This window comes from Colias philodice, chromosome 25, assembly GCF_061535455.1.
Source record: "Colias philodice isolate Cphi_HAF_F1 chromosome 25, ilColPhil1 Martin Lab GWU primary, whole genome shotgun sequence".
Taxonomy (NCBI): domain Eukaryota; kingdom Metazoa; phylum Arthropoda; class Insecta; order Lepidoptera; family Pieridae; genus Colias; species Colias philodice.
The window spans coordinates 6,718,647-7,833,017 of record NC_143110.1 but is presented as its reverse complement, the minus strand read 5'-3'; the positions used below and the strand labels follow the sequence as shown (position 1 = coordinate 7,833,017).

Genomic DNA, 1,114,371 nt, shown 5'->3' with positions numbered 1-1,114,371 from the left:
GAAAATGACAGTGAGATGGAAGACAACGTGGAGGTACAAGAAGAGACATACGAAACCGAGCAAGACGATGACAATGAAGAGATATCTGAGGAAAAACACAGTGAAGTTCCAGTGATTTTTACTTGGGAAAAGATGGACAGACAAGGCTCAAAACTAAGCCAAACATAGATAAATATTATGTGCTTTGATATGTTTATTATTATTTAGAAGTTTATTTTGTTTTGAAAAAGAAGTTCTGTTTTTAATTTAGTTTTCCCTAGTACTTAAGAAAAACATCTCAAATTCGAGGACTGATTTGTGATAGACTATAAGTCAATAAAATAATTAATAAACTAAGTATGATCAATACTATTTTGTTTCAGTACATCCTAAACAATCTAGCTCAGTATAAAGTAATCAGCAGCTCGTGTAGTCGTTTATCTCGTCAAATATGACCCTATTTTCAAAAAAACGTAAACATTACGACATAGTTGAATCCGATGAAGATGAAAGTGAAGAAGAAGCGGATATGGATATTTTATGTGTTATTTTGTCGTTAAAAGAGTCCAGTCACGGTAGCTTGTTACCTCACACCATACGTGAAAAAAAAAAAGGAAAATTTTAATGAATTTAATGCGGCGATGGAGGGGCACGCAGCGTGCTCCAAACCTAGCATAGCTGGACACAGCGCAGCATGGCAGAGCTCCATAAAAACATAGCACAGTTCGGCACAGCGCGGCTCAGCACGGCGGGTAGCGCGCCTCGCTCGAGACTGCTGCGTTTTTAAACAGAGCGTAGCCTCACACAGCGCAGCACAGCATGGTTTGTTTGTATCCTCATTAAAATATTAGACGAGCGAGTTGACCAAACACAGCACAGCGCAGTACAGCGCAGCATAGCTCAATGTTGATTTGTCACCCTACAACTAAGTTCCCATTAAAATCATTTATTCTGTTGATGATCTAAAAACCAATCAAAATTTGAAAAAAAAAATTACTTAACTAAAAGTTTAAAGAACACCTACATGAAAAAGAAAAAAGGTAATAAAAACAACATATTCGATTCCTTATTCGTTTATTCACAATAATATCAGCACAATAAATAAGTTAGTTTAACAAGAAAAAAATGTATCTTGCTATTTCTTAATAATATAGGATATGAATTAATTTGATATGCATGATAAATCGACTCAAGGAAAGGGATTTTCCATTATTTTTACAAAGCTTAATTGTAATATTACGAAAAAGAAAACGCAAACGAATAAATAAATAAACACAGATAATTAATTTAACATTCAAAAAATGGCGCGTAATTCGACTGACATAATTATTATTTTATTTTTTCCGCGCGGTGTTACCAGTATTTGCGTACTTATTACAAATTTAAAAATAATAACATTTCATTTTATGATAATTAACTATTAAGTACGGATTTTAAACAATTTCTCCTATATCTATAGTAATAATAATATCATGGATATTGACTAAGAAAATTAAGTGGATCGGTACATATGATGTTAGATAGTTCATATTTTAAATAAAAATTAAATAATAGATACAAATTAAACAATAAAGATTGATTTGTGAACATTGTTCTTGAGCCGATTAGATAACAGATAAAAATTTCCAAAATTTTGAGCAAACTATTAGATATAACAATTTAATTACTAATTTACCTAATAATTAGGTTACAATATAACTACGTAATATAATTTATTGGACTATTTTAATACTTAAATAATTAGAGAGTTATCCTACTTCTTTGGCGATCATATTTACATTTTATGTAAATTATATAAATAATTGGTACCAAAGGAAATAGTTATTTATTGGATCGTACTAATGTAGCTTATTTAAATAAATTATACTATGTATTAATTTTTATAATATAAAAAAAAACCCTCTGCGTTCTATTTTAATAATTATAATCGATAAGTTTCAAAGTCTTATATTATCAAATCCTTACAAATATAACAAAAATAAAATTTCTACTTCATTTAATAAATACTGTATATACTTATAAATATTTATTCATAGTTAAGTAAATAAATAAATTTTTAAATAAAAACGCCTGCAAGACTTTAAAAGCAAGAACATTTAAACAATGGTTGCTCAAACTATTTATATTTATTTATTACTTAGGAAACTTCGATGCTGTATTACAGCTATAAAGAAAATTCATCACTATGACACTTCGTATTTTATGGACACGACAATTTTCTATCAATAGAATTTAAATATCAAATCCAAAATATGTGTGAACGATAATTATCTTCCAGTTTCTCGCCTCAATATCCTGTTGACTCGGAAAATTCTATTTTTTATTGTTTCTAAAGGTGACCTGCGTAAAAATCGTGTAGCTGCAACACGGGTCATGGCCGCGTTGATGCTTTCTTTTGTCAAAATGGCGGGTGTTTCGAATTTGGATCGAGCTGTGGAGAAGATGGCGCCGCGGCCGTCAGACAACATGGCGTCGATGTCGCCGTTCAACATTGCGATGGAATCGGACGATGTGTAGTTTGAAGTTGGAGTGCAGAGCGGTATTGCGTTTGACCATTTTCTGTTCCTAAAACAAGAATAATTGTAAGAGGTAAGTTATTTTCATAGTCATAGTTTAAAGAATTGTGTAGATAGTTTAATCCAGATTAATTATTGTTGTATTTTTATAATGGTAGTCGTATTATGCGATCCTTTATTTTTTATGAAACGATCCGATTTGGTGTAATTTAATGGTAATTTTATTTTACGAATGTTTGCATGCTTAATTTCGCCTGGAAACTATATTTATTGACATCTCTCTTGTACCATATTTAAGCAAATAAATGATGAATAAATGTATCTTTTTTATTTTAGTTCATTTATTCCACAAAGTATACTCACTTCAAACACCTCAGCATTGGCGCTCCTTTGATCCTATATCCAGGCTCGCAAGTGAAGGATACGGTTTCACCAATCTTGTAGTAGAACTTCACAGATGACATCCGACCCGATATGGTCGTACCCGGGTAGGTACATGCTTGAGCACCTGTTCAAATAGTTCAGTCTTAGTATTTTTTATATTCGAAAATGAGGAAAAATGTAAAAATGTATCGTGAAAATTGTAAAGTTGATGGTATGGAGTGTACGTTTAACAATGAAAATGAAACAGTAGATTAAGGTTTTAAGTAGAGCGGGTGTTTTATAACTTAATATTTTAAAGCTTTTAAATGCGATTTATAATACTATTTTATATAAAAGTTAGTTATAAGAATAATAAGGAAGATATATAGAGAAAAAGTGTTAAGTGTAGAAATGAAACGAGGTGTACCTACATTTGTACATTTTCATCTTGACAAAATAAAAATGTTTAAGAAACAGACATACACAATACAGTGACAATACACATAGAACTGAATAGACATGCGTTTTTGTTAGTCGTCATCTTTATAAATATGTTATTAAAGGATATTTCAAAGTACATTAAGCGTCAAAAGCAGAGTTTGCAGTTTTTCTTATTGCATGGAGTCCGATACCACAAATATGAAAATTGTTTTCGAAATATAATATACAGGTAAACGTTGCAGGTAAAGAAGGATAGAATAAAGACCAGTACATAAGGAAGATGAAATTGTAAATAAAGAAAAGCTTTAGGTATAATATATTTTTATAAAGCGTTAATAGAAAGCTCGTCTGTTAATTACGTGATAAAAATGATCGTTTCGTACCATCTCATAAATATCTGGTTAAAATTATAATAATTTCCCGGCAGCATATTTTATTGTCCGTTTGCGATAAACTAAAAGATTACTGAACAGTTTTCAACAAAAAAAAGAAGTGAAGTGTTTTCATTTAAGAAATCTTATGTTCAAAACTACGAAGTAGCTACGTTATCGATCAATTTCCACCACGTGACCAACACACACACGTACCTTCAGCGAAGCGGTACTTACTGTTATTATACTTACAAGTGGGGGGCTTGTCACTCCACCTGCCGCTATCCTGGCAGACGAGGATCGGCCGGCCGTGCAGCGTGTGCTCCGGGTTGCAGTGGAACTGGAGCACGTCGCCCGCGCGGTACGGCGCTCGGCCGAGCACGTAGCCCGATGCGGGGGGAGGCAGTGCAGGGCACGATACTTCTATAAAAGAGATTATACCTTTTTTGTAGCTTATCTATTGATAGGTCCACACAGAGTGGGCAGATTCGTGAAGCAATAGCTACGCGAACGAAGCATTGGTGGCTGGCCAATGCTTCGCGGGACGACTTACTCTATGTCTATAGGGTCTTATTTGAATTATTATCTTGCATGACCATGGCGTACATGAACTGCAAAGCGCTTGTAAGTCTTCAAAGTGATAAACTTTAATAATTAGTGTATACCTATAGTGACTATAGAGTGAAATGGAAATACAGTGTTATGGCGGCTCCACATTGGTGCTCCGAAACTCTGTGAACGGAAATGTGGACTTTCGCGCGTGTTTCCAGGTGTCGATATTTTATCCCGAGACAAAGGATTTCCGCCTCCTTCCATCGCCTCTTCTATCCATCCAACTACACATGACACCATTGAAATCTGCAGCTATCCTCGTAAATAGCGTACTCTATGTACCTCTGCACACGGGGAACGGCTTGGCCCAGTCAGCGGCCGGCAAGCACACGGTCTCCGCGGGCCCGCTGAGCGCCCAGCCCGCAGGGCAGGAGAACGCCGCGCGCCCGCCCACGCCGCGCGACACTACAGACACGCGCGGACGTTTCTCACCATCGTTTAGTGGTGTGTCGTGTGTCACTTCGCCGCATTCTACACCTGTAAGTGCATATTTATTTTTTAATAAACTTATCTATCATGGCAGGCATCCTAAGACAACCACTGAAAATCAGTGTATTACACTGAGTGGCAGGCCTATTGTGGCATACATAATATACCTAAGTTAGATTTAAGTTTCTTGTTTCATTTTATTTCTATCTTTTTATGTATCCATAATAAACGTATTTCATTTCATTTTTCATTTTCATTTAAATTTTAGTGTACTTATTTAAAAAGTGTTTTTATAGCAAAGTTTCACCAAGCGAAACTTGTCATGACTATTCTGATTGTGTAAGGAAAATGCATTTATAAAATCAAGTTAAAATGTACGCTGATTTGGCAATAGTGATAAAGATTGTATACAATATCATATTAACAGCTTTAACAATACAAAAATTCTACGTACCTATCTAAAAATGTCGTAAAGTATAGGGCGCAGTTCTATTTATGCCAGTAAATAATAAATCCTTTCCACTTACTCTCACAAACAGGTAACGGCGCACTCCAATTGCCCGAAGCTCTGCAGTACAAAGTGGACGCTCCGAGGAGAGCATTCCCATTGGCGCAGGAGAACGTGATCTCGCTGCCCAGCTGCGTGTCCAGGCTGCTGGGGACGAGCCCGCGACGGATGGGAAGCGGTGGACAATGTACATCTGGAATAGGAAACAGGTGACTTGTTAGTTTAAAAGGGTTGTGTAACTAGAAAGGCAGCAGAATCATTAGCTGTAGTGTACACTGTATTTGTAACAACTTTAGCATTTCTTATTTCATTTAATTTACTGTAGGTTTGCTACGGACTTTAAATTCTAGGTTAATTAATCAACTTAGTAATTTTTCTGTTTAAATCCAGTTGATAGAAAATTGCAATCACAGATATTGCACTAATACTAAGGGTTAAGCTTACTTATCATTTTTGCAATTAAAGAAAATCAGATATATTTTGCCTCTTCCTCTGTACCAAGACATACCATAAATTATCTCAACTTTACGTACTACCCTATATGCATTATGTTACCTACCTTCAACAATAATTTCCACTTGATGGCTCTGCCTTGCTGGTGTTTCACATCTGTAAATCCCTGAGTCTTCCTTCTCCGCGTTCATGATGCTCAACCTGTACTCTAGCTGACTGTCTCGTCCTGGGTCTGTTGTCCAGCCTTCTGGGTATTTTCTTTCGGGACTATAGCAGAAGAAAATATTTTCGATTAAGTTAAGACCGATTCAATAAGAAACTGTTATCATATTAATCTGTACTACACTGTTAAAGGCAAACGGATTCTATTATTAAATTAAATTAAAAGTTATACATGTGATTTATACATGTCTCTTTTATCAAATCTTTGTTTTTTTTAATCGCATATTTGTAACATTATAACAGACTAGCTTTCCGCCTGCGGCTTCGCCCGCGTTTTCAAAGAAAAACCCGCATAGTTCCCGTTCCCGTGGGATTTCCTGGATAAAACCTAGCCTTTATTACTCGTGGATAATGTAGCTTTCGAATGGTGAAAGAATTTTTAAAATCGGTCCAGTAGTTTATGAGCCTATTCATTACAATCAAACAAACAAACAAACAAACAAAGTTTTCCTCTTTATAATATTAGTGTAGATAACAAATCGGTACCACAAAATCTACTACATCGATTAAGGATCATTACCATCATGCATTTAAAATAGTAGAATACAACTAGATGCCACTCACTCCGGATTATAATGTGTAACGTTCCATTTCGGGTTGCCAAACCTCCTCATCCACAAACACTCCATGTGCAGAACAGCCCCAGGATACACTAACAGCTTTCCATCATTGGTCTGTGCTATCGGCCCTTGCGAGTGTCTGAAGAGAATTGTTGGTGGTTTCTCCACTGAAATAAATGATAATGTTGATTTAAAAGAGCAACTATGGAGTTTCTTGCCGATTCTTCTCTCATAGATACTGCTTTCCGAATCGGTGGTAAATGTTAAAAATATGTATTGACGTTTCAAAAGTGCTTCTCGAAGAAGTCTAATTGAATAAATAAATGTTTGAGTTTGAGTTTGAAAGTAATAAACTATCCTTTGTAAACATTATACTCAGTGATATATTCGAAGAATTCGCTCAAAAAATAATTTATTTGCATCACTTTATGATAAAGAGTCCGTAATTACAAATTAGCTTTAAAATACACTAGATCATCTAATCTTCACAAGGTCTGTATTTTATATAATTTTTAAAATTGCCAGCGTACCCAATGCCATTCCAAGAAATACAAGCGTGATTGATTAAATCCAGACGTATTTAAATTTATAATAACTAACAGAACGATTTGTTTTCATAATACTAACTGGCGTAATCATTTTCCTGGTTCAGCCCAAAGCAGGTCGGTTTCACTCCATCCCACGTGCCACCTATACATCGCCTAGTCTGTGATCCTGTCATCGCATACTTTCCAATATCACTGCATCTGTTGATGAAAGTATAAATTGCAACAATGAATTTTCAAAGTATAAATCGTATCTACTCATTTGGCCAGATTCTACTGTAAAAGCTGTACCTTGTAGTTAGGGAATAGATGCCCAAACAAATATGTTCCTCATAAGAGGTAGGATTCACCACCTATGTTTTGTAAAAGCCTAATTAAGATTCTAAGAATAAATTCGGGTCTTTAGTCAAAAATAAAACGCTTTTTACGGCCTTTACCTAGACACAATCGTAGATCCGGATGGAAATTCAACAGTTTCAGTAATCTCCAAATCGTTAAAGAACGACACAACATGCGGTTCTTCGTTACGGAAGGTGCACGTATTGTTATTTTTCAATTCTTCACTTTGAGCATCCAGTTCCTCTGTAATAAGATTGTCAAATTATTTATATGTTTCAAATTAGGTTTTTATTGCGCACTCCTCTGGATAAGTAAATTTTCTTCTTTTTTATTATATTGGTATTGTTAAGCGACTAATTTATTTTAACTTTTATAAAATTAATTAATTATAAAAACAAAGCAAAAATCGCCATGTAAACCACAAATCGAAAATGTATAAATATCTTTCGAATGACATGCAATAAGTTATTGCGATATAGGTTACCCTGTCCAATCACCTATTTTATTTGTACGAGTATCATACTTACCACAATTAAAGCTTTTTCCAACCCAGTTCCCATTCTCGCATATGATCTTCCACGTAGTCTTCTCACCCATAATGGACGCAATGCAACTGAAGGTAATTTTAATACCATGAGGATATGTATCGGATATATCATAGGTTTCGTTCACCTCAGTCCCGTCCCTATAGATCAATGTCCCCTGAACCCTACAATGATTAACAAGTTTTATAGCTTGAGTATTTACCTCCAAATTATAAAAAAACCTTTAGGTGAAAGAACGTTTCTCGTAAAATTATTTACAGCATGCACTACCACACTCGCAAAAAATTGCAACATAAAGTAAGCTCGGCCAAGACAGAAAGGAAAAAGCCAAAACTGTCCCGTTACAATATTTGATCTAAGCCCTGCCTTCTGAGGATTTTGAAATCGTTTCAAGTGAAACTAAATAGAAAGATTAATCGAAGAAAATCAGAGAATAATCACCGGATCCGGCGATGTTGATGAAGATGACTGCATTGACGTAGAACTACTTTTATCGAAGGTTTCTACCAAATTCTTATGGAATTATCTATGCTACAACTTCTTCTTTTCTATTTTATTTATTCGATGAAATAAGTTCCCATTTAATAAGATGTCAGGTAACTGTGGTTCTACGTCGATGACGTGATGGCATAGGTAACCTACGCCCCATCCAATCTTTGATGATCTAGGATTTTTAATGATTAGAAAGATGATAAACTTTATAAAAGCAAAAGTCCGAACCTAGAAGGCTCTCACCAGGGCTTGGCATCCCTGAACGCCTGTGTTCCCTTCAGTCTTTCCAGCCAGCAAATAAGAAACGCAGACTTTGCAAAAACATTATTTTTTGTTGCTTCCCATGTTCCTGGGGCATATTTACAAGCAAAGTGCACCCACATCGAGAATCAGAATGAGCGCAATTTGCTTTTGCTTAGCGTTAAGTCCGCAAAATAAAACATGAACAAAATTGGGTGAACTCAAAACCAGGGTATTCCAATCGTCAATAACCACACATTTTAATATAATTTTGATTCATTTGTTTGGATATAATAAACAAAATGAACACCAAAGCTACAATGAAAGCGAGTTTACAATATTGACATAGCTAAAGAATCTTTTCAGAAGATTTATAATTCACAATGTTACAAAGAATTTTCTAAAGTTTGAGTTGAAAAGATTCCTTGACTGTTGCATATTTTAATTTCATCCAACACACCCCTTATAATTTTTTTGGAAATTTTATACCTCTCGGGTGGTGCACAAGGAATAGCTCCTTCTTGTAAATCTGGTTCCAATTCAGAAATATCTTCTCTAACTATATCTGAACCACTCTGGAAATTTGATCGTATCCATGGCCGTGTTACATTTACTGTAAAAAAACATTTAAATGAATATTCCTTTGCCTGATTACATGAAATCAATAACTAAGTGAAACCTATTCTCTCTAAACAAAATAACATAATATACAGAACAAACAGGCAAGAATAAACATTATAGAGACGAAATGGTTACGAAACATGATAGGCATACAATAAACACTATTGTATACAACATTTTTCCATTATACACACTGTTACAGAATACATAAACCCCTTGAATTATAGACATACAAGTATATCAACTACATAATAGAATACAATTTACCTAAAGGTCTACAAAACTCATGTACAGTCGGTTGTAACCTTCCCAGATGACAGTTTAAAGTGGCTGGTGGAGACCGACCAGCCTCGCAGGCAATATCCACTGATGATGCGTGTGCGACCGTGAGACCAGCGCGGTAACCAGCTTCGTAGGTGGCTCCAGTGAGTTGGGGCAGTTCGCAGGGTGCTGAAATAGATGGTGAGGATATTTGGAACATATTTCAATTATCAGATAATATAGAACACGTTTCATCTCTTGTTTCAGATTTAGTAAATGTTAATATATTTAGTAGAATCTAGTCAGATTTTAAAAATTAATTCACATCGTTTTATGATGCATATATTTACAAGATACAAAGGTTAATTATTCAAAATATACAGAGTTAAGTCATTTTAAAGATAAGGTCTATAACGTAGAAATTGTATCACCTGCTACACATTCAGGCATACTTGTGACTGCCCACTCGCCAAGCCAACATCGTAAATTTGTGGGTCCTTGCACATTATATCTAAAACAATAAAACCATATTAATCATTAACCAATTAATTTAGGATAAGAAAAACGTCAAAATTTATTTTTTTAATTGTCAATTATTAATATCGATGAAAAACTTACCCATATTCACAAGAAAAATGAACAATTTGTCCATTAGGCACCGGATCTGTTTCATTCAATTCTCTTTCATCATCTCTATTAGGTCCTGCGATAAGACTTCCCAAGTTTCCATTTGGTGACATCGTGTAAATCCCGTATTCCGTTGAAGGCACGTGACAAGGTACTGTAAAAAAAGCTCATATTTTTCTCCAATATTCGAACAATTTTAATAATTGGAAAAGATCCAGTGGAAGAATAGTGTTATGTGTTTGAATTCATTGCGTCTTCTATAAAATGCTCAAGTGCTGGACTGGCTTACTGGATCTGTTTGAATGCAAGGGTCATGCAAGTTCTTTTCATTCGTTGTATTTAAATTACTCACGGACTTCGCAAACTGGTTTCTCCGGCTTCCACCTTCCTCGAACACATTTGGCTGTAGCGTTTGCTTCTAGGTTCAATCCGTAGCCCTTGCCACAAGCTACTCTGACTATTGTGCCTGAAATCATGTTTTAACTTGCCATGTTAACGCAATTAGGAATAAATTTTATTCTTTTCCAAAATTAAACAAAAAGCTGGGTTTCAAAAGTAGCTGGAATAATTATATTGTCGTTAAGGCAGTTAGAATTTTAACACATATTATTTTAAATATTTGTTTTAACTTACCAGAACTAAAAGTGTTATTTGGGTCACGGCCATATTTAACAATTTCAATGTTAATATATGGTTCACTCTCTATTGGTTCGCAAGGACTTTTCGGTCGTCCTTTCTTACCACCTTTTTCATTTGATGTTTTATTACCTTCAACACTATCTGAACTTTCTATACTAGCACCTTTCTCGTCGCTTTTGCTATCAACTTGTTGACGATTTTTACCACCTTTACCTTCTCGACCCCTATTATAAGATGCATTTATTTTAGCACTATTTGTAAAGAAAATATTTATAATCATTTAATTGGTATCAAAGAAATGTTACTCACGTTTTTGGAATAGTGGCTGTAGTTTGATTTAGTCTGTCTGTTTTTCGACTAGTTCTTTTTTCTCTCTTATCTAATATATTTACAAATTCAGTTGAATTTGTACCAGTATGCTGTAAAGGAATTACCACTTTTTCCTTTTCGTGACTTTCATTAGATTTAATATTTCGTGAACTAGTTTCTAACGGAATAACTTTAAGCAAATATTCATCTATTTCACTTGATGGTATTACTCCCTGAGTTGGTGTTATAGATACACTATGAGTTTCATATTCTTCATAGTTAATATTTCGTTTTTTTCTTGACTTAGCCTCTGGTGTTTCTGTTATTATTTCTAAATTACTCCCACCTGTTTCAATTTCCGTATCATTTTTATCAGTCTTTATACTTAAAAACCTCTTTCGCCGTTTATCCACGTATCTTTCGAAATACTGGTGTTTTAATTTATTTATATTATCTGCGACTTCGTTACTTGGATCTAGATCATGATCGGGGAAAAGACCTCCTTTTAAAATTGTTAGATTGGAATCATCAAATTCTGCTGATTCACCGTAGTCAGAAGCATCTTCGTGGTGTACTATTTCGTCATCTTCTGGTTCATAAACAGGTTGATAGGAATAAAACTTATGTGCTATAGGTTCACCATGAACATTGTATACTGTATAAACTGCAGTCGGTAAATTCCCATCATCTGGACCTTCAGGTTCTAGCATGTCTTCATCGAAATCAAGATCAAACTTTTTCATTAGTTTGAAATTTGCATGCCGTAAAGTAGGTTTTTCTGTGTTATGATTGTATTTCTCGTACAGTTGATCCATGCTTTCTTGAGATCCATCTGCGAATGCTTGTTTGCGTAGGTTACTGTAATATTGTCGAAGGTATGCAGAACGTCTGTGGCGAACTTCTGTATCTGAGATGGAGCGTCTTCTACGGCTCCAACGTATTCGTGGATGTCTAAATAGGGTACATCTGGAAATGTATAGAATTTGTTGGTTACTTTATCGATGTCAGAATATAAAAAAATGTCGTGTAGCATGATTAGAACCGTTGAGTTTCAATACATAACTGATTGGGGTATAGAAGTTCAACGCAAAAAATATAATAAAATAATTTTTTATCATTCAGTTCTTACTCACTTAGGTAATTCTCTGGGACTCCAATGCCCTCCTACACAGGTCGCACCAGGTGGTCCTTCAGAGAGCACATACCCTTTATCACATTCGTACATGATTTGCTTGTTGTTTACTACCTAAAATTATTTAACTGTTGCATCAATGACGAACAATGTAGGAATTTCTTAATACTTAATTAATATGCACTTTTGTAGTTAGTAATTGTAATATTGAATGAAAATTGAGTTGAGACAATATTATAAAGTGCTTGAATATTCAAACTAACCTTTTTGACATAAGGGCGATAGTCGTACAAGCCCATGTTGCCGACAAGAAGAACTTTGCCGTTTTCAACGTAACCAGGAAACGGACAGAATACTGAAAAAAAAAATTGGAAGAATTATGGTGACGATTACTGTCTCCTAAAAAAAGGTCAATAACGCCTCAATAAGTTATTAAATTAGATCGCTAGTGTATATGTAATTTTTCTTTAGAGTATAGCCTTTTATTAAGTATCTTATTACTTGAAACAACTATTAGTGAAAGAATGGGTTTCAATTACACTATCCTCTGTATCGTGTTTTTAGCTTGGGAAAATATCGCTTCGGTTTAATTTTAATCCTGATAATATCAATAACATTATGATTATTTTACTCACATTCTTCACATTTCGGTGTCTCCCCACTCCAAGTTCCAAACGAACACACAACTATAGGGTTTCCTTTTAGTTCAAATCCGTCTTTACATCTAAATCGAGCCTTCATCCCATGTTCTGTTTTTGGCGCTATCACCATTCCGTGTCTGGGAAATTTGGGCATTTTCTTGCATCTGAAAAAATTCACAGTTTAAAATTTGCTCCGTAAGATGCTTGTTCCATTACTATAAATAGATTAATATAAAGTTTAGCAATGTGTACATCCACCTATAGATAGGAATCAATTTTTTTACATCTTCTAAGGTAAGTATAGATGATTTTTATTTTTATTATATTATATTCTTTCCATTCATTTCTATAGTAAACTACATTTTACTAATGAAGAAGGTAAGTAAGCATGCATTTTGAACTAAAATTTTTAAGGATATTTTAATTTTACCTAGCTGGTTGACATCGCGGAATTTGTGTCCAAGTACCATTGTTACAAGTAATCGCTGCATTCATTGATGGAAATTCATAGTCCTTTTCGCATTCCACTACTATCATTTCACCTGAAAACGAAGAAAATATTATTTTATTATTAACATAAACTTTTGCACGCCTCATAAGCGAAGCGTTGAGGTGGGTACTACTGTCACTTCGCGCAAAACATCTGATTTTTCAAACTTAAAATGTCTTTATGTATCATACATTGCACTTGTAAGATAATACATACACACACATATTAAGAAAAAACACTATTTTTAACGTTCATGATATTTTTGATGTCATTTTTGTTATTTAAACTAGTTAAAAAACAGTTTAAAAAAGTTCTGTCTTGGACGTCCGTGTGTCTGTATGTGCGGATCCTTTTTCTTGTTAACACGATAGCGACCGAAATACTTTACTAATCGAGTCTTTTTTTTTCTCTTACGCTTGAGTATGCTCAGGAATAGAACCCTTTCATTTTTCAGGGTCTGATTCGATGTGGTTTAATTGTTATTAAATAAACAAAAATAATAATTAATAAATATTTATTAAAAAAAAAAATATGAGGCGTGCACTTTTGGATTTTCCAAATTATTTATTATAGTCTTCAAGTAAGAAAAAACAATATCATCCATATAGGTAACTTTCGTTTTCTTTCTTTTGTTTTTTCGTACATCAACAATTTAAACTAAGCACTTCTTGCATAAGAATACCGAATAATAACTGTCTGACTGACTATTAATGACAAATTAGAATAATTTTAGTATATTTACTATGTGATACTAACCATGTTGTACCATAGTGGAACTTCCAACTATTTGCGTATGATCTTGTGTATCATTCTCACTGGTTTTATTTTCCATTAATACTACTCTGCCTTGAGATACGTGTGGAACCACGCAGGGTGCTGAAAGTGAAACAGATTTCCATGAATAAGTTGTAATAACTTATGACTAGTGATTTTAGGTAGGTATATTATGCCAGTTATTTCCTATTAAATATTATGATTTTGACTTGTTTTACGAAAATTTAATTTCAAAAGGAAAATTAGTTTTGCGAAGTTTCACCACTGTTGTAATAAATTATACGAAATTAATTTAACAGGTTTACAGTTCAATCTTCGAATACGTTTCCAAAGTTCCAGTGGGAGTTAAAATGACGTAGTTTTATCTGAATCATAATATTAAAACGATTTTTTTCATTTCTATAACTTACAACAGGAAAAGAAATGTTTAAAAATGTATACCTAAACACATCGGTAACGGGTGACTCCAAGTTCCATCGCTCTGGCATATAGCAGAGCCGTTTCCTTCCATTCTCATGCCATCCTGGCATCGGAAGATGATAGACGCTCCTAACCCAGTACCAGAGGATATGTTCTCCAGCCAACCGTTCCATAGCTGTCCCGGGTGACCGCAGTTTATTTCTGGAAAGTTTTGCAGTTATAGTATAATTGGGTGCTTCCAATTATAGTTTAATACTTACTGTAGATATGAATTGAAGTCTGGAGTAACAATAATTGCGTATTCAGTGATCTAAATATTTGCTCTGTTTGTAATTGATTTATTTAATTCCAAAAAAGTAAAAATAATTAGCCATCTGTGTCCTGCTCGACCAAGAATTTCCAATTTTTAAACATGTTAACTACACTTCTTTAGTAGTCTAGCAATAGGAAGATACTACAGTAAACATACCAATACATACATATTTAATATCCATAAATATTTAATTAAATATCTGGTTTACCTTTACAAAGCGGTTGCGTCCCAGACCACTTCTTATCAGCACCACAGCGTCTCGTAGAGTCCCCCACCAGCCGGTACCCATACTTGCATTCGTAAGATACCACAGAGTTATACGCGCAAGACGTGTACACAGCCTTCCCGTGGCGCGGCGCCTCGGGCGGAGGGCACTGCACCTGCGTCACCACTAGATGGCGACACGCGTCGCGTTAGCTCACACTACTTCTCAATAGATGGCGCTTTAGCAAAAAGCTGTTACACTTCAAAAGTTCAAAAAGCCGTTATAAAGGAATAACTTTGAAATTAACAGGATTCAAATTGTAATATAAATTTTGTCATGCATGATTAAAATAACATGCGTAATAAATAAAAAACAGATTGTTTGTATCACCTTTATTTCACTACAACAGTAAACACTTCGGATATGAGAGATAAAATTACTTAAATTCTTGCATCGACAACTCCAAAACTACGAATTTAATCTACATAATTCTATTTTTTAGGCGAGAGGCAGTTAAAAATCGTTAAATTTTACCATGGCCATAATTCATTTTGAATGACACTAGTATTAGAATTTTTAATTTTTAACAAATCTATAGACTCAACAACTACATTATGTAATGATTGATTCAAACTGTCCCCTTCTCTCCTTCTGTTCAGCAGCAGGAAAGGAGAAAAAAGAAGGTTTAAAAAATTATTATTAAACACAATATTCTTTTGGATATCCCACTTTTGATTGGAATACCTTTATCATACGAATAAAAAAATAAGAAAAATAAGACATCATTGACAAAAATATAGAAGATATTTATCAAACAGACGATAACGTAACATTTAAAATATACACAGTATTAATCTTCATGTTAAATTCAACTATATTGCAGACGTTATAAATAGTAATCAAGTACCATAAAACAAAGTCAAGGTATTCAAATCAGTGGGAAGTCCCGATCAATTGCGTCATGACAATGATATTGCTGATGATAGCCATGATAAGAAAGGAAGCGCCATGCCAACTAGTCACCGAAAACATGTAGATTTAATTTGAAAACCATGCAACATTCCAAATGATACACATTGAAATCGGCAACTACATTGTCACGAAGCAATGCCAAATAATCAATTCCGATTTAATGATGAGCCAGCAAATGAATTTGCGCTATTCCCAATTGTTGTTTCTTAAACAATAGCAATAAGACCAGCTTTCATGCATGTTATTATTTCTGATGGTTATTATTCAATATTCGTTCAGTCTTTTGATCATAGCTAAATTTTTATGTATTCCAAATTCAAACTAACCATTTTATCGATTCAGAATAATTCCAGTATTTTTTTTTCTTTGTATTTTACGAAAGCATTTTCTGTACTGTTAGTATCTCTAATTGTTTAATCATTTAAAGTTAAATTGCTAGATTATTATTTGATCCAAGAATAACTTCCAAAGGACAATCAAGTCTACCCCATCATTCCGCCAAAGCAGCTACGCTGGACTCATCACTAAATCTGTCATCATCAGGGATACTCACGGACACAGGTGGGCAGTTCCTTCGGCGCCCAGGCCCCGTCCGCTTGGCAGTAGCGCTCCGCTTTGCCGACGAGCTCGAAGCCCTGGCCGCATTGGACTACGGCTCGACAGCCGAAAGTGTGGCAGTCAGCTGTCACCCACCCATGGGGAACGTCGCCTGGCTCGCCGCAGGAGCGCGCTGTGGAAGTTAATAAATGGAAAATATTATTTCAAAGATGTTTTATATGGTATAGCATTCAAGTTTTGGTCGAAATTAGGTTCAGATTGAATTTCTTCGTATGTAATAAATTTTATAATGCGGAGGAGCTGGCTGAAGGCTGAAGCTTTAATTATATTCATCATTGATTCAATGGAAAATTACATTATTCATTAATATTGTATTAAATGATAGAGTCGTAATGTGATATATCTTATGCATCGACATTTTAATGTTTTATATGTTTTATTTATCTTATCCTGTAATTATTGCAAACTACAAAATACTCACGCTCGCAAGTAATATCAGGCCCGTACCACGACGCCTGGCCATCAATGGCCAAGCACTTGGCCCTCGGGAAGCCATTGGTGACATAACCAGTGTGACAGTTGTACTGCACTGTGGCGTCCAGGTCGAAGGTCGCCTGTTCTGGGAGAGCGGAGTGGCGCGCGTGCTCTATTGTTGGTGGTTGGAGGCAGTAGACTAGAAGAGATGGTACAATAAGTAAGGGTAGGTTTAAAAGATGACACAGTGTGGGTTGGAGGCAGTAGACTAAAGGGACAATATAGTATAATAAGTCAGGGAAGGTTTGTTTAAAAAGTTGGTAGTGTGGGAATTCGTGGCAGTCAAGTGGCAGTAGACACTAAGGAAAATAATAAATATATAGTAAATAAGTCAAGGTTTTTTTAAAAACAGATAGAAGGGAAGTCGGTGGCAGCGGACTATATAAAAAACTATAAGTATGCTAATATACTGGGATCACTCAAAAAAAGGCATTGCAGATAAACTTAATAACATTGCAAGTATCGTGAAATATTCGACAATTCTATCATTGCTCTACGTAGAGCAAGACAATTTATAAAAAACTCATATATTTAGTATATTCAATTATATTAGTATGTATATTCAAATATATATTAAACTAATAATAATCATATAATTTTACTGAAAGTTGATGTTCGCTCCATATGAGGAAGATTTCAACTTTCCAGGGTAACCATAAAACAAAAGCACCTGATTATTCTAACTCATTTTCTAACTGTAATTACGCTTAACCTAATTATGAGTGCGTCATTTCCGTGATCTGTCGTTAGATTGACATTTGACATTATACATACACCTACTCGTGTGTATATTGGAACATTACACAATAGAGATATGAATTTATATCTACGAGAATGATAGTTATTTTTAGGTCTTTTAAAGTAAAACTATGAATCGATTTTGATTAACTATGACACGGGTAACAAAGTTAGTGATAAAATGGATTAATTTTCTAAATTTTAGAGAAAGCATAGTAGTTCGCTATATATTTAGTTAATTAGTAGTAGTGGTAGTTTATTTAAGAAGAGCGAATTATTGCCAAAATCTTTAACGTATAAGAAATGAAGTTGGTATATTGAAGTTTTTTAGCTAGCACAATATATTTAAAATGTACTAATAAAAACACCAAACTTACTATTCTCTTTGCAAGCCGGTGGCTGTCCAGCCCACTTGCCATCCGCCTGGCAGTTCCTGCTCTGCAGACCGACCACGTGGTAGCCGTGCGGACAGGAATATACTGCCCTGTGAATTATAAGTGATATAAGTTAAGGTCTATAAAATTATCAATAATAAGTGATAAGTGATATAAGTAAAGGTCTATAAAATATGGAAGCGCTTTGGTAGATGAGAAAAAATATATTGTGTTTTGTAGAATTTATTAATATCATAGTCCGGAATGAAATTGCAATTTTACTATTTTATTGCTTCAAAATATTGGGAATGAAACAATAGAAGAATTCCTATAATAGTTGTTATTTTAGCGTCAAACGTCAGCAGCATCATGTTCATTATTATGTAACTGTGCATTTACATCAAACGAGCGAATGCTCATTCTAACACCACTATGTCAAATTCTTTTAGTATAAACAGGCGTAGTTCTTTCGTTGTTCTAATACTGAACAACACTGAATACAAGTTTTCCTTAACATTAAAAAATCACGAAATAATGCTCTTGCTCTAGCTCTATCTAAGGATAAACTAAATTCACTTCACAACTATATGTTTTCAAGAAAACTAAATACTTAGAAACTCACTTGTCTCCAAACAAACGGCCGGTGAGCGACACTTTTCCGATCTCCGGCTGCTCCAGCTCAGGACATTCGCGATCTGTAGCAAGTAGAAACTTATTGAGATAGAAAATAAGTTTTAAAGACGAAGTTTTGAAACTGCTTTGATATATTATCACATAGCGCCTTGAGTTCGAGCAGAAGTTTCAAGTTGTAACCATCTACTTCTGTTCTCTTAAAAGTTGATTTAGTCATTTTGATAATATTATATAGGTAGGTATTTTAAATTCTTTATATTTTGCCGTTATTTTGGCGTTGCCTCTTCTTCTTCTCTCTGGCTCTATCCAATAAGGGAAAGCCGCCAATTTCTATGTAAAATATTTTGACCATATTTTTTATCCGACATCTTTAATATCAATTTTTCGAACAAATCAATATATTATTAAACAAATCTCCCCAAGGCCTATCAAGTTACATACAAGCGCTATAAAACCACATGTTTAACAAATTTTCAAAGGTTAAACCAAAACATAATCATACTAAATACCACACCATCAAATATAACAGACGCACACAAAAGGTGTGATATTTGTCCAACCTCAAAAAGTTAAATTAAAACGCGTAGAGGCAAACCGAATTGGAATTAATTTTCCAGTTATTAATAAATGCTATTGTTCCCACTTCACGGCCTGAAAATTTCATGCTTAAATTGTTGGCAGAAAAAGGCTGTCTTTTATAAAATTGGTACGAATTATATTCGTAATTAATAAATTTGAATAAGTAGTGTGTTTTAGAGAAGGTAGCTATTAAATATGTTCTGTTTCATCATCATCATCACCAACAAGTGAAGCAGATGGCAGATCAAATTATAATGAGGGAATGTCGTATTATGATCTATTTTGACGGATGACGTGAAGACTCGGTCGTCCGATTAGTCCCTTATTATAATAATTACTGGAATAATTATAATATGTACCATAATTAATCCATCATAATCTAAGCATCATATCATAATAATTGAATAGGAATTGTTTTCAATCATAAATTAATGATAACAGCGTGTATAAACAAAAGAAATATATAATATTATAAGCTGTCGTATGTATGTCAGTTTGTAGTTTTGCACAACAAGCGCAAAAGACAAACTCAAGAACGTTCTAGAATACCTTATTAGGAGTAACGTATCTAAGTAAATGTTAAGAGCCTCTTGAAACATTTCACAAGGGCTACGGAGCAATATAATTGAATATTTAAACAATCTCATTTACCTACGTAATAAAATAAAAGGGTTAGCAACCCTAGATCACTTGAACAACTTCGGATCTTCCGAGTTGTCCAAAAGTTTTCAGGAAATTGCAGCTAAATAATATTTTCTACGTGAAACATAAAATGATCCAACTTTACTTATTCAGAGTGAATCAGAACTGTGTGAAATTGAATTATTTTATTCATATTAAATTTTGTTCTTTCGTTAAATGGAAACTTTCCAATTAATATAAGGAAACTAGAAGTTTATTTAATTAAGATACTTATTGGATTAATAATCTATGCTTATACTTACATTAATATTTAATACTAGCTTTCCGCCCGCGGCTCCGCCCGCGTTTTCAAAGAAAAACCCGTTCCCGTAGGATTTCCGGGATAAAACCTATCCTATGTCCTTTCTCGGGTATCAAAATATCTCCATACCAAATTTCGTGAAAATTGGTTCAGTAGTTTAGGCGTGATTGAGTAACAGACAGACAGAGTTACTTTCGCATTTATAATATTAGTATGGATTATAAAGCTGTGAAGAGTTTGTTTGTTTGAACGCTAATGTCATGAACTACTGGTCCGATTTGAAAAATTATTTCGATGTTAGATAGCCCATTTATCGAGGAAGGCTATAGGCTATATATCACCACGTTAAGACTAACAGGAGCGAAGCCACGCGAGTGAAACCGCGGAGCGCAGCTAGTCAATACATAATACGTTGGAACTTTTCAACCCTCTAGAGAAAACTTTCTGACAATGACACGGATAAATTGCTCAAAGCGTTGAAAGTATAAATTTAATATGAAACTTAAATAACCATTATCATCAGTCTCGTTTGTAATGTCTGATCTAATACGGGTATAATTGAAAACTCTAGATGTACTAACTATTAAGTAATGTGTATAGTACTTTAGGGTATTTGCGAATGTAGGTCAATTTGGAAAATTTGTGAATTCCATAAATTGTTTGACATAATAAAGATACAACATACATGTAGTATACACAATACACATGTGTATACAGGAGGCATGAGGCTTACCACAGGCGAAGCCGGGAGGCACAACTAGTGTTATATATGAGATACTCATATTATAACACTAGTTGTGTGGTAAGCAGTCGAAGATTGGTCGTACCAACTCAGAAACTTTCGTGAGCTCATGCACAATACAGCTGAAGATCATCACATGGCCAAATGCATAGTTTACGATTCCATAAATAATACCTATAATACCTACAGACAAATATTCATTTCTATAGGTATATTGGAATTACGAGCCATTCGCAATTATTCTAAACCATTTCACTACAATTTTTTTTATAATTTGTATAAATCTTATTAACTCGTCCAAGTTAAAACAGAATATTACAAAGCGGATTCTAACTAATTAAAATTAATTAGAAAACTCATTTGAGAGTGAAGTATACTGTATATTTTATTCTCTTAAAAAGTCCTTTGAAAAGTATGTAATTAACAATATACACTGTATACTTGTGTTGAAGATGAATGTTAATTAAAGTTTTTAATCAAAATTAATATCAGCTCGGTAAAGTATATAATAAGTATGGACTTAATTGTATAGGAAAGTACATAATAAGAATACTTTTAAATATGAAAGTGACTCTGTCTTTCTGTTTGTTGCGTTCGTGCAAGAACTTTGGAATAGATTTTCATTTAAAAACATAGATATAAACGGTACAAATTAGAAAGATACAACTTAAAGCGTTGTTGTGTTAATGACCGACTTTGAAATAGAGACGAAAAACTTTAAACTAATTTTTATTACTTTTTTCGATGTAAACACAAACACCAATGAGAACTTTAAAGATAAAAATAAACCTGTAAAAACTGAATTTAAATCCAGTAAAATTTAAAAGTTGTATACTTCTAATAAAAAAAATCTAACCATTAAAATCTAACCATTAATAGGGGATGAAAGCTTTTTCCCTCGATTTTATTCTCAGGAAAGCACGGAGCACAATTATTCAAATAATCTTGAAAAATATGTTTTCGTTTACATTTTTACATTTTCGTTTATATGTGAAGAATCATCCAATACGACAAATGAAAAGCGAAGTAGGGGCGTGCCAAGGGCGTGCCATACACTTCACAATAGCATGTTTATAACAACGTTGCCGAGTAAAAAGCTCACTCTCGAAGAGAGAAGCGTGAACAATGAGTAATATAATATCTAGGGTAAGCCTGTCTAGGTAATTAGGTCGTCTATAGTAACGAGATAGTCGGTAATTAGATGTCGCCCGCATGTGCTTCATTAGTACTAACAATGTTTCATTTCAATTAATTTTTATACATATTAGGTAAAGGCGTATTGTATACAATTTATAACTGAACTAGCTTCCGCCCACGACTTTGTACGTGCATCCCCGTTTTTCCCCGTTCCCGCAAGAATTTCGGGAAATCCTTTCTTAGCGGATGCCTACGTCCTAACATCTACCTGCATGCCAAATTTCAGCCCGATACGGCCAGTGGTTTGGGCTGTGCATTGATAGATCACTATATCAGTCACCTTTGAGTTTTATATATATAGATTTTAAGACATTTCTCACAGACTTGTTTTTGTATGCTAGATTGGGTACCATAGCTGATGATTCGCCTCATAGAATGCGATCACAACCACCACTCACCGCATTTCTTCTCAAAAAAGGTTTTGCATAATAAACGTTCTTGGTGTTTGATGTTTTATTTTAAGGCATTATAACAAAGATACTTACTTTCGTCTTGTATGTTATATTCGACAGACAATAATATTATGATATTATTTCTTCGCTATTATTACACAATTTAATTATATCTAATATTATGTGTGATAATAATATAAGCTACTAAGATAACTTCACACCAAGTTGTGGGTTCGATTCCCACCCGGGGCAAATATTTGTGTGATGAACATAGATGTGCTCTGTGTCTGTGTCTGTGTCTGGGTGTTATTTATCTATATAAGTATTTATTTAAAATTATATGTATATGCATGTTTGTTTCTAACACAGATGGGATCAGATCGTGCCGTGACACGTGTGTGAAAACTGCCCTGAAATATTTATTATTATTATTACTCTTACGTAACGTAACGTAAAATTAAAAGCTATTGAAATTATTTCTAAAATTGTTTCATCAGTAGGAAACTAGAATCCTGATTGGCATGTGCTATTTATGTGTTTGAAGTCGGATAGAGCCGGGGTAAATAGCTAGGAATTATTACAAGATTAAAAATAATCTTAAGTTTAAATAAATATTTAAATAAATTATTAAAAATGCAATAATAATAATAATAGCTTTAAATCTGACATTTTAAGTTATACTTAGAACAATAGAACTATTCCTCGCAGTAAATTAACTGCCATTGTCCGAAACTTTGGAAGTCGTTTTATCGCGGCGTAAATTTCAGAAATCCTTCCTTTTCTTTGTGAGAGTTATTTATTGTTTCTATATTATCGCTTGCTTTATGACTTGTTCTGTTTTGCACAATTGCTGTTTTGTAAAATATTGCATAACTTACATTAATTTATGGGTGTGAAATTATTTTTGAAACAAAGGTTTGGTGTTTTTCTCGTTTTCGATTTACCAAAATTTATTTATTTATTACAGTTTATTGTACAGACTAAGTAGAACAAAACAATAATGAACACAAAAATGAATGAACAATAATTATAAAAAGGCATCGTTTGTACAAGGGGATGCCTTATTGCTAGCTATTATCTCTACCAGGGAACCTAGTAGAATTTAGGAAAGGTAATGTATGAAGGTAAAGCTAAAAATAATAATTTTGGAGATAATGCTTCGAAAATGTAGCGTGCATTGCTACCAGATATTAAATAGTTAATTAATTTCGACATCCTTTGATCCAGATATGAGATAGGTCAACAAATTTTAGGAAATATAATGAAACTGTTCTGAGAAATATTTTGTCGTCGAAAAACAGCTCAAAAGGTTGAAATTGGGAGATGGAATTTTGTTCGACATTATAATTTTACAATATATCTACTTAAACGAAATTGAAGTGTCTGTCTGTGATTTCAAATAGTTTTTTTCTAAGCTAGTCTCATGCTGCTGTAACGATTTTTATGAGACTTTTCCACGAAGATAGATAATTTTATTTAAATTATTACCTTAATTTTATGAAATATTTCGCCGGATTTTTCGAGATAATAATTGTTGTTTTTGCAAGGGTTATTAATCTAATGGCTTAACAGATTTTAATGGGATTTTTACCAAAGATAAAGAATGTTATGTCATTTTAGTTAATAGATTATTTTTCTTTAATTACACACGGATAAAGATTAATGCGAAATAAGTCCGTCTTAGCAACTTTATGTCACCTAATTCCCAACCTATAAAAAATAAAGATATCCAAAAACATTTCACTTGTATTACCGTTTTGTAAGAACCGGGTAATCATTGAAAAACGATAGAACATCAGGCCCATAATATATTTCAGATGAAGTGGACCCTTGAAGGGTTCAATCAGAGTTACAAATGGAAGATGTCGGACCCAAGTTATTGATAGCTCTATTTGTATGAAAAAACTAATAAACTAGTATATTTATTTTAGCCTGACCTTATTTGGATCGCTTATTTAATTTTATATTTGGCAAACGTATTTATTTGGTGAACTAAACGTGATCTAAATAGTAACTACGTAAAATAATAATTTCAATTGAATTCTAGCCGTGCCGTTTTTTATGTAGATATTTGTATAGCTTATAAATCTAATACTTAAGCTACATCACTGCTAAGTATCATCAAGATTCCTTCAGTGGTTTTCCTGCGAAAGATTAACTAACATACATACATTATAACTTTCGCTTTTGTAATACATATTAGTAGGATAGGATTCTAATTATTGTCAAAATTAAACAGAAGAAAATATATAAAATTTATTGCTATCAATAAGTTTATATTAGCCTAAGCCTACATCTGCAGTAAAAACATTAGTTAAATAAAAACTAGGAGAAGTATAAATAACGATTTTAATTCTTTTTCAAATTCTAAAATACTCGGGTAAAGTAAAACGCGAGAAAACAAAGGTCGTGTTCAGTCTGGCGAGAGCTGGAAATTTTGCTCCACTGGTCTTAATTTTTGTTTTATTAGCTTCAATAATAGATGATTTACAAGGTCTAAAAATTGGAAAAATATAATGGCAGAGACGACTTAGATATCGATAGAGATCTACAGTATAAAATAGGTAGGAAATAGTCTATTTGACTGAATTTATATATAACAATTAAAAAATCTGAATGAACATTTTCTATCTGTTTCTGTTTATTTTAGCGTAAATAGAGCTTATGAGTAATGGTTCCTCCAAGTACAAATTGTAGAATCTTCTAAATTCATGATTCTTGGCTATTTAACTTTTGTTTGGAGCATAATATTTGTGCTAAATAATTCGTACATCTTTGTAATAAAAGGTAGCAGAAGTTTCTTACACAGTCGCTTCTTTGTGTTCGGACGTTTTCCTTCCTCCTACCTACATCGGTATATTTTATACATACTTATAACGCAAATATTCTAATATATTTAGAATGGTTTCCAACACCATTGAAACCTCAAATACCCATGAATATTAAAATTAGAGCGTATCAAACGCGGGCCGCTTACAAGACGGGCCGGTATGAATAATTCAAGTTGATATCATTTAAAATTATGATCCAGTATTATAAATGGTTCACGAAACTTCAGTGTTGATAACGTTGTGTTTAGTTTGCTTTGATAGTATAGATATAGAACTTTTAGGGTGCTTTTCCACCAATTATGTGCGAGGATGTGTAGCGAGGAATGTGTTTGTGAATAACCAATAGTATCGCTTGAAACGCTTAACGCTTCCAACTTCAAACTAAATGAAACGATATGATTGGTTTCTATGATGATGATGGTATAATTTTACTTCAAGATTTACAATTTTAGGAACAAAAATGCGTAGGCCCTAACGAGGTGTGTAATTTATAAATTAATCACTAAGTTTTGGGTAAAGGCCCACGCGATTCTTCTTATGCTCGATCTTTGTATGCTTGTGAAGCAAAATGTATGCTTTAGTAACATGATAACAAACATAAAATATATAATTTAATACCACGGATAATACATACTATGTAATACCAGTCTGTTAAGCCTATTGTTAGCCAGAAAGCATACTTTCATATCATTTTACAAATAGACAGTTGAATACCTAAAATATGTACTTACATTATAAACACCGTTGTTTCATATGAAATTTTCAGTACGTATAGTGTTACAATATTTCAGCCCCTGTTTCACTAGTCTATTATTAAGATGTTTTAAGTGCTTAAAATTTATCCTATGAAACCTAAACTTATATTGTGTATCTAGTAAATTACATTTGTCATTATTTTAATGCAATAAAAGTTAGTGTTTGAATTTGATAATTTATTGGCTATTTGTCTTACATCCCTAAGGATCCACTTGATTCCCTGAAAATCTCTAACTAATAAGAATACCTACTTACTAGTAAGAGATAATTACTATACGTAGGTATGAAACCTAAACTTAAATTGTGTATCTAGTAAATTACATTTGTATTCTTTTAATGTAATAAAAGGTCATCTCTAAGGATCCACTTGATTCTCTTAAAATCTCTTAGTAATAAGAATATACGTATATTCTTCCTCTTCCACTATAACGAGAAATTGTTAAAGTTTCAAACTTTTACCACTTAGTGAAATCTTCAAACAGAACTTGTAACAAACCACAGGTTTTAAAAGGGGGATTTTTTTGAATTATGCGAAAGCGCGATCTCATACAAAATTTATAAGATGGCGGCATGAACGGCTGCAGAATGATCATTACTATGCTGTGGGTCATCATTTTATTCCAAGTGTATGAAAACCTTGACATTATAGCGGTTTCAGGATGTAGGTTAGGGTATGGAGATTTTAAGATGAAAATACTTTTAGAAATTAAAGATTTTTAACCGTCTGTGGTCTCCCCGTGACCACGCTTGCTACAAAGTGTGCGAAGCATAGGGAACAAAAACACTAGAAAATACTTATTTGATTAAAGCTTTACTCGCGTACAATTTCATATATATTTTTTTTATCCTTTATCATATAAGAATTTTATTTTATTATATTTTATTATATAGGAATTCGTTAGCTACAATAAATTTTAGAGCCTACTTATGATGTACATTAATTCAATATATTGTACCCATTATCCAACTAGTCACGTCAATTCGAATTTTGTTAGGTCTATTTAATTTCAACAAAAAAAAAATATGGAAAAATCTAACATACGGAAGGACACATTTATTAAAATTCTGATGTATACTATAACATTTCATCTATATAATATCCACTGAAAACAGCATAATCGACATAAAAACTTGCATGAAATGACCTTTATTTTACTTTCCCCCTAAATGTCAAATCTCTAAACCACGGATTTATAACCGTTTCAAATGTTAATTTATTCCGAGTGTCAGTCGTCCTACAAATAGACGAAAAGCAGCAATCTAATTTATTTTAGATGACGTACCTAATAACGTTACGTTTTTTATTGAAAAGGCAAATCGAAGTCCGAGTTGTATCCAACCTAAGCTTACTAACATAGATATAAATTCGAAGAAGTTTAGATTCATAGATTCTCGATTCTCCTATTTTATAAGCATATGCAATATGCATACTAAATTAATTTCCACCACGCATTTTAAAATCATATTCATATTCATGCATCGATAGAGTATTAAGAACAGCGCATTTTTCAAAATCGTGTTTAGTATCGCAGTTTGTTACAAAATTAATGTGTGATAATTTAGACTACTTATGTAATTAGAAGTTAAAAGATAGATTATCTTTATGCATTATATCCACTACTAGCTGCGCCCCGCAGTTTCACCCGCGTGTCTCCACTCCTGTTGGTCTTAGCGTGATGTTATGTAGCCTTAGCCTTCCTCGATAAATGAGCTATCTAACACCGAAATAATTTTTCAAATCGGACCAGTAGTTCCTGAGATTACCGCGTTCAAACAAACAAATTTTTCAGCTTTATAATACTAGTATATATTTCAAAATTCTCTTTCTGTGTTTTAATTAACATTTACGGTTTTCAATCAACCTGAATATCATCAAAGTTGTTTCATACGAAATTAGAACTATATTGTAATCTATGAATTTTTTACAGAAACACACACAAAATAGCAGTCTTTTCATGTTTCAATGGGCTGCTGTCAATGGGCTAGCTAAGTAAACAAGTAAGGTCGAGAGGGTCAGTGTGGGCCATGGCTGCGGTCGTGAAGGTTGAGCGTCGCTCGCTCGGGTCTCCATTTGGATGGGTGAAGGGATGCTGTGTTAAAATATGTGTTATGTATTTAGGATTATCATCTTGTAAATACTGATAATATAAATAAAGATTGTTTGTTTATGTACATGTTGTTTTATTAAAAAAATCTTTTGTATTCATTTAAGGCAAGTTTTAAACACAATTCACAAAGCAAAATAATCCTTATCATAAAATTAGGATCGATAGGTATCCTATTAAATATATACTATAAAATATATATAACAGGGTGATGATAATTTCCTACATTGTAGACGTAGACAATATCATTCGTAGATAAGTATTTAGTTTCCGAACTTCAATAAACACAACTTATTAAAGCGCTTTACTATTCTCGTTTTCCATTTTCGCTGAATACGTCGGACGATTCATTAAAATTCCAGAGCTCTTCGGAACTTGATGAAAATTGGCACAAAGGCAAAAAACTCTTCAAAGTAGACACATTTTATTGATCAATTAGAGCTCCCATCCATTACAAGTTATGAGATCTTTTATTAGAAGCTCCGAGTGGCTTTATGATTCTATAAAACTGGAGATATTGCCAAACAGCCTTGTGGGGTCCGTGTTAATGTGGGGCCCTTATTTTATTACTTTGTGTATTCATAAAACAAATATATAAGATTAATCTGAAATCACGCATGAAGGATGTGTAAATGTTAGAATGCAGGTTTTAGAATATGAAAATATGACAATGCGTTGCGATTCTGTAGCGTCGTGTTCCTTTAGGCATATCAGAAAATCTGATATGAATAGTTTTACAGCGGTAAATGAATTTACTCTACGCGAACCAAGCTCATGCTTACTCTGCTTATTTATTTAGTTTTATGCTATGTATAGCTCTTGAACTGGACTATCACTTAACGTTATGTCCACAGATTTTTATATGATGTGACCCCTAGAGTGAAAAAATTCATAAAATCATACCTGTTTTACTTATCAATTGTCTTTATGTAGAAATTATTATTAACACAAAAAAAATTATAGATTTTAGTCAGACAAGAATATTATTTGTTACTCAACCTTATTCCCACACAAAATAAATCATGTCCTACGAAATTCCTTTACAAATGTCTCGTTTGAAGAATACATCCCTGGGGCCCCATAATCCTAAATACGCGCCTGTCTACAGACAGACGTGCGAATCGTTATCTATTAGTTTTCCACAACACGTGAATCGGGTCAAATGTAATGACACACGCTCACGTAACTTAGAGATTTCTGTTTTCTTGTGATATTGACTGGTGCCTCTTCACTTGTATGTTTATATGTACTTGGAAAATGGTATAGTCACATATATAACTAGCTGTGCTCCGCGGTTTTACCCGCATTGCTCCGTTCATAATGGTGTTAGCGTGATGATACATAGCCTTATAGCCTTCCTCGATAAATGGGCTATCTAACACTGAAAGAATTTTTCAAATCAGACCTCTAGTTTCTGAGATTACCTCTAGTTTCAACCAAACAAACAAACTCTTCAGCTTTATAATATTAGTATAGATACTAGGTTTAGATTGAAAGACGAAGCTCTAGTATGGTTGATAATCACTACAAAGTCGCTTTCTCTGTCCCTATTTCCCTATGTCCCTTTGTATGCTTAAATCTTTAAAACTACGCAACGGATTTTGATGCGGTTTTTTTTAATAGATAGAATGATTCAAGAGGAAGGTTTTAGTATATAATTTATTAGGTTTTAGATAAAGTGGGCGAAGCCGCGGGCGGTAAGCTAGTACGTTAATAAGACTTCTGTACGTAAGAGTTTATAGCCAGCAGTATGGCTACAATGTATTAGGTTTTATACCTGAATTTTATAAGTATTACATTCATAATTTTTTCACATCATATGCGCACATACATTGCGTTCATCTTGACGTTATTTTGGGTTTGATTTTTAGTTGTTTTAAACACTATTTAATGAGATTATGATAGTTACAATTGGTGAAAAATCGGATGTAAAACTGTATAATAGAAATGTGGATTTTATATTTTACTAGCTGTTGCCCGCGACTTCGTCCGCGATTCGGTCGTTTTTCGTCATTCGTCGTTAAAAAAAAAACCTGACACTTTATTTTTGAATGTTCTTAATTGTCTCTTATAAAATTTAACAACATTAAAATTGAATACTCTGATAAGAAAATCTTAAAATCATCGAAAATCATAGACATCGAATATCTGAGGAAAACATGAATGAATGTGATTTAAATTCTACATTTCTTAGTAATTAAAATAATAATCTAAATTAAATGTAGATTAACAGTTTGAGCGCACCATTATAGAATATGTACCTAAGTAATAAATTACGTTAGTTTACATAGTAACTTTACTAAAAACACGATGACTTTCTTTCGCGCTCGGTACCACAAACTAAACATGTTTGTGGTACGTGGCCCGCGTCACTTTACCCCCCACGAGTTCCCCTCCGTTGCTATGCGAAAATACATTCGTCGCCCTACTGTAGGAAAAATTGTAATACTGCGGCCTGGGCGTTATAACACGCTCAGGGAATTCCTGAGTGCTGATAGACTTCCGTCTATCGGCATTTATACCAATTTTATATTAATATCACCATCTTGAGGAAAAGCTTCTAATATCGATTTAAAACGCATATATACAGATTAACCTGATGAATTAACATGTTCTAAAATTGTCAAATGAGTTCAGTTTTAAATTCGAGAAATATTGATTTCTTGTATTCGATTATTCGTCGTAGTCGAATACAAAATATATTTAAAGAAACTTAGGTTGGCCTTCAGGCAAAAGGGATCCTATCAAATGATAAACTTGACCTTGTATCTTAAAAGTAAGAATGAAAGGAGCATCTGATAATTGTTGAGCACCAAAGGATCATTTAAAACGCAATACTATAAGAGCTAATATTGTCTAAGAACTGTTTAGATTGCACATGTTCCTCTAAAACTTAAAAGTAGTGATTTCAAAGGTTCCGGCGTATCTTCAAACGAAAGCCGACTCCTTACTCCACTTTAAAGCATTACAAAAAGAACATACTACGTTAATATCGCCTATACAGAAGATGATCTGTAATCGATTGTGAGGTTATAAGCAAACCCACTTTTATATTATTTTGTCGGACCACACCAACGAATTTGTAGATTGATCTTCTATGTTTACCTCTAAGTCATTAAGACTATGTCGAAATCTGTCTGCAATAAGACGGGCCTCTCGCTATTCGTCCGTTTAAAGAGACCAATAGTTTCAATTCTTAATCTTTCATTAAACAAACTTATTAATCGTTCTTGTCTCAAATAATGGTAATATTCGCGTCCCTACTCTAGTCATTGCTTATGCTCATGTTCATCTTCGAGAGATCGAATAATATTATGGTGCACCCTATTATTTGTCAAACGGTCTTCATATTGAGTAAAAGTTTCAGAATTCTCGAGATAAAATATGACGATCGTGATCAGCTGTGAGACGTAATTCCCTCTCAGTGAGGGTTTCGGTCTCACGGGATAGTACAATATGCCATTTGCGATCAGCTGTGAGACGTTATATATACCCTCAGTGAAGGTTTCGGTCTCACAGGATAGTACATGCCGTTCGCGGTCAGCTGTGAGCCGCAATTCTCGTTGTGAAGCGGTTTCAGGTTCGGCATAACACATGTTGTTTTCGGTCAATAGTAAGCCTCTTATCTCTAACGATCCTTGAGAACTCTTATTTCTCATTTTCTTAACTTTGCTTGAATTTCGATATATAAAGATTTTTTAGGTGGCACTGATGCGGGTGAATAAAAATTAAAACGGACTAAGAGTGTTATAATCTCAATCATCATCATCAATACATATAATAAAATTGTGGAAAAGTGATGTCTGTACAATTAAAATATGTAGAAAAAAATTAGCAGGTGTTATTATTATCGAGAAATCGAGAGAAACCATTTTTTTCTCTTAAAAGCTCCCCCCCCTCCCACTTCCCGAACTCCGATTGACCGTAATTTATTTTTCCTTACATTTTTATCATATCCTTTTCTAATGGGTTTCATCCTACTGCGATTTTTTTTTGTTTCAAAAATTATCTACCCTGGTGTATAGGTAAATTTTCCACATAAAATGTCCTTTAAATTATGTCGTATTATATTTTTAACCCCCGACGCAAAAAGACTGGTGTTATGTGTTTGACCGCTATGTATTTCTGTGTGTGTGTGTCTGTCTATGGCACCGTAGCTGGCTAACAGGTAAACCGAATTAGATGCGGTTTTTTTTTGTTAGGCAGAATATTTTCCGACGCTGGTTCTTAGATAAAGTGTATCAAAATTGGTTCATCCACTTATTATACCTACATAGGGGTAAAAGTGGGAATGAAAAAAATGAAAGTTATAATTTATTTTTAAAGATCGTCGGGAAGTTTATGAAATTATTTATTCCTTTTTCTATACACTTTTCTTCGTCTAAACGGTTTAGTTACGTGCTCTCTCTCTCTTCAGCCTTTAGTTACGTGCGTGAGACAGGAAAGATCTAATTTGGATTTGTTTCTGGATTTGATAAAAACTGAGTACTATCGATTAAGCTGATCAGTGGCTACTGGCTACACCATAGATTATTAAAAACATCCGTTTAAGAAAGGAAGGAAATAGAATTTGCTCCTCTCCCCCCCCCCTGGTTCCTAAAAAATAATATGACATAATTTAAAAGAAATTTTACGTAGAATTAGTTAGGCATTTCTTTTTTGATTTTCGATATTATATACTAATCATAATTTTTAATTACAATATGTAGTAACTATTTGGTTATAGGTTAGGCATTTCATTTCTTGATTTTCTTTAATAATTTGGTACGTAAGTTTTTTAGCTCAGTTTAGTAAGAAATTTTAATAACAATTCTTTTAATTATTTATGGTAGTACAACAGTACAGTATGGTTGTACGTATTTACTCAATAATTGTATGTTAAGTAGTAATTCAGCATGGGCGTAGCCACGGTGGGGCTGGGTGGGGCGCTTACCCTGGCTTTGATCTGGTAGGTACTAATTGTGAAGGGGAGTGGGCGTGGGCGTGGGATTGGGACTGAACGTGGCATATGGCGTGGGAGTGCGAGTGGGCGCGGGAGTGGGAGCATGAAAATAAAAATGATTTTTTATTGTTGCCCCACCCTGAGCCCATGGTCATAGGTCCCATAGTCACTATTCCACGCGAACGAAGTCGCGGGGACAGCTAGTAGACAAATATAATCAGAAAGCTTTGAACTCCTAAGCTCAACCATAAAAGATAGACATTTATGATGTCGGGAGATATTTTTTATATAATATGGAGAACATTTCTTTCATACTTGATTTCTGTGTAGCTTTAACCATTAAGATACACGCATTAAGAACGCACACGCGACGAAAGCTTAAAAATGGAGTTGCTGCTCTGCTCACGAATATGAAAAATAATTGTACCAAGTTTCGTTTAAATCCGTCGAGTAGTTTTTGTTTCTATAACGGTTATACAGACAGACAGACGGACAAACATTTTTGACGTCGATGTCGATCTCTAATCACCTCGTGATAGTTATTTAGGAAATATATTTCATGTGCAGAATTGACCTCTACAGATTTAATATAAATAGGTATACATATATTTAGATTCCAATTTCCATGTAACGTTAAATTCGACTATATAATAATTAACAGACAACGCAGGTTACTCTCGTTTCCGTAAGTTGAGGCGGCTACATATTCGGTCCTAATAACATGACTTTTTGTGAACGAAACGACAGCGCGGTTTAATGCGATGGCAACACCATCAGAAAAAAGGAAATATTTTTAACTTTGAAAAAATATTATGATTTACACTATTAATACTATTTTAACATTAACACAAAATATAAGACTGTGAGTATGTAAAAATAAATCCAGCTAGTTTCACATCACACTTATGTTTATAATTAGGTATACGACATGAAAATATATTAATTACCAAGCAATAATCATACAGATAAATACTGAACAAAAGTATTAACAGTCAAAGTATATTTTTACTAACAACATGTAAATGATGAAGGAATAATAATTATCAACGAACTAACCTTTTTGTATTAGAGTCCCGCCTCGTGATCGAATTATTAAAACACGAAGATTTTTAAAAATGTAACCAATGAACACAATCAATATTAGATTAACTGTAATGGTGTCTAGTTTGACTTAAAATAATATACATCTACCCTCACTTTTAAAAATGTAGTATATTCACACGAATTATATAAGCGCACCTTATAGGGAAGGGAAGATTTATTATGGGTTAAAGAGTTAAATAAATAAATAACATAATTATATTTAAATTATTAATTTTTAACATTGTGTTCAGTAGTGTTAACATGTAAATTGATTTGATTTTTACGAAATCTCATAGATGGCGCTGAATCAAATTTGTCTTTATAGTACAAAGATTCATTAAACAGTTTCTCTGCCCAAATTACGTAAATGACGTAGTTTTTATAGTGTAAAGCTAGATAATAGCATGGCTTACTCAAAAACAACATTTAAACATGAGTCTTTAGATTGTTCGCTGTCGTAGTACACGGAATACGTAAGAAAAGTAAAGGTTCACAGCTCCTCCCCCGGAGGTGATAGCATGATAATATGTTTAAAAAAACCTCACACGACCTGTTAGTAATATTCATGCAAAATTTGAAGTCAATCTATGCAGTACTTTTCGAGATTAGCTCGGACAAACATACAGACAAACAGACAAACAGACAAACAGACAAACAGACAAAAATTCTAAAAACTATATTTTTGGCTTCTATATCGATTATAGATCATGGATTATGTATTCTTTTAAAAAAATATTCAATGTACAGTTTTGACTTTCCTACGATTTTATTATATGTATAGATACGTTGCATTTATCAAAAACGCTTTTATTATTTCATAATTTATCTCATCAAGCTTTGCTTTGGTTATTATTTGATTTGCTTTAAGCGCAACGCTCTATATTAAAATATGCTCAATTAATTTAGCTTCGCATAGCACATTAATATTCTTTATATGATAAACTAAATATGTATAAATGTTTATTTGCACAAGATAGGTTCATTCATGTGAGGTCATTATTTTAGGAACCAGATAAATCTGGCAGCGTGTTAAAGAAAATTCATGGAAGGCGACTTTTAGACCGCGGTAAAGTATATCTAGACAAAATAATCATACTTATCATAAAATCATTCCGTCGCAACGTGAAAGAAAGACAAACATACAAAGATATTTTATCTATACTAATACCACAGACTAATAATAATATACTTGTGCTAATACTAATACTAATATTATATAAAGCTGAAGAGTTTGTTTGTTTGAACGCGCAAATTTGAAAAATTATTTCGGTGTAAATAGCCCATATATCGAGGAATGCTATAGGCTATATATCATCACGCAAGACCAACAGAAGCGGAACCATGCGGATGAAACCGCAGGGCGCAGCTAGTATCTAATATAATTATAGTAAGAGTGAAGATTTTCCATGTAGAATATCATAAAAGGATTAGTATTCTCTCGATAATTCGGCCAAGCGATAAGCTCCATGCTTCAAGACGATGTAAGTCTGCTACAAAGATGACTTGAATACTTGAATAGATAGTTGCATGGACTGGAATAGTCTTGGGAATATCCTGCTTCAACTATTACCATAGATAATATAATATCTACTAACTATTACTAGGCTAGATGCAATAAGGGAAACTTTGATAGGATGGATGGATGTGTAATAAGCCAGGATATGGATGAAATTTACTATAGATATGTATATTTGTATTTTACTTTACTTTACGTATGTAGATAAGAAGATATTTTGATTATATTTTCTGGTATGTGTCACATATTATTAACTTTTTTGCGATGAAGTACCAGGGCCCGTAGACAAAGTCTAAGGCCCCAGCTTTATTTAATGATTTAAAGGTACATATAACAAAGGCTCTTCAGGCTCCAATAAAATAAGTTCGAAGTCAGATTTGTTTGTAGGACAGCAATAGGTATTAGGTACACAATAGGTACATAATATGTTATTTGCCTTTTATCTAATAGGTATGTCCTATTTTCTTTGTTGTCTCAGGTAAAAGATTTACATTGAGATTCATCCAATCGTAGTTATGTACCTAAGCTGAAATAGAATGTACTAATAGTAAATTTTTGGATAAAGGTGACCCTGGCTTTGATTATTTTTCGGTATTGTGTAATTCTTCTTTGTGACACAAAGAAGAGACGGCGATGAACTCCGTAGTTGCTCTTTTGAGATCATGTCTATTTTACATTTTAATTTTACATCATATAAAGTACATATTATAATAATGATGCCAAAGAACTGTCCTATGGTTCTTATGCGACAACATTTCTTGGATTTTCATACTTGGAGAAAATATAGAGAGGTCTCATTATGGATAACTTTTTCAATTGTTCTTTGTCTAAAAAATATTAATTCTAATAAAATTAAGGTTTTGTTGAATAAATAAGATACTAACCTGGCTTGATGCATGACATGCCACATGCTCCATCGCACAAGCATTTCTTCTTCTTACTTTTACAATCTTCGTCTGATGAACACTTCCGAAGACATTTCTGGCCCTAAAGAATATTCAATTTATATATTCACTGTTGAAAATATATTTATTTTCAATTAATTAGGTATATAGAATATAATAAAGAATGAAATTGGATTTTTCGAGTTAAAATAACTTAAGATTTTTATGGCCATTATTACTTCAATTATTTATTACCAGCTTTATTTTACCAGTGCCTATAACTATTAAGTACTAATAATTACTTATTTAACGTAAGAAAATAGATGTATATTCTTACTAGATATTATGTCTATATATGTACTTACTAATAAAGTAGCCTGTTCTTCATCTCTAGGACACTGTGCAGAGGGAGAATTCCGCGGGTTCTTATAGATCCGACCGTCGTCGTCAGCGTCCGCACGACTCGGTGTCGTGTCGTCCTCGTCGTCGTCGTCGTCTGTCGTGGGGGAGGGGAGGGCGGATACTGGAAAGAGAGACTTTAGTTTAGAATTTGATGCGATTGTTATTAAAACGTGTATTATTAAGGATGAATATTTTACGTAATAACATTTAATATTACTCTACACCTCTCCATTAGTTTAACCTCCATCTCTATTTAATACTACTTATAATATATATATTTAAAAGTAACTTTGTATGTGACTTTTACGCCTAAACTATAGAAAAGGACGTAGTCACTAGTTTTTTTTTCTGACATTACTATTAATTATTCTCTGTCAAAAACAATAATTTTAAACAAGTGAATAACGAAATGAAAATGATATAGAGCTGTCGCGCTATAGCTAGATATGTACGCGAGCGAAGCGTGGCCGATAAATTGTACCTATATCCTTACGTTTGTGTGTAATAGAGGGAGCCAGAAATCGTGCCCTTAAATTTTTCTTTCCTTTTGAAAGTAATTCAGTTAAATGATTTAACTTGCAATAAAATGAATAGGCCTAAATCAATAAATCCAAGAAAGAAGAAAACAGAGTGATTAATTTTTAAGATGTTTTTTGATTTTGTTATAAACTATATATTCGGTTGGTCTAATAATAGGTCGTAAACTATTTTATACCCCGTGATAAGGGTGTAAAATTTGCCACGTCAGCGGTCAGCAAGTAAATCTATTATAGTTAATAACTTGCTACGGCCTACGAGCCGGGTTGATCATAAATACAATAATTTATCGTTTGGCAGAACAGAAAACCACTCTAAAACACATAAAGTTTACATGTGAATTAATAAGAACAACAAAGAATTAAAATAAAATTGTGTTCAATTATACATAATATGTAGACAACTAGGTTAAAAGCTATTCAATTAATAGCCTAGCCACTTATTTAATCGCGTCAATCAAGTAAAAATTGAGTAAATAAAGTAAGACCACATACATGTAAATATGTTATAATACTTCCCCTTTTCTAATTTTATTACTATCTACCTTTAACAATATTATGGAACCAATTTATCGTCAAACTCAAACATTTATTTATTCATTGGACTTCTTCTAAAAGCACTTTCGTATCGTCATTACATATTTTTAACATTAACCACTGATTCGGAAAGCAGTATCTATGGAGAAGAACGGGCAAGACACTCTATAGTTGCTCTTTCTTCAAGATCATCTTACAAGCAAGCATAAAATACATTATTCCTTTATTCCGATACTAGCTTTCCGCCCGCGGCTTCGCCCGCTTTGTCTAAAACATAATAAATTATATACTAAAACCTTCCTCTTGAATCACTCTATCTATTAAAAAAACCTCATCAAAATCCGTTGCGTAGTTTTAAAGATTTAAGCATACATAGGGACATAGGGACAGAGAAAGCGACTTCGTTATTTATTATTTGTTTGTATACTATGTAGTGATATGGTTCCTTTGCACTATTAAGGCTTAATACATAATTAATAGACGCTCTTAGCTCTTTTGTTATTTAAGTCTAGACGAGGTTGTGTACGGCTTCTGTCTTCAGTAATATTTCAGAGTTGCTTGATTGAATTATGTCGTAGAAATTTGGTTAATTTTATCAAAATTTGGTTGTGATAATACCTAAATATAAAACATCTGGCTATCATGTTTTATTACCTATAAAACATCTGGCTATCATGTTTTATTACTACAATAATTATTAAACTTATTATTGTAATGAGATATCGATATATTATATTCATTAAGTACCTATATTCATAAGAGCAGAAATCCGGATATACATGAAAATTATGTTTTAGAACTTCGTAAAAAAATCCTTTTATGATTGCATTTGTTCACAAGGGGAGGAAGATAATTAATATGTACAATAACAGATAATGTAAGTATGAGATCTGAAATGTAAGCAACACGACGAGTAACAGCTAGTATAATGGAATTAATTAGGGCACAAATGTTGTCATATTAGAATTGATCAATAAAAAGATGTGCTGCGTCGACATGCATTTGATAAGGTTGCGATATTTGTGACATAATAAGCGATATAATATGTTTATAAATTTTGATACCTACTAATTTGTAAAGTTTACAGGTTTCATAGGCTTTGAAAAATATACATGTTAGTGATGAAGAGTTCATATAACTCTTATACAAGTTTGGTTTTCATATTTCGTCCTTACATAATAATATGATTATGATTAATTTGTCACAGAATAAGTGTAAATAGGCTTCATTTCCCTTGGCGAAATTATCTGTAGAAAGTATCTTACTTCGGCTATAGCACCATATTCAGATAAACTGGCTTTTTAATTGAAGGCGGAAGTCTAAACTTCTATAGAAAATCTGTATCCATGCAGTAGAAATAAATAAAGCGAGATGCCCATACACTGAACAAATATTGCCTCAAGCTTATAACGTGTCTTATTATTTAGATTTCTATGCTTATGACATATTTTATATACAAATAATACTAAATCGCGTCGCTCATCACACAATCATAAGTGGAGTGTGCGAACCACTTTTACCCGGAAGGCGATATCGTCACGCTATTCAGACTAGATAGGAAAACCATGTATATTTATAGCTTTATCGTATACTTATTATGGTATAATAATAATTTGTAAATTGGAACTTTTTGTAATGTAAGGAAAATATGTTTAAACGAAAATGAAAAGAAAAACTTATGATATCGATCAGATTTTGATGGTTTTTATATTAATAATAACTCTCTTATTTACTAAAAAATAAATAAGTCCCTTATTTACATAGCTTAAATACTAAATTTTTAAAATCACAAAAAAACAAACACATTCACTTTTAATTAGGTAATGTTTTAATGCCTCACAATCGGGATTCGGATTCGAACCAAAAGAGACTTAATTAAAAAATAAATTTCAATAAGAATACTTAATAATACCGGATAATAATTTTTACTTATTCTTCAGTAATAATTTCGCCAACACAGCTCCACAGAGCCAATTTAAGCTATTTTTAAACATCAGCAATAACGAACACAAAAATATATATATATATATATATATAAATAATAAAATTGCTAGCAAGATTGATTTTCTAGAAGTTTCTCGAATATTATATTTTTTCATACGACTTTTCACACATTACTTTTATAACGTTTATCAACTAGCTTTCCACCCGCAGCTTCGCCCGCGTCTTAAAACCTAAAACCTTTAAATATTGATTACTGGAACACATTTACATACACGCAGAATATCTTGAATTAAATAATCCTATTTTTAATACTATATAACATCTTAATACTATTATAAAGGCGAAAGTTTGTATGGATGTATGGATGTATGGATGTTTGTTACTCTTTCACGTAAAAACTACTGAACCGATTACAATGAAATTTAGCACACATATAGAGGGTAACTTGGATTAACACATAGGATAGGTTTTATCCCGGAAATCCCACGGGAACGGGAACTATGCGGGTTTTCCTTTGAAAACGCGGGCGAAGCCGCGGGCGGAAATCTAGTTGTAATATATTGTAATAACTTTTATAATATTATGTACAAACGTCGCAGACGACATCTAGTTATGAATACCTAGTTATTAAATCTCTTATTCATCCGAGATTTTCATCTGAGAAACAAAGCGAAATACGATTTATTATATTTGCTCCGTACCTTAAATATTTGTGTAAGAAACTTTTAATATTGTACAGATTCACAAACTTTATTCATTCATAAGACTTCTTTCTCATAGTTCTAAAATCATAGCGAATTTGTAATATAAAAATGAATCGCAAAATTAAGCGCATAACTCGAGAACGGCTGAACCTATTTCGTTAATTCTTTTTTTTTATAATTTTCCTTGAAGTAAGTTCTTGGAGAGAAAATGATAAACATGTACCACGGGCGAAGCCGGGGCGGACCGCTAGTGAGGTATAAAAATTGATAGAGTTAGAATTGTTGCCAACTTATTAAATTTAAGTGAGTTACTCTTTAACCCATTTAAATTTACTGTATATTGTAATTAAAAACAAAGAAAATTATATTTTACTGATAATATTTATTGAAGTAACAAGATTACGCATAGATTATAAAAATAACAAGATTACACATTTATTCAGCATCTTTTTTCATACTTTCAGGCCGCATTTTAAAAGCAAGAAAATACCTTTCAAAGCTCGAACGCGAAATGTTAAAATACAAAATTTTCACAGAGAGTAACACTCCCTCTAATAAAGCCGTGAATGAGCCTCTGTGAGGACTGGCCTTGAAGTCAAGAACTAGTTAAGAAAAAGGTTCTACATTTTTATTAAAACCTGGCGTTTAGTAGATCTTTTAACCTTTACCTAGTGTTTCAGGTTATTCTTTTAATTATTAGAATACTAGCTTACCGCCCGCGGCTTCGCCCGCTTTGTCTAAACCTAATAAATTATACACTTAAAACCTTCCTCTTGAATCACTCTCTCTATTAAAAAAAACCGCATCAAAATCCGTTGCGTAGTTTTAAAGATTTTAGCGTACAAAGGGACATAGGGAAATAGGGACAGAGAAAGCGACTTTGTTTTATTATACTATGTAGTGATTAATAGATTACCAATTTAATATCTATATCACTACATAGTATAAAACAAAGTCGCTTTCTCTGTCCTTATGTATGGTTAAATCTTTAACACTATGTAACGGATTTTGATGCGGTTTTTTTAATAGATAGAGTGACTATTCAAGAGGAAGGTTTTAGTAAATACTAAATAATTTATTAGGTTTGACACAATGCGGGCGAAGCTGCGGGTGGAAAGCTAGTTTGTTAAAAATCACATTTGTATAAAAAGATTATTACTATCAAAAGAAGTTAAGTTTTACGACGGTAAATATCTGTAATTGAAGAACAAATTGGAAAAGTTATAGTCTTATTATACTCGTAATACAAATATCGTAAAAACTCATAATTTTCTTTCGATAGCAGCTATTATATACTTTGAAGGTTTTCTTTTGTAACTAATATCATTTTTAACCGACTTCAAAAAAAAAGGAGGAGGTTATCAATTCGGCCGGTATGTTTTTTTTTTTTTTTATGTATGTACACCGATTACTCCGTGGTTTCTGAACCGATTTACGTGATTCTTTTTTTGTTCGATGCGGGATGGTGTCGAATTGGTCCCATAAAAATTTTATTCGGATAGGCCCAGTAGTTTTTATTTTATGAGCATTTTTGTCTGTATTTGTAAATGTTGCAAGTGCAAGTTTGAAGTCGGTTGTTTTTAACGCAGTTATTGACTTGTATTAACTACAGTTATTTAATAACTCAATAGTTTAATAAACAACATTACGTAGAGCTATCTATAGACATTTTCCAATTTAAACAGTATAAATTCATCTATATACTTTCAGTATTCAGTCTTATTTTATTATATTACTAGATTTCCGCCCGCGGCCTCGCCCGCGTTTTCAAAGGAAAACCCACATAGTTCCCGTTCCCGTGGGATTTCCGGGATAAAACCTACCCTATGTGTTAATCCAAGTTACCTTCTATATGTGTGCTAAATTTCATTGTAAACGGTTCAGTAGTATTTGCGTGAAAGAGTAACAAACATCCATACATCCATACTTACAAACTTTCGCATTTATAATATTAGTAGGATTAAAAAAAGAAATCACGTAAATTTCCTAATGGCAACCCCGACGATAGGAATGCTGCCAACGCGGTTCAAATTTAAAAAGATTTAAATACTGGCAATATTCGGAGATCGTTCTAGAACATTTTAAATTCAAATCAGGTAACGGAAAAACGGAATCAATTCAAGTTTTATGCGTTTTATCGAAGATTCTCACTGCATCTTGCAGCTGACGATTTGAAACGTGTGCAATGGAATATCCATTTATTGTAAAAATATTTTAGTTGAACCAATTCCGTTGGAAAGATATAGTATATATAACTTTTAAGTGTTTTTCTAAATTTCGTATATTGCTCTTTGTTTCTTTTCTAATTTTGTTTTCTTGCAAATGATATTTGGGATAAGTCTTAGCTAAAATTGATGGAAAAAACATATTATGGGTATTGAGAGATTTTAAAACTATAATGCCTGAATCACAGTAAAACTGTAGTTTAAATATCAATTACGTAAATTAAAATTAATAACTTCAACTTCTTTAATACTAAACTATACAATTCTATTGTATATATAAACATACACTCAAAAAATCTGCATTGTAACTAAAACAATGGTAGGTATATCTAGATTTATATCAACATACACAGAGGGAGCACTCTAAAACTACGCGCATACATAACAAACCAATATAACCACAGAATAGTTAATAGTACAGAATATATAACTCAGTAATGTAGCTTTATAGTTTATACTGATGAAAAAATTGTTAAAATCGATTGAGTATTTTTTAAATTTATTTATTACAAATATTACAATGCCTTTATCCTTCCTATCCTACTAATATTATAAATGAGAAATTTGTGAGGATGGATGTATGTGTATGTATGTATTTATGTTTATTACTCTTTCACGCAAATACTACTGAACCGGTTACAATGAAATTTTGCACACATATCGGGGTCCTCTTTGAAAACCACCGAAGCCGCGGGCGGAGAGCTAGTGATATTATATAAAGCCTTGTATTTACTTGCAGACGAAAGCACATACAAAAGCTTTAGGTTCTCTACCTTTAGAGATTTATCACTAGAGGTGAAAAAAGGAGGTTGGTCTTCAGCTATTTTCATCGGCTATCTTTGTACGTAACCGAGTGCTTTAGACTCGATTTTGACCCACTAAAAGGCAGATTTAATTCAAACTTTGTATGTCAAGGATCAGTGACAATACAATAATTTCATGAGTTTAAGTGTTTTTTAGTTTGGTTAAACGATATTTATTATTATAGTAATAATATCCTGAATATTACTATAATTTTACACAATGCTTACACGTTATCAATACTAATCACGGTTGTTGACCTCATTACGTGACATCCAGGGCTAAATAAAGAATTTAATAACACGGAGTATGGATGGCGCGGGAGTGCTGTGTGCTTCGTTGAGCGTGAACATCGGGGAACGTGACCTCCCGACTGGGATAGACCAGGAGCTGGCGGAGATTTTCCTTGATAACTTTATTATAGATTGTAATATACGTAACAAATATATAATAGGGCATGACCTGTAATGGCAAGTGACGATTTTTAAATAAATAAATAAATGAATTCTAGCTGTGCATCATGGCTTCATTCATTGATTTATACCATCTATTTAGCGTAACTTTAACCGTTTAAGTAATATTAATATAAAAATATGTCTCCTTTGAATCAGTCTTACATGTTTTTGTATTCTGCTCCGCCCAATATATGATTATATGCAACACAAACATAACTTTTCAATTTGAAAAAATATGTTAACAAACCAACAAACATTTCATCTTCGTATGAGTTGACATTATGAAAACGTGTTGGGTTTGTCTAGAAATGGAATGTAGTGAATAAATATGATTTTAAAATGTTACATCTAATCTATAAGCAAGCTCTCTGACTATCTATCGAGCGCTGGAGTGACTGAAACCGCTGAATTTCGTGCTCCAAATGATGAATTACGTAATTTGATTATCGATATCGACTCTATACTAACGGGATAAAGAGCATTTTCGTTTGAACGTGTCACAAATCCAGGTTTTATGTTTATCGCAAAAGCTGAATGATTGTTAAGTTCGTTTTTTGAAGAGTCTTTGTTGAGTTTATCGCTTAAATTTTGTTATAAAAGGTTCAGTTATTGATTAACAAACCGTGTTCAAGTATATAGTTATTTTTATGTTAGGATTGTTATTTTTAAGGGTATCTACATGTATCATCATTGTTTGTTAGGAAGAGCAAAAATTATTTCGATTGTAATGAATTTATGTTAGGATTTGTTTTATTTTGTTTGTACACGGTAGTTCGTAAAACGTTTTTCTCTTCAACATTAAAACGTTTAAATAGGTTTTTTATTAACCTGTAGATGATTAAATAAGATAAAATGTTTTTAAAAATCAAAAATAACATAAATAAAGATAAGGCTTGCTTACAGCTACAAAAAATATGTGCTATTTTTGCAGTAGATACATAAATATTTATTTTAATTCGTGGTGACAAATAAAATTTAGTATACTTCAAAAACTTTTAAATTAAGTATATTGTAAAGATTGTCGTAATGATACTAATTAATTTGAGTTATATATAGCACTAGCTGCACCCCGCGGTTCCACCCGCGTGGCTGCGTTCCTGTTAGTCTTAGCGTGATGATATACAGCCTATAGCCTTCTTCGATAAATGGGCTATCTAACACTGAAAGAATTTTTCATATCGGACCAGTAGTTCCTGAGATTAGCGCGTTCAAACAAACAAACTCTTCAGCATTATAATATTTGTATAGATAAGTATAGATTGGAAATCATATTACAAACGTGGAAACAATAGATAGTAGAGCAATGAGCAATCATTAAACTTTCGCTAATAAGTTATCGGAAATGTAGAAACTATCATTTCCTACATTTAGAACAATACACATTCCGAATGAAATGGAATGTCTATAAATGTAAATTTATATGTTTGTATGTTTGTTAGATATCGTAATAAAGTAGACCAAAATTTGTACATTTTCAAACTCAAATCCAAACATTTATTTATTCAATTAGGCATCTTCTAGGAGCACTTTTGTATCGTTATAACATATTTTTTACATTAACCATTATAACAAATTATTATTTTTTACTTTATTTAAGTATTTACAAGGGTCACTCAATACATGATATTGATTCAGCAATTCATCTCTTTAATTCGGTTCAGATGCATGATTTTCAGCACTTTAAGATATCTAGATAACATTAGCCTTTAAATAGGTAAACAATATTCAACATAATCCATTCGTTAAAAAGTTAAGAAGCTTTAGACAGATTCCTTTGTTTTCATAACTATCATTAATTATTATACCAGTGAAGATCTATTCTTAGACCTTTTTTTTTTTAAAGTGGGGAAATCTTGCATAGATACCCACGGCCTCCGGGGAAGGGGCCGTGGGTTATGTCGGATTCCTACCGACCAAAACCCCACTGTGTTCCGTCAAGCCGCATCAACGACGGGGCCACGGGTATGGTAGAATTCTTCCGTGACCCCGTCAGCGGCTGCCCGTCGCCGGGCCAAAACAAATTGTGAGCCAACCAGCTCTAACCTCATGGGAATCTATTCTTAGACCTACTAAATACACACAAATATATATAACAATCAGTTTAACGTTTTCAGAAGAGTTTTCAGGTTACAAACACAATTTTATATACGTAGAGCCGTTTTTTATTCAATAGTATTATAATATTATTCAACGCATAATTTATCCAATCAGCTATCCAAATAGCATAGCCTTAATATAATTACTAATGCAATGTAAACAGAAATCAATTTCTGTCCTCTGGGACCAAATTGTGCAGGACAATGAGGCTCTAACGACCAACCATTGTTGTAGGTATTTCCGATAAAACGGGCTGAAATTAACATTTCGGATATCCGTACTATATAAATTACTAGCATTCCGCCTATGGCTTCGCCCGCTTTGTCTAAAACCTAATCAATTAAACATATAACTAAACCTGCTCCTTGAATCACTGTATCTATAAAAAAACCGCTTCAAAATCCGTTGCGTAGCTTAAAAAAATATACATACTTAGTATATAAAAAATAAGTGGTACCTACACTATTTTTTTGGAAATTTGTAAAATTTGGTACAAATATATTGAAATTGAAATCTGAGAAAGGAAACCGGATGGGTTTTATCGCGGAAAACCCACGGGAACGTGAACTATGCGAGCTTTTATTTGAGGAAGAAGCCGCGGGCGGAAAGTAGTTTTTTGTTTGTTTGTCCTTTTATATTGTGATTCTACACGCATGTAAATTTTTACTATAAACACATCTAATAACATCTTTAAATTAATATGTATTTTGTTAACATTTAGTATAACTAAAGCGCTGTCCCATAAGCACTTTTGAATACTTATAATAAGTTTTTTTGTTAAAGACTATAACAGTAGGTCATAAGTAAAGCCAAAAACATGAAATAATTATAGGTCATTTTACATTTTTTATATCTAATCAAATTCATAGGTTGGTATCATCATAATTATCAATCCATATAATATTCTCACTGCTGCACGGGCCTCCTATGCGGGTACAGACCATAAAATGAGTTATCAAGTGCAAAATGATTTAAATCCAAATATATCAGGTTAATGAGTTAAAAATACAAATAAAAGAACTAAATACAACAAAAACAGCGCCAAAAGAGCCCGTTTCGTTTCGTAACCAAGTCGGAAGTTGAAAAAGATATACAATACCAAGCGATAATGTGTTACGTCGTGGGAATGTAATTCATTGATTTGATCTTACTGGAATACAAACGAATGTACTGGTTTCTATTGGCTTGAACACGCTATAGACCTCGTTAGCATAGTGTTTATTTTATAGTGTACTAGCTGTGCTCCGCGCTTTTACCCGCATTGCTCCGCTCCTGTAGGTCTTAGCGTGATGATATTATAGCCTATAGCCTTCCTCGATAAATGGGCTATCATACACCGAAATAATTTTTCAAATCGGACCAGTAGTTCCCGAGATTAGCGCGTTCAAACAAACAAACTCTTCAGCTTTATAATATTAAGTACAGATAGAGCTGAATAAAAGATAAAATTTGACGTTTCTTATTATGTAGCAATTTGGAGTAGTCTTTAAATAACCCTTTGCGGCAGAAAGCCGGCAAAGCTGCATATTCTGCCCTATCGCGATAGGTATACTAGTGATGGTTTTAAACTTACGAATCATTTTTCACCAATACATTATATTATCGAAATTAAAGTACATATAACGTAAATCAAAAATGTGGCTTATTCCAAATTAACTTTAAAACGTAGGTGATTTTTTATAACATTTCTTCGTCATTAACTCAACCAAGGGCAAACTAAAACATTCTGCTTCTTAAATGTTTGCGTTTTAAAAAGTGTCATTATGAAAAACAGACCAAACGTACGGTTGGTACCTTACTGTGAGGTTGGGAAATAAAACAAAATTATATGATAAGTTGGCAAATGATTATTCGGCGAAATAAAATTCTGCAAATTGGTTGGCAAGTGAAAATCTGGCAAACAATTTTCGTCGAAAAGGCAGAGAACCAGCCTACATACTACCTTAAAGTATAACATACTAATAACTATCCCAAAGTATAAAAAGTCTAGTCTTCAAATAGAATCACGTAGAAGATAAAACTCGAAAAGAAACTTCCAGAATTTTCTGGCAAACGGCACGTGCGTCGCTTAATTTCACTTGGCACCGAATAGTGTTAATCTATCATCATTTATCTAGTTATTCATTAGCTATATTTATTAAAGGAAGTAAAAGAATGTGTTGACTATATCATGTATTATAGCTTTCCGCCCGCGGCTTCGCCCGCGATTTCAAAGAATAACCCGCATAGTTCCCGTTCCCGTGGGAATTCCGGGATAAAACCTATCCTATGTGTTAATCCAAGTTACCCTCTATATGTGTGCTAAATTTCATTGTAATCGGTTCAGTAGTATTTGCGTGAAAGAGTAGCAAACACACACACATCCTCACAAACTTTCGCATTTATATAGTAGGACTTTACCAGGCAATATTAGAGCTTTTAGTTTGGTATTATGTTTCAGTATCTTTAACGTTACCTATTTCTTTTTCAATGTGATTTTGCCAATAATTCATATCTATTTAAAATTGATCGTGTTTGGTTTTACGGAATATATTTAAGTCACAGACCTTTTAACGGTCAAAAAACACGTTTTATTTTGAAGTTTTGAACATTATAACGAGAGGGGTTTAAAGCCGTTAAAATATTTCATTTCGTAATTAATTTAGACCTCTTTACCATTCTCAGGAAACCGAATTTTCCCTTGATTGATTGTTATTTAATCGGCCCTTACAAAATCCATTATGCCATTAATTATTTTATGAGGCTTGTATTTTGTCAGAAATAAATCATTATTTATAACACAGATTAAAAATATAGAAAATTCTATGGTGCGATTTTAAAACTTCTTTGCTACTTAGTATTATAGAATCTACCTACTTGTCCCTAAAGAAAATCGATCAGTGAAACAGATGTATGAATAATGCATCTGCCCCTTACCCCACTACGGGGACACGGGACTTCACAAAAACAAACAAAACAAATTATAGAATCTGGTCCTAGCTTCGACTCCCTATGAAAGCTCATGGCGTTTTTTAGGAGTGAAAAAATCGATCTGCTATCAGATATGAATTGCATGTTGTAGCCAATTGAGTTACTATACATAAGGCGCATATACATATAATCTATACTAAAAGTATAAAGCTGAAGAGTTAGTTTGCTTGAACGCGCTTATCTCAGGAACTACTGGTCGGAGTAGAAAAAATATTTCGGAGTTAGATAGCCCATGTATCGAGGAAGGCTATAGGCTATATTATATCATCACGCTAGGACCAACAGCAGCGGAGCAATGTGGATAAAACCACAGGGCACAGCTTGTCATGAATATATGAATTAGCAACCAATTTGTCATGTATTCTAGAGAGCCCAGGGCTTAATGTAACGGGTAAATTAATTTTGTATAAACCCAAGCATTAACAATATAATTATACCAATACTTCGTTAAAACTTTAATCAACACAAACTGATTTAAGACTTCACGATTATCGAAGTTGTAAACATCTGTAGCGAACATGTGTATTAAACGATCAAATAATACGACTTTGTAAGCTTTATAACTTTCCGGTCTCAGTACAGCTCCTTGTAGCACTCCTATACACCTACAGTGTTATATATTGCTATAAATACAAAGTATAGTCTAATTGAATAATTCTTTGGATTTAGTGTTTCTTATTATTCCTATCCTACTTATATTATAAATGCGAAAGTTTGTGAGGATGGATGTATGTGTGTGTGTTACTCTTTCATGCAAATAATACTGAACCGATTATAATGAAATTTAGCACACATATAGAGGGAAACTTGGATTAACACAAAGGATAGGTTTTATCCCGGAAATCCCACGAGAACGGGAACTATGCGGGTTTTTTTGAAAACGCGGGCGAAGCCGCGGGCGGAAACCTAGTCTCACATATTTTCACATTAATTTAGATGGATGAAGTATTTGACGAGTAATAGAAAGATAGACTGAAATGGAAAGTTAATTAAAATATATGAATATGTTATACGTAATCAAATCAATAGCCACGGTCAGTCATTGAAGTTAAGCCAACCTTAAAATTAATGACCGTAGAGTCTAAATTTAGAATATAATTTAGACTTCAGCGAAACTTAATCTTAATATTTAGAATTTAGGTTAAGTAATTTAAAACAGGAACGGAAGCGCAAACAAGGTTAAAAATATATTTTTTATTTTGTTTAAAAATTTCTCGCCCATCAATATATGCACGTCAGAATGTTAAAAACACGAACCGTTTCATTTCACTCATAAAACGAGAACAAAACCAAAACAATCATTTCAAAATAATGAAATACGCTTTGGAAAAAATGCACAGCATTTCGTAAATGATTACGCAAACAATGAAAGAGCCGTAACGTTAAATCCGTAAATAAATGGAAATTGCGACAAAAGAAAAAAGCCAAATGTAATAAAGCGGGTGAAATTCACTGCGTTTAAGTTCTGTTTTTTTTAGATGTCGGTCAAGATGAAATGTGGCGCGAATTTTAAAATTGTTTTCTTTTTTCTTTTCATGCCAGTGCGTGATACTTCCTTTGAGGTTTTTTTTACGTTTCCGTAGCAACGACGAAGGTTTTTTTTTTATGATAGAATACTTTTAGTTTTCTAGTTTTAACTGAGTTATAAGCAATATTTATTTTAGTAGAAATATTTTCTGGAAATAAACACAAAGGGCTAATAAATTTCCCGTTGATAATGTTCCGCTGAAAACAAAAATAAATTACTAAACAAGCCCCCAAGCCACAGTAAAAATCAAATCTTTCTTCTATTAGTACATTATATTACATAGTCATACTGTATATTCTTTCTCAAACATTTCATAGAACTTAGTCAAACCAGAACCAGATGCTAAATATCTAACAAAAAGAAAGCCTTTCATTCCATCTTTCTACATAAAATTCCGTTTATAAACATCGAGATAGAATGTACTACGTACTAGAGAGGCGATCGCTACTAAACTCTCTTTAACACGAGCTAGAGGTAAGAATCACAAGTCTCTTTAGTCTGTGTCGGACTGTGCCCCCCGCTTGCCGCGTCAACACGTGTTATTGCTCTGTTCAAAATGCCTTCGTGTTTGCTTAGATATTGTTTTAACAGTTCCCATAATACAAACAAAGCCCGAGGAGTGACTTTTCACCAGTAAGTTTCCTTATTATGAGTAAGTCATGCATTTTACTAATATTGTTATCATTTTGCGAAAAATCACCACGCGTTCTGCGTTTCGCGCCATTTTTCATAGACTAACAGCACAGACGTGACACTATCGATGAGTCTGTTAAAAAAATGTAACTGGATTTTTTTAACTATGTATATACAATATCTACTAGGAAAGATTACCGTGGTGTAGTACCTAAATATTTATACTTTTACCCGACTACGCAAAGTAAAACGGTAGGTTATATTAAGTAATATTTATTTATTTACCTATTTTTATTTATTAAAAAAAGCCTAATCAATAGTTGTTCCAATAGGATTTATAAATTATTATGCACAACAATTACAAATAAACACAACATTCACAGAAACTAATACAGTAAAAGTTCCTTAATCGCGCTTCCTTTATTCGTGTTTTCACTAGGGCATGCACCCGGGTTTACCCGGTTCCGAAAAACCCGGGTAAACCCGGGTTTTTTGATGATCATGAGAACCGGGTCTGAATAGTATGAAACCCGGTTCTCCCGGTTCCGACCAAAATATTAAAATATAAAGTTTTATTTATATGTTGCTGCATTATTTTAACAAATTTATTCTATCTGGCAACGTCAGACTCACGTGCATCGCGAATTTTCGTGCCACGCCTCAAGCGTGGCTCTGATTGGTTGTCTAACCTTAGATGCTATAAGTTTCCTATTACCAAAAAAAAAATAGGCTTCGAAAATGACAAAAAATAGGCTACTGAAATATTTTTATTAGATTTGCCGTGAATTTGAAAAGCTGTTGATTTTACTGTTTCATAATATAATGATCCAGTCATGTTTTTGTTTTGGTATCAAGCTGAAATTTATATCGAATACTCAAGTCTTCGGTCCCTTGATGCTGTGAAAAAGTTAAACTCACAAGCCAACGCATCAAAAGATACAACCGTAAATGCTGAAAATTTTCACAAATTTCGACATTCGCATGGGACTCAAAACCTACAGGGTACTTCTCATGAACACAGAGTCTTGAAATTTGGTAAAAGTAACGTCAACACAGATAAAGGAAAAATTGCTAGAAACATAAATTTTAAAGTTACAACATTATAAAAAATAGGTTTGTTCGGAGCCCTCGGAGCACGAGTCCAACTCGCACTTGGCCGGTTTTTTACTTTACAGCTTGCAGTTAATGAATAAGGTATAAGTTTATATTATGTGATATTAATTATGATAACAAGGTACTTTTATAGACTGATAAATAAAAAGAAGTATTGAAATTTTGTTTCTTTAAAATAAGACACAAGCCGCGTAAAATAAAAGGTCCATCAGGTACTTTTACAGTTACTTTTTTTTATTTCGTATTTTTTTCCGAGGTATTATAAAAGAACCGGGTAACCCGGTTCTACCCGGTTCTGAGCTCGATTTGGAACCGGGTTTCAGAAACTTGGAACCGGACTCGGTTCTGCATGCCCTAGTTTTCACTATTCGCGGATTAAAAAAATGCGACCCAATTTCTATATTCACGACTAAAAATTTTTTTTATTCGCGGATTTAATAAGTACATACATAATAATAAAATTATTCCAATAGGTATCTTACCCAATATCCTTGTCAAATGGACTAATAAGAAAGTAAAATAGATCTTATAACAAGTTTGCCTAAAGTACATAATATTATGTTCTTAAATGATATCGCCGAGGCCTTTGACACAAGCCGCCTTTGTCGCAAGCCACCTCTGCAGCGATTGATGTTTTTGAGAATGTAAATAAACAGAATGGAAGCAACCTTATAACTCAATAAATAAAGTATATTTTTAAATGTAGTTCCGTTTATAGTAAAGTTACAAAAATTGTGATCGAGTAAGGGGGCGTCCATAAATTACGTGAGGTGTTTTTTAAAATTTTCTGCACCTCCCTCCCCCCCTGGTGAGATGTCGTGAGAATTTATTCAACCCCTCCCCCATCCTCGAATCTCGCGTGAGATTTTTCAAAATGTGAGTTTCTTATACGTAAACGCCATCAACATTGAATCATCGTATCCATTTAAATTACATCATGAAGCAAAAACTGATAAAACTATTGATTACTACACAAAACGACAAAAGCTTAATAAATTGATATTATTTAAAGGAAATTAAAATACATAGTTTAATATAAAATCCTCGTTTTATTAATTCCCTAGTATCAGTACCACCAGATAGTACCGAGTAAACAGATTGCACAATGTGTCGCATCTGCACGCATTGCTTAATCTTTGAACTTGAAGCCACGCCTCGCTCGTTCCACACGTACCCCACCACATCGGCCGCGCGCAATGTTTTTGTTTGGAATAACCCCTCTAGTAATATATCTCGATGTTTATAAAACGCCCAATTCCATCAGTTTGTTGTTCAATTATGAAACACCCCAAAAGACAGATTGTACCCGGGAATATAATCACTTCCTTTGCCCATTCTGCTGATAAATATTTATTTTGGACTGAATTAATTTCAGTTATTCATTTCGCTCTTATTAAACAAAGTTTTATGCTAAATGTTGATGCATGAATTTCAAACTGCAATCATAACTTTGAACACGGTTTATCTAGAGGCATCTCTAGGGTTGTGTGTACTTTTTAATTGAATATTTACATTGTTTAAAAGAGCTTTAATTAGAGATATTAACTTGATTAATATGGCAGTGAATTTTGTGATATTTATTTAAAATAATTTTTGTGTTTATTTTATTGTTTAGTAGCTTGCCACGCGCGGCTTCGCCTGCTTTGTAAGCTTAACAAATGAAAAACCTTCCTCAATTAACTCTCTATGTATTAAAAAACCTGATCAAAATATGTAATATGTTAAGTAGTTTTAAAGATTTAAGCTTACATGATGATGAAAAGACAGCGAACGGACTTTATTTTATGTAGAGACAGACATTAGCTGCTACTTATGTGAAGGTTGGGTGTTAATTTCTAAATTTAAAGTACTGTGAATCAACAAGTGTAATTTTACACACAATATAACTATTCCAATATATTTTCATACGCAAAAACCTAAAATTTTTGTACAATAATTATGATTACCACAGATTACATAAAAGTTAGTTACTTATTACGTAAGTTACCTAAATTCACTAGAACCAAAAACAATTCTGCTTACGTACGAAATTCTAATTTAAAATTCTTACAGTTTCACGTTATTTGGATTCCTTGCAACGGTATGCACTAATTTACTCTCTATTTACCTCTAAAGCACAGAGACTAAATCTGCTTCACGAGAATTCATTTAACTGCAGCTTGCATTTCTTATTACTTCAATTTTTTAACATTTCTTTTCTATAAGTCTTGTTAAAACGATTTTATTAGCTTCACCAGGTGTTTGTATGTAACGGACTTCTTTGCACTCGATTTTGATTCACTTTAAACAGACTTTAATCCAAAGTTTGTAAACTTATCCAGGATCGGTGACAATATAATAAATTCATGGGTTTAGTGTACAATAAATTTTAGGTGCTTTTTAGCTTTTAATGTTTTAGTTAAAGCATACATATTTTATGATATTTTCATGAACTTAAAAATTACATTATAAACTAAATCTGCTGTATAATCACTTCATTCATTATTTAGTTTTACAATTTGCTCAGCAAATCTGCAGTCTTGCTAATTTTATTTCAATCAAAACCTAACAAAAAACTGCCTATAGAAATTCGACAGATAACATAATTCTTTCATCCATACATTAAAACTTATAAGTCATTAAAACAACAACAAATACTTTTTTCATAACGTAGTTAATTCAAGTAAAAACTACCTAACTTTTGTAGTAGTTATTATATATACATAGTTACATGCCTACAGAAACGTGAATATTACGTTCAAATGTTGGCAACGGAATGAAATTTAAATATTATGCAAACAAAACTTTTGTGCGAGTGCATTAAGAATTCCGTTTTTCGTACTTACAAGTTTTAATAATGTTTCGTAATGTTGGTAGTATGCAAACTAGGCCTTTCTCAGAGTTAGTATAAAGGAGAGAGAAGTAGAGGCTTTTTCATAATGCTATTTAAATATGTAATGAACTTAAAAAGCAATAAGTATCACTACATAGTATACAGGTAAAACAAAGTCGCTTTCTCTGTCCCTATGTATGCTTAAATCTTTAAAACTACGCAACGGATTTTGATGCGGTATTTTTTAATAGATAGAGTGATTCAAGAGGAAGGTTTTAGTATATAATTTATTATGTTTTAGACACAGTGGGCGAAGCCGCGGGCGGAAAGCTAGTATTATATAAAACTTAAAGAACACCTTTTGCATTTATCTATGGTAAGCACTATCGCTTAATATTTTTAATTAAATGACCTATTTATTTGTGCATTTTTTTACCATACCGAAGTTCTGACCCCTTTAAAGTTCTAATGAAAATACAACGACACATACATACATACACACGCACAATCGATTACGCAGTTAGAAATACACCAACATGACACTATAATAGCTTTAATAAAAATAATAATAGATTAACAGAAATATTATAAACATTATATAATTAACAGGAAATCTATATACTAAAATGTGTAGGAAACGTTATAATAAATTGTTCAACGTTTCCTGAACTATTATTTACTGATATAATATAATAAATACTGCTCAATTAAATTCTATAGTATTTTTATAGAGACGTTACTCTACGCTTTACTATCCGGGATTAATTATCATTTAATTAATTACCTATACATACTTAATGGATGATAATTTCGTAACGCAGATGACGTACGTTTACAAACTTATTGTTATTATAGTCTAAGATCCCACCGCAGGATTAGTCCGATCACAGTTTTTTTGCTAAAACAAAATGCGGCCAAATTTTGACTGGCAACCTAGTCGATATACAGGGTGTCCCACTGTTGGTATACTAAGCTCAAAGGAGGTTATAGTTTTGGCTACGCTGAGTACGTAAAAAATACTTAAAAAATTCCAGACTCATTTTTTTTTTCAAATAGATGAATTCTTAAAACTCTATGTGTACACCCATAACAAGCAACCCGCCCATTTTTGCCACTAGCACGTGAGCTATCATTTAAGATTATGTTTTCATAGACAAAATGCTCACATTAGAGAAGCAGTTTAAGACGGCTGCGCGAAGCTAGAGAAGAAAACATGGATTTTCAGGAAAAAATTATCAAAAAAATTTTGACGTAATTTTGTTGTTTATGTATTTTTTACGTGATCAGTGTATGCAAAACTACAAGTTCCTTCGCGCTTAGTATACCAATAGTGGGACACCCTGTATATTCTCCTAATTATAAATGTACATAAAATTTTGGTTTTAGCATAAAAAACTATGATCGCACTAATCCTGCAGTGGGATCTTATACTATTAATATCATAATAAGGGTATAATAATTATAGTACTTTTTAACAAATGATCAGTTCTCTGGCAAATCGAAGCAGGAAAGGAAATATTTGTCAATCCCCTGGGAGATCTGGCTCCAGGTAGTAAGACAATTTTGATTCAATGAAGTCACTGGCTCTTATTTTATCAATATATTTTTATTACGAATGTACATCAGTTGAACCTTTTTTTTTCCATGAAAATGGAACATACATATTACACATGCATTACGATATTTTGATTATGATGTAAAGATTTTATCGTTTGCAGAATACCTTTGCACAAATATATCTAATCTTTATTATTAGGATTGATTTTTATAACACGAACTACATAAAACTAAAGTTTATTTCCCGGTTCAAGCGACGAATGAAACAAAAATGCAACACTTAAGATAACACTAGTTTCCAAAAATGGAGATTTTTAAAATGGCCACCAGACACATCGCAAGCGTCCCAATTCCCCGAATGTTCTGAAACTGAAATTTCGGATAAAGCTTTTCTGTGAAATGGATTGCAGTGTTTTACATTTTTGCTACGTGTCTAGAGAAGACTGGCTGAATAACTATTTAAATAACGTTTTTCTAATGGGCATTCTTTGTTCTGGCTATTCGTTTTTATTTCAAAGTTTACAAGGAAAAATAGACCATGTAATATAAAGAGTTTTGTGCCTATTAAAGAAAGTTTTAGAGATGTTAGAGAGAATGGCAAGATAGACCATTTTTCATCGATGTTGCTTTTTATATTGCTCTAAGTATATAAACAGCGAATTTAATAAAGACATGTTATTTTTACTTATAATTGTCATGTAAACATTATATTATAGTCTTATTCAAATTGGTTTACAGAAATGTATACAAAAATGTATTTTCCAATAATATACGACGAGGCGTATTCAATAACAAAAGCAAAATCAATTACAGTCCCCATTAAATTGCATAACCGGATAAAAATCCGATCTAATCAAATTTTATAACCGGATACACGATACAGCTACCTATTCTATAGATACAAACAAACATACAAACTTCAATGGAGTCGTATCCGTTACAGTCTGTATCTGCAAAAGATTTTACGAATGACGTCGGCTTTTCTTTATCATATTAACTTTCAGTTCGTTATTCAGACTTCGCCAAATTTAATTTCGAGAGGCTTAAGAGAATGGACCGCCTCCTTGGTACAGTGGTTGACGCGTGAGCGTAGCACCGAGGGGTCCTGGGTTCGATTCCCGGTGGAGACAAAGAAAAAAAAATGTCTCGGTCTGGTAGGACACAGAAGGCTGATCACCTACTTGTCCCTAAAGAAAATCGATCAGTGAAACAGATATATAATGCATCTGCCCCACTAGGGGACATGGGACTTCACTTTTAAGAGAATGGATATTCATTTATGAGGTGGAATACCAGAATTTCTTTTATTTAATGATGTTTCAAATTAAATTATTTTTTCGTTATTTTGTTAATTTTTATATACTTAAAAGACTTCCTCGTAGCTTTGAAGTACCTAAGCTTTAAAATGTGTGTTTTGTAACATTTTTAAATCCGCTTTTCAAAGTGAATTCAAACCGCTAAGCTACTCACGTACTCACCTCCGTAATTGAATTTGTTCTACTCCTTCTATTTAAAAGAGAGACACTCTCATATATATTTATCATTTAAAGAAAAATGTTTAAAAATCTTGTCGCAATGCAAGTTCGATTTAGTGGGTCGCAGCGTGTTAAACCAGCGGTTTCATTAATAGACTAGGCTATTTATTAAACGGCGCCGTTAAATCATAACTAGGCTATTAATAAAATGGAAGATTTAGCCTGTTTGCTACGACATATCCCCTTTTTTACTTCCAACTTTTTGATAAGGTTAAGTAAGAATCCAATATATAGCCAAAACAGATTACTTAACACGTCGATAGAAAGGGCATAGAGTATAGACCATAACTCAGCGGGGTCTCACCAAGAAATTGTATCCATAAAGCTAGCAATATATCCAACTACACAAACCCATAAATTCGCACACACTTGGCGTGACATACGACCCGGATAACCGGGTGAGAATGTACCGGGCATCCATCACGGCGCACCGGTTGTATAGGGTTGCCTGGCAAATAACAGATTTTTCCACTATTGTGTGAAGACTAGAAGTTATAATAACCCGATATTTTATTGTTATTGTCTGGGTAAGAATGTTCCGATATTTAAGTCAATTGTATGTTTAAGTGTATGTTACCGTAGAATTGTAAAAATCGTTGGATTGCAATCTTTCTCGCAAAATAGCAAACTGTTGAATCCGTAACATCTGCTAACAATTTAATTCATTATGTTTCGACTGATTATTATCTATCGAAGTGATACCATGTACACAATATAAAATATCATCATGTATTACCATTTTATTTTCGATTCCTCTCATGTAAAAAATGTTTCTATTTATTTAGCATTTAGCTCTATATATTTATTTAGCTTAATAAAATTCTTTACCTAAGAAAAAAGAACATGCCAAAATCTCCCACAAATCATGTTATCCAACCATTTACGAATCTGGCAACCCTGTCTCCGGATTAGATTTATCCGTACCTAGCTTGGCTAACGTCCAAGGCGTGCAACGGACCGTGCTCGTCTGCACCGGGCTAACCCGGTCAGAGCCCGGATAAAATTTTTATTGCGAATTACCGAAGTTTCAAATTTGAAACGGATTTTCACGTGATTTAAAAGACCGTTTCACGCTCCGTTGAGATAATGTTTTATTGTAATTATTTTTATTTTTATAAAGTATGCGAGGATTTTAATTTGGAGATTGCAACACTGTTACAGCTTTTAACGTACAGCTAGTTTAATTAAGTAGTCTCTACAAAATTTATTTGTTTTATGTTGATAGGAATAGTTAAATAAAACGAAAAGTTACTTTTTAATTTTAACTTAATTCTTATAACATTTTTATAGATTGTATTGATACTATAAACACTTTTAAAATATTGTTAAAATTACAGCTACAACGCGTAGTAAAATACGGATTTGTTTTATGCAGAACTGTGTGAAATATCCATCATTTATACAGTCTGCACTGTCAGTGTGACAATTTGCCATTTCTCTCCGCCATTTTTATTATTGCGAAAAATATTACAACTGTCTTTTGTAACATTTACAATATAATGGAATGTACTTATAAATGAATATTTTCTCTTTGATAAGAGATATTATGTCGAAAAATGACTAATCAATTAGGGAAAATGCGTGGTAAATGTTGAAAAGTATGCCCTCTTGATGTTGTTATAGCTTCCTATTTAGGTAGAAAATAATCTTATATATAAAAATGAATCGCAAAATGTGTTGGTAAGCGCATAACTCGAGAACGGCTGAACCGATTTCGATAATTCTTTTTTTATTATATTCCTTGAAGTACGAGAATGGTTTTTATGTAGAGAAAACGTAAATATGTACCACGGGCGAAGCCGGGGCGGACCGCTAGTTAATAATAATTATGACCTATATAACATCTGAAGAAGATGTAAATGTAAAAACATTTGATAAATTGTAGTAAATGTTATAAGTCCATAAAAAATAATAATTAGTTACTTAAGACTCTATTTATTTTACAAGAACATTTTTTCTGTATTATAATCGAATTAAAATTTCCTCAGATTTTAGTTCTCAATCTCGTAGCTGAGAAATATAAAACCTACAAAAAACGTTATACATATAAATAAAAAATTGACATCCCAAGGAGAGTTGAGACCCAGCTCTACTCCTTTACATTGTATAAACAAAGGCTCTATACAATTCAGAACGTCCTTTGTTCTCTTAATTAAACAAAAATAACACTTTTATAGTTGAATAAAACGTTTTGTGAAAGAACCTCAAAGTGTTTAATAATGACTGTTACAATCGATAAAAATATTCTAAAATACTTTGTGCTTCGCTCTATATATAGATTTATTATAGGACGAATATTATGATTAGACTGTCAATAATATGAATTATTTATAACTAGCGGTCCGCCCCGGCTTCGCCCGTGGTACATGTTTACGTTTTCTCTACATAAGAACCATCCTCGTACTTCAAGGAGTATAATAAAAAAAGAATTATCGAAATCGGTTCAGCCGTTCTCGAGTTATGCGCTTACCAACACATTTTGCGATTCATTTTTATATATAAGATTTGAATGAATTTTAATATGTTATATTAAATAGTTTAATCGCTGTTTATTATCAATTTCATCTAAGCTATTATTTTTAAATCATATGCTTCATTTAATCACCCATGACTTTGTTTTTATATATTTTAATTTATCACTAAATACCAATATACTGTATTCAGAATACTAAAACAGTCGTACAACACATATTTTGTGTATAGAAGTGATTTATGCGAACAATATAGACATAATAGGACCCCTGGGTACACTGCAATGTACATCCCCTGCAATGGAACAGGAGACAGCATTAATTTCTGACGTACTGTGGTGGACTTTTGCTATAGGTAAACTAAAATATTTATTATACTTTACGAAGCACTTTTCCATCCAAGAACTAATTTACTGTTATAAAAATTAGAACGTCTGCGTCGTAGCGTAGAGTTATATCATTTTTTTTCTGTATGAATATAAAGAAAATTCTGTTTTTCTTGTACTAAAAATTATTAACAAGTAATGAATGAATTTTGGCAAAGACAATTATTATATTCTGCCTACAAAATATATATATTATTATTTGTTTTTATTTAAAAATATCTCATTGCTTTTGTTCTAATAACTAGACTGCAGATCCAATGAATCTTAGACAAATTACCCCGTAAATTTTAACCTGACCCTTATCTAAAGTCGAATGGTTAACTAACATTTTGGCGGCAATCTCTCGGGTGCTCAAATATTAACGTTAGCGTCCACAGACTATATTAATGCTGTACAATTTATAACGGGATGATCCCGTAGCTCATTAGTTACTTATAGAATTTTAGTGTAGTGTGGCAATTTGGACATGTATTACAGAATTTTGGTGCAATAAACCGCTATAGAGTAAGAGAAAGTATAATTATGAGTTTTTTTGTAGTAGGAATAATTCTTTTTTTGACTTCCTTTTTCTTGTACCTACTTGCTTTTACAATGAAGTTTTAGAATAAGTTTTTAAAAATTATTTTAAGGACGTATTATCTTTGAAATCGTGTTGAAAAATATATTTTTAGAGTAACACAGTTCTATTGTTTTTCTGTTCACCATCAAATATACTTGAAAGACCATTTTAATTAAGTATTAATCAAATATATGAAATTTCATTCGATTCAGCTTCAGCAAGTTGAAAAATGCTTTTAAAATATATTCGTAAATTGGGTCATGGAAAAAACGAAGCGGCTTAATTAAAATTTATTTGTTTGTTGTAATAAATATTTACGACGATTTTTAAATAATTTTTTATTGAAATTAATATTCGTGTGTACATTTTTATTGAAACCAATGTGTCGAACAAACGATGTATAAAAGTTACTTCGTGATTTGTCATTTTTTTGTCGACATCAAGCAATTTTTCATAATAGATGTTAAAACATCTTTTCGATTTGTCGGTACACAAAATAATAAATAATATCTACAGTATGAATATGTATCCTTATTGTAGGTAGTACCTAGTGAGTATTGTTAATATCTATAGTAGTACATAATTCGTCTTAATGTGTAGACGAACTTTTTAATTAAAAATTAATTTCATAAGATAGGTCCTGGATCGCACCCCGGTGTAAATTAACAAAATCTTAGCTATCAAAATCAAACAGATACGAAGTACACTAATTCCCCCACACAATAAAATCATTATGCAAAGTTTTTTACTCTTTGCATTTTTATTAGTTACCTACTTTACAATGTTATTACAACAAATATTTAGGGCCGATTTTTCTATACTTAGATAAAACTTATCCGTTCAATAAAATATTACACGATAATATTAAAATGTCACGTAAACTGTCAAATACGGGCAATTAGAATACGTTTTTAAAATGGTAGTTTTATATATTACTAGGTTTCCGCCCGCGGCTTCGTCCGCGCAGTCAAAGAAAAACCCGCATAGTTCCCGTTCCCGTGGGATTTCCGGGATTGCGTCGTTTTCCCGGGATAAAAAGTAGCCTATGTCCTTTCTCGGGTATCAAAATATCCCCATACCAAATTTCATAAAAATTGGTTCAGTAGTTTAGGCGTGATTGAGTAACAGACAGACAGACAGAGTTACTTTCGCATTTATAATATTAGTATGGATTCGACAAATAAGTTTTAACCAAGGATTGAAAAATCAGCCCTAAAAAAACTATTAAGGCACCTCCTTCAAAACAAATTACATTCGCTACAGCATTAAAACGTCATACAATTTTAAAACCCTCTACAAAATACGTCCAAATTCAATTACACTAAATGTTTATTGTTGTACGTTGGCTAAGCTCCAAACACATCTATCTCCCGGTTAGACACCGTCCGGGTATCCGGGTAAACCCGGGTATACCCGGTTATAAATATGCTGGACAGTGACATTGATTGATTGAATTATAACAGTTTTATGCCATGCTTAACACATGAATTAGAACCGCATGTACTCTTGAGACTACTAAATACATAGTTACTGCATATTAAGTTTTATTCAAAACATTTTTTGTAATTTTGTTGTTAGAGCCTAAGCTGGGATTATCTTTAAGACATCGTCTTACAATAAAAGTATATTAACAAAGTACAGTGTAGTAAATATAATAATTCGCCGGAAATTTTATGTAATTATCAATACATCTAGATTCTAGATAGTAAGCAGTGGGTCACCTTCAGTTTTTTTCTGACAGAGAGAGCAAAGGAGCAGGGCACCTCATGAAAGATGTTATCACCGCTCATTATCACTAGCAACACTGGTAGTTTTTTAATAAATATTTCATACAATATGTATCGTGGAACACGTGTGAGTCGTCAATCGTCATGTAAATAAATGATTAAATCAAATCAAATCAAATCTGTTTATTAGCTCGTATATGGTCATATTATAAAGGTGTTAATATACAATACTAGATTTCCGCCCGCGGCTTCGCCCGCGTTTTCAAAGGAAAACCCGCATAGTTCCCGTTCCCGTGGGATTTCCGGGATAAAACCTATCCTATGTGTTAATCCAAGTTACCCTCTATATGTGTGCTGAATTTCATTGTAATCGGTTCAGTAGTTTTTACGTGAAAGAGTAACAAACATCCATACATCCATACATCCATACAAACTTTCGCCTTTATAATAGTATTAAGATAGTATTAAGATAAAGGTGTTAATATACAATATTTAGATCACATATACATTATTATTACCAATCCCCAACGTTGCATTTACATTAAACGAACAGAGAGCTAGAGCTAGAGCAAGCGTATTCTTTCGTGATGTTTTAGTGTAAACGAAAACTCTTATTCAGTATTGATCAGTCGGTAGAACATTGCATAGAATATTTTCGAACGCACGAATATTTTACGCTCCTACCTTTTAATAAAACACACTACTACATAATGCCCAAACATTTCATTTATTACTGCAAACACTAATTGAATACAGGCTCATTGTTACCTCATGCTTCGCAAATTCTGGCCAGTTTCCAAATGCACACCGCATTGCCCGGTTATATCCGGGTTTGGTCTATCCGGGTTATCCGGGTTATTAATTAAAATGATGTATCGTTAACGCTCTAAATTAAACAATCAAGAATGGTCGATCTATTTTCTATGTAGAGCTGTAAAGTCACATAAACAACGTGTAATAAAAATGTAATAAAATCCCCGCCATTCCGGGGCTGATGCCTGATCAACTCGACAACTCGTGACCCGCCAGAGCGATATCTAAAAATTATTCTTATTCTATAAATTATATATTCTTTTTCTAACATAAATCTTTTAAATAAGCTTCTTAACCAGATCGCTGCAGGTAATGTAAATCTAGAGTGGCTCTACTCATGTTTAAAAACCTCGTGAGGTTTGCAACATTGTATTAAAGTATGTTTTTACAAAACATTGATTCTATTGCAATGAAATTTTTAGATATAAATTAATTAATATAAATTATAAAGGTATTAAAGTTTTAAAATAATTACAATTATAATTAGTAACGTTGTAAGTCACGATTCATTATCTGTCTATTTAGACTTTAATTATTATTAATTTGTATTTTACGTTGACTATACGGTAACCACATCACCGTCTACGTCTAAAGGAAAGATAATAAAAGAGGGTGTGTGCTGAGCACTCGTGTCAGAAGTGAAACTTAAAAGATTTAAAGATACCAAAATTGTCGCCTTACTTCAAGACGTGACGGTAGTGCCATGATGCGACCATGAAATTTTACTCTCAATTTTCACTTAAAAAATATAGATTTTCCGTTGAAAGATGAAAAAATAAACACGAAATATTCTGATAAAATAGAAAAACTCATTCGGAAAAACCAAACCACATACATTGATTCGTTAAAACACATAAAACCATTTGCGTTTTTATTCTGTATCATATTTTTATACTGAATTTTGTATTCTGCGGTCAAAATTACATTTGCTTCGGTTTCATGTTTTCATTTTATTTTTCGACTTTTTTGCTATTTGTCAGTGTTGAAAAGCTATGAGATGAAATATATTATTTTGCTTTGTTAGAGAGGAGTTAATAAAATTTTAAATGGAAGTACGAGACAAATTAGTTTTAATAAACACAACACATATAAATACCACCAGCTACTTACATACCAAATTTAATAGTAATCGGCTCAGTATTCACGTAAATGCGTGTAAGAGTAACAAACATCTATTCATTATAAATTATAATACCTAGCTTTCCGCCCGAGGCATCGCCCGCGTTTTCAAAGAAAAACCCGCATAGTTCCCGTTCCCGTGGGATTTCCGTGATAAAACATATCCTATATGTTAATCCAAGTTACCCTCTATATGTGTGCTAAATTTCATTGTAATTGGTTCAGTAGTAATTGCGTGTTAGAGTAACAAACATACACACATACATCCATCCTCACAAACTTTCGCATTTATAATATTAGTAGGAAGGATAGAAAGCAGGATTATTACGATAAAATGTATATGAAAACCCAACTAACATAAGTTTTTCTGAATAACAATATTAAAATAGTGATTTAAGTAGTCCAAAAACGTGGCTATTCAACTAAAAAGCCATTTATCAGAGAATAATGTCGAAAATCCATACTGTGAAGTATGAAACGCGAAAATTACTTTGTCTGTAAATTACATTTTCACACGTGAATGGATTTGGATATACGACAGGTATATTGACGGATTACTTAATGGGAAATTTCGTAGGCTTTTGTTTTGGAAATATGGCCGTTACCTACGGACATATTTCCAAAACTAAATAGGAGGTGAAAATTGGAGACGTATAATATGAAGTGACGTAAAAATTAAAGCTATCTACACTAATAACAAGTTGGAGAGTTTGTTCTTACGTGCTAATCTTAGGAACTACTGAACCGATTTCAACTATTTCACCGTTCGTTATGTATTAATGTATGTGATCGCTGAGTGATAAAGGCATATAATTATGTACCACGGGCGAAGCTGGGTGAAAAGATATAATACAATAACACAGCAATAATCAGTGATATTATAAGTAAATAATTGTAGATATGTTCAACACAACATTCTATCTCCAAAAACACCACACTAAAACACACGATTAGACGTCAATGAAGTGTGAATTCAACAATACGCGAAAAGAGACTGAAGTAAAATGTGGCCAATTAGCCACATTTCGACGTGCCATTAGCCACCTTTTTACCTATAATAACGTTGGCTATAATGAGAATGATACCATTTAATTAAGCTCTTATAACTCAATTTGGATTCCAATTTCAGGGTATTAATGTGATGGATTGCCGTGGTTGTAACTTATTATCGATAGAGTACATCACCAATTTTACGGTTCATTGTATTTTGGGAAATATAATATTATTTTTATAATAAACCTATAATTTATAATTGTTACGGTCCAAAAGATGATTGTTGTTAAAGCTTTTTATGAGATTTATGTTTAAATATCATAACATTTCTTTTATTCCTTGAAATAATAAAAACTACAAAATAATATTAATTATATTAAATTCAGTTGAACGAAAAAAAAATTGTATTTTTATTTAATTTTATAATTTACATGAAACTATTACAACATTAGAAACATGAATTATACCCTTTTCATATGTTACCTCTTACACCATATTCTAACCTCACTATAACATAACATAATCTGTGACACATGAACATTCCCGCCAAAAATGCACAGATAGAACAAAGACCACCATTTGCATTTCATTACACGATGACATACTTTACATGTCTTGACCTAAATTAAAGAACTGGGCTTAATTAGACATCAAAAATTTAACAAACACACGGTATAATGAGGGTGCTTCAAATGAAAATGGTTGGGAAAGGTGCACTTGATTTTAAAATGGATGCCGTAAATAGATTTAAGGGTATGATTGGAGTATCTGTTATGTTGGCAAAATATTTTATTTAAAATTATGTTATTATTTGTGAGAAAAAATAGAGTAGAAAATATTTACTGTATGTAATCGAGTAATTTGGTTAATTTGGCTAAAAGTTAGAGCTTGCGTAGCCAACTGTTATTGACTGAATATTTTTTAAAACAATAACTCATTTGTACAAGAAAATATTATTATTACTGAAAGTTCGCAATTATCGAATATATCAAAAAGCTCTCTACCTTTCAAAAAGAAACGTATCACCATTATAATTTAAGGAAAACTGGAAAGGTTTCTTAGTCATAAAAAAGAAGTCATAAGGGTCAAAAATACGCTCCGTTTGATGTCACAAAGCGAACAAACCTTAGCCCTTTGGGTTTATTTTCATTATAAATTTGTAGGACACGCTTCAATTTTAATTATTAAACGGGTTTATAAATGGACTGAATACGGGAGTAACTAATAACATCTTGTAAGTTGTAATGTAGTTTGCTGGAACAAGCCCTGAGGGACCCTACTAACTTGGGAGAGTAATGTCGTAAGTTTTCTTTCTAAAGAATTGCTTATTCCGTTTCCACTTTATCAAATTAATGTAAAAGCACTGATAAGAATGCAATTTTTTAGCTTATTTCGTATGAAAATTTGGCAAAAATTTTAAAATTAGGGACTAGTTGTCAAGTTTTCTTATTACTGTTGAAAATTTGGTCGATAAGGCAAAATTAGTGGCTTGTTTTGAAAATAATACTTAATCATTAAACTAGGTATTTACCTTCTTGTTGTGTGGATTCAAATCATCAGATTTATAACAGCAGTTACATTTCAAAATTATCACAATAGCCAATAGGTATCATAGAATATAACGGAATAGAAGAGAAGAAATCGGTGTTCATACATAAAAAAATATATATACCGACCGAATTGATAACCTCCTCCTTTTTTTTGAAGTCGGTTAAAAAATAAGCCTAGATGCATTATGCAAGTAAATTTTGTGGAAATCAATGAACAGTGTGTATCACTAATGGTTGAAGCATAGGTAAAGGTAGATAGATACCTACTTATTTTATCCATCTTTGGAAACAGTTTTACAAGTTCCATACGCTAGGGACCGAATTACTAAGAAATATTAATACGTTTTCTTTGGCCAGTACAGGACTACCTATAGGACAAAGATGTAGCTATAGCTATAACACAGCCTTTGGGTCACTAATTTAATTTCGTCTAGCGTGTAACTGCCTAACATTTATTTTCCAATATTCTTTATACAAGTCTTCCAAGTCATTAAAGTCAAATTATTCCATAAATACATAGATATAAGATATAAGATACAGTGAAACCTGGTTAAGTGAGACATCAAGGGACCTGCAATTTCATTTCACTTATAGAGGTTCCAGTTACCCGTCTCAGATATACAGGTATAAATATCTGTCTCATTTACGGAGGGTTTTCATTTTGTTCCATCAATAGAGGTGAGAATACAGGTTATTTCAGTTATACAGGTGCGATCATTAAATTAAATAATTTGTGGGTAGAATAAGAATGAGTAAACAAACAATGTTATCTCAGTTACATAGGTTTATGCATATAAAATTTACTCGCTGTCTCAGTTATAGAGGTAACTATGATGATAAATCGAAAGAACAAATCCCAGATATAGAGGTTTACCTCGTCCCACTAACAGAGGTTATTCCCGTCCCACTAACAGTGCCAAAGTGTTGGGACCTCAGCATGAGTTCCAGTTATGGAGGTTTCTCACTTATCCAGGTCCCACTTAATCAAGTTTCACTGTATAAGCTATATTTTTCGCTTTTTCGGTAACAACCCGCGCGCGTGAATAAGTTTGTCCTTTTAATCCTAATGTTCCTGTGGGAATATCGTTATTAAAAATAGTCTAAGATACTCCTTATAACAACATCTGTCAGTGAAAGTCCCATCAAAATCGGTCCAGACGTTCCTGAGATTAGCCGGAACAACCAGACAGACAGAAAAACAAAAATATTGAAAATTAACAGTAGGTACAGTGCATATGCATTTAGCAGAAATCGGTTGTATCAATATTATAAACAGACATTCCAATTTTATTATAATAGGTATAGAAAATAGATTATAAATCATAATATTATTTTACTAGCGTGTTACCACCTAATGATACGTGACAGAAACCACGTGTAAGCAATAGCTAGGACCCTTCAAAGATTAACGGATCAAAGTATGACGATAGGGTCGGGGTTTGGGCTCAAACTGATAATGTGATGATACGTTATCATGCTTATCAAGTGACCTCCGAGGGTTTTTATGTAAAGGAGTGTGGTAAGGGAAATTATTGGTGCAGGAAGGGTGTATGAAATTGCGCTTGTGGCAGAAATGGAGTAAGTATAAAAAATTTATGGAATTTAGTGTGTTTAATAATTTCTATCGTCGGATATATACTCAAAATTTTAGGACCTTTATCCATAAGAGTTTTAAGTTAGTAGGTACACGAATGCTGTTTTTGTAAATTTTGTATCTAGTAGCTTTATTTATGTATCTAGTAGCTTAAATTTTATAGCTTCAGCTAGTAGCTAAAGCAAATGGTATCCCTTTGGTACTGACCTACATACAGTCACTTATAGCTGGTAGCCCAAATCTGATTACCCTAGTTACATGTAATGTCTCTAACCTCATGGTAGTTTAAACAAAGTGGATATTTGTCCTTTTATTAAGTCGGGGTCGAATGGTAGTCCCTTGATAACGCAGATTTCAGCGAAGGAAATACAGAGAAAATGGTAAGGGGTGAGAAGTTTATTTTGGTCTAGTTGTTCTTTTTAAGGCGCGGAGTGTTTTTTTTTCGCTTATGTATGTTTTTTGCCTATGTTTGTACAGTTTTTAGCAGGCTATCTTACTTACAGTCGTAAATATAGATTACTAGAAATAATGAAGACTAAATTTATTAAATTGAAGCGCTAAAGAATATATGTTTTTTTATTTTTTCATTTATTTCAGATAAATTTAATATCCATATAGTTGTCAGTAAGATGAGATTAAAAACTATGTTAGTATTATAATTATATCTACTATTAAAAACAATCTTATTTTAATTCACAACCTGCTTGCGAATGTATGTTAATAGTTTTTTGTTGTTTCGTTGTTTCACACATAGTTTTATTAACACTTGCTTTTATAAAAATATTAAATATATATTAGTCTCCTACTATACTTTATAAGTCATATACTATATAAGTCCTAAAGTTTACGATTGCAATGAACTGTTAAATGTACATATAGTATATTAATTAAAGTAGATATACAAACTATACAGAATCCTCTCTAATTAGTTTTACCTTGTTTAATTTCGAAACAACACTTGTATCACAGATAAAACAAACACACAAACACAAGTTTCACACAAAACTTAGACTAACTTAAACATGAGACAAGTTGCACAGATGTTTATAACACAAACCAATGAAACTAGAAGTTTCTAGTTTACAATAGAACAAGAACATTAATTAATAGAAATACTAGTTATACAACCCGTGACTCCGTTCGCGTTAGTTAATTTTTATCGATTTAGATTCAAAACTGACGCACATTCGCCCATAGGTTTTGTTAAATATCTAAGTACTTACTTATTTACAAAAATCTTGCAATATAGTTTCACGCTAGAGATTTAGGAAATTTGCAGTCAATAAGTCAGTTTTCCTTTTAATAGAGAGGTAGATATATGTAAAGAACATCTATAATTAATGTTATAAAGCTAAAGTTTGTTTGTTTTTTGGTTTAACGCGCTTATGTCAGGAACTATGGGTCCAATAATTATAAATATTGTTTCAGTGTTAGATACCCCATTAATCGACGAAGGCATATAGGCTATAATATCTATACTATCATGCTAAGACCAATAGGAGATAGAGCAATGCGGTTAAAACTATCTGTGTATTCTAATACAGACTTTAATAGTATAATCTTAGATTAAGGATTGGTCTCCGCGCGCGCGCTACGACTAGATACCGCCCCACCTAAAAACAATAGCTCTGTGAGTGCGGCAACTCATTTCTGTAGTGTGTGTTAGGCAATTTGTAAAGACGCTAGTGTGTGTGATGAATTGGGCTGCCAGCTACATAAATTTTACCTAATAAATGGGAAATCTGGCATCTTGGAAAGAAGTTTGAAAAATATTTTTTTCATCCTTACCTGGCCGGGAATCGAATCCATGAACATGCCACTCAAATCCACTTGCGACGCTACTATACTATAGTAACAAAGGTTGTTTAAAAGTAAAAAAGCGGAAATAAAAAAAAATATTATATGAGTCAGTTAAACATGGTTAAACAGAAATAAATTATTGTTATTAGATATACTTTTTTATACATGTGTTAGTAATAGTATTGAAAAAAAAAGTTCAAATTATTGCTAAAAGATTTCCTCAACCACGTGTATTTTTTTGGATATGCAGTACGGCAACACTGAATGGCGTCGTATTTTCGTAGAAAATATTTTCGAAGTAAAGGAGAAATTTCGATTAATACGATACTTAGTGATGGTACGTGATCCCAGTGTCTTTCTTATTTTTTGTTGTATTATTTTTAAATAGTTTTATGACACAAATAGGCATTTTACTTCAGATTTTGTTCAAAATCTTTATAAACTATCAGTTTGCCCTCTCCACACAATGCTTGTGACACGACTGGCTTGGGTACGCCGAATTCGGCGTACTATTAGGCCGGGTCCACATTTGTAGCATCTTGACGTATCACGATCAGTCGTATCGTATCGAGTATTTGTATCATAAATATGGACGCTCATTTGTCCATGTCGTATTATAAAGGCGTATCTTGAAAAAAAACGCGTCCATACTTATCAAATGCTGTATCATCTCAGTGTATCGGCGACAATGGACGCTCCAGTTTTCTTCCTATCCTCATATCTTTTCCTGATACGCGTTTCTTTCATATCTTTTATAGGCGTCGATTAGTTTTATAACACTTTCGTTATCCCAGCTCATCTTCAATGTTTACCACAAACTACGAAATGGCGGGAACACAGGCAATGATCGCGTATCAATTGCATTCACGTCCAAACTTGAGCGATACGATGTGTATCCTCTTTGATGATCGCGGAAAAACCGACACACGATGGTTCGCGGTGTATCACGTATATCGTATCGTAATACAGTATCAAAATACGTCCATACCACCGATCGTGATACGCGTATCAGATACGAGGTGTATCATGATACACGGTTAGTGCGGATCGGGCCGTATCAGATACGGTGTGTATCATCAACGGGTATCATCTTGCGTCCAAACTAGCGATCATGATACGCGCCGAGGCCACGCAACGGAGATACGATACACCGAAATGCTACAAATGTGGACCCGCCTTTAGTTGCCGCATTTTTCAAGTACGCCGGCGGTATCTAGACGTAGCGCGCGCGCGGAGACCAATCCATAATCTAAGAGTATAATCTATGTCTTTTCCAAACTAACATATAAATCAGATCAGGAATTTCTGCATCATAAAAACATTGCACGGATGATATGAAAACATAAACATAGAATCTCCTTTTTTGAAATCGGTTACAAGCTGAAAGAGTACAAAATATTTGATTAACAAAAAGGCAATCTAATTTAAAAAGCTAATAAAAGCTTAAAAAGTTTTTTTTTATTTGAACGTATTTCAATTACTTAGTACATTGTTTGTTCACCTCACGCAAACTATGAATATAAAATATTGATGTTTTGCATTAAAACAAAACATGTATTATGTGTCGAATAAAACACACAGCGTTGGTGAAGAAAGCTGTCTATGAATCCTATATATCTCTATGAAAAAGGGTCACCTTACCGAATATCGATGGATTTTTCACCTCACTAGCAAGAGCGCGTCCCTAGTATGTCATCTGTCATACCAATTTGACATCACCTTTGAAGCGCTGTCATCTGCCTCTGCCGGCATAGCATCTTCATCAGCAAGCAGTAAACTGCAACGCTGTGTGTTTTATTCGACACATAATACATGTTTTGTTTTAATGCAAAACATCAATATTATGTGTCTTTCTAAAACACACAGCGTTGGTGAAGATGTGTTTGATATCTGCTGGTGAAGAAAGACATACAAACGCTATGTTGAAAATAAATTATCTTGTTAATATTGTAATACTTACCTAAGAGTATTAACAACTTAAATTTCATTCCTTTCAGAATGTTAAATGAACCTCTTGTATTGTAAAATAAAGTTATATTTTAAATTCTTAAAACAATACAAGGGGGTTATGTAGCAACAACAAAAATTGTTTTTCTTTCATGTAAGAACTAACCATATATCCTCTAAATTTTAAATTATTCTCCTCAGATAATCATAAGCCAATACTAATGAACTAAGTCTTAGAACCTAAGAACTGATTAATTATTTCTCTGTATCTTGAAACAAATCAAAGTTCAAATAATAAGATAAAAATAACATTTTAAAAATTATAACTCAAAGGAAGATCAATGTCCTCAAGAATAAACAATGGAGCCTCTAAGGCTAAATACTACAGTAAATAACATCTGTATATAAAATAACTATAATACCAATGTTAACACAACTGTACCTTAAGCATTAAGCATGTTTGTTACACATTGATCATTACTTGGATCTTAAATTAATTACAATTAATTAAATAATTAATTAAACAGTTTAAGGTTACCTTAAAGTAAACCAGACTCACTGGCACTGGCTAAATTGACTGATTGACAGTAAAACTTTATAAAGGACTGTATGGTCCTTCCATTGCCTCAACAGGTTGGTGCCCTTACCACCTTCTTGAAGCCACTGCTGGACAGGGTTGCTACTGTCTTTAAGATCTTGAAGGACCTTATCTAGCCAGACATAAAGGTTTGTGTTGCAAGCTTAAAGGGTCCGCCCCTCTATAGATAAGAATCAATTATCTACTTTTAAGACTGAAAATCAGTTCTTTGTTACTTGAACCAACCTTTCCACATGGGTCACTAGGCATATTTATGTGTCTGGTTGTCCTCACAACCGACCCCTGATGGATAATATGTTGTTGTATCCATTTTATATCCAAATTCAGGTCAGGTTATAATCTTATTTTGCTGTGATAAAAAACTCTATTTTGAGATCTTCAGAAGTCATGTTCATGTCATGAGCTTCTCGGCTTGACCCCAGTAATAGCATAAGAGCTCCTGAGAGAATAGGGTCAGCTTGCTTATGATAGACCTAGGCTAATTAAAATTAATTAATTTAATTTAATTAGCTCTTTAATTTAATTAGAATCTCTGTGTACTAGATTACATGCATTCTTTTTTCTTTTCTTTTTTTTGCATTATGAAAGTCACCTCCTGCTTGGAGGATCATATGTTGGCACTGTGGAGGGGCACCACTACCTAACTGCTCTTTCTCCTTTGCTCTACAATGGGCTTTTTTCTCCCCCCCCCCCCCTTTTCTGACCAAGCAGTTTGGGGGTAAGGCCATTCACCAATGGTCTGAGTGCTCTGACTCACCTGACTTCCGGGTCAATAACCATATATAACCATAATAGTCAATAACCATAAGCCATCTTTAGGCGCTTGACATCGAGTTGCGGAGAAATGCCCGTATATTATTATTATTTATTATATTAACCATAAGCCACCCTTGGGTGCTATGTATCTGCCCGGGTCCCGGGGTGCGAGGTGCGCTAGTACACTTGGAGGATTATCCTTGGAAGGGAATATTCAGCCTAGGCGTCAGCTCCATCAACAACTGCAGATGTCGCAAAATTCGGAGCAGGCTTTGGCAAATTTGCCCTGGCACTAAAGCACCTCTTTGGATAGCGGAATGGACCATATCAGGAGCCTCCGAAATATATTTCCTGTTGTACAAGGTAGGAGAAGCCACTCCGGTACAGGTAGATTTCTTGAGAGGCAATCTAAATCAAAAGCCATTTAGGCGTCCTGGAAGCGTGCCAAGAGTTATTCTCAACTTCTCAGCTAGGTACAGTTACTCAGTTGTGAGGGCTAAGAGAGTTAGCAACCTTTGTATGTGGGCGACCAAAGTCTGATTGGTTGCTTGGGCTACAGGATGTGCGCCCCTTTCAATCTACTCAGAAGCATTTTTATTGCATACCTATGGTACACTACATATAAGTCAGAAATTCTAAGGCCAAGTCCCCTGCTTCCCTCTCCATTTCTCTGACAGGTAAGTACTGTTCAGATGTCCCACTCAGCCCGCATCCGCGGTATCTGTAGTTAGGAAGTGACAAACTTGTTCTTTTACAAAGACATTTCTGTGTATGTTGTATTTTCCACAGCTCGTAAGTCTTGTATAGCATGTAGAGGGAAAGCCTTTCTCTCTTGGTCTGCTGTGCGCGAAACTCTAGAGAAATACCTGGAGGCGACAACTGTACAGTCCTCTCAGTGTTAGATGTCTAGAACTGTCTGCAACTCTTATTTAGTGCAAGACATGGTCCTCTTAATGACTACCACAGTATGCTCTATCTTTGAAGCTTTTGGGACTAGCAATAACACAGACATTTCTATACTATCACACATGAGGCACAAGTATCCAGGTTTACAATGTACATTTTGTAATTGATGTGCCAAACCTGCTTTCCCAAAATCTCTATGGTCTCCGGGACCTGTAAAGTTAATTGGAACAATCCTTGTAGACAAAAAGATAATTGTCTAACTAGAAGGCTGTGGCTCATTCTGTGGCTTTACTAAAATCTCCATGGTCTCCGAGACCTGTGAAGTTAAATTATTAGAATAATCCTGATAGTCTAACTAAATCAGAGGGCTGTGGCCCTTTTTGTGATTGGAGTGCCAATCAAGCTTTACCAATATCTCCATGGTCTTCGCGACCTGTGAAGTTGAATTGGAATAGTCCTGCCCATCAGGCTTTACCAAAACCTCCATGGTCTCCGCGACCTGTGAAGTTAAATTGGATTAGTCATGGTAGACCCAAAAGATAATTGTCCAACTAAACCAGAAGGCAATGGACTTTATGTGGCTGTAGTGCCAATCAAGCTTTTCCAAAATCCTCACAGTCTACAAGACCTGTGAAGTTAATTTTGTAACGGTCTCAATAGACCAAACTTAATAGCTTAAATAAAACAGAAAGAGGGCACCTCTAGCTTGTAGGGTCTCCGCGACCATTTGAAATGGCTGCAATATGCAGGCAGAAAATAGGCCAATGATGCCTGATTGTACAAGCCAATCCTGGCCTTGGAAGAATCTCATTACTGTTACCAATGATGTCTAATTTTACAAGCCAATCCTGGCTTTGTAAAAAATTTAATTACTGTTATAACCTGTGATATGTATCAAAATTACCTGGTTAATACCTAGGTGTTTAGGTGTCTCAGGTTGAATATCAACCTGGCGGAGCCATCAGCTCTTATTGCCCGAAGCATATCTGAATGTAAGTATGGCATATATTTTTCCGTGTCTTTCTGGACACTCAGTTCTTTCAGCATAACCATACTAAGCTAATCATGGCTAAGGACGCCTTGTACATATTTTCAGTACATATTTTTGTAGAAGATACAAATAAAAAATACAAAGATTTTGGTTACTTTACTCTTGATATTATAAAAATTTTATCACGCCTGAGTGTTAATTTTAAGGCAAGCTCTTTCACTTAAGTAAGAAAGGAACTAGATAAACATCATTATCATCGGTAACATTATAAGCAAGAATGATATCATTCAACTGTTCGGGGATACGGTAAATATGGGTCCTTGATTATGATAATGTATATCATATGTACTTCTCATAATATGCAATGTCTATTTCTTATGATTTTCCACTACTATTCAAATAAGTACCCATAGAACCAAAGCTTATTCTGGTATCAATTGACTATGAAAATAAGCTCTTTATGTTAAGAATTATTTACCGTAAGATAAATTAGGTAATCTCAACTTGCAATAATAAGTAGCTCCTACTGAATATTGTGTGAGACTGTTGCTCATATTATACACTCTATATCATATCCTAAGTAATGTAAAATCTATATGTGACATGTATCAATATTGAAATAATATTATAATAGTTAATTAACAATTTCTTCTCTTTAGAATATTGTAATAGATTGGTTTTGTACCTGTCTAAAATCTAAGTAGTAGGTACTCACTTTTGTTTAGGTAGTTACATTTGAATGGTAAAAGTGATTGAGATACCTCACTACCTGCTGCTGGGGCTCGTTAGCCATAGCGGATCACGGTTGATTCCTTATACCTAAGTACCTTCAACCTAGGTAGCCTAACGCTATCTCACAAGTCTGCTTAAAAGCAATACTTGACACAGTAACCAATGTGTCTGTGTATGATAAAGAAACCCGATGATAATATAGCGATCTCACTATAGGCATGCATTGTGTTTTATTATTAATTACCTACATCTAAATATTGATGTATTTGTGTCAAATAGGTACTGAAATGTATGCCACGTGTTGCATGGAATTCTATGCACGAGTCCGGACATGTCATGACAAGTCTGATTGTACTTACGGAATTTCTCGTCTCCCGGTCTCTTGGGCAGTGACGAACCATTGCTTCTCTCGTCCTCCGAGGACGAAAAAGAGTTCCCGCCACTATTATACATACCAAAGCACCGGTTTTCGAATTTTCTTCCGACAACGTGGTCTTTTGTGTTTCATATTGGAACTAATTACGTTCCTAACAACTATAATAACACCAATTACTACTAATATTTAACGCTTAATGTGTTTTAACACTTTTTTATCACTTTTAGTAGAGATAAATACTAATTATATTCTGCGCGATGTTATTGCGCACGAATTCATAAACGCTATGCCGGCAGAGGCAGATGACAGCGCTTCAAAGGTGATGTCAAATTGGTATGACAGATGACATACTAGGGACGCGCTCTTGCTAGTGAGGTGAAAAATCCATCGATATTCGGTAAGGTGACCCTTTTTCATAGAGATATATAGGATTCATAGACAGCTTTCTTCACCAACGCTGTGTGTTTTAGAAAGACACATAATATACTGTTATTTAAAAGTAGAATTTATTCAACATTTTATGTTTGCGCTTTATAAATAAAAAAGCATTTCTGTATTTTATTTATTGAACTCAATCATGAACCAAACTAAGCAAACTTCATGCATAAAGTAAATATTACTTTAAAGAAACTTTTTTATATCCTACTAATATTATAAATGCGAATGTTTATGATGTATGTATGTTTGTTACTCTTTCACGCAAATATACTACTGAACCGATTACATTGAAACATGGCACACACCTAGAGGGAAACTTGGATTAACAAATAGGATAGAATTTGTCCTGGAAATCCTACGACAAAGGGAACTATGCAGGCTTTTCTTTGAAAACGCGGGTGAAGCCACGGGCGGAAAGCTAGTTCACATATATATGTTATAGGCAAACTCCGAAGCTCCGGCGCTCCTAGGTTGGACTGGTCAATCCTCAGGTCAGACTGAATGACTTAGTCAAAGCCCAAACAAATGTAAATTTTCGGCCTTTGACTAAACAATTTTCGTCAAACCTGGGAGAGACTAATTTGGTCAGGCAAACGTCAAAACACAATTTTATTAAATCGGGGTTTGACGAGTCAAACTCCGATATAGGTATGAAGTGTCTTATCTTCGTATATTTGGAAGCATTTTATCATTTAAGCAGCTTTCAAGTCTTAAGAACCGCTTAACTCTGCCAGTTCTGACACCTGATTGGTCAGCTTACGTGATTTTCACTTTTATATTTGAGATGCTTTGAGAGAATGCCGTGTGGCATTAGGCCCGCCTTTTGTACGATGTGCAATAAAGTATAAAATAAATAAATAAATGCTTTGGAATATACGGAGGTTAGTTTGTATAAGATTAAGTATAAAAAAATAACATTTTTAAAATTTTGATGTTTATTGTTTTAATAATTTCTTAAGTAATTAAAATGAAAAATTAATCATTTTTCTGACATGGTGAGGCATTAACTTTAATGTTAATTGTTTTAATAATTTCTTAGGTAATTAAAGTGACAAATTAATCATTTTTCTGACATGGTGAGGCATTAATGAAAAATGCGTCGACGACCCATTCCTAGTCGGAACACCGCGGTCCGCGAGAGACATTATGAACCTGTTTAAACATGTTCAGATCAACGTTTGACCGAGAATTGCAGTCGCTTCTAGGATTGACTAGGCCAAAACCGAAACAGAATAATTTACTTTCGACGTTTGACTGAAAAGTTAGGAGCTCCTGGGTTTGACTAAAAATACTTCAGGCAAAAGGCGAAATTGAAATGTATTTCGGGGATTGCCTGATGGCTTTGGCCAAACCTAGGATAAACCAGTCCTTCCGCGAAGAGACTGTGTATCGGACTTTGACTATAACATATATATACTTATAAAAACACAATAATTATTATTAGTTTTACCCTACTATTCTTTAGTATTATAATCTCTAACCACTGCGCCAATGGCAACATTAAATCAAGTTATATCAATACATTAGTAAATACTCAACATAACTGTCGATTATTCTACTATGCTAAAAATCCATATAAAAATATATTATAACATATATTTCGATAAAAATTACATTCCGATAACCAAGGCGGAAACAAACAAACATACAAATATTTGCATTGCGTGATGTAAGAATCATTCGTTGGATAAAATGCAAAAGATTCAATTTATGGTGAAGCCATTGTGTATAAATAATTAAGTTATAATATGATCGCATTTACAACAGACGATAAATTATTTTAAATGTTTTTTACTTCCTTAATACTTAACATTTTTTACTTTCTTCCTTACTAAAATACAAAATTGTTTTAAAAGTATACATTTTAAATACGTATTATCCTACTAGATAAATAAATCACTAGGTATTTTAAAGTGCTATTAGAGAAATGTAGACTAATTTATTCACTAACATAGTAATGTAAAATGCTTTTTCGCATCTGCAAGAATGCAAGCTGGTCGTATGACTTTCTCACGCTCGTAATTCAATCTCTGAGATAGTATTAAACTGACAGATTTATCTTCTATTATATAAAAATGAAACGCTCAATTTGTTGCTAAGTGCAAATCTCGAGAGCAGCTGAACCGATTTCGTTAATTCTTTTTTATAATACTCCTGGAAGTATAAGTTCTTATGGAGAGAAAACGTAAAAACGTACCACGGACGAAACCAGGGCGGACTGCGATTTATCTATAATAAGATTGACGCAATCCAATTAATTAATAACATTTTAATAATAAAGTATTGAAATTTTATCAATGCGTTCACTAATCACATAAATGGTTCATCTCAACACGATATCGTGTCGCATCAAGATATCGTATGCTGTAAAACTACCAATCGCGTGCGCGTGCGTTCCTGAATAGTTGACTGGCCGACACCGGAAGAAATGTACATGGTATTGTCTTAACTCGGAAACGATGTAGTGTCGTACCGTGTAAAGTTACATGATTCCGTAATTATATATAGTAATAAATTTTATAATAATTGGTTTTAAAATAATTAATTTAATTGCAAATGTCGAGTATGTTTGTCGTAATTTCTTTTTATTTTACTAATTATATATTAATTGATATATACTGTATATTACCTGCTCTCAAATTATTATTTTCGATGACGTCATTAAAGATGCAATGGCATTTAGGATTTAAATAAATAAATAGCTATAACATACATATGTGTATCTTTTAAATATATAATATGAGCGATTAGTGGAGGATAGTCTTAAATAAAAACACTATAAGACGACCCGCTGCGTAATCATATAAAATTTTATAAGACTTTATACAGAAGAGCTTTCGTTATAAATTATATTATATTATCTTCTCAGTATGAGCTGTCTTCATGTAACGAAATTGCAAGTTTATTAAACTACTAGAGATATGAAATTCATTGAAATTTCCATTAGTTATTTCATACAAAGATTGCATGTCAATTGAAAATTGAAATATATTACGTATCAGTATATTTGCTTGATACGTAATATATATTTATTATATTTTGTATAAAGAACAATTTCAGTAGTTCAATTTATTTTTATTTCATTTTAAAAATAATACCTACAATAGTTGATATTTTATGACGAACGTGGTTGAAATAACTTCATCAATAGCGTTATTTTTATAAAATGATGAGTTTAGAAATTAAAGATTTTAACGGATTTAAAACGTGGTCACAGGGAGACAGACAGACGGGTCAGTCTCCCCGTAACCACGCTCGTTGCAAATTGTGCGAACGTTGGGATAATAATATAATGAATAAATCGCGTTTAAAATCCGTTAATATCTTTAATTTATAAATTTATAATACTCGACAATCAAACACAAGAAAATAAAAGGATGAGTGTTGGTAGAGCCCTCTACTACTAGTGCCTTCTTCTCCATAGATACTGCTCTGCGAATCGGTGGTAAATGTTTAAAAATGTTATGACGATTCAAAAGTGCTTTTATAAGAAGTCCACAGAAGAAGTCTAATCGAATAAATAAATATTTGAGTTTTAGTTTACTCTGACTTCAATATTCAAATTAAAAATTTCAAATTCACGCAATGAAATTTGTCATAATAATTTTTGTAATAATAATTAACACATAGGATAGTTTATATCCCGGAAATCCCACAGGAACGGGAACTATGCGCGTTCTTTGAAAATAAGGGCGAAACCGCGGGTGGAGCTTATATCCCGGATATAAGTAGGAACAAATAGGATGATAAAAATGTACCCGACATAATATAATATGTTACCCTTTTATAAACACAAGCTGACTCAGCAAACGGCACCCTTATCACTTAGGGGCATAAAATAGTTTACGACCGATTCTTAGAAACAGCGAATATACATAAAATATTCTTCAGAACAGTTTGGTTACAAATAACCGAATTTTATATGTCACCGTAATATTGTAAACACCGTTGGATTATAATATATCCCGCGAGATTTTAATTTGTCGAGAAATTTTGAAATCATACCTATTACATACTTACAATTTAACGCATTTGAAAGTCGATCGATTTGATATCGTTAAATTGTAAAACATAATGTTGTTAACGAAAAATAATACGTTATATTGCAAGCTAATCAAAATTTTTTCGACAGTTCGAAATCTTTCAAGTAATTAAAGTCTGTCCGTCTCTTGTTCACACCTAAACCACTGTACCAATTTTGATGAAATTTGGTACAAAGATAGTTTGAAATATTTTTCTTAGGAAATTCCACAGGAACGGGCACTATGTGTACGTACGCGTACGAAGCCGCGGACGGAAAGCTAGTTTAAATAAAAACAGAAGTAACAATAAATAAACATAATATGTCGTATCGTATAATATAAAGTTAAGTCAAGTATAAAATTTAAACGTCACAAGTATGGCAAAGCACTATTTTACCCGAGTTAAGTGCTTTCCTCTTTTAAAAAATTCTTTATTATACAAGCCTGTCATGTTTTTTTTTATTTTATAGCGTATAGAAATTGGTTTAAGTTGTATTTTTATATACGATACATTTTAGGATATATCTTTTAGAAATTGTGAATATGTATTAAAATATTACTTACCTATTTGAAGAAAGAAAGAAGAAATTAATCTAAGTATAGATACTTCTCATATATAAAATTCTCGTGTCACAATGTTAGTCTGCATACTCCTCCGAAACAGGTGGACCGATTCTCATGAAATTTTCTGTGCATATCGGGTAAGTCTGAGAATCGGCCAACATCTATTTTTCATATGTACCACGGGCGAAGCCGGGGCGGACCGCTAGTATATTATAAAGCTGAAGAGTTTGTTTGTTTATTTGAACGCGCTAATCTCGAGAACTACTGGTCCGATTTGAAAAAATCTTTCATTGTTAGATTGCCATTCATCGAAGAAGTCTATATCGAAGAAGGCTATATTCTATTATCATCACGACTCACGCTAAGACCAACAGGAGCGGAGCACTGCGGGTAAAACCGCGGAGCACAGCTAGTCACATATAAATATGTAACTGGATTTGTACTGTTTCGTTCGATTCGTATTCTGTATTGCGTAAGCTGTAGCATATATGAAATACTATTTTTCAATCTATCTCTACGCTGAATTTTATCCACATCTGTGCGGCCGTTCTAACATGATTGTGTAACGATTAAAATTGACGAAAACAGGGCAATTTGTTTTGTGTAGCATGCATTATTTACATTCCAAATACTTTATCTTTAACTACATAATTTACCCCTATTGTGAAAATTCTCAGTATCGATGAAAAAAAACTAAAAGAAAAAGCCGCCTTTTTCAAGCAACAAGCCCCTTTCAGAGCGTCTTGTATGTATAAATATAATAGACAATAACCCTTATTCCAACTTTTAAGAATTTGATATATAGACCATTTTTAATAATATAAAGATATTAAACACAAAAAACGTATAGAAAATTTAGCACTTATTCTAGCACATTCAGTTATCACTCTTAATAACACTGTTTTTACACAAAATAGAGAGTTTTCATTTCAGCTGAATTTTGCAAACTGTCAAAAAATTCACAAGCCTCGTTTAGCAATGTAGCGACTTTTAAAAGGAGTATTTTTACCTACGCAGCGGTTATCCACTTTGTTTGTTGGAAAAACACGTGTATTTTAAATACAAAAGAAAATTTGTTGGGAGAATAGTAATTAATTTAATTAGAAAAAATGAGTGTGTATGCTGGCACACGTGTCAGAAGTGAAACTTCCTTGGCAGGAGTAATGTAAAACATTACTCTTAAAATGACTGAAATGCGTAAATCTTATATATAAAAATGAATCGCAAAATGTATTGGTAAGCGCATAACTCGAGAACGGCTGAACCGATTTCGATAATTCTTTTTTTATTATATTCCTTGAAGTACGAGGATGGTTCTTATGTAGAGAAAACGTAAACATGTACCACGGGTGAAGCCGGGGCGGACCGCTAGTTTATAATATTTTTAAACTATTAGATAAACGTATATTGTAATGATTTAATACGTCATATTAACAAAAAACTCAAAACAATTTTTACAAAAAAAATTGAAATCGATCAAATGTTCAAAAATGTGAAAAAAGTAGAGCTTTTGTTTTTAATTTACGCGTATAATAATGAATAATCCACGTAATTTAATGAAATAAATAGTAAAAAGCAGAATTGTCAATACTCATACATTTTCAATACACAGCACCTAATAGTTAATTTACTTCTAATCTTGGAACAAATATATGCCCTGATCCCTAGTGATCAATCTATCCAAAAGGTAGACTAAATGTATCCCTGTACTGTATTGAAAATTCATTGCCTACAGCTGTACCTAACTAGAATTATATTGAGACATTGAGACTTATAAAAATATAAAGATTGTAGGTAATTTACATTTTTTTAGATATTACGTTTGTTTAAATTAAATGACAAATAGCGTAAATTACATAAAAATCAGTTTATAAAATATTTTATAGAGATAATTTCTTATTATGATACGATAAACAAAAATTGTTGCGTAAATTCGTACATAATGTTTAATGAAAATACAATTAATAATTTCACTAATAAACTCCAGTAAATCCAATTGAATTCAATCAATACATGGCAAATAAACAAATGAAATTAATTTATTAAATCGACAGCCAAACCACATCCAATCAGTTTCGAGCTACGAATTTATAATATACGCTCTGATTGATTTTGAAATATTTTGACAGACGCTGTTGACCTTCGCGCGGGAAAACGTCACCGAATTAAAAAAAAAACACTTACCAGCAACCAGGGCCACAGAGAAGAAAAGAACTATCATTAACTTATATTTTGACATGTTTTTCGTTCACAAATACACTGGGTCTATAGCATTGCGCGCGTCTAGCCGCGTCGGTACGTGCGAGCTGTATGAACACCCCCTACCCCTGAGTCCCTGGTACAAGTATATTATATAACCTCTGTATATGCCCTCTCTAAATCCACTAAGACAAACTCGCGTTTGATACTGTGCAAATGTATTTGATTAATGGCAAAGTTGTGGCTGCATTGTGTTAAATGGAAAGCTGAAATTGATTAAGTATATATTTTTGGGGGGTGTGTTTGATGCCTGTAAGAAAATTGTATTGTAGAGAGTAATATCTGAATTTTAACTAAACCATATTTTGAATGTTAATAAACGTTATTTTGATCTGAATATGTTAGTAAATAATACGAAAAAAAAAATACTCAACACATTAAACAATAACAATTAAATATGGCTATAGAAAAATATTTGAAACGATTTTTATATTTAACTAAACATAGTTAAAAATTAAGCATTAAACTGTATTATTAAGTTGTTATAAATATATAGAGTTGATAAGTAGTTTGTTAAAAATTACTCTCTTCAATTATTACTTCACAAATTAAATATATATCATGCTCAAACTAAGTTTGTTATCTTATTGTGGAATATTCACATAAAAATAACTTAAACTCTACATATGACTTAGGTACTTTCACATCAAGAAAACTTCGTGGTTCGTGAAAATGACAAGAGATGGCGTTGTTAACACAAAATAAGATTTTCCTTTTTACTAAGTACTGAAACTTGCCTTTTAATAAAGTTATTAAGTTAATTTATTTAAATGAATACAATATTATGTATTCATTATATTCAATATTGATTACTTACTAAAGTTTGTTGTTGGTTTTGGTCCATTCGTCGGTATAAAATATCAATAGTTCTAAGAAATGTCGCTAGATGGCTCTTTATTCAAAATAACTTAGCACTCTACAACAAACGATGTACAATATTTAAAAAAATCAAGAATTACGTGATGATTTTGAAACTTCTTGAAACGTACTTTAATTACTAGATACCCTTTTTTCATATTTACAGGAAGATTAAAATTGTAAAAATAATAAGTTTTTAGTTAAGCGAACATAACTTTACTTAATACAATATAAATTAAAAAATGCTCTAACTTGCCCCAAAATGTATATACAAGCGTATATAAAATAAGTCTAAATGCGTAATAATCAAACTAAAATTGTTATATGTATTCATCTCACCTCTTATAAACTGCAGATGTTTGTGTTGAGACAACTTGTAGTTGCGCTTTTGAATATTCATATTTCTTTGCGACTTCCATTTAATCTTATTTGGAAGATGTAATTTGAAGTAAAGCTGAATGTTGTCGGGAAAATATAAAACTAGATTATGTTGTACTTTGAGTTTTTAATATTAGTGTACAAAATTTAAGCTTCTGTCGTGCTTTTACAATATTAAAGAGAAAGTTTCATTTCTACGAGTGTATTTAAACTGTTTTGTTGGATGAAATAAAATCGACCATATTTTTGCTGTAGGAATAGCTGCTATAATAGTATAAGCCTTGTATTAGCTTAAATAAAATTCATGTTTTGTTTCAGGACATTGACATTCTCTTCAAAATACTTTGGTGCAAGAGGACGTAAACAAAAGATGCACGAAAGCATTATACTTAACTAGCTATGTTCCGCGGTTTTACTTGCAGTGCTCCGCTCCTGTTGGTCTTAGCGATATGATAGCCTTCCTCGATGAATGGGCTATCTAACACCGTAAGAATTTTTCAAATCGGACCAGTAGCTCGGGAGCTACTGGTCCGATTCGGGAGATTAGCGCGTTCAAACAAACAAACTCTTCAGCTTTATAACATTAAGTATAGATAATACCTATATCACGAATATATTTTTACCATACCAATTTTACATGAAATAAACTGATTATGAAACCTCCATTATTATTTTTCTTCTTCCTATTACCCTCCTTCTACCAAAATATTTAGCTTTAATGTTACGTTCGATTAATCTTTAAAGTAGTCTTAAATATATTCGATTACATTTCATAAGCAAATTTTCCAATTAACATTTTAATTCGTATCTATATTCTTGCTCGAACATACAGGGGTCAATGTACCGGAAACAAACGGATCTATACCAATCACGTGGCGGGAAAAGGTATGCCATAAACATATACCCTTGCACGTGATGGTGACCTACTTTGTTAATAGGTATGTATTTTTGTTATATTTTTACAATTTTTGCAATAAGCCTGTATATTTTATATTATATGGATAGATTTATGTATCTTTGGCACATATTGTATAATATAAATTATAAAATAAGTAATATTAGATATTAGAGCAAGAAAAAACAAAAGACTACTTATTTTCAGACTAGCTGCGCCCCGCGATTTCACCCGCGTTGCTCAGCACCTGTGGATCTTATTGTGATGATATACCTACAGCCAAATAATTTTTAAAATCTGATCAGTAGTTCTTGAGATTAGTGCGTTCAAACAAACAAACTGTTCAGCTTTATAATATTAAGTATAGATAAGTTAATAAATTTGGAAAAAATACAACAACAGTGACTCATTCTATAGCCGATACTTACTCTTATGGAAATCATAACATAGAAAACACATTAGACTACTAATAATTATTGTCACCTAAATAAAAATTATAATTTAATTCAACCGACAAATTGTTAATGAACCGATAAAAGAATGAGTCAAGTATGAATCATTCAATTAGTTTAGTTGTTATTTATCCGTGTACACGACAATTCTATTCATCTTTATAGGTATGTGTTATTTGTGTATTTCATTATTTAAACATTTAAATATATTCAATGTATTACCATAGATAATATAATATGTACTATAATAGTAACACAATAAGCAGATACAACCAGTAGGGAAACTTCAAACAACACGTCCGAAATGGCACACGCACACAAGGAAGCGTGTTTAATGATAATCGTAATTCGTAAGGGTATTATCACAATTGACAGTTAAGAATATCCTTATTTTCGAACGTGTTGTATGAAGTTTCCCTACTGGTTGTATCTGTAATCTGTATATTGTGCTGTAATTACTATCAAAATTCGTGTATATGTCATGTATTGTCGCTTGCTGTGCAAAATAATAGCGTATTTCAAAGTGTTAAGACCTAATTTGGTTTTACGTGTTTAGTTTTATTAAGTGTCCGCTAGAGGCGCTTTTGTTGAATGCATGACACGGCTCTATTGAAGCCATTTTGAATTTTATTTGTAAGAGATTCATTAAAATAGATCCCATCGCAGGATTATGTACTTCATTCGTAGTTTTTTTGATGAAACCAATATTTTATGTATATTTATAATTAGGAGAATATATATCGACTAGGTTGCCAGTCAAAATTTGGCCGCAAGCATTTTTAATTAATATTCATAATCTTTGACAGCCAGCAATGTGCTATGCAGGATGATAATTTATTATAATTATGCAAATCATCCTAAGTGTGTTAACGTAATAAAACAAAGTTAAATGCTCCAAGGAAAAAATAAAAAAAAATATATAAAAAAATGTTGTGTGGTTTTATGAAACCACGGTAAAAGTGAAACTGTTCGAACGGTTCCGAACACTGCTTGTGTAGCGCATGTCGCGTGTCGGTCGGCTGCCGAGTAGGTATACCTACTCGGCAGCCGCGATACACGCGACATGCGCTACACAGACCAAAAAGTTTGAGACGATGTAATAAAAGTTTCACTTTAAAAAGGATTTATTTTCTACACACGTGCAAATTCGGGCCAAACGACAAGCAATATGAATCGCTATATACTGTTTATTATTAGAATATTATTTATTATAATAGGTAATTCACCCATGAAAACTTACAACATAATTTCACATACCATTAAAATCTTGACCCTTGGAACAAAATATTGATTTTATTCGATTTGCACGAATTTAAAAAACTATTGACTGTAGGTATGCTATTTAAATAAATAGAAAAAATTCAAGACATTCATTTCGAAACCACTGCTTTCTAGCCTACAACCGTGCTTTTAAAATGGGTAAGTAAAATATATAAAACTGAACAGTTTATTTGTTTGTATGAACGCGCTAAACTCAGAAACTACTGAACCGATTTCAAAATTTTCTTCACTGTTGGATATGTACATATTCCTGAGTATATGCTAATCTTATTAATTACACAGAGATGTTATGGATCAATAAATATACAATCCAATAAGAAATCATCCGGGATTGATAACAGGGAAAGTTATACATCCAATAATTCAGAATAGACTCGATGTTTAGCTCTTTTTTTCATATATAGGTACAAAAATTTCCTCCAAATATCTACATTCTATCATAATTACGTTATCCATACTAATATTATAAATGCGAAAGTAACTCTGTCTGTCTGTCTGTTACTCAATCACGCCTTAACTACTGAACCAATTTGCATGAAATTTGTATAGAGATATTTTGATACCCGAGAAAGGACATAGGCTACTTTTTATTGCGAAATATGTACCACGGGAGAAGCCGGGGCGGACCACTAGTATGCTATATGTTCATTATTTCCAACCTATGAAGATTTTTTATATGACTACATAAAAGGTAACGAGGAATTTTGACGCAATTTAAAATGTATTTCACTTTGGTTTTCAGTGTGGGAAATGATAGAGCGTTATTGATATGGTCAGACGCGTGGCAAGCAGCCTGGCAATCAGCCTGGCAAGCAGCCTGGCAAGCAGCCCGTGCGTTTACGGTACAAACTAAACACACATGCACAAACAACATGTTTATATGCTTGTGCCCGTGCTTGTGCTCCTTGAATGTCACTTTGGACGCAAGCGTCTGAACCCACCATATAATTCGCGTAGCGTCATCAATTTTTCACACTGAAAATAATGTGCTTAAGTTAACCCACTTGATTCAGATATACCATAAATATCCACAAGATAAACATTCTGATCTCCAGGTTACAAAATGTTCGCGCTGGTCTGCCTCCTCCTCATAGCGACGACTGTAGAATCCCGAATCTTCCGCGAACCACGCCGGCTTGCTGACCCGACCCCACCACCCCCTCCCTTCCAGGAAGTCACCAGCGAGAAATGCGATGTTTTCACGAATAACTACTGTGGTACACTTGACTATTCTAACCCACAAGAACAGTTTTTTAATGGGAAGTAAATAAATGACATCGTGTAAAATACAGTTTTTTATTTCTCCAGATAGTTTTCTTAATGCGAAGTGAGCCAATAACAATTTTGATTGAATTTATAATTTTTAAGAAGGCAATTTATAATTTCAATATCTTTCACTTAAATAAATAAAAAAAGAACGTGCGTTCTGAGCACACGTGTCAGAAGTCAAACTTCTTTGGCAAGATTCAAAGATACAAAAATCGTCGCCTTACTCCATGACGTGACGGTATTGCCATGACGCGACCTTGAAATTCTACTCTCAATGCGCCTAAAGAAGTTTCACTTCAAAAGTATAATACATAGGATTGAATAATATTTTATAATTTATTAAGCTCTACTATTGCTACCCACATTTATTTTATTTGACAAACAATTATTATTTACATAAACAAAATACATTATATAAAATCCTTATTTATTAATCTCATATTTTTTAAACTGCACGTATTTACGTTAGGACATCTTGTAGTTTCGCTTATGAATATCATATTTCTTAGCGACTTCAATATTTGGGACACTCCATACAAAATTACCGTTTTGACAGTCACACTGTAGAGACTGCAAATGTGTGTGTTAACGCTGGTTGGCACATTTGTGACTAGCGTAAAAAAAATTCGCGTTTTTCTGATGAAATACATCCGTAAACAGCACAATACCTAACCATTTTCTACGAAAAACGATAATCACAAATCCAAAATAATAAAATTACTTTAAGTCAATTTGATTAATGTTGTCAATCTTCGTTGCGTATCGTCCTTGCAGAAAAATGTGGACCATTTTTAGCTTGATCGTGCGGGGTGAGGTAAGTGTTTAATTTTGGCGGGAGGCGGAGAGTGTCCGTTCTGTAGCGTTTAGCTACTACATATTATTATGTATTCTGTGGTACAGCGTGAGCATAAAGCAAAATTACCAATCTTCTATTAGATGATAGGTGTAATATTCAAGCCTAAATCTTAAAAATAAAATACAATAAAACTAGATGATATTTTTGAGGATTCTGTTTAATCGAAAACATAAAATATTAAAATTTACTAAATAAAAAAACATCACGAAGTTACCCCTTATTTTCACACTTTTACGATTTAACATATTTTACATTGAAGATTTTTTGGAAAATGAAAATGATAATGAAAATCGGGGATGAGGATGAGCATGAAGATGAAAAAGAAAATCGAATCCGATCCAATTTCACTTTTGTTTTAGGATACATAATCGTAAACGTGTACCGTGTGAACGTGTAACAACTCAATAAGTACTACGGGCACTAGAAAAAAAAGTTTCAAACGAAATTTGTATGTAGAGAATATAGTGATCTTCAAAAATGAAAAGACGCATTTTATAAATTAATCCAATAATTTAATAGTTAAGTATGAGCACAGAATACATAATAGTAGCTAAACGCTACAGAACGGACACTCTCCGCCTCCCGCCAAAATTAAACTTACCTCACCCCCGCGCGATCAGACATAAAATGGGCCATATTTTTCTGCAAGGACGATACGCAACGAAGATTGACAACATTAATCAAATTGACTTAAAGTAATTTTATTATTTTGGATTTGTGATTATCGTTTTTCGTAGAAAATGGTTAGATATTGTGCTGTTTACGGATGTATTTCATCAGAAAAACGCGAATTTTTTTTTACGCTAGTCACAAATGTGCCAACCATAAAGCGTTAACACACACATTTGCAGTCTCTACAGTGTGACTGTCAAAACGATCCTTTTGCATGGAGTGTCCGGGGTGTGGTATGAGCCAATAATGATAATCTGGTTCATTAAATAGGCCATAAATAGTAAACGTTTAGTTTTACAAAAAAGTTCAAGGTATAAAACATAGAGATAAAAGATGCGAAATTCTACTTTTTATAAATAAGTCGCAGTAACTTCTGCCCTAAAGTGGATAGTTTCCGAGATATCGGTGACAAGCGAAGCATCACCTAGAATCTAGATCTATCAGTATTTTGTGTTTTTATGGTAATATGAACCTAAAATAATAATATAATAATATAAAATGTTATAATATAGTATCTCCAATGTGTACGTATTTATTATATATTACACCCGTGACACTTACAACATAATTTCACATACCATTAAAATATTGACCCTTAACAAAAAATTGATTTCAATCGATTTGAAACAATTTAAAAAACTATTAACTGTATATTATTTAAATAAATGTAAATAATTCAAGACATTTAGTCCGAAACCACTGCATAGTCAACAACCGTGATTTAAAATGGGTAAGTAAATCAATATTATAAAACCAATATTATAAAGCTGAAGAGTTTGATTGTTTGAACGCGTTGAACTCAGGAACTATCACACCGATTTACCTTAGAATATTTTTTAATACATGCTGAATAGTTAATACTGTTTTTTAAATATTATTATAATTTTTCCCCATCTCCAATATTAATGTCAGCACCCACGGCTTTACTCAGTCATTTTTAAAGGCATGTAATATAAATATTTACTTTACTATTTTATAGGCCTTAAACGGTGTTAAAACTGTGACACATACACAAACAAACGCCCGTATCATTTTCTTACCTTTCCATTATTACTCTCATGAATCCTATCTTTATCATATACCTTTGAAAGTTGACAATCCATTTAGGAGGCACAATATTGTCTAAGGGTGCTTTTCCATCAATAATGTGCGAGGATGTTTAGCGAGGAATGTGCTTGTTAATATCCAATATTATCGCTTCAAACGCTTAACACTTCAAACTAAATGAAGAGATATGATTGGTTCTTTACAAACACATTCCCCACTATATATTTTCGCACATGATCGCACACATCATCAATGCAAAAGCACCCTTACATCTATTCAAATACGCATGGGCAGTGGTAGGTACTGCGCTTACCATATTAACTTACCGGCCCATTTGCCAGTTAAGTTATAAATACACCTAATAATTGAACACAAACACACACACCACACATTCATTGGGTTGGCTATCCCCCCTTTTATTTTCATTTTTGCCTTTGTATAAATTTTCTTTTCATTTTTACCTTTAACAAGACCACGATGTATTAAGGGAAGGGACTGGCTCTCTTAGTCTTAACACAGGCTATGCCTAGCAAGAGAGCCAGAGCCTCATATTCAATATTGTACAATCAAAAGGTGAAATAAAGATTTATTTTATTTATTATTTATTTATTGCAGCATATACTGAGCTGTCTCCTTTTTTTCAGGGTCTTATGAAACACCTCTATAAATATACTGCTTTCATTTTATATTTTGTACGGGATAATCATGTTATTAAAATAAGTGTTTTTCTCTGTTATTGTTACTATTTCTTGTTGTGATGTTTTCTTATTTAACTTTTACGGTTCTTTATGCTGGCTATGTGTGTGTGTTATGATGTCCTTGATAAACAAATGTTTCTTTCCTTCTTTCTAATATCTGATCTTCAGATTCCCGAATGTTCGCGCTCTTCTGCCTTCTGCTAATGGTACTCATGGCACAGAAGTGGAAACCCGAATCTTCCAACGGCGTGTTTCACCGACCATACCACATCCGCCCTTCCTAGATCTGACCAGCGAGTAATGCGTGTTTTTACGAATAATGACTGTATTCTTGACTTCTAAGCCACCAGTTTTATAACAATGGAAAGTGAATAAATGACATCGTGTAATAGAACGTCTTTTATTTCTCCTGATAATCCATACTAATATTATAAATGCGAAAGTAACTCTGTCTGTCTGTCTGTTACTCAATCACGCCTAAACTACTGAACCAATTTGCATGAAATTTGGTATGGAGATATTTTAATACCCGAGAAAGGACATAGGCTACCTTTTATTGCGAAATATGTACCACGGGCGAAGCCGGGGCGGACCTCTAGTTTTTTATGTGCTAATAAGAGTGCTTTTCCACAGATAATTTGCGAGGATGTGTATGGAGGGATGTGTTTGTAAATAACCCTTTATAAACACACTAGGTTTCCGCCCGTGGCTTCGCCCGCGCAGTCAAAGAAAAACCCGCATAGTTCCCGTTCCCGTGGGATTTCCGGGATTGCGTCATTTTCCCGGGATAAAAAGTAGCCTATGTCCTTTCTCGGGTATCAAAATATCTCCATACCAAATTCCATGAAAATTGGTTCAGTAGTTTAGGCGTGATTGAGTAACAGACAGACAGACAGAGTTACTTTCGCATTTATAATATTAAGTATGGATTCCTCGCTACACATCCTCGCACTTTATTGGTGCCTGGTGGAAAAGCACCCTAACAATTGTTCTTGGTGGAATTTGAATTCAGTATTACATAGAAAGGCACGTATAACTTAGAGACATACCCTAAACTAAAACAATAGCGTTAAATAAAAAGTTTTATGGGATTATTTAATATGTATTTGATTATTTATAAAACTTTTAATTTTCAAAACAATTATTTGCATACACATAATACATCTATAATATTGAAATATTACGTTTTATTATTATTTTTATAAAAAGATCTAATATGTTGTTCTGTTTAAAAAATATCTCCTGAAATAAACGTACACATGTTTTGTTTTAAAATACATAATAGATATAATAAATCTGTAGAAGGGTCAATTCTGTACCTACATTGAAAATATTGAAAAAATAAATAGCAGGGGGTGTTACTGGATCGATACCAAACCCAAATATGTGATTAAAAAATTTTTTGTCTGTCTGTCTGTCTGTCTGTCTGTCTGTCTGTCTGTCTGTCTGTCTGTCTGTCTGTCTGTATGTTCAGGCATCACGTAAAAACTAACGGTTCGATTTCGATGAAACTTAGTATAATTATACCTTATTATCCTGGGCGTAAAATAGGATACTTTTTATCCTGGAAAAATACGTAAAAAAAAATTAATCTTAATTTTTCAGTTTTATCCATAGACGTTGTTCTGTAGAACCGCGAACACACGTTGCGTATTATTATAGGCCTAGCCGTATTTGGGTCCAATAGATATTTATAAGATGTCATTGTCAGAGTTACTCAAAATGGAGAAATAAACCATCCACTCGAAGACCGACATCCGCGCGGACGGAGTCGCGGGCGGAAGCTAGTACATAATAGAAATTTAAATTTAGTTTTGATAAAGTTTACGAAACAGATTTAATTAAAGAGATAACATTATCGAATTTTAACAAAGTTTAAATTAACGAAAGCTAATTAATTTTATCAATCATTACTATATAGGGATTCATTCACAACACTCTAGTTTAAATTTTAATATACATATTACGATGTTACTAATACCTTATTACAAATTGAAACATTTTATTCAAAATCATAATGTATGAATTGATAACAATAATCGGACTCGTCGAAAAATAATAATTAGTTATGTTAAATTAGTCATGACTAAAACAAAAAATAAAATTAACATGACTACCAAATCTCACATTTCAATAAAAAAAAACACTGACTGTAAACCACTTCGTGGAAATTGAAATCTTTTATAGAAACTAAGTAATACTTTTTAAGTTATAAATTATCTCTACAGATATGTACCTATTTTAAAATAATTAGATTTTCCATCATTTATTATCTGGAATGCCAGAACATCAAATAAATAATCATTAGAAATATTTAAAACAGATCCAAATTACAAAAATTTCATATATGTTGGATTTTGGTAATTTTTCATAAAAACCCTACCATTATAAACAAGGCTTAATATGATTAGGATCGCGTATTTAAATGAGATCCCAAATCGTCAAATTTCACAAGAGGAGCGACCATGGCCTCCCTGTATACATTAATCCTAGCAGCTATAGTTTTTGACACCGGATTCTCTCATGTTTTGGGTAAGTTTTATTTTAAATTCGTATTTTTGTTTCATGTGAAAATGTGCATCTCTATTCAAGAAAATTTTGCTATGTGTTATTGTACAACCTGCTACTATTATTGTAAACGCGAAAGTTTATAAATAGTTTCGTGTGAAAATGTTTGTATGTCTGTTAATATTTCACGCTAAAACTACTGCACCGATTTTTATTATACTTACCAAAACTGTATCTCAAACTCAAACTCAAACATTTATTTATTCAATTAAGACTTCTTCCAGAAGCACTTTTGAATCGTCATTACATTCTTTAAATTTACCACCGATTCGGAAAGCAGTATCTATGGAGAAGAACCGGCAAGAAACTCCATAGTTGCTCTTTTAAAGTCATGTCCAATATATTGTCCTGTATATTTCTATATATCCTACTATTATTATAAAGGCGAAAGTTTACATGAATGTATGTATGTTTGTTCATCTTTAACGTGAAAACCACGGATTTTGAATAAACTTGATAGTGATGTAGCTTATTGTTCCAGAGTAACTTATACTTAAAAAATACTGGCTTTACTCTGGATACTATACACATTACATTCTATAATATAAAAATGAATCGCAAAATGTGTTGGTAAGCGCATAACTCGAGAACGGGTGGACCGATTTCGATAATTCTTTTTTTATTATATTCCTTGATGTACGAGGATGGTTCTTATGTAGAGAAAACATAAATATGTTCCACGGGCGAAGCCGGGGCGGACCGCTAGTATACTATACATATTACACTGGATAAAATAGAGGACAGTATCAAAATCTCTTATTTATTACCAACAAGTTGACAAGACATCCATAAAAATCAATTTAATTTTTGTTTCTTTTAGAATTCGGAGATAATATGGAGTTAATGTGGCCGCCTGAGTACCACTTCAAAGGCGAAAGGACCGGTCTTACAACAGGACTTATAGAACCTTTTGAAATATGGTAAAATAAACTAAAATCCATACTAATATTATAAATGCGAAAGTAACTCTGTCTGTCTGTCTGTTATTCAATCGCGCCTTAACTACTGAACCAATTTGCATGAAATTTGGTATAGAGATATTTTGATATCCGAGAAAGGACATAGGCTACTTTTTATCCCGGGAAATAGGATAGGTTTTATCCCGGAAATCCCACGGTAACGGGAACTATGCGGGTTATTCTTTAACTGCGCGGGCGAAGCTGCGGGTGGAAAGCTAGTAATAAATAATTTTCTTAATTAATTAGGTTTGTCTTGGAATAAACTCTACCCATAATACATTGCTGTTAATTTAAGGTGTATAAGATTAAGTTTTCAATTGCGTCTAATAATATTACACTGGGGTAGAAGCCTTTGAAAATAATGAAAAGATAAAAAAAATCGCAGTCGGATGAAACCCATTAGAGAAGGAGGGGAATATGATAAAAATGTAAGGAAAAATAAATTACGGTCAATCCGAGTTCGGGAAGCGGGAGGGGGGAGCTTTTAAGAGAAAAAAATGGTTTCTCTCAATTTCCGACAAAACTACAAGTCCTATAGAAAAAAGTTCAATGACAAAGTTGTAGGTAATTAAAAGTTCTACAACTTTTGTATTCACAATTTTTTCATATAACCTAAAAATTTAGGTGAAAAATTCAAAAAACCACGTTTTTGGTCTTTTATTTCTATCTACTTCAAAATTTATTTTTTTTCTACGAAATTTGGTGAAAACTTACTTTATTATGTCCCAAATACACTGTAATTTATTTGATTGAAAATATTTATTTTTTCGCCTTATTTTGAATTAATACCAAAAAAACAACCTAATTTTCAATCGAAAAGTCACCCGTCAAAATATCAGCTTTTTTCAAAAACTTGGGGTGCCTTTTATTCATTGAAATCTCTACTTTCATATGGTGTAAAAAAAATAAACACCACCATAGTAAATGTTCTCAGGAAATGCATACAAACAGTCTGAAAATTAGCTTTTACTAAATCAGGCACAATTCTTGAACTCTATATCTTCTCTTGTATCGGCTTTTCGGTAATATTTCAAAAGAAAAATAATTATCTGTTCTAAGTTTAATATTTTACAGCATATTCAAAAGCAAAATGATGTCGATAAAAACATTTCAGGTAGTTCGAAAAGTGTGCCTGATTTAGTAAAAGCTAATTTTCAGACTGTTTGTATGCATTTCCTGAGAACATTTACTATGGTGGTGTTTATTTTTTTTACACCATATGAAAGTAGAGATTTCAATGAATAAAAGGCACCCCAAGTTTTTGAAAAAAGCTGATATTTTGACGGGTGACTTTTCGATTGAAAATTAGGTTGTTTTTTTGGTATTAATTCAAAATAAGGCGAAAAAATAAATATTTTCAATCAAATAAATTACAGTGTATTTGGGACATAATAAAGTAAGTTTTCACCAAATTTCGTAGAAAAAAAATAAATTTTGAAGTAGATAGAAATAAAAGACCAAAAACGTGGTTTTTTGAATTTTTCACCTAAATTTTTAGGTTATATGAAAAAATTGTGAATACAAAAGTTGTAGAACTTTTAATTACCTACAACTTTGCCATTGAACTTTTTTCTATAGGACTTGTAGTTTTGTCGGAAATCGAGAGAAACCATTTTTTTCTCTTAAAAGCTCCCCCCTCCCGCTTCCCGAACTCGGATTGACCGTAATTTATTTTTCCTTACATTTTTATCATATTCCCCTCCTTTTCTAATGGGTTTCATCCGACTGCGATTTTTTTTTTGTTTCAAAAATTATCTACTCTAGTCTATATGATGTAGTAATAAAGAAAATTTTCATTTAATTTTCATTAATTATTCTCATACATTATAATATAATACAATATATATCTTCTAATTCTGTCGATAACTGTTCAATGAACTAAAAAATAAAAATTTCCTCGAGCAAAGTCAAACCTATGAAAAAGAAATTGAAATGTTTCTAAAATAGAAAAAAATTACAGGTACAGTTCAGAACACAATAGGTCCCGAATCGATTACTACGATGGAACTGTAACGCAATACTACATCGGGAATGCCGAAGATGAATATGGATATGAATATAAGGTATGTATATCCAATTAATAAATCTACACTTTCTGCTAATATTATAAACGCGAAAGTTTGTGAGGATGGATGTATTACTCTTTCACGCAAATACTACTGAGCCGGTTACAATGAAATTTAGCACACATATAAAGGGTAACTTGGACTAACACATAGGATAGGTTTTATCCCGGAAATCCCACGGGAACGGGAACTATGCGGGTTCTTGAAAACGCGGGCGAAGCCGCGGGCGGAAAGATTATATTATAAAGCTGAAAAGTTTATTTGTTTGCTTGTAGTATACAACATATAGAACATAGTGCATTAAGTGCGCTCATCTCAAGAACCACTAGACCGATTTGCAATTAAAATTTTTGCGAATAAATAAATGCGAATTATTCGCAAAAGATGTGAGTCAGAAAGATACAATAAAATAAAGTTCATTACAACATGCAAGTTATTTACGACCATATGATTGATTTTTTTTTATTATTAAACCAATGCAGTCGTTTCCGGTATGGACGGAAGAAGAGAAAAACAACAGACTCTGCTACCGAGGCCTTTTAGAGGAGGAAGTTACTAATTTCCTACCATCTGATAACTTCACGTATGAAGGTTAGTATTATAAATCCAAAAAAGTATGTGCCGAGCACACGTGTCAGAAGTGAAACTTCTAAATAATAAATACAGATGTTATTACGAATTTTTTCACGCCACATTTTATATCTTACGCAAAGACGATTCGCAAATCACAAATTGCTTTTTAAATCCGTTAAAAACATAAAATTCTTATTTTATTATAGTTAATTAATCTTATCATTAACAGGTGATACCACATTTGACGGGAAAGACGTGGAAATCTGGAAAAATTCAGAAATAGACGAATATGGTCGACGAATCGACGATGTTCTTTATGTATATCGTGATGGCAATTATCATCTGCCTTTGAGGTATCGTATCTTAAAGCTTTTAAAAGTTTTTTAAGGGCTATTTTCTGAAACTGACAGTCATTAATAGCCTTTTTAACTATTTTTGAGTTAAATTTTCATTTGTAATTTTAACTGACAGATAAGATAAACCAAACATATGGGTTGTGCAACACGCTTTGCCGAGAGGTTTCTATTTTACTTATTAACTTATTATTAACTTTGGCTGGTTTCGAATTATACTTTTTGTTAGATTCCTACTTAATAAGCTTGTATTTTTAATGTATAATAAATAAATTACACGTATTTTTAATTTAGGTTCGAAAGAAAGAAGCGTATTATCGCAACTGGCGCTTTGGCCAAACATTTTGTGTCCATATTCCATGACTACAGCGCTCCAGATGTGTCTAAATTGGACGTGGAAAAAGGTATTTTATACTAATATTATAAAACTGAAGAGTTTGTTTGTTTGAACGCCCTAATCTCGGGAACTACTGGTCCGATTTGAAAAATATTTCGGTGTTTTTGGAATGCAATTAAAATTAGGAATAGAGTAAAAGTAGAGCTTGTGATATAATTGCTATATATTAAAAAAGAAACAAAGATTCGAATTGTTTTGGTTTTGAATTCAGTAATTTATCCCTGTTAAAAACTTTCAACTGACAAAAAATAAATTTATAACCAGTCAAGTACCTATCGTATATTTTTCCAGAAGTCAGATAATTAATAAAATTTCTATATACAAATATTGACTCGTACAAATATTCTTATAGACAAAGACTGCGAAGACGCGAAGGAAGCAGTAATTGACTTCCATAAAAAGCTGGAATTATTCCATCCTGACATTTCATCTCATGTGGATGAAGCTTTTGACAGGTAAATCAAATTAAAAAAAAAACCTTCGAAAAATAACCAAATATAAAAATACATAATGTTAAGTACCTAAGTATATTATATGCTTATCTAAGGACTCAGATTAAAGATCAAACATGAATATTCTGTGATCAAAAAGGTATTTTTTTATTTCAGTTATAAGAAACATCACAACAAAAACTACAAAGTCAGCGAACATGAATTGAGAAAAATGATTTTTAGAGAAAATTGGAAGTAAGTTAAACATGTATTTTATAAATAATTTTGAAATAAAAATTTGTTCTTCAGTTTAATAAATTCGCAGTAATTAATTTTTGCACTATAAAGGTAGAGCCAGATAACATATATGTATACTAAAACTTAAATAAGTAGCAAGCAGTCATTCAGAACAAAAAAAATAATTTTAGTTGACTTTAAAATGATAATGCTTTTTGTTTTCTACTAAATATTTCATGTATATGTATATGAACATCACATTTAGGCATATTTTAAGCCTTAGGTACTTACCATTCTACTACTTACGGTTAATTATTTTATACCCGTTTTATTATTCTAGAAAAGTCCGAGAACACAATAAAAAGAACTTGAGCTACAGAATGGGCATCAACGAATTCTCTGACAAAACTGCTGGAGAACTTGGCTATCTAACAGCCACTAGGTTTAACGATCACATCCAGGGTACAGAGACCTTCCAGTACACTGAAGCGGAACTTGAAGATATGGTCAAGGATCTGCCAGAAAACTTTGATCTCAGAATCGAGGGATATATTAGTAAAATTAAAAGTAAGTCCTTTTCACTTTAATAATAGGAGCAAATTGAACAATGATACTTTGGTGTTGTATTGGATGTCCAAATATGGAAAAATAAAATAAGATAAATTATAATGCTTTGAGCTTATTAGAAATCTCAACAAAACAAATAATAACGGCGTATTTTGAGCCAAATCTGCTGTGAATATTAGGTGTTCTAGGTACCTACATAATAAAAGTTTACATAAATGTAATGGTCTACCACTTACCAGCCAGGTGCAAATTTCATCTTTAATTTCTTCTGAGCTGAAAATTGGTACAATGATTATATTAAGATGAGAATAACATTGTAACTGCAGATCCGTTGGTGGATTGAGCACAAACATTGTATATACTCTACAACTCTACACAACATATAAAAGCAATAAGAAAACATCTAAAGTGTTTCCTTAAGTTTTCATACAAATACCTTTACACCTTCTACAGATCAAGACTCATGCGGATCCTGCTGGGCATTTTGCACAACTGCAGCCGTGGAAGGTGCTCTAACTCGGAACAATGGAGGCAGACGATTGGACCTCAGTGAGCAGTCGCTGGTGGACTGTGCTTGGGAGTAAGTTGATTATTTATACGAGGAAATTGTTATTAAATACGATACTATTTTATTTGTATAAAAGAACATAAGGTCATGCATGCTTTAAATATAAAAAGTTATATAATTAAAAAGGATAACAAAACATGTTCTATTAGTAAAAATAATATATAAAATAACAAGCTTTTTTTTTACAATTAAATAAGAGAACTTCATAGTCACACGTATATCATTTATTTTTCCTTTTTTTATCCCTTACCTTGGGTAGCCTGGAAGAGATCGCTGATAAGTGATAAGGCCGCTTATGTACTGTATTAATCCGGCTTTTGTATACTTGTAATATTTTCAACGTGATGCGGTGCATTAAATTGTTAGATAAATAAACTTTGTAAAAGATATGATAGTAGGTCAAACTTGGTCAATAGTAGCTCGAACTATTGCAGGAACGTAACTAGGCTATTTAAGTTTGCAAACTAGGTTACAGCTCACTAGCAATTTATGCAGGAAATTTGATGAAATTCCATCCATCCATCAATATGAAACATATTACGATGCATTTAGGCCTTTTAATTGTAATTTTAATTGATTGGAAATTGTAATTTGTAATAACTATTTAGCTATAATAACTTAGGTACTACTAACTTACATTTTATTGTTATGTTGATTGTAACAACTTATAATAATAGTGTTGCATTGTTTCGATTTAATATTGATTTTTTGCTGATTTAATATATGTTGCTCAATTTATTTTATAATTACTAACTTATTTAATTTTAGATGAATTTATTTATGTGATGATATAATTTTCGAAATTTGTTTTGGACGTGCTTTATTTGTAATTAGATACCTAGACACATTTTGTTTTTTGCTTTGCTGTATGTACTTATTTGTTATTGATTTTTTTTAATAGTTTTAATTGCATGTAAATTTTTAATTTATTTTTTATTTTATTTAATTTGTCTCTGATTTTTTTCGTGTCATGTAACTGTAAATGGAAGACACAGGCTCCTGAAAAACAGTTCTTACTATCTTAGGAGCCTGGGTCGCTCTTATTTGTAAAATGTTTTAAGTAGAATAAATGATTTATTTATTTATTTACACCAAACGAACATAGAGCTAGAGCTAGAGCAAGAGCATTATTTCGTGATCTTTTAGTGTAAATGAAAACTCGTATTCAGTGTTGTTCAGTATTAGAACATTATTTATAATCTTTTCGAACGCATTAAGAACAACGAAAGAATGCCTACGCCTGTTTACACAAATAATTTAACATAATGGGGTTATAATGAGCATTCGCTCGTTTGATGTAAATGCACAGCTGTTATATTCAGCTACTCATGTATGTATATAATTTGATAAGGTTCTCGTCAAAGCGTACTTTCATCTTAGGAAATGATATGATTTAATTTAAGTTAGTCTATTTTATTAAACGACTTCAAAAAAAAGGAGGAGGTTATCAATTCGGCCGGTATGTTTTTTTATGTATGTACACCGATTACTCCGAGGTTTCTGAACCGATTTACGTGATTCTTTTTTTGTTCGATGCGGGATGGTGTCGAATTGGTACCATAAAATTTTTATTCGGATAGGCCCAGTAGTTTTTATTTTATGAGCATTTTTGTCTGTATTTGTAAATGTTGCAAGTGCAAGTTTGAAGTCGGTTGTTTTTAAGGCAGTTATGTCTTGTTATTTCAAAATTCATTTTTTTCCTTTGTGAACCTTTTTCCTCTTTTTCCAGATATAGCAGTATGGGCTGTGACGGCGGAGATTTGGAGGGTGCTTTCAAATACGTTTTGAAGCATGGCATTCCGACTGAACAAGAATATGGTCTTTACATGGCTGAGGTATGTAGTTAATTTATAAGTATCTTACTAATGAACCAAAATAAATATGCTAAAATTCGGCATTCTACATTAATAACGTCACACCTGAAAGATTTCCACTGCACGTATCACCACAGATAACTAAATAGTCACGTATCACAATTAAACATATATACGATAAAGCTTAGTAATACGAAAATAAAATGAAAATAGCAATATGTATTAATACATCATCCCAGACTAGCCAGCTATCATAAGTAAGGCCCAGTTTTACAATTAACTGAAAGCCTATTTAATACTTTTTGCTCTATACCTACCTCTTTTCCTACATTATTTAACACTAGCTGCGCTTCGCGGTGTCACCCGCGTGGTTCCGCTCCTGTTAATCTTAGCGTAATGATATAATTATAGCCTATAGCCTTCCTCGATAAATGGGCTATCTAACACCGAAAGAATTTTTCAAATCGGACTAGTAGTTCCTGAGATTAGCGCTTTCAAACAAATAAACAAACTCTTCAGCTTAATAATATTAAAGTATAGATTTTAACTAACACATCTAAACAGAACATAGCTTATTAACTTATATTTCCACCAGGACGGCTACTGCCACATAGAGAACGTGACAGACACATATACAATACGCGGCTTCGGTCTAGTTCCCCCGAACAGCGTGAACGCCATGAAGTACGCGCTGTACAAGTACGGGCCACTCAGCGTGGGCGTGCACGCTGGGAAAAACATGATGATGTACTCTAATGGGATCTTTTATGAACCTGATTGGTGAGTAAATCTCCTATATAAAATGTTGAGAATGTTTGGGCACCATTTTTAACAATAATTGCTGAACAAATAAAAAACAAATGCTTAGTTTTTTGGATATTTCTTCTATTGAATTGGGAACCGTTTTATTTCAATTTTCATTCAGTATTTATAAGATATTAAATAATTCTTGTCTTATGGTTCATCATAGAACTTATTTTGAATGCATAAAAAAGTCAATGCAAAATCTGAAACGTTGTCTTGCAGAGATCGCTCTTAAAAGATAAGGTCGCCTATTTGACAATTAAAATTTTATTTTCTTTTGGATCCACCATGTGGACATTTAGTGTACTGTTTTGTATTGCAGTGTATTGCATTGCATTGCATTATATTGCATTGCATTGTATTGCATTACATTGTTTTGGATTGCATTTTATTGTATAACATTTTTCCAGCAACGACCGACCACAGAACCACGGCGTGGTTGCCGTGGGCTACGGAGTCAGGGATGGCGACCTTTACTGGATTATCAAGAACTCCTGGGGGGAGCAGTGGGGGGAAGACGGGTACATGCTCATATCAGCTACGAATAACAACTGCCATGTGATGGCAAATGCTATATATCCTGTTGTTTAGATGTAGTTTTAAGTTTTAGCGTAAATAAACACGTGCAATCGATGTTTGACTTTTTATTGGCATAGCCAACAACTAATAGTGGAAAGGAGAGGAGTAGAAAGTTTAGATTTAAATATTAATAGAACATTTCTTTTGATTTCCTTCTATTATTACATACTAATAAATTACCATATTATGGTACCTCAGACGCCTGGCAAGCAGCCCGGCAAGCACCCCGGCAAGTAGCCCGGCAAGCAGTCTGTGCGCTTAGGGTACAAACAAACAAACACGGACGCATGCACAAACAACATGTTTAGGTACATGCTTGTGCCCGTGCTTGTGCTCGTTGAATGTCACTTTGAACGCAAGCGTCTGAACCAAGTCTGAACCCACTTTATACTTCACAATTTAGTAAACCATCATTTCCTTCTGAATTATAACATCGATTCTGTAGGTATCTGGCTGTATCTGGTTTTAAATTAAACGGGATTTTTTTATTATTGTTGTGACAGCTGATAACAGTACAATCCCAGTAATCGACAACATAAACAATACGATATAATTTGACTCATACTTCCGTTAACACATTGTGTTTATACTTAGCTTATGTGGTAAAATCCCCGCTTATTAACTATAATTAATTCAAATTAATGCCACATTTAGTTACTAAAAATATCAATAACACATTTCTTTCATAAACAATCAATAAATTTCCCGCGTTTTTTTTGACATTGTTCGTAAATCGTATTATAAACAAAGAAGTCCTTTATTAGAATAACTGTTGAATATAACCGGTAAAATATTATTCGGGTCACTTACGGTACCGATTCGTATATAAGTCTGTGAGATTTGTTAATAATCTGTGATTATCGGAAGCTATCATTCAATACGCAATTATTATTTTAATGACAAGATGAAAATAACTGTAAGTATTTATTATATTACTTTGTATATGTGTAGTAACCATACTATTTATTATAAATACGAAATGTGTGTATGTATGTATGTTACGCTGTCAATTTCAACTATTTTCATAGATGAAAATGGTTGAAATTCATTAACTATTTTCATTTTTAATTGTATAAAATTAAATTGTGAGTTTGTAATTCATTGTATTTGTAACAAAAAGCTGTTGTATACGCAAACAACATCGTATGTATTTGTTTTCCTCGATTATTATGTGTATTTAATATTATTCGTTTTCATTATCACTAGTTTTTACGACGTGTGAAATCTACAAATATGAAATGGTATTTAATTATTATGATAATAATACATTTATACGTGTAAATAATGCTACTTTACATTATATATCTTACAAATTATGTATACTGTAATATATATATAGGTATACTAGCGGCCCGCCCCGGCTTCGCCCGTGGTACATAATATGAAAAATAGATGTTGGCCGATTCTCAGACTTACCCGATATGCACAGAAAATTTCATGAGAATCGGTCCACCCGTTTCGGAGGAGTATGCAGACTAACATTGTGACACGAGAATTTTATATATAAGATGTATACTATAATTATGTTTACAATAATAGATCTATCTACTCGACAAAAATTATTCGCCCGCTCGCCCCGACTAAAACAACTATAATAGTTTTACAATGAATAAACATTAAAAAATAGGTACATTATAAAAGTACATATAATAAATTTTTCAGGTACTAATCGTGCTGGCTCTCCTACAATCATCTCTATCAGCTCCAAAAGGAAAGATAACTGACTTAGAAACGGCATATATAGACAAGCTGAATAAACCCTGGTTCGTTCCGCACCCACCGTCCCAATATCCCAGAAAAGGTGAAGCTCTGTGTAAGGGTAGACCATGTAAACCGAGCGGGATCGCGTGTGAAGATTGTCAAGTGAATGTACCTATTGATGTCAATTGGAGATGATGTTTAATAAATTATTGAATGTTTGTGCTGTTCTAATCCAAGAGCCCACGACGGCCAGACTTTCCTTTCTTTCGGAAAGTTGAAAGTTTCTCTGTATATGTCTCCTATACAGATAAGAACGACCAGCGACTATCAAGTTTGGGTTGTGGTTACTTTGGCAGGAAACAGGTAGTAAAGGTTTATAAAATAGTACCTCACTTTCATTATAGTTTAAAAGCTAAATTTTATATATGTTACTTGGGGACCTATAAAAAGATGGTACCTAAGGAGCCGGACAGTTATCATGGTTCTTACATCTTGCCAGACACATTTAAAAATAACTATCATATCATCAAATTCACATAACTACCTAAAAGTGTAACAAATATGAAATAACCCACTAAAAACATTAGTTAACTATAATTATTAAAAAAATAATAGTATAATATATAAGTAATAAAGTTATTACTTATCTTTTACGGGGACTTATGTTGATGGAATTCCACGTATCTCGATGACTTTTTAGTTATTGTGTCATCGAGATACGTGAAATTCCATCAACATAAGTCTCCGTAAAATATTACTTAACTTTATTACTTATATTATACTATTATTTTTTAATAATCTATTATAGTAAACTAATGTTTTTAGTGGGCTATTTCATATTTGGTACACTTTTAGGTAGTTATGTGAATTTGATGATATGATAGTTATTTTTAAATGTGTCTGGCAAGATGTAAGAACCATGATAACTGTCCGGCTCCTTAGGTACCATCTTTTTATAGGTCCCCAAGTAACATATATAAAATTTAGCTTTTAAACTATAATGAAAGTGAGGTACTATTTTATACACCTTTACTACCTGTTTCCTGCCAAAGTAACCACAATCCAAACTTGATAGTCGCTGGTCGTTCTTATCTGTATAGGAGACATATACAGAGAAACTTTCAACTTTCCGAAAGAAAGGAAAGTCTGGCCGTCGTGGGCTCTTGATCTATTCTTCATTTATGATTCCGTGTCGTCTTTTACCTCTTGGTAGAGCGTAAATTTTTTTATATTAATATAACTAGTATGTTTATTGAAAATCTTAATTGTTCATGAAAGTATTTGAATATGTTATTCCGAAAAACGTAGTTATCAAATTAAAAAAATACTCTAGATGTTCTTTAATAACAAACACATCCACCTTGTCTAAATTTATTCACTTCTTTAATTAAATATCATTAAGCGTTTTTCAAGAAACAATATTTAATGCCTACTTAACTAAGCTAGACATATTTTAAATTAAATTTCTATAAAACATCGATACTTTGTATCTTAGTATAGGTACTTACATATAATTATTTTATTGACCATTTCCCTTCTATTGTCTACTTACCGAGTACTGAATATTGTATAATTTAGAAAAAATAATAATTTCTTGAAACTATATTTTCCAACATTGTCACAAACATTGTACATACTGCAATTTCAACAATAACAAGAATTTTAACGCAACACATAACGCCTACGTAAATTACACTTTACTATTATAAAAGTAACAATTTTCTTACGTTACTAGCACGCGATCCTTATTAAGATACTCTTTATCTATAATAATCTGTGTATGTAGCAACACTATGGCTTTGTGAAGAAATAATCGTTGTTAGTTCCAAATTTAAATTTGTTTTTTTTTTTCACACAGAGGTTATGCAGGTTTCTCTATGCTACCTAGCATTATAAAAATGTCTTCTTACTTATTAACAGAAAATATTTTAAAATATTAGTAGATACTTTCGTGATATAGAACCCATAAGCTTATATAGGGATATAGAATACCTATACCTATCACTTTAAAGATATAAAATGTGAAATTTGAAAGGCGAAAGTTGCAACCCTTTTTTGAGAAAATTATAATACTTAAAACAAAATATTATGTCTACCACCGTACAAACATCTGTGACAAAATCCTACCAAAGTAAACATGAACGAAGTCGTGATCACCAACTAGTCTTCAATACAACATTTTTACAGATTTATGAAAGAAGAAGTTTAATAAGCGAGATTTTACAAGAAAATCTTACATCGAACGTGGTCAAGGGTAGTCTGAGAACTTGATCTTTAACCTTGTCGTAATGTGATCAAAACTAAGAAAAACAACAATAAATCTTATTTTATAGTGTTTCATCACACTTTGCTTACTGAATACTAATGTTGGCAAATTTTTACCGAGACCTACCAACAGCACATGAATTATAGAGTAGGAAAATACGAAAGTATGTGCAAAATATAGCGATGTTTTTATTTTGTTACATATTTTATAAAAAGTAACCAGATAGCAGTTCGTAGCAAAAATAAAAGATTCATAATTCATTTCATTTATTCAGCAAAATAACACATAAAGTTACACATAAAGTTAATATCATAAACTTATTTGAAAAATTATACAATAAAAATAGGAGGAACTCCGGTATCTGTGTTAGTTAAAACTGTGCTACAGACACCTGCGCCCACCCCTCAAATTAACTAGAAATTACTATGTTATTTCTAAAATTAAAGATTAAAATTAAAATTACAGTATATTAGAGTTTCATTACATTGGAGATAAAATTACATTACATTGCAATAAACATGAATGTGTAAGATAAATTATATAGGTACATAAAATATTACCCATATACTTATTCATAAAGAGCCTGTAAAGAGGCATTTAATTAGCGAAGCAATATTGTGATATTGCAATATTGCAATATTTCGATCAAAAAGGAAATTTCAATAATATGTCTTCAATTAAAATGTGTAGGTATAGATAAAAGTTCTATCAACCTTTGTAGATTGTAGCATTACAAATTCTCTACATTTTTGGTACATTCTCGTATTTCGTAAAAATAATTCGTCTCTTTTAAGATTTAATATCATTAAGTACGTACTTTTCTGACCCACTTACTACAATTTGATATGACCATAGAGAACGTATATTCATTAACACGTTCACTGCGGCATGTCCAGTATCGGGCCATCAGCGACTACACCACAGTGCGGCGCCCAAAATCGCAGTTTTCACCGTGGTGCGGCGAGGTTTTTTATATGTTAATCAATGACTAGAAAAGAGACAAATATATTTTTGTGATCACAGTTTGAAGTAGGACTCAATTTCGTTTAAAAATCGTATGGCAAAATATTGGACCAACGCATAGAAAAGAAACCGTTTCTTTTGTGTGCGGCATGTCAAATATTTTGCCATGGACAAGCACCTCATGCCGCACTGTACTGCGAGCGCGCCGCGTGTCAGTCTCGCATAGTGATGCACCAGGACCGAAGCACTTTTCTTTTGAGTTTTTTTAAATGACAATGATACCTTAAAGGCTTTAGTTTTTTTACTTTCTTTTATTTCGTAGCATAAATGCAAAAATGTGATGACAGTTGTGAAAATAATATAAAACATTAAAACAAAAGTTACTGAACAAATTAAAACAAAAGTTACTGAACAATTTCCTGATAGTACTCTATCAAGTACCTTGTTTTATATGTGTTTTTTTTTGTATCGACGATCTCGTTATCTGTTAACAAACAGACTGAAATATACAAAATTGATTTATATCGATATCGATGTTTTATTTTACAGTGTTTCCCATCGCTATTACTGTAAACATGCCGTATCAACGCAGTGCGGGATGGCAAATAATTTTTCACAAAATCAGGGGTTTACATTTTCCCTCATATCTTTTAAACTATTCGGTCAAACTAAAAGCTATTCATGCGGTATATACAAGACTATATATACTATTATCTGAAAAAAAATTTTTTGAAATATCTTGAAATTTCATGAAATTATTAACCTTCAAAGTCAGAAGGTGCGATGTGATAAAAATGGCTCATGACGCACAGTGGTGAACTTGCCGATGTGAAGTATGGAAGACATGCCGCAACAACGGTAAGTTTGGCATTTTAGGTGCCGCAGTGAACGTGCTAGACACATTCGAAGCCTGGCTGTACGCAGCCGTAGCCACTTAAAAAAAACATTGCGCGTTTTTATCTAAATTTCGCGCCATTGTATCATGACAAAGGACACGAGTTAGTCGGCGTTAATTTGAAAAATGTTCACGGATTATTTTGTCATTGTTCGCTAAATAGGGAAATACTATATGATGCCAATGGCAAGGAACGTTTGATTCTTGAATGATGGCAGTCGTTTAACTTTTTCCGAAGATGATTTTTTGAAAATGTGTCATGTGCGTGTTTTGTTTTTGTGTTTTATTCTTAATTTGTGTGTGAAATGTGACGATCCGAGAGCGGAAATAGGATATCCGAAAGGCTTGATGTCAGTATGTATGTATGTTCAAATAATTAGAATTGTATAAATTACTTTTTTTGTATAAACAACATTTTACTAATAACTCTCAATTTCAAATTTCTGTTAAGTCTTCATTCATAAATGTCTATATAAGTGTTTATAAATTCTTTTTAGATCTCAATTATTATTATTTATTATTCATAAAGAACATTTCATTGTTTATGGTTTAGACGTGCTCTTTTATGCAAATAAAAGTATCTTTAAAATCATAAAATAAAGTTCATACTAGTTGAGTTAAATGAAAAATCCTTGACATAGAGCTTGCGTTGGCTTGCATAGAGCACGAAGAAGAGATTTTATCAAAATTCCAATTACATTTCTTCCCTTTTAAATAATGCGTAACTTCGTTTTTTACTATTCTAAAAATAAAAAAAATGATTAAGATACAGCTGAAAATAAACATCCAAGAAAATAATAACTTTGAAGTACATTAGTCAGATAAAATAGAAGTGCGACATACCTAGTAGACTGGAGCCGACCGGTTATTTCATAAGCTGCAACAAGATCTAAATAGCTGTTGGACTTTAAGTTGTTCAATTTACTTTACCTTCAAGTTATTTTAAAACCCTAAAATCTACGAGTCTTACACAAGTAATCTTTGAAAAAATCGTTTTTGAAAATATAAAAAAAACCACACAGCATTCTTACGATAAATAATAATCAACATATTTTCGTCGTTGTACTTTTTAAGTTGCGCTTTTTACTTTGACATTGAAAAAATATACCAGCCGAATTGGTAATCTACTCCTTTTTTTAAGTCGGTTAAAGAAGGATTCAGTGATATACATTATACATAGGTATATCGCAGGAAAATTGTGAATTCCGAGCGTTGGCGCGAGAGCCTGACGACATTATAATTTTTATATCACGCTATATGATCCACGAAACTTCGGTCGCTTAAAAATTCCGAATAATCCTTAATACTGAAAGATATTTAAGAATATTATAATATTTAAGATAATTCCAGGTCCCGGATCAACAAAACCGGCATCCATACCTCGCAGTCAGTTGAGGTACTTACATTTTGTGGTCCAAGGGCAAGGAAATCGGCAGAAATATACCTACTGGACGGCGAAGAACATTGCCAAGGATCCTCGTGTGGATTTTCAAAGGTAAAACTGGTAAAACTACCTATAAATTCATTTTACAGGTTGTTTTGCAGCCTAGTTAAGAAAATAAATATAGCTAATAACGATTAAACATTCACATTTTCTCTTAGGAAAATTACAACCAGCTAAAAGGCCACAATCACGATTCCTAATTTAGCTTCCATTTTGTAGACTGCAGTGCTATCATCTTCCTCAATTTTCCAAGTACACCAAAAATTCTTACCCTCTCCTATTCTTGTAGATAGTTAGATACCTACAGTAAATGAAATAAACACATATTTTTAATTTAGGGTACTAAATAGGTACAATTTATGTCCGGAAATAACTGTTTTTTTAGTATTCATTGATATCGCTCATTAACATTTAATTCATACATATTTCAGAAAAACTATAGTGGTAGCGATCGGATATTTGGACAGTACGAATTTCCCAATATCTTCTCTGCTGACCAATGAATATATTGCAAGGGGATACAATGTGATCCTAATTGATAACCAAAGATTCGCCACCGTACATTATTATCTGTAAGTATAATCGTTTTATTATTATAATATAGCTTATGTTTGTTCTACAGGACAGTCAGAAATTAGGGCATAATGCGCCACTTTGATCAAGTGCAGGTCAAACGTCGTTCGAACTTATTAGTTCGTGAACAAGTCCACAAAATATTTTCTTTCACGGATTAGAACAGCGGTGGCGTGGATAACGTGCTGATAAATTTGAAATCAATTTAATTTCTTGAAAGTTGAACTACCGACTATTGTTAAGTAGAGTTTGAACTTCGATTCCGTCTTTTTTTTCGTAGTCGATAATCTTATATATAAAAATGAATCGCAAAATGTGTTGGTAAGCGCATAACTCGAGAACGGCTGAACCGATTTCGATAATTCTTTTGCACGCCTCATAAGCGAAGCGTTGAGGTGGGTACTACTGTCACTTCGCGCAAAACATCTGATTTTTCAAACTTAAAATGTCTTTATGTATCATACATTGCACTTGTAAGATAATACATACACACACATATTAAGAAAAAACACTATTTTTAACGTTCATGATATTTTTGATGTCATTTTTGTTATTTAAACTAGTTAAAAAACAGTTTAAAAAAGTTCTGTCTTGGACGTCCGTGTGTCTGTATGTGCGGATCCTTTTTCTTGTTAACACGATAGCGACCGAAATACTTTACTAATCGAGTCTTTTTTTTTTCTCTTACGCTTGAGTATGCTCAGGAATAGAACCCTTTCATTTTTCAGGGTCTGATTCGATGTGGTTTAATTGTTATTAAATAAACAAAAATAATAATTAATAAATATTTATTAAAAAAAAATTATGAGGCGTGCACTTTTGGATTTTCCAAATTTTTTTTATTATATTCCTTGAAGTACGAGGATGGTTCTTATGTAGAGAAAACGTAAATATTATGTACCACGGGCGAAGCCGGGGCGGACCGCTAGTTTTTAATAAAAATGTTAATTAACCTGTTAAAATAACTCTTAAGCTTATGGAAATAATAAACAGAATCCAAATCAACCCATAAACTTCGGAGATGTGTCAAAAAATAGAAAGCAAGTCTACAAACTCTACGTATAAAATAAAAATTGAATAACATGAAAAATATTATAGATAGACGGTAGACCCCCCTTTTGAAGTTTATTTTCGATATTTTTTCATGAATGTTCAGAATATTAAATGTGACCGACATGCGAATGAGCGACATTGTATATAATTATTATATAAATTACAACAAACAGCTTATGAAAGCCTGAAATATCTGCATAATTTATTCAAACGAATACATACCTACCTAAAGTCGAATGAGAGCTTATTTATACATAACTAAAATAAACCTTACAATAATTCAAACTGCTCAATTGTAACATTAGTCGTGCCAAGAGAGATCTCCCAATCATAATGAACCTAAGTTCGAATGGGCTCTTCATTAAAATTACCAATCCTTTATGAATAACGACAATAAATTTATATCAAAACTCAAAAGCAATATTTCCCAGAAAACCGCAGCGTAATTTCGAGGACAATGCGGATGTTAATGCTTCCAAAGTTAAATGATAAGTAGCAGAAATATACGAACGTAAATACAATAAAGTGGCAATATGCCAAACCATAGGGATTCATTTATTTTCAAGCACTTCGGTTCTTATATTGCAGCCTTTATAGAAGATTATATTATTATTTCAAAGAAATAATATTCTGTCGCAATTGATATTTTGTATTTTGTATTTCTGGAATCACTCTGGAATACAAAACATAGAGAATATTGACGTTTTTAATTCCCTCATTTTTAATTATTGTCTCCGTCATCCGTGTATAGAGTATATTGCATTTTCTGAAATTAATTATTTTCTGTCATTAAAAAACTACATATTTACAAAATAATTTGGAAAATCCAAAAGTGCACGCCTCATAATTTTTTTTTAATAAATATTTATTAATTATTATTTTTGTTTATTTAATAACAATTAAACCACATCGAATCAGACCCTAAAAAATGAAAGGTTTCTATTCCTGAGCATACTCAAGCGTAAGAGAAAAAAAAAGACTCGATTAGTAAAGTATTTCGGTCGCTATCGTGTTAACAAGAAAAAGGATCCGCACATACAGACACACGGACGTCCAAGACAGAACTTTTTTAAACTGTTTTTTAACTAGTTTAAATAACAAAAATGACATCAAAAATATCATGAACGTTAAAAATAGTGTTTTTTCTTAATATGTGTGTGTATGTATTATCTTACAAGTGCAATGTATGATACATAAAGACATTTTAAGTTTGAAAAATCAGATGTTTTGCGCGAAGTGACAGTAGTACCCACCTCAACGCTTCGCTTATGAGGCGTGCAATAATCGTGAACATTTGTAGGACATATTAATAATCAATTTAATTATGCTAAATATCATATTTCTTTTTCAGAGCAACGCGCCTGATGCGGCCAGTGGGCAAACACGTCGCAGAGATTCTAGTGGAACTAACGAATTATGGATTAGATCCTTCCAAATTAGAACTCCTAGGCTTCAGTCTGGGCGGTCAAACAGTCAGCTACATAGCCCGAAACTATCAATTATTCACGGGAAGAAATATATCCCGAATTACCGCTTTAGAACCTGCAGGACCATGCTTTAGGTCCCTAAAATCTACAGACAGACTGGACGCATCCAACGCTGATTTTGTCCAAGTTATCCATACAAATATAGATGGTTATGGCATGGCGAATAGAATGGGACACGTAGATTTCTATGTTAATGGTGGGGAATTCCAACCGGCTGATATAAACTTCTTTCCGTGCACCGCAACTTGCAGCCATTTCAGGGTTTTGGCTCTCTGGGCTATGGCTATGAAGAATCCGACTAAATTCGTAGCTGTAAAGTGCAAAAATATCCAAGAAGCTAGGGACGAAATGTGCTATGATAAATTTCCTTTAGTGACTAATGTTATGGGCCCAGATATAGATGTCGATAAGCAGGGTATATTTTACTTAGCCACGAGTAAAAGCTATCCATTTTATCTTGGCGAGGATGGGGTTAAGCCAGAATTCGCTGCGTGGAAAAGCATCAGCAATATTAATGAGGGGAATGAAACGGAAATATATACGTAGTCTGCTAATGTTTTCTCTTTTAATTTTCCTTTTAGTTTCAGTTCCTTATATCTTCTTCCTGAATTCCTTACATGATGATATAAACATTGCACACAATGTATGTGTGGGTAATAACTGAATTCTGGGTCCAAAGTTCTTATGAATGACTTACGTGCAAAGCATAAAATCATTCATCTGAATCATTAACGCCACATTATAATTCATCCCAAATGTCTGAAATGAATGCTAATAAGATAATAAAAAGACTCTACATTATTGTTATTCTACACAAGAATTTAAAATGTCAGGAGGGTATTTTAAAAATGATTTTGTGATCGGATAGAAAATTTTGTGAACTAATATTAGCTTCATAGTTACCTATTGTGATAAAATAGATAAGCTTCACTCACAAAATATATAGTTATAATATATGTATAGTTTACATAATATTACAAACTTAACTACCATAACTATTGTTTGTAGAGATTACGTGAAAAATAATAAGGAATACCATGTTGTGCAGGGCAGGCAGAAAAAAGTAAAGTAACTAATATACAATTATTCGTGAATAATGCTATTATTTACATGTTACTTATTAATTAATTTTATACTAAATTCGTTCTGATAACGTATTGAGTTAAATAAAAAATACCTTTTTTCGATTTCATCTTACCACTGTCCACTGTCAGGGAGGTTTCACTCCGAAGTTTAGGTATGTTTCGCGCCGTTGCTGACTGAGTAGTGAGTTGGCAGTCGAGCTCGGGTTGCCTGCATGTTGCCTGCCACTCGCCGCCTAGCCTGCGCGCTTACCACAGAGGCGCTCACTGCGTTGGTCGCGTGGCGACCGGCCGCGGCCGCGGCGGCGAGTACCAACCCTGATCTATTAAGCTATACAGCTAGCTATTATTTATGCCTAAAGTTGACTTTGTTAAGGAGTGAACCTTCTACGACGTAGAATCTACGTAGTACTATTATAATCAAATTAAAATAATATGTTCTGTGCCACTGTTACCTAAACCATAGACAGTATAAGTCATAGAGTCATATTATGTTTTTTTGAAGCTGGTATCACATCATATACGTTTTAAAAAAGTTAAATGTCGCATTGACGCAAATAATGTCAAATGCTGAAAACCTTGACAATCTTTCAATCTTTCCTAGTCCTTCAAAATGGTGCTTTATTCTCGCGGTTTTCTTTCGAAATTAAATCAATTTACTAATAAAATGATATCCTAACTACGCGTCTGTACATTGTGGTATCGTGTTAATTTGTTAAAATTCGCAGTGTGATTTATAAATATACTAAATTTTGTGTTTAGAAAAATCGTCGCATCACCTCAAATCAATTCCGTCTATAATATTTAAGATTGATTTGTTATTTAGAGCGTCTTACGTAAGTATTACACATTTTTTTGTTATTAAACATGTCAGTTTTCTGGTGCAGGAGCCAAAAATGTGTCGTGTCGTAGTTTATATAGTAAATATAACTAAACATAAATCGTTACATCGAACACCTAACATTTCAAGGCGCGACATTGGTTTTAATATTTTATGTTTAGGAATGGTTACAATTGCGACTGAATGATGCAAAACTGGTTTCTTGAAGGCTTATGTTGCCTAATTACAACGTACGATTATTTACAAATCTGATATATTTATTTGTTTTACACTTTTACTGCATTTCGGTCATATGTTTAAATATTGAAATTTATTCTATATTGTTCGTAATTCGAATGCACACAAGATTCGAATAATTGAATGGGTTATTAAATATTCATAAGACATTTGTCCGAAAATTAAAATCAATTAATTCAAACAGGTCACTGAGGATAATTTACATTAATTTCAAATCGATCAAAAACTGAAAATGTATAAGAATAAAAACGGATAGATTTGTAATTTGTATACTTAAATCATAAACTATAATTTTAAACTCATAAATTATTTGCCAGTTGTACCTGTTTATTTCTCTTCAAACACACCTAAGAACTAATGAAACAAAATCTAAAATTGTAATCACAATATGTAAGACATAAAGTAAACTAATAAATTTTGATCTTATCTGTTTATTCATAGCAATGAGTCATTATCTGTCATTTATCTTTATACAATCAAAATAATTATATCTATAAAGTTTTTTATAATTCTATGATAATAATTTATTTCAATAATAATTTTAGGGTTAATAATCTTTTTCCTATCTTTTGACCCAAATTAAATATGAATGAAGTCTTATATTAAACTAGCTGTGCTCCCCGGTTTCACCCGCAATGCTCAACTCCTGTTTATCTCAACAAGATTATAAATAGCCTTATCGCGATAAATGGGCTATCTAACTCCAAAAGAATTTTTCAAATCGGACCAGTATACTCGGATTTTTAATTAGATAAAGTAAACTGACAGCAGCTAATGTCACTTTGTAAAATAATGTTGCCACATTTTTCCGTAAATTGTAACTAATTACGTTTTGTTTGTTATCATTGTTGTGTTTATTTGATGTTATATTGTTACACACTAAATATTCACTAGACGATCGATTCAATTTCATTCATTCCCGATTTTCAATAATTCACTTTGTGACAACGCTATTTTTATTTCATCAAAAAGTGACAACACAGTAAACGTCAGTTTACTTTATCTAATTAAAAATCCGAGTATAGTTCCCGAGATTAGCGTGTTCAAACAAAAAAACTCTTCAGCTTTATAATATTAGTATAGACTAGCTGTCCCAGCGCTAAGACCAAAAGAAGTGGAGCCACGCGGGTGAAACCGCGGGGCGCAGCTAGTATCATCCATCCACAACATTTTAAGCTTAAAGAAATTAGGATATCAAGTTTCATTTTTTTTTTTAAGAAATAGAAAAAAAATGTAGGTATACAGCAACATATAGCCTTGTATTGTCACTTCAATGTGTTTAATTGTAAACAGATTATCACAAGTATTAACCCACTTAGTTACTTAATGGGTCCAATGAACCAATAAAAATACAGATAATGTATCCTGCACACAATGTAAATTTGAGTTTGGATTATCAGCCTTGTTTAACTGTGTATGTAGTAAGCCTGGAAGAAATAGCTGATAAGCGATAAGGTCACCTATCGTACTTTACGTCCAATGTGTATAAGAATATATTTATTTTTTTAATGTTAAATGGTCTGGTACAATAAAAAGTTAAATCAATACTTATCTATACTAATATTATAAAGCTGAAGAGTTTATTTGAACGCGCTACTCTCAGGGACTACTCGTCCAATCGAGGAAGGCTATAGGCATATATCATTAGGCTAAGACCAACAGGAGCGAAAGGGCACAGCTAGTAAAAAATATTTTAAGAAGATTATAGTTAGGTATTGTTCTTCCATGTACAGAATAACTTGCTTTATACATGTTTTGTTCTAAAAAGTGTTTCCATATCATACCAAATGTATTCAGCAGTGGCTTGAATGAAAAACATATGAATGACACAAAAAGTGTGCATAATAAAAGCATTTGTTATGTTTTTTCCAAAAAGGTTCAAGTTTTAAATTCTTATTCGGGTCATTGTCATTGCCAAGGTTACTTTAAAAATATTACTAATTCTCAAATAAAAATACATATACTTATATTCTAATTAAAAAGAGCGTGTGTGCCGAGCACACTTGTCAGAAGTAAAACTTCTTTGGTAAGATTCAAAGATACCAAAATCGTTGCCTCACTCGATGACGTGACGGTATTGCCTTGACGCGATCTTGAAATTTTACTCTCATCGCGGCCAAAGAAGTTTCATTTTAAAAGGTGTAATGAAGATTTTATAAGAAAACTAGCTTACCGCCCGCGGCTTCGCCCGCTTTGTCTAAAACCTAATAAATTATATACTAAGAGCTATTACGCACTGTCGACTGAGTCGCCAGCGACTGGTCGACAGTGCGTAATAGCTCTAAAACCTTCCTCTTGAATCACTCTATCTATAAAAAAAATCGCATCAAAATCTATTGGGTAGTTTTAAAGATTTAAGCATACAATGGGACATAGAGACAGAGAAAGCGACTTTGTTTTATACTATGTGATAACTGATAATGTGATCATTATTTCCAAGAAAATTATCAATAACAGTTGAATGAAAAGCCATGTTTCTTGTGTATTGAATAGATAAGTATAAATGTTATAATTAAACCTATCATATCTCTACAAAAAAAAATAGAAAATCAGCATTAAAATAGAAGATTGCGATTGTATCATATATGGCAGGTATTGCAATTAATTGTTTTCAAGCAACAAGGTCAGAGTAACCTACATGATAAGGAAAATAGAACAATATATGACCTCTTAAGTATGTACAGTTGCATGTTGAGGTTTTCCAATTACTTTTACAGCACTGATTCAAGTTACAAAGTAATGGAGTTAAGTGATGATGTTTTCCTTAGAGATCCACTTCCTAGAGCAGTAACAAATCTATTTGTGGCTAATATTGAATTTCGCTCAATTTTTAAGTCACGTAAAGTGAATTAAGTAAATTGTCGAGCTGTGCAGAAAACGTTTATGATATATATACGATATGCAAAATATTATAAATAAATTTTTTTATCAAACAACGGAATTCATAAAATTACAATTTAAGCCCTAAAATCTTTTTAATAGACTAACATCAAGGAAATGTCGAAAATTACCTACCTACTTCTTTTAAACTGAAAAAATAGTTGGAAAATGTTACTTTTTCGTGTTGAAACTAAACTCTGATCTTCTATTCTCAGCCAAATACGTTTCATATGTACTTGGGAACTCCTCATCGTCCAAAATTAAGTCTAATCGGAAAGGCTATTAGAATTCTTCGATATGAACGCCTGCTGCGTATAAACGAGCCATTCATTAAGTTTAACTTACCACGTTGCGTTGAGACGAATAAATATGTGGAGTAGGTACCTAAGTGCCCTATATTTCGATCCAATCGACCTTCAACTTAAGTCAGGTGTATCCCAAACTATTTCAACTAAACCGAACAACCTTCCCATGCAGGAAGTGTTAGTTAACGAAATATATTCCCAACGTATACAATTTACGACCTCTAGTCTATGCGTATGACATCATGGTCGTTAGGTCATAATATACCTAGTGAATCACACGATACTCAAAATAAATAAACAGTCTATTTCCGACTTCAAAGTGATTCTGTTGATTATTGGACGATAATATTGAGAAAGTATATAAATTTTATTATGCGATCGTGTTAATGACCCTATTTCGATGTGTGTGTGTCTATTAAGGGATGTGACGTAAGTGATGTAGCCACGTGATTTTGGGTGCGTTTTTATGAATTTCTAACGGACTGCGATGTTATTAAAATATGACTGTTTGGCAGAATCTGTCCTCGCTGGGATCGGGAGTTGCCATTTGAAAAAAAGAAGAAGAAGAAGACTGTTTGGTTTATGTCATACGATAGAAAATCGTTGTATTCATTAAAAATATACTTTAATCGGATAGCATTAATGCATATCCAGATGGTATGGTTAATTGACGTGAAATAATGAAAAAGTTTTTCTAATTAATAAATAATCTGTCATAATTCTTCAATGATAATTATGTATATCAATTTCAAAGTAGGTAATAACCTACTTTCAAATTTAACGACCAGCTAATAGGTACAGGGTACATCCCCCTAACTCTTCACGGAATAAATTAGGTACAACGTAGGTAATTAGGTTATAAGGGTACTAGATAATTATAGGTAGGGCAAAATCGGTGACATTTTCGATCATAAATCTTCGTTGGCTAAGACTAATTAGCATAAGACTGAAAATTCATAAAAATTACTTACGCTGTTTAAATATTTCTATTTTCCTAGGCTCTTAGTATTTTTGCTGCATATTTTGAATGTGTTTCCCAAATCCCAGTGGCGCCTAAATGGCTGAAGTTATTTAACAAAATATTAAGATAGAAACTAAGATTACCTTTTCTATTTAACTCATAAATCAGTGACGAATAAATGGCCAATTACAAAACAGCCATAATATTAACTCTAAATGCAATGATGTTTAATGCGCTTGCGTGACAACTATAAATAATTGTCCACTCAATAAAGTAATATTTTCCGCTCTACCACTTCGATCAGTGGCAGTAGATTCTGTTCTATGTGTGTAACAAATGAATTATCTCGTTGAATTTTAGTTAGAATCCCAAGATCCATGGATCTTGCCTGGATCAGGCAAAATGGGATTATTCCTTACCCAAAGCCTTATTGTTGAGCTGACCGACGTAGCTTCATCTACTTTGAAAATGAGCTATTTATCCGACTCAAACTGAAACATTTATTCAATTAGACTTCTTCTAGAAGAACTTTTGAATCGTCATAACATAGTTTTAGCATTTACGACAGTTCCAAGATCCAACATAAAAATATTTCAATTCCATTTTATTATATTGAAACAAACGCTTCAGATTTATAACATGTAACAGTAGATATGTAGTTTTCACATGAGATTATCGCCATTTTCCTTGCTTTCCCTGCCACACAAAACTCTTTAAAACAAGTCGAAGTAAGAAAAGCAGGAAACAACAGATTACGTAATTAATTGGGACTTTGCCTTACTCTTTGGGTTTCAGCAAACTTTATGTATTTTATACATCCAGTATATTTTTATTTTACGATATTTCCATCCGGAATCGAATCACTAGACGATCACGGTGTATTTAAATCGTTGCCAAGATTCTCACGGGTCATTTAGTTGGCAAGGGTCTTATACCGATATTGAGTAGGCAAAACTTTTAGCGTAAAAGGGTCTTTACACTCAACGCCGTAGAACTAAGCGTTTTGGTGTTTAACTGGCGCTTTTACACTCGGATTTGTACCTTTTAAACAAGAGTGGGTTTTAAATTTTAATTAAACCTTTACACACGGGGACCTTTGAAATGTAATTCTGCATCTTGTTTTTTCCTTCGACGGTAAAAAGTGTTGGCAGTTGGCACACACCTTGTTAGATACAGCAACTCTACGTCTGAATAATGAATCGAGTTCACGTTCAGAAAACTACAAAAGATAGAATTTTTTTTTTAATGTAATAACGTAATGTTTCTTATTTATTTGGAAACATGCAAAGCGCATCTGTATCTGTACATCAAGGACTTATGTACTGCGTATATTGGTAATAGAAATCATTAATAATAGAAAATTGAATAATTGCTAGTAATATAAATAATATATATTTACGAGATACTTATCCAAACAGTACCACAAACACACTTAAAACACTTTAACGACACTATCACTTATGTATTAATACTAACTTATGTAAAATACACAAAATTTTCAATTTTCCCTTGAAGCACCTTTGATAAGGATCACGTGGAAATTTATCAAATCTCGATATGAAATTGATTAGCACACGTTGATGCAACCAGTATGTTGTGATTAATGTGAGCGGACTGTTGTTTGTTGTTTATTTAATGTTGTTTAATACTAAAAGTGTTGTATACAATACTAGGAGTGTGTAACGATAGTATGGGAAGTGAAATTAAGGACTGGTATCGTGTTTAGAAAAAGTGTTGTTCTTTTGCAAAGTTTTGTTATAGTTCGTGATACAAATTCTTTGCTATTATCAACTAATTATAAATTTAAATATACGTATGTAGTATATATTATCTGTGAAGAAAAAGGATTGGCTATATTTGTATCTGATGAGAATAAAGACGAGCGAAAATTGATTTATTTCCTCGGTCGGCGAGTTTTTACAATAAGATTTTTACACGATTAGCCAGACATTTTTATAAATTTGGTTTTAAACAAGTTTAACAAACGTGTGAGTTGATAAAACAAGATACAATACATATACGTGTCATTGAGAAACTGTGTCCATATAATAATATAATAAATATATTGTGTGATGTGAGAATTGAAAGTGTTTTGTACTGAAATGGAGCATGTTTCAAAGGGGATGTTTTAGAAGCGCCTGAAGGGAAGTTACAGCAACGATGAAGATTAAAAATCCGCTGACGGTTCTAGCGCTCGGTATGGATATGTTAACCTAAATTTTATTTCTAGAATAGTATTTCTACATTATACAAGATATCAATGAAATAGGGTATTTGAAGTCTATACCAACTTTAAAATAGAGAAAAACGTAACGCGCAATTAAATACATATATACAGTATATAAAAAGCACACAACTAGTTCGATGAAAATATAAATAAAAAAATTCTGCAAGGTCATTAAACACAAGCACTTTTGATTGTCGGTAGTTTAGAATTTTTACAAATTCTAAAACATACACAATACCATTGCAATATAACAAGAGCTATATAGTTTAAAATTACACTTCAAAATCTACAAACTTTTAAGTTTTAACCACATTATCATGAATCCACTATTTTTCAGCAAAAATAGTACAGATCATACAGCAAAAATCACTAGATACACGCAACTATTTTTATATAAATAAAACTGCAATCTATTATCAAAAATAACTTCAGTCAGCGTCGACACACTTTTGGCTCAGTACGAATCAGCTGTTTCCTTCTATTATTGACTAATTATATTTTTTCTACGACGCTTTTATTACATGCGGTTTAATGAATATGTTTATTAAATAAACATAGATTAGATTAATGAACACTTTATAATCAAATCGCTTTTCTTATCGTATGATTCAGTGTTGATAATTATTTCTACAGCGGTCAAAATTCAACAGCACGAAAGAAAACTGAATTACTTTTTACAAGTTTAAGAGCTATTACGCACTGTCGACCAGTCGCCGGCGACTTAGTCTCTCGGCGACCAAAACAGAGAAACTAGGGGCAGGAAACCAAGCCGAGCGACAGTATTCTAAGTACATTCGTGCTGAACCCGGTCCCTACAAAAGTCGCTACGACAGTTGCTTGCAGTGCGAACGCTCCCATTTGAAGCCGTGCTTCTATTGGTCGCCGGCGACCGCCAGTCGCCTGTGCGTCGCCACAACACGGCGAGTCGCCGAGTCGCCTGGACGACTGACGACCAAGTGCGCAAGCCCCTATTTAAACTATAGTAAGTCACAGTCGCCGGCGACTGAGTCGCCAGCGACTGGTCGACAGTGCGTAATAGCTCTAAAAGTTTGTTAATAACTTGTCTTAATATCCAATAGTTTCAGTACCTAAATGAGTAGCCTCAAGCCTGTAGTCTCGGATAAAGTCGGGCACAATTTGGGACACATTCATGATCCTAAAAGACAATACCGTAAAAGGCCTTCGTGGAAACCCGTATTTACATACTAAATAGTAAGAACGAATACGAATGAAAGCCACTGAATTATTTACAAACTTTGGTCTACTGAATTCGTTTTAAAATAACAAACAGTTAAAATTTATTGCCTCAAACGAGTTTTGCATTGAACATTTTAGTAGGTATCAGTAATTAATGAATTCATATATTTTCATCAAAACATGCGATATACCTAATATGTAAATTTATTCACTTTTAAAAATGCACATATAATTTTGTAAAATTATTTTGTGTACAGTAAGACTTGTTTGAAAATACGCTAAGTGTATTCAATGTTCAAAAAGTCTTATGCGACATGTCTCCGGGTATCTTTACATGTCAAATATTAAGTATGAATAGTCTGTCAATCAAAACTTCATCACAAAAGGTACATTTGTTACGATGGTACGCGTTTATATTATGTGTCAGTTACTATGCTATCTATTAATTATTAGCAAAAAATACATCTATTCTCGTAAAGTTTATTATGAGAATAGATGTATTTCGATTTTTATATTACTACGTGTTTATGTAATATTTTAATTACTTTGCATGTAAATTTATTCCACAATAAATAATACAGTATTCAATATTCATACGTGTTATTGGGCCAAAGTCACTTCAATCAGTGAAACCGGTACCTTTTCATGAAAAAAACACAAAAAGAATGCTAGTTACAATTGTAATTGACGTCATACTTAAAGAAGCAAGAATTTTCTTTCTTCGATGCAAGTACTTCGCGAATTTTCTATTTCCAACGTAAAAATGGAACAAATAAGTTGTTGGTAATCTCGGATGGTCTCGTCGCCGGCATTACAATTTACAGCTGGCTCACGGTGACCCAAATATCCGGAATGCGGATATTACAGTGATCCGGATATCCGGATAGAAAGATTATTGCGTTATCCGTGCGAGTATCCTGGTCGATTGGATGTCAAATTATTACACTTGCTCTTATAATTTTGTAATGATATCAAAGCAATGTAAATTCATAATCTAATCTAATTCATTCGTCTTCGCCTGGGTAGGGTAGAATTTGTAATAATTTATGTATTAATTTTTAACCGACTTCAAAAAAAAGGAGGTTATCAATTCGGCCGGTATGTTTTTTTTTTTTTTTATGTATGTACACCGATTACTCCGTGGTTTCTGAACCGATTTACGTGATTCTTTTTTTGTTCGATGCGGGATGGTGTCGAATTGGTCCCATAAAAATTTTATTCGGATAGGCCCAGTAGTTTTTATTTTATGAGCATTTTTGTCTGTATTTGTAAATGTTGCAAGTGCAAGTTTGAAGTCGGTTGTTTTTAACGCAGTTATTGACTTGTTTATCCTAATCTAAGTGATACATTCATCCTTCAGTTAAAAGTGGTACTAACACGACTTTCTTTGATTTATTCGTTAGAACTACTGGTAGTTTCAACTTTCAACACATAGTAAAGGAAAGAATATGAATTTTTGATTCATGTAGTGCTAGTTTCACTCTATGCGGAAGGCGGAACCCTTATAACATAATTCACACACTACTTTATTTTTATGTACAGATAATAATTTCATACGTTTAAGCGTGTTTTTTTTTTAACTTTTAACGATATTATTATGTAATTATACCAAGCTTTACTTCAGTTATGTTTGTTCAATCTTTATACAATAAAAATGAATCGCAAAATGTGTTGGTAAGCGCATAACTCGAGAACGGCTGAACCGATTTCGATAATTCTTTTTTTATTATATTCCTTGAAGTACGAGGATGGTTCTTATGTAGAGAAAACGTAAATATTATGTACCACGGGCGAAGCCGGGGCGGACCGCTAGTTAATGATAAAAGTGAAATAATTTAATCAATATAAACTAGCTTTTCAAATTTCCCCTGCCTGGATGATCGCTGATGAAATTTATTAATTAAATCTTTGCTATTGTGTCGCGATAATTGAATTAAATATTACTTGCTAGATTATATCGGCAATTATGTATAAACATTTATGGAATATGCGTGTAATTGATAATTAACCTTACATGTTTTTATGTCTGTGTGCAAGTGTTTATTGTCAAAGAATATGCAATAAAAGAATCTATAATACATATAATAAATCTGTAGAAGGGTCAATTCTGTACATTGAAAATATTGAAAAAATAAATAGCAGGGGGTGTTACTGGATCGATACCAAACCCAAATATGTGATTAAATTTTGTCTGTCTGTCTGTCTGTCTGTATGTGAAGACATCACGTGAAAACTAACGGTTCGATTTCAATGAAACTTGGTATAATTATACCTTATTATCCTGGGCGTAAAATAGGATACTTTTTATCCTGGAAAAATACGTAGAAAAAAAATAATCTTAATTTTTCAGTTTTATCCATAGACGTTGTTCTGTAGAACCGCGAACACACGTTGGGTACTATTATTATAGGCCTAGCCGTATTTGGGTCCAATAGATATTTATAAGATGTTATTGTCAGAGTTACTCAAAATGGAGAAATAAACCATCCACGCGAAGACCGACATCCGCGCGGACGGAGTCGCGGGCGGAAGCTAGTATGCAATAAATTTCATGTTCCTTAAAATTATCATCAGTACCTATAGAGCGAATCCAGAACTTCCGAATGCATCATGCTTCTTTGTAAATATTACGTTTTTTCAAACAAATAAGTATTAAAGTAAAAGAAGCAATTAAGTTTATTTAAATCCTTATTCATTATCTAAGATAATTTTTACTTATCGGAAACATTTCCCAACCATAACGTTTTTAGTGTCTCAAGGCCTTATTTATTTACGTATCTTTCATAATGGCCCGTTCAGTTACAAAAGCAATAAATGAGTAATAATTACAAGTAATCACTGACACAGATACACACACACAGATACATTTAGTGTAAATATTTTGTTCAATTGCACACACACATACATAATGTTAGTATTTAAATGATGATTAGATAGTGAAGCTGATTGTTTCCGTGTGATAGTTAAATATTACGTATTGCAATATATTTGTACAAGCTGAGACTCGCGAATTTGTTCGTGTTTTGTGCTTAAGGGTGCTTTTCCACCAATAATGTGCGAGGATGAGTAGCGAGGAGTGTGTTTGTAAATAACCAATAGTATCGCTTCAAACTAAATGAAGCGATATGATTGGCTATTTTCAAACACATTCCTACATATCCTCGCACATTATTGGTGGAAAAGCACCCTTAATCTAGTAAAAGGTTGATTCACACTAAATAATGATATATTTCTTAAAATTTTATGACTTATATTTTGGATTAAACTGCGTAATATTATAATAGTCGCTTTCCGCTGTTTGTCTATGTAGGTATGCTTTACGCAACGGATATTGATTATTTTTTTTAAAAAGATAGAGAGATTCAAGAAGACATTTATATACATCGCTAGTTTTGTAATTTTTCGGTAAATTAAAGTATGTTACTTCTATTTCAATATATCAATGATTAGATTACAGAAGTGGTTACTATAAAAATAATCGTTATCCATTTACGTAAACCATGCTTCATAGAAAGAAATAGATTAGATTAAGTCCTGTTAAAAGAGAAATAAAAGAAAATATTGTGCTCGTAGATATAATATATACGTCCGTGATGATAGTTCAGGAAGATTAAAATTAATCCAATTTAAACCTTAATACAAATACAATAAGTATTATTTGCCTTTGCGAAATTCCATATTTGTATTCACTGGTGACTGGTCTAAATCTGCGCGGTTGTAACTTCAAAATTACACACATTATAATAACAAATAGGCCAAGCATGCCTTGCAGTATATTTAAATAAAATAAAAATATAAAAAAATAAAATAAAATAACATTTATTTGCCAAAAACATGGTACAGAGAGATGTGAAGAGATAATTGTTCAGCATGTTTCGCTTTGTGTAAAGCATGCAAATATATGCGTAAAACAGATAGGTACTAGATCTAATACACTACACATGCATATTATACAATCGATTTAGCAATTATCATTTAAGGTCAAAAAATTCTTTTAGGCTATAAAAACAATTAATAATCAGCCATTTCTTTAACTTATTTTTAAACACATTCAATGTATGGTTTCTTATGCATTTAGGAACATGGTTAAATATTTTTATAAGCATAATAGGTCCACTTTTAGAGAAAAGCGCAGTTTTACAACGAGGCATAATTAGTTTGTCAGGATCTCGAGAGGGAACAATACTCACGTCAGCCGCTTTTGTGAAATATTGGGGGTGTTTTTTAACAAAGACACAACACTCCAGTATGTACATAGAGGTCAGTGTCAGAATATTTAATTTTCGGAATAGTGGGCGACAGCTTTCTAGCGGCCCAACCCCGCAAATAGCTCTTATACATTTTTTTTGTGCCAAGAATGCTCTATTCATACTTGTTGAATTGCCCCATAATATAAGTCCGTATCTTAGTATAGATGACACATAGCCATGGTATGCGTATTTTCTACACATATTACAGTATTTCTACAGTAGATTTTTTAAGTTTAATATGTGAAGTTTCTTCGAACGAGGTACCATGCATTTTGTCAATAAACAACTTTTCTTGACAAAAAATATACAATTGTTAACGCATCCTACAAGCAATTTAAATAATACATGAGTTAATTGCATTGTTAATCCATTGAAGTATGTAACAACTAAATGTAAATACAGAAATATAAGAAAATAGTAATCTTTCTTTATCTCTTGTACGCTTGACATGTTCGTATAAGTAAGTACCATAGTGCTCTTAAAAAAAGTGTGTGCGTGTACTAGTGTACACACGTAAGAAGTGAAACTTCTTTATGACCTTATTTTTCAAAAAATAATTTACTATATTCAACTTTACAGAAATACGTCGAATCACGCGTGGTAGGGATAAGAAAAAGATGGCGCGTAACGGAAAAATGTCACGCGTAACGAAAAAATGTTACACTAAATTTTTTTCCAACCCACTTTCACTTCAATAAAATAAAGTCTACTAGTATATGAAATTAAATTATTTACAGAATGACTAATTAATAATTACCGTGTATTGTTTCAGAATTAAGATGGTTAGCAAGGAACATTAGTGGCAAGGAGATGTCAAATCAAACGGGACTGAAGCATGTCGCCACCGCGCCGACTCGACTCGAGAGCAAACGTAAGTTTATGTGTACTAGCTTGAGCATGTGGCTTCACTTGTATTATAATAGCGTAGATTACATATACAATTATCACTACAAAGTATAAAACAAAGTCGCTTTCCGCTGTCTATCTGTATATGCTTAGATCTTAAAAATTACACAACAGGTTTTGATTTTTTTTGAGTTTTTGTTCTTTCTATTAAAAAGAACCTCAGTTTCAGAACTTCAGTCCTTTTTAATTTCGTGCCATAAAAATTAGATAAGACTTTACCATTCCATACCATGTTTGATGATGATGATGTCATTTCTTCTTTCGTCACAATCTATTCTCTCAATATCTCTAAGTATGCAACTGCAACAATTCATGTTATTTTCAACCCCAAACCCAAAAATTTGGCCAAATCACGACCAAGTGTGCACGTTTGATTATGCAAACCACGTATACCTGTTCGGAGCTCTACCGTCCGTCCGTTTGTCGAGGTTGCAACCTTCAAGTGTAACGATTCGCGGATGCCTGGCATTGTCTCGGGGATTAGTTGTGCGCGTCATGACGTTATGCGATTTTTGCGTGCAGATTATATAGCTACTGCAATATATGTAAGGAATAGACAGTTTTAACAACAAACTAAAACCGCCTTATTGTCAGAACTAGACCAAAAATGACCAAAATCGGTTCACCCAGTTGAAGTTCTTGGTCTCCATCATTTTTTGAAGTCGTTTGAAAGTGATATTAATGACAAAGTAATATAATTTTGGGAGAAGGGAGTCAGGGATATAATGTGATACGTCACAGATGGTGAAATATGTCGCCTATAAGCATTCAATAACTGAATGATATTCTGCCAAAATTCAATATAGTGGGAATCTGATAAGGGTCAGCTTGCTGCAAAAAGTCCCTTTATTCCTTGAGTCATTATCTGTTATCCACTTTGACGTTTTTATATGATAATGAATCGATAACTTTGTAAGGACCAAGTTAAAAAATACACTGTGAATCTTGCCCATTCAGCTTTGCATTATGTATTAAGTGAAACTTTTGTAAATGTATATTTTGGATGCCTGAATTTCATGTAATAATTACCATAAAAAGACCCCACCGTATGGACGATCCGACTGTTTAAAGGTCTTATGGTCGTACAAGAACACTTCTCGTTTTGCTTGACTATAAATACTATATTATAAAAGACCTACAAGTTATGTAAAATTGTATAATGTTTACGTAGTACATTCTGTACTTCCAACGAGAGCTGTCATAAGCCCATTTAGTTTAGTCTGTCTTTGTAATCTGTGGTATCGTAAACGCCATGCGAATTATCGGAATTGATTTGTGTTGTTTCGATATAAATTATATTCATTACAGACGATACAAACTTTACAACCCGTTTTTCTTTTCCACAGAAATTTAATTTTCAAAAATCCTGAAGGAACTTTTTTTTTCATTTCAGTTCTGTACTAATACCTCCCTTTAATATGAGGCAAATTTCTAAATTTCAAATTTCAAACCCTCGTTGCTTGGGCTGTGCGTTGTTATGTCACCCAGTCAGTTTGTGTCAGTTTTTCTCTATCTTATATTTACATGTATTTATTTCTTCATTGTAGAATGTTTGAGAACATAATTAAATAATCACCCCGCTCCTGAACTAGTTTAAACTGTATCTCAGTGGATATTTATCGCTGCGTTGTAGTTTTATCCAATGATGTTATAAGTAAAAAGGTGTAGGTAGGATTCTTGGCGACTATTTAGTTCAGTTGTCTCTTTCTCGCTCACTATAGATGAATCATGCCATCGTGTGTGCGTTAGTGTGCTGTTTTTGAAGTTCGAACGTTGTGTTGGTAACCTGGTAACCTATCTACACCTTTTTACTGTGTTTTTACTTATGACATCATCACAATCAACAGTCCAGGCCATCCAACTGCTGGAACATAGGACTTCTATGAGCCATAATCCACAACATTTTGATTCTTCGACATGCCGGTTTTCTCACGATATTTTCCTTCACCATTTCGATCAGTGGTGATGTTATCAACATGCGCAGATAAATTGTATTACCTATTTATTTCCTGCACGCTTGCCTGGTCTCGAACAGGACGTCGAAGACGGGGGTCTTATCGATCGAAATCCTCACCAGCATTGGTCCACCATGTTTTTAGGGTTCCGTAGCCAAAATGGCAAAAACGGAACCCTTATAGTTTCGTCATGTCCGTCTGTCCGTCTGTCCGTCTGTCCGTCTGTCACAGCCGATTTACTCGGAAACTATAAGTACTACAGTGATGAAATTTGATGGGAATATGTGTTGTATGAACCGCTACAAAAATATGACACTAAATAGTAAAAAAAAGAATTGGGGGTGGGGCCCCCCATACATGTAACTGAGGGATGAAATTTTTTTTTTCGATGTACATACCCGTGTGGGGTATCAATGGAAAGGTCTTTTAAAATGATATAAAGTTTTCTAAAAAACATTTTTCTTAAAGTGAACGGTTTTTGAGATATCAGCTCTCAAAGTCGTAAAAAGTATGTCCCCCCCCCTCTATTTTTATAACTACGGGGTATAAAATTCTAAAAAAAATAGAGGTGATGCATGCTAATTAACTCTTTCAACGATTTTTGGTTTGATCAAAGTATCTCTTATAGTTTTTGAGATAGGTTGATTTAACTGTAATTTATTATATTTGCTGCTACGGAACCCTTTGTGCGCGAGCCCGACTCGCACTTGGCCGGTTTTATTTTTTTCTTTCTTTTCATTGCTTTTTATAGCATTGTTACGTTATTTCCAGGGGAGAGACGCCGCGGTGCTGCAGGGCGGGCTGCAGCATTGCGAAGGGCGCCGTCCGACTCGGACTGCTCCGGCGAAACGGCATCACTGTCCGCTGACAGTGGGGAGCGGTCTGTGAGGCCGTTACCCCCTCCACCGAGAGCTGGGAAGACTAGAGGGTGAGTAGGGTTAAATGTGATGGTTATACGAAGTTGCAGCAAGGGAAAATGTCGTAAGGTATATTGTCGAATAATGAGTATAGTTCGATTCAAACTTAATGGCAGTTCGGAAGTTAGGTGCAGGTGCGAGGGCGGGTGCGCACAGATCCCTTAACGTCCCGCTAATACCAAAAATTGTTTTCTGCGCATCGGATCGTACGATGTTCCGAGCTGCCATTAAGTTTGCATCGTACTATATATAGCTTTAGTATACTGAAATTAGACTTCAGCAGAGTAGACTAAATTCGGAAAGCAATATTGGCGAGTCAAGCTCAGTACGTAATCTTTTCGTATTTGTCGTATCAATATTTATAATAGGAAGATATTGATTATTTGTGAATGATTCAGTTTGTGATAATTGTTATATTCATAAATGGATTGGTATCTTTTAATAGATATATTAAAAGACAGAGATATAAAGAATGACTCAGTGTAACAATTATAAAAAAAATCATAACTGTTAGGGCCGGCGCCCACTGCCGGCATGGCACGGCATGGCACGGCAGAGCATCCCGCGGCGTGCAATGGCATCCCGCGGCGTGCAGTGGCATCCCGCGGCGTGCTGCGTGATCCCGCGGCATTCAGTGGCATGCCGTGGCATCCTGCTAAAAGCCCCACTAATGCTGCATAAGTTTCAACCTTATTTCAACTAGCTAGCAATCATAATTCCTCGACCCCAAAGTGACACATACGCCTCGCGGGATGCAATGGCGCGCCGCGGCATTCCTTGGAATGAAACAGCAAGACATGTCATGCCGCCGCATTCTGTGGCGTGCCGCGTCATGCTGCAGCATCCTGCGATACGTCGCGGCATCGTGGCATCGAAATAAAGTAACTTGAATTCTAAACTGATTGAAATAAGATTCAAAATAACTTCATTAGTAATAAAATCCTCTGCCCTGCCATGCCACGCCGTGCCGGCAGTGGGTGCCGGCCACTGTAATGACAATTGTTCTGTTTAAAATTACATCCGAATTAGAAAAAATATTGGTTTAGATATTCACCTATTAAGTTGAATAATGGTCAAACAACAACGTTCTCTTTGTATTTTACATAGTATGTATAACCTAAAAAAATTGGTTTCCAACTATTTTCCCACTACAGAAGTCGTCGCCGCGGTAGTAAGTGAAAATGAAATGTGGAAAAATGATCACACATACAAAGTTCATTAATCTATATGTATATAAAAGAAAGTCGTGTTAGTTACTCCACTTATAACTCAAGAACGGCTGAACCGATTTAGCTGAAAATTGGCAGGGAGGTAGTTTAGAGCCAGGAGAAGGACATAGGATACTAAATATGTACCACGGGCGAAGCCGGGGCGGACCACTAGTCTTTTAATAAATTCGTATTATCGTGTAATCTGTAAAACATTGGTTTCTAAATATCCCATTACAGGAGTCGTCGCCGAGGCAGCGAGTGGGAGGTTCTAGAGGGGTTAAAAGATGGTCAGCGCTTCGAAAAGCGGCCTGAAGTGTTCAACGGGTACTTGCATAAGAAGAGAAAGTGGCCTCTTAAAGGATGGCACAAGGTAAGTAAAGATTTAGGGTGTGATTTGTATGGAAATGGTGTTTTGGACTGATTGGATGAATAGCGAGGGATTAGCAAAATACTACATTTTTCAGAAAAATTTTGTTAAAAACATCTAGTCTGTCTATAAAATGTTACTGTGTCGCGGTCGGATCTGGCCTCTCGGTGGTTGAGGGGATAAGAGTGCATTTTTTAACATTATTTTTGCCATTTTATTTAGCGTTTCTTCGTGGTCGACGCCGGTATACTACATAGTATACGCGCGGTCCCCAACTGACGAGGCCCCGGGACGCTTATTATTCCGTAGACGTGGGTCTCTCAGTCATCTATCTAATGACTCTAATTAGCGTATTTCGTTGAAATAAGATCACTATACAGAGTTCGTGCAATAATGACACTCTATAGACTATAGTAGACCGGACTCTCAGTGGAGTTTCGTTTGCAAAAATAGCGGACTTAAATCTGACTTCTGGTATATATTGTATAGATCCCAGACATCCTATAGACAGATGTTGCCAACCAGTTTTGTGGTCCCCCTCTCCCCACCCCGGTAATTAAATATGGCATACAAAGATAAAAATAAAAATTTCCAAAACATGCCGTGTGGGGTATCAAATGAAAGAACTTATTGAGTAGATCACGAATATATAGGATACTATAACATTTCTTAGACTTTCTCTAAGATTTTTTAGAAAATTTAAGAAAATGCTCCATTTTTGAGTTAACTTTAAACCACTATAGATTGAAAACTCATGAATATATTTTTTAAATTATTATTTTAAATAATTAACAATAGTCCATTGTTTACGATTCAATAGTTCGTACAGTGAAATAGTTGCATGGGGGAGTGGGGGGAGCATTCAAATATGTCGAGTATATTTTCAAGTTTATGCCAGAAATAAAGGCCTAATACAAAAATATCGGTGTCAGGGCTTAGAATAATTATCCCTGCACTGTCGTTGTGTTTGACGGAATGAAAAATATGGCAGAACATTCTTGAATCAGCTTGAATTCAGTGAAAGTTGCGCCTTGCAATTCAAAACATTTTGTGGGGTCATCAAATCCACCACATACATATAGCTCACTTATATTATATTACGAATCGTAAACAATGGACTATTGTTAATTATTTAAAATAATAATTTAAAAAATATATTCATGAGTTTTCAATCTATAGTGGTTTAAAATTAACTCAAAAATGGAGCATTTTCCTAAATTTTCTAAAATATCTTAGAGAAAGTGTAAGAAATGTTATAGTATGCTATATATTCGTGATCTACTCAATAAGCTCTTTCATTTGATACCCCACACGGCATGTTTTGGAAATTTTTATTTTTATCTTTGTATGCCATATTTAATTACCGGGGTGCGGGGAGGGGGACCACAAAACTGGTTGGCAACATCTGTCTATAGGATGTCTGGGATCTATACAATATAAATCAGAAGTCAGATTTAGGTCCGCTATTTTTGCAAACGAACATCTCCTTGGAGCCTGCTCTATAGTGTGTTACTGAGATAACGACACTCTGAAGAGTGCATTTTTTTACATAATTTTTGTCATTTTATTGAAGTGAAAACTTCTTTAGCGGCGTTGGGTATAAAATCTTACTCGCGTCAGGACACGTGACGATCGAAAAAGCGTAAGACGGATGGATATCAAACATGCTCAACGTTAATAATCAAGTTTTCACTTCTGCTGGCACTCCCGGAGTGCAACCCGTCTTTTTGAAGTGAAACTTCTTTATCGGGGTTGGACAAAAATTTAATGTAACATTTTTGCGTTACGTTACGCCGTACGCGTGACATTTTTGCGTTACGCCGTACGCGTGACATTTTTGCGTTACGCCATACTCGTGACATTTTTAAGGACATAAAGAAGTTTCACTTCTTACGTGTGTACTCTAGTACACGCATACATTTTTTTTAGCGTTTCTTCGTGGTCGACGCCGGTATACTAGTATACGCGCGGTCCCCAACCGACGTGGCCCGAGGCCGACTCCACGGTTCCGTAGACGTGGGTCTCTCAGTAATATCGGCAAAAGCACGTCGTCGCCGCATAGATATAGACGCGGACGAGTTTATATACCACTTGAGGGCCAAGACGCCCGACGTGTTCCGCACTTGGCTGGCCGTGCTCACGGCGCACAGGTGAGTGACGTCACACACACACACACATACATATAAATACATACTCACACATTAAACCCAAATGATGTATAACTAGAGTGGTTTCAGTTTGTTTTGTGATTTAAAACAATTTGTTTCTATCAACTTAATAACAACAATTGAATTTAAATTTTCTGGTCCCTGTAGATAAACAGATGACTCAATATTTTCTTAACGGGAATACACTCTTGACCGTCACTTATCGTTTTACATAAAAAAGAAACTATTTCAGTAAATTGACGATATTTGAATACACAACAAAAAAAAATTCAGCTTAGCTATCCAACGATCCAGAACTGAGAACGATAACCATACAATTATAAATTAATAACCATTCATCCTTACATTTTTAGGTTGTACAGGCAGCATTTGTTAACATTCGGTGCGCGAGAGTCTGTGCCCAAAATACACGCGCCGTTAGAAGATCTGCCGCCAACAGATACTTCGTCACGTAAGTTAAGACTAATCTATTATAATTATGTTGAAAAGTTATGAATATAGAACTATGTACTGACTTAAATTAGACGAATTTTCTTGATGATAATTATTAGAAAAAGTATAGACATTTCCCCCCTAATTTCGTTCCTTAACATTCCAATAAACTTTCCAAATTTTTTTATCTAGAGACAGTATTTTGTTATGAAATAGAGTTAAATTTATCAATATTCTAAGTTAACTTATCCAATTTCCTTATTCCTTTCCAAATTCCCAAAGGTACCTCAAGTTATGAATTACTCTCGCCAATAGAAGAAACTAATAAGAGTGCACCGTTTATAAAAACTATTATTTGTCCTATTTCCATATCGGCCCGGACCAATCCTATTCCAGATGCTAATATACTAATTCCGCTCAATATAAAAACTATTACACCAAAACCTTGCGATATACACATCGGAGATTATATGAAACATCAAAGTTTATGCTCCATGAATTGTATGGCAAGAAATAAAAATAATGATTCTAAAGACGATACGTCACCAATCTTGTCACTTTACACTACAGACACAGAAAAACAAATGAACAGTTCTGAATTAGACGCTAAGTCTATGAGATTACAGTCTTCTTTGCTATGCAAGTACTCGCTCAACTCTCAAGTTAAAACTATACCGTTCAACAGTCCGTGTAAAATTGAAATTAACAAGAGTCCCACAAAATCTACTAAAACACCTAAAAATGATACGAGCACAATGCCCGCTTTCTTCTTTTTCAATAAGAAACAGAATAAAGCGCCCGAATCGCTCATGCGTAAAAGCAATAAATGCACAAATCTTGTCAAATACAGAAATCAATTTATCGAACCGAAACTCAAAAGACCATTGAGTAGATGCATGTTATTGGGCAAATATCCAACGGTGAAAAGTATCAAAAATATACTAGAAGGCGCCCATATACATGGGCCTGTGAAAAAGAACTTTCAAGCACAAATAAACAACGAAAACAAAGAAAACAAATCTTTACAAGATGCCATGACTTTATACGAGTATGATTACATTACAGAAAAATTAATAACGTCTGTTTTAGAGACGATACCTTCATCGAATCCTATTATCAATGGTGACGATAGCATAAAGAATTATATTCATCAAATAGTCAAAGAACTATACGATATTAAATTGGTCCCAACCGACGTACATCCTATCAAAATTCTCTTCAGATGTTTATTGGAATATTGGTTGAAAAATACTTCTATTGACGAATTTAGACAAGAAATAATGCCGACCAAATCAATAGATAGGCAATCGAACAAACACTTTACGAAGGATGAGAATTTATCCAGCTACAATATTCAAAGTGTCACAAAAGAAACTCAGTATCGAGGAATCAAACCTAAAGAAAGAGCATCCAAAATACCCGTTTATAATTCAAATAAAAATTTCAACAAGTCGGTAAAGCAAATATCAAAATTTAACGAAAGCAATGATAAAGACCGTCAAATACAAGAATTGGAACGTATGCTTAAAAGCACTGTATATATCTGCGAAACAGTTCGTAGCAGCAAAAATAAAGAGAGAGACATTAAAATTACAAAACGACTTATTGATAACATAGAAAAACTGTCTCGACAAAAAGATTTGAATAAACCGGCTGAAAACGATCCCTGTGATTCGAACTCTTCAAATGAATTGGCAAAAATACAAGATACAATTCACCATTTAATAAGTGACACATCTATGCCTGCAACTGTGGCTAAAGAATTTCTAAATGCTTATCTAGATTTACTGCACAGTAGCCACAGTATGACAGAGACGAGTATATCTCCAGAAGATTCCAAAAATAATATACAACCCTTATGCGATGTTCAAGCTGAGAGTGTCCAAAAAAAAGTTTCTAGATGTATTACAACTAAAGAATTTATTGAAGAAAACGTGAATACAGGCAAAGGCGTTGATCCTGGCCAATTGTACTTAAAGGACGTACTCGATAAAATAACAACAATTTTCTCTAAAGATAAAAAGAGAAAGAATGATGTTAGTGACAATATTGAAAAGAGTGACAAAATCAAGGTAAATAGTGAAATTACTAAAAATGAGTTTGGTCAAAATTTAAAAGAAACTTTTAATATCATTAACATGTCAGAACCCATTATTATAGATAAAACAAATTGTATAGATAAAACAAATTACACTTGTATTCGCAAACAGCAAAAAGAAACAAATCTAGAACCATTCTTTAGACCGAACACTGAGAATATTATAAATAATTCTTGGTTCCCAAAGTATGTTGAAACCAACTCAGATTCTAGTAAATTATTTAAAGCTAAATTACAATCAGAACTAGTACATCCCATAGCCGATACACTAAATATTCCTCCTCAAGATCATATAGAACTTAAGCCCTATTTAAGTAGCACTGAAGATAACATAGATTATACAGAAAGACTTACATTCAAACCACATCTAAGCAGTAGTGGTGCAACATCTAAGGCATACAGAAAAGATCATGAAAGTAAAAGTTCTATAATAGTTGAAGAACATAAGCAAATTGAGAGAAATAGTCCTGAATCTTTAAACGCCGTAGAATTTGACGACTCGCAGTCTTGTTATCTTTTATCTTTAAAAGGTTTAGTAGGAAATTTCCAAACGAGGAAAAAGTCGTCACAAACAAATCCAAATGATGCTTCGCCATGTCCCTCGCCCAGCAACTATCCCGAAGAAATGGCTATCTTTGAAAGGCAACCTCGAGCTATTGACGAGAAATTCATACTACTTCTATTAGAAAATTTATCACTACTGTCCAAAAACTTACCGTCCATACACAAAGATATTAACACATTTTATATTAAACTGAGAAAGAAGCATGAAAAAACTGTATTGAACTCTGGTAAAATACAAGGTTTGAGTCTGTTAGGAAAAATTTATAACGAGAGTAGCAACAGTAAAAACGTTGAAGACATCGAAACTCAATGCGACGAAACTCTCTGCAGAGACATCAAAGATTTAAAAGAAACAACAACAAATACGAGTAACGTTATAAGACAAATTATAACAAACAACGACAAAGCGACGAGCGCTTCCCGTATCACAATTAAAAATGTTGAATTGCAAACTGAAAATGTTGCAGAAAGTACAAATGAAGCTAATGTCAAAAAAGAAATTGCAAAGAAAGATAAGATAGAATCTATCTTTTATACGAGCAGTGCTCAAACAACATCTTACGCAAGTCAGTCGAGTGACGAAGACATAATAAGATCTGACAAGGCCGTGTCCAACCAAAATTGGTACCGACAGATTTGTACAAGGGACTGTGCTATGAACACCATCGTGAAATTCATGTTAGCCAAAAGTGACAGTTCACAGAACTTTAGAATTCTGAAGCCGGATAATTATGAAGGCTCACAGAACATGGCATCGAAAAAGGTTAAACATGATAGAATGAAATCGACCAAAGTACGAAACGATTTGATCAAAGAAATATCTTTACTATCGCCATCGTTTAAGGTATCTAAACAGTCGCAAACTGAGAAAATTTATAAGAGGATTAGGACGAAAAATGGGCAGGATTTTAAGGTGTACCAGTTATTCGTAAGTCAGAAGTTTAAGCCAAGTAAATGTGCGTCTATATGCGATATCAATCAGGGTCGTAAGAAAAGCGAAGATCTTACTACGATCTACAGATGTTCCAGTGATCCTTCCTATTCCTCTGGTTAGTCTTCTTATAAGATTCAGTTAGTTCTTTTGTAGAAATTATAAGAATTAATCCTAGCATTAGTTTAAGTGCCTAGTATTTTCTTTTTCTAATATAAAAGTAGTAATAGATATATTCTCCGTTTAAATAGAATTTGATTGGGTATAAGTAATCCTTATTATTTATTGTATTTTCTTATTATGTTAATAATTATGACATTTAAAATAAACAGATACGTGAACATAATGATCCAAGGGTCAAACAATTTTGTTTATCTCATTTACACTCAGAATCGTACAATGTTATACAATTTAACACAATATGATACATAAACCATAATGTTTAATATGGTACTGAGATTTACATATAGAAAACATTTTACAAAAATATTCAACATTTTCTGTAGTCACTTTAAAAGTATGACTTCTAGTTCGAATACCTCTCTGCTTTATATTGTCCCTACATTAATAAAGTTATACATATTAGAAACCTATAGATTAAACCTATTTAAGCATAATTTGAAATATTTGTAGCATGTATGTACCCTGCGTAAATCTAGTTTGAAAATAAATAATTTAAGAATCGATTCGATATTGACAAAACTATGGCTATCTCACTTACACGACTGCGATTATGTATCGATATCTCTTTCGCACAGCAAAGTTTTGGCACCTCTATATGAATCTATTCTTAAAAAGTTTTGTAGTGTTAGTAATGTGATTGTTGAATCATTAAAAGCATGATTACTATTTTAGTAAGCTATAAGCAGTTTGCTTTTATGGACTTAGATTATTCGTCATATCATAATACATTTTAATAATTGAATACCTATAAAAATTTAATTACATGAAAAAGTATGTCAATTGGTTCAACAATTAATCTTCACGATAATTATCTCTCAATTTTGAATACCTTTATAAATTTGAATGATTACCCCTTAACCCTTTATGAAAAATTATGCACGATTTTATCCTAACCATACCGCATTTCGTTAAAATATGACTACCAATTTCCCTGTTAAAATTGGAGTATAAAACAGAAATACATATAAAGTTAAGTTTTAAAACAAAATGCGTTGTGAAGATATTTACCGGACATTGAAAACTGAGTCATAGATTAAAGCATTAAGATTAGGTCTTTCTCCAAATTTATCATTGGCTATCAGTGATTATGATGATGTAAAGAGATAACATCAATATTTATGACATGTCTAAGGACGGCAAATTTGCAACATTTTATATTTTGTCGCTCAGAAATAGTCATTTCCCAAATTATTATCATTATATCATATAAAGAACACATATAAAGAATTTTTGGATAGCCCTACTTCAAAATTTAACCTAGAAATGTAACGTAAATCTGATCAAATTAAGAAAATAAGTATTACTTTTGTGATCCTGTACAAAAAATTACGTTAAAAAATGTAGAACATTCGATCAGTTTTCAATGTCCCCCGCTCCTTCACCCCAATATTCTGTCCCAGGGCTGGTAAGTCCCACATCAGGGCCGCTGCGGGGACCGCAGGCCAGCTTCGTCTCAGGCACGCCTGGGGGCAGATTGGCTAGCTGGATTATAGGTAAAATTCCAAAAATTATCGCTAAATGTTGCCCAGGCAATTATTATTTGAAATGTCCAAAATGCTTACTAATTTAACAGACGCACTTTAAATTCTAAATTTATAGCTAAATGTTGCCAGGCAATTATTATTTGAAATGCCCAAAATGCTTGCTAATTTTACAGACGCACTTTATAGGTGAAATTCTAAATTTATAGCTGAAGACTATCCGCTAACAATTTTTCCAATTGCGCAACTTGCTTACAACTGGTACCTTATATAAATTTAATATACGCACAATTACGAAAAATATAAGTTTTGTTATGGGTCTAACAATTTTCGACTGATCAAAAGGATGCGGTAATCAATTCAGAGATGAATTTCGCTTGCTTGCTTGAAAAAGTTACTTTGTGGTTTAATGATTTGAAAATATGGAAAAAATATATTGTACTTCTCTAAAAAGTTACTGCTTAATATTTAAACATATGATTGTTTAAAATAAAGTTTATAATACATTGCCTGCTTTTCCACCTGACATCCAAATAAACTATAACTCGTGTTGAGAAGCATGATCTTTTTACTTGAATAAGAATAACTGCATGCACATCCCCGCTATGACTTCATATTTTTTGTATTTACTCAAACAGACTATACTTCTTTGATACTACATTTATAGCAATAAATAATAGTAACACATAAGAATTATATAAACTATGATCACCACAGAAAACACACAACACTTAAAAACATTACATACCTAAATACGAAATTACAATTTATCCATACAAAATAGCAAAAAATTCTATACTACCCTCATTGAGATAATATTAATATGGAGACGACACCGCCTACATCACTTATGTTCCGCTCAACATACGCGTATGTTGAGCGGTTTTTTTTAATGGTTTTAAAGTGAAACGCATCAAATATGCCTTCGTGTGTGTTACAATATTGCACAAATAATACAAATAATACGGAAAAGTGCAAAGGAATAACTTTCATCGGTAAGTACCTACCTAACTAGATAATAATTTTTAAAACTTAGTTAGAGCAAAAAAATGGCGCACAGATTTTGTTCGTGGTGTCTCCTCCATACGTAGTAATATTATCTCAATGACTACCCTTCATTTTTCCAAATTCCTAACGTACTAACTACCACACGACTTTCAAAAACCCGCCTTGCAATTATTATTATACAATAGCCACTGAAAATTGAACTCTATACCAACGCAATAAGGTCCATTCCAGAATCAGGTGGGCCCCTCGACAATGTGTCCCGGGAGCTCGGACAAGCGCAACTGTCTGTGCAGCAGTTGCAGCGGTTGTTGGATACGCTCGAGCTGCAGCAGCAGACGCACCATGATACTGATGTGAGTTAAACCTTCTAAAAAAAAGACGTGTGTCACTCGGGGACTGCCGCGGTAAAGCTATTGCATGCTATGCCTTCAAGCCACACCTCCGCGCCCGTCCCCGTGGGGAGCGTGAGGTTTTTTCGTTACGGAATTTCTGGATTCGGTCCCCGCGCTCAAGGCCCGCGATAGAAGCTATGCAATAGCTTAATAAATAAATTATTTACACCACTATATGTTACAAACATTTAATGACCCGGGCTCCTAATCTATACTAATATTATAAAGCTGAAGAGTTTGTTTGTCTCGCTAATCTCGGGAAATACTGGTCCGATTCGAAAAAAATATTTCTGTGTTAGATAGCCTATTCATCCAGGAAGGCTATAGGCTATATATATCATCACGCTAAAACCAATAGGAGCGGAGCCACGCGGGTGAAACCGCGGAGCGCAGCTAGTTTAGTTATAAACTGTTTTTCAGGAGCCTGTGTTCACGCTAATATATCACAAACTGTTCTGGAAGTATATCTTGTGTGTGTGTGTGCAGGCTAAGCGTTTATATTAACGTCAAAAAATAATTATAATATGTCTTTTGAACCATAGATTATTTTAAAATTTATTAGTTTTACTGTACAAAAGTAAATGTATTTTTCAGATGAACAAAATTGCTCCAGTGGAAGTCGATGTATTGTGATTGTTGAAAAGATGTTCTAAATTTAAAAGTTAATATATTCTTTTCATCTTTAAATATGTATTCCAAACTTATTTATTATTATTGACTTGACAAAAGTATAAATATAAACAATAAGATATATTTGAGTAAGGGCCGATTTTTCAATGCTTGGATAAAACTTATCCGTCCAATAAAGTATTACACGATAATATTAAAATGTCACGTAAACTGTCAAATACGGGCAATTAGAGGTAGAATACGTTTTTAAAATGGTAGTTTTATACTTTATTCGACGAATAAGTTTTATCCAAGCATTGAAAAATCGGCCCTAGTGTAGTATTAATTTCTCATTGTAAAGTATACACTATACTGTAAAGAATAGGGACTATTTTCGCAAAACAAATATTATTTTCACTATCGTTGTGATTAGAAGTGGATTTTGTATAAGACATTCTTATTTAAACCTTATTGTTGTAATAATCTATATATATATATTTTACAGTATATTAAAGAAAGTAAAATACATTGTTTATTATTTTATTTCATAAAGGTATCAATAGAGGGCGCTTCGCCGAACGTCAAAAAGGATAGGCGCAAATTCGGCTTGCGGAAAAAGAAATCGAACAGCAAATGCACTTCCGTTGAGATGGGACATCATCATATAGACCCTTCTAGTTCTCATATGGTGAGTTTTTAGCTAAGTAAAAAAAAAAGACGGGTTGCACTCCGGGAGTGCCGGCAGAAGTGAAAACTTGATTATTAACGTTCAGCATGTTTGATATTTTGGAATGGTATCCGTCTTACGCTTTTTCGATCAGGTCACGTGTCCTGACGCGAGTTTAAGATTTTATACCCATTACAGAAAAAGTGCTCAACGCCGCTAAAGAAGTTTTCACTTCAATAATTAAAACCATAAGTAATTTATTAAACCCGGCTACTCACGTACCTGCCGCAGGGGCAATCTTCCAATTGGACCCTAAATTGGCTCCTTAATTATGATCTGTATAGGCAAGCAGAGGCAATTTAGAGAACATCTGAATTGCTCCGACCGCCGAGCAAACGAGATTGTTCCAATATTGCCCCTGCGGCAGGTATGTGAGTAGCCGGCTTTAAATTAATCAAATCGACATAGTTGATCATAGAGGCCTTACTACAGTTTTTCAACTTGATTTTATCATTATAATATGTATTCTCTAAATGTTGCAGCTTCGTCTTTTTATATTATTATTATTCATGGAGGTGTATAAAAGCTAAAAAGGTAATTTCGAAAAGATGTGAATTGCATTTTAATGGCTCATTCCATTAAAAGAAACATATATTATAATGATATGGGGCCGTATTGTCACCTCTTATTTCCAGACAGTTTCCGCCGTGAATTGAACTGACTGGCTAATTTATATAATATGTACCATAATTAACCATGGCTGTGATCATGATATGAATTTGCCAGTCGGTTCAATTCAAGGCGTAAACTGTCTGAAAATAAAAGGTCATAATACGGCACCTGTAAAATTTTATGTATAGCATAAGAAATTCTGAATGTCATATTTGTGTTATTCTCTAATCGATAGCAGGAATTGTCCCAAAGATCTAGAAAAAAATGTATATTTATTATTATTTTCATATTCCAGGCCTTATCAACACTAACAGCCCCCCCTTCCCCTGGAGGAGGTGCGTCTTCTGTTCCCAATTCCGCCGCGTCTCTGCCTATAGGTAAATATTTATATAAAATACATTGTCTGTGTGTTTGTCCGTTTTGTATATAATGTGTAGACGCTTTTGTGTGTTTAATCGGTGTGGAGAATGGATATAATTAACTATATATGTAAAATAATTCTTATTAAAAGCTATGATCTAAGCTTGTTTCGGAAGTAAATGAAAGATATACGAAACAGACCGGTATAGGCCAGATACTTATTTTCTTCAGTTATGAATAGTTAAATGTCTAAATGCGTCTGTTATTTGGATATTTAAAAATAAATTACGCTTCTATACTTATTTTCCTTTTAATATAATAGCTTCAAATTGTGCTCAAAGTGATGTAGTTAATATGGTTCTTAGTCCATTCTCTATTTCCGTGGGTTATAAAAGTAATAATAGATTCAATTTCTTACAAAATATTTTTTTTTTTTGTATACCCACAATTCCATAAAATAAACTTTTATAACCCATTACATAAGTGTGACTGCGTGTTTGTTTTCTAGTTTAAACGTTGGATGTTCAAAGCACAACAAAATCAACTTGTCAAGATGTGTTCAAGTCCTAGTGTTAGATCATGTTATTACCTATTTATTTTTATTTATTTGTAAAATTTATTTATTTGTTTTTCAAATTAAACTCTACCTAGACGTGTTTGTGTTTTAATGTAGACTTTAATGTTGGGAATTGTGCCGTCAAGGATTGTACGAAATGGGTAAGTCCGCCATCTTGTTGTTGACACAAAATGGCGTCTCTCATGCACGTGGTAGCATGGTTGCTATGTAACAATGATGCTTACTGACATTAGTATATGAAATAAATAAATTATTAGATGTGCATGTTATTTTAGTGACGATAAACGAAAAAAACTAATGAATTATTTTCTATTTTCAATTACAGCGTTTCTATCTACTTTTCTGGCGTCCACTTTAGTTCGTAAGGTTTTATTTTATTTACATTTTTTTTCGGTTTTTCACGCCTCATACACAGCGATGTGGTTTCGCGCATGCTTTAGTTTTCAAGGACATCACATACATACATAAGAAATATGTCGTTGAAATGTGAATATCAAATCTCTTAAATAGATTTTTTTGGATTATTAGATATTAATATATAGTAATATAATATTTTAACACATTATTGAATTCTTATTAAGTGCGTTTAAGGTAATTAATTCAGCCAAAAAATATCGCAATACCACTCAAATACTAGAGTTTAATAAGCAAACTATGGGCTTACGCAATATGTACAACTCTTTATAACTCTGTTTAAAAATCTTCACATCTTTTTTTCACAATTATATTACAAGCGCAACGCTATAAAATATTTTTACTAAATGCACTATTTTCCAATATCAATCACTTAAAACGGACCTTTAAACGGGTTATTCACCTTTTACTTAGCTTACTATACGATTTGTAACACATATTTTGAATTTTAATGACGTTCAAAGTAAATCTACAGTTTCCAGCGTTATCAAAGATAAGATGAATCTGTTGATTATCTCAATATAGCCTCTTATAAAAGCTATTCAAATATCATTCTTATTAACTACAAAATAGAGTTTATTTTGGTTTGGATTAAGGCAAATAATGAATCAATACGACTTTGTTCTTGAAGGAATTAGTTATAGTTTTATATCGAAGGAATTCAGTTTTTATAAAAATAGTTTAAATAAATTTAAATTTAATGTTTTTATGAATATATTTTGAATAAATTTTGCCAAAATAATGTCTAGTGATAGTGATGGAGTTATAGTGCCTTTTGGAAGGACTGTCTTCTTGTATATAATGAAGTTTCTAAGAGAATATCAAGATTGTGAGAGTGAGTAAAGTTTATTCGACGTTGGTCGATATTTGGTTTAGTTAAAGTAAATAATTGCGAAGTATTTATAGTAGGTTATATCAGTAGTAGAAAAGTATATTTTACACCATTATGTTTTCAAATTGCAGGATTATATTATAAGAATATAGATAGTATTGAATATTAAAAGTGTATCCAATTTTACTCGTAAAACAAACAGTTTATAATAGTAATGAATCGATGTAATATTTTAGTTAATGTTTATATATTTTAGTCGGTAAATGTTACAAATGGTAAATATGTATATTCTTAATAGATACATGATTCCAATTGCATTCACATCAAAGCTTCATTCCAATGTTTTTTTTATCCATTGTATATAAAACATTAGTAAAGGTTTTTAAGATCTCACGTACTTTATTTATCAAATAGAAACATAAGATGCATGAGCATGGTACAATTATGTTCATTGATTTTATTATTAGGAAAATTTCTTAATCGATGTGAAGAATATATGTATATTATTTACTTTCATAATAATGAATTTACTTTAAAAGAGGTAGGATTATCTCAGTAAGGTACTTTATGAACATATTAAATTATATTTAACTGTGTCATTTAGGTATTATATAAATGTTAATTCGTACCACATCCCTTTTTAGGTATTAAATTTTACATAGGAAATTCCCAATTCCCCAAACTTAAAATTATAGGTATTAAACAACAAAAGCTACAAGGAATCGACGAGTATATTTTATTAAAAATAGGTCCAATTAGTTAGTAATATTTTATTTAACTAATATATACTTCTCGAGCATACCAGAGCAAGATCTATTTCTGGTCAAAAGTATCTTTAATAATGTATTCATTACTAAATAGGTTTAGAGACATTTAATGCCTACTAAACAACTATCAAACCGTCAAAAAACCAATTTTTATACCCCCATAATAAATTTCCAGCATGTGCAGCAACCAGACCGCAATCGCTACCAGGTGCAGAAGTCCTAAACGCAGCTCCGGCCAGTCTGACCAGTTTAACTCCAGACCACCAGCTGCGGGAGGACTTCACCATGCTGGCCAAGGATCTGGTCACCAGCTTGAAGAGTATTGTTGCTACATTGGTGAGCTATGTTAAATAATTCATTTTACAGAGTTAAAATGCTTTATAAATGGCAATAAGGCAGAACAACGCAAGCAAGCGCTTCTAAAGCAAGAACTTTTATAACGAAGGTTTCGTTTTCGTTTCGTTTCGTCGTACATTTCTCTCAAATTTATACACAGAACGTCTCGGCAAATTCTATAGCATTCTAGACCCTTTATATTGGGTTAATTTTAAATAAAAACCTATATATTCAACACAGGTATGTGAACGAGGCCGTCTGCGAGCGGCAATGGAAGCAGCAGACACTACAACCGCGCCCAGTGGAGTTGTAGCGGCGTTACGTACGAACCTCTCTACTGCGTTGCAACAGAATTCTGGTGAGAGATACAACAACCACTATTTGCTTTTAATGCTATTTTTAATGGCTGGGAATTTGTTTATTGATTATTATTTAAAATATTATAAATGTTTCGGGACAATTTTCACACAAGGTACGATCTGATCCCATACTAAGCTTTCGCTTGTGTTATGGAAACCAGATGGATGATAAACATACATATATATAATTTTAAATAAATGCTTATATAGATAATTAACAGCCAGATACAGAGCAAACATCTATGTTCATCACACAAATATTTGCCTCGGGTGGAAATCGAACCCACGACCATTGGCTTGGAAGGCAGGGTCACTACCAACCAAGCCAACCGGCCAGTCAATTTGTTTATTATATTTGACTATATCGATTTAAATTATTATATGACTAGGAATCTTGCTTCTGAGTTTTTTAAATACCTTGTAATATTAAAAACTGGATTAACATGTTAGATTGTGAGAGGCTAGGCGTTGCCCCGGCATAGCAAAAAGACTCGGGTTCGAATCCCGCCTCGTGATCGAAATTTTTTATTTCTTTAAAAAATTAATATTTATAAGTAGGTAAATTAATTTTAAGTGACTTGTATTTAAGTAGTTAAGCTCTTTAGCAAACTCAGGATGGACCAACAAGGCAAAAAAGTGATAAATTATGTGTTTACACGCAATTAATCACTTAAAATTTAGTTAACTACTTATCAACGTGTGTAAACCAGCCATAATATTAAGTGCAAGTGCATAAGTAATGACGTGCGAAGTGTCCCGCGCAGAGCTGCGGTCGCGGCTGTCGCGTATACACGATGCGTCTGACCTTGCTGAGATATCTTCTATGGGGGCTAACTCGGATCATGTGAGTTGCTTTTTTTCATAGGTAATAGTAGAATTAAGATGTATTTGTTGTTAGTTGTTCGTATTTTTAAAGGTCATTAACCTAGTTCTTGCAGAGTATAATTCAAATTCAAATTATTAGTATAACACAAATCATTAAAATCGGTGCAGCCTCTCTTGAGTAAAAAGTAGTGTGAACAAATAAAAAAGGTACTTTCAATTTGAAATTAAAACTAATTAAAAAAAAAACAAATGTAATGCTAGATTGTGAAGTGAAAATGTTACTACAATAGTAATATTTATCTAAAAATAGATGGAAAATATAATTACACCCTCTTCAAAAGTTTCACAAAATATTTGATAGGTTGGGTATCAATGGTTTAGGGCTGATTTTTCAATCCGCGGTTAAAACTTATTCGTCGAATAATGTATAAAACTACCATTTTAAAAACGTATTCTAATTGCCCGTATTTGACAGTTTACGTGACATTTTAATAATATCGTGTAATACTTTATTGGATGGATAAGTTTTATCCAAGCATTGAAAAATCGGCCCTTAGTGAAATAAATAGAAAATCCATAAATTTAATACATTTTACAATAATTATTATCTTACAATCCACAGAACCACCAATTCAAGCACTCGCTGAGCTACAGTTCGTCGTGCGTGTCCGCGTCTGAGTTCTTTGACGCGGAGGAACATGACAACGGCGAAATTAAACAGAACGAGATTATTAATGCTGATGAGGTTAGTGTAGGTTTTTTTTTATTAAAATATATTAAATGAAATTCGCTTGTACTACGTTCACGATAAGGTCATAAGTTAGTTTTCGGGTTGGTAATATTGTATCTAGTGTAGAATTTAAAAATAAGCAATCTTCTCAATATTTTACAGTGAAACCTGGTTAAGTGAGACATCAAGGGACCGGCAATGTCGTTTCACTTATAGAGGTATTCCACTTACCCAGTGTCTCAGATATACAGGTATAAATAAATATCTGTCTCATTTACAGAGGGTTCCAATATTAATTTGACATTTTCCAAATAAACATCTGTATGACAGTAAAGCGAAACTAAAACTGAAGGTAATTGAAGCTCAAAATTAGTACTTACGTACTTGGAATTACGTGTGGAATTTGTGGGTAGAATAAGAATGAGTAAACAAACAATGTTATCTCAGTTACAGAGGTTTATGCATATAAAATTTACTCGCTGTCTCAGTTATAGAGGTAACTATGATGATAAATCGAAAGAACAAATCCCAGATATAGAGGTTTACCTCGTCCCACTAACAGAGGTAATTCAGTGCCAAAGTGTTGGGACCTCAGCATGAGTTCCAGTTATGGAGGTTTCTCACTTATCCAGGTCCCACTTAACCAAGTTTCACTGTATTATTTAGGGTATAAGAATATCTATGAATGTTAACTTTCGCCGTGTAATATTCACACTTAACTACAATTATTTGAATTTTATCGGCTCATTTTTATTTAACTTCTAATTTCATAAAAATACCAACCAGAAACATTTTTCTAAACATAATAATATAACAACATAAATTCAAAATTAATCTCTTAATGTTAGATATATAGTATAGATATTTGTATATTTAGTCTCGGTATGTTTTCCAGACAGGTGTGATAGAGTTAGATGGTGATTCGTCATCGGAAGCGGGATCGCTCAGCAGTGAGGAGGGATCCGCTAGTTCTGATAACAGCGATGCTGCCAGTAAGTTTGAAATATTTTGTTGATCTACACTAATATTATAAAGAGGAAAACTTTGTTTGTTTGTTTGTAATAGGCTCATAAACTACTGGACCGATTTTAAAATCTCTTTCACCATTCGAATTTCGAAAGCTACATTATCCACGAGTTATATAGGTTTTATCCCGAAAATTCCACGGAAACGGGAACTATGCGAGTTTTTCTTTGAAACCGCGGGCGGAGCCGCCGGCGGAAAGCCAGTCAATAATAATCATATGGGAAAGAGGTCTGTGTCAGTCATTAGTAATGAGTTGGGATTACCATTGGGTAAAGTATTTTAAAGAGGTGAAACGTTTTTCAGTATTTCTTTTAAGAGAAATCTTACAAATCTTGCTGCATTGAAACATCAGAGAGGATAATATTTAATTTCATTGCTAGAAATAGAATCAGTCGACTGTTAAACAGAAGCACTATGAAATGTGGCAAATTAGCCAGAATGACTTGTCTCTTCTTTCTAACTTGATTTGTCTCTTTTTCGATAGTTGTCATGCCATTTTAATTTAAGGTCTTATTGAATTTTAAGATTGAATGTTGTGTTGGCAACTTATCTACACACAATTCTACTATAAATGCGAAAGTTTGTGAGGATGGATGTATGTATGTATGTTTGCTACTCTTTCACGCAAATACTTCTGAACCGATTACAATGAAATTTAGAACACATATAGAGGGTAACGTGGACTATAACATAGAAATAAGTTTTATCCCGGAAATCCCACGTGTAGTGTATGTCAGTGAAAGAGAGGGAAGTATTATGTCATCTCTTGCGCACGTGCAACGGTAACACCGCTCACACAGCTCAGTTGGCTGCAGGCGGTCGGAGTGAGAGGGCACGCGCGTCTAAGAGCCGATAATAGGGAAGGATATACACTACACCACGGGAACGGGAACTATGCGGGTTTTTCTTTGAAAACGCGGGCGGAAAGCTAGTAGCAAATAATTGAATGGTATCCTCCCCCTCCCGAGCAGTGGTATCAGCGGAGCAGACGGTCCCGTGCGGGACGGGCCAGTGGTCCCGGCGCCGCGTGCTGCCCGCCCCCCGCCCCACCCCCGGGGGACCCAGCTTGTGGAACCTGCTGTATAAGAATATCGGCAAGGATCTCAGCCAGATATCCATGCCCGTGACGATCAATGAGCCGCTTAATATGCTGCAGGTAAGCAGTAATTAGTTCTATATTTTTATTATATTATTTTCCACTATTGAATAATATATCTACTTCTCTGTAATATAATAATGATGCTCCTTCTCTTTTATAGTGTCACTAACTCTACTTATTTAGTTCTAATGTTATATATAGATGACTAAATTATTTCGTTTATATATTGTAATCGGTGATTCAAACTTCTTATTCAGTTATTTGTTAGTACAGATGTCTGACAGAAAATTAAATAAGTCCTTTTCTTAATTAAAAAAAAATAGATTTTTAATGCAGACGACTGTCTCGTCGTCGAAACGCACACGAACTGACCGATTCAACTTATTAAAATTTAAATCGGGTTGTAACTTATATCTACAACTTTTGACTTATATTTTATGTCAAACAAAAAAATTTTTTTTATTCAGGGTTTGGCAAGCATTTGACCAACGCTTCGCCTCTGAAAAGCGATAAGCGTGGCCTAGGATGGAGCATGCTGACCTAGATGCTATTCACTTTTCTTTTGAAAAGAATAATGATATTTTATCGCATTACAGCGTCTCTGCGAAGAGCTCGAATACTCCGAACTGCTCGACGCAGCAGCTGCGTGCGACAACGCAGTAGAGCGTATGTCGCTGGTGGCCGCGTTCGCGGTGAGCGCGTACGCTGCGTCCGCGCACCGCGCTGCGTCCAAACCGTTCAACCCGCTGCTGGCGGAGACTTACGAGTGTGTGCGGGAGGATAAGGGGTTTAGATTCCTGGCTGAACAGGTGAGGCTCTAGGTAGAGCAGATAGTCGCCTTTTTTCCAAAGGACGTCCGGGCGTACGGCGGGATACCACCCTTATCTGGTGGAAATGCCGACTGCACGCACAGCACGCATTGCGTCTTCCTTCTTAATGCGAGCTGCCAAAGAGTGGAATTCTCTGCCGGCGTCCATCTTTCCACAGAAGTATAACATGGGAATTTTCAAGAGACGAATTAACAGGCACTTTCTAGGCGGGCGTGACTTACCACCTTAAATCTCGTCACCACTTTCCATCAGGTGGGACTGGGGTCAAACGTCCACCTATCTATGTATAAAAAAAGAGAGCATGTAGAGCTGTCAACGTAATGATTAGGATGATTTAGCAAGTGTGTAGAGCAGGGGGAGACCCCTGCTCTACACACTTGCTAAATCATCCTAATCATAAATCATCCTAGAGCCTCTGGGTGGAGCAAGTTTGTAGAGCGGACAGGGTTGGTGGCTTTCGCCATAGAGCTACTTATAGCTCGCTAGTAACGCGATAGAGTGCATATGTTTGGTTTTGGGTAGGTATTTCTTGTTTCTGTGACGAAGCCGTACGCGTGTTATCAGTTGCAGCATTCACAATATGCTGATAAACATGTTTCACTTTCCTGACTTTACGTATACGCTATCGTATTAGTGAAATAAGTGGCTGTGTTGGTTGGCTAAGTGTAAACCTAAGTTTTATAAGTCTACATAATTTTACTATGTTACACGTTTTACGTGTATAGTAGAGCCATTTTAATAGGCAACATTTGACAGTTCAACAAAATTCAACAACGTAACCTAGTAACGACAACATAGAATAACATGATATTTCGTTTTGTTAGAACTGCACATTTGCTTAACTTTTTTCAATTACGACCACATATTTATAATAATAATGACCGATACAAGTAATTTTAAGATTTCATTTTACTGATAAACCATTCTAAACATAATAAACAATTTCTGAATTGAAGAACTGACGTCGCTACAATTTTGTGTCAATAAACCTTTTTTCTTTTTAAATACCAGAGACGTTACTCTAAAAATCGAAAACTGACATCTAGAATCGAATGCATTGATTACTTGTGAATAAAAATCACCATAAATTAATAAATTCGATTGACAAATGTTTCAAATCCGTATCGATTAATTCACTTTAATCGATGTTTTTAAGCAGGTTACCTCTCTTCGAAGATAAAATTGATAGACGTCAAATGTTGCCTATTAAATTGGCTCGACTATAATAACAAGTATGATTCAGGAACTTGACAAGCGCGACATTATTAATATATTGAGATAACTCACCGTGTAATAATATATTTTATGTATGCCAATTATATTTTTTATTTTCTACTAGTGGTCCGCCCCGGCTTCGCCCGTGGTACCTACATGTTTAAACTATCCTATCTCTCAAGTTGGATCGAACTGCACATGGTGTGCGAATTTTATTATAATCGGTTAAGTGGTTTAGGAGTCTATTGAGGACAAACATTGTGACACGAGATTTATATATATTAAGATAATCGTTTATTTGTATTTGCAGGTGTCTCACCACCCGCCAATATCAGCATGCCACGCGGAATCCAACCGTTGGGTGTTCTGGCAAGAAGCGAGGATCAAAACTAAGTTCTGGGGAAAATCTATGGAGTTTCAACCCGCGGGGAGAGTTCATCTTACTTTGTTGACTACGGGCGACCATTATGTGTGGAATAAGGTGGAATATTGCATTGTTTATAAATATTACTGTCTTTTCAGAAATAGAAGTATAAAAATGAAAAATACGAAACGGTACGGTCAACATAAATTGAATTAACTGTGATAAAAAGAAGAATAGAATAAATCTTACTACTGGTGAAAACAAATACAAATTCTGTTATGATAACCATGTTATACATTATTTACCAAGTTTAAAACTAAGTGGCATTGTAAAGCATCGACGTCATCTTTAATGAAAAATATTACGAGTTTGTACTTGAGTATTAAACACTCTGTTAAATTATACACTCTATAAATAATTAAACACTCTATAAAAATATAGTTATTGCATAAAGTTAATGTATAAGAGTTTTCTAAAATGTTTATTTATATATTTAAACAGGTAACGACATGCGTACACAATCTATTCGGCGGCCAGCGGTGGGTGGACCAGTACGGCGATATGCACATCACTTGCCAGGGATCCGATATTAGCTGTAAACTGAACTTTGTTAAGGTAAATTATGCTTTTGTTTAAGTGTTGTTTTTGTTTTATTGTTCTGTAACATAATTATTGAACTGAAATTCCGTCTACCTTAGTGGGCAAGGGGCAGATGCATTATTCATACATCTGTTTCACTGATCGGCCTTTTGTGCCTTCTGTGTCAGCTGTTCAGTGGCACCATGGACCCAATATACTCTAGAGTATATTGGGTCAATGGTGGCACTGACAGTTTGCCGGTTGTCATGGATGTTTGTTTTTTCGGTTGCTAGTTTGTGTGTAATTATGGAAAAAGTGGTATTTTATAATACTCGTTTATTGCATAAAATAAAAATCCATTATAATTCAATCATCAAAAGAATTATACAATAGGTGTGAATTTTGCAATGTTCTCAAGAAGCTTCGTCTCCGGACATTCCACACTGGACGTATATTAGACCACTCATGTCGTATTAAACTTGTCAAATTATTTACTTTTATTATTTTTAAATTTACAATTTAGCAACTCAACGAAAACAATAGCATCGCAGCGCCCTCTCGATGTTAACCTTTTGAAGCGAAACTGAGTGATATGGGGACAAAAAATAGCAGTTGGGTTTTTAAGCTATTGCATAGCTTCTATCGCGGGCCTTGAGCGCGGAGACCGAATCCAGAAATTTAGTAACGAAAAACCTCACGCTCCCCACTCCGACGGGCGCGGAGGTGTGGCTTGAAGGCATAGCATGCAATAGCTTTATCGCGGCAGTCCCCGAGTGCCACACGTCTTTTTTTATTGAATAATTGTTGTTAACAGGCGAGCTCATGGTCGTCCACCCGGCACGAGGTCCGCGGTGCAGTACTGTCGGGCCGCAGCACAGCGCTGCGGCTGCACGGGCGCTGGTCCGAGGCGCTGCACGCGGGGGAGCCGCCCGCCGCGCGCTGCCTGTGGCGGCCCGGTGAGTGGGGGGGGAGTAGCTTAGTGCATGGTCGTCCACCCGGCACGAGGTCCGCGGTGCAGTACTGTCGGGCCGCAGCACAGCGCTGCGGCTGCACGGGCGCTGGTCCGAGGCGCTGCACGCGGGGGAGCCGCCCGCCGCGCGCTGCCTGTGGCGGCCCGGTGAGTGGGGGGGGAGTAGCTTAGTGCATGGTCGTCCACCCGGCACGAGGTCCGCGGTGCAGTACTGTCGGGCCGCAGCACAGCGCTGCGGCTGCACGGGCGCTGGTCCGAGGCGCTGCACGCGGGGGAGCCGCCCGCCGCGCGCTGCCTGTGGCGGCCCGGTGAGTGGGGGGGGAGTAGCTTAGTGCATGGTCGTCCACCCGGCACGAGGTCCGCGGTGCAGTACTGTCGGGCCGCAGCACAGCGCTGCGGCTGCACGGGCGCTGGTCCGAGGCGCTGCACGCGGGGGAGCCGCCCGCCGCGCGCTGCCTGTGGCGGCCCGGTGAGTGGGGGGGGAGTAGCTTAGTGCATGGTCGTCCACCCGGCACGAGGTCCGCGGTGCAGTACTGTCGGGCCGCAGCACAGCGCTGCGGCTGCACGGGCGCTGGTCCGAGGCGCTGCACGCGGGGGAGCCGCCCGCCGCGCGCTGCCTGTGGCGGCCCGGTGAGTGGGGGGGGAGTAGCTTAGTGCATGGTCGTCCACCCGGCACGAGGTCCGCGGTGCAGTACTGTCGGGCCGCAGCACAGCGCTGCGGCTGCACGGGCGCTGGTCCGAGGCGCTGCACGCGGGGGAGCCGCCCGCCGCGCGCTGCCTGTGGCGGCCCGGTGAGTGGGGGGGGAGTAGCTTAGTGCATGGTCGTCCACCCGGCACGAGGTCCGCGGTGCAGTACTGTCGGGCCGCAGCACAGCGCTGCGGCTGCACGGGCGCTGGTCCGAGGCGCTGCACGCGGGGGAGCCGCCCGCCGCGCGCTGCCTGTGGCGGCCCGGTGAGTGGGGGGGGAGTAGCTTAGTGCATGGTCGTCCACCCGGCACGAGGTCCGCGGTGCAGTACTGTCGGGCCGCAGCACAGCGCTGCGGCTGCACGGGCGCTGGTCCGAGGCGCTGCACGCGGGGGAGCCGCCCGCCGCGCGCTGCCTGTGGCGGCCCGGTGAGTGGGGGGGGAGTAGCTTAGTGCATGGTCGTCCACCCGGCACGAGGTCCGCGGTGCAGTACTGTCGGGCCGCAGCACAGCGCTGCGGCTGCACGGGCGCTGGTCCGAGGCGCTGCACGCGGGGGAGCCGCCCGCCGCGCGCTGCCTGTGGCGGCCCGGTGAGTGGGGGGGGAGTAGCTTAGTGCATGGTCGTCCACCCGGCACGAGGTCCGCGGTGCAGTACTGTCGGGCCGCAGCACAGCGCTGCGGCTGCACGGGCGCTGGTCCGAGGCGCTGCACGCGGGGGAGCCGCCCGCCGCGCGCTGCCTGTGGCGGCCCGGTGAGTGGGGGGGGAGTAGCTTAGTGCATGGTCGTCCACCCGGCACGAGGTCCGCGGTGCAGTACTGTCGGGCCGCAGCACAGCGCTGCGGCTGCACGGGCGCTGGTCCGAGGCGCTGCACGCGGGGGAGCCGCCCGCCGCGCGCTGCCTGTGGCGGCCCGGTGAGTGGTGGGGGAGTAGCTTAGTGCATGGTCGTCCACCCGGCACGAGGTCCGCGGTGCAGTACTGTCGGGCCGCAGCACAGCGCTGCGGCTGCACGGGCGCTGGTCCGAGGCGCTGCACGCGGGGGAGCCGCCCGCCGCGCGCTGCCTGTGGCGGCCCGGTGAGTGGGGGGGGAGTAGCTTAGTGCATGGTCGTCCACCCGGCACGAGGTCCGCGGTGCAGTACTGTCGGGCCGCAGCACAGCGCTGCGGCTGCACGGGCGCTGGTCCGAGGCGCTGCACGCGGGGGAGCCGCCCGCCGCGCGCTGCCTGTGGCGGCCCGGTGAGTGGGGGGGGAGTAGCTTAGTGCATGGTCGTCCACCCGGCACGAGGTCCGCGGTGCAGTACTGTCGGGCCGCAGCACAGCGCTGCGGCTGCACGGGCGCTGGTCCGAGGCGCTGCACGCGGGGGAGCCGCCCGCCGCGCGCTGCCTGTGGCGGCCCGGTGAGTGGGGGGGGAGTAGCTTAGTGCATGGTCGTCCACCCGGCACGAGGTCCGCGGTGCAGTACTGTCGGGCCGCAGCACAGCGCTGCGGCTGCACGGGCGCTGGTCCGAGGCGCTGCACGCGGGGGAGCCGCCCGCCGCGCGCTGCCTGTGGCGGCCCGGTGAGTGGGGGGGGAGTAGCTTAGTGCATGGTCGTCCACCCGGCACGAGGTCCGCGGTGCAGTACTGTCGGGCCGCAGCACAGCGCTGCGGCTGCACGGGCGCTGGTCCGAGGCGCTGCACGCGGGGGAGCCGCCCGCCGCGCGCTGCCTGTGGCGGCCCGGTGAGTGGGGGGGGAGTAGCTTAGTGCATGGTCGTCCACCCGGCACGAGGTCCGCGGTGCAGTACTGTCGGGCCGCAGCACAGCGCTGCGGCTGCACGGGCGCTGGTCCGAGGCGCTGCACGCGGGGGAGCCGCCCGCCGCGCGCTGCCTGTGGCGGCCCGGTGAGTGGGGGGGGAGTAGCTTAGTGCATGGTCGTCCACCCGGCACGAGGTCCGCGGTGCAGTACTGTCGGGCCGCAGCACAGCGCTGCGGCTGCACGGGCGCTGGTCCGAGGCGCTGCACGCGGGGGAGCCGCCCGCCGCGCGCTGCCTGTGGCGGCCCGGTGAGTGGGGGTACATGGGGGGAAGTAATTATGGGGGGATAACATGAAGTGCGGTACTATCGGGCCGCTCGAATACACATACACGACTATGCTTGTAACGCCCTTTAAATGGGGAGGGAAAGTTAAGTCGATTCTGACACTCCACAACCAAATCTCGCTCGCTTCGCTCGCTCGACTCTGTCGTTTGTTTAAAATTGACGTAAACTTGCTCGTCGCTTCGGTCCTCGCAAACTTATTCCTACTTTACCTTTGAAAACTAATTATACCTAAATCTAAATCAATAACGAACTTTATCTAAGTTTTATAAACAATAATTTCAAATTGTTTCGAGTAACGGTACATTTACATTAAACAAACAAAAAGCAAAAGCATTGTATGGGCTGCTGAGTTGATATGATATCCCATACACTCCTTTAGTTGATAAATTGATAGTTTGATAGATGATGTAAAACACGTTATTGCTTTTGATCACTATTCTGTTGATTGATACTTTAAACTAATGATAATAATATGATATGATGATATTTGATAGTTGATGATATTAATTGATAGTTGATAATGATATTAATTGATATAGCACGTACACCCCGAGCGCTTTACACGAGCCGCGAGCGCAGACTAACTGGGTGAAGATGTTCTTGTCATCATAATGAAATAAGATCGTGTAAAGCGCTGAGTCAGGATGTACGGCTAGCCCGTACAAGCATTACATATATCGTAATATTTTAATGTAAATAAGAACTCGAATTCAGTATTAAAACATTAAATAATATCTTTTCGAACACATTATTAGAACAACGAAAGAATGTCTACACTATAAGAATTTAACATAGGATAAGAATGAGCATTCATTCATTTGATCTAAATACACCATAATAAAAATCTTTCCGTTTTTTTTCATTGCCGCAACGCGACACAATCGCTGCAATAACGTCTTTATTGATTTCTAACCAAAAAGATGTTAACAAAAATTTATTGAAGTGAAACTTCTTTATCGGGGTTGGAAAAAAATTTTAATGTAACATTTTTTCGTTACGCGTGACATTTTTCCGTTACGCGCCATCTTTTTCTTATCCCTACCACGCGTGAACGACGTATTTCTGTAAAGTTGCATATAGTAAATTACTTTTTTGAAAAATAAGGTCATAAAGAAGTTTCACTTCTTACGTGTGTACACTAGTTCACGCACACATTTTTTTCTTTTTCAAAAATTTGTAATTATACTTTCTAGCATATAAATATTTGTCCACAGGCACTATGCCGCCAGACTATGAGCTATACTACGGGTTCACTCGTTTCGCGATGGAACTCAACGAAATGGAGCCCGGTATGAAAGAGACCTTACCGCACACTGACACTAGGTTCAGGTACGTCAAAATTATTTGCGCTACTATTGACAAAATAGATTATTTCTTTAAAATCTTCGATTATTAAGAACAGTTAAAAATCACACAGTCCTATACAAAGACGAATTTAAAACTACCCTTAAATGTCATTGTCAAAGTTCTAATTAAAAGAAACAAATGTCAAAGCAAAATCGAGCTTATTCGTATTGCATTAAGCTGTATTCGCTAAATGTAAAAAAAAATATTTATAAAAAATGTACTTGTAAAAAATATACAGGATTATGATAAGGAAAATAATAATGGTTCCGACAAATAAATAAATCTCCAGCTATCTCTGTCCGACTTTTATTCTAATTTACCAGCGTTATAATAATATACCGACAAAAAAATTCAAAGCATACCGAATAAAATACCTAAATTTTGCTGACACCTATGAACACAATCAAATTACATTTCTACTTAAAAATATATTAAACTTCGAATAACAAAACTAAACTTCTGAATAAAATACTGAACCTCCGACGAGATTACTGGGTTACTGACAACAGAGGTCATGTCAAAATAATCATTCTTTTACGAATTTTATGAGTTATTTAATTTTCTAGTGTTGGTTACCAAATATATTTTTTAACTCTCAACATTGATGAAAATACCGAAACTGGTCGGACCGCGCGATCGGCTCCGTCGACGCGCAAAAAAAAATCAAGTTTAGGTTAGGTTAGCCGTTAGGTTAGGTTAGGTTAGGTTTCTTAAAAAAAAAAACTACACAGAAATAGGAGCCCCGCGAAGCGGGGCTCCGTCGACGCGCAGAAAAAAATCAAGTTTAGGTTAGGTTAGCCGTTAGGTTAGGTTAGGTTAGGTTTCTTAAAAAAAAACTACACAGAAATAGGAGCCCCGCGAAGCGGGGCTCCGTCGACGCGCAAAAAAAAAATCAAGTTTAGGTTAGGTTAGGTTAGGTTAGGTTTCTTAAAAGAAAAATATGCAACAGAAAGTTCAGAAACCGTTTTATTCTTTGCTCCCTGTACCTGTAGTAACTTTTAGTAAGTACATTTTTGTATTTTTAATAACTTTCTGGACAAGCGCCAACAATAGAAATTTAAGTATAACATTGTAGTAAAAATAGCACAGAGTTTATGAAAAATTAAATGTAATTGATGAATTTCTAGTTGGCAAGTAAAGGTAATAATTACAAAGCATTGTTATCAGTAGAACATAATTTTATATGGTAAAAAAGTATTACAGCAATTAACAGTCATAAGATTTTTTCTAAGATTTAAGTATATCATTCGGTCGTTTCGTCATTTTTAGTCGGACAGAAGTAGTCGGAGGTTTAGTATTTCGGGCAGTAAATATTATATTTTTAGTAAGGACATTTTTAAATTTATTATCGGAGCTTTTATTACTACCCTTATGATAATAGTCTTGTTTGGTATAGAAAATCATTGCGTTCGTTTAGATAGGATATCAATTAAAAAAGCCGTGTGTCACTCGGGGACTGCCGCGGTAAAGCTATTGCATGCTATGCCTTCAAGCCACACCTCCGCGCCCGTCGGAGTGGGGATCGTGAGGTTTTTCGTTACGCAATTTCTGTATTCGGTCCCCGCGCTCAAGGCCCGCGATAGAAGCTATGCAATAGCTTAAAAAGCTTGACAAAAATGTATGTATGTTTCTCCATCAGGCCGGACCAGCGAGCCCTAGAGGAAGGTGATGTAGAAGCGGCTGAACAATTTAAGCTAGAGTTGGAACAAGCGCAACGTGAAAGACGTCGTACTACAGTTGATCACGTGCCTGCTTGGTTCCGGTGAGTGACACTTAAGTTATACTCAAACTTAGCTATAAACTCAAACTCAATCTCAAACAATTATTTATTCAATTAGAATTCTTCTAGAAGCACTTTTGAATCGTCATAACATAATATTTAACATTTACCACCAACCAACCAAATCGAATTAAAACTAAAAGTACCCTCATTTTTGAAGTGAAGTGACTTCTTTAGGCACAAGTTTCACTTTTGACACATGTGCTCGGCACACACGCTCTTTTTGCTTTTTTTTTGGCTAAGTACTCAAATTCAAAGTTAAAGTCATATCTTACAAACACACAACAAACGTCTTATTAAAAGTGATATTAAATAGAAATTAAAAAATACTGTTATACTCTTAGTTGATTCATTACTACTGCGTGTCTTGGAAATAAGAAAGCCTTCATTTTTTTTTTCAAAAATTGTTACTCGCAACCATCTATACGAACTCGCATTTGACCCATGTTTTTTAACAATTTCTTCTCTATTTTCCCTTAGAAAATCACTCGAAGACGGCGAGGAGACGTGGGTGTTCGGCGGCGAGTACTGGAAGGCGCGCGAGGCGGGCTTCCCGCTGCTCGCCGCGCCGCCGCTCTGGTGACCGCGCCGCACCACCGTGCGTATATGCGTTACACTAAACGCAGTGTGTGCGTTTTTGGGGGATACGATAAAAAGTTAGACAGCTAGTCGCTCTGGTGACCGCGCCGCAGAACATTTAAAAATTGCCAAAACGTCAAACAATTGTTTTTGTTTCTTAAAAAATATCATAATATAGGAAAAAAAATGAGTCAGGCTTGTGTTACGTCATCAGCGTAACAAACTTAATGTTCTTTTATTCTTGATAATTAATATCTACTAGCTGCGCCGCTCGGTTTCACCCGCATGGCTCCGCTCCAGTTGGTCTTAGCGTGATAACATATAGCCTATAACCTTCATCGATAAATGGGCTATCTAACACCGAAATAATTTTTCAAATCGGACCAGTAGTTCCTGAGATTAGCGCGTTCAAACAAGCAAACTCTTCAGCTTTATAATATTAAGTATAAATAAGTATAGATGATTTTCTTATATGATTTTGTTTTATTTCCAGAATACTTCGCGAGAGGTGCTCTGCTAGAGGTTGTGCTTGCCGCTTCCAGCTTACTAACTATTAACTACTTACTACTTGCTACCGGTTACTACAAACTACTTACTACTTAGTGCGCCGTGATCAGACTGCGAATGACTACCGTGTATTACGCACAAAATTTGTTTTGTTCAAGACATTAAAAAAATATTATGTTTTTACATTTGTCCAAAAAATAGAAAAAATATGTTTTGTTAGAGAGAGATGGATGACCTACACAGTTCTCTCGCTCGCACAGTTTGAAAATGCAATCACAAAAACAATTATTCCACAGATAACTAAAATTTTCCATAGTACCAAGTATTTTTTTTCAGTCTATTCGCAGTCTGATGTCAAGGCTGATAATGCTGTCTCGCTCTTACCATTGCGATATCAAAGCGTTAGAGCGAGACAGTGCGTTGCTCTTTTATAAATTACACGCGTTACATATTCCTTGAAGAGAGAGTTTATTATAAAGCGTAAGTAATGAGGGTAGATGTATGAAAAATAAATTTTATGTAATAATTTGTTTAAATTCGTTCATAAAGTATTATGAATTTTGATCATATTATTATTTTTATAATAAAAATCTTATAAAGGTTATAAAATCATATAAACACAAGTAATTTCAATTTTTGTTATTTTTCATATGTTTTAAAAATGCCTTAATATTTTTTTATATTAAATAAGGTGTTGCCCTATTTATTAATGATTTAATATACGTCTAAAATCTTTGCCAGAAAACCGCGATGGCATATAAACCATCATTTTAAAAACTTATAACTGCGCCAATAAAAAAATTGAATAAATATGAAGTGCGAAAGAGATAGCATACGATTACTTACTAAAGAGCGAGTGAGACAACATGCTATTTAACTCATTATTGGGGCAGGTTACAATTTTTTTACAAGTATGTATTACATTTATAATATTTTGTTATTAGTAAATTGTTATTTTTTTAATGAAATGTGTTTTTGTTGTGATAATGATGATTTTTGTGATATGGTTTTATCGGTTTTTTTTTTGTTACTTATCAATCTTGCCTTTAAAAAGACACGTACAGTATACAATTATATTAAAAACGATAATAGTAATAAAATACTAATTTAATGCTTTGTTTTGAATGTATTTTAAAGAGCTTTTAAACAACTATGGAATAATCCGTTTATAAAATTGACTTCAATTTTTTTGTATAAAACGTATGGCAATGTTTTAATTCTATTAAATAATTTTATTATTAATGCAAAATCAAATATTAAAATTAATGGAAAGCTCCAAGTATTAAACTCATTTAAATATGTTGCCATTATAAAAAAGAATTAAAAAAATTGCCAACTTCAAAAAATATATTTTCTATCATTTAGATTTTAATTTGTTTCATTTCATTACGGGTTTTCGGTTGTTATCTAAGTAAGGATATATGCACGTTTAACATTCGACATAAAACTGTAACTGTCACTTAAATTGACAATAATACGTTCCCGCGTTTAGGCAGTGTTGTTGTTGTTGTAATAATTAACTAAAACGTTGAAAAATCAATTAAAATATATTATAATACGTATCGTATAATGTTCTTGGCCCCTTTGTTGCACGGATTCTTTGACACGTACCTCTAGAGACTTTGACAGTGACATATGTCAATGTCAAAAAAAAAAATTTTTTGTATGCAACCTTCAATGCATACTGTTTCTAGACGAATGACTTTAGTTATTTTAATTTTGACAATTATTTTGGTCCTTCGAAACTGACTGACACATGAACGTATAAAAGTATGTATTACTTTGACTGAAGCTCTTATTACAACATATAATTGTTTTATGAATTTATTGATCCCGTTTAAAAAAGATTGCCAGTTAAGTTTGTAACTTTTAAACTTTTTTATATTTATGTATGGCAATAAAAATAAATATGTCTTATCGAAATTATATGCCTTATCACCGTGTAACAATGGGGTGTGTTCTAGATTTTTTCATACATAGCTTTTGGGCCTATTGCGTAAATAAACTAGATATAAGGCATTGATGACAGTTGTTTGAATTAATTATTTTTTGGTTTATATAAAGGATGACTAAACACGTAAAGGTTTGAAATTGTTCTATTTTTTTTATTAATCAAATTACATATTGTATTCATTATTCATAGTTCAATTGTCATTTGTTAATATACCAGGTGAAAGGTAAGACGTTAGACGAATTTAGACAGGAACTTCTACTCATGAAACTGAACAACTTTTGTTCTACAACTTTTCTGAATTCGTAAAAAAAAATTGGACTTTGTAAGGAAACTTCGCTAATCAGCTGACCGATTTCCATACAAAGTCCAAATTTTTTTCAACGAATTCAGCAAAGTTGTAGAACAAAATTTGTTCAGTTTCATGAGAAGAAGCTCCTGTCAAAATGCGTCTGACGTCTTACCAGTCACCCTGTACAGTTTGTAACGAACTTGTTTCACCGATATTCATTCAACAAAATGTTTATTTTTAATATGGGAAAGAAGTCTTGTTTTGTCTCTTTTACTCTCAAATCGTGTGACGTAAGCAAGAAAGTAACAAAATATTTTTGCGGATCAAGCGAAAAGTTTAAGTTGAAAGTATCTCTACTTAGTTCACAGTATTTTGTTTAATATTGTGAGTTAGGTTAGTTTTAATATGATCCCATAAATGAATTTACCATTTTATTATTTTGTACATATTTAAAGTGCCTTGTATTTAAAAACATGTGTACTTTGATGACTAAAATCGTATCAGTATTGCCAACCTTTAATATAATGGAATTGTTTTGTTTCAATGAATATCGGCTGAAACAACAACCTTATGTATAATTATTTTATAAAATATTTGTACATTACAATAATTAATTTATTTAAATTTTTAATATTAATTAAGAAATCTCGATGTGAAATTGTGGCTAGTGAAATATAGGGTTGCTAGGATTTAATGGTACTGGTTAAATACGTATAAAGAGAAAAATGTATAGTATCATGATATTTCGTTATTATAAATATATAAAAATTAACTATGTACGTAAAATATCGTTTGATCGTTACAATTTTATCTTTAACAAACTAGTTTTTTTTATTGTTTTTAGATAATTTAACATTTTCGCCAACGCGTTCGTTCGTACTTAAATGACATTATGCTTTTTATTAATAGAAATATAAGGAATTTGATGACATTATTTAATAATGTTAGATGAGCCGCGATTCCAATTACTAGGTATAGGTTATGGTTAAAACCATAGATTACAGATGAACACATGACAGGCTAAAAAGTGCCATTAATTGACTTATGTCAAAAGTATTATCTAGAAATGGGCGCACAAATCGGTTTGTGCTCTTTTTAGCTCTGGTAATTAACTGTTACTCTATGGTTTTACTCGATAGACGTAACTAACAAATTATAATAATGTTTCGTTCACAGACTAATCCTACTTTGGTGATATTCGATAATAGTTAATGGTTCTCGGTATGCAGTAAGTGCCTTTACAAATAATTTCATTTTATACGCAATAGAATTAAACATAAAATTATTTGCTTGTTACTTTGGCAGCGTTGGGCAGTGATTTTTTGGTTAGTCCAAGTGGTTTTTGAGGGCTGATGTTTTATAGCTGTATTTTGCGAAAAAGAAACACCGAAATGAGAAAATATGAATAATTTATAAATAATGGAATGGACTTCTATTTTCTCCCATGTTATCTGTAATTAAACGCACAGATTAAAAACGAGAAAGATTAAAAATATCGCGATATTTCTTAAAAAGTATTGATTTTCTAATTTGTAATTGGCGCTATTTTATATTGTTTTACACAATATACTCGTAAATTTAACATCGTTTGTTTATGATAAAATAGATTTATTTAAGAGAGAACTTACTTTTTTTTCTTAACTTTATGATATTTATCGTTCAGATTAGAAACCGATTTACTAAAACGCTTTTTAAAGTGAAAATTGTATAATATTGTTATAGAAGTTACCACACTGCTTACTACTTTTGTTATGTGATTTTGTTTAATAGAATATTAAGAAATTATTAAAGGAAATTCAATTACAGTCTTGTTGTTTTCTTTTATCCCTTTTCTCATACTTTAAACAATATGATTCTTGAAATTACGGATTATTAAGGATATCATATGGAAATAAATCCTCTTATAATTATATATATATATATCATCCTTACTTCTCTATTTATTTACCTATTTAATACGAATTCATAAAAGCGTTATGATAAGGAAGCTTTTCCACCAGAGGTGTGCTATGCTATGTTGCTGTGGATTTGATATCCACCAATCATATTAATTGATGCACATAGCTAAGCACTGATGTAAACGGATTCAGCCAAATACGTTTTTAATATGAAATAATGCGTACTGTCACGAGTCTTGTCACCCGCTACGCGCGGAGCCTACTATTGATACTTCGCATAGCTCGAGCATCGTATCTTCATAGCATATCAGCTTACTTGCACCGCTACATACCTTAATAGTATGAGTGGAAACGGTCACATAGTTTCACAGCATATCTATTACGTTTTCACAGCATTGCTGCATGCACATCTCTGGTGGAAAAACACCCTAATTTTTGTTCGATAAATAGATATTACCATAAAACAATTATAAATCTTGATGATATACTTAGCTGGTAATGATTGCTGCGAATATAAATATTATTTAAATACTCTTTCAGTTTTAAATACGTGAAGGAAGTTCTCTTCATATTATATTGATTGCTGAATAGGAGCCATGAGGTTAGTATTGGTTATATTTTTTTATCTTTACAAATAATAATAAAATAAAACAACATTTTTCGTATAAGTATATCATCCTGTGATATCATAATATTGCATTAGAATATAATAAGGAAAACACAGAAGGAAAATAATCTGCGGTAAACACGGAATATTGTTGGTTGCCATAGATACTAGAGTTTCTTTGTGACGTTTACGGTTTACAAACGTTTACTTTACGTCAAACTTTGAAGAATCATCACAGAGAACTGAAATCAGTATTACGAAGCAAAAATATTAATTTCATTTAATTCGCTTATTTGTTATAGTTTATATTAGTATAATTGTTTATTTGTGATCAAATCACTATAAAATTCAGTATAATATCTGCTAAATAAGATAATGAAGTACTAGTGATTGATTCAGTGGGCAGTATAGAATAAGGTAAGTTCAAAAGTTAGCGGTTGTAACTTTTAGTAAGTCACAGCTGTACGCTGATTGTGATGTTTGTATTATATAAGTTAAAATGATTTTATTGAGGACTATAACAAATTTTGGTGCACATCGAATATCACTGCATATAACGGGTAAACGACCAATCTATTTATGTTTCGACCGCTACATTAGTTAATTGTCATCGTTTGCATATTTAATTAGGTTATGTATGTTTATTCAATACTCAAGCTTGACCCATAAACATACTTACACCTTTCCATGTATTAAAAAAATTATATTCTAATGTGCACAAACTCCTTTTTTTGTAAACCAAATACATTCGCAACCAATATAAACAGCTAAAATCTTGATATAAATTTATAAAGAATAGAAAAAATTCGATCACGAGGCGGGACTCGAACCCGCATCCTTCGCGCCATTCCGGGGCGGATGCCTGACCAACTCAGCCACTCGTGACCCGCCAGAGCAATCGAATTTATTCTATTCTTTCAGTTTTATGTGTCTGAAGGGACACACCGCGCGCCATCTATTGAGATGATTAACAACCATTTCAACCAATATGAAGCACTTTTCAGTGAATACAATATTGTAACGATGGAACACGACCTTTTTTGTTGCGGGTCACGAGTGGCTGAGTTGGTCAGGCATCCGCCCCGGAATGGCGCGAAGGATGCGGGTTCGAGTCCCGCCTCGTGATCGAATTTTTTCTATTCTTTATAAATTTATATTTATAAAGCATTTGAATGCCATAAAACCAAAAATATAAATTCAATAAAATCTTGATGTTGGAAATTTATCATATATGTTTTCTTCAATATACCACAACATTTAACTCAATATAAATCTCGCAACTATACGCCTTTCAGTGTGCAGGATGTCGAGTGCATCCATCAAGTTCCGTTGGGGTCTGAGCGCGTCAGACCCTGAGCAGGCTCCAGTGCTGTTTGTGGGACAGCCAGCGCACCTGAATGCGCTGTCTTGGCAAGATGTGCGCTGTAAATTGGAGCCTAGGGTTACTGAAGAGGTATGTTATAATATAACATGTTATTTTTCAAGGCACTATTGTGTCAATAGGCTAATGAGTTGAAAACAGAGCAGTATTTAGAATTTTTGTAAGAAATTTTATTAAAAGTTTACTCCAAGACTTATGGGTTAAGAGAACTGAACTGAACATTTTTGACAGTATTTGTTTTATTACTACGAAGCATATATATAAGATCATCTTAATCTTGTTAGTTTTCAAACCAAAAATAATGTAAATGTAAACAAAACTTCTGGCTTTTAGTTATTAATACATAATATATATTATCTTTTCACATGTAGGTAATTCCAACAATTTGTCAAATCCATACTAATATTATAAATGCGAAAGTAACTCTGTCTGTCTGTCTGTTACTCAATCACGCCTTAACTACTGAACCAATTTGCATGAAATTTGGTATAGAGATATTTTGATACCCGAGAAAGGACATAGGATAGGTTTTATCCCTGAAATCCTACGGGAACAGGTTTTTCTTTGAAAACGCGGGCGAAGCCACGGGCGGAAAGCTAGTTAATTATAATTGAAAAATCTTATCTATCTGATTATGTAACAGCTAAGTATTCAATAAACATGTTTATTCCATGTGTGCATAAATCTTATAATTTTATGTGATAATAAAATTGTTAAGACAAAGTTAATGCTGTAAATCAATTCAAATTAAAATTTTATGTTCTATTGTAAAACAGGACTTTTACAGGTAATAAAAATAATGCATGATGGAAAGGGTTTTCTTTTTATTTATTTATATTAGCTGTAAAAACTAAAAACATTATTCTCTCAACTCTAAAGTACTGTAAACTAATTATTATAAGTACCATGGAGACAGATGCTTAAAGAGAGATATATAACTGAGATATATATCTATACTAATATTATAAAGAGGAAAGGTTTGTATGTATGTATGGTTTTCACGCATAAACTACTGGACCGATTTTGATGAAATTTGGCACAGATAATCTTTAGACCCTGAGAAAGAACATAGGCTACCTTTTATTGCGAAATATGTACCACGGGCGAAGCCGGGGCGGACCGCTAGTCAATAATATTTTCTAAATTGCCCAACTCAATCTAACTATGAAAATACAAAACAAACACCCAACAGAAAAGAAGTAGTTGAATATAAGTAGTATGTCACAAGATAGTATATTCATAAATATCTGTATTTATTCTTATTTCTTCTTTTGACTTTTTTTTAACAATTTTCAAAATAAAATTTATCATAATATGTACTTAAATGAAACTCAATTGAAGTTGATTTTATGTTTTATTTATAAGAATGATGTACAGAACCTGCTTTCCACAAATAAGGTTAAACCCTAACAACATATTCAATGATACTTGAGCAAAACATAAAAAAAAATTGGTTGTCTGTAAAGTCGGTTTACTGACGATAGTTGAACGTGACAATGTCCGATTGTGCTTGCACTTCAAGCCACATATGTAACGCCTCAGAGCGAGGTAACGCCGCATGAGTCATGTTTTTTCGTGCGTGCAGCCGGCTCTATCGAATTATAAGACGTTGTCACGTCAAAAGTAATACATAAAACATAAAATATAAATTGTCATAAGGTCTGGCGTCGCGGCCTCTCAGTAACGTCCCCCGGGGACACATCCGAGCTCTGGCCCCGCGGAGCCACGGTGGGGTTACTCCCCCCACGTCGGTCGCGACACACGGCGCCGTCTCGCAACCACGCTCTGGCGAAGATCGTGAAGTCAGCGCTGCGGTCTGCTGCGGAGGAGTATATTGTTGTGAGTTACGATTTAATTTTGTTTATAATCTGTATTTTATTTGCAATTATTAATAATTATTTCTAATAACTAACAATTTCAAATGAATGTTATTTATTAGAAATAACTTGAAACAACTTTGAAATAATTTGAAAAAAGAAAAGTTAATATTTTTAGACACATCAATTTAGAGAATTTGATGTAATAATAATATAAGAATCGGCATACCCATTAGTTAGAATCGATGGTTTATAAAAAAATGATTGTTTTCACTCCACTGCAATGTGAAAGAAAGACAAGTGAAAGAAACACCATTTATTTATTTATAATGTTAAATTAAACTAATTATTAATATAAAACTTACCTAAAAACGTTTTTATTCATGTTTATGAAATCATTTTTTAAAACTACCTCCAATATATTAGTGAGGATGTAAACGAGGATGATCAGGATATAAACGAGGATGATAAGGATATTAACGAGGATGATATGCATATTGTCAAGGATGTTAAGTCTATTCAAACACCCCAAACCAACAGCTGGTATGCCGCAAACGCGACGTGCTAGCCAGCGCCGCGGCGATAGCCCGCTCGGTGCCGCACTACACAGCGCGCTCGCCGACCGCCCCGCTCGCGCCGGCCGACAGCCCGCCGCCCGCCAGCCGCGCTCTCACCGTCGAGATATGCGTCGCCGGGGATGGTGAGTGGGGATGGGGATGGGGATGATGTACACACGTGATGAGAGAAGGAGATGTGTGTGACCTTTCCAACAAAAAAAGAATGGTCCAAATCGGTTCATAAATAACGAAGATATGTGCTAATGTATATGCGTTCGAATTGAAAAACTTTCCCCTTTTTTTAAGCGGCAAAATTGTATTATGCGTTGTGGTAACTATAATATAAAATTCACAACAATAATTTCACGACAGAAACGTACAATAATGCCTCATTCTTTCTTATAAGCTCCATTGCACAAATAGTTATCAATAATAATAAATAAAAATCTCTTCCTTGGTTGGAAATTGTAAACAACCATTAAAAAATCTTGAATTATAATATCATTTATAGGAAATATTGAACCAAAAAACATATTTTCGCTTATAGAGGGTGATTCAGAAGACGAGGGCGTCGGTCCGACTGAGCCAGCGTTGACAGATGGTACTCTATCTAACGAGGAACTCAGCACTATACAGGATGTAGCGGATGCTGTGAGATTGGCCGCTAAGATAACGGACACGCCCGCTAATATTATGGACGTAGACGCTTTTATTGAGGTTTGTGTAAAATGTGAAATAAATTATAAAATTACAAATTTATAGATGGCCTATATTAAGCTAATTATGAAGTAGTATAGGATACAATGTTAATAATTTAAATTTGTATTGAGATAAATCATCTATATGGAGTAATTATAAAATAGATTATAATGTGTTATTTACATAATATTATAGGGAGTACAACTGGACACATCACCAAAATAATAAGTTGCATACCATACTAGTTGAAAATCGTTACTAGCTTTTTTCATTTACATTTAGTAGTGCTGTATTATAATAAAACAACATTTAAATTCTATTACATATTTACAGTTTGAGTCTGTTCAAGGTTGAACACTGTCGTATTTAATATGTTGTTTTTTATTATTTTTATAGGAAGCGTGCAAAGTAGCGAAGAGCCTCGACATCCCCGAACCCACGATAATCCGCGGCGAAGAGCTCGCGGAACGCGGGATGGGCGGGATCTACGGGGTTGGGAAAGCTGCGGCCAAACCTCCCGCACTCGTGGCACTATCGTACATGGCGCCCGGGGCTACGGAGACCGTGGCGTGGGTCGGCAAGGGCATCGTGTACGATACCGGCGGCTTGAGCATTAAGGCAAGGGTGAGTGGGTGTGGGGATGACGAGGATGGATGGGGATGACGGGGATGGGAGGGATGGCAGGGATTTTAGTGTGAGGATGGGGATGATAGGGCTATTTGGGGAGAGAAGTGGGATGGGTATGACGGGACGATTGGGGGGAGAAGTGGGAAGGGGATGAGTGGGATTTTAGTGTTGTGTTGTTTGGGGACGTGTTTTCTTTGTGTTTTTGTTGTGTAGTGTTGATAGCTTTAAATGTTGTATGCATTTAATTTTTAAACTGTTAAAATTCATTGTCAATCGTTAAAATTATTTTTTTACAAATTATTGAAATCATTTCATGATAAAACAACTCATAAAATTTGTTATGATTTATACAAATGAAATGCTATGGAGAAAATAATATCATAATAAAACACATGTACGCCATATTGTAGACTTATACAATTTTAATGCAAATTTAACAATTTTTTTCGCAAAAAAAAAATCACGTATTTTCCACAACAGACGTCGATGGTCGGCATGAAGGGCGACTGCGGCGGTGCGGCCGCGGTGCTCGCCGCGTTCTACACGCTCGTGCGTGCGGGGCCTAACGTGAATGTGCACGCAGTATTGTGCCTGGCAGAGAACGCTGTCGGCCCGCTGGCTACCAGGTTTATATGAGAACTAGCTTTCCGCCCGCGGCTTCGCCCGCGTTTTCAAAGAAAAACCCGTTCCCGTGGGATTTCCGGGATAAAACCTATCCTATGTGTTAATCCAAGTTACCCTCTATATGTGTGCTTAATTTCATTGTAATTGGTTTAGTAGTATTTGCGTGAAAGAGTAACAAACATCCATACATACAAACTTTCGCCTTTATAATAGTATTAGGATTAGGATATATGCATTAAATATAGCTAGACGCATAATTAAGCTAAAAAGTTGTCCGAAGCAAAACTCTGCTTGTGGACGCTCAGGCAGAGTTTTACTTCAAACAGTACACGTATTAGGCAGAGTTTTTCAATGAAATTTCATTTTCTCAACCTAGTTGTTTATAGCGCAACAATGATTATAACTTAAAACATCACGTATTGGACGTGAAATAAAATTCACAACTTTATTTTTATACTTTACACAGTACATTGTAACGACATGGTATATGGCCTTTTTATTTTAAGAAAATATAAGATCTGATAATATCAATATCTCATGTCACTTAATGCTACAAAAATGAAATAAATCAAATAATATTGTTACAGACCTGACGATATACATAAGCTGTACTCTGGACGTACCGTTGAGATCAACAATACAGATGCTGAAGGTAATTTAATTGTGATTTTTTTATAGAACAACTCTTGTTCCTTATATAAACATTAAAATAAATGTACATATGTACATAGTTATTCAGAATAATATTTTTCTATTTGCACAATAATTTATGTTACTACTAGATTTCCGCCCGCGGCTTCGCCCGCGTTTTCAAAGGAAAACCCGCATAGTTCCCGTTCCCGTGGGATTTCCAGGAAAAAAAATATCCTACATGTTAATCCAAGTTACCATCTATATGTCTGCTAAATTTCATTGTAATCGGTTCAGTAGAATTTGCGTGAAAGAGTAACAAACATCCATACTTACAAACTTTCGCCTTTATAATATTAGTAGGATATTTGTATCATTCAAATTTTATTAAAGACTTTGTAATGTTTTTTTTTTTTTATAAAGGTCGTTTGGTGCTAAGTGACGGCGTGGTGTACGCCCGTCGGGATTTGAAGGCCGATACCATCGTAGATGTTGCCACACTCACGGGGGCACAGGTGAGAAAAAAATTTTTTTTTTTTTTATATGAGCAGGAAAGTTGTGTGAATGATTTTGATTGGTTTTATTTGAAAGAAACATTTGGTATATTTAACTTGCATTTTTTTTAAATTGTTGTTCCTTTTGGGCGCAAGCGAGTACATTTCTACTAAGATACTTTATACAAGCGATGAGATTTCAATTATCTTTATTTATTATACTGTTCTTTTTTAGATTTAATTTTACTACTAAACGCAGATTTGAAGGTATACCAAATATCTTGTAACCAAGCAATATTTAAGCCTTTTTACACACCAATTTTTTTAAATTTCTCTCTCCCCAGGGCACAGCGACCGGCAAATACCACGCAGCCATAATCTCTAACAAGTCTAACTTAGAATCGGCATGTGTATCAGCGGGTCTAGTATCAGGTGACCTGGCTCACGCTTTGCCGTTCGCTCCGGAGCTGCACTTCACAGAGTTCTGCAGCCACGTGGCCGATATGAAGAACAGTGTTGCGGTGAGTAGGCATTTTTGTGGAAAAATTGAGATTTTTTGTCATTTTTCTTGATGAATCTAGTGTAATATGCTACAAATCGACGTTTTCCATCAATACACAGCGCATATCGGTAAGTATCAGTATATAGAAGTAGTGTAGCCCACAGCGGGTCTAATATCAGGTGACCTGGCTCACGCTTTGCCCTTCGCTCCGGAGCTGCACTTTACAGAGTTCTGCAGCCACGTGGCCGATATGAAGAACAGCGTCGCGGTGAGTGGAGATTTGTGAAAAAAATTGAGATTTTTTGTAAAAAAATTGAGATTTTTTGTCATTTTTGTAGTGTAATAGGTACCAAATCGAGGCTTTTTCACCAATACCGTATAGATCGGTTATATCAACATAATAAATAACTAGTCTAGGCTAGAAGCCACATATGTCAATCTATTGTGACCTGACTAAAGAAACTGTGTATCGGAATCATAAAGTATATAATATGGAACAAATCGAACTTGGCATTAAGCTATGTGTTCCATATGATTACCTAGTGTTTAATAGGATTTCTCTTGAGAGAAAAATACTTTTTTATTTATTTATTAATAAATTATTTGCAGGACCGCAACAACGCTCAACCATCTTGCGCCGGTTTGTTCATCTTGGCGCACCTCGGGTTCGACTGGACCGGCCGTTGGCTGCACGTCGATATGGCTGCGCCGGCGCATTGCGTAAGTATTTTGTTAATTTTACATTAATATTATAGAAAGATTTCATTTTTTTGCACAGAGATGATAAAATCATAAAGATAAAAGATGATAAAATCCGGTCTTGAAAATTCTCCTGGGGTTTATTTCTCATGATTTCTTAGCTGCATTTTTTCTGTTTTAATCTTTAACTTTATAAAAAACTAGCGGTCCGCCCCGGCTTCGCCCGTGGTACATATTTCGCAATAAAAGGTATCCTATGTTCTTCCTCAGGGTCTAAAGATTATCTGTGCCAAATTTTATCAAAATCGGTCCAGTAGTTTATGCGTGTAAACCATACATACATACAAACCTTTCCTCTTTATAATATTAGTATAGATAACTGTTAATTATGATTAATTTATTTTTCTCTGTAAATGACACTTCAAAATATAATTTTATTTTCAGGGCGAAAGAGCAACGGGCTACGGCGTGTGTCTCCTAACAGTGTTGTTTGGAAAGTACACTAATAGCAAACTGCTCAAGGCACTTTGCCCCGTGCGTTAGTTATACGGGGCAATTGAAGCAGGGGAATTATCAAATATTATATTGAAAAAAGATTATTAGGAAAAACTAGTAAAATTAAGATGTGTTGCGAAATGAAACTAAATAATGCTATAAAAAAATTTATAACAAAAAATTGACGTTTTTCCCCTAGCAGTTGTGAAGTACAATATTAATATGCCTTAATACCACTAAGGCCCTGCGCAGACGGCACACTTTTTGTGCGATCGAGTCTGCGGCGCACAAAAAGTCTGCATGGCGCGCAAAAAGTCGGTCACGGATTTTTAACAGACTCAACGCACACGACGCACATCTTCGATCATTTTGTCGGCAGAGCTGTAGGGACGTAGACGCTATGGAAATCGTGCAGAGATCGCGAAGTATTATTTTGTACATGAAGTACAGAAAAAGAAAAAGAAATAGAGAATTTTGGGTACATCCTATACTTTCGGAAAGCCATGATAATAGATCGCGTGCGTTACGTCCACCCCTAGCAAATGCAGATTGCCGACTAAAGTGTGCGCCGTCTGCGTTAGCGCGCGTTGAAGCAAACGTTCAATTCTTTTCACACACTTTTTGTGCGGAGCGGCGCGCCGCGGCGCGGTGCGGTCTGCCCGAATTACACGGATTTTTTGTGCGCCGGACTTTTTGCACGTCGTGTGCGTTACTGCATATAATTTCATAGGTTCTATTTTCACAGACTAAAAAGTGCGTCACGGATAGTCTGTCGTCTGCGCAGGGCCTAAAGATAAATTTTGCTTTTTATCAAATGTTCAAACAATTTAACACTGTCATATAGTTTTTGTTTTAAATCTATCTAAATTCAAAACCTTTTCTTTTCTTTTAAAAATTAATGAAATATTCTGAAAAAAACATTAAATTTAACATGAAATGATTTAATAATAGTAGGGGAGCCCAAGAGGGGATTTTGGGATTTACTCGAGCGCGTCAGATTACTATAAGGGACGGTACCTTAGCTATTCATTAGTACCTCTAGTCAATATGAGCAGTTATGGTTGGTGGGTGCGCTCAGGGGCCCCGCTGGAAAATTTGAATAATCCATAATTCCCTAAGGTTGAGCTCGAATCGTCAGATTAGCGAAATGGGGACTTCTTATATTGTAATTAACCCCCCCATATATTAATCTGACGCGCTCGAATAATATTACTTTAATTTTTTACCCTTTCTTCATAGCGATTAAATCGCCACTTAAATCGTCAGATTAACGTATACTTTTTTTCAGTGACGTCCTGGAGCATGCAAAATATCAATATCTAACGCGCTTGAGTATTTCCAAGCCAATTTTTTTCTTTTTTTAAATTAAAAAAAATCAAAAAACCCTTCCCCACCGCTAAAAGTGAAAACATTATAGGACCTTTTTTTCTCCCTATGGTCTAATCTACCAATTCTAATAGGTTCCCGTGACGCTCGAGTAAATCCACATTTAGCATCCTGGGCTCCCCTACTATAACGAAAAATCGTTACATATTGTAAAAGAATAGATTTTATATAAAAACTACAAAAAAAAATAATACTGATGTATCAACTACATTTTTTTATAACATGTCATCATAACACGAAATAAATAGATATAATAAAAAAAACTATACAATAATTAGTTTAAGCATTTAATTGTAACATTTATTATGTATTTTTTTCTTAATTTTTTTCCTTTTTATGCACTTATTTTTGTAATGGTTCTTTTATTATAAAAACTAGCTTTTCTTTAAAGAAAGGATAATCAAAATAAATGAAATGAGTACAAAATCTAATGATTTTATTCTACATATTTTAGTTATTTCATCTTTACCTACGACCTGTTAAAGTTATTCGCCAGATAACCTTATTTTTCCAATTATTTTATCTATCAGATATTAAAGTTTTCTTATCTATTCCACATTTGGTTAAATACTTAAAAAAATTCGACTTTCATTTTGATTTTATATATTTTTTCCAATTTACTGCATTTTTTATAAATTAGTTATGGATTTTCTATCAATAATGTGTGCTATAAACGACCATTGAATATTTTAATTCCTTCAATCTACTGAATATTTTCATCTATTATAGTAATAAAAAGTCGTGTTCATACATATTTGTAATAACTAACGGATACCATAACTAACATACCTCATAAAAACTTTAATAAAAGCAATAATTATGAAATAGTTGTCATAGCTGTATTTTATTATATATTAATGATTAACCATCGTGAAACACTAATTTTGTAGTATGTACCACTGTAATAACTTAGATAGTAGGTACACCGATTTTGTAACAGAGCCATTATGTAGTTTTTTAAGCTGAATAAATCATTGAAAATGTTTATTGTGTTTTATTTCTATTTTATTCAAACCCATTCCCATCTTTGCCTGTCAGTGTGAGAACGTGTGACATTTTTTATTTTATCATGACGCCTAAGATATATACAAAAAAAATACCTATTGCACGCCTCATAAGCGAAGCGTTGAGGTGGGTACTACTGTCACTTCGCGCAAAACATCCGATTTTTCAAACTTAAAATGTCTTTATGTATCATACATTGCACTTGTAAGATAATACATACACACACATATTAAGAAAAAACACTATTTTTAACGTTCATGATATTTTTGATGTCATTTTTGTTATTTAAACTAGTTAAAAAACAGTTTAAAAAAGTTCTGTCTTGGACGTCCGTGTGTCTGTATGTGCGGATCCTTTTTCTTGTTAACACGATAGCGACCGAAATACTTTACTAATCGAGTCTTTTTTTTTCTCTTACGCTTGAGTATGCTCAGGAATAGAACCCTTTCATTTTTCAGGGTCTGATTCGATGTGGTTTAATTGTTATTAAATAAACAAAAATAATAATTAATAAATATTTATTAAAAAAAAATTATGAGGCGTGCACTTTTGGATTTTCCAAATTATTTAAAATTACTTTCGAGTTTTTTGTCGACTCCTCTTGGTGGAAATGAAATTATTAATCTGTATTCACTCATTAGAATTTTTTACAAGCAAAAAATATATACATCTCGACGCCCCCCGCGAATAATCCGGTAATGACCTATTACGGGGTTTTTCATGTTATGCGTTTTTCGGCATCTAGAAGTTAAAATACACCATGTAAATTTTTTTCAGAATTTTTCTATCTTTATTTACGAAGATATGAAAAATTACGCGTATATTCCATAAAATAACATTAAAATGTATTTTAAACGAATAATATGGTTTTAGATCTTTACGAAAAATAATATCAATATGCTTCGACAGTAAACATTGTTACGATATTATTCGGGTAAATAGTTTTCTACATTATTTAAGTAAGTGCTAGTACAGGCTTATTCGGGGTTTTATTAAGAAATCGATTTCCAGATATATTCATTATGGAGTGCAAGTATGCAAGGTATTGGTATGTAAGGTAATATGCAAGGTATAAACACTTTCTATTACTGAGCAAATGATTTACACGGCCTTAGAAAAATTAAAAGAGATGAAAGTTTGATAGATAAACGAGGCAGGCATCAGAATAGACCACATCGAAACCTTCATCTTCATTAGATGCTGGTCGTCCGACTCAGGTTCTACCTGCTGCCCACAATTATAAGCCCCCATCAGTATGGCTTCATGCCACAGAGGAGCACCGAGGACGCCCTCTATATACTGGTGGGCCACATCAGAAATAAGAGGGAGGAGAAGAAGATTTCTGTTGTGGTATTTCTGGACATAAAGGGAGCCTTCGACAGCGCCTGGTGGCCAGTCATAAAGGTGCGGTTGGCCGAAGATGGGTGTCCGGGGAACGTAAGGCGCAGACATGTGCCCTGCTCTCGACACGAAAATTAAAATTTGACATGCCACGACTTGTAATGGGGAGTGTGGACATCCAATATTTCGAAAGTATTAAGATACTGAGCCTTACTATTGATGGCGGCCTGATATTGACCGAAACGTCGGGAGCGTTTGCAAAAAGGCAATCGCCCGTTATAAGCTATTAGCAAGAGCAGCTAGGGTAAATTGGGGGCTTAACTCCCAAGTAGTTAAGACTATATATATCGCAGTTATAGAACCGACTATCTTGTATGCATCAGCAGCGTGGGCACCCACTACGGAAAAGATGGGGGTCCAAAAGAGGCTTAACACCGTTCAACGGGGTTTTGCCCAGAAGATCTGCAGAGCATATCAGACTGTCTCCCTGAACTCTGCGATGCTGTTGGCTGGGATTCTCCCTCTTGACCTCAGGATACTCGAAGCTTCGAGGCTTTATGAGATCAAGAGGGGTGTGTCGCACCCGGCGGTGTTGAGGGACAGGGAGGTGGAACGAATGGCTCTTGCGATTGAGGACCCACATTCAGCAGAGCAGGTAGAGCTGGGGCTCGGCTTGATAAATGAGGACACCTATGCTGACGTGGTTAACAGCCACGTCCACAGGGTCTATACGGACGGCAGCAAGATTGAGGGTCGAGTCGGAGCCGCCTTTTCCGTATGGAAAGGTGATGCCGAACAAAGGCCATTAAGCTTGCGTTGCCACCGTATTGTACCGTCTATCAGGCTGAGCTCCTAGCGCTCAAAAGAGCAGTAGACATAGCCTGCAAGAGTGGAGCGGCAAAGGTCGGTGTCCTTATTGACTCCAGATCGGCGCTCCAGGCGGTTACCCTGAGTTCCCCTCATCCCCTGACTGTACAAACACGGACTGCCCTTCGAAAAGCTGCATTGCAGAGGCGGGAGGTCTCCCTGTTTTGGATTAAGGCGCACGCAGGGCGGGGAACGAACGGGCAGACGAGTTAGCCAAGGAGGCCGCTCTGGGGTTGAGGAGGAAACCGGATTACGATCTGTATCCTGTTTCATTCGTCAAGCGTATTTTGAGACAGGCTACGATCAGCGAATGGGATAGGAGATACGATGTAGGAGGAACGGCCGGAGTCACGAAGCTCTTTTTCCCAAGCGCTGCTGCTGCATAGAAGGTAGTCGGGAAAAAGACATCACACACCACACCACACAAGTACTGACTGGTCACGGTAGATTCGCATTCTGTGAGGTTCTGATGAGGATTCTGATTAAATTTTTAACTGTAATAGGACCATAGTATAATTTTCATGATTATGTAATCATGTGTAATAGTCGTGTCTTCAGTGCAGTGTCTATTTTTTATAATAATAATAATAACTATCGTGTTTTGTGAAACAATCCAAAGTTGTTTCATTTACTAAAATGTCCTGTATTTCATAAAATATACTATAATAATCATCAAATAATACTTAAGTAAACTATTCGAATAAACAGTAATAGTTATAACAATAAAATGTACGTTACTGTTAAACAATCGAATAACCAAATAATAGATTTTTACAAATGTTCAGTATACAAAACAAATAACACGAATATTAGCGCAACAAGATATTACTGTTGCCGTCGAAAATATAAATTTACACGAACAATATCGTAAGTGACATTACTGACCAGAGCTTGACCTACACTAGTATAGTAAAATGCATCCAGCTAAATTATAACGAAGCCCTTGGGACTACTTAAATTTTGTTGAAATAACCAGATAGCTGAAAAAATTAGCTTCCATATGCGATATTAAAAGTCTCTGATACTTTTTGTTTAATGGAGTTATTAAGGAAAAATGGTTTTTTATTTTTCCTGAACATTTTCACTTTTACGATTACCGGATTATTCGCGGGGGGCGTCGATCTATAAAATAGCTTTACATTTACTGCACTTGACTCACTATAGTAATTTATCCTTTAAAATTTTAATTTTATAGACATACATCTATATGAGGAAACTGAACTCCATAAATTTGTTTATTCAAACGATAAATTCAATTATTTACCACTGCCTTAACTGCACTGCACTGGTTCGAAAAGTGATTTAGCTACAGAGAACCAAAGAAACTCTGAAGTCGCTCCTTGAAAATAAATTTATAGTGGAATGTAAGTTATAATGTGAAATTAAGTGACACACCACCAAGTATACAAAATTTATCATTTAAAATAATGATGCCAGATATGTACCTCGTAGTTCATATTATAATATTACGGTTAAAATCTAAAATCGGACCAATTGTTTTTACGTGATTTACGCAAATATAAAAACAGACAATCAAACAATAAAAAAAATCTAAACGTAGGTACATTTTAGTAATCTTTATAATATACAAAATTGAATACTTATGTAGACAACACTATTTTTTCCAGATATATTGCGATTTGTGGTGGTATGGATTTTTGCAGGCACTTAGTGCAATTACTGCCTCCGGGCTCCGTATTAATATAGTTTTAGTTTTTATAAACAAACTGTACGTTAAGTATATTTTTTGAAAGAGCCTGGTGGTGGGATTGAGTACAAAATAATTATCAAAGGTAAGGTGGATAGGGTGGGAAAATGAAACAAGAAATTCATTTGGTTACTTTTATTTACCAGTCAGTATTAAAATTGGATATGCAATCCATGCGTATAATATAAAAGCGATCATTCCTGAGTCTTGTACACAATACGATCTAAAATTTTGACTTGGTCTTTTAAATACAAAAGATAAATGCACTTATGCCTTACACATGGCAACATTATAAGTTTTTGGCAATTTCATACACGCGGTAAATTGCACGTTTTGTTAAAAACTAAAATCTTTATTTTAAAATCGATCAATAAATATAAATAAAAAATAATCATCCAATTTTAAAAAAATAATCTAGTCTTCGACATGATAAAAATAAATTGATGTTACAGTTTTAAACTATGAATCGTAGAAATATAAATATTTTTAATTAAAATTTTGTGTCACCTAGTCTAAGTCTAGATTTAAATTAGTAGAAAATATTGTAAAAAGTCTACGAGCAATTTTTTAGCTTTTAAATAATACCACAACCTTAATTTACGCAAGGTCGTTTCTAACAATACTGTAAAGTACAAAAAGTGTGTATATTATTCAAATAAAATTCAGTCATGCGATTGTGGTAATGTCTAGGCGGATTCAGTTCATAAATCCCTGATTCCGGTTCCGTAATTTGCGCCTCCAGCCCTGTTCAAAGCGTCCTTAAACTGATCAATATCAATTTCAGACTGACTCTCCAACTGTAATTCCACAGCAAAGTTCTGAAATGAGAAAAATACAATTTTAATCAATTATTATGAAACATTCAAATAAATCGTTTTATTATTGTTGTAGTAGAAGAGCCGCATTTTAAAACTCTATTATCTATGCTCGGCATGTGACAGTCTGTGTCACGCTTTGGCGGGAAGTATAATGTCAAATTAAACTGACATCTGTCTACCGTGTGTTTATTTATTGCTCGCGTGTTTGTGTTCGAGTGAGTTTTTATCGCAAAAAATCATAAAATGCAAGATATATTCAATAAAGTGCCATGCAGAGAAAGTCAGATAAATGGTTTGATTGATCTACTTGGTGATAGCGATGAACCGTTGCCGCCTTCTATATTTTTAAGTGGAAGTATGGCTACTGGAAAAACTTTATGCGTAAACAAAGTATTAGAGTATTTAAATTACAAACATGTATTAATTGATTGTATAGAATGCTACACCTCTAAAATAATGTTCGAGGAGATAGTAAATGAACTTCAAGAAACTGATGCCGATACAAAATGTGACTCATTGTCAGATCTCATTAATAACTTAAATAATTTATACCCAAAAATAAAATATGAGCCAGTCATATTGGTATTCGATAGAGCAGAGAGATTAAGGAACATGGACCACAGCATAATGTGTACATTTCTTAGATTAAAAGAATTATGCAAGTTAAATGTATGCACAATATTTGTCACACAGCTGATATACGATAATTTCTATTTCAAAATGGGTGTACGAGATCCGATAAAATTGTATTTCCCGAATTATAACAAAGAAGAATTGTTCAAAATTATTTTCTTGCATCATAAGTCGTTTGTGCGACACTTGAAGAGTAACTATGAAATAGACAGTGTTATCGAAGAACTTGAGAAGCCAGAATTGTTTGCAAACTTTCTTAACGCATTCTTGAGCGTGTTCTACCGACCGTGTCGTGATTTGATCGAACTGCAGCACATGGCGAGAGTGAATTTCGTTAAATACTGCGAACCAATTATAAAAAATGGAATCAGTGCAAGTGACTTGTCCAAGCTCTGGCGTCACATTGCTCCAATACTTAAAACAAGCCTCGAATTGTTATATTTGAGAATAAGCACTCAAAAACTGGCTATCCCTTCCCCAGGAAAAGAGAACAGCAATTGCATGGATATAAATAATTACCAATTTGAGAATACATTGAAAGAAGAGCTCATATCGACAAAGACATTTGCACAAAGTTTTGAGCTACCATACTATGCTAAATACCTCCTGATTGCAGCATATCTGGCCAGCTATAACCCTCCAAAGGAAGACAAGCGCTTGTTCATGAAAAATCATGGAAAACAGAGAAAGAGATTACAACAAGTGAGAGCAAAAGCAAAAATTACTGAAAAACTAAATACACAGCTTGGTCCCAAAGTATTCACCCTAGATAGGCTTTTAGCAATATTCTATGCAATACTTGAAGAAAAAATCGGACTTACAAGTAACTTATTAGCGCAGATCGCTACTCTCGTTGAATTAAAACTTATTGCTGGCAATAAGGAAATAGATTTAGACTCCTCAAAGTATAAATGCATTGTTGGCTATGACTTTATATCTGCCGTTGCACAAACTGTTGGTTTTAATGTTAGAAAGTATTTGTACGACTTTATTTAATACTTTTTTACTGGAAATAAAATAGTACAATCATTTAGTTGTTTTATTCTGTCTGATGGATAGTTTCACACATTTTAATTAGTCTAGTTTAGATTTATATTGAACACACAAATTAAAAAATTCTTTCAGTGTTAGCATGGACTAATAGAATCTAAGGTTGGTGTTAGATAGCCCATTTATTGAGGAAGGCTATATGCTATATATCATCACACTAAGACCAACAGGAGCGGAGCAATGCGGGTGAAACCGCGGAGCAGCTAGTTTGTTATTTGATTTTTCATACTTTAAACACAGATAGTACCTATATTACTATACTTTATAGTTAAAAATACATTTTGATTCCTTCTTCCTGTTATGTTATTGATGGAAAATTTCTATATAGGCACAAGATTGTTTTCAGATTAAATGGGACTGATTAATAGTGGCCTGATAGATAATGTTTATTGCAGAAAAGTGCTTTTAAAGGATTAAGATAATATTTACTCATATTGATAAACCTTTTTATGAAATAATATTTTATCATTTATAGTATTACATACTGAGAATTTTTATAATCATTTCCGTTTTTCCTATGTATGATATAAGATTAAATTCAATTGGTATCCATTTTTAACTTCAAAAAAGTAGGAGGTAATTAATTCGGCAGGTATATTTTTTTATGTATGTACACCGGTTACGCCGAGGTTTCTGCATCGATTTACGTTATTGTTATTTTTTAAATCATGCTTATTCATACTGCAAAGTACGAATTCGCCGTTTACAAACGCCGAATATTCTCGGCATTATACAAAAAATACTAAACTAAAACACTATCTTATTGGAAATTGTATAGCAAGTCTGTACAGAAATTTTGTAGTATGTAATAATATTTCCTGAACGCAGCGCATGGCTGTAACTAATTTAATAATGTGACTCATTGGAGTTGTTAATTTTAATGATGTAAGTATGTAGGTAAATAAATAATACTTAAGTTATAAGTTTTCTTTCTTGGCATGAACCACCCCAATACCTAAATTAAATAAAGAGGTTGAAATGATAGTTCTTCAAAATTAAAGACAATATTATAAGTAAGTTAGGTAGGTACTACATACTTATTATATTAAAAGTAAATAGATGTAGCTAATATCTTATTAAATCTCCGGGAGTGGCACGTCTAAATGTGGCTAAATAGCAACATTTTACTTCTACAGATATTGTACAGTGATTGCGAACAAGACGCTTATAATATTATAATCTATATTCTATACAGTTTGTCAAATTATAATAAGTGGTTCAGGCGGTTCAGGCTCTAAACATAATATACATAAATACCTACGCATTTCATTTAAAGAAACGAATCTTAAATGGCGGCGCTTATCATTCCCTCTCGCTTACACACGGCCGTACGGAATGCAAAAAAAAATAGGGAAAAGTAAAATCACTAAAATGTATTTGATTTTCCCTATAATAGTTTTTATCATAAATTTACAATGACAATTATGTATTTGCATTTTGCGATAGTAAATAATGTTTTATTAGAATTTGACAAAATATATTCTTTGGGAAAAGTTGTTCAGTTTTATGGGTTCATTACAAGTATGTATTATGGGAATTTTGTTGCATTCTGTATACGTAAATATGATAATTCATATAAATACACAAATACCATAACAAAAAAGTTTGTCAATAAACAATTTGAAATAATTATCAATTTACATTATTTTTATTCTCTTTTTTACTGACCCTACCATATGTCAGTGTCAACTTTGGCCGCCATTGAAGATTCGTTTCTTTAGTGAAACGCGTTACCTATATAAAGTTATACACTATTTGGCTTCCCGGTAATCGGATAGAAATCCATGTAATACCACAGGTTATTAAATAGTTGTCTACGTAAGTGATACGTCAAATGTTTATAGACCATAGATAAATAAATAAAATACTTATTGAAGTTCCGTGTCCCCTAGTGGGGTATATGGGGTAGATGCACTATACAAATATCTGTTTCACTGCCCGATTTTCTTTAGGGACAAATAGATGATGAGCCTTCTGTGTCCTAAGAGACCGAATTTTTTTTCTTTGTCTCCACCGGGAATCGAAACCTGGACCCCTCGGTTCTACGCTCATGCGTCAACCGCTGTACCAAGGAGGCGGAAAAAATACTTACAGATATAATATCTTTGATGATCGCTTTATCTGTGGACATCTTGGCGCGGTTGATGACGGACACGTTTGGGCCCACCCACGTCATGAACATGAACTTTTTGCGTTTCGACATCTCGTCTCCCATTTGCAACCTGTGGAAAAAATATATTAAAGAAATGTGTACATATATTTTACAATATTTTTTATAAAGAAAAAATACAGTTAGAATTATTCTAGTATTAATAGTAATAATTCAAGAGCTGTGAGTTGCTCTTTTAAAACATAGCATGTACGTACTTCATTTTTATCCAAAGAATATATATATAGACTACATACGCTTTTGCTTGATTAAAGTACATAAATGAAATATACCCTAAAATAATTTTAGATGTCATAACATACTTAATACAAGTAGTAAAATATAAGCTTCTAGCTGTACACGTACACATAAGTTTGGAGGTGATAGTACAAAATAAAATTAACCAATCATTAGGCTAACTTAATAAAAATGTAAAAATGCCATACCTCAGATACCCAAAAGCCCGCTCGTCATCAGAGAACTGAGTCCTAAACTCCGTGAAGTCGCTCCCTCGCGCTGAGCAGACTATCCTGGCGCCTTCGAATTTGAAAACCGCCCTGCAAATAAAATGTATGAATAAACTATAAACAATTATAAAGGTGCTATGAAATAACCAGCCGTACGAAATCATACTTAGTTTAATTTCGTAAACGGAATCTTCCAAAATCTATCGTAAAAAAAATTGAAAAATAGATTTCGACTTGTATAATTCTCTTTGGACTTTGACGCTACCAAGCTTTGGGAGGTAATCCCCCAAGTCGTTTAAAATCAATCTTTTATTCCATCTTGTAGAGCCAAGTTTAAACCAATAGTACTTGTTGTCCGTTAACAAATACGCACGATTAGGAGCCGGGAATGCGCTAAACGTTCATTCGCTCATTAATTTTCATTCAATGCTGTGTTTATATTGTAATTGACGTCCGATGCTTGAGTGAGTTAACTCTTGTTACTGCGTCGACCGTTTATCGGAAAATGCTCGGTTTATCAGATAGTTTTATAAAAAGTAAGATGTTTGTACATTGCATCTATGGAAACTGCAGATCTATACTTACTAATATTATAAACCTGAAGAGTTTGTTTGTTTTGTTTGTTTGAACGCGCTAATCTCAGGAACTACTGGTCCGATTTGAAAAATTCTTTCGGTGTTAGATAGCCCATTTATCGAGGAAGGCTATAGGCTACATATCATTACGCTAAAACCAACAGGAGCGGAGCCATGCGGGTGAAACCACGAAGCGCAGCTAGTAATATTATAAAACTAAAGTGTTAGTTTGAACGTGCTAATCTCAGGATGTAATAGATCGTATTCAAAAAATCTTTCACAGTTGGATATTATGTAACCCTTATTAAATAGGGTCGAGACATTAGAATTTAGGTAAATCTTACCATTCGGTGGGAGAAGCATCAGATCTGACGTCTTCATATGCTGAACGTATCGTGTCTCTGTCTATACCGGTGGTCATGGCTACCTGCAAAAAAAGAATCAATAAATTATAGTCCTTTTCACCTATGATGATTCCTGTGACTTCACAATATATACAATATATAGGTAAGTAAGTATATTGGCTTTAATTAAATAATAAATATTATAATTAAAGCCCATTCTAATGCACTTCTCAAATCTCAAAGCACCACTGAAAGTGTTATGTTCATAAACAACAAAGTGAAACATGGTTCTGATCGATTATGCTCCATTTACCAATCAGAAACGGCTGTCATGTTCTAGAGTGGTGAAATCTGAAGATGCTCCAGTGTATAATGAATACGAATAGCTTCAGTCAATTATCCGATCTCACTTATCGACTAAACGCCGTTTTGTTGGCGCCAACTTTATTATTAACTACGTTTTAATTTTTTTTTTAATCATTATCAACGTTTTGATTATATTTTCGCTAGTTTATGCTCACCGAACAAACCGCTCATGTCCGTTTGGAATTTTGTAGGCTTCTTTATTAAAATTCGACTGAATTCGAATAAAACAAATAAAAATAAGAATTCGTTCTGAGATTAGGACGTGAGAACGTACGTTACGTAAAGTGAGTTATAATTCGAATAGATTACAATTTTTTTGAAAAATAATTATGATTGTCTATTTGTTCATAAGAACAGTTTTAGTTATTACGACTTTACTTTTTCCTGGATAAATTTTAGCGAAACAAACAGCATAAGTCTGGGTATGTTTCTAAAATGTAAAAGTCCTAAATACCCATATGAAGGTTAAGTATTTTTGCCTCTAGGCATTATACATGATTTTATAAATTCACCATGTAACACAGATGAAGCGGGGTGAACCCCATGTATAATCCACACACTCCATATATAGAATGGTAGAAACAAGAATAGTTGCGGATACATGCCGACACGTACTTTCGTAAATATACCATTTATGGCTTCAAACTAGGGATGTAACGATACCGATACCGATACCGATATATCGGCTGATATTATAATCGGCATGCCGATATATCGGAATCGCCGATTATAAAACAACCGATACCGATATCAAACAATTCAAAAAACCGCACTCAATGAACGATGCGGGAGGCCGCCCGCGCGTGCACACTTTGTTTTTTTCAAAAAACTACCTACCAATAGTAAACTTTTATTAGGAACTGATTGTATGTGTATATACTTAAAGTTTAACTGACTTTGCAAAATAATAATATGTACTAAAATAAATGGTTTTCTTGTTTTATGATTTGGAATTGTTATTTAGGGGCCGTTCAAGTATTACGTAAGCACCAAGGGGGGGTGGGGGGGTCTCTGTTTTGCTTATTTTGGATGACATGGGGGGTGGGGGGGTTTAGATGATGATTACGTCATCGTTAGTTATTTAAGTTTTTTCGGGGATTCCCGCAAATAATACATATGCGTAGGCACTCGCTTTGAGAACTGATTAGGGGAATTACCGCGCATTAGGGAAATTACCGTGCGCTATTCACTTGTCTAATAATTCACTCTCGTGCCGGCCGGCTCCAAGTGCGCATCTATCAGTATTGTTTTGTTTGGATTCTAAACGTATTGTAAGCATTGAAAGTTATCATTTGTGTTTATGTTGATGCAAATGGCCAAAGTTTAACTTTTTAATTATTTAAATTTAAATATCTTATTAGAATGTCATATCATATAGACAAATCCAAGTTATACCAAAAACTGTTCGAAAGTTTTAAAAAATCTCATACTAGGACGAAAGTGCAAAATGTACAAAAGTTAGTTAACGAAGTTTGGCGAAATTATAAATTTTACAAGCAAAGTCAGATAAGGAACTAGATATCTATATATAACTAGGTATCTAAGAGAATTGAAGAAGAAATGCAAGCGGTGACTAAAAATAAATCCAATCTGCTTCATTTTTTTTCCAAGGTGAGTAAATATAAGTACAAAGTTTCTCTTTACGTTCTGTAATAATTAAAACGACTTATGAGTAAAAATATGGTGGCCTATCTCAAAGTAAAAAGGTAAATGATTGATATTTTATTGCTTAAGATCGACTCCGGCAATTGGTCACAAAATACACGGTGTTTTCAATATCTGTATGTGAAGGGTTTCTATGGGGAAAAGCTGTCAATAATATTTAAATGCTGCAGGTTTTATTTAGCAGAATCACAACACTGAGCAGCAATCCAATGTCAACGATAACTTAGAATAATGGATTCAGGTTTTATGGACTGCCCGTCACGCGTCCTACTATAACATACTGATTTAGTTACGAGCAAATAATGTACGTAGGACGCGTGAAGCTTTAATGTGTTCCGAAAATATTCTTTATGTTAGTTATGTTCTTTATTTCTGATTATATTTTTTGTCATAATACTCTATGTGTATCAGTTAAACCTAATATTTTCATGAATTTTCCTATTTTAAAAATAACAATATAAAAAAAAACATTTATTACTAAAAATGTTTACGTAAGCATAGGGGGAGGGGGTAAGTGCTTTGCTTACTTTTGATGACAAGGGGGGCGGGGGGGTAAAAAATGGTAAGAAATCTGCTTACGTAATACTTGAACGGCCCCTTAAAAGAATACGATTTACAGTTGAGTCTCTGTTAAATGTTGGTAACTTTTATGCATAATTCACTATTTATTTTTCTACCAAGCCATCGATATCGGTATCGGTATCGTATCGGCAAAATCATGTATCGTTACATCCCTACTTACTTCAAACTATACAGTTTACGTAGAATTCTATTATATTAATAACAATAGTCATTGCATTATTAAATAAAAAATACTAGGTATAATTATTAAAGAAGTATTAGATTAGGTTATAGGTATAGTAAATAGTGATCTTTCTAAGAAGATTTTTGGGGACTTTTCGTTTACCGATTATTCTTATATTTTATTGTTTATGTATCAATAAAACGCTGTTATATTAAAATTAAATACAAACATTAAATATTTATTAGTTAGTAGGTAAATACATTTATTTTTCTCGCCTTTCTCTGAAGCTATTAATTGGCTTGTCACCACTATCTTTTAATTGGCTCTCATTTACACTAAAACTGTACTTGAAAGAATGTAACTTTCACTAAAGATAGCTATAGATGATAACAGGAGTAACTTATTCTACTTCATTTGAAAAAACAATTGAGGATTGTTAAAAAAATTACGCAGATGAAGTTGCGGGCATCAACTAGTAGGTCTACACTACTACCTCCAGATTACAGATATATATATATAAAATTTGCATAGAAATTTCATAAATATTTGCACCAGATTAGTGATTAGGTACCTACACGATAAACATAATAATACAAAAACTTTAAAAATAGAGTTCACATTTTGAAGACATTCTTTCATAAATATAATGAAAACAAATGATTTACGCAGCCTGTTTTAAATCTTTAAAATATTTTCTTTCAACGCGTAACTCGCGAAGTACAAATAAGAAAGTATATAGTACCTTTGTATATTTATTATTTATCCATACTAATATTATAAATGCGAAAGTAACTCTGTCTGTTTGTCTGTTACTCAATCACGCCTTAACTACTGAACCAATTTGCATGAAATTTGGTATAGAGATATTTTGATACCCGAGAAAGTACATAGGATAGGTTTTATCCCGGTAATCCTACGAGAACGGGTTTTTCTTTGAAAACGTGGGCGAAGCCGCGGGCGGAAAGCTAGTAAGCTATAATTATTGTAATAATTATTAACAAGACATCATTACGGCGCGCGCAGTGAGAGGTGTTCCGAACATAATATAGGGTTGCCAATCGTAATAAAAATATTTTTCAATAATTCAGAACTTTGAAATATGTATTATGTGAATAATCGGCACATTTTTACATCATAGATGTGAACGTCTGCTAACACTTTCACGCCTTAACCGCTGAACCCTATTTTAATGAATTTTGAGAGGACCTTATTTTGCGGAAAAGGACAATGTAAAGCCTAGAAATATTTCTTTTTCTCTTATGTAGTGCAAGGAAAAAATATTTTCCGAATAATGCATAAGTTGCAGTTTTCTATCCCAGTGCCTGTAGATGCACAAGGGGCCGTTCAAGTATTACGTAAGCACCAAGGGGGGGTGGGGGGGTCTCTGTTTTGCTTATTTTGGATGACATGGGGGGTGGGGGGGTTTAGATGATGATTACGTCATCGTTAGTTATTTAAGTTTTTTCGGGGATTCCCGCAAATAATACATATGCGTAGGCACTCGCTTTGAGAACTGATTAGGGGAATTACCGCGCATTAGGGAAATTACCGTGCGCTATTCACTTGTCTAATAATTCACTCTCGTGCCGGCCGGCTCCAAGTGCGCATCTATCAGTATTGTTTTGTTTGGATTCTAAACGTATTGTAAGCATTGAAAGTTATCATTTGTGTTTATGTTGATGCAAATGGCCAAAGTTTAACTTTTTAATTATTTAAATTTAAATATCTTATTAGAATGTCATATCATATAGACAAATCCAAGTTATACCAAAAACTGTTCGAAAGTTTTAAAAAATCTCATACTAGGACGAAAGTGCAAAATGTACAAAAGTTAGTTAACGAAGTTTGGCGAAATTATAAATTTTACAAGCAAAGTCAGATAAGGAACTAGATATCTATATATAACTAGGTATCTAAGAGAATTGAAGAAGAAATGCAAGCGGTGACTAAAAATAAATCCAATCTGCTTCATTTTTTTTCCAAGGTGAGTAAATATAAGTACAAAGTTTCTCTTTACGTTCTGTAATAATTAAAACGACTTATGAGTAAAAATATGGTGGCCTATCTCAAAGTAAAAAGGTAAATGATTGATATTTTATTGCTTAAGATCGACTCCGGCAATTGGTCACAAAATACACGGTGTTTTCAATATCTGTATGTGAAGGGTTTCTATGGGGAAAAGCTTTCAATAATATTTAAATGCTGCAGGTTTTATTTAGCAGAATCACAACACTGAGCAGCAATCCAATGTCAACGATAACTTAGAATAATGGATTCAGGTTTTATGGACTGCCCGTCACGCGTCCTACTATAACATACTGATTTAGTTACGAGCAAATAATGTACGTAGGACGCGTGAAGCTTTAATGTGTTCCGAAAATATTCTTTATGTTAGTTATGTTCTTTATTTCTGATTATATTTTTTGTCATAATACTCTATGTGTATCAGTTAAACCTAATATTTTCATGAATTTTCCTATTTTAAAAATAACAATATAAAAAAAAACATTTATTACTAAAAATGTTTACGTAAGCATAGGGGGAGGGGGTAAGTGCTTTGCTTACTTTTGATGACAAGGGGGGCGGGGGGGTAAAAAATGGTAAGAAATCTGCTTACGTAATACTTGAACGGCCCCCAAGATTAAACATGTACAAGTAGGTACTCTAAGTATTTTGCGTTACATTGTATTTTAAAATCTATCTTAACTTGCCAATAAATTAAATTTAACTATAACATTCTCTCCTACTATTTAATGAACGTAAAAACTCCATCGTATATTCTCCAGAAGTATGTAGGTATTATAAATGCCAAGGAAAGGATGTATGAATGGCTAAACATAATATTATGTTACTCTCAAAAAACATATTGTAATTAATAAAATTGAGCACAGATAGGTATAGATTATAATCTTGATTATTACACAGGCTTCTAATTCTAGTACCTACCACGTGTACTTTAAATATAATTATGAAAACCGTATAAATGTACCAAGTTAATACTCATCAATATGTATAAAACATGACGTATCCATAAAATTTGTTTATGATCTAATCCTCTAATTCCCCAACGCGGTGCGGCGGCCCATGTAAAAATAATTTTTACGATGGCAACACGCATACACCGTGTCGTGGGTAATTTTTCCAAGTAAAAGCATTACGTCATAAGTCTATTTAGTGAAATGCTACAAACGAGATTAGATATTATAATGTTTTATTTTATATTTCGTGCTAATTACTAAAATACTCATATATTACTAATAGCACAGATAATGTAAGACTATATGTTATATATTATTCGTCCATGATGTTATGTAGTCTTCAATTTGCTGCTAGTATACCTTTGTATAAAATATAGGTAATTTGGTTTTGAAATTAACTGATTTCGTATATTCATCAAACTCTATCAACTGAAACCAACTTTACAATCCCACTATAGGTAAAGAAAAGCTGGTCAGCATCCAGAACACATTTTCTAATACAATAGATACCTTTTCTACAAATATTATTAGTACATAGTTTTAATATCCGATATTGAAGTCAACTTGCCTTTACCTTGGAGGAGCAAGAAAAACCGGAATGGCACGACTCAATATCCTGGACATCTTCGCTCTTAACAGACACGTCTTCCTTTCCTTCCTTCACGATAGCATATAGTTCATCTACCCTGCTTTTTAGAGCCTTTACATCATTCTTCATCTTCCGTCTATCTGTTACAGCATCTTCTAATCCCACCAGCTTCTCAGAACATTGGGATAATATCCGCCTCAACTCATCAACATTACGAGAAAGAACATCGAACTTATTTATTATACTGTTCTGGTTATGTGTCAGTTTGTCTATATGATCCTGCAGGTTCCTGTAGCTGCCCTCCATGGGATCGGTCATAGTTTGAGTTTACTATTTTCTATTATTGCATTATTTATATAAATTGGAATAAATCGAAACTGCCGTGTCGATGTGACACGGACATTGTCATGTGGTTTCGTTTTTCATGTTTGGTTGTTTTTAGATTATCTACCTCTTTGGTTATTTTATAAAAGTCGGAATTTTTTCTTAGAACCTCTTGTGGGACCTCTTATTTCTTTTCTAATTAAAGCAAACACAATATTTTCATTATCCTCTACATTGCATTATCCTCTACATGGAGGCAAACTTGAAATAATAATAGAACTTCAATAATAGCCTTGACATTGGTCGAAAATAGACCAATTCAAAGGGCATAGAACCACTTCTATATGCTTCCTAATATTTATTGTATATTTTTATTGAAGATCTTTTCTTCCAGTTTTATTCAAATTTAAAACTCGATTTAGTTGATACCAAGATTTTTAGTTTCAATTCATTAGCGCCTGTTCCCTGAGCCCTAATGACCATGATTCAAATGAATTTGTTTTTAATAAAAGTGAAGACAATTACGCATCGTGTTTTGCCCATCTATATTCTGCTACAGATAAATCGTGACGTCATCTCTGTCCCTAATACAAGGCACAAACAAACAGGAAACTCGGAGTATTAACCCGAATTAAATATGACTAAACACGCTTATATTCTTGTTCATATACGCTTCATTTGAAAAGGAAACGACTGGTTGTGATTCCATGTTATTTATCTAGATTGCTAGGAATTTTTGGGCGGGAATCCTTCTTAAGTTCATGATCTTCTTGTCTGGTCATTTCTTTAATTTTATTCCTTTTAAGGCATTCATCATTTTGAAACAAATTTATTTAACTAGAGTCTAGACTTTTAGAAGATTCTTTAGACCGTCATATTTTAGGGAAATTAGGAATCATCGTCTCGGAAAGTCCAGTTACAAATTACTACAAAAAAGCCGACAAAACCTCCAGAGTTGTTCAAATCATAGGTAAGTATAAATTTTGTAGATATTTGCTATAAAACAAAAATAAGTCCAAAAACTGTCCTTATCTTTTCTATATATGTATACCAATTCACGAATAATATAATAAGCTTTCTTAACATATTTGACAAGTAATTGTTTAAGTGAATATAAAATAGAGTCGACACCTAGCTTTTAGCACCGTTGGTTACATTATATTAAATCTAGATTCTAGGTATTGTATTTCACTATCTACTTAATTAGTTCTTATCTATTGCACATTTGACAGGGTTTCAACGGTGTACCTATTTTAATAGAGGCAGACTTCAGAATCTATGATTATCAATTTTTTGTTCGCCTATAGAAGCTTTGTGTGTGTAATTAAGTTTGATCTTTTAATGATTAGTATTGACATACATACCTACCTATATACAAATTATGTAATATTATATAGATAATATTATTTACGTAGAATATGGTAGAAGATTTCGCCTAATAAAATATTTATCGAATATCGGCCAGATTGATCTTAAAAATTTGATATTTTGAGTATTTTTGAGACAATTTTTTTTTAACTACTACAATAATAATATAGTCGGGTTTAATTTACATTGTTTATATAATTCATTCATGAAAAATTTACATAATAATAACGGTTTTCATTACCTGTAATAAAAATACGATAATTATATTATTGTCTAGTAAAAACTTTCTCTCAGTAAAACCACAATGTAAAACCCCTTTTTATAATGTATTCACGTCTTTATTTCAATTTAATTAGACTCGGTGGCAGTTCTTAGGAAGTACTTGAAGCGTAAAATTAATATTTTTCAACTGAATACACTTTCGCTGAAGTGAAAATGTTACATCATCCGAAAGCATCTTAATTATGTAATTTTCTGTAGCTTACTTCGAGACATTACCTGTAATAGCTAAGTAAATTATCAAATTATGAAACAGTAATTAGTCATTTTATTTATTATTTTACGGATTCGAGGGATCTTAAACTCGTAAATAAGAATATAAGAACTTAGTAAATGCATTTTACTAAAGCCATACATTGTTAGTGATTTTATCTTGCCTCTCAATGAATTAATAATCACTACATAGTATAAAACAAAGTCGCTTTCCCTGTCCCTATGTCCCTATGTCCCTATGTCCCTTTGTACGCTTAAATCTTTGAAACTACGCAACGGATTTTGATGCGGTTTTTTTTAATAGATAGAGTGATTCAAGAGGAAGGTTTATATGTATAATAATATCCATTAAATAGTGGAGAAGTACTGTTATTTTCGAGGTTTCTAATGTGATGTCGTAAAAAATTACATTATTTCCGCTTACATTGCAAACGCAGGCTGAACCCTACGAGTTTTATCAAAATAATGTACTAAGTATTATACACATTGAAAAGGTCTACAGAAAAGTCCGCGATGGCATATGTCTATCTCTTATCGATAACCCACAATAACTTTTTTTTGTCATTTACTTTTTACGACAAATAATGGCTAATTTTCAAAGCGATTTTAACCAATACATCATTAATCCTTAACCAATTAAATACCTTGAATACGTTGTTCATTTAATATAGATCTATATGGCCCTTTACACCGTATGATTTAAGAGAATATTTTCGAAGATATTACAGATTTAAAAATTGCGGGACGTAGCGTTTGCGGCGGTACCGGCCGGCCGCCCGGCTATATAATATGTATTATACTAGCTAGCTGTTGCCCGCAGCTTCGCTAGCGTGGAAAAGATAAATTTTCATGATAAAAGTTTTCACCCCCTATTTTAGGTACCCCTTTAGGGGATGAATTTTCTAAAAATCCTTTCTTAGTGGACGCCTACGTTATGTCATCTACCTGCCTGCCAAATTTCAGCCCGATACGTCCAGTGGTTTGGGCTGTGCGATCACTATATCAGTCACCTTTGAGTTATATATATATATATATATATATAGATACCCGTGCGAAGTCGGATCGGGCCGCTATGTTTTTTATACAACGTTCACAGTTTTTCTGTAGTGTATTAATATCAGCAATGCACCCGTGCGAAGCCGGGGCGGGTCGCTAGTTTGAAATAAAATTACTACATTATATCGCAATTTTTTATATTACCTGTTCTCACGTCACAGTTTTCAACACAAAGTATTTTATAAAGACAACATTAAATCAATAAAATGATGCTTCTAAACAAGTTATTAAACATCAATAAAACTATAACAATTGAATAGTATATATGTACATTAGATTAGTCACAACATATCAACAATTTATCAGACTATATAAACACCTATTGATATCCTTTGAAAATCGTTAGTTTATGTCAATTATTGTTGTTCAAACAATTATTACAATGCTAAATGTTATTTATACAATGCTGATTAGTTCTGTGATATTTTAGATTGTAATTAATTGGAGAATAAATTGAAAACTTGATATAGGTGAACAATTAACATAAAGGTATTATCCTATGAATTACCGTAGACTAAAGACATATTACTTGCTCTGTGCTAAAGACTTCCAAACGATGTAGGCACATACAAAGTTATCTATATACAAAGTTATTCTATTATATAGTCTATCTATTACAAAAAAACCGCATCAAAATCCGTTGCGTAGTTTTAAAGATTTAAGCATACAAAGGGACATAGGGACAGAGAAAGTGACTTTGTTTTATACATATTATGTAGTGATTTATATCTAGGTACAGAGCATTTATGTTCTGAAGAAAACGTTAATATATTAAAGAAAATTACATATTATAATTAACTTGGATATAAAAAAATACGTTTGTATACTTACTATAAATTTTTTTCATTGAATTTGGCCGAAATTTTGGTATGCAAATAGATGAAATAACATATTATAAACACTTTGATTTAGATAATGTAGATTACATTGTTTACATTATCATAAATTTTGAATATGATAGAGAGAACAGGATAACGCATGTTATTTATAATATGTATTTACTATTTAATGGGTAATTAATATCATGTAAAGAAAACATGAATAAATACGTAATACCTATTTTACTTTATTTATTGTACCTAGTGATTGTAGTATGTGAAATTTTTTACCGACAAAACTAGTAAGAACAATATTGAGCTTTCGCCCAACGTAAAATCAACGCTGACGCAGCTGGGGGCAAAAATTAACAAAAAATGGATGCCAGAATAACTTAGTTGTAGCCATTTATTTGAATCCTGAACTTAATCTCAGCTATTTAAGTTCCCGCCACCCGCCATATTGAAGGATTGAAGGTCAACAGACGAGAAATTAAAAATAAATGTGACGCGCGCGAGTTGAACGAACGGGTATTTAGAGAATTTAGTTTTCACGTGGTGAAAGGATCGTGCGAACTCATCCTTAGTTTACAAAATTAAAAAGTGAGAACGCTGAATAAACAATGCTCTACACTGGTTTCAATGGAACGAATTGTCTATGGATTCATTTGAATTTAGAATGTCATTAACAGAATTTTCGGTGTTGTCATTTTTTTAAAGAGAAGAATGAAATGGACATTTGCAGTTTCATTTCTTTTCACTTTTAACACGAACCGTAATTCGCCAATAATTTTTAAATTACTACTTTTTAAACGGGTATTTTAGGTATTAAAAACATGGCCATGGGTGAAATAAAAAAGAGTTAACAAATTACAGATTAACTAGAAACATAAGCACAGACTAATTAAATTAAAAACCAATAGCGCGGTCTATAAATCATTGCCTTATCGAGATATAATGTCAGTGTATAGCAATATAGATCTTAATAGATCTACATTGTTTCCAGCACCAAATAAAGAAGTGGATGAAATAGTGGCTAGTAAGAGATAACGCCTTTCGCAAACTTAAACTCAATTTTAAATCATCAATAATTATTAATACGAAATGCAAAAAAAAATATATTTGTAAATGCATGGCTGTGCTTTTTCGTATAAAAATTACTAAACCCATTTTGTCTACTAAAAATAAGTTAACAATATATATACCTACTAATAATAATAGCCCATAAATAATAGCCCAGATAATCTTTTAGCTTATGAATCCTAATTATTATTTTTATGTACACCTTATTTTCTTCGAATAGATACTTGTATGTAACAAAAATAACTCTGATGAAATGAATTTAAATTTTCATGATTTATTCGTGATTCAAAATAAAGTATTTTGTTAATTGCAGAGATTTCAGCGAAAAAAAATTAAAATTGCGATGCAATCCGACCACTCGTATTGTAATGTGGAATGTTGACAAAAACTATTTAAAATATGCACCCTTATAAATAGCACTCTTAAATATTAAGTTCTTGTGCGGAGTGGATAATTGGAGTTATTATACGGGACATTTGTGAGGTAATATTTTCACAAAATGGCTTATTACATGAGGGATATGGTTGACTAGGTGTATTACACTTACCTACTGGCGTAAAAAAAAAGTAAAATGTACGAAAAAAATAATATTTGCAAATGTTGTACTACACTAGAAGTTTGCGTATTCGTGCGAATGTGCGAACCAATTGATTGGGTCCTAACTCCTAAGGTATGTTGTCGTTGATATCAAACGTCATATCGCAAAATTTGATTCTTCGACATGTCGGTTTCCTCACGATGTTTTCGTACACCGTTCGAGCAGTGGTAACATCACCATATTGCACGCCTCATAAGCGAAGCGTTGAGGTGGGTACTACTGTCACTTCGCGCAAAACATCTGATTTTTCAAACTTAAAATGTCTTTATGTATCATACATTGCACTTGTAAGATAATACATACACACACATATTAAGAAAAAACACTATTTTTAACGTTCATGATATTTTTGATGTCATTTTTGTTATTTAAACTAGTTAAAAAACAGTTTAAAAAAGTTCTGTCTTGGACGTCCGTGTGTCTGTATGTGCGGATCCTTTTTCTTGTTAACACGATAGCGACCGAAATACTTTACTAATCGAGTCTTTTTTTTTCTCTTACGCTTGAGTATGCTCAGGAATAGAACCCTTTCATTTTTCAGGGTCTGATTCGATGTGGTTTAATTGTTATTAAATAAACAAAAATAATAATTAATAAATATTTATTAAAAAAAAATTATGAGGCGTGCACTTTTGGATTTTCCAAATTATTTCAATTTATTTCCTGCGCGCTCGCCTGGTCTCGAACCCCGGACTTATAGATTCGAAGTCCGAGGTCTCACCACTCAGCCACTACTGCTCTACATTAAATGACATGCATGTAATATACATGTAAAATTTATTTTATATCTAGAAAGATAGGGTTTAATTAGGTTAAAAGGAAAAGTGTTATAAAATGCATGAATCATGGGAATTCCATAAAAATTGTTGACTATTTGTTAATACTCCTGATTATATTTAAATTGGTATTATAGAGATTGAATCATACTTTTTTTTATCTTATCGATCGAAATGTTGGTAAAATAAAATATTACGTGCGATTTCTAATGTATTGTGAAACTATAACTTATATAATTTATGAACGAACGAATTTGAAAATATATTTTATTTTCCAAATTCCAATTCGATTTTTATAATAACAGTAAAGTGTACCATATTAATTATTGGTTCGTAAAAAAGTAATGAACTACTAGATCTGTGAATGAACTAAACTTATCGTAGGTATTATCTGTCAACTGTGCTAATATGTCATTTCTACAAGAAAAGACTCCATTATCCAATTAAAAAAATACCCAAATATTTAACAATAACCAGAGATCCAAATTTGGAATATAAAAGCATTCTTGTATAGAAGGAAGTGCTTTCACGTGTGGATATAACAAGGAAATCTTTGTTCGATGAGACGACCCAGATTTTATGGGAACAGGGATTTTTAAGTGCTCTCTTTTTTAGATATTTTGATGGAACCGGAAAGTTTCTTTTAAATAGTTCTAGAGCTACTTATTAATATATTTTTTTTTTACAATTTTCTGTATTTTCGTTAAGTCAGATTATTTCGTAAACTACAATTTGTTATCCTATCCCTAAAACAAGGGCATCCTCACAGAACAAGGGTTGCAGAAATGGTAATATGTACATTGAGATAATATTAATAGGAGACGACACCGCCTACATCACTTATGTTCCACTCAACATACGTCATGTGACGTATGTTGAGCGGTATTTTTTAATGGTTTTAAAGTGAAACGCATCAAACATGCCTTCGTGTGTGTTACGATATTGCACAAATAATACAAATAATACGGAAAAGTGCAAAGGAATAACTTACATCGTTAAGTACCTAACTAAATAATAATTTTTAAAACTTAGTTAGAGCAAAAAAATGGCGCACAGATTTTGTTCGTGGTGTCTCCTCCATACGTAGTAATATTATCTCAATGAATATGTACAGTAATTATACGTTACTAAGGTAACGACAGATTAAAAAATGTCGAACATCATATTTGAACGTTGATTTGAATAAATAACAACTCTTCAGTTCTCGTCTTCAAATGAAAAATATGCGCCCCCGAGTACATCGACCTTATTACTCACAAATCAATGGCCTAAGATAAATCATAAGTGTGTTAGTTAATTATTCAAGTTTTAATATAATCTGTCACTTCAAATTATTCTATTGATATAAGGCGACGCTTCATTGTTTCTTTTTTACTGCGTTAAGGCGTAGGTAATTACAGTTACTCAGGATAATTGTTATTTTTTTAAATAGATACCATAGATACGTAGTTATTGAAGTTTTGGTATATGAAAAAATTACCATCCTTAGAACTGTTTCTTTCCGAATATATATTAATAAACTCAAACATTTATTAATGAACTTTCTGGCATATTTAAGGCTATGAAAATAATTAAAAACTTGTTCCAAGTGAAAATTAAAAGAAGCTTAGTATACGTAGGTAAGTATACAAAATTCAACGCCGCGCAGGTACCTAACTTTTAAAAATTTCATATAAGAATATAATGCAAAGATGTACCAACACCTAAGCTGCATTGTTTCAAGCAAGGTTTCAAGGAATTAAGTCCCCCTGACGTCAAATGACACGAGGGTCCTTCAGTGAAGAACCCGCGTCAAAGCTAAATGTCAAATTTGACAAACATCTTGTTATCTGTGAAGGACTCGTCTGTGTGCACTAAAGGATTGTTATAAACGAGGACGCAGGATCTAGGAAGAGTACGAACCTAAGAACTAAATAAACAATAAATGAAAATTTAGCCAAAGAATTACGTACCTATTATATTAGAATTATTATTATATTAGAATTAGTAGTAATTAGTATTATTAATTTAAGTATTATATTAGAATTAAATATCGATAGGTATATAGTTAATCAATGATTCATATTTTACCATATTATATGACTTTGCAACATAAATCAATATCAAAATCCGATATCAATCATTATCGATAATGAAATATGCGAAGGAAATAAAATACATACCTGTGTAATTCTATAGATAAAGATCTATAGGTAAATTTTTACAAAATTATTTTTAACCATTAAAAGGACATCAGTAACATTTTCCCACAAAACACGCGAACAATAAAAACTGTGAGAACAAGGCTTTCCTTTGCTTTACGTTTTCATTCATAATTTTTATACCACCATTGAAATACTAGCATACATTTCGGAAACAAAACGAAAAAATCAGCTGAATCGCAAAAGCGCGGGAAATACACAGACTATAAAAAATGCATTGTCATAATTCTTGGAATGGAACGTTTAAAAAAGTATCTTCGTTCAAAAATGGCCGCAGGATCGGAACATTTCTCGATTTGTCTATTGTATACAAACTATACGTAATACAGACTATACTAAAAAAACAACTGATTACATAGATAGCATGAAAAAAGGATGTGAAATGCTGGCTGGTTTAGTTAATTTTAAATGTGCTACAGCAATACTGTTGCATTTAATTTATTCGAGTACTGTTATGCTTTACTGTGCTTTCTCTCATGATAAAATAAGCTTAATAGTTCCGACAAAAAATTATAAATATTTATATTGTTTTTTTCTTTGTCTTAATAACTACCACCGAAACTAACACTGTATTAAAGCTAGGAGTCATAATTTTGTACAAATGAACTACCTAGGTAGGTACAAATCCGAGACAAAGTTAACACGTCATAAGAAAGTATTAGATATTCATACAAGGGGACAGTGAATAGCAGTGACTTGCAAAAGTAAATAAAGTGCTTCCGTCTGACTCAAGCCATAAGGAGTAAAAATATATACTGGCCACAATCCAGATGTTTTCGAGGTCGACTTTTTGTTTCGTTTTATGCGAAAATAATCGAGATTTCGTATGAATTCGGCGGTATCCTTAACAAAAAAGGTTTTAACTTTTTTTTTGATAATTTACAAGTTTGTTTAGAGTTCTACATTCATAATATTATGTTATTCAATTCCTCTTTTTATGAGTAAAGATATGTATATTGTAAAAAATTAAAGCAAAGACGTGTTGCAATTTTTTGTAAACATGATATGAGCTTAATAAACATGTTTTTTTTTACACATAAATTTACTTATGTAATCTTATTAGTAATTGCCATTATAAGGCCAACTGTTACCTGCTGCAAATATAAAAATCTGTATTGATTTTGATGTTTGTTGCTCTGACATGCAAAAATTAATGAACCTAATTAGCTGCAACTAGAATACCCATAGATTATGACCTAGGATAATATTATAAAAATGCATTTTATCAATCCAGATACCACGCGAAGCCGCAGGCTCTACCTAGTACATAGCCCTTAGCAACAAAATTAAAAAATGCCCCTTTCAAAAGAAGCGGCCTTCATTATCCCAAATAGGAACTTTTAATAAAGTCTTATTGTCCAATACTTCACAAAAACCAGTATATCTTGACCCGCTTCCAGATCCCAATACGGTCATTTGGAAGGTCACGCTTACGTAACAGCGGTATATAACTCAAGATTGCAATTTATAATCGCTTTAATTTTATAAATTAAGTGGCACTTGGTATAAAAGTATTCACGAATTAAAAAGTTAAATATTTTGATTTGTAAGTTTTTGAACGAATGAATGGATGTCATAAATCCTTTGGGAATTGGGATATAGGCCAAAGTTTTAACGAATTACAAAATATACTCATGATGAGTTTTTTGATTTTATTGTGTCAATATTTAGGAAATAAACTACATTTCTATTTAACAAAAAATAGTAAGAACTAAGTTGTTGAACTTCTATGTATGGACTATATGATACCTACTATCTATGTATAACTTTATAAATAATATATGTACATACTGTATATTGAAATAATAAAGATTTATGTTTATTTTAATAGTTATTTAAAGGTTTATCACGCCTAGTGTAAATTATAAATCAACAAATATTAAATAATAATTAAGTATTAAATTAATTATGATATGATACTAAATACATTAACATTTAAACAGGAATAATCGAAGTTAGTCAGGTAGTTTTTATAATAAATGGAGGTGATCTTTGAATAGGCACAAAAAATGTAACATACGGCACGGTCATTGACCCCCGGATCATTTGAAATTTGAATCTTCATCTCTATGACCGTGTGAGGTTACTGATTTTTAAATGTCTATTTGATTATCCTATTTCTTACTAATAATGTTGTATGTTTAAAAAGAAACGAATTTATAACATACATCTAGGTTATTAGACTCTTAAAAAGTTTCTTATTTGTAGTGTATTTTTATTAAAATAACGTGAATTAATACATATATTTTTTTAAATGCTAGTTACATGGACGTATAAAAAAAGACGGACGCCGTATTACGAACAAACAACGTGAAGCCACCATAGTAAGCTAGCGATCGTGTAAAGACAATAAACACGCACACACTCTCACCATAGTAAGCTAGTCGGCCGCCATTACGTCGTGAACTACCGACTGATTAACTGCGTCACTGTTTCAAAAAAATATTTAAAATGCCGTCTTGCGTGGTTAAATGGTGTCGCAACAGTACAATTTTAAATAACAAAACACGAGGGATTACATTCCACAGGGAAGCAAGTTATTTCTTTTATGTTTTAATGCCAAAATTATTACGGCAAAATTTATAGAAAAAAATACAGCCGCCATTGTCAACAGGACAGCTGTTGCCATGGCAACATGGCACACACACATGGATGTTTCGCCGCCATTACTAGGCTTCACTCAATGTTTAGGCGATATACCGTCCGTCTTTTTTTATACGTCCATGGCTAGTTAAATATTTTGCAAAAAACGTTGAAAATCTATTCATGAATACATCTAGTACTTCCATTTTCATGGATTTATGCACGTCTATTGCTGTTTCTTAAATTGACTTCATTTATGAGTAAATTTTAATTATATAGATGTACTTGTATAGATTCAGACGAAGCCAGAGAAGGCTCTAGTTTAAAGAAAGTAACGGTCATGTGTGATCTCGATCGCCTATTGTTTTCCCGCGCAATAATCTCAACGTCAGCTACCTAACCACACCTAACTGTTTAATTTGAATACTCGAATAGTTCCCAAGCTTTCGTTTTAAATTTAATATCGTTAATTCAGTAGCTATTTACTCTACAGATTAAAGCAAAACTTTAATTAACTGCCAAGTCTGAAATATTATATTTTTTTTTATTCTTTGGCGAAAAAGAACGCTATGTTGAATTTGTGTAATCTGCCATTTTTGTGTATGTGTTCTTTTTGTGTCTGTAAATCTGTCTATGTGTATCGAAAGAGCTAAAGAATTTGGGGTTTTTTCTTGGACCGTCCAGAGCAGAGTCCAGACGACATGCAGTTTAATTGGTGTTAGGAATAAGGATAGCCTAAATAATTCCTGATAGCAAGATAATATGGTTACCGGGTTACGGCGAGATAGGGACTAAGGAATACTGTATAATGATACTATGATTGTGACATTCTACTACATAACTATACTCGGGCGGTAACAACTACTAATCGATAACTTTACAATGCTGCCAGAACGCGGTTGCAATATTACTGCTATTTTGCAGAAACGATATACATTATGTGTTGCATGGTAAATATAGTTGCACATTTTTACCAACGCACATTAAACACTTGACCGTAATTTGAAGCTTACTTCATTGAGAAGGCACCTAGCTTTTTCCGCCTATTCTTCCCTCTCTTTCCGTTGTATGTATGCTATCTCTCTCGCACACCTCTCCACCAGGTGGCGGGGCGCACGATAATGTCGGGCGCTGGATGTTTTTCATTGGCGTCTAGCTTCCGCCGCGAGAAGGTTGTCTACAAGACTACAACCTTGGTGCTATTAAGTATTAAGTATTGCTTAAAGCAAGTGCTAAAAGTGTTAAAAAGTGTATCCCGTCGGATCGGTACAGTGAGTTATTTTTACATCTATTCTAATAATATTTTACTTAAAAATGAGTAAAAATCTTTAAAGTCAACGGTATAATCGTTGGACTTTATTTAAAATGCTGAGGTTTTTAATGAATCCTTCAGCAATAGTTTATTTTTCAATATGCTTAAATACTTAATAGCATGAATAAAGATATTTAAAATTAACGATACAACCGTTACATTTTACTTGAAATAGTAACTTTTCTTTTGAAATATTTCATTATGCAATATGTACTAATTAATATTTGAATTTTTAATACTGTGAGTAAAGCTATTTTAACGGTGTTACCGTTCGGCTTTACTCGAATCGTTAATATTACTTTTGTGATTATTTGATATTACTAGATATATCAAATACCCTCTCTTGTATATAGATATTTTTAATATTTTATTTCATTTTTAATAATGTGTTTTTATTACAAGGGTACAAGTGAATTTTTCGTGGAAAAATTACAATTAATACTTAGTATGGATATGAGCCAACTCAAAGCTTTACAGGCATACAATCCATTGCTACGACTTTATTACATTGTCGTTATCGCTAGGAACGGTTCGGAATTCCTATCATAGTTTATTACTAAAAATTATCGAACGAGATAAGTCAGCTCCAAGAAGTCACGACATGTCAGAACACGTTGTGATATTATTTTATAAATCGTACGGGAGTTACCGCTCAACTGAATAATGATGGAATTCGCTCATGTATAGTAGATACGTACCATGAATGTTCCACACATTCAAAACTATCCGTAGTCTATACGTGTCCTTTTATGAGTATTATTCTGATCCGTTTTTATGTGAAAATAGACATATTACACACGGCTAATTTGATTGAAAATTACGTTTCCTATGTTCAAATGATGCAACTTTTTTGTTAAAACGAGTAAGTACCAAAAATTTTACAATTAAATTCTTTGGTTTACTGAACTTGTGCTGAAAGGGTTATCGTATAATAATTATCGAGATATCTTAATATAAATTAGATTTAGATACACTTATTTCAAAGGATTTACAATTCACTTCTAACGTTTTAGAATAATATTATAAACTTGTACACCTTGACAAAAAGTAAAAAATTGCGGGTGAGTGGAGATTATTTTGTGCAATTAAATATAACGTCCTACGACGGTATGGTTGCGTTCGTAAGGAATGTTAACGGATATAAAGCAACTAAATGTTACATCGATTGCATGAACAAAAATAAATATGAATCGAAGTTCATTTTAAAATTTAGTGAATTGATTTGAATTATGAATTTATTAAATGTCGCTAACATTGGAAAATAAGTTAAAGGACCTTGTTAATTGCTATATTATTTAAATGATTATTTACTGCTATTTTTATATTAGCACTAAGGTGTATTCTTGCTCGAAGCAGAATACATAAATGTGGCCACTACTCCTCGCAGGGGTTAGCCAGGTCAAATTCACCCTCGCAGGGTGTCTCTTAAGCATTTTTTGGCAGGCCCTACTTATTTCTAGTTACAAACATCCCTCGCGCAGCTGTCGCTCGCAGGGAAATGGTGCAAATATATATCGGCCCTCGCGGGGCTTTGATTACAATCGTCCCTCACGGAAAAGATGGTGCGAATATATATCAGCCCTCGCGGGGCTTTGATTACAACCGTCCCTCATGGAGAAATGGTGCAAATATATATCAGCCCTCGCGGGGCTTTGATTACATCAGTACCTCACGGAGACATGGTGCAAATATATATCAGCCTTCGCGGGGCTTTGATAACAACCGTCCCCACGGGGAAATGGTGCAAATATATATCAGCCCTCGCGGGGCTTTAATGGCGATTGGTGCAAATATACAAAGGATTGATCATTAAAATGATCATAGATATTTGCTTTTGTCAACGAGGACCCACGAAAGAAGTTTTGGATATGACCGTATCGGATCTTCACTCTTCTAAGGTAGGTAGAAAAAGGTTTTGAAATCTACTTCACAGTGGGCAGTATAGTAAATGACCTAATAAATACAATAAAGGTTAGATACGTCAAATAATGGGCGCATGAAATTGATACTTCGTATCCTAAAAGTTTACGCTTCAGGAATCAGGAAACCACCATTGGTTTACCAATTATGGAAATTGGAATTGAACAAATTGTATTTACCAATGCAAAGCCTAATCACAACAAAGGAAGGCGAGTCGGATCAAATATCATCTCGCAGATGATTTGTGGCGGTGGTTTCGAGGATTGTCACCAAGCCTTGTGTCAACGGTATGTTTGGTATCGTAATTAAATGGCACTAGCCGACCAATTTTCATATACAAACATCGGAAGAGATTTTTTAATCGCAAAGCGATTGAATGTAACAAATGACGATTGATTACGTATAGTTGACCTCTCATAGGCCTATTTTAGTTGCCCGGTCTTGTAGGCAATTTATTTGACTCGTTTTTCAACCCATTTGACCTCATTATTGCACCCATGAGATTTTTCTTCGGGGCTCAAACAATAAATCGCTGAGGGATTAGGATAATCGTTTGTTAGACAAGTTTTTTGTCATCCCACCAGGATTATTATATTGTATAATAAAGTTATATATAACTATTAACGTAAAACGTTTAAGTACTCAACGAATGCTGAGAATACTGACTGTTGAGTTACATAGGATAGAGGATAAATAACGGAAAGTCAATCTTTCCAAACAAAAGCCTCTTATTATTAGATATTACTTGGAACCCCTACCCTTAACGAGAAAGCTCTGCCAAATGACTTCTCATTTCTTTGCTTTGAGGGGGGGGGGGGCAATAAATGGAATGTACAGGCTATACGGCTTTTAAAATATAAGTCTGGTAAGCGAACTAAACTTTGCTGGTTTAGTTCTTGCTATATCGCTATCCGTGCCTGCTTCTCGTGTTTACGGGTGAATTAAGTTTATCAATAGTCATAAATGCAATGCTATTCAGAGGATATACTGCATTTAAAACATGACAAAGTCTGGTAAGCGAACTAAAATTTGCTAGTTTAGTTCTTGCTATATCGCTGTCCGTGGCTGCCTCGCGTGTTTACGGATGAATAAAGTAATGTCCTGTCTTCGCATCCACAGCTAACTGTCCTATATTGTCATAATCTTAACACAGATTCATTCGACATAGCTCCCCACGAGCTCAGTTCTTCATTTTTGCACTCGCACAACTGTGGACAACACAAGAGCAATGCCTCCATTGGTAGCAGTTACAATCAAGGGATAACTAACCTTAGGCTAGCCATATTACGGATGTTGGAACAACCGACTATATTCAGGGCAATTTTCTTTGTTCAGTGTAACGTTTAGACTGTCGTAGCATTCCTACGGAACAAAGATGGGATCAGATCTGCATCCTTAACGCAGTTAATCGAAAGGAGATACTTTCAGACGACGATAGTATTCCAAACCCACCATATTCCTTAACATAATAATGCATAGTTAAGCTTATAATCTCTCTTGCCATTATCCTGCAGCAGAATTCCTTGGCGATAATTTATCCTCGTTAGAACGAGCAAGGGTTGTTACGATAATATGAGAAATCCTAGTCAGTTAGAGACCTGAACGACGCGATAGAGTACCGCTATTTCAGTAGTAGTAACACCTAGAAGGGTGAAGGTATTCTGGAAAGCGGAACTGAAGGCCCGGTCAGCAGCATCAGCCACCTAATAGACAGTGTTCAGTGCTGCACCACTATAATCTGCAAAATGACTCTGAAGGTATGAAAATGTGGAGTACATTTTCAAAATATCAAATGATATAGTTGGAATAAAAATCCTATTTGCCTCCGTCTATCCAAAAGACATACGGAGTAGCTAGTAGTAGTTGGTTGAATTAAAATAAAGTAACTATAGTTAAAATCCTTTGTTACTGACTGGATAAATTTGGCTCTTTTCCTATCTGACGTTCATATAGCTGTTGACTGCCTAGTGTTGTGCACAAACACTATTATTATAAACTAGCGGTCCGCCCCGGCTTCGCTCGTGGTACTTACGTTTTCTCTACATAAAAACCATCCTCGTACTTCAAGGAATATAAAAAGAATTATCGAAATCGGTTCAGCCGTTCTCGAGTTATGCGCTTACCAACACATTTTGCGATTCATTTTTATATAAGTATAAGAAGATAAGTCACGTTATGTAGTCCCGAGGCTTTCGGTATATAAGTTCTGATGTAAATCATAATTATATCTTAAAACCGAATTGATTAAAAGTAACGTACTTGGCTGTAGTAATTGCAGTTTTGGGACACAGATAAGCTCCTTATCATTTTAGTCTCTTAAGTTCAGTATATTTGTTTCCAGTACAGAGTTTATGACCTATCAGTTTTAAATAAATAATTCGTGCATTGTACTGAAAGTACTAGCCATGTTTAGATTATGATTGGTGGCGTTGGCTCTAAACATTAATAGATACCGCACGGTTTGGTTGGATGTTAAAAATCTGTATTATAATTAAAACCGTTTACCTGTTTTGATATTTTATTGCCTTATTCAAGGGGTGACCTTTTAAATTTATTTCTGACCCCAAAAGTAAGGACCAAGTTCTCTTCTTGTCCGCTTGTAGCAGGTTGGGTTAAAACTGTGTGAGTTGAGACAGGTGGTAATTCTATGTTAAGATGATTCAATTGTGCTTCTACAGAGTTCTAATTTAATAAATAAAGGTTTGAGTTTGAGGTATTTTTGCCTCGTCGGGATCAGCTGTTGCTTCATTTTGTAAGTAACATCTAAATGCGTAATTGAAAGTCGTTACTGGCGCTTTCGCAGATTTACGCTAAAGATAGTGAAAATTGTAGTAACTTTAACTTTTCAAGCCCAAAAGGTTAACTAAGGTACGCTTGAACCAATCTCATAAGTTCTAATACTTTTAATCATTATGATTAACTTTTTGGTTCTTATTTGATTAACTTTTCATCTGGGATTGTTAATATATTATATAATATAAAAATTTGTGTGATTTATTGGTAGGTATACTATCTGCACACCTTACTCTTTCAAATAAAGAAATAAGTAATTACTTATGTATTCAAATTCACATTGGCGTCCATATATTGTACACCAGGTGGGTAACAAGCAGGTCTCAATGAAGTAAGCTTCAAATTACGGTCAAGTGTTTAATAGCTGTGTTTTACCTGAAAATAAAACACATATTAAATACTTACCTATATTTGAAGCTTACACTTAACGTCCACCTGTTGTGGATTTCGACTCAATGAAAAACATCCAGCGCCCGACATTATCGTGCGCCCCGCCACCTGGTGGAGAGGTGTGCGAGAGAGATAGCATACATACAACGGAAAGAGAGGGAAGAATAGGCGGAAAAAGCTAGGTGCCTTCTCAATGAAGTAAGCTTCAAATATAGGTAAGTATTTAATATGTGTTTTATTTTCAGGTAAAACACAGCTATTATTAATTATTTATTCATTAAGTTATTTGTTACCATAATTTTCTGTTAGGTAGGTACATAATGTTATGTCGAAATAATGTAGAGACTTTTCATACTAGAGCAGGAGAGTAAGATGGCGGGATGAGGCTAGTTTTTAAATATTTATTTTATTACAGTTATGTTTTAATAAAACTTACCAAAAACTCGAACTCACAGAGCTTTTCTTCTTCCTTCTACATAATGATATTCCTCCTTCGTTCTTTATTGAAATGAAATTACTTTTTTATAAAATATGTATATACCTACATACTACGAATTTAATGTTTCTTTCCATCTTTTTTGTACATGGAATGTTTTTTTTTTTTTATTGTGAATAGCGCAATTGTGTTGCCTGTATATAATATTCGTTTTTTTTTAGAATAAGTATCTATAAAATGATTTACAAACGCAATATATAAATTAAAAAAGTGTAATTTCAAGCCGAGACCCGGATGTGTTTATAAAACACAGCAATAAAATTGTGCGTTTCATTTAGTTAAATATTTTACGACTGCACGGCTCTGCAAGTATGTAAGAGTGGTTACTTTTTATTAGTTTTCTCCTATTATATGTATTATGTTCTTCTAGAAAACGGTGAATTTATGTCACACTTGCTAATAAATCGTAATATATTATAATAAATTTAATACAAAATACATATTATGATGAGTATGAAAATTAAAAAAAATATATAATATATAATACCTATAACGTTTTGCACTCTACAACTAAAACTCTACTAACTCTACTCTTCATCTCTAAATGTATTTATTTTTATTATAAGCACCTAGCTAAGTCAAATTTTTAAATTCAACAATTTAAAAATGTACATAAGCATTATAATTTATAATAATCACATAACTAGATAGGACATTTCTCAATTAAAATGAATTATTTATCTCATGTAACACAACATCTTGATTTCAAAACAGCGCATCCATGCATTTTACAACCTTTTACAGACGGATATCACATTAGCCTGGTATTGGGAGGCGTGCCATTGAATATACCTACCGAAATGCACCCAGACAGACGTATAGAACACCACTTCACCCCCTTTACGTCTCAATAGCTACCTACTAGGCGGGCATGTATGACTAAGCTTAAACGCATTTTACAAATTAACATACGTGTTTAACGTGATTTATCGAATATTTTAGACTATGTTCATTAAAAAATAAAGTCAATAAAATAGTAAAATTATGTTTTAAAAAATAAATTAATGATGCAGACACACGCTACAATATTTCTTTTTTCTTAATTTTTTTAATTAATACCAATTCAGCCAGGTACAAACAAATTTAAAAAATATAACTTACTTTTTTAGGTCCGTTTTGGACGATGGTCTCGTATTCCAATCCTTCCACTGACATTTTTTAATTTTTTAAAACACCAAGGAGTTATCACTGTTTTATGGCGCACGTAGCAATTGTATCGATTTGATTGTTAGCGTAAAAAATATTTTACGGCTGCGTCGCGTCAACGTTAGAACACTAAACGATTTGTTAAATCACTGTATCCATTAATTTCGATTCGTCGAATTGAACGCCAAATGACCGCGCCACCGACAGGCACGAATGCAACAACCGATGTGACGCCCACACACTACACAGACTCCCTTCTCCAGTGAATGACTACACACTACACACGGCAAGTGCATGCATAAAATTCTACGAGCGGGCAAACCACGGGCAAACCTGTTACCAGAAACAATCTTATCGAAATGATAAGTAAGTATTGAACATACGATCTTACATGAGTTGCAGGAATACGTCGTTATTTTTATATTTTTTACACACTATATTTTCAAACAAAGGTTAAACCCTTGTTAAACCACAGTTAAACTACCCTTACCTTTATTTTTTTTTAATAATATACAGTACTTTTTTTTCAAGAGAAATGTTCAGGGTATTTATTGGTATCAGTTTGCGTTTGAAAAACCATTGAGTTAGTAATTATTTTAAATAATGCTTCCTGGATCGAGTTGTTCAGGTCAGATGTAGAAGAATGGAATTTTTCGTTCTTGCTTGATGATTATATTTGTGGCCTTGGCTTAAAAAATTTCATTTAATAAATTTGACATAATATTTGAAACTATAGTCTATCAAATTAAGTTCAATTATCCGTACATCAACAGGAATGGGTACTTAAGGCGGGTTAAGCAGGTTGGTATTGTAGTCTCATGAAGTGTATCAGTATTATAAACTATTTAATGAAATAGAGCTTTCTTCAAGGTGAAATATTTAACATCTTCATTAATTAAATGGTTTTGTGTTTTTTTTTTACAAATTTTAGCATCCGTATGTAGTATGCTTATGCTTTATGGCCATTTTTTTTGTTTTTAATTGAAAGGTGCGGCTTATCTTATATCTTTTTTAAGCAAATTAATACGTTCTTCTAATATTTTTCATATATATACTTAAAATTTAATAATTAATTAAATTATACTTTAAAGTACATCATTTTTATTTTCATTTCTAATAATAATTAAAAATAAAATCAATAACTATACATAATTATTTTGGATAAATAATTATTTTGCGTGTGGCATACTATTATGATATCTGACAGTGACAACTGACAAATGACAGAATCGTATCGGTAAATGTGACGGCAAATTTGTAAACATAACATTGTTTATTAATTTAAAGCTTGATAAGTAATTTTATTTTATAAACTGTTTTATGATGATCTCCAGCCCTTGCTAAGTAAATATATATCGAGTCATAACTCATAACGCACTGTGCTGGTTATTGAAGAAAGCGTAAACATAGATAGCTAGGTTATATTTTTATTAAAAATGTGTGAAGAATTGAAAGTACTAAAACAAGGCGCAGAAGCGAAGTTGTATATTTGTAATTATTTAGGAAAACCTGCGTTAATAAAGGAAAGATTCAAGAAGAACTACAGGCATCCTGACCTAGATGAAACCATTACTAAAGAAAGGATAAAAAACGAAGCTAGATCCATCGTGCGTGCTAAAGCGGCTGGAGTTAGAACTCCAACTTTATATTTAGTAGATTTCGAACGACGAAGAATTTATATGCAGCATTTTGAAAATAGCATCACAGCAAAAGATTTGATCATACAAATGAAAAAATCGGGAACAGGCGATGTTGCCAGCCTCGATGCTCTTGCCCAAAAAATAGGTGAAACCGTTCGAAAACTGCATGATAATAATATTATTCATGGAGATTTGACCACTTCTAATATATTGCTTGTTGAAAAAAATCCCAGTCCAAGTGAACTAAATTGGCTTGATCATGATAATATTGAGTTAGTTATGATTGACTTTGGCTTATCCCATGTAGATTCTAGTGCAGAAGATAAAGGGGTAGACTTATATGTACTAGAAAGAGCCTTAATTAGTACACACAATGATTGTCCTGATCTATTTTCAAAAATCTTTGATGCTTATAAAAGCTATTGCAAAAGTAACATAAAGGAAATTATATCCAAGTTTGAAGAAGTAAGAGCCAGGGGAAGAAAGAGGACAATGGTTGGATAGCAAATTGTTTTTGTATTAAAATATGTTTAATAATTTATATTTCTTTTCATTTTATAACCATAAAAATCATTACCTTTTAAAGAAAGGTTACCAAGGAAACTATATTATAATATTATGGTCTTATTCATATAAATTATAAACAATGAACATGTGTACAATACTTAAATTCTTATTGGAAATTTGCTAATATTGGACTATAATTTGTTATAATAATTATAATAATTACTGAGGCTCAAATGTTTTTTTAATAACTAAAATTTTACAATAAATAACAAACATAACATGCTTATAATAAAATATTATTTACTTATAGATCTTTCGATACAAAAAGCTTCATCTTAAACGTTTTACTTAATTTCATGTAGAATTAGGTATATTATTTGAGTATATTTTACCATCACAGTTTACCATGTGTGCCATACACATACATGTGTATGGCACACATTATTATCATAAGATATATATCCAATACAATTAATTTATCTAAAGGGGCCATTATCTTATTATTATTATAGTCGAGCCAATTTAATAGGCAACATTTGACGTCTATCAATTTTATCTTCGAAGAGAGGTAACCTGCTTAAAAATATCGATTAAAGTGAATTAATCGATACGGATTTGAAACATTTGTCAATCGAATTTATTAATTTATGGTGATTTTTATTCACAAGTAATCAATGCATTCGATTCTAGATTTCAGATTTCGATTTTTAGAGTAACGTCTCTGGTATTTAAAAAGAAAAAAGGTTTATTGACACAAAATTGTAGCGACGTCAGTTCTTCAATTCAGATTTCAGAAATTGTTTATTATGTTTAGAATGGTTTATCAGTAAAATGAAATCTTAAAATTACTTGTATCGGTCATTATTATTATAAATATATAATCGTAATTGAAAAAAGTTTAGCAAATGTGCAGTTCTAACAAAACGAAATATCATGTTATTCTATGTCGTCGTTACTAGGTTACGTTTTTGAATTTTGTTGAACTGTCAAATGTTGCCTATTAAAATGGCTCTACTATAATTGTTATACAAATTATATTTTATAAGGATTTTTTTATTGCTCGTCATTAGTGTTGCCGAACTATCGATAGTTTGACTATCGATAGTTGACCTTGAAAATAAGTCAGAATATCGATAGCACTATCGATAGTATCGATATTATCGATACTATCGATACTATCGATAGCGTTAATCATGGAATACTATTGATGAACTGCAATAGTATCGATAAAATCGATAGTATTGATTGCCAATAGTTGCTATACTATCGATACTGTCGATAGTATCGATACTATTGCTACTGAATATTGCAACTACAATCGATACTATCGATAGTACTGATACTATCGATAGTTTTGAGCTATCGATAGTAGTAAATTGTGCAATAGTATTGTTCACGATTTCTTGGTATAATGGGTCAGTCAATGGGCTTATTGGATTACGAATTAACGAACTAAAAAAAATGGATTGTACAAAGCGCCAATAGATAACTTGAAAAGTATTATAACCAAACATCTAGTTCTCTGTCATCCACTATAATATTATTGATAAAGCAATACTATCGAGAAAAAGGTCACTATCGATGGGACGATATTATCGATAGTATCGACACTATCGATAGTATCGATAGTTCGTTCGATATTGAGCTTCGATAGTATCGACACTATCGATAGTATCGATAGTTCGTTCGATATTGAGCTTCGATAGTATCGATACTATCGATGGTATTGCTATGTGTCGATAGTATTTACGCTTATAGGACTATCGATACTATCGATAGTATCGACACTATCGATAGTATCGATAGTGCTATCGATACTATTGCTTTTCCCCAACTATCGATAGTTAATCGATAGACTATCGATAGTGGACTATCGAGCGGCAACACTACTCGTCATATTTTTTATTTAGACAAATTAACTGGCAAGTTTATATTCGTAATGTCAAAAATTAAAATAACCTCAAATCTTAAGAATTCATGTCTTAACCTGAGTGTTTGTTTATTTAAAATATAGTGCAATTTAATAAATAAAATAAGCCACAATGAAGCAGCACTTACGCTGTTTATCAAAATCTCTTCTATATAATAAAAACTTGACGTCTCCTTTATCTATAAGTAAGTAAAAATTCGAAAATTTCGATGAACAATTTTGTTTTGATAATTTGCACTTCTTTTATTTTATTTATAGGATTATTAAGTACACAAGAAGCAGTTGAACGCCGTCACCACCTATTTGAACTAGAAAAGAAAAGACAGATAGAAAATGTTGGGCGAATCGAGAAAATAGAAGTAAACTACAAGGGTATCCCTAAAGATTGTACACTGGTCATGAATAAAGATATGTCTACGCCGTATGACTGTGCTAGACGTAAGTTTATAGCTATTTAAAAAAAATACATACGAATCATACCTATCATAAATATTAAATATACTTGTGCTGTGTTCGCGACTTCGATCTTTCGTGCGTAGATTCATATATTTTCTATTGTCGTACTGATAGTGAAGTGTCATTACACTAAAAAATGTCTAAGGGCGGCCGTACACCGTACCGCTTCAAGCAGTTGAGATCGACGGCTTGAAGCCGCGTGGTGAACTATAGACATTCATTCACTGCCGTACACGGACTGCTCGAGCAGTCACAACTGACCACTCGAGCAGTCCGTGTACGTCGCTCAGCCGTTAACTGCTCGAGCAGTCCGTTTACGGCCAGGCTAATAAAACGTAAAATGGTTTCAGATCTAAGTCAATGGCATGCAGAGAGCAGTGCTCTAGCTCTGCTTGATGGTATGGTTTATTGGGACATGCATAAACCACTTACAGAAAGTTGTACATTGGAAGTAAGTTATTTTATACATAATGCATTATTATGAGTCATTAGAATTATTTATCTATAAATATATTTATCTTAAGAATTTGTTGAGTTCAGCTTTTTCAATGTTTATAATTAATTTGCGTTTGTAAGTCTTGTTTACCTGCTTCCACAATCAGCTGATTCTCTTGTATATTTTTTTTTCAGAAACGTTTGGTCATAAGCTTTTGTTTAAAATATGAGACAATTTAGAAAAAGCAATAACAGTGCTTGTTTGCATGCCTACCTCTTACTTCACGAAAAATCCAGAACTTTTCCATTCCCCTATATTAATCTATATTTTTATTCTCAGTTACAAAACTTCACAGTAGCGGAGCCGCAGCAGGTAAACAAGGCATTCTGGAGGACATGCTCCATGGTGCTTGGTGTCTGTGCGATGAAAGCATTCAAAGATAGCGTTCCAGTGAAATTACATAGCTTTCCTGGTCCAGATAGTGAGTATTGGTTGTTGACTGTTGTTATAGGTCTGCTTATCTGAATCATAATTCAATTAATATTGCTTGAAAAAAATGTGATAAAAATTTTGAGGAATGAGTTATTTATAAAGAAGTTACTGATTGATTTAGTATATTTTTTTAGAATGATACTTTTTTATGAGTGTTGAAGCATTGAAATTATTGCAATGTAATATACAGTACTAGCTTCCCGCCCGCGGCTTCGCCCGCTTTGCCTAAAACCTAATGAATTATATACCTACTAAAACCTTCCTCTTGAATCATTGCTATAGGATTTATATTATTGCTTGCAAATCTAGTTGTTTATTGTACATCAAAGAAATAACTCCATTTCGTTTTCCAGTACGCAGCGGTTCATTCATATACGACATTGACTTACCAACTCTACCGGACTGGAAACCAACTCAACAAGAGTTGCACACACTCAGTGCGGAGTTCGTTATGTTAACTCGAGCAGGTTTGCCCGTGCAGAGACTGGATGTGAGCGAACAGCTTGCGTTAGAAATGTTTAAAGATGAACACAAGGCTGGACAAATACCGATTATTGCGTCAGGCAATGGTAAGTAAGGGTTATCTACCCATACAGTGCAGTGGTATAGTTATGGAAAGATAGAGTAAAATTGTCGCAAGAGGGTCCTGTTTAAATCAGCTGTTTTATTAATAGCCTAGGCACTTTATTAAATAGCACCGTTCAATTAACTTTTATCAAATGATAAATTTGTTATCTTTACTTTATTTATTTAAATTTTTATATTATTTTAAATAATCAATCAATCCCTTTCTCTTTATAATAATTATTACGTACATAAATTAGAAATCACTCAGTGCTAAATATTGGTTTGTATCAATAAAAAATGGTCTGATACTTTCACTTCTGTATTTATTAATTTAATAAAACATTGCAGGTAAAGTGACATTGTACAAAATAGGAAAGTACGTGGATATATCGAAAGGACCAATGATTAGTAACACAGCGCAGATCGGCAAAGTGGCTATAACTTCTGTACATAAAATTGCTGGTGAGTTACATTATATATATGGTTGTTATTCTTATTTATGTGCTGTGTGTTTAGTTCTGTGTGTGTTTTTTTTAAAATTGGTAACATTCAATTCAGATTCTCTGTTGATTTTCGTGATACCTATAAAACTAATATACGTATTAGAATATTTTGTTTGTAATTTGTTATTTTTATAGTGACAGTTAGAAAAGCCATTTATTTGTTTTCAATTTGTAAAAAAACTTATATATCAATTGATTTACGAATAAATACATTACCGTTAAATTATTCCAATATTTTTTGTGTTTTAGGATCACCAGACAGTGATGTGAAGCAATTATACAGATTCCAAGGTGTGGCATTGCCTGTTGGTGTTGTTTTGAACCACTTTGCATTCTCAATTCTTACAGAGAGGGCCAAGAAATTGGTAAGTTATTTATTTATATACAGGATGGAAACAGTAGGTGGGTAGTGGGAAAAAAGGTACTTTAAATATGGAGATAGCAAAATTAACTGAATAGAAACATTCAAATATTTTGAAATTCACTTACCACATAAATGTAATAGAACTGGCAAAAAATAAACATTCGTTATTTTATTCTTCCATCGATACAAATAATGAGAAAGATACCCTCTCTATAAAATATTACTGTTCTTAATCACTAACATGAAGATTTTTTTCATATTTTTATAGATATTTTCCCTCATTATTTAATTCTTTTTTTCCAGAATTCTGCTCGATCGCCAATAAACCCACTAGACACGCGGGAATCACAAAGCGTAGCGGCTACAGCGTAATTTAGTTTAATTTTGTAGTTTTAGATGTAAGGAAATAAATATTGTTCAAATTCGCTTGTTGTATTATTTACGAAACCATAGTAAAAGGCAACATACGTCGTATATACTATCATCTATCTATAAGTATTACTATTATAAAGAATTAAATTATCTTACTGTGTATTTCTTAAAAAAAAATCAATAAACTACTTGCTGTATTTAAAATATTCTTCAACTAGAAATTCATCATATTCCAGAGTGAGCGCAAGTCGCAACCGAAATAGAATTAGTAGAGTTTCGAAAATAATTAAAAATCTATGTTTACAATGATTTATTCAAGTATCCGACTTCGGTTTCTTAGCATCAGATGGTCCGTCTTCATCGTCCAAAAAAATCGGTTTCGGTTGCGTTTTCTTATACGCTGGAGCAACCCAGAAGGGATTTTCCTCTGCATCTTTAGCGAACTTCAAAATGGCTTCCCTTGGATCCTGATCATCATCAACCCTTTTGGAAAGTCCCAAATTCCTTATAACGAAGGAACTTAGAGTACTTCCAGAAGCTGCTACCCTTCCACCCTGACCAGAGGTTATAGGTAGATCAGGTCTGTGCGATTTCAATGGGTCTAACCTATCTTTTTCCATTTTCTTCTTATTTGTCCGTAACTTTTCTTGTTTAAATAGTGGTAAGGCGTGTGGAGTAATGATTTGCTGTGAGCTAACGACTTCTATGGACTGTTTCTTTCTATGTGTTTTTACTATACACAGTTTAGCGCCGCGCAAACTTCTCTTGCTATCGTAATAACATTTTACAACACCGTTTCCACAACCGACAAATAATTGGTTTAACTTCGCATGCCAAATTGCTTTGATCACGTGAGATTTCGTCACATCTATATGCGATACTTCTTCGAACGTTTTAACATTGTAGAATATTAATCTACCAACATCCTGGTTTCTTTGTAGCGATTCGCCCGTAAATACCATATTATCGTCTGGACTGAAACCGCAGTCAGTTTGTTCATATCTTGAGAATAGACCCCCAAATACATTGAGCGGTTTCTTAAACGCTCGCAAATCCCAGACTTTCATTGTATCGTCATTGCCTCTAGTTGCGAGATAGGACCCCAAGTAAGAAAACGCTATGCTCGATATTTCTGACTGCTTTTGATGTGCGTTTCGAAGTAAGGTCGATGTGTTGACAAAGTTCTTTCTATGGTCCCACATTTGTATGGACCCGTCGTAGCATCCACAAGCCACTGTATTGCCATCTCTAGAAAAGGCACAAGATGTAGGATTTGTTTTTAATCCTCCCTGTTGTCGTGGTTTTATGACTGCTTTGTGTTGTTTTGGGTTTTCTGTGAGCCATAACCTGAGGGTGCCATCTTGTGCGCAAGTCATGAATTCTTCGCGGATGTGTGGGTGCCAGCAGCCGCTGTTTAACGCTGCTGTGTGACCTTTTGTTCTGAAAATAAAATAAATAAATATTATAGGACATTATTACACAAATCGACCTAGTCCCACAGTATGCTCAATTAAGGCTTGTGTTGTGGGTACTAGGCGACGATAAATATAATATTTTATAAATACATATACAGATAACACCTAGACCCAAGAACAAATAATTGAGTTCATCACACAAATATTTGCCCTGACCGGGGATCGAACACGGGACCGTCGGCTCAGTAGGCAGTTACTTTACCACAGTGCCAACCGCGTCGTCAAATATTTATTTAGATACATATTTGATTTTACATTTTTATCATTTGCAAAGTGGAAAATGGAAAATGGAAACAAAATCTTAACATATTTGCTTACTTCTTATAAAACATTGAATACTATAATCTTTAGATTAAGCTTGTAAAATATTGAAAAATTGAAATCCGTAACATCTAAACGTATTATTCGTAGATTTATTGTAACATATTCCCGCAAGATTGCAATCAAACAGCGTTTACAATTTTACGGGGACATATATAACACAGTATTCACATACGTACAACACAATTTTTATTCATAGATTACCTATTCCTGATCGTAAGTGACAGTGCGTCCTAAGTTGGAGATTATTTACATAGAAAGTGCCTATTCTCATTATCTTTAAATATTGAAGCTTTTCCAGCTGCATATAAGTTCTCAATGTATAATAATATTACTAGCTGTGCCCTGCGGTTCTACCTTTATTGCTCAACAAACAAACTCTTCAGCTTTATAATATTAGTATACTAGCGGTCCGCCCCGGCTTCGCCCGTGGTACATATTTCGCAATAAAAGGTAGCCTATGTTCTTTCTCAGGGTCTAAAGATTATCTGTGCCAAATTTCATCAAAATCGGTCCAGTAGTTTATGCGTGAAAACCATACATACATACATACATACAAACCTTTCCTGTTTATAATATTAGTATATATTTACCTAGCCATATCAGTGATATATTGATCTCCCTTCACACACTCGAGCACCTCAAAGCCGTCTCTATCTAGCACTTTGGCCTGTGCCGCACCACTCACAACCAAAATGGAGTCCCCAGTTGCTGAATATTGTAGCGCTCGTATTGGGTGATTCTCGCACGGTTGGAGGGTACGGAACGAACGCATTGATGAGTCCATACCTGGTGGAATTAAAAAAAAAATTGGTTGTCTGTAAAATCGGTTTACTGACGATAGTTGAATGTGACAACGTCCGATTGTGCTTCTTTGTCGCTCGTTCCGCGCTCTCGCTTGCACTTCAAGCCACTTTTACATGGAACGCCTCAGAGCGAGGTAATGCCGCATGAGTCATGTTTTTGCGTGCGTGCAGCCGGCTCTATCGAATTATAAGACGTTGTCACGTCAATAATTAATGATAAAGACAGAAGGGTAAATGTTATTTGGCAATGAGGGGTTACTTATTAAGAATGTTATGATTTGCAATCCAATTAATTGACACTAAAAGCTACTATTTTTATGAAAAGTAGCTGTAATGTGCATTCAAACTTTTTCAGTCAGTTCAGACATTAAATTTGGATAGGATATTCTGGAGATATTAGCCTTAGATTTCTTTGTCAAAACAATATTTTAAAATTGTGTAGATAGCAGAGGATATAAAATTGTTTGTTGCAATTAATTTACAATTGTGAAATGCTATACTTAAAAAGCTAATGTGACAAATTATGAATAAATAATCTACTCAATATTTTATTCTAATAAAATGAAATTATCATCTTACCAGCAAAATCCCAAAACGACACATCATAATCCACAGAGCCAGTTGCCAAGCGAGCACCTGATGGGTCCACCGCTAGAGCTACTACAGCTTTTGTGCCGTGGTACATTTCCACCTGTAAACAATAACATAACGGCCAAGTCAGAAATAAGTATGCAAGAATCTGATATGGTTGGAGATTAAATTTAATGATCAAATGTGCATTGATAATTTTAATAAAAAAAATTTGAGCCATCTAGAGTCCCCTGGCGATCTAACATCGACATTATTTAGAAATTTGCGATTGAATAAATCGCGTTTAAAATCCGTTAAAAAGTATTTAATTTCTAAATGTATAATACTCGCGTAAAATCAAACACTAGAAAATACTATCGACATTATTTTGTACACTGAATTTAGTAAGTAGCGACGCGTCGCCACGCCATATATTGGTTTCACGTGCGCCTATAGATGATTCACATCAAAAATTCTAAATAATTTGATAAAATTGATGTCTTAAAGAAAATTATCAGCATATCACAACACATACTATAAAATGTATTCATCTAGTGCTATAAAATACTAAATTCTTGCCTAGGTACAATAAACTTTGCTGAAGCTTTAAATAAGCTTACCTCATGTGAGTTAGGTATCCGTTTATCCAAACTAAGTTCCTCATCGTCAGAATCGCTCAATTCATTGTAACTATCATCAGAATCTCTGTCATCTTTTTGTTTTTCCGGTTTTAATATATTTTCAGGTATTGGTGGGCCGATTACCTCTTCATCGTCACTTTCTTGAGATTTGGTTGGTGGTAAAGGACCTTTAAAAATATTATATAAATATTTTAAGTCAATATTTCTTCAACATGATTGAGTCAATTTATATAGAAAAGGTCATAAAAAGGTGCAGCTATTCTTTAGTTATCTTCATATCACAATATAATTTTATACAAGTAACTACATTTTGTTTCTTATGGAATTTTAATTTAATCAAAAATAAATATCAAAACAATCAATTAATGCCTGACAGATAGTATCTCATTTCTGGCATTTTTTTTCTATATTTTAGTAGTATCAGTCCCATGTAGTATTGAAAATTTTGTGCCCTACATTTAGAGTACTGCATTAAAAGTTCTACTTATCTAAAAGGAGGTTATAATTTAGTAACATTTTAACTTACCTATGACTTCATCATCTTTTTTAGCCTTTTGCTCCAGCTCTGCCTGTTTCTTAGCAACTTCTTGCGCGGTTTTCCTCGCACGTTCCATCATTTCTTCCACGTCGAAGTTCTTTGCCTTCTTACCGAAGTTTTTAATACCCATAACCTTTTGTACATGTTGGTTTTCTAAATCGTCTGATAATTCTTCAATTTCCTTTTGCTCCTGTATCGGAGTGCGCCCGAAAGTACCGAAGCCCGACGTTGATTCATTGTCTTTTTTTTCCTTTTGAAAGTTTAATGTGATTTTGCCGAAAGATATCGGTTTCTTACTCATCTTTGTGTATTCTTAGGTTTATCAATTTTATACAAAATCAAACATACACGATCGAAATTAATGCTTTACACGTAAAATACCATATTATTTATTAGGGTTTAACCGACAAACCATTGATATTTATTTATAATTAAATACAAAAACAAAATACACTGCTGGGGCACGGCACTGTTTAATGTTTATAAATATTTGACGTTTTGCGTTTAACATTGACATTATTTGACACATGACACACCTAATGCCCACAGAGTAAGTAATATAAATCAAAATGCTATTCACTAGGTTTTTAAAATAACGTCGATTTCCGTGGTTTTTCTGCCTCTATTTGTTTTTTATGTGGTTTTTTATGTATGCTTAGATTTTTAAAACTACACTATACTTTTCATATTAGATGTCTGCTGTATTTTCATAGCTTCATCTGCTGCTGCTGCAAAAAAGAACATTGATATGCTATGACCAAGACGCTTATATACCCTAGATCATTAAGTAATGGATGGAGTACGCTGGCAAATGTTCTAACTAAACTTTCTGCTGATTTTGGTGCGGGGAGGGTAACTCACACTATTGAAACACAATCACACATTCACAAAAATGATTTGTGTCACGAAAGTCGTAAAAATTTACGACATAGTTTTTAAATACAACTCTATCCCTAAGTTCATAAAGATTAAATTTGTATTTCATTCCAAGTTGTCTCATGGGGAGTGCGGTTCAATATCGCCTTCTAAATTCAACTTTATAACTTAGGGCATAAAGATTAAATTTGTATTTCTTTAAAAGATAGTCTCGTAAGGAATGCGGTTCATTATCGCGTTTTAAATTCAACTTTATCTCTTAGTTCATAAAGATTAAATTTGTATATTTTCTTTCCATGATAGGCTCGTGGGGCCGCATCAATGATCGAGTAAACATGACTCGATTATTTGTCTTGATCATATCGCTAAACGATACATCGACGATTATTAGAAATTGCATTTAATTAGAAATGTACGTTAAAAAAATAAAAAAAATATACACAAATGAAAGGTTATTCCATCTTTTTTAATATTCGACATGTTTGAATTGCTTCTGCAAGACTTGACAGTGCAAAACGGCATTTTTAGCGGAGCACTCGCAGACGTCGCGTCCTTTCGATGTTTTACGAATACGCAGAGTGTTTGTAATCGATTACGCAAGTAGTTTTTATGAAAGCATAAGATTTTTCGATTCGAATAATCTTATACCTCGGCAAAAGGGGAAACGCCTGCGAGTGTTATCCATTACTTAATGATCTAAGTCTAATACACTGGAGATTGCACTATGACCATTAACTTGTAACAAGAAAATAATATGACGTTGAATGACGCCTGTATGTTTTTTTATACACTAACTTGGCAAGTTAGTGTGAAAGGGATAAAAAACATACAGGCGTCATTCAACGTCATATTTTCTTGTTACAATACTGAAATCTCCAGTGTATTAGATATAAGCTTCTTGGCTATGACCAAAGTAGGTATTTATGTTAGGACTCAGGACTACACAAGTGTATACTCAGTGTACCTAGCTTGTAGGCAAGTGTATACAGTATAATGTATACTAGCCTGTAGGTCACCTCAATATGCTTCAATACAATAGAATTTACAATAAAAAAATGGAATGATTCACCTTTTTTGCACCTTATATAAAGTAAACATCTTTTGTAAACTGAATGTGAATCACGATTTAGGGGTATTATTAAAATATTCTGCCTTTTGTTTTAGGAAAACGATTAGCGTCACATCATAGCGCCCTAAATTCCATTTACTTACCTACATGGCGTTGCATACTTTTCGCATATTTTCGTGTAGTCGCAATTAAAATAAATAACAGGAACTGTCAGTTGTCATTTTACATTTGTCATTCTCATTAGGACGCAATCGGAGGCGGTTGTGCCGGTCCTATTTGAAAATGTTTTTGTTCATATTTCTATGTCTCTTCGTCGGTTGTTTGGGAGGCTTTATCAACAAAGGTAAACATTTAATAGTTTCCTATATTTTATTTTGATATTAGTATCAAGGTTTTGTAACGTAATACGCATTAATTACATCCAATTACCCACTATTCTTTTTGTTTCGTAGAATAATTCGAAGTTTCATTGTAAGCTATTAAAAAAAGCGAAATATAATCTGTTGCAAATTTAAGCGTTTCTATTTCTGTTTTATTTTTAATTAGATTCGCCACCACAATGGAACGACGTTTATACGGTCAAGGGTCTGTTGAACATACCTTACGCGGAATTACACGAACCGTTTTATGCGTGGTAAGTAGTTTTTTCTAGTTTATTATAATTCTAGACGATTGGTAGTATTTCTTTAGGAATAAATGTAAAGAAATTGTTTTATAGTATGTAAGGGCTTCTTTATAGGATATTTATTTTGTTAGTATATACTATATTATAATATAATTATTGTATCATAGGTATAATATGTAGTTATAATATGTTAGATTATGTATTTTTTAAAGTAAGAATTATTCTAGATAATTATTAAGAATATTTAGAATGTGTCATAATATTTGTAGTCACAGTTTGGCCTGAATTTCTTTTGTTATATAAACTAGCGGTCCGCCCCGACTTCGCCCGTGGTACATATTTATGTTTTCTCTACATAAGAACCATCCTGGTACTTCAAGGAATATAATAAAAAAAGTATTATCAAAATCAGTCCACCCGTTCTCGAGTTATGCGCTTACCTACACATTTTGCGATTCATTTTTATATTATAGATTAATCAGCTGAATGAGGGTAGACAGTAATTTAAGGTGACAGAATCATTAATTATAGAATTGTTTCAGTTTTATTTTTAATTGAAATGAATGGCTACTCTATTAATGAAAATAAAAAGATTACTCATAAATATTTATCAAGTCAATGAAACAATACAGTAGGTATAGTTAACAGATGCTCAAAATAAATAAAAGTATGTTCAAATTATTATAATTGTTATAAAGTAAACAAAGAAAACATTTACTTTATTTTTAAACTATGCGTTATTCCAAGTTACCCTCTAAATGTGTGCTAAATTTCATTGTAATTGGTTCAGTAGAATTTGCGTGAAAGAGTAACAAACACACACATACATATCCTCACAAACTTTCGCATTAATTATAATATTAGTAGGATATAGTAGGATTGGCAAAGAACAAAGAAATAGTTAACGCTTAAAATCTATTTAATCGAAGCAGATATTTCAATAATTATTTGTATTGACCTATACAAAGGTCACATGATAAGCAGTTATTTACATACATGAGGCGTATGGATTTGCTGATTAAACAAATAATAAACAAAATGTTGTATTATGACACTTTATTACGGTCTACGACCTGAAATTGTGTCATTACTGTTGTAGTGAATATTCAGTTATATTTAATTTTAATAGTAGCGAACATTTGTAAGGCTATACAAATGTTATTAAAGAATTTTTTTATAAAATAATGTCAGGAAGTGCTAGACTGATTTTGATTTTTTTGTTATCAGTAGAAGCTATTTTTTTCATAAAAGTGATATAACTAAAGATTTTTTTATTAGATTTTATTTTGAAGTCAACTCAGGCTATCCAGGTATTATGTATATAGAATATAGGACTATATCCTATAAATACCAATAACTAATATTGCGTCCATGCAAACATAGTAATAATTTGAGTTTTGATCTAGATTAAAATATATTCAGTGCATTTCAATGAATAGGTATTCATTAGAAAATGAATATTTCTGCACTGCTGAAAATATCTTCCAAAATATCCCATTATTATTTTTTACACTTATGTGTGAATGATAGGAATTGGAATCCAACAAATTATACATATTATAATTTACATGCTTACATGGCTTTACATATGTGATAAAAAGCTCGTAAAATTTTCAAATATTTTTGCGATATGATTGAAAATTCCTAGTTACTTTGAATAATGTGAATTATTCATTGTATTTATATTTACTTCAGTTGATATACCTACATGATGGTGAAAATTTCCTATGGGGTCTGGAGGGAAAGTACTTAAAATACTGGAGATAGAAAATTTTAAGCGAAATAGCATTTAATTCAAGCAATTTATTCAAGAATTCACTTGCCACAACCGGGAAAAGCTATTAAAAAATTTTGAACTTTTTCAAAATTGTTCTTTACAATCCATATGGAATATAATTTTCGTTCTATTGAAAATATTTATGAATGATGCAATATTACGATGATTGAACGTAGGTCAAGGCGTAACTGTATTTAGTGTTTTCTAACAGTGTCTGAATCAATAGGTAATTATTTACTTGTAAATATGAGCACGATTGTTCTCATTCACTTGTTAGAGGATAAATAATAAGGTAAAGGATGTTGAAGATAAAATATATGCATAAATATAAATTTTATTCAATTTGTAACGACTTCAAGTCAAATATAATACAAATAGTAAATATGGACATACATAATTTATTTATAAATATCATTTATTAAAAATCTTAAAAGAAAGTTTCTAGATTAATCTAAAAATGTCTATTATGTTTGATATAAATTATTATTAACGATTTGGACCTATTATTTGACTTGAGCTCAATAGAATTGACGTCTACTTTTATAAAAAACAAAATTAATTTAATTCTATGAATTACAGGTACGACCGTAAGAATGCAAAGTCCCGCATCGACTACTATGGCGGAATGGTCAAGACGTACCAGCTGGAGGCAAGCGTGTTCCCGGAGTTTGGTACTTCCATCAAGGTATTGTATTTTTATTCATTACTAGAGTCTGGCCAGCCAAAGCTGAACCCAGTAAAGGGCGGCAAATTTAAAAAATATGGATCTGGTAACATCGGCTTCAGTAGGAAAAAATAATTTTGATACTTTTGATATTCATAAAGGTGATCATAGTATATAGGTACATTAGGTACACAACACAGCAGGATTTAAACGTTATTAAAGCAAATGATTTGAACCGTTTTCAACAAAACTGACAACTAATTACGCAGAAACGCCATGATGACATTCCAGATAGTGTGGCCGCTACAAAAAACACGTTCAGCTTTGGATGGCCAGACTCTAACTGCCTCAGCAGACGTTCTATCCTATTCATGTTCCTTAATAAAAACGTTATAAAATCGCGTAGCGACTGTTCCGTATAAACCTTTTCTTTGAATTTTATAACTATAAATTTAAATTTTTCACAATTATTCCGAAAATCGACCAGAATAATATAGTCGAATTGGTCGAGCTTTGAGAGTCGAGTGTTATTAAAAAAATTAAATCCATTTTGTCGTTCTTAAGCTATTAGTGCTTTAATTAACTGGACTTAGTTATAATATAACAGTAATGTTGGTTTTGAATTTGTGTAAAAACATATTATGTAACACGTGTAGTATCCTGTTTTATCATTTTAATAATTAATTAATACCGGACGATAATTATTACTATGTATACCGGAAATATCGACTTGTGTTCAATGATTTTGTTTTTGATGTATATTTGTATTATTAATAGAAGTTTATCATATTATTGTATTGGGAACTAAGCTAGTATGTAATTAATTTATGAAACTAATAACACCGCTAGATTTCCGCCCGAGGCTTCGCGTGCGTTTTCAAAGAAAAACCCGCATAGTTGTTCCTGTAGGATTTCCGGGATAAACAGTAGCCTATGCCTTATTCTGGGTCTTCAGCTACTTACATTCTAAATTTCATGGTAGTAAGAAGTATTTCGAGTTAAGTTGTCAAAAATAAAGTAGTTGGTACAAAATATTATAATGGCTATAAGCCATCTTCCATCTCTATTTTGTGATAAAATTTCCATTCTTTTCTTTATAGATAGCACCAATAACAACGGAGCAAGTGCTGAACCAACAGACATGCCTACAAGTGAATGGTAGCAGTGATAACAGTATCAACGTCCAATCGGTATTGCCAGATATGACAGATTTCAAATTTATAGGTAAGTAAACAAGACGAATCTACCCTCAATTATTTTTTATGTTTTTAATGAATTCCTATCTTAAACAATGTTCATACTCAAACATTTATTTATTCAATCAGCCTTCTTCTAGAAGCACTTTTGAATCGTCATTATATATTTTGATTTTTTTACTCAGGCACAGAAACAATGCAAGACTCGGACACGTCAAAATGGCGAATGGTGAACACGATCGGCGATAAAGTGAACAAATACACAATGTGGGTTAAGTACAGGAAGAGCTTGAGAGGGGACGTCTTACCTATACCAGTGAGGTTAGTAAATTGATAAGAAAAGATAGAAAACATTTGTATAGATAGTATTTTCTAGTATTTGATTTTACGCGAGTATTATACAATTTTCCCGATTCCAGTCTCCCCGTGACCACGCTCGCTGCAAAGTGTGCGAAACGTCAGGAATAGTATAATGAATAATAAATAAATAATAAAACCTTTTATTTATAGATAGCCAAAAAATATAGAAAGGGATGAATAAAGATTATTCGGATACATATATATAATTATGATTTTGAAAGATTCGAGTTCAATTCAAGGCTTAATCGCGCTCAAAAACTGTCTCAAAGGAAAGTCTGCTTATGCGTTTATGAAGCAGAGTTTACTTATAAGTAATACAATAGACTTTGCACATTACTGCCACGACATAATGTGTTAATTCTAATGAATATTTTATTTAATGCCAATCGGACATTTTTGGGCGATCTTTTTTTGATAGGCGATTTAGATTCGATTTAAAGTTTTACCTGCATTGTTCTGCTCCTGTTGGTCTTAGCGTGAAGATATATAGCCTATATCCTTCGTCTATAAAAGGGACTATCTAACCAAGAAATAATGTGTCAAATCAGACCCGTGGTTCCTGAGATAATCGCTTTCAAACAAATAAACTTTTCAGCTTCAGTATAGATTAACTTTTAATCCTTATAGGTACGAAATGAAAGGTTACAACTCTCTCCTGGGTTCGCACTACGATCATTATTACATTGACTACACTGACTATGATGTGGATGATATTAATCAAGATGTCTTCAAAATTGATCCAAGTAAGTTTTCGATGGATACTAAAATTGATCCTAATTTTCAATGTGTTTCAGTATTATATTTTTCTGTCGAATTTCTTATCTTATGTTTGGTAACATTTTTATTTTCCATATCTTAGCATGTAATTTTTTCATGAAATTATTGTTTTATTCATGTAGTAAATTGCTGAAATCCCGACTTCAGTGTAAAAAAAAAGTAGTTACCGTTTATTTCCTACCAAATATCAAAAATTCTTGTAGATTATAAAATCTACAATATATTCAGTTATTATGAATACGCATTATGAACAGATATTATAGTGTTAAAAATTTTTAATTTTTTAACACTATAATGTCAATAAAAATTAAATATATGTACCTACATTTAAATTATGTTCCCGTTGTCTGTTTTTTTTTTGAGCAAAATATAAACATTTTATTTTATTGTCTCATCTCAATAAAATATTATCTTATATATAATGATTAAATCGTTTCCCAGGCTACAAATGCACGTCGTTCCCGGGCCCTGGCAACAAGCACTACGCTACGTTCAACCCGATGAAGGAGTTCGTACATCCCGTACACGACGTACATGTTGATGATGAGTTTGATAGGTTTGTTCATTCATTAATTTGTTCATTCTTTCCTATTTTACTATTGCTATTATCCTATTCATCCTAAGAGTTCTACTTATATTTCTAATTGTACTCATTCAAAACCTACTAAATTACTAAGTAGAAGAAATATTAGGTCTTATAAAATTTTATAAGACCTAATATTTCTACTACTTTTATTAATTCTACTACAAACTCTACGCTACTTTCAACCCGATTAAGGAGTTCGTACATCCCGTACACGACGGACATGTTGATGATGAGTTCGATAGGTGTGCTCGTTTTTTTATTCGTACATTCATTTGATCATTATATTATATCCTACTAATGCGGTCATTAGAATCGGTATTCTACTAAAGTTATTTATCCTATCGCATAACAAAATAATCTTAATAAAAATATGAAATGTACTATGTTTTCGACACCACTATATTTTATTCATAATATTTTTTTTTTTCTGAAGTATCATTAAATATGTGAATGTTTCGTTTCAATAAAATATAATATTTTTTACAGATTCCAAACAAAACACAGCAAACAGTATGCCAGTGAAATTGAACACGCCAAGAGATTGAATATATTCAGACAGAACCTTAGGTAAGTTATTGTTAATATTTCTAAGTACTATTATTCAATTTGATATAATGTCAATGCTTGAGTTGTTATTTGTATAAGTATAAAATATACGAAAAAATAATCGCAGTTCGTACTGTACACTTCGACGGTATTTATTTGTGCAAGATTGCATTTTATTAAAAACTTAGTAATTAGTAATAAAAAACTAACAGGTATTTAATAATCTTTTTTTATCTTGTTTGTGATTTAACGCGAGTATTGGCGGTCTCTACTGGGAGACACGCTCAAATCGTTAAGTTCAATAAAATGAATATAAAAGTATAAATTAGTATAAAAGTCCGTTAAATAATGTTTAATCTATACTAATATAAAGCTGAAGAGTTTGTTTGTTTGAACGCGCTAATCTCGGGAACTACTGGTCCGATTTGAAAAATTCTTTCGGTGTTAGATAGCTCATTTAGCGAGGAAGACTATAGGCTATATATCATCACGAGCCACGGGGGTGAAACCGCGCGGAGCAGCTTGTTTATAATAATCTCTTTTTCCTATACAGATACATCCACTCAAACAACAGAATGCGTCGTGGTTTCACACTATCAGTGAATCATCTCGCAGATCGAACTGATGATGAGTTATCTGCTTTACGAGGACGCAAGTACTCCGGGCCTAACCCTGGTGAGTGTTAACCTTTTATCTTTGTAAATGTACAAAATAATCTATTAATACAAGCAACAACACATATTTTTTTATGTGAAATAAATGAATAAATCATTTATTTATTTATATATTCCCAAAACGAATAAAAGTGAAGTCCCGTGTCCCCAAGTGGGGTAAGGGGCAGATGCATTATTCATACATCTGTTTCACTGATTGATTTTCTTTAAGGACAAGTAGGTGATCAGCCTTCTGTGTCCTGCCAGACCGAGACATTTTTTTTTCTTCGTCTCCACCGGGAATCGAACCCAGGACCCCTCGGTGCTACGCTCACGCGTCAACCACTGTACCAAGGAGGCGGTCGTCAAAACGTATAAGCAAAATCAAAAATAATTTAATTTTAATTTTAATTCTGTTAACAGGTCTACCTTTCCCATACGGCAGTGCTGAATTAGAAGACATGAGTGTAAAACTGCCCCCAGAATTCGACTGGAGGCTGTTTGGTGCTGTTACACCAGTTAAAGGTAAATATTATGAATAAAACATTATTTAGGGCCGATTTTTCAATGCTTAGTTAAAACTTATTCGTCGAATAACATATTAAACTACCATTTCAAAAATGTATTCTACTAGCCCGTATTTGACAGTGTAAGGGTGCACTCACACACATCAGTCACCGTCAAGTCACCGATGACTGATCGGTGACGGTTTGTGTACGTATCCACAAACACCAGTCACCGTCATGTTGTCCGTCAGTCACGTCGCCGGTTTGACTGAATCATTGAACACATACATCAGGTTAGTCAGTGATTAGACGTGTGTTATGCTAGAGAACAAGTAGCAATTGACGGTAGCACGACGCTGACTGAACTGAGACGTGACGGCACCGGGTGAGTGGGGATAAAAGTATGATACATGTATGGAAAGATTATTTGACGTGCCTGACCGGGGACGTCACTGATAGATTTCGTGCCGGCGACTGTCGTGTGGGAACAGAGTCATACTAGAACTATTGATACATATTTTTTTTTAATCCTGTCCGGTGACGTGCCGTGACGGTGACTGATGTGTGTGAGTGCACCCTTATACTTTATTCGACGGATAAATTTTAACCAAGGATTGAAAAATCGGCCCTTAACCTAGTCAAAAGGTAATATTTAATGTAATTTGTGTGTTATTGTGTTTATTGTAATACTGTGGATTCAAATAAATAATCTTTCTTTCTTTCTAATTAAAATTGAAATAAAAAACATTTATATGCAAGAACAAAAACCACGCAAAAATTCTTAAATATGAATTTAAAATAAATTCAATTTCAAATCATGGGAAAATGGCTTTAATGATGGTTAACGATTTAAAAATAGCTTAATTTTATTACATACATCTCATTGCAATTGAATTTGATTTGATTTGATTTGAATTTATTTCCAGATCAATCAGTATGCGGTTCGTGTTGGTCCTTCGGTACAGTGGGTGCAGTGGAAGGAGCCCTATTTCTGCATAACGGAGGTCACTTGGTCAGACTGAGCCAACAAGCGCTCGTTGATTGTTCTTGGGGGTGAGTTTATTCAAATTCAAATTCGATATTTGATATTTGACATTCGACATTCGACATTCGACATTCGACATTCGACATTCGACATTCGACATTCGACATTCGACATTCGACATTCGACATTCGACATTCGACATTCGACATTCGACATTCGACATTCGACATTCGACATTCGACATTCGATATTCGACATTCGACATTCGACATTCGACATTCGACATTCGATATTCGACATTCGACATTCGACATTCGACATTCGATATTCTATATTCGAAATTAAAATGTTGTTAGAGAATGAAGTAGTTTTGTATTATTTATGTGCTTCATTTTATTCATGTACATTATACGCACGATCAAAAGGAAATCCTACTAATATTATAAATGTGAAAGTTTGTGAGGATGTGTGTGTGTTTGTTACTCTTTCACGCAAATACTACTAGACCGATTACAATGAAATTTAGCACACATATAGAGGGTAGCTTTGATTAACACATAGGTTTTATCCCGGAAATCCCACGGGAACGGGAACTGCGGGTTTTTCTTTGAAAATGCGGGCTAAGCCGCGGGCGGAAAGCTAGTATGACATAATTTGTCGTATGTATTTTTCATTGTTATAGGGGAAATGAAACTGATTGAGTTGATTTTTTACGAGTATGGGAATTGTTTTAAAAGTTGTAGAATTTTAAATCGATCGAAATGTGAAAAATATGTAATGACGATTCGAGTGCTTCTAAAAGAAGTCTAATTGAATAAATAAATGTTTGAGTTTGAGTTATATATTGCATTTTGTTAACAGTTTCGGTAATAACGGTTGTGACGGCGGCGAAGATTTCCGCGCCTATCAATGGATCATGAAGCACGGTTTGCCGACTGAGGAGGACTATGGCGGGTATCTTGGACAGGTAAAAATTATAAAAATATCTCTTAGTTTAAAGTTAAAAAAGACGTGTGTCACTCGGGGACTGCCGCGGTAAAGCTAGTGCATGCTATGCCTTCAAGCCACACCTCCGCGCCCGTCGGAGTGGGGAGCGTGAGGTTTTTCGTTACGGAATTTCTCGATTCGGTCCCCGCGCTCAAGGCCCGCGATAGAAGCTATGCAATAGCTTAAAAATTATACATTAAACCTTCCTCGAGAACAATGTTATTCTATTATTGAAAACAGAATGGAAATTGATGCAGTCGTTTTTGAGTTGATCGCAAAGACAGACGCGGTAGAGGATCTTTGTTTAGTATCTATACTAATATTATAAAGCTGAAGAGTTAGTTTGTTTCAACGAATTTATCGAGGAAAGCTATAGGCTATATATCATCACGCTAAGACCGACAGGAGCGGAACAGTACGGCGGAAACCGCGGAGCACAGCTAGTACTACATAATTATAATTGTTAATATGAAAAAAATAACACTTATAAATTAGTCAAAATAAACTAAATACTTACCTTTCAATTTTTTTTCAGGATGGCTATTGTCACATTGACAATACAACTTTGATTACTTCAATCAAGGGATGGGTTAATGTCACCACTAAAAACGAGAATGCACTTAAGGTATAAGTAATAAAAAATCAGATGTTTTGCGCGAAGTGACAGTAGTACCCACCTCAACGCTTCGCTTATGAGGCGTGCAATATTACCTATATTAATTCAATTGATATAAGAATTAACCTAAAAATAACGAAATGCTTTGGCTTTTTCTATTGTGTAAATTACCCCCAATAACAGCAAAAATACTTTGCCTTGATCGTCAATTTTTTATTATTTATTAGCTCACATCAATAACATATATTTCTTTTTCCCTTTTTTAAGAGTTCAAATAACAAAAATCTTCCTCATACTACAAAAATGTAGTAACCAAGTAATTCTTATTATTAACTGGTGGTCCGCCCCGGCTTAGCCCGTGGTACATATTTAGTATCCTATGTCCTTCTCCTGGCTCTAAACTACCTCCCTGCCAATTTTCAGCTAAATCGGTTCAGCCGTTCTTGAGTTATAAGTGGAGCAAACAACACGACTTTCTTTTATATATCTTATTATTAATATAGTATTTTGAGTACACTACTTAAAATACTATATATTCACATATATATTCACATTCATATACATTAATGAAATAATACCAATTAATTCTCTTATTTATTACCAGTTGGCGATATTCAAGCACGGTCCAATATCAGTGGCCATCGACGCGAGTCACAAGAGTTTCAGCTTTTATTCCAACGGAGTGTACTACGAGCCTAAATGGTGAGTTAATATTTGTAATACTTAATTATATTTCTTGCTGTGTATTTTTCATTTGGTGTAATTTTTTTACGTTTATTATCCATACTAATATTATAAATGCGAAAGTAACTCTATCTGTCTGTCTGTTACTCAATCACGCCTGAACTACTGAACCAATTTGCATGAAATTTGGTATAGAGATATTTTGATACCCGAGAAAGGACATAGGCTACTTTTTATCTCGGGAAAATGACGCAATCCCGGAAATCCCACGGGAACGGGATCTATGCGGGTTTTTCTTTGACTGCGCGGGCGAAGCCGCGGGTGGAAACCTAGTATGTTTTATAATATTTATTATTATATATTTGATTACAGCAAGAACAAAGTAGAAGAACTCGATCATGCAGTACTCGCAGTGGGTTATGGAATCCTCAATGGGCAAAAGTATTGGCTTATCAAGAATTCCTGGTCCAATTTATGGGGGAACGATGGATATGTGCTTATGAGTATGAAGGAGGATAATTGTGGAGTACAGGCTGCTCCTACTTATGTGCTTATGTGAATGAATGAATAAGGAGGGGGGGGGGAATAGTAAGTTAGGGGGGATTAAGTTGGGGGGATACTTAGTTGCTAAGTTTACGAGTTATGGGTGGATATCAAGTTACTAAGATTACAAGGAAAGGGCATGGATTTATGTGCGTTAAGTTATGGGGGGTATTAAGTTGGGAGGGGGGTGATTAAAGAAAGTCTATTGGGGGTCTTTAAATCGAAATTACCCCAAAACACTTGTTAAGGTGGTCAGTAATGTAAGTTGGTTGAATTAATTACTACAAATGAGTGTGGGTACTTTTTAAAATGCTCGAAAATGTGGGTAAAAATAATTCAACGTTTGAATTTTACTTTTATTTAAATACGGTACTAGATTATATTATAAGAATCTCTATTCTTGCTTAACAGTTTGTATAACCCTGTGAATTTTAAGTTGTTATGAATTTAAGTACAATAATCTAGTTTAATATAAATACAGTGCAAAATTACACTCGCTTTTAAATTTTAGTATTTCAAATGTCAAGTTATATATAAAATGCTGTTAAATAAATAAAGATATATATTTTATTTAAGTTTATAATGTTAGTTTAAAAAAATTGCTTATATATGTATAAAATACTCGGTAGTTTAAAAAAGTGATAGAAGCACGCTATTTCAGAGAATATTGTAAAATTTTGAATACTATGATTCGTTTTCCTTATGCGCATTTGTAATTTTAACAATTTTTATTAAAATAATATCAAAACTAAACATTCTGTAAGGAAAATGCATCAATTTCAAATAAAAAATACGAGATTTATTATAATTTTTGCATCATTGAGATTAAACATAATGCTAGCTGTACACCACAGATTTGCATGATAATTGGCATGATACAATTTGCTTGCTAATGTTTACTGTATTGTAAAACGTAAAATTGCATCTTAAAGTAATTAAAAAACCGATTTCATTATATTAAAAAGAAGTGGATCATTCGTAAGGAAATAATTGTTTTACGATAGATAAAAAACTTATAAATTTCATTGCTTGTAGATGCTATTATTTAGATTTCTTAGGCATATGTTAAGTTATTATTGAATCTCTCACGAATTTTATTTCGCAGTAACATTCCATGATATTACTTGTTTAAGAATTATTTTGTGAAATAAACTTTTTATAGAAATATGAGTTTTATTTTATTAAATACCCTGCATCGCACTTATTTTCCACTAAATAATTAAAAAAAAAACAACTGTATAAAATGAATACGCATGAAATGCATGTGCAGATCCATGATTTCTTTCGATTATAAAAATGTTATCAAAACATTTGACTATAAATTCAAAGTATCTATATCATCAGAAAAGATTTAGAAACATTGAAGTAATATTGATTTTGAGTATGTTTGTTAATCTCAGTAAAAAAGTACTAGACCGCTACTGGACGGATTTGTACGGAACTAAAGTAATATATGTTATACCACAGATAACAATATATTATAATATGTACCTAGTTACTAGTACATATAATATTATATTATCTGTGATAATACTAGATACGCTTGGTTTTGCTAAGATTACATAATAACAAAAGAAAGGAAATTAGACCGGGAGATACTGACACAAAATTTCGAGTCATTTGTAACAGGATGGCGGTTCTACAGGGTTCTTAGTACGCAATGACAAAAAGAAAAATGATGGTGTGAACGCTGGTACCGGCGGCTTAGTCGCGTGGGCGTTAGTCGAACTCGTCGGAAAATAGCGAAAGTCAAACGATTTGTAACAGTATGGCACTTATTTTTCCTGGAAGTTTGAGGATCAAAGAATATAAATACAAAATTTCAAAGATCTAGGTGTTGGAAATCTTCACTTATATAAATTAATACTAAATTAATTTTTCAAGTATGACAGCACTTTTTCCCCCTACTAGAAGTATGGCAAATATAATAATGGTCACATTTTATCAAATACTCTCCAAAAATCCAAATGCAATACTGGTACAAAAAGTTTGGCGAAATAAATTTTTTTTGCAGATTTTCGGCGGTATGGCGACCATTTGGAATCGTCCGAAAAGTATGGCATGGCGATTTTCGTAAATGGCTGCACGACGATGGTTACCTGTGCAAAAGTTAGCCTGGTACAAATGGTTGAATAATTGTTTTATTTAAATCAACATATTCGCGTCGGTATGGCGGGCTGTAAGTCACACCGGAAAAGTATGGCATGACACTACCGCCTACTTCTTTTTTATGGGCTATCGGTAAATACTAAAATTTTTGTGTTACAAATCGTTTGACTTTCGCTATTTTTCCGACGAGTTCGGCTAACGCCCACGCGACTAAACCACCGATACCAGCGATCACACCATCATTTTTCTTTTTATCATTGCGTACTAAGACCCCTGTAGAACCGCCATCCTGTTACAAATGACTCGAAATTTTGTGTCAGTATCTCCCGGTCTAAATGAAAACAAGTCTATTTTATAAATCAGAGTACAATTTATTTCATACAGAAAGAGGGTGGTTAACAAAAACATAGGCATGTATTTTATTGTCTCCTAATGCGGTTGCATCCAAATGCACATGTGGTCAACTCTTATTTGGTTTCCGGGGCATATATCCTGATGTATAGTTTTCTTGTACTGCAAAATATGATCAAATATTATTAATTCCCTTTAAAAATACATTAAAATAAAGGCTGTGCGCTGGAAGCTTTCGATTGTTGAAATATTTTAAAAATCATTTAATGTTTAACGATTTTTTTATTTTTGTAATTAAATTTATTTAAGCACTTCAAATAACAGTAACGTAATTATATAAGTTTTCTTGTGCATACCTGTAATTGGTGTATAGTGTATACATCACATTAATATTCGTTAGTTGTTTAGATCTAATTGTTATAATTTTTATGTGTACTCTGTTGGTATGTCTAAATAAATACTTAAGGGCCGATTTTTCAATGCTTGGATAAAACTTATCCGTCCAATAAAGTATTACACGATAATATTAAAATGTCACGTAAACTGTCAAATACGGGCAATTAGAATACGTTTTTAAAATGGTAATCTTATACATTACTAGCTGTTGCCCGCGACTTCGTCCGCGATTCGGTCGTTTTTCGTCATTCGTCGTTTAAAAAAAATACGTGACACTTTATTTTTGAATGTTCTTAATTGTCTCTTATAAAATTTAACTACATTAAAATTGAATACTCTGATAAGAAAATCTTAAAATCATCGAAAATCATAGACATCGAATATCTGAGAAAAACATGAATGAATGTGATTTTAATTCTACATTTCTTAGTAATTAAAATAATAATCTAAATTAAATGTAGATTAACAGTTTGAGCGCACCATTATAGAATATGTACCTAAGTAATAAATTACGTTAGTTTACATAGTAACTTTACTAAAAACACGATGACTTTCTTTCGCGCTCGGTACCACAAACTAAGCATGTTTGTGGTACGTGGCCCGCGTCACTTTACCCCCCACGAGTTCCCCTCCGTTGCTATGCGAAAATACATTCGTCGCCCTACTGTAGAAAAAATTGTAATACTGTGGCCTGGGCGTTATAACACGCTCAGGGAATTCCTGAGTGCTGATAGACTTCCGTCTATCGGCATTTATACCAATTTTATATTAATATCACCATCTTAAGGAAAAGCTTCTAATGTCGATTTAAATCGCATATATACGGATTAACCTGATGAATTAACATGTTCTAAAATTGTGAAATGAGTTCAGTTTTAAATTCGAGAAATATTCATTTCTTGTATTCGATTATTCGTCGTAGTCGAATACAAAATATATTTAAAGAAACTTAGGTTGGCCTTCAGGCAAAAGGGATCCTATCAAATGATAAACTTGACCTTGTATTTTAAAAGTAAGAATGAAAGGAGCATCTGATAATTGTTGAGCACCAAAGGATCATTTAAAACGCAATACTATAAGAGCTAATATTGTCTAAGAACTGTTTAGATTGCACATGTTCCTCTAAAACTTAAAAGTAGTGATTTCAAAGGTTCCGGCGTATCTTCAAACGAAAGCCGACTCCTTACTCCACTTTAAAGCATTACAAAAAGAACATACGTTATATATCGCCTATACAGAAGATGATCTGTAGGTAATCAATTGTGAGGTTATAAGCAAACCCACTTTTATATTTGTCGGACCACACCACCGAATTTGTAGATTGATCTTCTATGTTTACCTCTAAGTCATTAAGACTATGTCGAAATCTGTCTGCAGTAAGACGGGCCTCTCGCTATTCGTCCGTTTCAAGAGACCAATAGTTTCAATTCTTAATCTTTCATTAAACAAACTTATTAATCGTTCTTGTCTCAAATAATGGTAATATTCGCGTCCCTACTCTAGTCATTGCTTATGCTCATGTTCATCTTCGAGAGATCGAATAATATTATGGTGCACCCTATTATTTGTCAAACGGTCTTCATATTGAGTAAAAGTTTCAGATTCTCGAGATAAAATATGACGATCGTAATCAGCTGTGAGACGTAATTCCCTCTCAGTGAGGGTTTCGGTCTCACGGGATAGTACAATATGCCATTTGCGATCAGCTGTGAGACGTTATACCCTCTCAGTGAAGGTTTCGGTCTCACAGGATAGTACATGCCGTTCGCGGTCAGCTGTGAGCCCCAATTCTCGTTGTGAAGCGGTTTCAGGTTCGGCATAACACATGTTGTTTTCGGTCAATAGTAAGCCTCTTATCTCTAACGATCCTTGAGAACTCTTATTTCTCATTTTCTTAACTTTGCTCGAATTTCGATATAAAGATTTTTTAGGTGGCACTGATGCGGGTGAATAAAAATTAAGTTAAAGCCTGATTCCCACGACATGTTTGCTTCACAAATCCGACCGCGCCACACCACACCACATGCCATGGGAATCGGCGCGCTTGTCGCTCGCCAGTGCTTGCCATATGCACACATGCCGTGGGAACGCTCAGTTCAAATCGCGACGGATGGCGACAAGCGCTTGTCGTCTGCCAATGCTTGTGAAGCAATACATATAATAAAATTGTGGAAAAGTGATGTCCGTACAATTAAAATATGTAGAAAAAAATTAGCAGGTGTTATTATTATCGAGAAATCGAGAGAAACAATTTTTTTCTCTTAAAAGCTCCCCCCCCTCCCACTTCCCGAACTCCGATTGACCGTAATTTATTTTTCCTTACATTTTTATCATATCCTTTTCTAATGGGTTTCATCCTACTGCGATTTTTTTTTGTTTCAAAAATTATCTACCCTGGTGTATAGGTAAATTTTCCACATATAATGTCCTTTAAATTATGTCGTATTATATTTTTAACCCCCGACGCAAAAAGACTGGTGTTATGTGTTTGACCGCTATGTATTTCTGTGTGTGTGTGTGTGTGTGTCTGTCTATGGCACCGTAGCTGGCTAACAGGTAAACCGAATTAGATGCGGTTTTTTTTGTTAGGCAGAATATTTTCCGACGCTGGTTCTTAGATAAAGTGTATCAAAATTGGTTCATCCACTTATTATACCTACATAGGGGTAAAAGTGGGAATGAAAAAAATGAAAGTTATAATTTATTTTTAAAGATCGTCGGGAAGTTTATGAAATTATTTATTCCTTTTTCTATACACTTTTCTTCGTCTAAACGGTTTAGTTACGTGCTCTCTCTCTCTTCAGCCTTTAGTTACGTGCGTGAGACAGGAAAGATCTAATTTGGATTTGTTGCTGGATTTGATAAAAACTGAGTATCGATTAAGCTGATCAGTGGCTACACCATAGATTATTAAAAACATCCGTTTAAGAAAGGAAGGAAATAGAATTTGCTCCTCTCCCCCCCCTGGTTCCTAAAAAATAATATGACATAATTTAAAAGAAATTTTACGTAGACGTACACGTACGTAGAATTAGTTAGGCATTTCTTTTTTGATTTTCGATATTATATACTAATCATAATTTTTAATTACATTATGTAGTAACTATTTGGTATAGGTTAGGCATTTCATTTCTTGATTTTCTTTAATAATTTGGTACGTAAGTTTTTTAGCTCAGTTTAGTAAGAAATTTTAATAACAATTCTTTTAATTATTTATGGTAAAGTCCGGTCGCGGAGCAGGAAGAATTTCGTACATTAACCTGTCACTGTCACTCCCTTGTAAAAATAATGTGTCTTGCTCGCACAGGTGCAATGACCGCCGTCCTTAGGGATTGTAAACCTTTAACCTGAGAGCGTAAGGTTTGTGTTTGCTTGATTGGTGTCAGGTGTTCAATTATGATTTTGTGAATTCAAAATTTATAAGAATAAACCTCAAACTCTTTATGTCCAATCAAAATCCGCCTAAGTCGAAATCGCGTGTTAGAATAACGTATTTCTGTAATATTGTACCTACATAGTAAATTATTTTTTGAAAAATAAGGTCATAAAGAAGTTTCACTTCTTATGTGTGTACACGCACACTTTTTTTTATATAATATATCGTTGTTATTGAAAAAGTTAAAATGTAACTAACTAATAAGTATTGTAAATGAATAGAGGACATTTATTTAATAAATTAGTAAAAAACATTTTCTCCTCCAAATATTTCATGTAAACTGCACTTCATTCAAAAATGTTTGTGACCACTGTCAGTAGGTAAAGAGGTCATTGTACGAAATTTCATTGTAAGTAATTCAGCATGGGCGTAGCCACGGTGGGGCTGGGTGAGGCGCTTACCCTGACTTTGATCTGGTAGGTACTAATTGTGAAGGGGAGTGGGCATGGGCGTGGGATTGGGACTGAACGTGGCATATGGCGTGGGAGTGCGAGTGGGCGCGGGAGTGGGAGCATGAAAATAAAAATGATTTTTTATTGTTGCCCCACCCTGAGCCCATGGTCATAGGTCCCATAGTCACTATTCCACGCGAAAGAAGTCGCGGGGACAGCTAGTAGACAAATATAATCAGAAAGCTTTGAACTCCTAAGCTCAACCATAAAAGATAGACATTTATGATGTCGGGAGATATTTTTTATATAATATGGAGAACATTTCTTTCATACTTGATTTCTGTGTAGCTTTAACCATTAAGATACACGCATTAAGAACGCACACGCGACGAAAGCTTAAAAATGGAGTTGCTGCTCTGCTCACGAATATGAAAAATAATAGTTATTTAGGAAATATATTTCATGTGCAGAATTGACCTCTACAGATTTAATATAAGTAGGTATACATATATTTAGATTCCAATTTCCATGTAACGTTAAATTCGACTATACAATAACTAACAGACAACGCAGGTTACTCTCGTTTCCGTAAGTTGAGGCGGCTACATATTCGGTCCTAATAACATGACTTTTTGTGAACGAAACGACAGCGCGGTTTAATTCGATGGCAACACCATCAGAAAAAAGGAAATATTTTTAACTTTGAAAAAATATTATGATTTACACTATTATTAATACTATTTTAACATTAACACAAATATAAGACTGTGAGTGTGTAAAAATAAATCCAGCTAGTTTCACATCACACTTATGTTTATAATTAGGTATACGACATGAAAATATATTAATTACCAAGCAATAATCATATAGATAAATACTGAACAAAAGTATTAACAGTCAAAGTATATTATTTTTTACTAACAACATGTAAATGATGAAGGAATAATAATTATCAACGAACTAACCTTTTTGTATAAGAGTCCCGCCTCGTGATCGAATTATTAAAACACGAAGATTTTTAAAAATGTAACCAATGAACACAATCAATATTAGATTAACTGTAATGGTGTCTAGTTTGACTTAAAATAATATACATCTACCCTCACTTTTAAAAATGTAGTATATTCACACGAATTATAAGCGCACCTTATAGGGAAGGGAAGATATGGGTTAAAGAGTTAAATAAATAAATAACATAATTATATTTAAATTATTAATTTTTAACATTGTGTTCAGTAGTGTTAACATGTAAATTGATTTGATTTTTACGAAATCTCATAGATGGCGCTGAATCAAATTTGTCTTTATAGTACTAAGATTCATTAAACAGTTTCTCTGCCCAAATTACGTAAATGACGTAGTTTTTATAGTGTAAAGCTAGATAATAGCATGGCTTACTCAAAAACAACATTCAAACATGAGTCTTTAGATTGTACGCTGTCGTAGTACACGGAATACGTAAGAAAAGTAAAGGTTCACAGCTCCTCCCCCGGAGGTGATAGCATGATTATATGTTTAAAAAAACCTCACTCGACCTGTTAGTAATATTCATGCAAAATTTGAAGTCAATCTATGCAGTACTTTTCGAGATTAGCTCGGACAAACATACAGACAAACAGACAAACAGACAAACAGACAAACAGACAAAAATTCTAAAAACTATATTTTTGGCTTCTATATCGATTATAGATCATGGAATATGTATTCTTTTAAAAAAATATTCAATGTACAGTTTTGACTTTCCTACGATTTTATTATATGTATAGATTCGACGAATAAGTTTTATCCAAGCATTGAAAAATCGGCCCTAAATAAAATAAATAAAATAAAATAAAAATAAAATCATTTTTTTTCGATGCATAATCATTTACCTATAAGGCAAAATATAGAAAATTTAAGTCTTGTTAACGTAGTTATCTGTACAATGTAAAATACAATATTATTCAATTCAATCAATAATTCTTTGTAAGAAGGTAATACTGTGGTACCTAATACCTAACCGTTTTTATTTTTAACTTATAATTTATATTAACAACAACAAATTACCGCTCGTAGGTACGTGTTATGTTCGTAGATATATTTTTAATTCTTACCATGGTGGAGACGGCGCGGTCTCGAATCAAAAATCTTTTGTTTTCTCTATTCAAATATATTCAATCAACTTACCGACCAATAGTTCCAAGGAGGATAATACGGCATCCAAGTCTTCGTTTCCTTTTGAGGTTTATCTTCTCCCAATTCGTTACCTGGCGCTAAAGGATCATTGTCTTCTCCAGATTTATCAAAATGAGCTCTTAAAGAATCAATTTTCTTCAAAGTTGGCATTATTTTTCCATACGACTTCAGTTTTCGTGATCTCGATTGTATTTTATTTAAGTGATGATAAATATCTATTAATAGTTCTAATTGTTGTAACACTTCGTTGTTATTAACATTGTTGTATTTAGGACGTTGTTTATTTTTATTCACTTGTTTCGTTATTCGAATTTCACCATCATTCAGGTCATCGAAATGAGGATTTGTTGGTTTAAAATTTTGATGGTTTGTACTTCCTACATTTACATTATCGTTTCTAAAAACAACGTCTTCCTCAGAACTGTCAATAATATCATATTTCTCTTCTAGGTCTTTATAAACATTTGTCGCAATATTAATAACCTCATCCTTGTTTACTTTATTACCTTGAAATAAGTTTTCGTATGCATTATCATTGTTATTCTCTTCAAAATTTAATCGTTTCTTGTGAATTCTAAGTATTGGTTTGTAAAATGCATTCAATTTGTAATCGTATTCTATTTTACCTTCATCTTCAGTATGTGGTACGATCTTTCTTATAAGTTTCTTTTTTCTGTTAAAATTATGAAGATTTTCGTTCTGATTTCTTTCTTCAGGATCAGTTTCTCTATTTTTGTGTTGAGCTATGATAAAAAGATTAGGTTGTTCATTATTGAAATTGGCGATCAATGCTTCTACTAATTTTAAGTCCGGTAAATTATTTATTCTTAGAATTGAGCTGTCGCAAGAACTAATAAATATTATAAATACTAGAACGCTAGTTATGTCTCTCTGCATTCTGTATGAATGTTAAGCCGAAGTGACTTTAATTAAGAATTCCTATGAAGCGTAGAATTGGTTCTAATCGGTATTGGATATTAATTTCCTAGAATTTGACTTATAACCGAAGATATTATTGATGATGAATCTACAATTATTGTAGAAATTCGTTATGCGCCTAGTCTAGATATACTTTAGATGTCCTGAAGGGCGTATTTTTTGCCCATCAAACTACAATATAGAATGTCTATGTGAATAATTTTATATATAATTTATCATTTTTATCAATATTATTTGTTGTGTTTGTGTGAGTTGAAATTAAAGTTTATATTTTTTGTCTGATTTGTTTGTTCTTTGGTTTCTATTTTTTATTTAGAGCGAATTTAAATCTCTAAAATTTGTAAAAATGAGGATTCGAATAACTTAACAGCTGATTGATGATAGCTCTAGGTATTTAAATATGCATACTATTATGAGTGATACCTACTTGTATAAACGAATTCATACATGTAATTACAATATTTAGGGATCTCATGTTTACTGATAAATTTTCAAAGCACTCTGGTTTTACATACATTAATAATTATCTATACTTATATCCCTACTCCAGTGACGAATTAAACCTTTTTGGGGTCATGGGAAAATCGAGTAAAGTTCATTATATATATTTTAGGGGTAAATTAAGAGGTATTTAGCACAATAAGCTTCCATTGAGCGCCATTAAAGCGTTTTCAAACATAACGATTTTATTGCGTTTTTCGACATCCATACTAATATTATAAATGCTAAAGTAACTCTGTCTGTCTGTCTGTTACTCAATCACGCCTAAACTACAGAACCAATTTTCATGAAATTTGGTATAGAGATATTTTGATACCCGAGATAGGACATAGGCTACTTTTTATCCCGGGAAAATGATGCAATCCCGGAAATCCCACGGGAACGGGAACTATGCGGGTTTTTCTTTGATTGCGCGGGCGAAGCCGCGGACGGAAAACTAGTTCTTTATAACGTGAAAATTATTGAAATATAAATGAAATAATAAGATTATTTTTGATGAATATCTATGCGCAAATATTTAAACAAGCTATATTTATAATACTGGCCTTAGACAAACGTTAACGCGGGGCGTGCATGTTGAATATAAAACAAACATTTAACAAAGGAGTCGGATATTGTATTCAGTATGTTACATTTGTATAACATAATGGAAAGCTCTCCTCATTAATGTCTATTTAAATGAAGATTTTTAAGCCATGATTTTATGAAGAAAGGGGTGCCAAATATTAACAGTACCACAATGAATAATTTACTCCACAGATGATTTTCAGGCAAGAGGTGCGACAAAGCTACCACAGATTATTAAATAGTTTTCATCATCATCATCAGCCCATATGCGTTCCCACTGCAGGGATACGGACCTCCTATGAGAGATAAGGCCATAATGCACCACGCTGGCCAACTTCTTTGACATGCTGGTTTCTTAACGATGTTTTCCTTCACCGTAGAGCAGTGATGATGTTATAACATGTGCAGATACCTGTATGTGTTATAACACTTATCCTCACTACTGACCACTGCACAATAGTTAGTAACATATTTGCTCTGTGGTTAGTTATGATCTAAACTAAAGAATCGCATGCGATTTCTTGTACGTATCGGACTCTGTTCAGTTATGCCTTAACACGGTAAGACGTCACGGTGTCTTTCAAACGGATTATCGCTAAAAGCTTTTCTCAGTACGGGCAAACTAAATTTGTATTCAGCTATGAAAATGTCATCTTAATAGAGTACATTTTGTTTATTATTTTTGTAAATGGCGCCATTGTTGTTTAAGTGGATTTTTGTTTCTAAACGTTCTTAATTAAGTTTTATAAATGGTGTTTCGGGTGTTTTTTGTTCCGAATTGTAAGAAAAATTAAATTACAGATACCTACATTTAAAAGGGTTAAAAGCTAAAATTATAGCAGGATTCCCCAAGTTCGAATGAAAAGATTTCCGTTAAAAATAAACGTTAATTGAAACAATTTCTCGGTAATTGTTTTCATTAGGTTATTATTGTATCTTTTTTCTTTTATTTATGGATCAACTGTATTAGCACAGACTAATAATAATATACTACGTATACAAGTATTAGCTGTAATTAAATATGTTCTTCTAATCTATTTCGCTTACGCAATTTCGTGGCTAGTCCAGAGTAGGTAACATGTTTAAATGCTTCGATATAAATGCGAGTGTTTTTTTGTGAAGGTGATGAATGTTTGTTGCTCTTTCACGGGAAAACCATCGAACAGATTTTAATAATATTTTGCAGTGATGTAGCTTATACACCAGAATAACATGTGTTAGCTAAAGAAATAATTACTTACAAAAATATGCTTTTGCGGGTTCGACCGCGGGTAAAACCGCGCGGCGCAATTAGTTTAACATATTGTTTTCAACACACTACCCATTACGTCACTATCATATCCAAATGTGTCTTAACCCTTAAATAACCGTAAAATGCCGCCAGCTATTAGAGCTAGCGCGCACCACGACTTTCTGCAGCGTGATTATTTTATCGCAGAAATACAACGTATGAGTTACTATGACAATGCGCGCACATGCGATTAAATAATCACAGCGATTTTAAAATTGTGATTTGTCACATTTTGCTGCGACTGCTCGCGACGCGATTGTCGCGAAAATTAAATGCAGAATATGAAATTGTATGGTACCGCGCGCACTGCGATAATAAAATCGCACACTCGGGCCCGGCCGGCACTTCACTTGTGTTTCGTCTGTCCAACAGTAAACATCGTAGTTACATAGGTTGGTACTGTTTGGTAAACATGAACTCAGTAATCTGTCAAAAGTTTGAATTTATTTATTTAACACTTTATTGTGCAAGAAACAAAATATAATTAAGTACATAAAGGTTACAATAATAAAAAAGCGGCCTTTTGGCGGAATTTTCATTCTATAATAGCCAAAGAATTTTTTGGGATACATCCGAAGTTCATTGTATTTCTGATAAAAGAAACCATTGACAATTCTATCTGCTGTAAAAGGATGAGTCCAATATTGACGAATTTTCTTTTTTTTTCTTATCCTCCGAAGTAGTAAATAAAGACAAGCAACTTGTACGAAATCAATGATGAAGTGAGTAATGATCACTATTAAATTATCGCTGTGCGCGCACCGTACTCTCTGCGATTTTCTACAGCGCGATTTTGAAATCGTGTCGCAAAAATTAAAATCGTGATGCGCGCTTGGCCTTAAGGTTTTAGTGCCTGTAGGTTATATTTATGTCCTCTTACGAGAATTATATTACAAGATAAGGACCCCATATGCATTACGCGGGATAATTTCAACGCCAATGGTTAATAAATTTAAAGTACATACGTTTAACTCTAATTTGGTTCCGTCGATGTGCTAAAATAGGTTATTGTACGTCTGGTTATAATGGATTCGTTGAATGTGTCGAGTTAGGTAGTGATTGTGGATGGAATGAGTTATAACTTATAAAAATGAAGTCCTATTCCCTATCTGTATAATGCATCTGTTGCACTGATCGATTTTCTTTAGAGACAAGTAAGTAAGCCTTCTGCATCCTGTCAGACCGAACATATATTTTTGGTTATAAGTTTTAGTAGGGGGAAATAATAAATAATTTGGAAAATCCAAAAGTGCACGCCTCATAATTTTTTTTTAATAAATATTTATTAATTATTATTTTTGTTTATTTAATAACAATTAAACCACATCGAATCAGACCCTGAAAAATGAAAGGGTTCTATTCCTGAGCATACTCAAGCGTAAGAGAAAAAAAAAGACTCGATTAGTAAAGTATTTCGGTCGCTATCGTGTTAACAAGAAAAAGGATCCGCACATACAGACACACGGACGTCCAAGACAGAACTTTTTTAAACTGTTTTTTAACTAGTTTAAATAACAAAAATGACATCAAAAATATCATGAACGTTAAAAATAGTGTTTTTTCTTAATATGTGTGTGTATGTATTATCTTACAAGTGCAATGTATGATACATAAAGACATTTTAAGTTTGAAAAATCAGATGTTTTGCGCGAAGTGACAGTAGTACCCACCTCAACGCTTCGCTTATGAGGCGTGCAATAAAAGTACAAAATATGCTAGTTGCCTAATGCGTATTCCTTAAATTATATTACTCTAACATATTATTAACTAAATTTATATAAGACATTAAAAGAATTTCGTATTGTATTAGTTAAATAACGTAGGGTTACTTTATTAAATTTACATACCTAATGCTAAAATTTTATAGACCATTCCCTAGTTATTCTATTAAAATCTCCATATTCTAACGAACAAAAAATTAATTTAAATCTTCCTAAAACCCACTTACACTAGAGTCGGGTTAAATTTACGATTTCAAGTGAAATAAGGCACTTGTTCTATAGATTGCGATGTTTTGCTAAGATAGCTTAAATTCGACATGAATATAATTATGTAGTAAAATTTACAACCACAGTTAGTTACAATCATACATAATTACACGATACAAAAAATATTTAATTTTACTAAACAATACATTTAAAATATGGCCGTTATCGGAATTTTTTACTTGAGAGACATAATATATCCTATTGTGTTTTAAAATAGCACGTTCCCTGAGCAGTATAATTTATATAATTTTAAAGACTGACATTTAATAGTAAATTCCCTAACCGTTATTAAAAAAAAGACGTGTGGCACTCGGGGACTGTCGCGGTAAAGCTATTGCATAGCATGCCTTCAAGTCACACCTCCGTGCCCGTCGGAGTGGGGAGCGTGAGGCTTTTTTTTCGTTATGGAATTTCTGGATTCGGTCCCCGCGCTAAAGGCCCGCGATAGAAGCTATGCATTAGCATAAAAAATATTTTTCGGAGATTCTCACAAACAAATCATCTTTAAATATGTTTCTTTTGGGCTTGCGAAACGTAGCTTTCTATTAGACGAGACCATAAGTCCACGACTTAGTTCTTGATTGCAGTGGATTTATAACGGTTTTATGACTTGCACTGTACAGCGGGATAAAGTAGAACTTCATTCGTGAGTTATTCCCTCCTTTAAGTATATATTTTACAAGAAGCACTTGTAATATTAAGTAGCTGGAAGATTATAATATTCTAAATAAATCATGTATCAAAAATCTATACTAATATTATAAATCTGACGAGTTTGTTTGTTTGAACGCGCTAATCTTGGGAACCAGATTTGAAAAATTGTTTCAGTGTTAGATAGCCCATTTATCGAGGAAGGCTATAGGCTATATATTATCATCACGCTTACGACCAACAGGAGCGAAGCCACGCGGGTGAAACCGCGCGGCACAGCTAGTGTTACATAAAGTTTACATATAAATATTTAGGATCAATGAATGACATGACAATTCATTTGTTTTTATTTGTTTAAATATAGGGATAAATCTCTGGAACGGCTGGACCGAGAAAACTGACAGATAGCTGATGTAATAAAGTTATTAAACTATTATTTATTCTGTTATTTCATAAGGATTAGGAACATTATGATTAAAAGGAAAAACACGGGTGAAACCGCGGGACGCAGCTAGTATAGTTAATAAAAATAAACGATATGCCTACATAGAAATTTGATATCGTTTTTGCAACAGTCAATTCGAAACGATCAAAGTTAGCAAGTTAAAATGAAACACTTAAAGAGGTAATAAAGCGGGTTTTTGGACTAATGAAGCTAGGAAGTTGTGGGTATTACCGAAGGGTGAATTATGACGTCATTTGGGAAAAATTTGACGTGACTGAGTTAAGTTTACGCATGCTCAATTAAGTTTTGTGTTTTTATACGAGAAAGTGTAATTGTAAATGTTGAAAAACTTTGACGACTTGACAGAGAAACTTATCATATTAACGAAAAAATTACTGTATTATTCTTTTTTTTTCATTTGCTCTATTAATATAATGTTCGGCTTTTCCGGAAAGATTTACCTAAGGGTTATATTATATTTCGCTTCCCAGTCACCTAAGAACACCTAGATCTCTAAATAGACTCTATTTGTAAAGATTTTCAGGACCCTTCCAAAAACTGAGCACGTAAAGATATTCTCTATACTATTTGCTACGGTTCAAAATTTATCTGTGTCAACGTAAGTTATGACATCGTTAGTTTTCTAACATTAAATTATTTTATAAGGAGTTAAAAGCGAAGAAGTAGAAGAAATTCGATTGCTGAGGTATGCCCATTGGTCTAAGGCGTCACAGTAAAGATGCAGATTCAAATTCCGCCTTTAATCAAAAATTTTCAATTCTTTACATCTTGTACATAATCGCTCAAAAGTGATAAGACCGCCTTTTGTACCTACTTATTTTAAGTGTAATAAGTAAACTGTTTGTAACATTTTCTCTCTTTTATAAATGCTTAAATAAATATTTTTAACTAAATTAATAAATGACGTTCTATTTTTTACACAACAGATTCGAATCCTGCGTTCAAATATTTAATATTATCAAATAGCGTAATCTGCCTAATCAAAGGAAAACAATTAAAAATGTAAAATTAATTACGCCATTTACTTGATAAGGTTTATAAGTGGGTCGCAGATAATATAAACGTCGATGGGAGTCTGCTGCGACCTAAATACTTCAGTTGAACGTCACTATCTAGATGTTTATTGAAAGATGTTATTGGAAACTAGCTGTATTGAATATTTATGCGTTTAGTTTCATTAATAAGTTAATTATGAGCAGTTTTAATGTACTTAAAGAAGAAGATGCCGTGTTGATAGTTTTAAAAATTAGTTCTGAATAATGAATAACGCTTATAATGTCGCATGTTGGTTTGTATAAGCTGTTTTATGGTTTTATTTGTACTATTTTGCATACTTACATATAAATTAATAATTTTCTTATAAATTGTTCTTTTCGAGCATATTTTTAACAATTATTTTGCTTGTAATGTAATGTCTCTATTAATATTAGAACAATAATTATATTCAGTCTTGTGGTTTTTTATAAAAATACCCTCTTTATAAGAGCAATCAGATATCCCTTAAAATAACATTAATCAAACAATCGTCAATTAATTTCGATCTGGCAATACAAAATGATGTCTTGCTCGTAAAGAAAATCGATTAGTAAATGTAAAACACATTCCCTTAGGTATAAGGTAAGGGATAAGTCTATAGCAATATAAAGTTTTAAATTTTAGTCGATAATAATATAAACGAGCGGCTTTGATCGTATGATAAAAGTAACAAATATCAACCAAGTAGGTACTTGCCATAATCCATTTGCGAAGGAAATTTAAGTCAAATGATATAGCAAATTTTGCGTAAAATGTACTATGATTACTAACTAAAATAAAATATTAGGACTTCTTTTGGATAGTCGAGCAGTTCCTAAAGAGTCTGTATTTTTACCCTTCAAATAATACGATACCTAAGAATTTTCTTAAACTTAGAGAACTATAGGAAAATTCTAACAACAACCAAGGTTTTCCACCTTCCATATATTAACTATCTACAGTAAGCTCCCTTTCATACAAATATATTAAAATATACTGTAAGTAGTGCCGCTTTGAAGCCTAAAACAGAATTGGTTATAATGAAGTTGATCTCAGCTGAGTGAATGCTAAGACTTATTATAGTATTTAGCGAGCGAACCGGTGTGTATTTAATAGCTTCGACCCATTTAAGTGAGTCGGCTTTACTTGGTACAGTCGTGTTCGGAAAGTACATTTGTTTTTAAGCTATTGCATAGCTTCTATCGCGGGCCTTGAGCGAGGCGACCACAGAGCAAGTAAAATGAGGCGACTGAATGTAAAAATTCCGTAACGAAAAAACCTAACACTCCAACCGGCACAGCGATGGTATGCAATAGCTTTACCGCGGCAGTCCTCGAGTGCCACACAATTTTTTTAATAAAGAGCTTTCCGTTCATAATATTAAGAAATGAGCTTTGGCTCTGTCTTTAAAAGATCGACGTTAATAAAACATCAGGAGAGCTTGTTAAAATCGATTTTTTTAAATTTATTTCATTACCCACACTGCTCAAAATGTTGAATCAAATCATCGTAAGGACTGCCATGTTAAAGAACGAAAAATTTTTAACGTGGAAGTCATGTAACATGCACATAGGTTAAACAATATAGGTTATAGGAAGATGGAAAATATATTATATTAAAAAAGACGTGTGGCACTCGGGGACTGCCGCGGTAAAGCTATTGCATGCTATGCCTTCAAGCTCCCACATCTCCGTGCCCGTCGGAGTGGTAGCGTGAGGTTTTTCGTTACTAAATTTCTGGATTCGGTCCCCGCGCTCAAGGCCCACGATAGAAGCTATTAAAATAGCTTAAAAACCTAAACATACATAGGAACAAATAGTATCCTAATTCCTAATGCTACCTTATTTATTCATTTATTGCATCATTTTGTAACAAAATACAATATCCGCAATGACATTACATCTATAACATGGGCCTGGCCTGTGGGCCTGGCCATGGCAAACAATTATATAATTCAACTAGTGGTCCGACCCGGCTTCGCCCGTGGTACCTACATGTTTAAACTATCCATCTCTCAAGTTGGTCGAACTGCACATGGTGTGCGAATTTTATTATAATCGGTTAAGTGGTTTAGGAGTTCATTGAGGACAAACATTGTGACACGAGATTTATATATATTAAGATGACAAGTCATCATGTCGACAATCAGTGCGAAATAATTAGTTTTCTTACTATCTACCCAAAAAAAAATAATATTATCAAAACCCACTTATGTATTCGAGTATACCGCGCAGTTTGTATAACTTCGTTACCCCCGGACAGATCGTCGATGCGAGAAATAACGAACACTGCTCCGGGGAGCCATTTAGATGTAAATTATCTTTACTCTAAAATCTAAATAAAGGTTAGGAAAGGATTCTGCAATAGTCTAAGCAGGTTCATTTGTAGCGTTGGTACTGAGTTGCTTTAAAAATCTCTTGGTTCTAAATCTATAGGTACTTAGGTAATATTATAAAGCTGAATAGTTTGTTTGTTTATTTGAACGCGTTAATCTTAGGAACTACTGGTCCGATTTGAAAAATTCTTGCAGTGTTAGTCCCATTTATTTATATTTCATTTATTTTTTTATTATTTAGTTATTTCGAGGAAGAATAAACTATAACACGCTAAGACCGAAACCGCGAAGTGCAGCTAATTTTTGTTGGTAAAATTGTTTTATGGGTTTAGTCTATCTAACTATACCTAGAAAGTTAAATTATTATATAAAGTTTTTTTACTGAAGCAAGGAGGCTTGATTTCGTCACCGACTACTTAAATATTTTTTCTGTTATACGTACTTATACACTTTAATTGCATTAAATGTTTATTACTTAGATAAATAATTTTATGTTTCCATGGTATGTAACATGCATTTGAAACTTTCATAGTATTTGCTTTGCGAAGTCTAGTACTATAGATAGTATTGTTCGAAATGCTCTGAACCATTATTAATATTGTTGAAATTAACAACTGAATTGTAGAGTTTAACCGCAACCGCAGGGAAGTCAAAATGCGTCCACTGTAATTCGATGGGCTTTAACTAGCTTCCCGCCCGCGGTTTCACCCGCGTAGTAAAAAAAATCTGACACATGATTCCTGTTCAGACAGGCAGACAGAAAATAATAAGAAAAGGACGTTTTTAAAATTGTTTTCTTTGAAAATTGCTCTTCAAAATGTTTCTATTTTATTTGAAACTAGCAGTCCGCCCCAGCTTCGCCCGTGGTACATGTTTACGTTTTCTCTACATAAGAACCATCCTCGTACTTCCAGGAATATAATAAAAAAAGAATTATCGAAATCGGTTCAGCCGTTCTCGAGTTATGCGCTTACCAACACATTTTGCGATTCATCTTATATATAAAATTCTCGTGTCACAATGTTAGTCTGCATACTCCTCCGAAACGGGTGGACCGATTCTCATGAAATTTTCTGTGCATATCGGGTAAGTCTGAGAATCGGCCAACATCTATTTTTCATATGTACCACGGGCGAAGCCGGGGCGGGCCGCTAGTTTTTATATATAAGATAGAGAAATATTTGAAATAGAGAAACATAGCGAGAAGTTTTTGGATTATCTTTAATAAATCTTATTTAATTAACTTCTACTACGAGTATATTAATGAAGTTTTCATATTTTAAATTAAATTTATAAGGGTTCTTGTTTTTAAAAACATCTCGATTAAATAAGTGATTAATCCATACTAATATCTGTCTGTCTGTCTGTTACTCAATCACGCCTAAACTACTGAACCAATTTGCATGAAATTTGGTTTCGAGATATTTTGATACCCGAGAAAGGACATAGGCTACCTTTTATTGCGAAATATGTACCACGGGCGAAGCCGGGGCGGACCTCTAGTATCTTGATAAGTTAATAATTTATTAAATACCGATAATCTTCAAGCTTCGAGCTTGCAGCTTTAATTAATTGCTTCAAAGACTAATAAAAAGCAATCCAATTAAGCTAAAATTTTTGATCCTATCTTATATTCTTCCTGTTAAATCTACTAATATATACCTATTACTAGATTTTAGCCCGTGGCTTCGCCCGCGTTTTGAAAGGAAAACCCGCATAGTTCCCGTTCCCGTGGAATTTCCGGGATAAAACCTATCCTATGTGTTATTTTTTACGAACTCAGCGTATGCAAAACTATAACCTCCTTTGAGCTTAGTATACCAACAGTGGGACACCACCACACACACACTGTATAATATTCTATTGCATATTGTATATACTAAATACAATATGTATTTTTGTGTTTATCACGAAAGCTTTAAACATGTAAAGACTGAAAACACACATAACTTCTTTTATATACCCACAGAGTTACCCGGTAACAAAGTTTCCGAGTTAGTAAGACAAATTTCGCTCAAAATTAATAGACAGCAGGTGTAGGACATAAAAAGGAACCGTCTTGTGTTTTTATGTGTTTCAATTTGTTGGTTTATGAACGTGTTATGTGTATGGACGATGATTTCATGGGACTTTTGAGTCGGTGAAATGTTTTATTGCAAGGACTTTGATTGAAATTTCCCATTATTCATTGGAATAGATTTCTTTTAGAAAAGTGAGAAAATAGCTTTGGTTTGGAAGGTATTATTACTCATCAATAACTGTTATAAATATAATACATATAATAAATTAAACTGTAGGTATATGGATTATTTTAAGTTAAGAATATGCATTGAAAAAACTACTGAAGGATTCCAGGCTTTTCAAATGCTATTATAATATTATTTTTTTAAAGAAAATCGATCATTGTGTAATGACTGCCCGAAACATATAAATATAAATAATGAACATAATTAACTTTATACTGTGCTAAGTATTATTAGAACAAGTACTTTTAAATCAAAGTAGATACGTACAGCATATATAATATATGAATTCTAAAATACAGAGAACATCAATCATCTCTTTGAAACTCTGAAAGTTAGAGAGCTATTTTCTCTTGGCCGAATATAATTCTTAACGGAATTTGGACTTAAGTTAGCATTGTTTAAGTTTTTAGCATTGTGTAAGTTTTTAATTGCTAGTGTAGCATTTTGGAGCAAGTATTTTCGTTAACAGCCACGTATTTGCTACACGACGAAATAAAACTTAAACAAGGACCGATGATGTCAAATGCTATTTAGTAACGTGACTATTTGCTCTTAATATTTTTAAAGTGAAACTTTTATTACATCGTCTCAAACTTTTTGGTCTGTGTAGCGCATGTCGCGTGACGGTCGGCTGCCGAGTAGGTATAAAGCAGTGTTCGGAAAGTTTCACTTTTACCGTGGTTTCATAAAACCACACATCATTTTTTTCAGCTGCCAACATAGTTGAAAAACCACTTTATTTTAAGCAGAGTATAGAATTTTGATTACAGTATAGAAAAATATTGATGCTCATATGCAACTGTCTCTACATTTTACAATTTATGGAAATTCAATGCGTCAGTGCGTGCTTTATTACGAAGAAAAACAGAAAACATAAAATTCATACAATCGATCTTGATTTGTTTTTGTGACAACAATCCACAGATAGACTAGAGTAGATAATTTTTGAAACAAAAAAAAATCGCAGTCGGATGAAACCCATTAGAAAAGGAGGGGAATATGATTAAAATGTAAGGAAAAATAAATTACGGTCAATCCGAGTTCGGGAAGCGGGAGGGGGGAGCTTTTAAGAGAAAAAAATGGTTTCTCTCGATTTCCGACACAACTACAAGTCCTATAGAAAAAAGTTCAATGGCAAAGTTGTAGGTAATTAAAAGTTCTACAACTTTTGTATTCACAATTTTTTCACATAACCTAAAAATTTAGGTGAAAAATTAAAAAAACCAAGTTTTTGGTCTTTTATTTCTATCTACTTCAAAATATATTTATTTTCTACGAAATTTGGTGGAAACTTACTTTATTATGTCCCAAATACACTGTAATTTATTTGATTGAAAATATTTATTTTTTCGCCTTATTTTGAATTAATACCAAAAAAACAACCTAATTTTCAATCGAAAATTCACCCGTCAAAATATCAGCTTTTTTCAAAAACTTGGGGTGCCTTTTATTCATTAAAATCTCTACTTTCATATGGTGTAAAAAAAATAAGCACCACCATAGTAAATGTTCTCAGGAAATGCATACAAACAGTCTGAAAATTAGCTTTTACTAAATCAGGCACACTTCTCGAACTACCTGAAATGTTTTTATCGACATCATTTTGCTTTTGAATATGCTGTAAAATATTAAACTTAGAACAGATAATTATTTTTCTTTTGAAATATTACCGAAAAGCCGATACAAGAGAAGATATAGAGTTCGAGAAGTGTGCCTGATTTAGTAAAAGCTCATTATTACACTGTTTGTATGCATTTCCTGAGAACATTTACTATAGTGCTGTTTATTTTTTTTTACACCATATGAAAGTAGAGATTTCAATGAATAAAAGGCACTCCAAGTTTTTGAAAAAAGCTGATATTTTGACGGGTGACTTTTCGATTGAAAATTAGGTGTTTTTTTTGGTATTAATTCAAAATAAGGCGAAAAAATAAATATTTTCAATCAAATAAATTACAGTGTATTTGGGACATAATAAAGTAAGTTTCCACCAAATTTTGTAGAAAAAAAATAAATTTTGAAGTAGATAGAAATAAAAGACCAAAAACTTGGTTTTTTGAATTTTTCACCTAAATTTTGAGGTTATGTGAAAAAATTGTGAATACAAAAGTTGTAGAACTTTTAATTACCTACAACTTTGCCATTGAACTTTTTTCTATAGGCCGTGTAGTTTTGTCGGAAATCGAGAGAAACCATTTTTTTCTCTTAAAAGCTCCCCCCTCCCGCTTCCCGAACTCGGATTGACCGTAATTTATTTTTCCTTACATTTTTATCATATTCCGCTCCTTTTCTAATGGGTTTCATCCGACTGCGATTTTTTTTATCTTTTCATTATTTTCAAAGGCTTCTACCCCAGTCTAAGAGCTTGTTATAAAATATTAGTTTAATATTAGTTTACAATCGTTCAGATATCTGTTTTATAAGCTAGTTTGGTGGTATGTATGTGTTTATCGATCAGCAAATTTGAATTTTGAAATATTAATTACTATATAGCTTTCCGACCGCGGCTTCGCCCGCTTTATCTTAAACATAATAAATTATATACGAAAACCTTCCTCGAGAACCACTCTATCTATGAAAAAAAAAACTGCATCAAAATCCGCTGCATAGTTTTAAAGATTTAAGCATACATAGGGACAGAGAAAGCGACTTTATTTTATACTATGTAGTGATATTATAGGAAATCAAAGCGAGATGATACTAAATTATAGAGTAACAATTTAAAATTATAGGCTAAAATAATGCTAATAGAGTTAATTTGGCTATTTTAATTCACCAAATACAGTTGCCGCTTATATGTCGCGGCGCAACTCTGAACAATCCCAGCCGTTTTGAAGTTTAACCGCGTCCCCTGCAGACTTGCAATTATCTGTTTCGAAAGTTTCACTGCAACACAATTGTATGTATATAATTACTTATGTACTTTGTGTGATCTTGTTTAATTAAATGGAAGTTTCAATTGAAATTGATACTATATAAGTGTTTAGTTTTATATCATTCAAATGTTTTATAAATGAGAAATTTATAAAGAACTAGCGGTCCGCCCCGGCTTCGCCCGTGGTTACATATTTACGTTTTCTCTACATAAAAACCATCCTCGTACTTCAAGGAATATAATAAAAAAAGAATTATCGAAATCGGTTCAGCCGTTCTCGAGTTATGCGCTTACCAACACATTTTTCGATTCATTTTTATATATAAGATAGAAAAAAATCGATCACAAGGGACTCGAATCCGCGTCTTCCGTAATTCGGATTCGGGTCATGCCCGATCGAATTTATGTTCATTAAATTTTTCTCAGTTTCAATCGAGCTTTTTATTATATTTTAATAATTTAGTTCATTGTACAAACAAGGTAAAAGCTATTTGATTAAAATTCACAACGAAATATTTTTATTTTTAGATTATATTACACAGCACCAAGGAAACAAAATTCTGAAGACATACGATCAATATTCGATACACAGCGTAAACAACAGAATAATAATATAATATTGTCTGATACAGTTTTTCGACAATTCTATGTTATATGTATAATTTTACATGTACATAAGGGCGGTCAGACAGCGAGAGCGACTTTGTTTTATACTACGTAGAGAAGATTCAGACGAATAAATATATATGTAGACTAGCCATAAAAAGAATCCACGTAGACAGACAGATAAAAGCCAGTTTAAACATATACTTTATCGTGTGAATAGCAAAACTTTTGCAATAATGTGTTATATTTATTTCACGTTTGTTTTAAACATTTTCAGTGCATTTCGCAAAACGCTAACAAAATATATGCAAAGTTTCTAAATTGGACACAGTGACTGCGTACGTGATCGAGCTCGTAAATGGTTATTATTGTCAGAGAGACAAACATACTTATGGTTTGAATTCTTAGTATCTATAATATTATATTAATAGCATGGAAATAGTTTTGAAGGATTGTGAGTAAGTAGAAAGAAATAATATTTCTTTCATAGGTACTCACTAAATTTTAAATTTATATCCTAGGATGGATCCTGAGATAGTGTCGTATTCTATTGAAATGTTAAAAATTCGACACTAGAAGTGCAATTTTTTTTTATTATTATAAAATATTGCCAACATCATCATTGCTAGATCGGAAAAACAGTGTGTAGAAACTGAAATGTTTGAAAACTGTTTTAAAATTGCTATAGTAGATTGTCTCTATATTTCTGTGATCTAGATATTTTAATTAGAGATTATAGGAGATTATATTATTATGGTGATGACATCCGTAATTTCACTTCTTTAAAAATTATCAAATAAATATAAATATTATTACTAAATAATTATTCCCCATCTCCTACACTATAATATAACTTACAACATCTGCGCTGGACGCGTGAGAACAAAACGGAACTTTTCGAAAGCTTTCCTATATTTTACAAAATCTTTGGCTTTGATAAATGATTTCTGAGATTCAATTGTTATGTGACTGTCATTACTGACTTAAAAATATGAGGTTTTTGTTGGAGTAACTTATTTTAGACGACCAAAGAAGTGTAATGTTTACTGAATCTTATGATTATGTTTTTTAGATTCAGACAAATTGTATAAATTGAATATTCATTTTTATATTTGCTTAAAGTAAGGCCTTTCTTACTAAATAATTAAAATAAGAAATTGGGTACTTACAATAATTTTCATGCAAATAAGAAAACTATTATTTTCCTCTATAAAATTATTATTTTTTTGACACAATATGTTGAAAACTATTAATTCGAATGTAAGTAGGTACCTATTCAATTTTGTATTAAATGTCTAAATACTATCCATATTGGTATTCATAATTCTGGAATACAAATTCTGACAACTTTTTTGAAAGTCGGTTAATATCTTTAAAGCTTGGAAAATGAAGAAATAATAATAATTCAATCATATTGAACAAATAGTTAATCTCATCAAAGATCAAAATCTCTTTGAAGTCGTTTTGTGATGGAATTCAATGAAATTATTTTTGGATCGTCGTAATATTATTATTTAATTAGATTTTCTTTGCATTCATTTTTTTATACTTTAATATTATTAATAAACGGATGTACTTGTGTGAGTGCTATAGGTATAGATTGTCTAATCTAAAAATGAACGCCCCTCCACTAAACTTAATTGTTTCAATGTGTGAGGACAAATAATTATTGAACCACTTTATATGTGTGCGCGCGTCGATTCTACTGCAAACTTTGACACTCGCGCACTGATTTGTCAACTAATCGGGCGATCAGTTCAGGTGCCTAGCATTGTATGGCGGGGAGAGCGCGCTATGTACGGAATGACACGTCCGTTCTGTCGTGCATCGCGTCATTTATGCACTAGTTGGCCAACTGGTCCTGTCGTTCGGGCATGGACGGGACTGGAGGACTGAACGACCAATGAGGCAGACCAATTTGTGTGTATTGCGTCTATACACGTACTTTGAATGTGAGCGTAAACACAGTGGAGGGGCGTTCATTTTTAGATTAGACAATCTCTACACTGATATTCACTACATGGCCTGGTATAACACAAAGTCGCTTTCTCAGTCCATATATGTATATCTATGTATGCTTAAATATTTAACTACGCAACGGATTTTGATGCGTTTTTTTAAAGATAGAGTGATTTTCGAGGAAGGTTTTATTATATTATTTATGAAGGTTTTATTATATAGTTATGGGTTTTGACAAAGCGGGCAAAGCCCCGGGCGGAAAGCTAGTGATTAATAAAGCAAATTATGACGTCATTTCTTTTTAACCGCCTTTTTCAAAATGATGGAAGGTTTTCAAATCGTAGTCTTTTTTTTCGTATGTAATTTTGTATAATTTCATACATCAATGTTATTTTCGTCACATATTCATATAAAAACAAGTCTTGATATTTTTAGACAACCTTTTATTTTTATTTTCATACCGTAATTTTTTTTGTGTGAAAACCTCTAACATAGTATTATGTATATGTAAACTATCTTGAATGAAACAAATACCTTTGAAATAGACAATACGCATTTTTATTTACGCGGAACCACACTGCGGATTATTTCCTAAGCTTTATCGTATTTAAATCCTATACAAAACGATTTAGTGCTTTTGGCGTAAAAATGTACGTGGAAACAAATTCCATATGTGTGTTGGAAGGTAATGAAGGTAAAAAAATATTAATACATAAATAGTTAAAAATCTTATTATGGTCCATTTCAATATTTTGCACTTCATCAATGTTATCTTTTAGCTTCAATTTCGAGAAAAATAGTGCATAATGTTTTTCTAGTCATTTTTAAATTCGTATATGTTCATGTCATACGTAAGTATGTATAAGTTTAGTTTTTCCTATGTTTTACTTCAACGTTTTACTTCTTCTTTCTTCTCTTTCTTTCACTAATTGTGACTTAACAAAAAAATAGTCAGGTAGAATAATTTATCGACTCTGTTATTATGTATATTCTTTATCAACAACCTAAAAATATATTCTTATCAACTTGTCTGAGATGAATACATCGCGCATATCCAAGTATTTCATATATCATTTCTCACGAAGTAAATGTTGCGTATATTTTTGAGTAAATTCTGTATAAATCTTATAAAAAGATGGCAGTCAACAAGGTGCACAACGAGGCAATAAAACAAGCAAAAAATATGAGCAGTCCATTTATTTGAGATATGGCTTAAGGTACCATGGATGGGTTAGTACATGGAGCTTGTAAATTTGGATGTGGTATTTTATTAATAAACATGTATAGAGTTAGAAACATGTATTAATAGATACTAATTTATTATGTCAATGTTAAAATTGATTGAATAAGATAGATTTTTTAACGCATTTTAATGATTTGTAAAAAAAATAGAAACTTAGAAATGATAGGTTATTCGGTCTGAAAATAAATATTGAAAGGAATGAAGTAAATTTTTTATAATTTTTTCTATATACAAAAATTCCAAATACATTGATATAAATTATAAAATAAGCAAGTAAAACCAAATGAAAGATATTTTAAAGTGAAACTATTATTAAATTGTCTCAAACTTTTTGGTCTGTGTAGCGCATGTCGCGTGACGGTCGGCTGCCGAGTAGGTATAAAGCAGTGTTCGGAACCGTACAGTAATTATCGTACAAATACGATAATTTTGGGCCTAAGTTTCACTTTTAGCGTGGTTTCATAAAACCACACAACATTTTTATATTATAATATTGTACATATGTACAAGTTTTTAGAACACAAAATATTCCTGAAAATGCCAGATTATTTCTATAAAGTAGAGAGTGTATTTTAATACATCCGAAGGGTGGAATATTGAATATAGACGTGACAAAGCTTATAATTAACGGATGATCAACTCCCAAGTGACCTCATTTGTCACATCAATTATACACTTTTGGGAATTTATGCAGAAATGGGTTTCTTTTTTTGGCGAGTTAAACTGCGAGAAATATAATTAACCATGATTTTGATATTTAGTATGTTATGGCATTCAAATCTATACTAATATTATAAAGCTGAAGAGTTTGTTTGTTTGAACTCTAATCTCGGGAACTACTGGTCCGATTTGAAAAATTCTTTCGGTGTTGGATAGCCCATTTATCGAGGAAGGCTATATAGGCCTAGGATATCATCACGCCAAGACCAACAAGCGCGGAGCCACGCGGGTGAAACCACGCGGCACAGCTAGTGCTTTATAAATATCAAATTTTAAAGAATAGAAAAAATTCAATTTGAAGACGCGGCCGCGGGTTCGAATCCGGCCTCGTGATCGATTTTTTCTTTTTTTCAATCAATTTATAAGTATGATTTTTTCTAAATGTAATTTTTGAGTACTAACATGAAAATACTTTACTGTACATGAATACAAATATGTACATAAAGGTAACAATATGACATTAAAATATATAAAGCTCAAAGGGCGGCTTTATCACTGTTCTGTGATCTCTACCAGGCAACCATGGGAGGAAAGGTAAAAGAGCGAACAGAGCAGGTCATTAGACTATAAAAAAATACGTGTGGCACTCGAGGACTGCCACGGTAAAGCTATTGCATAGCATCGCTGTGCCGGTTGGAGTGGGGTGTTAGGTTTTTTCGTTACGGAATTTTTACATTCGGTCGCCGCGCTCAAAGTCTGAGATAAAAGATATGCAATAGCTTAATAAATAATAAATTTTTAATTTCTAATCCTAAAAAGTTTTTAAAGCTTGTACGTATCCTCTAAACCTGAATTTCACTTCGGTTCTTGCAAACAAAGAATTCCCAAAACACGTTAGAAAATCCATTGTTTTCAGGGATTCAGGTAAAAACCATGGGGTGTGATGAATGGGAGCCATCCAGCTTCCGCCGTTGGGTGGAATGTATGAGATTTGTTAGTCTGTCCGTCTCTTACTCGGTAATGGTTGATATAATTGTTATGCTTGTGGGTTTGTCGTATACAAGGATTACAAGGATTAGTTTTTGGTGATGTAGTTATCATTTTAACCTAATACTTTTTTAAATACCTATTAAATTTATTACTACTTATTTAATACTATAATGGTCGAAGTTAGTGTATAGATTTCTTTATATGTAGGCTAAACAATATTACTTCATATAATAAACAAACTTTTTAACTAACTTAGATTTTGTCACACTTGCGTGCAAAAAAAATATTTTTTGGATCTAAAGGCACCATATATTACCACAAAAAACATTGTAATTACAACCAAAGCAACAGTATAATTATCTTCGCTGTATAAATATGACTGTCTAGATTTACGATTTGTACAAGCCCTAAATAATCATGATTTAATTACATTCGTGCTATGAAATTAGAAGGCTAGGTTTCATGAGAAAACAATGAGCACTAGAAATTAACTGTATTAGATATTAAAATTAAATGAAAATAGATATTAATGTTAGAATATAATATTATTCTTTGTTATCATAAAATATCATTGAGGTCTATTCTCTCAACTTCATTAATTGTTCAAATAGGTATATGAAGGTACTCTTATGATTTGAAGTTATACAGGGTGTCCCAAAAAGTAGTGATGAACGGAAGCTGGGAGGTAGAGGACCAAGAGGGCTATCCGAATCACCCCCATGTGTGTTATGCGATTTTTCGTATTTTCGGAGTTATTACATTTTTTTCAATTTTTCATCTATCGCCGAGTACGATGCGATTTTTATTTATGGTGACGTGAATTATTGCGCTAGATGCTTGATTTTTTTTGTGTGCTAAGCTGAAAGATAGGCCAATTCAGTATGGTAACATTTACTATCGTTAGATCTTCGAATGGAATAAAAAAAAGAATTAAATGCCGAGAAAGATAAAATTACCCAGTATGTTCATAACTTCAAGAGCCCATAAAAAAATAAAATCACATAAAAAAGGTTTTCCATTTGGCTTTTAAAAACTTGCTCTATCGATCAGGTAGCTACTCTAAAAATTTCATTTTATTATTCAGAAGGCTTCAATCGAAAAATTGAAATCTAAATGTGGTAAGTGCAAAATTTTTATTAACATGATGATCATTAAAACCAATAAATAGGTGTTAAATTACCAGAATTTTTTTAAAATAGCCCCGCTGTTGCTCAATGCAAGTGCGAAATCACCGTAAAAAGTTGTCTTTTTAATGTCTAAATGCTCTTTTATCATTTCTAATGGTTTCTTCTGATACTATGAATTTCCGGGTTATTTCGTCCAAATTGTGGCATTCTCTCAAGTAGCCGAGGTCTTTTTAGTATCCCCATTGAAACAAATCAATGGGGTTTAGGTCGAGGGACCGTGGAGGCCAGGCTTTAAAGCAGGCGTCACCGGCGCATGCGCAGGCTGCAACGACCAATCCATCTTTCAGGGTATTTTTGCCCTTTAGCCTGGCCTCCACGGTCTCCGGACATAAACCCTATTGATTTTTTTCTGTGGGGATACTACAAAGACGAGAGACTGCCACAATTTGGACGAAATAACCCGGAAATTCATAGTAGCAGAAGAAACCATTAAAAATGATAAAAGAGCATTCAGACATTTAAAAGACAACTTTTTACGGTGATGTCGCACTTGCATTGAGCAACGGCGGGGCTATTTTAAAAAAATTCTGGTAATTAAACACCTATTTATTGGTTTTAATGATCATCATGTTAATAAAAAAGTGTGTGCGTGTAACCTTTACGCGCGATTGAAGTAAAACTTCTTTGGCGTTGACGACATATATCACTGAAATGATTAAATATTAACTTAAATAAATAAATATTATATTATAATTTAATTATATTTATTATTCATGTGCTTTACAAATATTATTTAAATGTTATATTAATATTATTCATTCGAAACAGGTAATTGAATGACATCATAATTTCTTACGTACGAAATTATAGGTTTGTGGTAACTATAATGTGAAACATAAATTTTACTCTCTAAATTTGCTACTTTTCTTGAAAATACAGCATCTATCGTTGTACCGAAACGCGTTGTTGAATGAAGTCGAGAAGTATTCATAGATAAATCAAATTTTTCTTCTAAAAAATCAATTAACGGCTGAGATTCCTGAGAGCGAAAATTAACATTAAAATCTCCAGTTAGAATCATCGGTAATTCATGATAATTACTATTTAAAAGTCGAGAACCTTCAATTGTGAAGTGAAGTAATTGCTGATGAATAAATTTTATGATATTTGTCAGGCTAGTATTTGTAGAAATATAAATAACAACGATAATCACAGGTTGGTCATTCGTATTAACACATCGAACCAAGGCGATGTCACCAATTTGTGAAACCTCATCGGAAATTTGTGATAATATAGTTGGTGAAATATTTTGAATTGGTGTTACATTGTTCAGTGTATCTGTAGATGAATGATATACAGCTACTCCACCAGCAGTTGAGTTGGGTCGTTTGTATTGGGTAACGCAATAAAAATTTTCATTCGTCATTTTTCATCCAAGTTTCGGAAAATAACAGCAATGTGGACCTTTTTAATACTTTATCATTCAGATCAGAAACATGAGCACGTAAACTTTGGCAGTTGAAGAAAAATAGTGTAATGTTACTCTCATTTACAAGGTTATATAATTCTTCCTGTTGTGTTATTAGGCGAGAATTTGAAAGTCTTTCAAATTCACACTGTAAATCAACTATTCCCCCTGGACGCTTTCTTCCATGATAAAATTTGTTGTCATCGGTGTTTGAGACAATGAACAATCCATTTATATCAGTTACTCGTGATAATGCTAAAAAGTCACAGTCAGCAGCTGTTATATGTAGATATAACAGCTGCTGACTGTGACTTTTATTGTATTCATAAACGATTTGATCAAAAGTACCACCTTGAGACTTATGTATTGTAAGCGCACAAGCAGATACTAATGGAAAGTGATTTCTCTTTGCAAATATTGTCTTATTTCTATTCATTGGTACAGATGACGATCTTCGTAAAATTGGGACTGCTGTTCTACTAATGTTTAGAGTTTGAATATGATGGGCAGCTTTTTTCCTAATTTTCTCTCCTATCTTACCAGGAAACTCAAGCCATAAGCGTATGATGTTATCACTGTCATCACGTTCAATATACACTAACTTTCCAACACAACCGTTGGCTAAGCCATCAGATACATCAATATTGGTTGTAATAATGTAAAATTTGTTAAGAACTAATATGATTTCATAAGGCGATCCTCCTGTATCAATAACTGACATTATATGAAATTGTTGGCGTACATATGCTTCTTGTTCAACTGAATGACAACCTATATACATATCTGTTGCTATGGATACTACTTTGTCTTCAGCAATATTTAAAATAGATTGATTTTAATCCGCAACATGTTTATTTTTATTTTTAATTTACTTATTTTAAAAGTAATAAATAAACAAGTATATTTAGAGATTTTCAAAAAATTTTGCAATTTAAAATAATGTTTTTAAAACTGTTGAATTTTTCATTCACTTTGCTATTCACAATTGATCCGTTTGAAAATTTGAAAATAAATAATCCTAATTGATTATGATATTTGCCACTAGCTGGCGTATAAGTCAAGAAGCGTGTAGTATATGACATATACTTACAACCAATCAGAATTATTATTTTTAAATGGCGGAAACTACACAGACTATAGTAAGCGTTACTTCCGTCAGAAAAAAAATCTGAGTTACTCCCTAGTCGCGCCTAAAGAAGTTTTACTTCAAAAATTTTGCACTTACCACATTTAGATTTCAATTTTTCGATTGAAGCCTTCTGAATAATAAAATGAAATTTTTAGGGTAGCTATCTGATCGATAGAGCAAGTTTTTAAAAGCCAAATGGAAAACCTTTTTTATGTGATTTTATTTTTTTATGAGCCCTTGAAGTTATGAACATACTGGGTAATTTTATCTTTCTTGGCATTTAATTCTTTTTTTTATTCTATTCGAAGATCTAACGATAGTAAATGTTACCATACTGAATTGGCCTATCTTTCAGCTTAGCACACAAAAAAAATCAAGCATCTAGCGCAATAATTCACGTCACCATAAATAAAAATCTCATCGTACTCGGCGATAGATGAAAAATTGAAAAAAACGTCATAACTCCGAAAGTACGAAAAATCGCATAACATAAATGGGGGTGATTCGGATAGCCCTCTAAGTCCTCTACCTCCCAGCTTCAGTATATCACTACTTTTTGGGACACCCTGTATATATAGTTTCGAATTTTAACACAGTGTTATTTGCGTGCTAAGGAAAAATCAAGGATATTGTATGAATTGTTTCTATACTTAACATTGATAACTAGCGGTCCGCTCCGGCTTCGCCCGTGGTATATATTTACGTTTTCTCTACATAAGAATTAAGAACCATCCTCGTACTTCAACGAAATCGGTCCACCCGTTCACGCGTGATGCCGTAACCAAGGAAAACGGGTTTCATTTTTATATATTATATAGATCTTATATATAAAAATGAATCGCAAAATGTGTTGGTAAGCGCATAACTCGAGAACGGCTGAACCGATTTCGATAATTCTTTTTTTATTATATTCCTTGAAGTAAGTACGAGGATGGTTCTTATGTAGAGAAAACGTAAATATGTACCACGGGCGAAGCCGGGGCGGACCGCTAGTATAGATATAAAATTATACATGATAACTTCCAAATAATGTTTTCCTTCATACCATATTGTAATCAATATCATCAATACATATAATAAAATTCTAGAAAAGTGGTGTATGTACAATGAAAATATGTAAAAAAAAATTAGCAGGGGTTATTACTAAATCGACCCCAAACCCAAAACTGTTGTTAAAAAAATTTTTGTCTGTTTGTCTGTTTGTCTGTTTGTCTGTATGTTTGAACACGCTAATCTCAGAAACGGCTTATCCGATTTAGATGCGGTTTTCACTTATATATTGTGGTAAGCTTCATTTAACATTTAGTGTTTATTTCATGTCAATCGGTTCATAAATAAAAAAGTTATGACCATTTAAGTAATCACAGCGAACATTTGCTAAGTAAGGCATTCTATACATGAATTACTTTATTGCGTAAATTATACGCTAAAGTTATTCCTTGACATGTCCAAATGATCATATCGAAAGTCCCCAAGCGTGGGGGGGGGTTATGCTGAGGGGGTAGTAGGGGGGGGGGGGCAAAGGACCTTTATTTAGATTTTTGCTCATAAGTCTAAAACCTGCACAAATAGCATTATGGTTACTTCTAGGTAAATTTTCTATATAAAAGGTCTTTGAAATTATGTCGTAGGTATTATATTTTTAACCCCCGACACAAAAAGAGGGGTGTTATGTCCGCTATGTGTGTATTGCGTGTCTGTCTGTGCCACCGTAGCTCGCTAACGGGTAATACGAATTAGATGCGTTTTTTTGTTACATAAGTTGTTTATTATATTATATAGGAGTAAGTGGGAATGAAAAAAACGAATGTTGTCTGTTATACCCAAGTGATATATCAAATGAAAAAAGACGACCTGTCAGAAACAACAAGTCAAATTATATCAAAATCGGTTCATCAATTTATTTGATATAGGGGTTAAAGTGGGAATAAATAAATAAATTTTATCAAATATACTCAAATGACTTATCTAATGAAAGACATGACGTGTAAAGTACAATAAGACATATTTTATCAAAATTGGTTCATCCATTTATTGGATATAGGTACTTATAATAGTGGGAATAAAAGTTGTCAAATAATATACCCAAGTGGCATATCTAATCACGTGTGAATCACAATTAGTCATGTTTTATCAAAATTGGTTAATCTGTTTATTACATATAGGGCACCTTAGGGGTGATAGTGGGGATAAATAATCCAAATGGAGTACCAAACGAAAGGATATGACATGTACATAATATACAGGGTGTAATCGTTAAGTGTGCACAGGCGATTTTTCCGTAAGTATTACAGATAACAAAAAACTTTAAACTGATATCGAAAGTACTTAACCTAATGAGTAAAATGGCCGTAATAAATTTTTAAAAATAAATCGAGAAATATCAAAAAAAATATCTTTAAACCCTCCCATACATTAAGTATGAAATATGAATATCCCATATACATTTAATATGAAAGATTTTAGCTTTCTTTTTCTTTTTTGGTTTTCTGCTTTAATTACTTCGCAAATTTGAAGTGGCATTTTCCGCGCTTTTTCCGGACATTTTCACGCATTTTCCGGATATTTTCCAGGGATTTTCCGGGCATTTTCCACGCTTTTTTCGGACATTTTCACGCATTTTCCGGATATTTTCCAGATATTTTCCAGGCATTTCCCAGGGAATTTCCACGCTTTTTCCGGACATTTCCACGCATTTTCCGGATATTTTCCAGGCATTTTCCGGACATTTCCCTGACATAGCCTGTAAAATATCCGGAAAACTCCAGGAAAATGCTTGGGAAATGCCCGGAAAACTCCCGGAAAATATCCAGAAACTAAGTGAATATGTCCGGGAAAAGCGTGGAAAATGCCCGGAAAATGTCTGGGAAAAGCGTGGAAAATGCCTGGAAAATCCTCGGAAAATGCCTGGAAAATGTCCGGAAAAGGTCTGGGAAATGCCTGGAAAATTTCCGGAAAATGCGTGGAAATGTCCGGAAAAAGCGTGGAAAATCCCTGGAAATTATCCGGAAAATGCGTGAAAATGTCCGGAAAATTCCCGGAAAATATCCGGATAATGCGTGAAAATGTCCGGAAAATTCCCGGAAAATATCCGGAAAATGCGTGAAAATGTCCGGGAGAAGCGTGGAAAATGCCTGGAAAATCCCCGGATAATGCCTGAGAAATGTCCGGAAATTTTCTGGGAAATGCGTGGAAAATGCCTGGAAAATCCCCGGAAAATGTTCGTAAAATGTCTGGAAAACATCCGGAAAATCCCCGGGAAATGCTCGGAAAATGTCTGGAAAATGTCCGGAAAATGCGTGGACATGTCCGGAAAAAGCGTGGAAAATCCCTGGAAAATATCCGGAAAATGCGTGAAAATGTCCGAAAAAAGCGAGGAAAATGCCCGGAAAATCCCCGGAAAATGCGTGAAAATGTCCGGAAAAAGCGTGGAAAATGCCACTTCAAATTTGCGAAGTAATTAAAGCAGAAAACCAAAAAAGAAAAAGAAAGCTAAAATCTTTCATATTAAATGTATATGGGATATTCATATTTCATACTTAATGTATGGGAGGGTTTAAAGATATTTTTTTTGATATTTCTCGATTTATTTTTAAAAATTTATTACGGCCATTTTACTCATTAGGTTAAGTACTTTCGATATCAGTTTAAAGTTTTTTGTTATCTGTAATACTTACGGAAAAATCGCCTGTGCACACTTAACGATTACACCCTGTATAGGTATGATTAGACATGGTTTAGATCAAAATCGGTTCTGCCATTTACTAGGGGTGAAAGGGAAAAGTTGAAAGTCTGTGAAAGTAGAAGGAATATGGGAGCGGAAGAATAACCACATCCTGGAAATTTTGAACTCTTCTGTACCTAAGTTTTATAGCTCAGTTTAGTAATAAATTGTACTAACAGTTCTTTTGTGTTATTATTTATTTTATTTCTTAACTTTATAATTATGTGTAAGTACCTACTTATAATTTAGTTCAAGACGTGTTTACTCAATAATTGTGTGTTAAGTAGTAACTACTATGCAGTCACTATTCCACGCGGACGAAGTCGCGGGCACAGCTAGTACATATAATAAAATTCTAGAAAAGTGGTGTCTGTACAATGAAAATATGTAAAAAAAAATTAGCAGGGGTTATTACTAAATGGATCCCAAACCCAAAACTGTCGTTAAAAATTTTTTTGTCTGTTTGTCTGTTTGTCGGTTTGTCTGTTTGTCTGTATGTTTGAACACGCTAATCTCAGAAACGGCTTATCCGATTTAAATGCGGTTTTCACTAATATATTGTGGTAAGCTTCATTTAACATTTAGTGTTTATTTCATGTCAATCGGTTCATAAATAAAAAAGTTATGACCAATCACAGCGAACATTTGCTAAGGCATTCTATACATGAATTACTTTATTACGTAAATTATACGCTAAAGTTATTCCTTGACATGTCCAGATGATCATATCGAAAGTTCCCAAGCGTGGGGGGGGGGGGGTGGTTATGCTGAGGGGGTAGTAGGGGGGGGTCAAAGGACCTTTATTTAGATTTTTGCTCATAAGTCTAAAACCTGCACAAATAGCATTATGGTTACTTCTAGGTAAATTTTCTATATAAAAAGGTCTTTGAAATTATGTCGTAGGTATTATATTTTTAACCCGCGACGCAAAAAGAGGGGTGTTATGTCCGCTATGTGTGTATTGCGTGTCTGTCTGTGCCACCGTAGCTCGCTAACGGGTAATACGAATTAGATGCGTTTTTTTGTTACATTAGTTGTTTATTATATTATATAGGGGTAAGTGGGAAAAAAAAAACGAATGTTAGTTGTTAATGTAGGTTGTAGGTTATACCCAAGTGAAAATAGACTAAATGAAAATAGACGACATGTCAGAAACAATTAGTCAAATTTTATCAAAATCGGTTCATCCATTTATTTGATATAGGGGTAAAAGTGGGAATAAATAAATGAATTTTATCAAATATACTCAAGTGACGTATCTAATGAAAGACATGACGTGTAAAGTACAATAAGACATATTTTATCAAAATTGGTTCATCCATTTATTGGATAAAAGTGGCAATAAAAGTTGTCAAATATACCTAAGTGGCATATCACCTGACGTGAGAAGTATAATGAGGCATAGGTATTTAATCAAAATCGGTTCATCCATTTATTATATAGTAGAGGGGTAAAAGTGGGAATGAAAAAAACGAATGTTGTCTGTTATACCCAAGTGATATATCAAATGAAAAAAGACGACCTGTCAGTAACAACAAGTCAAATTATATCAAAATCGGTTCATCAATTTATTTGATATAGGGGTTAAAGTGGGAATAAATAAATAAATTTTATCAAATATACTCAAGTGACTTATCTAATGAAAGACATGACGTGTAAAGTACAATAAGACATATTTTATCAAAATTGGTTCATCCATTTATTGGATATAGGTATAAAAGTGGGAATAAAAGTTGTCAAATAATATACCCAAGTGGCTTATCAAATGAAAGGGCATGACCTGACGTGAGAAGTATGATGAGGCATATTTAATCAAAATCGGTTCATCCATTTATTGATTTATAGCGGTAAAAGTGGGAATGAATAATCGAATGTGGTCAAATAATATAATCAAGCGGCATATCAAATGACGTGTGAATTACAATTAGTCATGTTTTATCAAAATTGGTTAATCTGTTTATTACATATAGGGCACCTTGGGGTGAAAGTGGGGATACATAATCCAAATGGAGTAGGTACCAAACGAAAGGATATGACATGTACATAATATATAGGTATGATTAGACATGGTTTAGAATTTAGATCAAAATCGGTTCTGCCATTTACTAGGGGTGAAAGGGAAAAGTTGAAAGTCTGTGAAAGTAGAAGGAATATGGGAGCGGGAGAATAACCACATCCTGGAAATTTTGAACTCTTCTGTACCTAAGTTTTATAGCTCAGTTTAGTAATAAATTTTACTAACAGTTATTTTGTGTTATTATTTATTTTATTTCTTAACTTTATAATAATGTGTAAGTACTTATAATTTAGTTGTATATGATAGTACGTGTTTCAAGACGTGTTTACTCAATAATTGTGTGTTAAGTAGTAACTACTATGCAGTCACTATTCCACGCGGACGAAGTCGCGGGCACAGCTAGTAACAACTATATTTTATACCAGGTATATTCTTGCAAATAAATATAACCTGAATTTCATCAATACCTATAATTGACGCTATCTTTTATCAGAGTTAAACTAGTCTAATCAATGCAATATAATAGTGTAAAGTGCATTGTACATTATCGACAAATATTTCAAGCTCATTAATTTAGTTCAACGAATACAGATTATCGAAGCCACGATAATACTACTAATATTTAAATGCGAAAGTTTGTGAGGATGGATGGATGTTTGTTACTCTTTCACGCAAATACTACTGAATCGATTGCAATGAAATTTAGTATGTAGGTAGCTGAAGACCCAGAATAAGACATAGGCTACTTTTTATCCCGGAAATCCCACAGGAACGGGAACTATGCCATTTTCCTTTGAAAACGCGGGCGAAGCTGCGGGCGGAAATCTATATGTACTAATATTATAAAGCTAAAGAGTTTGTTTGTTTGTTTGAACGCGCTAATCTCAGGAACTACTGGTCCGATTAGAAAAATTATTTCAGTGTTAAATAGCCCATTTATCGAGGAAGGCTATAGGCTATATATCATCACGCTAAGACCACCAGGAGCGGAGCCACGCGGGTAAAACCGCGAAGGACAGCTAGTCTAGTATAATACTATACTAGATCCCGTGTTAAAGCGAGCGCGGCGCAGCGCTGCGGTTTGTTGATGAAGATTGATTGAATTTACGTCGATTCATTTGTAAATAAAAGTATACATAATAAACTAAAATAATAGTAGGTATATAATATATTAGGCAAAATTAGCCAAATTTGATTGCTCACATTACTAACGTGCCTATGCCTTGTATATGCCAACTTTTTTAGGTCGGTTACATACAATCATACAGGTGAAGCTAATAGCGTGTTATAGAGTAATGTAGAAATGTAATGCAGACATCACTGCGGTTAGTAGTGGTCAGTGTTGGAATTAATGTAATTATCTCAAGCAATTATGTGTGGCTAATCAGTTGATACTGCTATACATCACGCGATCAAGTGAAACGGTCTAGACGTATTGTTAACACCAGATAACAACGTGCCTTATATATTTATAAGAAACTAGCTTACCGCCCGTTGCTTCGCCTACTTTGTCTAAAACTTTAATAAATTATAAAACCTTCCTCTTGAATCACTCTATTAAAAAATAGCATCTAAATCAGTCGCGTAGTTTTAAAGATTTAAGCATCCAAAGGGACATCCGTTCCAGCCTTTTAGGACGTCCACTGCAGGACATAGGCCTCCCCCAAAGATTTCCATAACGACCGATCACCAGCGGCCTGACTCCAGCGGCTCCCCGCCACTTTGATCAGGTCGTCTGTCCACCTCGTTGAAGGCCGTCCCACACTGCGACGTCCTGTACGTGGTCGCCATTCGAGAACCTTTTTGCCCCAACGGCCATCGGTTCTGCGGGCTATATGCCCAGCCCAACGCCACTTCAACTTACTATATCCAAAGGGACATAGGGACAGAGATTGTTTTATACTATGTAGTGATATCAATGTTTATATTGATGCATTAATTATTAATTACCTACAGTCATGATATTATAGTTTTCCAAATGTATGACATAACGTCTTAACTTAAAAACATATTAGTTTTGATTAAAAAGTGCTTCTGTAATACATGGTCCGGAAATATTAAGCTATTGCATAGCTTCTATCGCTGGCCTTGAGCCCGGGGACCAAATCCAGAAATTCCATAACGAAAAAAACCTCACGCTCCCCACTTCGACGGGCACGGATGTGTGGCTTGAAGGCATGCTATGCAATAGCTTTACCGCGGCAGTCCACGAGTGCCACACGTCTTTTTTTTAGAATTTTTATTGTGTTGAAGTTCATAAGTTTTTCAGATTAAAAATATATTAATTCACTTATTTCATGTGCATGGTTCTTTCGCGAGCATTCAAAAAGGACTATTGACAGTACTAACATGAATAAAGTTAATTTCGGTAAGTACAGAAACTGAAATAGACACATTTTGAGAAGTAAAACTGTCTTTGACTTCTAATTCTCATATTCTGATTCAAAACACGTCCCGTATGATTTTAGAAAAGGGTAAGTACCCTGCTCCAAAATCATAACTTTGTGAAATCCTTCTGAGGGTTTGGACCAATGCATCACATCTGTTTCATAGAATGATTGAATAGTATGTATTTGAGGACAAGTAAGGAAAACCAGTTTTCCGAGCCAAAGATAATTTATTTTGTCTTCCACAAGCACTCGAATCTACTTCACTTTTCTATACACACATGGACAAGAAGAATTTTTAATTGTAAGTATAAAAAAAATATTGTTTAAAGTTTTCACAATATCCTTTAATATAAAATATATTTTATTAAAGTCCAGCCAGGCCTATATATTTAAACTTTTAATAAAACGCCACGCAGCAGTTATGTCCTGTAATGGTGGTGCCGTGTGAAAAAAAACTTATAAATGCGATTACAGCATTAATAAATTAGCATCCTTGCAACACTGGCCGAGGTCCAAATATCTGCACAGGTCTGGAATGGCGCGTAAAACAATGGCGCCCCGAAATTTTTGGGGCATTATGAATATTATGTGCCCTCTTCATAATGGGCAGTGTTGGCCCAACAAATGATAGTCGATGTTTGCCGCCAATACGGCGATTAGAAATATAAACATCTACGACCTCATAGGCATCATAAACATTTAGGCCCTCTACACTATCATGATTGCCTCTACTCGCCCAACGTGAACGAACGCCATTGTGAACGAGAGCCCAATAATTAATATATTGTGTTGATGGCAGCTTTTCTGTTATGTAATCTTATACATATAATAAAAATGAATCGCTAAATGCGTTGGTAAGCGCAAAACTCGAGAACGGCTAAACCAATTTCGTTAGTTCTTTGTTTATAACATTCCTTGAAGTACAAGAACGGTTCTTATGGAGAGAAAACGTAAACATGTACGAGCGAAGCCGGGGCAGACCGCTAGTATTATATAAAGTGTCGTAGCTTTTATCTTTTACAAATGTGTAAAAATAAATATAATCCTTAAAGCCTATCGATATCCATGGTTACAATTCAGTTATCTTCAAGCATAAGTACGACTTTATCAAGGAAATTGTCCAGCTTTGTCCATATTTTTATGTAAAATCACTACATAGTATAAAACAAAGTCGCTTTCTCTGTCCCTATGTCCCTTTGTATGCTTAAATCTTTAAAACTACGCAACGGATTTTGATGCGGTTTTTTTTAAGGATAGAGTGATTCAAAAGGAAGGTTTTAGTATATAATGCGGTTTTACACAAAGCGGGTGAAGCCGCGGGCGGAAAGCTAGTAAAGTATACGACTTATTTACAAACAACTTTCCGTGCGGAAAACTGTCTGGTTTTTGTATGGAAAATTTGGGTATTTTGGTGCTTCAACTGAAATATTCACAACATGTTGTTATTGGTTAAACCTTTTGCTTAGAAGCCCAACATATTCTTTCTCGTTGGAAAATAGTTTGTGTCCATAGGAAATGTATGAAAATATATCCACACTTAGTAGACGACAGAAGGAACCTTTACAAATATGTAATACTGGAACTCAAATTTTTAAATCCTATTAATATTATAAATGTGAAAGTTTGTATGGATGTTTGTTAGTTACTCATCCACGCAAAAACTACTGAAACGATTACAATGAATTTTAGCACACATATAGAGGGTAACTTGGATTAACACATAGGATAGGTTTTATCCCGGAAATCCCACGGGAACGGGAACTATGCGGGTTTATCTTTGAAAATGCGGGCGAAGCCGCGGGTGGAAAGCTAGTATTAAATAACTCTTCTTCTTAGAAGCACTTTTGTAATTTCATAACATTTCGGAAAGCAGTATCTACAGCGAAGTGCAGGCACGAATATCTATGGTTGCTCTTTTTAAACCATGTCAATTTTATATTTTACAAGCAAATACCGGCAATCGTTGTTCTGCGTTGCCTTGCTGTTATCATTTAGAGGATGAACAATAGATGTTGTCCGATTCATAGTCCGAGAACCTACCCGATATGAAAAAATAAATTTGCATGAGAATTGGTAATCAGCGACACGAGAATTTTATAACTTAGATTTTACTGGCTGAAAATGTATGGAATAAGGCAGCGCTTTTAAAATAAATACTAAACACAAATACGCTACTAGAAAGGCTATCCAGAGCCTAAGGCTGTTCTTTTAAAATTCATACCGAACACCGTAAGACTCCAGAGCCCCGTATCAAATCCGTCCCTGCCTTCACTCAGTATCTTAGCTGCTTTAATTAAAGTACAACGTGAGATTGTAATGTATGTGTGGAAATTTAATTATTTGCTGTTTAAATTGGCCTCTGTTTGTTTGGGAGTGTTTATCTAATTATGTTATGGGAGACACATGAGGACGTATACTAGGTCTTTGGGCGCATCTGCTGTTAACATTTATTGTTCTGATAATAACATTTTGAATGAGTGTAGCGTTTCTGGTGCGAACTATATATTAAAGTTATAAGTTATGTGTGTATTTTAAAAGATTTGGTGGCAGTAATATGTTGAGCAGGAGGTAATGTAGAATGAAAATGTAGAGCAACGAATATGGCTTTATCGTTGTGTTTTTAGTAATGTTTCATGTAGTTGAAGTGTGTAGGGAAAAAGCGAAATATTTAGGTAGTCTGATAGATGATACAGAAGTTATGAAATTTGTTAGTAAAATATAACAACAAGTAGTATATATATATCATGATTATTGAATTCAACTTCAAGTCGGAATGTTGCAATTGATAATTCCCTAATTAAATTTCCCTATTAAATTTCCCAAAATAAATACCAAAGGAGGAAAGAAACAAACTGATTAAATAAGTTTATAACTGTGTAAGGTTTGTATTACGCTCAGTTGAGACGAGAATCTTCAATTTGGTCTCAAGTTACGTTCCCTGACTAGCAGGCACTTCAACAGGAGACATGATATTTATTTTATTTATTTTGATTGTACTATTTGTTATTTTCTTGTCATAATATTTAGGATTTGGTATATAAGTATTTATCAATTATATTTTTAAATGATATTATAAATTATTACTCTAAAACATCGGGATAAATATAAATAGTGTTTAAAAAGCTTTAAATTTATAAATTACTAGGTTTTTCAGTATTTATTATATTATGTAAGTCCAATCCAGTTTATATAGAGTTAGTTTGAATCTTTACATCTACAAAATCACTGCTCCAATATTCAGTTACGATTAAATACTTGTAGTACGAGATCCCACAGCTTGATTATAAATAACAAGTGAACGAAATATTTTCCGAAAAATCAATTAGAAAAAAATTAATTAAAAATACTTGCGGCCAAATTTTAACTGCCAACCTAGTCGATATATATTCTCCTAATTATTTTAATATATACTAGCAATGCCCTGCGGTTTCACACGCATAGATAGCGATATCGTTACAGTGAAAAGTCTACTATAGGTCGGACTATAGGTTTAATTTTTAATCACATGAAAATCACCTTTACCCCGTCCCGCACTAAGGCCTTTTTTTTTTGTTTTAGTGGGGAAATCTTTCATAGATACCCACGGCCTCCGGGGGAGGGGCCGTGGGTTATGTCGGATTCCTACCGACCAAAACCCCACTGTGTTCCGTCAAGACGCATATTGGTAGAATTCCTCCGTGACCCCCGCACTACGGCCTGCTCGAACAGTATACCTACTATTTTCTGTAGATTGACACTTTTAAAAATTCGTTATATCTTTTGAATGGAATATCCAATTCTTTTCATTTAAAAAGTATTTTGCTGGTATTGAAACAGTCTATAATAAAACATCATTTAATGGGATAAGGATTAATATATGTGTATGGATAACATGGTTTGATTACTGTCGGCACTTCTATTTACTTTGAAAACGTAAAAAAGTTGTTGTAGTAACATAACTACTGAAGATGGACATATGGTATCGCGGACTTTCTTGTAGATATTGATCCATTCTATAATACCGTAGAACATTTTTTTGTTCTATCTTCAATAGATTCCGCAGCGCACGCGATGACAGAAGTTTTATTGAGGATTTTTTTACACCTTGGGTTACATTATTGCATTTTTGGTAAGGATCTCTAATTTTTTTGAAAATGCAATATAGCCTATGTTGCTCAGTAAAGATGCAGCTTTCTAATGGTGAAAGAATTTTTGAAATCGGTCCAGTAGTTTTTGCGTGAAAACCATACATACATACATACATACTTACATACATACTTACAAACTTTTCCTCTTTATAATATTAGTATAGAAGTATAGATAAATCTCGTGTCACAATGTTTGTCCTCAATGGACTCCTAAACCACTTAACCGATTATAATAAAATTCGCACACCATGTGCAGTTCGATCCAACTTGAGAGATAGGATAGTTTTTATGAAAAAAAACGTAAACATGTAGGTACCACGGGCGAAGCCGGGGCGAACCGCTAGTAAATATACATAAAATTTTGGTTTTAGCAAAAAAAAAGAAGGTAATAATCCTGCGGTGGGATCTTAGACTATTGCATGTCATCACTTAGATCGAATGATCAATGATTTTCACTCTGATAACGCGAACAGATTTTTCCCTAAACTTTCATATTGTTTGCATTCTACACACCGGAAGGAAGTTAGCGCGGAAAGTTTATTTTTTTTAATTATTAATATCTCAAAAAATTGCTCCTTAAATGCTCCATCAGAATCTGTAATTGCTCCACTTCTACAATTATTAGTTTATTTATAATTAATTTTTAAAAAAATCCAAATACTGAAAACTTGATTTCCCTATAGAATGAAAAATATTCACTTTTCATAAAAAAATTTTTTGCAAAAAAATTGCTCCCGATTTGCTCTATCAATTACAAAAAAAAAATTATTTAATTTTGATAATTTTTACAATAGTTGACTGAAAAACTATGTTTACATAGTAAACTACTGCGCTGTGACGTCATCAATTATTGCTGTTGCGACGCATAAGGGCCATATTTACATGTATCAGCACTGCAGCGATATCTGTAGACCTTAATGTTTATGTTTTCTTATTTATATTATTTACTAGATTTCCGCCCGCGGCTTCGCCCGCGTTTTCAAAGGAAAACCCGCATAGTTCCCGCAAACGATAGCAACTTGACACCGAAAGATGAAACAAGCGACTGAAACACAAATTAATTAAAAATTACTTGAAGTTTTAATATGTAATACGAATAAACGCAATATGCGAGTTTAGGGATGGGTAGGGAAATGTTTATAAACATACCTATGATAAGAATGATTTTAAATACATAATAATATCTGTTTCTTTCAACTTTTGCTAGATGAAACTCAATAATTAATTTATGTAATAAGTAAAATTTTTATGTTAAACCTATTGTCAAAAATAATTCTTTATATAATTATAAAGAATTATTAATTATACTCTGATGAAAAATTTTCAGGTGATTATATAAAAGTAGGGCTCAATTTTTTTCGCGAACCCTACTTCTAAATAATTACCACTCTTCAATAATTTAAAACTCCTTGACTGAATCCCTTCACACCCTGAAATAAAAAGTGCATATTAATTTTTCTTATAGTAAACAGAAATTCAAATTCAATTATTAATACCAATTCAATACTTTGATGATGATTGACAGTAGAAATATTTATTAATTGTTCATTATTATTGAATAAAATAGTACTTACACTTGTTATTCAATTGTTGACTCAATCACTATCCATACTAATATTATAAATGCGAAAGTAACTCTGTCTGTCTGTCTGTTACTCAATCACGCCTAAACTACTGAACCAATTTTCATGAAATTTGGTATGGAGATATTTTGATACCCGAGAAAGGACATAGGCTATCTCGAGAAAATGACGCAATCCCGGAAATCCCACGGGAACGGGAACTATGAGGGCTTTTCTTTGACTGCGCGGGCGAAGCCGCGGGCGGAAATCTAGTAAATAATATAAATAAGAAAACATAAACATTAAGGTCTTAATAGATATCGCTGCAGTGCTGATACATGTAAATACCTATGACCCTTATGCGTCGCAACGACAATAATTGATGACGTCACAGCGCAGTATTTACTATGCAAACATAGTTTTTCAGTTAATTATTGTAAAAATTATCAAAATTAAATATTTTTTTTTTGTAATTGATAGAGCAAATCGGGAGCAATTTTTTTGCAAAAAAATTTTCTATGAAAAGTGAATATTTTTCATTCTATAGGGAAATCAAGTTTTCAGTATTTGGATTTTTTTTTAAATTAATTATAAATAAACTAATAATTGTAGAAGTGGAGCAATTACAGATTCTGATGGAGCATTTAAGGAGCAATTTTTTGAGATATTAATAATTAAAAAAAATAAACTTTCCGCGCTAACTTCCTTCCGGTATTCTACACCCATCAAAAAGTTCTAACAAGATATTAAATTGATTGTTTTACAGCGCCAATGGGTGATTGATAGCTTTTTGAATACCACAAACTTACCACAAAATTGTTTCTTTGTGTCCTGTGCCTTCGATAAATTTGTCAAAGTATTTATAAGATTCGTTAAACGGAAAAGTTTCGTCGAGTTTAGAATTGTTCTAAGAATGTGTAATTAGGACAATTTTGTGCTCCTTTTCTTTTAAGTGTAATGTCACTGGCAGTTCTTGGAAAGTTTTTGTCTTTGTCTTTTTTAAATCGCACCGTATTTGTTTTGTTATTAAGTGAATAGTCAGGACATATAAAAAAACATTATAACTCGTTAAAAAAATTATAATTACGAAAATATCTGTCTGTGTCTTTGTCACAATTTCATGGGCGAGATTTAAACCAATTTAGATAATTATTGATACATAACAGATCTAACCTCGAATAAAGTTCTTGTTTGTCTTGAAATGGTCTTGAACCTTAAGGGCTTGCAATTTGTATCGAAAGTGATCTTCCCGCAATTAATATAATGTAGATGCAAATGATAGCATAGTATTAGTATCATTATACTGACAAAAAGTAAGTACTTTAACCAATAATTTACACGATGCTTTTAGCCAAAGACATACAATTTATATCGACATTCGTGTATTCCCAGAGCTGAATATTTTCATAAAATGTACAATATGCGAATCGGAAAGGATAGTTTACATTGCATGCTACGGCGTAGATAGTTATCGGTCCATCGAGAGTGGACATGTGTTACACTGTTGTGTAACTGGCCTAATTCTAAGAAAACTATTTTATTTCTTTAGGCGCGTTCACAATAATATTTCAAGGTAGTGTCATAGCAATACCGTCACGCAAACGCCATGTCATGGAGGGCGACGATTTTGATATCTTTGAATCTTGAGAAAGAAGTTTTACTTCTGACACGTGTACTCGGCATACGCTCTTTTTTATGATGAGCCCTTCACATTGGGCGAGTAGAAGCAATCACGGTAGTAAAAGACCTATGTCTATGATCGATCGTCATTGTAGATGTTTATTCATAATCGACGTAATAGCGGCAAACAGCGATGATCATTTGTTGCCCATTGTGAAGACGCCTATGAGAAGTATTCAATTTTTTTTCATAAACCTGCATTATGAACATTTTTTGTGAATGATAAATTTCACACACAATATACTCATAGCAAGAATGTGCAAGCAATAACTAGAAATATACATTTATGAATGCGTATCTATGTAGTTGAAACAAATGCAATGTGCATGAGATTTTATAATGGTACAATAAACATGTCTCTTTCTGCTAAGTTTAATCTGAGGTTTGTGATACTTGCATAAGCAAAATGTCGGAAAAACTGGTGTGATTTCACTGTGAATTCACAGTAGGTTTATTCTAGTAGAAACATAATTTTTATTCACTATTTGTTTTTATTAATACTCCTAGTATTGGTATGGGACACATGCATTATACATACATGATTGATTTTCTCTATGGACAAGTGGGTCATAAGCATTCTGTGTCCTGTCAGACCGAGACTTTCTTTTTCTTCGTGTCCACAGGGAATCGACCCAAAATTCCTTGGTTCTACGCTTATGCGGTAACAACTGTACCAAGGAGGCAGTCAATTTTATTAAAACACCGTATCAGAATTAAAATTTTCAATAAAATAAATAACATCAATATATCTAACAGCGATGTATGTAATAACTTCAATAATGAGATATATAATTTTTATTTTACAGAACATTCGAGAGGTTCGTTACGGTGTAAATGAGGACAGCAGCGAACGCCCGTCGTTATAAATCCGCTCTAGGCAGCTCGTTACGGCCGTCTTATATATTGCAACCATATTGTAACCACCTGCAATATAACCTTTAAGCTATTGTGAAATTATTTTGTATCATTCCATAATTTATTGGAATACTTAGAGCGTATTTAAGTCCTGTTACGGAGAAAAGCTCTATATGTGGTGTGGCTCTATATGTCTCTATTGTGGCTCAGTATTTATGGTTTTATGGTGTGTTAGGGCGTATTCAGAAAGAAAGCTTGAAACTTATAAGCGCTTATCGGCGCTTGTCATGTTCATATATTTTCCTGCGCGGGTTACCAGCACTGACAGGAAAATATATGAACATGACAAGCGCCGATAAGCGCTTATAAGTTTCAAGCTTTCTTTCTGAATACGCCCTTAGAAGCTCTAGAGATGGATGTAGAGTCTTAGTGAAGCTCTATATATTATGTAGAGCTATATCTGTGGTTTTATGGTGAGTATAAGAAGCTGTAGAGATGGATGTAGAGTCTGAGTGAAGCTCTATATACTATTTAGAACTATATTTGTGGTTTTATGGTGAGTATAAGAAGCTCTAGATATGGATGTAGAGTCTGAGTAAAGCTCTATATGTAGAGCTATATCTGTGGTTTTATGCTGAGTGTAAGGAGTTCTAGTGATAGATGTAGAGTCGATTATTAGTAATTATGCGATGTGTTAGAATTTATGAAGTCTTATGTGGAGTTGTGAGCTGAGAATAGAGCTATATATATTAGTAAATGCGTTGTATAGCTATATGTGTGGTATTTATATTGTGTGCCTGGATTAGTCATGTAATTTTAATGTATTTAGAATGGTTTGAATAAACGTTATATTAATTTATCATCTGTTTTTATTACTAGATTTCCGCCCGTGGCTTCGCCCGCGTTTTCAAAGGAAAATCCGCATAGTTCCCGTTCCCGTGGGATTTCCGGGATAAAACCTATCCTATGTGTTAATCCAAGTTACCCTCTATATGTGTGCAAAATTTCATTGTAATCGGTTCAGTAGTTTTTACGTGAAAGAGTAACAAACATCCATACAAACTTTCACATTTATAATATTAATAGGATTCAATGTCTATTGAATTGAATTTTTCAATTCTTGTGTATTCTTATTGTGCATGATCGATATACCTACGTATATTATTTATATTCTATATATTACAAGCATATTGCATCACCTGAGTATTACATAACATTTAAGCCATTACAGGCACTGAATATCGAAGTACCTAGTGTTTCTGAGAGAAGAGCTTTATGTTAGTCGATGTAGAGCCATATTTGTGGTATTATTTTGTCTTTAAGAGCTTTATCAGTAGATATAGAGTCACTCGTAAATAATAATATGTATATTGTATAATATGTTTGTATAAGTATGTGTATGTGTTCCTATAATGTAAATAAAAGTTACGCGATCCCTAGTGGCTTATGGTATAGATGTAATTCAGACGTGTTCCACTGATTGATTTTCTTTAAGGGCAGGCAGTCGATCAGTCTTCTGGGCCCGGCCATGTCGTTAATTTTGTCGGCCTTTTCCGGACCCGTGATGTTTCAAGATGAACTTTGAATTGTCTTTGGAAAAATGTTTGTGATTATTTTGTGCACTCACGCCTGTGTGTAATACGTATGCAACCACTATGCAACTATATTATCTACTAGCTTTGACACGTATCAATATTGAAATTGATATTTATTCTTTTATGGCATTCAAATGCTTTATAAATATAAATTTATAAAGAATAGAAAAAATTCGATCACGAGGCGGGACTCGAACTCGCATCCTTTCGCGCTATTCCGGGGCGGATGCCTGACCAATTCAGCCACTCGTGACCCGCCAGAGCAATCGAATTTATTCTATTCTTTCAGTTTTATGTGTCTATCTAATTTATGTCTCTCCGGAATGGAATAAGAAATACGTATCAATATTGTTTAAAAGCGTGTATTTATGAAGCTAATATATCATGTGCATAAGCTAAGAAAGAATAATAAGCATACATCCATATATTCCTGTGGAATCAAATCAAACATATTTTCTTTAGCGAACATAATATTAGTAGGATTAGCCATGATAGCTTCCCATGAGAATGAGATGTTTCACCGAGATAGAAAGTAGCCTATGTCACTGTCATAAAATCATAAACAACCCGCTCTGTTGCACGTAAAATTGAGATAAACAAACAAACACAATTTTGCTAAACAATTGATAATATCAGTAAGGATTGTGACAAATCGATATTACCGGTTTCAATGACAAAAACATCCAAATCATAACTAAGGAAGTACCTTACTTGTCAGCAAAAGATAACACAGGGCTCGTTAATACAAATCACGAACCAACTGCCGACTGATGGCTGTTACAAAACTTACCCTTACCTCAACCCTTGTCATTCTTAACAATCATGATTTGATACGAATTAGGGTGCCAAGTTTGTGAGCTACTTATAGTACATACCAAGAGGTTAATTGTAAAATGATTACTATAAATTCACGTGTTGAAACTAGGAATAGTAGATATGTTTTGTGTGATGAATAGTCAGTACTTCATAGTTTTATGAATCTGACAGTGTATATTGGAGTGTAATTCAGCGCCATTTGATATCTTTAACAGAGTTAGATACACTAACAGGATGCCAGGTAGGATGGTATAAATAAGCCCTTAAGAAATTATAGTAGTTATAAGGGATGAATATAGGGATAAAAAGGTAAAGAAATGCGATTTATATACAAGAAGTGTAAGAATGGATCGATGTTAATTATGTAGTCAAAAACATCCATAGATCTGTTTGATATTTTTTAATAGAGAAACTATATCTTGATAACCACGTAGTATCTTTTATACCAGGCTACGTTTGTTAAACTTTAGCTAAACTTCCCAAAAACTCAGAATTAATCACTATAAATCTCCCGATCATGTTATTTCAATATAGTGTTATTAATTTCGGATCAGTGATGTATGGCGTCATTTGAACGGTGGCCAGCAACCAGCGTGAGGACAATGACTGTTCTATGTACTTCTAAAGTGCTTCTGAGCGATTTGTAGTACATACAACCTATATGTATAGTGCGGTAATAAATGACAGATCGTAGTGTGATAAATAAAATTATTGTAAGCACAGACTATATTTACTTGGTTGGTTTTTTTCTTTAATTTGAAATTTTGAATTATTTAAGTTAATAACTGAAATATGTAGTACGGATATCTTTTTATTTTCTTGACGTATGTTTTTGTATACTGTATTTGTATATAACTTTCCGTCTCTCTGGATAATGTATTTATCTGTTAGAAATATATACAGGGTTTCCCAAGAAGTATGGATATACTGAAGCCAGGAGGTAGAGGACCACATGGGGGTGATTCGGATAGCCCTCTAGGTCCTCTATCTCCTGGCTTTAGTATATCCATACTTCTTGGGACACCCTGTAGGTATAGCAAACAAATTACAGAGTTTATCTATATAAATTTATAATTTATAGCATTTGAATGCCATAAAACCAAAACATAAATTTCAACAGAGTTTATCTAACTAATGACTGTAGTTTAAACAGATGTGAACTAAATACATCTTTTATTTTTATGCAATTAAAATTAGCTGCTATCTCGAACGCAAATTTATTTGGTAAATAAAGGCTCTCATATTGGCTTATTTTTTCCGGTTTAACCACTCAAGCAAAATAAGTCATGTCAGCCTGTCAATATGAAAAGTATTATAAGTATCGAATTTATTATTACGTATGTATTTATGGTATGTATTTATAAAAAATGCTAATGGAACTGTAAATCACGTTTTTTTTATAAAGTAATTAATTAATTTTCTCTCATAATCTACAGCATAATTTGTAATTAGTCATTATACGATAATTTCGAGTCAGGCATTCATGTCCCTGTGGCGCAGAGGATAGCGCGTTGGACTTCTAATCCAAAGGTCGTGGGTTCGATCCCCACCAGGGATGCATTACATATTCCTTTTACAAATATTATGTTTATTTTAATGCCTTTTTTTTATTTAAACTTTTATATAATTTATATTGTTATCATTGTACTAGTTATTCATAAAAAATAATAATTTAGAAACATTTCCAAAATTTAATTTAATATTTGTTTTTTATTTTCTACATAGGCATAATATGAATAAAATTCACATTCTAATAAATCTGAATAAAAAAGATTTTCACTCTTGCTCAAATTAAAAACGTACCTTTTTTAAATATTATTATAAACATTTAAACCCTTAGATACGTAGAAGTATAGTACCGACTATTTCGTCGTTGCATAGCAATGCAGGTAGTAAATTCAATGTCATTGCTTCCAGAAATTTCCCTCGGGATTTCGGGAATCCGTCGGATTATGGCGTGTGCTTTTATGTTTTGATAGTGTGATAATGTTCGCTGTAGGTATACGTGAAATGTTTTTCGTGTTTTCCTGATTCTTTAGAGTTACCCTATGGCTCAAGGTGTTCAAGTTTTGGTTGAAAGGAAACAAGTTTTGGTTGTTTCACAACTGTTAAAAATCATGTCAATACGTTGCACTATTTTGGTAATGATTCAAAGAAAAAATAAAACACATGGGTTTGCTTGTTACACAAGTTTTATTGTTAAATTGGCATAATTTAGAATACCTAATTAAATGCCATAACATTTCAACATCAACATGTATTAACAAAACAAGAAAATAGAGGTTCCCTTATTAATGCAGCACAAAGAAAATGAAAATACATCGCACTGCACTCATACAAAACCTGTGTACAAAACACTACAAAAGCTTTGAACATCTCAATAATATATTGCTTAGTATCCTGCATAAATCCGAACAGTCCATATAACAACTCCATATTAGAATGAATACGTATAAAATACGTTTTAAAACACTGTAAATAGCTCACTCAAGCTACAATAGCGTAATACTTTAAAAAATAACACAATAATGTATTCCTTCGTGAAATACGCGAAAGAAATGAATATAAATTTGCCAGAAGCGGCTTTTTATCGTCGGGGACCTCCTCAAATGTTATTTAATGTTATGACGTGTCATATCCAGCTGATGTCGTTCGTTATCCCGTTTAGTTGCTTTTTGGAGATCCGCGAAATGATAATATTTTGAAAGAAGAAAGAACGAAATAACATTTATGTCTTTAAGACAAAAACAAAGGGCGAAGGGTTATTGCCGGTAATAACGATTGCTGAACTTACAAGGATGTGAAATTATTAGGAAGTTTCTTCAATGTGAATAAATGAAGGAATTAAACAATGTCATTCTAACAATTTAAATCAGCATCCCTGAAGCATTTTGCTCAGATCGTTTCGCAACTTTCACGCTCAAGAAAGACATGTAGAGGTAAATCTAAAACATAAATACACATTAAAGTTACACTCATATATACGTAATAATATATTATAAAACCAATTTTTTTCTTATTAAGCTATTGCATAGCTTCTATCGCGGGCCTTGAGCGCGGGGACCGAATCCAGAAATTCCGTAGCGAAAAAACCTCACGCTCCACACTCCGACGGGCACGGAGGTGTGGCTTGAAGGCATAGCATGCAATAGCTTTACCGCAGCAGTCCCCGAGTGCCACACGTATTTTTTTGATATATTTTTTGTTTTATTAATAAGTATACAAAGATTTAATTAAATCCCTCCGTTTAAAATGGATTAGAGTTTAGACGAAATTATTACCTATATTATATTAACAAATATAATTATAAATATATTATATTAATAAATATATATTAACAAATATAAAAAAATGGTAAAGTCTAGAAATCTCTATATCCAGGTAATATACGAGCGTCGTCAATTGCAATGTTTCCGTTTGGAGTGTTGTGTAGCAGTGTGTACAAACAAAGAAATAACTTTGGATTATATTCGCTATACTCTGTCCATTATATTATTTGCTTTTTGACAGCTTCACGCCTATGAAGGATTGTATTGTCTATGTTAAAATGTCATACAAATAATTATCGTTCTTCATGGACAGGTCCCGCCCACTTAGTGATGTCTACACAGAATTATTCAATGATGGGTCGATAGATTATAATAATCGATAGAAATACTCTGTAAAATATATCCGATGCAGAATAACTCTTCTATTATGTTATATAATTTAAACGTAAAGACAACCAAATTGTAAGATAGAAACCAATAAATAATAAAATATTAGTTTAGTTTAGTTTTAACATACAATGCATAGATATGTGGTCTTATTATTACATATCTTATTAGTACGTTTACGTTGTAATTATTATTTACGTACCTGATTCGATTTATGATAATATTTTTAATTTATAATTGAAATGGTATCACAATCGATAATCTTTTGAACATCACTTCTGGTATCACCCGTCGAGCTGTCAAAAAGCAATTCTTATAGTGGACAGACTATAAGAGAATGCCGCTTTAAATATACTACTGTTAACATGCGGTTTCGCTCGTGTGTTCTTTGAGTTTCAGTGCATTAATTTGCCAAAACATCGTAAGGAAACCGACATTGCGAAGAATCAAAAGTTCCAGGACCTGTCGCCATGTTGGCCAGCATGGATATAATATGGCAATCTATGTAGAAATGAACAAATGACATAATAATAAATCATTGGATAAAAAACAGATGACCATAATTTATTATAATTTATAAATGACTATTTCGAAATAATTAATATTTAATATTTTATTTTAATCAATAAAATATATCTTATATATAAAATTCTCGTGTCACAATGTTAGTCTGCATACTCCTCCGAAACGGGTGGACCGATTCTCATGAAATTTTCTGTGCATATCGGGTAAGTCTGAGAATCGGCCAACCATCGGCCAACATCTATTTTTCATATGTACCACGGGCGAAGCCGGGGCGGACCGCTAGTCCATACTTAATATTATAAATGCGAAAGTAACTCTGTCTGTCTGTCTGTTACTTAATCACGCGTAAACTACTGAACCAATTTTCATGAAATTTGGTATGGAGATATTTTAATACCCGAGAAAGGACATAGGCTACTTTTTATCCCGGGAAAATGACGCAATCCCAGAAAACCCACGGGAACGGGAACTATGCAGGTTTTTCTTTGAAAGCGCAGGCGAAGCCGCGGGCGGAAAACTAGTAATATATAAATGGGATGCATGCTAATTTGATAAAGGAAGCGAACCGAGAGATACAAATGTGTGTAGAAAACAAATTTTGTTTCATATGTCAGTTTTTGTTTTCATTTTCTAAGCGGTAACATTGTATTATTAATACTTTCATATCACCGTGCATTGGTGCTTGATTGGCGCCTTAACGGAATGACGTGGCGGCTTACGTCAAATGTCACTTTGACAGCTTCTATAGGAAATTGATGCGGAGTTTGGAGGAAGGTATTATGAGGAAAAAATGCAAATTAAATACAGGGATGTCGCATGTGATGACAATACGTTATTTATGAGATTTTTCTAATATTAAAATACGATACAGGTACAAAATTAATGGTTCTAGATGCAATTAAAAGTTATTATTAATGATCCAAGTTTTGTTTATCTCCTTACTATTATTTGAATCCAGTACCTAATGTCTGCGAACATGTGAAATTCAGAAATTTTCTTCGCAGTCTCAGTTCTTTATTTAATAGTTAAACCGAAACAAGGACAGCATAACCTATCACGGCGCGAAAAAAATATTACTACAGACATAAAACTATAATCAGAAAAGCATAAATAATGGCTGCAAAAGTGTGCCTTCAGCTAGTTTTTGTGTTGTCCGTGTGTAACAACCGTGGCTCGATATTTCTGCCCCATAAATCTATTGAATTGGCAGGTCTGACTTGTGCGTTGTCATGGCAACACCCGCGCTCTTAATGTGTTTACTAACGTGGTTTTTGGGGTAATAAACTTGTAATAAAAGAGGTATAGTGTTGTACTTTTCGTGTAAGGATTAGATTGGAAAACTGTACTAAAAGTAGTAATTTAAAACTTTTTATGGATTGGAAACGTGATTTATTTATAACTAGAGGTCCGCCCCGGCTTCGCCCGAGGTACATATTTCGCAATAAAGGGTAGCCTATGTCCTTTCTCGGGTATCAAAATATCTCCACACCAAATTTCATGCAAATTGGTTCAGTAGTTTAGGCGTGATTGAGTAACAGACAGACAGACAGAGTTACTTTCGCATTTATAATATTAGTATGGATGTTATTTAACCCGACGTTTCGAACACTTTACATTTATTTTTTTATAGTTTGTGTTGGAATTTAAAGTCGGTTTTAATCTAAGAAATATGCAAATTTATCAATTATGGCACATTTTATTTTATTGTAGGCTTGTTTTACATTAGGGACCATTGATTATTATTATTATAGTGGGTCATAAAAACCAACCGCCTTCTGTTTTAGAGAATTACATTACTTGATTAATTTTAATTACGAATTAATGACTGTAGCTTACAAAGCAGTATTTTTTTAAATCAACATATGCACAGTACATACTTCATTAATACATAATATTAATAATAGTTAAAGATATTTATAAAATTAAAAATCAATAAAATATCTGATTGAAGACACAACAGACTTAAAATAAGAATCATTAAAGTAATACTAAAAATAGTAATATTTAATATTACATTATAAATTTATTGTATTTAACAATTTGTATGTGCAGGAAGGAAGTTTTTCTCTCAAAGAGAAGACCCTCGACCCGGCTGCCCGCTTTTCTTGAATGCTTATGATCAGAAGGATGTGTTTTATATGAATAAACAAGTATGTGATTATAGATACGAATATCTAGGGTATAATTATTTTTATTATTGTTTGAATTGTGTACGATTGCTCGTACGAAAGATCCCATGCAAAGACATGATAGTTTATAAATATTGATATTTTTTTTCTGAATGTTGTAAATTTTAATAGCATCTTGTATTGGCCCTTAACCGAATAGAAATAATAAATCAGTGAGCACATAAAGATGTAATTCCCCTGATATTAAATCATCCTAGTTAGTCTTCTAAATATGTAATGAATTTCAGAGGAATTCAACTCCATGCTTTTAAAAGTTCTGCATAAATTGTTTACAATTTGACATGATAATATATTGAAATATAATATTTATCTATATTACTGTATACTAAGGAGGATGCACCTACAATATATGCAGGATTCATTTAGTTTTGTATTTAAAATATTAAAAAAAAAACCGAAATATTTTGTTCGGTGGTCTCGCTAAAAAACGCACTCCAACAGTATTGAATCACAGACGTCTGCAACGATGCATCATCGCATAGAGTGACATGCCATGCGATAACACGCCTTTTTCCCTTGAGATAGAGTCCATTCATTTCAACATCCAATCGAATTATATACTGCGTCTGTAAGTTGTAATTGTTTGTTATTAATGTATGACTGTTAATGGCAGGCTTTATCTTCTCCTTAAATATGAATGGGAGGTTTTATTTTATTTTTCTTTATGGTAATTTCCCTTCGCGCCATTTTTAAATATGATATGAGCACTAATGTAATAAATGGGTATTGCTAGTGTTAAGTAGGGGATGTTTATTTTTATTACTTTAGTATGAAAATGTTATTGTATTGTTTTTAAAATATGGTAATGTGTTCGCTGTTTATTTGCAAATACGAGTTGTGAATGTTTATTCGTTTGAGATATTATTCTATACACAGATACGTTATGTTATAAATATGATATACGTACATTTTACTATAGCAGAATTAAAAGTAGGAATGTTCGATACTATTATTTATTTTCTAAATTAACTTTAAGTGTTTCTGCTCTACAAAAATCTATGAAAAAGACTTCACTCAAATTATCTATACATCTTAACCATGGCCTGGATCAGTCTTTGGTGTATCTTCAAAGAATTTCCCATTGAATAGTTCTTACTTAGCATCCCGGAATAGCCATTAATTAGGTTTCCTTACGAATCAGAAGACCTAAATAAAAAGCCAAGACGGAACAATGGAAACAAAGAAGTTATGTCAAGACGAGGTGTGTGAGAGCAATTAGAGCGTGGAGCGCTCTCGCGACACTCCGCTTGACACTAATTAGACAAGGTATTTATTTGGGGGTTCCGTAGATCTTGGGTGGAGTAATGTGTGTTTTATGGCGAGCAAGAGACTGATGTTAAGTGGTCTGTAACAAATGAAAGTGGTGGCTTTTTATGGATTTGCATGGAACCAGAGATAATATTATAATATGTATTTAATGTAATTTTCTAGGGTACCGTGCGACAAAGCGCGGTTTATTATTGTGTATATCTCATAATATTGTGGCACTGAAATTTATGAATAAATGTTTTCTTAGTATTTTCGTTTGTTTGATTTTACTCTAGTTTACCTACCTACCTTCAGAAAATTAAGAAATTTTAAACATGACATCGTTGTTTTTAAACTTAATTGAAAGAAACATGATATTTTTTGTTTTCAATTTTCAGTGAGCATTGTCACGGACAGACAGTTGTCATTTGTAATGGGAATATAATGCTAAAGTAAAAGTATTTCTAATTTTACGAAAAAAATGTAGTTATACATTTTTTTTTAAATTTTTTAGATTAAGAACTCGGCTAACTTAATTGTGTTTTCATAAGGATCTCTAATTTAACCTAAGAACTCGGCTTATGTTTTTAGTCAGATTATAAATTTGTTCTCTATAAAAATCGAACCGGTATTAACGGGTATACTTAAATCTAAGTTATGACGATTGAAAAGTCCTATTGAATGGATAAATGTTCGAATTTGAGTATAAGTATTAAGTACAGTAGGTATCCAAATTTTTCTTACGGTGCATTACATCAAACGAATATAGAGCTAGAGCAAGAGCAAGACTATTCCTTCTTAATCGTTTAGTGTAATTCAGTGTTGTTTAGTATTAGAACATTGCTTTAATAATGCTCTACGCCTCTTTAACACTAACAGAATTTGACATAGTGGGGTTAGAATGACATTCGCTCGTTTGATCTAGCACTGTTAGCAGATCACACTAAAACCACAGAGTTAAATATTCATTACACTAAAAGCGAATTCTTCTTGCATGTAGTACAAAGTATTTTTGTAAATCCCGTACATGTCATCCCTGTTACCCTCAACCCTTGTCCCTTTCCGATTCATTACCCCATGTCCCTTAAAACGCTTACTAAGCACTTTATATAAATAGACCAACTTGTAGGATCATTTATTTTATTTTGTCGGATGAGCCTAGCGTGTATAAAATATTAAAAGAGTGTATGTGTGTTATACAATACTAGCTATCCGCATGCGGCTTTGCCCGGTTTGTCTAAAACTTACAAAATTACAAAATTACAAAAACATATATACACAGGAATAGACAGATAGCGGGAAGCCACTTTGTTTTATACTATGTATAGTGATTATGTAATTATAGATGTAGAAACAAAAATCAAAATCGTTTAAGTTCAAAAATTGAGCTTCGAAATAGCTATGTAATATTAATTAAGTAGTTCTAAACAAACAAAGCTTTACTCAACGTAAGCAAAAACTCACTTAAATATGTCTATTTTCAAATTTATATCGAAAGTTACACACAAGGTTCCATCTTCATATACCGATAATTTTCTAACTATGGGATTTGAATCAATGATATCCAGGGCAAAAGTTATTAACCAACTAATTCTAAAATACCAGGAGCCTTAGACAAAGTAACAATTAAAAAACGATAACGAAGTTAGAAAAGGCAAAAATGTATGGGATTGACATACGCCGGGTTAGATCACGTGGTCTATCTAATGTCAATCCCATACATTTTTGCCTTTTATAACTTCGTTATCGTTTTTTAATTGTTACTTTGTCTAAGGCCCCTGGCTTTTCTTACTTGTTTTTAACGAGAGTATTATAATTTTAATTATTTTTCAACCAAAACAACGTCAATCCTAATTTTCTGTCCCATTCCATGACACACCTGCGTAAGGTCCCAACGGGGACGTTTGTCTAATTAATGGATACTCGAAGGCTAATTCAGAGCTTATTAAATGAAAACGAATTTCAGATTTGTGTACAAGAATTAACGTTTATTATGAGATGAGATTCTGATCTTTATTAATGTTGGATAAATGGTTTTATAGAAAGTTACTTCAAAATCGTTTTTTTTTTAATATTTATAGTAATTCTCTTTTTTATGAGACACAACTCTATCTACAAGATAGGAAAAAGTGAATAAATTATTTCCAAGTATACCTACTTTAATTGATGCAAATTTCTCTATATTATATACTAGCTAGTAATCAAAGAAAAACCCGCATAGTTCCCGCTCCCACGGGATATTCGGGACAAAATCTATCCTATGTCGTTTCTCAGTTCTTAAACTATCTTTGTACAAAATTTTATCTAAATCAGTTCAGGACTTAGAGATAAAGAAAAGACGGACGGACAGACAGAGTTTTACATTTATAATATTAGTAGGGTTCAACTTACAAAAAATATCTTCCCGGGAGAAGCCGGTCCGAGCAGATAGTTTTCAATATAGGAGACTATCTGGTTACGATTGTATACAATTATTACAATAAAGAGCACACAGAAACCCTAAAAGGCACAATTATCATTTTAAAAGTCAGCACTCGTCGGAACTCAGAACATTTCAGGCAATTTGGCCAGCTGTGTAATTACTTGGAACTTTAGTTTTTATTGAAATCTTCTCAATATAGCAGACTTAACTATGTTAGGTTTACATTGTCTCGCCGTGTGCCCAAGAGAACCGTTGTATTAAAATATAAGTTGGGTGTACTGCCTTATTAGTGCGAATTTAAGTTCCAAAGGTGAAAAAAAAAATACCTAAGGTAATATTGACTCGATAACGTCATGATGACGTATAATTTCTTTGCAAACTTCTTTTTCTTATCAACGCGATATAATACTAGTTAATAAAATAAAGTGAGAAAAACATCTTACACAATATTTTTTTTGTTTTACAAAGTATTTGGATCCTACATCAACAATTACACGATAGAGACAGTTAATTGCGAAACTAAAATTTCATGGTTTTTAAATTAGGGATGTTTCCTTCACTTTTATACATAAAGCAAGCAAAAAAAATACCACAGATTATAAATTTAGGTAACTAAAATATTCGTTCGAAATTCACATTCGCGTTATGACGTCATCTAAGTTTCGTAGTACACAGCCCGCCCCTTGCATACTAAAAGAGTGCATCGACTTTCCGAATGTCCTCAAGACAACATGCAGAAATTAAATGTAAACTTTATATTTCACTCTTATTAAAGAAAAGTCTCTGAAAAGGTTCTTAGTTTAATATAGACTTACAATGTTGCTATATTATTTGAAAAAGCCTTGGTATTAAATTTTGTGTACGTCTTTTTGACGATTTTAATAAGTATGCCTTGAATATTTTTATAGAATAAGCCAATTTTGAGTATTATTTTTTTGTTCAAAATCCGGAGTTATATAAAGGTCTTTTATATTTCCGTAAACAAATAATTAAAAATGCTCACAACCAGTGCTTTTTATTCAAAAACTAAGCTTTGAAAATATGCGAATCAATGGAAAAAAAATGATTGGGAGACGGAATTCAGACCAATGAATAATTTTTTCATTTATTATTATTTAAAAAATAAGATTATAATTTGTACAAATAGAAGGTTAAGTACCCCGTACCATGATGTCTTAAAGCAGTATTATATCCAGTGTGGAAAAATGACAGCGCTATGTGGCATATAGATCGTCCATTACTTTCCGATTCTGGAAATAATATTGCTATAAGGCATCATGGTATAGCAGTTATAAGGATATTTCATATTTACATTTTATATTTCAGGACAAATTTCACACACGGCACGATCTGATCCCATACTAAGCTTTCGCTTATGTTATGGAAACCAGATGGCTGATAAACATACATATATAATTTTAAATAAATACTTATATAGATAATTAACACCCAGACACAGAGCCAACATCTATGTTCATCACACAAATATTTGCCCCGGGTGGGAATCGAACCCACGACCTCTCACTTGTAAAGCAAGGCCACTACCAACCAAGCCAATCGGTCAGTCCGGACTTGAAGGTTTGGAGGATATCACATATTAATTACCTCTTTAAAAATGCTAAATACTTTACTAACAGTGCAGCAATAAATCATAAATATCCGCAGTATTGCTTTATGGTATACACGAACAAAAACAATTATTGTACAATAAATTATAACACGGGCAAAAAAGCCAATAAAAATTTCGACGCTTTTCCGCAGAATTTTTCATGTTAATTGCTAACCCTTTGTTTAACTGTGTTTTGTTAAAGAACGAATGTCTATTGAAGCTTGACTTTGTTTAAATATTTATTAAAATATATTAAATAAGACGAAAATCTGATTAGTTTCGTCTAAAAATAGAGTGGCTAATTAGAATGTCAAATAATAGCGTCTAGATGCTAATTAAACTACTTTACAGTTCAAAGGAACAAATAATATATTTTATTTGTCTTTTTATTTATACCTACTTATCTAACTCTACTATTTTAACTCTGACTGACAGATACATAGCTGATTCTGTATGACATAACTACATTTTGGCACAGACTAATAATAATAAACTACGGATTTTGGTATGTCAGAAAAAATATGGAAATAAAGAAAGAAAGAATCATTTATTTAACTCCAGAAGACATAACAAACAAAAAACAATACAGTTGATTTAGAATTTCATAATAAAAAGTAACTTATTAACCCATTGAGCCCCGAACGGCCCGATCGGTCCTCGACACAATAGATTTTCTATTGTGTCTGTGATTACGGGGCCTGAGTTATTCTAAATAACGAATACTAAATTACAGAACGGCTGGACTGTTATTTTTATGAATTACGTTTTTAAATTGCCTACAAGAAATCGATGCGTTGTTGCTTACTTTCTTATTTCATAACAACACAAGGTAAATTTTACAATTCACAGAAAAGCTTGTATTCTAAACACACATTGCAGATCACGTCCTGCGCAAAATATTAATCTACTATTAAACGTATAAAAAAGCCAATGGTATATACCTATTAATAACTGTTGAGTACTTAATAGTTCGGTAAAACTTCAATTAACTACCAGGAATTCAGGGATCAGTATATCCCTATCCAATAGAAATACATTGAATTGCTGAAAGTTCAATAAAATTGGCGGACATGCAATTACCACACCAATAACAATTAAGGCCTGGCCGAGGTTACTAATTAAACGATCGGCCTAACTACCAATACAGCGATGGACACAGTTGGTCAACTAATCGCCGGATTAGTCGACGTCTTAATCTTCGAAACTGGAAAGTTCTTGAAGCTTCTGGATCCTTCTAGAACCTTCTAGAACAATCAGTGGAATAAAGGGACTTGTGGACAATTAATTTAAATGGTTTTAGTTACCTACTAATAATGAATAGAGTGTATTTTTAATAAGTTCATTTTTTTATTCTATCCTACTAAAATATCTATGCGAAAGTTTGTCAGGGTGTATGTATGTTTGTTACTCTTCACGAAGAAGCTACAGATGAATCTTTACAGTAATATAACACATGAGCTATATAGAAATAACTGATTTTACCCGCGAACGAAACCGCGTGAAACAGCTAGTTTAAAATAAAGTATTAAGAAGTGTTGTTAATATTATAAGAACGACTTATATTAATAAATATAACTTGGTGTAATTTTTACTTTTCTTACAATACAAATGAAACACATAAATTCCTTAGAGACAATTTCTATTCTTTGCGAATGCTCGACACTCAGACTAATATGTGTTTGACATTGATAGATCTACATAGTATGTACGTAGCAATGTATTCTTATTTGTTATAAATAAATTATTTTAAATAAATTTTATTTATGCCTTCTCTAGTATTGTATTAAAAATGAAACTGTGACTATTGAATTTATACATTTAGAAAACTCGTTTTATTTAATAGTTTCTGGCAAATTGACTGACCGGTTGGTTTACCTAGTTGGTTAGTGGCATGGAAGGCAGGGTCACTGCCTTTCAAGCCAGTGGTCGTGGGTTCGATTCCCACCTAGGGCAAATATTTGGGTGATGAACATAGATGTTTGCTCTGTGTCTGTGTGTTTATTATCTACAATTAACAATTGTCCTGAAATATTTGAAACTTAAAATTTTGAAGTTATCTGACACATATTCAAAATCAAACTTGTTCAGGAAGAAAACTTGCAGAATATTTTGAACAACTAAATTATGGCTTAAGACTATATCTTCAATATTTGCCACCCATAGGCCAATACAACGAACCATTGTCCAAAAATATGCAACACTATTATGCCCAAAAAGTCCAATGTAAAACATGTTGAATTTAGCAAATCTCACAAAATCGCAACTCGTTTGTAAGTCGAATGAAACATAATAAGATTAAAAACTCCGGGAAGGAGTTTAGAAAAGTTTATTGGTTCCAATCAGACGCCCGGAGGCGCACTTAAGCACTCAAAAAGTAGTTTCACTTGGACGGTAGGAGCCAACAGTGGAAACTGGAAGGCTTTTAAAGGTTTTAAATGTTTTAACTGCGGGCAAATTACAATAAGACTGCAATTTAAAAATTTTCGTAGTTTTTTTTGTGTGTTTTTAAATGCGTTCTATAATTCTTTATAGGTACAAAGAAATACACTTTTATTTAGATAAATATGAATAATAATTATAATTTATTATAAAAATTAATACCACCTTCATATTGTCAGAACTAGACCACATTTAAATAGCCCCGGGACGGGAGCGTAACACGGGAGGCACTAGCTTTCAGATAAGAATTTATCCTCAAAATTGGTTAACCCAGTCGAAAGTTCTGAGGTAACAAACCCAAAAATACATTCGAATTTTGAACTTCCTTTTTATGAAGTCGGAGAAGAAAGCCTTATGCCTATAGAGCAGATGCATTTTATACAGCGGTTGAACTGATCGATTTTCTTTATGTAACTTTGTGATTAGCATTATGTGTCCTAGAAAACTAGGACAATTTTATTTGTTCCTACGCTCGCTTTACCTTTTTTAGAGAATCGTGTTGCTAAGAAATCTCATAGCTTTTCACTTTGAAACACTATTTTTACATTTAATATCAGGTATTTGAATGAATTCTTGTCAGATTTCAAACAACGATGACATGGTCTATCCGATTCTTATGAATAATAGATTTAGGTTTTATAAATTTCATCATCAGTCCATAATATATGCATACGTTCCCACTACTGGGACACGGGCCTTCTATGACATACGGGCCATATTCCACCACGCTGACCTGAGGGTTGGTAAATGTCACATGTCATCAAAATTTTGATTCTTTGACATCTTCAACATGTCGGTTTCCTCACGATCTTCACCATTTAGAGCATTGGTGATGTTATTAATATGATGATTGATTAAAAAAATCAATTTTTTTCCTGCATGCTCGTCTCTCGAACCCCCGACTTATCGATTTGAACTCCGAGGTCCTCACCACTGAGCCATCACTGCATTTTACCTGAAAATTAAAATTACAGTTTGAACATACAGAAAAGTATTGTTATAATTTTGCATAAAACCATCCCGCATATCGAAAGTCTACAGCGCCGAAATTAAATCTTTTTATTTTGCCCGCATGATATTGCAAGTACAATGCAATTGAAACTTTAAATTAGCTCACATAGAAGTTAATTTTCTGTAGCTGATACAGTTTGTAAAACTACTTTTTGGGATTAAACATCTTGCTTGGGTTTTACACATAAAAATGTGCTAACAGGAACGTATTATCTTTTCTCATATTCACCTCTATCCGTTATTTTACAAAATTGTATTAACATTTATATAAATAATTACATTAAAATTGTATTTACATAATATTGTATCATTACAATATTATTGTCTGTGCGTCTGACTGTTTGTTATACTTTGAAGGGATGAAACTTTTAATGGGTTTTTATCATTTAAAAGTCACGTCGATAAAGGAAAACTTCGATAGGTAAACCTCATGTCAAAAAGTAAATAATTTGGTGATAAGTGAAATACGAAAATTCTTTATAGCCCAGCGTCAGCGTATATAGCGTCTTTTATACCATAGGAGGCTTCTGTCCCTGTAGTGGGAATGTGCTTCACAATGCTTCCTAGCTCTCGTGGAAATAAAGCAATCCGTTCAAAGATATCTTTGGGAATAGTGTGACAATCTCAGCTGTATATAATAAGGTCTAGATTTCTTTGATTTTGAACTGAGATGGAAACGTTATAAAATAAGGCATCTCACCGATGAAGATACGGCTAGATTGGTTTATTTCAGCTACTTTCATAGCATTATGTCCTATGGAATTCTACTGTGGGGCAGGGCTGCAGATATAGAAACTATATTTATCTTACAGAAAAGAGCCATTCGCTCTATATATAATTTACGTGCTCGGGACTCACTAAGAGATCATTTTAAGAATACTGGTATCCTTACTGTACCATCACAGTATATATTTAATAATATTTTGCATGTACACAAAAGCTCTGACTTACACACAAGAGTAGGAGATAGACACGATTATGGCACAAGGAACAGGAATAGAATTGAAATGCCATTTTTCCGATTAGCTAAAGTTAAAAATTCATTTATGGGTCAAGGTATACGCTTATACAATAGAATTCCTCACAATATAAAAGAGTTTAGTAGTACTAAATTTAAAACTTATATAAAAAATGTACTAGTTCAGAGAGCGTACTACAGTATTCAGGAATATATGGACGATAAAGACCCATGGAGGGTTGTCGCGTAAAAACCACAGGACAGTTCTTTGGCATATTATGTAGTTAGATATAAGTTACATATTATGTAAATTTATTGACATTATTTTAAAAGAGCAACTATGGAGTTTCTTGCCGATTCTTCTCCATAGATACTGCTTTCCGAATCGGTGGTAAATGTTAAAAATACTATGTTATGACGATTCGAAAGTGCTACTAAATAGTAGTCTAATTGAATAAATGAATGTTTGAGTTTGAGTTTGAAACGTATAAGAATATAGCTCTAAGGCATTCAGAAATGGCGTCATTTTCTACTGTTGAAAGGAAAAGTGATTATTTCTTGATTCCCATACGTCAAATAGGTACTTTTTGAGTTTCAACAAACATTTATATAATATCAAATATTTCCCTTTATATTAGTGTACTGACATGAAGATTAAATTTCCGTCTTTACCCTATTCCTTAAAGAAGCGTTGGATTTTCACATTACATAATATTCGGGACAAATATGAATAAAATACTTGGTTAGAAAATATTTTACGATGGAAGATTACATCGCTGCGGGCACGTAAATAACCGTCACATAAGGGATGTATTCTATTTCTGTACTGGAATCCATTTTGATACGTTCTTAGTTAAATATATTTTAAGGACGTATTGTGAACGAATTGTGTTGTTGAATTACCACCATTATTATGTTAAAAGTTATTTCTATCTATATTTCATCTAAACATAATAATTATTGTTTTTATAATGAACTAGCTGCGCTCCGCGGTTTCGCCGTCGTGGCTCCGCTCCTGTTGGTCTTAGCGTGACGATATTCTATAGCCTTCCTCGATGAATTGGCTACCTAACACCGAAAGAATTTTTCAAAACGAACCAGTAATTCTTGAGATTAGCGCGTTCAATCAAATAAATAAACTCTTCAGCTTTATAATATTAGTATAGACAAGATAAGTTCGAGAATTATAATGTTTAAATTATTAATTTAGGTATAATAATAAACGAAATCTAGACTCAAGAAAATAGATAAATATAGAAACAAATTGAATTAAATTTACTCTACTGAACATAGAATTTCAAGTCTAAATCAGTAAACGATTTTGTTCACAGACAAGACGATTATTGTAGTATTCTGTGAATTGTTAGTTAGACACTTTACCTAAATCCTCTGAATTCTTTATTTTAAACAAGAAAATAACTTTTTTAGCTAAGGATCAACTAAAATTATATTAAAGCCTCTCACTCTCTGGTTAAAACAGCGAGATTCATATTTCAGATAGCACTAAAATCACGTTCAAAGTGTTTTGCGGAATTTGGCTGTTAAATTGGATATTGCATTATTTCGATATCGCTTTTGAAAACATACAGATCGAGTTCGGATTTGTGACGCTGTTTTAGAAAAATGGTAATTAGTTATTGAACGAACGAAGATTATGTTCCAATCTAATGGTGCATTTAGACCAAACAAACATAGAGCTAGAGCAAGAGCATTATATCGTGATGTTTTAGTGTAAACGCAAACTCTTATTCAGTGGTGTTCAGTATTAGAGCATTGCATAGAATCTTTTTTCACGCATTAACAACGTGAGAAATGACGAGAACAACGAAATAATGCTCTACGCCTGCTTAAAATAATCGAATTTGGCATAGTGGGGCTAGAATGAGCATTCGCTTGTTTGACGTAAATGCATCGTAACAAAGCTCTTTTTTTTCCTACACATATAAACATAAAAATGTTACGCTTTAACTTTAAGAAACAAGTCCAGCCGTTTTTGACTTATAAACATTATTCAATTTCATACACACACCGACAAGTACTCGGATATTAAGTAACATTTATCAGCAGCTAGAACGCAAAAATTGAAGTTGGAACGAAGTTCCTTATCGGGCGTAGACGGAAAAAATTCTTACGAAAAGTTGTCACGACACTTTTTGTTAGAGTTCTCTGTCTGTCTCTCTCTAACTTAACACTTCGTTCCATCCGGATGTCCCTTGACATCGCTCAAGTTTTTTTAATTTTTTTTTTAATTTTTATGAACAATCGAAGATGATTTCATGAATTGTTCCTGAAGCTAAAGAAAACACAACGAAGTCTATTACCTATAATAGTAAATACTATTTTAGAAGTTAGTTAATATAGTAGTAGTTGAAACAGCGTTTTCTATCCATTTAAGGGCCTGTATATTTCCATCGATGTAATGAACAAATTGGTGACGTCACTACTTACTATTCAGTCGGATTGGCAGTTGATTGTTAAACTGTCCCTTGTGTTTCAATGATTTAGTTTTAGTATGGCTATTTGGGAACCAAATTGTCACTATTATGTTGAGTTATAGCTATACTAGCTTTCTGCCCGCGGCTTCACCCGTGTAGTCAAAGTCATGTTAAGACTATTAGCTAAGAGCTGTGCCCCGTGGTTTAACCCGCATTGCTCAGCTCGGATTGATTTGACGTAATGAAATATAGCCTATAGCCTTTCTCAATAAATGCGCTATCTAACACCGAAATGATTTTTCAAATCGGAACTACTTCCTGAGATTATCGCGTTCAAACAAACAAACTCTTCAGCTATAATATAATATTAGTATAGATTCAAATTAATAACCACAAGTATATATTAACACCAATATTTTCTTACCTTTACGGTTTACCTACAATACATAATATACAGATTCGTATATTTTTCAAGTCTAAAGGAGTCGGTTTCATACAAACATACAGGTGAAGCTAATAAAAGCGTATTAAAAAGAAAACACCATGAAATATATCTTAGTTTCACATAACCATGACCCAATTCAGTTTGACTCCGCTTCACTTTGAAACATTTTCCAAAGCTAACAAATGGCAGGTAATTCACAACAATAGCAGCAAATGTAGCGGAATTCGATTAAATAAAGTAGGTACGAGAAGGTTCTCGTTCTTCATATGTGGAGGTCAATATTTATGTCACTTTTATATTATCTATACTAATTTTATAAAGCTGAACAGTTTGTTTGAATGCGATAATCTCAGTAACTACTGGTCCGATTTTAACAATTCTTTCACTGTTAGATAGCCCATTCATCGAGGTAGGCTATAGGCAATCATCACGCTGAGACCAACAATAGCGGAGCCACGCGGGTGAAACCGCGGAGCGCAGCTAGTGTAGTATAACTACTATCCATACTAATATTATAAATGCGAAAGTAACTCTGTCTGTCTGTCTGTTACTCAATCACGCCTTAACTACTGAACCAATTTGCATGAAATTTGGTATAGAGATATTTTGATACCCGAGAAAGGACATAGGATAGGTTTTATCCCGGAAATCCTACGGGAACGGGTTTTTCTTTGAAAACGCGGGCGAAGCCGGGGCGGACCGCTAGTAAGTATATAATATGTGTATAACTATAACAACAATAGCGGTAGTAAGTAGGTTAATAGTATATTATGTATACCTAGTGGTTTTGATGAAGTATATGTAGAAACTACTTCTTTTGCTACTTATGAATTATGATGGGTTTTGTTTTCTCTCCTCATTGAAAAGAGCAATACAAATAAAAAAAAATAAAATAAAAATAAAATCGCTCAGGTATTTCCGCAGCTTCTGTAATATTTACAATTATCGAGATACAAAAACAAGTGATGAGATGCTCTACGTCAACCCAATTTACGATTCTCTGATGCTCTCTTCGTCCAATTAACACATTTAAACGAAGAAACCTTAACGAATAAAAACGAAATACATTTAAGTAAATATTAGCATTTCCATCTATTTACCTCCAAAACACATTAATGACGTTCAAAATTCAATTATTTTCGGGTCAGTCGTCCGTTGCCTACCGCAAGCATACCCAAACGACTTTCTCAACCTTTATGGAAATCTGCCAAACCACATCTAGCTCGATTGCCTCCAATTTTTGTGCCACAGACTATAAAAGGTTGTTTTAAAAAACAATCGAATGATAGATATAAAGGTGAAGGATGTTTGGGCGGGAAATATTTAAGCTATAGATAAGGAAATATTTTTGTGTACTTAATATTTATTTCTTATTTATTTATACAGAATCGGCGTTCTATAGCAAGGAAACTAGCTTTTTGTCACCGGTTTCGCTTACTTTGTCTAAAACATAATAAATTATTTACAAAAACCTTCCGATTGAATCACTCTATCTATTAAAGAACCGCATCAAAATCTGCTGCGTAGTTAAAGATTAAGTTAAAGATCGAAACAAACACACAAGAGATTTTGTTTTATACTATGTAGTGATAACAAATATACAGGGTGTCCCAAAAAGTAGTGATGAACGGAAGCTGGGAGGTAGAGGACCTAGAGAGCTATCCGAATCACCCCCATGTATGTTATGCGATTTTTCGTATTTTCGGAGTTATGACATTTTTTTCAATTTTTCATCTATCGCTGAGTACGATGAGATTTTTATTTATGGTGACGTGACTTATTGCGCTAGATGCTTGATTTTTTTTTGTGTGGTAAGCTGAAAGATAGGCCAATTCAGTATGGTAACATTTACTATCGTTAGATCTTCGAATGGAATAAAAAAAGAATTAAATGCCAAGAAAGATAAAATTACCCAGTATGTTCACAACTTCAAGGGCCCATAAAAAAATAAAATCACATAAAAAAAGTTTTCCATTTAGCTTTTAAAAACTCGCTCTATCTATCAGGTAGCTACCTTAAAAATTTCATTTTATTATTCAGAAGGCTTCAATCGAAAAATTGAAATCTAAATGTGGTAAGTGCAAAAATTTTATTAACATGATGATCATTAAAACCAAATTAAAACCCATAAATAGGTGTTTAATTACCAGAAATTTTTAAAATAACCCCGCTGTTGCTCAATGCAAGTGCGACATCACCGTAAAAAGTTGTCTTTTAAATGTCTGAATGCCCTTTTATCATTTTTAATGGTTTCTTCTGCTACTATGAATTTCCGGGTTATTTCGTCCAAATTGTAGCATTCTCTCAAGTAGCCGAGGTCTTTTTAGTATCCCCATTGAAACAAATCAATGGGGTTTAGGTCGAGGGACCGTGCAGGCCAGGCTTTAAGGCAGGCGTCACCAGCGCATGCGCAGGCTGCAACGACCAATCCATCTTTCAGGGTATCTTTGCCCTTTAGCCTGGCCTCGATGGTCCCCGGACATAAACCCTATTGATTTTTTTCCGTGGGGATACTACAAAGACGAGAGACTGCCACAATTTGAACGAAATAACCTGGAAATTCATAGTAGCAGAAGAAACCATTAAAAATGATAAAAGGGCATTCAGACATTTAAAAGACAACTTTTTACGGTGATGTCGCACTTGCACTGAGCAATAGCGGGGTCATTTTAAAAATTTCTGGTAATTAAACACCTTGTTATTGGTTTTAATTTGTTTTTATTAATCATCATGTTAATTCAATTTTTGCACTTACCTCATTTAGATTTCAATTTTTCGATTGAAGCCTTCTGAATAATAAAATGAAATTTTCAGGGTAGCTACCTGATAGATAGAGCAAGTTTTTAAAAGCCAAATGGAAAACTTTTTTTATGTGATTTTATTTTTTTACGGGCCCTTGTAGTGGAGAACATACTGGGTAATTTTATCTTTCTTGGCATTTTAATTCTTTTTTTTATTCCATTCAAAGATCTAACGATAGTAAATGTTACCATACTGAATTGGCCTATCTTTCAGCTTAGCACACAAAAAAAATCAAGCACCTTCCGCAATAATTGACGTCACCATGAGTGAAAATATCACCGTACTCGGCGATAGGTGAAAAATTGAAAAAAACGTCATAACTCCGAAAATACGAAAAATCGCATAACATACATGGGGGTGATTCGGATAGCCCTTTAGGTCCTCTACCTCCCAGCTTCCGTTCATCACTACTTTTTGGGACACCCTGTATATACCAAATAATAATAAAGGTGAAAATGACACATGTTAATAGCTTGTTAAATGAAACATGGCTCTATACATATATTTCACAATATTATTTACCTTGTGACCAAATTTATACGTAATGTACAATAATAAAACAAATACATATGGTACGGGAGCTAGTTACGTTTTAAAAAAAGTCATTTTAGTATAGTTGGGTTTTTGAAATACTGTTTCTCTTGCTATTTCGGTTAGAGTCCGGGCTGTCTGGCTGGCGGTAGTGGTTGCGTTTATTAGTGCGCACAGGAAAATATACTTAACTTTAAAGTCATTTATTAACGCGTAATTTTTAATCTTTTGCCTATAATAGATCCATCAGACATAAATTTTTTATTACAAGACGTTTTTTTCGTTGTTAAATAGGTGCCATACGCAATTTTTTATTTCAAAATAATTAAAATGTCATCGAAATAAGTGAAATTACATCAACATGAGTCCGCTTAAAAGGTAAGTAATAACTTTATTACCTACTTATATTATATTATCCTTTTTTAATACTTATAATTACTAATATTTTTAATAGATGGTTCCATATTTATTACACTTTTGGGTATTAATATGAATTTGATGATATTTGGTTTTTATCAAGTTTACATTAACGTCCTATTTGATGTTCGTTGGGAAAAGGAGGCACCATGGTAGATTGTTGCAAAAAAATTGTAAATAGTAAAATGAATATTATATATAGTATAAGTAACATAGTGATTACTTATCCTTCACGGGGACTCATGTTGATGAAATTTCAATGTAAATACAATAATTACAATATAGTGGTAAATAAAACAATTATTAAGGAATTGTATTATTAGGTTATTTACTTATATACTCTTTTCTCGTGTTTTCACCTGAACAAATTGCTGACACCAATTACCTCATAGACGTGAACTGCAAAATATTAAATCCACAAAAGACCGTCGACGTTAAAAGGCTCATAAAGTGTAGCCTTTAAGGAGCCGAGTCCAAACTTTTAGTATTACGCCTAAGTGCCTGAAATTTATCACTTACGCTAACAAGATTATTTGTAGAGCCATAGAGCAAGGTAATTAAAATATAGAGTCATTCATAGATTAGAAGAGTTTTGGTTTCCTGTGACGTAAGGTCTTGCTCTATCGTATTTCGATATTTATGGTCGAAAAGAAATGTTTTTACGCTGTAGGTGGTCTAACACATGACTGGCTTATTGGTTTTTTCGATAATATATTTTCTTGGCTTACGAAAAGATTACAAAGTAATGACGTGTTAAGAAGTTAGATTAAAAGCAATAGCTGGCGCAAATTTGCCAAGATAAGAGCAAAGTTAGGAAGCTGTTAATCTACAAAACGGTGATGAGATTGTGGATTACACAGCATCCACCCTAATAAGCCTGTTTCATTATTAAAATATGAGTTAAAAAGACTAACGAGAATGTTTTCTTTTCTAAGCTGTTGTCTATGCCCTGCTATTGATGTTCTAAACGACACTGCGCTATGAAAAAAAACTGAACAAAAAGTCATTTAGATTCTAAACAATCTGAAACCACTGCATTCAGTGGAGAGCAACAGAGAGGGAGATATGGTTCACGCGTTTTCATGAGCAGTTTCAGAATTGAGAATTTCCTCAGTTGATCCCGAACCACCACAGGGGTAGGACGTGTCGCGTGCTGTGAAAATTACGCGCGCAGTGCCAGTGAAACTTTTAGTGCTATAAAAGTGTATGTAAATTAGTTATTATAAAGTGTGTGAACGTTTCGTGCCAGAGCGATGAAAATAACCTAAGTGTATTTTGGTCGAGGACATGCGGCGTTAGCCCAGTTTGTGTACTGAATTATCGTCGTATCACGTAAGATTTGCTTTTTATAAGCTTTTATTGAAGGGTGATTTATAATTAGCTCATGGGAGAGTGATATACGACTGCATTCTGTTAATTTTAACGAGTAATCTTAATTTTTATTCGCTCTTCTGCCTGATGTGGTAATTTGGATTAGGTAGAAATTAGATATTTTCATTAGACTTTGTAACGCATGTACCATTTTTATTTCATGTTTGTTACATACTTATATGAAATTTATTTGATGATTGTGTTCGTTTGGTAGTACATTGATTTGTTTGAAATAATATATCGAATTACTTCGTAATGTTCGATGTACTTTGAACTCTTTACCCACATTAATACAGTTAATGCATTAGTTTAATTGTGCATCAGAAACGTGTTTTACTGTTGATTTTTACGAAATTTTGAACCTTATATCACGCAATAATTTCCATTGGTAAGGCTCAACATAATTTTTGCTCGGTTAATAATCATATTTTTGGAATAAATGGTTATTGACTTTTGCTCTACATAGGTGACTCTTTATTATATTACATAAATTTACACTACTGGAGGTAATAAATGATAGAAAATACCAGATCACATAAAAATTAGAATTTCGACATTTTTATTAATGATTTAAACGAGAAGATGCCAGACTTTCAGGAATAAGTATCTACGTATAATTAAAAATGTAACTACTTAATAATATGTGCCTATACTCAAATAACATGGAACTGTGAACGTTTTATATGAACAATATACAAAATATGTAGAGAAATAGATTTCAATCAAACATAGAGCTATTATTAGTTTATTTAATTTATTTTGGTATTCCATATTTTGATATTACGTTCTGTAATACTAAAATATGGGATCTTGTGCTTTGATAAAAAACATATGATAAATAAATAAAGCTTAAAACAATAGCATATATACAGAATTGTAATAAATCTGATAGATCGTCGTAAAATATAACCTAATAGTCAGAAGAATTTATATATATTTTTTATATTAAAGAGTACCTATCTACCTATTTTTATATATAAATAATTTAAAGATAGTATTGCCTAAAATATATCTAAATGCATACGTTTACTGTTTTAACAAAAACACGTGTGACCTCCATCTTTTATGTTTTTTAGAGAATCCGCCATAATGATTGAAACACTCGACTTTAAAGAATCTGAGTTTTCAGACGGGAAATAACTGAAATCCGGAGTGTGAATGGGCAACCTGATTGCATACGTAACGCGTTAAATACCTAAATAGTTTCCAGATTTTTCGGTAGAAACCTGAATATTTTTCTTGTTTGTGATTCAGCAGTTCTATATATTGTTAGCAGTTTAGGTTAGAGAGCCTGAATTCGATTCTTCATGCAATTTTATCTATATAATACATATATAAATCTATATATAAAGAAAGTCGTGTTAGTTATACACTTATAACTCAAGAAGGGCTGAACCGATTTAGCTGAAAATTGGCAGGGAGGTAGTTTAGAGCCAGGAGAAGGACATAGGATACTAAATATGTACCACAGGCGAAGCCGAAGGCGGACCACTAGTTATATGTACATGTTCGAGGTAATTTTGATTGTAGACATTTGTCTAGTGACTCTACATTGATATTTTAAAGACGAAGGAATTTTTATTGAGATAACCCAAAAAATAGAAACAATACAATAAATACAATGTTTTATAGTATTATAAATTATGCGAAAGAAGAAAATTGTGTGAAAAGCGGAAAATTGTTTATGTTTTTTGTTTTGTTTCGACGAACCACTAGAATGTATGGATTAAATATGGCATTATTACAATAAGTTCGTAATTTAAACATTCTTCAAGTAAAACTCGTCTATATATCTTGGGTACCTAGATATTATCACGGTTAATGTAACCCTGAAAGCATAATACTCTTTTTGGCAGTCGTGTAAAATTACTAGAATTCTAGCCCTTTGAAACCCTAATCGCTGTTGCTAAGCAACTGATCTTTGATCTTTTAATACAAGATGATACGGGTTGATGATCTTAGGGCTGATTTTTCAATCCTTGGTTAAAACTTATTCGTCGAATAATGTATAAAACTACCATTTTAAAAACGTATTCTAATTGTCCGTATTTGACAGTTTACGTGACATTTTAATATTATCGTGTAATACATTATTGGACGGATAAGTTTTATCCAAGCGATGAAAAATCGGCCCTTAAGATACGAATATTAATTATTACTCATAAGTAGTATTTAATTTTATACAATGGTATGTATGTAATGTTGTTTAGAAATAGCATTATAGAAATTTTGTGAGCACAGAATTATCTTCTCTTTATGAAACCCAAATATTTTTTGCGTGGTTTAACAGCATAAGAACAGACAAATGAAAAGTATAATAATTGTTTCTGAAATTATATAGGATGTATTATATAGCATACTAGCGGTCCGCCCCGGCTTCGCCCGTGGTATCTACATGTTTAAACTATCCTATCTCTCAAGTTGGATCGAACTGCACATGGTGTGCGAATTTTATTATAATCGGTTAAGTGGTTTAGGAGTCCATTAAGGACAAACATTGTGACACGAGATTTATATATTTTAGATGTTCGTTGGATAAAAATAAATAACATCTTTCATTCAGTATTTTAATAAAATAATTTCTACAAACTTACAAAGTATTCTTTTTTAATACCTATTATGAATAAAATATGAGAATTTAATAAAGACACTGATGTGACCTCGTTAATAAATTCTTAGACAGCTTACAGACGCTATAAAATATATTTAGTAATGTCACCCTTTAATTATTATTACTATCCGAGCACAATTTTATAGCTTACTAGAGGTCCGCCCCGGCCTCGCCCGTGGTACATATTTCGCAATAAAAGGTAGCCTATGTCCTTTCTCGGGTATCAAAATATCTTCATACCAAATTTCATGCAAATTGGTTCAGTAGTTTAGGCGTGATTGAGTAACAGACAGACAGACAGAGTTACTTTCGCATTTATAATATTAGTATGGATTTTTAATGTTTTTATTATATTATCATCCTGTTATGTTATTAAAATACAATTTTCTTTTTCTATTATATCGTCATGAATTTTTTAAAGCCTTAAAGTTTAGGCTGTAGACAGATTAAAAAATAATTTGACGTAAATAATAATTTAAAAGTCGCGTCTTGGAACAGGACTATTAAGGTCGTGGTTGGCCCAGGGCTGCCACATTTTAATTTTTCCGTCAAACAAAAAAAAAAAGGCTCAAAATCAGATTCAATTATTAATAAAACGATTTGTCCTTTAGTAATGAATTTATCAAAGATATCAATCAATATTAAATAATATTTTGGAAGTAGAACTTAGGATTTTCATATCATTATGTGAATTTTTCAACATAGATATTCACACAGATGCTGTCTTCTTATACGATTTAAAGTATGTACATAAAGGCAATTCTGACTATGCGAAGGCAAGCTGAAGCGAGTTTAAAGCATTAAATTTTGCATAATGGTTACTTATATAACGTAAGTCAGTTCTAAGAAATTACGTAGCAAAGGGTGAAGGGGTGAAATAATCTTTGGCTTACGTTCTGTATAATATTCTTGAAATCGACAGTGCTTTATGAGAATTAACTTCAAAAGTTTAGAGTATTATAATAGACTGGGGTAGAAGCCTTTGAAAATAATGAAAAGATAAAAAAAATCGCAGTCGGATGAAACCCATTAGAAAAGGAGGGGAATATGATAAAAATGTAAGGAAAAATAAATTACGGTCAATCCGAGTTCGGGAAGCGGGAGGGGGGAGCTTTTAAGAGAAAAAAATGGTTTCTCTCGATTTCCGACAAAACTACAAGTCCTATAGAAAAAAGTTCAATGGCAAAGTTGTAGGTAATTAAAAGTTCTACAACTTTTGTATTCACAATTTTTTCACATAACCTAAAAATTTAGGTGAAAAATTAAAAAAACCAAGTTTTTGGTCTTTTATTTCTATCTACTTCAAAATTTTTTTTTTTTCTACGAAATTTGGTGGAAACTTACTTTATTATGTCCCAAATACACTGTAATTTATTTGGTTGAAAATAGTTATTTTTTCGCCTTATTTTGAATTAATACCAAAAAAACAACCTAATTTTCAATCGAAAAGTCACCCGTCAAAATATCAGCTTTTTTCAAAAACTTGGGGTGCCTTTTATTCATTGAAATCTCTACTTTCATATGGTGTAAAAAAAATAAACACCACCATAGTAAATGTTCTCAGGAAATGCATACAAACAGTCTGAAAATTAGCTTTTACTAAATCAGGCACACTTCTTGAACTCTATATCTTCTCTTGTATCGGCTTTTCGGTAATATTTCAAAAGAAAAATAATTATCTGTTCTAAGTTTAATATTTTACAGCATATTCAAAAGCAAAATGATGTCGATAAAAACATTTCAGGTAGTTCGAGAAGTGTGCCTGATTTAGTAAAAGCTAATTTTCAGACTGTTTGTATGCATTTCCTGAGAACATTTATTATGGTGGTGTTTATTTTTTTTACACCATATGAAAGTAGAGATTTCAATGAATAAAAGGCACCCCAAGTTTTTGAAAAAAGCTGATATTTTGACGGGTGACTTTTCAATTGAAAATTAGGTTGTTTTTTTGGTATTAATTCAAAATAAGGCGAAAAAATAAATATTTTCAATCAAATAAATTACAGTGTATTTGGGACATAATAAAGTAAGTTTCTACCAAATTTCGTAGAAAAAAAATAAATTTTGAAGTAGATAGAAATAAAAGACCAAAATCTTGGTTTTTTGAATTTTTCACCTAAATTTTTAGATTATGTGAAAAAATTGTGAATACAAAAGTTGTAGAACTTTTAATTACCTACAACTTTGCCATTGAACTTTTTTCTATAGGACTTGTAGTTTTGTCGGAAATCGAGAGAAACCATTTTTTTCTCTTAAAAGCTCCCCCCTCCCGCTTCCCGAACTCGGATTGACCGTAATTTATTTTTCCTTACATTTTTATCATATTCCCCTCCTTTTCTAATGGGTTTCATCCGACTGCGATTTTTTTTTGTTTCAAAAATTATCTACTCTAGTCTATAAATCGTATTTCATATTTAGAATAACTTCATCCAGTAATATAGAAGTTTCTCTGTGTATAAATTATAATAAATATTTATAAATAAAATAATTTTTTTATTAGATTACGATCTACTTTTCAGTATTGTTTTTCCAGTCTGTAAGACTTGTATAAAAGACGTCCCCTAAGATATATTTATGGCATTATGTTAATATTTTTCTTTAAGGATCAAGCTGGTATTTTTTTTTGTTCCACAAATAAAAGTTGACAGCCCTATTGTGGAGTGTCGTAATAACGCACTTTTACTACGGCTTAGCATCATTTTAGTAAAAAATTCTCACATTAAAAATGTTCTAAATATTTTTCAGTGCCAGCTTTTGTAAATGTTACGGTTAATTATGAAAATAGGGAGATTTTGATACGGTCAGTAATTATTATTTTTTGAAATTAAGCAAAGAGAATAGAAATGCAATGTTTTGAACCCTTCTAGATCCATTTATATATCGCAAAAGAATGTCAATTTGCGATATTTTTTTTGAAAATTATTTTTTTCGTGATGTTTGTTGTTTTTCATGACAAAAACATACTTGATGACCTTGAACCTATGTAGAAAATATAATAATAAAATGTTTAAACTGTTAATAAAATGTTTAGATAATATAGACTGTCTATTGGATATTTTATCGAAACTAGAAATAAGTTAGTAATCTCCAGTTATTTCTTTGAAAAGTGAAATACCCAAAATGAAATGACATGCCACAATTTTAATCCTCTAACGAAGTTCAGGTCACTTGGTGTTAATTGAATAACGAAACATTAAATTTGTTAAATTTTCAAAGTCCTCACAACTTTGTGTTTTCTCGGTATAATTAATGCAGAATTTAAACAAATTATGCCAGTCGGGAAGGGGTTCTTGTAAAATTTTATTACGCAATTGAATTTGCAACATTTTTGTTGTTTGAATGTTAATTGTGTATGACAGTGTTGACATGCAATGAGTGAAAAATATATATATATATATATATATATATATATATATATATATATATTTCAAAGAAAAACCAGCATAGTTCTCGTCCCTGTGAAGTTTCTGGGATAAAACTTATCCTATGTATTAATCCAAGTTACACTCTATGTGTATGCCAAATTTCATTGTAATCGGTTCAGACTTCAGCAGTATTTGCGTGAAAGAGTAACAAACATACATAATATATATACACATATATATACATCCATCCTCACAAACTTTCACATTTATAATATTAGTAGGATAGTAGGATATACCTTTAAACAATAATAATATTAATTTATGTCTATTAAGAAACTGGTCACTACTTGAAAAGTCAGTTCAAATATCTGCGACGTTCAAAAATGATAAAAAAGGTATTTATAAAAAGATCTAATGTTTGAAGCTTATTTTTACAAGTGATTAAAAGTCTTCAGTTATGTCTAGATGAAATTTTTATAAAATGTCTCGGTTTATTAGAAGTTTATTTTATAAATAAATACAATTTACTGAATAGTATTAAAATTAAAGTTTAAAGTTTTATTTATGTGAACTTAGCTTTAGGTCAATTTTTTATTAACATCACCATTTACATAAATAAAGAAAATTAAATTTAAAAGCTGTAAATTGATTAGATATTAAATAATTTATGGTTATACTGCCTTATATCTATTTAACTTTTGTTTTATCTTTCAGTATATTTAATGAATTACGGCATGTAATTCATTACCACTGCATTCAACCAATGAACCAATCCAATGGTAGAAATTTGACATTCATTCTAACAACTCTTACATATGGGTTCCAATGCACATAATATCGCGATGAATATTCGACAAATCCAGAGCTAATGCGAGCTAATGCTCCCCATGTGTCAAATTATATTAGTATAAAAAGGCGTAGAGCATTCTTTCGTTGTTCTTAGTGCGTTCGAAAAGATTCTGTGCAATGTTCTAATACTGAAAAACACTGAATACGAGTTTTCGTTTACACTAAAAGATCACGAAATAATGCTCTTGCTCAAGCTCTATGTTTGGTGATGTAAATACGAAAACAACATTATATTTGCGATATAGAAAGAACACTAAAATACGTACAATAGGACTGTCAACTCTACATCCTACACTATCCTAAATCCTAATATACGTCTAAGTAATCCGGTTTGACATTGCATATTTCTAACGAAAACCGTTACAGGATACCTGAGCAACATTGAAAGGTTTCGACACAAAATATCTGCCGGTTAAATTGGAAATATACGTTTTCCAATAAAAACGCGGCAAAATTGCACATTTTCCAATATGGCGACGTGGTCTGTACGGACCTACGTGGAAATACGTGTCATCTTGTATGTTCGTCTTTCTGTCAGTTTTCATTGACAATATTTTATGTTTTAAGATTTTATTCGATCTGTTTCGATAATCTAAGTGTTTTTAGAGTGTGGATGTGGACTTAAGTGGTATAGAATGACTGACCGGTTGACTTGGTTGGTAGTGGTTGGTAGTGGCCTTCCAAGTCAGAGGTCGTTGATTCGATTCCCACCCGGTGCAAATATTTGTGTGATGAACTTAGATGTTTTCTCTGTCTCTGGGTGTTAATTATCTATATAAGTATTTATTTAAAATTATATATATGTATGTTTATCAGCCCTCTGGTTTCCATAACACAAGCGAAAGCTTAGTATGGGAACAGATCGTGCCGTGTGTGAAAATTGTCCTGAAACATTTAAAATATTTAAAGAAACATGACAATTTCTAACAGCTCTGTTAAGTTTTAAAATGACTACATTGTTTATGGTAATATAACTGTTTCCTTGGCTCAGTGGTTGATGTTTGAGTGTAGTGCAGACGTCCTGGGTTTAAATCCCGATTAAGCTGTTAGCCTTAAAAAAGCATTGCTGAAATTTCTGTGTGCTGTGTTTTCTGTGTTATCATTTTTATATATATTAATCTTTCATATAATGCTTGTAATCGCTGTAAATCTACGTATAAGGAAAAAAGAAAACGATTTATTGCTTCGCATACACCGGAAATTTAGAATTAGCTTTCTCGTGCGCTGTTTCCGAATAGTTAAGATTCTGGAACGTTCCAGAGAAGGGCAAATACTCAAAGGTCGATGACACTTTTTATATGAAAAGCGAAGACAGTACAACTGGGAAACGTAAAACAATGTCAAAATCACTGGACGGATTTATTTCTTTTAGCACTAAATTTTATCCCCACTAAATTATTACTGTTATAATATTAAAAAAAATGAATTGCAAAATGTGAAAACACGAGAACGGCTGAACCGTTTTCGTGAATTCTTTTTTTTATAATATTCCTTGAAGTACGAGCCTCTGTTTGTCTGACTAGTCTTAACTACTGAACTGATTTACATGAAATTGGATTAAGTTTGTGACTTGGGAAAGGACAGGACAGGTTTATTTATCCTGGAAATGCCGGAAAATGGGAACGAGTACTATGTCCGTTTTCCGTTGACTACGCGGGCGGAAAGCTAGTTCTAAAAAGGTATAAGTAAATTATAGTCTAAGATCCCACTGCAGGATTACTTCGTTCATAATTTTTTTGATGAAACCAAAATTTTCTGTATATTTATAATTAGGAGAATATATATCGACTAGATTTCCAGTCAAAATTTGGCCGCAAGCATTTAACTATTAGACCTTGAACACATAGGTTACTTTTTATTTCAAAAACAAAACTTGCAGGGGAAGGTTTGTAAGTAAAACCACTTTTACACTATAATGTGAAGTGCAGAGCGAAACCAAAGCTTTTAACTAAAAATAAATTGAAATTAAAGGTTTAATAAAATACTATAATTAATTAAAATGTTCCTGCTGCGTTTTGAAACCGTCAAAACTCATTTAATAAAGTGTTTCATTCGTGTTAATAGGGCAGTGTGAACTAATGTACATTTTAATGCTGGTTTTTCAAATAATATTTTTAGTTCATGTTTTATTTCTCTAGAATTTATGTAGTGTAAAGTGTATGAAAAATTGTATATTTTCATTGTGCCATATAATGTGAAAAACAATATAAAAAAGAGCGTGTGTGCCGAGCACACGTGTCAGAAGTGAAACTTCTTTGGCAAGATTCAAGGATACCAAAATCGTCGCCTTACTCCACGACGTGACGGTATCACCATGACGAGACCTTGAAATTTTGCTCTCAACATTCGTAAAGAAGTTTCATTTCAAAAATTTTACTAGTACGTACTACACTGATAAATCGTGTATAATTTATTATTTAAGCTATTATACCACGGAATGCAATCTAAATAGTATCAGTATTAATCATTTTAAAAAAAACCTCATAAACATCAGCAAATGGAAACTGCTTGCGCTGTAAACATTCTTTCCGTTTGATTTGATTTGAATTATTCATCCCTATTTCAAATCAAGTATTTTGCGAAGTAGGTCAGACGGAAATCAAATACCTTGTTTACTTTGTTTTTGAATAGTTTCTTCAATTGTTGGAAGGGTTGAGTGTCATTGAACAGGTAAGAAATTCATGTTTTTATGTACGAGTATCTTTATATTAATAAATGGTAGATGTATACTTGAAGAGCTTGTTTTTTTGACGTGACAACGTCTTATAATTCGATAGCGCCGCCTGCATGCACGAAAAACCATGACTCATGCGGCGTTACCTCGCTCTGAGGCGTTCCATGTAAGGCTTGAAGTGCGAGCGAGAGCGCGGAACGAACGACAAAGAAGCACAATCGGACGTTGTCACGTTCAACTATCGTCAGTAAACCGACTTTACAGACAACCAATTTTTTTTATACATGATAGGCAGGCGTTTGACCACTATCCCGCTGATGTAAAGCGGTGATGTGATCTATAAAGCCTATTCACTATAGACTAATCTTTCTCTATGTTAGTAATAAAGCGACATATGTTTGTCTCGGGTTTTGAATAGTTCGTTTAATTAATAGCTGAAGAAGAGTTTTAGACAAGTTTTCTTTACGCTGCATAAAAACTAGGGTATTATTCTGGTAAATAAGCTACAATACTTTCATTAAAATTCCCGACGTTTTGAGGTATAAACATACACACATTCCAACTTTCTTTTTTATAAATCTGGTTAGTAATGTTAGTATAGATTATTATCATTATATATTTCAAAGCTCTATAAAAAGATCGATATACATATTCGATATACAAAGATCGATATACATATTTCCATGCAAAACACAGTCTCCAAAGTTCATATTTAAGACAATCTCAACCCACTGCAATTTGGATTATTATATAACTAATTAAATATATGTGGTAGTTCCCTAAGGCTCGATATGTCAACGGAGCGTCGGAACGATGGAGGTATGCTTCATGCTCGTAGATAATGTTTGTGAGGGTTTTACACTGTCGTAGAGGTTAAAAAATATATTAAAATGTTCGTTGCAAGTGATTAGGCTATGTCTACTAATTTATATTACACTAGCGACCCTCCCGTGGCTTCGTTTGCTTTGGCTTAAGTCTAAACCGATAAATGATAATATACCTATACCCATACCTTCCTCGATAATCCCTCTATCTATTAAAAAATATCCGCATCAAAATCCGTTGCATAGTTTTAAAGATTTAAGCATAAATAGGTATACAGGAACACAGAAAGCGACTTTGTTTTAGATAAATACTCACCTATTTTTAGTTGGTATCTTATTATATGATAGGTATCTACTACAAAGATTAAAGCATCAAATAAATCCACATCACATATGTTACCAACTAAAAATAGGTGAGTATTTATCTAAAATTAACAAAATAAATCATAGCAATACATTTTAACTAATCCTAGTCCAAAGGATGCATGTCTCACAGATTACAGTAAAATTACTTCAATACCAAATCGTTACTATTCATAGCCACAGTTTAGTCATATGGCCAAAGACAACCTTAATTGTATATCAACTACTAATGTACTTCTACAAAGGCATAAACACATGTCAATTCTAATCTCCAAATAATTGTATGACAGTGTGTAATCACCTTAACTTCGTGAACTAAATACTCAAGCTTTGGGAAATAACTCGACGTTAAATTTAGACGTAATATAAATGTAATTATACACCTTTGTTATTAAATTTTGTATCAGATCTTGTATTAAACGTGTTCATTGTTCAACCACTTGTGGTGACGGAATTTAGATTAAATTTCACGTAATTATTAGGTAATAGGTAGACATGTAATTATTAGTAATATTTAGCTATAGGTAAAGGTATCACTTGATATGAATATAGTTTACAACATTTTGTCAGCGGTACAGATATATAAAAAATATATACGGTCGAATTGAGAACCTCCTCATTTTGTAGTCGGTTAAAATATCATTAAAAGTGGTCAAGCCGTCTAGAAGAGAGAATTTCATATAAACGAGAATTTATATCAGATATAGGTTTAATTTGGATAAAATGCTGACGTCATTTTCAGTAGAAAACAAGATATGTATATTATATACTAGCTGTGCCACGTGGTTTCACCCGCATTACTCCGCTCCTATTGTTCTTAGGGTGATGGTATATAGCCTATAACCTTCCTCGATAAATGGACTATCTAACACCGAAAGAATTTCTCAAATCGGACAAGTAGTTCCTGAGATTAGCGCGTTCAAACAAACAAACAAACTCTTCAGCTTTTTATTATTAAGTAAAGATTTTAAAAGTAAACCTATATACACAATTGTATGCAAAGCAAGTAAATATTTATATCACAGATAATATATTACTGTACTAGTAATTTAAATGTAAAAGCTTTCTAATATTTTACTAGAGAAACAAAAACCTTTTTTTAATAATTCTTTGTTGACTACGAAACTCTAAAAAGTATAAACGAATATAATTCATCCAAAGTGTGCAGTCAGACGCAGGGTTTGAACGATAAAAGGACTTGAACAAACTAATGAAGTTTTCAGTTAAGAAAGTTTACAATTTATGTATTCATGTGATAAGAAACTTTAATTTAGTTACATATGCATGTTTTTTAATAATTTCAGGAGTCAGGAAAACAATTTCTTTAAAGATATGTTGTTTGAATTTAAGGAGTGGGAATTGTTTGGTGGTGGATTTTCCTAGGTTCGATTCCCACCCAAGGTAAATATTTATGTGATGAACATAGTTTGCTCTGTGTCTGGGTGTTAATTATTATCTAAATAAGTATGTATTTAAAATTATAATATATGTTTATTAGCCATCTTATTTCCATAACACAAGCGAAAGCTTAGTATGGGATCAGATCGTGCTAGGCCAGTAGAAATCGACACTAAAAAACCCTAAATTCGCAAAGCACGATGTAGATTTAAATTTTTGGTATGTTGTTTGGATCAGTTAGGGTGATGTAAATCCCAATTTGCAACTTCGAAAAAGTTGTGCTCGCTGCGCACCACGTGATAAACTGCGAAAATTTTGGACTTTTTTCACTTTTTGCTCTAAAAGTCATAAACTATGCGTTTCCGACAAGTATGATTCAGTACATAAATTAAGGTTATTAAATTTGCAACAATTTAAGCCTAACCGCAGCTCTCTAAACCTTATAACGACTAAACTGTGGCCATTCGAAGATGGTTCATTTTTCCCGAAATATTGAAATTTTTAGTTTTGCTCCCGTTTGAAGCAAAATATTGGCAAAAACCGCTCGTTCTATGAGAAGTTCGTATAATAAAGTTGTAGTGCATTTAATTTTCTTTCATAAGAGCATAGAACAAAGTCTGTGAGACAAATAGTTCACTCACAATATCTGAAAAACAAAAAGAAGGTAGAAATAGATTTTTAAAGAATTGAAACTGAGGGCATATAAAATCATAAAAAGGATAATACTTTTTCATTTGCAGGATAGGTAATTAACAAAATTACAAAGATAATTAAATTTGCAACAATTTAAGCCTAACCGCAGCTCTCTAAACCTTATAACAACTAAGCTGTGGCCTTTCAAAGATAGTCAGTTTTTCCCGAAATTTTCAAATTTTTAGTTTTGCTCCCGTTTGAACCAAAATATTGGCAAAACCGCTCGTTCTATGAGAAGGTCATAAAATAAAGTTGTAGAAAATTTAATTTTGTTAATTACCTATCCTGCAAATGAAAAAGTATTATCCTTTTTATGATTTTATATGCCCTCAGTTTCAATTCTTTAAGAATCTATTTCTACCTTCTTTTTGTTTTTCAGATATTGTGAGTGAACTATTTGTCTCACAGACTTTGTTCTATGCTCTAATGAAAGAAAATTAAATGCACTACAACTTTATTATACGACTTTCTCATAGAACGAGCGGTTTTTGCCAATATTTTGGTTCAAACGGGAGCAAAACTAAAAATTTGAAATTTTCGGGAAAAACTGACTATCTTTGAAAGGCCACAGCTTAGTTGTTATAAGGTTTAGAGAGCTGCGGTTTGGCTTAAATTGTTGCAAATTTAATTAGCTTTGTAATTTTGTTAATTACTTATACTGCAAATGAAAAAGTATTATCCTTTTTATGATTTTATATGCCCTCAGTTTCAATTCTTTAAAAATCTATTTCTACCTTCTTTTTGTTTTTCAGATATTGTGAGTGAACTATTTGTCTCACAGACTTTGTTCTATGCTCTAATGAAAGAAAATTAAATGCACTACAACTTTATTATACGACCTTCTCATAGAACGAGCGGTTTTTGCCAGTATTTTGCTTCAAACGGGAGCAAAACTAAAAATTTCAATATTTCGGGAAAAATGAACCATCTTCGAATGGCCACAGTTTAGTCGCTATAAGATTTAGAGAGCTTTAATTAGGCTTAAATTGTTGCAAATTTAATAACCTTAATTTATGTACTGAATGATACTTGTCGGAAACGCATAGTTTATGACTTTTAGAGCAAAAAGTGAAAAAAGTCCAAAATTTTCGCAGTTTATTATTTGCGTATAATCTTTTTTCCTACTTTCCCAAATTTTGTAATTTTGTTAATTACCTATCCTGCAAATGAAAAAGTATTATTCTTTTTATGATTTTATATGCTCTCAGTTTCAATTCTTTAAAAATCTATTTCTACCTTCTTTTTGTTTTTCAGATATTGTGTGTGAAATATTTGTCTCACAGACTTTGTTCTATGCTCTTATGAAAGAAAATTAAATGCACTACAACTTTATTATACGAACTTCTCATAGAACGAGCGGTTTTTGCCAATATTTTGCTTCAAACGGGAGCAAAACTAAAAATTTCAATATTTCGGGAAAAATGAACCATCTTCGAATGGCCACAGTTTAGTCGTTATAAGGTTTAGAGAGCTGCGGTTAGGCTTAAATTGTTGCAAATTTAATAACCTTAATTTATGTACTGAATCATACTTGTCGGAAACGCATAGTTTATGACTTTTAGAGCAAAAAGTGAAAAAAGTCCAAAATTTTCGCAGTTTATCACGTGGTGCGCAGCGAGCACAACTTTTTCGAAGTTGCAAATTGGGATTTACATCACCCTAACTGATCCAAACAACATACCAAAAATTCAAATCTACATCGTGCTTTGCGAATTTAATGTTAATTTCCACTGGCCTATGCCGTGTGTGAAAATTGTCTTGAAATATTTGTTTATTTAATTACTTATATAGTAATTGTATAATTTAATAATTCTTAATAACATTATATATCACCATTATATTACAGATATACCTGCCTCTTTTTCTATTTTCCCGATAGATGGTACTAATCTGCAAAACAGTTGTGTCACAAGCTTAAGTATTTAATAGTTAATATTGTAAGGAGTTACTAAGGCTTAAATTGAGGTTAAGATAGTAAAACATACACGTTCACACTCCATAAACCTAATTTGCAAAGCCTTACTACAAAATTTTCACGTCTTTCCTCTATAGTAAGCCTTTTAAGTGTCTCTACGTTTCAAACGTCTAAAAGAAATGTACTTGCGAATAAATGTCTCAGTTTGACTTAAAAAACCGTCGCAAAGAATCAAAGTTATCACTAACTACTGTAGTTTAACTTTGCGAGGTAAATGACTCCGGTTAAACGAGGAATGTTCTGAATAACTTGGACTTTGATGAGCGTGCCTTGATTAACTCGCTCCTTTTAAAAGTCTCTCGTTACAGATTAATTACGTTGAGATGTTTTGTTCCGTTGTCTTTTAGTATTGGATAGCGTTAAATACTTAGTGTTGCTATTCGATATCGTTATAATATTATATTAAATAATAAATAGTACTGACATAAGTATGTGGGTATTCTTGTACGTGTTTCCTTTATGTAGAGCTACTTCAAGTAGGTATACGATTTACGAATACTATATATTATAATATTGTATTATTCGATATATATTCGCATAAAAGGTAGCCTATGTTCTTTCTCAGGGTCTAAAGATTGTCTGTGCCAAATTTCATCAAAATCGGTAAAGAGGTTTATGCGTGAAAACAATACATACATACATAATTACAAACTTTTCCTCTTTATAATATTAGTATAGATGTTCGTTCGTTCATGGCACTGCGTGCATTGTATGTAAACATTTTAAGAATTTGAAGGTAATGCTGACCACCAGCTAATTGTATTATCCCTGTACGGAAAAAGGATCTGTAGCACATTCCAATATTCACAAAAGTAACGTACTACAATAAATACATTTCATGTTGAGAATTTTTAAAGAATAGAAAAAGATTCGAACCCGCGTATTTTTGCCATACCGGGGCAACGCCTAGCCTGTTGGCCATTTCATGTTTTAAATTACAGATTTCACGAAACTTTTCTAGATCGGAAACACAAACAAAACAAAATTGGAAAGGCGTAATCAATTTCGAAATAGTACGATTATCATTTCCCTTGACGTTATAAAGAAGCAATTACGAATTGGGTTTCAAGGAAAACTTCTTAAATTCGGATCAAACGGTGACTGTCAGTTTAACTAAAGGAAGCAGTTTGAACGAATTTCCAATCCAACTATTATTGTCAGAACCACTGGGGTGAAAATAACCGACCCTTGCCATCTTTCGGTTATAGAACTATAAATTTGATGTAACAGTTTTGTTTTTTACGTATTTCAGCTTTAGGGGTTTTGATTCATGAAACATGTTATAAAAAGGTACCTAATATTCAAATGTCTTTGTTCATGAGCGGTAAATCGCATAAAGCAAATAGGTACTTAAGCATTTTTCTGATGCATAACCCACAGTTAATGATAATATCATCAGGTAAAGGTGTAGATGAGCTATTAGCGCTCTAGTGGCACGTCGAAATGTAGCTAATTAGCCACATTTTGTTTAGTCCTAGCCTTCAGTTGCCATTTTTTAGGTACTCGCGGTAAAAATTTACTTTTACGCTGTAATCTTACTTTGACGTCTAATCGTGTGTGCGTATGCCGTTGTTGAAGATCGTATGTTTAAAATCGTATGTTATAAACACATTATAACTTTTTTACTTATAATATTTATTTATTTTATATATTAATAATAATATAATAATAAAACCTTATTTATTCCATATCTCTCAAATTTACAATTCAAATGATTATTAGTATTGTTAGTATGTTGTTATTCCAGTTAATGTTAGTATGATTTATTTATTTAATGAGGTATGGATCTCGTTAGAGTAAAGGCCTCTTTCATTTTCTTCCACAGGTTTATATATTTAAAATTTTTTACATACCGATTAGTGTTAGGCTCAGTCATTTCACAACATAAAACTAAAGTACCAAAATTCCTAACACGCAACGAGCACGGAATACAAAAGTTATTTATCACACAGGAACTTGGAAATGTGATATTTTAATAAACGACGGCAATTATTCCCTGTCGCCTTAACTGCGTTGGTAAAGTCGCGGTTTGGAAACGTCAAAATATGTAACAACAGTTATATTGCAACACCGTTTCGCGCCAAAATTAGAAATATTTTCGCGGCAATGTCTGATGTGTTATCTGTATATTGCACGCCTCATAAGCGAAGAGTTGAGGTGGGTACTACTGTCACTTCGCGCAAAACATCTGATTTTTCAAACTTAAAATGTCTTTATGTATCATACATTGCACTTGTAAGATAATACATACACACACATATTAAGAAAATACACTATTTTTAACATTCATGATATTTTTGATGTCATTTTTGTTATTTAAACTAGTTAAAAAACAGTTTAAAAAAGTTCTGTCTTGGACGTCCGTGTGTCTGTATGTGCGGAGGATTTTCTTGTTAACACGATAGCGACCGAAATACTTTACTAATCGAGACTTTTTTTTTCTCTTACGCTTGAGTATGCTCAGGAATAGAACCCTTTCATTTTTCAGGGTCTGATTCGATGTGGTTTAATTGTTATTAAATAAACAAAAATAATAATTAATAAATAATTATTAAAAAAAATTATGAGGCGTGCACTTTTGGATTTTCCAAACTTTTTTTCTGTCTTGCTGTATACTTTTATTATAAAGCGAAAGAGTTGTATCTGTGTGTTATATTTGGTTGAGATGAATATATTTATATGAATTTTTAATAAGTAGTAGAAAATATTATAGTGAGTGAATTATTTATTATATTTATTGAACATTTTTTATAAAGACACCAAATAAAAGGAAAAGTGAGTTAATGATATTCCAGTATAAACATAAGTATTTTTGTAATTAAATAATTTCAATAGACATAATCTAAGATGTTTTAAAAATAAACATTTCACTATTAATTGGATATTTTTAAACTAGGAAATAACATTTTTAATAACAGATGAAAGCATTAAGAACAACTAGAAGTTAATTGCGAGAACAAGTTGCTCTATAAACAAGAGAAATGATGATATTATCTCTGGTCGCTTCGCTCGATTTATAATCTGTATTTTCATTCGCGCGCCTGACCAGTGCTATTTATTCTGTGCCAGTATGACACATGAATGGAGGGACTTCTAAATTTAAAACGAGAATACATTTTAAATGAAATTTAATGCTATATTATTTTATTGTGGAATTTTGGAACAGCTTCTAAATTTAAAACAAGAATTTGAAATTATTTTAACGAAATAGTATATTATTTTAATGTGGAATTTGTTGGATATCCTGAATGAGAAAAGTAATTAAAAATGTTCTCAATAAACATGGTTATAAAAGCTCACTTAACTCAGTTCAACTGTTCGGGAGGTACTTTATGATCACACAGATACACAATTATACACATAACGTAAGTATTTTAAAAACATAACATTAATGATCTTATTCAAAGCTATAGCTTTAGTTTCGAAATATTTACAGGCATATAAAAAACTGCGTTACATTTATTGAAGCTGCAACAAAAAAAAAATATGCTATGCCACTGCAGAATCTGATTTTTTTTAATGTAGTAATAATATCCAAAATTAATAATATTTTTTATTTATTTATTAGCTTTATTAGTTGTAGTGTTTATCAAATGCAAACAAAAATCCTATTATAAGTGAAAATATATAATATTATAAGAAATCACACGCGATGCCGGTTTATGAATGTAATATAAAAAATATATAAAATATATATAAAATAATATATATAAAATATATATAATATATAAAATACCATAATTTAGTCCGTAATCGCTACATTAGAATTAGAATACTCTTTACAGTCACTCGACTCTTTATTTAATATGGTGCTGTTCCCTGAGGTGATACAGATATAATATAATATTATTACGTCTACATGTAATGTTATACTTTTTTTTCTTAGTTATAAGTGTTGTCTGTAATTTAATGTACTGTATCATTTTTTGGGAATAAATGTGTTTCTATTCTATTCTATTCTATTATAATAAGAATGTACTGCGATTCTACATAGGTTACGTCTAACAATATAATAATGGTTTTCTTAGAAAAGTCTCATCTTAATTGAACATTTACTCAAAACTTATAAACTCTTAGATGCCGCGTCTTAGCTTTGAGCGTCTTACCTTCGACGTTGAGAGAAAAAGGATAGAAACCTAATCCATTTAATACCGGTTTGAGTTAAGTTCTGTTTATAAATTTATTCTTTTATTTATTTATCTAGTAGCTCTTCACCGAAGATTGCTGACTTGACTTTATCTTAAACAAAACTAAATCGGATGTTTTTGGCAGTTATTTATTAATTGTTAGTAACAAATAACAATTTGCTAACAAATCGCTTTAACAGTGTGTAAACTAGAGGAATGTACAATTCCATTAGTTTGAGCTTCAGAAGTTTGTTTATTGAATTATTGTACTGAGCTAGTTGTGATGCAAATTTTATCTATTTTGAAGTGTTTTCCGTGTATGGAGGACGTGAAATGTGTACTTCGTGTGTGTTGTGTGTTTTGTGTGTGTGTGTGTATATTGCTAAATTATTTTTGAAGGAGGAGTCGACTTATATCTAATAGTAATAACTATCTGCGCTTCGTGGTTTCACCCGCGTGGCTCCGCTCCTGTTGGTCTTAGCGTAATGATAAATAGCCTATAGCCTTCCTCGATAAATGGGCTATCTAACGTCAAAATAATTTTTCAAATCGGACCAGTCGTTCCTGAGATTAGCGCGTTCTAACAAACTCTTCAGCTTTATAATATTACCTGGAATAGATAAGTTTGTAAATCGAGTTTTTTTACAATAATAAAATTAATTACACAATTGATGCTCTATATTCATATGTCTGTAAGTATATAAGTATTTTTGATAGGCTTGACGTGTTACAAATTGATGTTAAATTTCCTTTTTGTAACTAAATACTGAACATAAAAAATACGTGTGGCACTGCCGCGGTAAAGCTATTGCATAGCATCGCATCGCTGTCCCGGTTGGAGTAGGGGGTGTTAGGTTTTTTCGTTACGGAAGTTACATTCGGTCGCCGCGCTCAAGGCCCGCGATAGAAGCTATGCAATAGCTTAATCTTATATATAAAAATGAATCGCAAAATGTGTTGGTAAGCGCATAACTCGAGAACGGCTGAACCGATTTCGATAATTCTCTTTTTATTATATTCCTTGAAGTACGAGGATGGTTTTTATGTAGAGAAAACGTAAATATGTACCACGGGCGAAGCCGGGGCGGACCGCTAGTTAGTTATATTTTTAATCAACATATTTTATGTACCTAAGTTATAATTTATTAGCTCTACGCACAAAATAACATCAACACTGTTTTGCATTTTGAAATATTTTATAAATGAAAACTATTCACGTGCCATAAATCTGGGGGCACGGCAGTGCCCCCGCCAAGTCGAGCAAAAAAAAAGCGGCACGGCCGTACCATCCTTTTCTCGAAGCAATTCGGGCCTTTTTCGACCCCCTATAATTCGGTTGTGGATAAAGCAAGAAACCTGAATCTTCAGTAACTAATCCGGCATTGTATAAACACGGAATATTTAAAATTTCAGTCAATTTGAACCAGTAGTTTAAGAATGATAACTTGTTAAAGTTTCTAAATTTTGTCACTCACTGACTCACCGATCATCAAAAGTCCAAGGCACTTCTAGCAGACTTAGAAGCTTCATATTTGGAATACATATAGAGTTTAGTGTCTTAATCATGGGAAAACTTAAATATTTTGTAATTTCGGTCCAGTTTTCCAAATACACCAACTGCATCAATAACTTATATACCTTACCTATAACTTATACATATAAATATATGGGATTACAAAGTTATTTATGCAGTTGGTGGTTGGTGGTGGTTATAAATTTAATAGGTGTAGATAGGTACCTACCATATGAGGCAAGGGAGGGGGTATAGGGTGGGTAAGGGTGTGTTTAGCCCATGAAACTGAACAACATTATTACTTGTAAAATGGTCGACGTAATGAAAAACACATGATTGGACATGTCTTGAAGTACGAAAATCTAATAAAACAATATATTATAATTTAAATCTGTTATATATAAATTGTTGGCGCGACTAGCCTCCTTACAGACAGACTGGCCTCTATTTTACTCTATGACTGACAAGCAAAATATACGCCAAAATGACAGAACAATGAAATGTGAATGCCTTCGAGCGAGCGGCAGCCGGCAGCCGCACGCATACGTGCGAGCGCCCTCATGCTGTTCGGATGTGCCAACCTATAAGCACACTATAAGTTTGCGATTTTCATTTATAATTTCGATTGATAAATTACATTTACGACTAAAAGGCTTGCTCATTAGTTTACTGATATTATTTGCTTACGATTGGGATGTTGTTTGGTTAATTTTAAGGAACTTACATAAATACCTTAGTCTTCAAATATAATTACTTAATAGTGTCGGTCGAAATAACGAGACCAAAGTTACGCTTAAGTATTAATTGTATTCTTAGAGTAATTGTATTCTTCCCATAGAGACAGGGAGTGGGCTTTGAGAAAAACTGTGGCTGAAGCTCAAGAAGTAGTACCGGAAAAGAAAAAGAGGAAGACTACATATAAAAATAAGAAAATATCATAAGACCTTTAACAAAATTCGTTAGAAGTAGATGGTATCAAAAAGAAAGGCTCTACAAAAAGAAGTGAGATCCCATCAAAAACATCCTGTAAAAAACCCAAGTCTCGCAGCTCAGTCTTTCTACCGTCAAAAGTTGTGAGATCCTGCATGTAATACCAAGTCGGTTAATCTATTTAGTGTCTACTTGAAGGACCTTCTGTCTTAAGTTATTACATAAGTTATTATCATGCCAATATTAAAAATATTTAACGTTTTAAACAAATAGATCGACTTGGACATCGCATGAAAACAAAATGAATATTACAATATTATATTAGATTCTTTAGTCTCTCGCGCCTCACGCGATTGAAACTCTCGTTCCTGTTGGTCGCTGGCCCGTCCGCGTCGTGCTGTGTAGTGTGATACATACTAATAATCAAATCAAGCGATGTCCAAGTCGATCTATTTGTTTAAAACGTTAAATATTTTTAATATTGGCATGATAATAACTTATGTAATAACTTAAGACAGAAGGTCCTTCAAGTAGACACTAAATAGATTAACCGACTTGGTATTACATGCAGGATCTCACAACTTTTGACGGTAGAAAGACTGAGCTGCGAGACTTGGGTTTTTTACAGGATGTTTTTGATGGGATGTAATTTACAACTCATTAGTGACACGGTTGATTAATTTTAATTTTATATTTGATTAATTAAATATTCATAAAGAGTAATTATATGGAAACGATTAATTGATATTTTGCATAAAGTCATATTTTTAACCGACTTCAATTAAAGTTTTTATTTTATTTATTTATTATACGCTTTCAACCGGTGAAGTTTAAAAAAGTGATTAAGTTTGCGCATTTTTTTTTATTTTAGGCGCAAACCTCTTAAGGTTTTTTTTCATAAGATCAAATCCTGACAATAACGAATACATCAAAATAAAAATTATCGAAAACGGTCTAGCCGTCCACGCGTGATGCCTTGACCAAGGGAAATAGGGATTAATTTTTTATATAATAGATATTATTAAAGGAATATAACTTTTCTTAAATGTGAGTATGTATGCGTGTCTGTTACTCTTTCACACTAAAATATCTGTATTAATACATTGAAATATGTACTTGAAACAGAAATCATAATTTTCAATATGCCTTTAAATTAAAAGCCATAATATTTAAATTAGAGAAAACTTTTACTAAAGTCCTACCTTGTAACAGTTTCATTACTTCTCTCGAAGCTTAGAAATAAGCAGCATTTGTACGAAACTGGTAAAAAGTTGACGTAAAAAGCAAGTCACTTAAATGTTACAAAATAAATGATCACGGTGTTCCTGAGTAATGATGCAGCGACGTTTTCCTCGGAAGTGTACTTAATTTGTGAGAAAAGGGTGATTTTGTTTCTTTTACTTTATCTATATATCTTTATTTATAGACTTTATCCGTAATGATAGGAAATTTAATGCTTTTAAAGGATTTGATACAGATGTTAACTAATAAAATAAAAGGACGGCAAAGCACCTGTAACACTTCTAGTGTTACAAGTGTTTATGGGCGGTGGTGACCACTTAACATCAGGTGGCCCATCTGCTCCTTTGCTTGCTCTGACATAAAAAAAAATGTTAACTGTCTTACTACCACAAAAAAACTTTATACAGGGTTTAACTTTACGAAGTGTCTAGTCGTCCGCTAAACGGATGAATAAAATAAATTAGTCGTCCGATTACCGGATGAATAAAATAATTTAATCGTCCGATTACCGGATGAATAAAATAATTTAATCGTCCGATTATTCGGATTAATAGATAACCTTTTAACACTAAAGCTAGTTGGGTTGGACTAAAGCAAAGGGGGCGCAGGACTTAGAAAATTTTTGATGGAGTTGGTGTCATTATAACACCTATTTATTATTGTTTTATCGTAAAGATTACGCTAATATAAGCATGTTTTATAGGAACAACTTTTCTCTAAAATCAAAAATGGCCGAGATATTCGCCCTTAATTCGTTAGGTTAGGTTTAGGTTAGGTTAGCCTTTAGGTTAGGTTAGGTTAGGTTTCTTAAAAAAAAACTACACAGAAATAGGAGCCCCGCTTCGCGGGGCTCCGTCGACGCGCAAAAAAAAATCAAGTTTAGGTTAGGTTAGCCGTTAGGTTAGGTTAGGTTAGGTTTCTTAAAAAAAAAACTACACAGAAATAGGAGACCCGCGAAGCGGGGCTCCGTCGACGCGCAAAAAAATAATCAAGTTTAGGTTAGGTTAGGTTAGGTTAGGTTTCTTAAAAAAAAAACTACACAGAAATAGGAGCCCCGCGAAGCGGGGCTCCGTCGACGCGCAAAAAAAAATCAAGTTTAGGTTAGGTTAGCCGTTAGGTTAGGTTAGGTTAGGTTTCTTAAAAAAAAAACTACACAGAAATAGGAGCCCCGCGAAGCGGGGCTCCGTCGACGCGCAAAAAAAAAATCAAGTTTAGGTTAGGTTAGCCGTTAGGTTAGGTTAGGTTAGGTTTCTTAGCTGCCAGGGTCGTGGACGATTTCTAAGAGTACCCGCGGCCCCGGCTAACTGCGCGGCTCGACGGAACACAGTGGGGTTTTAGTCGGTAAGAATCCGACATAACCCTTGGCTCCATCCCCGGGGGCCATGGGTATCTTTCGAAGATTTCCCCACTATAAAAAAAAAAAAAAAAAAGGTTAGGTTTCTTAAAAAAAAACTACACAGAAATAGGAGCCCCGCGAAGCGGGGCTCCGTCGACGCGCAAAAAAAAAAATCAAATACCAACGTAAGCCCTCCTCCCCCCTCCTCCCCCCACAAAAAACCTATAATACGTGCGGCAGTTCTCTAAAGAAACCCCGATAACCTAACTATATAGATAAATAGATGTTATCGGACGATTAAATTATTTTATTCATCCGGTAATCGGACGACTAATTTATTTTATTCATCCGTTTAGCGGACGACTAGCTTTGTCCTTAACTTTAAGCGCGGGTTTTCTCTAATCTGGTTTTGTTGTATTTCACATAAAATGTTGGTTTAAAGTTAGACTGTGTTTAAATTGTTTTGTGGTAATACCATGAGTCGTCAATCAAAATGTTAGAGTTTAGAGGCTGAGAAATCAGGGGTCAAGTCAAGATTAGATGAGTATGCAGTAAATAAAATTGAAAAAATATATACACGTAAGTTATTCTCATAAAGAAGCACATGTTTATTTCTTCCTTCGGATAGGTTTTACATTTTCAAGCGACTTAAAAAAAAGAGGACTTAATGCAGCTGTATTTTTTTTGGGTCTGTTCGACGGGATGTACCTATTTTACTTATATTTTTTTTTATTTAAAAGCTGGCTGACCCGATTTAAATTTGGTTTTAAAAAAATATTATGTCATTTATTTTATAGCGCTCAATGTTTGACTGATTATTTAGTTATTTGTTTGAATGATTTAGTCTAATCACTATAACAGATAGTGATGAACTATTGTGAATGATTCACCGTGATAATATAATCCCTTTCTGCCAAGCATTTCCCAATTTACAAAGAAACAGGTAAAAATAAAATAGCCTTGAATTGTGACATAATGTAATTGATACGATTTCGCAGAAATCTTGTGAATACAATGAATAAAGATGGATTGGGAACTATTAGATGAATGAAACATGACATAAAAGGGTTTGGATGATTCCTTAATACTTATATTATGTAACAATAAATAGCAATTGATACTTATTTGCTATTAATATAATATCTTATATATATATAAAAATGAATCGCAAAATGTGTTGGTAAGCGCATAACTTGAGAACGGCTGAACCGATTTCGATAATTCTTTTTTTATTATATTCCTTGAAGTACGAGGATGGTTTTAATGTAGAGAAAACGTAAATATGTACCACGGGCGAAGCCGGGGCGGACCGCTAGTATACTAATATTATAAAGCTGAAGAGTTTGTTTGAACGCGCTAATCTTAGGAACTACTGGTCCGATTTGAAAAATTCTTTCGGTGTTAGATAGCCCATTTATCGAGGAAGGCCACATATCATCACACTAAGACCAATAGGACCGGAGCAATGCGGGTGAAACCGCGGAGCGCAGCTAGTACTTATATTACATGAAATAGCAATTGATACTTATTTTCTAGCCTATTGAATATATTATGTAGATATATTTAAAAAAAATCAATTCCTGTAAGTTTCGTAAATATTATAAAGAATAAAGTGGCACGATCAATTAGTCTTTTTTGTGTTCATTTGAATTTATTATTATAATATAATTTATTTTACAAATTTGTGTTTTGTGAGAAGTGATCGTAAACCTAGAGAAAAAGTTACATCAATTAATTCACAATTAATTACTCTTTATTGGTTTTTCCTGTTAATTTTCTCTAATTATATTTTGTATCAACGAACTTCTATTCACCATTATGTTTCAAAATGTATTTTCCACATCAAACGCAATGGAATATTAAATATTTTTTCCTAAAAAAGCAAATAGTTGATAAGAAACTGCCTTTTGCTAGCCAGGCAATTTCCAAAGCAAAACAAGATTAATTTAACCTCAAGGAGTCCGAGAAAAGCGCAGTAGAGTTTTACTCCTTCTGTTAAATGCCTTCCGATCTGATAATAAAAATGAAGACATTTCACAAGAACGAAGCCTCTGAAAAACATTATTTATCGATGTACTTCGACGAATTGTTGTTGTGATCTTTTTATAGAGATAAAATATTGACAACTATTTCAGTTGCATTTTTTGCGTGAGAAATTTTACAGAATGCAGGTTTAATAAATTCATATTTATTTTTGTGCTTAGGAGAAGTCCCGTGTTGTCGATTTTTAACTCGCGTTTTACTAGCTTCACATGTCTGTTTGTATGAAACTTCTTTAGACTCGATTTTGACAAACTTTAAACGGACAATTAATTAAAATAATATTGTACATTTATCAGGTGATCGGTTACAATACGATAATTTCATGTGTTATTTTCCTATTATTTATTTTCAGTTCTAGCCTATGTCGTACGATTTCCGCAAGCTTTTTTCCTTATCAATAGAGATATTAACAATGATAAGATTCCTAACAACATTTTTGTTAAAAATAAGTCGATATAAAAAGAGCCTCTTTCATACATTTCGGCGAATTGGTTACTTTACTTACGTTACGTTACCGTTTCACTCGACGCTCTTCCAAAAATAAGAGTTATCTTCATAGATGTTTATCTATGTCCATAGTTCAAATTTTCCTTAACTCTATTATCCTTCCTAAATATCTTTATCTAAGCTATTAACGACTGATATTGGCAGTTTTGGACCATTCGGAATGAATAGTTGCGGTAATAAAGAACTATATAATGGGACTCTTTGAACTTAAACGTGTTCTAGAAATATTAGCCGCGGGATAATAATTTTCAATCTTTTTGCGTGTATTTTTGTGTGTATAGTTTATAGTTTAAAATAGTACAGAATTACTCGTGTTTGAAGTATGGTAATGGTATTGTTCAAGTTGTCCTTTTTGACGAAGTGTATGCGTTTTACAAAGCTACATTTAATACGGTTTTTGAATAACTTTATACAACTTTGAATGAACGCTCTATTCTGCATTTAGTAGTTAATGCTGTAATGTATGTTACTTTTAAATTTAGAGCTATGTTTAGTTATAAAGGAATTCATAATGATATTTTATCATAGAAAAATGGGTTTGTCGTGAAAACAAGTACGTAATGGATATGCAAGTACGTCTACTCGTATATCTTCTTTATTAGAAGTGCATTTAAAATGTCTTTGAGAATGTGTACCTACCCAAAAGCATATTTATCTATATATTGCTTATACATATTTACTGTTGAAAATTTAAATCAATAATATGAACATTTTAAAAGAAATTAAACAAACTTTATATTTCAATAAATCTACCAACACATTCAAAACCTAAATCCTTACACCAATTGAAATCAATAAAACGAACCCAAAGTAACCTGTAAATCAATTCGTAATTGAACACAATCCGCGCGATTAAGTGTGGCTAATCCCCCAAACTTACAGCCGACTAAAACTTCACTATCTCGCGCGAAACAGAAACTTAACTCCTCAAAATTAAGTCCATAATTCAGTAACTTGTCAAGAACGAATTGACGGGGGACTAAGAAAGTTGTTAACAGTAATTCGATGGTAGTTATAACTGCGTAATAGAAACTAGTTGACCAATAAGTATTTTTGCAAGTTAATCTCGCACTTTAGTAGCAGTTGCTTGTGACTTACGTGAGCTTCAGTTTATTTATCACTACATAGTATAAAACAATGTCACTATCTCTGTCCCTATGTACTTTTAAAGATTTAAGTATTTTAAAAGTACGCAACGGATTTTGATGTGGTTTTTTTTAATAAACAGAGTGATTCTCGAGGAAGGTTTCAGTATAATATAATCTATTAGGTTTTAAACAAAGCGGGTGAAGCCGCGGGCGGGTCGCTAGTAAATATATACTTGTAGAGTATTTGGTTTAAATGCCTCTTACAACTTTTTATTGGGTACCACTAATTTTTACCAGTAACATTCTGTAAAGTCAAGTCGATATCAATGTTTAAAACGCTGTCCAGTCTCGATCAACATAAAATATTTTTTTAGCAAACAGTATTGCGAATAATTAATTGGTAATAAAACATATCTATGTTTTTATTATAGAAAAAATACCTACATCTAGACTTTCACGCTTCAATAGAATAAAAAAACCCATAGGTTATATAAATATAAGTTAAAAGGAAAATTCTATAGTTATTTCAATCGGAATATACGATCGACTAGAGTTAGTTTGTAACGAAAATAATATTTTCCAAGGTAAAAAGTGTCCATTCAATCTGTAGCCCAGGGAAATTTATTGATCCATCACTGTGCCCGTTTTATCCAACTGTGAAAATATGTGTGAATGGTTCTGTTGATTTTTTAGTTTATACGATTCTAAATAAAATGGCTGGGAATATTTTTAAGGGTGCATTGTGTGGAGCGTAAACGAGAAAACCAGGTTTTAACTAGCTGTGCCCCATGGTTTCACCCGCATTGCTCCTCTCCAGTTGGTCTTAGCGTAATGATATATAGCCTATAGCCTTCCTCGATAAATGGGCTATCTAACACCGAAAGAATTTTTCAAATCGGACTAGTAGTTCCTGAGACTAGCGCCTTAAAACAAACAAACTCTTCAGCTTTATAATATTCGTATAGATATTGTTTAAAATACTGTATGCTTCTTTTACTTTAAATGTTAACAATAATTTCAACTGTACATTGAGATAATATAGCCAAGTCTGAGATATTACCTGCGAGCAATATGAAGCTTCTTTTATCAAAAATAAATTCTGTAGTATTTTATTCGTTCCAAAAAAGCTCATACACATTTTAATATAGATAAGATACCTTTGTACGAAATAATATACCGAATAATGGTTTTTCTTAAGTATACAGGTCACGCAAAATACGCACTTAAATCGAGAACGTTTCGGTAGATAATTCTCTGACGATTTCTCAAGAATTACAATTCGCAAGGGATTTAGTCTTTGGAAGGTTATAATTTAATTTTAAGTTCTTCATAACTTTTGGAAGAATGTAACAAGCCTATGATTGAGATGCACGTAGAAGTATTTTCTTAAACTAATTGATTCAAAACTTTGTCTTCTCCGTTTCATTTTTGCTACATTCGTTTTAGATACTGCCTAATTTTTATACTGCGTAGCATTAGAGCTCGGATTTAGAAGACTACACGCAATTACTATGATTCGGTGATATATATATAATATTATTTAAAAATATCTACTGCATAAAAATAAATATTGAAATCAGTATTAAATGGGTGTAGTCCTACTATTTTTTAAACTACTATACAACGCAATGTCTTTTCCTATTAATAAATTAATACACAAATCCTTGTATGGCATTAATGAACATTATGTACAATTTTTACATAAGAAAAATTAACAAACACGAAATTAAAATACCATGTAATTTTTACGGAGTGTTAAGTGCATGTGATTGACACGACTAAATGTGTGCAGTCCCTTAGACAATACAAGGGCAGAAGTAAATCTCTCACACAATTAAGTTAATACGGTAAGTTTCGCAGGCACCACAATTGACAAGGGACTACCGTGACTCAGCAGTACGACTATGTATACGCTATGAAACAAGCGGTATACTAGATTTCTAGGATTTCCCGGTACTGGAAAATCGATCAACGTTTGTATTGTGAGGAACATGCAATAAAATCTGAATTTTAATTTGTCTGGGAAATTTATTGTGTTACATTGCATTGTTAAAGATAAACGACATAAAACATATATTCGAAAATGTACAGTTAGCTCTTAAATTAGTATGAATAGAGCTTATTAATATAAAAATATTGAAAAGCAGGTTGAATTCCTAATAATTGTATAAAGATAGTAAAATTATAAAATACTAGCTGTGCCCCGCGGTTTCACTCGCATTGCTCCGCTCCTGTTGGTCTTAGGGTGATGATATATATCCTCGATAAATGGGTTATCTAACACGAAATAATTTTTCAATTCGAACCAGTAGGTAGTTCCTGAGATTAGCGCGTTCAAACAAACAAACAAACTCTTCAGCTTTATAATATTAGTATAGATTACTTCTATTACATAAACTAGACAATTGCCAATCGGTAAATATGTCGTCCATATTTACCATGTACTAAATATTATATAAGCACAATATTTGGTAAAAACACCAAAGTCTACAAAACAATATTCACCACACGATCTTGTCTCTTTACTAAAAAGCATACCCACCTCCGTACGCATTCCTAACCATAGCACCAATAAGACTTAGACCTTACCTATAAAAATTATATAAAACTAGATTACCGCCCGCGGCTTCGCCCGCGTTTTGAAAGGAAAACCCGCATAGTTCCCGTTCCCGTGGGATTTCCGGGATAAAACCTATCCTATGTGTTAATCCAAGTTACCCTCTATATGTGTGCTAAATTTCATTGTAATCGGTTTAGTAGTTTTTACGTGAAAGAGTAACAAACATCCATACATCCATACATCCATACAAACTTTCGCCTTTATAATAGTATTAAGATACAATTCCAGGGCAATAAATAATGAACAAATAAATTATAAATGCCTTGGTTTATTGCAAGAGACAGAAGAAAGGCGTGTTCACCATGTTTTTGCTAAGTCTGCCGTTTGGTTAGGCCTAAGTATAGAGACTCCTATAGAACCTGCGCTTGTAAAACACGATAAGGTTTTTGGGTCAAAAATTTATGGCTTTTGTTATGTAATTGATATAAAGGTTAGGTACTTAGTTATCTTAAAATGATCTCAAATACATGACGATCGAAATAAATAAGACAAAGAAAACAGAGGGAACCTTACAGATTTTATAAAACTAATATTTTTACAATCGACATTATTTATTTGTATCAATGATCTTCGTAGTTCCTTGCGCTATTTAGTTAAGATTTTTAAGTTTATTTAGTATAGATTAAGTTGTGAGAAAGAAGTAGCTCTCTCTAAACTAAAATTACGCGTAGGGACGAAAGATTTGATGAAGTTACTTACGATTTGCCTCCAAAAGCACATAAAAATATTAAAAATGACTAACGTTAGCAAGCTACATCTACAGAGTGATAGGTTAACGAGATAGGCGGCAAAAGCTCTTTAAAGGAATACATATAATGAAAATCTTATATATAAAATTCTCGTGTCACAATGTTAGTCTGCATACTCCTCCGAAACGGGTGGACCGATTCTCATGAAATTTTCTGTGCATATCGGGTAAGTCTGAGAATCGGCCAACATCTATTTTTCATATGTACCACGGGCGAAGCCGGGGTGGACCGCTAGTATTTCAATAAATACATAGGTAGTATTATTAATCTGTACTTTCATACAGCTACCTTTTTGTGAATGCATTGTTATTGCGAAAAACTTAGGTATATTTCTCAGTGGAGTCATAAAAGTTTTGATTTAGGAAGGTACGAAAAGTGAAATAAATGTAAAATAAATCTTTATTTTAGTAATAAAGCTATTTTTTCTACACCAACGTCTTTAATTCATGTCTCAGTAAGTTGTTTTTATCTCATAACTAGCTTTCCACCCGCAGCTTCGCCCGCGCAGTCAAAGAAAAACCCCCATAGTTCCCGTTCCCGTGGGATTTACGGGATAAAACCTATCCTATTTCCCGGGATAAAAAGTAGCCTATGTCCTTTCTCGGATATCAAAATATCTCTATACCAAATTTCATGCAAATTGGTTCAGTAGTTAAGGCGTGATTGAGTAACAGACAGACAGACAGAGTTACTTTCGCATTTATAATATTAGTATGGATTTCGTCAAACTGACTTACAAAATATCTTCGGATTGATTCACCCTATTTGAAAAATTAAACTAGGTAATAAAGGTTAACATATTACATCCAATTCATATATTATGTAACTAGCTGTGCCCCACGGTTTTACCAGTAGTGTTCTGCTACTATTGGTCTTAGCGTGATGATATATAGCCTAAAGCCTTCCTCGATAAATGGGCTATCTAACACCGAAAGAATTTTTCAAATCAGACCAGTACCTCCTGATATTAGCGCGTTTAAACAAATAAACAAACTCTTCAGCTTTATAGTATTAGTATAAATAAATCTAATATCTAATATCACTACATAGTATAAAACAAAGTCGCTTTCCCTGTCCCTATGTCCCTATGTCCCTATGTCCCTTTGTACGCTTAAATCTTTGAAACTACGCAACGGATTTTGATGCGGTTTTTTTTAATAGATAGAGTGATTCAAGAGGAAGGTTTATATGTATAATAAGATCCATTAAGTAGTGGAGAAGTACTGTTATTTTTGAGGTTTCTAATGTGATGTCGTAAAAAATTACATTTATTCCGCTTACATTGCAAACGCAGGCTGAACCCTACGAGTTTTATCAAAATAATGTACTAAGTATTATACACATTGAAAAGGTCTACAGAAAAGTCCGCGATGGTATATGTCTATCTCTTATGGATAACCCACAATAACTTTTTTTTGTCATTTACTTTTTACGACAAATAATGGCTAATTTTCGAAGCGATTTTAACCAATACAGCATTAATCCTTAACCAATTAAATACCATGGATACATTGTTCATTTAATATAGATCTATATGGCCCTTTACACCGTATGATTTAAGTGAATATTTTCGAAGATATTACAGATTTAAAAATTGCAGGACGTAGCGTTTGCGGCCGCCCGGCTATGTACATATTTTATACCCGTGCGATGCCGGAGGCCGGAGCGGGCCGCTATATTTTTATACCTATACAACGTTCACAATTTTTCTGTAGTGTATTTAGTATCAGCATTGCACCCGTGCGAAGCCGGGGCGGGTCGCTAGTATATTATAAAGGCGAAAGTTTGTAAGGATGTATGGATGTTTGTTACTCTTTCACGTAAAAACTACTGAACCGATTACAATGAAATTTAGCACACATATAGAGGGTAACTTGGATTGACAAATAGGATCGTTTTTATCCCGGAAATCCCACGGGAACGGGAACTATGCGGGATTTCCTTTGCAAACGCGGGCGAAGCCGCGGGCGGAAATCTAGTTGTTTTAGTATTTGTACAATAAACAATAAATTCTGTGTAGTAGCTAATTGAGATAATACCTCATAAGCACCAATATTAAACTAACAGGACATAATTCCCAAAACTTCCATGATACAGGATATTAATATAACCTGGAAAGCAAACTAACGTTGAACATTGCATATTAAAACACAGGCAAAGTTTTTAGCGAAAGATAATATCACATAACACCGCTATAAATTTACAAAGTATGTGAGTAATTGATATAAGTAAACAATGCTGAATAATTTATATGAAACAGGGCGGGACTTTGCCTTCCGAGGCCCCGTTAGAGCAATAAGTATTTCATAATAATAGTGGATGAGAAGATTTATTATGATAGGGTACTTTCAGTTTCAGAGGCTTGAGATAGGGTGATTTAAGGTCAAGGATAGGGCTTATTATAGCAATAAAATAGTGAATAAAATGCTATAGATAAGATTATTTGGGCATATGTTTATGTTAAAACTTCTTCAATATATTTAAAGTATTCAATGCAAATATGTTTAATTACAAAGTCTATTTCGCTGATGATTGACAATTTTATTGACTCTTATGGAAACTCATTTTTGAAAAATAAAACTATTTCATTGTTTCAAAGTGTAGTAGTAGATTTAAATAATTAAAGTGGGGCCTCTAGTTTCACGGGGCTTTACCGACGTCCTAGTAATGTCTCTTAGTTCTGTTTAATAGTAGCTAAGAGCAGGTGGCAGCAAATTGTCAGTCTAATGCACCTTACACTGGACTAAATACCGCTTAAATTGACTTAGTTTTGTGTGAGCTAGGTATTATATTTTGGAATGTATTTTAGGTTTCATACAAGATTACTTGGACTTTAGTAGGGGCTTAGTATTTTGTAACTACATTATATTGTAGAACATAACGATGTTTAAAACTTTAGTTTTAATTTGAAATATGATAGTAAAAGACGACGCGGTTGGCGCAGTGGTAAGGTTATGTGCCTACTGAGCCGACGGTCCCGGGTTCGATCCCCGGTCAGGGCAAATATTTGTGTGATGAACTCAATTATTTGTTCTTGGGTCTGGGTGTTATCTATATATATGTATTTATAAAAATACTATATTTATCGTCGCCTAGTACCCACAACACAAGCCTTAATTGAGCTTACTGTGGGACTAGGTCGATTTGTGTAATAATGTCCTATAATATTTATTACATATTATTATTATATATTAATAACTTTAAATCAATGCAAAGTGCAACTACAATAATTCAAGCATTTCAATTTACATAAGTGTACTGACTGTGTGTTTTATAGGAATACTATTACTTGATGCCGGAGAGCATGTGATATGTCTTAAAGCATATTCTTTTTGATCTACTAAAAGCCGTAATGTGTATAGTGTATACCTCATCTTACTTACTGTATGTGTTCAATAACAGGAGTGTTAAAACTGTTCTTCAAGATATTGCAAATGTTGTTTTCATAAGGGGAACAAAATAAGATCAGATATCTTATTAGTCGTAGCTTTATGTTATAAAGCCTTCCTCGATAGATGCTCTATACGACATAATATAAACTTTTGTTTAGTTCATACCTGTAGCTCATTGATATTAATTTATTCAAATAAACTCACCAGGATAGTATAGATTCGAAGAATAGCTGAAATAAAATAAGTTTTTGTGCTCATTTAAAAAAAATATAAAAGTAGTCGAGTGCTTTGATTTTAAAACTCTAGGTCCAACAACGTTAAAGTCTTGTTGCAGTGTGACAGATAGACAAACTGACAAAACAAACACATTTTTAATATTATTATAGTAGTGTTCGTATAGATGCTTTCGAGGTCTGGTCCCATAGGAGCCATTTTCCGGGGCAAATGTAATCTGTGACGTTTTTTCTTAGCTTTTCCCTCAATATTATATGTGCTTACTCTGTAGTCTTTCCTAATGGTATTTATGTCTAAAAATCAAGTGATTTATGGTCTTATGCCGAGAGTTTCGGATAATTTATTATAAAGACCATTAAACCGTACGGTTTTTTTTAATTTGTAGATGTTTCGGTTATTACAGATACAAATAGTCATAGTAGAATTACAATAATAGCAAAATATTAATAGAAAAATATATTTTATGGATAAAATAAAAATTAAACACATAAAATTTATATTGAAATTGCTTTATTTGTTCATTTTGTAAACGAAAACGCGTGTTGTGGTTAGTTTATAGTAGGTACCATATATTTATTTATTATTTATTTTTTGAAGTGAAACTTCTTTATCGGGGTTGGAAAAAATTTAGTGTAACATTTTTTCGTTACGCGTGACATTTTTCCGTTACGCGCCATCTTTTTCTTATCCCTACCACGCGTGATTCGACGTATTTCTGTAAAGTTGCATATAGTAAATTATTTTTTGAAAAATAAGGTCATAAAGAAGTTTCACTTCTTACGTGTGTACACTTATAGTACACGCACACATTTTTTTTATTTATTTATTTAATTAAGGTCAGCCAACAGTTGTTTACATCAACACAAACATACAGAAACAAGAACACAAAATAACTTATACAAATGCAACAGCTACTTAAAGGCTAACACCACATGCAAAAACTTCTTTTTTTAAGAAAAGAAAAACAGAACGGTTATGAAAACAAACAAGGCAGATAATTAGTACTTACATTACAGTTAGTTTACATTTTAAATTTAGACAAATAAAAAAAAAAGATTAACAATAATAATTTTCTTAATAAACTAAATTGGATTAACATTTATGAGATTATGAATGAATTATATATAAGCTCAATGATTTTAAATTAAATTAATAAAGTGTTCGTAGATTTTATTCAGGAATAATCTATGGCTATCAAAATTAATATCTGTTACATCACTACACTCATTTAAAATTTTAAACATTCTTAGAAGTGGCGAATTAGTACCAAGAACAGTTCTACGTAATGGAGGGTAAAAAGGTGTGATACAGCTACGGGGATACCTATATGGCACGCGAAACCTAATTTGACTCAACAAACCGGGACAGTCAATTTTATTTCTGATAAGTTTGAATAAGAAAGATGCATCAATAATGTTGTATTTAACATGCAAAGCACGCATTTTAAAAAAGTTAAGACGCGACTTATATGTAGGTAGTTGTCTAAGCTTCCCAACAGAAAATGCTAAGTGCCATAGAAATCTTTTTTGTACTCTTTCTAGTCTTAGCATGTGAGTAGAATAGTGGGGTCTCCATACGGAACTACAATATTCCAGGCTGCTTCGTACCAAGCAGTTGTATAAAATAATTTTTGTTCGGCCCATACTAAAATTTTTCGTATTTCGTAATACGAACCCAAGCATTTGGGAAGCTTTTTTCGTAACATTCTCAATATGCGGTACAAACGTTACTGATTTATCAAACAGGACACCGAGGTCCTTGATTGTGTCTACTTCCTGCACTACCTGGCTTCCAATATAATATTTTGACTGCACTACAGAGTTCTTTCTAGAAAATTTTATATGGTAACATTTTTTTGAGTTCAACTGCATATTATTGAGTGCACACCATTGAATAAGTCGATTTAGATCTTCCTGTAGGAGACCGGAATCACTTGGTTTATCGATTTTTATGGCAAATTTAAGATCATCTGCATAAAGAAAAGCCTCTGAGTAAGAAAAACAACATGGCAAATCATTAACATAAATGTTGAAAAGGATTGGCGCTAAATGGGATCCTTGCGGAGCACCAGACGTAATATGATGGACATCGGATACAAAGCCATTTACGACAACGACAAATTCTCGGTCTGTTAGGTACGATTGTAGCCAATGTAACAACGAGCCAGTAACTCCATAAGCCGAAAGTTTTTGTAATAGTATGGAATGGGAAATTTTGTCAAAAGCTTTACTAAAATCTGTGTAGATCACATCGAACTGCTTATTCTCATCAACACATTGCACAAGCGATTCAGTAAAGGTCAACAAATTTGTTGTTGTAGATCTTGAATGAATAAAGCCATGTTGTTGATCACACAGATATTGCCTGAAATGTCGTTGAATAAAAGGACAGATTAAAGATTCAAAAACCTTAGCCAATGTAGAGAGGATCGAAATCGGTCTATAATTTGAGATAATATTTTTTTTATCAGATTTGTGAACGGGCACAACTTTGGCTTTTTTCCATTCCTGTGGAAAGGAACCTGAAATTAGGGATTTGTTATAAATCATTACTAATGGAACAGCCAATGCCGAAGCAGTAGAAAAAATAAATAGAGGCGGGATTCCATCAGGACCCGCTCCCTTATTAACGTTCAAAGATTTTAAAGTTTTCAAAACACCATCTTTATCCAATGTTGGACCTGTTAGACACTGACCACCTGTATTGATAAAGCTGAGAGAGGACAAAACATTGCACGAAGTGTCCTCGCTTTTGGGTGTGTATACAGAAGAAAAATAAGACGCAAACAGGTTACATATAGTTGAACCATCGGATGAGGTAGTATCTCCGTCAGTCATAGTAGAGGGATATGCGCTAGATCCACCACGCTTGGCCTTTATGTGTGTCCAAAATATTTTTGGATTTTTGGTAATTTCCGCTTCAATATTTTTCATATAACTATTGTATAGATCCTTTGCCAGGTTTTGACATCTTTTAGATATCAAATTCAATTCGATTTTGTCCATAGGATTTTTATAAGATTTATATCGTAGTCTTAACTTGTTTTTTTCTTTTAATGATCGTATTAGTGCTTTATTAAACCAAGGTGGATATTGGCTGGCTAATGATTTGCGGTACGGTACAAATTGATTTATCAAACTGTGTAAAATTTCATAAAAAATCTGAAGCATACTATCTACATCACGTTCCTCAAAGAGACTAGCCCAGTCTATATCATTTAATCTCTCTACAATTTTGTCATAATCGGCTTTATGGTAGTTTCTTCTTTTGGCCAGATTATTGTAAGGAAGCTTAATTTCTTTTATCAGTGACATATTTATAATGAGAGGAGGGTGCAATGGATCTACTGTTGTTAAGAAAAAATCAGATTCAGTAACTGATAAGGTGCGTAACGACGATAAAACAAGGTCTAATATACGGTCGGAATTGTTTTTGATGCTATTATATTGTTTTAATATATTGACATTCAGAAAGTCCAAGAAGGTTTGATAAATTTTAGGAATAGAATCGCTTACACAATCAGAAGTCCAGTTAATTTTTCCTAAATTAAAGTCACCTATTATACACAAGGGGATATCAGTTGATTCTATAACTTTATTGCAATTATCAATGAAATGCTCTATAAGAGATAAACAAACAGGGGGAGGGAGATAAACTGCACAGAAAATTAGTTTGTTCATCGTGAAGGTTGGCAAATCTATAGTTATCCATAGATCTTCACATTTACTTTGCCATATGTCAACACGATTGGAGTTGAATTTTCTTAATACAGCGATTAATACCCCACCACCATCTTTAGTGTGGTGAAAGCCAGAAGAATCCCTATCTCGACGATAGACCACATATCGATCATCAAACAGCTCACTGCTAAGAACTCCACTATTAAGCCAGGTTTCAGTTAGTATAATTATGTCATAATTTATGCAGCATAGATTACAGTAAAAAGAATTTGTTTTAGTTCTGAGACCTCTACAATTTTGATAATAAATACTTAAACTATTGAATGTTAATGAAACAAGAGTGTCTTACGCATGCTAAAGAGATAACGCTTTAATATTTTTAATCTATTTTAATTTACTTAAACTGTTCTTGTTCTTAATTACCACATATTGAGTGCCTTCGCTTTTCCTAACAAAAATTTTACCGTTTCTTATCCAGACAAACTTATAGCCTATTTCCTTGGCCTTGATTCTTGTAGCTGCATGCAAAACCTTGTTTGCTGGGGATAGATGTTCCACAACGTAGACGGGCGATTTCTTCGCGGAGTATCCCAGATGAGCAGAATTAAGTTTTTCTTGGGGGTTGTTTTGGTTAAATTCAAATACTGCAGCAAGGATTTGATCACGGAGCCTGGTTGATGCAAGTTGCACCACTACAGAACGCGGACGAGTACTGGATGTATTGATTTTGGCAACACGAGAGCAATGAAATATATCCTTCTCTTGAATTGGACAATTTATTATTTGACCAAGCTGAGTGATTGTGTTGATAAGGTTCTCATTTTTGTTTTCAGGAAGGCATTGTATCTCTAAGTTGTTCGAGCGCGACTGTTGTTCTATGTTATTAATACGTAAAGAGAGGTTCTCGAATGAAGATTTTAGCTCACTATTTTCCGTTTCCAATCTCTTTATTAATTCAGTAGAAGACTTTTGCATCCTTTCGATTTCTTCAAATTTTGCATTCATAAATTGCATTGATTGTATGATTTCTTTCATTTCGTCTCTGACTGGTATAAGTTCTTTATGAATTGTGGAGGTAATGGTGCTATTTAGTTGTGCCTGAATCTCGCTGAATTCCAATCTAATTATATTTTGGATAGTAGAACGTAATTCTTCATAATGTGGTGACGGAGGTGACGGAGACCCTGTAGCTTGTCTTTTATTTCCTCTATTCATGGTAATGTTACGTGAAATAGGCGTTGAGTCATTCTTAAAAATTTTTGGTGTTTTATTTAAGCAACAAGGGCATTTCCATATTTTATTGGTATTCGATTTATTTGGAGATTCTTTTAAAGATAAACATGCATAATGATAATATTTTCCACAGGACGTACATATTATATGTTTCTGGTTTGCATCTGTATCACTTTCATTAGTACAACATCCCCACACTTCAGAACTCCCAGACATACTACTTAGTTTTATTTAATGTCCAATGAAATAATAAGTAAGTACAAGAAACAGCAGAAATTGCACTAAAAACCTCTGAGAGGTTGAATCAGTTAGGCATAAAACAATCTTCGTACTTGCCTATTAATCTTTGACACTCATTAGCGGCGTGAGTCATACGGTGTGGACGCATGCGAATCTATTCCTTACGCACTAATGAATAGATTCGCATTCGCAAATATAGTAACCATAGCTTTTTCATATTCCTTCAAATAAAGGGAAAGAAAGATTTTCCCCGTTTGCCACAATAATAATATACATACAGCAGTGACGAAGACAATTCGCGAATAGGGCTTGATACAAAATAACTATGATAAATCACTGTGATTTTTAGAAAGACAAATAATAACACAATTTTATATTTTTAATAACATATACGTATATTTTTCCATATTAGTAAAGGATCACAAATAAAATTGATCGTCCCTCGTTTACTAAATGGTAAAAAAAAATATTTTTACACATTACAATTTTATTTAAAAATATTTCGTACATTAAATATAACAGTTAGAATGCCTATTTTTTCTGGGTCCTATGACAACTTACCTGTTAAGTTTAAATCAGAACAAAAATATCAACACCCATATTTATAAATTCAATGCTTTCAAAACCGATATCGTTATTTCTAACCCTGGTAACGGTATTAGATAACGATACTTCACTTCACTACCTATCAAATATATCACCAACCCCCTCTTGTCGACAAAAAAGTTGGTACTTTGAATAATATCCTGGTTTTCCACGGTGTTGTTTATTTTTACTGAAACACGTGGTTCGCTTTGAACACTGTTCCTTCATTATTTAAAATATTCCTGTTCGAAATGACATTTTTTCTAATTTCAAATATAGGTTTGGAATTTTATCGTGGAAATGTATATTCAAAGGTGTGTAAAATACATTATTATTAGTTGTTGTTGCCATTTTACATGGAAAATACTTGGAAAAACTTTGTTTCCTTTTTCAAGCCTTCACCTTGACCACCTTGATCTTGAACTATTTTCATTAAGAATTGCATCGAAACTTGTATGGTTTTTTAGTATGTACTGTGGTTGAGCCGTAACAGCGTAACAGTCAGACGGACATGATAAATTTTTATAATCGATCACGAGGATCGAACCTGCATGCTGCCTTGCGGGTTCGAATTCCTTCTCGTGATCGAATTTTTTTCTATTCTTTAAAAATTTCTCATTTATATTTGAACGTTATAGAACTAAACATTAGTCAGACAAACATACACATTTATAAAATTGAGTATATCTTTAATAGTATGCTCTTATCGTATATTGATTTCGAATCTGTATAGAAAGGCTTTGCTTCCTGTGATAGATACGGGTATTAACCTCGTTCAAGAGACAGGCAATATCTTATTTAGGGGTTGCATATAAACTTTATTTGGTTTTTAATTTTTTTTTGCTGATATTTTAAGTTTCATATTCTCAGCTATCTAAATCACTACATAGTATAAAACAAAGTCGCTTTCTCTGTCCCTATTTCCCTATGTCCCTATGTCCCTTTGTACGCTTAAATCTTTGAAACTACGCAACGGATTTTGATGCGGTTTTTTTTAATAGATAGAGTGATTCAAGAGGAAGGTTTATATGTATAATAACATCCATTAAACAGTGGAGAAGTACTGTTATTTTTTAGGTTTCTAATGTGATGTCGTAAAAAATTACATTTTTTCCGCTTACATTGCAAACGCAGGCTGAACCCTACGAGTTTTATCAAAATAATGTACTAAATATTAAACACATTGAAAAGGTCTACAGAAAAGTCCGCGATGGTATATGTCTATCTCTTATGGATAACCCACAATAACTTTTTTTTGTCATTTACTTTTTACGACAAATAATGGCTAATTTTCGAAGCGATTTTAACCAATACAGCATTAATCCTTAACCAATTAAATACCTTGAATACATTGTTCATTTAATATAGATCTATATGGCCCTTTACACTGTATGATTTAAGTGAATATTTTCGAAGATATAACAGATTTAAAAATTGTGGGACGTAGCGTTTGCGGCGGTACCGGCCGGCCGCCCGGCATTTTATACCCGTGCGAAGCCGAAGAGGGCCGATATGTTTTTTTATACACAATATAGAACGTTCACAGTTTTTCTGTAGTGTATTTAGTATCAGCATTGCACCCGTGCGAAGCCGGGGCGGGTCGCTAGTATTATATAAAACTCAAAGGTGACTGATATAGTGATCTATCAACGCACAGCCCAAACCACAGGACGTATCGGGCTGAAATTTGGCATGCAGGTAGATGTTAGGACGTAGGCATCCGCTAAGAAAGGATTTCCCGAAATTCTTGCGGGAACGGGGAAAAACGGGGATGCACGTACAAAGTCGTGGGCGGAAGCTAGTCTTTTATATTCTAGTAGGATATCTAACGACTAAAGCATATGCGATTTACTTACCCTTTGAATCGTAATTGGTTTTAACTGAAGCTATAATGATAAAGCTGAATATGTATTGTTAAGCATATGCTGTAGCATTCCTAATAGACCGTGCACCAAAAAAACGTAAAACCCTTTTTATGATAATGTTATAATTGTTATGACAATTCAAAAGTGCTTCTAGAAGAAGTCTAATTGAATAAATAAATGTTAGAGTTTGAGTTTATGACGCCATCGAGCAACACACAGAAATGTTACCAACACCTTTCAAATCCTGCTTATTAAAAAAACAATAAATATTTCGCAGTACAGAACCCATAGTTCAGCAGTCCGACTTGAACTTAACCGATGCTATTTATATACTAACAGGATTGAAGTTTCACTTTAAAAACAGAAAACCAATAATATATTTACTGTACAGAACCCTTTTTCACAAATCCGACTCGCACTTGGCTATTTATATACTAACAGGATTGAAGTGACGGGTCACTCTCAGTTAGCTATAAAGGAGTTCTTTTATAGAAAGCTCATACTCCAAGGATAATAATACCTTTCACAACAAAGGACCTCGTAAGGACTCAGGACTTAAATCAATTTGCTTTCTTTGAGATTAAAGGAAGATCGTGAAACTGCACGACATTCAATTTTGACATCGTTTATGTAATAGTGATGGGTTAAAGTGGAGGCATTTTAATAGGTAACATTTTTGTTTTTATTTAGAGAAGAAACTATAATAAAATTATCGAATATTGTATGAATTGTGTATTTCTTCCAAAAATCTTAACTATCAAATATTAAGTTATTCATCTAGAATACTTTAAGCGCGTTGAATCGTACAGAAGGAAATTATCATAAAGCTGAAGAGTTTGTTTATTTGAACGCGTTAAGCTCAGGAACTACTGGTCAGATTTGAAAAATTATTTCGGTGTTGGATAGCCCATTGATCGAGGAAGGCTACAGGCTATATATTATCACGCTATGCGCTTAGACCAACAGAAGCAAAGCCCTGCGGGTAAAACCACGGGACACAGCTGGTTCACCTTATAATATTGTACTTCAATAGATACTTTTATACATACCTATCATAATAAAACATCATATTATAATATTAATTTTATATTATAAACACGATAAGGGTGTAAATTGTAACCGTTCCAGGACATTTGAGATTCAATACCTCGTTGAATCCGATACAGAAGTCCTTAATTTATTCACAGAATAAAAAACTCAATCAGCGATACAAGCAATGCATTTTCAAAAGGCTGACTGTATGAAAGTCGATTTATAAAACAGACAGAATGCATTGTTATTCCCTTGGGAGACTTTAGCTGACCTTACCAAAAACGCTTCACAATGTAGCACGTGCTTTTTGATGACTGTGTCCTTGTCTTTCTGCTATAGGTTAGAGAGAGACGTAATATGTATTGTGTATGCTGTACAGGAGGATTTTGTGTTTGGTCAAAAGTGGGATCAAAAGAATAAATAAGCTATTATTAAACATAGAGCTAATAAAAAATAAACAATATGTCTTAATGTTAAGATGAAAGAACATATGAAATTATTGTATTGTCACCAATCCATTATATAATATTATAAAGCTGAAGAGTTTGTTTGTTTGTTTGTTTGTTTGTTTGAACGCACTAATCTCGGGAACTACTGGTCCGATTTGAAAAATTCTTTCGGTGTTAGATAGCCCATTTATCGAGGAAGGTTATAGGCTATATTTCATCACGCTACGGGCAACAGGAGTGGAGCCACGGGGGTGAAACCGCGCGGAGCAGCTAGTCCATTATATAGGTACAAAGTTTTAATTAAATGTCCGTTTAAAGTGAGTCAAAATCGAGTCTGAAGTGAATCGGTTACATATAAAAGGATAGGTGAATCCGTGTTTAAAAATTTTCATTTAGAAATTAAAGATTTTAACGGATTTTTAACGCGATTTATTCATTATATTATTATTATCCCGACGTTTCGCACACTTTGCAGCGAACGTGATCAGAAACGGGGAGACAGAATGTATAGGTAATACTCGCGTAAACTCAAACATTGGAAAATAATATTTTACCGACATTTCTAAATATACCGATTAACATTAAACATCTTACATTTAAATTATTACAATTGGCTAGAATCTAACCACAATCTTAGCGGTCCCTTCAAGTTTAACTTGAAGTACTTTGGCCAAATTTAATAAACCAACTGAATTTACGTGAATGGGAATGACAATCGTGTTTTGATTTAGGTCTTTATAATGTTAAGTAAACTTCGCAGTTTAGTCTTTATTGAATTTCTAATTCAATTGTTTCGCTTTAATAAATGTTTTTTTTTTTAAATATAAATAGTCATAAAATTTAGTTTATAATGTAACTAAAAATGCAATTATATATCGGAGTCTTATCGGAGTAGATCCTACTAGTAATATTATAAATGCGAAAGTTTGTATGTTTGTTTGTTACTGATTCACGCAAAAACTGCAGAATTGATTTTCATGTTTGACATACACATAGGGTAAGATTTTTATCCCGAAAACCCCACAGGAACCAGAAATACCGCGGGCGGTTGCTAGTATTTATATAATTTATGCTAGCGGTCCGCCCCGGCTTCGCCCGTGGTACATATGAAAAATAGATGTTGACTTACCCGATATGCACAGAAAATTTCATGAGAATCGGTCCACCCGTTTCGGAGGAGTATGCAGACTAACATTGTGACACGAGAATTTTATATATAAGAGATTTAATAGACTTTAGTTGCATATAAAGGATAACTAATTTGTTTATATATTCAGTAAAGATTTCATTTATCATGTAAATACTCTTGCTTTCGAGAATCTTCTACCTAGTGAATTATATTAGAATTGCATCTGTTCCAAACCCAACAAGGAACACTAAATCTTTTAACGTTTTTCCAGCTTTTCTTAGAAGCGATTTGTACTCTTTTAGAAGCGCTTCGAATCAATACATTATAAAGAAATTGGTACCAAATAGTGGTACACAATACAGCGTTGATTTGATAAATAAAAAATCGGTCAAGTGCGAAACGGACTCGTGACAGTTAGGGTTCCGTACAAATAAGCTAAACAATAACAGTAAAAAATTGATCACCAACTTAATTTACGATCGTGCCAACCGTTACTTTACTTCGATTTTTATTGTATTTTGATGTTATAGCGGCTGAATACATTATCTCTGAAAATTTCAACTGAGACTATCACGGTTCATGAGATACAGCTTGGTGACAGACGGACGGATATTAATAAATTCAAACTCAAACATTTATTTATTCCATTATTTAGACTTCTTCTAGAAGCACTTGAATCGTCATAATAGTTTTAACATTTACCACTGATTCGGATACAGCAGTATCTACGGAGAAGAAGCAGCAAGAAACTCCATAGTTGCTCTTTTACTTTTTAATACTGTAATATTTGAATAATAGCGGGACCCTATTAATAAACCAGTACTTCTAGTGTACGTTGTTTTTAGCTTTTGCTACAGAACCCTAAAAATTCATATTTCTGAACCTCCTTCGTGGTTAATACGAACAATTGTTCTTGAATCGAGTACTCAGCGGGTATAGCAATTACTGCAAACGAGGGGAAATTGTTTTTTTCTCCTTTTTACGAATCTATTGTCTCTGCGTTCTGCTTTATTAGTTTTTTGATATTGATTGTGTTTTTATTTGGGGCTTAGTAATAAATATAGAATAGGATGTGTGTTTGTTGCTCTTTCAAGCTGGAAAGGCTGAATCAGGATGAATAGTTATTAATAATAATTTCAATAAATTTAATGCGTATGTCATTTTTTTTCTTTGTATTGTTACGTCTTGATGGAACTGCATTGTTATAGTTCAGATTTTTTTAATGAATTCACTAGATTTGGTGGGTTAGGTTAGTTTCGTGTTTTTTAAAACTTCACAGAAATAGGAGCCCCACAAGGTGGGGCTCTGTCGGCTCGCGACCGTCTTTTTGTAGAATTTTGGAAAAAGACAAATTTCGGCATATTATAAAATGCCGACCGTTTGTAAACTTCGAGATTATACAATTTACCTGCGACAGATACATAATATCATAGTTACTTTTCAGTTTTTATAGTGTTGTTATTCTATGATTAAATGAAAAAGGTTAAAGTTTAAACTCTAAATGAATCGCGTAAAAACATAATTCTATTTTTAGGCTCGTGTGTGCTATATTAGGCTTTGTTAAGATCCTTTTGTGACTATGTCATTGTGAAGCGATGTTTAGTAACAGAGCCCATTCATCTAACTTTAGAGATTTTCTTTGTTAGTAGTTAGTAGACAATACATTTTGTTATATGAAATTGTGTGCAAGGCGTATAAATAATTTGCTGGGGAAATTTACTGTTTAGAAATGTCGTAAATTAAAGGTAAGTGTATCTATTTTATCATAGGTATAATGATAAAATAGGTAAGGATTTCTCATAAGTGTACAATATAATGACCTCAAAATTTATAGAAATACTAGCGGTCCGCCCCGGCTTCGCCCGTGGTACCTACATGTTTAAACTATCCTATCCTCAAGTTGGATCGAACTGTACATGGTGTGCGAATTTAATTATAATAGGTTAAGTGGTTTAGGAGTCCATTGAGGACAAACATTGTGACACGAGATTTATATATATTAAGATAGGACTGCTCATAACGAAAAATGATTATTAAGGGCCTTTTATCAAATACGGTCTTTTATTAAATCATTATTGAGTGATTTAGTTTTCAATTTTCATCGTTTCATCAGTTTTCCTTATAAGACAGTTTCATATAATTTATTTATTTCAGTATTCGAACCTTAATAAATAAATATTTAAAGTTTAAACACACTGTTTTATTTATGAATACATACTTGTATAAATAATGACTTTCAGAAAAATATTCACAGTTATTCCACATTCTGGCAGTATCCGAAAGGTCGTATAAAATACTGCTAAAATAGTGCTTGAAAACCCTCGTTAAAATCAAGACATACGCAGTTCCAATTCTATTCAGATTTCAATTCCATGCTAAATATTCGAGAACAAAAACCCATAAATACATAGATATTATTGCACTGAATATAGAGCTATAAAGATCAGACTGGGCGGGGAATTTAATTTAGGTATAAATGAAGCTTTAGACCGGCGACGTCTATTACCCTTCCGTGCTCTTCAATTAGCAAGATTCAATTAGACTGGGACTTGCTGATAAGATGGTTTAATAGTGACGTCATCAGCGTACGTGACTACATGTTTTATGAATACGTGCTTCTTAAGTTCTTATACATTGCTGGTTTGTAAGGTTGTTATGTAACTTAGGAGTGAGGTTGGCGCGCAATGGATGTTAGTGAACTTAGCAGATCATTTTTAGCAGATCAAAAAAAAATGTGAGTTCTTATCGCGTGCAGTTGAGTTCTACAGTTCCTGATACTTTTTAGAAATAGTTCTGGCGTTTTTACCTTAAAATACGACATTTGAAAAAATGATCTGCCAACTTCCCGTAGCAGATCATTTTTAGCAGATCATAAAAAAAATGTGAGTTCTTATCGCGTGCAGTTGAGTTCTACAGTTCCTGATACTTTTTAGAAATAGTTCTGGCGTTTTCACCTTAAAAAACGACATTTGAAAAAATAATCTGCCAACTTCCCGTAGAAGATCATTTTTAGCAGATCAAAAAAAATGTGAGTTCTTACCGCGTGCAGTTGAGTTCTACAGTTCCTGATGATTTTTAGAAAAACTCGCGTAAAATGAAACACTAGAAAATTTATTTATGTCATATTTCATCACGCCGTAGCACATGCCGTAGCATTACGCCGTAGCATCACGCCGTAGCATCACAGCGTAGCATCACGCCGTAGCATCACGTCGTAGCATCACGTCGTAGCATTACGTCTTAGCATCACGTTAAGCCGGGTCCAGGTCGGGTTTTTTCAAATGTCGTTTGTTAAGGTAAAAACGCCAGAACTATTTCTAAAAAGTATCAGGAACTGTAGAACTCAACTGCACGCGATAAGAACTCACATTTTTTTTGATCTGCTAAAAATGATCTGCTACGGGAAGTTGGCAGATCATTTTTTCAAATGTCGTTTTTTAAGGTAAAAACGCCAGAACTATTTCTAAAAAGTATCAGGAACTGTAGAACTCAACTGCACGCGATAAGAACTCACATTTTTTTTTGATCTGCTAAAAATGATCTCCTAAGTTCACTAACATGCGCAATGGATTGTATATTACAATCATCTTTTAATTTTCTTCGTATAACCTATTAATACGTGTGATTTTATTTTATTTTTATTAATAAATAAGGTTTTACGAGGTTGAAACGTGTAAATTGTAAATAGATCTAATCTTTAAACGTGATAATTTAAAATGTCAGATCTATTCCAAACTTTGACCTAGGTCTTTGACCCCGTAGAAGCTTCGAGCTTATTGAAGAATTATCAAGATTATATTAATTTTAACACTTAATTTTAACATTATAACACCCTATATATAAAAAGATACCTATTAAATGAATTACTCGTATTTACGATTTGATCTTACAAACAACGAGTCTATAAAAGAAGATACCTAGTTTGTTTTACTTGCAACTACCCAGACTCTATCTACAAGGTCCTTGCGTATGTTTGTGCGTCTTTATAAACTATTCACGCACTATCGTCTAGACGGACTTGGTTTTAATTAGAACTGCCGTTTGGAGGATATAACTGAAGAAAAAGTCAATAGTGTTAAAACCTTCATGCTGTGACGCTGAATTTATAAAAAAAAAATATTTGCTTCTTGTTGTTGAAATATTTATGTTTAACAAACAAGGTCTTAAATATCGTTTGAAGTCTTATTTTTTAAGTGTAATTTCTAAATAAACTACTTTATACCTTTTTTTTATAATAATTGTTAGTACATATTATATTCTTGAGCGTGTTGAGAGAGTTTTCGTTTCATTCGTTATTTTAATCTGAGATTTTCTACTACATACAATTTTATACATAAATATAATTTCACAGGAGATTTCGAATTTAAATTCCTATTTATTCAGTGCAGAAATATAAACAGGCGAATGGAAAAGCCGTTTCATTTTAATCGCTTTTCAAGTACACTGCTTGTCACTCCATTTAACAAATTGATTTAACCTACTAGTTGTTCAGTATTCATGTGAACATATAGGTTCTAGTTTAAACCTTCATTTTGATTGAAAGTGAAGTCCCATGTGGGGTAAGGGGCAGATGCATTATACATCTGTTTCACTGACCGATTTTCTTTAGGGACAAGTAGGTGATCAGCCTTCTGTGTCCTGCCAGACCGAGACATTTTTTTTTCGTCTCCACCGGAAATCGAACCCAGGATTCTTCGGTTCTACGCTCACGCGTCAACCACTGTACTAAGGATTCGGTCAACGTTTTGATTACGTGGTGTTTAAATCATTACATAGTATAAAACAGCTTTTAGCCGTCTGTATGCTTACATCTATAAAATTACACAACAGATTTTGATGGATATGTTCTTTTTTAATAGGTAGAGTTATTCAAGAGGAAGGTATTTATGGTGAAAAATAAAACAAATATCACTCAATAATAGTATTTATTCTTAAAAACAATTATTTCTACTAAAAAAATTTACAGTTCTAATCCATACAATTTAATTTTTACTAGCTGCGCCTCGCGGTTTCACCCGCATGTCTCCGCTCCTGTTGGTCTTAGTGTGATTATCTTATATAGCCTATAATAATAGCCTTTCTCGATAAATGGGATATCTAACACTGTTAACATATCATGTGATTAATTTAGGATCCCTTTTCATTTAACAAAATGTTGGTCAGATTATATCTAAGGTGATCCCTTAAAATTAAATATCAATATCATGAATATGTTATTTAAAATTAATTGCAGAAATCCGATACTTTATCTGAAGCACATGTCATTATAGACAAGGGTCGTTAACCTGGCCCACCTTGTTAATATCGGATAATGAGACAGGAATATATTTTCATATTTTAAACATTGAGTGTATATATAGCTGGAATATCAATATGTTTACATGTTTGGGATTTGTAGGAATGTTTTCTTCTAGGTAAAAAGCTGATAGGATTTGTATTACATTTTTAAAGAGATAGGTCTGTATGTTTTTGCGAATGTTTGTGAGAATGTTTGTTACTCTTTAAAGTAAGAAGAGGTGATTGCATTTGCATGAAATTTTTTTAGAGATTATCGTCTGTACTAGTGAAGTATTTTATTATCTGTGGTCTGAATAAACATTAGTTACTATTTCTAATCCGAGACAATACTTTTAACACAGATACAAGTGAAAGTTTGAAGTCGGTTAATAAAACAAAGTCGCTTTCTCTGTCCCTATGTCCCTTTGTATGCTTAAATCTTGAAAACCACGCAATGGGTTTTGATGCGGTTTTTTAATAGATAGAGTGATTCAAGAGGAAGGTTTTATTATATAACTAGAGGTCCGCCCCGGCTTCGCCCGTGGTACATATTTCGCAATAAAAGGTAGCCTATTATGTCCTTTCTCGGGTATCAAAATATCTCCATACCAAATTTCATGCAAATTGGTTCAGTAGTTTAGGCGTGCGATTGAGTAACAGACAGACAGACAGAGTTACTTTCGCATTTATAATATTTGTATGGATTTATTAAGGTAGACAAAGCGGGCGAAGCCGCGGGCGGTAAGCTTGTTATCAATATAAATGTAAAATGTTAAATTTGACTGCGATTTTTAGACACAAACCGATTGAATCGAAGATAATGTTGAATGTAGATACAATCTTATATATAAAAATGAATCGCAAAATGTGTTGGTAAGCGCATAACTCGAGAACGGCTGAACCGATTTCAATAATTCTTTTTTTAATATATTCCTTGAAGTACGAGGATGGTTTTTATGTAGAGAAAACGTAAATATGTACCACGGGCGAAGCCGGGGCGGACCGCTAGTAATTTATGTAAATATGTGGAAAGAGAAATAAATGTAATATCATAATATGTGAATAAAAATATAAGGACTTGTATAGTGTGGTATTAAAAAAGCGCTTAGCATAATAAATGACTCATTTAACATTATAAAACTTTAGCAAATGTTCTTACATTTACTAAGGACCATTTACTTCAGCTCTAATGAGGTCTGAGACTGAATCTAGTATAAATGTTATTAAAAATAATGACGTCAGAAGTTTGCGCGGGAAAGTATTGAATGAGCGGTTCGTGAGAGCAATTATAATCTGTACTAGTTGACGCCCGCGGCTGCGTCTGCATTAAATACCCTTTCTTTTGTTTTCATTATTAAGCAATGATGTATGCTCGATCTGTCGATGTACCTACCCAAATAAATAAATAAGTAGGTACTCAAATAATTTTTGGTTGGTAACCCTGCGAAAATTGTTGAGTGGCAGCCCTAATGTTTTTATCGAAATTATAAAACAATTAAAAATAAAGAAAGCATGTCTTTTAAATAATAGAATTAATTTTTAAAGAATAAAAAACTCGGAATTTTGTTCCCGCGTCTTTCGCCTAAAGGCAATTGAATGTTATAAAGCCTGTCTATTTTAATCTGAAGTAATCTTCCAAAATCATCAAATTTAATTCACTACTTTAAGAACCTACAGAAAGACAAACATACATTATATTATGTTTATTCTTATTTCCCCCAGTGCCTCTTTAACAAAAGATATTCGATTGGAAATTTCGAGATTCAATTATTATTAATTCATTCCTTTTATTCATTCTAATACCATATTAAATTGATTGTATGTTGATTGTAAATCAAGCAATTTGTTGGATGTTTGATTGGATTGTGATTGGAGATTATAATATGTTGTTTTATTCATACTGACTATAATATAATTTGTGTCACATATTAGTAAGCAAATGTACAATGTTGTTTAGAAATAATTTAGATAAACGCATTTGAAATAGAATTTGGTAGAGTGTGGCTGCAACGGGAATCTACCGTTAAATAATATAATTAATGACTTATGCTTTTAAATTATAATTTTAGATATAGAAATCGTGACATATAAAATTTAAGAGAATACAATGTTTGACTAGATAACGATCGCTACTTTATCTACGTTACGCTACCTACAACATTACTAAAAATCTACACAATTTTTCTACGTATTCCAATTTTATCATCAAAAACCGCCAAGTATCATTTTTAACACACACATATACCCTGTTCAGATAATGAGCGTTTCGGCGCTATTACCCGGCTCGTTGGGCGGATATCCGGCAGGAAATTACCGTCTACATCTAAGAAACCGGTTATATTCGACAATGCACTAAAATTATAAGTAATGTTTAATTAGTCATCTTCATTTTGGTTTTTGTAAGTGAAATGACATAAATGTCGTGTGATATAAATTTTTCATTTTGTTTTTTACGGATGGTAGTTCTCCATAGAAACTGCTTTCTGAATCGGTGGTAAATGTTAAAAATATGTTATGCCGATTCAAAAGTGCTTCTAGAAGAAGTCTAATTGAATAAATAAATGTTTGAGTTTGAGTATAATTCTTCATAAATAATCGAATCTAGATCATAGTGTAGCTTATATTATTCGTTATATTTAAAAATACTAATATTAATTACAGTATTGCGTTATAAGATTTATAAATATTTTTACATTGAAAAAACTTTTAATTAATGTTAAGTCATCGCGAAGTCCTTTAAAATATTTGTTATTCAACGTTCGTTGCAGTTTTTATAGCAATGCTATTTCTCTACGAAATTTAATCTTGATCTCAGAGGTCAACGAACTTGGGGATCGAGTTGCAATCATACAATGTTAAACTTATGTATTACTTGTCGTTGCGATATTAAAGTATCGTTTCAGTGCATTCTTATGGATAACAATTTATTTATGTCTGTACAAGTATTCTTTAAAATCTTGTATTTGTCTCATTTCTAACTAAAGTTCCTGAAAACGAAAAAAATTTTTATTTTGCTATCAGTAATTTATGAAATATTTTTTTTTATAGTTAAGAAATTACTCAAAATCCATGCTACTTTTTATTTATTAGAATAGATAGGGCGGGATCACGCGAGGCCGAAAGGCTAGGTGTCGCTCCGGCAAGGCAAAAGACTCGGGTTCGAATCACGCCAGGTGATCGAATTTAATCTTTAAAAAATCTCATATATAAAGCATTTGAATGCTATAAAAAATAGCATCCAATCAGTCTTATGAGTTGATTTAAAAAAGTGCAACTTTTGATATACCAACGAGCTTTTATAAAACCGTATTCGTCTCTATCGCTTTCACTTGAAAAACAACACAATAAAAAATAAATCAAAACTAAACACAAACTTGTTGGTTATTTTCACAAATGTATTATTCAGCAGTAACAAAACACGTCAAAAGAATGTTCCGATATCAATCTATAACTTTTGTAACGAAAGCTCGAGAAAATATACTTCAAAAATTGCTTACCAAACTTGTTTCTTCCATTGCGTTAATATTCTGGTTGAGTCATTATATTTAACGGTTGTCAGTTTGTCTATTCATCCCTTACAATTAATATTTCCATCCTGGATATAAATTATTAAATCCGGATATAAATTATTAAATAATTCAGAAACGAATCCGCTAAGACAAGGGTACAATTCAGTTTAATTTGAACTTCTTATCCGGGAACCATCTGGTACATGATTTCAATTTTAATTGGCGGTTGAAGCTATGTTATCCGGGTGAAAATTGAAACCGGATAAGTTTTACGAATTTCCGTATAATTTGGTATTTATTTTTTATCTGTATGAGTACGGTTAATCTATACTAATATTATAAAGCTGAAGGGTTTGTTTTTTGTAACGCGCTTATCTCAGGAACAACTGGTCCGAGTTGAAAAATTCTTTCAGTGTTAGATAGCCGATTTATCGAGGAAGGCAATATGTCATCACGCTAAAACCAACAGGAGCGAAGCTACGCGAAACCGCGGGGCGCAGCTAGTTTCAGATATTCGTAAAACATATCGGGTTTCAATTTTCACCTGGATAAGTTTTACGAATATCCGTATATTTTTGTATTTAATTCTTTATCTGTATGAGTAAGGTTAATGATAAAATTAAATGAATCGGGATAATTGATTGGGAGATTATCCGGATATAAATGCCGGATAAAAATATTGTATACGGCGTGTTTATGTTTACGTTTAAGGTTTTAATTTATCAGTGATTTCTGGGTAAGTTAAAAAGCTCTATCTTTGTTATAAAATGTTCGTAATTATGGATTTTAAATACATTTTTTCAGTATTCTCTACATTTTAGTATTATGAAGGCTAGATAGGCAATATATATTTTTAAAATATGTAAATGGCTGTTTTAATAAAATATTTGAAAGGTTTTTAATGGATTGTAACATGAGATTATATTATATAAATAATTTGGAAAATCCAAAAGTGCACGCCTAATAATTTTTTTTTAATAAATATTTATTAATTATTATTTTTGTTTATTTAATAACAATTAAACCACATCGAATCAGACCCTGAAAAATGAAAGGGTTCTATTCCTGAGCATACTCAAGCGTAAGAGAAAAAAAAAGACTCGATTAGTAAAGTATTTCGGTCGCTATCGTGTTAACAAGAAAAAGGATCCGCACATACAGACACACGGACGTCCAAGACAGAACTTTTTTAAACTGTTTTTTAACTAGTTTAAATAACAAAAATGACATCAAAAATATCATGAACGTTAAAAATAGTGTTTTTTCTTAATATGTGTGTGTATGTATTATCTTACAAGTGCAATGTATGATACATAAAGACATTTTAAGTTTGAAAAATCAGATGTTTTGCGCGAAGTGACAGTAGTACCCACCTCAACGCTTCGCTTATGAGGCGTGCAATAAGTGCTCTTTGTTTCTGTGAAAACATTACAATATTAAAAAAAAAAAACTATGAACCATACTGATGGATTTGCACCTTTGCTAAAGTGTAACGTTTTAAACTTTCATTTTTGATTTTATGTGTTTAATGTTTATATGATACTAGCGGTCCGCCCCGGCTTCGCCCGTGGTACATACATGTTTAAACTATCCTATCTCTCAAGTTGGATCGAACTGCACATGGTGTGCGAATTTTATTATAATCGGTTAAGTGGATTAGGAGTCCATTGAGGACAAACATTAAAAACATTAACAAAAATAAAATTGACAAACATTAACTGAGGCCTATGTCCAGCAGTGGACAAACATAGGCTGTTAATGATGATGATGATGAGGACAAACATTGTGACACGAGATTTATATATATTAAGATTTATTGAAACATTCGTAGTTTTTGCGTTTTGTCGATTTAAAAATTGTATTTATGATAACAAGTGTATTTTTTGTTTCAGATGTGGTGTTAGTGAGATTTTCTGGTTTGTATTTAAGCTTAATTCACTGAAAACATGCCAAATTTATTAGTTTTTACATACCTGTTTGCTCGGAGAAACTTCAATTCTCTATATTTATCTTTTCACAAAAAATATGTGATACTATATAATATTATAAAGCTGAATAGTTTGTTTGTTTGTTTGTTTGTTTGTGCAACTACGCGTAATAACAGGGACCCTCACAGGGCACGGCCCCTTTAACAAACATCTCTTCAATCTAGGGATCACAGACAGTCCGCTATGCAGAGCATGCATGGAGACCGAGGAAACGGCAGCCCACGTCATCATGGAATGTAAGGGGGTTGCGGAGTACAGGGCAAGACACCTGGGGTCTCCCGGGTCCCTCCCCGAAGCCTTTGGCAGCCCTCACAAGCTGCTTGGCTTCATGGAGGAGCTCGGGTGGTTTCAATTTTAGCTGGTTTCCCCCACCTCCCTCTCTCACGCAAAATAGGCGCTTGACGTCGAGTTGCGGAGAAATGCCCGTATTATTATTATTAGTTTGTTTGTTTGTTTGAACGCGCTAATCTCGGAAACTACTGGTCCCATTTGAAAAATTATTTCGGTGTTAGATAGCCCATTTATCGAGGAAGGCTATAGGCTATATATCATCTCACTGAGACCATCAGGAGCGGAGCACTGCGGGTAAAACCGCGGAGCGCAGCTAGTGAAACATATTTTCCTATAATATTTACGATCTTTAAAACTTCAATGTAATAGCTACAATAAAGTATATTTACTTTTTCGTTTTGCGTCTCGAGCTCTTCCGTTAAATAAACGATACTTCTTTAAACAAAAGTTTTTCGAATTTGCTAAAACAATAATATCGTTGGACAAACTTCCTAGCGCCTGTCCACGTAAAGTTTGTTACCCAAGCGTACTGTAATACGATGTTTTTACACCTTTAACGAAGAATACCTTTACTATTTTATATAACCTGAAATTTTGTTACAAATCTAACTTTTAATAAGAATAAGAATAAGAATATCTTTATTGAAAAAGTAAAATAATACATTTAAAAATTAATGAATAGATAGTTTCGTAAAAAGATAAAGGTTCCAACGATTTTAAGTTTTATTTTGTTTTATATTTTTACCTACGAGATTTCTGCCCGCGTTTTCCCGTTCCTGTGGGATTTCGGGGATAAAAATAGCCTATGTCTTATTCTAGGTCTTCAGCTACCTACATACCAAATTTCATTGAAATCGGTTCAGTAGTTTTTACGTGAAATAATAGCAAGCATCCATCCATCCATCTATCCATCCATCTTCACAAACTTTCGTATTATTTATAATATTTTGAAGATTTATTTATATGGACGAATATTTGCTAGAGAAAAAAGAAGAAAAAAGATCGCAAAAAGGAATGAAATGGGAAACCAGACCCATTTAATTAAGGTATTCAAATTCTAAAAATAATGCCATAGGCAAGAAATTATTAATCTAAAACAAAAAGGAAATTTTGGGAATATAAAAATCTTGTAAAAACCTTTGAAAGAAATGTCGATGAAAAAATGTTAAGTAAAATAAAACGTTTATTATTTTGGCATTCATTTTGAAATTTAACTTGTAGCCCGGTATTAGTTAAATTTGTAGTAAAAGTGTAGTGGTATAAATACTTATTAGTATTTATACCACTGTTAGTTGCAGCCTACAGCCACATCTATTTTCAAACCCGCTCTATATTATGTCTAATATCTATATACGATATTCTATCCGAAAAACAATTTTTATTTCCGCACTTTTCCTGTCAAAGACCAAACGTCTTCCATAAACTTTCAAACTTATGAAGTAAAAGTTAATAAAATGCTCAAACTTAAACGTTTAGTTCTTTTCAGTTAATTTTATAATTACTTCATTTTAATTTTCGTACTTAATGTTAACTTTGATTAATAAAATAAGAGAAAACCGCAAAAGAATCTAACCGAAAAATTCTCAGAATTGTAGTTTACGACTTGTCGATTCAATCAAATATTTTATCGATTTAAACTTTTACAAGAGTTTCTGGTTATCTTTTCATTTCAGAAAATGAACATGAAGGTGCGAATCAAAATAAATCCAATGCACAAAGTGCGCTTGAATTACCATTTCTATAAAATATTATCTTTACTTTGCCTAGTAGACATAAGAACATTACATTTCCTTCTGTTTTTACCTATCAGTGTCTTTATTTACTTTATCTATTAGCGAGAAAGCCTCCAGATTTTTGCGCTTACATTTCACTAGTCAATATACCATAATTCATTCAACTACAAGAAAAATCTATGAAACATCTATCGCGTCTAAAAGCAATGCGTAACTAGATTTATCCGGTTCAAGCTGGATCAGGAGCCGGTTAAAACCGCATTATCTGGAACAAGTCTTGAATCGAGCATGAATTTTAAGTTATTGCCCTCCGCTAGAGGCTTCGGAGGATTTATTATAAGGATGTGACATTTATTTGGTTTATTTACGGTTAGTTGAGTTACTCCCACAGTTTATATGTATGAGTGAATTATAGTAAAAGAGCGTGAAAAATATATTGAATTTGATATTAAGATATTAATTAGTAAGTTTTTTATTGAAATACTTTTTAAATATAAATTTTTAAAGAATAGAAAAAATTCGATGCCGAGACGGGGTTCGAACCCGCGTTTTCCGCCATTCCAGAGTGTGGGTAGGTACGTCGTTACAAAATTATAAAAAAAATTATGTTTTCAATTAAAAAAAGAACGAATGTTTATTAATTCAACACCAAATGTATAATCAATAAACACAAATTATAATGTATACAGTGGAACCACTTCCTTTCAGGAAGTCGGTAAGAACAAAAGTTAACTTATGATTAAATTAATGAGTGAAACATACTACATATTAAACATTAAATTAATTTTATAGAAATGAATATGTATCAAAATAACTTATTATTATAAAAAGCGATAGTTGTAATAGATACATAATATAAAAAAAAATTATAGCAGCAGAATTTAGAGTTGATTTATAATATACAACTAGCGGTCCGCCCCGGCTTCGCCCGTGGTACATATTTCGCAATAAAAGGTAGCCTATGTTCTTTCAAAGGGTCTAAAGATTATCTGTGCCAAATTTCATCAAAATCGGTCCAGTAATGTGTGAAAACCATACATACATACAAACCTTTCCTCTTTATAATATTATTAGTATTAGTATATTAGTATAGATAGTACAGATATAATATGTATATGCATACATAAATAAGAAAACTACGATAAAAGAATATTCCGAATTTAAAGAATTTGATTAATTAATGTTTAAAATTATTTAAGGCAAAGTTTTATATTATGACTAGTGGTCCGCCCCGGCTTCGCCCGTGGTACCTACATGTTTAAACTATCCTGTCTCTCAAGTTGGATCGAACTGCACATGGTGTGCGAATTTTGTTATAATCGGTTAAGTGGGGAGTCCATTGAGGACAAACATTGTGACACGAGATTTATATAATATATTAAGATGATGCTAATTAATGTGATATCGAATTATAGGAAATATTTTCAGTATCAGTGTGTGCGTATAAGTAGGTATATATTTTGTATATAATTGTATAAGTATGAATTAGCTTGGAAGTATTTCTTCGAATGTTTCTCAAAGCATTCAATATCTATCAAATTGATATCCTCTTTACAAATAAATGTAATATTAATATATCTATCTTCAATATAAATATTTGTCCTTGCTCTTATACTATACAACGTTACGGAGGACTTCAGTATATCGCAATTTTCCAATTACATTTTATTAAAAAATATAAAAGAAAAAGCCTTTAGAGCGTGTAAAACAAATGTTATGAAACATTAAATTAAGGTAATTGAAACCTTATCTCTATTACGATGGGGTTTAATTTTGTTTGCGTCATGTTTAATGGGTTTGTTAACTTAACGTCTAAAGATTGGCTCTCAGAATTTTAATATAGGGCTAGTGATGTGCTGGGTTGTCGATATATTTTAATAAATCTTAAATTTTTAAACACACGTCAAAATTAAAACTTATGCACACTGAATGTTTTTTAAGCCAATTTGAAAAGACCTGATAACTAATAACCTGATTTTTTAAAACGAACTGGTCTTGCCCGGGTTATAATAATTTTACTAGTTCTAAAGAACTAGTAAATTTAAAAGATATATTTTAATTTGTCCTGCCTATAAAGCTCACGTTATAGCAAGATATATCTAATTTGATGCAGTCGTTTAGAAGTTATGTGCGTACAAACACGGTTATTAATTTTTTATTCATATCGATAAAATATCTTTTATCTCTAAACCATAGTGTAAGAAAAGTTTGAAAAAACTCGACATCGCGTTATTATATCTGATAGTAAATAAAATAAAATTTCAAATATTTCTCACAACGCTCTCTCGTTTCTCACTTATCAAAGAACGGACTGTTCAAACTAAACGGTTTTGATTGAAAAAAAGATAGATTGTCGATGTAAGCGTGAGGTTTAGTTAAAATATATATATAACTGAATAAGTAAATGATTGAGAAACATGTTTGAGTGAGAACATAATATAAATATGTTTTGTATAAATTCGCTTAAGATACCAGGCCATTTGTATGATTTATAATAATAAAATTTTCTTTGATTTTCTTTACTCGTAACGTTACGTGTAGTAAGACTCTAAGATCTGTATTACTAACACTTTATATTAGACTCATTTGAACCTCTGCACCAAAAAGGCACTAATATAGCTACTTAAAATTCGTGTGCAGTCAAACCGCATAACTACAAAAAAAACGATGACCAAAAAACATCGATACTTGCACATCACTACAGGATATTATCTGAATATTTAACAACTCGGTTGACATTTAACCCGCGTCTGAAGTGTCCTACGGGACGCAGTGTGGTTAAGTTTTTATTGAGTGTTAGTTTGTTAATCTAATATTTTAGTGATGTTATTATTAGAAATTAATTACCTTATGACTATGTTAAGGCTATATTGGATTCCTATCTATTTTTAATCAACTAATAAATTAATTCATTTCCTATTGATGATTTTTTAATTATCTATAATTTATTGGATACATAATTTTTACTAATTTTAACTGCGGTAAAAGTAGATAAATTTACAAATCCACTGTTAAGTTCAATAAAAACAGCTAATTTTTATGTGAAATGAAATTAACTAAACTTAACGTTAAACACCTTCACCTATTCATACATTTTATTGTTTTATAGGGTATCTATTTGTATTAACGGGAACAATATTAAATTATAAACCCACGAGGCGTTTTCGCGAAAAGCTAATAACATCGCGAGAGCAATGAACTACCATTTTAAAAGTGCCATGTTTTAATAAAAATAGCATAAAAAAATGTATTTATGTTTTATATATTTTATACTTGCAGTTACATTATTTTAGAATACATTGTGACAATAAAACTACGAAACTACGCGTTAAAAGTGCAATAAAAAGCTACAACAGAAATATTAAAATGTCGACACGAATGAAAAATCAATTTTTGCTACAATCTGTGTCCACTTTGAATAAATAACAACAGATAGTTGACGGCAATATATCATCTCTCCCGTTGTGTTTACTGATAACTACTGTGTTTTATATATTCTTTATTATTTCATTTTTACACAGAAATGTCTGTATTGCTTGCAATTTGTTTACAAATTTGATCTGTAATTAACCGACTTAAAAAAAAAGGAGGAGGTTATCAATTCGGCCGGTATGTTTTATTTATTTATTTTTTATGTATGTACACCGATTACTCCGTGGTTTCTGAACCGATTTACGTGATTCTATTTTTGGTCGATGCGGGATGGTGTCGAATTGGTCCCATAAAAATTTTATTCGGATAGGCCCAGTAGTTTTTATTTTATGAGCATTTTTGTCTGTATTTGTAAATGTTGCAAGTGCAAGTTTGAAGTCGGTTGTTTTTAACGCAGTTATTGACTTGTTATTTGCAAATGTATACGAAGTATACATTTGCAAAGCATACGTGTACGAAGCATAAAAGTTCATGATGTTTGGAATTATAATAATCATTACTAATATTATAAAGCTAAAGAGTTTGTTTGTTTGCGCTAATCTCGGGATCTTTTGGTGCGATTTGAAAAATTATTTCGGTGTTAGATAGCCCATTCATCGAGGAAGGCTATACGCTATATGTATAATTATCATCTCGCTAAGACCAACAGGAGCAGAGCACTACGGGTAACTGCAAAGCACAGCTAGTAGCTAATAGAATTACATCCTACTTCTAACTACAATAGTCCTACTAATATAATAAATGGAAAAGTTTGTGGGGATGGATGTATGTTTGTTACTCTTTCAAATACTATTGAACCGATTACAATGAAATTTGGTGTGTATGTAGCTGAAGACCCAGAATAAAATGAAGACTAGGTACTTTTTTAGGGTTCCGTAGCCAAAATGGCAAAAACGGAACCCTTATAGTTTCGTCATGTCCGTCTGTCCGTCTGTCCGTCTGTCCGTCTGTCACAGCCGATTTACTCGGAAACTATAAGTACTACAGTGATGAAATTTGATGGGAATATGTGTTGTATGAACCGCTACAAAAATATGACACTAAATAGTAAAAAAAAGAATTGGGGGTGGGGCCCCCCATACATGTAACTGAGGGATGAAATTTTTTTTTTCGATGTACATACCCGTGTGGGGTATCAATGGAAAGGTCTTTTAAAATGATATAAAGTTTTCTAAAAAACATTTTTCTTAAAGTGAACGGTTTTTGAGATATCAGCTCTCAAAGTCGTAAAAAGTATGTCCCCCCCCCTCTATTTTTATAACTACGGGGTATAAAATTCTAAAAAAAATAGAGGTGATGCATGCTAATTAACTCTTTCAACGATTTTTGGTTTGATCAAAGTATCTCTTATAGTTTTTGAGATAGGTTGATTTAACTGTAATTTATTATATTTGCTGCTACGGAACCCTTTGTGCGCGAGCCCGACTCGCACTTGGCCGGTTTTTATATTTATGATGAGTTTGCGTTGAGTCGATCGCTGTTGTCTTTAAGTGCAAAACTGATTTCGATAATTCTTTTTTTATCATATACCTTGAAGTACGAGGATGGTTCTTATACTTATAATATTATGGAAAGAAAACGCAAACATGTACCACAGGCGAAACCGCGGCAGACCATTAGTTAAATGTATAATTATTTCGTGCGTGTGTTGTATTTTGTTTCTGTAAGAATAAAATTATTTCAAATATTAAGCATAAATTCGAAGATTGCGTACACTGTGAGGTAAACAATACGCCAATCGTACAGAAATTTAATATGGAAATAGTTTCTCGACAAAGGCTAATGAAAGGATTCGTTGGAATAATCTCCATCGAAATTCCTAGAACGTCTCATATCGAACAGAAAACAATATTGTATATTGATTTCTCTTAAAACTGATAGATAAATAATCTAGGTATAGATATATACGATATTAAATTGAAACTAGAAAAATATATAGAACCAGCTGTGCCCCGCGGTTCTCGGCAGTACTCCGCTCTTGATTGGTATTAGCGTGATGATATGCCTTCCTCGATAAATTTCGATAAATGGGCTATCTTACACTAAAAAAAATTTTCAAATAGGACCAGTAGTTCCTGAGATTAGCGCATTTAAATAAACAAACTCATGAGTAGGTAGAGATCAAATAGATAAAAGAACACTAAATTTTTAATGTCATAGAATGCCAATTAACCTGCCTACCTTCCTAATGTTACGTATAGAATTTATTTTAAAATTTATTACGGTCACTAGGTTAGTTTCAACAAGTATTTCTATGAAATTTCACATTAAAAATACGAAGAATTTATAAGGACTATTTCTAAGGAGAATGTGCTTCGCAGAGCTACTTACTTCTACGTTAAGCATGCCAGCAGAATGACTTCCATGAATAACCCTTGCAGAGAATTTTATTTATAATATAATAATAGGTATTATAGTACGTATGTTTATGATTAAAGCATCGAGTTCCCAAAAAAGGTATTGGAAGGAGAGTTCAATCGATAGATTTTAAACAAATTGGAAGACTTTTTTTATTTATTTTTATTTATTTATCAATTCTTTATTGCACTTAAAGAGAATAAAAAAGAAATACAGACAAATATAGCTTAAACTAAGTACAAATGGCAGTCTTAACGCTTTAGAGCGATTTTTTCCAGACAACCTTTGGTACAGTAAAGGAAAAAGTATAAAATAAAATAATTTTTTTTAGCGTGAAAATCCTCCAAAATTATATAACTTATGTTGATATCTCTAAGATTTCAAGTTGTTATGATAATAAATTATATTTTCCATAGAAACTGCGTTCCGAATCGGTGGTAATTGGCAAACCATGACGATTCAAAAGTGCTTTTAGAAGAAGTCTTATTGAATGAATACCAAAATGTTTGAGCTTGAGTTGAAACGCGTGTAGAACAACTACGGGAATTACTTTTAAATATCTCCAAAGTAAACAGGTCCTGTTCCGTTTGATTGACGCAACATTTACCCCAAAACAAAGGGAACTCTTGGGGGAAATTAAATTCCACAAAAAGGCGGAATTGGATTACGGGTGTTTAGATTAAATAATATTTGCGTGACGTCATGAGTTGCGACAGCTGCTTCGTTTGTGTTTATTTCTACTATTGTATTTATTTAAACACAACTATTGCATTTATTCATTTTTATTTTATAGTGGTTTCTTAGTATCTATGCTTGGCGAATTTTAATAATAAAGCCATTATAAAAAGAAATATTATGTACAAATTACGATATCAGCAAGCTGAATTAAATGTTCACATAATATATTAAGATAAAACTTAATCAAAGCTCCTTGAAATAATAATCTTATATATAAAAATGAACCGATTTCGATAATTCTTTTTTTATTATATTGCTTGAAGCACGAGGATGGTTCTTATGTAGAGAAAACGTAAATATGTACCACGGGCGAAGCCGGGGCGGACCGCTAGTTAACATTAAATTTATCAAATACTTATCTAAGCAGTCTGTTGTTTTATCTCTATACACATACACATACATTCATATTAGAATATAAAACATTCAATACACATTTTCGTAATCTTTCTAGAAATATATGTACATTCAAACCCGAACCCATCAGGCAAATACTCAAGGCACCAACCACTGTACTAAATAAGTAATTTAATGTACATTATAATAATTGAATAATAGAATAAAAAGCGGAGCGTGAGTTGATTTAAATCGCCCAGTAGGCAGGAAAAGGGATTATAAAATTAATTTAAAAAACATGTTGGCGGAGAATTGGCAAAAGCAAAATTGTAAAAACTGTTTTAAATGTATTAATATTTGGTTATTTTAATTTGTTTAAGTGTATTTTTGTGTGATCAATATTAGCTTAATTTCATACACCCATGTTGGTTATAAAATATTATCTGTTCCCGCGGTTTTACTCGCCTTTCTTCGCTCCTGTTAGTCTTTGCGTGATTTAATATGGCTATAGCCTTCCTTAATAAATGAGCTATCTAACACCGAAATAATTTTTCAAATTGAACCAGTAGTTTCTGAGATTAGCGCGTTCAAACAAACAAAGAAACTCTTCAGCTTTATAATATTAGTATAGATTTCTAAATGTATTACAGCTAGATAACTATTTTCTATATACCACAATAAAAATTTCAATTATTCAAGATATTATATTAAGCGGTCCGCCCCGGCTTCGCCCGTGGTACATATGGAAAATAGATGTTGGCCGATTCTCAGACTTACCCGATATGCACAGAAAATTTCATGAGAATCGGTCCACCCGTTTCGGAGGAGTATGCAGACTAACATTGTGACACGAGAATTTTATATATAAGATTTCAACCTTATTGAAAACAAGACGATATTTCAGCATATTCCCAGTGAAAGTACATTATAGAAGATTTTATACCCACCGCATACAGTGTTCGAGAAAATAATTAATTTTTAAGCCTCCTACATACGCCAGTAATTAAGATCACTGATTGGTTATATTAAACGGTTTTCTACGTTAAATGCAATTATAATATAATTCATGTTTGCATATTAATTTGCTGAACAAGATAATTTCATTTTTTTCCTGTACATCTTAAATCTTATCAGGTTATGAAGTGAAAAAATAAAAAAGACGTGTGGCACTCGGGGACTGCCGCGGTAAAGCTATTGCATAGCATCGCTGTGCCGGTTGGAGTGGGGGTGTTAGGTTTTTTCGTTACGGAATTTTTACATTCGGTCGCCGCGCTCAAAGTCTGAGATAAAAGCTATGCAATAGCTTAAAAAACTCGGTATTTCTATATTATGAGATTATAGAATAAATAAAACAAGATATAATGTTTATATTTTAAAAGAAGCTTTGTTTGAGCCTGTGTCTCTTACTATTCATTATAATCAGTGATTTGGTTAAGCCGTGAAAGCGTCATAGTCAGACAGACAGACTTTCTGATTATTAATTTTACAAGGTAGTTTCTAGATTTGTGTGTATTGTGTTGAGTTTAGATATTTCGATTTCGTCTGCTTTATTACATAAAAACTACTGAATACATTTTGGTTAAGACTTTATACGTAGACTAGCTTCCGCCCACGACTTTGTACGTGCATCCCCGTTTTTCCCCGTTCCCGCAAGAATTTCGGGAAATCCTTTCTTAGCGGATGCCTACGTCCTAACATCTACCTGCATGCCAAATTTCAGCCCGATACGTCCAGTGGTTTGGGCTGTGCGTTGATAGATCACTATATCAGTCACCTTTGAGTTTTATATCTTCTTATATATAAAATTCTCGTGTCACAATGTTAGTCTGCATACTCCTCCGAAACGGGTAGACCGATTCTCATGAAATTTTCTGTGCATATCGGGTAAGTCTGAGAATCGGCCAACATCTATTTTTCATATGTACCACAGGCGAAGCCGGGGCGGACCGCTAGTATATATATATTATATATATATATATACACTGGTCTGGCATACACTGGTATCAGAGCTAGAGCTAGTCTATAAAGATATTAAAATAATCCTAACATTTCTCTATAACGTTTAGTATCAAAACATTATGTTTTATTATACAAATAAAACCTTTCCGGTTCGCTCATAAATAAACAAAGAACGTGGGTTGAAATGATTAAAAGATTCTATAATATTGAATAAATAAATCTACCTACAGATAGCAATAAAATGCAATATTGAATATATTGAGCTTCTGTGTAAAATTAACAGTTTCAAGAACTACTGCATTAATAAATATACGGTTTTATCTTAAACTTACTAGGAGGGCCCTACTACTCCATATTATGTAAAATTTAGAAACGAAATAAACTATTTTTATTTTATTTTATTTTTTAATAAAACATTGTTCAATTCAAGTAATTCTAAAGATACTTTATCATTAATAAATATTTATTATTTTATACGTAAAATAACAAGATTACTTTATTTTTTAGAGCATTATTCTTTTTTCGTTTTAATTTTACGTCCTAGAAAGGTCACTCTAAAATCAATGCATGCAAAAATAGGCCATTTATTCACGTCACACATGTGTATAAATGGCCTATTTTTGCATGCATCCATTATAATAAGTAAGACAACGTTGATATCTTACTATACTTTTGTACCTATCTTCGTAATTATCTCTGTGCGTAAAAATATATCAGCCAACAGTTGGCTCACAAAATTTCCAATCAAGTAAACAAAACGCATAATTCACTTTAAAACACACGTTACAAGTTTCAAATACAAAGGCCTGGACACACCGAAAAATCGTAAAGAGCGTAACAGCTTTAGACAGGCTTGGTATCTTTATAGGGGTCCGGATATCCGGCCGGGACCTCAGTAATGGCCGGCTTCGATCTAACACTTGATACTCCAATCATGACAATGTTTGGTATGAGACGATATGGCGAGTGTTACAATTTTGAGTCTGGGTTTTTGTTTGTGCGACACATACATGCATATATTATATGGTCTTCACACGCACACATATTTAATTGTCGAATGTGTTATATGTGGTACATTTTTATTTATTATATTTACCTACTGTAGGTACTTTCCATCATTTGATAGGTATATGTTTAGAATATGTAGAATTTCATAATAAAGAGGTAATATTTAGTTAAATTAATCATTTACAAAACCAGACAAATAGGAAAAAGCTCTATACATGATTTAAATAACATAATTTTTATTTTGACATTTCGTTCTAATGAGATTGCTTTTTTCCCGTAGCTATTAGATTCACAATTTACTTAAACAAATAATAATTATACCTGTATCAAATCCTTAGTTTTTAACAAACTTATAACCAATGAACCTCTACATTTACCAATTCCATGGAAAAGGTTTTATTTTGGTTTTATACCGAAACGGTTGCCCATAAAGTACCTTCGCAGCGGAAACGTGGTACCTCTCGATTCCTGTTTTTAATTTGTTATTTTTTGCGTATTACCTCGTATCTATTTATTGTTTTTTTCAACTTAATTTTATGAATTCCGATGTAATCTATAATCCATACTAATATTATAAATGCGAAAGTAACTCTGTCTGTCTGTCTGTTACTCAATCACGCCTTAACTACTTCACAAATTTGCATAAAATTTGGTATAGAGATATTTTGATACCCGAGAAAGGACATAGGCTACTTTTTATCCCGGGAAATAGGATAGGTTTTATCCCGGAAATCCCACGGGAACGGGAACTAAACGGGTTTTTCTTTGACTGCGCGGGCGAAGCTGCGGGTGGAAAGCTAGTATTATTATATAAAGCTGATTTGTTAATGTCAGGAACTACTGGTATTTAAAAAAATTCTTTCACCGTTGGATATGTAGGTACGTCCCTGAGCCATAGGCTATATTATAATAAATGTAATATGTACCACGGACAAAACAGGGTGGTACCGTTAATGATATTACGATATACCATGATTAAGTTTATTGTCTATATTCTTACATCCATACTAATATTATAAATGCGAAAGTAACTCTGTCTGTCTGTCTGTTACTCAATCACGCCTTAACTGCTGAACCAATTTGCATGAAATTTGGTATAAAGATATTTTGATACCCGAGAAAGGACATAGGATAGGTTTTATCCCGGAAATCATACGGGAACGGGTTTTTCTTTGAAAACGCGGGCGAAGCCGCGGGCGGAAAGCTAGTAGGATTATATGAAAGCAATTGCTTGTATGAAATATTGACGCTTAGTAAAATTTATTAAAATAAATAATATTGAAGTATTTTTATGAAGATGTGTGTTTTTATATGTACCTGCGAATGTATGCAATACATCTACATGTATGTGTATATTTTATGAACCTGTTTGAAAACAGATATGAATGTCTGGGGAACGGAATGTTATTAGAATTGTCTCAGACGTAGAAACAACATTAGTTAGATTGAATTTCATATTTTAAAGTTATAATACTACTAGCGGTCCGCCCCGGCTTCGCCCGTGGTACATATTTACGTTTTCTCTACATAAAAACCATCCTCGTACTTCAAGGAATATAATAAAAAAAGAATTATCGAAATCGGTTCAGCCGTTCTCGAGTTATGCGCTTACCAACACATTTTGCGATTCATTTTTATATATAAGATATAACTAGCGGTCAGCCCCGGCTTCGCCCGTGGTACATATTTACGTTTTCTCTACATAAGAACCATCCTCGTACTTCAAGGAATATAATAAAAAAAGAATTATCAAAATCGGGTCAGCCGTTCTCGAATTATGCGCTTACCAACATATTTTGTGATTCATTTTTATATATAAGATTTTATATGTTTATACATATATTACTACTACGTCTTTCAAAATTGTCGGGAAGAATATAAAAATATAATATAGCTCTTGTCACACAAGAATATGTAGTTTTCTACTGCTGAAATAATTTTGAAAATCTATATAGTTACCTTACTGCTGAGGAAAAATTTGAAAAATCGATATCCTGACAATTATTTCATCAGCTGTTGCTAATTTGGAACAAAGAAACACTCTTCTTATAATATTCCTAAATATTTAAAAATGTTCGTAACCAACTCACGCTTGGCACCTTTTATTTCACTGAGCATGACAAAAAATACGCAGAATATAATAATTTTTAGTGTGAATCCAACCGCCTACCGTTTCCACTCTTATTATCACAATCGATATTTGCAAATTCGACGCGCGTTCGACTCTTTTATTACCTACAAATGTATTGTACTTTTACATTGAATAAATGTATACAAAAAGTTGATAATTTTATGTGTGATATACGTTTAAGGTTTTAGGTTGCCAACTGATTATTATAATATTGAGATTTTATAGCTAATTGAAATAATATCTAGACGCTATTTTACTTACAATTCTTATTTTACATTCAGAAATTTTGAGAGAGTTAGGGCAGATTTTTGAAAAATCTGCCCTAACTCATTCATCATTAAAATGTCACGTAAACTGTCAAATACGGGCAATTAGAATACGTTTTTAAAATGGTAGTTTTATACATTATTTGACGAACAAGTTTTAACCAAGGATTGAAAAATCAGCCCTTAAAAGTATATATTCTTCATATTGTAGATATCAAAGCAAATATACAAATGAATAGATCTAATAACCATTTTATAATATGACCTTATATTTCATCGAAATAATCATAAATTATAATACTGCTGTAATAAATCAATATTTCACTGATACGCTATATAAACATTGGATTGGATTATTAATGTAAGTGTTTACAATACATGACAGGTACAAAACTAATAAAATATGAAAAAGTACTAACACAATCTTCAATGTATAGTCTTTTCATACAAGATTTTGAATTGAAACATTTAAAGGTTCTTTAATAAATCAATCGCCAAATTCGGCAATATGCTTGTTAAAATGCAAACCAGCTACGACGTAGACGCTGCGTAGCATGCTTGGCGTGGCAAACTCTAATAATATAATATTATGCTACGCTTCTACGCACTTGCGTAGCAAGGTAGCTACGTATGACGTAGCATTTAAAATAAGGTTTTTAAGTTGAAATATAAAAGTATTTTAATAATAAAGCTGTGAAATAAATAGAAAATGTGGAAAAAGTAAATTTAATGACACTTTGGCACCGTCTAAATAATATTTTGCGGGTCAAGTGTATTCAAAATGCACTAAAACTCTTGAATAACAAGGTCGTATAAATATGGCTCAACATTTTTGAATATTTCTCTATATTTTTCATTTATATCGTACTTACTAATAATATTTTTTTTATTTGTGCATATTTAAAACTTTACAATATTCTCTTAAAAATAGTTCTGTAATAAAAAAAAATAGCGAAAAGCTAAAATATCTGAAATATTAACTCCAAGATAAATGTATAGTCCCATCAATTTAGGGTCGATTTTTCAATCCTTGATAAAAACCAATTAAAACTTACCCAAAGAAGTATTACACGATAATTTTAATATGTCGCACATAATAGTGTCATATACGGGCAATAAGAATACATTTTTGAAATGGTAGTTTAATACTTTATTTGATGAATAAGTTTTAACCAAAGATTGAAAAATCAGCCCTTAAATAAATTACATGAACAAACGCTCAAAATAAAGAGTTCAAACGAACAACTGTTATCACGTTTTCGCTTCGATAGACGAAGATAGGGCGCTTTCACACACTTCTATATTATTAATTTTTGTTCTTGCTGTAAAAAAGAGTGTGTGTACCGAGCACACGTGTCAGAAGTGATACGTCCTTGGCAAAGTTCATATATACTGGCTGGCAAATGGCTGGATGCAGGCCGCCGTTAACCGGTCGTACTGGAAATCCTTGAGGGAGGCCTTTGTCCAGCAGTGGACGTCCCATAGCTGAAATGACGAAAGTTCAAATATACCAAAATCACCTTAATCCATGACGTAAAGGTAATGCCATGACGCAACCTTGAAATTTTACTCTCAATGCGCCTAAAGAAGCTTTACTTCAAAAAAGACCTGAGGTTATAATATACAGAAATATTAGCTAAAATATTATATTCCCGTTTCAATTTATATAAATTACTTCAAACGAATGCTCTAAATAAAGAGTTGATATAAAAGACGAATTGTTATCACCTTTTCGCTTGGCTGGTCGAAGTTAAGGCGCTTAAACACACGCTTCCTTATTGGTTATAGTTTTCGCTGTATCATCTTTGTTATGGTGTTATTTTGGTATCGATTGTTTGGTTTTGTGATATGAATCACGTGACTTTGGGAAATTATAAAAGTATTAGGATTGATGATTTGTGTGTGTGAGGAGGATTTAATATAACTGTTGGATAAACGGTTTGTAGGATTTAGAGTATGGGATTTTTATGTGTTAAGCCGTTAAGGGAATGAATTTACATATATTTTTTTTCATTATATTTGTCCTATAGCATTACACTTAATTTTAGTAGTTTAACTTTTCTCTGTTAATTTGGTATATAATATTTATTTGTTTCATGTTATCTTCAAGCGAAGAGTGAACCGGTACCTACTAGGGAAGCACGTACCATCTTAGACCACATCTTAGTTTCCATCAGGCGAGATTGTGGTCAAGCGCTTCCCTACCTAGAATAAAAAAAAGACGTGTGGCACTCGGGGACTGCCGCGGTAAAGCTATTGCATAACATGCCTTCAAGCCACACCTCCGTGTCCGTCGGAGTGGGGAGCGTGAGGTTTTTTCGTTACGGAATTTCTCGATTCGGTCCCCGCGCTCAAGGCCCGCGATAGAAGCTATGCAATAGCTTAAAAATACATTGTAGTACTTCTTTATTTCTTCCTTTTTTTTTTCTTTCTACTTTATATATAAAATTAAATTCTTTCTAATCAAAGCTAAACATATTAAATGGCAGAATATATTAAGAAAAAGGTATAATAGAATATATTTGTATGAAAACACCTTATAATGTAACAAAGTGAAGTCCGGCAACTGAGTTTGTGTAATGGTACGGAGGGAGAAAGATCTATAAGAAATACTGTATTATTTATCTTGATTTATTTACTTGATCTAGGATTTTAAATCCTAGATTTCAGGATTTAGAATCCTGGATTTATTATGTTTATCTTGGAACTATAGAAAAACAATTATAAGAAAGTTACTATTAACTTCCAAAATGAGAGTAAAAAATTAATCTAAGTTAAGACCTTAATTACTAAGTCGTAATTAAAGTTTGAACACTGTTTTCTAGGGTTTGCTTTTTGCCAGTATTGTAAGTTTAGAAATTAAAGTCTTACGATTTAAGACGCTTTTTTACCACATTATTTCAAGAAGCGTATCTAAAAGTAAATATAGTTAAGAATGTTATAATTACAGTTTTAAGTTTTAACTAGGAATATAAAATACTGTAATTTCATTTAAAAATTAATCACATTGAGGAATAATTCGTTATGTAAGAAAGACGAATACAAAATGTAGAGACGAAAACAGAGAGCTAAAGAAATGGAACAGCTAAAAAAATATATCTTAGGAAATTCCATTTCTTACACAAATTTTCTCGTTTTACTGTATTATTTATAATTAAATTTATAATTAATGTACATAGGCCGTCGATTTTACCTATCTTAAGGTGCGTAAAGGCTCAACTTTAGACTGTTCACGACGCTTTAAAAATTCGCTTAAAAATTCAATTCGGGATTTTTTTTGCTCTTAAAAAAAACCTTGTAGTAGTAGTAGTAGTTGGTAGATCAAAATATATAGTTCTGATTCCGATAAAACAGTTTTCATAATAGTCTTAAACCCTAACTCTTAACAATATAATAATACATACTAGATTTCTGCCCACGGCTTCGCCCGCGTTTTCAAAGAAAAACCCGCATAGTTCCTGTTTCTGTGGGATTTCCAAGATAAAAATTAGCCTATGTCTTATACTGGGTCTTCAGCTACGTACATACTAAATTTCATTGTAATCGTGTTCAGTTGTATTTGCGTGAAACAGTAACAAACATCCATCCTCACAAACTTTCGCATTTATAATATTAGTAGGATTAGTAGGATAATTCTACTCTATACCACGAAACATAATGTTATGTATTAATTGTAATTTAGTAGAACTGTTCCATATAGAATACAATTAAAATCCCATTTCCCTAGAATTGACTAAAAGTTTATTTTAGCGTATTTATTTCCCGCGGCCTTATTAAAGATAAATACAATTAAACAGACGTTTTGTACACATCCACGACATTTAAAATTCTTCGCGAGATAAGCCCCTTTTACATAATTACCCTCTGTGTGGGATGTTTTTATATGTTACGATATTATTTCTAATGTTTAATTTTCTTTGTAATGGGTATTTTCATTTATTTATTTCTATAATAAAAATGAATCGCCAAAGGTGTTGCGTAAAAAACGGCTCGACAAATTCGGATCAAAAAATTCAAGGAAGGTTCTTAAGGCAGGGAACTCTGAAAATAAGAGTTTTTAAAATAATTTTGGGTGTTTCGTTCATATTAAAACATCACTATATAAACATACTTTTTGAAAATAGTAGACTACGCACTTGATCTTTAATCAAATAGTATATTTATCTATATCTATTTATAAATAAATTCAATTTTTTACTAAGAATGCTATGACTATCTGAGAGATTAACGTTTAGTCCCAAAATACAATATTAATAATATAGTGTACTAATTTGTTTTTGTCGTATCGTAATATCGTATAATATCGTATCTTCTAAAGAGTCTCCACTTAAATGAGGAGGTCGGCTTTTTCATTTTCCTTTTTGTCTCGTTTAAAACGCCTAAAATGAAAAATGGAATACTTTTTTTTATTAAAGAGAATTAGACTTATTCTAGATTTTTTTATTTACAGGTACAACTAGGATTTTGCACAGAATACGTAAGTAGTACTTTTAATTGATTATTTATATAAATTAGATTATAATCATTTCATATGATTAATACAATATACTACTCTTTATCAGATTAAAAATTGTTTTTTTAAATTACTAAAATATGAAAACAGTTAAAAAAGCTTATCTAGCTACTTTTAAGTTTTAATATGTATCTTAAAATAATTCTAATTCGTTTATAGCTTTGAAACTCAGTCATCTATATTCTATACTATAATATTATAAATCTGAAGAGTTTGTTTGTTTGTTTGAACGCGCTAATCTCAGGAACTACTTGTCCGATTTGAAAAATTCTTTCGGTGTTAGATAGCCCATTTATCGAGGAAGGCTATATAATATATCATCACGCTAAGACCAACAGGAGTGGAGCAATGCGGGTGAAACCGCGGAGCACAGGTAGTTGCATATAAAAAGGTAATTTGAATGGAAAATGTAATTAACTCGAACCGCGTAAAACCACAGTTCCATTATTTTATATGAAAAAATTAATTATTTTAAAAACACTTTTATTTTAATGAGTTACGCGAAATTTGCGATGAAACATTGTAAATGTTATTGAAGGTAATCTTTACTTTAGTTCACTTCAAAGAAATAATTAACTTTTCAATTACTACTGATACTTTTCATACACTTTGCTACGGGAAAGAAGGTAAATAATTATTTACTTTTTATTTTTCATTAATATTTTTGACATTTGATATATTATATTTCTCGATTAATAAGGGACTTAGATAAAACAGACAAATTACAAAACTCATTGTACAATTAGTTTTTTGTACAGTTTTCGCTTCGATATTATTTTATTATGTACACTTACATGCAGATAATATCAAAAAAATACACCATGACAGCCTTAATTTTTTTTCTTTCTTAGATAATTTACTGTGCTTTTATCGTATTTGTATTCGTTGACTTTTTATCTATCTCTCACATAATATAGGTAAATATATGTTTAATGAAAACATTCAAAACCCGACATCAAAATATATACTTAACTTTAATTCTCAAACCAAACAACGATTTCATAATTTCAAAGTCAAACACACCCAAAACACACATTTCTTAAATATTTAGGTATTTACCTTTTAAATAAAGATCTCTATTACGCGCTTAGATCAACGGAACCATAGTATAAAGAGAAAAGACGGCCGACTCCCGTTTAGGAGCTCACGGTACCTAAACTCGCGAGGCACAGGGTTGTCACTTGTCACATTGATATTGTAAATAATTGTATAAACAAACAGCGACCGCTCACAGCAATAGCGCGGCCCTCGCGAGAACGGTCCAACTCTCCATAGACCATGAGAAGGAACCGAGCGGCGTTGTGTGCATGCGTCAAGCTTGCGTACGTACATGAACGGGGGGCGTGGCCAAGCGCTCCGCGTACATACAAACGGCGTGATGTACCTTTGAAGATAACTTACTTTTCTCTTTATACTATGACGGAACGTTACAAATAAATCAACATGATGGCAACACAAGATGGCTCCGCAAATATGCGGCAAATGGCGGGTGATTTTTCAAATTAAATTTGCAATTCATACCCACTTAAATCCGCTTATTGTTTGTATAAACAAGATTTTGGGTTTTATTTTGTGTTGCGAATTCAAGTATTGCGTTGAGGAAATGATGTTTTGCTGTTTTTAGATGAATGTATCTAAATATCTTTGGTGAAACAATTTTAGAACAATATTTATAAATGCAATTTGAAATAGTTTTATAAAGTAGCTATTTAAGACCTCACATCGAATTCGGTTCAAATTTTGGCTAACATTTATTTTTTTCGTAAATTATTATTTTTCACACTTTAAAATCAGGTTAAAAAAAAACAAAAATGTTATAATATTTTCAAGTAATGGAGTATTTTCATGGAGGTTACATGAGTAAGATTTATATTGTATCTTAAAATCTACGTGATTATTGTATCTTAAAAGTAATTTTAAAATCCAAAAAACACCGTTCAAACAACTTTAAAAGTTGGCTCAGTGTTCTTTTTGTAACACTTGTACAAGTTGTAACAACTTTGCGCTTAAAAATGTTCTCAGCAACACATTTGTCAATTTTGTACTGAAGTTTATGTGAAACAAAATTATAAGTATTGGCAAGAATCATCGATGTTACAATTTATCGCTTTAAAATTCAGTTACTAGGAGATATTTTAGAAAGTTTAAAATAGGTAATATTGTCACGAATTATCGAATTTTTCAATTTATTGTTCTGTAATTTAGTCACTCTCTATAACGGTTGTGTTAGTTTCTTTTTTTCTTTCTATTAGTTTAGTGTGTTTCCTATGTTCCTGGTTAACATTTTTTATGTATTCTGACTTTACTATGTGTACACTGTACGTACTAGGCGTTTTATCATATGTAGATCTACTAAATCTGATGTGATTTAATAAGTTGGACTCTTGAATTTAAATTTCCTAAATTATTTTTATCGTAATACCTTTACTTGAGATAATTTTCCCACTTAAATTTAGATCGTTAATAAAAATTAAAAAGCAGAAACCAAAACAATTAGAAATTTCGCCTGTTACAATTTAAATTAACTTTGTGTGTAAAGTATTGTTTCATATATTTCCTTTTGCTATCTTTTAAACAAATTCATTCTTAATTTCAGTGAAGTAGACTTATAGAAAATAAAAGGCATACCCTTATAAACACTTTAGATGAAGCTTCTTATAAACACTTCAATGGCTGTTTTAATAGAAATAAGCGAATAAACTTCGTTCAAATAGTTTCTCATTTGAATTCCTTATTCTTGATAGATTATTTTCTCTTGTTTTATGTTAAATGAAATATCTTATAGAAATTTGAAACACGTTTTTATAGTAAAGGTAAAATACTATACTAGCTTTCCGCTCGCGGCTTCGTTTGCGTTATCAAAGAAAGACACGCATAGTCCATATTCCCGTGGGATTTAAGAGATAAAACCTATCGTCGCTTTGCTACTGCGTCGGTAAAAATTAAAACGTTAATTAATAGTATTTTTTTATATCGATCGTGTAGTTTTTGAGTAAAATCGTAACAAACAAAACAAACACACAAACAAAAATTCTATTCATATCTTATTTATTTACGTCACAGTTTCTAACCACTGATCAACCATAAATAATTATAGACTACAAGCCCGCATAGGAAAAAAATATGGGTCAAATGAACCACCAGGGGACATATCTAGAACGATAGAAGAGCAAAAAATAATAAGATTCATCACTATGCCGTCACTTGTAAGCTGTCCAACTGAGTGCAGATGAGAATTGAAAAGTACAGGTAGACTCGGTAAATTTTGGTCATATATTTTTGTACGGCATTCTTAACCATCGATAGATCCATTAAAAATAATAAGAAACCGCTCAGTGCCGTACAAAAATGGTGGTCCACCAAGTCGGAATTTTTATTTAATTTCCGAGAGTTACCGGGGGTAAATTTGGTCATTTGACCATGTACGGCATCTGTGTCATACTGTTGCTATACTGCTTTTAATCCATTATTCCGCAACGCCGTACAAAAATCATGGGGACAAGGGGAAAAAATCGAGAGTTGCAATCCCCTCTCTTTCCCCACTCCAGGAGGTCATTTGACTAAGTACGGCTTCGGTTCCAAAACATTATCTAGCACTCAAAAGTACTATTAAAAGCAATGCCGTCAAAAAATAATTGTTCTTTTAAATGTATACCAATAATCATCTTAATTTCATCGAATTCTTGATATAAAGAGCTGTAAGGTCATTTGAACCTGTACGGGAACTTTTTTTTTAACATGATATTGTAAAATTCAATTGTTGTATAGTATTGCCGTTCAAAAGAAACCGTTCTAAAAAAAGTTATAGAGAAATGCAAAACCAGAAATTTTGTTAAAGTTTAAACATCGTAGATTAATGAAATATAATAGTTTTCTACACTTTATTCGTTGTTTTAAATAGTATTAACATAGATAAATTAGGAAAAAACGATGCCGTACATTTTTGTGCAGACCACATCTTTTAGGCTGATGAAAGCGACGAAAGCTACAATTTTAAGGGTGCTTTATGGCCATTTGATACAGTACGGCATTAACATATTTTTACCCAACTACGGCAAAGCAAAAGGAGGGTTATGGTTTTGACAGGTCATGTATGTATGTTCATCTATTCCCTCGTAACTTCTAAACTACTTATCAGAATTCGACAAATGACATATCATTAGAAGCGTCTGAATTGTTCACTGGATAACCAGCGACCAGCTAGCTAAAGGCTATATGGGGTTTCACAAAATCTAATGTGGCGCTCTCTAGCGGACAAAACATACAGAGTAAAAAAATAAAGTTAAGATAAATATGCCGTGTTTGGTATCATTTGAAAGCGCTTTACTTGTACATTTTGAATATGTATATATTACTAGCATTTGCTTGTGACTTTACCCTTTATTCATGGGCTGATTGCATATAATTCACATCTTTTCGTTCATAGCTTTTTTATTAGTTCATCAATTTAACGGAGTCCATTCCACCTGATTCCGACTTTCCAAGGTGATAATTAACCACCTCGAGCTTCTTAATATTAATGTATATTTATATTTTACTAGCGGTCCGCCCCGGCTTCACCCGTGGTACATATGAAAAATAGATGTTGGCCGATTCTCAGACTTACCCGATATGCACAGAAAATTTCATGAGAATCGGTCCACCCGTTTCGGAGGAGTATGCAGACTAACATTGTGACACGAGAATTTTATATATATAAAGATTATCAAAATATAAAGAAAACATTTCGTTATATGGATTTTTTTCTTTTTCAGATTTTTCCCCTTTGAACCAACGAAAATGTACGGCACATGAAAAAATATTATCTATGCATAAAATACTTTAAAAATAAATTTATTTCGTGTTGTGTCAAATGACCCCCTGGAGTGGGGAAAGAGAGGGGATTACAACTCTCGATTTTTTCCCCTTGTCCCCATGATTTTTGTACGGCGTTGCGGAATAATGGATTAAAAGCAGTATAGCAATAGTATGACACAGATGCCGTACATGGTCAAATGACCAAATTTACCCCCGGTAACTCTCGGAAATTAAATAAAAATTCCGACTTGGTGGACCACCATTTTTGTACGGCACTGAGCGGTTTCTTATTATTTTTAATGGATCTATCGATGGTTAAGAATGCCGTACAAAAATATATGACCAAAATTTACCGAGTCTACCTGTACTTTTCAATTCTCATCTGCACTCAGTTGGACAGCTTACAAGTGACGGCATAGTGATGAATCTTATTATTTTTTGCTCTTCTATCGTTCTAGATATGTCCCCTGGTGGTTCATTTGACCCATATTTTTTTCCTATGCGGGCTTGTAGTCTATTAAAAACGTATACCTATATCAAAATTTTAATCCGCATGCCTCTAAAAGTGTGCATGACATTATTAACCTTTATAAGCGTTCAGAAAGTTGCAAATTAAACGGAGCCAGCCTGTTGCGAACTTTTAATGCGGTTTCTGAACTAATTTTCCGTTAAATAAATTGACGGGAGCTATCAGTTTTTGACGTTTGCATCAAATTGGAAACAGTTTTAATATGCAGGTTGGTTTATATTAGATTGGCTTGATTTTTATATCATTTCTTAATTATGAACTCTTATTCTCTATGTATTAATGTTTTATGTCTGTCATGTGAATAGTTGTATTTATTAGTAATATTCTAACATTCAAGAAGAGAAGCCGAGAAAAATACATTATTATTAAAAATATATTTTTTCATTGTGTGAAAATTCAATGGCACAACTTCCACGAATATATTTTAACAATGATTTGCTTTACAATACAATATTTTTTCACAAAACTGCGTTAGAATTTTGATATTTTAAATTAATCAACGAAAAAACAAAAGCCTTTCGGTTCTACACATTAAATTGAACTAAATTTATTTAACTGTTTGGTTTTCATTTGTTTTATTGAATATCTGGCAACCAAATAACTATAGCCAGATGGATTGAGAAATAGTTTTTCATAGATAACAAAAAAAAAGAGCATGCGTGCCGAGCACACGTATCAGAACTGAAATTTCTTTGGCAATTTATTTATTTATTTATTTATATAAGGCACAGTTACAGGATATAATCCAAAAACATTTACATCAACTTACTAAATTAAACAATATTAAGATTACAACCCAATTAAAACTGCACACAACATTTAAATCATTACAATAACATAAAAAAGTGAATACAGTAACTACATACCATCATTAATTATTAAGTCAAATGTTTTATCAATATATCACACAAAAAGTACTCATTAAAATAACAAAAATAATTTAAATTAATTATAAGTAAACTTGAATTTTATTCATCATTTAAATTGATATCTATTTTATTTCTAAATTGATACAAATTATATAGGAAAATATCATTATTGTTACAAATCTCATTATAAAGCCTACACATTCGGATCAAAGGGCTGTTCTGAGAGACCATGTTTTTTGTAGTTGGCAAGGCAAATAATTTATAGGACCTTTTGGACCGACTTGGAACATTAATATTTATTTTATCTAATAAATTCTCATGCAGGGCACCATTGACAATCCTGTGAATATAACAAAGATCGGAGTTAATCCTCCGATTCTTCAAACTTTTCATGTTAAATTTTAAAAGTCTGTCATCATACTCCTTAATACTATTCCTTAAACCTAATCTAATACACAATGATCTTACAAATCGTCGCTGGATTGCCTCAATTCTATCAATATGTATATTATAATATTGGTGACCATACCGACGAACAGTATTCAAGGATGCTTCTTAACAAGAGAGTTATAAAGAATAATCCAAGAAGATGGACATTGAAATTGTTTGGCAACTCTGAGTATAAAGCCCAGAGCTCTGTTTGCTTTGCTACAAATGTGGTCATAATGGTTTCTAAATGACAATACCGAATCAAATATTACTCCTAAATCTGATACCTGATCAACTCTTTCTAACACGAAATTTGAGATTCTGTATGGAAACTCAATTTTATATTTACTTTTGGAAAATGTTATCACTTTACACTTATTAATATTTAGTTCCATACAATTATCTATACACCAATCATGAATTTTATTTATGTCATATTGTAATAATTTACAATCATCTACGCTTTTTATTGCACGGTAAATTTTAAGATCATCAGCATAAGCCAAACAATTACTCTCTATTATATGTAGAAGGTCAGCAGGTTGCCGTGTATTCCAAGATGAACAGCTTTTATTAATAGAATAATATGATAAACGCGATCAAAGGCCTTAGAGAAATCTGTATATAGGGAGTCAACCTGCACCCGCTCCCCAAAACAGGAACACAAATACGAAGTATATATAAGAAGATTTGAATTTGTTGATTTACCTGAAATGAAACCATGTTGATTAGGATTTAATTTGTGTTTAATATGTGCGTATATATGTTCATAAACGAGGCTCTCGTATATTTTGGCAAAACAACTAAGAACACTTATTGGACGATAGTTCGATACACAACTTTTGTCACCAGATTTATAAATGGGAGTGATTCTAGCTATCTTCCACAACGAGGGAAAGGTCCCCTCAGAAAGGCATTTATTATACAATAGTGAGAGAGGTCTGACTAGGGCCGTAGCACAGAGCTTGATGAAGATTGGCGGAATACCGTCTGGTCCAGCACATTTGTTAACATCAATAGTTCTAAACCTTCGTTGAATGTCATGATCCGAGAGCCTAACATGGGATAATGAGAAATTTGCTCCAGAAAAATTAGGTGTGTAGTCACTAGTAACGCAGTCAGAGTATACAGAAGAGAAATAATCAGCGAAGAGATTAGCAATGTCTTCCCCGTTACTAGCTTTCCTATCTCCAAAATACATGTTGCTGGGTAAAGTATTTGTTATTTTTTTTGTTTTAGTATATTTCCAAAAAGATTTAATATTGTGTATTGAAAATATCGTTGCTCTATGACGTGGCGGTATTGTCATGATGCGACCTTGAAATTTTACTCTCAACGCGCTCAATGCTTAAAAGGCGGTAGTGGTGTAAGTATATACTTAAGGAATGAATTTCTAATCAAATTGAAATTCACAGAATTTTCCATTTAAAGAAACGAAGCTTTTTATTCTACCGCAAAAACTAAGGTCATTGACCATGTTTATTGACTTATTTCGTACTAGGTTTCCGCCCGCGGCTTTCCGGGACTGCGTCATTTTCTCGGGATAAAAAGTAGCCTATGTCCTTTCTCGGGTATCAAAATATCTCCATACCAAATTTCATGAAAATTGGTTCAGTAGTTTAGGCGTGATTGAGTAACAGATAGACAGACAGAGTTACTTTCGCATTTATAATATTAGTATGGATTCATAAATGTAATTAAACTAACAATAAACACTGAATATTGTTACTAACCGCAAATAAATTGATAATTCCAACATAATAGCTGAAAATTAAGCACATTTTAATATAATGTGCGTAGTTAATACCAACCCTTTGATCGCAATGATGTTATTATGTAAATAGCTGACCTGAAAAACATTGGCTAGTAAACCCTTATCACTTAGGGTTAACTAAATGATAATTAATGTAATTCTTGTTGTACACATTCACTATTTTGAAGAAAAACATTGAAGCCCTCCACATGATTTTATATTTATACTATTTTTCTTTCTGCGATTTCGTTGGCACTAACGAGAAGATTTATACAAACTTATTACCTATACGTGTAGCAAATTTAAATTTAATTCTCAAAAAATATTTCATAGTGGTCACTGGCAACTTATTCTAATAAAACTATACGATGGAAAATTTGAAATCAGTTATTTGGGCTCTACGTTGATAATAATTATGTTAGTGAATTATCATATCAGTTTTTCATTATATATTAATTGTATTTAGGTAGTTATAGAAATAATGAAACAAACTTCTCTTTGACAGATCTTTGCTGTATCAGCTATTTATTTGGAAACAAAAGATGACTCCAAAGTGAATATTCTAACAGTACAATGTACCTACTAAGCATAAAAAATAATTTGTATGTATGTTGTTAAAATGTTACAGTAACTTAATGGAGACCGTGTCAAAACTGCAATGGTTAAACTCCGTTTAATTTAATTAATATTTGTGGTTTAAACAAAGTTTAGATAACATCTTTAATCTCGAAGGTAAACAACTCTTTATGCAAGACTTGGTTCAAAAACCCTTATGTTTGCAGAGAGGGAGATTTTTGTTTGAAATGTAATGAAAAATTAAGAAAATTAGCTTAATTTAGAAAGTTTAAACCGTTGTTTTACAAACGTCGGTTTAAAATAATTTATGGATAAAAGATAAAATTGTGATTTTCAAGTATCATTATGATTATTATGTTATTAAATGTAATAATTAAATAAAATAATTATTTTAGGACATTTTTCACACACGGCATGATCTGATCCCATACTAAGCTTTTCGCTTGTATTATGGAAAGCAAATGGCTGTTAAACACACATAATATGTGTTTAATTTTAATTATTAATTTTCTGTATTATCAAACTAAATTATTATTTTATATATTCATGTCGCTTTTCGCGCTTTTTAATTATAGTTTTCGTAGTAAAAAATAAGCATCTTGCAAAATATTTCTGCCAAGAGTCTTGCCAACATGCTGCAAACTAAAGAACTGCAAAATTATTTGCAAGCTATTCTCAAATAGGTCAGATTTGTTTATCCTGTATTTGAATATTATACAAGTTTTGAACATTTTTGTATCAATATAAGCACTAGTTTGAACATACATTAAACAAGTATGTGTATAATTTTTATCAAACAAGTTTATAAGGCACCATTTTTAGAGCTTTTTAAACGGAATTCGTAAATTGACAAATTCGATAATATTACTTAGACAATATTATTTTATACAAATATTAATAAACATAAGTGTTTGATTTTACGCGGTTTAATGTACTTTTAAACGAACTACTAACTTTTTAACGAATTTTAAGCGCGATTTCTGAACCCTCGCTGAAATATAATACAATCAACAAATCACGATTACAATAATTTTAAAGACAATTATTGACTTTCATACCACATAGGTATACAATATACATGTATTCTAGACGGTAGGATTCACGTGAACTCGAATCAAATATTTGAACAGAGGACGCGTTGTTGCGTGAAGCTATGTTAGTTTGCGCATGTGTAATGTACATACTGGTACGGTTGGCAAATAAAGATAGGGATGGTAGGGTTAGCAACGAAATGATGATTCGTTTTATGAGAAAAAAATCAAATGCGGACTGAAAATAATGCGGAATTCGAAGCATTTGCTATAAAAGTAAATATTAAAAGTTTAATGCTGTTCTGCTATGAGGAAAGGTATTTAGCAATTAGAATTTATAGGTTCAGATATGCTTAAGAGCAAACAAAAGAGCCGTTTTTCCATACAAACATAGTCCCCTGTTTCCTCCCTGGATTGCGTCACTAGAGCAATATATTTTTTACTATTAATCTATGGTAACTTTAGCCATGTGCCTACGTTTTCCTTCTCGTCATATCTAGGACAGATTCGACTCGAGAGGACGTCTAATAGGACAGATTTTCCGTCATGTTATAAAACGTAGGAACATAGCCTATACTTTTATCTACTAAATTATGAAAAAAGTAATTAAATCGGTCTAGTATTGGAGGAGGAAACAGGGGCTACGGAACGTCGAATTTGCGTAATTTTCCTAGGTATTTTCGACGAGCTGCAGTTGTCCATGTCGCGCTCTACGGGGAGGTAAATATTCCGCATTATATTATGTATAAAACATTATATGAATTCATATATAAACCATTTTAACATACAAAAACAATTACTTTCCTTACGGAAATTTTGTTGACGACGTACAAATCTAGTTTCGCAAGCATAACGAGTCCAAAAACTGGGTGATAATAAACTCCCATATATATTCATTAAAATTTAACCTTTCCGAATAATAAATTAGCCATATCTTGAAGCGATTCAATTCCCAACGCTATGCTAATGCGAAGATATGCTAAGTTGATTTCGGCACAATGCCAGCGTCACATTGCTCTAATATATTCAACTATTTTCCATATCTATATGTGAGAAATAATCATCATTTGTTTTGGAGCCGTGTTCTAGGTAAAGTCTTAACTCGTTAAATACATACAAGTTAAAGTTGGATAGTTATTTTAACGAGGTAATATAAGAACAGTAGGATTACAAGATTGTGTGCGTAGTTATAGTCTATAATATACCTAAAGAAGAAAAACATTTCTTTTTGAGAGCCTCTGTTGCGTGCGCTGTGTCTTTTGTCTCCATAAAAACTAACGCCGCGCAGGTGAACTGCGGGGCATAGCTAAGGGCGTGTCCACATGTACACGGCACGGCGCCGTCAACGCGCAACGATGCGATGTCGCGGCGCAGTGTGTTGCCGGGTCGTAGAAATTAACGTTGCCGTATCGTAAAAATTCACGTCACTATGCCGCAACGTTACAGGGCACGGCAGCCTTGGCAGAGAAGTGGCAGTCTGTAGCACAGTGTGATCAGAATTACCAGAATTCTGCGATTTTAGCAGAACATGAACCCTGATTTAGGGCTTAGCATAATACGCCGCACAATAGATAAAGTTGACAATTTTTAGCAGAATCTTAATAATCTTAACATAATTCAACATTTATTGTAAGTTAACTAGGTTTCATTGAAATAGTTGTGCTAGAAACATAGAAAAATCTATCATTTCCATTTTATGTAACGTTTTTGTTGGTGTGTTTGCCTTGGCCACCCTTCAGCAGAGCAGAAATTCAGGATTTTTTTAAATGTTTAGCATATTTTAGCAGATTAACCAAGCAACTAGCAGAATTTCTGCGGGGGTCATATTCTGCTAAAATCGCAGAATTTTGTTAAATCTGATCACACTGTGCTACAGACTGCCACTTCTCTGCCAAGGCTGCCGTGCCCTGTAACGTTGCGGCATAGTGATGTGAATTTTTACGATACGGCAACGTTAATTTCTACGACGCGGCAACGCACCGCGCCGCGACATCGCATCGTTGCGCGTTGACGGCGCCGTGCCGTGTACATGTGGACACGCCCTAAGGGATAGGAAATACGGGTATACACAGTTATGAATTTCAGGCAGTGTTTATGCGTTATGCATGTACAAACAGACACGTATTTTACAAACGACCCGATTAAAGGTAGGTAGGTAACTTATACATAGTACTTGTTAGATCCAATCATACGATAGGAATAAAAAATTCGCTCGGACCACAATACCATGTACTTTATATCGTCACCAACAGATGGCGCTACTGATTAAAAGCACCTCTTTAGCTCGCGCTTTCAAAGTTTTTTTCGATATCCTGATAGACTCGAGTCACTTCTACCAACGTATCTCTGGTTTCCCTTCAACACGTATAAATCTTTCGCCTTTTACTAAAGATTTCCGTGGAGGGGAACACTCAAATGAGTCTTTAATATTTTTGACACCTTGGATTTATCCAAGGTATATAAACGAACCAAAAATTAAAAAAATTATAATATTTTTAAATTAAATTGATAAGCAACACATTAGAAATGAATTTAAAAGACCAAACATTGTCCAGCTACAATTCGTTTGTCAAATATTTCAGCTGCTATTCATATTCATCGCACGGTCCAAAGGTCAATTCCTAAATAGAGATCGGAACATTGTCCGCACTGTTTCGGTCGTCGTTGTTACCTTCGAGTGTCGCCCAGTCGACCTTTGTACAATCAAGATATGTTGTGAGGTTCGTCGTGAATGAAACACCTGAATCTGTACTGTACTGACTGCAAACTGTAATGTACTAAACTAATAATAATAATAATAAAGGCGTAGGGATGTGACGACCCCATCGCCCCCGGTTGGCATATCTACAATAGATATCCCAACCGTGCAGTCAGTCACCCCGCAGGGCACCTTGTGGCGAGGTGTCGGGGAGTAGCGACCCCGCGGGAACCGAGCGCTCCCGGGGGAGGTCCCTGTCCTCACCTCTGGACTGTCCCAGTGGCAGTTCGGAGTGAACAATGACGAGGTTCAGGATCCCCCACCTCTGGCTTGCCTTTGTTGGCCGTCCAGAGTGGAGCCGCCAGAGCTATATGCTCGGGGGTGGAAGTGTCTAATGGCGTAATAGCGGGGAAACCCGCTCCGGGCCCGAGGGCCCGCGATGGTGAAACCGGTGCCGCACCTCTCTACACCCCTAGCCGTTCAGCTGATGTTGCCCCCTTATTGCCATTCTCGGTAACCTTTTTGGGAGCCCATCGACCGAACTGGCGAGTCACCGTCTGCCATTATTTTCAATTTTTAATATTGAAAAGGCAGACGTCCATAGTCCCCATAGAACCAATATACCAGTCCATCTAACACCACCTTCCATAACCCAGTTTTGTTTATTCCATTTTTCTGCAATAGTCCTACATTGGCCGCGGACTGCCCAGGGCTGTATCTCTATAGTGCAGTCATGGGCAGGCTGCGGCTGGTGTCCCACAACACATTAAATTCTCTAAAGGGCCTCTGCGTGTTGGACCTGTGTCCCCACGTAAGCCTTCCAAAGGACCGGGTATCTTCCTTCTGGTGGTACCCGTGTATTATGGAGAGAGACATAATAATAAAAAACACTTTATTGTACAATGCACAGATATACAATACAATAATATACAAAAAGAATCTTCACCGTACAAATTGGCGGCCTTATCGCTTTGAAGCGATTTCTTCCAGGCAACCTTGGGATATAGGAAAATGAAAAGATTGAAAAAGGTAGATAGTGCATATACAAGGAGTGAATACAAATAAATATAATAGATATGAGTAAGTTATAAAATTACATATAACATAAGAAAGAAAGAAAACGTGCAGAAGAGGAACTAAACTACTAATAGAAATTGTAATAATTGTAATTGTACTTGATTATTGTATGGACTTTCCTGTAAAAACTGTAGGTACTGACTCTCCTTTATTTAATTTATCATAATTATCTGTGATGATTGTAATACATTATTATACACGTATTATGTATGTACACATTACGCATACTCATGACATACTGTTACTACATTGTTACTATCGACTATCTAGAAAAGGACCGATTTTTTAAAAGATTATTAATATAAGTTTAGTAATAAAGTGTGTATTTAAATTTTATGTAAGCGTCAAACTAATAATATACATTGTTATTCAAATGAAAAAATAATATCTAAGTAAATCGTATGTCTAATTAATTCGTATTTTTCAAATTAAAAAACACATGTGTAAAACTTAATTGACAAAAGTAATTACGTTTCTATTCTTAATTTACCTTCCTATTTGCTATTGTCAGGTACATAAGCTTAACACTGCCAAGTTTCATCAATACGTTTAGTAGTTTACGCGTAATTGAGTTACAAACATACATCCATATAAACTTTCGCATTAAGTCGGGAAACTGATTAAAGTTGCTAATGTAAACACGATTCGATTGATAATGGTAATGAAAATCAGTTTCAGCTAGTTATTATTGTTATAGCTGATTGTTATTTGAAATATTAATAATCTTTACTAATATTATAAATCTGAAGAGTTTGTTTGTTTGTTTGGGAACTACTGGTCCGATTTGAAAGATTTTTTTTGTCTAAGATAGTCCATTTATCGAGGTAGACTCAGAGTTATATTATATCATCTCGCGGAGACCAACAGGAGCGGGGTACTGTGGGTAAAACCGCGGAGCACAGCTTTTCATCCGAGGCTTCGCCAAAATCACTCTGTAGGCTCCAAAGTTTCTAGACAGAAAAATCACATCATTAAAACGGTTCTTTGCGACGTGAAAAAAAGACAAGCAAAATACACTTTCACCTCTGTAATATTAAGTGATTACTAGAATCAAGGGAAACTTGTAATAAATTCTCAGCCTTCTGTGTCCTGCCAGACCGAGACATTTTCTTTCTTCGTCTCCACCGGGAATCGAACCCAGGACCCTAATAAGCTATGCTAAATGATTTATTAATACGTCTCTATATCAATCGTCCCGTATATAGTGTTAAATCTCAAATTCAAAATAATTTATTGTTAAATACAGGTGATAGTGATGGTATGAATATATTTATATCCTATGTATTTCGTTGAGAATTTTGCTTATTTCTTCAAATGTTATCTGTTGATAGTTTAATGGAAAATTATATAGAAAATCCATAATTAACTATTTCAATTTAATTCGCTTTTTCGGTCTTCAAATCTAGAATCTCTTAAAATCTTTAGCTTTAAAGATAAAGTTTTAACTAAATGGTGGTATATTATATGCGATTCTAGGTATCACGTTTTCGATTATTTTATTATACAAGAGCTATTTTAGTGAGTAAAGCCGGTGTGAGACGCGATTTAAAAATCACAGTTAAATAACATACTACTACTAGCTAATATTTCACTGTTATTTTTTCCTCTTCAAAAGAGGCACAAAAAGCTCAAAATAAAGTTTTGGTAATGCCACTCGCTGTCAATTAATGTCAGTTTATTTTGGCCGACGTTTCGTCTAGCCTTCGTTGAAATGTCGTTAATTTATTTTTGAATTGATTTAGTTCATATTTTTGTTTATGAAAATGATTTGAATATTTTGGAGAGAATATATTTACTGATATATTTTAGTTAGACACGCAGCAGCATTTCAAGCCAAGTTTTTATATTAGTAGAGATCTTTGTTTTATTCTAAGCCTATGTTTTTTATATGTATGTTGTTAAGACTATGTTTAATTTGTCAAAAAATGATCCGATTTAATAAAAAAAAAAAAACGATTAATATTGTTTTACTCACAATAAAAAAAACCTAATTCATATTTATAAAAAGTTTTGTTTCAAAAACAAGCAGAAACGTAACAACATTGTCTTAAATATCCAGTCTACACGGTTATGATGCATGCTTACCGATTGATTGATACGAATGACAGGTTTGGCTCTGTTGTTGATGTCATGTAAAATGTGCAGTGTAAAATCATCTCTGGCTTGAGTTAGTACCTAATCTGTGTTTGAGGCTTGAGCATGAAGTATTTTGTAGAATTCTATTCGATAATGAAGTAGTCTATATAAATCACTTTTTTATTTTCTTCAATGAAAGAACTTACGTTTTATTAGAACTTGAAATACAAAGATAATTCGGAGTGAACAAAAATAAGAAGTACGCGAAAGGGAACCGCAATTCTTTATTTAGCTGTGGACAGAGGCACAATAAAGTTGATTTTATTACGCCCTAACTAAGAATGGCTGACATGGAAATCTTCCTATGTCACATAAAAATCAATCAGAACATTATTGTTGTAGGCACAAGACAAATTAATTGTTTTTTTCGTAATTAAATGCTTTCCCAAGCTTTATTATGTGTTACAAAGCCTGATAAATTGGTTCCTTATTATTCTCATAAAATGAAAAGAAAATAGAAGCTATAAAAGTTAGTTCAATGTCAGTGCTAAGGTCAGTGCTATATGGCAGAAAAACGTCTGCTACACTATTTATTTACTCAATCTTACAACTCTACTTTTATTCTACAACAGCTAGCTTTTCGCCCGCTTTATCTAAAACCTATAATATTATAAAGCTGAAGAGTTTGTTTGTTTGTTTGAATGCGCTAATCTCGGGAAATACAGGTCCAATTTGAAAATTTCTTTCGGTGTTAGATAGCCCATTTATCGAGGAAGGTTTATCATCACGCTAAGACCAACAGGAACGGAGCCACGCGGGTTTAACCATGCGTCACAGTTAGTAAATTATAGATAAATACTAAAAACTCCCTCGAGAATCTATCTCTCGAGAGTATCTATTAAAAAAACCCCATCACGATCTTAATTTTAAAGATCTAAATAATTATTTTATTCATTACATATTATTTTATAAATCATCCATACTAATATTATAAATGCGAAAGTAACTCCGTCTGTCTGTCTGTTACTCAATCACGCCTTAACTACTGAACCAACTTGCATGAAATTTGGTATAGAGATATTTTGACACTCGAGAAAGGACATAGGATAGGTTTTATCCCGGAAATCCTACGGGAACGGGTTTTTCTTTGAAAACGCGGGCGAAGCCGCGGGCGGAAAGCTAGTAGTTAATATTTAAACATTACTGTAATAAGATTTTAGATGTTTACATAAAGCTTAGTAACCAAGTTATCTATACCCCTAATGCTACCTAAGATATTGAAATCCAGACCTTTAAGAGGATTGATCAGTATCTGAGGCACAGATAATACTAGATACTCTATCTGAAGCTAAGAAGATATTCACGAGAATTTAATCTCTGTGAAGATTTAAATATTATAAATGGAGAAACTATTTTTCATGTTCTGTTTTTGTAAGGCTTGACTGTGAGCTGGGTAATATTTTTTTTAGGTTAGTAACTAGATGATAGTTACTTGAATTATTTACGAACTATTTTCTCGTTGAAATAAAATAAACCAACAATTCTTTAAACATGCGCACATTATTTCAAGTAAAGAAAGTATTGAGCTGTTCAAATCTTATACCTAAATTGAATCTGCTTTTCTTCCAATTACATTATTATCCATGCCTGTCATTATTTCTCAGTAAACAAAATTTCATCTCACAATCATTGTCATTATTTTATAAGTTTATTTAATCAAACGATTCCCCGTTTATTCAAAGGTAGCAAAAACGTACAAACTGATCAAAGGACCCTTCTTGTAACTCGGTTAAAAACTATACGGAATTTGAAAGATAAATCAATAAACTGCTTGAAAGGGTTCGGTCCCTCTAAATTATTCATGGAGCGGGTACAATTTAAAACTAACCTTTGTTTGGCAAGGCTGAGGAGATTTTCTTAGGACAGACGACGGGGTTGACGACGCGGTTGGCGCAGTGGTAAAGTAACTGCCTACTGAGCCGACGGTCCCGGGTTCGATCCCCGGTCAGGGCAAATATTTGTGTGATGAACTCAATTATTTGTTCTTGGGTCTGGATGTTATTATCTATATAATATGTATTTATTAAATATTATATTTATCGTCGCCTAGTACCCATAACACAAGCCTTAATTGAGCTTACTGTGGGACTAGGTCGATTTGTGTAATAATGTCCTATAATGTCCTATAATAATATTTATTTAAAAAAAAAAACAGACAGGGCATAAAATCGTTTTATTTATATGCAGGTTACACTTGTGATGGGTTGTGTGCTTTATGAGACAAGTATTTTTTACATGGTATGGTCTTTTGAAAGACGGATAGGATCCTAGGATTGTAGTACAAATAATGTTTACTTATTCTGAGTAGAAAACTTCAAAAATCTTTCTTTCATGTTATCTATCTATACATATAATAAAATCGTAGGAAAGTCAAAACTGTACATTGAATATTTTTTTAAAAGAATACATAATCCATGATCTATAATCGATATAGAAGCCAAAAATATAGTTTTTAGAATTTTTGTCTGTTTGTCTGTTTGTCTGTTTGTCTGTTTGTCTGTATGTTTGTCCGAGCTAATCTCGAAAAGTACTGCATAGATTGACTTCAAATTTTGCATGAATATTACTAACAGGTCGTGTGAGGTTTTTTTAAACATATTATCATGCTATCACCTCCGGGGGAGGAGCTGTGAACCTTTACTTTTCTTACGTATTCCGTGTACTACGACAGCGTACAATCTAAAGGCTCATGTTTAAATGTTGTTTTTGAGTAAGCCATGCTATTATCTAGCTTTACACTATAAAAACTACGTCATTTACGTAATTTGGGCAGAGAAACTGTTTAATGAATCTTTGTACTATAAAGACAAATTTGATTCAGCGCCATCTATGAGATTTCGTAAAAATCAAATCAATTTACATGTTAACACTACTGAACACAATGTTAAAAATTAATAATTTAAATATAATTATGTTATTTATTTATTTAACTCTTTAACCCATAATAAATCTTCCCTTCCCTATAAGGTGCGCTTATATAATTCGTGTGAATATACTACATTTTTAAAAGTGAGGGTAGATGTATATTATTTTAAGTCAAACTAGACACCATTACAGTTAATCTAATATTGATTGTGTTCATTGGTTACATTTTTAAAAATCTTCGTGTTTTAATAATTCGATCACGAGGCGGGACTCTAATACAAAAAGGTTAGTTCGTTGATAATTATTATTCCTTCATCATTTACATGTTGTTAGTAAAAATATACTTTGACTGTTAATACTTTTGTTCAGTATTTATCTGTATGATTATTGCTTGGTAATTAATATATTTTCATGTCGTATACCTAATTATAAACATAAGTGTGATGTGAAACTAGCTGGATTTATTTTTACATACTCACAGTCTTATATTTTGTGTTAATGTTAAAATAGTATTAATAGTGTAAATCATAATATTTTTTCAAAGTTAAAAATATTTCCTTTTTTCTGATGGTGTTGCCATCGCATTAAACCGCGCTGTCGTTTCGTTCACAAAAAGTCATGTTATTAGGACCGAATATGTAGCCGCCTCAACTTACGGAAACGAGAGTAACCTGCGTTGTCTGTTAGTTATTATATAGTCGAATTTAACGTTACATGGAAATTGGAATCTAAATATATGTATACCTATTTATATTAAATCTGTAGAGGTCAATTCTGCACATGAAATATATTTCCTAAATAACTATCACGAGGTGATTAGAGATCGACATCGACGTCAAAAATGTTTGTCCGTCTGTCTGTCTGTATAACCGTTATAGAAACAAAAACTACTCGACGGATTTAAACGAAACTTGGTACAATTATTTTTCATATTCGTGAGCAGAGCAGCAACTCCATTTTTAAGCTTTCGTCGCGTGTGCGTTCTTAATGCGTGTATCTTAATGGTTAAAGCTACACAGAAATCAAGTATGAAAGAAATGTTCTCCATATTATATAAAAAATATCTCCCGACATCATAAATGTCTATCTTTTATGGTTGAGCTTAGGAGTTCAAAGCTTTCTGATTATATTTGTCTACTAGCTGTCCCCGCGACTTCGTTCGCGTGGAATAGTGACTATGGGACCTATGACCATGGGCTCAGGGTGGGGCAACAATAAAAAATCATTTTTATTTTCATGCTCCCACTCCCGCGCCCACTCGCACTCCCACGCCATATGCCACGTTCAGTCCCAATCCCACGCCCACGCCCACTCCCCTTCACAATTAGTACCTACCAGATCAAAGCCAGGGTAAGCGCCCCACCCAGCCCCACCGTGGCTACGCCCATGCTGAATTACTACTTAACATACAATTATTGAGTAAATACGTACAACCATACTGTACTGTTGTACTACCATAAATAATTAAAAGAATTGTTATTAAAATTTCTTACTAAACTGAGCTAAAAAACTTACGTACCAAATTATTAAAGAAAATCAAGAAATGAAATGCCTAACCTATACCAAATAGTTACATATTGTAATTAAAAATTATGATGAGTATATAATATCGAAAATCAAAAAAGAAATGCCTAACTAATTCTACGTAAAATTTCTTTTAAATTATGTCATATTATTTTTTAGGAACCAGGGGGGGGGGGAGAGGAGCAAATTCTATTTCCTTCCTTTCTTAAACGGATGTTTTTAATAATCTATGGTGTAGCCAGTAGCCACTGATCAGCTTAATCGATACTCAGTTTTTATCAAATCCAGAAACAAATCCAAATTAGATCTTTCCTGTCTCACGCACGTAACTAAAGGCTGAAGAGAGAGAGAGCACGTAACTAAACCGTTTAGACGAAGAAAAGTGTATAGAAAAAGGAATAAATAATTTCATAAACTTCCCGACGATCTTTAAAAATAAATTATAACTTTCATTTTTTTCATTCCCACTTTTACCCCTATGTAGGTATAATAAGTGGATGAACCAATTTTGATACACTTTATCTAAGAACCAGCGTCGGAAAATATTCTGCCTAACAAAAAAAAACCGCATCTAATTCGGTTTACCTGTTAGCCAGCTACGGTGCCATAGACAGACACACACACACACACAGAAATACATAGCGGTCAAACACATAACACCAGTATTTTTGCGTCGGGGGTTAAAAATATAATACGACATAATTTAAAGGACATTTAATGTGGAAAATTTACCTATACACCAGGGTAGATAATTTTTGAAACAAAAAAAAATCGCAGTAGGATGAAACCCATTAGAAAAGGATATGATAAAAATGTAAGGAAAAATAAATTACGGTCAATCGGAGTTCGGGAAGTGGGAGGGGGGGAGCTTTTAAGAGAAAAAAATGGTTTCTCTCGATTTCTCGATAATAATAACACCTGCTAATTTTTTTCTACATATTTTAATTGTACAGACATCACTTTTCCACAATTTTATTATATGTATTGATGATGATGATTGAGATTATAACACTCTTAGTCCGTTTTAATTTTTATTCACCCGCATCAGTGCCACCTAAAAAATCTTTATATATCGAAATTCGAGCAAAGTTAAGAAAATGAGAAATAAGAGTTCTCAAGGATCGTTAGAGATAAGAGGCTTACTATTGACCGAAAACAACATGTGTTATGCCGAATCTGAAACCGCTTCACAACGAGAATTGCGGCTCACAGCTGACCGCGAACGGCATGTACTATCCTGTGAGACCGAAACCTTCACTGAGGGTATATATAACGTCTCACAGCTGATCGCAAATGGCATATTGTACTATCCCGTGAGACCGAAACCCTCACTGAGAGGGAATTACGTCTCACAGCTGATCACGATCGTCATATTTTATCTCGAGAATTCTGAAACTTTTACTCAATATGAAGACCGTTTGACAAATAATAGGGTGCACCATAATATTATTCGATCTCTCGAAGATGAACATGAGCATAAGCAATGACTAGAGTAGGGACGCGAATATTACCATTATTTGAGACAAGAACGATTAATAAGTTTGTTTAATGAAAGATTAAGAATTGAAACTATTGGTCTCTTTAAACGGACGAATAGCGAGAGGCCCGTCTTATTGCAGACAGATTTCGACATAGTCTTAATGACTTAGAGGTAAACATAGAAGATCAATCTACAAATTCGGTGGTGTGGTCCGACAAAATAATATAAAAGTGGGTTTGCTTATAACCTCACAATCGATTACAGATCATCTTCTGTATAGGCGATATTAACGTAGTATGTTCTTTTTGTAATGCTTTAAAGTGGAGTAAGGAGTCGGCTTTCGTTTGAAGATACGCCGGAACCTTTGAAATCACTACTTTTAAGTTTTAGAGGAACATGTGCAATCTAAACAGTTCTTAGACAATATTAGCTCTTATAGTATTGCGTTTTAAATGATCCTTTGGTGCTCAACAATTATCAGATGCTCCTTTCATTCTTACTTTTAAGATACAAGGTCAAGTTTATCATTTGATAGGATCCCTTTTGCCTGAAGGCCAACCTAAGTTTCTTTAAATATATTTTGTATTCGACTACGACGAATAATCGAATACAAGAAATCAATATTTCTCGAATTTAAAACTGAACTCATTTCACAATTTTAGAACATGTTAATTCATCAGGTTAATCCGTATATATGCGTTTTAAATCGATATTAGAAGCTTTTCCTCAAGATGGTGATATTAATATAAAATTGGTATAAATGCCGATAGACGGAAGTCTATCAGCACTCAGGAATTCCCTGAGCGTGTTATAACGCCCAGGCCGCAGTATTACAATTTTTCCTACAGTAGGGCGACGAATGTATTTTCGCATAGCAACGGAGGGGAACTCGTGGGGGGTAAAGTGACGCGGGCCACGTACCACAAACATGTTTAGTTTGTGGTACCGAGCGCGAAAGAAAGTCATCGTGTTTTTAGTAAAGTTACTATGTAAACTAACGTAATTTATTACTTAGGTACATATTCTATAATGGTGCGCTCAAACTGTTAATCTACATTTAATTTAGATTATTATTTTAATTACTAAGAAATGTAGAATTTAAATCACATTCATTCATGTTTTCCTCAGATATTCGATGTCTATGATTTTCGATGATTTTAAGATTTTCTTATCAGAGTATTCAATTTTAATGTAGTTAAATTTTATAAGAGACAATTAAGAACATTCAAAAATAAAGTGTCACGTATTTTTTTTAAACGACGAATGACGAAAAACGACCGAATCGCGGACGAAGTCGCGGGCAACAGCTAGTACTTAATATTATAAAAAGGAAAGGTTTGCAATTATGTATGTATGTATGGTTTTCACGCATAAACTACTGGACCGATTTCAAAAATTCTTTCACCATTAAAAAGCTGCATCTTCACTGAGCAACATAGGCTATAAAACATGTAGGTACCACGGGCGAAGCCGGGGCGGACCGCTAGTTTGAGTATTAGAGAAGAAGGAACTTGAAGGCAGAGTAAATTTATTTATTTATAATTCTCTATTGAACAAAATATGAGAAAACAATAGTATGCAAAAAGAAGTAGAAACACAAAAGCATAATTTGCCCAAAAGGCGGCCTTATTGCTAAACAGCAATCTCTACCAGGCAACCTGGAAAATCCTTAAGTTCCGCGTATATGACGGTTATGGGCAAACAAAAACGAATATAATATTAGTAATGTTTATTTTTACTGTTTGATAGAACTTCCAGAATAAGTTTGTATAGTTAATTAATTAATAAATAATAAATAAATAAATATTTCAGGACAATTTTCACACACGGCACGCTCTGATCCCATACTAAGCTTTCGCTTGGGTTATGGTAACCAGATGGCTGATAAACATACATATCTATATATAATTTTAAATAAATACTTAAAATATAGATAATAAACACCCAGACACAGAGCAAACATCTATTCATCACACAAATATTTGCCCCGGGTGGGAATCGAACCCACGACCTCTGGCCCATTATTTTATGAGTACCTTATTATAACGTTCTGCGGATTACGTTTCAGAATTTGGTACAAAATGTTTCATCTTTAACACTGACCTTGATAGGTCAAGTAAAGGTTTGCGAATAGACAGTCCTTTCCGAAACATATTTTTGTAGAAGGATAATCTTCTCAAATTCAAGATCATTCTATTATTTGCTTTATTTCCCTACTATTAACAAATGATATTCGCTTATTAAATACACAAGCACTCTACTTGAAATCGGTTCAGTAACATTTTATTTTTAAATTATAAATTTGCTTTGATGATGAGTGCTTTTCTACGCCATTATGTATAATTTTATTTAGCTAGATGTTAATAAGTTCCCATATATTTTTGAAGTGAAAACTTCTTTAGCGGCGTTGGGTATAAAATCTTAAACTCGCGTCAGGACACGTGGCCTGATCGAAAAAACGTAAGACGGATGTTTTTTTTTTTTTAGCCCTTATATTCCATGCGTAAGACGGATACCATTCCAAAATATCAAACATGCTGAACGTTAATAATCAAGTTATTCACTTCTGCCGGCACTCCCGGAGTGCAACCCGTCTTTTTTTTATGTACATTTTGCTCACATTAAATAATATTATAAATATGATTTTGACACAGGTACACGCTCACAATATAAAACGATTAGAAACTAATAAAAAATGGGAAAACGATCATTCTAATGGAAATAAAAATCAATTTCAGTACCTAGGTTAGGTAGTCAGAACTAGAAATACAAACATTTCAAAGATTTATTTATTCCACATACCTTTTGACATTCTCTTAATATAAATATGTCCAAAACGTACCAGAAATGGTACAGTTAACAAACGGCTAGGTAAAGTCAGTTAGCAGTATATCATGGGTTAAGATTCAAAGGGACCATTACTGGTTGTGGGAGATACGATTCGTTCGTTTGTCAAACGGTACCAATAAAATTGGGGTATATATTACGTGTATGGAAGGAAATTTGTTACTAACTAAAAATAGGTAATGTGTCGTAAACTTCTTCTGATAATATAATTATTCTGATAATAATTCAGCTTCATACATCAAACGTGTTGCTCTGTTATATATTTTTTTTATCTTTTGTTCATTTAAAAGTGTTGTAAAACAACGTTAAAAAGCTCGTAAATAACTACCGGGATTTTATATTCAAAACGATATCAATCCCGAACTCATATCAAGGTAATCTAAAAAAGCATTCGCAGTTCTCTTTGTTTGTCAGTACCTACTCATCACAAATAAGGATCAATTGCGAATGAATAAAGCACGAAATATCACTACAAGAGCATAGTTTTCAATGTAATCGAGTGTAGAGTCTATTGCTATCACCACACGTAATCAAGACATCATCAATCTCCCACTTGGCATCTCGGTTCCCAGATCCATCCTGTTTTTCCCCTTGTATTGACTTTTCGTCTTGATAAGTTTGGGATAACATTATTGTGGTATATTTTCTGTTAACGTGATTTTGTTGTACAAATTGTTTGATATAAGTTCCTTATACATATGTGATGGAAATTAGAACTTTGTCATAGTTTTTATTTATTGGCAAACCAAAACACTAAATCTAAGGAACTATAATGAATGGAACAACGATCCCGCCCTGTTTCATATAAATTATTTAGCATTGTTTACTTAAATATCAATTAGTCACTGTTGACGACGAAAGAAGAAGACAATAAATTTGCGCGTATTAATTTAATTTTCAAAATTACAGAATGCGTTTGGTAGAATAATTAATTTTAGTAAGGGAGTGTCCTGCTCAGCGGTTGCGTGGCGAGTCCAAGTAGTAGAGGACAGTGGGGTCAATCCGCGGCCAATCGCACGGCGCCGCGACGTGACGCCGCGATGACGCAGTCGCAACGCTCCGTTCTGCACGATTTTGTTGCGGCAACATGCTCCCGGCCTTGGAACGTGCTGGTTCCAACGAACTGTCGACCACGAAGCGAAGAATCAGCTATCTGGTGAAGGAAGCGGACAAATTTTAGTGAACGCCCGACGCACGATGCCGTCTGCAGTACGAATGTCGGCCACTCGTGCTACTCCATCCTTCCCCGGATATGTCGCGTGGATGCGCCCCAAGCTCCACTTCAACGGCGGCAATCGGTCGTCCTTAATGAGAACGAGCGTGTTCTCCTTGAGCTCCCCCTTGTGCTGGTGCCATCTGGTTCGCGTTTGCATCTCGGAGACATACTCTTTGGACCAACGATTCCAAAAGTGCTGGCGTATTTGTTCCACCCTCTGGAACCTCGGGAGACGAAGCTCAGGCACGTCGTATAGCAGCTCAGCCGTTACAGGTGCAGTCAGCGGACGACCAACCAGGAAATGTGCAGGGCTAAGTGGAAGGAAATCATTGGGATCTGTGGAAAGATGGGTCAAAGGACGGGAGTTCAGGACAGCTTCAACCTGGGTCAATACTGTGCTAAACTCCTCGAACGTTAGATGTGCGTTACCTACTACACGTTTGAGATGGTGCTTGCAGCTTTTTACTCCAGCTTCCCACAATCCCCCGAAATGACTAGCGTAAAAAGGTATCATTTTAAAATTAATATTTTGCGAAGTTGCATATGCTTTAATTTCATCAGAACAGGTAGCTAAAAATTTTTTGAACTCATTCATGAGACCGACAAAATTCTTCCCATTGTCAGAAAAGATAGTCACGGGTTTACCTCGCCGCGATATAAAACGTTTCAAAGCTAATAGATATGATTCCGACGATAGATCGCTAACAAGTTCCAAGTGAACCGCGCGTGTAACAAAACATATAAATAAGCATATGTACGATTTTTGTAACTTAGCACCTCTGCCTTTGCGATTCAACGTGAACACTGGGCCAGCGTAGTCGACACCACAACGTATAAACGGATAACCTGGGTCCAGACGCTCCTGCGGTAGATTCCCCATTATAGGCGCGACCGTAGTCGGTTGCAGTCGTGCGCAGCGCATGCACGAATGTACCACCTTCCTACCGAGGTTTCTGCCGCCGACCGGCCACCACATCTCTCTGAGCGTAAACAGTAGAAGCTGTGGCCCGGCGTGGAGTAAACGTTCATGCTCGAACCGAAAAAGCAAAAGTGAAAAATGATGATTAGCTGCGATTAAAATAGGAAATTTTTTATTAAAACTAAAATTTGGCGAATTTTGAATACGCCCACCTACACGAATTAAATTATTATTTGCGTCAAAGAATACATTTAATTTAGAAATTTGATTGTAGCCTGATATATTCGTTATATTTTTATTATTTTTAAGCGCATAGTAAATATCGGGAAACGATTCCTGTTGACTCAACTTTGCTAACGTTAATTCAGCACGATTTAATTCCTCGACTGATAATAAACCTGTCCACTTATTAGTTTTATTTCGCGCGTTATTAATAAAACGTAATACATAAGCAGCTGCGCGTTTAAGTCTATTATATTGTGAAAATCGAGAAAAAATAATTAAATTATCGTTTAAATTATTACTTATGTGACAACAAATATTTGTAGATTTAATTTCCGGTAAATCTGAATTAATTAATTTGGAATGTTTTAAATCGGGCAATTCAAAATGTACATTATGTAAAAATAACGGACCCTCCCACCATAAAGATGAGGAGCTAAGCGCTTCTAGACTTTGCCCGCGTGAGACTAAATCGGCTGGATTATCCTTGCCTGCGACGTGACGCCATGGATGTTCCTTGGCCAGCTCGTGAATCTCTGCCGTCCTATTTTGAACATAAGGTTTTAATAAATTAATAGGCATACCTAACCAACCTAAAACGATAGTTGAATCTGTCCAAAATACAATTTTATCAAAATTTGAACGCAGTGATCCAATAAGCTTATAATATAATCGTGCACCTAACAACGCACCACACAACTCTAATCTAGGTATAGTTGTAGGTTTAGTCGGCGCGATCTTACCCTTCGAACATATCAAGCGCACTGTGACATCAGCTGTTGCATTGATCGTACGAGCGTATGCGCAAGCTCCGTACGCGACCTGTGAAGCATCGGTAAATATATGTAGTTCGGTTCGCACTGGATCAATGCACATAACGTGACGCGGTATTCGTAAACTGCTAAGAAAAGATAATCCATTTATAAACTTATCCCATATTTGCGAAATTTCGTTAGGAACCGATTCATCCCACGTCAATTTTAACAACCAACATCTTTGTAATAAATGCTTTGCGATAGTAATAAACGGACTCAATAATCCTAGCGGATCGTATATTTGTGAAGCGCACGATAAAATAATACGTTTTGTCACTACTTCACTCTTTTGTATAATTTGCGTGAAATAATAAATATAATCATCGAGACTATTCCATCCGATACCTAACGTTTTATTGTTACAAGTTTTATTCAGTAAACATAGATCGTGTGTTTGCGATTCATTAACGCTAGGCGTAATTAAATTTAAATTATGACTAAAAATCCACTTTCGTAATTTAATACATGCTGAATCTAAAAGACTACTAGTTTCTTTACAAATATTTTCTAATTCGGATATAGAATTCGATGAAACTATGAGATCGTCAACGTAAAAACAATTATTAATAGTATCGGCTACATACGGAATATTCGAGTGTTTGGCTAATTCCTTTAAACATCTACAACTTAGATACGGTGCGGATGCCGTTCCGTACGTCACGGTGTTGAGTCGGTACACCCTCAGCGGCTCTGAGGGATCATCCCGCCACAAGATCAGCTGCAGGTCACGCTGATCTTCAGCAATATTCAATTGCCTGTAAAATTTTTCAATGTCAGCGCATGCGACATACCTATTCTCGCGAAAACGTAATAAAATAGAAATCAAGTCACCTTGAATAGCAGGTCCAATCATTTGTATGTCGTTTAATGATACGCCGGAACTAGACTTCATACTCGCATCAAAAACTACGCGTAATTTAGTTGTGGTGGCGTGCTCCCTAAACACACCATGATGCGGTAGGAAATAGTGCGGATTCCCATACGTATTGACGAGACTCATATGACCTAAATTAATATACTCCTGTATAAAATCAGAATACATCTTTTTATAATTAGTATTTTGCTGAAGACGTTTCTCTAATGCGTAAAAACGACGTTCAGCTTGTGCGCGTGTATTACCTAATAACTCAGGTGATTGTTTCAACGGAATTGAAACACAGAAACGACCATCGGAAAGTCGACGTGTTGTGCGAATAAAATGTTCCTCACAAGCAATATTATCTTCGCTCGATAATTGCTGTAATTTATTGCTAGGCGCGGATAATTCTTCTAATTCCCAGAAATTCCTAACTAACTTATCGAGTGAATCATCTTCCGTGGATAATGTCGAATAATTACAATTAATATGTGATAATTTTTTATTACTAGTATACGGAAAAGATTTAATTGCACCTGACACTATCCAACCTAATTTGGTGTTTTGAAGGAAAGGACCACTTTTCAGGCGCATTTTTCCTTCGGTTATTAATTCCCAAAATAAATCAGCACCGATCAGTAAATCAATAGGTTGACTTTCGTAAAAATTGGGATCAGCTAACAATAAATTGTGAGGAATATTAAATTGATTTAAATTAACCGTGGTTGTAGGCAATTTTGATGTAATTTGGGGCAAAATCAAACATTGAAAACGGGCAGTGAAGCTCCCGTCGCGCGATTTAATTTCAATGTTACAAGATTGCGAACATTGCGTAATAGAATTACCTACACCGTGAATATGTTGAGTGGACTGTAATATTCGTATATTTAATTTATTTGCAAACGATTGCGTTATAAAGGATCGCTCGCTTCCGCTATCTAGAACTGCGCGTGCGCAATAATACTCACCCGATTCATTATATACTTCAACTATCGCCGTTGACAATATGACAATCTGTTGTGAATAATTGTCATCCTTTGTATGCATAACGGTTTGTGCGTGATTAATACATTGAAGTTGCATGTGTGCGTTATCTACTGAAACCACTGAAACGGGATGCGTATTAGTAAGCGAGGGGTGCTCGTACGTAGTTAACGTCACTGTATTTTGTTTAATCGGTGATAATTTTATTGCATCACAAAGTAAACTATTGTGCTTTTGTTCACACTTTCTACACGGACCAAAAAGACAAGTACCAACTAAATGACCTGGGCGCATACAATTAATGCATAAGTTTTTATCATTTATGAAATTAACCCTATGTTGCGGAGATAAGTCGAGAAACTTCTGGCATGAATACAGCTGATGCCTTTCGTTACATAGCAAACATGACTTGTAATGGCTGCGCGACTTATTGGATTGCGATTTAGATTGTTTGTTATCCGAAACTATGTTGCAATGAATTTTGGATGATGAATTTTTATTTTGGTAAGTAGAAAATTTATTTGAAATACTAGGTTTACTGTGATTTACGGATAGTGTAGTTAATAAATCGGCTTTTTCTTTAATGAATTCTAATAAATCGTTTAGTTTAATAATTTTGTCCTTATGTAATTTATAAAATGTGTTTTTATATTGTTCCCACTCGCGTTCAGTGGTAGGATCTAACTTTGAAACTACGATATAAATAATCAAAGTGTCCCAGTATTCCGTGGGTTCTCCTAAGATTTTAAGAATACGTAAATTTTTTAAAACTGTATCAATTAAATTGTGTAATTGAATAGCCGATTCTCTTGAGACGTTTTGAAGTGAAAATATTGCCTTAATGTGACTTTGCACTATCAAACGCGTGTTATTAAAACGGTGTAATAAAAGCTCCCATGCAACCATATAATTTTCGGATGAAAATTCTACGTTTTCTATAACGATTTTGGCATCGCCTTTTAAACTCGCCTTTAAATAATGGAATTTTTGAACCGGTGGTATTGTTTTCGAATTGTGAATTAAGGATGAAAACGTGTCGCGAAATTCTACCCAGTGTTCATGTGAACCGTCAAAGCTAGGTACAGAAATAGTCGGTAATTTTACTGAATCGTTATTAAAATTGTTACAGGTCGTATGGTCGTGCGCTAAGGAACAGTCAATGGATTTATTAACAGATCTATCCTCGGAATTATCTGGGTTTACCATGCAGTCCAGCATCGCCAGGACAACATAATATTCCCTCTCAAACTCTACGCGTGATTCTATGAGTTTATCCGTTTCTGACTCCGGGACAAGATCTTCGATTTTACTTTGTACTTGGTTGAAATCGTTCATTAAACTTTGTGCACCTGGTATACGTAATTTTAGTTCTGCCCTTTGATGTGTATCAAGATCCACGTTTTCAAAAGACGAAACATATTTCTTAAAATTCGTTAACCTGCATTTGATTAACCCCCTTTTTTTCCTCAAATCCTTAAGCTCCTTTTGCTCAGAAAGAGACATAATGACTGAAGTAAAAAGCTACAAGTACTTACGTGCCACGTGAAGCAGATTCTTCGGTTGCGTAAAGGCACGTGAGGAGGCAAGCAACACCAAAAGCTCTGGAATATACAAAGCACAGTATCACTCAGATGAAGCTTTACAGGGTTGGATAAATTAGCTGGCCGTCTTACCACACTGCACTGTAATTTTGCGACTTCTTCGCCGATTGCGTCTCCAAAATCCAGGATGTGATCCGGCTCGAAGGACCAGAAATGTTGACGACGAAAGAAGAAGACAATAAATTTGCGCGTATTAATTTAATTTTCAAAATTACAGAATGCGTTTGGTAGAATAATTAATTTTAGTAAGGGAGTGTCCTGCTCAGCGGTTGCGTGGCGAGTCCAAGTAGTAGAGGACAGTGGGGTCCAACGGCCAATCGCACGGCGCCGCGACGTGACGCCGCGATGACGCAGTCGCAACGCTCCGTTCTGCACGATTTTGTTGCGGCAACAGTCACATACTTTGTAAATTTATTGCTGTATTATGAGATATTAACGTTCGCTTAAAACTTTGCCTGTGTTTTAATATGCAATGTTCAACGTTAGTTTGCTTTCCCGGTTATTTTAATATCCTGTCTTTATCATAGAAGTTTTGGCAATTTTGTCCTTTTAGTTTAATATAGGTGCTTATGAGGAATAAATCTTTGTTATTGTACAAAGATAAAAAACAGTATAAAAGGTATCTAATGATTTTTAAAACAACCAAATAATGCATAAATGTTATAATAAAACAAACTTGAATAAAATTCGAATCCTAACCTCAAAAATATTTAGATCTAAATAACGAATAAAACTTGTATATTCCTCTATTTCCTTGTCTCGTAAGAGCCCAAAAGTTTTACGATAGAATCCTGCTTACAAAAGGTTTTCAGTTTTATTGATAATAAAACGGCCTTACTGCAGCTGCAGATGTTACGATTGCTGATGTATTGTTTTGTTCTAGAACTTTCGATATAGATTAAAATGTTTTTGACGTGACTACGAAATGGTTTGCTTGATTTTTTATCTATACTGATATTATAAAGCTGAAGAGTTTGTTTGAATGAGCTAATCTCAAGAACTACTGGTCCGATTTGAAAAATTCTTTCGGTGTTAGATAGGCCATTTATCGAGGAAGGCTTATAGGCTAAATATCATCTCGCTAAGACCAACAGGAGCGGAGCACTGCGGGTAAAACCGCGAGGCACAGTTAATGTTGGCATAATGGGTAATATTGAATTACAATAAATGATATAAAAAAGAATTTGTAGTTCAGTTGGAAGCTCAGAAGATAAGAGATTTGTAGAAAATGCATTCTCATCAGGCTAATACTTTAATATTTATACAAAAAACCTTGTGTATCTTATGTTATAAAAAGTGTATATGTACAAATGCATGTATGTGTGCTCTTAATTTTCGAAGAATGAATGCATTTTAAACGCCATCGTTTATACGCTCTTTATCGGCTCCCCGATACTATCCTTTTTTCAATACTTAGTTTAACGTTACGCTTAAAAAGCTTTAGTTTTCACAAAGGCCTTATAAGTTATTTGTTAGGATAAACCGTATAGTGAAGTCGACTAGATGCATTTTTTCGTTCAATAACGCAACGTCGTATCAAGTAATAGTTTAAAAATGGTACCGAGGCTTTGGTATAGTCTGTATTTTAGTTTTACTTTGCTTTCAGTCTTTTTAAAGAACTGTGGAGGGTTTATGAAGCATGTATTTCACACTTAGCAACGCTTTTTAGTGCGTGATTTTATTCTTAAAAATGTTGTTAATAACAATATTATACAGACTAAAGTTTCTATGCCTGTATGGATGTATGTTTGTTGCTATTTAATGCAACAATAACTATACAGATCTATATTAAAACTACAGAGAGACTGTAGTTTGGATTAGCACATAGGTCACCCAGGTTTCATTCGAGTCGTCGCGTTTTCCAGCTAGTAAGACACACAAAATAATCTAGGAAAAAAAGAGCGTGTATGCCGAGCACACGTGTCAAAAGTGAAACTTCTTTAGCAAGATTCAAAGTTACCAAAATCATCGCCTTACTTCATGACGTAACGATATTGCCATGACGCGATTTTGAAATTTTATTCTCAACGCGCCTAAAGAAGTTTCACTTCAAAAAGAACATGTAAAATAATAAACGAGAAATAAGTTAGTCTAGCTAGTTAGCTAGACTAACTTATTTCTCGTTTATAGTTATGCTAGTTGTTATGCCAGGTTAAATGCAGTCAATGACATTAGAGCAGTGCGCCAACGTGCCACGGCCGAGCTGAATGGCATCAAACTCATATTATTTACTAGTGGTCCGCCCCGGCTTCGCCCGTGGTACCTACATGTTTAAACTATCCTATCTCTCAAGTTGGATCCAACTGCACATGGTGTGCGAATTTTATTATGTACTAGCAGTCCGCCCCGGCTTCGCCCGCGGTACATATTTCGCAATAAAAGGTAGCCTATGTTCTTTCTCAGGGTTTAAAGATTATCTGTGCCAAATTTCATCAAAATCGATCCAGTAGTTCATGCGTGAAAACCATACATACATACATACAAACCTTTCCTCTTTATAATATTAGTATAGAAGTATAGATAATCGGTTAAGTGGTTTAGGAGTCCATTGAGGACAAACATTGTGACACGAGATTTATATATATATGTATATTAAGATTAAGATTATAGTTAATTGTCCAATACTGAATCTGAAGCGTCCTGGGTTCGATTTCTAATGGTTTTCTCAACTGCTCAAGATTGTTTCTGAGTTGAATTTTAGTAGCATAAAATAATTTTTTTTCCAGATTTTTCGTTAGAGAAATGCTTGATCTACCTTCATATTCCTAATTGGTGTTTCTATTCGTAATTCTAGTTCTGTTTATAATTTCATTGCATATTAATTAATCTAAAAATCGCCATAAAATCATCTTAAATAACATAATAATTTGCATTTTCCTTTAGACACGTATTTCCCAATTCCCACCATTGGTTCCAAGAAAATGATTTTCTATTTACATTCAAAGTAATGCAACAAACATTCAATGCATGTCCGTATGGCCTCGACTAGTTGGCAAGACGCACTCCGGTCAAGGCGCATGCAATGTGCATGTGTCATTATTACATTGTGATATACTTTTTGTATGTAAACGCATAGCTACAGAAAAATCCCTACTAATATTTATACTAATCTATACTTTCTATACTTTATAATATAGAAAGTATAGATATAGAAAGCTGAAGAGTTTGTTTATTTGTGTGTTTTTTTGAACGCGCTTATCTCATGTCATAATTTACAACGCAGTACTTTTTATTATGATTTGAAAAAGTTAACAATCGAGAGAAGTAATTAAACTTTGCAGATTTACACTTTAATTCGACGAATCTTTTAGTTTTATAAGAGTTTTATGAATGCTAAAAATGTGTAAAATAAACGAATTTTCCACATAAATCAAAAACAAAAATGTTGGATATAAAAATAATAGCTTTTACGTAACGATAATCCGAAAATTTCTAGATGGTTCGGGGAACTCGCTCAGCTTTTAATTATTTTATTAATTTTAAGACTTGTATTTAACATATTTTGCTTTATATTTCTGTGAAATCTTAAGTACCTAGATGTGTAGATAAACTCAAAAAAAAATGATAAATAAAAAATAATTATTGTTTTGTTTTAGATACTTTATTTAACTGAATATACCGATACAATGTTATTTCATTGACTTTACATAGGCTATTCATTATATTATTAATATTATCCTGTATACAATTTGGTTGGTATTTTATTTCAAAATCCATACTAATATTATAAATGCGAAAGTAACTCTGTCTGTCTGTCTGTTACTCAATCACGCCTAAACTACTGAACCAATTTGCATGAAATTTGGTATGGAGATATTTTGATACCCGAGAAAGGACATAGGCTACCTTTTATTGCGAAATATGTACCACGGGCGAAGCCGGGGCCGACCTCTAGTGTATTATAATTTTAAAATAGTTCATAATTGTCGACTGTAGTGTGCACCGTTTAAATAAATAAATAACTACATTAATACATATTCTGTTTAAAATGTCTTTGTATCTCTAATGGTTGCATAGAAACAGACAAATAGACAAAAAAGTCACAGTCCCACTGGGCCATGATTAACCCCCATCAAGCCAACGTTGGTCCTTACCACAAACTTAAGGGTCCACTGCGCTAAAGTTTATGTTTACCACTTTCAGTTAATATCACCTTCAGCCCATATACGTTCCCACTTCTGGGACACGGGCCTATGAGGGTACAGGCCATAATCCACCACGCTGTGCGGGTTGGCGGAAGACACGTCGTCGAACTTTAGACTTCGAAATGTCGATTTCCTCACGACGTTTTTCCTCACCGTTCGAGCGGTGATGATGTTAACAATATGCGCAGATAATTTGAGAGAGCAATTTATTTCCTGCATGCTCGTATCGAAATCCCGACTTATCGTATAAGATAGTATATAACAAAGTCGCTTCCTGCGTCTGTCTGTATGTATGAATGATTAGATCTTTAAAACAGCTACACAACGGAATTTGATTTTTTTAAGTACTTACATAGAGTTCTCGAGGAAGGTTTTAGTATATATTTGATTAGGTTTTAACAAATCCGGCGAAGCCACGGGCGGAAAGCTCTATTTTAAGTCTGAGGTCCTAATCACTGAGCCACAACTGCGTTTAATTAATATACTATTCGTCAAATATCCCTGCCTTTGTCAGCTTCTATTGTTACGTTATTAATAACCCGATTTCAGTCGAAACTTGACTAATACGTCACTAAGAGTTCTAACAGACGAACGGCAAGTTGTGAACGGCAGAGGCTACTTCAGCCGTCGACATATTGGCTGCTGCCGTCGAAGTGCCGACGACTGCCGTCGACATGTGGCATCGGCAACTTGCTGTTGGTCTGTTAGAACGCTTAACATTTAAAATATCTCTAATTTCACGAGTTGTTTTTGTTAGACGAATGCTTAAGGAATCTGTTACAAAGCTTCGTTATTGAAAGAAAATATTGACGAATGTCTAAAATGTTTATTTAGATGCGTGTAGGTATTCTAAGTATAGATGAGGCCATATTTTATTAGTAACTACTGTACTGCAGTCGATAATTCGTATTATAAGAAAGAAAACTGTGACATAACATTTTGACGTAACGCATGCCATTCACAAACATTTGCACGAATACGCAAACCCACAAATGTAGGAGGACATTTGCAAATGTTTTTTAATTTGTGTTTTTCTGAAATAAATATATGTATTTTAATTTCCTTTTGAACTAATTGCCGCAAATAAATGACTTGATTTTGTTAAATAATTGTGGTTTGTTTTACAGAAATATTTCGTCTGTTTTCGTTCGTTTTTCGTTCAAAAAGCTCCAGTAATATAAATAGGTAATTGACAATTCAACCCTATCAAAACCGGGGCAAGTAGGACAAGATACTTAATGAAATTTAGTGTATTTTAAAATAATAATAGAAGTGCAAAGAATTAAGAAGCTTATGTTGAAAATGTTCTTGTCGCGTTGGGAGTAAGCGGCTTATGGAAGTTTAGTTCTATAGTTGTTGACTATGCTCCGTTTATTTATAATAAATAAGTAATATTGTTCAGTTATCACAATTCTGCGAAAGCAAAGAGATATAATTATCTATGATTGTAGATAATGAAGCTCTTTGATTAGATTTGTGTATTTTTAAAATTATTATTTTCTATATTGCCATATTTTTTTTATTTTGTGTAGAGGATGCTAAGAGAGGATGTATTTCAACTGGTCGACGTGCTGGACGTCATGCTGTTAAAATAAAAAGTGTGGTTTAAAAGGTTTTCCTGGCAATTATTAATTTTTTTTCTGACGGTAAAGTTAAAACAGTGATAGTAACGTTATTGTGATGCTTAAATACTAGAAATATAATAAAAACATTACAATTTATTTATTCTACAGTTACAAAATAATTTAATTACAAATTTGCATTAGCGAATTCTTCAGAGGCATGACATAAAAAGGACACGGAATTTTTGGCGGGAAGCCAGATGTAACTGGGTTACTGCATGCTCTATATCACATTAATGTTCAGTTTTAATCATTATTTTAACAGTATTCTATTCCATTTTGACCATCGTTCTGTATTTGGGGGTCAAAGTCCAATGAACGTGGAACAACTAAGAAAAGGATTGAATCTGCGCCATATTGTATTGTTATAAATAAAATTAAATATTTCAGGACAATTTTCACACACGGCACGACCTGATCCCATACTAAGCTTTCGCTTGTGTTATGGAAACCAGATGGCTGATAAACATACATAATACATATATATAATTTTAAATATATACTTTTATAGATAAATAACACCCAGACACAGAGCAAACATCTATGTTTATCACACAAATATTTGCCCCGGGTGGGAATCGAACCCACGACCTCTGGCTTGGAAGGCAGGGCCACTACCAAACAAGCCAACCGGTCAGTCAGTTATGTTATAGGTTTTGAACAAATTAGTAAGTAATTAATAACATTTGAATTTAAATTTCATGTAAGAATTCGATAAAATTAAGTACACCATTTATTAAATGCATAAATTAACTCAACCTTTTTGAAATGCATGTATATTGTATACTAAGTTCTAGTTTTGTTTTCAGAGAGGTCATTGCTGAAAGCTCTATTAACAGTAACAGTAGCTAGCCAAAAAAGGAATTTTGTTTAACACGGTTATCGGCTTACGGCTTCACCTGTATATGTTTGTGTGTAACCGGCTCCTTTAAACTCGATATTGATGCACTTTAATGGCCATTCCCAATATTCAAACTACGGTTATAGATAGACAGCTCTCTCCGATAGTAGGTTCTATCTATCGTAAGATATATACGATATTGGGAACGGCCATTACTGGCTGACAGCTGTCAAAACGTTATTAGGACGCTCAAATAGACAAATTCCAAGAGAAAAATATACCTCTAGTAAGCAGTTAGTCCTCCAGACGATAGATAGCGATCAGAGATAGGTTAGCTTATCGCTAGTAAGCTTATTGGGACGCCAAAACGAAAGATAGATAGCATTTTCTATCTTTAGTAGAGTCAAACCGAAGATAGATACGATATTGGGAACGGACATATTTAGTTTAAATTTTGTAACAATAATGTCATCTTATTAAAGCGTGTTTTATTCAGCTTTTTTGAAGTGAAAACTTCTTTAGCGGCGTTGGGTATAAAATCTTAAACTCGCGTCAGGACACGTGACCTGTTCGAAAAAGCGTAAGACGGATGGATATCAAACATCCTCAACGTTAGTAATCAAGTTTTCACTTCTGCCGGCACTCCCGGAGTGCAACCCGTCTTTTTTTTATATTCTCATTCATTCTTTATGGTCTACATTTTCCAATGACATAAAGCTTCTATAATTTAAGAAGTAGGAGAAAATATCCTTTTAGAAAATTCAAGTCATATTTAAATTTTATGGTTCTTCTTATTTATTATTATGATTGCCCTTTTGAACTCTGCATTCATGATATTTCTTAACGTTTTCTTGCTTGAATTTAAGTTATTATGCTTGTAATCTTTGTAGTCGTTGAGTAATTGCCTCCAGTTTGTTTTATATGTATAAAATACTAGCTATCCGCCCGCGGCTTCGTCCGCTTTGTCTAAAACCTAATAAATTATATACTACTCAAATTCTCCTCTTGAGTCACTCTATCTATTACAAAAAACCGTATCAAAATCATTTCACATAACAAAACAGTACCTACCTTTAAAACAAAGTCGCTTTCTCTGTCCCTCTGTGTAACTAGTTATGTATGTTTAAATCTTTAAAACTACGCAACGGAATTTGATGCAATTTAATTAATAGAGTGATTTCCAATAAGTTTTAAGTATATAATTTATTAGCTTTTAGACAGAACAAGCGAAGCCGCGAGCAAAAAGCTAGTATTTTATGAAATAAAGTTATATTTATCTTGGGAAATGATAAGAAGTAATTTGTATGTAAATTTGGTATGAAATCCCACTGCAACCTGGCGTCTAGTCACTTGCCATCTTGTTACGAAATATTATAACTATAAAATACGAATTTTTATATTCTGTAGTAAACTAAGTTTCAAATTATAATAAAAACAAAATATTAAATATAGCGTAAACAATTTTGATGTTACAATATTTTATACATTTCTAATTTATATAATTGGTTTTACAAAGTAAAAAATTATCACAAATTAAAGAATAGTTCCAAATTAAAAAAGAAGCTAAGTATAATAAAATTTTAACAATTAACATCACGCAAACAAAAAACTGGCCATAAAATTATCCATTCATATTCCACAACGTTCCCAATTTAAAAATAAAAAACTGGCCATAACATTTTCCATACAACGCGAACGTTCCAAATTTAAAAATTCCCGCGTAATTGAAAACGCGCCCTTTTATCCGCCATTTCTTATAAATGCCGCGAACGAAAGCGCATGGAACGAAACAAATTACAGTAATAAAACACACGCATTACGTTAATGCAAAAATCACTGAATAAAATTCAGTTGAATCTGTATAATCTTGAAAAACGACCGACCCGTAATCCTGTATAAAAAAGCCTGTATCGAAAGAGGCATTATTAGCCTTGTTTATAGCCTCCTAATGGCATAAAGAGCAAGGACAATCCCTGTTTTAATGTGAAACCCGACCATATTGTGGAGTCGTTTTATCGTATGAGCGTTGGAACATTTTTAGAGCAAATGTACGCAGCGTTATCTATTCTAATATTTTAAAACTGAAGAGTTTGTTTGTTTGAACGCGCTAATCTCGGGAACTACAGGTCCGATTTAAAAAATTCTTTCGGTGTTGGATAGCCCATTTATCGAGGAAGGCTATAGGCCATATACCATCACTTTTAAACCAACAGGAGCGGAGCCACGCGGGTGAAACCGCGCGGCACAGCTAGTAATACGTATATCTGTATCGAGTGTCGTTATTGTAAGCAATTTTAATGTTTATTTTATTCAAATATCTCATAGTTAAGTCCATTTATACACTCACAAAAAATAGCTAAAGCTACCTTAGGAGTTGGAGGTTAAATTAATGTTGAAAAAATTGATTAAGGACCGATTTTTCAGTCCTTGGTTAAAATTTATCCGTCCAATAAAGTATTACACAATAATATAAAAAATGTCCTCTATAAAATGTCAAAAGTCAGGTAATGAAACACGAATAGAACATAATATTTTTGAAATACCTAGTTGTTTAATACCATATTCGACGAATAACTTTTAACCAAGGATAAAAAATAAACCATAAGTTAATTTATTTTATTTCAATAGCAGAGCTGCTATATGACACGCACCGTTTGCATTTTGCATCCAAAAAAACAACAAATGACAAAAAAGTCAAATGAACGTTTTAATAAAAATTCCATCCATGAATAAACACGCTAAAATCATGAAAAGTATTAAATTTTTATTGCTACAATGTTCGATGGAATTCAATAACGGTCAAACTCGATAGGCTAGGTTAACTAATCGAACGATGCGGGTTTGCTTGGGTTAGACCGTTAAAATATCCTGTCATAAACTATTATTACAATTTCATTTGCATCTGCCTACATATATCAAAATATAAGACGTTATTCTCTGTATACACACTCACACACGCATACACACACGCACACAAAACTAGCTCTGCCCCGCAGTTTTACCCGCATTGCTCCGGTCCTATTCATCTTAACGCGATGATATACAGCTTATAGCCTTCCTCAATAAATGGATTGTGATTAGCGCGTTCCAGCAAAAAAACAAACAGCTTTATATTATTATTATAAATAATAAAATCATAATGAAATAATTCAACGGCTTAGTATAGAATGTATAATAGGATTCATTATAATGATATAGCATATGGATGTTACGGGCAATTTGATAAGTCCGGCCACTATTAATAATGGCCGGTCTGTATTCATAATGCCCTATTCGATTGGGCTATGTGATTAAAATAGCATGATTAATCGCTTTTCCCGGTCATTACGTATAATTACCAGTCTATTTTGGGCAAAGTAATAATAGGTAGGTTAATAAGGAACTGAAGTGTTTTCATAGTGCATAGTCGTTGGTTTGGATAAGTTTGTTGGGGTGGATTAGGTTAAGTTCCTGTTTTTTTTAACTACCACTCACAATCATCGTGACAAAATCAAACGTTTATCTCGAGAAAAAAAGAGCGCCAAAAGTGGTTTATCGCAGATAAAACCAAAACTAAAAGTAATTACACAAAATGCTCTGACAAATATCTTGCAAATGTTTTAATATAATTGTTTATGAAAAAAAAATCATAATAAGTATTACCATGTCAAGTAGAAAACGTAAAAGTGTGAAAATTAGAGCTAACTTGGTGATTTTTTTTTTATCGAGTAAATTTTAATATTTTATGTTTTTGATTAAACAGAATCGTTGAACATATCATCTAGTTTGATATATATTTTATTTTTTAGATTTGGTCTTGCATATTACACGTATCATCTAATAGAAGATTGGTTATTTTGCTTTATGCGCCCCCTTAATAATGCCCAGTTAACCAACTTGCCCGTAAAATGGATATCTATTTCGATATTCATACAAATCGCATGACTATTTCACAGTTTCATAATCATAGTAATTACTTCAAAATGACGGGGAATTTCACGCTGTAGTTATTTATTCGAATATTAGATTTAAATTTAACTTTGTTTATTACAATGTTGAGTTTGAAGCGCAGTATTAATAATGAATATTGAATTTCATTAAATTGATTGTGTTGTTTTATGCCGCGGGTTTATTTCATCTTATAATATAAAAATGAATCCCAAAATGTGTTGGTAAGCGAATAACTCGAGAACGGCTGAACCGATTTCGATAATTCTTTTTTTATTATATTCCTTGAAGTACGAGGATGGTTCTTACGTAGAGAAAACGTAAACATGTACCACGGGCGAAGCCGGGGCGGACCGCTAGTCTTATATATAAAAATGAATCGCAAAATGTGTTGGTAAGCGCATAACTCGAGAACGGCTGAACCGATTTCGATAATTCTTTTTTTATTATATTCCTTGAAGTACGAGGATGGTTTTTATGTAGATAAAACGTAAATATGTACCACGGGCGAAGCCGGGGCGGACCGCTAGTATATTATAATATTACAGATATATATCTGTAAATCGGTTTAGTATCTTTTTGGCCAATATACGTGACCGGTGACAAAGGAATATCTTCGATGTATACCTATAGCAGATTAATAATTAAGAAAATATTAAAGAAGTGAAAATATAAATTATTAATTAAATTTGTTTAAAAGACTAGGTAGTTATATTATCCTGCCTTATTAATTACCAAAAATCTTAAAAAACAATTGAATCTTGTGAATGAAACCAAGCGCAAAGTCTTGTATTAACTTCACAAACAAAATAATGACTTCACAACTCTTCCAGTTAAGAAATATAACATCGTGTCAAACAATGGATAACTCCAAATTAACTAAGATTCGATTTAACCAAACTGTTAATCGGCGTTTTAAATGGAAACAACAGTTTTAACATAACATTTAATTTAAATACTGATCTATTTTTGACTAATAATAATTGAAAGAATCACTGCTTAACATAATATACTAATCGATAGAAATATTCAATTTTTCAATTTAAAGACACTTTGTCACATAATATTTCAGTCAACCTAGCATAAGAAGCATTTTAACATCGAGGTCGATCTCTGAACACTTTCATTACTAATATTATAAATTGTTACATTCGATTTTGTACTGCAGTATTAGGTACTATATTATTAAAATACCTTACAAATTATATTACGTCACGTTATTGAGGTTTCATATTTAAACTTCCTTATCCCAGTTAACAGCCGTTTAATTAAAACATCGTTTAATTCATTAAATCAGCTCTAACTCAAGTTGGTGTCATTTGATCGCCGACAGCGAAACCTTTGTAAAACATTTCATTATCCTTGCTTTGAAAGTTTTAAATAAAAAAATATACTCGAAGTAATCTCCGTTTTGTGAACGAAGATCCTTATTTGAATGTGATACACGTGTAAACTGTTTGAATAATATAATTAGTGAATTTCGCTTTTAATTTTTTCTTGGGCTTTCTAATTTCTATAGGTACATACTCAAAAATTTATTCATAAAGTTGTCTATCTCTTAATAGTGATGACGCACGCACGCATTATCACTACATACCTATAGTATAAAACCAAAGTCTCTTTCTCTGTCCCTATATCCATAAGTATGCATCTTTAAAATAATGCAACCGATTTTTTATTCATTCCGTTTTGATTAGCTAAACCGAAGTACGAGGTTAGTTCTTATGGGGAGAAAACGTAAACATGTACCACGGGTAAAGCCTGGGCGGACCGCTAGTATTTTTATAAAACAAGTTTTCCAACACGTGTGTCTGTTTGTGTTATTGAACGCGAGTAACTCAAAGTTACTAGATTATAATTCTGTTTTCACTTTTAGTGTGATTCTCCAAAAAGGTTTAGTATATAATTTAAACAACGCAAAATATTTAAATAAATTACAAATAAACTTGTTCGTCATTCTCTCTAGCAGTGTGTATCATAAAGGATTGGGTCAAAGTTAGCAGAGTTCGTAACGACTGTATAAGAGTGTTTTATATTTTAATATTTCATTCCTTCAGATATCTTGGAGTGTCGGAGTTAACTCGAAAATGTGATATTCTTGCTGATTCCCTTTTGTATATTTATTTTCCTTTTGTTGTTGTGCAAATGAGTAAATGATAGGGATTAAAGAAATACTTCTAGATCATTTTGGTCACACACAAACACACATTCGCGTATTCACACACACATTCACGATAGATATCCTAGTAATTTACGTTCTTTCCTGTCTTCTGTTAGTAATAAGTAATAATTAGTTATTTGAAATTGTGTTATGTAGGTACCTATCAAATACTATTATGTATTTGAATATTATAAGGGAAGGCACTATATACTGCTTACGTCCTGTATAATCTATTTCAGAAGTCAGAGCAATGCTGTTGCAAAATATTATATTATTTGCTCATTTTATGGTATATCTTTTCACTTATCTAAAATAGTTTTTTGTCCGTGAATATTCCACCAAGCTATATTACCGTTCTACAAACTACAAATACGCAATAAAAGTATGATCCCAGCGTGTATTCACCCCACGATCCTGCAGGATTTCGTAACAACTGTCATAGAGAAAAAGTCGCCGCCATAAAGCAGGGAAAATGGCGGCATTAACCTGCGCACACACGTTCCGTGCCCGCGCTACAATTTTGTTACGCACGTCTGCATTACGCTTATGTTTTTGTTTGTATTCAATTTGAATGGATGAAAATGTAATATTAAATAGGATGAGTGATACATGTGATGTGTATAGATTATGATGAAATGGTTTATAATACGTAGCTACTTTAGAAAATTCAAAAACACAAAAATAATGTATTTTGACGTGACAACGTCTTATAATTCGATAGAGCCGGCTGCACGCACGAAAAAACATGACTCATGCGGCGTTACCTCGCTCTAAGGCGTTCCATGTAAAGACTTGAAGTGCAAGCGAGAGCGCGGAACGAGCGACAAAGAAGCACAATCGGACGTTGTCACGTTCAACTATCGTCAGTAAACCGACTTTACAGACAACCAATTTTTTATTAATATTTTCTTTATTTGTATTAAAAATCGTCAGATTAGCTACATAATAGGTGAACATTTAAAATAATTCAATTGATATGATGTTTTGTTTTTGTCTCTAGATAATATCTATCAAAAAACTGAAAAAAAAAACTTAATTCTTACGGATTCAATCACCTAATTCATATTCTAAATTGTAAGTCTCTATTTCATCACATTACTTTCATTTATGCTAAATAGTATGTAGTACAAGGTCTTCTTTATCTATACAGGAATCACTTTCCTAAACATGCCAACGTGATTTTTCGCGTATGCGTTTTTCTGTTTTCTTATCCTATAAAGCTCATTTAAAAATATAAACCAACACGCCTCAGCTGTTCCTATAAATACCAACAAACATTGTATCACCTTTATTTCTATTATAATAAACAATAATTTATAATATTAGTTACTACTTATTATTTTTCGCGTTATTTTTCGCGTAATACCGAGGAAGTTTCCACAGTGCAGCCTAATTGTCTCCTTTCAAATTTTGTTTTCGCGGCAAATAGCTCTCTCCAAAGCTATGTCATTCTATATTTAATTTGATAGAAATGAGAGCAGCACTTCTGGTGTGACAGCGTGATAAACAAACAAACAAACAGTTATTTTCACATTCATAATAATAGAGAACAGTCATCTCGACTCGGCTCTAGTTGGCTCTCTGCAGAATAAAGTAAACCTAGGACCTTCCTGCTGGTGAAAGAATTATCATAATTTTTTAATTTCACCATTACAATATTTAAATTTCAAAACTACCGTTTCAAATAACCAAAATCTATATATTACTAGGCGCTTCTCCCGGTTTTGCCTCAGTTAGATTGGATAAAAAATTTAACCTGTGTTACTCGGGAAAGAGTCAGCGTTCGCATGGAAAAAATATTTTTCAAATCGGTCACGTAATTTTGAATAAAAGTTGTACTAAAAGATATTTAAAGAATAAAAATAACTACGTTAAAAAAACTTTTACTTTTCCGTTTTTAAAGTCGGTTTTTTTATATTTTTTTTTGAAGTCGGTTGAAAAGAAAGAATACATTTTGAAGAGAATATTCTAAAATTCACTTTATAATATTAGTTTATTCTTGCAAATAAAAACTGAAAATTCTCGAACAATAAATGAGTATCTTGTACTTGGCCTATATTTACAAATTTCTCGTCTAGACGGATATTAATGATGTTTTGTAGTACTCAGATGAGTTGTTTAGCTTGGCAAGTGTTGCCTAAACACTGAATTTACCACGATTTAACAAAGTGTAGGACTTTGCTGAAAATGTTTTTGTTAGCTTTTAGGTTCTGTGTAGAATCAGCTGTGTTTGTGTCAGAGTGACTTTTAACTGTATTTTAAACGAATTTACAAATTCTCTGGTTAATATTTAAAAAGAAAGAATATTTAGAATCATTATCATAAATTATTTATGGTCTACACTTTTTTTGCCTCTAATTTTTAACAAATTCGACGAGTAATTTAAAAACTAAACTCAAACTCATTCTTTCAATTTTATTTATAAGTAAGCAAACAAATAGCAACCAAGTGCTTCCTTTCGAAAAGCAGTTTCTATCTAAAAAATAATTTGGAAAATCCAAAAGTGCACGCCTCATAATTTTTTTTAAATAAATATTTATTAATTATTATTTTTGTTTATTTAATAACAATTAAACCACATCGAATCAGACCCTGAAAAATGAAAGGGTTCTATTCCTGAGCATACTCAAGCGTAAGAGAAAAAAAAAGACTCGATTAGTAAAGTATTTCGGTCGCTATCGTGTTAACAAGAAAAAGGATCCGCACATACAGACACACGGACGTCCAAGACAGAACTTTTTTAAACTGTTTTTTAACTAGTTTAAATAACAAAAATGACATCAAAAATATCATGAACGTTAAAAATAGTGTTTTTTCTTAATATGTGTGTGTATGTATTATCTTACAAGTGCAATGTATGATACATAAAGACATTTTAAGTTTGAAAAATCAGATGTTTTGCGCGAAGTGACAGTAGTACCCACCTCAACGCTTCGCTTATGAGGCGTGCAATACAGTATTCTTGCTCTATTCAAGTCTGTAAATTCATTGAAAATTGATGAATTTCTTATATTGATGGAATATAGCAATGGATAGTGACATCAGAGGCTGGCGATTTGGAAATAAACCGTCCAGATGTCTTTTAATGTGGTCATCATTTTAAATATGAAACAGTAAAATATAAAATCGATATTTTAGATTGAGAGCGGTATTAATTCAGAAGTGGCGGGAATATTTTTGTTATTATTTACTTTTTGGTATAATTATTCAATGAAATGACTTATTCCTTAAAAACTTTATTACGATCTGACCAGTAGTTTCTGAGATATAACGATCTGACCGGTAGGTATGTATTTTCTGAGGTATTCCCCATTATTATTTTATTTCTTTACTTCATTGATTTTATCATAAAAGTATACAAAAGAAAAAAATATTAACGTCATTTCTTATTATTTTATTACATACTTTATTCTTCCAGGAACCCATTTTTACTTGGTATAAAAATAGTTTACGAGTTCCTACTTGATAGTATGTACATAAAAATATTATAGGCAATTTTCAATGAAACGTAACAATTATAATCATGACGAAATATAATGAGCTGTTATTACCGTCTAGACGATGGAATGCCGGCTTGGCGAACCGCCAGTGTAAAGGTTCATGTGCCGAATGAAACGCATCGACGGATTTAAGTATTCAAATAATTGATTGGAAACCAATGGACCGGCGCTAGTGGGATTATTAGGTCAGCGTTTTTGAGCTTTTATTTTTAGGGCGGTATTATCAACTCTATATCATTCGAATGTTTTGGAGAATGGAATGCCAATTTGTAAACGAAGTTTTTTAATTATCAAGTTTTGTTTTAATATAGGATTATTTTTTATTGATGAGAAAACGATAACAACAGGGGCAATGACTATCAAACAGGTCATTGTTTAATATATCACTATAGCAATGAAATTTACGATAGATACAACAATTGAAATATTCGTTCATATTGTAGTGTATATTGAAAAGCAATATCCTATAAGAAACCTTCTGCTTTGACATACAGATCTCCTTTTAGGTTCCGTTTGACGTTTGCAGCGTGAAGCTCTAAACTTATTAAATAATAAATATTTAGGTATATAGATATATAGATATATAGATATAAACAGACTTTCAAATGATTTTTGTATTTGTAGTTCTTAATTGACGTAATTTTTATATATTTTATACGTTTGAAGACACTGTGTGATTAGCACTTTTTTATCATCGACATCATTGGCGTCAAATTACTTGAAAATAATTAATATACTATGAGCAATATTGCTCTACCATGCATTATATTTTTCGTTTATTTGGCTCATACAATGGTATGTATTATATTATTTTAATACATACCTTTGTATGAGCCAAATAAACGAAAAATTCTATATCTCTCACTCTCTTAATCTACGTTTGGCATAATTGTTATTCCAGTCATAATATTTTTAATTTTAACGGTACATCGGTGTTGGCAGAATGCCCGAATCGACAATTTCTATGACGTACACTTCATGGATTCGTATGATTGACTAGCTGTCCCGGTAAACACAGAACGTGTTACTCTCGAGATTTCATGACAATCAGTCCAGCCGTTTGGAAGAGTATGGTAACTAACATTGTGACAAGAGAATTTTATATTTATAGAGCAGAGATAGTGCCATCTGTATTTTGTCATTAATCTGTATTTCTTCATAAGGCGGATCTTCACATAGTGAGCAGCCTCGCGAAGCAATTACTGCGCGAAGCAGCTCGGTCAGTGTGGATGTTGTTTGGCCGAGGTAAAGGCAGCAAACGCTATTCAGCCGAGCCATGTCCATTTAGATCGAGCTACATCGCGCAACAATTGCTTCGAGAGGTTGCTCGCTCTGTGTAGATCCACCTTTTGAAGAAATACAGACGGTATTATCTATCTCTTCTCTATAATAATTATTGTCGTCGCTATGTGTGGATCTGCCTACTGCATTTACTTTTGTTGTTACATACCTATTCTTAAAAAAAAATATTACAAAATTTAAAATTGTCATTCTTTTCTTCTGGATTTCCTGAAATTGTAAACAAAGCCAATTAATACAATTCGGCAGTATTACAATAAATAAAACCGGCCAAGTGCGAGTCGGGCTCGCGCACAAAGGGTTCCGTAGCAGCAAATATAATAAATTACAGTTAAATCAACCTATCTCAAAAACTATAAGAGATACTTTGATCAAACCAAAAATCGTTGAAAGAGTTAATTAGCATGCATCACCTCTATTTTTTTTAGAATTTTATACCCCGTAGTTATAAAAATAGAGGGGGGGGGACATACTTTTTACGACTTTGAGAGCTGATATCTCAAAAACCGTTCACTTTAAGAAAAATGTTTTTTAGAAAACTTTATATCATTTTAAAAGACCTTTCCATTGATACCCCACACGGGTATGTACATCGAAAAAAAAATTTCATCCCTCAGTTACATGTATGGGGGGCCCCACCCCCAATTCTTTTTTTTACTATTTAGTGTCATATTTTTGTAGCGGTTCATACAACACATATTCCCATCAAATTTCATCACTGTAGTACTTATAGTTTCCGAGTAAATCGGCTGTGACAGACGGACAGACGGACAGACGGACAGACGGACATGACGAAACTATAAGGGTTCCGTTTTTGCCATTTTGGCTACGGAACCCTAAAAAGGCATAAAAATATTGGCTTACCTTGTTCGGACGTGAATTTTATCGTCGTTTTGCGAAATTCCTCTTAATCAAAAACAAATTGGAGCAAAAACTTTTCCAATAAGCTCATTCGATATTAAAATTGCTGAAGACCGGCCGAAAATTTTATTCATAACAAAACTTTCAACCTTTCAAGTAGACGACTAAAATAGTTTTATCTAAGGCGGTCTCGTCTATGAATACAAAAAGCCGATTTTGTGTTAGGACGCGGTTGTATGCTACTTTTTGTTTAACAAAATTTTATACGACTTCCTAAGTAGGTTTAGTTGTTATTTTATATTACTCTGTCAGTTTGTACAAGAAGAAATGAAAAACAAATATCGAAATATATGCCAGATGGGTTTTAGAACATTAATTATTAACATTAATTATGGTCTTACAGCGTAGAGTGAACAGGACCTTCTAGGGAAGCGCGTACCATCTTAGACCACATCTCAGCTTATCATCAGGCGAGACTGTGTTCAAGCGCTCCCTATCGACAATAAAAATAAAAAAATAGTCTATAGTTAGTAAAATGCCATTTACAGTAATGCTAAATTGAAATGGCGTACATACTATTTACATGTACATATTTTCGCGCAATCGTGAATTTAATTTTTAAAAATGATATAAAAATATCTAAAATATATAACCAAGTATACTCGCGGCCTTAGGAAAATGTGTATTCATATAAAACTATATATCCATCACTACTTTATAACATTTTTATCGCATTTAGGTTATGTTATTCCTTCGAATTTTTTTAACTTAATTATACAGGGTGTCCCACTGTTGGTATACTCTCCAAGGAGGTTATAGTTTTGAATACGCTGAGTTCGTAAAAAATACTTATAAAATTCCAGACGCATATTTTTTTTTCAAATATATGAATTCTTAAAACTCTATGTGTGCACCCATTACAAGCAACCCGCCCAACTTTGCCACCAGCACGTGAGCTATCGTTTAAGATTATGTTTTCATAGACAAAATGCTCACATTAGCGAAGCGGTACATGCCGGCTGCGCGAAGCTAGAGAAGAAAACATGGATTTTCAGGAAAAATTTAGCAAAAAAATTCGACGTAATTTTGTTGTTTAAGTATTTTTTACGTGATCAGTGTATGCAAAACTACAAGTCCCTTCGCGCTTAGTATACAAATAGTGGGACACCCTGTATATAAAAGAAATATAGCTTTTGTAGAAAATTAATTAGTGTTATAAGATTTTAATTCAATATCACTGTAGGTATAGTTTTAAAGGTCTCATAATTTTTGGTTCATACACAGTATTGTGAGTAATAAATTATTTTAAAGAAAAATTTTTTAAGGTTTCTTAATTAAAGTGAGAATTTTAGAATAAAGAATAATTATTCGAAATAATTAATAGTAATTACTGTCTTTCACAAATGAGAGAACGAAAGAAAATGATATTCATGCTTTTGATTTAAACAAAACACCATTTTATAATGAATTTTCTTTAAAAATGATCATTAAAAACACCTCGCCTAACTTTACTAAGACTTAACTAAATGTGAATTCATTTTTCATCTTTTGAAATAATTCAAAAAAATTCACACTTTCGTTTTAACCCAGATTTATTTATAAATATTGTAAAATAAGAGAACTGTAGTTTCTAAAATGGTGAATGGATTTCATCTATTTAAAAGCGTGTCAATTAAAAATGTACCTCATTTGTATGAGGTGAAGATATCTTTTCATTTAGCTAGGAATAAAAAGCAGATAATCTCTCATTACTCAACTATTGCTTGACATAGACTATTATAAAACACAATTCAAGGAAAATTCTCATAATAATGTTTTTCTTTTCTTGAGGATAAAATGAAATACATAGGTATTCAAATTAATTCAAGCCCATGGACTTCTTTATGCGTTTTTATTGTATTTTAAGAGAAAAAGACGCCATGATACTAATATTATAAATGCAAAAGTTTGCGAGGATGGATGTATGTGTATGTGTGTATGTTTGTTACTCTTTCACGCAAATACTACTGAACCGATTACAATGAAATTTAGCACACATATAGAGGGTAACTTGGATTATCGCATATTATAGGTTTTATCCCGAAAATCCCACGGGAACGGGAAAAATATTTGGTAAATTTGAAAAAAAGATGGTCATAAAAATTACAAAACACCGTACCTTCATAAATTAAGTGAAACTACCTGGAAATGTAGTTAAACTAGCTGTGCCTCGTTGTTTTACCTGCAGTGCTCAACTCCTTTTAGTCTTAGCGTGATGATATATAGCCAACAGCCTTACTCGATAAATGGGCAAGTTAACACTGAAATAATTTTTCAAATCAGACCAGTAGTTCCCGAGATTAGGGCGTTCAAGCAAGCAAACAAACTCTGCAGCATCATAATATTAGTATAGCTATAGATTAAAACCGTTTCAACTATATTAAAATTAATTCAAAGTAATGGAGTGTAATTAAACGATCAAAGAAAACATGCCACTCGAGTTAACACTCTAACTTAATTGAAATTTCAATAAATTAAATAGGATTTTAGCTCGAAATGCCGTCTCTTGATTTAGTTGGTGAATGGACTGGTGGAATATAGCAATTTTAGCTAACCACATTGGGTTTTGGGAATTCTTTGTAGATTAGTTGTAGTATTAATTTTATACGTAGTATAATCGTAGTATAATCGTAGTATAAACGTAGTATAATCGTAGTATACCTAATCGTAGTATAAACGTACCTATTTAATAAGTATAATCTATATTTTAGACCCTGGACTATGATTTGTTTCTAGGTCTTGAAAATGTAGTTATAGATTTTAGGGTAAGAATGACTGCCTATAGAAGATTGATTTGTGAAATTTTTTTGTAATGGATGATTTTACAATGCTCAATATTATATATTTTATTATCTATTTAATGATAAAATATTATATAATATTGAGTATTATATTTATATTTTATTAGGTACTTTATAGATAGAAAAATTATTTCATACTTTACCTCTAGATACACATAGCTAACTTGTTAAATAATTCTGGTATAAACCAAAATTTTAAATTAAATATTAAATAAGCTCTCGTACTTTTCAAGGTAAATTAACTATAATTACTTAACTAACTGTGTCCATTTAATTTCTTAGTTAAGCAAATGTTATTTATATCTAACTAGCTTACCGCCCGCGGCTTCGCCCGCTTTGTCTAAAACCTAATAAATTATATACTAAAACCTTCCTCTTGAATCACTCTATCTATTAAAAAAAACCGCATCAAAATCCGTTGCGTAGTTTTAAAGATTTAAGCATACAAAGGGATATAGGGAAATAGGGACAGAGAAAGCGGCTTTGTTTTATACTATGTAGTGATAATATGAAAACAAAACACGAACATAAAATTGTAAGTCTTCTTCATAACAACTACCTCTTTGATCTCAACTGAATAGCCAATAAAGTTTCATTAAGATAAAGATGCTCACAAAATATTATATTCAATAAAAATGTCTTGTGATTAACTAATAAAGTGTACCATTAGACAGACAGCACTCGTGTGAAGAGGCCATTATGTCTAAACGTGTTTCAGTCGGCTACGTTTAGAAAAATGTTTTAAAAATATATGGCTCTGTATAATTTTATTAGTTGTGGAATATTTTTGAATGTTGGCTGTTTCGATAATGTTCTTCTATGTGATTTTGTGTATTTAAGTAAGTACCTATATCTAATATCTAATCTGTGCCTATATGTTTAATAAAAATGTTAGATTTAGATAATCTAATTCAAAGAATTTTATAATTTACGTATTACTAATCAATGTGTACACAAACAACTGTGTTTAATTGTCTCAGATGAAAAATATGTTTTAATTCACTAAATATAAAGATTTTTTTCAATTTCTCTTTTTAATCAAATCGTATAGATTTTACACGTACATTTTCACACTCCCGTTAAATCATACAGGAAAACGAGAAAAAATATAATAGTTTGACCATTTATAACCCGAGAACGGCTGTACGATCTTTGATTAGTTGCTTTTGGTCCCGCCCCAAAAAGCGGAACATAATAGCTCAACGGAAAATAGAGGAAAGAAAATTTATAATGTACATTATATGAAGTAGGAATTCATTGTTTTTAATAGTAGACCTATCTACAGATATTATAATAAACTAACTAAGAGATAGTGGTCATTATTATAAGCTTATATTATTTTTTTTACTGCAGTGTTTCTGCCTTCTAAATACAGCTAAGGATTTGGTCCATAAACATCAGCGGTAAATGGTAGAACTATGTTATGACGATTCAAAAGTGCTTCTAAAAGATGTTTAATTGAATAATTAAAAGTTTCAGTTTCATAATATTCAGATGTGGAATTTCGATGACGAAACGATATTAATTCCAACAGAAAATTGTAATAAACAACATGCAAAATGCGTCAAATTTTGTTACAAATTCGTTGTATCTTTTTCTGAAAAAATCGAAAACTTAAAAAAATTATGATGACAAGGTGAAACCTAATCGAAAAGTTAGAACTTCTCTGATAGAAGCCACCTTTACCATCGTAACCAAGAGAAATTAGTCTCATCTTTATTAATACAGATAATTATTAATAAATAATTAATAAACCCACATCTGCAAACATAATAAAGGAACACACTGCTAATAAAGTGTGCTATTAACGTGAAGTAGCCATTAGGCAGTATCTCCATCACTGTCACTGTATATAAATGAGTTAGACAAGATTATCTGTAAGAAGAAGAGTGTTAAATCCATGGAAATCGATTGTAAATTACTGGAAGAAACGAAATAATTCATGTCCTAACAATCTAACAAATTAATAAATAACTAAAAACCGCCTTCAAATCGTCAGAACTATAAATTTAAATAGGACAATATGGCAAGCATCAGACAATTATCAAAATCGGTTCACCAGTTGTAATTTCTGAAGTAAACAACCCAAAAAAAAGAAAAACTACAGTCAAGTTATAGATAATGCGGTCGAAACCGCGGGAGCAAAGTAAGTTCATTATAATCGTAAAAACGAAGAATATTTTTAGTTATACAATTTATAATTCAATAGAATCAAATAAATATAAAAATTTCAGGTAAAAAATTCGTTATAAATACCTATCGTGTTATAACAATTTAGAATTCAATAACGACCGAACCTGGATTAGCCTAATAACTATTAAAATATTTGAAAAATTAACAAAACTATACAACTTTTATAAATTCGTAAGAAGTCTTCGTTCTGACCTCTTAATAAAAAATTATTGACACAGTTCAACCGAAATTTGAATAAATTTGGTAGCGACGTTAAATTAACCGATGCCCAGTAGTCAAATAGTACTTCCACAAAGCCTTATTATTAAATTCTTTGTCTCCTTAGTGGTGTAAAAATAGATAGGAATGCTGTATCTTACCCACATTCCGTCTTAAATCACAAGCACAAAGACCCGCATCATAGTTTTTTCTATTCCTTTTAAGAATCCAAAAGTAATTAGTTGTTCTCCAGTAAGTATTATTTTCGAATCTATAGCTTCAGGTGCTTCAGACTTATCTAAGACTTCAATCGAAAGAAAACATTAGAAAATGTTTTATTTTTATTTTTAGAAACCTGGAAAAGACCTATTTTATAGTAATTACATGTCTGCGAATGATGGCGGCTATAGATAGCTATTGGAAATATAGGGGCTTTTACTATTTTCTGAAAAATTCCATTTTCCATTCCTTATTCTATTGTATGTAATAAAAATATAACAGATAGCTTTCTATACTTGGAAGATATGAGATCTAATGCAGGTCTTTTTGGTAGCAATAAAATACTATTAGAATAGTACCTATGTATTTGTTTATTATATACTAGCGGTCCGCCCCGGCTTCGCCCGTGGTACATATTTACGTTTTATCTACATAAAAACCATCCTCGTACTTCAAGGAATATAATAGAAAATAATTATCGAAATCGGTTCAGCCGTTCACACGTGATGCCATGACAACGCGAAACGGGTGCAGATCCGCCGCCTTTTTATAGCTCCCGCCGTGAAGCGCGTCGAACGCGGCAACTGATACACAAAAATAATCCTTAAGGCTTTGTCAGATAGGACGCGTATTTTAGCGCTGCGTAGTAGCGCTACAGCGTCCTGTTTTAACGTCGCGCGAGGCTTCGTCAAACAGAACGCTTTAGCGCGCGTTAGGACACAGCAATTGATATTATTAAAGCTGCATGTTGTTTACATAATTATTACTTACGAACAAAACAAGGTACAGCGATATTAACTCCGGAGTCGGAAGAATTTTTTACTTACCAGTTTCATTAATTTCTTCTCCGATTTGTGCCCACAATTTTGCCTTCATTGATATATCTTTATAGTTTATATGAACTATCCTTCGTATTATATAAGCATGGATATTTTCTAACCAATTCTATCAAATTTTCGGTCATTATGCAGTATTTTATTATTATTTTACGCCTATTAACTCCGACGCTAAAATAAAATTTGTAAAAAAATACAACACCCGACGTTAAAGCGTCCTAACGCCGCGACAGAGCGTTGCGTACTGCTAGCGCCGGCGCTCTGTTTGACGGTATTCTACGATGGTAGTAGAACACATCTTAGCGTCATATCGCGGCGTCAACTTAACGCTCTGACGCGCGCTAAGTACGCGTCCTGTCTGACGAAGCCTTTATGGCTGCATGATTCTGTATTCACGCGCGATGACTTATAGCGTATTTCATGTATAACTTTGGTGTTTCTACACCGATTTACATGATTCTTTTACTATAACCTGCCCAGGAGTATGAAGAATAATTGTGCCCAATTTGGTTAAAATCCGTCGGGTAGTTTTTGTTTCTATAACGAATATACAGACAGACAGACAGACAGACAGACAGACAGACAGACAAAAATTTTACTGATTGCATTTTTGGCATCAGTAGCGATCCCTTATCACCCCTTCATAGTTTTTTTTTAAATATATTTCATGTACAGAATTGGCCTCTCTACAGATTTATTATAAGTATAGATTATTTATAATATTAGAAACAGCTTCCATGATTTGGTTGCGTTTTAGCTTACTTTGATATTCTTAAAATGCAATGATAAAGGATTGTTCATTCATAGGTAGATAGATATTTGTGGATAATTGTACATATTATAAAGATGAAAGATTTCTATCTGTACTTAATTGAAGGTTTTTCAAAAAATAATCTAAAAATCCATGTCTCTTTAAAAAAAAATTACTGGCAGAAAGCTACATGATCCATTAACAAAATAGGCTAAAATATGTACAATTGTACACATTTTACTTTCATTTTATGATGTGTAAACCTGGGAAGAACGGCTAGTTGAGTACACAAGTTAACCCATACATTTTTCGGTTAAATGTAAGCTTTGCCCAACATGTTAATATTTGGTTTTTATCCTGTGTAAATACTGAAAATGTTCTGTAGTTGATATTTACCCTTCTTTTTTATTCAGAACATCACTTTGAAGATACATTAAATAAATGTACTGATATAAGATAGTGATAAATATGATATCTATGGAATAATATTCCTATATACTTAATTACTTATGTTAAGATAGATTTAAAGATGTACAAACAGATTTAAAAACATTACTTTCCAAACAAAAAATATTATGTTGATATTATGAAGTTTAATTATACATTATTTTGTTATTCGTATTTTTTTTGTATGTTACTTAAAAACTAAGCAATCATTTTTACTAACAAGTTTTTTGAAAACGTCATTATTTCATTACATAGGTACATACTTCCTATACTAATATTATAAAGAGGAAAGGTTTGTATGTATGTATGTATGGTTTTCACGCATAAACTACTGAACCGATTACAATGAAATTTAGCATACATATAGAGGGTAACTTGGATTAACACATAGGATAGGTTTTATCCCGAAAATCCCACTAAAACGGGAACTATGCGGGTTTCCTTTAAAAACGCGGGTGGAGCCGCGGGCGGAAAGCTAGTAAATTATAAATAGATTCTAAGCGTCGGTCTTTTGTTGTTTGTTTTACTTTAAATATAAATTCATTTAAAATCTCGAGAACTAATTTGATGAGTTAGACACAGTAGATATCATTTTCAAGTCAAAGCTTAAAGAGGGTAAAGGGGAGAAAAAGAGGTAAGTGTAATAATCTCTTTTGAGCAAATATTTCTCTAGCTTTGAAAGCTAGTATAAAACTGCGTATTTAATTTTGCGAAAGTATAATTATCTTAAAATGTTTGAATTATATTTCACAAAGGGGAAAACTATAAAGGCAGTAGTTGTGTACTTTAAAAAAAGCATGAATGTGATATAACTGCAGTTTTCCAAGGGTCGTCGCCCTTTCACAAAAGGGTATAATAATTATTATTGTATGTTCATTGCGCGTTTTCTTTGGGGGTCGCAGTTACGTACTGTAGTATAGATGCAATGCAATTTAGTTATATTTTCATGTTTTGTTTTAAGATAGGTAACGTTACCTATTTAGTTACTGCGTTGTAATAAAACGAAGATATTGATTCGAACCGATGAGATATTTTTTAACGACGGGAATTATTATAGCAAAATATTGATATTATGTCCATTGAAATACGAATAAAAAGTTATTATTTAAATGAAGTTTAACTCAATATTTTATTGCGTTACTTTATAGTAAAAAAGTTTAGAAAAACAATTGGAATCTAGATAAAAAAACTATTTTTTTAATGACTTACCTTATTTTATTTTGTTTCAGATGAATGGAAGGCCGTAACAACATTTTTATACATCCAGAATACAGTTTAAAAATAAAACTTATCTACAAGTGCTGCTACAATAAACTACTTATTAATACAATTTGTGAATCGATAAATAAGTCATTTAATAATTCAATATCAAAGTGTTCATAAAGTTAAAGTGAAAAATTGTGCGTGTAAAGTGTTATTCAAAATAGGCCGCTAAAAGTCTCTACCTTTCGTAGCCAAAGCGTTTGGTTAAAGTGCGCATAAAGTGAACCACTGCGTTTAAAGTCGAATAATTGAAAGTAACCAAGTGCGCGTAAAGTGTAATAGAGTGCGTATAATTTGGAATTATCGAAAGTGATAAACAGCGAAGTTGCCAAGTGCGCTAAAAGTGAAACAGTGCGCTTAAAGTGAAACAGTGCGTTTAAAGTGGAATTATTCAAAGTGAAAAGGACAAGATAAGCAGTATTGGTGACACAAGTGGATGTATTGATGGTGTGGTCGGTGGCACGGATGCGGGCACACGGCCCCCCCGGCCGGCAGGTCAATGACATCGCCGGCGTATTATGTGCTGTTTTTAGCACTTGGTAAGTTTATTAAATATTTTTTATTAATATTCTAAATCAAGATTTTGGAAAAATAAATTGCTGTAAAATAATCTAAGCATTTAAGTAGGTATAGTGTTTATGTGATTGTTTGTGAATCGCGCAAAGAGCATATTGTATAAACTTTCTGACATCATACATCGGGGCAGTCGACTAGGCTGGTCGAAGATCCTTTTCTGATGGAGGAATTCCACCTTCCTTCCTCCACAAATACAATAAAATAGAGATATTGGATAGATGCTTTTGCAATTCGACATACTTTCAACAAATTCAAACAATTATTAATTGTGCTACACTAATTTAAAAACGCATTAACTAAAGGTACATTTAACACCAATCCCACGATACGAAACGCATTTTCCACACCACTTATCATAACTTAATACATTCCAACTCAAAGTTGAAACACTTTAATTTCCTCTCCAATACGATCAGATCCAGACTAGGCCATCTAGTTAGGAACCCAATCGGGCATGCTGTTTGCAACGAAGCAATTTCCAGACTGGCCTTTGAAATCGCTTTTATTTTTGAATGTCTTGCCGTAAGATATTGGTGGAGCTTTGTGGTATTTTTTGACCGTATTTGACACTTGATGAATATAAAATTTTAACTGAGTTTGAACGTTAATCGATGTTTTAGTGTTTTCTAAGTAGTTAACATTTTGAGTTGAGCAGTTTTATGATTATTTGTGCAAAATGCAAAGTATTTTTTTTACTTTCGTTTGATTTGGTTGTGCAAATGGCTTTTGTAATAGGTACACTACCATCTATCGACTTTGATTTGTGAATTTTGAAAATATATTATTTCCTAATGTAAATATTTTTTTTTATTTAAGTAATTTAATATTAAGGACATAAACTAACAATGTCTAGGGTGGTTACAAAAGAACACATAGTTGGATATTCATAGAGATTTTAAAGTTAATACGGATAAAACAGTTTCGAGTTAAGAATAGCATCAATCTTATAAAAATCGCAAATCACAAATAGGTACTTATAAAAGTTTACACGAAAAATAAAACAAGGTCGAGTGAACTACGTACCCAAACTACATTACAAAGTTTCCTAAATGTATTCAAAGGATAAAACAAAACACGGTCGTGGGTATGCCGGGACCCTATTAATTCTGCAGGAGGTCGATTTTAATAAAACGCTTTGGCTTCCATCCAAGAAGACAGCTGCAGTATATTAATAAAAATTCAGCCATAAAGACTAGCTTAGTGCCGTTGTTTGTCATACAGATGGCTCTAATCTTTGGGTAAAGGTAATTGCTTTTTGATTTTCTTTTAGGCTGAAAAGTCGCATCTATACACACGCTTTTGGTCACAGCTTTTGAATAGTATAAATTATTTTAGGTTATCTGTAAGTTAAAATGACGTATAATGTATGAAATCTGTCAAATAGGCTATCAGCAAGTCGTATCAGAAAGATGTTAATCACAAAAACTGTTAAAAACTGTAGAAAATATTATAATGGTTGATAGCAGGATATGACCCACATGACCAATAGGATCAGAGCATTTAAAGTAAACAATGATACAGATTGCGTAGAAAAACTACGATTCAAGCAAACCTATTTTATTTTAAAAATATAATCTATATAAAATTACAAACAATTGATAGCAGGAATTATGACGGAATACAGCAGTAATTTCACAAAATCGTTCAAGTGTTAAGCTGTATAATTTGTTAACGATTAATTAATTAAATATCGCAAAATCTATACTTATAATAAATCTGTAGAGAAGCCAATTCTGTACATGAAATATATTTAAAAAAAAACTATGAAGGGGTGATAAGGGATCGCTACTGATGCCAAAAATGCAATCAGTAAAATTTTTGTCTGTCTGTCTGTCTGTCTGTCTGTCTGTCTGTCTGTCTGTCTGTCTGTATATTCGTTATAGAAACAAAAACTACACGACGGATTTTAACCAAATTTGGCACAATTATTCTTCATACTCCTGGGCAGGTTATAGTAAAAGAATCATGTAAATCGGTGTAGAAACACCAAAGTTATACATGAAATACGCTATAAGTCATCGCGCGTGAATACAGAATCATGCAGCCATAAGGATTATTTTTGTGTATCAGTTGCCGCGTTCGACGCGCTTCGCGGCGGGAGCTATAAAAAGGCGGCGGGTCTGCACCCGTTTCGCGTTGTCATGGCATCACGTGTGAACGGCTGAACCGATTTTGATAATTCTTTTCTATTATATTCCTTGAAGTACGAGGATGGTTTTTATATAGAGAAAACGTAAATATGTACCACGGGCGAAGCCGGGGCGGACCGCTAGTATAAAATATATTTATTGAAACTTATTAAACATTCAGCCGATAATTACAGCTTATTACGAAAACACGAGGTTGGTTATTTTTAAACAAATAAAGTGACAAAACTTTATATAATATTTAAACCATATGGTACGTTCAGACGCGTGGCAAGCAGCCTGGCAAGTAGCCCGGCAAGTAGCCCGGCAAGTAGCCCGTGCGCTTACGGTCCAAACAAATAAATAAGGGCGCAAGCACAAACAACATGTTTACATGATTGTGCCCGTGCTTGTGCTCGTTGAACCCACCATTATTAGTGTGAAGTGTTTGGTTATGAATGCGTTATAGAACCCTCCATGTTTCAATAAACGCAGTAAGAAAATTCGAGTGACTTATTATATTGACTACTAGCTTACCGCGCGCGGTTTCGCCCGCTTTGTACAAACCATTATATACTACTAAAACTTTCCTCAAGACTATCTTCCTCTACTCTATCTAATAAAAAAACAGCATCAAAATCCGTTGCGGTGATTTAAAGATTTAAGAATACATAGGGACATAGGGACAGTGAAAGCGACTTTGTTTTATACTATGTAGTGATTTGTTTTATATCTGATTAGAAGCTAAATCTAATTTAGATTAAAGTTTGTACCTCTTATATAACTTGCATTATCAAATAGATATTACTCAATATTAAATCTGCTTTAGGTATAAGTGAAACTAGATTGAAATTGGTTATTGAGAAAGTAGATCAGAATCGGATTTGAGCTAGCTGTAATCCAAAATAATAAGAAATGAGAATAGAATCTATTGAATTGTTAGTCTCTATGTCATACTTATTTCTATGGATTATTGTAACAACATCATCATTTTTTATCTGCCTTTCGCATATATCCATAAATCCAACGAAAGTGTATTGTAATAATTTATAATGACAAAAAATATACTTGAACTAAAATATACTTTTAAAAGTACCTAGGTTCTTTTTAAATGTAAGTCACAGAGGTCTTTTTTTCATCGTCTAATATTAAGTATATTTTCGACTCTATGAAATGAATAGCATGACATTAATGAAATAAGACAAACGATTTTATATGTAAGCTAATGTTTACCTTATCCATACTAATATGTATTATAAATGCGAAAGTAACTCTGTCTGTCTGTCTGTTACTCAATCACGCCTAAACTACTGAACCAATTTTCATGAAATTTGGTATGGAGATATTTGTATACCCGAGAAAGGACATAGGCTACTTTTTATCCCGGGAAAATGCGTAATCCCGAAAATCCCACGGGAACGGGAATTATGCGGGTTTTTCATTGATGCGCGGGCGAAGCCGCGGGCGGAAACCTAGTATTAATATAAAATCGGAAGGAACAGAAAACAATAGATTCGTATCATCAGAATCAACAAATAAAGGCCAAAACAGTTGTTCGCAATATAAATAGAAACATTACCTACAGAATAATAGAAATTAGGATAATCCGAGGGTTGAAATTCGACTCGATTCTATCGAATCTCACCTACCATAGAATACACGTATCTAGATGAAACATACGTTTGGTAAATCTGTATCGTGACGAAAGCAATGATGAATATCATTGTATGATGAGATACGTCAACAAATTACAGTATTAATTAATGAACAATCTAGAAAACGTAAAGGCAAGGATTTACTCTAGACTTTGGGTAATTTTCATTATAATAAACATTTTAACTAAGGTGTGAAGTAGAGTTGCTCAGTAAATTAATGAAATAGATGTTATTTAGAAACTTATGAAGAGCGAGATCTTTTAGAAAAACAATAACGCTTAGCAATTTCATTTGTTAAAACTACTGCTTTCTTCTATTGCATCGTCTTGTTGAAATCTACTTATTCCATGCGTTCCTACATAATATTATTATATCAATTTAATTCCAATATTAATTTCGTTTCATTGAAATATACCATTTGTTCATTTAGGTACTAAACTACTACTATATTTAATACTCTATCTATAAAATTCAAGAAATAACTCCTTCTGGCCCAGAAATAGGAAAAACTGTATGAATCCACGTGTAATATTCGTGGTGCAAGATTTCTGTTGCGAGCAAAACCTTTCTTTGCGACGAGGTGAAAAGTCGACAACTGCTAGTGATGTGTGATTTTTATCGATATTATTTTTATAGTGAGCTAGTCGATGTTTGCTCGCAATGATTTCTTGGATGTAGTTTTAAACTAAGACGGAAGTGGAATCCTTGTGAATACCGCCTCGTAATAAAAAAATGAAAATGTTGATCTTAGCTAATATAAAATATTTGGATTTACAGCCATAGAAAACTTAATTCAGAGAATAGGTGCATCTTTTACAGCGCAATTTATTGGGGTATTATTCAAGACAAAGTAAAGTTTAAAAAAGGAAAAAGCTTAATCACATTTGAACGATATAGACTATATTATATACTACTTTATATCAAAAGTTCAAAGCTAGTCCTAAACATTATGGCGGCAAACGAACATAATCTGTTTAAAAGTCTGTTTTTAAAGTTCAAATTTAGGTTTTAAAGGCCTAATTCAAACGTAACATCAAAGGCACATCACTATTGAAAAGGCAAGTGTAACGCGCCCCCTGGGGCGAAGCCCGGGGTCTCACTAATTTATTCAACAGTGTCTCAACTCGTGCTCGCGTTTGTAATTTGTGAGAAAATGTTTTAGTTTAGTCATGCCCCTTTTTATAATCGTTCGTGTAGTGATTTTTCAGGATGTTTGTGTTGTTGAAATGTACCTATTAAATATACGCTGAAATTGGGCGTTTTGGAGATTGAAAATATTAAATATCCCAGTATTTTTTCCAAATTATAAAAAAAATATACTTAGTAAAACTTGAAACACATTTTAAACTCTCGGGGTCACCAATAATCAGGCCAGTTAACTCTTGTTGTTCCTTTTTTTACAAGCTTATTTGTTCTTCGTTTATTTAATTCAATAATTTTGTAATAGCTTCATACTAAAACGAAGTGCCAAATGCATTTCTATGAAATTTGGCAGCAGTCTAACTTCCAGAACTCTCTACTTAAGAAGAGGTTTCCGCTAATTCAATCTAAATAATAGTATTTATTCGCTTATCGCCTTTACTTGGCGACATAAATCTTATTTCATCAGGTAATTAGGTTACATTTAATAACAACAACGTAGATTTATAGGCACACAATTTAACCTCCAGAACCAGATAAAATCCAAGCGAACCCGCGGGTAACACTAACAATCAATCGAGAAACCCACTCAAACAGATTCCTTTCATGTATCACTCGCATCCGTGGCCATAATATATCATCTCATTTGCTCACGAGGGTTTTATTGTACGAAAATGTCAAGTAATGTCAGTTTTTTTGGTAACAAATGATGCAGTGACTGAATCTGGCCATTAGAGATCAGAAAGGGTTATGGTATGTTTGTGGTTAATTTTGTATGTTTTCTTGAAATATTTGTAGGGAAATAATAAGCGCGAAGGGACTTGTAGTTTTGCATACACTGATCACGAAAAAAATACTTAAACAACAAAATTACGTCCAAAAATTTTTGCTAATTTTTTCCTGAAAATCCATGTTTTCTTCTCTAGCTTCGCGCAGCCGGCATATACCGCTTCTCTAATGTGAGCATTTTGTCTATGAAAACATAATCTTAAACGATAGCTCACGTGCGGGTGGCAAAGTTGGGCGGGTTGCTTGTTATGGGTATAGGTACGCATAGAGTTTTAAGAATTCTTCTATTTGAAAAAAAAAATGCGTCTGGAATTTTATAAGTATTGTTTACGTACTCAACTATAACCTCCTTTGAGCTTAGTATACCAACAGTGGGACACCCTGTATATTAATATACTTATTAATCGCTATTAATGGCTATTAATTGCCAGTTTCACAAGTAGAGACGACATTGTTTAGTATGAAGCTAAATAAATAAAATGATGAAAAGTATGGGAAAATTATCACTTAATAATGAAAATATAAGTTAACAAGTGTTAAATAGGCAATATCAGTAAGTCTTAAAACTGGCCTTTAACAATTTCAAAAAAGAATATAAAGATTTAATCACGTGATTTTTTCCCTACTTTTTAGAGCTAGCGCGCACGAGCAACTTTGTCTCCGCAACTATTTTGTCTCTCCCATCAATTTGTATGGGGAGTTGCGTCGCTACGTGCGCGCACTTTCATACTAGCCCATAGGTGGGAGAGACAAAATAGTTGCGGAGACAAAATAGTTGCGGAGACAAAGTTGCTCGTGCGTGCACTGTCTTAAGTACGTTGCGTTGCGTACAAATAATTCCCTGTAAAAGTAATCAATGACGTTAGTAGTCATGGTAACAACAGGATAGTTGCCATGGTAACGGAATTTATTAATTCGGCAATATCAAAGTCACTGAATGAGCTAATTAAATGAAACAATATTACAGGAATTCCTGTAAAGGCATTTAAATCCCGATGAAATCAATCTCGGCATTTCTTCAGATATTCGATATAGGAAATAATATGAAAGAAAAGTCGGTCAAGTGCGAGTTGGGCTCGTGACACGGGTTCCATACAAATAAGATACAGAACAATTAAAATAAAATTGTCCATTCAAGTTTATGATCGTGCCTACCGTTGCTTAATCTCGATATTTTTAATTTGGTTTTAAAGCATACATCTTAAAATTAGATGGACGTCATAGACGGACGGATAAACAGCGAAGTTTCAGTAATAGGATCCCGTTTTACCCTTTGAGTACGGAACCCTACAATACAAGATAATTGAAGTAAACATATCTTCTTTTGTTCCAGCGTGTTGCTGCATTCAAGGCACCTCCAACACAGCTGATTATGACAGTACTGACAAGAGATTAAACACAATGAAGACGCAACATAGGACCAATGTAAATAATACTTTAATTAATTCTAAATACGATGAAATTTATACAGAGAATGTTTTAGAGCACAATTTAAATATACATAAGCGTAATATAGAGAGGTTTGAGAGAGAGAAGAATAGTGGTTTCGATATCTATGTGCCAAGGCGGAGGGTTAAAAGGGAAGATGAACCAGACCCTAGGTGTGAAACCTTCATGTTCAGTAATAAGGACCAGAAGTATATATCGCACCCGTACGGTGGAGACAGCAAGAACAACTATTATTACAGTAATTTGAACTGCGTCACTGTTATAAGTGGTAAGTTGTTTCATATTTATTATGTAAGAGATTTAGGACTAGTATCAGTACTTGCTAATTATTTTCGTGATCCATACAGAGATACTATTTTGTGCGAAGTATTTATTTTCTAGAAACATACATTATTTTACTACCGTGTACTGATAGGTTTAACAGACATAATCGAACTGTTTATATTAAAAAAGAGCGTGTGTGCCGAGCACACGTGTCAGAAGTGAAACTTCTTTGGTAAGATCCAAAGGTAACAAAATCGTCCATGACGTGACGGTGTTGCCATGAATTTTTATTCTTAACGCGCCTAAAAAAGTTTCACTTCGAAAGTGAAATTATAATTTCATAGTTTGTAAGGTTCGACTATTCTTACCTGTCAAACAATATTAACTCTATCTGTGTATCCAATACATTATCTATCGAACTTTTGTCCAATAAAATGAGAGAAATCTAATTATTATTTACCTACAGGCTTAGATTATAAGTTACAGCGTATTGAGGTAAAAACATGTCGTTACCTATTACATAATATTATTATGCCTTTAAGAGCATGTTTATTTGAGTCTTATTTCTTAAAATAATTAACAAGACTGCCGCTGCGACTTGAAGCACGTGATTAAAGTCGGTAGCTTAAAGCAATAGGCGGTTCATTTTGAATGTGTAGTATTAGGATTGCCAAAAATGAAATACTTAACATAAGTTACATAAATGTAGAGCGAAATACGTTTTTTTTTATTTAATTTCAAGATTTTAAACTAAAGCATTGTGTACTATCAATCGAAGTTAACAATGGAAAAAAGACGCTTAACTTTAAAATAGTTTAACCGAAAAGTACTAGAGCATTATGAGCATTATTTTTCACATTAAATTATATTATACATACCTTGCGTAAAGGTATACTATATATTATGTAGGTCTACTTTTAAAATAGAAAGAATGTAGAACTTCAAAATAAGTAATTTTTATTGTCTTAAATACCACTTCAGGTTGGTGCCAACCCTAATCAATTCAAGATTCATATATACGTAAATTTCATTTGAGGCCGCAGTAGAACTAAGATTCGCTATGGGATTGTTAATAGTTTGGTATAATGGAAATGCTTTCTCTTAATACGATAAATATAAGTAACTTAGTTTTGATATTATATTCGTATTGAGGTTGCTTGGGTGCAATAGCTTGGGTGGGTAGAAAACAATATAAGAAATAGCTGTATGTAATTTTTAAAGGATTAAAAGAATTATCAAATTATGATTAAAGTTAATTTTGCAATACAAAACTGGTTATTCATAGAATGAGTGTAAAAATCTATGATAAGAATAGATATTCGAGGATACAAAGCGGCATTTTTGAAGTGAAAACTTCTTTAGCGGCGTTGAGCACTTTTTCTGTAATGGGTATAAGATCTTAAACTCGCGTCAGGACACGTGACCTGATCCAAAAAGCGTAAGACGGATGGAGAGAACTCAACGTTAATAATCAAGTTTTCACTTCTGCCGGCACTCCCGGAGTGCAACCCGTCTTTTTTTTCATATTTCTGTTAAAGCACATGGGAAGCGTTACGAGAGAATTTGAAAAGCACACTTTTCTATTCCCATGAAAACCCCTCCATTCTAACCTGTCAAACATTCGACGTGAAACGAAGCAAAACAATAGTCCGGTTAACTTTGTATGATAGCTGATAAAAATTTGAAAAACTGGCATAAAAAGCCTACCTGAGCTGAGCCAGAGCGAACAGCCAGTACATATAACATACACAATATTAAAATATTAATTATCTACGTATTAAAGTATGTTTGTATTTTATCATATAAAACAAGTGAACCTCTATTATAAGTAAAATAACCTGAAATTCATCAGTCCCCGGAATCACAGACACAATAGATAATCTATTGTGTCGCGCCCCGATCGGGGCGCTCGGTGGTCAAAATAATCAAATCTATAATTAATAATCATATCTACCTACTTATATTAAAATATTGTAAAGCTGAAGAGTTTGTTTGTTTGTTTGAACGCGCTAATCTCGGGAACTGCTGGTCCGATTTGAAAAATTCTTTCGGTGTTAGATAGCCCATTCATCAAGGAAGGCTATAAGACTATATATCATCTCGCTAAGACCAACAGCAGCGGTACACTGCGGGTAAAACCGCGGAGCATAGCTAATTAACACTGTTAAATGATTGCTGACTAAATTCCCAGTCGAACCTACACCCGTGACGCTATATTCAAGACACCACTGCACCTATCGGACCATCACTAATAAATAAAACTTTAATTAATTATTGTTTCTCAACTAAAAGGAACCGTTCCAACATTTAATGAGACTGTCCTGACAAAAAGAAGGCGACAAAAGTGTTTTTAATTAAAAGTATTAGCTTAAAAAAGATAAACTCTATCTTGTTTTCAAACTATTGCAATTAATTAGACCGATCTCAGAGTTATACCGTTGTCTGTCTGTATATTTGAAAGTCTTTGGAACTTTAGTTTAGACTAGTCACTTGCTACGGCTCTGCTCGGTAGAGAGAAAAAAATATAGATTACTAATTGAATAATGTAATTTTTTACGGTTGAAATAATTTTCTAAATCTCCTTTTAACATTACAAACAAATATACATAGCAAATAAAATATCGAATCATTTCAATAAAATTCATAATAACTGAATAATAAATATAGTATTAAATATGAAATTGATAATGCATTTTAATAGTTATAATTTTTCTGGAAATTAATATACCACTATTAAGGAGATGCTCGTATTAAATACGTGTGAATATAATAATAATTGTTTATGATAATCAACACATAGAAGCACTTAGCATAATTTTCATGTATTATCCAATATAGCGAGATGCGAACAAACATATTTTAATGCTATAGAAAATACCACAGTTTATACCGCACAATTTCCTCATATGTTATCAATAGTATGGCTCATAATAAGAACGAGCTTTTCAATTATGTTACGCTAAGTATCACCGTTTTGTTTTTGACACAAAAAGAAGCCTATGGCCTTCTGTAAATTCGCTACCGATGTCTGTAATAATATACAGAGTCGTTCTGTAGTTTAGAAGAAAACACAAATAAACAGACAGACAGAGATAATTTCCAATTTATAAGAATAGTATATAAGTAATTACATGCGATCAATATGTAAAGCTGTCAGTTTTTATAATCTGTGGAAAGTCCTAAATTTTTCTTCTATCCTTCAAAAGTTACGAAAAATAAAGTTAAACATTGATGAAAGACATTCAAATTCAACTAACAAATTACCTAATGTTTGGCGCCAATAAATTTACCATCATAAAATAATAAAGCGAACAAAATGGCGACATTATTGATATTCTTCGCAATAAATCACAGCACAACTTGAAAAGGACTAAGGAAACGTCTCAGGAAGTTTCGTGCATCTATCATTATTGTATTATTTATGAAACATCCAAAACCGATACATCATTTTCGACTGCGTCTCGGCGGAATTAAACTTGTGGAAATCGATTGGCTCTGTTTAAAGTTGCTCTGTGTAACAATTAGGGCTGTTGCTTTTGTTTATTATGTTACAATGGAAATTCTTATTTCTTTATTAATTCGATTGATGCTCTACATATTTTAATATCTTAAAATTATTTATTCACTCTTCTAGTATACAGTACAAAATAGTGAATGTAAATTCTTTTATCTCTAAAGTATCTACGTAAGCAAAAAGTTTAAGTGTAAAGCAATAAAAAACTGAAACTATTCCAATAAATGATTAAACTATTGTTCGCGGAAATTCTATAATTTCCATATTAATAACAATACTTCTAACATCCTATTATTATTAAAACACAAAATTTTGTGAGAATTTATGTATGGATGTTTGTTATCTGACGTTTCAAAACGGCTGATTGGAAATGTATGATATTTCGCAAAAAAGATAAATTGAAATCTGAATTCTCAGATAGTGTATGAAATTAAATACACATAGAAAAATAACTATTGGTCATTCTAAAGCTATTAAATCAATATAAAATAATATAAATTTTCCGAAATTGACAACCCTATTATTACTGAATAGAGTCAATATTAACACGGGTATACGAACACTATTTCGTGTACATTTAACAGCGTAATAATATAATTGTTTACAATGTAAACCGTGAAGCACTTTACATAAGCGTTATTAGTGTACATTATTATGTAAATATGTTACTGTTGTGCATCTGTTGTAAATTAATATATATCTTATATATAAAATTCTCGTGTCACAATGTTAGTCTGCATACTCCTCCGAAACGGGTGGACCGATTCTCATGAAATTTTCTGTGCATATCGGGTAAGTCTGAGAATCGGCCAACATCTATTTTTCATAATTCATATGTACCACGGGCGAAGCCGGGGCGGGCCGCTAGTATATATATATAATCTATAAACTTGTTATTCGAACTTTCTTATAATTCTGTACGATTTGAATAGTGAAATGTTTGCTTCTGTTCATCTAAAATTTTGGCACAATTCTTCAAACTTAAGAAAATATTTTGAATCATACATTTTAGCTCCGCAGGATACTAGACTAGAGTAGATAATTTTTGAAACAAAAAAAAATCGCAGTCGGATGAAACCCATTAGAAAAGGAGGGGAATATGATGAAAATTAAAGGAAAAATAAATTACGGTCAATCCGAGTTCGGGAAAAGGGAGGGGGGAGCTTTTAAGAGAAAAAAATGGTTTCTCTTGATTTCCGACAAAACTACAAGTCCTACGGAAAAAAGTTCAATGGCAAAGTTGTAGATAATAAAAAGATCTACAACTTTTGTATTGACAATTTTTTCACATAACCTCAAAATTTAGGTGAAAAATTCAAAAAACCAAGTTTTTGGTTTTTTATTTTTATCTACTTCAAAATTTATTTTTTTTCTACGAAATTTGGTGGAAACTTGCTTTATTATGTCCCAAATACACTTGTTATGTACCTACATATAAGATTAGAGGATGCATGGGGCCACCCAAGAAGCTGCACCTGTTAGCAATTGCGACATCGCGCACACCTGCGCTTCGAGAGAGTGTTGCGGCAATCATCGCCACCGCGACGCTGTAGCTGCTCCGCCGTGGACGACGAGCACTCTTTGTTCCAACATTGAACGGGAGGGACATAGTTTAAGTTAGGAATAATTTATCATGTAATTTTTTTTACAATAAATTATTAATAAGTAAATTTCGGTTTTTTTTGCGCCTTCGCGGGTCGGTCAATATAATTGGCGCAGTCGGTAGGATAATCCTTGAGAGCCGTCTCTCGGAACGCGAAACTACAAGCATCGAGTATCGCTATTCCATCGGAGGGACGACGACGGGGATCCAGAACCTACACCATTGGCCGCCGCAACGCGAAGGGTATCCAAACATTGATACTGCAGGAAAGGCCGAAATGAAAATCCTGTAAGTACACTAATTCTCTTAGTGTCTTGCCACTCCTAGATTGTAAGTTTTCCTAGATTACCCATTCACGGGAACCGAGGAACTGTAGTGCGTAGGCTTAAAATATATTAATTCATCGAGAATTAATTGTAGAATTTTACAAAATCAATTTGTAAAATTCAAATATATAGATATTAGGTTGATAAAAGATTAATAAATTTAAATATTAATTAATTACGAATTGATTAATTTTCGAATTTTACTAATTAATTCATTTTATAATTCAAATATATTAGGTAAAGATTATTAATTTTTTATATTAGTTTAACGAAGTAAATAAATTTAATTATATTTAATATATTTTATATAGGTAATACAGATATTTAAAATGTCAGATTTGGATAAAATTTTTAATGCGCTTAGACTTTTGCCAGAATTCGATGGTAATGTTAACGTTTTAACAAGATTTATACATTTAAGTGACCAATTAGCTGAGGAATTTATAGATAAAGATCCCGGAAATACTTTAAAAACTGCCGCGTTATGTAATGGTATTTTAAATAAAGTTACTGGGCCCGCAGCCCGAGTTATTAATGCAAATGGTATACCTACTACTTGGCACGGTATTAGAAGCGTATTAGTTAATAACTTTTCTGACCATAGAGATGAGACCGCCCTTTATAACGATTTAGCCTTATTAACGCAAGGTCGTAGCTCTCCTCAAGAGTTTTACGAAAAATGTCAACATCTTTTTAGTACTATAATGACGTATATAGCATTACATGAAACAGTCGTTACTACTCGTGAGGCAAAAAGGGACCTGTATCAAAAATTAACACTACAGGCTTTCCTACGTGGCCTACGAGATCCGTTAGGCTCACGTATACGTTGCATGCGCCCCGCAACCATTGAAAAAGCATTAGAATACGTGAATGAAGAACAAAGCACTTTATACCTTCAACAACGTAATGAAACTTTTGATAGGAAACCCCACGTACCTTTTAGAATGCCGTACTCGAATGAACCGTTTTATAGACATAATGATTTTAGTGAACCTATATCTTCTAAACTACAGCCTATACATTCGTTTAGACCGCAATTTAAGCCACCAAATTTTAATCGAAATTTTAATCAACCGCAAGGACCAGCACGTCCAACTCGTACTATGCAAATTTTCCGCGCTGCACCCCCTAACTATAACCCGCAGAGCAATACGTTCAGATTACAGCCTAAACATCCCGCGCAACCGAAACCGCATCCTATGAGTGGCGTTAGCCATTACGTGACAAAGACTTTACCACCGACACCTTTTGCACGCGCTCATGATTGGTCAAAATTTGGTAATCCACCCCCGAGTAATTATTTTAAGACTAGGGAGATGAATCATAATGAATATCTAGATGAAGATTATTACTGTACCGATTTATATCCTTATGAAGATGACTATTATAATTATGAATATTACTGTACGGAATATGAACCTTATGTACATTACGAACAGACAGACGCACCTGAAAATTTTGAAGAAACGTGTGATGTACGTTCAGAACACGATCAGAATTTTCAGAATCCACCAAAAGTTAGAAAAACCAAAATAGAATTAAATCTACACACGCAACGTCAACTTCCTTATATTCAAATTCATAATCCTCCACTTAAATTGTTAATTGATACTGGAGCTAACCAATCTTTTCTTAGCCCCGATGCAGTACGGAGATATTTTCCTGACGTTACTCTTAATTATGATCCCTTTGAAGTTAGTAATGTTCATGCTGTAACACGTAATAATTATTCTATAACATTACCTAGTTTTCCCGAATTTAATGACCCTGACGATATCACATTTTTCGTTTATAAATTTCACAATTATTTCGACGGCTTAATAGGTTCAGATTTGTTAGATAAATGGGAAGCATCCATTAATTATAAAACTAAAACTTTAAATACTTGCAATGCTACGAATCGGTTATTAGTATATGACTCACGGAACGCTAATCTTTATGAGGACGTCATACCCGCAGGAAGTAGTAAATTAGTTAGATTACCCGTAGATGTTGAGAATGGAGACGCTATTATACCGGAACAAATTATATGTAATTGTCATATTTCTGAATGTTTAACGAAGGCGAAAAGCAATCGCGCTATCGTGGAAATTTCTAATCCAACCCGTAATGATGTAATTTTTTCAATGGATCGACCGGTATGTGCCGAGGTTTATAATAACGAGTGCACGCGCACCAAACGTTCGTCCGACCGTGTGAAACAGGTATTATCTCGCTTGCGTACTGATCACTTAAATAATGAGGAACGTTTAAATTTAGAGTCATTATGTACACAGTATGCGGATGTATTTTATATAGAAGGAGAAAACTTAACATTTACGAATAAAATTAAACATTCTATTAGAACTAAGGATGAAATACCGGTTTATACGAAAAGTTATCGCTATCCAATTATTCATAGGCAGGAAGTACAGAATCAGATAAGTAAGATGTTAGAACAAGGTATTATTAGACCATCAGATTCAGCATGGAGCTCTCCTATTTGGGTAGTACCTAAAAAGGCAGATGCATCCGGCAAAGTTAAATGGCGTTTAGTTGTTGATTTTAGAAAGTTAAATGAGAAAACTTTGGATGAAAAATATCCGATTCCTAATATTACAGATGTCTTACGTAAATTGGGTAACTGTCAATATTTCACAACGTTAGATTTAGCAAGTGGGTTTTATCAAGTGGAAATGAACCCGGCTGACATTCCAAAAACTGCTTTTAGTGTAGAACATGGTCATTTTGAATTCTTAAAAATGCCCATGGGTCTGAAGAATAGTCCATCTACTTTTCAAAGAGTAATGGATAATGTACTGAGAGAATTGCAAAATTCTATTTGTCTAGTCTATCTAGATGATATAATAGTATTTAGCACTTCTTTACAGGAGCATATCGTTAATCTTGGGAAAGTGTTTCAGAAATTGCGTGAATCCAACTTTAAAATACAAATGGATAAATCAGAATTTCTTAAACTCGAAACCGCGTATCTAGGTCACATTATTAGCAAAGATGGGATAAAACCTAACCCAGATAAGATATCTGCCATCCAAAGGTATCCTCTTCCGAAAACTCCAACCGATATTAAACGATTTCTAGGTCTATTAGGTTATTATCGGAAATTCATACCAGATTTCGCTAAAATCACGAAGCCCATGACACAATGCTTAAAAAAGGGTTCAAAGATAACATTTTCTAAAGATTACATTGAATGTTTCGATAGGTGTAAAACATTATTAATGAACGATCCAATTCTTCAGTATCCTGATTTCAATAAAGAATTTATTCTTACAACTGACGCGTCGAATTTAGCTATCGGTGCTGTACTCTCTCAAGGCCCCGTTGGTTCCGATAAACCAATTGCGTACGCTTCACGTACACTTAATAGTAGCGAAATTAATTATAGCACGATTGAGAAGGAGCTATTAGCAATTGTTTGGGCAACGAAATATTTCCGTCCTTACCTTTTTGGCCGTAAGTTTAAAATTATAACTGATCATAGGCCCCTTCAATGGGTCATGAATTTAAAGGAACCTAATTCCCGTCTCACACGTTGGAGGCTCAAACTTAGCGAATACGATTACACCGTAATTTATAAGCAGGGAAAACAAAATTGTAACGCCGATGCTTTATCGCGAATTCAAATTAATAATGAGGAAACAGATTCTTTAGCGGTTAATCCAACAGAGACAACAGCTTCATTAATAAAAAGAAGTTCAGATACAATTACTGTTCATTCCAATTCAATTAAGATTACTGCACATTCGAAATCAGATACTCTTAAAGCAAATTCCGACACCGTCACAGTTCATACTGACGCGGAGAACTCAATTCTAGATATCCCTATAACAGATGTACCGGCTGATTTACCTATTCATATATATACTAAGAAGAAATATGGCGCTGTTGCTAAATTTAGGTTTAAGAGGGTACCTAAATTGTTACAGAATCCTTCCTCTGATCCTGTGCCTGATTCAAGCGGAGGATCCCACCCTGAGTAGCTTGGATGATGGACCCGGTATACTACCATTTAATATTGGAACTGCAAGAATTGTCACTCATTATCATTCATTTTTGCAAATTATTAATTTAAAAGATATTCGCGATAGTATAACCATAGTAAAGGATCAATTAAATTCATTAACACCTAATTTGCACGATAGATTATTTTCGCTATATAATTCACATATCGAACACTTACATTATAAGATTATTAAATTATCAAATCAGTTAGAAACTTTTGAACCCAATCGCAAAAAGAGAGGTCTCATAGATGGTTTAGGTTCAGTAATAAAAAGTATTTCTGGTAACCTAGACTATACGGATGCAATTAAATATGATACCGCAATTAAATTATTACAAAATAATGAAAATAGATTGGTCACAGAAATGAATAATCATATAAGCCTCAGTAAAGATTGGATAAACCAACAATCTGATATTTTAAACAACTTAATTAAAAATCAGGAAAAAATTGAAATAGCTATAAATGATTTAAAGGCCAATAATTTAAACATTACTATATACATCGATTTAATTCAACGCGTAGCAATTTTATCAGATAACATTGATGATATATCTGAGGAATTACATAGATTAGAAAATTTATTAGGTTTTATTCGTGCGAAAAGTACGCATCATCTTATGTTCAATTCAAATTCACTAAAAGAAATGTTAAATAAGTTAATCAAATTTTATGGCAAAGATCAAATCCCTCAAGTTAATTATAGAGAATATTTTGATTTAGTTAAACTAGGCTATTATTATAGTAATAGAAATATAGTTATAGTTTTTATGTTCCCGGTTGTCCTTCCTGCTATCTTTGAATTATTTAAATTATCCATAGTTCCTAATAAAGATAGTAAAGTCCTAATTCCACCCTATCCTTTTGTGGCAATTCACGACGAGGATTTTATGTACATGGAGGCAGAATGCCCGAAGTCTGGCCTAGGGTATCTATGTGAGGACAAGCTGAACCATCATCGATCCAAAAATGACTGCGTGTATCACCTTATTACCACGCAACGAGTCGTCGCATCTTGTCTCTTCACGCCTGTGGAGCTCGGAGCGCCCGCACTAGAAAAATTAGACGACGCCCACTACGTCATCAGTTTCCCCAAGCCATCAAAAATCCACTTATCATGCTCGCAAGATCAATATGACGTCATTAAAGGAAGCTACTTAGCCACCATACCCAAAAACTGCATTCTTCAAACGGAGGCTTTCAAGGTAGTCAATCGAGAAGACCATATCAAAGGACAGATAATGAAAATTGCAAACCTGCCAGATTCCAGCCAATATAATACAGATGAAGAAGTTCTGAAGTTGAATTCGATAAATTTGGATAAATTACACGCTAGTAACAGAGCTATATCAATGGAAATGCCTATCAGTACTAACAACGGATACGAGATTCTCTATATGCAGCCTTCCATAATACCGATATATGTTATATTAATAACGAGTGCAGTTGCCCTAGTGACATGGTACGTCGTACGGAGACTGCGTACATCAAAGCCTATTACTACGAGTGTTCATAGTAATCAAAAAGAAGAAATAGAACATCAATCGGCGGAGGGTGAAATTTCAGCGATATTAACGAGCCTTGCCCGCCAATAATCGCTGAACTTCAGGAGGGAGGTGTTATGTACCTACATATAAGATTAGAGGATGCATGGGGCCACCCAAGAAGCTGCACCTGTTAGCAATTGCGACATCGCGCACACCTGCGCTTCGAGAGAGTGTTGCGGCAATCATCGCCACCGCGACGCTGTAGCTGCTCCGCCGTGGACGACGAGCACTCTTTGTTCCAACATTGAACGGGAGGGACATAGTTTAAGTTAGGAATAATTTATCATGTAATTTTTTTTACAATAAATTATTAATAAGTAAATTTCGGTTTTTTTTGCGCCTTCGCGGGTCGGTCAATATAATTCACTGTAATTTATTTGACTGAAAATATTTATTTTTTCGCCTTATTTTGAATTAATACCAAAAAAACAACCTAATTTTCAATCGAAAAGTCACCCGTCAAAATATCAGCTTTTTTCAAAAACTTGGGGAGCCTTTTATTCATTGAAATCTCTACTTTCATATGGTGTAAAAAAAATAAACATTACCATAGTAAATGTTCTCAGAAAATGCATACAAACAGTGTGAAAATGAGCTTTTACTAAATCAGGCACACTTCTCAAACTACCTAAAATGTTTTTATCGACATCATTTTGCTTTTGAATATGCTGTAAAATATTATACTTAGAACAGATAATTTTTTTTCTTTTGAAATATTACCGAAAAGCCGATACAAGAGAAGATATAGAGTTCGAGAAGTGTGCCTGATTTAGTAAAAGCTAATTATGACACTGTTTGTAAGCATTTCCTGAGAACATTTACTATGGTAAGGTTTATTTTTTTTACACCATATAAAAGTAGAGATTTTGATGAATAAAAGGCTCCCAAAGTTTTTGAAAAAAGCTGATATTTTGACGGGTGACTTTTCGATTGAAAATTAGGTTGTTTTTTTGCTATTAATTCAAAATAAGGCGAAAAAATAAATATTTTCAGTCAAATAAATTACAGTGTATTTGGGACATAATAAAGCAAGTTTCCACCAAATTTCGTAGAAAAAAAATAAATTTTGAAGTAGATAAAAATAAAAAACCAAAAATTTGGTTTTTTGAATTTTTCACCTAAATTTTGAGGTTATGTGAAAAAATTGTCAATACAAAAGTTGTAGATCTTTTTATTATCTACAACTTTGCCATTGAACTTTTTTCCGTAGGACTTGTAGTTTTGTCTGAAATCAAGAGAAACCATTTTTTTCTCTTAAAAGCTCCCCCCTCCCTTTTCCCGAACTCGGATTGACCGTAATTTATTTTTCCTTTAATTTTCATCATATTCCCCTCCTTTTCTAATGGGTTTCATCCGACTGCGATTTTTTTGCACTTTTTATTATTTTTAAAGGGATCTACCCCAGTGTATACAGCTGTAAGAATTAAATAAAAAAATAGTAATAAACAAGATACCTACTACTTATTGCAAATTACTGCAAACATAATATGAACATATTCCACTTTATTCACCTTCTCCAAATGTTTGCCTGGCAGAGCTCTCTGCTTAGTTATAAGGCCGCCAATTGTGCTACAACATTCTTGTATCATTTTGTTTATTTTCTACTATGAATTTACAATAAATTATAAAATACAATAGAATAAATCAAAACAGTATCTATTATAACTGTAACTTCGACACTAAAAGATATGTTATTGTATGATTAATTAATTTTTGAAGTTTATTTGTACAACGTTTTATTTGAAATCGATTCTTTTGTTTCAGCCGACGAGGGTAAAGTGGTGGAATTAACGTTTGTCGATATGTTTCACATCGAATACCATTCTGAGTGCAGCTATGATTTTTTAGAAGTGAGTATAAATCCATACTAAGGTATCGAGTAGACCGTATAATTAATTCTGTATGTTTAAAAGTTTTCTTTGCATTCGGGTAGCAGACCATTTCGGATAGTATTTTTACTTATCATATGAAAGTTTGTTATTAAAAAAAGATTATATATATATATATATGTATATATATATATATATATATATATATATATATATATATATATATATATCAAATTTAAATGTATAAAATGTACAAAAACGATACAATGTCGTCAATGAACGATTTCCTTTGGAGTAGCCTTCTATAAAACTTACGTTTGAAAATTACTTGAATCATGATAAAATCAAACTGTATTTCATTTCATTAATATAATATAATTCTTTGAAATAAATGTCTCTAAACCTACATAGGTAATTTAACTCGTTAATCCACAACTTACCCGTAACTAAAATATAATATATTTCCATAAGAACTAGCAAATACTTACAGATTCGTGACGGCCTTAAAGGCTACGCCAAACTGATAGACAAGGTATGTGGCGAAGCGTTTCCAAGGCAAATACGGACCACTGGGCCAAACGCCTGGCTGAAGTTCCACTCTGATGATACTATAGAGTATGAAGGCTTCAGGATAAGCATCAACTTCATTGAGTTAAGTACTAGTGGTAAGTTGATATTTTGGTCATTATTGACAGGTAAAAAAGGATTTTTTCGTCGTATCTTTTAAAAAGTTGTTCAAATAATAGAAGAGTCGTAGGAGGTAAGATAGTTGTAAAAAGTTCATAAATACGATGTTAAAATTATTGTTGTATCACTTTGATTATAGTTAACTTTGGAAGATGGTGAAAATTAGTGTAAGATCCTCCTTAATTCTCTCTCTGAGTCTTTTTCTGATTACCTACTTCTGCAAATCGTGCTCTATATCGCCCTACGTTCGGTAGAAATTCTTATTAGATTTCAAGCCAAAAAGCTTATTTAAAAGCTCATTGTAATTAGTCCTATCTATTTCTTGGTGAATTTTCATTACGAATATTTAATTAATTGTTTATAAATATTCCCTTCTCCAGTTTTTTTTTTTTATTTAATAATTTATTTACATATTAATATATTTGTTATTTTTTTTGCAGTAAGCATACCAAACTCCTGCTACAAGGATCTATCAGGGATGCACGGGATCATAGACACGTCTAAAATAGATCAAGACTGTTTGACGCGGAGTGCTAACCAGAATTTGGATGTGTTGTGGACAATAAACACACCAGCTAATACTAAGGTACCTTAGGTTTTTTTTGTTTTGTTGATTTTAAGAATAATTTATTTTTCTTCTAAGAATTTTTTTTGAAGATTGTTGTCGATTATTTGATTATTAATGGTTTAAAAATCCCTATATTGTGGTTTGATAAACATAATTTTGAAAAGAGATTAAATAAATATATTAATACTTTTCGAAACTTGTTAAATTAGTAACGAAATAATATAAAACTGACGCATTTACATGTTTAGCTGCAAAATAGAGCTAATCGAGATGTGAAAAATAATTTTATTTCTATTTGACTTTATATTGCTATGGTAGTTTTTATAATATGATATAAAAAAGTTGAAATCTTTGGAAACATAAATAATATTCGATGATAAATTAATTTTCACCTTTACAGATCTATTTAAATTTCACACACTATGCTCTCGTTAAGCCAAATGAATGTGAAGACAATGTCGTCGAGGTTTTTGGATACACCCTGGAATATGAAGCGAGGTATTTAATTATTATTACAATTACTAGATTCTTCGGTAAGATTTTCGTGGAAGAGCGTCTTAAATAGTATTCTATGGGCCATTATAAATAAACACACTGTTATATTCTAGTAGATATATACATATTTTTTATGTGTACATATCATAAAATATAAAAATGAATCGCAAAATGTGTTGGTAAGCGCATAACTCGAGAACGGGTGGACCGATTTCGATAATTCTTTTTTTATTATATTCCTTGAAGTACCAGGATGGTTCTTATGTAGAGAAAACATAAATATGTACCACGGGCGAAGCCGGGGCGGACCGCTAGTTTTTTTTATAAAAAACTATTAAATGTATGATATTTAGCACACAGAAAAGAAAAGACTGAATTAAATTTAATAAATAATTTACTAAAAGCGTTATTGCAAACGTTTTAAACAATTACAATGCCCGATTTTAACAAAACTCCACAAGAATAGTAATAATTTAGATTTTTATTTTTAAATTATTAAATAAATACACAATGTTTCACTTTTACTTTTACTTCGATTTTTATTATAAAAACTACGACTGGGATAGTAGCAAAATGCCGCCTGCTGCCCTTAGTAATTTGTAAGGGCCCCTTACAAATTACAATATGGAGTTACATAGTTTCTTTTTGAAGTGAAACTTCTCGGCGTATTGAGAGTAAAATTTCCGAAATACCGTCACGTCATTTCAAGGTCGTGTCACTGAAATACCGTCACGTCATGGAGTAAGGCGACGTTTTTTTATCTTGCAATCTTGCCAAAGAAGTTTCACTTCTGACACGTGTGTACACACGCTCTTTTTTATTATAATGAGTATTCTTCAGGTTAGCCCATTATTGCGGTTCAGTGGCCAACGCAATAACAACCAAGGACGACACAAATAAAGCCAAAGAAGATAAAGGGAATATCATGTATGTGCGTTTGTTCACTTCAAAAGCGGGCAGAGGATCCTCCTTCAACGCGACCTTCACCGCGTTCAGGAGTTTGGACCCTAATAGAGATGGTGAGGGTTCAAATTCGTTTGGCAATTTGTAGAATCTTTAAGGTGCTATATGGTCTTATCGCGAATGTTCTAGAATGTTCCCTATATTATAGATATACTATATAGTGGTGTTGTATTATTGTTGTTTTTTTGTATTTTAATATAGAAATTTAAATTTCGTAAGTAACCACAGATGACATAAATACTAATAGTCCTACTGAACTTCATCAAAGACCTATCAAAAAACAATAATTTCATAAAAATCGGTGAAGCCGTTTCAAAGGTTTACTGGATAAATTAAACAGATACAGTGACAAGAGATTATTATTAATAGAGAAGACATCTGTCATTAATTCAAATTAAAAATAGTAGTACCTATATCATTAATAATTGAAACCGAAAATATATTTGTAACAATATTAACGATGTTACTTTGTAAAAGAGTTGTGTTAAATTATTTGAGCATACAAGATGGAATACGAACGTGATCCAATCTTAATTATTTCACTGGAACTTTCATGTTCAGAGAGTATTCGCTCGTAAAATACTTCGAAAATTTGATTATGACTGTTTTTTAATTCATTTCTGGGAATGCTTCTATTTTTGTATCTTGCTTTTTCTGTTATAACATATTAGTTATTTTTTAAATACTAATTTTCATCATCATTATTGATAAAATACTTATGAATAGGTCTTGTCACTTGAAATTCGATCAGTGAAACAGATGTATAATGCATCTGCCCCCTTACCCCACTAAGGGACATAATATATATACTTACTAGATTTCCGCCCGCGGCTTCGCCCGCGTTTTCAAAGGAAAACCCGCATAGTTCCCGTTCCCGTTGGATTTCCGGGATAAAACCTATCCTATGTGTTATTCTGATGTATAAGCTATATTGTGGTAAAGTTTCATTCAAATCCATTCAGTAGTTTTTACGTGTGAAAGAGTAACAAACATCCATACATCCATACTTTCAAACTTTCGCCTTTATAATAGTAGTAGGATAATCTGAAGAGTTTGTTTGTTTGAACGCGCTAATCTCTGGAACTACTGGTTCGATTTGAAAAATTCTGTCGGTATTTGAAAGCAATGCGGCTGAAACCGCGGGGAACAGCTAGTATTTTATATGGCTCACGCCCAAAAGCTTTTTGTACCTATTATGTATTACTATGTTGCTAGCTAAAGAAAATGATATACTTAGTATTATAGTGCTTTGGGATTATAAGAAAATAGAAGGAAAATAAGATAGGAGAATATAGTTTGAGCCAAGATAAAATAATAAATCAAAGCCTGTATGTGACGATGGTTTCTTATTTCTCGTTCAAATAAAAGCTATCCTTTTTTCTATTTGTTGATTATATTTTTCTGCTTTCTATACCTAGATGATTTTTTTAAGTGAAACTTCTTTAGTCGTGTTGAGGGTAAAATTTCAAGGTCTCGTCGTGGAAATATCGTCACGTCATGGAGTAAGGTGACGATTTTGATATCTTTGAATCTTGCCAAAGAAGTTTTACTTCTGATTTCTGCCACGTGTGCTCGGCACACACGCATTTTTTCCAGTATACACTTATACACTATGTGACTAGACCAATAATACTTAATGTTATTTTTGTATGCTTTAATATTTATGTGTTTTTTAAGAGAAATGTGACCCTGACACGGAATTCGACTGTGCAGACAATACTTGTATAGATATAAAATTAAAATGTGACAACTACGCACATTGTCGACTAAAGGCTGACGAGGAGCAGGATATTTGTAAGGTAATAACAATTATATTAATTAATGTATATATTTATTTATTTAGTTGTTATAAAAAATAATGTATGTGGTAAAAGATGGCAGCTGGGTTCGAGTCCTAGTGAGAACAAAAAAGAACTGTTCAAATATGTATGGAAAATCAATGAACGAACTTTTAACATACTTACTTAGGTACACCTACTCATAATACTTCACTGAAGTCATTAATCTTGATATGAAAATAACAATATTGATATATAATAATATGATTAACAGGTATTCAATTAATAAGGCTGTAAGATAGAGTCACACGAAAAATAAACTATACGGTAAATGTAATATCTATAATATTTTATAGCAGCCCTCAATGTAATTTATATATTTAATATCCAATCAAAATCATTTATGGCCTTTGGCCAACTTTAAATTAATGAACAATTTGTTTTATGATAAACGAAAATGGACTTTCCCGCCACATAGAGAGTAGTTACAGAAAATAAATTGCAATGAAATAAAAATGAAAGTAACTCGGCCAGAGTGCTATCGTTCTTACGATCTCGCTTCAAGGGACATTTGTCTTTATTACTCATAACTAGACACGCTTATCTTAAGTGATCGTTCAGCGCTGACATTGCTCAATCTTCAGTTTTGTTAGCGTATTTTTTATCTGTATTTTACTACTTACGACCTCTTTTCTGAGTTAACTGCTCACTGGCCATCGATAAATTTGAATTAAGAAGAAATTATGCTGCCAAACTTTTGGGTTGAAAAAACGTTCTGAATTCAAAAGGCGCGCGAAAATGATGTGTTAAGATTCTAATTTTGCTAATGGCTTCAGTCGGTCATCGATCTAACCATGGACGTATAAAAAAAGACGGACGGTATATCGCCTAAACATTGAGTGAAGCCTAGTAATGGCGGCGAAACATCCATGTGTGTGTGCCATGTTGCCATAGCAACAGCTGTGTTGATGACAATGGCGGCTGTATTTTTTTCTATAAATTTTGCCGTAATAATTTTGTCATTAAAACATAAAAGAAATAACTTGCTTCCCTGTGGAATGTAATCCCTTGTGATTTGTTATTTAAAATTGTACTGTTGTGACACCATTTAACCACGCAAGACGGCATTTTAAATATTTTTTGTGAAACAGTGACGCAGTTAATCAGTCGGTAGTTCACGACGTAATGGCGGCCGACTAGCTTACTATGGTGAGAGTGTGTGCGTGTTTATTGTCTTTACACGATCGCTAGCTTACTATGGTGGCTTCACGTTGTTAGTTCGTAATACGGCGTCCGTCTTTTTTTATACGTCCATGGATCTAACGTAACGTTTATGGATATATATTACTATATTAATTATTTAGGACGCTAGAAGTAATATTAATACTTTTTTTTCAGGTTGCCAAAGAGTCAATGCTCAAACAGACACATATCTTGGTTATTCTTATAATATTTTCACTAATTCTATCTGGTATGACCTTCGTGTTCCTCTTCAAATGTATAAGAAAACTGTATCAAGACCATAAGATTATTAAAGTGAGTATTGAATACATTATGAAATATACTTAAATTAAAATGTTAATGCTTAGGATAGAGCCTTCATTTACTTTAATACCTATGTGTGTGCGGTGTGCCAAAAGAAGTATTCGCTGTAAGAATTGTGTTCGCTGTTCGTTGTTTTTCTGACTTAATATTATGGCAAGTATTCAAAACAAATTTTAGTTGGGTCTAAAACTTTGTTTGTTTGTTTGACCGCACTAATCTCAGGAACTTCTGGACCGATTTGAAAAATTCTTTCGGTGTTAGATAGGCCATTTATTTAGGAAAGCTATAGGCTATATGTCATCACGCTGATCAACCGGAGCGTAGCAATGCGGGTAAAACCACGGGGCGCAGCTAGTCGTGCTATAAAGTCGATATGACAAGGCACAAAAACTCACAAAAAATGAAATGGTAAACATATGTGCTCAAACTGAAGTGTGGACTTATCCCGTATTATGAGTTATGAGAATAATATTATAGTAGTGGCAGATTTATCAGCAAAAGGATGAAGCCTATTACATCATATTGAGAGGGACCTTGTCTTATCGTGTAAAATGTTTCTTTTTAAGTATAAAAGTAGCTGCTCCGGCTCTGCTCGTATCGATCGGAATTAAAAAAGATGAAATTAAATAATGAATAATGTAGCTTTTAGTTGATGGAAGTATTTTCGAGAACTAAGAGCTTATTTGTTAGGTACAAAGAAATTACCAAATAAAGATAACAATAAGTAAAATTTTCTAATTATTGAAATTAAATCTATTATGATTATGATTTGACTTTTTTATAATGATGAATAATGTATAAGCCTTCGTTCTTTAAATAATATGTATACTTATTAAGAACAGAGATAAAATTTTAATACATCTACGTAATGATACGCACACTACTACAATCATAAGGTGCTTGTGTGCGTGCATACTGTTAAACCTCTTTGTTTTAAATGTGATTATTCCGTGATTTAGCTTCGTTTTAAGATTTGAACTGGGAAATTGTTTAGTAAACTGTAAAACAATTTCATCCCTTTTTCTACAATAAGGAAATACGGAAAAACCTTTGGGAACAAAGTTAAAAAAAGTTCGCTGAGGAAACGTTTAAGTAAAGGCGATGTAATTTTATTGTTTAAGTTCATTCATTGTTACAAGCTTTTATTTTACTTGTCATTGGTCAAAGTAAAACATTCGATTTGACTGAAAATTTACATCATACCTATTTAAAACGCGGCAACTTTTACAAATCTTCTTACGGGCTATCAAATTAAAATTATATACTTATCAATAATTAATTTCAATGCCATGCCAATACGCCTAATGTAATGTTTGAATAAAAAAAAATATTTTTTCTCAGTTTTTTGTTGTTTTACAAATACAATTGCATTCACTGCGTAACATTACGAAATTGAAGAAATTAACTTATTTTTTGAAACATTTGATAATATAATAAACTAATTTTTATTATTTATATATTTAATTTATTTCTTAACCTTTTAGGAGCACATACGACAATCATGTGAGGATCGTCTAGACAGTCTGGTCAGCAGTCGTCTTACATTAGATGCTAAGCGCTTACAGAGAGATAGCGAACCTAGAGCCAGTTTGGAGAGAGACAATCATACGAATGAAATGTTCAAACAACAGAGGAAATATTCGCAACAGAAGATACGGGTAAGTACAAAATTGTTAAGAAATGACATATTTTGTGAAATGAGAAATTTAGCTGGCGACTGCTAGCTTGCTATAAGACTTAAAAGTTTTCTTACTGTAAAAGCTGTTGGAATTTAAATTAGTTTTGATTGAGTTTATCAAATGTAAATAACCATAATATTATGATAGTTCAATTTTATCAGTGAAGGCACAGGCCTTCACTGATAAAATTGAAATATCATCCTGTGATGAAGCTCGTCAAATAATATGTAGGGTTTTTAGAATAAAAACTATTAGGTACCTATCAATAACATTCAAGAAGTATATCAATTTAATAAGAATCAATGCGTATGTATATTTCGCAGGAATATTTATAGTGAATAACAACAAAACACATAAAATAATACTATTCAACATAATATCTAATCAATTTTGCAGCCCACAAGCATAGATTCAGACTTCATACAAGAAACACGTCTGGACTTAGAAGACGAACCCTGGAGGCGTGAAGTTGAAACTGTTCATGAAGACGACGTTAAAGTTGAAAGAAATGGTAAAAACTTTTTTTTTAAATAACTACCTAATTTATTATTCATTTTGAATATGGCATATAAAACAATTTTTTATTAATAAAAAAGGTAAAAGAAAGAGTGACATCAGCAAGAAAGAAGAGTCAATGAGAAGAAAGGAAACAGAAGAGAAGAAAGAAATAAGAGACGTGTCTGTCGGAGCTCCGGATACGAAGGAATCCGGGTGTCAGACTAGAGAGAGTTTGTTCCAAACTGACCCTACTATTAGTTCTGATGGTAAGTTATAGATATTAGTTATATTAATATTATTTACTCATATTAGATATTATTTATATTAATACTTATATTAATAATATAAATAAAATTATTATTGTGTTATTACTATATTAAAAGATAACCACAGATTAAATCTACAATGTCATAATTCGTTATATGAAAGACTATTTTGTAATTAATTATATATATGTGGCGAAATTTATAATCCCCCAGATACAAAATCAAATGACCAAATTTACCAAGACAATTGTCGGAAAATAAAAATAAATTCCGACTTTTGGATCAAAATTTTTGTATGGCATCTGTGTCATACTAATTCAATACTGCTTTTAATCCATTATTCCGTAACGCAACGTGCAAAAATCATGGAGACAAGGGGAAAAAATCTCTACCTGTAGGTACTTTCAAATTCTCATCTGCACTCAGGTGGACAGCTTACAAGTGACAGCATAGTGCTGAATCTTATTATCTTATGCTCTTATATCGTTCTAGATAGGTCACCTGGTGGTTCAAATGACCCATAATTTTTTCAACATGGGCCTGTAGTCTATACATGCACACACACACACACACGAACGCACGAACACATATCTGCACTGACACACAGAATTTAACTCTATTTGACTCTACACCTAGGTATCTATTAATAAAAACCTTTATAAAAAAAAATATTGCCCAAAACATTTGTAGTTTGTACTTTTCAGCTTTTAAGATTATCTTAATTCAAATAATTGAATTTTACTATTTACATACTTGCGCACCGCTAGATACAAGCCAATGAAAATTTATTTGCTCAAACGTAGTCATCGAAAAGTTAATTCGATTGCTCAAGTTTTAATTTGGAGTTAGAGAATTAGCGAAATTCAATTTATTGGGTACCAAACTTCCTTCCTTCTAAATCAATTGCTAATTGTATAATTCTTAAATACCATTAATGGTGATGATAATAATTTGTTATACACACATTCTATTTTAAGAAAAAAGAGTTAAAAACAGAACACTAAAAATAAAACAAGGTCTTAATGAGAAATACTCATGAAATCATTGTACTATCATCGAACTCCGAACTCGATTCTCCGAAATCGACTCTAAATAAATCTGTTATGCAAACATACAGGTGAAGCTACTATGAATGTGTTATTTAACACGTTCACTGCGGCACCTAAAATGCCAAACTTACCGTTGTTGCGGCATGTCTTCCATACTTCACATCGGCAAGTTCACCACTGTGCGTCATGAGCCATTTTTATCACATCGCACCTTCTGACTTTGAAGGTTAATAATTTCATGAAATTTCAAGATATTTCAAAAGTTTTTTTTTTCAGATAATAGTATATATAGTCTAGTATATACCGCATGAATAGCTTTTAGTTTGACCGAATAGTTTAAAAGATATGAGGGAAAATGTAAGCCCCTGATTTTGTGAAAAATTATTTGCCATCCCGCACTGCGTTGATACGGCATGTTTACAGTAATAGCGATGGGAAACACTGTAAAATAAAACATCGATATCGATATAAATCAATTTTGTATATTTCAGTCTGTTTGTTAACAGATAACGAGATCGTCGATACAAAAAAAAACACATATGAAACAAGGTACTTGATAGAGTACTATCAGGAAATTGTTCAGTAACTTTTGTTTTAATTTGTTCAGTAACTTTTGTTTTAATGTTTTATATTATTTTCACAACTGTCATCACATTTTTGCATTTATGCTACGAAATAAAAGAAAGTAAAAAAACTAAAGCCTTTAAGGTATCATTGTCATTTAAAAAAACTCAAAAGAAAAGTGCTTCGGTCCTGGTGCATCACTATGCGAGACTGACACGCGGCGCGCTCGCAGTACAGTGCGGCATGAGGTGCTTGTCCATGGCAAAATATTTGACATGCCGCATACAAAAGAAACGGTTTCTTTTCTATGCGTTGGTCCAATATTTTGCCATACGATTTTTAAACGAAATTGAGTCCTACTTCAAACTGTGATCACAAAAATATATTTGTCTCTTTTCTAGTCATTGATTAACATATAAAAAACCTCGCCGCACCACGGTGAAAACTGCGATTTTGGGCGCCGCACTGTGGTGTAGTCGCTGATGGCCCGATACTGGACATGCCGCAGTGAACGTGTTAAAGATTACTATACAAATATATAGAATATTCAAAGTATTAAGAAATAATACAGTTTACCGCCTCTCTCGAGTAGTTCACATAATCGTATTACAATAATACCCTCAAGGGAACGGGAATGGTGAAAGTTTTCTTTTTAACCCCCTTCAAGTTTAGTTTACGTGACGAAAAGATATTTTCTTCTCGAAGATTTCCTTTATATAAAGTTGAAAATTCATCAAAATATCATTCTATGTGCAAAATATCTAAAAAAAATATAAAATTAACAATAAAATTAATCTTAATAAACTATAGTATTTATTTCTAATTCACAAAAACTTAGATGGAAAATTATAAGCTGAAGAGTTTATTTGTTTGATTGAACGCGCTAATCTCGGGAACTACGGGTCGATTCGAAAAATTCTTTCATTGTTAGAAAGCCTATTTATCCAGAAAGGCTATAAGCTATATATTATCATAACAACGGATCAATGGGGATGCGGGTAAAACTGCCGGGCTCAGCTAGTCTAACTTACATGATGCATAACGCATTGCAAGAATCTTGAACCTGTTTTTCTTCCACTTAAGCGTCTACAGAAACGTTATTTTCAATAAGACTACTAAAAACTGGATTACCAAATAAAACTGGATAAATTCCGCCCCAAACCAGTTCTATCCAGTTCCAAATACTTCTAGAACCAACGTACTTGAAAATAAACACGTAACTGCTCATTTAGTTCCACTGCAGAAGTATGAAACTTTTGCCACACACAAGTTGTGACACTGCAATGGAGAGCTCTTGATAGTGTTTGAACGTTCTGCTTTTTGTTGGTAGAATGGGACAGGGTTGTTTTGTATCGTTTGACGTGTAAACTCCTTTGTGATAAACATTTGAAATTAGTTTTGGTTTATTTATTGTTCAAATTCTATTATTTTATAATAATGTTCATTTTCCATTTCATAAGCATAAACAAAGTCAGTGATCTGTATTAGTAATGTGTTAGTATCCTTTATTTCTACTACTTTAGGTCCATAGTGTAATAAAAATCAACTTTAGACACATTTATAATAATATTATAATGCTGAAGAGTTTGTTTGTTGGTTTGAACGAGCTAATACTCTGGTCCGACTTGAAAAATTCTTTCGGTGCTAGATAGCCCATTTATCGAGGAAGGTTGCAGGCTATATATCATCATGCTAAGGACCACAGGAGCAGAGCACAGCTAGTACAAAATAAACAGAAAAGTAAAGACTGAAGTAAAGACAAATTATCACAGCATTTTTTTAAGGTTAAAGGATCAGAATTGCGAATCGACTTAACAACAAATTACGAATGATAATTTATTAGCTTTTAGAAAGGAAAAATCCTGATAATACTTCAATTTTTTCGAAGCGATGAATAAATTGTCTAAAACCGATAAACTTTGAAATCATACCAAGTTTGAAGTGTTTTTAAATTCTTTCTTCGGGGAAACAAAGTTTTTTATGTTAGCCCGATATTGTAGGAGTTAGGGGTTATTAACTTTTGCTAACTTTGAACGTACATTGTTGGTAATGAATACTTACCTACATTTTGTTTTACTATGCAAGTTTTTCCTATTTTTGCAGTTGAAGTCACTATTGCGCGATAAAATAGCTATATCTGATAATTTTCTATGTAATAAATAATTTTCTCAAAGTTCGAGAGATAAGCTCTGTAGAGTAGAGTGAATTATTTAATTATCTAACAAACACCTATCTTATATTGAATTGGTGTGCCTTTTCATCATATTTCTCGCTGTTGTTTATCAGTATTTTTTCGAGTAATAACTTATTTATTTTTATATTATGTTCTTTGACCACAATGTTTAAATATTTTTAACCTTTATATTTGGTACAATTTTACATTTATTTAGTGGCATATACAATTTTTACTTTTTATTCTATTTTTACTTGAACTAAATTATTCCTGTTTTCAAGTCACAAATCATATAATACAACAACTGATTTTCCGCTAACAATGTTATAATTCCCAACATTCCGTATATTTTCAAAACAAACCAAGCCAAGAAACATATATCAGTCCCTCTCCAAAACGTATCAACGATGACAACATAAAGAGTGATAAGCCAAACCCTCAGCCCTCAGGGCTCCAATCGGCAAGATAATGCCACAGATAATATAATACTAGATAAACCTCTTTTATTGTTTCTCATAACATCTTAGGTTCGCTGGGAACAAATAGATGATATCGGTTTTACGATTCAAATGACGTTGCAGCTTGTCGGTTTTACGATTCGAATGACGTTGTCGAGGTTTTTGGGTTTGATTTGGATTTGTGACATTGATTAATTTGACTGTATATTAACTTTGAATTAGTCTATGGTGTCTGTAGAATATATTGAATTTTCTTAAAAATTATAATATATCGTCGAAACGGCATACGTTTAATAAAATAACCGCATACGTACATATACGTATGCGGTTAACTAATGTGTACAGTAAATTTGTAAAATTAAATGTCCTCTCTTCACTACGAATCCTCAAAACAAACTCGAACTTTTATTTTATGTTCAACTAGACTTCAAAATTCGTCAAAATACTTACCACAGAAGATTAATTTACCACCGGTTCGAAAAGCAGTTTCAACATAAATTCTTTCCATTGCAAAATAAATATATCTTCCAAAGTTCACTATTCTTACTTAGTACTTTTGGCCGAGGCTATCAAGTTAACGAATAATATATAAGTATAGTTAAATGTTTCAAGAATGTACAAGTATTTCGCAACAGGAACGTAGCAAATGGCAAAAATAAATCCCCTACATTTCGAAATACACACTGTTCCATTGCTACCCGTGCATGTTTTAAATCCATTACTCGCCACATTTAAGGCTTGTTAAGTGCACACTCAACTTTACAAACATAAGTAGCAATGTACTAAGTATGTTGGTTCAAAATCGCGAGTGACGTAATCATAGGTGAACCACGGATCTCTGGTTTAAAATCACGTTAAAATGCTTTTAGCAGAACAGGATTCGCAGTCGAATAGATAGAAATGAAATCGGACGTATTTTATTTTATATAATATGTTGGCTGGAGAATTCCTTCGAGCTATTTTTCAATGGAAAATGTAATAAAATTATATTTTTCTGGCAACTTCAAATAATTCGAAAATATTTTTAATGCTTATTTACTTGAAACACTTGTTATATCAAGTAATGTTTTAGTAAATAGGTACACTTATTAATTGAAAATGTCTAAATTTGATTTGTGAATACAATTCATATAAATTTTTCTCATTATAAATGTTGTCTCTATCTACGCTAACTATACTTACATGAATTTCAGACAGGTACCTATATTATAATTTTTATTCTGAACGAAATATCACATTTGAATTTTATGGTTAGGGAGCCAGGTGCAAATTTGGTTAACTATTTCCTCTCAAGAGATAATTCGTCAGACGGATGAGAGTATAGTATTATAAAGCCTCGTGAACGTCAGCTGGCGCTCGGTTGGGGGGTGAGCGGTTGTAGCCTCCCACGCACATAGGAAAAAAAATACATTCATTCATTCATTTCCTCTCAGCTAAAAATTTGTCAAATTGTAGCTAACCCAATATCTCAACGAAAAAAAATAGTCAGCTGGTTACAACATGGTGTATTATACGTCAGCTGGTGTCTCGAACATGAAAGTTAAATTTAAAGAAAAATTTATTTTCCGTTATTTCCTCTCAAACAAAAATTTACCTGATGATAGCTTATATGTAACTGTGGATAAATATATATGTCAGCTGGCTGTATCTTGGTGGAAAAACCGTCAGCTGATACGGGAGGCTACAACCGCTCTTCCCCCCAACCGAGCTCCAGCTGACGTTCACGAGGCTTCATAATACTATACTTTGATGCATTTTACTAATTACCGCTTGAGAGGAACTTGGTCATAAAATCTGCTGCTGGCTCCCGGACCATTAAATTAATTACATAATTTATAGACTGGGGTAGAAGCCTTTAAAAATAATGAAAAGATAAAAAAAATCGCAGTCGGATGAAACCCATTAGAAAAGGAGGAGAATATAATGAAAATAAAAGGAAAAATAAATTACGGTCAATCCGAGTTCGGGAAGTGGGAGGGGGGAGCTTTTAAGAGAAAAAAATGGTTTCTCCTGATTTCCGACAAAACTACAAGTCCTATAGAAAAAAGTTCAATGGCAAAGTTGTAGGTAATTAAAAGTTCTACAACTTTTGTATTCACAATTTTTTCACATAACCTCAAAATTTAGGTGAAAAATTCAAAAAACCAAGTTTTTGGTCTTTTATTTTTATCTACTTCAAAATTTATTTTTTTTCTACGAAATTTGGTGGAAACTTACTTTATTATGTCCCAAATACACTGTGATTTTTTTGTTTGAAAATATTTATTTTTTCGCCTTATTTTGAATTAATACCAAAAAAACAACCTAATTTTCAATCGAAAAGTCACCCGTCAAAATATCAGCTTTTTTCAAAAACTTGGGATGCCTTTTATTCATTGATATCTCTACTTTCATATGGTGTAAAAAAAAATAAACACCACTATAGTAAATGTTCTCAGGAAATGCATACAAACAGTGTAATAATGAGCTTTTACTAAATCAGGCACACTTCTTGAACTCTATATCTTCTCTTGTATCGGCTTTTCGGTAATATTTCAAAAGAAAAATAATTATCTGTTCTAAGTTTAATATTTTACAGCATATTCAAAAGCAAAATGATGTCGATAAAAACATTTCAGGTAGTTCGAGAAGTGTGCCTGATTTAGTAAAAGCTAATTTTCACACTGTTTGTATGCATTTCCTGAGAACATTTACTATGGTGGTGTTTATTTTTTTTACACCATATGAAAGTAGAGATTTCAATTAATAAAAGGCACCCCAAGTTTTTGAAAAAAGCTGATATTTTGACGGGTGACTTTACGATTGAAAATTAGGTTGTTTTTTTGGTATTAATTCAAAATAAGGCGAAAAAATAAATATTTTCAATCAAATAAATTACAGTGTATTTGGGACACAATAAAGTAAGTTTCCACCAAATTTCGTAGAAAAAAAATAAATTTTGAAGTAGATAGAAATAAAAGACCAAAAACTTGGTTTTTTGAATTTTTCAACTAAATTTTTAGGTTATGTGAAAAAATTGTGAATACAAAAGTTGTAGAACTTTTAATTACCTACAACTTTGCCATTGAACTTTTTTCTATAGGACTTGTAGTTTTGTCGGAAATCGAGAGAAACCATTTTTTTCTCTTAAAAGCTCCCCCCTCCCGCTTCCCGAACTCGGATTGACCGTAATTTATTTTTCCTTACATTTTTATCATATTCCCCTACTTCTCTAATGGGTTTCATCCGACTGCGATTTTTTTTTGTTTCAAAAATTATCTACTCTAGTCTATTATGCATTCACGCATATATAAATATTAATCAATTATAAATTAATTAATGCCAAATGACCAATTTCCAATTTAAAAATTTAAACATTTAAAACTCTTACATCTCAATGTATCAGCCAATTCTACATATGTATATAATTATATACAGACAAACGGACGGTCACACAAATGTTCCCTTGCATTAATGAGCACAAGATCACGACACTGACATAGTTACCTAGATATAGACATAGAATTAGCACACCTAAGAATAACATAGCCAGGTGTTTCAGTGCCGAATAGTTTAATTATTTATTTTATTTGTAATTTAATGGTATATTAGAACGATACTTGTTCGATTTATGAGTTACCTACTAGCTTTCCGCCCGCGGCTTCACCCTTTTCCGGTCTCAAACTATCTTTGTACCAAATTTCATCAAAATTGGTTCAATAGTTGAAGCGTGAAAAAGGGACCGACAGACAGACAGAGCTACTTTCGCATTTATAATATTAGTTAGGATTCTATTTATTATTTATGTTATGACGTCGTTGTTAGTTACCATCTATTTGTCATGAAAAACTAATGAAAATTTGAATAAAATGTCTCAATATACCTAATATTTTTTATTATATACTGATACGTATGTTAAGTTTATGGTGATTTACTAAGAATGTTAGTTTTAGGAAAATCCGTTCACCGATGGATGAAATTCTAGAGATCTATTTTTAACGGCTCTCACCTGCGTTCCACAGCTCGTGTCGCGATGAAAAATACATTCGACAAATCTGCATTTTGATACGAAAACAATATTTTTTCGTGTAGATGGATAGAGTTTTATCTCAAACTAGAAGTTCGCCCCGGCTTCACCCGTGTTACAGATTTACGTTTTCTCTACATAAAAACCATGAGATCCTCGTACTTCAAGGAATATAATAGAAAAAGAATTATCCACCCGTTCACGCGTGATGCCGTGATCAAGGAAAACGGGTTTGATTTTTATTTTATCTCAAATAGATACTAAATAAAATATTTAATTAGCTTTCCGCCCGCGGCTTCGCCCGCTTTGTCTAAAACCTAATCACTCTAATTAAAAAAAAACATATCATATTCCGTTGCGTAGTTTTAAAGATTTACGCATACATAGGTAGGTATATTGGGACGGAAAAAGCGACTATGTAGTGATGATAACCTTAAAAAGGATACATACATATTTAAGTATTTTTCTTCAATATTTTGTTTTTATTTACTCGAAATTATCATCAATTATTAAATAAAATTATCTGTAAAAAATGCCTTACACCTTTTCAATAATTATAATACTCAAAGCTTTTCCCAGAAATCTCTTACAGTATCGAAACACGTGATCAAATTATGTAAAATAACGAGAATCAATAATATTATTCCAATCCATTACACACTACAAAGTCGTGCAAATTGAATTACATAATTCATTAAACAAGAACAAACGCTCTGGAAATTTTGTTAATTTTCTTATTTTGTGACTAGCTGTGCCCCGCGGTTTCTCCCGTGTGACTCCGCTCCTGTTGGTATTGGCGTGATGATATATAGCCTATAAGCCTTCCTCGATAAATGAGCTATCTAACACCGAAATAATTTTTCTAATCAGACCAGATAGATGTTACTAGCTTGCCAGCGATGATTTGCTTACGGGGGAATGTTATCATCCCGTATTAGTTGTTTTTTAGTCGAATTTAAAAGAAGCCTTTTTGTACAAGACCTCATCTACCTCTTAATTAAACTAATATGAAATTGGGATCAGTGATTTAGGTGTAAAAACGTGACAAATATGCTCTCATAGTACATGTTATTCGGGTACCATGTAAATAAAACAACAGGTTTTTCAAACACTTATGCATTCTCGTCAATAAAATTGAACTAATTTATTTTTACTTTACTTATAAAACCATCGAACATCTTCTTACAGGATCTGGTACTACAAACAGTAGAGGATTTTCAACATTCGGTTACTCCGGGGCTACCATAGCTAGGCCTTCGCCCCCAGCACCTACAAGCACCTCTCAAATAACGATAGAACTGCTTCGGCAAGTAACGCCTCAAGATACGAAACCAAGTAAGTATATATACACACACACACACACACACACACAAAACACACACATATGCACATTAAAACACACATAGATACATACTCATGCATACATCAATCCTACTAAGCAAAATTATGTTTTAAACCAGTTTTTCAAAAACATACTAAAGATAATCAACACAAATAATACATTGTTCAACGTATCATCGAAGTAAAATAAGAGTGGAAATTCCATTTGAATGATACAGATACAGAGATACAGAATCATATTTTGTAAGGTTACATGTACTTATACAGAAAAGTTTCTGCTCGAAAAGGTACCTAATCATATTGAACATAAGAAAATGAGCTAATTAGGTACTCAATATCAAAAGAATATCTTCTCTATGGTATAAAATATAGCAACTCCGTCCTAAAGAGACAGGAGTTGACCCTACTTAATATTATAAATGCGAAAGTAACTCTGTCTGTCTGTCTGTTACGCTTTCCCGCTTAAACCTCTGAACCGATATTGATAAAATTTGGCACAGACAATCTTAAGACCCTTAGAAAGAACATAGGCTACCTTTTATCAAAACACCACGCGGGTGAAGCCGCGGGCGGAAGCTAGTGTAGTCATAATAATATCAGGTATAAGAATAAGTTGCCCGGTTGCCATTTTCAGATAAGAAATTTATTTGAATACTATTTTAGAAAAGTAAAAACTATTAATTTAGTATTTTCTAGTTTTAGATTTTACGCGATTAATTTGGTAAACTCTCGACAATACCGAAGCTATTTACACTTCACTTGTCTGATAGAAATGGTTCACAATAACAGGCCACCCACTGTAAACTATTTTACTATAAAAAGAAATAAATAAGAAAATGTGGCAAGCGAATAAGTTAACATCTCATCAGATTAGCCGAAACGAAGCATACGCCATTCATTCTGAACGCTTCCATAAGCCCATTACCTCGTAATCCTATTGAGATAGTTTTAATCCGGTCGTAATAGCTTGCATGAACAGTAGGGTTGTCAACGATTATTTATTTATTTATAGGGTTACATTTATATGCAAAAAAAATTAATTGAATGATCCAATTGCTAGAATATTTCGTGATTTAGGCACAGAAATAATATAGTGATTTTTACACGCTTTATATTAGCTTCACCTGTATGTTTGTTTGTAACCGACTTCTTTGGGCGCGATTTTGACCCACTTTAAACGGCCAGATTTCGTTCAAACTTTGTAGATTTATTGAGGACCGATGACAATACACTAATTTGAAAAAAAAAAATCTATTTTTTAGTTCGGTTTTCTATGAAAAGCGTGTTTTTTAGTTTTTTTTAATTATTACTATTATTTTTTTTTGGTGAAATAGTAAAATCATTGAATTCCAAATATTGATCACATTTGCCGTAGGTATTGTTGGGCATGAGGCAATCGGGAGATAATAATTGCTGTCTTAAATAAATTTTAGACTTGACTTATTCATCAAATTAAAAATTACTTTTATTTTATTTTATAAAAAAAAATATTTATCTAATAAGCAAAATGTCCTTTTGAAAAAGGGCACTCAGCTAGTACTAAAAAAAATATTAATTTTATGTTTAACAAAACATCATAGAAGCAATATAATAAGTACAACTTCTTAAACAGACAAATTAAAATGTTATATTTTCGTTCAATACATTCGGAACAATTATATTTTATAACGATTACAATATTCACCCAAAAAAGTTGTCAACCCTATTATCATATAGGCTTTTAACGACACGAATTTCTTTCATGTGAGAACATTTTGTATAAAAATGATGACTATATCGAAACTTTGTATAAGATCTCACTGTTAGAAATTGGTAAGGGGCTTGGAATCGATAATTTTGAATGATAAACACTAAACAAATAACACATTTACCTAGTTTATCATTTATTTATTAAAAAATATTTAAAAATAGTAATCTTCTCGGATTTTGTGTTATTTTACACGAATAATAATGCTTTTAATATTTTATTAAAGCATTATTATTCGTGTAAAATTCGTAATTAAAATTTATTGTTTATTTTTAATAGTGCCAGTTTTTCAATAATTTTAATTTAATTTAACTATTTTTTATTTATTTCTATACAATATTCGTTTTAATTACCGTTTTATTGGTTCTAAATTGAAAAATCGGCACTAATTTGTCTATTATTCGTGTTTTTTCATCTCTGAAAACTTATATGGGAAGATTTTGTTTTCTGCTTCGTAACGCAAACACTACTGAACGGATTTTAAACGTTACATAGAGATTATGGTCTATAATAACATGTATGTAGAAATGCTGTGATATTAACATATTTTGCTCTGGTACGCGATCGTAGCTGCGGGCTGTAGCTAAAAAACAATGTAATCTTTATATTTTTTTTTGCAACTGCAAAATATGTGTTACATATAATATTTAACAGTAACTACTACATAAAGGGGCGATTTTTCAATCATTGGTTAAAATCTATTCGTCGAATAACATACTACATACTTATTAAAAATGTCTCAAAAATTTTTGATATAATTGTGTAATAGTAATACTTTATTGGACAAACTTTTTACTATGAATTGAAAAATCGCCCTTTGATACTGAATTTTTATATGAAATTTTTTTTTAATTTCGCAACATAGCCAAGAAAATCCCGGACCGTCGTCCCATGAGCACAGAAACGACACGATCCGCGCCCGACGTTATCATAGTGTCCAAACCGCTTCGCTGAGGATGACCGTCGGGGCCTCCCGCTGGGGCCCCGACTTATCCCCACTCGCCCCATTTACCCCACTTGCCCCCATGGCCCCAGTGGCCCCCAGAGCCCCGAACTTGCCCCGAGGGCCACACTTGCCTAGACCCCCCCATCGATACCTCCAATGGCTACTACAGCCAATACTTCCGCGAACCAAAAGTCATATACGACTATTGCCTCAAAAGTGACTGTGAGAAATCGAAAACACTGCCGCGTAATTATTCGAGCGTAGAGTTTAAGAGAAGTAGGAGTGTGTGTTTCTATGGTGTTGATGATACGCCTAGGAAAAAGACTTTCGTGGTCAGGGCTGACGTCGAGCCGCATAGATAACAATAGGTGTAGGGTTGCCACGAGTTTGTTTTACGATTTATATACGTATTTTTTAAGATTAAATATTTATTGTTTACTTTATTTTGATACCTAACTGATGAATTGAATCGATTTTTTTATTGTAATAATTTCCAGGTTTACTGATTATTTTGAATCGCCAGAAAAGTTAAATATTGTAATATTGTTTATGTTTAAACTTTTAATTCAGTTTTTACTTATATGGAATGTATATTATTAAAATTAATGTTCTTATTAATTAATAAGAATAATTATATTCACTTTTGTGAACTTTTAACTTATACAGTAAAAATATTGTATTCTATTATTAGTATGAATGTTATAATTGTTATTTATGTTGTTAGAATTTATATTTTATATTCGATTAATAAACCAAATAGTCAGGAGGCTTTAATTTACATATATGTCGTGTTTTCTATTTGTTATTTTTAATATATTCTTTGTAATTTATGTACTGCTGTTATCGTATTCAAGAAAATCATTTTTGTGTAAATTTTAGTATTTATAACACCTTATTATAATAATTTCACAAAGATTATTGTAATTCGTCTGCCTCTTTCATTTTAAAGTCATTATCTTAGAAAATTTGTAAGATTTATTAAAAAAGTTTGCAATTAAGGGCTAAGAAGATTTTAATTAATGTATTCTTTGTCACTTCTGAAAATAGTATTTAAAAATGAATTGTTCAAAACCATTGTGATATTAATTGTATTTTCAATTATTGTGACAGAATTCAAATTATTAATGTTTTCATATTTATTATTGTTATTATATTTATTAATTTGTTTTAAGAGCGAGCGCGCACGAGCAACTTTGTCTCCGCAACTTTTTTGTCTCCGCAACTATTTTGTCTCTCCCACCTATGGGCCAGTATGAAAGTGCGCGCACGTAGCGACGCAACTCCCCATACAAATTGATGGGAGAGACAAAATAGTTGCGGAGACAAAGTTGCTCGTGCGCGCACTGTCTTAGATAATTAAATTATTGTATTTATTCGAAAAGCATGAAATGTCAAAATATTTTGAACTCGTGGTAAATTTATTGTTAAGTGTAGAAAGCTTTTAAATTTTTAAATAATTAAACGAAGCTATAGATTTGTTTTCTTTTGAGTTTTAATAAAATTATGAATTTTTAATTGCATTTTTATTTCATTACGTCGATCATTGCGTAAGTATGTATTAACAGGCCCTTAAATAAACCTTTAGGAACTATCTAAGTTCAGAATTATGGATTCTTATTCTTAGAATGAAATTTATTCCTAAAATATGCTTATAAAAGGAAAAGAATAAAGGTATTTCGATGTAGATTATTTTTAAAGTTAAGAAATCAGATGTAATACTGATGGGTACCATTGTATCATATAATATTATGTACCCAAGTGATCAGCGTCTCCCATATAAATTCACAATGCCACGGGCAGCGACTCTTTTCTGAAAATTCATATTATAAATTTAAATTCTTTATTGCTAGGGATTCTAATTAAATATAACAATAATCTAGTAAGTATATTTTTCATTGTAAATTTAATTATGTTAAATATGCTACCAAATAAACAGGAATCGAACCCAGACTCCCCTTTTGGCTTAAAAATAATAGTAACAATATTAGAATCTTGTTAAAATCACTACATAGTATAAAACAAAGTCGCTTTCTCCGTCCCTATGTCCCTATGTCCCTTTGTACGCTTAAATCTTTGAAACTACGCAACGGATTTTGATGCGGTTTTTTTTAATAGATAGAGTGATTCAAGAGGAAGGTTTATATGTATAATAACATCCATTAACCCTTAATAAGCCATGGGGATATTATTTTCCCACCTCGGCATTGCCCACAAATTAATTTTTTTTTTTGTATTTTTAAAGATACGGTAAAATTTAAGGAACGCACCTTAAGATAGATAGTTCTTTTAATTTTTTTCTAGCAACACTTCTTTCTCAACGTCAACTGTGAATGTCAGTAGACAATCGAAGTAAAAAGTTCATTAAAACGACCGTTTTTTCCCGAAATTCAAGATAGTTTTTGGATCTACGCCCAGAAAAATTCCTGTAAATATGCAATTGTTTATAATTCGTAAAGAAGAACGTGTTATTTATCAAATATAAACAAAATAACGTACGAAAGCTGTTACTTTGGGTTATTTTTTCTAATTTAAATAATAGTGGGAAATTAATACCCTGTAGCCGTGCATGAAATCTTCAAGTGGGAATATATTTCCCTTTATCCTGTAAGGATACTGGTAACGCCAATATAATTAAAATAGTAAATGTAGAAATTAAACGTTTATTGTTTGTGGTGTGTTCCTTCATCCTTCCCTACATACGAGCACAACCAATCATCGCGTGGTCACTAACCACGTGACACGTCCAATAAGACGTGAACGCGACGTGCTTGTCGCTGCAGTCAGTCGGGTTCGCTCCGTTCCTTCGCGAGGTTCGGGACTCGGCCACCGCCGGAGAGCTTCCACGAGGCTCTCTAGATCATCAGGCATTGTGCCCTTGTAACATCACCGGGGTATCCCGTGCCCCGGCCCTTGGTCGCGCTCACCGCCGCGTGTGTGTTTGTGTGGAGTGTGGGACTGGACGCCGTTCTTGCCCGCCGCGAGCTGGAGGACCCTGACCGCGTGGCGGCGCGTGTGTTCTGGACGCTACTCCCTCCGACGAGGTACGTGCCGTGTGTATCCCGTCTATCCCTCTTTGCTAACACCACGTAGATCTGAATACAGTCCACTTTCATATCGAGAATATATTTACGTATATTTTTATATTGGCGCGACCATTGAGTGGTACCTTCGACCCGGATAGTAACCATTACCTGATGATTCCACCGCCCTTATTAGGATACTCATTGTGTAGGACCTAATAAGCGATTAGTAGTATCTTCAATGCGAAATACTATTTAATATACCGCATATAATAGAACGACAATGCGTCTTCTACTATTCATATAAAATATATTTTAAACCCGCCCTTATTAGGATACTCATTGTAGGCCCTAATAAGCGATTTAATAGTACATTCATTGTGAAATAACTATAATATACCGCATAGATCGACATTGCGTCATCTATTATTTTTTGCTTAAAATATATTTTATTCCGCCCGTAACATTAAGTTACGCGTATATTATTATTAAAATAGTTAATTAAAACTATATTCATATCGTTTATCCGCAGTTATAACGCTAAAATCATTATAAATCGAACATATTTCATCATATTTATTTACCCGCTACCCGCGCTCGAAATTTATAACGTTATCTAGGTCATTCCGCGATCCGCTGTTATAATCCGACCATATTGAAAATTCAAACTCGGTTCATATTACGCTTGCGTCGCTGACCTACTTTATTTAGTCGTATTACTTGTTATTGTAACTTGTATTGTAACATTCTCTGTTTGAATATATACTTTTGTTATTAAAAAATGCCGCCTAAGAAAATGACTAAGTTACCTGATAGTGACGCTTCGGATGTTAATGATTCGGAAGATATAAATGATTCGCAGTTATCCATGTTATTAGCTAAACGCGAAATTATATTCGAAATGGTGCAAAGAATTTATGATTTGTCCTTGAACATTCAAAACAACGCTGCGCTTATGGAAAGTTTCCTTGACGAGTCCGCGCAGGTAGAATCATTACGCGATGATTATAAACAGTGTTTAGACGAATACAATATTCGTTTATTATCGTTAATTCCCGCCGCGAAACCTGATTATAAAAGCCTCGTTGCATTCGAGTCTTTATATAGCAGGATTAAAAGAATTAAATCGCAATATTCGCAACCAAGTCCGTCACACGGAGATATTAATAATTTGCATAAAAATAGGCCTAAATTACCGCCTATCGAATTAGTACCATTTTCGGGTGATATTCGCTCATTTCCGCTGTTTCTTTCGAATTTTGAATCAGTTGTTCATAACAATCCCGGCCTTACAGATGCCGAGCGTTTATATTATTTACTAGGTAAATTAACGGGGAAGGCCACAACTGTTATAGCTGGTATAACCCCCTCCGCTGAAAATTATAATTTAATATTACAAACTTTAAAAAATAAATATGATGATAAACGTATGTTGGTTTCCGCGTATTTAAATCAAATGTTTGATTTTAAACCTTTGCATTCTCCATCCGCAACAAACTTTGATTTATTTACTGATAACTTTATTAGCGCAGTGCGCGCCTTACAGAATATAAAGTTAGATAATATTACAGATTTAATGATTGTTCATATCGCGTTGAAGAAGTTAGACTCAGATACTGTTCGCGCTTTCGAGACTAAGTTTGGTAGTGAAATGCCTACTTTTGATAACTTAGTTCAATTTATTCAAACTCGTGCGAAGGTATTAGAACGCATTCATCCTTCCACAAATTCGGGAATAAATAAACCGCCTCGAAAGTATAATAATTATAACCGCAGTTCAAATAATACTTCTTCCGCACCGCCTAAGACGTATCAGTCTTACGTAACAACCGCTGATTCCGCTTATAGTTGTCTTTGTACAAATATTACGCATCAACATTTATTTAAATGTTCAAATTTTCATAAAATGAGTCCGCAGGAACGTTTGAAATACGTAAAGGATAGAAACGCGTGTATAAATTGTCTCAGTATAAAACATCGACTTTCTAGTTGTTCGTCTAATTTTAATTGCCGTATTTGTAAATTAAAACATCATACGATGTTACATTTGAAACGCGAATCGTCCATTCCCGCGCCTGCGTCTCACCCCCCGCCGCGCAGCACACCGCCGTTGCCTGCGCCGTCACCGCCGTCGGGCGAATGCCGCCCTGACGTAATTGCGCTATATACCGCTAGCTATACAGCTGATACTGATAACGCATTTCAATGCAACGCGCCCGCGAATAAACAACATACTATTTTATTATCAACCGCTGAAGTCGTAGCTTATAATTGTAAAGGCGAACGGCTAGTTATTCGCGCGCTTTTAGATTCCGCTTCGCAAAGTCACTTCATTACGAATGAATGTTGTGAACGTTTAGGTATTAAACCGCAGAAAACCGAACGTACTATTATAAAGGGGTTCGGTGGTTCAGAAAAAATTGTAAATAGTAATTCCGTAAATATAAAATTTTATTCGCGTCTTGACAACAACATATCTTTTAATATTTCACCGCTAGTTGTTGATCATGTTACGGATTTACTACCTACCGCTGTTATAGACACTTCTGTCTTATCGCATATTTCGCATTTACCGCTCGCAGATGAGAGTTTTGGTACGCCAAATAAAATCGATTTATTAATCGGTGCTTCTCTGTTCCCTCATCTGCTTCTCCCCGACGTAGTTCATGCATCTCGTGACTCGTCGGCGCCCGCTGCATTGCGCACGGTGTTAGGCTATGTAATAATGGGTTCAGTACCCACCATACCTAACACACATAAACCGCCCTTGACGTGTTGTCACGTTCAAGAGACCGCCGCTATTGACTCGTTAGTCAGGCGTTTCCGGGAGCTCGAGGAGCTTCCTACCGCACCGCCCGTTCAACATCCCGATGATGTTGAATGTGAAGAATATTATAAATTAACTACAACCCGCGACCCCGTGAGTGGTAGATATATTGTTTCGCTTCCATTTAAGGATGATTTCTACACTCTCGGTGACTCATTTAATATTGCCCGCAAAACGTTTCATGTGCCTCGAAAGAAAGCTTCAAGCTTCACCTAAATTAAGGTTGGCATATGATGACGTCATAAAAGATTATCTAACGAAGAATTATATTTCACCCGCGCCTCCGTATGATCCGCGTGACCCTACACCTATTTATATCATACCGCATCACGCTGTTCTGCGCGAGGATAAATCGTCGACTAAGCTGCGCATGGTTTTAGATGCTAGCATGCCAACTTCTGGAAGCCAGCGTTCGTTGAATGACCTTCTGCATGTTGGGCCGAATTTACAAGGCAATTTGTTTACAATAATTTTAGGTTTTCGTCTCCACGCGATTGCCATGACCGCCGATTGCCGCCAACAATTTCTGCAGATATTCGTGCGTGAGTTTGATCGTCGTTTTCAATGTTTTTTTATATCGTTTCAGCCCGCAGGATCCGCTGCTTCTTTATCAATTTAATCGAGTTTGCTTCGGCATCAAGTCTAGTCCTTATCATGCACTACGCACGGTAAGACAGCTCGTAGAAGATGACGGCGCGAAATATCCGCTCGCGAGTGGCATTGCGTCTTCCTCGTTGTATATGGATGATATCGCCTTCTCTATTCCCACGGAATGTGAAGCAGTTTCCGCGTCGCAGCAGCTCATCGATTTGTTTAAGGGAGCTCAGTGGGATCTTATTAAATGGAATAGTAATAGCAAAAATGTGTTAGATAATCTTTCCGCTTCGCACAAACTTTTACCCTCCGCGGTGGAGTTTGATAAGACCGTGCAACATAAATTACTTGGTCTGCATTGGTCTACTGTTCATGATTGTTTTTATTTTTAAATTACCGCTCCCGCCGATGTGATGTGCACTAAGCACTCCATCTTGTCAATTACCGCCCGTCTGTGGGACATGATGGGCTTCGTTGCTCCCACAGTCGTGTATAACATCCCATCAGATAATTTCTACCATATTTCTGGTATTGAAAATCCCGCTGACATTCTTTCGCGTGGCATTACGCCACAAAATCTCGTCTCGCACCCTCTGTGGTTCCACGGATCCCAGTGGGCTCGTTCGGACCCATCTGATTGGCCTCTTAGGAATCTCAATGGTGAGTCTATTGCAGACATTCCCGAACGAAAATTAATAGCGCACACTGTGTGCCCGCCTATAAAGCATTGCGCTTTATACGATACCGCCCTTCGCGTCTCGTCGCGTCGTGTATTTTATATTTATAGGTTCCTTATATTATTAACCCGCCGCGGTTTTATGATGACCGTAGAGGAACCTAATTTCGCTGAGAATAAAATAATTCCCGCCCTGCAAAATAAATATTTTGCAGAGGAGTATTATAATATACTCTATTATAAATTTTATTCGCAGGCTCTCAACCGCTTGAGGCCTTTTATTCGCAACAGACTTATCCTCATCGGACGTCTAAGCGATTCCGCCCTGGAATATGCACATAAGCATCCAGTGATACTACCGCGCAATGATCAAATAATTATCATGATCATTGATTATTATCAGATTAAATATTTTATGAATATTATAACGCATTTGTTTCGTGTTATTTTAATTACCGCGCTCTTATTAGCTTTACCCGCGCCGCAAGTCAAATCTGATCACGTCAGTTTACTTGATAGGCATTCGCTACTGGACAAGTTAGTCCAGTCGTTTTGGAAACGTTGGAGATTGCAATACTTACACGGTTTGCAGGTTAGGCAGAAATGGAATATGCCTTCCACACCTATTACTCCTGGAACGGTCGTGGTTGTAATAAATGATAATGCACCGCCCCTAACCTGGCCTTTAGCCGTCGTAGAGAAAGTACATCCTTCAAAGGACGACGTCGCGCGCGTTTGTACAGTTAGAACCGCCAAGGGAACTTACCTTCGCCCGGTCGTTCGTTTATGTCCGCTTCCAAGACAATAGTTATATCGCATTAGTATATTACCGCAGTTAGTTAAGTTTAATTTTAAGTTTTGCACTGCTTTCGTTTATAATTTCTTAGTTATAATACCGCCGTGACTTTAGGAATTTTTATACCCCGCTCGCTTTACGCGATCCTAGAGTCATAGAATTTGTTAGTTGTAATACCGCCGTGACTTTAGGAATTTTTTGTACCCCGCTCGCATTACGCGATCCTAGAGTCATAGAATTAGTTAGTTATATTTCCGCCGTGACTTTTAGGATTTTTTATTATCCCGCTCGCATTTTGCGCTCCTAGAGCCATAGAACTTGTTATTTATATTACCGCCGTGGCTCTTAGGACTTTTATTAACCCGCGCGCATTATGCGATCCTAGAGTCATAGTTTTTCGCTGTATCTTATGATTGGTTTTAAATGGTGACCCATTTAGGGCGGGTGGATATGGTAACGCCAATATAATTAAAATAGTAAATGTAGAAATTAAACGTTTATTGTTTGTGGTGTGTTCCTTCATCCTTCCCTACATACGAGCACAACCAATCATCGCGTGGTCACTAACCACGTGACACGTCCAATAAGACGTGAACGCGACGTGCTTGTCGCTGCAGTCAGTCGGGTTCGCTCCGTTCCTTCGCGAGGTTCGGGACTCGGCCACCGCCGGAGAGCTTCCACGAGGCTCTCTAGATCATCAGGCATTGTGCCCTTGTAACACCACCGGGGTATCCCGTGCCCCGGCCCTTGGTCGCGCTCACCGCCGCGTGTGTGTTTGTGTGGAGTGTGGGACTGGACGCCGTTCTTGCCCGCCGCGAGCTGGAGGACCCTGACCGCGTGGCGGCGCGTGTGTTCTGGACGCTACTCCCTCCGACGAGGTACGTGCCGTGTGTATCCTGTCTATCCCTCTTTGCTAACACCACGTAGATCAAAATACAGTCCACTTTCATATCGAGAATACATTTACGTATATTTTTATATTGGCGCGACCAGATACCAAGTAGGTATAAAAAGTAAAAAGTTGAGTAAAGTAAAAAGTAATTTAAAAATTCATACATATTCAATAAATAATAAATTTAATGATGCATTTTTATTTTTTGTCCCTGTGTTAAAATCGACGAGTAAAGGCGCGGGCAAAAGCGGCAAAAGTGGGAGATTATTTCCCACATGTATGTTCATGGATATAGGGAAATAATTTCCCACAAAACATAACTTTTAATGGTTATAGGGAAATAATATCCCACCGCCAAAAAAACCTATAAGCTACCCAATATTTTACTTTTTAATATTTTACTATTTAATCTCGATATAACCCCGTACTGATGTATTAAAATAAACTTGTTTGAAGTCATGGCCGATTAAGGGTTAAATAGTGGAGAAGTAGGTACTGTTATTTTTGAGGTTTCTAATGTGATGTCGTAAACAATTACATTTTTTCCGCTTACATTGCAAACGCAGGCTGAACCCTACGAGTTTTATCAAAATAATGTACTAAGTATTGTACACATTGAAAAGGTCTACAGAAAAGTCCGCGATGGTATATGTTTATCTCTTATGGATATTACCCACAATAACTTTGTTTTGTCATTTACTTTTTACGACAAATAATGGTTAATTTTCGAAGCGATTTTAACCAATACAGCATTAATCCTTAACCAATTAAATACCTTGAATACATTTTTCATTTAATATAGATCTATATGGCCCTTTACACCGTATGATTTAAGTAAATATTTTCGATGATATTACAAATTTAAAAATTGCGGGACGTAGCGTTTGCGGCGGTACCGGGCGGCCGCCATTGCACCCGTGCGAAGCCGGGGCGGATCGCTAGTATCATATAAATGTTAACGCACGCGAACTTCCAGCAATATGTAGGTAGGTACTTCAAATACGTAGAGGGGTCCTGATGCTGTCACCTATGGGATTAAGGAAGAGATTATTTTAAAGAGGGTAAGTAATATATTCAAGTTATATAAATGTGTTTCTGAACCTGCATTCTCTATTAAGGACACTATGAATAAATAGTCATATTATTTTGAAGTGAAACTTCTTTAGGCGCACTGAGAGTAAAATTTCAAGGTTGCTTCTTGGCAATACCGAAACGTCATGCATGGCTTTATGGTATCTTCTTATATTGCCAAAGAAGTTTCACTTCTAAAACGTGTGCTTGGCGCACACGCTCTTTTTTTTAAATATACATGGAAAACGAAATTCTTGATTTCAAATGTAATTTATTTTACATCACTTACTTTCTGTGGAAAACAATCTTACGTATATTTCACAAATCCACTTATTTTTAACTAGCTGCTCCGCGCGGTTTCACCCCCGTGGCTCCACTTCTGTTGGCCGTAGCGTGATGATAATTATATAGCCTATAGCCTTCCTCGATAAATGAGCTATCTAAAACCGAAAGAATTTTTCAAATCGAACCAGTAGTTCCCGAGGTTAGCGTGTTCAAACAAACTCTTCAGCTTTATAATATTAGTATACCTAGATTCTAAATCAACGCTTATAGAAATAAAAACTTGCTGTTAGATTTCATCATAAATAAATAATATACTTAAGAAACTAAAGGTCTATAATACATAATATACTTCTAACACTGCAAGAAACCTTTTTACTCGCAAAAACCGAGATAGAAGGCGAGATTTCGCTTCCCTGATAACGAAGTGGCCTATAAAATTGCACTCAACAGAGCTGAGGTACCTAATAACCTTTATTACAACCAGATTTCCTCAAAAGATCTCAAAGGGTGCGTAGTTAGTTCCAAACTTCAAAGGTTCGACGAATAAAATCTATTTAAATATCTCAATTAGCATATTTCTTTGAATTTGTTACTTCAGATTTTAATCTAAGATCAATTTTATTAGAAACTCTTTCTAAATTGGAAAAATGGTCTTGATGTAATTATTTTATATATACATTATATATTACTAGCGGTCCGCCCCGGCTTCGCCCGTGGTATATGAAAAATAGATGTTGGCCGATTCTCAGACTTACCCGATATGCACAGAAAATTTCATGAGAATCGGTCCACCCGTTTCGGAGGAGTATGCAGACTAACATTGTGACACGAGAATTTTATATATAATTTTATATATAAGACAGAGAATTTTATATATAATAACAGCTCGGCAATACTAATTTTTTTGAGAAATAAATTTAAGAACAAGGTTCATGTCGTCTTCGCCTCAATCGACCGTAAGTAGTCGTATTACATTAGAAAATATATATATTTTGATACTACAATAAATTTTCTTCGAAGTTAATACCGATTACTAACAAAGGCAAAAGATAATAATTATTGTAAGTATAATTATATAGCTAATACCGTTATACTAGATACCGACTGAAGAAGAGTGCTTCAAAAGAAAAAAAAAAACCAAACATGATTTAGTAAGCCAACTATTGGCCAACCGGCAACATCATTATTAGAACATCCTACCAACTTCCATGATATATTTAAATTAAGCACACATTAAAAAAATACAAATAAAGAGAACGCTAATAAAAATATGAGCGTTTGAATAAGTCTTTAAGAACTTGTAAGCTTAGAAGCTTAATAACAAAATGAACGCACTATGCTCTAAAGTCTAAACAAATGCTAATTATTTCATACCCACTGTGCAAACGTTACACTAACGAAGTAAACGATAGTCTAGTTTTAATTAAACTGCATTTAACTAATACCGTGTTTAGAATTCTATTGAGGTTAATCCTTGTTTTTTTCATTTTAACGTAGGATAAGGTATTTAGTGAATATGTTCTCATTGCTTCAACTATTCTTTATGAAAATGTGTGCTTGCTAACACATCACACATCGTTGATAAAAATAAGTATCTAGCTTTCATTTTTTTTAAGAAATAAGCGTAGCTTGATCTACAGAAAAACATGACATTTGGTTTTTTAGTAGAGCATATCATAAATCTCTATATGTATGAAAATGAATCCCTGTTTCCCTTGGTCACGGCATCACGCGTGTACGGGTTGACGATTTCAATAATTCTTTTTTTTATATTATTCCTTGAAGTAGGTACGAGGATGGTTTTTATGGAAAAAACGTAAACATACCTATACCAAGGGCGGGGCCGGGGCGGACTGCTAGTAATATATAATAATAATCATTGCGCTAAAACCTAAACAAGAAGCTTCTAATGATACCTCAAATTATGAAAATTACGTAGGTACTTCACAAGTTACCATAACTTTTCACAATCATAGCCTTTAATTAATGTTAGAACTACTATATTGTACTGAAAATAATTTTCCATAGCACAAAAATAAACTAAGAAACAGTATTTTAGAATCATTAAGCTATTAAAATCTCATTCTACTTCGTTAAAACAACTCGTTAACACGGCTAGTTAATTTATAAGTGCTGAGATCTTAATGAGAAGATATGATGGTCTTATAATATTTGTTGATTTTGCTTCCATAATAAACTATTTAAGAGGTGCATCTTTTCTTTTAGATAGGAATGTATGTTAAAAGTTACTTTCTTAGAAATTAAGTTAGGCATTTAGCACAGTATAAGTAGTATTTTTGAATCTTATTCTACTTAGAGCCGATTTTTCAATCCATGGTTAAAACTTATTCGCCCAATAAAGTATAACACGATAACATTAAAATTTAAAATGTCACCTGTAAACTGTCAAATACAGGCAAAGAATACCTTTTTTTAAATGGTAGTTTAATACGTTATTCGAAGTATTAACCAAGGATTGAAAAATCATCCCTAAATATCGCTATGATAGAAGTCAAAAAACCAATCGGATCTGGATAAAATGTAGCATAGAAAAAAACCTATATTATAACAATAGAATGGTAACACAGTATAGAGTATAATAGTATTGCAATACAATGTATTGCATACATATAAGAAAAATTAAATTAGTCATTTATATAATAAAAAGACCGGCTCGATTATGTTTTATTAGTATAAAGATGTTTATTATTTCCCACTTAAATTTACTTTGAGCTATAATCTGTAAGTCTATACATTACTAAACCCAACCAGACTGACAGTTTTCCACTGGGAATCGAACCCAATCGACTTTAACCTAAAGTAAAACGTGGTTACATTCGATTGACGTGATCCAATTGGTACAAAATAATCAATGTGTGAAAAACTTTCTTTTGGTTGACTTGTTTCTTGATCTTTTATATTCATGGGAAAGCGTTTGAAAAGATTACATATTAGCAAAAGTACAATACATATAATTCTTAATTGTAATATGAAACTAATAAATTAATCATATTATATCTACAGTATTATACGATGATAATATCATACTTTTTTAGACGTTTAATGTCGTTGAAAGGAACATTATGAAATACTAGCTTTCCACCCGCAGCTTCGCCCGCGCAGTCAAAGAAAAACCCGCGTAGTTCCCGTTCCCGTGGGATTTCCGGGATAAAACCTATCCTATTTCCCGGGGTAAAAAGTAGCCTATGTCCTTTCTCGGGTATCAAAATATCTCTATACCAAATTTCATGCAAATTGGTTCAGTAGTTAAGGCGTGATTGAGTAACAGACATACAGACAGAGTTACTTTCGCATTTATAATACCTATTATTAGTATGAAATATTATGTACATCACTACATAGTATAAAACAAAGTCGCTTTCCCTGTCCCTATGTCCCTATGTCCCTATGTCCCTATGTCCCTTTGTACGCTTAAATCTTTGAAACTACGCAACGGATTTTGATGCGGTTTTTTTTAATAGAAAGAGTGATTCAAGAGGAAGGTTTATATGTATAATAAGATCCATTAAGTAGTGGAGAAGTACTGTTATTTTTGAGGTTTCTAATGTGATGTCGTAAAAAATTACATTTATTCCGCTTACATTGCAAACGCAGGCTGAACCCTACGAGTTTTATCAAAATAATGTACTAAGTATTATACACATTGAAAAGGTCTACAGAAAAGTCCGCGATGGTATATGTCTATCTCTTATGGATAACCCACAATAACTTTTTTTTGTCATTTACTTTTTACGACAAATAATGGCTAATTTTCGAAGCGATTTTAACCAATACAGCATTAATCCTTAACCAATTAAATACCATGGATACATTGTTTATTTAATATAGATCTATATGGCCCTTTACACCGTATGATTTAAGTGAATATTTTCGAAGATATTACAGATTTAAAAATTGCAGGACGTAGCGTTTGCGGCCGCCCGGCTATGTATTTTATACCCGTGCGATGCCGGAGGCCGGAGCGGGCCGCTATATTTTTATACCTATACAACGTTCACAATTTTTCTGTAGTGTATTTAGTACTAGCTTCTCCGCGCGGTTTCACCCCCGTGGCTCCACTCCTGTTGCCCGTAGCGTGATGAAATATAGCCTATAACCTTCCTCGATAAATGGGCTATCTAACACCGAAAGAATTTTTCAAATCGGACCAGTAGTTCCCGAGATTAGTGCGTTCAAACAAACAAACAAACAAACTCTTCAGCTTTATAATATTAGTATAGATCAGCATTGCACCCGTGCGAAGCCGGGGCGGGTCGCTAGTAATATGTATAAAAGAAAATGAACCAATGTCTCTAGATTTGTAGATTTTTTAATATCATACTATTATTTTCTTAATATCTTTATATAGTCTCAATAGAAAATCATATTAACATCAAAGGATCATATTTTCAGAAAACAATATGCCTTAAATCATAGCACTGCGTCGGTACGGTCAACATCATTATTATTTGGTATAAAATTACCAGGTTTAAAAATGTAACTTTCTATTTACTCTAATAGATTTTGCTAAGAAATGAAATAGTCAATTTAAAAATAAATTTTGCAATAAAATATTTTATATGCACCAACGCATATTTATGAATACAGGTCGGTAGATCTATGATTTTCAACAGATTGTATAAGATCTATTGAAACTATGGGCGATAACTGATAACTTAACTGACAAAAAAACACTGGAGTTTTTATTAGAATATTCCTTATATTGGAAATCATCAATATAATATTATGATATTATAATAAGTAAGTAAATTATCTATCGATGTTGACTGTACAAGCGTATTGTTTATACTGCATTGTTGTATTGTATATTATAACGCGGCCATTTTGAAAAGCCCATTCGAGTTAGACAAAAGGATATTTTGGACATACGCTTTTATTGCCAGTATTTAAATTTAAACGGTTATGTTCCTCATTACCATAGGGTGTTTTATCTCGCTCGTTAGTGTGGTGCAAGAGAAAGATGCAATACCTGATTAAAGATGTTATTTACAGATACAAAATATCGCTTTCAGTTTGAACGAAATTATGTTTGGTTTTTAGAGTCATTGACACAATGAGTTTTAACATAAAAAATGGTCTTTATATTAGAAGCAAAAATGAATTTATTGAAATTTCTAGACACAGATGAGTAGATGTAGCAACGTTGGAAACGGTTAGTTTGTTGATGGGTGTCCACTGTCCATGCATGAAATCTACTACCATTCTGTCTTCTTGGATATAGTCTCACGGAGAAGTGGAATTCATATTATTAAGTCAACCTTTTTAATTCAACTAGATTATTACGGATAATTGAACTTTTGTAAAGCATAGCATATACAATAAAAAAATATTTCATGTACTCTATCTTTGTTTTGGAAGAACATAATTGTCGTTTGTATCTTTCACTAGCTGCTCCGCGCGGTTTCACCCCCGTGGCTCCACTCCTATTGCCCGTAGCGTGATGAAATATAGCCTATAACCTTCCTCGATAAATGGGCTATCTAACACCGAAAGAATTTTTCAAATCGGATCAGTAGTTCCCGAGATTAGTGCGTTCAAACAAACAAACAAACTCTTCAGCTTTATAATATTAGTATAGATTTAGTAAAATGAGTGTTGAATTTATCTTCCTTTAGTTAAGCCAGTTAAAAATAAAAGCCCAGTGTAGTACAGGCTTAAATGCAGGATCCATTACTAGCACTGTCTACAAACTAGTTGATTTTTAAGCTTAGCAATATCAGACCGTTCATATTGAAATTCATGCGATCTTGCAGTAATATCTCGTAATATTTATATATCGAAGTTATGATATTTATGAGAATGATTTTTAATATCTGAATGTGTGCATTCGTTTTCTATATTTGACTTGTGTGTTGTTTTTTCTTGGTTTTAAAAGGTTTGAAACAGATTTAATATCTACTAGTACCTACTTAGTATTAGTGGTTTTTGTGTGTTGTCGTTTTCCTTGGTTTTGAAAGATTGGAACAGGTTAAATATCTACTAGAAGTGGTTTTTCACTAGTTAGATCGTATTTAAATCTCGAGGAATGGAGACTGTACTACTGACTGAAAAATATATTGATTATCTGCACATTATAATAATAGTAGAGTTAATATTGGATAATGTGTCTACTGTCTGCATTGGTCATTGTTTTGAATTTTAAACCTTAGACTTTTGTATGTATAGTGAGAACAAGTTGGCTAATTATGAAAACATTCGATAAATAGTCGACGTTACTAGCCGCACATCCCAGCTCCGTGCGGATTGATTAATAAAATGTTACTCAGTAATAATTGCAAAAATTCTGCTGAATCAATTTTACTACACACTTAAGTCTTGCTCTTTATAAAATTAGTGTATTATCACTAAAGTATTGACTATAATCAGAAATCATAAGACGATTAGAATGATTTAACATACCTAATATATTACATACTAGCTGCGCTTCGCGGTTTCACCCGCGTGGCTCCGCTCCTGTTGGTCGTGATGATATTATGTAGCCTATACCCTTCCTCGACAAATGGGCTATCAAACGCTGAAATAATTTTTCAAATCGAACCAATAGTTTCTGAGATTAGCGTGTTCAAACAAAAAACTCTTCAGCTTTATAATATTAGTATAGATTATGTATCTCCTTAAATATATAGGTTTATTTCTCAGTTACAATTGTTACATTAAACATTTCATTCTATCTAGATTCCTTTTAATATTGGAGAAGATACAACCATTGAATCCTTATTCTTTCTTCGTTTCTAAAAATACCCTCGAATTCAAGGTTTTAGAAAGATTGCATGTTTGTAAACATACAGTGCAGCGAAAGCTCATGTTTATAAAAATAGTCTTTTTAGAATTTTCACACGTATTATATTTCTGTATAGATATTAAACAATGACGTCATGAATCCTATTTTTATCGTATTAAAAAAAATTACTGGAGCTTGATTTGTCTTTTATTTAATAACTAGCGGTCCGCCCCGGCTTCGCCCGTGGTACCTACATGTTTGCGTTTTTTTTTTTCATAAGAACCATCCTCGTACTTCAAGGAATGGCTTCCGCAGCGCACGCGATGACAGAATTTTTACTAAGGAATTTTTTATACCTTGGGTTACATTATTGCACTTTTAGTAAGGATCTCTATTTTTTTTGAAAATGCAATATAGCCTATGTTGCTCAGTGAAGATGCAGCTTTCTAATGGTGAAAGAATTTTTGAAATCGGTCCAGTAGTTTATGCGTAAAAACCATACATACATACATAATTACAAACCTTTCCTCTTTATAATATTAGTATCTGTAGATTATTATTTTTATCTGCATTTTTTACACGCTTTATATTAGCTTCACCTGTATGTTTGTAACCGACTTCTTTGGGCGCGATTTTGACCCACTTTAAACGGCCAGATTTCGTTCAAACTTTGTAGATTTATTGAGGACCGATGACAATACAATAATTTGATAAAATTTTCTATTTTTTAGTTCGGTTTTCTATGAAAAGCGTGTTTTTTAGTTTTTTTAAACTACATATTTATCTATTTTATAGGACGCGCTGTTGGATTTGTCATTTGATGACAACATACCCTTATATAGAAATTGGATTTAAACCCGTTTTAATTTTTGATTCCTTAAAAGAAAAAGTAAGTAATATAGAGCAGCTTAGCAGACCTGGGAACATGATATTATTTCGTTAGCACTTACCAAGAAAAAAAAGACGTGTGGCACTCGGGGACTGCCGCGGTAAAGCTATTGTATGCTATCAGCTATGCCTTTAAGCCACACCTCCGTGCCCGTCGGAGTGGGGAGCGTGAGGTTTTTTAGTTACGAAATTTCTAGATTCGGTCCCCGCGCTCAAGGCCCGCTTTAGAAGCTATGCAATAGCTTAAAAATGTCAATAGATATTTGTAGGTATTGTATAAACGTCAATCTACAGGTCCATTTAATGATGTTTACATATGTTATGCCTACAGACTGTGCTACAGATGAGGTGTCTGTTCCTTGTAGATAGGTAAATGGATAGTGGATACATATACATTCTGACGTATGTTATCTAAGATAGAAAGGATCAGATATTCTGCTGCATTAAGATCAAACGAACATAGAGCTAGAGCAAGAGCGTATTTCGTAATCTTTTAGTGTAATCGAAAACTCGTATTCAGTGTTGTTCTGTAATAGAACATTGCATAGAATCTTTTCGAACGCACAATTAAATAACAACGAAAGAATGCTCTACGCCTGTTTACACTAAAATAACACAAGTGATAACTGCGTTAAAAACAACCGACTTCAAACTTGCACTTGCAACATTTACAAATATAGACAAAAATGCTCATAAAATAAAAACTACTGGGCCTATCCGAATAAAATTTTTATTGGACCAATTCGACACAATCCCGCATCGAACAAAAAAAGAATCACGTAAATCGGTTCAGAAACCTCGGAGTAAACGGTGTACATACATAAAAAAAAAACATACCGGCCGAATTGATAACCTCCTCCTTTTTTTTGAAGTCGGTTAATAATTTGACACAGTGGGGTTATAATGAGCACTCGCTCGTTTGATGTAAATGGACCGTAAGATATTTACTACCTATCATGAAAGCCTGAAGGTATAGATACTAAACATGATTCTAATCCTCATTATGTTTTAATTATCTATTATCTTTTTGAAAACCCAAAGATAATTAATTTTCTTTATCCTTTGTAAGCTTTTTAATTTTGATTAGTCTATACGGATTAAATTTGGGATAGTAAGTAAAATACCAATTAAAATTCAGATAACGATAAGTAGCCTACATACTTACGATAGGTCGACGATAATATGTATATTTTATATGAAGATTTTATAATAATACTAGCATTCCGCCCCGGCTTCGCCCGTGGTACTTACATGTTTACGTTTTTTTTCATAAGAACCATCCTCGTACTTCAAGGAATAGATTCCGCAGCGCACGCGATGACAGAATTTTTATTAAGGAATTTTTTACACCTTGGGTTACATTATTGCATTTTTGGTAAGGGTCTCTCATTTTTTTGAAAATGCAATATAGCCTATGTTGCTCAGTGAAGATGCAGCTTTAATGGTGAAATAATTTTTGAAATCGGTCCAGTAGTTTATGCGTGAAAACCATACATACATACACACAAATCTTTCCTCTTTATAATATTAGTATAGATTAGCATACTGCCGCAGATTTTCTGGCGTGCACTTAACGTTTTTGCATTAAGCTGTTTTGCGGGAAAAAAAATATATTTCCTTCTGAATTGGTTGATTTATAAAACAATTTGCTTACAAGATTACTGGATTTACATAAAATAGATTTATTTATTACTAGCTTCCGCCCGCGGCTTCGTCAGCGTGGTGTTTTTTCGCAATAAAAAGTAGCCTATGTTCTTTCTCAGTTCTTTATTCAATATCAGGGTCTGAAGATTGTCTGTGCCAAATTTCATCAAAATCGGTTCAGAGGTTTAAGCGGGAAAGCATAACAGACAGACAGAGTTACTTTCGCATTTATAATATTAGTCGGGATTAGTAGGGATGTTTGTTGGTGTTTACTTATTTCGTGATTGTGTTTGTTCATATTAATAATTAATGTGTTCTAAATTTATATACAAAGTCTTCCTTATAATTAAAATGAATATAAAAATAAAACTTTAATACGCAATTTACGGATTATTTTAATTTTAACTCTAAGCGGGGAAATTTTCCAATGAAACACGTAGTATCATAAATAAAAACATCAGTAAAATCTAACCAGAATTTTCAGAGCAAACACTGTATTTGCTATGTATATATACGTAGTATTTGACTATTCACACTAGAATGATTCAAACAAAAGCTTGTAATAAAACGAACAAACCGACGGTAGCAAGCAAGTCAGAGTTTATTCTTACGCTATATTTTACGTGTCCGCCTCCTTGATACAGTGGTTGACGCGTGAGCGTAGCACCGAAGGGTCCTGGGTTCGATTCCCGGTGGAGACGAAGAAAAAAAAATGTCTCGGTCTGGTAGGACACAGAAGGCTCAAGTAGGTGTCCCTAAAGAAAATCGATCAGTGAAACAGATATTTAAAAAATGCATCTGCCCCTTACCCCACTAGGGGACATGGGACTTCACACACACATTTTACGTATTGAATAAAGAATACTATGCACGATTTAAATATTTTTCTTATACAATATTGTGAATATTATACTTGTAATATTGCTTTTTTCAATTAATTGCAAACTTCGTTTTTGGTACTGTTGACTAAAAGAGTAGTAACTGAATGATATTGATTGAAAATAATATTTAAGTAATAGTGTAGGTACTCAAAACTAAAGTATTGTAAGTTGTAATTTTAAATGTGTATTTTTTATCATACTTGCTGTTGCCCGCAGCATCACAGCGTGGAAAATATTTTTTCATGGTACAAACTTTCATCCCCTATTTTATCCCCTTGGTAGAATTGATCAAAATACTTTGTTAGTGGATGCCTACGTCCTAAGTCCTAACATCTACCTGCGTGCCAAATTTCAGCCCAATCCGTTCAGTGTTTGAACTTTGCGTTGATAGATCACTATGTTAGTCAGTCAGACAATCACCTTTGAGTTTTATATTATTACTATGATTAGTCTGTGTTATTACATATAAGCTCTCATAGCTTGAAAATGTTAAGCATTTGATATTTTTTTTATTTTATTATGGTTTTACGTTATTCAAATGCTTTATAAAATAATGTTAAGCATTACAAAGATATAACTATACTAATAAACTTCTGACTTAAAAAATACGATCCAAAAAAAATGCATCAAAGAGAAACAGAAGTCAACTTAAATAAGCTACATCGATGTTTTATTAAGTAGTAAGGAGTAGTAATTTATCAGCTATTGGAAAATGATTCTATAATAACTGAGTAACAAGCAAACAGCGAACCAATAGTAACCACATAAAGTTTAAACTTCAGACATTTAAGAAATTCATCAAAAGCCATAGAAACTTATAAAATAAAATATGTGTCATTATTATTATTTTTTGCCTGTTTAACTATTATTATTTGATTAGCGATTTACATTTAATTTACATAAAACCATAGCAAGCATAAAGAAGTGGTTCGATTAATTATGGTAGAGCAGAAAATAAGTTCTCAACTTTACCTTTTAAAAGTCTGCTTCAAAATATGTAAAAATATGAAAAAATGTTGTTTTATTCAATAGCATCTCTTGTAAGACTCAAACCGAAGTACTTTTTCAAAATTCGAACACTACCTACTTATTTCCGTTTATATTTCTCTTTAATTAAATTTTATAAGGCAATAATGTATAAACGTCGCATTTGATAACAATTAAAAGTGTAGCGTAGCACTTAAACATTTAACTACTCAGTATGTACTACACTCAACATTTTTTTTAAGCTATTGCATAGCTTCTATCGCGGGCCTTGAGCGCGGGGACCGAATCGAGAAATTCCGTAACGAAAAACCTCACGCTCCCCACTCCAACGGACACGGAGGTGTGGCTTGAAGGCATGCTATGCAATAGCTTTACCGCGGCAGTCCCCGAGTGCCACGCGTCTTTCTATTAATTAAGTATGTTAATAAAAATAAAAAGTTCACACACACAGTAGTCACCAACAAGTTATTTCCCGATACATTTTTTCCATCGAGTTTATTTCATAACTCGATTTTATGAGGTGCTCCGTATTTACTGCGGTACCTTCAATTTAAAACCAATTTCCTGTGTAACTTAGTTAATACTAAAAGGAAAATTATAAAATACGATTCTAATGTATTCGGATTACGAATAAATAATGTATATCGATCATTTACTACGTTTCTTCTTTGGTTTGTTTAGTAACCGACTTGAAAAAGGTTTGTTATTTTATCATCGACTACCTATTTTATTTTCCTTAGAACTGTATATAATTCGACCTTATTTCAGCAGCACATGTGTAGTATATGAACAAGAATGTTTATTTTTTGTATTCATATAATTTCACATGAAATAAAAATTATGCATGAATCAAATTCTGACAAATTTTCACGAAAATCAGACCAGCCATTTCGGAGGAGTATGATAACTTAGATTATGACACGACAAAACACGTTTAAGAAAACTGTATTACTTAATAGAAAACTATAAATTTAACCACAAATTAATCTAAATAATGTGTCACAACAATGTATTCAACAAAATAGGTTGCAGTGTGCCCATACTAATATAAGTTTATAGGTACAACAGGTGCGCCACAACTTTTGAATTAGGTCGAACTATAAACATCGTACAGTTTAAGCATAGTATAAAGAGAACCAGTAAGTTATCTTTGAACAAAGGTACATCGCGCCGTTTGTATACGCGCAGAGCTTGGCCACGCCCCCCGTTCATGTACGTACGCAAGCTTGACGCACGCACACAACGCCGCTCGGTTCCTTCTCATGGACCGCTCTCGAAAGGGCCGCGCCATTGTTGTGAACAGTCAGTGTTTGTTTATACAATTATTTAATATATCAACGTGACAAGTGACAACCCTGCGTCTCGCGAGTATAGGTACCGTGCGGTCCTAAACGCAGGGAGTCGGCCTACTTCTTCTCTTTATACTATGGTTTAAGGCAGCGCTTTTCAACATTATCTAGCAATTAGGTTAGCAAGAATATTAGTATAACCCGGCAAAAAGTAATAGGTCCTGAGTACCAGATGATGTATTACTTAATTAAGTATATGCCTTGGAAAGTTTGCTGTTTTGATGAATTTTATTTTTAGGTCATTACCTACGTAATAATATGTTTTAATTAATCATATACAAGTTTAGGGTAATAACCTTATTAAAAAGTAGGGATACTAATATGTTTTTTTTAAAAAGTATGAAAATGCAATAGTTCAACAGTAAATTTTGTTGTTCATTACAATTAATAGAATATCACACGATAGATTTGTTATTATTGATATTATTGATACAATATTGCTGTATTTAGAATAGAAAACTCCTTAGCAGTTACACACAAAACTATTCCTATAAAAATAAAAATAAATGATAATCGTGAGGCACAGATTGAAAAACTCTGTACTTAGGCTGGTTGCAGAGCTTGACCGACCATCAGTGCGTACGTCAGTCGCGCTTGTCATATGTATGGAAATTCATAAAACCCTTCATAGCTAGACCGACCATACGCACGCGTATTGTCATGCCCTTAGTGTCATAGTCATACAATTGTTGATGCGTATCGTCAGGACCGACGGTACGCACTGACGGTCGGTCAAGCTCTGCAACCAGCCTAAGATGTAAAATAAACATCCGAGTGCTAACCCTAACACTATACCATATTAGCTAGGCTGTTTCATATTCGGATAAAACTTTTAGAATCTTTCAGCCCGATATATGACGTCATTTTGGATAACTACTGATTACGTATCAAACGAAAATGCACCTTAAGTGATCGACTGAGAGCGTATAATCGAATGTTGGATAGTTTAAAATTGAATTCAAGTTTTGATACCCCGTATTTTCCTTAGCTGGTGAAAGAATCAGATCGTCAGCGTTTACTTTGTAAGTTTCAAGTTTTATTAATTTGACCGGGTTTTATGAAATTTTCGTTATATTTCATCTTAGAATTTGCGGGTGAAGTTTGTTTTAAACTGTAAATTTGAATGTTCACGCTAAATATTTTCTCTTTTTTCAGTGGCAAACTCCGTTCCAAGGGTTAAATAGGACTTTACACTTTGCTAATAGGATATTTAAATCTAATATTCTCTTATATATAAAATTCTCGTGTCACAATGTTAGTCTGCATACTCCTCCGAAACGGTGGACCAATTCTCATGAAATTTTCTGTGCATATCGGGTAAGTCTGAGAATCGGCCAACATCTATTTTTCATATGTACCACGGGCGAAGCCGGGGCGGACCGCTAGTCCAGCTATAAAAAAATGAATCAGATATTTTTACATTGCTCGTTGTTCGAATGTTTACTTTCGAAAGGCTACGTTTCACGTTAAAAAATCTTGTCATATTCCGTGAAAAATGTACGTAACTACTATGTATGACTATTACAGAGATACAGTTTTGTGACAAACAGACATAGCACTTATTTTTTATCATTCACGTAAACTTTTACAAGCGCAGTAATAAGATTTCGTATTGATGTGTGTATTTCGTTTATCGAGCAGTATACCTAGATATAAAATTTAAATATACAATGTGCAACAATTTCGTTCTCACGTGAAAAACGCTCTCAGTTTTATCACAGATGAAGTAGTAATATGTGTAAGTTAGTTTTAGCACTATACTATCTATGCTTCTATGGGCTGATTTTTCAATCCTTGGTTAAAACTTATTCATCGAATAACGTATTACACTACCATTTCAAAAATGTATTCTAATTGTCCGTATTTGACAGTTTACAGGTGACATTTTAAAATGTTCGTGTAATACTTTATTGGATGGATAAATTTTAACCAAGGATTGAAAAATCAGCCTATATGTAGTAACTATGTTTTACGCATATCAAGTGCACTTTTTTGATATTATAATATTCGTAGCATTTTGATATTATAATATCCGTGTTTATGACCAGACTTAGGTGCTAGTCGATGATTGTATAATTTTCTTTCAGTACGTTTAATTTAGTATACTACAGAATATAAATAATACCTACATAAGTATAAACAATTTTTTTGTAAAACATTTAACACAGTGATTTACCAATACATACATAAATATTTGTAATGTAAAAAGTTCAATTAGAAAATAACTAACTAACTAAACAATCAATTGACATCACATGCATCTTTTCCCTATATACGAATTTAAATCACATATCCAAATACCCAAAACGGCACTATTCAGGTACTATTCAGTAGATAATAATACAAATTTCTATACGAGAAAGTATTTAGGTAGGTACTCATAATTTTTTTTTTAATCGCTTACCGCCTCTACTTGTACCGCCAGTAATAGTGGTCATAACATAGGTTACACCTCACAGTTTACGATGTTACTGCAAACACGAATTACTACTATGTTGTCTCAATGATTAGTAGTTTATCTACTTCAAGATGTATCTTACATACTAAATACTATTAGAAGATTATTAGATCTATTTTCCATGCTAAAACTATAAAAGTAATGTTTGTTTGAATTTAAGGAGCTTCCAAACAGGAACGCTACATTTCTATGATATTTATTATTTACTAGGTTTCCGGCCGCGGCTTCGCCCGCGCAGTCAAAGAGAAACCCGCATAATTCCCGTTCCCGTGGGATTTCCGGGATTACATGATTTTCCCGGGATAAAAAGTAGCCTATGTCCTTTCTCGGGTATCAAAATATCTCCATACAAAATTTCATGAAAATTGGTTCAGTAGTTTAGGCGTGATTAAGTAACAGACAGACAGACAGAGTTACTTTCGCATTTATAGTATTAAATTATGGATTAAATAAAATGAAATGTTTTTCGCTCTATGATGTTTGGTAGCTTTCAAATAGACATGCTAAACATTTATATGATACTAGCTGTGCCCCGCGGTTTTACCCGCAGTGCTCCTCTCCTGTTGGTTTTAACGTGACGATAAATGGCCTTCCTCGATAAATGGGCTATCTGACACCGAAATAATTTTTCAGTAGTACCAAGTAGTTTCTGAGATTAGCGCATTCAAACAAACAAACAAACTATTCAGCTTTATAATATATATCTTATATATAAAATTCTCGTGTCACAATGTTAGTCTGCATACTCCTCCGAAACGGGTGGACCGATTCTCATGAAATTTTCTGTGCATATCGGGTAAGTCTGAGAATCCGCCAACATCTATTTTTCATATGTACCACGGGCGAAGCCGGGGCGGGCCGCTAGTAATATTATAATATTAGTATAGTCTTTGTTAAAAAAATGGAAATTATGCATTACTTGCTACCATGTTACTAAATCATCATCTTCAGCCGTACCACGAAACGTCTTGTCAACAGTTACATAATTTTGCTTAGAATTACATCCCTCCCTCTCATTAAGTATCGATTAGAGGGAGACAGAAGTTCGCTAAAGCGTGCGGAATTAAGCGTGAAATTCCGATATTGCCTCAAACGCTGCAAAGTTAGGGTTACCATGTATACACGGATGGATGGATTTTGGTGAAACTTTGCGAACAGGTAGTGTAATCTAGTGTCACTTTCGTGTCTCAATACTAGAAATGAAATATTTTTAACTAAAACGCTCGTAACCTAAGAAACTTTCTCGGAAAATTTTAGTTTTGCCTTTTTGGTATCATTATTGCGCATACATATTATCTCTATGTTATTGCGTTAGATTTGTATATTATCTGTTCTTATTTTTCTTAAATGTATTTTTGTTTTGGTGTCAAATCAATGAAATGAAAAATGATAAGATTTTTCTAACAATCTCGATTTCACAGAAGTTGGACTACACGTGTGTTAAACTTATTTTTCTACGTAAATATACTTAACTCAAGTTCGACAGACCGAATAAAATTGCTGCTCTAAGAGAAACTTTGAGTTCAGTTTTATCAGCCTTTTTCATATTCCACGTGTTGATATTGTTTTATAACAACCATAATTTTCACCAAAACCGAATACAATAAATTTCAAATTAATAAGCCATATTGAGCTTTATTACCTACTTTGTAAAGTAGAAAATTCGAAAAGAATTATAACCGTTGTCCTTCAGTTTATTAACATGAAAGTTTCTGTACGCAATGTCTGATTAATTACCTCTATACAATTTCTGCGTGACTAGATCCCGCATTAAGGTCTTTTGTCCTCAAATTCAATTACACTGAATGGCTTTTCGTGGCGATTTAGAAGCATTAGAAACATAGATTTCATATAAAACTAGATATGACAATGTACGATTAATCGTGTCACTTTTCACTTTCAAAGTAGGCGCAAACGACTCTGAAGTCTATAGTCGATTTAGTCAGCTTTTGTTATGGTCAAATATTCCCTTTGGCTTTGAGTCATGAATAGAAGGACGATCCTTCTATTCATGACTCCAATCCTTTTAGTTGAAAATAACATTGTTCTTACGAATGTAGAGTCTCTACATTTGGGGACGATACATAGAAATTAATCTCGTAACTAAAACTATATCTAATTAAAACTATCTTCTTATATGTAACTGTAAATACCTGGCGAGTGACCCAAAATATTACATTTTGAAAATAAATAATACGATCATCAAATGAAAGTTTCGTCAAAACGAATGGATAGTTCGAAAAAAAAGTTATTTTTAACAATCTCAGATCTGTAACTGATTAGGTTAATTGATGCTCATCCAGTATAATACATTGTCTGCAATTGGAACTGTTTGTGTCATGAAAATGCATGAAACTTATCTTTATTTATCATCTTTCGTAATTGAAATACCGTTGTTCTATACATTTATATTGTTTAACTCAAAATATATTTAATTCAATAAAAGATGAATCAAACATTTTCATGTTAAAACTATTTTATGATGATTCAAAAGTGCTTCACAGAAGTCAAATTGAATGAATAAATGTTTGATTTTGAGTTTGAGTTTGATGTAATGGATTGTCATAATAATAATACCAAGCTATTTAAATTTTATATCCCATTCAAATCACGTCTTCTAACAACTTTTTGACGACTTGGTAACTTAGCACGTAGATCTCTATCTACTAGATATCGCAAACCATTCGGATTTTTTATGTCATTTTTATTTACAACATTTTCAATATCTACATCTTTATAACATCTTATTATTGTATACGAATTCGTTCAACACTTTAGCTAGCTACCATTTGGTAGTATGTGATACTTATCCTACTAATATAATAAATGGCATAGTTTGTGAGGATGTATGGCATCTTTTACGAAAAAACTACTAGACAGGTTTTGATGGTATTTGGCATAACATATTATATAATTACTTGCTTTTACCATCAGGTTACGGCAGAGTAGTTAGTTCTTATCAGATAGTTTAATCGTTTTTACAGTTAATCTGTAATAAACAAACAGTATCAATGTCAAAGGGCATTGCATTGGACATTGAAGCTTTGAGATTGGCTTTAAGTGTAATCGAAGTAATTACACATTACAATGCTCTTGTAATGTAAGTCGCATATATGTTAAATTAACTGTTAACTGCCTTTTGATTTAAATATAATATTTTTAAGTGTAAATATTTGTCAATTACATATATATGATACTTTGCATGATTGTGAATTGTTATATAATTAATTTTTATGTACATATATATTTTATGTTGACAATAAATAAATCAATATCATGTGAGATGAAATGATAATTTTCCTTATGTGTGATTTCATATTGACTCTAATAAGGTAGCGTTTGTTTAAGTAATGAAGAAATATTTGTTATTATTTATAATACATCGTTTTTGTGTATTTAATAAAAAAGAGCGTTTATGCCAAGCACACGTGTCAGAAGTGAAACTTCTTTGGCAAGATTCAAGGATACTGAAATCATTGCCGTACTCCATGACGTGATGGTATTGCTATAACGCGACCTTAAAATTTTACACTCAACGCGCTTAAAGTTCAGCTTCAGTTAAAAAATTTATCATACATACTTAAGACACAAAAAGGACCACAGATGAAAAAAAAATATATGCCATACAAGGTAACCGACTTACCGGATTAAGAAGATAAGAATTTTTACATAACTGGCAAGACATATAGGCCATATCCCTATACCAGGACTGAGCTGAATATTAATAGTCCCGAATAGTACCTTTCAATCTTATAAAAACACCTGAATCCCGTCCATTAACATAATATATTACGACAGATATTAATGCAAAATGTTCTCTTATGGATAACAATACGTTTCTGATAATAGAATGTCCTTATTAATTTCTCCTTTATCTTCCTTAAGGGATTGGACCCATGATAAGGGAGTTGGCTTATTGTATCTTAATGTCCGATATCTATGGTAATATTGTGGTTGTCTGGTGACGATAGCCCGCTAGTGATAGGACCGTCTATGTTTAATGTAATTCGGTAGTTAATTAAATGTAATAAAATTAACTTGTATTTTTAGGTTTCACTGCGTTATACATGATTTTGTTTTGTGATATTTTGAATGTGCAATAATTGCACACACTACACATTTTATAGGATTACGATCCGCAGGCACAGGAAATTTAAAAAATCATATTATTATGCATATTTAATTGCATAAAATAAATAAATCACAAAATCCTTGTCACCCTATAAGTGTAATAAAGATCGAATATTTGAGTGAATTTGCATTTTCGTACATTCACACCTAATGCAACTCTAATGGCCCTATTATTTATATTGTCATGTTTTGCGTATATATTTTTAACTCACGTTACCATGGCAACGAGGCAAATGACAATTTCGCTTGTAAATTAGCATTCTATATGAATTTTTTGACTTGCGTTACCATGGCTACGAGAAAAATGACAATGTTACAGTGCCACAAACTTATCTGACCCGGTGGCAAAAACTGGAACTACGTGCCGCCATTTTGAAATGTCACATTTTCACAGACTTTTCATACGGAATATTTTGTTTATATAAGGCCGCCTTTACACCTGTAAGTTTTACTTACGTAAGTCACTTACGTAAGCTACTTACGATAAATTTTCAAGTGTAAACACTCGTTGTAAGTAACTTACTGTAATTTTTTACAACTTTCGTAAATTTCAAAATTACAAGTCTAAACATGTTCGAGTTTGCTTACGGAAGCGACTCGCAGCTTATTGAATTATTTTGATAAGTTGAGAACTCACCAAAACAATGTCCTCTAAACAAAAACAAAATAAAATCTGGTCACCAAACGAGGTAGAAGCTTTAATTACCGCTTTTGAAGCACGTCCCATACTGTGGGACTACAAAAATAAAGAATACAAAAACCGCGTAAAAACAAATTCACTACATGTTGAACTTAGCGAAATGTTTTTAATACCACTCCAGATGAAATCATTAGAAAGTTGTATAATTTGAAAGGACAATTTAGCCAAGAAGTGACAAAATTAAATTATTTTATTATTTAGTATTATTTTTCCGTCGCTTTTTATTGGACAAAATTATATATGCAGCAGCCGCTTGAACGTGGCGTCTTCGAGGCATTTTTTTTACTGATTTAATGTAAACGGGCGTGTAATAATTTATGTAAGTTTAAACTCACAAAAATTACGTAAGCATTATTTACTGTAAGTTTATTTTAAGTGTAAATGCAACCGTAAGTCAGTTACATAATTTTTACGAAAGTAACTTACAGGTGTAAAGGCGGCCTAAAAGAAAGCGACATCAGTGACACTGTCACCGGGTCAGATAAGTTTGTGGCACTATAGGGCGTATTCAGAAAGAAAGCTTGAAACTTATAAGCGCTTATCGGCGCTTGTCATGTTCATATAAATATGACAAGCAAGACAATGAACATGACAAGCGCCGATAAGCGTTTATAAGCGCTTATAAGTTTCAAGCTTTCTTTCTGAATACGCCCATACAATTATTGGCATGGTGTGTGAATTTTTTGACTACCGTTACCATGGTAACGTGTTAAATGATAATATTTGTTTTTTTTTTTTGGCGTTGAGCACTTTTTCTGTAATGGGTATAAAATCTTAAACTCGCGTCAGGACACGTGACCTGATCGAAAAAGCGTAAGACGGATGGATATCAAACATGCTCAACGTTAATAATCACTTCTGCCGGCACTCCCGGAGTGCAACCCGTCTTTTTTATTCACTCTGTACTCAGAGTAGACAAGTATGAACTTATAACAAATATATTTATTGCAAGTAAGCGACATTTTAAAAAAGCTTTTTAGTCAAATTCGAAGAATATGTTTAGTATACTTTTATTTCAGTTAGCCACGAAGGGGAATTTTTTAAAAATTTTAAAACTCAGTTTAACGTGCATGAATATATTTTGTGTGATAGTCGTTCCACCTTCCACCCCTTTAAGTTTAGTTTGAATAACAGAATTCCATTCATTCTAATATTATGTTCTCAAAATGTATAATGCACTGAACTGTTATTGTGTGAATACATAACAAAGACATACACTTTCATATTTGAATTACTATACTATAATTCACAATTCTAAAAGCTACCCAGTTTTTCTATAGAACCCATAATTTTAACCTTAATTTATTATATTATTATTTAGCAGTCGGGAAATATCAAACAGAAAGAGTTTATTTTTTATTCTTTCACAACAAAAACGTATGAAAATTAAAAACTTTTCCACACAATTATACTCGGCGTAAACGTGCTTATATGTAATGAAAAACAGAAATATATTGGGCATGGCGTATTAAATTAAGATCACGTCTATACGACTTGTGTGGCCAGAATCTATAATGTCTCAAACATTTTATAGTCTGTGGTACGCTTCGAAATAAATTGCTGGCTATGTTTGGCTCTTCCGTAAAGGGAGGAATTAGTTGTTTTATTTTGGTACTCGATAAATTTAATCTGTATCTTGTAGGGTTTGATTTAGCGTAGTTTGGTTTGGGACGGAGAGTAAAACTTGTAACGTGAAACTTATTTATACATCTTGATACCTACATGCTAACATTTTAAAGTAGAGATTAGTTTTTATGTCAATTATTAATATTTATAGTTTATTTTTCTTCAACGGCCATTTAAAACTTCTAATAAAGACGAGCTTTTAGGTGTGCCTTTGACTGCTGAATCAAATTCTACAAATGTTGTATTTAATATCATTTATACAAATATAACTTGCAATATGATAATAAAATAAATTATTTTATTCATACAACTATGTGGCACGAACATTAAAAATAACAAAACAGGAATAATCTACATAACCTCAAATTCCGCGCGTAACCCTGAAAAAAGCGCGCGAATTTTACATATCATCCACCTCATTTCCTCCCATCGCAATGTTCCTTTGTTAATTTGCATTCAAAATGGACTCCCTCTCTAGACAGTGATATTTGCTGAGAGACGATGTATAAATCATGAGTGTCGAATGAAATGTGGACACGGTGTGGATTAGCGGAAAATATTCTTGTTTAGTTTGCGGTGACGTGTTTAGGAATGACAAATTTTTTGGAAGTGTAGAGTTTTCTTGTATAAAAAAAATGGGTTATCTAACACCGAAAGAATTTTTCAAATCGGACCAGTAGTTCTTGAGATTAACGCGTTCAAAGAAATAAACAAACAAACACTTCAGATTTAGGTACATATAATATGTATTAATAATATTAGTATGTATTAGCACAAAATAATAACTAGAAGCGTATTGGTATAGATTAGCTAGTACCTAACTTAAGAACATGAATCTTATCATTATATTAATCACTAGCTTTCCACCCGCGGCTTCGTCCGCGTAGTAAAACCCGCATAGCTCACGTTTCCGTGGTATTTTCAGCATAAAAACTATTGTATGTTTTAACATAGGCGATTTTGCTTTACCGATGCATACTTAAGTATATCAGGATCGATATTTTAATTTATTGCCTACATAATATTTCATATTAATATTATAATAATAAGAGATGTAAATATCAAAAGGAACATCTCTAGAGCTAGGGAATGCAAGCTTGCGTTCCAAGAAAGCTCTTACAAGAGCCGGTAGAGAGGGAATTAAATTCAATTAAAATTATTTATATGATAATAACCCATTGACCACCGAGCGGCCCGATCGGGCCGAGACACAATAGATTTTCTATTGTGTCTGTGATCCGAGGACTGACGGAATAATTAATTTGCAAATTGTTTAATATTTGCATAAAATAAAATGAAATATTTTTAATTTCTCTTAGCAGGTGAGAAAAGGAAAAAAATCGCATAGCAAGCCATTTTATACCTTGTAAAAATGTAATTTTTAAAACACTATTCAAACAAACACCACGACGAGATTATTATAAACGACCTCCACAACTTAGGTTTTATTTAAAAAGCAGATGGCTTAAGAAATTCATCACAAAATGAAACAACAAAGGGGGACATTAGCGCGGTTCCTCAAAAATTAAAGTAATTATTTTTCACAATAAATAGCCCGCTTTATCTTCGGCATCCGGCGAAAAACAATTTCGCCAAATACAATGCTTCTGGAAGTTTCTACTCAATTTGCTGGGCCCGAGAATATTGTCCATTATTCATTATTTACTTATAATAACCTGGGTGACCATATTTTATGGTGTTTGTAACACAAACACATTCTCTATTTATTAAGTTTCATAAAACAGCAGAACTTATACTATAAACTGTACTAATCTTAATTACCAGCTGTGCCCCGCGGTGTTACTCGCAGTGCTCCGCTGCTATTGGTCTCAGCGTGATCGTATAGCCTATAACTATCCTATAACCGTCCTCGATAAATGGGCTATCTAACAACGAAAGAATTTTCCAAATTGGACCAGTAGTTCCTGAGATTATCGAACAAGCAAACAAACAAACTCTTCAGCTTTATAATCTTATATATAAAATTCTCGTGTCACAATGTTAGTCTGCATACTCCTCCGAAACGGGTGGACCGATTCTCATGAAATTTTCTGTGCATATCGGGTAAGTCTGAGAATCGGCCAACATCTATTTTTCATATGTACCACGGGCGAAGCCGGGGCGGACCGCTAGTATTAGTATAGATTTTACGCAAACAGCTTCCTTGGTAACGGAGTACCGTTAGTAATAAGTGGTAATAAATTCTAGTATTTACTCTCTAGTACGTACAGCAAGCCTAGCCTAGGGTTTGATTCCCAGCGGAGACTAATAACAAAACCTCGGTCTGGCAAGACATAGAAAGTCTGACCTACTTATAAAGAAAATCGTTTAGTAAAACAGATGTAGGTATATAGGGCTTTAGGAGAATTACGGATGTGGGGTTATTTTGTAAATTTGTGAATACCTACTTCAGAGCATTGTTTTATTGTAAGTGTCGTGAAGGTATTGTTATGCCTATGGCTAGCTTTGCCCCGCGGTTTTACGCGCATTGCTCCATTCCAATTGGTCTGATCGTGATGATATTTAGCTCAACTATTTTATTCATAAATGGACTATCTAACAGTGAAATTATTTTTAATATCGACTAGTGGTTCCTGATATAATTAGCAATCAAACAAACTCTTCAGCTTTATAATTAGCATTCATATTTGTTAATCAATAACTAAATTCACACAAAATTTCACAATTTGTATATTCCCGTAATTTGGAATTACCCCAAAGCACATTAACATAATATATTATGTCCCATACCCCACAAGGGGACAAGAGATAGTACCCTATGTTAAATAGTATCACATATAATAAAATACTTTACTATAATCCATACTAATATTATAAATGCGAAAGTAACTCTGTCTGTCTGTCTGTTACTCAATCACGCTTAAACTACTGAACCAATTTGCATGAAATTTGGTATGGAGATATTTTGATACCCGAGAAAGGACATAGGCTACCTTTTATTGCGAAATATGTACCACGGGCGAAGCCGGGGGCGGACCTCTAGTACAGAATAAAGAGGTATTGACACCTCATATGTTATCATCCATCAAGCTGTTTACGCTGTTTCAAAGAAATTGACTGCATAATATTGTTATTCATCCCATCATGGAAGAACTAATTAAAATCTTTCAGGATTAAAACTAAAACTCGTCTTGTTTTTTTTTATTATAATATTGAGGTAAGTACATAATATAATCATTTCATTTCAACGGCGCAACGACCCGAAGAGGCCAAGAGCCTCCGACACCAAAAGTTCCCAGGTTTCGGCCTTAGCGCCCTGGTGTTGAGGTCTTCTACTTGAAGGATGTCTAGATCTTTTTGGACTTCAAGTACATAGGTAATATAAATTAATACAATTTAGTTAGGCTTATAACTATAGAAAAATTCTGCTATAAATTAATAATTTAAAACTTTACACACAACATACCCTATTAATTATTTATAGGATACGTTATAAGGTAGAGCTATAAAAAGGGAAGAAGAATATAATATTTTACTATGTAAAAAATTCAAGTGTTAGCTTCAAAAACTCATTCTCAAAACAGACGCAGCCACATGCATTATCTAGCTAAATAGAAACGAAAATGTACCTTTTATGTCTTTTACGAGTCGGGCGACTCTCGTTAGTTCGCTCTGCTGATGCAAGGAGATTCGATCGTAACGATAATCATTTATTTAAATTCCTTTAGTTTGTTTCAATTGTTGGCGAGAGTACTGTGCGAATTGTTTCTGACAATGACTCTACTGTGTAGAGTTTAAAGTTGAATGAGTTTAAACTTTGGTTATTTTATTACGTGCCTATAGGTACTGTATAAATTTTTGAGTTACGTAATAAATGTATGATCACACATATCTACAACATACCCTAAATTATTTTATTCATGCAAGCATCAAATCAAAAGCTTTGTGAAAGTATGGGAATGTTGCATAACATCTGTTTACAATTTTCTTTTTGGGTAAGTAGATAAATCAAACTGCCGTGCCCTTTCAACTTTTTTACATTTTTTTCTGTCTCCACAAGATAAAGACCTAGACCTTAATTAGATTACTACTTATTCCCTACACCGATTTATACTTTTCTTTACATAATATAAGAATATTTTATCCCATAATATTATATTTATCCCTAAAATACCCACAGTATGGTCAATCTCTACGGGAATTAATCAAAGCCTATATCGCCTAATTTCCTCAGCCATTAGTGGCACATTAACATCATTTCTTTATATAATATTGCTCATCATTGCCAATTCAACTGCTTTTTACTTGGACAGCTTTGGACACTGAGACTAGTCATCAATCTTTATTATTTGTTTAAGAAAACATTTATGTTGTGTTATAATTATAATCCCATGCCTTCATAATGACTTTATTAAACCAAACATGGTCCCTTCTCATGCAGTGTAATCAATCTTCAATCCTTTCTTCTTTATTCTATACTAATATTATAAAGCTGAAGAGTTTGTTTGGTTGTTTGAACGCGCTAACCTCAGGAACTACTGGTCCGATTTTTAAAATTCTCTCGGTGTTAGGTAGCCCATTCATCGAGGAAGGCTATAGCTATAATATATCATCGAGAGCGGAGCCACACGGGTGAAACCGCGGAGCGCAGGTAGTCATTAATAATTAGAAATTATAACAAACTAGATTTCCGCCCGCGGCTTCGCCCGCGTTTCAAAGGAAAACCCGCATAGTTCCCGTTTCCGTGGGATTTCCGGGATAAAACCTATCCTATGTGTTAATCCAAGTTACCCTCTATATATTGTGTGCTAAATTTCATTGTAATCGGTTTAGTAGTTTTTACGTGAAAGAGTAACAAACATCCATACATCCATACAAACTTTCGCCTTTATAATAGTATAGTAAGTATAAAGCTTATATGAAATATTTTGTGCATAAAATTTGTTAGGACTCTGTTTTCAGAGATACGTCTAATAAATGGTAGATCAGAGGTTCAGAAAAGTGGTGCTGAAGTTGTTGATATAATTTATCATTGCATGCAATATTGAAAGAGGCTCGACAGAACATAATGAAGTTTAGTCAGTTGTTCACTGCCCATCAGTTATCCAAAATAACTAATTGAATAATAAATTAAGGTTTCGTATAATATACACTTTTGTCTGTTTTTTCTCATTTATTATTACTATGAATTTTGCTTATTTATTTATTTATTTATTCATTTATTCAGGAAAATATTTACAATTCTTAAATACTAGACAGTTAAAAAGAAGAAAAAAAAACAAAATACACTTAAAATCTAAAATTAAATTAAACAAAAATGAATACAAGAAATGTTCCCTGAAAAGGTCTTGGCTCAGCACATTGTCATAGTTCTGAGAACCATAACGCTGATATTCTGCCAAGACCCATACCATACCCGTACCATACATAAAATATAAATACTATAGATAGTGTGAGAACAATATTAGCATATAATATAATAGAAAAAAGTAAGTAGGTATATACAATAAAAAAAATAAATGAATAGATAGTTACATAAAAGTGATATGAATAAATAATATATATAGATAATATAATTAAACGTGTTATTATTATATTATTATTACTTCTGTAAACACGGAAGCTTGTAAGACGAGTGAAAGTTTGATACTAATCATGTTTTGGAAGCTAATCAGATCTTTGTGGATTTTTTTAGAGCAAAAGTTTATACCAGAAACTTCAGTAAAAGTATTGCATTTTGTACCCAAATCAATAGGTTATATAATTAAGTAATAAGCACATAAAACCGTCATGCTTCCTTAACTAAACTTGGTCCGGTCGAAATTCGACCATGAAATAAACATTTCAAAGCATTCGCACACGACACAAGCTCATAATAATCACGTATCAACTCAAAACGTTTCTGCAAATCGTGTTGGAAAATGTATTCGGTACATGTGGAATGTACTACGAAAACAATGTACTTTGGTATCATTAATATGCAGAGAGAATAAATAAATATACAAATGCAATAGTTTCAATATCATGATAACCAAAATCACTTTTTAAGTTCATACGGCATTAGCAAATACCACAGATTTGTATTTGAGAATTTTCTCCGCTGAAGAAATTATAAAAATAATTACCAATTATCAGTTCACATATAAATGTATAGAGCAAGCTCTATATGTAAAAAATAACTAACAAAATTACTAGCATATTATCTAACAATTAAAACAACGCATCAATTCAAAAATTCATAAACGTATTCGAATAATTTAAAAACCGTTAACCGTCATTTAATTTAAACTGTTAACCGTTTGGAATTCTCTATTCAATTTCAGGCACATGTCCTCACTACATTTCAGTAGATTCATATTCAGTGTTGCCCGCAATAGGTTTTAGAATCAACCCATCTTTCTATCATGTGCACGGGGATGGAACGAATACATCTATTTTTGTGTAGTGTTGCCAGGTTTTCATGTTGGTGGATTATTTTGTTTAGTAAAGAGATTATAGAAAAATTGAGATCAAATGCGGCAATTTTTAATTCGGTAGAGGAATAATCCTCTCGTAAGTTTCTGATTTAGAAATGTATGGTAGTCATTGTTAAAAATTACATGAATAAAACCAGCCAAAAGCTTGTACATTGTAGTGACATTTGTGTTGGATTTTTTTGAGATTATCCATTGTCTGTTAGACAAACATTAGGTACTAAAGATTATTATTGTAGCATGATAAAAGTGAAGTCCCATGTCCCCTGGTGGGGTAAGGGGCATTAGGGGGTTATGCATACATCTGTTTCACTGCTCGATTTTCTTTAGGGACAAGTAGGTGATCAGCCTTCTATGTCCTGCCAGACCGAGACATTTTTTTTTCTTCGTCTCCACCGGGAATCAACCCAGGACCCCTCGGTTCTATGCTCACGCGTCAACCACTGTATACCAAGGAGGTGGTCAACAGTATAGCATGATAACAAGAATAAAAACACATATATAATAATAATCGCTCGACATTCTATATAAATGTTATGGGGAATATTATTTATTTATGTATCAAATACTAATAACCTCAGCCCCATTCACGGCCATAAATTTCTTCCTATTGTCTAGCCTACTAGTCTTGTAGCAAATCGAAGATTGTGACTTTTACCGGAATCATACTATTTATATACATTATTTCTATTCATCTAATATCTAATATATATTACTAGCAATGCCCTGCGGTTTCACCCGCATAGATAGCGATATCGTGACAGTGAAAAGTCTACTATAGGTCGGACTATAGGTTTAATTTTTCATCACGTGAAAATCACCTTTACCCCGTCCCGCACTACGGCCTGCTTGAACAGTATACCTACTATTTTCTGTAGATTGACACTTTTAAAAATTCGTTATATCTTTTGAATGGAATATCCAATTCTTTTCATTTAAAAATTATTTTGCTGGTATTGAAACAGTCTATAATAAAACATCATTTAATGGGATAAGGATTAATATATGTGTATGGATAACATGGTTTGATTACTGTCGGCACTTCTATTTACTTTGAAAACGTAAAAAAGTTGTTGTAGTAACATAACTACTGAAGATGGACATATGGTATCGCGGACTTTCTTGTAGATATTGATCCATTCTATAATAGCGTAGAACATTTTTTTGTTCTATCTTCAATAGATTCCGCAGCGCACGCGATGACAGGAGTTTTATTGAGGAATTTTTTACACTTTGGGTTGCATTATTGCATTTTTGGTGAGGATCTCTAATTTTTTTGAAAATGAAATATAGCCTATGTTGCTCAGTAAAGATGCAGCTTTCTAATGGTGAAAGAATTTTTGAAATCGGTCCAGTAGTTTATGCGTGAAAACCATACATACATACATACTTACATACATACTTACAAACTTTTCCTCTTTATAATATTAGTATAGATAAAGGCGAAAGTTTGTAAGGATGTATGGATGTATGGATGTTCGTTACTCTTTCACGTAAAAACTACTGAACCGATTACAATGAAATTTAGCACACATATAGAGGGTAACTTGGATTAACACATAGGATAGTTTTTATCCCGGAAATCCCACGGGAACGGGAACTATGCGGGTTTTCCTTTGCAAACGCGGGCGAAGCCGCGGGCGGAAATCTAGTTTATTATAAAGCATAAACCACTGGCTGGACACAGCCAGTCTACTAACTATTATGATAAAAAAAATACTATTTTTTTGTACTATGTTTAGTTTTCAACAATTCACAAGTTTATTTTTTTTTTTTCAGGATTTTCCTAGCTAGGACGACAGAGCCACACTGTAATTGTACTGTATTAATTTTTGTACTCAATAAAGATATTATTTTTATTTTATTTTTTTATTTTATTAATTTAAAAAAATGTAAACTCAAAAGTGTAATATGTTTTACGATTATAATATAAAAAAACATCTATACATAAAGCAGATGACCAACCTCATTATAATTCTCCTTACAATCAACTAGGTTACACATAATTTCAGTAAACACAATTTGTCCCACCTCCAAGTGTCCTCTTATTCCCACGAACCCACGTCACCCTACACTACAAATCTGCTGAATCTTTTCCCATTTTGCACAGCGGTAGCAGTGTCGATTTTAAAGGCCAATATCAATCTTTTTCCACTTTATGGCCACCGTTTCGTTTTCAGATAAAGTGGGGATATTTATTTACTACTCGCATTTTCAACGACTCTTGATTACTGTTCATTTAAAGTTGGAAGTGTTTATAACAGTTCTATATATACCTATCCACATTATGTTGAGTGCTAAATTTAATACTGTGGTAGTGACTGGATGAGGGCTCAAAATTAAATTGAAACAATTGAGCTACGAATTATGAAGTCATTGCTCCCTTTAGTAATAAAAAAGTTATTTAAGTATACATTGATTATTATTTATTGCCATAGATAATTTAATACTGCTAATACATTTGCTAATACACTGCTTCAATCAGAAATTAATGAATTAACCGCGTTTAAAATCCGCTGCTCCAATCATCATTTTTACATTAATGATTAAGTCATAATATATTTTATGGTTAGGGAGCCAGGTGCAAATTTGGTTAACTATTTCCTCTCAAGAGATAATTCGTTAGACGCATGAGAGTATAGTATTATAAAGCCTCGTGAACGTCAGCTGGCGCTCGGTTGGGGGGGTTAGCGGTTGTAGCCTCCCACGCACATAGGAAAAAAAATACATTCATTCATTCATTTCCTCTCAGCTAAAAATTTGTCAAATTGTAGCTAACCCAATATCTCAACGAAAAAAAAATAGTCAGCTGGTTACAACATGGTGTATTATACGTCAGCTGGTGTCTCGAACATGAAAGTTAAATTTAAAGAAAAATTTATTTTCCGTTATTTCCTCTCAAACAAAAATTTACCTGATGATAGCTTATATGTAACTGTGGATAAATATATATGTCAGCTGGCTGTATCTTGGTGGAAAAACCGTCAGCTGATACGGGAGGCTACAACCGCTCTTCCCCCCAACCGAGCTCCAGCTGACGTTCACGAGGCTTCATAATTACTATACTTTGATGCATTTTACTAATTACCGCTTGAGAGGAACTTGGTCATAAAATCTGCTGCTGGCTCCCGGACCATTATGAAAATGTTGTTTTAGTCCTCACTTTCTAAAGACTTGCAATATTTATGTACTAACATAAACAGTAGGAATGATACATATTTTATGTTATGAGAAGCGAAACAATAACTAATTTCCTCAAGAAACAATTTTGTTCTTTAGCAACATGTAAAGAAACATATTTTTCAAAGTTAAAAATAAAAGCTTGGATGATTTAATAATTGTTCTCAAAATAAATCGCGATAATGTAACAAGTTCGTCTAGAACTGAATACAAACTAATTACTTTAAAATACAGAAGCGATTGTGTATTCAAAAGCGTTGGGAGCGTCATTAGTTCGGATTTTAATATTTATTTATGCAAAACTTGCACAATAGTTGCCGTGAACTGAATTCGATCGATACACAGTGTTTATTTACCTAGATGAACGGATTGACAGATGATTTTCAATTGATTTCAAAATAATTATTTTTAGAAATAACACGCGAGGCCTTGTTAAATATTAATTTGAATGTAATAAGGATGCTACCTAATCGCTGTAGGTAGTTGATAACAAATCGCAGCTCGTCAACGACTATTAACAGAGAATTAAATCTATCTGTTCAAGATGGATCAAAATCGAATCTAGTGTGCCAACGTATCACCCTTATTTATTTTCATTTACTAAAATACTTTCTAAACAAATAGAGTACCTACTCCCACTTCTGACACAACCGAGCCAGTTAAAATATAAAAAAAAAACTTACGTCTCAAAAAATGCTTTACTCAAAAGGCTTTTAAAACTATTAAAACTATCAAAATTTATTTTATCAGTAAAAGATGTGAAAAATAACTTCAATCAAAATGTTACCAATTCAAGAGCGATCAGAAATTAAAGTAATTTTCAATTTTTCTTTATACGACGATGAAGAGAACCTGCAACCATCTGCCAACTCGCACATAGCCCGTGAACTAGTTGAATACATTTTTGACTTGAGTTTGAAATGTTAGAGCATAATACAACGCACACAGCATTTCGCTCGTTTTCGACGAGTTTACACAAACTTAGTTATGTTAACTTTGATTGAATTTGCTGGTAAAGCGATAGTCTGAATGTTGAATAATAACAGGAATTTCGTAAGTTAAGCAAAGCTAATATTGGAGGACTGTCTGTTATGTTACGACATGTTGGAAGAAAAATAGATAAATATGTCTGTGGTTATAAATGTTGATAATAGATGGCAGAATATCAAGGACCAAGGACGTCATCTTATCATGCCTCTGATATTCCGAAGTAGTTACCTTCAAGACAGCTATGTAATGTTTGAAGCACTTTTTACTTCCCCTTTTCCTCCTTTCCCTATTTGAATGTGAAAGAAGCAGGGTTACGTTTTTAGAGTGAAGAAATATACATAATATGTGTATATTTCTTTGGTACCCCCTACAGCCTGATTTTGACTTATAAGGTGCCGTTGTAATCGACAGAATAGTGTCATACATACTTTACGTATGTTTTCATAACAATAATTCTTGTTATTTTTCTTCTTTAAAGTTTAGCGAGGCTGTTTTCTCTGTGTTCTACCTATTTGCTACCTACAAAGTGCCGCTCCAAAAAGTACTACCCTAATAACAATCAAGCCCAGTTATACTACTATTTAAACATGATTTAAACCTATATTACCTACTAGGTGTGCTCCGCGGTTTCACCAGCATTGCTCCGCTCCTGTTGGTCTTAGCGTGAAGATATATAGCCTATAGCCTTCCTCAATAAATGGGCTATCTAATACCGAAAGAATTTTTCAAATCGCACCAGTAGTACCTGAGATTAGCGCGTTCAAACAAACTCTTCAGCTTTATAATATTAGTATAGATAATACGTTGTGGTAACGTCATGTTACCCGCCGTGTGAACACTGACAGGTACATTGGATACCCATTATGTGGCTGACGATGCATTAACATCAATACTGAGTTTATTAGCGGCTCGGTTAATCTGTAGGAAGTCGGATTGATGGATATTGGAAATAATTATAATTGAAAAAGAACTGTTGAATAAGTAAATACTTGTTAATGCTTCTTTTTGTTGTCACACAGAATAGCCTTTTACTGTATCTTATAATTAAATATTTTTCAAGACATAGATAGATAGTATTATCACTTGTAGCGACTACATGTCTGCACATATCAGCTGTATATTGTCAAATAGGTACCTAAATAAGATTTTTTTATTGGGAATACGGAAGCGCTTGACCACAATCTCGCCGCTGAGATGTGGTCTAAGATGGAACGCGTTTCCCTCACTTTTACTCTACGAAATAAGCACGTATTAAACATCTTAATATATATAAATCTCGTGTCACAATGTTTGTCCTCAATGGACTCCTAAACCACTTAACCGATTATAATAAAATTCGCACACCATGTGCAGTGCGATCCAACTTGAGAGATAGGTTAGTTTAAGCATGTAGGTACCACGTGCGAAGCCGGGGCGGACCACTAGTAGTATATAAATCAATATTGTAAATATAATAAACCAGACGTTATAACACTTTGTCTCGTTATTTTTTTGACATAACACAAACTGGCAAATCACTCTATTTTGTGTGTAATTGTGTTTCCCCTTTTTAGTTCGACTAATTTTTATAAAAGCAGAGTACCTTTTTAAAACTGATATTAATATAATACCCATAGTTGAGATGAATTTAAATATATTTCTCATAAATCCCACAAGTGAAAGTGTAATCCGTTGCAGTTCAGGATATGAAAATGTAACTGTATATTGTATAATGCCTTCACAAAAGCACTAAGCTGATTTTGACGTAATTAAATATCCCAATACTTTATCAGTTTAAAACAGGCTTCTCGCAAAGCGAAATGCGTTAAATTATTATCATCCATACTTCACTTTACCACATTAAAACAATGGCCTACGCCGCTTCTGCCCGTCTGTTTGCGATAAACTGAATAACTACTGCACCAATTTTCATTTGGTTTTCACCAATGGAAAGAATGGTGTTCGAGGCAGATATTAATTTTAAGTGTGACAGTCTATCTGCCTGTTCCACTTTCACGGCTAAACCACTGCCCTCATTTGGATGAAATTTGACATGAAAATAGTTGAAGACCCAGGCTGAAACATAGCTTACTATTTATTTAAAAATCAACCCCTTGTTAATCAAAATAGATGAGAAACCGTGGAGCACTGTTAGCTATACTAAACAACTAATAGTGATTATATTCGATCAATTAAGTAAATAATTTTCATACGCCATAATATTATAGTCAGAGCATTGATACAATATTGATATTATTATACGTAATGTTTGTTAACAGCCCGTCTAACGTCGAACCGAGATAATAGCAGATGCTTCAGTAAACAGGACTATTGTTGACAAGTGTAGGAAATGAATACGGGAAGTTTGGCCTGTTATTGTGATTAATATCTTGTGTTATGTTTATTGTAGATTATCTTAATAGTGTATTTAATCTCTATATATATCTATATATCTATTTAATAATAAATAAATATTCAGGACAATTTTCACGATCTGATCCCATACTAAGCTTTCGCTTGTGTTATGGAAACCAGATGGCTGTTAAACATACATATATATAATTTTAAATAAATACTTATATAGATAGTTAACACCCAGACACAGAGCAAACATCTATGTTCATCACACAAATATTTGCCCCGGGTGGGAATCGAACCCACGACCTCTCGCTTGAAGGCAGGGCCACTACCAACCAAGCCAACCAGTCAGTCGAATTTATCTATTTATTATCTTGATATGATTATATTAATTATTTGTCTGATTTTATTAACCGAAAATATTGTATGTTCTCTGACGGAATCTGCATTCTATAGAATATAGACTAATCTAGAAGGGAGAAAGAAAAGTTTAATTTAGTTTATAAATCTACAGTAATAATAATATACAGTAGAATGTGAATTATCTATATCTATGTTGCCGGCCTCATATAAATAGCATTTTTGCAACAATTTCACATAATTTATGGATATTTTAAGCCCGAAAAAATTATTATACCTACAAAAATAACTTTACTTACCATCGGATTAATGAAATTCTACGAAAAACATACTTTTGCCTTTGAAAATATATTTAAAAAAAACATACAGAAAAACTAATTTAAAAATTTAATCATCATATAAAATAACAGGTAGGTAGGTAATACTAAAACCGAACCAACGACCCTCACCTTTAACCACCCTTCCTTGTAATTTCTAATCAACGTCGATATTACAGTTCAAGAGCCAGTAACTCCATTTGCACGTCTTGTTCCAGCAATTATTTAGTTTTCTATTTGTTAGCACTCGCAGTAAGGATAGCGTGTTTAATACAATACTGTTTAACATACAACTTATAGGCAAAAGCTTCGATGTTTCCACAACTTAAACATTACTAGTTTTATAATCCACTTATTAATAGTTTTTAATAATAATTTATATTATAAATTTTAACATAATAATATACATATACATTCACATTATTTCACATTATCATTATGTAACATTAGAAATATTATTTTTATGTTGGGCATCGGTGGTTTATTCAACAAACGTAGATATAGGTAATTTTATATTAATTTATGATTTAATTAAATATAATATATAATTAATATAATCTACGGAAATCTCTATACCTTATATCGTTTAGAGCTAGTTATAATGCGATAATATTAACATGAATTCCACAATCAACTAAATTATCGACCATTTCATTGCCTTGGCAAGGATTGTAGTAATTAAAAATGCTCAATCTATGGCCATTCTTGGAACAAGGGAAATTCGATAAAATCACTCAAGGACGTAGTTACTTCCTTGAATGTTCTTGAAAGATTTTTTATTTATTTTTTCTTGGTTGGTAGTGACCCTGCCTTCCAAGCCAGAGGTCGTGGGTTCGATTCCCACCCGGGGAAAATATTTGTGTGATGAACATCTATGTTTGCTCTGTGTCTGGGTGTTGTATTTATTTAAAATTAAATGTGTATGTTTATCAGCCATCTGGTTTCCATAACACAAGCAAAAGCTTAGTATGGGATCAGATCGTGCCGTGTGTGAAAAATGTCTTAAAATATTTATTTATAGGTGTCCGATTGAATTGTCATTTTGAGTCGTAATTAAAGTATCATACAAGCAAGACGTATTTTTTCTTTATAAAATCATCATTCAGTATATCGCAAGCTAAATTGAACCCTAGTGACCGAACATATGGCCTATAACGAGCCGGATAGTTTTGCGATAACGAGAACAATAGTGCATCGGCCGGCGAGCAATCCTATACAGAAAAAGTTGTTTACGAGTTACAAGTTTGCGACGCTTTGTTACAATTGATGTCAAAACAAAAGAAGTTATAATTAATTATTAAAAATCGAAGATTTTGAAGTGAATCGTTGCATTTATAAGAAGATAATATTTAAGAATTTAATTAAACATAATGGCTACTACTATTACTTCCGAACAAGAAAGTTATATTAACATGTTAGAAGATTTAGCATCGAAGTTACAAAAGACACAAATTAATTTTAAAAAATCACCTAAAGTGAGATTAACGGAGGGCTATATTAAAGCACGTTTGGAGTGTATGGAAGACTATTGGAAGTTATTTAATGAAGCACATTTGCAATTATCGAAACGTACGACGAGAGATCAGCGCGGCGTGATTCCTTATTTTTTAAACGAAGAATATTATAAATACGAAGATGTGTATATCAACTTTAAAGCGGACATGATAGATTTATTGGGTGCGAATAAAAACGTGATGCAACAAGGTGAAATGGGTGTTTCAATGGTCGAACCGTATATTTCGGGGGTGAAACTTCCTCACATCGAGTTACCTACTTTCTCAGGAAGATACGATGAATTTTTATCATATCAAGATTTGTTCACTACACTTGTGCATAATAATTCGTCATTATCAAAGGTACAGAAGTTACATTATCTTAAGTTGAGTGTTACCGGTGAAGCCGCATCTTTATTGAAACATATTAATGTAACCGAAAATAATTATGAACAAGCTTGGGACACTTTAAAGAATCGTTACGGTAATAAAAGGATTATTATAAACTCCATATTTAAAAGATTTTTTGGCATACGTAAGGTAAATACACAAACATCCATACAAATTAAATTTATTTTGGACACAACTAATGAATGTTTAAATAGTCTACAAAATATGCAAATTTGTACCGATACATGGGGTCCAATTTTAATTTATATTATACTACAAAAATTAGACCAGGAGACACACAAATCATGGGAAGAATATATTTATCAACAAGAATCGGAAGAGTTGCCTAGTTGGAAAGATTTAAATAAATTCCTTGAGTTAAAGTATCGCACCTTGGAAATGATAACAACGAACAATCAACAAACGATAAACAAAGATAGATCGTCAATACAAAAATCATTCCATGCCGCTAAAAATATTAAGAATTCACATTTAATAAGTAACAATCAGCCGATGTGTATCTTTTGTCAGCAAAACCATTATATTTATCACTGCAACGAATTTTCTAAACAAACTATTGAAGACAGACATCAATTTGCACTCAAGAATAAGTTATGCTTTAATTGTTTAGTTCCCAATCACACCGTTTCACATTGTAAACAACAAACGTCTTGCAGAATTTGTAGAAGAAGACATCATTCCCTATTACACTTAGATAAGAAGCAAGGGATTGATTACACAAACACAACGACTCCAACAAGCGCAACAACATCAGAAGCACAAGTCACAGCGCATTACTCAAGCGAAGCACAATCTAGTAAAAGGGTTCTACTTGCTACGGCGATAGTCTACATAAAAGGCAAGTCAGGTGAACTTCACCGTTTTCGTGCACTTGTAGACCAGGGATCAGAAGCGTCTTTCATCACGTCAAGAGTTGTCGATTTACTAAACCTAAAGAAGAAAAGAGTACATGGTACAGTTTCGGGTATAGGTGAAGAAAAACAAGATTTAAAATATAAGGTCCAATTGTCATTACACACTAATTCGTCGCCTATTGAAATGGAAGCTTACGTGATGAAAACAATATCATCTATTCTGCCTGCCAAGAAGATTTCACTGCAGATGGAAATAGAAACTATCGATTTAGCTGACCCTACTTACGGAACGCCTGGCAGCATTGACCTTTTACTAGGTGTAGAAGTTTTTACAAAAATTATTGAAGACGGCATCATACGCCTACACAACGGTTTAGTAGCCCAAAAGACTAGTCTGGGTTGGATCTTGTCTGGCCAGACTACACATGCTGACCGTAACAACACGAAAACACTAAGAAGTATGTTCATCAGAGAAGACAATGACTTACTTAAATCTTTTTGGGAAATAGACACGTTCTTATACAACAAGAAGAAGATATTTACAAAAGAAGAAGAAGAATGTGAAGATATATATACAAAAACAACCCAAAGGGATCACGAAGGAAGATATATAGTACAACTACCTTTAAAGCAAAGTTTAGAAGAAACAATTGAACAAATAGGAAATACTAAGGATACTGCAACAAAGAGGTTCAAACAGTTAGAAAGAAAATTAGCTAAAGACAAATCACTAAAAGAAGAATACGCAAAGGTTATAAAAGAATATATTAGTATGGGTCACATGAAGAAGTTAGAAGATGATGATGACAAGAACACTATATACTTACCTCATCATGCTGTCATTCGACAAGACAAAGAGACTACAAAGGTCCGTGTAGTCTTCGACGCTTCAGCTAAGGGCTCCAACGGTTTATCACTGAATGATTTAATGCGAGTAGGTCCTGTTCTACAAAGAGATCTTCGCAGTCTTATTACTTTTTGGAGAACTAATAAGATTTGTTTCATTGGAGACATAACAAAGATGTACAGAATGGTTAAGATGTCTGAAGACCACTCAAAATTACAATGCATTGTTTGGAGAGACAATCCAGACGAGGTATTAAGAAGTTATAAACTTTTAACAGTTACGTTCGGAACGGCCGCAGCACCATTCCTCGCCGTCAGAACACTGAAACAATTAGCAAATGATGAAAGTGTAGAATATCCTGAAGCCGCTAATGCAATTCAAACATCATTTTACGTTGATGATCTAATGGGAGGTCATGAAAATGAAGAAAAGGCAAAGAAGCTCTGTGAAGAAATAAAGATTGTATTAAAAAGGGGAGGATTTAACATGCAAAAGTGGTCCAGTAATGCTGAAGAAGTCATACAATACATTAAAGAAGATGATAATACAATTAGAGAAAATTTAGAAATCAAACTGGATAAAATAATAAAAATATTAGGCTTAAAATGGGATAGAAGAAGTGATACATTTAAAATAACTATAGACTTACCTGAATTAATACTTCCTGTGACAAAAAGGTCTATTCTCTCCGATGTTGCACGTTTGTTTGACCCTTTTGGGTGGTTATCTCCTGTAGTAATAGTGGCAAAGGTCATGATACAAAAACTTTGGCTTTGTAACAAGGGATGGGATGATGAGTTACCCTGTGACATAATAGAAGAATGGAAATGCTATAGAGATGACTTACTTGAATTACAATCGCTTGAAGTCCCACGATGGTTTCACACAGCTCCAAGAAGTAAAGTGGTGGAGATACATGGTTTCGCAGACGCTTCAACGAAATCATACGCAGCTGTCGTTTACCTTAGAGTCGTCGATGAAAGAGATGATGTCTATGTTACCATGATAGCATCTCGCACAAGAGTTGCTCCGTTGAAACAGCTTACCGTACCTAGACTTGAGTTATGTGCAGCAGCGCTTTTGGCAGAAGTCATTGAAGAAACATCAAATCTACTTAAACTGACGAACACGCAGATATACGCTTATACTGATTCAATGGTAGTTTTATCGTGGCTGCAATCTCACCCAAGTAAGTGGAAGACTTTTGTCGCTAATCGTGTGGCAGATGTTTTACGAGTTGTGGACTGCTGCAGATGGAATCACATACGATCTGCTGAGAACCCAGCAGATATCGCGTCAAGGGGAATTAAAGCTTGTGAATTAAAGAGAGCGAACCTTTGGTGGAATGGACCAGAATGGCTGAAAGATAAAGGTAACACTAACACAACAAAAACGGATATTCCAGAAACAGATTTAGAATTGAAGAGTTTATACAACACAAAAGAAGAAGATTTTGAAGTACCAATTTGGGAAAGATTTTCGAGTTTATCGCGGATGAAAAGAGTTTTGTCATATTGTAGAAGATTTTTGAGACCTAAGGAAGAATTTCAGAAAGAAAGATACATACAAGTAGAAGAAATGGAAGAAGTATTAAGGATGTGTATTAAATATTATCAAGGACTTGTTTATAAAAAAGATTTGGATGATATAGAGAAGGAAGGAAGAGTTAAACCCAGAAGTACACTAGTCAAACTTTCTCCATTTTTAGATAAAAATGGGATCATGAAAGTTGGCGGAAGATTACAGAAAGCAAATATAGAAGAATCTACAAAACATCCCATAATCATACCACAGAAGGTGCATTTAGCTAAATTAATAATACAAGATGCTCATGTTAGAACGTTACACGGTGGTATACAGTTAATGATGTCATTTATACGTACCAGATTTTGGATTGTTAACCTTAAGGCTGCTGTAAGGCAATGCATTCGAACTTGCAAAATTTGCATAATTGATAAGGCGAAGATTAGAACTCAGAAAATGGGAGAACTCCCTGCTATGAGGGTCAATCAAAATAGAGCCTTTTTGAACTCAGGTGTCGACTACGCAGGCCCTATTTATTTGAAAACATCAAGAGGGCGAGGTCACCATTGCACGAAAGGCTACATCTGTTTGTTTGTTTGTATGTCGACAAGAGCAATACACCTTGAAGCCGTTACAGATTTAACTACACAAGCATTCATTGCAGCATTTCGTAGATTCGTGGCTAGAAGGGGTCACTGTGAAAATTTATGGAGCGATAACGGCACCAATTTTGTTGGTGCCGCTAAAGAGCTTAGAGAATTATTCATTCAAGGACAGGCTAACATTACAAATGAAGTAGCAGCTATATTGGCAAATGATGGAACTACATGGCATTTTATTCCACCGAGGATGCCAAATTATGGCGGTTTATGGGAAGCTGGTGTACAATCAACCAAGAGACATTTGATAAGAGTAAATAAAGACACAAAACTAACCTATGAAGAAATGTCTACACTATTGGCCCAAGTAGAAGCGTGTCTTAATTCTCGTCCACTTTGTCAACTAGACGAGACTATCGACACACTAACACCACTCACACCTGGACATTTTCTTATTGGCGAACCATTGATTGGTGTTCCTGATGTTCATTATAAGCAGGCTGATGCTGGCCTACTCACAAGATGGCGATGTATACAAAAGATGACTCAGGATTTTTGGCACCGCTGGAGATCTGAGTATTTAAACACATTACAACAACGAAGTAAATGGTACACCAACATTCAATCACCAAATATTGGAGATGTCGTTGTAATTAAGGAAGAGGACTTACCACCTACTAAATGGTTATTAGGTTGCGTAAAAGAAGTCCACCCTGGCTCAGATGGTTTAGTACGAATAGTTACAGTAAGATGTAAGGGCAGTAAAGAGTTAAAAAGACCATTATCAAAGTTAGTTTTACTTCCAAATAAAATTGATTAAAAAGAATGAGTTATGTATTTACAAGCTAAATTAATATGTATTGTTTATTGTTATTATTGAAATTAAATTATTTTTCAATAAAAAACATAAAGAAGATAAGAAATTGTAAACACATTAATTTAAAGTTATTTCTTTGTATTACTTTACAAAAGGTTTGAAAGTCACGTTGAGAATTGTTTAAATTTTACTTGTTTGAAGATCTAATGTATGAAGTAAGAATATTTAATTAAGTACCTAAAGTTAATGTAAAATTTTGCATAATATTTTGTTACTTTTTTCAATGTGATAGATTGTAAAAACTTAATGTATTCCTGCCAAAACATAACATAATATTATATAGCTATGTACAATCAAGTTTTTAAGTAAGTAGTTAATTGTTTATAGTTTTACAGTTATACAGTCCACTGTACTCAATCATAATTGTTAAGTTAAAGTTTTGTTATTTAAATGCTATCGTTTATTTTTGTTAATGAATTTAAGTTGAAAACAATATGTTTTGGTGGGCGGTATGTCCGATTGAATTGTCATTTTGAGTCGTAATTAAAGTATCATACAAGCAAGACGTATTTTTTCTTTATAAAATCATCATTCAGTATATCGCAATCTAAATTGAACCCTAGTGACCGAACAATAGGTAATTTTCTTAAATAGGTATCTTTTAATGTTATTATTTTTTTATTAGCGATGTTGGCAACTACGAGTATCTATAATATATTATATACTCAAAATATTCATTTAAGTGGGCTTAATTTCTATTTATACTAGGTATGTATTTTAATATTATTATATAGCACTTGTGGGAATTTAGCTTGTTTGCTAACATTTATTTATTTATTTTTATACATATGTATCATATTTAAATCTGAAATTAACTGTAATAATCTCGACTACTATCTCATAAAAATCCTCGTATGAATCCATTTACTTAAAACATTTATTGGAACAATATAAAAAGGTATATATAAAAATAAATATGCATTTAACTTTACCTATTTTTCCCGACAATACAATTATCCCTTATCCGTCTATGTGACGCTCTTTGGACAGTTACATTAAATATCAAAGTCGTTACGATTTGTATGAAGCCTTTGACTTCTCGCTTTGTCACAATTTCAATCCTATCCCCAGGCAATAAGGTCAATTTAACCGTAACCCGACCTTTCATAAAAGGGATAGGTTAATCGTATAGGATTAATCCTTTATCGGTTTCTGATATCGGCAGATGACAAGAATATGTTTTATTTTTGCCTTTGTGCACACAGTACGTGTGTGAATGTCTCCATCGTTTTAGATAACCAAATGGTTATAATATGGCCTATATTAAAAGCCAGATGTTAAAAATGAAAGTTCTAGAACTAATAGTTATACATTGAAGTAGGAGAGTGAATCAACCGAATTGTTAATAGTACTATTAAAATAGGAGAAAATTTTGTAACAACAGCGAACAAGAGTACATTTGCGTCAGTGATTGAACTAGGATAACTTTCGATATTTTCAACTAGAGAGCCTCAGATACTTCTATGGAGATAATTAAAATTTTATAGATCGAACTAAAAGATTTCCTAAGAGTGTTTTCACCGAAGTAAATCAATGAATGCTTAAGTCCATTCTGAACAAGCCCACATAATTCATCTGCTACCAAGTTCATACCTCATTGCTTTTATATCCACTTAAATCGGAATATTTCGTACAAGAATCACGCTCGCTATCCCATACAAAATTTACATTCATACATATCCGAGTCATAACGTTTTTACCGGCCCCATAAGTCTTAAAACTGGGATTGCAAATCCAAGTGTAATGAAGATCTGAATAGTTAATATAAGACAGTTTTATTGCTATAAAACTGCTTCTCCCGAGGTATTTGCTATTCTTATGTTTAATGGAGAATATCGGACTTGGCTTGGGACTATTTTAATTTGAATTCTTCGATGTTTTTCTTTAAGAACTTCTAGCCATGCTTTTTCTTACAGCAGAGGTGCAGCAAGATTTGTTACCTAAACAACTATTTGTCGCAAGTAAATGAAAGTCAAGACAATAATCGAGCATCACGCAAACATTGTTTAATGTTTACGTCTATAATACATGTGGTTAACGTTAAAATATTAAAGAATTAAAAAGTAAATCGTTCATATTTCTCAAATTTAGATTTGGGTTGCGTATCAAGTAAATGAATTTAATGTATTGTGTGGTTAATACTTTTATTGGAGACTAGTCTTGTTGTATAATATATATCTAACATTTTAGTTAGACATTGGCTCATCTCAGGGGCGTAGCTACCGCCGTATCTGCCGGGCCCCCGTGGCGCGGGGGCCCCCAACGTGCGTAAGCAAAAATTACTTCCCAATTTTTTTTTCAGGAATGAAAAAGGCAAAAAAAGCAATTTTCTTGAATAAGTAAATATTTCTTTTAATTTTATGCAAACATTTTTTTTTTAAGAAATCTTTGTACCCTTCCTAAGGCCCTCAAACAAATTTTTATACGGGACGCCGCCAAGGCACGCTACGCTTCTGGCTCATCTCATCCTTTTTAAACATCTTTTAAGAATCCTAGACTTAATATCAAGAATTCTAGTTACTCGTCTATAAAACAGGCTTTTCTTTTAAACAGATCTAAAATTAATGTTTTAATATCCACGCTAGGTGTCGTAACTAATTAAAAGTTCCTACAGTTCTTACAAGAAATGTTGACTACCTCTTCAGATGTCGCAACTACTTCGCAAATGGCGTTGTTATAAAATACTTTATGACGAAATTTTGGACGATTAAATTTATATTCGAAATGCGTTCTGCAACATTATTTATGCCCTTTAAATTATTCTACTTTTATATCTTTCGGAAATAATTATTGTTGAATTTGTTTTTAATGCAAATGTGGATTCGTTAATGTATTTGCTAGACAAGTAAAAAATTATTGAAAATATTAACGGGAAGTCGTCAAATTGCTTTGACAAACATGCAAAAATAGATGTAGTAAGTATTTAATTAAAATTATTTAAAATTATTTTATAAACAATATAATATTATGATGATGGAATTGGGTAGGTAACTTTGAGAAATACCTAACAAATAACTTAGTAATTATGTAGAAAATTTATCGAGTTCTTGTATGGCAATTATCATTATATTGAAATCTGCTGTTTCTTTTTGTAGGTGAACACAAAATTTCTCAATAGGAAGTGTTAACAATATTATTGTTTTTATAACGCAGTCTTTTTACATATATAGATATAATGACATACATATAGACACAAATTGCTGAATTAGGTATAGTAATAGAGATACAGACAGATACACCGAAAGTTCTCTATAGATATTCATATTTCATGTATAATCTGTGATACCTCCTTCCACAGCAGGCGCGTAGCTACCGCCGTATCTGCCGTATCAATTATACGGGGCCCCCGCGCCAAGGGGGCCCCCAACGTGCGTAAGCAAAAATGACTAAAAACTTCCCAAATTTTTATTTTCAGAAATGATGAAAGTCAAAAAAAGCAATTTTCTGGCCTTCTGTGTGTATATTTAATTAGAATTGTTTGTTAAAATTTTGGAATAAGTGACAGATAGATAATTATGATGAATAAATATTTCTTTTAATTTTATGCAAACTTTTTTTTTCTTTTGTGAGAAATTTTTACCTTTCCTAAGGGCCCCCAAACAAATTTTTGCCAAGCCAAGATAGCCCCGCCAAGGCACGCTACGCTTCTGTTCCACAGACTATATTATTAACATTGACCATTCGACTATGTTCTTATAGTAACGTATTCATTTTAATTCCTATCAGTGGAACTAAGATTGCGCTTGTTCTATAAAAACAAAGGGCAATAAGCTGAAACAGGGCTGTCGAAGCGTCGTTTTATTTCGTACATTTTGAATTCATTAAGTCAGCCTTTTTAATTTGGCGGCTCGATGTATTCCCACTGTGGGTTACCCGTGGATTACTGCTAAATTGGTTTTTCTGAACAATGTGTTCAGGGTTCTGTCTATGGTCTTTTTTTTGGTAGAGCAAACAAAGCGAACCGTAATGTACTAAAAATATATTGATATATCACATGTGTATATAATCAGTATTTTATATTTTATTTTAAATATTGTATTCACATTTTCTTCTAACTGTAAGAACTAAGTCTCTTGAATACGCTATATAGAAAAAATAACCTCGATTGCATTGTGAAAATACCTACAATTCATCTATAAAAATTGAATTAAAAGTTACATGTTCAATTAATTAAGTAGTTTTTCTCACCTATCCATAAGTAATTGCTACACTAGAAATAATTGCTAGTTTATTATAATACTAGATTTCCGCCCGCGGCTTCGCCCGCGTTTTCAAAGGAAAACCCGCATAGTTCCCGTTCCCGTGGGATTTCCGGGATAAAATCTATCCTATGTGTTAATCCAAGTTACCCTCTATATGTGTGCTAAATTTCATTGTAATCGGTTCAGTAGTTTTTACGTGTAAGAGTAACAAACATCCATACATCCATACATCCATACATCCATACATCCTTACAAACTTTCGCCTTTATAATAGTATTGAGACAGTGTTAGCAATTAACTCGAGTTATTTTAGCTTGCCTTCGAATTTGCAAGTGGACCTTATGGCCGTTGACCGTTCCCAATATTCAAACTACGGTTATAGATAGACAGCTATCTCCGATGAAAAACAAAACACATTCATGAAAGATAAAAATATGTTTACTGAATAGAAAAAATGAAAATAAACCTCAAGTCTTCTCTATTCCAGTACCTAGATGCATTTGGGAACTTGTACTCGTATATGTATAAGTTATGTTCCATCCAAAAATTTTTATAACAGGGTTGCCAGTCGCTACAAATACAACGAATTTTTCTTTCAAAAGAACCTGAATAACGTTGAGTATTCCAATGTCTATGATTCAAGGAATTTCTAAGAAACTCGATATCAAGATATAGTTAACTGTCTCATAAATATATTTTTTTTTTTTTTTTTATATATAAAAGCGGTATTTTTTTTCATATAGTAATAGTACTTACATGAGTAAGTATAAAATTATGAAGAAAATATATCCTATCTTATAATTTTAGCCCTAATTCTTCCTACAATTAATTCACTAAGGATCTCTAAAAAACTGGTCAAAATAATTGTTATCAAGCGAACACGTTCAATTCGACCATCAATATGTATCGTATTTTTTTCTCCAATACAAATGTATCGTAAAACTAGATTTATCCCACGACGATGTTCACATTAGGTGTGGAAATACGTTTTTGTAGGTATTGTGCAAGTACAAGGTGGGCCAAAAGAAATCACCCTATTGGAAGATGCTCTCATTTTTGCAAATGGCCGCCAATGTCAAATCTGTTTTGACATTTGTGTACTGGACAGATGTAGAATACAAGTGAACAAGCCATGGAGCGATACAGTACCCAATAACTTGGAATAATCGTGTCAACTTTTTTGCGTAACAATTCGTCGCCGATTCCCCGGCCGTCCGACACTGACTGCGCAAACACTGCGCCGTTTGGCCATCAACCTTGAAGAGTATGGGACCACACGAGACGTTGCCAAGAGTGGCCGGCCCCGGAGCACCCGTTCTGCCGAGAATATCGCCGCTGTCGCCGGAAACATGCTACGGGCACGGTGCACGCTATAGAGCCATGTTGACTGAGTTTTTTTCTGCCGCAATTGGACGAATTAGGACTGGAGAATATGTGGTTCCAACAGGATGGAGCAACGGCACACACTGCGCGAGCCACAACCGATATTCTGAGGGCGGCTTTCCCGGGTCGCCTCATCTCTCGTTTTAGCGATTTGCACTGGCCCGAAAGATCGCCCGATTTAACCGTTCCAGACTTTTTTGTGGGGTTTTTTTGTTCACATGAACAAGGCTGAGACCTTGGAAGCCCTCAAGGACAACATTAGACACGAGTGCGAGAATTTGTCGCCCGAAGTTCTCGCTGAAGTGATGAGAAATGCCATAAAACGAGCCCGTATGGCAATCAATTGTGACGGCGCCCATTTGGCCGATATCATCTTCTCGACTTAACCAATAAAATTTTAAAGGTTCAAATAAACATAATCAAAAAACAGAATCGAAGTTTTTAATTTAGAAAAAAAATGAGAGCCAAACAACATCGGATGACTTCTTTTGGCCCACCTTGTATATTAAACATTTGTTTCACAATTATTAATTTATTGTTTAAATAAATCTTTTGAGTTTTTACCTATACTTTAAGCTATATATTACACTGGTCAACAATGATTTTGTTGCCTTGGATGTGAAAGTGGTTTCGAATAATTTAATGCATATTATATATAAAACTATTAATAGTTTTGGTAGATTGGCTCTAGTTTTTTTTTTAATCCTAATTTTCTTATTAGACTCTAAAACGCAGCATGAAATAGAATAGAAGGTATATTTGTTTAACTTCATTTATTTATTACAAAGTTTTACTTATTGTTTTGTTTTAGTATTTAATTATTTCAAATGGATATAAAAATAGAGAAAAATCATTAAAACTTATGAAATAGTACAAGGAAATAGATTTTATACGCTTCTCTTCTTAGTTAATTTTGGGACAATAGTTTTGTTATGGACCATCAGTAATCTGCCATCATGTGACGATCCCATATACCCTGATACCATTATTCTATAATTTTTACTTCTTTTTCGATGCGTTCTTCCTGTTTCTCACAGAAATTTCGCAGATTTACTGGATATCTATCCAGGAGACTGTGGGGAAAGTGTAGCTTTATGTTCGTAATTGCTCATAAAATAATGAAGTTTTTTAACAACTGTTCTGCAATTTCTTTATAATTTGGTGATTTAAATTTATCTTAAATTTACCAATACTATATCTCTCCATAATTTACATTCAGCATCAGTTATAAAATTTTGTTAAATTTCCATCTTTTATCAATTTTCGACACGCCCGTCCTGTAGGGCCGTCGGGTATTCTTCTTATACTTCTAGATTCCCTCAAAGGCTTAAATTCTCATATATTTTATTAATTATTCCTAATTAATTTGCTTTGTCTAATTCTATTTATACAAACATGAAGGGAATTTCGTATACCTATCCACTTTGCTGACCAAGTGCTACTGGGTTTCTTCAACTCAATACAAACCGAACATTGTTGTTCATAAAAATGATTTTTTTACAGAAATCATTTATTATTCTGATATTCTACAGCCAGTTTTATAGAATAGGATTATGTCTGAGCGAATAAATGTGCAGAAAACGTAATTCACCAAAAAAATAAACACTTGTTATTAACCCGTATTCTGAAGGGCCGTAAGAAAATTTAATATATGAAAATCCAAATTAAAAAAAAAACTAGAGCCAATTATATAATTTTAATGATTACATCCGCAAACTGGGTACTTGAATTATATAAATCTGTAGAAATATCCAGGGCAACAAAAAAAATTGTTTTTTTGTTGAGCTGTGTTATTGACTGGCAGATCACTAGGCAAGAACTTTAGGTAGGTAAGTACTTACACTGCTTTTTATCACTTTTTATGTCATTATTTTTTTATGTTTTCAGTTGCAGCCAAAGGTTTTATGAAATTGTTTGTGTATATTTATTTAGTACCTATTCGAATATTACGTAATATTAAGTATTCGAATGGGTAAATATTTAGATATATTTAATAATTAAAATGCCTGGCTCGAACAAAATTTGTTGCGCCAATCAGTATATAAATAATAAATACAAATAGGTCAATCTCCTAAGGTGTATCTAAAAGATTAGTTGAAGTATATGTACAAGAAAAAGCAATCAATCTTTACTAAGCTACTACACTAATCGAAAACACCCAACTTTTGTGTAAGGGATAATGGGACAATTTTCGGGATAATGGGACAATTTTCGGGAAAATGGGATAATTTTCGATTAATCAACAATAAGTGAAGAAATGTCTTTGCTCAATCGTATATTAAAACAACTGTAACAAACTCGAACAAAGTTCTTCCAAATTTTCCTCATATAATTTGTTATTTATTGTATAAAGAAACTTCAATTCAAAGGAAAATCATTTAATATAATATAGGAAAGGAATATCTATTTTATCAAAGGATTTTGATAATTCGGTCGGGCGAAAATTTAGAAAGCCTTTAGGACTACCTACTACGTAATTAATTTCTGAAAATTAGAGTGAAACAACAGACAATTTTTTTATACTTTAATATACGTTTCTTTAAAATTAAAATAATAATAATATATAAATAAACGTAACATAAATCACAGATATACAATCACTTAACACTATTATAATATAAATTTTCTTTGTGCGTTTAAATAAGTAGAATAATTATTAAACCTTCAAATATTAAAAAACCCTATCCTTAAAAGTATTATTAGATACGATACAGTCAAAACTTATTACCGGTCAGAATCGTTTTTGACGTATTTTTGCAGTCAAAAGTCCCTTTGACCGTATTGAGTTTTGACAGCAACAGATAATATATCTAATTGCTAAATTGATAGTCATCATTAATTATCAATTTTCTAAGATTTTTTAAAGATGGCAACACACATTGAATATATTTTGCTTTCAATACTTTTTTCCTAAGCTTTTTTTCGATATATTATCTATGGCATCAGATGGCATCCATATAAAATATTATATTATTATTTTCTCCTAACACACATTTTACCTTTACTTTATATTTAAATATAAACTTATACACGATTATGAAATAAATCTTAATACGCGTAAATCTAAATCATAAATGCAGTTCATTGTACACACATAAATTATTAATTACCGAATATTATCAGTTATCACTATATTCCATTGATTTGCTCCACTCTATGCACTATCAGGTAACACTAATGAATTTATATGTTCATTACAAACTGTTTGATCATTTTAAATGGCTAAGCTATTTAAATACATAAGCTCTACTAAAAAAGGAGATTATTTTTTCTAGACGTTGTTCACATAAAATAGGTGAAGGCAAGCATAGTATTGAAACCAGCATATTATAGCAGAGCCAAAACTAGACTTTGTTCTAGTATCACAAAATATAGATTTTAATATTTATCTTAAATAAATAAAATATTGCAATACGACCCAAAGAGTAAGTTAAAAAGGTACGTGTCTTAAAGTTAATTGTATGTATTTTTGTAAATTTAACATTCACAATACAAAAGATTTTAGATCTAAAAGATACCATAATATTATTAGCAACACTCAACAATATATTTCAACGCTAATCTTAATATACCTATATAAATCTCGTGTCACAATGTTTGTCCTCAATGGACTAATAAACCACTTAAACGATTATAATAATAATTTGGAAAATCCAAAAGTGCACGCCTCATATTTTTTTTTTAATAAATATTTATTAATTATTATTTTTGTTTATTTAATAACAATTAAACCACATCGAATCAGACCCTGAAAAATGAAAGGGTTCTATTCCTGAGCATACTCAAGCGTAAGAGAAAAAAAAAGACTCGATTAGTAAAGTATTTCGGTCGCTATCGTGTTAACAAGAAAAAGGATCCGCACATACAGACACACGGACGTCCAAGACAGAACTTTTTTAAACTGTTTTTTAACTAGTTTAAATAACAAAAATGACATCAAAAATATCATGAACGTTAAAAATAGTGTTTTTTCTTAATATGTGTGTGTATGTATTATCTTACAAGTGCAATGTATGATACATAAAGACATTTTAAGTTTGAAAAATCAGATGTTTTGCGCGAAGTGACAGTAGTACCCACCTCAACGCTTCGCTTATGAGGCGTGCAAAATTCGCACACCATGTGCAGTTGGATCCAACTTGAGAGATAGGATAGTTTAAACATGTAGGTACCACGGGCGAAGCCGGGGCGGACCGCTAGTACAAATATAAGTTAATGTTAATGTTTAACGATATGGCATACGAATACTTAACCTGCAACAATTACTAAATAAATTTTACGTCCTAAAATAATCATCTGCATTAATTTTCCTACTAGTAGACGAATATATTTCATTTTCCGCCTTCAACCCTTCCTTTCCCCTATAATACGGGAATTCATTATGCGTCGGTAAATAGTAGATCCCCTCCTTTTTAAAATCAGTATTCAAACCTAGATAATTCAACTCCGTACCATTGTAACAATTAGCTGACCTCGCGTCTTGAATGGAATCGCATTTAACAGCTATGAATTTTTTAGGGTTTTCCAACGCTATCCACCAATATATTAAAGCTCGGATATGACTGCAAAGAACAAGGCAAGGTATGTACGGAATATCACTAGGTTGGTACTCCCCACCATTCGCGTAGATATCTATATGTCCTAAACGTTCGGCTATACCGAAACCATCTATATTTGTGTGTAGCACATCTACATGATGTGCATCTGTATGCCAGAGTTTTTCTTCTATAGGCAGACCTCGATAACAAGGTCCAGCAGGATCTATTCCCGTAATTCGATAGGGCTTTAACCCTGTTACGGAATAATAGTATTTCGCAGCATGGCTGACAATATGAGCGCCTAAACTCATGCCTACGAGTTCGAGCCTTTCTGCCGGGAGCCCTTGCTCTGATAATTTGACGAGGAATTCCCCGAATTTTCGTCCGATCACACGAACTAGACGGACTGATCTGGAAATATAATTTGGAAGTGAATATGATGGTTAGGGAGCCAGGTGCAAATTTGGTTAACTATTTCCTCTCAAGAGATAATTCGTCAGACGCATGAGAGTATAGTATTATAAAGCCTCGTGAACGTCAGCTGGCGCTCGGTTGGGGGGGTGAGCGGTTGTAGCCTCCCACGCACATAGGAAAAAAAATACATTGATTCATTCATTTCCTCTCAGCTAAAAATTTGTCAAATTGTAGCTAACCCAATATCTCAACTAAAAAAAATAGTCAGCTGGTTACAACATGGTGTATTATACGTCAGCTGGTGTCTCGAACATGAAAGTTAAATTTAAAGAAAACTTTATTTTCCGTTATTTCCTCTCAAACAAAAATTTACCTGATGATAGCTTATATGTAACTGTGGATAAATATATATGTCAGCTGGCTGTATCTTGGTGGAAAAACCGTCAGCTGATACGGGAGGCTACAACCGCTCTTCCCCCCAACCGAGCTCCAGCTGACGTTCACGAGGCTTTATAATACTATACTCTCATGCGTCTGACGAATTATCTCTTGAGAGGAACTTGGTCATAAAATCTGCTGCTGGCTCCCGGACCATGAGAATTTATTGATTATTTGCGGTGTTTTGTGTACACGCTCACTTAGTTTAAAATGTGTTTATAATAGCAATGTATGTAGAATGTGTTTTATGAAAGTAAATATATGTACTAGTGTAATTTAGGTGTACATTACAATGTACAGTATATTTAACTAAATGTAATTGAAATGTTGAAGTTGTCAGAAAATAAAAAAAAGTCTTTTATTATTATATATATCTATTACTTTCATATTATTGCACAAACATAACAGACAGAGAGACAGTTACTTTTGAATTAATTATGCGGATAGATTGATAAATGCATTGTTTACCGATCTATTGTATGCAGCTCTTTATGTATAAATATAACGTACGAAACAATACAATTGTGTGTAAATTAAGTAAGGTCTTTATTTATAATTAGTATATTATACTGATATTGTAATAATTGTTCTAGTGTGGTAAGGTCTATGTGTTTAAGAAGGTATACTTGCTTATGTCCAAAATAATCTTACACAATTATTTCTAGCAGGGTGTCCTAATTTTTTTAGTTTTTTTTTTTAATCTCGGAGATTATTATTTTTATTAATGCTTTTCTTTACATACATAAATATAAATGCAACTTATTCTACTTTTATCTGTTTTAATTCTTTTTATTTATCCCTACTAATATTATAAATGCGAAAGTAACTCTGTCTGTCTGTCTGTTACTCAATCACGCCTAAACTACTGAACCAATTTTCATGAAAATTGGTATGGTGATATTTTGATACCCGAGAAAGGACATAGGCTACTTTTTATCCCGGGACACTGACGCAATCCCGGAAATCCCACGGGAATGGGAACTATGCGGGTTTTTCTTTGACTGCGCGGGCGAAGCCGCGGGCGGAAATCTAGTTTGAAATATGGAAATGATTTAAAATAACAAAATGAATAACTTTTCATACTTTATCTTGCCTAATAGCACCTTATAATATACTTACTTCGGATAAATATACGTCAAGAAGGGCAGAGTATCAGTGACCAGCACATTATAGCCCCTTTTCGAGTACGCATTGCCCAACGCTTGGCTGTGAGGGAATAAGGAACTGTCCCAGAATCCCACTGCGTAGAGGACTGTCTTCTTGTTCTTGAGATCTGGAAGTATTTAAATATATTTACTAGCTGTCCCAGCAAACGTTGATCTGCCTTACTCTTATCACGTAGGGGAAAAAATAGTTTTTGGTTGATTCTAAGATCTACTTAATAGGCACACAAAACTTCATGAGAATCGTTCCTGTTGTTTCGTAGTTGTATGGCAATTAACATTGTGACACGAGATTTTTTTTATATAGAGAAGAGCTAGAGTAAGAAAAGCTCAGGAATAGAAATGTTTTTTGGGTTAAAATTTTCTACATTTGTAGTGCAAAGGAATGTGAAATTTACTTGATAGATGAATACAGAGTAAGGATATTTGAAATATTTAGGAGGAAAGTGAGATAAAGAGACATAAGAAATTTAATATTAAATTCAATAGTATTGCAACTAGAATTTGAAATTGATGTAAAAACTAAACTTCAAAGGATAACCCACGTTACGATAACATAAAAATATATTCCACAAAGCCGTTGAAAAAATGCTTATTTTTATTTAAAACGGCATTTGCCTTTGCCTATGACAATAAATAAGGGTGTACAAAAAATATTTTTGAATTAAAATTTATCACAATATGACTTATGTCTTATTTAGTCAATAACATAACTTTCACATTATATCTCAATTAAGTATATTCCTTACCAAAATTCTTATCATTAACTATAGCTTTGACCGCCGAAGAAACTGGGAGGTTTCGCCGATACACTCCCGTGGGGGTGACCCTCTGTATTGACACTTGCAACGCTGGGAGGGACTCTGCGGTGATGGTTGCGTTCTTTTGGACCCCTGGACCTGGAGACAAATATATCTCTAAGTAAAAATGTTTCTTTTGGACACCTGACCTGTATATAAATATATTTGTTATTAAAAAGGATTGGAATTGCTTACATGCAACAACTCTTTGTAATTATTAATATTAGTTTTAGGTACAACTATAATTAATACGGTTAGCAAGAATAGTTAGTCTAGGGTGCATTTACATTAAACGAACATAGAGCTAGAGCTAGAGCAAGAACATTATTTCCTGTTATTTTAGGATAAATATATATATAGTAAAGGATAACTCGTATTCAGTGTTGACTGTTGTCCAGTATTAGTACATTGCATACGTTTTAATTCGTTGCTTATAAGTTATACCTAACGATTCAGTGGTAACTAAATAAATAAAATAAATAATATATAAGTAACTGTAAATTATTCACATTATTATGTGGTGCACGGGGTATTGCCCTTTCGCATTCGTGAATCGTGTGTTTGTTCAAGCAAATTAAAAACAAAAAGTTTTAATTATTTTGGGAAGTGCATGTAAATTTAAGCAAGCAAATATATTATTTTATTTTTTGCATACATTTACATGAACTATAAATTCATAAGCTTTTGACTAAATATACTTGTTGTTTTAATTTATTTTAAAGAACTTCGGTAAGGCTGAAGCCAGAATGTCCTACTCCATCTAAAGGCGCTAATCCAAGGTGACATGTTGACAAGATCTAATAACATAAATGGATAATTAAGTATGATAGAAAATTATACATTTACACGGAAGTTTAAGAGTTATTTATAATTTATATACGTATAATAAAACATGTACAGTGGAGAGAGAAACACCATTTATAATAATTATCTTATAGGTGACGGGTAAATTAAGTGTCATAATTATCTGAAAATTACGTTTATAAAGTGAGGTAATTGTTCATGGGCTCATGGCAGTAATACTGTGGAAATACTCTTATCCAATACAATTAAAAAGTAGTTCGTGATTTTAATAAGTTATATATTATATACTAGCGGTCCGCCCCGGCTTCGCCCGTGGTACCTACATGTTTACACTATCCTATCTCTCAAGTTGGATCGAACTGCACATGGTGTGCGAATTTTATTATAATCGGTTAAGTGGTTTAGGAGTCCATTGAGGACAAACATTGGGACACGAGATTTATATATAGTAAGATTATAATTAATTATTAGCCCTTAAACTTTAGTCACAAATTTTGTCTGTTCATTACATTTTCCGAAATTATTCCTACATTCTCAATTATCGTAATGCTCTATGAAAAATCTAAATACCGTTAATATTGTGGAGTTATACATATATATTATTGTACACTTATTTTTAGCTCATTTCAAGCCCTTCAATGTGTATAAGGAACTATTCTCTAAATACTTACATCGTTATTTTTATTCTATTGTTCTTTATCTACACTTCCTAAGATTACCTATCATAATTCATTAGGCAGTTAAGGCAATCAAAAAATACAGCAAAATAGCCTGAATTATTTTTAGGCAAAAAAGATTACTTTCATTTATTTAAATTCACTATGATTAATAGGTCTGCAGTTATTTGGGCGCGTGCAATTATAAGCAAATTTCATGTCTATTCAACAATTTGGGGCAATGCACATAATGCGCCGTATCAAATCTAAGAAGAGTAATTTAATATCGAACAGTATGTTAGACTCATTGTACCGAAGAATCAATACATTAGTAGGATTAGTAGCCACTTATTTACACATATTAGTTATGTAAATATTTGATACACACTAAGCTCCTCCCCCGGCTTTGGTTGAGAAGACTTCATTTTAAGTTTCTTTTTTATATTAATGTGTATAGTTATAATTTATACTTCAAAAATCCAATTTATAGTTGAAGAATGTAAACAAACAGGTTTTATATAGCAAGAATACGCAAATCTCAGGAACTACTGGTTCGAAATTGAAAAAAAATGTTATGTTAGATAGTTCATAATATCGAAGGCTTTATGGCTATATAGCGTTAATCTTTTGTTTTTTACAGCTAGATTATATAGGAACAGTTATTTATTCTACGATAGTTTCAAAACTAAAGGGATTACGATCAAAGATTGATGTTCAAAGTATTCGTTCCTTACGTCATCCTGAGTGACAATAGCTTTACTTAAATTTTTAATTTTTTTAGTTTGTTTTGGTAGCGCGTTGGCATGTCCAACTTTTCATATATTCTAGTATCCAACGGTCTTAATAAACGAGCTTTCAACTATAATATTACAAAAAATATTTACAAGTTCTTCTTTTACAAAGTTGAAAGTTAAAGTTGAAATATGTATATTATGTAATAACTAGCTTTCCGCCCGCGGCTTCACCCGCTTTGTCTAAAACATAATAAATTATATACTAAAACCTTCCTCTTGAATCACTCTATCTATTAAAAAAAACGCATCAAAATCCGTTGCGTAGTTTTAAAGATTTAAGCATACATAGAGACATAGGGACATAGGGACAGAGAAAGCTACTTTGTTTTATACTATTTAGTGATAAGCAAAGTGAATTAATTAGATAAAAACATGACAGGTATTTATTGACAAATATCAGCCAAACTTTTGTAGGTATTTACAATGCAACTAAGTAGGAAGTAACTACAAGCATTTAATAGTTCAATTAGAATTCCTGTTCACAAAGTTGCAGTTTAATTACAAGAAATATAATATGTGTATTAATAACCTACATTTAACATATATTTTTCTGAATAAACGCTATATTTAGCGTGCCATACGATTTAATAGGCGACCTAGTGACCTTGCGACTTGTAATTGCAAATGTTACATTGCATGTAATAAAGGTTAGATAGCTAGTATTTTATTGTAAATTAATAGTTTTATTCGATAAAATAATAATCTAGTGGCTCCTATATTACGTATGAAGTATTTATGGCATTGTATAATATTACAATGTGTCCCGCGATTTCGCCCGCTTTAGGAATAATTTTATTCTATTTCGCAATATTTTTTATTGTTGATCGGCTCCTATTAGTTGTAACGTAGGTATTGTTATATATATGGATCAGGAGAGTGGTTTAATTTTATCATAAAAGATAAGAAAAAAAACACGCGACAAACATTTTTCAGATGTTTTCGCGCAATCGAGCTTTTTTAAAAGCTCTTTTAACTGGACTTTATTTTAAAAGAACAGCGTGATTACCGAACACGCATCAGAAGTGAAACTTCTTTGGCAAGATACCAAAATCGTCGCCTTACTCCATGACGTGACGGTATTGCCATGTCGCGACCTTGATAGTTTACTCTCAACGCGCCTAAAGAAGTTTCACCTCAGATAAATAAAGAATCACTTACAATCTGGAACCAATCCCACAGGTCTTCCTATATCTGGCTTGGGGTCGAAACAGTTCGTCAGAGTTGCGAAATATAGCAATGTTAGTATTGATAGCATTGTTGTTTCTGTAAAGAAATAAAAATAATTATACTATTATCCATACATATATGATACAAATAAATTGAATGTGTTGCTAAGCGTAAATCTCCAGAAAGACTCTTCCAATTAGGCGGATTTTTTTTTAATGTTTTTGTTAAGACACAAGGAAGGTTTTTTTTGAAGTGAAGCTTCTTTATCGGGGTTGGAAAAAATTTAGTGTAACATTTTTCCGTTACGCGCCATCTTTTTCTTATCCACGCGTGATTCGACGTATTTCTGTAAAGTTGCATATAGTAAATTATTTTTTGAAAAATAAGGTCATAAAGAAGTTTCACTTCTTAAGTACGTGTGTACACTAGTACACGCACACATTTTTATTTTTTATAATGAGTTCTTGTGGAAAGATAAGGACCAATAGGAAAGAACAACGCCTGCCGTGGCGCAGCTAGCATAATATAGCCGTATTATTAATACAAAGAAGCTGTGGTAGCTCATTGGTGAGGACCTTGGACTTCAAATCGATAAGTCGGAAGTTCGAAGCCAAACGACCAGGTAAAAATAGATTTTTCAATTTAGCTGTACATGTTGAACATCACCTTTGTGCGGTGAAGGAAAACGTAGTAAATAAATAAATCATTTATTTCACTTAAAAACAAATTAGAGCAATAATAATGAAATTGTATCCTACAAATAGATATTTCCAATAATTACAATGAAATTACATACAGATTGACAAATATACGACCTTAGATAAAATATCACATGTCTGTAGTCAATAGAAAAATAAAGTTAGATGAATTTACGTTCACAAGGAATGATTAGCATGACTTGCATAATGCATTATATATCAAAACGAAAAAAGAAAAAATTTAGTGCCATTTCGTTTTTTTAAACTACAAAGTACTATAATATACATTTATTATTTTTTAAAGGGTAAAACATGGTCCCACATTGTAAAAGATATATATGAATTTGTTACTTATGATAGAAAATGTGTGCATTGATGCAAATAACAATTGTATCTATGAGAAATTTTTTAATTAACTTTTGCAACTGTATCTTTGGAAACGATTTTTTTCATTGAATTATGAAGTCAAAGATCAGCTTCTTTATTAAAATTATTTCTGGTTACTGTTATCCATATCATTTACTAGATGTGCCCTGCGGTTTTACCCGCAGTGCTCCGCTCCTGTTGGTCTTAGCGTGATGATATATAGCCTACAGCTTCCCTCGATAAATAGGCTACCTAACACCGAAAGAATTTTTCAAATCGGACCAGTAGTTCCTGAGATTAGCGCGTTCAAACAAACAAACAAACTCTTCAGCTTTATTATATTAAGTACTAGCGGTCCGCCCCGGCTTCGCCCGTGGTACATGTTTACGTTTTCTCTACATATGAACCATCCTCGTACTTCAAGGAATATAATAAAAAAAGAATTATCGAAATCGGTTCAGCCGTTCTCGAGTTATGCGCTTACTTACTTTACGCTTACTTACATTTTGCGATTCATTTTTATATATAAGTTTACTGTTATTCATATCATTTATTATGTAAACATTTAAATTTCAAGGATACGTGTGTAAAACTACGGAAACGGTTGGAATTATTCATGAATTTACATTATAAATTATAATTATTATTATGAAACATTACATAAGAAATATTTAAATGTTTATTACGATATAGTTTTTGTTTCTTTGTGTTTCGACATTAATCAAATCGATTCTGGTATTTAAATATTTCAATTCAATATTATCGAAAATATCAATCAGTTTGGCAAAAAACGTAGATAAGAAATAGACAGAATTTTTATAGATGTAGTTTTTCTTTAATGTATGTACGAGTATGTAAGTAATAAGTATCTATATATATAAAAATGAAACCCGTTTTCCTTAGTCACGGCATCACGCGTGAACGGGTGGACCGATTTCGATAATTCTTTTTTTATTATATTCCTTGAAGTACGAGAATGGTTATTATGTAGAGAAAACGTAAATATGTACCACGGGGGAAGCCGGGGCGGACCGCTTGTATAATAATATAATTAGGTACACTGCCTGATTAGTAAACTTAGATTTAAGTAGGTATATGACTTGTGACTGCACTTTTATAAAATTGTTGTGTACATAAATCCAGGCAATAACCTTTAGTTGACTCAAATCTTCGTCAAACCGGATCACTTATAAGAAAAACAAACACAAACTCTCTTTTAAAAAACGATATATTAGAGTAAGTTTGCTTGGCAAATACTTTTAGTCTTTATTTAAGGTTCAGTTAAAAGTATTATACTTACTAATAATATAAATGCGTAAGTAATTCTGTCCGTCTCTTCTTCACGTCTCAACTACTGAAACGATTTGGATGAAATTTGGTACAGAGGTAACTTGAGACCTGAGAAAGGTCATAAGATAAAAGATATTTGTATCCCGGAAATTCCACGGGTATGGGAATAGATTTTTCTTTGACTACGCGGCGTATATTTTTTAAAGCTCACATGAAACCCGCACAGTGGCGAGGTAAAACTAAAAACCTTTGGATCGATTATATCATGCAAGGCATTGTAATTTAAAGGACATTTATTACAGTGTTATTATAAAAATTATGGACTTATAGGACGTCATAATTTATTAGGGCTACTCCATAAATCGATGTTGTATCGAAATCATAACTTTGTTATTTGAATGTTCGATTTGAAAAAATAACTTTTGTTTATACAGGGTGTCCCACTATTGGTATTCTAAGCGCGAAGGGACTTGTAGGTTTGCATACACTACGTACTGTTTAAGAACTACGTAAAAAATACTTAAACAACAAAATTCCGTCAAAAATTTTTTGCTTAATTTTTCCTGAAAAATTATGTTTTCTTCTCTAGCTTCGCGCAGCCGGTATATACCGCTTCTCTAATGGGAGCATTTTGTCTATGAAAACATAATCTTAAACGATAGCTCACGTGCTGGTGGCAAAATTGGCGGGCAAGAATTCATCTATTTGAAAAAAATGCGTCTGGAATTTTATAAGTATTTTTTACGAACTCAGCGTATGCAAAACTATAACCTCCTTTGAGCTTAGTATACCAACAGTGGGACAGTCTGTATAGCTATTTAGTGGCATGACAAAAGACGTGGGTTCGATACGCGCCTAGTGATCGAATTTGTTCTATTCTTAAAAAATGTCTCATGACAAGCTTATTTCTGAAAGATCACATCTAAATCCTCAAAAAAATTACAATATCAAGAAAAACTTATATTAATAAAACAAAACCGGGCAATTGTGTTTCTACAAGGAAAGTTTATCTCTTTTTAGCATATCTTGTAAGTATTTATCGTCCGAAATTTATTATAGCCTTGTTTCTTGCAAACAAATGGATGGATTTCACCAATTAAGGTGATGCTGTATTCTTCTTGAACCGATTTTCCTTAAAAATATGTTTTGAAACTAAAAAATGAGCATACGTTTAAGGCTTGAAATCGTAATAATATGTTACTCTAAACCACGTCTAACCTAACCAAAATTTTACTAATCAATTATCATCAACATCAAATATAAATTAATATTTCACGTTTACAACGCATCTAATTTGTGACATCTATTTATTGTTTTTTTTGCTTATTCTGAATACATTGGCTCATTAATTGCATTACTTAATTTCAAAGTAATTTCTACGATACTTTACTTCAGTGCGGCACAATCCTATGAATGAGCTTTGATGGCGTCATTTTATAGATCCATAAATAGGTTGGGTATTTGCATATGTTATTTATTATTGAATTATCAATTACTAAATGATATATCTGGTATTTTACTTGTATCTATGCTCATAAAAGTAGGTAGTACATAAGAACCTATGTATTGTTTTGAAGAATTATATTTTGAATTAGTGTTTTCTGGTTTGATTTTTTTTATTGCAACAAATTTGAATAATAATAAAAATTCGTTAAAAACTTTAATTTCTAAATCTACTTCTGTAAGTCTAGGTGACAACCGGAATGACGGAAGACGCGGGTTCAAATCCCGCCTCGTGATCGAGTTTTTTCTTTTCTTTAAAAAATTATAAAAATACACTTAATCCAAAGTAAATGTATACATTTTTAAGTATATACATATGTATTCTATTTATAGAAATCAATCGGAAATTACTAGAAGCCCAAAAAGTAATGCGAAGGGAATTACTGACATCTTTGTTTGATTTGTATAGCGTGTTTAATCATAATAAACAATTAATAATATAGAACAAGTTACTAATTCAATTAATTACACGCGCTGATTTTCTCATGTACATACCTATCAACCGCAAATCTATTATAAACTTGTATATTAATACGTGGTTATACGAATTAGTTAAATTAACGAGTTGAATTAACGAGTGACAATACACACATATACATAATGTTTTTTACGTTTTACAATGCTTTTTCTAATTTAAGTAGGTGATTATTTTTCTTCGCGATACGTGCAGTAGTTTACACTCGGGTGATTTTATTTTTAAAAAGGCTTAAACCGCAGATATACATGAATAATGTGAAAAAAAATATTTTAAAAAAATTGAATAAAATTAGATGATTTATTCAATTCGCCAAAACAGTAATTTATGTACAATTGAAAGCCTTCTGATCTTCTGATGTCTTTATAAAGCCTTTGTTGCAATAATATTTCAAACTCCGGCTCTTATCGAGTGAACTAATGCACGAGCCGAGCGAGCGAAGCGAGCGTGCCGTAGCTCGTACTACGGCCTGCGTAAATATTCAAATAGGCAGCGAGGAGCGAAGCGACGAGCGTGTTAGGTTCAAGCCGGGTATCCACTTAGGTTCGCCGTGGTTTGCGAACGCGCCCGCTCCGCAAACCAAACATAATGGATACGTCGTGATCGCGGGGCGCGACTGGAGCACGATCGGAGCACGGCGGAGCGCTCCGGAAGCGGTTTTTTGCGCGAACTCAAAGGGGAGCGCAGTTTGTTCGTGGACGCGAGCGTGTGTTTGTTAAGTTCGCAAACATGGAGTGGTCCGATGAAATGATGAATATATGCATTATTTCATTATTTCTTCTTCCCTTATTCATATTACCTTGCCAAAATTGAGGAGGTTGTATGTATTCCATCACAATATAATGTATCAAAATATAAGCTGCACTTCCTACTAATTCTGGAGGCGGCATGTTTGCACCGACCGTCTGTCGTGTGTCTACTGGAGACCGGAGCGCGGAATTTAGCGCTCCGACAGGAGCACTGATGTTGCAGCCTAAGTGTGTACACTGTACACGTTCACGTTCGCGGAGCACACATTGTTCGCGATCCACGGCGAACCTAAGTGGATACCCGGCTTAACAGTTAACACTAAAAATAATTAAATATATTTATTTTTAAAAGCTAATATTTATTTTACAGTACCTGCACTTCAATTATATTTATTACGAATTCAAACTAAACACTTAAATGTATTCAATTGAATTACATTACATTTTATTGTTTATTTATATTTCTCAGCTAGTTAAACATAGTGTTGAATGGATGATTGCACTTCCCATAAAATTATATTTTACGTCCAAGTTCCATAAAATATAGCTTATAGAAAAGTAAAGTATTGTAAATATATTTTTCCACCCTTTTCTAGACGAAGCATCGTGAGAACTTAGAAGAGGATCACTAATATTAACTACAAAGTTTTTTTTTGTATGTTTGTCATAAATAATAATATACCTACGCTACTTTGAAAATACTTTCATCGGTTGAATGATACACTATTAAACCGTAAAGGTCACATTTTTAATTTTTCCTTCCTTTCTTATTAAAATTAGCCTCTGGCCATTATTACCCTCAGAGGCATAAATTTGCGGCAAATTGTTTATGGGTCCTCTTCACAATGGGCAGCGTTGGCCCATCAAAATGATCGTCGATGTTTGCCGCCATTACGGAAATTACGAAAAATATCTACAATGACGGCCGACCTCTACACTATCGTGGTTGCCTCTACTCGTCCAAAGCTGCCCATTGTGATAGTAAGACGAAGTAAATGATGCGTAATGAATAGTCACGCAAAATGACTAGCAGTAGCTGTCATTATGTTACAGTAATAACTACCAAATATTACACATTATGTATGTAAAAAATAAGCAATAAGCTGATAAATATGCGGAAGCGCGCACCCGCGTCACGTATATTCTGTTTTTTGCATAGTTTTCAAAAATAATGAGTAGTTGGTAGGTATATACTTAAGTAGGTAATGACATTGATTCTTTTGACAGCTCAGCATCTAAACTTCCCGCCTATGTATATATTTTTCATGTCAATTTCATGTTTATTTTTATAGCAACCGAATTCATTAGTTATAACCTAGACTCATTAAAGAAAGATAGCGTTTTCACTGACGATGATAAATACCTACTTATTATTTTATGAATGAAAATTTAAATATTACAAATATCTCATAAAATTAAACATAAACACACCTTTGCATTAATATATAATTAATTGTGACATTACCTTCAACTTTTACCTTTAAAAATCAAAGTAAGGACGCTTAATCTAATTTTAACTAGTGTCCAAATATTTTGCATTTCAAATATGTATTAGTTTCTATCCTTCCCTTGGAAATAATTTTATTTATAAACTATGGTATACTTAACATTAACGATCACTAAGAATGTATTTATAAGCTTATAATATATTTGTAGAAGCTCTTAATATTAATAATTTCATTATTAGGATATCATAATATGATGCATTGTATATCCGTTTAACTGATAATCTTGGAAACCACAGACCACATACCTATATTATTAGCTATTCTTTCGTTTCCTTTTTGTTTTCTTATCGTTATAAATGTAACATTTTCACTGATAATTTTTTCTTATAGATATCAGAAGAGATGATTAGATATTTTACTGGTTTGTACTGTCATCCAAGTCAAGAGCCCAAAACAGGTTAAGTTTAAAATCTAAAGCTGAACTTGAACTTGACCGCTTGTAAGTTAAGAATATTTTTATTTCAAGTTTAACTATGTTTGCTTAGTGTCCCCTAAAAATAGACTATTGAACTAATTAATACCTTAAAATATATACATACATACATTTATAATATCTGGACACTTAGAACCCCATGGTAACTCTAGTTTTAACGTACATTGTTGAAACTTGTAATCTCACCGTAAACGTCTAATTGCACTTTACAAACAGCAGTTTCACTTGACATTAATACATAAAACCTAGGCATCTGTTGAACCTAGTTTTTCAAGTATACGAACTAGTATTTTTATCTTATCAAGATTCATGCAAGTAAATTTTGCCAGTTTAGGATTTCCATACGTCTTATTATCCAGTAGTGAAAGAGTAAAAAATAGACCCAGGATAAAACGCAAAAAAATATTTTATTTCATTGTCACACGGCTGTAACCTACTTTTAATAAAGAAATGTTTATTTTTATAAAATTTAAGGTGATGAATTAATTTTTCTAACATTTACGGCCCTTTTCAAACCTTCGTAATTTTTATATTATTAAAGTTGTCGTGATGAAAATTCTTGACAAGAAAGTTCAATAGTAACACAATACGTCTACCGTTTTAGAAACATGATTCCATGATATTTTCTCGATAGAAAAAAAATACAAAGTTCTCATTGTTATTTTTTTATAATCTCTAGCATCTTCAAAATAACAAACGTAAAGTTACGACTTTTTGGATATTAACTATAAAATATACAACCTATACGTCTACCGATTTAGAATTTTGAAATATGCGATGGTTTTGAAATAAACAAGAAATACTTGAAATTAGCGCGCGACCAGCCAATATAGCGAGAGCCGCCCTGTACCTTCCTACCCCGATCGCTGCACGAGTCATTCCCGCTACGGCCGTCACACGGGGAACTTGTGTCGCTCGCGCAATCGTAAAAAAGGGTGACAACACGATAAGACAAAATGAGACAAATGGGGACAATAAAGAAAATAAGAAGAAGAAACATAAAGGTTGGAGAAAAAAGAATGCTTACAATTGGAACAAATTAATGAAGAAGTTGGTTTTATTTTAAATTTGATGATAATTGTATTATAGACGATGTTTGATATGTACCCCTGTTTTAAGTACATAACGAATGTGTAAGATTTTTTTCATTTATACTTTATAGCATAGATAATCTTTTCAGAAATCCGGAATCCAGAAGGAAAATAAACCCACTGATTGTTCACAATGTGAACCCACTCCTTCGTAAGTACCTTTATTCAGTCAAAAATGTATGTTATCAACGTTCTACTGGTTTTATCGCATGATTCCATTTTTAGCAAAAAGCAACAAAGTGCAAAGAAATAAAAAATCATGGTGAACTTAGTGGAAGTATGGCGGACGTGATATGGAACAGGAGCTCATTGGAGTAGTATTATATTTAAAAAAAATACGAAAAAATTTCAAGAATTACATTTCTTAGTAGGTGGTAGATAAGTATGTTGTATAAAGAATTTGATGTTGATATTTATTTCATTTATACTTACTACACCTGTGCGGGAAATTGCTTAGTACTAAAACAGGTTTATATTCATATTTACATAGTAATGTGAGTTTTAATTTCGAAAAATTTTGTGTAAGTATATTAAATTGAGTTCCTGGGTGATCTGGAAACACAATTGGGCCCGGAAGATGGCGCTGCAGTCACTCCTCCTAATCACATGAACCGATTTGGATGAATATTTGTGTGCACATTTCATTGTTGTGGGATGATTGGTTGATTCGTTTTCACATTAGCTAATATTATGTATTTTTGTTGTAAACTTAATTTAATGTTTATAAAACATTATTATTGGTATAAATAAGCCAGTGTTCGTCTCAAATTGCTGTACCTGCCTAGTGCCTACCTACCCTACCAGGGCCTAACTTTGTTCTGGCTATTTTATTTTGATTATTTGTAATGAATAATAATTACAATTATAATAGAGTGCAAAAAATAAATACATGCGTCAATATATTTTGTGTTTTTTTTTAAACAATTTTTCTATTTAAAAAAATATCATTCCGACCGCGGCTTTGCCCGCTTGGAATTAGGTTATATCGTGAATCCTGTTTTATCCCACAGAAGTGTTCAGTTCGGATAAAAAGTATCCTATGTGTAAATCCAGGCAATTAGCTATATTTTATCAAAATTGGTAATGTAGTCTTGACGTGATTAAGTAACAACTAACAAAAAAATATACAAATTAACATCCAAAGTTTCGCATCAGTTTTACTGTATTAGTGATATCTTCCACTCTTGACTTTGACTGAGAAGAATTAGGGTTTATAACTTCTTTCAGAAATAGTACCTTTCATTTCTGGGCATGATGTAATATCTACGTCAGCATCAAATTCTATCTAAATCAATTCAGTAGTCCGCGTTATTGAGTACCATTTCATTTTTTCAGAGTAACAATATTTTTTGTTATTTTAAAGATTATTTATAACCTGTATTATTTTGTAATAAAGTAAACATTACGAAATAATTATAATTATTAATAATGTCTAAGTAGTTGTTGGAAAGAAGATTATTTGTTTATAAGCAAGAAAATAAAACTAATAAATCAACAATTGAATAAATGTATAACAATATTATAACTGTATGACGACTCCATACATGTTTGTCCCGAGTCGGCCAGCGGCAGCGCGGCGAGTTTGCAAGAATGACTTCGCGCACACCCGCGTTCGCGATAGCGAGCTATTAGACTCCGCCCGCCAAGCAGTGGATTTTTTTTTGTGTATCGTCTTAATATTCAAAATCTCTCCAGAATTTCCGAAGATTAATTCCTATAAACAACTGACAAAAATCTTTCTTCAATAAAGAATTTACGTAAGTAGTAAAAATAAACATAACTGAAATTTAAATCGAACACGGAACAACCACTTATTTCGACTCGTTTAGACATAACCTTGCCAAGGCGATTCAATTATATATTTAGCATATTAATATAATGTTCACACGTAATACTCAAGAGCAAGTAACATAGTTTACAAACAATACAATTTTGTTAATTGTACTAAGGCTATTACGTCAGCACATTGTTATTTTTTTTTATTTCCGTTTCCTTTAAATATTCATTCATATTTTATAAGAATTATAAAAGATGTATTTATGTTAAACGTGTACGAAAAATGCGGAAAAAATTAAGGCCGTTTTAGAAGATGGAAGGAGGAATGGACCTAAAGTGTCACCTTGTGGAACACCATATGGTTTTTGAACAAAAACTTAACTTTTGGATGGATAATTTTAGAATATATTTTGACTTTTTTTTATTTAGTTGCTGCTAGCTTCATCTGAAATCCATATTATAATAGAAAATCGTGTAGATCACTTATAATTCAAAAACTAGCCTGCCTCGATTAGGGTAAGTATTTTTAAAATTTGTTTAAATATACCTAACGGAATTACAGGTCTGTAATAAATTGCATATTTCTTTTTGACATGTGTTTGTTAATCAAAAGATTAGTAAAATATCAAATAGCCTAGTAACAGTTTTGACTAAAGTTCTTTAAATTATTTCAGTAAATTTCAGTCTAGCTATACATCATTTGACCTAAAACTTGATCATACCGTGCATACTTCAAGATCTTGACTATCCAAGCCACATGTTGAATCAAATATCTGTAAACTATTGGCTATTGTGAAAGTTTCTAGGTTATAGAGTCTGGCCAACCAAAGCTGAACCCGGTGTTTTTTATGTAGCGGCCACACTATGGAATGTCATCATGGCGTTTCTGCGTAGTTAGTTGTCAGTTTTGTTGAAAACTGTTCAAATCATTTGCTTTAATAACGTTTAAATCCTGCTGTGTTGTGTACCTAATGTACCTATATACTATGATCACCTTTAAGAATATCAAAAGTATCAAAATGTTTTTTTCCTACTAAAGCCGATGTTACCAGGTCCATATTTTTTAAATTTGCCGCCCTTTACTGGGTTCTGCAGCTTTGGCTGGCCAGACTCTATTAATCTCAATACTCAACAAATAAGGTTGGGTCGCCTAAGATCGGATGTGACATAAGATCGGATGCATGGAATAACTCGCAAACTAGGCAATATTCTCTACTGCTACCAACACTACTAGATCCGCCATTTTGTTCTGCCCCTCTCTTCACTCTGCGGCCGGCCAGCGACCAGACGGGACGTGTACACAGGTGATTCAGCAGAAAAGGTGTATTTTGTGGCGAAAATCGTCGATCCGATCTTACCTACAAAATTTTGATGGCTCATTGTGGAGAGTACTTTCATTGAAATAATGTAATTAATTATTTTGGGGCAGAATCTCTCCATCCCTCTTTCCAGCTCTTGACTGCGCCTTATGCAATAATGCGCAATAATTATTAACTTTTAATATATTTAACTATCCAATGACGCTATGACTATCAGACCTTAGGTACATTTTCATTATTTAGTCCTAGAACACGGAGGATAAAAGTTTGAGAAACTTAATTAGGATGAGGAGGGAAGACCGGACTAAAAAAACGCAATAAAAAAAAAACTTCTTTGTCAAATTTTTTGAGGAATTTCCTGACTCAATCATTGATGCTCAATGTATGGACGTAAGTCCGGATGTTTTCCTAATGTTAACATTATTATTAAACGCATAGAAGTGAAGATACTACATAGTCCGATCTTCGGCCGAACTGTTATTTTCTTCACTATGCGGTAAGTCGAAAAAAGTCTGCTTTTTAGGCTCTAAATTTGCTTAGATAGATAGCATCTACGCAAACCAAAAAATTAGGGGTTAAACAATATTTTCTTGTCATCAATTTACAGTTGACCGCAACAGAAAAACGACATCGAATCATGAGAAATAAAATAAAAAATACAGTACGTATAAAATTTTCGGCATATGCGTCCGATCTTAGGCGACCCAACCTTACCTTAAGGTTGGACTGACAGGGGTTTGTATTACTATGTGGTCATCCGAAGTGAAATAGTACTGGAATCTAATATATTACTTTGAAACTGCTTTTGAGTATGAACTAGAATCAAGTATATGCGTAGCTTTCCGCCTGTAGTTTCGCCAACGTTATTTAGAACTTAACAAATTATAATACACTATATTTTTCTCGAGAACGTCACAGAATGTAATTCGATGTAGCTGATATTTTTATACTAAGTATTATTTAATAATTAAATAAATACAGGTTTATTTATTTATAATTAAAAAGCAAACTAACGTTAAAAATTATACTCTAATCATAGTCTCTCCTCTTCCACTTCGCTCATTTTGTATTGAGATAATAAATACAATGTATAGCCTATGTGGCTCGGTAATTATTAATTTAAAACAAGTTTGTTCTTTAATCGATAGAGCAGTTTTTGAGCAGCTAATTGAAAGCACGTAATGATCGGATGAATGACCTTTAAATGCAGGGGCACAGGCCTTGTCGGTTAAGGCTGTCTACTGTCTAGTGTCTACCCTGCTGGCTGGTCAAATATGAGTAGGAATATACATATTATTATATTTTGTTATGACGCCGTTCTTTTATTTTTTGAAGTGAAACTTCTTGTCTAGGCGTGTTGAGATTAAAATTTCAAGTTCGCGTCATGGCAATAACGTCACGTCATGGAGAAATCTTTGAATCTTTCCAAAGAAGTTTCACTTCTGACACGTGTGCTCGGCTCACACGCTCTTTGTTTCACTATGTTTTACTTCTCTAATTGAAGCAATATAGAAGTCGATGAAGAACATCGTAAATATTATAATATCGGATATTAAAATCAGTTGAAATATCATAAAGAGACATCTAACGACATAAATAATTATAGAAATATAATTGTGAAATAATAATGATATTCAAGTGTATATTTACTATTTGATTCGTGATGACTGAATTATACCGGTCACGAGTAATCATAGATCATGAGATACAATGAGTCATCAAAAATGTTGATAAACTAATGCTAAAGTTTATACATTATTCCTCTTTTCACTACTGTATCAAAGGTTGTCTGGAAGAAGTAGTTCTGGAGCGATAAGACCGCGATTGTATTTTATTTTTGTTTCATTCATAAGTGCAATTAAAATAAATGAATATTTATACTTATACTGGTATTAAAAAATGTGTGCGTGTACTAGTGTACACACTTAAGAAGTGAAACTTCTTTATGACCCTATTTTTCAAATAATAATTTACTATATGCAACTTTACAGAAATACGCGTGGTAGGGATAAGAAAAAGATGGCGCGTAACGGAAAAATGTCACGCGCAACGAAAAAATGTTACACTAATTTTTTTTCCAACTTTTTCACTTCAAAAAGAAATAGGTACTAAGTATCCTAATATTTAAAAATTCTTGTTTGTTCTTATTGTACCTGTTGTTTGAAATCAATGAAATAGTGCTGCGTTTCATTGCTACCTTGCATATGTCGTGGCCATATCGTATATTTGCTCATTTCATGAAATGGCCAACATAACTCAAACTCAAACTCAAACATTCATTTATTCAATTAGACTACTATTTAGTAGCACTTTCGAATCGTCATTACATAGTATTTTTAACATTTACCACCGATTCGGAAAGCAGTATCTATGGAGAAGAATCGGCAAGAAACTCCATAGTTGCTCTTTTAAATAATGTCAATAAATTTACATAATATGTAACTTATATCTACCTAACTACATAATATGCCAAAGAACTGTCCTGTGGTGTTTACGCGACAACCCTCCATGGGTCTCTATCGTCCATATATTCCTGAATACTGTAGTACGCTCTCTGAACTAGTACATTTTTTATGTAAGTTTTAAATTTAGAACTACTAAACTCTTTAATATTGTGAGGAATTCTATTGTATAAGCGTATACCTTGACCCATAAATGAATTTTTAACTTTAGCTAATCGGAAAAATGGCATTTCAATTCTATTCTTGTTCCTTGTGCCATAATCGTGTCTATCTCCTACTCTTGTGTGTAAGTCAGAGCTTTTGTGTACATGCAAAATATTATTAAATATATACTGTGATGGTACAGTAAGGATACCAGTATTCTTAAAATGATCTCTTAGTGAGTCCCGAGCACGTAAATTATATATAGAGCGAATGGCTCTTTTCTGTAAGATAAATATAGTTTCTATATCTGCAGCCCTGCCCCACAGTAGAATTCCATAGGACATAATGCTATGAAAGTAGCTGAAATAAACCAATCTAGCCGTATCTTCATCGGTGAGATGCCTTATTTTTCGGACTGCATAAGCAGCAGAACTGAGCTTACCTGCAGCGGTGTTGACATGGGCTCCCCACTGCAGTTTCTCGTCCAATGTTAACCCTAGAAATACAGTAGACTCAGTAGGATGCAATACCTCCCCGTTCAAGGTAATATCTCTGTTCAACTTTTTTACATTAGGAAGTAAAAATTCCACACAAGTGGTTTTTTTGGCATTTAATAATAAATTATTGGCAGTAAACCATTCAGATATGTGTAAAAGAGCACTGTTCACTTCGTCAACATTTGGGTCATGCCTATCCACATTAAAAATTAATGAGGTATCATCTGCAAACAGAACTATTTCACACCTATCCTGCAAATAATAGGGAAGATCATTGATATATACCAAGAACAAGAAGGGACCTAAAATTGACCCCTGTGGAACACCAATGTTAATTGACGCACCGCTAGAACGCTCTCCATTAACAACTACAGTCTGTATCCTATCATGCAGGTATGACGCTATGAGGTTCTGGGCTTTTCCTTTAATTCCATAGTGATTAAGTTTACGTAACAAAGTACAATGTTCAACGCAGTCAAATGCCTTGGAGAGGTCACAAAATATCCCTAGAGCATTTTTTGAGTTTTCCCATGCCTTATATATATGTGTTAGAAGTGCAACTCCAGCATCTGTGGTTGAGCGCCCCTTTGTGAAACCAAACTGTTTGGTGTGCAGTAAATTATTAGATGCAAAATGACTACTCAATTGGTTTAATATTAACTTCTCGAATACCTTACTTAATGTTGGTAAAATAGAGATAGGTCTATAATTGTTACAGTCTTCTTGATCGCCCTTCTTAAAGGTCATAGTTTGATCAGATCGTTAAATCGTCAACGTTTCACGATTTGGTCATCGACATTTGGCCAGATCGTATAAAATATAGGTTAGGTTAGGTTAGACTTTAATAAACAACGCCAGAAGCGAATCGCTTTTTAAAAAAGAAACAAAAATGGTCGCATTTCGTGAAATGGCCATCCACGTTTGGCCAGATCGACGATCTGGCCAAATGTGGATGACCAAATCGTGAAACGTTGACGATTTAACGATCTGGCCAAACTAAATTGGCCATTTCATGAAATGAGCAAATCTACGATATGGCCACGACACATACATGAAATAATAATAAATTATAATGTTCCAGCAATCCTTTGTCAGTATATCTCAAATTACCCTTCAAGAATTGAAAGAAGAATCACAAAGAACAATTCATATATTTTGCTGCTTCCTTAACATAATACTTATTTGACTCTAACTGCGTATACATACACCTTAATACCGAAGTTAATAACCTTGCTTTTCATTGTTACAATATTTTTATGAACGAAAAATTCAAATAACTTCACAAACAGTAGTTTAGTAATGATTTAACAACCAACATTGATCTTAACCCAAAAATTAACGCAAAATTAATTCCGTAAACATGCAAAGTATCTTGCTTGGCCTATAATTTAATCACGAAGTAAAAAACAAACATTTTTTATTCATAATTAATCCGTCAGTCCTCGGATCACAGACACAATAGAATATCTATTGAACTGATAAATTAAAAAAAAAAAACGTGTGTGCAGAGCGCATGTGTTCGAAGTGAAACTTCTTTGGCAAGATTCAAAGATATCAAAATCGTCGCCTTACTCCATGACGTGACGGTATTGCCATGACGCGACCTTGATATTTTACTCTCAACGCGTCTAAAGAAGTTTCACTTCAAAAATTTTGAAAAGAGCTGCTCGATTCGTATCCGTATAGTTTTATTTATTTTTATTTTACATACATGGAAAAATATCCTCCTTTAAAAGCCTGGATGTAAAATAAATAAATAATAATAAATAATAAATAAATAAAATCTTTATTTGAATTCATACATAAGTTTGTTTGTAAGTTCGTAGGTAATAAAATCGCAAGATAATAATGCCAATTAACCAGAATAAACCTTTTGTTGACATTTGCAACAAAAATGTTGATACACCAAGGTTGTTCATCTTGCTCAAGGCCCATATTATTCATTGTAAATTATTTTTCTAACGGACTAATATAATTAATACAAAAATACGTGTGTGCCCGTGTGTGTACACGTGTCAGAAGTGAAACTTCTTTGGCAAGATTCAAAGATACCAAAATCGTCGCCTTACCCTTGACGTGACGGCATTGCCATGACGTGACCTTTTATTTCTACAAAGATAAGTTATCTATTTATCGAGTAGGTACCTAGTTACTAATATTAATCACAAGCGGTCCGCCCCGGCTTCGCCCGTGGTACATATTTACGTTTTCTCTACATAAAAACCATCCTCGTACTTCAAGGAATATAATAAAAAAAGAATTATCGAAATCGGTTCAGCCGTTCTCGAGTTATGCGCTTACCAACACATTTTGCGATTCATTTTTATATATAAGAAGAAGAAGAAGAAGAAGATTACTCCCACAAATACTCATTTGTTAAAAACAACAATTTATTTTTTTACTACAGATACCTACCTACAATTAAAATTTGCAGTATAAATAATAGATCAAGAGCCCACGACGGCCAGACTTTCCTTTCTTTCGGAAAGTTGAAAGTTTCTCTGTATATGTCTCCGATACAGATAAGAACGACCAGCGACTATCAAGTTTGGGTTGTGGTTACTTTGGCAGGAAACAGGTAGTGAAGGTGTATAAAATAGTACCTAACTTTCATTATAGTTTAAAAGCTAAATTTTATATATGTTACTTGGGGACCTATAAAAAGACATTACCTTAAGAGCCAGACAGTTTTCATGGTTCTTACATCTAGCCAGACACATTTAAAAAATAACTAACATATCATCAAATTCACATAACTACCTAAAAGCGTAACAAATATGAAATAACCCACTAAAAACATTAGTTAACTATAATTATTAAAAAAATAAAAGTATAATATATAAGTAATAAAGTTATTACTTATCTTTTACTTAGACTTATGTTGATGGAATTTCACGTATCCCGATGACTTTTTTATTGTGTCATCGAGATACGTGAAATTTCATCAACATAAACCCCCGTAAAAGATAAGTAATAACTTTATTACTTATATATTATACTTTTATTTTTTTAATAATTATAGTTAACTAATGTTTTAGTGGGTTATTTCATATTTGTTACGCTTTTAGGTAGTTATGTGAATTTGATGATATGTTAGTTATTTTTTAAATGTGTCTGGCTAGATGTAAGAACCATGAAAACTGTCTGGCTCTTAAGGTAATGTCTTTTTATAGGTCCCCAAGTAACATATATAAAATTTAGCTTTTAAACTATAATGAAAGTTAGGTACTATTTTATACACCTTCACTACCTGTTTCCTGCCAAAGTAACCACAACCCAAACTTGATAGTCGCTGGTCGTTCTTATCTGTATCGGAGACATATACAGAGAAACTTTCAACTTTCCGAAAGAAAGGAAAGTCTGGCCGTCGTGGGCTCTTATATTATAATAATATAAATTGACAAACATACAATCCATCTTAATATCACACATGTTTTTGTTACAAAGAAAAATAATTGCTTAGATATTATATCTCTCACAGTATCATGTTAATTTTTTATTCATAAAAATATATTAAAAAGACAATGACCTCGTTCTTATTAGAATTTATAGGTATGCTTTTAATAGATAACTAGCGGTCCGCCCCGGCTTCGCCCGTGGTACCTACATATTTCGGAATAAAAGGTAGCCTATGTTCTTTCTCATGGTCTAAAGAATTGTCTTGTCATTGTCTGTGCCAAATTTCATCAAAATCGGTTGAGAGGTTTAAGCGGGAAAGCGTAACAGACAGACAGACAGTGTTACTTTCGCATTTATAATATGAGTAGGGATGTAGATATTATAATGTAACAGATAATATTAAAAATTCTTGTAGATTAATAATAATTTTTTCATAAAGTACCTATCTAAAAATTGTATTTATTAGCTTTCCTTGATATTATAGGTAACTAGGTTTCCGCCCGCGGCTTCGCCCGCGCAGTCAAAGCCGCATAGTTCCCGTTCCCGTGGGATTTCCGGGATTGCGTCATTTTCCCGGGATAAAAAGTAGCCTATGTCCTTTCTCGGGTATCAAAATATCTCCATACCAAATTTCATGAAAATAGGGTCAGTACTTTAGGCGTGATTGAGTAACAGACAGACAAACAGAGTTACTTTCGCATTAATTATAATATTAGTATGGATATGGACTTCGTTTAATATATTTGAAGACTTTTGTAGTAGGTAATATTTCTTGCTTCTACGTATTTTACATTTTTTATGGACACACTAGACTCTTCACTGTTATTAACCAGAAAAAAATTGAGGAACATTAAAACTATACATTGAATTCCGTCGTTTTTCGCTTTGGTTGGAATTATGTGGTTTTCGGTACTTGTTTGATACAAACATACCAAAAATGCTGCATCATTATAATAATACTAGCTTTCTGCCTGCGGCTTCGCCCGCGTTTTCAAAAAAAACCCGCATAGTTCCCGTTCCCGTGGGATTTCCGGGATAAAACCTAGCCTATGTTACTCGTGGATAATGTAGCTTTCGAATGGTGAAGGAATTTTTAAAATCGGTCCAGTAGTTTATGAGCCTATTCATTACAATCAAACAAACAAACAAACAAAGTTTTCCTCTTTATAATATTAGTGTAGATTACTATAAAAGTAAACTATGGATATGATATAATTGGATTTAAACGGAAGGAGGATAAACCAGAGACCTTGCTCGGATTAACAGTGGCATCATGATATAAGAGCATTATTATCTACTAGCTTTCAGCCCGCGGCTTCGCCCGCGTTTTCAAAAAAATTCCGCATAGTTCCCGTTCCCGTGGAATTTCCGGGCTAAAACCTATCCTATGTGTTAATCCAAGTTACCCTTTATATGTGTGCTAATTTCATTGTAATCGGTTCAGTAGTATTTGCGTGAAAGAGTAACAAACACACACATACCTACACATCCTCACAAACTTTCGCATTTATAATATTAGTAGGAAGTAGGATTCGATGACAAAAGTATACGAGTAATAGTAGTACACACACACTAGCCTGTGGGCTTTCTGGGATAAAACCTATCCTATGGCCTATCTTTACTCAGGTCCAAAGCTATCTCTGTACCAAATTTCATCCAAATCGGTTCAGTGGTTGAGGCATGAAGAAGAGATACACATACAGAGTTACTTTCGCATTGCACATGCAAAAAATTCTTATTTTAAAGGGATAATTGGATATTATGTGGAAATATCTCTCTTGGCAGGCAGACGCTGACGGCTAAACTGCAGTAACTACCTAACTACCTACTTTTATTTACGATAAACTATAATTGATCTGAATATAAATATTTGTTTAGGATTTCAGTTATCATTAGCATAGCATTATAAATAATAACACATAAAAATACATTTTTACAAAATTATGAGACGATGCAAGGTCGTCAGAGAGGGTCGTAATAAGATACCTACGTAAATATTCGATGTTTATTGATTCATAAGAAATTTTATTCTAAATTCATAGATTAACACATAATTAAAAATTAAATAAATACGTACAATATTTTTAAGTCAATAGGAATATTGTTATTCCTTAGTAATTAACTTTTCTGAAGTAGAATTTTACATTTTTACCCGCAGTGCTCCACTCATGTTGGTCTTAGCGTGATGATATACAGCCTATAGCATTCCTCGATAAATGGGCTATCTAACACCGAAAGAATTTTTCAAATCGGACCAGTAGTTCCTGAGATTAGCGCGTTCAAACAAACAAACTCTTCAGCTTTATAATATTAGTATAGATAATATAATTCTTGTGCCATTTAATAAAGATCACTTAAACCATTTACTAGTGAAAAGGTTACAAGCATACGGAAAGTTAATAAATTATTTTAACTTTTTTATCTATACAAATATTATAAAGAGGAAAGGTTTGATTTTTTGTTTGTTTGTTTGTATGAATTGAATAGGCTCCGAAACTACTTGGCAGATTTGAAAAATTCTTTCACTGTTGGAAAGCTACATCATTTCTGAGTGACATAGGCTAGGTTTTATCCCGGAAATCCCACGGGAACGGGAACTATGCGGGTTTTTTTTTTGAAAACGCGAGCGAAGCCGCAGGCGGACAGCTAGTTATTTATAAATTCCGTTCGCTGGATGTATTGTATTGTAAAATGTAAAGGGACCTTTCCTTTCTATAAATTTAAATACATATTTACAATTAAAAAAATACACAGTTCTCTTCTTTAATCTTTTGTATTACCTATGTGTTGTTACGTAATGGATCCTTGTCACTCTTAAATAAAGATTTATTTATTTATATTATATTTTGCCCCCCTAAAACTCAATTCAATAATATAAAAATGAATCCCAAAATGTGTTTATTATTGTGTGCTCGTATTCATTCTAAGTATTTTTATAAAACTGTCCTGTCATGGTAATTTTGTAATTTGTAATGAAAACGAAACGAACCTTTTTTATGAAAAATTTTGTTTCATATTTCGGTAGACCGTATGAAAATAAATAGGTACATTTTTATAACCATTAGGTTATAAGGCTGTTCTGGCAGAAAAACTGGTCAGCTAGTGTTAATAAAAAACGCTGTTTTTAAAACGTAAGTATGCAAAAATGAGAAAATGGAAGGTCAAAATATGCAACAAGTCAGAATAAGGAAAACTCAAAAACAAAAAAATATCTACGCTTCGAAATCAAAATCTTCCGTCGTTTTGGTGACGTCGGTTAATGACCCAAAATAATAAAATATCCATACTAATATTATAAATGCGAAAGTAACTCTTTCTGTCTGTCTGTTACTCAATCACGCCTAAACTACTGAACCAATTTTCATGAAATTTGGTATGGAGATATTTTGTTGTTTGGTGATATATTTTATACCCGAGAAAGGACATAGGCTACTTTATATCCCGGGAAATTGACGCAATCCCGGAAATCCCACGGGAACGGGAACTATGCGGGTTTTTTCTTTGACTGCGCGTGCGACGCCGCGAGCGGAAACCTAGTATTATAGGTATACTTATAGTACCGATATATCATACTAATATTATAAATGCGAAAATTTGTGAGGATGGATGGATGGATGTTTGTTCTTTCACGTATTTGTATTATGAATTACTGTTAGAAAATAAAGCTTATTTCGTATAAATTTGAGAGAAATAAGAGTTTTTTTTACCCAACTGTTGAATAAAAATTATACCGGCCGAATTGAGAACCTCCTCCTTTTTTGAAAATGGAAGAGGTTGGTTAAAAATAATAATTAGGAAAAATGCGTGAGCTATTCGAACTAAGAAACTTTGTTATATTTTATAGATATTTTATCAATGAAACCCAGACATTTATTTAATCAAGCAGATTTTTAAACGCTTTTGCACGAAAATTTGTTTCTAATTTCCAATTATTCTTTTTATTTTGATTTAACTTCATATTAGTAATTTTTTATATTAAATGTTAATTAAAAATAAAATATAAAATCTAACTTATTTAAAGTGCGATGCATTCTACCCTCTACCTTCATTTTATCTATTTTTTTAAATAATACTTATAACTATGTAATATAAAACATAACAAACCTATATAAAAACACAAATCACAAACCGCACTACAGAACACAACACCACAGATACAAAAATATATTTCAATCGATTTTATTAAAAATAAATTTAACGTTAGATACGGGTGAAGTTACGAAATGAAGTAGCAAGTTTAAGGACAAGGATACGAGCATGCGTCTGCGCAGGTGAGCGTTATGCTAGAGTGCAGCAAGATAATAAATAAACAAAATAAATATTGATATTCAATATATAGAATTTATTTTTTACGCAATTGGTTGGTATAATTTCGTATTTAATTTGATATTTTGTAATTTTAGTCTCAATAAAAATTCGAGGTTGCAATAAAATTACTAAAATGTATGCTAGTTAGTAAATATTTACGTAAAATTAATTAATTCATATACAATTATCATCATCCAAATTCCAGAAAATAAAAATGAAATCTATTGAAAAGCAACGCAATTAAATTGGGTCATAATTTAGGTAATCTATACCAATAATAAAATTGGAGTGTTGGTCATATTAAAATATCCTCTTTTAACTAAATGCATATGGATGTGTACATGCCATTGCATATTACCAAAATAGTAATTTTTACAATTTTGTCTGTCTATCGATCTGTTTGTTCTGGATAATCTTTGGAATGGCTGGATCGATTTTGATTTGAAAGAAAAAAGTCATTTACGCGGGTGAAACCGCGGGACCCAGTTGATTACTACATACTTACCATTATATGGGTATTCCAAGTTTCTACTAAAATCCCACATAATAAATATTTATTGCAATATAATAATTACATACATAAATACATACAAAAAAAAAGACGGGTTGCACTCCGGGAGTGCCGGCAGAAGTGAAAACTTGATTATTAACGTTCAGCATGTTTGATATTTTGGAATGGTATCCGTCTTACGCATGGAATATAAGGGCTAAAAAAAAAACATCCGTCTTACGCTTTTTCGATCAGGCCACGTGTCCTGACGCGAGTTTAAGATTTTATACCCAACGCCGCTAAAGAAGTTTTCACTTCAAAAAAAAAAATCCGTCTTACGCTTTTTCGATCAGGCCTCGTGTCCTGACGCGAGTTTATTTAAGATTTTATACCCAACGCCGCTAAAGAAGTTTTCACTTCAAAAAATATATTCTTATATCTCAAGAGAGTAATAACCTTATAGATATTATTTTATTTTGCAAGAACAAAGATTCTGTGACTTCTTTTACTATGAAAAACTAGAATTAATAGATGAGATTTCCCATAATAAATACACATATCAATTATTATCTAGTTTTATAATTGATTCCAGTGCATTATGTACCAGTAATAATTATATACATGCGACAGGTCCGGTGACGTCCAATTATGTAACAAGTATTTAATAATCAAGTGGCTATTCATAAAGCCTGATTTAACAACCTTCGAATAAAAATCTCCTCGCCTCTAAAACCAGATACATTATTGCATCACATGCAAGGCTTAATAAAATACTTTGATCAATTCTATTTAAGGCCAATGTCACTATACCACGATTTAAAATCATTCGTATTGGCATGAAGCAATACTATGATATAACATCTTAATTGGTGGACTCGGAAGCGGAATTCCGAGGATTTTAATGTCCTTCGCTAAATTATGCTAATGAAAATTTGAAATGTAAATAAATATTGAATAAAAATGGCTTACTTTGACAATGCCTTGTGCAAGGTTAACTTGTACGTAATCATATAATAGGCAAGTTTGGAAGATGGTAGTATTGGAGCATCCCTTGGCCTTAGAGGGCATATAAAGGTCATCGATCCTGCAGATAATGTCTCTACGATTAGTCATATCTTTCTACGATGAGTATTAGAACAATATGGGTAGACGTCCAGTATTTGAAGCATTGGATACTCGTGCTATAAGTACTGTAGTATCTCAGCCAACTGGAGTTGGCTTTTTTTCTATCATGGCTGCTCACCGATAAATCATATTAGATATGTACCTAAGTATATTATTCGAAAGCATACACGATACTGTGTAAGAAATTTCCTCTTTAACAGTACCTAATTCTGATGATCAGAGAGTTAAACTAATTATGTTTAAACATAAGGTAATTTGATAATTAACATAATTATAACATTTAACGCATCTCCTCTTTCATCTTTGCCATAAGGAAATATAGATAAACCAGCGTTATCGTTAAAGCTAACGAGTTATCAAATTAATAGATTTTAATCACGTTTGCTTAGCCCGAATCCATTATGTCTTGCTGTGGGAATTATTAACATCTTGTTATGGTACGTAATAAATCTATACGAATATAATAAAGCTGAAGAGCTTGTTTTCTTGAACGCGCTAATCTACTAAACTACAGGTCCGATTTGAAAAATTTTATCAGTGTTACATAGCCTTTTTATTGAGGAAAGCTATATATTGTCACGCTAAAGCAATAAAAGCAGAGCATTGCGGGTAAATCATATATAACAGTATGCAAATATAATAACAGTTAGACGGAAAAACTTTTCTTCAGAAATAACTTGTCCTCATACAAACCTCGCTACTTATTACACACCCTTCAAGTTTTATGTTTATAACAAATAACGTAAGATTTATTTTCCAGTATGTTACAGTGTTCTTTGTATTCACACTTCACTCTTAATTATCTTAAAGAAAGTAACTGTTGTATAATATGCGTAGATATCATATATTGCTTTTAAAATATTGGATCAAATGCTGTAACTACATATTTAAAATATTAATATGCAGTTTTTTAAACTCTAAAAAGCGCCCATACAAAGAATTTACTTACCACCGGTTCCAAAAGTAGTTTCCATAGAGAAAATGGTATCGTTCTAATAATGGATGGTACCTTATTGCATAACGCGAACCTTCGCATTATTTCCCATAATCCTTGATGAGAACGCGATATGAATTACACATTTGTTGGTACGTGATTGCATATCTGTGGAAAATATAAATAAATATTATATAACTGTGGCTATTTCAATCGTATAGGTTGTATACTTAAGGAATACATAATAATAAATACGGATATTGAATTAATAAGTCTAATAGGGAAAATATTTGGACAGAAAAATTACATACTTTTCACAGATTATAACGAAAGACGCAATTAATTTTATTTAAATTGTAATTATTTTATAATTATTCTTTTGGAGAAGATAAAAAAGTATCAAAACACCGAAAATAGAAGAAATATATATTCCGTTAATCAAAATGAGTAAATAGGTAAAGGTACTTTCGTTAATTTAAAGTAATTTTCAGCTGATCTCTAGGTACAGAAAATCGCTATTCATACTCAAAAAATGTTTACCATAAGTTGATGATCTATATATTATAGAAAGTTCTACTCAATTTACTCTCAAAAATCCATTAAATTTCCACGCTTCATTATTCATAAGGAAAAATTGCTCCATCTACATTTCCGCCCTGGAACTACGTGATCCAACTTTCAATTTAATAATTACATTATAATAATATTCACAACACGTGGGTATAATCCTATTTACATGTTTAAATGATGAATAAATGGTAATAACAATTGTTATGGTAACATTTTGGCTTTATTTTTGTAAATAAAGTATAAACAAGACGAATTGTAAACAAATGGGTAACAGTAGTGCGTAGTAACTAGGTATGTACACATAGAATAAGTTCTCTACTATGCTATGTATTTATTTTGTATCAGTGGTAGCGCTATAAAGGTATCACAGATAATCTTATATATAAAATTCTCGTGTCACAATGTTAGTCTGCATACTCCTCCGAAACGGGTGGACCGATTCTCATGAAATTTTCTGTGCATATCGGGTAAGTCTGAGAATCGGCCAACATCTATTTTTCATATGTACCACGGGCGAAGCCGGGGCGGGCCGCTAGTCTTATATATAAATTCTCGTGTCACAATGTTAGTCTGCATACTCCTCCGAAACGGGTGGACCGATTCTCATGAAATTTTCTGTGCATATCGGGTAAGTCTGAGAATCGGCCAACATCTATTTTTCATATGTACCACGGGCGAAGCCGGGGCGGGCCGCTAGTCTTATATATAAATTCTCGTGTCACAATGTTAGTCTGCATACTCCTCCGAAACGGGTGGACCGATTCTCATGAAATTTTCTATGCATATCGGGTAAGTCTGAGAATCGGCCAACATCTATTTTTCATATGTACCACGGGCGAAGCCGGGGCGGACCGCTAGTAATATTATAATACTACTCACGTAGGTACTATCTATACTATTATAAAGCTGAAGAGTTTGTTTGTTTGAACGCGCTAATCTCAGGAACTAAGGGTAGATAGCCCATTCATCGAGGAAGGCTATATTATATCATCACGCTTTGGCCAACAGGAGCGGAGCCACGCGGGTGAAACCGCGGAGCGCAGCTAGTACTAGATATTATTCTAATGTAAGTTCGTCAATTATTGATAATTACAAAAGCTAAATTTTGAATTTGAAGTAACATTATGATAAATTATTCAAATTCAAATTTAAATGATTTATTGTGTTATTTCTACAGATTAGGTACCTACCACAAATAAATGACCACAGTTGGCAGATTGGCCCCATTTCATTAAAAAAATATTAGTTCGCATAGTACAATCAACATAAGCAAAAAATAGGTTATATCATGCTTTAATAATTATTGTGGCTCTGTGGTAGATAGGTATACTATATATTATGTATATTTATAAATAACTAGCAGTCCGCCCCGGCTTCGCCCGTGGTACATATTTACGTTTTCTCTACGTAAGAACCATCCTCGTACTTCAAGGAATATAATAAAAAAAAAATTATCGGAATCGGTTCAGCCGTTCTCGAGTTATGCGCTTACCAACACATTTTGCGATTCATTTTTATATATAAGATTTATGCCTGGGTTGAACCCGGATAAAGACAAAATTAGGTAAAATATAATAACCGTCTTGTATTTCAATAAATTATGGTTTCCAATAAAAGAATTTAAATAATAATTTTTAGTTTAAATATCGTAAGAAACAAAAAATTTCATTGAATATGTATAGGTGGTATAGGTATTATTAGTCTGTGGTATTACATGCATTTTCCCTCAATAAACATAATATTATGTACATAATAATATTATCCGTTCATTAAAATAAAAAAAAGATGATACGATAACAGCTCACGATGGATCAGTATTTCAGTTAATAAAATTTATCCAAATAAAAATATAGAGGTAATTGACCTCCGAAATAATTTAATGTTCATTGCACCAGAAATTATTATCAAGATGCGAAACTTCTTAATTTGAAATGTAAAAAACATAAAATTTGCAAATTGCAGACTTTCAAACTAATAATTATTTTATTATATAGAACATAATTAATTACTTACCCCATAATTAACGCATGTTCATGATAACTCAATTTTTTTTTTTTTAGAATTCGACAAATACCTTTTGACATTCAGCCAATGTCAAACAACTAGGAACGGAAGAGAATAGGTAATAAACATAAAACAATGATCTAAATAAAACATTGAACTCTACAGAGGAAAACATGAAAAAAACAGGTACCTACCTAAACTACATACGGTCTACGTTGGTAATAAATAGTGTCCGACCGAACTTTCGGTTTCGGTTTCGGTTTCGGCCGAGTTTCGGCCAAATATCAAGTTTCGGCCGCAGTTTCGGTTTCGGCCAAAATCGGCCGAAACTTTTGCCGAAACCGAAACTTATTTCGCAAGTTCAGTGAACTTAGTTCACACACGTTCACGCTCGCCTAACTTCGTTTTCCTCGGCAACGCTTTGACGGACGCTGTCAAAGCGTTGGTTGACCCACGCTGGTGGAAACAATTTTTGATTATCTATGTTGAGATTGGAACTGGGTGTAATTGTAATTAATAATTATTATTTTTATATAAGAGGTACCTAAAAGAGACTTATTATTCTTCTAAGTACAAATACCATTCCAAAGTATTAAAGACTCTTTAATAAAGAGAAAGATCTCAAAATACCAAAACTTAGTATTTAAATTTTAAAGTAACAGTAACAATTACTGATTTGATTTAGATGACTGATTTTACCGAGAACTTAATTTGAAAAAATAATAAAAATTAAATTTGTTATTATTAATATTTTAAAAATATTATTTTTTTATTTTATATTAAATAAATGATTACAACAAATTTAATATACTTACTGTGTTTTCCTTTCATGCCCTAATTAAGGCAAAATAATAGGTAAAATGCACCAAAGTTCAGTATTTTTAGAAATTTCATACTAGACCACGTGAGTTTCGGTTTCGGTTTCGGTTTCGGCCGAAACTGAAGCCTCGGCCGAACCACAGTATTACAATATTATTTCCTACAGTAAGGAATCGCCTTTGATGTCGCGCGATGCCGCCGCCAGCGTAGGTACTTACGCTGCCACACGAAAATACGCTAGGGTTGCAACAAATGGGAAATAAAACAATTTTGATTATTAATATTATGATGAAATCATTTATTCATATGTACATTCAAAATAATTGCGATTATTAAATCTGATGTAATTATTTGTTCATAAATATATAATTACAGATATTGCACTGCTAAATATTATTTACGTGGACACTTTATTTTTGGATGTTCTTAATTGTATATTATACCATTTAACTAAGTAATGCATTCGCATTGGGATGTACAATCTGATTAGAAAATAATGAGGACAACATATACATAGCTTTGATTTTAATTCAACAGATACAATTAATACAATCTTTCTGAAATATTGTTTCCTTCTGGGATTTCAATGTAGATTTACATCCGTAAACGGAACAGTTTTTGCGCGTCATAATAGAATATGTAAGTACCTATGTATAATAAAATTATTACACAAAAAATACGACTGCGTCATCCTTTCGCGATAGTTAATGCAAACTCAGCGTGATTGCATTAAGCGGCCCGCGTCGCCCGACCCCCCGCCAGTTCCCCTCCGTTTCTCTGCACAAGTACATTCGTCGCCATACTGTAGGATGGTAATACTGTGGCCGAACATTCAGTTTCGGTTTCGGTTTCGGCCTGGAAACCAGTTTCGGTCGGACACTAGTAATAAACGACTTAATTTACCGTAATAATATTGTAGGAACTTATAATAATTAGCCCGTGGCTTCGTGGCGTAAAGTGGTATCTAATATCTAATATTATCTAATACATATATCTAATCTAATATATATTATAAAGGCGAAAGTTTGTAAGGATGTATGGATGTATGGATGTTTGTTACTCTTTCACGTAAAAAATACTGAACCGATACAATGAAATTTAGCACACATATAGAGCCTAGAGTTTAACTTGGATTAACACATAGGATAGTTTTTATCCCGGAAATCCCACGGGAACGGGAACTATGCGGGTTTTCCTTTGCAAACGCGGGCGAAGCCGCGGGCGGAAGTCTAGTTACACAATAATTTTTCAGTGGTCTGTGATACTCCCTGCATTGCGCATTGCTTAGGTCGCCGTTATCATGTTGAATCTGCTATTGATTGAATGACTAGGCCGAACGTTGAAGCGTTACATTTGCCTTTGAAAGCGGATACATGGCGCGGCATTCTGTTGAATGATCGCACTCTAACTTTAGTTTTTAATGTAAATACGTTCCTACAAAGCTACGATATTATTAAGCTATTGCATAGCTTCTATCGCGGTCCATGAGCGCGGGGACCGAATCCAGAAATTCCGTAACGCAAAAAAACCTCACGCTCTCCACTCCGAGGGGCACGGATGACGGAGGTGTGGCTTGAAGGCATGCTATCAGCTATGCAATAGCTTTACCATACGTCTTTTTTTATTTTTTAATTAATCAATCAGAGATGAAAAAATAAAAGACGTTGCGAAGGATAACCAGTCGAGCTTCTCGCTTCATCATTTTGGATCACACAATATAATAATATCTACCCACTCAATTTTAAAATATTGAAATGTGTCAAAGTCGTGCATATTCGATTCATTATTTTAATGAAGTGCATTTTAAATAACGGAGTTTTGGATTGCATTGAAAGGAACCTAATAATTATGTGTGAATATAATTCAGCATACTTACATTATAATACTTGTAAAGAAGTAAATACAAAGTAATAGAAGTAAATACAAATTAAAAATAAGTAGTTAAGTACTTAGGTATATACTTTTAAATGAATTTATAAATATAAATACAGAATGCAGGGCAATGAAACAATTACAATAGCTTTGCAAGATATTGCATTTTTTATCATTTACAGAATCCGTTGACAGCGTGACGTAATCGCAACAGTAAATAAACACAACACATTGTGCTTCAGTGCACAACACGTCGCCATTGCAATCGAACGTAACAGCAGATGACAGGAAAAATGGCGGGAAAAGTTGCCGTTGTCACCGGAGCAAACAAAGGATTAGGTTTCGCCGTCGTTAAAGGATTATGCAAAAGGTTTAACGGTACGGTCTATTTAACCTCAAGGGACGAAACAAGAGGATTACAAGCGGTGAAAAAATTGAACGATTTAGGATTGACACCATCGTACCATCAACTCGACGTAAGTAGCAAAGCAAGTGCTAAAGTATTCTCCGAGTTTATCAAATCGAAACACGGTGCAATCGATGTTCTCGTGAACAATGCGGCAATCCTTGAATGGGAACAAGTTTACCCAGATTATGAGGCCGCCAAACGAAACATTGACATAAATTATCGCAGCCTATTGACAGTTGAAGAATTCTTATTCCCTCTGCTAAGAGATGGCGCTAGAGTCGTAAATGTTTCGAGTGCTTGCGGTCACTTATCCAATTTGAAAAACAAAAAGTGGTTGGACATATTGCAGCGAGAAGATTTAACTACAGAGCAAATAAACAATTTTGTTGACGAGTATTTAGAGAGTATAAGAAACGGAACGTTTAATAAAAACGATTTTGCGGATGAGGGAAAACATGCAGAACATCGTGTATCGAAAATAGCCCTTACTGCTCTTACTATGGTCCAACAGAGGAAGTATTGTAACGTTTCGATAAACGCAGTTCACCCGGGTCACGTAAAAACTGATATGGCGCAAGGCGGTGGTGAACTTGAACCAGATGAAGCAGCGGAAAGCATTTTATATTTAATTTTAGACGCATCGCCCAACCTAAAAGGCAGCTTTTTGTGGTACAATAAGAAATTAGTTGACTGGTTCGACGTTAACGGTGAATTTTATTACAAGCATGAGTGTGTGGTGAAGTAAGAAATATTTACTTTTAATTAAAATGTGCACGTTTGTTTAAAATATTTATATTGTATTTAAAAATAAAATCTCTATCAGCCATGTATTTTTAGTCCTGAGAAAACGGAGTTTTACGCTTGTATACATAAACTCATGAAATGGACGTCTTCAATTAAACCCCTAATAAAGAAAAAGTATTATAATATGCTTATTGTGTTCTTATGATTTACGTGTGTCTTTATCCAGTATAAGTCCATGTAGCCTATCTTTAAATTGACCTCCAATAAATTTAAATATTTTATGAATACTAAACTGGTAACCTTGTTAAGATGACTCTGAGTCGTAAATATATTATTATAATATTAATCGATAAAGTATCGGTAATTGATTATTTTCATAGTTCCTACGGCCTACCTAATTTAGCGTGAATTGGAACAGTGTTTTGACAACCGATCGAACTTGACATTAGTTTCGTACAGTTTGTTAAAGTGACAAATGACAGTTTCACCAAAATCTATTCCGTTTGTGGGTGTGCTATCCTATTGGAATTTAAAATAAATCGAGAAATCGAAGTTTATAAAATCGTTAGTACAATTTTAGTGACTGAATTTTTTAAAACAGTATAATTATAGATCGGCGCTTCTGCTAATTTTTCACCAACCTGTTAGGTAAGCGATAAATTAATTTAGTTTTATTAGATTTTAAAGTGCGACGAAAGGAATACGATGTTTAAAGAAATATTGCACATGTGAGCGATATGTCAATGTATCTGAGATCTGGTGTTTATTTATGCTATTTTATTATATGCATACAATTTATCGAATGTATTTGGGTGCCAAAATATATCGCCTCGACCCTGACCAATTCATTAACATTCTAAGAATGATTTTGCGCAGACTGATGAATTTCTAAAGTGTAGTGTCTGTTAGAAAGTGTTTTAGTGTGCTAAATTGTTTCACCTTGTGTACTATCTATTAATAACAAACATAAAAATGTGACTACTTCAGCTGGTGATCTGTTTTGTAATAGAAAAAAGTGTCCTTGACTCAGTGTATGCAATAACTGTGAATGTACTATTTATGAAATAATACAGAACATATTTTATAAAAATAGCAAGCATTTAAATATTCAAAATAATTGAATTAAATAGATAGAAAACAAATATATACTCTGGAAAGTAAGCCAATGAAAGAGTTATCAATTTTTACCATCTAAAGTATACGGCTTAGCAGCCATATATTATTATAATGGCACATAAAATTCTTCTATTATGGATAAAATGAATACATTAAATAAAAAAATTGACTGCTTCTAATTGCATAGTTAGAACTAAAAATAATAATCTTTGGATGCAAAGTCCACGGAATATATACAGTAATTTATAGAAGTGTATTATAAATTTCACGTTATCAATAAACAAAAAAATTCTATAACTATTAAATATGACAATGATTTTCATTTAAAAGCCAAATGTAAAGAGTGCATTCATAGCGTTGATTAATAAAATTAAGAAAATATGCAAACTATAACATATATGTATATTATTATACTATTTAAACATTATAATGGTGAAATGAAAAGTAAAAAAGACATACTTAAACTTCTACTTCATAAATCAAGTATTATATAATAAATTATGTATTTGAAATTAAACATAACGCATATACATATATTATACATACAATAAATCATAATAATTAGCAAATACTTCACTTCTAAATAAACAGTAGTTTAATTTATATCAATGTAGTAAAACTCCATCAAATCTAAGTATTATTACTACCTAAACATAATATAAACTATTTAAAACTGAATGAAACTCCCAAAATGAGTATACAAACTGTTCTAAAATTTAAATTTAAACTAAACTAAAGAATGTTTCTACACAAACCATAAACTAAAAAATAAGTAATACAATGGTTCTAGTGCGCTATATACATACAATGGCGTCGTTCGCGGCGCAAGCGGCGCTCCGGTCTCGATGGAGTTCACTGATAGAGTCGACCAGTGTGGATGTCCCCGGGGAAGTGACCGATGGTGTCCGATCGGTCGTCGGATGGCTGAAACAGGCACGGTTTTGTTGTATGCATGTTTCGCTTTGTAGGATGTTTGTGCAGCTACATGTTGTTTTACATATATTTAGAACTAGCTGTGCCCTGCGGTCTTACCCGCAGTGCTCCACTTCTGTTGGTCTTAGCATAGCCTATAGCCTTCCTCGATAAATGGGCTATTTAACACCGAAATAATTTTTCTAATCGAACCAGTAGTTCCTGAGATTAGAGTGTTCAAACAAACAAACTCTTCAGCTTTATAATATTAGTATAGATAAATAGGAAAGAGTGAACAGGTACCTTCTAGGGAACCGTGCTCCATCTTATGTCACATCTCAGCTTACCATCAGGGGAGATTGTGGTCAAGCGCTTCCCTATCATACAATAAAAATATAAAAAAAAACCTTCTATGTACGGTAAACTATTTATTTAGTCATATAGTCATCAGTATGGTCAATATTATCTTGTTTACAGTTTTTAATTTATGGTACAGATTATATTCTTTACAGTATAGTATATAATGCATTATTAATTATTAACAATTTAAAAACAATATTATAAAATGACTTTATAAAAATACAATGACCACAGCTTGAACTATAATAACACCTTAGGTATTGATTATGTTGTTGACATTTGGAATGATTGCAAAACTAATATAAGTAGGAAATTTGATAAAAAAATTGTACCTGATAGAATTTAAACTAAATTGGCAAATCGTCAATTCTTAAAAAAAAATATTATATTCAAAAATATATATCTCACTAGCTGCGCCCGCAGACATATAGTTCTGCCATATTGTCCATAATATTGTACGTTTTGACTCTCCATAAAGACCTTCCTTGCGCCCTATAAAAAATGTTTAAAATGTAATAGCTGAATAGGCTAAGCCGTTCTCGACTCGTTCGCTTAGCAACAGATTTGGCGATTAATTTTTATTTATATACTTAGACAAGTAAGATAGATATGTATAATTATTCAACACTAGCGGTCCGCCCCGGCTTCGCCCGTGGTACATATTTCGCAATAAAAGGTAGCCTATGTTCTTTCTCAGGGTCTAAAGATTATCTGTGCCAAATTTCATCAAAATCGGTCCAGTAGTTTATGCGTGAAAACCATACATACATACAAACCTTTCCTCTTTATAATATTAGTATAGATATAGATACGCATGGACAGCATTCACAGCACAATAGTATTTATTGTAATATAACATTAAATACTAAATGGCATGATTATATTAGCACCTCTTTACACATTCTTTTATATACTTATTATTATACAGGGTGTCCCGTAAGTAGTGGACCAACGGGTTATGGGGAGTAGAGGGACTTATTATCTAACAAAAATACTAAAATTTATTGTCCTAAACCATAAAGTTTTTGATTTATGCTTTATTTTCAAAATTTGATAAAAATATCATCCACGTAAGCTTAATATGAACTTTTACCATTTCTGTTTTTATTTTATTCTTATTTTTTTGTTTAAGGTTGTTAAAAATACATAAGTCTTCCTAATTAAAATGATACTCATGCATAATTAACAACAACAACAAAATTAGACCAAAAAATAGGTAAAATTTTACGTTTTAAAAATTTACGGACTGAAGTTTGAACAAAGCTGGTGTAAAAAAAATGTATAGTGACCCTGTGAAACTTTATTTTAAAAACTTCTACATCTCATACAAATTACAAAAAGGTATAATTGTGTGGTATAAAGTATTTAAAAAAATGTTAAATTGGCGTACAACATTCAAATTAGAAATTATCAGGTAGTCAACTCAATAAGTTATTCCGAGAATTATTGCCTTTATGGGCGCGCGCTGGAATTCTTTTGTATTGTTTCTGGCCAATAATAGACGATACTTGAACCCACTATTATTTTCTTTGACTTTCAACTATTTCAGTGACTGGCTTATAGCTCGGAAGTACACGCGTGTTTAGCTTGAATCCGTCATTACGATATTATTCTTTGTTGAAGTGCGCTTGAATTGGACACTGATTTTACTTGTGATTTGGATGTTGTTCGACTTTGGTTTTTTGAAGGAAAATTCCTAATACATACACTCCATGTGAATATGCAGAAAAATGTTTTTTATTTATGGACTCAGTGATGGAAATGCTCGACAAGCAGCACGTGTTTATCGTGAGCGTTATCCCAATCGGGATTGCTATCCTGATAACCGATTTTTTCTCAGAGTAAATAACGCATACCATTAAGGTCGTATTCCTGGAATTGGAAATCGAATAGGAAGACCTAGATCAGTCGATGATCGTCTAATATTGACAGAAGTAGAAGAAGATCCTTCAACTAGTACTCGCCGTATTGCTAGACGCTCTGGTGTACCAAGTAGTACAGTGCATCGCATATTGAAGAGAAGTGATTTGCACCCGTATCATGTACGAGTGAGCAAGCATTAATACCAGGTGATTATCAACGACGAATTAATTTTTGTCGAGAGATGCTTGATGCTTGGATCAAATTTTTTTTAACTCAATAATTTTTTTAACATTTCTGCATATTCACGTGGAGTGTATGAATTAGGCAATTTCCTTCAAAAAACTAAATTCGAACAATACCCAAATCACAAGCAAAATCAGTGTCCAATTCAAGCGTACTTCAACAAATAATAATATCGTAATGACGGGATCAAGTTAAACACGCGTGTAGTTCCGAGCTATAACTTATAAGCAAGTCACTGAAATAGTTGAAAGTCAAAGAAAATAATAGGGGGTTTAAGTATCGTCTATGATTGGCCAGAAACAATACAAAAGAATTCCAGCGCGCGCCCATAAAGGCAATAATTCTCGGAATAACTTAATGAGGTGACTACCTGATAATTTCTAATTTGAATGTTTTACGCCAATTTAACATTTTTTTTAAATACTTTATACCACACAATTATACCTTTTTGTAATTTGTATGAGATGTAGAAGTTTTTAAAATAAAGTTTCACAGGGTCACCATAAATTTTTTTTACACCAGCTTTGTTCAAACTTCAGTCCGTAAATTTTTAAAACGTAATATTTTACCTATTTTTTGGTCTAATTTTGTTGTTGTTGTTAATTATGCATGAGTATCATTTTAATTAGGAAGACTTATGTATTCTTTACAACCTTGAACAAAAAAATAAGAATAAAATAAAAACAGAAATGGTAAAAGTTCATATTAAGCTTACGTGGATGATAATTTTATCAAATTTTGAAAATAAAGCATAAATCAAAAACTTTATGGTTTAGGACAATAAATTTTAGTATTTTTGTTAGATAATAAGTCCCTCTACTCCCCATAACCCGTTGGTCCACTAGTTCCACTACTTACGGGACACCCTGTATAGATCTATCTACACATACTTTAAATCTATTTATTTTAGCATTTATGTAGTGTAAATATTATTCTAATAATTTCTCAGGTAGTTATGTCTTTATAAAAAATATTTTATTTTGAGATTAGCTTGTTACAACAATATCATTGGATATTTATTATTTACTATAATATTTTTTTCATAAAAAATATTATATTTTGTGATAGAATTACAAAGGATAATAATATAAATTGAAATTTATTGAGTGTGTCTGTCAATTAGGCGACATGATTCATAATGAACAGAATAAAAAAAAAGTAATTGAGAACCTTTTTTTGAAGTCGGTTGAAAATATCAATAACTCTGCAACGGGAATTGAACCCAGTACCTTATTCAAAAGGTTAAAAAGAAAACCCACTACCAAGTTTAAGTACTCTACACAAAGTAGATACTCCAGATTACCTCAAGGGGACCTTTGAGACGAGATGCCATTAATTATCTCTGAAAGTTTATGTAAATAATAATTTATGTACATAAATCTGACGGAACTAAAATAAACTCATCGTTATTAAGTGGAAAAAATGGTTGTCTGTAAAGTCGGTTTACTGTCGATAGTTGAACGTGACAAAGTCCGTTTCTGCTTCTTTGTCGCTCGTTCCGCGCTCTCGCTTGCACTTCAAGCCTATGTGCAGGTCCACACTGCGAGCCTAGCGCGGTTGTGACGGCGGGCGCGAAATATCAAACGTATGAAACGCGCCTTTGCGTCCACATTGAAATGACTATGGCGGAAGCCTAGTGCGACGGTAATGAGCGAGCCAGCGCGCGTTGTTTTCAAACTCTCCTATCCGCGCGTTCTGGCCACACTACGGGCCTAGTCAGCAAGCGACCCAATGCGCGGACGGCGGGGGTATCAAACCAGTTCGGTCTTGTGACTTGTCGCTCGACTTCTTATATTATATCCTTTATTGTTTTTCGTAAAATAGCGGTAAATACTTAATTGTTGAAGTGAAACTTCTTTATTTATAAGTGCGATTCAATCTAAAACACTTATATACACCACAGTAATTTTGTAGGGTATAATCTCAATTCTTCATATAAGATTCACCCGTTATTCCTCTGTTTTATTTATTTCGTGTACAACTTCTATAATGATCTCATCTCAAAATCGGACTGTCCAGTAAAAATAGCAAATCGTCCAAAGTTTGCAACACCCGAAAAACGTCGAACCGCTACTTGAGCTCGCGCGTCGGTGTGGCCACCGCGAGCGCCCGCTCGTCGCGCCCGCCTAGGCCGCCGCCACCGCGCATTCAGTGTGGACGCACACTAAGGAACGCCTCAGAGCGAGGTAACGCCGCATGAGTCATGTTTTTTCGTGCGTGCAGCCGGCGCTATCGAATTATAAGACGTTGTCACGTCAAAAACGTGGACGTCCCTCTCTTTCCTTTTTGAGGACAGCAACACATCCACTTTCTATTGGAGTGGCTTAATATGGGCGGCGTGTATCGCTTAACACCAGGCGACGCGTCTGCTCGTTTCCTATCCTATAGCATTATAAAAAAATGTAAGCACAAAAGGCAATTTTCGAGTGATATTCTATGTATAGCCGAATGATAAAAACTACAGACACTACCCGGACCCGTAGCTCTGTTTAGTTTACGATAGCTTTTTGAAACTTTATTCCCTGCTCGACGATTTTTACGAATTTTGAAACACACATTTCAGTATTTCTATAATTAATTGGTTATGTCTCAGCGGTATATGATTAATGGAATCTTATCGCATTTTTTTATTGATCTCTTGAGCTTGGAACGGGACAGGGACAGGAAAATCACCCAAGAAGTACAAGGACTGTTATTTTGTTGCCGAATTAAGAAACTGCTTAAACACATGAATGGTTCCCATTCTATACTGGTATACTCTATAGTCTATACAATTTACAACATACCTAATTGTTATTACCCATTGTGTAACAGGCTCAGTTTGGCAAGGCACCTAAACGGAACCTCTTGTCTATGAATAAAATTTACGTACCTTGTTATCTTTATTTATGAATTCATACATGTTTTTTTTGTCACATTGGATTGCGTATCTGCGGCTACCTCGCATACTTTTTTAAGCTGTATACATAATAAATATGAGATGGATCACAATAGTTCAACCCCAAACTATTAATGATTCAGATCCCAGAACACTATACTCTCTACTGAATTACTGATTCAGATTAACAATAGGCACGTCTCATTTGGAATAGGATTTCTAACAATTCATAAACGACCAAATTAATAGCGATATAATAAAAAAATAACTATTTACAAATATCAATGAATCATAAAATATCGATATTCATGAGAATATCACCAAAATCAATGAATGACTAAACTACACCTAGCTACTAGTTATTATTCCTCCACCTCTTTTTGGAGGATGGAACAAATCTAGATAAACAAACCAGATAACCATATTAGCAGATTAGAATATTACCATAATGTAGAAGGTATAGCGTGTAATAACCGAAATCGATATGATAAACATCTCACCTTTAGCATGGTCCTACCCCCGTACCATCCCTTAGAGCAGTATTACTTCCAGATTGGAAAAAGGATAGAGTTATATAGATCGACTAGCGCCATTTCTTTCCCACACTGGAAATAAAGCTGTTAAAAGACATCATGCATAGTTGCAGGTACATGCACAGATACATGCAGGTAACTGGGCATAGATACTCCAAAACAGATACCATACCAACTGATAAGAATGCAGTGAACCGACAATACTGTCCAGTATCTATTTCCGTAACAATTACCTTGACATTGAACGGGAAATCAAATCGACCTTGCGACCTTATTGTTATGTTATACAATGGATGTGGGGCGAAAGTTTCACCGGGGGTTAAGTGTGTAATAAACCCTTTGAGGTACTAGTACTTTGTGGTAGCAGCTTTAGTCGCTGCCAATAAGAGCCTACACGAAAGGTCGTGGTTTTATCTTTATTAGTTACCGAATAAACTGTTATATAATAACACGCCATTATAGTTGTACCGCTCAGGTGTTTGGGAAGTTTAGAGTTGGATTCTATAAAAATATAACTAGTTAATTAAAACATTTTACACAAAGTGCTTCATAATAGTATAATCTACGAGTTTACTTGCGGTATTCAGGAAGCCATTTAGAATTGATTTACATGTCCTTAAACGGACACATTTTTATAACATACGTCGTGCCTTAATGAGGGTAGTTTGCACGATTCATGGTAATGTGCATAGAACGTTGGACTAAGTCCAAACGGTAATTAGAGTCATCGCATCTCGTAACTCTAGCACTTTTGGAGGAATGGTAGGGGAAATTAGGCATTTGTCTCGGCTAACATAGCTTAATCTTAACACATTATTTGCATACACGGATTGCATTAATCTAGGACGATTTGTTGCAAACGGCTATGTGTTTTGTTTAACGTCTGACGCATTTAATGAAACTGTTTTTGAAATCATGACAATAATGATTTTCGTAAATGAAAGGCACCTTAAACGTTGGTCAGTGACAGCCAAAGCAAAATCGTTTATTCAAAAAACTGCCCTACGAATTGAGAACCGAACCAAGAATAGCTTTTTGGAAAATCGGTTACTTAAATGCCAATATCCATAATTTTTTTAAATGTAGTCTTCTTTGTTTCTATCAATGAAAGGACATTTTTTCTGCATCTATCTGAGTCTCATAAACGCACGTATTTTGCGTATGGATATAGTAAGCAGAAATACTATAAATACGATTCCACGTACTTAGGTATTACTTCTATGCTTTTGTCTTATTGCATGATATGTATGTTTTGAAATAGTGCAATGATTACTGATGTAGAAAAGTATACATTTTATATCAATTTTTTTAAATTAAAGTTCAGAATGCTTCCTGACTCGTGTTATCTCATAACCACTATCGAACAAAAATGCCATAACTTTATATGATCGTATCAGTCAAAAAATCGGCATTATTGCCTAGTAAATAGAGGCCGAGTCTACATCAAAATATCAAAGGTGACTCATTAATTCATACAGATACTGTAGCAGACATCCAAAATATCACTATGGACATAGTTCCGTAAATAAATTATTATATTTAGTCTCCGAGTTTGATAAGCTTTAGGTCGAGTAATAAGGCCGTGAACTTTGTAAAGTCTACAAACAATTTAAATTTATTACACTTTAAATAATGTTTTGGAATTTGAAATGAAATAGGCTGAAGTTAGAGAATGCGACGTTGCCAAATGGCTCAATAATATTATTATGAGTAAAAAGGATTACCAACACAACATTCGATCTTCAAAAACATGATTCGACTTTAATGCGCGAAAAAGAGAACTGAAGTTATAATTTAACAATATCCTTGAATTTGATGATGTAGGTAATTCAAATAAAATCGTATAGTTTTGTAACTACCCTCATATATTAAAAATTTTCTCTATGGCATTTTCTTACGTATCTATTGACCTCACTAACACTGCTCTGATAACATACAATTTTAAACAGAAGTTCTATTCTGAAATTCTGCGACTTTTACATGTTTTTTTTACCTTAAAAACAAGCTATTCGAAAACCAAAAATAAATAAATTTATAGATAGTTTTGTGAGGACAAAACTAGAGGTAGTTATGGCAGCAATACAGGAAATAGTTTAATTTCTATAAGAACATGCAAAGTCTGTTTTATTTAAATAAAGTTAAGATATATTTTATTTATGTAATGATTGATTTTCCAGGCATCATTAGAAGTAAGGCAAGTGGGCAGGCGTGCGGTCAGTCAGCTATCTGGCCGAGGTATGGGGGACGATGTGGTCATCATACACTTTAATGATGTGTATAACATCGAGCCGACTACTAGTGAGTATTTATATAAAACCAATGCATATTATGTATTTGTTTTTTTTTTCGTAATAGAACTGAAGAGTTTAAAGAATTAATTAAGTGTGAATTTCTGGTACTTACTATATATGGTTTAAAATTATTTTCGTATTGAATTGTTTATTTATCCAGGAAGGCTATAAAATATTAGAACATCACGTTACAACCGTGAGAAATGGAAATGTTGCTAAAATTGAAAACTATATTCCTTTTCTGATTATATAAAATTGACTAAAAATGAGGATAGGTTTTTTTTTGTTTTTCACAAAGAAGCCATTGGTTCAATATTGAAAGTTCCTTCGCTATTCCTGCGTAACATAGGATATATTTTTTATCACGGACAAAACCAAGATGAATGGGGAGTTCAGTATATTCATGTTAGGTAAACATCAAGCAAGGCCGTAGCCCTTGAATGGAGATAAAAATAGATGTGAGAAACCATAAATCCGTGCTATCAAGATAACAATGGTAGCATCGATCAATTAGTTACAAACAATTTACTCCGCGGCTTCTGATGTAATAGTCATCATATAAAATGTTTATACTGTGTAATAGTGATGTCGCAGGAAAACTATAATTTCGCCGTCATCAGTATACAATCAAGAATTTAATTTTTCCCTTTTCTGTGTAGTTTTTAAATAGTGATCCTTAAATTGAACCGAAAATATCTGTTGCCAAATTCTCGGCGGCAATATAAAACAGACGTAATGTATTATGACGATTTAGACGATCTGACTGTGACATCTGATATTTCTTGTAAGGGTTTTTAATCGACCCATTAGCTTATTATTTAGGGAGCTTTTCTACCAATAATCTACGACGATGTGTAGTGAAGAATGCGTTTGGAAATAACCAAAAGAATCGCTTCAAACTTAAAACTAAATGAAGCGATATGATTGATTATTTACAAACACATTCCTTGCTACTCATCCTCGCACATTATTGGTGAAAAAGCACCCTTATGTTCTTATTAAGTATACAAAAATCTTAATCTTAATACTATTATAAAGGCGAAAGTTTGTATGGATGTATGGATTTATGGATGTATGGATGTATGGATTTATGGATGTATGGATGTTTGTTACTCTTTCACTTAAAAACTACTGAACCGATTGGCGATTACAATGAAATTTAGCACACATATAGAGGGTAACTTGGATTAACACATAGGAAAGGTTTTATCCCGGAAATCCCACGGGAACGGGAACTATGCGGGTTTTCTTTTGAAAACGCGGGCGAAGCCGCGGGCGGAAATCTAGTAAGCAAATATAATTTTTTTCAGACAACGAACCAGTGGGAGGTGCCTTAAGATTTAGTACAGCAGTCAAAGGCCTACAGCACCTCAACCCTTTAGTATTATTTAGTGGCGATATCTTCTCGCCCAGTATGCGTAAGTTGAAGAATCCATCACCATAATACCATCATCATCCATTATGAAAGATTATTTCAATGATTACAACATTGTAACAACCAGTTACAATATTGTAACAACCAGTTACAATATTGTAACAAACAAATTCAACATTGTCACATTGTTGAATTTGATATTTAAAAATTTCTTATTTATAAAGCATTTGAATATTATAAAACAATAGTTAAATAAGTTTTAGAATTAAAATTACTAAGGAACAAAAATAAAGTGTTTTTTTATCTGTATTGCAATTTACTTCTACTTGCGTCGTAACTATTTAGTAATCTGTGCTTCTACGGACATCGATTGCGACGGTAGAAATTAGAAAAAACAATACAAAAAAAGAACGTGTGTGCCGAGCACACGTGTCAGAAGTGAAACTTCTTTGGCAAGATCATTGATGATACTAAAATCGTCGCCTTACTCCATGGCGTGACGTTATTGCCATGACACGACCTTGCAATTTTTCTCTCAACGCGCCTAAAGAAGTTGCACTTCAAACAAAACTATTCAGTGTCTATAGTATATACTTATTTTTATTCATTTTTATGTATAATAATGATAAAAAAAATATTATTTTATTGACAGTTAGCACGTACACAAAGGGAGAACAGATGGTACCAGTACTGAACGAAATAGGAACGCAGTGTGCTGTCTTCGGGAATCACGATTTTGGTGAGATATAATTTATTTTGATTTAATTATTTATATTTTTCCTAACTGAATACAATTTTAAATATACATGGATTTAAGGTCAAGTCTGTATAGTATGTTATACATGTTATTGAGATTCAGAGATTCACAAACAATTAGCTTGATACTTGTTTGTTTGTTATATATAGGCCATCCACATGTCTGCCGAACAACGTGACAAACAACGAACACATAGGGACAACACTATACGAAGAAAGGAGATGCACTTATTTCCTTCTCGCTTCTCTGTATAGCGCCGTCCCAATGTGTTCGTTGTTTGTCATGTTGTTTGGCAGACGTGTGGATGGCCTAATAGATAAACTCAAAGATACATATTTCAAGATTATTTTATGAATCGAAAGTAGAATTATATCTGACACTCTGTTTTAAAGGTTTTTTGAAAACCACTTGAATTAATCCGACGATTTGACAACCTATCGAACATGAATAAAAATTGTATAATCACAAAAAAAAACTCAATTTCTATATCGCATCATCTATACTAATATTATAAAGCTGAAGAGTTTGTTTGTTTTTTTGAACGCGCTAATCTCGGGAACTACTGGTCCGATTTGAAAAATTCTTTCGGTGTTAGATAGTTCATTTATCGAGGAAGGCTATATATCATCACGCTAAGACTAATAGGAGCCACGTGGTCTCAACCGCGTGGCTCAGCTAGTAATATATTTAATCATGTAACCTACAAAAAATCTTTTTTTTTCAGACTTCGGTCTAGACATCCTATCAGGTCTTGTGGCTCAATGCAGCTTTCCATGGCTGATGTCTAACGTTATAGACAACGAAACAGGCAGGCCGTTGGGCGACGGCAAGATAACACACGCGCTCATATGCAATGGCCATAAGATTGGCCTTATTGGGCTGGTCGAACAGGTAAGAAAAGAAAAAAGAAAGAATAATTTTTAATATTTATTTAACCATTTATTGTACCACACCATTTAACATTACAGTATATAATACTAGTTGTTCCCGTGACTTCGTCCGCGTGGAATAGTGACTGTATAGTAGTTCGAACTTTAGCGTACTACCATAAACAATTAAAGTATATAAGCACTTACATATAAGTACTTACTTTATATACAGTTAAGAAATAAAATCTAAATAACAAAAAAGAACTAAGTATAAAAATTAAAAAACCCCATCGCCCAACGAAGATAAAAGGAATTAATAATTTTACAAATATAATTTCCCTTTTCTATATACTTCGTTGCGTTGGGGTTTTAAATATTAAATTTAATTTTTATTTTAAAAATTTTAAACTTTTGTTTCTTAATTTCTCTGTAGTATTTTCAAGTACGCGACACCAAGCTATCAAGTCTACCTATTCTACCTACATATTATAATTCTACATCACACTGATTTAATCATTACGAATGTTTGTATGTGTGTTGATATATCGGTGTGTTCATGATAATATCTATAAGCTTGTTGCTCCTTGACATCATTTAAGTTGGGCCGTAACCGTGCACACATTGCATGGGACCACAGTGTCAAAAGCAGTGGTTTTGCCAAAGGCCAGGACTGTGGCTTTGAGACTTGAGTAGAGTTCAAAATATGCAGGGTGTGGCTATCCTATCGGGGATAAGGCCCCAATTTATATCATCCCCCTCTACTTTCACAAACTTTCAACCAAAAACAAAAAGCTCAAATCACATGGAAAGCTCAATGAAACAAAAAGCTCAAATCACATGGAAAGCTCAATTCAACAAAAAGCTCAAATCACATGGAAAGCTCAATGAAACAAAAAGCTCAAATGATATCGAATGCTTAATTTAACAAAAAGCTCAAATGATATCGAATGCTTAATTTAACAAAAAGCTCTAATGATATCGAAAGCTTAATTTAACAAAAAAGCTCAAATCACATGGAAAGCTCAATTCAACAAAAAGCTCAAATCACATGGAAAGCTCAATTCAACAAAAAGCTCACATCAAATGGAAAGCTCAATGAAACAAAAAGCTCAAATGATATCGAAAGCTCCATTTAACAAAAAGCTCAAATCACATGGAAAGCTCAATGAAACAAAAAGCTCAAATGATATCGAAAGCTCAATTTAACAAAAAGCTCAAATGATATCGAAAGCTTAATTTAACAAAAAAGCTCAAATCACATGGAAAGCTCAATTCAACAAAAAGCTCAAATCACATGGAAAGCTCAATGAATCAAAAAGCTCAGATGATATCGAAAGCTCAATTTAACAAAAAGCTCAAATTATATCGAAAGCTCAATGAAACAAAAAGCTCAAATCACATGGAAATCTCAATTCAACAAAAAGCTCAAATCACATGGAAAGCTCAATGAATCAAAAAGCTCAGATGATATCGAAAGCTCAATTTAACAAAAAGCTCAAATTATATCGAAAGCTCAATGAAACAAAAAGTTCAAATCACATGTAAAGCTCAATTCAACAAAAAGCTCAAATCACATGGAAAGCTCAATGAAACAAAGCTCAAATGATATCGAAAGCTTAATTTAACAAAAAAGCTCAAATCACATGGAAAGCTCAATTCAACAAAAAGCTCAAATCACATGGAAATCTCAATTCAACAAAAAGCTCAAATCACATGGAAAGCTCAATGAAACAAAAAGCTCAGATGATATCGAAAGCTCAATTTAACAAAAAGCTCAAATTATAAGAAAAGAAAGAAAGAAAAAATATTTATTGCCACATGTTACACACACTTAATAACTACATATATTACTAAAAAAAAATACACAATAGTTTAGACGGCAATCGGGTCAGACTCAGCCATGCTGTCGGGCTTTAACACCTGAACAGCGCTGATTTTCAGTCTGCCCATAAGTTTTTATTTCCGAGGCTCACTAAGTCTACATGTAAATACAAATACCAACGAAAAAACATTATTTACAGTTCTAAAAATCTTTTGCCTTGTTATTATTGATAATTAATTACAAATAATATGTATTATAATATATAGATATAACAGATTTATACATAATTAGGCACGTATTATGATTATATTAAATAAAATAAACAGATATTGCTATGTAAATACTTTGTTACTTAAATACTAAAAACATATAAATAATATACAGGGTGTCCCACTGTTGGTATACTAAGCTCAAAGGAGATTATAGTTTTGCATACGCTGAGTACGTAAAAAATACTTATAAAATTCCAGACTTTTTTTTAATAGATGAATTCTTAAAACTCTATGTCTACACCCCTAACAACCCGCCCAGCTTTGCTACCAGCACGTAACCTATCGTTTAAGATTATGTTTTCATAGACAAAATGCTCGCATTAGCGAAGCGGTATATGCCAACTGCGCGAAGCTAGAGAAGAAAACATGGATTTTCAGGAAAAATTTAGCAAAATTTTTTTGATGTAATTTTTTTGTTTAAGTCTTTTTTACGTGATCAGTGTATGCAAAACTACAAGTCCCTTCGCGCTTAGTATACCAATAGTGGGACACCCTGTATAGAAGGATATATTATATCATACATTCGCAATCAACAATTTGCTTTATTGGGGTGTCCAGTTTGATATTTGTTTGTTCAACAGTATCACTCTGTATTTATGCTTGAACGATATATATGACATATTAAGTTTCAAGGGTGGAGGAAGGTCATTCCAAATCTTCGAGGCAGAATACTTGAAACCACCCTTAAAACCCGACGTGTGGTGCTTCGGTATTACCAATGCATTGCTACTTCTACTTCGTGTATTCTTACCATGGTACTCCTGGGTCCATTTCAATTTTTCATAGAGGTAGACAGGAACTCCAGTGTGTACCAATCTATGTACCAGGCCTGCTAGATGTAACTGTCTACGACCAGCCATCTTTAGGATCCTTCGGTTATTTAGGTAAGGTGTGATATGTGCACGCTTTGGTATACCGAAGCAAAAACGAGCGCACGCATTCTGTACACGCTGAATTGCTCGTTCAGTTTTAGCGTACAAGCGGGGACCATATACCGTATCGCAGTAGTTAAAGTGGGACAGAACCAATGACTCTGTAAGCATTATTCTGGACCGCTCTGATAGATCTTGCCTGAGACCATACAAGACTTTCAATCTGTAAAAGGCATTTCTGATAGTGAGATTTATATGATCGTCATATTTAAGCTGTCCATCCAAAACTATGCCGAGATTCTTAGCCTTATCCACTTCAACTAACTGTTTATTATCGATCTTTATTTCCAAATAAAGATTTTTTATTTTTTTTATTTGATTTTTTGTACCTAATACAATGTATTTGGATTTGGATCCATTAAGTACCAAAGCATTCTGTTTAGCCCACATTGACACCCGTTCCAAATCTTCATTAATTTGACGCTCTGTGATTATTGAATTTTTGGGATCTATAGGGTAATATAACTGCGTGTCATCGGCATACAAGTGTACTTTACCGTGTTTTATGTGTTTTATCAGGTCAGTAGTGTACAGTGTGAATAAAACCGGACTGAGTATTGAGCCCTGAGGACAACCACGCGGAGTTGGCTCAGTTCTTGAATAATTTGAATAACTTGAATAATTATATCGAAAGCTCAATGAAACAAAAAGTTCAAGTCACATGTAAAGCTCAATTCAACAAAAAGCTCAAATCACATGGAAAGCTCAATGAAACAAACAGCTCAAATGATATCGAAAGCTCAATTTAACAAAAAGCTCAAATTATATCGAAAGCCCAATGAAACAAAAAGCTCAAATCACATGGAAAGCTCAATGAAACAAAAAGCTCAAATGATATCGAAAGCTCAATTTAACAAAAAGCTCAAATGATATCGAAAGCTCAATTCAACAAAAAGCTCAAATCACATGGAAAGCTCAATGAAACAAAAAGCTTAAATGATATCGAAAGCTCAATTTAACAAAAAGCTCATTGCTTTTTTGGTAAGGATCTCTAGTTTTTTTGAAAATGCAATATAGCCTATATTGCTCAGTGAAGATGCAGCTTTCTAATGGTGAAAGAATTTTTGAAATCGGTCCAGTAGTTTATGCGTGAAAACTGAAAACCATACATACATACATACATACATACATACTTACATAATTACAAAACTTTCCTCTTTATAATATTAGTATAGAAGTATAGATATATAGTTGTATAGATTCGAGGTATATAATATTAGTATAGAAGTATAGATATATAGTTGTATAGATTCGAGGTAAAGTACAAAAGGTGACCTTATCGCTTAAAAGCGATTTCTTCCAGGCCACTAAGGTAAAGGATAGATATATAATACGTTTATGATTAATGTAACATGTTATACGTGTTATATTAAAAATAATTTAATAGAAATACCTTCTCAATTTTTTTTGTTATTGTAAATAACTATACTATGTTTCAGGAATGGCTCGACACATTAGCAACAATAAATCCCGAAGAAGTGACGTTTATAGATTTCTTACAAGCGGGATCGAAGTTGGCGTCACAACTTAAGGAAGAGGTATGCTTATAATAATAGTTACTGCAGAAAATAATACTATGTTTTTATCACTTCCAAGATAAAGGACTTTTACTGAAAGAAATTTCATATGAAAATAAATTAAATTAATATATAGATTTTATTGTAGCACAATAAAAATAAGTGCAAACTTGTTAATCATTCAAAAAACATGTTTACATTTTTTATATGAAAATGAATTTTGAATACATTTTAATATAAACAAATAGTCGCTTCTCGACAAACATCAAAAATTATACAAGCGGTTATAAAATAAATAATTAACATACTTAAAAAAAAACTTTAAACCACGCTTAAACTCATGAAATTATTGTAATGTCACCGATCCTTGATAAAGAGTACAAAGTTTAAATTAAATGTGTCCGTTTAAAGTGGGTGAAACCAAGTCTTCAGGTTAAGCTTATAAAAGCGTGTTAAAAAGCAATTAAAAAAATTGGTTGTCTGTAAAGTCGGTTTACTGACGATAGTTGAACGTGACAACGTCCGATTGTGCTTCTTTGTCGCTCGTTCCGCGCTCTCGCTTGCACTTCAAGCCTTACATGGAACGCCTCAGAGCGAGGTAACGCCGCATGAGTCATGTTTTTTCGTGCGTGCAGGCGGCTCTATCGAATTATAAGACGTTGTCACGTCAAAAAGATATTAATCACCAGATGGCGCTACTAAACCGTTACTAACTTCACTTTAATTCCAGGGCTGTGAATACGTGATAGCGTTAACGCACATGCGAACGCCGAACGACGTGAAGTTAGCGGAGGGTTGTAACAAAATTGATCTCATTCTGGGCGGCCATGATCATGTGTATGAAATTTTGGAGGTATTTTATATATAAAACTATTATCTTTTTCAAAAGACTAAACATTAGACTACACCGTTAAGTTATCAGAACCAAACCAAATTCAAAAAAAAAGAAAATATATACTATATCAAAATCGGTTTATCCAGTCCGAAGTTATGAGATAACAAACCCAAAAAAGCAGATGAATTGAGAACCGCCTCATTTTTTGAAGTCGGTTTTTTATAAATTTGTAGATATTTAAAAGATGTTAAAGGTGACAAAATTCTATCGTTAAAATCGATTTGTCAATATTTTTTCGAAAAACCCCTTCTTTTGCAGTCGGGTATAAATAAGAGCAAGTTATTTTTCTTACAGGTAAACAATAAATATATAGTCAAAAGCGGTACAGATTTCCGTCAGTTCAGTCAAATCAATATAAACTTTGCCGGCGACTGCGCTCGCGTCGATATATCTGAAGTTAATGTTACGAGTCAATATGCTGAGGATCCAGTTTTGAAGGCCAAAGTGGAGAAATATTCAGGTATTATAAACTAATTAATAAACTTGGTTATGATTTGATAAAAAAATTGAATGCAAAAATCTGAAAAAATATACTAAAATCTGTCACCGACCCAAAAGCTGTAAAATTTCAGGAACCGTTCAGTAAATGTTCAGAAAAGTTCAGTAGTATTTGCGTGAAAGAGTAACAAACACACACACACATCCTCACAAACTTTCGCATTTATAATATTAGTATGATAGATCTTTTATAAATGTTTTTTTTTTCCACAGCAATGATAGACGGCAAAATGGACGAAGTGCTCGGCAAGTTCTGCGTGCCGCTAGAAGGGAGGTTCTCCTGTATTCGCCGACAAGAGTGCAACCTTGGGAACTGGGTGTGCGACGTGTTATTGGCTGCTACTGCTGCTGACCTGCTGCTGCTTAACTCGGGGACTTTCCGGTCAGATCAGGTGAGTTACTGTAAAGTATACCGTAGGATATTATATTTATATTCTATCTATTGATATTCCGTTAAATTCTTAACAGGTGCTTGGAACTCGCTCACTGACAGAGAAGAACCGAGGCCCAATAAAAAAAAACAAATGTAGTTTTTAAAACTAATCTAATTAAAAAGAAACTTAATAGATGTCTACACGAAGTCGACCGGAGATTAAAACCGAGAATATAACATTTTTAATTTTATTATAAAAACTTTATCTTACTCTTTAATACAACTAAACAGTCTTTGGCAGCCTTATCATTTAGTAGTGATCTCTCTATGCTTAAATCTTTAAAACGGCCGGCACTACGCCCCGCCCTACAAGTCTCAATACATCCATAACCAAGTGCTGAATGTTTTTCTAGAACAGATTGCATTTATACATACAAAAAAAAATACTACGCAACGGATTTTGATGCGATTTTATTTTAATAGATAGAGTGATTCAAGAGAAAGGTTTTACTATATAAATTATTAGGTTTTAGACACGTAATAATATAGGTGCTACAACTAAATTACTTCCCAGGTGCACCCAGCAGGAGACTTCACGCTCCGGGACCTGTCCAGCATCATACCGATGCGGGACCCGCTGGTGGTGGTGGAGGCAAGTGGGGCTACCGTACTGCAGGTCCTGGAGAATGCTGTCAGCAAGTACCCCAGCTTGGAGGGCAGGTTTCCGCAGGTATTCATGTATATAATATGATAATTTTTTGTTGTTTATTTATTTTATTTATTAGATTTAGGGTCGATTTTTCAATGCTTGGATAAAACTTATCCGTCCAATAAAGTATTACACGATAATATTAAAATGTCACGTAAACTGTCAAATACGGGCAATTAGAATACGTTTTTAAAATGGTAGTTTTATAAATTATTCGATGAATAAGTTTTATCCAAGCATTGAAAAATCGGCCCTTACCAACATATTATCATAATGTGCATAATATATAATGTGCAAACGCGGTTGAAAGCGTGCATACCTGTACGTGGAAGTTTCGAGTTCGAATCCCGCCGAATCGATCCCGCTCGTAATCGATTTATTTTTATATTAATTTCTCATTCAATATAGATATATTTTACTCCCAGGTTGCGGGTGTTTCGTTCGCATTCGATCCCTCCAAGCCCGCCGGGCAGCGGGTCGCTGAACAAGTGGTGAAGATCGGTGATGAATACTTGCAGAAAGAACAGAAGTACAGGCTGGGAGTCAAACAGTACTTGCATGCGGGGAACGATGGCTTCACCATGTTGCGGGATTGCCCGGTTTTGGTGAGACTATTTCAATATTATCATTAAAAAAACTAACAGATTTGTTATTTTGAATTTGTAAATCGATGTCATTAAAAAAAAGGTGTAACGATGAGTGATGACACCGCGCGCCGTCCGCGATAGAAATTTTTCTCAATGTTATGTTTTATTCAAAGTTTTAGTGTCAGTAAATCAGATCAATAATTAGAACTTTTGCATTTATTAATTATTGTATGTATAATTTTCTAGTTATGTATTTTCATTATTATTTATCCTATGTTTTATGTGCAAAACATATGAACATTCATATATATAATTATGTAAATATCGCAGGTATCAGAAGACATGTGTCCCGAGGTAGGGATGGCCATACAAAATCACTTCGCAGCGATCAACGTACGCACGGGCAAGTCTAGACCGTCTAAGCACAGACAGTCACTTGTTACACTTAGCCGCAGGTGAATATAACTTAGTTTACATAATACTTTTACTACATTACTTAGTACAGTGATCCGAGGGAACCGAGGGATCCCGGGTTCGATTCTCGGTAGAGACGTAGAAAGAAATGTCTCGGTCTGGCAGGACACAAAAGGCTGATCACCTACTTGTCCCTAAAGAAATTCGATTTCTTTATAGATAGATTGATTCAAGGTTTAGTATATAATTTATTAGGTTTTATACAAAGCGGGCGAAGCCGCGGGCGGAAAGCTAGTATTATATAAAAAGGTTTACTCTATTTTTTATGTAATATTATATTTTATACCGAGATAGTGTATTGACGTAGAATTAATAAATCATCCATATAACTTACTTTGATCAATAATAACAACTAGATTGTAACGTTCGGCCTAGTCATGTAATTGTCGTCATTCAATGAACACGCTAGCCATTTAATCAAATAGCAGATTCAACCAGGTAATAAGTATCCCAGGTATAGTATTATTAGCGTGTAATAAATAAATAAAACTATAATAATTACAAAAATTCACAAAATATGAATTTTTGACGTGACAACGTCTTATAATTCGATAGCGCCGGCTGCACGCACGAAAAAACATGACTCATGCGGCGTTACCTCGCTCTGAGGCGTTCCATGTGTAAGGCTTGAAGTGCAAGCGAGAGCGCGGAACGAGCGACAAAGAAGCACAATCGGACGTTGTCACGTTCAACTATCGTCAGTAAACCGACTTTACAGACAACCAATTTTTTTATCATCATCAGGCATAGCTTGGTGAAGATGTTGGATGGCAGTGAGCTGGACGGTCCACCTCCACTTCGAAGGGCCTCTTCAGCAGCCGAGGGTCAGCATACACACCATAGGTATTTATTTATTAAGCTATTGCCACACATTGAGATAATATTACTACGTATGGAGGAGACACCACGAACAAAATCTGTGCACTATTTTTTTGCTCTAAGTTTTAAAAATTATTATCTAGTTAGGTACTTACCGATGAAAGTTATTCCTCTGCACTTTTCCGTATTATTTGTATTATTTGTGCAATATCGTAACACACCGAAGGCATATTTGATGCGTTTCACTTTAAAACCATTAAAAAAAACCGCTCAACATATAATGAACATAAGTGATGTAGGCGGTGTCGTCTCCATATGTATATCTCAATGTTGCCACACCCCGGACACTCCATACAAAATTATCGTTTTGACAGTCACACTGTAGAGACTGCAAATGTGTGTGTTAACGCTTTATGGTTGGCACATTTGTGACTAGCGCAAAAAAAATCGCGTTTATCTGATGAAATACATCCGTAAACAGCACAATATCTAACCATTTCCTACGAAAAACGATAATCACAAATCCAAAATAATAAAATTACTTTAAGTCAATTTGATTAATGTTGTCAATCTTCGTTGCGTATCGTCCTAGCAGAAAAATAATTACCATTTTAGACTGATCGTGCGGGGGAGGTAAGTGTTTAATTTTGGCGGGAGGCGGAGAGTGTCCGTTCTGTAGCGTTTAGCTACTATTATGTATTCTGTGCTATTGCATAGCTTCTATCGCGGGCCTTGAGCGCGGGGACCGAATCGAGAAATTCCGTAACGAAAATACCTCACGCTCCCCACGGGGACGGGCGCGGAGGTGTGGCTTGAAGGCATAGCATGCAATAGCTTTACCGCGGCAGTCCCCGAGTGACACACGTCTTTTTTATTTATCCTACTAGTCCTACTAAGAGCGAGCGCCCACGAGCAACTTTGTCTCCGCAACAATTTTGTCTCCGCAACTATTTTGTCTCTCCAGCCATGGGCTAGTATGAAAGTGCGCGCACGTAGCGACGCAACTCCCGGGAGTCTTTTTTGTCCGCGGGTTCGGAGACAAGCCCGCGACGCAACTGTCGCCCTATCTATTGGTTTCAATGCAAGTGCGCGCACGGCGACAAAAATGTTGCCAGGCGACGGCCGCCGGCCAGTTGCCGCGTAACCGGCGTAGCGATAATACCTATTTATGTCAACGTATTTATTCTCGTACACTGTAGTTTTAACCGACTTAAAAAAAAGGAGGAGGTTATCAATTCGGCCGGTATATTTTTTTATGTATGGACACCGATTACTCCGAGGTTTCTGAACCGGTTTACGTGATTCTTTTTTTTTTTGATGCGGAATGGTGTGGAATTGGTCCCATAAATTTTATTCGGATAAGCCCAGTAGTTTTTATTTTATGAGCATTTTCGTCTGGTCTCGATGACTTAATTGAAATGTAGCAAGTAACTTTGATTCATTTCCAGGTAACCGATTGAGCTGAAATTTTGTATACGTATGTAAATTGGATAGCGATGAAACATTATTATGACATAGCGCTGATTTGATGATGGAATCGGAAGGTGGCCATAGGAACTTAGTAATATATTGACTCAACTTTATCGAGTTTGGGCTCGTTTGATTCGTGTTGAAAAATAAACTAAAAAGTATTAAATAAAAATAACTTCGTTAAAAACAACCTACTTCAAAAACGGAAAAGTAAAAAATAAAAAAGGTTTGATATTAATCATTACTACATATTATTTAGATGTGTTATTTACTAATAAGGTTTGATGTCGGTGCACGGGCTTAATACTAAGTGCTTAGTGCTTGGCACCAACTTCAAACCTATTTAATAAATAACACATCTAAATAATATTGTTTTTAATGAAGTTATTTTTATTATTAGTAGTTTTTCTGTCTATAGTAGAGCCATTTTAATAGGCATCATAGTTCAACAAAATTCAGCAACGTAATCTAGTAACGACGCCATAGAAAAATATGTTATTTCGTTTTACTTAACTTTTTTCAATTACGATTTCATATCTATACTAATATTATATGTATAAAGAGGAAATGTATGTATGGTTTTCAGTTTTCACGCATAAACTACTGAATCGATTACAATGAAATTTAGCACACATATAGAGGGTAACTTGGATTAGCACATAGGATAGGTTTTATCCCGGAAATCCCACGGGAATGGGAACTATGCGGGACAAGAGCACAGACCACAACCGTCTCTTCGAAATTCATGTTGATAAATGCAGAAAATTTTAAAGAAAAAGTTGCGTTGCTGTCGCTTTCGTGTGCGCATCGTTCAAAACTTTGCGAGGAGACAGCGACAGAGACAAAATAGTTGCCGGGCAACTAAGTTGCTCGTGGGCGCTCGCTCTAATATTATAAATGCGAAAGTTTATTAGGATGTATGGATGTATGTTTGTTACTATGTAGTTTGTTAGTACACGCACACATTTTTTTTCATCTACATACTATATTGTACTATGTTAATTTATTTCCAGATTAACAAGACGCGCGTCTCTAGATGACTTAGAGCAAAATGCTTGCGATCTCGCGCCCAAAGTGGAAAACAGGATTATTATACTTGATACTCCCGGGGTATGTACATAATAATTACGAATTTTTCTGCATAAAACTTATTTCTTATGCGGTCATGATATTAAAAAAAATAACATTAATTCCTCTGTCAACTTATTTATTATGTGAAGGAAATTTTATGACGCATATTTTAAAAAAATTTAACAAAAATTAAAGAAGATATAACATACCACACAGACCATAAAATTAAATAATTTGGAAAATCCAAAAGTGCACGCCTCATAATTTTTTTTTAATAAATATTTATTAATTATTATTTTTGTTTATTTAATAACAATTAAACCACATCGAATCAGACCCTGAAAAATGAAAGGGTTCTATTCCTGAGCATACTCAAGCGTAAGAGAAAAAAAAAGACTCGATTAGTAAAGTATTTCGGTCGCTATCGTGTTAACAAGAAAAAGGATCCGCACATACAGACACACGGACGTCCAAGACAGAACTTTTTTAAACTGTTTTTTAACTAGTTTAAATAACAAAAATGACATCAAAAATATCATGAACGTTAAAAATAGTGTTTTTTCTTAATATGTGTGTGTATGTATTATCTTACAAGTGCAATGTATGATACTTATAGACATTTTAAGTTTGAAAAATCAGATGTTTTGCGCGAAGTGACAGTAGTACCCACCTCAACGCTTCGCTTATGAGGCGTGCAAAATTGTAAGTTTTATCAATAGTAGATCATTTTGTATAAATAATTATATAAACGAAACACGGTCTATCTTTTCGCATTTTTATCGCCGATTGCATCAGTTGCTGTTTTGATATGCTCAGATGAATAAAAAAATCGATTCAATTTATGTGTATACTGTTTAAAAAGGGTTATCACTGTACCACGTCTACTCAAATATAATATTTTGAAATGTTTAATTTTTTTTTGAAGTGAAAACTTCTTTAGCGGCGTTGAGCACTTTTTCTGTAATGGGTATAAAATCTTAAACTCGCGTCAGGACACGTGACCTGATCGAAAAAGCGTAAGACGGATACCATTCCAAAATATCAAACATGCTCAACGTTAATAATCAAGTTTTCACTTCTGCCGGCACTCCCCCAGTGCAACCCGTCTTTTTTTTTATTTTATCTTATTTAATTCACATTTCACAGAAACTACAAGAGTTACTAGACGAAAGAGCGCGCTGGGAGTCCGATTCTGTCATCAAAGAAGTCGAAGATGAAAATTCACCTTAAGCATATCGATTTTGTATCGATTAGTATCGATTATATTATCGGTTGTGTAAACATCGATTTTTGTTGTAGCAATGATTATGTTTAGCAAGCAATATTATCAATTATAAATTATTTCAAATGTGTTTTGTGAAGTACGATTGATCTGATAGTGGATTATTACGTAGATAATATCGATTAAAATCAATTTATCGAGTCAATCGATTACTGGTTTTAATATCGATTTTGCAAAGTTTTTACGAAGCAATATTATCGTTGTGCTATTACTGTATATTTTAAATAATGCATAATACAAGTAATTTTATGTTTCTAAAGCAATATTAATGTAAAAATGTCGATTATTTTCGCGAAAACTAATCAGTTATTATTGTGTTACCAAACAACATTATTTATTTTTTTATCTTTTAAGTGCCGTATCGATATTAAATATCGATTTAAAATAATATTATTCAAAACGTTTCTTTTTCTTTCAAATATGTCTGAAAACTTAACTTAACTAATTAAAAAAATACGCTGCCATTTTAAATATTTTTATCGTGAAATTAATTATTTTTATTAAAGATCTTATGGCTCATATATTAAAGTTCCGTTTTCTTTGGCAGAATGTAAAACATATTACTTATGTGTGAATCTCTAAAGAACAAATTACTTTATATTTTAAATAATTAATTTATAAATGTTAATAATAATTTGATTTTAAATAAAACTAGTTTTTAAAGTTGAGTCGGTCTATTACCTCATATTGTTCAATTATTTAATATATTATAGTTTCTAATATCTGAAAATATTTAAAAGTATTGTCTTAATTGTAGTGTCGTCACTTTCTCACTCATGACTTAATTCGTTAGAGTGAGAAGGACACATAATTGTGAAATAATTTGCTTGAACATAAATGTTTTCTTGTAGTTTGATACAACATGTTTATTTTGGCTTGCACTATGAACTTTCTACAATATATAAAAATATAATATATTCTATTTTATTAAATATTCAATTCGTATGATTAGCTTTAGCCCAGGGCTTCGCTTTTATGATAAATTCTGATGAAAATATTTTTTCAGTTTCTTTTTGTGCAGTTAGTTAATTAGATTTGAAGTTTTTAAAATAATTTAAATAATTATTAAAAATTTCGTTATTAAAAATAATTGTGTTTATCAATAGGGTGCTTAATGTACAGTGCAAGCCTTACATTCATTGAACATTTAACTATTTTCTTTTCATAATAAGAAATATATAATAGACTAGCTTTTGCACCGGCTCCGCCCGTAAATATCTTAGCTTTCATACATAGTGCCTTTATATGTGTTTTGTTAATATCTTTATGAGCAAGAAAAGTAAAGCAAAATTCGATATTTTTTAATATTCACTAAAAAAAGAGATTTTTTTATTTAAAATAGTGAAGTATTGAGATTATTCAGATTTAATATTGAAGTATTTTTTAAACGAGTAATAGGTTATTGATTATTCTGCTCATTGTTGCACCATACGTTTGTCTCTTTCTCTCGTTCAGAAATTTCAATATCAGAGCGAGATAGCTAATGTTAAACTTATCTTAATCTCATAATCTATCTCTGTCTATTCAATAGCGATTCTGAATGAGAGATAAGGACAGCTATATATACGTAAGCAAAATGTATTGGCTCTGCGCTTTACATATTATAGTTTAATAATGATATTATAAGTATAAAAAGGTATAGATTTGTTATTAGTGCTCCGAGAGTGGCTAATTAGCCACTTTTCACTTCATTTGTCTCTTTCGTTCGCGATAGTTGAATCATGCCATCTCACTTTGACGTCTAATCGTGTGTGCGTTAGTGTGCCGTGTTTGAAAATCGAATGTTGTGTTGATGACTTATTTACATCTTTTTACTTATAATATCACTGTAGTTTACTAATTAATTAAATTCAATTATTGAATCTAGCGTTGATTCTTATGCTTGTATAGGCCTTAATCTGAGCAACTACCGAATAGATCCATATTTCGTAGCCTCGTTTACATTGGCCTAGTTAACTAGCTTTACTAAACGATAGTGCTACACGCTAGTGATAAGTGCATATTAAAGTGTAATGTTTCGTTATGTATCGTTCACATTGGCTTAGTACTAAGCGAGTGCTAACTCACTTATAAGTGCACCTTAAAGTAAATAAAAGACAAATACGTAATTTTGTGATATAATTGAAAATAGTGCTTAACCTTTTATCACTGGTAACATTTTATAAATAAAGTATCTATTCCTTCACTAAAAGAAGTATAGTGTTTGCAATTTTTCAAGACAAAATTTCATTCATGGCTCTTCCAAATACGTAAATATATATAATCTATGCTTGTCTCGTCTGTTTAAATGTAATAACTATAAAAACATTAAACGTAAAACGGAATATGGTGTCCTAATTATCTATTGGGTGGTTTCTCGGAGGAAATATTGATGTAGAGTACAGTAAAATTTGCTTATTTGCTTATTGTCAATAATAAAAGCTTGCTTATTGTGTAGAAATGCGATCAAAAAGTATACTTTCTATATAAGAAACAATAAAAAAAATTGATAGCTTAATAACTTGATTATTTTAGATTTTATTAATTTGAAGCGAATTTTACTGTATCTGCCTTTGATGTTGCTTTAAATTTAAATTTATTATCTTCAGTCGGTGTAACGTTCTCATTAGTTATAACTGATATCATAAAATTGATGTGTTTTATTTCTTAGTCAAATTGTAGTTTAAAAATTAATTATTTTGAGGGAACTTTCAAAATAAGTGCTTAAAACTACCCACACTTTAATATTTTACTGACTAGGCAACTATTTTTATACCAACTGGCAACTTTGTGTATTTAAAAAAGCATAAACAGTAGAAAATTAACACAAAGCTCTTAAGCCAACTGCTTTCGAATTATAACTTCATTAAGTATTCTCTTTGTTTCTTTAAAACCGACTGAAGACATCACTATATTCTACTGCCAGATTATATCAAAAGTCGATTGTAAATACATAGCATTTAGTGAATAGCACCTTGTAAACGCTAGTGCACCAAATATAAGTGATGTCTGTTAATGTAATAGAATAAATAATAATCAAGTAAATCTGACCTGACTGAGTAGTTACTGGCATAGAGGCTTATCGACGTTTATTATCTGTGACGTTCTATTTACCATAGAGTACAAAAATAAAGTCCTAAACCAACATAGTAAGAAAAAATAAGTCTTGTTTTATGTGATTATTATTTATTTTGATATCATTTTTTTTTTATCAGAAAGATTGTGAGGGGCCGTATTTCGACCTCGGTGGCCAATCCTAAAATGGGATGGCTACAAAATATACCATTTTATTTGTATTGTAGAGTATTTAGTAAAATAAAGACACCAATAATTAATGTAACTATGTATTTTAACAGTATTAAACATAGTCAAATAGTTCTAGTGTGACGTTATTACTTTTTATTTTTTTAGAACCATAGAGATTTAATTTATTTATGCAAAACCTTTTTGAATTTAAACTTCTCTTCAATCGTAAAAAATGTTAAACATTACATTAACCGACATCACAAAATAAGGTATTATAAAAGACCAGAACATTATGTTTTTATTTATGTGTTTGTTTACAATAATTAGTGACTTCCATTACTTTAGTATCATGTTTGTGATAATTTAACAATGTTGTGATATTCAATAATTATTTTAACTGTTGTCTTGTTTTATATTTCAAATAAATTAGTACGAAAATATCAGATTGTTTTATTTTTACATAACCCATAAACAGAAAGTACACTGGAAAATTGAGAAACCAGTACCTTTACCTATATTTTATTGAATACTATTTGCCCCGGAAGACGTTGTTCTGCCCAATTGCCCGTCATTGTTATTATCTCTCCATAAGAACCATCCTAGTACTTCAAGGAATATTATTAAAAAAAAAATGATCGAGATACGTTCAGCCGTACTCATGCTTTGCGCTTAGCAACACACTTGGCGATTCATTTTTATTACATAGATTGAGTACCTAAGGGGAATATTTAGTTAGTTGTTACTCTCAAGAAATTTGTGCTTAGGCCTTAGCTATTATAATCTATGCAGATATTTGGAAGGCTGAAGATATCTTTACTGCAATAAAACATCTCAATCCTATGGGAGCTTTTACAATAGGTAATGCTTTATTTGAATCTCTCCATACGAAAAGTGTATTTTTTATCTCCATAAAGGCCTCATGCGTATAAATTTATAGTATAATAGCATATAGGCCGCGGCCTGCGTGCGATATTTAACCGGGGACCGGGTAAGATAGAGCACGAGTTAATAGAAGTTAGAAAGAAACGGACCCGCCTCGGCCCTCGCCGCGCACATACTTAAACAGCGGTACAGCCACTGCGGTCAAGCTCTAATACGACATCAAAATATAGCAGGTTTTCAAAAATGTCAGGGAATCAGATAAATAAAACAAAATTGTTTTTGTTCGTTCGTTTTATTTACAATATACTTATCATACATATAGGTCTTTTACATTTATTTACATCATTATTATGAAACATATTGTGGGATATTCATGTATAAAAATTAAATAAGCAGTAAGAGACAAATAATTGTGCATTATGTGAAAAACAAAACATAAATCGTTAATTATTATTTATTATATTGCTTTTTTTGTAGATTTTTTTGAATCTTTATTTAAAACTTTTGGCTTTATGTTTTTTCAGTGGATTAATCTGGTTGACCCAGGTACCCATGTAGGTACCTAATAAAAAAATAAAAATGATTTTCGAAAAATTTTGCTTCTTGCTGGTGAAACACTTCAAAATTGTTTATATAGTTCCAGAGATATACTGTATAAGTCTTCATATTATGAATATAGCATTATATCATTTTCAATCCTCAATAGATCATTAATTTATGTCACTAATTTTGCTCTTATCGAATTAATTATAAATAATATATGAATATAATATAATAGTACAATTTCTACTATTATTTGTTCGAGTATTAACCATAAATTACTACCTAAATTAAAATATATACCTCGAATTTACTATCCTATCTCGAAATTTTCAATAATATTTTATTACGAGGTAAATAGCATTGTTTTTCCAATTACAAAAATACATATATCTATTAAATGTTTAATACATCACATATTATAATAATTTAGAACCTGACTTTTCTTTAAAGAAATCTGTAACACATTCATAATAAATAAATAGTCTACACAACCAGAAAAAAGCTAAACCAAATTAACACTACATTTTAATAGTTTAACATTTAACTTATAAATTTCATCATAATTGAGTAATTGTTATTAATATTACACTTATTTACATGATAAGTTGTATACACAGATGTTCAGTTGAACTAGACAGTGCAAATAATTCATGGAAAATAATATGGGTACAGCTTAAATATTACATAATTAGTGAACAATGCCATGATTAAATACTTAAATAAGGGCCGATTTTTCAATCGCGAGATAAACAGTCTAATAAGTACCCCTCGAATAGATTTATTCAATTATTTATCTAACTCATTACGGCTCGCCTATTTTTCAATCGTGATTTATTTGATGAATAACTATCTGACCAAATATTTCCATATTGGCAGCACTGCTCTCGGAGTGGCGAAACAAACATATTAAATTAGTCAGGTTAGAGCGGGATAGAGTCAAATCTTGCAATTTGTCAACAACCGTCATTATGACTCACGTCAGGAGTGCACTTGTCTTCTATGATTGTTGATTGTTGTTTTGATTCGAGTAAAGAGTTTGGTTAAATTTGTGTTTCAATTTATATATTTTACGATGGAAACGACATACTTAAAGGCAGCGTTCGGCAAATTTTCAATGGCATGGTCATCAGTACTATCAAAAACATCAATTTCAATATGATTTTAATTGATTATAATTATATAGAAAGAGGTTTAATTGTTAATAATTCTACGCTCTATGTTATGACATACGAAAATATCTCAAATTTGACGCGTCAGTTGTCAACTCAAACGCCTAACAGTCGAATAGCGCGCTATCTGGCCGTTGGAGCGGCAAATAGATTTATTCCTCAAATAACGTAGTTATTCGATAGATAAGTCCTATTCGTCTATTGAAAAATTGAATATTTTGTTAACTGAAGAATAAAGTCTATCTAGCTGTTTATCTGGGCATTGAAAAATCGGCCCTAAATAAAAGTAATTTCATCATCATCAATTTATTTATGCATGGTGTTTAACTTTTTTGTATTTACACATCTTAAATCAAAGTATAATACATATAACTACTTGCTCTAAATAAATTAATTGACCATTTATGTATTAAAAGATGATTTGAGATTACAGATGAACTACAAACTTTATTCTGTATGCAAAATCAATGTTCTGGCTTTTATATCATCACTACATCACTTCACTGCATAGTATAAAACAAAATCGCTTTCTCTGTCCCTATGTCCCTTTGTATGCTTAAATCTTTAAAACTATGCAATGGATTAGAGTGATTCAAGAGGAAGGTTTTAGTATATAATTTATTTAGTTTTAGACAAAGCGGGCGAAGCCGCGGGCGGTAAGCTAGTTTGAATATGAAAATTAAATCAAATCAATCAATAATACACAGCAGATGTTTTAAACAATTTCTTCCTCTATTTATAATTAAAATTCTGTTTTAGCTGAATTTACAACATCAATATTACATACCAATAAATTTGCAAAAACCCCACACTTAACAACAGAGACAGCACAGAGCACTATTAACCTTGATCATCCTTCTCTTTTTACAATGTCTATAAAAGATATAGATAATTATAAAAATTTGAGTTTCATAAATACATTCGCACCAATATTACTTATTCTACCACATAATGTCCATCAAAACAATTTATGGAGTATAGATAAAGAAGTCAAACTCATATAGAAAAGTGTCTGCTAAATTGTATCAAATAAGGGTGGTGGTGTAGAAATAGTATCTCATCAAATAGTGGCCCTCATCACAATGAGCAGCATTGAGTAGAGGCAATCAAGATAGTGTAGAGAGCCTAAGTGTCTTTGATCAGCCTTCATTGTAGATGTTTATTCACAATCGCCGCAATCACGGCAAACATCGAAGATCATTCTTCTCCGTAGATACTGCTTTCCGAATCGTTGGTAAATTTTAAAATATGTAATGACGTTTCAAAGTGCTTCTATAAGAAGTCTAATTGAATAAATAAATGTTTGAGTTTGAGTTTGAAAAAAACAATTGTTGGGCCAACACTCTTGATTGTGAAGAGGGCTCACATACTTTTATATTATACACTCCATATCTTTTAATCAACTCACTTCACTTTATCTTCTATCTTGTACAGCTAACTTCACATCTATCCATAAAAATTCTGATGTGAACTCTGCACTCTTGTGGTCGATTCACGAATTTTTTATTCGCTGGACACTACACAACACTTACATATTATAACAAATTTATTTTATTACATTCACTTTTCACATAACTTAAACACATAGTACTCTTTCCTGCATTCTGAATGTTTCACTGTATTTAACCCATTGAGCCCCAAGTGGCCCGATCGGTCCACGACACAATAGATTTTCTATTGTGTCTGTGGTTCCAGGGCCTGAGTTATTAAATGTTCGTAAAGTTCGTATTTCATAAGTCCACCTTCGCACCAATATTACTGAGCGGTATGGCTTGTAACTCAGTCCGTAGGCACAGAAACTCGCCGGCCACACACGTGATCGCCGCACACGCTATGTTTAAAGCCCACCAGGAAAACGTGGTTGGGAACATTCCATTGTACAGCCAGCATACCAGAAGATGGAATCCGTAGTATGTGCAACTGAAAATATTGTTTTTATGTAGTTGATTTCACAAAATTTTCATTTATTACACATGAGAAGATTGAAATGTTTAGGTTCGAAAACTCAAAACATGCCACAAAAATAAAATTTTAAAAAGAAAAATTTTTTTTTTAGGTTCTCTCTCCTACTACAGCATTCATTATTCATACTATAGCAGTATTTGAAAAAATTGTAAAATTTTTCTGCACTTGAGTTAGAATTTATAAGTGCAAAAATGTTGTAATTTTATAAAATACATCTGATTTTGAGTAATTTGTTCCAATTAATTTTTTATTTATTTTATTACCTGAAATCCAAGCACAGTTTAGTCCGTCCCACTAGTAACCACAACAGATATGCACCAATAACTGCATTTATAACAAACGCCAAAATGACAGACCTCCCTTCGTTGTCTTTTACATGGATTTCCTGAAATTATGTAAAATGTATTACAATAACATTTTAGTATACATATACTAAAATATTTGGTTGTAGTTATTGCTCATGCTTATTCTTATTAAACCAATATCATTTATATTAAAATATATAGTTGAGGATCAACCATACTACAGAGAGATTGACCATACTCAAATATAGTAATTTGGTTACGACGACCCTAATATTTATTTCGCAAAATCTTATATAACTTACATGATACTCAAATATATGGTCGAGGGTCCTCGTTGATCCCGTTAGGTCCTGCATAATCGCGACAAGAAGACACAATGTTAAATACATTACACTCTGCAGTGCCACTATTTGTGATATTATAAGGCATGGATCCCACTGTGTATACCGAAAGGATCCGGTTAACTTCTTTATTTTGGACATTTTTGCCATTAAACTGACTTCCTTGTATCATTAAAGTTGTAATAATGTAGACAAATGCTTGCACAGCTGTTTCGTCATAAATTCGTTTCGATAGATATGCCACATATAAAGGGGAAATTGTTATTCCAAAAATATTAATACCAATCAATAGTTTAAATATCAGATTGTGGCAAGCCGATCCAAGAAATTATTTCATATTCGAAATCGTAAATCGTAATTCGCACTTCGCAGCTCGAAAAGCAAAATAATATCAGTTGACATTGACAATGACAAAATAACACAGATGATAGAATATTTGACAAATTAGTGACACATGTCCACCACAGAGCACAATAAATTAACTAGCGATAGCGATATCTCACCAAACTTGGCCCCTGCAAATTTTTTTTTATTACCTAGTTTGTAGTTTTTAATTTATAATATGCCATAACATTTGTTCGCGGTTTGTTCTTAATTATTTGCTATAAATAAATGTTTGTTCGTTAATTCTTTAGTGTGCGTGTACTAGTACACACGTAAGAAGTGAAACTTCTTTCCCCGTTTTCCAATTACAGCACTAGAGCGCATTGTGCGGCATAATGCTTAACGTTGAATGTTCCAACTACAGCAACGCTTCGCACAAATCCGCACAATCGAGCACTAGAAAAAGTAATGCGCGTGAATTGATGCGTGCAATCGATTTATCGTTAGTAATTATTAATTGTTGGAAAAAAATTTAAAGCTTTCGTTTCATTGTAGTTTTTTCGATATAATCAAAGTTAATTCAAATTGTGTTAAAAAAATAAATATAAGTATGGATGAAGGTACAAACATTGAAAAAAATGTTAATGAAATAATCAAAATCCAAATTGCTTAAAATAACCGTAAATATTTTTCAACCAATTATTATGTATACCACTTTATTTACACATTAATGATGTTATTGATAGATGTGGTTTTTTCTCTTCTGGATTGCCAAAATTTGACTTTCATTTTTTCCGACCAAAATAAATTATGACAGTTCTCTTCAGTTCTCATTAGTGTCCGACCGAACTTTCGGTTTCGGTTTCGGTTTCGGCCGAGTTTCGGCCAAAAATCAAGTTTCGGCCGCAGTTTCGGTTTCGGCCAAAATCGGCCGAAACTTTTGCCGAAACCGAAACTTATTTCGCAAGTTCAGTGAACTTAGTTCACACACGTTCACACTCGCCTAACTTCGTTTTCATCGGCAACGCTTTGACGGACGCTGTCAAAGCGTTGGTTGACCCACGCCGCTCTGGTGGAAACAATTTTTGATTATCTATGTTGAGATTGGAACTGGGTGTAATAGTAATTAATAATTATTATTTTTATATAAGAGGTACCTAAAAGAGACTGATTATTCTTCTAAGTACAAACATAGACAAATATAACCTAGGTACAAATACCAATCCAAAGCATTACAGACTCTTTAATAAAGAGAAAGATCTCAAAATACCAAAACTTAGTACTTAAAGTAACAGTAACAATTACTGATTTGATCTAGATGACTGATTTTACTGAGAACTTAATTTGAAAAAATAATAAAAATTAAAATTGTTATTATTAATATTTTAAAAATATTATTTTTTTATTTTATATTAAATAAATGATTACACCAAATTTAATATATGTACTGTGTTTTCATTTCATGTCCTAATTAAGGCAAAATAATAGGTAAAATGCACCAAAGTTCAGTATTTTTAGAAATTTCATACTTGACCACGTGAGTTTCGGGTTCGGTTTCGGTTTCGGCCGAAACTGAAGCCACGGCTGAACATTCGGTTTCGGTTTCGGTTTCGGCCTGGAAACCAGTTTCGGTCGGACACTAGTTCTCATCTCCCCTGACAAATATATTATATTCTGTGGTTCTCATACACTTCACAAATGACAATTGACATATCGAAAGCTTGTTTTGGTGCATGATAACAAAGTTGTTATCAAGTTCAAGTCTCAACAAGTGCTGCAAAAGATACTATGGAGTATGGTGTATGAGTCAACGGGTAGTGGGAACCACAGAACAATATGTTGGCAACCTGCACATATACACATACATAATATACTATATGGAACTAGGGTTGCCAACACTTCATCATCAAAATATAGTATTTTCCAAAAAAAGGTGTAAAAAATATAGTACATTTAAAAAAAATATAGTATTTTATGGGAAAAACAAAAAAAAATAGACAATTATATATTTTTTTTATAAAAACTATATTTTTTTGCACTTCTTGCACTGTGTAACAGCTTTTTGTTTAAAATAAAAGTGTCAAGCTTTGTCACATTCAATTTTTTAATTAATATAAATCAAAAGCTCATTTTTTATTAATGACTAGCAATTCCCTGCGGTTTCACCCGCATAGATAGCGATATCGTGACAGTGAAAAGTCTACTATAGGTCGGACTATAGGTTTAATTTTTAATCACATGAAAATCACCTTCACCCCGTCCTGCACTACGCCGCGCCTGCTCATTGTATTAAACAGTATACCTACTAATTTTCTGTAGATTGACACTTTTAAAAATTCGTTATATCTTTTGAATGGAATATCCAATTTTTTTTAATTTAAAAAGTATTTTGCTGGTATTGAAACAGTCTATAATAAAACATCATTTAATGGGATAAGGATTAATATATGTGTATGGATAACATGGTTTGATTACTGTCGGCACTTCTATTTACTTTGAAAACGTAAAAAAGTTGTTGTAGTAACATAACTACTGAAGATGGACATATGGTATCGCGGACTTTCTTGTAAATATTGATCCATTCTATAATACCGTAGAACATTGTTTTGTTCTATCTTCAATAGATTCCGCAGCGCATGCGATGACAGAATTTTTATTAGGGAATTTTTTACACCTTGGGTTACATTATTGCATTTTTGGTAAGGATCTCTAATTTTTTTTAAAATGCAATATAGCCTATGTTGCTCAGTGAAGATGCAGCTTTCTAATGGTGAAAGAATTTTTGAAATCGGTCCAGTAGTTTATGTGTGAAAACCATACATACATACATACTTACATAATTACAAACCTTTCCTCTTTATAATATTATATTACTAGTATAGATATAGATAGTATAGATTAGTATAAATATATACACTACTTCTGTTTCTTTCTTCTCGCCACTGGTATATGCGCAATAGGTTATATGACTTAGCCATCTTAACAATAATTAAAAGGCGCGTTCTTATTTTTTTTTTAATGAAGGATTTGTTTGTAACATTTGTCGGTGTTGAAAATATAGTATTTTTGCGTACTATATATGTTTTCAACAGTATATAGTACGCAGACCCGAAATATAGTACAATACTATATATTATAGTACGGTTGGCAACCCTATATGGAACGTCTGCTAAAATATAGTATGGAGTGGAACTTCTACTGAAGCGTTCAGTACGAGAACTGTGAAGTCTTTTTACAAATTTCAGGCCACAGATTCACCCGGTTCGTAAAAATTACTTAATATTACTATTTTAAGCTTGTCATTAAATCGTTTTCATAGGTAAATTATGAATTTAGCGTGCATTTCAACCTCGATATGTTTTCGCTCCCGCCAATTCGGTAGTTTTCATGAAAAATGTCATTTTTGCATGGAGATTTGAGACTATCTAGAGATTATTACATAGATAGAAAAGGAATAGGTTTTTATTTGGTTTGATATAAAACGAAACAAGGTGCTTTAAGAATTGAAAGGTTTCATTAGTACTTGTTTCATTATTTACTTGTAAGTATCTATAATTTATTAGCTTCTGTGACTGAATTTTGGTTGATAAAAAAGCCCTATTTTAAATAAACCTCATCTTGAATTTCATTAATGATAGTATTCTATTCCACACTACTTTTTATAATGCCAAAAGAACCAAAATATTATACTTATGCAATTTTATTAAATTGATTGTTTGGCTCTGAGTGGAAATGTGTACATACAGTGTATATTATATATGTATTTCTTACATTTTTCATTTACTTATTGTGTGATGTAATTACGTAGAGAAAGTCTTCTATTCCTTGAATTTAATTTCATAAAAGAATATTATTTATTTATTTATTTATTTAGCCTTTTAAACTGGGTGAGGATAGTTTTTTTTTTGACTGTATAATTTTCTTAGTGATTTTTATGTATGAATTATTTTCTATAGAATATCTCTCAGCTCAGTGTGCCTTCTGGCAAAGGCCTCCTCCAGTAGTTTCCATTGTTTCCGGTCTTTGGCTACTCTCCTCCAATTGGGTCCCGCGGTAAGTTTAAGCTCATCTTCCCAGCGCATATGTTGACGTCCTCGACTTCTCTTGCCATCTCTTGGATACCAGTTAGTCACAATTTGGCTCCATTTTTCTTGTCTAGATCTCAACATATGGCCGGTCCATCTCCATTTTTGGAGGTCTATTCTTTCCAGGATATCAGTCAGTTTTGTTTTCTCTCTTAATTGCAGGTTACTGATTCGATCTTGCCTTTTTGATCTTGTGATGCTCCGTTCCATGCTTCTCTGGCACTTTGCTAATTTTTCTCGATGGTATTTGGTAAGGGACCATGTTTCGCAGCCGTAGGTTATGCAAGGAAGGATACAGGTGTTGAATACTTTTCTTTTTATTGCCATGCTGTGATCTTTTGATTTTACAATTTCCTTCAGAGACCAAAATCTCTTCCATCCATTAGCAATCCTTTTATTTAGTTCCTTAGTTGTTTGGTCTCTTGGGGAGATTATCTGACCCAAGTAGCAATATTCGTCGACATATTCTATTTGTTGATCTTCGATTACAATGGGATCCATTACCGAGTTGGTCATCAGTTTTGTTTTTGTTATGTTCATTTTTAAACCCACTTTCGAGCTCTCTTTATTTAGAGATTTGATCATCTTCCCGAGTGTCTTTGGATTTTCTTCCAGAAGAACAAGATCATCCGCAAATCTTAAGTGGTTTAGTTTTCTTCCAGCTACGTTGAGGCCTAGGTGCTCCCAGTCCAGATTACGAAAGACGTTCTCCAGAACTGCTGAGAACAACTTCGGCGACATTGGGTCACCCTGTCTAACTCCTCTCTTGATTCTGAATTCTTTACCCAAGGCTTCCAATTGGATTTTTGCTTTGCTGTTTGAATATATATTCTTAATAATGTTGATATATGAAGCAGGTATACCTTGCCTTCGTAAGCTTTCCCATATTGCTTTGTGACTAATACAATCAAATGCTTTAGCATAGTCTATAAAGGCTATGTATAATGTTTTGTTGAACTCATTATACTTTTCAATAATCTGTTTTAGTGTGTGGATGTGGTCTATTGTAGAAAAGTTACGTCTGAATCCAGCTTGCTCTATTGGTTGGCTTTCGTCTAATTTTGCGCTTATCCTGTCCAAAATGACCTTTGCGAAAATTTTGTACACATTCGACATTAAGCTTATAGGTCGGTAGTTACTGATGTCATCCTTTGCGCCTTTCTTATGTAGTAGGATTATATGTGAAGTTTCCCATTGTGTTGGTACATATCCAGATATCGAAATTTGGTTGAACATCTTGGTAAGTATTGGTACTAGTTCTTCAATAGTGCCTCTTAACATCTCGTTCCTTATTTTGTCTGGTCCCGGAGCTTTCTCCATTTTTAAACTTTTTATTGCCTTTTCCACTTCACTCTTCAAAATATCGGGTTCCCTATCTGGCATGCTTTCTGCTGTTATACTTTGAGATGGTGGTAAATTAGGATGGTTGTGTGCGTCTTTGTTAGAGTAAAGTTCTTTATAGAACGTCGTGGCTAGTTCCTGTATACATTTCCTGTTTGTGATAGTATCTTCTTTTTTCCTTAGTTTGGGCACCCACTCTTTTCCTGATTCTCTCAGTTCTTTTAGAGCTTTTCTTACACCACCTGTTCTCATTACTTGTCTCTCTAACACTTCTAATCTCTTATTTTTACGGTCTTTCCTCATATTTTTGTTGATTTGTTTGCTTATTTCAGTAATTATTTTTATGTTCTCTTTGTTTTTTCCTTGGGCCAGTAAGGATTTTCTGCGGTTGATTAGTTGGATGGTTTCATCGCTAAGCGGGTACTTGTTTTTGGTTTTGTTGGTATTAATAGTTGTAGCAAGTTTTTTTTCCAATTTTCCATAATTTACTGTGATGTCGGTTTCATTTTCAAATGTTAGTTCTTTAAAACTATCTTTTATAGACATGCCAATTCTTTTGTAATTTTCCGTGGTGGTTAGGATTGAGTTATAAGTGGTAATGTTCTTCCTTCCTTTTTTTGGTGGTAATGCCAGAATTGTACTTCTGACCATCCGATGATCTGTGTTAAAATTTAGTTTTGATATCACGCTTGTATTTGAAAACGCCTTAGGGGAATTGCTCATCATATAATCTATTTCGTTCTTATATCTGCCATCTGGTGAGATCCATGTCCATTTATTTTTTGGATGTTTTCTGAATATACTGTTGAGGAGAGTTAGGTTGTGTTCTAACAAGAATTCCACAAGCTTTTGGCCATTAGAGCTTCTTTTGCCATATCCGTATCTGCCCAAAACATACTCCTCCTCATTTTGTTTTTCCCCAACTTGGGCATTAAAATCTCCCATCAGTATGATATGGTTGTTTGTATAATTCCTGATAACTTTTGCCAGGTCGGCATAGAAGGACTCTGTTTCTGATTCTGCAGCTTGCTCAGTTGGTGCATATGCTTGAATGATAGTCCAAGTCTTTGTATAGTTTGGTAATTTAATGTTAAGCACTGCTATCCTTTCAGAGATACCATAGATGTTTTGTATTTGTTTTTTCAGAGTCGTCTTTATGAGGAATCCAACTCCTCTTTTGCCTCCCTTTTCGCCTTTGTTAAACAATATGTAATCTTGGTATTCACATATCGTTTCGCCTTCTCTTCTCATTTCACTGATTCCTAGTATGTCCCACTTTATCTCTTGGATGGCAATATTCAGTTCTGCAAGTGTATCTTGTGTTCTTAGAGTTCTTGTGTTTAATGTTGCAATATTGATTCTATTTATTTTTCTATTATAATTATAATAATCTGGAGGGTTATGGTCTACACTTCCCTCGGCGACCAACCGTGGTGGGAAGGATTTTTTTAAGTATTTTTTAAAATTATTAAATGGTTGTTTTTCCTGTTTTTGTTTTGAATTTCCGGTTCTAGTTGTTGGTTTTTGTTTAAGTTTATTATGTGAGCTTGTTAGTTTTTTGAACTTTCTGAGTTTGAGGTTGATGTAGTTCTGTCTCTACCCATGTACTGTAATATGTTTGGTTTCAATATGTCTTTTTGCCCCGTACTCTTTGCTTTATTTGCTTTGTTCTCGAGCTCGTTATGCGTGTTCGGTTTTTTCAACGTTGGTAAGTTGGGGGATACAGTTTTGTCTCTCTTCCTTTTTTCACGCTGATTGTCTTTTTGCTTTTTAATTACAAGCTGGTCTCCTCTCATAAAAGCTATGTTTCCCTTTTTCCATTCTTCCTCAACTTTGGACTGTAGTTTTTTCCGAGCCTCAAGGACATCTTTGGGAAAGTCCTCTTTGACATAGATGCCTGGTGGTAGTTTTGATTTTGATTTTAATATTAGATGTTTCTTCCACATAGTAGAGAATGTAACTACCACAGGGCGATTTTTGCTGGTTTTCGCTCCAATTCTGTATATGTTCTTTATTTCGTGGCTGTCTAGATGTACTTCTGCTTCTTCGATGATATCTTTAATGTAGTCAACAAGTTCTGCTTCTCTTTTTCCATTTTCATCGACGCCAAAAAATATCAGGTTGCTTTTCCGCTTGTCATTTTCCAAGTTAGTTATTCTGTGTTCCAGTTTCGTTATTTTAGATTTTAAATGAACGTTTTCTTCCATTAAAGTTTTCATCTTTTCATCAATTACTTCCATGACATTTTTCGTAACTGCTGTTGTAAGCGTAAGAGTTTGTTGTTTGAGTTTTTCATCTAGCTTCGCGTCCAATTTTGAAAATAGTAATTCCATCTGTTCGTTCATTTTTATTTTTATTTTTGCAATTGTTTTTCCCTATTTTTCTTTGTTAATTCTTAACTTGCAACACTAAGAATTTGTGGGAATTTTTCTAATTTGTAGTGGTAACCCTTTTCGTATATTTAATAATTTTTTGCTTGCAACACTTGTAAACTGTCTTTCTGTTAGGTTGGTATGCTTGATGGATGACAGATTGATTAGCGACTAACTTCACTTAGCATAAATTGTTATGATATGTCACAATGAGTATTCACTGCACTTTTTCGCATTAATCTTAGCCCCTTCTGCAAATTCTCCACTTTCTTCTAGGTTTTGATGGTTTACTAATTACGAAACACCGAAATTTCACGAGTTTTTTGATCTTGTGCACTTGTTTTCGATTTTTAATCACGGAGCTTACTAACGTACGTATTGACAGATAGACTACCGGAACCGGAATAAAAGAATATAATATAGAATAAACAATGGTTATGTGAATGGGTATCTATACATATAATAAATCTGTAGAAGGGTCAATTCTGTACATTGAAAATATTGAAAAAATAAATAGCAGGGGGTGTTACTGGATCGATACTAAACCCAATTATGTGATAAAAAAAATTTTTGTCTGTCTGTCTGTCTGTCTGTATGTGAAGGCATCACGTAAAAACTAACGGTTCGATTTCGATGAAACTTGGTATAATTATACCTTATTATCCTGGGCATAAAATAGGATACTTTTTATCCCGGAAAAATACGTAGAAATAAATAAATCTTAATTTTTCCGCGCGGACGGAGTCGCGGGCGGAAGCTAGTATCAAAAAGTATTATAAAGAATGTAGTGAAATCAGAATTGTTAATATCATATGATTATTGAAGCATAAAGCATGATTTACGCTACACCTTGTTAGGGAGCAATCAAACAGTATTGTAAGTATACTTTTTGTATGATGAAGTGATTTAATGATGCATAGTTTTAAAGATTTAAGCATACAAAAGGACATAGGGAAATAGGGACAGAGAAAGCGTATCATTATTTTATTTGTACATTTATTTCTTGCACATTTCAATTATTTTATGTGAATGTATCAATTACAGGGACAATGGATCAACCGGGGACATCAATTCAAGATGACAATATTGTAGAAGATTTAACAAATTGCAATGCCGACTCTTTGTCTAAAGAAATAGTTAAAATATTTAAGAAACTTGTTGACGCTATACAAAATAGTGATATATCAACGTTTAAAATTCTAATTAATACTCTCTATACTGTTGAGAATAAAGTCGTGATACAGGAAGTAACTACAAAGAGCAAGTTTGATACATTCAGCTGTATAAGCAAATATTCTCAAGTTGAAATGCTTGAATATCTTCTTGAACAAACTGAGCTTTTGCCTTATCTGTCCCCATTGGATAGAGCACAACGCAATGTAACGATAGAGAATACATTCTTCATCTGTATGCGAACTAGGAATGAAGTACTACTTGAAAAGTTCTACGACTATTGGGCTGGGGATCTTCATTGGGTATACAATAAAGACAGCAGTATGAATGACAATGAAAATTTAAGTAATCTCTGTATTCTATTGAGCAGCGCCGAAGAAAAATTCAAGAGAAGTAATGCTATCAAATGCTGTAACCCACCAACATTAGCCCATATTAAAAGCATTGTCATTTATAATGAATTCCAAATTGATTTATATGAAAAATTAGGAGAGATTAAAAAGAAAATTAAGGAATGGAATGATATATCTGATTACAATGAATCAATTTGTCGTGAAATATATCTAATTAAAGAAATTATTGATATTATTCTTAAAGAACTTGAAATTTACACTAAAAAGGTACTTGCTATTGTTTTGGATGATAAGAAAAAAGAAGAAGATGGTATATCTTTGTACTGGAAAGCACAAGCATTCTATATGTTCAAAACATTCTTTTGGAAAATGGACTACAACATATGTTTGTTAATTTTAGACAATATTCATTTATTAAAGAAAAGACTCATAATGGAAAACAATATGTACCAAAAGTTAGAATCTAAGCTTTATCACTTTATTTATCATTTTAGGACGAAATGGTCCTTTTATTTATCGAAAACTAGTACACTAGAAGGTGATGTTATCTCGACAATTGAAAATGACGAGGTCCACATATATCAAACACTCAGTTCGGTCAATATGGGAGAGTTAATAAGATTTTTGGTGATGTACTTAGAAAGAGATCACTTTGTTAAAATGTTACAAGACTTCAAAGAAGAGTTAAGTAAGCCAATCCTAGAGAAGAATGTTAGACCAAAGGATTCTAAATTCACAGATGAAGAAATCCAATCACTTACACCGTGTCCTGAAATGAGAGATGATTATTCTTTAAAAAAGATGTTTCGTTATCTTCAAGAACTTCCCTCTTTGTCCGATATAAAAAAGAAGAAGGAAAGAGCGCAACTATTACTGGAGAGAATATTGCAAGTTGTTGGAGAATTTCTCAAAAGCACAAAAGAAAGTATGAATTTAGATCCAACGACACGCGCCTTGATACTCGCGGAAGTACCAATAGATGTTGTGGATAGTCTTAACAATATAAGAGACTATCTCAGCAAAGCCAAAAAATGTAAAATTCTTTGGCGAATGGAGATTGCTAAACATGGTGAACACATTTTTGAAAAAGTCCTACAAGATTTGATACACTTAAGAGATGCCATACGAAAAGTGATTAGTATTAATAGATATTTCGTGAACAGATCCCTTATTAAGTTCGGTTTCAAAATTTTGTCAGCTAGACAAGAGGAGATAGAAGGTAAAATTGATTTGCCTAATTATTTATACTCTTGCTATTCACAGTTCCTGGGAGGCTGTATGTATCATTTGATGGAAAGAATATTTTTAGATAAATTTTATACTGAGACATGGAGTAAACATGGTTTATCCAGAAGCCTTATGATAGAAGTTGGGCATATAAACCATGATTTTAATATGCTTAGCAAGAAAGATGGCCAAGAAATGAAGAGGATACATATGTTTTTGTCAAAAAAAATTAGTCACTATGAAAAAGTAATAAATGACTTACTCCAAAAGGTAATATATCAGAGCGATCAATGGACTAATTTGAAAAATAGTTTAGCTCTTGATACATTAAGTGATTATCCAAATTCTAAAGATGTTATAGATTTAAAACATCTTTTGAAGTCTGCAGATAATGCTGACACTCAAGACACATTATCCAATTTTCTTGACAATTATACAGATGTTGAGGTATTGTGGGACACTATAGAGAGATTATTTGAATTCCTAATTGTCAAGACAAAGAATTTTGATGACACCAATGCAGAATTAAAATTCAGCATGTTTTCTTATTATTACAAACAACTTTGTCTCAATGGATACAAGCATAAAGATATGAAAGACAATGTTGAAAGATTACTGAAGTTAATAGAACAACATTGCTCGCCAAAAACTCAATCCCCAAATATAAATGCTGTTCACACATTTGATGGTATTAAGGAATTCAATGCAATTCTGAATATGAAACAATTCATAACCCAAGAGGAAATAAAATATATATCCAATAACATTCCCGAGTGTCATAAGAGCCAAAGACCAATGTTTTGTAAAATTGGAAAGAACTTTTGTGCTGATATGGAAAAAAATATTAAAACCGCATTGGCAATACAGCCATTTGATGAACTGTCAGCGAAAATTATTCGTAGTTTACATGTTGCAGATCGGGAACCGGAATTATTAAAATGTTACTTGGAAAGGATAACCTTACTGTCAAATATAATAAATAAGCAACACCGAGACCTTTTAGTAGTACAGTATAAATATAATGCCCAATTTAGAATTTGCTTGGAAATGATCCTAATTGATCTGCTAAACATATCGGCTAAATGTAAGCGAATAGAAACAATACAGAAACAGAACAAATTGCTAACTGAAATCAATATGCGTAACGTTTTAGCGCACGGTAATGCTCTGCTTGAAGTAATCGGCGAAGTTTTGGACACGAACGATCTTCCAGGAGAAATAATAAACAAATCATTAGAATTTGTTGAAGACTTGGAATCAGTACAAGCAATTTATGATTTAAAAAGCGGCGGATTCTGTTTTGAGAATTTAGACAATGATGGTAATTTCCCTGATACTGTTAGTATTACTGACACAGAAAAAGAATTATTTAAAAAATTTAAAGAGTCCAAGCATTGGCGAAATTATTTACAGCTAATCCCCGAATACGTAGCGCACACGTGGCGAATAAAAAAGCAACAGAGAGAAGAGGAAACTAAAGCAAACTTGAAACTTATTGAAACTGTTAGAATAAACGGTGATATTGATAATTTGGCGAGTATTCTGGAAAAAGTAGACATAAACTATGTCGATGACAACGGCAATGCAGCTATTCACTACGCTGCTATGTACGGCAACTTGGATATTATGAAAGAATTGACAAAAAATATGGCGAATATTAACATTAAAAACGAAGATAATAAAATGACGGCATTGCATTACGCGGCTCTGAAAGGTCACTCGGAAGTAGTTAACTATCTAGTTGAGTGCGGTGCTGACATCGAAAAGGACAAACAGGGACACACCTATAAAGATATCGAAGAAATTAAGGCTGAGGCATCTAAGAAGAAAATGGAAGAGAAACCTGAAGAGATAGAGTTGGAGGCTGGTGATTTTAATATTTTTGGTATGGACGATTAGAGTGCGCTAGTCACAAATACACAAAAAAATGTTTTTAATTTTTTATTAAGAGATTTGAATAAGTTATAGAAAATACATAATTTAAATGCATAATAATTTATTCTTATACATGTTTTGGTGCTGTTTTGAAATCGTAATTTATGCATATACTCCAGCTAGACTTAATTGATATTGTTCAAAAAGAGGAAAGTTACTGCCATAAAAATATTAATAAGCATAAATTTGTTTATGCCATAGGTACCTACTCTTTAATTTTAAATTGAATGCGATAATACTTATATTATACAATTTTTTACTTTTATTTTTATACAACTTTTACATGAATGTATCCAGTTACTATAAGATTAGAATTATTTTATAGCATTAAATGCAATTTATACATATTTACAAAGCTTAAAGTATAGAAAATTTTAAATAAGGATGACAATTTTTACAAGTGTTATTTTTATTATTCATTATACGATTTTGTAATAAACACGTGTTATTATTTATTACCTATGATGGTTAATTCCTCTTACTAATCCTTCCTAAATCATGTTATTAAAATGGAAGTTATTGTAATTTAATATATTTTAGTTCATATGCAATATACCTACATTACTAGGTGCGCTTCGCGGTTTCACCCGCGTGGCTCCCCTCCTGTTGGTCTTAGCGTAATTATATCGCCTTCTTCGATAAATGGGCTATCAAATATCGAAAGAAATTTTCAAATCGGAGCAGTAGTTCCTGCGATTAGCGCGTTCAAACGAACAAACAAACTTCAAATAGTAAGTAAGTATAGATTGTGGTATAGATTATGAAATTAAAACCACTTGAAAACATGTTGTCATTTTCATGACTGCGACTTGCACAGCTCTTCTCCGTTTTGAGAAAGGACCTCCTTTCCAGTAGGATCGAAGTGGTAAAATTTAATCGCTTATTTTAACCAAGTCATAACTTGCACTAGATTAAAAGGTATATTATCAACATTTCAACTGAAGTGATCAATAAAACGAGACAAAAAAGAACAATAATAATTTAGAAGATCATTTATTTTACACTTAACCAACATAAAATAAATAACAATATATGGCTGTGAAGACTTTTTGCGTTCGAGTGATTATTATAATATTTTCTTTTATGTCTTTTATTAGTCGGGAAATCTGTTGTTCTGGTTTTGATGACATTTTCGTAATAATGCGCAGACGCACGTGGTGTTCTTCTTCGCTGAGGATCATTGAAGTCGACTTTGTATAACCCGTATTTAGTTCTGAAAATTAAAAATAAACAAAATTTTCTAGGTGATTTATCATAACATTATGGAAATCTCGCTTCGATAGGTATCGGATATAGTTTTGCTGTTTTTGTAGTTTATTCTCTTTTAACCATGGACAAAATTCAATCTTTCTCATTATATTATAATACTCCAATGAGGCAATGCACAGGCAATGAGTATATTTCACTGTGTTGCCAGTTAGCAACAATTTAAACTTAACTTAAACTTACTTGTAACCAAAAAGCCATTCAAAGTTATCCATCAGTGACCACACAGTGTATCCTTCTACATGAATACCTTCTTTAATAGCAAGGGATACCTAGAAAGATAGTTGTTATTAAAAAATGTACCTACGTCAGAACAGAAAATTAAGATAATATATGAACATATTCTTGTTAAACTTTTCATATTCATAGCAGTTTAGTTTCGGTGGTTTCGGTAAACACATTTTTTCAGTTGACTAGTTACCTACCTATTTGAAATCAATATTGAGGATTTTTACACGCTTTATTACACGCTTTATATTAGCTTCACCTGTATGTTTGTAACCGACTGTATGTTTGTAACCGACTTCTTTGGGCGCGATTTTGACCCACTTTAAACGGCCCTTTGTAGATTTATTGAGGACCGATGACAATACAATAATTTGATAAAATTTTCTATTTTTTATTGTTCGGTTTTCTATGAAAAGCGTGTTTTTTAGTTTTTTTAAACTACATATTATTTTACTGCATACATAGTTAGTTACGTAAATAGCGATTTGTAGGAAAAATAATTTAACCGATTTGGTAAGACAAATTTACACATACTACAGTTCTTGTGCAATACAGGGCGGACGTTTTCTATGGGTCCTCTAGGGAAGTTCCTGAAATCTTTAAATGGAATTCTATTTCTTTATAAAAATAAAGGTAGGTATGTTTCCCTTCAACAAATTTTGTTGTCTCCAGTATTTCGAGTATAAGTATAGTTTGAGTATAAGTTTAGTTTGCCCATTGAAAATTTCCATCCTGTATACCTATTATGAAATTTTAACGGAATAACTAAATAAATTAAAGTGTTACCTGCTCTAAATAGCTTTTAATAAAGGCTATTCTGTCTTGGTCATTGTCATCACTGCGACTTGCACAGCCGTTCTCTGTTATCAGGAAGGTTATATTTCCGTATTTGTGATGAAGCCATTCCAATTGCTTACGAATTCCTTTAGGATACATCTGGAAAAATTGTTTTATTTGAGATTAATTAATTCATTTGCTATCAACATAGAATAGGATAAAATCTTTTCACGATTGAAAGTTATCGTTCCACCTAATCTAAATTAGAAACGATCTTCACAATTTGGGTGTAAAATACATAACGAAAGAGTGAATTAATAATATTGGAATATTTATTTGCTTTAGGTACTGCAAATGAGAAGGATAAGAATATTTAAATGTAAACAAAAACGGCTCACGTATTTTATAACTTATTGTTACCTATAGTTGTATACGTCGGTAGTAGGTAAGTATATTATTATTAGTCTGTGTCTGTGTGGTGCCTGTAGACTAGGATAAAACCACAGGATAAAACCTTTAATGCGATATAAACCCGGTAAGTAGCCTTAAATTTAAAGAAACGAAACTTTATCTTTTTGCAAAAGGATATTCCTTTTTTAAAGCACTTACAACAACATCATCAGCATCAGTAGTGGGCCATGAATTCGGCGTTTCCAACACAGCATCCAACTCCGTGGAGCCGTAGAAGATCCATGGTCCAGTTTCTTCGCCTGGTCGTCTTGGGCGAATAACACGACTCGTGTAATGATTAAGTCCGTAATAGTCATAAGTACCTGTTAAATAAAATAATGTGTCCAGTTTATAAATTAAAGACTTTAACGGATTTTAAACGGGATTTATTCACCGTGTATGTCGTACAACATACAGAAAGACTGATTAATTGTTTACGGATATGGTAATTATTATGGTCTGCGTTGTCTGAGATTTTAGAGGTCAGCATATAAGAAATAAAAGACATCAAATAAAACTTTAAGTACCTCGTATAAGTTCAATTTCTTCAATACTGAATGAGGGTAGTCTTGATTCTGGATAGCCCTGCTTCTTGCTCAGTATTGCCATGTGCTTCTCGACACTTGGTGGCCATCCACCCTTTTTTGAATATATCGGATGGGAATAACGACCAGCCTGGAATAATTAATATTTAATAACAAGGATTGAAAATAAATTCATACAAATAATAGATATTTAAAATATAGTACCTACTTACTGTTGCTTTTAGTAGGTACAAAATACGTTTGGTAATAATATAATAAGATTTTTTTTATATTGTAACTAGTTAAATATACCTCAATCGAATTGGGATGACTTCTGCAGTTGTATGTATTAAATGGTATGTAAAATAAATAATATAAATTTACCCCAAATTCCCTGGCGAGTTCTGCCAAGTTTGCGTGTTCTGGAGAAGCTGGTTCTATCCATACTGGGTTATTGGCTATCGATACTCGACCTGAAATTAAAATGCTTATGTAATAAGCAATTTTTGTTGCTCGTACAACAATAAATCATTTATTTATTTATTTCTATTATTTTAATTACAAAATTAATTCTAATGGTTCATGTGGCAGTGATGATTATTACGACGACTGTCATTTGTCACGCAATAATCCCATTTTTTGTTGCCGATTGCATTTAATTTATCTAAAAAGACATATAAGTATGTATTTAACGACCTCATTAACTCCGACTAACAACACATATTATAGGTACCTTTGAAAATCGGCTTGTATTCTTCATCATATATTCTCCAAGCCTTGGCATGTGCTAACAGGACATTCTTATTACACAAATATGGTCCCAGGACGGGTTCCCTTATCATTGGAGGATACATCCCAGTGCTGAAAATGTAGTCACACAGTATGGATGGTTCGTTGATCGTGAGCCAAGTCTTTACTCTGTCAGCGTAGAGGGAGTAAGCTACTTTGGCGTAGTTGGCAAACCAGTCTGCTATGAGGGGGTTCACCCAGCCACCTGAAATAAATTACTATTGTTTTATATAATGCAATTAATGTAATAAGATTAAGTGACCTGCACAAGTTCTCTCTTACAAAACATTTTATAAAAGTCTATATTGATTGATATAAGTGTAAGTAGATGGAAACTGTGTAGTTGTTTAAGTTTCAGTGTAATATTCAGATAGCACGTGAACATAGTCGCAAAGTGAAATCAAATAGCCAATAAGAGTATGGTAGGTATTATAATCGCATCAAATGAAACTTTACATATGATTATAAAGTGCGTTACTATTTACTTAACTTTGACGCCATAGATTCGTTTTCAAAAGACATGAATTATATTGTAGGTACAGGATCTTTATACTTGTCACAATCTCACTAAATGTAAAATACGTCCAGAAATAAATATGTGACTGCAAATAGACAGAACGTTCCTTAACACCAAGTTTTGCTAATTATTTCTCATCTTAATTCTTAATCTTAATAATATTATAAAGGCGAAAGTTTGTATGGATGTATGGATGTATGGATGTATGGATGTATGGATGTTTGTTACTCTTTCACGTAAAAACTACTGAACCGATTACAATGAAATTTTGCACACATATAGAGGCTAACTTGGATTAACTCATAGGATAGGTTTTATCCCGGAAATCCCACGGGAACGGGAACTATGCGGGTTTTCCTTTGAAAATGCGGGCGAAGCCGCGGGCGGAAATCTAGTCTTACATAAAGCAATAGTACTTACCAAGATCTTGCAGGGTCTGTGGAAGGTCATAATGGTACAGAGTAATAACAGGCTCTATGTTGCGTTTCAACAATTCATTGATCAAGTTATTGTAATATGCTACTCCATCTTCATCGATCTCATTTGCGAACGCTTTTGGGAGTAGCCTGGACCATGATATGGAGAATCTGTAATTATATAATGTACTCTATAAATAATGGTTTGATATAAGCCATCGGGTATATTCTTTACGGCGTCTCTGACGACCTCATTACTTTATGATGACCGTGCAAGCAGTTAGATGAAAAGTAATGAAGGTTGTTTTTTTGTAGAGCTAAATTTTAGTGTACTTAATTACTAAAATATTTTAGAATAAAAAAAGCCATATAAAGGTGAGGATGATGTAAGTTTGCCTACAAACAAGTCAATAACTGCGTTAAAAACAACCGACTTCAAACTTGCACTTGCAACATTTACAAACACAGACAAAAATGCTCATAAAATAAAAACTACTGGGCCTAACCGAATAAAATTTTTATGGGACCAATTCGACACCATCCCGCATCGAACAAAAAAAGAATCACGTAAATCGGTTCAGAAACCACGGAGTAATCGGTGTACATACATAAAAAAAAAAAAAAACATACCGGCCGAATTGATAACCTCCTCCTTTTTTTTGAAATCGGTTAAAAATAATCAATAACACGTGTTGCATAATCTATCAGACTGTATGATTTTTGAGCTTTTACCAGAAGCAAAAACTTCTCCAATAATTTTATTTTACCCATAATAAAAACAATTTATATTATGATTGAAAATTTACCGATAAAAATCAAGTCCTAATTCTTCAGCCATTTCAACATCTTGTTGCCACAAATGGTAGGAGTCACACGCTATGTCCCCACTGCTTCCATCGACCACTGTATTGCTTGAGCCGTGTGTAAATGTATCCCAAATGTTACGACCTTTACCTGAAAGCCAATAAATGTTTACATTACGCTGTATTTCCACTAGAGATGTGTGGAGGTTGTGTACCGAGGTGAAGAACCAATAGTACCGCTTCATTTATAAATAAACTAGCTTACCGCCCGCGGCTTCGCCCGCTTTGTCTAAAGCCTAATAAATTAGGTATATACTAAAACCACAGACTAATAATAATATACTACGTATACAACTAAAACCTTCCTCTTGAATCACTCTATCTATTAAAAAAACCGCATCAAAATCCGTTGCGTAGTTTTAAAGATTTAATCAAACAAAGGGACATAGGAACAGAGAAAGTGACTTTGTTTTATACTATGTAGTGATAAATAAATATTTCGGGACAATTTTCACACTCGGCACGATCTGATCCCATGCTAAGCTTTCCCTTGTGTTATGGAAACCAGATGGCTGATAAACATACATATATAATCCATATTAATATTATAAATGCGAAAGTAACTCTGTCTGTCTGTCTGTTACTCAATCACGCCTAAACTACTGAACCAATTTGCATGAAATTTGGTATGGAGATATTTTGATACCCGAGAAAGGACATAGGCTACTTTTTATTGCAAAATGTACCACGGGCGAAGCCGGGGCGGACCTCTAGTTTTAAATAAATACTTAGGTACATAGATAATTAACACCCAGACACAGAGCAAACATCTATGTTCATCACACAAATATTTGCCCCGAGTGGGAATCGAACCCACGACCTGGCTTGGAAAGTTGGAAGGCAGGGTCACTACCAATCAAGCCAACCGGCCATTCAAATTTAGCGTTTGAAGCGATACTATTGCTTCTTTACAAACACATCGCACATCTCTATAGAAATAGAGCCTGGCTACAATAAAAAATTCATAAAAAATAACTGATTGAATAATTCAACCGTATGATTCAGATTGTTTACAATAGACAGTATGTATTATTATAGACACATACCTATATTAAAAGTTAATAATTAAAGAATTCAATTAACACACCTATTATAAAATACCTATATTATTCAGTGATAATTCTTTGCGTCTCGTCACATCTTGTGATGTAATAGGCAATAGCTATCTGACTGCGGCTTTATCCGCAAATACAAAAAATTTTGTATAAATTTTTTAACGCCGCTGGAGCAGGTAAAAGATTAAATATATAAACAAATTAATATTAAAAAAAATATAAACATAATCCTTTTAGCCGAATAAATGTTTTTTTATATTATTTAACATATCGTATTAAAATTTTAGTCAATTAACCCAGCTAAAAGCTAATTAGAGTACCTTGAAAATTACCTAAAATATTCAATTTGTTCTAGAAACCTACATTTCAAAATCATGTCAAAAACAAAGATGCAAATATTTTTGGTCTTACCACAAAACAATAACACAGTCTAACTTTAAACCAGGGATGTCACTTTAATAGTTGTCTATGGGAAATACGACAAAACCATATTATAGAGAACCCGCGCAGCCGCGCAGTTAAACCACTAAACCCTGCATAAAGGTTTTTGTGGTAACTAAGACAGTTTGCTTTTCTAAATAATATATTTCTTACCAGAAACATTCCAACCCCCTTCTATTTGATAAGCTGATGTCGCGGCGCCAAATTTGAACCCTGGTGGAAACGAGTGGGCCATGCATTGTGCTGTGCAAAGGACGCTGAAATTTTGTGGTGTTATATTTTAGTTATTAAGATAAATGATTAATTAATGATATTAATAATTAATAATAATAATTTAATAATTTATTTGGAAGCAGATTAATATTGTGATGTTGAATTGAAACTTTTTTATCGGGGTTGGACAAAAATTTAGTGTAACATTTTTGCGTTACGCCGTACGCGTGACATTTTTGCGTTACGCCGTACGCGTGACATTTTTGCGTTACGCCATACTCGTGACATGTTTAAGGCGTTACCCGGCAATTTCGACTATGTTCAACCTCTATAAAGTCTGGTACAACATAAAGCACAATACCGAAAATATATATAAAATAAAATAACTTTTTTCCAAAGTTAATAGATTTCTAGAAAAAAAATGTGCCGTGGTCATCGATTTTTCCGCAAATACTCTATAAACTTCGTAACCCGCTGACTTAGAGCTCTGAAAATTTTATGTTTAATAAATTATCAGTTACACAACAGTCCCTGACGAGGATTTTTTGTTTCACTGATTGGTATCTTTTTAAATACAAAATGCGAGGAAAAAAGAAGGTGCAGCGGGAGAGGTTTGAGATCCGTCAAGTATGGTCAAGGTTATTAGCGCATGTAGCCTTAAGGTCATAAAGAAGTTTCACTTCTTACGTGTGTACTCTAGTACACGCATACATTTTTTTTCTAATACATACCTAGAAGCTTTAATACCTAATACCTATACAGTATACAGTGCTGATGGTCGCCACTTTGAACTACTTAGGTACCTATATAAAATTTAATTTCACAAAACGATATTTTTAAACAGTTACTTTCTCTTCAGACATTTATTAAATCAATATTTTATAGTTAATTTCAAGAATTGAAGTAAATTCTAGTTAAAAATTAACGTTGACAATTATCTTAAATCTTGAGGATTTCTGTAGTTGTTAATATGTAGGTAATTAACTATTGTTTCTTTGAAGCATGTTAGTCTCAGGAACTACTGGTTCGAATTTACTTTTTTTGTGCTCAATAGTTCATGTGTCGAGAAAGGCTGTAATTTCACGCTACCTATAGGTACCTATAGAAGCGGAATTAGCAATAAAAAAAGACGTGTGGCACTCGGGGACTGCCGCGGTAAAGCTATTGGCATGACAATGCCTTCAAGCCACACCTCCGTGTCTGTCGGAGTGGGGAGCGTGAGGTTTTTCGTTACGGAATTATCTATTCGGTCCCCGCGCCCAAGGCCCGCGATAGAAGCTATACAATAGCTTAAAATGTTGAAAAAGCGGGAAAAAATTAATTTTGAGAACAGAGGCATGAGTCAGCAAGTATGATATTTTTATTTCTAAAGATAATATTATGCAATGTTTAATTGTACTTATCTCAATTATCACATTTTGGAAGTGTTTATCAAATGTATTTTAACGCTTACTTATTCGTTATGTTTAAATCATATCATCTCTAAAATTTATTTATTATAAAATAAGAAAAGTAACTTTTTAGATAACATTATTAACTTTAGAAAACAAACGAACTTCAAATAAATATTTAACCAAATTCACATAAACCGGAAGAATAAATATTTATAGATAAACATTATTCCCGAAAATCTGTCTACTGCCATCTTCAATTTCATCAAAAACCATCTTGTCATTGTGTAGTAATAGATACACGTTTGAAATATATGTAAATAAGTTAACACTGAACTAATTTAACGCGGTTAACTAAATAATTTTTAACTAACCTGAACACAACCAGTACCCGGAAGGACATGATCACAACTGATTATTTATATTAAATAATGTGTGAACTTAATTTTTAATTATAAACATTATATATAGTCCGAGAGATGCTGAATTAATATAATACTAACTTTTTTATTATACAACATATTATGTACATAGTCTAAGAGATGTTTAGTTTACTTAGCTTTGCAGTTACCAATATAATGGCCGTGAGCCAGGTCCAAATTTGGTTCATTATTTCCTCTCAAGAGATAATTCGTCAGACGCATCAGAGTATAATACATATTATAAAGCCTCGTGAACGTCAGCTGGCGTTCGGTTGGGGGGGTGAGCGGTTGTAGCCTCCCACGCACGTAGGAAAAATATACATTCATTCATTTCCTCTCAGCTAAAAATTTGTCAAATTGTAGCTAACCCAATATCTCTACAACAGTTTTTGTACTCTTTTCATTAAAAGAGTACAAAAACTCATTTTAAATCAACTACAAATCAATCAGTGGTCAAATTGTTAGAAGTACCTACATAGTTCGCTCTCATTATTCAAATAGACATATTAAGATATAAATTAAGCATATTTTGTTTGTTTGTTTATCTATTAAACTAAATAGCTATACAAACAAAAGCGAGCGTTGACACCTTATTACGCCTCTCAAATATTTAAACTCATTAGAATTAGAATATAATTTCTAATTACCCATAAAAATCAAGAACTAATGCGACGTTGCCGCTACGTTGTTGGTTGTAAACTTTAGTATGTTGAATTTATAGCTGTCTACAAGATAAGCCATTCACGAAAACTCATATATTGTTACATAGTACCTACACTTTGTAAATCCATTTGGTATATCCACACAGAATAGCACAGACTTATTATAATAAAATCTTTTTAAACCGTCATTACTGAGCCATATTAAATAAATAGGCATAATAGCAAAAACCTGAGTAATTATCTCTGGTTATACGCGCGTTCGTTCTGACAGTTCGATATTGACTGACCCCCTCTCTAGCCCGGACATGCCAAGTGATTGTGTAGTAACCAGAGCAAATGTTCAAATACCCGCAAATCTACAACTACTGTACACTACATAATACAGTAGAACTCCAATTATCCGAATTAATGGGGACCGGGACCCATTCGGATAATCAAATATTCGGATAATCGGATTTAAAAAAAAATATTGCCATTGGGGAGAATAAAAGCTACGTTTTGATATTGCACTATTTTTTTATTGAATTAAATGAAAGAAACATGAAATTTTCACATGTTTTAAATATTTTTGCAATCATTTTTCTTATTTCCTCTAGTGAAAACGCATCTTTATCATCATCATCCTCTCCATATTCTTGTTAGGGGAAGAATAATAGCGCACTTGACTTTTTTTGGACAATTTTTTGTGATTCGGATAATCGGCGATTCGGATAGTCGGAGTTCGGATAATTGGAGTTCTACTGTATAATGAAGAATGTTATTTATTGTTTAGTGGGTAATTTTTGTGGACAAACGGAGCGAGAATCGGCTACCGACTAAGCTCCATATATAGAGAGAGAAAATGAGAATTAGTACAAAAAAAATCCATCAATGTAATTCCAATGAATTACATTTTTTGTGCATTCCTACGTGTGCATCACACGTGCACACACGAAAAAAAATTATTAAGTATCTAACTATGACTTTTTTTGTTGTAATTATCAACATAATATATTAATACAATTAATACAAAGAGATTAAATACACTGAATTAATTGCAAGATGTCAAATTAATTTATATCTTGAATTTATCGGTTACTTATTACCACTAATCTGGTTTTATCGTATTTCGGTTTAAAGTTAGACTGTGTTTAAATTGTTTTGTAGTACTAGGCTATAAATTAAAATATTGAATTGTTTTGTGGTAATACCATTTGAATTGAATACCAAGGGAGTTTTAGAAATGTATTACGATTAGGAACGTTTATATTCAAAGTTTAATTACAAAAACAATTCACTCAAGTTGGAAAAAACTTATGTTGAGAAATATTGTTTTTTTTTAAACTATAACTATTATGTATTAAAAATATGTAACACTAGTGGTCCGCCCCGGCTTCGCCCGTGGTACATATTTCGCAATAAAAGATAGCCTATGTCCTTTCTCGGGTATCAAAATATCTCCATACCAAATTTCATGCAAATTGGTTCAGTAGTTTAGGCGTGATTGAGTAAAGGTGGGTTCCCACGGCATGTTTGCTTCACAAGCATTGGCAGACGACAAGCGCTTGTCGCCATCCGTCGCGATTTGAACTGAGCGTTCCCACGGCATGTGTGCGTATGGCAAGCACTGGCGAGCACGGTAATACCTAATAAATTTTCTTTTTTTTTTAATTCAACGATAGGTATATTTCCATGTGAGTGGGTTTTTATTCGTAACCAGGCATCATTAACATCATTTCTATTTTTATATTGAGGTTTTGAACAATTCCATAGAGCTGGTTCATTTTCGTACAAAGTTAAAAACTCGAAAATAAGTTCGTTCGTCCACTCTATCAGCACGTGTACTCGCATACGCGGCCGCAGGTGAAATGAATGATTACAACCGACGCATACGCGCTACAGACGGCACGCGCCACACCGCACCTTTGATCTTACCGACTTCCAATGGATAGCACGGGCCTCGGCAGACGTCCACAGGCGCACCGATTCCCATGGCATGTGGTGTGGTGTGGCGCGGTCGGGTTTGTGAAGCAAACATGCCATGGGAATCAGGCTTAACAGACAGACAGACAGAGTTACTTTCGCATTTATTATATAAGTAAGTATGGATTAATTACTGTACATGAACTAAACTGAAAAAAAATTACTCCTACCACAGACTAATAATAATATACTACGTATACAACTCCTACATATTTCTTCCCATATGAATTGATTTCGTTTTTTTTTTACATTTATTAAACATCGTTAAAGTAAATCACGTTTATTACGCATATAAAGTATTTTTTAAGGACGAAGCTTCTTAATAGTTTTATTTATTATATGACTTAATTATACCTTGATCAGCATATTAAAGATCCCATTATTTTCGTAATAATGAATCAACAACCCATTTAAATTCTTTAACGACCTCTAATAGACTTGTGGCGTGTTTTTACCCACGAACGTAACTTCTCTAGAAACCAATTTTTTTCTGGGGATACCAGAATATAATTAAGAGAAAAATAATAATAAGTCAATTTAAATCGAGTACCTTCTGTTTACCAAAAACAACGCCTTTTAGTTTTTACAAGAATATGATGCATGTAAACAATATAGCTAACTATTTGCTAAAGTATTGATATACCAAAAAAAAAAATTAAAACTAGGGGAAGTTTACCCTGCCTCGAAATTCTGGAAAGGAAAATTAGAACATTCCTATGAGAGCAATGCCCTTAGAATGGCTCTCCATAGTGTATAATTTTAACCCTCTACTACCTGACCCTAATTTCTTATACGTAACTACCTACTTGGAGTCTCTCAGACTCCCATACTTTGAACTCTTAATAAACAAAAACTATTATAAATGAAAATAAATTAAAAGAAACATGCTATAGCTTGAACACTTCTTTATTTCTTAAAAGTAAAAAAAATACATATAACCTTAACCGGCTTATACTTAAAAACTACACTTTTTTTTAAAGTAAGCAAAATGTTTTCAAAAATTTTTACACTTTTAATAAATGAGATCTTTAAAAAAACTAACAAAAATTAGGAACTCTCTTCATAAATTGTTTAAAGTTTAGTAACTAATCAACATGATGTGACACAAATTTTTGGCAAAAAATAATTTTTTTTATAAAATTGCAAGGCTCAAACTTTACAATTTTTCCCGGCATATTGAGCACGCCGTGTAGGAGCACTGCAGGCATGTAGGCTTCTTATATATGAAACACAAGTACTGCGTCTTAAGTTTTTTTTTTTCGGGTCACATGTGAAGCAGTACTTGCGTATTGCCAACTTTTCAGGTGCTTCATAACTACATCCTGCATCTGCATCTCTGTATCAGATGCAGAATCACAGGGAAGAACACAATTTTCTTCAATATCTTCCTCGTGTCCACTGCACAGTTCATCAAAACATTCTTCTTCGTTCGAGGAAAGGTCCTCCTCCAACCAACGATCAATATTTTTATCATTCGAGGTCATTTTGAACTAAAACAGAAAAAAAAAGTTTCATGAAAAAGTCACGTAACTACCTACCTGGAGTCTCTCAGACTCCACGACATAGTTTTTTACTCACCAAAACACAGCGCGCGCGCGTATGACCTCGACGAGTTCAGGGGCGGTACTGCAGGCAGAGGGGCGACCGGCGAAGGTACACGGACGCACACCGTTCAAATACATTTGCTTGTAAAGATATAGACAAAAATAAGACTGCTGGAGTCTGAGAGACTCCGGTCAGGTAGTTGAGGGTTAAAATTTAAATGAAAATTTATTATAATGTATCGACGTATCGGAATTCGGAAACATGACAAAAAATAATCGAACAGGACAGGATTTCTGTTTTTTTTTTTTTGTTAGAAAATTATAAAAAAAACGTAGTTCGTAATCGTAGTCTCAAATAGGGTCTTAGGTTAAATAAAACACCAAGTTCTGATATCAATAAATAATTATAATTCATATTATATTTAAATTTATTCATTCAAACTTTACATCAGCAAACCATAACGATAATTATTTACATAAACTGTCTTTTAATTTGATCATAGAGACCTCCAAATTGATGTGCGTAAAAAAACATAGACACCTAATTATTCGCGCCAACTAATGCCATCATTTTAGCCCCCAATTTCATAACTTTTACAATGCATCGTCTATTTTCATACACTTCCTTGAAAAAGCTAACGCTCTCTCCCATGTTAGGGATCGGGAAATTCGGTAGAGATTGCCTCGTAGCACGAATCACGCTTTCTGATTGGTTGAAGCAGGTACTTGGTACATCAAATGTGTTGTGTTTAATCACACAAGTATAGTACTTGGAGGACAATCGAGGTATCCTTTTAAGTTCTGGGTCGTCCATGTCAACTTGGTAAACACCAAATCGTTGTCTGTGAAAAGAAATATGTCAATGGAAATGTGGTAGCAGAACTTCTTTGCAACTTAAATAAGTTCAAAACAGATTGAAGATAGTTCGTAAAGATTTGTGAATAAATAATAATCTTACTGCTTATACAAACACATAAGTTTATGTGTTTATGTTTATCAGGGAATGTCTGTTACAAATTTTTGCATATTGAATCTGGATGAAATTTGACAAATTCAAGATAGTCTATTCCTAACCAGAGGCAACTTGGCTTTTGCCTTTTATAGCGTGATATAGTGTAAAAATATCCTTTAGGCTTATTTTTAATACTTATCCACCATTAATTTAAATTTGTGTAAAATTTCACCTCGATCTGATAAGCTGCTTTTCAGAAATTATAATAAACCTCCATCCATCTCCACACAATGTTGCATGTAAAATATTATTGTCAACTATGCTATACATACTTACGAGAAACCACTTGCCCACTCGAAATTATCTAACAGGGACCAGAGCGTATAACCAGTCACATTCACTCCATCATCCTCTATAGAACGTTGGACCTAAGGAAAGTGATATTGTTAGTACATATAACTGTAAAAGAATGCAATTCCTCTTCACCGTAAAAAAAACATAGGCCTTCTTTGAGCTTTCATGCTAAACGTAAACTTAAATCATAAAAGTACCTAAGTTATACGGCAAACTATAACGGGAGATATCCTAAATATACAAACAATCCCGAAATCCGAATACCTATGCATCTTTATCGAGAAATAAAATATGTTTCTATTTTCTGAATCAATATTTTTTTAGGTAAAGACGCGGATTCTAATCCCGCCTCGTCATCGGTTTTTTCAAATTATTTCAAAACATCTCAATTATGAAGTATTTTAATCCTATAAAACTTATAAATATCCATCCATTCAATAGTTCTAGCGTGTTAAAGTTACAAATAACTTTTTTTACAAATGTTTACACTGAACAAGAATGTTTACCTGTTCCAAGTGTTCTCCAATGGCAACGACCCTATTATAGTCATTGAGCTCCAGCCCAGAGGTGGGGTAGCCATGTTCTGTGATGAAGATCTCCCAATCTCCATATGCTTTTTTAATCCAGCTCAACAGTTTGCGCAGGCCTTCAGGATATATCTACAATATTTTTTATAGGATAAATACAAATATACAAAATAATGACCATGCTTTTCGAGGTATAATTAACTTTAGGGAAGTGTCTGTTGCCTTTAAGCACAGTATTACAATAAACGAATTTATCATGCTTATATTCCCAGATTCGAATGAAATACTTCTATAAATTACATTTTTTTTTAAATAAAATCATTAAATTCTGTTATTTGTGAACCTTCTTATGTGCCAACAAATTTTTAAAATACCTTTTTTCAATTCTCTAATAAAAACTGATCCTGATCACAATATTACAATAAACTAACTTGCAAAAACAAAAGGAGGAGTAGTTCATCTGCATGTATTTTTTATACGTGTTCAAATATATTGTGCTCTTTGGCTTACTTATTTGATCTCATTTGTAATTTTCTGTGGAGCACAATAAACAATTTTTGTGTTTTTGTTTGTATATTTTGATTTCTATTACTTACATATACAAGAGGTGAAGAGCTATAATAGCCATCAGCCGGAACTTCCATCACCGCATTCAGTTCTGGCGATCCCTCAAGGAACCACTGGCCTATCTTCTCACCCGGCTTCGCTTGTCGTATCGCACGAGAGGTATAGTAGTTTAGTCCAAAGAAATCTGCTGTTCCTGTTAAAATAAAATTAAAATATAATGTTACATGTTTAAACTCTCCTATGTCTCAAGTTGGATCGAACTGCACATGGTGTGCGAATTTTATTATAATCGGTTAAATGGTTTAGGAGTCCATTGAGGACAAACATTGTCACACGAGATTTATATATATTTTAAACTGAACTTCACCACGTTATGTAATGTATAGGATAGTGCTTTACCGTTTCCTCATGAAATAAGGAATTTTAGAAGTTTTCTTTGTTGATAGGCATCATATTTGTAGAAATTATATTTTCCTTGTGAGCCGTATTTGTAATACTGACTATCTTGTTCTATTAGATTACTTTATTATTATACACAAACCAAACTTATCGGTATGTTAAAAAAAATCGAGTTTAGGTAGCTCAAACTTGGTTAAAATGATATTTACCTCTTATTAATTTTTTCTCTTCTTCTGTAAGGACAGGTAATCTAGATCGTGTATGTCCCTCCATGAGACTGATCTTCAACATTAGTTTTTCTAGTTTTGGTGGCCATCCACCATCTTTAGAAAAGATCGGATGACAGAATCTACCTGCCTGTTAATTATAAAATAAAACGTAATTTAATTAATTAAAACCACATATTTATTACACTTCGAGGAATAAAATGAACTATTTATTTATTGTATAAATAAAATAAATATTTACATAATACGATAATTTAATTTAATTATTTTGATTTTGAATTCCACTAAGAAATTCTTTGAAATCTAAGTGCCTATTAACGTATAGGTATTACTGATCAAAATTATTATCTACTAGGGCTTGTGGAGTAAACACGTGTAGAGTTAGACGCTTGGCTCTACATTTGATCTTAGAACTTTTTCCGAGTACAAGAGAGTCTCGGCGATTGAATAACGGTTAAATAAAAAGCTTTCATAATTTAATATGAGTGAATTTTCAAGGTCCCGTCATGTGAGAGAGACGTGTTTAGCTCACGCCGCTCCATGAGGGTAAGGCATGGCAGGCTCTTAGCTAGTTTGGGCCCGGCGACGGGCTGCCGCTGATGGGGTCACGGATTAATTCTACCTATACCCGTAGCCCTCTCGTTGATGCGGCTTAACGGAACGCAGTGGGGTTTTGGTCGGTAGAAATCCGACATAACCCACGGCCAGTTCCCCGTGGGTATCTATGCAAGATTTCTGCACTTTAAAAAAAAAGGTCTCGTCATGGTAATACTGTCACACCACGTAGCTAGGCGACGATTTTAGTATCTTCGAATCTTGCAAAAGAAGTTTCACTTCTGACAAATGTGCTCGGCACACACGCTCTTATTTTATATGAAGCAAGAAGATTCGTACCGCAAGTTCCATAGCCATTTCAGCGACCTCCTCATCGTCTTGTGTTAGCGGCTCGTACCATGGCGCCTGATTTGGGATTGATATGCGACCTGCAAGATTATTGTAAAAAAACCTTCAGGTTGGTATGATTTATATATAAACATAATCATTTCTACGATTAACTTTGTTTCAATGTTTTCATAAGTGGACATGTGAAATCTTGCTGTTTCATTATACAGATATAACAGATATAAAAAGATGTGTAGTGCTTGTACATAAATTGATATCGATAGATTTTAATATTGGGTAACTGTGGTAACTATCTTGAATTTTAAAAATATATTATATTTTTTTAATTTTAAGTTATTCGGAATTATTTTCAACTAAGTAGCATTAGTTTACGATTTATCAATTATGCAATTATCGGATAAAAAAAACTTGATTACCTCCACTGATCTGTCTAAACTCCTGATCGAATATCCTATAAGCTTTCGCATGAGCTAGAAGTATGTTTTTGGTACAAATGTAAGGTGCAAACTGGTCCTCGATAATCCCCGGAGCAAATGTCCCAGTCATATACCCAATATCACATAATATTGAGGGTTCGTTTATAGTTAACCAGGTTTTCACTCGATCTGCGTATAATTCGAACACTTTTCTCGAGTAATCTGCGAACCAGTCTGCTATGAGGGGGTTTGTCCAGCCACCTGCAAGAAAGATAAAAACATCATGAAGAAATATTTTAACTTGCTAAGAAATCACGAATCAATACGGCGAATCCATTATTTCTAAACCACGAATCAATACGGCAAATCCATAATTTTCCACGTTGTTACGTAACTAAAAGTTTGTAATATGATAATTCTATTTTCTATTTTTCTACAATGAAGAAAACATTTACAGACTCGTCGGACGTCGAAAAACATACTTAATAAATTGAAGATTAGCTTAACACTTTTATACTGAGTGAAGAAATAACTTAAATTGCGTGATTCTTGCGATATACCTATCTCTACATTTCAATAATTTTTGAACTCTTTATTACCCATATCCTGCATCTTGACAGGTAAATCCCAATGGTACAGAGTCACCACTGGTTCAATCCCAACTTCAAGGAGATGGTCTATCAGGTCACTGTAGTATTTCACACCGGCCTCGTTTATCTCATTTGTGAATCCCGTTGGGAAGAGACGAGTCCAACTTAGGGAAAACCTGAGGGGTAAATTGTATTTTAATTTAGGTCAAAAGTAAATTTCGCACCTATTAGTAACTTAAAATACGTGAAAACTCAACATAAACGTTTATTGAAACTCAATCAGCGTTGTGGAGTTTGCCTCTGCCACATTATGCTGAGCCAGGGCCTTTTGTAGCCACAATGCAAGCGATTTAATTGTTGTCAGAAGTTTTGTAATTTCGATTGTTATCCTATGCTATTTTATTTTTGAAAATTTATTGCAGGTATTTTTTTTATTGTGTCTTATAATGTAAAAACATATCATTGTGTTGGTTGCAATAAATCTTTTTTGTATTGTATTGTATTTTATATATAACTAGTAGTACTTATAATAAAAATATCTAACCTATAGAAATGCAGTCCCATCTCCGAAGCGATCCTCACATCTTCTCTCCACTTGTGGTAAGAGTCCGTGGTGACGTCACCGGTCGCGTTGCCTTCGATCCGCCAAGGCTGTTCATGAACGAAGTTGTCCCAAATGTTTTCACCTTTACCTGCAAAGATTTTATAATAATTAGAGATGGGCCGAATATTTATTTTATATTCTGTATTCGGAATATTCGGCAGCTTTACCGAATATTCATAATCGACCGAATATAATATTCGGCTGAATCACCTAATATTCGGCAAAGTGTTAAGTGATACTCAACGTTTTTACTTTTAAGACCCGTGTATTATTATGATTTGAGAGTACAGTGTAATGAGGTAAGTATTTTAGAGTGTAGCTTTCTGTTTTTTCGTCACTGAAGCTTTATTTTTAATTAAAGTAGGTTGGTAAAAAGATAATAACTTAATGCAATATATAAGTATCAAGCTGTACCGAATATTCGGTTCGGTGAAAGTTTTACCGAATATTCGGCCGAATGTTCGTATTCGGTGAAATCTATGTTCACATTGGGGTCATACTTAGATAGAAGGCTAACGACATGTGTAACGTGTTACGTAATGTGTTACATTGTAATCGATGGCACAACAGTTAGATTTGCTTAACTATATTTATTGATTTGCCATAAAATAGGTACTGGTAAAATAAAAATTTAAATTAATCTATACTATCCTACTACTATTATAAAGGCGAAAGTTTGTATGGATGTTTGTTACTCTTTCACGTAAAAACTACAGAACCGATTACAATGAAATTTAGCACACATATAGAGGGTAACTTGGATTAACACATAGGATAGGTTTTATCCCGGAAATCCCACGGGAACGGGAAATATGCGGGTTTTCCTTTGAAAACGCGGGCGAAGCCGCGGGCGGAAATCTAGTAACATTATAAAGCTAAAGAGTTTGTTTGTTTGAACGCGCTTATCTCAGTAACTACTGGTCCGATTTGCAAAATTCTTTCAGTGTTAGATAGTCCATGTATCGAGAAAGTCTATAGGCTACAATATATCATTACGCTAAGACCAACAGGAGCGGAGCCATGCGGGTGAAACCGCGAACCGCTGTTAGTAAAAAAGATAGAGATAGACATTTCATTTATTCATAACAAAATATTCGGTACTTCTTTGCACATTTTGTTAGGTACAAAAGAAGGGAATGCAGGAACATTGTTTTTTTCGTATTATGACCTTCCCTTCGAAGAAGGTCGTCTAATTCTTGGAATGAATACATGTTTAGTGATAATCTTAGTAACCAAAATAAAACAAACAAACGAAGCATTCAAAGCCGGCTAAGCAAACTTAAGGAAAACATGCAATATAAACGAAAAAAATAATATCTCAGAATTAAATAAGGTTAAAGACATTTTATTTTCATTATTTATTATTATGAATAACTAGCTGCTCCCCGCGGTTCACCCCCGTGGCTCCACTCCTGTTGGTCTTAGCGTGATGATATATAGCCTAATAGCCTTCCTCGATAATTGGGCTATCTAACACCGAAAGAAGTTTTCAAATCGGACCATTAGTTACTGAGATTAGCGCGTTCAAACAAACAAACTCTTCAGCTTTATAATATTAGTATAGATAAGAAGCTCTACATTTACTATACCTACTTAGTACTTATAAAAACTTGTAGGGCAGATTTACTAATAACATTGTAATGCCAACGGAGGTGCCATGGTCGTCTAGTCTGTCTACCTTCGTGAATCAAATATTAAAAAAAAAATTATAATATTTTAAAAGATCCTTACCATCTTCATCCCAAGCGCCTTCTATCTGGTAGGAGGAGGTCGCTGCACCAAATTTGAAATTTGGCGGAAAATTACTGGAACATGCTGACGTCAGCAGTAATGTACTGTGAAAAATTTGTTGTTATGTTTGTTTAAGAGGTTTATTGTTGTTTTTTGTAGGTAGTCCTAAAGCAATATGTTTTATGAAATAAATATTTATTAGAGCGTATTTTTCTTTTATTTCTAATCGTACAGCAAATACATTTTAGATGTAAAACATTTTTTTTCACGTAAAGTATGATAAAAAAGAAAAATATAAATTGTTTAGAAATTAGATTCTTGTGTTAGAGCTGGCTCATATAAGAATTTCCGCTGATAATATAGATACCTACTCTTGGTACGAGTAATAGCAATTAAAATACCTTTATACAATGTTCAATTCAAATTATGAGATCTATATCTACATATTTATCTGCCAATAACTTCTTATAAATAGTAAACATTTGTGTTTTTGTAATGTTTTCAAAAACTACTGGACCGAGTACAAAATTTCTTTCGTCAGCAGAAAGCTACATTTTCTCCAGTCACAGTTTATATCGTTTTTATACAGTTCTATAAAACAACAAAAAGATAAATATTTATTTTATTTATATTGATTGTTCTTGCTATTACAGTAGCTTATTAGCGTAATTATATGTAGCTATTGTTACCTATCTTTTTTGTTATAATTCAAAGATAACAATATGTCTGTAAATTATACGTGTTAGGTATATAAACTTATACGTAATAAAAGAAGCTAGCTTTCCGCACAGCTAAAAGCGTGTAATCTAGCGTGTGTACTGAGCAGACGTGTCAGAAGTGAAACTTCTTTGACAAGATTTAAAGATACAAATCCCTTACTCCATGACGTGACAGTATTGCCATGACGCGACCTTGAAATTTTACTCTTAACGCACCTAAAGAAATTTCACTACCAAAGTGGCCTCCTAATTAACACAACACACAAAAATCATACCATTTAATTGCTCTGTTGTGACGGGAAAGACACACAAACAAACACACTATCATTTAAATAATAAACATACATATTTATAATATTAGATAGCAATGATTACCTTATAACGATCGACACAACCACATTGAATGAACACATGTCGGAAAGTAAGCGAGATGCTAAACGAAATTTCGTTAAATTTACGTGTTAATCATTTTTATTAGCTTTTTACTGTAATCTTAGTATATAAGGAAGTGCGTATAGCCCGTTTTATGTTGAGTTAATCTGACGATTAAACCAACCTACTTCCATAGAGATTCCTAATAATGTTTATTGCACCTTTCTTTACGAGCGGAAAATAATTAGTCCAAACCTTATCTAATCTGTGCCCAAACATTAAATAAAACTATTGTGGAAAAGCTAGCTCTTTTATTTTTCTTTTTTCTATCATAAAATGTATCTAGACAATGTAAAGCCAACGTTCAAATAATGTATCTATAAATACAGAAAGTGGAAGTAGAAAATAAGTGTTATCAATTGATTAAAATATATATTTATTTATTATTATAATTTAATAAAATAATGATTCGCTTTATAGTTAACGTGGTTGTGAGCAGACTGAACTTAAACAGCTATAAAGTATAGACTCAAGAACTCAACGCATATTTTAATTAGGTATAAAAAATACCTATCAGATGTTAATAAGTATGTAAAGGTAAATACCTTTATATTTATTATATACTAGCGGTCCACCCCGGCTTCGCCCGTGGTACATGTTTCCGTTTTTTTTTTTTCATAAGAACCATCCTCGTAACTCAAGGAACAGATTCCGCAGCGCACGCGATGACAGAATTTTTACTAAGGAATTTTCACACCTTGGGTTACATTATTGCATTTTTGGTAACGATCTCTAATTTTTTTGAAAATTCAATATAGCCTATGTTTCTCTGTGAAGATGCAGCTTACTAATGGTGAAAGAATTTTGAAATCGGTCACTGGACCAATTTCAAAATTCTTTCATGGTTTTCACGCATAAACTACTGAATTTATGCGTGAAAAGTGAAAACCATACACACATACATAATTACAAACATTTCCTCTTTATAATATTAGTATAGATTACCTTAATAACATAATATTTTACTAATGTAAAGTATTATATTATCTGTAGTAAGTAAATAATGTAATTACTCTTCATTAGTTTTAACAGAGACAGATAGTATAAGCCTATATTACTTTATTATTTATGTAATTATTGGCTTATTTTATATTTATTACTTTGCGTACTAGCTTTCCGCCCGCGGCTTCGCCCGCATTTTCAAAAAAAAACCCGCATAGTTCCGCGTTTTTTCGTGAAACAGTAACAAACATACACACACACATCCATTCTCACAAACTTTCGCATTTATAATACATATTAGTATAATTTAGTACCTAGGTTTAGTGGGAAAGATAAATTAAAATATTAAAATTAAAAATACATGATTTATTTAGAGCGTAGGCGTAAGAATCGTGCTCGTTTAAATTGCATAATTTGATACAGTAAAATCAGCTGATTGAAAAACTTGAAGTTTATTATAGTTTTTATGGTCCAATCAAAAATAAATATGTACGGTATTTGTCTACTTCGTTAGTCTTTTAAGACCGGCTACAGGTTCAGTGACACCACATTCTAGTCAAGCAAAATATATTGAAAAATTTCTTATTTGGAAATAAACACTAACCATATTGCACGCCTCATAAGCGAAGCGTTGAGGTGGGTACTACTGTCACTTCGCGCAAAACATCTGATTTTTCAAACTTAAAATGTCTTTATGTATCATACATTGCACTTGTAAGATAATACATACACACACATATTAAGAAAAAACACTATTTTTAACGTTCATGATATTTTTGATGTCATTTTTGTTATTTAAACTAGTTAAAAAACAGTTTAAAAAAGTTCTGTCTTGGACGTCCGTGTGTCTGTATGTGCGGATCCTTTTTCTTGTTAACACGATAGCGACCGAAATACTTTACTAATCGAGTCTTTTTTTTTCTCTTACGCTTGAGTATGCTCAGGAATAGAACCCTTTCATTTTTCAGGGTCTGATTCGATGTGGTTTAATTGTTATTAAATAAACAAAAATAATAATTAATAAATATTTATTTAAAAAAAATTATGAGGCGTGCACTTTTGGATTTTCCAAATTATTTGCTAATTATAATTATTTAAACTGACGATTTAAAAGTACCTACTCTTATAAGCCTTGATTAATAATTAAATGTTTGAGTTTGAGTAGAGACATAACTTTATGACGTGACTCAAGGCATGCTTAGTCGAATGGTTGATCTCAAATGCAATAAATGGATATAGTATAAGATCCCACCGCAGGATTAGTGCGTTCATGGTTTTTTTGCTAAAACTGAAATTTTATGTATATTTATAATTAGGAGAATATATATCGACTGGGTTGCCAGTAAAAATATGGCGGCTAGCATTTATAATTAATTTTTTTCTAATTGGTTTTTCGGAAAACCTTTCGTTCACTTGTTATTTATATAAAATGTAGTCTACATCATGGCAAATCATATAAAGATTCTCAAAAATCACGGTTGCCGTCTTTCACCTGGCCGCAACATCTTCGCAGACTGGTGCAAACAGGTTGATGATTTCGATCCATTTATACGTTCATAACGCACATTTATGAATCAAATATCAAATTAAAGCTATTCTTTTCCGTCAATCACCTATAAATAAGTAGTGAACGAAATGTTTCCCGAAAAATCGATTAATTTTTTTTATTACAAGTGCTTGCGGCCAAATTTTGACTGGCAACCTAGTCGATATATATATATATTCTGCTAATTATAAATATACATAATAGTTTGGTTTTAGCAAAAAAAAAACTGTGAATGCACTAATCCTGCAGTGGGATCTTAGACTAATACAGAATGAATGAGGAAGGAAAATCATTGAACGATTGTAAATAGTTTTATAATTATTGTTTCATAATCGAATATCGATACACGCGTAGGTCAATGATACAGTTTGTATAAGGATTGAATCAGATAAATTCTCATTTTTAGAAAAAGAAATTAACAATGCTCTTCAATTCTTCATACATTTTATAAAATCGCGATGGTGATCTATACCCATATTATAAAGCTGAAGAGTTTGTTTTTATTTTGTTTGTTTGAACGCGCTAATCTCAGAAACTGCTGGTCCGATTTGAACAATTCTTTCGGTATTAGATATATTATCATCACGCTAAGACCAACAGGAGCGGCGCAATGCGGGAAGGGCGCAGCTAGTTCATAATATAAAAATATTTTAGCATCATACTTCCAAAATATTGAACCGATTTTAGTATATTTTATCTCAATTATATCTTTCTCAATTCTGTTCATCCGATTGCGAGATTTACAATAACAGATTTGCTTTACAAATAAGGTACAATGCCGCAGCCAGAGTACAGAGACACATTAAAATGTTAAAAGTTACACGTGAAAGAAATAAAACACCAATTTAATAAAATGCTTTTAATAACAATAAAACGTAAAAAATAACACGAAGGGAGTTTTATTATCATAATACTATACTATACAAAGAAAAATAAATAGCGCCATTGATGAATTATAAGTATGATTATTGTCATTGTTCATGTAACAAATTGTTTTATTAATATTAGTAAACGCTTCTTAAGTTTTTCATACAAACATACACGTGGATGTTTTGTATGTAACGGATTCCTTTAGACTTGATTTTGTCCCAAATTTAACGACTTAATTCAAACTTTGTACATTTATACATTTTTTATACAATTCAAAAATTGCGTGTTTTTTTATGGTTTTTTTAAATATTTTTTTTGACTGACTTTACGGTGCATAAATTTACATCAAACGAACATAGAGCTAGAGCTCGAGCAAGAGCATTCTTTCATGAAACATAAACGAAAAATTGTATTCAGTGTTGTTCAGTACTAGAACATTGCATAGAATCTTTTCGAACTAAGAACAACAAAAGAATGCTCTAAGCCTGTTTACACTAAAGGAATTTGACATGGTTAGAATTATTCGCTCTTTCTTTTCTCGAGGGTTAGAATGAGCATTCGCTCTTTTTATGGAAATGCACCGTTAGACGAGCATGTGTATAAATCTAGGCGTTATTCTAAGGCTGAAGGTAATTATCACACACTGGTAGGGCACGATTAAAGTTGATACAAGTATAGTAATCAGCTGAGAGCCGCGGGGTCGCCGGGCGTTCGGAATCGTCGAAGTCTATACTGTAGAGACCGTAATGTGCACTGAAATATAATATAGTTACTTGAATAAAAACAATGTGAAACCAATTTATGCGTATTATTTTAAAGATAGAGTGGGAGTAAATACTGAGAATTAATGAATTATGAGTAGAGTAAATACAGAGAATTAATGAATTATGAATTTTCTATTGGTAGGTCCTTAAAATCTATATCTATGTTGGAATGTTAAAAGCTTTGTTTAATAACAATATATATAAATAAAATCACTGTGATGTTATGTTTGTAAAGCCGGCTACTCGCGTACCTGCCGCAGGGGCAATATTGGAACAATCTCGGTTGCTCGGCGGTTGGAGCAATTTCAGTTAATCTCTAAATTGTTTGCCTATTCACATTACAATTTAGGAGCCAATTAAGGGTTCTAATATTGCCCCTGCTGCAGGTAGGTGAGTAGCCGGTTTAATGACAGAGCATTTAATGAAGAATACAACTTACCTATAACCTGAAACCCATTCAAAATTATCCATTAAGCTCCAAACCATATAGCCGAAAACATTTAAACCGTCTTCATATATAGATAACAGAATCTGCAAAAGAAAAAAATACAAAACTTGATATATATTTTAAACTAGTGGTCCGCCCCGGCTTCGCCCGTGGTACATAATATTTCGCAATAAAATTCGCAATTTCATGCAAATTGGTTCAGTAGTTTAGGCGTGATTGAGTAATAGACAGACAGACAGAGTAACTTTCGCATTTATAATATTAGTAAGGATGGAAATTTGAGTTCTAATAAACGTTTTTATTCAGAATACACTGCGTCTCCTTGTCTACCGGGTCGTCTGGAAGAGATCGCTTTTTTTAATTATAAGACTGCCTGTTGATTACTGTTTATTTTTATTTCTACGTATTTCTGTGATCATAATAGAGTATTTTTTATTTGTATTGATTATATTATAAACCATGTATGTACATTGTACAACTTTAATTCGTATTAAGGTTCAACTTGTGCTTTATTTTCTCAAGAAGTATCCTGCTCTTTCTAGAATATATATAAATAAATAAATAAATAATCTAGAACCACATACCTGTTCCAAATGCTCTTTAAGGTAATTTACTCTCTCATAATCAAGAATTGCATCTTGAGCGCCATACCCATTTTCTGTGATTATTATATCTTCGACTCCAAAGCGCTCGTTCAGCCACTTTATGAGCTTTCGTAATCCTACAGGAGATGCCTTAAAGAAAAGTATAAATATAATGATAAATACATAAATAATAATACATAATACTTACATATAAGAAATTACACGCGAGGCCGGGTTAAATTTGAATATTAGTTTGAATGTAATAAGAATGTACAGCGATTCTACACAGCTACCCAATTGATGTAGGTAGTTGATAACAAATCGCAGCAAGTCAACGACTATTAACAAAGTGAGGGTAGTTGGGTCAAACGCCGTATAAACAACGTCCCAGGCACGATTCGTACGAATGCGCCACGATTCAAAGGAAAGCGGCATTTTATAGTATTCGACTGGTATTCGACAGCTAAGCATGTTTTGACAGGAAGTAGTGACAACTATATTGACATTTGGACAACTATTCATCCACAAAAATATGATACGTCTAACAATAATATAATAGTTGCGATTAGTATTTTAGTTTATAAGTACACTTTAGTTTATAATTGGAGTGGACCGAAGGAAAGTGTGGTTAATTTTTATTCCATAAATAAATTATATGCGCAAATTACTTTCATCGTCGTGTCTCAGAATGCCAGAAAGATAAGCGGCATAAGACGGCAGATTTTTATTAAAATCTCTCGATATAAGCAAATTTTATTATGCACAATTAGCTGCCCCAGCCATTGAGGAGGATTACTACGTATAGAGAGGACACCACGAACAAAATCTGTGCGACAAGCGCGGCGGCGCGGAGTGGTTAGTGAATAAATAAACTTATCAATTAAAACTAATCAATGTAACAAAAAAAAATTGGTTTGAGACGATTGACTCTAACTCGTGTTACAAATAGTGTAGTAGCGATGTCCTCTCTAGTGCGTAGTACATAGTAACTCAATGGCCCTAGCATAAGTATTGTTACATATTTTAATGCTGTTACAACGACGTTTTTTTTATAAGTGTTTACACTTATGGAATATGTTACTGAAACATAAAGTAACAGTGTAAAATAACGTTTATTTTTTTAATTGTTATTTGTATTGTGTGAAGTGTTGTGTCAATACATAAAGTTATCGTCACTAAAAATTGATCATATCTATATTCAATATAATCACGATAAAAAAATCATGAATTTGATCCGATGATAGCCAGTAAACATAGATTTATCAAACACAAGCCCAAGCCAAGGACGTTAAAAAAATTATCCGAATTGATAGTCGTTCTCGAATTTTACGCTTAGCACACACTAAACATTTGGCGATATGATTTAGTAATTCATTTAAATACCTGCCAAAATTGCTATCAAAATAAACTTACATAAGAATCTACAGTGTATCCATCTTGTAAGAGTATCGATACTAGTGGATTCCACGGTATGTTGTTGTTCTTTTTTGTCACTTTCACGGCAAAGTAATAGTTAAAAGCGGCATAATCGTATGTGCCTGAAAGAAAAAAATGTATTGAAAATTCGTCTCTTGTGGGATACGAATGCAGTTTACATTTGTTTTCTTGATCAAGTAGGTGATAGATAGGTTTTGTAATTATTTGCCGATATTCTAAGTTGCACTGTGCATATAATTTTAACAAATTATTTGACGCAACAGATGAAACAAAATATGTAGAGACTACCATTAAACACATAACTTTAAGCGATTTATATTTGAATTATTTCACTGTTCGTTGCTGTTTGATGAAATGTATTGACGGGCCGATTTTCAATCCTTGGTTAAAATTTATCCGTCCAATAAAGTATTACACGAACATTTTAAAATGTCACCTGTAAACTGTCATATACGGACAATTAGAATACATTTTTGAAATGGTAGTTAATTACGTTATTCGATGAATAGGTAAGTATTAACCAAGGATTGGAAAATCAGCCCTAAACCGAGTTTACTAGACTAATATTAAACCACAGATCATATAAATTATAATACTATTGTTAGACCTAGTTTTAAAGTGACTCTTCGAAAGAACAGTCCGATCTTTCCTCTTTTTAAAATCAGTTTTAATCAAGATATTTCTTAGAGTATGGCTGATGCTGAGTGGCTTGCCATTTTTCAGTGGCACACTGCAAATCTCTTTAATATACCTATATATTTAGTTTGCCATTGTACTCTTTTTGTATGTGTGCATTAATACCTTGAATAAACTTCTTCTCGCTTTCAGTAAAAGGCGGTAACAATGACGTATTATATCCAATTTCCTTGCTATATTCTGCAATATATTCCTCTAGTCCTTCAGGCCACCCACCACTCTTCGCGTAAATTGGATGTGTGAATCTGTCATTCTAAAATAATGTATATAGTTAATTTTATGATACAGAAAAAAGAACAACTAAAGGAGCTTTTCCACTAATCATGTGCGAGGATATTTAGCGAGGTATGTGTTTGTAAATAACCAATAGTATCGCTTCAAATGCTAAACGCTAAACGCTTCAACACATCCTCGCACAGTATTGGTGGAAAAGCACCTTTATTGAGTAAAATTAATCTTTTTTACGAAAGAAGCGAAAATTTTGTTGTTGTTTACTTATGAGTAACTAGATATATCGAAATTAATCAATAAATATTTTAATATAAAATTCATTTATAAGTACTAATAAATAAATAATTGTTCAAAACCTGTTAAAATTAGAGTGATATTATACTCACAAATAATTGCAGCATTATATCCACAATTCTATTCTCCTCGTCATCTTCCTCTGGTTCTGCCCATATGTAATTGTATGCTATATTGACTGTGCCTGTAAATTTTGTAGAAATTTATATATTTTTGAAGTGAAAACTTCTTTAGCGGCGTTGAGCACTTTTTCTGTAATGGGTATTAAATCTTAAACTCGCGTCAGGACACGTGACCCTGATCGAAAAAGCGTAAGACGGATACGATTCCAAAATATCTAACATGCTCAACGTTAAATCAAGTTTTCACTTCTGCCGGCACTCCCGGAGTGCAACCCGTCTTTTTTTTTATTTCCAATGTTATATTTTATTTTATTTCTATAAAAAAGATTCTGAATTCATCTTCTGGTCATAAAAAAGTATTTAGCAAGATGTTGTTTTTTTCACGTAGTAGGTAGCTTCTTTTAGCAATGTTTGCGTTTGATTCGACAACGAGCCTTAGAAAAGCACGTTATTTAATCAATGCTCTCTTCAAAAGTGACCTTTTCTATAGAAGTCTAGGAATATAAGTACTACATATTTAAAAAACAACAATTCTTATTGAATAAGTCGCGTTTAAAAACCGTTAAAATCTTTAGTTTCTAAATGTATAACTCTCTCTATACAGGGTTACTTGTTGTAAAAATAATTTATTGCGTTATGCCAAAAGTCGTAGAACAAATGTTGTTACTTATGATGTTAGCTATCTTGTCCTGCGAGGTTGCCGGTGTTTTACAAGTAACCCTGTATATATAAATAATATTATTATTAACTAATAGAAAATATTATCAAAAATTCATTCAAAATTACCATCCTGAACACGCTTATACTTCGCAGTATAAATCCTGTACGCGTTCGCGTGTGCCAGCAACACATTCTTAGTACAAGTGAGGGATACACCATCCTCATACCCATATAAAGGAGGAATCAGATCACAGACTACTTCTGGTTCATTGATTGTCAGCCAGGATTTGACGCGGTCTCCAAAACGAGAGAAAATGAAGTCCGCGTAATCGCCAAAACGGTCGACGATTGAGGAATTCGTCCAGCCGCCTGGAATTGTAATATAAAAGTTAAAGAATACCTAAAAACACCCTCAACTAAAAGTAAGAAATAAAATAATTATAATTTTTTGTGGTATTCAGGTACTTAAGTAAGCTCAAGAAACTATTGTTTTGTCACCGATCCTTGATAAGTGTACAAAGTTAAATCATACAAACATACAGGTGAAGCTAATAAGAGCGTGTGAAGTCCTCCTTTTATTGAATTCGGTTAAGAAAATCGCAATGCAAAATGCGCGGACACATTATTTGTAATTTATTATCTTATACATAAAAATCTACATTAATTAAAAAAATAAATTATATTCCTAGAAGTGTAATAAAATGACAACAATTTAATTATCATAATGGGGTAATCAATATTGGCCTAGGATTATTAAAAGCTTGTTGTATATAAGTAAATTGAGTACAAATAGCCTTATGCTAAAGAAAATTTTTGAAAATGCCGTCTATATATTCTTAACTAGCTTTCCGCCGCGGTTTCGCTCGCTTTATTTAAATCTAATCTATACTAATATTATAAAGCTGAAGAGTTTGTTTGTTTGAACGCGCTAATCTCGGGAACTGCTGGTCCGATTTAAAAAAATCTTTCGGTGTTAGATAGCCCATTTATCGAGGAAGGTTAAAGGCTATATCATCGCGCTACGAACAACAGGGGTGGATCCACGGGGGTGAAAACTGAAACCGCGCGGAGCAGCTACTAAATTATATACCTACTTTACACCTTCCTCAAGAATAACTTTATCTACTTATATACATTTTTGAAGAATACAAAATTTTCGATCACTAGACGGGATTCGAACCCGCGTCTTTCTCAAAAATGGCCCCTTACCGGGGCAACGCCTGACGTCTCGGCCACCCGTGATCGATATTCCTCAATAAATGACAACCTAAATGAACTATCATATTTTATCAAATAAATAAATTAATTAATAATGTGCCTAAGTACTTTTACGTTTAGTTTTTGTGAGCAATATTTGTCTATCCATATTAGGTCTTCGAAACCGATATGCTTATATGATCTCCATAAGCTCTACATAAAATGTAAAAACATTTATAATTACATATAGATACTCGTATAATATATTATAATATCTACAATCAATTGCCGTTAATTTCACACCAACCACAAAATATTTAAAATAAGCTTGTTCATACGAACAAACAAACAAACTTCTGCTTCATAATATTATCACAGTATTACCACAGATATTATTATAGATTTTATTTATTTATTTATTTTTATTTTTACACTTTATTGTACAATACCAGTAATAAAACTTATTGTACAATACCACTTTATTGTACAATACCAGATATTTATTTTTCAAAACTAAGCTCGTTCAAAAAGCATATTGTTAAAACATTAAACAAATTGTAATTTAAGTTTTTACTTTTTGGTTTCAATTTTGATATAATTTAATTTTTATGAAAAATTGTTAAAGCGGTGCCTACCTGTAATTTAGATACGTAAATACTAATGTTTATTTTAAGTAAATATTGAATTGTTTGAACAAAAAATTATGTATCTAGTTGGTAAGCCTTTTTTAAATAAATAAATAAATAAATAAAAAACATATATAATTCAACATGAATCATAAGATATACTTATGATTTATGGAATGGAAATATGCATTAAAGTAATTACAAATTATTGAATTATTTTGATTTATCATGCCATCATGTTCAATTAAAACATTTGCTGTCATTTAAATTATAAAGTACTAGCGGTCCGCCCCGGCTTCGCCCGTGGTACATATTTCGCAATAAAAGGTAGCCTATGTTCTTTCTCAGGGTCTAAAGATTATCTGTGCCAAATTTCATCAAAATCGGTCCAGTAGTTTATGCGTGAAAACCATACATACATACATACAAACCTTTCCTCTTTATAATATTAGTATAGATAATAAATAAAAATGTAAATTATTGTTGATTGATTTAACGCTGATGTAACACATTGAAATTAAAAACCTAATCATTAATTATTCTTAAAATACTTACAATTTACTAATAATATGTTTGTTTGTCTTTTTCCTTCTTATCGACGTAAAGAAAGCGATTATTTGATATGATTGTTGTGTCTAGAGATAAGCTAGAAACAGGCTACTTTAAAGCGCGTCACACACGGTGAAGATACTATAATATTTTATCTTATGATATTGTAATATTTTATATACTTAACAGTATCTTAAGAGTTAAGATAAAATATTATATTATCTTCACCGTGTGTGACGACGCGCTTTATACCGCGGTAGAACATCGCATTCCCAAGGAAATGTACTTTTTCCATGCACGCGAAGTCGCTAAAAACTAGCATAACAGAGTTAAAAGCAACTAAAAAAACGGTTAAACTCATGCAATTATTTTTTTGTCACCGATCCTTGATAAGTGTACAAAGTTTGAATCAAATCTGTCCGTTGACAGTGGGCCAAATCGAGTAAAGGAGTCGGTTATATACAAACATACATGCACAGAAGTGCTAGATCTGTGCATACATGAGATAATAGAAGCGTGTTAAAAACAGCTTCAGATAATATAATATTCACAGATAAAAATTATAAAAAGTACTATATTTAGTATATCTCACGGCACGTAAGTTTAGCGCTCACCTTGAAGTGGAGGGGATCTATTTGAACGAAATAAAGGCGAACTTGCCCTAAAACATTGAAGGTAACCGCTAGACGCCGCGACTAATACCTACCTTGATTTTGAAGCGCTGTTGGCAAATCAAAATGATACAAAGTCACCAAGGGTTCAATGCCTTCTTCCAGTAATACGTTCAGGAAGTTTTCATAAAATGCTAAACCTTCCTCGTTGATATAATCTGTGGTGCCGTTGGGTAAGACCCGCGACCAGGAGATTGAGAATCTGTTGAAATATTTATTAATTATTGTTAGTAGTTAAGTATCATATCAAAGAAAAAGTAGATAAGTAGGTAGGTATGTGATATTTTTTAAGTGAAAACTTGATAATTCACTTTGAGCAATTTTTGCTTATGTATTTTTTTATTGTTATATGTATTTTCATCTCCATACGAATATTTAGTCACTCACTCTAAACAAAACATACAAATAATTATAACATACTTAGATAGATTTTGTCATATTTTACATATAACCTATGTATGAAGACATGTTACCGGCACAGATAATACATATATGTATAGGTAATATATTATCTGTGCTATACTAGTCCCATGGTAAGTTCTTCATAAATATTCATATTGTTATCAAAACTTAATTATTAACTATACAAAATAGTACATAAATTAACAATAATTGATCGATCGAATTAAACGCTACATAACATGGAGAAATCTTAGATCGATGCTATTTCACACGTAGGTAATTTAAAGCATATGATATTTTAATCATATGGACATATATATGGGCATAGAAATAAATACCAATGTACTGTACGTGTACATTTACTGTATACACGTGTATTGGATTGTGGTATTTTAGTAAATAAGATCGGGATAATAAACCGTTAGTTATAATATGTATGTTACAAAAGAAGCTGCAAAAAAACAATACGTTCTATCCTTGCAACCAGGTAGCCTGGAAGAGTTTGCTTTTTAGCAGTTCATGTACTGTAGATTGCTTTACATTGATTAGCAGTAGTTACATGATAAGAATCACTACATAATATAATATTATACAACCGCTTCCCGCTGTCTGTCTGTCCCTTTATATGATTAAGAAGGAAAACTTAATCAAGGATCATTCTTTAATGCCAATAGGTTGATGTGTTAAATTTTAAACAACGCAGGTAATACCGCGGACGGAAAGCTAGTTAAGAATACATAAATAAATAATACCTGTAAGTTGACACACGTAATTCACGGATAAGCTGAATGTCCCTCTGCCATTTATGGTAAGAGTCACAAGCGATATCTCCCGTAGAATTATCCGCGATAGCCCCTGGTATCCTGGTTATATCATCCCATACATTTCTGCCATTGCCTGAATTAAAAAAGAGCATGTGTCAGCACACGCGTCAGAAGTGAAACTTTTTTGGCGAGAATCAACCAAAATCGTCGCCTCTCCATGACGTGAAGGTATTACCATGACGCAACCTTTAAATTTTACTCTCAATACGTTTAAAAAAGTTTCAATTCAAAAATAATAATAAAAAAACTGATAAGTAGAATATGTAACTAAATTAAAATCAAATTGTCATAGAAAAAGTAAATTATTTATATAAGCATTCCATATTAGATAAAAATGCTTTCTAACACCTAATAAAATTGTTCATATTCTAACGACAAGTTTTAAATAACTTTTTTTTTTCAATTAACATAAAACGGTAAACAAACTTTTTGAATGCGTTACATTGACATTGCCTTTTCTATTAATTGCATTTAACTATGATCCAATTATAAGTGTACTTTTAAAAGTATTATTAAAAAATCTTACCGCCTTCATCCCTTGCACCTTCAATTTGATAGGCAGACGTACTTACTCCAAATTCAAAATCTTCTGGAAAGCGATCACTGACAGCATTACAAGTTACCAAAAGGCTGTGAAAGAAAAATTAATTGTTTAATTAGTAAATAATACCTACTTTATGACGATGTAAAAAAATGTCTCGATCTGGCAGGTCAATCTGCCCAGGCTGAAGGGTAATCATCTACTGAAAATCGATTAGTGAAACAGATATTGAATGCATAATTGCATAATGCATCTAACCCAGACCACACTAGACGACAGGGGACTTCGCTTAGGTACGATTCATGCTTAGTCCATATATTCATTATACATACTACTATAGTCTGTCCACTTTAAGAATTGCTTTTTGACAGCTCGACGGGTGATACCAAAAGTGATGTTCAAAAGATTATCGATTGTGATACCATTTCAATTATAAATTCAAAATATTATCATAAATCGAATCAGGTACGTAAATAATAATTACAACGTAAACGTACTAATAAGATATGTAATAATAAGACCACATATCTATGCATTGTATGTTAAAACTAAACTAAACTAATATTTTATTATTTATTGATTTCTATCTTACAATTTGGTTGTCTTTACGTTTAAATTATATAACATAATAGAAGAGTTTTTCTGCATTGGATATATTTTACAGAGTATTTCTATCGATTATTTTAATCTATCGACCCATCATTGAATAATTCTGTGTAGGCATCACTAAGTGGGCGGGACCTGTCCATGAAGTACGATAATTATTTGTATGACATTTTAACATAGACAATACAATCCTACATAGGCGTGAAGCTGTCAAAAAGCAAATAATATAATGGACAGAGTATAATTTACAAATCAATAATTAAAGTTCTACGTAATAAAGTTCAAGTAGACCGATAAATGGGCTATCTAACACCGAAAGAATTTTTGAAATCGGACCAGAGATTAGCGCGTTCAAACAAACAAACAAACTCTTCAGCTTTATAATTATAGTATAGATAATATGTAGTATAGATACAAAAGAAGAAATTTTTTTTAAGGATTATAATCAATTTATTTGTTTACAATTGCGATACAAATGATTTATACATTTATTTATTTATTAACTCTGATAACTTTAATAAGTATATATAGTTTTTCATTAATTTTATCATACAAATTTAGTGGTGAATATGGTATCAAGACATTATAGATCCATTTATGGTGTGTAATAAATAACGTTGATTATTATTGCGTGGAAATGCACTTTTAATTTTTATAATTTTTTATCTACTTCAAATTATTCTGATCATACTACTTAAATAAAATTATCTAAATAAAACCACAGACAACAATAATTTTCTTGTGTTTGATTTTACGCGAGTATAAAGGTGGGTCCACACTTGATTATTTTCGCGTATCACATCTCCGTCGCGTAGCATCGACGCGTATCATGTTTGCTAGTGTGGACGCAAAATAATCGCGATCGTGATACACTTTGTATCATGATACACACCGATCGCTATAAACCGCGTATCTGATACGTGTCGTATATAATCGTATAATATTTATGGCTCACGCGATAAAAGGTACGGTCAAAATGGGCGTCCACACTTAGGATACCTACTCATACTCGATACGATACATTTAGAAATTAAAGACTTGAACGGATTTTAAACGCGATTTATTTATTATTATAATCCTGACGCGGAAGTTTCACACACTTTGCAGCGAGCTTTGACATGGATATAATACATGTATATATAATTCGCATTTAAAATTCGTTTAAAGTTATTACATTTCGAAATTGTGACGATTGTAACAGTTGATAAAATTGTTCATTATGAGCGAGAATGTTGCCGGAAACTTTGTTTAAATGTATTCTCTCTTCGCAATTGAACCACATGAATAAATATTAAAGAGACAATAATTAAGCTTCATACAATCGTTCAATTTGGTTCAAATCTCAAAATACGTCCTAGTTCAGGGTTTAGTAAAAGGACCATAACCATTCCCACCGAAACAACGCTTTCATAGAATACGTCAGTGCAGCGCCATTACTAATAATAATGAGCGATTAGAGCGTGACTAGTCGAGCAACAAATCCGTGGATTTGTTTTTGTTTGACGGCCGTCTCATTACGCACACATGCGTTGTGAATCTTGGTGATGCATTGTAAATACTTTCACAAATACATACTTTCAAACGTTTTGAATTTTGGAAGGGCGCGCCATGTTATCGTAGTTTATCTCTACCATATTATGTATATTGTATATTATGAAATACTGAAAAGTTAACAAGAGCTTACACATATAAACATCATAGAAAGGTAAACAATACTCACCCAGATAAACATAATATCACGAACATTTTTTAACTACACAGATATCAATAAAAACTGTTAACAGATACTTTCAAGTTTCAGCACATTATATACGAACTTCCTCGCACCTATCATGAAACAGATTAAAGCAAACTCTGAAAAGCGTTTATTTATATTAAAATATCTGTTAAGATTATAAAAATACTAGATTTCCACCCGCGGCTTCGCCCGCGTTTTCAAAGGAAAACCCGCATAGTTCCCGTTCCTGTGGTATTTCCGGGATAAAACCTATCCTATGTGTTAATCCAAGTTACCTTCTATATATGTGCTAAATTTCATTGTAATCGGTTCAGAGTATTTGCGTGAAAGAGTAACAAACACACACACACACACACATCCTCACAAACTTTCGCATTAATAATATTAGTAGGATAGGATTATGAAGCAAACAAATAACATGCGCTTAAGTAGGTATGTACGGAAAAAAACCAGTGGATAGATAATATTATAGACAGCAGATTAGGGTGAACAAACAATGATCAAGATCTTATCCATGTTTTCGTAGAAATAAGATTTTCAAAAACATTCAACGCAACTTTTTTTCAACAGTGTTTTACAATAGGTGCCCCACCAGATAACGGATTACATCAAATATTTGTACATTTATATAGACCAATGAACTTATATACCTACTTTTAAATAAGAAATGATTTTTTTTACCTTAATAAAAACAGACAGATATAATTCAAACTTTGTACACTCATCAAAGATCGGTGACTCTCAATAATTTCATGACTTTAAGCGTGTTTTTTTATTAATTACTAGCTGTTGCCCGCGACTTCGTCCGCGATTCGGTCGTTTTTCGTCATTCGTCGTTTAAAAAAAATACGTGACACTTTATTTTTGAATGTTCTTAATTGTCTCTTATAAAATTTAACTACATTAAAATTGAATTCTCTGATAAGAAAATCTTAAAATCATCGAAAATCATAGACATCGAATATCTGAGGAAAACATGAATGAATGTGATTTAAATTCTACATTTCTTAGTAATTAAAATAATAATCTAAATTAAATGTAGATTAACAGTTTGAGCGCACCATTATAGAATATGTACCTAAGTAATAAATTACGTTAGTTTACATAGTAACTTTACTAAAAACACGATGACTTTCTTTCGCGCTCGGTACCACAAACTAAACATGTTTGTGGTACGTGGCCCGCGTCACTTTACCCCCCACGAGTTCCCCTCCGTTGCTATGCGAAAATACATTCGTCGCCCTACTGTAGCAAAAATTGTAATACTGCGGCCTGGGCGTTATAACACGCTCAGGGAATTCCTGAGTGCTGATAGACTTCCGTCTATCGGCATTTATACCAATTTTATATTAATATCACCATCTTGAGGAAAAGCTTCTAATGTCGATTTAAAACGCATATATACGGATTAACCTGATGAATTAACATGTTCTAAAATTGTGAAATGAGTTCAGTTTTAAATTCGAGAAATATTGATTTCTTGTATTCGATTATTCGTCGTAGTCGAATACAAAATATATTTAAAGAAACTTAGGTTGGCCTTCAGGCAAAAGGGATCCTATCAAATGATAAACTTGACCTTGTATCTTAAAAGTAAGAATGAAAGGAGCATCTAATAATTGTTGAGCACCAAAGGATCATTTAAAACGCAATACTATAAGAGCTAATATTGTCTAAGAACTGTTTAGATTGCACATGTTCCTCTAAAACTTAAAAGTAGTGATTTCAAAGGTTCCGGCGTATCTTCAAACGAAAGCCGACTCCTTACTCCACTTTAAAGCATTACAAAAAGAACATACTACGTTAATATCGCCTATACAGAAGATGATCTGTAATCAATTGTGAGGTTATAAGCAAACCCACTTTTATATTATTTTGTCGGACCACACCACCGAATTTGTAGATTGATCTTCTATGTTTACCTCTAAGTCATTAAGACTATGTCGAAATCTGTCTGCAATAAGACGGGCCTCTCGCTATTCGTCCGTTTAAAGAGACCAATAGTTTCAATTCTTAATCTTTCATTAAGCTTTCATTAAACAAACTTATTAATCGTTCTTGTCTCAAATAATGGTAATATTCGCGTCCCTACTCTAGTCATTGCTTATGCTCATGTTCATCTTCGAGAGATCGAATAATATTATGGTGCACCCTATTATTTGTCAAACGGTCTTCATATTGAGTAAAAGTTTCAGAATTCTCGAGATAAAATATGACGATCGTGATCAGCTGTGAGACGTAATTCCCTCTCAGTGAGGGTTTCGGTCTCACGGGATAGTACAATATGCCATTTGCGATCAGCTGTGAGACGTTATATATACCCTCAGTGAAGGTTTCGGTCTCACAGGATAGTACATGCCGTTCGCGGTCAGCTGTGAGCCGCAATTCTCGTTGTGAAGCGGTTTCAGGTTCGGCATAACACATGTTGTTTTCGGTCAATAGTAAGCCTCTTATCTCTAACGATCCTTGAGAACTCTTATTTCTCATTTTCTTAACTTTGCTCGAATTTCGATATATAAAGATTTTTTAGGTGGCACTGATGCGGGTGAATAAAAATTAAAACGGACTAAGAGTGTTATAATCTCAATCATCATCATCAATACATATAATAAAATTGTGGAAAAGTGATGTCTGTACAATTAAAATATGTAGAAAAAAATTAACAGGTGTTATTATTATCGAGAAATCGAGAGAAACCATTTTTTTCTCTTAAAAGCTCCCCCCCTCCCACTTCCCGAACTCCGATTGACCGTAATTTATTTTTCCTTACATTTTTATCATATCCTTTTCTAATGGGTTTCATCCTACTGCGATTTTTTTTTGTTTCAAAAATTATCTACCCTGGTGTATAGGTAAATTTTCCACATAAAATGTCCTTTAAATTATGTCGTATTATATTTTTAACCCCCGACGCAAAAAGACTGGTGTTATGTGTTTGACCGCTATGTATTTCTGTGTGTGTGTGTGTGTCTGTCTATGGCACCGTAGCTGGCTAACAGGTAAACCGAATTAGATGCGGTTTTTTTTGTTAGGCAGAATATTTTCCGACGCTGGTTCTTAGATAAAGTGTATCAAAATTGGTTCATCCACTTATTATACCTACATAGGGGTAAAAGTGGGAATGAAAAAAATGAAAGTTATAATTTATTTTTAAAGATCGTCGGGAAGTTTATGAAATTATTTATTCCTTTTTCTATACACTTTTCTTCGTCTAAACGGTTTAGTTACGTGCTCTCTCTCTCTTCAGCCTTTAGTTACGTGCGTGAGACAGGAAAGATCTAATTTGGATTTGTTTCTGGATTTGATAAAAACTGAGTATCGATTAAGCTGATCAGTGGCTACTGGCTACACCATAGATTATTAAAAACATCCGTTTAAGAAAGGAAGGAAATAGAATTTGCTCCTCTCCCCCCCCCCTGGTTCCTAAAAAATAATATGACATAATTTAAAAGAAATTTTACGTAGAATTAGTTAGGCATTTCTTTTTTGATTTTCGATATTATATACTAATCATAATTTTTAATTACAATATGTAGTAACTATTTGGTATAGGTTAGGCATTTCATTTCTTGATTTTTTTTAATAATTTGGTACGTAAGTTTTTTAGCTCAGTTTAGTAAGAAATTTTAATAACAATTCTTTTAATTATTTATGGTAGTACAACAGTACAGTATGGTTGTACGTATTTACTCAATAATTGTATGTTAAATAGTAATTCAGCATGGGCGTAGCCACGGTGGGGCTGGGTGGGGCGCTTACCCTGGCTTTGATCTGGTAGGTACTAATTGTGAAGGGGAGTGGGCGTGGGCGTGGGATTGGGACTGAACGTGGCATATGGCGTGGGAGTGCGAGTGGGCGCGGGAGTGGGAGCATGAAAATAAAAATGATTTTTTATTGTTGCCCCACCCTGAGCCCATGGTCATAGGTCCCATAGTCACTATTCCACGCGAACGAAGTCGCGGGGACAGCTAGTAGACAAATATAATCAGAAAGCTAAGCTCAACCATAAAAGATAGACATTTATGATGTCGGGAGATATTTTTTATATAATATGGAGAACATTTCTTTCATACTTGATTTCTGTGTAGCTTTAACCATTAAGATACACGCATTAAGAACGCACACGCGACGAAAGCTTAAAAATGGAGTTGCTGCTCTGCTCACGAATATGAAAAATAATTGTACCAAGTTTCGTTTAAATCCGTCGAGTAGTTTTTGTTTCTATAACGGTTATACAGACAGACAGACGGACAAACATTTTTGACGTCGATGTCGATCTCTAATCACCTCGTGATAGTTATTTAGGAAATATATTTCATGTGCAGAATTGACCTCTACAGATTTAATATAAGTAGGTATACATATATTTAGATTCCAATTTCCACGTAACGTTAAATTCGACTATATAATAACTAACAGACAACGCAGGTTACTCTCGTTTCCGTAAGTTGAGGCGGCTACATATTCGGTCCTAATAACATGATTTTTTGTGAACGAAACGACAGCGCGGTTTAATTCGATGGCAACACCATCAGAAAAAAGGAAATATTTTTAACTTTGAAAAAATATTATGATTTACACTATTAATACTATTTTAACATTAACACAAAATATAAGACTATGAGTGTGTAAAAATAAATCCAGCTAGTTTCACATCACACTTATGTTTATAATTAGGTATACGACATGAAAATATATTAATTACCAAGCAATAATCATACAGATAAATACTGAACAAAAGTATTAACAGTCAAAGTATATTTTTACTAACAACATGTAAATGATGAAGGAATAATAATTATCAACGAACTAACCTTTTTGTATTAGAGTCCCGCCTCGTGATCGAATTATTAAAACACGAAGATTTTTAAAAATGTAACCAATGAACACAATCAATATTAGATTAACTGTAATGGTGTCTAGTTTGACTTAAAATAATATACATCTACCCTCACTTTTAAAAATGTAGTATATTCACACGAATTATATAAGCGCACCTTATAGGGAAGGGAAGATTTATTATGGGTTAAAGAGTTAAATAAATAAATAACATAATTATATTTAAATTATTAATTTTTAACATTGTGTTCAGTAGTGTTAACATGTAAATTGATTTGATTTTTACGAAATCTCATAGATGGCGCTGAATCAAATTTGTCTTTATAGTACTAAGATTCATTAAACAGTTTCTCTGCCCAAATTACGTAAATGACGTAGTTTTTATAGTGTAAAGCTAGATAATAGCATGGCTTACTCAAAAACAACATTTAAACATGAGTCTTTAGATTGTACGCTGTCGTAGTTCACGGAATACGTAAGAAAAGTAAAGGTTCACAGCTCCTCCCCCGGAGGTGATAGCATGATAATATGTTTAAAAAAACCTCACACGACCTGTTAGTAATATTCATGCAAAATTTGAAGTCAATCTATGCAGTACTTTTCGAGATTAGCTCGGACAAACATACAGACAAACAGACAAACAGACAAACAGACAAACAGACAAACAGACAAACAGACAAACAGACAAAAATTCTAAAAACTATATTTTTGGCTTCTATATCGATTATAGATCATGGATTATGTATTCTTTTAAAAAAATATTCAATGTACAGTTTTGACTTTCCTACGATTTTATTATATGTATAGATTTAATAATACTAATATTATAAAGCTGAAGAGTTTGTTTGTATGTTTGAACGCGCTAATCTCGGGATTATTCTTTCGGTGTTAAATAGTTCATTTATCCAGGAAGGTTATAGGCTATATATCATCACGCTCCGACCAACAGGAGTGGAGCCACGGGGGTGAAACCGCGCGGAGCAGCTAGTTATTTTTTCAATTTATTTCGAAACTAATGAATCTACAAAATATTGGCAATTTAATATTGCTGTTGTTTGCTAGTCTATAAATTTCCTAACAATATATTGTTGACTAGCTTCCGCCCGCGACTCCGTCCGCGCGGAAAATTTAAGAAAAATTAAGATTTATTTTATTATACGTATTTTTCCATTTTATTTTTCTTGAAACCGTCAGTTTCACGTGATGCCTGAACATACAGACAGAAAGACAGACAAAAATATTTAATCACATATTTGGGTTTGGTATCGATCCAGTAGCACCCCCTGCTATTTATTTTTTCAATATTTTCAATGTACAGAATTGACCCTTCTACAGATTTATTATATGTATAGAATAGATTAAATAGCTCAAAAAATAGGAAGTGCAATTGATAAAAGTAATCTTTTATTACTGTACAAGTACATTGTGATAAATTCTTCTTTGTTGTAGATAGATAATAATCGACTTTCTACTTCAGTCTCGTATCAGCAATGATCATTGACTCAGATAATCCTAATTATATCATACTAGCATATAATAATTATAGCATAATTTTCTTCTCAACGTAGATATCTATCTAATGTTAAATAAAACCAAGAATACAATTTAAGTTTTACTAGCGGTCCGCCCCGGCTTCGCCCGTGGTACATATTTCGCAATAAAAGGTAGCCTATGTTCTTTCTCAGGGTCTAAAGATTATCTGTGCCAAATTTCATCAAAATCGGTCCAGTAGTTTATGAGCCTACTTATTACAATCAAACAAACAAATAAACAAAGTTTTCCTCTTTATAATATTAGAGTAGATGTTGATAATTGAACAGGAAAATTAAATAACTAAATAATATAAACATCACAATCATTATGGAGTTACGGAAAAACAGCGTTTCATTCGATTAAAACATGTATTAATTAAGATTGAGTAAATATAATTTATAAGCATTCATGTATTTTACACAGGTGTACAACTTGTAATTGTATTTGCATTATTAAGATTTAAGAAATGTATATAGATTGTTGTTCTATAACTCTGTCTGTTTGTCTGTATGTATGTCCAGGCTAAACTCAAAAAGTACTGCGTGGATTTACTTTAAATTTTGGTATAGAGATAGCTTGAAACCCGAGGAAGGACATAGGATAGGTTTTATCCCGGAAATCCCACGGGAACGTCAACTATGCGGGTTTTTCTTTGATGTGAAGCTGCTGGTGGAAAGCTAATATGTACCTACTCATAACCATAAAATAAGCCCACTCGAAATTATCCAACAAAGTCCATTCCGTATAACATAATATGTTACGTTTACTTTATCTTCCTTTATAGCCAGTAAAACCTGAAAAAAATCATGATTTTTGTTTCAATTCAATCTATATATAGGGAGGGGGTAACGATGAAACGAGTAGAAATTATGCTATAGTAGCGAGTGTGCCGATCACACGTGTCAGAAATGAAACTTCTTTGTCAAGATTCAAGGATACCAAAATCGTCGCCTTATTCCATGACGTGACGGTGTTGCCATGACGCGACCTTGAAATTTTACTCGCGCCATAGAAGTTTCTTGAAAATCTTCATGTAAATTTTTAGAGTAGATACATTTTTTAATTTTATAGCGGGCAATTATAAGATATCGCCACCACCAGCTATGATCATTTGTCGATTATATTATAAAGCCTCGTACGTGCATACTGGTTACGAAATACTTATTTCTAAATAAATTAATTGATATGATTTTAAAAATAGCAATAATGTAATTTAATAAATATGTAATGTGTTTATGTGTCTGTGATAACTGACCGACGAACTATCGGGTGAACTGCCGTCTGCCGACCCGATTTTGATGAAATTCAGCAATCTGATGGTTGAAGATGCGTCATGCGATATTCACGCATTCGTGAATTTATACTGTTGGCGGAAAATGAAAATCGTGTATAAAATGAACTCTTAGCTTTTATCGCAGCCTGATACATTGTTATGAGTTACAAGGTTGTTTTATAAACAATTTTCGAAAACCACGCCTCAATATCTGCGTCTCTATCATTTACATATCCCCTTTTCACTTTAGAGCTTTCACACAGACGAGCTTAAAGGACGCACACATTGACAAAACTACCCCTACATTGATGTGAAAGCTTTGTAACTCTTCGAAGCTTATGAGAGCCTGGTACTGAATGTTTTGATTTAACTCTTCGGTCTCGTTCACAATATCTGGTAAAATCAAGTTGGCTTATCTTAATAAAAATAAAAGCCATATCACTTTATGTATAATATCTTAAGATTTAACTATTTCACAATAAAATAAGAAATAATTAATTAATCAATTAAGGAAAAAAGGCATTTCCAGAAGCGAGCTTTTGAGAGTGAATCGAAAAAGAGGCTTTTAAAATAAAATTTTTTTATTGGTTATGTAACAGTCACCTGAAAACTTATTTTTATTGATTATTGTGTTCATAGTAAAGGTTTCAATATTTTGTACTAATATTATAAAACATGCTTTATATAATTATGAATCTTTTAAAACAAATAAAATTACCTCTAATAAAATCAATTTCTTCTTGGCTAAGCGCAGGTAATCTCGATAGGCCTTCCTTTTTACTATTTTCCGCGATAAGTTTTTCAATTTCACGTGGCCAACCCCCTTCTTTAGAATACAGTGGTTATAATATAGACCAGACTGAAATAGTTTCAAAGCGAAAACTGTATTAAATTTCATAAAGTTATTTTATATTTCAACTAGGCACTAGCTTTCATCCAGCGACTTTGCGATGCACTTTTCACTATCGCGTATTTTTACTGACATATTTTTATTTTACCTTTCCCAATGTTTAGTTGATTGCGGTTATAAATTGCATCACAATCGGTTCAATTGTTTCAACAATAACGTTGAAGGCATGATAAACTGACGGATAGTCTTTCTTTATTAAATACTGCTTTATTATTTTATATTTATAGTAAAAAAATCCAGGCAGATCTTGGTTGATATTAAAATATAATAAATTACATAGTTATTGGGCATTGTTTTAAATATTATTTCCCTTACTTATTTAAGTAGCAAAGCCGCCCAAGCTCATTGAAATCACATTGCTCGTAAACTTGTCTTCACAAAGCAAGTTAAAACGATTTATTTATTTGAGATAGGTACATACGCTCATTTGCAAAGTCAATTCTGTCAAATATTTATCTTCTTCGGAATATGGTTCAGTCCAAACGATCTGATTGGTAAAGGTAGCATTCGGATCTGGGCGGTCGCGACCTGGCAGCCGCGGCCCTGCATTGTCGATGCTGTGCGGCGCTGCCAGAAGCTTACGGATAACAGCGTCCGCGACCCGGGCAGCGACTGCCACGCGCAGTAGTCAAACAGCATTCAGTCAAAATAATAGTCAAATATACGAAAGCGAGAACTCGTGAAGAGACTGATAGAGGACGAAGAAGAGTATGATCAAATAATGTTGGTCTTACTATCATCAAAGAGGAATAAAATCGATTCATTATATCATAACATTATCCTTATAGGTTTTGAGTAGAGGATCGTAAAGTGGTAGATTTTAAGCAATTCATTCAACGAAAAACTCGTCGTTTTCATCGGTAAACGTCGCCAGCAGCGCGACCGTACTGCTCCCGGAGCGGCTCGGCGGCGCTGCCAAAATCGCGAGCAGGTCGCGCCCCTCGGCCGCGCGGCTCGGTCGCTTGCGTCGGTAACTATCGCATACAATTCCCTACGAAGCGGTACGGCGCGACCACGGTCGCGGCTGCGGGGCAGCGGCTGCCGGGTCGCGACCGCCCAGATCCGAATGCTACCTTAAGGTGGATTAGTTGTTCTTAACAAATTTTTAAAACCTAATAAATTTTATACTAAAACCTTCCATTGAATCATGTATCTATTAAAAATTGGTTGTCTGTAAAGTCGGTTTACTGACGATAGTTGAACGTGACAACGTCTGATTGTGCTTCTTTGTCGCTCTTTCCGCGCTCTCGTTTGCACTTCAAGGAACACATCGAACACATGGAACACATGGAACACATGGAACGCCTCAGAGCGAGGTAACGCCGCATGAGTCATGTTTTTTCGTGCGTGCACCCGGCTATATCGAATTATAAGACGTTGTCACGTCAAAAAACCTGTATCAAAATCCGTTGTGTAGTTTAACACGTTCACTGCGGCACCTAAAATGCCAAACTTACCGTTGTTGCGGCATGTCTTCCATACTTCACATCGGCAAGTTCACCACTTTGCGTCATGAGCCATTTTTATCACATCGCACCTTCTGACTTTGAAGGTTAATAATTTCATGAAATTTCAAGATATTTCAAAAAATTTTTTTTCAGATAATAGTTTATATAGTCTAGTATATACCGCATAAATAGCTTTTAGTTTGACCCAATAGTTTAACCCATTGACCACCGTAAGCCCCGATCGGGGCGCGACACAATAGATTTTCTATTGTGTCTGTGATTCCGAGGACTGATGGATTAAAAGATATGAGGGAAAATGTAAACCCCTGATTTTGTGAAAAATTATTTGCCATCCCGCACTGCGTTGATACGGCATGTTTACAGTAATAGCGATGGGAAACACTGTAGAATAAAACATCGATATCGATATAAATCAATTTTGTATATTTCAGTTGGTTTGTTAACAGATAACGAGATCGTCGATACAAAAAAAAAAAACACATATAAAACAAGGTACTTGATAGAGTACTACCAGGAAATTGTTCAGTAACTTTTGTTTTAATGTTTTATATTATTTTCACAACTGTCATCACATTTTTGCATTTATGCTACGAAATAAAAGAAAGTAAAAAAACTAAAGCTTCTAAGGTATCATTGTCATTTAAAAAAACTCAAAAGAAAAGTGCTTCGGTCCTGGTGCATCACTATGCGAGACTGACACGCGGCGCGCTCGCAGTACAGTGCGGCATGAGGTGCTTGTCCATGGCAAAATATTTGACATGCCGCACACAATAGAAACGGTTTCTTTTCTATGCATTGTGTCCAATATTTTGCCATACGATTTTTAAACGAAATTGAGTCCTACTTTAAACTGTGATCACAAAAATATATTTGTCTCTTTTCTAGTCATTGATTAACATATAAAAAACCTCGCCGCACCACGGTGAAAACTGCGATTTCGGGCGCCGCACTGTGGTGTAGTCGCTGATGGCCCGATACTGGACATGCCGCAGTGAACGTGTTAAAAGATCTAAGCATATACATAGGCTGCTCTGCTAGGCAAACGCGTGACTTTGCTTTATACTATGTAGTGATTTTGTCCTGTTCAAATTGTAATTTTGAGGAGACAAATAAATATTTATTCCTTTCTTTCTTGTAAGTATGCCTTATCTAGGAATTATAAAACAATTGAAATAATTTGTCTACCTGACATGTTTTAAAACCGGTTGTAAATTTATCATATTAATGTACGTAGTTATTTTTCACGACGAAATCAAATAATTAGTGAAACAAGTATAAAATTTAATGTTGATAAAGAAAAGAGGCATATTACGAAAGAATATTTGAATACTAGAATGAACTTCCACAAAATATATTACATTAAAATATAATAAGGTCGTAAAATAACTTCTTTAAAATGTTTTTGAATAACAATTAGTTACTCCTTTCTGCCAAGATTATTTTTAGGGATCTTATTTTCTTCCAATACCACCTTCTTACTTTCACTTTATCACTACTACTACGTAATTTTACTTATTCAATTACACTTCTAGAAGCGCTTTTGAATCGTCATACTTAGCAGCGGTTCGAAAAGCAGTTTCAGTTTCAGTGCCTCCGCTTCTGTTGCTCTTATCGTGATGAAAAAGCCTTCCTCGATAAATGGGCTATCAATCATCGAAAGAATTTTCCAAATTGGACCAGTACAGATTAGCGTGATCAAACAAACAAACAAAATATGCTCATTTCCAAACTGCCATCCTACGGACTTCCTTCAGGACTTTGTGATTGGGTTACCAGCTTCCTTTCAGGCAGAAGTATACAAGTCGTTATCGACGGTTTCCGCTCTGCCTCTTTACCCCTTAATGCTGGTGTCCCTCAAGGCTGTGTGCTATCCCCCACTCTGTTCCTCCTGCACATTAACGACATGTTACAAATATGTAATATACACTGTTATGCGGATGACAGTACGGGGGATGCCTTTTACTCCGGCCACTCACAAGTCTCTAGGGCCTATGTGGAGGAATGTCGAAATGGGCTTGTAGATACTATAGAAACTTCGTTAGATCAAGTTTCTGAATGGGGTAGACTCAATTTGGTGGAATTCAATCCAAAAAAAACGCAAGTCTGCGTGTTTTCCACTAAGAAGTCCCCATTCCTCGTTTCACCTCGGTTTCAGAACACTCCTCTTAATATCTCACCGAGCATTGGAATCCTAGGCGTCCAAATATCGAGTGACGTTCAATTTCGAGGTCATTTAGAAGATAAAGCTAAACTAGCTTCAAAAAAGTTGGGTGTACTAAGCAGATCGAGGAGGTATTTCAAATCAGCTCATCTACTCCTTTTGTATAAGGCACAGGTTCGTCCACACCTGGAATATTGCTCTCATCTGTTTGCTGGCGCCCCTCAATACCAACTTCTTCCTTTGGACCGAATTGAACGTCGGGCAACTCGAATCATTGACGACCCAAAAATCTCCAATAAGCTCGATCCGCTCTCGCTTAGAAGAGATATCGCATCACTCTGTATTTTCTACAGAATCTATTACGGGGAGTGTTCTGAAGAACTTTTTGGTCTAATCCCTCCCGCCCAATTTCATTATCGCACTTCCCGCCAGAAAAATAAGTTCCACCCTCACCACCTCGACTGCTGGCGGAGTTCCACAGTTCGTTTTACGCGAAATTTTCTCCCGCGAACTGTAAAACTCTGGAACGACCTACCACCTACAGTATTCCCCAATTCTTATAACATGGAGACCTTCAAAAAGAGCACCTATAAATACCTAAAAAACCGGCTGCTAGCTAAGGATTCTCCAAGTTATCCCTAACAATTTCCCTCTTTTATATCCTTCCCCTTTCCTGAGGACAGCAACACATCCACTCCCCAGTGGAGTGGATGCTTATGGGCGGCGCGTATCGCTTAACACCAGGCGACGCGTCTGCTCGCTTGCTATCCCACAACATAAAAAAAAAAAAAAAAAAAAAAAAAAAAAATGTATTGTTTTCACCATGTTTTCACGCATAAACCTCCCGATTTTGATGAAATTTGGCACAGACAATCTTTAGACCCTGAGAAAGAACATAGGCTACCTTTTATTGCGAAATATGTACCACGGGCGAAGCCGGGGCGGACCGCTTGTACTAAATAAAAACATTTTTAGTTTTTAGCGATCAATATTTATTCAGCTGATAATATAATAAATACCTACATTAATTTACTATTACCTATCGATGTTTGTTATACTACTACATAATATTATGTTATATTAGATTTAGATACCTATCTGTTATCACAAATAACTTATGCAGTATACTAGCAGTATGTAGTAATTAATATGTAGCTTTCCGCCCGCAGCTTCACCCGCGTAGTAAAAATAAAACCCGCATAGTTCCCGTTCCCGTGGTGGGTTTTCCGGGATAAAACCTGTCCTTTCTCAGATCTAGCAGAATCTCTGTACCAAATTTCATACAAATCAGTTCAGTGATTGGTTCGAACAGACAGACAACCAGAGTTACTTTCAAAAGTATAATATACCTATTTGTTAGGATTACTTAGATATGGAGCGTAGAGTTAGCACTCCCACTCCCATGGACTTTTTCTTGGGGGGTATCTTAAATCTAAAGTGTATGCCAACAAACCAACTTCTCTAGAGCATTTAAAAGAAAATATCCGGCACGAAATGGCAGCCATCACTGTGTCTACCTGCCGAGCTGTCATAAATAATTTTAGTGTTCGATTAAATGAGTGCCGTTAACGCAATGGACTGCATTTGGACGATATTATTTTTAATAAATAAATTCCCATATTATGCACTTTAATAATTTATAAACATTTTTTCAATACACCGCTTACTTTTTTTTTATTCATCCACAAAATATAAACTTTCTTTTGAGACACCCTGTATTTAATTCAAGTAATCTTTATAGTGCAGGTAAAGTCGACCTTCACTCATCTGCTAAGTGTTGTAGGAGTATTTTTCGAATTTCAACAAAATAAACAGTATGTTATTAGTAAGTAGGTAAAATAAAAGAATGTGATACGTATTTTAATAATTTTAAATTAGCTACAAGTAAGAAATGCGTCATCAAAATCGTTTAATTTTTAAATTAAACCTTAACTACAGAAAATACCGACATGTAGAATAACCAATTAATAAAACAATTACTTATAACGATAAAAAGAGTCCTTCATTATATTTCAATATAAATAAGTTAAAGTTTAATAGTTTCAAGTATTTCCATGAATTAATCGAGTTAATCATGTTTCTATATTTCAGTGTGCTAGTCGTGTTGGTGGGAGCAGAGCGGCGATTTCCTGATGGTTTTAAATTCGGCGCGGCCACCGCAGCTTATCAAGTTGAAGGCGCTTGGAATGTTAGCGGTAAATACAATGTGCAATAATAATAATAAAATTCTTTATTTTTGCCTTCATAAATCAGTCGCATTTTCGTTGTGAAGGACTAGGTATAGTGTCTGAAATAGGTCGTATAAAATATCCATCTATACTTAATATTATAATAAACAAGTCAATAACTGCGTTAAAAACAACCGACTTCAAACTTGCACTTGCAACATTTACAAATACAGACAAAAATGCTCATAAAATAAAAACTACTGGGCCTATCCGAATAAAATTTTTATGGGACTAATACGACACCATCCCGCATCGAACAAAAAAAGAATCACGTAAATCGGTTCAGAAACCACGGAGTAATCGGTGTACATACATAAAAAACAAAACATACCGGCCGAATTGATAACCTCCTCCTTTTTTTGAAGTCGGTTAAAGAATGATCATTTGTCTGTTAAGATTTAATCCAAGCAAATCGATCGATTTTAATTCCTATAGCCTATACCAGGGTAGGCGAACCTTTTAGTCCAGTTTCCCTCGCCCATTTTTGCTCGTGATTACTATCAAGCTAATTTTCCGTGAGTAGCTTTATTTTGATGAGACGCCCAATAATTTCCTGTACAAAATTGTGAACAGGATAATAATAATTTCCTGTACGAAAAATCTCGATTGTGGTAAGTAGCTAACAGAGGTTATAAGGATAAAATGTTTTGATTTGATGGTTCTCAAATATTTATTACTAACCATCGAGATATATTACTAGAGGGGTTATTCCAAACAAAAACATTGCGCGCGGCCGATGTGGTGGGGTACGTGTGGAACGAGCGAGGCGTGGCTTCAAGTTCAAAGATTAAGCAATGCGTGCAGATGCGACACATTGTGCAATCTGTTTACTCGGTACTATCTGGTGGTACTGATACTAGGGAATTAATAAAACGAGGATTTTATATTAAACTATGTATTTTAATTTCCTTTAAATAATATCAATTTATTAAACTTTTGTCGTTTTGTGTAGTAATCAATAGTTTTATCAGTTTTTGCTTCATGATGTAATTTAAATGGATACGATGATTCAATGTTGATGGCGTTTACGTATAAGAAACTCACATTTTGAAAAATCTCACGCGAGATTCGAGGATGGGGGAGGGGTTGAATAAATTCTCACGACATCTCACCAGGGGGGGAGGGAGGTGCAGAAAATTTAAAAAAACACCTCACGTAATTTATGGACGCCCCCTTACTCGATCACAATTTTTGTAACTTTACTATAAACGGAACTACATTTAAAAATATACTTTATTTATTGAGTTATAAGGTTGCTTCCATTCTGTTTATTTACATTCTCAAAAACATCAATCGCTGCAGAGGTGGCTTGCGACAAAGGCGGCTTGTGTCAAAGGCCTCGGCGATATCATTTAAGAACATAATATTATGTACTTTAGGCAAACTTGTTATAAGATCTATTTTACTTTCTTATTAGTCCATTTGACAAGGATATTGGGTAAGATACCTATTGGAATAATTTTATTATTATGTATGTACTTATTAAATCCGCGAATAAAAAAAATTTTTAGTCGTGAATATAGAAATTGGGTCGCATTTTTTTAATCCGCGAATAGTGAAAACACGAATAAAGGAAGCGCGATTAAGGAACTTTTACTGTATTAGTTTCTGTGAATGTTGTGTTTATTTGTAATTGTTGTGCATAATAATTTATAAATCCTATTGGAACAACTATTGATAAGGCTTTTTTTAATAAATTAAAATAGGTAAATAAATAAAAATTACTTAATATAACCTACCGTTTTACTTTGCGTAGTCGGGTAAAAGTATAAATATTTAGGTACTACACCACGGTAATCTTTCCTAGTAGATATTGTATATACATAGTTAAAAAAATCCAGTTACATTTTTTTAACAGACTCATCGATAGTGTCACGTCTGTGCTGTTAGTCTATGAAAAATGGCGCGAAACGCAGAACGCGTGGTGATTTTTCGCAAAATGATAACAATATTAGTAAAATAAAAGACTTACTCATAATAAGGAAACTTACTGGTGAAAAGTCACTCCTCGGGCTTTGTTTGTATTATGGGAACTGTTAAAACAATATCTAAGCAAACACGAAGGCATTTTGAACAGAGCAATAACACGTGTTGACGCGGCAAGCGGGGGGCACAGTCCGACACAGACTAAAGAGACTTGTGATTCTTACCTCTAGCTCGTGTTAAAGAGAGTGTAGTAGCGATCGCCTCTCTAGTACGTAGTACATTCTATCTCGATGTTACTAACTGAATTTTGTTGCGTGATGCGTGATGACATTACGTATATATAAGCCTATAGCCTTCCACGATAAATGGGCTATCTAACACTGTAAAAATTTCAAATCGGACCAGTAGTTCCAGAGATTAGCGCGTTCAAACAAACAAACTGTTCAGCTTTATAATATTATAGTATAGATGTATTGAAGTGATAATTTACAATATTCATTTCCAATAATAATTAATTCAGTTTAATTATACATTAAATCTATACTTAGTTAATGTTTGTTAACAATGATATTCATATTATAACTATTAACTTCGTTTGGCATAAAATATATTTATTGTAATTGTTTAATTGCCTAATTATTCTCCTTGTTATTCCGATAAGGTTAGATACCCATAATTAAATTAACTTTAAATATTGATATTATAAAGTAGTATAGCTCATACAAGTTATCTTAATCTTAACCTTTTATAAAAGAGGTTAGATTTCGATTACATTAATAATTAGTAATTAGTAATTACAATAATTTCTGTCAACGTTTGATATTGTTTAAATAATGCTTAGAAATTAGAATAAATGAAAGTTTTATTTTCCTATGAATAAATTAAAATTTTCCTTTGTTTTGTTCATTTCTTTAATTTCCTTATCATGTTCAGTAAAAGAAAACCATCAAGGTGGTCTTTGAATTTTTATGATAGAATAAATTGATATCAAAATTAAAGAGCAGTCAGGCGGGCGAGCCACGAGCGGAAAGCTACTAATTAATAATTCGGTCGGTTGTTGTTAACGCACGCATTCACGTGCTACGCTGCGTAGTGCGTCACAACCACAGGTCACAACTCACAGTGCGCCTAAATCGCCGTAGGTATACACATTTATGTTGTCACTGGTTGTGTAGTCAATGGAGACATTGGTTATTGCTTATTAGATGCAACGACTGATCGGTTGCACCCTTTTAAAATATGATTTTGTTATGTTTTCTTATACTTTCATGTGTATTGTTTATTGCGCCAAGCTGTACCTCAAACTTTATTATAATAAAATTGGGTAACTACTAATGCTGTGAGGACTGAATAAAGAAGATGACTATTCCTATATATGAATAAGTCAATCCTTAGACGAGTGTTATTTAAGGATTGTGTGTAATTTTTCTTTTCTCTTTTGATTTGAAAATGTTAATTGTCTTAAACATTTGCGAAATTGTGATAGTAATTATATAAATATTGATATTGTGTCTGAAATGAAGATCTATTTTTTATTGTTTACGTTTCAGATAAAACACCCAGCATATGGGATACATTCGTCCACGAACAACCACATGCAATAGCCGATGGTTCGAATGGTGACGTTGCGTGCAATTCGTATAACATGTGGCGGGAGGATATAGAGCTGGCTGCCGAGTTGGGATTGCATTTCTATCGGTACGATATTTTGTCGTGTTGTGTAGGGGGTATGAAATTAAGTATATATGAGGCCCTATTGGTACGATATTTTATCGTGAGGTGAAAGTGGTCCTGATAGAGATGATGTGATAAGTCAATTTTGTTAGGTACGAGATGATCAAATATTATTAGAATCAAACATCATTCTACATCCTAATCACAACTATAATTATACGTATGAATCGTTGAGCTAATTTTAACGATTTGATTATACAGCCAAATATTTATACAGTACAAAATAAATTGTTTTTTGTGTTCTAATGCAGTGAGTATTTCTTAAAAGAACATTCCTTTGTTTAATGAGGCAAATTTTACTTAAGTACTTTAATTACGTTACAGAAATTAGAAAGAAGCTAGGTACGTAACTATTTAAATCTAGTTAAACGTTTTTCTGATTACTGAATTGGCTGAATGCATTATCCAAATAACACTAGAAATGTTCGTCTGTACAACTTTATTTATTGAAATTACCACTTCTACAAAACTACTCAATATCACTGGAAAACATCCCTGTCTTACAGTTTATTTTTTCCAGATTATCAATATCCTGGCCACGATTGCTGCCAAATGGTTTTACCAATATTATAAGTGAAGATGGCACGAGGTACTACAACGATCTTATTGATGGATTACTGGAGAAGGGAATCGAACCTGTCGTCACATTGTACCATTGGGATCTGCCACAGAACTTACAGGATTTAGGTATTTGTCTGAAATTAATACGGTTGATAGATCTTTGAAAATTCTAGAATAATTGATCCCACCAAAAACATTTTCATGTAAAATGTTGCCAAGACGAGCCCATATGACTCGCACTGTCAAAAAGTTATCAGATCTCATGTAGAGCCAAGCTTCTAACACTACACGCCCTAACTCTACAAGGCCTAACTTCACAAACTCTACACGTTAGTCAAAATATGTGGCTTGGCCATTTCGCTACATTCACATCGGCGTAAGGTGAAAAATTAATTCACTGTTCATTACTTTTGTGTTATACAATAGTTCTTGTAGTAACGAACGGCCAAGCCACATATTTTGACTAAGGTGTAGAGTTTGTGAAGTTAGGCCTTGTAGAGTTAGGGCGTGTAGTGTTAGAAGCTTGGCTCTACATGAGATCTGATAACTTTTTGACAGTGCGAGTCATATGGGCTCGTCTTGGCAACATTTTACATGAAAATGTTTTTGGTGGGATTTCATTTCTTTTTGTAGGTTGTTTGTAACAATTTTTTTTTAACAAGGAGTACCTATACATATATATATCTAGGGGAACCAAGTTTTAGATTATTAGATTAGACCTCTAGCGTCATCAAAATTTAATTTAAAATTACAGGTCTCATACAAACTCCCATCCCCTAGTTTAAGGGGTTGGGGGATGAAAGTTACAAGTTTTATAATTTTTTTGTTGTTTGTGTGCTAATACTAGCTTACATACAAAATTTCAGCTTTCTAGGACATTAGGAAATACCTTAAGAATTTTGATGATCATCAGTGAGTCAGTGACGAAATTAGCGTTTTTTAGATATAAATAAAATCTGAAGTATAAAAGCTAATGTAATTAAAACTTAATATGTTCAATAAGTCCGCTATTGACAATATATCCCGAAAATTTTGTTGATCTAGCATAATCCAAACCCAAGTTATGAGGGTTCAAAAAAACGTCGAAGCGCTTCGAGAAAAGGTAGGTAGTGCCCGTGCGCCTCGCTTGGCTTGTCTTGGCGGGGGCACTACCGTGCCCCCAGATTTGCTAATTAACGTAAAATCTTAAATTTAGTTAGAACAAATAATGTAAAAGCGGTAGATTAAATAAGATAATTTTTTTCTATATTACGAATAATTTACGAAAATTCATTTTAATGAAATACGTGGTAGATAAGGGCCGTTATATCGTATCATAAATCTTGGAAGGTATAACGTTTTTTATAAGAAATATTTTCAGTCCCCAAATAATAAAATTAAACAATATAATCACAAAAAAAAAATAAACCTATATGCATATTAAAAAAATATTATTCCTTTATTCCAGGTGGCTGGACGAACCCCCTTATCGTAGGTTGGTTCAAAGACTACGCAAGAATTGTATACACTCTCTTTGGAGATCGAGTCAAAACCTGGATAACAATAAACGAGGCCATCGCTGTTTGTGAAGTGGTATATACCATGGGTGCATTCGCCCCTGGTATATCTAGCCCTGGTATTGGCAGTTATTTGTGTGGAAAGAATATTTTAATGGCTCATGCTGCTGCCTGGAGAATATATGATGAAGAGTTTAAGCCGAAATATAATGGTAAAGAAACTGTTATAATTATTTTTTTCTTTTGATATTCGATGTTATGACTTGGTAAGGATCACCCCATATTGATACGCAAAGCGGTATATACCGTAGATATATTTGCGCAACGAGTAGACAAATACATTCTTCTAATATTTTTTAAAAGACTAGCGACCCGCCCCGGCTTCGCACGGGTGCAATGCTGATACTAAATACACTACAGAAAAACTGTGAACACGCTCTTGCCGCACCGGGCGGCCAGCCGGTAACGCCGCAAACGCTACGTCCCGCAATTTTTAAATCTGTAATATCTTCGAAAATATTCACTTAAATCATAGGGTGTAAAGGGCCATATAGATTCAAGGATATTCAAGGTATTTAAATTGGTTATGGATTAATGCTGTATTGGTTAAAATCGCTTCGAAAATTAGCCATTATTTGTCGTAAAAAGTAAATGACAAAAAAAGTTATTGTGGGTTATCCATAAGAGATAGACATATACCATCACAGACTTTTCTGTAGACATTTTCCATGTGTACAATACTTAGTACATTATTTTGATAAAACTCGTGGGGTTCAGCCTGCGTTTGCAATGTAAGCGGAAAAAATGTAATTATTTACGACATCACATTAAAAACCTCAAAAATAACAGTACTTCTCCAATATTTAATGGATGTTATTAATCAAAACTTTGCCTAAAGATAATTGTTATTTTTTCTAAGATTGCAGAATCTTTACAGATTTTATTATTTGTCACAGCTGCAAATAATAAAATGAGTATTTGATGTTATCTTATCTTTTTAGGCAAAGTATCTCTTACAAATCTAATATTTTGGATGGAGCCATATTCCGAGGAATTTATAGAAGATGCTGAATTAACAATGCAGTACGCAGTTAGTATTTTTATAACTATTCACATGACGCACGACTAACGCATGACACGAGATTGACGTGACGTTGCCACTCCGCACTAATTACGCATGACGAGCGGCAGACGCAACGTTGCCGCACCGCATGATGAACGCACGTTGAGCGATAGACGGGACGTTGCCGCTCCGTAGACACAGTTTTTTTGCGAATGCTTTCATTCTGTGTTTCTATGCAAGCATTCGTATTATAATCTTCAACTGACGAAACGTGGGCATGACCTTTTTCTATTATTTTTATATTACATTCTTTTCTCGAGGATTTTTGTTACACAACATAACAGTAATAAATAACAAAAAAGCATGACGATTGTACAAATAGCGTTGATATTGTTAGAATAATCTTCAACACAGATACAAGAATGTTCTTGGTCTCTTCTTGTCCAGTTTAACTTACCGTCTACATTGTAGACGGTCAGTTAAACTAGATTTATTTTATTGTATTACAGGCAGGATTTTATTCTCACGCCATTTATACGAAGGAGGGAGGTTGGCCGCCGACCTTTGAGAAATATATCGCGGAAAAGAGCAAAAGAGAAGGGTACCCAAGATCCAGGCTGCCTGCGTTTACAGAAGAAGAGAAAAAGTTTGTAAAAGGTAAGATACGTTCAGTCAAATTTGTTTGAATATATTAAGTCATGTTATTTTATTTAACAGATTTTAGTTGGGTTGTTTCTCGAGTGTGTTAAACGAATGTTTTAAAATCATAGTCTTTTCAAACGAGTAAAATTTTCTATTTACAATATTTAGTGCATTTATTTTCTTCGCACGTGGAATTACAAATATCCAACCTGTATACAGGGTTACTTGTAAATCACCGACAACCTCGCAGGAAAAGATAGCTAACATCATAAGTAACAACATATGTTCTACGACTTTTGATAATTTGTTAGATATTATTTTCATACAAAAATAAATATTCATTTAATTTTCCGTTTGTATAGTTTGTAAAAAATAAAAAATAACACGCTCACTCGCAGGCACATACGACTTCTATGCAGTGAACTACTACTCGAGCCGGTTAGCTCGCTCTCTGCAGCCGGGCGAGACGGCCGGCTTGTGGCCGTTTTTCGGTGCGGGGGAGATAGATGTGTTTCTCGATGTTCATCCCGATTGGCCGCAAGCAGCTAACAGCTGGTTTTTCGTGAGTGAAAATGTCACTTTCTAGGTTAAGTTATGAATAAACAATTTCACGTGTGACCTTTGCAGCTTAAGATATATTTAAACAATTTCACATGTCACTTTTGCAGCTAAAGATATAATTATACAATAATTTGTCATTTTATTTTTTGACTTAAGACATAATTAAACAATTTTACGTATCTCTTTTGCAGCTTAAGATATAATTTAACAATTTTCCGTGTTAATTTTGCAAGCTAAAGTTATAATTTTATTAAACATTATCTAATAAAATTATTTGACGTATTACATAATTAAACAATTCCACATAATATCTTCTTTCTAACTGATAATAAATTTCAGGTAAACCCCCCAGGTCTACGCAAGTTGCTAGTCTGGTTGAAAAAAAACTACGGTGACTTGGAATACATGATCATGGAGAACGGTTATTCTACAAGCGAAAGAGATCTCAATGATTCTAAAAGAATACAGTACTATCAAGACCATTTAGAGCAAGTAAGTTTTAATAAAATGACTTTATATTTGTAAACACGTTTTATCACATACAAACTTACTTAGAAAATTATTTAATAGAATCTATCCAATTTTGATTTTTATAATTAACAAAGTGAAGCTACATTTTGATTTTTGATGTTGGGAGCCCTTATAAGATTGAACATTTTCACAAATAACCACAAATCCAAAAATTATTTTATAAGACAAAACAAGAAAAGCAAAATATTAAATTTTTAAACTGAATTGTAAATACACATACATATTCATATGTTTTGCTATAAACGGAGATACTTACAAGCAACGTTAAAATACGCATACGCGCTACGCTAACGCGATTAACGCGGTTGTATGAAACGCTGTTTGTGCGTTTTTCCACATGTGACTTACAAAATATATAGTTTATAGCGTGTGGTAATTATCATCTATATTCTATACTTATATTCAAAATCTGATGTTTGTTGGTAGTCGTAGTTCTTTTTTTTATAGTTCCTGGTTTAGTGAAATATTTTTTTCAGTGTTAGATAGTCAATTTATCGTTGAAGGCTATATAATATCCTCTGGCAAAGACCAATAGGAGCGTAGCAATGCGGGCAAAACCACGGAGCACAGTAGTCTAGTACCTTATGTAGCATAAAGTTTAAATGGCCTTATAGGAGGCCCGTGTTTATACCCAGCAGTGGGAACGTATATAAGGGCTGTGGGGCTGATGATGATGATGATGATGAGCCGTAGTTTTAAGTAATTTCAGATCTTTTATTATTGCCTGATATAAATATTACTTTAAAATGTTATTCAAACGATTTTTAAGTATACTTCGGTTTCCAGGTGTTGCTTGCAATACAGGACGGTGTGAATGTAACAAGATATACAGCATGGACTCTGTTAGATAACTTTGAATGGACTGATGGTTACACGTAAGTTATTTTGTGTAAAATGTAAAAAATATATGATTTTAACTTAAAGGTTCGCAGTGTTCTTAAAAAACTAATCGAAAATCTATTAGATTTTAATGGGAATTTTCTTTTCAAAATAACTAATACCACAGCAACAAACAACAAAAAATAAATAAAATGTTAAAACAAATGACCAAAACGCTACCTTATAGCCAGATAACGATCTCTTCCAGACCACGTTAAATATGATAATATTATAAGTAATAAGAGAGTAAAGATAATGTTATAACAATAGTTTTTTCTTAATTTCCAGGTCAAAATTTGGTTTAATCGATGTGGACTTCAACGATCCTTCCCGGAAGAGAACATTACGCGACTCCGCCCTGTTTTACAAAAAAATAATTGAAACACACGAATTGGACGATAGTAATACTATAAATAATTATTAGTAAATATTAATATATTATGAGTATTAGATGGTATTAGTTAAGTGTTGAATAAAATTTTGTTGATTTTCAGTTGTTGTTTTTTTTTGCAAAAAATTATAACTCCATTTCGTAAAGTAAAGCACTGCAGCCTGCAGAGAATTCTAATAAAACTTTAATTCTTAATCATAAATTCTGTAAATACAAGGTATTAAATATACTATTTTTACACACTTTTGAAAATAACCATCACTTTTTTGTTCCTACTAGTCTACTAGTCTACTAGTAAAATTCTTTCGATGTTTGATAGCCCATTTATCGAGGAAGGTTATAACATCACGATAAGACCAACAAAAGCGGAGGCGCTGAAACTGAAACTGCTTTTTGAACCGCTTATAAATGATTAACTGTGTTATGACGATTCAAAAGCGCTTCTAGAAGAGTAATTGAAAAAGTAATTACGTAGTAGTAGTGATAAAGTGAAAGTGAGAAGGTGGTATTGGAAGAAAATAAGATCCCTAAAAATAATCTTGTCAGAATGTACGAATAATTTAAAAAAAATGCTATGAAAGAGCTTTGAACTAAAGTTTTATGCCCTTCAAAACCTGGGAGTGTTCTGACGACACTTTTTTCAGAATGCGATTATATTAATTGAGCACATTACTTTAAATACAATTTTTATAGATAAATCTCAGAGTATTTAGAACAATTATAGGTACACATAGCACCCTAAAGTTATATCAGATGAATACAATTAATAGATATCGCTTGCAATTCATATTACCAATGGCGGGAAGACAAATCGCAGCTGATTTAGGTTTACATTTTTATAAGTAAGATCAAACATTTTTATGTAGACTCATGACTGCTTAATGCGTATTTTCATAAAGTGCTCCATGTTTCGTACATCTTTATAAAAGATTTTTTTTTTCGATATTAGGTACTAGTTCCTCAGACTTTGTTCAAATGAACTGAATAAAAAATGTAATTGAATCATTTTACTGCAAGTTTATCACTAATATGCATTATGATGAATGAAAAAAATGATACTTACATGTTTGTAACTCTTTCTACAGTATGTATCAGTTCCGGATTTAATTTGGCACAGAAACAATTATCGGAATTAGCACATTATTATATTATCTAGAGTCTAGACCTAGTTATTTTTACAAGAGAATGAAACGAGCTTCTAGTATAATATATTTCCAGGTTATCTGTATCCTGTCGCGGAAGAATTCTAACAAATACCCGCGGCCCCATCATTAAAGCGGCTCGACGGAACACAGTGGGGTTTTAGTCGGTAAGAATCCGACAAAACCCACGGCTCCTTCCCCGGGGGCCGTGGGTATCTTTGGAAGATTTCCCCACTATAAAAAAAAAGGTTATCTGTATCCTGGCCAAGATTATTACCATCAGGGTTTTCAAACTACATCAGCGAAGATGGCAAGAACGGCTGAAACGACAACGACGACGACGACCTATAATTATTGATTAAGTTCGTAACGAGATGGAAAACAAAGGATGGAGTATTCATAATTCAAACATATTTTATAGAAGTTATTTTACTACCTTATTTATTTAATGTAATATATTTTGTGGAAGTTCATTCTAGTATTCGAATATTTTTTCGTAATATGCCTCTTTTCTTTATCAACATTAAATTTTATACTTGTTTCACTAATTATTTTAATTCGTTATGAAAAATAACTTCATTAATATGATAAAATTTCAACCGGTTATAAAACTATAAGAGAAGTCCCATGTCCCCGTTGTGGGGTAAGGGGTAGATGCATTATGCATATACATCTGTTTCACTGATCGATTTTATTTAGGGCCAAGTAGCCTTTTGGTAACTTGTAATGCAGTCAGTGATAGCTTTCCCGACGATTTTTAATTTGGAGTAAGTACGTCTGCCTATCAAATTGAAGGCGGTAAGATTTTTTATTATACTTTCAGTTTAAATGTACACTTATAATTGGATCATAGTTAAATGCAATTAATAAAAGAAAGACAATGTCAATGTATCGCAATTTTAATTCAAAAAGTGGTTAAAAAAAACAACAACTAAAAATCAACAAAATTTTATTCAACACTTAACTAATAATATATTAATACATACTCATAATATATTAATATTAACTATTAAATCTTATTTATATTATTACTATCGTCCAATTCGTGTGTTTCAATTATTTTTTTGTAAAACAGGGCGGAGTCGCGTAATGTTCTCTTCCGGGAAGGATCGTTGAAGTCCACATCGATTAAACCAAATTTTGACCTGGAAATTAAGAAAAAACTATTGTTATAACATTATCTTTACTCTCTTATAATATTATCATACTTAACGTGGTCTGGAAGAGATCGCTATCTGGCTACAAGGTAGCCATTTGGTTATTTGTTTTAACATTTTATTTATTTTTTGTGTATTGTTGCATTAGTTATTTTAAAAAGAAGATTCCCATTAAAATCTAATAGATTTTCTATAAGTTTACTAGGATCACTGCGAACCTAACTTTAAGTTAAAATCATATTTTTTACATTTTACACAAAATAACTTACGTGTAACCATCAGTCCATTCAAAGTTATCTAACAGAGTCCATGCTGTATATCTTGTTACATTCACACCGTCCTGTATTGCAAGCAACACCTGGAAACCGAAGTTTACTTAAAAATCGTTTGAATAACATTTTAAAGTAATATTTATATCAGGCAATAATAAAAGATCTGAAATTACTAAAAACTACGGCTCATCATCATCATCTTCATCATCAGCCCCACAGCCCTTATATTATACCACACCACTGCAGGGTATAAACACGGGCCTCCTATAAGGCCATTTAAACTTTATGCTACACTAGCTGCTCCGCGCGGTTTCACCCCCGTGGCTCCACTACAGTGTTGCCCGTAGCGTGATGAAATATAGCCTATAGCCTTCCTCGATAAATGGGCTATCTAACACCGAAAGAATTTTTCAAATCGGACCAGTAGTTCCCGAGATTAGTGCGTTCAAACAAACAAACAAACAAACTCTTCAGCTTTATAATATTAGTATAGATAAGGTAATAGACTACAGTGCCCCGCGGTTTTGCCCGCATTGCTACGCTGCGGTCTTTACCCGATCACATAATATAGCCTTCATCGATAAATTGACTATCTAATACTAAAAAAAAATATTTAATTAAACCAGGAAATATAAAAAAGAACTACGGTTCTTGAGATTAGACCGTTCAACTAAACAAACAAACTCGTCACCTTTAAATATAAATATAGAATATAGATTATAATACCACACGCTATATATTCAAATTAATTTATTTGCCAAAAAACATACATTATATAAACTATATATTTTGTAAGTCACATGTGGAAAAACGTATAGTCAGCGTTTCCTACAACCGCATTGATCGCGATACGCAATGTGTTTTAACGTTGTTTGTAAGTATGTCCGTTTGTAGAAAAAGTTATATACATACAAGTATGTGAATTAATTATAAAATCAAAATTGGATAGATTCTATTAAATAATTATCTTAGTAAGTTTGTATGTAATATAACGTGTTTTCAAATATAAAGTCATTGTATTAAGACTTACTTGTTCTAAATGGTCTTGATAATATTGTATTCTTTTAGAATCATTTAGATCTCTTTCCCTTGTAGAATAACCGTTCTCAATGATCATGTATTCCAAGTCACCGTAGTTTTTCTTCAACCAGACTAGCAATTTGCGTAGACCTGGGGGGTATACCTGAAATTTATTATTAGTTAGAAAGAAGATATGTGGAATTGTTTAATTATGTTAAATACGTCAAATAAATTAAATTATTTGATTTATAGATAATGTTTAATTATATCTTCAGGTGCAAAAGTGATACATGAAATTGTTTAATTTTATCTTTAGCTGCAAAAGAGATACGTAAAATTGTTTAAATATATCTTAAGCTGCAAAGGTCACACGTGAAATTGTTTATTCATAACTTAACCTAGAAAGTGACATCTAAATTAATTATCTAGAAAATTGACCCGAGTAAAATACTTTTACTATTAATTTTTTTCACTCACGAAGAACCAGCTGTTAGCTGCTTGCGGCCAATCGGGATGAACATCAAGAAATACATCTATCTCTCCCGCACCGAACATCGGCCACAAGCCAGCCGTTTCGCCCGGCTGCAAAGAACGAGCTAACCGGCTCGTGTAGTGGTTCACTGCGTAGAAGTCGTGTGTGCCTGCGTGTGATCGTGTTATTGTTTATTTTTAACAAAAAAATGTTGTGTGGTTTTATGAAACCACTGTAAAAGTGAAACTTAGGCACAAAATTATCGTATTTGTACGATAATTATCGTACGGTTCCGAACACTGCTTTAGTCGGCAGCCGACCGTCACGCGACATGCGCTACACAGACCAAAAAGTTTGAGACAATGTAATAAAAGTTTCACTTTAAAACTATATACAGGATAGATTTGTAATTCCACGTGCGAGAAAAGTAAATACCCTTAATATTTTAGATATAAAATATTACTCTTTTGACTGACCGGTTGGCTTAGTTGGTAGTGACCCTGCCTTTCAAGCCAGAAGTCGTGGGTTCGATTCCCACCCAGGGCAAATATTTATGTGATGAACATAGATGTTTGCTCTGTGTCTGGATGTTTTTTATTTTTATTTTATTTTATTAGTTTCCAAACAGCTTATACAACAATATAACAAACAAATTATTCAAGTACAATTAATAACGTTCTATGTATAAGCCTATTCTATGGATACACAAATGTTTAGAGTGTGAAAGATGTAAAAACAATTAAAAATACTGTTACCACAACAATAAAAAAAAAAATACAATAAAAGATATACTTAGGCTAACAAGATTCGACATAAATCCGTATGCTTCAGGTGCTACGCAGAGCAGTAAGTACTAGGCGACGAAAACTGGCTAGACTATTTGAAAAAATGTCAATAGTGTTATCTTTATTAACTATTTCGTTATATAGTCGGCATAACCTATATACTGGGTTATTATAAGAAATATATAAGCGAGTGGCGGGTATATAGAAGGGTTTAGCGTTCCGAGTGACACGAGCGTTACAATATAAAGAGAATTTACAAAGCATATCAGTGTGAATTAGGTTATTGATAATTTTATACATATAAGTTAAATCAATGAATTTACGTCGCATTTCAAGTGAATCCAAATTGAAATATTTAAGCCGAATGTCATAGGTGGGCAAGGATCTTCTAAGGTGTTCACGATTGCATAGAGAACGTAAAAATCGTTTTTGTACCGATTCGAGCTTGTCGATATGTGTTTTGTAGAATGGAGACCACACTGAGGAGCCATATTCAAGGGTGCTACGGACCAGAGATTTATAAAGAATTAGGGCACTATTTTTATTTTTAAAAGATCTGGACATTCGTAATATAAAGCCTAAATTTTGATTGGCTTTTTTGACAGTAGATTCGACATGATCGATAAATGATAAACTTTTATCGAATGTCACCCCTAGATCTCGTATGAATTCTTTACGACCTAAGATAATATTTGAAATTTGATACGAAAAGTTAATACTGTTTACTTTATTAGTAAATGTGACAACATGACACTTAGAGGTATTTAATTTCATTAAATTTCTCTTACACCAGGCATGAAGAGCAATTAAGTCTTCTTGAAGCAACTGACAGTCAGCAATATTATCGACTTTTCTATATAGTTTCAGATCATCCGCATAAAGTAGACATTTACTACCTATATTAAATCGTAAGGGTGCATCATTTATAAAAACCGCGAACAAAAGAGGGCCAAGATGGGAACCTTGGGGAACACCGGAAGGAACAGAATAGGGTTCAGATAGGTAGCCGTTGAGAGCAACTATTTGAGTGCGGTTTTTAATGTACGAGATGATCCAACGCAATAAGTTCCCATGTATGCCACAAATCATCAGCTTTTTAATCAGGAGCTCATGGTTGACTTTATCGAACGCCTTCTGAAAGTCGGTGTAAATGACATCCACTTGTCCTTTGTTGTCCAAAGTTTCTAGGAGATAGTCAGCATATTCAGTTAAATTAGATGTTGTTGATTTACGCGCGACAAATCCATGTTGTTCAGAAATAAGTAAAGGTTTAACAAAATTGTAAATTTGATTGTAAATAACACGTTCAAATATTTTAGCAAAGCAATTTAGTATGCAGATAGGTCTGTAATTACAACAGTCCGATCTATCGCCGGATTTGAATATTGGAATTACGTGAGCGATCTTCCAAAAGTCAGGAAAGATGCCTGTAGATAGAGATCTATTAAAAATTATATAAAGTGGTAAGGTGAGTTCGTTATAGCAAGATTTAACAAAATGAGATGGAATACCGTCCGGTCCAGGACCCTTGTTCGGATCCAATTGTTTAAGAAGTTTTTTAACATCATGCGCTTCAATTACTACTTTGTTAAGACAATTAGACCAATTGTTGTGGACGGGATCCTCAACAATGGCATTATTTTCATATACAGAATGGAAATATTTAGCAAAAGTTTGACAGATATCACTACCCTTAGTAGCAACAATGTTATTATATTTAACTAGTTGGGGAAAACTTGAACATTTATTTTTACTCTTTACGTAATTCCAGAATAATTTAATGTTACCTTTATGTAGACACGATTCAACATCTTTTAAATAATTGTTATAACACTCCTTCATCATCTTTTTAGACCTTTTACGCAAAAGAGAGAAAGTGTCATAATCACGTGGGTTTTTATACATTTTAAATTTATGATGAAATTTCTCTTTTTCCCGTAGGCATTTGATTAGAGAGTTACTAAACCAAATAGGTATTGATGAATTTCTTTGTTGCTTATAAGGTGTATTATTTTTAATGATGAGATTTAGAGTGTCATAAAACTGTGTCAGATTTTCATTTATATCCGCGGAGGAAAGGAGAACCTTCCAATCAATATTCCTAAGTTCATCTTTACATTTATTTATATCACATTTCCTAAAATTTAAGATTTTATTATTCTTACATGGTTCGAGGGACGGGACGTGAATGTCATTCACACACACTTCAAAAGGTGGATGATGAACGTCCATTTTACTAAGTGCGATTGAGGGTTCAAGTGATACCGGAATCAAACGGGCAAAAAATAAATCCAGAGTGCGATTATTGTCATTTTTGATAAAATTGTACTGGTTAAGGTTGCCATAAGTCATCAAGTCTAAAATTAAGTTGACTTTAACGTCATTAAACAAAGTTCTAGGAGTAGCAGTTTTCGTCGCGTTACAATTAATCCAATCTAAGTTAGGAGTATTGAAATCCCCCAGTAAAATAAAAGAATCATCGGATCCTGACAAAATCTCAGTAGTATTATTATAGAAAGCTTTCAGTTTATCAATGGAAAGATCCGGTGGTAAGTACACTAGACATATTTTTATAATTTTGCTAATGTGTTTATTTTTAAAGTTAATTAAGCTTAGCCAAATACATTCCACATTAGTTTCCCATTCGAAAACTCTATTAACTATGTAATCTTTTTTTACTGCAATTAAAACACCTCCACCAGAAATTTTATGACTAGTGCACTTATCCCGATCTCTCCTGAAAATTCTATAGCGATTATCCAATATTTCACTATCTTTAATTGAAGGATCAAGATTAGTTTCTGTTAAACAGATAATATCGTAATTGCAGTTTAATACATTTAAAAAGAAATCCTGAAGCTTACTTCTAATTCTGTTTACATTCTGGTAAAAAATTAGCATAATGCAGCGGTTTAAAAAAAAAAATAATAATAAAAATTAAATGTAGATGCAGATAATTATGTAAAGACTAAGGCAGATTTTTAATCTTATCTAGACTATTAATGATTACAGCTGGAGAATGTTCGTTTTTTCTCATATAGACCTTCCCAAACTTAACCCACACGAACTTGTAATCAAGTGTCTTAGAAGCTTGTCTAGCCTCCATGAAAATATGTCTCATTTCTGGTGTGAGATTTTCAGCTACATAAACTTGTTTAACTTCACCTACAACACCAAGGTCAAGCGAGTTCAATACATTCCTGGAGTTAGATTTGTTGTAGCGATGCACTGCTGATAATATCATATCGCGATGCCTAGGAGTCATCAATGTAACCAAAATAGTGCGCGGGCGGTCGGTACTTTTCACCCGTTTGGCCACACGATAGCAAGAAATAACAGCATCGTTGGGAAGCGAGACAGATATTTTATCCAACAAGTTAGACACAATTGAATTTAAGTTCTCATCCTTTTTTTCAGGTACGCCATGTAATTCAAAATTATGTCTTCTGGATATTTGTTCCAATTGGTTAACCTTATTTTGAAGAGTTTTCAAATTATTGTCAATAGTAGAAGTACTGACTTTTAATTCAGTTGTAGTTAATGTCTGTGACGAGGAATCAGCTTGCATATCGTCGAACTTCTTCGAGAGAAATTCTAGTGAGCTTTCATGTTCAACTAGTTTGTTTTTAATGTCCACAATTGAGTTCTTCGTACACTTCAGAGCGGCCTCATTACGATTGCTTATATCTTTTAATTTACTGGAGCATTCCATTACAGAGTCTAGATCGGTGCGAAGTGACTGAAAGCACTTTTTCATTTCGATTATTTCAGATTGTAAACAATCAAGAGCCCCACTGAAAGTGTCTATCTTCTCTTCTTGTTTGTCTAATCTCAATTGCATATCACTACGGAATGATTTGAGCTCCGACAAGATGGTAGAAAAATTCGCGGAGTCACCAATGGAGGAAGCAGCCACAGGGGACGTCACTGCACGAGGAGAAGGCCTAATAGGTGTGTTTGTGTTGTCACCACCCCTTCGAGAAGCAGCAACACAAGCGGGACATATCCAATTAGTACGGGCCACTTGTGAAGAATTGGTTGATAGAACACATTCCGTATGATAAAGTGCACTACATTTAGTGCATTTGATTCTCTTATGCGTCACTAATACGTTCAAATTACATGCCAAACATTCTCCAGCCATAATTAATCAATGATCGTGTAGACACAGCATTAGCAGAAAATATTCATATAATTTTTTTTTATCTATGGCAACTTTTGTGTGAATTGGCAGTTGACACTTGACAGTGAATTATGACAGTTGCAGATGTTATTGTTATTTTGTTGTTGAAAAACTAGGTTGTTCAAAGTTTCTTCTTCTGTTTTTACCCTCTTCTTGAAAATGTTATATAGTGAAACTATGATAATTTTCAGGTTTATAATGTGTGAGCAGTGTTATAAGTTTTACTCACTCAAAAGTCCGAAACGTGGGATCAAAATGAGTCACAAATTACACTCGGTAAATCACTGTGAGACTTGTTTACACGCCAATTATTAGCACATTCAAAATATACTTGTACACTTTACGCAGTCCGTTGACAGATGTGTTAATTATCTACATAAGAATTTAATTAATATTATATACTTATTATGTATGTTTATCATAGACCGGGAGATACTGACACAAAATTTCGAGTCATTTGTAACAGGATGGCGGTTCTACAGGGTTCTTAGTACGCAATGACAAAAAGAAAAATGATGGTGTGAACGCTGGTACCGGCGGCTTAGTCGCGTGGGCGTTAGTCGAACTCGTCGGAAAATAGCGAAAGTCAAACGATTTGTAACAGTATGGCACTTATTTTTCCTGGAAGTTTGAGGATCAAAGAATATAAATACAAAATTTCAAAGATCTAGGTGTTGGAAATCTTCACTTATATAAATTCATACTAAATTAATTTTTCAAGTATGACAGCACTTTTTCCCCCTACTAGAAGTATGGCAAATATAATAATGGTCACATTTTATCAAATACTCTCCAAAAATCCAAATGCAATACTGGTACAAAAAGTTTGGCGAAATAAATTTTTTTTGCAGATTTTCGGCGGTATGGCGACCATTTGGAATCGTCCGAAAAGTATGGCATGGCGATTTTCGTAAATGGCTGCACGACGATGGTTACCTGTGCAAAAGTTAGCCTGGTACAAATGGTTGAATAATTGTTTTATTTAAATCAACATATTCGCGTCGGTATGGCGGGCTGTAAGTCACACCGGAAAAGTATGGCATGACACTACCGCCTACTTCTTTTTTATGGGCTATCGGTAAATACTAAAATTTTTGTGTTACAAATCGTTTGACTTTCGCTATTTTTCCGACGAGTTCGGCTAACGCCCACGCGACTAAACCACCGATACCAGCGATCACACCATCATTTTTCTTTTTATCATTGCGTACTAAGACCCCTGTAGAACCGCCATCCTGTTACAAATGACTCGAAATTTTGTGTCAGTATCTCCCGGTCTATCAGCCATCTGGTTTCCATAACCCAAGCGAAAGCTTAGTGTGGGATCAGATCGTGCCGTGTGTAAAAATTGTCTTGATTTTTTACATAAGCTGGAAATTTGTAATGCCACGTGCTGGTAAAGTAAATATATAATATAAAAAACCCTTCATATTGTAGATAGAAAATTTTATTGTTTTGAAAAGATAGAAAACTGCAGTCTATGATTTTAGAACATTCGCATAACACACTTGAGAATCGAACCGACTAAAATCTATTAAAATTGCACCCTGTACTTTTACTGCATCAATTATAAATAATAAGATTGAAACAACTTGACTAAATATATTCAAACAAATTTGACGAAATATATTTTACCTTTAACAAACTCTTTCTCTTCTTCCGTAAAAGCAGGTAACCTGGATCTAGGGTATCCCTCCCTCTTGCTCTTTTCCGCGATATATTTCTCAAAAGTTGGCGGCCAACCTCCCTCTTTCGTATAAATAGGGTGAGAATAAATCCCTGCCTGTAATATAATAAAACAAATCTAGTTTTACTTACCGTCTACATTCTTGTCTGTGTTGAAGATTATTTAAAAAATATAAACGCTATTTGTACACTCGTCATGCTTTTTTGTCATATATTACTGTTATGTTATATAACAAAAATCCTCGAGAAAAAGAATATAATATAAAAATAATGGAATACAAATGTCATGCCCACGTTTCATCAGTTGAAGATTATAATACGAATGCATGCGTAGAAACGAAGGATGCAAGCATTCACAAAAACTGCGTCTACGGTGCGGCAACGTTGCGTCTATCGCTCAACATGCGTTCATCGTACGGTGCGGCAACGTTGCGTTTATCGCTTCATATGCGTTAGTCGTTCGTCATGTAAATAGTTATAAAAATACTTACTCCGTACTGCATTGTGAATTCAGCTTCTTCTATAAACTCCTCGGAATATGGCTCCATCCAAAATATTTGGTTTGTTAGGGATACTTTACCTTAAAGGACAAATTTAAATACCATTTTTATTATTTGCAGCTATGATTTAAATGACAAATAATAAAATCTATAAATATGCAACATCTTGAAAAGAATATCAATTATCAAATTTTATGCCAAGATGTAATTGTTTTTTTTTTGACGTGACAAGTTGACAACGTCTTATAATTCGATAGAGCCGGCTGCACGCACGAAAAAACATGACTCATGCGGCGTTACCTCGCTCTGAGGCGTTCCATGTAAGGCTTGAAGTGCAAGCGAGAGCGTGGAAAGAGCGACAAAGAAGCACAATCGGACGTTGTCACGTTCAACTATCGTCAGTAAACCGACTTTACAGACTTAACCATTTTTTTTTACGTTGTTATGGGAAAATATTTTACAAAATATTAGAAAAATGTCTAAAAATGTCTACTCATTGTTTTAAATATTAAAAAGGTATTGTTGGAGCAAACATACCTATGGTATATTCCACTTTGCGTATCAATACGGGTTGATACTAATCAATTTATAACATCGAATATAAAAAAAAGTTTCTTTACCATGATATTTCGGCTTAAACTCTTCATCATATACTCTCCACGCAGCAGCATGAGCCATTAAAATATTCTTTCCACACAAATAACTGCCAATACCAGGGCTAGATATACCAGGGGCGAATGAACCCATGGTATAACCCACTTCACATATAACTATGGGTTCGTTGATTGTTATCCAGGTTTTGACTCGATCTCCAAAGAGAGTATACACAATTCTTGCGTAGTCTTTGAACCAACCTACGATAAGGGGGTTCGTCCAGCCACCTGGAATACAGGAATAATACGTTTTTAATATGAATATAGGCTTATTTTCTTTTCTTTTTGTGATTATATTGTTAAATAATTATTTGGTGACTGAAAATATTATAAGAAAACGTTATACCTATCCAAGATTTATGATACGATATGACGCCCCTGAACTACGAGGTATTTCGTTAATAAAAATGAATTTTCGTAAATTATTGAAATTGTAAAGTGAGTCAAAATAAAAATTTTGTCTTATTTAATCTATCGCTTTTACGTTCTTTGTTCTAACTAAATTTAAGATTTTACGTTAATTAGCAAAACAATTATTCCAAAACAAAATATCGATGAGACGTTTTAAAGACTTTTCAAAGATCTATCAACCGTATTAATTCCAGACAAATACCTAAATCCTGTAAGTTCTGTGGCAGATCCCAATGGTACAATGTGACGACAGGTTCGATTCCCTTCTCCAGTAATCCATCAATGAGATCGTTGTAGTACCTCGTGCCATCTTCACTTATAATATTGGTAAAACCATTTGGCAGCAATCGTGGCCAGGATATTGATAATCTGGAAAAAATAAACTGTAAGACAGGGATGTCTTCCAGTGATATTGAGTAGTTTTGTAGAAGTGGTAATTTCAATAAATAAAGTTGTACAGACGAACATTTCTAGTTTTATTTGGATAATGCATTCAGCCAATTCAGTAATCAGAAAAGCGTATAACTAGATTTAAATAGTTACGTGCCTAGCTTCTTTCCAATTTCTGTAACGTAATTAAAGTAAGTAAAATTTGCCTTAGTAAACAAAGGAAAGTTCTTTTAAGAAATATTCACTGCATTAGAACACCTAAAACAATTTACTTTGTATAAATAAGTGGCTGTATAATCAATACGTTAAAATTAGCTCAACGATTCATACGTATACATAATTATAGTTGTTGATTAGGATGTAGAATGATGTTTGATTCTAATAATATTTGATCATCTCGTACCTAACAAAATTGACTTATCACATCATTTCTATCAGGACCACTTTCACCTCACGATAAAATATCGTGCCAATAGGGCCTCAAATATACTTAATTTCATACCCCCTACACAACACGACAAAATATCGTACCGATAGAAATGCAATCCCAACTCGGCAGCCAGCTCTATATCCTCCCGCCACTTGTTATACGAATTGCAAGCAACGTCACCACTCGAACCATCGGCTATCGCGTGTGGTTGTTCGTGGGCGAATGTATCCCATATGCTGGGTGTTTTATCTGAAACGTAAATAATAAAAAATAGATCTTCATTTCAGACACAATATTTATATAATTACTATTACAATTTCGCAAATGTTTAAGACAATTAACATTTTCAATTCAAAAGAGATAAAAAATTAAACACATCCATAAATAACACTCATTTAAGGATTGACTGATTCATATATAGGAATAGTCATCTTCTTCCTCACAGCATTAGTAGTTAAGTTTTATATACTAATTTTATAATACTAAAAAACGTAGATAATAATGTTCAGAAACTGATGCCTGAAAGAAGACCTACATAGAAGTTTGCGGTACAGCTTGACGCAATAAACAATACACATGAAAGTATAAGAAAACAATAAACATTAATAAAGTGAGGGTGCAATATCAAAGAAATTAGATTAATATTTTTTATTAATCATATTTTAAACAGTAATTTGCAACCAATCAGTCATTGCATCTAATAAGCAATAAACAATGTCTCCAATTACCACACAACCAGTGACAACGTAAACGATTACACTGTGACGCACCACGCAGCGTTGCGCGTGAATGCGTGCGTTGTGTGTACATTTAAATAATTAGACTAATCAACTTTCTTTTTCAATATTTGCACACCCAATCAATGGGTAGAATGTATTAGCCACATAATATTGTAATTAAAAACATCTATAATTTGTAACTACATTCTTGCAAATAAATATAATTTGAATTTGAATTTTGAATTTTTAACCATTGAGATAATATTACTACGTATGGAGGAGACACCACGAACAAAATCTGTGCGCCATTTTTTTGCTCTAAATAAGTTTTAAAAATTATTATCTAGTTAGTTACTTACCGATGAAAGTTATTCCTTTGCACTTTTCCGTATTATTTGTATTATTTGTGCAATATCGTAACACACACGAAGGCATATTTGATGCGTTTCACATTAAAACAAATAAAAAATGAGCGTGCAGTTACGCCATATGGCGTATGTTGAGCGGAACATAAGTGATGTAGGCGGTGTCGTCTCCATATGTATATCTCAATGGCGTTAACAACAACCGACCGAATTATTAGTTACTAGATTTCCGACCGTGGCTTCGCCCGCCTTTTTGAAGAAAAACCCGCGTAGTTCCCGATCCCGTGGGATTTCCGGGATAAAAGCTATCCTATGTGTTAATCCAAGTTACCCTCTATATGTGTGCTAAATTTCATTGTAATCGGTTCAGTAGTATTTGCGTGAAAAGAGTAACACACACACATCCTGCATCCTCACAAACTTTCGCATTTATAATATTACTAGCTTTCCGCCCGCGGCTTCGCCCGCGTTTTCAAAGAAAAACCCGTTCCCGTAGGATTTCCGGGATAAAACCTATCCTATGTCCTTTCTCGGGTATCAAAATATATCTATACCAAACATGCAAATTGGTTCAGTAGTTAAGGCGTGATTGAGTAACAGACAGACAGACAGAGTTACTTTCGCATTTATAATATTAGTATGGATAGTAGAAAGTAGAATAGGATAGTAGGATTATGTTTTGAATTTTTGAGGTAAAAGCATCAATATAATGGAGCCCTATGAACAATTCCGAGGAAACTCTATTCCATTCTACATGATCTACATCTATACTAATAATATAAAGCTGAAGAGTTTGTTTGTTTGAAAAATTATTTCAGTGTTAGATAGCCCATACCCAGATACCTAAGACCAATTTTAACGAAGCAATGTGGTTAAAACCGCAGGGCAAAACTAGTATTTTATATAATCCTGACTGCTCATTAATGTTGACATAAATTTATTCTATCAAAAAAAAAATCAAAGACCACATTGACAACACATTGATCGTTTCCTTTTACTGAACATAATAAGGAAATTAAAGAAATGAACAAAAATAAGGAAAATTTTAATTTATTCAAAGGAAAATAAAACTTTCATTTATTCTAATTTCTAAGCATTATTTACACAACTTATCAAACGTTGACAGCAATTATTGTAATTACTAATTAATGTAATCGAAATCTAACCTCGTTTAAGGTTAAGATAACTTGTACGAGCTATACTACTTTAGGTATAATATCAATATTTAAAGTTAATTTAATTATGGGTATCTAACCTTATCGGAATAACAAGGAGAATAATAAACAATTAGGTGCAATGGATATATTTTATGTCATACGAAGTTTATAGTTATAATATGAATAAAAAACATGAATTTTAACTATAGATATATTATAATTAAACTGAATAAATTATTATTGCAGATGACTTTTTAAAAACTTCAATTTTGAACTTTCAGGACATATTATTATGTTACATTACCGTTACCAACAGTCTACTGATTCAATCCTAACTAACATTATAATTTATTATGCGACAGAAACTCTGTCTGTCTCTTCTTCACGCCTAAGCCATTGAATTTGGTATAGAGATCTGTGATAGGACATAGAATAGGTTTTATCCCGTAAATCCCACGGGAACGGAACTATGGAGGTTTTCATTTGACAACGCGTCGAAGCCACGGGCGAATTTTTGAAGTGAAAACTTCTTTAGCGGCGTTGAGCACTTTTTCTGTAATGGGTATAAAATCTTAAACTCGCGTCAGGACACGTGACCTGATCGAAAAAGCGTAAGACGGATGGATATCAAACATGCTCAACGTTAATAATCAAGTTTTCACTTCTGCCGGCACTCCCGGAGTGCAACCCGTCTTTTGCACGCCTCATAAGCGAAGCGTTGAGGTGGGTACTACTGTCACTTCGCGCAAAACATCTGATTTTTCAAACTTAAAATGTCTTTATGTATCATACATTGCACTTGTAAGATAATACATACACACACATATTAAGAAAAAACACTATTTTTAACGTTCATGATATTTTTGATGTCATTTTTGTTATTTAAACTAGTTAAAAAACAGTTTAAAAAAGTTCTGTCTTGGACGTCCGTGTGTCTGTATGTGCGGATCCTTTTTCTTGTTAACACGATAGCGACCGAAATACTTTACTAATCGAGTCTTTTTTTTTCTCTTACGCTTGAGTATGCTCAGGAATAGAACCCTTTCATTTTTCAGGGTCTGATTCGATGTGGTTTAATTGTTATTAAATAAACAAAAATAATAATTAATAAATATTTATTAAAAAAAAATTATGAGGCGTGCACTTTTGGATTTTCAAAATTATTATATTTTTTTTTGCTTTGTTATCTCATTTTTATCTTCTCACATTGTTTTTATAAGAATACTTCGGTTATCAAGACGAATCTAACGATATCTTATATCATGTAAATCTATTCAACGGTTAGGAAGATAAATGATGATAAGTAAATAATATTATAAATTATCACGACCATACATAATATTACAAACTTATCTACATACACGTGCAAATATTAAATAATAATTACATATATATAGTTACATTCCCTGAAAACTTAATGAAAGAAAGAAATACGTTTATTATGGACACATACATTTAAAAATAGATACAATATATAGTTTTAATAAGTAAATAAGGTACTTAAACATTTATATTTATGCCATAATGTTACCAACACCTCTAACAGTTACGTATTGTAACTTCCCCGAGTTTATTCAGGAAAAAATAGCCTTCATTAGGTACTTGGTAAAGATACAATAATTACTATAGTATCGGCTATAGGAATTAAAGTCGATCGAGTAGCTCGGATTAAATCTTAACAGACAAATGATCATTCTTTTTTATAATGTTAAGTATAGATCGATATATTTTATACGACCTATTTCAGACACTACCTAGTCCTTCACAACGAAAATGTGACTGATTTATGAAGGCAAAAATAATTTTATTATTATTATTGTATTTACCGCTAACATTCCAAGCGCCTTCAACTTGATAAGCTGCGGTGGCTGCGCCGAATTTAAAACCATCAGGAAATCGCCGCTCTGCTCCCACCAACACGACTAGCACACTGAAATATAGAAACATGATTAACTCGATTAATTCATGGAAATACTTGAAACTATTAAACTAAAAACTTATTTATATTGAAATATAATCAAGGACTCTTTTTATCGTTATAATAGGTAATTGTTTTATTAATTGGTTATTCTTCATGCCGGTATATTCTATAATTAACGTTTAATTTAAAAATGAAACGATTTTGATGACGCAACTACAACTACTTGTAGCTAATTTAAAATTATTGAAATTTAACTTCTTATTTTATTTTATTTATTTTTTATTTTGTTAAAATTCGAAAAAATACTCATATCATCTCAGGAACTACTGATCCGATTTGAAAAATTCTTTCGGTGTTAGATAGCCCATTTATCGAGGAAGGCTATAGGCTATAAGTATACCATTACGCTAAGACCAACAGGAGCGGAGCCACGCGGGTGAAACCGCGAAGCGCAGCTAGTCAATAATAGATACGTATAATTAATTAAAAGTATCTTCCATTTAGCAAATGACAACACCTTACAATCCTCCACTATAAAGATTACTTGAATTGAATAAATATAATATCTTTATTATTCAGCGTCTTTTTAAGAAAATACAACATTTAAGTATACCACAGATTACTCAATAATACCTAAATAATATGTAGTTATGATTATAAATAGATCTCCACAAATACATATATAAACATTGAATAAGCTTTACTTTGAGATTTCGCACACAAGAAAAATAAAAACAATAGGACAAATCTACTGCATAATAAAGCATCATATTATGGGATAAGAGTTTTGTTACTCGTAAATAATTTGAGAACAATGAATATAAAGATACCGTGAAATCCTATTTATAGTGGGTAATTAACGAATGCATTATTTTAGCCCCGCGGTTCTACCCGCATTGCTCCGCTCCTATTGATATATAGCTATAGTCTTCCTCGTTACATGGACAGACTCGTTCCTCGTTATCTAACAGTGAAATAGTTTTCAAATCAAACCCGTACCTGAGATTAGCGCCTACAAGCAAGCAAGCAAACAAACTCTTCAGCTTTATAATGTTAGTACCTATATCTTCTTATATATGTATAAAAATGAATCGCAAAATGTGTTGGTAAGCGCATAACTCGAGAACGGCTGAACCGATTTCGATAATTCTTTTTTTATTATATTCCTTGAAGTACGAGGATGGTTTTTATGTAGAGAAAACGTAAATATGTACCACGGGCGAAGCCGGGGCGGACTGCTAGTAGATTATAAATTATAATCATGTCTTCTCAATTCAAATCACAAGAAGAGATTTTTTTTTGTGTATGAAGATAGAATGCTAGACAATAACATATAGGCTACATTTTATCTCGGTAAAACATTTAATTCCTCTAGGAATTTTACTTTACCACGCCCGCGCCCACGCGAGTGAAGCTGCGGGCAGAAAGCTTGTTATAGATATCATATGGTCCAAAATCCAATAGTTAGGTATGCTCGATAGTTGTCACAATTTATAATTAAATTTTATTATCATATTTTCATTTAATTAACAATGTAAATTATAATACTGTTATTTAAACGCGATATTTAATGCCAAGACGAATAGTTGTGTTATCAATTCTCGATAGATTATTTATTACGAAAATAACTCCCTTTGCGACGAGATCGATAGTTAATAAATAATACTTATACACACTATTCGCCTTGTAATTGTAAAGGATCAAGGTCGATGCACATTAATTTTCGGTGCAGTACCAAAAACATCATGATGCATCTGCTCCGAATAGATGTTTAGGTATATCTAGGCGATATACCAAAGGCTAATTTCGATCTTTTATACCTTGTAGTCTTTGAAAATGTTTGCAAAATGATAACTAGATTTTTACATATTAGGATTTCAGCATTTTGGAGAATTTTGTTCTCGACCTTTTATTTTATCCCTGAAAAATTTGTGGCCAATTTAACATAGGAACGCAACACTATGTGAGCTACACTGTGCTCTGAAAATATACATCTAATTTCACCAATTTTGCTATTAAACTAAAATAAAAGTAGTTACTTACGCAACTTGCTTTTGTCTTTTTTTTTCGGATTCAACGCATATGAATAAATAAGAATAGCAGTTGAAATCTGAGAAAAATCATGAATTTTATGACAAGAATGAGTTGCGAATGATAGCAAACAGTGCTTAAAATTCATAGCATATTATAATTCATTAATGAATTAATTACATTAGATATGTTATAAGTACCTATTAGTTTAGACCTCGTGACAATTAGGTATACTGAATGCTTTATAATTTAACTAGCTTTCCGCCCGCGGCTTCGCCCGCGTTTTCAAAGAAAATCCCGCATTGTTCCCGTTCAATTCAATTGCGTCATTTTCCCGGGATAAAAAGTAGCCTATGTCCTTTCTCGGGAATCAAAATATCTCCATACCAAATTTCATGAAAATTGGATTTAATTACAATAATCATATCTCAATCTTACGAAAGCTTAATAAGGGCAATGCACCAGATTGCCATAACAACCGGAACCTTGAACATGACCACATAATTAAAATATTGGAGAAAGGTACTGGGTTAGTTACATATTGATATTTTTAAAATTTACTTTTAAAAATATTCGTTCAAAGATGTGAATGTTCAGGATTTATCCATCGAAATGAATGGTTGGTTACCTATGTGATATTTTAAGTGTGTTTAATAAGTAGGTAGGTTTCATATAAGTACCTATAGTCAAAAAAATGCTTAATCTCATTAAATTATTGTATTGTTACGGATCCTTGATAAGTGCACAAAGTTTGAATTAAATATGTCCGTTTAAAGTTGGTTAAAATATATCTCGATGGTTAAAATCGAGTCTAAAGGAGTCGCTTACATACAATCATACAGGTGATACTAATGAAAGCTATGTTAAAAGTATTTAAGTACCTATAGTTACGTAGGTACTTCTACAATAAGTAAGCATGAAAATTTTGTTTTATGTAGGTAGTTATAGTCTACATTGTCAAGACTGAAAAAATCTATATTATTGACTAAATAGTGAGTTAAATAATGTTTTTCAAATCGTCTAACTGTTAACAGGTAGGTAATAAATAAATAAAATATATTATGTTATATTTAATCAAGTGTGAAAATTACCTTAAAGGAAATTACATTTTCAAGTTTTATAATTTTAACATTATTGCCATAACGATCTAAAGATTAGATCGGTATGGCATGGCAATAATGTAGTAGATAAACTAAACTTACCATAACACAACAATCTTTAGGTAGAACATTTTACTAACTAATAGGTTTATACTGTTTATCAACACATAAGATAACATCAAAATTGCATGTAAATAACGAAAGCGGAAAGCGGTTCGCCTTCTGTCTTTTGCCGTTCTCTCAAAAAATGTTGGTAGGTATATCAAGTTTGAACTCATTAAAAACAGAGGGTTCTGTATAAAAGCCTATTTTTTTGTAACTATTATAAATTAATTTGGAACAGTCTTTAGAAACTGGTGTTTAGGTAGGTACCACATATATGTATATGTACTCATTTATTACTTTCATTTATTCGTACATATATACATATTATCATGATGTTTAGTGACATTGAGTAGGTATGGTTTGATGCATCGATTAAGATAAATATTTATTTGATTAGATATGAATTATCGAAAGAATTTTGCTTCATCGCACGTGTCCACCAATAAAAAATTTGACTTGGTACCTATGTAGGTACTCAAGATAGAACGTAAGTAAAAATCAAAGTAGGTACCTACCTAGTTATAAAGGAGTCGATAATAGAAATATTATTTTTCTATAAGTGAAAAACTAACTTAAAAATTGCTGTCCTTCCTAAAAAGGTATGAAATGGAACCCTGATGTGGGTTTTACCTACTTACCTAAGTATATAATATTATGAATCACAAATACCTACATGTTGCCCTTGCAAAATCGACATTCCGTACTTTTATATTATGTAAGTACATAATTGCATAAACAATGAATTAATATAATCAGAAATAAGTACCTATGTAATTGTAAAAAACCTATTAAATCCCGGCAGCAGGCATTTGGTTTTTCACCTCTGTGTAACGAATCGGATACTTATTGGTACGAAGATTGACTACAAAAACAATTTAAACACAGTCTAACTTTAATACAGGGATTTGTCACTTTAATATATCTATGTGAAATACGAGTTACGACAAAACCAGATTAAAGAAAACCCGCGCTTAAAGTTAAACGCTGTCTACAGTTTTTTGTGGTAAGACAGTGATAGTCTGTAGAATTCAGCTAGTATTTCCATATTTTTATTTAATTTTTGTTGATCTCATTTTAAACCTACGTCCTGCTAGTTCCTAGTTATCGAAATAATTCGTTAATTTGTTTCCGTTTCTATAATTATTATAGAAAAATAATTGTATATGTAATACATAGTTCCTATAATATAATTATTATATAATAATTATAGATAATAATTGATAATTATTAATTATTATAGACAATAATTAATAATTATAATATAATTATTATAGAAACGGAAACAACTTCTTTCAAATAATTGAATGGTTATTAGAAATTTATTATAAATTTATATTAAAATATATGAGTATTATATTTTTGTCAGCTTATCTAAACATAACAATCTCGCGACTCACGAGTTAAACTAGATCATCTGAAAAGAAAATTCGTAGCTAAACGTGTTTATGAATTTTCTTTAATTTACCATTAGATAGGTATACAAATCCACTATCAAATTATGATTATAATAATTAACAAACTGGTTTTAAATGTTATCTATCGTACTTACAATTTTTATCTATTCCGTGATACTTTACATAGGTATTATTATGTAAACTATTATTATGATGTAACTAGGTAAACGCAACTCTTTCAGTAATTATCATAAGTAGGTAACCTATGTAAAAAATTTATATTGTTATTTTTAGCATCATTAAACTGTGTAAATTGTAAAAGATTTCCTAGTCTTTAGACTAACGTAAAAATACAATAATAATACCTAAAATGATTATTATTTTTATTGTCGCTGTATTTAATTTTCGCACAGCTTTGTAAACATAATTAAAAATAAATAAAATAAAAATCATTCATTAAACAATTTGTGGGTTAGGTACAAACACGTAACATTTTTAATTCGAATCAAATAACAACTTAAAATACTTACCTAACAATAATGCAAAACTATTTTCAAAATTCTTGTTAAATTAACCTTAGGTATCTATTATTGTGATAAAATATATTTCTAAAAGTTAGTAAGTAGTTAGGTCAATTTATAAAAATTCTACCTGCAATTTTAATTTAATGCTTCCAAATAACATACCTATCCATATTTTTTAAAATCCTAATTTATATTATTCCAAAAACACTCACCAAACAAATCCTATATAATATTTTATCATTATGATAATATGAACTTTGTAATCATAATTTATTAAATTAAATTAAATTAAATATCACGCGCCACAACTTCATGCAAACGAGTTGGCGGGAAAACTGATTGTCATGTCAGCGTACCTAAGTAATGTTTAATCGTAATCTGTGCTATGTATTTTGTAGTCTGTGGTTCATAAAATGGTTATTCCGTAGAGGGAGAATGTTCCAAATTAAAAAATTGTTTACTTTGTGGAATGCAAAAATTATTCGGCTTCCGTAATAAAAATATATTTACCTACTTTGCTTTAAATACGCTTTTTACTTTAAATAAATGAATCCTTTTCCTGGACAATATTTTAAAAATTTCCTTCATAAATCTTATATATATATATATATAAAACTCAAAGGTGACTGATATAGTGATCTATCAACGCACAGCCCAAACCACTGGACGTATCGGGCTGAAATTTGGCATGCAGGTAGATGTCATAACGTAGGCGTCCCCAAAGAAAGGATTCTAGAAAATTCATCCCCCAAGGGGATCAAATAGGGGATGAAAGTTTGTACCATGAAAATTTATCTTTTCCACGCAGGCGAAGCTGACAGCTAGTAAGTATTTGATAAAATTCCTACAGATTGCATTCGAAATTCGCATTCGTTTTCGAATTAGCATTCGAATTTCGAATGCATTTAAGTACCTACAATGAAAAATCAATTTAAGAAAAAAAAACGATCATGAAGACGTAGTATATACTATCTCTATGTCATGAAGCGGGATTTTAAAATGCGAAAGACGCGTGTTTCTAATCGTAATAAAACTAAAAAACACGCTTATACTCGTGAAAATTTTGTATTGTCTCCGGTCCTTTATAAGTAGGTAGATACACAAAGTTTGAATTAAATCTGCTCGTATAGTGAAGTCCCATGTCCCCCAGTGGGGTAAGGGGCAGATGCATTATACATCTGTTTCACTGATCGATTTTCTTTAGGGACAAGTAGGTGATCAGCCTTCTGTGTCCTACCAGGCCAAGACATTTTTTTTCTTCGTTTCCATCGGGAATCGAACCCCTCGGTGATACGCTCACGCGTCAACCACTGTACCAAAGAGGCGGTCTAAATCTGCTCGTATAGTGGGTTAAAATTGAGTGAGTCGGTCACATACAAACATACAGGTAAATCTAATAAACTCTCTGCATGAGTGCTCCAAGGTACTCCGTCCGCTATCGATAAATAATCTGAGAATTTTGAGGAATTTTGTCATTACGTCAAAATACACTGACAACTTTTTATCTGATTATAACCAGGAATCTAATCGCAAGCACTTCCACAGGGGGCATTTTTTCTCATTTCAGCTAAACATTATCAGTCATCGTGTATGATAAAGAGCTCAATTTTTATTCGTATTTGATATCGAGATGATTTAAAATAAAATGATCCATGATCCATCTTTAAATAAGTAGGTACCTACATAATATGGTTAGTTCTTCATGCTAAGTTTCGTTTTCTTCTCTTTGTTAACCGTACCACTAAACAAATATCAAGTACTAACTATTAGTAATAAGTGGTGATAGTGAATGTCGATAGAACAAAATTTGCCAAGTCAGCTAGTAGACTACAAGCCCGCATAGGACAAAAATATGGGTCAAATGAACCACCAGGGGACATATCTAGAACGATAGCAGAGCAAAAAATAATAAGATTCATCACTATGCCGTCACTTGTAAGCTGTCCAACTGAGTGCAGATGAGAATTGAAAAGTACAGGTAGACTCGGTAAATTTTGGTCATATATTTTTGTACGGCATTCTTAACCATCGATAGATCCATTAAAAATAATAAGAAACCGCTCAGTGCCGTACAAAAATGGTGGTCCACCAAGTCGGAATTTTTATTTAATTTCCGAGAGTTACCGGGGGTAAATTTGGTCATTTGACCATGTACGGCATCTGTGTCATACTATTGCTATACTGCTTTTAATCCATTATTCCGCAACGCCGTACAAAAATCATGGGGACAAGGGGAAAAAATCGAGAGTTGCAATCCCCTCTCTTTCCCCACTCCAGGGGGTCATTTGACTAAGTACGGCTTCGGTTCCAAAACATTATCTAGCACTCAAAAGTACTATTAAAAGCAATGCCGTCAAAAAATAATTGTTCTTTTAAATGTATACCAATAATCATCTTAATTTCATCAAATTCTTGATATAAAGAGCTGTAAGGTCATTTGACCCTGTACGGGAACTTTTTTTTAACATGATATTGTAAAATTCAATTGTTGTATAGTATTGCCGTTCAAAAGAAACCGTTCTAAAAAAAGTTATAGAGAAATGCAAAACCAGAAATTTTGTTAAAGTTTAAACATCGTAGATTAATGAAATATAATAGTTTTCTACACTTTATCCGTTGTTTTAAATAGTATTAACATAGATAAATTAGAAAAAACGATGCCGTACATTTTTGTGCAGACCACATCTTTTAGGCTGATGAAAGCGACGAAAGCTACAATTTTAAGGGTGCTTTATGGCCATTTGATACAGTACGGCATTAACATATTTTTACTCAACTACGGCAAAGCAAAAGGAGGGTTATGGTTGTTTACAGGTCATGTATGTATGTTCATCTATTCCCTCGTAACTTCTAAACTACTTATCAGAATTCGACAAATGACATATCATTCGTCGCGTCTGAATTGTTCACTGGATAACCAGCGACCAGCTAGCTAAAGGCTATATGGGGTTTCACAAAATCTAATGTGGCGCCCTCTAGCGGACAAAACATACAGAGTAAAAAAATAAAGTTAAGATAAATATGCAGTGTTTGGTATCATTTGAAAGCGCTTTACTTGTACATTTTGAATATGTATATATTACTAGCATTTGCTTGTGACTTTACCTGTATTCATGGACTGATTGCATATAATTCACATCTTTTCGTTCATAGCTTTTTTATTAGTTCATCAATTTAACGGAGTCCATTCCACCTAACTCCGACTTTCCAAGGTGATAATTAACCACCTCGAGCTTCTTAATATTAATGTATATTTATATTTTATTATAAAAATATAAAGCAAACATTTCGTTATATGGATTTTTTTCTTTTTCAGATTTTTCCCCTTTGAACCAACGAAAATGTACGGCACATGAAAAAATATTATCTATGCATAAAATACTTTAAAAATAAATTTATTTCGTGTTGTGTCAAATGACCCCCTGGAGTGGGGAAAGAGAGGGGATTACAACTCTCGATTTTTTCCCCTTGTCCCCATGATTTTTGTACGGCGTTGCGGAATAATGGATTAAAAGCAGTATAGCAATAGTATGACACAGATGCCGTACATGGTCAAATGACCAAATTTACCCCCGGTAACTCTCGGAAATTAAATAAAAATTCCGACTTGGTGGACCACCATTTTTGTACGGCACTGAGCGGTTTCTTATTATTTTTAATGGATCTATCGATGGTTAAGAATGCCGTACAAAAATATATGACCAAAATTTACCGAGTCTACCTGTACTTTTCAATTCTCATCTGCACTCAGTTGGACAGCTTACAAGTGACGGCATAGTGATGAATCTTATTATTTTTTGCTCTGCTATCGTTCTAGATATGTTCCCTGGTGGTTCATTTGACCCATATTTTTGTCCTATGCGGGCTTGTAGTCTATAGTTAAATATCATTAGGTACTTTTAAAACAAAAAAATAGTACCGACACAACGGATCGTATGCGACTGCTGTTGATTAAATAAAAAAAAAAAAAACAATGTTATTAAATATTTATTATTCAAATGTATTCACAGCGCTTATAACGTCTAGTAAATCTTACATAATATACTACAATAATTATTATTGTATGTATCTTTTCTAGAAGAGATTTTTCAATGTCATCAAAGAATTATAATAATAAATATTCTGTCTTTATTTTCTTTCTAATTCTATTTCCATTGAAAAATCTGCCCTTAAAATAAAAAGTGCATTTTATAATATGTAAAATCTAACACTAGCTCATGGAAAACAATATTTAAAACGTGCATCGTTGTTATTAAAACTCTTAGTAAATTAGTCTAAAAAATATTGTATTGTACAGTTTTATTTTATATACCAATGAAGTGGACATTTAAATGAGTTTTGTGAGAAACTTTCTAAAAACCAATTTGTTTAAAAAAATTCATATTTTTGCAAATTAATGACAAATGACGCAAAATGGCGCCCGCCAAAAATTTTCCTCGAACCAAGTTTTAAAAATGATTATCTAGTTAATTACCGATGAAAAGTTATTTCTTTGCACTTTGCCGCATTACTTGAATTATTAGTAATATCGTAACCGCTCGATGGCATATTTGATAAGTTTCATGGTTTTTTTGCTTTAAAACAAACAAGACTGAGTGCAGTGTGGCCGGTTGACCTCTGTTGAGCGGAACATAAGTGATGTAGGCGGTGTCTTCTCCATACGTAGTAATAGTATCTCAATGCACTATAATGAACATTTAACAAATACACTCATAACTGTAAACTTCATTCGTTCCATAAAATTAAATAGTTATTTATTCATAGGAAACATTGCATCTTTAGATTTACCTAAAATACTTATTTCTTGTTAACTAGGTTTTGGAGCATTGCTTTTGATAAGCTTTTGATTTTGCGTAATTTAATTGGTCACGTTAAAATTAACTATTAAAATATATACTTTTAATAAAATAGCGATCCGCCCCGGCTTTACTTGGATGGTAAAGTTACATAGTTATATCTGTTATTTAATAAACAGGGTGTAACAGATTAGTATGTATGCTAAAATAAAAGGAACATATAGTTTTTCATACGCAGATTGCGTAAAAAATATTCTGGTAGCATTTTTTTCTCCTATATCTACCCAGACAGAACGCGGGCGAACGGCTAGTATATGAAATTATGTACCTACATACATTTAGAATGACCAAAGTTTATCTATTTTAGTTCACTAGAAATAGTCGCTAATACTAATTGAATTTTAATATTTTTATCAAATTGAAGTACAAAACACTCTACATTTGCAAATTTTTTTTTATTCTGTTACACCAATTTGTACCTTATTCCACTCACATATTTTTGTTTATTTGTCGAATTTATTCATATTTTATAATCTAAAAACTTACTTATGATTATTTATACATATTTATGAATTATTAGCCCTGATTCTGTTGTCACTACACATTATGATGATAATATTTTTTTATGTATTCCAACTACATAATGAAATAAACATACACCATATTTACAATATTTGTAATAAAATCTTACAATAATATTGATACCTACACATTTTGTCAAATTAAAACGAAATACTTCAAGTATTTCGTCCATACTAAAAATAAAAAAACATCCTAAACGAAAGAATAGAAAGTACTGAACCACTTAACATTTGATAAACGCATTTGTTTACATTATTAAAATTCACAAGCATGTTGTAACTTAAATACTAAATTAAGCATGTTACCAATTTGACAAACACAAAAAATTCATAAACATACAATAGAAACAGAATCACGACCAAACGCACTTTTAATTCAAATAACACATTCTCGAATATTCCACGCACAAAACGCATAAGTCTGTACATATCTATTCAGTAGTATGTATATTTCTGTGTTTTTGTATTCTCGAATATTCCACGCACAAAACATTAATTATTATCAAGTCTGTACATATCTATTCATATATTTTCGTATTCTCGAAAGTTCCACGCATAAACATATTAAGTCTGCACATGTATGTCTGTATGTATTCGTTTTCATACAGCCGATATGAGTCCGGGCTTTCGTCCGGGCCACGCCTCCTTTGCGTATTTCTTTTTCTTAGGCTCATTGGACGCACCAGATTCTTCTGCTGCTATAAATAAAAAAGGTTATTAATTATTATTAAGAGAGGGCACGGCAAAGTTCTTAAATAACATCAATATGAAAGTCAATTGTATAACTTCAGAATAAACGGTCAAACTGAAAAAATGTATTAAAAAAACAAAACATGTTTTATTCCACAATAAGAAAGAAGTAATTATTTTTTATTAATTCGATTAATAAACTGATTCCGAATCGTTCAAAAATATATACTTACCATAATAGTTACATCTACTATTGTAATAAATTGAAGTCTATTCAGATAAAAGATGTTAAAAAAACTAAATTGAATTAGCATTGACATACAATAAACAACTATTCGCTCAAAAACTGTCAACTGTCTGAATCTAAACTCTGCCCACAAATCAATTAGGCAGAGTTTTCTAATTGGCGTATACAGTGAAATAAACTCACCTGAATGTGGTAGAGGCGGATGCATATTGAGATGTGGCTCTGGACCTTCTAATTCTACATCTGGTGCTGGGTTTGGTAGCGATATACCCAACCTGGAAATTATTATTATATGTATTAGTCGATAAATATTATAAATTTAACAAGATCCATTTTCACGTAGTGAGATAGTTTTAAAGCGACAGATTTCGAACAAATACATTATTATCACCAAACTTCTGAAACGGACACAAGCACTAAAATAATTTTCTTTATTTTGTTTATAATATATTATATAATGAACCTTTTCTTTGCAGTTAGCTAATGAACTGATATCTCTTTTAATGTTATTTCCACGATTAAATATTAAAAATAAATTATATTTTATTTGGCTCAATAAAACCCGCTTTATAGTGGGATAAAATAAATTCTATACAAATAATATTTTTATTTCAGAAATAAAAATATTATTTGTATAGAATACAAAAATAAATCTCACCTCGCTCCAATAAGACTGAACGGTGAGGACGTAGGTGCCGGCAAATCCGAGTATAAGTTCGTATTGCGAGATATCTCTTGTAGACGTAAAGAGTGGTGAACGTGACCTGAAAAAACATTGAATAAGTTATTGTAAAATCATATTATGGCATAAGCAAAACATGTGTAGAATATATAAATTTATGTTACATAATATGAGAAGAAATTAAGTTAATTATAAGCTTAATCGAAACCGTAATAAAATGCTGTCTGCTGATACAATTATTTTGGCTAGCCCATTCAAATAACCTCACACCACGAGCTATATTATGTAAAAATCAGGCTGTTGACCAAAAACATGTTTAATTTCTTTATATTAACTTTACAATCATAACAGTATGACACACACATAAAGTTACAGTTATACACACACTGAACCTAATTAAACTTACATCATATATTAAAAACGTATATGAAAACACCATAGTAATAAAACTCACTCTCATCCGGGTTCTGCAGTTTGATCTTCTTCGCTGGGACATTAGCATTAGGCACTATGGTAGACCTGACCAGATTCCTGAACCTGCCGACCGATGGATCGATATCCTCTGGGTTAATGATGTCCACCTCTTCATTGAAGGAGACGTTCCGTTTTTGCTTCTTGGCCACACCGCCTTGAGTGGACGCAGAGCGCTTTGTACCGGTTTGCGGCTGAAATCCGTTAAAATCCATACTAATATTATAAATGCGAAAGTAACTCTGTCTGTCTGTCTGTCTGTTACTCAATCACGCCTAAACTACTGAACCAATTTTCATGAAATTTGGTATGGAGGTATTTTGATACCCGAGAAAGGACATAGGCTACTTTTTATCCCGGGAAAATGACGCAATCCCGGAAATCCCACGGGAACGGGAACTATGCGGGTTTTTCGTTGTAATCGCGGGCGAAGCCGCGGGCGGAAAGCTAGTAACTACATAAATATAGTTATGGCATCAAATCATAATATAACACTAAGTTCTTGCTGTTTGTCCGTCCCTATGTATATTTAAATCTTTAAAAAATATGTAACGGATTTTGATGCAGTTTTAAATGAGTTAATCTACCTTGATTATTGCCTGTTAGAAAAATTACAAAGCATGCTTGAATGAACCAGATATAACAAAAAGCAGCTTCTAAAGAAAGTTATAAGGAAAGGAAAAACAGGCAGATGTGGCAGTGATAAAAATGTTTTGAATAACAAACCTTTATAACATCAGCATCATCATTTGTTGGGATGCCCAACATAGAAATTCTTCTGTTGTGTGCAGTGTTGAATTCCGTCAAGTTCTAGAAAAAGAAACAGTCCCTTTAATTTACTTTCTACATTTGAAGAAATAATTTATTATTGAATGAGTTTTTTTTAATATATTTTAACATATTTCTTTCACACTAGCAGTCCGCCCCGGCTTCGCCCATGGTACATGTTTACGTTTTCTCTACATAAGAACCATCCTCGTACTTCAAGGAATATAATAAAAAAAGAATTATCGAAATGGGTTCAGCCGTTCTCGAGTTATACGCTTACCAACAAATTTTTCGATTCATTTTTATATATAAGATAGATAATATACTGTTTTATAAATAAACTGACCCTTTCTGTATCTTTTTGTAATTTTATTTTCTAAATCTATAAAACATGTCCAAAATTAAAACCAATACTTTGTATTTATATTTTTAAATGCAACTTATAGCTCTCACATCCAATTCTGTCTGTGTCTCTGGCAATCCCAACAAGGCTCCTTCCATTTCTGTGTTCGGCAAATCTTCCATGATACCTCTAGAATTGCCTGTTGGTCGCTCTCTGTAAATTGTAAGGTTATACAACAATTTAAAAAGCATATAATCTATACTACTATTGTAAAGCTGTAGAGTTTGTTTGTTTGAACGCACTAATCTTAGGAACTACTGGTCTGATTTGAAAAATTCTTACGGTGTTAGGTAGCCCATTTATTGAGGAAGGCTATAGACTATATATCATCTTGCTAAGACCAACAGGAGCGGAGAACTGCAGGTAGATACAATAATGACTACAAAAGTAGGTACATATATGATATAGATTTATTTATAAATATTCTTACCTTATAATATAATTTCTAGTTGATGCACCAAAATGGAAATTAGAGTCTATTGGTAGTTGTGTTGGTTTATTTGGTTCCAATCGCATTTGACCAATGTATGTGCCATGTGCTGAAAGTTAAAACATATGACGTAAATATTAATTTTACTTAAAGAAAAAAATAAAGAAACCTTAGAATCACAGGATTGGTATACACACAATTATGTTAACTATATTTTTATTTTATTATTCATTATAGATACTTTAACTCACAATATAATTCATAAAAAAGGTTGGTTACATGAAAATTGAAAACCATACTTACTGCTTCCCAAATCCACTAAAAACGCTCTGTTCAGGTTTTTATGATACACAAATGCTGCATGTACCCGTGAGCAACTAGCATGATCTATACAAAAGTCGTTCATTTGCGGATTTCTTCCAAAAAGATAGCATTTCTTTTCGTCTATCATTAGTTTTTGAATCAATTTATCCCCTTTTAATACGTCTAAATGAAGACCGGTGGGTGGTTTTCCAGCCCTAAAAATAAAAAAGATATATTAAGGAATGATTATTATTGTTTGCTATCAGTTGTTTATCTTTTGTATTTATTTTTATAAAATGAACACAGAAGAGGTTGGAATGTCGGCGTATTCAATACCGTGACACTCACCAGTTAGGCACTTCGTAATGGTTTGCCATGGTTGCTTATAATGTAGAAACTAATTAATTAGCCCTATCTGGTTGATATTATCCTAGAAATCACTTAAAACAAGAATAAATTCATTGAACAGCCGTAAAATAACCCGATTCTCGAATGCATTTGTAAAACTGACATTATGACATTGACAATGACACAGATAATAAACTACTGACTTGGTACCACAGCTTACATATTATGGTAGCTTAGTAGGTACCTTGAAGATACAGCTTTATTTCCACTTCGATTCACGAAAAAGCATAATTATAATCTTCCTATAAAAAAGACATTAAATTTAATGACAAATAAAATGTCCGTTTACATCGGAAATGTTTCATTCGTTTTGAATGTAGATTCCACTATTGTTTACGGTAATCCGGTAATCTTCATTATAAAAATAATAATCGTATTTCAATAAATTTGATATGGCCAGTGTAGAATGCACTCAAGATTCATACATAATAAAACACACTTTACATAATTAATACCATTTAATCATACACATATACAAATTCGATTATATTATAGTAAAGCCTTAGCCCACACTCGCAACCACTTATGAAAAAAAAACTCTGACAGCGTTGCGTTTTTCCCGCCCTCGAATACGCCACTCCTGTAGGGGGCGCCAGTGTGTGTGTCAGAAGAAGTGGTGGTACGAGTGTTTGTGTGTGTGTCACATGCGACGTCGCTTCGCTGGTGTGCTCGATGGCGGTGTGGATGTGTTTGTGCGTCGCCTGCCGCGTCGTGTGCTTGTATCTTCGTCTAGACAAAAAAGGATAACTTGTGACTGTTTTTTACTAATTTATGTTTTTTTGAAGTGAAAACTTTAGCGGCGTTGGGTATAAAATCTTAAACTCGCGTCAGGACACGTGACCTGATCGAAAAAGCGTAAGACGGATGGATATCAAACATGCTTAACGTTAATAATAAAGTTTTCACTTCTGCCGGCACTCCCGGAGAGCAACCCGTCTTTTTTTTTAAGATCGTACATACATTTATACACATAAATTAGACTAAATAATTAAAAAAAGAGCTAAGTATTGCTAACAGGCTAAAATTAAAAACATTTTTATTTAGTGAAGAAAAATTCCCTTATAAACAGAACTGTTCATAAATTTTAAAGGTTTAATTATTGATAACATTATTGTGACGTTGTTGGTTACAAAGTCTACAAGTCTACAAAGAGAAACTTTACTCCATTGCCATATTCAAAATTTTTATTACATTGCCATATAAAAAAAATATGGATAACCAAAAGTAGGTTATACAATATACAGGTAATATAACATCAAGTTATTTAACCAACTGCTATAAAAAAATATTTTTTACCTGCAATAGAACTAATTTTGGCCTTTTGTGATTTATCTCTCTGTGATATAGACTTTCTACTTGTAGAGCTGTCTCTAGGTCCCGATGCATTGGAATCACGTGAATCTCGTCTTCTGTCTGTTTATTTTATTTTTTATTATTAATTCCACTTATTAGAAAGAAAAAAAATATATTTAAATGGTAGGAGATTAAAACTTGCAATAACGTTTATTCAAATCAAAAAGGTGCTAGTATTTAAAAAATCTGTTATGGGCTGTCCATTTCCTAGAGTCTAGATCATCATAAAATAAAACATCGATTGATCTAATAGTCTACTTAAATATGGCAACGCGGACAATAAATAACAGAAAATCAGGCAATAATTACCATAATCCTTTTCTGACTTAATGCTAGGTGTGTCCGTTGATGCGTGTGAGCTGCCACTTTCCTTTCTTGTTTTCGTAGCGAGTGCACTAATACTGTCCTTACGTCCTATAAGAATAATAGTGCATAATTGAATTTTATTTATATAAAATCATGAATCTATATACTTCATGCATAAAAATATTACACTTGTGTAAATTAAAAACTTCAAATTAACTACCTCCAAAATGAGCATAGATTTTGTTACATTTTTTAAATTGTTTAGTTAACATAAAACTTCACAACTTTCTTTTCTAAATATTGTATATACCTTTAGGTGTATCTTTTCCAGCTGTTCCTCGGGAATTGCTTCTTGGTGCTGTCTTTGGGGAAGGACTCCTGCCATCTAAGTGTTATAACATCAGATAAGTAATTGATAACTGTACTGTTTTAACTTTTGCAAAATTAAAATCAATATTTATTGGCTTTTCAGTTTTTACTTTTCAATGTTAACTCACAATTAAATTGGTAATAGAGTAAGTTGGCTGCGTCATATGTGCCTCCTAGCTTTCGAAATAGAACCGTATAAATTAATCAATAACTAGATGACCTAGATGAGTAAATTTTTGTCTAAAAATAATTTTACACAAAAATTACCTTCACTATCATCACCTAAAATTGCATCCTTACACTTTTGTTTCACCAACGATCCAAATTCGCTCTCCGGTAAACTGAATGGTACTTCGTGATTTGGAAACGGTATTGGTTCTGTCTCGTCCAGCATGTTCATGTCATATAGCGTGCTCAAATGTTTCCATATATCCTGCGTCGATATTTCTCTTGTAATAGAGTTCGATAGCTTCTCCCAAATGCAAACCATTTGGAAGTGTTTGTTGATCCCTACCGGCTTGTGGTTTGCCATCGCGTAGAACAATTGTATCTCCATATCGACATCCCAATCAATAACGTCACCTGCCTTTATCTCCGATTCTTCTTCACTCGAAACCATGTTGTTGTGTTACGAATTTCGGTTAAAATTTGTTTAAATTCCCTTCGTAAATTTAAAATTTAATGTAAACAATTAAACATTTAGCAAACCAAAATGCGAATTACGAACTGACATTGACATGACATCAACTACAGTCTACAGATTAGTAATATGCGCAAACTAATATTTTTAAGCACAGAATATAACCATGACTCTAAAAATAGACATAAAAATGTGTCTAAAATATTAAATAACATACCACGACTTTAAAAATCACTCCTACTTGTGCGCCTACTTTACTACTACTGAAGTAGGTAAGTGTATAAAATTATTTTTGCTGAAATTATTTCGATTTGTCACTGGCTATTTAAAAGTTGTCATCTGCTAAATATTGTCATTCGTCATCTGTGACTGTGAAATGTGAATTGTGATCTGTCATTGTCATAGCATGCGTTTGTTGTAATTTGGTGTAAACTTGGATTTTGGAACAACAAAAAATATATTTTGTGAAAGGTATCGTTGCAATATCCTAAGCATATAGTAAAACTTGAATATCTCCGAGGATGGGCGTGGATGTAGAAACTATTTCACCTGGCAACGGTACGTACATTTCAATACAAGTACATTCTCTGACATGAAATGAGTAATTATTTACAACCGGCTTACCTTGTCGAATATATTGTAGGTAGTACATACCCCAAAGCGGGTCAAACTGTGGTCGTACACTACACGGGAACGCTACAGAACGGCAAGAAATTCGATTCATCTAGAGATCGTGGTCAACCCTTTAAATTTACCCTTGGTAAGGGCGATGTCATAAAAGGATGGGATCAGGGGATTGCTAAGGTATTTAATAATACTTTCACAGCTAATTAATAAGAAATATGTTACTGTGTAAAATTCTTTTTGGAATTTTAATTTCTAGACTGAAGACTAGATTATCTGTTTTCCAATTAGAATATAATAATATGCTTTATAGTAGTTAATTAAATAAGCTTATAATTTTAAATGAAAATAATCAACTTAGACAGTATTGCACTAATAATCAACTCTTGATAAAAGATTATATTGTATTTGTAATCAATTCTGTATTGGCTATTGAGTATTGACAATGAATGGCCTTATCAATTCAAATGTATCTTCATAATTCATCTTACTAAAGATCCTTTAATGAAAAAGAACTTCTCACTTTCACCAATAAAAAAGAATATATATATATATATGTATATGGATTTCTCAGAGCATTGTTAAATTGTACATTTACAATGTTCCAGTCTATAATGTAAAAATGTTGTTTCTTTTTTAGATGTCTGTAGGTGAAAGAGCCACTCTGACATGTTCACCTGACTTTGCTTATGGGTCCAGAGGCCACCCTGGCGTCATACCACCAAACGCTACACTTATATTTGATGTGGAACTTCTTAAAGTAGAATAACTCTTGCCATTTTAATATTAAATGTTATACTAATGTTAGTTCCACAAAATATTATTAATTCAATGTTAATTAACAGTATTCTAATTTTGGTTTGTGTCTTAGTCTATGGTATAGTCTATAATTAATGTTGTCTATGGTTCTGATTTTTTAATAAATTAATTATTAAGGTTCAAATGAGTACAAATTACACAGGTACTGAGATTATTTAAATGTCTAGATTTCATTATATTATTATTTGCTAAGTATTTTGCATAAATTTTTGATTTAAGCATGTAATAAGATTTGATGGTAGTTTTGCCCCTATAGGTTTCACTCCGAAGATTAGGTATGTTTTGCGCCGTTGCCGACTGAGTTGGCAGTCGAGCTCGGGTTTACCACCAACCAACCCTGAGCTATTATAGCTATACAGCTAGCTATTATTTATGCCTAAAGTTGACGTTTGTTAGGGAGTGAACCTTCTGTACGTAGTACTATTATATATTCTGTGCCTATATTACTATAAGTTCTCAAAAGCATATAGATAACTAGTTGGTGAAAGCACCAACATTCAGCATTCTAAAGAGAATGCTCAAAAGTGACTGCTTATCACTGCTAATAAAGTAATGGTAATTCCTAAATCCTGCATTTGTTCAGTAACTTATATTCAGACATTAGTCTTTTTTGAGTTGAATTATTTTGAACATGATGTCCAGACATTTGAATAACCTAAGCGCTGCAAGAAGAAAGTATAAAAAGTATTATTAATTCTGAGGTTTGGCCAATTGGTATGAAGTTAAAAAGTTCTATCAAAATTATCGACTACTGACTGCTATAATTATTTATTGCAGAAAACCATAATAAACAGACTTGTTATTTTTTATTTTTTATTATTAAATATATACTAAAACTACCATAGATAATGAATATAATATGATTTAACTTAAGGCATTTAATTTATATAGAATCTCTTTTATTTTATTCCATCTGCAAAATATGTGAGGAATTTGGGATGCATAAGGTAATATGAACTGATACAAATTGGTTCCTAATATTGTTAAAGCTTTGTACCTTACCAATATGTTATAATAAAAGGTTTTTTATAAATTAATTGTTTCATTTTCAGAATAGTTCTTGTTTCCCAAACCATCTTGTTTTACTTGAGTAATGTGAATTTTTTTCCATAAATATAATTATTACTATTTTCAGAGCTAAAAGGAGTGTCAAAAATAAAACCATACATACTTTAGCTTTAGAAACTCCCAATTTATTGCACTTTTATCCCTTTTCAGTATGCTTAAAAATATAAAATTATTTGTCTTAATATTTTTTCAAATCCCACATCATTTGCATAATATATTATTGGTGTTAAAAGTTAAAACTATGTTCTTTTAGAATATGATCGTTGAATATCATTTTACACTAGGAGAATAATTCATCAAAGGAACAACAGTGTTCTTTGTAAAGGGTGTTCTACACAGTGCACATGTTTCCAAAGCTCCATAACAACACTGCATGCAAAAATAATGACCACACTGTAATACACAAGGCTGAACTATCTCCTCCAAACAAGCTACACATGATTTACTACTATCCACTTCATTGGGAAAGTCAGCCATTTGTTCCAAATGTTTCTTTGCTTGATACACACTATTGCCGCAACTAATAAACGCGTGTAACAACGTCACAATGCCTAATAATCGTAAATGTGCATAGAACGCAGAAGCTGCTGGCCTCACATGGACATAATTTATACCGGTAGCTGTCTTTGAAATCTGGAGAGGACCTCCGTTTATATATGACAGTGCTCTATGGATACTTTCGATTTGCGGTAACATATTACCTAATGCTCGTAAAATAACAAGGAAAAAATTCTGTGCCTGAGGTTTTAAGGATACATTTTGTTCAACTTGTTTCTCAACTTGACGAAGGAGACCCCTTGTGATATTCTCGCCGAATGTGGACAATAAAATGCTCAATAGTCTATTGGAGAAGGATGGTAATTTGTTATACGTATCATCCACTTGTACAATACCAGAATATTCTTCACCGAGCGTCTGCAAATCTCGTAGCGTTGTCAATGATTTGTATAACACAGATGACGTAGGTACTGCTTTAGCAGCATGGTGAGGTGGTAATAATCTTGCTAATGACCCAGCCAATTGTTTTTCATAAAGATCATCTTTCTGCCAGGCACGTAAAATTTCGGCGGGCTGTGCTGCGGGTAGCGCCATACTTAACGTTTATATAAATTACTGCTTGTCCTTAATTTTCTTATCACATATCAGTAGACATTACCATGACATTAATTATTTTCCTAACAATTATTATGAAAAAACTTTGAATTCGATTATGTATAATAAAATTTGTTTATTATTTTGATGTCAATGTCAAAACGTATTTTTTTATATATAAAAAAAGAAACGACGCATAATTAGTATTTTCCAAGATAAAATAAACCAAATGTTTTGATTGTTTGAATTCAGATTTTAATGAACATATTCAAATGGTTATTTTAATTAACTTTAACTATTGTCTGGCTAACGAAAGATGAGACTGGAAAAAGGCGGCAAATTCAAAAAATCAACATATGGCAACTTAGGTTATAGTTGGAAATATAGTTTTAATACTTTTATTTATTATTTTCTCTTACGAGCAAAAATAAAACAAACTCTTCATCTTTATAATATTGTTTTATGCATGGACGTATAAAAAAAGACGGACGGTATATCGCCTAAACATTGAGTGAAGCCTAGTAATGGCGGCGACACATCCATGTGTGTGTGACATGTTGCCATGGCAACACTATGGCAACAGCTGTCCTGATGACAATGGCGGCTGTATTTTTTTTCTATAAATTTTGCCGTAATAATTTTGTCATTAAAACATTAATGAAATAACTTGGTTCCCTGTGGAATGTAATCCCTTGTGTTTTGTTATTTAAAATTGTACTGTTGCGACACCATTTAACCACGCAAGACGGCATTTTAAATATTTTTTGTGAAACAGTGACGCAGTTAATCGGTCGACGGTTCACGACGTAATGGCGGCCGACTAGCTTACTATGGTGAGAGTGTGTGCGTGTTCATTGTCTTTACACGATCGCTAGCTTACTATGGTGGCTTCACGTTGTTTGTTCGTAATACGGCGTCCGTATTTTTTTATACGTCCATGGTTTTATGTAATATACTTAGTACAGTTAAGTGATACAGATAGACAAAAAAGAACACCGAATGAAAGCAAGAAAAAACACAATAAAAATACAATTAAAGTTTGTTTAATCAATCTAAAAATTCAACCGCGAGTGAATAGTAAGAATCACTATCATTATCTCTGACTCTTATTATAAACCCTTCCATTTCTGCAGTTATTCCATCTCGTTTTTTATACTATCTTCCAACACGAATAACATGGTCCGGTCATAGAAGAAATCTCGTCAAGATACTGATTTTGTGTCTTTAAACATTTTGAACGAAACAGATCATTCAATTTTTTTATTATTGCTTGAATAGTTTATAACTGGACTATTGGTATCATCCATGTTACTTGCAAAATAATAAATATTAAACAATGCAATCAAAATGAATAGTATCAAAATATCAAAGTCACACTTAACAATGCATTGAGATATTTCACGTAAACACTCTTGTTTTTCCTTGAAAACTACATCTCTTTCAACTTGTTTCTTTTCAAATTTACTAATCATAGTAAAAAGAACATTTTTTAAGTCGCATTTTAATGTTTTCGTCTCGTTTTCAATTAGAAATCACTAAAATCGCGGAAATAATTTTCACTTTGACATTGACACATCAACAACTCAGGTTTTAATAACAATTACGTAATTATAAGTGTTGCCATATAAATTTTCGACATAAAAAGCCAGTCTCATCTTTCGTTAGCCAAACTCTAGGTATTTGAATCAATTTTATAATTTGCAACGCGCGTCATTCAATCAAGTTTAATATCGAGTTTAATATTATGTATTATCTGTGATCAAGCCGACCAACCAATAGAGAGCCAGAAGCGCTCACGTCTAATGGCTGGTTCACACTTTGATTAGTGCGAGTGCAGGTGATGAGTAGTACTACGTGTGGACAGCGACTGTTTAGTGCGAGTGTTTAGTAGGCTGTGTAGTAAAGTGAATAGAAGCGTGTTCTATTTTTTTGCGAGTGGACTGCGAGTAGCCACGTCCCGCGCGCCCTCCCTTCCCCCTCACTCGCAGCGTGCCTGCACTCGCACTAATCACCTTCACTCGCAGTCAATTGGACACTACTCGCACTACACACCTGCACTCGCACTAATCACCTGCACTCGCAGTCAATTGGACACTACTCGCACTACACACCTGCACTCGCACTAATCACCTGCACTCACACTAATCAAAGTGTGAACCAGCCATAATAAACTGTCAAAAATCAAAAGAAACAGTTGAAATTAAAATCGTGTGTTATTCATTTTTGTATTGTATATTTAGTGAATATTTTTTGATGGATATTGGGCAATTGAAACTTGTTAATTGCATGGTGTTTTAATGGTTGTGATTTTTCATAACTTTTTGTGTGAACATTATTTTATATAACTATGGAAGTCGACGGTGAGGGATGGAATACAAATCCTTCCGATGGCTCAAAATTTGGACATTTGAAAGCGTTTGTGACCGCAGCTCGTGAATTTGAGACCACTCACAGTGAATCTGCGATTAATTTGATGACTAGATATTTAGGGGTAAGTTATTTAATGAATTTCAGGCTAATACATTGTTGTTTTATCTAAATTACTTATGAATATTTAGACGAAAAAAAAGAAGCGATGTGTATTCCTTTTCGTGTTATCTAAATAAAATATCACGCAGCACAATTATTTCTAATTTATATACTAAATTAAGTGTTGATATAATTTTGAGCAATAAAATACAGCTTCGTAACAAAATTACTTTATAAACTTTTATTTAAACAGTATGAAACGTTCCTCAGTTAATAGCATCATCCTGTGACCTATCTATATTCTCGCCGGGTCGTTCTGAAGTGTGTGCGTTCTTCAGTTCACTATGGAGGGTGATGTGCGATGGCCGAGGGCCGCACTGGGCTGGTGTGGCAGTGTTAGCGAGGGCTTGTATAGAACCAAGTGCGAGGCATGCCCTTACACATACTTATAAGTGAGTATGACAACACTTTTATTTTTGCAAAGTTTTACAACCAGTTTTGAATAATTAGTTTTGTTGGTTGTGCTCAGTTTGGTACTTTTAAGTTTAACTACTATTATTGTAGAATTTATTTTAGCTTTACTCTAAATCTTTAATACTATTATAAAGCTGTAGAGTTTGTTGTTGAGATATTAGTAATCAATTTCATATAAAATTTCAGATTTATGCCAATTCTGTCTCGTCTACTGACAGACACAATATCAAATGATAAGAAAATAAAACTACTGTCTGTGATGCAGGTTTGTGAAATTTTCTAATTATTTTTTCATTCAAATTAATTTAGTTCATAGTTATATTTTAATAAGATACATTTAAGTATTATTAAGTATTATAATTTCTCAACTTCTAAATGGGTTTAATAATTGACTGTTCTGCCTTCTGTTCTTTGCTTATTCATTTTTCTTCATCAGTAAATTAACCCTAACTTGTAATACAAACCTCATCATTGCACCAAGGAGGCAAAAATATGTATTATTCATAAATTACCTGTACTATCCTCAGGACATCTCATACGGAATAAAAATAAGCTGGCAAGAGTCATATCTGTCAGAATTAATGAAGACGTTAACCAATTGGATAGTACAACCGATGGTAGAACCTCAACACAGAACGATCAGTCACAAGTCACTTACTGTACTGGTGAATGTATGCTATGGGAACTTGCCGGCGATATACGCGTTGATGAGAACGGTGGATACTAAGGAGTTTGTAGTGCACTTGATTAGTTTGAAGGTGAGCAATCAGTTGAAACAGTCAAACATTTTGTTTTAAAAATAATTATCCCATCTATTATTATGAATTAAAACTTATTAAAACACTCTGGATTCCTGTGATTTTTCATCTATCTTTTCCATTATTTAATGTTATGTTACGTCTTGCACACAATATGGCATAAGCTTAATTATTGTATCATATAGTAAGCATACTTTGTGTGGATAATTATAAAGTGTTTGTTGTTGTAAAGTATTCAAAACGTCAGTATTATAATTTCCGAAGAGGCATCTTGCGTTGCTAACTCATGCACTCTAGAACTTTTTATTCAATGGACTATAAGCATAAGGATTAAAATGTACCACTGGAAGATACTTGTTCCCACGACACAGGGAATCCTAGTGTGGGAGCAAGGGTTTTCAAATTCTATGCATCTTATATTTTTTGGAAATAAAGTTTATTGTTTATTAATTATTGTTTATAATGTGTCTATACTAATATTATAAAGCTGAAGAGTTTGTTTGTTTGAACACACTAATCTCAGATCAAAGATTCAAGCATACATAGGGACATAGGGACAGAGAAAGCGACTTTGTTTTATACTATGTAGTGATAATGATAATATAATATTTCTTGCAGGACGGTGGTTACGGCGGTGTAGAAGTGTGTCGGTTACTACTATGCCTGTCTAGTGCAACTCGCGGCACGGCCACTCAGCCGGCGCACGTGCACAGCTATCTGTGTTGCACTATGCGCACTTTCACTAAAGCTATAGTGTGAGTGTTGTGTTGGTGTTAAGTGTTATATGTATAGGTGTTGGTGTTAAGTGTTGTATAAATGTTCTTGTTTGGGGTTTGTTTATTGTATAAAGGAGAAATAGTGTAATTAAGGAGGTCTTTTAGTGTGTCACTTGTATTAGGTTTTAAGTGTTTTATAGGTGTTGGTAAAAATAAAAATAAAAAATAACCTGCTAAAATAAGTGAACCGTTATATTAGTATTACAATAAAAACGATAGTTACGAATAACAAATTCAACACTCACTATTTAAATATTTTTTTAATTTTTATACACCTCTAGTAAAATTAACATTTGTTTCATTATTTCCAGAGAAAGAGACGAAACGCAACTTTTGCACGCATACACGTTTATAAACGACCTGTGTTCTGACGACAATCTAAAGAATTATGTGCTCACATATCCACACTTTAGTAACTCGCTGAGTGACGCTTTGAAGGTAATTTTTTAAGTTTATTTAAATACTAGCTTTCCACCCGCAGCTTCGCCCGCGCAGTCAAAGAAAAACCCGCATAGTTCCCGTTCCCGTTGGATTTCCGGGATAAAACTTATCCTATTTCCCGGAGTAAAAAGTAGCCTATGTCCTTTCTCGGGTATCAAAATATCTCTATACCAAATTTCATGCAAATTGGTTCAGTAGTTTAGGCGTGATTAAGTAACAGACAGACAGACAGAGTTACTTTCGCATTTATAATATTAGTATGGATGTATTTCATTTAATAAATGATTTTTATAGTCAACTAGCGGTCCGCCCCGGCTTCGCCCGTGGTACATATTTACGTTTTCTCTACATAAAAACCATCGCCGTACTTCAAGGAATATAATAAAAAAAGAATTGTCGAAATCGGTTCAGCCGTTCTCAAGTTATGCGCTTACCAACACATGCGATTCATTTTTATATATAAGATTCGGTATTGAAACACGCGGGTACATACATTTTTTAATAATGAAATATAATTTAGTTTTAATTGAAAAAAATAAAGATGTTAGACCTTTTTAAAGTCAAGCTATGCTGAATTTAAAACTATTATTTTATTAGGATGCAGACATTTTATGTAGACCTGTTCCCGAAGAATCTGGCGAGCCAGAAACAGCAGCTGGCTGCTTGAGAAATGTACTCAAGTTCCTCACTGTTCTAGTCAATTTGGGTAAGCATTTTATTCATTTTTTTTACCATAATATTAACTTGTATAAAGTAGATCCATCTGTTAGTAGAGTAAAAACTTAATATTTTTGTATTATGAGTTATTTAATAGAATAGGCATATTTTGTTCAATCTTAATAGGATTGTGTGAATGAGAGTTTTTATTAGAAATTTACATCGATTCATTCCTGGTGTTGTTCCTAACTAAGGAAAAATATTGGTAAAAAGTATAATATAGTCATAGACATACAATAAACAACTAACACTCTCATCACACAAGCACAATCACATAAAAAATTGTCCGATGCAAAACTCTACCTACGCGTCGATTAGGCAGAGTTAGCGTATATAATCTTGAAATTGATATTTTTGGTTTTATTGCATTCAAATGCTTTTTTTTTCAGCCACTCGTGAATTCAAATTCACGAGTGGCTGTGTGGTCAGGCATCCGCCCCGGAATGGCGCGAAAGGATGCGGGTTCGAGTCCCGCCTCGTGATCGAATTTTTTCTATTCTTTATAAATTTATATGTATATCATCTTTCATCATCAGTATTATTCATCCACAAAGTAAGGTTTAAGTAGTAAATTCAAATAAATACCATATAATATATTGAACAGATCTATACACACTGCGGTGTCATCACAATCAACTCGTCTGTCTTTGCATGAAGGCCAGTCGGGTGTGCCTGCCAGAGGCTTTGGATTTATTTGCAGCTATCGTTACACAATACAGAGGTAAATATATATGACTAGCTTTCCGCCCGCGGCTTCGCCCGCGTTTTCAAAGAAAAGCCGCATAGTTCCCGTTCCCGTGGGATTTCCGGGATAAAACCTATCCTATGTGTTAATCCAAGTTACCGTCTATATGTATGCTAAATTTCATTGTAATCGGTTCAGTAGTATTTGCTTGAAAGAGTAACAAACATCCATACATCCATACTTACAAACTTTCGCCTTTATAATAGTAGTAGGATTGAAATAAGTTAGTATGGTACTTGGCTTTTTAAACTTTTAGTTAATGTTGATAAGAGTCTATCCCAAATCATAAATTAGAAACAATGTTAAAATAACAAAGAGCGTGTGTGCCGAGCACACGTGTCAGAAGTGAAACTTCTTTGGCAAGATTCAGAGATACCAAAATCGTCGCCCTACACCCTGACGTGACGGTATTGCCATGACGTGACCTTAATTTTACTCAAAACGCGCTCAAGAATTTTCACTTCAATAAAATATGACAATGCTCATAAGAATACACGTCTTTATATACACAAGCGAAAGCTTAGTGGGATTAGATCGTGCCCTTTCTTAAATTGTACTGAAATATTTATATTTATTTTTCTGTTTCAGAGGAAGGTCGGTTACCGCAAGAGTTAATATCAGCGTTGAATGATGGATTGCCAGCTCTGTTAGTACCACCGGCTTTAGAACCAGGCAAGGCTGGGTTGCAATGGGTGAGATTTTTTTTTGGAAATCAATATATATATAAAACTCAAAGGTGACTGATATAGTGATCTATCAACGCACAGCCCAAACCACTGGACGTATCGGGCTGAAATTTGGCATGCAGGTAGATGTTAGGATGTAGGTATCCGCTAAGAAAGGATTTCCCGAAATTCTTGCGGGAACGGGGAAAAACGGGGATGCACATACAAAGTCGTGGGCGGAAGCTAGTTAACATAGTAATTTCATTAATTTAACAAAAATTTCGTATCAAAACATATGTACTCTGTTTTTGACTACATTTCACACCTATTTAACTAATCAATATACAATAGAGAAGAAATTCCCTTGAAAATCAGTCTAGCAGTTACATTGATCAGCAGAAGCAAAGGGACGAATTAAACATGTGAAAATTACAACTACCGACATTTTTGCTTAACATTTTAATGTCTATAAAATAATCTAATATACCGCCCGAACTGAGAACCTCCTTTTTTTGAAGTCTGTTAAAAATATAACAAACAATTTAAATTTTTATTATATTCATTACAGTTGCAAGTAGTAGGTGCGTTGTGTGAAACGAGTGAGACGCAAGAGCGAGTTTTACAAGAGGTCACTCCGGACTCATTAGAGGATACACTGTATGGAGTGTTGCAGTATACTTCACAGGTAGTTATAATTTCAAATAATTTATACACACATAATTTTTAATTACTTTTCAGTTCTAATAAAATATTTATGCGCAGTATTTAGTGCCACCGGGTTAGATAGAAAAATTAATATTCTATTGGTATAAGTTTTTATAAAAACATTTAAAGTAATAAACGTCGTTGAACATCTTTCAACTTGCTATTGCTTTCTTATTTATTTTGGAAATTTTTTAGTCCAATTATCCCTTATATATAACCTAACCAATGATCATGCAACCAATAGGTATATACAGAAAATTATTATTTAATTCTTTTTTTTCACATACTGAATGGTCCAGTAGACATAATATCCATAAAATGTATTTTTTAAATTCCAGAACGGTCCCGTAGGTATCGAAGTATCGCAACAAGCGGTGGTAGTGGCTTGTCGCGCGACTTTGTCTCTTGCACCTTTAGATAGCCAATGGGAAGCTGTGTTGAACAGAATGCTGGCTCATCATCAGGTGAGTGATTTTTATAATTTAATGTGCAGCCAAAATTATTATTATAATTTTTTATATTTTTATTATTAGTCATAGCTTCGTGTAATCGGAAGCTTTTGATAGAACTGATAAGCTTGAATTACAACAATACAGAGTCAATTAAGGCTTTTTTTTTATTCTTATCTATACTAATATTATAAAGCTGAAGAGTTTGTTTGTTTGAACGCGCTAATCTCAGGAACTACTGGTCCGGTTTGAAAAATTATTTCGGTGTTAGATAGCCCATTTATCGAGGATAACTATAGCCTATATATCATCACGCTAAGACCAACAGGAGCCGAGCAATGCGGGTAAAACCGCAGGGCACAGCTAGTTGATGATATACACATAGGGGTTTTACACAGTTTGAGAGTCAGACTTTATTGTGCTGCAAAATGTATTAACAATATTTGTATTGTTTGTTTTTTATTTATTTTTTATTTGTACATAATATTTTGAATGTTCATTCACATTTTTTCCCTTAGGTTCGAAAACTGCTATGTACGGGTCTAACGAGTAACAACGCGACACGAAGGAAACAGATATTACAATTGGTCAAACATCATTACTTCCCATCTGATCAGATGAATCAGGTGAGTTTACTAATATTATAATAGTTAGATTTGTATAAATTTCATTATTTGATTAATAAGTAATAACTCAGGCCCCGGAACCACAGACACAATAGAAAATCTATTGTGTCGTGGACCGATCGGGCCGTTCGGGGCTCAATGGGTTAATTATACTGCATATTTATTTATTTATCAATTCTTTATTGCACTTAAAGAGAATAAAAAAGAAATACAGACACTTAAATATAGCTTAAACTAAGTACAAATGGCGGTCTTATCGCTTTAGAGCGATTTCTTCCAGACAACCATATTGTGACTATGCTAAAAGTTCTTTTCAGAGTAGAATGACGGTTGAATTCTAAGGTTTTTTGTACTCACTAAACAACAAACAGATAATACTAATGAAGCATCTATACTATTAGAATAAATCTGAATTGTTTTTATGATTTTTTCAGTTTAGTTTGATTATGGTATTCTAAAAACATATGGTTCAGTTTCACAAAAATATTTACATATACTATGTATATAGCTATACTATCATGTGAGTGAAACCGTTGGACACACCTAGCTTTATAAATTACAATCTATTATTATTTATTACTATTTACATATTAATCCTAAACTATAATCTATACTAATATTATAAAGCTGAAGAGTTTGTTTGTATGTTTGTTTGTTTGTTTGAACGCGCTAATCTCAGACACTTCTGGTCCGATTTGAAAAATTCTTTCGGTGTTAGATAGCCCATTTATCGAGGAAGGTTATAGGCTATGTATCATCACCCTAAGACCAACAGGAGCGGAGCAATGCGGGTGAAACCGCGGGGAACAGCTAGTCTACTATATAAAAATAAGTCGGGTTTTCCTTCCTGACGCTATAACTCCAGAACGCACGAACCGATTTCCACGGTTTTGCATTCGTTGGAAAGGTCTCGGGCTCCTTGAGGTTTATAGCAAAGCAAATGTGTCTCTGGTGGCGAATCGGAGTTCGCCGGGTTTGCTATTTATCTAATACTAGGTTTCCGCCCGCGGCTTCGCCCGCGCAGTCAAAGAAAAACCCGCATAGCTCCCGTTCTCGTGGGATTTCCGGGATTTCGTCATTTTCCCGGGATAAAAACTATGTCCTTTCTCGGGTATCAAAATATCTCTATACCAAATTTCATGCAAATCGGTTCAGTAGTTTAGGCGTGATTGAGTAACAGACAGACAGACAGAGTTACTTTCGCATTTATAATATTAGTATGGATATAGATAAATTACAATAATCTAACAATTTTGTTAGGTTTCCTCTTCATGCTGCTTTTATAAAATAAATAACTATTTATCTAATTATAATGTATTATTTATACAGGTATTCAGCGAGCACATATCAACCCCAGAGCCACAAGTTACAGATATATCTCAATCAGACACAGAAACACTGTCATTGTCTCCCGCACAAAGGATAGCAGTCGATGAATTAGTGGCTAAATTAACTGCTAAATTGGATGAAGGCAAGGTAAGTACATTTTATAATTTAAATTTAAATATAGACATAGATATTTATTACATTTTTTTCGCATCTAAAAAAAAAATATGAGTATAACTAACTGAATATAAAGTAAGTATCTGTAAGGTTTTCAGTGCTGGCAAAGTACGACTTTGACTAAACATGGAATTTTTATAATGAATATTAAATATCAAATTAATAAGTGAATGGAATCATAAACAAAATCCATGATCACAAACTTATTTTGATTGTCTTTTGGGCACAAAGAATATTATGTTTTCACTATTTTATGTTAAACATGTTTTATTCCTAAAATCGAGATTCGTTAGACGTTAAATTACTTAACATACACAAATAAATATTTAATATTTTTTTCCATTATATTCAATGTTTTATTTTGCAGATATCGGATATAGCTACATCAAGTGTGATGGAGTTATATGGATATAAAATCACATGTTTGGAACAGAGGCTGCACTCACATTCTGTCGCTTTGCAGGTAATTTTTATTTATTTCTATGATTAATCTGTAACATTTTATGTAGACTTGTGGTTGAAATTTGTTTATGGACACTATTCATCTCTAGCTGTAACTCACGATAAATATTTAATTCCATTCAAATAATATGAAATCCTTCAAATATTTTCAGCCTAGTGTTTATTTAAATAAAAGTATGTTTTAATTACCTAAAATGCACATCTACATCATGAGTTATGTAAATTGATGGATGTCGGTGGCATAAAGAAATAATCCATACTAATATTATAAATGCGAAAGTAACTCTGTCTGTCTGTCTGTTACTCAATCACGCCTTAACTACTGAACCAATTTGCATGAAATTTGGTATAGAGATATTTTGATACCCGAGAAAGGACATAGGATAGGTTTTATCCCGGAAATCCCACGGGAACGGGATTTCTTTGAAAACGCGGGCGAAGCCGCGGGCGGAAAGCTAGTACACTATAAATTATTTATCATAATATGTATATATTTTTGACGTGACAACGTCTTATAATTCGATAGAGCCGGCTGCACGCACGAAAAAACATGACTCATGCGGCGTTACCTCGCTCTGAGGCGTTCCATGTAAGGCTTGAAGTGCAAGCGAGAGCGCGGAACGAGCGACAAAGAAGCACAATTGGACGTTGTCACGTTCAACTATCGTCAGTAAACCGACTTTACAGACAACCAATTTTTAATTAAAAATTAATTTATACAGGGTGCTACAGAACACATGGCGTCTCTACAACACGCACTAGCGCTATTGCAAGCGACGAATTCGTCGCAACAGGACGTCCTGTATACAACGCAGATGCAAACGGAAAAGTAATTAATTGTCTTATTATTTTATTGTTCTACTAGCGGTCCGCCCCGGCTTCGCCCGTGGTACATATTTCGCAATAAAAGGTAGCCTATGTTCATTCTCAGGGTCTAAATATTATCTGTGCCAAATTTCATCAAAATTGGTCCAGTAGTTTATGCGTGAAAACAATACATACATACAAACCTTTCCTCTTTATAATATTAGTATAGAAAAACATGAAATAGCAGTGTCTTTTTGAGATTTCTTATTGTTCTAAACATGGAAAAACATGGAATATGAGAAATATGTCCTAAATGTCCATTTTTATGTGTCTGTATACATTCGTGTTAGAAAGGCGGAATGGGAAAAGATAAAATGGCCCATAGAGATAGATTATGGCACTATAATAATGTTTTTAAATAATTTAGTTCAAAAGATGCATATGAATGATTATTTGAACTAGTAAGTCATAAGCATCGGTGGTTCAGTGGTAGAATGCTCGCCTGCCACGCGGGCGGCCCGGGTTCGATTCCCGGCCGATGCAATAATACCTTTTGCCTTTTTATTTTTTTCTCTATACATTCCCGTATAATTCTTTTATAATATTTGACAATTATTCACATAAATTTTTACGCGATATTATTTTTTTTTTAAACTTTGAGTGAAACTTTTTTATCGGGGTTGGACAAAAATTTAGTGTAACATTTTTGCGTTACGCCGTACGCGTGACATTTTTGCGTTACGCCATACTCGTGACATTTTTGAGGTCATAAAGAAGTTTCACTTCTTACGTGTGTACTCTAGTACACGTATGCATTTATTTTTATTTTTATAACTTTTTTTAGACACAAAAAGACGATAGAAGACCTCCACAAGCAATTGGAAGACGCGGAAACTACGTTGCGCGGTTACAGAGCAAGATTGGCGGCGGAAAAACTAGAAAAAGAAAACCAAAAGGAGAATTTGCAAAAAGAGTTTAGACAGCAGTTGGCAGTGAGTGTATTTTTGTTACAGCGCCATCTAGTGTGAAGTAGGTTATAAATTTTTGGTGTTAGCGCCATCTAGTGAGGAGGTTCATAAAAATTTTGTTTTTAGCGCCATCTAGCGTGCAGTAAGCATAAACAAATTTTGTTGAAGCGCCATCTAGTGTTAAGTAAGTTCATAAAGAGTTGGTTTTAGCGCCATCTAGTGAGCAGTAGGTTTATAAAGTTTTGGTTACAGCGCCATCTAGTGATAAGTAGGTTAGACAAGAATTTTTGGTTTTAGCGCCATCTAGTGAGCAGTAGGTTTATAAAGTTTTGGTTTTAGCGCCATAGCATAGGTTTTAAAGAATTTTTGTTTCTGCGCCATATTGTGATTTGTGAACGAAAGAATTGATTTTTTTAATCACACGGAAGAAGCTTATAGTTATTAATTTTTATAATTATTGCCCTGGATATTTCACACTACTAACTCACCTATCCAAGTTATCTACTAATCAATTTTAAATTTTTTAAATAATTATAAATTGTTGTACTCACTAATAATAATTCGTTTTACAGACATTTGAAAGCGAAATGAAAGTTCGAGAAAGGGAAGCGGAGGAGAGATTCAAGCAAGCAGAGTCGGAGTATAAGGCGTTACAAAAGAAATTAGAACAGCAGGTAATACTCATTTGTATAAGAGCTTTTAATATAATTGAATTTTATAAATAACCTTTTAACAGTAATAAAAAAGACGTGTGTCACTCGGGGACTGCTACGGTAAAGCTATTGCATGCTATGCCTTCAAGCCACACCTCCGTGCCCGTCCCCGTGGGGAGCGTGAGGTTTTTCGTTACGGAATTTCTGTATTCGGTCCCCGCGCTCAAGGCCCGCGATAGAAGCTATGCAATAGCTTAAAAATTCAAATAATTCTTTGTTTCGAGAAGTTAAACAATTACATATTATATCAATTAATACTAATTTGATATTTAACACCACCATTTTCATTTGAGCATAGCAAAAATGTGTATTGTTCAGATAAATATGAAGGAAGGAAAAGGTTAAAATTAAAAGTCAATAAAAGATAGATAAAGAAAAAAAAGACGGGTTGCACTGGGGGAGTGCCGGCAGAAGTGAAAACTTGATTATTAACGTTGAGCATGTTTGATATCCATCCGTCTTACGCTTTTTCGATCAGGCCACGTGTCCTGATGCGAGTTTAAGATTTTATACCCATTACAGAAAAAGTGCTTAACGCCGCTAAAGAAGTTTTCACTTCAAAAAAAATTATTGTGTCTGTGGTAATATAATTTTTCTTTAATTATTATAGATGAACAAAAACAGCGAATTGGCGGGAGTGTTGATAAAATTCGAGGAGCGAGTCAAACAACGGGATAAAAAGTTGGAAGAATGTGGCAACACTGCCGCCGCTTTAAGACGAGATATAGAGCAAAGGGATAGTGTGAGTAGTTTAATTTTATTTATATACTAGCTGTGCCGCGCGGTTTCACCCGCATTACTCCGCTCCTGTTGGTCTTAGCATAATGATATATAGCCTATATTACTCGTGGATAATGTAGCTTTCGAATGGTGAAAAAATTTTTAAAATCGGTCCAGTAGTTGAGCCTATTCATTATAATCAAACAAACAAACAAAGTTTTCCTCTTTATAATATTAGTGTAGAAATAGGATTGTAAATGGTAACTGTGGTCTAGTTACCCTACAATTTGTAATGTTGGTAATAAAATGGGTTATTTTGTATGTTTTCTTTATTGATTGTAAATTAATTGTATGAAATTTGCTTTTCCAATATGATCATTTTATGTGAAAAAATGTATTGATATCAAGTTTTGTACATAAATCATTATTTCATGCAGCAGTTGTTATTAGAGAATTATAACCATAAGCTACATGTAAGAATCACTACATAGTATAAAACAAAGTCGCTTTCCCTGTCCCTATGTCCCTATGTCCCTATGTCCCTTTGTACGCTTAAATCTTTGAAACTACGCAACGGATTTTGATGCGGTTTTTTTTAATAGATAGAGTGATTCAAGAGGAAGGTTTATATGTATAATAACATCCATTAAATAGTGGAGAAGTACTGTTGTTTTTGAGGTTTCTAATGTGATGTCGTAAAAAATTACATTTATTCCGCTTACATTGCAAACGCAGGCTGAACCCTACGAGTTTTATCAAAATAATGTACTAAGTATTATACACATTGAAAAGGTCTACAGAAAAGTCCGCGATGGTATATGACTATCTCTTATGGATAACCCACAATAACTTTTTTTTGTCATTTACTTTTTACGACAAATAATGGCTAATTTTCGAAGCGATTTTAACCAATACAGCATTAATCCTTAACCAATTAAATACCTTGAATACATTGTTCATTTAATATAGATCTATATGGCCCTTTACACCGTATGATTTAAGTGAATATTTTCGAAGATATTACAGATTTAAAAATTGCGGGACGTAGCGTTTGCGGCCGCCCGGCTATGTATTTTATACCCGTGCGATGCCGGAGCCGACCGCTATATTTTTATACCTATACAACGTTCACAATTTTTCTGTAGTGTATTTAGTATCAGCATTGCACCCGTGCGAAGCCGGGGCGGGTCGCTAGTTATTAAAATAAAATAATAAAATAAAGTATGATGAGACAAGGTTGTTATATTTATCTTTGCATCTAAAAAAATTATAAAAATTATGCTTTTCAACAACCAAAAAGAAAAATAGGAAAAAATTAAAAGTTCTAAGTTAATTGACTGACCAGTTGGCTAGGTTGGTAGTGGCCCTGCCTTCCAAGCCAGAGGTCGTGGGTTCGATTCCCACCCGGAGCAAATATTTGTGTGATGAACATAGATGTTTGCTCTGTGTCTGGGTGTTAATTATCTATATAAGTATTTATTTTAAAATTATATATATGTATGTTTATCAGCCATCTGGTTTCTATAACAAAAGCGAAAGCTTAGTATGGGATCAGATTGTGCCGTGTGTGAAAATTGTCCTGAAATATTTATTTATTATATTTTATCTATTAATTAATTAAATGCTTTAATAATATTTCCTACTACAGATGATAAAACAACTAGAGAAGACGGTAGTAGAAAGAGAGAACAGACTGTACCAAGTTACAACACAGTTGGAGGAAATGAAGCGAGTACAAGAGATGGTCGCCAAACTGATGAGCAAGAGCACAAATAACGCTTCTAATTAGGTATATTAATATTTTCTTTATTTATAAGCTGTGCCCCGTGGTTTTACCCGCAGTGCTTGGCTCCTATTGGTCTAAGCGAGATATATGGCGAGATATATTCGCCCGTGCGCATATTTCGCAATAAAAGGTAGCCCATGTTCTTTCTCAGGGTCTAAAGATTGTCTGTGCCAAATTTCATCAAAATCGGTTGAGAGGTTTAAGCGGGAAAGCGTAACAGACAGACAGACAGATAAACAGACAGAGAGAGTTACTTTCGCATTTATAATATTAGTAGGGAAGTAGGGATATGTTGTCCTGACCTGTTAGTAATATTCAAGCAAAATTTAAAGTGAATCCATGCTTTACCTTTTTATTTTAGCCCGGACACACGTATGTATGTCCTAAAACTTTATAATGAAAAAAAAAGCAATGTTTTAGTGTTTCGGTCGGGGCGAGGTCCTGACAACGTCCCTCCGATATATCTTAATGAAACAGAGTTGGTTAATGTAAATAAATTTAAATATTTGGGGCATTTCGTTACCAGCACTCTGAGTGATGACGAGGATATAGAGAGGGAGAGAAGAAATCTATCAGTTAGGGCAAACATGATAATAAGAAGATTTAAAAAATGTAGTAGGAATGTCAAAAAGCTATTGTTCACAACCTACTATCAGTCATTTTATACAAGTAGCTTATGGGTGAAGCATACACGAAAAACAATGAACACATTTAGAGTACAATATAATAATGCATTCAGGATGTTCATGGGATTGCCACGTTTTTGTAGTGCATCTCATATGTTTGTATTATACAGAGTAGATGATTTTTTATGCTATAATAAGGAAAAAAATTTTTTCAATTAGGGATAGAATTAATAATAAAAATGATAATAGTATTTTAAAAGTTCTCAATAATGTACATAATTTTATCAACAAAAAATGGCTTGTAACTCTTAAATCTAAAAATAAGTATATGTAGTTTTACTAACACTAGAATAAGTACTACTAACAATATATGGGCAATGCTGCCTGATACAAATAAAGAAATAAAAAATAAAAAAAAAATAAAACTATGTTTATGACTTTGATAACGATTGTTGATCATGCCCCAAGTATTTTTTAACAAAATATCCAATGAACAATTTTTTCTTTTCTACGATTTTATTAGATTATATTGTGTATAAACATTTTTTATTTTTATTTTCAGGTAAATCAATTATACAGCCAACGGGAAGAGATCTCTGCGTAATCAATAAATAGAATATATTTTTACAACACAATGTATTTGTTCAAGTCAATATTTTGATACCTTTCATATTGTTATATGTAGACCGGGAGATACTGACACAAAATTTCGAGTCATTTGTAACAAGGATGGCGGTTCTACAGGGGTCTTAGTACGCAATGACAAAAAGAAAAACGATGGTGTGAACGCTGGTACCGGTGGCTTAGTCGCGTGGGCGTTTGTCGAACTCGTCGGAAAAATAGCGAAAGTCAAACGATTTGTAACACAAAAATTTTAGAATTTACCGATAGCCCATAAAAAAGAAGTAGGCGGTAGTGTCATGCCATACTTTTCCGGTGTGACTTACAGCCCGCCATACCGACGCGAATGTGTTGATTTAAATAAAACAATTATTCAACCATTTGTACCAGGCTAACTTTTGCACAGGTAACTATCGTCGTGCAGCCATTTACGAAAATTGCCATGCCATACTTTTCGGACGATTCCAAATGGTCGCCATACCGCCGAAAATCTGCAAAAAATTTTTATTTCGCCAAACTTTTTGTACCAGTATTGCATTTGGATTTTTGGAGAGTATTTGATAAAATGTGACCATTATTATATTTGCCATACTTCTAGTAGGGGGAAAAAGTGCTGTCATACTTGAAAACTTAATTTATTATTAATTTATATAAGTGAAGATTTCCAACACATAGATCTTTGAAATTTTGTATTTATATTTGTTGATCCTCAAACTTACAGGAAAAATAAGTGCCATACTGTTACAAATCGTTTGACTTTCGCTATTTTCCGACGAGTTCGACTAACGCCCACGCGTCTAAGCCGCCGGTACCAGCGTTCACACCATCGTTTTTCTTTTTGTCATTGCGTACTAAGACCCCTGTAGAACCGCCATCCTGTTACAAATGACTCGAAATTTTGTGTCAGTATCTCCCGGTCTAATGATGTCAAATTATGATATGTGAATATAAATGACAATAATTTTAAAATGTGTTTTATTTTATCCAATTTTATTTTCTGTTTGAAATCTAAGAAACTTCAATTTGAGTACATAAGTACGAAAAGATCGTTTTTTTATACACCTAATAGATAAAGGAAGTAGAAAACAACATTGATGATATACACATAATAATTTAGATTGCAAAATATATTAAAAATTCATTCCTTCATTGATCAAAGATTTTCAAGACCCATATCAGAATGTGTCGAAATAAGACGAAATAGTTTTGTTTCAACATCAAGTTCCTTCATATATGTCGCAGGCACTTGATTTCGCCGTTTAAATTTGCTTTAAATGTATTATGCTAAATTTACTTTCAGAGCACCTATTACAAATTTATTTTACGACTAGCTGTGCCCGCGACTTCGTCCGCGTGGAATAGTGACTGCATAGTAGTTACTACTTAACACACAATTATTGAGTAAACACGTCTTGAAACACGTACTATCATATACAACTAAATTATAAGTACTTACACATTATTATAAAGTTAAGAAATAAAATAAATAATAACACAAAAGAACTGTTATAGTAAAATTTATTACTAAACTGAGCTAGGTATAAAACTTAGGTACAGAAGAGTTCAAAATTTCCAGGATGTGGTTATTCTCCCGCTCCCATATTCCTTCTACTTTCACAGACGTTCAACTTTTCCCTTTCACCCCTAGTAAATGGCAGAACCGATTTTGATCTAAACCATGTCTATTGTCTAATCATACCTATATATTATGTACATGTCATATCCTTTCGTTTGGTACTCCATTTGGATTATTTATCCCCACTATCATCTATCCCCACTATCCCCCTAAGGTGCCCTATATGTAATAAACAGATTAACCAATTTTGATAAAACATGACTAATTGTAATTCACACGTCATTTGATATGCCGCTTGATTATATTATTTGACCACATTCGATTATTCATTCCCACTTTTACCGCTATAAATCAATAAATGGATGAACCGATTTTGATTAAATATGCCATACTTCTCACGTCAGGTCATGCCCTTTCATTTGATATGCCACTTGGGTATATTATTTGACAACTTTTATTCCCACTTTTATACCTATATCCAATAAATGGATGAACCAATTTTGATAAAATATGTCTTATTGTACTTTACACGTCATGTCTTTCATTAGATACGTCACTTGAGTATATTTGATAAAATTCATTTATTTATTCCCACTTTTACCCCTATATCAAATAAATGGATGAACCGATTTTGATAAAATTTGACTAATTGTTTCTGACATGTCGTCTATTTTCATTTGATATATCACTTGGGTATAACCTACATTAACAACTAACATTCGTTTTTTTCATTCCCACTTACCCCTATATAATATAATAAACAACTAATGTAACAAAAAAACGCATCTAATTGGTATTACCCGTTAGCGAGCTACGGTGGCACAGACAGACACGCAATACACACATAGCGGATATAACACCCCTCTTTTTGCGTCGGGGGTTAAAAATAATACCTACGACATAATTTCAAAGACCTTTTATATAGAAAATTTACCTAGAAGTAACCATAATGTGTGCAATATTTGTGCAGGTTTTAGACTTATGAGCAAAAATCTAAATAAAGGTCCTTTGACCCCCCCCCCCTACTACCCCCTCAGCATAACCACCCCCCCCCCCACGCTTGGGGACATTCGATATGATCATCTGGACATGTCAAGGAATAACTTTAGCGTATAATTTACGTAATAAAGTAATTCATGTATTAGAATGCCTTAGCAAATGTTCGCTGTGATTACTTAAATGGTCATAACTTTTTTATTTATGAACCGATTGACATGAAATAAACACTAAATGTTAAATGAAGCTTACCACAATATATTAGTGAAAACCGCATCTAAATCGGATAAGCCGTTTCTGAGATTAGCGTGTTCAAACATACAGACAAACAGACAAACCGACAAACAGACAAACAGACAAACAGACAAACAGACAAAAATTTTTTTAACAACAGTTTTGGGTTTGGGATCGATTTAGTAATAACCCCTGCTAATTTTTTTTTACATATTTTCATTGTACAGACACCACTTTTCTAGAATTTTATTATATGATGATGATGATGATGAAGCCCCGCCTAGCGCTTCACGGCGCTCCTATTTCTGTGTAGTTTTCAAATACAGCGCACCTAATTCGAGCTATAAAGCGCTCTTAAAATGACTTTAGATAAATGAATTGTATATTACGTTTTAAAAGAAAACCAAGTTTATGAAGGTAGACAATTTTATTTTCCCTACCAAAGTATAAATTCATCGCGCCAAAATAAACATCAGTTTAGATGTCATGGCCGCAGACGGAACTATATCGGTATAGTCTATAGTCAATGTCAAATGTTATTTTAAAATGACTGTATCACTATGGAGGAAGGAGGACTATCTCTTAAAACTAAAAGTTATCGTATCGTTTAAGAACCTATGGAATTGGCGCGAGAAGAGTGTGTGATATGAATTTAGTAGCACATATTTTTAAACACAATAATATGTTACATGTGTTTTTATTTTCAATGCACTTTCAGTAAGTATATTATAGGGCTGTTGCTCGTCTCGGACGCGTTCGTTAGCATATTATAACTACAAACAATGTGCGAACTCTGCGAAGCTTTATGATGATCCGTTTAGTAGTTTAGCGACGAACGAGATGACACACAGATGATGTTATCAAAGTAGGGAGGTACTAAATATCTAAATTGGTAAGTGTTCAGGTTAAAATAAAACAAGGCATAATTCATCATGTGTTTATTGAAATTCACAATACGATAGAATATAACTCCATGAAAATATGAATGAAGTAAAATATTAACAGTAGGTAAATAAAATTTGAAGCAATAACAATTCACTTATAATTATGATACTGTGGTGTTAACTTGAGAAGACATTTCATGTAATATAAAATTAACAATTTGTGCTTTACAACTCATTTGTTGTTTTTGTAACATCGTTATAAATTAGGAGAAATCAACCATATTCATAAAAGTTTTCTAAAAAAAAATATAACACATACGAAGCGCAAAGTTGATTTTTTTAATTTTGTTCTAACCGTATTTTTTTAAATACATAATTCGTTTTTCGGTTCGTTTCGGTTTTTTTGAAGAAAATCGTTGACTTTGAAATTACTTGATTTCTCCTAATTTATTTGTAGTAAAGAAAAAATATTTTCATACATTTCAACACTTATAAAACTATAGAAAAGTGAACTCACGAATAATTGTATCTAGCCATAACAATATAAAACCATACTTTTGAAACAACATTTCTATGAATTACAGACAAACATCGAAAGGCAAGAAATCACAATTTATGTGCGCTTATTTATATACAATATATATAGATTTTAATTAAATAAAATCTATTTTATTTGTTTCAGGAGAAAATAATATCTAATTATTGTGTAGGTATTATATACAACCACAGACAATTAGTTATAATGCATCAATTTATTTTATTTAAAAAAGGAAATGTTTTAGTTAGTTAAGTAGTTCTTTTTAAATTTATTTCTATTTAATAACAAAAATTCACATTAAACGTTTTATGATGATTTTATTTTTCTGTGTCTGATTTTAATACAAAAGTGACATTTTATAAACCATAAAGGTTGGAAAAAATCTTTTACAATTTATTCCCTTTTAAATTTATTTTTATTCTGTGGTTGTATTGCTACAGGGAGGACGTGATAAAAATATTAATACCTAAATGGTATGAATAATACTGCAATGTCTAATCTAATTCCTAATTAACATTTGAAAATAACGTTTGGCACTTTGGTTCAAATATCTCACTTGATTTTTGAAGCAGGGTGTTTAAAATAATTGAGATGGTTGGCAATTTAAGTAGGTATTTAAAACAAATCGTCATATTTTGACTCCAGAACATGAGCAGTGTTAACTAATGTAGATACAATATAGGTGCCATTCACGTCAAGATTATTATTACCGGAATATTAAAAACGTAAAACTAACTTCGTTTTCAACATTTAACTTGTTTTTAAGGATTTTTTACACCCTTATTAGGATGATAAATATAAACTTAATCATTATTCATGTAATTATCTCAACCTGAATAGCCCATTGATATAACTGTCAACATACCAAACATATTATAAGACTTATTTAAAATATATGAAATACAAAATTAGCAAATAAATTATAATATTGTATCGATACATAGTACATACTCCGCGTTAAAAAACCTTTATATCTAACAATGTATGTCTGTTGTTAAGGCTAAAAATGGCTTCGGGAAATTACTGGAAATTTCAAAAGATTCGCATTTTATTGACGCGTGATAGAAACATTATTTTAAATAACAATAAAAATATTATATTTCGTATTTTCAATACTATTAAAATTGGTGTTTAAAAATTGAATTATTTATAAAATAGATGGTGCCAATGGAAGAATGATTTAAAATGTTTTATCTATTTATTGCTATTTACTTAAAATATTTAAATGTGACTAGAATTATTAAAGCACTATAAGTTCTAATTTAAATTCACTAATTAGTCAAAAACTTTTCAAGATATTTAAATCGCTATTGGTCGTTACTAATATTAATTTTTATCTAAGGATATTAGTCATATTAACTAGAACCATGCAATTTTTTTAAACTCCATACCTAACTGCTTCTTGCCTAACTGTCATTAAACTACACGAAGTTAAAGCACAGAATCTATATAAATAAAAATATTGATATTGTCATTAATTTTGGTACAATCTATTTTCCAATTATGTAGGTCCTACTGTATTCAAGACCATGATTATAAATTCTATTACAAATTTGGAACAAATAGCTTTCTATTTGAAGATGAAACAAATAAATTTATAGATATCAACATTTTGCACAATATATACTGCCTAGGTATAAATCAACATATTTTAAGCACAGTTTTACCTAAATGATGAGAATTTCGAACCAATAAATTGATTATTCGTTGGTTTGAAATAAAAATATATCTACACAAATACACAAAAAAACAAATTTGACGTAACAAAATAAAAAAAAACTGTTTTATTTCTATACCTTAAATCCTTACCTAAAAAGTACTTATAGTATGACAATAATGGTAATAATAATTGTTAAAACACTATTTATTACAAATTGAATTTAAGACACGCTATCTACTCAAAAAGAGCTATATTTTACATCTGTACACGTTTTTTAGAAATAACACTTTACGTTTTAAAAATTAAACAATAACATAACCTACAGCTTCTATCCAATTGGTTCGTTTAATCCAATACGATGCAGCCAAATTACCATTAATAATATTAAATTTTAAACAAAACAACAAAACTAATTACCAAAAAACAGCTTTCCTAATCGTTTAAAAAAAAACCTGTATAAACGTCTTGTGGTCTTACGTTCATGTCAAAATTTCCGCAAAATTGGTAGAGTAGTATTTTTTACATACAGCAATAATTATAATTATGAGCAAAGACTTCGACAGTATTTGGCGTGATTTTTTTTTATAATAATAAATAAAACAACTATTAAAATTCACACGGCACAACAGTTTTAACACACTTCATGTATTCAGCTTTATTTCATGAACATTAACGCTATATTATTCTAAAATCACAAAAATGATTGACTAAAGAACTATCAATTCCTTTATTAAATCACTAAATAGATTTATTGAATTTGCGAATATTTTACATGCGATAGATCAGACCTATCATTTTTAAATATTATGTACTAATTATTTAAGATAAATAAAAAGGAAATCTTCCAAGATTTTAAAACGGTTATTAATTTAACAAGAGAGAAATAATAATTAAAGAATCGAAAGTTGCTGTTAAAATTACTTTTCAAATGTTTAGAATTTTTTTCCGAATTGCCAGCGACATTACGAATTTTTTTTTATTGGCTAAGTATTTATTTTTAAGATATTGTCACAAAAATTTAAACTCCATTATCTATTAAATAAATTATTAATACGTGAAACATTATAAATTATAGTTGCTACATTTTAATTGCATCCTAATCCGTTTAAAATTAGACTACAACTTGGACTATGAAATTTTAAGTAGGTATTTTAACGACTTATCATATTTAATTTGAGTTTTCGACTTATTTCGTAACAGTCGTCTTCTAAAATAGGTTTTTCAAACAATAGTATAATTTTCATTTATTCTAATAGAAATACATATTTATTATTGTGGTAGCTATCAACATGGCTGACAATTCAAATTTTAACGTCAATATCTATTAATAAGATAAGCATTCACACCCGAACACAATACGATTTTTAATAACGCATTTACATTTAAAAATACTTTGATTCCCCTTTACCTTCTAGAGAAAAAAATCAATAAAAAAATAAGAAACAATCAGAGAAACTCTGTTTAAAATGAGTTGGTTACTAAAAATCATAAAGTAGAGTCATCCTTATTACGTCCATATTATATTAAGAATATTTTTATGAATACCTTTATTAAAACCCCATATTTATAGCTACCACAATGAAACACATTGACGTATTACAACTAGACTTACAATCGCTCAAATAACTCTACCTAATTCACGCGCGGCAGAGTTTTGTTTCGGACATATTTTGAGCGTTATAAATTTATAACGCTATAAGATCATAATATAATATTATGAGTTTAGTTGTTCATTGTACGTCAATGCCCTAAGATACTTAGATAATTAAATATAAGGTACTAAGATATTTAAATAAAAATATAATTTTGCACGCAGAGGAAGAGAGGTTCACGAATCACGATTCACAAAATGGTCGCATCATAAAAGTTTTCATCACAAGCACACTGATGCGGCAGTCGAGGAGATATGGAAGTAATTGTACTACAGGTTATTCGATATAGTCTCTGAGTTTGCGATTACCTGAAAAAATAGAAGGAATTAATAAAGGGGTACAAATATAAAAATATTTTAAAAAGGTATGTATTGGAACTTCACGTTGAGGTCAAATTAAAATAGGTCAATTAGGTACCAACTTTATTAATTATTTTAACGGAGACGTTACGATCATAGTAATGTAAATAAATAATAATTCTACAAGAGCCAAGTTGACGTATTAACTAATGATGGATTTTTCCCTCTAGATACTAAATTATATAATTATGTAGCCACAACATTCTAAAACATCTAAATAGTGAGCAGTTTCACCATGAAATTTAGAAATTTAGGTTAACATGAAATTACTTATTACTCCTGTGGGCTAGATTGTAATAAGGTGGTATTTAAAAGTAGATATACTTAGTAGTAGCCTTAATTGCTACTTTTGAAAAGAAGAAAAATATCAGTTTCGTCATTGAAACAGTAAGTAGGTATTTAACAATAGTTTGTTAAAACTTATTCGTCAAATAATGTATAAAACTACCATTTTAAAAACGTATTCTAATTGCCCGTATTTGACAGTTTACGTGACATTTTAATATTATCGTGTAATACTTTATTGGACGGATAAGTTTTAACCAAGAAGCTTATATCTAATACACTGGAGATTTCAGTATGAACATTAACTTGTAACAAGAAAATAATATGACGTTGAATGACGCCTGTATGTTTTTTTATCTCTTTCACACCTAACTTACATTTCTCACCACGAGTAGAGCTCCTCCTCCCCCCACGTGTCTCAGTCGAGGTTGCCGCCGTTCCGGAGCCCCGCCTTGCTCTCGCGCGGCACGAGCCGGCGGAAGCACTCGTCCAGGAACGCGCACATGCTGCGGTACACGTGCCGCCGGACCCCGGACAGGCTGTGGCCCTCGTCCGGGTAGATCTGTGGATAATATGTATATGTAATATTGGAAAACGGTCTGTAAGGAAAATAATAGGAAACTATTGCAGTGATTAGTTGGAGCTTTAACTATGTAACGTTTGGGAAAACTCATCGGAAAAATCACTATTATAATTTTCCGACGCGTTTTCCATGGAGCCTCTTCTAAATAGATTTGTAGCTTAGAAAATATCGTGAATAGATGAGATTTCATGAAACTCATGATCATTGATCTTGGCTAAGTTTGTTTTATTAGTAGATATATATTTTATAATGATTACTATGTTAAAGCTATTATCATTATAAATGCATTAAGATGTAAAGGACAGTTCGGATATTGTGACTATTATTGTAACCTTAAATCCTATAAAATATAATCTTTTTTTATTGCCGAATTCAATAAACTGCTTGGCACCTCCATCTGGACTTAAGTATTTTAGCCTACTGACCTGCAAGCGGAACATGGAGCCCTGGTCGGCTAGGGCTCTCGCGAGGGCCATACTCTGCTGCAAGTGCACGGTATCATCCGCAGTGCCGTGCACGAGCAGCAGCATCTTATCGCGCAGAGCGAGCGCCTGCTGTGTGACGTCAGCGTCCGCGTACCCGCGGTAGTTGCCCGTCGCGTTCGGGAAGCCCATGTAGCGCTCCGCGTATGCTGATGCTGTGTGATAATATTTGTTGTTACATACATGTTCTGAGTGAAAATTGTAATGTTCTTGACGCATCGGTTTTGTATGGGGATACCTAGTATTAAGCACTTAGTTTTCTCATTTCCTTCTTGAAGTCTTTGAGAGTAAAATTTTAAGGTTTTGGTATCTTTAAATCTTGCCAAAGAAGTTTCACTCTTGACACGTGTGCTCTGCATACACGTTCTTTTTTTACAATGTCGTCTGATATTATTCCTACGTGTAAAATGCTGTGCGTGACAAAATGCTCACATTAGCGAAGCGGTATATGCCGGCTGCGCGAAGCTAGAGAAGAAAACATGGATTTTCAGGAAAAAATTAGCAAAAAATTTTTGACGTAATTTTGTTGTTTAAGTATTTTTTACATGATCAGTGTATGCAAAACTATAAGTCCCTTCGCGCTTAGTATACCAATAGTGGGACACCCTGTATATTCACGTAGGCACTGACCGTAGTACCGCCAGCGCACGATGGGCGCGACGGCGATGGCGCAGTGGAACACGTCGAGCGAGCTGGCGAGCGCCAGCGCGGCGAGGAACCCGCCGTGCGCCGCGCCCCACACCGCCACGCGACGGGCGTCCACGAAGTGGAGCGACTCGCGGAGGTACCTGCGTGTCCAAAAATATATAATTAGCAAAAATTTATGTTTTTTTGACATGACAACGTCTTATAATTCGATAAAGCCGGCTGCACGCACGAAAAAACATGACTCATGCGGCGTTACCTCGCTCTGAGGCGTTCCACAGTGCAAGCGAGAGCGCGGAACGACCGACAAAGGAGCACAATCGGACGTTGTCACGTTTCATTATTATCGTCAGTAAACCGACTTTACAGACAACCAATTTTTTTGATATTATTTTGTTGTTTAAGTATTTTTTACATGCAAAACTACAAGTCCCTTCGCGCTTGGTATACCACACAGCCCCAGTACACTACACTACAGCACACTCACTCGGCCACCTCGAGCTGGTCGGCCAGCTCCACGGTCCCCAGCCGGCGGTGCAGCGCGTGGGTCGCCGCCAGCCCGCGCCCCCCCGCGCCCCGCGCGTCCACCGCCGCCACTATCGCCCCGCCACTCGCGGCCACACAGCCCCAGTCCAGCGACCACTCGTCTGTCACCAGCTGCGTGCCGGGGACGCCGTGACTGCATGATAAGAGGGATACTTGTACACAGGTAAACTTTGCACAGATAAAATTGATAATTGAGAGAAATAGGGCACACATAGAAAATTGATAATTGACAGTGATGATGAAATTATAATGGGGTAGGTAGAGTAAATTTTATAAAACGGATTGGTAGGGCACAAACAATAAAACAGATAATTGTTAGAGCACACATAAGTGAAACGGAAAATTTCAGGGCACTGATAGTAAATGGGATAATTGGCAAGGCACAAACAATAAATGGGACAATTGAAAAGGCACAATCAATAAATAGGTTGATTGACAAGGCACAAATAATAAATGAGATATGTATTTAACAAGGTAAAAACAATAAAATGGATAATTGGCAAGGCACAAACAATAAATGGGATAATTGACAAGGCACAAACAATAAATGAGATAATTGACAAAGTACAAACAATAAATAAGATAATTGACAAGGCACAAACAATAAATGGGATAATTGACAGAGTGCAGACACTAAAACGAGCGATTGACAGATCACTTATAATAAACTGATAAATGACACGGCACAAAATAAAAGGAAACCGAACTGAACCACAAAAAATAAGCCAATAATTGTTTTACCATGCTCACAGTTTCAATACTCACACTTTCAACACCAGCGGGTACTTGGTAACCTCATCTTCCCGTAACCCAGGCGGTAGGAGCAACCGAACCCGCGCCGCGTGCCCGCTTGACAGCTGGACTGAGAACGTGCGCGGTGTTGGTAGTGCTATACCGGAGAGCTTCTCCTACAGGATATAAAATAAAAAAAAAATGTGTGCGTGTACTAGTGTACACACGTAAGAAGTGAAACTTCTCTATGACCTTATTTTTCAAAAAATAATTAACTATATGCAACTTTACAGAAATACGTTGAATCAAAGATGGCGCGTAACGGAAAAATGTCACGCGTAACGAAAAAATGTTACACTAATTTTTTTTCCAACCTCGATAAAGAAGTTTCACTTCAAAAATAAAATAAAATAAAATTTATTAGCAACTTCAAATATAACAATACAATATTGCTCTGCCTTCTGAACTAGGTAATTACCTGTATCTCAGAAGGCAGAATTAGCATATATTATGTTCTTTTCATGTTCTTTTAGATACAAGAAAAGCAAATATAGAGGAAATGCCTTAAGATTTTTGATGCATTGCTTGATAATATTATTGTCTATTCTGTATACTAATAATCTATACTAATATTATAAAGAGGAAAAGTTTGTAAGTATGTATGTAAGTATGTATGTATGTATGGTTTTCACGCAAAAACTACTGGACCGATTTCAAAACTTCTTTCACCATTAGAAAGCTGCATCTTTACTGAGCAACATAGGCTATATTGCATTTTCAAAAAAATTAGAGATCCTTACCAAAAATGCAATAATGTAACCCAAGGTGTAAAAAATCCTCAATAAAACTTCTGTCATCGCGTGCGCTGCGGAATCTATTGAAGATAGAACAAAAAAATGTTCTACAGTATTATAGAATGGATCAATATCTACAAGAAAGTCCGCGATACCATATGTCCATCTTCAGTAGTTATGTTACTACAACAACTTTTTTACGTTTTCAAAGTAAATAGAAGTGCCGACAGTAATCAAACCATGTTATCCATACACATATATTAATCCTTATCCCATTAAATGATGTTTTATTATAGACTGTTTCAATACCAGCAAAATACTTTTTAAATGAAAAGAATTGGATATTCCATTCAAAAGATATAACGAATTTAAAAGTGTCAATCTACAGAAAATAGTAGGTATACTGTTCGAGCAGGCCGTAGTGCGGGGGTCACGGAGGAATTCTACCAATATGCGTCTTGACGGAACACAGTGGGGTTTTGGTCGGTAGGAATCCGACATAACCCTCCCCTGGAGGCCGTGGGTATCTATGAAAGATTTCCCCACTAAAACAAAAAAAAAAAAAAAGGCCGTAGTGCGGGACGGGGTAAAGGTGATTTTCATGTCCGACCTATAGTAGACTTTTCACTGTAAAGATATCGCTATCTATGCGGGTGAAACCGCAGGGCATTGCTAGTTAATCATAAATGTAAGAACTAACTGGCTAATAATTTTTATTATAAAAGTAGGTTGAAAAATAGCATGTACTTCAATTTTAACCAGGATCGAAATTTTCCAAGCTTTAAATACATTTCTGTTCTAGTATTTTGCGGAATTCTTATTCTTTCGGATAAAAAAAATAATACCTACCATTCCGAGTACATTTTCATCTTAAAAATCAACGATTTACCTTAACAGAAGTATTATTCTCCAAATGCAAGATCAGTCTCGGTTCAGGCAGTGCAGTTTTATGCAAACTTGATATCGGAACACCGGGTCCTAAACATTCTAACACGAAGTACGCTGATGATGGGCTGAAGTGAGCATCGTGGAATAAACACGGCAAGTTCTTGGGAATACCATCTGGAAAAAATATATATTTATGAGTAGATTTTTTTATTATTTGGGAAGAAGGAAATTCAACCATATTTAGAAAAAGAAAAATGAAGTACACAGTATTAAAATTAAACAAATCGTAATAGCACGATCAATCATAGAAAACGGTTCATAATTGATAATCGCTGACTTTCAGTAGCCACACGTGAAAGCAGAAGTTTGCAATAGCAGTAGTCAATTTATAATTTTCTTTAAGAATTTCCTAGATTTTCGCGTAGTCAGTCTCATTAGTTGGCAATACATAAGCTGCCATAAGGTAAGATATAAATATTATAATTAAAAACCTAAAAATTAAAAACCCATGAAATTTTGAAATATTTCATAATATTATTACCCATAGGTTTTTTCTTCTTCTTTTTGCTAGGTGTAGGAGATGTTGGTAATTCTTCGTCCGCGTCACTGTCCCATGAGCTGTATAGATACGAAGCCAGGTTGCCGTAGTAGTCTAGGTTTATTGACGGTGAGGGCTATGAAGAAATTTCAATTATTTTATTAATTATTTAGTTGGATAGAAATTACACCATTTAACATTAATGGAATGCATAGGTAGATCTTATAATCAGACATTTTTGTAATACGACAGTGAAAAATTCAAGTCTTTTAAGTTAGGTAGTGATTTTAGAATTCTTTTTCTGATTAAAGTTATTAAAATAAATAAATTATTAGAATAAATAGAGGCAGTATAATTTATACGAATACCCAGATACACTAGGTACTATGCATATGTTTCATGCATCATTTTTCCAAAAGTAGAGCTTTCGCGGACTTATGTGCTCGAAAGTACACAGGCAAGAAATTACATCAACCGTATCGTCAATGATTTGTATTTAAACAACTTATGTATTAAGCGCGTCACACACGGTGAAGATACTATAATATTTTATCTTAAGATACTGATATATTTTATATTACAGTATCTTAAGGTATCCGAAATTTGTGGGTCATTTGTAACAGGATGGCGGTTCTACAGGGGTCTTAGTACGCAATGACAACAAGAAAAATGATGGTCAGAACGCTGATACCGGATACCTTAAGATACTGTAATATAAAATATATCAGTATCTTAAGATAAAATATTATAGTATCTTCACCGTGTGTGACGCGCTTCAAAGCTATATTACATACATGAGATATACAAGTGACGCAGTAAGGCAGCTTGTGCGGAGTGCCCGGACGGGGCGGTTCAGAGGAAACGCGATACAAGTGTTGTTGACCCGGCTTGCCTTCTGGTATACCTAGGTAGTAACTGTGGATCAAATATCGGGTATCAAAACTTACTCATCATAGAGAATAGCTTAGACTAGCAATTGGTAAATTAAATGGATTTGATCTGACTTCCTAAGACCTAGACTATAATAAAGCTCTGTTATGTAAAGCAATGTATTTTAATAGAATTGATTCGAGGGAAAGAATCGAAAAAGATTAATAGTAAGGTTGGTTGACATTGAAAATCCAATTTCTTCGGTTTACTACTGGAGCAGATGCATTTCATAATCCTGTAAGTTTATTTTGTAAATCTGCATTGGAAATTGAATACAAAACCTTTAGGTTATATTTTTTTGACGCATTCATAACTACATATAAAGAAGCTATCTTTGAAAATATATTACAATTTTTTTGTGCAAACATCGATCACTTTTAATAACAATATATTTTTTAATAACAACACACAAATATAAACAATATAACTTACACATGCTGATTAACATGGTCCCACGCCAGCAGTCTGACGACATCAAAGCTACCATGCGTCAGGGGCAAAGCCCTGGGCCCGTGCGCGTTGTGCTCCGAGCGCACCACGTGGCGGAAGAGCCCCGCGGGACCGTCCCGTACGGGGGCCAGTGTGACTAGCGCTCCGCCCCCCGCTGACCAGAGGGGCGCGGGGGCGGATTCCACCCAGCTCTCTGAGCCGGATGATATTCTGTATACCTAAAGGTTATGTTCCCTTTGAGCTTTCACTTTCTTAATATATATAAATCTCGTGTCACAATATTTGTCCTCAATGGACTCCTAAACCACATAACTGATTATAATAAAATTCGCACACCATGTACAGTTCGATCCAACTTGAGAGATAGGATAGTTTAAACATGTAGGTACCACGGGCGAAGCCGGGGCGGACCGCTAGTAGTATATACAGTAAGGATCGAGTTTCTTCTTCATTCTTCTCAGTTGAAGCGACAGATGAGTTAGTGTAGTTTAAAAAAATGACAATTTACATGAATATTTTTTTTGTTTCAGTTGCAAATGGATTTCCTTCTCAGTAGTAATGGTAGAGCAGAGCAAACATAGGGTGTAATGTTATATTTTTATCTATAACAAGTTGGTAAGCGGATCTCGTATTTTAATTTTTTCAGAATGGTAAGCTTTGCTTTTGCTATAGTTTAGTTATATATTTTAAACAATTGATATATCATTATTAATCATTCTCGTCTTACCTCCTGACAGTACCACATAGGACTCTTACAAACAGACACTACAGACAGGTTCTGTAGTCTGGTCAACCAGACCACACATACTTCAGTGAGCGACACCCACTGCGCGCTTGTGAAATAGTAGTCACTGAAAATAAGATTTATATCATTGAGGATACTATTTCTGTGTGTATAAAGTTTACAAAAGTGATCAATTTGCTCCCAGAAATCTCCACATTCCCACAACTTTTATATTTCACGCAAAATGTATCGAATACATTACGGAAAATTATAGATCCGATAATAATAGGGTCTCTGTAACGGCTCGTTAACTTAAGTTATGGGCGTTTAAGGTCAAAGGGTAGGTATTTATAAAATATCGAAATATTGTAAGCGTTAAGGGACAATTGATTTTTATTGACTACATTTTGCTTGAAGATATGAATAGTGAATCTTGTCGCTGAGAGGAATAACCTGTACCTACATTAAAGTGTGTTTTAAAACCTCCTCTTTGAATTTTGCATAGAATGTTTTAGTACTAGTAACCTAGAATTTTATTTCTGAAAAATACATTGACCATTCGTTTATTATTGCCTCCATAATTAAACCATGTTTTATAAAGTAATCACTTGTAGGTAATTGCAATAGGCGAAAAATTAAAAAGTATTAATATAATATTGAACAGAAATTTTCAGTAACTGTTTATTTTTAAACCAAACATATTACTATTGTCCAGAAAAAACCGAGAACAATTTCATCTAACAGCGCGCCGCAAAAATCCACACATTAAAATAGTTGCCAGATGCGTAGCTGGTCCGCAGTTTTAAAACATTTGCGGTCAGAACACAACAAAGTTAAAACCCTGTTTTCGATGTTATTTGCAGGGGCTGGGATTAAACGCACCTCCGAGGCATTCCCTTTGTTACGAATTACTTTATTTGCGTTTAAGAGCACCCTTAACTTGTAAAGCTATTGTGTTGCAAGGGCATTACCAGATTGTAGAGAAAAATATGTTTTTCAACGTAAGTAATGTTATTATGTTATTTGGTTAAGGTTGGGATAATAGTTTACGTAATATTTTAAGGCGAAATTTAAGTTTTATAGCAGTATTATTACCAGTGTGGGACAGTGATGGCGCTACACGACTTATACAATATACAGCCATGTCATTTTACCAAACAGGAAATAATACTGCTTGCTACATCGAGCAGGTCATACGGGGACAGAACAAATAAATAACAAGTATGAAACTGTGTTTTAATGAAAACTCACCCTTCCTCAAGTATAGCTTTCGGCGGGGACAGATGTCTCGTCCGTATGTGTTTCGGGTCCGCAATATCTGCCACTGTGAGCTTCACAACCGGATTATTGGTCCCAGGCTTTGGATACCTTACACTTCTGATCTCCGGGTACGTCTGTGGAAAAGTAATAACAAGATTTAATAAAAAATATCAAAAATGTCGACTAAATTATATAATAGGAGTGTAAATGCGAAGGTTAAATAATATCTATTACACGAAATATAATATCTAACACGCAAGGAATTACTAAATGGATCTTAAAATTAGTACAGAACCATTCCATACCACACCATTACTATTTACTACATCCAGATACCAGACTAGCAAAGCAACTAAGGTAGTCGTAAACGAAAGGTAGTCAATAAATAATTAATATAGGTATGATGAGGAAATTGAGAATTGAAAACCTTTTAAATAAAAAATTGGTTGTCTGTAAAGTCGGTTTACTGACGATAGTTGAACGTGATAACGTCCGATTGTGCTTCTTTGTCGCTCGTTCCGCGCTCTCGCTTGCACTTCAAGCCTCACATGGAACGCCTCAGAGCGAGGTAACGCCACATGAGTCATGTTTTTTCGTGCGTGCAGCCGGCGCTATCGAATTATAAGACGTTGTCACGCCAAAAGTCTGAATTTTATTAAGTTTCATTTACCTTGGCAGGATCATCAGTGTCCAACGCTGATCCATACCACGCATACTTCTGCTCATGCACCAAAGAGTCGTTGAATGTCGCGTATAGCACCATGTGACCGTCAGCTGACATCCATAACGCTGAGCGGGATTTGAGGATCTCCTCTGAAAATATAAGCATATCTATACATCTAATAATAGTTAAAAGATGAAGAGTTTGTTAGTTTGTATTATATTGTATTTTTTCTATTTTATTCTTTATTGCACACACAAAATAAATAGAGATACATAAAGAACAGATAAGAGGAAATTATGTACAAACGGTGGCCTTATCGCTAGGCAGCGATCTCTTCCAGGCTTTTGTATGTGCTAATTCTAGGAACTATTGGATCGATTTCAAAAAATATTTCACAGTTGGATATGTACATGATGCCTTAGTAATATAATAGGCTTGTATATGTACCACAGATGAAGCTTATTAATAAGTATCATAAGCATAGTTCGAAACTACCTAAATCAGAGCCTAGCTTAGCCTTTTTATTGAATGACGCCTAAATAGCGGTCTTCATGATGATATTCATTTAGAACGTCAATCTTTTGCTTTACTTTTGGCTATACATTTTTACAACTTTTATCTAAAAAATAAAAACTGTAAAAATATCCTTTGAAACTTAATATTGTTGTACACGTTATTTTCTCATATTCCCTCACCCAGGCTATTTTAAATTTGGCCGCGTCCAAAATTAGGATCTAAAGGTCAGGGTATGTTAATGGCTTGTTCAAATTTATAGTTCAAAATACATATACATATTAAGTAATTTAATAGAAGTTACGTAACAAAATAGACGTTTTAGCTTATTTCTTGCAATCCTGCAATGTGGCTGTACTATTGTGAACACCAGTGATTTTTGCCCATAACAAAATATCATTATGCCGTATTTCATAGATATCCTACTAATCCAATCCTATCCTACTAATATTATAAACGTGAAAGTATGTGATAGGTTTTCTACTTTTCACGAAAATCTCGCTAACTGTATCTCTATTAAATGTTATCCAGAGTTTAAGGGTTTTATTATAATTATTTAATAAGTAAGTCTTTTTACCGAATACAACGTGAGTGAAACTCCGGTTCATTATAATTCAAATACACACAGCACTCGTGTCCTTTATTAAACAAAGGATATATTTTCAGTTAAGTGCAGACGACGATTCGGGTAATTACTAAAGAGGTAAAAACTTTTGCTCCGAACACATGTTGTCATGTACTCTGTTGTAGAACCGTATGTAATGTTTTTGTGCTTGCCACGAATGTTTTTACTAGTGTATATACCTAGTAATTAGTATACTTACTCATATAATATAATTTTTTATGTTTGTTTGATTGAGCTTCTCTACATAAAGAGATTTGAAATACTGGTTGGAATTATAGTTAACTTATTTTTGTATCGAATAATCGTTGTTTTTAAAGCAGCCTAACGTACCTACAATTTTTATTATAAACATACTTACATAATATTGATATTATTTTTAATTTACCTAAACATTTCATAATAAATTAAATAATTTATGAAAACCGAGAGCAAAAGGGATGTTTCACTTGCGCGTAAATAAAATTAATTACTTTGAACTAAACGATGGCCTCAATTGAATGAGGATGTTTATAAAGAAAACACAATTCATAGAAAATACATTAACGCAACGTGATAAAGGCAAAAATAATATTTAGAACAAGCTTTTGTGTGGGTTACATAGTATTCTTTACGCCTTTTCAAGTTAATTCGTTTAATAATATCCTGTAACAGTATCATCATCTTCTTCTTATCTTATATATAAAATTCTCGTGTCACAATGTTAGTCTGCATACTCCTCCGAAACGGGTGGACCGATTCTCATGAAATTTTCTGTGCATATCGGGTAAGTCTGAGAATCGGCCAACATCTATTTTTCATATGTACCACGGGGGAAGCCGGGGCGGACCGCTAGTACATATATAAAATTCTCGTGTCACAATGTTAGTCTGCATACTCCTCCGAAACGGGTGGACCGATTCTCATGAAATTTTCTGTGCATATCGGGTAAGTCTGAGAATCGGCCAACATCTATTTTTCATATGTACCACGGGCGAAGCCGGGGCGGGCCGCTAGTCTTATATATAAAATTCTCGTGTCACAATGTTAGTCTGCATACTCCTCCGAAACGGGTGGACCGATTCTCATGAAATTTTCTGTGCATATCGGGTAAGTCTGAGAATCGGCCAACATCTATTTTTCATATGTACCACGGGCGAAGTCGGGGCGGACCGCTAGTAATATTATAAACTTAAAAGTAAATCCTTATAAATCTTGTTCTAAAATGTACCTATCTGATTTTCCCCACACGAAAAGAAATAGTGGTAAAAATAGACTATTGTTCGGATAGTGGGCATCTACTCAATGAAAAGAAACATTAAATAAAACCTTCAATTCGCTTCACGAAATGCAAAGAAACGTTTTCAATTAAGCTTTCAAATTAAGCCCTAAGTGAGAATAAAAGTCAATAGGAATTGTGGAGCTATAATTTTGAGACGACACTTTTAAAATATGTCTTCTAGTCATGATATTAAGGGATATATTTGAATGAAATTCAGGTTATTTTTTCAGAGCTGATCGCGTTACGGTTAATGCTGATCTATTGTGTTCAATAGTTAATTAGAACGGCGCAGACTGCTTTTAGGATTTAGGTTATCTAGGGCTCTAAGGCCGGGCTTAGGTTTTGCCTGGTCATGATTGCCTATTGTGTAGATTTTAATGTCTTCGCGTTATATTTGGTGGTAGATGCTGAATTCGTCTGTGATGAATGAAGTGTTATTTTTGGCGTGAATCGTTTATTATTTTTTTCAAAATAAAAGTCCTAGATATTTTTATAACGTCTCTACTGTTTGGTAGTTCCGTTGAACAGTTAAAATTCAGATAACTGAAAAAAAATGTCCTTAAATCGTTTATAACAACCATTCATAGTAAGATTTTATATACAAAAGTTTGTGCATCTATCTGTTTATTATGTTAACACAACCTAAACCTTTGGATTAGTTGTACAAATTTATGTCGAGATAACAAAACTTGAAGGGTTCAAAATTGCAAATTAGTAATTGGAATGTACCTCGGGGACACTTTACCCCATCATGAAGTGGTCCTCTACGAAACCACAGGCAGAAAGCCAAACATAAGTAGCTATATATAAATTGACGCATTAATTAAACAAGCCCTTTATAGGTTGAAAGGCCTTTGTTCGCAGTAACAAAGTCCATCGGCTCATGGAAATATTATTCAGTTATTAGGGTTCCGTACCTCAAAACGAAAAAATGGAACGCTTATAAGTTCACTTTGTTGTCCGTCTGTCTGTCTGTCATCTCGCGTGAAGATATCAAGCTGAAATGAAGCTGTGAAAAAATCAAACTTATAAGACAACGTAATCAAAAGATAGAGAATTGCGAATGTCGAAATTTTCGAAAACATGCAACATAGATGGTTTTGTTGGATGTTTTCGAAAATTTCGACATTCGCAAGGGAATCAAAACCTACAAGGTACTTTCCCGTGAACACAGAATCTTGAAATTTGGTTAAAAGTTTCATAGAGCAGATAAAGTAATAATTGCTAAAAGCATAAATTTAACATTACAACATAATAAAAATTAGGTTTGTCCGGAGCCTTCGGTGCGCGAGTCGGACTCGCACTTGGCCGATTTTATTCCACAATACCCAGTTTTTGTAAACATATTTTGTTTACGCTACTAACTACCTTTGTATTTGGTGTTCGCGTCCAATTTGAATTTTCCACGGTTATTTATTATTGGATAAAGATTTAAAACGTTTTGTGTATTTTAGTTTTGGTTCCGAAAATAAATCAATGAATCAATATGAGTGTGTCAATTAAATTAGTAAAATAGCTGGGATTTTTATTCGATTAAATTTAAAAGATGATGATTTAATTTTATTAAACTGTATATTGACATGATTTTAAAAGAGCAACTAAGTATGGTGTTTCTTGTCGGTTCTTCTCCATAGATACCTACTGCTTTCCGAATCGGTGGTAAATGTTATAAATATGTAAGTACGATTCAAAAGTGCTTCTAGCCCATTGACCACCGTAAGCCCCGATCGGGGCGAGACACAATAGATTTTCTATTGTGTCTGTGATACCAGGACTGATGGGCTAGAGGAAGTCTAATTGAATAAATAAATGTTTGAGTTTGAGTTTAACATTTAGTATATCATAATCGAACACTATAATAATTAATAAACATTACAACATTTATTATAATTTGGCTTTGTAAAACTTTTTCTGGTTCAAAGCATTTGTTTGTATTCCAGCAGATATTATGTACATCTGTTTATAATATTTATTATGTGTATCGGGGTCAGTGACGTCAATGACAACTGCATCGTAACCGTGACGTCACTGCGTAACTTGCCAATAACGCGTATACAGTGTGATTTAAAACAATATTAATTTATATTACAATAAATAAATAAATAGTCATAAAAAGTGTCTTATATTTTCAAGGCTAAGTTACTGAACGGATTTGAAATTAATTATAGATGGATTTAACAATGAAATAATATAACGACTCATAGTGATCAAGATTTGCGGGTGTAAATAGTGGTGAATTTTATTTGAGGCTGTGTGTATAAAAAAAAGACGTGTGGCACTCGGGGACTGCCGCGGTAAAGCTATTAGCCTATTACATAGCATGCCTTCAAGCCACACCTCCGTGCCCGTCGGAGTGGGAAGCGTGAGGTTTTTTTCGTTACGGAATTTCTCGATTCGGTTCCCGCGCTCAAGGCCCGCGATAGAGGGTTGGCTTTAGTTAACTGCCGCACGAATTTGTTGGAAATATTTATATTTTTAGTTAGCTAGGTAATGTAAGATTGTAATTCCAAAATATTATCGTTAGGAAACTTGTAGTTTTTTAGTTATTAATTTTTAAAGTTAATAATTTTTTGTGCGAAAAAAGTGAATTTATCCGTTTTGTTGTGCAAAAAAGCGGACCAAGACGTTCCATTTCACTGTACTGTGACTTTACGCTGCGGCCGGCGAGTGCCAAAAGCGATTTTAGGGCGATTCCTACTCAAACAAAAATAAATCTACGTAGTTAGGTTAAAAAACTATTAAACTTTTATTTTTAATATCCAAATAGGTAGCGAGGAGCGAAGCGACGAGCGTGTTAGGTTTACTCTTGAACTGCCGCACGAGCCGAGCGAGCGAAGCGAGCGTGCCGCGGCAGCGGCCGGCGAGTGCCAGAAGCGACTTTAGGGCGATTCCCACTCAAATAAAAAAAACTACGTAGGTTTTCACAACTTGTTTGTATTTTATTTATGTATCGTAAAATTTTTGTTACACCAATTCCATACATTTTGAGGTTAGAATAGGAAAATTGATTTTTCTCCAAAACTATTGGTTTCCTAACTTTCCCCTTTTGGTGGGAGGGTCCCCCCCTCCTCCTCCCCATCCCCCACCCACAAAAAACCTATAATACGTGCGGCAGTTCTCTAAAGAAACCCCGCGATAGAAGCTATGCAATAGCTTAAAAATATTTTGTATTTCCATTTGTAAAATAGTAGGCCCAACCTTAGATTAAACTAGTACGACATTGCAATTTAACTACAAATTATCCACCTTGAGTGCATACATAATTTTTATTGATGGAATAATTTATTGCCTACATCAACAAAAATATAAAAGAAGCGCAAACAGAATTATCACACAATACCGTCCAGTAAATCCCTCCATTCACATCGTTACTGAATAAATGTAATTACGAAACAGAATTGACTTTCACTCCACCCCTGTCCCCAATTATAGTGGGTAATTGTATTTACGACGATTCAGGAAATACGCATTCCGCTCACGTTTTTAGTTTGACTCGTGTATTCGTCTTTTTATCCATTTTATTGGTGCTAATCGGAAATCTCAACAATTTTATATATTCTACTATATAAAAATAAGTCGGGTTTTCCTTCCTGACGCTATAACTCCAGAACGCACGAACCGATTTCCACGGTTTTGCATTCGTTGGAAAGGTCTCGGGCTCCGTGAGGTTTAAAGCAAAAAAAGGTGTCTCTGGTAGCGAAAAGGAGTTCGCCCGGTTTGCTAGTTAATTTATGTTTTTATATTTTCTAAATAGGCAACTTCTAAAAAAAGTTTTAGCAAACTTACATACATTTTCAATTATTGAAAATGTTTTTAAGAATATGTACTTACGTACCATTTGAATCATTTTTTAATCTTATAGCCCACGAGAAAGTATAACAACAGATAGCTTGTACCGTGCGAAAATTGTCTTCGCTGTAAATAATATCTAGAAATCATTATCATAATTTATTGATAGATAGATATTTTTGTCAATATAACGTAATATATAAGAAATAATATCCTTTCGAATCTCTATTATGTATAAAATAACTATGAACAAACAAATAAAATTAAATATTCAAACATCCTGTATACATGATCTGTTTAGTAAGTCCAATAAAATTGCACAGCTGCCAGCTGGTGTTTATTTCAAAGAGGTCATTCACACCGATTAGGATCTACCTTCCTAAAGGTTAGTCTTTCATGATTTGCTTTCATTCAAGTAGTTTAAAAAGTATAAGATAATAGTATTTAATTGAAGTTGTATTTTAATTATCTAATTATATTCTATGTGGAATTTCTGAGCAAATGATTCGATAGCGCCTTGTGTCGATGGAGACAAACCAGCTTTATCAAAAATGCGAGGAAACGCAAACACAATTTTTAATTGGATAGTTAAGATTCTAACCATTAGTCAATCCAAAGATAATATAATACTTAACCTGAACAAACATAGAACTAATCTATAATATGAAAATGAATCCCAAAATGTGTTGGTAAGCGCATAACTTGAGAACGGCTGAACCGATTTCGATAATTCTTTTTTTATTATATTCCTTGAAGTACGAGGATGGTTCTTATGTAGAAAAAACTTAAATATGTACCACGGGCGAAGCCGGGGCGGACCGCTAGTAAAAAATATAAGTAATAATAAGTCTTATATTACAGTCGGTTACCTTATTAAGCTAATAGCAGCGTGTTAAAAAGCGTATTTGTCACTAAAAGGCCAGTTAAAGCTCCTGTTACACTACTAGTGTTTCAAGTGTTTATGGGCGGTGGTGAACACTTTACATCACGTAGCCCACCCGCCCCTTTGCTGCCTCTACCGTCAAAAAGGTTTTATTGGGGTCGTAAGTCGTTATATTTTGTATCTATTAGATATTTATTTAATAATCAATATTTAAGAATAAGATTTTACAAAAATACGATTTTTAAAGTACTTACATATATTACTGCATAAAAATTCCAACAGATGGTGCTCTACGTTGCTTATTATATATATATTATGCATTGTCTTCAAAGCAATAATCGTCGTAAGTACTGATTTTAAATTAATTATGCAGTACCTAGTTAAATCTACCCTGTGTTAAAAATAATACCAAGAAATATCTATAGAAACCTCGTAAAAAGTTATTAACTTATTAATCAATTAAATGTTATAAATATTATGTAAATTCCACCCAATACAATAATTGTAATACACTAATTACTTCATGTAGATTGACTGCGTCCATTGCAGATGTATGTCATTTTCGCAGTGCGTATAATTTGTTTCAGCTGTAATGGACCGAGCTAATTTATTATTATACACAATATATCATCTGTGCATGTCATGTTGCATTTAAATGTTAAAGCAATTTGTATTTTCACTAAGGATTATGAGTATTTGTTCATTGGAATAAGTTAAAATTATAAACATATCGATTATGTGGTAATTTTAATCTGTCATAATATTATATTGGCGGGAAATTAAGAGAAGAAGAAGAAGAAGTCCATCCATCTTGCCTTGTTTTTTTAATTTTTGACAGACTCAATATTACCATAGATTATTAAATAGTTACTACTGTGGTTACTACGCATTACGATCATTTATAAAAAAAACTGTGCTAGTTCGATAAAAATTGCGATTATATATTTTGATGTATCTTTTCTCAATTTTTGTGTACCAATAAACTGTATAGCCCAGGCTTGTACCTGTTCTTAATGAAAAGCGTAGTTTTAAAACAAATTCCTCTCGAGAGTAAATTAAAATGAGATTTAATTTTGTATCAGTTTCAACTGAGTACTTGCATTGCTATTACTGGAATGACTGCACCGTTCGCATAAAAAATGTTCGTCTGAATGGGTCCTACGTGGATGACGTAGCGTCAGCAACTATATATTTTTATTTAATTTTTTGTTGATGATTTTGAGTTTCCTTTATTATTTTTATGTTAGTTATATTGAATTTATTAACCTATTTTAAAAATACACTTAAATTATGAAACTGTGTTTTCCTAGTGTTTAGGGTTTTTGTTGGTATTTGAACACTAACAAAGTAATTTACTGTCTAGTCTTTCAGATGGTATTTATTTTACTATATTTATTTTCATAATTTATATCTATAACATAAATATTAGGATGAAATCATTATATTTATTAAATAAAGGAAAATTCACGAGAATAAATGCACAAACAAAATTCATGAGGCGGTTCAAAGTTTGCCGGATCAGTAAGTTTCAAAATAGTTCAAAGTTTGTGCTGATACATTATTTTCTGTTTATAAAATTCTTGTGGAATAGCAAGAAGCTACGTAATTTTGATTTTAAAATAGGAATAGAAAAGTAATTAAACTGGTAATAATAAAGTAAATAATTCAGAAAGCGTTCCAGACTGACAAAAAATAAAATTTTATGACAAGTAGGTATTCATTTAAAAACTACAAGCTGATGTTAAAAATACACATAGGTAATCTAACAATAATTCACAATTTTAATAACAATTTCTAACTACTAACTAAAGGCTCGAAAAATACAATAATAAAATTTCCTTTTTTGCTGACGCTCCTCATAAAGGTCAGTGCTGAGTGCTATTTCTATACTCCCTGACAATGCTATCCGTACCATTGCAATGGTCCTCTTGATACATTTTAAAATTACCGACTAGCCTTGTACCCTGGTATTTTCATTTAATTTTCTATGTTAGGAATTCAAGTTCTTACGACGAACTTTTCTTAACCGTACCTTTAAATATAAAGTTTTTCATTGATTGTACATTAATTAAACCAGATAACAAGAATAATGTAAGTAACACGGTGAACCTTACGGTGAACGGATATGGATATCCAAAGCCAAATTGATGTGAAAATATAAATACACTACAATTGTAGTTTAAATTTATTTCAAATACAACTTCTATAATTTATAAACACGACAGTTGGTGAGAATGGATGTTTAAAATAAATTATTATATTACACATTACATAGACACTCGGATTACTAATCGGACTTAAATTAAATTTGGCATAGTATGAATTATCGATGTGATATAGGATAAACTGGTTGAAATATCCAAATCTCTATTTTCAAGCCATTATTTATTCTTTATCTTATTACTTTGCGACATACTTTTACTTACTTATATACCTCTTTCATATTAATAATTTTATATTAAAAGTACCTAAATCCATTCCGAAATACGAAGGATTCATTCATATAACGAAAGAAAGAAGAAAAGAAGTTAAGACGGACTTGGAACAAACAAAGGTTTCTTTTTAGTGTATTAAAGCTTTTAGTTGATTGATATATTTGAGCATACTGCATAATATATTATATACGAAACACAAACAATATGGTCATGTTTAATTAAAATATGTACTGATCTTTTTCATGGGGTTCTAGACTGTAGTGAATTGTTAAGCAATGCGTGAGGAAGATATCCAGTTCAAGAGATTTCTAAAAAAAACTGTTTTATAATAAACTAGCGGTCCGCCCCGGCTTCGCCCGTGGTACATGTTTACGTTTTCTCTACATAAGAACCATCCTCGTACTTCAAGGAATATAATAAAAAAAGAATTATCGAAATCGGTTCAGCCGTTCTCGAGTTATGCGCTTACCAACACATTTTGCGATTCATTTTTATATATAAGAATGAAAAAAGCATAGTTCTACTGATAGAGCAAAGCACTTTTTAATAATATCGACTGATTATAAAAAAGGCCCATCAATTTCAACTAAATGTCAGTTTTTAATTAATTCAATCAAAAGTACTTTCAAATCATACAGATAATGACTAGTACAATTAATACATTAAAAACATGACATTAATAAAAACCCGATTAAAAACTATACTTAAATATTAGGTACCTATTGAATACATAATAATCATTTTATACACGAAATAAACAGAAAACTAACCACAAAAACCCAAATAGATTTGGTAAATAGTAAATTGTAACACTGCAACAATAATAATGGGGGTAGTTGGTTATTCTCCAGTGCGCTTAATTACAAATATAAATCCTTGTTAACTATATCAGCAGAATCTTTACTCGGGTTCTGTATAATATTCTAGGGAATTGAGATATTCGAAAGGTATATTTATGTTGTTTTACAGCAAGCGTAGTCACGGGGAAGTAAAGGGTGGGATAAATAATATATAGTAAATCGCGTTTAAAATCAGCTAAAAAGCCTTCAATTTCTAAATACACTCGCGTAAATTAAACATAAGAAATAAGATCGGTCCTAAATGGTATTTAACTAATTGCAAAAAAAGAAATAGACTATGTTTCAATGTATATATTTAGTATTTTTCTACTATTTAGTATTATAACATTCTACTAGAGTACGTGATCTTACCGTCTACTTCTAAACATCTCATGTTAAGAATGCTTATAAAGGTCAACAGAAAAAGAATTGAGGTAGGTCGTGTAAAGAATTGTTACAATTAGTCCATGAACACATTATTTATATTCACCCAGTTGAGTATTTTTGAAATTTACAACAATCTACAAAGTGTTTGAAGATAGTTGTAAATAAAGAAAATAGGAAGTTTGATTTTCTTTATAGATAATCGAGAGACGAGATTTTTTTATAGTAAGGTTATATTGAAAAATTAAAAGTGGCAAGCTGCGGTTAACAATAGAGCTAATAAATTAGTTTTAATTTCTTCCCCACAGTGTTGAATTGGTTTATTTCTCCATGGAAATAACAGCCTAGTTAGTACAGTCAGCAACTTAATACGCAGTTACATCGCAGCATTTTAAAATACAATTCGATTTGAGACGTTTTAATATTATACACGATACGATTATACCTGTACACTGTACAGGTATACCTGCCCAGGTATACCTGTACACTGTACAGGTATACCTGCCCAGGTAGATAGTAACGTGTATGGGAATAGACCTGTGCAGTTTTATGACCCTAACTATGATCTATTTTTTTGTGGAGAAATCTATAATTATAATAATAATACCCAGATGTTACGTCCAGTCTGATAGTGATCGGTTGACGTGCGCAGGTATAGCTGTGAGTAGACCGTACGTAGCTTATATATTAGGTGAGTCCACACAGAGCGAGCAGCCTCGAGAAGCAATTGCTGCGCGAAGCAGATCGGTCTGTGTTGACTTGTTCTGTCATTTTCCTGGGTTGAGCTACACTTATTTAAGAACATTCTTCCAGTATTGTATGCATATTGTGAAATTTTGGCACAGTTGCATGCAGAAAGGCTGCAAGTAAGTTAATATTGGTGATTTTGCATCGTAAAAAAGCAGTGAAGTATCGAAAAGCTGAGCAAATAAAGCCCGATAGCCTTTATATTCAAAAAGTTGAAATCAATTGTTTCGAAGTTTGTTGTTTCGAATTTTTTAATTGCTTCCGAGGTTCCGTATTGAGTGCGCTAAAGTTTATTTGTCCCGTTTCATTTATTATTTCAATGGATTAAATCTATGAATGCAATCGCTAGTTGGTTGGAAAATTATTAGTTGTTTAGAGGATTTTATGAGTGAGATATGATTATTATTTATTTATACTACAAAAGTTTTCGTGAACTTTATTCCACAAACTAGTTAAAGATAATTCGAGAATGGTGTTTTTTGTTTTATTTTACAGCAAGCTAGACGAGCGAGTATGTTTCTTAGATAATCATTAATTCTGTACTTATTTATTATTATCTATATTATCGTTATTTTTTTCACCGTAAACATAAATCACCAATTTATCCAATTTTAATAATTTTCTCTCAAACTTTATCTGCTGACGGTACCCGTTTGTTTGCCAGCAAATAACCTAGATGAGGCCGCTTGATGTATGATGTGTCAGACGATTCATCTTAGCACAAAGACCTTATATAGGTCGTAGGTAAATATTATTAGATTGGACAGCTATGTGAAAAGATAATTTAAAATATCGATTAATATTGTAGGGCAACATTAAAATTATGAATTATTACATTCTAGTAAAAAGCCTTGATTATTTATTTGTTCATTGCGATATTCAAAACCTAGTGGATTAGTAAGAACATAGTTTTTTTTTTATATTTTGGGGCAACACAAAGCAGATATATATACACGATGGCAAGTCTCTGTTTATCATATTATAATGGTAATCAAAATTATATCTATCGTTGTTTACGTAAAACAATGCAGATTTGTCGAATGTATGTTTCATCGCGATGAGATCAAAATTCTGATCACGAGGCGATCCTAGTTTACAGTGAAAATAATAATTAATTAAAATTCTATACAGCCTGTATAAATTTCTAGAATATTTCAAGTCATCTTCAAATTGGACACATCTTTTACAATTCGGAGAAACATAAACCCAATTATATTTCTTACCACTAATTAAAATCAAAGACAATTTCCGTTCGTTAATTAGGTACCTTTTTATGAAAGCACAAAGCAATTTCGAAGTCAGTGTACAAAAGCTTTTGCGAATATAACGTCGATAACAAACGGTTTTGTAAGGATAATCGAACCGTGGTATTGAGGCAGGTTTACCTTTGTGATATTGTTTGTCGTATAGATACTGTTAGATTGTCGATATATTTATAGAAGATAGATAATGTCGGATTGTCAGTATATATCTGTATTTCATAGAGGAACAATTTCCTATAGTAAGATTGTATTCAAAGCTAGTAGGTGGAAAATTCTTGCATTAGTGGAACTAACTACATTTTAGTTGTAGAGGCAATCTATTGGGAAAGTGTTTACACTATAAGTTATAACGTTATGTTAAATAGTCACAGATATAGACACTACATTCATATAAACTTTCGCCATTATACTCGTACAATATTGTATGCGGGCAATGCAGCCTCATTTATCTTAAAGATAACAGAGATTGGAACACTATTTAAAGTTAAACAAATGTAATAGTATAATTATTTAGATTTATATTGATTTTATTATAAACACTACGATCAATAATTCAACCTTTAAGTAACATAAATCTAACGACGAAAATATCAAATTTCCTCAGCTAAAAATGTCTACGAGAGGCCCATAAAAATATATCCATTTAGTCAAAATTCGTTCTAAATTTTAATCGTAGTCTTCTTGAAAGGGGCAGCAAAGTGTCGTCATTAAGATAAGAGCAGGTTGAGACGTTCATTTTCAACGCCTTGAAGAATAAAACGATCCGAGACCTTTGGGGATTCGGATATCTTACATTGAATTTCCGTGAACGTCTCGAATCAGTTATTTTTAGTACACGGAATATGAGATGCATATGAAATAGTGTTGAAATAAAATCAGTTATTTCAACACTTTAATAGTTATGGTTTATCACATTCAAAGAATTTTAAACCTATACATATTGTATCCTATAATTTAAGGGATGAGATTTTGGTGTAGTTATTTTTATTCCCTGCCTTTTATTAATAAAACTAATAATAGCAAATAATTTTGTGTTCCTGTGCAAGAGATCTATTCTATATAGAGTACTAGCTTACCGCCCGCGGCTTCGCCCGCTTTGTCTAAAACCTAATCACTACATAGTATAAAACAAAGTCGCATTCCCTGTCCCTATGTCCCTTTGTACGCTTAAATCTTTGAAACTACGCAACGGATTTTGATGCGGTTTTTTTTAATAGATAGAGTGTTTCAAGAGGAAGGTTTATATGTATAATAACATCCATTAAATAGTGGAGAAGTACTGTTATTTTTGAGGTTTCTAATGTGATGTCGTAAAAAATTACATTTTTTCCGCTTACATTGCAAACGCAGGCTGAACCCTACGAGTTTTATCAAAATAATGTACTAAGTATTATACACATTGAAAAGGTCTATAGAAAAGTCCGCGATGGTATATGTCTATCTCTTATGGATAACCCACAATAACTTTTTTTTGTCATTTACTTTTTACGACAAATAATGGCTAATTTTCGATGCGATTTTAACCAATACAGCATTAATCCTTAACCAATTAAATACCTTCAATACATTGTTCATTTAATATAGATCTATATGGGCCTTTACACCGTATGATTTAAGTGAATATTTTCGAAGATATTACAGATTTAAAAATTGCGGGACGTAGCATTTGCGGCGGTACCGGCCGGCCGCCCGGCTATATACCTATTTTATACCCGTGTGCGAAGACGGAGCGGGCCGCTATTTTTTTATATACAACGTTCACAGTTTTCCTGTAGTTTATTTAGTATCAGCATTGCACCCGTGCGAAGCCGGGGCGGGTCGCTAGTAAATTATATACTAAAACCTTCCTCTTCAATCACTTTATCTATTACTAGCGGTCCGCCCCGGCTTCGCCCGTGGTACATATTTCGCAATAAAAGTTAGCTTATGTTCTTTCTCAGGGTCTAAAGATTGTCTGTGCCAAATTTCATCGAAATCGGTCCAGTAGTTTATGCGTGAAAACCATACATACATACATACAAACCTTTCCTCTTTATAATATTAGTATAGAAAAATAACCGCATCAAAATCCGTTGCGTAGCTATAAAGATTTAAGCATACAAAGGGACATAGGGACAGAGAAAGCGACTTTGTTTTATACTATGTAGTGATTAGTATGATAGTATCCAGTATGATGAAATTCAAGACAATGTTATAACAATAACATTTCGAGCGGCTGTATCATTACGAAATTGTATGTTTCTGCTACGACGAAACTTGAACAAAGGAAGGTACATAACAGACTCTCTGATCAACATAAAAATAGATCTTCACTATCAAGAAACTAATTTTTTTTCAATAATAATTTTCATTAGAAAACTATTTAACTGCACACTCTTATAACTGCATACTTCTTGCTCTATTTTGTTTTTTTTTTACGGAGCGAAAGGCTTGACCACTACCTCGTCTGCTAACTAACCTTAGGTATGTGGTCTATGACGGAGCGCGCTACACATTAAAGTATCTTCACTTATCTCCTTAATACCCTCTTCATCTACTATTAATTTACCTTACTTTATTAATTTATATTTACTATATTAATTTATCTTACCTTCATACAACCAATCAGGCACTCCATTATAAATCGTCCCGGGTACACCCGTCTCCGTGACTCTATACCCCGTGGAAGACCGTGGCGCTGGTCGGTAGTAGATATCACAGTCCTTGACGGTGACCAGCCCGTGGCCCTTGGGCGTCCACATGGCGAGGAGCAGCAGTGGACCCTCGGAGATCACGCCGCCCCCCACTTCGTCTGGTAGAGGGGTGAGGGGGTAGGATTCGCTGGGAACAAAGATATATGTTACTAGGAGATATGGACTAATCTGTTTTACATACTATGAATAAACATAGATACATGTTACTAGAATAGAACATACGAGAATTCATAGAGATAAAATAACATTGTGTTCATTTTCTAGACAAAACAGTTAATATTTATCCTGTTTTGATATTAATTATATCGATTATAAATTTTATATGCCATAGGAAATTATGTAGTTAACTAGAATAAATAATCGATATGTTACGTCTTGTTGTTTTAAAGTATCTAAATTATATTTTGATAAAATCTATTTCTTGTTTAGTTATCAACTAACAAGAATTAACTAACCTAACAAGCTAAAAACAATTTAAAAGGAAAACATAAATTCCATAGATTATATAATTCAATAAACAGTCATTAAGAATAAGAAAACGGAACTCTCGCTTTATCAAAGGGATACCGCAAAGGAACATACGGATTCCAGTTAAAATATAAATATAATTCTAGCTTGGGATACATTTGCAATATCTTGGTATTGCACGCCTCATAAGCGAAGCGTTGAGGTGGGTACTACTGTCACTTCGCGCAAAACATCTGATTTTTCAAACTTAAAATGTCTTTATGTATCATACATTGCACTTGTAAGATAATACATACACACACATATTAAGAAAAAACACTATTTTTAACATTCATGATATTTTTGATGTCATTTTTGTTATTTAAACTAGTTAAAAAACAGTTTAAAAAAGTTCTGTCTTGGACGTCCGTGTGTCTGTATGTGCGGAGGATTTTCTTGTTAACACGATAGCGACCGAAATACTTTACTAATCGAGTCTTTTTTTTTCTCTTACGCTTGAGTATGCTCAGGAATAGAACCCTTTCATTTTTCAGGGTCTGATTCGATGTGGTTTAATTGTTATTAAATAAACAAAAATAATAATTAATAAATAATTATTAAAAAAAAATTATGAGGCGTGCACTTTTGGATTTTCCAAATTATTGTGACTTCATACGGTTTGTGTGAAGAGCCTTTATACGGTATACTGAAAGTTTATACTGTATGAAAGTCTGAAGTTTTAACTAGGAAATATTTTAGAACAAAATGTATATCTATATTATATATAAAACTCAAAGGTGACTGATATAGTGATCTATCAACGCACAGCCCAAACCACTGGACGTATCGGGCTGAAATTTGGCATGCAGGTAGATGTCATAACGTAGGCGTCCCCTAAGAAAGGATTTTAGAAAATTCATCCCCCAAGGAGATCAAATAGGGGATGAAAGTTTGTAACATGAAAATTTATCTTTTCCACGCAGGCGAAGCTGCGGGCAACAGCTAGTTCTTCTATACGTATCGACGCTAAAATTAAATAGCAGGCTATAGTAAAAGTCTATTTAAATACGATTTTATGCGGTGTCTGCAATAATTTTCCGATGCAAATTAAAAATTTGGAATATTTCGAAGTTGTGTGTTGTGTGTTGTCTTTATATATAATAAAATAAATTTAAAATGTAAAATTAAGAGTTTTTCTATTTTTAAAGCTAAAAAAGTTATTACATGCTATTTAAAATCATTAAATTACACACAAACAGAAAAGCTTCTTGTCTCAATACATTAAATTAATATAAATTATTGTTTATTTACATTATATTGTATATGTATCATATAATTTTATTTATTTTAACTTTAATTTATGTACTTATTTAACTTATTTTATTTATTTATATAGTTAGGTATCTATTTATTTATATTTATTTTTTAAATTTAGTTCATTAGTGTTGTACTCAATTCATATCTTATATTTAAATTAGTTATTTTAAATCTTTTTAATCAACAATTACGGTACCACGAGCAAATCCATTCTTTATAATCGTACCAGCTCCCACGACACAAGTTCTCTTAGTGTGGGAGCTACAGTTAATAATTATATTGTATATTAAGTGACAGCAAAATATGATGTTGTTAAATTTTGTTTTGTTACATACTGTGTTTTTGCTGAAATAAATAATTTTTCATTTTCATTTTCATTTTCAATGCATAAATCACGTAACAAAACTTTTCTAACTATTCAACATTCAACTACATATTTAAAAAATATTAACAATAACAGCTTAGAATAACAGTATTAAAATATTTATTGTCAAAAGCATTTGTCGAATAAATATATTGTGTCTATACTATACATCATTTTACACTGCTTTGCCCGCATTTGGGCAGTTATCCGAACCAGTGGGTTGGAATAATTTGTATTGTCAGCCATTGTTATTGTATATAATCGAATATAATCCTAGTTTTATTAAAATCAATTTTATATCGAAAAACATTTGTTCAATTATCCCGCGAATTGTGGTGAAATGTGAATCTTATTGTTTCAAAAGCAATGATATTATAATTAAAATGTAATAAGTTTACTACCGCTCCATGAGAGGCACGTTAATGTATGGCTGATTAGCCACATTTTACTTCAGTTGTCTCTTTTATCATTTTATTATCTCTCATCTGATAACGCTGCAGCTGTTAATTATAATATACGATATATATTACTAGCTTACCGCCCGCGGCTTCGCCCGCTTTGTCTAAAACCTAATAAATTATATACTAAAACTCTTGAATCACTCTTTCTATTAAAAAAAACCGCATCAAAATCCGTTGCGTAGTTTTAAAGATTTAAGCATACAAAGGGACATAGGGACAGAGAAAGCGACTTTGTTTTATACTATGTAGTGATTACACAATGACTACTAAATAAATCTTCTTTTTTCACACTTTAAGGCAATGAGCGAACCTTTTTACCAGAGAATTTATATCAAATTTAAAAATAATCTTCAGTCTTTATCATCTGTGCTTCAGTATTCTTAAACAGCAATTTCAAATTTCGTTCTAGAATATTGAATGGAACACAAAAAAAAGAATAACCGCAAAATTTGAGCGGGAAATAAGATTCAAGATTAGTTCGAGTTGGAGCGGAAGCTGAGGAATAAATTTTGAATTTCGTTCGAGTGCTTCCGTTGGAAACTGCCCGCTGGGGTTGCCATATTGATTCTTGGTGATACAATTTTAGGCAAGTCTAGAGAATTGCGAAACTAGTAACATTGAAGATTTCGTTGTTTTAAAATAATGTAAGATTTTTCATTAGACCAATAAAAAGCATTATATGTGAGATTTGTTTGCACGATTTTTAAATAAATCATTTAACTACATGTATCCCAATAAGCATTTAAAAAAAATTATTTTAATTGAATTCAAAGAAATATATTGTACATGATAAATAAAACGAAAGGAGTTAGTGCGTAATCTTTTTAAGTTTCGTTCAAAAATACATGGTTTAAATAAAACTATCGGATTCAATTTTTATTTACATGAAAGTGCTTTTAAAATTCTTCCCATAAATTTTAAAAGTTCAAATAATAAAATACAAAACCACATTTTTAATTTAAGAGAGAAGTTCAAATTTTTACAGTTCACTCTTTAGAACAGTTCTCAATTTAAATTTCGAAAGTTCGTAACAGAGATACGTTAAATTTAAATTTATTTGACAGCTCTTGTATTGTAAGCTCCAATAATAAGGGAATAAGGTTCAATTTGCAATTAGTTAAACTAAAGCGTAATAATTGGTTGCTCTATATCCAATCAGGGTAATTTATAATTCGTTTATCGCCAATTAAACGCTGTTTCATTAATGTATATTGGAACTAAATATTATGATTTGATTGAATATCGTAATTTTGTTAAAACTGATATCATATTTATCATAAATTTTACGAAATGTGTTTGTGGCTGGAATGTTATGGAGTAATAAGCTTACATTATGACGTCATTTATAAAACAAAAACGAATGAGTTAAAAATTAATGAAAAAGACAAAGAAATAGGGATGAGTACGGATAGAGCACATAATAGAGCGAAAACTTAAAATTGACTAATCTTCGTGTAGTACTATTAAACATATTTTATTGCAATTTAATTTTAATTGCATTAATTGGTAATATATTATTGTGTTTTAAATATTTCTATGCCTTAATTAGCGTTTTATTCTGGAAACAATAAATCTGTAAACCTCACAACCGCAAATCTTTCAAACAAATAATTTACTTTGACTATCGCCCTAAATAAAATTCATAATATAAAATTACCTAAATACAATAAAAATTTAAATTAATTTAAAATACTCACGTGGTCAATATGTCGTACACCATGTACCTAGCGAGGTAGGAGAAGCGGTGCAGCTTGCGCGGGCTCTGTGCGAGCAGCAGGAAGCGACGGTCAGCTGATAACGAGAACGAGGCCGGTTCTAGAACTCTCTGGAACAAAAAAAATTGTATAGGTGCTATACGTATACGTATACTTATACTTACATTATACTAACGCTTCGCGGTTTCATCCGCATGGCTCCGCTCCTGTTAGTCTTAGCGTAATGATATATAGCCTATATCCTTCCTTGATAAATGGGCTATCTAACACCGAAAGAATTTTTCAAATCGGACCAGTAGTTCCTTAGATTAGCGTGTTCAAACAAACAAACTCTTCAGCTTTATAATATTAGTATTTAGTATAGATTGTAATGAGTAATGACTATAACGATGAAGTTCGTACGTTTCTATGAATGACTGAAAATCATTTATCGTTATGAAAATACAAATATAAATGCATACAATACATTTAAAATAAGCAAAAGGCGGCCTGATCGCGGCCTAGTAGCGAACTTTTTTATAAAGTTTGAAGAGGAGGCAATACAATTTTGTTTGTACGTTGGTATGGTAAGATTTTATAAGATTTTTGTTTATCTGTCTATACATTTGTTCATTTTAATTCTTGGAAATATTTAAGACGAGGTATCGGCTTACGTTGAAAAGAGGTATAAAATCATAACAATCCGTGAACGTTTGCCAAATAAAATTTCATAGCTAATAAAAAATTTCAATTTTATTAACTCATTATGGCATTTTATTGTTCCATTTGAGTCATTGCTCGTTGTATATAAACAATAAAAGCATTATAGTGTAAAGGCATTTACAATATGAAAACACGCAAACAGTAGATTCAATAGCGAACCGCAGTAAATTATAAACTTTAACAATGTCGTTAGCGATAGTTGCACGAAGTCACGAAATTATGCTTTTGATTTTTCGACATGAACATTGAACCCCTTTTGGGGGTTACGACCCCTTTTATCGGAGTGGTTATACTATTTAATGGTATATTTTATTAATAGCTGCGCTTCGCGGTTTCACCCGCGTGACTCCGCTTCTGTTGGTCTTAGCGTAATGATAAGACCAACTTATAGCTTTCCTCGATAAATGGGCTATCTAACACCGAAAGAATTTTTCAAATCGGACCAGTAGTTCCTAAGATTAGCTCGTTCAAACAAACAAACAAACTCTTCAGCTTTATAATATTAGTATAAAATATATGGCATACTTATACTTATATTAAGGTACTTAAAGATAAAGTTAGTGAATATGAGAGATGTTTCCTACTTATTCACTTAAAAAATAATGTTATACAGATTATTTTAATTCCTACCAATTTTCATAAGTATAAATTTGAAACTCTCTGAACAAGAACGTTATTTAGGGTAGACTGGGTACGGTTGAAACAATTTCACTTATAACGACCATAACTTTGCTCTTTATAACCCGAGCGATGAAAAATATATGTTAAATAAAAGAGCATGTATCTATCTACTAATAGGCGCTATGATTTTAGTTCCATGTGTATTATTTTTAATAGTAGATCAAATTAAAAAAATAAATCCGATTTGTTTCAACCGTCCCCATACCAGGGGCGGTTGAAACAGTGATTGGGGTCAGTTGAAAAATATGCGAATAATACAAAATATAGCATTAAAATATGTTTTATTGATTGTTTATTTTAAATCTAACAATAATTAAGTAACTCTTTTACAATAAGGTCTGCTATCTAAATATGGTGACATACAAACAAGACAGAAGTACCTACTCCTCATCTTTTGATGATATCTCCTCTTGTACATTTTTCTTTTTTGCTTTTATGGTGTTTCTTTTACATTTTCCTCCATCAAATTTCTTCCTTTTTGCTCTATCCATCGCTTCTTCACTTGCTTAGCTCTTGTTCGTTTCAATATTAATTCTTGCTCTTTTCTTATCTCTTCCTTATCTGGTGTGTCAGTGTAAATAGTAGACTTCCTGAGTTTTCGCCCTCTATTATTGTACCTCCTATTGTTATATCCTCTATTATATCCCATTTTTTTTATTTTCTTGCTCGCCAGAGTCATCTCGCATTCGAATTTACCTTAGAAGCGAATAATTGTGCTTTTCTGCCGCTTTTCGCAATGATCTCCGGTTTTCACCTCCTCATATGCGTCTTTGTACTTTGATAAGTCTATTTATCTTCCCGAAATCTCTCTAACACGTACTATCGGCATCTAAAAATACAAAAAATAATTAAAACAATGTTTCAACCGTACCCAAAAAAAATGTTTCAACCGTCCCCAACTCCTACTTTAGGTAAAATACAGTTATAGTAATTGTAACAACAATGATACACAAAAACTAGTCACAATGTCATATTCCACAAGATTCACTTCAAACAAAAACGCACACTTTATATTGTCACTTAAATAGAAACGCCAATAATTGGAAAAATCTCCAAGCAAAAATACTTACTTTTGGTCATAAAAACACAATAGGGTCTTATAAAATCAGCTGAAGCGCGCGGAGATCGACGCAACATTGTGGTTCGTGTTTAGAACAGTTGTGCGCTTCATTTTCCCCTTGGACCCCTAACCCCCCCACCAACGGTTTGCGAGATATTCGTGTTGTTTCAACCGTCCTTTGTTTCAATCGTACCCAGTCTACCCTACGCTTTAATTCAAAACGGCTGATCGAATCTTGATGCGATTTGGTACATAGATAATAATGGTCTATATCGCATAAAGAACTTTTAACCGAGATAATCTATACTAATATTATAAAGCTGAAGAGTTTGTTTGTTTGTTTGTTTGTTTGTTTGTTTGAACGCACTAATCTCGGGAACTACTGGTCCGATTTGAAAAATTCTTTCGGTGTTAGATAGCCCATTTATCGAGGAAGGTTATAGGCTATATTTCATCACGCTACGGGCAACAGGAGTGGAGCCACGGGGGTGAAACCGCGCGGAGCAGCTAGTGGTCTATATAACAACTTAACTGAACTTGTACAAGAAACTGTGTGTACAAACGCATGCTGAAGCTTGTGTTTTTATCTAATTCACATTTTATGATTGCAAAGGCAGGAAACGTTTCAAAATATAATAATATTTTAATAATTCTATTATGTCTATGATTTCCCATCTTGTGTTTAGGGACGGGATGGCCCTGAGCGCTTTCAGAATTGCTTTGATGTCCTTTTCGCAATATGTTAATAAAATATTGGTGTATTTGAATAAAAAGGAAATAGACATGCTCTTTTCTTTTTGAATGAAATCATCGAGTCGCTATTTTGTTGTTAACATGTATAAAAATGTTCTTATTTATGCATTGCGTTTGAAGTGTTTATGAATTTATTCATATAATTGTGTAATCTATCTAACTAGGGGTTTTGTGGAATGTATAAGAGCGATAGACCAATTTTTTAATTATTATTCCTCGTTTATTACTTTTGAATTAGAAGATAGAATAGGTTCATAGGTTGAATAGAAAATTTTGTAAACTATAATAGGCTCTTCTTCCCAAAAAATGTTCTGATAGACGCCTGGAGTTTTATTTGATTCTGCGTTGCATAGCTTTAGCAGCAGTTTCGCCATTGAGCTATATATACTACGGGACACAGCTGGTAGCAAGTTTCTCATATTAATAAATATTAAATATACCCAAAATCGTTGAATGAACTCGGGACCCATATAAAGATGTGGATTATTGGTACGAGTAGCGTGACCGTGGACACGCAAACCAGTTATTATACGAAAAATAAATTAAATTATGTGATTGTTTCGGGTTTTAACGTCAATTCTGTGTACATTACTGACAAATGCTCGGTTGTAAGGGAGCTAACAATTTATTTGTGTGTAATATAGCTGGAATGTAATTCTATAATATGAATTAAGTATGAATACTATGACGTTTACAAATGGTACGAAATATACGAAAATAATGTATGGGTGAAAGGTGTAAAAATTTATGCATTTTTATAAAACTATTGAATGACTATGGCTTGTTTTCAATATAAGATACGCACAGGCAGATTACCATATACAACAAATTGAAAAACACTTACACTTTACTATATTATTAGACTTAAACTTTCTTATCCATAGAAAGAAGCTGAAAATGCCCAATGCATTTCACTTTTTATTTATACAAATGCTCTTCAGGTATGACAAGAACATGTTAGCATTGGCATAGAGCCACGGCATGATTGATAGAGGATAAAACTCAATATTCATACAGGTTGATCGATCAACAGGTAGGTATGCAGGTTTATTAGACTTCTATATCAAGGTGAACTCATATTTCCGTTTGATTTAGGGCTTGAATTGTCTATAAGTTTCATAATGTTGTGTGGTGTTTTGTCGCACGTTCAAAGTGGTTTCTTCTGATTATTAATTAATTTAGGCACGTTATTACATCGAGGTAGAAGGTGTAATTTACAAAACTCTATCTAGTAGGTTTACAAAATAAATTATTGACGTTGACTATAAAATTAAATAAACTTCGTAATAACTTAAACATTTATTTTTTTGAAAATACTTCTGTATCGTAGAAGATAACCCAAAAATTAGAGAAACTGTGCTATACCTTTTTATACATATTTTTTTTCTAAAATAGAGATATTCACGACACAATTTGAACTCCGACCTTTGAAGTAATAAATTCGAGTCATTCGTACTAATCAAGCACCAACTCGTAAAAAGTCAAATAAAATGTAAGATTTTTCGGGACTTGTTGAATTCAACAAATGAACTCTAAAATGTGATCATAAAAAATATTGTGAAAAAATCGTTAAGCCGTGGTTAAGCCCATCGTTTCTAATCAATGCTGTTCGAAACGTCGACATATATTATAATGAAATAATTAATATATGTAGTTTAATTAATAAACTAAAAAACACGCTTAAACTCATGAAATTATCATTACCGATCCGTTAAGAGTTCAAAGTATGTATTTATATAACATCTGTTCGTTTAAAGTGGGTCAAAATCGCGTTTAAAGGAGTCGGTTACAAACATGCAGGTTAATCTGAAATAACGTTTTAAAAATAATGATTAAAATCGTTTAAAAGTTTAAATCGTAAATTCACAAGTTAGTCTACAACAGTTAAGATAATATTACGTCTGCAACAGCTGTCGCAAGACATCATGTTTCGTAAAATGGAACTTCCATATCATCTCATCTCTAGTTAAACTTCGCTAAGAGATTAATCTTTGGGTCTTTACTAATTCGATGTACGTCTAGTTATAATGAATTGGTTTTATCTTGGAATTAAATTTTCTTTAATACAAAGTTTTTCTGATGTTCCACTTCTAGTAATGATAGGAGACGAATTATTTTTTAATCTGTATAAAATATTATAGCAAGAGCGTACTTCACTAAAGTAACATGTCTTTTTACCGACACAACGCAACAAGTGACATACAAACTAATATTTCATATCTATAATACACAGACTTAATAAAACCGAGAAGATAATTTATAATTTATTAAGGCACAGGTGTCCCTTCAATATCGAAATATAAGAGTTAATTAATACCCCGTCCGCCATTTTGAAAAGGGCAGAGCGACAGATGCTAATGGAATTGAAACCCATTGGAAATATATCCAATAGCTTTTATTATCGAATTCGTAATGTTTTTGCGGAGAAATATGCTTTTTTACTAATGGAATTCTCGATTATCTGATTTGTTATAAGTAATTATTTGAACAGGTATTTGGAAAATCATTTAAATACGTTTTATATTTAACTAAATATACTATCTACCTAACAAGGTAGATAGTAATTTAAGTTACAGGAACCTATATGTTTATAACATTCAATGAAATATATACTAAAATAGCCAGGAGCTAGTGAAAAACAATATATTTCAATTATTTTCATGTTGGCAACTCTATTAAGGCGAAGTTAGTACTTTATATTACAACATTGTTGAATACTGCAGATGTCTTGTCTATGTCTATAGGGAAACAAATTGCCTTTTTAATAAAAATAAACTTTATTACGGGACTGCCCAAAAAGTTTCGTAACATTTTAAGCTTTATTTTGAATGAAATATGTGCGAGTTTTGTTTATATCACTATTTCTATATGCGAGAGGAAGTTGTAACAAAGTTCGTTGGAATTTTCTCATCGTAGGTATGACGCAGACTAGGTTAGATTGCTGTAGAATGTGGTTTTGTTTTTGATAATGTATATGAAACAAAAGTAATGTTTATAGTTGTCCGTACAATATATTTAGGCGACAAAAAATAGTAACTTATACTACTCTATGTATAGATTTTTTTGAGTTTCTCGTAGTATTGATCTTTATGTTAGTCAAACAACAAAAGCTTTCATTTGCTTTGATGCTGTGCCTTAAAGATAAACAAATACTGAGTATGCCTGAGATTTCTAAGTTTGATGCTTATAACTTAGAATATAACTTAGTTTCAAGATTAAAATGTAACAAGTCTATACCGTCTCCGCTTGATTAAGTGCTTTATAATAGTTGAAAATATAAAAAAAAAATACTTACAAATGTGGTGTTTGGCATCAAAGTTTTGGACGTCTGATTGGCCGCGAACATAAGACTAATGCCGCCCCACGGGTCTCGGTATACAAATTCATCACCTGGAATAAAAAATACTGTTTTAGATATATAAGTTTTTTTATAACATATTCTTTTTATTTCGTATTTAGTTTAGTTTCTACTTATTTAATACTTGTTGTAAGTTGAACTTAATATTTAAAATAATTATTATTATTTTATTTTTTCTTGTGTCTTCCAAGTCTTGGATTTAAACTTATAAGTTCCCTTGAACAGAAACAGTAATAGCTATATTCAAATAAATATTAATCAATGTATACATAATGTCTTATAATATGTATAACATAGTATCCCACCCATAAGCTTCACCAGGCACAAAGCTATCAAAATTTAATTTAAAACATATTCCAAATATTTTAATTCAGCAAAGCACTTTAATTCCACCATTTCCCGAAGCGGAATTCTCTCGGAGGGTTAATCTAACACGATTCTGAGCTGGGTCATTTGTATGTAATTCGACTATCCAGAAATGCACTGAAATTTAGTCTAGAACCTTTAGTAGTGTGGTTCGAAAAGTACAATTAGATGTTGTGTAAAATAATCTGTCTTTGAGATTTGATACTGTGGTATAATAGGTATTGTGTGTTTTTGCTTAATAATATCTAGGTATATTTTATTATGTTTACGTATAAAACACGTTTAATATTTTAAAGTATATGAAATTTTTAACGCCTTGATATGTTAAGGATTTTTTTTCAAACATAAGGTAAAATTGTATAAAAGCTTCCTATTTGTTTATAGGTACAGAAAACAAATCAGTGTAGATTAGAATTGCATCTGATCTCTACAATATGCAAAGGGACTTTCTATTAAATGTATAATGCGCATTTTCTTCCTACTACTTATAAAATATCGAACCTAAAGAAAATTGAGTCGTGTAAACTATATCGGCCGGAAAATAATCTCTCGATATTGGATGCCGCTCGCTGTGAGAGCGTGAAATTTAAGTGTACTAGCAAATATTTCTATGGAAAAAGGATAAAAAAGGGTAATAAAGGTTAAATTTAGGGTATAGATAAAATTAAGGGTTTTTTGTTAATAGTATTTTTTGCTCGTGATTTATTTCCGTGATTAAAAATGGTGATTCTGGAACGACGACAAGACAAAAATATAATTTTGCTACTATTTTAGTTATATTGAATGTGCTTATCCTATACGTTTTACAGAAATTTAACATCAAGTGTTAATGTGTTTCTATATTAAGCTATAATTTCCCTTTTTTTACAAATATATTTTACAGAAACTTTACCAAGATCATAGTCCATTTTTTCTACGGAATATAATTTTAAAATAGAAGTTAAAACAATACACCATCTCGTACAGCCGACGGAAACATCGATTTTCCACTAATTAGTTGAAGCTTGTCCAATAATTGAAATGCCAGTTTGAGCGTGAAAACGGTATGAAATTTAACGAGCTAATTTACTACAAAACGACAATAATTCGCTTTATATACCAGTACAGTCTCCGTAATAACAATTTTACTGGCCATAAAGGGATTTCGGTAACAATGGGACTGGTTTATTAAATAAAGATGAATTTATTGTTTGTGGGAATAAATAAGTTATTATAATAAATAAGTTATTATGTATGTTGAAGAACTTTCAATATCAGCTTTGTATGTACACTTGGCAATTTTTCATCATGTTTTGAGTAGAAATTGCAATAAAAAGGGTACTCATTTATTTATTACTTTTACTTGTATAGAGAATAAAGAATTCCACGTATTTTATTATTTTGCCAGCTTTGTACGCTTCATCTTTTTATAACAGAATTTTATACAAGAAAAGATGAGTTGTTTCCCCTTAGACCGAAATTGTAAACAAAGTTTACGCGTTAAACAAAGTACCAAAAAGTGCGTCACACTGACCAAAAATATCGCTACCGCCATCAAAATGCAAATGGTAATTACGCGAACGTTTCACAACTTATTCCCGAGCACGTAAGTCCCATAAATCCCGTTTTATCCGAGAATTAAAGCCAACATCGAAACAAATAGCCCGTTCCCTTGTTTACAGTGCAATCGAGTAAAAATACTTGTGCATAAGCGATACCGTACGCAGTGCAGTTTGTTCAATCGCCTGCCTCTGAAAATATAGGTCGTTTAGAAATATAGTTAAAAAAAACTGCCAAAAATAGTTAAATTTAAAAAAAAAATAGTTAAATTAAAAAAAAAATAGTTAAGATCCACTTTTATTTCGATTTTTATTACAAAAATCTACGACCGGTTTCGATACATCATCGTCAAGTCGTAAAGTGCAGTTTCATCAGGAGGTAACAATAAATTATAGCAATAAGATAAAATCATTAAATTATTGTATTGTCAACGATCCTTGATAAGTGTACGCAGTCTGTCCGCTTAAAGTGGGTCAAAGTCGATTATAAAGGAGTCGGTTACAAACAAACATACAGGTGAAGCTAATAAAAGCGTGGATACAGGTGCATAAGCAAAAACGTGTACGCAGTGCAGTTTCCATCGCCTGCCACTTGGGAAATATAGGTCGTATAAAAATAGGTCTCGAATATCGCTCTGTAGTTGACATTTTAGTACAAATACTGGGAGGCTAATTGCTTTGATGTGATTCGAATGGCGCTGTGCAAAGACCTAGATTGTTTATCTAATGGTTGTGTAATGTTCATTGAAGAGACAGGTTTAATATGATATTTTGTGTTTACTTACCGTACCTGTAGTCCTGTATGTAGGTATGACGTGTAAATCCTAACTAATACTATAACCTTTAAGTCTTTATGTCTCTTAAAAGTACATAAATGAAATACTTAAATTATTATCGTTTTTATTTCTTTTGCAATCAAAGCAATGATTTTATTCCAACCCACCTACCACATTGGACGATTGATACATTTTTTGATCTATAATATAAAATCGAATACCGAATAATAAGCAATTAAGTATAATTCCGACCCACCTACATCAGTCATACATAAGATTAATGAAAGAAACTATCCCGCAATATTGTTTCATTATTTTTCCCCGCCAATAAATGACCAATCAATACGTTAATGTAGCAGATAACGAGGTATCGGCTACGCGATTAGTTCTGCTACGTTGAAGATTTTGATATGCCACAGAGCACATGCTTAACGTTGGCAGCGTGATGTGTTTTTTTTAAGTTGTAGTTATTGTGACGCATGATAAAACAAGTTGAAAAACAGTTAAGTCTTTAAAATGAAAGAGTGAATTTATTTATCGTCTTCTACACTTATTTAATACCGTACATTTTTAATATTATACAAATCAAAAATATTTTTTTGAAATATTATTTTAAGTGGACAACATCACAGTCAGTATCAAACCTTAAAATGTGAAAACATTATTCATCTTAACCATCTAAGCAATAATCATAAACTATCTCATAAAATATTACAATGCGAATACCTTAAAATAGCAAAATAAAAATAACCATTTTATATCATCCAATACCTTATCTTGAAAATGCATGTTGTGTCTGCAGACTGCACAATAATTGATCATGATTCATGACATATTATGCAAGTTAACGCACGTAGCACTGCAAACATGTTCTATAATGGCGTAGTATAATTATTGACGTAGATGCGCTACGAGCTTAACTACAAATTGGTATGTGCTACGAATATTTTTATTATGGCCTTATTTGTGTTGGCTTGTTTTTATGATTAATGTTTATTTTATATTTTATTCATTTATTTAATGATGACAGCTATAAAAAAGTTCCTAACAGTTTCACATCTGACGCAAAATCACAAGAAAATATGTTTATTATTATCTAAGTAACAAATAACTTTATATAATTAGGATTGCATATAACTACCGTCCAATTAAGGAAGACATTAGTCCAAATGCAGGGAGAAATGCGCCAGCCTTAGAGAACATATTAAGACAGAGGCGCTACGAAGTTTAATTCTACGAGCGTAGCTTAAGACGTACGCTACAGTTGCTACGTATTATGTATAGCGTAGCAGGTAGCAACCTGCTACGTTATATAATACTTGGTATATTAATAAGTTCTCTGTCTTTAATATTTGAAATAATATTGAAACTGTATTTTATTCAAATAATTTGGCTATTGGTAAGTACAAAAAGTCGTTGAAATTGTTTATACTTTACCGAAAAATTCTTTATAATAAATACATTGATAAAGATACTTTGATGAGTTTACGTGAGGTTATCATTAGAAATGCAATACTCTATACCAGATTTCATTATTCATTATACTTTAATTTTAAACCTTTTCACTAACTGAACATTTTAACAGTAATGAACAGCTAACTGAAACTACATATCAATAATAATGACTAATTTGGAAACGTGCGCCAAATGCAAGTTTATACTGATTAAAATCTCATATCGGCTCAGTTAACGGGAGTTGGCAAATTTCCGACTGAGCTTAATTATGCACTCGCTACTTAACCTTTATTTTTGTTCAACGTTGCTTCTAGTACTGTAATTGGTACGTTTATCCCGCGTTTACCCTGTTGAATACATTTGCTAACTGTACTTTACAGCATGTATTCATTGTAATAAATGAGGTTCGTTCGTTGGTTTTGAAGTTGAAATGCATTTAAAAGTCTAGAGAGTGGTGAAATAAATATAAATCTCTATTAGTTTCCATTCTGTGCTTTTATTTCTTATATGAAAAGGTTTGTATAGCAACATGTTATTTATTGGCTGTAATAAATTAACTTGGTTAAGAGGTAGGTTGTTTTGAAATTCATTTTAAAATATCGGCTCAGACTACGGTATGTTGAAGTAATAATAATTATTACAGTTTATTAGTTTCAATTCCGTTCCATTCGTAGCATTAAATTAACGATTTGCTTCAATAGTATTACAACCACAGACTGTATACTATACATATAGTGCAAACAATTCTAATTCACGCAAATGCTCTTCAATTGTGGTACATACTAAGTGCAAAGTACATAATAATGGCATTTTATTGCTTCACATATTTAGTGGTTAAACTATCGACATAAATTAGAAGTATTTACCCTATTGAATAATTAATTTTGCTTACTTCGAGTTATATCGGTTTCCCTATTTATTATTTGTTTGTTTATGACTTTGGTTTTATTCATAAACTTATAGATCTAATTAAAAAATGTTTCTTCTCCAGGAATAACTCGAATGAACGACGAACAAACGACTAATAGAACAATAATTAGCCTGAATTGCAATTACTGAAAAACATGTAACTTTTCCTTTTTTAGGCAAATTCACGAAAATATATTCGGGAAAATAACTGTTCAAACTGTAAGTATACCAAATGACTGCTTCATACGGAGCAGATGTGGACAATCGCCTCCATTGGTCGGGAATCACTTTATATGACGGAATATGGTTTGATTTATTACTTAGTTTTATAGATTCGGGATACGTTGAACGAATATAGCTGGGTTTTTGTGAAATGGTGTGAATAAAATTTGATTTTTGTATAATAGTTAAAGTATTATTGAGATTATGGACTCATAGGAGGGCCGTGTCCCAGCAGTGGGAACGTTTATGGGCTGATGATGATGAGTTATGAGAATACGGTAATGGCTTGGTTGTTATATTGTTTAACGTTTTACTGTTAAGAATAAATTATATTTCGAAGTTTGTATGAAATAATTATTTAATTTAATTTTATGTAGTAACAGCCTCACCCGTTATTCTTATAGTACCTAGATTATATTTACGATCGTTTTCGCTAACGCAAGTATTTTAAAATAGCGCATAAAATGTTACCCAAATTGTTCCACGAGTTCACAAACACAAGTCACAAACTACCATGAATTCTATATAGATATTCATATGTTTATTATGAGTAGTATGGAATGACACGTATACCTTCTTATCTCGTAAGACATAAAATTTTATTCTCAATGTTATTGTTTCCGCATGTATAGATTGTATTTCAATATTTCCCAGTTATGGGCAATAATGTTTTTCTTATATGTGGGACCAAAACGGTCCATCGATTTTCTATAAAAGTGTTGTACTTGAATCAAACTGGAAACCTTTTTTATAGATCGATAACGGGATAGTTACGGAGAATTATAAAATAAAATAACTCTCTTATAAGGCACTTCATACAAACAAAATATTTTATAAGAATTTTTACTCATTGGCTGCCTTATAACAATTAACAACTACGGTTCAAGAACATGTTTTTACCTTATCGCGTTACTTAAACTACCGTGATCATCTATGGTTTTTACGTGACAATAGCAGGTCATTTAAACAATACTAAATGAATTTAGATTTTGTTATGTGTATTTTAAATTTTGTTTAAATATAGTTCATATAGATACCGAAGTAAAAATAGCCAAAAATTTCAATACTCTGCGAAACTACACACTAAGTAATAAATACACATATATAATATCCTTCCCCTATACTATTTCTATCAAGTACCGCATACAATATTAAAACTTCATGTATTCTCAAAGGATACAGCTTTGTTTACAAATTCGTACTTAGAAGTTAGAGGTATTCAGTAAGACGTGGGTACATCAAGATAGAAAATTCCCGAGGGTACTAGCCTTTCATCTCGATATCAATATTGTATTACGGAATGATATATTTATTAGATATAGGTATATTTAAGTGTTTGAGGCTTTTGATGATTAAAAGATTATTGCAATGCAAGTTTACAAAATAAAGTATACCTAAAAATGTATAAACAGTAAAATAGCTCAAAGGTTACCTAGTTTTAAAAGAGGGCATTCTATTCCTGACGAAAACTAACAAAACAATTGTGTTTCCATCTAGTAAGACACAGAATGCTGATCACAGGTGTCGTAACATACCTACTTTACAATTTGTGAGTAATTTGTATTTTAAAAAAATACGAGGAAATATCGTAATATTATTTAAATAGCGTATTATGAGATCAATCGCTTTATTTCATTTTATTATTAAATGCAATATAAGATTTATGCCCAAAATGATTTATTAAATTTAACCTGCACCATACACATCGATGATTAAAACACTTGTACCCACAATTTTATAAAAGTTCTCAGCATTTTTAACCCCCATAATAGTTGTTTATTCTTCAAAAGTTCCTTTACACGCTCCGACGATTTATCACACACTGAAAAGTCGTTACGACGGAATGTTATCCACAACGACTTTACAAAAGTTCCAAAGAAAATTAATGTTTAAAACTGTCCAAGTAAGTGGAGTTGTCTCCAGTTTTGTGTTTATTAAATTCCTTGTTGGGTCAAAACTCTAGATAAATGGCGTCGTGAATAAGGGCTTTAAGGCAAGACGTTTTGCGTTGCGAATAAATTAGATTTTAATGATAAAATAACGAGGTAATTTTTCGTATATTATAGCAATATTGTGCTTTTGGTACGACTATTAGTTTTATAGTGTAGACTGAAGGCCGACGAAACAACAATAATGGGACAAACTTATTAAACTATTACATTGTTTTAAGTCCTCGAAAAGTGTGCAGTTTCAATTTCGCACTCGTTTAAACTTCAAATAACTTTCCGAAGAAGGTATTATTATATTGCTATATTCTACAATTTTCAATATGTGAAAACACTGCAAATCCAAAGCCTGAATCCTCAGCTTAGAAACCAATAAGAGAGAAATACTTTGCTCGATCAAACAAAATACGCTTTAGGATTTTCCTTTTACGAGTTCATTAAAGCAGCTAAGTAATGATTTTGTATACAGTATTTGTACTTTAATCTAACAGGTGAATACCTAACGAAAGAACTTAAAAGGGCTGAAATTAATTACGTCTTACATCTTTTTGATTCCCTGTATAAGAAGGTTGAAGGTGCTTTCATGTGTATTCATTAATATAAATTAGTATACATTTACCGCCCACGGATTCACTTGCTTTCTACCTGGGCTGTTTCTCCCTAATTTTATGTTAGTAACAAGATCTAATCAATGGTGTAATCAAGCTCTATGTAAGAATTGTAACAAACATATAACCTTCATACACATTTTTATTATTAAAGAAGATATTAAAGCCGTAGCGTAGCATGCCTTGGCGGGGCCCCGTATAAAAATTTGTTTGGGGGCCCTTAGGTCGGGTAAAGATTTCTCACAAAAGCGCACGTTGGGGGCCCCCTTGGCGCGGGGGCCCCGTATAATTGATACCGCAGATACGGCGGTAGCTACGCCCCTGATTAAAGCCTATACTGTGATTGATGTTTTGTGTTTAGTAATAAAATTACGAAAGTTCTTAAACGAAACATTTTTTAGAAATATCATGATTATACAATCCAGTAGGTATATCTCATCTAACAAAATACATAATACTATAATAAATAAAAAAGAACGTTGTTATCATATTAAAAACTTCATCCATATTTAACGCATCGAAGACCTCAAGTATGCACACAAATTTTGTTATCAGCTAAATTGCAAGCCGCAGGTGATCGTTATTTTCAAAGCGCTTTGTTCACAAACAATATTTGTCGGGGAAAATTAATATGCATTAAAGTGATAGGCGATAGCCCTATTGAGTGTGCATATGACAATATTATGGTTGCCACACACAAGCCAAACACAATACAGTACACCTGACAGGTCAACCTGTACGGGTAATGGGTATGTCGTCAGACGTGTGAAATTTTTTGAAGTCATATGGTAGGAGGCCGTAGCTTACATTATGATGGTTTAATTGAGAGTACGCATGGTAACTATTTTGGTTTTTATAGAGTCGTTAATGACCGTCTCTAGACATAATCTTTTAAGTTAAGGTGAATCAATATATTATTTTTGAACGATTCATCGGTAACTCGGAAAATATTTAGCTGAGCTTAGAACAGCCTCTATTTTGAAGCTCAATCAGATGAACAGTTAATAATCTAGGGTGCAATAAATTAATGCCCATATGGTCGATTGCCAACCCTGGAGAGCCGCCAATACAAAACCGTGTTATTAGAATTTATGAACGAAAAATTTGTTTGAAATATTTTTATAGCATAAAATAGGTTAAATATTGTTTAAAATGCGTGTTAATTGGAAACTCGTTTTAATTGCAATTAATAGAAATCCAGCTACTAAAAGTGGGTAATATTTTTGCAAAGCGACTTTGTTTTTTTATGCGGATTTTTGCTTCTACATTTTTAAGTGTAATTGGAACCCCTTTGAAGCATGTGTTTCTATGCGAAAATATTATTATTATGTACTATAATGTTATTTGTTAGTAATTCTATGAAAAAGTTCAACATTCAATCCAATGAGAATAAATATAAAATCTTTTCAAATTGATATTGAAATTAACGTTTTCTTGGATGTTAAAACATTATAAACACATTAGGTTTTTTACAGATCAACGGAAATCCCTCTTCCGTCGTTTCTTTAAGGAGATATTCGTTTTAAGATATCAATCAAGAAGTGATTTATTATTTCCTGTATGTAATATTTTAACGAAATTTTTTTTACTGAATACTATATTATGAACGGAAGATTTTGACGGTAACAGATTCTTCTATAAACTTGCTACACATCATAATATTTAGGGCTAGAAAATTACATTTAGATTTATGACTACATTGGCAAGTATTTTCTGGTTAACTGATTTGGAAAATAATACTTACTTGTACAATAATAAAATATGATAATAAATTTAATACAATTATTCCATGAATATTCGAAAAACTTAATTCAATTGTAAACGTCAATATATCAAATACCAGCATAATACGAGTATAAAACAGATCCATCTGTTTATCTGGTAACTTCTAGCATGTTGTACGTATACGATGTTGTGGCTTAATTTCGTACATAAGTAAAGATTCACATTCATTCTAAATAGCAAAAAATCTATTTTTACTTACTCTACACGAAGCCGAGCTTCCAGTTTAATACAACCCAGTAATAAGTACTGTTTAAGCAAAATAAAGAACAATTGTGAATAAAATTGGCATTGTCTCAGCACAAAGAGTTGGTATAAAGTCTACAAAGCGAATACATTTGATGATGTCACTCGCATGTCGCGCTGCTCTTATTGTTTCATGTTTTCCTGGTACTTTTCTGAAACTGTAGTCGATCTAAATTGTGATTTTGTTTTGTTTTTGCTTAGAAAAAAGTTTTTATTGCGTTTTGTATTTATTTATTTGACGTATTTTGTTGATTTTTGAGTAAGCAAAAAAGTCGCGCTTTCGAAGGTAATTGGTAAAAAGTATTCAAAATAAAATAATATGACGATATCCATGCTAAGAATAAAAGAAGTATGTATTTAAAATTGAACATTGGAATTTTTTTTTGCAGAAAATTCGCGGTAAAATCTAGCCTAGCAATACGTTTTGTGAATTAATAGATATTAAAACTGCGAAATCTAGCAAAAATTCCACGTCACTCTCAATTATACAACTTTCTCAATTATTTTAAAAGTGAGTTCACCGATTTATCAAGTCGACTAAAAACTAATCAGCACTGAAAAACTCGGCGACATTTCTCATTATCAATTTCCTATCGTAAAAAACTTCCCCTCGACTTCGGCTAAACAAGTACGACTTCCAAATTCCATTAGCCGAGGAAATAATACTTTGATCAGTTGTAAAAACAAACGAAAAACCATTAGGCCAGGCAAACACGTTGAAACTGAAGTTTTTCTTCCTGATTGGTATACGAATCGATAATGGAGTAAGTTTATTAAAAGGCTACGGAAACGTATAATTTTATTAGTATTCAACACCTGTTTCGTTTGTATACTAATTGAATGAATAAGGCCTGATTAAGTATGATTCTTGATACGTGTATAAAGTTTGAATTAAATCTCCATTTAAAGAGGCTTGAAATCGAGTCTAAGGGATTTGGTTCCGTACAAAACTTACAAGCATACAAGCGAAGCGATACGTTTGTTAAAATACAGTCTTCAACTATAATGCCTTTTTGATTATAAAAACAACACTAATATTTGTTGCATCGTTATTAACTAACTACATGGTAAATTTAACACACAATTTGATTGAATTTTATAACGTTAGGATCAATTTTCTAAATAACTTGTACGCCAAGCTATTTTTCGTGAATTTAATGAAATTTTTATTGTATCCCAAAACAGTAAATTACACTCGGGTGCAAAAATACTTGGCAGTAGGGACTAGCAACATTCACACGTCGATATTTACGATCCCTTAGTCCGTATGCCCACATTTTATTGTATGTATAATCGGAATTTAATGATTTTTTCTAGTAGGCGACGCGTATTTGGAAAGTATATACGCGATAAACGCCTTATAATAGCGATAATAGCCTTGTATAGTTTCAAAAAGAGTTTTGCTAAGTAGAATTTATATATTCTAACTAGATTTCCGCCCGCGGCTTCGCCCGCGTTTTCAAAGGAAAATCCGCATAGTTCCCGTTCCCGTGGGATTTCCGGGATAAAACCTATCCTATGTGTTAATCCAAGTTACCCTCTATATGTGTGCTAAATTTCATTGTAATCGGTTCAGTCGTTTTTACGTGAAAGAGTAACAAACATCCATACAAACTTTCGCCTTTATAATAGTATATTAAGATAACTGGAATAATATATACAGTGTGGAAATTTTCGATGGCCCCTGGAGGGAAAGGAAACATTCTTTTATTTTTAAGAAATAGAACTGTATTCAAAGATTTTCGAAAATAGTTTAAAATTAATAATCACGTGTTCACCCTAATGCCTTACATACTCATAGCATTCTCAGGTTAACATGCTATTTAAGTAGATTTTTATTGGTTTCTCAATAAGGTAGCATATCGATTCGATATCACAAATACCTTAGAACATAAAGCTAATTTATTGGTTTATTTACATTACCTTTATAGCTGTTAATCACGAAACTATTCGAGTCGTTGCTTATTCAATATTCATGGATTTTTTATTGAATTCCTGCGGCCTGATCGAGCTTTGTTAACAATTGAGACTATTTGTAAATGTATTCGAAGGTTTTTTCTTTAAATCGAATGAACATAATTTATATTTATCCGTTAATAAACTTGTAATAAAAAGATCGATGGAGCTTTCGATTAGTAATAGCGACTTTTATTATCTGTTTCTTTTATTGGAGCAATCCCTTGATATTTTCTCTTTTCTAAAATTATACTAAGTAATTTCTTCTGTTTAAGATTGTATCGCTTACATCACGTAATAATTAACAAAACCATATAAAAACACAAAGGAATATAACTCGAAATCATCATTAAACAAATTCTGTCCCTTTCCCTTTCTCGAAATACAAGTTATTCTACACAAAAGACATTTAAAGACCCTTCATGGCTAAATCCGGAAAAAGCACGTACACATTCCTTTGATTTCACAAATTTTCGTGTCAATAAGGCTTTTCTGGCTTTGTGCTGTCATAGATTAGAACAATGTTACTGGGTCAAGACATGTCTAGCTTTGACGCTAAATAATTCCTGGGATCAACACTTTCAAAATGAATGAAGGAGGTGACGTGTAGAATCTCGGATAGTTTATTAAAACACCCATTCTAAGTAAGTACCCTAAGTATCTTTGGTTTGAAAGTAATAAGAAGAAGAAGTATAAGAAGTGAGGTTTGAAATGTGTCGGAGTGTTGGATAGTTTATTGAGTCACCTTTTTAAAGGATGTGTTTAGTTGGAATTAATTTTCTTTAATTAGAAATTTTAAAGCATACAAGTATAGTATATTATAGTATTTTTCTCTATTATTTAGGACATAATACCAGTTTTATCGAAACAATGAACAATAGTAACATAGAGTAATTATAATCGAGTTTAATGTATATTTATTTTGATCAGACCTATCACTTTCGCAATTAACAATCGTACAAGCACAATCCGGTAAAATAAACAAAAAATATCGAATTTTCGACAATTGGGGCTTTCGTTAACTGAGAAATGATTTTGAAAACTCGCAATGAATAGAAATAATAAAATCGGCAATGGTAACACAATTTTCACAGATTTAATTCCAGGAAAATTAATAAAAGTTAGAAATTGTGGTCCTAGTAACACTGCCTACCTACCTCTAATAATTAATTTGAAGTAATTGAAAGCGAAAAAACCACGTAATAATTTCAAGAATATAATGACCTACCTTGCTAAAATCAGTACTTATAAGTAGAACAAGTTAATTAATGCAATAAACTTTGATCCTTTCGTGGAAAATTTTTCTCATTCAGCATGAAAATGAGTTCTCAATAATCCTTAACTTACGATTTAAGGACTCCCATCATTTTAAGGATCGTCAGCTTAAGCAGTACTTGTTTTCGACTACTTAAACTACTCACTAGAAATCCACGTGCCATTCCATCTCACAGGTACCAGGGCGTCAGAAACTATCTTTAGTATCTTTATCCGCCTGCCCTTTACCCGTAGGCCTTCATCTCGTGGTGTCAACAGCACCACTGACGTCACAATCAACGTTAACACCATCACTATCATAAGCTCTGATGTTTCTTGTTTATTTAATCAGTTACTTACCAGAAATCCACGTGCCGTTCCATCTTACAGGTACCAGGTCGTCAGAAACCAGGTCCTGTATCTTTAGCCGCCTGCCTTTCACCCGTGGGCCTTCATCTGGTGGTGTCAACAGCACCACTGACGTCACAATCAACGCCAGTACGAGTACAATAACAAGCAACGCGATGAGAATGCCCCTCCAGTTCCTTTGGTTCGGACTGCCTACCACCAGCTTCTGGAACAAGAGAGAAGGGTGAATGTCTGATCGATTATTTTAAAACTGTACATACTTATTAACGTGATAACGTTTTTAAAATCGTTTTAGTCGGGTGACATGTTCAGAAACTTGTGTCATACCAAAACCTCACGAGCGCGATCGCGTATTTCCAAACTATACATAGCCAGAACGCAACCATAGGAAACTGCTCGTGTATACTTTGTAATGCTGTTTTTAAGTTTGTTATTACAATATATACACGAATTTTGCGTACTGATCGTGTATACTTTGTAAAGCGGATGCTTGCTTCTTCTTTCCAAACTATACACGATCAGTACGCAAAATATGTATAACTAAATATAGCTAACACCACTTACGCTTGAGCGAAATAATAAATATATAGGCAATCAAAGACTTGTACAGCTATATGTATCTAGTATCTACTTTTATTCTTCTTGATTGATTCAGTAAAATATGGAATAAAAATATTATTAGGTAAGCTTAGAAAAATAAATAGGTAACAGATATAAGGGTTACCTATGGGTTAGGTTAGGTTCGTGTTTTTTATAACTACACAAAAATAGGAGCCCCGCTTCGCGGGGCTCCGTCGCCTCGCAACCGTCTTCTTCTGGACTTATTAGATTCTACATTTTAGCACTATTGTCAATTGTAAGTCGTGCAGTATAGTCGGGAACGAAGACACAAACATCCTCGATACAAAAAATATACGATCAGTACGCAACATTATATACACTATATATACACAATATGCATTTTAATAATAGATTTCAAAACAGCAATACAATAATATAAACGCGAGCAATGGAGAGACGCCGCGCTTACTCCGAAACATACACGATTAGTCCGCATGCGTACTGGCGCTGTATGTTTTCGAGCGCTATTCTTACTTATATCACTACAAAGTATACGCGAGTATTTGCAAGTATTTGCGTACTGCTGTTGTATAGATTGGAAGAACTTTGTAAAAAAGTTATTTCCAAACTATACGTGATTAGTTTCACACCGTTGCGTACTGGCCTTGTATAGTTTGGAAAGACGCAGCGCGATCGCAGGTATAACGAGAGAGAGACGGACCGATCTCCCGTCTCATCTCGAGCGCTGCCACTGCATTATGTTATCACGTAAACATCTCGATCGTAAACCTACTTTACAAACAACCAATTTTTTTATCAATGTGACAGTAAATGTATATATAGGAACATACATAAAATATACATTGTAAGTTATGTTATGGAGCATTACAGATGTTAGTGAACTAAGCAGATCATTTTTAGCAGATCAAAAAAAAATGTGAGTTCTTATCGCGTGCAGTTGAGTTCTACAGTTCCTGATACTTTTTAGAAATAGTTCTGGCGTTTTTACCTTAAAAAACGACATTTGAAAAAACCCGACCTGGACCCGGCTTAACGTGATGCTAAGACGTAATGCTACGACGTGATGCTACGACGTGATGCTACGACGTGATGCTACGCTGTGATGCTACGGCGTGATGCTACGGCGTAATGCTACGGCATGTGTTACGGCGTGATGCTACGCTGTGATGCTACGGCGTGATGCTACGGTGTGATGCTACAGCGTGATGCTACGGCATGATGCTACGGCGTGATGCTACGGCGTGATGCTACGGCGTGATGCTACGGCATGATGCTACGGCATGATGCTACGACATGAAGCTACGGCATGATGCTACGGCATGATACTAAGGCATGATGCTACGGCGTGATGCTACGGCATGCTGCTACGGCGTGATGCAATATGACATAAATAAATTTTCTAGTGTTTCATTTTACGCGAGTATTTCTAAAAAGTATCAGGAACTGTAGAACTCAACTGCACGCGATAAGAACTCACATTTTTTTTGATCTGCTAAAAATTATCTACTACGGGAAGTTGGCAGATCATTTTTTCAAATGTCGTTTTTTAAGGTAAAAACGCCAGAACTATTTCTAAAAAGTATCAGGAACTGTAGAACTCAACTGCACGCGATAAGAACTCACATTTTTTTTTGATCTGCTAAAAATTATCTACTACGCTACGGGAAGTTGGCAGATCATTTTTTCAAATGTCGTTTTTTAAGGTAAAAACGCCAGAACTATTTCTAAAAAGTATCAGGAACTGTAGAACTCAACTGCACGCGATAAGAACTCACATTTTTTTTGATCTGCTAAAAATTATCTACTACGGGAAGTTGGCAGATCATTTTTTCAAATGTCGTTTTTTAAGGTAAAAACGCCAGAACTATTTCTAAAAAGTATCAGGAACTGTAGAACTCAACTGCACGCGATAAGAACTCACATTTTTTTTTTTGATCTGCTAAAAATGATCTGCTAAGTTCACTAACATCTGTAATGCTCCATAACATAACTTACAATGTCTATTTTATGTATGTTCCTATATATACATTTACTGTCACATTGATAAAAAAATTGGTTGTTTGTAAAGTAGGTTTACGATCGAGATGTTTACGTGATAACATAATGCAGTAGCAAATGCTCATATTCGAAAAGTTTATTTATGTTACTATTGGAGGTCCTTTCGTTAATACATATCTACAAATCATCTATTCTACATTATAAGATACATGTTTGATTACACATATCAAAAATATATATTCTAACTTCATACATAGCGCACACATACATTTACACCCTTTTTTCCATTGAAAAATTACCAAAAACAAAATGACCCATATACCCGTTCACCAAATCAATCAGATCAAATTTTAAATATTTATAAGGCCCAGTAAGCAAGGTCCATCGCTATTGTATTGGAATTGATAAATCGAGCCGTTTCCGCCTGTCGCGATAGCAAATAGATATATGGCCACGTTAAATGGAGTTCATTTTTAACGGTTATATGAAGAACCTACGGATAATATACTGGTAGGAGCTTTATACTGACTGTAGGATATATTATGAGATATGGAGTAAAATTTTATGGTATGGTTAGGTGAAGTAAAAGGTTTAAAACATTAGAATTTTCGGGTAGCGCGTTTGCGTATTATGTAGTCATCTGCGGTATTACTTAAATAAATTAGGACTAGTTTGATTCCCATTTTTGGAAAAAAAGTATTGTATGACTACTGATGAGTAGAGTGTTTTTCTTCCGTCATTTTTTTATATTTATTAACATAAAAATATATGTTTCGCTTGACGATAGTTTCAATAACCGATTCGCATTTTAAGATTTTCTTAAATGTCCGGAAGATTAACTCACCACCCAATTTAAGAAGTATCTATATATATCTGTTAATTTCATTATTTAAAAAGTATACAAACAACAGAATCATATTAACATAATATTTAGGTACGCATAAGCAAACGTAACCTACATACTACAATTACTTCCAACATCTGGTTTCATTGTAAAAAATAATGTTTTATTTATATTCCTTTGATCTCCTAAAATTACATTCAATTGAGATGAACCCTTATAAATTGTTTTGAATATAACTTCAAAATGTGAAATTCTTATACAAATTCACATTGGAGCACTGTTTTTTGGTAACAATAAATGAAGTTGTTTATTTAGTTCTAATTAGGATTGCATAGTACAGGGGAAAATTTTGAATTGCGCTTTAACGTAGTGAACACGGGCTCCTGAAAAACAGTTTATATAACTATATTAGGAGCCGGGGTCATTAAATGTATGTAACAAATAGTGGTGTAAAATAAACGATTTATCTGCATGAACTGTATTTATTTACATAATAATTGAATAGTTATCCTTATATGGAAACATATCGGAAAGAATACATAATACGTTTTATACAACCACAATTACCAGGGCCGCATAACACCAAAGCAAATTGCGATATTTTTATTTCTCATACGCACTCAAACATGACCCCTGCGACAATTTAGGCGGCACATTACATCGAACACGATACTTAATACAAATTTTATGAATACGCACGTACTTCGTTACATCGTTAGGTTTTATGTTAACTGTTACTCTCTTGTTATGTGCTTTGGCTTTATACATACCCGCATATACTTTTAAATTTAAACGTATCTATGCTAAATAATTTTAAGTTCAAATAAAAAATCTAAATGATTAATTACAAGTTTACATTCATTTTTTGACGAATTTAAAAAGCCAACTTCACTACATTATTTATTAAATATCCTGAAGTTTGAACACGTAGTATTTGTATTCTCTTTGGTTTGAACATTAGATCTTGGTTGCGGGTAGGTGATGTCTTGATGGTGATTTAAAAATTGTTAACTGAAAACAACCTCAACCAATTTCTGCACAGCTGGTATGTGTATATTCCATTTAATAGTAATATCTAAGCATTTATTTTATTAGCATATTATTATTATTTTATGTTGGCATGAGTTAACTTTCGCATGGATATTCTAGCTATGTATGAAAATTTTCTGCGAACTCTTTAAAATTCATTCTCAGTTTTAATAGAATATTTCTCAGAATATCGTGACCCCAATTAATAAAAACTTATCTTCACACCAGAATTCCTTTGTTTCCTAGTAGAGGCTACAGAAAGTAGTTTAATTGTCAGAAATAGGATGCAGCGTTTTTAAACGCGTAATAAATTTGAGATAATTGTTGCTTGCTGCTGGGAATAGACTTCACACGCTTCTTATTTATTTGTGCAATAACTAGCAGTTATAATGATAGTAGTTTTTGAAAAATATAGTCTTTTGGGAAAGGTTTTATTTTTTTGACGGAGTATTTTTCGCTGTTTAATAACCTATTTGACGACGATTTTCTAAAAACTTGACATCATCATATTATAGGAGGCTAATGATGTTAATTATAAAGTTACGAAAATCATCAAAATAATACATGAGATAATGATTACTATTCACAAAACATAGGTATTTCATGAATGTTTACAGAATATAATTTTCACTAACATTTACAAAAGATAATATATTTTAAATCACAAGAACACTTAAAAACCGAAACCATTTTTAAGTGTTCTCGTGATTTAAAATCGTAAATACTTTTTTTACTAATATTACTGTAGGTACAATGATATGTATTACAAAGATAAAATCAGTATTCCTATTGTATAAATTAACAAGATGAAAAGCACAACCAGAACATAAACTAATAAATGATATTATATTTGATATTATCTAGAAAAACAGCTTGTTTTTCACACCTATTTACAATGAAAGAAGCCTCTAATTATACTTGTTATTTTCCTGGAATAATTACTGTTTTCAGCATGATTGGCAGCCCTATAACACTAAACTGCGGGACATGGACATTATAATTACAAGCTGTTTCTGTTTCTTGTAACAAATGAGTTACTCTGCAATGCAGATGAACAAATAATACCCGAAATTCCTTTAACCCTTTCTTGCTTCGGGTTATGAATGCTACAATAATTTACGTGTTTTAAAGGCCGACATTTTGTGGGAGCATTTTAAATGTTTGTTTTAATTGCATGTTTTTTTAAAGAGAAAAAGTGAGACAAGAAATCGACAAAGAAATCATTACTTGCCAAATATAATGTAACTAGCGACCCGCCCCGGCTTCGCACGGGTGCAATGCTGATACTAAATACACTACAGAAAAACTGTGAACGTTGTATATAAAAACATACAAACATAAAATATATAGCCCGGCGGCCGGCCGGTACCGCCGCAAATGCTACGTCCCGCAATTTTTAAATCTGTAATATCTTCGCAAATATTCACTTAAATCAAACGGTGTAAAAGGCCATATAGATCTATATTAAATGAATAATGTATTCAAGGTATTTAATTGGCTAAGGATTAATGCTGTATTGGTTAAAATCGCTTCGAAAATTAGCCATTATTTGTCGTAAAAAGTAAATGACAAAAAAAAGTTATTGTGGGTTATCCATAAGAGATAGACATATACCATCACGGACTTTTCTGTAGACCTTTTCAATGTGTATAATACTTAGTACATTATTTTGATAAAACTCGTAGGGTTCAGCCTGCGTTTGCAATGTAAGCGGAAAAAATGTAATTTTTTACGACATCACATTAGAAACCTCAAAAATAACAGTACTTCTCCACTATTTAATGGATGTTATTATACATATAAACCTTCCTCTTGAATCACTCTATCTATTAAAAAAAACCGCATCAAAATCCGTTGCGTAGTTTCAAAGATTTAAGCGTACAAAGGGACATAGGGACATAGGGACAGGGAAAGCGACTTTGTTTTATACTATGTAGTGATATGGAATTTGTAAGGGAAGGCACTGCCTTCTGAGATACAGGTAATTACCTATTTCAGAAGGCAGAGCAATATTGTAATGTTATATTTGACTAGCTTACCGCCCGCGGCTTCGCCCGCTTTCTCTAAAACCTAATAAATTATATACTAAAACCTTCCTCTTGAATCACTCTATCTATTAAAAGAAACCGCATCAAAATCCGTTGCGTAGTTTTAAAGATTTAAGCATACAAAGGGACATAGGGAAATAGGGACAGAGAAAGAGACTTTGTTTTATACTATGTAGTGAAGTTGCTAATAAATTTTATTTTATTTTATTTATTTATTTATTTTTATTATCTTCTTTACCTCATACCTGTTTTAAGATATAAATATGTATAGGCATAATATAATTATTATATGTTATTTACGATATATGAAAGACTAGATTACCGCCCGCGGCTTCGCCCGCGTTTTTAAAGAAAAACTCGCATAGTTCCCGTTCCCGTGGGATTTCCGGGATAAAACCTATCCTATGTGTTAATCCAAGTTACCCTCTATATGTGTGCTAAATTTCATTGCAATCGGTTCAGTAGTATTTGCGTGAAAGAGTAACAAACACACACACATCTTCACAAACTTTCGCATTTACAATATTAGTAGGACAATGTGGTAAAGGTTACACTTAAGAAATGTTTTAAGCTTAATTATGCACAATTAAATAATTATCTAAAGAGATATTGTCATCACATACTTTAATGTTTCCAAATCGCCATATGATAAAAAATATCGCGTATAAATTATGAAAAACGTCAAACATGATCAATTGCCAAGGGGTCTTTTAGACCTTGATAATTTTCACATAAGTAGGTATAGCAGGTGCGGGTTAAGGTGATTACGTTTCAACAAACGGGGATGATTTATGTCCCTTTTTTGGGACGGGTTAACAATGGACGAAGGGTTAATGGAAATTGTTTAAATAGTAAGCTGAATACAGTTAAATAGATTACTCGATTATGAAAGTTTTCGAGTTAGAATATTGAAATGGGTTAAGAGTGAAGGACTTCAATAATAATCGTAAATTAGTGACATGCATTAGCATCTCCGAAAATACAATGTTGGCAACTTGAATATGAATAAAAAATGTTTGCGTGTACTAGTGTACACACGTAAGAAGTGAAACTTCTTTATGACCTTATTATTAAAAAAAAATTTACTATATGCAACTTTACAGAAATACGTCGAATCACGCGTGGTAGGGATAAGAAAAAGATGGCGCGTAACGGAAAAATGTCACGCGTAACGAAAAAATGTTACACTAAATTTTTTTTCCAACCCCGCTAAAGAAGTTTCTCTTCAAAAATGTTTCGAAATTAAGTTTGAAAAAAGGTAAGAATAAAAGTTTATATTGTTTATGGTTTCTCTCTGTAAAAACTTCCTTCCGAACCTATGCTACATAAATGTCGCCCGTTAACGATTTAATGCCATATTAAAAGATTCTTGCAAATCAAAGCCAAGACAATTCAAGGTATCATTTTATCTTCACAAGGATTCTCAATACATTTTTCTACCTACCGCACATAATGCGAAAAATATTTATGTATATTTAATATTCATCATTTCTGCAATTTAATATCGAAGCGAGTAGATATAATAAGAACAGTAATAAATCATTGCGAACAGATTTTTTTTAAATAATACAAGAATACGTCCTTATTACATTTCATTTATATGCTACAGTATTTTAAGTACACGTATAAAATTATTTTGACCGCTATGCCCTTCTCGTAGTTAGTTAAGGTTATTGTGGTACGTACACAATTAATTTATTTTGTAAATGATATTTTGATTAGATAATGCTATACACTGACTGAAAAATAACATAATATGTTATTCTACCTATTATGTCCCTTTCCCTTTACTATTAATGTTAATTTTTCATCAAAGCTCATATATTACAGTTCTGAAATAAGATAATAATCTTAGCATGTCGATTAATACGAGCTGCTCACACATATTTTTTTATATATTTGACAAATTATGCAAGCACCATTATCAGCCGATTCATCCAACAATGTCACCAAAAGTACCAGGAAAACATAACCGTAAAAGACTCATTGACTTAATAGCCTCTCTCGAGCGCTAATAGTCTGTTATCTGAACAAGTGCCCTTTATCAGCCTTATGCGTTATTGGGTCAGGACGTAAGTAGGTTTATGGCTATCTCGTCTCGGCTCACTGACGTATAAAATGCACTGTGTTATGGTTTTATTTTATGGGTAAAAATACGATCTACCACTTAAAGTCCCGTTTAGATAATTCTAAAAAAATCATAATTAAACATTACACTAAGCTTGTCATACCAATTGCAGAAGTAAATCTAAGTGTAGACGTAGTGCGTGGTTGTGATTCAGCTATAATAACGTGACAGTAATTATATTTTGACTAATGACCCCCACCCTATATAATGCATTAGCAAAATCAATCAAATAGTTTGGAGCTAAGATGTTGATGCGTCATTAGTTTTGAGTGTATAAGAACAATAATTTGGAAAATCCAAAAGTGCACGCCTCATAATTTTTTTTTTTAATAAATATTTATTAATTATTATTTTTGTTTATTTAATAACAATTAAACCACATCGAATCAGACCCTGAAAAATGAAAGGGTTCTATTCCTGAGCATACTCAAGCGTAAGAGAAAAAAAAAGACTCGATTAGTAAAGTATTTCGGTCGCTATCGTGTTAACAAGAAAAAGGATCCGCACATACAGACACACGGACGTCCAAGACAGAACTTTTTTAAACTGTTTTTTAACTAGTTTAAATAACAAAAATGACATCAAAAATATCATGAACGTTAAAAATAGTGTTTTTTCTTAATATGTGTGTGTATGTATTATCTTACAAGTGCAATGTATGATACATAAAGACATTTTAAGTTTGAAAAATCAGATGTTTTGCGCGAAGTGACAGTAGTACCCACCTCAACGCTTCGCTTATGAGGCGTGCAATAAACATATTCGAAAACTTTCTACATTATATTAAAACATTAGTAGGTACTTGAGCGCTTTAAAGCCACTTTTTGCAATGATACTTATAGTAAAAATTGGTAATATTTTTACCAGTAGAAGCATTTAAAGTCCCATTTTGCAAAGAACATTGTCGCATACTTCGTCACGGCCTTTCAGAGTCTCCATTATGTTGTCAGTAGCTGGGTCCACACCGGCCGATCCAGTGATCCCGCGATCCGCGATCCAGGATCGCGGAGCATGGATCGTGGATCATGTTAGGCCGATCCACTTTAAAAACTTGCGATCCAAAATATGCGCTCCAAGTGATCCTAAGGCGATCCGTGATTCAGCCAGTCTAACTCTTGTACGATATGGAGTCACACGTACAACGGCGGCGTCTTGCCGTTGCAGCAGTAACTTTTATTATACTGAAATGTTTGCGCAAAAAATCAAAAAAAAAAGAAATCGACGGTTTTGGGTGAAACAACTTTACAAAAATCGATTGGAATCTGGGACTCAGCTGTACGCAGAGTTAGTTTCAGATGAAGTGGAACACAATTTTGCAAGAATGAATGCTATTCAATTTGAGATATTCGACTTTCTGAGATGTCCATGGTGAGGTGGATCGCGCGATCCAACACAACCGTCCACACCGCGCGCATCACGCACCTGAGGCACCTTTGAAGCGGGTACAAAAACCGCCCGCTAACGGATCGCACGAGGTAGGGATCGCGCGCGGCAAAACGCGTGCATGGATCGCGCGCGGCACGTCCACACCGCCCGCATCTTTGGATCGCGCGCCTGCCGCGCGCGATCGGATCGCGGTGGATCGGCCGGTGTGGACCCAGCTAATAAGAAGTTTATAACTTGGCCGAGTCACGCGACGCTTTCATGTTCTTAAAACAGCTACATTGTTGTTGACAAAACATTTTAGCTTGAACGAAAACATCACGTGTGCAGAGCTAAGAACGTGTCGACCTTCAACTAAAAACATGCTTAGAATATGCTTATGTACATATAATTAGCCTAGTCTAAAGGGAAGCTTCTGATGTACTAATTATAGACACTATTCAAAACTGCTTTTGAAAAAGTTGTAGCAGTAAAACATAGGCTTATAAAAATAAATTGAAAATGTTATTAGTATCATGTCTCTTACACTGTCAAGTAATTTTACTTATAGATGAAAGATATAATGATTAGAAAACATTCAAGAAACCAAAATAATAAATTCGTAGATTAAATAGTAGAGCAGATACTGGCACTAGACTCAATCAAGCCTGAATCATTGAGACTACTTCTATTTCCTAAAAAACTTGCCTGAAAATTAAAAGACATTAGAAATAATAATAAATAAATAAATACGTTAGTGTTGACTAGATATAAAAGGCCTCTCATTTCTTTGTGAAAATTTCCCGAACACATTAGCACGAAGTATCAAATTCATATTCACATTATTTAGTTTAAAAAATAAACGTAATAACGCCACGCAATCTTATTATGTTTCTGAAGAAACAAATTACCGTAATACAAATATAATAACACTGTAATATGAACATATTACGTGTACGGAATAAAACATCGCAGGGAATGGACATTATGGTTGGAAAAAATTTTCAAAGGGCGTTCTCGCCGGGGACCCTGCATTTTTTATGTCGCAAAATGTAAAGGAAATAATTCTGATTTGTTACTGGAAAACTGTAAATTCTTTATACCGTTTTGTTGGGCTTTAATATTTTAGTTGGCTTTTGTGTTTTTTGTATTGTGATACAATTTGTTTGTATTGTGAACCATTTGTTCAGAAATAGTAACAAACGTATAAAGTGATTTCTATACCCTATACTCTACAGTCTACACAAAAACGTTAATCGTAATGTTAATGCGTTATTCTCTTTTATTAAATATTTTTATTATTATAATATGGTCAGTAGTTTATGTAAATGTGTTGGTATCTCTAATAAATAAAATTAGTGTTTATGTGCGTTACGCTCAGACTCGATTCAAATAAAAATCGGTAATTTTTTGTAACTTAAATTAAAATATAGATCTTCTTATTTGTCTTGTTCAAATCATTCTTTATCTTTCAACCATAGATATAATTTCTAATAAAATAAATCATACTATGAATATTCTAGTCAAACTCCAATCAAGCCAGTCTATTCATTCCTAACTCTATACCAAGGAAACAAAGGCAGGCGCTATTTCCTTCACAACACTCTACGATGTTGTTACGTGCACTGTGCTTGTGTGCGTGCGTGTATGTGTGTGTGGCTGAAAGCGACGATGATACAGGTGAAATAATTGAGAGTTTCTTTACGTTGAATTAATTGTTTTTTATGTATGTTCGAATAATTATCGTACGCAAGAAGAAGGGTTTCTATTGATTATTAAATAGAAAAAATCTTTAATATAAATAAATTATATCTGGGTACAGAAATTCCACCGTCTTGACTTAAGAAAATCGACAATCAATCGATAAAAAATGTGAAATGTTTATGTGAAAAAGAATCACTCCTATAATATGGCAAATTCATAGGTATACATTATACTGTGTCTGTCTTTTTAACTGCGTTAATTAGTAAAAAATTATCATAAAAAATGCCTTAAGAAACCGGGATTGAATTTTTCATTCAAAAATAATTTTCTATTTTCATAGAGTTTTAAAATAATTAACGTTTCACTAAATTTTCCTGTTCTTTATAAATTAATTCTACGTTATTTACATAAAACTTCCAGCCATGTTAAAATAACTCAAGTATAAGTTTATTTCTCGTTTTCTAGACCATTGGTGTTTACGAGGATATAAAACGATGACGTCACCAGTGCTCTCAAATCACTGTTTATGCTAAAAGCTAAAAAACACTCGTATACAAATACCACAATCATAAATAATGGATTAATCTCGTTTATGATTTATAAATAGGAATTTGAATATTTTGCAGGATTATCAACAATATCGTAGACAAATTATTTAAATATCAAAATTTCGCATAAATTTTATATACGTTTGAATTGCAGTTTATTTTAACATTGGTAGTACATACGATTTTGGTAGTATTTTAAGTAAAAGTATAAAAAATAAGAAGAACATTATCGTTAGGCGGGAATATTGTAAAATTTTCCTACAGAGGTAAAGTTCAATGTTTTCAATAAAAAATAATGGCTGTTATTCAAGCCTGAAGGATTCATTAATTCGCGAATTTTCTTTTAAGAAATCTCCAGCATTAATACTGGGGAATAATGAGTAATAGATATTGATAGCGAATTGATGATTGTCTGTCTGTATTTATATAACTTCGATCCTACAGAAGCAATTTGATTGAAATTTCATACCCTAATTAGAATACTTTTCACATCCTGTGTTATTAAGCTATTGCATAGCTTCTATCGCGGGCCTTGAACGCGGGGACCGAATCCAGAAATTCCGTAACAAAAAACCTCACGCTCCCCACTCCGACGGGCTCGGAGGTGTGGCTTGAAGGCATAGCATGCAATAGCTTTACCGCGGCAGTCCCCGAGTGCCACACGTATTTTTTTTGGTTCTAACGCAATCAGAAGCTTAATTATTTTGCTTCAACGAAAAATATTTTATTATATGCTAATGAAAATATGAACGAACAAACAAGCTAAATTAAACTTTTGCGAAAACTTATTTATATTCTGTTAATTTCCACTCAAATATCACAAAACATTAGACTCACTTGCCACACACTATACTTATTTACCTATACATATTTACTTTGGTAAACTCTGTTTATTCAAGTAACATACGTATATCTAACATATCATATATTTTGGGTTTTAATTCTCAGGTGAGCGGGATGATAGCGGCGAGTACAATGTAACAAAAACATACACACAGACAAGGGGTGAGTTGTCGAGATAATCGCATAAGCCGCTTATAACGAAATGAGCGGTGAAACTAGGAACCCTTGGGGTTTAGGTCGAATATAGTAGAACGTTTGTATCGTGAATATATCTATCAATATGTGCATTATTATTGTACATAGATATTGGCTTGTATGGTACCTATGAACTTATAAAGTGCTGAAACGATTTGAGTTTGAGAAAATTCTTTCAGTTCTAGAAGGCTAAATTATGTAATTAAAGTTTTTATTCCTGAATAAATAGATTAAATTCATTATATCTATATCTAATTAAGTACCTAATTATTTATTATCTATACAAAATTTCACCTTAGCTTGAATCTTGTCTTCATTATTAGTAGTCATATAGGATTAAAATGAACTAATCGCTATCATTATTTAATAAATATTTATACAGACGATCTTGAAGACAGCGAAGAGCACATAGGCGCGGCTGTGACGCAAGTTTACAAGCACCCTTACGCGGCGTCCTTGCTGAAAAACGACAGCTATGTTTGCAGCGCGGTTGTACTCAATACCTACTGGCTCTTGACGCTTTCTAAGTGCTTTGACTCGTGAGTAAATAGCCTAAGTTTGGATTTTACTAGATAAATTAATGTTATGTTATTGGACATGTTTTAAACATTGATTGAATTCAAGATTGAATTAATCGATTGACGTTGACGTGAAATTAATTTTGTTTATTCAGAGTGTTTTCCATGTGTTTACATAAACAAAAAATAACCTGTGGCATGACATTTTATAACTTTATCATTGAAAATGATAAAATAATTTTGTGTTTATAGCGTGTAGAAAATGGTCTCTGTTATGTAGAAGGCCATAGCGCGGAAAATTAGTATTTTTGAAGAAAAACAATGAAAAGCTTTTGTTATTGCTTCTATATTAAAAAATATTTTAACTTATTAACATTTACAACTAATAACCGAAAAAAAATCAGGTCGTCTCATCGTGTTCTTCTTATTTAAATAAGCTGATGCATTGTTATGGCATTGTATGTGCATTTTATTGATATTTATGTTTACTTATATGTGTTTGTGGTTAGTAAAGATATAGCTTTGTGAAATAATTTCTCTTCCTTCTAAAACTGTACTTAATCCTACAACAAAATGAGAGGTTACGTTCACTCGTTTGTAAGACCCACCTGTAATTAGTACCGCAAAATTAAACTTTTCACCATTGAGTCACAGCCTGTTGCCACTTACATAATTCAGCTTTGTAATTATGAGGTTAACCGGGGAGATTTTGCTGATGGCAAGGAGTTTTAAGCTATTGCATAGATTGACCGCCTCCTTGGTACAGTGGTTGGCGCGTGAGCGTAGCACCGAGGGGTCCTGGGTACGATTCCCGGTGGAGACGAAGAAAAAAAAAATGTCTCGGTCTGGCAGGACACAGAAGGCTGATCACCTACTTGTCCCTAAAGAAAATCGATCAGTGAAACAGATGTATAATGCATCTGCCCCTTACCCCACTAGGGGACATGGGACTTTACACATAGCTTTTATGCCGAATGTAAAAATTCCGTAACGAAAACACCTAACACCCCACCATCCAACCGGCACAGCGATGCGATGCTATGCAATAGCTTTACCGCGGCAGTCCTCGAGTATTTTTTTTACGTATTTTTTTAATTATTAAATTGTACAAGTGAATACAGATTTTTATTATATAGATTCGATACTAGACATTGACCATGTACCACTACCCAATAAAAATCCTTAAAACCAGCTAACGAGGCAGTTTGCAGGTCAAAAGGAGATTTAAAAAAAATATATTAAAAAAAAAACAACCTGAACGTAAATGGTTATTTGTTTCATTTATTCACGCGGCAAATCAATGTAATATCATTTGCATGTTAAAAACATGTATTACCTCGTTCGTAATTGGAAAATGTTTCAATTTTCTTTATTACAGTTTAGATTTAACGACCGATATATAAAATAAAATATTTTATTCCCCAAGCTTGATTGTAATGCGATTTTGTAGTAAATAGCTTACAAATATTTATTCTATATATTTAAAGAAAAGTAAGCGATCGTTTGATCTTTTCAAAAGCTCTTATGACCTAAAGCCCTAAGTCAGGGTCGAGACCTCTTTAGCCCGGCTTATCGACGTTGCATAACCTTAAATGTTTAAACTTTTAATTAAAAACTACTCATACAGTTAAAAAGCGGTGACTCCAAAGTTTTAATATTAATATCTGAATCCTACTTCCTTCCTACTAGTAATATTATAAATGCGAAAGTTTGTGAGGATGAATGTATGTGTATGTATGTTTGTTACTCTTTCACGCAAATACTACTGAACCGATTACAATGAAATTTAGCACACATATAGAGGGTAACTTGGATGAACATAATAAGATAAGTGTTATCCCGGAAATCCCATGGAAATGGGAATCATACGGGTTTTTCTTTGAAAACGTGGACAAAGCCGCCGGCGGAAAGCTAGTATAATATATACCTATTATCTTTTTATTATAAACAACACATAATTGTTTGTGTTTCAATGAAATCTGTTTTCTCCCTTTGTTTCTAAGACCAAAAGCTAAGTTTGAATCTTACGAACAATGTTAAGGTCAAACACATTTCCTAGAAGCCCTATTGTTTCAAAATATTTGTAGGTACTTCATTTTAGTAGTTTCTGTGTATTCGAATCCATTTCAGAAGTAATTCAGTGAATTACGTTGTTTATTAAGATTCTCTTGTTGTTTGGTCTCAAAATAATAAATAATAAAGGAACGGCATGTATGTATAAGTAAAATTATATAAAGTTAAAATTTGTTACAAGCGTGGCAACTTGTAGATACCATTAACAAAATTACAATTCGATTCCCATTATAACCCGACCATTATAAAGAGACCCTCGTCACGACGTATTTTGAATGTACGGCATGTCATTGTCAAATGGTCGTATCCTTTGGCAAGGACCCACTTCATGCTTTTACATATTTTACAATGAACGTTACTTTTCTGCTTTAATTCGATAAAAAGTTCCCCTCTCTTATATGTATGGTCAGCAACCAAATTCGATTGTCATGTAATGCTTGTAAAAAGTGAAAATTTAAATACTTTGAAATTAATGTGCCTTAAATTTGTATGTATTTAGATTTTTGGAATATACTTGAAATTTTATTGCAACAAATAGGATTTTATTTTAGTTGATAAATCAATTTTGAAATATTTCAATGAGTTATGTTTATTTAAGACCTTGGGCCTTAGACAAAGTAACAATTAAAAAACGACAGGAGCGGAGCACTGTGGGTAAAACCACGGAGCACAGCTAGTATGAAATAACGACCTATATAACTTTACAAAATAAGAAAAGAAGAGAATACGAATAAGTAATACTGTTGGTCTCAGCGAGATGATTTGAAGCACTGAAAGAATTTTTCAAATCGGACCATTCTATAGGGAACTATACTTCCCGAGATAAGCGCGTTCAAACAAACAAACAAAGTATTATAAGTATAGATTAAAATAATAGAATAGATATAATAAAAGTATAGATTAAAAGCCAAAGCTCAAAGGCATGTCCACCCAAATATTGCCTACTGGCGACGCATTAAGGCTACTTATTTTACCTGTCTTCCTGTCTATATGTCCATCACAGGCATTCTTTGAGCTCTATACAAAGGTCGCTATAAGAAAAAATAAATAACATCAAACAAAGGCTTCAGTAAAAGGTTTTAGAGGCTTCGATGATTTTTTTTTACTTCTTTGAAACTCGGACTCAAAGAAAAATGTTATAAGGCCTCTCATCTTGTTGTTTTGTTAAAATTAGAAATTCTTACAAAACTGAGTAATATATAACACTAGCTGTGCTTCGCGGTTTCACCCGCATGGCTGCGCTCCTGTTAGTTTTAACCACAGAGTTTTAACGTAATGATATATAGCCTATAGCGAATTTTTCAAATTGGACCAGTAGCTCCCGAGATCAGCGCGTTCAAACAAACAAACAAACTCTTCAGCTTTATAATATTAGTACATATTAAAACAATGGCATTCCATTCCAGGGTCGTAATATCGTCATATGTGAGCCACAAATATTTGGGCAACTACACAATACGAACCGGCAGTAACTATAACAACAAGGGTGGGAATATCTCTAAGGTATGTATCTACTGTTTTATGCAAAAGCAAGTGTGTAGAATATTTAAATGGAAATACTGAATTTAAATATATTAATTAAATATACATAGTAATTTTATACTTCGAAGCAAAGCGAATTTGAAGAGGAAATTGTAGGAATTTCCTTCCTTTAAGGAATTTTAAGGAATTTCCTTTCGAAGTTATGTAACAAATACATTTTCCATCGTTAGCAAGATTTTAATTCCTAACCACGTATGACATTCGCGATTAACATACCAAAGAAAATACTATAAAGCCTCCAAAAGCAAATAAAGCCGAAAATTTGATATCATTTGTTTACATTATATAGGGTAATGATTTTCAAGAATTAGAATAGAATAGAATAGAATAGAAACAAATTTATTCCCAAAAAATGATACAGTACATTAAATTACAGACAACACTTATAACTAAGAAAAAAAAAATATAACATTACATGTAGACGTAATAATATTATATTATATCTGTATCACCTCAGGGAAAGGGATTTCTGACTCAGCATAAATGTTACAGCTGAGGCTGTAACGCTGTTATTCTGTCAGCACCATAATAAATAAAGAGTCGAGTGACTGTAAAGAGTATTTTAATTTTAATGTATCGATTACGGACTAAATTATGGTATAAATTTATATATAATAAAGTATGAAAGTTTTGATGTCAAAAGTAAGTATGTACATAGTTTGCCAGTCAGAGAGGAAAATCGGCTGAGTGAGTTGAGTGGAAAACGAGATCAGCAATTAAAATGTGTAGAATTAAAATGAATGAGTGTAGAATTTATGAATTAATAGCTGCTAGCACCAAGTAGAAGAAGTTAAAGATATCTATTTCAACACAACAGAAAAAATTATATACAGAAAATAGTTAAATTAGGGATAAATGTTTATTAAATGGCCAATAGATTATAGCATTAACTAGATAATTATTAAGAACAGAAAAAAATGATAATAATGACAAAAGGTAGATACTTATGTAGACTGTTTCTGGATAATAAGAAAATAAGCTTTCAATTTCTTTTTAAAAGTGTCCCTTGATTGAGAATTTCGAATGGGAGGCGGGATATCGTTCCAGCATTTCGTAGCAAGAAATCTAAAACTTCCTCTAAAGGCAGCCGTTTTGTATTTAGGAACAGAAAAGATATTTGTGCATGACCTACATTCACTTGAAGCTTTGGAGGTCCGCCATATAAGTTTATCATACAAGTAAGAAGGTTGTTTCAAGAATTCGATATTTTCCATCATAAAATAGACATTGATCCATCTTTTCCAGATAAAGATGCTGATAAACAACTTCGATTTCAAAGTGTCCGCTGTGAAAGTGACGTCACAGCTGGTGTTCGACGACAGGGTTGACGCTGTCAACTTGCCCAGCGTGGATGATGATGAAGCTCTGGGATATCTAGCTTCTATAGTGGCATGGACACCGTCGGGAGTAAGTATTCTGATACTAAAGTTTATAGTGTTAGGAAGGTTGGAAAGGATCACCTGAATATTAAAATGCCTTTCCAACAAGTTTTCCTTCTATGAAGCAAGAATGGCACGGTAGTTAATGACATAGTTGTCAGAAATCAAAATGATTTTGGTAATTAAGCGTTAGAAAGATTAACAACAAAATTATAAGGACATTGACAATCACGGAAAACTGAGATACCAAGGACGTAAACAAAATGCCCTCAAATTGAATAGAAGTTATCAACAGATGTTTTCTAAAAGCACAATACGAAACCTGGTAACGTCAGATGCCATTGATGGAGATGCTACTTTGAATAAGCTGCTCTCGATCTGATATAGACGTTAATAAAACCCAGGATTGCAAACCTTTCTCGCCGTAAATCCCCTATTTTACAATGGTCATAAAATGTCCATATGAACGTCAAATACCAGAGGCGGGGGAATATAATGCGCAAGGAATCAGGGCTTTTATGAATCTTGGTGTTGTGCGTTTTATATATCATATGGAACTTGAGTTTAGTGTTTAAAAAGTGCATGTGAAATTAAGAGCATAGCCTGAAGGTATACAAAGTTGTAGTTACGATAATAACTGACGTAAAAGATGAGTGACAGGTACATCGTAATAAATATAGTTTAGAAAAACTAAAAAATATGCTTTAAACATGTTATTTTAGATTTCTATGGCTTTAAATAAAAAATTCAAGTCTAAAGGAGTCGGTTACATACAAACATAACGATAAAGATAATAATGGTGTTTAAAATATCCAGTTCAATATTGTCACAGACTTTTGCGAACAATAAACGAAATGGAAGCCACATGACATATTATTACATAATCAAGCATCGTTGTTGCATAGCTTTATATCATACATCATTTTAGGCAATTATTTTATACCCATTGGGGACTTGTCTGTGGCTATTTACAATATGTTTACATGTTTAATTAAAACGCAAATTCATTAAAAGCTAAATGATAAATCAGATTAACTTTAATAAGAAAATGTTGCTTTCAATTCTCGATGAAAACAAATGTAATTTTAATTACTATTAGGTACCTTACCACAGTTTCATTCATATTTTAACAAACTTATATGTAAGGTGTTGATTTTTCATATACTACTAACAGTAAAAATGTACAATGATAACACGTATTCATTCATTTTCAGCACATACGGGTAGTGAATGCGCCAGTTATAGACTCCGCAATCTGCCAGCCGACCACAAAGCTGCTACCAGGGCATTATATTTGTGTAGGAGGTGTGCAGGATCCTAACCGCCATTTTTGCCGGGTATGTAGGTACTACTTATTTATATTAATGCTTGTTTGTACAATGATGGATGGTGCAAGCTGATATTTTTCATTTCTGAACTTTGATTAATTTTTTTCCTATACATTGTTATCTTTAAATGTCAATATATTGTGTAAATTGTTAGGTAATTTAATCAGTTTCTTATATAATAATGTACTTAATTTATTTATATTTAGCCTATAAATAAATTATGTATATATACATAATTTCGTCCCTGTCATAAAAAATAATTATAAGTTTGACGTCCAAAATTTTCCTGGCAAATCTCCTCTCATCGATCCTTTCAAAATGAAAATTCAGTTAGCAAACAACACGAAAATATCCCAACCTCATAACCGAAAGGTACGCGATAAAGCAAATAGTAAACACGCAAGAATTAATATCAATCAAAATCCATATGTAAGCGAAGCATTTTCGCTGCGTCAGGGAATATTCATACCCACGATATGAAAGCTAACAACTCCTAAAATTTAATATCTGATATGTAAAGAGCACGTAATCCATGATATTTGCTCCTTGAAAATGTTTTAACGTAATACGGTTCGATTTTATGATTTCACGTGTATTCCATTTATTGAACGTTCTGTGATTGGCATTATAAGTTAGATTTACTAAGTGATTACTTAGTACTTCAATAAAATGGTAAAAAATTTACTTCTTGCTTACATTTCTTCTTATCCTAACTAAATTGCTAAAATAGGGATTTATTAACTGATTCAATAAGGTAGAAAACTTTAGAATAGATAAATTTGCATAATGCGGAGAAATCTCAGCAATATTACAATTCACTATAATAAATGTCTTGAAAACAAGGAAACAAAAATATATCCTTATTTTTTTACTGTTAAGTATTTGTTAACGTCATTTCGCTACGAAAATAGTCGCCTAATGTCCCTATCGGGTCGTATAAAACATTAAAGCGATAATAAATCATTATAACAAAAGACGAAATGTGTAATGAAATATTTCCCATCCACAGAAGGACAACGGCGGTGCCGTAATACAGAACAACACTCTAATCGCTGTCTCCGCTTTCCTTCACACCTGCGCGCTGTACACAAAAACACACGCCTTCCCGAAAAGCGCTAGTTTCGCTAGATGGCTCGACAGCGTTATATGGGATGAAAACAATCGACCTACAACCACTACGAATGCTCCAACAACACAGACAACTGTTATAACAAATGCTACAGAGACGGTAGATAGAAGCCCATACTTTGGCGATCCTAGGAAGTACATGTTAACACTACCGTATGATCCTGTGAATGTTCCCTTAGAGCCAGCAGAAGATAACTCGGTGATACCAAGAATGAGTTTGTACGAATCTTACCTTCACAACTTGGCTATGGCCAGATCGTCGACACCACAGTCTACAACATTGATAGATGAAAAGAAGAAATGGTTTGAAAAGTTCGGCAAGACGCTGCTCATGAAGCAGATGTATCCAAAAAGATATGAATATGATTATAATTAATGCATTATCAATACTAATTTTAATGTTCATCATCAATTTAAATTCTCTCCTGATTTATCAGATAATATCAATAATATATTATGCATACCTATGTCTTTATTTTTCCTGTACAACATCTATCCTTTTCAGTTTTTTAATGATATCACCACTTACTGCATCTACATTGCATTATTTATTGGTCAATAATACCCATTTTGTATTCGTTAATAATATCCACTCATGCCAACATATTTAATGCACCAGTGAAACAATCTTCTTCATTTATACATGTATAAAACAAATGAACAGTGTTACCAGGCAACAAACAGGGACACTACCGGAGTTTACAGGAAGCCTCAACACCAAACTTTGTAACTACAAGTAAAGTCCTAACCTAACGCTTGTTTTTAATTAATTTCCTTGCTCCCTTTGTTTACGAATATAAATTATGTATTACAAATAGATTCAACTCATCTACGACATTCATCTGTTTACTTGGAATTACGCTGAGTCATAACACAATTTACATTGTGTTTCTTGTTAAATCTGTAGCTGCTGACAATTTGTTTTCTTCTCGCTTTTATTTGAATTTTTATATACCAAAGATAATAATACAACACCTGTATTTCATAGGGCATAGACCTTAGTGATTATTAAAAAAATTTTTCGATCGTAAAGCACTCTCTGATGCTTCGCATCATGAGTCGTGCAATAGTAGGATGTAATTTTATTAAACGGTTAAGGCCTACTTGTGAAGATGTCCGTAAGAATTTATATTAATAGAAATTATCTCTATAAAAGTCTGCAGAATTACATTTGGTAACTTCTATTTTCTTTATGCACACATACCATTAGATCGTAACGTCGTACTTAAAAAGACGTGTGGCACAGGGCACTCGGGGACTGCCGCGGTAAAGCTATTGCATGCTATGCCTTCAGGCTTCAAGCCACACCTCCGCGCCCGTCGGAGCGTGAGGTTTTTCGTTACTAAATTTCTGGATTCGGTCCCCGCGCTCAAGGCCCGCGATAGAAGCTATGCAATAGCTTAAAATAAAAAATCTAACTTAGTGAAGATTGAGAATTGAGACTACTGATATTGCACGCCTCATAAGCGAAGCGTTGAGGTGGGTACTACTGTCACTTCGCGCAAAACATCTGATTTTTCAAACTTAAAATGTCTTTATGTATCATACATTGCACTTGTAAGATAATACATACACACACATATTAAGAAAAAACACTATTTTTAACGTTCATGATATTTTTGATGTCATTTTTGTTATTTAAACTAGTTAAAAAACAGTTTAAAAAAGTTCTGTCTTGGACGTCCGTGTGTCTGTATGTGCGGATCCTTTTTCTTGTTAACACGATAGCGTCCGAAATACTTTACTAATCGAGTCTTTTTTTTTCTCTTACGCTTGAGTATGCTCAGGAATAGAACCCTTTCATTTTTCAGGGTCTGATTCGATGTGGTTTAATTGTTATTAAATAAACAAAAATAATAATTAATAAATATTTATTAAAAAAAAATTATGAGGCGTGCACTTTTGGATTTTCCAAATTATTATGCTGTTGTACTCTTAATCTGTCAAATTTCTTAATATTCCAGATTTTATTCAAACATTCCACACCACTATAATGTCTTCAACTTATTAACGATTCTGAAAATTTTGCCTTCCAAGTCCTTGGAAAACTCAGTATCAATTTGGATAACTAATTGAAATTTCGAAACAATAATCCAGCGAGGTGAAATGTGTTGGACATTTCAGAATTTAGTTTTCGAGCCACGTGACGGATATAACATTAATATTAATTTTATTATCTGACCTAAATCTAATTTGTGTAGAAACTACTGAAAATACGAGTATATTATATGAGTTTTCTCGTCTAATATGCTATCTTATATGCTGTTACTATTTGGTGATTAGGCATGAATAAAAGGGATAACTACCTGCTTTTATTTAGTATGGATAGGGAAGCGCTAGATCACAATCTCACCTAATGGTACACTAAGATCTGCCCCCATTCGGAAGAAAGACCTATGTAACAAAAACTAAAAACGGAGAAATAAACGCTTTCTAGATGGTACCTGTTCATTCTTCATTGTATTTCGAGTCAACCCATTTTATTTTTTTAATCTTTAATTTTTTCAACATAGTCTTCCTTAATATCTCCTTTCATAGAGCTTTATTAGTTGTTATTAATATGTGCGTGAGGCAAAACAATATCGTGAGAGCTGAATTTAATTATTGGGTCATTACACATAAAATTATCTGATTAGATAATTTAATGTAAGAAAATGTGTATGAAAGATAGGTATATTATAACGTAGAATAGGATTATATTTCAAGAGATCGACAATATTAGTTCCTGATACCTATAATAATTATTGTTGTGGTATGTGTTGGTAAGTGCAAAACTCGAGAACGACTATACCGATTTCGTTAATAATTTTTTTATTATATTGCTTAAAGTACTAGGATGGTTTTTATGGAGAGAAACGTAGACGTGTACCATGTGGCGGACTGCTAGTACAACATATATTTGAGTGTGATGTGTCTAAATACTTAAACTAAGATAAAACTTATTTCTCAGTTCTACAGATATCAAGGCTATCAAATGTCTTGAGGGTTGATGTTTCGCGTTTCAACAAAGTACATGAATAGGTAATTGCGCCCTAATTTAACTTGTCAAGCGGTTTTTAATTTGTTTCAGTCTGAGTGCTGTGGGAATTTCATACTTGACATTGTCAATCTTCTAGAATTTTTTTTTTTCTGGAATAATAGATTTCTTTAACTTTATCTTTATAGATTTGTAACGTGAAATATATTATGTCTGTAATTTTATTATATTTTTGTGTGCAGGAGCAGTGGTGTGCTTCCTATTGGTCCTACATTAGTTATCTCTTTGTTTACCTTCTATAATTATACCAAAGTAGGGCAGATTTGTATCTAAACATAAAAAGTAAAATCCGCAGCCCTTCAAGAAACTCGTCTGTGGTACCTATCATTGTCGTAAATTATTATCTCCTAATTGGTAACTTCAAATTAATAAGGAAATACACCATCATAATTAACTTCATCAACACATCTATTATCACCTATAATATATTATCTCCAAGCTCAATACCTGTAAATAATGTCGTGTCACTCAAATAAACATCGTATCGGATACGTTCCGTGTGAACGAGCTAACAGAGCTACGATTAGTCGTACAAAAGGTTACTCAATCAATATTCACTTTGACACAAAATCTGTATGCTGAAGTATTGTATAGAGGACAGTTTAAATTAACTGTGGTTAAATTACAAACGGCTCACTGACTGTCCAATACTGGTATTCACTAACAGCTTTCTCTATTGTTGTATAGTCGGATTTTTAACTTTAAATTCAGTGCAATTCTACAACTATACTGAAATATTTAATGATTTCAGTAATGTTTAGAAATTAAAAACTTTAACGGATTTTAAAAACGATTTGTTCATTATATTATTATTATTTTTTTTTAATAAACCCGACTTTTCGCACACTATACAGCGTCGCTGTAACAGCGAGCGTGGTCATGGGGAGATCCAGTCTCCCCGAGGTTTAAATTCGCTTTAACACTTTCATTTGTAAATGTATAATATCACGTAAAATCAAACAAAAGTACAAGCAACAATTAAAACATTGGAAACTTCTGACTTCGAAAAGAAGTGTAGGAAATATAACTTACGACCTTGAACGTTTGAGAAATAAGGCGCCAACACGATGTAGGTATTTAAATATGAACCCTTTGAAGGGTATTTGGGATATTATTAAAGATCTGAAGAGGGCCAGTCGTATTCTATTTTTACAACTGCCCTTTCAGCCCGCTTGTCACAAGGCTGCCCTTCAAACGTTAACAGGTTACACTTGAAATTCTCTTTACCTACACTGACCAAGTGACTACACTGGACGTTGAAAATCTTGAGATACAACGTGAAATCGCAATAAAATATTACTTATCATTTATCGAGGAAGACTAAAAGCTATATCATCACGCTAAGACCAACAAGATCTGTGGGTGGGCAGATAGTTAAAGATAATTAAATAAAAATATAGAATTAATAAGCCATGCATGTTTAAATCTTATTAATGTTTACATTGAGAATTAAAATTGAAATATTAATACAATACTAAAAGATCGCTTTGTTTTATATCCATTTATCATTTACTCTATAGATAGACTGTCCTAAAATAACACAGGCCAGTTTAAAATCGAAGAAGCAAGCTAAATCAAACACAAATATTACAAAATTGCTCATATATATTAATAGTTTGGAACATTTTTACAGAGGCCTACACAAACATTACCTCTAGGGAGTGTCGAAGTTATTAAGCTAAATTGGGAGTTACATGGGCTGTAAGTTATATTCGCTCGTAATCGACCTATGAATTATTTATGAACTTACAACATTACCATGTATATTCTAATAGATTGTAGATGGGGACTTGATTGATAGAGCGTACAAACGTTTTAGCTTGTCAATGTATAATTGAAATGTAAAATGCATCATTTGATCAATTTTATTGGTATTTACTTTTGTTTACTTTTGCAAATTAGAATTTGATAGCTTTCGAAGTGATTAGAGTAGAAATGACGCTGTTGCTCTATAAAAAAGTGCGTGTGTGCCGAGCACACGTGTCGAAAGTGAAACTTCTTTGGCAAGATTCAAAGAGACCAAAATCGTCGCCTTACTGCATGACGTGACGGTATTGCGATTACGTGACCTTGAAATTTTAGTCTCAATATCCCTATTACATATAATAGCAGCTATAACAATTTCGCGAAGTTGATCTTTTACTATGACCACGTAGCGTTGTTAGCTTTTTTTGCTCAATGAAAGTTTTCGGTTTATGAACGAAACATACATAATATATAATATATTGTCTGGTGTTTCATATCTAAAATAAATAATAAATACAGAATACAAATACATCCATAAACTAAATCATCGCCATGTAAATGCATGAGATATAAACTTGAAATATGATTTTCCATATTGTTAACAAGATTTCGTCTACACAAATATCTATCGTAAATATATTCGGAACGAAACACGTTCCAAAGACCTTAGCTTGTATAGACACTTCACGATGTGGAATCGAAAGAGATTTTATGGTAATACAAGCTTTTACCCGTGACCTCTCCTGCGTTTATATTTGTTATGCACTTTGATTATATTCTTGTGTAGTATTATTAAGTTTTGCAACCTTTTAATGATGTGAGAACCACATAAAGACCATTTTATTTATTTATTCTGTTTTGAATTAATCTGCTTTTAGTCATCGATAGGTCGGCTGGCTACCTAATACTTTATTATATATTATTGCTGAGACATATTTAATCGTTTTGGTATTTGAAAGTTTAAGCTTGGTCTCGATTATATAATAAGTATAATCAACTTTTTAACTTACATGTGTTTATTATCTATATTTGAATTCAAATCAAAGATAAAACTCAGTCGTGAAATGCGGGTAGTAAATGTGAAATGTCAATAGTTTTCGACCTTTGTGTTTGGATGTGCCAGTTTTCTCATAACGTTTTCCCTTGCCAATTTGAACAGTTGTGATGCGGAAAATGTGTAGATTAATAGAAATATATATATTGATATATTGTATATTAGTATTATTTATCCTACTAATATTATAAATGCGAAAGTTTGTGAGGATGTGTGTGTGTTTGTTACTCACGCAAATACTACTGAACCGATTACAATGAAATTTAGCAAACATATAGAGGGTAACTTGGATTAACACATAGGATAGGTTTTATCCCGAAAATCCCACGGGAACGGGAACTATGCGGGTTTTTCTTTGAAAACGCGGGCGAATCCGCGGGCGGAAAGCTTGTATATGTATATATTGTATTCTATTCTTTTCTGATATGTCTATATACGTTCATCTTTCATCCCGATATCTCGGTTTATCGGTTATTGCAAGAATCAGTAGCAGCATATATTTCTCTTCACCAAAAAATCTATTAAATGTCCACGTTCTCTCGAACCACGGCTTTTTTATTAAGATCAAAAGTTTAACAACTGAGCTAAAAACCTAACATGGCATTCGTAAAAGTTGAAAATTTATGGCTCTCTTAACGGTGCGCCTGTGAACACATATTATGTTATAAACTTTGGATGGAGTCAAGATAAATGCTACTTATATTTACTTTAGGTGCTTATAATACTGAATGTGAAATGCATGAATTGAAATAGAGCTCAATGTGTAGGTACTGTATTTGGAAATATTGATGAATTCTGTTTGGATGCAAAAATAAATGTTTCTATAATAATATAAACATGTAGGTACTTCATTTGCGGAAAAAAGACCAAGTGTGTCGAGCACACGTGTCAGAAGTGAAACTTCTTTGGCAAGATTTAAAGATACAAAAATCGTCGCCTTACTCCATAATGTGACAGTATTGCCTTGACGCGACCTTGAAATTTAACTCTCAACGCGCCGAAAGAAGTTTCAGTTCAAAAATATTTTTCTTAAATTTTATTACTTTAATGTATAGGGTTTATAGAGATGTGTTACACAAAACATAAATGAGAACTGAGCGAAATTTGTGAAATTTTCCACATACAATAATACAATGGACATGCCATTATAACCGGCAAAACCCCTCTAGCACTACCAGGGTAACAGATGTTTATAGGAAGTGGTGACCACTTAACATTCGGTACCCTTACTCTGCTAGAAAAAGCATACCGAACTTATATTTTGTATTTTTCTCCCAGTGCCCAGTCCTGATTACCTTTCAGTTCACGTTCACCAATTTTCCAAAGAGAGTCATAAATTTTCGTAAGATAAAAATGTCAATCAAAATTAACCTGCCGACTAAACCTAAAGAAGACAGATCTAACCCACATCACAGAAGTCGAAGAATGCATGGTCATATTATATATTTTCTTCGTCTATATATATATAGTATTGGTCTATTCGAAAGGTAAAAAAATCGCTTTATTTTTATGTTATGGCTTGATCAATTCATTTTTTGTGTGCATAATATTTAAATACTTTAGGTCCTCTATAAATTTCACATAAATTTTGATAATATCACGAGTACAACAAATTACTGAAATTATTTGGATAAAGCTCGATAAGAAGATATATCAATGTACCAATTAAATTAAACAAGCCATACTTTATATCTAGTTACCACGTGGAAACCAAACAGCGTCGGGGTTCAAGTAAGTAGTCCGTTATTCAACCGAGATAGTTAAAAGCGAAAAACTTACATCGTTCAAAGAATTTCTATGTAAATACAAAAGTTCACAATACACTAACTAGTGAATAACTTGGCTGTAGTTTCTAACAAACTCCAACTTCTAGTACACCGTTTACAGTATACTTGTTAGCTGGTTTTTGTTGTGCTGGTTACTAAACTACATTGTTATAGAACCAGTTTAACTTGAGCCCTGCCACATTTTGTTTCAATGAAGATGGATTTTGTATTCTATGCTAAGGGGTGACAGTTCAAATTCGTGGGTTGTAGAGTTTGTCTTCGCTTTGTGTTAGTTATAGATTTTGTAATTAAGCTTTTTGTATCGCAAAACGGCTAAACGATGCATCATCTAATGGTAATTATCTATATTACATATACATATATACGTTAGTAGTTGTTCTTGTACTCTTAAAGTATCCACGCATCGTCATGATATAATATTATAACACATGGTTGTTTTCATACTGCAATGCTTTGCACTTTTGCAGTATAGTTTCATAGCAATATATGCAGTGGAACGCAGATGAGAATCAAAGTCCAATTTCGGGTTGCCAGAAGTCACATTGTCAAACTTTTTGCTTTTACAAAACGGCAGTTTCATCACGATATTTCCTGGTTGGAACAATAAACCACAATTCACAATGGCAAGATAAATTTAACGTTTTTATTTAAATATTTGACTTTTGAGTTTCTTTTCTACCGTCTTCAAAAAAAGATGTCTCCTCATAACTTTTGACTGCGTGATGATAGTTATTGCTTTGCGGTTGTGCCAAATAAATTTTCTCCAGTTCTCACTATTTGTTAAGCGGTTTAGTTTATAGTTAAATAATTATAGAACTTACAAATCTTATTTCACGTTCCCATATAATATGTTTAAAGGAGTTTGCTCCATTAAAAGCGGATAATTTAGCAGAACGCCAATATCCGCTGTCCCGCTGGCTTCAAAGCACATTCAATTTCCTATCATTTGTCAATATATGCTCTTGACTGGGTCTTATATGTTTTGGTGTGTTCATAATACTTTTTTCTCGATTAGAAGGTAGTTAGAATACTACTCTTATAATACTGTAATTTCTTTTCCTAGTGATTTCGTTATTAAATAATATAAAGTACCTATCTTGTTATAGGGCATTTTTTCCGAATTACATAAGCACTTTTTTGCTCGTGGTAATTTTAGTGGTGCAATTTAATATATTCATGAACATACGCACTACATAGTACATGATAATTTGTATTGTGTTGTGAATAAAAACTTGATTTTATTAAGACGAAAAACCGTAAGTACATTTTCGTGGACAGAAATTTGCGTAAAGGGATGTCTAGAATTATTTCAAAGAAAATGTCATAATAAAAAAACCTCAGGCTCTTTACACATTAACCGCACCCCGCAATATGGCGAAGAGCAAATAAGGGCTTGAACACATATACATTTACCTACATACATAGGACCGTCTGAAAAATATTCCAAACATTTCGGTTAGACATCAGCATCTCCGTCAAAGTGACAGCTAAACAAGTAAGTTATTTATTTTAAATCCATCCATTACTTTATCTTAACCATCAATAACAATAAGACTTTAACACGGCTCATAGATAAAAATTTAATTATTAACATTACTACGATTTCAGTCTCTAATGTGCTCCGACCCTTACAAGATTCGAATTCTTTCCTCCTCGTACGCGTCGCTTATTGAAATCGTATGTAAATTCGTGTTTAGTTTGATTAAAATGCTAATGTAGACATATCTTAAGAAAATGAACGGATGGATGTAAGGACTTGAATCTGAAATATATGGTAGATGACGGATGGAGTCATTTCCTTATTTCATTTTGTTGTTCAGTAATTTTTGATCATGTATTTAAGAGTTAAATAGAGTTATAAATATTGAGAGAATTGTGCCACTGGAAGCTTTTTATTGCATTTTAAATGTCCATTGATAGATGCCGTGATTACACGCAGAAACAAAGCTCGGCAAAAATCAGACCGTTTTTACTACCTTTATGAAAACATTTTCTTAATGCACGCGGATACACACAGTACCTACTATGAAAATATAAACGTTAAGTAATTTATAATTTTTATAGTTACCTCGTTATAGTATAGCAGTTCAATTTTATAGTTTTGATTTTTATTATAAAGCCTCAAATTCACTTGTTCCACTTTAATTTTAAACGTTTATAAATTCAAGATTGTAATCGATTTATTCATTATATTATTTTCCCGACGTTTCGCACACTTTGCAGCGAGCGTGGTCACGGGGAGGCTAAGATGTTATACGTCTTGACGGTCATTCAAAAATTGCTATTTGTGAACTACCTCCACTTGTATATATGTACATGTATAAAACTACGATCGATTTTGTTACATCATCTTAAGTTGGAAACATCGATGGTTGGAAATAACAGTGAAATAAATGAATTGAGTGTTTCTTTAAAAAAAACTGCACTACGCGTAATTAAGTTGGAAATTTCGTGAGACAGAAACATTTATGTTATGTAAATACATGCAAAACACATAGTCTATGATACAAGTTTATTACGGTACCTAAAGTTAACTAATATTTCTCGTCTAATGGTATGCGATAGTGCATCTAAGAAAAGGCAATTAGAAGTGTTGCCAACACTTATCTCGGGTCGTTTATACACTTCACACTTAATATTCAAATATCATTTTATACAAGCGATGCTCTCAATATGTATGTAAATAAAACAATTTAAAGTTGTTTGCATATAGCTAATTTATTATTAACTAAATTCTATTAATTTTATGATGTAAGAATTTTAAAGTAGTATGTACAAAAAATTAATAAGTAAATTTTTTAAATATCTATAAATTGTTATTTTCCCATTTTACGGTACCAGGCTGTCATGAAACCGTAAGAGGCTTACGAGAAACCGTCTTCGAAACAAATCTTTCCAGGCCGCTCCACAACATTTCGGCTTGCCATAAAATCTTTTCTTAAAAAAGGTATTATTTGAACATTCGTTTGCACTTTGGGAAAGCTTGTGAAATAAGGAACTAATTTATGTCACTGTTTATAATTGGTCTTCCTTACTCTTGTTCACAGCTTAAAGTCGTTAAGTTCGTAATTTAAATAAATGTCATAATATTTTGACATATTTGTTAGGTACTGTTATTATTTCCTAAATATTATTTGTGATTCTATTTAAGCATCTTACAAATGACGAATTATATTCAGGAAATTTGCTTTTTAATTATTACAATTTCTGAAATAGAATTTGATTTGAATACAGGGAAAATTAATTTAGAAGTTTTTCAGACACTAGGCGGACATGAAATCCAAAGAGCTCAAGCGTATTTCACAAACTAACTTGTTTAAGATTCTGTCACGTTCCAGCTCGTAAAAAAGCCTGCACTTTATTGCCGGACTATTTTTATTTTCTAAGTGCTCTCTAGAAGGTAAGCCATCTATATTTTATAGTTGTGAGGTATTGAAAATTTATTACGGATGAATATTGAAATACAGAGGAAACTTACTGAAAATGTATTTTTTAATATTGTCGATGAATAAATACATTATTTATTTCTTTAACAGCCCTACAAAAAATAATATTCACTCATAAATAAATAGCAAATGAAAACATTTCAGCATTTTATCAATTGTCAAAATCAAACGTAAATCTGACATAAATCGTGTTTTTACTTTATTGACATATCAAAGAGCGTTCCCGAACATTCGAGGGAAATATTCCAAAACAAACCAGTATTGTGCGGTTAATAAATCACAATAATCAAACAGCGTACAAAAGAAACTGCAAATTCATTTGTAAACAGGATTCTGAAGATCAAACGCTGTTTGCTTTCCTTTGGTTTATTCATTTATTCGACATTTGGAACCGATGAGGGTTAAATTTGATTTAGATTTCTTGTACGGATTTTTCGCTTTTACTTTTAAAGTAATTGTTGAAAAAGAATTTTATATAATTTTATTTAGATGAAATAACAAAGTTGATTTATTATTTAAATATTTACAAGAATAAACAGTAGAAAATAAAGGACTATAAGGAAGATAAATATTCTAATCATCACAATAATGTACGTGTATACAGTATACGTGTAGTGTAGATATGTGTAAAATGTACCAAGTGATGAACAAAACTAGCTCTGACTATAATTTATACCCGGATTAAAAGTTACCTTTTTATGTGGTAATGTAAATAAATTATCTCGCTATTATTACCGAAAATAAGCATACGAATATCTTATTTATTCTTATGCTATTCTGGGCTTCAGTATGTACCTAAATAATACATCTATATCTATCGATTTTTCATTCAAATTCATTGAAATTTAGCGTGAAATAGTAACAACTAACAAACATTCACACGCATTGCTATTTATAACAGTGGTATGATTAAACTCTAACCATCTGCCATTAATACGATATACACAGCCGACGATCACTCGGAAAACAAACCAAACTTTACACGTTTCATTTATTTCTGTCTTGCAATGTATGCCATTAGATTTCGCGGGTAATGTGCGAACTGTTGAAATTAGGTGAACATTATAGCACAGATTACTAATAAGTTAATACGTTATAGGAACTAAAGTAGCGCTTGTAGTAAGTATATGAAGTAGGAATTTCTTACTGAATATATTGTGATGATAGTTTTTGATAGGTGATAGAGATTACCTCCAATTTGGGGCAATTTACATCTTGATATAATTTACGTTTTACCGATTTTGAAACTTCCACTAAACTTCAGTTGTAGTAATTGTAACCAAATAAAAATAATATCAAATTGCAATAAATAACTTAAATGTAGAATTGCGCGGCTTCATGTTTTTTGTTAGAACAATAAAACTTTGCATATTTCAGTTAAATACAAAAATTATATGTATAAGTATAACACATGTTACGTTCAATTTATTCGTTCATAAGTTCCAAATATTTGGTAACAGCGCGAGTACTTCTACAAATCCACGATAGAATGAACCAAAACACAATCACAGTACAATAATAGCATTTTAAACAGACAATAGTCGAGACATCAATGCTCTCTCGATTTCCTGTTGATCTTAGCTGTAATTGCCAGTTTAAAGACAATAGGTCAAAGCTTGTAGTTGAAAATCAATCGTAATATTTTCCTATTTGATTTTTACACGAGTAGGTATTTAGGTTTTGTACAGAGGAAACATTTGATCTTTGCTTGTTGCTATAAGACAATTTAACAAGTATAAATAATGCTTTAAATGTAATTATAACAACTATCGAAGTAGGAAACTGTAATGTTAGTGTGTTTTATGTGTATTAAATAAATAAATAAGTTATTACTACTTATCATTACTGTGAGAAAGCTGCATTTTTCACCGACTTCAAAAAAGGAGTAGGTTCTCAATTTGATTGTATTTTAATTTTTATTTGGAAGCTGGTGCCTTCCGGCTGTTTGAAGGTTGGTACATTTAAATTTTGTCTATTGACATTTTGAATGCAGTTTAGTTGTTTTGTAAAAAATAATTATTATGGAGTCACATAATCTAACACGTATGATGTACGAAGCAAAGAATGTGTTTTGTAAATCTATATTATAAAAAAAAAATGAATCGCAAAATGTGTTGGTAAACGCATAACTCGAGAACGGATGAACCGATTTCTATAATTCTTTTTTATAATATTCCTTGAAGTACAAGGATCTTACGTAGAGAAAACGTAAACATATACCACGCGCGAAGCCGGGGCGGACCGCTAGTATTTATATTTTTTCTAAAAACTTTCCTAGAATGTAGAAATGTATATTTGAAAGCTTTGTAAACGTCAGAAACACAATAATTTCAAATCAACGTCTGGTTAATTGAAAGAGGAAAATCCAATAATGTTTTACCATTCCATCGTGAAAAATTCATTCAACTGTAAAATTTGTTTAGTGATCTAATTATTTACGTTTCGTTAGAATAACGGGAACATTTTTATTTGAAGTAATAACAATCATAAAAAATTCTGAATTTAAATCATTTGTTGTTACAAAACTGTTTTTATAAGCTGTTACATATCTATACCTAGTACCTACACATATACTTGTCACAGTGTATGTAACAAAACTGCTTGACAGAGTTATATTTTTTATGTGCTTTTTTATAAAGGTTGTCGTAGCAGAATATATTCACCGGGTTTGCTAGTAAATAAAATGTACTTTACTACCTATTATTGCGAACTATTTTGTAAGAATAATTAAGTAATCCTCCTGTTGGTCTTAGCGTGATGATATATAGCCTATAGCCTTCCTCGATAAATGGGCTATCTAACAACGAAAGAATTTTTCGAATCGGACCAGTAGTTCCTGAGATTAGCGCATTCGAACAAACAAACAAACAAACTCTTCAGCTTTATAATATTATAATCTTAATCTTAATCTTAATCTTATCTTATCTTAATCTTAATACTATTATAAAGGCAAAAGTTTGTAAGGATGTATGGATGTATGGATGTATGGATGTATGGATGTATGGATGTTTGTTACTCTTTCACGTAAAAACTACTGAACCGATTACAATGAAATTTAGCACACATATAGAGGGTAACTTGGATTATCACATAGGATAGGTTTTATCCCGGAAATCCCACGGGAACGGGAACTATGCGGGTTTTCCTTTGAAAACGCGGGCGAAGCCGCGGGCGGAAATCTAGTATATAATGTAGTATATAGATGATATTATTTAGTAAAGATATACCAAATAGAACAAAAACTAGATCCGATAACTAATTGGCAGTCAAGGAAACAGTTAATTCGGTTCTTATGCCGCTGTTCCACGCAACGATTAATCATTGCCATTTTAGCCTAAAAAGAAAGAAAACGCTCTTATTAAAATGGAGAGGGAATAAAATTACTGACGATTATATAATCTCGTTAATATCTGGGCTTTTATACGTGTTTTGACAAAATGAGTTTCAAGATTAATCTGTGATCATAAAGAAAGTATAATAAAAAAATATACAAGCTAAGTACTTACTTAGCTTTCTAACTTGCATTCAAATCAGTTAAGCCGTTCAAACAATCGAGACGATATGTTTGACATAAACAATATAAGAAAACATTATCTAAATTTTATTTTAACAATGCAATGATGATTATAGAATAAATCCTATCCTACTAATATTATAAATGCGATAGTTTGTGAGGATGGATGTGTATGTTTGTTACTCTTTCACGGAAAAACTACTGAACCGATTACAATTAAATTTAGCATAGGTACCTACATATAGATTGGATTAACACATAGGATAGGTTATATCCCGCGGGAACTATGCGGGTTTTTCTTTGAAAATGCGCTCGAAGCCGCGTGCGGAAAGCTTGTTAGTAGCTAGTCGTTTAATTATTTAGTAGTGCACTTATTAAGGAATATCTAATTTTAATTAGGTAATTGATGAAAATAGAGATCTTATTGTAACCGTTTTCATACAATTATTGCATGAAAAAGTAACAATCGTACAGAGAAAAATTATCGAATAGACTTTACAAGGAACCTTTAGTAATTTAAGAGTTCCTTGCAGTTTTTAAACGCGAGGTATTCATGTACATATATCAAGTACTACGCGAGCAAAGCCGTACCTCCAGCTAGTATAATTTATATAAAAGTAATATAAAAGTGATTTCATAAAAATCAGCGCATGCAATGCTGACGTTTCGATTTTATCCAAACTCACGATTTGATTGCCAGCAGATTTTCTGTATTTCGATGCAATATTTTTTTATCTACGTGTTTCAATTGTTTTTGTTTTGTCAGTTTAAATTGTAAACTTTATGGAGATTTGAACTGCATAAAGATTGCTTTTATTTTAAACTTATTAGAGAATTAAAATTACTATCGATCTATATGAATGTTTGATTTTCCAAATGTACGTACCTAACTGCTAAATTGAATATCGGAAGTATTTCAAGTAAAATAAGTTAGTACATAGGTAGTAAAATACTCGAATTACTGGAAAGATTAAATTAATAACATCAGCTATTCGCCAGTAGGTAAATGTTCCAGGAAAAGGAATTAAGTTGATTTAGAAATTACCCGGAACTTCCGATTAGAAACATAGAGATTATAGGTACATGTTTAGTTAATAAAAGCTGGTAGTTTAATACAGATCCTACTAATAATATTTTAAATGCGAAAGTTTTGGAGGATGGATGTATGCGTATGTATGTTTGTTACTATTTCAGGCAAATACTGAACCGATTACAATATAATTTAGCACACATATGGAGGGTAACTTGGATTAATACATAGGATAGGTTTTATCCTGGAAATCCTACGGGAACGGGAACTATGCGGGTTTTTCTTTTAAAACGCGGGCGAAGTCGCTGGCGGAAAACTAGTGATGTATAAATCTGTACTGTTGGCAAAAATCACTAAAATTATGACACAAAAAACTTTTCAATCAAACTTTTCTTCCGAGATCAAAGCCAAAACGTACAGACATACAATAAAACACTAAATAGTAGTTCCAAAAATAAGATTATTTGTAACAGACTTTGAAATGGAGCCCGCTCAGAATTCAGTTGTATGTCAGTCTGTCAAATTTATTTATTAGTAAATAAAAAAATTGCAGCGATGTGCTTGCCAAAATCTAAACGCACGGAATCAGGGTTATTGCAAGATTTTTTCTTTCTTATTGAATTGGTTAAATACAACAAATTTTCTCAGCATTTATATATTGCATTTGTACATAATAATATGTTATACTTAGCTATAATGAAAAAAAATTCAACATGCAATAAATTCTAAAGGAAACTTAACATTTTTTTTAATTTCAAGGTTATACAATTTATATAAGTAAATATATCCTTTTTTTCCAAACAGTCAATAATAATTTACATTTTCACCGTCTTTTTGTAGGTATGTAAATGAAACCACCAGGCACACGTACCGTGACAATACATACATAATATATTTGTTTTTGTATCACAATGTAGATTAATCGAATGTGTGTTTCACCGCAATGCGTGCTATGGAATGCATGTGGTAAATATTAGTTACTAGTTCCCATTCCCGTGAGATTTCCTGGTTAAAACCTAATACTTTTTCTGGTCTTAAACTATCTAGGTACTATATTTTTCATCCCAATCGGTTTAAAAGATAGAAGGAAAGATGGAGTCACAAATTAATATTATACTTTCGCATAATAATATTCATTTCTGAAATCAAATAGAAAATAGTAATTGTCGTAGGTATAGATAGTATGGATTACAACAGCAGAATCATTACGACCGCAATTAATAGATTATAACTAGATATGTCAACTATCTACATAAAAAACTAGGGTTATCAATGATAATTTAATCATTGCCTGTAATATTCTGTAATACTGCAATGCAAATTTCTAAGGAATCATATACAGGGTGTTCTAAAACTTACCTCATCATCAAACGCCACATTGTCAGCCATCTTTGTAGCTGTCTACAAAGCTGAAGGAGCGTGGTCAATCGATAACGCATCCAACACTTGTATTGATGTACCGAGACCGCTGGCACATTCTGTAACAAGAAATGGTTGTTGTTTAATTGAATACAGGGTGTTCAAATTTATCTATATTGTTCAAATTTATTATATTGCGTAAAATTGAATTAGACAAATAGCAGTTATTGTAAAAAAACAACCTAATTATAATTTATATTGAGAAGCATAGAATAAGCAATGTTACGTTTGTTTAAATTTACAAATGTAAACAATATTACATTGCAAATGTAATTTATTTTTCTTTTCTATTACTGCTTTAAGTTTTGTTTATTTTCATTTTATTGTACGTAAAATATCTTAACCATTATCGTAATCATTAAGATCATTTTAGTCTCAATGGTTGGACAAAAGCAGTTATTTCATTTAATAGCCCCATTTCAACCAAAAGTCTTTAAAAATTAAATTACCAGCATGTGTCCCATTCAAGGCGGCGTAATTAATATTAAATCGCTGGTTTAAGAGTTTAATTAAAAAGTCTTAAAACGTCAGCTGTGGTCGCTTTCTTTATAAATGTCTGAAGTTAATGGGCATTCACAATGGGCAGCGTTGGGCGAGTAGAGGCAATCACGATAGTGTAGAGAGTCTAAATGTCTATGATCATTATGTAGATGTTTATTCATAATCGCCGTAATGGCGGCAAACATCGACGATCATTTGTTGGGCCAACGCTGCCCATTGTGAAGAGAGCTCGTGAAGTAAACCGTGAGTAAACCGCTCTGTAAAACTGGAGCAATTAGGAATTATGGTCTAACAATTTGTACCTATAAACGTTTTGACAATGTACAGACAAAACCTAGATCTATATTAGTTGATACATTCCGTAAGGTTTATTAGTAGATTATATTTAGCTGTTACGGAAAGTTATATTAAGCTATTGCATAGCTTCTATCGCGGGCCTTGAGCGCGGGGACCGAATCGAAAAATTCCGTAACGAAAAACCTCACGCTCCCCACTCCGACGGGCGCGGAGGTGTGGCTTGAAGGCATAGCATGCAATAGCTTTACCGCGGCAGTCCCCGAGTGCCACACGTCTTTTTTTTTTAATTACCTACCTACGCTTCCATTCGAATTTACGACGTCTACGTCTAGGCACTATTTACCTAAATAAAACTGTGAATGTCGTATATATGTAAGTCCTATTATAATAGTAAATTACCAATTATTCAATACATGTTCACATTCGAAATAACTCGTTAAAGCCTTGTTTAATAAATCTTGACTTGTTTAATTTATCCGTTTTGTACAAACAAACAATGAAAGATCTTTCATGCTATATTTTCTGTGAATAAACATAAAACAATCCGATTTTACAGAGATAATTCATAATAACAGATCCTCATCATCGTATATGTGCCACAAGATAGAAAATTTAAGAATGGACATTGGATGCTGTGAAAAACATTTTTTCTCATTAAATTTTACAAATCAACATATCATTCATTTAATTCTTATATTACACGCGGTAAGTTTTATTCAATTCTTCAATAACTTCGATGCATTCTTTCATACAGTATTAAATAACGTTTGTTTCTAACTCAATAAATAATAAAATGCCATATTATGTAGAACAGAATAAACTTTCATATATTATTTACCACTCCACTACAAAAATATAACAGACTATAATATTCATATAACTGCACTATAATTTACAAATTTAAACACAGACCAATATCGAGCAAACACCAAACTGCGCCATAACGTAAGACAATAGGAACACGCGAATTTAAAATTTGAATTTGAATTTGCATTTGAAAACTGAATGTAAAGGAGATTTGGCTTCCATTTTGGATAATCCGAACTATTCCAAAGCGAGGGTATAACCTTATCATAATACAACTTGGCAGACGCAAGAGTTCCTAAGTTAGCAATATATTTCAACTACTTTTGCGTTGGTTATATATTCACAATGCTATTTGTGTACTAGTTCATTTCAGTTGCAGAGAAGACAGTCTCACTCTCATAGGTCTTCGTTAAAAGTTTTTGACTTATTAAAATAAATTCGATTGCATTACGGTATATAAAATATCTTTTGAAAAATTATTTCGGTGTTAGACAGCCCATTCATGGAGGAAGGCTATAGGCTATATATCATCACGCTAAGACCAACAGGAGCGGAGCCACGCGAGTGAAACCGCGAAGCGCAACTAGTACAATAATAATGTGTACAATGCACTAGATTGCAACTTCGTTGCCGTTGTATCATATAAATCCAATTTCATCGCAAATTGTGCCTATATTACCGCAAACTTGTAAATAGTTCTGTAACATTAGATATCTAAATATAAATAAACTTACATGTATCTACTGCGATACTGTAAACATGTGATTCGTTGCATAATTCTACAATTTGTTGTGTGATTATTATGGCTTTTGAAGGCACCCTACATAATACAGAAATCGATCTTTATTATAAATATTTCATAGCCTTGAAATAACGAGGTTTAACATGAAAAAATATAGGCCTTTTAATAGCTTTTAACAACAGCATACATTTGACTCTCAATTATCCGAACAAAATAAACACATTGACAGGTCATTGCTCATTCCCTAAATAAAGCGTCAATTTTTTCAGGATATCCTTCGGGTATTACGAAGATTTATAGAGTACATAATATATTGGCCACAGCTAAAAGGACGTCGTAAAACGTGGTTATATCGGATTATAAGGGACCTTATTGACTGCGCCGCTTAAGTCGTCGAGAAATTATTTCTATATTTCATGTTTGAAGCTTCATATACTTAAAAAGGATATTATATTGCTTTATTTAAAACGCAGAATTGGAAATTGGTCGGCTATTTGTCAATGAATCGTGTTTAAATGTAATGGTTATGCAAATTATTTGATTATAATTAAATGTTTCTCTACTATTCTAAAGGAACAGAAGAGAGAAATTCAATGTTACTATGCTAATCTTAAAGAGTTTGAGTTCGATTTTGAGTATGACTTTAACTAGGTGTTGAGTATTTCTATAAGTAAATCAAGCATTATAGTAAATATTTGAGTTGAGAACATTGAACAATACATTGTAGTCGTATAACCCAATTAAAAAGGGAAAAATCAGTGTAATTTATTAGTAGGAAAGTCAAAGTGGAATTCCATGTCCCTTTGGGGAAAGGGATAGACGCTTTTAAAAGCTGACACTGATCTATTTAGGTTTTCTCGATTGTTTTCTGAGCAGTACAGGCATATAACACTGTACCTAGGAGTGTATTTATTTATTTATGATTTTCCAACAAAGGATACAGTCAATATTATTTTACATAGCATAAAATTGAATACAATATGGTCTACTGCACCTTTAGTAACAGGAAAATACAACATTACATTAAGTTACACACAATATGTCAATTTGCTGAAAAATAATATATAATTTTAAACTAAATTTTTAGTATACAACTGTTCTTGGAAGCTACAAGACTAACTCTTTAAAATTTGTAGATTCTATATAGAGTGTATTTCACAGACATGTAAAAATTACTTCATTCTAACATCACTAAAGATGTTACTTCTGTACCTACGTCCATTCGTCTGAAAGTTTTTAGATAGAATTAGTCTGCAATACGCAAAAAATCCATCATAATTTTTTAAACAATATTATACAACATTTATCGAAGTCTACTGAAACCCGGATTATTCATGAATGAAACTGTTAATAAATAACATAAATACGATTATTTATTGATACAGATTATGTATACGTAGGAATTTACCTCTGTGAATTTCCCTCACCACCACAATACCCGGTGGGCTCATTAAAATTTTACGCTAATAAATCATTCAGAAATCACGCATGCGTAATAGAGTGACCATGTTTTGATATGATTAAGGAACTGTCTCAAAATTTATAACATAATTTAGTAATACATATATTGCTAAACACTTATTGATGTTTTTGTATAATATTTTTAAATAATTATTTGGTTCCAATAAGGAACGTAGTAAAGCAAGTTTGATGTTCTTTCTTCTCACTAGAAAAGATGCAAGAAAGCCTCAGATCAAATGAAATAAACAATGAATGAAGGTAAGTATTAATACTGTATTTGATTGTTTTTATTTCCAATATATTAATAGAAAAAGCCTTTTACACACTAACACAAGACATTTTTGTCATCAATCGACTAAATATTTACTCATCTAAGTAATACAATCGATCATAGAGAAGTGAGCCAAATTGAATTTATGGAACCAGCAAACATACGCCAGGTGACCCGTGACCGAGTGAAGCCAAGTAAAAACTTGTTAAATGAAACCATTTGCTATTTTGTTTTCGAATTTTACTAGTAATTTTGACACAAATTATAAGCTATTTTATATTTAAGATAGAGAAATTTATTATGTACACGTGTGGTATACAGTGGTTAATTTATTCTACTGTGTAAATAACTAGAAGCATTTAAGTGTTTGTTAAACATAAACAGTTAAAACATTACTGGACATAATTATCTTTTTCTAATTATAGTATGGTTTAAAGCCTAATATGAATATTGAATATACTATATTACATCATATACAATAACGGTGCTTGTTAAGTGCATAAATATATGTTTGCTTATATATAACAAATACATAAATAATTATACAATATTTTTGGCTTCACAATCAAGGTCAATGACCCCTAACCTCTTCCAACTTAACTCGTAAATCATGGTCACCCACTACATAGTAAATGTATACATATTATATATTACTACGGCCCTTACTGGAGCCAAAACACTTATACAAGTAAACATTCTGGGTCGGTTTTATTGTGACGTTTTGATAAAGTACAAGGGGGCTATAAGGAAGCTTATGGTAGAAATAATACGAACATGTTTTTAGAATAAGCTATGGCATGTACATTGTACAATGTACGGCTTTGTAAGAGCATTTTATTTTTAGTTATGGCTAATGTAAGGTTCGTATATAATAGTATTACTTCGGAAGTGTACAATTTAAATTGTAATAAAGCAATATCTCAGCTAGTGGCAAATATTATAATCAAATTTTCAAACGGATCAATTGTGAATAGCAAAGTGAATGAAAAATTCAACAGTTTTAAAAAAAAAGTGTGTGCGTGTAACCTTTACGCGCGATTGAAGTAAAACGCACTATATTGAATTCGGTTCAACAGTCTCTTCAGAAACATATGTCCTAACTAACAATATTAACTTGTTATAGGTATTCAGCTGAGATTTAAAATAATTCAGAGATTATCATATTTTTATCGCATTACTCCAGTCAGGGGCTTAAATCCCATATTCATTGTCAAGTCCTTTTTCTTATCGCATTTTTATGGTTAGTATCCCTAAGCTACGGCAATCCTCATAATAATTTTGATAAAAATTCGTTCTAGTGCGAGTCGGACTCGCGAAGCTATGGGTTCTGTACAAATACTAAATAACTAAAAATCATTATTTAATTGATGACCGACATAGAAATCTAAATAACAAGACACATAGAAGTGCTATAATGTCATAATTCGTATGAAAACCGCTGTCGCCAAAATCAACACATTCAAACCGAAAGCTAAACAGTAAGTAAACTATGCCTTTTATTGGACAGCTTGATTTTAGTGAAAACTAACTTAACTATTAAATTAAGCTTTTGAATATGTATCCTAACGCACGAATTTACGGTTTATTTTAGAATAACATCCCTAAGTATATGAGACTTTTTGCTCCAATACGAACAAACGTGATAATAAGAATGGTCGACTGTGTCATTCATTGTTATTTCGATTACTATGGTGACACTCGTAATACTTGTAAATATTCTATAATTTTAAGGAAAAACCGCATTATTTCCTAAAAAAATATTTTCCGATGAAATATTATTCCTTTATAAGTATAATTACAACTTGTGGAAGAATTTCCGCAATGGGAATTGCTGAAACACACCATGTATACACTCATACGTCTCCAGAGCAACTGAACAGTGACGAATGCACTGGTGATGTGAAAATCACCTGAGTGGCGACAAGGTCACGCACGCTTACGACTTCTAGTGTCTTGTTATTTAGATTTCTATGATGACCGAGCCAATCGTTGCTTCGCGATCGTTCACGAACGTCGCTTTTTTCTTAATTTGTAATAAAAAAAAACGTCATCTCTGAAAATTTCAACTGTCTGTGACGATTCATGAGAGCCTGGTGACCAACAGGGAAGTCGCAGTAATAGGATCCCTTTGGTTACGGAACTCTAGAATATCTATAAAACAATGTTAAACATTGAAATAACTGAACAAACCACCGTATCGATACATTACTCGAACAACTAGTTCAAACTTTAACAATACCTTGACTTCGTTAGTTGCTGTCTTTGCCCATCACTGGAAGCATCAAAGGTTTAAAGTTTATTCAACATTATATTAGTTAATTCTATAAGTTCTGCGGTGTTGGGAACAAAGCGTTCACCTTCTTCGACATAATATGTATTCAATATTATGAGAAGAACGAACGACGAAATAATATTGGCTTAATCTATTTTTTAACATTCCACTTGCTACATTTTCCATAAATAAAAAGACATTTATAAAACGGGAAATAGGAACTTATTTTAAATATCTCACATTCTATAATTGTAAGGGAATACTTATGGCTCGTTTATTCATTGAATATGTCATTTCTACTTCTTTATAAATAAATAAATAAATTTATGTACCTACTACGTGTGCCTCGGAGTTAGGACAATAAAATAATACAAATACTTTTATTACATTTATTCTCTAGTAATTCATGACAGCTTATAAATAACATCTTATATATAAAATTCTCGTGTCACAATGTTAGTCTGCATACTCCTCCGAAACGGGTGGACCGATTCTCATGAAATTTTCTGTGCATATCGGGTAAGTCTGAGAATCGGCCAACATCTATTTTTCATATGTACCACGGGCGAAGCCGGGGCGGACCGCTAGTAATTTATAACATTCTATATCTAAAGCGTCTAATCGTAAACCGTTTGAAATGAATATTTTATCTGTGACCCAGCGCTGGCAACAGAGAGGATGTTTCCATGTTAATCCTTTTCCTACCGCCTTTGTTCTAGCTGGATTTAGTTCGTATTTGTGTACCTAAAAGCCTAGGAATTAAATTCCTTTATATTCCTAAAATTACATAGTATATATAGGTATTTTGTGAAATAAAATGATTGATTTGTCATATTTACGCAAAAGTAATAAAAATAAATTAATTTTATTTCATTTAAAAAAAATAGATTCTACCTCCTTTGATTATGCATTGAAAAAATCCAATAATCACGGAATCGATCTTATAAACTGTACAAAATTGAGAAGCAACATTATCAACCTAATTTTCATGAAATCATACCACTATAAAATAAATAAAGGTTGAACCTACGACCTACAATGTCATAGTAAAATAAATTATAACATACAGTAAAATCCTGAACAAATTTGTCCTCTTTAACAATGGGACGTCCCACATTTGTCCGGCATGGGATTTATAAGCCAAGTGTATAAAGATGTACTGATACCACGATGGTAACGACTGTAATATTTCACATGCAAGCTGCCCCGCAACATAACGACTGCGGCTAGAAACTCTGCAATTTGTCCGACTTACTGAGGGACTATTCACATTTTTTCGTTACGTTTTTATAATACACAAAGTCTTTGGAATTATCTTGTAGCTCGTTCTTATTCTAAGAAACTGTTAATTATATGTGACGTAGTTCCTTATTAAGCTTTCTCGCAGCTTAGTTTCCGCTAGTAGAGATTTTCTGTTTTGTTTTGGGGAATAGGTACGAGGTGGCTTTATTAGTATCGTTTATTTAAATAGATAGAAAAGCGTATGCATATATACCATATTAAGCACAATCTATAAATTAAATATTCAGTTTTATTTCTTAATTCGACAAAAGCATGGACTAGAATTGTTTTTAATAGAATAGACATATGTATTTACAATGCATAATGAATATTGATTAATGTTTCAAATAAAGTGTCAGTCACAGTTTCTCACCAATATTCTATTTAAAGTAACACTCTCATAATATCGTTATTTTCTAATATGTAACCATCAATCAATTAAAATTATCCTATATTTATTACCAGCTCATACTCTATTAAACTTAGAACTAATATCAAGCAAGTATTTGTAAGTCGATAGATCACTGCGTTAATCTGCGACCGCCGTATGATATACTGTCAAGTGCTTATCGTGGGGACTACACACATATATTCGTTACTGAATTAAAGCTTGTTCTGGTTTAGTTATTTTTTTTTTATATATATTATACTCTTCTTTGGCGTTTTAATAAAGCTCTAAGAATGAATGATAACACTTTATTGATATTTATTAATTATTTTTAACTGTATGAATACTTTCCACATTAAGCAAAAGTTTATTTTAAGCTCCTATTCAAATTAATGTAACAGTTTTTTTTACAAACCGGTACGTATTTCTTTGCTCATTTTACACAAAAAGTACAAAATGTTTTAAACGGAACGTTGAATACAACCCCAAAAAGGTAAAAAAGGCTAAATGGCGGAAGTTAAAATACAAAATGAGTTTGATAATTTTCCAGAATGTTCATGGAGTTTCAGATAATATACATAAAGGTTTTTTCGTTTTTTCACGTCACGGCTAATTTCGAAAAGAATAAACGTATAAATATATTTTGTAAACATCTCTTCTCTACAATTTGTTAAATTAGATAAGGAACTAGTGACATTGAAATATATTTAATAATCGGTTCCCTTTCATTTTATAGAATTTAATTAAACCAATTTCAAAGTAAATAATATAGTATCAATACAATACAAGCATCGATAAGCTCATACTTGGTCTATATAAGAAACGGAAGTTACTATTCGAAATAAAAGCTTACAGAAAGTTCATCCATACTACAAATGTATACACAGATAATGGGCGAAACAAACAAATAAATAACAAACTGAAGCACACGCTATACTGTATCCGCGTACAATATATCCTTCAGTGGGATGTACAAAAGCCTATACCATTGCGACGAAAACTCCACTACAGATTTAAGATAAAACTCTTGTTATCTAGAAAAGCTTTTCTCATAACAATATCGTAAGGCCGAACAAATAAAAGGCTCGAACTTCGCATGATAACGATCCGCGGCCAATTCGTGAACAAACTGATGTTGTATTTGTTGAGGGACTCTTTAAATATATTCGCAAGAAAATCGGTTCCGAGTAAAACATTCGATTTTTTTACATGTACCGTATAATACATAGAAAATGAAATGACATTGAATGTAAATTATTGAATTATAAAAACCAGAGGTGTGCCGAGCACACGTGTCAGAAGTGAAACTTCTTTGGCAAGATTCAAAGATACCAAAATCGTCGCCTAACCCCATTACGTGATGGTATTGCCATGAACTTGAAATTTTACTCGCGCGCGCGCCTAAAGAAATTTCACTAAGTCCGCGATTCCAATTACTTACCGACATTGTGCGTTCGTAATATTATCATGAAAAAATCGCGAAGATTTTAAATAAACATTATAGATATAATACTATTAACAATTTAACAAATGTAGTAAGATGTTTGAATGTTTCTTTATTACAATTTAATAAACATTGTGTAAGAAACGACACGAAAGCTAAAGAAGACGGAATTTTGTGACTTTATTTTATTTTTCCAAGAAATGCTCTATTAGAATTTTCGCTATGTCTGGAGAATAATGAACAAACCACTTGGAAGAATTTCAAATAATAATTAGGAGTCCAAACTATTTGAATTGAGTTATTTCTACTGAGTGAAATATTGATCGTTAACCCTTATTTTTAACCTAGAACTGTCTATACATATATTGTATATTTATACATCTATAAAATGTAAATATTAGTTTTATACAAAAGGAATATGACACGAAATATAAAATTAATATAATTTAAATGATTTTTACACATGCGAAAGTTTTAATTTTTGTAACTTAAACACGCTAAAACTACTGAAATTATTTTAATGAAGACTCTAAAGTCATTTAGCGTCAATTTGTAGTTTCCAGAAGTAAATTACGTCATCAATGTAGCTACAGTGTAAATAAATAACCTTTGAAGGAAAGCTATTGGATGTTTTTATACATATCTAATTGAGTTTTGATGGAATAATAAATTAGAGAGAAAATATAGGTTGGGTATGAAATATGTAAAGTTTCAATTTGAGAGAGACTAATTTTTATTTGTAAGAAGTAGCGTTTGACTTAAGTGAATAATTCATTAGAGTATGGCGAAATAGGAGTATTGTAGTCGATCACGACATTCTTTATCCTATAGTTAGTACAGTAATTAATACACACTACGCTACATATAGCATAATGTGAATTGTTTATATAGTTTACCTATTGAATGTGACACCTTACTAATACTTACTATGAAAAATTGCAGTTTGGAAGAACACAAACTGCCCAACTAACCTTTCGCCCACTACCCATATAAAGTAAAATATATGTAATTAATTAATTTCATTTAAATTTGTAACAAAATGTTAATAGATACGTATATATGTACCATCAATATTATATGAATGTTCAGGAAAGTTTCACCAATTACCTTCGAACAGAATCGCCGCCTCTCATGTGCAAAACTCAACTACATATATCAAAAGAGGTAGTCACTTGTTTTAGAACCTTTTAAAGATGTTCGTGCTTCAAACTTATAACTATTGATATTCACCAACTTGAACCGAAACTCGTCCAAAAGTGTAGAAACTGGTACACGAGTTTGAACTTAGCTGCTATCGCTTACGAATCGATCTAGTTAGATTATCCGTGCTTTAAGTTCAATATAAACCTTAATCACTTCACATTACGATCGTTTTAATGTATAATAGGTATATAGGCTGATTATGGGATGATGCGTTTGAATGAGTTAATCATTCATCAGTTGAGACATTCATAGTAGAATTAATAGTAATGTTATGTTTAATTTTAGTAACTATTCCGAATTCACATTCGCTTAATGTTTGAAGTTTCGCTTAATAAATGAAGGGCATAATTTTTTTCAGCGATGTTTAAAAATAAAAGTGTAATAAAGTTCTGACTATATCATCCTAGATATCAAATACATGGGAACTTTCATTACGCAACTGACGTTGAACGCAACGGAACGTTGAGCGTTTGTCCTAAGTACATAATTAAATAAAATAGTAAAGTTTAAAAATATATAACATGAATTAAAACTTTTGAAAGTGTAATGTGTACATATAACATGAATTGAAACTTTTTGGAAGTGCAACAGTGTTTAATATGTAATAAAAAATGAGTACGGAAAACGAGATAATAATCAACGAAGTTCTCTGTTATATATCAAATCGCATTGATGTAATTGATGAACAAGCGATTACTCAAATATGTACAAATAGTTTTTCTGAAAAAGAAATAGAAAATGCTAAAGCCGTTATCTGTGAAAATTTGGGAACACGGATTACAACACGAAAAGGGGACTCAAGGTCTGTGAAAAATGTTCAAGATATAATTAAAACGCTGAAGGAAACAGAACCTGACCACCTACCTATTTTTGTGGCAAGAGATCTGCATAAAATTCCACCGGTCACTTTTGACCACTTGGATGTCACCAAGATTTTAAAAGAGTTAACGTCACTAAAAACTGAAGTTACGCAAATGAAGATGAACTTAATTACGAAAAGCGAAATAACTGAAATGCAAAACGACATGGTCTCCATTAAAATGAAACTCTGTGAGCAACACAAGCCTACTCAACAATCAGATGTTGTGGAAGATCAACATTCCGATTATGGTGGTAGACAGGAAAAGATACAGAAGAAGGTACCCTCATCCCATTCGACAAATATTCAAACGACCGCGACGGATGTATTATGCACAAAGGAATCGGTCGAGTCGAGGATAGTAGATACAAAGGTAAAGGCGAGTACACATACTTCCTCATATCGAGACGTTGTTGCTGCTCCGCGAGAAAACAATAATAGAAATGACAGTGATGGGTTTCAATTAGTCACTAAGAGGAAAAAAAATACTCAGAGAAATATGCGCGGTAAAGGGCACGCGGACGATTTATTACAAGCTGTTCCTACTACATCAGCGTTATATATATCTCGAGTTCGTTGCGAAATTTCCGCGGATAAATTAGAGGAATACATTAAAAAAAAGGGGGAAAGTGTGATTAAAATTGACTATTTAAAATCATTCAATAATCAAACAAATTTTAATACATTTGTAGTAACGATAGAAGCGCACAAATTGAATATATTTTTAAACGAAGAATTTTGGCCGCCTGGTATAGTGTATAGAAAATTTATTTATAAAAATAAAACCCATGGAAGTAATAAACGAACGCATCTATCTTCAAAATAATAATAAAAAAAATGGCTACTAACATAAGAATATCTTCATTCAATTGTAAATCGGCAAAGAGATCTATAGAACATATCCGTCAGCTTTGTCACCTTTCGGATATCGTTGCGCTTCAGGAGACGTGGCTCATGCCACACGACCTTGGCTTTTTATCTGAAATTGACGAAGATTTCCTTTATCATGGAATTTCAGGTGTAAATGCTTCCGAGGGCATTTTAAAGGGTAGACCATATGGTGGCGTGGCTCTTTTATGGAGGAAGAATCTTTTTCAACAAACGAATATTATTGATACAGCCGAAGAAAATTCCCGTGTAGTTGCAATTAAGTTTAAGATAAATAATTTATTCTTTATTGCGATGAGTGTGTACATGCCCTGTGATTGCAGCGATAACTTAACGGAATTTACAAGTACGCTTAGCGCGATGAGCGCGGTTGTCGAAAGCTGTGATGTGCAAATGGTTTATATGCTAGGCGATTACAATGCTCATCCAGACTCTTTGTTTGGACGGGAACTTGGGGCTTTCTGTGAGGAGATGGACTGGCGCTGCTCTGACATTGATATGTTGGATATGCAATCGACGTTTACGTTTATAAGTGATGTGCATGGGTCAGTGAAGTGGTTAGATCACTGTGTCTGTACAATATCAGCCTCGCGCACTATTGTAAAATGTGAAATCCTTTATGATGTATCATGGTCTGACCATTTACCTTTACGGTTGTGCTGTAAGTTTGACATGAATATTCCGCCACCCAAAATCATTATGAGTGATAAGTATGCGCCTAATAAAATAAATTGGGGTAATAGATCCCTACAACAAATTAAATCCTATGCCAAATTTTGTGAAAGTAAATTAAAAGATACAGAATTAAAATTAGATTGTCAAAATTGTAGTTCGTATTGTTCAAATAAAACACATATAAGTCTTATAATATCAGAATATAATAGAATAATTGACATTTTGCAGCAAGCCGCCATATATACATATATAAATAAGAAACAATGTAGGAATAAATGTATTTTGAAGTGGAATACTCATGTCAAGAAATACCACAAAGAAGCTAGGGCGTATTTTAAACTATGGATTATAGCTAATAAGCCTCGTAATGGTGAATTGTATCAATTGATGCGGTCGTCAAGAAATAGGTTTCGATCCGCTTTAAGAAAGTGTCAAATGGGTCAAGAACAATCCAAATATGATTTATTAGCAAAGTATCACACTAATAAAAATTTTGTAAAATTTTGGCGTATCACAAATTCATGTAACGGGACTAGGTCTATCCCTAGTACTATCGGTTGTGAAAGTAATTGTACGAAAATCGCAAATAACTTTAAAATGCATTTTCATGTTGATTCATTAGCGGTGAACAATTTATATTCTGGAATTAATTTTTGTAAACAGGTAGATTTTGTAATTAAGGATGTTGATGTAGTAAGGTCATTTAGAAGTGTTAAGAGAGGTAAATCCTCTGGCCATGATAAGTTAAATATTGAACATTTAATGTATGCGGGACCCTCTCTGATCACAGTATTAACTACTTTGTTTAATTATTTTATAAAACATAACGTATTGCCATTGGAATTTATGAGGACAACAGTTGTCCCTATAATCAAAAACAAAATGGGTGATCATTCAGATGTTAATAATTATAGACCAGTATCTTTAGCAACTGTATTCTCAAAAGTATTTGAACAGATTTTACTACCATCTTTAGAAAATAAAATAAAACTTAATGATAGACAGTTTGGATTTAGGCCTAATGTTTCTACTGATTTGGCTATATTTTCTTTAAAAAATTGTATTGCTTATTACACAGAAAGAAAAACATCAGTTTATGCATGCTTTCTCGATTTAAGTAAAGCGTTTGACCGTGTGGTGTATGATAAATTATGGGGCAAGTTGCAAAGGTCTGGTGTGTCAGATAGCATTATTCGCATTTTGAGGTTTTGGTATCAAAATCAACAGAATGTAGTAAAATGGCAAAATTCACTCTCAGATACCTACGTTCTAAATTGTGGAGTAAGACAGGGTGGTTTAACCTCTCCTTTGTTGTTTAATTTGTACATTAATGACCTGATTGAGGAACTGAGTGCGACTCATGTCGGATGTCATATAGGAGGATTTAACATTAATAACCTGAGCTATGCAGATGACATGGTTCTCCTCAGTCCCTCAATCAGAGGACTCAGGGTGTTGGTGGGAATCTGTCAGAAATATGCAAGTGAACATGGGTTACTTTATAATGAAAAAAAAAGCAATGTTTTAGTGTTTCGGTCGGGGCGAGGTCCTGACAACGTCCCTCCGATATATCTTAATGAAACAGAGTTGGTTAATGTAAATAAATTTAAATATTTAGGGCATTTCGTTACCAGCACTCTGAGTGATGACGAGGATATAGAGAGGGAGAGAAGAAATCTATCAGTTAGGGCAAACATGATAATAAGGAGATTTAAAAAATGTAGTAGGAATGTCAAAAAGCTATTGTTCACAACCTACTGTCAGTCATTTTATACAAGTAGCTTATGGGTGAAGCATACACGAAAAACAATGAACACATTTAGAGTACAATATAATAATGCATTCAGGATGTTCATGGGATTGCCACGTTTTTGTAGTGCATCTCATATGTTTGTATTATACAGAGTAGATGATTTTTATGCTATAATAAGGAAAAAAATTTTTTCAATTAGGGATAGAATTAATAAAAATGATAATAGTATTTTAAAAGTTCTCAATAATGTACATAATTTTATCAACAAGAAATGGCTTGTAACTCTTAAATCTAAAAATAAGTATATGTAGTTTTATTAACACTAGAATAAGTACTACTAACAATATATGGGCAATGCTGCCTGATACAAATAAAGAAATAAAAAAAAAAAATAAAAATAAATATCATCGTAAATATTTTTGTTCGACAACTCATATATTATTCAGCAATACGTAATAAAATGAAATGTTAAAACCAACATGTCACCAATTTTAACGCACAAAAAATATTATCTTAAATTCTTATCGATTTTGATAATAAAACTTGCCTTTAAATTAATTTGCACTTGATTTATTATAGGTTAAATGTTCATATTAAACGCATTATTGCATATTCAATAATGTAATTTTCACGTTGCCTCGCTGAATTGTAATTATATTTAAAGGTTGTCGCACACTAAACACTCTTACATATCACTAATTACTGGAAAAAAAACAACATAATAAGAACGCCTTAACAGGCGTACTTTTTATGTTGTTTTTTACTAAAATTAGTTATATTGTTGCTTTTCATACAAATAGAACAAACCAAACATCATTAAAATACGCACATACTTGTAGTGTAAGACAACTTTCTTTTGCATAAATGCTAAAAATAACAAAATGTATTTAAAAAACATTTGTTGAACTTCAATCAGTGTCAAAATAAGGCTAAGGATAGACGAAACGTGAACATTATTCTTTGAGCATCTTTCCTCCTTATTCACTTAACGATATCCGACGTATTTATTACGTTAAGGAATTACGGTAAGGTTTTTAAGATAATTACCTAATGTACCTTACCTGTCGAACATCAAGATAGAGAAAAAAATATTTAAATATTTTCTATCATGTTTATCTTATGACTTATTATATCTTGATACAACAAAGCTTAATTAATTAACTATATCAATTTTTGAAACTATTAAACACACTTTATTAATTTGCTATTTAGCTTACAATCATCGCAGTAAACTATCAAGATTGTATGTTATTGTACATGCCGTACGAGTAAATGTACTAAGATAAATAAGAACAATTTATATTAATTTATTTTGATAATAATTATTTATTTTCACACCTACAGTTCAGTGTACGCTATGCTTTATCTCTCACGTTTATGCTGTATACAATACTCGCGTTTATGTTAATAACCTCACCACCTGGACTCGCCCTAATGTACTCGTACAATATGCAAATTTATTGGAAGTCTTGACTCCATTTATCAATATTAATAAATACGTAATATTATAAGAGAAGCTTATAATTTATTTTGAGTATGCAAAGTATTTCTTATATAACGCAAGTACTGTTTGAAATGAAAATAGTCTTGAATTTTATGCAGCAGTAGAACATTATTTATTTAAGTAAGTAAACTTACATAAAAAATGTACTAGTTCAGAGAGCGTACTACAGTATTCAGGAATATATGGACGATAAAGACCCATGGAGGGTTGTCGCGTAAAAACCACAGGACAGTTCTTTGGCATATTATGTAGTTAGATATAAGTTACATAATATTATGTAAATTTATTAACATTATTTTAAAAGAGCAACTATGGAGTTTCTTGCCGATTCTTCTCCATAGATACTGCTTTCCGAATCGGTGGTAAATGTTAAAAATACTATGTAATGACGATTCGAAAGTGCTACTAAATAGTAGTCTAATTGAATAAATGAATGTTTGAGTTTGAGTTTGAGTTTAAAAGCAGTCAAGAATAGCACAGAACGGTGAACAATACACAATTCCTTACTTATAAACAATATTATTAAAACTTAAAGTAATGCCTCTATTGTTTATACCCTGTCGAATCATTGGAAAGTGAAACAAGCATTAGTATGAACAAATTAATCCATTTCAATATAAATTATAAAATGAAGGCTAAATAAATTAATAAACCTAAATCTCTATTTAGGGTTACGGCTACAAATGGATTTGCTACGGTAGACCGGCTACGGACACCTGCTACGAATTACCGTAGAACGCTCGTAGCAAGTGCTTTAGTATTTGCGTAGCATGCTCGATACGAGCGAACAATCTTAATGGAAATTGTTCTAGAAATGCTATTATTAGTCCATTGAATAAAAAGTTCTAGAGTGCGTGAGTTAGTAACGTAAGATGTTTCTTCGGAAACATGTCAAGAGTCCCTAGGTAATAAACATACTAAAACCCCGGGCCACTAGGAGGAGCCCCGGAGTGGGGGGAGGGGGAAAATGGGTCCATTTTTTCATTTTTCGCTTAAATCTCAAAAACGGTACATGTTAGAGAAAAACTTTCAAGGAAAAGTTGAAAGGCCATAAAATTATCTACAAGTTGTACCTGAATCATTTTTTCCTATATCCTACCGTTTCTGAGTTATACGCAGTAAAACATGATTTTGGCTCAAACAATTTCCACATCAATCGATCAAAAAATATTTCTTTCTTCCAAAAAACTCAAAAGTGCAACTTGTGACCGGTACTGATAGATTGCTCTTAATTAGGTCTATAATTGGTAAAATAAACACATTCCTCCATGGAAGCCTTTAGGAGGAATCGATTGTCAAAATATTATATTATGGTAGTTTGAGTTACTGAACTTGATCTTTTTATTTTTTTCTTCCAAAAAACTCATAAGTGCAACTTGTGACCGGTACAGATAGATTTCTCATAATTGGGTCTATCATTGATAAAAATACCAGATTCCAACACGGAGGCGTTTACGGGGAATTGAATTTTATTAGGGTAGTTACGATACTTGAACTTTTTATTTTTTTTCTCCAAAAAAACTCAAAAGTGCAACTTGTGACCGATACTGATAGATTGCTCTTAATTAGGTCTATAATTAGTAAAATAAACACATTCCTCCATGGAAGCCTTTAGGAGGAATCGATTTTCAAAATACTATATTAGGGTAGTTTGAGTTACTGAACTTGATCTTTTTATTTTTTTCTTCCAAAAAACTCAAAAGTGCAACTTGTGACTGGTACTGTTAGATTGCTCTTAATTAGGTCTATAATTGGTAAAATAAACACATTCCTCCATGGAAGCCTTTAGGAGGAATCGATTGTCAAAATACTATATTAGGGTAGTTTGAGTTACTGAACTTGATCTTTTTATTTTTTTCTTCCAAAAAACTCAAAAGTGCAACTTGTGACCGGTACAGATAGATTGCTCATAATTAGGTCTATCATTGATAAAAATACTAGATTCCACCATGGAGGCGTTTACGGGGAATTGAATTTTATTAGGGTAGATACGATACTTGAACTTTTTATTTTTTTTCTTCCAAAAAAACTCAAAAGTGCAACTTGTGACCGGTACCGATAGATTGCTCATAATTAGGTCTATCATTGATAAAAAAACCAGATTCCACCATGGAGGCCTTTAGGAGGTATTGAATTTTATTAGGGTAGTTACGATACATGAACTTTTTAACTAACTACCCTAATAAAATTCAATTCCCCGTAAACGCCTCCATGGTGGAATCTGGTATTTTTATCAATGATGGACCTAATTATGAGCAATCTATCTGTACCGGTCACAAGTTGCACTTTTGAGCTTTTTGGAAGAAAAAAATAAAAAGTTCATGTATCGTAACTACCCTGATAAAATTCAATTCCCCGTAAACGCCTCCGTGGTGGAATCTGGTATTTTTAGCAATGATAGACCTAATTATGAGCAATCTATTTGTACCGGTCACAAGTTGCATTTTTGAGTTTTTTGGAAGAAAAAAATAAAAAGATCAAGTTCAGTAACTCAAACTGCCCTAATATAATATTTTGACAATCGATTCCTCCTAAAGGCTTCCATGGAGGAATGTGTTTATTTTACCAATTATAGAACTAATTAAGAGCAATCTATCAGTACTGGTCACAAGTTGCACATTTGAGTTTTTTGGAAGAAAGAAATATTTTTTGATCGATTGATGTTGAAATTGTTTGAGCCAAAATCATGTTTTACTGCGTATAACTCAGAAACGGTAGGATATAGGAAAAAATGATTCAGGTACAACTTGTAGATAATTTTATGGCCTTTCAATTTTTCCTTGAAAGTTTTTCTCTAACATGTACCGTTTTTGAGATTTAAGCGAAAAATGAAAAAATGGACCCATTTCCCCCCTCCCCCCACTCCGGGGCTCCTCCTAGTGGCCCGGGGTTTTAGTATGTTTATTACCTAGGGACTCTTGACATGTTTCCGAAGAAACATCTTACGTTACTAACTCACGCACTCTAGACCCCCCTTGGAGGGACTCATTCAATGGACTATATTTATTGTTTTAATTTATTTGTTTGTGTAAAGTAAAATAAATATTGTTTTGTAAAATATTATGTTATCTTGTATAAATACAAGAGATATCAGTAACGAGAATATAGACCATCATTGATAATGTTATACTTAGTAATGACTCTTAAACAAAACTAGACCAATAATATATTAATTATTTCGGATTCCAATAGAGAATCTAATAATGTCTCATATACTCAAAAGTACTTAGTACTATACAATATGAAAATAGGACAGTTATATAATTTAGTTCAACGTATATAGCTGTGGTAATGGTAATATTACCCGACAATAAAAGTATCCAACCGAAAATCTGAATTACTAATTACAAAAAAATATTTACGCAGTGGAATGTATACTCTATGTATTCCATATATGGTCTATTTCCGTTTGAGGATGTGGATAGAAATTAAGGGATGTTATTTTACAGTAATTGTTTTATGTGTACATTTGTACGTTTTGAGAGTTATTGTATAATTTCAACTGTGTATTCCTGAGTTGAAAGGGTAGTTTATAATAATGTGTATTTAACTAGCGACCCATAATCACAAAACCTAACATCTAACTTGTATACCCTGAAGCGATAGGAAGAATATTATTTGAAAATATGAAATATAAGACAATCATACTATAATATTATAAATGCGAAAGTTTGTGAGGATGGATGTGTATGTTTGTTACTCTTTCACCCAAATACTAAAAAACCGATTACTATGAAATTTAGCACACATATAGATGCTTAGATTAAAACATAGGATAGATTTTATCCCGGAAATCCCACGGGATCGGGAACTATGCGGGTTTTTCTTTGAAAACGCGGGCGAAGCCGCGGACGAAAAGCTAGTAGTTTATATTTTTCAAATTATCGTTCGCCAGAAGTACAGTGTAGTAAAAGCTCTGTATATTTTTATTAACCTATTGTTTATTTCGATGTCAAAACAAACAACATGAAAAAAGTTTAAAGAGGCGAAAGTGAAAAGGGAACAGGGAGGAAGGACAGTTATTTAATCATTGAAAAGTTTGTATTATTTATTTATGCCCAAGTGTAACTTTTGTGTTTTATATACAGTTATCTACTTGAGAATAAGTTGTTTTTTTCATAATTTGACGCGAATTTTGTATCTGTTGCTTTAATTTCAATAAATACCAAAGATTTTCAGTAAACCTCAAGATTGTAGACATGAAAACCAAGGAATAAAAAACAGCCATAATTAAGGGTACAATTAAACAGCAATATTGGAAAACTTGAACCATCATAAAACTAAAATATTACCTGTCAAAGAAAATTGTTAAAAGCAAGAATATCGCTTACACAATTAAATCTTATTTCAAAGACCGCGAAGGATGTTTATTCGTTCATTGTGACTGTTTTGATAAAACACTTTTTTATAAAGTTTATTTACAGAGTAGATTAAGGTAGAGAATTTTGGGAAAATTAATATGAAAGGTAAACATTTTGGTTTATTTAAATTGGACAGCCTTGATTTGAAAGGATGCTGCGGATAATGTTAGTAAAGCCGCCGAACATTAATTTTATGTCAAATTATCAGTTGTATTATCTTCTTTAATAAACAACTACTACTAATAGATTAATTCTAGACAAAGCCGTTTTAAAATGTATACCTACAGATGAGATAGAATAACTTATTATAATTAAGTAATCATAGTAAAATATAATAATGTCACTTGAAATAAATCTCAATAAATCAATAAAACAAAGCATCTATATACCATTACTCTATGCAGATTATGAATGTTTTAGCCATAAACCTATAAAAATAAGCCTCGTCTAGAAAAATAATAAACATCATATTACCAGACTTGGTATTGTCTGAAATCTTATTACGTTATGAATGTAAAGTGATACTTAAACGAATTGCTTCTTCAATGAAGGATTTCTTAGAATCATGATTCTTTTGGTATACCGTAGCCTGAGGGAGCCAAGGGTATACGAATTTGGAGCGAATGATTCTGGAAATAAGTTGAAATTATGACATTTGCAGAAACGTAATAAAAGTTGAAGTTAGGTTAGTTTGTAAGTATACAAATTATTAAGATTATAACAAATTACAAATTATTATTATACTGGGGGGGCAAGTATCTCGCCTTGCGGCGGTGTTGTGAACAACTCCGGCTGAGTGGCCAGACGGCCGGAGTCTAGGGCGACTGAGTGAGGAACCTACGGACTATCCGAGCGTTGTCCAGCAGGACTGCCCGCTGTATCCCCACTGTCATGGGCTTCACCGGTAAATCCAACCTCCTTAAATATTGTTTATTTTTATACTTATTATTATAATAAGTATTGTTTGTTATAGTAGTGTAAAAATTGTGTGTGAAATATAGTGTCCTTTTTGTTCCCTAGGTGAATTAAAATTGAAGTTAAGTTAAGAAATATGTATAATTGCATAGTAGTGTAGTTTGTATGAAGTGCCGTTTCCTTTCTGTTCCTTGTCAGAAGGTGATTAATTTCATCTGGCCTGTGGGGGGAGGTGATGAATTACACCTTTGCTACTTTGATAGATTTTTTAAAAGCAACTATGTGAAGTGGTACATTTTCTATTTCCATTCTCTATTATTTTCAATAACTTTTGTATTAAAATTAATAAGCCAAAAAAAGAATAATAAACCGTAATAGCAGTGGGCAGATTAGTTTTTTAACAAAAACGTTTCTATAAATATACTTCTCAATTAATATTTGGGTATTCATTTATATCAACGGGCGGAAATTTTATTATTTTTTTCCTAATGTTAGAATTAATTTACGACCCAAAAGAAACATTAATATCTACACTATTCAAAGATGTTGTTCTCGTTTTTGTTATTTCGCTCTCAAAATGAAGAGAGCAAATCGATTTTCTATTGTTACTTATAAACTTCAATTAGAACAATTTTCCGAAGAAATTATTTGTTCAAGGACTATTATTATATCGTTTGAAAGTCCTTAGTTTTCCAATATCTTTGTTCGCTACACTCATGTAAATACACACATTAATTTGCTTTAAAATGCTATATTTAAACCAATTCTTAGTTCTAACAGCGTAGATATCTTTAATAGTTTACAAAGTAACACATATTTAAATATTTTATAGGTTACATCAGTTTATCTAGGCCGCCTATAAAATATATCTGACTTTGAGCTGACAGTGAAAGTACGCCAAACATTGCTAGTCATCCAAAATGGAGCTACTTCTTAAATTTTACTGTACTTTGTAATATAATTTTTAATATTTGACTTATAACTAATATCTACAATATATCAACAGTAACAACTTCTAATAGAATTTCACGATCTCACAGCAGTGACGCAACTCAAGTAAACTTTCGTAATTAACGAATATTAGTGTTACACATATGAATTATATCTGTACGTATTACTTCTACTGCCTGTTTATAATTGTTAGTGTATGAGTGAGATATCGAGTCCAGGAGATTACCATGATGCCTTGTAGCATTATTATTTACAATGTAGAATAGTAATGGCGCTAGACGACCTTTATAGCGCTGTCATTTTTTCAAACTGGATTAAACACTACTTGCTATAAGACATCATGATAACTCCCCTAGATTCAGAAATGAAAAATCTATGACTGATAGGATATAGAATAGAGATATATAAATTTTTAAAAAAGATAGGTAATGCATACAACCACTAATAAGGAGCTACACAGTCTTGAGAAAGATCTTTCACATAAGATTAAGTGACAGACAGGTTACCGGTATACGTGAATAAATAATAATCTAGAAATTTCCATAAATTTCAGGTAATCCAGCCCAGGCTAAGACAAATTGTATGCGGGAATTATAAAGCTTGTATACACGAACATTTATGTAAGGCTCCGTGCCAATTGAGATGGAGATACACCTTTGCCCGTGCTAGACAAAGACGGTCTATATAAATAATTCATAGTTTGAGATTTGCTGCATAAATGTCGTCATTTCAGCTTCAGAATAATGACGTATTTATGTTTTATTCATAGAGTGACAGTAACTTGCGCTAGTGTTTGATCCACTACCATTGTGGAAAGCTATTATTATTAGTGACTTTTCCCGTGCCTTTACTGATTTTCACTGCACCGTATTGCTTGACAAAGCTTTCTCTTTGAGATTCCTCATCCTTTTTTTTGTGTGGCCTCTCTCGATGTTAGCCAGAAGGGCTTCTACATCTTACGCGGACGCATTCCTCATCCCAAGTCCCAACCTAATCATATTCTCTTATTTTAGATATTTAATCAAGAAAACACGTAATATGTTGTTTTGAATTTAATGCGACATTTTGTCATGTCATGTTCAGAAAAACATTGCTATTAATTGCAAAAGTTACTTGCCAGATCCTGCCTGTTGAAATTAGTTTTGAAACAAGTGGGACCTAAATGTATACAATTTTAATATACTAGATTAATGTTCTATTTCTAGTTGCAGTATAAAATACACTTTTTAGTTTAACTTGCATTATAATTTATAATACAATAGATACAAAACAAAGTTAAATATATAACTAGAACCGAGGTAACGAAGTTTGAGAGATTTCAAAATGTGATTAGCAAATACAGCGGGAAGCTGCGGGGACAGGAATTAGATTAGATACAGTTTGCAAACTACAATATTGAATGCCGGTACCTTAATAGATACGGCTAGTATAACGCCCGCGGCGTTGCGTATAATTATTGTTTTAACGTTTAACTAAATTTGAAACCTGTTTTTACGATTCATGTGTATTTCAAAGTACTAAAGATTTGTTTTATTATTATTTAATTAAAATAATTGGAACGAAGTTCCTTATCGCACGTTGTGAAAGGGGGCTAGACGGAAAAAATTCTTACGAAAAGTTGTCACGACACTTTTTGCTAGAGTTGTAAGCCGTGCGGCGTGCGCGTGGTTCTCTGTCTGTCTCACTTCGTTCCATCCGGATGTCCCTTGACATCGCTCAAGTTTTTATTAATTGAGAAGCTCTATTTAAAAACAACGACCTGAGATCTAAATTTTATCAAAAGCTCTGCAGTACTTATAGCGTAATTTAGCAACACATACTAACTTTTATACACATTATTCTTAACATCTATACTGATATTATAAAGCTGAAGAGTTTGTTTGTATGAACGCGCTTATCTCAGGAACTACTGGTCCGATTTGAAAAATTATTTCGGTGTTAGATAGCCCATTTATCGAGGCTATACAGGGTGTAATCGTTAAGTGTGCACAGGCGATTTTTCCGTAAGTATTACAGATAACAAAAAACTTTAAACTGATATCGAAAGTACTTAACCTAATGAGTAAAATGGCCGTAATAAATTTTTAAAAATAAATCGAGAAATATCAAAAAAATTATCTTTAAACCCTCCCATACATTAAGTATGAAATATGAATATCCCGTACACATTTAATATGAAAGATTTTTAGCTTTCTTTTTCTTTTTTGGTTTTCTTCTTTAATTACTTCGCAAATTTGAAGTGGCATTTTCCACACTTTTTCCGGACATTTTCACGCATTTTCCGGATATTTTCCGGGGATTTTCCGAGCATTTTCCGGGCATTTTCCAGGCATTTTCCACGCTTTTCCCCGGACATTTCCACGCATTTTCCGGATATTTTCCAGACATTTCCCTGGCATTTTCCGGTTATTTTCCGGGATTTTCCAGACATTTTCCGGGAATTTCCCAGGCATTTTCCGGGGATTTTCCGAGCATTTCCCGGGGATTTTCCGGATGTTGCCCAGACATTTTCCGGACATTTCCCTGGCATTTTCCGGGAATTTTCCACGCATTTCCCAGGCATTTTCCGGACATTTCTCATGCATTTTCCGGGGATTTTCCGGATATTTTCCGGGAATTTTCCAGACATTTTCCGGACATTTCCCTGACATAGCCTGTAAATGTCTGGAAAATTCCCGGGAAATGCTCGGAAAATCTCCGGAAAATGTCTGGAAAATCCCCGGGAAATGCCAGGGAAATGTCCAAAAAATGTCTGGAAAACGTCCGGAAAATCCCCGGGAAATGCTCGGAAAATTCCCGGAAAAAGCCTGGGAAATTCCCAGAAAATAACCGGAAAATGCCTGGGAAATGCTCGGAAAATGCGTGGAAATTTCAGGAAAAACCGTGGAAAATCCCTGGAAAATGCCAGGAAAATATCCGGAAAATGCGTGAAAATGTCCGGAAAATATCCGGTAAATGCGTGAAAATGTCCGGAAAATATCCGGAAAATGCCTGGAAAATGCCTGAGAAATGTCCGGAAAATGCCTGGGAAATGCGTGGAAAATCCCCGGAAAATGCCAGGGAAATGTCCGGAAAATGTCTGGGCAACATCCGGAAAATCCCCGGGAAATGCTCGGAAAATCCCCGGAAAATGCCTGGGAAATTCCCGGAAAATGTCTGGAAAATCCCGGAAAATAACCGGAAAATGCCAGGGAAATGTCTGGAAAATATCCGGAAAATGCGTGGAAATGTCCGGAAAAAGCGTGGAAAATGCCTGGAAAATGCCCGGAAAATGCTCGGAAAATCCCCGGAAAATATCCGGAAAATGCGTGAAAATGTCCGGAAAAAGCGTGGAAAATGCCACTTCAAATTTGCGAAGTAATTAAAGCAGAAAACCAAAAAAGAAAAAGAAAGCTAAAATCTTTCATATTAAATGTATACGGGATATTCATATTTCATACTTAATGTATGGGAGGGTTTAAAGATAATTTTTTTGATATTTCTCGATTTATTTTTAAAAATTTATTACGGCCATTTTACTCATTAGGTTAAGTACTTTCGATATCAGTTTAAAGTTTTTTGTTATCTGTAATACTTACGGAAAAATCGCCTGTGCACACTTAACGATTACACCCTGTATATCATCACCCTAAGACCAAGAGAAGCGGAGCAATGCGGGTGAAACTGCGGGACACAGCTAGTTATTTTATATTATACCTGTTTCGTACTAATTAGCAGTTAAAATTCGTAAAAATGCACTTGAACTGTGAACTTCTGATATACGAGTGTACACTAATTGCACACAGGATTTAAATAGCAACGGACCGATATATTTTAGGGCTGCCAACGATAAAGTTTTAAATCATTATTAATCTGTCCCATAAATCTCGTATAAATGCACTCGATGCCAGCTGGAAACTTTAAAGCGCGAGTTAGTGGAACTGTATATTTTTTTTAATTATGATTTTTTGTACTAGTCGCTCGCCTGGGGTTAACTACGAATAGTAAAAACTTCGTTCAAACTTATTTTCTCTTTCACTGGCTATGTAAAAAGTTGCAATGGATAAAAGCTTTGTAAAAGAACCACATTTTTCTTATCTTTAAAAATTTCTCTAAAATCAGACTGAAGTTTACGTTTTGCTTAAATAAAAAACATTATTACTCAGAGGCTTTAAACTTTTAAGGTATATGTCAACTGTAATTACTGAAAAGGCAATGCATAATTTAATATTTTTATACGACATAATGCACCTGCATTTTGACAACCCTAGCTAGCCACTTCACACAACGCGGCCGTTTCTATAGAGGAAGCAATTACAGCGTACACAGGCTAGAGGTTCTTTGAAATACTTCTTTATGACTTCTGGTCTCCTGGTACTTTCATGAAATTTTATTGGAATACTTGGACGTACTTTATTTATGACGTAATAAAAGGAACATTATCAAATACATACAGACAGAAGAAAACTAATTTAATGGCTAATAAATAAGTGTGATGAAAATAACTATTTTATATCAAGAAATACCACATTAATTTGTCACTTAGTATTAACAAAAAATAACCTTTCTTACATTACCTTTCGTGTATACGAATAGACAATATTCGTTTCTATTTTCTTCAATCTCATAAAAAAGCTCTTGATAAACATAACAATCAAATAGATGATAGACTTTCGAAATAGGGCTTTTCGACGAATCTGATTGATGTTTTAAGTTTTAACATTTTCAGCCGTACATATAAAAACTTGCTTATTCAAACCTTATGCAATGCATAGATATGATAAGAATAAATAAAGAATAAGGATGTCATAATTTCTTACAAATAAATTTGGAATAACGTCGATGTATCTATGCTCACGCTATGCAATAGGCGCGAAGCGGCAACGTCGCAATTCATTCACAAAATTATGAAAAACATTGAAATTGTCTACGGTTAAGCCTTGGTGCTGTCATTTTGCTGACGCTCGTTTGACTTCGTCGAATTTGTTGTGAAGTTTCATCATACGATGTTCTGTTTATTTATTTTTTAAATATTTATTGGAAATAATTTAAATATATCATTAAATATGCAAGCAAATGAAAGAGAACGCTATCCAATATCTGGAGAACAGAAGATAAACCCACCTTGAGATAGAGAGTTGCCAAATAACTGGTACTCAAAACATACAACTCCAGGCTTAGAAGATTTATATTTTCAACGAAAGTGTATATTATTGTGATAAGTTTAGAAATAAGTTTTATGTATGTATGGTTTGGCGCATGTTGTATTTATAAATAAATCATTATAAATATCAAAAGGGTTTTTCATAATTTCGTATATTTTGACATTTCATACAAAATTTTCCATTTCAATAGGTACGTAATGAAATTATTAATTTGCTCAACTTTTTCTACTTCTCGTATTACTCTCATTGCTATTATCTCAAATTTAGGCTGAAAATTGCTTCTAAAACTTGTAAAACACAGCACAATGTACTAAAAGATATGTTATAACTCGGTTATGTCAGACTTATACTAGGGTGGTAGCCGTAATAAGGACGGAATAGCATTAGTATGAATATTTATTACGAAGTTATACTAGGTTACATTTATTTCGTGTTTATTTGTATGATTTTTCCTTATTCTTAGTTTATTCTTTGCATAAAATGTTATAACTCGTTTATTTGTACGGCTGTTTATGTTTTGATTATAGATGCATACAATGCTCATAAAAATTAAAAACTACTAAACTTCCAAAACTAATCCTGATCAAACTCACACAACACCTACAAAGCAATCAAACCGGTATAAACGTGCCGGCTCTAAATTAAAAACCATTCTGAAACCTAGCCTTTGTTCACATTTTAACGAATCCAACTATAATTTCAAAGCGAAATTTTCAAGTTTTCGTCAATTACTGACCTACATAGCAGCGCTCCATACAAAACGGTGAAACGGCGCGACTCCAGTTAAATAACAGCTTTTTTAAGCGCAGGTTACAATTCTGAATGTAAAGTAGCTGTTTCACTTTTATACGGTAACATAAAGACGTATTTGAATTACTCGCTGCAGAGGTTCCTAATTGATGATTAAACAAATGAACATTGAATCAAATATCTTGTGTGAAATAGGACCTTTAATGAATCGTTAGCTAGAGGGATTTTTTTCTATTAAGGTATAGGTTAGCTGTACGCACCGACTTCGCCTTAAATCCTTTCAGCAGAACTTGTTATATAAGTGCAGTGGTGTAAATAACATAAAATATAGGTAATAGGTATGCATGTTTTTTTTTAACTCAGACAAAATAAGTTCAATAATTTAAAGTAAACCTACCATATATTATGTATATAAAAACATACAAATATATTCATTCGGGTTATTTAACTCTTGTTACTCGATTTAAATATTATTATTATCGCATTTTATTGAAGTTCTATAAATCAAAATAACGATAATAAAATGTAAATATTCATTTATTTAAATATCCAGTATCTCATTGCTTAGTATTCTCTTATCTGAAAACATTGAAAGAAAAAACTTTACTCGATTTAAATACGGTTTATTTGGAGAAATAATTCGATTCAGGAGGTTTTAATAGCGTTTGGTTTTTTTTTTTTATTTAAAAGTAACGATTTTTCACTAGCTTATTACGGTATGTACTTATGCGGATTTTCGTGATATATGCGTATTTTAAAATTACGTTTATGTTTGTTTGTTAAAAACGCGCATCATGAGTAATTTCTTTATATTCCTTCATAATTGAGATATCTAAACTAATATTATAAAGAGGAAACCTTTGTTTTTTGTATGTTTGTATTGAATAGGCTCAAAAACTACTGGGCGATTTCAAAATTTATTTTACCATTACTTAGAGGGATTCTTCCGAATAGTCTATATTTCATCGCGGAAAACGTAAATATGTACCACGGGCGAAGCCGGGGCGGACCGCTGGTAGATAATAAAATATATCCATTACTAAATTAGAATATACGCTAACAAAAAATATAAGAAGAGCTATAAATATATCAAGATTCAAATCCCTTAAGAAATACTTTATAACCAGAATAATGGCAAAAGAATGTGATCCCAGGATAAGCTTTATATACCTACTGATTTGGGAAGTGAATTTAAATATATGCTTTTAACATTATTGTTTTTAGTATGTTTGTTTTTCTTTTTCTCTCAAAATACGGAAATGTTTATTGAAAATGTAAATATAAATGTTTATTCATGATGTTGTCATATAAATGTTTAATTTTGTAATCATAATTTGGGAAATTACAGACGTACCTACCTACTTAAGTAGTAGTAGAAATGATTAGGTATAGAGCTCTTATAGAGCTATGCTTTTTGTATGGACATAATATCCTTGACTTGCTATTAAAATAAACAATAAGTACCTAATTATCGGAATTTGAAAGTTCATCCGAATCAGTACAGCGTTTCGTGTGTGAAAACACAAACAACAATATTAATATTACACCCTTATACAAATTATGTTGGTTGCATGGATATTGAAAAATAAATAAATTAGGAATAGGTACATATTGGCATAATACAATATATATTCTAGAAATATTGGTCGCATAATTCAGATTATTTATGTATGTACCTAACAGTCATTTCCACAGATCAAAAATAATAACGGAGTTTTTTTTTTCATAATCACTGAACCGAGAAGACTATTTGTACTAGGAAATCAGCAAAACAAGGATATCGACATTTAACATACAGAAAATTATACATAGACATGCACTATAGAGTTTGCTCTCTAAATAATAGACACATCACACAGACAGCAATATGGTAATGGCACTGCATAAATCTTTCGTCCAGCATCACTCGACATTCTTATAAACATGAGTATTGTTTCATTTGTATTCAAAGGCATATCTAGAAAATATAGATATTTTTTCTCGTTAAAATGGTTTTATTTCTCTAGTTTAGGCTTTGAATGTTTATAATAATTATAAAAAAAAATAAGGAGGCATCATTTGTATTGACATAATATAAATTAAATATATTTAAATTTAAATTTCGAATTCAATTTATAACCAATCAAACAATAAAATATGTAATTTTTATTCATATAACGCACACTAAAATCGTTAAGATAATTAAAGTAAAAGCAATTAAAGCGTAACAGCTGAACAACTCTTCAAAAATTAATTTTTCATTTGAAAGTTGCACCAAAAAGACTCTTCATAAGCAAAAACATTCATAAATTTTAAATGCTGGAACTCACCTGACGCTCTATCAGCGATGCGAACACACTATTTTTAATTAATTCTCTATTTGAGCACTAACCTTTTTTCATTCAATAAAAATACAGATTGTACAACGTTAAAGCTAATGTTTTTCACACGATCGTTCTATAATCGAATAAAATTCGATTGTTTAAAATTGGAATTGGGGGAATATAGTCTCCCGCCCGACCGTTACCGAACGACTGAAATGTGAAATGGAACGTGCTTGAAACGGGCGGGAGAGCACAGTCTATACTCCCTTAATGTTGCCAGAGTCATAAATATAATCTCCTTGACATGTGTTACAGGAATAAAGAAATATGTTGAGTATAGATGAATTCTTTTTTGTATTATTAAATAAATTTTAAATGAGATATTTTACATTCACATTTTAATTAATTAAATCAAATAAATAAATAATGTTAGTTAATTGTCTTTTCATTCGTTTTATACATAAATACTCATTATATTATGTAACTATTGGTTTTTGATGCGTTTTTGTATAAAATTAATTTATATCAACTCCGTCTTGGAAACATATTATTTATGATTTGCTCATTTTTGCAAAATTTTCATAACTTAAAGTTTTGCATATTATTCATTGTTTTCTTTTGTTGAGTTCGGCAGAGGTACTCTCCGTATTTCATTAATAAAATAAATAAATAAAATAATAAAGAAACGTATTCAAGTAGGTACATTTTAACAAAATGATCGAATCTATTCATTATTTTCATTAGAATTCACACGATGAAAGTTTATATCAATATAATATTATCATCACGCACCAAATTATAAAAGATAAGGATAAGCCAATTTTCAAAATTTTACGGTGTGACTGAGTAAAAGTTTAAATTTGTATCGCATTTTCAAGGCGAACGCACGTTCACATTTTATTTCACATATTATAGTAATGTCAAAAACTCCCCACAATCGGGGAGAACTCCCTAAAAATTTTCCCGCGACCCCGAGTCTTTGTGCGGTTCGCAAGCCAACTGTGAACATCACATTTCGCAACTCTGCAACATTTTATCTCTCACTCGCACCCACACAGGATCGTATGTCCATCCCACTCGCATGTTTGAAAATTATTAGCGAAATGGATTAAATATTCATTAAGCACGGCTACAAATCTATATTTAAATACATATTTATAACGTATTATTGTAAGATTAATGTATAGTGGGTGACAAAAACTTTTTTAGTAATGCATCATCCATAAATATTAATTACGGATCTTTTTGCTGCACAAAATTATGTATATGCAAGTAAAAAACATTATTGTTTTGATCTTGTTTTTGGTGATTATTAAAACAAACTGCACTTTAAAATATGATAACAGAATGATGTTATTTTATAAAGCATGCTAGTCATCCTAGAAACATCCAGGTACTTAAGCTCAAGATAATAATATATTATGCTGTGTTAACCATCTCTGTCCAAACTTTCATAATAAATGCATTCAACAGTTTTTGAATAAACGTAACAAACGTCTTGCTTTATTCTCAGTTTTCAGTTTTATACGGAAATGAAATTTAATTGAAATCTATATTAATATTATAAAGCTTAAGAGTTTGTTTGTTTGAACGAGCTGAGATGAACTGAGATCTCAGGAAATACTGGTGCGATTTGAAAAAAATTTTCGGCGCTATAAAGCCTATTTATCGAGGAAAGCTATAGGCTATATATCACTACATTATTAAGACCAACAGGAAAAGAGCCACGCGGGTGAAACTGCGAAGCGCAGCTAGTATTTAATAATGATATTATGTATACAGTATACGTATCTAGACATAATAAATCTGTAGAAGGGTCAATTCTGTACATTGAAAATATTGAAAAAATAAATAGCAGGGGGTGTTACTGGATCGATACCAAACCCAAATATGTGATTAAAAAATTTTTTGTCTGTCTGTCTGTCTGTCTGTATGTGAAGGCATCACGTAAAAACTAACGGTTCGATTTCGATGAAACTTGGTATAATTATACCTTATTATCCTGGGCATAAAATAGGATACTTTTTATCCCGGAAAAATACGTAGAAATAAATAAATCTTAATTTTTCCGCGCGGACGGAGTCGCGGGCGGAAGCTAGTATGTACTATAAATGCAAGCGCAACCCATTATATACTAGATATTGTTATGTATAAACCTAAACTTAAATCCTAAAGTTAAGACTACGCTTATTCGAAAAGGCCTTTCATCGCCGTAATACATGGTATACTTATAATACAAATTTAACTGCTTCGTTGTTTCATCAAAAGCATTATAGTCTGAAAAGTCGGGTCATATTGTGTTATAAAGTCTTTGTAATACCTTGTTAGCAGCTAGGGTTTGAAATTATACTCGGATTATGGTAATCGGCTCACTCCTTATACACTAGCGGTCCGCCCCGGCTTCGCCCGTGGTACCTACATGTTTAAACTATCCTATCTCTCAAGTTGGATTGAACTGCACATGGTGTGCGAATTTTATTATATAATTATAATATATTATATAATCGGTTAAGTGGTTTAGGAGCCCATTGAGGACAAACATTGTGACACGAGATTTATATATATTATAATTTATAAGATAAGATAAGATTAGTTGACGTCTTCGTGATATGTATTATGATATTTCATGATATAAAGCTTTATTTTGCGCACATCAAATACGAGAACTATTTTGAATACGTATAGGTAGGTATCGTTACAATATGGTTATAATACTTGGTAGTTCAATTATAATAGCAGTATTCTGTATTCAATGTTTCCATGTACTAAAGATGAACATACATACATCCAAACATCTATCCATTTATTCTCACAATATCACACATTTATGATATTATACGACGATTGACGACGCGGTTGGCGCAGTGGTAATGTAACTGCCTACTGAGCCGACGGTCCCGGGTTCGATCCCCGGTCAGGGCAAATATTTGTGTGATGAACTCAATTATTTGTTCTTGGGTCTGGGTGTTATTATCTATATAATATGTATTTATTAAATATTATATTTATCGTCGCCTAGTAGCCAACACAAGCCTTAATTGAGCTTACTGTGGGACTAGGTTGATTTGTGTAATAATCCATACTAATACAGTGAAACCTGGTTAAGTGAGACATCAAGGGACCTGCAATATCGTTTCACTTATAGAGGTATTCCACTTACCCAGTGTCTCAGATATACAGGTATAAATAAATATCTGTCTCATTTACAGAGGGTTCCATTAATAGAGCTGATAATACAGGTTATTTCAGTTATACAGGTGCGATCATTAAATAAAACAATGTGTTATGTATATAAGAATGAGTACACAAAAAATGTTATCTCAGTTACAGAGGTTTATGCATATAAAATTTACTCGCTGTCTCATTTATAGAGGTAACTATGATGATAAATCGAAAGAACAAATCCCAGATATAGAGGTTTACCTCGTCCCACTAACAGAGGTAATTCAGTGCCAAAGTGTTGGGACCTCGGCATGAGTTCCAGTTATTTAGGTTTCCCACTTATCCAGGTCCCACTTAACCAAGTTTCACTGTATTATAAATGCGAAAGTAACTCTGTCTGTCTGTCTGTCTGTTACTCAATCACGCCTGAACTACTGAACCAATTTGCATGAAATTTGGTATAGATATATTTTGATACCCGAGAAAGGACATAGGATAGGTTTTATCCCGGAAATCCTACGGGAACGGGTTTTTCTCTGAAAACGCGGGCGAAGCCGCGGGCGGAAAGCTAGTGTCCTATAATATTGACAACTGCCAAGAATTCAATATTTATTAGGAAGTAGAGTTTAATAGGTATATTTGGTGAATTTTTCTTGTGTAGAGATTTCCCTTATTATATAATAATAATGATACATTGAGACTTAACTACAATTGAGATATTTTGTTTCTTTCTTTGTTTGTTTTAAATAGATAAAAATCAATTACTAGATTGACTGGATTTCACAAATTGAAAAAAAGTTAATTCCTGAAAGACGGGCGTACTATAGGTACTTATCTTTTTTATCAGGCCAGCGCAGATGAAACCGGGGCTATCGACTAGTACAAAATATGTATCGTACAACGCATTACTGAACATAGTTAAAGGTTGTAATTGACCACCACTTCCTTACTAATTGGGATAGAGTTACAGTAAATGCTATTACACTGAAATATGACCCTACATCAATATTAAGAATTTGATCTTTAACAATAAGAAATTATTTCCCCGTTCGCGATACATTGCACCGTGTGAACTACTTATCAGAAGAATATGTTATCAAAACGAGCAATGTATATTGAGCAAGTGATAATCACTTATCGATTATGTAGGGTCAATTGATGCTCGCACCTGACTATAATAGTCTTATGTAAAACCCTCCGTCCTTATAGAGAGGCGCTATGTCATTAATTTGCGTTTCATAATTAATTCGTATAACCTTTTTTTAAGGACTTGAGAAAATGAATATCAATGTTTCAAGTAGGTACTATCCTACTAATATTATAAATGCGAAAGTTTGTGAGGATGTGTATGTGTGTGTTTGTTACTCTTTCGCGCAAATACTACTGAACCGATTACAATGAAACTTAGCACACATATAGAGGGTAACTTGGATTATCCCGGAAATCCCACGGGAACGGGAACTATGCGGGTTTTTCTTTGAAAACGCGGGCGAAGCCGCGGGCGGATAGATAGTATCTAATACATATAAATATTCTCATATAGATGCTCCATGTTACGATATCCATAAAGCTCGTCTAAGTTCATTCAAGATACACGTTGGGCATCTTTTAAATTATAATGGACCTTAATTTCTCTACATACAGGATAAGTCCTATTTTAATAGTTTTGTTTAATCCCATGTATGAAAAACTATTGAATTTATAATTAAATTGAATAGAGAAAAAAATATAACAGTTTACACGAATTACAGAACGAAAGAAATGTAAATAATTTGAATTAAAAAAAAAAAACAAATAAAACAGAGGCGCTATTTTGTTCAATACCATGAACTATGAACCTATACCTACCTAGGTAGCAGCTATACCTATCAGGACTAAGAAATTATATAATCTTATATAATCCTATGTGTATATAACAAGGCAATTTTAATATCATTCCCAACGTTGACAGGGTGAGATTAATGAATTCATTTTCTGACTAAAATACAATTTTTCACGGTCGCTGTGATATTCATCTTTAGCGTTTTTTGCGTCTGGGCGAATTTTCATTTTCCCTTTTTAGGTGTTTTCAATTTAAAAAGATACCCGCTCGGATGTAAGCATTTGATGGATTTTATATTGTTTTCTTTTCTTTATTGAAAAGACATCGCTGTGCGCTGCCTAGTCACAACGAAGGGTAAAGTAAACAGATACAAAATCCATTATATGTATTTCCTTTGTAACAATATTATTTTCTGACTCTATCATTGAGAACATGCGTGATACATGAAATGAGTAGAAATCGTGTATGAGTTGCATTTGAGGCTACAAAAATTTACAATAAAAAATAATAAAACATAATATAATTATTGTCTGATACGTATGTATATTTAATTTAGTTTTGTTTGATTTGTATGGTCAAAGAAAGAAAGAAGTTATTAACAACATTATTATTTATTTACAAAATTAATTTTACACGGAACATAGACAATAAACATGTCACAGCATCTTCTCAAACTATAAACAGTAAAAGAAACAATTCCATAATTGTATTTTTACAGGTAGATAAATAAACTTTATCCGATCACTCCCTTTACAATCTAACTTCCTACTGGTTAAGTAAATTACTCCCAAGGGAATCTCTCAAGGTTCCGGGAGAGAAAGTAATTAGAACTTTTCTCTATCTACCTTCTACTAGCACAAAATGCATAACCTTATTGAACGTACAGAAAAATTTGTGAAACTATACCCAGTACCTCATAAGAGAACACGGTACGGTTTTAAGCCCTGCTCAAGATGTTTTTTACTCTTCATGACCTTATTAAAATAAAAAATTTATTGAAACGCTATCCTTTACTTTACTAGAGAACACGGTAGTTCACTTTTCCTTTCTAAAGACGTATTTTACTTCCAAAAGCCAACAAATCGTCAGCTTAAAGCCATCTATAGTTACAAAACGTGGCCTATCACGCCAATCAATAGAATAATGGCCCATTGGCACTAATTTGCATATAAATGAGCCTGCATTACTTATCTTAGTGGATGCTTAGCGCTGTTCTCTTGATGATAATCAATACTGGGCTCAGGCTTTGATCTAATGAAATTTTACGAGATTTTTATAGATGCAGGGATTGCAGTTGTAAGAAGTTTGTGAAGAGTCTGACTTCTAGTACCTTAATTATGTATTGTAATAGGCTACGACCAGCTTCTCAGGCAGCTTTATTATATGTATATGATATGGAATAACTTCAGAAGAAATTCTGCATAGTTACTAGGTAGATAATAAATTTTATAGATTTTGTATGTAAAAAGCAACGATAATCTTTATATCCATTATTAATCTATGAATGTATGAATATTAAAGCCCAGGCCCAGACATATTTATTTGTTCAATTACACTAGCATCACAATTTACAAATGTAAAACTATGACGTCGTTGTGTAAAACATTCTTTATATTTTTACTCATGAAATTAGCAATAAGCAAATCCAGAGCTCTTCTATAAATATAAAACCAATGGAATAATTTTACATATAAGTGTTAAATGATTCTACAGCCGATATTCAGATGATGGATGCTCTACGGGGATTATTCAATCAACTTGAAGCAAAGTTACCCCTAGCAATCTTGCCCCTACTACGTTTTTCAATTTAAGTTTCATGTTTTATATATTTTTTTAATACAATGCGTACAAAAAAAATGTAGACTACATCTGAAATGACCAACGTTAAACTTCTACGTGCTTATTGTTAAAACTAGAAGTAGCGATGCATTAGTTAAATAGTATATATTTAGTAATTTCTGAACATATTCTGATACCACATTGACATGCATTGATTAGCTAGTTATCTAGATAATGTTGCTTCTGCTGTCAAAAAGTTAAAGACAAACATAATATACTTTGTACCTACTTATTAAATAATTTTACAGAGGAACACGCAATTAAAATTATTGAAACACACTTTTTATTTCTTAGTATGATACAATAGAATTATATAATCATTCAAAATAAAATAGTTTGTGAGTGTAATTGATATTGAAGTTTTATAAAAGAGCGTTGTCTGCATGGGTTGTCTGTATCACAAAGGAACTTACACTAAATTCTTGTTCGTGACTTCAGTTCGAGGACCAATAGTAAAGAGTTTTAAATAAAACGTATGTAAGGAGCGTTCAGGTTGTAGGGTAAGTGATTTATAGCCGTTCCTCTATATTATATAGTTCGATGTTTTGCAGAAATTCTTATAGATAAACCAACTATTGATCAAGGCTTTCTTTTGCCACCATTAGGCTAATGTTTGTATGTCAATATCTAATACTTTTTTATTTACCTCTTATATTATTTTATTGCTTATTCAGGATAATACGATAAACTCTTGATACTTATTATTATTTATTGATAACGAATACAATAAATTAACTTGATACGTACTTATACAGATTCAAATATATCTTTAAAAGTGGGTCAAAGTCTAATTTATATACATAAAAACATACAGTGGAAAGTAAAAAAGTAATAACCATCCATTTTGGACCCCTGATTAACTGGACTTATTTTGTTGCAAATGACCTCTAGTATAACCCCTTTGAAGGATCACGTCGAATTTCCAGTCACCCTGTTTAATTAACTTTGTAATGATGTAATTTCTTTTAAAACGAACAAACAAAAATTCTCATCGAAATCTTATAAACTGCCTCCTACAAAGCATTCACTGCTATCGCTTCATTTCCGATCCCATGGAAAATCCTTTATTTATCTAAAAGCGGTGAGATATTTTTCTTCCTAGCAGGCTATAACTCTACATTTCGCTGTGGAAGATCCATATGGATCTAAGATACGGACTTTACATATTCTGTAGTACGTAAGTGCGATATAAGTAAAAAGGTGTATCGCTCCACCTTTTTATACGTGCCTTGTAACCTATCTACGTTAAAAGGCACGTCTCAAGCCAGAATTTACTTTAATCGTAGTTATTAAACGAACAGCATCAGCATTATCATTTCATCGACGATTTTTAAATCACCAAAACTTCGTACAATTTACATTCACATAAAAAACTAACAAAGCCAGAATAATAGTTCTCATATTTTCAAATAAAGTAAAAATCCTACTAATATTATAAATGTGAAAGTTTGTATGGATGTTTGTTACTCTTTCACGTAAAAACTACTGAACCGATTACAATGAAATTTAGCACACATATAGAAGGTAACTTGGATTAACACATAGGATAGGTTTTATCCCGGAAATCCCACGGGAGTTTTTCTTTGAAAACGCGGGCGAAGCCGCGGGCGGAAATCTAGTTATAAGTAATATAATTATGCGAATTTATCATAAAGCTTATAAATGTTTAATGAGATGGTTGATAAATAAATCATCTTCACCCGGCCGATGAAAGATGGGCCAGTTTCCGTTGGACCAAGAGCTTAAATTATGACCGCCCACGCAGTATAGGGTTGCCACTATTCAATTATAAAATATCTTCAGCATGTTGCCCCTTAAATATTTATTTCGTTGTTTAGTATTTGTTGTTATAGCGGCAATATTCAGTCATCTTTGAAATTTTCAAATGTATAACTACCACGGTTTATGAAATACAACTTGGTGACCGACATACGACGAAAGCTAAGCCCCAGTCACCAGTAATACATACGGTCCTGTCTTAGCCATTTGATACAGAACCATTAAAACAGGTAAATCAATTTAGGTACCACTGACCACGCTTGCTGAATAAATTGCGTTTAAAATAGTCGAGTAGCATCTCGCAGATTACCAAAATAATATTGAAACATTATTATGTTTTCTTCTTAAATTAAAAAGTGGCTACCCTATCTAACTTTTAATGCCAAAATTGTACACAAACCTTTTCTGGCTTTGAAACGTTTGCTAAACTTAACTATTTTATTCATGTCTGCCTGCGGCTAGCGCAAACGTCTCACGAATAATGTTAAAATAACATGATACAAAAATAGTATTGAAATAGGGCGGAGCCGGGACGAGCTGCTAGGCACTAACTTATGCACTTCGTTTATGAGCCGGAACTATAGACTAGCAAATAATTAATAACATATTACAACCATAATTTTCATATCATATTAAATTTAATAATAATATTACCTATATTATTATTACAAAGTCAAAACTCAACGATATTTTTTAAAGTAATCAACTTCTAATTATATTTTTTTAGGGAAGCTATTTGTAACTTATTAAAAAGGTTTTTAAAGTTAAAAAAAACAGTACGCTATAAAGTATAAACAATTTAGAGGCAATACACACATAAATATCAAATTTATAGATAGTTGGTAGTAAGAATGTATTTAAACCAAATATTATAATAAAAATTATGTTAAATTTTGTTAACATAAAATAATTATTGATTATTGATCACTCTCGTACTAGAAGTCTAATTGTCTATGGCCTTAAATCCAAAAACTTGTTGATCCAAATGTACATTTACTTATGATTCACATAATTCAAAATTGCAAAATAAACAATAAAACGGCAATTAAATGTTCTAACAAACGTTATTGATTGAAGAACAAACGATAATAAATGCTTATAAACTAATAATGAAAAAAAAACCAAACAATATATTTTTTTTGTTGTTAATAAACAAAATTAACAAACAAACCTTGAACTAACGATATGGCATATCTGGTTGATGGAATTAAAATTAAAACCTTAATTCAAAAATAAATCACAGATTTATTTAAACAAACCTCTTTATTTTTATTTTAAACTAATATTCCTGAAAAACAATTAAATATTCGTAATTTATCTATTTTATGCATTGAGATAATATTATTAATATTATCTCAATGATTTTATGTAAGATTTATGATTCTTATATATTTATTATTTATGTAAACCGTAAAATTGTTATATTTAATCTGTGGCCAAGCGAACGCAATGCGAACATGAGACAACTTCATGACAGTTGACACTATTTCCGGTGGAATCTCGTGTACCGCGTTGTGCAGCCATCTTGCTACGCTCTCTTGTCTATAAATTGCAATAGATCGTCTTTATGGACAAGGTCCGTAGATAATTTTTACTCTTTGGATACCTACGTTTATTTATTGTGGTCTCTGATTATAAGCAAATGACTGTCAAAACAATGGATTCTAAACGAATATATAAATATTTTTCAGATTTTCCTGGCGGAATAGTAATGTACGATACGTTCTAATCAAAAATGGAATCGTGGTCAAATTTATGTCGATGCTGTCTTTCGCCGGACACAACAGTGTCAATATTAGACAACGATGAAAATATTAAAGAAAAGTTTTTGGAGACAACATCTATTGAGGTAAAATGCTCATATTTAAGCTAACCATTGCTTATTACGGTTACTTATTCAATAGCTTACAGTAATAATGGTTAAATATTAATTATCTGATAATTTTCATTAATAATATTCGAGGGATAATGTCAAAATTGACAATGTATCAATTCAACCAGAGTTTGAAAATTAAAATTTTAAAAAGATGTATATCTTGTATACAGATATAGGCTGATAAAATCATTTGCTTTATGTAAAGATTGGTTTAACAAGTTCACAAGGTAAATAATATATTTAACAACTATGTACATTGTTATGTTTAATACCTAACTAAAAGCCCATTAATATTTTTACAATTTGGAATAACAATCATCATATTCCTCCTATTATCTTACAAAAAGGTCAGGAATATGATCTCCAGTTAAAAATACAAGACTAACATGATTAAACAATCTATTCAGTTATTAATATTTTAATTTGTCAACCTTCAAATAACTTAATTCAAATTACATTATACATGATAGACACTAAGAATATTACGTATGTTCTCTCTAATAATTAACATAACCTACAATACTTTACTTTTTGTGTACGGTATATACCGAAATTGAGGCAAGGGTATATAATATCCTCACATAAATTTCTTGTTAACATACATAATAATAAATACACATTTTGTCTAAACAACACATACACATTATCATCAGGATTACCTGTATATCTGTTTAACTAGACGTTGCTGTTGTGCAAACCTACACTCCCCCCTATATATCCCCTTGAGAGTAGAATTTATGAAAACTCTGCCAGCAAATTTTACCCCATTTGGTCCAGTATTTTAGGCTATGTATTGATAGATCAGTGAGTCATTCGGTCACCTTTGCACTATGTTTATATGTAAAATTTTAATAAAATTATCATACTAATATTATAAATGTGAAAATTTATAAGTATGGATGGATGGATGTTTGTTACTCTTTCATGTAGAATGGACGGATTTGGATGAAACTTCACAGCTATACAGGTTATATACATAAACCAGAATAACACATTAAATAAACACACTAGAAGTACTTAATTTTAACATGATTTGTCCAAACGCACAGCTAAGATATTTATAGACAAACTATAAAACTCATATATAAATGAATGTCTCATTGATATGAATAAAATTAATAAATGATAATTCATGTAGTGTAGCATAATTAATCATAATAACTGATAGTAAAACAAATTGGTAATTAACTTGCATTAATTAAAGCTAATTCTATACTTAATGTGATTTTCAGAAAAATTAAACATTAATTTACTATACACATTTCTATCATATGTATAGTTTTCACATAAAAAATATAGATACATATTATATTATATGTAATTTTCTACCATGTTAAACTAGAAATTACTAAACACAGACAGACAGACTCACATTACCATGTGTATATTAATACAATGAAATACTTTTTATTACAGGTTACAGAAGACGACAGGCTACCCCAAAGGCTGTGCGACTGTTGCTTTACAATAATGAAATCGGCTCATGAATTCAGGGAACAATGTTTAAAAATGGATAATGAATTAAAAACACAACTCAATACCATTCCTGCTGATATAAAAGATGAGTTACTGTCACAGATTGAAAAACATATGAATTCCAACCAAAATATGAGTGACGAGGATAAAACAAAGGAATCTATGAAGAAATTGGAATCCATAATTAAAACAGAACCTATGGATGATGACGATTATTATTACGTCTTAGTTATCGATGACCCTAAAGATGGGGATGATAAGAATGATAAGAAACCGCTGACACTTCCAGCTCCTATTAAGAAAGAAGTTGAGCATGAAGAGGTCAATATTTGTATAAATGAAGATTCAAATTCACAGAATGCAGATACAAATGAGTATGTTATACAAAACGATTCCTTGCAGAGCTGTATCGATTCATTCTTAATATCAAACACAAAAGTTTCAGCTAGTGTTCCGGAAACTATTTTAGAGAATGAAGAAGGTCATGAAAATGAAGTTGATTTTGCAAATGCGCTGGATATCGTAGACACAAATGAAGACCAACTTATTACAATTGACAATACCAATGATAAAGACAATCCCATTACGGTTACTCTTACAGATGGAGTCAAAGAGTTCAATCCAAGAAATTTAATCAAAATCGTCACTCCATCTGGTCTTGAAAAGACTATTCTACTTAAAAATGACGAAAATGTTAAGTATTTAACAGCAACACAAGAGGAATCGAATGAAAATGACGATAATATGGCACAAGAAGAAATTATATTGTGCGAGGGTGACGATAATTCACAGTTTCAGATATTGAAAGTTGATGGTTCAGAATTTGTTATTGAATATACAGATGAAGGGCAAATAGCGACTGTATTGCAACAAGAGGATGGGACATTCCTCTGTGATTGTGGGGAACAATTTGAAGATCTAGCAGAATTTGAGAAACATCAATACAAACACAACCCAGCAGGTGAACACTTATGTAACCTTTGTGGTAAAGGTTTTGAAACAGCAGAAATATTAACTGGCCATACACTACTCCATAGATCAACAGGACCAGTAGTGTCTTGCCCATTCTGTAACCAAGTTGTGAGACGAAATGCGTTAACCCAACATATAAAATACACTCATAACACCAAGCCTCAGTGTGAGATTTGTCAAAAGACATTTGCTAACCAGAATAACTTAAAACGGCATATGATAATACATAGCGGAATCAAGGAATTCGTCTGTGATATATGCTCGAAACGGTTCAATCAAAAAATAACAATGCAAACACACAGACTGACGCACATCAACTCGACAACTTGTAATCTCTGTGACACAGTGTTTGAAGATAAAGCTGCCTTAACATTGCATAAAGAATCTGACGAATGTACAAGATCGAAAATCAATCGCGTCAAAGAAGAACTAATGAAGACAGTTAGACAAGAAGTAACAACGAATTTGGGAAAACTCTTGGGTTATGCATGTTCCATATGTAAGAAAATGTTCTCGCTAGAATCAGCATTGGACCAGCATATAGAAAAAACGCACATTATAGAGAGGTTGGAGGATAAAAAGGGTAATAAACAAATGAAGAGGTTTGAATGCACAATCTGCGGCAAGAGATGTGCGAGTCAAGCGATGTTGATAATGCATGAGCGAGTTCACACAAACGAGAGGCCGTTCCCTTGCCAATTGTGTTCACTACGGTTTAAAACTAAGACGCACTTAAGAACACATCAATTAACGCATACAAGAGAGAAAAAGTTTGGATGTTCAGTTTGTATGAAGTTCTTTGCGTTAAAAGGAAACTTGGTGGTACATTTACGAACTCACACGGGTGAGAGGCCTTATGTGTGCACAATTTGTGGGGAGGCATTTATCGATTCGAAATATTTGAAGAAACACAAGTTGAGAAAACATTCGATTGACAATATGCCTTGGAATAAGTACTAAATAGGTTTTAGAGAAGGTTGAATAATATTTTCGAATTATGTTCGGAAATGGAATTTTGTTTCACTAGTAACTAATGTATACAGCGCAAAGCGTATTGTATAGATAAGTAATACTTGTTAAAGTCGCCAAATTCAGACCTCAAATAAAATGTATAGCAATAAATAATTAATAGAATAAATAGAAAATAGTAATGCTTTAGTTAGATAGACATTTTGACTGACAATTTTGTAGAAAACATGCGAACTTTTTATAAATTTTAATATAAGTACAGAAATATCACAGAATGTTTGTTATTACTAGGATCTTAGTGTTTTAGTTCTATAGTAATATGATGATATAGTTTAGGTATTTAATTGTTTCTTTAAATATATTTGTGCCTGAAGTATTTTAAAAACTTTTAACATAACTTACCAATTTATTTTAACCCAAAATGAAACTAGAATCAGAGAAATCGCATTATTTTGTTTATCCTAAAATTAATTAAAATTAATAATGAAAAGTTATTAAATTTTTAAACATCTTCCTAATTTTTCTATGAGAAGTAACATAAATACTTAGGTCATTCTTCAGGTCATTTAGTATATTTTGTGGCGATATTAATATTTTATTTTAATTTGAATATAAATTGTGTCGAATACCAAAAACCATAATTCTTATAGTTGTTAGAATTTTGTTGAAACAAATATATTTAGGTAAATACTAAATAGCTGATATGTGAGAAAGGAGACGCATGTAACACTAGGCAGGATTTTTTATACCTGAATTAAAATTTATTTATAATTACGTAATTGTTTTATTTAACCTTCCTTCCCCAATAAATTATTTTATTTTTTTAAGAGTTAAAAATATATTTATTAGAGTTTGTATGTTTTGTAGGAACGCGCTAATCTCAAGAACTAATGGACCGATGTCAAAAATTATTTCCGCGTTAGATATGTATAGACATATACCAGTGGCGAATCCAGGCCAAACAGCTAGTTAAATACCCAATTTTTTTTATAATATTATGCTGCATCACACAGATTGCCGGTAACATAAGTAGGTATACACGGTAAATTAGTAATTATTATTTATTGTACATAATAACTACCATTCTATAAAAGAACACAGTAAATTCGTTTATGTATGTATTATAAGGTTAATTAAAATTAGTTTTACATAAATGCCCTGTCTATTTAAACGAAAATACACAGTTTACTATCGCAAAAAATGATTAACCTAACCATTTTTATATTTACGTTACCATTCAATAGGTTTCTTCTTCATGTAAAGGTACACCTAACTAAGAATAAGGTCTAATAATGATAAGGTGCCAATGCTTACAAATAACAATGCAATTTGATATTTAAATAGGTACTTGCAAATGCAAATTAAGTGTAAAAGTTTCAGATCTAGATAGTAGAAGTTATATAAAAATCTTATCCCGAAAAAAAACCGCATCATTTCAGGTTTAGTTTCTGTGTTTGAAAGAAGTCGCGAGTAAAGCTTGATAATAAATAAGAAGTGAATAAAAGAGAAGAATACAAGAAATAAATGAGTTGAAATTGTATAATCTTAGTGTAATAATATTATCAATATTTTATTACATTATTTTATTTTATAAAAAAAGTGATCTCTATTATTTACTTAAAATACATCGATCTTGTGCATTCGTCAGATTCTTTATGCAATGTTAAGGCAGCTTTATCTTCAAACACTGTGTCGCAGAGATTACAAGTTGTCGAGTTGATGTGCGTCAGTCTGTGTGTTTGCATTGTTATTTTTTGGTTGAACCGTTTCGAGCATATATCACAGACGAATTCCTTGATTCCGCTATGTATTATCATATGCCGTTTTAAGTTATTCTGGTTAGCAAATCTCTTTTGACAAATCTCACACTTGGGCTTGGTGTTATGAGTGTATTTTATATTTCGTCTAACAACTTTCAAAATCTTCAATTCAATAATACTTAACTAGTTACCTATCTGATAAAAAAAATTCTCTACGATCTGAAATTAATTGAAACAAAAGAGAGATTGTTATAATTATTCAATGAAATAAATATTTATTATTTTTATACTTGAAATTAAGATAATAAAATTATGTAACGAAACTGCATGAATTAAATTAAAAAACACCGCCATCTAGTGTTAAGTAGATGAAATAATAATTACGAATAATACACGCCATCTAGCAATGAGTAGAAGAACAAACCGAAGAGAAAAATAATGTCAAGTAGACTATGATAATCCCGCTATTCTTCCAAAATTTAAACTTCAATAAAATTACAAATAATGAATAAAATTTAAGAAATATGTCCACATATTTTCTGTAACAATTACAATATTTATACATAAAAATATGTATTCTTTGATAAACTGTGTACACATTTTACAAAAAAGCGCCATCTATTATTCACTAGAAATACTATTTAAACTTACAAAACCGCTTCTTTTCAGATTGTTCGTTTACTCATCACTAGATGGCGAGAATATAACTGCAACAAATATTCCTAATTAAGTAATTACTAATACAACTACTGGACACTAGATGGCGCTAGTTTTAATTGTAAGATGTAAAAAAAGATTTCTTCCATTATTTGTAACTTTTTTAGTATGAAAGAAATGGTGTGAAATATAATTTCATTCTTTTGTACTAGAATAGTTGCAAACAATGGAAGAAATATTTTTTACGTAACATTTTAAAATTACGCCATCTAGTATCAAATAGTTGTATTAGTAATTATGAATATTTGTTAAAAATCTACATTAGCGCCATCTAGTGTTGAGTAGAAAAACAAATAGTCGCAGCATATCAACAAATATTTGATACTAGATGGCGTAATTTTAAAATATTAGGTAAAAAATATTTCTTCCATTGTTTGTGACTATTCTAGTACAAAAGTATGAAATTATATTTCACACCATTTCTTTCATACTAAAAAAGTTACAAATAATGGAAGAAATCTTTTTTTTTACATCTTACAATTAAAAATAGCGCCATCTAGTATCCAGTAGTTGTATTAGTAATTTTTTAATTACTGAATATTAGTTGCAGTTATATTCGCGCCATCTAGTGATGAGTAAACGAACAATCTGAAAAGAAGCGGTTGTGTAAGTTTAAATAGTATTTCTAGTGCATAATAGATGGCGCTTTTTTGTAAAATGTGTACTTATCAAAGAATATATATATTTTTATGTATAAATATTGTAATTGTAACAGAAAATATGTGGACATATTTCTTAAATTTTATTTATTATTTGTAATTTTATTGAAGTTTAAATTTTGGAAGAATAGCGGGATTATCATAGTGACATATTTTTCTCTTCGGTTTGTTCTTCTACTCATTGCTAGATGGCGTGAATTATTCGTAATTATTATTTCATCTACTTAGCACTAGATGGCGGTGTTTTTTTAATTTAATTCATGCAGTTTCGTTACATAATTTTATTATCTTAATTTCAAGTATAAAAATAATAAATATTTACTAGCGGTCCGCCCCGGCTTCGCCCGTGGTACATATGAAAAATAGATGTTGGCCGATTCTCAGACTTACCCGATATGCACAGAAAATTTCATGTGAATCGGTCCACCCGTTTCGGAGGAGTATGCAGACTAACATTGTGACACGAGAATTTTATATATAAGATTTCATTGAATAATTATAACAATCTCTCTTTTGTTTCAATTAATTTCAGATCGAAGAGAATTTTTTTATCAGATAGGTAGTTTTTATTGAATTGAAGATTTTGAAAATTTAAAGAATAGAAAGAAAATCGATCACAATGCCGCATTCAGATATCATTTTTTGTAAATTGTAATATTAAATTATTATAGCAAAAAATTAAGTACCTGTAGGTATAATCTTCATTTTCACTTGTAAGAATTATGTTTTGGAATCCAACAAATCATAATATTTATATTATTTATGTACATATTTTTAAATGACATGCTTATTTGTGTCGTTCTTACCGCGCCTCCTAAAACACGAATGCATCGAACACATTTTGACTTTTTTCAGCCTTTTTTAAACCAATTTAGGGAATATGAGAGTAACCGGATTTCTTTATTTATACATATCATCACCCTTTCTTATTTCTAAACTCTTCAGCTTTATAATATACCTAAGTATAGTAGATAGATAGATCCTGTGCCTAATCAAAAAATTGGTCATTTTGTTCACCTATAATTGTTATAATAGGTATCATATAAGTAATCATATTCCTTCAGAAATGTAATTTTTAACTTTAAAAATATAATGAACGACCGCGCAAAGCATGTATATGAATAAATAATAATGCATGTAGGAAATTAATATTTGAAACTGAATAAGATGTATTGCATTGTGAGTTTTTTATTAGAATTTCTACACCATAATATTGTTTGTATACGTTACTGACTAGAGTCAATGTAGTTATATTTATACTAGATTTAGTTATATGTAAATTGTAAATTACACATGAATAAAGTATTCATAATGAAAGCTTTTTATTTATAAAAAATATAAATAAATACAAAATAGTTATTCAAAAGAGTGGTAATTAAAAAACCCGACCATGCCAGTAAAAGTCGTAAGACGCTACATGTATAAGTACCAGAGCCGCATGACATATAAGTCGGTGTTTATATGCGGTAGGTGAGGTTATAGCAGTGCACGGGACGCCATGTCGATGTCGACCCGCGCCGCGCCTCGGTGAATCATTGTGTGGTTACTGCGATCGTCAACTTTGATACTTTTTTATAATAAATTAAATATTTTCTCATTTATTTAAGTTCTTCTCTTACCAATTAGACATTTAGGAATGTGACTAATTTCGTTAGGGCTATCTATGAGTAGTTTATATTACATACCATAGGTGATGACTATTGAGAAGATTTATTAGACATTATATTGTTGGTTTTTAAGTATTATACTGTTAAAAATATTCTTTCGCTGGTTTGAGATTTAAGGCCGAAATTAGATTTTTATTTGAGTATTGGATATTTATTCACAGTTCACACCCACCGGCACAATATATAAATTATAAATAAACGGGTAATTAAAGTGAAACTTTTATTACATCGTCTCAAACTTTTTGGTCTGTGTAGCGCATGTCGCGTGTCTCGCGGCTGCCGAGTAGGTATACCTACTCGGCACGCGACATGCGCTACACAAAGCAGTGTTCGGAACCGTTCGAACAGTTTCACTTTTACCGTGGTTTCATAAAACCACACAATATTTTTTTTTTAGCAAAGTGAATAAATACATGGTAGAATATGATTATGTTCATATTCAGGAAAAAAAGACACAATTACAATAAATAGATTTATTACATTAGTACTAGTACTAATTATAGTAATTACAATAATGTACTAAACAGTTCGTCTACCGTTGAAATACAATAAAACGCTATTTTCTATGCTTTAGTCAAACATGAAGATTGATAGGATTCTGTACCTATGTGTACTTGTGTGGGCTATATTTTTTCCTTGTAATTCTTGTATGCGAGCTTTTTTTTTAATTCTAGATAGGGAAGTGCTTGACCACAATCTCGCCTGATGGAAAGCTAAGTAGGTACCGGTTCACTCTACGCTTGAAGACCTTCATGTTGATTCCTGAAAGTATAATAATATAATAAGTAAGTAACAAACTGTTACTTTACTATTAATAAAAAGAGTGAATTTGCCGAGCACACGTGTTAGAAGTGAAACATCTTTAGCAAGATTCAACGATATCAAAATTATCGTCTTACTCCATGATGTGATGGTATTGCCATGAAGCGACCTTGACATTCACTTCAATAAAACTTTGTATGACTTTTGTAAAAAAACAGCATAAGGGTTCCATTAATATGAATACTACATCTTTATATACTATACTAGATTTCCGCCCGCGGCTTCGCCCGCGTTTGCAAAGGAAAACCCGCATAGTTCCCGTTCCCGTGGGATTTCCGGGATAAAAACTATCCTATGTGTTAATCCAAGTTACCCTCTATATGTGTGCTAAATTTCATTGTAATCGGTTCAGTAGTTTTTACGTGAAAGAGTAACAAACATCCATACATCCATACATCCATACATCCTTACAAACTTTCGCCTTTATAATATTTACTAGATTTCCGCCCGCGGCTTCGCCCGCGTTTGCAAAGGAAAACCCGCATAGTTCCCGTTCCCGTGGGATTTCCGGGATAAAAACTATCCTATGTGTTAATCCAAGTTACCCTCTATATGTGTGCTAAATTTCATTGTAATCGGTTCAGTAGTTTTTACGTGAAAGAGTAACAAACATCCATACATCCATACATCCATACATCCTTACACCCGTCCGATTAGGGCCCTTCTGGCCTCCTCCACTCAAGCGACAGCTCAAGCCGAGGTTCGTGGTCCCCGTCAAGGGGGGACGCCCTTGTGCATGTCGCTACCAGGGTGAACCTTCAGTTCACCCCCGCGTCCGCGTTAAAATGTAGAAGCCCTTCTGGCTAACATTGAGAGACACCACACAAAAAAAAAAAAAAAAAACATCCTTACAAACTTTCGCCTTTATAATAGTATTAAGATTAAGATTAGATGAATAACTTACATACTATAACTTAATATACTACATAATATATGAATAACAATTATTGAAATTAAATAAATTCACAAGTATTAACATCGTCTAGTCGCGCTACAGTCGCTCGGTAGCGGTAGCGGTGAGTGGCGCTCGGCGCGGCTGCTTTGTTCCCGGGCTGGCAGGCGGCAACCGACGCGCGCTAGGGCTGCTGCGCGCTTTTTTATTTTATTGTGTTGATTTTTTTTTTGTTGAAAACTAAAGCGGTTTTTAATTCTGATTTTTTATAGTGGAAATATATTAAAACAGTTGTTATAATATATGGATATGGCTTTGGTAATGTGATAACTTAGTAAAGTAATAAACCAAAGTTTTATGCAATGTGGAAATATATTAAATCCAGTTGCTATTATATGGATATTGTATATTAGTATGTGAAAACTAGTTAAAATTATAGAATACGTTGAACGATCTCCTATTTGCTATAATTGTGTCTTTAATAAATGCAGTATATGAAATCTACGTGTAGCATCAAAATAGATTCAAGGATTAAAAAAAATATGCGTTTAATAGAACATGAAATCTTCTCCTTTCAATCAGAAGTCTGTAAACATTTTTACAGTTGTTAATAACATACCCGTTTGTATTATTCTTCACAAATCTTAATTAAAAGTTATAATACTTACACTAGTGTACTTTTCATTCCTGTTCGATGTTAAAAATCCAACAACGTTTTCTGTAAGTGGTAACACCTATAAAATTTTTTAATCAAAATAATTAAAAGCATTAAACTTCGTCATCGCCAGCCCTATCGTCAAAGCGGGCTGATAGCAATATCGCTGAGTGCGACGGGCGGCAACAGCGAGTCGCGCCTAATTTACTCCGCCAACGCCTCTCCCCGCTCGCTGCGGGCCTGGTACTGGCGTACAGATAGCACCTACTATGTTTTTGTTTATTTATAAAAAATATTATTTTCTGCACGTGCCAACTTTATCAAGAGAAAATCATTGATTAATTATTATTATTTAACGCGGCCTCGTTTGACTTAACCTAGTAAATAATGACATTCCAAGAACTGACCTGATTATCTTCTGACCGTAGCTGTAGCAGGAAATTTAATAATAATTTTAATAATATTGTAAAAATATTCGATGTACGTACCAACTACCAGCATTCATGAGTTTTCAATAGGTACGCGTTGAAACAACATACAAACTACAAACTTCTTATTTCAATCGCTGCTTTCATCGTTTAATAATTATTTGATTCATTATAAAATGACTTGTGCATTGTATTTTTACCTTATACATACATTAAATTGGAATTGGGATTACTTTAATATTTATTGTAATCTCTACTTTTTAGTTTTTACCTTTACAATTTATTGCACGCCTCATAAGCGAAGCGTTGAGGTGGGTACTACTGTCACTTCGCGCAAAACATCTGATTTTTCAAACTTAAAGTCTTTATGTATCATACATTGCACTTGTAAGATAATACATACACACACATATTAAGAAAAAACACTATTTTTAATGTTCATGATATTTTTGATGTCATTTTTGTTATTTAAACTAGTTAAAAAACAGTTTAAAAAAGTTCTGTCTTGGACGTCCGTGTGTCTGTATGTGCGGATCCTTTTTCTTGTTAACACGATAGCGACCGAAATACTTTACTAATCGAGTCTTTTTTTTTCTCTTACGCTTGAGTATGCTCAGGAATAGAACCCTTTCATTTTTCAGGGTCTGATTCGATGTGGTTTAATTGTTATTAAATAAACAAAAATAATAATTAATAAATATTCATTAAAAAAAAATTATGAGGCGTGCACTTTTGGATTTTCCAAATTATTCTTTTTTAATTTCAGCAACTTTATACGTCATATCCTTATTCCTTATCCTATGTAAAATATCTTATAACTTTTAAGTTTTAACTTTTAACCGTTCAATTTAATTGTTTTTGATTATTTCAGAATTTCGTCCTTCATAAATCGATCTAGCAAAATAATAAATATTGGACGGGAATACAATAAAATGAAATGTAATAAGTAAATTAATCATGTTAATTTCCTGTACCTAAATCAACTTTTGTAACATTCTACAGAAATCGAAACTCTAGATTTATAAACAATTGTTTATAAACAAACTCGCAAACCACCTAATTGCTAAAAACTCGGCGCGCAAAAAGTTTCACCACGCCAATTTGAGGCACGAACCGTTGTGTACCGGAACCGTCGCATCAGCACTCTCGAAGTGGTATCCAATTTGTGAATGCATTCAATAAGTGGCTGATTTCGTCGACTTTTGCCAGAGACGCCTGACGGTGCATTTTTATCCCCGCTACGGGCCGGCAATTTGTTCGAAACTGGATGCAAATTTTGGTTTCCTCTTTTAATAGATGTAGGTATTCACGGTGTTTCAGAGGGAAAATATTGTGGTGATAATGACAAAAATAATGTTGTAATTGCAAGTATAGTAAAACGTAATATTTTACAACTTCTGCAGTTTTTTTATTCTAATACTACTTTATTTTAGCTTTTTGTCGTTTGTTTCATGCATAAAATACAGTTTAATGTAGAAAAATATAATAATTTATATTTTTTTAAATACTTTTTTTATTTGTGAAATGTAACTTTTACTTACAATATTGTAAGCGTGTACCAGAGCGTCAGAAACAAGGGAATATGTGAGAAAGCTGAGTACTGCGCACAAAAAGTTGCCTAGTGGCGAAATGAAATATATCTGCGCCAGCTTTGCGGATAAGCCGCCGGGCGAGGTGGGGCCGGGCCAGTAAAGTAGGTGTCGGTAGTGGTGACCCGGATTATCGATGTCGATATTTTTCCTCTTTGTTGTATTTTTGAACATGTTGCACTTCACGTTATAGCACACATTTGACATACAGTACTACAAACACACAGCTATAGAGCTGACAGTTTTACGCTCACATTAAGCTTTGTGTTCAAGTGACATATCACACTAGCGGATTGCGAGCGGTTTCAAAGCGGAGCGGGTGCGCAACGAATACGTTGCGGTTGCGCAGCGAATTCGTTGCGGACGCGTGGCAGATGCGCAACGTTTACGTCGCAGTCATGTACACTCATTAACAAAATGGAATCCGTGCTGGTTGTTACTTATAACTTGTGATAGTATAATAATTATGAGATCATTATTTTTTACGAGTTTCATAACATGTTAATGTTTAGGGTATTGTTTTATCTATTAAATCTTGGTCGAAATGCAATCAGATAACTTAATTGCTCATTAAGAAAGTTCATTAGTGAAATAAATGTTAAAGCTCCTTAACTAAAACAGGGCTATCTTATTATTAGATAAATAGCAGTGAATAGAAAATTTTATCAAGCAACCAGCAACTCACTATCACTTTGCTCATAATTAGGTTCACAAAATCTCTTTATAACATACGTTGCTATGGGAGAGATTATACTGGTCAGTCGTTACATACTTTTGGAATGTATGGTACATTCTAAAAGTCCTAGTAATTCAATTTTATAGCACCTTTTTTTAACAACTCCAGTTGTTATTACATCTTTAGTTAACTGTTAAGTAAGTGCATTTCCACAGTACGGTTAAAAAATTGAGTGCTACAGAAACGATGGAAATATTGAATGGAAGTTAGGCAAGGCGGAAGGGCTGGCTTTTGTGCGAGAGTATACAAAATGACGCGTCCGCAACGAATTCGCTGCGCAACCGCGGCGTGTTCGTTGCGCGCCCGCAACGTATTCGTTGCGCACCCGCTCCGCTTTGAAACCGCTCGCAATCCGCTAGTGTGATATGGCACTTAATTTAAGGTAGCCTATGTCCGTTCCCAAAGCTAAGTCTTTCTTAGTTCCAAATTTCATTCCAGTTTAAAAAAAATCAGAGGTTTAGTAGTGAAAGCGTCATGGAAAGAAAGATAGTCACATAATAAAACTTAAACGGTAAATTAATTTGTATACATAATTAATAATTAAATATAAAAAAACGTAATTCATATTCATAAAATCTCAATAATTCTTAGCGAGGAGGAGAAACTTATCAATTTTCATGGTTCCACTATCAAATAAACTACATATACAAGCAAATCGCTCTCTTAATCGTCTTTTACATTGGATCATGTACCAAATATATTAGCTTATTCCACAGAATACTTGTAATACTTATACTTATAAATAATAGCCAACACTACTTATTCTCAAAATATCGATAAAACTACGGCACTAGAGGCTGGCAAGTGCGGAACGAAGCGTCGACAGGACGCATTAGTGAGGTCGGTTTGATTGTATCATATCGTATACATAGCTTATATACGTTCCTATGTACAACCACGCTTTGCTGTTCGTGATCCGAAATAATGATTTACATGTTGCCGCGTGCTCATATATAGCTATACATTTGTAAATGTATGCGTGTGTGGAACTAGTTTAAAACAGCTACTTTCACTTATGGTATTCTGGTACTTTTTTCTTTATGTATTATATACAAAAAAAATATTAAAGATAAGTCCCTTATGCTCTATGTATGTACTATGAATCAAATTTTAGCCAAATCGGTGCAATAGTTTTTTTATGAAAGAGCAGATGCCAGATAATAAACATTTTAAAGCGATACAAACATTTGGAATTTGAATTTGGAACATAAAAATGATCATCTGAATTTTAACGTATTGATAACATCTGAATCAACTTAATAATAATTATTAATTGTATTTAGAAAAAATAAAAATCTCTCCTTTATGTTTAGGATCGTCCACGCGTCGCGTGGGAATAAATGAGCATACATAGGTGATAGGTGTTTCTATTTTATTAATAAAAATAATTTAAAGTATCAGCATGGCAATCGATAGACTAATTCAGTAATTGGTTTTATTCATTTGCATTGTATGATTATAATACAGCCACATACAATACATATAGATACAGCTATATTTTTAAACAAAACTGGTTGAGCGTTTTTTGCCTGTGTTAAACAATTAAAATTAACCTTATTATTCGTAGCCCACAGTACTATTAGGTATATGTGCCCACAGATCTCGATTCGTGAGTCCCACAGTGAGTCCCAATAAGGGATACTAATCGTGCCGATTCGGCACAAATTGCTTCAGTATGTACCCATAATATCTGTAAATATAAAGAACAACGTTAATGTAAAAAAAAAGTTGAAAAAAAAAATATTTGAAAGAAATGTAAGATATACAAATAAAACTGCTTGTCTTATTTTATGAAGGTTTACAAACATTATATGAGAAATATTGGAAATACAGTGAAAATATCAACGAATAAAACCGGCCAAGTGCGAGTCGGGCTCGCGCACAAAGGGTTCCGTAGCAGCAAATATAATAAATTACAGTTAAATCAACCTATCTCAAAAACTATAAGAGATACTTTGATCAAACCAAAAATCGTTGAAAGAGTTAATTAGCATGCATCACCTCTATTTTTTTTAGAATTTTATACCCCGTAGTTATAAAAATAGAGGGGGGGGGACATACTTTTTACGACTTTGAGAGCTGATATCTCAAAAACCGTTCACTTTAAGAAAAATGTTTTTTAGAAAACTTTATATCATTTTAAAAGACCTTTCCATTGATACCCCACACGGGTATGTACATCGAAAAAAAAAATTTCATCCCTCAGTTACATGTATGGGGGGCCCCACCCCCAATTCTTTTTTTTACTATTTAGTGTCATATTTTTGTAGCGGTTCATACAACACATATTCCCATCAAATTTCATCACTGTAGTACTTATAGTTTCCGAGTAAATCGGCTGTGACAGACGGACAGACGGACAGACGGACAGACGGACATGACGAAACTATAAGGGTTCCGTTTTTGCCATTTTGGCTACGGAACCCTAAAAAGTGTGTATTCATTATCGTTTGAAAGAAAGAAAGATTTGATTAATCTATGCGCACAATAATATTTTATAGATACTTACACTAGCTTTCCGCCCGCGACTTCGCCCGCTTTGTCTAAAACATAATAAATTAATAATACTAAAACTTGTATACGTAGTCTTATTATTAGTCTGTGCTAAAACCTTCCTCTTGAATCACTCCATCTATTAAAAAAACCGCATCAAAGCGACTTTGTTTTATACTATGTAGTGATAGTGATGAGTGATGACAATATCATGTAGAAAACATGAAAATTTTCTCTGTAATAGTTATTACTTATTAGCATAGGTATTATATTTTAACAGAATATATAAAATGCTCCGGTTATGAAACATTTATTTCCATTGACCTTCACTAATCACTAATCAAAAAAATATTTTTGTAAACACCTTCAATACAACTCATAATAATTTAATCATTTAAATTGATATCATTAAAATTTATACAATGATGATATAAATAAGAAGAAAATGCATTCAACTGTCATTTGAAACTGACGTTTGAAACTGAATACTTTCATCTGAAATCATCGCCTTCTCACAGTTATATCATCCTAGTACACTATTCGTCTCAGCTATGATCTGCTCGAACAGATGCGTTTCTAGTTCCCTCTCAGCATCCGTGAGTGATCCGCGGAATAATATACTCCTTTGTGATTTATGATGCCCTGGTACTATTGAGCAAAAATGTCGTATGTGCATCCAGGCCAAAGTGGATCCGATTTTATTTTTAATTTTAAGCTATTGCATAGCTTCTATCGCGGGCCTTGAGCGCGGGGACCGAATCCAGAAATTCCGTAACGAAAAACCTCACGCTCCCCACTCCCACGGGCGCGGAGGTGTGGCATTGAAGGCATAGCAATTAGCATGCAATAGCTTTACCGCGGCAGTCCCCGAGTGCCACACGTCTTTTTTTTATTTTTTACTGGATCGTTTGATTATGAAATGTAAACTATAATTTTATTTTAAATAATTAAATATGTATATGGTTAATTTAGGTATCTACTGCACAGGTATTAAATAATTATTTTATAGAAATTTAATATTAATTATTGAAATATTCATTCAGATTATGTCATAAAAATTAAATACCGTACAATAAAATAATTTGGAAAATCCAAAAGTGCACGCCTCATAATTTTTTTTTAATAAATATTTATTAATTATTATTTTTGTTTATTTAATAACAATTAAACCACATCGAATCAGACCCTGAAAAATGAAAGGGTTCTATTCCTGAGCATACTCAAGCGTAAGAGAAAAAAAAAGACTCGATTAGTAAAGTATTTCGGTCGCTATCGTGTTAACAAGAAAAAGGATCCGCACATACAGACACACGGACGTCCAAGACAGAACTTTTTTAAACGGTTTTTTAACTAGTTTAAATAACAAAAATGACATCAAAAATATCATGAACGTTAAAAATAGTGTTTTTTCTTAATATGTGTGTGTATGTATTATCTTACAAGTGCAATGTATGATACATAAAGACATTTTAAGTTTGAAAAATCAGATGTTTTGCGCGAAGTGACAGTAGTACCACAGTATTACCATAGTACCCACCTCAACGCTTCGCTTATGAGGCGTGCAATAAATATGTACCCGCAGCTAACATAAGGTAAAAAATATTTAAAACCAATAATTTTTTTAAAAATAAAAAACGCACAAATAGAAAATAACGATTTTGAAATATGTACATAATATTTTTTTATTTAACTGTAAAAAATTACATATTTTTTATTTCTAGTCTCTAGAGGAAACTGACTGTGAGTTGTGACGGAGAACGGTGGACGCAAGAATGAAAAATCACGGTATATTATTCATCAACTTCCTAGGTTTACATAAACGAAAGAGTGTTACGACTTACGAAAAAATTATTATTACAAACCAAAATGGCTATTATCATGTTAGAAATACGGTTTAATTTTCAGTAAAGATTTTCTAGCATCTCATTCGGCGCAAGATTCACTCTCCGAGTCGTAATATCCTCACATCGCATGTTCGCCTAGTAGGCTGCGCACAATTCGCGCAAGCGCGCTAGCCGCGCGCATTGTTGTCGGCGGCGCGCGCGCACACTGCGCACTGTTTATATAAATATTTTAGGCGTGTGTATTTAAAATTGAGACTTACTGCAAAGAACTTAATTGCTGTTTTAGATTATTAACGATGATTTCTTCTCAGTTTGTCACAAAAAAGTCACAATTTTTATTTTTTCTGAATATAATTCACAAACACGATTTGACATTTGTCTTTTATAAAATATATTATTATTTGTAAATTATTCCAATATTTTCAATTTTTCACTAGCTGCAGAACTCAGAGGTTTCTTTGTGAATATTGATTTTTAGATTTAGATAAGTTAGATTTTAGAACTAACTAAACATTCTGTACTATGATATTATAATAACTATTGTTATAAATATCAAGAAGGATCCACGTATTCAAGACCCCCTTATCTTATAATATTATGTCATGGACCATGGTGAACACCATAAAGAGATCTACTGTGATCTGTGGTAAACACAATATAGTTCCCCTATATTGTTTCCCCTAAGTATATTGTTGTTATTGTTTAATTTCTAAGTTTTTTGAATTAATTGCGAACTGACAGATACAGACATAGAACTAAGTACTACTACTTAGAACTTATTCTGGTATAGTTGTGAATAAATTTTTGTTATTTATCTTCTTTTTATACAGCACGTCTCAAGTTATTTTGTTATTCTTTAACATAACCTGAACTCTCCTGAACTAGTTGAAATATAGAATAAATAGAAACTAAAAAAAATATTCAAAACAGGAGTGCACCACGCACTAATATTAATATTTACCAGGCGAATAGCGCTTGTAAGTAGTAAACAATAGTTATTGCAAGGACGGGCGAGCGCGCATTATCGGACGCTCCGGCGATCAGGCCGATTGTTTTGCGGGCAATTAACACGGCCCGGCCCGCACGTGCCGGTGGCGGTCGCGGTCCCAGTAGCAGACAGACGCCAGTACACCGCGCGCTCCCTACGCCAGCGGTTGCGTTGAGGGGGGTGCTTCGCGAGCCGTTCCAAATTTGTTCGATATTGCGTCGATTATATTATACACTGGTACTTTTTGTTTATGTTTTTTTCGTATGACAATTTTGATATTCCTTTGATTACTCCTTCATATCATTTGAAGCACATTGTATTTGTAAAAGCGAATTAAAAAATAATAAACATGATTTTAAAATAAGTTTTATTTTAAATACACACAGCGGAAACTTACTTGTATAATAATAATTTAACTTAAATGATAGACAGAAACATATCCCCCGCTTCAGTTGTCGAAAAAGTTTCCCCAAAGTCCTCTAGATCTACAAGAACTTCGCAGTCAAAAGTTCCCGTTCGAGAAGTTGTACGCACGCGAGTCTTAAACTTTGCTGTACGAAAACTTTTCGCCAAAACACTTCTCAAGAAACCCGCAGGGGGACTGTTCGGGTCTAATTAAATTCCTCAGACACATACGAAAAAAAAAAAGCGAAAAGTGCCAGTTCTTAATCTTTAATTGTGACGTGTAGATTGGTGAAAACGATGTTCCATTTTTAAAACCAGTGTAGTGAGTGAGCCAAAATGGCTGCGGCCATGATAAAGGACCGCGGACTGCGTAAAAAGTTGACACAAGAAGCGATACCCGAGAAAACGCCTAAAAAGCCATCCAAACGCAAATTGACACCCAGTAGTTCCAAGAACGACAAGAAAAATGAGCAAAATAACAACAAACGACCGAAGATACAGACGGGCGACCCGAAACTTGATTTGTTTTCAACGTATCAACCGTGGGTCATCCAAACGTACGGGGATCTGGCTAAAACGAAAACAATTACTTTGAAAAAGTACGCCAGGATTCTGAGAACCCTACGCGGGGAGGAATGCAATAGCTCTGATAGCTCTAAATTTCGTTTTTGGGTGAAGGCAAAAGGGTTCCACGTTGGAAAACCTCCTGGATATGATGCGAAGCCGGCGGATAGTATTGTATGCAGATACAGTGTTGCAGATGCTGAAGGATGTACCAGGGGTCCAGAAGGTCAAGAAGTGTACAGCGGATCTCAAAACGACCCGCCACTGTACATACCAACGCCACCCCTTAAGGTAAATTATTTGAATTTCAGTTAATGTTCATGTAAAATAGGTTTTTACTGGAGTAAGGAATTGTACTAAAATATTAAGGAAATTATTATCACACTGACATTAATTTGACTTTGAATTATTCTTATTGGGACAAGAAAAAGATTGAATCCCGTCCGAACGACGTATCCTAATTTAACACACCCAAATAATACAATAACAATCTTTAGATGTAGAAAGATCCTCAGCGTCAGCGTTCAGCGGTGGTTGCGTCTTGTAGTCTTAAAATGAAACGTAAAAAAAACTTCATAAAAAATGTTTTGTTGACCTTACCCTTTCAAAGATCTAGACCGATATACCAAGAACACATAACCATTAAAGATGATCTTTAGCAGCGCTCTTACTCAATCTGTTATCAACAAGCACCTACAATGGTTTCTATCGTCATTGTATATAAGAGCGATAATTGCTTGGCCACCAGGTATTCTTATTATGTGGTAGCAAATAGCGATCAAAGAACAGGTGAAATGTGCCACCGCGTATGATTCGCATGAGTTTAGTCGGAGAGTCAGTTTGAAGATTTTTATTACATCCTTTATCTTTTGTATACCAGTGGATAGCTTGGAACATGGGCTTGAAGTATTTGATTAGATTTGCATAATATGTTTAGAAATACATACGATATATTTGTATATAATTCATCATATTATCATTAATTATTTCGAGCCATTCTTGATTGTTTGATCAGATTAGAATTAGAGGGATACCGAATAGTCCCGGTATATTTATATACATACTTAATTTATGTTCTCTGTATAGTCAGTTTAACCATAAATCTTCTTCAAGATTTCTTTTTCTGCAATATATTTAGTGAGAGACTGTGGAGAAGACCTGCCTTGTCTTCGATGCTGCATAAACTGAAAGCAGTTGAAAATCATAGATATTCCGCCGGCTCCCTAGCTAAGATTTCCCTGACGGATGGCATTCGTGGACGCGAACTAATCTAGTCGTAATTTACTTCGCATTTACTTGCTACTAACTACATATTGTAACAACGTGACTTGCTCACATTTTGATAATTTCTGTTCTTTTTTTTGTTTCTTCAATTTTTTACTTAATTTAAAAAATCTTACCAATCACATATCAAGTATAATCACGTAATATCTAAGCGTAATATGCACAGATTCGGACGATCTTTTTCTTTTTATTTTACACGCTTTATATTAGCTTCACCTGTATGTTTGTTTGTAACAGACTTCTTTGGGCGCGATTTTGACCCACTTTAAACGGCCAGATTTCGTTCAAAATTTGTAGATTTATTGAGGACCGATGACAATACACTAATTTGATAAAATTTTCTATTTTTTAGTTCGGTTTTCTATAACGAGCGTGTTTTTTAGTTTTTTAAAACTATTTTTAATTTTTCTTAAGTTTATTTTGTTACTTCAGTTCTGCCAGTTCATAACAACCAACTATTCTTTTAAAAAGGTGAAAACAACTGGCAAATAACAGATTCCTCTTTTTGCATCGAATACGAAATACGAATAGGAATCTATATTCAAGTCAGTAATTTTCTCTTTTCAAGGATTCGATTTAATTTTTCAGTTTTTATAACCGCTTGATAAGAAGTCGTATAGCATTGATAACATTCTTAGAAACTACCTAAGGTTTCCTTTTATAACTTTTGAATACTACAAAATATAATCTTATTCGCAGTAACCGTGGCAGTGGCACTATATAGGTACAATCTTCGACTAAATACTAGTAGGTATAGAAAATGCTTCTGTCCAACGTTTTGTAGATGTCATTTGGAATACCTACTTAGTTATCCTTACATAATATTAAAAACTAGCTGCGCTTCGCGGTTTCACCCGCGTGGCTCCGCTATATAGCCGGACCAGTACTTCCTGAGATTAGCGCGTTCAAACAAACAAACTCTTCAGCTTTTTAATATGTATTAGTATAGATTAAAATTAATTGCTTTTCATCAATGTCGTTAAAACTATAGTTTAAAACTCGATTTGTTTTTAAAATGTTTGTCGTAATGTAAGGAAGGTTAAAATAAAAGAAATATAAAAAATACATAAAGACATTTTAAGTTTGAAAAATCAGATGTTTTGCGCGAAGTGACAGTAGTACCCACCTCAACGCTTCGCTTATGAGGCGTGCAATAGGTAACGGGTTAGTTCACCGTGTCATCTATGTAGTAGGTAATTTCTAAATTCAACTGTTGATTGATACATGCTGATACCCTGACACTAGTTCCAATAAAATTATTTACGAAAAGATTTATATTTTCACTCAATCTAGCTAATGATTATCTTAACAGGCGAAGCTATCAAAATTATGGACAGACAAATTAGATAAACCGCACATAAATCATTTTATCCATTTATAGGGTATAATGAATTATGTAACCATACAATAAAATGGCTGTTGATTAAATAAAAAAATGCTGCTAAAAATTAAAATATATATTTCTATGATTTTTTCATGTTAAATGATTTTAACCTGGAGTTGGAGATGCATTCTTTATAAGTCGTTAAAGCTTGCTTTAAATAATTAATGAGATCGACACAAGAATTAATACTTTTGATATATTATGATTTATGAGAGTAGAACTTCATCAGAAAAATTAATTTCAAGGGGATGGAATAAACCTATGGTTTTTGCATAAGGAAATGTAATTCACCGGAGTAAAATCGCAGGCTACCACATCGCTCTTAATTTATAGTCTGTCTCTATATTCCATAGTCTATCCTCTATACCCCAGCCGTTAAACCACAGATTATAAAACGTTGACGCCCGCCGTGTGATTCTGCCATTCAATTTATATTCGCCGGGCGCAAAAATGAGGAACAATGGCGACCGCAGCGGCCACACGATGCGATAAACGATCGATTTGACGTTTGCTACCTCCTCTCGAGCCGTACTCCCCTGGTACCTGGTGTATGTATCGATATTTTAATTCGATTGAGCTTCAATCGATTTTATTTTTAGTCTTTAGACGACATCGTTAATTCATATTTTACAAGAAAAATCGTTTTTGTTACATGTTAAATGGTTGGTATTTGTGGTTGTGAGCTGGTGCCAACAACGCGATCCTAATTATTAGGATATTTTTTAATATAAAAAAGTAATGTATATGGTAGTTTTGTAAATGCATGCTGGGCGGTAAGTACCTTAAATTTTTGCAATGATTTAACAAGCTGTATCAAATATTTCTTTCTCTTAAAAATCGTAGTGTCACACCGTCACACGAGTTTAGGGGTTGACACTTGACAATTTATCAAAGTCAACTGTTTAAATTCCACATTTTTACCTGACACTCGCAGACCGCAGTGGTCTTGAATTTTGAGTGTTTATTTTATTCTCCATTAACTGAACCAACCTAGAAAAGGGAACTTACCAGAAATCTGAAGGAATATTTCATGTTAAATATAATAAAATATAAATACATTATGTACAAAATAACAAATCATCTGCCCAAAGAAAGCTTATGGAATCCGGTATAGAATTCCGATAAAAAAATCTTAATATCATTAAGAAAGGTGGAATTAAGAAAAAAGTTTTCGATCATGGCCTAATTATTTATTAGGAGGTTGTGATCAACATGGCGTTCACAAGTCGCCAGCAGACGTCAATTAAATTACAACGCATCGCCAAACCGGGTAAAATCCCTACCAGAAATTCCAGAAAACCTTCAAAACGAGAATGGTTTTTTGAGGTGCTTAATATGAGGTCGAAAATGCCTGGAGTACAGATGTTTATATAGAAAGGGATGTTTCGCAAAACATGACGGTTTTCTAATTTTTTTAAGTGTTCGAAATTTCGTGCCGTAATGTTTTTCTCATTTAAATTGAGTTAAATACTGTCCGTTAATAAATTTGATTAGAACTTCGTACCTTGATTTAAAAAAATGGAATGTTCGCGATTTTAATAAAGGGCTGGCCATATTGACGGATTAGGGACGCAAGTAATTAAAAATGGCGTTCCTTGACTAATACCGCAGAAGTCACCGCACTAAGCGAACTTTATAATCCGACTCGGGAGGATTTGGGTAAGCTTGCCAACTTAAGGTTCCTAAAAAAGATCATGCCTTAGGGCTGAGCATTCTACAACAACTGTACCGCCCATTTTCTTATTAAAATTGTATGAGAATTGAGAACATACAGCCATAGATTACTTAATCGTTACTATCATAATATAGCGTCTTATTAATTACCATAAGAGTCAATTCTTAGATCTATATTAGAAACATAAAACATGATAAATCGGCCTTAATTAATCAAAGAACTACAACTTGCACATACCAATTTTAAAGTCATTGAATATAACTGCGCCTCTTTATAATCCGAAATAATTAGTTACTTACCTTAGTTTATTCTTCTTTTCACGAGTCATAAGAAACTGTAGATAATATTTTGAAGCTCAATGTACTAGCAATGTTTTCCTTCGGCATTCGCATTGACGTTATAAATAATGCACGCTGTGTCGGAAGCATAAACCCGATCCCTAGTTCAGAATGAAATCTAAAAAACTTGAAACGTGTGTATGGAAGATTACTATGACTGAAATGGAAATTGGAATTATGTTTGCGTGCAGGTTTTATACCAGAAAATCATTAGATTTTTCTTTTAGATTATTTATTTTACCTACATGGTATGAATTAAATGTGACTTTTTTTCGGCAGTGTTTATTGATTTATTATTAAAAAAAATATCTAAGTAAGTATATAATTTAGTTTTTAGTTTGATATTAGAAAGTATTTAAGAATTAAGATAATCGTAAATTATCCGCGTAAAATGATACGTTTTTTTGAAAATTTTAACGCACTCTTCATCTATTAATAAAGTGTTCAATAAATCAAATCATCGTAAAGTTGGTAACCCTGCGTGCAGGTTTTGTAAAAATGGCGCCATAAATCGGCCCGGGCCGAGCGTCGGTCGCGGGCCGCAGTAAATTATGGCGGGAACCGAATGGCTGGTCGCGTCGTCATAATGCCAGGAAACAGATAAGGCTGTTGGCACTGCGATGAACTTGCAAGGAGGTTTTACTTGTCGATACTATTTAATTATTTAACTTGTATGGTTTGTTTCGAGATGGAAACTTAACTAGTGATAATATAAACTAAAACTATTTTTATAATTTTATATTTGTTGTTCTCCGCTCCAATAGACATAAAATAAAATATGAAACAAAAATATCTGTAATATTATACTAACGTACAACTTCAACAACTTTTTAAAATATTATGGTTTTTTTTTCAACCATTATTTGTTGACTTTATTAATTCTGTATTATTTCGATAAAAACATTATCGATTAGGTACCTATTAGTCAGTTCAATAAAGAAACGAATCTTCAATGGCGGCCAAAGCTGACTTTGACAGATGGTAGGATCACCAAAAAAGAAAATAAAAATAACGTAAATTGATAATTATTTTATTAATTATTTCAAATTGTTTGTTGACAAACTTTTTTGTTATTGTATTTGTGTATTTATATGAATTATCATATTTACGTATACAGAATGTAATAAAATCCCCATAATACTTGTAATAAGCCCCTAAAACTGAACAACTTTTCCCAAAGAACATATTTTGTCAAATTCCAATAAAACATTATTTACTTTCGCAAATGCATAATTGTCATTGTAAATTTATGATAAAAACTATTATAGGGAAAATCAAATACATTTTAGTGATTTTATTTTTCCATTTTTTTTTTGCATACCGTACGGCCGTGTGTGAGCGAGAGGGAATGATAAGCGCCGCCATTGAAGATTCGTTTCTTTAAAGAACTAACTAATACTATAAAATATATTTCGTTTATCCATCGTTTATCAGTTTACATTACAATAATTGGTCACGTGACGATTGGCCAATCAGGAACATCGAACATCTGAAAAAAAAGATGATTGAATTTAAATCGAAATAAAAGAATTCTAAATTCGAATGCGAGTGTACTGCACGGTTCTCAACAAGAGTCATAGGTGACAGCCAACAGTTATGATCTATGCACTATTTAGTGCACACTGCAGAGCGTTTCTGATTATAAAAGTTCTATAATTTTTGAAATAAAGTGATGATGAAAATGACACAAGCCAGCAAATATCAAAGCGGGGTGAGCTCTGTTCAACTGTAAATGTTCAATGCAGATTTGAGGTCAGTATTCTGTTATATAACGTGGAAACTCCGAAGCCTAGTGAATGTTTTATCTATATAACGCTTTGCCATTTTTTCTACAACTTACATTATATTTACAGCATATTATACAAATTACAATGATTCAGGTTGATTTCTGACACATTTTAGTTAAGTAAGTATATTATGTGTTGTTTAAAAATACTGATTTATATATTTTTAAATATTATTTTACTGTATTGAGATGAGTGTGTAATTTTTCATTCTTTTGGCGAGATGGTTACAAAATAAGCACGGAATAGACTTAGTTCATATAACGACATTCGTTGTTTTGAAATTATTTGAAAGTACATACCATGAAATCACACATGAAATAGATAAGATGATAATATTGAATTTGGTAAAATATTCGGATAATATAGTAATTTTTAATTTTTTAGGTAACTTTACCAAAACGATTCCCTATTCTTTCAGTTTTTTTCGTTATGATTTCTTATATCTCCTGTCAGTTGGAACGTCAAAAAACAATCATGATTCTTTTAACTATAAAAACATGTCACCAAAATCCTTAACCTGTCATTCGTTCAAACAAGTCAAACGTAACAGACGGACCGACAAAAGCCCTTTCGCATTGCGGGCGTTCTCCCGGCGGCAGAGTACCAGGGGCGCAGCGGTATCAAGAGATCGTTCACTACAGGGAGGTGGGGTGGGGAGCGAGCGGGTAATTGGTTCGCGCCGCCCGAGGCGAGCCCGTATCGCGCTTTACCGACGGCGCCCCCGGTGTCGGGTGTGGATGAATGGAGGCGTGGAGTCGTGTTGCTTCTTATTTTTAGAATTAGCTCCAAGTATTTTGCAGTTGCGTTTTGAAGGAGCTTGTAGTTATGGATAGAAAAATGTTAAAGCAGCAACGTCGCCTGTGCAACTATTGTCACCATTGTCATTATTGTACATAAAAGATAGCTACTCTACATTATTTTATGTAATGACACTTTACCAATAACTTAGAAATATTCTCTATACCAGAAATATAAATATTTTTTTGTAAAAATACGCTCTCTTCTATTATACAACTCCCCAGAACAATTAGTTCTGGTTGTATAATAGAAGAGAGCGTATTTTTTATAACGAATAGAATGTAGAAAGTATGTACATATGTACTTATTTCTTCAAATTAAACGTAATACGCATTACATAAACTATGAATATAAATTCAAAACCCCGTTCCGATACATTCATACAATTTTCTCAACACACGTCCTGCAACATCTCAAAATATGTATCCGCTACAAAACATTTGTTCAACATTGCAGGCCAACACTTGGCAAAAAAAAAAAACAATAAGGCATCTCCATAGCCGGGCGGCGGCTGTTTGTCATGCCGGGAGTTATAGCTATGTCATGCGGCCACCGGCGCGCCACTTTATACATCCGACGCTACCGCGTTGTGCACACAGCTTTATATCTATAATTATAGCGAGCGTACAGGGCCGATCTTACTTCGAATGCTTTTCGAATTTGAATTTGGCAGGGCCAGGGTTTTGTTTGAATTTCGAATGAAGTGAAACGGAAAAAAGTTATTATTTGAACCGTTTGCCGAATGTGTTTTTGTATTAATTAAAGTCAAACGTCGATTAGTTAAACATGAAAGGTCTTCTCTGGTTTGGAGGAGGACATAGGATAGGTTTTATCGTGGAAATCCCACAGAAACTGAAACTAGTTATAACACGCGGGCGAAGCAGCTTCAAATAAAAAAATACAGCAGTTGCATTTTGATACAATTCAATTTGAGAAATAATGAACTAATTTGAAGTAGGTATAGGAATTAAACGATAGATTGGATAATTATGTTTAATTTACAAATAAATTTCCAATATGATGAATGATGATCCTCATTTTACTATTTTTAATTTTTATATTATGTTAGCGTTCATTATTCAGACCAAAAATCTTGCATCAATATGGACTGGTTCTAATGTGATAGTAAGTTTTTGCTTCAGTTGAGAATTAAATAAAAGCGAAAAACTGAAGAGGGCCAAACGTCGAAAAATGTAACTTGAAATTTATAATAAAAAAAAGTTTTCGGATGAATAGATTATTATTTTTAACCTTAGTTAAACCGGAGTCAGTAAAATTAACCGTTTGTAACAATTAACTGTACTTCTTTCAAAGTACCAGGCATCTATAACCACCCAGTAGGTGCCCTATCAAAAGGCCCGCTCATTACTGTTGCCGCGGCGTATTTCGAGAGGCGCGCCGTCCGCATGAAATACGATGTCGTCGTGTCACGGATACTGTAGTGATGCGATGGTGATTTATCGACTGTTGGATTACTTGTGTCGATAGGAGTGCTGGGTTTTAAATTATCATTTGTCAGTTCAGGCAAATCAGAAGTTAAGAGTTGGGTTACGTTATTGTTCTCTCACTTTATAGTACAGTCTAGCATATGATAACATTTTAAATTTTGATTTTCCTAAAAGGTTCAACATTACCGAAGAAAAAATCAAATGAGTTATCTTAGTTACAAGAAAAACATTGCATGTTTCAAACAAAAATCATATGCGTTCCTGCTTCGCGAAAATGTTTTAACAAGGCGCTGGAAACAAAAAGGAGTTATTTTTCCAAGCTCATTACGAGTACACTTCGAAGCTTGTGAAATTGCCGTTCGCGTGTCACGGATAGGCCGGTGACGTGCTTAGTCTACTGGCTTAGAAGTCAAGCAAGTGACAAGTGGAGTACTGAAGTATATAAAGCCCTTGTTAATGGGTAAATAGAATCCGTTTTCCTTGTAATGGGGCTAGTTTAGCACGGTTTACGCAGTGTGTTTGAGTTGAGAATATGTAAGTACGTTAGGTCAGGTTCCGTAATTTAGGCGTAAGTAGGGCATGATGTAGTTATATACGTAGTGACAAGTGTCCCGTTCATGCATTAAGGTTTGATTTACATTTACACAATGAAGAACTTTTAGCAGATAAACATGCAAGGTTAAATGCCTTAAAATAGATAGTCTTATTCATTTATCTTATTATTGTCATTTAGTAAGCATATGAACGAAATAAAGTGAAGATGGTAATTCTTTTCATTTTTAAATAATGTATTGAAAACATTAAAATGTTTATGTCCCAAATGCATCATGAGCGTTTATTTCTATCTGGAAAGACTGCAAAGAAACATTATTTCGTACTTTTTAGAGAAGACGTTTTAAACGATATTCCGATATCCATACGTCTTCCCGTATTTAAGGTTTTTACGCATTCACAATATATTTTAGTTTGACTAATTTTTAAAACACTTAATAATAGAATAATATATTGAAATGTATACTTTGAATTATTACTTCAAGAAGAACATTGACTTCAAGTATATTATAATGAAATTTACATTACTTAAATATATAGTAGACTTGGACATCAGACCAATAATAGATGTGCCGTAACGTCAAAGGAATATATTTCAAAAAGCTCGGTGAAGCGTATTGAATGCGGTCGGAGATGTCTTCGACTGCGGGGTATTCTTGACTACGAGCTAGTGATGCACTTGGACGTGAGATATCGATAATTTTTATTTTAATAAGCCTTACTGTTTTCATATTTTCAACGTATAGAGAAACGTTTGATTTAGAATTGATAGGAGATTATTGTTGTATTTATCTTTTTACTATGTTAATTATTATAATGAGTGCTGTATTGGAGAGAAGAAACTTTTTTCTTTATATAAGTACATAATATTTATAATTTATATCAATTACATTAGATACACCAACAAGATTCTTCACAAATACTTATTTTAGCACAAGAGAGACTCACTTTATGAACAGTGCAGTTTTTTTTATTAAATATGTTTTTTGCAAAATATTTATTCACAGTATTCAGTGATTGTCGTTATTTATAGCATATTCTATACATACATAACTATAGTCATAAATAAAGTTAAAAAATTGAGTTTTTATCGGCCACCGAGATTAATGCTTTTATGTTTAAAAGTGTTTTTATCACATCACTAGCTCCCCTCACATGCAATCAGTCGGGGCGAGCCGTGGCGACGCCACTCAACGCGCCTCGTAAACGTTATCGGCTACATCGTAAAAACGCGACATAAAATGGCGAACGTGCCGACTGCCGCTTTAACGTGCACTGCGAGCGTTCTAAATTTGAATTTATTCTGTTTTCAGTAACATCGATATCGATTGTTCCATTGTCACTTTACTAGATTAAATTTTAAAATTTGTTAAAACGTTTTTTGGAGATTTTTTTTTATTAATAATGAAAATAAGATACTGACTAAATTTAAGCATTAGTGGGCTTAATTAATGTTGTAAAGCTACCGTAGACCGATTTTTTTATTCTATACATGGTTATTCATAAAACAGGTTTTATATTTTTATCTCCTTGTGATGACGGGAGGCGAAGCTGAAGACACAACAATAAAACGATATGTTCAACACAAAGTTGCGGTTAACATATTATAGTTTTTCATTACAGTGTTAAAAATAATAAAAAAATGTATAAAAAATATTTCAATCGTATTTTTTATATTGAAGATATGAAACAACGGCGAATTTTTTTTACATTTTTTACACTAATAGTATGTAATTACACATGTACTACATAATAATTGTGTACTGTAGTCTGTAACTAAGCAATGCTAGTCTCTTATGATGAATTCCATATTTTTTCATTTTTTCATCCTACGAGGTCTCAGATATCTGGTCCATACACCAGCGCCCTATATTTTTGCGGCAGATTTAACCGTAAGAAAAACACGTTAAAAATATGGTACTGTTGTCGTTTCATCCAGGATTATGATTTACATAAAATAATACTCGACTCGCCCGCGGGTCTCTCGTCCCGGGATATGGGAATCTGCTGAAATGGATATGGGGTAATGTGAACGAATATGCATTTGGAAAATGTATGATTTTGTGCTAATTTTGTTATTATAATATGTAGTCTAGAAAGAAAAATCACCAATTTTAAGAACCTATGGTACATTTTCTAATGTTGAAATTCGAACTTAAACCGGCATCAACGTTTTCGTTTATACCTTTTTGATTGTAAAATATTATTCTGCCAGTTATTGACATGCAATTTATTAACGTATTATTTTTGGTTTCCCGAGTCAAGCCAGGTGGTAAGCTAGTCTCGAACACCAGCATTGCTACAAACACAAATGACCGCTAACTCTTACAATGTAATATTTCAGGGCTTAGTCCCTTAAAATTATTCCGTAAAACCGCGCTCACCTAATCCACTTTTAATTTTGATTAATACCTCCCTAGCGTACTGGAATTAACTCTTTTGCCTTGTTTTCCCTATAGTATAAATGTAAGGTACTGTGAAAGATTATTGTTACATTGTCACTGTGAATTGAATGAATTTCGATGTGCATTTTGGCCAGTGCAACAGTCTTTATATCTCGAGTAATTTACGAGTAAATTACATTGAGATAATATGTATGGTAAATTACTATATTTAACGGTAAAATTGTTATTATTACTAGTTCGTATCAGTCTTTCATAGAGCTGTTAGATGGTTATGCAGTGGTATTGAAGTACATAAAGTACAAAATTAAAATATATTTTGTGGTACGGGAGCTATTAACGTTGAAAAAGAAGTCATTTTAGTATAGCTGGTTTTTTGATATATTGTTCCTCTAGCTATTTCGGTTAGAGTCCGCGCAGTCTGGCTGGCCGGAGTGGTTGCGTTCAGTAGTGCGCATCTTATCTGCACAGGAAATTATCCTTAATTTAAAGTCATTTTTTAACGCGTAATTTTTAAACTTTTGCCTTTAGATAGATCCATCAATCATAATTTTTTTATTGCAAGACGTTTTTTTCGTTGTTAAATAGGTGCCAGACGCAATTTTTGATTTCGTTTTTATAAAAAATTCAAATTATTTTAGAATGTCTGTAAATTTCATATTATGTTCTTCAAACATAATATAATCTAAAATTTATTAGCCAGACGCTAATTCGATTGTTAAGTATTAAATATCTATACTAATATTATAAAGAGGAAAAGTTTGTAAGTATGTATGTAAGTATGTATGTATGTATGTATGGTTTTCACGCAAAAACTACTGGACCGATTTCAAAAATTCTTTCACCATTAGAAAGCTGCATCTTTACTGAGCAACATAGGCTATATTGCATTTTCAAAAAAATTAGAGATCCTTACCAAAAATGCAATAATGTAACCCAAGGTGTAAAAAAATTCTCAATAAAACTTCTGTCATCGCGTGCGCTGCGGAATCTATTGAAGATAGAACAAAAAAATGTTCTACGGTATTATAGAATGGATCAATATCTACAAGAAAGTCCGCGATACCATATGTCCATCTTCAGTAGTTATGTTACTACAACAACTTTTTTACGTTTTCAAAGTAAATAGAAGTGCCGACAGTAATCAAACCATGTTATCCATACACATATATTAATCCTTATCCCATTAAATGATGTTTTATTATAGACTGTTTCAATACCAGCAAAATACTTTTTAAATGAAAAGAATTGGATATTCCATTCAAAAGATATAACGAATTTTTAAAAGTGTCAATCTACAGAAAATAGTAGGTATACTGTTCGAGCAGGCCGTAGTGCGGGGGTCACGGAGGAATTCTACCAATATGCGTCTTGACGGAACACAGTGGGGTTTTGGTCGGTAGGAATCCGACATAACCCACGGCCCCTCCCCCGGAGGCCGTGGGTATCTATGAAAGATTTCCCCACTAAAACAAAAAAAAAAGGCCTTAGTGCGGGACGGGGTAAAGGTGATTTTCATGTGATTAAAAATTAAACCTATAGTCCGACCTATAGTAGACTTTTCACTGTAACGATATCGCTATCTATGCGTGTGAAACCGCAGGGCATTGCTAGTGTACAAATAAAAACGTAGTGAAAGTAGGTAATTATAACAATTTGATGATTGTGTATATGGAGAGATAGTTTAAAGTGCAAGAGAGATAGAAAGGGTCGGCCGCGAAAATTAAATAACAATAAAAAATAACTTCTTTTTTTCGAAAATATACCTAAGATGCATAGAAATTGAATTGTTCCTACTCTAGGATTCCCTGTGTTGTGAGAACAAGTACCTTCCATTGGTACATTTTATTCCTTAGGCTAAAAAATAAACTATTAGGGTACATCAACAATCTTCTATACAAAACAATTTTTTTATTACTTATCTATTAAGTTATGGGTTTAAATGAAAACAGCGATTACATAAACTTATGTATATTGTTTCCAATAGCACATTGCCTAATACCACACATTACACACCGCGTACAAGAAGAAAAAGAACCACAGACAAAATACAGTGTTGCCAATACAAGTTAAATTTTCTAATATACATATATCTAATATTAACTAGCGACCCGCCCGGCCCTGGCTTGGCACGGGTGCAATAATCGCTAAATACACTACAGAAAAACTGTGAACGTTGAATATAAAAACATAGCTTTCCGCCTGCGGCTTCGCCCGCGTTTTCAAAGAAAAACCCGCATAGTTCCCGTTCCCGTGGGATTTCCGGGATAAAACCTAGCCTATGTTACTCGTGGATAATGTAGCTTTCGAATGGTGAAAGAATTTTTTAAATCGGTCCAGTAGTTTATGAGCCTATTCATTACAATCAAACAAACAAACAAACAAATCTTTCCTCTTTATAATATTAGTGTAGATATAGCCGGGCGGCCGGCTGGTACCGCCGCAAACGCTACGTCCCGCAATTTTTAAATCTGTAATATCTTCGAAAATATTCACTTAAATCCATGTGTAAAAGGCCATATAGATCTATATTAAATGAACAATGTATTCAAGGTCTTTAATTGGTTAAGGATTAATGCTGTATTGGTTAAAATCGCTTCGAAAATTAGCCATTATTTGTCGTAAAAAGTAAATGATAAAAAAAGTTATTGTGGGTTATCCATAAGAGATAGACATATACCATCACGGACTTTTCTGTAGACCTTTTCAATGCAGTTAGTACATTAAGTATTTTGATAAAACTCGTAGGGTGCCTCCGTTTGCACTGTAAGTGGAAAAATTGTAATTATTTACGTAATCACATTAGAAACCTCAAAAATAACAGTAGGTACTTCTCCACTATTTAATGGATGTTATTATACATATAAACCTCCCAATTGAATCACTCTATCTATTTAAAAAAACCACATCAAAATCCGTTGCGTAGTTTCAAAGATTTAAAGAGACATAGGGACAGAGAAAGCGACTTTTTTTATACTATGTAGTGATGATGATAACAATATTAATTCATTAATCTTAATTCTTAATATATATACATAAATCTCGTGTCATAATGTTTGTCCTCAATGGACTCCCAAACCACTTAACCGATTATAATAAAATTCGCACACCATGTGCAGTTCGATTCAACTTGAGAGATAGGATAGTTTATACATGTAGGTACCACGGGCGAAGCCGGGGCGGACCGCTAGTATACCTACCTATATAAATTCATGCTAACTACTTTAGTTAAATTCAATACAAACTTAAACATGCGTGTGTGTGTGTGTTCACGTGTGTGTGTCGTGTGTGGTGTGGTGTGTGTGTTTTTTTTTTTCATTTTAGCTTTTATTTATAAGAACAAGTGTAAATAATATTGTATTCTTGCAATTATTTCCTGTCGCATAGTTAAAATACACTAGCTGATGAGCTGCATGCTTCATTACTTTTTTTTATTTATACACATTATTTAATACTTAACAATCGAATTAGCGTCTGGCTAATTAATTTTAGATTATATTATGTTTGAAGAACATAATATGAAATTTACAGACATTCTAAAATAATTTGAATTTTTTATAAAAACGAAATAAAAAATTGCGTCTGGTACCTATTTAACAACGAAAAAAACGTCTTGCAATAAAAAAATTATGACTGATGGATCTATCTAAAGGTAAAATATTAAAAATTACGCGTTAAAAAATGACTTCAAATTAGGGAAATTATCCTGTGCAGATGAGATGCGCACTACTAAACGCAACCACTGCGACCAGCCAGACAGCCCGGACTCTAACCGAAATAGCAAGAGGAACAGTATATCAAAGAACCAACTATACTAAAATGCTCTCTTGTCAACGTTGGTAGCTCCTATACGATTGGCAATTGCTTGTTTATATCGCGACCAATTGGTTTTAAATTGAATCTAGTTTACCTAATTTCTTGTTTTCTAAAAAAATATCGGATAACCTGTCCTTTATTATGTTAAATATTATTAGAATTAATAAGAAATAAGTATAGAAATTACTTGTTTTGGTAATAATTTCTCGTTACTTTTAATTAGCAAGTAAAAGTTGTTAAGTACTTCAAAGAAAACTAATTCGGACTAGTTAAACCAGGATAACAGGAATGAACGATAGAACCGTCGAGTACCAGGCGGCCATAATCCGACAGGGAGTTGCTTCCTTTCACGGAAATGTCCCTTTCCGGACGATAAAGGGACTCCAACTCTGTCGGATTATTTTCTCACGATAAAGCCCTAGGCTAACTGCTGGTTTTTCAGTAGACCATTACCTTATAGGATTATTGATTGCTTCTTGTATTAAGCGACTAAACTTGTTGGACAAATCCTTGAATAACTTACACAAATCAGTCCTTGATTTATAGACGAGTTCATGACGGCCGCGGCGCGGCGCGGGCGGTTTTTAATCCTTTTACCGTGAAATAATTCCCCACAGTTATATAGAGTATTTTTAGCACTCATGTTTAGTATTAATCTACTTTATTTAATAGCTAATTAATAATCAAATTATTAATCGATTTCTGTCAATTTGAACTAATAAGTAATAGGTCCCTAGTTTGCCTGTTAGCCAAATTATTATACGAACAATCGAAAGAATGCAAATTCATGTTAATTTTTTATAATAATCACAATAATTAATGAATCGAACGGTAGTAAATTGTTTAATAATTGTACAGAGAGCCACCAGGCACGCATAAACACGAGGTGTAAGTTACGAGTCATGTACGGCCGGAGTATTGTAGTCAGTACGTGTCTAGGTAGATAGCGACAGTAGACGGTATAGAAGTATAGATATCTAAAGTTGTAAGTGCTCGGGCAATGTGCCCCGGGCCGCGCCTCGCTTGTCGACCGATGGGATGATGGTTTATACTGCGCTTCTGTTGCCTTGATACTTTATATATATTTTGTGAGATTTATTAGTTGAATTTGCAGCTTGATTGATATGAAACGACCGATACATTATTTTATTTGTTAATTTTACAAGTATCTACCTATCATCCCTTTGGATAATAATATCGCCATTATTAGCAACGTATAGGTATAATGTAGGTAATAAAGTATGGTAAATCAATATAAACAATAAAATAACTGTTATTTATCTAAAAATTTTAAAATATTTCCCTAAAAAATTACTTCACTATGATCTTGCGAAACATCAAAATTAGCCTTTACTCTTAGTTAATTTATCTACTAAGGGCCGATTTTTCAATCCTTGGTTAAAATTTATCCGTCCAATAAAAAATTACACGAACATTTTAAAATGTCACTCGTAAACTGTCATATACGGACAATTAGAAAAAAAGTGATGATGATGATTTTATTTTTATTTTTATAATATAAATAATACGTTATTCGATGAATAAGTTTTAAGTTTTAACCAAGGATTGAAAAATCAGCCCTTATTCGTTTTAATTCTATTAACCTACATAATACATATTTACAACTTAAAAATTTAATTCTATTGATGCATTTAATATATTCATTGATACTCCTTGGTTGAAAATAGTCAATTTTTGTCAGTCAGGATTACATTTTACAAGAATTTTGATGGGTCTGCCCCAGTACCATGATGTTTTCGGTATAAAAGCAATATTATTTCCAGTGTGAAAAAGACAGCGCCAGGCCAGACCTATACAGGGTGACTGTTAAGACGTCAGACGAATTTAGACGCATTTTGACAGGAGCTTCTTCTCATGAAACTGAACAACTTTTGTTCTACAACTTTGCTGAATTCGTAGAAAAAAATTTGGACTTTGTATGGAAATCGGTCAGCTGATTAGCGAAGTTTCCTTACAAAGTCCAATTTTTTTTACGAATTCAGCAAAGTTGTAGAACAAAAGTTGTTCAGTTTCATGAGTAGAAGCTCCTGTCTAAATTCGTCTAATGTCTTACCTTTCACCTGGTATAGGTAGGTCGCCTAGCGCCATCACTTTCCCACACTGGAAGTAATGCTGCTACAAGACATCATGATCCCTCTGATTTTAGTATGAAATCTTAAAGAATATTCTAAAGAAAAAGAACAGTATTTCCCGCAAAAAACGCGTCCAAAGTCTAGTGAAACATAAATTATCAAAGCTAGCCGTCCTCAAACAGTCGAGTGTGGACAAGTTGACTGCGAAGTGGTCTGTATTGTTCAAAACTTCAAGTGGGTAATGGCCAAGTAGCAGTACTTTTGCCTCGTGTTCTTGACGAAATGTTTTTTTCACAAAACTTTATACATACAGGTATATACTGCTTTTACGTGGCACAAAAATATGAAAAGTGTTTTGACTATAATAGTCTATCCTTGTGCCAAATCCAAATCTATCTATTTATTCATCGTACCTAGTAGGATAGGGTTTTCTATTTGCGTCGGTTCGCATTGAAATAGGAAAGCTTTAATTTCCTTGTTTCAATTGTGTTAGAAAGCATCTTGTGACAAAACACGACTTGAAATATCACATAGTTCATAGTCATAGTAGATATAAATATGCATGTTTTTTTTGTGGGCAATAATACCTATTATGTAAAATATATGTACATATTATATTTAAAGAAGTGCGACATTAGACCTAAACTAATAAGTATTTGTCCCTACATAGTCCTGGGATTGATCACCTGCTTGCACCATAATTAAATCGATAACTGAAACAGATGTGTGCATCTGCCCCATTCCCGAAAAGGGGACACCGAGGCCAAGTGGTACACTTCACACTCGGTACTAACTGCGATGTCATTTCGCGAATTTTAAGATATACGAAAGTAAACCTTGATGACATAGGTACAGAGGCTAATATCAAATAACCAAGTCCCTTAGTGTTTAATACGTATGACAGACGATATTGTGTATTCCTGATGCTCAGTTTGGATATCGATTTTTCATTATTAGCTGCAGTGGAATTAATAAATTCGTAAAGGTCTAGCAAATATAAAAATAAACTATCTTGTATTGATTTGTGGATTGTAAGAGATTAAAATTGATTCTAAGAATAGATTCAAAAAATTCGTATAAGTGTACTACCTACATTGCACTGTGCATTAGAATATTTTTTTATTTAATTTATTGGTTAAAAAAACACTGAAGATAATAATGTAATAGAAAAACACGGATATGATTTTAATTAGTTCAATAGAAGAGCTATGTCAAGATTATACAATCCATTAAAAATATTCTTGCGACTGTGTGACTTTAGACCAGAAATCTTTGAAAGATTTTGCCGTCAAATATGACTTGGTTAATATTTGTCGCCGAAAATATTGATCTCCAAAAAACGTGTTTCATGTAAATGCGTTCAAGATCAAACATTCTTAGGGTTGCCATTTCCCACAAATCATTTAATAAGAAACAAGAATTCGATTGTCTGTTTGATTATTAAGATTTAACTGAGAAAGTACTCAATAGATTTAAAAAATCTTTTTAACTTTAGAAATACATATATCTGGTAGGCAACAGGCTCCTATGTTTTTTATTCTACCACAAATGGATTGAAAATTGCCACAATATTTTGCAAAAAGTTATTATTTCACTTTAAAGTAGTAATGTGTACCTATATGTATGCTGTGATAAATGTTCCCACTTCCTTCCTTACCTTCCCTCAAAACCGAAACTCTTGAGAGGCAGCCCTGCACAGTTCGCATCTGCCTTTGAAGCGCCGCGGCCAGTAATTTACCGCTTCCACCATTAACTTGCTACACTTATCATTATAATCACCTCTATTGTTGAGAATTCTTCAACCTTTGTCGTCGAAGCACATTCGTTAACCGTATTTTTGTAAATTAGAAGCGTCTGATGCGACTCTGCTGTACGATTTCCTTTTAAACTGATCAACAAACAAATTAATAATACCTAATTTAGTATTTTTTCCAATGGTACATAATATATATGTGGTACGAAATTATATTTGTACTGTCCGGTGCTGGATAAAAGCTATGGATACGCATAACTGTGGAAAATATGACTGCTTGGATAGGAAATGATGATCAAAACGAATTAAGATGTGCAACGTAGAAAGAAAGTAGCAATAACTTTAACATACATGATACAGCAACAATCGTTGTATTCTTTCTTAAAAACATAAGATACAGAAAGGGGGGACTATTATCAAAGTCTAGTCGCAAAAAGTCGTATACTATAAATCACTAGCACCAGCCACTAGCTCTAACGTAATATAACAATTTACACCCAGCCCCGCTTCCAAACTACTAACGAACTGAAAGCACTCGTTGTATTTCATTATTAATGCGACTACGTGACGGTTGTTCTGTCTTTATGGTGTTAATATTTCAATTTGTCCGGTACAATTCGTGGTTTTGCGTTTGAAGTGTGGAACGATTGATCGTGGTTACGGAGAATCAGTTAACTGGTAGATGCTGCGAACGAAGTACGCTTTACAACATTGACGTTTTCCTTCATTGTCTTTCTTTGACGCGACTTCTGAAGTAGTACTGTTTATAATTGAATTTTATGCTTGGGCCACTGCGTTTTGCAGAGTCGTTTCATTCTCAATTGATAATTCGACAGTTCTGCTTCTTCAAGGAATAATGATAAAGTAACATAAAATTGACCAACGAAAAAATTGACGTTAAAGTTTTAAAATTTTTATGTAAACAATTATTTATAATGCATTTGTTTCACGATCATCTCTGAATGAATTTTTGAAAAATCAAATAATTTCGCAGATTTCTTCAGCACTTAGGTACCTATCTTGCATGCTACTGGCAATATTTTTACTAGCAGAAAGCCTATTTACATCAGCATATTACGTTTTATAAATAACATTTTCAACATTAGAAAAATCAAAACAGAAAATACAGCAAGTTTAAAAATGACACATCAATCAGAGTGTGGAAATCGTCACGTATGTAAATTATGGAGGATTATGGTTCGAAGGGTGCAAGAGGGGTGACGTGGGGTTGTCGGTGCTTAGGAAGGTTATAGACGTACTAGTACCCGCGACTTCTTTCATGATTATTCTGTGATGAATATCACTGTATTAGAAAAAAAATACATGTTTTTACATTCCCTTTTATATATCGGTTAATAGACGAAAGAAAGGCAGAAATAATATATATATTGGGTTTACACATACATAGTTTAATCTAATGTTTCAAATCAGGTGAATATAATATTTTCGCAGTCAATTTATTTTGATAATTCAGTAGACCGTACGTAATCAATGAAACAATTATTACAATTTTCAAAAATAATTATCCGCAGGTAAGTGACTAAATGATAATAAATAATAATTTATGTACATTCCATGCCGGTATAGCGCAGGTCATCTCTGTTACGTTGTCGCCTTGCAGCTTCACTTGATAATGTGTGAGCGGTTGAGAAAATGGCCCGCGCCATAGATTAAATAGATGTTAGCACTCAATGTGACGGTGAAATAATTTTTAATTTGAATTTCTTTTTTCTAATTTCAAATTTGTACTCTTAAGATAATAATATATATGTATATCTCTTTAAGATATTTAAATTTAAATATTTCAATATTATGTTTTAATTTAAATTTCGAAATCCATTTCGTAACCTTAACTTATATAGTAGGTAGGACGTATGTACTCTTACAAAATATTACTTACTACATTATTATGTATTTTCTAAATTATTTTTTTAAACTCATAAAAATATCGTAAGCAGCCCCACATCAATTAACGCAAGAACGTGTTAGCGTGAAACGTTAATCATATCCCAATATGTGAATTGTGTACATACTACGACCATTAATCATTCATCAATCTCAATTCGTCAATCAAAAGGTGACTCGCGAAAGTGCGTCGACTCGAGTCCACCCACCGGCCACAAATCTTCCCTTTCACTCGAGCCCAGCATCCCGAACGAGAGGAAACAGCACGCTCTAAAGCACGCGACTGCGTATCGGCTACTCCCGAAATAGTCCCCCCGCGCGGGGTACCGGCCCATCGACGTGCTTTTAGTATGCTGCGCGCATGCGACACGCCCGCACTCTTCTGTGTCCCTAGTACAAAACGCTCGTAAACATCCCAATAAATTTAAGCCGTGCTATGTTATAAATAAAATGGTTGCGATATTAGCAAACCCAAAATGGAGCGAAGACCTCACCATCCAGATGATCATCGAATACGAGAAACGGGAATATCTCTGGAACCCCGTCTCGGAGCACTACAAGAACAAGAAAGTACGCGAACAGGGATACGTCGAAATAATTAACACGTTGAATCTAGTGGACGTTACAGTAAAGGAGTTGAAAAATAAGATAAAAAATATACGTTCATCGTACAGTGTCGAGTTGAAGAAGATCCGCGCCGCAAGGAAGGCCGGCGCGCATGCGTACCGGCCCAGCGTCACGTGGTTCGAACACGCCGACAGGTTTCTGAGGGCGATCGTCACCCCGAGCTCCGTAAGTGCTTCTATTCACGACACATGCGCGTTAATACCGACATTGAAGCGAAACATTTCTGTTACAGGTTGACAACAGCTTGTTGGAAATCGCGATGAGCGACGACAGCGACGCGGTGCAAGATCTGAGCGAGCGAAAGTCACCAGAAAAGAAAAGCCCGCGTAAACGCCGCAACTCGACCCGGTCCTCCACACCTTATGTCCTAAATACACCGTCGCCGCGGCCCAGTACGCCATTCGGTCTCAATCAATCTTCCCCATTTGGAATCCTACCTACATCGACGACTGCCCCGTTTCTGAACCCACCTGTTGGCATAGCAACCCCGCTAACAACTTCACTCGCTACAATATACCCGCTGCCCTCAAAACAAAAAAAGAACTACGACGACCGGAGCGATTCTGAGCCGCAAGACCTCAGTCAACATTCCGAAAATGGGAATGAGAATGAATTTGAAATGTTTGGAAAACTGATTGCAAGTCAGTTACGAAAGCTGCCGCTGAGCCTCGCATTGGATACGCAATTAAAAATTCAGACCCTCGTGAATGCGGCTCGCATACAAGCTGTATACCAACAATATAGCTACGCTGGCCCGTCGCAAGAGGCATTATCCGTGCAGGCTCTCTCGAACGGTATCCTGTCTAGCATGTCCCAAAACTCATTCGCAGCTCGTTCTGTAATGGGCATGCGAAATGAGTCCCCGGAGGACATGCAGCGGGATTTAAAAGTCGATTATACTGTAGGCTCAGAACCTGAAGACTAAATTGACACATCCATATACCGAGCATTTACAATATGTTTTTTAGAACTGCTCGATGTATTATATGTTTGGCAATGTTGCCAATATCGTTTACGGTACGAGTCAAATTGTCTCGTATGCTGTATATCAGGGATAAACAATTACGTCTGTCCCTGATGCAGATAAAAAATATCATCTATGTAACGTCAAATTTGGATTTGACGTTTGACAGCGGAATCGAATTTTTTTAAAAATGGATGTGTAACTCAATGAAAATCTACCTCTGAGTATAATATATTCCAGCTCATAATACATATTAAATATGTGTTTTAGATGTTTTATATATGTGATAGGTTTAGTCAGTAATAGTCGGAAGAATGCCAAAGTACAAAAAATAAATAATCTGCCAATAGAAAATAAACAAAGTATACAATTTGAATTAATTCTAGAATTAAGGTTTGATGTTAGATCTCGATGTATGGCTGTGTTTTGTTTTTTCTTATACATAATCATAGAACTATAGGTTTTGTATGATATTTTTATTTTTAACTTTTTTTTTACAAATTTATTACGTTCGTTCAATAATTATAAACTTAAACGAGCTTATTTTTAAATCAAGTCAAACAATTTAAAAGTTATTAAAGATTTATTTTACTTCCAAAATATTTATTAATTATTTACCTGTACTTACTTACATGTATAAATTACGAATTTATTTTCAGTGATAGAATAGTTAGGTACTGTAGAAACGTGAGATGTGATTTTTTAATAGAAAATACCTCAACAGTATACATTAGATGTTAAGTAATATTAAATTGTATTTTATCTGTTGTTGTACGTGCCAGAATTAGATGTGATTTATTGAAGAATAAATATTTTATGAATGTCAACCAGTGTTTTATTATTTTCAACACAAAAAAGTGGATATATTATTTCTTTTTGGTCTTAATTGATTTTGTCTTTTAATTCTAATATAATATTTATGCTAATATTTTTTTACCAAAAATCCAAGGTTTTTAATTCATAATAATATGAAGTCTTATTAATTTCACCATTCACGGTAGGTACTTATATCCATCTCTATCTACTAAATTCAAAAAATTACATTACCTACCTATACATTTAAATGTATCTGTCAAAATATATAAAAATTGAATAACGCTATTTCCGAACGACTGCATAATTTATTAGTCTGTGCAAAACTGCAAATTGCCGCTCCCGGCTCCCGCCAAAAAGCGTCCGACATTTTGCTATAGCTACCGAAATGGCGGGATCGCGAAACTAGCATGCGCTGCCACTCGTTAGCATTTATTAAGCTCAAGAATTTATTATTATTATGTAAATGAATAGTACTCCGACATTTTATAAGTGGAATTATCATTTTTTACACTTTTATAGTGGTACTTAGGATTTTTTCATTTGTATGAAAAACAACGGAAAGCTGACAATACCTAATTGACATAAACGACATTTCATCTAATGAAAAATATCACAATGCATCAATTTCGTACTATGTTTGATTATAATCATCCCACTCTCCAAAACAGTTGATCCAGCAAGTACGGTATGGGTCATAAAGGCACAATAAATAGCAGATCCCAGGATGTGCGCAAAGCACCGTTTATTACAACCATTATAATTGTCGACTCGTTCGCAGTATCTGTGGGGACGTACCCTCAGCGGTGCGGTCCCGTTGGGATCAATAATTGTAGAAATAGATTTGATCGTGCTGTTAATGTCCTATGGTGGAACTATGATCGCTTCTAGGGTTAGCAATTGAAAGTTTTTAATGTTTAGAGAAAAAAATATTTTTGGTTTTAAGTTTTCTGCTGTTAAGAAATATGCATTTGTTTCATTAAACTTTTGTTGCCGCAAACATGTTTTCAAACATTCATCATAGCAATTGAAGATAAAAAACCGCATTAAAACAAATGAATAGGAACAATTGACGGATTGTGCAACCAACTGTACAATAGATTATAGAGATCAACAAACCGATGCATCTTATGTACATAGCATTAATAACTGCCGAAGTATCACCTCATGGACAATTTACCCTGCCACCCCGTTCCCCCTCCGTGCTTCGCCGGCTTTTTTCGCGCGCTTGCACTTTGCGACCGGCGTGCTCTGAATTATGAATTAAGATATGAGCTATTCGTAGAGTAAGTGGTCTCACAAGGAGTGGATCGAAATATAAAGCAGTTCGACGCTTTTTGTAAATAATACGACGTGTCAAATAGGAGAATTTAATACTAAATTCAACTTCAAAAACAGTATAAATCGTCAATAAACCGCACGAAAGCGTTCCATAATTTAAATATTTCACGAAATATATTCACTGTTTTCGGCGGATTTCTTTCAGCCCGTCGAGTTCGTGACAGAGATTATATTTTTTGGCTTAATACTTGCCCTTTGTTAATACAAAATGGACTTTATCGCCGAAAACATTTTATACAAGATGTGCCAAGCGCTCTACGCTTACAGATTATTTTTTTTACTACACAATAAGATTTCTTATAAATATAAATTATTAAATAATTTATAGTAATGGTAGTTAGTATGTTACAAAAATATATATGTATTGGTGATAAAAATAACTAGAAATAATATTTTAATGTCGCTATTTGGGTTTCAAATTTTCTCTGTCTGCCGCTGTCGTTATAAAATATCGCATTTCAAACACCATTTCATATTAATTCAAGGGATCTTGCAACTTCGTCTGGGCCGATCATCTTTCTGAAACTTTGTCACTATTCACGTTCTTAACATTTAATTGCAGTACCGAAGTTATCAAGTATCTAAATCATTTAGGATTCGTATATTACTACATTAATTATTTTGTTTTTCGATCGATAGCTAATACAGAAATACAAAAGCCAAGTGCGAGATTACGCATTCAATTTTTACGATTCAAAGTGTACAAATTCAGCGTAGGAGTTAAGCATTCAACCCACCCAGCGATAGACGATTCCTCAGTCAGACTGCGATAGAGCCATAACAAAGCGTGGCCGGACAGAAACCGGTCCGGGTGAATTAAATATGTAGGAGGCGAGCGCACCCACAACGTTAGGGCTGTACGTCATTTTGTTTTTGGCCTTTTATGGATGGCTCATGGCACAGAGCGGTGCGGGAATGGATTATCTTTTGTTGAGAGAAAACTGCACTTGAAATGTGAGATTTATGAGTGCGTTTTGTAGATTAATAGATCAATTATTGGCACTACAACGAACGATCGAAACAAAAATTCTTAAAGTATTCCATATTATCAGCAATTTAAAGCTTGTCTGGTTTCAACGTTTTCAAGTTTATTATAGTTTCCGATTGATATTATATCAACTGAATCTCTAATGTTATTGATATTAGAGATTCAGTTGTAAGCAAATCTATATGCTAATCTAGCTTTAAAGTTTTTACAGAACATTCCATTCAACCCTTCATAGCAAACAGAATTCCCAAGCAACCCAACAAAAAACAAGTCATAACAAAAAACACAATTCATACATCAACGCAAAAACGCCAACACACAGCCCTACAGGAAGCCGTGGCGTGTCATTAGAGGCGGCGTTACGGCAGGCCAGACATTTTTTATGCAGCCCACAAGCCGACACTGGCGTACTGCGCACCGCCATTTGGAGCGGGTAATAACACTGTGGGAATGGGCTTCAGGCGCGTCTTTGCTTTTATATAGCTACTCTGTGAATATACGATGAGCTGTATTATACTAGAATTTTAAGGTACATCGGACGCTGTATTTACTAAGAGTGTGAAAACATTTCGGGCTCGAGTTTAAACCGATATTAGGAAAAAAGGAAAAAGTTTTCGATTCACTACGTTTATTTAACACAAAAAGAACAAAAACACACCAGATATTTGGAATTTCTGACTAGATAGTATTCATAACTAGGAATTGGATTCCTACTGGATCGATCTGTGCCTATATTTCCATAAATTTTATAAAAGAAAGACATCATCCATGACAATGGATTGACAGTATATTTTTGGAGCAACAATAAACGTGACACATTTCTGCCTATACAAATTGTGTCTGTAACATACTCTATTATCATATTACTTTCCATTGTTTTTCTTATGGCAATGTCGTATTTACTATTATAATTGCATTTCGTATGCTAATTCTATACTTAGGTATAAAAATGTGTGTTACAAAAAAGACTTCAAAAACCAACAAAATCTCTTTATTGAAATTATATAACTGTGGACAAAACGAAACTGTTATTTCATATTATATTGCTGCTATATTTCTATACTATTCGTATAAATCACCAGACAGGCATTTCATACATTTGCGTTGTCCATTTGAAACGACACTCCACATTGTTCACGTGTTCCTCATTATATTTGTTCACGTCTTGTATTCAAAGATGTAACAAGTCTGGTAAATATGTACATGTTACATATGACACTGTCTCCCTGCTCCGTTGAAAGTTATATTGCGAGTATATGCTTATATTACTAGTATATGTATACTAATGTGTTCTATCATTAGGCGGTCGTGTTATGAGTTTAATAGCGAACGTTTTTGCAACATGAAATACGTGAGCGAGACGCCTCAAATATGGCATAAGTTATAACCATTGAATTGCGTGGGTTCGGGACTGAGGACTGAGATTTTCTTTACCGGAAATTAATATATCCTGTACTCTACCAGACTGAATATTTTTGTTTCTACTAGAGATAAACTCAGACTGTCGGTTTTATTTCACTACAATAACTATAATTTCACCAAGGAGAAGACTTAAAATGACTTTTGATTAAACATTAATATCGTCTACACCTGAATTTTGTATTGTTAATGCTTTATGATTAAAACGTTCCAAATAACAACATCATCCGTTTTAAATTTTAATAATAATAATTAATATCTTTTTTTCTTTTAAAAATCCTTACGTATTTACGTAACAATTTAGTACACAATGATGAACAGACAATATACACGATAAATATAAAAATAAGCGCGCCAGTCGCCACACACAGCAAGTCAATATTCATAAATTCAAGTATCAAGATGTCGCGAGCCGCACACAGCGGCCCATTAAACCGGGTCGGTGACAAGGTGACGCCCGGGCGGGGCGATAACGGCCCGTATCGTGTCGCGATGTGCTATAGCTGCTTGTGTTTATAGCCGCCTGGTACATTTGGGGAATTGCTACGCTCGGAGTATGAAGAATTTTTGTTTTGGACTTTATGAAAATTATAAAAAAGAGCTCTACGCGCTGTAATGTCCAAAACGTTTTTGTGGTTTTATTCAAGAATACTCGTAGCAGTATTATGATGCTGATTAAATACACTTGAATTTCAGTGATTTTTGTTAAAAAATAAAAGCACTCTGGAAATAAGTTAACAATTCGTAGCGAATGACGTTTTGGGTCGATCTATATGATAAAATAATCTTTTCTTATTAATCTTATAAAACACAGTTTTAGACACAATTAATTGTGATGTGTATAATGTATTAATGTATATTATTACTTTTTTCAGGTAAACATATGCAGATGCTGTTTTGTTATGTTTATTGTCTGTAAGTAAACAGACCACAATACCTATTTCAAACTTGACTAAAATTTAAATTGTATGAAAGTCAACTCATATTAAAACAAAAGTTATTATTCAAAGTACTTGTAACGCAGACAGAGAATTCACTAAAAAAATATATAGCAACCGCAAGATACACTAACAAGATGTACCAAAGAGTCTTATAGGAAATAATATTACTTTGAATTTATGCGCTAAAATTTTAAAATTATACACGCTTTATTTCTGAACAGATTTTCATAAAACTTGTATCTTATGATGCAGCTAAAACATCAGCTTTAGCCTATGGATATGGTGGTATGGTTAAAAAAATAAAATAATGATAAAGTATCAAGAACGCGGTCGCGCTACAGGTGGTGAGAGCGGCGAGCACGCGACGCACCCACTGAGCCGACAGATGCCATGTCGGCACACTCGCCTCGCTTGGCCAGGGTTTTCACATTATTTATGACTTGAAATATCGTAAAAAATGTGAAATACTGAGACATATTCGTGAATTCTGTTTGAGACTGTGATTTTGGATGGTTGTAACTTGTAATACGTATTGTCAATAAATCTGTAGGCAAATGTAGATTACGGACGTCATCGTTTTTATAATTTAATTAACGCACAATATATTTGGTACGTATTCGATTCGAAACTATGTATAATTAATATCATAGAAAATAGATAAGAATGGGATTGTATTGTAACTTTTATATTATTTGTAATCTAAAAAAGATTAGATGCAGTCATATCTGTCAACGTTTTTTAATTAAAATATATCATAAAAACAATATAGAAATCAAACTTGATGGTATTAGTAGTTAAAATAAAACAAAATATTAGTTATTGATTTCGACTAAAGAATAGTTACGCGTGTTTTTTTTCTGATATTTCAAAGTAAGTATAGAGAATGCGGAAACTAGTAACACTATTTTTAACTAAAATTTGATAAATTGAAAAAAAATCTGAATATTTATACTTTCATTTTTATTTGTAGAATTATTTTTCAAAAACCTTACGCTATTTACATAATATTTGAGCGTGATAGTTTCTATTCCTCAATACCTACAAAAAAAATTAAACAAAAAAAAAACACAAATAAATTAAAATATACATATTCAAGTATCAAACACAGCCGGTCGCGGTACTGCGGTGAGAGCACGCGAATCGCGCCGAGCCGACAGATCCCATGTCAGGCACGCCTGCCGCCGGCTTGATAGGGCTGCCACTTGTTAATTTAAGTTTTTTTATTATTAAATAAATCTGTTGTTTTTCGCGGGATCGTGCTTTAGTATATTTTTTATGGATGTTAGTGTATCGTGTTAATGTAACGCGCTTTGATTAACATTAAATAATATTTTTAACAATAACTCTATTTCAGTAAATCAATTATTAATTCAATATTAATAACTGGACGAAATTTAATCACTGCATACTGTGTGTTCACACACAATTCTAATTACCTTCTAATCTTTTCCGTATTATATTTTAAATTCAAATTTAAGCCATATCGTCGCTAGTTATCGTTAGATACGCCATAGATAGACAAACATCTTCATTCTTCACAAACAAAGGATGTACTTTTCTTGTTTAATTTTAAGATATGCACAGTTATCGACCGTCAACCCTACAGTACGTTAGCAACATTTGCTCAAAGTTAGGTCTCTACACGGGCATCGGCCGTGTTCACTTGTCCAACTTGGTAATTTACTTGAGTTATCCATTTTCTTACTTAGCACACGGCCTGCAGTGTTTGGTTAGACGGGACGACGTTTTACTTCCCTGAATGGTTACTTTTCCATATCATTTTGATTTTTTACAAACAACCGTAGAACAAGGTCTTTCAATAATTGTGGAGTAGACTGTAAAATTTAAAGAGATATAAATATATCAATATAATTGTTAGAGAGAAATGTATGATGACTTAAAAAAAAGAAAGCTAACTACAGTTTTACTTCTTACATGATTGTCTTGTATTCATGCACGCAATTTTCTTAAAACCCAAATCTTACCAACCTACATGCTTCTAAATCTTTTCGTCAACTGTAACATCACAGTCTAAAGTACTATGGTAATATGTACTTATAACCGTGTATGATTCCCGCGTCTTCTTCTTCAATTTCAGTTCATTTTAAAATTTCCAAAGTAAAGTCGCAGACAAGCCTAGTATTATACACAGCCTGTTGTTTTCCAGCAAGGTTTGAGCTTAGTTTACACTAGCTGACATTTAGTATGCCTCACCGGACCAAGTGACGTGCGTTGAATGTGTACAAGCCTTCGATCTGTTAAATCTCTCAGCCTCTCTGGCTAGCTAGAGGTTTCCTGCATTTAACAAGGTCGTTATATCGGGAATAAAATGCATATTGTATAACTTGAGATTGGAGATAGTAGAAATAGTTTTTTTCTTATTGTAATACCACAGACTAATAATAAGTAATACTATATACATATTATACGTAATAACTATTTAGTAATCTGTGGTAATTACACCTGCATACTTACTTTGAGTTGGTTTTATCGCTTGCTGAGTTTCTCTGTTAGTTTCTAGCACTTTTTGACGCAAATATTTGTTAAAATTTTAACTGTCGGATAAGCTTATAGACAGTTAAAGTTTTTAAAGTGAAACTTTTATTACATCTGCATCGTCTCAAACTTTTTTACGCGACATGCGCTACACAAAGCAGTGTTCGGAACCGTTCGAACAGTTTCACTTTTACCGTGGTTTCATAAAACCACACAACATTTTTTTTTATAACACATGATTAAGACGATCCTTGTGCTATCATACTACATATACCTATTATAGAAAATGCATACTTAACTAATAAACTAATGTGACCATGACCACAGCATATAAAAATGTTTCGGTTACTAGAGCCTCATAAACGATGGTGTATATTATTATTACTCGGTTAAAAGATGACCTCGTACCGACACCACAATGTATTACAATATATAAGCCAGTTACCAGAAGAACATAAAATAAGTATGGTTTCTTTCAAAAATGAAATATTTTTTATGTGCAGTCTTCGTAAATTTTAATAATAGTTGGCAAATGATGGTCGATGAAGTAAATTAAAAGTGTAACAACAATTATTAATTACCAGCAAACCCGGCAGACTCCGTTTCGCCACTAGAGACACCTTTTCTTTGCTATAAACCTCAAGGAGCCCGAGACCTTTCCAACGAATGCAAAACCGTGGAAATCGGTTCGTGCGTTCTGGAGTTATAGCGTCAGGAAAGAAAACCCGACTTATTTTTATATGTATAGTAGAAAACATTATTTGAACTTCTACAGCCGTACAAATAAACGAGTTATAACATTTTATGCAAAGAATAAACTAAGAATAAGGAAAAATCATACAAATAAACACGAAATAAATGTAACCTAGTATAACTTCGTAATAAGTATTCATACTAATGCTATTCCGTCCTTATTACGGCTACCACCCTAGTATAAGTTCGACATAACCGAGTTATAACATATCTTTTAGTACATTGTGCTGTGTTTTACAAGTTTTAGAAGCAATTTTCAATCTAAATTTGAGATAATAGCAATGAGAGTAATACGAGAAGTAGAAAAAGTTGAGCAAATTAATAATTTCATTACGTACCTATTGAAATGGAAAATTTTGTATGAAATGTCAAAATATACGAAATTATGAAAAACCCTTTTGATATATTTTATAATGATTTATTTATTTACAACATGCGCCAAACCATACATACATAAAACTTATTTCTAAACTTATCACAATAATATACACTTTCGTTGAAAATATAAATCTTCTAAGCCTGGAGTTGTATGTTTTGAATACCAGTTATTTGGCAACTCTCTATCTCAAGGTGGGTTTATCTTCGTATAGCGGATCGCGTTATCTATCATTTGCTTGCATATTTAATGATATATTTAAATTATTTCCAATAAATATTTAAAAAATAAATAAACAGAACATCGTATGATGAAACTTCACAACAAATTCGACGAAGTCAAACGAGCGTCAGCAAAATGACAGCACCAAGGCTTAACCGTAGACAATTTCAATGTTTTTCATAATTTTGTGAATGAATTGCGACGTTGCCGCTTCGCGCCTATTGCATAGCGTGAGCATAGATACATCGACGTTATTCCAAATTTATTTGTAAGAAATTATGACATCCTTATTCTTTATTTATTCTTATCATATCTATGCATTGCATAAGGTTTGAATAAGCAAGTTTTTATTTGTACGGCTGCTAGTCTACTTAAAAGTTATATATATTTATTATAAGGCAGATTATCTTGCGAATAAAGATTTCGAGATTTTAAAACACAGCCGCCATCTTTATTTTTGGACGCGCCAACGACCTTGCGTCCGATCACAAAGTATCACAATGTACGGTTCAACTACCAGGAGCGCATAATCATCAGTAGCTCTGCGTAATTTACTCGTAATGACGCGGACGCCTCACCGCGCCATTAGGTAGACATGCCTTATTATCACGAGTGATTGATAACATTCCGCCATTAGACATTGCTCATTAATTTTTATGTAAACAAAATATATTTCCTACACTTTACACAACTGAACACACAATTTAGAGCAACTACTATTATAGTAACTCGTATTTTAAATATTAACTTTCGTGCACTTTAGAGTAAGTATGTACACCATATTTAAGCGTCCAAACCTGTGGTCCAAACTCCAAGACAACTCAATAAAATTACTAAAAAAAATTGTTCTTCCACTCTTTTCTCCTTACACCCTCTAGAAATTAATTTTAGTAGGTTGATGTTTAACATAAAAAAAAATCATCATTTCCATCAGTAGCTTCAAGTAAACAAGATTACATTTTGGGCACTATTTTTATTATGTGGCATTTTTTTCCCGAAATTTTCAGTTTTCAACGATCGTTATATTTTTTCGTACATTGATTTTTTGTAGTTATCTAAGTTTACTGTTATAACATGTTTTAATGATAGTCTGGGTTTTAATCTCTTGTCCTGCAGATTAATTACAAAGTATAGCGGGGGAAAATTGAAATTCATTCAAATTAGTGGTAACTAGGACAGCTAAATTGCTTAGCAAGGAAGCGGCGCCCGCGGACATGACTCGAACTTGTCTACCAACTAGCTGTTATGCATACCTAGTACTTATTTTATATTTCTAAGAAGTTATTTATATATTTTTTTTATTTTCGTAAGCAACAACAGTTAGCTGTATATTTATTATATACAGCGTACGAAGGTGCAGCACGTAGTGTAATGGTAGCGTTTAGCTACTATGTATTATGTATTCTGTGGTAATGGTTAAAAATACTCGATTGTTTCAAAATTATTCTTTTAATTATTTTGGAACAATAAAATAAGGATTAAGGAACAAATGGCAAATATATTAAAATTAAAACATTACCAGCATAACAACCTATTTTAATACAATAAATCAAAAGCTGATAAAATGAAATATTGTTTGCAGTTGGTTTTGAAAAAAACAAGTCTTGCTGAAAAATACTTACTTACCAAAGTTTCGAAGTGCCGTCAAAACAAAGATTTTGACGAACGCGGGTCGCTTATTAGGCCTTTGTTGGAGTCACGAAATTTGCGACATGTAAAAAAAAATATACATCAAAAATTCATACACGGTTGTGTTTTCAGTTTTTGTAAATATTCATGTAAGTTTAATAAGTCTAAACAACATCGAACACATAATTTAAACCAACTGTTGCCTACGAGAAATCATATCATAGAAAAAACTTCCAATAATTTAATTACCATTGAATCGCCTGATAACCTGCACAATGTATGATAAATGATAATACATTTCTCTGCTACTTATACATTGGTTTGAAAAAGACAAATATCTCGTCATGTTAACAGATCTTAAAGTCTTCGTCCCCCTTGCCGAGCCTCTAGTTGAATCGCTGTAACGTCTCAGCCGTCCCGCGTCCGTTTACTGGGCCCGCCCTTATCGTCGCCCGGCCGCCCCTAATTCTTTCCGACCACTTATCCGGTCCCCAATCCTAAGGGGCATTGTTTGATCGATGTTGACATAAAATATCATGTTGCCTCGATCAATATTTAAAAAGATATTTGCCCTTTTCTTGTAGGTTGTAGGTTGTAACCTCGCGTGCTCAGTGCGCATGAAGACCTAAATAATTTGGAAAATCCAAAAGTGCACGCCTCATAATTTTTTTTTAATAAATATTTATTAATTATTATTTTTGTTTATTTAATAACAATTAAACCACATCGAATCAGACCCTGAAAAATGAAAGGGTTCTATTCCTGAGCATACTCAAGCGTAAGAGAAAAAAAAAAAGACTCGATTAGTAAAGTATTTCGGTCGCTATCGTGTTAACAAGAAAAAGGATCCGCACATACAGACACACGGACGTCCAAGACAGAACTTTTTTAAACTGTTTTTTAACTAGTTTAAATAACAAAAATGACATCAAAAATATCATGAACGTTAAAAATAGTGTTTTTTCTTAATATGTGTGTGTATGTATTATCTTACAAGTGCAATGTATGATACATAAAGACATTTTAAGTTTGAAAAATCAGATGTTTTGCGCGAAGTGACAGTAGTACCCACCTCAACGCTTCGCTTATGAGGCGTGCAATAGGTCCTGCGATATAGACGTTATATGCCAGGATTGTGAGTAGAAAATTGATTTTACCTTAAACTCACTGTTTCTATACGGTTATAAAATAATCTGATGGAAAAACAGGTCAATTTATTGACGATCATATCGAATTAGCTGTCAATTTTTTTGTCTTTCTAATAATTAATAAATTCCATATACATAAATAATATTTCTTGTTCCTGTGTTTTTAATCCACTGAATATTCCAATAATATATAATATATACACATATACGTTGAATAATTGATAGCTTTATGAAATGGATTGAAACAAATGCATCTTGGTAGTTATCACGTAAATATTACTTTTTTTTATATGTAATACACTTTATACAGAGGTTTTTATACAGGTGTTAGCTTCTACAAATCTACAATACACAAAAACAAGTGAATAATCAACACCGAAATCCGATCCATTGTCATCAATTCTATAGATTCCTAAATACATAAGAGTCAAGTCAGCTCAAGTATCGAATGACCTCGTCCCCCTCATTACCCCCTGATTGATTCGCGCTAACGACTATGGGACGCTTGACGTTGGTTATTATATATACGAAACGAGAGGAAACGAAATAAATACGCTTATATTATATACCTAGCTATATTCTCTATTATAGATTTTAACGGATTAAAACCCATTATCTATACTAATCTCTACTAATATTATAAAGAGGAAAGGTTTGTAATTATGTATGTATGTATGTATGGTTTTCACGCATAAACTACTGGACCGATTTCAAAAATTCTTTCACCATTAGAAAGCTGCATCTTCACTGAGCAACATAGGCTAGGTTTTATCCAGGAAATCCCACGGGGACGGGAACTATGCGGGTTTTTCTTTGAAAACGCGGGCGAAGCCGCAGGCGGAAAGCTAGTAAATTATAATCTATACTCGGATTTTTAATTAGATAAAGTAAACTGACGTTTTCTGTGTTGTCAGTTTTTGATGAAATAAAAATAGCGTTGTCACAAAGTGAATGATTGAAAATCGGGAATGAATGAAATTGAATCGATCGTCTAGTGAATATTTAGTTTTTAACAATATAACATCAAATAAACACAACAATGACAACAAACACAACGTAATTAGTTACAATTAACGAAAAAATTACAAAAACAATAATGTAAACAGCGTAACAATAAAAATAAAAAAATGATTATAATTACACTCTACTAGTAACTTATATCTTATGTAGCTTTATATATTATAATTAGAAATAATGTTATTTTATAGTTTGAAATGATGAACTATTCACAGTCATTGTTCATTCATTTGATTGAATGAGAACTGAATTCCTCACTATTACTTTAAATGTGGCAACATTATTTTACAAAGTGACATAAGCTGCTGTCAGTTTACTTTATCTAATTAAAAATCCGAGTATAAACATTTGAATCACACATCTCTATATAGTTTTGTACTCGGTACATTGATGTTTGATAGATGATTTTTATTCCACACCAAGAATAAGAAAAGAAAACGCTTTAACAAAATGATTAAAATAAAACAAATTCAGCCAGTGATTACAGTAAACCACTGGGTCCCACATTATTTACGGACACAGCCTTTACGATTCTGGAGCGTTTTATGGTCAACAGAGTAATGGGCTGTTAGATTCCGACCCCATTTTGATTGAAGACAAATGCACCGTACTTTTAAAGATTTTCTTACTGGATTATCCCTTTACTATGGTATCTTTTAAGGAATTATTTTATTTCAAAAGGAAGAATAGAATTTTTTATATAATATGATCATTTCTGTAACGTTATTATTGTACAGATTGTAAGAACTGTGTGGTTAACAACTATTGAAATTGAATTCAATTGTAAACGGGCCATGATAGTTACCGTAGAAGTGACAAATACCTAACAAGCCGTAATTACCAAGTCACCAGAATTCGAAGGTGTTCGTAAATGTAATTAATATACATAACAAACATCGCGTGCACAATCACGCCCTCGCTGGGCGCCACTGCTTCCATGCAATTACTGACCGACCGCCATCAAATTTATGATGTTCTGGTACCGCGCTGCGAATAATGTCGTCGCAGGATGGATGGGTGGATTTTATTATATGGCTTATTTTTTTTTATTTCTTGAACTGGAAATACGATTGCGATTAAAACTGTAATCACATACAGACTAGGGCGTTTGTCCACTACAAGGAATTTTACGGTCCGGCATTCCGATTTTTTACGGTCCGGTATGGCACGCCATTAATCTATATACTAGCTTGTGCACTATAGGTAATTTTACTGTCCGACATTTTACTTTTCCCTATTCCGGATGGTTTTTTGTGTCTTCGAGTCGCTGTAGGTATAATTGTTTTCGAATGCCCACTTGCTTGGATTTTACTGTTTTTACTGCATATGCCAATTGAAAGCAAGCTCTTTTTTACTTTCTTATAATTGGCAATGAGATTTGAGAAGACGGTATTGTTATTTTATATACATTGACCAAGCATTGACCTATAATTATTATCTAAGTAAGTGTTGGTAAGTTAAAGTTCAAGTGGGAATAGCTTTAGCTCCTCGTCACCGATTAAAATAAATAAGTGAAACACGCATTTTAAATCTCTTACGGAACTTTACTTTTTATTATAACGAAATAATATAATATTTCACCTTCTATATTTTTTACTCGTTTCTTGTAAAATGCAAAAACAATCATTTATGATAGCATTATACCGCCAAACTTCCTTGAACTGTACCGCACTGATCCGAGTAAAGACGGACAGGTGCACAAGCAATTCATCGGTTTTTTCATGCCACACCGGACCGTAAAAAATCGGAATGCCGGACAGTAAAATTCCTTGTAGTGCACAAGCGCCCTAATCGAAGTCGAATTAAATAAATCCCTTCTGTCAAAGTTAGAGAAACGATTTCAAATAACATGCACTCAAATTTCAAAAATATGAGTATTTCGACAACCTTTACCACCTTTAATCATCTGCATTAAAAACCTTCTTACCAATTTATTATTTGACTAGCGGTCCGCCCCGGCTTCGCCCGTGGTACATGCTTACGTTTTAGGTTTAAGGAATATCCTGTCCGGCTGAGGATAAGCTGTTCTCGAGTTTTGCGTTTAGCAACATATTTTTATTATAATATTAAAGTATATGATATAACTTATTTTAAATTTATTAATCTTATTTACATTATTATTTAATCCTATTATTTCATCAAGTTTCAGTTTTATACCTTGAAAACAATTCCCAGAAATTTTAGTAAGAAAATAGCAATACTTATAATATATGTGAACTTTACGATTCTCTTCATAGAAAATAAGTCCAAGTTTTATTAAAAAATGTGATATTAAGCAATAAACGTCAGAAAACAGAGTCCTGCAGCTTTAATAAAATATATAAAACTTTATTGAAGACTTGAATTTTTCGAAAATTTTCAACCCATTCCATATAAAAGAAATTGGCAAAAAAATGTAATTTTCGAGTTAAAAAGTTCATGACCTAAAATTTGTCGTTACCTTTTTTACTCATAATTCCTCAGTAACAAGATAAAGAATGTCTGCCATGATGGATTGAGTTTCCCTACTTGGATTTAGTTTAATGAATTATTGTTTTCGATAAGCTTTTGCATGAATTTTTCCTCATTTGTCATTCATTTGAAACAAACTTGAAAGAACAAAAAAGTCGTCTATTGGGTCAGATGTAAAATCTATACTAATATTATAAATGCGAAAGTAACTCTGTCTGTCTGTCTGTTACTCAATCACGCCTTAACTTCTGAACCAATTTGCATGAAATTTGGTATAGAGATATTTTGATACCCGAGAAAGGACATAGGCTACTTTTTATCCCGGGAAATAGGATAGGTTTTATCCCGGAAATCCTACGGGAACGGGAACTATGCGGGTTTTTCTTTGACTGCGCGGGTGAAGCTGCAGGTGGAAAGCTAGGATTCATTTATACAAAAGGAAATAAGAGTATTAGCTTCCATGTTTGTACTATACATTAGCATTGATATAATGCTACAGAAATAAATTTTGATTTCAGTTCGTAGTCAATATAGGAATAGTTCTTACGCAAACATCATTTTAATATATTGGTATTCTTACTTTCAATATGTACACGGACGTTGTAGTTGGTATATATAATACTAGCTGTTGCCCGCGACTTCGTCCGCGATTCGGTCGTTTTTCGTCATTCGTCGTTTAAAAAAAATACGTGACACTTTATTTTTGAATGTTCTTAATTGTCTCTTATAAAATTTAACTACATTAAAATTGAATACTCTGATAAGAAAATCTTAAAATCATCGAAAATCATAGACATCGAATATCTGAGGAAAACATGAATGAATGTGATTTAAATTCTACATTTCTTAGTAATTAAAATAATAATCTAAATTAAATGTAGATTAACAGTTTGAGCGCACCATTATAGAATATGTACCTAAGTAATAAATTACGTTAGTTTACATAGTAACTTTACTAAAAACACGATGACTTTCTTTCGCGCTCGGTACCACAAACTAAACATGTTTGTGGTACGTGGCCCGCGTCACTTTACCCCCCACGAGTTCCCCTCCGTTGCTATGCGAAAATACATTCGTCGCCCTACTGTAGGAAAAATTGTAATACTGCGGCCTGGGCGTTATAACACGCTCAGGGAATTCCTGAGTGCTGATAGACTTCCGTCTATCGGCATTTATACCAATTTTATATTAATATCACCATCTTAAGGAAAAGCTTCTAATGTCGATTTAAAATGCATATATACGGATTAACCTGATGAATTAACATGTTCTAAAATTGTGAAATGAGTTCAGTTTTAAATTCGAGAAATATTGATTTCTTGTATTCGATTATTCGTCGTAGTCGAATACAAAATATATTTAAAGAAACTTAGGTTGGCCTTCAGGCAAAAGGGATCCTATCAAATGATAAACTTGACCTTGTATCTTAAAAGTAAGAATGAAAGGAGCATCTGATAATTGTTGAGCACCAAAGGATCATTTAAAACGCAATACTATAAGAGCTAATATTGTCTAAGAACTGTTTAGATTGCACATGTTCCTCTAAAACTTAAAAGTAGTGATTTCAAAGGTTCCGGCGTATCTTCAAACGAAAGCCGACTCCTTACTCCACTTTAAAGCATTACAAAAAGAACATACTACGTTAATATCGCCTATACAGAAGATGATCTGTAATCAATTGTGAGGTTATAAGCAAACCCACTTTTATATTATTTTGTCGGACCACACCACCGAATTTGTAGATTGATCTTCTATGTTTACCTCTAAGTCATTAAGACTATGTCGAAATCTGTCTGCAATAAGACGGGCCTCTCGCTATTCGTCCGTTTAAAGAGACCAATAGTTTCAATTCTTAATCTTTCATTAAACAAACTTATTAATCGTTCTTGTCTCAAATAATGGTAATATTCGCGTCCCTACTCTAGTCATTGCTTATGCTCATGTTCATCTTCGAGAGATCGAATAATATTATGGTGCACCCTATTATTTGTCAAACGGTCTTCATATTGAGTAAAAGTTTCAGAATTCTCGAGATAAAATATGACGATCGTGATCAGCTGTGAGACGTAATTCCCTCTCAGTGAGGGTTTCGGTCTTACGGGATAGTACAATATGCCATTTGCGATCAGCTGTGAGACGTTATATATACTCTCAGTGAAGGTTTCGGTCTCACAGGATAGTACATGCCGTTCGCGGTCAGCTGTGAGCCGCAATTCTCGTTGTGAAGCGGTTTCAGGTTCGGCATAACACGTTTTCGGTCATGTTAAGAGGCTTACTATTGTTTTCGGTCAATAGTAAGCCTCTTATCTCTAACGATCCTTGAGAACTCTTATTTCTCATTTTCTTAACTTTGCTCGAATTTCGATATATAAAGATTTTTTAGGTGGCACTGATGCGGGTGAATAAAAATTAAAACGGACTAAGAGTGTTATAATCTCAATCATCATCCAATACATATAATAAAATTGTGGAAAAGTGATGTCTGTACAATTAAAATATGTAGAAAAAAATTAGCAGGTGTTATTATTATCGAGAAATCGAGAGAAACCATTTTTTTCTCTTAAAAGCTCCCCCCCTCCCACTTCCCGAACTCCGATTGACCGTAATTTATTTTTCCTTACATTTTTATCATATCCTTTTCTAATGGGTTTCATCCTACTGCGATTTTTTTTTGTTTCAAAAATTATCTACCCTGGTGTATAGGTAAATTTTCCACATAAAATGTCCTTTAAATTATGTCGTATTATATTTTTAACCCCCGACGCAAAAAGACTGGTGTTATGTGTTTGACCGCTATGTATTTCTGTGTGTGTGTGTGTGTGTCTGTCTATGGCACCGTAGCTGGCTAACAGGTAAACCGAATTAGATGCGGTTTTTTTTGTTAGGCAGAATATTTTCCGACGCTGGTTCTTAGATAAAGTGTATCAAAATTGGTTCATCCACTTATTATACCTACATAGGGGTAAAAGTGGGAATGAAAAAAATGAAAGTTATAATTTATTTTTAAAGATCGTCGGGAAGTTTATGAAATTATTTATTCCTTTTTCTATACACTTTTCTTCGTCTAAACGGTTTAGTTACGTGCTCTCTCTCTCTTCAGCCTTTAGTTACGTGCGTGAGACAGGAAAGATCTAATTTGGATTTGTTTCTGGATTTGATAAAAACTGAGTATCGATTAAGCTGATCAGTGGCTACTGGCTACACCATAGATTATTAAAAACATCCGTTTAAGAAAGGAAGGAAATAGAATTTGCTCCTCTCCCCCCCCCCCATGGTTCCTAAAAAATAATATGACATAATTTAAAAGAAATTTTACGTAGAATTAGTTAGGCATTTCTTTTTTGATTTTCGATATTATATACTAATCATAATTTTTAATTACAATATGTAGTAACTATTTGGTATAGGTTAGGCATTTCATTTCTTGATTTTCTTTAATAATTTGGTACGTAAGTTTTTTAGCTCAGTTTAGTAAGAAATTTTAATAACAATTCTTTTAATTATTTATGGTAGTACAACAGTACAGTATGGTTGTACGTATTTACTCAATAATTGTATGTTAAGTAGTAATTCAGCATGGGCGTAGCCACGGTGGGGCTGGGTGGGGCGCTTACCCTGGCTTTGATCTGGTAGGTACTAATTGTGAAGGGGAGTGGGCGTGGGCGTGGGATTGGGACTGAACGTGGCATATGGCGTGGGAGTGCGAGTGGGCGCGGGAGTGGGAGCATGAAAATAAAAATGATTTTTTATTGTTGCCCCACCCTGAGCCCATGGTCATAGGTCCCATAGTCACTATTCCACGCGAACGAAGTCGCGGGGACAGCTAGTAGACAAATATAATCAGAAAGCTTTGAACTCCTAAGCTCAACCATAAAAGATAGACATTTATGATGTCGGGAGATATTTTTTATATAATATGGAGAACATTTCTTTCATACTTGATTTCTGTGTAGCTTTAACCATTAAGATACACGCATTAAGAACGCACACGCGACGAAAGCTTAAAAATGGAGTTGCTGCTCTGCTCACGAATATGAAAAATAATTGTACCAAGTTTCGTTTAAATCCGTCGAGTAGTTTTTGTTTCTATAACGGTTATACAGACAGACAGACGGACAAACATTTTTGACGTCGATGTCGATCTCTAATCACCTCGTGATAGTTATTTAGGAAATATATTTCATGTGCAGAATTGACCTCTACAGATTTAATATAAGTAGGTATACATATATTTAGATTCCAATTTCCATGTAACGTTAAATTCGACTATATAATAACTAACAGACAACGCAGGTTACTCTCGTTTCCGTAAGTTGAGGCGGCTACATATTCGGTCCTAATAACATGACTTTTTGTGAACGAAACGACAGCGCGGTTTAATTCGATGGCAACACCATCAGAAAAAAGGAAATATTTTTAACTTTGAAAAAATATTATGATTTACAGTTTACACTATTAATACTATTTTAACATTAACACAAAATATAAGACTGTGAGTGTGTAAAAATAAATCCAGCTAGTTTCACATCACACTTATGTTTATGATTAGGTATACGACATGAAAATATATTAATTACCAAGCAATAATCATACAGATAAATACTGAACAAAAGTATTAACAGTCAAAGTATATTTTTACTAACAACATGTAAATGATGAAGGAATAATAATTATCAACGAACTAACCTTTTTGTATTAGAGTCCCGCCTCGTGATCGAATTATTAAAACACGAAGATTTTTAAAAATGTAACCAATGAACACAATCAATATTAGATTAACTGTAATGGTGTCTAGTTTGACTTAAAATAATATACATCTACCCTCACTTTTAAAAATGTAGTATATTCACACGAATTATATAAGCGCACCTTATAGGGAAGGGAAGATTTATTATGGGTTAAAGAGTTAAATAAATAAATAACATAATTATATTTAAATTATTAATTTTTAACATTGTGTTCAGTAGTGTTAACATGTAAATTGATTTGATTTTTACGAAATCTCATAGATGGCGCTGAATCAAATTTGTCTTTATAGTACTAAGATTCATTAAACAGATTCTCTGCCCAAATTACGTAAATGACGTAGTTTTTATAGTGTAAAGCTAGATTATAGCATGGCTTACTCAAAAACAACATTTAAACATGAGTCTTTAGATTGTACGCTGTCGTAGTACACGGAATACGTAAGAAAAGTAAAGGTTCACAGCTCCTCCCCCAGAGGTGATAGCATGATAATATGTTTAAAAAAACCTCACACGACCTGTTAGTAATATTCATGCAAAATTTGAAGTCAATCTATGCAGTACTTTTCGAGATTAGCTCGGACAAACATACAGACAAACAGACAAACAGACAAACAGACAAACAGACAAACAGACAAAAATTCTAAAAACTATATTTTTGGCTTCTATATCGATTATAGATCATGGATTATGTATTCTTTTAAAAAAATATTCAATGTACAGTTTTGACTTTCCTACGATTTTATTATATGTATAGATTTCGTAAAATATAACTAACTTTCAACTGGTAAAGATGAGAGAAGGTTGTCGATTACTTGGAATTTAATTTTTTTTTAAAGTAGGTATGCAAATTCTATTTCCGTGTTGGAGTAGGTATTAACTATTAACTATTAAACCTAGTCTGGCGCCGAAAGCGTGGACCGAATGGACTATACGGAAATGTTTTTGCTTTTGATCTCAGCTTGCCAGTGTAGTCTGCCAAAATGCCGACACCAAATAAATAAGCGACGCTAAATGCTAATATTTGCAGCATTTTCTTATTCGCTTCTCACGCAAGCTAAGTTTCTACAACTGTTTTGTTTTTGTTCATTTTGTTCAACCGTTCGCGTGTTAGCTTACTTGTAACCGAAAAAGAAAACAGCTAAGTTCAACGAGTTTTTTAAATGTAGTACTTTTTTTAACATCTCACCCGGCAAAACAGACCAAAAAAAAAAACAAAAGAAATCAAGTCGATGGAGGTTCAAAAATTAATGTACTAATAAATGAACATACAGATATTTTAAAATTAAAATATGCATTTATGAGTAATTCGGAATTCCTATAAGCCTGTTGCAGTAGGTGCACAGAGCAACAAAAACTGCCAAATTCGTACATCACTTGTCATTGCACTGTTGTGGTCAATCACAATATTATTTGTCATCCCGCGGAAAGAATTAATTTAGGGCTAAATTGCAATTATTTGCTGGCGACGAAAATGCGCAAAATACGACAGTCCTAAGCGACAGTCATTTTCACTATTATTTCGTTTTATATATTAAAACAGCGGAAAAAGAAGAAAGTCAAAACCGGGTTGCAAAGCGAAGTTAAGAACCCGGCGGAGGCCGCTCGCAACTGCAATTCGAAGCGAAGTCAAAATACGCTCGAATATTGTTGTCTCTGTTGCACAATTCCCGCCGGCCCCACGCTTGAATGCGACAGCACGACGACCGATGAAAATTTGTGATTAATTTGAATGTGTGCCGTAATACCAAAAATGATGAATGAAAACTCGATGCTTTTCCAATTTTTTTTGCATATTGTGTAACTTAACAATATAAGCCATGTTTCGAATTACATTATATTAAGAATATTGCCGTTTTTAATACAGAATTGATGAGTAGAAAACATATCATTTATACTTTAAAAATGTGAGAAATACAAATTGTTTACAATTCGTTGTATTTAAGTATTTTGCAATAAAAATCATTTGGGAACCTAGATAAATACTGTCTTATTCCGAATAACAGCACAATAAAGTGGAAATATGCTCAAACTGAAAATGATTTTGGTATTACGTTTGTATGGAAAAATTGTCGTCCGCCGGCCCCTTAAAATTCAGCAAGCACATAACGGGTACACGACTCTGCGGGTACCAGGGGAGCATAAGTTTGCGGCGCTCTCGACAGCTACGCCCGGCCGGCCGCTAAGTGGGAGGTGACGTGAACTTGAGCGTAGGGCTGGCGACGGTTCATTAGTAATTCTTTTTATTGAAGTGTTTTTGTAAAGTATTTTTGAAGTGAAACTTCTTTATCGGGGTTGGATAAAAATTTAGTGTAACATTTTTGCGTTACGCCGTATGCGTGACATTTTTGCGTTATGCCGCACGCGTGACATTTTTGCGTTACGCCATACTCGTGACATTTTTAAGGTCATAAAGAAGTTTCACTTCTTACGTGTGTACACTAGTACACGCACACATTATTTTTATTTTTATTTTTTGTATTAAGCTTGGTGAATATTTCTACGTGTTACAAGCTTATTACTTATCACTTTCGGATAACACGCAGTTTTACAAAATACAAAATATAATAAATACTAACTACAAATTAATATTATTACAAAATTACAAAATAATATAGTCCAAAAAGTTATACCAATTTTTATTAATCGTTTACTTCGTCGGAATATATTTTAATTTATGTGCATTTCTTTAATCAGATTTAAACATGGCGATCTTCTTGAAATATTTCTGAACATGGTAATCTTATAAATGGCGAATTATTGCTGCCAAATCATTTAAAACGGTTAACCTTAATATTTTTTATTTTATCATTGCAAATATCCTCTGCTCATGCAACCTAAATGCGCCATTCATTCTTATCACCGTTTCTCGTATTTGGCAGCCCTAACACGTGTCAGCGGTATCTATGTGCCGAGTGCCGCCGACAGAATCACCTGGTCTCGTATTTTACGAGCCCGCTGTCGGCCGCCAGCGCTTCTAGTTTTCACTAGTGATGCACTGCAACGTGTTGAATTTCATCGTATCGATATAACATATTTTTTGTTTGGATAAAACGTTTTCAGTTTGCTGAGTTTGGTACCTATTTGAATAGATCGTAGTTTTATAACGTAACCTTAAACAATAATGACATAAAAATCTAATCATAAACACAAAGTGATTATAATTTTATAAAGATAAAGGAAATACAAACTAAATATTTAGTGACAAATCCACAAAACAGTTTACTTAAATGGTTTTACAAACTCGATATAGGAATAATGAAAATTCGAATTTCTCGGTTTAAAGGTTTTTAAATTTTAATGTACATTAACCCTATATCAACGCGAAAATTATCACAAATTATACCAAAATTATCTCACTGTATTGGTGTATTATCGATTGCCGCAGCCGCGGTCATAATTGATATGTCGAACCCTTATTTAATCTCTTGATAGTAGTATTTGAAGTACACATATTAAATAAACAATAAATGCTACATGATTATAAATTTATAATGTTTTTACCATATCCATTTTAATTAATAAAAATTAAAAAAATATCGTCAACATCCACCCACAGCACATCACTGCTCGAGCACACTCAAGCGGGCCCGCAGCCGCGCGAGGCGAAAGGCGATGGAATTAAATCGCACGCACGACACTTCCGCCCCCCTCCCCCGCCTCATACCAGTAACCGCTAGGGCTGTGCAACGTATATTTCATTTTTATTAGTTTCATAATATAACTGATTATACTGTTAGATTGATAGTTAACGATTTAAGTATATCTTCGATTACGTTGGTGATAAAAATTAAATATGAAATATTGATTTAATTTCGTAGTATTTATTTTCATTACGTAGAAATATTCGTCATAAAACTATTTAAAATAGAGAAGTGAGTATATCAGTATTATTAATAAACATTCGAAATCGTTATAATGTTAGATACGCGTTGTTACAAGCTTCAAGTAACTATGTATTAAAAATTCAGATATTTAGATAACTTTCAAAACGTTGGTAACTCAAATGATTGATGATTTTCATTCGATTTTCGATTATTGTTTGTCTTAAAATTGTTCAACCCTGGTGATCTCGCGGGGACGGCTTGACGGGTGTCGCATGTGCTCGTTTATCGGCTCTTCATGCTTTGTGACATCCAGCTTACTGATATACGCGTGCGAAATATATTTCAAAATCATTTAAACCCACCTAAAAATCTGCTGGGAATATAAAAATTTTACAACGCTATGTGTAAAATTCTATCTATGTAATTATCATTTTTCATACTATTTTTAACGCGTTTATTACGAGTGCTGTTTGAACTTCGAGTTGAACAAATATTATTTTTATTCCTTGAAGTCTATGTAAAATGATGCTTGTATGAATTATGAAATACAGCCAAATGGAACACTATACATTCCACGGCTCAAAAAACGTACGGTAATCAAATATCTATTATTATCCATCTGATAATTGAATCAAATAAGCAATGCCTTTACTAAAATATATTTTATCATTTATGGTCGCTTATATTACATTACTGACAACCCTGATGATCTCAGAAGACTTGACTGATGTCTCGTGTGCTCGACCGTTGGCCCTTCAAGATATGCGAGACAGCTATATTTTATGTATACATTTTTACGTATATAATATTTTTTGAGCTAGACCTTTTTTTATTTCGGAATTTAGTCAATGCATATAAAATTAGAAATAAGACCTTGAGTATATATTTAAAGGATACTATGATTATGTGTGTAACGTAGATACTATATCTTGCAACAAAATAACTACATTTGTGAACAAAAAAGCTCATTATTTCATTAATTCTGCGGTTATCTATGTAATATCTGTCATTATCAACTCCAACATTGGTCGAACTCAATTTATTTGAAACACACTAGCATCTTGTCCGTTGCCTCTCGTTAAGATTTAACGATGTCTCATTTATAAGAATGCGTAAAAGCTTATACTTACCGCGTTTTTATTATTAATTTCATCTTCTCATCTTCGGATTACTTGCGGAACTGATGGCGGCATCTTAACGGAGCCTAACCAACTGTACAGGAGATATAGCCTACCAGGATAACAGAACCACAAAATAGCATAGCTACAAAAGGTATAAAGCGGATTACAGAGGGTGTGTTCAGTAGACCGCAAGGGCGGAAGTGAGAAGGGGTCTATCAACTAGAACCGATCGACTTTAGTTAGCACTTCGCAACTCTGTTTTATTAAAATGTGAATATATATAACGTTTATACGTATTTAGAAAAGTAGTAAGCAGTTATTAGGTAGGTAAATGTGGCAGCCCTCAGTCATGAGGTATGCCTCTCCCTATGTTAAAAAAATCTCTTCAAAGAATCTTCGGTCGGTCTTTTTCTTTATGGAATCCGCAATACAAAATATACAATATACGTTGCCCTGAAACATGATTTAAACTAATCTAGGATACTACAATTCTGCTATATTCTACTGGTTGCTACCATTTAAGAAACGTGAAATTATTATATGAAAGTCCAACTAAATCAAAGGAAACATTATATCAAATTTGTGTAAGGTGCATATTCATATACACACGCATAGTCATCTGTAATTGACATTGTTAGCCCATTCCGAACCAAAGCGAGGTATTTCTATATATTTCTTTGTTCTCCAACTGCGACTGATCCCAGGCACGAACGGGGGCGCATCCATGGCAACGGCTTTTTGATAACTGCCGCTTCCTGGACAAAATCTGACTTATATTTACCATTAATATTCCATTATTTACGATACATCTATTCCTGTTAGGGATTTAAAGCTGAAATTGATCGGAAATATGTTTATAAGCTTTGAAATGGGAGATAAGGAAGATTAAGAAAGTCTTTTTCAATAAAATTTAAAACCAACTTTCATAAAATACTATACAGGCCTTTAGATTGCAGAGCTAATGACTTTTCCGCTCACCAAAGAGGCGGCTAGTAATTCACTTATTGACATGACCCCGATACATGCAGCGTAGCCTTTCATCATATTTTCTAACAAAGTACATCAAAACTCTATACAAAATACTGGCAAATACCTAGTTTTTATAATCAGTAGTTTTTTTATTAATAAAGCGGACAAACGTGCTTTTGGTTCCTCTGCATCTTGTACCAAGCAATCACCACCACCTTTTGTGAAGGTATTTTCGGCCTAGTTATTTCGAAATTCAATTTCCTTTCCTCTAATTTGCTCTGATTTAAGGTATAAATAAACATTATTGCGTGATTGAATCTTTCAAATTTTTATTACCATCAACTTAAGCCATGTCGTATTCACGGAAAGATTACTTTTCACACAAGCGGTATATAAAATATTACAGATTAATATTATTAAAGCCAGACGTTATTACATGACAAATAAACTGAATGTCAAAGGCGCATTCGCTATAAGCCCCGCGTAATATCACATGGATTTGAGACGGAGGGCTTCTCAATAATTTCGTTTGTCTTGCCTTCAAGCGGTTCGATGTCATATAATATTTCGTTTGCTCTAAAGTAACTTAATAATATTTATGAAAAGTTTTACAGGTGCTCATGATTTAGACGTTTACCTTTTTTTTGAGCCTAGTAACTGGCTACAACATAATTAAAATATTTTGCATTAAAATGGTTTCAGCAAATAACAGAGAAACAGATACATAGAGCGCTAATATAATTAATTCTGCTTATTCTAAAACAGAATTATGTAACAAATTACGTTATAAATTATAAATTATGTATTGTCGTATTTCTAGCCATAGTTATTAAACCCACGCTCACTTATACTATGCTTCACTGCGACGTTCAGAATAAATCAATAAAAAAAATCATTAAGTGACAGCCCTACGGCGGCGTGTCGACGGCCCGTGACCGGCAGATCGAAAGGAACAGCTGATTAATGCGCGGCGAACCGAGTAGGGCTGTAATATTTTAGTTAATACATATTATCGATATCGATGTTTTGTGCTTATCCAGGTTTCTTATTAATTTTATTGACACAGGTAAATGTATTGTTTTGTACAATTCATTTATAGAAGTTCATATTTTAAAATTATATAATATGGTTAGTTGACAAACTGTAACATTACAAGCATCACAAAAGAAATACTATTCCTATTCTAAATCGAATAATCATATGTAAAATCTGATGTGTGATGACAAATTTACATGTAGAAGTAAGGATAACCTACCACAAAGTATGTGCTTGATAACTTAGTGGAAACAAAGCTTTTAAAATAATAACAGCCAATCATCGGACCTAAATATGAATAACTATAAATAAGTAAAGTCATAAACAAAAACGTAATTGGTTTACACACATAAAAAATTTACCATAAAACAAATCCGCAAAAAATCTAACAAAAAATATTATTTAAATTTTATCGATATCTCGTTACAGCCCTAGCCAACAGGGTGGGAGATGGTAGTGATGAGGCGACATGCCGCGCGCCGCTGAACTCATTATCCGCTCACCCAACGTCGATATTGTGTTAAATACATCACTACTTGATTTCACTAATCGAACGATTACGAGCATGTTTAGGCTTCTCGTACAAAGGTGTTTGCAAAAAATCTGGGTTAATATGTATTATATTCTCAATTTTATATAGAATACTATTAAACGTTTGCTAAATCACTACATAGTATAAAACAATGTCGTTTTCTCCGTCTCTATGTCCCTATGTATGCTTAAATCTTTAAAACTACGCAACGGATTTTGATGCGGTTTTTTTTAATAGATAGAGTGATTCAAGAGGAAGGTTTAAGTATATAATTATTAATTTATTATGTTTTAGACAAAGCGGGCGAAGCCGCGGGTGGAAAGCTAGTTATACTGTAAATGTCAAAACCGGTAGAAGCACTATTAAGAAATAAGAACTAACAATTTACCTAAGTATCTAATTGTAAAAACATTACAAAAAAAACTATGGAATAGATTTAGCATGTTGCAGGTCCGTATTCATCTGTACATCTACTACTTATAAACTACTAGCTTTCCGTCCGCGGCTTCGCCCGCGTTTTCAAAGAAAAACCCGTTCCCGTAGGATTTCCGGGATAAAACATATCCTATGTCTTTTCTCGGGTATCAAAATATCTCTACACCAAATTTCATGCAAATTGGTTCAGTAGTTAAGGCGCAATTGAGTAACAGACAGAAAGACAGAATTACTTTCGCATTTATAATATTAGTATGGATTCTCAGTCCGTATTTTATAATTTCATAGAAAACTGATTCTAAGAATTGGATAGTACTTACCTATTTAGTTCAAATTAATTCTGTACACCCTGTTTTTGGTTTTATCGTCATATTATATTTTATTATAGCGCGAAAGGAAAACAAAAGATTGAATTTTAAAAAATCTGAGGTTTACATTTTATTTCAAAGAATTTACAGATGTACAAGTTTATATAATATTATTATAAAACGTTAGAATAAGTGAATTGTAAAATTCTTTGAAATAAATGTCTCTCTTTATTTATCGTATTAATTCAAAAGTCAATACATAAATCATTTAGAATATATTTAATATATTTAATAATTATTTAGTGTTATAATAGTGTGTTTTATGTTTTCACCAAAATGTCTGGATTCGGAAATATTTCGTACACTTTATTTTCATTTTGTGTTGGGTTGGAGCAGCGCTAATTGGGCGGGATAGGGTTGTACCTGGTTTCTTTCTGAATTTATGTTTTTCTTTGTATTTCTGGCTATAATTTAAGGATATCGTTTGTATAAATCATGTTCTTTTTTTTATAAAAAGGGAAGTTCAATCCTTTCGCTAATGTTTACATACTATAAAATTGATTTCGTTGTTTTGTCTATTAATTTCTAAGATAACGTTGATTTATAAAAGTGCGATCAATAAAATATTATTAGTTATTACATTATACATTTATAAGACTTGAGACTTCTCTTCAAAATTTGTTCATGTTTTTAAAATCGAATCAACTAAACTAAACCAACTTCAATGTGTATGCGTAAAAATCTATGAATCAACTATCCACTCGGCAAAACAAAATCTTCCTAATAAAAAAAATCGACTTTACATAAAATATATTTCACACCAAAAACCGTCTCATCACTATTAGGCCCCGAGTCTCGAGTCCCGACATGTAATTGCCGCGGCCATTAGTCCCGAGTCCCGGGGCCCGTTGATACCCTCCGCGGCTCGCTGATTTATGTGCTTCAAGTTGCCTGCATATTGTTGGGTTCTAGTTGAGTTATCTGTGAATTGCTTGAGATGAAGAATTAATTGTGCGTTTTTAGTTTTGATGCTTGGGTAAAATAATTTATTTATTAAAACATATATGCATATTGTGTTGCTAATTATGAAAATTGTCGGTAAAAGCAGTTAACTACCTAATGCTACAATTTTACTAATAGGTAAAGAAAACCCTCGTTGTTATTGAACATACTTATATCTTTTAGCACAATAGTTTGTGAAAAATCTTATATATAAAATTCTCGTGTCACAATGTTAGTCTGCATACTCCTCCGAAACGGGTGGACCGATTCTCATGAAATTTTCTGTGCATATCGGGTAAGTCTGAGAATCGGCCAACATCTATTTTTCATATGTACCACGGGCGAAGCCGGGGCGGGCCGCTAGTCTTATATATAAAATTCTCGTGTCACAATGTTAGTCTGCATACTTCTCCGAAACGGGTGGACCGATTCTCATAAAATTTTCTGTGCATATCGGGTAAGTCTGAGAATCGGCCAACATCTATTTTTCATATGTACCACGGGCGAAGCCGGGGCGGACCGCTAGTAAACTTATAATATTACGCCAAATGTATTTTAACAGTTCTCTTTTCTATTAAGCATATCACCCATCTTTCGTTTTAAATATATTCCTTTAATCTATACATATACAAACCGTTTTATCTATAATAATTCTTTAACAATACCACTCGGTAACGACCCGCGCGGGATCCCGGATCCTAATACCTTCCCGCGCAAGTTAATTGCTGTCCGCAAGTTAAGCGTTGGATTAGCTGTGTAACTTCGCTACAATTAACTGATAGAAGGTATCTGCATAACATTTGTAGGGTGTGACTTGTTAACTGTTAATAGCAGATAGATATTTAGATAGTAGGAAAGAGGAAAATAACTATTTAATTATCGGTAGGAAGTTTTGTCATAAATGATTTGTGTAGGATAATACGTATTTAAATTATACAACTTTTACTTTTATATTTTTAAATTCATAATAAATGTATTAATATTACTTGACTTAAAATTCATAAAAAAATGTTTATACGATTTGAAAGTTGTTATAAATAGATAATTTTTATTTGCAGATTATTATTATCCAGAATCATGTATGTTTCGCCATCTAGTGGTGAATAGCAGAAACATTTTATAAGTGTGATCTTGCTAGTTCACACTAGATGGCGCTATTTTGCCGTTCAACGGTATGAAATTTGTGTTTTTATTTTGTTACAGAATGCACCAAATCAAGAACCTGTGTACAGAAAAGTGGCAGTAGTTGAAAATTTCTTCGACATTATCTACACGGTTCATGTAGAACTTGAAGGAAGACCCGGGAAACATGCAGGACAAAAACGCACGTACAGAACTGTGAGTTTTCCTTTATTATTTATATGTAGATAAAAATGAAATAAGATTAATAATAACAATCGTGTCATTACTACCTATGAACCAAAAGCAACTAAAATTATTTACTTTATTTTGATATTTATAATTATTTATAATACTGCCATCTAGTGACTTGTTTCGAAAACATTTACAAGTGAGTGAAAAGCCTGAAATATATTTTGAGCTCCGAGGCGAGTAGTAGTTATTGGCGAACGGATACTAGATGGCGTGTATTTCAAAAACATATATTTTTTTATTAATTGATTTTTGATATGATAAACAACGAACTATATTGAATTTGTCGCTACAAAAAAAAAACACGATCTTGATACCTAATATTCATAAAATAAATTTTGGTATTTTTTTTTATATTATGATGTATTAATTAAAGTTTGTGGCACTTTCCGTTCGGCAATTAAATTAAAGAATCGTCGCGGTTTATCCATTATATTATTTAACACAAAAACATATAATATATGTATGTTTATCAGCCATCAGATTTCCATAGGACAAGCGAAAGCTTGGTATGGGATCAGATCATGCCGTGTGTGAAAATTGTCCTGAAATATAACTTGCGTAACTTGTAAATACGATACGACAATTTAATTATTTTGAAATACAATTTGAACATAAAATAACAGAATTTTATTTTGATTAATTTTAGACGTAGGACGTGGAATAAACAAATATTTTTAAACTAACATAACAAAAAAAATACACGAATTCCAATTACAGAGTAACTAACAAGTCAAACATCAAAACGAATAATTGATAAATGGGAATAGTCCATTGAATGAGTCCCTCCAAGGGGGGTCTAGAGTGCGTGAGTTAGTAACGTAAGATGTTTCTTCGGAAACATGTCAAGAGTCCCTAGGTAATAAACATACTAAAACCCCGGGCCACTAGGAGGAGCCCCGGAGTGGGGGGAGGGGGGAAATGGGTCCATTTTTTCATTTTTCGCTTAAATCTCAAAAACGGTACATGTTAGAGAAAAACTTTCAAGGAAAAATTGAAAGGCCATAAAATTATCTACAAGTTGTACCTGAATCATTTTTTCCTATATCCTACCGTTTCTGAGTTATACGCAGTAAAACATGATTTTGGCTCAAACAATTTCAACATCAATCGATCAAAAAATATTTCTTTCTTCCAAAAAACTCAAATGTGCAACTTGTGACCAGTACTGATAGATTGCTCTTAATTAGTTCTATAATTGGTAAAATAAACACATTCCTCCATGGAAGCCTTTAGGAGGAATCGATTGTCAAAATATTATATTAGGGCAGTTTGAGTTACTGAACTTGATCTTTTTATTTTTTTTCTTCCAAAAAACTCAAAAGTGCAACTTGTGACCGGTACAGATAGATTGCTCATAATTAGGTCTATCATTGCTAAAAATACCAGATTCCACCACGGAGGCGTTTACGGGGAATTGAATTTTATCAGGGTAGTTACGATACATGAACTTTTTATTTTTTTTCTTCCAAAAAGCTCAAAAGTGCAACTTGTGACCAGTACAGATAGATTGCTCATAATTAGGTCTATCATTGATAAAAATACCAGATTCCACCATGGAGGCGTTTACGGGGAATTGAATTTTATTAGGGTAGTTAGTTAAAAAGTTCATGTATCGTAACTACCCTAATAAAATTCAATACCTCCTAAAGGCCTCCATGGTGGAATCTGGTTTTTTTATCAATGATAGACCTAATTATGAGCAATCTATCGGTACCGGTCACAAGTTGCACTTTTGAGTTTTTTTGGAAGAAAAAAAATAAAAAGTTCAAGTATCGTATCTACCCTAATAAAATTCAATTCCCCGTAAACGCCTCCATGGTGGAATCTAGTATTTTTATCAATGATAGACCTAATTATGAGCAATCTATCTGTACCGGTCACAAGTTGCACTTTTGAGTTTTTTGGAAGAAAAAAATAAAAAGATCAAGTTCAGTAACTCAAACTACCCTAATATAGTATTTTGACAATCGATTCCTCCTAAAGGCTTCCATGGAGGAATGTGTTTATTTTACCAATTATAGACCTAATTAAGAGCAATCTAACAGTACCAGTCACAAGTTGCACTTTTGAGTTTTTTGGAAGAAAAAAATAAAAAGATCAAGTTCAGTAACTCAAACTACCCTAATATAGTATTTTGAAAATCGATTCCTCCTAAAGGCTTCCATGGAGGAATGTGTTTATTTTACTAATTATAGACCTAATTAAGAGCAATCTATCAGTATCGGTCACAAGTTGCACTTTTGAGTTTTTTTGGAGAAAAAAAATAAAAAGTTCAAGTATCGTAACTACCCTAATAAAATTCAATTCCCCGTAAACGCCTCCGTGTTGGAATCTGGTATTTTTATCAATGATAGACCCAATTATGAGCAATCTATCTGTACCGGTCACAAGTTGCACTTATGAGTTTTTTGGAAGAAAAAAATAAAAAGATCAAGTTCAGTAACTCAAACTACCATAATATAATATTTTGACAATCGATTCCTCCTAAAGGCTTCCATGGAGGAATGTGTTTATTTTACCAATTATAGACCTAATTAAGAGCAATCTATTAGTACCGGTTACAAGTTGCACTTTTGAGTTTTTTGGAAGAAAGAAATATTTTTTGATCGATTGATGTGGAAATTGTTTGAGCCAAAATCATGTTTTACTGCGTATAACTCAGAAACGGTAGGATATAGGAAAAAATGATTCAGGTACAACTTGTAGATAATTTTATGGCCTTTCAACTTTTCCTTGAAAGTTTTTCTCTAACATGTACCGTTTTTGAGATTTAAGCGAAAAATGAAAAAATGGACCCATTTTCCCCCTCCCCCCACTCCGGGGCTCCTCCTAGTGGCCCGGGGTTTTAGTATGTTTATTACCTAGGGACTCTTGACATGTTTCCGAAGAAACATCTTACGTTACTAACTCACGCACTCTAGAACTTTTTATTCAATGGACTAGAAATGTATAATAAAAATTGCTCTTTACATTTATATATATTCAACTTTATATTTCGTTAAAAATTTTCAGCCATAATTTTTATATTTTATCTTTATTTACAGATAACCGAAACCTATGCTTTCTTACCACGAGAAGCAGTGACAAGATTTCTGACTGGTTGTGCTGAATGTGCGCGGCGTCCGCGCAGTGCCTCCCCTCCCCCTCTGCCAACCCCCTCCCCCTCACCAACCAGACATCCCACGTACCTACCTTTTCTACCTCACTGTCCACCAGACTACGCTAGAAATTGGGAGTCAGAAATCGACGCCACACAAAACTATTTCGAACCAAAATACGATTATACTGATCTCCAGCCATTGAAAAAGGTCGACAGTCCAAAACCCACTGATGTAGAAGATGAACCAACGTACATCGAATTGACTTCGAAGAAGATTAATGGCTTCGACGCCGCCTCTCTATTCGATAGAAGCTCAGTGGAACCTTTCAGAGAGGTAGAACCTCTGCAAACTGACCCAGAAATTGACAAAGATGACAGTCTGATCGACGTAGAAGATGTCAAGTCTGACAGTCCACCGCCAATTCAAAAAGAAGAGAGTAAAACAGAAGAATCAAGCAGTGAAAGTACCAGGGCGGCAGAGAACGAAAGCGATAGGGCGGAAGTTAAGAAGAAATATAATCCATTGGACGTTGCAAATTTAACGTCGAAAGACCCGCCTAAATCACGTTCGCCACCTAGAAAAAAACTGTTGCCGTCTACGTCAGAAAGTTCTAGTACATTCGGAAGATTTCCAAAGCCCTGGAGACCAGACGGAGGAATGTATTACAGCGACGACATCGACTACAGCGTGCCGATAACTACAGCCTATCTGAAACATATGAAAAATATGGCGTATCAGGAGCGACTAGACGGCGAAAATAAGGTAAGGTTTATTTACCAATTTAATATTTGTACGCTTTTGGTTAACGAAAACATTTACGTTACAAAATTGTTCTAACAGTTGAACCGCGAAATTTATTTTTCTCCCTAATTTGGGAGAATTCATCCCTAGCTTAAAGTTGGAATATTCCCCGCCACAAACACGCCTTTGATTTTACGTTATTTCATATAACATTTGTTATTATTATCATAACTGTTCAAATCTATCACGATTAACTTTTTCAAGACTTTTTCTCAATACGTAATATTATATGCTATTTTTGCAGTTTTGGAAAATCGATTTAAAAAGTATGTAAAATAGGTTTTTCTTAATATTAATTTCGGACAAAAGATTTTTTATTAATCAAGCTTTTTCTAAAACCTAGAATCCTACAAACACTATTATTCGAACGCATATCTTAATTCAGATCGTGAACTGCAATATTTCTCTGAATACATTTGACATGCGAGGATTTTTGTGAAGTTAAAAAAGTAGGTTAACCTTACAAACTTAAAATTATTCATAGCAAGTTTAAAGAAACTAATGATCTCGCCCATAAGTGAACAAAATGAAAGAAATATTCATGTGACCATGTCGTAGACATGAAAATTTTATTGAAATAAAAAATGTAGTTAAAAAAATCTAAAAAACATGGTTTATATTGAAATGCATGTTTCTTTCTTTAATAAGATCTTGAAATTAATGTACATATTGTAAATTATTATTGATAAGTTTACAAACTTTGAATTAAATCAAGTCTAAGGAGTCGGTGATACATGATACAAACATACAAACGTATAGGTGATAGAAAGTTTAAGATTATTAGTAAATCTGTACAAAAGTATATATAAAAAAACTCAAAGGTGACTGATATAGTGATCTATCAACGCACAGCCCAAACCACTGGACGTATCGGCCATCGGGCTGAAATTTGGCATGCAGGTAGATGTTAGGACGTAGGCATCCGCTAAGAAAGGATTTCCCGAAATTCTTGCGGGAACGGGGAAAAAAGGGGATGCACGTACAAAGTCGTGGGCGGAAGCTAGTATTATATATAGGTTATCGTTATATATAGGTATCAGAAATAGTGTGATTTATTATTCAAAGTACTTTATTAGTTTAAACAAGGATACATTTTCCTAATTTCCAACCATAATAGGCTATGAATGCATTACTGATTAGTTAGATTCAATTTTAACAGAATACATAATTATAACATACGTATTTTATTACGAAATACGTTGATAATAATGACAAAAGCCTATCATACGCATTACACAGGACAGGATAGGCAACCGTGGACCGCCGGCGGGGTACAAGCGACCGATTGATTCAGAATTCAGACGAATGGCTCACAAAGGGACGTTACGCTATAATCGGGCGCCGCATCTTTTCTAACTCATTTTTCTCGCTTGGGGCGAGGTGGTGGGTGGGACTCATCAGCCGGGGGGCGTCACGGTATTAGACAAGACACAAAAACGATGCCCAATGGAAAAGTGAGCAAGTACATTTTCTGATGTCGGTTTTTTGTTGGTCGCCTTACGATCGCGCTTTGCTGAGAGGGTTTTGAAATTTGCGGAGATGTTTTTTGCGGTTATTGGCAGATAGCATTTTTGTGCTTTAGCACTTTAGTGTAAGGGATACTTCAGTTCACTATTTTGCGTATAATAAAGATTTACTCGTGTCGTTGAAGTTTGATTTGTAAAAAGAAAGGCAAAGACAATTAATAATGGTTAGCGACGCGTAAACTGTTAAAGATCTATTGACAAATTTTATCACACAGGTACTCACAATGTTTTACATATAAATTAGATTGTTCACAGCAATTTGCACTCAAACAAACCTACCCGTCAGTTTCATTAAAACAGTGCCATGATAGGCGCGTCATAAACGCTACATTAATCACATAAAACCCTAATATCCGCAAAAGTTTCTTTCGGACCTTTTCCATGTGGCCCGGGGTGGGTCAGTTTTACCGTTAGAGGGTCTCTACGACCTCCGAAAGTGCCTCTCCCCCTCGGAGCGACTTGTAAGATTGATTGGGGCTCCTTCAGTCCATTGCCGGCCCCCTTAGCGAGGGATATTCGACCCTACCTCCCTTTTTTCTCGGATACTGAAGTATGGAGCTATGTTTGCTGGAAGCGCTTTGTATTTCCCAGAAATGATAAGCTCGAACTATCACAATGCTTTTGTTATTTTCTAATGAATCAAGGATTGTGTTCACTTTTTTGTACAGGTTAGACGAGCTTTGAATGTCCGTTCATTATTGGAAATTTATAAGCTTTTTAATGAATATTAGTTAAAGGTTTTTATTTATTATTTTCGTTATAATAGTTATGGGAAAATGTAGCCTTTCAATATTTTGTTTTGTTAACCATTTCCTTGTGATTATTTACTTCGTTTTATTTAAAGAGTTACAGCAGAAATAGAAGCTTATGTCATTAAATATCGCTTTTGATCTAGTAAATGACACATAAAATAGTAGATTATAATCCGAATTTTGATTAACAAGATATACATAGATACTAATTAGCATATATGTTACATTAGCAGTCAAAAAGTTTACACCATAAATTAAGCTTTTCTATCACAAAAGCTACCGTTTCCATACACTATACATCATGGACCACCCCAAGAGGGGCTGTTAATAACACAACAGACTATTTTATTCGTCGGCCGCCACTTGCGGTCCGTGAGACTGCTTTGATGCCAGAGATTAGAAGTTTGTTTAGTTCGGCCAGTGTGTTGTATGATGTATATGTGTTATGTAATATCTGACCATATTTAATCTATACTAATATTATAAAGAGGAAAGGTTTGTAATTATGTATGTATGTATGGTATTCACGCATAAACTACTGGACCGATTTTGATGAAATTTGGCACAGACAATCTTTAGACCCTGAGAAAGAACATAGGCTACCGTTTATTGCGAACTATGTACCACGGGCGAAGCCGGGGCGGACCGCTCGTGCTTAATAACGTTTGGTAAGGTGTCGCCAGTGACAAGAATTAAAGATGAATAAAAAAATAGAACTGACATTTTTGGACTGGAATAAAAACTTCGTCGTCTATATATGGGTAAATAGATATTCTGAAAATTCTACATGGAAAATTTCTATAGAAATTAATGAAGAAATTAAAAAATACGTAATTTATTTGTTTGTTAGTGGAATAAGTATTTGTTTATTAAGCCTGTAAATGTAAAAATATTTATACTAAATGATATCCAAAATGTCGCAGGCAAAGTTATAGTAGATGCATAAACAATAAATCAGGCATGTCCTTGAAATATAATCATATTTTGTTCAACGATCGATGGGTAACAAGGGGTCCGATCGACCCCTCGCTGACGTGGGGTTGGATGTCATGACAATATCAGTGTGAGTAATTTGGATAATCTGTGGAAAACTGTAATTGGAGATAATAATGTCTCGTCAATTGTAATATGAAGTTTTGTGTTATTTGTGTCCTTTCTGACTTCTTTGTCCCTTTGTCTCAACAAAAATGTGAAAATGGCATTTCAAAATGCCTATAGAACAAAAACATACATCATACTAATTAGGTATACAACATATAGAACACTCAAGCTAAACCATAAGTATAGCTTAAGTATATTCAAAGCTAGGTAAGTTTCTCTCTAAGGATTACTTAGTCTTGTGCGTGCCAAATCCAGCCAGAAAATAAACCCTTTAGCCGCATTGGAGTTTATTTGGCAATGCTGCTGTGACAAGTTTCGCAAAATATAATTATTGTTACCTCACCTTTATTTATGTTACCCTGGTCGAAATAATTATTTCTAATTCGTTCATTATAATTCTCAAAAATTATGGAAAACATTAAATTTGAATAACCGATGTAATTTTGACAAAGTGTAAGTAAATAATTGTTTCTGCCTTAATTCGGGCTAGAAAATTTTCGTTATTTTAAATTTACCCCACAAAATTAAGAATACGAACATACGAACTAATTGATGTATTTAACGATAATACTTATTCGACAACGGGTCAAATGCACCATTCATAATTAATATGACTTAATTTTTGAGTTCCGCATTGGAGGGTTGAATTCACGAGGGGGCTTTAAAGTCAAGTTTGAATCTGACTTGTAAGATACGCAGTAGAAATCTCAAGGACGATTGTATAAGTATACAACTGTCTTAACATTTTCTAGAATAAAAAAAAATCAATACATAACATAATATTATGATTACTGTTTCTCTACATAGAGAGTTCCTAGATTCAGTTGTTTTTAGTACAATTTTAATTGTGTTCTTTTTTAATAAGGACTGTTTTCAATTTTCATCCACTTCCTTCAATTTCATCATTAATGAAAAGACGAAGTTTTTTTAATTTCAATACAAAATTTTACCAAGTTACGTAGTGCGAAAGGTAATTTAAAAGGCTTTCAAAAAGATCAGACTAACAAACTTTACATAAAAAGCACGTAAGGCGTAAAAAACAGCTTATAGGGGTGTAAACCTCCCTGGTACCCTAACCGTTGTTACCAGGCAAGTATAGTGTACTGAGAATTTTAACAGAATTAGTGGAGTCCCGCCTGCAGGGCGCCGCAGTAATTCACGTACCACCCACCTCCTTGCCATGTATTAGCGCCTAGTACCTCGCAAGCGAGGTGTCTACACGCAACGGAATTAACCAACCGAAAATAATACCGACGGGGGTGTGCTGGCGGTGAAGAGTAATTAAAAAACATACAAAATTACCTATCACACTAAAATAGTCTTAGATAAGTTATCGAAATAAAGCTTGAATGAAATCAGAGTTGCATATACCTCTATCCATCATTCAACTGGAAACCCTACAATTAATTACTTTGAAAAGTTTCAAGTTTAAAATATAATTAGGTAACACACAAAAAACGTAGGCACAGATAGATAGAATCGACATCGACATTATAAGACAATGCTACATTTACTTCATTACACTGATATGATATAGCAGTTTATTGCTTATTGATAGATACAAGAGATTCTTTAAGTCAAGGATAATAATAATAAGATACTCTACCCAAGAAAATAATTATGTGCAACTCTTCTTTTCATTTCCTGCCAACAGAAAAGAAACGAGAGGCGCTTGTTTTTATCTACATTTTTATTTTAATACAGCAGCCCAGTAAAACCGGCCAGTTACATTTCACACAATATTTTTATGTACGAACTTTTTGATTCCAAAAAAAAAAAAATAAGAATAATTGAGATGTTCCGAATTCAAATCTTCAAAATGACACGAATCTTTTCTCAGTTCTTTACAAATCGTTTATTATCGTTAATGCTGGATGGTAAATTTTGAATTTCGAATAAGAAATGCGGTTTTACTAAAGAGTATTTTCTGTAAACGTAAGAGAATCAATCAGCGCTCCTAACAGTAGGGAAGGAAGGGAGAAAAACCATAGAGTTACGAAGGGTGACATGTCACGGAGGGTCAAGCGGCCGTATATTGTTCGCTTGTTTGACCGACTTGGAAATTGATGGTATGAGATAGCCTTAAATATTGATAATTGATTGCATTATTATAAAAAAATCATTTTTCAGATATCTTTGAAAGCTTCGATGAAGTTTAAAAACAAACAAATAATAAGTTCGTTTAAAATACTGGTTTAATAGGTCCCTAATATTTTTTATTAAAACTATTTTCACTATGACGACTGAAAAATATATTTGAAAAAGTTTTAAATTCTATTGCGCGCACCCTATGCAAAATGACCTAATTATTATTTAAATACAAATGTGATTATTTTAGAGCATTGTTTAGATATTACATTTATAAATATAATTGGGGTAAAATTAACCCACATTACCATATTTACGTAAGAATATATTATTTATTAGTAATAATATTGATCTATAATTGTCTATAGTTATAACTTATAATGTGGGACGCTAGGGATGGACAGACAAAAATCAAGCTCCAATGAGTTTCCAGGCCTCCAATAAATGTTTTTAAGGGCGCGTAAATCATTACGACCCGAAGGTCTCGGACACAGATGACGAAATAATGGATATGGTATTTATTCGATTAATGGTAATTCAAAATTGCTTTTTATAGGAGGATATTTCATCTGAATATTTTGTTTAAAGGATATAAATTATCTTAACTTTTGTTTACCCTTAAAAATACATTCAGATAATGTAATAATAAATGATGTTAAAATATACCACGTAAAAAGTGCTATCATTAGAACATATTACGCCTCAGCTTCGAAATTTCATATTTTCCTTATCCCAAAATGATATTTCCCCAACCCTGCCGTATCCGTAGCTACAAGCCTCGGCAACAGCGGGTCGTTCAGACCCCCGGGAGCCCTTGGTACCCAACCCCATATAATCTGCAGTGACAGCGTCGCCGACCCGCGCCTTCGTTAATGTACAGCCGTATCTTGCGACTTATGTGCTCCTAGTATAGATATGGATTTCGTATTATGTTTACCTGGTATACATTGTTCTTCTTCACTGAAAGGAAATAACAAAATCTTATTTTTTACACACAATACAAGGTGATACGAGTGACACACAAACAAATTGTTATATAGAGTAATATTTCTCACAAGAGAAAGGTGTTTAATTGCTATGTTTAAAATAAAACTAATATAATGTTACTGTATTTTTATTTATTTTTTCAGGAAAGCCAACAATTATTTTACACCAACGCAAAATATTTTTTTTACCAATAATCATTTAAATAAATAAATCAGTAATTACTTTATTAATTAAACGAATAAATTTATTATTAGGTATGTTAAAAGATTCTACACAATCTATATTCTTCTATGAAAAAGTTCTGACCTAAATAAAATGTTAACATAAAATCTAAAACAAACTTAAAACTCTAATACGAAGATCGAGAACATACAGTTTTTCATGCCAGCATTTTTAAAACGAAGAATTCACCAGTTAATGTGCAGTCAGCTAAATAACATGTACATAAACATAATGTTACCAAAAACTATACCATTTCTATAGAAACGACTCCGCATTTCACCCGGCCTCATAGTTTCATAGACGCAGCGAAACTTTTTCTAGGGTTATACACCCCTTGGGCTCGGGAGGGTTACTATTAAATAATCATTTCGGACCCGTTCTAGGCGCGCCCGCTATTTACCCGACACAAATTAGTCCTCTTCGTGCTGCATGCGACCCTGGTGCTTTAGAGATTTTATTTTTGTAATATGTTACACGACTTTTTATGCTTTGTAAAAAAATATAAGAAAACTGAAAAATTAGCTCCACTTTCATTGCATTTAGGTAAATGAAAAATATTGAAAATCTTTAGATCAAGAACGGCTTAGTATAATTTATTCCTAACAATAAAGGTAATTTAATAAAATTTGCCTTTTGGTCTAAATTATTATCGAATACATATAAGTCTTAGCAACCCATTTTCAAGCACACTTAAATATAAATTTACTAAACACTTGACGGTTTCTTTATCCAGTATACAATATTTAACATCAAAAAGCATCATACGGTCGATCATACCCAAGCACCGGGAGGGTAAGTCCCCATGTCCCCGAGGGGTAAAGGGGTGTAACCTCCTAATTATCACGACATATGAGTTTAATATTGTTGTGTTTCGTTTCTTTCCACTATTTTGTACTAGATAACTAGATGTTTTATATAAATGTAATTTTAATACTTATTTGATTACGTATAAGCCACAGATCACAGAAACTAAAGGGTATAAGCTTACCTAAATAAAATAAACACTTAAGATACACATTTCAAAGATGTCAAAAGAAAACCTTTTTCAGATTACGAAATTTTTACTTTTTTACTAATTTACACATAAAATTGTTCGGTGAGGTTAATAAAATTAAACACGAGTTAAGTTAAATATTTTTCGTATTTCCATAAATTTTAACATTCTCTAGTAGCCACATTTGTAAATCCCCGTGTTTTTTAAATATAGCTTCTATCACGCTACACGTAAACATGTCATCAAAAGCCCACTATCTCATACAAACTTTAATTTTCCAAATTCACCTGTCGTTCTATGTAATTTGCCACCACATGTGCCCCCTTCGAGGCACGTAGGACGGGGAGGCGACGCTCACGAAAAGGAATGGGTGGGCTTGCCGCTTGGCGCAATTTTTTTCTGATTTTCACCCCACCCCGATAATACCCTAATGGTCGGTAGCTTCCTTTTCGGCGGATTTTTTGCGAGCAAAGATCGAGATGTGTTTTTTTACATGTAATTCTCGTTCCTCGAATGAAAAATAACCGGTTTATCGACACGTTTGTTTGGATTTCGACTTGCTAGACAAGCATTGACATAGAAGAATGTCCGAGGATTTTACTAAGGAACAGTGGATTTCTTTTAAGATAAATTTTTTATGCGTAGTTAATAATATAATATCAGTGTGTTATCAAATTTATGATTAATGCAGTACTTAAGCAAAATGTAGAGTATTAAGTAAGTAGTAAGAGTGGGTATATGTACAAAAAACTTCTGAAGTGAGAAAATACTGGAATCTTTAAATACAACTTGTTGAAAATTCAGAAAAACGACAATAGTAATCCACCGCCGAATTGTTATTTCATTTAGGAAAACGTAATGCTGCCATATGCGATTTTTCAATTTAACACGGCAAATTTTCCAAATCGTGCATAATGCATGGAAGAAAAAAAATGGGGAAATACGGAGAAAAATCGGAAAATATCCCCCTCGCCGGGGATCCTTCGATGCCACCTACCAGGCGAACAGGGGCGTGCAGGAGGTCCGCTAAGATTAATACCGCGCGCCCGTCCGCCCGTCGCCGCAGCTTTCATTAAAAATACTAGGGACCCGGTAATAAGACCGGCTATAGACAAATGTACACCGTATACTCTGCAAAATGGCACATACTAATATTTTATACATAAAATACGAACATTGAAATATTTTTTATACAAGCTCGCTAGTTGACCGAGCGACGTTGGGAAGAGCAGTTTTTTTAATAATGATTTACACTTTTAATACATTTTAAATATACATGGCAGATGAATAAATTTTTCAATAACTTTCAATATCATATAAATTGTTTTTCTAATTTCTTTACTACATACTTGCGCAAAGGCATTCTTGATAGAGACAAAGACAATGCAATAAATTTATTTAAGTGTGCCGAAACACATATATAAAAAATTGGTTGTCTGTAAAGTCGGTTTACTGACGATAGTTGAACGTGACAACGTCCGATTGTGCTTCTTTGTCGCTTGTTCCGCGCTCTCGTTTGCACTTCAAGCCTACATGGAACGCCTCAGAGCGAGGTAACGCCGTATGAGTCATGTTTTTTCGTGCGTGCAGCCGGCTCTATCGAATTATAAGACGTTGTCACGTCAAAAACAATATCACTACATAGTATAAAACAAAGTCGCTTTCCCTGTCCCTATGTCCCTATGTCCCTTTGTACGCTTAAATCTTTGAAACTACGCAACGGATTTTGATGCGGTTTTTTTTAATAGATAGAGTGATTCAAGAGGAAGGTTTATATGTATAATAAGATCCATTAAGTAGTGGAGAAGTACTGTTATTTTTGAGGTTTCTAATGTGATGTCGTAAAAAATTACATTTATTCCGCTTACATTGCAAACGCAGGTTGAACCCTACGAGTTTTATCAAAATAATGTACTAAGTATTATACACATTGAAAAGGTCTACAGAAAAGTCCGCGATGGTATATGTCTATCTCTTATGGATAACCCACAATAACTTTTTTTTGTCATTTACTTTTTACGACAAATAATGGCTAATTTTCGAAGCGATTTTAACCAATACAGCATTAATCCTTAACCAATTAAATACCATGGATACATTGTTCATTTAATATAGATCTATATGGCCCTTTACACCGTATGATTTAAGTGAATATTTTCGAAGATATTACAGATTTAAAAATTGCAGGACGTAGCGTTTGCGGCCGCCCGGCTATGTATTTTATACCCGTGCGATGCCGGAGGCCGGAGCGGGCCGCTATATTTTTATACCTATACAACGTTCACAATTTTTCTGTAGTGTATTTAGTATCAGCATTGCACCCGTGCGAAGCCGGGGCGGGTCGCTAGTTACCTATAAGATAAAAAAAATATCATATATCTATCTGGCTGTCAATAATTATGCTTGCGAAATTACACTCTCACTATCATCACTAGTGAGATTCAGTAGTTTCGTAGGTGTATAATATTAACTACACCATAGCATGCTTGCTCATCTACGTTAGGAATAACGACGTAAAGTACAAATGCAGCAGTGTAATGTATGAATTGTATGTGTGACCGCCTTTGTTTGTTGTGTTCACGTTAAAATTCAGACGCCTTAGATTCTTTTACTATTGTAAACAATATTGGTCTGGTAGTTAATCACATACTTTCCCGGGAAGCAAATTTAGATCAGTAAAGCTACACTACATAAAAAAAAGTAAAGTCCCGTGTCCCCAAGTGAGGTAAAGGGCAGATGCATTATGCATACATCTGTTTCACTGACCGATTATCTTTAGGGACAAGTAGGTGATCAGTCTTCTGTGTCCTGCCAGACTGAGACATTTTTTTTCTTCGTCTCCACCGGGAATCGAACCCAGGACCCCTCGGTTCTACGCTCACGCGGCAACCACTGTACCAAGGAGGCGGTCAAATCTACACTATATAGGGCACAAAATTTTACTCACAATGTGTTTGTTAAATTACGTTAGATAGTACAAGGGCTATGAATTAAAGTATGAAGCAATCTTTTAAGATTAGTTCAAGCTCTTATCGATAAAGTTGGAACACGTGACTTCGTAGCAAAAAGTGCTACGTCGTAGCTGTTGACGGGCAAAAAGTTCACAGTTTTTGTGGCTTTTTCTTATTGCGCGGAATTTTCTTTATGATTTCGTCGATTATTTCTTTCTAAATGGATATTTTGGAAATAAACTTAAATGTTATTGATAATATATTATATAATTTGTGTATGTGAGGTTATTTGTTTAACAATTTCATTCAAATATCTAAAGAGATTTGGATTAAATTTGGCACAATTTGTTTTATAAATCAGAAAAATTGTCCATTTAGAAAAGATTTTAATGTTATTCATAACATTTAAACTACAAAAACTCTTGTATTTTGTAACTGGCACTCTTAACATCACATTTTCTAATTGTAAACTTGACCTTGTAGATGTAGTTCTAAACCATTTGTTTTTATTAGTCATCCGCAGCTGTTTACTATCTTGTTTTTTTCAAGTCTGTACCAGAATTTACAGAAAAATAAAACTGAATTTTTCTTTAGCTCGAAAATAAAATGTATAAACGATAAGTACTAAGGCGTCATAACGGAGCAGGCGACATGCGGCAGTTCTAAGCAAGTGCGGTTTATTATTTCTTAGCTACTAACACCCTCTGACCCCCTGGTCGTGCGAGAGGCAAAAAGTACCCCCCTACGCTTACGCTTTTAAACCTCAAGCGTCCAAGTACGGGGAATATGAAATTTTCGAAATGATAAAGCCGGTAAATAATAACTGCTATACGCCGGGCACGCCGGCCGTCTAACAGTACGGTTTGCAAAAAAATATATTTCCGTAAAAATTTATTTTACTTGAGTAAATTGTTCCATGATCATTTGTAATTCATCCGTGATGTAGAATTAGATTCTCATTATTCTCTTCCATACTTTTGTATGGTCTGGTCACGTGCTAGCTCTTTCTCAAACGATTTACACGAAAAATTCGTATAGAAAAAGTATAGTACGTCTAAAAAAGTAAATTCAATTCTTAGTTTTCTACGAACTGTGTTTGTAGGTACTCTACAGATAATGCTAATTATAAATAGATTGGAACGAATGTGTTTGGGCATAGTTTTGATACTTTTTACTAAACCACAATCCAATCTATCACGTATCAGTAGACGTGAAGATTAATTGTAGAATTAGACTTGAATCATGCTGAACATAAATAGCCAAACAAAATTCAATCGCGTTAAAAAGCTTAATTTATTTGCTGACCGTACGCTGGCAGCAGCAGGGTTCGTGTGTCTGCTTTCACATTACCCACTCGCAAGGCGGCCCCTACCGCCCGCTGCGCTCCTAGTACCTACATAGCTTTTTATTCCTTCCACCGACGAAAGTAATCAATTTGTACTTGCGACTGTAATTAATTAAGAAAAGGGATATTGATTAAGAAAATTCCGTCACTTTTTATTTATGCAAAAGAGTTTCAGTTAGTTTAAAAAGTACAAAATCTAACGACGATGTCTACTTACTGTAAGATTTCATATTCCATGGTAATTTAAACCTAATTAGTATTCCATTAACTTATTATTTCCAACGCATTTTGTACGTAAAGGTACGTTATACGTACGAGTACAATTTAAAAATGTAATGCTCAAGTCCAACTAAATATTAAAGCAATGGCTCTACACGTGCTATCAAATAAAAAAGTGAAAGCAGTTATGAAGTTTCCATATCGATATAATATATTGCATTAAGTGTAAGCCAGGTATCCATATACCGTACTATACATATGACCCAATTGTTGGCAATAGCAAGTTTTCCTCTAGCCGTAGCGATATCGTTATCTAGTTAGGGTCGACGAGGGTCCGAAGGGTCTGAGACTCGCGTGCCACGCTTGTATTTGTAAACCCTAAAGTACTGGCCGTTTATGTTGCTATATCGAGCTTAATTTGGTGATTCCAAATTCGAATTTGACGTTATAAGGCTAATAGGCTCTATCTAGGCTGACATGATTTCATAGATTGCATGACTTATTAAAAATAAATTATTATTTGAGCTCTACGAAATTGGAAGTGTATCACTACCGTAACTGAATTGTAAATTTAAAATTGATTTGTTTGTTTGTAATAGAATTAAAATTTCTGATAATAATCCTGAAAAATTAAACAAACATTATTCAGCTAAGTATTTAGGATTTACTACGACTCCTGCTAAGAGTAACACACACATTAATTAACCTTGAAAGCATTACAATTTTGCACGTAATATCTTATCTCATGAAATTCATAGCTTCGTATAGCTCTATAAATAACCAGTACCTTACAAGAGGTCGGTCGACAAAACGAATGAGGGATTGTTCTCACACGCGGGATCCAATTAGACCACATATGATCTTAGTAATCAGTTTTTTCTTACATTTTCCTTTATGTCTCGTTATGTTGTAATATAGATATTATAGTCAATTGTTATTAATGTACTTTTGTGTAAATAATAACTTAATGTTTCCTGAAGTTACCTATTATTATTGACTAGATTTCCACCTGCGGCTTCGCCCGCGTTTTAAAGGAAAACCCGCAAAGTTCCCGTTCCCGTGGGGTTTCCGGGATAAAACCTATGTGTTAATCCAAGTTACCCTCTATATGTGTGCTAAATTTCATTGTAATCGGTTCAGTAGTATTTGCGTGAAAGAGTACTAAACACACACACATCCTCACAAACTTTCGCATTTATAATTATTAGTAGGATAGGATATTGAATATTGAAATAACTCGGAATACAAACATTTATTCATTCTAGACGTCATATTTATTGAAAACTACCTGACCTGGTGAACTTCGAACCGCTTTGGAAAATAATCGAAATCGGTCAGTCGACTCCCGTGCCTTTTTAATTTTTGTCTGGTTTTACACAAATTAAATATATTTCGTGAATATATTTTTTGAGTTATTTTAATTATACGTTTAATTTAAAATAAATAATTATCTTATATATAAGAAAAAAGGTACTTACTTAATTATAAAAAAAAACTTAATGATAACAAAAAAATGACTAGATAGGTACATAGACATAGTTACCAGGATAGCATGAATGGTTAGGAGGCAACAAAGTTCTTTGTTTACGGCGGGTGGTTCCGGCCTATACTGCCCCGAGGGTCGGAGGGACCTATATTGAACATTTTGTATAAGTGTGGGCTCAGATCCCAAGGCAATCCCTTTCAGACCCTTCCGAAGGACCGGGTATGAATTTGCGGATTTTTAAGGTGAAATTTATATACGGTTAGTTTACATTTTTAATGGGTGTGAAGGCATCTATGTAGTTTGTAGATAACCCCTTTAATTAAGTATAAAGACCCCTACCTATTACTAGCCACTAATATTGTAGAACTTAGCTGGTATGTCGTGATGAGTCTTCGTTTCTCTTTCATAAAAAAAAATTGTTCAACCAGAATTAAAGTAAATTTGCATTTCATTTCAATTCTAAATGTGTATTTCATAATTTTAAGTTTTGTTTTTTTTCAATTAAGGCTAAGTATAAATATTATTTAAAGTTTAAAAATTAACATAATAATGTTTAAAAATTATTACATGTTACAGACATTATTTAAATTTAATATACTTAGTAACGATAATATATTGTTAGTATATTTAAACATAGTACTCGGTATTATATTATTACCCGAATATAAAATTATTACAGGTTTTGATAACAATTTCACGCTTCCTCATGGGTCGTTGGTTAGTATCTCGTGTACAGGCGTCCTAAATAAACAGAGATAGTCTGAATTTACGATTTAGGTTATACGTAATGTTTTAAAGTCTGACTAAATACAAAAATTCAGTAATGCTAGATTCTATTAGAAACATACGCATTTTTTTTAGGTAACATTGTTGAAATTTGAACAAATCGTTTGATTGTATCGTACGTTTTAGATCATGGCAACATTAATAGAAGAAGCAAATAAAAATTGTAATTTTAAACTGTTGTTATTTATGATTTAGCGGGCTGTAATTATTATGATAATAGGAAAGGCAAAGGAACTACGAACATATAAACGATGATATAGAATTGATTGCAGGGTTAAAGGAAGCAGGTTTAGGCAACCACGAACGCTTATTTCCTCTCCTTTAACTAACAGATTGTAGGATAGGGATCCTAAAATAAGCCTAAAATTTTTTGAGCAATACCACATACCAAGAGTGCAGAAATAAGCGGAGGTAGCTTAAACAATTCGTATCACATTCAAAACGTTACTAGAAAAAGGGCGATTTTTATTACTATAATATTGTTTTATCTCTGAATTAATACTCTATATTTTATGTTTCATATCGTCTATATTGACAGATAGGTATAATATTATTTGACTCTCTATTAGAGAGTCAACTTAAAAACGTTTTAAATAAATAAATCGCAAAAAGCAATTTTTATTACAAAACACTTGACACTGATCAATGATAAATAGCTGCCCAAAATAATTCGACGAAAACCGAGCCATCTATCTCTATAATTAGGTACTTACCTATCCCTATGTATGTACACATGTACCCTAGAAAAAGTTATAATAACATTAATGTAGGTTCTTTTGACAGCTCTCGGGCCGTCGTTAGCGGCACTGGGCTGTATCTTCTCATAATCTCTTAGGGATGTGCTGTTTTTCATCGATAAGTCACGCGATTCCTATTGTTAATTTTGTATAGAAAATTTATTGTGTTAAATTGTTACATACGAGCCATTTGTGTTTTCATCGGTGAGTAAAAGTAAGGAATATGTTATGACAATTTTGGAAGGACAAGGAATATGTTATGAATATGTATTTGTTCAGCGTTACATCTGGCGTGCCAGACAGTCTCGTGTTCATCATACGAGACTACTTGTCTAACCGGTCCTTCCGCTACAGACTAGACGGCACGCTCTCGTCTTCACGTCCCATCCAGGCCGGAGTCCCTCAGGGCTCCGTCTTGTCGCCCCTCCTATTCGCGCTATACACTAGCGACATCCCAAAGCACGTTAAAGTGCAACTATCCCTCTTCGCGGACGACACGGCACTCTACGTGTCGAGTCCACACCGCAAAAGAATAGCTCCACTCCTACAATCCGCGACCGATGCACTAGGCAAATGGTTTCGCAAATGGGGTATCACTGTGAACCCCGACAAGAGCGCCGCCGTGCTCTTCAGGCGCGGCGGCCCCGAGGCCATAGATAGTGTCAAACTCTATGGCCAAGTCATTCCGTGGCAAAAGCACACCAAATTCTTAGGCGTCACTCTAGACGCACACATGTCATTTAAAGCCCACATTAAGTCAGTCCGTAAGAAAGCCAGCTATGTTCTTAGCCGGCTCTATTACCTTATAAACAGTCGCAGTAAAATGTCCCTTAGACATAAGGTGACACTTTACAAAACGGTGGTCCGTCCAATCCTCACTTATAGTAGTGTAGTTTTCGCGCATTGCGCCCCCAGCTCCATACACAAGCTCCAGACCATTCAGTCGCGGTTCATGAGAACGGCGACTGGAGCGCCCTGGTTCGTGCGTAACGTGGACCTACATAGGGACCTAGAACTCCCCACCATAGCCCAATGGATGAAGCAAGCGTCTAAGCGCTACTTCGACAAGGCTAAAAACCACCCCAACCCATTGGTGACAAAGGCCATCGCATACGTCGCGAATCCCGATCCCACTCGTCGTCGCAGGCGGCCGAGACACGTCTTGGACGACTCCGACGACGACATTACCAAAGCCAACGCACGGCTAGACTCGGCGATTGAAGCCCAACGTCGAACCAACCGCGACACCGCACACACCACAGCAGAAAGCGTACACCGTCTTCGCCGGCGAAGACGAGGTCCCTTGTTCCGCGTTCCCGCGCCCACCCGGGTGAGCGCCCGTCCGATTAGGGCCCTTCTGGCCTCCTCCACTCAAGCGACAGCTCAAGCCGAGGTTCGTGGTCCCCGTCAAGGGGGGACGCCCTTGTGCATGTCGCTACCAGGGTGAACCTTCAGTTCACCCCCGCGTCCGCGTTAAAATGTAGAAGCCCTTCTGGCTAACATTGAGAGACACCACACAAAAAAAAAAAAAAAAAGCGTTACATCTTTAGGTACTAGCAGAGTATAGAATACATGTAACGAAACTAATTCGCCGATATTAGACTTAATTATTGCCTGCCTAAAAACGTCAATGTTAAAAAATTATAACACATAAGGCAATTATAAAAAATGATTATAATTTTACTTAATATTATTAAAAATTTTAATTGATTTATTACGAAATTAATTGGATAAGTCATTTATCACAATCGAAATTAGCTTTATCAATGAGGTAATGAACTATCTCCCCAGTTCACACAACAAAGACGAGATACCAACTCTATATTTAATCCTGTAAATTATTTTACACAAGTTTGTTCTGTTAATCCTATTTGCTCAGTAAATATGTCATGATTACGAATACGTCTCTAAAATAACGCAATAATTTCATCGACAACCACCGACCCTCCCTACACATCACTAATTACAGAATACAGACGGGAACGGGTCGAGCCAAGGGTACTGAATTTTTTCCCCGACACCACCCGCCGGAAAAACCCTCCCACTTTCCCTTCTTATCCCCTCGAAGCACAAGATGCTTATATGGCTCTGGTATATACTTTTTTGGGTACCCTGGGTATGTACGGCCTGACCTTTCGTATATAAAACTTTTGGGTAATACGCACAACTCTAGGGGATTTTACTTATCCTACCTTGGTTTAGGTTGTGTCACAATTTGGTGCAGAAATAGCTGATAAAACACGATTTAATTCACTTATATTCGATCTGCATCTGATACAAAGATAAGGCTAATTCAAATAGTACAATTTTGATCCAAATATTTGGGCCAAAATTGTACCCCGCTAGAATTTTTAAAATTTTAATGGATGTAACTAGTTGGATTAATTTTTATTTGAAATGGCAAGTTTAAATTCTATCTATGTATTCTACTATTCTAGTAATGCGCCTACTACAATTTTTCTAAATTTAAAAAATGTTCTTAATTTAAGCACTTTTTGTTTTTGTTATGAAATATATACGTCATATACTTTAGATACTACTGGCCAGTATTCAAATTCTCTTCATATTCGATTTCTTGATTTTCATTTGTTTTAAACTAACTTTGGAATAACAACATTTGGGTTACATTGGGAACTAAATAATTAATTTAGTATATAAATCGAATGTGTAATATTCCTAACCAGAAATTTGTACGAATTTTGGCTTAATTCTATAAATATACAATGAAAGCGAGACGCGTACACGTAATGTGGTATAGAAAATTGCTATGTGGTCGCTACAATACTCCTACGGTGAGGACACACTAATGAACTCATTTTAAATACGTATATAACACAACTGTGAATTTCAATTTTTCTATTGAAATTCACAGAAATAAAATTTCATCTACGTAAATTGTCATATGAAGAGAAAATTTGTTACTACTATTTAGTCATTCGCTTGATTTGCATATTACAATATGTTTTGAACCTTTTAAAGCAATAAACACATTTGAATATATTTTTTAACATAACTGATCAATTAATTGTTCAAATCTCTTTGTATACAATGTCATATCAGAATCAAATGTCATTCCGCAAATAAGTAATCCAAAGTAGTAACAAATTTGATTCCCTTGCAAAAATGTGTGAAAAACATTCCTTCCATTCCATTATATTGTACATAAACTCAGTATATTACTCTTGGAATAGCTCGGTCGTACAAATATTACTCGAATATTATCGTCGTGCGTTGTGCCCGTCCCTTAAGTGCGGCTGTCACGCAGCAAAAGGCGAACCAAGTCTTCCCGCCTACACTTACTAGCCCGCCAAAGTTTACGGTAACCTCCACCCCTGTTCTGCCCCCCTGGTACCCAAGCCACCCCAGTACCCGCCGCCCTCGCTTTGAGGACGTCTTTGAGCGAAGTTCAGTGGGAAAACCCCAAAATTCAAGTTGCTCCGATTACGAGTGATGTCTTTGAATTTTCTGTTTGCCTGGTGCTGGGTCTTACTGATTGATAGTGCGATCCTGGTAATTTTCATGATGACTCCCCAGCAGGCATCCCCTATTAAATTAATTTGAGTTGAGGAATTTTGCTTAGATATACAATTTAATCAATTATCAAGTTTGCACTTTAAATTAATGTATTGAATATACAAGTCCCAGCGCCCAGATAAAGTAATCTTTTATTTTATAATAAATTCCTTAAAAATAAAATTAAACTACTTTAAAGTTGCAATGAGCTATCTCCACCAGTCATAAACAACTTTTTTTGGTAAGGTTAAGGAAGCGTAAAATACCAGGAGTCCAGTTGCTTCAATTTCAATGTATGTACCAGAAGTTCATAACGTTGCTGGAGATACAAGGAATAATTTACTCTGATTCAAATAAAAGGTATTATGGTTTTTAAAATTATTCTTTCAAAAATGTTCGAAAATGTTTTCTTCGTTCAAATTAATCTTGTAATATAGGTGTCCAAATTATTTGAAAAAAAAACATAATTAGTACGGTAATGGTTCCACGCTTAGAGGTTCCACGTTAACTTTATGCAAACCGATTAAGCGAACAAGTGCTAGAAACATACAAACAAACATTTTTTATGTGGTAATGAATAAAAATATATCGATACATTGTATTAGAGTACCAGGGTAGCATAAGCATCAGATATAGCCCATAGCATAATGCGACCGTAACCGTCTAGCACAGCTAAACCCGGGCATTCGGTTGAAAGGTAGAGTTCCACCAAGTTCCGAAAGCTGCACAATAATTATTGAATTATCAATTTAAGTTAGTGCACTATTATTGCCTATTTACAAAATTCTTTAACATAATTCTAAAAATTAGCAGTCATAATGACTTACAAATATTTTCAACAAAATATAGCGATCGTTAAATATAAATATCTGCTTCAATATTTAAATACAAATTCAAGTACAAGCTATCTATGTATTATTTAAAAGGAAAAACATGAACACTCCTATAAACTGGTTTAGTAGAGGCGTGTCATTTCCTCTACATTTATCACAAAAAAGTATCTACACGTGCGGTACAAATGATGCATTACCGTAATTGATTTAGAAAAAATCGTCTTAAATATTTGCAACATTCAAGAAATTTTTCAATATCGGAAAGCTACAACTACAAACATAGATACATAGTATGTAAATATTTCTGTCAAATGAACGAGTGTATGAAATACCCGGTTTTATTTAGAAGAACGATATCTAATTACTTATCGCTTCCAGTACAAAACAACCTTTACCAGGGTTCGGTTTTACACACCCACTATAAAAGCAAAAGGATAAGTGGGGGGTATCTTTATACCTCCCTACCAGGGCATTATGACCGGGAGGTACTTCGGACTAAAAGAAACGCCTTGCCGGCCATTCGTGATTATTTTGATGTTCGCACCCTTATATTGGCTTGATTTCAATATTATCGTGGAAAGTACCTTTTAACGGATTTAAGTGTGTTTTCTGTTAACTGTCACTGCGAATTTTAGTCAATTTGATAGATATATCGTATGTCGTATTATTTAAAGTTTTATGATAATCTCTATTATACCTGTTCTTATAATGTAGAGCTAAAGAGTTATTTTTTTGTTTGTTTATTGGAAAGCGCTCTTATCAGGAACTACTGGACAGAGAGCTATCTTATTATCTATAGGTCCCCCAGTGTGAGAATATGCATATTATCTATTATACACAAATTAAAAACTGATCATATTTAAAATAAAACAAGGTTACTCAAAAATATAAAATAGATTAAGAGACCCTGTTTATACAAGTTGGCGTGTCTTTTATAAAATCATTATTCTTAGTTATAAAACGTTCAAAAATTAGAAAGAGTAAAATTGACAAAGAAAGTCAAATATTTTTTATTACTCTTTATGAAATTTCCCTGTTGGGTCGGTATACTTAGGATCCTTTGATATAAATTACAAGTTTAGTCGGTCTCCTGGTTGGCCTATTGAAATATTTTCATATTCTACAAATAGCTAACTGCCCCTACACTTTCTATGGACAAATGAGCATTCAGAATTGAAATAAAGCTCATAGCCGACATTAGAGAAACCCATTAGCCTTCCAAGTACATTAGACCACACGATAGTAATAAAACTATTCACACGAAACGCGACCCTACTGCACTTGATAAAAGAGCTATAATATAATTAGTTAGTTGCAAAGGGCTTGTAAACTATTTCAGTTTATGCTAGCCCCTTTTGATGGGCAGGCTGGGTCGCGAGCATAGGCTTATTAATTTCTGTATACAACCAGGGCGACATGTGTGTATAAGATGTGCCTATTTCATTCGTCTGCTCAGGGAGGCCGTATAAAAACGAACAATTTCCTCTAAACGCCGCGCCCGCGCTGCGCCTGTCTCGGCGCGCCCTCTTCTAATTAACTGCCGTAGTGTTATGTCACCCTGGTACCCCTGTAAGAGGGGTGGTATTCTTTTTTTCTTGAAATTGAAAGGAATTGTTATTGTTGCGGCTATTTTCAAATTATGATAAATGCGATTTTCTATAATGACATTATTGATTTAACTGCTGCAACCTACAAAATCAACGTGAAAGTTCAAAATATAGCGACAATTTTGTATGACGTCGTACAATTTTTATAAGATGATCGTAGAACTGAATATATTATCTTTAAATTAAGATATTACTTTGTTCTCACGTGTAATTGCTTTGAGTTAAAATGGTACCGTAAAATAGCGTTTTTTGTTAAAAATCTGTAATAGCACCCTTAACAAAAAATATACATACAAACAACAACAGAACAACAATATTATAAACGGAATGTTTTTCCACAAGAGAACACGAAACCACGCATAATGAAAAGTTAATAATATAATTATTTTAATTAAGATGAAAGTAGTGTTTTGGTACAAAGCAATAATTAGTAAATCTAATAAGCATAATCAGGTCACGCTTGCATTATAATATTAATTGCGTGATGTAATCTACGTCTATACCTATACTAGTATTTGCTCAGCCTAGCACATTCGGTTGTTAGATTTGTCAGGGACTGCATACATTTATTCGCGTAACGTTCGATGTAGATGGAAGTGTGCTTCTTATTCAGTTAATTGTTATGTCGAGTAGCAATTGTTTGTTATGTACTTGTGAATTTCAACTTCAAAGAAAAATCATTTTCAATTTGTTTTTACCTTACTACCTTGGTAAAATTAAGGTACTTCTACTTAAACATTCCTAAAAAAATATACATTTACCGTAAATCTCTTCAAATACAAATTCTATCCGTGTTTATAAAAAAATGATGATTACTAATACCAGTTCATAATTTACATAACATTCCTGATAAAAACATAAAATAAGAAAACTCACAATCAAATTGATTAATTCTTTCTTTTTTAAGTCGATTCTTTCACAAAACATTCACAATTTGTTAATCCAATGAAGTTTGGTGTTATTTGACTATTTGACACGAATGACATTATAATACTAAGAAGATTAGGGATGACCCTTACAGTTTTGTAAGGCTTTAGTTACATATTATTAGATACACCAAAAGAAAGCAGTTGTACTAAGTAATTGTCTTAACACGTGCGAGGATATGTAAGTAGTCCCTGACCTATTAAGGTGTCGTTATAAATTGATACATCTGTCAATGAAATACAGACCCTACGGCTAGGTGTTAAGGTCAATGTTACAGTTCAATCAAAATGTACATCTTGTAAGCTTCTAGTAATAATAATAATCCCTTGTAGTTGTAGTCAAAGGTGCCGATTCAGTGTTTTGGTGAATTGTCTAGATAGAAATAAATATATAAAAGTGTTATACTCATAAGATGCATAGTGTCTGAAAATACATCGGAATTTGGCCTTAACATAACTTCATAATGTTTTTTTTATTACTTAGGTACTGTACGAATGAAATGTTTTACATGTTTTACTTTGAGAATTCACGAAAGTTCAATCATGTACCACAAGGGACAATAACAGCTTATAATTTGGAATCGTAAAGTAGTAGAAATATATTTCTTTGGAAATATTTATGTGATTAACATCTACGTTTTTTATCTGTCATAACTCATACGTATATTAACTAAGTTTTAGTTAACCACTAATCACTAGTCACTCCAATAAAATAAGTTTTAGTTAACCAGAAAGTGGCATTTATCATTTTAACTAAAATTATTTAATTGAAGTAAAGAATCGAAAACAAAGTGAATTATAAAACCAGTCATTTGATCTCATTTCGAGTTTATAAATTATCAAACATCAATAAAAATTAAACTAGACATTTTATCAAATTCCGACTGTTATATGATTAGCTGCAACACATATATAATGTGACTAACACATAATATAGGACGATTGACACGTTAACACATTATACCGGTAGCTACAGCTTAGTGCTAATTGTAATTCGGAGAATTGTCTATTTAGGGGCAGGCTATAGGTACAGGCTAGGGGCACAAGTCAGTGCGTTTAAGGCATTTTGTGCATAGCTTGTTGTTTAGGGCACGTTTTATATTAGTTTCTCTTTAATAAAACTGTACATGGGAAACTTTTTACTAATTTATACAAAGCAAAATACAGCATAATTTATTAGGCTACCTTATCACTTAGCTGTGATCTCTTCCAACCGGGGCAATAGGTAACAAGCTTATTAAAATTAAATTGACTTATGTTAGAAAAGAGTTGGATTTTGTTATGTAGGTAACCTAATCTAATCCAGTAGTTTATGGTTTATTGCACCAGAGGTTTTTTGGATCGTTTCATGATGGAAATTGTGTTTTATTATATATTCTAAATTACCTAATAATTTTTTCAAAAAAATAGCTTAAATTATTTAAATAATTTGATTAATTTTAGGTGAAGTTTTACAAAGTCCTAAACGTCTAGTTGTCTATAACATAACAAATATGAAAGACAGTGTATCTGCTCCCTCAGGGAGGCACAGACGCTATTTCCTTCATCTTAATTACTTATTGGTTCCCCACTGATCGCTGCTTATTGTATGGCTAAGTTGTAACTTAATGCTTAACGTGTTTGGTGTGAAAGATCACGTCTAACTTAATCTCTCAACTTTATCATAAGTTACATGTTATAAAAAAGTGTTTTGTTGGAGATTTTATGATAAAAATTTTATGTGATTATTTTTTCAGTAATTACTGCGATTTTTGTATATCTGCCCGTTTATTTTGAAATTGATTATCTAATAGTAATCTGTTCAATGAATAGCTTTGAATGTGTGTCTGACACGCTCAAACAGCTCAACGAATTTGGATGAAATTTGACACCATTGAAAATAAGTATGTTTCCGCTAACAAAACCGTGAACAATACAATAAATATAATATATTAGTTCTTACATACAATTATTTATAAGAACCATATATAAATGTCCACATTTTCAAAATAGCAACAAATAAAACAATTCCCGCGAAACGGTTTCACAGCACTCGAAAAGCATTACATTTTTCGGAGCCATATTGGAAATCACTCCGCCTATATACCTGTTGGTACATAGGCGCCTCCCATATGCGTTGTGCATGTGTGCGTGCGATGACGTCATTATCAGACCATAAGCAACCGTACATCGACCAAATAGCCTAATTACGGGCTATAGGTATATGCATTATATGCCATGTATATGCAATAGACTAGCTATAGTCCCGGCTTTGCTTGTACATTTGACAAAATTGATAAGAATATACATATAATATGCAATATGGACTAGCTATAGCCACGACATTGTTTGTACATAACTAACGAGATTATTTTTATGTTGGCTAAAATACGACTCGTAAAAGTAACCTTTAATTTCTTAGAGAAGGTATAACAATAACAAAAAATAATGACAACAACCAGTAAAGATAGCTGAGCTCTTACTTATATGCTAGTCTATAGGTAATAGAGACCAAGTTATAATAGCTGGTCGGAAATAAACAAAATAATAATTAAAGAATTGCATTTAAAGACTTCATTAAGTCTATTGTGCCCATTAATTATTTTCCTATCATTCGAAAAAAATACTGCTAAGTATGATAATTCTGCGTAAATGCATTATTTCCTCAGTCTTTAATAATATTAAATAACGAAAAGGAAACATACCTACTAATACTAGCATTATTCCATGATTATACCCCTAGTTTTCTTACAGGGACATCACAATGTGCGATAGTTCGGACAAAAGCTTTCATCCCTTTTAAGTTCTATTTTCGGACAAAGTCACCTATTTTCAAGATCCCTTTACTTCTATACTTATTTAGAATTGGTTACAGATACCGAATACAATTGTTATAAAGAGGAGAAATAAAAAAAGGAGTTTATCAATTCGAAAGAAATGTTTATTTAAATTGCGTGCGATGACGTCATTATCTTATCTCTATTATTATATAAATAAATATTTATAAGACCTTATTGTACAAAATGTAGGAAATCTAGTACAGTTTAATAGGGTACAAAAATTTTGCACAATAGGCGGCCTTATTGCTACACAGCAATATCTGCCAGGCAACCTGGTAGGAAAGGAAAAGTAATGTAAGTTGTAATGAAAATGTAATGTTTATTTATAATAACTTCATAATTTTTCATTAGATACACCAAGTTTGATGTTTCTTTTAACCGACTTCTAAAAAAGCACTATCAAACATATTATCAAAACCTATTTCAATGTTTCTGTTCCAGGCAATTAGATAACATTATGCACATTTATAGGTATAGATATTGGTATAGGTAACAGATAATAGGTATAGGTATAGATTAGCCCGACCTTTCGAACACTTAAAAGGGATCGTGGTCACGGGCAGAGTGACCGCGAACCGTGATGTATATTGTTTCTAGTTTCATTCTATTATAAGATTCAAAATCTTATATTTATCTTCTCAGGCTATATTAAAGATATTCGCAATACAACGAACGGAAAATGGAAATTACAGTTTTTCATACACACTTTATAGCTGCGCTCCGCGGTTTCCCGTTTCACCCGCGTGGCTCGGCTCCTGTTGGTCTTACCGTGATGATGCTATGCCTTCCTCGATGAATGGGCTATCTAACACCGAAAGGACTTTTCAAATCGTACCAGTAGTTCCTGAGATAAGCGCGTTCAAACAAACAAACTCTTTAGTAGATACTAGGTAATAGTCAACCCTGATTTCACTAGAATTAAATAAATCTATACTCTGGAATAAATGGAAAAGTTAATTCAAATAAAAAGTATTAAGTATTAAGTATTAAGTTAAAAGTATTAAGCAGTAAATAGTAAATACTGTACAATCCATTTATCGTCCTTCTATCTCTAAGTAGCAAAAGATGTTACGATTTTTCCATTAAATAATTAGTAATTTATCTAATTTCGCAAATAACTTACTAATTCACACTATAAAATATATTTTTATATAATATGCAATATGGACTAGCTATAGCCACGACATTGTTTGTACATAACTGACGAGATTATTTTTATGTTGGCTAAAATACGACTCGTAAAAGTAACCTTTAATTTCCTAAAGAAGGTATAACAATAACAAAAAATAATGACAACAACCAGTAAAGATAGAGCTCTTACTTATATGCTAGTCTATAGGTAATAGAGACCAAGTTATAATAGCTGGTCGGAAATAAACAGGATAATAATTAAAGAATTGCATTTAAAGACTTCATTAAGTCTAGTGTGCCCATTAATTATTTTCCTATCATTCGAAAAAAATACTGCTAAGTATGATAATTCTGCGTAAATGCATTATTTCCTCAGTCTTTAATAATATTAAATAACGAAAAGGAAACATACCTACTAATACTAGCATTATTCCATGATTATACCCCTAGTTTTCTTACAGGGACATCACAATGTGCGATAGTTCGGACAAAAGCTTTCATCCCTTTTAAGTTCTATTTTCGGACAAAGTAACCTATTTTCAAGATCCCTTTACTTCTATACTTATTCAGAATTGGTTACAGATACCGCATACAATTGTTACAAAGAGGAGAAATAAAAAAAGGAGTTTATCAATTCGAAAGAAATGTTTATTTAAATTGCGTGCGATGACGTCATTATCTTATCTCTATTAATAAATAAATAAATATTTATAAGACCTTATTGTACAAAATGTAGGAAATCTAGTACCTACAGTTTAATAGGGTACAAAAGTTTTGCACAATAGGCGGCCTTATTGCTACACAGCAATCTCTGCCAGGCAACCTGTAAGAAAGGAAAAGTAAGTTGTAATGAAAATGTAATGTTTATTAATTATTTATAATAACCTCATAATTTTTCATAAGATAAACCAAGTTTGATCTTTCTTTTAACCGACTTCTAAAAAAGCAGGAATCATTTGTCCAGTTCTGATAATTTGAAGGCGGTTTAGAATTTTGTTAATAAGTAATTGTTTATTTGACATAGACCCTAATAAGAGGACTTCTTAACAGAATCACTACTTGAAGTCTGTTTGAGCTTTTTTAAATAAATATTCTTATTACATACTACCAAGCCCATCAATTTGCCTATGTCTAATACAATTAAATGGCTAGTCCATTCTTGGTGAATAAAATAACTGGTACCAAGCCAGGAATAGTATAAGTACTGCCAATATTATTTGTATTAAAATCTGTCACGCGAGCATTGTCTTTTTTAAGTCTTTAAATGCTATCAATTACTAGTCTCGATTTTTCTCTTAATATTTATAAATAAAACTCTATTTATACATTAACTAGCTGCTCCGCGCAGTTTCACCCCCGTGGCTCCACTCCTGTTGCCCGTAGCGTGATGAAATATAGCCTATAACCTTCCTCGATAAATGGGCTATCTAACACCGAAAGAATTTTTCAAATGGGACCAGTAGTTCCCGAGATTAGTGCGTTCAAACAAACAAACAAACAAACTCTTCAGCTTTATAATATTAGTATAGATTTAAAAAATAAAATTATATTAATCAACGTAGGCATAACTAAAAGTATATTGAAAACTGCATTCCTATTTCCATTATTTTCTGTCCAAAATAGAGCAGAAGTTTATTATGCCCTTTTACGTGTTTTCTGTAATTGTTTATCTAATAAAAACTAAGAATTAACACTTTTCTACAATAGCGCTTATTTTTCACGATAAATAAAAATATATACAAATGACATATGCCGTTAATGTTATGTTTTAGTACCTATGAGTTTATTTCACATAATTTTAGCATCTAAATAGTATATACTCTAAAGCAGTAGTCCCCAAACTTATTTTTCTCGTGGACCACTTTCAAAATTTTACTGGTTTCGGTGGACCCCCTGCTGCTACATTTATACCACATTCTTAAAGTCGCCAAAAAATAAAAATTGTGTCACTTCTGAGTTCTGTCTCTATATTCCGATAGGTAAAATAAAAACGAAAAATGGTACATTTTATAACACTAACAAAAACTATGCTTACATTTTTGCTCTTTACTATCAAAAGCAGATAAATTTTCGTGGACCCCCATTTTTTGTTCACGCCTACGTAGACCCCCAGCAAGTCTCCCGTGGATCCCTGGGGGTCCACCTGGACCACTTTGGGAATCACTGCTCTAAAGTCTAACGGTATCTTTCGAACGAAGTCAAACTCAGTAGAGGAAAAACAGTTTAGTTACATTGATCTATCTTCTGTTGAAATAACAATTAATACTATCAAAACCTATTTCAATGTTTCTGTTCCAGGCAATTAGATAACATTATGCACATTTATAGGTATAGGTATTGGTATAGGTAACAGATAATAGGTATAGGTATAGATTAGCCCGACCTTTCGAACACTTAAAAGGGATCGTGGTCACGGGCAGAGTGACCGCGTACCGTGAAGTATATTGTTTCTAGTTTCACTCTATTATAAGATTCAAAATCTTATATTTATCTTCTCAGGCTATATTAAAGATATTCGCAATACAACGAACGGAAAATGGAAATTACAGTTTTTCATACACCCTTTATAGCTGCGCTCCGCGGTTTCCCGTTTCACCCGCGTGTCTCGGCTTCTGTTGGTCTTAGCGTGATGATATAAAGCCTATAGCCTTCCTCGATAAATGGGCTATCTAACACCGAAAGGACTTTTCAAATCGGACCAGTGGTTCCTGAGATAAGCGCGTTCAAACAAACAAACCTTTCAGCTTTATAATATTCAGTATAGATACTATAAGGTAATAGTCAACCCTGATTTCACTAGAATGAAATAAATCTATACTCTGGAATAAATGGAAAAGTTAATTCAAATAAAAAGTATTAAGCAGTATATAGTAAATACTGTACAATCCATTTATCGTCCTTCTATCTCTAAGTAGCAAAAGATGTTAGGATTTTTCCATTAAATAATTAGTGATTTATCTAATTTCGCAAATAACTTACTAATTCACACTATAATATATATTTTATGTTAAGAATTTGATTGTTTTACTAAATGTTTAAACTCAATTTTAACTCTATATTTTTTTTCCTAGCACTTGCCAAAACGGCATCCTACTTCAAGGCTATTAACTGATCTATCTCCATGGAAACCTTTATAATATCTATCTTAGGTACAAGAAAAAACAAATGAATAAAAACAACTTACGGTATATGTATGACTAATTAATTATGTTTTTTTTAAGTTCTGCAGTATATGGTCCGTATATAATCTTATAAGATCTTAACTACGACCTTTACTTGTAAAATGCCATTGTTTACATTGTGTTAACATTTTGTATTGAAATAGTTTATTGTGGAAAACATAAGAAAATAAGCTACGAATTGAGGAGCTGCTCCGTTTAAGATATGTTTTTAAAAATAGTACAGTTCCTGGTATCTTCCAATGTAGTAATGTTGTCTAAATAACTGTACTTAACTGTGTATATAAGAATTTTTTAAAGAATATAATGTAGTATGTATTATCTGCCTGATATACTCTAACATAGTATATCAGTTAGGCCTACCCTTATATTCTATGTAAGAGTCATATATATCTTTTAAATATAAGAAGACTCAACGGAATGAACAAGAACCTTTTTATCGTAGTTTTTAGCCCGTAAACTGTTCGATACATAGGAATTATAAACAAAATCCTTTTGACTCGTCAAAAACAGTCGTTTTACGAAGGAAATCATTCAGATTAGAGTTATAAATTATAATTAACGGCAATTATATATCCAGACGCACATGTTGTCCATGCTGCTTCCCTGGTACATTAGAAAATTCGTATCTTTCCTGCTCAATGGTCATACGTTGTTATTTATTATTACGACTATACTAACATATAAGTGATTATTAATCATATAATTATACAGTTCCTTTAATGGTCAATGTGTTTAATAGTTCCTCTTAGTATGTGATTGCACGCACTATGTTCCTAGGGCTATGATAAAAATAAATAAATATAGTTTAAAGAATAAAAAAAAAATACGCTTCAATACGGAAAATTCATGAAATAATTGTATTGTCACCGGTCCTTGATAAGTGTACAAAGTTTGAATTAAATCTGTCCGTTTAAAGTGGGTTAAAATCGTGTCTAAAGGAGTCGGTTACCAAACATACAGGTGAAGCTAATAAAAAATTCTCTGTACTCAAAACCACGACTGTTTGTTGTATATTGCTTATTATGTAAAAGCAATAAGGTGTCACTTGAAAATGTAGTTATGATAGTAATATGTATTTTTTACAAGAATAAAAAAATCGATTAAACAATAAAAAATACGGTTTTCGATTATCTTTATATTAGTTACTTAGTCTTTGCAGGGACGTAAATGCTTGCTAATAAAAACAGATGTAAAAGTACATCTGCCGATACCATATTTGTGGTAACGGTGTATTTGTACGTTTTATTAGAAAAATGCAAGTTTTATCATTTGTATCTTACGGTATATTTGTAATCTAATTACTACTGGATGAAGCAAAGACATTTGTTTATGTTATATTTTCCCCATGCAGTGCAGATTTTCTACGAATTTCCGCACAAACAAGGTTATCTAATATATGAATGCAAAATATCTTAAGCATTTCGTAAAGTGAAAAAAGTAGAGTTTTTTAGAACTCTACAATTGATGATAGAGTCATAGAGCGAATATGTTGTATAAACAACAAAATATTCGCTCTATGACTCTATCTTACCTAAACATTAGGTAAATAGGTAGAGCTCGAAAAACATCGAAAAAAGCCTATCAGCATGTTTTTATGGATTGCGTAGAAATGTGCGTGTCAACTGTCGAGTGTCATTGATGCATTTTGGTATGAGCCGGGGGTTCAGCTTACTGGACAATTCAAGTAGTGCCAACCGAGCAGTGAGTACTGAGCACCACGCGAGCCGACAGTGTGCGTTCAGACGTCCTGCCGACCGGACGTATTCCGCGCTCCCAGATAATCACGCGAAACTATCCCATTCAAAAAAGTAACCGAAATAAGTGGACAAGGTTTGTCACGTTGTGCTACGATTGCGTTTTTGCCCAATTAAATTACTTACCCCATTGTTCAGTGTATACATGGATACCGCGATGAGTAAGTAGACCTTGGCAGTAGTGTGTGGTGACTGCAAAAAATGCAATTAGTCCATCGATGAGGCTGTCTAAGTTTCCTTTGTCATGACATGTAACAAGGCATTGTTTTGCGAATTTCTTGGCCTTCGTTTGTTAAGTGGTTTCCTTAAGGCTCGGAATTAGAGTCGGCAGAAGTTAATTGATTCATAAAAGTTTAGCGTGTCGAAGTTTAATTTTTGAATGCAGGCGCGCGACGGTGTAATCAAATTGTTTACGGTATAAGCTGATAAGGACTACCTTTTGCATAATGTTGCTATGTATTCGACACAACGATATTTTTAAAGTTCAAATGTAGGTTAATACGGCATTAGTTCTAGTAGTCAGTTTTTATGAACGGCTAGGCACGTTGCTATTCAATTGAATAACTTCAATTTGACGTTAGTACTAGTTTTAAAAATGTAGAGATTTTATATAATTAAAAAATTAAAAGTTTATTACACAATAAAATCAGAAGGTATATTAATCTATTACTTTATAAACAACACCATTAAATAATAATTTTTTATTCTATTTTTCACATATTTTATATTTCATTGACAAAGAATAAAAATAATACTTTAATTCATTTTCTTCATTTATAAACAAAAAAACTGTTATGTTTCATTGTTTATATTTAAAATAAAGGATATAATATAAACAATTTTGAACTCCTATTAATGTTTTAGAACATTTTTATAATTTAGAGAATTAAAATTGACTCTACATCTTATATATAAAAATGAATCACAAAATGTGTTGGTAAGCACATAACTCGAGAACGGCTGAACCGATTTCGATAATTCTTTTTTTATTATATTCCTTGAAGTACGAGGATGGTTCTTATGTAGAGAAAACGTAAATATTATGTACCACGGGCGAAGCCGGGGCGGACCGCTAGTTAAGAAATAAAGAAATACTTAAAGTAAATAGAGAGGATAAACAACTTGCAAGTATTCAACTAACTGCTTACATATTCATTGATATACAATTGAGAATATATTAAGGCATAAAATGATTTAAGTCAATCAGTTGTTTCTTAAGTTTCCAAATGTAGAGTTTACAAAAAAAGCGCGCTATTTACCGGGAAATTACCATTAATTAATAGAAACTGGGAATACCCAAATAATAAGATATTCTTCTCAATCTTGTGATTAATATTCTGAAAAACTTGCGTATTCTTATCTACTAGAGCTACTACTCTTTCTGTACTTACGTCTTAATTTAATGGCGTTACACTTAGTTACAGTTGAAAAGATTGTATGACATTACATGTAATCGAATTTTATAAGTACTAGGTACTTATTTATTTATTTATTATTTATATACTCTTTATTGCACACACAAAGTTTGACAAAATCAGGATATTATACTAAGCAATTGGCGGCTTTATTGCTTAACAGCAATTTCTTCCAAACAACCAAAAAATAAAAGCAGAAAGTTAATACAATTACAAAAATTGGGAAGATAGTGTACCTACACAGAAACAAAAAAGAAGACAACATATCTAATATAATACATCCTATCCTAATATAATACATACTATTAAAATATGTCCATGAGCTAAAAGTTACCAAGACTATATAAATAATAAGTATGTATATTAAAGTGTACAAAGTTTTCTCCTAAATTTCTATTTCTTTTCAAAACGTGTTTACAATGTTAATTTATCTTAGATTTATAAATTTATAAAGAATTTCTATCAGACATTGAAGTTTTAGAATGTACCTAGTTTTATGTATTAAAAGATAACTATAGGCAATTAAAGTTACTGAAAATGAGGACTGTAAAAGAAAACACTCACGAAAATTTTAATTGAATTTATATCAACGGCTGTTTGTCAGTATAACATTTAGTATCCAGTTCTATAAATTATGATAACTAACGAAAGAGGTATATACGCCCATGCTCTATGGTATGAAGGTCAGTTAACAATTGTATATCCAATGCCTGCTAAATAGGCTGGTAACACGTGCGTCTGAATAGCAGATAGCATTGGTTGACAATCTCTTATGGTAATAAACACAAACTCAAACATTTATTTATTCAATTAGACTTCTTTTGGAAGCATTTTCGAATCATATTTTTAACAATTACCACCGATTCGGAAAGCTGTATCTATGGAGAAGAACCGGCAAGAAACTCAATAGTTGCTCTTTTAAAATCATATCAATAATTTTGTTCATAGACAAATGCATAATAGATTAGAATAAATATAGGTAATGTTAATGCACTTTCCTATATTTAAGGAATAATAGCTATTTTTTGTTTGTTGTGGCATTTGAATTTTATCTTTGACTTATACACAAAAACTTTTCTCCTCGAGAAAGAGCTTTTCCCGTTACCTATTTGATTCAGCAATCATTAGCATAAGCTTATAGTTCAGACTTAAAACTACATAATATATTTTTATTTGGCTGCATTTTAATCCTAATTATTGCGATTTTCCTGTATGATAACAAAGATTCATGATCACGTGCGTTATATTATGTATTCAAATTTCCTTTTTACTTATTATAGTTACATATTATGTATTTTGTAAAATTAAATTGTAAAACTGACATGATTAAAAAGAGCAACTATAGAGTTTCTTGCCGGTTCTTCTCCGTAGATACTGCTTTCCGAATCGGTGGTAAATGTTAAAAATATGTAATGACGTTTCAAAAGTGCTTCTAGAAGAAGTCTAATTGAAAAAATAAATATTTGAGTTTGATTATATTGTTTGTATGTCTTGCTTTGCATTTATATGCATACATTATTCTTCCTGTAATAAGCCTGAAGGGTGCTTGTCGTATTGATAGATTCTTTATCCGAAGTTATATCTTCATAACAGAATTCTGGTGATAAGGGAACATCTTTACAGAGATTATTATTATTCTACTTTCATTTCATACGTTGCAGAATAAGATTATAAAACTTCGCACATAACTAGAAAGAACGCGCAGGACTGACATCGATACCATTGATCTTCTGAACCTCAAAAAAGTCAAAAAGCCAACAGTAATAGATACTACACACAAATATTTTACCATTCAAATATGACAGATTGTCGCAGCCATTCCCCTTACAAAGTCCCCAATATTCCAAAAGAATCAGTTATTCCAACTACTGGTTATTGGATATTATTCAGACGTTATTCGAACCGGGTGCCGCCATAACTCACGATACTGCAAAGTTAAGAAATAAGAATGCTAAAGCGCTGTTTTGAAAAAGAAGCACTGGTATTTCCAGATGTTTATATTACTGAAAATAGGTCTTTATCTATACATATAATAAAATCGTAGGAAAGTCAAAACTGTACATTGAATATTTTTTTAAAAGAATACATATTCCATGATCTATAATCGATATAGAAGCCAAAAATATAGTTTTTAGAATTTTTGTCTGTTTGTCTGTTTGTCTGTTTGTCTGTTTGTCTGTATGTTTGTCCGAGCTAATCTCGAAAAGTACTGCATAGATTGACTTCAAATTTTGCATGAATATTACTAACAGGTCGAGTGAGGTTTTTTTAAACATATTATCATGCTATCACCTCCGGGGGAGGAGCTGTGAACCTTTACTTTTCTTACGTATTCCGTGTACTACGACAGCGTACAATCTAAAGACTCATGTTTAAATGTTGTTTTTGAGTAAGCCATGCTATTATCTAGCTTTACACTATAAAAACTACGTCATTTACGTAATTTGGGCAGAGAAACTGTTTAATGAATCTTAGTACTATAAAGACAAATTTGATTCAGCGCCATCTATGAGATTTCGTAAAAATCAAATCAATTTACATGTTAACACTACTGAACACAATGTTAATCTATACATATAATAAAATCGTAGGAAAGTCAAAACTGTACATTGAATATTTTTTTAAAAGAATACATATTCCATGATCTATAATCGATATAGAAGCCAAAAATATAGTTTTTAGAATTTTTGTCTGTTTGTCTGTTTGTCTGTTTGTCTGTTTGTCTGTATGTTTGTCCGAGCTAATCTCGAAAAGTACTGCATAGATTGACTTCAAATTTTGCATGAATATTACTAACAGGTCGAGTGAGGTTTTTTTAAACATATTATCATGCTATCACCTCCGGGGGAGGAGCTGTGAACCTTTACTTTTCTTACGTATTCCGTGTACTACGACAGCGTACAATCTAAAGACTCATGTTTAAATGTTGTTTTTGAGTAAGCCATGCTATTATCTAGCTTTACACTATAAAAACTACGTCATTTACGTAATTTGGGCAGAGAAACTGTTTAATGAATCTTAGTACTATAAAGACAAATTTGATTCAGCGCCATCTATGAGATTTCGTAAAAATCAAATCAATTTACATGTTAACACTACTGAACACAATGTTAAAAATTAATAATTTAAATATAATTATGTTATTTATTTATTTAACTCTTTAACCCATAATAAATCTTCCCTTCCCTATAAGGTGCGCTTATAATTCGTGTGAATATACTACATTTTTAAAAGTGAGGGTAGATGTATATTATTTTAAGTCAAACTAGACACCATTACAGTTATGATTGTGTTCATTGGTTACATTTTTAAAAATCTTCGTGTTTTAATAATTCGATCACGAGGCGGGACTCTAATACAAAAAGGTTAGTTCGTTGATAATTATTATTCCTTCATCATTTACATGTTGTTAGTAAAAATATACTTTGACTGTTAATACTTTTGTTCAGTATTTATCTGTATGATTATTGCTTGGTAATTAATATATTTTCATGTCGTATACCTAATTATAAACATAAGTGTGATGTGAAACTAGCTGGATTTATTTTTACACACTCACAGTCTTATATTTTGTGTTAATGTTAAAATAGTATTAATAATAGTGTAAATCATAATATTTTTTCAAAGTTAAAAATATTTCCTTTTTTCTGATGGTGTTGCCATCGAATTAAACCGCGCTGTCGTTTCGTTCACAAAAAGTCATGTTATTAGGACCGAATATGTAGCCGCCTCAACTTACGGAAACGAGAGTAACCTGCGTTGTCTGTTAGTTATTGTATAGTCGAATTTAACGTTACATGGAAATTGGAATCTAAATATATGTATACCTACTTATATTAAATCTGTAGAGGTCAATTCTGCACATGAAATATATTTCCTAAATAACTATTATTTTTCATATTCGTGAGCAGAGCAGCAACTCCATTTTTAAGCTTTCGTCGCGTGTGCGTTCTTAATGCGTGTATCTTAATGGTTAAAGCTACACAGAAATCAAGTATGAAAGAAATGTTCTCCATATTATATAAAAAATATCTCCCGACATCATAAATGTCTATCTTTTATGGTTGAGCTTAGGAGTTCAAAGCTTCCTGATTATATTTGTCTACTAGCTGTCCCCGCGACTTCTTTCGCGTGGAATAGTGACTATGGGACCTATGACCATGGGCTCAGGGTGGGGCAACAATAAAAAATCATTTTTATTTTCATGCTCCCACTCCCGCGCCCACTCGCACTCCCACGCCATATGCCACGTTCAGTCCCAATCCCACGCCCACGCCCACTCCCCTTCACAATTAGTACCTACCAGATCAAAGCCAGGGTAAGCGCCCCACCCAGCCCCACCGTGGCTACGCCCATGCTGAATTACTACTTAAGATACAATTATTGAGTAAATACGTACTAAAGTCCGGTCGCGAAGCAGAAAGAATTTCGTACAATGACCTCTTTACCTACTGACAGTGGTCACAAACATTTTTGAATGAAGTGCAGTTTACATGAAATATTTGGAGGAGAAAATGTTTTTTACTAATTTATTAAATACATGTCCTCTATTCATTTACAATACTTATTAGTTAGTTACATTTTAACTTTTTCAATAACAACGATATATTATATAAAAAAAAGTGTGCGTGTACACACATAAGAAGTGAAACTTCTTTATGACCGTATTTTTCAAAAAATAATTTACTATGTAGGTACAATATTACAGAAATACGTTATTCTAACACGCGATTTCGACTTAGGCGGATTTTGATTGGACATAAAGAGTTTGAGGTTTATTCTTATAAATTTTGAATTCACAAAATCATAATTGAACACCTGACACCAATCAAGCAAACACAAACCTTACGCTCTCAGGTTAAAGGTTTACAATCCCTAAGGACGGCGGTCATTGCACCTGTGCGAGCAAGACACATTATTTTTACAAGGGAGTGACAGTGACAGGTTATAACAGGTTAATGTACGAAATTCTTCCTGCTCCGCGACCGGACTTTACCATGAATAATTAAAAGAATTGTTATTAAAATTTCTTACTAAACTGAGCTAAAAAACTTACGTACCAAATTATTAAAGAAAATCAAGAAATGAAATGCCTAACCTATACCAAATAGTTACTACATAATGTAATTAAAAATTATGATTAGTATATAATATCGAAAATCAAAAAAGAAATGCCTAACTAATTCTACGTAAAATTTCTTTTAAATTATGTCATATTATTTTTTAGGAACCAGGGGGGGGGAGAGGAGCAAATTCTATTTCCTTCCTTTCTTAAACGGATGTTTTTAATAATCTATGGTGTAGCCACTGATCAGCTTAATCGATACTCAGTTTTTATCAAATCCAGCAACAAATCCAAATTAGATCTTTCCTGTCTCACGCACGTAACTAAACCGTTTAGACGAAGAAAAGTGTATAGAAAAAGGAATAAATAATTTCATAAACTTCCCGACGATCTTTAAAAATAAATTATAACTTTCATTTTTTTCATTCCCACTTTTACCCCTATGTAGGTATAATAAGTGGATGAACCAATTTTGATACACTTTATCTAAGAACCAGCGTCGGAAAATATTCTGCCTAACAAAAAAAACCGCATCTAATTCGGTTTACCTGTTAGCCAGCTACGGTGCCATAGACAGACACACACACACACACAGAAATACATAGCGGTCAAACACATAACACCAGTATTTTTGCGTCGGGGGTTAAAAATATAATACGACATAATTTAAAGGACATTTTATGTAGAAAATTTACCTATACACCAGGGTAGATAATTTTTGAAACAAAAAAAAATCGCAGTAGGATGAAACCCATTAGAAAAGGATATGATAAAAATGTAAGGAAAAATCAATTACGGTCAATCGGAGTTCGGGAAGTGGGAGGGGGGGAGCTTTTAAGAGAAAAAAATGGTTTCTCTCGATTTCTCGATAATAATAACACCTGCTAATTTTTTTCTACATATTTTAATTGTACAGACATCACTTTTCCACAATTTTATTATATGTATTGCTTCACAAGCATTGGCAGACGACAAGCGCTTGTCGCCATCCGTCGCGATTTGAACTGAGCGTTCCCACGGCATGTGTGCGTATGGCAAGCACTGGCGAGCGACAAGCGCGCCGATTCCCATGGCATGTGGTGTGGTGTGGCGCGGTCGGATTTGTGAAGCAAACATGTCGTGGGAATCAGGCTTTAACTTAATTTTTATTCACCCGCATCAGTGCCACCTAAAAAATCTTTATATCGAAATTCGAGCAAAGTTAAGAAAATGAGAAATAAGAGTTCTCAAGAATCGTTAGAGATAAGAGGCTTACTATTGACCGAAAACAACATGTGTTATGCCGAACCTGAAACCGCTTCACAACGAGAATTGCGGCTCACAGCTGACCGCGAACGGCATGTACTATCCTGTGAGACCGAAACCTTCACTGAGAGGGTATAACGTCTCACAGCTGATCGCAAATGGCATATTGTACTATCCCGTGAGACCGAAACCCTCACTGAGAGGGAATTACGTCTCACAGCTGATCACGATCGTCATATTTTATCTCGAGAATCTGAAACTTTTACTCAATATGAAGACCGTTTGACAAATAATAGGGTGCACCATAATATTATTCGATCTCTCGAAGATGAACATGAGCATAAGCAATGACTAGAGTAGGGACGCGAATATTACCATTATTTGAGACAAGAACGATTAATAAGTTTGTTTAATGAAAGATTAAGAATTGAAACTATTGGTCTCTTGAAACGGACGAATAGCGAGAGGCCCGTCTTACTGCAGACAGATTTCGACATAGTCTTAATGACTTAGAGGTAAACATAGAAGATCAATCTACAAATTCGGTGGTGTGGTCCGACAAATATAAAAGTGGGTTTGCTTATAACCTCACAATTGATTACCTACAGATCATCTTCTGTATAGGCGATATTAACGTAGTATGTTCTTTTTGTAATGCTTTAAAGTCCACTTTAACGAAAGCCGAAAGGAGTCGGCTTTCGTTTGAAGATACGCCGGAACCTTTGAAATCACTACTTTTAAGTTTTAGAGGAACATGTGCAATCTAAACAGTTCTTAGACAATATTAGCTCTTATAGTATTGCGTTTTAAATGATCCTTTGGTGCTCAACAATTATCAGATGCTTCTTTCATTCTTACTTTTAAGATACAAGGTCAAGTTTATCATTTGATAGGATCCCTTTTGCCTGAAGGCCAACCTAAGTTTCTTTAAATATATTTTGTATTCGACTACGACGAATAATCGAATACAAGAAATCAATATTTCTCGAATTTAAAACTGAACTCATTTCACAATTTTAGAACATGTTAATTCATCAGGTTAATCCGTATATATGCGTTTTAAATCGACATTAGAAGCTTTTCCTCAAGATGGTGATATTAATATAAAATTGGTATAAATGCCGATAGACGGAAGTCTATCAGCACTCAGGAATTCCCTGAGCGTGTTATAACGCCCAGGCCACAGTATTACAATTTTTCCTACAGTAGGGCGACGAATGTATTTTCGCATAGCAACGGAGGGGAACTCGTGGGGGGTAAAGTGACGCGGGCCACGTACCACAAACATGCTTAGTTTGTGGTACCGAGCGCGAAAGAAAGTCATCGTGTTTTTAGTAAAGTTACTATGTAAACTAACGTAATTTATTACTTAGGTACATATTCTATAATGGTGCGCTCAAACTGTTAATCTACATTTAATTTAGATTATTATTTTAATTACTAAGAAATGTAGAATTTAAATCACATTCATTCATGTTTTCCTCAGATATTCGATGTCTATGATTTTCGATGATTTTAAGATTTTCTTATCAGAGTATTCAATTTTAATGTAGTTAAATTTTATAAGAGACAATTAAGAACATTCAAAAATAAAGTGTCACGTATTTTTTTTAAACGACGAATGACGAAAAACGACCGAATCGCGGACGAAGTCGCGGGCAACAGCTAGTGGTAAATAAGGTACCAGATGGGTTCAAAATTTAGTATGATAGACAAAGATAGATGAAAAATTTATTCAGTACTAGCTTTCCGCCCGCGGCTTCGCCCGCGTTTTCAAAGAAAAACCCGTTCCTGTAGGATTTCCGGGATAAAACCTATCCTATGTCCTTTCTCGGGTATCAAAATATCTCTATACCAAATTTCATGCAAATTGGTTCTGTAGTTAGGCGTGATTGAGTAACAGACAGACAGACAGAGTTACTTTCGCATTTATAATATTAGTATGGATAAAGAACAGGATATGGTAATAGGAGCATATATTAGAGTATACTATACTCCATGTAGCATAGAAATAATCCAATCTTTTATATCTATAAAGCTTAAGAGTTTGTTTGTTTGGTTGAACGCGCTAATCTAAAGCACTATGGGTCCTATTAGAAAAATTATTTTAGTGTTAGATAGCTCATGTATCGAGGAAAGCAATGCTATATATCTACACGCTAATACCAATAGGAACAGAGCAATGCGGGCAAACCGCAGGGCACAGCTAGTGTCAAATATATGTGTACGCCATGGTCGATAACATAGCGTTGCTATTAGCAACGGTGAGACTATAGTTCTCTGTTTAACGCTGAGTTTTACAAAACAATATTCTAACATCCCGCTATATAAACATCAAATGATTTTCAAAGGATTGTCAGGCAATAAGGTAAAAATATTCCGTGCACCGTGGCCAATAACAAACGGCCTTGCTGTTATCGTAGCTGCACGCATACTGCTAGCATGTTGAGTTTTTGACTTGGGAATTGTACATCTAATATTTTAGACAATGGTATACTTTAGCGACAATATGTCTCTAGGTAATGTTTACTAATAAAAGGTTTGTCATAGGCACGGAGCAGGTCATAGGTGAGAAGAACGCATGATGCGTATACCTATGTTGTTAAACCAAACTATATCTAAATGCAAGCAAATTCTTAAACTATATCAAAATGTAGGAGCATTGTAATGTCATAAATAATACGATAAAATAATATGAAGGTTCAAATGATACCTTTTTATAAATATTAGTTGTTTCGAATGTTTTTATTTTGCTTCTAGAACCTCTCGGTACAGTATGTACAACATCAAGAGTTGCTAGATTTGTTTATTTAATACAAATAGTAAGATATTACCCATAAATTCTTAAGACATGACGACTCATCTTTATAATCACTAATGTTTATAGCCTGACTTTAATTTAATATTAAGCGAATCCCTCAGTCGCAGCGCAAAAGCGTTAGTACCGCGCGCCGCGTCGCATGAAAATGAGCCCTTTGCGATGTAATCTGTAAAGCTCCACCGCCGTTTTACACTCCTGGTACTTTTCTTAGAAATACCAGGCGGTGTTTCTACCTAAACTTTATCAATACCTTCTATTTCCAATTTAATAAGTTAGAAATTTTAGTGAAAAAGAAAAATCAATTAATTTTGTACTCTTTCTTTTTCCAAACAGATCATAATAATATATGCTTCCGTTATAATAGTACTCTTCCATTAATTATTCTATAGTTACTCATTGTTAAACGAATTAAAAAAAACGTGTCCGATCATTTAAAAAAGGCGTATAAATATTTATTTAACAGCATAGATCATTATACTCAAAATGCTACGCATTTTACAATTATCTACTCTTAATTAATAGGATGCTGAAAGTTTTGATATTCTCCGTACGAATAGGGCAATAGAGTTCTAGAAGCAGTCAAAGTTCCTACTAAAATTGGATCTCCTAATACCAATCAACGAATTATTTTGAGTATAGAAACATCGTTCAATATATACCTACTTAACTAATTTTATTCAATTTTTTATACAAGTTTTGTGTTATTATATTCGGAGAAAAGCTTATGGGCAAAACCGTGAGCGTATTTTGAGAAATTAAATTATGTTTTTCAAAGTTTTAAACGCGTTAAATCTAAAACAGCAGCAAAGTTGAAATAAAAATGCATCCGATCAAGATTTATATAAAACTAGCTAGCTAATAACCTACTTCTAGAAAACAGATATACCGAGTAAACAATGATGTCCATTCAAATGTATTGTACAAACAGGGGTGGGCTGAAATGCCTTTTTGAATACAGGGGGATGGTGAAATTAGCTCGTGGGGTTCCGTACACTTTTTGTTAACAGTTGCTTTAGAACTTTTCTATTAACAGGTCAATGTGGAGGCAAATGTTGGCCTTTTGTGGCAGCTCTTTTGATTGCATTTAGTTCGTGGCATTAGAGGACTTATATAGTTTCTAACATGCCTTCGTGAAATGGTTTTTGGAATGACGTATCATAATGTAGGGGCTTTGTTTGGAATAAAGGTCGTAGGTATACGCTTTTAGCTAACCGTTCAGAATGATAACAATTAAAATAATGAAGTGTACAAGATTTGAGACTAGCTTGTCCGTGGCTTGCCTCGACATTATACGAATTTTCATTCATCCGTTTTTTTCATCTGTAACCCTTTTTTGCGACAAAATTTGTCTGTTTTGTTCTGTAGCGATGTTTTATTATCAAAATGCATCTAATCTGTTTTACGGAAGAATACACAGATCTAATAAAACATATAAATTCGTCGAAATATGTTAATTTTACGCGCTTCTTTTGATTTTCCGCGGCAGTAAAAATTGCCATAGAATAAAAAGTAACCAAGAAACTATCCAGGGATTCGCAGTATTAACGTACCAGGTTTCATTTAAATCCCTTCAGTGCTTAAGTTTAATCATTTCGTTTATTATTTAAGTTTAATATTTTATTCATTTAACGTTTTGAATGCATTATTATGATTACAATGTGTCAGGGGGGTGTAATACCTACTCGTAATTTGTCGCATTTTACATCTGATTTAACGACTTATTTCTACTTAACATTTCTAAATTCTTTATTAGTTATGTTAAACCGTGAATGAATTAAAAAAAATACAAAAATACTGTACAATCGGAGTCATAATAATAAAATAATTGTAACATTTATTAAAGCACATAATTTTAATTTAACAGTGATCAAAATCAACATCCAGAATAAATTGTTCAAACAAAATAGCAAGCGGGACCCTAAATATATCTTTTTTTAATATCGTAACCCCACGGTTCGGTACTGACCCGCACAATGAGTAGCTGGCTGCCCCTTCAATATCGTACATGTCAATACTACGATTTGAGTTCTATTGATTTTAGCGTTTTTTGTACTGGCAACATTGGTGTATGTTGTCTGTGATTTGAATTTGGCGGGAAATTGATTAAACTTTTCGCATTTTTTGTTTTTGTTTACGAAGCGTGCAGGTTTGTTGTGTTGATTATTTTATATCAGTAACTAATTTACGAATTTATTTAAACATTAATTAAAAGTTTGAGATTTTTTGAAGCCATAGTATGTACTTATTTTTCTATTTTCTCTCTTCTTAAAATATCTACACATCTGCAAATATAACATGAGTGTCGATAGATATAAATAATAAACACTACAATAAATTAATTTCTAAAAAATAACTCCACCCACGACGTTGTTAACCCTCGATATCTTTGTTTTGACGTACAAATTATACATTCAGAGTAAGTTTTTGTAGAAAATGTCGAAACGTATAAGTTTGTACTCTAGCAGTCGTAGAAAATAAAGAATTTAACCCATAAAATGATACCTTTTTTAATCATGGCGCACTTTTATCAGTTTAAACAATAGATCTGTAAGAAGCGCTTTTGTTGTCGCAATATTAATATTTAATGAATTCTATAGTACTTATTCTAAGAAATATGAATATAATCTAAAACTCTGTTCTTTTAGTAATTCTTTTTAGTCTTGAACTACCTACATTGGCTCTGATTATTTTGTAAGTGCATAAAATAGTAAATCGTAATGCATTTTTGTAATAATTTTTTTTTGTAATATAATTGTTACGACGTCTAGTATATATATAAACAATATAAGTATGTAAGTACTTTTAAAGATGTCAAGGTCTACCCGCCAATTTGAGTAGTTACGTCATCCCTCTATCGCGAACTACCCTCTAATCCGATTCTATCAAATCAATGCCTATATAAAATTAATAATAATATTTGTAAAAACGCAATCATAGCATTACAACTGCAACCAACAGCTGAAGTTCCCACTTGAAGAAATGGGGTTAATGAACTGAACTGTCAAGTGTAATTATTGAAACCAAAGACAAAATAGTGTTTGACGCGAATCCAAGATGGCTGCCAAACGGAAGGCCGGCGCTTTGCTCCAACATGTTCTGCCAAAGGTAAAATATTTCTTATTTTGTTTATTATTGGATTGATTTTCGAGTGGTTTGAGCGTGTCACGATGGATAAGGTTAAGCCTGTTAAATTATAAAAAAACCGGCCAAGTGCGAGTCGGGCTCGCGCACAAAGGGTTCCGTAGCAGCAAATATAATAAATTACAGTTAAATCAACCTATCTCAAAAACTATAAGAGATACTTTGATCAAACCAAAAATCGTTGAAAGAGTTAATTAGCATGCATCACCTCTATTTTTTTTAGAATTTTATACCCCGTAGTTATAAAAATAGAGGGGGGGGGACATACTTTTTACGACTTTGAGAGCTGATATCTCAAAAACCGTTCACTTTAAGAAAAATGTTTTTTAGAAAACTTTATATCATTTTAAAAGACCTTTCCATTGATACCCCACACGGGTATGTACATCGAAAAAAAAAATTTCATCCCTCAGTTACATGTATGGGGGGCCCCACCCCCAATTCTTTTTTTTACTATTTAGTGTCATATTTTTGTAGCGGTTCATACAACACATATTCCCATCAAATTTCATCACTGTAGTACTTATAGTTTCCGAGTAAATCGGCTGTGACAGACGGACAGACGGACAGACGGACAGACGGACATGACGAAACTATAAGGGTTCCGTTTTTGCCATTTTGGCTACGGAACCCTAAAAACGGGGTGGAAATGTGAGCTTGATTTTGTTTTTGGAATAAGTATTTTACACGAATTCTGTTTCCAGTTTCTGTGTTTTTTTTAATAATTTGTTGTAAGTTATGGTGTGAGCTTTTGTTTGCTACTATATACACATATTATATACTCGAGTTAAATGTGCCCGCACATTTTAATCGAGTGTACATATATAATAAGAAGGTAGGTAATACAATATATATGTTGTCATGCTGTAGGATTTAGGAATAATCTCAAAAACGTTTTGTTATTCCACACATAGAAAACAATCGTCTTAGGGCCGATTTTTCAATGCTTGGATAAAACTTATCCGTCCTATAAAGTATTACACGATAATATTAAAATGTCACGTAAACTGTCAAATACGGGCAATTAGAATACGTTTTTAAAATGGTAGTTTTATATAATATTATTCGACGAATAATCCGAAGTTTTATCCAAGGATTGAAAAATCAGTCCTTATAATAATTTCGAATATTAGCTCAGATAGTTCTGAAGTTTATTTATATCCACGTAAAACAACGAAAGATTAGTTTCCGGCATCACACAGGCTTTCTGTTGCCATGCGTGCAAGGCTGTTAGAACTGGTAATAAACGAGAAATGTACCTACTAGATGTGAACAGTTAGAAGGGTATAGGTTTTGAATAAGTATCAATCTTTCTTTGGCATATTATGATATATTTTGTAGTTAGATATAAGTTACATATTATGTAAAATTGAATTGTAATATTGCCATGATTTTAGAAAAGCAACTATGGAGTTTCTTGCCGGTTCTTCTCCATAGATAGCTTTCCGAATCGGTGGTAAATGGTAAAAATATGTAATGACGATTCGAAAGTGCTTCTAAAAGAAGTCTAATTGAATAAATAAATGTTTGAGTTTGACTATCAATCAATCGAGAAAAATATTTATATTCTTGTAGGAAGTGTGGGAAATGATTCCCGCCTCCGGCTCTTACGTTTTACCGACAAAATATTTAGATTTTCCTTGACACGTTTCATTCATGTGTTTTTCGTATGAACTTAAATACTTGGGCTCCACTTAGGCACTGAGCATTTTGGAAGGTTTTTAAATTTAGAAAAATCTTATACTTGTAAATGTAAATAAATAATTAATTTACATTATAAGACTGCATATTTCAAATTAGTGTAGCCATCTGCGACTGTTATAGAGATTTTTGTAACAATAATATCACATAGGAAATGGTTAGGTACAACTTGGTCGGACAGGTCACTCAAAGTATATTATGGAAACAGATGTCAAAATTAATTTACTGAATTTTTCGAAAAACACGTTCAAATTTAAGGCACACAATATTATTACGAATAAGAATCTATAATATAAAAATGAATCCCAAAATGTGTTGGTAAGCGCATAACTTGAGAACGGCTGAACCGATTTCAATAATTCTTTTTTTATTATATTCCTTGAAGTACGAGGATGGTTCTTACTTCTTATGTAGAGAAAACGTAAATATGTACCACGGGTGAAGCCGGGGCGGACCGCTAGTTACGAATAAGAATAATTGATGTGCATGTAATAGTCAATCTATCAAAGATTTCAGAATAGCTAATAAAATGGAGACTCCTTCGCAATGCAAATTTTACTAGGTAACACAATGCCTCCTTGTGATGCAATTACATCTTCAAGGTCAAGACAATGGTCTATTATTACGAGTTCGAATCTATAATGTGCAGAAAAAATGTGCAACCGAAGGAATTTAAACGACGTATAACTCTGCTTATTAGGATAGTAGGTTAATTAATGTGCGAGCTAGAAGTGAGTGACTTTGCAATTTGGCCGGGTTGTAGACGCGCGACGAAATGGGTTAGGGTTGTGCAAGGAATAATTTTTTAACATAGACTAATTAGAATAAAGTCGTATAAAGTGAATACGGTTTGAAAAATACAAATTATGTTGATTACTTATATGGTAGGATATTATAATAATGTTTTTACATAATGTATTGTAAAGTAAAGGGGTTCGTTGTTCACTGTTTTAAGGAAAAAATTGGTACTAAAAATACGGTCTATTTTTCAGACCAATTATGTAAAAGTGGAACGAAAGAATATTTTCTTCACCACTCCATCAGAACGTCAGTTTCAATGTAAATTATACAATACGGCTGGCAATCCTAAAATTGGCGCCAAAGTCAGTTTTCCCGCCGCGGGCGGTTCGCCTTCAAAATGGCGGAGTCTCGAATGACATACCGCTTCAACGATATGGTGGATAAGGTTTCTCGTTTTACCGTTGTAATTTATTTGTGGACAGTTTTATATAACGCCTCTGCTGAATTCTTAAGGCTGCAGTCTAGCAAAATTGCGTTTTCAACAAGTTATTTGACAATTTTTTCCCGGCTAATGAAATGATAAACTGATTTTTTTTTTCTTGTTTATCAATTAGTGCTATATACGCAATGCGCGTGAATTTTTTCACATTTATAAAGTTACTTTATTTTACCTTAATCAGGCCTTCAAGATAAGTCTCTTTCTCCCAAAGACATTTCGAGCTAAGTTTGTGCACTCACTACGTTGCAACCGATTACAATTTACACAATCTGATCAGCACATTATTATCCTTATATAGTCGTTATTAAAAACTGCTGAATACAATTGCCGAAAAACTTATGATTTTCTTAATTAGAACGTTATAAATTCATTAAATTTCCCATTTTTTGCCTTACAAAATCTATCGATAAATACTGCTAAAAGTTATTTTTTCCATTAATTTATTCGAGTTGGTTGAAGACCAATGAGTATTAATCCTTTAAAAAATTTTTTTTTTGAATTTTGATAATTCCTTAAATATTAAAATATATTTAAAATAATTAGGAAAAATCCTAGCGAATTTCTTTAGTCGCGCTCCTTGGGCCGGAGCGTTCTGACGTGTGCTCTACGCTCGATTTTCCTTCATACCGAAGTGAAAGTTGCTCTACTTCATTAAATTTAATATTTTTGTTAATTGATTATTTTTATCTTAGTTTTGTGCAAATATTCGTATTTTTAAACATTTGATTTCGATATGGAAAATAAACGAAAAAAATACGCGTGTAACTACTAGAAAAAAAATTATCTTCGAACATAAAGTTAATGAAACCAAATAGATTGCAAAGGTGATTGGCAACAATTTCATTATTTTACGGGGTGTCAGTAAACTAAAGTAAGCTCATAAATTTTCTTATAATATAATTTTTTTGAAGTTCCAAAAATGTTTATTTTTCGTTTGAGAAATACGAAATATAATATAAACTTGTATTGAGAACTTGAACTTCCCAAGTTCATCCGGGGAAATCCCCATACGGGGAAAATGATTTGTTTACTCCAAAATTGATTCGAGGTGTTTTAATTTTTTCTTCTAGTCATTTTCAACGTAGCGGCATGTTGTTTGATTATTAATTTTGTAACTTAAATACAGGATGTTGGTTTTATATTCTGATCTTACAGACGCGCTGACAAATTTAGTCCGCCATTTCTAGTTTAGTCTACCAACTCTATGTACCAATATTAAAACGAATGGATTATCATCACATCATCAAAACTCAGATGTAATGGAAGATCACAATAACATAGAAAATTCAGTGGGTGTTGAGAACTAAACAAACAGAAGTAACAGAGACGCGAAGAATAAAAAAAGAGGACGAAAACGATAATTCGTTGATGCTTTCCCTTTTCGACGTATTGTTAGGGTACATCACCAATCTGCAAAAAACAAAACTGATGATTCCCAATTGCTGATTAAAAATGAAAAACAAATAATCGACAACAGTGGTGAAAATTTGCTGATCACAATGAAACATCCTTCAGTGGTAGCAGATTTACTCATTTAAAATGTATCGGTGAACAGCGTAAAGGAGAGGAGGACAGGAAAACATTATGAATGTGGATGGTGGATTGTATAGAGGGTGTAATCGATAAGTATGTGCAGGCGATTATGACGTTATTATTGCAGGTATCAAAAAACTTAAAACTGATATCGAAATTACTTTACCTAATGAGCAAAATGACAATAATAACTTTTTAAGAGTATAACGAGAAATATCTAAAAAAATTACTTTATACACTCCCATATCAAGAAGGGAAAATGGGACTAGTAGAAGTTAAATGTCTAATTCCGGCAAAAGAGATGAATGCGGAAGATGCGGTTAAAAATAAAAAATGTAATATTTGAAATACAATGCAAAAAAATAACACTTTTGTCATAGATAAGAATCATGACTATTTTTTCCAAATTCAGGGACAACTAAACGTTGCAGAAGCAGAAGTCTGCTTATTTGCTGTTTGGACTGGAGTGAATCATTCGTTAAAAATAGAATATATAAAAAAGTATGTACCGTTTAGGCAAAATGAAATGATGGACCATTATCAAGATTTTACATAAATTGCCTACTGTCAGAATTGATTGATTCGAGACTTCAGCATTCGATGCCATCAAGGACCCATCCTATATCATTCAAGCGATTGAAAAAAAAGAGATAAATCCAGTGCAACCGATAAAGCATCAGAATGCTAGCAAAAGATTTATTAGGTTTATAAATATAAACCTATATATTATACATAATATAATAGATCTGTAGAAGACGCGAAGACTGACATCCGCGCGGACGGAGTCGCGGGCGGAAGCTAGTCAGAAATAAATATCTTTTGTTTTCATTTGCGTATTTTTCTATTTTATAATTTTTTAACAAAAACATTACATTTTTCTTATTATATACAAAATTTGTTTATCCATTTTATTAGTTAAACTGAACAACTTTCACTAAGAAACTTAGGTCGAAAAAAATGTATAGAGTTATGCATTTTGTATGGAAAGCTTATTTTTTTTTATATTTCGTCCAAATTTCTTTGTAAAAGTTGATCAGTTATATAAACATGAAGTTGAAGATATCAATAGAAAGTATTCGCAAATCTTGTGTACTGATAAAAAAAATCACCCGGTGTAATTTTCACGAAAATTGTTTCAAATTGTCATTTTTGATACTTATTACGAATATTAAATTATACGAATGATTTAATTTTTAAAAATTAAATGGAGCAACTTTCCCTTAGTACATTTGTATTATTTACATATAGGATGACAGGATGCATTTGTTTGCACTACTAGACCAAGCCCTTAAGTTAATATTTGCTGAGACTTGCATTGTTGGATAGTTAGGTGTTATTTTTCAATTAGGTGTTATTAATATTATGAAAAATTAGTACACGTGAATACGTGATAAAGAAGTCAAAAGTATAAATGTGATGAGATGATGAAAAATGACTTCCATTTGAATTCTGAAAAAATATAATGGAATGGCCATGTTATACAGTTGTTTCAGTTGTAATATACTCATTACCTTGTCTTTATTTCCTTTCTTAGTATCCTTTCAACATCTTATTTTCAAATCTATGCTCTCCTATTATTTAATTCCTCTTTGCATATTCAGTAAAACAGTTAAAATGTATATTACATTAATTAAATTAAAACCCCAATTAAATTATAGCACATGCCATTATTTCTGTTATAATAAATAAAAAAGTAAATGAAAACCGAGATCGTATCCACGCTATCCGCCGAGTGACCATTGAGGCGCCGGGCGACCTTGCACGCGAGTACTAGCCCTAGCTATATCTGTGCATTTATGTAATCCTAGTAGCTAGTCGCTGCACTGAGATGTGCATGTTATTTGGCGTAACAAGTTATTTTAGTTTATAGTTTTGTTTATTATGCAAAACCGGTACAGCAGATAGTGTTATTTAATATTCGTTTACTTATAATAGAGATATAAACTTGAAAGCTACTTTAAACTATTTGCAATTATTACATTTATTTATATCTAGATCAGAATCTTTACAATTGCCAGTGAATTGATTCGAAATATTCCTTATTTCATTAAAAAGCTTCCTAAACTGAAATGATATTAAAAACATTTTTCCGATAGCATATATTTCAAGTGGCCCTTTAAAATGGTTCCCAAGATATCTCATATATAGTCCGTTTTCTTATGGGAAAAGGTATACATTTTTGAGTAAAGCAATGACATTTGGTTCGAATGTTGTACTCGTCCACCTAAGCCCAAATCGCCTGGTAGCCAGTGTCTACTCCCCTGCAGAATGGAGGGAGGGGGGGTTATAGAACAGAGCACCCGGCGCTCGGAAAAAAAACTCTGGCGGATTCATTTGGCCCTTTGAGTCGAGTTTGGTGTCGTTATCAGGTAACTAGATGATGCCCGATTCATTCCCCATACCAGTTTTTTAGGGTTCCGTAGCAAAATATGACACAATCTTTAAAATAATAAACTTTTGGCAGTGGCAAAATCCAAATAAACCAGTATATTTTTATATTTTTGTATCAAACTTGGTTTATAAAAAAATACTGTCTGAAAGGCCATTTCATGCAGATTATAAAAAAATTAACATGTAACATATATCTTACCATTTTCAATGTGAAATAAATTATAGAAAGTACAGGAACGTTCGTCAGCGCAGCGTAGGGGACGGCTAATAGACCCGAAAAATAAGCAATAACATAAAACAAAAACCAGTCAAGTGCGAGTCTGACTCGCCCATCGAGTGTTTCGTACTTATTTGTTCTATACCATGTTATCTTGTCTGGTAGGACCTGGTTAACTGATACAGACACACTTTCGTCTTTATAATATTAGTGTGATTTTTAATCATCTTTAAATTATAAATGAAGTCAGGTAACATTGTTAAAAATAAAGATAGATAATAATAGAACGTTTTTGTATTAATAATAATGACAACCACCTCCACAATTACATAATTCGGTACATTTGAGCTGGCGTATAAAACACTTCAATCTGGAATTGCAAGATTTCACGCACCGACATCTTATCAATTCAAAGCTTCTCTTTTCTTTTTATTTCAGATGGGCAAGGAATATTTTGATTTTTTTAGGTCCCTTAATGTATTATACAGCCTGTAAAACTGCCCTTAAGGTGTGTTGTTTAAGGGCAGCTTCTGTGGGAGGCAAATTTTCGATTTGCCTGTCCGTTTTTGTTAAAAATTTGTTTGAGACCCTCAGTTACTGTCACAGCGGGGTACAATGTGAAAAACAAACATGTACTTATAATAATTATAAAAAATATAAGTTCTGGATAAGAGTATCCTTAAAATATCGTCACCGTCCTTACCTATCATGCATTGTAATCACAAACTTTTCAATTTCACTGTCTGCATATTTGCCACTGTAAAGTGCTTCAAATCCTCGTGTGACATTCGGATATGCCTTCCATACCTCAAATGCAGGTGTACCTATAGTTCTTTTAGACCTTCTAGCTTTGGAACACACGATATAGCTATACTAGCCAAAATAATGTTAAGAACAGTCGACAGATATGGCTAGTACAGAATATCATGTATTCCAAGCTAGAAGGTCTAAAAGAACTATAGGTACACCTGCATTTGAGGTATGGAAGGCATGTCCGAATGTCACACGAGGATTTGAAGCACTTTAAAGTGGCAAATATACAGACAGTGAAATTGAAAAGTTTGTGATTACAATGCATGATAGGTAAGGACGGTCACGATATTTTAAGGATACTCTTATCCAGAACTTATATTTTTTTATAATTATTATAAGTACATGTTTGTTTTTCACATTGTACCCCGCTGTGACAGTAAATGAGGGTCGCAAACAAATTTTTAACAAAAACGGACAGGCAAATCGAAAATTTGCCTCCCACAGAAGCTGCCCTTAAACAACACACCTTAAGGGCAGTTTTACAGGCTGTATAATATATTAAGGGACCTAAAAAAATCAAAATATTCCTTGCCCATCTGAAATAAAAAGAAAAGAGAAGCTTTGAATTGATAAGATGTCGGTGCGTGAAATCTTGCAATTCCAGACTGAAGTGTTTTATACGCCAGCTCAAATGTACCGAATTATGTAATTGTGGAGGTGGTTGTCATTATTATTAATACAAAAACGTTCTATTATTATCTATCTTTATTTTTTACAATGTTACCTGACTTCATTTATAATTTAAAGATGATTAAAAATCACACTAATATTATAAAGACGAAAGTGTGTCTGTATCAGTTAACCGGGTCCTACCAGAAAAGATAACATGGTATAGGACAAATAAGTACGAAACACTCGATGGGCGAGTCAGACTCGCACTTGACTGGTTTTTGTTTTATGTTATTGCTTATTTTTCGGGTCTATTAGCCGTCCCCAACGCTGCGCTGACGAACGTTCCTGTACTTTCTATAATTTATTTCACATTGAAAATGGTAAGATATTTGTTACATGTTAATGTTTTTACAATCTGCATGAAATGGCCTTTCAGACAGTATTTTTTTATAAACCAAGTTTGATACAAAAATATAAAAATATACTGGTTTGTTTGGATTTTGCCACTGCCAAAAGTTTATTATTTTAAAGATTGTGTCATATTTTGCTACGGAACCCTAAAAAACTGGTATGGGGAATGAATCAAGCATCATCTAGTTACCTGATAACGACACCAAACTCGACTCAAAGGGCCAAATTAATCCGCCAGAATTTTTTTTCCGAGCGCCGGGCGCTCTGTTCTATAACCCCCCCTCCCTCCATTCTGCAGGGGAGTAGACACTGGCTACCAGGCGATTTGGGCTTAAGTGGACGAGTACAACATTCGAACCAAATTTCATTGCTTTACTCAAAAATGTATACCTTTCCATACAAGCATGCCCATAAGAAAACGGACTAATAGTATATATGTATTTGAATATGTTTTCCTAATATTTCGAGACACAGTTTGGCCCATAGAGATTTCTGTGATCTGTGGTTTGGCCAAATCAGCCCAGCCATTCCTACGTTTTAGCAAGACGAACAGCTATTGATTTTTATACTTATAATATAGATAACGCGACATTTAAGGGCCGTGTAACCTTTACAAGTTTATCACACTTCAAAGCGGGGGTAGGGGTTACAAGCGCCTAACTGATGCTTTGAGAATTTCGCCTAGCTTGCTACACGAGGCGGTTTTTAGGTTTGGTTAAGGAGACTGTACACTGGGTGTACAGTATAGCGAACTATTAAAGATATAATTTATATGTTTGTAATTTTATATGAATAGAGCATGATTTATTTATTCATATTACAAACAAATAACCTGTACTAAAGTATGCAAAAAAACTGTGATAAATAAAAAATATTTCGTCACTTAATTTTGGGGATTAAAATAAAAAAAATGTAATAAGTAAATGTAAGTCTCGAATCCATTGACCTGTTTGTCGCAGTGGTCACTGACCATGTCTAAGTAGAGGGTGTAAATTTTTTTACTGAAAAAATATTATGCACTTAATTTTTGTCTAAGTGAAGATTTAACTATAATGGAATAAACACATAACTTACAAATAATGTAGATTATTTAGATTATCGATATAATATGTACAAGACACATACTTCTATAGACATAATTGTCTGTTTTCTGTGCATATGTGAAATAGAGATTTTGTTATGTTTGGCACAGCACTTTGTTTTAACCATAAATTTCGACACCTGCGAATAAAATTAATTTGGTTCATTTATATGCATTGTGCCTTTATGTATTGACCTCATGCAAATTGCTATATGTATATGTATGTAGGTATAAATATAAATTGCACCAACAGATGAGTGTAATATGTATTAAGTTCGAAAATGACTGTTCCAAAAGAAATGAATATCTTTTAGACAATTTTCTTATAAATAAATCTTATAAATTGAAGACGAGATCTTCTGACTTATAAAAAAAATAGTTTCTCAGTGTAACAATGTACAGTCTCCCTTATAATAGACCGCGAGATCTCAAGGCAAGTGGTAGTACTCCCTACGCCTCTGCTATTAATTTGTAACGATCTGTTTTCTGTTTTGAATTATCATGTGTATGCCGCGGGTTTGCTCGCGTTTTTGATACTAGAGCTATCCAAAAGCGTCAATTAAAAATAGATGGTTAATCTAATGAGATGGGCATATTGTTGAAAAAATTGTTTTTGCAGTCCGAAGATACAGATAAGAAAAGTTATATCATATTATGGATGGATCCGTTGTAAAAATTGAAATGATCAAAAATTTGATATTCATTATCCTCGCTTATTTGTGTTCCAAGTTAAACTCCATTAATTATATAATGTAGCCTATAAAATCTTAAAAATCGTTACCTACTATTACTAGCTTATTTATAAAAGTACCAAATTTCAAATAAATCGGTTCAGTAGTTTTTTCAGTGAAAGTTTCAAGTCTATCCATCACAAAACTTTCGCATTTATAGAGGTTTGCAGAGGCAAGTGAATTTATATATTAGTATAATTTTATACATATAATATTCAGCCTTTGATTATAATTATGAATATACTAGCTTTCCGCCCTCGGCTTCGCCCGCGCTGTCAAAGAAAAACCCGCATAGTTCCCGTTCCCGGGATATCCGGGATTGCGTCATTTTCCCGGGATAAAAAGTAGCCTATGTCCGTTCTCGGGTAACAAAATATCTCCATACCAAATTTCATGAAAATTGGTTCAGTAGTTTAGGCGTGATTGAGTAACAGACAGACAGACAGAGTTACTTTCGCATTTATAATATTATTAGTATGGATTTATTACTTTCGTGAGAAATTTTAGATAGAGTGCATAAGTCGATTCGGATCGGATTACGCGCTTAGCAGGTCATCAACAACTGCTGAATAGCGGTTTATTTGCTGAAATATGGAGATTCATAAACATTTGCTATTTGATATTTAATTAAACAAGTATAACAATATAATCATATTATTTTGACATAGTTGGACTGCGACTTCGGTCGCGTACGAGTTGATTTGTTTAGAAGTAATTCGTATCCCACTAAGGGCTGATTTTTCAATCCTTGGTTACTACTTATTCGTCGAATAACGTATTAAACTACCATTTCAAAAATGTATTCTTTGCCCGTCTTTGACAGTTTACGGGTGACATTTTAATATTATCGTGTAATACTTTATTGGGCGGATAAGTTTTAACCATGGATTGAAAAATCGGCCCTTAGGCTGCCAAGATCTTTCGATCTTTCTGTATTTGATATAAATTAAAATAATGACCATTAAGGGCATTTTATTTTACTGAATATAGCCTATATAATATCTTTATCACAGTTAAAACCGGGCAAAGCCGGGCGGCATAGAATGCAGACTTTGATCCACAAAAATTGACTTCATAGTCAGTTAATATTTATGTAACTTTTGTAACAATGACTTGTCGTTACATTCACTTGAGTGTTATTTGTTACTGAATTCGTAATGCTCTATCTTATCTTAATATATATAAATCTCGTGTCACAATGTTTGTCCTCAATGGACTCCTAAACCACTTAACCGATTATAATAAAATTCGCACACCATGTGCAGTTCGATCCAACTTGAGAGATAGGATAGTTTAAACATGTAGGTGCCACGGGCGAAGCCGGGGCGGACCGCTAGTATATTATAAATTATTAGCTTTCCGCCCGCGGCTTCGCCCGCGTTGTTCCCGTTGTCGTGGGATTTCCGGGATAAAACCTATCCTATGTGTTAATCCAAGTTATCCTCTATATGTGTGCTTAATTTCATTGTAATCGGTTCAGTAGTTTTTGCGTGAAAGAGTAACAAACACACACACACAACCTCACAAACTTTCGCATTTATAATATTAGTAGGATACAATCAGGAGTCTTGTTACTTTTGTGTGTCTAATAAATGTGATTTAAATAATAACTCAATCTTTAAACTGGGTACTTGTAGTACATATTCGCTCCGAGCGAACTCCTCTTTCTATTTTGTAAAATGTTTTGTTCATATTTTGCTTTTAATTCCTACAATTATGTAAGTAATAATAAAAACGAAAATTTTCCCGATGATGCATTTATTTTAAAGCTACCTAGTTCTGGATAAAATTTGGGACAGATATATAGATCTTAGAATCGTCTGAAATAGCAAATAGCCTACGCTTAATGTAGTGCGTGATTCAGGGACGCAAGGATAGGTAGTTTGTTTACAATTAACTAACAGTAAAAAAACTAGGTAAAGATTGATTCAACAAAATTATCTCATGATATTTTTATTGGAAATTATATTCACATATTATATCCAAATAATAAAACAAAGGCTCTGCTGTACTGATTATACAGGCTCTACATCAAAATTGCGTTGTATTTTAACACCAGTTTTAAATGTCTATTTTGTCTGTGAAATCTGGCCTAAGTCCCCAATAACGGTGTTAGAGAGGGCTTTGTTCAGCCAGAAACGGTCCCAAGCCTAGCACAGCCTAGGCCTGAACATTTTTACTTGAACCATGTAATTGTCATCGTGCACCGATGACAGCCGCGTCCGGCCCGGTAAATCAATGCTGCTATGTACACAAGTTATCGCTTATATACCTATGTGCTCCCGGTACATAGCCAACGTTTGTACGGCTATATACGTACGTAGATAATCTCGTCATAGCTCGCACCCCGTTATGGTATTACCGTGTGTGGGCGAGGGGGTTACGAGGGAGTCAAACGGGGGTTAGACCCCGCGTGTGCAGGGAGGCGCTGTCCGCTTTAAAAATACTAGGGCGAAACTACCGAGCCAGCAGTTAAAGGAAGCCGTTTATTTTGAAAGACCGAAGACTCCGGCCCGCTTCTGCGCTCCTGGCCGAGACGGGTAAAAAGTTTTTTAAATGGCGAATAAAAAAGCTACCGCTCCGCTATTAGCAGACCGCTTACGGAAATATTTTTCGGCTCGAAACTCTTTAGTCCGCAAACTTATTTCGACCCTTAAATTTTTTCGCGCAAACTTCGTGCAAGGTTTTATTTAGCTTAGTATTTTACAAGTTGCGTTGCGAAATAATGACCTAATTTTAACTCGTTTTAAAATTATATGAAAACGTCTAAATTCATTAGAGTCTGCAACTTTATCAAAAGCCTTTAAATTTGTGTGTGTGCTGTCAATGGGAGTTCGCCTATTAAGTAACCTCTTCATATCTAATTCAGTCAAAGAAAGCAAGGATGTGACATGGTGCGTCAAGCTATCGATAGTTTCGATCGAATGGCGTTGAAATTTAAATGTATTTTGTTCGTATTTTCATAATTGGGCGCGAGCGGGTGACGGGTGGCACCGCGGGCGTCATCGCCCCTCGGCGTGGGTATTTAATGATTATACGCTGACTGCCACCTGATTGCCGCCTGTGACTGTGATTACACTTATCGATAAACTAATTGATGTGGGAATTGTTTTGTTATTTACGATATCCTAAACTTTAAGTGGTCCTAAAACAATAGCTTTTATGGAAACACGAAACTAATGTGTATTTTACTTTTATGTTTTGTATTATGTTAGATAATATCCGTAGTTCGAATAATACTTACATACATATTAATTTCATTTGTAGATTTGTAATGGTATTATAATACTATGTAGTAGTACATTTGTATACTAGTGTGTTTTCAAAAGTATTCGGCATAATATGAGTATTTCATATAGCTGCTTGTGGTTTATGAAGCTAGTTTTGAGAGAAACGAGAAATCGTCTCTATATGTCAAATATTTAGTTTGTATTTTCATTAATATATAAACAACTTGATAAAGTTATTTAAATCATCGATCAAATGTTATTTTTGTTTAATATTTTTCCACTCCACTCCCTTTGCATTGAATGTTTAAAAAATGTTATGTCCAACTTACATGTTTTTTTTTTACAGTTGAACAACGTTACCTAAATATGAATCAGATATAATTATAGAGTTTATTTGATAAGAATAATACCTATTGTATTCGTTTAAACCCTTGCCAATCCCTTTTAGACTTTCTTTTCACTTTTACTATACTAAACTGTGGGTCCTACTTTCATACAAAGTTGACCGCGACACGTGCAACTATGAACATCGATATCGATAAAGCACCGATCACATCACACAATGACTCGCGGGGTGGCAAGCACTATAACGGGGACCGCGAGGGGGGCAGGGGGGTACATAAGGCCATGTATCAGCAGTACATAGGTGGTTCCCGAAATTTTGCAGTTTTGTACTGAAAACTAGGTTATTTAACAATTTATTCTCTATCGACATATGACCTGGGTCCATGTTTATTTGCAGCCTCCAAACGCTATTTTCGAGGTGATTAATCACACTGTAATTTCCTCATTTTATTGGACGTGATTATATTTTAACAGCGCCGGCTTTTCTCAACTTTGGTGGAATGAGGGTTGCTTTTGGAGTCATTTAAAATTTCAGCATTATCATTAATGTATTCTGATTTTAACGCTGTTTTAAAATCGTCCTATATTTTGTTATATGTCATGGTTTTGTAAACTACATAGAGAGGTAAGAAGCTACGCTACGTGATTCTAATCCTAAACGCGTAGTTGCATTGTGGAGGTAATATCATTGAGACTGATCATTTAACAAACAAAGGAGTATGGTTAGGATAAGCGAGTCCCTCTTAACATTTTTTTTAAGATGATATTAATTTTAATTCTCATTTTATGTTCAAATTTACATGTTACTGTTAACGGTCCACGAATTATTATTTAAAATTACCATTACCTTTATAAACATTCATTTTAATCGCACACGGATAAACATATAATTTATAAATTTGTTCAAATCAAAACAGATTATATGTTTTGATGTAGAGATTCTTTCTTTAAGAATAATTAATATACAATGCATATTTTGAATTTTCATTTACATGTTGCTATTGCACGCCTCATAAGCGAAGCGTTGAGGTGGGTACTACTGTCACTTCGCGCAAAACATCTGATTTTTCAAACTTAAAATGTCTTTATGTATCATACATTGCACTTGTAAGATAATACATACACACACATATTAAGAAAAAACACTATTTTTAACGTTCATGATATTTTTGATGTCATTTTTGTTATTTAAACTAGTTAAAAAACAGTTTAAAAATGTTCTGTCTTGGACGTCCGTGTGTCTGTATGTGCGGATCCTTTTTCTTGTTAACACGATAGCGACCGAAATACTTTACTAATCGAGTCTTTTTTTTTCTCTTACGCTTGAGTATGCTCAGGAATAGAACCCTTTCATTTTTCAGGGTCTGATTCGATGTGGTTTAATTGTTATTAAATAAACAAAAATAATAATTAATAAATATTTATTAAAAAAAAATTATGAGGCGTGCACTTTTGGATTTTCCAAATTATTTTCTTCTTCCAATAATTAATTTATTAGGTATTAAATATTCATTACGTAATGAAAACTTCGGATGCTCCTTTTTTAGAGCTAACTTGATGTTGATTGTTGTAGTTTTAAGATGATATTACCACACTAATACATACATTATTTAAATATAATTTTTTTATATAAGATTACTTCATACAGCAAAATGGCGCCAATCGGGTAGATAGTCAACCGTAATCAACAAACAATAGTGAGCATGTTTACCTATGTGTTGCCGACTTTAAAAGGGATGGGATCATGGTATTATGGGATAGAATGCGTCTGCACTTATGTAAAACTAGGTACGGATTACCAGGATCACATGTGTTATAAAGACGTCGAATTTGCATTCGAGGTAGCGACTTGTCTTGAGATTTGCGGCGATAAGTTCTGAGATAGTCCTAGTCGTATGTGGTTGAGAAAAGGGATGGAATATGGATGCTTACTGAAATCAGTAATTTTAAATTCATTGCGTACACAATGTATTTGTTAATAACTGAAAAGGGTTGTCTTCCAAATCCATACTTAATATTATAAATTCGAAAGTAACTCTGCCTGTCTGTCTGTTACTCAATCACGCCTTAACTACTGAACCAATTTGCATGAAATTTGGTATAGAGATATTTTGATACCCGAGAAAGGACATAGGCTACTTTTTACCCCAGGAAATAGGATAAGTTTTATCCCGGAAATCCCACGGGAACGGGAAATATGCGGGTTTTTCTTTGACTGCGCGGGCGAAGATGCGGGTGGAAAGCTAGTATTGTATAAAATTGTCTCTATCAATGTCGGTATCGGTGCTTTTTAAATAATGTTAAAATAGGATTTTAAAAGATGATATTTCACTTAAGATTAACGTATACGTAGTTTACGTTACCCTCGTTACCTAGGTTATCAAATTATATAATTTAAAAAATCGGCCAAACATACAAATAGGTAATATGATGGAAGTTTATCCAATGATTTACGGGAAAGTAAGCGTGGATAAAGGATTAACTCCTGAAACACTATACATATAAGTTTCTTACAAACGTAAACTAGAATGTTCTTACCCAATTTACCATACTTTTTGAAGTTATAACACAAAGAAAGCCGAGTAACTTGTCTGTTCAAAAGTCGTGATAAGAAAACAGAATTAGGTTTTAAATTTGACACTAAAATCCTCATCTCTGCCTCGAGGCATTTTTATTAAAAGCTGACACTATCTCGATGTTCGACCTAAATCTAGGCTGATATTCGTGCACTAAGTTAACTGAGTTAAGATCTAGCCTCTTTGAGATATGGACGCTATAACTAGGGAGTTTGACACTGTCCAATGCTGTGTTTTTAGCTTAGGTTTTAAGTAGGTATTAATTTTAAAATTTCATTCAAATTGTCTTTCAATAATTTAAAGAATAAAAATTAATTTGAATGCACATCATTTGACAAATAAAAAAATACATCGTTCAATATTTTGATTAGTGTATTTGACTCTTTTTATTGCATTACTCGATTGTCGAAAAGAGTGTTGTGGTTTTAAATTTTATATAAAACAGATGTTTCTTATTTCGAAATAAATTTGGTACCTAAATTGCAGTCTTTTATTTGCAATCTTAGCTAGATCTAGCTTGAAATACTATTTCAATTAAGATGCAGTTTTCATTCGAGTAACATATTATATAAAAAAAAAAACAAAATTGAAGTGCGTTTACAAAATCTAAGAGCCACATAAACTCGTTGCTTTCAGAAGTTGGCTGAAGTAAATATTTTTTTTTTACGATCTAAAAGTTCATGTTTTTAAATGTCCGACACATTTAAATTTTCGTTCAAGTTGGCTTGCTTACAAAAATATTTCTCGAAGCGTTACCAGATTTTAGATATTTTTTTAAATTTTTGCCTTGATGCCAAATATATTTTGCTTAGCAGTATTTATATGGAGCAAGGAGTATTATGACTTGACTTATGTTCCTGTGTCCCCTAGCTGGGGCAGAGGGCATCCACAGTGCTCCGCCAGGCGTTTCTATCGAGAGCTTCCCTTTTGATTTCGCTCCAAGGAGTATTATAATAAATGAAAAAGTAACTGTGTTTCTTTTTTCTAAAGTATGAACTGATTTTTATATTGTTTTAATTTATGTTTAGTCTTCCTCATGATGTTCCTACTTATCTACTGTTTATTTAATCTAAATGGTTGTCACGTTGCGTCGCAAGACCTCGTTAGGACTTCTCAACCACTCTATTACTAGATTTTATAAATCCGAATGTTTGAATGTTTTTGTTACTCATTACCGTCGAAACTGATCAGCATACTACCATGATGTCTTATAGCAGTATTACTTCCAGTGTGTGAAAGTGACACAAGAAGACCTATATGGAGCTGTCATATTTCCACACAAACATTACTGCTTTTAAGACGTCATGGTAAGGGAGCCAGTCTGTATGCATTTTCTAAATTAGCATATAGACTATTTTTTCCCACTTATCACGGGAGTGAAACCCATGGGTTCAGCCTGTGGGTTCAGCATGTGTTGAATTCAGTAGTTCGATACAGGATTTTAGTCATTTAGTTTTTTTGATAGTTTTTGAACTTACTGAGATGTGAGAACTTATGTTTTGGTTTAACTATGGTTGTCAACGAGTAGCATTATTAATAACATAGACATTTATAAGGTCGTGATTGGATAAATAAATAAATAAATAAATAAATATTATAGGACATTATTACACAAATCGACCTAGTCCCACAGTAAGCTCAATTAAGGCTTGTGTTGTGAGTACTAGGCGACGATAAATATAATATTTAATAAATACATATATAGATAATAACACCCAGACCCAAGAACAAATAATTGAGTTCATCACACAAATATTTGCCCTGACCGGGGATCGAACCCGGGACCGTCGGCTCAGTAGGCAGTTACTTTACCACTGCGCCAACCGCGTCGTCAAATGTGGATCTTTGTCGGTTGGATAAATACTAATATTTAGGTAATAATAATAGTTTAAGAGTTATTGCGTTATTTGGAATCCAAATTAAGATACTAATTTCGCGTAACTGATTTGATCCATCGCCGAACTTCAAACAAAGGAATGATAGATATGTCCAATATGTATGTATTGTATATAGCGGTAACTCAATTTGCATCTCAAGCAATTATGCCGTATGTATGTACACACGCACCACTGCACCTTATCTGTCATTGAGGTGTAATTAATTACCGACGGAATTGCAATAGTTGTACTAGGAGTACATAAGGTGGGAAGGGTCAACGGATACTTAGTCCGCATAGCAGATGCAGTCCTTGGCCGCCGCCCTAAGACGGTCGATATCGCCCCACCTAACTTCTAACTGACTCTGTGCACCTGGTAGCTATCATGGAACACCTATTTTCAAGAAAACACATATTTTTTATTTTTTTATAGAAGCGATAACACGTTATCGCTTCTATACGGATACTTAATTAAAGTAACGATCAACAACGTGTCAATTAAATTTCAAAAGGTTACCAAATAAAAATAAGAAATAGAGAGCATTTTCTAGACAGCAAAAATAATTTGTTTTTCTCATCACTTACATATAACACTATATAATAAGCCATTTAATAGCCTATTTTCAATAATAAATATAAAGAAATATCCATTAATATTATACCCAGTTAAAAAACTATCATGTGAGCTTGTGACAGACCCTCAATAAGCAATAAAGAAACTAAAGCACGCATAAAATAAAATAACAAGAACATTTCATAATGTCAACTTTATGTCTATAAACTGAATTTCGACAACCCTACGAAAACTCCTAGCATTTCATATAAAACTTTATTCAAATAATAAGCCTCGCACAGCATAAGCTTAAATATCAATAAATAATATCGACGAAATCGGCCACTTGTTGAATGAAATCTTTGTATGTTTTCCCAAGTTTATGCGGAACTTAGACGGGGCTAAAATGGTGCTGAGATTTATATTATATCGTCATATATTTTACAGTTACTTTTTCATGAAATTGATTTGCTTGGATTTTACATTTATTTTCCATTCATTTTATTTGAAACCATTTTATAAAGATCACAAATCACGATCGAATTCAGTATTGATCGCATTTTCGACTAACAAACATCAACAAGAAAATATTGCGGCAATCGAGTAAAATTTTCGCCCCTTCTATTAACTTATTTATTAATTATTCACATATTGTGATTAGCTATGATTAATAATACGGATACTATGTATAACGTTTTACATAAACTATCTGTGATCTTGTTCTTCATGTATTTCGAAATAAGAAAATAAAAGAAAAAGCAGTCAAGCGTAAAATTTTCATTGATTCGACACAGTTGCATAAAAATGCTATAAAAAGGAAGCAACATTTTAGCGCTCTCATCTCAAAATGTGGATGTGTGCACCCAAGTAACGGGGTATATGTAACACAGATAAAATATGTAAGGGGCGATATCTTCCCGTATATTATGACCTTTTGAAATCTTTTAGTACGCGAGCTTTAAAAATGTTGAAAGTTTTATACTTTTAAAGATCAAAGGGTTTAATAGTAAGACTATCTGCCGCCCGCGAGTTCGTTTGCTTTAACAATCCACATGGTATTCGCATGAATCCCAACTTCTGATTCTACATGATATAATTTGCGAATTACTTTCATCCAATACTTTGGAACTATCCTAATTCTTTTGCGAAAACGAAAAAGTTGAGTAATTACCTATTTTAAGCTCTATTATTATCAGTCCTTCCAAAGATAAATAAAATTATTATTATTGCTCTAAAAATAACGTAAAACTACTTACTACTGTAAAATATGTAAAGCCAAGTAAACAACAATATATTTTGCCTTAATTCGCCATAATTAAAGATGCCTCTGTCGCAGAAAATAAACCATTACCTTATCACGAATCATTGAATTAAATCAAAAATAAAACATCTATAGGTATATGTTCACAAAATAGCACAAGAGGGTTACTAAAAACTTGCGGTTTGCATCCAGCTGCCGGACCGGTATTCGGTAGCCGTAGCCAACGGTACTTAAATAACTACGTACATATCCTTTACATTTTACAATGAGCTTTTTAAAGATCTCTTGAGTGTTAACGGGTATCTTTGCGAATGAATCTCTCTCTTTGTTAAAAATTAAAATGGAATAGTCAGATAACTTACTAATTTGAATGCTCTGTTATTTAGTTTGATTTAGGGCCGATTTTTTAATACTTGGATAAAATTTATCCGTCCAATAAAGTATTACACGATAATATTAAAATGTCACGTAAACTGTCAAATACGGGCAATTAGAATGCGTTTTTAAAATGGTAGTTTTATACATTATTCGACGAATAAGTTTTATCCAAGCATTGAAAAATCGGCCCTTAGATTTATCGAATAAAGATACCTTGGATAAAGATTTTGAATAGTTTTGTTTATAAAGTGAAGAACAATTTATGTTCTTTGGAAAATCCAAAAGTGCACGCCTCATAATTTTTTTTTAATAAATATTTATTAATTATTATTTTTGTTTATTTAATAACAATTAAACCACATCGAATCAGACCCTGAAAAATGAAAGGGTTCTATTCCTGAGCATACTCAAGCGTAAGAGAAAAAAAAAGACTCGATTAGTAAAGTATTTCGGTCGCTATCGTGTTAACAAGAAAAAGGATCCGCACATACAGACACACGGACGTCCAAGACAGAACTTTTTTAAACTGTTTTTTAACTAGTTTAAATAACAAAAATGACATCAAAAATATCATGAACGTTAAAAATAGTGTTTTTTCTTAATATGTGTGTGTATGTATTATCTTACAAGTGCAATGTATGATACATAAAGACATTTTAAGTTTGAAAAATCAGATGTTTTGCGCGAAGTGACAGTAGTACCCACCTCAACGCTTCGCTTATGAGGCGTGCAATAGATAAAGCCTTGGAGAAATATTTTTTGAAAATAGTGAAATAAGGGGTGGTAATTTGTATGGCATACCGGCAGTTCTACTATGCCATGAAAGGCACGCGATCGCAGATGCAGGTGGAAAGATAGTTGATATAATGTGAACTTTGGATGGTGAGGAAAAGGCACGTATACGTACTTGGGAAGTCACCCTTGTTTAAGCCACCAACGGAGCTGAACCCAGCTCACCATGCTATATGATACAGTTACCTTAAACATTGTACAAGTTATCAGTCTGAAAGGAATTGGACGCGAATTAAAACATAAATTTCTATTCATGTTTTTTTGTTTATTTATTAATTTGATCGACTATGAAATAAAGGGACAGTTTAGAATTTAAATATCCTGACTGCACATGAAGTTTCTGATAAAATAATTCTGCTCGGTAGTTATATTATAATACCAGATTTTCGAGTACCATACCAGGAGGCCAGGACATGGGAAGGGCTATATTTAGTGGCTGCCCATTTGTAGCACTATCGATTCGCGGCCGCGGGTCGGAGCGATGACCGGAACCGTGGACTGTTTCGCTAATTATTTATTAAACACTTGGCAAATTATGCTTGCCTAATAAACTGGCCTTGCATTAGTTTCTTGTGTTCTGCATCCCTTGTACGGGAAGATGGTTCTTTATTTGCTTTTATTATCGCGGTAAAATAAAAAATAGTAAGGATGAATCCCGCAAACGTACTGAATTTTAATCTAGACGCGAGACAGTAAACTAATAACTTTCATTTTCATTGTTCCAGGATAATTTAACTCCGGAACCAGCGGATATGAATGAAGACGACAATTTCACGAGTAAGTATTGCTAAGAAGATGATGGATAATTTAAACGGCCACGGTATAAGTTGTATTCAGATTATGCAGTTCTATATCTGTCAAAAAGGTATTAATTTTACCTCGACCAACTCCTATCGTGACTGTTACAATTTGAAACCTTAAAATACAGCCACTTGCATCAAATCAATCAGGTATTTTATGAGGCAAATACCAAAAACAAGTTTTGTCCCACATAAAATACTGGCGAACGAATTGGCTATAAACAAATCAGAATTCTAGAACGTTTTCAAAATTTTAAAAATTTGATTTGAGAATATGATCTGGTGCAGGTCAAGGCTACGCGAAAGACGCTGAGAAGTTGAAAATGATGTTGCTAGCATGGAATTACCACAATCAATCAGGTAAATTGATTTGATATAATTATACATTAGAGTTTTGTATTGTGTTCTTTTTATTTAAAATTTATGTAGTTTGTTTGTTTATCAGTTTTTATAAGGTTTTCATTCATATCGATATTATTTATACCATCTATGAATCATCAACTATGGCAAAATATGATTCGTTTGCATGAACGTTAAAACGGTTGACATAACTATTTCCAATATAGGTTTTTACGGCTTCACCTCAGTATTTTCCAAGTCAGAATTTTAAAATAGCTTTTAGTTTATTCAGTGGACATAATTTCCACGACAAAACCGCTCGCCAGCTATTTTTACTGCGCACCGAAGCCATATTGAGAGGGCCGACTAACCAGGGGCGCAGACATAGCGAGGAGGTTCAAATTATTTATAGGTACAGGGCTCGTTCGGGTTGACATTTAGCAAGCAGATGCACCGGTCCCCTGAGTGCCTGCACACCATCATTAATTTCTGCCGCCTTAGTAACTGACTGTGAATACATAATTATAGACGAAATGTGTTTTCACCAGTTAGCGTAACGTTTTTAAACGATAAGTGTTTTCTTATGCGATGCTTGATAGATTACCTGTCACATGCATGTTTATTTATGGTCTATAAAAAGGACAGCTAGCAGCAAAAATTTAAATTTAAAAGACAGTTCCTACATGGATAATTACAATTTGTGTTGTTGTATGTACTATATAAAAATGTTAATAAATTTTGTATACCCACAATTTTTTACAAACAAAAAATACAATATAATAAATATGTAACTCATCACTGTACCTTAAATTTAAGGGGAGGATTCATCCTTACACTCATAACAAAAAAATCAAAAAAAAAAAAAAAAAAAAACTTTAACTCCAGATTCAAATAAGATAAATGTTTATTTAAACAGAAATAGCGATATTATACAACGCACGTACAATTCTTACAAGTCTCGTCTCGTCGCTCATTCAAGCAAAATATTTTAACTGGTTTGTACCTCGCTATACCGTCCTCGGATGTATTTATAATACTTTATTACTAAGAAACCATTGTGATGGATAAACGGAATCGGGATTTACAAAAAATACATCTAAATTGACATTGATAGTTTGTAACGGTAGAAAAGTAGTGCGTTGGTGTTATTATGAACTAGCTATATCCATTAGTTTCTCCCGTGCATAAAACGACTCGCTGCTAAGTTAAGGGGTAGATTGAATTTTTGTAAAATATGTATAAAAATTAAATAGTAAAGTCCATAACCTGAACCAGTTACTAAATCTTCAATTTTCTCTTAAAAAATAATATATTCAAAACTAAGAGACAGTCATTGCTGACCTTACCTATTAATTCAGAATTCAGAAGACTTTGCATACACGCAACAGCAAAGTAACAATTGCTTAAATTGTATACGGTATAATACGGTACAAACAATGGGTACAAACGATATTTTTTAAAAATAAATAAGAAGCGATGAAGTATTACCTATTTGTGTGTGTGATAAAAATATTAATTTACATAAGTGATATACGGTTTATCACATAGAGCATTTTTCTGCCATCTCTATCCATGAGAATCCTGGGCAAAGAGCTACACTAAAAACAAGTTACCATTACTCCTAGGTAAAACGCTTCATCCTAATTAATGTCTGTTTCTAAGAAATCATTAACTTGTGACTAAATACAGACAGTGGAAACAAACCTCACTAGCCTTCATGTACAAGGTGGACGAGGCAACTGAATTTTAGAAAAGACGATTTATTGCAAGCTGAGTTGTTTATGGCTTAACTTACATTTCTGGTCTCCTAATGACATGTGCCTGTTTTAATCAGGGCTATGAGCTATTAAATGGATAGGTGTTCAATTGTTTTTGCTTGATTGATTAACTAACGTCGCGTATTTCAAATGGTTATAATATTTAAATTGACGCATTTAAAATACATACATGTAATTCATAGAACCTATCATAATAAGTTTTAGTCCACTATCACTAAACAAACATTTTACCTTTAGTTATTAAGTTCATAATATTTTCTTTTACAAAATAGATGTTCTGTATTAGATCGAAAATGATTCTTTAAATAACATATCAGTTTTTGTTGAAATTGTTTTATATTATTTCTCTTATATTATTTTCTATCATATCTCCATCCTAATCTTGTACAGACAGTAGCGATGACATTTAAATTTCATGTTTTTAGAATAAATTTTGTTTCAAAAAGTCCTTCTATTCTATTTCCACTATTTCTCAATCCTGTGTCCCTGGTACAGGCCGTAACGGCGACATATCAGAGACCGGCGCCGACAGCAGCATGGCGGACCTCTGGGCCTCGTACCACAGCGCCCTGGGCCTGGGAAGTAAGCCCCCAAAACCACCCACGCCTTTGGCTACCGGACACTCGGTGAGTTTTAAGGTTGAGTGCGTTTCATATTTATTACTTACTCTGTACTCATAATTGATAAGACGGAGCAAGCGAATTATTTACCTTCATAATTAAGAATCAACACTGAAGAGATTATAACTGATGAAGCTGCTTTGATAATGAATGAATATTTTCAAACTTATAACCCTCTATTTCCAAACTTAGCACAGCCTGTAATTATGGTAACTATAGAGAATATCTTTTTAATTCATTAGCACACGTATTTGAAGACGACATCTATCAACCAGTAGCATTTTCGAGTCTTCTTATAGACTTAACTAAGTATTGCTTCGAAATTTGAAGCAATAGCAGCCTTATCAACCAAAACATATAGTATCAAATCTCATAACAAGATCTAACTTCCAGAGTCCCATCCACGTTGGTTCAGCGACACCAGTGGAACCGGCGTCCACTCACGACGAAACTTCATCATCAGACAGAACCAAGGATGATGATGATGGCGGCGCCTCTGATGATGACAGTGATGATAGAGTCGATCCGCAGCATCACGACCCGGAACGATTAAAGGCTTTTAACGTGAGTCTTTATTTTAATTTTGAAGTAATAATAACTCAGAGATTTATTCTTCGATGTAATGAAAATGTATGTAATAGATATGCTATCGATGTCTTAGTCCACGTGCTTACATTATTATTACACAGTTTATTTATATTGTAATATTTTCTATTCTTTTTTTATTTGTATATATTCATATTACCAAAACTTTATACTAATGCGCTTTGAGACTTGATTTACGTGCTTGAACAGGATGCCCTTTTTTAGGCGCCATGCTACCTTATATTTTATAGTCGTGGGTGTTTTTATTTAATCATGTCATTTAACTATACTTATATTTCTACGTTGTGTAGGTACTTATCAATGTGTAGAAACTAAAACTTATCTATTACTTCCAGATGTTCGTTCGCCTCTTCGTCGACGAGAATCTAGACAGGATAGTTCCTATATCAAAGCAGCCGAAAGAGAAGATTCAGGCCATAATCGACTCTTGCACCCGGCAGTTCCCAGAGTTCGCAGAGAGAGCTCGCAAGCGAATCAGGACTTACTTGAAGAGCTGCAGGCGCAATAAGAAGGTGCGGGGGGACGGGCCCGCGGCGGGGAACGGGGGGAGCACGCCGTCCGGCAACGCCTGGGATACCGCGGTGAGGGTTCGATCTGTGCACTGTTTATGTGCCCCTAGTACTTTTTTATAATTATTTTTATTTCATAGAAAGTCATTTTGATTAAGAATAGCAAAATTATTGTCCGGGATTTCATAATTAGGAGACAATCTTTTTAATTATGCATATCAAATATCAATATTGTGCAATCGTTATGGAAGTTTTAACATGATTAAAAAGTTAGGGCTCTGAAGATGTTATTGCGGGCAACAACTGTATATTATAACAGGAACATTTCTAAAAGCATCAAAACTGATACCTAGGTATGGGCCCTTCGCGAAACCTCAACATAGAAGTTTAATTAATTCAGACTTAGAAATTTGACAACATCGCGGATAACAACTTACTATAAAGAGATCACAAAGCATTCAAATACAAAACTGATATTATTAACGGACCCTAAACCAATCAAAACATCCGTCAAAATATGATAGAACTTGCACCATTCATAAGTAATTGGTCCGTAAAATAGCACCAGTAGGACCGTATCGGGTCGCTAGTATTGACTAGCTGTGTTCACTCAGGTGCGTCCGACTCCCGCGCACTTAACGTCTGTACAAGCTGAACATATCTTGGCGCAGGCGTGTGAGAACGAGAGCCTCAACGCAAAGCGCATGCGGCTCGGCCTCGACCCGGTCAGCCAGCCGATGCCGACCGTGCCTACGCCGATGGTGAGTTCTTTACAATAACAATAACTATTAATTAATACTAAATAAGAAAGATCATTTATTTGACTTCACAAATTGCAATAAACACGATTAGCACACAATACAGTTAAAATAAGGCATTCTAGGGAAGCGCGGTCCATCTTAGGCCACATCTCAGCTTACCATCAGGCGAGATTGTGGCCAAGCGCTCCCCTATTCCACAATAAAAAAATAAGACAATACAATTCAATATAAATTCAAAATCAAAATACTCAATTTTGTAATTTATTTAATTATTTACAACCAAATAATGCTATCTTATATCACTTTTTGAAGTCTAAAATTAAAAATTATTGTGATGAGATGATTTTTATCTGCTAATGAATCTTGCGGTAGTATATGTATGTTTCTTTGATTTTTCTTATCTCTATGACTACACTATGTTATTTTACTTACCTGTATCAATTAGTAATCTACATCATTTAATTTACAATGTTATAATAGCACAAACAACAACCAAACTACCTTTCCAGGCCATAGATACAACAGCGACATCTTCCTTCCTAAACCTGTACACTGGCGCTATCAGCAGCCCGGCCACAACCACTACCGCTGGTCACAGCAAGGCAGCTGCAGATACCACACGACCTTCTAACAGTCCTACTTTGGAGCCACTGCTCAATAATAACAGTCTCAAGCTGGACAATGCCAATGGAAACACGGGCAGTAAGACTGCCAGGTAATTATCATTTTGGTACATCTAGATTTTTAAGATATAGTACGGCAGAAGCCGATACAACAGGGACGGTGGTAAATGTTAAAAATAGGTTATGACGATTCAAAAGTGCTTCTAGAAGAAATCTAATTGAATTAATAAAATATATTTGAGTTTGCCTTCTAACAGCCCTGAAGCCACTGCTCAATAATAACAGTCTCAAACTGGATAATGCTAATGGAAACAAGGGCACTTCAATTTACATTTTAAACATCTTTTTTGGGTTTACAACAAAGCAGCAACTACATCCTAATAAAAACGAAATATTCAGATTTATGTTTACCGGGTCATTATTGGTGCGAAATTCAATTCTATTGCGTATATTTTGCTTATTTGCAAAAAGAATGCAGAAATAGTAAAGTGCCCCAAATAAAATTAAGATTAGTCACATAAGATCACTTATAAGTACGTGTTATTTCTTCGTAAAGTTTATGAAGGTAAATTTAATATTTTATCTTTTCAGTCCCGCATCATCCCCGGCTCCGCTGTTCCGGCCAACGTTTCCATCCACGTTTGGCAACCCGCCGACATTCGGACGGCAAAAGTAAGCTATAGCAATTTTATATTTCGAAAAAATGTAATGACTGTGATCCATTTTAAATAAAGATTATTAAAGATGTCGGATAAACGGTCATTACATTTACATATTATGGACATTAGTTCACAACTTGGACACGATACGGCTTGCCCGATTTTTTTTGTTTATTTTTTTGGAATTAATTTATATTTCTCCATTTATTTTCAGTTCATCCACGAATCAAGCATCAGCTCTGTCAAATACAGCTCTCTTGTCAACTCTTACTGCTTTACCGCCAACAGGTAAGGAAATTGCTTTTATTTTATGTTACTCCTAGAAACAACAAATCTTAACAAACACAAATCTTAACAACAAACTTAGTTTTTTTTTCTCCATTCAATTTCAAATTGTAGAAATTTTTTTATCTTTTCCTTTCGACTGAATTCAAGAAAGTTTTTGATAGGACTGTATTTTTGGGTATGTTACCTCGAACGATTGTTACGTTGTACTTTCGACTGGGTTAACAGATTTCGATGATTTTTTGTTTACTTATAAATATTAATATTATTTTACATTAGGTGTTGGTGTGAACGCAGCGATGGCCGCCTACCAAAGCGCGCTGCTCTCCGCAATGGCGGCGCACACGCACACATTCCCTAATATTACTGGTAAGAATATAACGTAGTACCTACTTCTTGTACTTGCCATGTAGAATAAAATATGTAATAATAAAAAGAATTCATTATATAATTTATTTCAAAGACAGAAAAAGAATAATAAGAAGCGAACGACATATTTTTGAAAAAGATATTGCCCTATTTAGAAGTTTCAATATGATCTTTTAACGACGCAACACCATCATTGTTCATAGGATACGTTAGCCTTGTATCTTTAAGCATTATATTAACTCAATTCCATTTTTATTGAAATAAAAAAATTTCTTCCAGGTCCACAATATTTTAAATCTTCCAATTTGTTTCTTATTTTTATTGAAATAACACAATTTCTTCCAGCTCCACAGTTTTCTTTTATTTAAATAATATATTTTCCTTCCAGCGCCCACAGACCTGTCTCTAAAGACATCCACCACCACTCTACACTCAACATCCACACCATCCATAACCGGCACATCATCAAAGTCGCTCCTCTCACACAAACTCTCAGGCTCCGAAGTAGGCGCGGTTCGACAACTTATAACAGGATACCGCGAATCAGCTGCTTTCCTTCTCCGTTCAGCTGACGAATTGGAAACTTTACTCCTAAACCAGCCCTAGGGAACGCCCAACCTCGCCAATTACTTCGGATTTAAATTCGGATACTTTTAACGTCAATTCAAACGTCATCGCGCGGGAAACATGGCCGCCATATGTCAGATTTGACAAGTGACAGTGACATTGACATGTGTTGTAAATTCTATCAGTCTTGTAAATTGATTTTGATTTTGGATATTTTTGGAAATTACAATACAGAAATTAGTGAAATGTAAAAATGTTTAGATGACGAAATTAGTGGATTGAGTTTTCAGTGATGTTTTTACGGACTGATGAGATTTTTTTTGTACTTATACAATTAAGTACGTCTTTTAAATGTCAAATGGTTGAAATTAATTGATGGAAATTATTGTCTTGATGTATACAATGGATGTATGTATAGAAGGGGGAAGACATACATGGATAATTAAATTTGTCGTTGTAAATCAAGGTTTAGTCAAGATACATTTACGAGAAATGTTTTTGGTGTCAAATAAAAAATTATACCTCAAACGAATATAATTCTCGTCCTACGCGAGACCTGAAACAGGTCCGCAATATTACTTAAGTTGGTACCATTGTAAGGATAGCTACGCTTTTTAAATATTTCAATGCTACCAACCTTGCTATTTTAATCTCAACGTTTTCATCATTAATGATCTATTTAGGATTACGAGTTTTTTCAATGACCAGTCCATTTGGCTACGGAGCTGCCATAACAAAAAATCGTGTTGCCATTCGGAACTCGTTTGAAGAGTACAAAATTATTTTGTGTATATTTAGATTTAAGAAAAAAATCAGGGAGTTTTTAGTGTAAGATTATGGAAAATTCGATTTCTTGCCTGGTGCATTAGATTAGGAATGAAATATCGGCTGATTTAATACCTCCATTTACCTTAATATTTCAAAGTTGAACACGGCATATTCTAGATAACAGAGTCTAAACGTTTTCTAGGTTAAAGTGGCATTCTAGACGTAAGGAGCACGAATTTATTTGTTGTTTTGTATTATATTTATAGTTCTCTAATCTCTAGTTGTATTTTGAAACGAGTAATATATTTCTTATACTTTTTTTATCTATACATGGTCATGATTGCTCCATCCAAAAATTGTTAGTCTTCTTTATTATGGCAACACTGTTAATTTTGTTCTTGCTTGTAAAACAAAACTAATCTTATTCGTACTATTTGAATAAAGTTATCTTTATGCTATAAAGGTATTGGTATGATTACTCATACCACAATTTTTGTTCCTTCATTTACCAAACTAAAACCAACGCCTCTAAAAATCCTAGATTTATAGATACTGAATTTTTAAAGTGAAACTTTTATTACATCGTCTCAAACTTTTTGGTCTGTGTAGCGCATGTCGCGTGTATCGCGGCTGCCGAGTAGGTATACCTACTCGGCAGCCGACCGTCACGCGACATGCGCTACACAAAGCAGTGTTCGGAACCGTTCGAACAGTTTCACTTTTACCGTGGTTTCATAAAACCACACAACATTTATTTGAACAGTCATAAAACGATTAAAATACAATTTGCAGTGGGCAGCTTACATAAAATGCCATCATGGACACACGTACAGTACATATTTTTATGTAAGAATACTCGATCTTGTTCGATAGTTCGATTCGAACTTTCTAGAAAACGTCTTTGTATTAAATGATAACATGGAATGAGTGTGTTTTTTAAAATGCAAAGTCTGGCATTTTGACAGCTGATACAGATTAAAAACAAATTAACAGTGCTGCCACTTCACAATCTTTGCTTTGCTCAGTACGATACTTTTATTATACTCTACTTGTTACCATAGATATGGCCAGATTCTAGTTAAGCGTATCTTACGGATTATAATTAAGTTCCGAGTCAAATTAAAAATGTATTTGACGTTTCATATAAGTCTTTCTTAATTGTGTTTGGCCTAATTTTTGTTAGTGGACTTCTGTTGTTTATATTTTATTATTATTTAATATCTACATGTAAAGTTTTGGCCAGTTCTACTACATAGGATAATAAATAGATTTTGTTAAGTTGTAACACATGTACTTAATAGAATAATTCAAGTAACAGAACGCTTTATTTTGTTGCTACTGGTTAATATGGCGCCAATATTTTCATTAATATTACAGAAAAACTTCAAGGATGATAATTATGTAAATAAACTTTTTGACTTCTAAATAAGTTATACAAATATAACAAGACATATTTGTGTATCTTGGAATATAATATTTCTTACGAAAATGTATACGTTCTTTTTGCCCTAAAACTACATCTTCTTAACTGTTTCTCTTTAATTGTAAGTTCCTAAGAAGTAAGAACTGCGCAGATTTATGTAAGCTTTTTAGAAGATGAGACGAGTTTTCCTCAAAATATTAGAAATAAATGCAAAAGTTATATTAATGAAAATAATTTGGCGCCAATACAATAATCGTATAATAGTTTCACACTTTGCCAGTTTTCACAATAGCTAAGATGCTTACAGCCAGTTTTAAAAATTGTAAATTCACTTTTGAATACGAAAATTGCCAAAGAAATGAATTGATTCTAATGCGGTGTATTCACGAACGACTAAACGTTGGCAAAATGTAAAAAATAGATTAAAAAGCGCACTAATTTGAATGGATGGATTCAGTATCGTTTTCATGTTTATGATTTTCACTAATTGATTCTGAATTCCTTGATTAAATGGAATACTATTTCTTTTAATAGTTTAATAAAAAGTTTGTCTAACAAAAGTCGTTCGTGTATATCCCGCCTGTATGTATTTACGTGAAGTTTCGTTTCAAATTATTATGTTTATTTTTAATTTTACGTTACGTTAGTTTAAGTTCCGAGTCATTCCGAGTTCTAAAACTAAAATTCGGTGCATAGAAAATGGTAGTGTTTGTAAATGGGATGTAAAAAGATTTCGATTAGATTATATGTATTACAGTTGTTTAGAAATATGTGAGTTGTTGGAACGAAAATGAAAAACGACGGTGAAAAGTTGAAAATGAATTTGTTAGAAATAAAAATATATTATTATTATTAGAGATGATAAATGGTTTACAATTATTATTAGTTCAAGAGTACATATGGAATTACAAAGCGATTGTTACTATTAACGATATGAGAATTTAGTTATAATTTTGCAATTTCAAAATGTGAGTTTTACAATTTTGAAAAGAAAATATTAAATATGCTCATATACTGAAAATGTTTTTTATTTCAATTTCCTTTAGCTTATATCTATTGAAAAAGTTGACATACGTAATTACCTATCATATTTCTTATGAAATTAAATGGTGCTGCCTACACATAAAAAGTATTTAAAACACATAATAAGAAGAAATAATTTGGAAAATCCAAAAGTGCACGCCTCATAATTTTTTTTTAATAAATATTTATTAATTATTATTTTTGTTTATTTAATAACAATTAAACCACATCGAATCAGACCCTGAAAAATGAAAGGGTTCTATTCCTGAGCATACTCAAGCGTAAGAGAAAAAAAAAGACTCGATTAGTAAAGTATTTCGGTCGCTATCGTGTTAACAAGAAAAAGGATCCGCACATACAGACACACGGACGTCCAAGACAGAACTTTTTTAAACTGTTTTTTAACTAGTTTAAATAACAAAAATGACATCAAAAATATCATGAACGTTAAAAATAGTGTTTTTTCTTAATATGTGTGTGTATGTATTATCTTACAAGTGCAATGTATGATACATAAAGACATTTTAAGTTTGAAAAATCAGATGTTTTGCGCGAAGTGACAGTAGTACCCACCTCAACGCTTTGCTTATGAGGCGTGCAATTGAGTGCTATAGTATCTTTACCTACCTACCAGGTTTTACATGCACATGTATACATATTTTATTATATGAAATCGATCAAATAAAAAACCATTTTCAATTCATAACTTTAATACTCCATTATATTGCTAGTAGTGGGTGGTTTAGTGGTATCAGCTTTGTTAAGAACGAATCGATCAGGATAGGGGTAGTAACGTTTTTCAGACAGGAGGTAATGTGTAGCGTTGGTAATGAAGTCGAGATTAGATCGTGATCCCAGGTATGAGAACATCGCTGGGTAGCGCTCTGTACCGCATCTGTAATAAATTTGAGACATTACAACTAAAAAATTAAAAGCATGAAATAAAGTATAGATACAGAAACGTCCAGTTTCTTTAGCTAAAACTTTTTAAGCATAAATCCAGCTTCTTGGATACACCATTATAATTATTGTTCATTTTGTTTATTTTTCGATTTGATTACATTGTTAAGAAGTTTCAGGACATTATACAACACTATTATGAAACTGTTGTGCGTGACTAATTGTATTCTCTTATAAAGGTATTCATAGAAAATAAAATATATTGGAATCCTATCTACTTACAATTTTCGTAGCCCCCACGATGCAAGACCCCAAACTATTCCATCGCTAACTGCTGGAGCACCTGTGTCACGCTGTAAGTAAAGAAATATATATTATGTAGTTAATGTATTTGCGTTTGTTGTTAAATATATCGATTTAAAACACCTATATCTCTTTAGACTTTAAATAGAAGTAGTAGAATAAGTAGGATTGCAGTGATAATTCTAATTTGTTTATAAGTAGGTAGTTTAGGTAAGGATATTTAGAGCAAAAGCTCAGGTCCAACCTCACGACTAACGTAACGTAACTAACGTTGACTAACGTAATAAATCAATAAAATCCATCACAGAATAATAATTACTATTCGCCTACTTTAATTGCTATAGAAAACAGGCACTACAAAAGCTTTCTGGACTAACAAAAAGGTAAGGTAGATAACAATACCGTGCAAGGTGCTCTCCTCCCAGTCTGCGCCAAACATATAAAGTTATTAGTGACCGCGACCCCAAAGCGTTGTGTCACGTTGTTACATTTGTCGAGGTCGATCAGCCGAGAATGGTACACTTGGAGTGTTATGCCTTTGGTCTCGAATACTCCATCACGCTGTATGAGAAGTATGATAGTTACATAACTATAGCTATATTACCCTGGTTTTACCCTGATATTGATAAACAATACGGGTCTACTCCGGTCTGGTCAACTGATCCGTGAACTAGGATATCATTAACTTAGGAAACAAGTCAAAATTCTTTATGTATCTTTGTAGTTTTGTCTATCTTTCGTCATATGGCTGAACTGATGATAGAAATACCTATAGCGGTGAGAAACATAGGAATATGGAGATATAAGTTATTTAACTTGAAAGCAAAACCAGTACAACAACAGATTTATTGGCTATTTTGTTCTCAAGTGTCAGTTTTGGAAAATCGTGAATTGAATTGATACACTGCTCCTATATTATAGTAATAGGTATTTCTGTAAACTTAGCACTATGAAATAGAATGTAAGAAAAAATGCTCACTCTTTCAGCTCCCCAGCTCGTGACCCACGCGTCTTCAAACGCGGGTAACATGGCGTCATTGGGCAAGTCAACCGCATGCACACTGTCTGAAAACCTATTATTTGGTATTATAGAATAAAGTCTGTTTGTAGTAGGTACCTACAATCTACGTATCATCATAATAATATATTGAAAAGAGTTGCTTTGAAAGTTCGTGTTCCTAATGTTTTAAACAAGTTATAATAGAAGCATTGTTGGTATGATTGGCTTGTTTCTTTCCTACTGAAATAGCAATGATATTTTAAGAAATTATGTGAAACTAAGAAAGAATTATGTGTGTCTCAATAGATGGCGCGCGGTGTGTCCCTTAGACACATAAAACTGAAAGACTAGAATAAATTCGATCGCTCTGGCGGGTCACGAGTGGCTGAATTGGTCAGGCATCAGCCCCGGTCTGGCGAAAAAGGATGCGGGTTCGAGTCCCGCCTCGTGATCGACTTTTTTCTATTCTTTATAAATTTATAATTATGTGTGTGTAAACACAATTAAACGTCAAAGTATGATGGCTTGATTCTACTATCGTGAGCGAATATTGAATAATATGATACCGACATATGTAAATTTTTATTCTAATGGTAGATGCTAGTAAAGTATTAGATTATCTGTGGTAGATGTATTAGAAACCCACGATTACATACTGAAATGAAATCTACCTAATATTCCTATCCAAGTACAACAGACCGACATCATAGTCAGGGTTCTTCCGGATGCTCCAGTAGGGATGCTTCATCACCTCCTGCACCTTCGCCAGCTGACCTCCTCGGTCCACGTAACGGGATCCAGCTCGAACCTTCAGTCGACTCATACGGAAGGATCTAGAACATTCAATAGTAGTTTTTTAGAACTATTCTAGTAACTAATCGTTTTCAAAGAAACACCCGCATAGTTCCCGTTCCTGTCGGCTTCTAGGGATAAAACCTATCCTATTTGTTAATCTAAGCTTACCACTATGTGTGAGCCAAATTTCATTGTAATCTGCTATCGATTATCGATACTACCGGTATTTGCGTGAAAAAGTAACAAACATATCTACATATTACATACATACAAACTATCACATATTATTAGTATGATAGTGGAACGAATCTATGAACGAATCTATGAACGAATCTCTCAAATTTTCATTTAAATATTAAAATAATGAAAGAGAAATTAGAATTATCATAGAGTTTTGGGTGCACATTCCAAGAAATTACTCTACATTTAATGTGTCGAAATGTAATCTAAATATATTGCTCTACAACAATAAAATTCCAAACTTTATTTGTCGTAAAACATAGAAACTTGTCACATACTAAACTCACTTCCAAATACAGTTAGCAGTGGTGATCACGAGTCGTGGGTTGAGCAAAGCCCCAGAACACCAATGCTCTCGACCCTTTTGGATGGACACTACGTAGGGATAGTCTTCTATCATCGCATCCTTGGCTGCTATTAGACGCTTGCGACGGATTAGAGCTAGAATTATTCAGTTTAATAATGTTATAAGGGTAGTGTGAAGTGTAAGAAATTATGTTTTAATTTAATAAGAAGGTTGATTTGTAAGTGCGTTTTCGACGTACATAGGAGATGGAAATTTGTGTTTTTAAATAGATTATGAAGTGATTTTTATGTAAATAGTGCACAAATGTAATGAGGATTTAGAATAAAAATTTTGAAATGCTTGTAGTTTCATTGATCATATATCTACAATCAGAGCCAAGACCGTTATTGTATAAGAATTTTTTTCATATTTTTATGTAGTTATAGTAGTTATATGTATACAGTATAGAATAATACAATTCTTGTAGGAAGACTTTTTGACAATTGAATTACCTACATCAGAATTTATGTAATGCCGAACCACATTTCGATAGCTGGGCAAAGTGGCAGGTAAGAGAACATACAATCAAATGAGATAAAACCTCGGTCCTACGTTACCTACATTTTCAGTTGAAGCTAAAATTTATTTTTCGTTCTGGTTGTATGATATTCATTGTTAATATTTTTTCTCATCGTATATAGATTTTTAAGTTCGTTAATAAAAATTATGATAAACGCTGTGTGTTTAATGTATCCCCATTCCTATTAATGTTCAATAAACGTGTAAATGAAATATTAGCTGAAATAATTGCTGAACCACTAACAAATTTTTTGTTTGAATGATAACTAGTTGTTTTCATCTCTAGTAACATGAAAGAATATATTTAGACATTCAAATTCAAATGGCTGTCTGTGGAAATCGTCAACTTAGGTTAACGAAATAATTAAATCTAAATAGTAAAGAAACAAAAGCTGCGTTGAAAATTTATTATTTCACAAATCAATATTTACCCTTTTCACTTCTAAGAGTTTTATCTTCATGCAATAGTTTCACTTTGTCCCTTCTTGAAGAATTTGATTTCAATTTTCTCGAATGATGAGATTTCGATTTCTTCTTATGACTTCTTAATTCTTTTGTTTTATTTGCTTCTCTTGGAAGTTTCATTTGATGGTGCCGTTTGTGGTGTTTATGTTTGGAAGATTTCCCTTCATGTTTTTTGTCTTTGGACAATCTATGAGATTTTACGTGATCAGCATTATTGTCAGAATGTTTGCGTTTAGCTCCATGCAGTTTAGATTTACTTCTTCTTGATTCTAAATTGGTTTCATTAACAGTTGCTGATCTTTTGTGTATTTTATGTTCAAATTCCGGTAATACTTTTTTAACTCTAGTCTTATAGCCGTCATTAACATCACCATTAAAGTATGGGCTATTAGGTATATCCTTGAGTTTTATAGACATTGGTGAAAATACTGTATAAAAATTGTCCTTATTCGTCTTTACATTTGCTTTGCGACTCTCAAGTGCTCGAGACATTTTTAACTTCGAGAACTTTCTGGGATTGAAAATTTTTATACTTCTGTGCATTTTCGGTAATCTTTTCCCGGATTCTTCTGCATAATCACAATTAACGATTATTGCAACGTAAATTATTATAAGAAGGAATATCTTCATGATTGACGCGTCGTTTCTAAAGAACTTAAATCTTTCTGAATTTTATTCGTGTTTTATGGTTTCTAGCAAACTCCAATTGAGCGATAACTTTTATTTTATATTTGCATTTTCTCAACATCGTCAGACAGAAATTTGAAATCGATTTCTTTCATATTTCCATTTATACGAACACGCTTTTTTAATTATTATTTTTAAGATAACTGAATGTAATTAAATTTCATAATACATATTGACATTATAGTGAACAGGCCAATGAAATAATAACTGGGGTTGCTGGAAAAATAAAGAACTTAAATATTAATAACTAGATTTTCGCCCGCGGCTCCGCCCGCGTTTTCAAATGAAAATCCGCATAGTTCCCGTTCCCGTGGGATTTCCGGGATAAAACTTACCCTATGTGTTAATCCAAGTTACCTTCTATAAGTGTGCTAAATGTCATTGTAATCGGTTCAGTAGTATGTTTCCTAACGTATAAAATTTTTCCTGGCTTATCGAAATTTTCCTGTCTAATCGAAATTTTCGTGGCGTATAGAAATTTTCCTGACGTATAGAAATTTCCCTGCCTTATAGAAATTTTGCTGGCTTATAGAAATTTCCCCGACGCATAGAAATTTTCCTGGCGTATAGAAATTTTCCTGGCTTATAGATTTTTTCCTGACGTATAGAAACATTCCTGGCTTATGACTTGACTTACGGTAATTTTCCTGTCTTAAATTTTCCTTTCTCATGGAAATTTTCCTGGCGTATAGGAATTTACCTTGTTTATACAAATTTTCCTGGCGTATAGAAATTTTCCGGACTTATGAAAATTTTCCTGTATTATAGAAATTTTCCTTTCTTATGATAAGAAAAATTTGTATAAGTAAGGAAAATGATTATAAGCCATAAGTCATTACCATTTCCATAAGCCCGGAAAATTTCTATACGTCAGGAAAATTTGTTTACGCCAGGAAAATTTCTATAAGTCAGAAAAATTTCTATAAGTCAGGAAAATTTCTAAACGTCGGGAAAATTTACATAGATAAGGAAAATTTGTATAAGTCAGGAAAATGTTTCTAAGTCCGGAAAATTTCCATACGAAATGAATATTTCTATACGCCAGGAAAATTTCAATACGTCAGGAAAATTTATATAAGCCAGGAAAATATCTATAAGTCAGGAAAAATCCATAAGTCGGGAAAATTACCATAAGTCAGGTAAAATTTCTATGTCAGGAAATTTTCCACCTTATAAAAATTTTCCCGACTTATGGAAATTTTCCTGACATAGAAAATATGTTTCCTGACTTATCGTAATTTTCCTGACTTATGGATTTTTCCTGACTTATAGAAATTTTTGCGGCAAAGAGAAATATTCCTCACGTATACAAATTTTCCTGGCTTTTAGAATTTTTCCTGACGTATAGGTATTTTCCAGGCCACACGTCTTTTTATACACGCTTTTTATTAACTTCACCTGTATGTTTGTATGATTGTTTGTAACCGACTTCTTTGGGCGCGATTTTGACCCACTTTAAACGGCCAGATTTCGTTCAAACTTTTTAGATTTATTGAGGACCGATGACAATACACAAATTTGATAAAATTATTCCATTTTTTTGTTAATTTATATAATTTTCATCTATAGTCGTTAAGGTAAGAAAATAATTAAAATTTTCTATAATTTTTTTCTACAACGAACAACGAACAACGAACAACGAACAACGAACAACGAACAACGAACAACGAACAACGAACAACGAACAACGAACAACGAACAACAAACAACGAACAACGAACAACAAACAACGAACAACGAACAACGAACAACGAACAACGAACCACGAACCACGAACAACGAACAAATAACAACGAACCACGAACCACGAACCACGAACCACGAACAACGAACAACGAACAACGAACAACGAACAACGAACAACGAACAACGAACAACGAACAACGAACAACGAACAACGAACAACGAACAACGAACAACGAACAACGAACAATGTGAATGTGAATGTGAATGTGAATGTGAATGTGAATGTGAATGTGAATGTGAATGTGAACATACACAAACACGAACATGAACACGAACACGAACACGAACACGAACAACGAACAACGAACAACGAACAACGAACAACGAACACGAACACGAACACGAACACGAACACGAACACGAACACGAACACGAACACGAACACGAACACGAACACGAACACGAACACGAACACGAACACGAACACGAACACGAACACGAACAACGAACAACGAACACGAACACGAACAACGAACAACGAACAACGAACAACGAACCACGAACCACGAACCACGAACAACGAACAACGAACAACGAACAACGAACAACGAACAACGAACAACGAACAACGAACAATGTGAATGTGAATGTGAATGTGAATGTGAATGTGAATGTGAATGTGAATGTAAATGTGAATGTGAACATACACAAACACGAACACGAACAACGAACAACGAACAACGAACAACGAACAACGAACAACGAACAACGAACAACGAACAACGAACAACGAACAACGAACAACGAACAACGAACAACGAACAACGAACAACGAACAACGAACAACGAACAACGAACAACGAACAACGAACAACGAACAACGAACAACGAACAACGAACAACGAACAACGAACAACGAACAACGAACAACGAACAACGAACAACGAACAACGAACAACGAACAACGAACAACGAACAACGAACAACGAACAACGAACAACGAACAACGAACAACGAACAACGAACAACGAACAACGAACAACGAACAACGAACAACGAACAACGAACAACGAACAACGAACAACGAACAACGAACCACGAACCACGAACCTCGAACAACGAACAACGAACACGAACGGTGCATGGTGTCAATGGTTATAGATATTTTATTGACAGATATGAGTAGAGTGATTATCAGTTCGATAATATGCTGCACCCCACGCTTTTTTTTAAATAAAATATTTTTATACTCACACTATTATTCGTTTATATTCACTGAAATTTTTAACACTATTTTCTTAATTTAAATTCATTTAAATTTATTTTCTATTTTTTACTTCGATTTTCTATAAAAAGCGTGTTTGTTAGTTTTTTTACCTATTATTTAATTTTAATTTTTTCTAGCTAATTTTTCTTCAAGAATTATCGAATTAAACTACGTTTTGCAGCCTGGGATGCATTCGGATTAACTCTTTTCATTCTTTAAACTGGTGTCGACCACGAAATCGTTTCCTTTCACTTTAGTTATGATCACAGACATGTATCAATATACATGTCTGTGGTTATGATAGTTAGGTATTGTATCATCTTGTTGCCTGTGATAGTTTCTACAGTAAATTGTATGACGTATGACGTGGATTCCTTTTGGAACACTCGCTGTCAACCATGCATGGTGATTGGCGGTTGATGGTGCCACACGGTCCATGAATCATATTCGTGATTACAACATAATGTCGGTCTGGATCGATTTCAGGATTAGCAATAGATAACGAGGTAAAAGATAGACGGGATAAAAAGTAGCCTATGTCCTTTCTTGGATATCAAAATATCTCTATACCAAATTTCATGCAAATTGGTTCAGTAGTTAAGGCGTGATTGAGTAATAGACAGAGTTACTTTTGCATTTATTTCAACGCAATATTTTTGAAGCAGTCGACGTAATCGCGACAAATAATTGTCAGAATTTTTACATTTTTATAGATTTTTAAAGTGAAACTTTTATTACATCGTCTCAAACTTTTTGGTCTGTGTAACGCATGTCGCGTGTATCGCGGCTGCCGAGTAGGTAGGTATACCTACTCGGCAGCCGACCGACACGCGACATGCGCTACACAAAGCAGTGTTCGGAACCGTTCAGCAGTTTCACTTTTACCGTGGTTTCATAAAACCACACAACATTTTTTTTTTAAATAATTTATCTAACTATACTTCTTGGTTAGTTTCCTCACCGAAAATACATTATCAATTTCTGAAAGCACGCGTAAACACAAATATTTGAGGAATTTTTATGTATCTGCTTTAATTGCACTTTTCAATAATTGATTTAAAAAAATACAGACAATAGTTTATTCACCCTTTTTACTTTTTAATTATTTTACACAAAATACATTTTTGAACGCATGAATGTCAAACAATATTTAGCGTATTTGACAGGATTGACAACTAATGATTGACATGTACGAAAATCAAAATTATTTTTATATTTTGAAATTTAAAAACACGATGTTATGAGCAAAGTTGATATTATGTTGTCGATTCAAAAGTCTTTATTTAATGCGTTCTTCAATTCGAGTGGAACTGAGACTTGAGAGTACAAATACCGTCAAATGTTTGACAGAAAGAATTGCTCAACTTTTATATGGGAAAATGGAATTGTCGTCTTACTCTATCTTACTCGCAATTTTTCCTTATTTGCTCACCGTTTAGACCTACCCTGGACTACGACAAACATTTTAAAACCAAAATCAGCTCAATCGGTCCAGCCGTTCTCGAGTTTTAGCGAGACTAACGAACAGCAATTCATTTTTATATATATAGATTACTGATACTATATTTTGTTCTATTTATAATTAATAATAATAGGCCCATAAATGCTATAATAATCATGGAGATTGTGGTCTAATTGACCGTAAAGGATAAAGATATGATTTTTGGAGAAAAAAAAACAAACACATAGGGTAAAAGTGGGATAGATGCCCTACTTTTTGAAATAGCCTCATAATTTTAAATACATGAATCTTATACGAACACTTTGTATGAATATAGCTAGGTTAATTATCTGTTTTGAATTACTATATATATTTTTTATCCTATCATTTATAGATAATGTGTAATAAATATTTTTGTAGAACACCTTTTTTGAGGATAGATGCCTACCTAGTTGGATAGTTGCCCCACCATGAAAATACTAAGGAGGATAGATGCCTGCAGAGTGGGATAGATGCCTTACATACTCTATAAACGCGAAATCTAATAAAATTAATATGATAAACCAGCAAATGTCATGTTAACATAGTTGTTCTGTTGTCCAAGAATATACTTGCGCTCGCACTCCTTCTTTACTTTTGTAATTTCGTGGCGTGGTTCTCCTACAATCAGTATAAGGACAGATCATTAATAAGTAAGTATACATAACAAAAAAAGCAAATTAAACGAGTAAAATCGGTTAATATAGAGAAAACCTCTGACGCAATCAGGTAAAAATATAAACAGTACTTGTGATTATCGATAATAACATGTACATATGTATTGAGGGATAGATGCCCTTAGAGGCCCCTAAGGGCATCTATCCCTCGAAAAAAAAGGGGCAACTATCCTTTTTGATAAGGATAGCTGCCCCAGTATTTTTTTTATTAAATAAAAACAAATGAGCCACTATTTTCACTTAGATTTATACTTAATGAACCAGTGTATAGACATAATAAGAAATATAGTGAAATTTATTAATACTTATAAAGTTATGCAAAGGCAAATATCAACCTTTTTAAATTTTAACGTGTTCGTGAAGTTCGCCGCGGATATTATAACACGCACTAGCGAAACACGTCTTCACCAAACAACAGCTCATGCGTACCCGAGGTGCGGGATGATAGGAGCTCCTATTTAAATCATTAATTCGTAGTCACGACTCTGGGAAGTGAGGTTTTTTGAAAATGAGGCATCTATCCCCGTGCGGCATCTATCCCACTTTTACCCTAATTTCATAACAAATTTATTAAATCCTTAACCAATCTAGTCTCTAGGAGCGATCTTCTTAAACGTAGCTAGTTGTACAGCAAGTTGGTGCAATAGTTGCTTCGCGGCTTGGTTCTGCGACTTACTGAGACGGACCGCTCGACCACACTCCCTTATGTAGTATTCCAACTCGTTTTCTAATTGACCGTCTCCTGAAATAGGAATAAATTGAAATGTAGAAAGAAAATTAAAGAAGAGCCCACTATTCTTAAATCATTTAATGAATAGAAATTGGAAGGAATCGACTGCTTGGTAGTTCGCAACGAATAGATCTTGCTTCTGAGTTTCAGCACCCTAAATATGTATTATGCGTTTCTTTTTTAAATCTTAAATTAGGCAAGGTATTGTTAAATAGTAGAATTTATTGTATGGCATCTTTAATAGCATAAGAATGTTTGTTATATAACTATTGTAGCTAGCGTAACTCTGGAACCATGCTTTGCTTTTAATAGAATTAAACGCGACAACTGTTAGATTTATGCATAGAAATCTAAATAACAAGGCAATAGAAGTCGTAAGCGCGCGTGACATTGTCGCCGCTCAGGTGGTTACCATGCCACAAGTCTGTTCGTCGCTTGGTGGTCGCTTGTTCAGTTGTTCCTGACACGTGCGTGAGTAAACATGGTGTGTTACAGCATTTCCCAGTGCGGAAATTATTCCATAAATTGTAATTATACTAATAAAGGAATAAAATTTCACCGGTAAGTATTTTTGTTTATAAATATTGCCGTTTTTCCTTAAAATTATAGAATATTTACAAGTATTACGAGTGTCACCATAGTAATCGAAATAACAATGAATGACACAGTCGACCATTCTTATTATCACGTTTAACACAAATTTCAACCTTATTTATATGAGTTTATGTTCAAAGTTATATCTATTGAAAATTGACAACCTCTGTAATTGTAGAAAAGCCGAATTTTTGCGTATTGGAGCAAAAATAAACAAAACGTCTAATATACTTAGATATATGTTATTCTAAAATAAACCGTAATTTCGTGCGTTAGGATACATATTAAAAAGCTTAATTTAATATTTAAGTTAGTTTTCACTAAAATCAAGCTGTCCAATAAAAGGCATAGTTTACTTGTGTGTACTGTTTAGCTATCGGTTTAAATGTGTTGATTTTGGCGACAGCGGTTTTCATACGAATTATGACATTATAGCACTTCTATGTGTCTTGTTATTTAGATTTCTATGGATTTATGCAATCTGTTGTGTGTATTATCTTTTACACGATTTTTTTCTTTACAAGTATTTCTTTTCACTATAAAAACGTGTTAGTGCATAATATGACTATTCTTCGGAGCTTCGTGAGATGTGGAACGCTGTTAAATTTAAATTTAACAGCGTTGTTTAAATTGTATCCTATCTGCTATGTTGGTCCATTATCTTTGAAACAATTTACATAATTCACTCAAATAAACACATTTCATAAAACAGTAGTTAGTTTTATTTATTTAAAACTAGCGGTCCGCCCCGGCTTCGCCCGTGGTACATATTTACGTTTTCTCTACATAAAAACCATCCTCGTACTTCAAGGAATATAATAAAAAAAGAATTATCGAAATCGGTTCAACCGTTCTCGAGTTATGCGCTTACCAACACATTTTGCGATTCATTTTTATATATAAGATTAGCATACCTTGTCCCATCCGTGCATTGCTAGGCTGTAAACACTTATTGGTCAGTCTCGCGAGTTGTGATTTCTCTGTGCTAAATGCTTCGTCTAAATCGAACAGTTCTAAAGGCGGTGGAGGTGGCTCTCGGAATGTGGGAGCAAATACCTAAATATAAATTGTATTTGAAATTATTGTCACATTTACAATAAAGTTAATCAGATTATCAGAAGTTAGCAAATTGTCAAATAGCTCTACTTTCCTTGTAGGTGCAATGATTTTAAAATATAGCGAGCAAGTACCTAGGTATACCTAATCGTATCTTCATACGCATAAATTAAGTTTTCCTTGTCACTTAAACTGTAGAACACACACATACCATAACAAAATTTTACGTACTGCATTTTAATCATGTTTAAACTCTTCGCTTTTTTTACTCAAAGTGTATGTTAACAAGTCTGACTTGCCAACACATTTGTTTCATAAAAAAATAACAAATATACACTTACGGCAAGTTGCAGAGGTGGAAACGGTGTTTCAAATTGTGGTGCTATCAAACGCAGAGGTTCATGTTTGACTCCTACTTCTTCATACAGCCCTAACACCTCTGGCACTAAAAAAATCCAAATAAAAAGCTATAAATAGATTTACAAATACGAATTCTAGATATGGCCATGCTACATTACAGCCCTCAAAATATTCTGAATGCTTCATTTCTTACTCTTCAGTTTGAAAATAACATGGTATTTATCACAAAGCTATTCAAATTCAGGAACTGCGATATTTTAGCGAAAACAACACCCCAAATAATTTCGTCATTAACATCAATACAGTAACTAATGAAAATCATGTCATCAATCGTTTAACATGAAAACTAAAGAAAATTTTAACACTTTTCTATCAGAAATACCCATACACATAAATAAATAAATATCCACTTACAATGTGACAAATTCAACGAGAACAGTCTCCAAGTGAACAGCGCGTGTGGGTGTAGCGGCGCGAGGCGAGGCGGGGGAGTGCTTGCTGGCTCCGGTAGTAATAGTGTGGAGAGCCATAGGGTGTCCCCCAGGGTTCTGTACTCGTTCACCTACATTATAATAGCTATGTCAGTCGCATAGTGTAAAGAAAAGCTCGCGGGCTCGGGTAGTAATAGTGTGGACGGCCATAGGGTGTCCCCCAGGGTTCTGCACTCGTTCACCTACATTATAATGTCTATGTCAGTCGAATAGTGTGAAGAGGAGCTCGCGGGTTCAGATAGTAATATGTAGTATGGAGAGCCATAGGGTGTCCCCCAGGGATTTGTTCACCTGCATCATAACAGTCGTATAGAGAGAAAAGGTAGGTAGGTAATGTAAAATAAAGTTTTTGGGAATTAACAGTAGAATGAAAATCAACACAAAACATCTTTATTGTCACAAAATAATAACATCTTATTTAATTAAAAAAAATCGTGGGTATTTGAAATTATTGAAAAAGTAGATAAAACAATTGTGAGTTCGAAAATGCCATCCTACCCTTTACGTTTAGGTATCATTTTTGCTTAACTGCAGCAATGTCTTCTACTTATTCAATTTCAATTTTATCTATTAAAATACTCTTTCTTAAAGTAAGTACATTTATTTCTGCTCATTTCTAGAATAGTAATAATTTTTCATACAAAATGCTAATCAACTTTCTTGGCAACAAGTCTTACATCTGGATCATCCACATCAACAGGGTTAAGGTGTAGGTCCACTGCACCACCGAGGAGATCGAATATCATCTCCCTGATTAGATCGTTGCACTCTAAGTCCAGATACTGATCCGCGAAGAAATGTCCCGAGCCCAGGACGAAGAGTTTACCTAATAATTGTTTAAACTGTTATTGTTTCAAAATATAGCGCAGTGATTGTGTTTAGTAAAAAGAAATCGTTAGCACTAAGAATAGAATAAACATGTAATATTGAAGCCCTTTAGCAGAAACTTTTAACTGATACTGTAATAGTTTCCTCCTTTAGAGGAAAGTTTTATAGTATTTCATTTTAAAAAATGGCTATAAAACAATTTAGACATGTGAGTTTCATATTTAAGTAGGAAATTTTTCCAGTATAGAAATATCCAAAACTGTGAGCCTGTGTTTTTTAAGAACCATATTATCGATTTCTCTATCAAGAAAAACTTTATGACATAGAAAGAAAGCTTATTTTTGTAAGTGAAACTACTTTAGGCGCGTTGAGAGTAAAATTTCAAGGCAATCCTGTCACGTCATGGAGTAAGGCGACGATTTTGGTATCTTTGAATCTCGCCAAAGAAGTTTCACTTCTGACACGTGTGCTCGGCACACACGCTCTTTTTTATTAAATAAAATTACCACAAGCTTATAAATGATACCTCCAGTTTTTTCAGAGCTATACAATGCAGCCACAGGCCTTTTCACCGGGTAGCACACGTCACTGCTCGACAAGATGGCCGCTGCTGGCTTTTTAACGGTCAACGTCGCACCGTATGGGTAGATGAAGTTTGGTGTGGCTGGGTCTTCACTGTTATTTATATAAATATTTATATGCTTGTGAATTTAGGCGAAATGATGATAAATACGTTTTTACTTTGTATTCTCATGTAAATTATGTAGTAAAGAATCATAAATTAGGTAAAATAAGTCAGTAAAAATATAACGTGGACCTTTGGTTCTAAGTTTGACGACAACCACAAAGTTTCTTGCCGCCTCTTGAAACTGCTTTCCAAACCCGTGGTAAATAATTTATTTTTGTATTTTGATAATTAAAAAGAGTCTGATTGAATAAATAAATAAATATTTGAGTTTGAGATACGAAATGTTGGTTTCAGCTGTTGCATTATAATTATAACTTGCTTGTTTTTATTCAAATACAAAGTAGTAAATAAATAGATAAACTAACAGAAAGTCATCCCCCTCGCTGGAGTAGTTAGGCATCTTCATGAGGAACTTGGTGACAGCCCTGTTAAGGATACCGTTCGATACGTGACACTCCTTCGGGTGGTATGTCTTGTGGTACATCGAGCGGATTACACAATCTGTATGAACAAAAGTAAACAAGGAGGAAGTGAAAAGTAGTTTTTGAAGTGAAACTTCTTTATCGGGGTTGGATAAAAATTTAGTGTAACATTTTTTCGTTACGCGTGACATTTTTCCGTTACGCGCCATCATTTTCTTATCCCTACCACGAAGCTACCACGCGTTATTATATATTATACGCGACGTATTTCTGTAAAGTTGCATATAGTAAATTATTTTTCGAAAAATAAGGTCATAAAGAAGTTTCACTTCTTACGTGTGTAGGTACACTAGTACACGCACACATTTTTTTATGTTACCTAGGTAATTAGGTATGTATGTACTTAGATATATTATCATCTCGGTTTTTCTACATTTGTTGAATATAAGATTAGACCAACTAATTTCTTCCCGGAAAATGTCGATCAATAATCGTAATATTACATATATTTACATATTTTTTCTCCTATTTACATTTTATGTTGTAATTATTAGTTATACGTAAGTACCTAACTACATTAAGAGTACATATCTGTGTAATATTGAAATTCCAAATACTACACTGATCTATAATATAAAAATGAATCCCAAAATGTGTTGGTAAGCGCATAACTTGAGAACGGCTGAACCGATTTCGTTAATTCTTTTTTTATTATATTCCTTGAAGTACGAGGATGGTTCTTACGTAGAGAAAACGTAAATATGTACCACGGGCGAAGCCGGGGCGGACTGCTAGTTTAAGAATAAATATACACAGTACCTACGCGTCATTAATGTGAATTGTGAGTTGCGACGTCGCGTCGTATTCGTCAATATTTATTTTCTATAAATAGATAGTAACTATAACAATTTCAGGTTTCCATTTTGCGTAATAATTTTATCTGCTTTTTCTTTACATATCAAAATTCATCTCACCATTATTCACAACGATTCCAAACTCTTCGAGAAAGAAATTTATATTAGTGTTCATCCTTTCCTCCCCTCCATCAGTCATAAGTACAAGAACCGAGTCTCCCCTTTCGACCATTCCCTTGAGCGCTGCTAACTCTTCGTCATTGAACACATTCTGTGGCCCTGGTACCACCAGGATCTTGATGTCTTGTAGGATGTTTGGGGAGAGCTCTTCGCGATTGCTGAAATCTTAGTTTTCATAGATAGGTAGCCCAGACTAAAGATATATCAAATAAACTTAATTTATGTTGGTTGGTAAGACACCTTCTAAAAACATTTTTCAGAAGAGCTTACTTTTTAATATTCTGCTATGACACTACCAAAGGATTAAAAATCTCAATCGTGATATTAAATTTTTTCTATTGATTCAAAGGTATGTCAACGCTTTCAATATTATAGTTACTATTTTCTTTTTTCATTTTAAATTCGTCTCTGAGGTAAAGAGGTTTTTTATCATAGGAATAAAACAAATAATTACCTACATCATAACTTTCCATGTAGACTTTAGTTTCCGATGCAGCATTTTGTAGTTTTCATTTATTTTGAACAATTCATTTTTGGATACATCAAATAATATTGTATTCACAGCAGACTTCATTTTTTACTTTGTTTTTATTTTTAATTATAAAACCAAGTAAAACCTAACTACTGTTGACTACAATATGTAATGTTTATGTTTATCGGTTGCTAGGCAACAACAGATTAAATATTACTCACACATTGCATTTTATTATCTGTACTCACATTATTCATAAGCACTTCCCATGTTTTAATTTGTAGTACCCACGTAGTACCACTGTATTAGGGCGTATTCAGAAAGAAAGCTTGAAACTTATAAGCGCTTATCGGCGCTTGTTATGTTCATATATTTTTCTGCGCGGGTTACCAGCGCTGACAAGCGCCGATAAGCGCTTATAAGTTTCAAGCTTTCTTTCTGAATACGCCCTTACCTAGTATATTATTATTAGTCTGTGGTATTACCTACATTTCATTCTTGAGTTGGTACGACATTACATAATATTTCAATTTTACTAGTAGTTATTCTTTGAAATAGGGTGGAAAAAGGATTCTAAAAACTCTTCCATCGTTAGAAATTAGAATATAATGACATATTATGTTGTATAAAGTATTTCGTGAGTATTTCTGTCTATGATCTGTCCATATCACTAACGCCATCTGTTGCTAATTACTGAATACATAAAATTTTAATGCAACAAGAAAACATTACGAACTTACTTTGTATCAAACTCCATTGTAGTTTGATACTTACCTAATATATTAAAAGGGATACACAATTAAAACTACAAATAAAAGGCACCAAATCGTGAAATAATATATTTTATTTACATTCGAATTATCGACATTCCGAATCGAAATTTTTATCACTAGCAATACGCTATTTCCTTATTATATTTACATTATCCAATAAAAATAACATTTTCTATAAATATTGCTACAAATTTTTTCTGTCTTGTAGACGAACCAATCAGGCTAAAACATATACAGTTCAGAAAGTGCTTTATATTTCAAATCAATATTTAAAAAATGAAAATATAATTGCCAAGATAAACTGAAAAGCCTTAAAAGAACTATGGTTTTGTACTTTTATCAGTTTGATAAAAATTTAGTCATGTTTATAGTAATAAAAAAAATAAAATAAAAAAACGTATATTTTTTTTAATTTCAATATAACAGCACTAACTGAACTATAGTAAATAATAATATAAAATACAAATAAAATTTGAATACATTGTTATTTTACACATATTTTTACTAAAATGTCTGTTTTTCTAATTTTCTATTATCTTGATGTAAAAAACACTATTGTTTCTGCAAATAAACATGGTCCTTCCTCGGTATAAAAGCAAATCCAGGCAGTTTCTTATAACTACTGTATCCGCGTGCGATTAGGTCAAATTGTACGTAACTATAAAAATAAGTTAACTAGTAACACTATTGTCAGATATTTTTTTTTATTTAACTTCTATATGCGTGAAATGTCAATGTCAAAAACATATTTTTTATCTGTACGTATGGATAAATCGGTTAGATCGGAGCTTTATTAGTCAAAATTGGATTTTTTTTATAGTTAGGGTTATGTGTATTTGAAAATGTCCGACAATAGTGCTACAAAAATCTATTGAATACATGTATCCGTAAAAATAAACCGTGTATGAATATTGTGCTATTTTAACTAGGAACAGACTTTAAATACTTTATTGGAGTGTTCATTAAATTTCACATAAAATACATGTTGCAAATTGTTTTTTTTTTCAATATTTCTCAGGTGAAGGTGAATATTTCTCAGATATGTATGAATGTATAAATAATATTAAAAAAATATTTTAAAAAATAAGTTTGTTTTTAATTTTTACGAGAAATTCTATGAACACAGATTATGAAATAGAAATGGTAAATGTTATAAATATGTAATGACGTTTCAAAAGTGCTTCTAGAAGAAGTCTAATTGAATAAATAAATGTTTGAGTTTGAGTTTGAAAAAAAAACCCTCGCAGCATCTTTACAAAAAAAGCATATAAAATCTTGTGCTAATAAATAGAAAATACATAAACGAATAAAAGCGACGACAGTTTACACTTAATAACAATTGTCTATAAAGTTTTCGCTAAAAATATTTCTGTACATTGTATATAATATATAAAACTTAGTAGGAATGGATACCTAGAGAATCTACAATTTTATATTTACAAGGTCGTTTAGGATTTTGAGCTACGTTTGAGCTTTTTAATAAGCATTTAGCTTTAAAAGATTTGAATTCCATTTCATATGTACTATAGGATATGTTTTACGACTGTGTCGATTTAAAATTATAGCCTTGGCAAGAATATAGGGTAAGTATAGAAATATCTAGAATAGTTAAATATGAATGAATTAGAAACACATGCGCAAAAATTGCATGTATCGATATAAATTGCAGTATTGATGTCTCTTTCTTACATGAGGCATAATACAGTGAGATAGAGAAAGTATTAGAAACTCTATCCAACTTATATTCTTCCTTTTGTTTTTCCTGTAAATATTACAATTTTATAAAGCCATTTTTTGACACATAGTGGACAGGCTGTGGATGTAATATTAAATTCTTTGAACATATAAATTGTATATTTCGTTGGATTGAACAAAAATAATATGGATTACTCTATGATAAAATTAAAAACTATTATTGTTCGTCGATATTAATGTTGCCATACATATTATTTTTATAACCATTCGACTATAAAGTACCAGGTTACCAGCAGATCATAAGACGTCATCCATACCAAGAAGCTTCGAGAATGCGGATGATTTATTCTATGATATAAAGTAAAAATAACTATTATTGTTTGTCAGAACTGCCAATACATATATTATTTTTATACCTTTTGTCATAGTCTTCTCATATAAAACCGTTCGACTATCAAGTACCAGGCTAGCAGCAGATCATAAGAAGCCCATATCCAGCGCGTTGTATAGAGCCGCGATATCCGAATGTCCGGATATTCTCCAAAATGGATAGTTTTTAGCTTTAGCAGCGGCTTCTTCGTCTTGACCATCTCCTATAACAACGTAGGTACATCGCTCACCGAACCGCTGTTTTATCTTTTCGAAGCATGTTTCTTTGCCTGTAACAATATATTTTTTTATTATTTTGTAATTCACAAAAATGCATAATACAATAAGTATTATTAATACTTAGGTGGATTACTTAGAACAATCTAGAAAGACACGAAAAAAGTCTGATCCACGTTATATAAAACATTCATTCAAATTAGCGGTTTATTTCGTGGTAAATAATGTTTTAAATTTATCAGAAAGACATATAGGAAACTCTGCCTAATAGACTCATAAGCAGAGTTTTGCTTCGGAAAATTTTGAGTGTGGTTGTGTCTAGTACTATTAGTTGATTTTTACTATCCTTCACCATTATTGATTCAAATAAAATATGAAGAATATTCTACTTATATCTCTATTTATCTTTCGGTATAGTGATGTGAAAGTAATATCAATATTTTTTTGGGCAAGTAACTGTTTGTTACGCCAAAATAATAGCGTTTTATATGTATACAATAATATTCATTGCATTTTTGTAGTAAAAATTCTTTAAGCGCGTTGAGAGTAAAATTTCAAGGTCGCGTCATGGCAATAACGTCACATTATGGAGTAAGGCGACAATTTTGGTATCTTTGAATCATGTCAAAGAAGTTTCACTTCTGACACGTGTGCTCGGAACGCTTTGTTTATTGTATTTTAAGTTATTTATAGAACTTATTAAAATACAGTTTTTCATACCAGTTTTAGTAGCAGAGTATATATTCTCGATGGGGAAGACACCACCGAGCCCGAATAATAGCACTTTAGCAAGCGCAGGCACCAACTGTGTTGTTGTTACTAGAACGTTTACGCAGTTTTCCCTGAAAATTTGGTAATTTTTTTATTATTGAATGTGTAAAAAGTATATTTTACAATAAATACAATAGTTAGTGTGGCACAAAAATAACGAAGTTACAGATAATATTATACAATATATGAGTATAAATGTATAATACAGTGATTGATCTAAGTTGAGTTACTATGTCGTCTTAAAGCAGTACTAATACCAGTGTTGGAAAGTGATGGCGCTATACACATGTATAGCTCTGTCTTTTTTCTACAATGGAATTAATACGGCTTTAAGATATCACGATCCTCTAAACATAGTCAATTTCACTTCAATCAATAAGAATATATTTTGCTTATTTTTTCCTTTTTTAAAGCTATTGCACACCTCGGAGAGGTAGTGCTCTATTATACTCTTTTGTTACAATGTCAATGAATTTCAGTAAGTTCAGTTACAAATTATACTCCTATACCTTAACAGACAATTTTAGACTAAACCACACCCTAGTTATTTTATGAACACAAACAAAACTCACCTAGAATTAATCATATTCAAGCACTTGCAAGCGAGTGTCAGCCAGTTGTCCGTAGCTTGTTCCAACTCGGCGCGCAGTTGTAACCACTGTTCCCGTTTCGCTGGACCGAGGAGACCACCAACACTGGAAAAGTTAAAATATTGTTTTAAAAACGTTTTTTTTAAGCTATTGCATAGCTTCTATCGCGGGCCTTGAGCGCGGGGACCGAATCGAGAAATTCCGTAACGAAAAAACCTCACGCTCCCCACTCCGACGGGCACGGAGGTGTGGCTTGAAGGCATAGCATGTAATAGCTTTACCGCGGCAGTCCCTGAGTGCCACACGTATTTTTTTTTAATTATTTTTCTAAGTACAAGGTCAGGAAATAATTTGCTATACAGGGTGTATTCGTTAAGTGTGCACAGGCGGTTATTCCGTAATTATTGCAGTTATCAAAAAAACTTTAAAGTGAAAGCCCCTTACCTAATGAGTAAAATGACAATAATAACCTTACAAAAAAAAAAAAACAAAAAAAAGGGGGAAATATTCAAAAATTTTACATCAACACTCCCACACATTTCGTATGAGGTATGACTATCCAAAACATGTAATATGAAAGATTTGGATTCTTTTTTGGTTTTGTGTTTTAATTACTTCGTAAATTGCAATGAAAATTAACATTTAGAAATAATTCATTTATAAGTTTTTTTGATATCTGTAATAGTTACGAAATAATCGCCTGTGCACACTTAACGATTACACCCTGTGTATAACGTATGTAAAACTCATAGATAGTGATATTAGACATTGAATAATAGATTTTTTGGTCACTTAAAATTTAAACAATCACTTGAAGGCCTAACACTTCACAATATTATGTAATAGAATATGTAAGCAAATTCTCTATTGTTGACCTGATTATTTTTAAATTCGTATTTTTGCATCCTGTGTAATTAAGAATAACAGAACAACAATTTTAATTTAAACTTGTACTCATGAATGTTTGAAGTGATATCAACAAAAAAATACGTTTTTAGCAGGATTATTACATGTAATTTTCAATCTGTGTAGTACATAATTATGGACTTTAAAGGGTGGCTATCTCATATGGAATGGAATATGATGATCCTTATTTTAACAAGAAAATCAATAAATTTACCTATTCCTATAATTATTGTACGTGTCCTTAATCTTTCTATATCGGAAAGCGAGTTTCCTCATCCAATCCACACCGCCCCTGACACCAGGAGCGCATAACCCCGCATTAGGTGCGGCTCCCGCGTGGAAACCGTCTGATGCGAAATTGTATGCGGATAAGTCTTGGCCGTTGTCGTCAGCCGCCACTGCGTCTATGTGCTCCTGGTCACAATCCTGTAACAAGATATTTTTTTTATTTAATTGAAAGTTGAATAGATAAAATTAAAAAATTAATAAACAAATATTTAATCTATACTAAAGCTGAAGTTTGTTTGTTTGTTTGTACGCGCTTATCTCAGGAACTACTGGTCCCATTTGAAAAATTCTTTTGGTATTAGATGGTCCATTCATCGAGGAAGGCTATATTTCATCACGCTAAGACCAACAGGAGCGGAGTCACGCGTGTGAAACCGCGGAACGCATCTAGTTTTGAATGTTTTGAATTTTGAATGTTTCTTATAATAAATACATATAAATTTTACTTTAAAACTCGGCTTTATCTGCTAATTTGTTCGCATATACCGCTTCTAGGTTAGTTAAAATATGTATTCTAAGCAAATAATATAATTTACTCAGTTTAATCAATAGTTACTTGAATATGATAAAAAAAAATATAGGTACATACCTCAACATCATTGAAGAAGAAATGTGTATCTGCTAAACTAAAGATCATCTCTTCCATTCTAAAACCTAATTGCACTATTTGCTGTGTGTCCTGCAAAAAAATAAATACAATTTAATCACAATTTTATTCCAGCCTATGCTTAACAATAAAGATAATATGCATTCTAGTTGAAAAAAAAAATATTAGAAAGATCATTTATTATACATGGTAAAACATTTGTACATGAAAAAGATAAATTTGTATATCATGTAATATGTATGTACTATTCATAGATCTTAATCAGGATAATAAGATAGACTCATGACATTATTTTATTATCACAGTAGCTCTACCATGAGTTTACGCACACGATACTCGCTAGCGATTGTAGTAAGCGGTTTGTATAAAATTTCGTACAACACCCCTAGTTAAGTGAACTATTCACGTTTACTATTGTAGTTACGTCATACGATTTAACTATGTCAACTCATGGTAGAGGTACTGATCCTTGATAAGTGCACAAATTTTGTATAGAACCTGTCTGTTTTAGTGGTTCATAATCGAGCTTACACTAGTGGTTGCATACAAAATTACAACCAAAAAAAATATACAGGTGATACTTATAAAAGCATGTTAGAAAATTCATACCTTATTGTACTTAGTAGCATAAGTCCCAGTGAGTAGCGAGTGGAAGATAATTATCGTCTCGTCCAGATCCCAAATGAAGACCCTCTCGGTGGTTGGTTCGGGCACATGTTGCGCTGGCGACGACGACGTGTTGCGACGACCTCGCCCGCGAGACCGCGATGTTGTACTTTCTCTGTGAAATTATAGAAAAGATATTACAATTATTTTAAGAGAATCTATTTTTTATCATACTTTCACCACATTTAAACTTCACCCTCATTACTCCGCTCCTGTTGGTCTTAGCATGATGATATTATATAGCCTATAGCCTTCCTTGATAAATGGGCTATCTAACACCAATTTTTCAAAACGGACCAGTAGTTCCTGAGATTAGCGCGTTCAAACAACACACTCTTCAGCTTTATAATATTAGTATAGATATGACAGAGCATTTAATTTTTATTTAAAAAATTAGCTATACCAACTGGAAGCCAACTCCATTGTTTTAGAATTTTTTGTAGTAGGTAAATAGTATTGGTAAAGAATTACCCTCAGTATGGTGAAAGTTAGGAATAAAATTACCCTCAAACAACAAAAATGTTGAATACCTTGTATATTTTAATAGTATAATTTCTTTTAATTAATTTTTAATACTCACCCTGAATTTTCCCTACATCTTCTACTGGCAGCATGTATTTCATTCTTCAATGGAGATAAGGGAGTATCACTTATAGAGGGCAGCATGGACGATGGTGAATCTACAAACAGTTTTAAAAAAATACTATACATTTAATATACTTGTTATATAAATAGATGGTTGAAAAATTATATGAATGGCTGCTGCTTTAAATTTTGGTATAATTTGTATTATATATAATACCATTTATGGATAAAATTGTAAGTTTTTACAAGTACAAGTTTAGTGACTTTACAAACTTATAATAAACTTTTTAGGCAGTTGCTTGTATATTTGTCAATTGTCATAATTTCAAACATAATTAATACGCTAATTACCGTCATCATCATCTGAATCGGGCCAATAATCCGAATCGTCATTATAATTATTATATTGTTCCTCATCTGATTTGAACCGCTTGTTTGGAGGAAAATTCTCATTTTCTTTATTCATATTGACAAACAATAAACGCTAGTGGAATACACTTATTGGAATGCTTCAATACATCACAAACGTGCTTTACTAAACATATAAATATATTTAATTTTCCCTTTTATTATTACATTATTTTTATTTTAAAACCAAAACATTGAAAATGATACACAAACACAGAATTGTCAAATAATTGTCAATGTCAAAGCGGCGGCCATTACCGGATGCCAGCGTTGCGTCTTATTATGGATGCGTTCACAGATTAACAAATCAAGCAGTTGTATGAGCGCTAAAATGTATCAAACTTTATATAATACAAAATATATACTTTTTTAAGCTGTAAAATTTTATTTACATGTAATTGATACATTTTTTTTACTGAAAATTAGCAAAAACTATGGTTATTTACCTGCCAAAGTTCCACCAAGGTGATAAGAAGTATGGCCAGCACTTCCGCTGCTGCTCGGTGAACTAACGTAGGGTGAGTAGTTGGGGGTTGCGTAATATCCGCCATATTGCGCGACGCTATGATCCGCGTACCCTGTTGCGTAACTGCTGTAATCCTGTTTAAAATAATACAAACGTTAATTTCCTTGATTTAAAATTTAATTGTTGTGATATATAATAATACTTAGCGGATAAATGCCTGTTTTGAAACATTTTACTTGTATGTTGTTAATAAGTCAAAAACAAAATGTTAGACATAAAAGTTTTAAGGGTGCATTGTAAGCACATAAAATATTATATGTTAAAAAATAATACAATAAATCAATTTTGATAAAAAGAAGGAAAGAAAGATTTTTTTATTTATCAATTTTTCTTTAATTCAAACTTATGAATAAATAAAATTTTACACAAACTCGAATATATATAATCTATACCAAAAATTATAGCTTCTTAAAATAAATATTTTAACAAAAAATACCTGTTGCGTATTAGTAAAAGACTGTGCCAGACCACCATTGTAGGATGAATATGCGTACGGCGACGGCTGGGTCCCGAAACCCGTACTCGGGACTGTCCCAACACCCCCCACGCCATATGCACTCAGGTATGTTGGTGTTGCTTTACATGACGGCCTGTGAATATTACTGATTTAAAACAGATGTAAATTTCATGAAATGAAAAAAAAGGTAGTAGAAGTGATTTTGCTGCAGTTAAAATGTTCCCGGCTAATAAAATAGGATTTCTATGAAGTGCCTATTCCCTGGCACTAAAACATAATTCCTAAAAATTTAAACGCGTAGCTGAATATGCAATTTACTTATTTTAAGCCAGTTTTATTAATTAATTACAATCATTATAGTATAATTTATAAACTCACCTATTATTAGAATTGTGCGCAGTCGGGTAAGCTGCATAAGGTTGGTTGTACAGTGACGAACTGACGTACGATGATGCCGCACTACTGCCTCCATACTGCTGCATGCTGTAAAATATATATTTTGTTTAACTCGTTGGAATTTACAGTTACATTATTCTATTGTATGTTAGTATTTCGTATCTACGTGTAAATCGTTACACCTATAACTCATATCCAACATATTAGGTACCATAGAAATCTAAATAACAAGACGCTTATATTTTCTATTTCTACAAAGCCGCCATACATTCGGTAAGTATGTAGGTATGTCGCTGAGAATGAATAGAAGTCACAATAATCGATTTTGTAAATTTGTCTAAGTACCTAGTACCTACAAGTGAAAAGTATCGTGAGTGACATTGTAGGATAATTTTTTCTTTATTTTTATCCCAATTACACGTACAGAATATACGAAGATTAAAAATTAAAATTATATCTATAAAAATACAATTCTGCAGTATTATAATCGATATTCAATTCTGAAAATATTGATATTAGCTCTAAAAAGTATAGAATACATACGTACTTTATTCGGCTACCCGGAAGTTTTCCAATAATCAGGAAATTGAATTACGCTTACCTATAGATAATCTTAATACAATATCCTAAAAGCGTCATAATCTGATTTGTCATTAAGTCCCTATAGGGCTTCTTCGAAAACGGTCGATGACTTTAGTCTGACGTAGAACGGAAATATGTGCTTAGGGATTATCAAGAAGGGCAGAAATTATAATTATATCAAAGATCTTTTCGATCTTCTGCTTTTTCTGGTACTTTATTTTTATTAAAATACCAATTTCGTCTATGATAATTTTAATACTGCAAGTAGGTACAGAGCGTGGTAATGTTTTATTCTATTCCATATAACAACTAAGTCTACCCGTAACCACGCTCGCTATAGTGTTAAAATCCGTCAAAGGCTTTAATTATTTATCTTTATAAGTATTTATTTAAAATTATATATGTATGTTTATCAGCCATCTGGTTTCCATAACACAAGCGAAAGCTTAGTATATGGGATCAGAATTCAGATTGTGCCGTGTGTGAAAATTGTCCTGAAATATTTATATTTATAATTTCTAAGTGCTTTACCTATTCCATTAAATTCTTCCTACGTGTTTTAAAATTCTCCCTGAATTATTACAGACTAGCTGTGCCCTGTGGTTTTACCCGCAGTACTCCTGCCTTCCTCGATAAATGGGCTATCTAACACCGAAAGATTCAAATCGGTCCAGTAGTTCCTGAGATTAGCGCGTTCAAACAAGCAAACATACTCTCAAGCTTTATAACATTAGTAAGTATAGATTTTATTTTCGAAAATTACGTACCTATTATAATACTGATAGGACAATGCGGATTGGTCGTACGGCAGCGCCTCCCCGTACAGCGCCACGTCCGCTTCGCACAGGCCCGGGCTACGGACCTCGCTTTTAACACCACCTGTATTATACCAAATACCTACATTATAGATAGATTTGAAAGAACACATAATTAAAAAATTTCACTCGTCTTTGCACACTTTTGGTGTTAGTGTTTAAACGACCCTCTTCACAATGGGCAGGGTTGGGCGAATCACCGATAGAGTAGTGGGCCATAATGTCTATGATCGGCCGTTTTTGTAGATTTTTATTCATAATCGTAAACATCGACGATCATTTGTTGGGCCAACGCTCCTGATTGTGAAGAAGGACCCTAATATTGATAGTAAATCGGATTGATTTTGTTCTACATACTTTAATAGTAGTGAGCTGATCATATTATAGGCTAAATATTCAAACTTCTCCTTTTAATACTTAATTCTAGTTTAGCACAGTGACCCAAACTCTTAAATTATACCTAATATTACGTAATTATAATGGCATGGCAATATTTAGAACCGAGCAACCTAAATATAGTTTAATAGTTACAAGTTTTTCTAGTTTCGATTTCATTTTTCTGGCAAGGAATTTCCTTGCTCTTTTTGTCGAATTATTTTGGCTATAATCATTAATTACTCAACCGAAAAGACTTTAACAAGAATTACTATTCAGACTCGATTACAGCTATTTCGTCTATACAAATATTATAAAGAGGAAAGGTTTGATTTTTTGTTTGTTTGTTTGTTTGTATGAATTGAATAGGCTCCGAAACTACTTGGCAGATTTGAAAAATTCTTTCACTGTTGGAAAGCTACATCATTTCTGAGTGACATAGGCTAGGTTTTATCCCGGAAATCCCACGGGAACGGGAACTATGCGGGTTTTTTTTGAAAACGCGGGCGAAGCCGCAGGCGGAAAGCTAGTCTTGAATTAAAAAAATATATGTGAGGTGGAAAAACAAGTCTAGAATACTTGTTTCAATGATGCTACATACCCGTGCTATCCTCATTCATCAACCAAGCTACCGCCGAGGACGTAGATGTGGAAAGTCCAGACGTCAACGGCAGCGCGAGGGTGCTCGGGCATCCGTTGGGCAAGTCCTCAGCCAGGCCCAGGGTTTCCACGGAGTTCAGGGAATTGATAGAAGTGGGGTACGTGGTTGCTAGCAGCGCTGGCAGGGTTGCATCTTGTAGAGAGGGGGGCGATTCTGATGTCGATTCTGATTCTGGACTTGCACCTTCTTCTGACAATCTGGAGGAGGAAAATGTATGTAAGTTTAAAGTACAAACTATAATGTTCAAGTGGTTAGTACTTGGTGTTGAAAAATATTTGTCTTGGTAAAGAAAAAAATCATGTAAATTGAGGACAGTACAAATTTAGTGGGTGTGCGTAAATATTTTCAGATAGTGGTGAAGTTTCTAAAACCATAATGTTTATTGATGTTTCATTCATTTATGCTTTGAATAATAATGCTTTAATTTTTATAAGCGTCGAAATCGATTTGAAAAATCTATCTATGTGATTTTTTTTAAATATTGATAGAAAAATAATATCTACGAAGCTTCTTTTAAACACGTTTTTGAAATATTCAAAGCTGTATTATAATAAAATTATTAACGCTAATCATAACCTAATCTAAAAAATCAATAATCTGTGGTTATATTTAGTTCAATTCCTAGCGTATCTGTGCAAACATCTCTTCAATTATTGCCCGCGTTTCCTTTTAGGCAGCTTGAATAAACAAACAAATTCAGTTTAACACAACATCGGAATAAAAAATCCATTAAACGGTCTTAAATGTTTATTACGACGGCACTTTTAACAATGTTATGTCTTAACCCTTAATTTGGCACGGATAAAAATATTCAAAATATATGAATTTGACAATTTTGTGGTTTCAGGAGTATGTCATAAAGTTCTCGAAAAATGAAAAAAAAAATCTACCATTGCCCACTGCTGGGAAAACTGGTGTCCGTCACAGCGGACACTGCCAAATTACGGAAAATAAAAACCACAGTTAATTTTATTTTTTTTACTAAAGAAAAATACAGAAATGCACATTTTAGAACTATTTGATACCGAAGTACAGTTTATTTTATATGGAAATTTAAAAAAAAAACAATTCATGTTTATTTTGTATGAAAATTAAAAAATAAGTCTAAATTCTTCTTCTGTTAGTTGAATTGACTTGCCGGTTTTTTGAACTGAATATAAGTTTGTCTGCTCTATGAAACTAGTAAAAATATCTTGAGAAAAAAAGGTGAAAGAAACTCAAAGGTGAATCATCTTCTGGCATGTCTATGTAATCATCCTCCTCACCTTCTTCTATTGTCGCTTGGTGACGGAATTGAGTTACTTTCCAATAATTGTAAGTCAGCTGAAAGTTGTTTTTTTTTTTGGTCTTTTGGCTTTGACTGTGGGTGGTTTCTTAGTACTTATTTTTCGGGGTGCTAATCAAGAAGCTAATGTTGTTATAGGCGTTGCAGGCAATCTAGGAATAGCAGATAGAGATAGAACATTTTCAAAAAAAGACTCGCCAATTTACGCACGAAAGACTCTGGTCATCAGCAGGTCTATCAGAATCTTCGGAGTGTAATTCTTCATCGTCGGATGTATCTATCGTTACGTTAGCAAGGGAATATGGTGCAGGAGAAAACAAGGGGTGGAAGAATTAGTACTTGCATCATGCAATTCAGTTTCCGAATCGGATATTTCGCTAGCATCGGAAGGTGCATGTTCATTCGGCACTAAAGCAATAATTTTACTTGCGCGGTTAGGCTGTTGGCAAAGAAAAAAAATCCAAACTCAGAACCATAACCAAACAAGCAGAAGCACCCACATTTTGGCGGTGTCCGCCGCAGCGGACATAGTAATAAAGTGGTACTTTTCTATACAACTAGCAACGTCCGCTGTGACGGACAAAACATTTTGGTTACAAATAAACACCATAAAAATGTAATAAAGTGTGTATGTTTTTGTAAATAATGATTGAAATGTTTATTATCTAATAAATAAATATATAATTCAATTCATTTTTCCACAAAAAATAAGAAAAATAGGTATAAATACCTTGAGCTAAACAGGTGGCTGCATTTTCGCAGACATTTTACGTCCCAACTGACATATGCAATGTTGTCACAATCATTACTTAATTTTTTACTATTTGTTTATGGTATAAATAAACATATAATCGATTAGAAATCGATGAACATGAAATAAAAACTTGGCAGGATTTATTTTAAACAAGTGTCCGTCACACCGGACTATACCAAATTAAGGGTTAATTTTGAAGTGCCGGATAAGATTTAATTTAAGAGGTTTCCGTAATAGACCGGGAGATACTGACACAAAATTTCGAGTCATTTGTAACAGGATGGCGGTTCTACAGGGGTCTTAGTACGCAATGACAAAAAGAAAAACGATGGCGTGAACGCTGGTACCGGCGGCTTAGTCGCGTGGGCGTTAGTCGAACTCGTCGGAAAATAGCGAAAGTCAGACGATTTGTAACAGTATGGCACTTATTTTTCCTGTAAGTTTGAGGATCAACAAATATAAATACAAAATTTCAAAGATCTATGTGTTGGAAATCTTCACTTATATAAATTAATAATAAATTAAGTTTTCAAGTATGACAGCACTTTTTCCCCCTACTAGAAGTATGGCAAATATAATAATGGCACATTTTATCAAATACTCTCCAAAAATCCAAATGCAATACTGGTACAAAAAGTTTGGCGAAATAAAAATTTTTTGCAGATTATCGGCGGTATGGCGACCATTTGGAATCGTCCGAAAAGTATGGCATGGCGATTTTCGTAAATGGCTGCACGACGATAGTTACCTGTGCAAAAGTTAGCCTGGTACAAATGGTTGAATGATTGTTTTATTTAAATCAACACATTCGCATCGGTATGGCGGGCTGTAAGTCACACCGGAAAAGTATGGCATGACACTACCGCCTACTACTTTTTTATGGGCTATCGGTAAATTCTAAAATTTTTGTGTTACAAATCGTTTGACTTTCGCTATTTTTCCGACGAGTTCGACAAACGCCCACGCGACTAAGCCACCGGTACCAGCGTTCACACCATCATTTTTCTTTTTGTCATTGCGTACTAAGACCCCTGTAGAACCGCCATCCTTGTTACAAATGACTCGAAATTTTGTGTCAGTATCTCCCGGTCTATAATTATTGTTTTTGGAGTGTCTGTTTTAATTTAAACGATTCTTTGATGAATTAGAACAATCAGATCTTGTTACTAACTATTTATTAACTAGTGGTCCGCCCCGGCTTCGCCCGTGGTTTAAACTATCCTATCTCTCAAGTTGGATCGAACTGCACACAGTAAAACTTTTATTTCTAGATACTTGGCATTAAAATTACTAAATTACATTACCTACTGAGTACGTCAATTAATATCCTATCCTTCCTACTAATATTATAAATTCGAAAGTTTGTGAGGATGTGTTGTGTTTGTTACTCTTTCACGCAAATACTACTGACCCGATTACAATGAAATTTAGCACAAATTTAGAGGGTAACTTGGATTAACACATAAGATAGGTTTTATCCCGGAAATCCCACGGGAACGGGAACAATGCGGGTTTGTGCTAGGACATAAGAATATAAGTGATATACCTAAGCGCCTGTTATTTTTGTCGTGTCGTTGGCCTAAAGCGGGTGATCCACTGGCGAGCAAAACCGCTGGTACGCTAACGAACTCGCGAGCCAAAGGTCTAAACCGCCAATGGAGCACTTAAAAGTCTGCGGACTTAAAGAACGGCGAATTTGCTCGCTGGCTCGTTGTGCATGCTTGAAATTCTAAGTCCGCGGTCCAGAAAACCGCCAGTGGATCAGGCGAGCCGGCGAGCCTACAGTCTTTTTGCGAATTTCGTGTAGACCGCACGCGCTGCGTCTAGCTACAAAAATGGATTTACGCTCGTTTCGTCGCGAGTTTGTGTCGGAATTTATAAAATGTTTTTAGGAACATGATTGTCTATGGAAGTACATCAGCAGAGACTATAAAAATAAATTGCTAAAAACTTCCGCGTACAATAAACTTTTAGAGATCTACCAAAAAAATGATCCCAACGATACAATATCTGATATTAAAAACACCATTCAATATCTGTGTCTTTTCTTCTTTTTTTGTTCTTTCTCCTGATTTAAAAGTACCCCCAAGTAACACGCCATGACTTCGCCAACGATGAGAGTAAACTGTTTGGTACGCTAATGGATCACCAACGCGAGTCGACGAGCCAACGAGTCAACGATCTAAACCGTCGGCTCGTCGGCTCGCCAGTGGATCACCCGCTTAAGAATGTTAAAAATTTGCACACCAGAGCAATAAAAATAACAAAGATTTAATCGCCCGTGACCATATTAATATTTGCGGTTGAATTTAAATGAAGTCTAGCTTAAACTAAAAATAGTTTTAAAAATGTCACGTAATTATTCCACATTATGGCAATAAAACTCAACATCAATTAAACGCTTAACAAATATTAAATCACGCGCCAGAATTACAAACGATAAAAATTAATCACCGAAATCGAATAACAGATGCCTCGCAGACCCCTCGTATTGTGCAGTTAGTGGATTTATCTAACAAAACTGTTTACACGTGTTATTATTCATTTAGCTCGTTATCAACGCGCGCCATTTAATCAACTCCCGCGCTGTCACACATGACAGATGGGATGTGACGTCACTGTATGTTTTTTATCTGTGTAATGTGTCAATGAGAATAATCATTTGAATTTCGAATGCTATATTGGTATTTTATTAACGTTCGTATGGAACTCTTGAAAAGCCCAAGAAATAAAAATATCTTCATTGATGTTATTCGTATTATATATATTGACGACGCGGTTATTCGTATTGTATATATTGACGACGCGGTTATTCGTATTGTATATATTGACGACGCGGTTGGCGCAGTGGTAAAGTAACTACCTACTGAGCCGACGGTCCCGGCTTCGATCCCCGGTCAGGGAAAATATTTGTGTGATGAACTCAATTATTTGTTCTTGGGTCTGGGTGTTATTATCTATATATGTATTTATTAAATACTAGCGGTCCGCCCCGGCTTCGCCCGTGGTACATAATATTTACGTTTTCTCTACATAAGAACCATCCTCGTACTTCAAGGAATATAATAAAAAAAGAATTATCGAAATCGGTTCAGCCGTTCTCGAGTTATGCGCTTACCAACACATTTTGCGATTCATTTTTATATATAAGATTTATCGTCGCCTAGTACCCACAACACAAGCCTTAATTGAGCTTACTGTGGGACTAGGTCGATTTGTGTAATAATGTCCTATAATATTTATTTATTTATTTATTTATTTATTTATTTATTAAAGTACCTACCTATCACTAGATAGGTAGGTAGTCTGGAATGTCACAGTTAGGCATCAAAAAGATGACATTATCATACCAAAGTCTATAAATATTTAAATAATATATTAATATCATAAAGCAAGGAATTTGGAACATAATTTCCTTATACATCTATATCGTGATGAAATCTTTAAAGCAAAACCAGATTTTATTAGAATAGATGAACATAAAAATGAATAATCATTGAATTTTTAAAAACGTTAAGTTCCATTAAAAGCTAAAATGGTAATTAGAAACAAATAGTAATAAATTAGATATTTATCAAGGTCATGCATTATATTTTTGTTTTTAAATAGAAGAACTTTTCCGCATAACCTACGTAAGTATTAAGTATAATAATTTCAAACTTTATTTTCATTACAGTAACTTTATTTTCAAACTAAATTTTCAATTTAACTTAGGCATAGCAACAATAGAAAATAATTAAGTAATAGTTTAAGTATTAAAGTAGTAATTTCATATCCCTAGATATTTTACCTCAGATCTTCCATAGTAATATAATACATAATATACTAATACCACAGACTAATAATAATATACTACGTATACAATACTATTAATTATTAATTATTTTTTTGTGATATAGGTAGGTAGGTATACCTACCATCAAAATCGGTTCAGTACGGTAGTGTAACTGTGAATGCGTTATAGATGAACTGATAAACAAAATTCAGTTTTCACATTTATAATATGGAACAGCGAAAGGAATAATCGTAGTTTACTAGAACTGCCACGCCTCGCTTTTATGATGTTTTACGTAATCAAATTAATGTAATATATGCAAATGTATGATAATGGCCGGTTATGACAACTTTTTTATACTACACCACTGTTTAATTGCCATCAAATATTTGTTTTATTGATATTTATACGCATGATTTGTGGTTTTCGATTATTTATTCGACGACAAAAGCATTAAATAAGGCAAGCGGTTGTTAAACGTGAATTTTATTGTTTTAAAATGAATAGACCCACTTCGACTATTCGATATCGTTACAATATATTTTATAACAAAAACTCAATCGATAGAACACTAGAACCTCTTTCAAAAAACCTCCTTGTTTATGTTCGTTCGCGCCATTTTCAAGTGTCACTTTGCTTTTTGCCGCCACTTCGAGAGTTGCCATCAAACAACACTATCGTATATCAAAAGAACGCTTTAGAGCGGAATCGTTTTAATGCTGGCAGCATTGTCACTATCTTTTTAATTGAATACTTTAATGTTTCGGCTTTTTTCTCGAATTCTTTTTACTTGCAGTAGTCATCGTAAAGTTAGTTAGTACAAAGACTTCAAAGCGTTTAATGTGTTGCCGTCGAGAGAACAATGGCAATCCATATGGTAGGATGATTTATTTGTCACGTTTTTAGTTTTATGTTTTAGGCGGAAGGTTTGATGTTATAAATTAATATTAAGTGAGGATTGGTGAATGATGTCGGGGCGAACGCAACACGATGTTGTTTATTTTATAGCTATGTGTAATTCCGAAATTGGTACAAACGTACAAAATAATTTCTTAATAAAAACCACCGAGCTTGTGTGTATCGAGAAGTTCTTAATGAAAAAAACTAAAGCTTCTAAAAAAACTATTTTTCGTATAATGTAGGAAGGATTTAATTATTTTGTTCCAAATCTTGTCAAACACGAAAAATGTCTTGTTAGAATACTTTTTTTAGAACTAATTTCTAACATTTAAGTACTTATACAAAACAAAGTTTATACATATTTCAATTTTCAAGTTTAATTATTTCTAATAAACAATAAAACAAGTGTTATAAACAAAGATTTTAATTTCTCCTAATCTCTAAATTTCTTTCTTCACATAATAGTCGGCACACGTCAGAAACAAGGGTGCGTTGTGAATTGGAGGGTTCCGTAGTTTAATAATGTTCTCAAGTGGATTTGTGTTTATTTATTATTTTACACTAGACTGGTTAGAGCCTGTGGCTTTTTACACTCGTGTTTTATATTGCATTGAAATTCATAGATTTATTGACAAAATCAGGAGATATTTACTTTCGAACTTTTGTATCTAAAAGTGGGGTAGGTACCTATTTAATTCATAAGATTTGAATAAGTATATAATATGTATTAAAAAATATCGAATTATCACTACATAGTATAAAACAAAGTCGCTTTCTCTGTCCCTATGTCCCTTTGTATGCTTAAATCTTTAAAACTACGCAACGGAGTTTGATGCGGTTTTTTTTTAATAGATAGATTCAAGAGGAAGGTTTTAGTATATAATTTACTAGCTTTCCGCCCGCGGCTTCGCCCGCTTTGTCTAAAACCTAATAAATTATATACTAAAACCTTCCTCTTGAATCACTCTAGGTATCTATTACAAAAAACCGCATCAAAATCCGTTGCGTAGTTTTAAAGATTTAAGCATACATATGGACATAGGGACATAGGGACAGAAATAGAGACTTTGTTTTATACTATGTAGTGATTAGGTTTAAGTCAACCGGGCGAAACCGCGGGCGGTAAGCTAGTTCAACCATAAACCGAAATTTAAATTTACTGCGATAATGGTTCTCAATTTCTAGCATATTTTAATTTTTAATTAATCAATGACAAAGACATATTTTTATTCAAACTTCCAAACGTTTTTGACAATGAATGCTAAATATATCATAAAAGTTAAAAAAAGGACATGTTATTAATTCACTAATGAACCCCAAGACATTTATAAGTTAACCATTTGGCCTCCACGTGTCAAAGTGTTTTTATAAACACATAAAAATTATGGTACTATGAAACAAATGACTTGAGTTTTGTAAAAACATGACAGCGTGGATTTGTATGATAAATATTTATTAGCAGTGAAAGTTTATCGTGGTTTTAAAATATATACCTAAGTATAAAGGGATTTCGACAGACTTTTTTTTAATATCTGTTCATTTACCGCTTGTAACTACCATAGATAATATTATTATAGGTAATAGGTACTATAAAAATGGAGTGAAATCAATGAGAATACGAAATTCAATGCGTAAAATAATCGTATTAATTATGTTGATTATAAATAAAATATGTAGTATTCTAGTATCCGAAGGGAAGAAATTAAGAACATGCGATCGATCAATATTTACAAAGAAATATAAAAAATAAGTCTACCAAAATAAAGAAGAACAGACACGCAAGTTACTGAGAATCTTCTGCAACAAAAAGGCAACAAAGTAGCATCGTTTTTAATTTTATTTATTTTAACAACACACTTTAGAAATTGGTAAATAATCGACCATACAAGTTTGGAGTCTGCTAAAAGTTAAATTACTTGCTATCAGAAGACGTTATTAATGGAGTAACATATTATGGCAGACACAAATAAATGATTTGATTTGGAGTTTATGTAAACTAGTAAAATTTATAAATAGAAAAGATTTGAAAGTATGGTCTACGACCTACGTCTACGTCCCGCATAAGTTATAATAATTCTAACTTGAATGTGACCTAATTGGTTAATAATTCTAATTGGAGAAAATAATTAGATAATTACAAGATGAAATTAAAATCTGTTAAATGTTTCAAGTTTAGAATAAAAATAAATGTATGTTCCTACAAATTGTATCTGTAGACTGTAACTAAGTATATTCCTTGTGTTTTTTTTTGACTCAATTAAACTTTATTTTATTTTTATTTTATCTAAACTGGAATAGTTAAACAGAATTCATATTATCCATAGATCATGAGAATTTAGTTAAATTCGCATAGTTTTTAACGGCATTAATTAATTCCACCTTATTAAATATTATCTAACTTTTAATCAACATGACATCTCAAAAAGGCGATCACATTTAAACCAAATATTTCACAAGAGGAAACAAATAAAAAAAACATCTAAAAACGGCACATCACACGTCATTCGACACTCAAAATCCGCTTGTCAAAACTTAAAAAACATGTAACGGAACGGTGTTCCAATATGATTTATTATTACTATAACACTATTTTAGTAACCTCTGCCTAATAAAAACCTCGTGTTAACCACTAATTAAAGAAACATAGGTCGTTTAAATTGGAATGTCGCTTGTTGAATACCAGAGACGATTTATCTTTTTCTTTTTTCGAAAACGGCAACATTCTCTAGAATGTTGTCTTTATTAGAATGGTTGGGATTGTCTAAATGTTTCACATTATTGAATTGATGTGTGTAAATTTTGGTGTAAATATACTCTCGTCGTCGTCGTCGTTTCAGCCGTGGGACGTCCACTGCTGGACAAAGGCCTCCCTCAGGGTTTTCCACCACGACCGGTCACCGGCGGCCTGCATCCAGCGGCTCCCTGCCACTCGGACCAGGTCGTCTGTCCATCTTGTGGGTGGTCGTCCCACGCTTCGTCGCCCAGTACGTGGTCTCCATTCGAGAACCTTTCTGCCCCAACGGCCATCGGTTCTGCGGGCTATGTGCCCAGCCCATTGCCACTTCAGCGTGCTAATCCGGCGAGCTATGTCGGTGACACCGGTTCTCCTACGGATCTCCTCATTTCTGATTCGATCTCGTAGGGAAACTCCGAGCATAGCCCTTTCCATAGCACGTTGAGCGACGCTGAGCTTGTGCACAAGGCCCAGGGTTAGAGACCACGTTTCTGTACCGTATGTCATCACTGGCAACACACACTGCTCGAAGACTTTTGTCTTCAGGCACTGAGGGATTTTGGATGAAAAGATGTTATGTAACTTCCCGAACGCTGCCCATCCGAGTCGGATTCGACGATTGACCTCTTTCCCGAAGTTGGACCTTCCTAATTGGACCGTTTGTCCGAGGTAGACATATTCGTCAACAACTTCGAGAGTAGAGTTTCCAACAGAGACTGGAGTGGGCACAACATGGACATTCGACATGATTTTCGTCTTGTCCATGTTCATGCTAAGGCCCACTTGTTGTGAAACTCTGTAGAGGTCATCGAGCATTGCATTAAGGTCTTCCATGGATTCTGCCATGACTACGATATCATCGGCAAAACGAAGATGAGAGATGTACTCGCCGTTAATATTGATGCCAAGTCCTTTCCATTCCAACAGTTTGAAAGCATCTTCCAAAGCAGCGGTAAAAAGTAAAGCGGTAAAAATATACTCTACCTATTGATAATTATTTTTTTATAATCAAGTTATGTTTTTGACTTTTCAATTGATTATATTTTAGTAATATTAAGCATCTGTGCTTCATTGTTTTTTGGTTTATGTACAAAAATTAACACATTATTAAATTTTATTTTTTAACTGCTTGTATTACTCATATAAAATTTTTGTTGTAGGTACCTATTGCGCTATAACAAGATACACATTTTCCTAACAAATAAACTTCAGTGGCAATCTTTAGATACTCAAGCTTAAATAGGTTATAGTGAGAGCAAAACTTCAATCACACGTAATCTCTTATTTTACATAGCACCTACAAAAAAGGGCACCTTCATCGAATCCATGAAAGGTACAAATCGTACCAAAATCGGCACGTAACATAAAACCTATTGTATTCCTTTGATAAGAGATAAAGGGGCTAAGTAGCTCTTTTCACGGCAATTGTGTATCAACAATATAGGGATTACCAGGGATTAAGGACCCTTGTGTAGTGTAAACTTTAATTCAAACTCGGCTCGGCGGAACGAAGCGTCAAGTACATACTTATGTTTAATTTGTTTGATCAAAGTGACGAAATAGGGAAGTAGGTAATAGGTTGGTATATATTATTATATTGAGATCGTTGCGCGTCAAAAGTTCCTTTAGTTTTCATTTTTACCGTCACTATGCTACTACTGAATAAGTGTTAGATACTATTATCTACAATAAGTGTGATACATTTGTGAAAAGTTTTGAATCATCCACAAAAATTACTTATTGAGAGAGGGTCTCTCTGTCTCTTCTCTTACTAGGTATCTACTTTCATTAATGCAACTACTCCGGAAAAGTAAATAATAATTATTTTTCCACAACTTTCGACATTATTTTGATGTATTATAATTTATAATGTCTTCAGCACCTCTTGAGTCTTGATGTCTTTCGGTCCGGTATTTCGGTATTCGGTGTCGATTTTGACCAAAACACTTTTAATAAACCGACGCAATTTATTAACACATTATTTACTTGAACCCAGCCATAAGCAATCGCGGCAAATGATTTTGACAATCAAACTGTCAACGCTAACGATGCGCAAAATTCGCGCCAAATGTGAATGTCACAGGTAAGTATTGCACAGATGTTTAAAAATAAACTTTTGAGGTAGAAAATTCTAAAAATACACAGATATTATTTTATTTTTACTTGTAATGCTCTTGTTATATTTCGAGCACAAAGTTTATTGATGAAAAAATATCTACAGATCATTAGAGTCCCGGTTGCATAGCCTTTTGCACCTACAAATGTGTTTAAAGATAATTTTCTATATCATAAAGTAACAGGTGTTGGGTATCGCATTCGTGTCATATTTCACAAATTTCTTCCGAATAATTTACTTACATTATTATGTAGGTACATTAAGTGCTCCCTTACGCAAATAAAACACACAGTTTAATTTTTTTTATTTAGGTCTGTACGTACTGAATAAAAATCTTGATTTTATCCAATCGACAATTTGTCCATTTCAATGTATTAATCACAGATCACAGAATGGTGTTAATGCAAGAATAAATTAAGCAATGCGAAAACTGAAAGTTCCCAAAAATTTCTGAGATATTGAGCAAAATATGCGAAAAACACAGTAACTCCGCGAAATTTATGTCGAAAACGATTAGAATGTTTTAATTTTTATTTTTCCAAAGCTTTGTGTGTTGCCAGTCCTTCTCTCATTATTTTCCCTATTTACGTGAAGTTTTCTATTCCAAATAGGTATTTAAACCTTACCTACATAATAATATGTATTATAATGTAGGTACCTACAATATAGTGTCTAAATTAAAAAAAGACGGGTTGCACTCCGGGAGTACCGGCAGAAGTGAAAACTTGATTATTAACGTTCAGCATGTTTCATATTTTGGAATGGTATCCGTCTTACGCATGGAATAATATAAGGGCTAAAGAAAAAAAAATCCGTCTTACGCTTTTTCGATCAGGCCACGTGTCCTGACTCCTGACGCGAGTTTAAGATTTTATACCCAACGCGCCGCTAAAGAAGTTTTCACTTCAAAAAAAAATCAATTTAAAACTTACCTAACATCTGTACCAGTGTCCTGCCGAGATCGCTTAGTCTGTAACAATAGAAAAATAAAGTAAGTATAAAAAATTTAATCAATGAAAAACTTCGTGCAAAATGGTGCATGGAAAGATGAAAAGATAATTTTAATTTCAGATGCGAATAAGCAATTGAGTATTTGAATAATAAAAAAATATTGATTTTTTTTATGTATTTTAAAACTTTATTATTAATAATATTGATATTCAATGCAAAAATCTCCAAAAAAGTTATTTTTCAATTAATTATAAGCAATTAAAAATTGATGAAATTTAAATTAAAGTCACGTGACTATAAACGCGCCATGACTGGTCACGATAGATGTGACGTCAAAATGTTATAGTTGTACCTATACGTTTTTCTATCAACTGCAATGAGTGAAAACTAACATTATGACGTCACACGCGTTCGGGTGACGCTTCGGGAGTTGTCGGTGTGTTTTCGGTACTGGATTCAAAGACTAATTTTTATTTTGAAATAACTTTTGAATTATTGCAAAAAACAATAAAAAAAAAACAGTTTTGTTATGAAACTAATATATAATCTTTCCATTTAGCACAAAAAAAATTTTTATTCAAATACTCAAAAACATGATTCTTTGGATTAGGTACCGATTAAGGCCACGCAAGTTAAAGCCAAATTGTAATTTGCAACTAAAATAAAAAATTGACAAGGTATATTCTATGTTTTTTTTATAAAGATTAGGAATATTTTGTTTGTTTTACCTATTTCGTTAAAAATGTTTAATATGTAAATGTAAATTACGTATTGCATTATTTGTCTAACAACATACAATAATCTACATTTTAGACTTTATATTATGCCTTCTAACATCATAAATGAAAAAGCTTAGATATTTGTATAGATAGATATAAGAATGTCTGTTAGTAGATAGATGAAACTAGCTAGATTATAGCTAGATTATTAATATTACAATTAACAATATACATATATAATAATATGTACTTAGGTGAGTTAGGCTACTTCAGGAGTAAAGCCGCTCGCTACACCTAATATTATGTTAGTCGTTATTACTGAAGTGATTTACATTATAGGTAGGTACTACAGGTAGGTACTATTTTACAACGCACCTAATACAACGCTACTTAAATCAAAAACAAACCCACACTAATAGGAAGGAATGTCTTTTATGACACAACCATTAACATAATATGGACACAGCTTCCCAAATTATTTCCCAAAGATGGCCCGTTAACAAACCCGTGGAATACGAGATTATAGATAATATTCGAGTTATAAATAATAAAACTCCTAAATGTCGCCTTCGCTCGATCAAGATTAAGGTAACAACATTAATAAAATCAAGCCGAATTTATTTTACAGCCCTTAGAGGGCGCCACTGAGTCTCATTTGAATTGCTTATAAAATTTGCTTATAAAAACATACATTTATTGCAATGTCAACTTTAGTTACAGGTGGTAAGGTTGAATTTTAATTGTTGTACAGTTCGATTCTGGATTTGAAATGTTTTCACGTCTTTTGAACTCATGTATTCCTAATACTTTTTTAACACATTGTTTACATTTTGTTATATTCTTTTTTTTTTGTAAAAATCACCAATTATCAAAAGCAGATTTTGTGTAATGACTTTTTATGGGTATGGATGTGAATTGCATATTAAAAAATCTAATAATAATACATAATTTAATTCATTAAAATCAGTGGTTTTATTTAATTAGGACTGTATTAGTAATAGGAAATAGGTAATTAAAAAAACTGCATTAACTTATTAAGTCATGACTGTATAACAAACAGTACACTGTACAACTTACAAGTAGGTACTCATTAACTACAACTTCTGCTGAATATTTAAAAAACATATTTTTTTAGTTAGAGTCATCACACTAGTAATTAGTAATTAATTTTTTTCTTGATTTTTATAAAAAATACCAAGGAAATTAATCTAAGAAACCTTTTAATCGCCATACTAGGCTCACATTTATCCCGGCGTTAGATTAAGCTTATCCTAGTACCGAAGTGAACATTCATCTACCAGGATCGCATAATTCATTGCGATTGATATGTGTGTGAGAAAGCATAAATCACAAGGCATACCGCGCGAGGTGTGAGGCCGGCCGATCCCGTGATAGCGGCCTCTAATTTATACGTTTTACGCGGCGACAACGCGCCTGCGCGCTTGGGAATTGTTAAATACTTATAGGCTGTGTCGCATCTCATTTGTATTTTTAATATAATCGAAGTTTGTTTTCTTTTACAACCATGGAATCGTTTAGGAATGATAATTTTACAGTAAGAATTAATTTTGTATGATAAGTAATATGATCACGTCAACAACGTCAATACGTCCTGTATTCCAACAAAGGTACAAAATCCATACTTTGATTGATATAAATTTTAACTTACAAATTACGACGTATAATTAATTAATAAGACAAACGTAAATTACATAATTAAAAATACGGAATTTTATAATCTAATTAATTAAAGTTTAATTGTACCAGGCAATCATAAAATGTAGAGTCTTTAAAATTAAGCAACCTGTATTTTATACCAACAAACGTTATTTATTTATACGTATTACGTTTATTGTTTTATCTCACTTTTTATTTACGATCGGGACTCGTCCCGTCTTGCTCCCGCGACCGAGAAATAAATTTTCTAATTTATTGTATGCCATAATGTTTGTTTATCGATTATTCGATGCATTGATATTATTCCTATCGATGTGTGCCCTTTGTGGTCGTGTGAAATGTCAATTTTTATTAGTGATTTATTAAAATAATGTACGCCTTTTTGTTTAAGGTGTTTGTAATTTGTAAACGGTCCTTTATTTGTTCTGCTGAGTTAATAAACTTGCTTTCATGAAGAGATATATCGTCTGCTTTTTCTGATTTTTTATTTCATTCTAATAATAAAAAAAAAGAATGTAGATATAAGAACGACCTCTTGCGAATATACTTACGTGTTAAAAATCAATGAGCTTCAAAATAATAAAATAGATTAATTGATATAATAATAAAGGCACTTTCTCCACCAATAGACAAAACAATTGAAAGATCATGCGCACACAAAAGCCACATTTACTCCTATTACCCATAAATATGCAAATGTGCGGTTTGTAAAACTAATAACTAGGGCAATAGACGTCACAAGGAGGTTCATTATAAGCGTCCTTCAATTCGGCGCTTGTGCTTATTGAAAAAGCGTCTTTAATACTAGCGTATTAAGTTGAATAACGATTAGCTATCGCACGCGTTGTAATGTTTCGATTCTGTGCCGCTACAATTTAAGGGTACTATCGAGAAAGACATCTCGTTCGATAAATTGCATCGCGCCCGGCTATCAACTTGTACAAATTTGTTTTTATTGCTGTTATCTCTGGGTGGTTTTATGTTTGTCCGTTTAATTTTTTCTTTTTAACGCGACATTGTTTCATTGGTCATTGGGAACGATTTGTCAGTTAATTTCTCGGAACGTGGCCGTACTAAGTTGGGTGATTGGGAATGAATACCATTGAATAATTAATTTTTGTGTGGAATTGAGCTTCAAATTGTTTAAGCTTTCTTTATAAGTGTTAAATAATAATGGAGAAGTCATAACTAAAACTCATTTTATGCAGCTCTATCTAAAAATACTCTGAAAGCGATCAAGGTAGATCTGTTATTTGCCCGTAAGGAAAAGACACTTTTTGACATTTTTTGACTTATATTTAGAGAGTTATTTTTGAAATGAATGCCTGATATGATGTTAATTTAGATCAGGCAATTGAGCAAAAAATAAATTATTCTATATCAGAAATAACGACGACGTTATATCAAAAACAGTATTAAAGAGTATAAAAAAGAACATGAGAGGCTTTACATATTGTAATTGTATCGAGTTATTTTCTTATAATTTTATGATTTTATAATAAACTAACGGTCCGCCCCGGCTTCGCCCGTGGTACATATTTACGTTTTCTCTACATAAAAACCACCCTCGTACTTCAAGGAATATAATAAAAAAAGAATTATCGAAATCGGTTCAGCCGTTCTCGAGTTATGCGCTTACCAACACATTTTGCGATTCATTTTTATATATAAGAAGTAATAAGATTTTCCGTTTGGCACGTAGATTTTTTTAATGTTTAATATCAGTCATATAGGAACACCCTGTATAATCTGAGGGAGAAATGAAATAGGTACATTGTAACAAAGTATGTTATCACCGTCGTACATTGATTATAAATTATGCAATAAATTTACACCTCAAGAAAATACACATAAAGAAAACTCGTTATCCAACTTACAAAACGATGTAAGTATTTAAGTTTTAACATCTAAGTATCTATTGCACATTTTCATAGTATATTCTTTAGAAGACCTAAACAATATTGTATTATATACCAACCTGTCCCTAATCGTTTTCATGAACAGTTTTAAAAACAAATGTCTACCAATTCAACTCATTTAATATTTTATCTGTACCTAATCACTCATCTATGTTCATTCTATATAGTCTGTAACACACCACCTACATAAGTAACCTATCCGTTTTATCGCATACCAAATCCAAATTATCTACGTATGATAAGGATGGTCACAATAAAGCGTCGTATACCACTGAGTTATGATAGCCTGGTATCGCGTGGCTAACGACGCTCTGTTCCGTAGGTCCGTAACGCGACCACGATGTATTACGACTTTTTAATGGGCCCTAAAGATGAACGTATGAATGGGTAACACGACTCTGTAGCTTGGAATACATAAACAGTTTGTCCGCACTTGTGTTTGTTCGGACGATAAAGTTCGGTGTTGCTTACGAATAACGATGGGCCCGAATTGTTTATGCGGGCCTAGTACCTACCTACGAGTATGAAAAAGTTGAAAGAGTTCAATAATTATAATATTTGTAAAACTGATAACCGCCCTTTAACTAATTAATTCACTTCAGTTTATTACAAAAATTCTAAAGCGCAAAAAAGAACTTAAAACATATCGAAAAAAGCATGCAAAACGTGCGGGTGCAAAACAAAATCGTGCAAAACCGTGCGAGTGCAAAAAAACAAATAAGAAACTAAAGAGTGAAAATTACAGATGGCTAAATAATTTTTCAATTATGCAATTTAAAGTCCGATATGAAAATAAGAAAAAGAGTGTAGATCAATATGAATAAGTGCTAGATTTGGACTTTCTGACCTTGGGTTCTGTGTGGTCCAGACTGCATCGCGGGGACCCGCCGCCGAGGTAGCTACACGGCATCAATGTCACCATGCTGATTACATTCCGATCACTTAAACGTCAATGTCACTTTGACAGTTTTTTGCGCGGGAAACGGTTCGCGACATTTTTTAGCACATGTTCTACGTCCAGTCACTGAGCACACATTTAATCATCTCGTTACTAAAAGAGAGGTATGACATTAATTTCTTACACTTTTCATAGTTAATATAACCTAGCGTTACAGTTAATGTCGGAATCACAAGTATTTTTGGTTTTTACAATAAATTTTCTAGGCGGTAGATTGAAGAGTTATAGCCACAGGTTATAGCGGTCAGAAAAATTAAGCAAATTAAGACTAATTCGTTTCTAATTTATGCTCGTAGTTATATTATATTAAAAAAGTGTCAACAATAATCATCACGCTACGCTGGTGGCTAGTTATTGAAAGGCCGTTAGTCATCGCCCTACATCAAACAGAAAAAAAAAAATAAAAACAAAAGAAAAAATTTACACGCACGTTCGGACCACCCACATGGTTTTCAAATTCGAATATCGAAGGCGTGTTCATCAAGTTGTCAAATCGAGTTTGACGTAATCGAGATTGTAATTTTTTTTAATTTTTTGTCTATGGCAGCTTCTGTTGCTACATGAGATAATTAACCAGTTTCAAAGAACTCATAACCGCAACACAATTAATAAGATGATAAGTGTGACTCATAGTATGACTTCGCAATGAACACCTATTATTTATTACACTTCTTTAATTAGAGGTAAAAAATTATGCTTCTTACGTCTTGAAATTGTACCTATACATATTGTGTGGTTGTGTTAGCTAAAAAGCTGAAAGTAGGTATTGATTGGTTATGATTTTTTACATCTTAATTTCCCTATGGATACATGATAAGATGTTTTGAAACTAGAGAAAATGTTAAAATCATTACTAAACTTCATATAATTTTATTTATTTTAATAATATGTAGCTAGAGTATAATATCGAGGTACCGTACAGGTACATAATATAACTATGACAGGTAGGTGTGTAATGCCGTTGTGAGAAATGAGGTAGCTATCACGAAAGCTACTGGCCAGTAATAAAAAAACGATTGTCAGTTCCAATTAAAAACGCTCCGTTTAAAAATTCAAATTTGGAAAACGTCAAATAATTTACGTTCCATTCCACGCTGGTACATTAAAAGTATGAAATGTTAGAATTAAAGGCTTTGAGCGTGTCCACGGGGGGTTACGGTAGCTATCCTCGCAGTGGGATACTATAGTGGGATGATACGTATGGGATTTGTGTTTTGTATTTTTCGGGCTACCTATGAAAGTTTGTTTACCAATTAAATTATGTTTATTGTAATATTCATGGAAAGCTACACGCAATGGTGAATGATAGGACCTCATAAAATGTCTGTGCTGTGGCTCATACCTAGCGTTAGGTAAATTCTAAATAAATACCTACCAAATATGATAAATTTAATAAAATTTACTAATTGAATAAGAAATTAATTTCAGTGTAAATTTAGAAAATCGAATTATTTACCTATTGTGCGTAAAAGCAATCAATTTTTGAATAAAAAGAGAATTTTCCCAATTAAAAAATAATTATTCATAATTACTAATCGTGGAATTCCATCAACGTATGGAAGTTTAAAAATCGAATTGTGTTCCCAACATTGCATTAGTTTTGTTTTTTTAATAATTACGACTTGTAAGACTGGTTTGATTTGAATTTAGAATAACGTCGCATCGCCGTTTGGAATCGATAAGATGGTGTGTTTAGTGTTTACGATTGAATTTAAATCGATTACTCGTTTGCTTATAAAATATTTAAATGGACCGTACGTAGTAACTAGATGTTTGATATTCTTTGTTTACATTTCTTTTAAGATTTATGCGACATTGAGTTGTGAAGTTTGTATGACAAATACGATTTTATTGTGAACTATAGCGTTGATTTTCAAACTGTTAAACCATGTAAATTGTGATTCTTTTCAGATAAATAATCCCACCCAGAGACTAGACATCAGTTTTTTCAGAATTTTAAGATGTGTTCGACATAATATTCCTTCTTTCTTTTACAACTTATCAAGAAAATATAGGTATGTCTTTAAATGGTGTGTTTTATTTTTTAATATTGAGTAAAACATCCGTAAAATATAATTATTTTCTGTCACATATTCAATTATTGTTCATTTGACAACATTTTGATCTCAAATGTTTACCTACATAGGTATTTATGGACCGCTCCTGAGTTACTGTAAATATTTCCTATATTTCATGAAGATCCCACATTCAGATAAAATCAACATGCGTCACGCATAATTATTAATTAGTAACTGATTTATGGCGTCATTAAAATCTGTACAACTTTTTCTTTATTAATTCCCTTTATAGAGCAGGCTCCAAGGAGATGTTCGTTTGCAAAAATAGCGGACCTAAATCTGACTTCTGATATATATTGTATAGGTCCCAGACATCCTATAGACAGATGTTGCCAACCAGTTTTGTGGTCCCCCTGCCCACACCCCGGTAATTAAATATGGCATACAAAGAAAAAAATAAAAATTTCCAAAACATGCCGTGTGGGGTATCAAATGAAAGAGCTTATTGAGTAGATCACGAATATATAGCATACTATATACATTTCTTACACTTTCTCTAAGATTTTTTAGAAAATTTACGAAAATGGTCCATTTTTGAGTTAACTTTAAACCACTATAGATTGAAAACTCATGAATATATTTTTTAAATTATTATTTTAAATAATTAACAATAGTCCATTGTTTATGATTCAATAGTTCGTAATATAATTTAAGTGAGCTATGTGGTGGATTTGATGAAAATAACTATATACTATATGAACTTGAAAATATACTCGCCATCTTTGAATGCTCCCCCCACTCCCCCATGCAACTATTTCACTGTACGAAATATTGAATCGTAAACAATGGACTATTGTTAATTATTTAAAATAATAATTTAAAAAATATATTCATGAGTTTTCAATCTATAGTGGTTTAAAGTTAACTCAAAAATGGACCATTTTCGTAAATTTTCTAAAAAATCTTAGAGAAAGTGTAAGAAATGTATATAGTATGCTATATATTCGTGATCTACTCAATAAGCTCTTTCATTTGATACCCCACACGGCATGTTTTGGAAATTTTTATTTTTTTCTTTGTATGCCATATTTAATTACCGGGGTGCGGGCAGGGGGACCACAAAACTGGTTGGCAACATCTGTCTATAGGATGTCTGGGATCTATACAATATATATCAGAAGTCAGATTTAGGTCCGCGATTTTTGCAAACGAAACTCCACTGAGAGTCCGGTCTATTAAACAGATTTCAAATCTTAATAGCTCGGTAAAATACACAAAATTGTGTATATAATTCACAATGCTAAAAGTTTATTCGTAACATCATAATTTCCTTAAATGTTTAAATTGAAAATATTATCTTTTAACAACAATAAATTCGCTGTTAAATGGCGATTGGAACATTCTACAGCGTACGTAAAAACAACGCATATTTAATTGCTATATTTCTTCATTAATTACGGTCCTGCGAATTAGAAGCGCACTAAATGGGCCTGATGACTCGCACGACGACAAAACGGTATCGAGATAACATCGACTCGAATAAATTAATCGATTTTAATCGCATCTGCCAAATTACGTGCAATCCGATTAGAATGCGCGAGCTTTATTTATAGAAATACTTTCCAATGTTTTTAAATTGCGTTATATTTTCAAATTGTTCGCATTCTTTATCACGAATTTTATTTAATTTTACATACGACTCACTTATTACACTTATTATGACTAATTTTAAACCACATTTTAAACCCACGTATTTGCGTTTTTTTTATACACATTCTATGTGATACAAAATTATAAGTATAAAATTTTGTATCACATCAATAGACAACAATATTTTTTATCTATGCTATAGATTTATACAATCTGTGCTGATATTCCCGCCAAAGATTGACGTCTTCCTGTCAAAAGTATTGAGTTACGAGCTGGGAAATGTAAATGAACAGTGCAGTTTATCTGCGATCGATTGAATAATAAGTAGTTAATACTTAAATTATAAAACCAACTTATAGATAAAAGGTAGGTAGGTACATAAATATCTAGGTACTAAATATGTGCCATGTTTTAAATTTTAATGTGGGTTTAAACTAAAACGATTTTGAAGCTTCTCATTTCAGGTAGATTGAAAATCTTCAAGTTCATCATAATATTTTGATGCATGCTGCAGCAGACAGCAATAGTCAGTGCCAGGCTTAGGTATCAGGCAGATTTCTACAAAAAGGTCATGTTTCTCAATGAAATCTAAAAAATTAACGAAAAATTACGATTAGGTAAGTATCTATACCTGAACCAGCCTGCCTTCGGTTCTTTATTTGTGGCCTATATTTTAATATGAAACCGGAATCAGTCATGTGAATTTAATAATAATAAGATATTAATAGGTTGTTGATTTTAAACTTTTTAATAGGTTTATCGAAGACAAATTAAACATAAAAATTTTTAAAGGAAAATAAAACACGTTTTGTCTACAAAGATTTACGTAACAGCCGCGTCTGAATGAATTTGTTGACTTTACAACTTGTGTGTGTTGCATTTTTTATGTTTACTTTGTCTTTACGTTATATTTCCGATGACCTTCTGACCTTGTCAATGCTGATGAATTCACATATTCATGACATACTTTGATTAAAAAAAATATTGGTTTATTTAATTATGTTCGATTGTAGAAGAATGCGCAATAATAGGTATCAATTAATGATTATTTTTTAACAAAAAATAATCCTAGGTACCTATACCTAATCAAAAAAGTTCAAATTGTTAGTTACAAGTTTACAACTGGTCAAATTTGAAATAAGACAGTCAGGAAGGCACTAGTTTTTAAATACAGAATAATCAAAATCGGTTCACCCAGTCTAAAGGTAACGAACTCAAAAAATACAGCCGAATTGAACTCCTTTTTATGAAGTCGGTTGTCAGAACCATATTAATTTATCTATTCCCAGATTATTTAAACTACATAAGACAGAAACCACCGAGACCAATAAAAGTAAAAGCGACGTTGACACATCTAGGTTGTTTAATCTGTGGCTGTCATTATTCTCTAATCCCGAAATTCGGCATTGCTCCAGACAGCTGCGAAATTTGAATGAGGAACATCCGCGATGTCCTATCTCCTTCCCTCGACCCGCCCAACACAAACCACGCCTCTTCCGCCCGCCAAACTAAATTGAATTTCGAACAATTCGAATACGCTATCCTATCCTAGGATTCGATACAAACAACTCTCCTCTTTATTACAGTCGAATAAGACTTAATTTCGTACACGAGAGTTCGATAGAGACGAACAAAGCTTCGTTTAGTTTGCTCTTTTGTTGTTTATTCCATTGAAACGGGACAGATAAAAAATTACTGATGTGAAATTGTTGTTTATTATCCGATGTACTATTGGTCCGTTGTTTATCGACTTCAAATTGTGAACTGAAAGACTTGGTTTCAATTATTCCTTGTTTCTCTACTTCGTATTTTAATTTACGCTTCCCATCTTAGTTTGTATTTAGAATATGGGTACTATACTTGTATACGTAGTATATTATTATTAGTCTGTGGTACTACCTATTTGGCAAAGAGATTAGGTACTAATAATAATAATTATGAGATGGTATTTTAAAAAGATACTAGAAACTCTAGAAAGGCATGTTGATTGGTATATTATATAGATACTAAATTAGCAATTGGGTTTAAGAATTAATGTTGTTTTTCATTGCTCTTATACCTGTTCAATTATTTTATTTCACATCTTTCTTAACAAAATTCGTTAACCACGGCTAATTCACACTCCTCTTAGAATTTTCTAAAATGCTAAATAACAAAATATTTAATGACAGTAAACAAAATATATTGTAGTCACAAAGTATAAATTAAATATGATTTTTTATACTGTACACTACTACAAAGGGAATTTAAAACATTTTCTTATCATGCTAGTTTAACTATAATAAAACAAAATATGCAAGTACCAGGCTCGCTGAATTCACAAGGTGGTTGTTATTGTTTATAAAATCATCCTTATCGGGAGTCCATACTCTCTTGGTGGTCGCGGTGTCACATTATGTCATAGTTATTTAACGTTTAGAATGAGCAGCAATTTTTTCATTTAAATATGCTGTAAGTTTGTAGTGCCCTGGTACCTTAAGTTTATTATTAGTAGGTACATACTTATTTGAAATATTAAATACACTCACTAACTAAGCTTTCGCCTGTGCCCCTCTTTGTCTAAAACTTCACAAATTATAATATACTAAATCCTTTCTAGAGAACCACTCTATCACACATACAGGAATGTACAGGCGCTTCTATATTTTTATTCATTTCGTATTTAAAATGGAGTTTATATTCTCTTAGAATTACAATTGCATTACCCTAATTACTCGATCATTCTTCAAATAATTACCTAAATACATATATCCAAAATCGAATGTCATTCATTACACCCGGTTTTAACCGCATAGGTACTTCCGATCCAACGCGCAACGCCAGGCGGGCAGCTAGTCCTCAACTTGTGTATAAAATACACATAGCGACATAAAATCTATTTACAATATATGTTGCTGATTTATCAAAGTTGCGGTGTTATAGACCAAAGGTACCGACTGCATTGTCCAACACCTTATATGAAAAGTTCTTGGTATTGTCTCGAGTTACGTAATCATAGACATAGAATCATAATATTTTTTCATGCGCGTGGAAGAGTTAAGGCGTAGTAAGTAGGTACTTTATATTTATGGTATCCTAATATTATATGTATCCTAATTACCTCTTCTCTCTTTAAAATTACTGCGATTTTTACGAAAAATTTGGCAACCGTATTTTAATGTACAAACCCGTGCACTGCTATTCCATCCGATCAAAATATATCAAAGATATTCACAAAATACAAATTGAAATTACCAACGATAAGAATATTATGAATAATAATTTATGACTTTATTAGTGAAAGTCCATTTCCAATAGGTACCTAGGCTTTTTTGGTATATTATACCTAGGTATAGAGAAGCCTTCGCCATTATCTTCTTATATATAAAAATGAATCGCAAAATGTGTTGGTAAGCGCATAACTCGAGAACGGCTGAACCGATTTCGATAATTCTTTTTTTATTATATTCCTTGAAGTACGAGGATGGTTCTAATGTAGAGAAAACGTAAACATGTACCACGGGCGAAGCCGGGGCGGACCGCTAGTGTTAATATAAAAACTATTTTATTACTTAATGCATATTAACCTCAGGATTAGACGCAAATAAAAATGTTTTTATGGGTTAAGTATCTATTGATTTAGAATAATAACCGTATTTCTTCCTACTACTAGATACCTACCTATTCCCACATTTTATGCTGATGTAAATCGACTGACCGACATGATCGACTCAATCAAGTAGGTAAAAGTGCTTCATCATGCATTCCTAGGAAAGAAAAAATAATTTGGAAAATCCAAAAGTGCACGCCTCATAATTTTTTTTTAATAAATATTTTTAATTATTATTTTTGTTTATTTAATAACAATTAAACCACATCGAATCAGACCCTGAAAAATGAAAGGGTTCTATTCCTGAGCATACTCAAGCGTAAGAGAAAAAAAAAGACTCGATTAGTAAAGTATTTCGGTCGCTATCGTGTTAACAAGAAAAAGGATCCGCACATACAGACACACGGACGTCCAAGACAGAACTTTTTTAAACTGTTTTTTAACTAGTTTAAATAACAAAAATGACATCAAAAATATCATGAACGTTAAAAATAATGTTTTTTCTTAATATGTGTGTGTATGTATTATCTTACAAGTGCAATGTATGATACATAAAGACATTTTAAGTTTGAAAAATCAGATGTTTTGCGCGAAGCGACAGTAGTACCCACCTCAACGCTTCGCTTATGAGGCGTGCAATAAAGCATTTTCAGGTTTGCGTGATTCGTTGTTGTACAAACTTTTGTAACAGACCTTTCTAAAAGCTCGAGCTTCTAGCATAACTCAGTTACTCGCATAACTAAGCAATCCTAAGTCCTAACTTTTATATAAAACAGCGTATTAAATCACATCAAAAATATTTCGAATTCATCCGCCTAATTCAAATCTAATCCACGTTAAATCTAGACACTTTTTATGAACAGATCGAGATAAGCGCGACAAAAAATGTGAAGAATGAGATGGGATGATAGGGCCGTTGAAAGGGCCGTGATAAGCATCTCTTACACATTTCGGGGACCCTGGTACATTGTATGAATTTGTAATTATTGTGATTTATGGAAAACTAGTTTTGAGCGCTGGTTTTACTTGTAATCTTTGTAATTTTAATGTTTTGGTTATAAATTCAATAATTTTCAATGTCTGGAATGTATAGTTTATTCGTGCTCATTATAAATGATTATGTAATGTTTCTAATCAATAGAATTTTTTTTAATTCTAACGGCGAGTTTCATAATGGACGACATAACATAGGTTTTGAATACATTGCATGGGCAAAATGGGCAAGTTTAGTTTAGTTCAAAAAACAAAAAGCGCGAGCAGCGTAATTTGTAACTGTTATAATAATTTGATGATAGCTTTTGTCATGAGCTTTAATAAAAAAATTGTTTCTGAATCTATTCCATTGAAAATTCCTATAATCTAAATAGGTACAATTTTTATCCACAAGTTAAGTAAATGAAATGTTAAGTAGTAATCTGTGGCGATAGCGATAGTATGGCCAAATGATTTCTCTCATTCCCAAGTCCAATTGGTCCGTTTGCCTCTATGCCTACCTATAAGAAACAATAAGTGCAAAACAATAATTTTCGAGTAAGTAATTATCTATTAGATATCTTGTATTTGAATTCCAAGTAGCCATGAAAATAATAGGTAAGTATATTTTGATAGTTTTTCCATTATAAGTGACAAGTTGTTAACATGGGTTACTACTTACTGTAAGTAATATTACATAACTAGCAACTTATTTATTTCTGTGGCAATATAATAATTTTGCTACTATGTTAATTTTTTCTGTACTTACAAGAATTTTCATTTTCATTACATTTTAGCGGATTCAGTATTCGGCTGAAGTGGCCGCATTGCCCGAACGTAAAATACAAACAAATTCTTATAAGAATTCAAAACAACGTCCTGGTTATCCTTATTAGCTAATATGGATCGAAATCTCAAAAAGCACACTTATAAACCTTGCTTGTTAAATTGTCATCAGAATTGACAAATTTTGTAATGATTTTGACTAAAAATTCATAAGTTTACTGAAGCCGAGTCATAAATTCTCTCAAATAAATTCCCCACATTCCCAACACCGTCACGTGCAAATTTTTAAACTCCCCATAACTCGTTCTACCCTAGTTGCCAACGTATCAATTAAAATAACACTAAGATCGGCCACGAAACAAAAAAACGCGCGACAAAACGACCGAGACTCATCGAATGACCATAAGGTCCAAGAACAATCCACATGTGGCCACAGATTAACGAAAAAAAAACAACAAAATAGGCACGCGTCTCTCTCTAACGCTCGAACGCTCCATATGGTTATCCCGTTCCGACGAAATGTTTCTCGGAATCGGCTGAGCAATACAATGCGTGTGTTGTGCGCACGAATTCTGAAATAAAAAGCCGTGTGTCGGTCGGCTTGTGCTAAATAGCGTTTGTTTGATTTCTATGATATTTTGGTACTTGATAAAGTGGAAGTTTCAATTTGTAATTGCTTGATGCATGTTCTAAATGCCCTTTTACTAAGCGGAAAAGAGAGTAATTTTTGTGTCACAGATTTTTTATATAGTGATATTATGGGCTTCTTACTTCTTCATTTTAAAATCTGGTAACATAATATTATAATGCCAACCTGTAACTAATGGCTCACTTTTAAATATAATTGTAATATGGATATATCTTCAAAGAAAGTAAAATGTAGAGCTTTTAGTTAAATTATTATAAAATCTCTCTTGGAAGAGTTCTATTCCTACTTGCCTAAATTTGAATACAATCATACGTAATTATACGCGTGCACATGCTATGAACTTGTTATACCTACTTGTGTGTTCTGGATGTTGGTATGAGTGAAGTTTTATTAAAACGGTTAACTCATAACGAAAAAGAAGGGTATGAAAATTTGTAGGGGAGACCGAGGGGAGTTGAAACAATTTTCACGTTTTGTTTGATATAACTCATACTATTATCAGAAATCTTATGGTACTGGTATCAATCGATAGGTTATTCTATACACTTCCGAATGGTTAGCATAAATAAACGGTAAGCGTTAAAGATGGTGGTTAAAAATTGACTTAATCGTAACAAGTCAACTTGTTTCAATTCCCCTCATACCGAGGTAAGATGAAACAGAGGTCGAGGAGAGTTGAAACATAATGATTTTGGGGAGTAATAGGAGCTGCAAAATAAAAATGATGATTTAATTCAAAGGTTTTAATTAAAACTTATATTTTCAAGTAATCAACGACTTTTATAAGTAATATTTTAATGACATTTCAGTCAAGTAGGTCTAATACAAATAATAAACACCTAAATAACCAAAAATTAACATGCGTAACATCAATTATAATCAGTCAAATCAACAAAATGTTTTACATTTTTATAAAACTAAATCTTTGACATAAAATAGTTAATAATCAGTCGTTTTTTAAGTATGTATTACAATCAGTACCTACTATAAACTATTTAAGGAACAATAATCTACAAAATGTCAAAGACAAAGTTCTCCACCAGCACAAGTTTCATGAGCCCACAATTGGCATTTCAAACATTGAGCCCACTTTTCTTTGGATCTGTTATTTGAATATGATTCCATACAGCAAATACAACAGGATTCCTCTTCTTCTTCATCACTATCTTCGTTTCTTGACAACCTTAACCTTTTTAGTTTTACAGCCTGGTTTTAAACTTATTCTTGCTTTAGTTCATCCAGTAGGCATGCTTAAACAAATAAACACATTAAATCAACAATAAAATCCGATAATCTTCGTACTTTTTAGCTATAATCAGATATTAAATTAAAAACAAGGAGAGTTGAAACAGTCTGTTTCAAATCACCTCGGTGAGAAAAAACCTCCCAATTTTTATTCAAATCACGACCAAGCAGTAAATACACAGAAATCAAATTTACCAAGTATATTTCAAGAATCAATAGATAATAAGTTTTTAAAACGTAAATAACTCAACCCAAAAAACAATACCAATATTAAAGTACGAGCATCGTAAAAAATCATGAAATACTTACTTTTTACGATTTTCGGCACATGTCATTCAGAACTACACAACTGCACAACTGACGTCATCGGCATGAACTGACGCGATAGCTGGTGGCGGGAGTTGGTTAAAAAAGACGTTGCCAGATCGCTAACAGTTTTAAGTTCGGAGAAATCGAGACTGTTTCAACTCACCTTTGTTTCAAAACCCCTCGGTCTCCCCTACGACCTACGACGCGCGGGCGTCTTTCCAAACTATACAAGGCCAGTACGCAACGGTGTGAAACTAATCACCTATAGTTTGGAAATAACTTTTTTACAAAGTTCTTCCAATCTATACAACAGCAGTACGCAAATACTCGCGTATACTTTGTAGTGAAGTAAGTAAGAATAGCGCTCCAAAACATACAGCGCCAGTACGCATGCGGACTAATCGTGTATGTTTCGGAGTAAGCGCGGCGTCTTTCCATTGCTCGTGTTTATAATATAATTGTATTGCTGTTTTGAAATCTATTATTTAAAATGCATGTGTATTGTGTATATTATAATGTTGCGTACTGATCGTATATTTTTTGTATCGAGGATGCTTGCGTCTTCGTTCCCGACTATACTGCACGACTTACAATTGACAATAGTGCTAAAATGTAAGAATCTAATAAGTCCAGAAGAAGACGGTTGCGAGGCGACGGAGCCCCGCTTCGCGGGGCTCCTTTTTTGTGTAGTTAAAACACGAACCTAACCTAACCCATAGGTAACCCTTATATCTGTTACCTATTTATTTTTCTAAACTTACCTAATAATATTTTTATTCCATATTTTACTGAATCAATCAAGAAGAATAAAAGTAGATAGATATAGCTGTACAAGTCTTTGATTGCCTATATATTTATTATTTCGCTCAAGCGTAAGTGGTGTAGTAGCTATATTTAGTTATACATATTTTGCGTACTGATCGTGTATAGTTTGGAACGAAGAAGCAAGAATCCGTGTTACAAAGTATACACGACCAGTACGCAAAATTCGTGTATATATTGTAATAACAAACTTAAAAACAACATTACAAAGTATACACGAGCAGTTTCCTATGGTTGCGTTCTGGCTATGTATAGTTTGGAAATACGCGACGCGCGGCGTATACATTCTTACTTATAATCTAAATTATATTCGATATTATTCGCCTTTACAATACACGTCCCTTGAACAAATAGAAAGAGATAACAAAAGAAGCCATTGCAATATTATTGATAAGAACTACCAGGCTCACATAACTCTATCGAAAGCTAACGAGACAGAAGCTGCGCCACCCAAACCGGAGCCTAATTAAACAAAGCTAGTGCAAAATAAACAAAAAACCGCACACGTATAGTCTTTGCCTACTGAGCCGTGTATTCTGCGAAACGTAACTGCTTAAACCCTGGCGCGTCGGGATTGCTTAGTGAAGTCAGCCATGCTCTAGGGATGCGGCCCTTTATCGATGGAAATGTGAAGGAATAAATTATGAGGTTCATTAATTCATTGATAGTATAGATTTGGCAATTTTTTACTTAGTTGTTGTGGCAATTGATTCCCAATTGTGGTACTTGCGATCTTGCTTAGAAAATATGTAATTGCAAAAATTTTAACGGTCATAAAATTGATTATTGTAAATCCAAAACGCCTATGAAGAATATTGAATTAGTGTAAAACAACCAATACGTTGTTATTACAAATACATGGGTGTATTTATAGCAAGATAAACTAGAAATATCGACAATCCGCACATCACTAACGAGCCCGTGCCGTAAAAAGAGGACATCGCACACTTCATTAATAAAAGGTTAAATAATGTCGAAGACGTCATTTTCTCCGTCGATATAAAATTACATCCAATGCCCGGCTGCTCAAAAATAAATTAACGAATATTATTAGGTTAAGAAATAACGTGGTGGTTTGGTTGTAGAGATGGAACCGAATTTGTCGATTATCGATAAAATTTCGATTATATTAACTCTCTTTTTTGTTATAAAAACAAATTCGGAAATGGAGTGTAATTGAAGATTACAAAATTTGTGGATTATCGATAAAATTTTCGATTATTTTTCGACTCTTGTTTTAAATGTTTAGAAAACAAAGTTCTGGTAAATGGAGTGTAATCGAAGAAGTAAATGTTTATTTTGAAAAAGTGATTGAATCTGAATTTAAGTGTTTTATATAATTCGTTTGTTTTTCAATGTTATTTGTGTTAAATTCCGTTACAATCGAAGGGTAGGTCCATTGTAAAAAGAATTTGTAGGCATGTTATAATTTAAATTAGGTATCAAACCACAAAGGTCGTAAATTCCATTATGTTTAAAAATGAAATTTCACCAAGAAAATATCAGTATTATTTCATTACATATTTTAATGTAAGTTTATTAATTTAAATCTTCACGAATATTACAAAGAGGAAGATATGAGGAATTTCTGCTTATCCATACTAATATTATAAATGCGAAAGTAACTCTGTCTGTCTGTCTCAGTTACTCAATCACGCCTTAACTACTGAACCAATTTGCATGAAATTTGGTATAAAGATATTTTGATACCTGAGAAAGAACATAGGCTACTTTTTATCCCGGGAAAATGACGCAATCCCGGAAATCCCACGGGTTTTTCTTTGACTGCGCGGGCGAAGCCGCGGGCGGAAACCTAGTATAAAATATTTCATTTTTATGTTTACAGTAGGCAAGTATACCCATTGAAATATTCAAAGAAAGTGTTTTAAAGTGTACTGCACGTTCGTACATTCTTCTACGCAAGACTTGCCTTAGGTTTTATTTGTTTTGCACTATCTCAGTTGAGTTAGGCTCAGGTTTTCCAGGCTTCTGTCTTTGGTTAAGTGTGTACGTGTGTGTATTCAATAATCCTTCTTCTATACTTATATAGGTAATAATCTATACGAATATTATAAAGCTGAAGATTTGTTTGAATGCGCTAATCTCGGGGTCCGATGGTAGATAGCCCGTTTATCGAGGAAGGCTATAGGCTATATTATATCATCACGCTACGACCAACAGGAGCGGAGCACTGCGGGTAAAACCGCGGGCACAGCTAGTATGCAATATTCAGATTATTTTGTGTAGGATCGCTATTAGGCCGGGAGTAGGTATAGCGGCAGAAGAAATTTTCATGTGGCTAGTTTCTCTTTGCAGATGGATTTGGAAAAAAAAAGGCTTTTAAGTACATACGCAGATGCATTTTACATATGTTTCTGTCAGATTCGGGTTTATTTAGGATCAGTAAAGAAATATTTGTAAAGAAATATTTATAATAAGAAGGTAGCAGTGGTATAATATGACTTTGCCAGTCAGTTGAATTCACGGCGTAATCTGTCTGGAAATGAGAGCCGCCGTGGCCATTCAGCCCCAGTAGGCTGAATGGCCACGGCGTCAAATGTGGAAAGAATTACATGACTTGCAAACATTGAAACCATAGGAATTAGTATACTTTAGTATACCGAATATTTTTCCTTTTTGTATCCTGGCGTGGCGTATGTATCTACATAACCATAAATTTGTCACAGTTTATAATAGTAGCAGAAAATGTGTATATCTTAATCTGTTAAGCAGTTCTTAAAGTAGGTAACTTTTCACTTATGAAATTGATGATATGCTAACTATACGATAGGTTTCATTTTATTTTCTACAAGTTTTAAAGGAAGTTGAACCGAAAGTCATTCGGTGGAGGTAGGTGAGCTATCTTTCTTATATATAAAAACCGGCCAAGTGCGAGTCGGGCTCGCGCACAAAGGGTTCCGTAGCAGCAAATATAATAAATTACAGTTAAATCAACCTATCTCAAAAACTATAAGAGATACTTTGATCAAACCAAAAATCGTTGAAAGAGTTAATTAGCATGCATCACCTCTATTTTTTTTAGAATTTTATACCCCGTAGTTATAAAAATAGAGGGGGGGGGACATACTTTTTACGACTTTGAGAGCTGATATCTCAAAAACCGTTCACTTTAAGAAAAATGTTTTTTAGAAAACTTTATATCATTTTAAAAGACCTTTCCATTGATACCCCACACGGGTATGTACATCGAAAAAAAAAATTTCATCCCTCAGTTACATGTATGGGGGGCCCCACCCCCAATTCTTTTTTTTACTATTTAGTGTCATATTTTTGTAGCGGTTCATACAACACATATTCCCATCAAATTTCATCACTGTAGTACTTATAGTTTCCGAGTAAATCGGCTGTGACAGACGGACAGACGGACAGACGGACAGACGGACATGACGAAACTATAAGGGTTCCGTTTTTGCCATTTTGGCTACGGAACCCTAAAAATGAATCGCAAAATGTGTTGGTAAGCGCATAACTCGAGAACGGCTGAACCGATTTCGATAATTCTTTTTTTATTATATTCCTTGAAGTACGAGGATGGTTCTTATGTAGATAAAACGTAAACATGTACCACGGGCGAAGCCGGGGCGGACCGCTAGTTATTCATAAATATAATGTGTAGGTCCTACACACCTACCTACACTGTAGGATATTAGAATTTCTGGAATAGTCAGATTCTGCATTTTCTATCTTTAGTAGGGTCAAACCGAAGATAGATACGATATTGGGAACGGCCATCAAGGTGGAGGTAGGTGAGCTTTTATTCATAAACATAATGTGTAGGTCCTATACACCTACCTACACTGTAGGATATTAGAATTTCTGGAATAGTCAGATTCTGCATTTTCTATCTTTAGTAGGGTCAAACCGAAGATAGATACGATATTGGGAACGGCCATCAAGGTGGAGGTAGGTGAGCTATTATTCATAAACATAATGTGTAGGTCCTATACACCTACCTACACTGTAGGATATTAGAATTTCTGGAATAGTCAGATTCTGCGCTTATTTTGTGAGAGAAATCATAACAGCATTTTTAATCAGCTTCTTGATTTTTAATCGTTTATTATTAAATAGCACTCCGCCCACGGCTTCGCCTTCCTTCAAACCTTCCCCTTGAATCACTCTAACTATTAAAAATAATAAAAAAACCGCAACAAAACCCGTTGCGTACTTTTAAAGATTTAAGCATACATACCTACATAGGGACACAAAAGCGACTTTGTTTTATACTATGTAGTGATTATTAATATGTTTTTAAATAAGCTGTCATTTCACCTAATTTAAAGCCACTAATGTAACTTAAAATAATCCTCAATAAATATATTAGTTGCAGATGTGATGGGATTTAAGATTTAGGGTGATTGTAATTTGTATTTGAATTGGAGAGAAGGGTTATGACACCATCCCTCACACTTTATATTTTTCTAAAGTAATAATAGCAATAATTAATCTCTACTTATTATTATAAAGCTGAAAAGTTTGTTTGTTTGAACGCGCTAATCTCAGGAACTACTGGTCCGATTAGAAAAATTATTTCGGTGTTAGATATTCCATTTATCGAGAAAGGCTAGGCTATATTATAATATCATCACGCTAAAACCAACAGGAGCGAAGCAATGTGGGTGAAACCGCGGAGCGCAGCCAGTAGGTATAATAATATAGAGTGATGAACGTTCATATTTTGATAGAATATAGATTTATGTCCACTGTAGGTGAACTTCTGCAGAATGTGAAATAAATTTGGTACCAGCTTCAGAAAATATAGGTATAGGTATAATGGCTCTTAAATAACGAAGAAACCAAGAGCTCTTAGAAGTAGCTAAATGTAGGTGAAAAGGATTTTTATATCAGTTCTGTGGCCTACGAATTTCTTTAAGCGTCTGTAGCTGAAACGATTTATAACTGCACCACAGTCTTATAATTTGAGAAGTAGGAAGTAATTATTAACTTTAGATATACCTACTAGGTACGCGACGTTCCGTGTTTTACCCCGTGGAAATCAATGCTGAGGCTTCGCTATGAATGAACACTGTTTTGAACACAATCTTATAAAAAGTCAGAAATTATGTAAATTTATGTACCTAATAGGCTGGTACAAATGACCCAATATTTTCTGTCAGTATCTCCCGGCCTATAAGTATCCTTTTGCTTAATAATTATTTATCGTAAAAATGTAGTCTTGCGCAGGTTTGTATTTCCTACTACCTATGTAGATAGTGTATCGGATTATCTTAAAGCGAATAAATCGCGATTTAAACCCGTAAACTATTTAATTCCACACGACATATTGTTATCAAACAGACATATTATGTGTTTTAGTATTTTTCAGCTAGTGCGATGTAGCGTTTGTCAAATATAGCGATATTTGGAAAACAAAACATCGGTACAAATTATTAAATCGTTCTTACAAGTTACAGATATTATAAGAAAGTAAATTAATTATTAGCAGGATTTGATATTTTTAATCGTTATCGCAATGGATAATGGTTTTTTTATTATTAAAAAAATAAGAAGAGATTATTAATTATTTTGCTGCATTACTTGCTCTACCTACTATAACAATTTCATACATAGGTGCTTACTTTACCTATTACATATTATTAGGATCTTGTACGTTGTCTTTACATTTTTTTTACGTAGGAACACATTTTATTTATGCTCTCCCTGACTCTACCCAGGTAGAGAGAATTATTTTGTAAATTAAAGCATTTTAGTAAATGTTATCTTTAGGATTATCCTAAAGCAAGGAAATACAATAAATCAAAAATCATTAATTAAATCCATTCAGTCGTTCCTAATTTATAAATATAGTACAGATCACACATTTTAGTTCATATAAAAAATATAACTGGTTATTTTTATTTCCTCATTATTAATTATAAACAATAAACATACAGACAGACAGACAATAAAGTTTTAAGGTTCAAAGTGCTTAAAACACGACTTATTCAATATATCAATAATTTATCTATTAATAATTATGTAATACATATATGTATTCCTTTTTTTCAGTGAGATATAGATCTGGGGGCACGGCAGTGCCCCCGCCAAGTCGAGCAAAAAAAAGCGGCACGGCCGTACCATCCTTTTCTCGAAGCAATTCGGGCCTTTTTCGACCCCCTATAATTCGGTTGTGGATAAAGCAAGAAACCTGAATCTTCAGTAACTAATCCGGCATTGTATAAACACGGAATATTTAAAATTTCAGTCAATTTGAACCAGTAGTTTAAGAATGACAACTTGTTAAAGTTTCTAAATTTTGTCACTCACTGACTCACCGATCATCAAAAGTCCAAGGCACTTCTAGCAGACTTAGAAGCTTCATATTTGGAATACATATAGAGTTTAGTGTCTTAATCATGGGAAAACTTAAATATTTTGTAATTTCGGTCCAGTTTTCCAAATACACCAACTGCATCATCGCATCGCATCGCATGAAAACAAAATGAATATTACAATATTATATTAGATTCTTTAGTCTCTCGCGCCTCACGCGATTGAAACTCTCGTTCCTGTTGGTCGCTGGCCCGTCGTGCTGTGTAGTGTGATACATACTAATAATCAAATCAAGCGATGTCCAAGTCGATCTATTTGTTTAAAACGTTAAATATTTTTAATATTGGCATGATAATAACTTATGTAATAACTTAAGACAGAAGGTCCTTCAAGTAGACACTAAATAGATTAACCGACTTGGTATTACATGGATCTCACAACTTTTGACGGTAGAAAGACTGAGCTGCGAGACTTGGGTTTTTTACAGGATGTTTTTGATGGGATATGAATATTCTTGAATGTATCTTACAATATACCTGGTATAGGTACCTTAGTATTGCACAGAAAATCCGATCATGTAGAAGGATAACTAAACCCATAATAGGATATCTTGTAAATAGTGCCTAGAGGTAGGTACCTACTTATGTTCTAGTCAGTGCTTTTTTTTAATAGGTAATATAAGATCCACCCGCGGCTTCTTTGCGTAATAGGTCTGTGCTACTTTTTAAGTATAAATTGGTAATATAAGTAATTAGTAAATAGAAATAAATTATATCTTTCTACTTTATTACTTATTGTCTTTCTACTTTTCAACTTTGTAATTTATTGCTGAAATATCTCATCAATAATTCAAAAACGTCATACATTTTACAGTTGCGCTTGTAAATCAATCTAGGTATTCAGTTTATAGGAAGACATTTTCTTTTCACTTTATTGTGAGTAGTTGTATTTTGGCAATGAGAATTAGTAGAAATATGTGAGCTAATTTGACGCGCAAATACAATTGTAAAAGGGTGAAAAAGTGATCCAAATAAATTATAGTCGCGCGACAGAGCAAATCGCGCGCGGTGAGAGAATCCGCGGGCGGTATAATAAGCTTGCTAGTTACAAATTACAATATTATTATTACCTACTTACCTACATACGATTGTACTTTTTTGTCAATATTTTGGAACGCTCATTTTGTTACTACTTTTGTTTTATACTAGCAACTATTTCTAATGACATTTTAGCGACTTGCATTGGCATGACTTTGCCATCGATGAACCGGGGTTTAAACATGTTAAAAGGTTGGTACGGTCTACCTATATTATGTATATTAATTCAGGTTCTTAACTAGGTATCTATCTATCACTTTCTTCAAAATTAATACAGCCAGCACCTATTGCACAACAACCAACATAAAAACAATCTTTAGCATGTTAGTGATGTGTTTTAACAACAACCATTTGTTAGTTATTAATTATTATTATATGTATTAAATCAATATAAAATGTCCACCATAAAATAAATATCATAGTATATCTGATCTCTAGATAATTATTTCGATTTTAACCGCTCTACCAAGGGGCAGTCCGAAATCCGTCGCTGTATGTAATTCGTTAAAAATTTAATTAAATTCCTACATATTTTAAATCTAATCTATGACTGAAAATAATAAATCTACTAGGTATATAACTATAAATTTTAATACAGTTGTCATGTATGTATATTATTATAAGTAGTTTTTTATATCATGTGCTTTTTTGTCGCCTATGTTATGTTTGAAACGTAATTTTACAATAAGTCAATAAGAAATAGGTAGATTTTGTGTAAATATAATTGATTATCTTTTGTACTCTTGTAGCAAGGAGTAAATTAAAATATTTACCTAACACAAACCATAGATTTGGAACGAGTAGGTAATAAAAGCTTGCGCGATAAATTTTTTATAGAGCTTTTTAGGCCCGTAGCGCGGAGAGTTATTTTTTTATTATTAGTAGCTAAAACTTATTCACGATTTATGAAAACTAAGAAATAATTTGAATTTTATGAAAATATTACAGATTTACCTACCTAGATAAAAAAACGTTTTTGAAAAACGTGTACGATCTACATATTTAAATAAAAAATACAACAGTAAAGCTCAATGTTATCGATTTATATATCATTTTTTTATTTTACTTATTTGTTAAAAAGTGTACTAATTACTTTAATCTACATCGCAACACGTAAAAAACTATTTTTATGCTCCCGTATTTTTGCTCTACCAAAACAAATTATTTAGCTTTTAAAAAGCTTTCCAATTCTTATAAGAAATTATTTGATAACTCGGTCCGGTACAAATATCTCTACCAAGAGACTTTTCAAAAATTTCGTATAACAGATTCATAGTCAATGTATCTAATAAAATAACATCCTAATTTTACCTCAATCTTTAACGTCTGCATTCCCGCAATCGATATTAATTATCATTGTTTGCAACCATTGCATGCATAAAAAAACATGCCCGATCCACACCAGTCTTTATCACCACACTTACCTAAACTACAGGAAAACACGAATTTTTAACACAAACACTTCACTGTCCACTATGAAATACAATACAAGCTACGAATCTGCGAAATCGGATCCTGCTTTTAATTTTCTTACGAGAATAACGTAAAAAAAATCGTCAACAATTGAACTAACAAAGCATCCCGTAGCTATCCGAAGCTGTACTGAAATTCTAAACCCTGACTCTGGTGTCTGTGTCCAGCACCCCCCATTACTAAATTTCGTATAGACTCCGAAACGTCGTAAGTACACTGTGTGTTTGACGAAAATTATACTTTTAGTTCGTGGAATAGGGTTGAATATGTTGCAGAGGGTAACGCAGCTTCCGACCGTTTACAAAACGACCGCGCCGCTACAAGGCTATGAGAACGTATAATTTAAAGACGTAGCTCAGATACGAAGTGGGGTGATATATTCGTCTCACTCGCTCCCGTTCAAGAGGCGGTTCTGATGCTCACTTTGCAATGTATGGTTGCTCATTTTTTGCTATTCTGTATTAAATTACGTATTATTTTGTGAATTAGATTGTGCTGCGGTGTCATATTTTTGCTTTATACCTACCTGGATCTTTAAGCGGGATAGTTCAGGAGCAGGTTGATGTAGCAGTAAAAGGATGTGTAAGAGCAATAAAACTATTTAATTTTCTCTATATTAATTTATTGTTATAAAAATCACAATAACAAAAGTAAAAAATAATAATTTATTTATTT

General features: G+C 33.2%; 41 protein-coding genes, 5 long non-coding RNA genes and 3 other non-coding genes across 81 annotated transcripts; 30 read left to right on the top strand and 19 right to left on the bottom strand.

Moving 5' to 3' along the window:
• Positions 1-1,036: 1,036 nt before the first annotated feature.
• Positions 1,037-85,362, bottom strand: Hasp (Hig-anchoring scaffold protein). 4 transcript variants are annotated; one of them, XM_089710907.1, is made up of 31 exons: positions 85,202-85,361; positions 37,192-37,349; positions 36,827-36,929; positions 18,846-18,918; positions 18,227-18,333; positions 17,059-17,250; positions 16,573-16,749; positions 15,051-15,233; positions 14,551-14,730; positions 14,092-14,211; positions 13,276-13,387; positions 12,840-13,009; positions 12,468-12,559; positions 12,206-12,318; positions 11,073-12,038; positions 10,758-10,987; positions 10,477-10,590; positions 10,116-10,278; positions 9,929-10,008; positions 9,504-9,686; positions 9,105-9,228; positions 7,866-8,047; positions 7,437-7,581; positions 7,082-7,200; positions 6,459-6,621; positions 5,779-5,939; positions 5,239-5,412; positions 4,565-4,759; positions 3,908-4,093; positions 2,859-3,003; positions 1,037-2,544 (listed from the first exon to the last, which is right to left on the bottom strand). In XM_089710907.1, the coding sequence occupies exons 1-31, from the start codon at positions 85,254-85,256 to the stop codon at positions 2,247-2,249; spliced, it is 5,463 nt and encodes a 1,820-aa protein (XP_089567033.1). In that variant the 5' UTR covers positions 85,257-85,361; the 3' UTR covers positions 1,037-2,246. The 4 variants fall into 4 exon arrangements, with proteins under 4 accessions (XP_089567033.1, XP_089567034.1, XP_089567035.1 ...); XM_089710908.1 differs by having other exon boundaries at positions 3,923-4,093; XM_089710909.1 differs by having other exon boundaries at positions 7,866-7,951.
• Positions 73,209-78,474, bottom strand: LOC149477518 (uncharacterized). Of its 4 annotated transcripts, none has more exons than XR_016317589.1 (2): positions 77,977-78,474; positions 73,209-73,580 (listed from the first exon to the last, which is right to left on the bottom strand). It is a non-coding gene; the product is annotated as an uncharacterized LOC149477518 (long non-coding RNA). The 4 variants fall into 4 exon arrangements; XR_016317588.1 differs by having other exon boundaries at positions 73,209-73,577; XR_016317590.1 differs by lacking the exon at positions 77,977-78,474 and adding an exon at positions 74,173-74,464.
• A 3,887-nt stretch (positions 85,363-89,249) lies between the features above and the next one.
• LOC149477516 (uncharacterized) lies at positions 89,250-90,414 on the top strand. Its single transcript, XR_016317599.1, has 2 exons — positions 89,250-89,278; positions 90,196-90,414. It is a non-coding gene; the product is annotated as an uncharacterized LOC149477516 (long non-coding RNA).
• Positions 90,415-96,146: 5,732 nt separating this feature from the next.
• Positions 96,147-105,652, top strand: LOC149477515 (pro-cathepsin H-like). Its single transcript, XM_089710826.1, has 13 exons — positions 96,147-96,214; positions 97,071-97,170; positions 99,170-99,272; positions 99,758-99,866; positions 100,078-100,201; positions 100,496-100,605; positions 100,951-101,053; positions 101,207-101,284; positions 101,607-101,833; positions 102,287-102,413; positions 104,131-104,236; positions 104,811-104,995; positions 105,430-105,652. The coding sequence occupies exons 1-13, from the start codon at positions 96,148-96,150 to the stop codon at positions 105,608-105,610; spliced, it is 1,620 nt and encodes a 539-aa protein (XP_089566952.1). The 5' UTR covers position 96,147; the 3' UTR covers positions 105,611-105,652.
• Positions 105,653-106,360: 708 nt separating this feature from the next.
• Positions 106,361-107,517, top strand: LOC149477514 (uncharacterized). The gene is made up of 2 exons (XR_016317592.1): positions 106,361-106,514; positions 107,261-107,517. It is a non-coding gene; the product is annotated as an uncharacterized LOC149477514 (long non-coding RNA).
• Positions 107,518-111,429: 3,912 nt separating this feature from the next.
• LOC149477513 (pancreatic lipase-related protein 2-like) lies at positions 111,430-116,631 on the top strand. Its single transcript, XM_089710657.1, has 4 exons — positions 111,430-111,781; positions 112,774-112,918; positions 113,299-113,439; positions 115,845-116,631. Exons 1-4 carry the CDS (start codon positions 111,676-111,678, stop codon positions 116,524-116,526), a joined length of 1,074 nt encoding a protein of 357 aa, XP_089566783.1. The 5' UTR covers positions 111,430-111,675; the 3' UTR covers positions 116,527-116,631.
• A 995-nt stretch (positions 116,632-117,626) lies between these two features.
• Positions 117,627-135,610, top strand: LOC149477512 (uncharacterized). Its single transcript, XM_089710516.1, has 5 exons — positions 117,627-117,898; positions 130,733-130,831; positions 133,593-133,749; positions 135,187-135,319; positions 135,539-135,610. The coding sequence occupies exons 2-5, from the start codon at positions 130,771-130,773 to the stop codon at positions 135,593-135,595; spliced, it is 408 nt and encodes a 135-aa protein (XP_089566642.1). The 5' UTR covers positions 117,627-117,898; positions 130,733-130,770; the 3' UTR covers positions 135,596-135,610.
• Positions 135,611-135,651: 41 nt separating this feature from the next.
• Positions 135,652-140,550, top strand: LOC149477511 (uncharacterized). Its single transcript, XM_089711050.1, has 5 exons — positions 135,652-135,666; positions 137,246-137,466; positions 137,838-137,935; positions 138,199-140,498; positions 140,545-140,550. The coding sequence occupies exons 1-5, from the start codon at positions 135,652-135,654 to the stop codon at positions 140,548-140,550; spliced, it is 2,640 nt and encodes an 879-aa protein (XP_089567176.1).
• LOC149477510 (oxysterol-binding protein-related protein 3-like) lies at positions 140,529-164,939 on the top strand. Its single transcript, XM_089710517.1, has 19 exons — positions 140,529-141,627; positions 143,093-143,185; positions 144,413-144,534; positions 145,736-145,870; positions 146,817-146,898; positions 149,647-149,807; positions 150,048-150,165; positions 150,919-151,010; positions 151,614-151,736; positions 152,617-152,713; positions 153,719-153,903; positions 154,443-154,655; positions 156,202-156,372; positions 156,757-156,870; positions 157,649-157,790; positions 161,780-161,894; positions 163,552-163,674; positions 164,173-164,290; positions 164,765-164,939. The coding sequence occupies exons 1-18, from the start codon at positions 140,640-140,642 to the stop codon at positions 164,273-164,275; spliced, it is 3,177 nt and encodes a 1,058-aa protein (XP_089566643.1). The 5' UTR covers positions 140,529-140,639; the 3' UTR covers positions 164,276-164,290; positions 164,765-164,939.
• Positions 164,940-169,722: 4,783 nt separating this feature from the next.
• Positions 169,723-178,285, top strand: grsm (probable aminopeptidase NPEPL1 granny smith protein). 3 transcript variants are annotated; one of them, XM_089711010.1, is made up of 12 exons: positions 169,723-169,943; positions 170,822-170,979; positions 172,567-172,746; positions 173,265-173,424; positions 173,829-173,998; positions 174,377-174,604; positions 175,088-175,233; positions 175,819-175,883; positions 176,285-176,376; positions 176,700-176,876; positions 177,467-177,577; positions 178,001-178,285. In XM_089711010.1, exons 2-12 carry the CDS (start codon positions 170,830-170,832, stop codon positions 178,097-178,099), a joined length of 1,578 nt encoding a protein of 525 aa, XP_089567136.1. In that variant the 5' UTR covers positions 169,723-169,943; positions 170,822-170,829; the 3' UTR covers positions 178,100-178,285. The 3 variants fall into 3 exon arrangements, with proteins under 3 accessions (XP_089567136.1, XP_089567135.1, XP_089567134.1); XM_089711009.1 differs by lacking the exon at positions 169,723-169,943 and adding an exon at positions 169,952-170,086 and having other exon boundaries at positions 174,377-174,598; XM_089711008.1 differs by lacking the exon at positions 169,723-169,943 and adding an exon at positions 169,953-170,086.
• Positions 178,286-184,478: 6,193 nt separating this feature from the next.
• LOC149477507 (coactosin-like protein) lies at positions 184,479-216,366 on the bottom strand. 2 transcript variants are annotated; one of them, XM_089710514.1, is made up of 5 exons: positions 216,046-216,366; positions 190,395-190,477; positions 189,455-189,565; positions 188,952-189,081; positions 184,479-185,176 (listed from the first exon to the last, which is right to left on the bottom strand). In XM_089710514.1, exons 1-5 carry the CDS (start codon positions 216,097-216,099, stop codon positions 185,060-185,062), a joined length of 495 nt encoding a protein of 164 aa, XP_089566640.1. In that variant the 5' UTR covers positions 216,100-216,366; the 3' UTR covers positions 184,479-185,059. The 2 variants fall into 2 exon arrangements, with proteins under 2 accessions (XP_089566640.1, XP_089566641.1); XM_089710515.1 differs by lacking the exon at positions 216,046-216,366 and adding an exon at positions 196,723-197,130.
• Positions 185,330-186,838, top strand: Orc5 (origin recognition complex subunit 5). Its single transcript, XM_089710513.1, has one exon. It carries the CDS (start codon positions 185,420-185,422, stop codon positions 186,803-186,805), a length of 1,386 nt encoding a protein of 461 aa, XP_089566639.1. The 5' UTR covers positions 185,330-185,419; the 3' UTR covers positions 186,806-186,838.
• A 956-nt stretch (positions 216,367-217,322) lies between the features above and the next one.
• Positions 217,323-218,269, top strand: Tcs5 (TP53 regulating kinase). The gene has a single exon (XM_089710651.1). The coding sequence runs from the start codon at positions 217,527-217,529 to the stop codon at positions 218,232-218,234; it is 708 nt and encodes a 235-aa protein (XP_089566777.1). The 5' UTR covers positions 217,323-217,526; the 3' UTR covers positions 218,235-218,269.
• Positions 218,270-220,170: 1,901 nt separating this feature from the next.
• Positions 220,171-223,410, top strand: mRpL39 (mitochondrial ribosomal protein L39). The gene is made up of 8 exons (XM_089711077.1): positions 220,171-220,352; positions 220,426-220,605; positions 220,974-221,074; positions 221,399-221,540; positions 221,905-222,120; positions 222,467-222,580; positions 222,871-222,986; positions 223,289-223,410. The coding sequence occupies exons 1-8, from the start codon at positions 220,280-220,282 to the stop codon at positions 223,355-223,357; spliced, it is 1,011 nt and encodes a 336-aa protein (XP_089567203.1). The 5' UTR covers positions 220,171-220,279; the 3' UTR covers positions 223,358-223,410.
• A 240-nt stretch (positions 223,411-223,650) lies between these two features.
• On the bottom strand, positions 223,651-228,196 carry LOC149477504 (gastrulation defective protein 1 homolog). Its single transcript, XM_089711076.1, has 5 exons — positions 227,697-228,196; positions 227,150-227,337; positions 226,539-226,650; positions 225,747-225,942; positions 223,651-224,797 (listed from the first exon to the last, which is right to left on the bottom strand). The coding sequence occupies exons 1-5, from the start codon at positions 228,007-228,009 to the stop codon at positions 223,672-223,674; spliced, it is 1,935 nt and encodes a 644-aa protein (XP_089567202.1). The 5' UTR covers positions 228,010-228,196; the 3' UTR covers positions 223,651-223,671.
• Positions 228,197-229,860: 1,664 nt separating this feature from the next.
• On the top strand, positions 229,861-242,323 carry CtsK1 (C1 family peptidase 26-29-p). The gene is made up of 15 exons (XM_089711074.1): positions 229,861-229,996; positions 230,200-230,287; positions 232,635-232,740; positions 233,820-233,943; positions 234,101-234,236; positions 234,903-235,018; positions 235,494-235,608; positions 236,125-236,205; positions 236,738-236,859; positions 237,261-237,362; positions 238,270-238,396; positions 239,190-239,295; positions 239,851-239,940; positions 240,536-240,633; positions 240,988-242,323. Exons 1-15 carry the CDS (start codon positions 229,936-229,938, stop codon positions 241,172-241,174), a joined length of 1,659 nt encoding a protein of 552 aa, XP_089567200.1. The 5' UTR covers positions 229,861-229,935; the 3' UTR covers positions 241,175-242,323.
• A 1,320-nt stretch (positions 242,324-243,643) lies between these two features.
• LOC149477502 (uncharacterized) lies at positions 243,644-250,914 on the bottom strand. Its single transcript, XM_089711029.1, has 2 exons — positions 250,009-250,914; positions 243,644-243,780 (listed from the first exon to the last, which is right to left on the bottom strand). Exons 1-2 carry the CDS (start codon positions 250,912-250,914, stop codon positions 243,697-243,699), a joined length of 990 nt encoding a protein of 329 aa, XP_089567155.1. The 3' UTR covers positions 243,644-243,696.
• A 43,409-nt stretch (positions 250,915-294,323) lies between these two features.
• Positions 294,324-294,396, top strand: TRNAR-UCU (transfer RNA arginine (anticodon UCU)). Its single transcript has one exon. It is a non-coding gene; the product is annotated as a tRNA-Arg (tRNA).
• A 46,539-nt stretch (positions 294,397-340,935) lies between these two features.
• On the top strand, positions 340,936-543,431 carry LOC149477496 (uncharacterized). Its single transcript, XM_089711063.1, has 2 exons — positions 340,936-341,114; positions 537,302-543,431. Exon 2 carries the CDS (start codon positions 537,651-537,653, stop codon positions 542,826-542,828), a length of 5,178 nt encoding a protein of 1,725 aa, XP_089567189.1. The 5' UTR covers positions 340,936-341,114; positions 537,302-537,650; the 3' UTR covers positions 542,829-543,431.
• LOC149477500 (U5 spliceosomal RNA) lies at positions 403,504-403,619 on the top strand. Its single transcript, XR_016317699.1, has one exon. It is a non-coding gene; the product is annotated as a U5 spliceosomal RNA (small nuclear RNA).
• On the bottom strand, positions 416,719-722,018 carry LOC149477485 (myrosinase 1-like). Of its 3 annotated transcripts, XM_089711071.1 has the most exons (11): positions 721,903-722,018; positions 716,442-716,545; positions 712,476-712,623; positions 711,757-711,923; positions 711,111-711,371; positions 710,482-710,570; positions 709,940-710,087; positions 703,342-703,505; positions 702,875-703,027; positions 701,842-701,930; positions 701,350-701,560 (listed from the first exon to the last, which is right to left on the bottom strand). In XM_089711071.1, the coding sequence occupies exons 1-11, from the start codon at positions 721,929-721,931 to the stop codon at positions 701,425-701,427; spliced, it is 1,488 nt and encodes a 495-aa protein (XP_089567197.1). In that variant the 5' UTR covers positions 721,932-722,018; the 3' UTR covers positions 701,350-701,424. The 3 variants fall into 3 exon arrangements, with proteins under 3 accessions (XP_089567199.1, XP_089567198.1, XP_089567197.1); XM_089711073.1 differs by lacking the exons at positions 701,350-701,560; positions 701,842-701,930 and adding an exon at positions 416,719-416,942; XM_089711072.1 differs by lacking the exons at positions 701,350-701,560; positions 701,842-701,930 and adding an exon at positions 422,586-422,771.
• On the top strand, positions 449,477-492,102 carry LOC149477498 (uncharacterized). The gene is made up of 14 exons (XM_089711064.1): positions 449,477-450,044; positions 457,125-457,508; positions 470,268-470,353; positions 470,823-470,997; positions 471,460-471,605; positions 471,988-472,085; positions 472,923-473,101; positions 474,723-474,844; positions 476,222-476,359; positions 477,853-478,026; positions 478,444-478,558; positions 478,644-478,811; positions 488,250-488,396; positions 491,015-492,102. The coding sequence occupies exons 1-14, from the start codon at positions 450,005-450,007 to the stop codon at positions 491,101-491,103; spliced, it is 2,061 nt and encodes a 686-aa protein (XP_089567190.1). The 5' UTR covers positions 449,477-450,004; the 3' UTR covers positions 491,104-492,102.
• Positions 462,531-468,625, top strand: LOC149477499 (uncharacterized). The gene is made up of 2 exons (XM_089710486.1): positions 462,531-462,909; positions 466,880-468,625. The coding sequence occupies exons 1-2, from the start codon at positions 462,899-462,901 to the stop codon at positions 468,549-468,551; spliced, it is 1,683 nt and encodes a 560-aa protein (XP_089566612.1). The 5' UTR covers positions 462,531-462,898; the 3' UTR covers positions 468,552-468,625.
• Positions 497,237-499,959, top strand: LOC149477497 (uncharacterized). The gene is made up of 2 exons (XM_089710683.1): positions 497,237-499,178; positions 499,251-499,959. Exon 1 carries the CDS (start codon positions 497,950-497,952, stop codon positions 499,018-499,020), a length of 1,071 nt encoding a protein of 356 aa, XP_089566809.1. The 5' UTR covers positions 497,237-497,949; the 3' UTR covers positions 499,021-499,178; positions 499,251-499,959.
• Positions 552,583-581,183, bottom strand: LOC149477494 (lipase member H-like). Its single transcript, XM_089711075.1, has 5 exons — positions 581,059-581,183; positions 559,236-559,340; positions 555,773-555,922; positions 554,980-555,133; positions 552,583-553,419 (listed from the first exon to the last, which is right to left on the bottom strand). The coding sequence occupies exons 2-5, from the start codon at positions 559,330-559,332 to the stop codon at positions 552,747-552,749; spliced, it is 1,074 nt and encodes a 357-aa protein (XP_089567201.1). The 5' UTR covers positions 559,333-559,340; positions 581,059-581,183; the 3' UTR covers positions 552,583-552,746.
• Positions 566,756-569,013, top strand: LOC149477495 (uncharacterized). The gene is made up of 3 exons (XR_016317615.1): positions 566,756-567,316; positions 567,447-567,508; positions 567,583-569,013. It is a non-coding gene; the product is annotated as an uncharacterized LOC149477495 (long non-coding RNA).
• Positions 589,303-590,397, top strand: LOC149477493 (carbonyl reductase [NADPH] 1-like). Its single transcript, XM_089710660.1, has one exon. It carries the CDS (start codon positions 589,358-589,360, stop codon positions 590,228-590,230), a length of 873 nt encoding a protein of 290 aa, XP_089566786.1. The 5' UTR covers positions 589,303-589,357; the 3' UTR covers positions 590,231-590,397.
• On the top strand, positions 590,578-619,172 carry LOC149477492 (snake venom 5'-nucleotidase). Of its 5 annotated transcripts, none has more exons than XM_089711067.1 (16): positions 590,578-590,877; positions 592,136-592,278; positions 600,312-600,432; positions 601,736-601,843; positions 602,453-602,539; positions 603,282-603,448; positions 607,892-607,990; positions 608,700-608,822; positions 609,159-609,324; positions 609,576-609,754; positions 610,310-610,465; positions 610,870-611,049; positions 611,362-611,486; positions 612,250-612,348; positions 614,808-614,904; positions 616,012-619,172. In XM_089711067.1, exons 2-16 carry the CDS (start codon positions 592,153-592,155, stop codon positions 616,093-616,095), a joined length of 1,917 nt encoding a protein of 638 aa, XP_089567193.1. In that variant the 5' UTR covers positions 590,578-590,877; positions 592,136-592,152; the 3' UTR covers positions 616,096-619,172. The 5 variants fall into 5 exon arrangements, with proteins under 5 accessions (XP_089567193.1, XP_089567195.1, XP_089567194.1 ...); XM_089711068.1 differs by lacking the exon at positions 590,578-590,877 and adding an exon at positions 590,960-591,231; XM_089711066.1 differs by lacking the exon at positions 590,578-590,877 and adding an exon at positions 590,960-591,386.
• Sys1 (Sys1 golgi trafficking protein) lies at positions 623,331-624,990 on the bottom strand. Its single transcript, XM_089710855.1, has 3 exons — positions 624,539-624,990; positions 624,195-624,316; positions 623,331-623,886 (listed from the first exon to the last, which is right to left on the bottom strand). Exons 1-3 carry the CDS (start codon positions 624,725-624,727, stop codon positions 623,697-623,699), a joined length of 501 nt encoding a protein of 166 aa, XP_089566981.1. The 5' UTR covers positions 624,728-624,990; the 3' UTR covers positions 623,331-623,696.
• Positions 626,641-637,820, top strand: LOC149477490 (uncharacterized). 3 transcript variants are annotated; one of them, XM_089710756.1, is made up of 2 exons: positions 626,641-626,739; positions 633,744-637,820. In XM_089710756.1, exons 1-2 carry the CDS (start codon positions 626,697-626,699, stop codon positions 637,349-637,351), a joined length of 3,651 nt encoding a protein of 1,216 aa, XP_089566882.1. In that variant the 5' UTR covers positions 626,641-626,696; the 3' UTR covers positions 637,352-637,820. The 3 variants fall into 3 exon arrangements, with proteins under 3 accessions (XP_089566882.1, XP_089566883.1, XP_089566884.1); XM_089710757.1 differs by lacking the exon at positions 626,641-626,739 and adding an exon at positions 628,055-628,162; XM_089710758.1 differs by lacking the exon at positions 626,641-626,739 and adding an exon at positions 628,244-628,442.
• On the bottom strand, positions 638,365-647,659 carry LOC149477489 (myrosinase 1-like). 4 transcript variants are annotated; one of them, XM_089710493.1, is made up of 11 exons: positions 647,516-647,659; positions 644,867-644,970; positions 643,161-643,308; positions 642,359-642,525; positions 641,366-641,626; positions 641,017-641,105; positions 640,636-640,783; positions 640,268-640,431; positions 639,668-639,817; positions 638,837-638,925; positions 638,365-638,600 (listed from the first exon to the last, which is right to left on the bottom strand). In XM_089710493.1, exons 2-11 carry the CDS (start codon positions 644,946-644,948, stop codon positions 638,381-638,383), a joined length of 1,518 nt encoding a protein of 505 aa, XP_089566619.1. In that variant the 5' UTR covers positions 644,949-644,970; positions 647,516-647,659; the 3' UTR covers positions 638,365-638,380. The 4 variants fall into 4 exon arrangements, with proteins under 4 accessions (XP_089566619.1, XP_089566618.1, XP_089566617.1 ...); XM_089710492.1 differs by lacking the exon at positions 647,516-647,659 and adding an exon at positions 647,387-647,505; XM_089710491.1 differs by lacking the exon at positions 647,516-647,659 and adding an exon at positions 646,692-646,723.
• On the bottom strand, positions 651,293-659,369 carry LOC149477488 (myrosinase 1-like). Its single transcript, XM_089710519.1, has 11 exons — positions 659,272-659,369; positions 658,178-658,281; positions 656,387-656,534; positions 655,852-656,018; positions 655,253-655,513; positions 654,828-654,916; positions 653,916-654,063; positions 653,337-653,500; positions 652,720-652,872; positions 652,196-652,287; positions 651,293-651,749 (listed from the first exon to the last, which is right to left on the bottom strand). Exons 1-11 carry the CDS (start codon positions 659,307-659,309, stop codon positions 651,449-651,451), a joined length of 1,665 nt encoding a protein of 554 aa, XP_089566645.1. The 5' UTR covers positions 659,310-659,369; the 3' UTR covers positions 651,293-651,448.
• Positions 662,993-684,270, bottom strand: LOC149477487 (myrosinase 1-like). The gene is made up of 11 exons (XM_089711028.1): positions 684,116-684,270; positions 672,718-672,821; positions 672,120-672,264; positions 671,001-671,167; positions 668,049-668,291; positions 667,233-667,324; positions 666,721-666,868; positions 665,896-666,020; positions 664,483-664,632; positions 663,890-663,981; positions 662,993-663,439 (listed from the first exon to the last, which is right to left on the bottom strand). Exons 1-11 carry the CDS (start codon positions 684,268-684,270, stop codon positions 663,304-663,306), a joined length of 1,557 nt encoding a protein of 518 aa, XP_089567154.1. The 3' UTR covers positions 662,993-663,303.
• Positions 686,815-699,375, top strand: LOC149477486 (myrosinase 1-like). Its single transcript, XM_089711027.1, has 11 exons — positions 686,815-687,392; positions 689,353-689,456; positions 692,966-693,113; positions 693,670-693,836; positions 695,158-695,418; positions 696,208-696,296; positions 696,779-696,926; positions 697,310-697,473; positions 697,812-697,964; positions 698,790-698,878; positions 699,171-699,375. Exons 1-11 carry the CDS (start codon positions 686,815-686,817, stop codon positions 699,304-699,306), a joined length of 2,037 nt encoding a protein of 678 aa, XP_089567153.1. The 3' UTR covers positions 699,307-699,375.
• Positions 722,019-727,523: 5,505 nt separating the features above from the next.
• Positions 727,524-731,566, bottom strand: NiPp1 (nuclear inhibitor of protein phosphatase 1). Of its 2 annotated transcripts, none has more exons than XM_089710969.1 (9): positions 731,410-731,566; positions 731,062-731,276; positions 730,759-730,867; positions 730,379-730,481; positions 729,884-729,967; positions 729,141-729,351; positions 728,663-728,768; positions 728,188-728,279; positions 727,524-727,765 (listed from the first exon to the last, which is right to left on the bottom strand). In XM_089710969.1, the coding sequence occupies exons 1-9, from the start codon at positions 731,436-731,438 to the stop codon at positions 727,668-727,670; spliced, it is 1,047 nt and encodes a 348-aa protein (XP_089567095.1). In that variant the 5' UTR covers positions 731,439-731,566; the 3' UTR covers positions 727,524-727,667. The 2 variants fall into 2 exon arrangements, with proteins under 2 accessions (XP_089567095.1, XP_089567096.1); XM_089710970.1 differs by having other exon boundaries at positions 727,524-727,762.
• Positions 731,567-731,910: 344 nt separating this feature from the next.
• MrgBP (MRG/MORF4L binding protein) lies at positions 731,911-734,248 on the bottom strand. Of its 3 annotated transcripts, none has more exons than XM_089710835.1 (5): positions 733,798-734,248; positions 733,439-733,513; positions 733,132-733,236; positions 732,766-732,882; positions 731,911-732,198 (listed from the first exon to the last, which is right to left on the bottom strand). In XM_089710835.1, exons 1-5 carry the CDS (start codon positions 734,114-734,116, stop codon positions 732,110-732,112), a joined length of 705 nt encoding a protein of 234 aa, XP_089566961.1. In that variant the 5' UTR covers positions 734,117-734,248; the 3' UTR covers positions 731,911-732,109. The 3 variants fall into 3 exon arrangements, with proteins under 3 accessions (XP_089566961.1, XP_089566960.1, XP_089566962.1); XM_089710834.1 differs by having other exon boundaries at positions 733,765-734,245; XM_089710836.1 differs by lacking the exon at positions 732,766-732,882 and having other exon boundaries at positions 733,765-734,247.
• A 273-nt stretch (positions 734,249-734,521) lies between these two features.
• LOC149477482 (peptidyl-prolyl cis-trans isomerase Fkbp12-like) lies at positions 734,522-735,797 on the top strand. Its single transcript, XM_089710507.1, has 3 exons — positions 734,522-734,695; positions 734,781-734,941; positions 735,402-735,797. The coding sequence occupies exons 1-3, from the start codon at positions 734,659-734,661 to the stop codon at positions 735,528-735,530; spliced, it is 327 nt and encodes a 108-aa protein (XP_089566633.1). The 5' UTR covers positions 734,522-734,658; the 3' UTR covers positions 735,531-735,797.
• A 954-nt stretch (positions 735,798-736,751) lies between these two features.
• On the bottom strand, positions 736,752-737,893 carry Pex10 (peroxisomal biogenesis factor 10). Its single transcript, XM_089710854.1, has one exon. The coding sequence runs from the start codon at positions 737,738-737,740 to the stop codon at positions 736,919-736,921; it is 822 nt and encodes a 273-aa protein (XP_089566980.1). The 5' UTR covers positions 737,741-737,893; the 3' UTR covers positions 736,752-736,918.
• A 1,523-nt stretch (positions 737,894-739,416) lies between these two features.
• LOC149477479 (uncharacterized) lies at positions 739,417-754,832 on the top strand. 2 transcript variants are annotated; one of them, XM_089710955.1, is made up of 21 exons: positions 739,417-739,537; positions 739,902-740,231; positions 740,480-740,661; positions 740,870-740,948; positions 741,211-741,441; positions 742,060-742,196; positions 742,529-742,655; positions 743,256-743,364; positions 743,980-744,096; positions 744,709-744,812; positions 745,354-745,470; positions 745,829-745,954; positions 746,458-746,565; positions 747,895-748,041; positions 748,436-748,531; positions 749,253-749,359; positions 750,182-750,329; positions 750,878-750,979; positions 751,629-751,760; positions 753,387-753,527; positions 754,713-754,832. In XM_089710955.1, the coding sequence occupies exons 2-20, from the start codon at positions 740,088-740,090 to the stop codon at positions 753,525-753,527; spliced, it is 2,454 nt and encodes an 817-aa protein (XP_089567081.1). In that variant the 5' UTR covers positions 739,417-739,537; positions 739,902-740,087; the 3' UTR covers positions 754,713-754,832. The 2 variants fall into 2 exon arrangements, with proteins under 2 accessions (XP_089567081.1, XP_089567082.1); XM_089710956.1 differs by lacking the exon at positions 743,980-744,096.
• On the top strand, positions 749,810-749,880 carry TRNAG-GCC (transfer RNA glycine (anticodon GCC)). The gene has a single exon. It is a non-coding gene; the product is annotated as a tRNA-Gly (tRNA).
• A 6,915-nt stretch (positions 754,833-761,747) lies between the features above and the next one.
• Positions 761,748-881,152, bottom strand: Dpp10 (Dipeptidyl peptidase 10). Of its 3 annotated transcripts, none has more exons than XM_089710953.1 (19): positions 880,963-881,152; positions 850,127-850,245; positions 811,896-812,109; positions 798,415-798,509; positions 791,906-792,033; positions 787,517-787,746; positions 772,198-772,340; positions 771,519-771,661; positions 770,271-770,394; positions 769,526-769,761; positions 768,958-769,078; positions 768,167-768,299; positions 767,627-767,799; positions 765,977-766,119; positions 765,153-765,344; positions 764,651-764,808; positions 763,964-764,175; positions 763,333-763,517; positions 761,748-762,619 (listed from the first exon to the last, which is right to left on the bottom strand). In XM_089710953.1, exons 2-18 carry the CDS (start codon positions 850,154-850,156, stop codon positions 763,374-763,376), a joined length of 2,619 nt encoding a protein of 872 aa, XP_089567079.1. In that variant the 5' UTR covers positions 850,157-850,245; positions 880,963-881,152; the 3' UTR covers positions 761,748-762,619; positions 763,333-763,373. The 3 variants fall into 3 exon arrangements, with proteins under 3 accessions (XP_089567079.1, XP_089567078.1, XP_089567080.1); XM_089710952.1 differs by having other exon boundaries at positions 763,342-763,517; XM_089710954.1 differs by having other exon boundaries at positions 763,342-763,517; positions 811,896-812,106.
• On the top strand, positions 823,506-833,529 carry LOC149477478 (trypsin-6-like). Its single transcript, XM_089710972.1, has 7 exons — positions 823,506-823,575; positions 825,096-825,152; positions 825,568-825,724; positions 829,183-829,279; positions 830,564-830,725; positions 831,912-832,034; positions 833,035-833,529. The coding sequence occupies exons 1-7, from the start codon at positions 823,506-823,508 to the stop codon at positions 833,527-833,529; spliced, it is 1,161 nt and encodes a 386-aa protein (XP_089567098.1).
• A 9,892-nt stretch (positions 881,153-891,044) lies between the features above and the next one.
• On the top strand, positions 891,045-895,625 carry LOC149477476 (uncharacterized). 2 transcript variants are annotated; one of them, XM_089710521.1, is made up of 3 exons: positions 891,045-891,134; positions 891,250-891,407; positions 892,851-895,625. In XM_089710521.1, exons 2-3 carry the CDS (start codon positions 891,294-891,296, stop codon positions 894,840-894,842), a joined length of 2,106 nt encoding a protein of 701 aa, XP_089566647.1. In that variant the 5' UTR covers positions 891,045-891,134; positions 891,250-891,293; the 3' UTR covers positions 894,843-895,625. The 2 variants fall into 2 exon arrangements, with proteins under 2 accessions (XP_089566647.1, XP_089566648.1); XM_089710522.1 differs by lacking the exon at positions 891,045-891,134 and having other exon boundaries at positions 891,163-891,407.
• Positions 895,626-900,198: 4,573 nt separating this feature from the next.
• LOC149477475 (uncharacterized) lies at positions 900,199-904,087 on the bottom strand. Its single transcript, XR_016317693.1, has 3 exons — positions 903,993-904,087; positions 902,037-902,102; positions 900,199-900,416 (listed from the first exon to the last, which is right to left on the bottom strand). It is a non-coding gene; the product is annotated as an uncharacterized LOC149477475 (long non-coding RNA).
• A 6,122-nt stretch (positions 904,088-910,209) lies between these two features.
• Positions 910,210-1,046,249, top strand: LOC149477473 (nucleolar protein 4). Of its 4 annotated transcripts, none has more exons than XM_089710947.1 (15): positions 910,210-910,338; positions 910,730-911,361; positions 964,668-964,802; positions 967,883-968,701; positions 1,035,853-1,035,904; positions 1,036,216-1,036,287; positions 1,038,540-1,038,670; positions 1,039,058-1,039,228; positions 1,039,606-1,039,851; positions 1,040,394-1,040,540; positions 1,041,050-1,041,255; positions 1,041,755-1,041,835; positions 1,042,037-1,042,110; positions 1,042,387-1,042,476; positions 1,042,865-1,046,249. In XM_089710947.1, exons 2-15 carry the CDS (start codon positions 910,843-910,845, stop codon positions 1,043,080-1,043,082), a joined length of 2,961 nt encoding a protein of 986 aa, XP_089567073.1. In that variant the 5' UTR covers positions 910,210-910,338; positions 910,730-910,842; the 3' UTR covers positions 1,043,083-1,046,249. The 4 variants fall into 4 exon arrangements, with proteins under 4 accessions (XP_089567073.1, XP_089567074.1, XP_089567072.1 ...); XM_089710948.1 differs by having other exon boundaries at positions 910,213-910,338; positions 910,791-911,361; positions 1,040,451-1,040,540; XM_089710946.1 differs by having other exon boundaries at positions 910,215-910,338; positions 910,791-911,361.
• Positions 932,346-934,736, top strand: LOC149477474 (uncharacterized). Its single transcript, XM_089710851.1, has 2 exons — positions 932,346-933,097; positions 933,165-934,736. The coding sequence occupies exons 1-2, from the start codon at positions 932,756-932,758 to the stop codon at positions 933,855-933,857; spliced, it is 1,035 nt and encodes a 344-aa protein (XP_089566977.1). The 5' UTR covers positions 932,346-932,755; the 3' UTR covers positions 933,858-934,736.
• Positions 1,046,250-1,046,965: 716 nt separating the features above from the next.
• Positions 1,046,966-1,051,455, bottom strand: LOC149477472 (uncharacterized). Its single transcript, XM_089711004.1, has 7 exons — positions 1,050,792-1,051,455; positions 1,049,783-1,049,936; positions 1,049,132-1,049,293; positions 1,048,440-1,048,533; positions 1,047,863-1,048,021; positions 1,047,440-1,047,510; positions 1,046,966-1,047,152 (listed from the first exon to the last, which is right to left on the bottom strand). The coding sequence occupies exons 1-7, from the start codon at positions 1,051,453-1,051,455 to the stop codon at positions 1,046,966-1,046,968; spliced, it is 1,491 nt and encodes a 496-aa protein (XP_089567130.1).
• A 5,721-nt stretch (positions 1,051,456-1,057,176) lies between these two features.
• On the bottom strand, positions 1,057,177-1,063,446 carry IFT52 (intraflagellar transport 52). The gene is made up of 9 exons (XM_089710967.1): positions 1,063,284-1,063,446; positions 1,062,766-1,062,983; positions 1,061,735-1,061,870; positions 1,061,208-1,061,356; positions 1,060,531-1,060,679; positions 1,059,777-1,059,924; positions 1,059,344-1,059,447; positions 1,058,861-1,059,002; positions 1,057,177-1,057,364 (listed from the first exon to the last, which is right to left on the bottom strand). Exons 1-9 carry the CDS (start codon positions 1,063,397-1,063,399, stop codon positions 1,057,210-1,057,212), a joined length of 1,317 nt encoding a protein of 438 aa, XP_089567093.1. The 5' UTR covers positions 1,063,400-1,063,446; the 3' UTR covers positions 1,057,177-1,057,209.
• A 665-nt stretch (positions 1,063,447-1,064,111) lies between these two features.
• On the bottom strand, positions 1,064,112-1,113,815 carry eya (eya transcriptional coactivator and phosphatase 2). 3 transcript variants are annotated; one of them, XM_089710962.1, is made up of 15 exons: positions 1,113,535-1,113,815; positions 1,092,682-1,092,885; positions 1,087,501-1,087,538; positions 1,074,945-1,075,201; positions 1,073,921-1,074,032; positions 1,072,554-1,072,658; positions 1,072,155-1,072,308; positions 1,071,639-1,071,792; positions 1,070,780-1,070,879; positions 1,070,143-1,070,314; positions 1,069,516-1,069,605; positions 1,068,853-1,069,064; positions 1,067,715-1,067,837; positions 1,067,092-1,067,213; positions 1,064,112-1,066,424 (listed from the first exon to the last, which is right to left on the bottom strand). In XM_089710962.1, the coding sequence occupies exons 2-15, from the start codon at positions 1,092,754-1,092,756 to the stop codon at positions 1,066,243-1,066,245; spliced, it is 1,896 nt and encodes a 631-aa protein (XP_089567088.1). In that variant the 5' UTR covers positions 1,092,757-1,092,885; positions 1,113,535-1,113,815; the 3' UTR covers positions 1,064,112-1,066,242. The 3 variants fall into 3 exon arrangements, with proteins under 3 accessions (XP_089567088.1, XP_089567089.1, XP_089567090.1); XM_089710963.1 differs by having other exon boundaries at positions 1,113,648-1,113,815; XM_089710964.1 differs by lacking the exon at positions 1,092,682-1,092,885.
• Positions 1,113,816-1,114,371: the final 556 nt, after the last annotated feature.

What these genes read in the sequence shown, in the direction of transcription:
- IFT52 (XM_089710967.1), bottom strand. Translation starts at nt 1,063,399, where the DNA reads ATGAAGTCTGCTGTGAATACAATATTATTTGATGTATCCAAAAATGAA. An exon ending in TTCCACCTCTGCAACTTGCC is followed by an intron (nt 1,059,003 to 1,059,343) that starts GTAAGTGTATAT and finishes ATTTATATTTAG; the next exon opens with GTATTTGCTCCCACATTCCG. An exon ending in CAATGCACGGATGGGACAAG is followed by an intron (nt 1,057,365 to 1,058,860) that starts GTATGCTAATCT and finishes TTCCTATTTCAG; the next exon opens with GAGACGGTCAATTAGAAAAC.
- Sys1 (XM_089710855.1), bottom strand. Translation starts at nt 624,727, where the DNA reads ATGGCAAAAATGTCCAAAATAAAGAAGTTAACCGGATCCTTTCGGTAT. An exon ending in ACCATATATTTGAGTATCAT is followed by an intron (nt 624,317 to 624,538) that starts GTAAGTTATATA and finishes ACATAATTTCAG; the next exon opens with GAAATCCATGTAAAAGACAA. An exon ending in AAACTGTGCTTGGATTTCAG is followed by an intron (nt 623,887 to 624,194) that starts GTAATAAAATAA and finishes CAATATTTTCAG; the next exon opens with TTGCACATACTACGGATTCC.
- LOC149477497 (XM_089710683.1), top strand. Translation starts at nt 497,950, where the DNA reads ATGTGCACTAAGCACTCCATCTTGTCAATTACCGCCCGTCTGTGGGAC.
- LOC149477488 (XM_089710519.1), bottom strand. Translation starts at nt 659,309, where the DNA reads ATGTGTTCATTCAATGTGGTTGTGTCGATCGTTATAAG. An exon ending in GTTGTGTCGATCGTTATAAG is followed by an intron (nt 658,282 to 659,271) that starts GTAATCATTGCT and finishes AATTTTTCACAG; the next exon opens with TACATTACTGCTGACGTCAG. An exon ending in AGGCGCTTGGGATGAAGATG is followed by an intron (nt 656,535 to 658,177) that starts GTAAGGATCTTT and finishes AAATCTTTGCAG; the next exon opens with GTAAAGGTGAAAACATTTGG.
- LOC149477504 (XM_089711076.1), bottom strand. Translation starts at nt 228,009, where the DNA reads ATGAGTAAGAAACCGATATCTTTCGGCAAAATCACATTAAACTTTCAA. An exon ending in AAAAGATGATGAAGTCATAG is followed by an intron (nt 227,338 to 227,696) that starts GTAAGTTAAAAT and finishes ATATTTTTAAAG; the next exon opens with GTCCTTTACCACCAACCAAA. An exon ending in GTCGTTTTGGGATTTTGCTG is followed by an intron (nt 225,943 to 226,538) that starts GTAAGATGATAA and finishes TAATTCCACCAG; the next exon opens with GTATGGACTCATCAATGCGT.
- LOC149477473 (XM_089710947.1), top strand. Translation starts at nt 910,843, where the DNA reads ATGGCTGCGGCCATGATAAAGGACCGCGGACTGCGTAAAAAGTTGACA. An exon ending in GACTAGACGGCGAAAATAAG is followed by an intron (nt 968,702 to 1,035,852) that starts GTAAGGTTTATT and finishes TCATTGTTCCAG; the next exon opens with GATAATTTAACTCCGGAACC. An exon ending in GCAACGCCTGGGATACCGCG is followed by an intron (nt 1,039,852 to 1,040,393) that starts GTGAGGGTTCGA and finishes GTGTTCACTCAG; the next exon opens with GTGCGTCCGACTCCCGCGCA.
- LOC149477494 (XM_089711075.1), bottom strand. Translation starts at nt 559,332, where the DNA reads ATGCTATCAATACTAACATTGCTATATTTCGCAACTCTGACGAACTGT. An exon ending in TGTGGGATTGGTTCCAGATT is followed by an intron (nt 555,923 to 559,235) that starts GTAAGTGATTCT and finishes ATTTGTCTCCAG; the next exon opens with GTCCAGGGGTCCAAAAGAAC. An exon ending in TTGACGTATATTTATCCGAA is followed by an intron (nt 553,420 to 554,979) that starts GTAAGTATATTA and finishes TTATATTTCCAG; the next exon opens with ATCAGTCCGTCTAGTTCGTG.
- LOC149477485 (XM_089711071.1), bottom strand. Translation starts at nt 721,931, where the DNA reads ATGATAAAATATTATATAGGATTTGTTTG. An exon ending in TATTATATAGGATTTGTTTG is followed by an intron (nt 716,546 to 721,902) that starts GTGAGTGTTTTT and finishes TCTATATTTCAG; the next exon opens with TGTGCTAGTCGTGTTGGTGG. An exon ending in CAGCTAACAGCTGGTTCTTC is followed by an intron (nt 703,028 to 703,341) that starts GTGAGTGAAAAA and finishes AATAAATTTCAG; the next exon opens with GTATACCCCCCAGGTCTACG.
- LOC149477490 (XM_089710756.1), top strand. Translation starts at nt 626,697, where the DNA reads ATGGTGTATGAGTCAACGGGTAGTGGGAACCACAGAACAATAT. An exon ending in TGGGAACCACAGAACAATAT is followed by an intron (nt 626,740 to 633,743) that starts GTTGGCAACCTG and finishes TATCAATTACAG; the next exon opens with GGACAATGGATCAACCGGGG.
- LOC149477486 (XM_089711027.1), top strand. Translation starts at nt 686,815, where the DNA reads ATGCTCATTTCCAAACTGCCATCCTACGGACTTCCTTCAGGACTTTGT. An exon ending in AGAGAAAAAGTTTGTAAAAG is followed by an intron (nt 696,927 to 697,309) that starts GTAAGATACGTT and finishes GCTCACTCGCAG; the next exon opens with GCACATACGACTTCTATGCA. An exon ending in ATCAAGACCATTTAGAGCAA is followed by an intron (nt 697,965 to 698,789) that starts GTAAGTTTTAAT and finishes TTCGGTTTCCAG; the next exon opens with GTGTTGCTTGCAATACAGGA.
- MrgBP (XM_089710834.1), bottom strand. Translation starts at nt 734,116, where the DNA reads ATGGTTTCGAGTGAAGAAGAATCGGAGATAAAGGCAGGTGACGTTATT. An exon ending in TTTAGGTGATGATAGTGAAG is followed by an intron (nt 733,514 to 733,764) that starts GTAATTTTTGTG and finishes TATAACACTTAG; the next exon opens with ATGGCAGGAGTCCTTCCCCA. An exon ending in TAAGTCAGAAAAGGATTATG is followed by an intron (nt 732,883 to 733,131) that starts GTAATTATTGCC and finishes TAAAATAAACAG; the next exon opens with ACAGAAGACGAGATTCACGT.
- LOC149477515 (XM_089710826.1), top strand. Translation starts at nt 96,148, where the DNA reads ATGGCCTCCCTGTATACATTAATCCTAGCAGCTATAGTTTTTGACACC. An exon ending in CTGGTGGACTGTGCTTGGGA is followed by an intron (nt 102,414 to 104,130) that starts GTAAGTTGATTA and finishes CTCTTTTTCCAG; the next exon opens with ATATAGCAGTATGGGCTGTG. An exon ending in ATCTTTTATGAACCTGATTG is followed by an intron (nt 104,996 to 105,429) that starts GTGAGTAAATCT and finishes ACATTTTTCCAG; the next exon opens with CAACGACCGACCACAGAACC.
- LOC149477478 (XM_089710972.1), top strand. Translation starts at nt 823,506, where the DNA reads ATGTTGTTACGTGCACTGTGCTTGTGTGCGTGCGTGTATGTGTGTGTG. An exon ending in AACATACACACAGACAAGGG is followed by an intron (nt 825,153 to 825,567) that starts GTGAGTTGTCGA and finishes ATATTTATACAG; the next exon opens with ACGATCTTGAAGACAGCGAA. An exon ending in CTTTCTAAGTGCTTTGACTC is followed by an intron (nt 825,725 to 829,182) that starts GTGAGTAAATAG and finishes ATTCCATTCCAG; the next exon opens with GGTCGTAATATCGTCATATG.
- CtsK1 (XM_089711074.1), top strand. Translation starts at nt 229,936, where the DNA reads ATGTTTTTGTTCATATTTCTATGTCTCTTCGTCGGTTGTTTGGGAGGC. An exon ending in GACAGATTTCAAATTTATAG is followed by an intron (nt 233,944 to 234,100) that starts GTAAGTAAACAA and finishes TTTTTTACTCAG; the next exon opens with GCACAGAAACAATGCAAGAC. An exon ending in GTGTACTACGAGCCTAAATG is followed by an intron (nt 240,634 to 240,987) that starts GTGAGTTAATAT and finishes ATTTGATTACAG; the next exon opens with CAAGAACAAAGTAGAAGAAC.
- Dpp10 (XM_089710953.1), bottom strand. Translation starts at nt 850,156, where the DNA reads ATGGCTGACAATGTGGCGTTTGATGATGAG. An exon ending in GAAGAAGAAAAAACCTATGG is followed by an intron (nt 767,800 to 768,166) that starts GTAATAATATTA and finishes TATTTTTTCCAG; the next exon opens with ATGGTATTCCCAAGAACTTG. An exon ending in GCTCCATGTTCCGCTTGCAG is followed by an intron (nt 763,518 to 763,963) that starts GTCAGTAGGCTA and finishes TATTATCCACAG; the next exon opens with ATCTACCCGGACGAGGGCCA.
- LOC149477476 (XM_089710521.1), top strand. Translation starts at nt 891,294, where the DNA reads ATGGAATCGTGGTCAAATTTATGTCGATGCTGTCTTTCGCCGGACACA. An exon ending in TGGAGACAACATCTATTGAG is followed by an intron (nt 891,408 to 892,850) that starts GTAAAATGCTCA and finishes TTTTTATTACAG; the next exon opens with GTTACAGAAGACGACAGGCT.
- Orc5 (XM_089710513.1), top strand. Translation starts at nt 185,420, where the DNA reads ATGCAAGATATATTCAATAAAGTGCCATGCAGAGAAAGTCAGATAAAT.
- LOC149477493 (XM_089710660.1), top strand. Translation starts at nt 589,358, where the DNA reads ATGACAGGAAAAATGGCGGGAAAAGTTGCCGTTGTCACCGGAGCAAAC.
- eya (XM_089710962.1), bottom strand. Translation starts at nt 1,092,756, where the DNA reads ATGGTGACATTGATGCCGTGTAGCTACCTCGGCGGCGGGTCCCCGCGA. An exon ending in GACACTGGTACAGATGTTAG is followed by an intron (nt 1,075,202 to 1,087,500) that starts GTAAGTTTTAAA and finishes TTCCTCCTCCAG; the next exon opens with ATTGTCAGAAGAAGGTGCAA. An exon ending in TCCTATCAGTATTATAATAG is followed by an intron (nt 1,072,659 to 1,073,920) that starts GTACGTAATTTT and finishes TATATTTTACAG; the next exon opens with CATGCAGCAGTATGGAGGCA.
- NiPp1 (XM_089710969.1), bottom strand. Translation starts at nt 731,438, where the DNA reads ATGGCAAACCATTACGAAGTGCCTAACTG. An exon ending in CATTACGAAGTGCCTAACTG is followed by an intron (nt 731,277 to 731,409) that starts GTGAGTGTCACG and finishes TTTTATTTTTAG; the next exon opens with GGCTGGAAAACCACCCACCG. An exon ending in ATGATGCTGATGTTATAAAG is followed by an intron (nt 729,352 to 729,883) that starts GTTTGTTATTCA and finishes AACGGATTTCAG; the next exon opens with CCGCAAACCGGTACAAAGCG.
- LOC149477513 (XM_089710657.1), top strand. Translation starts at nt 111,676, where the DNA reads ATGTGTCATGTGCGTGTTTTGTTTTTGTGTTTTATTCTTAATTTGTGT. An exon ending in CCTCGTGTGGATTTTCAAAG is followed by an intron (nt 112,919 to 113,298) that starts GTAAAACTGGTA and finishes TACATATTTCAG; the next exon opens with AAAAACTATAGTGGTAGCGA. An exon ending in GCCACCGTACATTATTATCT is followed by an intron (nt 113,440 to 115,844) that starts GTAAGTATAATC and finishes TTTCTTTTTCAG; the next exon opens with AGCAACGCGCCTGATGCGGC.
- LOC149477479 (XM_089710955.1), top strand. Translation starts at nt 740,088, where the DNA reads ATGGAAGTCGACGGTGAGGGATGGAATACAAATCCTTCCGATGGCTCA. An exon ending in TGTTGCAGTATACTTCACAG is followed by an intron (nt 745,471 to 745,828) that starts GTAGTTATAATT and finishes TTTAAATTCCAG; the next exon opens with AACGGTCCCGTAGGTATCGA. An exon ending in AGTTTAGACAGCAGTTGGCA is followed by an intron (nt 750,330 to 750,877) that starts GTGAGTGTATTT and finishes TTCGTTTTACAG; the next exon opens with ACATTTGAAAGCGAAATGAA.
- LOC149477482 (XM_089710507.1), top strand. Translation starts at nt 734,659, where the DNA reads ATGGGCGTGGATGTAGAAACTATTTCACCTGGCAACG. An exon ending in AACTATTTCACCTGGCAACG is followed by an intron (nt 734,696 to 734,780) that starts GTACGTACATTT and finishes AATATATTGTAG; the next exon opens with GTAGTACATACCCCAAAGCG. An exon ending in GGGATCAGGGGATTGCTAAG is followed by an intron (nt 734,942 to 735,401) that starts GTATTTAATAAT and finishes TTTCTTTTTTAG; the next exon opens with ATGTCTGTAGGTGAAAGAGC.
- LOC149477498 (XM_089711064.1), top strand. Translation starts at nt 450,005, where the DNA reads ATGACATCGCCGGCGTATTATGTGCTGTTTTTAGCACTTG. An exon ending in TGTGCTGTTTTTAGCACTTG is followed by an intron (nt 450,045 to 457,124) that starts GTAAGTTTATTA and finishes CTTTTGTTCCAG; the next exon opens with CGTGTTGCTGCATTCAAGGC. An exon ending in CTGCGTCACTGTTATAAGTG is followed by an intron (nt 457,509 to 470,267) that starts GTAAGTTGTTTC and finishes CTTTTGTTTCAG; the next exon opens with CCGACGAGGGTAAAGTGGTG.
- LOC149477507 (XM_089710515.1), bottom strand. Translation starts at nt 197,055, where the DNA reads ATGACCGATCCCATGGAGGGCAGCTACAGGAACCTGCAGGATCATATA. An exon ending in GATGCTTCTCCCACCGAATG is followed by an intron (nt 189,566 to 190,394) that starts GTAAGATTTACC and finishes TTTTATTTGCAG; the next exon opens with GGCGGTTTTCAAATTCGAAG. An exon ending in TCATCAAAGATATTATATCT is followed by an intron (nt 185,177 to 188,951) that starts GTAAGTATTTTT and finishes TTCTCATTTCAG; the next exon opens with AACTTTGCTGTGGAATTACA.
- Pex10 (XM_089710854.1), bottom strand. Translation starts at nt 737,740, where the DNA reads ATGGCGCTACCCGCAGCACAGCCCGCCGAAATTTTACGTGCCTGGCAG.
- LOC149477474 (XM_089710851.1), top strand. Translation starts at nt 932,756, where the DNA reads ATGGTTGCGATATTAGCAAACCCAAAATGGAGCGAAGACCTCACCATC. An exon ending in CGATCGTCACCCCGAGCTCC is followed by an intron (nt 933,098 to 933,164) that starts GTAAGTGCTTCT and finishes TTTCTGTTACAG; the next exon opens with GTTGACAACAGCTTGTTGGA.
- grsm (XM_089711008.1), top strand. Translation starts at nt 170,026, where the DNA reads ATGATTTTATTGAGGACTATAACAAATTTTGGTGCACATCGAATATCA. An exon ending in GTCGGCCCGCTGGCTACCAG is followed by an intron (nt 175,234 to 175,818) that starts GTTTATATGAGA and finishes ATATTGTTACAG; the next exon opens with ACCTGACGATATACATAAGC. An exon ending in CCACACTCACGGGGGCACAG is followed by an intron (nt 176,377 to 176,699) that starts GTGAGAAAAAAA and finishes CTCTCTCCCCAG; the next exon opens with GGCACAGCGACCGGCAAATA.
- LOC149477487 (XM_089711028.1), bottom strand. Translation starts at nt 684,270, where the DNA reads ATGCTGTTTGACTACTGCGCGTGGCAGTCGCTGCCCGGGTCGCGGACG. An exon ending in ATATAATGCTGCAATTATTT is followed by an intron (nt 666,869 to 667,232) that starts GTGAGTATAATA and finishes ACATTATTTTAG; the next exon opens with AATGACAGATTCACACATCC. An exon ending in TTAAAGAGCATTTGGAACAG is followed by an intron (nt 663,982 to 664,482) that starts GTATGTGGTTCT and finishes TTTCTTTTGCAG; the next exon opens with ATTCTGTTATCTATATATGA.
- LOC149477492 (XM_089711065.1), top strand. Translation starts at nt 592,126, where the DNA reads ATGGTTCTAGTGCGCTATATACATACAATGGCGTCGTTCGCGGCGCAA. An exon ending in TCGTCGGATGGCTGAAACAG is followed by an intron (nt 592,279 to 600,311) that starts GCACGGTTTTGT and finishes TTGATTTTCCAG; the next exon opens with GCATCATTAGAAGTAAGGCA. An exon ending in TTATTGGGCTGGTCGAACAG is followed by an intron (nt 603,449 to 607,891) that starts GTAAGAAAAGAA and finishes ACTATGTTTCAG; the next exon opens with GAATGGCTCGACACATTAGC.
- LOC149477512 (XM_089710516.1), top strand. Translation starts at nt 130,771, where the DNA reads ATGTCAAATCAAACGGGACTGAAGCATGTCGCCACCGCGCCGACTCGA. An exon ending in AGAGCTGGGAAGACTAGAGG is followed by an intron (nt 133,750 to 135,186) that starts GTGAGTAGGGTT and finishes ATCCCATTACAG; the next exon opens with GAGTCGTCGCCGAGGCAGCG. An exon ending in CTCTTAAAGGATGGCACAAG is followed by an intron (nt 135,320 to 135,538) that starts GTAAGTAAAGAT and finishes CATTTTATTTAG; the next exon opens with CGTTTCTTCGTGGTCGACGC.
- LOC149477472 (XM_089711004.1), bottom strand. Translation starts at nt 1,051,455, where the DNA reads ATGAAGATATTCCTTCTTATAATAATTTACGTTGCAATAATCGTTAAT. An exon ending in TACTTGGATAGGAATATTAG is followed by an intron (nt 1,048,534 to 1,049,131) that starts GTAGATTTCATT and finishes ACCAAATAATAG; the next exon opens with GTTTTCAGACAGTGTGCATG. An exon ending in CGAGCTGGGGAGCTGAAAGA is followed by an intron (nt 1,048,022 to 1,048,439) that starts GTGAGCATTTTT and finishes CTTCTCATACAG; the next exon opens with CGTGATGGAGTATTCGAGAC.
- mRpL39 (XM_089711077.1), top strand. Translation starts at nt 220,280, where the DNA reads ATGAAGCAGCACTTACGCTGTTTATCAAAATCTCTTCTATATAATAAA. An exon ending in TAGCTTTCCTGGTCCAGATA is followed by an intron (nt 221,541 to 221,904) that starts GTGAGTATTGGT and finishes TTCGTTTTCCAG; the next exon opens with TACGCAGCGGTTCATTCATA. An exon ending in CAGAGAGGGCCAAGAAATTG is followed by an intron (nt 222,987 to 223,288) that starts GTAAGTTATTTA and finishes CTTTTTTTCCAG; the next exon opens with AATTCTGCTCGATCGCCAAT.
- LOC149477511 (XM_089711050.1), top strand. An exon ending in GCCGTGCTCACGGCGCACAG is followed by an intron (nt 137,467 to 137,837) that starts GTGAGTGACGTC and finishes TTACATTTTTAG; the next exon opens with GTTGTACAGGCAGCATTTGT. An exon ending in GCCAACAGATACTTCGTCAC is followed by an intron (nt 137,936 to 138,198) that starts GTAAGTTAAGAC and finishes AAATTCCCAAAG; the next exon opens with GTACCTCAAGTTATGAATTA.
- Tcs5 (XM_089710651.1), top strand. Translation starts at nt 217,527, where the DNA reads ATGTGTGAAGAATTGAAAGTACTAAAACAAGGCGCAGAAGCGAAGTTG.
- LOC149477502 (XM_089711029.1), bottom strand. Translation starts at nt 250,914, where the DNA reads ATGCAGAGAGACATAACTAGCGTTCTAGTATTTATAATATTTATTAGT. An exon ending in CTCCTTGGAACTATTGGTCG is followed by an intron (nt 243,781 to 250,008) that starts GTAAGTTGATTG and finishes CATATTTTGCAG; the next exon opens with TACAAGAAAACTATACATCA.
- Hasp (XM_089710907.1), bottom strand. Translation starts at nt 85,256, where the DNA reads ATGTCAAAATATAAGTTAATGATAGTTCTTTTCTTCTCTGTGGCCCTG. An exon ending in CTCTGTGGCCCTGGTTGCTG is followed by an intron (nt 37,350 to 85,201) that starts GTAAGTGTTTTT and finishes CTCTCTTTCCAG; the next exon opens with TATCCGCCCTCCCCTCCCCC. An exon ending in CCAGGAAAATGATTACGCCA is followed by an intron (nt 6,622 to 7,081) that starts GTTAGTATTATG and finishes CATTTATTTCAG; the next exon opens with TGGAGAAACCACCAACAATT.
- LOC149477489 (XM_089710491.1), bottom strand. Translation starts at nt 646,720, where the DNA reads ATGTCCTTCCGGGTACTGGTTGTGTTCAG. An exon ending in ATACAAGCCGATTTTCAAAG is followed by an intron (nt 641,106 to 641,365) that starts GTACCTATAATA and finishes TTTTAATTTCAG; the next exon opens with GTCGAGTATCGATAGCCAAT. An exon ending in AACTCGCCAGGGAATTTGGG is followed by an intron (nt 640,784 to 641,016) that starts GTAAATTTATAT and finishes TAATTATTCCAG; the next exon opens with GCTGGTCGTTATTCCCATCC.
- LOC149477496 (XM_089711063.1), top strand. Translation starts at nt 537,651, where the DNA reads ATGGCTACTACTATTACTTCCGAACAAGAAAGTTATATTAACATGTTA.
- LOC149477510 (XM_089710517.1), top strand. Translation starts at nt 140,640, where the DNA reads ATGGCTATCTTTGAAAGGCAACCTCGAGCTATTGACGAGAAATTCATA. An exon ending in TGATCCTTCCTATTCCTCTG is followed by an intron (nt 141,628 to 143,092) that starts GTTAGTCTTCTT and finishes ATTCTGTCCCAG; the next exon opens with GGCTGGTAAGTCCCACATCA. An exon ending in GCGCTGCCTGTGGCGGCCCG is followed by an intron (nt 157,791 to 161,779) that starts GTGAGTGGGGGG and finishes ATTTGTCCACAG; the next exon opens with GCACTATGCCGCCAGACTAT.